Below are 1,153,433 nucleotides of genomic sequence, written 5' to 3'. Positions count from 1 at the left end.
TTGACTTGGATGCAGCCCGACACGTTCTGAATATCCCAAAAAGTCAATGCGACATAACCTCAACACGTCTTCGATATTTCGATAGCTAGCATTTGGCCGCAACTGAGAATTGGTGAACCTGGCAAGCAGACGAAGTCACATCGATACGAATTAGTCGAATCTACCAATCGAATCACATGATTCGGCGCAGCCACATTTGGGTGTTCAGTTTCATGAGACTGTCAGGGTACCATAAATGGAATGTAATCTTTACGTTGAAATAAAAAAAAAATGTTTGCGATCAAAACTCGAAAAGAACCATAACGAGGAGGAGTGGAGAAAATTTCGAAAGTATTACATGCAGTAGCAAAATATGCGACTTTAAACAATTTCTAAACGCATATTCAAGGGTTGGTGTGACATACTTGTGGGGGGGAATAACGAGTTCCTCGACCTGCTCAAGTGGGCCTTGTATGTATGTATACCTGCCTATACGTAGGTACACACGTACGTAGTTGTACTCGAATGGAAAACATAACTCAGGCAGCTTCTGGTACACTTTAGGTTATATAACTATAACGGAACGAAAAGTGCGACGAAGGCGACTTTTCACCGAACCTCTTTCTTCCTGTTTGTTTGGTTTTTTTTTTTTTTTTTACACTTGACTTTTTACACCGCTTCGCTTTTCTTCCACTTCGAAACTTTCTCCCCACCTTCTTTTCCCGCATCATTTTTACCGATCAGAGATCCCTCGGCAGGATTTTCCCGATATTCTTACACCACGTACAATCGTATCAATTACAATTCCGTTTTTACCTAAGCGTTAACGGTTAAAACAACTCCGGCTACTTGACAGCCCATCGACAACTCTTTTAACGAGAGTAAACTGAAAACCAATAGTTGCGTTTAAAGTTATAGGTGAAACACGAGTGATCCTCACTTTTTTTCCGCTCCGTATTTTTATTGCACAAATCGATCGAATAAACGCTAGCATTGTAATTGGTATCCTATTTTCATCTTATTGCTCGTGAAGAAGAGGCGAAGAAATTTTTGGAACATGGAAAGAGTGTTGATCGTTTGTAAGCTACACGTGTTTCCATCTTAAAGAGGGACTTTGGATTACATCGAGCGAAAAGATGGCTTTCGGGCGTGTTGAAATTATTGATCGGTCTTAGAGAGAGAGAGAGAGAGAGAGAGAGAGAGAGAGAGAGAGAGAGAGAACTCACGCGATTCGAGTTTTAGGCGGTAAAAGAAAAAAGACAATGATAAAAAATAAAAGTGAAAAGAATAGGGCAAAGAAGAAAAGACGAAGAAGAAGATGAAGAAGAAGACGGCGAAAAAACGGGGTTAAAAAAAGAGAAAACTCAGACTGGCGAAAATATGCATGGGGTGTGTATGTATATATGCATATATGTATATAGTTATATATCTATGTATATTATATATGTATGTATGAGACTTGGATGAGAAAGAAAAAGAATCTTCAAGTTCTGCATAGAGAGACCCGGCATGCGCGCGTGAATATTTCACACACGTCTTGCCCAGTGTGTGTACATACGTACCTGTACGTATATGCACATATCTCTACATGTATTTACGTACAAGGGTACATATATATATATATGGTACGTGCATATAGACCTAGGTATGTACATCTACACCTACGTTCAGAACGCTCAGAGCAACCGACCGTGGAATATTGATTTGAAGGGACGTTATTGTCTTCTCTATTGTCTTTCCTTAAGAACCCGGATAGAGCCTAGAATTTCAAACGAAGACCACGCTGCGAGTAGTATTCACTCTTCAGATGTTACACCTAGGTATCTACGAGCAGCGGGGTGATACTCAATGCTTTAATATAGGACCCTTGTTCGAGACAACCTAGATGGAAAAACATTATCACCTGAATGAAGCTGGATGACGAAGTAACCAAAGATTAGTAAAACTGCCAAGTTTATCCCCCACGTTTGTTGGTAACACAGTTTTCTCGCAGCGCACTATCGAGATGAAAAAAACTAACAAATTTCCGTTGCTTGTTATTATTAGAACTACCATTGCTACCATTCTTACAAGCGCTGATCTCTAAACTAACTGGATGATTGACTAGCGTCCTCGGGATGAGTCGATTACAAGCAGACGAAATCGACACCAGCGCTTCAATACTCCCAGTGTAACTAACGAATCACGTGGTTCACTGTGTATGTCATTGGTTCAGGTGACAGAACCACGTGACTAAGTCTGTTTCTGATAGGCTATCACCCACGTGACCCGTTAGTTTGACTTCGGATATCGCAGCGCTAATGTCAGTTTTTGGGACTTCTAATCGGCCCAAGTTGCCATGTGCTGAAAGCATAGCAAGGACCCGGCGATCCGTTTGGTACAGAGATCATTGCTTACTAGTCGATTTCCCTTTAAGCATATATTTTTCTTTGCTGCGGCAATAGAACGTTATAAGTTCTCAAATAAGAAAGTGGAAATGTGAAACTTGTATCACCACGCTGTGTACGAGTGCAAATGACGCAAACACTAAGCGTATAACAATATTAGGTAAGGGAAAACGAATATTTCTCAGGAATGGACAAATAAATATACCTTTATCGTACCTTCGGGCCCCGCACCAGCAGGAAAGACAGTTCCAACTTTTACCCCCAACAACGTTATGAGAATGATGGATTGCCACGCGGATCAATCTCTGATATTTTCACGTGCCGCGAAAAAAGCTCCGACTAAATGCGGCTGAGCATGATGATAAAAGGGTGATTAAAATTACAGGAAAATTCTGTTTACTTAATACATTTTCACATTTTTTTACCTACCTCCGAGTTCAAATTTCGTCATCAAGAATATTACAATAATAAATATTGGGCGCTAATTTTGGGAAAAAGAAAAATAAATTTCCACCAAATTGAAATCGTCAATAGTTAAAAACTAATAATTGAAAATTAGCCGCGTTTTAATTACCATGCGTAAATGTTGTTGCACGTCGACTCAATTTTTCGTTTATTTATTTATCTACGTTCCCGCGAAGATTCGTACTTTGCGAAAAAAGGAGAAAAACAAAAATAACGTTCGTACCGTGTGACGCGACGAATATAAACGGGAGGAGGCGTCAGTTATTTCAAGCGTAAAAATCTGCAGCTTTATATTTTCACGTTTTTTTTTTTTTTTTTGTTTTTTTTTTTGTACCTCCACCGTCTTTTGTCTCGTTTTTTTCTCTCCTCTTCGTTGTTGTTTTTTTTTCTTCTTATTCTGGAAGTATATATATATAGGTATATATATACCTATATATATGTATATAGGTATGTATATGCATGTATATAGGATTCAAATTAAATAACGGACGGTGGGTTGGCGAATTCCATTTTCTGGTTACAGGGTTTTGGTTTTACGGTCTAGCAGCTTCTCGGGCAGACAGTATTCATCCGGACTCACTAACTGAGCCCCGTGTTTCTCTCTTTCTCTCTCTCTCTCTCTCTCTCTCTCTCTTTTTCTCACTTCCCATCTCTCTCACTCTTTAATATTAGCGACGGAAGACCTGCGACTCGCCGGCCGCTCCTGCCCGCAGGAATGGAAAAGTAAATTACACTAATCCCCGAGCTCGCGTTAATTCTTGGTGACAGACGGCTGGATAGCCATTTGATCGAACACCAAAGGACGACAAAAGACGAGAAATCGAGAACAAGTGAAAACAAAAATCACCGTCTCCTTCCCGTCTTTTGCATAATATTTCATTTTTCGAGTGAACAAAATTTACACTGTCATTCAAAAAAGAGAGAGAGAGAGAGAGAAAAAAAAACAACAGTATTTTGAAATCAATGCGTACCAAGAATTTTCCGTGAAACATACCGCTCGACGCCAACGGATAGACGACCCAAGTTACATTTCGTATCGTTGCCTATCTGTTTGGGTTTAACGGTGAGTTTCACAGAAAACTCGACTCGAGGATCGATCCTCTCGATATAATCTCGATTTTCCCGTAACGCGAATGCCTTTTTCACCGATCACCGTTTCGGCATGTATAAGCATACATGTATAAATATATACATGTATACCGAAAGTATAAGCCAGTTTCCCCTTAAATCTTTCGGCCCGCTTTCCTGACGAAGGGACAAAGCTGACTTCGAGCAGCTCAAGCTTTTCCCGAAAAAAGGAGAAAGAAAAAAAAAAAGAAAAAAAAACTTGATCCAATTTATCGATGGCGTTCCATGCCTAATCGCAAGATCCTTCCCATCTCCATGAGTCTCGCTGCCTGCCAGTCAAGGAGGCTTATCAATTTTCATAAAATGGCATCGAGAATACCGCCCCGAAATATTAAACATGTAACATATCATATATATGTACGTATATACGCATATATATATATATATATATATATATATATATATATATATATATGTATATACGCAGATCTTTATACTTTACATAAGTATAAGATATAAGATCGGTTCTCAGGAAAATTCTTTGAGACATTCGCTTCACATTTTTTTACATGCGATTCACTTGGAACATTGCATACATGTGCTTTTGGGATCGCTGATTACTAATCAGAACTCGAAATTCGAAAATTCATAATGGCGGATCCAATATGGCGGACAAACAAGAGCAACGAGAAAAATTTTGAAACTCTATGAACTTTCTTGACGTGTATTAAATCTGAGCAAAAATTGGCATTCGCATTTTCATGGTAGATTAGCAGAGAATGCTTTTTTTCATGCAAGAGTACAAATTTCGACCATTTTTTTACACGTGTTATTTTTGCAATGAATAAATAAATAAATTTTAGGTTGTTTTTAGACTTAGGAATAATTCCGGGATCATGTGGAATCATAAAACTCGGTAGTTGTCACCAAAAAGTAGTTTGATAAATAAAAAGTTGCAAAAAGAAAGGAGAGACATTGAGCTTCCCAGGATTAAACCAGCTTGACAGTGAGGGTAGTATTTGAGGATAAAATTCGTAAGAATTTGAGTGTTTTTTGTGTCTAACTATCTATGTAGCGTTTTTGTTTTTTTTTTTTTTTTTTTTCTGTCGTTTTTTTTCACGGTTATCGAGTGGCGAACGCTTAGGATTTTCCTTGGAACTTATTTGAGCGTGAGTTTGCGGAAAGCCGTTTCTTCGTTCGACATGTAAAATGGATCGCGTAGGCGCGACGTGAATCCTAAACAGGCTCTAGCCGAGGGAAGTGCCGTCGACCGAAAACCGGGGAGAACGAGGGATTTAAATAGGGAGCCTTTCCCCAAATTGGACGAAGCGGATAATTTGCTCGGAGATTCGTCTTCAAATAACACCATCGACGCCACAAATGACAACCGATCTTCGAAACTTTCACTCGCGTCTCGTCAGTTTGAAATCGGCGTACGAATACGATGTTTCACAACAGCAGCGTTAAACGTGACAAAATACCGACGTAAAAATCACTATTTGCTCAGATTTTATGGGGAGGGAAATTTTTCGAAATACGAACAGATCCGTTTCTCTTTAACATTGTTCACCGGGATATTAGAAAAAATCCTAAGCTTACCAATTAACAATTATTCCCGAAAACGCTACGAGTTTCAACCTGACGAAAATAAATTGCACAAAACACTCAAAGATGGATTCGGATCGTTTATTTTTATGATTAAATCGTGCATATTATCGGTAATCCGGAATTGAGCGACTGTTGCCCAAATTTGTTGGCACGTAGACAAAGGTTTCTCTGCAGCTTGCGGTCAGAGATTTGCTTAAGCGTTAAGGGCGATCGGCCATTGGTGCTTACATGCCCGTGATAACTGCATTAGGAATCCCTGAACGGTGTGGCGGATTTCGGACGCGTTCCATTCTTCGTCATCCCTTCTTTGTTTCGCGTTTCAACCCCTGTCCCAAAGCCGGCGAGTGGCCAAAATCCCGCAGCAAAGTCGGTGGTTTCCCCGCATAGCACAAAGTGTATATATATATATTATTATATAAAGAGAGAGAGAGAGAGAGAGAGAGAGAGAGAGAGAGAGAGAGAGATACATAGAATAGAATAGACCAATATTTATTATACTAAGGCAGTGAACCTACAGGTATAAAGCAATTAGGCTAATTGTAAGAACAGAAAAAGATAGATAGATAGATAGATAGATAGATGTAGATTCGATTTATCTTCCTTGACTTGTAACAAACCATACGGCACAAAAACGTACAAGTGTTATGCATCGAGAATAAAGTTAACCCATTCACGTTTAAAATGAGAATATTGGCTCAAATTGCGAATTTGGACGCTTTTAGACGTCTTGGACATGTTTCGGAGACTGATTTTTTTTCAGAATTTGCGTTTTTCTCACAATGTGAGAATAATTCTGCAAGATAAATGGTGGCAATCGATTTGTCAGAAAATTTTACCTCTACTTCGCATGCTTGACGATTATTTAATATGCGATATATCTCGAGAAAATCGTAAAAAACGAAAATCAAGATTCTACATTATACCGTAGAAAAAAGTGAATGAGTTAACAAATCACTCAGAAACCGATAATCGAGCTACAATAGGGAGGTAAGCTGGAATAACAATATATAAGTAATAGAATACAGAACATAATCATAAGTACATACCAACTAAACGCAAATAAGACTTTAAAATATAGTCAACCAAAACAATTTAACAATTTGCAATTTCGTCTCGGAGAGAGAGATAGAGAGAAGTCAAAAGCAACCCGCCGCGTCGCGTTTTGTTTCCGTTGTACATTTTCGAGAAGGGATGAAAGAAGGAGGGGTGAGAGAATCTGGGATCGGAAGAAGATATCCGCTGAGAAGTCGTGCAGCTTACAATTTCAATGTAGAAAAATTTAGCACCTACGGTATAAAAACAGGGGTGTTATGAAATTGTTGCGAAATTGGTATCTGTATTCCGACATATCTTTGGTATCGCGTTACCGCTCCTTCTGCTGCTGCTGCTGCTATTCTTTAGGGTAGAAACCAAACGGTTTTACATATCCGTATACAACAGATCAATAACGCATTTGAAAAGGAAAATAAATGCAGCAAAGAGCCTTCGATCCCGCTTCCCACCACCCACGTATTTGTTCTCCCGTTCTCATTCCGAGATTTGAATAGATCTTTTGCGCTGCTTTGAACGAAGCACGTCGTAAAGAGAGTCTAATAAAAATTTCCCTACCCGAAGGATTCGACTTGATCGACTGCCAAGTAAATCTCTTTCAAGTTTTAAACAGTTTTTCTTTCTTCCTGCTCATCCTTTCACCCCCGGAGAAATTTCCAATCGAAAAGAATATCTCTTTTCAGCCTTTTCCACTTTTATTTTTATCCACTTGTATAGATTATACGTATATTTGATAATATACATACATATACATTTATAAATATTTTAACTCGTAAATTTAATTATGCATTTATTCGATCATATCAAATTCAAATAAGCTCACTTTTCTGTAAGGAAAAGATTTTTACTTTTATATGATAATAATGATCGTGACGCTGACAATTAAAGGCATGAATAAATATAAGCTGATTAAAAAAACATCAGGGGTTGGGGGAAAAAATTCTCCGTTTAACCGTTGCCAGGAAATTTTTCGTACCCCCGGGTCACTTGACGCTGGATTTTAATAATAAGCATGAAAGAGCAAACTTCAGGCATGAATCACTGTTTCTTACACCTAATGAAAAGATATTATCCATATTTAAATTCACGCCGCGGTTATTTTGTCGAGCGAATTTGTTCTTTCGTTGCGAATCGTGCTTTCGAAATGTCGAGTTTCTGAAAATCCGTGACCCAATTACGCGTCGCTGTAGTTCAAGGTTCAGCCGAATGAACAAAAGGCATACCGTTGAGTCGAACACACGAAAAGAAGAGAAGCCGGCATCTCCGAAGGGCAAATCGGGGTGATTATGAAGCCACTTGACGAAGCCCGCACCGTGGCTCTTTCAATTTTTGATCAAAACTCTTGAGCTAATACTCGATTCGAATGGGAATAAAGTCGGCAAAGGCTTGGAGAGGAGGAGCCTTTCTTCGAAACCCGTGTGGCACTCGGGGAAAAGGAGAAATTTCACGTCGATCCTATTCGACTCAATTTTCTTCCTCTGAGAGAATCGAAAGGCTTTTCTTTATCAATGACGAAGAGGCGAGTCGCCTTTGAACGCTACTCGAGTCTCTGAACCGGATCATTGGTTTTTCTCGATCATTTAAAATTTCATTACCATTGTTCGCCTCGATGCCCTGCACTCGGTCTTCTCCTCGCTCTGAGGAAGGGAAAAAATTTATCAAATGAAAAGGGCAACTACTTCTCCCCTCATTTCTACCGCCAAACTTTGAGGTTAACTAAGCGGATACATTTTTCACACGTTTAATCCGGACCGAACTTCCTCATCGAATCTTTTTCTTCTCGCCGCGAGGACCCGCCAATTTGCAGTAGTGACCCGAAATAAAGGGGGGGGGATTTCGAGAAAAGGTATTTCTTTCGCACGGGAGGCGAGGAAAAAGACAATCTGCAGCAATAGCCGGGTACGTCAATAGCCGGCGATATGGATTTGGCGCCAGTTTTCAGAGCGCTTTTCCTCCCCGTCACGTTTCGCCGCAACTAAATCCCTAAATTTATTGCCTTCGAATCGTCCCACGCGGCCGCTTCAACTTATCGATAGTTTCGTGCGCGACACAAAGACGTTTCTATGTGCAGCGATATACGAATCTTGACACTTTACGATCCTGTATATAATATTTTCACCCCTTCGGCTTATCACTTCTCCGATATTGCGTCTCGGTGATATTTCATTGTTTCGTTTGAGAGTAAATAAATAGATAAATAAATAATATACCTAGATTGAAATGGAAGGAAATTTTCTGTTTCCTCGATTGCAGTTTGCTGATGGAAAAGAGACTGGAAAAAATTTCATAGTTTCGCGACAAATTTGATTTTTCAATTTTCAAGCATCTACTTCAGAGGTTATGTCAACGTGTACGTACAAAACCCGTCAACGAACTCGTCAAAAGTCTTCTTGATCGGTATTGAGAAGTTGAATAAGAGAAAGAACGAGAAGAAAGAGAGACAACAGCTTGGAGTTCTCCCGCAGAGCGAAGAACGGAAAATCTCTCCAGAATCCGTAGCACAGAGAGATTAATATCGAGCTCTCGCTCTCGGAAGCAGTTTGTCACCGGTGGAACTGAGAAGAGGGATTTGGTGTATAAGAGAGAAAATCACTGCGTCGACGAGCATTACTTTAATTAAAAGCAAACCGATCGATTTATGTCCGCCAATTTATTCCTCGCGTTCGCTTCGATCAGCCGTTCACCCTCCAAATTCAAGGTATACGTTACACAGATCCAAGGTTACGCGTCGAGTCGCTCCTTGAGAGAAACCGGCCGGCAAAGCGCGTATACGGATCCACGCGAGTTTTCCATGCCTAATTTTCATGTCTCGGAGTTTCCCTGGATGGGTGATGATGACGAAAAACTGTTCTTGCCACGTTTTTCTCTGATAAAAAACAAGACTTGACAGTTTTAAAGCTTTGACAACGACTGTACAGCCGAAATGAAATCGCAGGCGTGCAAACGTGCGGCCATGTTGATTTTCTGCCAATGTTTCAATGAGTCTGTCAAATATTCTGCAAACGTATTTTCGTGACGTAAACAATTCGAAATCAAATAACTGAAGCATTTGAAGAATTGTCGAGAATTCGTATTGGATAATTCTCAATAGGTTGGAAAATTGCTACTGCCTCGTTCCGTGCGACGCGAAATGAAATGGGAAAATTTATCCTGTGATCTTTCGGAAACTTTGAACGGGAATCGTATAATTGCCACTAAGAGAGTCTCTTTGTCGTGAATTGAACGCTTATGTATAAAGGCTAATGAATTCTGGGGAGGTCGGATCGACGAGCAGGTTAAAAAGGCATACTTGTCATCGGTAAGGGATTCCGCCGTTATTTTTCCAGCCCCCCAAAAGGTATTGACTCAAGGTATTACTTTCCCCCTTCGAAAAGAAACCGCGATCCACAGTTTTCTCTTTCCCTCGGGGCTTCCTATAATCCATTAAATCGTTTCCAATAAGTGATCGAGTGTTTAGCATTTTCTTAGAACGTCGAGGCAAGACGAGGCGAGGCGTTGCCGATTTCACCCCCGTCTTCCTCCCGCCTTTTTCTCCTCCTCAATATCTACGGCGCTGGGTTAATAGTTGCCCCGGAGTCTGAAAGCTCTTGCGGGTCAGAACGGGGATTCCCGGTATCCACCGCAATGTGAAATCCAAGCCCCCAGCCTTTTTGCTACCGCTCTTGCAAAATTGAAACACGTTACGCGGTTCGATCGTTCTGCACTTTTTTCAAACCTCTAGATAAAATCGGATTGAAACGGTTCCTACATATATGCAACATCCACCGTTTTTCCACACCCGTCTTCATTGCCTTTTCAATATCTCTCCACGTGGCACAACAACTCAGCACCGTATACGTTACGTTTTTGAGATTTTACCTCTGTTATCATCAAATTCCTGCAGGTATTATGCCTGTTTTGGGTCTACCTCACTCCTATTTAAACTCTCGCCTCTCTCTCTCATTCCTCCGCTTTTCATGCCCCGAATAATTTCAAGAGGTCGCTGCTGAGCCGACGCGTGACTGTCAACACTTATTAAACTTTTCCCCCATCCCTCGTTTTTCTTCACCATTTCTTTCTCTCTCTCTCTCCCTCACACTCTTTTTATTCACTCATTTTTATTTTTCCTCTCGGGGCTCAGTTCCACAGGATCGCTCAGCGACCCCCTTTGAGACTTGTACCAGTCATGACCCGCGGTGAAGTAAACTAGGCGTTTTATGACGTAATCAATTAGGGTAACAAGCCCAGGTGTCCAGGGACCTGAAACGACCGTCTACGAACAAGATCTGCAATTGCGTAAATCCATCCGTGTAAATCTTCTTCTGCGTATCCTTTTCCCGTAAGTATTGCGTATGGTAAAGTTATATTATTCTTATTTGTTTATTTTACAAGTAAAAAAAAAAACCAACATTTTTTCTACCGGAAATAAAATTATGTTCCTTCGATAATTTATCAAAATCCCAAATCATATCCCCCGCTCTAATCTCAAAGCGTGAAAATCCCTTTGTCAAAGGACCGGAAAGATCATGCTCCCGCAGGATACTGAGCTTGAATTAAAGGGGACGGGCGGACCAAAGCTCGAGTTGTCTTTGAAGAGTAATTCTAGAATTTAGTTTGTCAACTACGTACCTATCTCTGGTGACTCTTTGTACTGGATCCTCGGATTCCAAAGTACTTAAGTCTCACGCCCGAGCAAACCTCAAGTAATTAAGTAGGTTGGTAGGTACGCAGTAGGAGAGGGAAGGAGAGGGAGAGAGAAAGAGAGCCAGCAAAGCCGGCAGGTACCGACGATCAAAGAAAACCATACAGTGGAAAAATCGATCCCCCTTTCCTCTTCCTCTTCCTCTTCCTCTTCCTTATCCTCTTCTTCCCTTTGCCCCCTTCCCTTTCCTCCTCAACTCCGCGGCTTTTAAAAGAGGTTCGATCCTCCTTTTTTCCCTCTCTTATCCCCCTCTTTACGTATATAAGCGACGCGTGCATGTGCACCTCTCTAGATATATTATGGCACATAGGTGTACGTACTTCACCTATCCTGCGCCCTTAAGCTGTCGTCTTTTAGACGACAAGAAAAGCTGCACCAGCCAGGTATTGATTACCCCCTTCGTTTCGTCTCTGCCACTTTTGGCCTTTGTATTATATATATATACACAATAATAATAATAATAATAATAATAATAATAATAATAATAATAATATCGTGTGCAGTGCAACAACTCTGCGAGTGGTAAGTCGCTTCAGCTTAACGGGGCATCAAAATGGCCGTTGTAGGCAGAGCGTACCAACAGTAGTCGAAATCTCGCCTCTCGCCTCGTTTTCTCCCTCAGCCGAGAATTTGCCGCGTTAGTTTGCTCTCTCTCTCTCTCTCTCTCTCTCTCTCTCCCCCTCTCTCTCTCTCTCTCTCTCTCTCTACTCCGCAGGTCTCTTCTCATTTAGGTGATATTATTCAGTGCCATTGTGCGACTCCTTACAAATGCCCCTGTTTTATACAAAATCCCCCACTTCGTCCCTCATCTCATCCGCAACGAGGCTACATTTATACACTCGAACCGTACGTATAATGTACATTACACACACACATACAAATATATATAGCCATGTAAGGCGGGCAGCTGCTACCCGCAAATTATATTCCCTCTCGCATAATGTACCCCTAAGTATTTACTGCATTTCCTGCAAGCTACTCACGTTCACACCATTATTCCAATTCTCCTCCTGATTCAACATTTCGTTGGATTGATTTGCGATAGGTTAGTTTAGGTTAGGTTAAGTTAAGTTAGGTTAAGTCAAGAGAGGTCAGGTTAAGTTAGGTTAGGTGATGTTAGGTTAGGTTAGGTTGACGAATTCAGAATGCATCAGGCGTGCAGTCCAGTAAATGAAAAAATCGTCAAAACGCAATAATGCCTGAAACAAATCGTAATAATTTTCTTTTTACATTTAGCTGTATTAAGAACACATCATTTTATCCAAATCTAACTTGGTTATAGACTCAGTTGTACTTGTCCAGTTTCAACGTCGCAATTCTTTTCACGCGGGCATTGTTTTCACTGGACTGTACACATGATACATTTTTCATATTAACAGAAGTACGTACTGCCAGAGTGCTCTTTTTCAGTTTGTCTTTCTGGCATGTCGTACGGTACGAGGTAATGGATGACTTTGGTCTCTGCATGTCTGCAGTACCGGCGTGACTCGGCTCACGTCGTCGAACAAGCCTCCCAGCTTCCGCGTATGAGAAAGTTGAGGGAAGTTTATAACCCTTGCTACAAGTTGTAATCTCGGCAAGTTCGATACACAGTGTTTAGTTTAAACCGAAACTCATCGACCTCTCGACGTTTGAATAATAGTATATTGGATGACAGTGGGTGTCTTTTCCTCTTTTTTGCCGTTTGCAACATTGTACTCATCAGTTTTTATAATTGACAGATATTTTATTATTCGCATAAGCGCGATGGATTCTTAACATTTCCATGTTTAATGAGTATTCTAATCAATCAGGAAATTCAATGGATAATGTACGAAGTATGTAATTCGTGATATTTTCGCGATGTCAGCCTGATTCGAGATCTGTTTTCAATAAATAGCAAAGGATAGATTTGACACCTATTGGTTCACCCTTTTCTGGAGCAGAGACACTTGTCTTCTTCCACGCGAAGAGTCTTCAGTTTTCGAGTTATCGTTCACGGTATGAACTTAGCCAGCTTAGCGAGTACTGCAGACTTTTCCATCTCTAAACATCGTAATTTGACAGTACCTAGACGGTTCCCTGCCGTTTTTAAAGACACTCGCTGCCTTTGTCCCTCCGAGGTGTCAGTAGGTCCGAAGACCGACACTGGATTGGCAAACTATCAGACTAAACGGGAGTTGGACAGATTTGTGGGGTAGAATTTCCCGAGCCCGAAGTTGAAGGGTGTGTTCTCGGAAAGGCGAGCTACGTATGAAATTGTTGAAAAGTTTGTTGATCGTTAGATCGGCATAGCCATACTCGAGAGGAATGCTGACCTCGCGATATGAAAGTTTCAAATCAAGTTTCACAGTTTTCGACAAGAATTGAGGAGCCAACGCCTTAACTGACTCCTCCAACTTTTCCCTCAGTCATTCCTCGGCTCTGCTGACTAGGGACTATTTCGCTTTCCTGCAGCAGCTACCGAGCGGCTCACTATATCACACCACATCAACGTTTGTACCCACAACACCGAGCTCAATCTCTGTGTAAGTATGCGTCATCTTCTCGCGAGTACCCGCGGCAGAAGAAGAGATGAAGCTTTTAATTTCCACCTTGGCTTGACGCTGATACGCCAACGTGAAATATCATTATTGGCATTTTCAACGGCCGGGAAACATCCCGCGTCGAGCTTATATTAATAAGATTCCTCAGCTTCTGCAAACCGGGGCTAAGCAACTATGCAACGGAATATATTGAGAGTCTGCACTATAACGTAGTCGATATAACGAAATCAGTAATCGAGTCTCGGTGTGGCATAATTGCCACCTATCACTACTACATAACAGAAGATACCCCCTCCTATGTTTGAACGAAACTTAATTTAACTTAATTTCGTATAACCAGAAGAATGATGGAAAACTAATGAAGCATGTGTCTTTAAGCAAAACGAAGCTCTTTTGTATCATTCTGTATGATTGAATGGAAGACAATAAATTTCACTACTAATTACAATCTATCTATTTCACTAAATCTGCCTCGGTAATTGATTATTTTTCTCAGCTGAAAGCTTTGTTCCCCTCTTTCTTCCTCTTTCTTCCATTCTACATCCCTTATTTGTCTGACGTTTCAGCGCTGAATGTTCGGCTCGTTCTCAAGATTGACTGATTGTCAGTCCGATAAAAGGAACGAAAATCTTTTACAATCATTGTCCGAGAAGTTTTTGTCAAGTCACGACTGGCTCACTAATGATTTGCCATTCGGTTTGAAATTGAATTTGAATCTCGACTGATAGCCTCTCGGGCGTTCATATTCGTCGTCTCCGGCACCTGAATTTTCACTTCATTTTCAGGAATTCTATACTCGAACCGTGAACAGAGTTTTGGTTACACGAGACTTCTTCAACGAATTTTTATTCGAAGAGAAAAAAAAATCTCTCCTCCTTGTCCAAAGCCCCCCCCCCCCCCCCCAGGGAATTTATAAATTATATGTAACGCAAACTTCCGTAAAATTATAATATCTACCCTATATGCTGTTACGATCTTTCAGATTTTTTATAAAGCTTCTCTCTCCTGTCGCATTGTTAGTCGAAACACGTGAAAGAGAGGAAGAGAGAAAGAGAAAGAGAATAGAATAGACCGTTTATTATTATATCAGGGTGGAGACCCGCAAGTATAAAGAGAACAGATTGTAGAAAAAAAAAGTAGTTTCCTAATGACTAATTGAAGCTAGTTTACAGAGAAAAAAGGGTAGATAGGGACATTAGTGCCTTAAACAACTAATTCATAATAATAAGCGTGAGCATGGTGAGCAGAGTGTAGATAGTACTAGCGGAGAAAAACAGAGAGAGAGAGCAGAAAAAATAAACAAATTGCGAATAATATACGAATTGTTTAGAGTACCTATTTGCAGAAAATATATAATCACCGAGAAATGCTGTTTTTTTTTTTTTATGGGTGGGGAAAGGAATGATGAAGAGAATATATAATATACGTAATAATTACGCGATTCGTGTATCGTGTGTATATAATACCCGCATCGAGATTTCAAACTGTGAATTGCTTTAATTTAAATTCAGTCAACATTGAAGGGTATTACGTACAATACGTAAAAAGGCTTAGGGCGAAGTTCAGGAATCGTCGAAAAGCCTGGTAATTGAATTTACCTACTCGTGAAAATTTAAAGACACGCCAAGGTGCGTCTCTAGCCTTCCTCCTCCTCCTCCTTGTCCTCTCTCTGCTTCATCCCCATTCTGCGATCCCAACCGCCACCGCGTCCCTCTAGCTATTTCCAATAATAAATTATTTAAGCGAGGTCGCCTCGCGGACGACGACACCAACCAACTTCTCGACGAACTATTTCTGTCGTTGAGAAACTCCCGCAAACCCCGTCGCACAATGTAGTATACCTGCCCCACATTGTTCACTGTATCTGTTTCCCTGTCGAACACTTTCTCATCAATTTTCTCCACGGTACACCCTTATACACCATACGACTTTATCCGTTGCACCTGGGTTGATTTTTCCCTACAGATCTTCCAGATCTGTAATCATCAATATTGAATGTCCTTCCGATGTCCGCTGTCCCAGGTATAACATGTCGAAAAAATAAGATACCTAACCACACTGCGGGAGTAGAACGAAAGAAAAACAACACTCGCAAAGTATGGAGTGAACATACCTGGGTGTGATTGGGAAAAGATGTTTCGAAGTGAAATCGTCTTACTGCGTTGTATGATGTAAACACAACACATCCCCTTTAGGGAAGCTTTGCACCCTCACCCGTTATACCCTTGGCCTATATATTTTAATATACATACACACAGACGCGTGTATACAACGTATACGTATAACGTAAACCAAGGTCAACGCTCTCCGGAAGAGTTAGTAGAAGTTCAATTAGTTAGCAAACTAGGTACCCGGTACGCTCTCAACCAACTTAAGAACTCGGCGTGCGCATTTCCTTCCAGTTTTTATAAACAACGATGGGAGAGCCAAACTCGAGAGCTTTACTTTCTTGTTGCATCACTTTGCAGTCACTGATATCTGGATATCTCGACCCTCGGAATTAGGATCGTTTACTGCAATGCCACGTTTGAGATGCGATTGTGCCTTTGCTTCGAGTGCTCCCGGCTAATCGAGGGTCACAAACGGCTGTTCAATGCCAAAGCAGGAAAGGCGGAATCCGTTCTACGTGAACGGACTCAGGACTGCTGGGTCAGACCAGACCAGTGCCGGAACAATTAAACGCCTCGGGCAAATAAGGAAAGTAAACCACCTGTCCTCTACGGGTTAATCCAGCGTCATATCCGGTATGAGGCAACTAAGTGCGCTGGTTTGCAACACCGTCGAGGATGATCGGATTTTCTGTTTTTTCTAACATTCACTGTCCAAAAATTATGCCATTACACTTGAGTCAAAAGATGAGAGACCGTTATTTTCTGGATTGCCGGTTAAACCAATGGTAGCTTGCAGTGTTTAATTATTTTTGAAATCCTTGAGCAACCTCGTGAAACGGCCTCTTGAATACCGAACGAAAGTTTCGATCTTCTCGGGTTATACCGCATGAATATCGGATGTCGTCACGACGCAGTGTAATCTGCATTTCATGAGATCATTAATCAGCGGTTTGGTACTCAAAATAATGAACGATACTTGGCCGAACTCTCAATCAACATTCCAGGTCTTCTAAATGTCAACGCTTTGCAATTCTCTATCGCAACACCAACAGCGCAGATTGATTGTGATCACTGACGAGCCAAGGATTGACGTGTCGAATCGATTTCATTTCGTTCGGAAACCCGAATCATGGACTCAGCTCTTGTTCATCTGGATCTTTCGTGTTTCCTCGCCTGGCAACTTCCTCCGTTCCGTAATTCTGCAGACAACGTCCCGTTCCTCATTCCGAAACCCAGTTGGAAACGACCTGATCCTGCCCGGTGTGAACAAGGATCGACTGTGTGCTCCTCTCGTCTGTGGGAAGAGAAAACTTTCTCCTATTCCGAATTTGTAATCGGCGGGAAAGTTTGATAAGGAATTTACATTGGTAAAAAGCTTCCCCCAAGTTTCCTCCGGGATATTCAATTCTCTCAGGGAATCTTTTCCGCCTCAGTTTTTGCTTTGTTACATGTGTACTCTGTACAAACTGAAATCACGCGTTTGCTCCAATTTCAAACGTATCACCTGAGTTACTCTGCTGGTTATCGTGAAATGCGCACCTGAACCATGGCTGTGAATTCCTATTCACTCACTTTCATACCGTTTGAACGGACCTTGAGCCAAGCGTATTAACCGACCTGAAGCATGGCAAACGTCTCTTTGCTGCACTTGGCGTGCGTTATCGGATCCCATAGGGGGATCGATCCATGTGCACAATATAACCGAGTTAATAGTCCATGGTGAATTGAGGCTAGTACAAATAGCTCCATTCCATGCGAGTTCCATCGGCGAAAGTGGTCAAGTGTGTAACGTGAAAATGACCAGTAACGTAGAATTGGATTAATTTTTGCGTGCCAGAAATGACACAGCTGGGAAAACGCTCGGCTGGTCATGAAATATAGAATGTGCAGTGCGGAGGGTTCCCTCCTCCAGGACGTTTGGGATACGGGATCGTTTTCAAAATCCCCAGGGTGAACCCATGCAGCCCCAACATCTTTTTTTTCCAACCCAAGAGCTATTTTCAATAGGAAAGTTCCGCGGTGGTCCGTTCGTTTCGACTACCTGCGGGCGTGAGATGGGCACGACGAGGACTTGGCACGCAATTGAAATTCAACTCACGGCGCTAGTTCACCGAGCTGACGATACGAGGGATGGTATTACCGAGGAAAAGGTACGGGAGGAGTGGATGTAATTTTATCAAACTTAGCTGCAAACCGCCGATACTCGTCGTTTCATACTCAGGTGAGGGAGAGTCAGGATACTATGGAAGTCAGGTATATACTGTAAAAAACATCCTATAAAGTCACTTGCAGTCGTGAAATCGAAAAGTCACGTGAAATCACTTGAAGTCATGTAAAGTCACGCGAAGTGTCTTCAGGTTACTTGAAATCACTTGAAGCCAAGAAGTCATGAAGACAAGTGACTTGGAGATACTTGGAAGTGTGATGCTATGATGTCGAGAAGTCATATAAAGTCATTCGGAGTGCCTTGAGGTCGTTTGAAATTATTTGAAGCCGTGCGAAGTCGTGTGAGTTTTGAAATTCTGAAGTCGGGTTCAACGGTAGTTACCCCCTTTTACTCGGGGGGTTTTTTACTTTGCACATAGGGTAACTCGAAGCACTTGATAAATGATCGACGCCTGAAATTGACGAGAAAAAAAAAAATAAAAAATAGAAAAAAACTAACCACGTGTCGAAGGGTTGGAGGGCAAGCAGACGAACGATTTGCACAGAGAGGAAATGCGGTGGCCAAACAAGTGGGACGAATATCGAAGCTAGGTTCGATGACATAAATAACCCTGGGGGCTTGTTGAAGAGCAACTGCAATAAAATTTGCATGTGGACAGACTGAATTGACAGTGCGTCCTGGATTCCGTGCACTGCAGAACAGAACGCCTCTGCTCTGTTGCATATCCGTGTGTATTCTGCAGGTATAGAACTGTATAGAATGACGATCAAATTCTCGTCGAATTCCAGGGCAGTCGGTACGCGGATTTTTATAACGGTGTTAAAAACGTACAGCATCAAGGAAATGTAAGTTCGATAAAAATGAGACACCTTTAAATGAGAAAAAGAAGCGGATTCTTTCGTCGAAAATACGTTAAGTTCCGCACGCTCGATTACATCGAACAGCTACGACTATTACTCGAATAAATGCCGCACTGCGATACCACCAGAGGATTTTAGCCCCCAATAACAGCGGGTTAAATGGTACAATGAGAAATCTCATTTGCGGAAGCGTTACGTTTAATAATTACAAAAGAGCCGTGGGTGAAATCGGAGTGAAGCGTTTGTTGCCGCATCCTCTTACGAGGCACGTTACACTTTCACAGTTGTCGGTGTGACCTGCGGTTATCCACAGTAAGAGTACTTAATTCCATGCAAGGGCGAAGCCAAAGAGTGAAAAAACACAGGGGCCATTTTGCGAAATAATCGATTTGGGGTATCCTTCTCTCCCGGAGGACGTCTGCGATCCGAATCAAGGGCAGCTAGGACCTCGAAGACGTCCTTTCGAGCGGTGTGTTTGCCGATTAGCCGAAGAAAGCTGCAAGGCGGCGCGGATTCCCGACCAAGCAAACTCCTCAACCGTAATCATATTAGGTGATCCTATAAAGGAAAAGGGGCGACATTGAAACCAGGTTACATAGAACGGATTGGTAAGTCGAGCCTGAAGAGAGGGAACAACTGCTGGTGCCGCTGAACGTGAGAACGACCCGGAGTGCGGGTGTAAGGGGGTTCATCGTCAGGTGAGATGGCCTATTTGACTCTAACTGCTGGACGGGCTTTTAGTGCAGTTATCAAAGTGAATGTTCCCTACTTTATTCCGTCCTTTTCCCCTCCTATCTCTTCGGCTCCACCTAACTTCCCGTCGAATCATCAGGACAAGAACCATTTCCCACGAACGGGGAGAAAAAAAATAGACGAAAAGAAATAAAGGTTCCAAGCGAATCGATCGGGAAATAAAAGAGCACCTCAACTTCATTTACGTGACGAATGAAACGATTGTAAAAACATCGTAGGGTATAAACCGTCAAGCTATCTTAGTCTTTCTTTGACTTCAATGAATGCATAACACGAACGTTGGGCAGGATCCAATTACATTTTGGACAGACAGCTGCAGATCCATAATGATGGTCACTAACCCATCCCTCCCTCACCCTATACAAGTTATCAGCTTATTTGGGGACATACCCGAAAGAGTATGGCAAGACTGAAGTCATTATTATTACGATTATTATTATTTACAACTCATAAAAGTTATTGACAGCTTTCTCGAATAAATTTTTATTGTGCAATGCCATCTACGAATCTTTTTTTGGACATGGAATTTATTCAAAATACCGTCAATTACTTTCACAAATTGCCTTTGATTGGATTCGAAAACAAACCATCCATTACAATTTGACAATCATTTTGTTTCGAATATAAACTGAGTTTTGTGATGTACCATTGATTTTGTTTTCAATTACAAGATAAAAGTCTTCCCTAACCCTAAAAAAAAAAGTTTCATTGCTCCAATAATATATCGATCATGGCAATTATGCATCTTTGTTACCAAGTTACTAGTATGATTTTGTAAGGGAGGCGCTGGCATCGACCAGGTGTACCACGCTTTAAAAGAAATATATCCAATAAACGTCGGTGATATTCGAACAACTGTATTTTTCGGTTACGCACGAGAGGAAAAAAACTCAAAGAACATGTCGCACCTAAATAAGATTATAATAACAACAATAACGACACTTTTGATAGCGCTTCGCTAACTAGAAAAAAAAATGGTTACTGTATTGCAGTGAGGGCAGACGCACATAAAATGTGAAGGAATATAATATATAAGAGTAAGAAAAGAAAACAAGAAGAAAAAAAAAAAAAATATATGAATAAATAAAGGGCATAAAGCTCGGAAAAATACAGGGATGCTGCTCAAGCCGGGTTTGCTGAGGTAACAGAAACGGGGGCAGAGGGCAGGAGAGGGCAGAGCAATAAATCTTTTTAATGCCATTTATGAGGAAGGCAACAACGTAGCCCAACGGCATGGCGGCATAAGACAATAAGGCCTTCTTCGTCCCGTTCTTCTGGTTCGCCGGTTAGCTGAAGGCGACCAACCAAAAGCATCCTGCAGTGTACCAACATCCCTCCAGTATCCTCAGCGTCTCGGGAGCAGGGAACTCTTAACGAGTGTTCAGGGGCTCAAATACTCGCGGGCAATTCCGCTAATGTATTTTAATTGGTCTAAGCCTGCCTCCCTCCACTCCTCTCCCCCCCCCCCCCCCTTCTCTACCTACCTACCTACCTACCCACCTTATATTGTGCTTCGTCCAACTAATTAGCTGGTCGCGAGCCTTTGCCTTTACAACCGCTAAGTAAGCTCCAGCCTTGAATAATTTTTTTCGCGATGTAGGAAGTGTGAGAGAGAGAGAGAGAAAAAAAATAATGAAAACAACAAGAATGGTGAGAGGAAGATGGCAAATCGCGTGATCGAATTCATAACAATCAATTCTGTATTACATCTATACACCACGATCTAGGCATCACCCTAAACGAAGTCGTACTAGTAACCCGATAACAAAGATTTATGGCTCCAATGTTCGACATATTACTAAAGCAATAAATCTCTATTCTACGTTTATTTTCCTATAAACGCGTGCGTTTTATTCAAAACCTCGAAGAACAACAAAAATAACAATAACGTATACATACAGAGTGAGTAGGTAACGGTTGAACTTTAGAACGCGCATGCGTTAAAATTCTAGAGCAAAAGCAATTGTTTTGTCAGGAATACCAACATTTTCGAGGTTAGACACATCGCGGCGAGCTGTCAGCTGAACTTGTGACGATTGGTCAGCCTGGCAAAACAACTGCATTTGCTCCAGAATTCTAGCACATGCGCGTTATTGATCATTCGACCGTTAGCTATAATAGAGATTAGTCAGATTAGTGATATATGTATACATACATGATACATCGTTGTTTTTTAGTTTCTTTTTTTTTTTTTGTTCTCTTTCTCTTCTTCACTAAAATTTCTCTCGTATTATATTATATATTACAACCGGTTTTCGTTTGTTCATTATACGACTGGCGTGGCAGCGTATCGCGATAAAATAGAGCCATCAATTCCTACAGTTACGATCGGTGCCATGCCACCGCGTCCTTGCTTCGTCAGCCATTAATTGCAGGGTTGATTAATTAACTCGGCCGAATACCGCTGCGTTATAATTACGAGGTAACAATGCGAAGGGTGCATCACGCGCCAGTGCCCTGCATCATACAATCGAACATATCTTTTCGGATGAGAATTATAAATCGGTTGCAATTGTTATATATTATACATATACACACAGTAATACGCGACACGTAGAGGATTAATTACAATCAAATCCATCCGACTAATATCCAGCCATGTTCTAATTGGTGGTCACGGTGTAATTAAAATGTCATCAAACGAAGCAGTGAGATATTTTGAAAAAAGTAAAAATAAATTTAAAAATAAAACGACCGAATCGCTTCTTTCGTAGCGTAGCACGCGATGCGGTTCTCAATTTGACGATTGAGACGATCTTAGCCATTTTTTATTTTCATCACTTCGAGTGCCTTTATCCTCTGACTCTACTCTTTCTTCGTTCAACGTGTAACAGGTTTTTCACATAATCCCTCGTTCGCAGCTCGCAATGATCAAAGGTTTTCATTAAATCGCGCGAACTTGCTTTTTGACTGATATCTTATTTTATTTCACACGTCTGATGATATCATTTCGAATACTCGTCAACCGAGCGTTACAGTTTGTCAGTTAGAATTTATTCCGGTCTAATTTCAAATCTCTTGGTTTATGACCTAAAAAAATTCGACAAAAAATGGAATATGAGACTGCGGAAAGAAAAAAAAGGGATAACGAAATTGAGCCTCCTCCGAAAGACAGAGAATAGCCGACGACTTTAAAACGGTTTTAATACCGGTTAATTGAGAGACGGACGGAATTTACAGCGTTAAAAAGTCCGTGAGGGAAAAGAACTCATAACCCGAGGCTAGGGAAACGCGACACGGCGTCGAGAGGGAAAAGAAAAAGATAAATATGAATGAAGAAACGAAGATAGAGAGACCAAGAGGAAAGGCGAGGAGAGGAGAGGAGAGGAGAGGAGAACGGATGGTGGTTAGGTGCGCGGGGAAAGCTGGTGAAATTGTTTTCAACGCTTGCCGAGATATTACACCACGATGGTGCGAAAGTTACCATCAGATTGCGTCAGCATGTTCTAATCGGGCTGTCGGAAATTCAGCCGAGAATTCAGGAGAGAGATCGAGAGGGAGGGGGGGGGGGGGGGGGGGGTTGATTGATAAAAGAAAAGCGGTGACTAGAGAATTGTCCACAAGCGAGAGTTGAAAAAAGAAGAAAGGAGATAAAAGAAAAAAGGGCAAAGTTAGAAAAATAAAGTTAATGAGTAAATCCACCTGAACCGCCACACTGACGGATTCGTGTGAAATAATTTTACATGGGAATTTAGCCGGGAAAGCAAAAATAATTGAGCGATGTTTTTTTATTTTTACGATTAAAGCCGATGGTACGATAGGTTTGAAGATACATCAATACGACGTCACTCTTGCTAAAGTATATCTGCATAGAGAGTGAATTCCTAACGACCGCACGGTGCGTCGTTTGTTAAAATTTAATGCGCATGCGCTACAATCCGAGAGCAGCTGTTTGCCAGGGTGACCAACTGTCATAAGCGTAACCTCAATAATTTTGACAGTTGTCGCTGACGATTTTGCTCAGCGCCGACAACTGTCAAAATTTTTGAGGTTACATACATCGCATCGCAGCGAACTGTCATTTAAATTTATGACGGTTGGTCGCCCCGGCAAACAATCGCTCTCGGATTGTAGCGCATGCGGATTAAATTTTAGTGGACACAGCGGACCGTGCAGTCGTTAGGAATTCACCCTGTATAATATATTACGAAATTAGTGAAATCCCGTTACCGGTAACATGCGCAATCATATTTTTTTGATGAGAAAGAAGAAAAATATAACCTAATTGTTTTGCTGTTTTATTTGTTCTATACGTGTGGAATAGTTTTTTTTATTTTTTCTTCCCTCTTCCCAAATGCAAAGACCCAATTCGACTAATTCCCTCCGTTCAGAGATGGATTTTTTAATATGCATGTACGTCAATTGAAGCAATTAATTCTCGCGAGGTGCGCAATGATTGCCGGGAGATTGAAAAAGCCCGGGGAATATTGGCTGTGTGTATAACAACCTTATACATAAATTTGTGTGTACCGTCCGAAGGTAGAAAAAAAAAAGCGAACAACACGTGTCCAAATGTACAAAAATAACAAGCTACACCTTTCGCTGCCAGCCTCGAGTATTATAAATGGAAAACGTGTGAAATGTCCGGAGGGAAGAAAATTCTTGTTACACACCGAGCCGTTTTGTATAATAATAAGAACTGTACAATGGTTGATCATGTTTTGATAAATGACGGGTGTCCCGCCCAGGTGTCACCATTAGCTTTCTCCGCCTTTTCGGCCTCCCAGCGCTTCCGAGCTCTTTTTAAGAGACTAAACAAACATTGACACGCGATGTGAAGCTCGCTTTCATCCGATTTCGGCCATGAATATGCAGGCGGCCAACGACGTATTAGCGGGATAAAAAATAATCTAACCTTAAGGATATACCGGCAGTAAATTCTCAGCCAAAAGTGAGTCTCGTCGACGATATTGAATACTTTGTGATAAGATAAAAATCGGAAAAAAATCAACGACAACAAAGGCGGTAAGAAAATTAAATCTTAACAACAATAATACCCAACAGTTTCACAAATTTTAGGTAACGTTTTTTGTTTTTTGTTTTTTTTCGTCATGTGAAATGAATTCGTTGTGTTTTTCTAAATACACATGAATTTTTGATGAAGTTTCTCATTATTTGGAAATTTCCGTGGTCGAAAATTTTTAAATGCCGTATTTACGAAACTGTTCGTTCAATGCATCGGAAACTTCTTAATCGCAATGCACAAGGTTTTTCAGAAGTGTATTCAAGTCTATTCAGAAAAATCAACGAATTCATTTCATATGACAAAAAAAAAACATTGCCTATGAATTTGTTGAATAATGTTTTGTTTAAACAATTTATTCATATCTTTTGAGCACTGCTATCATTCAAATTTAATTTTCTCATGATCTTTATTGCGTTTGGTCTGTTCCCGTTTTTTATCATATCATAAAGTATTCGTATTGTCAACGAGACTTACTTTTGGTTGAGAATGTATAGCGAGTACCTTTTTAAACTCGTGCATGAAGACATTTTTCTTTTTATAACGTTCGTCAAGTTTTTTAGCCATCTTAAGAATACCAGTAGAGTCCATTGCTCAATAATCCGCGAAACTCAAGTATAACCATATCTTCGTCTTTTTCTGACCTCCCTTCGTTATGGAGATTTGTAAAAATTCATGGTTGATGTCGATGGTTTGGGCTTCGTGACCTGTAATTTATACAAGACTTGAAATAAACATATCAGGAAGGCATTGTCAAATACAAATACTATTCACTTTGAAAACAAAATCCATCACTTTGATTTTCAAGCATTGTTGGTCCGATTGAACGTCTTTGACAATCACTTTTTTCGTAAGTCAAAATGTCTTCAAAAAAAAAAAAAACACAAGAATGCAATATTTCTTCATCTACTGATGCACAACTGTAGAACAACAAATATAAATAAATATCTCCCTCGTTGAAATAGAAAATGCCAAATCATCCGAACAAAATGATCGCGAAAAAAGTTCAATGCAACCGATGATTCTCCAAGATGTTCAGAACAAGTAACCAGTTTTCTTTGAAATGTGACTGACTTATTTACCAACACCTTGTGTCGTTATTTCTTATTGATATCTTACGTAAATTTCCACGTCACGAAAACGGAACCATCGACATCAACGATGAAATGATAAAGATTCGTCTATTTGTCGGTTTCGTGGTTTGTCGAAAAATCAACTGTACCGGTCCCCTCGATCCACTTGGCTCCTGCAATTAGTATACTATACGTACAATGCGGCAAAAGCTCTCAACGCCTACGAATCAAAGCAATTTAAACACCAGCTCGAGTTCCTCCAGGGGTTCTGCCGTTCGTTTCACCCACATAGGCATTCGGTCCTTTGACATGGGGTCAGTGTCAGTTACAGTAACACAATCACCCGATCCAATCGGCAAGCTATCACGTTCGAATTCAATTCGATTGATACAATATACCCGTACCTTCCAATTACTCGGCGATAATCATAACCCTGATTTGCATTTCGACGCTGCGCACCAGGTACCCTCGAATATCGTGGAACTGGAAGGTAAAGCGTCCCCATTTCGTCCCTCAGAGTTGTTCGAGTCTATGACAGGTTTGAATGTTGAAATTACGCAACAGGCGGTGTATCCGAAACGATAAACGGGAGAAGATGAAATTCTTCAAAATCGATGACGATCCAATCAACCGATACTGTACACTTTACCGACTACATTGATTATCCGAACAGGACATTTATGTTAGTTTCTCGCATATCCCTTGTAGGATTGTTAACTAATTTCTATGAAACGTTGCGAATACCTCTGCAGAGGGTTTACCGTGGAACATAGACTCAGCCAGTCAGTATTTCAGAGAAATTTACTGAGTAACAAATTACCGTCTGGAGCTGCGGCGAACCGCTTGGTGTAATATCCCGAGACCAATATCCTGTTTAACATCGAGTGGTACTTTACATTTCACCTACCGCAAATTAGAAGATAATAATCGCGGTGGCACGCAAAACATACAGTCAGACAGAAATTGGGTACATATTCTAGCGTCATACCGGTGAGAAGTGTCTTTGCGGGGAAGCCCTGGTCAATTTCGACGTTGACGTATGTATCTCAAAATATCGAATTCCACGTATCTCAAACGTGAAAAAGTGTTCAACGGCCGTATTCTATACGCAATTCCGAAAAAAATACTCCGACACGTTTTCGTTCGATGCAGGAACAAAGAAATGGTATGGACTCTACGAATTTACTATTACGGTTTGGTAGAATACAGGACATTTTATTTTATTCCTGCCTCAAATGAAAATGTGTTGGATTGTTTTTGTTCACAATTTCATGTGGAATTGGGATTTTGATCCTTTCGCGCATACATTTTTCCTTACACAAGAATTACTTGAAATTTTGCATAAATGGGCTTTCGGGGTCACTGATTATGAATCTAACCTCAAAATTTGAAAATTGAAAATGGCGGATCCAATATGGCGGACAAACAAAAACTAGTGTAAAAATTGACATTCGGAATTTCATGGTGGATTAACAGAGAATGTTTTTTTTTTCGTGGAAAAGTACAAATTTCGACCATTTGTTTACATGTGCTATGTTTGCTATAAATAAATAAATGAATGAATTTTGTATTTTTTTTTTTCCTTTTAGAATTAGAAATATTTCAGGAACCATGTGGAACCAAAAAACTTGGCAGTTGTTATAAAAAAAAGTAATTTGATAAATAAAAAGTTGGGGAAAAAAAGGTAGGACGCTGGGCGTCTCAGAGTGAATTGAAGGGTCGAGTCCTTTTTCGTGTTTGTGATATATGGGAGCTGATGTATCCAACATCGTCAAAACCTACCAGCACACCCCCTTAACACAATGAGAGTAATTTCGAGCACCACAACCCATTTGTGTAATCCTCAATTCCTCTAATCCTCATCACAACTCGTGGTTATTTATTGTCTCTTTCTTGTCCGTGACTCGTCGATTGATTCGAATTTGAATTTCAACGTCAAGCTCCAACAGTACTTGCACAAGCTTTGTCCATAACAAGTAAGGTAGTCGGTGACAGGATGTTTTTCCATTTCAAAACGAAACAAAGACGACAAAAGTGGCAAAGCAAGGCTTTCCATGGATGTCGCATAACGCGGAACAGAACGTTGTAGGTGCCTACATTACGTTCGTACATGCGTACCATACACGAAGCTCTCACTCCCGGTCTTTATATGTTCTAATTCACCAGCCAGTTTCCTTTTCTCTTTATGCCGCAGTCTCTCCTAGCTCTCCGCCAACTGCGCGGATGCATGCGTTAATCAACGATCCGTGGAATGTTCACCCTTATACAGTGTCACCGCACATATTGCACATATACATATACGTATAAGTATCTATTCGTATATGTATACTCAAGGCACACAGGTTTCATACGCTTAGGCAACCACGTATAACGGTGCATGAGGTATGCATCCGTACACCCCATTTCCCTAAAGTGTGACGCATGTACGTAAATACATGTATATATACACACATGTAGATTTGTACATAAGTGTGTATTTCTTTTACGCGTCATATAAAGTTGCAGGTATAACATTCTTGCATATATTTTCGCTGAATATCCTTCTGCGTCTTGGATCGTCTTTAGCAATGACTTCGATCCGCATGCGTGGACATTTTGGAATTTGGATCCTTCACGGATTTTAATGATATTTTACAGTTAACTGCACACGAGTTTTCTGTTCTTAAATTTTCCATCGTACAATCGTTTCGTTTCATTTTTTCGCTTGAATCGACGAACAAGTATTTATTTATATTTTATTTTATTTTATTTTTTATTTTTTCAGCATTCAATTAATCATCCGTTTGATCGACTTCGTACTGCGATAAAGTCCGGAGTCTTCGTCAGGACTGATAATCTTTTTAACCTCTGACGTCTCTTATTAATACTCGGTCATATCTTGCAATCTTGCGTGAGTATGAAATTGAAATTGAAGAAAATTTTCCCTCCGTAATACTTTTCCATTCTATCGTTGCTAAACGAAAGCGGTTAACTTTGAGCTTTCACGGTTGCAAAACTCCACAAGGTTTCAAAGGATGTATCCTTGCACCTACGTACCTGTGCTATATCGTAAAACTTCCACAAGAATCGTTCCACATCGTTAAAAACACGAAAAGCGGGAAAGCTTTCTAAGGTATATAAAAGCTTGCACGCATGCTGCAGCGATAACGACGCATCGGTTACTTTTATTTGTTCTTCGCTTCGTTCCTATTTTCGTTTTTACTATTTTTTATTTGATTTCACTGATTTTTTTTTCCTCGTTCGTGTTTCCAGCACAATCCAAACCTCTGCATCAGTTCTAATGTCGTCGTCTTTCATCTCGATGGGATGCATATTAAAATTTTATTCTTATTCTCAGCCTACTTCCTTTTATTATCGACATCTTCAAATCTTCTGATCGTTGCCGCGTGTGAAACGAATGCAGTTTTCGCAGGTTGCCTGTCATCGCCGTGTATTCAAATTATATACGGATGAAATTTCGTTCCGCTACGGTATGAGGGTGGTATTTTTTTTTTATTTCATTTTTTTCTCTGTCTCTTTTCTTTTCTTTTCTTTTCTTTTCTTTTTTTTTTCTTTCTTCGAGAGGAGGTATGGATAAGGGTGGCTTAGAGATGGGGAAAAGCGAGAAAGATGTCGATATCCCGAGGGATTTGTGCGCATAAATAACGTCGCAACGAGGTGCTGCAGAGAAAAATAAATTCAATGTACAAGAAGAGAGCCGAACAGGGGGGGGGGGGGTTGAAAAAAGGACGAGAAATGGTAGCGTGCGGCAGCGTGCAAAGAGAGAGAGAAAGAGAGAGAGAGAAATCGAGGAAAGAGAGTGAGCTCGGAAGAAAATGAAGGGGATGAAAAGGCTGAGATTTCATGAAATTTTATTTCAATTACTATACATATGAATATATGTTACATATACGTATACGTATGTGGATTGGTATGTAATATAACGTGAAACCGTGTATATTTTTTGATATTTGTACTTTTCACCCACCTTTTTAGAATAAAAATTTCAATCTGCCTGCAATTTGGATATTCCGTTACGGTGTACACTAAAACATGAAACTATTGGAATTATTTATGCCTGGGTTAAAATTTTTTGTCACGTTTTCGAATTGAACGTTTGTCTTGGCATCGAGAAAAAATGTGACCTTGATGTGCTTTCCGTGAACAAGAATTAAATCACATTTTTCTGAATATAAAATCTATTTTAACGTAGATTCTGAGGAACTATTCATACAGAGGTTTATCGATATTTTTAATCACAGGGGATTAAAAAATGTATGTCTATTTTATTTTATTTTTTGTGCAAAAAAGTGGACGGTACAGAGAATTCCCGGAAATTGATAAAGTGGGTTCAAAATGGAATCATAATTGGATAGTTTACATAAATATTCCAGGGATTTCAAGTTATCTGAATATATTCTACATACCTAGAATATTTATAGCGATTTGATTATAATCCTTATTTCATCCACCTGTACAAATATTAGGATATATTCAAAATTGTCTACTTTTTCACACAAAACAATCATAACAATTTATGTTGCGGTACTTTGCATATAGAGGACCGGAAATATGTTTAAAAAAAAAAAACATCGTTACTTTTTTCGGCAGTTTCTGAAAATCTTATACATCAAAATGTATTTTACATGCGGAAAGACGTAACTTTCTTAAACGGAAAAACAGATGACGCTATATTTTATTTCGCGACGTTATAAACTGCTGAAAATTTGAAAATAAAGCTTTAATTCAAAATGGTGATAAATATAATTGACATATTTCTCGCAAACGACAAGGTTTAAACGCCTAAAGGTCGTCGGATTTTCGTATCATAACGTACGCCGTGAATAATTGTACGTATCTAAATTGTAGTCAAACAGACATTTTTTCACTCTAAATAGCTGACCAAAATTTGCTGAAAATTTGGAACATATTAACATTTATTTATACAAACAGAGTGAATCCCTAACGACTGCACGTTCCGTTCTCTACTAAAACTTAATGCGCATGCGCTACAATCCAAGAGCGGCCAGTGCGACCAACCGTCATAAACGTAACCTCAAAAATGTCGACAGTCGTAGATGACAGTTCAGCTCAACTCGCAACTGTTAAAATTTTTGAGGTTACACACATCGCGTCGAAACGAACTGTCATCAAAATTTACGAACGTTGTTCTTACTGGCAAACAATCGCTCTCGGATAGGAGCGCGTGTTCATTAAATTTTAGCAGACGACGGAACGTGCAATCGTTAAAACTTCACTCTGTAAATAAATAATAAATATACACAAACAAAATGGATTCACGCTCATCCATGCTATGCTTCTCGATTCCGCCTTTCACTTGTTCTCAATCAATATATAATACAAGCCTGTGAGAACTGTTGGTACGAACAGGGCGAGTCACAACAAAAACTTACGAAGTTCAGCAATTAATAGTTCAGGAAAGCTACTGCGGGGAGCGATATTGGAAATATAATAATAATTATTATTGTAATCATAATCATAATGATAATGATGATGATAATAATAATAATAAGGAGACGAGCTATAAGAACACAATAGAAGCCTTGCAAATAATTTCCAAACTCAGGGCGGTGATAACCCCGTGCAAAACGTGCTGGGGAAAGAAAGTTAGGGTGAGAGGGAAGATCGAGAGAAGATCGAGAAAACTAGATCACTACCCAACTTTTGAAACCCCGCGCAAGGCATAAATCTTGAGATTTTTGCAAAAGTTCTCCTACTTCACGGGGTGAAATAGAGAGAGAGAGAGAGAGAGAGAGAGAGAGAGAGACGGCTAGCACTCCGTTTGCATTGGGAATATGAGAAGAAAGGGAATAAGAAGAGGAGGAAGAAAAAGTCCTCGACTAAGTAAGTCGATTGTCGCAAGAAAGCTTCGAAATTTTAGACTTGACGGAATTATTATAATATGTAATATTCCTATATCGCGAGATATTCCTTCAACTACTCGGTGATCTTTTCCCCTAAGTACACACACAGGAATTACTTTGAGCATATAAGAGATTTGAATTTATCGGTGTGCACAATTTTCACTCGATTTACATCCCTGGGATTTTATATCTCCGATACCGCAATCCCGTTTTATTCTACAACGACGTAATTGAATCCCATCGGTGAATGGGGATCGAACGTTATGATATGTCTTACGATTAGTCACGATGTCGAATTTTCAATTATGCGAGAATCCAATCTGACAATCCAAAAGTGTACGCTGAAAAAGTAAGTAATTTAGGCAATTGAATATATATGTATATATCAATTATTCTCAAGAGAAATAAATCTCTCTTTATTTTAGTCCAGAATTATTTTAAAATTTAAGAGACTGAATTACATCAAAAGTCAAAATGTAAAAAGGTGAAAATATACAACCGTCGGAATAAACATAAGAGTACATAAAAGTGATATAAATATTGACAATTCTGTATTTTTATCTTCAACATTTTGACTTTTCTGTAGACACTTCGACTATATGCATTTTTTAATTCTGCGAATTGAACTTTTGGAGATTCGATACCACGTGGGAAATTCTACTTCATGATCCGGACCAGTATGTAAAATTACCAAATGAAAATCTCGCCCCCCTTTATATTTTCAGTATATAATAATTTGTACGAGAACTTTCACGCAAAGGGAAATTTTTTTTTTTTTACACATATTACCGATTAACTTGAGTCTTTGAAGTTAATTAAAAATATCACGATGCAATGCCAATCTCGATGATGTTGCACACACACACACACATATCACGTGCACGTGACATTCCTTTGCCTCCATATCGATGGTACTATAATACTCTCATCATACGTCAAGGATTACAAAATTCAAACGAATGTACATATAAAAATCTCAAATCCCAGTAGGTAAAGTATAATTATACGAGTAAGTTTCACGTTCACCCAGCTGAGTGACGTAAATATTTCATTTTACAAAGCAACCTTTCGATTGTAAAAGACCGTCATTTCACTTTGTACTTGGATAAGCAAAACGTTTAAAAACCAGAGCTGATGCCAGTGTATACATAATTTTTCCAAAAATTGTGAATCTAACCAGAGTGATATTATTTTTAGAAAGTCGATCAATCCTACAAGAACGCAAACAAATTTTGCGTGTAATCAAAAGTTTTATAAAACACCAAGAGTCGAGAAAAATTTTGAAGAGCCATTATAGGTTACACGTCTCATCCATATACCGGATGAATTTTTGACGACCGAATGGTCCAGTCAACTGCCACACGTCAATGCGCATGCGCTGTAATCCGAGAGCAGTTGAAAGCCAGGGCAACCAACCGTTATGAACGTAACCTCAAAAATTTTTACCTCTGTTTTTGACGTTTGTGTTCAACACCGACAACTGTCAAAATCTTTGAGGTTACGTTAACGACAGTTGGTGGCCCTGGCAATCAACCGATCTCGGATTGTAGCGCATGCGCATTAAAGCGTAGCGATTGTCGGACCATTCGATATTTAGTAATTCACTGTGTTAAGATTGTATTATTTTTTTTTTTTTTTTTCATTTCAACCGTCAAATCGAAATTCCGACCAAGTTACATAAATATAATTATGTATAAATTACGTGTTAAAAGTATAAAAAAAATAATATGCCAAATTTTCACGGGTATAATATATTAGAAAGAGAAATCGCAAGATTAATTAATACTGCTCTAAACGCAGTTGGTAGTTTGTGCTTAGTTATACCGAAGGCTAGGGCTAGGTTAATTGCCGGTTTAATCCTAATATTAATTGGTGTGCAGGATGAGTCTCTCCTTTATCCCCCTCCCCTCTGATCCTTTCTCGTTGCGACTCGTGTGCCGCAGTAGAAATTCACATGGTCTATGCACACGAGCTAAGTTTGAGAGGTTGGTGTTAGCTGTTTGTTTGTTTGTAAGAGAAAACAATGCCTAGTCCTCGGCTAATTCGCCATTACTATAATTCCCGGCTGATTGTAATTATTACTCATTCCTAAATCCCTGTATTATACGTATCATAGACCATATTTTCTCGCCTGTCTCAAATACCCGGCATTACAGAGCGCGACATCCACTCTGACAAGAGTCTCTTTCTTAGTTCTTCTCCCTCGGGAAGAGAGATGGTGCCTGAACTGTTCGTATTCCCTCTGTCGAATATCTGGAGGCCATCGAAGCCGACTCACTCGCTGGGTCCAAGTTTAGTTTAGTGTCAAGTTTTTTAAATTGTTTTCGGTTTTGAGTTACTTCTCTTGCAAGTATCACTTTGAACCCTGCTCTGTGTTATTAGTTATTAAGTCTATCCTTATTCTTATTTTTGTCGTACTTACTTTTTTTTCTCGTAAAGTTTGATCTACACGTTTCCTGTGTATATTTCCTGCGTTCTGATTGTTTACATCTTATCCCACACCGTTATGGATAACATGAAAATATCTATCTCTATCTGTCTATCTATCTATCTACCTATCTATCTATCTACCTCTTTTTCTCTCTATCTATCTATCTATCCGTCCATCTCCCTCTCCCTCTCTCTCTCTCTCTCTCTTTGCCTCTGCTTCCATGATGGGCACCCAATCCTATCCGCAAGCTCTCATCTCCTTTCGATCTTATTGGATAAAATCCAATGTAACACTGAGCGCATCATCCGCGGTGATTCGCTGGATTTTAATGCACCCATGCACCGTGCATATCGCGTCAGTTTTATCGTTATTTTACGATTTTTGCCTTTACAATTTGCGATTGTATTTTATACTGGTGAAGCTAAAGTCGCGATGAATACGAGGCCGCATATTACATGACCGCCCACAAATTTCAACCATATATGAGTTTCCATTTTTTTAACTTTTTTTTCCATTTTATGGTTACACAAGAGACGTGTACGTATATATTACATAACAGGCATTCTATTCCAATTTGATCACTTTGATCTCGCAGTGTCCCATTCGGTTGACAATTTTTCAGGTATAATCGGTTCTAAGACCAGCGTATCATTTTTTTCTACAATTTCATTTATGCAAGTGTTTTTGGATTGTCAATATTGAAACACTTTTATCACGTACCGTTTTTAAAAATCTACAAGAATTTCTTTCAGCTTTTTCTTCCGATCATTTTACGGTGACGTTATATTTTTTCTTTTGTTTTCTTCTGTATCACTTCGAAAATTTCGGATTTACCATTTAAAAAATTACGCAGTAGGTGGAATTGATTTATAGTGAATTTTTCCCGAAATACGGACTGAAATTGTTGAAATAATATTAATTCTGACTCTTATATAACAGAAATTCAACTTGCTCGTTACAAGGCTGAAGAAAACATGACATTTTTGACGAGTTCTACAATTCCGATAAAGCAAAGTTTCAAAAATTTTGCAAATCTTTCGCAGAGCAGTGTCAAAAAGGAATGGAATCCAAAGGATGGGAATAGAGTGGTAAAATTGTTGTTATAAGTTGTAGAGAGAGGTGAAAATCCGTGATATATGACATATAAGAACTTCGCGTCGTTATAACTGCAGGGTAAGAATCGGCTAAACATACACGATCGGTTAAACTACACAGAGTAAATAAGAGACACAGTTGGTCCCACTTTGCAAACTTTTAAACTGTTCCGAACTTGGACGTCGGTCTGACTCCCGCCCGAACCGCATTTCCCATCAGGATTTCGCGGCACGCCATTATCCTTAACCTTCTCTCGGGCGACGAAAAGAGACGAAATTATCCCTGCAGCGGTAAAAACGGTTAGAAAATTTTTCCAATCATAAGAGAAAAAAAAACTGCCATAACCGATATCCCGCTTCCACGCAGCGTATAATAAAATACCCCGAGGGTTTAATTCAACGCGTGATGGTGTTTGATAATTTTGGAAAGGAAATAAAAAGTTCCTAGGGAGAAATAAAGTTTTCCTCTTTAGGATATCTAATAAAACAAGTTAGCCTTGCTTCGAGCAATGCGAAAACCATCCGTCCGCAGAAAATTTTTTTTCCTCATCGGTCTCAATTATGTTTAATTACACCCAGTCACGTCTCCAAAACCTACGAAAACTCCTTCTTCGTCGTGTCAGCCATGAGATTTTGGGATGGTATTCCACTAAACATCAAATCAGCTTGGTTAAGGAATGTCAAAGTTACAGTCAGATTACTCGAAACTTTTTTATCAGTTGGAAAAAGCCTGTTCTATCTTGGTATTGCGAAATTGTTATTAAACGTTAAATTGTAATTAGAGAAAACTCTGTCCGTTGCTTTATCATCCTACCTATTATAAGCAAAACAATACTCCATCTATCTATTTATACCTCTCTTCATCCTACCATCATCCTATGTATCTATCTACATTTCAATATCATGTATTCCACGTCACTCTTCGCCGATCTGATACCTCCGACGTTGCCGGCGGTACACCTCACCCGTGTAATACCGAAGAAGAGAGAGAGAGAGAGAGAGAAACAGAGAGTCTGATAGAGAAAGAGCTGGTCTGAGCTTATTTATATTCAGCAAAGAAGAAGATGAGGAAGAATAACTAGGATGAGAACGTGGGGGATGGGCCGGGTCACCCCCAGGAGCACATCTTGCCCAACGACCCACGCGACACCTTCGGGTCTTGGGACTCCTGATGGCGTTAGAGAAAAGAGAGGAAAGACAGGAAAAGAGACGGAGAGGGAGAAAGAGAGAGAAAGAGAGAGAGAGAGAGAGAGAGAGAGAGAGAGAGAGAGAGGGAGAGAGAGAGGGAGAGAGATCTTCTGCCCCGGAGGCTGACCCACCCCGTCGTGCGTAAAACGTAACATAATCTACTCCACGAGCAGACGACCAACGTCTGCACAGGCTCCTTCTGCTGTACAGGGTCAAACGAGCTCGAGGCCACGAGCCACCGGCCGCAGGATGAGGTCCTTTATTCGATTGGCCGCGCTTTCGCGCTACCAGGTTATACCTGAGACGACAGTAAGGAAATGGTCCAGCGATTGTTTACCCGAGAAAATCTCCTGTCTCCAGGCTTGTTACACGTTCAATTCAACCTTACGACATTCACTGGTCATATTGACTTCCAGGTTGAACCATCGTGAAATGGACACCCCATCCATTGACGATGTTCGTACAAACATTTCCACGAACCTTGGCCTTGATGACCAAACGGATATTGGGAAGTAATCGAAGCGCTGAGAGTGGGAACCTGTAATAGTGATATCTGTTTGAAAGACTTTGAAATTTCTCATTTTACTGTCAACAATTTTTCCGCACTCTCATCCAGAAGGACGGGAAACATGTTCGTTCAGGTAATCTCGTCGGGTAATCCAAGAAAGAAATACACGTACTCGAATATTGTGAACATGGAAACAAAGTTAAAGTGTGTCGCTCTCTGACGCACATACACATATATAGTATTGGGGTTATTTTTCACACATGCCACTTCCTCAACGTCGTATAAACGCGTGATTGATGAAAGAAGGTTCGGAACAGCCGGAAGCGTTCGAAAGCTCGCACGTTGTGAAAGGTGTAATATTGAAACTTGCGAAGCTCGCTGACATCGCGGTGCAAATAAGACAAGGAAAAGTTTACGATGAGGTGCGATGCAAGTCGCACATCGGATGCTTGTGTCGGATATACGTATACGTATACCCACCGCGTCAACGGGGCGACCCCATAAAACATTTTCATGGCTGTACACGCACGGTTTGATTATATTCCCGTGTTCCACAGCTCCGAAGATACCAGAGACTAAAGTCCAGGCTACATTTACGATCCGTTGATTAATGACCGACAGCGAAAACGTTTCCTCGAACCCCAGAGCATGCGGCTGATCATGCAATGGACTCGTTAATACCAATTCCTGCATTCCAACTTCCATATGTTCGTTACTTTCAACATCGGAACCAAGCTTTCCAGCCAATCCAGCTCTCTTACTGAACATCCCAAGCTTCAAACCAGAAAAAACATCTACTATATTGCGAGTCAAAGAAGCTTGAAAGAAAGCTCACCGAGTATAAAGTGATTATTCCTCTTTCCCAATTCGTTCAACAAGTGTATCGACATCGTTGAGTTCCAAATGGTTTCCAAGTATACATACACATAGATATGCATATAGACAAGGCATAACCCCGCGCTGTTGAGTGTGCAAAATAACCAACCCAGAAAATGTGACACGATTGTGAATCGGGGCGAATTTTTCACGGCAAAAGATCCGCATCCTGTTCGGTATCCAGAAGGGTCCATCCTCGCATCGGTAATCGGTTGAGAATCAAATGGAGCAGCTGGTTCTACGCATTGGTTGGTGTGCCACGCAGTACCGAGCTGGCGAATTCGTGCGTTTGAATTAAATTAAATGCTCCAGGGTGAAGCCCATTGGACCGTGAGTCCTAACAGCCCGCCAACGGCAGACGAACGCCATACTCGGTCGGTGAAAGGGATGAGAAGTATATGCACAGGATGCCAGCGGATTCCTTGTCAAAGAGATTCTCCCACCGCTCTTGGCTTATAGATACACGTTATATACTGTATATGTACAATGCACAGGACAGAAACGTATCAACTAACCCGCATGGATGAAGACGACGAAATAATTCCCCAAATACGAAACCTCCACCCCCTTTGGAATATGCGAAAAGATATTTTAAACACAGCCACGTTCTGTTTGTGTTACATTCCGCGGAATGAAGAAGAATTTTAAAAGGATAGTGAACACGAATGTAACAATATTTCTACCATGTATTATAGTTTAGACACGAATTTGAGTAAATTTGAATGGCACAAGCTAAGACAACAACGAGTTGAGAAAATTTTTTATAACGAGAACGTTCAAAATTATCAAACTCTGGTGTTCTTGATTCGATTCTGATGTTTTTGGGCTCATTTTACTCGCTGACCAGACACCCAAAAACTGTTAGTTTTTGAAAAATATTCCTTTGATAAATGGGCAAACATCTGCTGCACGGCACTAGAACAAATCTGTGTTTACCCACTTTGGAGATAAATGGTTGTAAAAAATATTGTCAGGCCATCTCTGTATATCACTAGTGCGAAAACAAAATGAGCCCAAAGACATACGAGGAATCATATAAAAATCACAGGCGAGTTCAATCATTTCGAATGTTATAATCTAAAGTCAACGTCCATAAAATTTGCTTGAATTCATTTGACGTATACGATACAACAAATTTCAGATTATACCATAGAGACAAAATGTCACATTAAATATATTGCGTGAAAATTACTTGATACCATATTTGATACGTCATGTGTAACATGTACGCGAGATGTGCGGAATTCTTTCCTATTAGAATTTTCTATTGTCTTGCAAGTTCAGTTCACTGCTCTTCGTGCACAAAGTGACAACTCGGCGTAACGTTTATAACGAAACTCTAGTTAGAAACGGCACGACGGCAGTAGATATAGTACATGTACGTAATTTGCATACGGTCTCGCATATTTACGAATTTCAATTCGTTTCGGGCTCAGCCATCCGTTTATCTTGCTGAAAAATGCCGTTTGTTTCCGCTTCGCTGTCCCTCGCAGTTTCCCCGTTTTCTGTATGCGCATTAAATTGCACCTACAGCAGGGTGCAAACTTGAGTTCTAATAAACCGACGTTTCGGAGCGAAATTACACGGTGCGCAATGTTTCAGAATCTTGTGTCCAACATTTTTCCACTCATCTCTTTCCGTCAGTTTCTTCGGAAATTCGGATAAAATACAATCGAGTTGAATTTAGCGAGTGCAAATTAGAGCATGTCTAATGCAACATAAAGACCGGTCAAGTTCTATTACATAAAATATATTTAGGTACATGCGAGGGATTAATCACTCATGAAATCTGGTATATTTTCCAGAAATCTTGTTGAAATCTATATGAATCCTTGAAATGTTCTTTCAAAAAATTCCTTGATAATCCCATGATGTCTCTTGTAATCTTTGGAAATCTTTTGAAATCCTTTGAAACCATTTGTAATCCTTGAAATCTTTTGGAATCTTTGTAATCTTGAAATCAGAAGTACGTCAAATCGATGAGTGATTAATCCGTCGGATACATGTAAACGGATCAGCTTTAGTGAAACACTTTGAACCTTTGTTAGAACACTTTTTTGACCAAACCGTGACTTTTTTGACACTTAAATATCCACAAGTGTCTCTACGGTGATCGAGCTTCTCGACTCTGGTGGTGAAAAGGTCCCAGTCGACGAGACGACAAACGCGCAACAATTCGGTGAAGTCTTGACACCAGAAAAGAGGGGAAGTGAGCTTCGCGCGTTTCGGGGTAAGAAGCTGGACAAATATTGAACGACACCCTTTAAGATATCCTCTTTGATTGACTCCTTCCACTTGCGGTGTAGACAACATTCCGTAACATCGAGATTTGAATGCTGATGCCTTCGATGCTACATGCTTGACCCGAAATAGCGTAGCGTTTTTTTTATTCCACAAAAACGATGCTCTTTAATCATTCCACTACGCGACACTCGCATATTGATTTTTCATCAAGTTATCATATTCCTAAGCTACGAGTATGTGTAGGTAACTAAATATTTTTCTGAATAAAATGAACCATCGTAAAATGATATCGAACAAATGTGCACGTTTTTCTTTGTAGCAATTTTCAAGTGAACTGAAAAAAATAAAAATGAAATATGGTATCGATATTTGTCCAACCAACTTTTTTAATTCCTTCCAAACGTGGAGTTCTTAAATCGAAGAAAACGCGATAGAGTGACGGAAGGGGCAAGAAGGAGTAAAAGGAAAGGGAAAGGATCGAGGGACAAGCGTTAGCGCGCGGGGAATTTAATTTGCAGATTCTTAGATTTCTATAAATTATATTTTGCCATTGACAGTTATATATATACATATATACTATATATTCGTCGAGAAAGGCGACGAAGACGAAGACGAAGACGAATACGAATACGAAAACAACCTCCGATCACACCTCTGTAATACCCCATCTCACGGGCTATATTGGTTTTCAATTCGTATCCTCCTTTCTCAAACTTCCACGAGTGCAAAACGGAGAGAGAATATATAAAGGGAATAAGTGGTCGATATCTAAGCCAAGTTTTAACGACGTGTCTCGCCCAGTTATTAATACGCATTCACGTACGCAAATGGAAATAGCCTACGGTGTGTGTGTGTGTGTGTGTGTGTGTGGAGAGAATCAAGAGTGAAAAAGGATCGCAAGGTGCAGAGAAATTGGACCAGAGGGGCAAGAGACCAGTGATGCAAAAAGATCCGAGAGGGGAAAAAAAAAATTGACAATGTAATGGCTTGTATCGCTATTCGGTTCTCCTCCGGCTCCTCGCTGCAACCAAGTACTTGATAAATTCGCGCTCAGAGTTGGTGACGCGAATTTAACGTCGTAAATTGCGATTCCCTAGAGGCATTCCTACCGGCTCGACTGAACTGAGCCGAGCTGAGCCGAGCTGCTGGGCTCTCCCTCTCTCTCTCTCTCTCTCTCTCCGTCACTCGCTATTCGCTATTCGCCAAGCGAAATAATCTAGTCAGCTACCTCCCTCGCAATTGTATCAGTATATATTCCCTTAGCTCCCTGCAGCACTCGGTGGTGAAGAAGAAGCGGAGAGAACCAACGGAGGTTGGAGTGCGGAAAGACACGGATGAAACATTCCCGATATCGATATACCACACCTATAGCGTACAATAATAACGTGTGTGTGTGTGTATGTGTATGTACACATAATATATACATGTATATATATTTCTCACTTGTCCTCGGGGAAACGAACCTGAGGGGTTCTTATTCCGTTACGATTCGGATGCTAAAATTACTAGACACCTCTTTTCTCACTAGATACATATGTGATCGTATATTTATAGACATATTTTATACCTATGTATACACACCAGCTTTGAATGCTCGCTGAATTTTCTCGACATCTTTTCACCGTGCTGCACCTTGCAACCCATGCATTTACAACGTTACACATTTTTCCTCCGATATCCATAGAAATTCTCTGGTTTCGGAGCTTCGCTCGATGAGATTTAGTTACAAATCCTTCGGTTTCAGATTTGTTCAGTACAGCTCTGATGTGACATGTTATTTACCTGATTCGTTGCTCGACTTTTCGTCGATGAAAATCAACCTTTTTTAGGTATTATATATCTGGTTGGCAAGTGTCGGATGGATGAAATGTGAGTGAAACATTTCGACCGATACTCATTCCGATTTCTACTTCAAAAACAGTTCAACAGCATACCTCGGTGAAACTCGAAACATTTTCGATTTACATGAAGTTTCAACTATCAACAAAGTTTCATGAAACAAGTTATTCTCGTGTATGTTTGAATTCGTTTTATTCAGTAAGTCCCTGAATATCTGTTCAAATATTATTTTCATTTTACGTCGTCGTTTCACCTAAGACTCATATTGCAAACTTACGCTCGGCCCGAAAATACCGAGTTTGCCACTTTGTGACACAATATACTAAATTCTTTGCGTCATCCAGCCGAATATCCAGAAACTGAGCGGTTACCAATTAATTCAAATATCCAGCAAAACACCTGCTTGACCGTTAACCTTTATTGACAGTTAAAATTTTACGTTCTTCTAAACTTCTTCTATTTTTGACTAACGCAGGACTCTCAGACGTACAGAGAAGGCAAACGTCACAGCTAACGTACACTTAACGTTTCGATTCTAACCGGTTCTGTAGCAAGCGTATTTAAATTGAAAACAAAATGCGATGAGAACCGCTGATTCGATAAGCCGATCGGTAATATCGCACACCAACATGTCGAGTGGGACTGATATTACAGAGCGCCACTAAGGCGTTACCGACGTATTCACAGCGGCTCTCATCACGTGTCGTGTTTGACACAATTACGCCGTGCATTCGCGCAGCATTGCATCCCGACGGTTATTTAGGGAAAGTTCATGCATCGCCAATTTCCGAGGGAGTGCAGATTTACACTTGATCGAACTAGCAGCGCGTCTATACGCCACGTAACCAAAGCCAGTTATTAACCGGCAGACAGTTTGCGAAGAAGAGGTTGTAGGGAAGGCGAGGAGAAGTTTGGTCCAAAGTATTACCGAGTGAACCGTGCATCGCCAGACTTAACTTCAGATATTGGCGCCATGCGAGCTGAACTTCGTGAATGGCATGAAGGGGGAAAATTTGATAATTCAAACAAGTATCACGTTTTGTGAGAAAACCTGCCTGCGTCGTTTTCACCTGTATGCAGGGAATATTTAACACGTGCCCCATTTTTTTTTTTTTTTGTTTTTTACACACGTATTCCATCGGCCCTCGTTAATTAATGCTGCTGTTATGATAATTCTTTCGGATGGAAAAAATAATCGTGTGTTGAAATGGAAATTTCGTTTGTTTAAAACACATTCTCGATCATTCTTCGCGAGTTATCGTCATTGATATAAGCATATATGGTATGTAACGTATAGGCAGGTATAATATAAAGCCAAGTGTAATTTGATAAGGCTCACATTTGCCATTCGAAAATTTAATACGATCCTTTAATAATTCATGAACCCTTCCCGTACGCCTCGCCCCTACAACCCCTTCCGCATTCTCATCCTCTTTACCAACATGCTGCTACAGGTAGAGAAGGACTCTGAAGAGCTTTTATTGAAATGGTCCTTAAATATTTCATTAACAACTCGTGCCTACGTACTCGTGTACACCTATATTTCATATTATAACGATGCGTTGATAAAGCGCGGTAAATCTGAGATTCATCGAGTGGATTAAATGGACCAACAGCTCATTTTTGCGCCGTCTTTTTTTTTTTTGGTTTTCCTTTCCAGTTTGCCGCTCTTCAAAGGATTCTGAATTGTTTTCAATTTGAATCGAAAAACGTTGTCAAACTCACTATTTTATAAGATCGAATCAGTCGCATTTTTAAATCATACAAATACCTATAAATGTGAGATTTATCGTGTGCGTTAATCATCGATTCTAACGATACGTTTGTCAACAAGTAAAAGCGCAACAAAAAAAAGCAAAACAATACTAAAAAAGGTAAATAATTGTTCGGCATCTCATTCCCAATATTAAAAATACAGAGAACAATTTCGAAAATCGAAGCGTGTCAATGCCTATAATAAACGATTTGCCAAATTTTTTTTCCTCTGTCGCGTTTTGCTCCGCGTATCATTTTTTTCCATCGCGTATACCTTTGTTCTTCGGTTTCTTTGTGTTATCAACATTTTTACGATTTTTGTCTTTTATTTATTTTTTTTTAACCCCTATTTAAAAAAAAAAAATATATATATATATATACATATAAAGGTATACACAGGGAAGCTTGAATGTAAATCACTTTTTATGGATATTTTTAGTGTGGTCACCACCCCTCGATGCTTCGAATCGATGGCGTTCAAGCCAAAAACCCTCTTTAACAACTTGCAGCCGATATAATAATTCATCTTTAATATTTCGGTACCGGCGTCAAAACGTCACCTACACACAAAACGACTATATATATATATATATATATATATATATATATATATATATATATATACATATACGTATACGCACGTGTATATCCACCAACCCCTCCATTCTACCGTGAAAGATTTCGTATATGACAAAAACAAAACTATGCCACACATTCGCCATACATATGTATTATTATACAATATATATAAGATTCAATCGCTCGTGCGACCAAAGTTTGCTTTGTTCTTTTCCGCTCTCGCCCGAAAGTACTTGAGGGAGGCCTCGACTCTTCCCCGAGGATATCGGTCAATCGAACATCAATATTATTTGTCAATTTTTATCACGAAGTAGTCGCTCATTGAGCATTCGTCAATTGAACGAAGAAAGAGTACTGAAATTATGAAGGATATTTGTCATTTTTGTTTTTCACATTTCTGAAAATTCGATATTACCATTTATCGATCACACTCGGTGCAATTTTGAAAAATGTAACATTTCACGATGCCCAACGTGACGAAAAAAACAGTGCGTCTTAACAGGATCGAACAAAGTATATAACAAGTCTTCTGAATAAAACAAGCCACCGCATAATCAAATTCAATGAATCCACCAAACTTTTTACCATTTCAAACCGATATCTCAGCTCTTCTTGACAGTTAGTTTTCTTTTTTTCTATTACATTGAAAAAAAAAAATTTTCTCAATACGGGAGAGTCGCGTGCAAAAATTACGAAACTGACGCACTGTATGCAAAATTCTTTTGAGGGGAAGGAAGAGGAGGAAAAGAATAGGGGTAAATGGACAGGGGATTTGGGCACAGGAGGCAGGGTACGGAATTATTTTAAACGGCGTCACCTTTCGTCTCTCGTCCCGTCGTTGTCGCCTACGCCGCCAGTAAAATGCAAAACCGACGCGCTATCCGGAATTCGAAATATATGAACCGTTTATACAATTATGCTAAGCTCGAGAACCATTCCACCGTGAAGCTTAATCGGGGATTACAATATTTCCAAGTTGGCTTCGAGCGGAACGATCGACCCCCGAATCCCCTCCGATTTTCACCTTCATAACAGGAGAAAAGAAAAAAATTGTCGAGAAATAAAAAATAACGATCGACTAGAAGAGAATGCGAGAGTAAGTAAGGAAAAAAAAAAAAAGCAAAAAATGAAAAATACATACCGCAATAACAAAGCGGGGGAAATACTCTGGGGGAAAAGAAACCCCTGCGATAATATAAGATGAAGAAAGTGTAATTTCATAGATCAAGGAAAATAAAAGTAAAGGGAAAAAAAATTGGGTCGAATAAATGATCCAAGTTTGCGTTGGTGACAAAAAACAAAAAAAAAATAGCGTTTCAATGCACACGGTGCCGAATTTCCTGGTAACAGTAGTGATTCGTCTGATTAAATGGATCTTTGTCACCCGTTTCCTCTTGTAAATATTGAATCTGTGATTCCCTAAAATATATATTTTTATAATATTAAGTTTGATGGCTCCGAATTTTTGAGCAGAATGATTGTTTTTTTGTTTTTTTTTTATATAAAATACCAGGAACACTGTTCTGCTATTGTTGTACTTGATGGAAAAGAAGGTAAAAGAAAAATTCTACGATACTAACGCGAAATTTTCTAAATAAACATATCTCAAGTGATCGACGATAAATTTTAACCGTTCCGGTAATAAATGTCAATTTAGACTGATTGACGTATGTTACGAGAAAAAGAAACGTGATTTTGACAACAAATTGCTGATATTTCAATCAGACCGTTTTTCAGACAAAATGATTGAACTCTGCTGTTTTTGACAATATTTTTAATGTTCTTGGGTTGACACAAATTGTCGTAAAACATCAACAAATTTCACGTCAGAGCATAAACTCAAAACCATCAGAATCGTATAAAAATCACCGAAGTTCAATCACTTGGAGCATTCTATAGATAAAATAGTTTCTTAAACTTTTGACATCTTAGCTTACGCTGTTCGAATTTATTCGGATTCAATTCTATCATACAGCAAGATTAATATACTGTGTAACAAGGAGGCAAACTCGGACTTTTCGGACCGAGCGTGAGTTTGCAATAAATACGCGAGGTGAAATCCCGTTGCCTCCTTGCTGCTCACGATTCTTTATACAACAAGAGAATGTTACGCGTTTTTTCACGAAGCGCGAAATTGATGTTAGGGTCGCGTAACGTCACATTTGTTCGCTAGAGCGCATGCGCGCAGCACATAAATGACCGCATTTCACTCCTGGAACTTGAAAGTGGTCTTTTCAGTACTCCGCGCATGCGCATTCGCAGACTCACTCGACCGTCATAGAAACGGGTACTTTATGTACGAAAAGGAATCACGAAAAACCACTTAAAACTTGCTGGCGTTACATAATAGTACATTTCGTAAAGAAAAATACCTTATGCGTGCCAGTTTCGACCCGTACTGTTCATCCCGAGTGTCAAGAAATGGCAACGAAATCGCGATTTTGAGGTTAGAGAATAACATTTGCTAGAGATTTTTGTGAGCGGTATTCTTTCTCTTCTCCCAACTTTTGATTCAGACAATCCGATACACTCACCCCTAAGTTGCTTGGTTACACGTTACGCGGCATATAAATGGCGACTATACATCTCCCTCTTGATTTCGCCCTGCGCCCAGTATCACGGATAACCGGCAGTTTCCTCCCTGCTATCAGAGGCGTCCGCGGGCTTGTAGTTTCCCTGGCAGCCGTATATCCGTACCAGATACCAGCACGTTCCTCTGGCCGTGTGTCACTGCAATTCTGACAGGTGTATGAAGAACGTTTGCCGCATTCGGATTTCGAGTCCGCGGACTCCATGCATGCGAGCCGTCAGGTGTTAAATCTTGGATCCCGCAGACCGTTCCAAAATGAATGAATACACACGGCTATGGAAACCGATACAGTTTTCCCAGTCGCGAATTTAATCAGGGAATTATACGTGCAGAAGATAAAAAATTGGACAGCGTTTTCGAGAAAATCGTAACGAGTCTACGTTTTACCAACTTATAGGTATGTCCGAAGTGAGTATGAAAATGAAATCTTCGTCATTTGGAATTAGCGGCTTTTGTTATTGAATCACAATAAGTGACTTTTCGTTTTTAAGCACGATATCGACAAGTGTGACATCTCAAGTGAATGAGGGAAAGAAATCGGATTTCCCCGCTTAGTTCATCGTCGTTTTTAACTCACTTACGATTTCTGACTGCCCCCTTTTAAACTAGTTTAATCGTTCGGTAATGATCTTCTCGACATATATTTCAACTAGAAGACTTTCGTTAATATCGTACAACTCATTCAGCTGAAAATTGTATATTATCAAATTTGCTTTGAATTCTTCGAGTTAACAAACATTTCATTTCACCCAACTGAATAAATCATACTTAAATCCACCACCCGCGATCGTGTTCCAGAGCGATAAATCCCGATTGGAATTTGTTTTATCACTGCATATCGTAGCTCGTACAATAACCCAATGACGAGAAATTGTCCACTTCGACTAGATTGAAATGACGAAGAAAAAAAAGCAAATAATAAAAAAAAAAAAAACCCGCAATATGGTTCACAGTTCGACAGCTATAGATAGATGTACGTTTTTTCAAGTGACATCAATTACACTCGTCTACACGCCTCTTGTTCTCCGTTTACAGAATGGTGGCACGCACCTCTCCCAAATAACATCGAACGACCACTAAAAACCACAAGCCTAATTACTCCTTCGGGAATTTTTTCTATTTTCTGGTTTGACCCAAAAAATGAAAAAAAAAAAATGTTTTTCAATTGCTCTGAATAAAATTTACACCATGAATTTTTCGACGCATCATCGATCGATGAAAATGGATGATTCAAAAATTCTAACAACGATTGAGGACCGGGTAGAAAATCTGAACAAGTACACGCATTTGTGCATACAGCATAACGTGAAACGCGTAAATGACATACATACGTACATATGTGAAACACATAATGTATAAATGTGGCTTAACGTCTGCGCGACTGAGGTTTAATCTCCTAATGTGATCTGGTGAGCAAATTGTACTTTGTCTGCCGCACTGTTCGCCTCGCGCGAGTTCGTCTGACGACGAGGACGACTCTGAACTCGATAGTACATCCTCTCTGCAAGCAGGCACGTTTCAGGTGTAGTGCAGAACGCAAAGGTGTGCAATGTTCACGTGCCACACCGAATGGTACGTAAATAATACATAACGTATACGTATACTACATTATACATAACTATATACACATACATACACGTATAAATACATATGTATATAAATCGCCGCGGCTCTCGGCGAGGCATGAATCAACCCGGAAATGCGTCCTACGTGCGAGTTCCTGAATCCGCACCAGTGCTTCGAAAGCTCCGACGAACTCCGAGTATCTGCACAAAATCTGAGTGCACTTTAATTATTGTACGGACTAGAAGTAGTACTAGCCTGGAATCACTCAATTGTGACGAGAATGAGGGACAATGACTGAGACTCGCTCTTTGAATTAGCGGATGAGAAAAGTTTGCGCGGATTGCACACAGCTGCCAACGACCCGAGCATTGGATTTATACTTTGTCCTCTGTTTATATTCTTTTATTTTTTTGCGTCATCACTCAACGTGAGTGGTAATTGTAACAGAGATGTTTCCACGTGCATACCGTTTGAAAGTGATCTCTGCTACTTTTATAACCATACCAAACATTAAACTACCAAATGCGCGTGTGCAAAATCATGTGACTCGATTAGATGGATCAGCTTGTCAGGTTTACCAACTTAAAGGACGGTAGTTGCAAAAATCTTCCGGCTTCTCGAGGTTATGTCGCGTCCAGAGTTTTAAGTGTTTTGTTTTCGGCGTTCGAGTTGACATAACCTCGAAACACTTGCGACACAATCAGACACAGAATACTTGGCACATGCGCAATTGGGTATTTACTTTCCTGAATCTGATTTTTACGCAATGTTTATGCATAATATTACAAAATCCGTTCAACTTCATTTATGCCTTTAAATATCAAAACTAATTTCCTGTGCAATACGTAATAGAACGTAATTAATAGGTGCGTAAAATCTTGTGCAGTGAAAGAATAAAAACATTTTAAAAAGCTCGTCTGTGTTTCCATTCCCCCCCCCCCCCCCCCCCATTTTCTTGATCCAGCAGGTATCTTTTCCCTTTGACGGAACAGAGTGGCATTAACAGCAACAGAAGCAGTTCCCCCAGGCAAGGGAGCAAGACTTGAGTTGGTTGGTAGGTTACAGCCGCCATTGCAAAACAATAATAGCGTAGTAAATTTCTTACCCAAGAAAGACGCGGGCGAACCCTGGCAATTTTCCTTAATTGTTTCGTTGTTTCGGAAAATGATCTCCGTGGGGAGTTGCCCTACCTCTCTCTCTCTCTCTCTCTCTCTCTCTCTCGCTCTCTTTCTCTCTAAGTGCCTTCTCTACCGCGAGCAGCGTTAATTTTCACGAAAATTGAACGCTCTTCAAGCAATTTGAGAAGAACAACCTAACGACGAGCCTCCCCTCTCACTTTCTCTCCTTCCCTCTCTCTCTCTCTCTCTCTCTCTCTCTCTCTCTCTCTCTCTCTCTGCATTTCCTCACCACCATATCTGACCCTATGTTATTCGTTATCAATTCCGCGAACCAACACCACTTTCGGATCAAATTTCAATCCTAAAGGAACCGTTCGAGAGCCTGGATACTTCTTTTCGCAACCCTTGGCAAAGCCCAATCAACTATCTTCTGCATTAACAGTCACTGCTCGGAAATAATACAGGAATAACGGAGCTGTCGATTTGTAGCGTTCTAAATTGCGACGCGCAAAGGCTGTTTCCTCCCCATGAAATAATAAAATCAATCTCAACTTTATAACTAATATTCTCTTTTCTTGTCATATTCTTTCGTGACAGATGTAATCAAATACACGAGCAAAAAAATTCGTCCATTCTCTCCGAGGTTATTAAACCGCTCAATATGCAGTGCATGGAGGAAACTTTCCAGCTGCGTTTCCCGGATTCGGTCTATTATTCTTTATACAGTTTCAAAAAGACCGAAGGGTCTAATTAGTTCACAATTCACGTATCGCGTTCCGCCAAGCCATTTCCTGGAGGAGCAGGAGGGCCCGAAGAGCTTCTAGTTGTTATTTAAAAGCCCGAATACCTACATCCTGAATGGCCGAGGCCTCCCAACCAGATTTACAACTTACCGCCTATCCTCAACGTTGCTTTGTTACATTGCGAGTTGAATACGAAATAACCCATCCAATTACTACTAGCATATATAACCAACCCTCGGTCTCTCCTTCGATTCTTTTCTTACACGGTTTTGTTATGTATAAAGAAAGAGAGTCTCGGGCAAGTTGCCACCTCAATTGAAAAGTAGGGGGGGGGAGGGGGAGGGCTAAAAAAGTTCACAACAATTGTATTGATAAAATATCGATCATTCTTTTCACAGTACAGATTTACTCTCGTACGATTTGCGATTACTGTTCATTGATTTTCTACAACGCTCATGGCTATTACCACCTATTGTGAATTGCACAAAAGTCGGAATGGCATATAGAGCGCGAGTCGAACAAAATCCGGGTTTTACAAGTCCGGCTGCAGCAAGTACACGGAATTTAGCACGAGCTTAACCAGAACCGTCCACTTGACCCGCAGCCTATAATCGTTATGCAGCCAACGGCTGGCTCCGAGGAACTACATATTTTTTCTAAAGCTACAACGTACAGAATTTCGAATCCTCGATAAACAGCAAGGAATCACGCGAATTAAATTAAACACGCAAATATATAAGCTATGCATGTATGCACTGTATGTATATGGACATTAGGTTCGGTGGTCCGTACATAAATTAAAAAAATTATGAACAGTTTACGAGTTATTTAACTTTTAACAAAAATTAACGAAAAAAGTTTAATGAATGGGAAATCAAATTTTTAAAAAACCACATTTCAGACTTTTGAGCCAGGGAGCTCATCTTTCGAGAGGATCTTTTTTCTGTCAAATACTGACGTTTTGGAGGCAAGGGATTCGGGAGGGAGGGGTTGAGTGCGAAAAGAAAATTTTTTTTTTAAACCATCCTAAAGGACATCAAAATGAACCACGAATGAAATGTAATAAAGTTAGGTACACAGAATTTTCCGCAGCATCGCCGTAAATCCGAGAGATAGTGGAATCTTGTTTCGCGTTTTCATCCCGCATTGCAAATACCTATACGTGGGAGGGTGCCAATATTGAAATGATGGCTGTTTCCAACGAGGGAAATTTCATTCGGGCAATTAATTAATTAGTTTCAAGACTTTGCAAACATCATTGCCTGCCGACAGTTGGGCCTAGATATTCCATCGGAAATTCAAATTCACCATCTCTCTCTCTCTCTCCCGCTCTCTCTCTCTCTCTCTCTCTCTCTCCTCCTCAACTCAGGGATCCTTGCTTGTAATGGCTGCTATACGGCAAACTAAATAATTTCCTCCTTCCGCAACGCAGAGCGCCATCCTTCGCACCAATTACTCAATTTTGTTTCCTGTCATTCATATTAATTGCTTTTCACCCGGTTATATCCCCGCGTTATAACCCTACGCTCTGGAATTGGAAGTACCACCGGTCCAATTCCAGCGGTTTGCTCCCTCGCAATAAGCAAAGGAAATACGAGATGAAAATAATAGAAAACCTATCTAGGGTTTTTTTTCTCCGTCAACTTTCACGGCGTGATCGTTTCAACCGATTCCCTAGAATTGGACAACTCTCAAACAATGTAGACTGCATGAAAGACTCGAGCTAATATTTCGTCTGAAAACTACCAAACTCGTTAAACGGCATGGAAGAAAAGCGAAATATTAAAATTTGAGTTTGATAGAACAGTTCGTAGTCAACGCTAGTTCTAGGTGAAAATGAGGACAAGTTCGAATGCTAGAGATTTTCATTCCGCACAACCTGTTTCGAGATTGAAATCGAGTTCGATAACCAGTGTTGCCCGATCTGGGGTTTTTCCCTTGGATTTCGGAGGTCTTGATTCGTGAGATTCCTCAATACCACTGTAATTCCTGAGATATCAAATGTTACCAATGTGTTTCACGTTGCTCTGCAAACATTAAATAGAATAAATGTAAGATTAAAAATTAAAATTAGAAAACTGCGTTACACATCCGCAAGACCATCCGTACCCGCCATTTCACTGGGGAAAAATCTAGTGGAAATCTGGTAAGACTTTATTTCCAATTTAGGGACATTTAGGGGGAAATGTTGGCAGATTGGGAGTGAAGCTGGTTGAGCCATCTTGCAACACCGTCGGTCACTTCACTGTATTATAGTTTCTAATTTTCAATAACGAGAATCCGACTGTAATCATAAAACGTATGAACGATCTGTTAATCGGAGAGTCAAAGAGCGGAAAAGCAAAGGGTGAGAATGAATCGTGCTGAAGGGAAAATGTGAGGAAGGATCGCGTGCGTCGTACCTATCCTCTGATGTTGCGGTTGTACACAGGTTGTATATAGGTATAAGATATAATCCATAAATAAAAGTAACAACTCGATGCAAATGTTGAAGATTATCTTTAATCCTATTTAACCGGTGAGCACAAAGTAGAGGCAACGACAACCCGCGTGTATTTCTTTTGAGACTCGGTAAGCAAAGGTTTTCCCAACCTGATCCGTGCCGGGTTTGGAAGGGTGGGCGTCCCAATTTTAGGACTGAGGATTACATTACAAGAGGGTTTACAACCGTTTTCGGTGAATGTATGAAATACCGTGTATTCCGCCCTTGAGAAGGTACATACATGTACAACGAGACGAGGTGATGCACACAACAGTTTTGCTCAAGGGAGAATCTCAATTCCCGGTACCTACGTGTAATACATGTATATATACACGGCTTCCTTTACCGTCGACGGGACGTGTTATTCATTTTATACTTTTTTTTACCCTCTCCATTTTTTTCTGTTGTTGTTTTTTTTTTTTTTCTTGGTGTTTCTCTTTAACCTCACCTCCTTATTTCGGAACAGCTATCAACAAGAAACTTCTAGTCCCGTACCTTTTTAATTTCCTTCTCTCTTTTCGTCTTCGTCTTCTCCTTCTGGTTCTTCGCGGAGCTTTATATTGGTAGTAAGTGAATGAGACATGATTGTGGAAGGAAAAACAAAAAAAAAAAAAAAACAACAACAATAGTAACGGTGATAGAAACGTCCCCTAGTCCGGAGATTTGAAAGATTATGTTCGGAGTATCTCCTCCCGCGGTTATGTCAATGGATGACATAAATCACAAAAGCTATACAAGCGGTAAACCGTAAAGGGCAATCGATAAGTTACACATCGCGTCAGATACATTACATATATATATATATATATATATGTGTATAAAAACGTATATACATGTGCCTATGTATAATGTTAGGGGAAGTCTGATCAGAGATATCGTTGTACGCATGATAAAAAAAAAGGAACAAAAAGCATTCCAATAAAACGGTTTGTAAAAAGTATATCGTATAGGTGTAATCCGAGTTTTCGAATAAATTTTAATCTTCTTTTGTCTTGCATCGTCGTATTGAGAGCCTACCGCGAAAAACGAAAAAAAAAAAAAAGGATAAAAAAAAATCAGTCACCCGAACGCGAGCATGTAAGAAACATGAAGAGAAGACAGAACAAAAAAAAAAAATCATGCACAAAAGAGAAACAGGAAAATATCTAGGTATATACGACAAGGTTTGAATCACAGAACAAACAGATCCATTGGGCCCACCCTGAACCTATTCTGGCGAAAAGCCAACGTTTATCATTTCCCCGAATTGCACGTGACTGGAGATGAAGAAGAGAATGAGAGTAGAAAAAAAAAGTTGGAAAAAATATTTACGTACGTATCCTGTCTTTTTTCAATGAAAAAATGCATTGTCCGGAGTTACGAGACTGGAAGTGAAATTAAAAAAAATTTCACCCTTTCTTTTTCGTTTTTTTTTTTTCGCCGTTGTCGTTGTATTCTATTCTCATTTCATTTCGCGATAACATCTGCGTTTGTACGCTACTGACCCACCCCAATTGTAAGCGAGGTATACGAAGGGGTTGCGAAAGGAAAGTAACAGTTTACACATTCATACGTATATACATATATAAATGAGGCATTTCACGTCAAAACAACGTGTCATCGGCCTGACGCTTTGGGATTCTAATGTGCAACGGATTGTTCGATTTGTTTTGGTCAAAAATAATACCTATAATTTTTTGAAATTTTTCCCCCATTTTGTAAAAGTGCAGCGACCTCATGAACCGAGGAAATGTCCTGGGTACGAAGATGAACATTTTTAAAATCAATGGAACGTTTTTGTAAGATCAGGGACTCGAAAACACCTATTTTTTGGTAATGATTCAAAAATGGGATGAGAATGCTGAATATATTATTTTTTTAAATTTTATTTCCAAGTGATGGTTTTTTTGGAGTAAAGATGTACTTCGTTGAAAAGAAGATCGAATTTTACAAAACGGAGCTTATTTTTATTTGATATTTCACCACAAGAAACCATCATTAAAAATAAATTTCAAGAAAAATTTTTTTCTCTTGACAAACAAAATCCAAAAACAAAACAAATGTACTATAATAGATTTTGAACAGGTACGAGGATAGAAAAAAAACTCGTCCTTCCACTCTAAATCGTGGGTGAAATATTTTGTTCCGAAAACGGATTGTTTTTTTTTTTTCTTGTTTCGAAAAAAATCAATTCGGATGTTTTTGAGATTGATTCGTAGGGTGAAAACGAGTGATTCGAAAAATTTAAAAATTTTTTAGGCAGGTTTTCAGGTTGCGAATTAACATGGAAAAATTCCTTGATGAAATAAACAAATATCACGGTTAACCGCTTACTGTGTTCACGTTGAAAACCCCATATACATACATACATACGCGAACCAAAATACATATTTCTCTACATTTACATATGACCGTCGTTCTGGTGAGAAGCAGAGAGAATTTTTTATAAGGAGCTGATATTAATGTCGTAAAATGTAATTGGGTGACGTAACGCGTTTGGTTACGCGTCATGTAAATAACGCGAGGAAGGAAATGGTTTACTTAATCCTGAAAGTATATTGGTTACAAGCCCTGCACACTCTCCTCTCCTCTCCTCTCCTAACGTCGCTTCTTATACGTCTCGTCTCGGCTCGTAAAAGCACAAAAGCTAGAGAGTGTCGCTGGGTGGCGCAAGTATACTTAAAAAATCATAAGCAATAAACATTTTCCTGTTCTTTTTTTCACTCTCTCTCTCTCTCTCTTTCACACATATATCACATGCCTATATAATGAGTGATTTTATCGCGCAAGCTTTTCCAGGAACGCGAGTAGTGATGGAAAAAGTAAAAAAGAAAGAAGAAGATGAAATAAAAATAGTGACGGTAATAATAATTTGCCGTTCGACGTTATACAATGTAACGGGCAAACGCGTTCTCTGTACACCCACTGACTATATAATATTTATACACAGGAAGCGTATTCCCGTATGTAATAAAAACCCATGACACGACGTTCATATTATACGAATCTGCGAAAGACTTTCCCCTGATTTATAGACCGAAAAGCAATATCAGAAATCGTCTTTTACATATATACATTGTAGATATATAAATCTAAAAAAAAAAAAAAAAAAAAAGGAAAGAAAAAGAAATGAAATATATAAGAGGAAAGAGAAGAATCGAGGTAAAGAGATAAAAGGAAAGGGGTGGGGGGAATAAAAAAAAAAAAAAATTTAAGATATAACGTGTGGTTGCAGGGGTGTCGAATTTTTTGGGGACGGGGGATGAAAATTTAGGACGACCCGGTAAAATGTATGTAGGGTATAAGCTTATATGTATGCGAAACGTAACGGCGACACCCTTGCATACATATGTAGACGTATCATGTAGGTGTGACTTGTACACACGTAGTTACACGGAATGTACCAAGACTAATTTTTACTACCGTCGTAGCGCGAATCTCTGGGAAATAGCCGCGTATACTGTGACTCATCAGCATAAAACAACACCAGCCAGCCGCCACCCCGCAGTTTTCGGCGTGTATTCTCGCACTATAAACGGAATGGAGCGATAGAGGGAAGAGAGAAAGTATAGGAAGGATAAAGGATGAAGGAGAGAGATAGACCCGCGGGACAATCACCACCACCGCACAATCACCGCATGTATTTATGGGTATAAGGGAAAAGGTTGCCCACTTCGATTCGTTCCGCAGGGGTGAGATGTATACATATAGGTATATATATATATATTTTTTTTCTTCTTTCTTTTTTTTTCTACGTAGCCCTCATACGTGTATAGTAAGTATATCTATACCTAAATTTATACACGTACATAGGGCACAGAACTGCACCCTTCGTACGACAAAGACACACACCGAGCATATCCCCAACCCCCCGAAAAAATTCTCTTCCTCTCTCTCCCTTCATCCCTTCCGTCCGACTTCAGTCTCTTCCTTCTCTCGCTTATATGCGTTTCTTCGCTATCCGGTGGCTTTTGTCAGTCACTCTTTCTCCCCCCTCACCGCCAACTTTCATCCAGCATTGTCGTAATGTCACCGACGTTCCGGATCGAGGACGCCTCTATTGGCGAGCACTTATTGGCAGGGGGCTATTGTGGGGTGAAAAGGAAACAAAAATAAAGATAGAGGCAAAGGATAAAGTAAGAGCAAAATACGATACATGGAGGAAGAGAGATGAGATGACAAATGTAATCATAAGTGTAACGTCGCGTGGTTCAAGGATCTGAATCAGAAGTTGGGAAGTGAGAAAAAACCGTTTAAAAAAACTCCGGCAATGATACGGTAAACACGAATGAAACAACACCCCTGATACGTGGAAAACATGAATATCAATAAATTTGTATAACATGGCCTAAGATGTCAGCAATTTGTGAAAAGATTTTATAACTACATCGTTCGAAATGGTTAAACTCTGATGTCTTTGAAGCGATTATAACGTTTTAATGGACTTATTTGGTTTTGAAACACTTTTGACGTACAGTCACCCCCAGATTCGTGGTTGGAATAGAAGATCCCTTACGACGGCGGCATCGAGCAGGTTTGTTTCTACGACATTATATTATACTTTATTTCCAAGGGTTGCTATACACTTATCGAGATCGATATCCGTCTCGAGTATGTAAGTATGCGTAGCATGATATGGAGATACGTTACTTAAAGATTCACTTGTTCGTCCGCAACTGAAAGCAGAGTTATAGATTTCCCGGAATGTTGTGTCACACAAGTGAATCCGCCCGAGTGAATCCGCATAATATATTCTGCTCCGTTATTCGAATTTATTTTCTATGTGTGGAACTCTGCCAAATGGAAACGACAGAGTGACGAGATTTTGATTGATATCAACAAACCCGAAACGAATAACAATAAGGGTAGTAATAGTGGTTATATTAACGACTCGAGAATAAACGACTTTAACATTTCGGCGCTAAGTCACAAATTAATAATTCAAAATAATTTATCAACAAATGAGAAAGCTGTTCGTTTGAAAAATAACTAACCGTAAAAAAAGTTGATCAATTTGCCTAAAACAGCCTGTCTGGACAATATACGTTTCACGTAATAGCCGATTCCAACGATGGCATGAAATCAACATGGCCGCTATTGACACACTTGGAATTTCATTTTTGCTCTAACATTATTTCCAGCACATGCAATTTAGCGAGCGTATTATCTCAGTAAACGCAGTGACGGCAAGAATAATTCAATTACAATGTGAGCTTTGATAAAAGTATTATTAGATCCGATAGTTAATCTTAAAAAATTGTCGCGTATAGGATACACACGTGTATTGAGTCTTGCCTGTGCTTGGCATTTAGCGGTATTCTAAAACTAGAATTTACATTCAGATAAAAATTTTTAACGAAATTTGTTGATCGAGTAGTTTGTTTCGACGATCAATAAACACGATTTCACATTCTTATGCATTTTCTCTGATCCCTGCAACTTGATTTTCAACTGATTCGGAGTCCGGAGCCGCGTTTCAAGTGGCAAAAGCTGTCCCTAAGTTTTCCGAAATTCCATACTGTTTTCACTGTTCCTAATGACCGGCTGACACATTTCGGTTAGTATTCGAGTTTGCATCGAATCCTTACTACATGGCAGCAGTAGCAGCTTGGCAGCTTCGAGGCCGAGCTAACGATCGTCACGAAGGCTGAGCCGGAGCTACCCAAATTATAATCCTTCGCTGTAGACTCGCAACTATGCTAAACCCACCCAACGTACCTAGCGAACCTCGTTTCCAACACTTTAACCCCTTTTTAGTTAACGACCGTCCGAAAACCCCAGACCTGCAACAAAAGCTGTCGTCACTTGAAACCGGCAAAGCCTAACTACGTCCACTTTCAAATGAAACAACCCCTGCACCTCTCATAGATAAATCGATAATTGTTCAATCTTTCATCTCCACGGCCAAGCAGATATGAAGAGCTTCGGTTAATTTTCATCACTAAACTCCACTCTTGGCTTGAAATTCGTAACTTTCGTTCGCAAAGTTATTTAATCGAATGAAAAACTGATAACGAAGTAATTAAAGTATCAATATTTACCATAACATCAACCATAAGTAACGCTTTAAAATGCGTTTCATCCTCCAAGTTAACCGCTCAACTTTTCAAAAAATCGGTACCCATGAACGCAGGATATTTATTTTTACCGAGCTGCTACGTTGAGTAAGTTTTTTTAATTTTGGGAGGCAATTGCGCGCCTAGTTAAGTGTTTAAAATATGGGAGCAGAGCACCGGCTGCGCCCATTCCGCACTTCAGAGTCTCTTAATTCAGGAGGTAATTTTCCTTCGTCTCTTCTTGCTCAAAGTAAATGTGTACATGATATTATACAGGGATGAAAAAAACCTCCTATTAACACTTAGTTTAATAAATACGTAACGCACGCATACCAAAAAAAAAGTTTTTGAAGATAGAACAACCGATGCGAGTCAAAATACAGGAGTCAGGAAGCGAGAGGTTACGTAAAAAGTTTCGTTTGATCTTTGACGAAAAAATAAGTGGACCTCCTCAAGTACAAAATGAGGCTAAACTGGGTCGCTCCCCTCTTCGTCAAGAATAAACACTGGATGCGAGAATAAGCAGAGTGAAAGTAAAAGAAAAAGAAGAAAACGAAGTGCTTTACTTCGCTCTAAACGTGTAAAATATTACTGCAAAGATATCCGTCCTACCTTTCATCCTCTCCTAACTAAGAGGTAAAAAAAAAAAAAAAAAAAAAAAAAAACAGCAAAGTCCTCTGCAGGAAAAGGCTTAGGTACAACAGCTTATAAGTGTGGTGTCAGGGTGTTCCAACGGCATGTTCGCCAGCCGAAGGTTGTAACAGTATCGCGAACAGGGAGTGCATGGTGGTATGGGTATAGGTGTAGGTACACTTTTGGAAAGAAACTCGTGCTACGGTGGCCTGCAAGAGAGAGTTTCAAGGCTGGTCGTTCTTGTACGTGACTCGACGAGGGTAATAAGGTGGCGCTGCTAGGCTCGGAGCACCATGAGCCAACCTAAACTAACCTGCAGCCCCCGCTAGCTGGCGGGTGTGCAAAGTCGCAGATGTCTTTTGATTTATACGGACGACAGTTTGCGAGAGAGGCAAAGGTGCCTGTATATGTATGCCTAGCTGGCCCCTCCTCAACTCCGGAGGAACTTTCACCGGCAGCTATATGCCAGGAAGCGTGGCTTCATGGCCCTTCTGACTGTAATAATTCCTCCCTCTCTCTTTCTCTCTTAGCGAAGACAGGATCGGGTCCTTTGGTAACCACTTACTCGAAGAGCTTGCGTCTCCCCCCCCCCCCCCCCTCGTAGCTATTTCGCCCTTCGAATTAATTTCCTGGTTATTGATGACACGGTCACTAATCACCCGCGGTATAATATCCCCACCTATTCCTTGGCCAATGGGATTCGGGATATCGAAAGGACTCGAGGCAAGTATTATAGGCATTTACCGATTTTCATCGATATCGCGAAACCTGAATACCACACGTCAAGTTTCCTCTCTCCTTTGGGGGTTGCCTGGTTACAGTCTGCACATGCAGAGTAGAGATGTGTTAGCCACTTCGAGAGGTCGTCAGGGTAACTTCAATACAAAGTTTAACTAGTTGTACACAGACTTCGCTCTAGACACCCTAGAATCCATAGGTACCTCTTTGCAGGGAGAACCGATCGCGTTCCATCAATATGTCAAGGGTGAACAATACGCTGTTCGACGCAAAAAACACACACCGATACACGACGCAAACGCCAGTGAAATGACGCAGACAAAAAGACCAAAATGGCCGCCACTGAAGCGCAGCTCGAATTTTATTTCAGCCCCGATATCATTTCAACTCCTGAATATTTTTCGAACAGAATATCGGATTGAACAAAAACGACGGCAAGAGAAGTTTGTCCGAAATTTAACACCTTTGACAAGAGCTTAGTTTATAATCAGTTACATCGACAACCGTTGATCCGTTTTTCATTCTCCCCTAACCCGCCACATAAATATCCGTGTGACAAAATATGTCTGCCCCAAGTTGGAAGGGATATGACACGTGGAAGAATCGATGTTGGCCAATGACGCGATTTGATCGCGAGGTTCTCAGGTGTCCCTGGACTGTCAGGGTCACCCGGATCAGGAAGTTTACGAGTCTCGTGCACATTAGGGTTGGAGAATGGCGTCGCGTGCCGGACCGCAAATTGACCACTTTCACATCCCGGTTCATTGTTTGGCGATCACGTAGTCCTAGGATAAGTTTGAATCCAATTAGCCGACGGACGACGGAAGCTCGGTGAAGATTTTTCACCCTACAAACAAGGCTCGACGTTATCCAACGCTCCGCGGTGTATTACATCGCGAGTAAGAAGACCCTTATCACATCGCATCATCGCAGCTTGTATATTATATTCCCATGCGTATATAGGTATACATTTATACGTACAACACACCCCACAAAACTGAAGAGATTGAATAACGAGCTGTATAGTGTGAGATACAATATTTGAGGTAACAAAATTAGTTTACGATCCTCTTTAAACCTACCACCGTCATCGCCTAAGGGTCGTACCTAATTAAATATCAAGAAGAAATAAAAAGAGGGTGGAAAAGGAAGAGACTCACCTGCACCCGCAGGGAAGCCTTGATTTCAACCCCGGGCAAAATAAGGCGCGGAGGGGGGAGAATGAAAGAAGGGAAAATCCGAGCAACCAAAGTATGTGTGTAATGAAAACAAGGCAGGCTCCAGAGAGTGGAGAGTAAAAATTCAAAAACGGGACATGGAGAGGAAGAGAGAGTGGGAGAGGCTGAGTGGGGGGGTGGGGGGGGAGGGGGTGAAGACAGCCATTGATCTCTTCGGTTCTCTATCTATCTCTCTCTCTCTCTCTCTCTCTCTCTCTCTCTCTCTCTCTCTCTCTCTCTCTTTCTGTTTCGCCGCGGAAAGAATAAACACAAAAGGCATAGTCCACTCGGTCGTTAATGCCTCGGCGAGGGATGTAATGCGTGTGCCGGTGGAAGGACAGGCAGGCACCCCATATATCTGGTGCGTATGATGAATAAAGAAGATAAATTATGCACCCTGACTGGTACGCGTTCCTGTCCGACCGACCGGCCGGCCTGCTGCCGGGCTGTTTACGCTTGTCAAGGGGGTGAGACGACGCGATTTGAGTGGAAAACCGAGGGACCCTCGGAGGAGAAGGACGACGAGATACGCGGTGTTATGTACGCAGGGCAAAGGCACTCGTCGCGGTTCCGATGCTTCCTGTCCCTGCGGCGAATGGAAAAACCACAGGAGGCTCCATTAGCCTAAATTGGCTGCTTAAACCGCGCGGTCCGGCTTTCCACCGACCGATATACATGCATATGCATATTACATGTATACATATACGTATATACGTACCTACGTACGCGCACTTTTATCCCGCGGCGATTGTCTTCCCGCTTGTATCAAATATAATATTACGTATACATGTACTCGTGACACCTCCGAATGGAAATCCTCCCCTTGCAGATGGCGAGAGATTTTTTGAATTACCGTTCGCGTGTCGAATGTAGAAAATAAATACATACAAATTTGTACGTAAAGATAAGGATGAAGGGAGGAATGAAAGGAGAGAAGAAAAAAAAAAAAAAATTACAGCACAAATAACAAATTTCTATACCTGCAGTCATACGAAAGAGAATAGTAATAAATGTCAACAACAAAGGTTCGCCGCCCCTGGCGGTTTGTTTCCGCGTCGTTGCAGTCCTACAAAATATTTGGCTCGGACATTTGAGGTGTGAATTGGCACCCGTTAAATTGAATTGTTCCGAGATTGTTTTTTTTTCTTCTTTTGACAGCGTTATACATGTAAAGCAGTAACCTGGTAACGCGGAAACGTCATCGGTAAAAAAAAATGTGGCGCAAGCCAGAGAGGAAACACACAAATTGTTTTGCATTTGTCTAACTTTGCTTTTCTTTTTTTTTTTTTTCTTTTTTTTTTTGGGGGTCGAAAGGTTTTGGACCGTCATATTTTGTTGTGCAAAAACTTTTCACGAATGTTAAAATTCTTAAAGCTCAAGTCTAAGGGGCTTTTCTTCGTTTCATGTTTATACACTTCATCCTATATTTCTTGAAATTTTTTAAATTCTTCCCCTCCCTCTCATTCTCTCGCCGCGAATTTAAGGCAACGCGGTTTTCAACTTTACCACGCGACAACCTTCAGACCTCAACCTCGGTGCCATCTTTTTAATGTACCTTTAAAATCTCGCACAAAACTTCCACCCCAGCGCTATTCCTACGTATAAAACGACCCCGTATATTATGTACCCGAGAGTTCATATTCCATATTAGCAAACTAAATACAATCCCGTAATACTTAACTCATGGGGAACCAAGAAACAGACGGATAGATAATTTTGTATTTTTTTTTTTTTTGCCTTCAAGATACGCACACACTCACACGCGGTGAGATGAAACGTGATATTTATACAGTTTTTGGTTGCGTAGAAAAATTGGAGAGGACGAAATGGAAAAACATCTCAATTTTTAATACAATCGTCTATATTAACGGACAAATGATTGATTTATGATTTTCACCGTCCGAGTATACATAATATATATTTATATACGTATATTGTACATAACAGATACCGATATACTCGTGTAATACATGAGGGTGGAACAAAAAAAAAAAGTATATTTTCGGCCAATAAAAATTTTTTCATGTTTCTACATGGGTCGGAAGTGAGCTGCAACGTGGCAATTTCGTTTTATAGCGACCAATTTGACGCTCGCAGAATTTCGCAGGGAAATCGTTGAATTTATCGATTCGATGTTGTAGATGGGTAGATAGATAGGCATGTATATACCTGTATTGCAGAATGAGGGTCGTCGACTTGAGCCTGATTTACTAACGGCTAAATACTAGTCAAAGTCACAAGTACAGAAGAGTTATAAACTCTTTCATGTTTTGTAGTTACTAGAAGATTCTAGTAAAATGAGTTTCGTTAGAACGTTTCGAATATAGTTGGTATGATAGTGAAACATGATAAAAGTAAACATGCAGTGCCCTCACAGTTGGCAATGCTACATTTTCCAGTTACAGCAACGTTTGATCCGCTTCTTTTGTTTACTAATGTTTTTCAGTTAAATCAAGCCGAAAAATTAATTTATTGCTACACCAACGTTAAAATTATCGCAAAAGTTACAAGTGGCCATAATCAGAAAAAACAGTGACACATAGTAAATTTTCTGAATACTGCTAGAAAAATTATTATCATTTTCTACCCCTGAACTATATTTTTCGATGATATTGAGAAATCTAGTTGATAGAAGACTGGATAGTAAGCATGATTAAAAATTTTGCACAGCGTATATACAAGCGTTATGCTAAATTCAAGTATTTTCCTTATCTTCGGGATAAAAAAGAGTGAAAACAATGACAATTGCGACCTTGTTAATAGGACGTAAGAGCGGAGGATAGAGAAAAGGAGAAACGTTGTCACTGTTCATCTGTGATATTTATCCGGCTTGCATTTGACAATACCGAAGAGTAAAATTGACTTGGCATAAACGATAAGATATTACAGAAACAGTCGGCTGATTGTAAAGAATGGATGAGGTTGCGATTCATTTATCACCTGTGGTTTATTCGCAATTAATTAATATTTATGAAACGTTTGTTAACTTATCACTCCTCATTTCAAACGCTCATCGCAGTTAGGAAGCTTTATATACAGGATGTTTCCAAATAAACGCCGCAGTATGTTGGGTTGCCTACCGCTGTGGGGAACAAATATCGGTAAAACAAACGGCCTCTCTTACCGATATTTATTCCCCCCAACGTTAAGCAAACTAACACCGTGCGGCTTTTGCTTGTGAAAACATCCTCGATATATATTTAATTCTATATAATCATCAAAATTGATTATTAGTAACAATGATTAATTCGCCAAAATCGCAGGAATACTAGAAGAGTCATTTTTTTTTTTTTTTTAAATATTACTTATATTTTTCAAATGGTGTCATATTCTTCTGTTATGCCTTGAAACGTACTAAGAGGGGAATAAAATTAAAAATAGCGATTTCGATATTATCCGCAACGGCCCATTATGTACATACATCTATAATACATGCATAGAGGTTTGACAGGGAAAGGAGGTCTCGTTTGGTAAGGATCATCCCCAATGCCCGATGTTATCAGGGTTTAGGCTAACCCCTTCCACGATCAATTTGTTGAAATGAAAGGGTAATTTTTTGGCAATTCCATGGGGCCGGCAGACCATTTGCTTCCACTGCATGCCAGGGAGGCCGGTTGGGTTCCTCGATCGAAATGGAAGCTCACGCGATATCATAATTAAAAGTTAGGAAGCACCTCGTTGCTGCTGGCCGCCACCGAACTCACTCATTTCCCCGGGTTATCCAAAATTAGATCGTTAATTATCCGGATAACCTAATGATTCTTGAATACCCACAAATTGATGTACATACATATTTACATAAATACCTACATAATACATATCTATATATATGTATACATGTGTGTGTGTGTGTGTGTGTGTGTGTAACAAGCCCGCACGTGTAACTCAACCTTGAGGGGGTAACAGTCGTTTTTTCTTTATCTTATATACACTTTTTCACCAAATAACGTGCAGGATATAAAGTGTAATAGAGCTTATCCGGCTGCGTTCGTCTGTACCGTCTTGCGAGTATTAAGTTACGAATCGATCACAATTATCAACTGTCCAGGCTTACCACTAATTTTGGATTTGGATATTCTCAAAGTTTTTCAAGTCTTCGAGGGCAAAAATTGGTATATTCAACATACATACCTCGTGTCTTTTGAAATTATAGCAACGCAGGAAGAACGTAGATCAATCGTTGCTAAATATATTTATTTGATATAATTTCATTTTTGTTTCGGTTGACATTGAATCATGCATTTCGAAAACTTTGACGAAACTTTTCGACGATTTTTCCAAATAAAAAAACAGTCCCTCACTATTACAGATGCAATGTTTTGGACCGTTATTTCTATTCTACCAAAACCTAAACATGCTTCAGTTACAGGAAGCAATATCCTCGCGTCCACCTGTCGACTGCAGTGGAAACTAAATTCTGTGATGTCAAATCGAGTATCGCGCGTAAAATAAGCATATAACTCGTACAGAAGTATTTTTCTCCTTTACTAAGTTCTTAGTCTGCATGAAAAATGTCTGCCATTAACCAAACGCCAAAGGTAAACACTATCGGAGATTTAATTAATGAGGGCTGCGCTGCTATCGCGCAGACACACGAAAATATCGTTTTACATGTTCCACGATTGGCGTGTACTTTACACTTTCAAAGGTGCATGAGACTTACAGTCGGATCTGAAAAGTGCTGAAACACAAACTTTAAGAGACAGAAGTTCAAAAGGTATGACTGAAGCTATTCGAGTAACATTTAGCTGAAAAAAAGTCCGCGAGCTGCAGCAAAAAATGTACATTCTACTATTGATTTCGGTGAACAATCGCTGTTGCTTTTCTGATTCCGATTTTTTCTTCTGTATCACAGAGTCTCGGTCATTTTGATGAAACTTAATAAACGTCAGTACCTTTTCTCGACCTTTGTTTCGTCATATTTGTAACCTGACTGCAGATCCCTGTAATATCATCATATTGAAGTTAGTAACGGTATCGTAACGATTCTTGCTAAGGAAAAACCGTTATTTCGCCATTTTGGAATTGTCTGAAATTCAGTAGACCGTAATGAAAAAAAATACACTCATACTTCAAAATCTCAATCCCTTCAAAATCACTGTAAAATTAAGAAAATAGTGATTCTTTCCCCAATGTTTCGTTACGATAACGTTACTAACTTCAACCTCGTGCAAATATTACATCCTAAAACTTGTACGAAGAATGCATTAGTAGGGATGTAGGCGTATCGAATGATTGCAAGATAAACAATTTGAGCGTAATGTAAATTGATCCCTGCAAATCTATCACGTTTTCTAAGTATGTACCTATACGAAGGCTACGTTTAGTTGCAAGAGGTATTTTTGCGCCTGGGTTACGAAAGACCGGCAAAAGCTCTGAAAGCGCGTGAGTTTAACCAGTGAGGCGAATGCTCGTGTCCACAAAGCCGGCAGCTGATGTCGTTTCTCTCTCTCTCTCTCTCTCTCTCTCTCTCTCTCTCTCTCTCTCTCTCTCTCTCTCTCTCTCTCTCTCTCTCTCTCTCCCTCTCTCTGCGTCTCTCAGTCGTCCAAAGCATGCTTCATGGTTACGCGAAATTTCCCGTTTGACATCTCAGAAACTTTTAATTAAACTCCCGCCGCCGCCGGTGGTGGTGGTGATGGTGATGCTCCTCCTGCTGCCGCCACTGCTGGTCCGACTAGCACACCGACCACCGTCACTAGCGGTGCTTATGACGCTGACACTGCCTCTGCAGGCAGTCGTGTCGTTAGCGCCGATGACGCAACGTTCCGCGGGACTTGCCAGCCAACCGGCAAATGCAGGTGAGCTCGATTATTTGATGGAGAAGCAGCGCGCTAGGATCGGCACTAAACCGTTTCGGAGTAATGTCGGTATTTTTCTTTCTTTTTGTGTCTTCTTTTCTCAAGCGGAAGAAGGTCCAAACGTTACTTTGTACAAAATTCTAAAATTCCTGTGCGATATCTCTCGACCATTTAATTCACGTTGGGAAGCTCAGCCGTCTCACATTTTTTTTTTTTTCTTTGTGGCTTTTTATTTATGAAACTACTTTTTTGGTAACAACTGCCGAGTTTTTTGGTTCCGCATGATCCCTGAAATATTTCTAAGTCTAAGGATAAAAATTTATTCATTTGTTTATATTAAACATAGCACGTATGAACAAATGGTCGAAATTCGTACTGTTCCACGAAAAAAGCATTTTCTGCTGATCTACCATGAAAATCCGAATGTCAGTTTTTACACAAATTCGATACGACCTAAAAAAAATTTACAAAATTTTTCTTTTGGTTTCTATTTGTCCGCTGTATTGTATCCGCCATTTTGAATTTTTGAATTTCGAGTTCAGGTTCGTAATCAGCGACCCCTAAGGAAAAATGTATCCACGAAAGGGTTAAAAGGTTACTCGCCCGTATGATCTGGCACAAATAAAATCGCACAGGAGTTCATATTTCATCGGATAATATTTATTAATGAATAATAGGCTCTTACATTTTTTTCACATTACGCGTCTCGTTACCAACTAACGCCGGTTGGCGTCAACCATGGAAAGTTGATTATTTAGAGAGGACGTGACATACACACATGTGTCTAACTTGTCCCACCAGACCTTGGTCTAAATATTTTGCATTCCGGTTACAACATCTGTACTTTGGTATGCCTTTTTTATGTTTTGTTTATGACACAAACTAGTTCAAGGTTCGGAACTTGTTTCAGCGAAAACGAAACGAATGCTACACTAATTCGAGACTGTTCAATCTACCGAAAAAAAAAGAAAACCGAGGGTTAACGATGCGAATTACGCTTCGCCAAGAGATAGGCAATCAGAGATACATCTTACAGGCGGCAAGTACCGGAGATGTGACTTAAGTTGCCTATCTACCGGCGAAGCGTCGTTCGCATCGTTAAGCCCGAAGGAATTCTCCCGGTAGGGTTTACTGTTAATCTTAATTTTCCCCGTTCGATAATAAATCGATCCGAGGATAATTTTTTTACGCCCTATTCAATCGCTGGCTGCAATAGACTTGAAATATATCTGCACGCAGTAGGTACACGCAAGTGTAATTAGTTCAATTTCCGTGTTAATCCCACCGCTGCCACTAGGTAATTAACCTCGGCGTTTAATTCTCGTCCGATTCATTAACGACGCTCTGGTCAAAGGAGGGTGCGAGAAATTGAAAAAATACCGACCCGATTAGCGGCCTCGAGGACTCTGCTCTCAGGCCGGTTGGACGTCCATTACGAAATGGGATCGGCCTCATTTTTCAACGGGTATCTACCGCGTCCCCAAATCTCATCCTGCAGGTCGCCATTCTCAGCGCAAGATATACCGAATCGTCATTAACAATTTCCCGCCGTCTTTCTACGCGCCAAGGTAAAAATTTCGGGTAGGAAAAAAAATTGAATCCTCTATGTGTAGGTGAAATGGTGTGAACATGAAAGGTTGTCGATATTCGAATGGAAAAACATGTTATTGAGAGCAACATCGATAAGCTGCAGATTCAAAAAAATAACTAGAAAATCTGACGTGTTTTGTCGCGATGGTTATTAAATAAGTAATTGGTTAATGTCAGAAATAAATGTATCCTGCCAAAATAAAAACCGACAAGTTTGACTGACTAAACGATTCTCTTGTTGTATATAAAGTCGAATTCCCATCGCAAAACATTGATACGATGAACCTGATATTTCAGCGTCAAAATTTACCAACAGGGCGGAAACTTGATGTTGACAAGAGAGAGAGAGAGAGAGAGAGAGAAAGTTAGGTGAAACAAAGGAGAAAAAATCGAATCAAACGGTGAAAAATCGTATTTTCTATGTCAATCAATTAAAAAAGTTGGTGATAGATTGTGAGAGAGGGTGTTATGAGCGTTAGTGGGGTGAGAAATCGAGATAAAAAATAACAATGAATCGATAGAGGTCGAAATCGAGGCGGGAATTTTTTCACCCCGTCCTTTCGGCTGTCTCTAAGGGTTATCCTGAGGGACTAAGTCCCTCGGTTCTCGGTAGCGATATCCGTATCGGGTTCTCGTTCTACGACGTTACAGGGAGAACAAAATCGCAGGATTGATCTCCGCAGAGGCGAAAGGATTGCGGAGAAACAGTTAATGGTGTCCCCCCCCCCCCCCCTTTTTTTTTCTTTTTGTACCTTGGATGAAAACTCGAATTTTCACTTCTTTTCTTCTCCACTTTTGCATCCCCCTCCTCAGTTATCCACGCGCAATTTACCGAGTTCAAAGTAAAAGCTATGTAACAACAATACACCTTGCGCATCATACCCAGAGAGGGGGGGAAAAAAAGCACAGGGTGAAGAATCTTTTTTTTTCTTTTCTTTTTTTTTTCCTTTTTTCTCACCCTCCATTTTTTTTTTCCTCCTCTTTCCGCAAAAAATATGCAGGTACGTGCTAAGGGTGGATGGTGTACGAGAGAGGATTTAAACGAAGGGTAGATATTTCGGCTACGAAGGACAAAACGAAACATGCAGAAATAAAGGAAGCGTAACGGAGCGAGCGGGCGGACAGACGGGGGGGGGCGTTTAATCGAGGAGGAACAAACCGCCTCCGTTATTTCTGCTTTTATCGAAGTTATGTATCTGTATATACGTGTGTATATATATATATATATATATATATATATATATAAATGTACATTATTGTATCTAACGTAGCTACAGGCGCGTATCGCGTCGGAGTTAGGCGAAGGGAAATTAATGGAGTTTAAGGACGAATCGACTGGACCGTTTTTGAATCAAAAGTTAGGAGGAGATAAAGAAAAAAAAAACCGTTTGAAAAATCTACGGCTATGTTATTCGGGCGCGAACACGAATAGAACGACATCCTTACCGCTCGGTAAACATTTATTTCAGCAAATTCGAATAACGCTAATTGAAATTGCAATAATTTGAGAAGAGGTTTTACCATTGCAACGTTCAAAATTGTCAACCTGTGACATTTTTGATCCGGTGATTTCAATGATTTTCGACTGATTGACGCGAATGACGTTGCTGGAGATTTTTTTAACACTTTTCCCTCTCTTACCTCAATTCGAAATTACAGTGTTTTCAAAAATAGGGCTCTTTTATACGATCGAAACGAAAGTGTGAAAAATTTTGTAAAAATACGAAAACACGTGAAATTCACATTCGAGTATGCTCAGTGTTTTCCGTCAATTTTTCAAACTTCTTCGAGCCGACAGACAAGCAGCTCAATTGTAAACACCATCATTCCCCAAAGTTTGAAACAATTTCACCAACCCGGAAAGAAGAGAATTGTAAAATAAAATTGGATAAAAGTGTCGAAGTATTACACGGCCATCTATACTGTGGGATTGGCGAGAAATTTTTTTTTATTCTTCTCTATACTTCTTCCTTTCTGTCTTCTTTCCACTACCCCCCCCCCCTCCTACCCCATCCCCCCATCCGTTATCTTTCTTGCCTCAGATTCAGGGAGAATCGGGATGATCGACTCTGTCGAAGCTTTCGGAGAATCGCGGAGACCTTCTTCCTTCCTTCCTTCCTTCCTTCCTTCCTTCCTGTCTTACTTCCCCTTATACTTATACACGTTTTCGTTCGATTCTGACTTTGCTAAATGAAATCCCCTTTGCAAGAGGGGAGCACGAAAATCGAGCAATATTTAACAGCGATTTTTATGGCATCAGATCGATTGAGTAGCCAATCAGGTGTGATGATATTACCGTTTCATTATACGATTTATTCTACGTCCTAAAACTCCCCTCCGTATTTCACCCTCCATACCTCTTTTACTCTCTTCCTTTCATCCCCCTCTTTCTCTTTCTCTCTCTCTCTCTCTCCCTCTTTTACACACACTCACACACAGGCAAACTTACTTTCTCTCCAGCTATCTATCTTCCCATTTATCCACGTCTTCCTCTCACGACGTGATGCAATAATATCCCCCCCCCCCCCCCACGCCACATATATATATATATATACACATGTACATGTATACGTATATATACCCTGTCAATGATAACCCTGCACCCCCGTCCCATTCCCATTCATATTCCGTATACGCGATCGAAAAATATAACCTGAACGATCGTGTATAAGGTGAAAACATAAATCAAGTGCGTCGCCATATGCAGCAGAAGCAGAAGCAGGAGCAGCAGCAGCAACAGTAGCAATCAGCCTTTATTCTGAATTTTCATATCGAATCTTGATACAGTAACTTCAGATAATTGAGGGGCATTTTTACTTTTTTATTAAAACTAAAAATTGCGAATTTTACAGATAATTGAATTTCAGTGTTTTCGCCATATAACAGTTACATCTTAGCGTACGCGTGACGTCATAACTATCGCGTTCACAATCCATCGTGGGAACAAGGTATAATTGTAGTGCAATTTCAGAAAGTTGAAATAAAAGAATACGCGGCGCAATTATTTTTTCCTCGTCGGCTGTTTGAATCCATAAAAATAAAAACAAATAAAATTTAAACAGTATTTGGCCCGATTATGAAATTGACGACAATGAGGGAAACTCGGTGATCTGTGGAATCTCAGGTATCAATTTGGAACTCTGCCTTAAAATCTTTACAAACCGCGAATATTATACGCGTTCAATTATTAATTAACCATCGTCAATAGAAATCGCTTGTATTTTCAGCGTTGGTATAGGTTAGGTTAGATTAGGTTAGCTTAGGTTAGGTTAGGTTTCAAAATTCTCAGAGCAAAAAGCTCGAGCGGCGCTTTAGAGGACTCTGAACCAACTCTCTGAGAAAATTCAAATTCAAACCGAAACTGAAGAAGCGGTGCGCGAAAGGCTTCATCCGTTCGTTCCTTAACTCCGACCGCGAGATACGCGAGAGGCTTCGCCTCTCAACGGGGGTTTTAGTGTTTTTCTCAAGGGGATTCGCCCGGAATGCACGTTTTATGATAATCTCAGGGTGCGGGAAGGCGAACGCGAATGCGGCCTTCTCCGTACTCCGTGACAAACGCTTGTAAATTTCATCCCTCCGCGAAACAGGCGAGTCCAAAAGATCTATGGAGAGAGCCTGCTCTTCTCTCGTCTCGAAAAGAAGACGAGGCTTAAGTTGGTAACTTTGTCGTAACGAAACATTGGGGAAAAAAAAGAAAACACTATTTTCTTAATATTACTATGATTTTGAAGGAACTAAGATCTTGAAATACGAGTGTGCTTTGTTTTATTACGGTTTACTGACTTTTGGACAACTCCAAAATCGCGAAATAACGATTTTTCCTCAGCATGCTATCGTTGCTATAATGTAACCAACTTCAATATGTTAAAAGAACAGCGAAGAGCTTGAAAATTACTAATATCGATTTCCAGTGATTTCTGTCGATCTTCATCCCATCGTGAAGTCATTTCCATTGTGTTTCAACGTCACCACTGACTTCTAATGATTTCCACAAGAGTTCTGGGCGATTTTCAACGATTTCCATATCAAAGGAAAATACTAAAAATCGCTTGAAATCACTCGGTGAACTAAAAATTAACTGTAATAATGTTTATGAATTGGCACCGGTTAGCATATTTTATCGCAATACTTGCAACGATTTTCATGATTTTTAACACTTTAGAACACGCTATTCTTGTCACTAATTTCATATTATTTCAAGTGATCTCGAATGATTTCAGGGGGCGGGGTTTAAGTTCCTAAAGCGCCAAAGTCCAAATTATTTGGTGGTGAAACTTGAAGTAGAGTAATCAAACCTTTACGAAACAACAAAGTTTCCAATGTCGGAAACACGACGGCTCAATGTTCCGAAATTCAAGATTCCGAAAATTCAAGTTACGATATAGTTAAGTTCCGAAAAGTAAACTTCCGACAGAACAAAATTCCGGAACGTAAAGTTTCCATAGAGTAACATTCCGAAAATTAAAATATACTCAAACGGCGTAGTCTACTCAACGAGTGGGTGTAAAAGATCAGAAGAACCGAAAATCAGAATGACCAGAATTCCGAACGTAAAAATATCGAAAATCCAAAACAAAGAAAGCTCAAAGTGGTGAAATTTCACCAAACCAGAAATCCACGGAACTGAAAATCTTCGATCACTCGGAATTTCGATGTTTCAGGTTTTTAAATTTTCTCATTCTCGGAACTTTGACTCGTCGAAGTTACGCCCTTTCGGAACATTGAGCGTCGGGTTTCGGACCATTTGAAACTTTGACGTTTCATCAAAGTTTGATTTCTTTGCTTCAAGATTCGCCGCGAAAATATTCGGAATTTGGCGCTTTCGGAACTTTTTAAATTCAGAATTTCAGTTGCCTCGATAGATTCCACGTCGTATATTTCAAAAATAATTTTGGGCGTTCAAGTTCCTTAGATTACCAATTTAATTTCCAGCTGTTAACTTTATGAATTTATTGAGGAGTAAATGGCCCCTCGCACATTTTATTTACACTTCGTAGTTCGCGGGAATTCTCTCTCTTTCTACTCAGGCTTCATGCTATAAGTTCCGTTGATTTTCGGATTTCGTATTAATTAACTTCTGGCTCCACCCCCCTTCCCACAACTGATGGGAACTTCCCCCTACCTGTTCAACGGTTCACCCCTTTCTGACCTCAAACCTCAACCCCGTAAAGGGCTCAGGGTTTTTGCCTCCCCCTCCTCCTTCCGTCAAGATCAAGGTGCCAATCCGCAAACCCTTCCTCACCTCAAGAAGGCGCGTTCAACGTCTAAAGACACTTTCCGGCACGATCTGCAACGACTTAATCAGGATAGAAAAGAGACGAGCGCAACCCCTGCAACCCCAGGTTTGAACCCCTCGTGCGGAGTGTTTAGAAATTTGATCGTGCGTCGATCGTACGGATTAAGCTGTGCTTTCCGGCTCTGACATTTGTGTACACGTTAGTCGAGTGGTTTGAACTTGACATACGAATTATGTTTTTTTTCCTATCTTCTCCCTTTCCATTCTCAACTCCATGCACAGTCGTTTAACGTACGTATTTAATGTAATTATACATAATTCTCACACGCCAATCACACTCGCGCTGCTCGACGACAAGCGAGCATTTTCTAATTTGCGTCACTTCAATCTTAATTAATGGGTTCATCACACTGCAGTACCACGATGATAATGATGATGATGATGATGATGATAAATCACTTTTCGAAACTTTGACAAGTTTATACCTTGAACAATTATATGGCTCACTGGCTGACTTCTGCAGATGAAAACCGATAGTACCTAACTCCGACGATTTTTCTTCCTTTGTTTATGTTTCCTCTTCACTGTCGACGAAATATAACCGAATAATTTTTCGCCCGTCACGTGAGAAAGTAAGCGAGATTGAGAAAAGAAACCTAACCTAACCTAACCTAACTTGACCTAATCCAACTTAAATATATACGCAGAAATTTGCTTCGAAAAATTCTGTACACGTGTTACACGTAAGTATAATCGCAGTGAAACCATGTTATTTTGCAAGAATAATGAAAAAACCTAACCTAACCTAACCTAATCCGAACATGTACACAGATATTTGCTTCGAAAAATTCTGTACACGTGTTACACGTAAGTATAATCGCAGTGAAACCATGTTATTTTGCAAGAATAATGAAAAAACCTAACCTAACCTAACCTAATCCGAACATGTACACAGATATTTGCTTCGAAAAATTCTGTACACGTGTTACACGTAAGTATAATCGCATAGACACTACGTTATTTTCTAAGAAAGATGAAAAAACCTAACCTAACCTAATTCAAACTAACGTAATCTAATATAACCTCAACTTGTACGTAAAAAATTGCTTCGAAAAATTCTGTACACGTGTTACACGTAAGTACAATCGCAGAGAAAGTACGTTGTTTTCCAAGAAAGATGAAACGAAGGAAAAAACGAGATAAGACAACAATTGTGGGTAAATGGAGCTGGTATATGCCTATATAAGGGAACGATGGACCGGAGACACACGTAAGGCTGAAATCGATATTCCTTGTACCTACGCAATTTCGGTGTGCTCCTCTTTCCCTCTTCTCCCGCACCTCCGATCCTTCTCTCTCTCTCTTTCTCTCTCTCTCTCGCTCTCTCTCATCCCTAATCGCTTCGTGAAATTCAATTTCGCTGTACCGACAGCCAGGAACCGCCGCAGTCGCCACCCCATCGTGCCGGGTGGTTGTCAGGCTGGAATTTACCCGTCGTTAAGTATCGACGGTATTAATGACTCCGTGGATTAAGAATCACTAATTGAAAATACGCAAGACTGACGGGGCTATTCGCGGATCATCACAGCCTGATTGAAAACTACGGTTGATATCGGTTATTACGAATTCTATAAAACTTCGATGACTTGTCCATCATCCTCTTCATATTGTCGATCAGTAAAGGTAAAGAAAGAAGAAGAAGAAGAAGAAGATGAAAAGAAAAAAAAAATAATAACCAAGGATCATCCCGTCATTTAGAAATACTAAATTAAAATCCACCCCTCAAACAGATCACAAGTTTCAAACTTTCAGATTTTTTGATTCAGTACAGAGGAAAAATTTTCGACATTCGTTATAAGTCGAAGGGAAAAAATTGATCAATTTAAAAAAAAAAAACACACACACATACGTTCCTAGTGAGATTTAGGTAAAAAAAATTGACATAAAATTGGCATTTCAATTGACATTAGCTATTCTTTGAGCGTGTGAAAAGCAGCAATTTTCACCAACTGTACGAATGTTGATAAAATATCGTCGGCATTTAAAGTTTATTCTATGATACTAGGTCGTGCAGTAAATATAATTTGTAACTGCAAAGTGTATGGAAAATGTAGCGGTAAGAAGTTGTAATGGAATGGAAGCAAGACCGCGATTTCCAGCGGGATCGTGTCGCACATCTAGGCGAGTCTGTGCAGCATTTCACTTCAAAGTAGAAACCATCCGGAGTTAATTTAATAATCGCATAAACTTGGTTTATCAACCTTCAAACGCACCCCTCGGTGTATCCTGCGGAGATCCGGGTTATCTATTCGCAGTGATTAATTGGGGGTTATTTATTGCCAGAGAACGTGTTTCGGAGTCGTTTCCTTGACGCGACTGATTAAGCCATGACCACTGTGTACGAAACGAAGAGAAAAACGACCCGACGCCCACCTTCCAAGGATATTATATTTTTTTCAAAAAAAAAAGAAAACAAACCACAATAATCCCTTGGGTCCCTTGTGTACGGTAAAAAAAAAAATATATATATATATATATATAAAGGGAGAGAAAAGTATATCTGCAAGGTCCATTCCTCGGCTGAAGGGGATCTCGAGTGTCGTTAACTTGCCCTTCGAAATTATTTATAGTCCTTGGAGGAAAATTTACGCACCACTATTTCCTCCTCGACAAATCCTGTATACAGGTATCTGTAAGACGCGTTGACGGGATTTCACGATGAACGAATCCGACGGGAAATTTTTAATCTATATCATAGCTAGGTACTCACCAAATACGCGACCAGCCGCTACAGCTCGAACTAAGATCCAGATAAAATAGGCATAAATAAGTTGTCCATCTTTCCAGAGATCCATGACGAGGTCGTATTTTCGGTTGAAACGATCGCCGACTAGTTTCGAAATCCTCGGTCAATCGGCACTGGGTATAAAAAAAAAACAATAAAAAAACTAAACCAACTTCACTCGCGTAAAAACCTTCGTCGAGACTTAGGGCGTCCAAATTTACCGAACTGATCCTCGATCATGAACATAAAGACGTTAGAGAGATCCATCGGCAAATCTCAGCTTCATAAAGTGTACGTACATCAAGTTTTCATCTCTACTGCATGAGACAGTCAATTTTTTTCAGTTATAATCACATTTTCATCCCCCCAACCCTTCGGTCACATCCCTCTATTTATCATCCATACATCTGTGCTCCTCTCACTCTATTTATTTTATACCCACGTTGCCTAGATGATTCGATTAGTCGCGAACGGTTATACCTACATTGATACGGACACTGTATAAAATTACACCCAACACGCGATCCTCATCCGATGAAATTGTACGAAATACGAAACTAGAAAAGCAATTAGCCAAAACCGTGGATCACCGTAAAAGGAGAACCGCACTGTAATTCGCGCCAAGATTTGACGAACAATTTTACTACGTTACAGCATCACTGACACTTCGTAACTGAATGTTACCACTGTAAGAAACCACAGCGTCACAGTTTCAACGTATCTGTCAAAGCTGGTTCATCGGTTGAAACTGTTTTGAAATAGTGTTCCATCGATGGTTACCAGTCGTGTGACGAATATCAAGAGTGTGCCTTAACAGACCAGAGAGTGAGAGAGAGACTTTATCAATAGTTTGACAAGTTGTTGAAATTCACCCTGCAAGTATTATTACAAATTACCTAACACCTTGTCCCGCAGGCAATCCATCAAACCATAAGTTGTAAACATTCACAATCAATGAATCAGACGTTGTACTCTGAATAAAACGACGCACGGGGAGAGTGAAGACTCTCATGGGATCTGGCGATGGATAAAATGACGGCACTCCTCGTCATGTTGATTGGTTCCAACTGGGTAAAAAGTCTGTTTCGTACAGGTCCTCCTAAGTTCAAGGTGGTCTGATTTAAAAGTGATTACAACAGAGAGCATCTTTCATCACTCGCGAATACGATTAGATAAGGGCTTGACGTCGAGGGTGAAAACCCGTCGACGACATCTCGGTTAGGATGAAACTTTCACCGATCTTCAATTCCGCGAATTCGTGGTTTCGGTGAGAGGGCAAAGTCGCGCACGAAGTTATTCGCGGCGATGCGCGTCCCGCAGAATCACGACTCACACTGGCGGGCCATCGAGCGTCAGGAATACCCTGACTACCCCCACCGTCTCCATCGGCAAACTACCCCTTCCGTCTGCAAGGGTCCTTACCATAGGACCGATAGCGCACGCGTCGATACAGATTCGCGACGAAGGTCATGGAAATTGGGATGTGAAATACTGTCGAAATTTTCTTCTTTTTGACGTCTTTCGCCATTAAAACCATTCCAAGTCCAAAATCAAAACGAAGAGGATTTTAATCATTGGCTTCAACTTCAGGGGAGGGAAACGACGTTTCGGTTGATAAAGTTACACATGATTAAATTAACCCGTTCAGTCCTTCGGAGAAACGTTAGAAATTTAATAACAATCTATGTGTAGGTGTTTTCAGTCCAAGTCATAGTTCGCAAATCCAGTCGGCCCAACGCAAATAAATGCGAATAACGGGGCTAAATCGGTGGTGAATTATTAAACTCATAGTCTACAACGTGTGTATAGATGTATAGTACGTACACATTGACGTGCATTCACGGGAGTATTGTTAGTGGGCGAGCTTCTGGCGAACCGCAGTATCTCCATTTCGAACTGAACTCGAGCGAAATGAAGATTCTTGAGATTTCTACCGCCTTGTAATGTTTGATCGTGATAATAATTCCAACAAGAAGTAGTTGAATAAGTGATTCTGGTATTTTATATTCAAAGTGAAATCGATGTGCAATGAAACTATCGTTGGCGACTTTTAACCACATGGACGAATTTATATCCGACGATTCTTACACCCGCAGTTCAAACTTGCCGTTCCTTACGCAACCATGCGTTGATATTGTAAATTGGAAATCGGTTTAAGCATGACAAATACGAATGACTAGACTAACCTGCACGATGCTGCGTAAGGACATGTGTATGTATGCAATAAAAATTTCCTCAACCTGGATGGTGCGGAGCGATAACGTATCGTAAACGATGCTCGAAAGAGATTCGGCAATTTCACGTCGACGAGAGATGTGTATGCGTGTATGTATGATATATACGATTGACAATAACCCTGCGTCGAGTCGCGTGATACAGACGTTCCTTCTTTCGTTCGACTGGGAATGAAATCCCATTTCAAATAGCTCTACGTCATCTTCCTCGCCCCATTCCCCAGCCATTGTACCATAACGCGCAAAAATGTGCTTCTCCGAAGATCCGTGGGTACCTTGAATAGGTTATTACATGGTCCCGTTCCACAACAAAATTCATCATCAAAGCAACGAATTGACGCAATAGAGAGCGCAGTTGCCTTCCAGTCTCCCTTAAATCTCGTATTCCTATGAACCGAACCGAATCTAGCATCAAGACTCCAAAACTTCACTTTCCTAGTCATTTCACTCAACACCCTAAACTCTGACCTCAACCATGGACATAACCTCAACATCTTTCTTCTATAACTATACCGAACATCTCACTAATTGGAAGATAGTTTCACAAGTAGAGGCGACCAAGGTGTGACTACGACCTTCCTCGTAGGTATTATCAGCGTCTCGGATTGGAATTTGAACCCTGATTGGAATCAATAAGCCAACACCGCGTCAAAGACAGTCGTCAAAGGATCGGACGAAACGACGATAAACGAACTTTTGGATTCAACAGACTGGACATGATTCACCTAACGCTGAAGGATGGTTAAATTCCAATTGTCAAACATAGCGAAGGTCTTTCTTACACAATTAGTCATGCACTATGAACCGAGCTACACGTCCTTCACCTCTGTTACGGACAGCGATGGGCAGCGGTTAGAGAGGCTTCTATAGGAGGCCAAAGCCGTTCTGGACTGGTTTGACGGTGGGTTTGGTGATGGTTGCGGTTTTCAACGGAGAGTAAAACGACGGCCCAGAAGCTTCATACCCGCGGCCTCAGTGAGGAGAATGTTGCGGGCTTCGGGACGCACTCTCGCAAGGGGGTTAAGCTTTCATTTTACATTCAAGGCATCGTAAGCCGGACTCAGAGGAACAGGCAATAGACAATCGTCTTAGTGCGTGCGAGCCTAACCGAGGCCAGTGAAGCCGACGGGCGTTCACTTGCAGGCTATGCATGAATGAAAAGCTAACCTGGACGTAGGATGAATACCACGATATGGAGGGTGCGAAACGACATGGCTCGGTGTCTATACACCGAAGGAACGATCCAATTCCTTTTAAACATTCAAATGTTAATGTATTTCGCATGTTTCTTTTCAAACCAATACTTGTACATTCCCTGCATCCTAAACGATAAAACATTAACGTTATAAGATAATTCTCGCTAGTAATCCAAATTTCATACTCAGTCGGTCTGGTTCTTACGTAATTGTTTGAAATGAAATGTGATTACTTGGTGAGACCAAAAGTCTCAGACGTTCTTCATTTCCGTCCGTTTTTTCTCCCCCAAGACAAGTTTCTTCATATTCTTTTCAATCCAATGTAAATATATCAATTGATCTTTTAAAACCCTTGGAAACGAATTGCAATCCCAATACGCATATGTAAGACTTTTATCCCGCTAGATTTTTGCACGTCGGAATTGGGAAAGCGTGGGGCCCAAAGTGTTTGACAAAATAGATTCGATGGAACCACCCTGTGTGTACAGCCGTATAATTGCATTGCTACGCTTTAACGATCTCAAACGATTCTCACCCCCACCCCCCGCGGATACTGGGGTGCCTATATTTTGGGTGTAATTTCCAAGTTTACGACGCCATTACTATTCGTCCCTCGCGACCATCGCATCGCGTGGGCCACCAAAAGCCAAGGTGACCCGACGTATCCCACAGAGGTGAACCTGGTCACCAGCGTAACCTCAGCCCTCTTTTATCGAATCAACGATCCTCTTCTAGTGTAGGTATATGATACTTTATATGTATATCTTGTAAACGCCTCCGCGACCTTCTCTCATTCTAATTTCACCCTCGCAATGATTTATCAAAGGTACCACTTCCTTATGTACGCGGATGTACATCCTGTGACATTATCGTGAAAAGACCAAAAAAAAAAAAATAACGATATTGTAGCTGCAAACAATATGAAACCTATCAGAGGTCATTGCAAGAATGAATTGAGGAAAATTTCTAGTTTTGGTTGCTATTGTAGCCCTTGACTTGCTTCATTTTATTTTTCTTGTAACTATTGCGATAATTTTATGTTAGTAAGACAATTAATTGACGTTGAGCCCTCGCTTGACTGAAACAACTAGTAAAGTAATGAAACGTGTTGAACGTTATTTATATATATTACATATTAAAAAATGTAATCACATTGAATAGTTATTTGTACACCACCATTTCTTGTAATTCCACAACAACATTAGAACCGATGTACTATGACGATACTCATTTTACTCGACATTTCTACTAACTACAGGCGAATGAAAATTTTTTTCATAGCCAGTGTGACAGCCTGTTTTCTCCTTCTCCGTTTCTTCATTATTTCAAATTTGATGCAATTCATACATAATCGTCGTAGCTTATCATATATCATGCGAAAGAATAGACAACAGTGCATGCTGCAGCTCTAAAATGCATGAGTACTTTAAAGTTTAGCTGTAAAGTGGAATTAAGTGTAGTTTGCAGTATACCGTTTAGCTACGATTTTACACGAGATGCCAAAACAGCTGTGACACCATTACATTCACAGTTATTTTGCCTTTCCACCGACTTAAAAACCGCTTAACTTAGCATAATTCGTTTCGAATCTTCCCGCCTGCCTGCTTTCCTGTCTCTCCGCCAGTGCGCGTTGTTTCTCAGAAACAAAACTAACTACCCAGGGAATAATAAGAACAATAAGAAATAAAATAACAAATTAATGAATAACAACAAGATGTGAAACATAAGAAAAAAGAAGGAAATAAAAACAGAGAGGAGAGAATTAAGTTGAAGGAAAGATAAAAAAATTCAATGAACATTGCGGTAAAGAACCGTGAGTGCCGGGAAATGATATTGAATTTGTATCGTGTGTAATATAAAAAATAAGAACGATTTAACCAATGCACAAGTACTTTGTATCTAGTACATGATAAATCCCCTCTTTCAAAGCCACAATTCGTCAAGTACGTGAGTTGAATCGAAATGAATTTTGACAGTTTATCTCTTCTGCTCGTTTCCGTGTATTTCTCATTCCCTACAAAGTAATCATTACTTTCAACGAATAATAAAAGAGAAATTATTATTATCAGGTACGCAGTAGATGATGTTTTTCCACGAATCAGTGTGTGGTACAAAGCGTAATACTCGGGTATTTTATACCTAACGTAACGCTGCAGTGTTATTTAATGAAAAATGTTTAATCTCGTTGAAGGGGAAGCGGAGATAGGAGGGTTAAAAAATAAAAATAATAATTTCTCTCATATTATTTCAATGAGATAAACATTCAGCTTCGCGTGCCGGTGAAAATTGCGAGAATAAAAATTCTTCGAATATCTTCCTTACATGTTTATCTATATAATTAGTGTAACTTAATGCACGTTAAATGTACAGTTAGAAAATGCATTGACATTTTTGCATTAATATTGAAAAGAAAAGAAAAAACCCAGCGAATCGTAAGTAATCAATGTAATAACAATCTAGTCTATATGCGTAGCCAACTTCGTAATAATGTTACTAGCATGGTAGGCAGAGGGACCGATGCGTACCTAATAAATCGCGTCTGCACCGTAAGCCGGGTCTTCTTAGGGTGTGTTCCGAAATTAGCTCATAGTGCTGTCAACAATATTTCATCTCCGTTGCGCTGCCAAGTTCGCGACTAGCTCTGCCTCTATCCTAGGGAACTTTTAGCGCTGCCAGCTACTTTCGGAACGCATTCTCAATAGCCGAAAGGTTATGGTTGTTTGTCAGTTGTCAACCGTTCGATTGCAGGGAATTTGTATCCTTCAGTGAAAGCTTCAGGCTAAAAGCATGGATGTCAGCCAATCAAAATTAAGAAAATTGAAACGCGTGGGCTACGAGCAGATCTTTGGAAAAAAACCTCTCGATATAAGCACAATATATGTTTATACCTAATATAAAAATGTTCTTGCAGTTCCTTCCGCAATTTCCTTTTTTTTTCAGATTCTCCCTGACTTCTTTCGCGACGATTAAATTCTCTTGATCGCATGGTGCCGCCCGCACCCGTTCCGCACAAAACGGTTCCACAGGTTTCAAACAAGACAATTACGAAAGGGTGCGCGATTGCCCGCCGCTTTATTTGCATACGCTTGCCATCTTTCTCGCCCCCTCACCTCCCTCCCTCTCTCTCTCTCTTGCTCTCTCCCTCTTTTCCGCACCCCTATTCGTCGACCCATGCAGAAGTCGAGTGAGCGAAATTGCTATTGGTTAAACCAAATTAGCAGCTATGCGATAAATGCGAGTAGGTTTGTGTAATAGACGAAGAACCGGAAGTTTCTTTTCCAGGTTTTTTTTCTGATTTTCAACAACGATCGAGATGATTTTACCTCCCAGTCGATAATTACTGCGGTATCCTCTCTGTACCGCACCTTACCGACGAGCAATTACCATAAGAGAACTTCACGTGCTTAAATCATAGTTTTAAGATCCATATCGATTTATATGCAGTTACCGTCTGAGTCTGCAATGGTCTTGCACCAACAATCTGCATACAATATATTATATTATCTGTTATTTCGCTAGCGAGCTTACATTTGTGTAATGCTATGGAGTATAGATAATTTTCACATTTAACTTTACATATTAAATCTCAACCCACACGTAGACCGCACAATCGATAATCGAAATTCGCAAAACTCACGTTCATGAACATCGCTGACCTAACCCAAGAAACGTGGAAAAAGAAAGGATGACCAGTTCTGTAAGTATCGTTTCCAGAACTGAGAAAGACATTCATACTACTAAGTATCTTGTCAGTACTGCGCCGATTGGTCTCGTCAAGACCAATCGTCTTGCACTAACATAGCAAAAAGCCAATCAAGAGTCTTTCCAAGGCTCCCACTATTCAAGATCCTTTTCAAACCAGACTGTTAAAACAGAGAATCATTTTAGACACCAGACGGAATAGAATTATATTAAACACAGAATCAATTAAGACAATTCAAACAATTCAGAACACATCGAAATTACGAACAGTGCACGTCATTTTAATTTAAGAAACGCTCATACTTGGAAGCTTCGAACTTTAGCATAATTAGCGTGGTTCCATTAGTGAATCACATAAGTGAATAAAATCATTGTAAAACCGAACCTTAAAAATCGATTATCGAAAGAACCTCTTATTCTTAATAATCGTATATTTAAATTAAAGTGTTGTGTAAAAATAATTATTTCAATCACGCATAGTGATGGTCGGCACGACCCACAACAACATAATTCCAGATTGAGGCAGGCTGAACGAGAAATCAATACGAGCAGATCATCGAAGTTCGTGAACCTGGACACCACAAGGTCTGTAAATTGAGCTTAAGTAGAGAGTCAGACATTGAATGAAAAATTTCTCGAGACATTCGTCCCAGAACGTAGTAAAAATAAGATCTTTTCTACGTGGCGGATGCTAGACCGCAATGTCTTCAAAAAATTTTTACACGTCAAAATTGTCACTGCAATGCTTACAATACATTATACATACATACGTACATACATACATAAGTAGGTGTAATATTCATGCGCATGAAAAAATATGGCGAAGTTACGCTATTGGAGAAAAAATTATTAGCCACACGCAAAGCGGGACGGAGTATCGCAACGAGCAAAACACGATTTAACCACCCCGTTTAATTTAAAATCTGCAAAACGTTTACTACTACTGCAGTTTGATAAACTCGGCTAATTTTATAACAGCTTCTGCCGATGCATTTTAAACCGAGATGGAACGAATAGATGAAATATATTCGATGACATTGCAGAAATTCGTATCCGAATTGTAGCTGACCCAGCGATCAACATGTTTGAAAAAAAACAATTAGCAACAATTTCAAGCTACGCTGTTTTTTCACAGTTCCGAGTCTGGTAATGAAAATATTTTTTACCTAATTGATTTTGTACTCGCGAACAGAAAAGCTATAAATATTTTTATATAACGCGTGCATGTTTTACGCGTTTTTCCACGCGTGTTTTCCGTATACAAAGTACCCGTTTCTATGACGATCTAGTGAGTCTGCGAATGCGCATGCCCAGAGTACTGAAAATACCACTTTCAGGTCCTAGGAGTTAAAAGTAGTCTTTTCTGTACTGCGCGCATGCGCTGTTGCGAACAAATCTGACATTACGCGTTCCTAACCTCAATTTCGTGCTTCGTGAAAGAACTCGTAACATACTCTTGATATGTAAAGAATTGTGCGCAACAAGGAAGCAACGATCTTTTCGAAAAACTAATCGAGTGATATTGAATACAGTAAATTAGGCGTTTCCAGATTACGAATCGATTAGTTTTTACCACAACCAAAAAAACAAAATAATTCGAACGTGTACCAGCCGTGTGGAAACGATGTGCTTCGAGTGACTGAAAATAAGTGTATATTTATACCAATATATAAGGATTCAGGGAGCGCGATAAAAGAATACGACTTAATCCGTTACATCTCAAGTCAAGGGGGTCAAACAATATCGATAGATGTGGGGAGTAATTAGAGATAGAAAAATTGCAAGATGGACGAATGCGGACGCTAATTCCCTTGAGTGCACAGGGCTATATGGGGTGCATTTCTGCCGGGGTAAGAAATAATTCGCTCAAAGCCAGCAGACATGTGTGTGTGTGTGTGTGTGTGCGTGTGTGTACACACATATATAAATATATAAAAGAAGAGCCTGTTGATGAAAAATGGGATAAGGCATATATCTATAGTCGAGAAAAAGAAGGAGAAGCTGAAAAAGCATAAGAGGAAAAAAGAAATGAAAAACGAGGTGATAGGGGAGAGGAGATTTTTTCGTTGGACGAAAGTTCGTACGTTACCGTGATAAATTCGATACGAAATTGAAAGAAGTGAACAGGTAAGGTATATAAAATCAGGTATTATATATACCCGCCGGTTGGCATTTCAGGAGTGAAGAAAATCTTTCGCTCGTCTTTGCAGCGGCTGCGCGAAGGCTTTTGAAACCCTTCAAGTGTATAATTCCGGTATCGAAACTCATTTTTGCGTTTAATTTTGCGGAAATCGAGCACGGACGTGCGGTTCACCGTGCAGGAATCTCTCGTCTGCTGTATCAAACACGTTTCAAGGACACATCCCAATAACCCCAGTCTTGTAGACCCTCAAGTTTATTTATTCCCAAATAACTCCTACAACCTAACTTGCGGAAGGTGGAAAAGTATATATGGGACATTCCGCGCCGACTCGGGAAACGTTTCGACCATGACATTTTTTAATTTCATCAAGAATTTTTCTACGTTAGTACCACTCCTGAAAAGCTTTCAAATAAAATTTTTAATTTTTCTCGACCCTAAGATTCTTTGAACCCAAATAGAAGAGACGGTTGAAAAAATAGAAAAAATGCGGTCCCACTCTAAATCCGTGTTTTTCATTTGGGTTTAAAAAATCACAGGGTAAAGACGAGTGATTACGAAGGATATGAAATTTTTTTTAGAAGCTTTTCAGGGTTCCCACTGACGTAGGAAAAATGCTTGGTGAAATTAAAAAATGTCATGGTTGACAGTTTCCTCACTTGGCGTGGAATGCCCCCTATGTATATGTATGCATGTAATGTATATAATGTTTCCTACTCGGTGTGAGTCACGCGAGCGGCTTCAAACCTCGAACAAGCGATCCCTAAGGCATTTGTCAACGAAACACGTCGATCACGAATGAAATGGTGAAAGTAAAGAAACGGATCAAACTAAAAACAACAAAGTCAATTCTCGCACCAATGACACTCTCTCTCTCTCTCTCTCTCTCTCTCTCTCTCTCTTTTACTCTTGTCTTTTACTTCTTGCGTAAACAAAAATGGAGAAATGAGGTATAAAAAACAAGTGTCTCGAACATATACCGAATACAGCGATCAAGTATTGCGAAGAGAAGTGTTTTCTTAATTCAAATAAATGTACGTTTCACTTGATAATTACAGAATGGTTATTTTTCTCACAACTTTTTGTTGAATAAATTACCTCAATATAACATTTGTTCAAATTGCAAAGCAGAAACATTTTCTACATTATATTTCGTAAAGTCAAAAAATCCATTCTCTCTCTCTCTCTCTCTCTCTCTCTCTCTCTCTCTCTCTCTCTCTCTCTCTCTCTCTCTCTCTCTCTCACTTTTCGAGTACACGAAAATTGCATTACATGAAGGCGAAAAATGAAAATTCAATACCTTAACCCGAACGCAAAGGTAATTATTTAATTATGCACATTTTTCTAAATATTAGGTACAGACTCATTCCTCTCGTTTCTCATATTTCATTTTACATTTTTTACTGTCTAGGCCCTCGTTAGCGAGTTCATATTCGACTCGCCGAAAGCCAGCAGTTATTTCCCAGGCCGAGCCTTTTAATTCATGTCGAGTGAAGGGAAAATGGAGAAAAGCGTGGAGAAAAGAGCGAGAGAAAAAAAAAAAAATTAAAAAATGACGAAGACAAAATGGATACCACAATGTGTGTATATAAATGGGGAATTCCATGCGAATCCAACCAACGTCTGACCCTCACCGTTATTGATTTTGTTCAAACAATTTATGCACTTGTCCCAACTTTGAAACAATACCCTGAATTTTTTCAGATTTTTTATTAAACTGGTTAATTATTTATAGATATTTAAAGCGATTTTGACAACGATAATTTTTTGAATTCTCAAATTATTCTCAAACTCTGTATTTTCTATTTCAAACAATTCAAGATCGGAATTGTGATGGGCTGATTTTTTGCTCTATTTTTTTTTTTTTTTTTTTTTTTATTTTCAATGCTTCCAATTTTTTTATTCAACCAAAACATTATTTAAACGGTCTGAAAATCCCCAGAACAATCTCAAAACTCACATTTTCCAAATCCCTCAATAATGAAACCAGTCTAAAAGTGTCCGAAGGGAAAAACAAAAGTTACGAGGTTTCTTTGGGAATTTTTGGATTGTTTAAATATGTTTTAGCTTACAAAAAAAATTGAAAACGCTGAAAAAGTTGAAAAAATCGGTCCATCATGGACCCAGTCTTGAAATGTTCGAAACAGAACATAGAGTTTTTGAAAATTTTAAAAACGTTCTTTGTCGAAATCACTTAAAAATACTCAGGTATAAATAATTGACAGGCTGAATAAAAAATTTGAAAAAATTCAGGGTGCTGTTTGAAATTTGGGACAAATGCATAACATTCTTTGAACCAAATCGAAATTGGTGATGGTCAGACGTTGGTCGGGTACGCATGGAATTCCCCATGTATTTATATACTCTCATATACACGCATGACACAAAATTAACTCGGGTAGAAAAAAACTAACTGGAGTTTGATGCAATAGAGATCTTGCGGAAAATGCGAATGCAGAAAGTTTTACGCGGGCTGCAAAGGTGGTCAGGCGTGAAATGGAACGTTGATGATCATCGTTATCTACAGACTTACCGCACACGTACATCTGTACGTACGTACAGAGACGCGAGCAAAAAATATCCCCTCCTGTCTCTTCGTCCGCGGCGCATTAAGCTTTTGTATTCTTTACCGACCGACTAATTATTCATCCCTATGAAATAATTTTTCAACCAGTCGTTGCGTGCCCCCAAGTTGTGTTGATTTTTCCCTCTGTCTTTTCCTAAACATTCCATATAAACATTCATGGAATTTACTTCATATGACAGATTAACTGTACAATAATATGAAAGAGTTTAATTTTTGATATTATACTCATTCTTGTTACAGAAATTTATCAGCAATACCAGTTTCTTTGTCGTTTTCCAGCTGGCGCCGTTCGATGATTGTTTATTACGGCTGAAGGATGATCGTTTTTGTCGGACAGGATCGAATATGTTTTTGAATGTGTGCGCAGATTTTTCTCCTCGCTAGTTATGAGAACCACAATAAGTGGAGAAGCCGTCGAAACACACGCAAAAGTTATAAACTCAGGGCAAAAACAACAAATATTTCAAAACATTCGCGACTATCTCCTCGAAAGACGATTAGTCGTAGAAAAGAAGGAAAGAAAAAAGACGAAACATAATCACTATAAAACGAAGTATCGGCAGAATTCTGCAGTGAAATGGACAGAGCGAACAACCCATGAAAGAGTATCGATGTAACGGATCATCCGCATCTCCGTATGAAACTAGGTACGTCTTCTGACAAAGAGAAAAAGGCAGTCAAAGACGTCAAAAAGAAATCTGAATAAATGTCGCCGTACTTTGTATTCAGGATATTTGTGAATTCAAGCACAGAATTGGCGAACAGAGTGATATTACATATTTGACAAATTTTTTACCGTAATAAAGAAATATGTAACCGACTTTACCAATCGTTACAAATTAACAGTATTTTTCCCCCAGTACGCGGTAAGAGAGCGTCCATAAATTACGTCATCGAATTTTGAGGGTTTCTAACCCCCCGCCTATTTCTATTTAGGTATGTCACACAATTTCTCGGCTCAAAATTTTTGCAATTATGACAATTTGATTGTCAAGTGTACTTTTTGAAGGCTATGCTCGATCTGTATTTTATACAGAGAACACTACGCGCCATTCCTGTAACTATGTAAACAGAAACTGTTTGACTACACCGGCTAGTGATGCTCAACATTTGAAAAGTCACCCCCCCGAAACGCTATCGGTCCAACCGCCATTATACGATTTCAGCCAACCCGTCCCTCTCTAGGCATGGAGGTTGAAAAGACATGAGACTTAAACGCGTGAATCAGTTCGGGCCAGTACGGCAATTTGGGTAAATGGCCGAAGCTCCGAGACCATTCGTAATGGAGCACACGATACAGTATATCGTGGTATCCCGACAACCCGTATCCCCATCAACGAATCCTTCCGCGAGAAGAAAACTCGATGAAATGTACACAAAGTGTACCATTCCGAGATAGCGGTATTAGAGTGTCGTCTTGGCGTCTCACAAAGCGGATGCTCGATGGATTTTTTACCCATCGAAATTCACGAAATATACATTTACAAAGTAATTTTATTGGACAACTGATTACAACGACTAGAAACATCCTGTATTCTTATCAATATTTTTCTTAGCGAGCTAAGCCTGCAATTGACTGATAAAAAATAGAAAACGGTTCAAGATATAGCATGCAATTTTATAGCTTAACGTTATGCCAGACTTCGAAATCGCAACTATTGAACAAGCGTGTAAATGTAATTAAGCCTCTGGAGAAATCACCGCTGAAACGACAGCGTAGACAGTAAATTCAAACGTAGATTCTATCAGCAACTGTAACACAATTCTTTCTCGCGAATGCTGAGTAAGCGGTGGTTACCTGTCGCGAGGCTCATTCCATTTTCAGCAACGTACAAATCTTCCGACTTCACGTAAGTTACGGTAAATCAATTGCAAATAAATGATTCGCTTTAAAATCTAGCTCCATTGCGATCGTAAATGAGCCTATTCATGCTGCTATCGATAAGGATTAGAAGATCTGTTTAACAGTTGTCACCAACAGAGGATTTCCAGGGAAAAACACCAGTAACCTAAACACATATAACTCACCAGCGGGTAATGGATGAGTTATTCGGATGTCTCTGCTCAAGGCTGGAAAAAAATTTCAAGACGAAATTAGAATTAATTCAGCAAACCACGGCAAATTTTACACGGTATACGTGCAGTTCGTTACTTGATGATTAGAAATCATTGGTTACCTTTGTCTAACGGGAAAAACTCGGATTCAAATCTACCGTATCAAATTATCGAACAACTATTTGAAAAATATTCTCACGTCTTCTAGGATGTAGTTTAGAAACAGATCATCGTTTACCGTCGGTCCAAATCCAACGTCGAAGTCACACTTACTTGTTGCACTGTAAGAAGAATGTTACAGACTATATAGTCGTGTAATATGCTTGACATTTTCATCATAATAAGCACAACTATTGAACAAGTGCATCAAACAAACGAGCAAAATTCAACAGCGGTTGAAATTTAATGATGAATCAATTGAAGATTAAAAGCTTCATATAATTAAAAATCATATCGTAACGAAACATTGGGGAAAAAATCATTATTTTCTTAATTTTACAATGATTTTTAAGGAACTAAGATTTCGAAATATGAGTATGTTTTGTTTTATTACGGTCTACTGGATTTCAGACAAGTCCAAAGTCACGAAATAACGATTTTTCCTCAGCATGGATCGTTGCGATAACGTTACTAACTTCAATATGATTCAAACCCAGCAGTCTTACCTCCTGCGATGTAGCTGCAGGCTGCTAAACCGACTAGCAGCCTTACAGTCCTATCTCGCAAAACACCGAAAAGAAGAGACAAAAAAGCAGAAGTGGCACCCCACACGATGACATACAACTTGATCAAACAACCGAAGTTACCCATAACAACGAAAACAAAACACAAAACTAACCTCCAATATTTCCGGACTTTTCTCATTTCCATCACTCGCGTATCAACTAGTTTTCTCTTTGAGCCAAACGCGTCCGCGGTTCGTGTATTAACAACAACTAAGCCAAAGCCATTTCTACCAGAACCAGTCAAAATTACTAGTCTTTAATAATAGAATATGATTATATTTTTGAAGACCCGTCATTTTGACTGTTGTTGTAGCTCTGGTGCTAATCACTGACAATGGTAGGCACATGCATCGATCGAATTACGCGATACAACGTAAACAAGACGATCGAATGCCGGAGCGTCGAAATATGTCGCGCTCTTTGCACTACGCGAAAGCGAAAGACGCACATATCGTGGTCTGAACGATTTCCGTCTGGCGAATAAACACAAAGTTCACCGATGTTTACCGATCGCTGTCGCCAGCAGCGTCGGACGAGTTTGTATGTCGCGGACCGGACCAAAGCTACTGGAAGTGTACATCTTTCTTGACCGACTGACCAAAGCCGAACAATTTTAAAATATGCGTAACAATTGTTGAAACGTTGTGGAAAAATTTTAGTGTCTTATTTTTTCGTAGTTCATCCTTCAACATAAGATTTGATGCAATAATTAGCTTGAATGAAACAGGGTTGTAAAGTTAATATCTTGTTATTATGGTAATTTACGTGTAGTTCAATAAATATTAATAATAATAACAGAGCAAGAATTATTTTATTGTAAGAAGAGAGTTTACAAGAATGGTTGTGTTCTCGTGAAATTGATATAGTTCTTAAGACTATTGATTATTGCGAATTGGACTTTGAAAAAATGATACAAAGCCAAGTACATCCAAAATTGTACTGCTATTCGAATTCCCGGCTCATGCGACAGCTCATTCCGACGTAATCGTTTTCGTTTAGATTTTTTAGTTTTTGTCGTATACCCAAGAGTGACGTTCAAAATCCAAATGGTCTAGAGAATCCAAGGTAAACTCTGAGACGCGTCACGAAGCGGCTAATGTTATTCCAGGCGCCTTGGAGAGCGTGTCTCGGTATTTACATGGGTTCCGCGTTGCTGATTGTCAGCCGCTAAACCGTACTTAATTAAACTAGTTCCAGTGTTATCGGTACAATATGACGGGTGCAAATTCTTGAAGATGATCGTCGTCCGCCATATTCAAGAACCCCCGACGCCGATTACACAACTTTAGGCAAACTGAGATCCGCTCTCAATAACATGCGCTGCGGGGAATTATCTTACGACCGACAAGCGATAGTCAGGATTTTTCATCTCGTTTACCCAGCTAGTTTATACTCCATCCTTCTCCTACTCCTCAGGTTAGAGTTTGAAGAAGTTTTCTTGACCGTTGTTGAATCGTAGGAATGATAAGCATTCTGGAGTGTGACGGTAGATTCCAAAAAATGTTGAAACTTTATTAAGACGTTTCGGTCGGGGCATGACCGGCCATCCACAGTTCTGTAAATTATACAATAGACTGTTCTATGACATGTGTTTAGAATAATAATAGTAGTAGACGAAAAAATAACATTACTGAAGTTCTTGGGAGTAAATTTTTATACCCACGTTGTCGGAGCTTTTGTGATTTTGAAGAGGTTAGGAAACCCTACTTGACGTTTTGACTCTAATATACTAACAAAAAAATTCTAAAATATTCACAAACATGATTAACAAGATAAACGATAGTTTATTGGATGCTAATTATTCACAACTTACGATTTTTGACTTCTTTCACGAACCCAGAACCAAGACGAAGGACCAATAATTCTTATCCTTCCTATTACTTCTCAGATTATACGTAATATCCCGAATCTAACAACAATCAATAACGAACAATCAGACTGGAAGCAGCTTGGGGTTCGCACAATACGACGGAGCTTCTGCTAAGCTCGTGAAAATTCAATGCATGAAGGTATAGTAGTTTAAACGGGTTCGAGGTGACAAGTTCCATGGATCATCACGTATTCATTTTGCATCCGACCCGACAACCAAACACTTTATAAATTTTCTATCGCTCCGACATACCTCGCTGCTCTCAATCGCCCGCCGATGATGAAAAATTGCCCCGTCGTCGTCTCTCTATCTTTATCGAACTGACTAACGCGCGCAGAATCAGCCACGGATAATATTTACGTCGTTCACGCGAGCAACTTTCTAAGAGCTAACCTGCAGAACAGACGATTAATGTATGCAAGCTAAATAATTCTCGGTATTTAAGAGCTTTTTTCAGAAGTTCTGAAACCTAACCTATTAGTTGAAACGATACCGCGAACGCGTCAACGGTAGCCGTATTAGTTATCAAACCCACGTGGCAGCGCTTTCGCAAGGATTTGCATTTCAATTTGAAGGATGAATTCAGCACCACGGAGTTTAAGGAATACATTTTCATTTCTTATTGTGGTAGTTGTTAGATATTGAAAAGGGGTAAAGAGGATTGATAGAAAAAGAAGAAAATACGATAACGCCGAGGTTGATCTGCCTCCATAACCCTAGAACGGTAAAATTATTTTTTTTCACCTATTCCGGTCATGGGAGGTGAAAAAATGCCCCAATCTTGTAAATGCCATCTCTCAAGTAGATCGTATCGTTAAGGGCCCTATAGGGTCTCATTGTCTTAGTTTTTTAATAAAGAATCACGTAGGCCAAAAAATATTTTCCGTCATTACCAAAAAAAGTGGTAAAAAATTGATGTGTTTCGAGTCGGAAACGTAAGCTGTTCTCTTGAGGCGGGAAATTTAAACTCACATGGGGTGTTTTTTCAGTCCCCGTTACCGTTCTAGGGTTAATCCATGATGACGAACTACTTTTCAACTCTCTACAGGAACACTTCGTGTCTCTTAATTTCTTTCCTTCCTTTTATTTTTCCAACGTGCGAAATACTGTTATACGGGTCAGTGTAACTAGCATGGGGAAGCCGAGATCTAAAAGCAATTTAGTGAGTCTCGGAGTGCGACTGCAGCCCCCGAGGGCAGCCGCCTCGTCCTCAGAGAGGTTCATTCCGCGCCGCGGAAAGTAACAAGACGTTGCCAAATAACAATAAAACTTTTAGGTGAGCTCTCCGCGCCCCGGAGAGAGATCCTTCTGTAGATAATGGACCCGCAACCATAGAATTCGCACTAGGATTCCACTCGCTATACGCGGCTTTTGCCAGGTACCGACAACGGGATGACGCTGCCCTCCCCTTCGTTAATGGCGATTCCTTGCCACCGCACGGCTACCTTTTACCTCTTAAATATCCTGTTGCACTTTAGGTATCATCTGGTTGCACATGCGCGCGCCTCCATTGAATCAAACCTACCTGCCGCCAACGAGAGTGGAAAACGGAGAAAGGACTTCGCTCTCTAGCTCGTTTGGCCAATCCTGCAGCGACTAGATCTGTTATCACAGAAATGTAAAAGAAATGAAAGATTAATGAAAAATTTATGAACCACCTTGCCAAAAATACAATAAATTAATCCCTGGAAGGATGTCGAAAAGAGAAACCCCGCGGCAAAGACATTATTCCGAGGTCCCATACGTATGTCTGTCAGATCTGTCGCATCAGTTTCTACCGACGATAAATCGTCGTCGTCTCATGCATACGTCGATATCCTGCAAGGGACGATGTACGGGAAAACTGTGGAAAATTGTTCGAGAGGCGAATCGGAGGGAAGGTCATTCCCGGTGTAATCTTCCTTCGATACGACCAGGGATCGGATCGGCACGTGCACCCGATGAAAGTATATATTTTCACCTGCCGAACGAGGAAAGCGGGACTTTGATTTTGAAGGATATCGAAGGATTTCCGGGCAGGATCTTGTCTGTTACCATGGTTGGCCAATCGGTTGGCAGAGTATCGAAGAGGCAGTAAAATATACGATCAGTATAATAAAAATGGAGGATCTTCGCCGTCCGACAAAGCTTGCACGATTGAGAATTGATTTATCGAACCCTGCGGAGGTAGAGCAGGATGTTCGCATAAATTTGATTCGCATGATATCACGACAGGCCGAGAACTCCGCAACACTGCGACATGTATACATCTGCCTAAGCCTACCGATCGGTGTAACGGAAATTGATTGAAACTTGTTAGGGGAAGAAATACCGGATCTGCGATTCGGGTGCACCTTCCGCGGATGTATGCTTTCTGTTTATTTCATAGATATATATACATATATATACATATATACACTTAATTTACGTATCTTGAACGTTCTGCTAGCCAGGAGAAACGGCTCTGTCGGAGCTTAAGATATTGTGATGTATTTTAATCCAATACAAAAATACCCTCTGGAACAGCTGAGAATTTGAATCGGACCTGCCAATGGCTTCGTGTGATGCAAACATTTTCATATTTATATCGGCAGACCTCCCTGCAGTAGGCAGCGATAAAATTTAAATATCCAGGCCTCCGGGGGCTCGTATCGTCTCTGCTTCTGATATCATGGACCACGGTTTCACTGCTGCATGGATCAAAGACAGGAAGCTGCAAAATTCTTATGGCGATCTTTTGCCTCAGGGTGGAGAACGAGCCCCAGCATTGACCCTAGGCATCTGTAAAAACCTCTCAGCTCCGTTACAGCTTTCTGCAAAGTTTCGCCGATAAGAAACCGAAGCAAAACAGAGCCGCCGCCTTTCCCTTTGAAGAGTTTGAACAAACCGCGTACTCGTATCTTCGAGCTAGGCGAGTTCCTCGTGAAACAGGTTTCAACCAGTTACCAAACAATCCGAACCGCACTCGCTGAGCACTCATTGCAATATCATTAATGAAAGGATCCGACGTCATGTAACACGTTTGCTAAATTCATTCAAGAAGCGTCAGCTTCTATTCCAGCCTTAAGCCGCAGTAGATACAAGTCTGAATTACGAGTCGATCCTGCCAATATATAACCAGGATAACTTATCAATCACTAGTTTTGATCTGCTGTATGGTTTACCACGTGTCAGTTACCACTAGCAATTCAAATGAACCTGTCAAACCCATGGAATGATATCGAATTATCTTCGTCGGACCGAAATAACTCACCCAGTTTCCTCCATTGTAAACGAACGTCCATTGAACGTGACGAACAAAGGGGTAAACGGTTTATGTACTGCACGGGCAAAATACACCTTCCGCAGCATCTTTAATGGCGATATCACGAGGAGACGTTGTGTTTCCAAGGTATCGATTATCGGGCATCTTCGATCGTCCAAGCGATGCAGTTCAAGCGCAAAAGTTTGCTGATTATTGTCGCTGATCAAACAGGACGGACTTTGATTAGTGAACTCCTTGAACTAGTTTCTAATAATCGAGTTTAACCGGGGAACACAATTTGCTTACGTCAAACAGCAGTTGCGCAGCGTCGTTTCACCTTACGCCATTCCTATACAGTTGCGTGAGACTCGACAATCTTCTGGTTAAACCTGCCGTCCGGCACTCTCATTGCTTATCTTAATCGCCGCTCAGGGACAGCGGAGAGAGAACTGGACTAGCAATTGTCTCGGTGATTGTCTTCCACGATTTCCAAAAACAACGGCTCGCCTGCTTATCCTGAGAGATCGTTTCGTGTTACCGCGATTTATCGCTCCCTGCACCTGCAGATACAACCGAAAACGAACTCTACTAGCTCCTGAGGATTATCTAACCGTCAGATTTCACCTTATCAACAAAATTGTTTACGATAATAGATATATAAGAGGGGTTCTGAGTCCATCTGCTTTACTGACCGAGTACGGCTTAATGGAGTAACAATCGTCCAGGCCGTGCACGATCGGTAAGACAAATTGACTCAAGACCCCCCTTATATATCTACTTACGATCAACGGTATGCTTGAGAAATTATTTAAACAATTCCGTAACCTCTTCCTGATTTCAAACTGTGAACCGATCAAAGCCGCCGAGTTGTGAAGTGTACTTCCTTTCAACGATCTGAGGAAAGGTGGAAAAAAGAGAAGCGAACTATCGATATTGACGAAAACGCACGAGCTTTCCTATAACCACCTTGATTTCATTCGATTTTATATAAATCCTCCGCGACTTCTTACGCGCAGTTAGTGACCTTTGCCTCGACGGTCTTAAGAGGACCATCAACCGTAGAGCGTAGTTCACGTCCAAGAAGAATTAGTTTAATGCTTGTAGGGTGGTTATAATTCGAGATTCCAGCACTAGATGTGGATATAAATTGTAAATTCAAATTGAAAGCCAAAGCTAATATTGATTCTGAATAAAGTTGAGCAAACCCTAATCTTTGCTTGCAGGGTTGCCTCGTTCGTTCACCTCACGCCCTGTACACTGTACACAGTTATAGCTATGTGTAGAGCGTGTAGTTGCGGAAGGTGGTTGGGGCTCGTTCTTAGTAACACTCGACGGCAAACATCCCCTGTACACAGAACACCGGCTACCGCCAGTTGCTCTGGCCGAGCAGGTCGCCCTTTTCGGATCAAATTGACCCATGATTGACGAGCCGAAGACCCTCTTAAATTGCTTGCTCAACTGATTTTATGTTAATTAGTTGCTAACTCAATTAACAGCGTCTTACGTCTACCAAGACCTTGAGCGCACACTTCCCATCACTAATTTACAACGGGCGTCATCTTCCTCTTCAAGTGCTCGGGCAGCCCGGCGCTATTACACATTTTACACCACTCGCTGTTGCGATTAGTTACTTGAGGACGTGTCTGGTCTACAGTCAAAATAACGTCTCGAAGAAAAAATTACAAGACAGATACTCAACAATTGCAGCTGAAGTTGGTCAAGTTAAATTAGGTCAAAGCGATGTCTCCTCAATACGGTGAAACCAATAACCAGCTGAATTGCACAGAGATCAGGGCTCGGTTATCAACAACATTTTCTATATTAAACGGTTCTGAATTTTTTTCCAACGAAAAATCTCATTTTTTATTGACGATGAACTTATTCATTGAAATTGGTCCAACAATCCGGATCCGGCGTTGACCGTCTCAGAATATTAATCACTGATCGTAGACAATTTTTTTTCTATACCTCGGTGAAAGTTTTTCAACGAAATTCATGAGGTCAACTCAAAAATTCAATCAATCATTGATATGACACCATTGTTTTTAATTTTTTCATTCTGACGGTCTTTTGGCTGGACTTAACACCTGATGCATCCTCTAGCCACTTTCACATCTCGGTTGACAAGACGTGGGTATACGTTAAGAAACACCATCCATCCTCCTCTTCCAGTGGCGCACTTAACTTGAGCTGACAACAAACACCGTCAGAAGTTACCAAAGCTCGAACTTTCGACTCACCTCGATTATTGTGCGGCTTCTCATAATCATAGATTGCAACCCGATAAGCTCCCGGTTTTTCAATCTCCTCTAAGTGGCTCGAGCGACGAGTTTCGCGGTGCGAAAACAATATTAATTTCAAAACACTTTTCGGCACCTTCTGAAGACTCGCGTCACGAAACGCCCGATTGTCTCTGCTTTCGAACACAGCCAAAGCCTGCAACGCAACGTAAGGTTGAGAGCTGCCTTCTATTTACTTGCCCAAGTATAAAGGAGGCTAGGTTTATCGATTCGATGCAGAGTGATGAGTCCCAGAGCCCAGAACTCCGAAACTTTAGATTAAATTAAATTACGGGAACATTTTGCAACAGTGAAATTCTCTCATCGCTCAAGATATCGATCGGAATTAGTAAGAGTGATGTTTATTTCTGGCGGTGTGTGGCGTCACTGGCGCGTTAACTGCACCCTTAACGACTGTTTTTCCGGTCTCTGAGAAACCCCACGGTAAAAGAAAAACGCCACCGTGATTTCCAGTGTTTTTCATCGGAAAGCTGCGAAGTCTTAAGGAAAAAACTAAACGCTGATCACGCCTTAAAGTTAGATTAGCTAGAATTTTGTTAAACTTATTTTCACGGTGGAATTTGAAAATCGAATTCAAGCTTGCTTCGAAATTGATCTTATAATTTTCTCCGATACTAATCGTTCTGTGCGTCGAACCTTTGCACTCTCGTCCAATTAATGGTACACTATGATTGTCAAAACAGTTATATGTATGCTCGATAGGCAGGGTATTGAAGAGAGCTTTTACGCCCGAAGAAACACTAATTGCTCATTGGATGAAACTCATTGAAAATTAACATATAATAGAACCTTACAGCAGCGTTCGCGTTTCGTTCGTCAGACTTCATCTCAAATTACGTTATTTACATCTGCACTTGTCGCGATAAATGGAAAACGGCGTGCGAGAAATTTTCTTTCACTCGTTTTTTCCCCCCCGCTCTCTTCAGTTTCTTTTATCGTTCCCCTGTTCCTGGGGCAAAGGCCAAGAACGGCAACCGCCAAAGGTCTGGAACGTCAGGCTTTCTCCGTACTCATTTTGGTTCCGGTTCCCCAGGGACAATTTCCGAGATAGACGCGAGGGTTGCGCTACTCCTCTCTCGGGCAATTTTAACTTTTGATTTTATTTTAAACATCGTACATTCACAGTGTGTCTTGTCGCGCGACTCCCCCTTTCGCTTTTTTTTTTATATCCCATCAGCTCGTCGATTGTAGTTTAAAATCGATAGTACGATAACTACCGAGATATAATTTACGCGTATATATTCCTCGCTCAATCATTCCAGCCCTACTAAGACTAGGATTTAATTTTGCTCTTTTCTGTGCAGTCACCGTTGATTACCGAGAACTGAACGAAGTAAATACCCAAAGAAAATTTATGAAATATTTATTTCAAGATTATCTTTCTCTCTAATTCCTGCAGGCCGTCGCGTTGATCACCTTCGTTAAAACTTTTAACGATGAATATTACTTGGACCATTTTTTTTTTTTTTTACTTTAATTTTATTTTACAGCTCCTCATCTGGTTCGTTTTTTTCTTTCTTGTCCGATTTTTTTCAAGTTTTATTAGCTAATTCAAATTCTTATCTCGTAGGCGAATCTATTCTACAAGTTTCTTCACTCGTATATCTTATCCTCAAGGAAGATTTTTCACGTGCCAATTTAGCTATAACTTTGTTACCTACAGACGAATGGTATGTTATATAATTAAACTTCAACCACGATCATTTATATTCGCTGGTCTCTTTGGCGACAAATTATACTCCACGGGTTTCACCGCGACCAAATCTGCGAAGTATACTCTTTTGTCTCTGTGGCGTCCCGATGACGGAGAGCCATTACGCAGCATCCCTATCAGTTCGAGGAGTAGAATTTTTAATACTCACCACAGTAAGTCTTGTGCTGATGAAAAGGACACGCTCTTTGATGTGCATCGTCGAGGTAAAGTGCAGAATGTAGAACACTCAGGATCCACGATGCCCTCTTTGCGCCCAAAGGTCGGACGCCAACGACATTTGTGAGATTTACTATCCAGAGACAGACTTTTACCACGACGTTGACTCTGCTTTTAACGAGCGCTATCTCTCGCTTACCCTGACCAGGTTCTTTGCCGGTTACGACGCAACGTATAACCTCATTCGCCACCCCGCCGACACATCTCACTTCGGAAACGCGCGATGCGAACGGATCTTCAGGGGCACATAATTCCCCACAAAGATCGGCAATAATCTGCACTGACGGTCCTGATCTGCGATTGGTTGTCATCCTTAGAAGCCCTCGCGTTACCGAGGGTGCTACAGCCAGTCTTTACCGACCGAGTAAAACGTCACTTGTTTTGACTACTACCGGAGCCTATAAGAGCATCACTTGATTATGTGAAAATGCCACAGATCAGGACTAACGTTTCTAGTGTAATTGTTCTTTACTAGACCACTTCAACCGTTTTTAGTACGCTAGTACACTTTATGATTTTTTTATTATATTTAGAAGTATTTCAGTAAATGTTCATTTGTAAATTTTACCCGATCAACGATCATATGTATACTACTCCATGATCAAGAGTATCTACTATAGAAGAGATTGAAGTCTTGAAATTGTATTTATCCCAAGACCACTTTCGATAAACTGGTTGTTTTGTACCTCACTGACAAGTGCGAAAACAATGAAAGCACGAATGGTGGCAAAAAACATAACCTCACAATAGTTAAATTCCATTTATTAAATTTTTTTTCATATAGCTGCTACATTCTCAATTACCAGAGTAGCAACACTGCCACAGATAAAACAATGTAACTGCAGGCAATGCTGAACAAAAAGAGTAGCAGATCGGTTACATTAATACATGTTCCAAAACTGTTGCCCGAAAGGAAGGTTGTCTTCTGGATCTTTGTGTTCGGTATTGCATATCAAATTGCGCTTAGCACGGCTCAACGCGTTTCTTTCAAAGGCCACATTTTCAACCTACAAGGTCGGATTTTGAATTAATTGTAGAGTCAATTAGTTTCACTATTACATTTCTTCTCTATTACTACAATAAGACATCTGAATTTGATCACTGATTAGGTCACAAATTCGCTGGGGAAAATGCCGCGAGCAAGTTTCTTCGAAACGGAATGCTGTGCGGAGTTGATATAGGATAAGCCGAGATCCTCTGATTGCCGCGCAATTGGTCACAGACCAAACTCTGCGTAATCAATCACTCAGACACTTTTTCTAACCTCACTAATCGCGACCAACTTTTGATCCGTTGCATCGCACTTACTTCGTCACGATTGCGACTTTCCATAAAATGTCTTCAACAGAGCTGAGAATGCTCGTTTATTATACATGCGCCTACCTACCTGCGATTTGTATACGTTTAATACGTAAGCACATAGAGTCACACAAACAAATTGCGATTTCTATTAAACTTTGCGCCACTCAAGTGTGTCCGTGCAACTGAATATATAGGTATATCCCACCATGTAAAGCAAAGTGTTTGAAGCAAAATATCCAGACGCGAACGTCAAACTTGAGTCTGGCGGTAACTCGCTCGAGTATTGGAAAACTGTACTGCAAGTTCTGCTCTGCAGTTACGATTCGCAAAAATAATCCGCGAAGATCGCATACCCATATATCTATATGGTGCTTCGTTTTATTTTATTCAGTCTATCTATTCCACGAGATAGTCGTATTATCGCCATAGAGTGAAAACATTCCCCCATCCCCGTCGTCAACCGAACAAAGAAGGATTTTTCGTTGAAAATTTTTCTGCCAAATAAGACCTGCGAGGACTTTATTTTCGCTGCGATTTAGAAAGGGGTTCGTGTGGATCCCGAGCATCGCGATCGCCGCGAAGGGGTTGGGCTAGGCTTAATTCCCATTCCCAACCGACGTCTTCTTGCAAGACCCTGAACTTTCAACTATGGCAAGACCATCGAGCCCCTTATCTCCCGGCGACTAACCGAGTTCCACCGAACTGTCTTAACCGCCCAAAAACCTGCAGGAGCCGTCCGTTTGGTCCTTGAATAAAACTGCCGAGGTGGAAATAAAGCTCGATAACAATCTCTGGTTAATTATTCATCGCCCGCTGATGCCGGCGATATAATTAAATATAAGGTACAAAAACGCACTGCACCTAGTCCATGCTATGTATTCACTAATTAAGCAACAAACTCGACGTGAGAGTTCGTCCATAAATTTTTCCGAGGGATGCGGCAGATAAGCTATGAGTATACATTATGTAGATAGTCAAAACGGTCTGAATAATGGAGATAATATTGTAAATACATCGAAGGGTGAATAGTAGTGATGGAATTAATCAGCGAGGTAATCGAGCAGAGGCCGTCACGATCCACCGCGGTAATTACTCAATGAAAAGGTCACCTTGAATAAGGGTCAATGTTAATGTTGAACTGTTAATCGAGCCGAATGACAACGTGAATTATTCCTGCGGGGGCGTGCATAACTTGGAAATTTTTTATTCAGATCATGTTTGGCACCAAGAAATTCAGATCAACGAACATTAATATCGTACAAATCTATCCCGTCGCGGCTTTCCGGTTTGGTTAGCAAGTTTGTCACAGGTTATAACAACTTGAGGAGAGCTTTCGATGATCGTTGAAGAGTTTGTAAGGATCGACGGTGCCGTTGGGATTAAGGTTAAATGAAATTTTTGTATAAACTGCCTCTGCTGTTTAAGCGCGATTAATGAATTATTCAAAGGTAGGTATGCTTGAAATATGTAGAATATCCAAAACGAAAGAGATGAAATAAAAAATATGAAAAAACGAAGGGAAACACGGGATAAAAACGGTAACCAGAAGACGCGATTAAGAGGTAAAGGAGAGCTGAAAGGCTCTCACAATTGTTATCATTATTTAGCTTGAATTTCACCCTGAAAACTCAACTCCTCTCGTAATTTCACAAATATAATCGATGCGGTCGGGTATATAACGAGGAAAGTAAATTAAGTGCAAACAAAAAAAAAAAATTCCCCTGCCTTAGAGATAACGACTCTTGATTATTAACCGCTTGTATAATTAAATATACATATACCTATGCCTAAGATATATAGGCTCTTAAGGTTTCACTGACTCGTCACAACTTGGGGGAAAGAGAGAAGTAATAAATAATAGAAATAAAAATAGAAACACCCGCCGCGCGTCAGCTTGGGAAAAGTTTCGTTTTAACGAATTCGTCATAATACCATCTTACCTTTTAATTAATCAAAACTCTATGAATTATTCAATGAAGATCAGCCCTTTCATAGAGATTATAAAAAGTACTAAACTCCGCGGCGCGAAATGAAACAGAGAAAATTTCCTTTCTCTCCCCCTTTTCTGCATTAATGCGCAAATTGAAAAATAGGAGAAGTATAAATCCCGCACATCGCTTCCATAAAGCTTACTCCGGTAGCACGTAATAATTGTCGAATCTAAATTGCCTAGTTATTATTGTAATATTCACTGCAATCCGCAGAAGTATTACTTAAATTTGGAACTACGGTTTGGCGCTGCCTTGCGGACGGATTAATACACCGGAATCTTGTCTTTTCGATTTTATTACCTCGCGAAAAGAACGAAATGCTGGGTCGAAGGGTCGACGACGGGGTTTCAAAATCGCCACTTGTTCTTCTCCGTGACTACAGCCTCCTGGACCCTGCCACCCCGTTTCACCCCATCTCCTCGGCAGTCGGCAACCGCTTCTCGACGAAGCTTAACCGTTTAAAAGGTTTCACCTCCTGTTCCGGGTTCTGTTCCGGGTCGATAGAGCTCTGTTCCTTCCTGCCGGCTCCTATTGGTTACGAGGATTCAGCATTTTTTGAAAGAAAAACGTTGTCAAACTCCCCCTTGTCCCATTTACCGACTAAAATGCGATTCCTAAATCATCAGCGAGCATCGAATCACGAATTCGCTATTGATAATTCTTCACTTTTCGTACCGAGAATTTCTTATCAAAGAAGGTATTATACATTGAAAAGTGAATTATCAGTTTTCTACCCTGCAGACTGAAAATATATTGAAAAATTAAATTCTACACGAATCATCACGAACTTGATATGGAAGTTTTTCTACTTACGCGTGTTTTGGTGCTTTTTTCCTTCCTCTTCGCCGTTTCCTTCCTTTTTGTGATCAACGTCACGGGTTGAAAATTTTCCAGAATTCTGTGAAGGAACAGTGATCTTTTGTGGCGCGTGTATAACGTGTTCTTCCCACGCTGGAGTTACTCTTCTGACCTCTTTTTCTTGGAAAAGGGGAGATATTTACCATCAGAAGAGACAGCCCAGCTTCAATATCATTTGGTTGAGGAAATAACATTTTTTTATGTTCCTTAGCACGGATGTTAGGCAGCGCAATAAACCGTAAAAAAATTTTTACGCATACCGCGACGTTGGCTCTCCTACAGGATTAGACAAGAATCGTTATTAAAATATATGCTACCAACTTTCGGCATTAAAATAACAGTTAAACTAGATACTATTGATTTATTCATTGCTATCTACCGTTTGTTTCCCTACGATGTTTAACAAGTCCTACCGATTTTTCATCAACAATCAGAGAAACATAACGTACCAATAGTTATCTGTTTACAACATTCTAATCGTTCACAACTGAACCCTTTTTTTTTAACACACGGAGAGAGATCAAAACTCCTTTCAACATAAGGCATAAGTCTTGTCGAAGGTGTTTAAATTCAGGGTGTAAGAATATTTGACGGCAAGTTTTAATAGCGGTCATAAATTGATTGCACTACGCCTCATTAAGCGCAGTCTGTGAGCCGTGCAATTCAATGCTGCAGTTCTTTATCAGTCCGCAAGACGACGCCACAAGTTGGTGAACGTAGTGCGAGTAGCGATTTAACTGCCCTCGCACGACGATTCGACGAACTAATTTTACGATAATCCATATGCGCAGGAATTGACGCGTCTTCAGAAAACACGACAGATTTTTTTTAGACACCATAAGTTGCAATACGTTTTGACATGTATTGCATTTGTTGTATGTTCCAGTAAATGGTAAGGAAAACTTCTGCTTGGGTAATTAAACTGATTAAAATATATCGTTAAAAATAAAATACATTTATTAATAATTTAGTCATCACTTTAATACATTACACATACGCAGTTTATTCCACGTTTTATTTCATTTTTCGTATTATCCTCCTTTTAATTTGCAACTTACTTATTTGTATGTACAGTGATTTGATGCATGATTTGATTTTATTTAGTTCCGTTTGTGTCTGTTTTTCTTTTTCTTTTTTTTTTTAATTGATATTTATTCCAGCAGTAAATAAAAGAAGTAATCGTATTGTAGAAATAATAGTCGTCGAAGCTGAATAACAAACATTTTGGTTAAAAATTTCAATAAAAACTGTTTCAATTAATATTGAAGAAGGAGACAAGGAAAAAATCCGGTGTTTTTTAAAATTTTATCTCACTATTGATGGTGTTGAACAAACAAATGATCAAGTACATGCAAATCAATGAAAAATATAAGTTATATGAATCATTGTATGTATAAACTTCACACGGTCAACATCCAGCCTATATGTGTATATCAAAATACTGAAATATTCTGCTATTGTAGACAAAACAGCAACAAAAAAAAAAAACAAAAGGAGCTTTGCAATTTATGTTTCAAATCACTTTCCTCGACTGGGTGTATTCCTGATAATTGATTAGCAAACAGTGGGGAAATATGACCGTTTTGCTTTGTGCGTATTCACCATGTCGAAGAAAAAGTGTATTGTAAAATATCCTGAATCAATTTTACCCTGAATTGCATGTGCAAGCTTCTGATACTGATACTATACAGACAGTAACAATAAATTGTATACCATGTGATGAAACCTAATAATTGATCACAATGTTAAGCCATCACTATTTCCCCATACACAATAATATACATGTGTACAATATATATATATATATATTACATCATTATGTATGCATATGTATATATATATATATATATATATATTATATATATATAATACACAGGAATCCTCACATTATAAAATAACAATCTAAACTCTCATACCTATATCTAGTCGGCCATTATACTGCAGATTATACACACATCCCTCGGTGGGATGAGTTAATTGAGTATTTATTATAATAATTATATATTTAAGTTATAGTTCCAGTTCCAATATACCGTGCCGTTATTCAAATATGATGATAAGCGAACACAAAAAACATTATACACGCATACTTGTTACCATTTTAAAATCCAATGTCATGGCCTCTTAGTCATTCACTTATTTACACTTCTATTTATTTGTTTAATCATTTTAAAATTTTGTTTATTTACTTTCCTAATTTCGTCAAATTTGCTTCATAGAATATCATACATTATCTTTTATGGTTTTCTTTCGTCGATGATCCATATACACGTTTAATCACTGGTCGAAGTTAGATGATTTGATTTTAATCGAATTACTATAACTACACGTAGAAAATAGTAAGGCCAAAATTGATCTTGGCTACGTTGTCCTTCACAGAATGACTTGAACGCGAAAAGTGACGGAAGAGAATTGGAGATTAATGCATTAGCTACAGTTTACCTTTTCATCGAATTTTAAATCGAATATTCATAAATTATCGAAATTTTTTTCTCAATTTTTATAGCTATCCTGCAAATAGGTGTAAGCATTTCCAACTGGTCTAGCTATCGACAAGCCGGTGCTAGGATTTTGATCCATCTATAATTTTCCTTTATTATACATTGTACTTTGCGATCTCAAGTTAAAATTTGACAATACTGATCTCTGCCATTTCCATACGGTCAAGATATAAGTACAGACCAAATGTTCACACTCGGTAACGTAAACCAAAGTATATAACATTCGTAAATATTATCTTTGATCATCGCTGTGTAATATTTACATATTACGAGTTTGCAAAACGCTGCCCCAGATCTCAATACACGTTACACGCTACAGGCTGAAACGATCGAGAATCAAAATATCTTTGCACAAAGTCGGTCGCCAAAGGAACTAGTTGAAATGCTTGTCTTGTACAAATCGCTCGCTCATCAGAATCTAGATACATTTACTGACGAAACATAATCATACGCAGGATGAATTTGTACAATTATCATATACTTACAATTAGACTACTTAGCAATTTTTGAACTAAATATTTCTAGATCGTTAAAATTCAAACATATTTTCTATTATCCTGGACTATTATAATATTTTATTACATCCTAATGCCCATTTGAAAATATTGTAACGAACGTTCTCAAAAGGCTGATCTTACGTGCAAATATATGGTACATAAATTCTGCTCGGCCGTTGCAGTTGCCTTAATTCACTTTCATCGCGTCAATTTTTTTAAAAATCGTTTTTACGTCTAACGATAAGATAACCTAAACTGATGTAAGACACAGGAGAAAGGGAATAAGATGAGAATTGTGCCAAGAAAATTAGCTAAAAGATATCGCACAAGTTTGAGAAATATACATGATACATATACATGAAATGAAATAGCTAGGGAGTAGTTCTATCGTAACTGCGTACGACTTTTAGGCACTTCATTATTATTTTTTTTTCCTTCATAGAAACACATTCGAGCTCCAAGGTTGATTAGGACCAGTTATTTTCTGAGTAAATTATATCCGTGTCAAAGAACTTACATGTACAAAATAACGTTGCTCTTGTATTTGCATAACTGGTCACTAATTGGTGCTATTTTCATAGCTATATAATCTACAGAATTCCTACTAAGAGCGGTGGACTTTTACGTCTGAGCAAAGGAACAAACATGACGAATATCTATACTTAAACTTACAGAAGCGTATGTATAAATATTATCCGATAACTTGTGACGACGGATGACCATCGCTGAGGATTCCATAATGTTTGTAAAAGTCGAACCTCACTCGTTTTATAGATAAAGAAATACTAGTCCAAACACGATCAGACCCGCTTTAAAAATGTCTTCCTAATCTTTGAGCATTTATCAATCGTAGTTTAGATCCTTGAGCTCCGTGTAGGCGACACGTTTCCTGTAAAGGCTTCCGCTCGTCGCTGGGTTAGTCCCCTTCTTGTTCGTCATCGTCGACGGTGCAGGAGCATAATAATTCCGGCTCTTGTACACCACCATACTGAAATTGAAACAACAAACGTAAATTAAACCCCCGACACTTGTGCCTGACAAATTACAGGCCGTCGTTAAACTATAGACAAGGCGTCAAATGCCTGCGCAGCTACAAACAAAACGATGTACGTACTTTGCCACTAATCCGATCTAATCTAATCTAATCTGAATTGGCTTATTTTATCCTTTCATTTTTCGTCAGCTGTAAGCGATGATCTCATCGAGAGTTTTTCTTATTTTCTACGTATAGGTCAGTTTTTTTTTTTCTTTTTTTCCCCTCCACATGGAAAACAACTGTGCCAATGATTATTTTTTTTTCGTGATGTCTTAAGAGATTTTTTCATTCGCATTATTTTTCTCTTTCAAATCGAATCACGGAAAATTATAATGAAAAAAATTTCAAGCATCATCGATATTATTTATACACCTTTGTCTCCTTCGATCAATTCTCACTCGGATTAATTTATCACTTCATGATTTTAAAAAATTCTTTTTTATTTCAATTGAAAACAATTGTAATAATGAGAATAGATATATTCTAATAATGACGATATACTAAAAAAAAAGACATAGTCAGTCCTGATGTGAGAATGTAAAGATTGATCTGCTACTGAAAAAGTTTTTCATGCAATGGATTATTCAACCAATAAATTCGGGAAACAAAAAATTCCAAGGATAACTAATCTACTAACACAAGTAAATATCCAATCATTAGTCGATTCAAGACAGAACTACGTCACTACAGAACAACACAATAACGAGAGTATAATTAATGAGGAATGGTTTGTAAGGAGTGAATTAATTTCTCTATTATTTTATTACTTTTCACGACAGGGAGTTTCAAGGTCTATATATCGATAATAGGGTCAGGAAAAAGGAGCATGCATTGTCTTCTATTTCATAAGTGCGACAAAGAGATTTATTTGTAAAGTAAAAGGAAGAAGATACGTATTATACTACTTTACTAGGCTGAATATACTTTTTTTCGTGATTTCTTTCCTGAAACTAACAAGAACACAGACAATCCATCGGCCATGCATTTACTATAGCAGGACGTATTAGTCCCAATAAGTTAATTTAATTTCTAACTATACTCTATTTCACATGGTATATATATGTACATTAATATCTCAGATAATTCACAACCTGCGGTGTTGGATATTCATTAATTATCGTACAGGTAGTAAAATTTGAGATTTGCACATCTCGCTACGAAATTAAAAAATGAATACAACTTGAATTGATAATATTTAAACTAGAAACATGCAATATGCTACCGTATTGTCCCAGTGAAAGAGAGGAGAAGAAGATTTTCTGTTTAAGAATAAAATAAATAGGTATGTACGGAAAATTTGACAGAAAAATAGGGAGGAGAAAATATACACGTAGACGTATCCTTAAGACTACAGTTATTATCATTAGTAAAATTAAAATTGCTATTTTTACGATTAATATTATTACTGATATTTCATAAAAAGTTTGCTCAAGTATTCTTAATAAAATTAATATGATTCTAATATTACTTTTTTTTTTACGTATGTTAAGGCTTGGGTTACGAAGCAAGTATATCGGCGAAGTTTTTTACATGCATAAGCAATAATCTAGTTGTCTTTGTTTTCATCGTAAGCTTACATTCACGATCTATCGAGTTCGTATAGTTGGATACATGCGTAAAGCAAGCGTTAATCGGAATGCCAAATATTACTAAATAAAATAATTCTCATCCTAATCAGCCGACGCCCTTATTCTTTGAACTTTTGGTTATTTGTATTATTTGTACGAATTGTGGACGATTTGTACAAATATATATGTATATACATATGTTATATTTTCACTGGTATAAGCAATAAGTACTAAATTCTTATGACAAAATTCATTATGTTAATAACGCCACATGCTGTTATTCTAAACTTTAATTACGTAAAGAGCAATCAAAATGTGACGCACGTGAATTAAGTTTAGAATAATGAAAAAAAAGATTAAAAAAAAAAAAAACAGCTTTTCGTAGTTTGGAAAAAAATATATGTATATGTATGAACATACTTGGAGGTATTTAAAGGTATGTAGGATGTCACGAAATAAATTATACATTAAGACATGTAAATCGTAATAAGACTGTTAAAATTCTCAAAATTCACAGGGCTATGTATAAAATGTAATTTTTTGACTGGAATAGTTGGTAAAGAGGCACCGAGAAAATATTATGCTATTATTAATAAAGCTTTGAACCATTGTTTGTGTCATATAACATGAAAGGTATTAATACGTTTCACGAAAACTTTGCAAAATAAATGCTCTAATGACGCGCTTGATTCAATTTATGCCCTCAAATATTAGAAATATTCTTTTTTTTAATCTGCATATGATTTTGTTTTCAATCGTGACTGAAATCCCCCAAAAAATTGGTTATTAATATTAATTAACCATGAGGTATATCGTTAGGATATCTACCTTGGACATAGTATAATTAATATTAAGCGGATTCGATTAATATAAACGGTTTTGCCAGAGGTAAAGAGATTGGAATACCAACAAACCCACCATGCAAATTATGGATCTCATACATATTTGCAGCGGGGACAAAAAAAATCTCACGACGCTCCACGAAGTCTGTTTCGTACTTCCTTCTGTATAATAAAAGTAATCATGCTTCGGCAAATATGTAAGTTAAGCAGTTAATTGTATATGTATACGTCAAGTAATACGTGGAGTAAGCCTACGTACTTATATAGAGTTACGTAACAGCAGAGGTATAAATTGACTCGCTCTTCAATAAGCAATAATTTAAAAGCCGGCAATAAGTGTACTGATGATTCGCGTGATAAACACCCATATGCGTATGCATATATATAGATGTGTGTGAGCGCATGTGTGTGTGTGTATATATATATATACAAATATAATATCTACCATACTTTGTACGAATACGAATCCCTGCTACGAATTTTCAATTTACCTGTTCCAATTAGTAACTTCTAGTTCATTCAGAAACGGTTAACGTTAAATGCCTATGAGAAATTGGAAGAGGTTGCACGTCAATTTACAGCAGAGGATTAAGTCACATGTTGCATTTTCGCTTTTATCCTGCTAATTAATTTATGGTTAATGGACACGGTATAATTATTGGCACAGTTCAACACTGGAGTGACTAAATTCTTGTTAATTTAGACTGACAGGAATTTTAGCGCTGATGCAGCGCAGGCTCAAATGATTTGCTACGAAGAGTAAATTATTCACCATCCGCTACCCTTACCTGACTTTTGCTGTCAGAGTTATATTATTGTCTATAGTTATGTATTAGTGATTATCTATGCATATCAAAATTTGTCAATGGTATCGAGAGATAGACTAAACCTGCCCTCGATACTTTGCAGTTATGATTTATCTAGACTTGTGTATACAAAGACGGTTATACCAGATGAAATTCTGAAACAGAAAAACAAAAATATTCATGTTATCAAGCTCGAGGTTTTTTGAATGCCGAAGACGAGATCACCGTTTCTACCTACCTCACCCTATGAATCCTGTTGCTAACGATATGATAAGCACTAGAATTCCTGTGAGTAGCTGACCGGTAGACGATACGACAACCTGCTGTTCGAAAGCGGAACTCGAAACGTCGTTCGGAGTGAAGTAATCCTCGGCTGTGAGTTTGTCCCCGTACCTATACATCAACTCCATAGCGGCGCCATTTGACCACCCAAAACCCAGCTGGACCTCGTATTCGCCCCCGCCTCCGTGACCCCCTGCGACGGTTGCGTCATACTGCAACAAGTGGCGCGGTGAAAAGATTTTCAAAATGGCGTCGGGCCGTAGCAAGCGATAAACTTGTTTCTCTGCTATTCACGGTCGAGTAACCGCGTAGTAATTCGCTACGAGGACATTTTTTTGTCATGCAGGTGACTGGGAAATCGCTAGAACTTGCCTCGTCTATGAATAATATTTCGTTTAGAGTACAGAGCTACGTAAAGTCGCGAGGTGGGACTGGAAGATCGGGTTCGGAGTGTTTTCACCATCATGCAGCTACGTTTGGGCTTTTTCGGGACCGAGTTCGCCCATCTCTTACCTTCTCAAACATGTAGCCGGTTTCGTTGAACGCCAACCAGTTGGTTCGCACCCATCTCTGGCTGATTTCGTAGGCTAATCTTTGCGCCCAAGGGTCCTCGGTGTTGTTCAAAGCTCTGATCATGATCCACTGCAACGGCGCCCAGGCATTCGGGTAGTCCCATTGTTCACCGGAATGCTCCAGCGTAGCGGGAATGCCTCCCAGGTGAATCATGATCTGGCTCTTTTCCAGGTACTTCAAAATCTTGGCCACGTGATTTTCGCGGTTCGCAGGATCGTAACAATGGGTCCAGAAGGGCGCGATGTTCGTGGGGTAAAAGTAGTCACGTTTCACCTCGTTAACGAAGTCGTAGTCGAGCCATGCGCCGACTTCATCGTGCCACAAAACAGCCGTCACAGCCTTTTGCCACTGTTCAGCGATACTCGCGTATTCTGCGGCTTTCGTCGCGTTACCAACTTGTGTATAGAACTCGGATAGCAAAACTGCGTTGCCGTATAATATCGAGTTCAAACACACGGGAATAATGTGGGACGTTTTTATACTTGTTAGATTGCCTGCAAGAATGAAATATAATGATTGTACAATGAACGAATCGATGAACTGATTGGTACGTAATGTATGAGGGGACAAACAATTCCCTACTGACCTTTATTGGTATAACTTTCGGAGATGAACCAACGGCTGGAGAAATCCCAGCCGGACTCAGCTCCGGCTTTCAATTCTCTGTAGAACAGATTTTTCTCCGCATCCGTACGAAAATATTGAGCAGATTCGTAATCCTCTCTGAGTAAATGAAAAAAAAACACGATTAAGGACAGACTCTATTGCCCACGCGGAATCGTTCAAAGCAGGGTACGCTCAACTGCAGATGGTTGATACTGAAAAACAATCTAAAACTCTGCATTCAGAAAACACAATTTTAACTTGTCGCTAGAAATGTCCAAAACGCGCGACGCGAGCTGTCGTACCAATAATAGATGGGATTTTGAATGATTTCCCACATTTCAGAGTTATCTGTAATAGTTATAACTACCGACTGCAGCAGTTTACCTGTAGGATTCGGGCCGCGGGCCGGAGGAAATCTCGTAATATCGAGCCATAGTGTAGGATACCCCATCCTTTTCAAATGTCACGGTATGATTGTTCATCCAGAACTGAAACTCCTTCTCCAAAAGCCAGACGTTTTCCGTAAGCCAATCGAGGTCATTGGTAACGTCCAGGTAAGCCTTGACCATCGGTATCAACATCGGTGGCTGTGATCTCATCTTGTAGTAAACTCTTCCGCCGTTCGGTATAAAGCCTATTCTTTCCACTACGCTGACGAAATTCGATAGCATTCCCCTGACGGTAGTGTGCATTTCGGAACGAAGCAGGCCCCTGACGATCCAGTACGAGTCCCAGTAATAAAATTCTCGGAATCTTCCACCGGGCACAATTACCGGGTTCGGAACGTATATTATCGAGTAAAGATCTTCGTTCTCTTTCACCTCGTCCTTCATCTTTCGCCCCAAAAGTTTCCATATCTCGTTCAAACTGGAGGCAAACTTGTTCAAATTAGGGTCCAGAATGTTGTCGAGGAACTTCGGATGCTCCGTCCAGTCTGACGGATCCCAATCTTCGAACTCCGAACCCGCAGCCTCGAACGTGTTGTTGACGAACACCTCGATCTCCGTCTTCGTCGGCGCGTGTCCGGTGCTGTTCATGAATTCCTCAAACAACAGCAGTGTCTTGTTTTGAGGATTCCTCATCTTCATGTCGACGAAGGTCTTCGAATCGGTGTAGATAGAATTCGTTTGCACGGTGTGCAAGATGTCGCCATAACAATAGATCGGACTGAAATAATTGGGTTATTATCTTTATAAGGAAATATGTATTATGCTTATGTACAAAGGTATGAAAAAGCACAGGTCCTTTTCAATAGAACAAACATACTTGCACGTATAAAAGCGTCTAGTCTTTGGGCAGAAATATTTATACTGGATTTTAGGGTGGCACAATAGATTCAAATTCGTTATTTTTCAACTTCTGAATAACGAATTGACAAATTCTTGCGAAAATTTGTGAGATTTTGTAAAGTGATTGACGCTTTCGAGAAGTAAGAAAAGATTTGACTGTATCGACAGACACGTTGCCCGGTGTTGGCAGGGCAACAGTGCGAAGAGGGTTCGTTCGATGCAGACAGGAAATGACCGAATATAGCTGACACAAGCTCATTTCGCTAGGCGCGAGCCCTCGTTGAAGAGAAATGACCGTTGCTATAGACACTTAAACGTCAAATGGAACGCGTTTATAAATAGAACGATTCGAAGGTGGGGTATGTAGTGTTGCGAGCATAGAGTTTGTTTTTCAACGTCTTAATGCCAGCTAACGAGACTGGTGCAGCATTCGAAAATGAACGAAGGAACGAACCAACGAACAAGCCCAAGAGCGCGACACTGACACACATACCTTCGATTGTTAAAGCACCGTCGAATGTTTTTCGAGGAATTTGAATCGACGGTTAACGAGCGTTCCATTGTCTGCGCGAATTCCCGCGCTGCTGCATGGGAGCGAGTTTACTTCGCACGTTGACTCGTTTATATTGCGAGGATGGAAGTTGAAACAAATGAAAACGGAAAGGCAGGTACCGATACAACCGATAGTGCCGGTAACGTGCGATGGTGCTGACATTGAAAACGATCAAGTCTTTCGCATAACCCTTACGATAAATTACGGTGTCACGTGACGCCACTTACCTGTCACATGGAGGCGGGCGGCTTGATTCCTCGATGTCGTCGTCGCGATTGGCCTTCTTAGCGTCAATCAACGCCGCTGCGGCAAGCAGCGTGCTAACTATCAGCAGCCGAACATTAGTCGAATGTGTAGTTGTCGGCACCATCATACTCCGCTTCAACTTCAGGGCTTCGTTAGTTCAGGGCACTGAGGCGATTTCCTATTGGCCAAGACCTTGGCGACGACTTAAGGCTCTCCTTCTTGTTACAAACGTGCGCCGGAGTCTCGCAGGCGACCTTTTCAGTGATCCTGTTACACCTTTTCTCCAACTCGCTAATCCTAAATGATTCCTGCCTCAGCTCCAAAAGCAAGACATCATTGTTCCTACCATCATAAAAGCAAAAAAAAACCACCTAAAACAGACTCACAATTGTTCGGACACAGCTCGGCAATTCGACGGTCGAATTCACACAATACCGTTGAGAAGTGACTCGACCGATTGGGTCAACCAGGTTCCGATCCTGTTGGGATCATGTTTTGGTACCCATAACTTTCCCTGAATCTTTCGGCGTCTCGCGCTCGGTCAACGGTCCAACAGTGGCGGCTAGTTGCTTTCGATTCGTTGTTCGAGCCACGAGAGTATATCGCGAAGCCGTGCGAAAATGTTTGAAAGTAAAGTTTCAGCATTCATATTAACAGAGACATCGGTCGAAAGTGCAACAACTGTGAAATTTCATTGGCGGAATAACGTCTGACCGTGAGAGATAGCGTGTTCTCTAAACGGGTGTGTGGCGGATCTATTCGCGTCGTTTTAAACGAGTAGCACAAGTCACAAGACACGAGAGACGACGCGTTTTGACGCAACATCACCCTACTTAAAAATAGTCTTCACTATTTTACCGTGCACGTGCCAAGTCACCCTTAAACTCATAAGTTACTTGGTAATCATAACGATCTTTCCATTTTGCCACAAAAATTAAATAGCCAAGGCAGGTGCGAGCGGACAAACCGTTGTTGTGCCGAACGAACGTCTCGACTGGAGGAATGACAAACCGTTTATAACAGTCGCGTGTTCGTTCGAGAACGACTTTGGCCAGCGAAAATAGGATCATTTCTTTCTCCGTCGATGCTGGACCCCGCCGATCTCGATCCGACCAAGTGTCCTTGGCAAATTAATACCGCGCACCGAATTCGCTAACCGCGCATTCCCTTTCGCACTTACGATGACATTGAACAATCGCTCAATATTCGAAAACGGAATTCCAAGTATCAACAATCGTCATATCAGTTCTGACATACCTATCGCAGATTACAGAGTTGTTCAAACACTACGCGCTATGGATTCGCCTTCCGAAATCCGTTCGTCAGGTTTTAACGACTCCAATAAACACCCGACTATCGCGTTTTGCAAACGAGCAGATAACGACTTTGCGCCGTTTCACCGTGCATATATGTGTATTGTAAAATTTTTATCGGGGGGATTTATAACACGTAGACGTGACGAAAGACAAAGGTCGCGGAATGCAACGAAACTGATTCCACGAAGAAACGTGATGTGGATAAGTGATTGATGACGATGATGATGTAAACAAATGGCGAAAAAAAATCTACCATACCTGATACCGTCCAGTGGTGTTCAGAAACTTATTGCACTCCTCCCTCGCTTTAACAAAACTATCGTACTTAATCGACGATAAGATATTCAGTTACAGGTACACACAGAGCAGCTTTGATGCCTGATTGACATGTACCTTGGTTCACGGTATGAAAAGTGCGGCGAATATTCGATCGTGATCGATTTTCCAGAGGTCGGAATAAAAGAAAAGCAATTCCGAATTTTAAAAAAATCGGGGAAATTATTAAAAGAATGCTTTATGATCGAAGAACCGCGGAGGACAAAGTGAATGGCTCTCCTGCCTCGAGTGTTGCAGTCTGTCTCGCGTCGGTAGGAATATACGACTGGTTCTCTACCGCCAGAGAGAACTGCTTTTTAAAATAACCTCACGGTTACATCAGCAGTCGAGCCCCCTGAACGCTACTCCATCATTGGCCAAGCCTCTAATACGAAACTCTCCGATTGGTTGCGGTTTAATCGCGTTTCTAACAGCACTTCTCGGCAATGTCGGTGTCTCCTTCTTCTTGGTATAGTACATACCTACAAATGCGTAACAGGAATGTGCGCGGTTTTTTGTCTTGCGGTTTTTTTTTTAATTCTTTTTTTTCCTACACCTTCTTCCTTAGCGATAGATATAGCTGTAATACTTAGCCACTCGGTTTCGCCACAATTTGCCAGTTCATCGTGAGATCGTTATTACAGTACATTACGCAAGGATAATCATTATACCCATCGCTTACAGGTTCGATATATTCGCGAAAATGTTCTGTGAAAATGAAAAGACAAACGAAAAGAATGCCGCCTTGAAATTTTCGACTTTCGGTAAATATGGCGGAGAATAACAGCTGCTCAAACAGCTAGTCTGTTACAATATATACTCTCGATTTCCCTAATTTAAGACGAGGTTTGAGTTAGCAACGTTAACGTATCGAAACGTTGAAACAAAAGATTACCACCTCGCGCCTTTAGAATAACTGAAGAAGTTGAACTTACAAAGTCTGAATTAGTTGATGCCGTATTAACGGTTAGGTAAACTTCAAGTGTGCCCAAAGTTGCAAAGTAACGACTTTTTCTAAATATCCATCATTACAATAAAGTTACAAACTTCAGCCTGATAATATAAGCCCCTTCGGAGAAGCCGACGTCGTCGCCTCGAGAGGAATCTTCTGATTCGCTGTATTGAACAGAGGGTCAATCACTTTAACCTCATGTAGTACAACGTAACGAAACAATTATGCCTTTTTATACATGTATAATATTATACGATCCAAACAGATAATGTCGGTGTATTGTATCAATTGTTGAATTTTCTTTCGCATGGCTCTGACGCGTGCGCGATGCCTGTTTAAGAACATAATGTTCGGCTGAACAGCACATATGTAGAGAAACGCTAACAAACAAAAGCGCATATTACTGTTAAATACGTAACGCACGCACATTTTTATTGCTCTTTCTTATTAATTATTATATATACGTACCACATCAGGCAGCAATTCGTATAAACACGTGCGGCGAAACGAGCGGTTTTTAACGTCGATCAATGCTGATTGTGATCCGTTGATCGTGAGTGGAATGTTACTGATATTCGCTTAAGCTTTTGCCGCTCCTACCAATAGACTGACAAGTCTCTCTCTCTCTCTCTCTCTCTCTCTCTCTTTCTCTATGTGTTTGCATATCATGTATAACGTGACAATGAAAACGTTACGTCAAACTTCTATAATTGACCAATAATATGCAATATACCGTATAGGTGCGTAAGAGTTTATCAGTATCTGGACGATGTCGACGATAATGCGTGCAGTGTCTGATAAATTTATTTATGTACATTAAATCGCTTCTTTTGTATGTGAGGGGGATATAGTAGGGAGAAAAAAAAAAAAAAAAAACACTAATCATCGGGGTGAAGAAGAATATACTGAAACACGTGTTTTTAAATTGCGAATTAAACGAATGTTTCGCAAGTACAATGTGAAATATATATCCCATGCATGCATCGAGTGAACGCTTGCGCGATTTCACTTTTTTGATCGTCGTTGTTTATGATACGGGATTTTATTCACGGATTATTACTGCAGTTTTTTTCGTATAAATAACTATCGATTTAAAATAATAAAATGACTTCACGCCGTTTATTTTCATGTAAATTCGACGATGTATATACAGTACAAGCAATTATTTTATACACCTCTTGGAAAAACATAAATTACGTGCACAGCATATTATCGTATTACTCACATATTATACTTAATGTAATATTATCCGCAACGCGGGAAAAAGAACCCGTTGGAAGATAACAGAAGGAAGTTATTTTTTTTTTTTTATCGTTTTAATTACAACATTTCTGTACCATTTTATAGCGGAAAGATATTTTCCAGCGTAAAAACAGCTCTTGAGTCTTGCGAATAAGCGGGTATGACATGATATTCTCTAATACAACATATCACATGACATAACTCTTATATGTATATATGATATGTAACACTTATCATCCTACCCTAGTGTTATCCATATCGAATAAAAAGCCCATGCACAGTATAATATATATTGTTTATAAGTGTAGCTCGATAAGTTTTTACCATAACGATAACTGCAAATCTCATTAACCGAATTGTACCGGCCGATTAAAAGGTGATAAATATTCAGTTTTTTCTATCTTGATTATAATCAAATGAATAAGTCCGCAGTGAAAGAAAAAAATAACATATTGAAGACTCACGAGAATCTCTTTTCGTGTAAAGATTTTTAAATCCGTTGGCCGTTGATAAACAAGCAGATCTTATATTATAGGTAGAAATCAAGATTTTCTATACCGACTGTGCAATCCTGCGATTTAGTTAGAATTGCATATGATAAAGAAAAATTAGGGTCTTTTTTCTATAGTAAATTATCTACAGGGCGAATATTAATGTTTGCGTCAGTTGATCCGCGTCGCGAATACATCGTAACATTAATAATAGTATTTTTACGGCCACCACCCTGCTTACCGTGGAGACTCCTATTTTTTCGAAGTCATTTTCAACCTTGTAAAACAAATTTAAAAAAAAAATAAACAAATAAATAAATAAACGTTTAAAAATTTATTTCCTGTTCTTCACGAGTACTTTGATTTCACATAAAAAAACATCAGATTCATTAGCGTATTTTAACCATCGAACATCAGCTATTTTTCGAATTGTTACACCAGGATAATCCCCTAATTAACCTTAGGGAAGTTTTTTTTTTTTTTTTTTTTTTATTATTATTTTTCGACGGGATAAAATATCTTTATTGATCCAGCTCCGGGATTTGGCCACGTGACCGGCTGACGGAACCATCGCTCTTTGGACTTCTGACTGTACCCACTCGGTTTTCAAATTAAAATCAGTATCGCTCTTAACAAGATACGTGGAATGCCGCTTGAATAGATTTATCCCGTCAGACCCACGTCAATTTCACGATTACAACCAAAATGTGTCAGTTTTGCTGCTGATCCAATCTCCATGCTCCAATATTCATCGAGTCGTGGAACCAATTCAATACCCCCAAAAGTTACAACGAAAATGTATAGTGTCATTTTTTTTATCATATATATATATTTGCGAAATATGAAATAAATTTTCAGATTACAAGGAATCTTTTCATATACTCATTAGCACGATGTCTCCGACGATTCGTTCATCACTGTAAGTCCCAGTGCATAAATATCAGATTTTTTATTCGTTAAAAGCTGCCGCTGTGTTCAAGGTGACCTTCAACCATACCAGCATCCGTTATCCCAAGAATTTCTTTTTACCAATCCTTCGTTCTATATCTTTCTGACACGCTAACGTAATTATAGGCTTGATGTTTTTTCGCGACAAGCCACCTTCTCTGTCTGATTATCAATTATTGGCTCATCATGCAATTTTTTTTTTTTTTTGTCATTTTCGAACAAATGAACTGAACTTTACACAGAAGGCATATTGCTTTTGACATCTATTTTTCGCGTTCCCCAAACAGGTTTTCGAAATCTAAAAATCGTGTCTCTTTCGCTCTAGCGAGAATCCAGACAACCAGTGGCGCCACCTGGCGGGAAAAATCAAACGAGCAGTATTAAAAGAAGATAAATAAACGTTCTTAATAAAAAAATATACCATTACTTTTGGAGGTGCGCGTTATTATAATAACAAATAAAACCTGCATTCATATCTTGCAATTTTTTTCACGACATACTGCCTTTAGTTTGAATCCAAAATATTATCAGTATACACACGTTGCATTTTGAATAATTTTTCGTCACTTATATACTAATTGTAAGTTCAATGCATCGTATGTACAAAATCCTGAAACTTCACCCGGAAAACTAGTTTACATACAGATAGGTAATTACAACGAGTATGAGAAAAATTAACAATACGAGTGCGGCATTAGCGCAAAAGTTGATATCGTAAACTAACGCTGTCGTCTTGTTAAACTTTTAGACTGCAACGTAAATACCTATTTGAAAATCGTAAAACCCCGGCTTAATCACCCGGGTGTTATTACTGGAGGGATATGGAGTAGATAATTCAACACTGTCCTTGAAACCTGCAAGCGACCGTAAAAATGCATATTATAGATACGTGTGCAGTGGCAATGCCGATTCGCGCACACATACGACATGCAGGAAGTCTTCGAAGTGCACGCGGGTATTGTACATAGAATTTTATGGGCGCCTATGCGTGTACATTTGTAGATGTATTTTTATTATTATTCAAACAAGTTAACACCTGCAATGGCCTATAAAATTAGAATGCAATTGTCTTTAGACGACCTACTAAAATGTGCGCGCTCGTCTTCTTCCGTTCTCCGCATGTACGAGTATAGCCTATTTGTCGAGCTAATACCATATACTTGGCCGTGAAATGGTTTTGTTGCGTTGAATGTTGCGAGTAAAATAAATGATAGTAATAAAAAATACATTTCGCACAAAAGGCCCGCAAAGTGTCGAGTAAAAAAATTGTTTTATATGAAAATCAAACTTGGCTTTTTGTATCACTATTATTATATATATAATGTAAACGTTCAATTTGTACGTACATACGTGGTAATAAAGCCCGAACCAGCAATTATGTATTGAATGTACAATTCAACGGTATTTTCAGAATGAAGTTGAAATGGATTTGAATTCGGAAAAAATATTATCGTCGGGAGTTTGTGTAATAAGCAGACTTGGAAATATTTTGAAAATATGATTTGAAGTGCAAGAATCCTTATACCGAGAGGTTCTCGTGAAAGGACCTGCTCGACGATTGCAACTCGCCTAGTTTATACGCGTAACTGCCAACTTCGTAACAATGTTACTAGCATGATAAACAGCGTGACCAATGCGTAGTGAATCAAGTCTGCATCGCGAGCCGACCCTTCTTAGGGTGCGTTCCGATATCAAGTCCCAGTGCTGTCAAGAATTGCTTTTATCTCTTTTAAGCTGCCAAGTTGGCGAGTAGCTCTGCCTCTGTCCTAGGGAGTTTTTAGCGTTGCTAGTCATGGTGTGAGTATGTATGGTGTGCGTAGAACTCCACGACACGGCCCTTTTTCTGAGGTCAAAGCTCTTAAGTAAGTTTTGTACCAACTTTCTAAGAAATCCCTATATTGTTAGGGAATTATTTTTATTACATTAGTACACAACCACGGCTTTTAAAAAACACTCTCGTCTTTTCCCCCGGCAGATTCAACGTCACAACAATTAATCACCACCGATCTAGGGTATTTTGACGCCGTTGGTACCGAACTTACTTAAGTCCAGTTCAGCGCGAGAGAAACTTTGTTAAAGAAAGAAGCTGCACTCCCAAACATATCATGTATAATCGCACCACGTTGCCAGATAATTTCAGAATGTACAATTAATAGGCATTAAGAGGTTATGTTTGGCTGCCAATAGAGTTCAGTGACTGCCACTTGTCAACCGGTCGATTTTCTAGGGAATTTGTTCTTGTCAGCAAACGTTTGCTTCAGACAATCAAAATTAAGCAAAACAGTAAAAAAATTCAATATTTCCAGGTTTTCCCTGACATTTTCCCCAGTTCTAGTAAGTTACTAAAACCTAAATCGTTCTCAACTCTTATTAACTCTGTATTCGGTTCAAATTCAATTCGAATTGCCAATTTTTTGTTTCTCGGCGTAAAAAAGTAAATTTGTTATCTCAAAAAATCATTTCTTATTCTCATGATGGAAAATTGATTTTTCAATATTTTCCACGCAGAAAATAAAAGTTTCCTGCCAATTCCCGGTTTTCCCCTTTTGAAATTTCCTGATATTTTCAGGTTTTTCAGATTTTTCACGTGTGTGGCGACCCTGCAACTGTATCCCGTAATTATCATCTCTAATATATGGGGACAAGTGTGTTACATGTATGCGTATTAGTTGGTAATAATTCATACAAAAATCCAAGTTTATTCACAGAGACCGCAAATGAGTTGCGTCAGATGAGACACGTGAGTTTTAGCACGCAATTTACTCGCGCGTGTCGCATCGGCTACATTCTGGGTATTCGTGACGCTGTAAAGTGTACACGTATACGTGTAAACTTTCATCCGGCGCGTGTATAACAAACACTCGACTGACGACGGGTGCCGAGGATAAAAGAGGCGGTGTGCCGGACTTCACGTAGGTCGTCGACGTTTGTTACGCAGAGACCGGGAATACATGCATGCTCCAATGGTTTATTTATTGATTTAGCGACAAAAACCAGCTGCAAGAAACTGTTCAAATTTGATAATCGTGGGGGTGAAAATTTATGAGCAGGATCAGAATATCGAAAGTTCGAATGTCGCCAGGATCTGCTTTATGCTATTTAAATGTGTTAAAAATCGAAATATAGAAAATAAAAAATAGAAAAGTCAAAGTGTAGAAAGTGTAAAAACATAATCTTGATAATTCTATTTATATATAGAATTCTGTATATAATAATTCTGTGAGGCATATTTTCACGTTTTTCAAAATTCCATATTAGCGATCATTTTGTTTTCTAGATACTCTACATTTCTACACCCACTCATTCGTCAATTACTACAAACACGAATGAACAACCGAAAGAAACTCTGTTGCGCATTTTCGGGTCGAGTGGTCATAATCTTCAGGTTTGTGTCGAAATTCATACACTTATTTCCATATATAGATTGTACGGCACATAAATTTTTTACAACATTAGGTCAATATATTATGTCACAGTTCTTATCTCATTTATCTCTCTATTTCTATCCTTTTATTTTTACTCAAGGAAAAAATACGTATATCTGTGAAAAGTTGACAGTCCTCGAAAGTTGTAGATTTGTTTCTATCTTTCTTTTTTCTTTCCGTCTATTATTTGTTTGGATTTTTGCCAATCGTGTATAATAATAAAAAATTGCAACAGGAATGAGTCGACCCAGCTGAGGAGAAGGTAAAGAATTTCGTAGAATTGGAGAGACTTTTTTTCATGAAATTGTCAAATAGTATACCCCACCAATTCGTATATATGCGCGATTCTGCCAATTATAGATTAAAGCGATCAGGTGACAAACTTTCAGTTTAACTGCTACTTTGATACGTTATCGGGTCTACTAAGAAATGAACATCTCTCAAATTTCACACCTCTTTTTTATATTTCCGTCAAATTTTTGACTTCGAATTTCAACCATTTGCTGTGGTCGGAAAATAAATATGACACATGGTATTTCTTCGTGAAAGAAAAAGTTTCACATTTCGAAGTGTGAATTCTATTTTCAAACAGTCTTCTAGCAGCAGCCAAAGAAACACGTTTTGTCGTTACAAAAACAGCTTCTTTGAGACTTTTGCAAACAAAAAATAATTCCAACAATTCCATCGAAAAGTTGGGCATTCTTCGTTAGCATCCGACATTTTCAGACTGGAGAAATCATGAGATCCCATTTTTTGAAACGTTTTCTGCTTTTCGATGTAATCGTTCAATATTTGTATTTTTTTTTTTTTTTCTTCCTCGTTATCAAAAATCCCAAAAATTTGTATGCGACAAAGACTGTTTTTTTGGCTGGTACTGAAAATATGTCCAGAAATTGACCTCAAATTTTTAAGGAACAGATTTTTTTACAGAAAAAAAAAGAAAAACACGAGATCGTATTTTTTCAAAAAAATCTAAACAGCAGAAATTTTATGAAGAAGATCGGTTACGCTTAGAGATCTAAAATTTAAGTAACAAAAACCATTATTACTACATGTAGCCTTAAATCTGACCAGACGTTGTAGCTATCCAGAGAACAAATTAGAATCAAAATCGGTTCGGTTATTCTCGAATTATAAGCGAACATACGTCAAAAGGACTTTAGGCCGAGCTTTGAATTTTACATAGATAGGTATTTACGTAAAGCACATGATGATGCATTGCTATCTTCTTTTCGCATACACATATAACGATCGAATTTTTGAAGGACTGTTGCCGTGTTTCTTTATTTTAAAGCGAGAAAAAAACCATCGTACAATAAACCGAACCTTCGAACGTATTCTCAGTTGGTAATAAATTCCAGCCTTGCCCAAGGTCGTAAGTTTGTGACGTACATGTGTAACAAATGTATTTCATTCATACATACCTACATATACAACGACATCCGTGTATATCCTTATAGGTAAAAAGAGACGAAGGTATGTATGTTGTATTCATGTATGTACTACAATGAGTTGGTACACCTGTAATTAGTATCGTCATTATCTTTCAATACTATATGGGTTAATAATCTATCACTTCTTTTTCACAAATGCCATTAGTATTTGTACAACTAATTTAACCTAGACAAAACGTCGTCTACTGCGCGTGTTAGCCTCACTACTCTATTTTAATACATTGTTACCACAACAATTAGCTCTAATGAAAATTTAATCGTGTATATGTATATGTAGGGCGAACTTTTCATCGAAGCTATGGAACAAAGGGATGGAATGTTATCTGTATATTTTGTCGTTATTTTTCTTTTCTTTTTTTTTTATCATCAACTCTTTAATTGTTTCGATTTGTGGATACAAGTATACAATAAATAATAATTTTTACTGGTGTAGATAATGTTAACACTAGTTGAAGAGAAAACGTTTGTAAAAATATAAAATACCCAAAGATATCGCAGAACAATTATTAGATATTATCCAAGGACTGTTCAAATTTCAAGAACTTAATACAGGCGAAATTTATACGGATGTTACGAAAGATAAGTCTAGACATTTGCAGGCATTTGTGACCTCAGGTATGAAAAAAACTAACTAATGAAGCACACATATGGTGAGTACGATAATTAGGTGCGTGTACGTAAATTAATATTTAATTCTCAATCGAGAAATAACATATTGGAATAAAAAATTGCCTACGATTGAGGGTAATTGGGGCAATCAGGTATATTCACATATTGACATCACGATTATTTTTCTTCAAATAATTTCAAGTGCTGTAGGTATACTACATAATTGCAGATTGCGAGACTAAACATCTGGACATAACCTGAATTACGTGTATTATACGTATGCACGAACCTATGATCTGTTTAAATTGGCGCTGGATTTTGAAAACAACGAATTTTATCGTACTGAAGTTAGTAACGTTATCGCAACGATTCGTACCGAAGAAAAACCGTTATTGCGCCATTTTGGAATTGTCTAAAAATTCAGTAAACCGTAATAAAGCAAATCACGCTCACATTTTGAAATCTTAGTTCCTGAAAAATCATTGCAAAATTAAAATAATAGTGATTTTTCCCCTAGTGTTACGTTACGATAACGTTACTAACTTCAACCTCGTCAAACTTTTTCTTTACCCCTCATACTTTTGACCACGATATAAACACGTGCATCTTTTTAACGACTAAAAATCGCCTCTTTGTGGAAAACCCGACACAGCACACGCTCAACATGTCTGTACATTATACATAAATAAATGAATGATGATAACAAAACGATGGTGTAAATCTTCTGCAGTATTTTTCTTTTTTTTTCTTATATATCACGTGACCGCGAGTTCTACTAGTTATGAAAACTCCGATGAATAGAACAAAATTCAGGATTTTGTTAACCCAATAGGTCAAAAACGATACACGGTAATTATCTACTTGGGTAAAATCACGGGGGAAGTTGGTTACCAAAAAATGGATGATGGCAGGTAAAAGTTGATCATTCTTGGTCGCCCAATTTTGTGACACAACCGATATTTATGATGTAATAATTCTTCAAACGGGATAAAAACAATCAGCATAAATAAGAGTACAATTTCGAAATTTTTTTTTTTTCATCAATCAACATAAACTGTAAAATACTACCTATAACTACGATGAAAAATAAGAACAAATTTAGAAAGCTATCGACAAAACAGTAATAAAATATGAGGTCAAAGTTAATAACTTTAGCGTAAGAATGAATGTTTAGGAAAAATAGTTTTTCCGCAACTTTAAGATTGTCTGAAACTGAGTAAGCCGTAATGAGGCAGTAACCAAGGTGGCCATAAATTGTTGGGAAAAAAATTCCATGACATTTTCAGATTTTCCAAGACCTAGAACCTAGTTTTCCCTGCCATTTTCCCAGTTCTAGTAAGTTACTAAAACCTAAAATATTCGGTTCAAATTCAATTCGATGTGAAGAAAAATATAATGTACAAAAAAGTCAGTTTAAGCCAATTTGTTTTCTCGATGATAAAAAGTAAACTTGTTGCCTCAAAAAATCATTTGTAATTCCCATGATAGAAAACTGATATTTCCAGTTTTTTACCAAATTATTTAGAAATTGCAAATCGATGATTTTTCCCTAACGTTTCATCACATTGACTTTACTGACTTCAACCTCGTAATAAAATCGAATTCGAACGATAATATCAAGAGTGCACTGCATTACGTATACGACAATTTATTTTCTGAGCCATTAGATAATTCGTAATCGAAATAGTAATAACAATACCTGACCTACTACGTAACACAGACCTACGTCTATGCACACATATGTTACAGCTGTTATATCACGCGCGAGTCTGATGTCAGAATGTAGCGTTTTAGGTAGGTAGGTAGGTATACCCATACTGTCTGTACATCTACAAGTGTCTATCTATATAATCTATCTATCTATCTATCTATCTATCCATCTATCTATCCATCCATCTGTCTACCTACTTACCTACCTGTCTATGTATCTACCTACCTACCTATCTATCTACCTATCTATCTATCTATCTATCTATCTATCTATCTATCTATCTATCTATCTATGTATCTATCTATCTATCTATCTATCTACCTAGATCACTCTTAAGACAGCTTTAAAATTTTTTGAAATGTTTATGCTTGTCACCAAATCTAAGAAGCAGTGAGAACTTGCACAAGCATATACATATAATTCATTGAACTGCAGCGTACAGATAAGTCCTTATAATAACCATGCTTTTTGTACGGCTCTGTCAAAAAATACCTACCGTCAAACTTCGTTGTCGATGTTACTCATCGTTCGAAATGTTGAACAGCAATGGGTAAATAACTTTAGCGACAATTATCATATTGTATTATAGACATCGGTTCGCCTGACAATGAGTATTGATATCTCTAGTCAACGGTAATTAACGTTGACTATGGTACGTTATACATGTATTGTTATCTTTTGAAAGCGGGATGAACAAATTACAACTATACAGCAACAGGATGTTACGAGGCGGGCCACCGTTCGAACCGATCGTCTAAATGCCAATTCTTGACTGAATATAATTGCCGAATTCCTTGATCATCTATAATAATCACCGTAGACTTGACCTCGATTTTCTTTTTTTATGAATACGTATAATAATTCCAGGAACAGTTGGTTACACAGTCATCGACGTTGTTACTATCGATAAAATTAATGCAATAATGACAAGATCAAATTGTGAGTCGATCATCCATATCGACGATCAGATTATATTCACACTTATAAATCCTAAATGATTACTGATTCCAAGTGTTTTTATATTCATCATCTTTTATGATGTCACTTCAATTATAAACCAGAATTGAATCTTTGGTATCACCTAGGCTTTGATAAACACTTAAATACTCTTGTCAAACTGTGAAGATAGAGATAGAGACACAAGTGCTTGCAGCTTAGCTGATATGCTTAATAGGAAAAATCCGAGTGGAAAAAAAATAAAACAATTGCCGATGAACAACAATAAATTGATGAAGACATGCAGTAGACGACAGAAGTCTACGTTGACGCTTGCTCGAGGGTTACGATTATCTTCTTTATTTATTGGACACGACAACATTTATTAATTTCAAATTTTATCACACAATTCGACATCAATGAATAGATTCACCGTTTATGTTTCGTTGCTAGGGTGACGGAAAATTGTCATAAGTGAGATTTCGATACACCATTGAAAAAATAAATTCGCGGTATTTAATCCTTACAGTAACAGGTCAGGTATTATTTTTCATCAATTCTTACAATGTGCACGTATTATTGCCGAATCTGAACGTAAATGAAATTAGCAATTGAATGAAAATACTGCAGTAAACAGTTTTAATTGCACGTACCTAAATTTTCGTACTCGTGACATCGTCATAATAGAAAAACAATCTGTATTATGTTTGTAGGTGAATAAAGAATACGAATTTTCAAAATTCATAGGCAAGAGGAGAAATTAATGCCGACGTAATAAAACACGCGCGCTAATGTTCATAATCGTGACAACGATCATGACGCGAAAGATCTCGACGTTCGAAATAAATTGGTTGACAATCCGTCTTCATATAAGTTTTGCAAAATAGGTAGATGTGACACATATGAACATGCATATATACATAGTGTAAAACAACCCGCGCGACGAGTCATAGAAGTAATTAATTACACGATTACATAACGAGGAGCAGGAGGACGTAGAAGAGGAGACGAGAAGAGGTTATTGCGCAATACATGTATCCGTTCTTTGTTAATGACAAAGAAAAATAAATTTCCTGGCACAATGCCTTACCACTTTTCATTAGATGCTAGGTTAACATACACGTATATACATTATACATGTAGACAATTGAATATGAAAAATTATTGATGATGACTGTACATGTAAGTTTAAAAGTCAACGACTGCTCTCTTCGTGCATGGGGCACACACATTTTCATTTTACTCGTTCTATTTCAAATGCAAATTACGAAACACCAATTAGAGGCAACGTGCGTATAACTTTTTCATAATTCACCTTCGACTTCGAATAGAGAAAAGAAGGAAAACCTGTATACACGCAGGTGTTTTAATTTCAGATAATATAACAGTGATAATGATCTGAATATCAGGTTTTGGAGAACGTGGCCTTGCGTCATCCATCGAAAATGATTGAATTATTTACCCTAATGTCATGACCATGTCATTCACCCGTAGCATGCGTGCAAAGTACAAACTAAAATTTTGTATTTTATTTATTCGTTAAACAATGTACTGACAATGCGTCTGAGTTAACAGCCGACTGCTGATAAGATTGGGTGTCTGTTACGCTTGGACAGATGAGAAGCGTCAAGCGTTATGTGTGCCAGTATCGCAAGTTCGCCTGGGGGATTTATTATTTCTTCACTTTAACGCGAGACAGATAATCAATTGAAACGTGGTGTACAGCTCGTGTCAAGATTTATACCGACATGTTTGAATACCGAATAAATCTCGACAAAAAAATTACCATTGCCGAGTCAGCTTGGTGAAAAAAATTGCCTTATTGGAAAAAGAAAATATACAATCTCTCTTCAAAAGTTCCATTGATGACCGAAACTCCTCGGCCTTTTAAATTGCATTCCTATAATATACGCGCGGTATAAGTTGTGGTGAAGAAGTTTTTTACTTCCCAGATAAGCACGATCAGCACGTGAACATTCAGCAAAATATAATGCACCGCAAAATTGCCAGCTTTGCTTTCCATGATTAGCGAATAATTATTGAGACGCAACCGCGGCGTGCGCGTGTGTATCTTATAGTGCGTACACCGAAACCGCAAGTCGCAACGCGATGGACACAGTATGATCTGAATATAGATGCGTATGGATGCATGTATGAATATGCATGGCCATAGAAAAAAAGTATCTAGACGTAGCGCCACCGATGCTAAAATTAAAACTCAAAGCAAATAATGCATAAGTAGGTATGTATGTACTCACAAGAAATTCGATGCTGATGAAACGTGCGGAGATCTGCGACAACTTCGTAGTTGATTGTCATCCTTCAGCTGAAGAATTTGAAAAAAAAACAAACGAATAGCTTAATAACGCGTTTATTGTTGTGGTACTTCCGAACGGACAGTGAAAGAAATACTGAGAACGATTTATACTGGCGTAGCGAAATGAGGAAAGGAAAGAGCGACGAAAAAATCAAGGTATCTGAAACGGGGATTTATGATACTAATCAAATGTTATAGATAAGCAACAGGTATTTATAATTCTGACAGAGTCATAACTCACCTGTTCATATTAGGTCTGCAGCTGAAATTAGGCCGTTTATTGCAAATCACCACTGAACTTAACCTCAAAGTAACGCGATAGCAGGACGGTTTGGTACAGAATCAAGGATTTCAGCCGTGATTTATCTCCGCCAGTTATCAGCCCTCTGCGCGAGCGTAATACAGACGCCTTGATGCACAGTATTTACAGACTTAACGATAATAATGCGTGCGCGCAGACGACGACCAGTCATTCACATCCCGTGATTGATACCTACACGCCCGTGACGCGATCAGCGTTCAACAAAGCTTGCGAAAAGTTTGCGAAAACGGCGACCGTCGCGACGGTCGAACGACTACGCGAAGTAGAAATAGGATGGAATTCCCGTGCTCAACCAGTCAGCTTCCGTTCGCGCGCCGACTGCAGCGATGAAGGAAAAAACTGACCAGGAAGGCTATCGGGGCGAATGCGTTATGTATGCGTTTAATTTTCGCACTTTATAGTCTGCAATTATGCCGCAGAGGTGCGCACCGACAAAAGCTGCGACAATTCAAATCGGTTTCTACTCGTCACCCGTCGTTCTTTGCGCTTTTCCGGTACCCTGAACCAAGGACGTTCGAGCAACAGCTTCCTTTGAAAATCTTTCTTTGTGCCGATGAACCGGAAGTTGGTCGGAAGAGCAGATGTGACGGTTAAACCGCCGATGCACTGATTTGACTTTCGAATGATTCAAGTAATCCGAAATAAGTCGGATCCTCGAAGCCTGTATTTGTCTTCCTTGAACATAGTTCGATGATTGCGAACGGAAAATTAGCATTGGTTTTTTAGCTGAATGAAGCGCAATGATCGAACGCAATATACACGTTCGTGAAGTAAGCTGATTACCGAAAAATCTGCATTCCAGCGAAGCAAGCGTTTCTGAGTCCCGAAAAATTAGAAAAACTCTGATATCACTTTATTAGGCACAAGATTTTCCTCGTGACTTCGATTCACAGGTATATTTCGTCGATTTGAGAAAATTTTACGCATTTTTGGCTGCTTTGATACATATGTACACAATTGTGGAATATTGATAATTTCTGATCTTGTAGAAGCACACGACCACACGATACTTGAAGGGAATTTCCTGGTTTTTGACGTCACGATGTAGCATTCACGCAAATCTGTATTTCAAATTTTTAAGTTGATGCGATTGTTTTTATTACCACAGTATTGCGATAACTGTCGACGCGAAAATGAAGAGTAATAGGTTTGGAAATTTAAGATCAACCTTTTATTAAAGAAAATTGGTAGCGGAATGTGTGATGTATTATGATTTTTTTATTCCAATTTTTGTTAATAAAAGTTATTAGATGAGAAACCAGTCTTAATATAGTGTTTTATTTTATCAAAGACAGTCGATTTAAAATATAATTAAAAAATTTTCACTCTTATAAGATAGTGCGTGTAGAGATAAATGCGCGATATTTTGACGACAATTCGGATTACAAATTTTTTCTGTTCAATTCTTTAAATATATATATATGTATAAGTCTAGCCGAATATCTTTCATGAAAAGATATACAAATTGTTCATATATTTACACATAAATATGTAACGCATACATATTATTTTTACAAATACACGGGGACACGATTGCAGTTCAAATTATTTCAGATTCAAATATTATCACCTGGTTTAAAATTCAGTGCATCATTTTATGAAGTTTCAAAATCTTCCCTAACCGTTGCTTCGCAGTTTTCATACCCTTCTTCGGTTTTCGTTCTGCAATAAAACGGATTTATTTTAAATCTTGGGTATTATCATTATCTATAAGAGTTATTAAAGAACCGCGTTCTTCGCATTAAATCGGTATATGTATCCACCAATAAACTCACCAGCAGGAATTGGGGCCGCCAATTTTGCTTTCACGTCTTTTAACCGATTCGGACTCGTCAGTATCGAACCGTAGCTATCTGTCGTCGTAACCACCTCTTCCATCGGCGCGGGAACGACAATTGGCGCAGGTATAACCGGCAGTAAGACTTCTTTTTGTTTTCTCTTGTTATAAGTACGTTTAGCCACAGGCTGTAAAAAAGAAAGAAAAATAAGATAGAGATACTTTCGAAATGATTAGAAAGTCGTAGACCGAAAATTATATCCTTCTCGATGTATGAGCGGAACTTTTTACTCCGATACGTAAAGTGATTAAACCTCGCTCACATGTTGCTTGGCTCGTTTCGCGGCCGCAGCTTCCAGCCCCTTTTCGACCGAGGTTTTCTTGACGCCTTCGCGAGCCGGACGGTTCGTTTTTGGCAAGAGTGGGCCGACTCTCGCCTTGGGATTCCAGGCTTCATCTACGCGGCGTTTCCCCCGGGGTTTGAATATGAATTCCTCGTCGTCCGAGGCATCGAGAGTTGGATAAACTGCGGCAATGAATGGAGATGAACATCGTGGATCGTCAAAAAATAAAATTCGGATATTCGTTTAGCTACTCGAGCTTGTGATAATTAATTACGCTTACTAAAATCCTCGTCCTGGTGAACTTTGTCAATATTTTCAATCAACTGATCGTCCTCGTCTTCCTGTTCGGACTTGGTTGATTTTTCGGGGCTTCCAGACGTCGTTGAGTAGCATTGCTCGCTAAACGACAGCATGCCGGCAATGGCCTCACGCGTTGACGGTGATGCCCTGCCAGAACTAGCCGTTTTCAATTTACACATACTACGACATCAAGAAATAAAAAACACTACTACGGCATAACTAACAGCGATCTAAAAATCGTTCTAAATTTAAACTACAATTATATATCCTATAACAGCCTACGCGGTTGAATATTTCACGCGTCAAAAGACGCGTTAAACCATAACGTATAGCAACGAACAATTAAAAATACAGGTGACACGCGGTTGCATGCACACGTTACTCCTTCTTACCCGGTTGGCGGCGGTGTTGGTTGACCGTATTGCGAGACACTAGTCGGTGCCCTTGAAACAAAAAGTGAGGTAAAAATTATATTTCTACACCCGATCAACAGTATTTATTATCCTTACGCGGTGTCGACCCGTTGCGCGGCATTTCCCAGCGTGTAAGCTGAGGCTTTGAGGAGTTCCTCTATACCGTTTTTGGGAGGATCGGTAAGGACGTCAACGTCGCCGTCAAAATCCCGTTTCAATTTTTTAACGGCCGACATACTTTTCGACGCTTTCGGATTTTGGTGCTTTTTCCGTTTCGGCGCTTCATCGATTGTAAAGCCACTGTAGCTGCTCTCGTTACTGCCGTCGTGAAAATCATAAACAGAACTCTGTTTCCACGTCAATTCTTTAGGAGTTTCGATCAAGTGATCGGTAGTGAAATTTCCGAAATTGTTTATCGCTTCGTTGGTGCTTCTTATCACCTCCTTGTCCCCGAGCTTAAACTTAATCACCTTCAAACTTTGTTTCCCTAATTTAATCAACGGTTTCGGTTTTTCGTTATTGAGATGGGTTTTTTCCTCCGACGGTACGTTTGAACTATTGTAAGGATACATAGATGGTTTGGGAAGTGTCAGTTTTAGCGGGGGTCTATTACTAGGCGAAATGTCGTCTACTTCGGTTTTCGAATCTGATTTTAACGTCTCTTTCGCGTTCACTTTTACCGGCTTTCCAGATATTTGATCGGCAACGTCATAATCAACGAAATCTTTGTTCGACGGCTTTTTTCTTTTCCGTTTACTCTCGCGCTCCGGTTTCGGAGGGTTTAAGGATATTAAGTAACGTTCCGCGTGCCTTATATCCTTGCTAAAGTCCTTCAATAATTTCTGACTGTTTATCGTGTGCGGTATTTGACCGCGACTCGTCATGTTGTACTGAAAAGCAAAGAGCCCTTTGTTTAATGTGCCCCAAGCACTTGTCCGGAAATCAGCAAAGACAAAGAGGATAAAATTATTCATCACAATATAATGTTTTCCGATTTTATTCTTACGTCTTTGTCGGTGTTCCACTGTTTCAATATACTTAGCAATGCCTTAACACCCTGCATCAAATACGGTGGGCATTTTTTCTCCTCATTATTCAGTTCCTTCAACTCATTGAGCAGTCGTTTGGCGGCAAACCAATTGATAGTTTCGAAACCAGGGTACTGGAATTTTGCGGGAGTTTTCATTTTCTTTTCAAGTTCATAGATCCTGAAATGGATAATATACCACTATAAATTTATACCTTCCATCTATAATACTATCCTTTTTGTATACTCACTGAATTTGCATAGGTATATTGAAACTGTGCAAAAAATTTCCCCCAAAGACCAGAGAATCAACAGGGGTCAAAACCGCGTGGATCCAACCAGTTGGTATCATCATTGTCTGTCCTTGTTTAATGATGCATTTGTAGCAAGCATCTGCCTGGTCTCCAAAGAATGTTTCACTCTGGCTAGAACTACACATCCAATGCTGATAAAGTTGAATGTTTGCTGGTGAAGGTCTGACAAGGTAGAATATTTTTTCGCCCCTGAGAACATGATACCAAACAGAAGTGCCACCAAAGTCAATGTGGAAATCTGTGAAACTGTCCTTCACACCCATCAGGCAATATTTTTGCACTTCCGGTCTTTTCAGTTCACTGTCTTCAGGCCAGTCTCGAGGCCACACGGAATTTACCCAATCCAATTTCCGTGCTATGTAAGGGGCCTCGACCATAGGAGACAATCTATAAGAATTTTGTCATTTTATAGCACAGATGCTCAAATGTCATTACACTGAAAATCAAAAATTCCTGAGGCATGTGTGTTAAAATAAATCAAAGAATTTACCCCGTGTTCGTAAATTCTAGACTGATAACATTCAGGACTCTCGTACGGCATGGGTCGTTATAATACTCAACAAAATCGCGAAGCTTCATCCGCACGTTGCTCTGTTTGGTGACATCGATCACATCCATCTCTCTATCTCCACCTAAGCAATACGAAAAGTTATTGGCAATCCGAAAATCTTGAATATATTTTGAACCCCTACCAATGTAACTTTCTACATCATAGACACTGAAGTTTGCAGGTGGAACAGTCATGTCGAGGCCATCTTTGCCGTCAATGATAACAGGTGTTTCAAATCCATGTGTTTGTAAATATTGTAGTGTCAATTGCTGACCCCTGACATGTTTGATAATGTCATCAGACTTTGAAAAATGCCGTGATTTCAGCTCTCTGATAAAAACAGGTGTCCCAGTCTGGACTGCCTTTGAACTTGCTTCCGACTCGGCATAATCATGCCGGTGCCAATTCATTCTGGTTTTCACTGCAAGTGATGAACAAAAAAACTTAAATCCAAGAAGAATAAAACTGACTATCAAGATTATCATTTTTTCATATCTTTTCTCTCGCTTCCTTGAAACTCAGTCCGTCTTGGCTATACTCACTCAGGGATGGGCCGTTTGTTTCCACACACAATGGGCAGTGGTACTTATCAAGATCTGTTGACGAATATTCCTTTACCGATACGCATCTGTTTGAATGAAATAATGTTATAACAATTGTTAAACAGCTTATAAGGATGATTGGAAGAAAGATTAGAGTAAATATGATAAATATGATGTTTGCTTAAAAAAAAAGCCTGAAAATATCAAAAGAGTTTGACCTAACCTAAGTTATGGTTAACAATTTATATTTTATGGGTTCCTTTGACTTGATAAAAACTGTGTGGACAATCTTAGGTCAACAACAGTTCTTGATTTTTCGAGTACGCATAATATTTTTAATAGTTTATTTCCGAACGATAAAATCAATTGAAAAATTTAGATGCTTTTAGGTTATGTCAACAAAAATAGAGTGTAAATATCAAGCTGTCGAAGTTTAGGCCAACTATTTCCACGCTTCTCTGTATCAAATTATTGCCGTAGTATCATCATAGTTGTAAAACCGTTTCACAAGTACTCACAAAATATTTTGACAGGTTGAGGATATTCGATTATCGAATATGACAACATTGACATGAGAGGTTCGTGACGCGGAGCAGCCAATAGACGCGCTTTTTATAAACCAAGGAGCTTGAGGAGCTTCGTTATGCTAGGATTTAGGTGACTCACCCTCCGTGGTACCATTCCTTACAAACATCGCATTGTATCATAAACTGTTCGGGAGTGTAAGATTGACCGCAGAAACAATACGTTCCTGGCTGCGAGCGGGCAGCTCCGAGCTCCATTTTAACAATTACTAATATTGGGCGTTGTTATTCCGAAGCAGATTCCCGTTACTGAAGGTATTGACCCCTCGAAGCTGCGGCTATCCGCTACGGTTCCATTTTCTTAGCTGACTGAAAATTCCGAGGAATTCTTTTAATTCAATATTTCTAGAAAAATCGAACCTTCGGCTCACTGACTTGTAAAACGAACGCCTCCTTACCAGCCGCGGCATCACGTCATTCATGATCCGTGCACTGATCATCGATGGAGCGTGAAGTCATTCGTGTCAGGTGTCATACTGTTTTGTCGACCGACCAATTTCAAAACATTCTCTTCTCAACATTGTTCCTTCGCTACACTACTGTTTTTGTTCTTGGTATTTGAATTCCTAATTGCAGCATTCATCTTTCACAGAGGGAGCGTCACGAATAACGATATGTCGAAGTAAAAAACATTAGTATATATCGAGCATGGCAGCCCAATAGACGTATGGAAAGACATAAAATCAATGTTTTCAGTATGATATCTACTTTTGAAAATTGCACAAAACCACTTCTACCCCTACTGAATACAGATGGATAATCTTCGTAGTTAGATTCGTATATTAATATATAAACTTTGCAAGTCAGTAAGAGTACTTGGATGGTGGGAAATCTGAAAAATTAAATTACAGAATCGAGCCCCTAGTCGTTGTAAAGTGATTCGAAACACAATTCACTTTGCATCTAGTGACAAATATTCGAAATGTGCTGGAGTTGGCTGCACTGAATGTTCACAACCGATTCCAGCGACATTCAATCAACGACGGAGTTCACGTCAAGTACTACTATCAATATTACATACATCCCGTATGTGTGTCATCTCATATATATGTAATATTGCAATGGCAAATTGACAGTCAACCGCACGGTCTTGAATACATAGGTATACACAGTAGGGATCAGTGCATACAGGTCTGGGAACTCACTTAAAATTTCACTGGTGGGGTGTCCTCTTATTGAAGCACGGGCCGTTTTGCCTAGTGACCACGAGTGTCGCTGCTATCGAGGGATTCAGGCTATGTGAGAGAGACGGAAACAGATTTCAAAACCGCGGACGGTCAACAACCTGTTTCCATCTCTTTCGCACAGCCTGCATCCCTCGATAGCAACGACACTCGTGGTCACTAGGCGGAACAACCAGTGCTTCAATAAGAGGACATGCCCCCATCGCCAGAGTTCCCAGACCTGTATGTAAAATCGTGGTCAACCGGCGTTCGGATAACTTTGTGACAAACACGTTCATACGGCTAATCGTAAACGTAGATACAAATCCCACACGTCAGGATGTCGACCAACGTAACGTCGATTTTTAACTCGTTCCAAGATTACCTCAACACGGAACAGGCACTCCGTGAGGTACGTGTTTATAGACAATAATAATACGTGGCGTAACAATATAATTAATTCAACGAATACAGTAAACAATTCGACACAAAATGACAACAATGTCAATTAACCTTTACACGGTTTTCTTGATTCATTCAGGAAATCCGAACTATCGTCAAAGAGATTGAACAAAGTGCAAGAGAAATCCTGATGGTACTTCAAAATATTCACAATGAGAATGTGTCCGAGGAAAATACTAGTATGATTGTAAATTTTGTAATTCTATTACCATCTTATTTTTTGTTTGCTAGATTTACTTATTGTTTACTGTATATCGATTTATTTATTGTTTGCTTACTCAGTAGTGTCGGAACACTGTACTAAGGCAAGGTGTCTATTTGAGGATGTACGAAAGGGTTATGCCAAACTAGCCGCTGTTGTTCCTGAGAATCAATACTACCGATTTCATGAACATTGGCGTTTTGTCACGCAACGTTTATGCTTCCTGGCTTCTCTCACTATATATCTAGAAGTCAAAATTCTTGTGCACAAAGACACGGTTGCAGAACTATTGGGAGGTACGTTGACGATGACAGTATTACCAACTTATTATCTAAAGCCTGAATCCATAATTAGTTGTGTAATCTCTCTATAATTTAAGTAAAGAGCAATCGAGAGGAAGGATTTCACTTGGATCTTGAAGATTTTTTGATGGGACTTCTGCAGCTATCTTCAGAATTGGTATTCACGAAAAATCATTATTATTTGTGAAAATCGTTCACCCATAACTGCAGTAAATTATTTAAAAATATTTTTTCTAGTGCCGCTTTGCAGTCAACAGTGTAACGAGTGGAGACTATGATCGACCAATAGAAATATCCAGGTTTGTGAATGAATTGAACGCTGGATTCCGACTCCTCAATCTGAAGAATGACTCTCTTCGTAAACGGTTTGACGCCCTGAAATACGATGTTAAAAAGATCGAGGAAGTCGTTTACGACCTCAGCATTCGAGGACTGAAACCTGCTGTACCGCCTGCTCCAGTAGATTCGAAATAGAAAGGCAATTCTACTACCACAATACATTAACTATTACTCACGATACCAAGTGAGAAGCTGCGCCAGCATAGGTTTTGCAGTGAGGTTAAACATGTGAACATAATTCAACTTGATTTTGACAATCTTCTCGAACATTATTGCGATGAGGTGCGACAGTGCCTAGTTTTTGTAATGCTTGATACCAGTTCGTAATAAAAATGACCATCGTTATACTATATGCAGTTATTTTATTTCCAACAACTAAGTCATTGATTCATTGCACATTCTTTATTGCTCAGATTAACAGGTCGATTAGTATCCTCTCGTTTTATTCAAGATACTTGGCATTATTTTCGGTGAAGAATTGCGCTATACCGTGCGATCGCATTACTTCAGAAATATGCGGCTGGATTGTAATCTGCAGGAAATGACAAAATTAAGAACCGATGGTGTTCGATGGTTTCGTGCGTGGTCAAACGGTGTACATGACATTGCAAATATCGATGGTCTGATACATGGAGCCTAGAGTAAATGGTCTGATAGGAAAATAAAAAATATGCTCTTTACCTCTATTCTCGGTTGATGACGAAAAAAAATCTTGAATATTTTTTGCCGTTTTCTGCTCGAGAATACGCTGTATTTTTATTAATACGAGTACCAAATTTCAAATCGATTCATCTATTACAGTTCGAGTTATCGTGTACACTGTTTTGAAAAACCTAGGTTTAAGTAAAATTGTTTAATATTTTTCTGAGTATAAAAATTTAATTAAGATGTATCTTACTGTTAATCTACCATTTCTACCTCGTATTGCATTTAAATCTTAACCGTTCAAACTATTATGAATATTCGAGGGAAAAAACTCTTCAATGTTGATAACTTCACTCGTTAAACAACTCGTTGTGGAGAAAACGGAGGCAAACGAAATTTACTTGTACACGTGTGGACGCGAATCCTGAAACAGCATATTTTTTCCCTAGTGGATTACGTTGGCAATGGAGAATTTCACAATCAACCCGTAGCAAGAATACGTTTGAGGTTTTCAAACATGGAGACTACACTTGTTCAAAGCAATGTATAAATAATTCTGAATTACCATGCTTAAACGGTAGTGTATATTCGTTGATAAATAAGTGACAATATTTAATACCAGTCAAAATAATATTTTCTGTAAGATCGTACCGATAATGAAGCTAAAGCGTAACATTCGACTAAATGGGGCAGCCCTGCGCGAAAAATAGGCATTTAGTACTACATTAGCAATTATAATAAGTATTTCTCATTCGGTCAGACTAATGAGAGGCCATAATGTCAGGTTGAAAAGATTGAATCAGCGTAGCCATAAGCAGGCCGTAAGACGTAACCAACCAGCGATTTCGATAGCATTCTTACTGTTTGTTCAAATGCCGACGATCACAACTCGTTTCTTGTTGTGACACGTCACCGAGTGACAATCGGGTCCCGAGAGAACGAAACGGACACGTCATTTGCAATGTTTGCGAAATTTATACGTTCAATTTTGTAGCAAACGAAAAAGGTAACGAATAAAAACTTGATTGCACAGCATGAGGTGGTTTTTATTTTTTATTTCTTTCGCCTGACATCCGCCCAAGTAGAAAATAAGCGCAAATTATTATCGAATTTTGGGGTTATGTCGATATCTCAAGTAAGTTTAGTTGTGTTTCAGTGTTTTGTTCCAGGAAAATGAGGAGAACGCACGGGACAACTAGTCACAGATAGTCCTCGGAACATTTCAAAATTGATTCAAAAATGAGGCGGTCGCATTCGGGTTAGTGGGATGTGCTGAAAATAAATAAACAAATCTTGTCTGTCAGGTTAAAACTAAAGGTATTTTCTTCCCGTTTTCAGGGGGGTATGCTTATGGGCCGTTGCCAAGCACCTCTCACGATGCTCTGGAGGAAGAGAACGAACGGATAGCCGATGAACTGAAGGACAAAATAAGCCTCCTGAAGGCAGTGTCCATTGATATTGGTACCGAGGTTAAATACCAGGAAAAAATGTTGAATGGAATGGTTAGTAAGGAGGCTAATTAAACAGAATGCGGAAAATCAAACTGACAGAATTCAGTGTGACCAATTACTGAAATTAGAGATTGTCTTACAATTATGTTTATTGAAATTTTGTTTCAGGACGAAGATTTTGAGAGGACGAGTGGCTCCCTGACTTCCTCTGTGTCTAGAGTATTGCGTATGGCGAGGGCAGGACATAATTATTACATCATTTACCTTTTCCTTTTTTCAATTGCTGTATTTATTGTGTTATGGCTTGTTCTTAAATTTAAATAATTTCTATAAGGTGTAGAGACACGCTCCTACTTTTTTGCGCATTCTTAGTCTACCCATTGACTGAAGAATATAATTTTAGTTATGAAAGAATATATATTCTTCAGTCAACGTTCCACCGTATGAATGACATGTTATTGGTGAATGGTATTTCTAATTCTACATGTTATGTGTAATAGAATAATTACTTGAATCATTCAAATGTAAAATACAAAGAACGTTTATTTTCAACACTTCGTTATTATGAAAGGCCTAAACTTAGAATTGGAATGTCAATCTGTTGAGTATTTGAAGTTTTGATGTTCGAACGTTTTTTTTTTCTTTCGTGGCGGGTCATAGTTCCGCCTTTTTGATACAGACTCCATATACTTACACGTCGAAAATCGGCATCGTGACTTCGACTTGTTTGTCAGTGCGATTTAACGATGACGGATATCAACGAATCTGACTTGTACAAGCTATTTAAGAAATCTGAAGAAGCTGAAAGCGTCTATACAATCGGAACTACCGTAGACACAGGTACAACACATAATAATACACGTGTTACTGCGTTTGTTTTGTTTCTTTAAACATAACCTAAACGTGTGATGCAGGTTTGGAATGGCAGGCGGTTGACGAATGCAAAGAGAAGGTGGATACGACTTTACACGTTGTCAAGGAGCGTGGAAAAATCTATTTTAACATACGTCTGGACCAATTTTCAAAAGTACTATTGCCAATATTATCATGATGCCGGTATTCGATCATCGTTTGTACAAATTTTCTTTTTGCTCCTATTCAAAAAAAAAAAAAAAAACAGGTAAAAGAAATGAGATCGATTGACAATATTTTTCTGGTATCCGATGTCCGTCAATTCAACTTCTCAGAAGATGATGGCGAGACTGATTTGACGTTGCTAAAAAATGCAATAGAGAAAGATCTCAGGCTAGAAAAGGGTTTGGAAGCATGGAAAGCAATGACTGGCTTTCGTGGCAAACTTTACCCTAAACAAGAAGAATTTAAAGATGCGGATAAACTGCTCAAAGCTGAAAAAAATCAACCCCCGGAAGATGCAGTTGTAGGGGATGTCAGGAAGGGAAGAAAACGGGGTAGAGATCCGTCCTTATCCAGTGAAGAAGACATCCTCAAGTACAGAGTGACTTGCGAAAGAACAGGTTCTCATGCCTTTGAATCTGGTCAAGTTGCGAGAGTAATCGGGGGAGAATTACAAGATAAATATTTCTGGCTAGTCGACTTGACCATGTACCATCTGGAAGTCATTTGCAATCTAGTTCAGAGTAGGTTTCCTCAGCACAGTTAAAATGTGAAATACATATTGAGGTTCATCCTTCAATAATTGAAGTTTTTTGATCTGCTTACTCACATTTACAGATGAGCTGGCAACCTGTCTTCGCATAACTCATGAGTCCAAACATCGCCGTAATATTATTCACTTTGGCCCAACTACGCTGCGAGCTACTGTGTGTTATAGTTTATTACGACTTGCGAATCCAAAGCCAGGGGATATCATAATCGATCCAATGTGTGGCGGAGGCTCCATACCGATCGAGGTAGAACGATTACCCTTGAATAGATTTGACAAAACAAACACAGCTATTTTTCAATATTTTTAATATGCCTTTACAATTTGATAGGCAGCAATCGCTTTCCCAGATACATACGTTTTGTGTGGAGATAATCATGAGAAAGCTGTTGCTAGAACAAAGTTAAATATCGATGCTCAATCTATCAATCATAAGACAGAGCTGATCACATGGAGTGTCGCCAAATTACCGCTGAAAGATTCTTATGTTGACATTGTGGTAACTGACATGGTAGGCATATCATTGTTTATATGCCAATACAACATATGTCTTTTGCTATTGTTCGTTGTTATTAATTTTTCAGCCATTCGGAAAGCGAAGTGGTTCAATGACAGACAACAGAGTGCTTTACAAAAGATACATTACAGAGTTGGCTCGTGTTGCAAAACTAGGTACAGGACGTCTGGTTCTACTGACTTACGATCGCCGCAGTATTCAAATGGCAAGTGGGCTCAATTTTCACAAGATATTTGTAATACTTGAAACGCATTAGAAAATTCATTTTTTTCGCATCTTACAGGCTTTACAATCCGCAAGCAATTTATTCAAAGTGATAAAAATGCTCGGGGTTAATATGGGCGGGTTGCACGCAGCTGTCTATGTTTTGAAGAGGACCAAGTTACCGTATAACCCGTAGAAGAGTAATTCTTCGACTTTGCAAGACTGATAAGAATCAAACACAAGTTATCAGGATACTTTGTTTATTGTAAAGTGGAAAATATGATTTCCATAAACATTGAATACCATGATTTAAAATTATTTACGTTCACGTGCCTAAACGTATTTCAATAGGCTTCGATTCAGCATCCAGTCAAAATTATGCATATGTATACAAGGCATATACGGCAAAAACGATGTCTATTTACTACAAGAAGAACTTTCTTCTGCTAGTTTCCATGGCGTGTCGACGTCCTTGTATTATCCATTCGTATTCACCATATTTACTGTCGAACGTCCCTCGTTGCAGAGATCTCAATTTTAGGGTGAATCTTGGGCCCAATTCTCTGAGCTTTGCTTTCCCCTTTTTTAGGTCAAACTCGTATCTGGATGGATTAAAAATGGATGCATTAACCAATTTTATCGTTGGAAAGATTGTTAAATTGAAAATTCAACAAGCTTAATTCTACCTATGATGTCTAAAAAAAATATAATCTCGTTGATTGTGAAATGTGACTGCCCTGCGTCCCTTGAATTCGGGATCGTAGTGAAACAACGCCCCAAGCATTCTTCCAACCGAATGTCCTAGCCTGGTCGTGAAATTGTTTAAAATCACTTCTGGACGATGCTCGGTTATTTCTTTATGCGATCGCTTCAACTCTGGTGTAATTTTAACATTACTAAGTTTGAACTGCGCCGTTGGACCATCGGGCAGGTGTACAACAAGCATGCCATCTGATCGGCGTTATTAAGGAAATGTAAGAAAAATAGTTTAAAAAAATTGGAGCAAAATGGATAAGACACGGATGTCAATTTTCATGCTATTGAAAAGGATACTTGGCTGTTTCATATTTTCATTTATCACTATCAAGTCCGTGAATCCCTTGGCAATTGCACTTTTAACCATCTTCTTGACACCCGATCTGTTTCTGTAGAGCGATATAGAGTTTGGAATGATGCGAGTCAACTCGCGACCAAATATTCTCGTTTTTCTGAGAGGGTTGTCAGAGTAGGTAATGAGTACTTTGGGCTCATATGTGTGTTTGTAATAGGATGCAAACTCGTCGTGCTCAAAATCTACTTTGACCTCAAGATTTTCCTCCGCATCAACGTCGCCCTGGATTGTAGTCTCGTCCTTTTCACGCAGACTTTCGATGGTGTGAGGGACTTTTTTGGGCTCGCCATCCCTCTGGCGTTTTTTCCTTTCTTCTTTTTTAGCCTTCGCCTTTTGCCTACGAAATTGTTCACTTTTTTTATGGCGAACTATTTTGCATTTTATGTGATTAAAATTGCTGTCGCTCGGCAATGAGACTTTGAGATTTTCGGGTGGCGCGATCTCGCTAACTTCAGTTTCTTCCTCCAATGGGACTTCACGTTTCAACGGATTTTTTCGTAGATTCTTCAATTTCATTTTAACCCTCAATTGTGAAGCGATCTATTTTTCAAGATATCACGATCTCAGCTCACGCACAAAACCATGCGTACTAAATTTCAGGTTATGTTCTGAGAAGATTTATGTATTACACGATTTCGTCACTGCGCATGCGCACTGTGTGTTGTGTTTCGTCGCTTCTAATTTTTTCTGACAACTCTTCTGTATTCTTCGTGATTATTTCATGGTTCAGCAGCAGATACAGTAGCGTTCTGTGGGAAGGAGAAGGTTTGCGATTTTTCTCTTACTTCCCATTCATTCTTACGCATATTACATTTTGCCGGAAATCGTTATAAAAGTCGTTGACTGACGAAAAGCTACCGGATCGTCTTCTTATGACCCCAGGCCTAAAGGTATTTCACTCGTTGACTGAAGAATATATCAGTAAACGTTTCACTCAAGGAATCATGGTGTCAATATTATTCGAAATAATTTCCAAAAATCCGAAATTACACTGTAATTAGTAATATTGAAATAAAAATCTGCGTTACTAATCATTGGCATTTATGAAAAATCTTTTAGGATAACAGCAATCTCTTTGTAATGTTAAATGATATGAAATCTTAGAAATCGTGAGAAATGACCTACGCAATGTAAAATTATTTATCAAGTAATCTCTCGTAATCACTCTATAAAATACAAGTAATCATGAAATATCTTAATCGTGGTGTGACTGTTTTCTCAGTGAAACACCCTTTACCAGAGTCTCTCTTACTCGCCGAGTAATCGGAAAATTCAAACGTACGCCTGACGCTGCAATCAACGGCAATTCTGTACACATCGTAGGCATATTTGCGCATTTCCCGCGCGCAGCTCTGATTGGTCGAAAACTTGGTGGATGAGACGATTCCGGGAATCGGAGCCTCCGCTTGACAGTCCGCGTTATTCGCTCTCGAACAGCTGGAGTGAAACGCCGGCAACACAGTCTCACAATCAAATTAAGATCGCGATATTCAGTCTGTGTAACGTATTTTCGTAAGTGGTTGCCGACAAATGACGGTCAAGTAAGTAGAAAAATCGTGGATGTTTAGCTCAAAGAGGAAACGAGTTATTGAAGTAAGAATCGCTGGCGTATCAGAGATGAATTTCGTGGTTCGAGTTTTCATTGTTTTGTGCACTTTTAGGTTTATAGTGATCTCGATTTGGGTCTCGCCGTGTGGAGTGTAATTTTTGTTTTATTGTTTGCTGTTTTTCAGCAAATGCGTAATTATACCGGTTACAGCACAAAAATGAAGAGTGAGCGTAGAATCGAGTGTTATCAAGGTACAGATTCTTATATTAATACTTTTTTGCGACGCGTGAAAAAAAAAAAAAAAAAACTATCGGAGGCGAAACAAAAGACTTTCCGTCACATTCAACGAGATTGAAGTTAGTAACGTTACCGTAATGAAACATTGGGGAAAAAATCCCTATTTCCTGAATTTTACAATGATTTTGAAGCCTTTGAAGGAACTAAAATTTCGAAATGTGAGTGTGTTTTGTTTTGTTACGGTCTACTGAATTTCAGACAATTCCAAAATGGCGAAATAACTGTTTTTCCTCTACTAATTTCAATATGATCGCATTCAAAGGTGCATCATTTACGTGTGTTGTGTTGCCATGCAAGCATAGCCTCCAACAGCCGAGAAGAAACATTTGAGTTGTAAACCAGACTACAATAACAGCAAAAAGTTATGCGTCAAAGGCTTAACTCAAATAAAGAATTAATTTTTAACAAATCACGGGAAAATAATAATTAAAGAAGTGGATAGTAACAAATCCACTCAGATTATCTAAATTGTAATAACTATATTACATACAAGATACAAAGGCACAAACAATTAAAACACATTTCTATAGTAACTAGAATTTTTCTAAACTATTTCAGATAGAACATTATTATTAATATTTTCAATAGTAAAATTATTATTTTTTTCAGCGATATATGTATATCTATTATAGGTATGTGGTTCTACGTACGTGCAGTGCACGTCATATATTCGCCATGTATATATAGATATACATGTATATACGTGAATAATATACTCGTTATATTTTCAACTTATATAATTTGATATAAATAACTTAGTTTCATATTCACAACCATCTAATAAAAATCTTACACGAGGTGCAGGTTTTATAAAGACAATACAGCTGCCTCGCATTAACGTCTCCCTCTCTCTTAGTAAATACTCTCCTCTAATAGTTCGAATAGAATTCGTGGACCATTAAAATCCACGCGCTTCGTTAGAAGCATGACAGTTACTACGTATGGTAGTGTTTTAACAATCGTTATTACCATTATTATATTCTTTTTACATATAACGTACTTTATCAGTTGCCGAGGAAAGCACCCCTAACACAATAATTCTCTTTGTCCGAAATGTTTTACTGTTTATTTCTGTCGTTTTCCTCCCATCGACTTGTTCCATCTATACTGATGTGTCGTTTCAAAAATTTTAGCAGCCAGCTCCACGTCAATATTTGTATTAAGAGTATCATCGTTATAGGTGCTGATTCGTTTGATCCCAAATTGATATTAGGCCTTTTCAGTCTATTCGCAATTGGCATGAATTTGATAATGGTACATATCAATAAATTTCCAGAAAGATGAAGATCAATAAGCTTCGATATTTAGATTGGAATGTAGTTTACACGTTACTCTGTAATCTGTCATTCGAAATCTCTACGCGTCATACAGTGCGCTGGAAGACCATTAACTTCATTCCTCGTGTGACAATATGTTATTCGTATGTTATTCGTGAACATTTCAATAATCGACAAAATGCAAGGTTCAATTATCGGACCGCCTGTTTTCATGAATGAATGTTTGTGCTCTGTTCTATGCATACCTATATATTATCTTTCATCTATACAAATAAGTCTGTATGTATCAAGTTTCTTCACAGTACTCGAAGATTCCATACTCGAAACTTTTAATATATAACTATTCAAATTGTAAATTCACTTTCTTGTAAATCAAAAACGATTCAAAGAAGTACAATACCTATATTGTATAACAGGCAAGACATGTGCCGCAGATAATTAATTACAGCACCAATTGAAAAATATTTCCTTTATTCTAATGAAATAGAAATGAGAAGAGATAAAAAAAAAAATGTTAAGACAAACAGATGAAGCAAAGAAGAGAAGGGAAATTGTATTAATATTAACAAAAATGTATGCGTAATGTTTACCTTAATTTGGAATGAAAAACAATCCTTAGATATTATATACAAGAGTCCTAATCTACAATCGACTCAAAGTAAAAAAAAAAATATTTCTCAACTTTGATTTACTTGCACGACGTATCTGACGTATCTCATTGTTAGTAAAGTTTGACATGGTTCAAAGACCATGCGAAATTATAGGAAATCATTTTGCATTAGATGTGTATTTCTGTCAAAAAACAGATTTACACATGCATATACACATACACACACACACACGCGCGCGCACGCACACACGTAATGCCAGATAATTTTTTCGAATATTCAATGTTACAGAAAGAACGTGAAAACATTTTGGTTAATCACGAATAACACGTATTCCGTCAGGGATAGACGTACGACTGTAACCGTGATATTATCCGGCATACTTATACATATATTCACGGTATTGTTTCAACATCATATCTGAAATTATCGTCATCTTTCGAGCAGCCATTCGTTTAATAAAAAGATAAAATAAAATAAAAGAACATAATACGATAAATAAGAAATCAAATGCACTCCTCTCCTACAGGTGTCTTCCATCATTTCTAGATATGTGTTGGTATTATACAACAGTCTCCATAGCAGATCATAATTCAATGGTGATCATCGGATCGGAAAAAACGCCGTTATTAACTTATAATAACGAAAAATTCGTTCCCTTCACTTGGACAAATATTTTGTCGAATTCAACGACATGGTTGAAGAATGAAACCTTCTCGATGGTGCCGGACTCACGGGCGCCGATGGCGATGGGCCTCCGGTTGGTGTCGTTGGTTGGGAGCCTCGGCGGCTTCTCCTCATTGAGGAATACGGACTTATTCCACGATTGACGTACTCGTGGGCGTAAAGCAACACCCCGATGTCGCGGTTCCCGGCTTCGAGAGCGATTTTCAAAGCCGAGCTTCCGTCCACGTCGACGATCGACGAGTCGCAGTCCGGATGGCCGAGCAGGAGTCGCACGATCTCCGTGTGTCCGTGTTCCGCTGCGCACATCAACGCCGTGCTGCCGTCTTCGTCCTGGATGTTGACCGCGGCACCGGCGTCCAGCAACAGCTTGGCCATGTCTTTGCGCCCATGAGACACCGCGAGCATAAGGGCAGTTTGTCCGTGCTAAAGAAACAAGGGTATTGGAATGAGAATCATTTCAGAAATTCCACGAAGCATCGGGTTGTACTGTTTACGGTTCGCTTCTGCCACCATGTTGCTAAAATTTGATAATTTCAGTTCGTCTTTAAAGTGATTTTGACAAATATTAACACGTTTTTAACTTTCAAAGTAAGACGTGGTTTTCAGTATTCGCGTCCTGCTCTTATTTTCGACATTTGAAGCGCTCCAGAAATTTGACAAAAATTCGGGCAAGTTCTACGAGGCTTCTAGTTGAAGATCCAATAGTCCCAGTTTTATTTTTTTGTAAAGGGGAGAACGCCGCGTACCTTCTTGTTCACAAAATATACACATAACGAAAAATCACGCAGTCACGAAAGACCCCACGTTTCGCTTTAAAGGTTAATCTATAATTTACACAATGTAGTATTTCTGCTGTAATTAACTAATTGTAAGTATCAGAATAGAACGTCTTGCAAATTCCGTCAAAATTGTACGAAAAGGTTTCGAAGTTATCCCGTGAAAAGTATTAAAAAACGTAGTCTCCAGTAAAATCAGATTAGTCAAACAATTATGGACCATTTTTTAACTTTCAATGCTTGAAGCAAAGATAAAACTAGTATCTTTCTAGTACTGAAGTAACGAATGTAAATTTTTAAGTATTCGCGAATGCGGAAGCGGATGCGTGTATACATTTTTAAATCCGGCGCCATTTCTCTATGACTAAAAGTTGACAATTGGTTGACTGACAGGTACACCATGCAAGTCGCACGCACACGTTAGTGCCGTTTGCACCTTATTCTGGAAATTGGCGAGCTGGTCCGAACCAAGCAGATTGTTGATTTGATTATTTAACGACAAATTGTTCACAGAAACAAATTAATTTTAAGGACAGAATATGATTCAAACGTGAAGACAAACTTTTATAATAAAATTTCATCATGAAACTCACGTCTTTTTGTCTTATCTATTATTACATTCACAATTTTTGTAAGCAAAATATCAAGTATATGCGACAATCACATTTGCAAAATATTCGCATGGTTTTTGCGAATGCGGATATTTGTTACATCACTACTTCGTGGTAACGTCTTATACCAGTAACCTTCTCGTTTTTCAATAGCACCTATTCAAAGCCAATTTAAAAATAAAGCGCGAAGAAAGAGTGGACCCCCCCCCCCCCCCCCCCCGGAATACGTTCGAAAATGTTTACCTGTTTTGCGCGAACGTTGACGTCTGCCAATTGGAACAGTCTATTAGCGACAGACGAGTGTGTTGAGTTCCGAACTTCTGCGAGGGCAGCTAACATGACGGCGGTATAACCGGCGACGTTAGCCCTGTTAATGTCGCAAACTTTGGAATCGAGTAGAATTGATACGACGTCGAAATTCCCGTGAGAAACCGCGTAGTGCATGGCGGTGTTGCCACTAGCGTCGTTCATGTTTACAATGTACTCTAACAAAGAGCTGGAGGTTTCCTCGAAGCAGTCCAGGTAGTCCTCAACGTCGAGAGGGTTCGCGGTTGCCGTGCTCGAAACCTTGAACCATTCCTGCTGTATTATTGTCGTCGCGTTTTTTATCTGATGACTGATATTCCGACTGGGTGATTTTTTCAGATTGTCATTCAGCACTTTCATGGCTGCACCCATCTCTCGAGACGGCTTAACTTTCTGTCTGGGTTTTTCTTGGATCGGTTGGAACAACGCCGAGTCCGGCAGACCGTGCTTCTCTTCAACTTCGGACTTTTCCCCTGCCGGCGATGATTCCTCAGATGATATTTTCTCATCGTGTACCTCTTCCGTCTCCGAATTCTGGAGTCTGAAGGTCAAAACATACAAGTAAGAACAGATCACAACGCATCGCCACCTGTCCAAAACAATTAACGCGTCTAAAAGACGCTTCATGAACAAATTTATAGACGTCTCGGACTGTTTTTGTGTCGCGCGATGGGTAACTCCTATATACGAGTGAAATGGTCTCATTCCAGAGGCACGCAATATACTTTCCGCGAACAAAGGAAACAATGAGAGTATAAAAGAAAAGCAGAGTACATGTTTCACCATAAATTCCTTTCCCATAAACGGGAAGCAACAATTCACGCGGTTTCGAGACAGAACATCCTGGCTGAATGATTCAGGAGAAAACGAAGCCGTAACGATAATGGAAAGAACAGTGCATTTACCCAATTTCACTCTCACAAGGCGTTCCCAATATGTCGTTCGAATGTACAACGGCTAGATAATTATTCGGAAATTCGGTTGAACACTGCCGAAGCATCGATGTCCTTCGCTCGATAAATTCTGCCTTTTCACTTATCCACCATAGCAAGCGGCACCCCGGAGCAGACTAGTGACGAACAACAGTCTAACTGCCTTGAGAGCCCCACAAGGGTGAGAAAATTAGCTTGTGAGTCGTGCAGAGACCAATAACAACAACGCACTGCTACTAGCCGGGCAAAAAGTATTGATCGAAAATAACAGTCAGGGATTTTGGCCAGCTTTTTTTGCACGGTTAGTACGAGCGGTTCTCCGCACTGTGCATGACGGCTATGGAAACCTCACCACGGGCTGTAATTACGTTTCCATGGTGACGCTCCAGGTGGAACACAACTGCCAGAGACGGTTATAATAGCTGGCAACACTTGTGCGGAAGTCCCTCGGCAATCTGGATGTCGGGTGGCCGTCTGCGCAACTGTTGGCGCGAAGAAGCGGTAAATCTGAATTGAGATACCTGGCGTGCAAGCCGAGCGATTCACGCGGACTCGGGTAATGATTGCAGCTTCAATATCGTTGTATTAAAATTTCGTAAGCAAGATTTCAAACTTACCGGTTGTTAGATTCGTATTGTTCCTTATTGTCAGCGTCGTACTTGATGACAGTTGAGCACGGTATCTTGGTGTAGGTATCCTGCCGCTTGAACTGCATTCTGCGGACGGTCGGGGAATTCAGAGAAATATAGGATGGCCTGGGTATGCGCGATACTTGATTATTGTTCTGTTGATTGATATTGTCGGTGTTGTTTACGATCTGTTTCGCCAATGTCTTGATAGTGTCCTTGCAATTGTCACAGTAATTCGCCGAACACGAAATGCTGATGTGTGGCGATCTTACAGAATCGCCGACCGCGACGTCGATGAATTTCTTTTTCAGGGTAGAAGTTCCGAACTCCCGTTTCTTCGGGGTCAATCCTGTGGTGTCCGTGGATCTTGCGGCAGTCTTGATCAAACCGTCGACCGTGAGCCCAATCGACTTGGTAGATTTTCTTGTCAGCTTGCTGTCGCCGTAGTTGAAGGAATGACTCCTGGTCCCCAGAGCGTTTAGTGATATCGTTTGCGCAGAGACCGGGTCCGGTCCTGAAGCGGTATTCCTTGTTCCAGGACCAGGTTTGGCTTCGATACCGACGTCGGAAGATCTCGGTTTCACCGTTACACCGACATTGGAGGTCAACTTTAGAGGTTTCGAAACTTGCACAGCCTGATCCTTCTTCTCAACAATCTTCAGGAGTGGTTTTACTTCCGGAACACACTGCGTTTCCACAGAAATCGTTTGTACTCTCTTGGGGGTGTTCATGACTTTATGTATCCGCAAACTCTCGTCAAGTTCCATGGCGAACTCTTCACTCGTCTTTACATCTTTCATCGTTAAAGTTGTCTCAGTCCCGCAGCTCCGTGTGTTTAGATTCAACATTTCCTCTTTTGATTTTGGTGATATTTCGTCGTAGTAAAAACCACCACGTTGAAGAACCTTCTTCCGCTGATTGGTACGAGAGATCACTGAATTTTCTTTTTGCACGTCTGACTTATTTCTGATTAGGTCGTAGTCAGGATTTATCGTTTCAATTCGAAGATCGCTTCGTTGAAGAACTTTACGTAGCGTTAATTCTGGAAAAATGTTTTCCAACTTTAAACCACTCCGAGATAATTTCTGTTCAGGCCTTCCCATAACGCTTGGTAGAATGCTTTCGATCTGCAGCCTGCTACGCTCCAGTTTCATATGAGAAATGTTCCTCTTAGGTGTTGATAGCAGAGAGTCATCGATGCTCGCGGTGGTCTGATCGATATTTTCCAATCGTTGTTGAATCGGCGTACTTGTCACCATCCCGGCATCCCTGGTCCTTGTCTGAAAGTTTCATGGTCCATAAGAACAATTTACAAAAATTGGTCCAGGATTTAAATCGAGCAAAGAGAAGTAGCGTGATTATTCACCTGCTGGTGAGACACTCCAACGTCTCTGGTCATAACTCCGCACATGGTTCCCATGTCTCTGGTGGGAATTTTTGGGTCCGGAGCAGAATGCGTCCGATCCTCGGAAAACGATTGACTTCTGTACCTGTGCAGCGTGCTTCTGTTCTCAGTTTCCCACCGATTGAACTCGTTGATCCTCTGCTGGAGATGCCTTTTCTCTTCTTTTAAAACGGACACTTTAACCTACAAGATTGTTACGATAATAAAGACCATTGTCTTCCATGTACGACGGGTAGAAAGTACTCGGGAATTTAGCTACAGTTATTAGATGGAAAGGTAACTAGTACGGAACTAAGTACAGCCAGCTACTGAACATGGAAATGATGCGTGCACCGAGTCATAAGCGTGTATTTTTGTTCACACATTGCCGCGAAGGATACTCACTTGCAGCATGGGGATCGCCTTGACTTGCTCCTCCAAATCCTTCATCCTTTCAAGCGCGGTCGCCATCTGTTCCCTGACATTCTGATGGAAGAAAGATTATTTCAAGATGAGCGGATATGCACTGCGTGTACAATGATAGTTGACCTTGGAATACACTGCAGCTTGAAATTAATGAACAAGAGAACGCGTGACGTGCTACTTATTGGTATCTGATGTCATCACGTATATTTCTATCGACGAAAAATCTCGGATTGAATACAAGTTTCTGCGGAACGAATATCCCAAGGCCAAATATTTGCTCTTCAGCTATTTTGGCGAACAATTGGAGGAGGAGAAATAAGGTTACGTCGTTTTATTTACCTGCAACGCCCCCGTACTAGGGTTAGAATTCCCGCTTGTAATGCTGGCATTGTCCAAGTCCGGTGAGCCCTCCGTTTGTGCGGAAGGTCGCGATACGCAGGCATCTGAAAAAATGTGCGTTTCAAACCGTGGGTTCTGACTCTAGGATATCGGCTGTTAAGCTTGCATGGAGATAATTTTGCGGTGAGATTTTTGATACCAGATGAGAAATAGAAAATCCTTGACAGTGAATATAACCAAAGGCATGTTGGAGGTATAGTATCTACGTTAGTCCCGATTTAGTCACTGTGTGTAAACACAGTTCGTAAAGACCAACTCTTCGGATGAGGTCAAATTTACTGAAATATTAGCATAGTGTGCCGAAGACCAGTGTTTAAGGAACAACGATAACAAGTATAACACTCATGTGTGTTTGCATAGAGATAAGATGAACTCCAACTTTGACCTTGTAATAAGATGGCATAACAGAATTTGCATATAGCTCGAAAGAGCAAGACGCACGACATGAGACAGAAAGGAAAGCTTGATTCTCAATTACGATAGACACGAGATATTGTCGTAGGAATATTTTCTTGGTGAATGGTAGTTCAGAAAACTTCTCGAAATTGAGATATCAATTTGCTGTAGCTTCTGTACTGCTCGTTATCAGGGTCGAAGATGTGTTGTTTCATTTTATCTCTCTACCGCTCTACGCATAAGTGCATAACTATACACCGAAAGAATTAAAAAATATTTGTGTTCAAGCTTTGTTATGGTGCATTGCGGAGGTGCAAAAAGCAAGCAAAAACTGGACTGTTTCGACTCACTGTTCTTCCGTTTTTTGATCTTCAACTTACAGAACGGTAGACGCTTACGAATGAAACTTTTGACACCCATTTTTCTCTATATTTAACTATAGATAACACATAATATGCACAATCGTGACGTCGATTTAACGAAGTAGCCACATTTTAATTTATCACAAAACTTGCTTGGCAACAAAAAATTAGGGAGACAGTGACAATTAGACAACGTCACGAAACTATTATTAAATCATCAGATTGAGAATTATTCATGTTTTCTCGATTTTTCCATAAGATCCAATAGTAAAGAGATTATTCATTGTTAGTAGATATCGAGTTATTAGTTAACATGGTTGGCAGTCTTTCGTTCAGGATTGCATGTTTCTTTTTGTCATCATTTATCTATTTCAATAATGATGAAAATTTTATTCAAACTTTATTCCTTGTTTACCATAACAGATCGATATATTTACACATTAATATTACCGAGTTAATTAATTAACAGTAGTTAAGTAGAATATTTTTACTACATATATATTTAATGAACACCCCCAGGCGTCACATTTTGATTTCGTTTATTTTTTTTCCACACCGATTCCGGACCTTCAATTATTATCACTTAATCATAGCGAAAAGGGTGGAGAATGGAGAGCTACAGTGGCGAGAAAATCAGGCCAAGGGTTGACGGAGGGAAATAATTAATCTCAATCGCACTCGAAGAAGTACTCCATCATTTCCGCATTACATTTACGACACGGCTACGCGAGTTCAACTGTTGCTTCTAACAGTCCGACACTGCGAGATGGACTGAGAAATTGCCCAGAAGTCAAAGGAGTGGGGATTCCCCTGGTTCACGATCAGCCCGAACGTTATAACTATAACCAACGAAGCGCCGTCTTTTCCAGAGTCACCTCCTAGTTGATATTGTCATTAATACATTTAATTACTGATGTCCTTATCATCGTTGTCATTATTATTACCGTTATTATCAATTTAATTATTATTATCACTGTATGCAATCTCATCGGAAGGTATAATGCGTATTCCTAATTTCGATTCGAGAGCGCCAGAGAAACGAGAGGATGATTGGCATAATTCTATACAGAATTGGAACGGTGAAAGGATCGATCGGGATGAAAAAACTTTTTTTCAACACAATCATATTTATTTAATCATGACTCTTCTTTTCGATCTCTTTGGGACGACAATTTTTCTTGTAGGGACTTGGATGAAATTCTGCGAAGTGTTTTTTGTGTGGACAAACCAATTAATTAATTGGATTCGTATCTTTTGTATAAAAATTTCACCTCGTACAGAATAATTTTTACTTACTAATTTCGTTTCTTTTATTTTCGACCCGTGATGTTTATTTATACGATTTTACTCATTCGCAAAAGCATTGGATATACAAGGAATCATCTTCGCAGTTCTTCGCGGTGTCGTCATAACTTCGGCAAACGTGTATTAAAATATCAAAAGTCAAGTGGCAGGTCTTGCAATATTAATCCTGCCGAAATACGAACCCGAAACTTTTTCTTAATACACGTTAATCTAATCTTCAAATAGAAAATTTCGCGCATTGATCGCCTAGTCGGCGTTTCGGCGTTACGTGACATGCCTACAGGATGTAATCGCATACCAAACTCGTAACGCTTTTACCCAGAAAACCACTGGTTATACGCTCAAATTGCATGTATAAAGGAGAATCGACCATCAAGAAATCATCGCAGAAAATGGCAAAGCAGAGAAAGAGAAATCCAGCGACGCGTTATTCAGTTCAACCCGATAATGCGCCAATAAACAGTGTTCAGCAATATCCAGCAGACAAGCCCGATTAAATACCACTCAAGTATATCTATGTATGTATACATAGGTCATAGGTGCTCGTGAAATGGCAGTTGGCGAACAGGTGCGCATTAACCGCGCGGATGCGTAACTGCAGTCTGCGGCACATGTCGTCCAACTTGATGGAAATTGAGCGCATTGATCCAAATACCTTGGAATAAACTCTTTTACGATGATCATGATGATGATAATGATGATGATGATGATTCAGTTCGGACGATCATGTTACGTAGGCAAAAAAAGCCAGACATGAGAATGATGGCGATGTGTGAGTTTCTCTTCGGATGATTAAATGGTAAAATGAGTCAACCGCAGATGATAGAGTGGCAAATCAACACGAGGCTGAAGTTAGTAACGTTAACGTAACGATACATGAGGAGAAAAAATTATTATTGTACGATTTTGGGACGACTTTCAAGGAATTGACTTTCCAGAATGAGTGCATCGTTGCGGTAACTTCATCCTGATTAAAAGGCTAAGTCTTGACTCGATCGGTAGTCATAATGACATATTTCTCTTTCTACGTCGAAGAACCGCATAATGTTACGATTTTTAAAGGGTATACGGAAAGGCCTGCAGCCTGCAGCGGAGCCGTTTGCAAGGTGCTTCGAACGGGGGATCGGTGTGCTTTGGTGCGTGGCCAAAAAAACACCTGTTTCCGTCCGTTGTGTTCGTTCAGTGACCAAGCCGTTTTTCTTACAACGTAGGCTACAATGTGTAATAGCTGCTTTTCGGTTGAGAATGCGAGGCAAGGGAAGAGGGCGCATCGGAGCGCGGAAGACGGCGAATTATACGTGTGTTAGCTACATCCGTGCATCCAGTACACCGTTGCGTTGCACGGGTGAAGTAATATCCCGTTCCTAACCCTAACAACGGAATATAAAGCGAAACGTATGGTAATGGCGCGAGATTCGATTCTCCCGCGCTTAACGATCCCTGCGCGATGAACTTTGCGCATCTTGATATGACGTCTGCATCCGCCTGTCGTTGTGATACGAAAACTCCGTTCTACACTAATTTTGAAAAAATTATCGCTAGGAGTTACAGGGGTGGGGTTGAAATTCTGAATTTGAAAAGTTCCGAAAGCGCCCAATTCGAAATCTTGCATTTCGGAACGTTCGATCAATTGAAACTTTATCGTTTCTTCAAGGTTTGATTTCTTCACTTCAAGTTTCGCCACCAAATAATTCGGAATTAGGCGCTTTCGGAACATCAACCGCGTCCCAATTTATACAAACTTTACGGAAAACGGATAACAAAAACCCGTCTTGTGTAATAAACGATAATTCGTCGTACCAGGCTTATCTCGGAATCCTGTACAATACATGCGGGAAAAAAGAAAGCTCCTATAACAGACATATTATTATGGGTACATATAACGTCGGTATTCACTACTCGAGTTTAATTCAGCATGCGGAATGCCGGAGACGAGCGGCCACGTTGCGGGCTGAATAATAGCGAACGTTATTGCGGTGTGTATGTACATCAACGGCCGACTGATCCTTTCCCACAATTCAGGAGAGAACGAAAGTTCAGTTTTATTGTGTTCTGTGTGTCCATGTATTATGTATTATGTATATACGTTGTTACGCGCGTAATTCTGCACGGGGATGCGCGTGATATTTTGCAAGAGAATGCCCAGGTTATAGATAACTTATACCGTTTAAATACCGCGATCTTGTGTATACTCTATAAGCTGGTATTACAAAACTTCTAAATATAGCGAACCGATGAATATAAAGATCCAAAGGCGAACACGAATGCAAATGAGAATCCGTGGTTGGCCGAACCCGTTGCCTCTTAAATACCGTTGTTTCTGCGTTGACAACTGTCAGGTACATTAATTGTCAATGGTATAAATTCATCGGTTTGATTAGTTTCAGATTCGATCGATACCATGAAAAGTTGCTGAATGAAGCTGCGTCGGCGTTTTTGTTATTGCAGTTCCGTTTGTCCGTCACGTTGTTCGATGAATAATCAGTGTCGGATAAACAAGCTTCAAAACAAATTTATTCATCGCACGTATTGCATTATACTTACTGATCGTGAAACACTTTTTAACCAGTTTATCTAACACCATTTCTTGGAATGGTAATCTCCGAAATACAATGGAATTATTTGTTAATATAATTCCATGTACCGTTGCAGACGCGTCGATATTTAATAGATTTTACAAATGTACTTTTTCAAAAGACGCCTGTCACACACGATGAAGTAGCATAAGCAAAATTCATCGGTAATACACACGATAATCCGGCCACATAAAACCCTCACGACTTATCACAATACGACGCCCAGTTATACTACTATCAAAAGATATCTTGATAAGGCTTTGTTTTATCCTGTTACTTTATCTACATATTCGATCCAACCGTGTACTTTAAATATTATCAATACCGCCAGAAAATTGGCGGAGTTTCTTTTTTCGCTGTTTGAATTATAGTAAGTTGAAATACGTCTCAATGAAAGTTCATTTTTTGTTATTACGACAGGCATTTTTGCGCCAGTTTGCAAAAAGAGAAAGTCTTATTTGGAAAGTCCGACGACCGAATCGATCAAATGTTTTTTTGCAATGTCGCGTAGTCAAGTTTTAAAATTAATTGAGACGTTTAAGAAATTTATCTAATTATCATTATAAACTCAAGTCCTCTTTTCTGTATTCAGTTGTTTTCGTGTATTTCTATTCGATATCAACGATCTCGAGTTTTTACGCCAAAATGCAAGATTCGAAATTTCTTGTTCATTTTATGTGCTCGATTATCAACCCTCCCAAAACACCCACTCAAAACTTCTAATTGTCAACAAGGTATAGGTTCAAAAACCTAAATACCCCAATTCATTGAATAGGCGGATACCTGTGTTTACCCGGATAATGATTTTATGACTATACCTGGATCTCATTCTATTCGAGAACCGTTATTTGCAACGCATCTTGAAGCTTACCTGCGTCGCCGTAATGCAAAGATATACATTCGTTAATATTGAATATAAAAGAGAAAAAAATCAATTTACCTATATAATAAAAAAAAAAAAAAAACGGTCAATATAATGACTGAAACTTGGATTTTAATACCTAATAAGGAAAAAATCAGGCGGCGTTCCTCTTCACTGATACAATAATACAGCTGTAATGAAAATAACAAGCAGAATAACGGCCAAACGATTTTTTCAACAGTTTTGAATTTCGAACGCTCTCTCGTTGCACAGTGGCTGAGGTACCTGTTCAGACTTGCTTTTATCTTGTCTAATTGTAAACAACGTGCAACGTCAGGCTTAATTCAACCGGCAGCCATGGTCATCAGCTGATGCAGCTTAGCAAACCGTTTCGATAAGCTCTCGAGATCCAACGAAGTATGAGATATGTCTCAGGTTTGTAATGAAAGAAATGTGTGAAAGGTGTCGAGAAAAATGATAGCTGCGGAGCATTGACTTGAAGGAAAATAGACGAGCACGTGTCGGATTTTTGCTCGGAGCAAGAAGACGCGAAACTCTCGAGAGGCGGGCAAAATTCTGTGCTATTTTTGAATTTAATTATTGAAAAGATTATGAGGCTAGTAATTTGAGACACTGGATGAGGGGAAAAACAATTATATCGATACAACGCCATGAGACGTAGTTATAACGGTCACTTCGTAACGAACGATTCGTCAGTGTTTACTGGACTGTGCATAACTACTTTGTTGGATAGCTGCACGAAAGGAATCGAAGCATAGAAATATGAAATTATTATACCGAAAAGTTGTAATAAACTTTAATAATGCATTCTACTTTCTATTTATATTGTTTTAATTATGAATTGCAATCGTTATCGTTATTCTGTATCTTGGACTACATTGCCGAAAGTTGTACCGAACGGGTGGAAACGGTGAAAGGAAGCTGCGTTGTTCACGAACTAGTTATTCAGTAGCGCAGGGAAGAAATATTTTCGAAATATGCATTGAAATCAATTCGCATCACCGCGATTACTTCCCGATCTTTTTTTTTATATCACCGAAATCGTGACACTACTTTGGTTTAACACCAGGAAATCGCGGCTAAAGTTTAAAATTTGACGATTTCGCACCAGCTAGTTGAAAAATATTTCACCGAGTGTCAAGCGATGTTACATTTTAGCAAACAATCGATTCTTGGTTAAATCGCATGAACGCAATCAATGATTTCTAGTCACAGAAACTTCGAGTTTTAAGTCTTATTTTATAATGTATTAATGTATTATGATCTATGCCTTACTTGTTTTTTGTTTCTGCCTTATATAGAATAGCTGATATTCGTAATAGAATTCCACTACGTACTTCCAGTTCATGGTGAAAAATAAATCGGAACTACAACAATCCTCGTCGAAGACAGGGACGAGAATGAACTTCAACATTTCGTCAAAAGTACCTGGACATTGGCTAACGGTAGTAAATATGTAGAGAGGACGTGGGAATTTGTTTCCAGGGACCAGGGATTACTACCTGACATGATGATTCTAGTGAACGGGGCAATTAAGTTCTCTACCTGATTAGGGTTCGGAATCATCGTCAACGCAACTGTCCCTCTCGAAGCGACTCAAAGAATAGATGTGCCCGTTAGGAAATTCGGTGGTTCATTTCAGCCAACTTGCAACAATTTTACGATTCTATGTACTATCGGTTAAATAAACTCCAGCCTTGAATTCAATTCCAATTAGGAATAACCGATCTATTAATTCTGAATTGTCATCTAGAATGACCTATGAAGATGCGATATACCAGCTTCATTCATGGATCACCAGTTACAGTTATCGTGACGATAGTGTGTAAGAATAGGCTGTCATTTAGCGCACATGTTACCACAACAATGGGTACCGATTTGGCGACTGACATGCCTTGCTGCTTGTTACAGGATACAACGAAATTTTGAAAACAAAAGGCACGTGTGAGAATGAATGTGAGAACGCTACTACGAGTCTCTGGACTGTAAATTATGCGTGACGAAGATTTGAAGTCTCAAGTCTAAACGCTTTTTGAAGAGGAATAAATTTATGTATTCTGTAATTATCTTGGACTGTCTTAAATACTAGAGAACGTTTTACCGAGATGAACACAAGTGCAAAAGAGTGCCTACAATAAGAGGAAAGTACGTTTCTCTTGCATTGCATTATGTCCCGTAAGTTTTGTTATTTTGTTCTTGTTTTAGAAAATACGAAAAACTGATAAACATTTACAAGATAGCATAGCCGTTGTTCAAAACGGTTGCTTATGTGTAATAAAACGTAGGAATAATTTATTTCATCTTGTTCTTGATAGAACGTATTGTCTGATTCTTCGCCAAATATTAATTATTTTCAGTTTTAACAAACAAACATTTCGAGGCAAGTGACGATAGAAACCCGATTATTTGAACCGTGAACCGTCCCTGATGTATGAAAGCTTGTTTACCGCCGCCTGTGGCCCGCTGCTCACATTACACGAAAGTTATAGCAGTTGCAAGTAATAACGGCGTAGATAGTGGGAGTTACCAATTTGCACGAGCGATTTCTTTCGCCCTCATTTTTTATACAACATACTTCTGATTCTTTCCTAAGTGTAAATTATTTTCAGTTTAAACAGTCAACATTTCCAAGCAAGCTTTGTTGAATCCAAATAATGTGAACCGCGAACATCCGCCCATAATATCTGAAAGCTCCTCTACCGCCGCCTGTGGCTGGCAACCTTCATTACACGCAAGTTACAGCAGTTGCCAGTAATAACGGCGTAGATATTGGGACTCACCACATTCTTTTACTTTATTCCTGATATAACATATTGTCTGATTCTTCCTTAAGTATAAATTATTTGTAGTTCAAACAGTCGACATTTACAAGCAAGCAACGTTGAATCCCGATGATATAAACCGTGAACATCCGTTCCTAATATCTGGATCCGCATTACACGCAAGTTATAGCAGTTGCCAGTCATAACGGCGTAGATATTGGGACTCACCAATTTGTTCGGTATAATTATGACGATCCGAAGGTCTGGAGGATCTCGAAGAGCGTCTCAAGGTGTCTTCAAAGTCGCCTACGACATCACTGATGTCTAGAATCGGTGAATGCTGAACGTTACACGGCCTGGCGTGACTGGATCGCGGCAAAGTGGTGATACCATTGGTCGATGAACTTTCCTGCGCGATTTTGGGCAGCTGGGATTCAATGCCGGCCAGGGCAGGACTGACCTGAAATTACGAAGAGCTTGTGTTATTGATCGGATTCGTAATCCGTGATGAAACGATGTCAGGTGGGTCAGTAGACATAACCTTACCAAGCCAAGAAGAACTTCCATCGATTGACATTGTCGTCGACGTTCCCTTTTCCTTCGCCTCTCGCTTACTCGATCCGATCCAGAACTTCCAGCAGCGACAGCTTCGCAGTATCTCACAAAATCCAAGTCTATGTGATATCCATAAGGACAGCAAAGACATTTTGTACCTATCGATCCGGATATGTAACTTTGACTCCCAACTGTGGAAATTGACAGAAATATTGTGATTTAATAGGCGTAGCTAATGAAATAGGTGGAACAAAAGACGATTAGATTTACGGCTATCAATCGGTTATCGTTATGATAAACTAATGGAAGAAAAAATCGTATTTATGAAACTAATATTCACTGGAACTGAGCATCTAATCTTTATTACTTTTATTCTAATATTACTAGCGAGTACTACTGCAGAACGTAACAAATGCAAACTTTTCGACGATAAATTAAACACTGCAATAAGACAATCATTCTCTCTCTTCTCTCATCATTCTTTTTTCCGAAGTATAATCGGTCAGTTACCCTGCTCCGTGATATGTTATCTAGGAAAGTAGAACACCTCGTACATCATATTCCAATTGATGTCTGATATAGGTACATACATTAACAAATCTTGCGATGCTTGCGTGAATTGTGGCACAATTACTCTTTGGTTACGTAACGATATCCGACGTATGTATATTTGCAAGTAGGATTCTCAAAGCAGGATGGTCAATGACCTCTTGGATTACACTGAAACGGAATCTGTTGTAACTATTGGCTGGAATCCAAAAGCCTCCGTTAATAATAATCTAAGAAAGTTCGTTAGCCTCGCACCTGAGTTCCGTTTACGCGTTATGTTTAAATGACACTGGAGCTTTGGGCCGTCCGAGTTAGCCGCTTTTCAGGGACGCATCAGGGTCAGGGACCCAGGGGCCCAAAGTTTTTGATTACGGTTCATTGATGGCTTGTTTAATGCTCGTTGCAGTGATTAAAGAAGAGAAAAATGCACAGAATTCAATTTACTTTTTAATCGAGTTGCGAAATAGCTATATAGCTAACATATAATAACTCTTGGATTTGCATAACCCGATTCATTATTTCAATCCGTCGATACCAGTGAAACTGTATTTTTTATATCCGCTTGTCATAATACCGCGTTTGACATCATTTTTTGCTTTGTATCTTTTTTTTCTTACCGTTTCCGTTGAGAAGCGGTGCCTGAATCTCGACCGTTAGCGACATCCTTTCCGCCGTCTTTGATCTTGATATTTTTCTGTTGGTTTATATTATTTTCCACAATTTTTTCCAAATTATTATTACTCCTTTCAATTTTTCGTCACTTCGGTCAATGGAAGGAAAGCATCTTCGGGATCGACCTGAAAATTGAAAATTAAAAAGATAATTATTAAAACGTATGACTCAGTATTCATTGCCGATTCATTGCCGATTACAGTTTCTTATAGAACGCTTTTCACATAAGTTACGTTTAAAATGGTTAACCGAAGTTAGACCATAAACACGTGGCGAGCTGTCATCACGACCACGTGGTAGGAAACCACGTGTGACTAGCAAGTGAAATGATCCTACGTTAATATCGTTTAACTTAGGTACTACTACTACTACTACTACTGGTACTAGTATATTTAAGCGTCTAGACAAGTCCCAGAGCGAGCCAAAGCGACGCCGTCGAATCGTGACTAATTATAACGGACGTTGGAAAGGAACCGTCTGATATTTACAGAAGTAATTGCAAACAGCAATACCGGAAGGTAGAAATAAATGGTTAAAATGTCCTGATAGTCTCAGATTTTTTTTTAGTTTCCTAATAAAGAACCAAGAATGGAATCAACTAAACAAGGTTCAAAGAAAAATCGGTAATCTATTTCCATTCTTCTTGTTTTCGTTGCCTCTCTTGTTTTCAGTGGAAAAATAATGGAATCTAAGAAGAAACACCAGCCTATTACTTGTGGAATATAATCCAATGGGACAATTCCCATAGTATCAGTTTTTAACAGCCGTCACCCAATTAGCCCTAAGGGGTAAAAATTCCTCTGGCCTCAAGGTATAAAATTAACACCTAATTGCTGCGCCGAACGAGATACTGCGTTAATGGCCGGCGTATGCGCGCATACGTGAGCACGTAACGCGTATAACCTGGTCACGTGGTTCAAACGACGAATCTATTCTGCGTCATCCGGACGCCGCTGTAACGTACATGCAGCGGACTTCTGAGCATTTCTGACTCCTCAACGTTGCAAGTACCTTATACCTAGATCTACATGCACACAATACCGGCGCAAGTGTCTCTCTGTATTTCTCTTTCTCTCTCTTTTCTTCAGTTTCGTTAGTTTTATTTTAATTTTATCCTATGCGTATTTCCAACATTTCCACGGGCATAATAAACATTATCTATCTATCTATCTATCTGTCTGTCTATCTATTTATCTATCTATACTTCTCTTTCTCCGTTTCCTCCCCCCCCCCCCTCTTACCGTGCACACAATCTCATCACAATCTAATTTTGTCATCCGGATTTCTGGTCTGACGAACGTATGCGCACGATGCATGTGTATGCGACTTATGTCTATCTATGCATATGCATGCAGCTGAAGAGGACTGAGGAAAAACAGGAAAGAAAAACAAATAGAAAAGGAAAAAGTCACACTACCTACTCTATTATTGACGGTGCGGTATCTATTTGCGCTCTCACGCATGTTAGTGATTTGCCAAAAATGTCATTTTGGACTCGAGGGACCCATTCGCTTCGAAATCAAACGAATCGTTTCCATTCGTTTACCTTATTTTCGAGTGATTTCTGTTCGTTTTTACTTTATCATGTGATTTTTCAAGGTCAACTGTGACTTTGCAATGTTCACTTTTAATGTCACGTATGATTTTCGAAAATTTTCACCCTTTTCATGTAATTTCTGGTGATTGTCAATGATTTCTTGTATTTTTTTGATTACATAGCTTTCTCAGGTGACTTCCCGTGACTTCCTGTGATTCCATATAATCAATGATCCACTGAAAATCACCGGAACGCTGGGAAATCATTATAAATCAGCGTTAACACTGGCAAATTATTAAAAATCACGGACGAATTTGGCAATAATTAAAAATCGCACAATGCGGTTGTCATTTTTGTAACTCACGGAAATTTTTTCTCGTTTTTAGGGTAATTATTAAGTGTTTTTGGTCATTCCTCGGTCAAGTATACAATGAGAATCAGTTGAAATAATTAATGCCAAAAAAATCGAAATCATTGATCACGTCTACTCTTCATTTCGGTCCGAAGATGATCAACCAACCGTACCTACAGCAGTACACGCGCTTATACCGAAGAATGGTGTATATGTACGTTACAGGAATGAGAAACCGGTTGAAGCCTTGAAGAGGTCTGAACATCGGAGGGTCCGCGACGTATAAAATGTAAGGACGTGTAAGTATAAAAACCGCTCGCGTAAAAGGAATCGCATGCGAGGTGCTCACGATCGGTCAGCTTGAATGGAAAGTAAATAAGTAGGTATACATATTAGCCAGCCATACGAACCTTGTATCTGCGTGGCTCAGCTGCAGCCTGCGGCAAAATTTTTAACGCGCTATTACTCAGTAATCATGGCCTAGTTTTCTCGGGTCCATGGGACCCTTTAAACCGTTGAAAAGGTAACTTCTAGGGTGCAATAAACGCTCTGAAACGGTGACAACACGACAAAACCGCGGAGTGAAACCGCCGGACGAACGGTTCGAAAACAGTCACTGATTGAGTTTAGAGACACCAAGAGAAAGAGAGAACTAGGTTCTGACTGAGACCAGAAATCAATAGATAATGTACTGACTCACGCAGCCTGATAAAAATATTTTTTCCGACGCCTCCTTCTTTCCCCTTTTTTCAACCGATAAGAATCGACGATCGTGGACAGTCAATGTACGCTCTAAATTTTACTAATAATAATATTCCCAGCGTTTCCTCGCGTATTCAGATGTTGAGGCGTTAGAAACTCTTCTTGCGCATACTTCCTCATCGCTGATTGGGTTTCAATGATCAAAACGATTTCTTCTTACACAGTTCCAGCTTGTAAGAGAATGAAGAAATTACAACTGCGAGATCCGGTTTTTCGTTGATTCACACTTCTGTCTAGTAGTGCAGTCTCTGTACAGCTGAAAGGCTACCCAACCAGAAAATCGACGCCACGCGGTTAAGCTGCTGAATGAAGTGACTATTCACGCGTCATTAAGCTGCATTCGCTGGTCATTTCGATCTTGTACTGCTTGTATTGCGACTACATCCATTGAGGTTCGTCCTGACCTCCATCCGAATTGGACAACTCTCGAATCCGACGCAAATGGCATCACGGAAATAATTCAACAGTACCAACTCGATTCGATGGTCATCGATTCCGCGGTGCAGATATTATTTGAAAGTTTTCCACTCCAGGAAAGTAGGAATAGTTGACCTTAACTTAATAGTTGTAGTACTGCTACGCTTACCGACCGAGCAAACTCACCCCTTTTCTTCCTATGTTAAGTAAATCGGTCGGTAAGGGTAGGAGTGCTACATAACCTCAAGTATAACCGGTTAATTGTTTCATCTTTCAGGTTATATTTGCCGATCGGTGCATCTTGATTTGGTGTAAATATCACGTCGAATTAATTAGGGTGTTGTATATTCGCGCGAAAGTCACTCGCGGACTGGATAAAAACTTTATTAGATATAAATGTATAAGCGAACAAACTGACTAACCCTGGTACATACGAGTTATTTGGCAACAGGTGAAAAATTTCACCCGGAGAACTTGACGTGTATGCATATATAAGTTATAGTTATGTGCGCATACAGCATGGGTATACCTTATACATGGAGTAAATTAGTCAAGTTCTGCCAGGGTGGAATGTTTTTACTTCAAATAAACTTAATGGGTTAAGATTTTAATGAGCCGCTGTGTGTATAAATAAAGAGCTGCAGTGCTGAGGTCTCTGTTCGTATTTGAAAAGAGAGGGTTGACGAGAGAAGGAGAAAAAAAAATGTAAAAAGACAAGGTGGGGAAAAAGAGGAGAAAGAAAAGAAACAGGCAAAATAAGAGGAAAGCGTGAAAGACGAAGTCAAAGTACTGCAGGACGGTGTGCATTGAAACTTAGTAAAACACGAGACAACGAAACGGTCTGGATATTGTCCTGAGTAAACTGAAGAACTCCACGGCGTTGAAACTGGCAGGAAAATCCGAGCTAACCAACCCGATATATCCTCCTCAGCAATTTCTTTGCTTCCTCATATTATCTTGCCCGGCGTGACTCGAGAACTCGCCGGCTGGCTGCTTGTCCGCATTAACTTTTTGTCAATGGGTTGAGTACCAAAAATAAATGGGAACCGGATATGCCACAGTATGCGGATGAAAAAGAAAATCTCACGTATTTTTATCATTTTCACAAATCCGCCCCCAAGGGGAAGATCCGAGTCACGTGAGGCGACGCCACTTTCTTTGCTTAAGTACGAGAATAAAAACATACTCTTAAGAATCGGAAGTGTTTCCTGGAAAGTAAGACCAGGCTAAATATAGAATATTATACCTCTGGGGTTTTGGTCGTTGTCTAGTTTTTTTTTTCTTTTTTTTTTTTTTGGCGGGGTGGGGAAAAGGACGCCAGTTGGATGCACGCGAGGGCAAATTTTATTATCCTGTGCACTAGGTGCTGTTAGAAAAGATAATACCGTTGTGCCTGGTCGATTTCGACGTTGACGTATATATCTCTGAATATCCAAGTCCAAGTATCCGAAACGCGAAAAAGGCTTAACAGGGGCGGCGTTGAAGGTACGAATTTGAAAAGTTCCGAAAGCGCCTAATTCTGAGTTATTTGTCGGCGAAATTTGAAGTAAAGAAAACAAACTTTTACGAAACAACAAAGTTTCGAATGGTCGGAACCCCGAAGGCTCGAAGTTTTGAAACATTAGATTTCCAATATTCAAGTTACGACAGAGCAAATACTGAAAAGTAAATTTTCGATAGAGTAACATTCCGAAAATTAAAATGTACTCATACAGCGTGGTTTACTGAACGAGTCGGTATAAAAAATCAAGAAGCGAAAATCGGAATGACCTGGATTCCGAAGATAAAAATATCGCACAACCAAAACGAAGAAAGATCAAAGTGGTGAAATTTCACCAAGCCAAAAGTTTATCTTTGATCATTCGGAATTGCGAAATTTTTAATTTTCTTATTTTCTCATTTTCGCACTTTCATAACTTTGAATTGTCGGAGTCATACCCTTTCGGCATTTTGTTCTCTTGGAACTTTCCCGTTTCGGAACTTTGCACTTTCGGACCATCCCAATCTTTGATGTTTCGTCAAAGTTAAATTTATTTACTTTGAGTTTCGCCACGATAAAATTCGGAATTTGCCGCTTTCGGAACTTTTCAAATCCGGAATTTCAACCCAGCCCCGCTTAACAGCTCCATCTTGGACGCAATTCTGAACAAAAACACTTCAACGCATTTTCATTTGATGCCATTTCTTTATTTCTTCGTCAAATGAAAATGTCTCGGAGTGTTTTTGTTCGGAATCGTGCATATAACGGGACTGTTAAGCCGTATTTCGCGTTTGAGATACTTGGACTTTGATATTTAGAGATATGTACGTCAACCTCGAAATCGACCCCCTTAAGGATTGTCTCATAATACATGAAATTTTTTCAACACGAAACGATTGGTAATTGTGTAATTCAAGAAATTCCCTTTGCTCTGAGCTTCCCGAATATTTCCCAATTCTGCTCGGAAGTTGAAAAATGGCACGTGTCAATATCCAGTTTGTGAAAACCATGTATCGTGTATTTAATACGCGAACAGATATTACATAAATGCAGACGAGGTGCGGTTTGACAAAAACTTTAATTGTTCATATTGTATATACACAGAATGACATAAACGTTATTCTAATCGTAAACGTTATTTGGTATTATGAAACAGTACCGCCATGTGTTTCAAAGGTGATTGTATACTATTTCCTGTATTTATTTGCCTCGTAAGCACGCACGCACGCACCAGATGCCGTCATAGTTTTGCAAGACGATTATAATATCCGACCTGTCACTTCACACGCACCGTCATCGATCCTATATGGTTGGGAAAATAATGGCGCAAAATTAAAATGATAATGTAAACGAAAAACCGATGCGCAAACGCGTCCCACGATAAAGACTAAACCAAAGTCATAGATAAACCGTTAATTATTAGCAACGGAATGTAGAAACGTTACGGTTATTTTTCACTGGATGATAGAACGCCTCTCCAACTCTCCGGAGAATCGCATAACCCATTTATAGAAGAGAGTATGAAATATAATCAACGCATTTGCACACCGAAGCAGTCTGCCTGTGTGTTTGTCTCCCACCTTCTCGTGCAATGTAGCTCAACCAAAGGCGTTCGAACGAATGACTAGGCGTGTACAAACACCCACATAAACCATACGTGCATTAAGCCTAAGCTGAACTGTGAAATTTCACGTATGTGCATACCGGGTGTCGAGTAGCGATTGCCACTAAGTTGAAAATAATCGATGCATCGATTAATCGAGTCGAAAGAAATAATCGAACATGACTCGATCGAACCGGCAAGAATTATTCGATTCATCGATTATTTCATATTTTTTTTAAACCAAAATTTCGGAAATTTCAGTCCGTAGTCTTGATTTCAATTTCAGGTAAAAATATTCATGAAAATCTCGCTTATTACATGAAATAGGTACGTAGTTCACAAGACAGTGATAATAATTGATTCCTTAATCACATAAATTAATATTGTATTGCATCGTTCATGGGAGTAAAAAACAAAAATCGACTGTTAGAAAAAATAATCGAATCGGTCGATTAATCGAGGGGAAAAATCGATTATTTTTCGCCTTCGCAGTGTCGAGAGATTTAACCCGGAAAACGAGAAAAACGAGTTAATCGACATTGATCTTGACTCTCTCTCTCTCTCTCTCCACAGGAATCGATGAGAAAGGAGGACCGGTAATTGGTGGTGCATAAATCGGTGATAATTGCAACGCTAATTAACCGATGCTGTAGAGGAAGTTGTACATTCACGATGTAATTCTGAGGTGGTAATGACTCGCAATGAGAGAAGAGTCTTTCTGAGCATGAGAACTGTTCGATATGGTTGACCGGAGAAAGAAGAAGACAAATGTTTGAACAGGGGAAAACCTGTATAGATGTAATGTACTTATTCTGCATGAGAAGAGTTCCTATTTTACCATCTCCGATGTCGGTTACACGGGTGATTACGTGACTGAAAATTTAACCTCAAAAAAATGTTACCTTTCAGCGCGGTGACCAAACCCGTTCTTTCTCTCTACCTAACCTCAGGGCGTCCCCCGTATTATACCTACTGTCAACCCACGTGAAACAATTTCTCCTACAACCTCCATTAACCGTCGAAACTAATTATAGATCTAAGAGTGGAACAACCCACAAGTAAATCCAAACACAAATTTTAAGTCTCAAAGAGTATACGCAAGAAGCCCTACGATTTCATCGTGAATTTTCATTAATTTCTATCCACTCGTCCAGTCTAACTGTCAATATTTTTCCGGACAGCTCTGGACAGCATGAGGCTGAAGTTGGTAACATTATTGTGACGATTAACCTTTCGGAAAAACCGTTATTTCACAATTCCAGTAGTGTCTAAAATTCAGTAAATGATAATGAGGCAAAACGTATTTATGTTTTGGAAACTTGACTACTTCAAAGTCAGTAGAAGAATAGTAATTTTCCGTTACGTTAACGTTACTAACTTCAGTCTCCTCTGGACAGCGGCTATCTTCACGGATATGAAATCAGAGGCTTCTGAGATCTCAATCAATTATTGACTGCCCGGTTGCGGCTTTTCTGCGGTTCAACTACCGTATCGTGGTAGCAACTCACTCTGGATACGCGAACATGTATCGGCAATCAATTCACCAATATCAGCTCCGCCCTTGATCAATGTAAAGCGTGGCTTGCGATATTCAGGAGAGTCAAACGTTCGCATTAATAATTATCCGATGAAACTGATTCATCAAGTTCCAGCGTGTGCTATGCACGTGTTTTGGCATTGCTCAATGAACGTTGCGCCGCTCTTTTTTCAGCGGTCTATAACTACTGTCTCAAAAAACGTGACGGGAGTACCGAATTTCAATCAGCCTCGGAATGAGCAAAGACCAGACCGCTTTGGGTGGAACACGTAATCGAACTGAAAATTTGTCGCCCGAACACCGTGCATCGATATTAAATCCTCACAGATGAGAAGACCGTGTCTATTGGGTTTACTTAACCAAAGATCGCCCTGCAGGTGCCAGAGACATTCAAGTTTTGCAATCCGAGTTGAGCAATCAGAGTTTACGTGTTCACCGCTGTTTGGAGTGCAAATCGAAAGCGACGTTGAGTTCAAATAGAAGACAAATCTTGACCAGGTTTCCATCCACCGGCTTAGACACGGACAACTTCACACCTAGTGATAACGCTTATCCGAAGAACAAACAGTCTTGCAGAAGGACTGAAAGTAGGGTATTGCTCATATGAAGGGTGGTCCACCATGAATTGGATTTTTCAACAATCAACGATCGGCGACGTTTCGATTATACGCGTATCTTGGCGGCTCGAATAACCGGATCCAGAAATGTTTCGTAAAAGGAGCAACTCACTCAATTGGTGCAGTAATTCTCAACTCTACAGGCTGAACTTTGCTCATCCCGGAGTGTGCAGCGAGCTCATCCGGATGAAAGGATCGTTTACATCGTAATCTCACGAACAATGTCACACAGCACTGCACGTTAAACCATAGCTGATGATAATTCGGTAGGTGCGACTTGCCCGCCAAGTTGTTGAGCCACCGACTGATGTTAATCGGGCAGCTAATACTTGGCTCAAGTTACACGCTCCACACCTCGATTTTAACCGTAGGCATTCGAGGCGCGAGTGTTTGGCCACAAAATCGGCCGTACTATATATTTTTGGTCTAATGCGTTCGTACAGGAATAATGTATAAGGACGAATACGCGATGCTGTTTCGTATGCGCTCAATGTGTAGGAGTATTCAACCGTTACCTTGATCTTTAACCGCGTTTAGGGTACAGCTCATTATAGACATGCGGTCAAGCATTCTCATTGGCGGAGACGGTAATCACTATCAGCTGGAGTTGCTACTAATTTTAACGATACACATGCGGATGTGGTCATGTCGCATGTCACAATGTACGTATGGAGGAAATTGCTGAATTGAAATTTATACCATCCTGCCGCGCGTGCATGTTGATCGAAACTTTTAGCGCCGAGAATTTGAAACTACGAACCTGACACATCGACCTTGCGGCTCAAGATCAGCATTGCCAATAGGCTTATCTCAACTTTGCTATGAATCTTATCTACTTTAACTCATATTCTATCATCTATGACGCAGAGTCCTAAATTCGGAACGTGTAATGTAAATCAGCTGCGCTGAGTAATGTTGTCGCGTTTATATCACCGCTGTACGGACTTTTTAAAACTCTTATTTTTTCACACATCTTTTTTAATTGTAAATAACACAGTTGTTATTTGTTTTTCTATCACATTACGCGTTACATATTTACGCACCGATCACGTTCTACCGCGGTATGCATAATGGAGAGAAAAACGAAGCATCGAGATTGGAATTTGCGAGCAAATCGAACACGCGATTTCCAAAATGAATGGCAAACAATATGTACACGAAAAACCGTTAATTCTTAGCAGCGTCGATGAATAAATTAGCGTGTAGCAAATAAAACCAAGGTTATCCGCTGGCCGATCATTATTAGTACGCGCCACATCGTTCTATCGTTCAATCCATACGACGGCTGGTTGGCGAATAGTTGAAAATTACTTCACAGATAATTATAAATCAAGTAATGCCTGTAACGGTATGAGCCAGGGTACAACATCTGTGATACTCACTTGTGTTTTTCCTCAGCGTCCGGCGTCATCGTTGAAGGTTCCGAACAGGTATCTAGAGACGGCACATAATCCATTAGCGAATAGACGCAAGGCTACGCTGGAATCACGAAACTCGAAAAACACGTCTAGGAATAGATAATGCGGTCTTTTCGGTTATTCGCGACGGCTTGCAGGGCACCTTGGGCAACTGCGCCGACTTAGGCAACTCGTCATCTCGAACTAAGGACGGCGTGTACCGTACTCGATCTGGGATTCCGGGCACGGTGGTTGACGACTTCTTTCTGGGAGGCTGCGTCTTGATGCAGACCCAGGTCGCCGCTGGGACGCCATATTACGAGGGTGGGGGAAGCATCGAGCACAAGGTTCTCGCATTTCTCGTAGGAAGGTAGGTAGGTAGGTAGTTAGGTAGGTAGGTAGGTAGGCAGGCAGATACGGCTCGAGACAGCCAGCCTACCACAAGGCACACCAAACAAGTGTGAGTTGAACGCAAAGAACCGGAGGCCCAAGTATCGGTCACTTTGTACACCCTGTCAGAGGCCTCTCAAATCCATTCGGGTACAAAGCACACTCTCTGCAACCCGGTAGAGAATCTTAAGGTACAGGCTGCGCTTTCGTTTCGGATAGAAATTCAAACCCAATACCGGGAACTTCTCTACGGGTAACTTAAGGATATTTGTCCAAACACCGCACTACTTACATTCCACCTCAAATTCAAACCAATAGATGCCATAAACGTGCTTGTGCTTAACCAACCCCTCAAATTTCACGCAGTCCATTGTATGTCCTGCCTTCAAGTTTTACAATGGTAAAGATTCAATTCACTTTCCGTAGTCTATAAAACGAGATATCTTACAATCTACTACGCAGACTTTATTTCTTAAGCATTTCTAATTTCAATTGCTTTTGATTGGTATGGTATGTGTAGGTACATCCGAAACATCCTCAAACCTTTCAGTAATATGTACATTTTTCCACTCAATGTTTTGGCCTGAATTTTGTTTCACGGGGGTTTTTGGGCTCGCTGGTCACGAATCTGGGGTCAGAATTGGATAATTGCTAAATCCAATATGGCGGGTGTAAAATTTATCAAAGATCAACGATTCTGGCCTGTAATAAGTTAAAAATATATAACGCTGAGCATCCCACCGTGATTAAGAGGGTTAAGATCGGGGGTCACGAAGATGAACAACGTGAACGAACAACCTGACGAAGATTCAAAAAAATCTCAACAGAATTTCGGTTACGCTACTATATTTTATCCCACCCTTAATCTTTAAAGCGTCTTAAAGTATTACCTCCTGCACATTGTGCGCTTGTGTATCTTTGGGTTTCTGAGTTATGTCACAGGACGTTGAACATCTGCTCTGTCCTGTTTGACTCCGTGCATGTGAACCTCATGTCCTGGCATGTGAACCTCGACCATGGTCAGGGTCCGCGCTGCAAATAGTGCCGATGGGCTGATCGCACGGATATTTTTTTTTTGTGGTTAAGATATTATGCCAGGATCGGAGTGACTGGTGCGGATTGAAGAACGATGTTATAGGTGTGACCAAAAGACAACATTGTATAAGACGTAGTACATAGATAGGCGTGACGCGATAAGGTGATCGGGTGGGAATTAAACGCAGAAAATATAACATGACAATGTTTTTTCTACCATACTACATGACCTGCAGCTGTTTGCCAAGCTAACATCACCTGAACTTAACGTAAAGCATATGATAAGTATTCAAGGTACGGAATTAGCAGATGGTAAATATTACTGGTCACGGACTATTCAAAGGCTTAAATACAACCGTGAATATACGCTAGATATTGGCTTTTGTTAAATAAACCAGTCACGTAGACCGATGGTAATTCGCATAGACCAAATATCATTATGATGCAATTTAGGCCACTGGAATTTTAAAACAGTGGTGCACACCTAACCTTGGTACTCGAAACGTGTCATCTATCTATAAATTAATCAATCACACGGTTATTTTTTATCACATTTAGGGGTTGAAAAAAATGATTAATCCAAATCAATTTTCCAAATAGGTTATTTTGTAAACCGATACAGATAGATTATGGTACCTTTTGACCTGTGAAGCGTGTTTAAGAATTTCATGTGTACCATATCGGACTTGAAGTAAAAGAGAGATATTAAAAAAATGAGCAAACAGATATGATCAAGTGGGTTACGGAATGTATCATCGTGGGTGGACCTGCTTTTCCCTTATATCTATACTCTGCGCCTCCTCATCATGTTTTATAATATCGTCAACGTTACACTTTTACAAACTGTACAAACGTGGTCATACATACTTGAGTAAACAAATTTTTTCACTTATTATTTTTCACGCGTAAGAAAGGTGAAGGCAAAACGAGAACAAAGGAAATATCGTCACGTTTGAGACAAGTTTGAAATAAGATTTCGAATAGGTTTCACGTTGTTGTTCAAATCTCCAAAAAAGTGAAACGTCGGTTTAAATTTGGAGATGACGTAGAATCAGCATGAGAATTTATTTTGAACTGTTTAATAATATCTATAAACACGATATTAATGTACACATTCACTATACAATTATAGCCGCAGTGATGCGACCCGAAGGAAACTGGAGAAATAAAAACAATGGTAGTAGTTATTTAATATGCGTTATGCAACTTTTTAAATTAATTTTTCTCACTCCCAATTACTTACAATTTACTATATATATATATATATATTATATTGTATAAATAGTACACAATTTGAAACGGAAATCCGCCTTTCGAGGGCTTAAGTAGGTACATTTGACTTCCGAACATTCGACTACAATATTGAACAATGCCTAATGTACATGAAGTTACAATGGTCATTATAATTAATTATTGGTGCACAGCTTAAGTTGTGCAAGCATATGAATGAGGAAAGAGAAAACGGAAAAGAAATCGTTTAAGGATAGCGGAATTTAGCTATAAGAACGTGAAAATATCTTCACACGATCACGGCGGTTGATAATTAATTTTTCTTTGATTTTCTGTGACAATAATTGCTGCAAAACAAGCTGTTATAAGTTAGCATTAATATTAATTTTTTTTTTTCTCTTACAATTAGCAACATTGGTACATGCGTAATAACATGATTCAATGATAATTATATGTGAATCTTTTTACGTATGCATATTTAGAATAATATTACATAGCAGATAGTTTGCCAAATTTTTACCATCAACTTTGTACATACCTATACATACATCGAATGGGTAATTAAAGTTTATTAGACCATTTATTTTTCTTTAGTTACTAAATTTTCTATTTTTTTTTTCAGTTTTCTCTCTGTATTCTCGACAAGATAGATTCACAGTCTGAGCAGCTGTCGTTAATGTAAATATAGATAATTTATTGATCAATGAACTGCGGGGCCAAGACTATATCCTCTGAAAATAACTGCATGTAAAAATACGAATTTGTCAGGCCGGCGAAACGATAAAATAAAATTTTGCGAAGGGTGACTATTTTTTATCGTGTTATTAACAATTGTGCAATTATGTAAGGAGTTTAACACTTACAACGTAGTAACTAAAATGTTACTCCCAATACAATGATTGAACAATAATTCTTGCTAGACTGGGAGATTCTGTTTTCTGCTTTTGGAAATATTTTCATGCGGTTCATACAAGGATTTTCTGTACAGATATACGATCCGATAATAGTACGTTGTGTAACAATGGGGCAAAGTCGGTATTTTCGGGCGTAAGTTTGCGATATGAGTCGTAGGTCAGTCGAAGACGAATATTGCAAATACGCGAGGCAAAAGACCGTTATCTCTTTGTTACACACGATTCTTTACATAACAAGAGTATGTTTCGGGTATTTTAACGACGCACGAAATTGAGGTTAGGGTTGCGTAATGTCAGATTTGCTCGCCACAGCGCATGCGCGCAGTACAGAAAAGACCACGTTTTACTCCTAGGACTTGAAGGTGGTTTTTTCCGTACTCCGCGCATGCGCATTCGCAGACTTACTCGAGCGTCGTAGAAACATGGACTTGTTGTACGGAGAACACGCATGGAAAAACGCGCAAAACATGCTCGCGTTATATAAACATTGTCTTTATTCACTAATTTCGATTTTTATCGTGTTTGTTTTTTTTTTTTATTTTTTTTTCTTTTACACCGTAAGAATGTTCAGTTTCGTTGGTTTCAAGATACATGCACTCGCGGGGAAAAAGAAAGAGGAACCAAATATTACAAATGAATATAAAACGTGTATTTGAATTAAATGCATTGAGAATTACCGCAGGTAGGCATACACAGTATGGGGATTTTTGGGAAGAAAATAAAAAATTTTCAATATTCTTTCATTTCTTTATCAAAATTTAGCAATCTGTTTGTTAAAAATCGAATGAAATTACTCCTGCGAAAATTGAAAAAAAATGGTAAAAAAAAAAAATAAATAAAAAAAAAACCATTCTCAAGCTAATCGGTAGCGGTTTGACAGTCTCGCCACTTGTCGAGCATCCCGAAACATCTATACAATATTCATTTTATTCTTCCTATAATACATTAATCTAATTTACGCGAAGAGACTTCGAAATGCCAAACTTCCTCTACTTAGTTCGTTTGTTCACTTGTTTTATACGACAATAATTTAAGACGTTTAAAATGATTGACCTACATTTATGTACAGTTGGGTAAAAAAAAAAAAAAAAAAACATAATCGCGTATAACCTCATTCATTCGTTACATTACGTCTATGCTCGTACAATTTTATCATCTAAATACTATAAGATTCATACAAATTCGCCGCAAGCTTAAATTATACGCCACGTATGTCATTGCTTCAATTTATTACAGTTATAAATATTATTATTTGTATATACGTATGAAATATTGTTGCAATCGATCAGGATTTTGAAACTATAATTTATGTATACACGCAAATTTAACATAGATTTCTGAATACAAATCACAACAATTATATCATATTCTATTTTCTTTGCAAATTTGCTATTGAACGTTTTTTTTTTTTTGTTTTCTTTTTCTTTTTTTAAAGAATTTGATTACAAATTTTCGACGAATATAACAGAAAATGTGTGTAGCAAAGTGATCCGCTTATAAATTGTTGCTTGCTTCTAATTTTATATTTCTTTCTTCATCTTTTTCGAGGCGGGTTTTTTTTTTCCTTTTCTTTTTTGTATGGTTTTTCCGTGCGCACATTGAACGCAAGCAATACTTCATTGTACAATATTATTAATTAATACTTCTTCCGTTACGAATTGCATCGACGAAGCTTATTGGCATCGATGTAACACTTAAGACTTACACATCGATTAATGCAGTGATGATAATGACAATCGTAACAATGATTATAACAATAACAATAATAATAACGATGATGATGGTAATCATAATGATAATAATATATAAGTATGCTACCAACGACAGATAACATTTGATAGATCAGCGTTGCGTGGCAATTTTTTTTTTTTTTTTCCTTTCCTGACGCGTATAAATGTACCATTATACACATATAATGTAACGTAATTTACGTTCGTATAATATGTTATATGTTTCGCAGTATAATTACAAGTGACATATTTTTAATATACATATATCGTATGGTTTTTTTTAACGTATTCATCATTGATATTTCATAGCGAAAAATTATTTTATCATATATATAATTATACATGTATGTGTGTGTGTGTGTGTGTGTGGGTGTAAAGCCAATGAAAAGATTTAGGGCGACCGGAAAATTATTAAACATTACGGCGGTATATTTTTTTTTTATACAAGTTTATGCAACTCCATGCTATATATGTATAAAATGTATATATTGTGTAGAGAGATAAAGTTGTTTGGTTTATTAATTATTATTATTATTATTATTATTATTTAATTTTTTTTTTTTAAATTTTATATTCTTGTTATTGTTGTCATTGTTATTCATATTTTTACACTAAGAGTAAATATCACAATCTATATGATAATGAGGAGTCAGTACATAATTTCATAATAGCTTGACCTACACGTAAACCGATGCGTATACCTGATAATTAATGCTCCAGGATTTTTTTCTCCTCAACGACCAAACATGAATGATTATTTTGTTCGCATACATTATGTTATATGCTGTATCTAATTTTCTCATCGTCAACAATCGCCATTTTGTGTATATATATATATATATATATATATATATGTAACAGACAGTTGTTATTATTATTGTTGTTGTTGTTATCATTTTTTTTTATATTTATTATTACTATTATCATTACTATTGTTATTATTATTATTATTATTATTATTATTATTATAACTATTCCGTTCCATTATAGTTTCAGTAGAACTTACAGCAGTCTTTATATAAAAATTTGATTTAAGCGGTACAGATTGTTTTAACACACATACTATAATATAGACGATTCATAGTTATCGTATTATATGTATATTATACATGCATGTGTGTGATAAGTTGCGAAATACGCCATACTATTTATTATACAATTCAATTTCTAGTGTTTGTGTGTGTAATATGTATGTTTATGTAATACGTATACACACGAATTAGGTAGGTACGCAGATGTTTATGCACCTGTAGGTGAAACAACGCGTTGTTGTGTAATACATAATGTTTAATATACGCTCGGATCCGTTGATTAACGTGTACATTGTAAACGTGTAGAGCGTTTAAATTCCCGGTTAAACCTGGCAAGATTCTACATTGAACATGTTCAATGTGTTTGTATACGTATAATGCCGTTTACAATTAATGCATGCTTTCGATTTATACATACATACGCAATTTATCTATAATTTCAGTTTTACAGAACGGTCAGTTCTCTGCGTTTATTACACTATCTCGATTATTCATTATAAACTTATAATAACATTATCCGATCTCCGGGGATAATGTTGGAAATTTTGAACTTACATCGCGGATATCGGAACAGAGCCGAAAGAAATGTCAAGCACGTGACAAAATTATGATTCTTTAGTAGAAACAGTTTGCCACGTCTGATTTCGAATAGTTTTGCTCTGTTTCCGGTTCGTCTTACATGCCGTTGTTATTTATTATACTATTTTGTATCAGGTATACAACAAAGTCTTCTTTACACATCGACATTCGTATACATAAATTTATACGTAGAAACGAAACGAACTTTGTCTGCATATCCATGTCAAATCGAGAGTAACGATAAAATTTTTCTCACATGTTATTATTCAACACGAATGAACAGGTTGATTTTCTGATTTTTCTTTTTCTTGCTATTTCTATCTTTGTATTATGCGAGTTGGGAAATAAGAATTACAGTGTTTTTTCTTTTTTGGAGAAAATCGAATCGATGTAAACGGAGAGTTAATAATTCCCGAATGAAGATAGCGGAAGAAGTTAATGAAAACGAAGAACAGGAGGATAAAAAAATTAAGAATCCTGATGTCACTTCATGAGACGTAACAATCATCATCTGCATTATCTTCTTGTTATTAAATTCCATTACATTACATGTACACTCATGAAATTCCATGAATTATTTTATTAAATACATCCTCTTTAATTGTTGGTAAATGGACATATCGAGACCAAGATAAGAAATTTTACTAATATTTTAAAACGTTGAAAAATATAAATAGAACAAATAAGAAACATAATACAAAATGCGAGTAGAAAATCAACATATAGTACATCTGAGTCTCAGCCACAGAAAAAAAAGAGATACACGGTGCAAATCGGTATTTTGTTTTTTTTTTGCTCTTACAAGGAATAAATTGCGTCCTTATGCAACTTGTTGTGTAAAAACAAAAAAATTGTTTCAATTATTTACTCTAATTTAATTCAAATAATTCAACGATTAAGCGTTCATCGTTTTTTCCTTGTTTCTGCAATTTCTTTTCATTTTTTTTTTTTTTTTTTTCTTCCTTTCCTTTACTTTTTTGTCTTCTAAATAAAACATGTACAAAATCTTCTTAACGTAGACATTTAATAATTACGAATTTCCATATAATATAAAGAAACTTGCCTAGGAAAAAAAAAAAACGTGAAATATATACACTTATGTAGAAATAATATTGTACAACGGGAAAATAAATTACTGGCGCTAATGATAATGCGATTAAAAATCATGAAATCTGACGGGGAAAAACGACTGTTGCATCAGCGCTACGTCTATTACAGGTATAAATTATGATATTTTGATATATCATTTATCAGACTTTATATCGTTTCGTCTTGTTCGTCACGGCAATTAAAACGAAACTTCGCGACGTTGCGCGCGTGCAAGCAATCATTAAATTTATACATCACGTGAATAAAAAATAAATTAAACCTAGTTATAAAAAATATAATGTCTCCCATTCGATTGTTCAACGTCGATGTTGGTCGAAAAAAAAAAAAAATTAAATAAAACTTCTCTCAGAAAACGTTCACAATAATCTGATCACAATTGTGGTTTCACGAAGAGAGAGAGAAAGGAAAAAAAAATTAACGCTAACAGATAATACACAGGGTGAATTCCTCATTGATAAAAAAAAGGAAAAAATTAGCTAAAGTAAAAAACCAAACAACCATCACTCACTCAATCTGTACACGAATTTTCTAAACGATCATTTACATGCAAGAAAATAATTTAAACATTAGATTCAGTTGCAAAAAATTTATCCAACGTTTTAATATAATATAATCACAGTGCGGGCACTGTAAAACAACGATATCCCGTTTGTTTTTTCTAGTTTTTCATTATGTTGTTTTTTTTTTTTTTTTTTTTTGTTCGTTTTCATTTTTTCTAATTATATATTACAAAAAATTACTGCAGCCTCGAACGGATCCCGGTACCTCACCTTTCGGCGAACTGAACCGAACTGCTGCTTGTGAACTGTACATAAAGCGGTAAACCGACGTGCAAAAAAGATAATTGGGGAGAAAAAGTAGAAACAAAGTAATTAGAAAAATGAAAAAGAAACGGAAAAACAAATTTGAATTTCTAAAAAAATGAAAGACAGATAAATTTGTTCCGCGTTACTTTTTGCCGCCGAATCTCTTTAAGCCTCTTTTCGAACGGTTGAAATTCGGCGTAAAGGTACAGAAAAAATGGAATACTTAACCCATAAGAATTTTGGGAAATAATTCGAAATATTTAAGAGGTAGTTCGGTAAACGAGGCGTGTGCAAAACCTTTAGCCTGGAGTAGGTAGAGTTTTGTGTCAGTGAATGTTAAAGTTGTATTGTTTACGGTTGGACGTGATGCGGAGCCAACGACTAACTGCTAACGGTTCAGGGTGGCAGTTGGACCAGGATATGTCCCCGAAATGCGGGTAAGGTGTCGACGTTGTCGTCGCCTCGACTTGAATCGCGGTTGAATACTCTTGCGAAAAATCGTGTTTACTCCGTTTCAACGCTCTGGTAGTTGAGCCGCTCATGTGGCTGTTATTCCGTTTCCCATTGATTATTTGGTTCGCTGACACCGAAGCCGAGGATGTTGCCGCCGTCGCGGTTGGTACGGAGTTTTCGAATATGCTCAAACACGGCATCGACGCCTGGGCGGTGTAGGATTTACTAATAGGGGAATGTAGAGCGTTGCTGATGGTCGATGGTGGGATCTGGACGATTATTTGGGACTTGCCGGAGTCCTTGTAACCGGAAATCGGCGAGTATATCGTTATACTTTCGGAGTCCAATTCCACCGGAGTTTCCGCCTCCAGGATGTTCGATATCAGCGGCTGGGCCGTAGGTAGAGAGGCCGGAACGATCGAGGGCGCCGGTGAAACTGTGCAGGTCGCAGGTACGAGAGTGGCGATCGAAGGTTCCCCGTTCTTAGCGGTCGCCGGCGACAAGGACGGGAGCAGAACCGATATGGGCGCAGTTATCGAACCCGGTATGCCAGCCGAGTTGACCATCGAGGACTCCAGGCCCAGTTCTTGGTTGGCGAAGTCTTCCTCGAGCTTGGTCTGGAACAAAAATTCAAGTCAACCTTTAGCTGGTATCTTGGGGTCGTTCGTGATTAAGGGTTTTTAACCTTTAGCTGGCACCTTCATCTGGTATAACATTGCTGACACCTTGGTATCGATTAATATTAAAAATTATTGTTGCGACCTTGTTTATTTTGTGAAAGGCAGTTAAGTGAATGCCCAAAATCATACAAATTAAGTCAAAATATTTAATTGCTTCGTTACAGCAAGCAATTTTCGGTTGGGGTCTTCAACGACCACAATGTGTTAGTAATGTCATACCAGATAATGGTGCCAGCTAAATATTGAAGAAACTCAGCCATCGTATCCCTGGTCAATAAAATGACAATCGTGTATCATTACTGGCACCTTGGTGTCGAGTAATATTAAAAATTATTGTTGCGACCTTGTTTATTTTGTGAAAGGCAGTTAAGTGAATGCCCAAAATCATACAAATTAAGTCAAAATATTTAATTGCTTCGTTACAGCAAGCAATTTGCGGTTGGGGTCTTCAACGACCACAATGTATTAGTAATGTTATACCAGATAATGGTGCCAGCTAAATATTGAAGTAACTCAGCCATCCTTGGTCAATAAAATGACAAAAGGGACAAAATGACCGTGTCTCAGGATTTTTGAATTCAACGTCTTCAACGACCCAAGGTGTCAGTAATGTTATACCAGATAATGGTGCTAGCTAATTATTAAAGTAACTCAGCCATCCTTGGTCAATAAAATGACAAAAGGGACAAAATGACCATGTCTCAGGATTTCTGAATTCAACGTCTTCAACGACCCCAAGGTGTCAGTAATGTTATACCAGATAATGGTGCTAGCTAATTATTAAAGTGACTCAGCTATCCCTGGTCAATAAAATGACAAAAGGGACTAAATGACCGTGTCTCAGGATTTCTGAATTAACCCCTCAGAAATATTTCTTGGGTCATAAAAACACGTACCCCTAACGGTTACCCATAGCGGTACATAACACAATAACCCAGAGGGCGGCGGTGGTGGAGGGGGGGGGGGGGGGGGGGGTGATGACGTTTCGAGCATTCGAACTTTTATCTCAAGACTCGATTAATAGATCCTTGTGAAAAAATTGATGGGTATCCATTACCAAAAGACCTCTTATGTAAGTTAATTTGGGCGCGAAGGGCCATTCCCAAGGATCCGAATAAAATTCTTTTTAACAATTCAAGGGTTAATATCTTTACCTTTGGCAAGGGGTACATATCAGGCAGAGAGAGAACCGGCGGTGAACTCGGCGTCGCAGAATCACTGGCCGCGTTAGCGTGTACGGCACCGATCACAATCGCGTTCAAGCTCTGACCCGCGCTCGATGAGGAGGACGAGGACGAAGACGTTGAGGTCATCGTCACCGTTCCCGTCAGAGTCACTTTCGTCGAACTCCTCGCCGGCGGGAACTCCTTCGCGGCCCGGTGCTCGGCGAGGAGTTTGTCGAAGGTTTTACTTCGGCCCGTGACCGTTCTCCGCAACGAGACCGTGTGTGCCTTGCAGGTGAGGGAGCGGGTGCACGGCTTCCCCGTCTCATCGTTCCAGACACCGCAGTGCCGGTCCGGGTCATACTCCCGGTCCTTGAGCAGCGAGCGTTCAGGTTTCGGCTTTTTCCGACGTTGGTGGTTCCCACTGCCCGGGCTTTTTACCGGGCTCGAGCCGACCGTTGAACCGCTGTTCGTTATCTGTATCGGAATGTTTTCGAGCGGCGAACGCGGCGAGGATAGAGGTAATTGTGGATGGAGGTTCGCTTGTTCAGCCGTGCGTTTGTTCGACGTAGTATTGTTCGTTTTACTGCTAGACGGGAGCTGCGACGTCTGGGTCTTTTTCAACTTTGATACTTTGCAGTAGGCTGTTTTGGCTATCGGTTTTACTACCGGGTTTGCAGGCGGCGGCAGGTTCACTGTACCAGATGGATGTCGTATTTCTGTAAATAAGAGACAGTCTTCGTTTAAGCTGCGTGTCTTTGTTAAACGATAAAGCATGGTAAACAAGCTGCAGGACGAATTGATACGAACCCATATGCTGTATCAGGGCTTGTGGTTTAACGATCGCGTTACAAATTTCGCAGACCACTCCGTAAAACGCATCCCTCTCTGGGCAAAAACCATATAGATCGATATCTGAAATATGAAAATAAAATTCCAAATAATTATAGGACAACTCTAGTCCAAATATTGTCTTCTTCGATTACCATATCCATACAGAAAAATGATTTATCTAATTAATTAAACTGCACATTATCCAAGATTTTGAGAACGTTTTTGCTCTCATCCTGTGGCAGAAATTCTCTGCTTTTCGTATGCTTCTTTTTAATCCAGATTGTTGATAAATGCTTTTGCATCAAGCAGAATTCTCTCTTCCTGCATCGTACGTGCATCAGGCACAACTGAGAGAGAAACATGAGATCCCTTATGTTATATATTTCGCTTTTGATTACAGACTGAAGTACGTTTGTTCTAATGGTACTCGGCACATTATCCAAAGCTTCAAATTTTTTCTTGTGCTTCATCACAGTTCTCGTTTTTCTTTATGGTGTCAATTGAATACCATGGGTTCTCGGATTACACAATGTGCTTTGAGATTAAGAACAAATTGCAAATTATCGATGTAAGAAGCATCGATGGTCTTCGAACCTTCTCAGAAAGCATGAATGAAAAACAAATTGATTCCACGGCATTTATGCACCAGTTTGTCATCGTTTCAAAATATTATCTTTCAGTACATCATGCTTATGAACACATTTTATTCAGCTGTCTCATTATTTTTTTGTTTTCTTATTCTTTTCATCACAACTACGTCATTCACACACTAAAATTTAATTGCGGGCAACAAAATGAAGATAAAACAAATAAAAGTAAGCGTCAAGCAATAAAAAGTACTTTTTGTTTTTAATCCAAAAAAATAACTACAACATTACAAATGTCTTAATACAATATAACTATTATTATAAACTGGAATAATGGAATTACTTCGTTCTGTTGATAATATATATTTTTATTTTACAGTTTATATTTTACCTTCCGCAGCAAGTCGCATTACCGAGCTTCGTGGTTCATCTTCAGTTTCATCGTCACCTAAATTACAAAAATAAATAACGATGAGAACAACAAGAACTATGCTATTATAAATTTGAAGTGTGAAAAAACATAGGAATATTGTTTGTTGATTTTTTTCGTTTACGCACTAATATTTGAAAAATAATTTTACATGAATATTATGTTATGTCTACGATGTGGATAGTCAAGATCCAGAGAGTAGATAGCAGAGAGTGAAACATCCACGAAAGAACGAATGTCAGACAAAGAATTGTGAGAATAAAGTAAGGTTAGGTTAGGTGGTTGGGTTGGTCAGATCGGTTGTGTGTGAAACGAGGGATTTAATATGTCTGACAACCCACTCCTAGGTGCGACTGGACGAACGTAAACAGGGCTACTTACTCAGCGGTTTATCCCTTCCAATTTTTTCTATCCAACTGGACCATGGTTGACCGTGAAAAAATGTTGGGCTGTCACTTCCCGACATGGCAATTGGGCTTCTAACGCTTCTTACGTTTTTTTTATCGAACCGTTTATTCGGTTCAGAATGCGATGCTGCGTTGTTGTATGCAATAGTATGTTATGCTCGGCACAGGGTGGAAGCGTGGCCGCTCGCTCTGCCGCTGCCCGCTATTATGCCTCCTCCCTAGGCGTGCGGCCCAGCAGGAGTACTAGACCGATCGGAGTCGCCGTCGTGCCGAGCAAGTCCTTCTGCTCGCCAGCTTATGGCCGGTGTGTATGCGCGCACATGTATTATGCACTATACCTGACTACGATGCGCGCACTCACACGTAGACACGGTATGCACGCGCGTGCACTCGGAACGATAGTATTGGTGGTATGTCGGTGGGACGGTTGAGCATGAGCGTGTGCACGCACTTCTGGAGTTAATGCATGAATCGCACGGGTCTTGCTGCCATTTAGTGCTCGTTCGTGTTCAATCATACGCAGGTATGCGAATACAGATATTTATCTTTCTTTTGCTGAATTTCAAACGATTACAACCGAGTCTATTGGTTTCTTATCAGTCGATTACAGGTTCTTCGACGACATATTTGTTCCTCTGCAGGATCATCTCTGTTAAGCCAGATCTCGGTTTCCCTGAACTCTGAAGCTGAGGTTTCTCAGTGCAACTTGCCAAGTGTATAACGTAACATACGTTCGTTTGGTTAAACTCTGCGCAGTCATATCCTCGTGTCTTTCTCTAACGCGAGTATTTAGATGAAGACAGAGATACGAGATGCGCGTAAGGGTTGTAAAAGTAGTAACTGCAGGTAACGTCGCAGCTATGCATTTGTGATATACTACAGCTTACTGTATCTTCCGTGTATGCATGGGTATAGAAACGGACACTGATGCTATCATAACCGGCAGGTTTTCAGCTCAAGGCTTGAAACATGTAATCATTTATGTCCAATTTACTTTGGCGAACCATCGGCTACGTCAATAGTGAGACGTATACGTATTGCAGTCCAAGATTAGCGTTACCATTGGCTGGATGAAACAACGTACATGTAAGTCATAAACAATGGCCAATGAAATCAGTGCTAGTCAACGTAGTGCTTTTTCAAAGCGACTCGTCGAGTATGGCTTATTGGTTTTGCGAAAGCATAAATGGAACATACCTGTAGTGTAGTTCGTGCTGTGAACCGTCAGGGGTTGTCATCGTTCGTTTGTTGCCAGCACCCAGCAGTCTCGGCTGTGACAGGAGAAAAAGTCTGGGGGCACGAGATCAGCCCTGTTTGAAGGGCATAACCGCAGGCATATAACGGCAAACAGGCGACCCTGAGGATTGATCCGTGAATTTGGAGACATTTTTGATCCAGGGAACAATTCATCTGCAAGAAATCATCCTTCGCATAAAGTTTTGAATATCCAAATACCCGAAATCGTGCCTGATAAGTGCGCGGCTCGCTGCGGTCGCGCATACGATTGTTACGACGCGAGCTCAACAAAATGGCTGATATCTGGAAACAAAGCGTTGTATGCCGGTAAGAAAAATCAATTTATTTAAGCCCAGGTGAATCCCGACGGACTATGTCCATTTCAAAACGCTCCTGTGGTTTACACGTGAGGTTTTTTTTCACCTGACGAACCTGAATAGCCGGTTCCTCATTGGTAGAAACGCATATGAAAAACGTCAACACTCCACACGCTGGGTAAATATTGATATGGTCGTTGAAAAAAGGAGTACGATTGTCCCGTTTGTTGTTGGTTGACAGTACATACCTATAACGTACTTTTCTACGCATGTAAATGTGTATACTATGTATGTGCACACTGCGTAGATTATGTACTTATTATATTCCTGTGTTACTTGTGCAAAAGATATAAAACTGATATGATTTGCAAAATATGTAAATAATAAGCAGAAGAAGGAAAAAAATACCAAGATTAATTCTTGTGATCGATCAGATATCCCGTTACAAATCGTTTCCCCACTTATCCTAATGGTGGTTTTCTCGTATTGAAGGTACTTTGTAAATGGCATCTGTCGGGAAGGAAATAATTGCAGATACCAACATGTTCAGGGCGCAAGACAAGATCCGGCCCCCAGTACTGCAGCAGCAGACCAAAATACTTCACCCAACACAGGTCCATGCCGTTTCTTCAAACAGGGCTCATGCAAGTTCGGTAGCCGATGCAAATTTAGGCACTCTTCTCGCGACGAACCTGCGCCTTCTACCGCTGGCGCTTCGTCATCTCATACTAAAACCACTGCTCCAAGCAAGATGACAAATTTTTTACCAGAAAATAAGTAAGTTTGAATCAAAAAAGAGTTTGCTAGTATTTGGAATGCAGTTTCAAGCTCAAAAATTAATACCCATATGGACATCTATATTAAAGTTGATCAGATGTCTAAATTTCACTGGTTTTATTCGTAATGCTAAGTTCTCCCCTTGGCCATGCAGAAACCTGCGAACCAACAACTCCATTATCACTTTGAAAATATCCATAAAACTACATCAAAAGAATACCATTGATGACAAATACTTGAAAAATGTTCAGTTGTACGACAGTATTCAATTACCTACAACTTGGCTATTGTTAAACATCTCAGTGGTAAAGAGGAGCGTCCACGTGCAGAGGAATGGGTGAAAGCGCCAGAATTCGTTCCCTCGTGCCTGTCAGCTGCGTCATCCTCAACTTCAGAATCAGCTAGCACCTCAGCCTCAACCTCAACACCTTTATCTTATGCCCAGGCATTAAATCCTCATGGCCAAACCTCGAATCCAGCCTCTGAACCTCTTTGTCCGTATGCGGAGGCCAGCGGTATCTGCAAAAAAACAGACTGCACATACCTGCACGGAGACATGTGCGAACTGTGTGGCAGAGCTGCTCTGCATCCGCACAATGAGGAACATCGAAAAAGACACACAAATGTAAACTAAGTATAATTGTAGTACTTGGTTTCTTCCGGAGATTGTATAATTTTATAATGTTAATTTGGATATTCTTATGATTCATATCATTAACAGGCCTGCGTCAAACAGCACGAAGTCAATATGGAGTTGTCGTTTGCAATTCAGAGAAGCAGAGAAAAATCGTGTGGTGTTTGCTTTGAAACGATTATGGAAAAGTCGTCGCGAGAACAGAGATTTGGTATATTGCCCAACTGCAATCACTGCTTCTGCTTGACCTGCATAAGGAAGTGGCGGCAAGCTAAACAGTTTGACAATAAAATTATCCGCGCTTGTCCCGAGTGTCGCGTCGCGTCTGACTTTGTCTGTCCTAGCATGTATTGGGTTGATACCAAGGAAGAGAAGGAAAAACTGATCGTCGATTACAAAGAAGCATTAAGGTAAACGCAATTCCACTAAAGGAACTAAAGGTCATCTTTATCAGTCTTGTAATATGTAACTTTACTTTCTCCCCTAAACACAGCACCAAGGACTGCAAGTATTTCAACAAGGGTCGTGGAAAATGTCCCTTTGGTAATAAGTGCTTTTATCTACACGCCTTGCCAGATGGTACAAAAACAGATGTCGGACCACCTGTGCGGCACCATCGCTATGCCGATGCTGACATAGACTTTCTACAAGTAAGTCATTGGCAGGGGATTTTGCGTAGAGAATTATCAGAACCAAATATCTGATAACGTTCTGACAGCTGCGAACATTTATTTTGTTACTACAAATGTCGACAGGGAAATTTTTCATTTACCTCCAGATAATTTTTTTAAAGCTTAGTTCATGACTTCTTAACTCCTAAACTGTGATATTTAATGAACACTGACTGCTTATTACATAAGTTATTAGCTGTAAAACGTAGAAATGCCTAAGATTACTGTGATAGAATTACGCATACCTCTGTGCCTAATCGCTAAATTGATCTGTGTTTTTGTAGAATTAGAATTATGCTTTAAACAGTTATTAAAACATTTCTAACAAGCTACTACTTAGTCAAAGCATAATACAAAAGTATTAGTAGCCTGTGATTGTTAGCTGTGATTAGATTTTCGTTTATAAGGCTTTTTGTCAATCTGAAACTAGAAGGATTTTTGTTTCAACACTGACACATGTATGTTTATGCCAAAATATCGAGTACATTTTTTCTCCTTGGATTGTCATAAGCGACCACATCGATCGAAATTTTTAGTTCTCACTGTGAAAATTTCGAAACATTATCCTTTTTTCGTTTTCGCATTCTAACGAATAAATGTTATTATTACATTGATGTAAGAACTTGATATATAAATTCAAATAAATGTTGATACCTTTTAATTTATTTTACCTATCTTTTGTGTCCTTAACAGCAGATGATCTTGTGGGACTTCCTTGACGAGCGAGATAATCGTTGGATGTATAGCATTGACGACCTGGAAGAAATCGTTGCCTTTTTCTCTGATTCCGAAGACTCCGATTGGTCAGAGTATGAATTATTTTTTGATTAGTTCACAGCCGCTACCCTAATCTTCGTCTTCTCATTTAATTTCGTGTTAAAATTAACAACCACATCGTAGTTATAACTTTCTGCGAGCCAAATTCAAATACCTACCTTGCAACCATTGCTGTTATACTTGCTGCCGTCAAAACTCTACAATTTGCCAATAGTACTTCGAGTCTTAATTATTTTGAATTTATGTACTTCTCGCAAAACATTTAATGGGCTAATTAATATGTTGCTGCTCACGTGAAATTTTTTTAAAAGTTTTTTTTCATCCGGACACTGCCCTTGGATGAGCTTTATGCAACTAATAATTGTTTAAAATTAGTACTAGACTCGAAGTATTATTGGCTAAATAAATAACCCTACCTCTAAATTATAATTAATTGTTAAATACTGTATCAGTAATATTTTATTTTATGTTACAAATAACTAATAGTGCGAATGCCTTTGGGTGAATATTTGTGTATAGATTTTTGTGTGTGACTGAAGAAATGTTCGGGGATGGGGGGGAGTAATATTCCGAAAAAAAACAAAGCTGGAAGAATACTTAGAAAAAAAATTTTGCAACAAAAATCGAAATTGAATATACGATAAATTTGTGATAGTTAGAAAAGGCGAAGCCACGCCTGAAAACATTGCTACTGCCTCTGTTGGTATTGTTGCTGTATTTATTAAGATAGCTTTATGTACAGTGATTTATTATTATTATTATTATTATATCCGGGTTAAAAATAAGAAACTAATTAGAGATTATTAGGTATGGGCCGATGATACGTAAGTTGTGAAAACTTTTCACCCCCAGATTAAAATACGATAACATCACGTTCCACGTAAAGAACAAAAACAAAGGACACAAAAAAAATATATCGTTATGTTCACCCGAATTGAATTTTGACGCTATTTTGTTAACATCGTTACTATCAAAGATTTGAGTATTACCAATGTTCATATGTATTATTGTCGTTTTAACGTGTCTGCAATATCGTCAATTCGAATTTCGACTCATGAAAGGTAAAGAAAGACAGAGAACCGAGTATAATTGAGTCACCGACCAAATAGAAGATATTGATGATCAGTAATTCGTGATTTGATTTTAAAGTTTTACACCGTTGAATAATTGAATTCAATACAAACAGTCATGACCACCATAAAATGATGGTTCAAGTAGCAGTAATGGTTTCAAAATTCAATTTTATCATTCCTCAAAACCTTCATATATATGTACAATATACACGCATACATAGGTATATATTTGTATATATATGTATATATATATATATATATTTATGTATACATATGTATTTTATGACAGCATCGGCCCACCCCTAGTTGTTATAACTATTTTTACATTATTGCTACAGTATATATGTATCTATGTATGTATGTATGTATCTATGTATGCATGTATGTATGGACTGTGAGGCGGTTATTAAGACTATAGTTTGGATTCGAGGTATCCCTTGCTCTTTATCAAGAATCCGATTCGATATGATCGAAATTCTTACGATAGTGTTGATGACCTGTTGATTTACTGTGTTATCGATTGAAATAGAAAGTGTTTAACGCTGTTAGAAGTAATTCTTGTCAGTATAGATGTGAAAGAAAAAACTTAAACGAAAAAAAATGCGGAATGAAAAATAAGCACCAAAAACAATAACGTATTCCGAACTCAGGCGAGTAATTGAATTATTTTCATCACTATACGCGGCGTAAAAGCCGGTCGTAATTATTGCACGGAAAATACAGGTCAATTTTTAATTCAGTATGTTTGGTTCGATACATTGTACGATTCCGTATACGTCAAAGAACGCATGTAGATAGAAATGTGGGTCTAGGCAATTTAGATTCTTAAAATATAACAATATACGAATTTCATGCCTACGTAACAGTGATTAGAAGTGTATCGTCTAGTACGGGTTAATATCCGTGTTTTCAACACATTTTCAGGCCAGTTTACTTGATTAATTATTCAATATACCTACTCACCTAACATTATGCGCTGTTATCCATATGCCGCATTATCGTATAATACGAGGACACGGCATGGTCCCATGGCCAATATCATCTATCCTTAACGTTTGGTCTTTAAGCTCTCATTTTCGTAATCTGTGAAACAATAGTGAACAGAACGAAAACTGTGTTACGCATACGTATAGAAAATAATTAACTGGTATGACAAAGTAGGTAAAACAAATAAATTCACTTATTAGCCATAGCCAATTGCCGTAGCCATATATGAGTTAAAATAATTTTTTTTTTTTTTTTTAATGTGCTATCATTGTTTTTATGTCTGTAACAGTTATTGTTGATAACGATAAGCTTAAAAATGCCCAACTGCCAATTAATTGTCGAGTGAAATAATAATGGTGATCTAGTTTTAGATATACCCTGCTAACAATAAACTTGGTTACAAATTTCATTAATCGCAAGTTTCAAACTTCTATTTGTAATTCGCGCAACGAGACGCCATGCCTGTCCTGTAGTTTTTGTAGCTCTGTGCCTTGTCTGTACAATTAGCATACATATCACATTTACAAGATGATTGATTAATTGTTGATGATGGCTTCAAGATCTTGGGTAAGTCAGTCCTGTGTTACATTGTGTAAGTTTTTTTACAAAACTTTTCACTTGAGATGACCTCGACCGATGGCAATTTCGTAAGAAAAGTTTAGCAAACAAGACATGTTGGACCATCTAATTGGCGGTTTACTATTTAGCCCCTTGTCTGTAGATAGGATAATTCTTTGATTTTAAAAATCCAAAAAGTACGCTTTTAGCATTAATATTTTCCTGTCCTTATTTTAACACAATTTAAAAAAAAATTTTTTTTCAATTTATTCAATCGAGCTGCGATAGACAATTATTAGCACTTTTATTCGTCGCTCGAAACTCAATGCGAATCTATGAATAACAAATAAGTATAGCATCAGGGCTAACAGTTATTCGAATTCAAACATTAATTAGTGTACATAATTTGTATATTGAATAATAAAATAATACAATTTTATGAAGAATGAATAATGATTGCATAAGGCGGACTGGCGCTGCCTGATATATTACTTTGCAAACACAAAAACGGGAAAATATGAAAACGGATGGGACGAGGTGAGGATATGAACGATATGTCATACCAAGTATACGTGTATGTATACCTACACCTACAATTTACATAGATAATATATAATATACTCATATAAAATGGGTATTTATTTAAATAAATATCGGACATTTTTGAACCAATTTGTAAAAGTAATACGCGTCCTTCAACACGTAGTCTTTAGCTCTTAAATACACAACAACGTTTTCTTAGTTATAATAATATATTATTATTGATTGTTGTTATTGTATACAAAGGCACTTGGATTCAATTTACACGTCTGTGGTGATAACAATTTCTATCTTCACAATGATAAACATACACGTGATACGTGCCTACAATTGTATGATTGTATGATTTCGTATCATTTTTCTGTTCATAATAGCCGATAATGATAATAACCAATACTAAATAATGAACACTTTTTAAATCTTATATATATATATATATACATACGTATAACGAAATTAAAAAGTCACCTATTACTTTTTTTGACAAGTCAATGATACCCTTTTAGTCACAGTCTAACATTTCTCATTCTATTTTTTTTTTTCGTTTTCTTCTTTCATATCCGATTGTTGCTAAATAATGTAAGTACTAACAAAATTTTTTATGTACGTACATTTTGATCGTTTCCCTTTTCAAATCACATAACATAGGCAGTAACTTCTGCCTGAAAGGTTGAAAAAAAGGCAAATTTCACTTATACTAACTAACATAAGGCACTTTAAGTGAATGTGAAAGGCACCATACTCGTACTTTCAGTTAACTTTATCGTTGAACTTTAGTTGAAGGTCAACTACGCTATCATCAATAAATTATTGTTCTACATTTAAGTCTTTGATACAGTTCAAAAATAGTCGAAAATTCAAACTGTGAAACAGATATTTGATCCAATGTCCAATTATCGAATTACTTTTCAAAGTAAAGTAACTGATCTGTTAATTTTTCTTTTTTGTCACAAAGTATCTTCGACATTGTGACATTGAATTCCGCGCTGCTTTAAACCAGCGTTGCGCTTGATGCCGCTTCTTTTTCCGAAACGTACCACTCCTCGCCCCCTTCTTCCGGCCTGCAATTAATTACGAGTAATTTATTGAAAGGGGAAAAAAGTGCTTCAAAGACACGGCACATCTGGCAGGGTGTCAGTTACTTCATCCTATACTATTGAAAACTACCTCAGCGCGTTGTACGGCTGACAAGTCATTCGCTGAAGGGGTTGATAAATCCTTTTTTGAACTGGACTAGGCACAGTTCTTTCCTCTAGATTTTCCAGCCTCAGTTCTTGACTCATTTGTATCATCATATTCACCCTAGGATCTTGGGGTAGTTTTGAACTACTAGATGTATTGGCGGCGATCGTAGCATTTTTTCCGATAATAATTGAACTTTGCGACGCGGCCGGAATGGTAGCGGCGTTTTCGTTTCGTTTGCGATACTTCGTAGAGTATTTGTAGAAATCGGACATTTCAAAGGGTTTCGTCACCTCTCTGTACGGTTGGTACTTTCCAGCCTGAACTACGGTGCAATTTTTCGGCGATTCCAAGGTCCGCTCGTTGTTGTTATCTGGCAGTTTCGATTCCGCTGGTATTTCGAAAATCTTTTGTGGCTGATGATAACGACTCTGCGGCACTCGCTTTTGGTCCTCAATCACTGACGCGTCCCTGGCTATTGGCTTAGTCTTTAGAGCACCCCCGATCAACGGGCGGTGAACGATGCCGGACATGGCAGGGGGGCTGGAACCGGAATCGAGAGAAGTTTCGTACCACCCTTTCTCCTTGCCCTTGGAGCTGGCGTTGTCAGTGGTGTCCTTATCTTGTGAGTCTTGCGACTGTCCCGAATTCCACGTCTCCACACTCCCGAGAGATTGAGTTCTGAGTAGCATTCTGCTCGGGGACTGAGTTGCCGTTTGTTCCGGCTGTGGGGGATTCAGGGGAACGTTATGCCGCGGTAGAAGCGACGTGCTCTTGCTCCCTGCCACAGTGTGGTAGCGAATTTGATGGTCAGCACTGTTTGGCCCTCCCGTAGTTTTTGCGTGCTGAGAACTATGACGCTTCCTGCGATCCAGGCTCCCGAATTTATCGACCGGCTGCTCGTCCGGGAACCAAATTATCTCGTCTTCGTACCGCATCCAGTACCCGGGTGGCTGATGCGGGTCATTCGGGGGCCCGTTTGATCTCGACGAAACTCTGTTACCGATCATTTCTCGCATTTCTCTCAGCTGGGGTTGTTGCTGCTTACCGAAACCTGGCTGATAGTCGGGTGTATGAACGTAACGACGAACGTTGCCCTCCATTTCACTATAGAACTGCGGCCCGGTGGAATGAAACCGTAAAATCTCATTGTCGGGGATTTTGTACTCTGGGTATTGCTGATGATTTTGCAACATTTGTTGCTGTTGTTGATGCTGCTGCTGAAGCTGCAATTGCCGATAACGCAGCAGCCTCTCCTGTTCTGTGTACGTGTTGGGGACGGGCCTATAATTTCTTTCCGCGTCCAAGTAGTGATTCGGATTCCGCGAGCCTCCGCTTCCGTGGGAATAGGTTCTCGCTCGGTATTGATCAGGGAGTATATACACGTTATGATTGTCGTTCAGGTCGCTGTCTACAAGCAGCTTAGGACTTTGCTGACGAGTTGTGGCAGTGGCTATCGGATGAGGCATTCGGTTTTGATTGTAGACAGTTGTCAGTGGCGAGTGCAGGTGTTCTGGCTCCTGATATCCCGTTCCTGGATAAGTGTTGTAGTTGTTTTCTTGCCCTAAGGGGCTTAGACTAACCCCGCCTTCTTGAAGCAAGCCTCTGGCCGATTTCGATGATCTGTCGCTACCTGAAAGTAATTTTGAATCATGATTTCAAAAAAAGTTTTCTTTCACCTCATTAATGAATTGATTATCAATTGGAAGTTAGGTCTTTTATAATCAGCCTCTCTAAGGTTGAGTGAATTTTATTAGGGGCCATCGATTTTACCAGTTGATTCTAATGGCGGTCGAGGCTTTTTGATCCTATGCTTTCCATCTCTTTGTGGGTGGGGTTGCGTCGCGTACGACGAAACATGGGGAACCTGTGAAGCTCGCTGACTTTTTCCATGAGCCTGTCTAACGAAATTGAGACGCACGTCTAGTTCCTGAAGACGACGTTGACTCTGTTGATAGACAAGCCTATGCTTGCGACGTACAGCTTTGCTCTCCGCCGCATCATTGAAGATGCTCAACGCAGCTTCGGCAATTCCAACTTGTACTTGGCGTTCCAATTCTAGCGCAGATTCCTCCTATCGAAAAATACGATGATTATAAGAATACTGCGGGGGTAGCGACGAAAGGTTTTCACTATTGCTAAGTCTTACCGCTTCAGTCGTCTTGAGTTTATTTATCAGATTTTGGGGATAGGTAAAAGCAGTGCCAACTCTCCGCCGAAAACTCGGGGGACTTTCGCCAGGCTCCAGTGGTATTTCTGGCGGTAAAATGCCGGTTAACTCAGCCTCGTCTATACAGATATTTTTGAGTTCGTTGTTCTTTTGAATTAACTTTTCTTGCAGAGCTTGACGACGCTGCTGCAGCCACTGTAGCCTTGATGTCAGCGGTTCCTCAGTCGCCGGTCCCGCCCCATTCTCATTCCCTGCCATAACTGAAGAGGGTCAAATCAGTTTTACTTCTACACACACCTCTATGGGACGGATTGAATATTTTTTTACGAATTTTCCATAATGTTGGTTTTTTTTAGAATAGTTCACAATCTAATTTTTTGGCTGTGAAGAACTGTTTTTATCTTATGCCCGTCACTGCGGTACTCACCCATATTATCGTAACAACGGCAGCGTCCCGTTTCTCGTGATTACATCATTTTTCCATTGAGTCACACGCGAGGTTTTCCTCGTCCCATTGTTATTATTATTGCTCCCTTTATTGTTGTTATGATTCTGTTGCGCGTATTATTTCACACAAGCGTTTCAACTGATCGTGAAAGCATGAGCATCATTTCGACGAATTTCTTTGCGAAATATACAAACGATTAACGGAACGTGGCTAGGTTATGTTGCGTTTGGTTACGTACAATTAAAAACACTTTGTTCGATCTTACATTGGAACAAATTTCTTCCCGCAGTATTAAACACTGAGTTAGCTTTTCTGTAGATAATTATCGATCGATATCGGCGATTGATTTCAAACGTTTGTTTATAAGTTAAAGGATTATCTTTTAAACGTCAGACGCAGGAAAGGACGCGTCGATGACATCGGTTGGGCGTCGAGTTCGATTCTCATTTACGACAGTGCGTCAGTGTGCATCCATGGGTATGCATTGTACAATGTATGTGAATGTATGCACATGGCCGACCGTAACATGACCGATGTTCAAACTTTGTTCGAGACGCTTTTCACTGGTCATTGTACAATGATTGTACCATTTGGACCGAATGTAAGTACGTGGTCAAGTTCAATTTGACCTGACAATTTCCAGTTGATTACTGAGCTACATGCTGGATTAACTGAATCTAGTGTTTAGGTTTTTGGAGAATTATGGTGGTCAGCGAGTCCTGTTCAACAATCGTTTTTGCCCTGTTGCTTCAAAAGCGGTCAACGGTCGATTTATTCAAAGCCTTCGTTGTTTGAAACACATAGTCACAAATTGATAATGGTGGAGCAAACTCCAAACTTGTCGACTGCTCTCAAAGACTGAATAATTCAAGCTGTTATCAAACTGTCTCAAGGTGTTTTCCATTTACTAACCTAAATTGAACCTATAGTGGACCCATATTGACTTGCAGTCATAAGCAAACGTATGACAGATCGTAGCAAGAAGTCAAATTCACATATTTATTTTGTTGATAATGTAGGCGATCACTTTGCGAATACTGGAATTGAAATTTGTCTGCTCATTTTCATCGCATGATGCGTTTTCCAAGTATGTAAACCGTGTAGCAAGTGTTGGTAATGTAGATCGCAATATTTTTCATTATCTTATGAGCAACCAAGTCTTATCATCGTCTAATGATCTTGGTGTTGGTCGATAACAAATTTTTTAATCTAAACTATTTATCTCCTCTGTTCCAGATTGCATGGTTTTGCCAATAAGATGAACTATAGCGACAATGAAATTATTTTCAACTGTTTTTGTGGAAGACAAAAAATGCGACCGTGTGAACGATCGGGACAATGTGAATCTTCAACACCTAAATACATTATCTAGCGATAGTAAGTAGTCGCACAACTGAAGTGATCCATGGTGTTACTTCATTGGGAATCGCGTACCGAAGGATGATCAATAATAGCAACGAATTAATTCAACACGTTTCGGCACAGGTGAAGCTGCTGGTAAGATTGTCGTAACGATAATAAAAGCACATTGCTTGCGCTCTTGCACAGACTCTAGGGGGCAATATTTAGTCTTGGAGTTTTACGTTAAAATCAGTAGGAGAAATATTGATCATATAAGGGGTAAATGTTGTTAATAATGCTCTGTGGATATTGTAATTCGAATGGTACTAATGAGCCACAAATCAAACCCAGTAAAAGAATTATAGTGGTACTGCTGCATTGGACAGCATAGACTTCTGTAGAAATATTATTTTTTAGGAAAGCTTGAATTATATATTAAATATTCATTGGGAATCAGATTCGGTTAGAATGGCGGATTCCGCTGAATAAAATGTAATTACCGAGAAAAAAATGTTTCTAATCTTCTATGCCTCTGTGAGTATTTTACAACTGATGATTTCAGCGTATTTAACGTAGTATATAGTTATATAGTTATATCCCTATCTCGATTGAAAGTAGGCATGTATATACCTATAACTACCATTTTATGGTACTTCGTCATTGATGCGAAAGTATGAGCTCACTACCGTTATTGTTTTACAACGGAGAAAGCTGATATATCCATGTAAAATAATGAGTTTGTCTTAATTTTCTTACTCAAAAAACTAGTAATTGACGTTCTACTAATTTATCCTATAAATAGTTGAGAACAGCCTTAGTCACCGGGCTGTAAATTTGTTATTTTTTATCATCTACGATGGTCGGCCGCTTGTCAAAGTAATAATATATTTACTTGTAAATCATAATTAAATATCCATTATTCAAACCTCTCACGAATCATACATTGCCGTTGAACGGTTACACCTAGTCTTTTGCGGACTCCCGAGCAGGTGCAAAGGAAACTAGAGGAATAAAACGACGACAAGAAAATAAATAAAAGGAGATTAGAAAAAAACATTTGCCGGATCCTCTTACTGACGAAACCAATGTTTAATGGCCGCTGAAATCCGGTACAACCGTTTTCCATAATTCCACGGAACCTGTGAAAAAAAATTTACATTCCTCAAGCTTGATTTCTGTTTTACGTCTTCGTCTTTTTTTAATTGCTGTAATTTCAAAATCATGCTCTATAAGTTGACTGGCCGGCCTTGGCCTTCTTACGGTTATTTACCATATCCGTAGATCGTGGTAGTGTTACTCCGTTGAAGGTAATCACTGCACATACAACCATTAAGTGACACAGATTTGAAATTTTGCGAAAAAAAAAGGAAAAGATCGCGAAGAAAGTAACAAAGGAACGAGTTGAGTTGACGATGGTAGGAGTAAAAGTACTTTGCTAACTCGTAGGACACGAGGCTTGTAAACACAGATGGATATGATTTTAGCAAGATTCTAAAGTTTCCGATCTGTTGGATGCTGTGAAATTGATGTAAATCTCAATAACCTTGATTCAGGATGCAGGGTAGAACATCGACCTAGAAACGCGCGATGCAATCCATAAAAGGTTACCGAAAACATGCTTCATTTTTGAATACTGACTCATTGGCGCGTGCCAAAGCATGTATATTGGTAGTCTCTATAGTACCTACATTGAGCAACAACTCTCTATCTTTTCAAACACAGTTACTATATGCTGTACTGCTATTTTATAGACGCAGATGCTATCCTCCCCTTTCGCGAGAAAGCAAATTACACAAAACAGATCCACATCTACCTGCAAAATTCCCATCCGCGTGTCCCAACAACGCTTACATCGTCTTATAACCTATGCCTAATTTCCTTTTGGTACATGGGAACACATTAAGATGGGATAATAAACTGGTTGCGCACGATCCTTGAACCGCACGTCACCCACAGCTTTGAATATATTTACCAATAACCATACTTAATACACGCCAAGTATTACATCATAATCGATCATCGATGAAATGTCCAGTTATATATACCCCAGAGGATTGGTATCCACTCGAGAAACACAGGATGTAATTATCTGTTGTATACACTTGTTTGATTTATACTTTTTTTCCTCCTTTCCGCAAAAGTCTTTGTGATCATGACCCTGGAGTGGTATTTTTTTTGTCTGCCATACCCCAGCGGTTTGTTTGTTCTTCTGCTCGCGACATATGCGCTGCGGGAAAGCATTCGATAAACCGGAAACTAGTATTATGGTAACCCGCGGGAATCACCCGAGTGTTGCACTTTTACTTTTCCGAACGTATGCCGGAAATGCTTTGATTCGATCTTTCGTCTCAGTGAGCAATCGGAATTTCCAACCGGTTGTTATACCTTCGGCTGGTTCACTGGAGCAATTAGCTTACGAAGTGTAACTATATAGCGATTGTCGACGCCGGCTGGATATCTGATTGGCACAGTACGTTCCGTTTGTCGCCTGAACGGTCTGACTAGTTCCCGTAAATTGACGTGAAACATTACGTCTATGTTTGCAATTAGAGGTGATCGTGTAAAATATAGGACTAGAAGAATAGGTACACGTATTTTACAGTTTATTACACCCACATCGATCATACACGAATGTGCAGAGAACAGACTGCCTGTTCAGCGCTTAACAGTACATAACTATAGCAGGGTGTCTATAGAGTTTGTATTTGATAATTCAAGGAATTGAAGAATTTTCGTGTTAAACAATTTTTATTACTGATCATTAAAAAATTTTTTTTTGTCGCTTCAAGTATTTATAGTCGTATCACATAACATAGCTAACGATGAATAGAATCCGTAAATAATGTTGTTTTATTTCCCTAATTTATACTATTACGACATATTAGAATCAAGTACGAATCAATTTTCAAAACTGATATGCTTACATTGCATTGCCAATATTTACGGTGAGTGACAAAGAGAAAATACCATGTCAAAACGGCCACCTTACAGGTAAAACAGAGAAATATTGTACAAGGGGTACAACAGACTCAGAAACTTCTTTACCGTGAAATGCATTGTTTTTACGTTTTATTCACCTTTTTTTATACCAGCTTTGAACGTATTTACAGATCTGTAATCGATTTGACAACCTAAATTGTATCAAAAAATAACACAACGGAAAAATCTCAAGGTCAGGATTGAAAGTCCAGGCTATATTCAGGTTTTTAAGGCTCTAAAAAAATTCAAAGCTTATTCCAGGTCTTCAAGGTTCTGTAGACACCCCGCATAGTCGTATGTTTGTCTGCGATCCCTCTGCGTGTATGTGGCTGGTGGCATCAAGGAGACTGAGGAATCTGTCGAGCTTCGGGAATCCCCGGAATTCCTGGAGTGACCCTAGGCGGTACGCTCGGTTGACCAGCAATGCTGGTATTCCCGAATTTAGATGGACATCCGGGTCGCGCGTTGCACGAGTGTCCTCCAGTGCTGCACGGTTCGAAAACGGGCTCGCACTTCGAGCCTCCGGTGCACACGACACCACGACATGCATGGTGCAGGAATTTATCTCCTGATACAAACCGAATTATCGCAGAGTTACTTTCGGATGACAGGGAATACGGTAAGAATAAGCGGTATGGACTGACATTTTACCTCTTCATTATACACGTGTAATCTCTTTCATTTATCTATTGACTCAAAGATTGTGAAGGTATCTTTATACAGACCTGAGTGAGTGCTCAAAGTAATTTCAGTAATGCGAGGAAGATGCTGAGTAAGTAATTAAATAGATTGAAAGCTGAGGGGGAGAAGGAGAGAGAAAATGTATGTGAAGAAGAGTTAAAGTATGTTTCTCAGTGAAATGAACAACATTCTTGAACATCTTTGGGAATACGGTGAATTTTTTTTTATAGGGAAACAGAAGGAATGGATGATAATTCATTAGTTTTCAGATCTGTAACCTGATCCACGAGTGGATTGAGGGCAACGTTAGTTACGATCAGTCAAGGGTTTTGGTCCACAGGAGGCAAACACAGGGATTTTTTCCAACAGGCATGAAAGCATCAAAGTGCCCTGAACATAGTGAGGCTTTGTGAATGAAGAGTATTAGTAGGCGAGAAATGATGAGTTTATAGTCCACGGATATAATCCTGAACGGAAACAACCTGCACCATGTTCTGAAAGTATATAATAAGCAACGATTTTGGGTCATCAGATAATCGGATCTATAAACGTGAGCAGTCGTAAAGGTGAAAAAGTAAAATAGAACGTGCTCAAGTTCGATGAAAGGATTTGAGAATGGCCACATGATAGAAGCTGTAGTGGGACCTTGTTACAAATTCACTGGATAGGTTTACGTGGCAACTATTAATAGGCGAGTGTCTAATGCAAAAACTAGTCGTCTGCTACTCACCGAGCCTGTGAAGACAGGCCACATCGTGACTGCATCCGTTTACAGCTGTGCAGCCCTGCGGTTGCCGAAGAAAACAGTGATCAGGGGACGAGCAGTTCATGAGGATGCACTGCGCGTGGAACCGGACCGCTTCGTCTTCCGGTATGCAGGCCTGAAGGACGCGGCAGGGAAACCCCCGGCATTTTGGCTCGCGAAGTATGCAGGATAGACGAGCACCTGGGCATTTGAATCCAGCGCAACTTGCGGCCTGGTATTTCAACTCACTTCCTGCAATCGAAACGTGACGTCACTGGGTAAAGAAGTTCCAGGAATCAGGACATGGACGCAGGCAGATTTTTCGAGAGAAGCTAAATCGGTTGGGATAGTGTATCTTGGCAATTGTTTTAGCTCGATATTCACTTTCGCAACTGTTTTTCAACATCCTGCTTCTGACGGTGATTGCAGCTTGGCATACAAGCGTAACTTCTAAGTGTGTCTCGATGTATGCTGTACCGTTAAAAGTCACGGGTTTTAGAGCGCGGTTGAAACAGTTTGCGTCATAATTGTTTGCCATTTCATATTGTGGGGGTATTTTTCTCTCCTCGTAACGATTTCGCATTAACCCCGATAAGAGCGTATGAATAATCGTGAATAATCATTCGCTTTACCAAACAAGATTAGCCCCAAAGAAGCTCACGGTGGGGTCTTTCCATCTGGAGATGAAACTAAGTACTTGGAGAGTGATGGCGAGGTGACGAAGGAGGAAGGGACGTTGCACTGACAAGTCGCGTATCTGCCTCGTGAGAGCTAATAATCAATTATTGACACCAACTTATTGCTCACCAGCGATACAGCGGGCTCTAATGTCTGTGTCGAGACCTGTCCTCTGGTCTTTTACGTATCTCGTACTGCAACGATAGCTTCGAGAGCATCTCACACTGTCGCATGAGCTTGGTGTTCGTACAGCTGCGAGTTGAAAAAAAAAATCAAAAAGAAAACGAAGGAAACGAAATGGGATATTGAATTAGTGTTTCGCTGACTTGGACATTGATTTGTTATTTCCTCATTGTTCTCACACCACACATACTCTGATGTACGATAACGAGCATTCCATGACATGCATTTCAGTTCAATTGCCACCCGATTACACGACTTCGAATTCTATGCTCACGGCTGTTTTCCTCCTTGCTGCAAAACACCATGCTGGGACAGGGTGGTGACCGGCACCAACTCCTTCTGTACACACAGCGTGATTTTTCACCGCATATCAGACGACGACACTCCATTTTCATTTCTATCGCAACAGAAGTCGTTATTTCTGAACCTTGTTCAATTTAAGAGGAACCGGTCTACCCTGACCTAATAACTCATACCTTTAATGATGAATTGGTCCCGCGCAAACACGGATACTGGGCCATGCGAAAGACTCAACAAGCTCCAAAAAATTAGCACGACCACTGAACTTGCCATATTGCATTGCAGAAACTCGCGCACAACTGCATTGCAGTTCGTCGGAAATGTTCGACGAATCACCTCAGGGTATATAGACTTGCACAGTATATTCATTGTCCCATGCCAGCTGCGAATATCGATCCGCGGTTGATGTTGATTTTCGAAGCTTTGTATTGCCCGATGAATGCCGGGTGAGAATAATAGTACAAAATGGTATTCTGCTAATTGGATACTGAACCTAACAAATGCATATTATGCAGTGGTAGAGGTGGTTCTGATGCGCGGTATGGTAAGTGAATTTTTCGATCATGTTATTCTTCGAAGATGTTATTGGGTCTAACGTTTCCATTATGCCCTGTAAAAAATTGATCAAAACTGGCCGGTTCGGACTGCTATAGAACAATTTTCATGGTCAATTCAGAACTTGAACCACAGATAGCGTTGGATTGACGATGAGTATACGTTAGTATACAGACACGAAAAAATATTCTATACAAGTCCACACCTAATTTTTTCTTCAGTATAGTTCCTGCATACCAACAATCTCAACTCATTTTCCTAAACAGTGTACATCAACTTTTTTCCTTCTGTTTTTTTCACCACAATTTGTGAGCGCGATACGGTCACAATAGGGTCAGACTAAGGATTAATGTATCAGCTCGCAGCGCGCTATCAATTCAATTACTGAGAATTTCCTTGACGTGTGAAATTGAAAAATAAATCTGTCCGTCAAGCCGAAGCTCAGGCCCGTCGTATCGCTCGACGATGATGGCGCACGACGTCTGCAGGGCTAGTAAAAGGTTGTCGTCGGGCGGGAGGGAGGGAGGGGGGAGGGGTGGTGGTGGTGGTTGTTCTGTACGACAGTAATAATTGTGGACGAAGGCGATTGAATCAATGAGAGTTGCGTAACGGGAGAACGGGGAGGGGGCGACTTTTGACCTCATCAAGCAGAGTCACGCTCTGGCAAGAACTATTTATTGCCTTCGACAGACGCGTCCGCGGTTATCCGATAACCTCGAGTTGTTGGCCCCTCCTGCGGCAGTCGAGTATTAGTGACGAGCCTCGAAGCTGCCAGTGGCATTCCGTTCTGTCATCCCCTCTTACTCCCGCTTGACGGATCGCCGAATTCTCGCCCTCTCTCTATCTATCGCTGACCAACATTTCACGAATTATAAAGCTCATTATTTCACGCTCGCTCGTTATACACACGCCCATTTCTTCCCCCCGAAGGGTACAAAACGCCGCGTGACCGTTTCTCGACGATGTCTCGTGTAGTTGTGCAATTACATAAATCGCTTGATTTAACATAAACATGGCGACATTCGAACGGATTATTCATCAACCGGACCGTAAACAACCGACATTGCACGTCGGTTTCGAGATCTATGAAAGCTTCTCCACGCCTCCGGGGACAATTAATCAAATGATCTTGTACAAATTCTCTAACTCACCTGAAATAACCGAATTTCAACTCTCTATCTCTCTCTCTCTCTATATATATATACATATATATATATATGTATACAGCTGCATTACATACCTATGCGGATCGGAAAAGGGGGAGTGATTGATATTTTGCAAGTAGAGGACGAGAATGTTTAGCTGAAATCAAATAATCGTTTATTCAATCACTTGCCATGTTACGAGTATATTTATAACAATATAGAAACAGGTCCGTACATAGCGTTTACATATATCAAATCTGGTATTATCGAATACAGTAATAATTTCGTATGCGAAATGCAGGATGTGCGTTCTACGTCTACGATTATTATGTATACCTTACAAATTCATATATATATATTATATATACATATTATGCCTACAGGTACCTGCATGTATATCTACATCATATATATATATATATGTGTGTGTGTGTGTGTGTGTGCGCGTTTTGCGTGTGCGTGTCAGTGTATAAATGCAATAAATAAATCGGTGGCGATGATGAACGTATTGTACATAGATGAAAGGTAAAGAAAAATAATAAATAAATAGTATGCACATGATAGTTTTCCTCTATATGTTTGGTAGGTATGTACATGCATTCGATATACACACGTATGAACCTTACACATTGCACGATAAAATTGCAGACTTCTCTGTACGATAAAACTTCAGGCACGCTGCACTCTTCTAGTTTTACTTCTAACATTAACAAGACAATTTTTATTTTTATTTTCTTATTTATTTATATATATATATATATTTTTTTTGTTTTTATTCCGATTTTCTCTTCTCGTTTTCTCGATAAGTAGCGAGTGTCCGTATATCGATATATATTATACACGAGCCGTCTTGCTTATAGCTCAACAATTATGCAAATGCAGCGCACCGTCTCGAACTATAAGTATTGGTCAAACTCCGACACCTTAACGGTTTGAAAACACGAAACGTGGTTGTCAACGCGCCCGAAATTAGCCTCTCAAGTGTGTCTCGGCATTTAAGGAGCTATGTTACGGGCGTACATGTATTTATATACACGTATACCCGTGATATTTTACACAATTTTAGCTTAATTCTCTCATTAAAAACGTGCGAGAATCACGGTACAAAATAACCATCGCGAGCTGTCGTACCGAACAAGTTTACGATGAAAATGTCCTTCGTTATATGTATGCTGGATACACACGTAGAGAACTTTCGATTCTTGTACATCGTTTCCCCTGATTTTTATAGGTTTTTATACATGTATGGGTGGATTTTATACCGATGTATTCACAGACGACGCGCAAACGGTTATGGAAATACCTTGGGAGCGAGAAAGAGATGCGAGTGGCAAGAGGTTAGAAAGATATATTCTTAGATAATTTTTGTTCCTTTGATTCGTAATATTATATCATGATATCTATTGCCATTGTGAAAAAAACATGATACGTGCGTCGTGCAACGAAGGCTTATTTTTTATGAAGCGCATTTCTCAATGTCTATACAAATACGGCTATAAATTTGATATGATTTGATTATAAAATGATTTATAGTCCCATACTCAGAATAATCTTATCATCATTCAGATCGGTTCGAAATTACGATCCATACCGGAAAAAATGAGGCGCGAAACGAATTTCGAGAAAAAGTGCAAAAGACAACAACTGTGAAAACAAAATGACTTGATAAAAATGAAGTAAATATTGTAACGAATTAAGTATTTCTACAAATTCTTTTGAAAGAAATCTGTTTCGTTACTCAGCAACCAGAGATTCTTCTCTTTAATTTGCGCCACCGTGATATACGCATGTATATGTATATTATATGTATAAGTTACATGTGAACACATTACGGAACATTTCCCTATATCATATAACAGCGATGTAGTAAAATACAATTGAAAAATTATTTTTATTCTTAATCGATAATGTTTTAAATTTCTATACTATCACGATTATTAATTTTACCGTGTAGCACAAAGGGTTGTTAAAAAATTGAAAACGGTATTGAAAATAAAGAGAGAAATTAATTCGAACACAAGACAGAACTGTGTAATAATCGTGTTTTGTTGGTGAGAAAAATACTATTTTGAATTGAAACGACTATATGATCCGTTCGACAATCGCGTTTGTCCAGTTTTACTTAAAGAGATTCGAAAATATAATCGAGAATAATATATTATATATTATACCTATACTAATAATAATATTAATACTATTATTATTATTTATATACTACTACCATTATACTATTGTTTATATTACTATTACGTATATTATATTTTCATTAAGTTTATTTTATTATGAAAATTCGTTACTATGAAGTTCTTTTAAATGACAATTGCGGTAGGCGTAATATGTAAACTGTACAATATATATTATATAGGAACTAAGAGGTGCAGCTTGTTGAAATGATTAATCGATAACGCAGTGCCGTGTATGTAATATTATGTTTCAAACTAGATGAATAGTCAAAGTCCGAGACACGAAGTGTTTATTATTATTATTTCTTTTCCCCACATTTAAAGTAAATAGACCTGTACACGTGGTACGTAAGTTTGTATTATGTTTTTCTGCAATGAATTTCGTCAATTAGGAAAATTGAGCACGGAATTAAATGTTTATAATAAATATGCGTACATGCGTATGAGATCGTATGTAATATATTGATATGCTCAGGGCATCTTTTACAGAGGAATTTATAAATTTTCGGATTTTTCGATGCTATTTACAAAGTTGCTTTCATCTGACATAATATATTGATGTATGGCTCGTGAAAATTAGGTATTGATATTTAAATTCAATTCTTTTTCTTTTTTTACCCTCATCTTTCTACATATTTAACCGGATTGTGATTTCGTGGCTATTGATCAAAGGCACACGCGGTTATTTATATTTCATTTCATTGCTATAAAATCATCATGAGTGTAATTGCGATAGTTTACTATACATATTTCATTCTCATAATAACATCGATAGAGATATAAGTTATACTGACCGTTTAGATTTAGGGCGAAGGAACGTTCGCCGTTATATACGTGTGTATATATACCCATACATACCAAACAATCCAGCTTATACAGGATATAACCCTGTGTGAAGGAGACATTAGATCGTAAAATTTCTACATTATCCATACATACATTATGCGCATCCGATGTAGAAAATACCGAATATACTTATAATTATAATCATATACATATACATATTTTACAATATGTGTGATTATTTTTTTTTCTATCACAGTCAAAGCAGCAACACCCTGCAATTAGATAATATAATTACCAAGGGTCGACCGATATTTTTAAATCTTTGGTTAGTCGATAATTAATTAGAGAATAGAAGTAAAATAAAAAAGAAGTAAAGATACAAATAAATCAGTGTAATAATAATAATAATAATAATAATAATAATAATAATAATAAAATAAATAGAGAAATATTTGATAAAAGGTATAAACACCAAGGAATTAGGTATACAATATAATTCGCCCCCCACTGCTCAGCATCGTAGATAATAATGATAATAGAAATAATAATAATAATAATAATAATAATAATAATAATAATAATAATAATAATAATAATAATAATAATAATAATAATAATAATAATAATAATAATAATAATAATAATAATAATAATAATAATAATAATAATAATAATAATAATAATAATAATAATAATAATAATAATAATAATCAGAATCAGAATGATAGTAATTATGACAATAACAATAATAATAATGATAATATCGTGTCTTGCAGTTTCAACGCATGTCAAAAGGTTTTCGATAAAGTGTATGCCCCTCTCGCATTCTATCCGCGAAACTTGCAGGCACTAAGAACACGCGCACTCTAAGACCTTCATGTTTTTCCAGTTCGTGATCTTGAGCTTTGTCGGATCGTTTTCGTTGTAGTAAAGTATCTCCAACTCTGTAAGTTTGCTCGGCGCGCAGCAGGGTCTTGGCGCCTTTTTCCTGTCCTCCTTCCATATCAGACTCTGAATGAGGGCGTGATGGTGGGCGGGATTGTAGCGCGGCGGACATCGGCCCTTGCAGTAGCCGGCGTCGAAGGTCTTCGGCTGAATTATGAACTCGAAGCCCCTTATGTCCTTGAAGGTGACGATCATCTCGTGCCTGCAGCACTTCTTGTTCTGTCCCTTGCACTCGGTCCTACGGCCTCTGTGAAGAGACATCAGCTGGTCGGGCGTCGCTCGGCGGAATCGGCTGCCGGACGCGACGCTCCGATCCGATATCGTGAAGACGTTCAGCGCCGCCGGGGCGACGCTCTTCCAGTTGTAAGTCTCGGAGCCTCGCCGCCTAACCTCGACCTCGAAGCCCAGGTTCTCCTCGCCATCGTGGACCCAGGAAACCACCGCCTCCGTTGAGTCGAAATCCACCCATCTCGGCGCCGAAGAACCCACCCGCGTTTTTTGGACAGCTATCGGCTTCCTCGACGACCGCGTCGTCTGGTATATCGACACCTCGACCTCCTCTTCGACGTTCTCGGAACCTCCGATCAGTATGCGCAACGTCGCGTGATCAACCGCGTGGTTTTTATGCACGGGTATTTCTACGGGGAAGTAGATCGAATTTACGCCCTCTATGTTATTCATTAGACCGTCGTAACTCCTCCGAGATCCGTTTTCGAAAACGTGATCTGTAACAGACAAAAATCGAAAACATTCTGTAGTGTGAAAACATAAAAAAACAGTCACGATGGCGAAAACGTTTTGTGACCTCAAATTTTTAACCGTTATTATATATCTAATCTACTGTAGCTGCCCGTTGCGGCTCGCCCGCATTCAAATTTAATATTATAATATGAAAATTTTATTCAGATATAAAAAAAAAATCTTGCTCACAGTTGGGAATATTTGAACGAAGACGGTGAACGTCTGACCTAACCTAAAACCGAACCTTACCTTACCCAACCTAACCTCTAACTATAAGAGTTTAGTCAGCGTTAGCTTAACTGTGTAGATCCCGTTCTGCTGAGCTTACAAATATCGTTACTTTTTCAAAACTATCCATGTGGTTATAACGAAATATAGTTTAAAACCTGGTCAGATGTTGTAGCTATTTACAAAAAAAAAAAATCAAAATCGGTTCAGTCGTTCTGAAAACTATATGAAATACGCTCAATTGTTGAAACGATTCGCGAGCCACCTATTGTAAAGTGGTTGTACTAATTTATAAGCCTTCGCAATGGTAAAGGAACGCATACGGGAAAAACAAGGAAACATCAATTTTTTACGGGACACACAGAAAGAGTTAATTTCTATAAATCTCAGAAACCCTCGCGAGTGTTCAGACTACTTGCCAAAGTTTCATCGCAATCGGATAAATGGTATAGGAACGCATGCGGAGCAAACAGACATTCATTTTTATATATAGGTATATAGATGTCAGAAAGAAGTTAGCACATGATTACTTCTTTTTTGAAATTTGCCGATAAAAGCCACCGTTCATCCAAATTGCACATTGTATTTAGAGTTACATATTGTTATATCATGAGCTTATGGTGAACAGGGAAGGCTGAATGCGCATGCGTCAACCACTGCTACCAACCTAACGTTCGCGAAGATAGATCGGGGTGCCCATAACTCGTCAACGGCATGACAGGTGTCACGCTAGCTGGGTTAGAAATCATTTTGTCGGCAGCAGTTCGTAGCGCGCGTTGAGCTGCGTTAACTCTTGTAAAATCTGGGCATGTATTCGACGTATGCGTACTTGACCTTCCCTGTTTACTATGAATTCACGGTATACCTGTACGTACGTAGAAATGAGCGGATGGCATTTGGACGTGAAATCTGCGCCTGAATCTGCAGATGCGGTGTTGTTATACAGGTTGGTATTTATCGAAAGATCAAATCAGACGGCTGTGCGCGTCGTTGGTAAAAATCATCAGCGACAGACGGTTCGAACGATCGGTGCTCATTTGCATCCCGGACGAGGCTAACCTCACAATCAAATTGGAAATGGAAAATTAATCTTGTAAGACGGTACCGACCACTCCGAGTACATATACATAGGTATAATCGGAGGCTCGAAGGCTCTCGAGTATCGAACGACGAAATTGTTAGAAAAAGGGCAACGAAGCAATCAGAAAAAGAGAGACTAGTATACTCGATACTATACTCGGATAACAATCGTACAACATAAAGCGGTCAAACGACTTCATCGGGTACAACGATCACGAAAACTGAAACCAACAGACCAATTATAATTCGGGCGAACTGTTTGGTGTTTATATACGCATCTCGATGACCCGACCCGCCATTTTGCGGAGACATGCATCCGCGTGGAGATGCCAGTAACCTAACCTAACCTAACCTAACCTAACATAACTAGAAATAACAAGTCGACGCAATTACCGCGCATAAAATTTCTGATAGTATCGCAGTTTAACTATGTGTGATAAATAAAATAGCGTCCTTAGTCGCGGCGCAACGTTGGAATATCAAAACCATCGTTATTCGCTGGAGATTACTATAAAATGGGACGGAGACGGGGATCAGAAGAAACTTGGTTAGGTAACCCTGCAGAATTACCGAAGAACGCGTTTCAAACAGGAGATTCGTCAAGAGAAGTGCGAAATTGTATCAGCGAAATCGTGAATCGACCCATCGGTATTTGATATTGAAAATAGATTCGACCGACTTCCGTTCCGCACCCCGATTTATTATAAACCCGAAGACCGTCCTTCTCCTCACATTATAAACTGGCGGGCTACCCAATTTATAATAGAATTTTAGTTTTCAAATTCCGGCGGTATTTATTGTATAACACAGAATGAAATTTCACGCCTCTGGCCGTTCGGTGCCCGTCTATACTTTTATGTATACATACAACACGAAGGTATATATGGAAGTGAAATAAATTCTTCTTAGATAGGAGAATCGAGTTGATACTTTTGATTCCCGTCTACGCATAGAATTCGATGGACAATTAGATAGGCGGCGTATACAATGTACATATACATGCCTGAGCATATACCTGTATGTAGAAAACAGAGCGCAATAAAACACGGTGCAGTATCTATGGTATTAGATGTGTTATACACATGGGAATGAGAGAGTAGATCGCACCAGATCGTGACCACGGAATAACTTAAGATTCGAGAGAATTAAGAGATCAGAGAGCAGACGGAGACACTGACGTATGGGTATTGCAGCTGAAATTCCACCGTTTTTGTTTCACGATTCCCTCTACATTATACATAGGTATACATATATAGTCCTGTTTTGGTATCCCCCCAGTTTGTTTATTTGTTTACGTTGTTTTTGGTAGTTTTTTTCTTATTTTTATTATACACATATATAAATAAATGCCGCACATAGACTGCTCGGGCACGTAACGCGGGTGAGTTTTGTTTAACTTATTCAGAGAAACTGGTCACTCGGCATTCCACCGCAACTCGGATTTCTATTTCATAACATCAACTCCTTAACCTGCGGTCTAAGGTACGCACGTTATGCCTTTAGGTATACCCGCAGCCGTTAACCAAGGCTGACTCTGAGCTTGACGGCTCTTGGTAGGTATTTAACTGCTGCAGGGGTGCGGATGGCGATGTGAAAATAGAATAAAAATTGCCGGAGCGAGCGCGACTTTCCTCAAACGACGAAACCAGACGTCGCGAGCTCGACTCTCGACCGATCTGACGCAGCAATTAGTCTAAAGTGTCTCATTCTCTGTTGACAGAGTAGCACCAGAGTCCCTGATCCACTCGGTGATATTTTTTTTTACCTTCTTTTCTCACCTCTTCTGCTTCTCATCCTTTGGTTTTATTTAGTTCTCATAACTTGGCTTGTTTCGTACGGTGTAAAGAACAGTCCAAAGATGAATTTCCAAGAAATTCCTTCACAACCTTTTTACCCGACAATGAGGTGCACCTGACATCGAATTTTCCCGAATAATATTGCACGAGGATCGTAAGAAAAATCCGCAATGATGCGGAATTGTGAAGAGAAGATACGCGGTGTATCCGTAAAAGAGGAGTAAAAAGGGGGAACTCGAAGGTGATCTACGACTTGTAGGTACATGATAGTTCGTTTCCATTCCGAATGCCGACGAGCTTTAAAACCATACGATTTGAATCTCAATTGATATCGTCGTAGCGGGATGTTGATTAGTATGGTAATTGAAATTATCACATGTTTCAATAATACCGTCTTATCAATTATTACCGGTCATCAAAACCCGTCGACTGGTGAAATATAGGTCAAAGTTATTCTAGAACTTAACGGACGGACCTACGAGAGCGAAGCTCTTCTATCTAGATCTCTCTCTTTCTCTCTTTCAAGATTCGATCGTTAGACAGCTTACACGTCGCACTTCACTCGCTGTATGGGGTTAACGTATGGATATCGCATTACCAAAGAACGAGATAAATCGAATCTCGCATTCTGTACGACTGGGTCCGTATTCTCAAAGCTTAACGGCATCAGAGAACTGAATATCAATATTTTTTCGTTAGTTTGATTAGAAGATCCTAGCACTTTGAGTTTTTATCAAATTTGCTATACTTGCAGGCTTCGATAATTTTCCCAAATAAGATTACAAGAAGGATAAGATACTAATATTGTAAGCTAGAGCTTAGATATCGATTTTTCATTTCAAATCGTTTAGAAGTGGTAAAAAATTTGGTATTTTCGGTCGATTTTATTTTGTGGTCATTTATTTTACCTCGCAGAAGAATATGCTCTGAAGTTCCACTGAGACTCTTTTTACTTATCAGATTCGTATCGTCACATATTTCATTTTTCGAGACTGCTGATTTTCGTAAGCTTTGAAAAAAAGTCTGTTGCACTGAATTCGCAAATAAAACAAACGATCGTAGGATGAAATCTTCTAGACTCTTCACTATTTCAAAGTGATTTGAAATGAAAAATAAATACACAAGCTCTTGTTTATAATTTTATTATATTCTACGCTTCCATTTTTGGGAAAATCATTGTAGCTTAGGACTGGATTAATTGATAAATAAATACGCAACGTGTGACCATCTCGTAATGAAATAAATAAAAAGTAATGATTTTCAACTTGCCAAGTTCTTTTTAACTTGTATACGCGACACAGGCGTAATAACATATAACACCAATTATACTGTCACAGTTTATAAAAAGTTTATTGCATATTATTATACACGGATCTCACGGTGTTATGCGGAAAATTTCCGCTGCAATAAAATAAATTACATACACTACATGTATAATTGAAACATCCTTTTGGGAATTCCTGTGTGTATATATACAGTATATTATTATATGTATTAAAACAGCGAGAATCGAAGATGCAATTATCGCGACGATATCGCGTGTTGGAGGCCAGTTCGGGATGGGCAAATATTCTATATACCGTGATGAAATATTTATCGATGATGAAAAACAGGTTTTCTGCCACAAGAATTTATCATCCGCTTTCTCGCATGTTATATATCTACGGGGAATCCTTACTCCGGGTGTTAATAACTCAGATCGGGATTCGTGCCCTGCAATATCCACCGATTAACACGCTGCTGATTATATACCTCTGCACGTAATGTCTTTGCAACACTTCACCGCCCCAAAAAATTATCTGCAAGATATTATTTCACTTAATCCAAGAAAAAAAAACAACAATCAACAGGATTTTCTAATGGGTCAATTTCATTTTCTCCCTATATTTTTGCGATAAAGCTGCATCCGTCGATACAGTTCATCTTCAGGTATGATGATCCAGGAATCTACAGCTCTTCTGTACCGCGCCTACGACTCCCTGAACTTTTACTGTCTTCCGTTCTTTTTTTCTCACGGTTCTCGCGCGCTGCCGCAGCCACGATCGTCGTTTCGCCTACCTATTTTTTTTAAATTATTTCTCTTACAATAATCTCGAAAGACTGGTGTAGTTCCCCATTTGATTTACGACACGGGCAAAATACTATTGCAAGCGATAAAAAGCTTGTAGGTATATCGGTATATACGAATATGATATACAGAGTGAATTCCTAACGACTGTACGGTCCGTCGTCTGCTAAAATTTAATGCGCACGCGCTAGAATCCGAGAGTCGTAACAACGAAAACATTCCAAGGTGACCAACCGTCCTGAATGTGATCCAAAAAATGTTCACCGTTGTCACTGGCAGTTCAACACCGACAACTGTCAAAATTTTTGAGGTTACATACATCGCGGTGAACTGTCGCCTAAATTTATGACGGTTGGTCGCCCTGGCAAACGATCGCTCTTGGATTGTAGCGCATGCGCATTAAATTTTAGCAGACGACGGACCGTCGAGAAAAATTTTCATCTTTTTCTTTCGCCCGTATATAATCAATTATTCCTTACAAGTCGGTATTATTTTTGTGGTGATCATATTACAAAGACTCCGGAGCTGGACTAAAAATCTTTATTACTATACACTGTGTTAAGAACCTGTATGCGGTGTTTATCCATGGAGTGCATGAGGTATTTTAACGACTCGATACTGCGGTTAATGTATTTGTAAGTTATTCGTTATCCGCTATTTTAATTAACTGATCGGCGGGGGTGCGGGAGGTTGAAGAAGTCGGTGTGATACATACAGGCATTTATGTACATGAACGTGTACTGCATACATATCCATTATAAAATGGCGCCAGCGTAAATACGTGAATTAAAAACAAAAGAGAAGAAGAAACCATTTTCACGTGTGTTGATCACAACGCGGTTGGGAAGAAGAATTTGTGTACCTGAAAATGAAGCTGAAGTTAGTAACGTTATTGTAATGATTCGTGTTTCGTAAAATTCGTTATTTCGTAATCTTAGGAATCTCTGAAATCCAGCAAATTATAATAAGGCTAATGTAATTCGCGTTTTGAAAACATAGCACCTTCGAAGTCACTACATAATTGCAAAATAGTGATTTTTTTTCCCCCAACGTTTCGTTACGCTAACGTTACTAACTTCAGCCTCATGCCTGAATCCGATTCTACATCAGTGCTGATGCAGCTGCCGGTGATCCTGTATACCTACGTATAACTGCCCACCCGATTGTCACATTTTTCGAATATTCAAATCATCTAACGTACAACTAACTAGGCGGAGAAACAATTTTAGGCACGGGAACAATATTTGCGTTGGCGTTAAGACGGTATAATTCAAGGCTGAAAATAAACCATAGGAAATACATCACTCTTGCCTTTATACATTCTCTACCTGTTAAGTGGAACGTGCGGCGTTGTTACTGCTATATTCAAGAATCTTTTTCCTGATTTTACAACTTTCATTACACCAATCGAAGAGAAATTCCCTGCAGCTGCAATATATATTCGTCGATGCAAAGTGTGAGCTTTCCACAAATTATAATGTGTCTGGACGAAAACGTGATAGAAAAAAGGTTTGAAAAGTGCAACCGGAGCTAATCAAGTTAAATCTAATTCAAAAAGAAATATTGTTCATCAGAAGCATACAAATATTACGACATATGCGATGAAAATATTAAAAAATACTTTATTTTCTCTGACTTTATTCATATAATTAGGTACTTTGAGTTCAAATTTAGTGTTTCAAAATTTTGTCCGATACCACGAGGACTTTCTCAATCACACTTAGTAATTAGTAGGGCCCGGACAAATATGTATTCAAAATCATAAAATATGTACATATAATATAGACTTGAAAAACTACAATATGGAAAATAGAACTTGCATTTTCTGGCTCCAAACACCATATTTTCCGTAGAAAACCTAATGAGAAATGAAAATGATTTAAACAACAAATATTTATTCACATATTAATCCGGGCTCTAATAATTATACTAGATGCAGATTCTCATTTTACGCGAATTTCGAAATCAATTGAAAGTTTTCTGAAAAAATTACATGGCTTCTCGTAAAAACTCTTCAATCTGTCACGCGACATGAAATTGTAAATCAGCAATTATATCGGTAACGGATTTTTTCACGCCTTAAATGCATATCCCAAGCGAGTTTCGATCACTCGTCGATTCGTTCACGACTCAGCAGTGTCTCGCGGTATCGCATCGGTCCGTATCACCAATCACGGCGTAATTATGCCCCTCGGCTATTCGGAAGGACAGATACAACAGATTTTCTCCTTTCTATCGCAGACCGCGGCAGCTCCCTCTGGCGATGAGCGCGCATGCGCGCAAGTCGTTTCACCGAGTACAGAGTACGAATCGCCGTCCTTAACGCATAGCTTGCATAGGCACACAACCAGCGGACGCGGTTCGGAGAAGAATCAAGCCCTACGGCAGGGCAACAGCGCCGGCGTCTTATATTGGGCTAAAAACAAAAGAATAAGCCGAGTCTATAAAGTCTTACGAAACGAAACCCCGCCGACTATAAACGTCGGACCGTTCTCGCCGTAACAGGTTCGCGTCTTCTTCTCGCTTTTTGCCTCCCCCCCACTTGCCGCACTTTTCATCATTATTTTTTAATCCCTGCAGCAGCTGTCGAAACCCCCTCATGATATACAACGCCGATGGTGTCGTTCTATAGTAACGACTATCGATCCTTCAATGCGCGCAACATGACGTGAAACATACACACGCGTCAAAAATGTTAGAAGTCATAATTCGAAGCATAGTTAAAAAGTGAAGGTAAGTTTTTTTTTTTTTTAACGCATACTACCAAGTTCTACGGTTGTTCATGGTTCGTAGCAACGAATCAAGTAAAGAATTGGTGAACATTTTTCAGAAGGTTCAAGTTAGTGAGGTTAGAGCGTAACGAAACATTATGGAAAAAACTGTTATTGGATAATTTTAGAACGACTTTCTAGGAGTTGACTTATCAAAATGTAAACATGTTTTCTTTGTTATCGTTCACTCTCTGTATTTCAGAAAATCGTAAAGGTCCAAGTAACGTTATGTACTAACTTCAACCGCATAATTTTGCTTCAGGCTAATTTCAAACGAGTTTTATTACCGATGTAACTTGTTGTTAGAAATATGTAAAATGAATTCTTTGTGTTAAATTGTCATTGGTATACTCGGAAATGCATATAAAAGTAAAATATTTTAATCACGCTGTAATTTTCAGGTGTCTCTGCAATACTGAAAATCACTTTCAACGCGGCCCTGACTATACACAGGTTTGCTTTTTCCCGTGGACATATGTTGAGGATATCCTGGATCAACAAAATAAACTGCCGTTCTAGTGGCGGGCGTTGGGGAGCGGAAGGTATCGAAACCGAAACCGCCTTTCTTTTTCACTCTTCAAAAAAGAGGATAAAGAAACATACTGCGAGAATACGTACGTGATGATTACTTTTTAACATCTCACGCCGCTCCTTCCATAATCTAATAAGGGAAACCATTTAGTAGCCGAACAGCTGTATATTTATCCAGCTACGTGTAGTTGGATGTGGTGAACGTTCCATATATGTTTCTTTTCTCTCTCTTTCTCTCGCTTTTTCAGTACCTTGTAACCTCCTACCGACTGATGGAGTGTGAATGCGTGTATAATGGGGATTAGAGAAGAAGCTGAAGGTAGCGGTGCGAGGCCGAGTGTTAAGACACGTGAGAAAAACTTCACTTTTAATTACCAATGAAAATATTATCAATTTCAGTCCCAAAGGTCAGAGGGCTTCCTGCTCTCTCTGTATATTATTGCTTGTCAGTTCCCCGTATCCTGCGTCCCGAGTCCCGACGCCATAAGTTTCACCTTACAGCATCTGCGTGGCTGCACCCATCAGCCAACGATTCATTAGAAAAATCCCAGCCGTTTATCTCCGCCTTTCGGTGATTATTTCCCGACGATAATCCTTTCCATTAACGCCAAAAACAAAAAACGCAGGAAAGTGCAAAAAAGAAAAAAAAAAAAAAAACAACAAATGGAGGTGGAGTGATAAGAAGGGTGAAATTATTTCCGGTCCTCATAATATGATTGATCGTTTTTTTTATGATATTTTATCAATAGATTAACATCATGTTGGAACTGTAAAATTGAATAGTTAGTTGTCCGCGCTTCATTAGCCCTTATTGACTACCGCGATAGATAGAATCGTCCAGTTGAGAATTAAAGGCGGAAAGCTTGGAAGCCTTTTCTCTTCTCGAAATCGCGCGTGGGTAAAATTTACGTGCTGGTTAAAAACGTGGATTCCTGATGAAACGCGAAGCTGCTGCATTCTGAACGAGCAGCTAGCCTCGAGTCCAGAACCTGCAGCGCATACTTTGTGTCATGCAATCTTGATACGGAATCCTGACAACCTGCTTCGCCTGCAACTATAATACTGCGTAACCCTAGCCCGCCATTTGTTGCGAGTAAGGAATGCGGCGCGAAAAAATAATCAGCGCCAACGAAAGCCAAGAAACGTTCGCTGCCTCTTCCTACGCGCATAATACTAAAATAAAGTACGGTAGCTCGCACGAATGAGTAAACGATTATCAATCCTGGACGAATCGAAGATGAATGGGTGTACCGAAGTCTGAATCAGAAATTGGGAAAAGAGAAAAGCAAACCGTATCAAAAAATCTCCAGCGATGTTATTAGCTGCGACGATAGCACAGATCTGCAACCAAAAACTGCATAGGGTTTTTTTGCACTGTTTCTTAAAGATTTTCACTCGCTGAAGCCGGGAAAAATATTCCAACATTTCCATCACGTCAGGTTTTTTCGTGAATTCGTATTTGTGATGTCATTTAGAGTGAAACTATCGTTTAATTAGAAACCTGGTATCCTATTCTTGATTTTGAAAATCCTATGCAAAAGTAATTTCTTACTTTCGTTTAATATGTATTAGAGTGAAACTCAAGAATAAATACAAACAGGGAAACAGAAAATGGAAAACGAAAGCGTCTTCGGAGGGGTATCAAAGAGAAAAAAAAAGGTTTCATAGGCGAAAAGAATGAACACGGAATGTTAAATACATTTCATAAGGAAATTTTTTGTTTAATTTTATAAGAAATATTGTTTAGTTAATTGTAAAAATCGTGGTTTTTTTTTTTAATGACCCCATTCTAATGTTTTCCCGCTCATTTTCCTCACCGATCAGATCCTTACAAAAAAATTCCATGCGATCTCCGGTAAGCTAAGAGTAACGAAATAAGTCGAAAAACATTAGAATCAGATCAAGTATAATTAATCTTACCTTAATTCTAAGTGTGAAACATTCTCTCAAATTGTTGATATCTTAGCTCGTGTCATTTCAATTTGATCAGATTAATATCCATCCAATATAAGTGGAGATATTTTTGACGGAGATCTTTCAGACGGTTTTTTTTTTTAGCTTCTCCCAACTTTCGATTCCCACGTCCGGCCGTTTATCCTCAAAAGCCGACGATATTCAACCGTCATTGCATTATCTGCAGCACGGCATGATCTCGCGGAGTTTTTGAATGTGTAAAACTCATTCGAAATCTCGCTCTCTCGTGATGGCTTCGTGGCGATAACCTCGCGCTGGCTTCGCCGATAAAGCGAGCTCAACGGGACGGGAAGTCGTCACTAAAATACGATACTAAATACAGAAAACTGCGGAATAATTGAATGGGCTTATCTGAGGCCAACCAACGTTCACTCGTGAAACGTCGTGATGCTTCTTTTCTCTTCTTCGACGGGTTAAGAGGCTCGAATTATGCGGTTCGACCCTGCCGTTAAAACCGACCGACCCACCGACTCGTTTAATTGCAAATTAAAGAACCGCGACTCAATTATCCCTCGGACTTTAACTATGGACAAAAAGTAGTTACCTGCAGGGTAAAAGACGTGCAGTCTTCTTCTCGTTCTCTGATCTTCTGACCCGGACGACTCCACTCTACTCAGGTACTCTCTGTGCGCATTTTCGTACTCTGACTGGCTCACATTCGCCTGTCAACAAACAAGGGTGAAATATCGAATTAGTATTACGTCTCTGTTGCAATTGCGGGGTAGTTCAGACGAGCGTATTGTTCAATGTTCGCCCGTATTTCCTGAATTCCGTTTTTTTTTTATTCTTACAATTTTATTATCATTTTTATTCCCGACTCAACCATAAAGTTAACTTTTTTTTACCTCAAAAGCGTGACGAAAATCGCATATTTTTCCCTGAAACGTATTTGCGGGAAATATGAGATCATATGAGATCATATAAGATCATATTTCGCGCAAATCCAAATCCAGAAAATGCGAGCGCCTTGAAGAAAACAAAAGAAGCGAGTGCAAATTTGAAAGTCCCTATTTTCAAGTAAATATTGCGGCCATAGTTGAGTCGGAAATAAAGTCCTATATACAACACAGGAATAAAGGTCGACTTTATTCCCTTGTTACATAATGTACTATTATTATTTGAATTTGTGTCACATTCAGATAATACCTGTAATAATCATTCGGGAGATAATGCTGCGGGGGGGATGGGGGTAGGAGTTGGAAACGCGGAGATGAGAGTATAAACGTTTCTTCCGATAGAGTATAGAAATAAGTTACAGGTCAGTTGTTGACTTGCAAGATCGTGTAACTTATTATACAACTGCAGTATAGAACACAGTAAAAAAGACCGGAGTGTACAATTTATAAATCTGTGATTAAACTCTTGATCTGAACTTTGGCCTCTTAATTGATTCTTGGAAAGCCGAAGCGTCGGATGATATATAATTACTTGACAGCCATACTTAAGTATATTGTATGTATATAATATACATGTATGTAAGTATTACTAAATTATCTCCCCCTCTCCTCTCACTGTCCTGCATTACTTCCCCTCGTTATACGAATACGTTATACGAACTGTCAATTCGAAAAATTCCAAAAATCACATGGTGATTTAAATATTTTTCAATTTGACAGCCTCGGGCGGCCCCGGAGTAATTATTTTAATCAGATATCCCCGCATCGTGTGAAAGGCGTCAAACACTCTTTCCATTTGAAAATGTAAAGATTATCCGCAATAAAATTTATTACGAAGATTGAGCCTTTGAATAATTCCAGTTAACTTACCAATCGTTACATACCTAACACCTGTAGCCGTCATTACAGCGGGTCATTCGAATGGTTGAAATAATTCGATACAGCGTACACCTATTGCGGAACGTTGATCGACGTATCACCAGCGGTTGTCATAAATTTTGATAAATCCGTCAATTATTGATCACCGCGAGAAGTTAAGTATTCAAATTTTTAGACAAGTGACGAAAAACGCGACGATGTTGCACGTCGAAGGACCGCGTGATTTTTCTATGTGTGTATAATATATTTTTCCAAGCCCGCGATATAAATATCTCGAAAAGTATCTCACGGACGACAGTTATCGCCGCCTCTTATGTGTACTCATTTTCCCCAAACTAATATACTGCATTTCCGGTGAAATTCTCTAGATAAAGGGTACACATAATTATGGTCTCCAGATGGACTCGAAGTGTCGGCGAAGTCGCAGTAACTTATACCCCAATTCCTTCTCTTTTTTTCATCTATATTTCGTTATCGTTAAGCCGCCCGCCCTCCGAAAACATATACGAAACTTATGTCTTCACACTTTTTTCTTTTGTCCACATCCCTCTCTATACTTTACGAGGTAAAGGGCAAAAAGATGAGAAGGGAAAACAAAAAGAAAGTCAACTATTCTTAGATAACCGCTACGCGTACACTCACTCGAAGGTCCGGAACACAATTGCCATATCATTACACCTATACGTACGTAAGGCAAAATGCTAAGTAGGCTGTATATATGTATAATGTACGTATACTGATTAGGAAAGAATTATTAGCATTATTTGTGGAATAATGAATTGCTGATCACGAATAACCAAGTTGAGTAAGGTGATGTATTAGCTTTTGGAAAAAGGTATATCAGCTTCTAGTGTAGACCTGAGGGAATGATTTGCCGAATGTCTGATTGGTTCCTGGAAAAACATCGATCCGTCTTACATGATAAGTCGGACGGAAAACCGAGCGGCCACGATACGTGAAAGGCGTCAAACCAATCAGAAAGCAAGAGTGACGCTTATTTTTTGACATTCGACACTGACTCGACGAACTGTCGCGACTGTGTCGAGAAACTGAACACCCGAATGCGCATGCGCGAAATCACGTGACTCCGTTGGTAAATTCGACTGATTCGTGCCGAGTTTTTCATCTGTTTCACAGGTTAACCAATTCAGTTGCGGCCGGATGCTAGCTATCGAAGTTCGCAGGCATTTCGAGGTTATATTGCATTCACAATTCGAGATAGTCGAAACGTGATGATCCCGGATTTGAGTTAACCTAACCTCTAAACCCTCGCGCGTATTGACAGCTCGCGCATGCGCCAAACCAGTCGGAGTTGGCCAGCCTGTCTAAGTGGACGAAAAACTTGGCGCATGCGCACTCGGGTGTCGAATCTCCCGATACTGCGGTTACGGTATATAGACGTAAATGTAAACCGAGAATGCGACGCACTTGGAACTTGATATCCGTGCAAGCATGGATTATGCGACGAGAGAAAAGGTAAAAATTTACTCCGAGAAATCCGCTTTGAAGGATTGAGGGAGGTTAGGAGTATGAATTGAGCGTGTCGACTCGAGTTTTGCACCGCGTGTCCCTTTAGGCGGAGACCTTTATTGTCGTAGCGTGGCTTAATTCGGCCAATTTCGCGAGTACCTACCATATCCGTTGCGTTTATGAGTCTATTCCCCTTGGCGGGAAGCTGGTAAGACTCCACCGACGACGTGGAGAGTTTAATTTCACGTATGCGAAATGAAAATTATGGAAAATAAGATAAAACGGGCGTGAAGAAGGAAAAATAAAGAAGTCAGACAAAAAACGCCGCGTCCCACGCGCCTGCGGTAAAATTGCAACGCGACGACGCGAGTATAACACGATTCGAACGTCCGTCCGTGAAATTCAAACTCGACATGCCGACCGCCGTTAAAGGCGCAAAATGCGGCGCATCCCACTGAGCGTAGAAAACACAAGACAATTATTACAATTCATCGATAATTGGAATAAAATTGGAAAAATGAGGGCTGTCGAATGTGTGATTTGTGTTCCCAAGCGATTTTGTGAAATTCAAGTTGGTGAGGTTGATGCAACACTGCGTTCTTCATAGCAAAAAAACCATCATCTTGCAGCTTAAAAGGATGTCTTCCGAAATCGAGTGGTCCGTATAATAAAAAAAGATACATTAATATTTTAGAAACCTGACTAAATCATTCAAAAACAATTCTAAAACATCGATTTTCATCTCGCGACTGCGAGTTTCGAGCATTCTGCCGTTCCCTGCAGCTCAAACTTCGAATCGCATAGGTGTAACACAGTACGTAATTACGTAGGTATATAATGAATGCGTTCCGCAGAGAGGAGAGCTCGATACAAATACAATGCCGCTTACGGTGAACGGAGAGATAAGCTAAACACTAATTCTATAAATAGCTGAGGTACACGCGGCGAATCTATACGGATATATACATGTATGTATGTATGTATACCTATACGTGAGTATGTGTAATATAAATGGTTATTTGTACGTACGTATGCATTAACGCCATACCGCATACCTAACCGCGGAACGAAGAAAACGACGAAGGCGTAGGCGTATATTTATAAGGATTAAAATCTCATCTCAATTTTAGGCAGCTTGATCGTACATGTTGACCTATGTATGTATGTATACATACAACCTGCAGATCGTAAACCATATACGAGGTCTACTCGCCCTACTGTTATGTATTAACTATTATATACGCGCGCGCTCTCAGAAACATGTTGGTACACATTCCTTCCGAGTTCATTTTTTTTTGTTTTCTTACACCTTTCCTTTTTTATTATCTCACTCCATTTTTACTCACCGCGGGTGCAGCAACACATTTTTTCCGACTTACATACGCGCGGTGAAACTCTTGCCGTCAGTCAATTTATCGAACAGTCGAAACATGTTTAACAATTTTTATTGGAAAATGTCCTCATGACGTCAGAACCTGGTTGTCGGCGCCATTTTATCATCGCATAACCTAAGTTTTTTATTCTAATGAAGATAAATCGTAATTCTTAGGATTCAAATTACTCATGTCATATAAATTAATGAAACGTAATCAATAATATACCTGTTCAACTATCCACACACGAAAAACACGGCCAACGGTCAGCTGTCAGTCCGGTTGCATTAGTTTGATTTTTTTCCACTAGATGACACATTGCAAAGTGACAATCCGAACAGAGGCGAAATATAAACCAGCTAAGTCTTGTATAATTCGGGTAAAAACCAAAACCAAAATAAATTTATATTCTAAGTAATTGAACCTCTATAAGATTATTGCGTGATCATTGAAAACATCGACCAGAAGAAATTACCAAAGATCAATTGCCAAGTTGCGATTTCGTGGTTGGATCAAAAATAACCACCACAAATACATCGTTTCCTTACTTCGATACCGGATAAACCGCGAGGGTAAAGTTTAGTCACGCGTAACTTTGCGGCAAAAATTGGAGATGCAAATTGCTCTGAATGAGAAAAGATTTTGTTTAATGAAAAATGATCGAGCGGTTATTCTCCGCGTTGTATTTAGTTTATTGAAATAAGTATATCAGTTTAGAGATCGCGACGAGTATAAGTGAATTAGCATTCCGAATTATACGATACATATCACCAAATATTTGAACACTCAAAATAAGCTTGTAGGATTAGCGGTGATAATTTTGGCTGTGCTAAAAATACTTACACGCATGTTTTCCCTATTATAAAGAAGGTCATAAAACGATTGGAAGAGCAATGTCGAGTTACGAGTGCGGCGATAAAAGTAGAAACGCAGAGGAAAATGTAACGATGGGGGTTCTACCTGTACCGCGATTCCAGATAAGAAAATTGTGTACAGACAGTGATAAGAAGAATCGAGAAGATCGAGATAGCGATTAATAATCGGGTGCATGTATCGTTAGAGATTCGAATTCAGCTAATGTTTCCGCAGAAAACGAGACGTTTCAATTTCACAACCAAGCCTTTAGTATATCTGGCTGTCAACTTGGAACTAACAACAAGTCTGTTCTCCGATTGTTTCGTTTTGTGCAGCGAAAGTGAATCGAGAATTGGAATAAAAAAGGGAGAGGGAGTGAGAAAAACAACCTCATTAATTATTGTTCATTTGTCAAAGTACCTGCGGCATCAGTGAACAAGTTGAGAAACACATCGATCGCCTTGGCTGTGCATCGGAGAAGGCTATAAAGAGGTCGCTGCGACGTTTGCTCGTTCAATCGCGAGAACGAAAGACGGATCTTGGGACTTACGTATGTATGTATGTATGTACAGGCTTACATATGTGTTTTTCAATTCAAAGTTCTACGGACTAATGAGCTAAAAGTCCAATTGGATAGAAGTTAATACCGACTGCTGTTCAATATCACATTGCAGATATACACTGGATTACAATTTAATAACAATCTAGTCGATTATTTACGTCAAGCTAAGACAGCCGCCTTTCGCGGGGACTCGATCAGTCATTGCAAAGTTGGGAAATCCCTCTTTCGTGTATCCGGACGCAAATTCCACGCTTGAATGCAGAAGCGTTACATTCCAATCCTGGACTCGAATAATAAGAATTTTAAATGACAAACACTTTACGTCTTTGGTTACGTCTGCAACGTCGAAATTTTCCCAAAATACATTTGTACTTTTCCTCGTTATGCAACAACGGTCTGCTGACGCGTTTCTCGATTGTTAACACATAAGAAATCAGGGAAAATTCTTTTCCATTTCACGACTGTTGTAAGCTCGTGGAATTAAAACCGCAGTCGGTTATACTGATTGGGTGATTCGATAACGTGGTATTTCTCTGTCAGGAAGTCGAGGTTGGAAAGGAAAAACAAGAACAATCGCCTCTCGGCGTTGCGGTCTGATCAAATCCCTCGATCGTGTCACGAGAGCGTGTAAATCATAATTAACAGTGAAACAAAGTGGGAATGAAGGTAAATAAAACCGCGTAAACCATAATTTAAGCGGTCAACTTTCGAAAGGACACGCATCCTCTTTACAACTTTCCGATTGTCGTTACGCAGAATCATTCCAAAGGTCTTTCTACGTTCTGGTACTTCGAAAGATGATGACATCCAGAGGAAAGATTACATTTTTCCTCTACCAAATATTTCGGAAAGCCGCATATTGTGTTCGGGGCGATATATTAGTTAACGGGAAAACCGGGGAAACGAGATTTCTGCATCGCTGGATTCGACCTTGCTTACGAACATGTTATGACCTACTCATGCATGCGATGGAATTACCGCAATGTTCAGTCAACAGACAGATCCGACGAGGATAAAGTTAGTAACGTTATCGTAACGAATTGATGAGAAAAAAAATTAGTATTTTCTCATTTTAACAATGATTTTGAAGGAACCAGGATTGTAAAATATGAGTATGTTCCGTTTTGAAACGGTTTACTGAATTTCAAACAGTTCCAAACGGTTTTTCCTCAGCACGAATCGTTACGATAACGTTACCAACTTCAACGCGATCAGATTCGACGCGTTTGATTTATGGCCAATCTCACAGGTGCGGTTGACGATCTAATCAACTTGTTTCCTCGCCAACTGTCATTCTGGCGCAACATGGTAGCAATTCGCAGAGCCAATGTGCAGAGCAGCGATTAAACGTCCCACTCTCAGGAAAAGTGGAAAGAATGCGTTCAATACTTGGCTGACTTTTGTACCTCGGATTATTCCGAATGTTTTTATATGTAGGCCTGTAATTACCAGTCACGAGTTTCGCGGCCGGAGAAAGTGCAGCGGGTAAAATAAACACGGCACCACATGACGATACAAGTAATAACGTGTCTACATGACGTAGTGCGTCATTCGTCCTCTGTTCAAAATATCTAACCAGCTTTGATTGCCCCTCGGACATATCAACCGAGGCTAATGGATTCCTTCACTTTTCCATTCACCGGGGAATATTCGGCGATCAGTGATTGTGATTTTCGACCAGCAGTGTTATGCATTAGATACACTAGACTGGCCTTTCAAAAAAAAAAAAAATCTTTATACTCCAATATGAAAAATCTTAAGTTAACCATGAAAAAAGACGATCCTCAAACTTTCATTATTCTGTTTCACTATTAAGGGGTGCCGGTAATTTTTTTTTTCTTTTACATTTCTTATAGACTAATTAATAGGCTATTTTTTTTTTTTTTTTGGTTGGACACCATGCTGAATATTACGTCATGAGAAATTGAAAATGATTGAGTAAAATGTATTTGCAACCGTATCAAAAAAAAAAAAAAAAAAAAAAAAAAAAAAAAAAAAAAAAAAAAAAAAAAAAAACGCCTTAACAGTGAGACAGAGCAATGAAAATTTGAAGACCTCCTTTTTTCAAAGTTACCTTAAGGTTTTTCAACTCGTAGGATAAACATTTCTTTGAAAGGCCAGTCTAATTGTAAGATACACCCACATAAATTTGTTACGCGGTAATCGGATCGTTCGTTCCATCGCAATTTCTTATCGATGACACGTCCATCCGGCGTTTCGTCATCTCTTACGGAAATGCTATTGCCAGACGCAGGCATGATCGATTATATATCTTCCCGATTACCGGGGCGCGAACGACTTTATCAAATCAGATCAGATTTCGCCGCCGCGCCGATCAGATTATCGATCGTACATCGGCGCTTGAGTTGTTATTCTCGAATCGAATCGTCGCTGCCTCTTACCTTCGAAGGGTCGGGAATTCGCGTCAGTCCCAGATCCTCCATGATGCTTTTTCTTATTTTATCCAACTCCCGGGAGTCCAGGGGGTCCGGATCTGTCGTACGGGTAGTCGGATCGTCCTCTTCCAGGGGCTTCCGATAGTCGCTCGAGAAGAGCTCCTCATCGGCGTCGAATTGATCGTAATGCAGCATCGTCGGCTCGTTGTAGTAGCCGTTTAGTCCGTCCTCGCTGCTTATTTTTTTGCCACTGTTTTTGAGGGAGGGAGTTGGCGACGCGACGGTCGGACGCGTTAAGGATAATAACGTCATTGCGAATACTGCGACGGCGATGATCTGCAAACGCTTGCAGATTGATCCGTTTTTATTTAAAGATAAATTTGCGCAAGTGTATCGATTTTTACTGTTATTCTGCCTATTACTCATACATCTCCCTCCCTCGCTGCATATACGCGGATTTCTTATCAAATCCTCACTTATACTATCTTCCTTGGCAATGAATAACTTTGAAGTTTCACCTTGTCGATTATTATATTTAAATTCCAAAGATATTATTAAATACTTGCCCATAGCCCCAGGTGCATACAATTGTGGCCTGATTTACGGCCAGGTTTTTTCTAACGTCTGTAACGTGCAGGTAATAATGTTGTTAAAATTTTTTCAACACATCTACACACCTATGTATGCATATATATACACAAGTATACATGTATATATATATATATGTATATATAAAATTTATGAATATATTTTTGGTTTTTGTTTTACTTTAAGCACGAAGCTTAATCTTATGCCTTGTTCACAACATTAATGTGATTATTATTTTTTATTTGAGGGGGAGTGGGCGGGGGAGGACGGGAAAGGGTCAATTTATGGTGTATCGAAGAGTTGATTCAAAACACATGACGTCGTTTCACTTTACTTTTTTTTTTTTGGTTCTCACTGCAACGCACTTTTGTACAGGGTGTAAAAGTAATATTTTCACACGATAAGTAAGCGTTTTCTGATATTAAGATAAAAAGAGATAAAAATTCACCAACGTTTACAGGGCGGTTCTAGGCGCTCTAGTTCGTTAATTGTCATTACCCGATTCATGATCGTCGTTTTGAACCGCCTCGCGGAAAAATTGAACGCAATGTATTACGTATTCCTTTTTTTTTTTCAAGGTGTTATTCGAATTAGACACTTATTTTCGGGGAAAGAGAGGACGAGACGGAAAAAGGCGAACCGCCGATCAGCGGTAAAACCCTGCCGTTTATCCTTCACAATTTGAATAATAAAACTGCGGTTGCACTTTTGACCACGTTTTAAACGAGAGCGCGCGCCGGCGCCCTGCTCGCTCTCTCGCGCTTCCTCTCCGCGTCTCCAGTCTCTCTCAACTATTATCCAAGGAATGTGCTATTTTACGTTTGTACCGTACGATGGTCGGTAGGTACGTCGACACAGCGGCCGCTTGCGACTGACTGCTCGACGCGTGTTTAAGCGAGCATGTATATATTCCCGGTTTCTCTCTCCTCTCACTCTCTGCCCGCCACCCTCTCGCTCTATCGGCATGTATAGGTGCGCAACCCACCCGCCGGTCATGCCTCCGGGACTCTGAGCGAACGCTCCTCGTGTGCACGCTGCTGCTGCTGCTGCTGCACCGTCAAGTTGCGTCGCTGCTGCGCCGCGCTGCGTCGCGATGCGTTGCGCTGCGTTGCGTTGCATTGGCGCTGCGCTGCGTTTGTATCGTGTATTGTCTTCCGTGGGACGAGACGCGACGCAACGCGATGCGGTGCGCTGTACGTACGATGTTTTAGCTTACCTGACAAGTGACACAACGCCGGCTTCTGTTACCTCTTGTTTTACGGTATAGAGTACCTGCACAGCCCTTTAGCCTGAGTTCACCGTGTTTTGCAAACTCCCTGATTTACCTGTTCCCCGTCACAATACGTGCTTGTAACTTCTAATGAACATAGATCCGCGAACACGGTCGGACTCTCGCTTGTCAGTGTTTTTCGACATTTTACAATTCCCAAAGTATACATGAATGACATGTATTCTTTCAACCTCCGGTACATGGTCAAGGTACGGTGAAGAACGAGGAGCTTCGGCCGGCTTCGATCTTGTTCAGAACGATTTGGAAATCGTATTAAAGCATTACGATTTCTACAATTTCATTGAATTCCGTTTAAATCACTTCTGAATTCATGTGAAGTTACTTCAGACCATGAGGATTAGTCATGTAATAGACATTTGAGTGAAGCGATACGCAGTAATTTCAAATCATTTACTGTAATTTGGAATGATGTGGTCATTTGAGATCATGCGAAACTCGCCATGTCATTTCAAGGTAAGTCTAATAAGTTCGTTTCAATTTCTCTGTATAGAGAGTTTCAAAATGAAGCTGTAACTTACAGTCATCCCCAGTCAGTTTCATAAAACGTTACCACTGCTGAGTAATATTTGAAATGGTTTAATTTAAAATAGGCATTCAAAATGTAAATGGCATTCTGGCCTCTCAAATGATTGGGCTGAAATGAAAAGATGACCGGTGATACACTTCAGCGATGTTGGAAGTACCACGAATAGTGTCAACCGTTGTGCGGGGATACCAAGGAACCATTTAATTGTAAGTGGCGTGAAGCGAACTACTGCAGTCCGAGCCGATGGATGATCCAATTGAATGCTTCTCTGCAATCATTCAATGACATGTCCACGTGGGAGTAGTTGAATCGTCGAAACAAGGTAGAGACTGATAGCTGGTGGAAATGAAACGGAGTGAATCCCCTGAAGTGTGCTACGGTACATAGGCGAAGATGCTTGGTAAGAAGAGGTGCAACGGTTGTTCGGAATCATTCTTTCGCGTGATTGCAAGGCGGACTTTATGCTGCAACGCCGCAAAAACCTGAAAAGCCCATCAGTCAGAGACCACCCACGCGTATAATGTTTTGCACGACAGGTGTGTAAAGGGAAGTGAAGCAGTAGGCCTGCAGGTGGTGGTGGTGGTGGTGGTGGTGGTGGTGGTGGCAGATGGATCAATGTCTTGAGGTTCCAAGAACGGGCTCGCAGGTTCGCGGTATTCATGATTCACCGGAATTGCGGGGTATGCAGGAATTCCGTTTGATTATTTCGAGTTAACAAACCAAACACCGTCCCCCCCATGGTTCGCCTTACACGCGCCAGTGTAGCCCACGTCTTCCCACGATTAGAGCGTATCCCCCTATCTATATGTATATCTGCATGTATACAGTTTTTCTCCTTATTTCGCAACGACGATTAAAGGTAACCCAGTATATACACGCGTGATGACGCATTGAGTTACCACTACCAGGAATTCATTCCCGAGAAACACCCCTCCACGTCACCTAACCAACCAGAAATTGTTATTAAATTAGTTCGCAGACTGCTGCGTCTGTTTGTGTTTGTGTGCATGTGCGCCTATTTCTCATGCAGCACAACCGTTTCGCCAAACTGCAAACGATGTTTCGTTTAACTGGAATCACATTTAGGATATCCGAGAATTCACACCCTGACTCGATGTTAACACGCAATGGACGGACATTGAAGCAGTGTGTCTGTAGTATATAGGAGACACGCAAATCGTACATCATTAACACCTCAAATATCGATATGCATTAAATTCGTCACAACGCGTTCGAAACCAGAGATCGGAAGTTGGAGAAAGAAAATCGAGCCACGTGCTACGAGATTGGTGTATCAAGCCTCGCATATGGAGTTAGTGTCGCATCTCAGCGAGATTATTAAAACGTACACTTGCCGCTATCACCTGAACCAGAATTATGCTAATTCGATAGAAAAAAACAAAATGGCGGACTTTTGAAATTTCTGACCTCTTTTTGTCAACTTAAATTGTTAGTCATTTTGTTTTTTTCTATCGCTTTAGCATAAAAAATTTGAAATTATTGAATAAATTTTAGTATGAAAAAATCAAATTATTAAAAAAAGTCATCGAGATGTGCGACTAACCCCATAATCAATTTTCTACCGTGAAAGCTCCTCCAAAATGTTTTCTTGTTACATTATTTGTGTAAGCCATGGGCAGGACCACAAAGGACTTCTCAACATCCTCAACGTGCAGCGGAGTGGCTTTTCGAAGGTTTCTCTCTGTTCTCACGCTCGCAAGATCAGACTTGAGTATTCCATGTTGTAGGAGCTTGAAAGAGCAATGCACTTATGTACATACGCACATAGTGTGTATATATATCAAGTGTGTGTACGCATCCTACTGGCATGGCTTCTTTATTTTTGTCTCGACGGGAACGCCACTCTCTCTACGGCTTCGGTCTTCTCGCTTAAATTCAGTGCCAGAGATATTGGGAATTGGAAGTTACGGTGCCCGACCCATATTCTCACAATCATCTGCCTTTTCGAGCCGCTCGGCTCGCTTAGCCCCGGCCTTAGAGCGGTATTAACTTCAAGTTGGATCTTTTTGATGGCACGGTTGCCCACGCGTTTACACACATATACTGCACGTCCATGCTGTGCCTACTGACAGAATTTCTTTACCCTCGCTTCTTCGCCTCTTCCGATATTCGACAAGACGACAGTGACGCAGGGTTGATAACTCCCACGAGAGAGACGAAACAAAACGCCCATTGTATAATGTCATACGATGACAAAAACGCGACACATATGGTATATACGCATCTTGGATGAAAAACTAAGAAATTAGGCGCACGTTCCACGTTGCATAATTAAAACGTACTTCAATCCAAGTCAGATTTTCGATTAGGCAAATCAGCTTTTACCATGACTTTCACTGTATGTGCAACTTTTAGTAAAAAAATGTTCCCATCCACAGAACCACTTCGATTGACGTACCGAATTTTCATCACTCATTCCATCGTGAATTCCTCTCTCCCACTGCACCTCAAAGCAATAAACATAAAGGCATTAGAGCTACTCGTATGAAGATGGATGTCTGCATATCCATTAATTTGCCGGTTCGACTATTTGATCCGATTGATTAAAAACTGTTTAACACGACTGGCCAACTGCATGATCATTTATTGGCGCCTGCATTTGACTATCGCGTCGTTCAATTTATCATCTAGCCGCCTCGTGGTAATCAATACCTCAGACCGTTAGGTGATCAAGATTATCGCTTGGAATCTGTAGCCCCTATCTCTCTCCATCTCATAGTCTTCCTCCATTCCACTACCTCCATTCCTCGCAGTTATTCTTCGAGCTGATTGTGAGAGTATCCGAAAAGTTACCTTCAGGAGCTTGTTTATCGTGCGTCTAGCGCGTGCGCAAGTTTTCTTCGACTCGTTTTACGCGCCAGACAAAGATGCCAGTATGCTGTTTAACCATACCGCTATGAAGCTCGGAGAGAAGGACGTATGCACCATGGTAAGACCGCACACGAAGACCCCTCGCCGGTCATCCTTTGGAGTTTTATAGGAGCCAAGTAAACCTTGTGTTCCGGCGATGCTGGGTCACCGAGACTTGACTCGATAACCCCAATTTTGAACCATATTTTTCGTCGCTCATATAAGTACTTCTTGAATCACACGCGTTTCCTTATCTTCCACTTCTTCCTCAGGCGAACAGTAAACAGTCTGAATTACTATAGTTCGAGTGTCGATTTTCTCTACCTCACACTGCAAACTAACAAAAGTGTTCTCAGGTTTGACAGTTAGGATTGCGTTACCATTAGCATCATGTACAATTAGGTTAATGTACAAACCATCAAATGTTGTGTCAACGCATTAAACAAAATTCGAATTACTTTACACACCAAGTAGAGACATTTCAATGCTTTCTACAAAATCTTACTTTCTCATCTGTTGCAATGTTTCCCATATGTTTCACCATGTTTCACATATCTCTTGCGAGTTCTCAAGGGGCCGATTAGGCGAATAAGGCAATTAAAAACCGATTGTGTTTAAAAAGCGAAAACTTTTCTCCAAGTACGTTCGGTGAAACAATTATCATAAAAATCATTCGGTCAAGCCTTGCGGTACGGGATAAATGGAACAGCTACTTATGGAGCCATCGTAGAGCTGGGCCTTATTGTTGTTTCGATTTATTAAGCGAGCCGAAATAGGGGGCGGGACATGCAGCGAGGTCCATCGTCTCCTGGAAAGTACACAAAAGAGGCGGAAAAACGAGCATGCATCAGCCGGCTCCGCAGGTAGTCGTCATGCACCGTATTCATAAGGAGTTGACAATAATTTGAATCTATGAAGAAGCAGGTATGCAGGCGTCGGTGAATCCGTTTACAAGAGCGCAGACTTTGAGGCGTGAATAAATCCGCGTTAATTTTTTAATGGTATGGTATGTCATCGATTCAAGGAAGATGGATTTGACGGTTGTGAAAAATATCCCTGGGTTGTTTGACCAGCGGGACATCCGGAGTACGGTGATGTACAATGACGAATTTCTAAATACGACGAACACAGTCAGCCTATTGCAAATTGAACGTCGAAATTGCCTTCGCGGTTATTCTGTACGTATGGCATAATGTGTGTTGTACATTACGTTATACATAAATATAAACACTGCGCGTGCAAAATCAGTACGTCGCGTGCTTTCCTGCTCAGCTTCGGGGGTAACAGAGGTTAATCAATCAACCCGGCGTATTAATTTGTGGAGTACCCAAGACGTGCTGTCATCATCGCCGCTATTAAATCCTTCGCTAAATTATCTTCTGATGTCTATTTTACACTTATTACACATGCGTGCAATACAAAAAGAATGTATATATATATATATATATATATGTATATATATATTTTTTTTTTCGTGGAGTAGATCATCTAGTTACGGTCACGTAACAGCGAGAATGACAGGAAAAGAATAATCGTGATAAATATGTGAGGCAACTTCCGATCAACGAGCTTCACCTGCAAAGTGGCCACCAAAATTCAAAGTATCTTTCTGTAGAGCTGGCGAATTTGAGAAAGAAAAAAGAAACAAAGGAGAGAGGCGTTTCAGAGAAAAATGCGAAAGGGAGAAAAGCCGTTGGTTGTATAAAATGTTGAAATACACACGTTCGAATCCGTACTTTAAAATACCCGGCGTGACTTTTCCGAGGTACAACTCCCCAGCTCGAGCAACAAAGTACCTCTTCAAACAAATGACACTCTCTACGTCGGACGGTGTGACGTCGAGTGGGAGAGCTTGCGCGACGCCCGAGTGACAGGTGCGTCTAGAACGACGGAGATGAAGCTTGTTAGGTATATATACCGGTGAAATTGAAGGCACATATTATGCTGGATAAGCGAAAAAATCTATAGGAATGAAATGCAGATGATTGGAAAACTCGACGTTATACGCGACATCTGGTGTAATTATAGACGTGTGACATCAAGTGCCGAACATTTAGGTAAAGTGTACATTAATGCGCGTGTATGGGTATATAATAGAAGTGAAGAACCACTGCTACGCGTATTACCTATGCCTACTTCTGTTTAAAGACTGTCACTCCTAATAATAATTTAGTTGTATCAGTGGTCAACAACTCACTCTCCAAACACTTTGATTTATTTGCTTAACAAACACAGCCAGGGCAGAGGAGTACATAGGAGGGAAAATTGTCCCACTGTTACTGCAGGATAATGCGATGCCTGGCACCCGTTCCTTACTTTTTCTCCTCGTCCAGTGGCCCCCTAAAATCTTCGAGCATAAGATGTATGTATATACACGGTATACACTATAAACCGAGTCTTTATGAAAGACGTACCAAAACCGTTAACGACCCGAACCGTTAATTTAAAAGCACGTAAAACCGGCCAGAGAGAAAACACAGTAGGCAGAACCATAACCTGACCTTTAAACCTACCTGTTCGAATCAACGCTCCTCGCAATTAGCTGCAGTGCATTTTGTAGACGTATACATCGAAGACGTGCAATGCGTATTAGCCCTTCGTAACGAGCGCGACTTTTATCGACAATCTTGTTAATAGTTGTTCCATCTATATATAAAAGGGCAGGGGCGTCGCCTTGATTTATTAATTGTTAGCCAAAGTCTGCCCCTCTAACGACGTCATTACCGACCAAAAATAGTCGCCTTAAGATCGGCCATCCTTATCTTTTCCTCTCTCATCTTTTTCTCTCCACGGAATACCTACCGGCTTTCACGTTATTATGAGCATCCCGGACCCTCGGCATGACTCTGATCACGATCAACCGATCGTCAAGTCTAGTCAACGCGATTACGCATCGCAGCCTCCGATGCGACCGAGACTTTGGAAAACAGGAATAAAAAAGGTGAAAAATGAACACCCAGAAGCGACGCACGCCTCTGTAAAACTGAATAGTGAACATCGGGCCGACGTGTGCGGCTTCTGTGTCCGTGTTGTGACATCAAACAACCCGTCGACACCTCGATATTCCCATCACAAATTGCTCCTCTACGTGTTCTGCATTTAGTATACTTATCCAGGGTTTAACGAGGACTATTGGAAACCCAGCTGTGATGAGAGCCGAAAAGATTGACGTGTGAGATTCCGGGAGTCTATGGCATCGGCAGAAGAAATTCGCTCCATCGTGCATTGAAAATGGAGAAAAATTAATTTTTAGCATTCTAACCTAAAAATCGCGACTTCGTCCTGATTTCTTGCCTCGCGTGATAAAAAATATGGATAGAAACTCGTATGGATTTCGTACGAGTACGATTCATATTGCAAACTCACGCTCTGCCCGAAAATACTGAGTTTTCCTTACACGTTATACTAATTACCACGAGGAAATTGCACGAGGATTGAAGAAAAATTTCCGCCTCCGACTCGAATGCACCAGCTGCAGGAGATAAGAAATCCCGCGGTACCGAGTAAGGCTGTACCGGCTAAAGGCATAAAGTACGAACTACGGGACGGTGTGGGTATAATAATTGAAGAGAAAAGAAGTGGATGAAAAGGGAATTCAAAATAAAAGCAGAAGAGAGGAATCTTTGAAATTATAAACGTAAGATACCGTACTATAAGCATCACGAGCGATGGAGCGTTAAACCCGCGTTCATGCAGTCGGCGAAGGTATTTAATCTCGCAAGGATCATTACAACTTATACTCCTCGCGCTCGCTCCTTTTATTTTCCATCCGTTAATTCGTCTTCTCCGCCTCTCTCTCTCTCTTTCAAGAGGACACCGCGTATATCCGCGGCTCTACATTTGTACGCTGCTGCAGGTATAATTAAAGTGCGGATCACCAAATAAACGAAGGTATAAATGAAGGTATGGACGGATGGTCAGACCTTAGTACCTGTGTGTATACTGGTTTTATAATTGTATTATCAAATGGGCGAGCACGCGGCGCAAAGAAGCGCCCACACCGGGGCCTCCCACGCATTCTTTGAAAATTTCTTGAACCTAGCTGCGACGGAACGACCCTGACTACCTTTTCTTGCCTTTGTAGTTTGTGGCCCGTAGTAATGTGTGTACCTTTGCCTATGTGAAGTCGGTAGTAAGTCTTTCCGAGAGGCACGAGGCGTCGTCGCTGCAGCATGCAGCTCGTTTGAACCGGGAGGTAATTAAATCCATTCATCGGATGAGCGCCGGGGAAAAAATCGTCGAAGGTTAATAAATATCATTAAGCACGGAAGGACCCTTTTTAGAAAAGTCAACTAAAACGAATGACGCAAGAATGAAAATAGAAGATATATATCTCGAATGATTTATGCTGCATCTGCACACATCAGGCATTTTAATATACCTATATATATATAATACATTAAACCATTCGGTTCGTACATATATATATAAACCGAATGGTTTAATGCGCATGCGCTAAAATTCTACGGCAAGAGCAGTTGTTTTCCAAGGGCGACCAACATTTTTGAGGTTACATACATCGCGTCAACTTGTCATTTCGACTTACGAATGTTGGTCGCCCTGAATTGCTGACGATCGAATGGCTTATTGCGCATGCGTTAAAATTATGAAACAAGAGCAGTTGTTTTGTCAGGGTGACCAACATTTTTGAGGTTACATAAATCGCGGCAACCTGTCATCTGAACTTATGAATGTTCGACGTCCTGACGAAATAACACTCTTTTAATATACAAATATAACAAAGCTATTGATCGTTAATGTTCGGATATCACCGCCTCTTTACAACCTCGAGGTGTGAATGTAACGCACAACTTGCCTAGATATAATGCAGTCACAGGGATGATGCCCGGTGCGAGAAATTTAGTCTAGTCAAATCGTTAAACACTGATTGATATGCGGTGAAACTTATTATACGCTTGAATGGAACACCTGTTTTCGAATTAACGAAATATTCGCAACCCACACGGATCTCCGTGTTTGTGCGAGTAATAGACGCTAATTGATAATCCTTGAATATATACTTCCATAATGTATTCATTCGCTCGTTTACCTTTTCGCCGTGTACTAATATGTGTATAACATATGTATGTGCAGAGCGTGGGCTATGATTGATAAAATTTCAGCGTCAACTATCTTGTACCACATACTAGCCGGGTTCTCGTTGCCTCTTTTATTTATATATTATATCGTAATTTTTACCTCCCCCCCCCCCCCCCCCCCCCCCCCCCTTAGCCTTTTTTCTCAATCACTTAGTTTCACACCTACGTCAATTCTGTCGGGGTCGAGAGAGCCGCAGCATCACCGCTCTATGGCTGATATTAATCAATATACTTTCTTTGCGTCATTAACTCCCACGTGTGAGACAAGAAGTGATAGAGAAATTGAAAAATAAAAATGAAAACTAATGAATAAAACCGTTTGCCAATCAATTTCTCAAAGCTCAATCGACATGGCTAATCAATCAGTTTTTAACCATCAATCTTGAACAATTCAAAACCCAGAAAATTCAACATTACGGGTATGCTGAGAAAGAAAGTATGATTCACTTGTGGTCGTAAATATTTTCTTCTCCTGCGATCCCGGAATCTTAATATTTATAACGATTATCTGTAATATTACTATTATTATTATTATTACTAATGGATAGAAGTTTATTTTTTTTAAAGATAAAACTAGAAAGGCGAGTGGTTAACATCAGCAGCTGAAGATTTTAGTTTATTTATGCGATTTCGTCGGTGAGAGTAGTTTTTTATTTCTTTCTTTTCTCGGTAATTGCGAATGGTGATGCGATGCGGAATGCTTCTGAGATTCGGTCAGCGTAACAAACACAGTACATGTACATATAGGTGGGTACATACTATTTCGTTTCAGGTTAATGCGCGTTATACTTATGTTGATGATAATCACGGAACCTAGGCATCCCTCTCTTCGTGAGTCATCGACTATACATGTGTTCACGAAAATTGATTAATGTTTGCAAACTGGAGTTCTTCATATTTTTCTTCGTCCGTTTTGTAATTAATGTTCATTAATACCCATGTCACTCAAAATTTCCTCTTGAATTCTTGAAAAACAACCGGATTATGCAAAGTTGAATCTTCGAAATACATCCAAACATGATATTTAAATTGATGATGATTTAATTTACAAAATTTAATTAAAAGGCAATTAACGATGCTTTTCTACATAAACTGACAGAGCAAAATAAGCACCATGTCATGAAAACCATCAACTTGGAAACGGAGTGCTTTAAACATTCTTATTACAGATGCAGGGAGAGATTTCGTATAAGTAAACCATCTGAATGTCATAAAAAAGTCGCCATTTTGTTTTCGTAATTGTACAACAAAAAGAAGAAGCAAAAAACAGAATGCGATTAAGTAAATTCTCGGAGGTTGAACAAAATTGAGTGTCGAATTACCCATTCACGTTTTATAATGCAATAAACCTTTTAAAAAAAGTATAGACTGCACGCTTTGACAGGTGTCAAACCGCGGAAGTGGGTATATTATACTTTACAGACTAATTAGTATGGTCCGTGACTATCTGTCGATTTGATTTTAAAACCTATCGCCGCGGGGGAAGATTAATGAACTGTACACGAAATAGGATATGAGGAGAGCTTGGACTACCGTAACAAAAATTGGTAAAAAAAGGAAATCAAGCCGCGCCTATACAGGAAGAAAATACAAATTCCATCCATAATCTCTGATCGAGCACGTGCCTGAAATTTCTCATTCAGGCATAAACGTTACCTTATTTATAATGATTATTCGAGTAAATTTGAATGCCGCGATTAAACGGACGTACATATTTGAGCCTTTTGTATATTCACTGGATTGCTTTGTGTGTTACTTTTTCTAGCCAATCCTATATCCTTCGACCTACATTCTCGCTGATCCACCAATCATAACAGAAAATTCACCAGGTACACTGCCAAGTTCATGGTACTACAATTTCGTTCCGAGATACTGAGGTCAGTGTTTCACCGTTTGTTGACTAGCAGATAACTCGTCGTTGGGGACACTTCTTCTCATCGTTAAATATATCCATTATCTTGAATATTTTCGCTAAAATTCCACGATTCTAGTGACGTAATCAGCTGATAATAGGGTTGAACTGACTTTCAAGGAAATGCCGCCAATCAAGCCGAAGGAGAATCGTAGCCGCCAGTCGATGACATGCTGCGACAACTCGAGCTCGGATTCTGACTCCTACGATTCGGACGATATCTGCAGCTGCACCTCTTCAACTGATTCGGACTGTGAACCGAGACGTCAAAGCAAGGGGAAATTGGGGAGAAAAACGCAGTCGAAAAAAGTCAAGCCAAAATCGAAGACCAATGAAAAAGGGGCCAAGTCCAAGAATAAAAACGGGCGTAAGAGTAAGTGGAAAAGTGCGGAGCCAATCAATGTTCGTTGTTATTTCTGCGACCGTTAGCCGGTTTAAGGATGTATCAGGTGTACAGTCTACTCAAAACTTGCGGTATAAATACTGAACAAGTACAGCTCCGGTTAATCAAGTTCAATCAGAACGAAACGTGTTCCTTCAACGTGGAGGAGGAAAGTGAAAAACGAACGAACTTGCTCGGAAAGAGTTGAGAATTATAATTATCCCCGATTTCTTAGACATCGTACCGTTCTGCATTTTTTCCTAAACGAATAAACGTGAAACGTAAAAAGAATCGTGACTAATTTTTTTAATGATTGTGTTATCGACGATTCGAGTCGAACCTAAAATTTTATTCAACTCATCAACGGTCAAAGAAACAGTTGTAATATAAAATCAGTAGAGGTTGTAGATGACGAACTAATCCTTTGTTTAAAAATGTATTCATCACGTCAAATATCCATGACACTTTTTCGACTGGACTGTACACTTGATGCATCCTTAAACGACGCGAACGTGACAAGTAAGCGAGAGTGGAAAGAAAGAGATCGACGGTGAGAGAGAACGTGCAGACAAAGGTACAAAGGGTCGCAGAGATAAGGAGTGTGCCGGGGTTGCAAGCGGATCTACTCCGATGACGCAACGCCGCCGGCAGCCAATCAGCGGCGAGCTTTTCCGTTGGGCCCCGGATAAGCGGCCGTCCGATTGGCTGTCGGATGTGTCGTTTGAGGAGACGCGTGCTGCGTGTAACGGTAATAAACTTTGAATACCAATTCGAACGCGGTGTTGGAGGATTCTTCGTCTTCTCTGTTTGTTTTTCTCCCTTCGTCGAGTATTGTCTTGAACGCCGCTTGTTTTCATTTCAGATGAAGTGTCGTCTGCCTCGTCGTGCGACTGTTCCGATTGTTGGTCGGACAAGGACTCGGACTCATCTGCCGAAAGCTGCCCATTGGCCTCCGGTTGTTGTCAAAGAAGTTCGGGGAAATCATCTTGCAAGTAAACGATCGCTTCGAAATCGTCAAATTGTGTGGTTCGATGGTAGAGCGACGAATTGATCGATTGACGTTCAAGTATGAGGCTCGGTCCTGTTCCAAACACAAGTGACGTCCCGGAATCAGCTTTCTTCTTCATTTATTTCATCTCTTTTTCGTTCTGCGTCCATCTTTTTGTGCCATAAATATAGCTGACGTAATCAATCTGCAGCGCGTCATTGACTGAATTGTTCCTTTCTGATGAAACTTTGACTCCTTCAAATTGATAGTCACTTTAATTTGTCGTACGGGTATTTGGACTAAAATATCATCGAATTCAACGCGTCACTGTTATTTTCATCCTATTAATTTATACGCGATATCGTTATTAATTCATGACGTCATCAATTTACCAAGACAAAAAGACGTAGAAATTTGTTAAGCATTATCATATTGTATCGAGTTCCTGCAGTGCAACTCTAGATTAGATTGTCTGGGTAATATCATTTCGAATTGTTTTCGGCTGCCTGCGTTTCTATTTATCATAAATTATTTACAGTTACACATATTAAGTTATATTGAAATATTATCATCGTGTTATAATTATAATTGTCAATATCAATTTATCGTCGAATAAAGTGTTTTATCTATAGTAACAATCACCATATGATCATAAATAATATAATTAGTTTAATAATTTTAACAGAATACGAGTAAAATGGAACCGAGCAAAAAAACGAACAACCATAATTGCTTCACGAGGTAAAACGGGTTCACTAAATTTGATCAAGAAGCACGAACCTGAAATTCTGGTAACTCTTCGTCACCGTATGTGATGTGATAAAATCAAAAATACAGATTTTTCTCTAACGCAATAAGAAAAAAATAATATTAATAATACACATCATCGAGGCACATAAAGCGGAAGTTTCTGATCATATTAGACTCCACTTGACACGAAACATATTTGCCTTTTCGATGTTTTGGTGCATTGAGACGAGGCGTTTCAGTTCTTTATTTAGTCAATATGACAATAATGAAATCAGCAGCTCGGTATATTCAAACGTTTTGCAATGTTTGAATCACTCGCTGTCATTTATTACGTGAGCATTGCATTCTGATCCCATGTAGTTAACGTTCATGTTCTTGCCGATGTTTGATTGTTTTTGTTTGGTTCGTTGTATGTTTTGCTTTTTGTATAAGTTATATATGTCTTATTGTAAGTATACAACAATTACATATGCGTTTATTTCTCAATTTCCCATTTTTCTTCATATTATGAAACTTTCAACAATGTTTACAATCAATTTTTAATACTCTGGGCGTAAAGTGTATATATATATATACTACTTATGTTATAGACATGATGTGTATACTAATTACGTTCTAACAATGTTCGAATCCACTTAACAATTTCCATATTACGAAATTATGTAAGACACACTTATTGCGAAGTTTTCGATTTAGAAAATAAAATTCCTTTGAAATGTAAAATCATTCTACTATTCCTCACCTACGAATAAATTTGTGCATCAAAGTGGATTATTTTTATACAAATTGAGAGCCAAATGGAGGCCAAAAAATTCATAAAATATTCACAAGTTCACTTGGATTAAAGTCCGCGGTAATAGGTCCTAAAAATTGTATGAGTTACAATTTCCAATACATGGATGTGAGAAAAATTGTAAGATGCAGGATATCGTCGTTTAGAAATTTGCTTCATGAACAATATCAGATCTTTTAATATAAGAACATCGCATCGAAAAAGTTGATGAATCTAAAAATTTTAAAAGTAGAAGAATACAGAAGTGGAAACAGGATTTAAAAAGAACTTTGAAATGCAACATTAGGATATCATGAAAACTTATCTCTGCGTATTTATGTAGAGGCCTTTCGAAAGCAATTGGCCACTATTACACTGAAAACCATTCAATAAACAACCAAGTATTAAATTCAACACGTCGCTTACCGTACGAAGAAATAATTTCCATCCTCACTTTATAATCAACACGATATTCGGCATTTCTTTGGAATAAAGACTAATTGTGAGTTAGACTAATTAAAAGGAGTATTTTAGTCTCATAAAAACTGCGGAATGAAAGCGAAATAGGCATTGCTATTTATCTTGTATATAAGAAATTACGCGAAAAAAAAAAAAAAGAACCACAAATATAAGCATTTTATTTCACTCCAGAATCACTCATAAACTAATACTAAACGTTAACATACTTTTCTAGGGAAAAATGTCAGTGATAAATGACTCATAAACTTTACTAATTTTCCGCGCTGCGAGATCACTAAAAAGAGAGTAAATACTAAAATTATTTCAATTCAAACTGATAATGTTAAAAAAACAGTCATAAGCCGACGTGCATTTCTCTCTGTAAATAAGTTCCAATAAATTAGTGTTTAATTCAAACTATTGATGGTAAGAGAAAATACTACTTTATTATGTATAAAAGTTGTTGCAGAGTTATAAGATTTCTACGTAATAATGTCATAAGAAAAATTACTAATGTAACAGTTTTTGATTTATAATTTTTACCAAGAAATAATGAATTCTATTATTTGAGGAATATTGCAAAACAATTGGATACCTATATGCCAGTATTTTCCGGCCCCAATAATAAACCTGTACGGACTCGTATAAATGCACCCAAATGAACCCGCACTGAGTGATCCACCTTCACGCTTATGTCACAAAAGGAAAAGGATAATATGTTAATATTCCTGGTTTGTACAAAAAAACGTGAATATCGAAGTAATAATTAATTTCTGAGAAAGTTATCCCATTAAAGTTACTACCCATATACATGTTTTACACGAAGTATACGTTTTTGGGATAACTGAGTACGAATCCGAAATCGGATTTAAGAAATTCAAAATGGCGAGTTCAATATGGCGAACGACAATTTAAAATTCCATCGAATCCGCAGGAAACACTCTGTCAACGGATTTTTGGCGTCGCTGATTACGAATCTGAAATCAACTTTTGAGAATTCAGTATGGCAAATCCAATCAGCGCCCCCGAAAACCCCTGCTCAGAGTTTTTTTTACAGTATTTGATCAAATTTGACATTTTTTCCACCATATTGGATTCAATTTTTGAAACCTGATTTCAGATTCGTAGTCAATGACCCCAAAAACTATAGACTCGGTACAATAATGTGCGACTCGACGGGTTAAACCGTGATCAAAAGTACCGGAAAATGTTTATCCATGCCGTGAAGTCTAACCTTCACTAACGAACATCTGACCGACTAACCTCTCTTTTTTCCGGCATCACCTTCCTTACAATGAAGAGAGTCGATAAAAAATACCTCGAGATTGAGCGGACGTCGAAAAGAGTGCATCAAAAAGCGAAATAACCGGTTGATCAACGGAGTAAACGTAGGAAGTAAATAGATGGCCAGTCTCATTCACATAATAGGTGCGGAAAGAGAAGTACGCGCGGAAATATATGTGAGAAAGAGAAAGCCTGCAGGATGGACGCCGAATCGACGGCCTCACTCAAAATAGATCTTTATTATTGAGTGTGACGTCACGCCGCAGCGAGTCTCGGCCTATACACGCGTACACACACGCCTATATGTAACTGTAAATAACGTGCATGCGGGTACAAAAGTATCCGTACGTCATCGTCGCAAAATCTGATCTCTCCATATCTCCATCTCTCCGCAGTATATTCTAGGCGCTCAGTCAGGCAACACGCGGACCACAATCGGCTCCTCGAATTATTTACATCCCTACCAGTCTCAGCCTTCGCGTGTTTTTCACAATATCGACACGTCTTTTATAAACTCATAAACTCCCATGCACAAACATTTGTGTCGAGAAGTAATTCCAATCAGCCTTTTCTCATTGTTGTTTCCTTCCTGTTTGTTTCAAATCGTGGAGACCGATCGAGAGATCACATTTTCAATTATAACCGATTAGTGCAAACGTTGTCTCGTTCAATTGTCGCAAATTTTGTATACTCGTTAATTTCATTCTATTTCACTACAGACTCATTAACTTGGTATCTCTTAGAGGTTAATTAATCGCCCGTCTGCTCCATATAAGGATTTACAGGAGTTTATATTAGAAAGAGTTATATTTATTAATAAATATCAAGCTCTTAGATATCTTTGAATTACGCGTCTTATCTTCGAACTGACGCAGTTTAGCATCGGCCATAGAATGTTGATTATCCAGAGAGGATGTCTCATACACATATTTATGTGTCTAACTTGTCCATCGAACTTTTGTCTAACCATTTTTAAATACAGGTTACAACATTAATACTATATAAGTATTGTATTCTTGTGAAATTTTTGTTTACGTTATACTATTGACGTAACAAAAATATATCAAAATAACTTGCTCATCATGCCGTGCAGTCGGAGCGTTTGGGAATCGTTAACGAGTTGTACCTATAGGTGTATATAGGTATATAATACCCATACGCGTTATATACATATACATATACCAGTGAAATATTGTCCCTGTCGTATGGAGGTGTATACAGAATTAGCATTTAACGAAACACAGTATTCCCCATAAAAGAAAGAACCAAAGAAAGAAAGTAAAAGAGGGAAAAAGAACGGCATGGTTGACCGTATGGCAGCTCGCTTGTAACGATATACCTTATACATGTATGTATGTATATGTACAGGTATATAGGTATAATATACCGATGCTAATTTTTTCAAGCTATTCGAAATGAACATACTTTTGAAACTGGAATCGATGGAACGGAATTCCTGTCCTAGAGATGCATACTCTGACCGTACGAAATTCCAACGCTAGGTTGTATGCAGGTATGCTTACGTACACAATCAAGCTTGCATCTATTGCATACATGTAATACGTACCTCCACCTCATTTCTGTGTAAGGTTCGAGCTGTTATTATGTATATATATATTTATTACTCTATCTTTTCAATAATTCTCCTAAAGTTTATCAAATTTTTCGTGCAAATATTCGTAAATTTTTTTATTTGGTTCCATTTTTCTTGTCTCACAAAGTTTCACGCCAATTGCTTACTTTGAACCACATATTTCATTGACGTTGGTAAGTTTCAACAGCAAATTTTGATTACGTCAAATCATCGCGGATTTATACTTATATAATGGAACTTATTGCGTGAATGCGTGTTTAATGGTTAGCACAGATTACGACACGAGATTTTATCCATCTTGCATACGTTACACGATTGCCTCCCCATCGATTTGAGAAAATATCAATTGTGTCATGGATAAGGTTCCAATCGCCTTGTAAGAAAACCTTTGTCAGAACTATAATCTCGTAACGATCTTTTACATTAACTCTTGCTTCGGTAACAGGCTTACAATTATAGGTATACTCATGTCGTACGATGTATAGGTATACCTATAATCGTTCACCGTACACGTGGTGCAAGTCACTTATCAAAGCAAGCAAATCCGGTTCCTGCCATGCTGAGCATCTTTTATTAATCGTGCAAGCATGCGGCATCGACGGCGTACATAGAAATACTTTGTACACTTTACAAAGTATATGTGTAGATTCACCTTTGTCAAGTATCATACTAGTATAATGTACGCATGGCCACAGTGATTCTGAAACGGATCACATTTTTTATATCATTCGGTTACGTTGGCAATAGAGAATTAACTCTCAGCGCCACCGACGGCTAGGTGTGAAACAGGCTTAACCTTTATGCCCTTTCAGAGTCACTGCGGTTACGTGTACTCCATATTTTACATTGAATGATAAGCAAGATTCCAAGATCTTTCCTAATTTACAAGTTCGACACAAATTTGAAATTTCTATACCTCAGGCTGTCAAAAGATTGCGAACGACTCAAAACAACCGACTCGAACAATTCTCATGCAAAATGAAGCCAGAGTCAGCAGCCAAGCGTGTCAAACTTTTTGGAAATATAAAAATGCAGTTTAGTTTTATCCTCATAATTCTATAAAGGTATCGGAGGTTCAAGCTATTTCTGAAATTTTGAGTTTCGGTTTTCATTACCTCATTCGAATGAATGTTAGAACGTTTGGCGGTTCATTCTGGCTGTTAGCTTCAGCCTCGTCGTGGAAATAAGTATAGTCAATTCTGTTTCGCGTAATTTTTTCAAGACTACACTCCAACAAATCATGTCCGAGATTCGTGTTGCGAAACGAGTGATTTCGGGTTGTGGAAGGATGTCCAAGTGACATCTGAAATCCTTGCCCCGCTCGGTCGGTGCAGCAACACTCTACAGGAATCAGGATCACATACTGTGGAATCATTTTTGTATTAACATCCAGCTGTGATCGTCGTGCCTGTGTAGTGAAGGTATCGGGGGAAATCCCAGCTCGTAGCAGCAGTGCGGTGCCTGATATCATCTCGTATAATTCGCTTCCCTGGGGCCAACACCTGCTGGTCCATGTTTCACCTCGACAGGAACGGCGGCTATGCCATGTGCACATAAGTGAGTATAATTAACGGTCCTAATCCAACTCATTCCGTCCATGATCTCGCGCCGTTACGTCATCGTGGAAAATAAAAAACAACGTTAACAATATCGTAAGGATGAAGTCGTGTAATCATCAACGAAAACGCTGTTCGACCGACTGTTGTTCCGTTTCGGCCCATGGGAACAATCGTCTGCATTTTCTTCTCCCTTTTTTTTTTGGTTTTTTTCTTCGGCGCGCTAATTATTGAACTACGGAGTGACGAAGCGGGATGATGACGTCATTATTATAGTCGGAGGTAAATGACGCGATGTGTCAGGATGTGATTGTTATACGATAGAAGATCATGTAACGAAGCCTTGTGATTGATTCCCGCACTGTAGAGACAAATTTTCAGTTAAGGTTACTGTACAGTCCAACTTCATGCGGACTATTTCAATTGTTTGAGCGTAACTGGTATTTTAATTTTAATTTTTATTATATTTATATTATTATATTTAATTTATTCATTATTTTATTTTTTCTCTTGTTTTATATGCCTCGATCTAAATAGATGGCAAAATCGTATCATTTTCACGATTCCGTGATATATTTAGATCGATGAACTGAAAGAAAAAAAAAACTTCAATTCCGACGTGAAAAAACTGAAGACTTGTGAAAAAAATAGAAAATATAGAGATCACATTATCGTGTGGTGTTTAAAGATCACAATACGAAACATTGAATCTGTGTGAATTTGTTCAGATTTAAAAAAATGGCGTTTTCGCAATTGATTTGCGATTTTGTATAAATTTCATCAGTGTCTGAAGAAAATGTGAAAAAATTCCCGCAACCCTTTTGGGTTGTTAAGAACATCATACTAAAAAATGATTAAAATCGAAGAGGATGAGGTACATGGACTGCTAATTTGACGTGGAATGCCCGATGTATAAACTATGAAAAATCAAATTTTTCTCAATGCGCGGTAACTGAGTGGAAAAGAAAATTGAATATAATTAGAAGAGGCATAAAGTGAAATGAAAACAGAGTCGAGGAATGGAAATGGAAATGGAATGGAATAGAAAAATTGCCGCAGCGGCCCTCAATTAGATGAGTAACCGTTTGACACGAGCGTCGCTAACGATGGCGGGTAGAGGTATACGATATGCACATCGTACTCACGAATCATACCTAGGCCTGTAACGCCGAGTCCTGCAGGGCTGACTCACCGTTTATCAAACTACACGTAGCTCCTTCCATGATTGATACTTACACCTAATCCACAGAGCTGCGACCGAAAACCATGAAAGAGCTGGCCGTGAGTTTGTGTGCGTCGGAGTCACGCATCGAAAATTCAATTGATGTGTGTATGGTGAATTTTTTTCCACGGTGAATCATTTTTTATCCAACGTTTAACGCTGTAAACGGGACCAGAAACGTTCTTGAACTCGATCTCTTTGTCAAAGTATCGTGAGTTCGTGCCTGCAATAATCGTCCCACATAGGCACGCGAGATTTCTTCGAAACCTGATGAATATACATGCACAAGCATTGTTGGACTCCGGTGAGTCACAGAACTTGATACAATTAAGATTTGACATTATTTTCGAGGATAGCGGTCATACGTACGCCAAAGTTTCACTCGTTTTATCCTTATTGATGCATACCCATATACCTATTATATCGGATAATTATCGGCCACCGGACGAAAACTAGGACGTTTCGTGTTTCTGCGAAAGGAACAGCATGGAATGAAGGTAACCCCGAGATCGTGAAAGTATCGAGTGAGATTATTGATATTCTAGACGATATCAAGGGCGATAAGGTGTTTTTTTAGTTAAAAAATTAACGTGGCTCTGGTGACAAGTTTCATATGGGATAGACGACTAGAGAAAATACGCATATAGACATCAAATTTATGAATAATTCTTCGCCTCGGTTACAATTGAATAAAAAAATGTGAAAATTAACATAATATTCTTACACCTATACACGTACCGTCTTGTATGTAGGTAAATACCTGTGTAATGCACGCGTGTCATTATAGGTATAGTAAGCTTGTGAGTTGTTGTGTTGTCTGTCAGGCGGTAGAAATTTTACCTTTGTGTGTGCGTTACGGGATACACCTTATAAGTGAAACAAAAGAAGAAGAAAACAAAAGAGAAAGACAGAGATAGAGAAAGGGTAAATGCATATTGGAAATTTCTATTCTGTAGAACACGCGGCAAGCATGCGCGCGGTTCCAGGTGAGACTGAATATGTGACTGAATATACCTGATCGCGTGGTACAATATCGAACCTTAGGGTACTTGACCCGAAAATACCAAATTCTATGAAGTAACGATAGAAACGGCGCGTGCTTTCGCTCCGAGTCGGGAGAGTCTCGAAGTCAATTCGTATCACAGTACCAAGCGTATGTGTCTAATTAACAACGAGTGTGTGTGGCTGTATTTACGAATGGATGTGCAAAATGGTATTTATAGAATTCCACGTAAATCGCTACGCGGTTAGGTATAATAATATGTTGGAAAGGTACGCATAATATTACACGGCGGATATCTGCGTACTACAGTATTTCGCAGGTATACTACGTCCGGGTTGGTCAATGCGATCGAGTGGCTCGATCGCCTTGATGATCGATAATCAGGCTTCCGTACCGCCGCGTCGCCTTGTTCTGCCGGACAATTATCGACGTGTTCTGAATTCCGCCGATATTTGAGGTGGCGCGTTGCGCGGAACCGGTAATGCGCAGCTTTGAAAACGACAGCTTATGCAAGAGGGGGATTTCCCAAGTTCCTAGATTTAATCGGCTTTATAGATTTTGCAGCGATGTTCGGACGAACTTTCCGGCGACTCAAATTATCTGTTTATTCTCCTGCTCGTCGAGACAGTTACGTACTATATTTATTTATTTGTTCATTTAGGTATTTCCCAATTGGAGAAAATAGAAACTTTCGCCAAAGGCAGGAAAATATCAATTATAATCTATGTTTACTTTCTCATGCATGCGTAATTCTTTCGATCTTGTAATTGTTCACCTGCAACATGCGCGCGCAGCGGTCAACGTTCCGAATCCTGTATTTCACGGGTCAGAAGTCACTCGTTATAATTATTGGGACAAATCAGTGTCAGTTAACTCCGGCACGTCGATAACTCGGTCTGACTCTGATGGAGACAGCGATATTTAGACCAATTGCCGAATTCTGGCGTGTCCCAAAAACCCGTTCGCAGCCGATAAAGCGGTCGCAAAATTGATACCTGCATCAAAGTCTGCTCCAATTGGGACACCGATGCGTGAACCTAGCATTGAAAACACGTTCCTTTTTTTAAAAGTCAATAAATTTCAGATTTCAAGTCATGATGTTTCTCGGAAAAAGTACTATCAGTTACTGGTATATTCTGGAAAATCAATTCTGTATCTGCTGTGGAGAGCGTGACACTCGCTAGCGTACCTTGTACATATAACTGCAGCACTGGAATTAATTGGAAAGTCGAACAGTACCTCATCTGAAGTGATGATGTATCGCTAAATATCACCGCCGTGGTTTCATTTTGTCTATGTTATTAATAATAATATCGTACACAGTATACAGCGTTCCGATATATTGCGTTCATCCGCGATCGTGTAACTTTCCCAATGAGCATTTAATCAAAGTCCAAATCAGCGAGTAATCCAGGCGAGTGAAAGTTTATAATGTTCTATATGAAGGGTGGAATTTTTCTCTGGCAGTCATTCGAAGGATCTATGGGGGTTCGAACATTCCCGTTAGGTTTACTGCATCGCTCAGTACCAGCTAGCGAGGAACAGGTGCTACTCATGTAAGCCATGACTCACTGAAAAAAGAGCCTGAACAAACACACGCGATTGTTATAAACGAAAATGACGATAATTATTGTCATCCCTAAGTGCTTAAGGAACTAAATACGCCTAGTTAAAGTCGAAACATAATGTCGTGTGAACTGAGAACAGGCACATTATGCCCACACAACTTCGCATCTCGACGCAAAGTCGACGACGACGTAACAATTTCGTGGGCATTTTCCTTTCTGAATACGCGTGGTACTATGCCTTCATTATTCTACAATTATCTATACCTGCTTGCTTATTACATACCTACAAAGCGATTCAGTCGACAAAACCATGATGCGAAGATGCTCTTTCAAGTATCTCGACTCACGCGAAATACTTACCAGGACAATCGGTATGATCTCGGCCTGAATCACACGCTCAGAAAACTTCCGTAATTTGTCAAGGGCGTGTATTGTTTCATCTATTAATCACACTGTTGTAAGTACTGTACGAAATGTAAAAGTTAGCCATTGCGGCAACTGAGTTCTCAGGTCTCGTGCTTTCTTTAGTGGTGAAATCACAACCGAACGATTCTTGCCGCCGCGTCGTTCAGCCTGAAGTAGTCGTCGACAGCTGATCAACGCTGTACATTATTTGACAGCAAAAATAAAATCGCAAGCGAGTCAACGGGGGCCATTTTGAATTTGAAGCAGCGTTTAAATTTACGCGGGATTTTTATACTATCGCGTTTTTGTATGGTTTGATTCTCAAGAAAGAAAGGAATTCCGTCTATCCAACTCCACCCACGCGTCGTTATACGTAAAACGGATTGTCGCGCGAGCAGAACCGGGTCATATATCGACTACGATGACCCAGCTGGAAGTGAGAACCATGAATGAAGATGACGTAACGTCAACCCCACGAGTCAGGTGGTTGTGGAAGTGGCTCGTATTCGGAGAACACGAGCTCATAAAGGCGTGAACCTTTGGCATTTCGAGGTGGGTGCGTGTCTAGCCTTATCATTCCGCATTTGCTGTATAAGGCGAGCCCCTAGACGTGTGGAAAATTTTTACTTCTTGTTTGTTCACGTATATTTTCTTTCAAATCAGACAAAAATTAAGAAGGGTAATCCCTGATTTCCCTTCATTCTTGCAGGCCTCATATCGGGGCGCGTTTATCATAATGTAGATGAAATTTTTCCCTCGAGCTAACACGGGGTTGATGGTCACAGTCATGATGGTGTGGCATATTACCGAGAATTATTCAGGATAATTAGGTTGGGTTTAGTCATCGATCGATCGGCGGAAAGCGTCCCACCCTGCACCACGATACTAACCCCCAATTCTATTCCGTCGCAAAGTTGGTATCGGAGAATTACTTTTCCCCCCGATCGTTTGTTTTTTTAACTGTCTTTTGTTACTTTTGTATATTCTGGAAGAGGCGACCTCATGATACACGATAGGATCTTTCATCCGGTTCATAGTTCTAAAAAGGTACATAATTCAAAGTGAATGTCTAAAAATTCGGAGAACGCTTTAAGCTGATTTTAATTACACATGAGATGAAGTGGGCATTCCCCACTGATGATCACTTGCTTAGCACCTAACACACGCACACTGTATCCAATCGTACACTACACGTATCCACGTGTATGCTTAGTTCTATTTCTGAAACGATGATCGTTCTCCTTTACGGAGAGACCGTTTCGGTAACGATTGTGAAGAAAATAGTAATCATCCCTAAAAAAATTAATGAACTGGGGACAATAGATCATTTCTTGTAATGCCTTCTGGTGGGAAATAATAGCGGGTTCCATCAATATTTGGGAATGATTACCAGTTACCGTTTCGACGTAGACGCTGTGAAATTAAAACTGACCATTCGCATGGAATTATTGAAACATTGATATGTTTGTTTAAAATTCTACCAGAACAGAACTGAATATAGTATGGCACTTTTGCTTCCGCGAAGATGACATTCAATACCATACACATTGTTTGGTATTATTACTACATATCTGGCGACGAGTTCTGTTACCGTATAAGACTGAATATAATTTGAAATCTTTACTAGATGTGGCTTAGGAATTATTTCAAGCGTTTTCTGAAACAGTTCTGAAAACAGTTACATTTCTCAGAATTCCGTTTTAATTCCGGAAAATTTTTTGAATTACCAAACCAAGATAGTAACTGTTACCAAAACGGTTTCTCCGTGTTCCAAGCTTGCAGATTTTGAGCCTGTCGAACGTCAAAACGTCGATCCGGCACCGTAAACGTATCAATTCGAGCATCACCACGGAAATTTTGACCTAGTTGAAACATTTCGTGACTCGATCGTGTGACGAGATTCAACGTAATAGCACAGAGCAAAATATACCGTTCAATTCCTCGAATTTTCCGTTTTCTAATTAAAGCTTAATCTCGAACGCGTTATTCTGATCTCAACGTCGGCTATATTTGACACTAATCGGTAACCGTTTTAGTAAAACTTTGTGGATTAATTAACGCGTAATATGATACACAGTTTCAGTTTATAGCTAGTGAATATCTTGGAAAATCACAGTGCGAGAGTCGCATGCTTTGGATACCTGTGTAATCCCCGTTGTTGTTCGGTGCTTACGTAAAGGTAAAAACTTTTCGAAACATTTACTTGCGGGCGGATAAATTAGTCGTCAACGACGCTCCGCGTATATTTCCATGCACAGCGTATCCGTATTTAATCTGATCGTCCGTGATTTACATATGTATGTATATATATACGTCACATTCTGCTTTTTTAATACCAGGACGTATAATCAATTCGGTAAGCCAATTAATTAATGGCGTGAAATCCGAATTACATACGTCCTCAACCAGTTAACGCATTTTGCCTTTCTCACTAATTTTTTCCCTCCGATTGTCACCCTCTTATACCCCCGTTACTTCACGGCCTATCCTATGCGATATTTCCGCACGCACGTTAATTCGATTTCTCGAAACTTGTTCCGATTAATAATCTAATGGACATTATCTATTCTACGTTTTCCGGGAATAATTCGTATATAGCTCGTCGAGGAAACGCGACATATCGAATTACGGGCTTTATCTCGATACATCGGAGTTAAATTACATTCGTATAATTATTACGAAAATCGAAAGAAACACTTGTGAACTTTTCATATAGAATAAAATCTTTCCGTTCTCGTCGACCCGAGCTTGCAGCACTTTAATCTTATAAACTTTCGTATTGGTAAAACTAGTATTGGAATGCAGCATTGTGTTCGATAATTTCTTTCAGATGTTTCGTTTGTATATACACAATCCCCCAAGAATCACTTGGCATTGTTACAATTCGCAATTTAGCCACATATCTCCAGCCCACGTTGGGTGGCTTTAACGACACGGTCATCGCGTTTTTACAGTCGTTCAAGCGTCGCGTCGCCCGTCAACATTTCAGTAGTATATACACACATTCTGTCGTACCTCGCCTTCCAGTTTGCTACAATCTCTCATTACTAGTTTTATTAAACCATTCCAGTGCTCGTAATATACACCTTGAATTCCCACGCAGTCAAGGCGATTCATTCACGTATCACTTTTTGCTGCTATAATTTTTTTTTATATGCATTCTCGTTATTTTTTTAGTTTTTATTTTTTTCTGCTCGGATGCACTTCTACGCGGATTCGTTCGGCAATTAGAAATCTCCACAAAAAGAGGGAAGAAATATATTACACGTACGCGTAAGTCCTTGAGTCCACCCCAGTGTTTTTTCGTTCTCCGTTTTCCAAATGCGCTACTCTTCAAGTGTCCCGAATGGGATTAGGGAACATAAGTATTGGATTACGAGATTAAACATCCCCTTTAAAGTCGGGTCTTTTTTCTCGATCCCATCCCTGAAAACCGTAGTTCTATTTTTTACAGCCTGTAACAGTTGGTACTTTCTAGAACACTTTATACGTAAGAGTATTCAGTAACATTTGATTTTTTAGATCGATTCTTTTAACACACGATAAAGTTAGTTTCGAGGCAATTTGAATCGATCGATATAACGCGTTTGTACATACATCTAATTTGCTGTACCAAAAATTTGTCGGAAAGTACTTCAACGTCCGAGAAGACCACTCAAGTCTGATGTTCATTATACACCCACATCGCGTAAACTTGTGTTGCATAAGCTGTTTTATGGTTCGCAGTGTTTAGCCTCGACTACTGTTGGAACGAATCAATCCACAGGGACATTATATTATTCTTCGCCGAAAAATGAAATGTCGTTAAATTAGACGTTAGGTTATTTGTTGCGTATTTTTTTTCGGAACAGGTTTACTCCGTATAACAAATACAAACTCGTTATATTTCGAGTCGGTGTATTTTTTCTCTTTATTGAGCATAGATTAAATGCTGTCACATTCGGCTCGACTGCTCATTTAGCCGGGTTTACATTTTCATAGAATGGAATTCTCCGAAAATTTGCAGTTAAAAAAATAGGTATAGCCAGAAATCGAACGCATGCTCAAATTCGGGTAAAGATTTCAACAGTTTCTGAACTTTGATTCGTATCGAAATAAGTTGCTTCAAATTATGTGAAGTATGAAGAAGCTGACGCGCTTGGTTTGGTGAAATCTCAGTAAACATTATACGTTTAAACTAGTTTTAAACATTCATGGAAGTCCCCATATTTCAGAATTCTGATTCAATATGGCGACCCCGCGTAGCCAAGGCTGTTTAAGGGCATTACAATGTTTCTCCGAAGAACGACATTCGGGCACATTAATAATCCGACGATTAACATCCAAACCTTATATATACATACCCATCAGATGTAAAAAGCCTCGAGGTCCGTTGAGATGCGAGCTGCTGCCGTTTCTGTGGCTTCTGCGGGATTCGAGTCAACCAGTAGGGTTATGATCTTCCACGTAGGTAGGTATATACGCGTCTTGAAACACGCTGGCCTATAAACCGGCAGCAACTGGACATGAATGTAGCCTATAAATAGTCCTGAATGGTGTATTTTTAGTAAGGCATATGCCATTCGAGAATGCCGGTCGTCTATTTCCGGCTTGTTATGATCCAGGAGGAATCTATTGAACGCTCGGAGGAATCCGATCTGAATCGCGGACACGCAGTCGACTCACCGCAAAAATTTGCTTGAATAAACTTTCGAATTCGTTCGTGTGGTATTAGTCATCTATTTTCAATCGACAGAACCCTAACATATCCTGCTCATCGTTACATCAGATCACTATTCCGGTTGTACGTAGGTATTTTAAACGCTAAAATAACGTGTGACGGATGCTTATACAGTGATTACAGACGATCGCGGGTCGCTCTACAAGGAGTGTCCGATTTGTTATCCGCAATCATCCAGCAGACGTCAAACTAAAAATTTCCACGTGAAATTCCTACAGGTGATAAAATTTTTCCAAAAAATCTTTCTGATGCTTGATTGCGTCGCAAGAGATGACGGAACGTCGGAAAGAGGTCGCTATTACGATTTACAATCCTGTTCACCGAATTACTTTTCGCGAAAGCTGGTAATTAAGATTTGTAACGATATTAGGAAAACCCGTATAATTCACGCAAGAGTGAGCACTGTAGGCGTCATAATTGTTCTGTTTTTTACACTCCGGCGTTCAGGTTCACGAAAATGTCAACCGTTTATACCTGAAAACCCAGTTGTCAATACGAACTCGTTGCAATAAGTTCGTTTTGCATCACTCGTCAGCTACAAAACTGCTAAAATTGGATTGACAAAATTTCATACACTAATCCATACATGTGTATACACAGTAATTATCTATCGATAGAATGGTATGTTGTCTGCTACAGTTTAATGCGCATGCGCTCAAATTCGAGAGCATTTGTTTGTCAGGGTGACCAACAGTCATAAATTCAGATTTATGGTGGTAAGAGGTGAGGAGGACTATGTCCGCGTATAGAAAGTGTCCATAAAATAGAGTACAATTGAGATGGCGTTGCTGCAGCAAAAGTTCCACAAAGCGTCAATCAGATTGTTACCCTTATTGTTTATAAGCGCCATTCTGGTGACTTGTTGAACCACTATTTGTCGCTTTTTTGGTGGACACTTTTCCAGTTGAAAGTCCATACGAGATACTTCTCCTTACTTATACTCTCTATATTAAGATGACAGGTCACCGCGATGTATGTAACCTTAAAAACTTTGACAGTTGTCGGTATTGAATGCAATTGCTAGTGACAACTGTCAAAATTTTTGAGGTTACGTTCGTAATGGTTGGTCATCCTGACAATCAACTGCTCTCGGATTGTAGCGCATACGCATTGAACCATAGAAGACGACGGACTATTCCGCCGATAGATAATCACTCTGTATAATACGTATAATATATAGGTAGGTATATACTTGGTCAGCTCATACATTCATTCAAGTATTTCCCTATATGCATTTACGTAATGATACCCTTGGTTGTTATTTAAATCGTATATGGATAATTGAAATCAGACTGTAGCGATATAATATCAGAGACGTGATGCGTGTACAACTGTAAGAATACTCGAGAAGCTATTCGCTGAGGCTTAAGATTAATCTCGCGCGATAGTTGATTGCTCCTCAATAAGTTTAGTGGTCCTTAAGAGAAACCGCTCCAAAATTGATATCGAAATATGTTACACAGAGTCAGCGTTAATTATATGTATCGAATACGGTATGCCGTTTCGTACAGCATCGACCTATATAAATTTCGTATCTATTTACATAATAAAATCTTATATCGCTTTCGGGATCGTCAGCTTATAAACTCCTGCGAATTGATCGTCCATGGCCGTGCAGGAAAGAAAGGATAACAAAAGAAAAAGAAAAAGAAAAATAGAACAAAATAAGGAAAAAAGAAATTCAGGGACCTTCGAGCTACGTCATGTAAGAATAAATTGGGTTTACTGCATGTAGACGAGCGTGACATCACGTACCTTCTAACGTTTTAAACATATACCTATTCCGCCAAGCCGTCCTCATGAAATACAAATGAAACAGATGTATGCAATCGATTAAGATTAACGTGGGGTATATATAACGTGAGTAGAAACAAAATAAATAAAAAGTGACAAATAGTTCAAAGCATTACTCGTCGATTATAATCTTTCGCCAACATCGCAGATTCCTTGGAATACCTTCTCGTCTGTTTTTCAATAGCTGTAAAGCATGTATTTTTTGACCACCACTACTTTTCACACTTTGAATAGATCAGTAAATGACTCACGATCATCGACGTAGTTACGTTGTTATCCCGAAAATAGAACATGTCTACTATTTTTAAGAAAATTGGACACGTTCAAACATGTGTGTAACGGTATACCTATATGGGTATGTAGGTGTTTAATAATTGTGCCTAAAAACATCCTGCCGCCTCTTAATTGCTCACTGCATGCGTGTATAATTAGCTTGAGGATTTCTTTCAAGCGATGCCCTTAACACGCTTCCACGAGCTTTAACTAACTGCCGAAACTCTCACAAATAGGCCGTTGCCAAAGGTGAGAGAAAGAGAAGAAAACACAAAAAGTGAGTAATATCTGTAACCGGCTGAGGATTGTCAATATATTTACCGTACTTTTTTACACCAACCAAAAATAGTATCGTTTCGATGATCCTTTTGTCATTTCTACCCATATACGTCAAAACGTGGCGCATTATAATTCTCACATCAGCCGCTTTCTCAGCTAATTAGCATAATTAACCATATTACAGCCGTTACGTGCAATGGACGTCAAAAAATTGATTAGTTGAGACCTAAGCTCATTATAACTGTGCCTTGAAGATTTCATACGCGCAAATACAATCTTTTTTTTTTTTTTATCCCACTTTTTATTCTCTCTGAGAAACAGACAGAAACAGATTACCTACATCTTTTATTTAACAATCCCTGATGTATACACTTCGGTACTTATAGTCATCCGCGTGGGATGTCCAGTCCTGGCTTTAAGGGTAAAAAAAAATTGTTCAACATCATACCAGCTACGCTCGTCTACATATTATATACACATCAAGGCCCCTATTTTTAAACGTGATCTCAAGTTTTTATAGATTTTGATGTTGACTGAGCTTAGACGACACTTCTATTCTTTATTTATTATTTCTTCATGAAACGGTGACCATCCTCTCGTCAACCTTCCAGGATCCACGGACGGTGGAAATAAACCTCGCGCAGCGTGGCACGCGACACGGATCTCCAATTAGCTGGGAATCCCTTAGTTTCGAATGTGTGTTGTTGATAATCGACGTGGTGACGTACCTACTGGGAATCTGCATGTTCCCTCGTCCGTAACGGATATAATGGTGTCATCTTTTCACTGTGTCCTGGTACCGCCAACCGTGTGCCTCGCCATGCACTACAGGGCAAAAATCACATAACGGTCATGTTTGCACAGTAATTAAATTTTACAATTTACAGACGTCGTATAAACGGTTGCAGTTGTCTACTGTATACTAAACTTATCAATCTGATGTAATATTACTGTACTAGCAAAGAGAGGAATTGAAGAACGTCATTTTTCACGAGGCTGAAGTTAGTAACGTTAATGTATCGAAACGTTGAAACAAAAATTACTGTTTCGTACCTTTAGAATACCTGAAGGAGTTGAATTTACAAAATCTGAACTTGCCGATGCTGTATTAACAGTTTACTATATTCCAAGCAATCTTAAAGTTGCAAAATAAGGACTTTTTCCAAAGATGCATCGTTACAACAACGTTACAAACTTCAGACTGATCATTTTTCAGTCCCGCGCGGAGATGAATGGCGTCGCAAATTATCTCCCGTGACTTAATGATCGAACTATTTGATTCACGAGGCGTAACATTAGATCACGGACAATCATATACTTAGTTCCGAGAAATTTGTTCACGGTGTTGGACAATTCACAATTCAAACCGATTTCCGGAGATTACGTCACCTGGTACAATTTATGTACGTATATAATATACTTGTCGACCTTCCATATTATATACTCGAGGGTTAGAACATGTATAAGGAACTTAAATGTAATTTCCCTCCCAGAGTTTCGAAAATATTGTTTGCAACTTCGAGTAAGGAAAATTGTGAAATTCTGTAACCAAGTCGATAAAATTTGAGAAACATGTTGCATCTGTTGGAGTATAATCTTAGTCGCGTACAGGAGAAAGCCTTTAAATTGATGATGTGGTAGAAAGGGTGAATTTTCAAACTCTCTACAGACACTAAATTAGGATGTAAGGTCTTACCAACAGTTGATCTCATTTCTTACACGAACTGCTTTTTGTACACCGGCCGGGTAGGTACGTTTAACTGTAAGAGATGACGTCGGACAACTTCTGACGTTTGATTCCATGACACAGAGAATTCCGTTAATATGAAACGTAACGTGAAATTAAGGAATGAACGAATCGCAACAGCCATCATCCGCGCCGAGGCAATCTGCAATCTGGTATAATTGTAGTTAAAGTAACGTGATTGATTCATTCTTCTCTGACGACGTATGATCACAATTATAAATACCATTCTATTGGCGTGACAAAACTTGGAGTTTAATCCATTCAAAACGGTTGTTCATTCCAGTGTACATACGTTTGAAAAATTCATAATCAAAGTTTTAACCAACCGATTTTTTTTTTAAGGATGGCTTTGGCCAACAGTTTCAATACCCATTTGACAAAAATATATCGAAGACTGCCTCTTAATCAAGTATGTTTCCTAGTCGAAAAAGTGAAGCTAAAATATTAGAGAAAAACATATACGTATCCACTGTAAGGTACACATGTACAACTTTTGGTATAGGTTTAGGAAAATTCTGGAAAAATTCAAACATCGTTGTTGAAACATACAGAGTCGAAGCTCGTTGAATTTTTTTTTCCCGCCATTTGTTTTGATTCGGTTCTAAAAGGGTTAAAATTGTTACGGATGATGGATACAGAATTTGACTGGTTGAAGTATATTAAAAATTTGCCTGAAATTTTTACTTTTCTTTGGTTCCTTAAGGAATTTTTCTTTTTCATTTCATTCTCCAACCGGTATTGGTCAGTTGACGACGTCCCGAAGTTCCTCGAGCTATGCGATCAGCGTTAGCAAATATTGCGAAACGTGTGGAGAGCGGGACTGATCTATGACTCACGATCGAGTTCGACCTAGTTTGGTGGGGTAGTTCTTGGTAAAATGAAGTCATCCGCTACCGGTAAACTACCTACCTGTCTGACTTATCCACCCCCTAACCAAACCCTGAAACACAATGGCTCACGCTCAAGGTGATAAGGCGATTCCGATGAAGGGTGGAGTGTAATCGTGAAACTGAAACCCGGGAAAAAGATTCCTAGTAGTATCAAAGTAATGCGTAGTTCGTTCAGATGTGCAATCAACGAATTTGTCTAGAAAGTTTGGAAGGACGCATGAATTTACATGTGAATGTGAATTACAATACAGGATAGAATAGATTAAATTAATTTCTCACACTGTTACAAACAAATTGATACGACTTTTTGTTAACTTATCCAGACCATGGGGTGCTTAAGGTAAACGTGGTTAGGGCAATATGGCGTCAAGATTTGGAGTCACCTGACCGTTTCAGGTACATATAGTTAGCAAATACAAAGGCATAAAAATTATTGTACAAGCTGTAGGACTTTCGTTAAGTGACATTACATTCCTCTAGAGCGAAACATGGGACTTAAAATCGCCTTTTTAACTAAATACGACACAGCAAATATGCTCTGTGGTATTATTTACTGCCACCAGATGACGTCTTATTAATTTATGGGTCGAACAAGTAATCCACGTTCCCAAATCCATTGCGCACCATGAAGAAAATAACAAGAAACAAATGGAAATAAAAAATAAAATAAATGTTATGATAGATATATCTCTTTAATAAATTCATTACAATGATATCGCGGGATGTAAATCGGATTTATGATAATGATAGTTTTCAAATAAGCGCATAACGTTGATAATTCAGTATAAATACAAATTTGTATACGGGGGATCACATGCGTATGTAGTCTATAATGATTAAATATTGAAATACAATCTAAATAAAATTTCTGCGGTATATATTACAATGAGAAAATATATAATTATTCGCTAACGTATTTGTAATACTACTACATATTATCACTATATAAATGTACGCATAATCATCTAAATGATAGTTATCGGTCGCAAATCGTTGTATTAATATTAATATTAATAAAAATAATAATAATAATAATAATAATAATAATAATAATAATAATAAAAGTAACAATTGTCGCAATAATAATGCTAATAGAAATAATAATAATGATAATAATAATAATAACCTTCGTGCTACTTCGGTATAAACAGCCGTATATGTAGATATCATAATCGTAGTAAGTTATGCAAATCTACCTTATTATAATAACAATATCTATCGTGCATTCGTACCGTGTGTAAATCTCTCTGCGCCCCACCTGTCCATTTCAATAATGAACTTTCAGAATCGTGCTTACAATTAATATTTGACCCAAAAAAGTTTTGTTCAAACATTCGATTTGATTTTTACTTGATTTTCGCAAATGGTGAGAGCTACAACTGACAGAATAAGCGTATTTTCGTATTATGTATATATTGTACACCGTACATACGTAGTTAAAACTGAATGAATCTTGTTGAAATCAGTACGTGACCAAGTCGCATACGATTAAACGCATTGGAAAAAAAGAAATCAACTATCATCGCGTCATTTGTCGAGGAAAAAAATAATCGAATAAATTCAATAACGAGAGCGAACGTTTCATCTTTCTTCTTGCAAATTGCAAGTTTCGCGGGCCTCTGATATAGGTTCCAAAGTGTATCGTGGTGTGGTTTATAATGTATGAATTTGATCTTTTAATACGGGAAAAGACGCAATAATGTTAATAATAAAGATCATGCAAATGATAATAATAACAATAATAATTACGATAAATACATAGTTTTAAAGATGAGTAGTGCGCGGGAAATACATTGACAAATTTTTATTCAAAAATATTAGTTTTCTAACTCAATATAACAAATGTAACAATAGTAACACGTAATGAAGACAATACGTAACACGAGTGTTTCTATACGTATAGCAGACTGTCTAACTAATTTGCCCTTTTCGTGTTACATGTTTCGTATTTTATTCCCTTGAATCTCACGTTCATATGATTCAATCTTTTTGTGATACGGTATGATAAAAATGATTTATCAATTCAACGATTAACTTAATCATTTTCAACAATTCAATAAAATTTACTGTAGCGAAAACATATTCTGACTTTAGTGAAGAAAAATAATAATATAATTTCAGCACCCTAAAAGAAATTTCGTCTACCGGTTTAACGATCAAAATTCTGTTTTCGAATAACAGAATGACATTTTACCAGTACAAAAATACGCCCAACTAAACGATACCCGGTATGAAATCGTGGCTGACGCAGCAAATTCAACTAATCAATGGTAATTTCAAAAGAAACATACGTATATATATATGTATAATATATACCTTTACAGATTCCGATTTACGAAAACGATTACATTATAAGAAACGAGCCTTTTGACGAATCCGTTGGAAAAATGATATTCATAATTGACGAGCTAAATGGAGAAACAAAAGACAAACTGTATAAGGAATATTCAGATTTTCCCCGTGATAGACCCGGAAAATTGAGAAATCAAAGTCACTCGAGGTTACTGTTATTGTGTCACTGGTAGATAGTATAATGTGTCTACTCATAAAGCGGCGCACAATCGAATTGTAGTACCGTCTTTTCTTTTTGTTAGAAGACCTAGATAAATAGGTTTGTTTTTCCCAATTTCCCTGTCGTACGGAGTTTCAAAAATTTCGCTTTTGAAAACTACAAACTCAATTTTATTTATAAACCGTATTTCTTTGGACAGGTGAACATTACGCCTCCTTCTCGAGGACTCGCTGAAATATCTGATTTAAACTCCAATTCAACGATAAAAAGTGCGTCTCAAATTGACCGATTTTTTGGCAGGTGATATGAGAATAATAATTTCAAAAGTCTCTATGATTCGGCGAATCAGAGTCCGAGATACGTATCTTAAGGCCACAAAAGGGCTTCATACCTTTTTCACGCCGAAACCAAAGGTTTTTTTTTAGAATTCCGCTGCATTAAAATTAGCTACGATGTTCAGGTCCAACTAAGACAATGAATAATGTAAGAGAAATAGGCTGTCTCATCGCAATTATAAGAAAATATATCTTTCGCGTATAAAAAAACAAAATCAAAACCAAATTAACAATAATTACAATAAATACATCTGGGCGCAAGATATATTTCAAATTTTATAAAATTCATTACGACCGAATCGGCTTTTCTCCACACCACCGGTCTATGTTGTAATTTTAGTAACGTTTATCTAAAAATATAAACGTATGAGTATCGCTTTGCATCCTTCAAAAAAAAAAAAAAAATATTTCAATATTCTTGTAGCACTTATTATGCTATCGTCGGGCGGTAAATTCGAAAATCTCTGACTCGAAAAAGCATCGAAAAATTTACAGTTTATTTGCACTTCTTACGAACAGAGCTGAAACAATTCCTTGATTTTCGTCACTTCAAAACCATAAATGGACTTATAATCAGCTTGCCACGTCTCCTTAAGCCATTTACTCAGTTGAAAGACATCTTGTCTTGTTTACGATCGTTGTAGTTATTCTAAAAGGCCGGAACAAGGCTCGGATATTCTCTTCAGCCAATCGCTTGTTGAATCAGTCGTGTAAACGCATGGACCAATGCGAAGTCGCCTAGGTATAAAGTTTGTAAGAAAGGTCGGTGTGACATTTTGATTTTCCGACTGCATTGGATCTCTGTTTTCATCGCATGTATTACCAACTCCATTCGAATTATCCTCTTCGTCTGAGGAGCAGAGGTCGATAACCGTTACTATGTTCTCTATGGTCGATGATCTTTCTTCATCTCTTCTTAGCTCAGGGGTTCGAATTATCGATAAACGACTCAAATTCTTTTCAAGACTCTCGTTCTCGTGCTGAGAACTGCTCCCGAGATTCTTAACTTCCGGTGATCTTAAAGGCTCGGTTGAATCTTGAGTTTCTTGTACCCGTGCAATGGGCGTCACTGTTGCTAACTCATCATCGTCGATGACAATGAGGTCGTTCTCAACGCCAGCATATTTACGCTTGGCAGAAAGGGACGACGAGAAAGAACAACGCCGTTTAGATTTGGGTGCGGGACGTGGTCCACCGCCCCGTATTTGTCGAACGCGCTGTTTTGGGAGCTGGTATTTATCAAGGTTACTTTTCAACTCGTCGATCTGTCGAGGCGTTAGTAAAGTTATGGGTACGATAGCCTTGCGACATGCGACGCAGAGTATCTGCGATCGAATGCTTAATACTGAAATATAAAAAGGGTGGTCATTTGTCAATGATGCGTGATAAAATTTCATTTGTACTGTACACTAAAGACTGGGGCGTTCGTTTGTACACAGAAAGGGGCACAGACGTACATGCCGTTATTTTTCTAAGTTGAAACGTCTGTGCTCCTGTTAAATTATAAGGCTAGGCGTCGATCAATACGTACTAGGCTTGCCCCTCAAAGAATTGAACTTGTACTCGTGTACGTAGTCGTCTTGAGGAGGCTTGTCACGATTTGCTTTATGCGATACGATCCATCGGCTAGTATCCGTTATTCTGTCTAACCATCTCGGTCGAGAACCGTTGCTAAGCGGTGGAGCGATCAAGTATCGCTCTATCCTTTCAAGTCTTTCTTGTTGCGTTACTTCTGTCATGGTACGAGATTTTTTAGCCATCGCTATACCGGCGGGGGAGGAAAACGGAATCGTTGGACAACGTGCCAGGTTTACTGATCCCCTAATACGTCTAGAGCTTCGAACCGCCTCCGTTTTCGTCGTCGCTTCCGCGCAAGATTTTTTCGGTAAACGTTTCGAGTCGTTTGACGATAACGCGAAATATTCCAGGAACTGATTTTGCACCATTTGTGGTCCTGCCGATACCTCCGGCGTAACAGGCCGTGAATTGCCGCTGCTTTGTTCCTGTTCGCAGCACAATTTTTCGTGTTCCTAAAATTTTCAAAAGCGTTTAGTAACGAAATTCCAAATAATCTATCAAAAGGATTTAATTTGCATGGTTTTAGTTTTGTAATTTGACAATGGGCCAGAGACCAAATGAAAGATTATGATGTACCTTCATTTTCTTGAACTCATTGAACTCGGCGTCACAGTTATCGCAGAGATATATGTCATCGCACAGAACTGGCTGAACCACAGTCTGCAGCTGCTGTTTCGTTTTGCTGGCTGGTCCAGAAACTCCGCTATTCCTCGGAAGCAGCAACCTTCGCGGGCTTTCAATTTTTTTATCGTAATTCTGAAAACAACATTGAAAAAATACCAAAGTTTAGGATCATTCGAAGACAGTAAGGTGTAAGTATTGCACAAAAACATGCAAAATAATTTATGAAATAACTGTGATCAAGTAAATTGAGCGCACCATATTTTCATTTCGGAATGTGACAAGCAGCTTTCCAGTGCTTTTGTGGAAGAGGCTCGTAGTCGAGTCCCAATTATCAACATATTCTAGCTTGTCTCTCGGGTGTTGAGCGAGGTGGGAACAAAACCTCAGCAAATATTCGCTGCGGTGATAAGTATAGCAACGAAAAACCAGTTTCTTCAGGTTCCCCATCCAGCTCTGCAATGAAGAGAAACAGAAGAACGATCTGATTTCACGCCACAAGAAATTAAGGACCTGGCTCCCAACTACTTCGCTTTAAATAATTACCTCGTTTATCTTACGAGGCCGTACAAAGGGATTTGTGAATTTGATCTCCTTAGGCCACCATTGCGGTTCGCCAATCACCTTTGCGGTATCATGCCCGAACGAGCATTGCACCATAAATGTTATGAAACGTTCCAGTTGAGGCTGCAAAACCATTGATTCATTATTTCATATCAGAAATTGTTAATTGAAAAGTTTGAATTTCTGAAGACAGAAGCATGTTGAGCAATATCACTAATAATTCCTTGGTGCGAATCCTCCTAATTAACTTCAGAGTCCTAATTACCAAGGTGATTTTTTCCAGGGAAGTTGGGTACCCGTCCGCAAAAAGGAGTGGAAGATTCGAAATCATAGAACCATCCTCGATGCAACCGGCATCAGTTGGCTCCTTGCATTCAGTGGCAGCCATCATACTCTCGTCCAAATTGTTGGGGATTTGGTCGTGCCCGAGTTCTGCCCGATCCCCTGGCTCTTTCCCTGTTGTAAACCTCATCTTCCTCTTGCTACCATTCTAGTAGTTAGAACATTGGCTCCGCTGAGGTATTAGCCGCGTTTATGGCAGAGAACTTAGCTCTGCAAGTTGCCAATTCTTATGTAACATCGACGCAGTGTTCGGCATGTAAAGTGTTGTGTGTATAATTCAAAGGTATTTCAGGTTTGAAGTAAAAAGAAAATTGGTTGAGGATTATTACATTCTTTATTTATTGACTATAAGGATAATAAATACACTACAAAAAAATGATTGACCAAAGTAGAGATTTACAGGACGTTTCACATGTTGGAAATAATTTCAGAGGATTTGGTCAACATGTGACAAATTTTAATCATTCGGGTCATGTTGAGAAAGTAGAAAGCGGGTTTTGCAGTTTCTGAAGCTCTCATAGAAGCTTGGTATGCATGATCAACAATTGATTGCAATGTTCAAAAGCTGTGCTCTATTTGCCTGGTCATATCTAGCAATGTATTTGCCATAAGTAAATATCGAAAATAATAACCTGCGTGGATTTGCAGGAAAAGGTAAACAACCGTTAGGATGTTCCAAGTGAAACAATTTAGACGCAAATTACAAATGGATTAACGTTATCGCGATGCTGACGTCAGGGAAAAAATATTCACTTTTCTCGTTTGAAACTAGAGCTTCGAGGATAACGTTTCCATCGAAGTATGACCAAGTGTCAGTTAGTAGTCAAGTATGCACATATATTACCTTTGTGTTCCAAGCTGTCGCTATATCAACGGTTAGCCTCCTCTATATAGAGAGTGTTTTGTTTTGCTCCGGTTTTTCCCCCACACTTTATAGGCCTTTGCGAGGTTTCGAAAGCAAATTGGTTCTTATCATCGCCCCGCGCTGCGCGCACACGATCTTCCTTCTTTCTTTATTATTTTTTTCCATATATTTAACGCGTTACACACCCCCTGCTAGTCGAACTATTATAGTCAAAGGACAGGCGATCGGTGGTTGGTGGTAATACCCGCCAACTAAAAAATGGCGTCGGATCATAAGCTCTGAGCAGGATTGTGGTTTGACATACTGCAGTTGACACTGATTCAACTATCGCTATTTATCCCTAATCGTCAACCCAGTTCACAAATATTCAATTTTCAAAATATTTATGAAAATCTATAAGGAACACACAATCAATTAATCTCCACTTCAGTGTTGTTATTTCCATTTACTATTAACAATCTCAAGATGGGTAGACAGTAGCATTTCTCCAATTATGACGCACAGCCGCAAACTATAGAGTACACAGATCATTGTTCTAATATTTTTTTTCTAACGCTACTAGCGTCACCAATCGGCTCGCAGCTATGGCTTTCCCGTTGGGACTTCCCCGTTAAATTCCCTTCTCCATCACCACTATCCCCATGGCCATTTTTTATTACCCGCCATTACTCGCGTTTTCGCAGTCTAGCCAACGTATTGAAATTACACGAATATTTTAGTCATATGGAATCATGAAACGCAAATAGCAAAGCGAAAAAATGTTATTTTTTTCGATGCCAAATAATGATGCTACAGCTATCTAATATGTCGTATACGATTGTGGGTATGACACACCAATTCTAAAAAGTATAATCTATCCGATTTATAAGTACTGCTGCCCACAGGATGTCCGTTCAAATTAAGTTGCAATCACGAGGATTACAGATAGTTTTCGTTTGCAGTATCAAGTTGCAGCCATTGAAGTTGATTTCAAGTTGAAACGGCATCGTGCTTGTTTTTATATAATCATTTAGGCCGCTGATATTTTTAGTTTTAAATTTATTTCTGATCTTTTATTGTCACGCTCGTAACGTTATAGCCCAGCAGCGCCTAAGCCGAAAAAACAAACTGCACAATTTTTTTGGGTTGAACTACAAAATGTAACCAATGTATTTGCGTCTACTTTTTCCGATAGTACCGTAAAAATAAACAAAATATTCGGTTTCCTGTAAAATGTAATTTTCTCAATAAAGATCGGACTTGTAGTTATATAGCCTTTACGACAAACCCTGTACCTTAGTTTCCAATGTATTTAGTCTTTATAAAACTAATATGGAAGTGCAACCAAAAACTTCGAGTTTTAACGATCACTGCTGCAAAGCTATATTCAAAGAGCGGATAATGAAGTATCAGAATTCCGAATTTTATTTTCGTTTACGTGGAAATACAAAAACGCGCAAACGAAAGTTGAAGGTATTTGTTATAATCGAGTTGCGCAAAAATGATTAAATTTGTCTACCGTTACCTCAAGTGCTTTATTACCGTTATGAAGTGGATTTTTGTAATTTCGTAGCCTGGTTTTCTGCGCATTGTAGGACATCAGTGCGCGTGTCGATTTTTCCCAATTCTCCCAGCGTCTCAAAAGCCGGGACAACAGAGAGAAAAACGCGCATGCGTCCGTTAATCCCGACAGTAGCTTAATAGTAGAAATGACGCTTTAACCTCGAATTTATTGGTCTCTGTCAGTATAAACAAAACACTCATTCCACGCCTATATACAGTGTATAATCCAAATTTCAAATACAAATGTAAACTCGGGGGTCTTGACGGTCAAAAAATTAACCGCATCGGCAATGATAATAAAAATTACCAAATCTCTGCCTCTCTGGAAAGGTCGTCGCGATTATTGGAAATTCTCAGTGTACATCGCGAACGGTGTTTTAACTAATGTCCTGAACCCAGATATTAATTGTAATTAAGATTGCGTTGGCTTTGTTTTCTGCTAGAGCGCAACAATTGTTATATTTAAAATTAAGAAATCAAATTTTAACTGTATATTACAGATTGATGCCAAATTTCAATTGTCTTAATCTCAACGGCGTGCTATCGGTATTGTACCTACATATACACGATATTTGCTCAATTTTCCATTAGCCCTTTATTATATAGTGCGTAGAAAACTAAATAACAATAACATTAAACTTGAAGCGTAACTCGAAAGGAAATATTCTTACGTACAATCATGGAAATATGGTGGTTTTCCCGTGTCGTGGCTTATCATCCCTACGCTATTCTTGCCGCTGTTTTCGTCTTCTCTTCAACTTGTTTGATAGTCCCGTTAACTACTAAAAAATTCCCGGACTTTTCCGACCCGCAATTAGTAAGTATAACAAGTTCTTTTCCGGATAAATAATCAATCTCATCGCGTACAATTATTTATATAATCATTGTCTATTTATATGTGTGGCCAAGCTTTCATATGCAACAGGGGAATCCCATGATTACAATTTCAATGCACTTTTTCTTGAACCATGAATAATGTATTTACTAGATTGCTTATATTATAGATTGATGAATGTATTGAAGATTTCATAATTTACTTTAAACCTTTTTCATTTTATAGAATGTAACTAGCCGGATTTCGTGCTTCATCGTTAGTTTTATGCTCATTCGCAATGGTCACGAATTCGAATTTCCAATTTTCATTTTTTTTTTTGGTTGAATTGATAGTTTAATAAATAGACGGCATTTTTTTAAACATCAATCGCGCGGGAAATTACCTGGTCAGCAGTGCAATTTTCGTCAAGTATAAGTCATAGAAATTATGGTATATTTCAATAAATTCAGTAAATACTAGTTTATTAACATAATAATAAACTTCACAGGGTTTCGAAGCTCGAGGAACAGTCTTGGCATCGAGATTAACAACATGGCAAAATTTGATAGAAGCAATTAGGCCTCGAGGAAGTCTCATTGCAAACCCTCTGGAATATTATCATCATATTTTGCAATCAATGAGCCTAGTAAGTTATTACTATCTTATCATTGTTATTATTGATGCACGTGAAGAAGTAACAAAGTATTATCTTGTTAATAGAATGAAACTAGTTTGATGACTCACAACACAACTACCCAGATAACTGTGGATAAGAAGAATCGTAAAAAGGGTAAAAGAAAGGGTAAAAAATATGGGAAGAATAAAAAAAATACAGATACGGAGGAGGAAGGTGTGAAAAAAGACAAATGGACAGAGCTGATGGAGTTGAAAGAAAATCAGAGTTTCCGTTTGGAGAATCCAGAGACTATAAGGAATCACGCCCACTTTGATAGCGACGGTTTCTTTTGTAATTCCCCGACCGCAGCCTATGCTCGTATTGTCCTCAGATCTGTTTCTGGTACCGAAAACTTATGGTCTCTGGAAGGAATACTGGCTCAATGTCACATTGACGCTGCGCTTCGCGCCAACAACGAATTTCCAGCCTTGTGTCAAATTCAACTCCAAAGCCAGCACGGTGATACAGAAAAAAAATGCTGCCGAAGCTGGTCACCAGCAAACTACGTGGCTTTACTGTCGAACAGAACCTCTTGTCTGGGTGTTACAGAAAGTGATTTGAACAGAGTAAAACTCTTGCTGAATAGGTGTGCTCATTTTTATCACAACCTTCAGCTTACTCCAGACTGCGCTGACGACCCCGATTGCCGAAGGCATGTGACCCCCGATTGCTATTTGCACAATGCTCCGTATCATCTACTCTATTATCTTCTTGATACCGAGTTTATACCCTCTTACGTAAGTATCTCGTCGTATACTTTTCCTTGAAAGTGCACTACTATTGGTATCTTTCACTGCGTCTTTCACTTTCATTTTCAGAATGGAACCACGTCACCTAAACTGAACACAACTCTAAATTCCGCCATGCTTTTCTTACCAATGGCTGCCAGTTCTGCCACTCTTGACTTTTATCGCGGACTAAACGAGGACGAATTAACTTACGGCAAATTCAAAGTACAGGGAATGCAGCTGGGGCTGAAGAGCACGCTCTTTGATCGCCTTTTGATTTCAGATTCTTGTCTGCTTCTCGCAGGCTTCGCATTCGTCACAGTTTGCATATGGGCGTATACCAGCTCAATTATACTAACGGTAACAACCATACTTGCCGTTCTCTTCAGTCTGGGCATATCGTACGCCTTTTATACTCTCGTTCTCCGAATAAATTTCTTCCCATTCATGAATTTGCTGGCTATTGTTGTCGCTGTTGGTAAGAATTCTATCTCAAACATCAAGCAATATTGTAACCTAAATGGGATTCTTCAGCCATTCAGATTGTAAATACACACAATGTTTTCAGGAATTGGGGCCGACGATGCCTTCATTTATTGCAAAGTATGGGAATGCGGGAAGCAGAAGAAATTGACTGGCGGTGGACTGGTCAGTCTGGTCCAAGAAACGATGAAGCATGCCGTTCCGTCTATGCTGGTCACCTCACTGACTACAGCAGTTGCTTTTTTTGCCTCTATAGTCAGCAACGTTACGGCCATAAATTGCTTCAGTTTATTTTCTGGAATGACCGTGATAGCCAATTTCCTTTTGATGGTGACCTGGTTACCGGCAAGCGTTGTTGTCTCCGAACACTGTCACCTCACCTTATTATCGCCAGCCAATTTCATTGTGAGGAAAATCTACCGCCCCCTCAGGCTTTTCCTTGGCAAAGTAGCCACTGATTTTGGCAAAGTACTTTCCAGAATCGCTATCGAGTTCAGATGGTTGTGGCTAGTGATTTGCGGATCCACAGCTGTTGCTGCCAGTCTAGTTGTCTTCCGATATCCAGGCCTACAGCTGCCAGATTCCCCTGATTTCCAACTGTTCGATAGTTCTCACCTCTTCGAAAAGTATGACTTGGTTTTCTCGCAACGCTTCTGGTTCGAAAAGCTAGAACTGGTAAGCAAATATCATGACATGATTTCAGTTTGTTTGAAAATTAACAGCAAGTTTTATCTAACTATCAGTATTGCAATCCTCAGGGAGACGGCGGCGAAGTTTTGCCATTGAGATTTGTGTGGGGAGTGAAACCGGTGGATAATGGGAACTACTTGGATCCAGGAGCAAGAGGAACATTGGAATGGGATGAGACCTTTGACGTGTCGAGTAAGAAGTCGCAGCTCTGGCTGCTGCAATTCTGTCGTAGTCTCAGAATGCAGCCGTTTTATCGAAGTACTTTGGGTCCCTTACTCCCAAACTGCTTTATCGAATCGCTAAAGGCTTTCATGCAGCGGCGTTGTGTGGACCCCATAGATCTCCAAATAGATCGAGCCCCGTGCTGCGAGAACAGTACTTTTCCCTACTCACCATCTGTCTTGGAACATTGCGCAGCTGAAGCAAACGCTGATTTATATCGCACACCCTCTTACCTTTGGGGAGGGGAATCTTCCACTTTGGCAGGACTGAAGTTCCTCAAAGAAGACGTACACCTCACTTTGAATAACACCCAACGGCCTCAACCCAAAATCAAGGCCCTGATCATCGAATATGACAGCAATTTCACGTACAGTCTCTCATTCACAGAAATGGATCAATTTTACCGTCAGGTAAAGCTTAATCAAACTAGAAGTAAAAAGAAGAGAAAAATACTGAAACATGCGACGACAAGGATTGTCCACTCATATTCTGGCATCATTATTTATTCACAGGTTGAAAGCTGGATGAAGGAGCAACTGCTGAAGGCACCATCCGGAATGCGAGGTGGTTGGTTCATCAGTAGACTAGAATTTTACGAACTTCAACGCACTCTTTACGAGGGTACGCTATGGGCTATGGGAGTATCGATGATCTTAGCATTGGTGGTGCTAGCGCTAGTCACGCTCAATATTCTGGTCAGTTTGTACGCGATTGTTGCAATTGGAGCGGCGATAGTCGTCACAGTCGCATATCTTATTCTGGCTGGGTGGAGGTTGAACGTTCTCGAAAGTGTTGCGGTGTCCACAGCAATTGGTGAACAAAACTTTAATCATCTCATTACGTTTTTGGAGCCAGTTTCCTTTTCCCCATTTTACCCTGAATTCATTCCACGCAGGTCTCGCGGTTGACTTCAGTCTGCACTATAGCGTCAGCTACAGAGCTTCCACCTCCGAGGATAGAGTTGATCGGGTCAAAACAGCACTCGAGCAAATGGGAGGACCAACGCTCATGGCAGCTGTGACTAGTGGAGCTGCTGGCGCACTTATGCTTCCGTCGCAAGTCTTGGCTTACATACAAATCGGATTTTTTCTCGTCGTCGTAATGACTGTGAGCTGGACTTACGCTACCCTATTTCTCTGCCCAATTCTGGCTGTAATTGGACCGTCGCAAGGCTTTGCCCAGTACCAGTATCCGAGGTACGTGAATCTCGTCGGTGAAATCTGAAAAGGTGCGAGGTACTATCGAATTTGATCTTCTGGAGATAAAAATGTTTTTCCAGATTTTCGGCATCCTGGTTCCGTTCAAGGTTTCGTAAGGAGACAGAAGAGACTACGACTGGCGTCATGGGGAACCGTAAAGCCAAGGAACAGACCAGGAAACAAAACAGGGAGCGAGAGCGTGAACGGGAAAGGGAGCGCAAAAAAGGCCGAGGGATGCTGTCGGAATCTACACTTAGCACGTCGAGCACCGTTTGCCAGTTTCATTGTGGCGAGCTGGAAGTCCTTGCTGGGAGAGGACCGCCATCTTCATCGTTGCCACCTTCTCCATCCTCGACTCTGTTGTATCTCGAGCCTTCGCAATCGGGTCCCTCGACAGGTAGAAATAACAAGCGAAAACCGAACAACGAACTCGACTAAGAGGTGTATATGTGTCTTTCTGAATTCTGCAATCTTCTGCTGTTCAAATGGTAAGTAAATAAGAGTCTACCTAAAGTATTAAAGCTTACTGATGATTCAATGTCGTGAACGAATTGATGGACAGCTGATAAAAAAATTGGTGATTGTATCGTGTAATGCTAATTGTGTATACGTATGTGATGGTAAAGATGTTGCGGAAAAAACATCGATGTACCTAACGGATAAATATAATTAATGTATCGAGTCTTTGTTGGCCGTGATCTCAAGGCTGAGGATATTAATATAAACAAGATTGTTGTTACACTGACTGTAGATTCAGGTGGGATTTTATTAATAGATTGAAAGTTGAATCATTGTGAAAAATACAAACTCAAGTTGTAGACAACTTGAATCCAACTGAAAACTACTGGATTCTAGAGAAAACATCTGAATGACTTAAATTATAATAAGAATTACATATTCTTGGCCTGAAACAAATTTTTATGAAGTGAGATGTAGGTGCAGCTTAACGTTAAATTTTCCAAGTGTGTATATATGTGTATATATATGTGTATATGTATATGTGTATATTATGTATATACATGCATATGCACAGAGATATGATATAACTTGAGTTATTACTACATGTTGTTATATGATCGTATGTATATATGTATACTATATTGATATTATTTTACTGCGACGTTACGTATACTTCGTAGATTATGGTGACGAGTCATTGCGAAAATTGCCAATACTTTTAAAACGACACTCTGAAGTAGTCCACTTATGTTCCTAATTTAAACGGTGTAACAAGCCATATGATATTGAAACGGGTATTCATACCTTAATAATACAATGTATTTTCAAAGGACTGGTGAATGTATTCTATATCAGTATTCAAGTAACACAATTTGCATGTGATGATGATAACGATTGCCTTTGATACAGTGACGTCTTACAGAGCCCAGTTTAATTTTACCTGTTTTTAGATATTTCAAGAGAGCGTTATGCCTTCTCTGAATAAACTTATACCTCGTGAGAAATTTCATTTGTGATATAGCAGTGCTTTGAGAAGCCCTACAAACGTGTATCAAGTAAATATCATAACGATAAAGCTATGTTAATTTAAACTATTGTATGCATCTCATACATATCAAACTTTTTAGTTTAGACATGATCCATTGGCACCTCATTTTCTACGCCGGTGATCGTTTTGTTTCTTAATTTTTACTCGAATGGTCCGCAAAGTATTATTAGTAGTAATATCATCGTACAGAATATTTGGCAGTTATATTTCATTGCTTGGATATTATAGGTATTGTCTCTCTGAGAAGCTCAAAAACCATCGAGTTTAATTTATTTCATAATTATTTTTATACAGCTAGTATATACTATTCACTTAAACATACATACTTTTATTGCTAGATAAGTATATGCTTATCAGTTTTGTAGATTTAAGTAGTAACAAAAATCGGCAATCCAGGCATAGATCAGTGGAGGAATTATTTACTGTGAAACTTTTTGATTATATATTTACTACCTAGATCTCGATGGCCCAGTAGGAACACAAAAAAAGCAAAATCAACACGGAAAATTAACAGTATTACCACTTTTTTTTTTCGCTTTCTACACGTCGGGTAAACTACCTTAGTGTTTGTCATTCCGTTCGTAAAACCGTATACTCGTAATTAAATACCGGTCAATATATTGAAGAATCTTATTGAAGACAGGTTGAACGACAATAAAACTGGTTACCCTCAAATGTTTTATTTCGTTGTGCATAATTATTAAAAAATGACGACAATTTACCAAGTTATCGCTGATATTCTTGGAGGTATCTGTGGTTAACGAGTCACCAAAGAAGAATGCTAGGAAGAAGGTTGGTGACTTGTACAACTAAACGTTAATCTTACTGTTATGAAGAATTGATCCAAGATTTACGTAATATTTATTATTATTATATATTATGATTACACTAGGATATTAGGTACAGTAGTCTTTATTATTATGTTAATTACAAATAATTAATAATGCAAAGAAAAAAAATTGTAGAACAGTTAGCGCCGCTGTCGTTTAATTACGGCCGGAGTGATTGGCTCAGTCAGAGGACGCTTAGCTACCTGGGCTACTTGTACACTTTTAAAATATCGAATCGGCTGAGCTTTTGGCACCATTTTCTTCCTCATTTTTAGGATCTCTTCTTCCTCCCGTTTTTTCAGCGCAGCTTCCTTCTTCAAATCACAAAATGCAAAGTAATGAACACATCTCTTTGAAATTCTGATTAGCAGTGTTTTTACTACTTTTTAGAAAAATCTTACCATGCAACAGTCAAATGATTTTTTGACTTACCAATTGTTTCAGCTCTGCTTCTAGCTGCTCCTTATTCTTCAAATAATTGTCAAAAATCTTTCTTTCTTTTGCTCTTTGTTCAGAATTGAGAATGGGCGATGATGGCAGCATTAGAGGTTGCTTTGGCACTATCGGTTTGAAGGGAGGTCGCCGCAGGACCTTAACATATACGATTCAAACAGTACACCACAGTCAGTTTTCCTTTTGTGATTATTATTTATAACTATGATTTCCCCTGACTGATACCTTAGGTGATCTTGCTCTGAATTTTGGCGGTGCTGAATCCGAGTTCTCCGTAGCACATTTATGTTTTAATTTGGAATTTATAGTCATGTCAGTTGTATTGGTATTAATTGATATTTTTTGCAAGAATTTCGGAACTGGGTTAGCTCGAAATTTTCGCGCATCTTTTTCTGCTTGTAACACCTGAGAACGTACCCAAGACATACATGTCGGTTAATTTCCAACATCAAGAATCGCTCCTTAAATTCAACATCTAGAATACATACCGTCTTAATACGCTCAATTTTTCGCTGCTGAAGCTGCTTGTTGCGCTCATCAAAGCTAAAAGGTTGCATCTTTATACCGGTTTTCTGTTTATCGAGCTGTGCAATAGAAGAAACAACGAACTTTACCATTTTTGAATTAAGTATATAATCTTAACTTACATTTGGTGCAGCCTGAGGCTTGCTATTCACCCTCCATGGGAAAGGCTCGAGACCTTGAACGCGAAATGGGGTGCTTGTGATAATTTTTTCCTGTTCTTTGGTGGGATTCTTCAGCCCTATCTTTTCTAACGGTCTAAAAAAAATGAGCATATAGCTATACTACATTTTCGAATTCATGTTTAATCAAACTTTTCATCTCACCTTATAAAATCGTCCGAAACGTCATTGGGCAGTGTCTGATAATGTTTATTAGTCAGTTGCTTCGATGAAAGGTCTTGATTTCTGCGATCTACGTTTTAGTAAATATAAGATAAAAAGTATAAGATTTAACGTCACATAATAGCAGAATTTATAGTTTACACGGGAAAATAAAACATTGATTATATTATTATTTGTTTATGTAACAGCTGTACTGTAAAATATCGTTGTAGCTCAAACTAGGCACAACCATGGTTACCAAAAAATGAATCCTTTGCCTCTGGGATGTTATCAGCAAAGGAGATATACTGCGGTGACTCGATAGAGTCGTAAGTGCTTGCAAATAGAGAAAAGTGGGTATCGCTTGACGAAGCCATAATTTCCATAGTCTTGAAATTTTGTTTCACAAAGAAACAGCTAAATGAGTACTGTTAAAATCAATGATTGATTACTCCAATAACGGGTTGATCGATAAAATTGATTTTTGGCAATAATCTTATAATTTCATAGAATTGATCGGTTGAACAGAATATACTGAGCAAAATTATGAGTACACTATTACAGAATAGGTTCACTATTCAAGAATACAATATTAGGTGCTGATGATGGTGAGGATTCAGTAATACTAAATTTGAAATATAACTGATGCTGGTCACTTCAACACAGACAATGGATTTCAAAGTGTTTGCCTTCCATCAAGTCTGGACAAAAGGTCGTAGACTTTGCAGAGGGAACCAGAGACAATAACAAATGTTTATGGTTTGGTGTGTGTGACACATGTATTTAAATGAGGCAACAGGTACATCGTATACTTATGGGTACACTACTAAAAGTGTGATTAATATTTATCTGAAAGCTTACTGAAAATAGTACAAATGCCTACAATAAAACGGCTAAATTGAACCCTAATAAAAGCAGTGACGATCGAGCCACACGCAATATACATACGATAATTTACAAGATTTTTGGTACGAAAAATTTCTGATCATCCTACTCTGAAACAGTACAAAACCGAATTCAAAACACCAGAAACAATTAGAGTTAGAAACTGTGAAGAGCATTCAATGGGTTGTGAAAGAAACCGCATTGATTGTATATCTTGCTGAAACAGTTTGTGCTACAACTTTTTGGTGGACATTTCAAAATGACTTCGAAATAAGAAAAAAGGTATGAGTGTAATGATTATGGGACAATTGAATTTTTTCATAAACTAAATTACAATGTTCAGTATCTATAATAATCATATGTGGCATAATATAGGGTATGGAAATTAATAATACGGATTTTTTCTCATTTATTATTAGCTCACATTTTTGAGCTAATAAATTTTTCATAAAATGATTTGCTGGGGTTTTCTTTATTCATAACATGGATAACAATTGGGTAGTAGAGATGGTAAGCCCATATATGTGTGACCATGCGCGTCACGTATCTCGGATCATATCAGTAGTTTCATTTCTCACATTTCCCGCCATCCAAGCATTCTGATTGGTTGACCAAACTTTTGAAACTAATTAGAATGCTTGGAAATGTGAAAAGTGAAATTACAATCGAACCGAAGTTCCCTATGGGTCTAAGCCCGAAATAACGATCCTATTTGATAAGTTGGCCCACGCTGTCTAGGCAGTGGCAAAGGTACTAAACTTGGCCTCAAAGCGCTTGCTCTACAAAAAATTTGGAGTGTAGTGTAAACGTATTCATGGTGTAAGTATACAAGGTGTACTCTTGTGCATCTACCGCTGCTACGGCCATTGAGAATGTGCCCCCACTAACGTCATTTACATTTAACTACAATTGTGTGACGTCACGTGGGAGCTTATTACGTGATTTTGTTACTGCGCATCTCTGTTTATAGCACTCCTTACATAACTCGCACCATAGTTCCAATTGTCATCAAAGAATCACGCATGCGCCAGACAATCGGACAGTATCGGTTGAAGTCAAGTTCAAATGGTAAGCGAGAAATCTTAGATATCGATGTGCCGTGAAAAAGTCGTTGCTTCAACCGAGAGGGGTCGTCCGCACCGTGATCCTCCATTATTGTTTAAAGTGTTCAGAGCAGTTCAGAGAGCTGAGTAAGACTGAAAAATCGCGTGAACGAATCTCCAAATATGTCGAGTGACAAGAAAGCTGGAAAATCCTCGATCAGAGGTGGAAAATCTAACGAAGAAATATTCGCCGGTTTTCAAACTCTGCGTAACGAGCAGAGGGTGATGGCAAATAAGCTGTCAGAAATGGAAATGGAGATGAACGAGCATAAGTACGAGTCAACTATTTTTGACATAACCTAATAAACGCAGATTTATTCCCTGAATATTAATTCGACAGAGCATTATTTCAGGATCGTTATCGACACTTTGAAAAATGTCGATCCCTCCCGAAAATGCTACAGAATGATCGGCGGCATTTTGTGTGAACGTACAGTCCAGGAAATCACGCCAACGTTAATATCCAACAAAGAGCAGGTTAGGTCGCCACCGCGTAGCGATAAAAGACATTGGATAAAGGAAAAATAATAGCTTTACTGAAATTCTTTGTATTTTTCAGTTAGCCAAGGTGATAGATGCACTGAACGAGCAGCTCGCAAAGAAGGGGCATGAAATAAACGAGTATAAAGAAAAACACAACATCAGAATTCGTGGTCAGGATGAACTGCAACAACCGGAAGAAGATGACTCGAAACAAGCCAAGAGAAATGCAATAGTTGTTAACCCAATCGAAGTCTGATGCTAATAATTATATTCTGATCTTAACATAACTTCCCATACTGTTCTTTTCTGAACTCAACGTGTATTATTATTTTTTATTGGATATAAAGAAAGAGAAAAATCTAATACCTTAACATATGCGATTCAAACAGAACACCACAGTCAGTTTTCCTTTTGTGATTATTAATTATAACTGTGATTTCCCCTGACTGATACCTTAGGTGATCTTGCTCTGAATTTTGGCGGTGCTAAATCAGAGTTCTCTGTAGCACATTTATGTTTTAAATTGGAATTTATAGTCATGTCAGCTGTATTGGTGTTAATTGATATTTTTTGCAAGAATTTCGGAACTGGGTTAGCTCGAAATTTTCGCGCATCTTTTTCTGCTTGTAACACCTGAGAACGTACCCAAGACATACATGTCGGTTAATTTCCAACATCAAGAATCGCTCCTTAAATTCAACATCTAGAATACATACCGTCTTAATACGCTCAATTTTTCGCTGCTGAAGCTGCTTGTTGCGCTCATCAAAGCTAAAGGGTTGCATCTTTATACCGGTTTTCTGTTTATCGAGCTGTGCAATAGAAGAAACAACAAACTTTACCATTTTTGAATTAAGTATATAATCTTAACTTACATTTGGTGCAGCCTGAGGCTTGCTATTCACCCTCCATGGGAAAGGCTCTAGACCTTGAACGCGAAATGGGGTGCTTGTGATAATTTTTTCCTGTTCTTTGGTGGGATTCTTCAGCCCTATCTTTTCTAACGGTCTAAAAAAAATGAGCATATAGCTATACTACATTTTCGAATTCATGTTTTATCAAACTTTTCATCTCACCTTATAAAATCGTCCGAAACGTCAGTGGGCAGTGTCTGATAATGTTTATTAGTCAGTTGCTTCGATGAAAGGTCTTGATTTCTGCGATCTACGTTTTAGTAAATATAAGATAAAAAGTATAAGATTTAACGTCACATAATAGCAGAATTTATAGTTTACACGGGAAAATAAAATATCGATTATATTATTAATTGTTTATGTAACAGCTGTACTGTAAAATATCGTTGTAGCTCAAACTAGGCACAACCATGGTTACCAAAAAATGAATCCTTTGCCTCTGGGATGTTATCAGCAAAGGAGATATACTGCGGTGACTCGATAGAGTCGTATGTACTTGCAAATAGAGAAAAGTGGGTATCGCTTGACGAAGCCATAATTTCCATAGTTTTGAAATTTTATTTCACAAAGAAACAGCTAAATGAGTACTGTTAAAATCAATGTTTGATCACTCCAATAACGGGTTGATCGATAAAATTGATTTTTGGTAATAATCTTATAATTTCATGGAATTGATCGGTTGAACAGAATATACTGAGCAAAATTATGAGTACACTATTACAGAATAGGTTCACTATTCAAGAATACAATATTAGGTGCTGATGATGGTGAGGTTTCAGTAATACTGAATTTGAAATATAACTGATGCTGGTCACTTCAACACAGACAATGGATTTCAAAGTGTTTGCCTTCCATCAAGTTTGGACAAAAGGTCGTAGACTTTGCAGAGGGAACCAGAGACAATAACAAATGTTTATGGTTTGGTGTATGTGACACATGTATTTAAATGAGGCAACAGGTACATACATCGTATACTTATGGGTACACCACTAAAAGTGTGATTATTATTTATTTGAAAGCTTACTGAAAATAGTACAAATGCCTACAATAAAACGGCTAAATTGAACCCTAATAAAAGCAGTGACGATCGAGCCACACGCAATATATATACGATAATTTACAAGATTCTTGGTACGAAAAATTTCTGATCATCCTACTCTGAAACAGTACAAAAACCGAATTTAAAACACCAGAAACAATTAGAGTTAGAAACTGTGAAGAGCATTCAATGGGTTGTGAAAGAAACCGCAGATTGTATATCTTGTTGAAACAGTTTGTGCTACAACTTTTTGGTGCACATTTCAAAATGACTTCGAAATAAGAAAAAAGGTATGTGTGTAATGACTATGGGACAATTGAATTTTTTCATGAACTAAATTACAATGTTCAGTATCTATAATAATCATATGTGGCATAATATAGGGTATGGAAATTAATAATACGGATTTTTTCTCATTTATTATTAGCTCACATTTTTGAGCTAATAAATTTTTCATAAAATGATTTGCTGGGGTTTTCTTTATTCATAACATGGATAACAATTGGGTAGTAGAGATGGTAAGCCCATATATGTGTGACCATGCGCGTTCACGTATCTGGGATCATGTCAGTAGTTTCACTTTTCACATTTCCCGCCATCCAAGCATTCTGATTGGTTGACCAAACTTTTGAAACTAATTAGAATGCTTGGAAATGTGAAAAGTGAAATTACAATCGAACCGAAGTTCCCTATGGGTCTAAGCCCGAAATAACGATCCTATTTGATAAGTTGACCCACGCTGTCTAGGCAGTGGCAAAGGTACTAAACTTGGCCTCAATGCGCTTGCTCTACAAAAAATTTGGAGTGTAGTGTAAACGTATACATGGTGTAAGTATACAAGGTGTACTCTTGTGCATCTACCGCTGCTACGGCCATTGAGAATGTGCCCCCACTAACGTCATTTACATTAAACTACAATTGTGTGACGTCACGTGGGAGCTTATTACGTGATTTTGTTACTGCGCATCTCTGTTTATAGCACTCCTTACATAACTCGCACCATAGTTCCAATTGTCATCAAAGAATCACGCATGCGCCAGACAATCGGACAGTATCGGTTGAAGTCAAGTTCAAATGGTAAGCGAGAAATCTTAGATATCGATGTGTCGTGAAAAAGTCGTTGCTTCAACCGAGAGGGGTCGTCCGCACCGTGATCCTCCATTATTATTTGAAGTGTTCAGAGAGCTGAGTAAGACTGAAAAATCGCGTGAACGAATCTCCAAATATGGCGAGTGACAAGAAAGCTGGAAAATCCTCGATCAGAGGTGGAAAATCTAACGAAGAAATATTCGCCGGTTTTCAAACTCTGCGTAACGAGCAGAGGGTGATGGCAAATAAGCTGTCAGAAATGGAAATGGAGATGAACGAGCATAAGTACGAGTCAACTATTTTTGACATAACCTAATAAACGCAGATTTATTCCCTGAATATTAATTCGACAGAGCATTATTTCAGGATCGTTATCGACACTTTGAAAAATGTCGATCCCTCCCGAAAATGCTACAGAATGATCGGCGGCATTTTGTGTGAACGTACAGTCCAGGAAATCACGCCAACGTTAATATCCAACAAAGAGCAGGTTAGGTCGCCACCGCGTAGCGATAAAAGACATTGGATAAAGGAAAAATAATAGCTTTACTGAAATTCTTTGTATTTTTCAGTTAGCCAAGGTGATAGATGCACTGAACGAGCAGCTCGCAAAGAAGGGGCATGAAATAAACGAGTATAAAGAAAAACACAACATCAGAATTCGTGGTCAGGATGAACTGCAACAACCGGAAGAAGATGACTCGAAACAAGCCAAGAGAAATGCAATAGTTGTTAACCCAATCGAAGTCTGATGCTAATAATTATATTCTGATCTTAACATAACTTCCCATACTGTTCTTTTCTGAACTCAACGTGTATTATGATTTTTTATTGGATATGAAGAAAGAGAAAAATCTAATTCAGATGTTTGCTAACGAGTTTATCAAATTAGTTTGTGGGTTCTTTTCCAAATATTTTTATATTACCGTTCGGTTGTATTTGGAAACCCAAATTACACATTTCAAAATATTGTCCAGCACTTTTAATTGCGTAATTTTCATAATCTATACAATGTACATAATAACATGAGAGACAGTGAAAATTTTTACATAGTATTACAGGCTAGCTGAGACGTGTAGCATTGAAGTCTGAAGTATTATTTGTCATATTTTTGTGGATAGGTTTTATACTTTTATACTCAATTAGTTTCCCTAAATTTTGATATGTTGAGTGCAAACAGATGATAATTACTACAAAAAAATTGACACCATAAACATAAAAGCTATGGCAAATATGAATTTGATAAATTGAATTCGCCTATCTAATACCTCGTACGATTAATAAATTAATATAAAACACCTCTGGCAGATAAATAAAAAAAAAGTCATCAAGATGTAAATTTTGCTACGTAGTCCTTTATGCTCGGCCACATTTCGTCTGTAGTACTTCCATGAAAATCACTAAGGATCCCCGTTTTCCTATAATACTCAATAACTGGTTCAGTATTTTTAGCGTAATCGTTTAACCGTCGTTCTACAACTTCCCGCTTGTCGTCCGGTCTCTGTACCAACGGTTCTCCAGTTACGTCATCTTTTCCCTGTAGGGCAGAAAGAAAAAAAATGGCGGGAAATTGAAACAGAATACGGTAACAATTGAAGTGTTCGATCGGCAATCATCGTTATTTGATAATACTCACCGACACTTTTGGTTCGTTGAAACCGATATTATAAACTCTTCCGCTAGGTAAGTGAACCCACCGACCCTCCACCCTCTTTAATATAACATCATGAGGTACGACGAGATTGATGACTATATTCACAGGATATAGTTGTTGTAATCGTTCTGCTTGGGCCACCGTTCGTGGGAAACCTGTGCCAAGTCTTGACTTAGATAATAATATATCATTGGCGTTATTGCGAAGGGTAAAGCTCAACGTCGCGACGATAGTCTACAACTTGGCCCCGCGCACTGACGCGCTACTTCCCAGCGAAAATCGGAGCCAAAAAACGGCGAAAAGACGTCCAAATGGCTTTAAATTTTTGAAAATGCGTCTCATGGCCTTCGAAGATGTCTTTCAGAAGACAAAATTTGTCGCATTGGTCATGTTTTTGCAGCCTTTTGGTTGATATACTCACCGTCCAGTAACCAATTTTTTTTATCCAGACTTTCGACTTCTTTACCGATCAGGACAATCATGGTTTCATCCGGTACGAGATCGCCTTTGCTTAAGTATTTACTTACTTCCAAACCCAATTCTAGAAAAGATCATAATAATCATGGTGTATCACCAAATACGTATTTTGGGATGAATGACGAATCCGCGCGAAAGTGATCTAGTGTTAATCATCGCCGCAAATACAATACCAATTCGTTTTCCTTTTCATGGGTTCTTATTTACAATTAGGTATGCTCATAATTATATATAGTTTCACCACAGTTACGACAAGAATATTTTGGTAACTGGTATTAGTGTACAATGGTAAGTCTGATTATTGTTACGTAATATAAGGAAACAGAAAAATAGTATTGTAAGGTAGGGGCATTCATAGGTATATATATTTTCACGAACGCTGAGTGATGCAATCTGTGACGAAACTTGTGACAGTTATCGACATCTTCAACAATAATGTTTTGATATGTTCGTTACTCTTATTTATCAGCGCTTATCGTAAAAGTTCGATAATTCTAAATAATGAATGCGCTTATGTAAGTAAAACAAATAGTATATGTATGGGATATGTATGTATGTTTGGATGCGTAATGGTTCAAAGAGCAATTAACGATGGAAAACAACGTTGAATAGACTGTTCTACCGGAAAAATCGTTCTCTTCCTTTTTCTTGTCGCGTTTTACTGTGGGTGAATTTTTATTTATTGATTGATATTATTGTTTGTTTCCATATATTCAATACCCGTCTTCTGCATAATGTGTCGCCGCAAAATATCCCCGCTCGAAACGTGGGTGACGTTGAAACTTTTCACGATGCGAGATGATACCGTGCCCTTTCCGGAGGCCGGGGCCCCAAGAATGACGGCCCTGAAGGCTGCACCAATAGCCCTTCGAGCTGTCGTGGCTGACGTCATCCTTCTCTGCCGCTCGATGGTTAGCCTTGAATCGTCACCGAAATTGCAACAGTTGCTCTGATGCGCCGACCAGACTCAATGCGCTTACTGACGAAGCGCAGCAGTCTTACTACAAGGTTCTACGAATGATTGCTAGTACGTTATCATTAGGATATGTAACACGTTCAAGCGACCCTTGATCCATGGTAGTGGCAGTCAGCAAACTGCGCGCTCGTATCTCCCCCGCAACCGATGAGGTATACACGCGCTGTGCGTAACTATGTGCGCGAAGCTTGAACTCACGTGGTTCGGACACGCACGTGGTTGAGCGACGGTGCTCGCAAGCAATCAGCGCAGCGTGGGCTGGGCCCAAGGCTAAATGGAGGGGATAGAGAACGGTTCCTGCGATCTGATTGGTGCGCCGTGCTCATTCTTCAATAGCCTCGCTTAGGGGATAGTCGGATTTGAGGTTACGTCTGGGTTTGTTATCGGGGTAAGCGTAGGGTAAGGGGTTTGAAAATAAGACGAACTTTTGCGTAACTTGTACATATGGTATTTATTTCCTCAAAGGCATAACATTTGCCTGGAATTAATAGGTTCCGAGTCCATTTTAAATAGTTCGTTCGTGCAACGGTATTACTTCGCTAATTGGTACTATTTATATAGCAATTTAACTAGAAAATGAATTCATGTAGGTATAAAGTTCGGATAGCGAAATGTAGAGTATCTATGTGAATATCTACTAGGCACGGGCAAATGATTGAAATGTCAACGGATTACCCGAAATTTTTTGGTTTCTAAAGTATAACTGGGTATACAAGAGTCTAACAGGGATTATGGGACTAGGTTCAGGTGTAGAGTCTAATTCGGGATCAGCGCAGACTGGTCTAATAAACAAGAACCCGGACTTGCAATACTAACTGTTTGGGTACAATGCTCTGCAGTCCCATTTGTATACAAATGGTTAAAAGGCGGAAGGTAGGTTTGTCATGATCCAATCGTGACACAGTCGTCCTACTGCATCCACCTGATAATTATATTCTTGTTTCACTTTTCCGTGCTTGTTGTACGCATGGGATAGCAGTCTTATTCCGAACAAGACAAGATATTCGTGGTTTGTATACCTTATGGCAGTGGGTACTTATTATTTGATTCACTGACAATGAAGGCAGGGGGAAGAGATTCAAGAAAAATAATGAACACGTTGGGTATGTATAACCCACGCTATTGGAATAATAAAGATTTTGCTTAAACATGCCTAAGCTACAGGTGTAAATAAATAAATAAATAATTTAAATCCTCTTACATTTTACGATACACATATTACTGTGCCTAGCACAAACTGCCAACGGTGCTGAACGCGTAAATCATTGATATGAAAAGAAAGAGATCCGTCAACCTATATATGTGTGTGTGTGTGTGTGTGTGTGTATATATATATATATATATACACGTAAACATAATTTATTTATGCCATAGTAAAATACGTGTATACTGTTTTCGATTTTTTTTTTTATCACATAAAATCATAATATTATAGGTTACTAAAACCTGGTGAATTGTTACGTGTTTGACTAACTAAAGAGAAGGAAAAGATGTTAATTCATAAAACGCGTTCAAATTGTCAGTTGAATGCGCTAGTGCATAATTAAGTGAGTGTGAATTAATAAGTAATAGTAAGTCTTGAGTCATAGGAATATCGCGGCATTATCATCAGGTGCTTACCTAACATTCTTTTAAGTACTTTTTTTTTAAGTAAATATATATCCTTTACATACATATCTATATATATGTTATATAGATATGTATGATGTATGTTTATGGTTGTTTTCACAATTTTCTCTAAGTGTACTTAATTTACTCTACCATTCGCACAACTCGAATTCTTCACACTCGTAATGACTGTCATCATCCTCGATCTTAGTGGACTCCTCGGACGATGACAAAACACTTTTTCTATTCTCCATACTGCGTTGAACGTCAGCGCCACTCCCTTCGCTGAAGAGGAACATTGGATACTCAACTTTCTGGTTGGGTGGTATCAAAAACTAAAATCATGAAAATCAGGACCAATATTTTTATCTGGTTTATCACATGCCTTGTGATCAGGGTCAAGTCTACTTACGGGCGTTACTACTGTCACAAAACTATCGAATGCAGCTTTGTCGCGAAAATAAAATCCCACACAACAGCTGGGGTCCATTTTTGACAGAAGCATCTTTCGTGGCGAAGTGCAGTGAAAACTTTCCAGTGAGAAATTTCGCCTCCACACATCAACCGTTTCTTGACAGTAATGTGGATCTAGATGGATCAGCTTGTCTTCCTGGTAACCGATGAAGTAAAGAGAGTGACGCGGACGTCCCCCAATCACCCCTATGCAGTCTTCCAAACTGAGAAGAGCTGTAAGACATGGTGCGTATCCGGGATTCAACTTATCCATGCCTAGTCTTAGAGGAACCAACAGTACTAGAGACCTCCAATTCCCATCGGGTTTCTGGCACACCTTTGCTACATCATCCATGTATACTGCAAGGAGAATAAATTAAAAGCTAGTCGAGTCACAGACTTCACAGTATTTCCAGAATCTTGAATGATTCGAAAACTATTGGACATCCACTAACGCTACCTACCGGCACAATCCTGTGCAACATATACTGCAAGCTGATCAAATTCAACGTGGCAAATCGCAGCACGTTCGACAGCCTGTTTCAGAAGATGAGCTACTGACGATGGGCCGTACCAATCTCCAGCCTTTTTTCCAGCAGCTGTACCTAAAGAGACCAAAGCGTGTATGGAGAGTGGGGACAGTGGGGCTGGCTGATCCCCAAACCATTTGATGATCATTCTGTGCTGCGAATCTTCATGGAATTGCTGGACTGAATCAATGGACCCATCAGGTCGCCACCTCCATTCTATGCACAGTAACCTTGTCTATTAATAGAAAATATTTTACATCTGTATTGCAGTTTGAAGTCTAGCTGTTGCTTGATATTGCTTGTACTACTGCAGAAAGCTATGCTGTGAGCAATAATCAGTAGTTTTGGGTCAAGAGTTTTGTAATTGTTACTATTCTTCCAAAACTATTATATTTGGTCATATATTAGAATATTTTTGGTGTTCGAAAGACTCTAGCGACTTGCAATGTTATTATATTTTTAAAATATTTATTAAATCTGCAAAGAACAAAACATTTCCCATGTTTAAGAGTTGTGATGAATTTTTACGTTGGAAATCTGAGATAGATTACTTCTTGATTCTCTAGAAAAACAATTGTTGACATTTTTTTGTCTAAATATCCTTTAAACTCTGGCAGTTATCAAAAAATTACACAGTAAGATTTTTGTTTTCTTTCAGAAGTACTTGCCTCTGCCAAGAAAGTGACAGACTAGCGCTTGGGCTAACATCATTTGTCCACTTCTAAGCATACATCCCCAGCCACAATCTGTTGTAAAGTTAGAACCATTCAAGATGGGAAATTCCCGTCGATAAGTCAGCCACAAACGGGACGTGAAGTCCTTTCGAAAACCATCCATTCCTTGTTCTAAAGTACAGGCATCTTTTGCCAGTGACACATTGCTACCGGTTCCCATATCCAACCCTACAGCTTCAACTGCCCGTTCAGGAGAATCTTCATTTTGTCTTTTGTGGTAACAGGATCCAAGAAGAAAGACAGGAGACTCTTTCGAGAAGTTAGTCTTTATCTTGATGCTCCACCCTTGCAGTATTTCAAATACAGTGATTAATTTAAAGTTTCATTTTCCATATTGTTTGCAATAACTTTTCACTCTTAGATTATAAGAAAAGTGTCTGCAGTTACCGTATTTCACATTATTCCACATCGACATTAGCTTCTTCTTCATTTTGCCATCAACCTCGGCACCATTGCTCGAGTCGTCGACCGATATTTGTGATATTTTTTGGGATGATACGGTATGACCAGGAGTAACAAACCCAGTGAACCATCCTGCTCCCCCACTGAATGCACCTGCAGATTAATTATTATTTCTTAAGAACCATGTTAACAATTTTTAATCTTTTATGAACAGTTATCATTACGTAAAGCACCAATAATTTTTGATAAGTGGCAATAACATTTTTTTGTTTTAAACTAAGAACAAAGTGTCCATTATGTACCGATAAGAAATCAACTCATTTGTATCAACGAATTGATCCTTATATCATTTTCATTTGTACAAAAAAATGACAGCTGTAGTAAACATGAACTGACACATGTCTTATAGATTACGATGAGATAACAATAGCGTTAATATGGCAACTTGTGTTTCGACATGCGAATTTAAAAATATCATCATTATGATTGGTTCGTCGATTTTTCGTTTTTGTTTTAAGATACTATTGTGTTTTTTCGCCAGATTCAATGAAGCGTGCAATGAGAACAAATCTGAGCTATTTCTACGTCTCGCGTAGATTGGCGAAGCTATTTAGACCGGAACCATTTGACGAAATATACCTAGCTAGGCATACCGTGTACGTATGTACTAATATATGGATAAACATGGGTGTGATTTTATTTACAATAACGTGTGAATTAGGGATGAAGGATATTTCATTTTATTTAATTTTTTTCTTACCTAACCTCTCGCGCGAGGATTGAAGTTGCCCGTTCATAACCGATTAAACTGCGGTACCAATGTCTAGAGTTTTATTAATCGTAGGCTATTATAACAAACTACATTTTCGAACGCGTAACACCAAGATGAACAATCATACGTTTATTTAACTTTACGCAGCACTTAATCACCGTGTTTCCCACTTTTCAAGCTTGTCGAAATCGAACCGCCACTCGCCGCCGAACCCACTGAAGGCGTTATATTTAATCGCTGTGCATCATATCCGTGCTGTGCATTCTCATGGCATTCTCCCACTGATCTCTATACCACGGTCTTACATACAGGTCTTGCAACGAACGTGGTGGGGGGTGGTCAGTTCACGTCCCAAACAAAAGTACAACTTATAGCCACAAGAGCGGCGCTACGAGTTATTCATAAGCTTATTATTATTATTTGGTGGAACCCTACCAATCTTTTTGATACTCATACACAGATAACCTTACGTTGTTATGTCACTCATATGCCTATGAATAACTGACAGTGTCGCGTAGTGGCCAGTAGTGGCAAAAAAAATTTGGCCAATAACGCGGCTACCCCCACCACTTAAATTTCGGTTCGTTGCAAGACCTGTATGTAAGACCGTGCTCTATACAAACTGGATAGTGGTCAGGTACCCTATCTCGCAGTACTGAGTGAAACCAACCCCCTGACACTTACCACTGCTCGTATACTAGAAAATTGTACGCGTCTTGTCCCCGTTTTTTAGTTCCTCTACGTGGCGCTAGTAGACTTCTGACACGCTCGCTGTCCTCGCAGACCGCGCGCAAGCTCGTCAGGTAACCAGTGGCGCCACTAATGGTGGAAATTGGCGGCAGAATCGAGGGACATTTTGCGAACCACTTTTAGCAGCGTGTGTCAGGGGGCTGAGTGAAACAACTAGAAGATAGGCAGGGGATTTGGGAGGACGGAGGAACGAAGCAAACTTGTGACAAATTCTCCGCGGGAAATTTAATTGGGTGCAGGGTTTGAGGCTTGGGTTATTGATAAATCGAATATAATGTATGCCATGAACGTCTCTATTTTATCAGCATTTCGTTCTTTGTGGACTATTTCTACCCTAAAATCGAAAAAAGACGTTTTTGAGAAGAGGCGTATATTTCAGCTATTACGTATACCTACCACAAGTCGAATGTTACGATTTGCCCATATTCATTCGTATATGATGTCCCTATGCGATGAGATAGATTCCCTACAAAACAATGTATATCACTGACACCGGGCTGTCGCGTATAAATTTCTATTGCCCGCGGAAAATTTGGGGTCAAAGAAGTTGCAAATGGCGCTGCTCAATTGGTTTTACTATGTCGATGGTTTTACTCAGCAGCCCCAGTCCACTATCCAGTTGGTGTGGAGAACAGTGGGATCTCGCGATCACATGAGAAAACCTCTTGGTCAATGTTTCGTGTAGTGTGCAGCACTGCTCAGTCCGGCCGCATTTCCCGCGTTATATTTCAATTTTGGTAACTTGGGCCTTAACAAGTTACGGGCGCATTCGGTTTCATTCTGACGGCCGTTGATATTATATTACACTTTCAACAGCTTAGTCAGCGCGATAGTGAATGCATGCGTTGCATCGTCGCAAAGCACAAATTCTTATTAGTAAACCTTTGTTTTTTTTCTAGTAAAATAAAAAAAGAAACCGGCCAATTATTAATAAATCAATGATCAATACCAGTAGGTAGGATGGTATCGTTATATGTATTGTTATCTCTTACGGGCGCAATACATGAAACGAATATTTTATTATTGTTACACTTGCGTTGCAGTAATACTAGTCAAATACAAAGCAATGAAGAAAGCCTTATCGGTGTTTCGAGGGCAATAATAATAATAGCAGCAGACCGCAGGTGCGAGTTTTGTGGTGCTTAGGCATAGCTAATTGACAAACCACCGGTAGTAGTGCATTGTCCGTCGAGTCCGACGAGGGTACATTTGTGAGCCACGGATTAGACCCGGTCCGCTTATAGTCGTATATTTTCTGAGCTGAGTCGCAAGGACACATTGAGCGACGCAGTTTCAAGTTTATAAATGCACCAGTCGCAATTTCGATTAGAATATCATTCCTAAACTGCTTATGTATTTCTACATTTTTCTACATTAGATTGCAAAAATAGAGATGAACGCGCACTTAGTGCATTCTGAACGAATAAATAGCATAAATAGTCATCGTTTATACATTCGACTATTTCATCAGCGGATGGAATATACCTATGACACTTATTATAAAGACGAAAATTTGTCCATCCATTCCACGAATACAGTGAGTTCGGAATATGAACTAATGTATCAAGATTATTTCGCCAATTAGAAAATTTTTACAGGGCTCTTCTTACTGCTGGGTAAAATGCTTCAATAGATCCATTTTAAATGAAAAATGGATAATGCTTTCAAAAGCATAATTTTTACGGGTAAATGTAAATGGTTACTTAATGGGTTGAGAACACTTAAGATGTTAAATGCAAAATGCCATTTATATTTTAAATGCCTATTTTAAATGAAATCATTTCAAATATTACCCAACAGTGGCTATTCTACGCTATGCTTTAGACGGCCACGGTCTTCTTGTAATGGGCTACATATCGCAGAGCAATTCTGTAGATTGTACAAAATCACCTAGTACATATTTAAATGTAAAAATACGTAAAACCGTGAGATGAGTTTAGAATTGAGACTGATTATTTCAAGGTGACTATTTTTAACGAGACTGTATATATAATGTATACATCTGTGTACATAAGGTAGAGACCTAACGAGTTTAATACTCGAATTTTTGTAATTTTGGGTGAATTGCATTCCAACTAGCATTTTCTTTTTTATATTCAAACGTTTTTTATTTCAAAGGAACACGTGTTCAAATAAAAAGAGAACAAGTATGTACATCATTTCCAAGAGCTACGGTAATATTTTATACGGCAACAATAGGTGGCCCCTCGATTTGGCCTCGACGAACGATTCCAACTCTGGCTGGCTCGACGCACGGTCTCGGTGTGCTGGGTAGACTGGAAAGGCGTTTTAAGGTTTAGCGCTTTATAAGTCGATGTTCCAAGACTCGCTCCGCTCCTTCTTTCTTTTCGTCTTCCTCTTTGTTGCGCCCACGAGAAAAGATGCTGGTGCATTGAGGCGATAAAACCCTCGAGGGAGGGGAATCCTGGCCGGGTCCAGCGGCTTTATTCCTTGCCCGGTTTGCCCGTGAATGCCTACTTCCATTTCGGTATAATAGAGAATGGTTGCGGCACCTACCACCTACGTATGGCAGCCGCAGCCCGCACATCCAGCATCGCGGTGTGCGTGGAGCAGAGCCCCCGCTGTTCGCCTACTCCTTTGATTGTGAGTCGGGCCGGGTTTTCTACCTGTTCTGATGGTGGTAGTGGCCGTCCATGAGCAGTTCAGACTCGGACGTCGTCGCCGACGATCATGGACCGTGTCCGCACAACCGCCAAGAGGCTGATCTACCACTGGCTTTCCTTCGGATATTCGTTACTCTCGTTTTGAGTATTGGTCGTGTCCGTTTACCGGTACTGGAAGTAACGCCGTCATTCGCAAAGTATATTTCAATTCCGGCCAGTGTCAAGTGACACGCTATCAGGATCGGCGGTCGTAACTATAATCAAATTATCTATAGAGGTGTGCGGTGCCAGTCTGCGGTTATTGGATGCGGATACACTCGTCGTTCCTGGCTTAGAGCCTGTGTGCTGTCCGTGAGGCGTGAATCTCTTATCCCCACCCTTGTTTTGTCACGCAACGGTGCCCAAAGCCCGCCTGCAATGGCGCATTCAACATCAACTTTGCTATAGCGTTAATTCGTTCTTCACCTGCCTGCGGTATACGATGTAAACTAAAATCTACGGATTCAACTGTTGCAATTTCTTCAAATCTAAACAAAATTGATAAACGAAACAAAAGAACGCATGCACCAAGAAATAATAATCATAACCACAACAATATATCGTCGAATTGAAATTAGTGGACGAGACTTTGCGGAAAAAAAAACAAACGCGTATGAATTTCTAAGCTGAAACAGTTGTAAATCAATACCTTCGGCATTTCTAGATTGTAGTGGTCAAGAATAATAATAATCATCGTTCGAACTTCAATCTCCATAACTCATAGTGTTCAAGTTGTGTAGAATAGTGTTGAGGTAAAAAAAACTTCAACTCCCACGGTTACGTCTATGCTCTGCAATTCAACCAGCACCTGAAAGTCCAAGACGGCCAAAAGTGTCGTTTTCTGCGTCTGCGCAATCGACTCGACGACAGCGCCGCGGCTCGCGACTTATTGTTAGCGGGGTGAACAGGTACTAAGCAGTGACTGAGCCGAGTAAAGGATGTGTAAAGGGCAGCATCAGCATCAGCGGCGGCGGCGGCGGTAGTCGTCGGTTGGTAGAGCTCAAAATACGGGCGTCGTTATGGTGTCGACGATAGTGCGTGGGTCGTCGTTGTCGTCTTCGTTATTGTTGTGGTGGTGATTGCGAGGAATGTTTTTTCCTACGAAGAATCAATAAACCAGCACCGCGCGCAGTGGCTGTTCACACGTTGTTTCAGTAACTCGCAGATTGCCATTATCGTTTGCGATATTTCGATGATATGCTGCTGAATCGACGGCCGCCTCGTAGCACCAGAAGCAGAAGCAGAAGCAGAAGTAGCAGCCGCCGCTTATCGCTATGGGGTATCGCCTACGGTCCTAGTGGTGTATACAGCAATACGTCCGGCGGTTAGCAAGTAGTATTTTCTATTCGTTGTGTAACCGATATACAACGACGACGTAGCCGAAAGTGCAAGAGAGAGAAAGAGAGATAGATAGAGAGAGAGAGACGGGCAGGCATCTCGGAAGGCACGCGATACGCGCAGACGAAGACGTCTTATCATGTCAGAATCGAGCGAGGTGAGCTCGGCTCGAAGGTGGAAGAGAAGGAGATACGTAATTTTCATTACCCAGCTCGTCCTGTTGTTTTGCGCCGATGACACTCGCGCCAAACCTATGCAGGATTCGAGTATATTGAACAAATTGGACTTCCAGTGCCCCAGGGAATGTAATTGCCTGGGAAATGTCGTAAACTGCAACGGATTGCAGCTCATCGATGCACCCAACAACTTACCACCATGGATCGAGGATCTGTAAGTGATTGTTGTTTGAGTTGAACGAAAGATGATTAACGAGTAAATAAACAAAATGCTCTCTTTATTGGCCGATTGTTAGTGTTTTCGAGCAGCTACGCGATTATGTTCTTTATAGGTTTTCTTTTTCCCTATAGTATGCGTGCCCCTATAACTCTGGAACTGTATGTACCAGCGTCTATCTGACCGTGGGTTTAAATTGAACTATCAGGAATTAAACTGGATATTATTATATTAATCCAGACAGAACGAGGGGTCGTTCTCTGTAAGTGGACAGATTGATTGAATCCTCTTACGGTTTGGTCAAAGGAGGGTCGCTCCTGTGTCTTGTCGTGCAGTAATATCTATCGTCTCGTGCATATGCGTCTGTATATATTTATATATACACACATGATAAGAGGACCGAAAGTTTCTCAGTGGCGACAGAGAAGAATTGTTTTTATTATTCTTAAATGACAATAAGAGGATATGATTATTTGCTTCCGGAGTAGAAACATTACAGTTTGGAGGACAAGGAATTATCAAGGAACCTTAAATTATCAGTCCGATTGATATTCTGTTAGCTTATTTGTAACGATGAATGTCTTGATCACAAATTTGTGAGCTGCGCATTAGCGAGAAGTTTTATCTATATAATTCAGCCCGTATATTTCTGATAGAAGCTGTCCAATAGTTGATAAAAGCACTTGTGTTGATTACAGAGATCTCTGATTAAACACTATCATAGGTATGGCATGCTCGACCGATAGAGAAAAGTTACAAACAGGTCAATCAAACAACTGACATTTGATATTTCAAAAGTAAACTTGTCACTTATTCAACCAGCGATGATGATGATGCGATAGACGTATGTGTATGATGAATGTGGAAAATAATTTACCCAGCAGCCAATTATCATTCGACACATAGACTATACATAAACAATCCATCACGTCTATTTTGAATAATTTTACTTGTTTCGTTCTAAATTGTTTTTTCTGCCATGTGAAACGATATTGCGAAAGCCAGATACGAGCTGTTTTGTATCTACCGTTGTTCTGAGCTGTAATCTCTGCAAGAATACAGTTATCAAATGTTTATTATTCTCTGTCGGGTGAAATTCGAAACTACATGTTGCGAGTATTGTTGTTATCAGAAAAAAATGGGGGAAAACTAACCGAGTTATGCGCGATAGTAATTGACCCCCAAATATTCGTTAGATTGAAATATTTTTGCAATGTGTTTTCAGTTAGTTATTTAAAGATCACACTATTAAAGCCTCTGTAAAACTGCAAAATGCTTGAAAAATTTCAATTTATTAGTACACTCTACCCTTTGTATACATATCGTGACCTTTATAACATATTCGTAGAAAAAATAGATTTTCAGTTTGAAAAACTTGTAAAAATATTTCAAAGTTGTAAAAATCTTTCGCAATTACGCTGTTGCCGTTCGTTGTCCAAAGAAATATGAAACAAGCAAGTAGGCATGCTTAATTTTACCAGAAAATATTTAACCTTGTATACACGCGTTTTTAATATTCTCTCTTGGAGTTAACGCCAAATGATGAAATATTTCCATTACGATTCTCCTAATCAGTACTTACGTGACTGTGATGGTAAGGCGTGTTTAATCAGCTGTGGGACATTCCCGGCATTAAGAATTGTGCAAATTTTTTTTCATCGGCAATAAAAAGTAGGATCATTAGTAGTAGTAATGTTCAATTAATTAACAAGACTCTTATGTTACCTCGTTGTTATTGCACTGCGAATCATTTTACTCTGCTGTACAATGTAAACAGATTTCCTCTTATGTACTTTTTTGTTCAATTTATTGCGATAAATTTGCATTATGGAATTGTTATTTAAGAAGAACATTTCAATACTTACAGAGAGTTGAAGAAAAATAACTTTTCAAGACTGGAATCCAACGCTCTTATTCATCTCACCAAGCTCAGGGTTTTGTGAGTAGTAATTAAATTAATAAAATTGTCTGCAGTAATAATCATTTTACCAAATTAATGAATTTATCATCAAATCGCCACTAAATTCACCTAATTTCTGCAACTATTTCAGAGATATAAGTGAAAATCGATTAAGCGACGATGTGAGCGAAGCACTGAATAGCTTGACTCAATTAAGAGCACTGAAAATCAACAAAAATCAATTGACGACCTTGCCCAATCTTTACTCGCTCAAAAATTTGACCCATCTTTCAATGTAAGTAAATTTCTTCAGGCATAGCAAATTTTTGTTTGACATTTATCGCTTCCAAATATTAAGGTAGCTTACGATACGAAAGAAATCTCGGGCAAAATTATTTTGACTCCTAGATGAAAACATCGAGTGATAAGTGTCACATGTGAACCAATCTTAACTTTTGTATTTTTCAAATCAAATTCAATCATCAATTTTTTATCACAGGACGCACAATCTGGTTCGGTCCATAGATGGACAGACCTTAGTAAACTTGCCGAGACTTCAGTTCTTGGACCTCAGCAGCAACCATATACCTGTTCTCCAGAGAGAGTCTTTCCTAGCTCCAAATTCCCTTACATACTTGTACGTATTCTTTGATAATTTATTACACATTTACTGATTTTTCATTATGAATTAACGATGCATGTAATTTTACTTTATCGACTTACTTTTCAGAAATTTGAACTCAAACAAAATTCGTGTAATAGAAAATGGGAGTTTGGACAATCTTACATCTCTGAAGGAATTGCGATTGAATAAAAATCGCCTGACCCATCTAAAAGATTTGTTCACAAACCTTGCTGAGTTGAGAATATTGTAAGTATTTTTTCGTTTGTTTTAAGCATCTTTCGTCGATACATTTTCACAGATGATGAAATGTTTGTCTTTCGATTTTTAGGGAATTGAATAGGAATGAGTTGGAACAAATTCAGGGATTGAGTTTTAAGAATTTGACGAGTTTGGAGCAGCTGAAATTGAAAAGGAATAAAATTAGGTCTCTGGACACGGGTGCGATTGTCAGTCTGAACAATCTGTCTGTATTACAACTCGATCACAACTTGTTGACAGTTGTAATGAACGGTGGATTGTTTGGACTCTCGAAGCTCCACACGCTCACCATTTCGCACAATAAAATAGATGCGATTAAATCTCAGGCGTGGGAATGTTGCCAGAATATCACCGAGCTGTTAGTATTCACCCTTTTATATATTTAGGAATAAAAGTCACACAGCAAAGTTCTTTAATGTTCTAATATTTTTCTGCGATTGTTGAATGGCCCGCTTAACAAACTTGAAAAATGTGTGCTACTTTGTTCTTTGCTGTAGGTGAACGCAAATATAAGTATATGAATATACTGTATTGGAATAAGTGTCTAATTTACCACTTTCAGTGACTTGTCGCACAACGAACTGGTATCGATTGATCAAGGAACCTTCCAGTTCTTGGGTAAACTTGAACAACTTAAATTGGATCATAATAAAATCACTTTCATCGCAGATGGTGCTTTCAACAATACACCAAACCTAAGGATACTGTAAGCAGTTATATTGATCCCAAAGCTTTTCACGACTGTGGTTGAAAGCAGTTTACTTGACTGCTATTTCACAGTGATGATTTACGCTTATTTTCATTTTGTGTTTACAGCGAGCTTAACGAAAACAAGATATCTTACATGGTGGAAGATATTAACGGGGCTTTCGCACCGTTAATAAATTTGGAGAAACTGGGACTTGCTTTAAATCGCATCAAATCTATAAACAAGAACTCTTTTGTCGGTTTGATGAGACTCATAGAGTTGGATTTGAATGGGAACAACATAACAAGCATTGCGGAGAACGCACTTATTTCTATGCCAAATTTGTCTAGATTAAGAATGAAGTCTGGTTAGCAATTTGATGATAATACTTTTCGTTTTATTCTGATTTCCCAAGTTTCGGTTTAATTTTATTGATAAAAAAATAAAAAAATTCATTACAGACACTTTACTTTGTGACTGCGGACTCCAGTGGCTGAGCATTTGGTTACGCAGCCACAAGTACAGCGAGGCAAGAGTTCGGTGTGGGTATCCCAGCGCGTTGAAAGGAACGCTGTTGACTGAACTTCATCGCACAAATTTTACTTGCGGTAGGTGTAAACATAAAAAAATTAAGATAAATAAAATAGTTGATTCGTTTAGAAAAATTTACAGACGTTAATACGGAAATTTTTGGTAAATATTTCAGACGAGCATCCAAAGCCACTGATTATTGGCGAACCAAAAACTCAAATGAGCATAAAAGGAGATAACGTGACGCTGTATTGCCGTGCTACCAGCACTGCGAACACTCCACTTCGATTTACATGGAAGCACGACAACGCTGAGATGCAAAATTTCGATATCAAAGTTGACACTGATTCTCTGGAGCGTGGGATAACAGAAGCTTTGTCAAGCTTGTATTTGACGAATGTAACTCATGCGGATGCAGGAAGGTATCAATGTATGGTCAGCAATGATTATGGGACAACGTACTCAGCTAAGGCTAAAATAAGCGTCCTTGGTGAGTGTTACTCCTTCACCGAAGACGTCGTCTAACACTATTATCTCTTTCTTCGGTTCTGATCGCAGTTTTATTATATGTTGTGTCAAATTTTTGCCCCACACAGTGTATCCGTCATTTACGAAAAATCCGCAAGATATGCAAGTGCCTGCAGGTCGGACTGCCAAGTTGGTTTGCGCAGCAAAAGGTCAACCGACCCCACAGATAGCCTGGCAGAAAGACGGCGGGAACGATTTTCCGGCTGCTAGAGAAAGGCGGATGTACATGATGCCGTCGGACGATGAATTGTTCATAGTAGACTTCAAAGTCGCCGACACTGGGGTCTATTCTTGTACGGCGCAAAACTTGGCTGGTACCATCGTAGCGAACGCTAGTCTTACCATAAGTGGTAAGTAATTGTCTGTTTGGTATTGCAAAAGAGAACAGATATGTTCGTCGATCAGCGTTAGAGAAGAGAATTGTAAGCATTTAAGAAAAACATCCCTACTTTTTTCATACTAGAAACACCGTCGTTTGTCAAACCAATGGAAAATAAGGAAATAATTGTCGGTGAATCAATCGTTTTGGAGTGTATGGCGAGCGGATATCCTCGGCCGAAATTATTGTGGCGAAAAAATGGTAGCCCTCTGCAGACCACTGAACGTCACTTTTTTACTGCTGAAGATCAGCTCCTTATTATCGTTGATACTATTCCTAGTGACGCTGGTAGTTACGAATGCCAAATGAATAATTCGTTTGGTACAGCTGTCGGCACATCGCATCTTACCATAAACCCAGGTAAATTTGAACCGTGGAAAACTAGGAGTACAACATAAGTGATGGTCTGGCGATAGTCCTACCCTTGTCATAGTTTACATAGCATTGGTTTCCCTATTATTCATATTATTTTAATTTCCTGTTTCAGTTTCGGGTTCAGTGGTTAACGAAGACGATATGCTGGGGATAATTATCATTACTGTAGTTTGCTGCGCCGTAGGTACTTCAGTCGTTTGGGTCGTTATAATATACCAAACCCGACGACGTCTCAGTATTAATCAGAGTGCCCCGCAACAATTTCAAGTAATTACTACTGCACCAGTACTAACTGAAGCTCAAACTCATCTCTACCTGGACACCAGTTCCCAACACAGCAAAGACAGTGGTACGGGAGATAGCACTAATCCAAGCAGTGATCAGCTTCAACTATGCCTTCCTGGTTAGTGATTGGCTGCCGCAGAAGGAATTGCATGCGTTTCACCCAACATTTATGAGTTTTTGAATTATGTAACGTCTAAAAAAGTGTATTGTCATAATTATCAACCTTTCGTTTCCAGAGGAAATCGTCACTTCCTCTACAAATAATGAGGAGGTGGAAAATATTTGTGGCTCGGATCCTCTTTTGGGTTACACAAATCACGAACGGCTAGAAGAGGAGCAGTCTGAATCAGTAGCGGATGATGAAAATTCTGTGAACATAAAGCCGTATGGTTGGACTCGCGAATGAGAAGAAGATGGAGAGGAATAAACATTGGGTTAACAATTGTGTAATATTGGCGATAGACGAAGAAAACAGAAAACGTTTAAGTTTAAGTAAATGATGAGGAAGAGAGAAACAATAATAAATAACGCATAGTATTTTTGAAACTCCTGCAACGAGTCAGAACAAGATTAGTAATAGTGATTCCTTGCAGATAGTTTTCTTAGTGTAGAGAAAACTTCATAGTAATAGATACACGTAAACAGGCAGGATACATGCAGGCAGCACGCAACAAACAAACACACAGACAGACAGACACACACAAACACAGAAACATGGCAGCATTACAAACAAATACCACTTAAAACAAGTCAAGTATTGTTGAAGTTTTAATATTAAGACGTGTGATTCAATTAAGCTATTATTATCGAGGATAAACCCTTTCGATGATTGCTCGAATCGATACATGGACGTATTTTGTACGTGAATAATTATACCTATAATCGAGTTCTTTAGCACACCGGTGAGGTACGACATAAATGGCCTGTACCAAAAGCCCTGCGATATATACAGATGTGAACGTTTAAAAGAAGAAGAAGAAAGGCACAGTCATTAAAAAACCGCGTGTATTGATGACCTTATAATTTGTATATATTAAGAGTTAGAGACGATGGATATTGATTGTATCACTGTGTATTATTGTACGTACAATAAATTACGGGTCTGCGGGTATGATGAAAAAAGTACCTTCAAATTTCGAATAACTATTCAAGGCAAAAGTCGGTATTATAATATGTGCGTAAAATAAAGAGAAGCCTGAGAATATATGATATTTTTGTATGTATTAAAAAAACAAAAGAGAAAGAAACAAACAAAACTATTAACAACTTCGTCAGGAAGTATAATACCTGGTAAGTCTGATAATGAAAGTGAAGCCTGAAGCGCCTAAACAAAAAAATTCTAAAATAATAATGTACGTATAGAAAATAAGAATTTTTTATTCTCAGGCTCTTCAAACTATTTCCGCTTTTCTAATATTTTTGTAGTATCTTATTGTAGCCACCCTTCAACGCAATACCCGCAGATTTCGTAATTGTTAGCAATTTATGGCTATTATAGATTACGAGGATATACGCGTTATCAACCACAAGAGCCATACAGTAAACGAGCCTTTTGTGATAGATATTTATTCTAGAATATGATTTCATTTAGTTATTTATGTATTATTTTGTAAACAAAAAAAAAACAAATTAATCTAAATTTAACGACTATATACCTCTTTATGCGAGAGTGTACTGTATTATTGCACGTTGCATAAATACGAAAATGAGAGAAAAAAAAGAAAAACACTAAATAAACAATAAGACGGCAAAGAAGAATTACGTATATTTCGTGGTATTGTCTTCCTGATAATGATTATGATTTATGATTATCATGTGTACGATTATGATGATTATTTTCGTTTATACACGTGTAATTCATGCATCGGTATGCCATTTCTCATTTTTTTTTTCATTTTGTTGTCGGTCTTCTCCCATAATGGGTTATCCTGATTTAAACTTACTAAAGAACTTACTAAAAATTTACTTTACACTTCAATTAATTGCTCATTTCTTTTTAAATATAAGTAATAGTCTACAATGTTACACGGCAGTAGTAGGTATGTCTGTCTACGATGGCCGTCACTCAAAGACGTTTCCTTAGTATTTTTCGTCATGATATATGTATACCAAGTTTTCTTTTTCAGAAGTAATATTATTTGTTTGTTGACTAATTTACTATTGTCATTATTGCTATTATTATTATTATTATTATTATTACCTATTTAGTTTATTTCTTGATTGTTTAAACATACAAATATTATCGTATACATAAATAGTTGTAAAGAGTACCTTGGTGAAGAACAAGTAGACTCGTAATATCACGAGTTACATGTGCCGTATAAAGAAAGCATAGATTCTTCTTACCATATTGTTTATATCTTTTTTTCGATATGCGACCCAGTCGAGCGTGCGAATTATTCTAAATACTTTACATACTGTTGGAAATATATTTTGTGCTTCATTCCTCTAACGTGTCAATCATATCAAAAAATTCAGTTGGATGATGACTGAAGTTTCAGTTGTATTCACTTGATGCCATCAAGTAATTCTCACACGGTGAAATTGACGACGATTGTGATGAACTCGCGGATAGTATGTTTAATTTTCGAAGAAATTGTTGCATTATCCCATCAACGAGTTGATAGCTGTTACGCGTATATATAGTCATTTTTTTCACGTGTCTCAAGTGACTAGTGAGTAAGATACAAAAGTTTATGACGTTGTCTCGACTTTCTAATAATTTCTATCTTAGCTATGCGTATACGCTAACTTGTTTGACTGTTTTGTGTATGAATTGTATCATCTGGAATAGGTTTTCGATATGATTAGTTTTTAAACAAACTCGTTAGTCAGTGAATCACGTCATAACTGATACGCTGCATGTGATACACCAAATATGGCATCTGTTTGATTCAGTATTTTTCTTGTTATTATGATATATCAAATATTATGTACAAATATAACAGTAAACTTAGATAATCGATTTTGTAGTATTATTATTTGCTTTATTATGAAATCTGATTTCCTTTTTCCAACTACTCGCCCTATGATCTTTCCGAGCTAATCCCACAATCTCTAAAACTAGAATACGCGACGAGACATATGACGAAAAACTAATAATATTTTGTTGTTATCAGATGCTTTGATAGAATATCAGATATTTTATTTTACAAAATCTTTTCTACGTCGAATTCATGTATTTCGATTTCCTAATTCAACTCAGGCTACTTAACGCACCCATGGAATTATTTTATTTTTGGAAGGTGACGCTCTAGCGTAGAACCATTACGAAGAAAAACTCGTTTCTCGCGAGTAACTCTTGATCCGTTGCTCGCAGCGTGTTCTGACTGTGCGCAATCGATTCCTCTTGCAACATTACGTCGATATAGTGCAGCAAAATATTGATTCCAGCACTTCTCAAAATCGTGAAAATTTTCGCCAAAAATACAAAGGGGTTAGCCTTACTTTTTTTTTGGGCAAAAAATTTTTTGTCTCAGATTCGATTTGTGTGACCATTTCTAGAGTAATTGAACCCCAAGGAACTCAGAAAACGCAGCAAAAAGAGCGTAGGACCAGCAGCAGAGAAATTACGATGGAAAAAGCACCAGCTGAAAAATGTCGAAAACGCAGGTTCTCGTTTTTTAACTGTAACTTTTGATCCGTTGCTCGCAGCGTATTCGGACCGCGCCCAATCGAATTTTCTCACAAAATTACGTCGATATAGTGCAGCAAAGTAATGATTCCAGCACTTTTCAAAATCGTGAAAATTTTCGCCAAAAATACAAAGGGGTTAGCCTTACTTTTTTTTTGGCCAAAAAATTTTTTGTCTCAGATTCGATTTGTGTGACCATTTCTAGAGTAATTGAACCCCAAGGAACTCAGAAAACGCAGCAAAAAGAGCGTAGGACCAGCAGCAGAGAAATTACGATGGGAAAAGCACCAGCTGAAACATGTCGAAAACTCAGGTTCTCGTTTTTCGGCTCTTACTCTTCATACGTTGCTCGCAGCGTATTCGGACCGCGCCCAATCGAATTTTCTCACAAAATTACGTCGATATAGTGCAGTAAAATATTGATTCCAGCACTTTTCAAAACCGTGAAAATTTTCCCCAAAAATACAAAGGGGTTAGCCTTACTTTTTTTTTGGCCAAAAAATTTTTTGTCTCAGATTCGATTTGTGTGACCATTTCTAGAGTAATTGAACCCCAAGGAACTCAGAAAACGCAGCAAAAAGAGCGTAGGACCAGCAGCAGAGAAATTACGATGGGAAAAGCACCAGCTGAAACATGTCGAAAACTCAGGTTCTCGTTTTTCGGCTCTTACTCTTCATACGTTGCTCGCAGCGTATTCGGACCGCGCCCAATCGAATTTTCTCACAAAATTACGTCGATATAGTGCAGTAAAATATTGATTCCAGCACTTTTCAAAACCGTGAAAATTTTCCCCAAAAATACAAAGGGGTTAGCCTTACTTTTTTTTTGGCCAAAAAATTTTTTGTCTCAGATTCGATTTGTGTGACCATTTCTAGAGTAATTGAACCCCAAGGAACTCAGAAAACGCAGCAAAAAGAGCGTAGGACCAGCAGCAGAGAAATTACGATGGGAAAAGCACCAGCTGAAACATGTCGAAAACTCAGGTTCTCGTTTTTCGGCTCTTACTCTTCATACGTTGCTCGCAGCGTATTCGGACCGCGCCCAATCGAATTTTCTCACAAAATTACGTCGATATAGTGCAGTAAAATATTGATTCCAGCACTTTTCAAAACCGTGAAAATTTTCCCCAAAAATACAAAGGGGTTAGCCTTACTTTTTTTTTGGCCAAAAAATTTTTTGTCTCAGATTCGATTTGTGTGACCATTTCTAGAGTAATTGAACCCCAAGGAACTCAGAAAACGCAGCAAAAAGAGCGTAGGACCAGCAGCAGAGAAATTACGATGGGAAAAGCACCAGCTGAAACATGTCGAAAACTCAGGTTCTCGTTTTTCGGCTCTTACTCTTCATACGTTGCTCGCAGCGTATTCGGACCGCGCCCAATCGAATTTTCTCACAAAATTACGTCGATATAGTGCAGTAAAATATTGATTCCAGCACTTTTCAAAACCGTGAAAATTTTCCCCAAAAATACAAAGGGGTTAGCCTTACTTTTTTTTTGGCCAAAAAATTTTTTGTCTCAGATTCGATTTGTGTGACCATTTCTAGAGTAATTGAACCCCAAGAAACTCAGAAAACGCAGCAAAAAGAGCGTAGGACCAGCAGCAGAGAAATTACGATGGGAAAAGCACCAGCTGAAACATGTCGAAAACTCAGGTTCTCGTTTTTCGGCTCTTACTCTTCATACGTTGCTCGCAGCGTATTCGGACCGCGCCCAATCGAATTTTCTCACAAAATTACGTCGATATAGTGCAGCAAAGTAATGATTCCAGCACTTTTCAAAATCGAGAAAATTTTCCCCAAAAATACAAAGGGGTTAGCCTTACTTTTTTTTTGGCCAAAAAATTTTTTGTCTCAGATTCGATTTGTGTGACCATTTCTAGAGTAATTGAACCCCAAGGAACTCAGAAAACGCAGCAAAAAGAGCGTAGGACCAGCAGCAGAGAAATTACGATGGGAAAAGCACCAGCTGAAACATGTCGAAAACTCAGGTTCTCGTTTTTCGGCTCTTACTCTTCATACGTTGCTCGCAGCGTATTCGGACCGCGCCCAATCGAATTTTCTCACAAAATTACGTCGATATAGTGCAGTAAAATATTGATTCCAGCACTTTTCAAAACCGTGAAAATTTTCCCCAAAAATACAAAGGGGTTAGCCTTACTTTTTTTTTGGCCAAAAAATTTTTTGTCTCAGATTCGATTTGTGTGACCATTTCTAGAGTAATTGAACCCCAAGGAACTCAGAAAACGCAGCAAAAAGAGCGTAGGACCAGCAGCAGAGAAATTACGATGGGAAAAGCACCAGCTGAAACATGTCGAAAACTCAGGTTCTCGTTTTTCGGCTCTTACTCTTCATACGTTGCTCGCAGCGTATTCGGACCGCGCCCAATCGAATTTTCTCACAAAATTACGTCGATATAGTGCAGTAAAATATTGATTCCAGCACTTTTCAAAACCGTGAAAATTTTCCCCAAAAATACAAAGGGGTTAGCCTTACTTTTTTTTTGGCCAAAAAATTTTTTGTCTCAGATTCGATTTGTGTGACCATTTCTAGAGTAATTGAACCCCAAGGAACTCAGAAAACGCAGCAAAAAGAGCGTAGGACCAGCAGCAGAGAAATTACGATGGGAAAAGCACCAGCTGAAACATGTCGAAAACTCAGGTTCTCGTTTTTCGGCTCTTACTCTTCATACGTTGCTCGCAGCGTATTCGGACCGCGCCCAATCGAATTTTCTCACAAAATTACGTCGATATAGTGCAGTAAAATATTGATTCCAGCACTTTTCAAAACCGTGAAAATTTTCCCCAAAAATACAAAGGGGTTAGCCTTACTTTTTTTTTGGCCAAAAAATTTTTTGTCTCAGATTCGATTTGTGTGACCATTTCTAGAGTAATTGAACCCCAAGGAACTCAGAAAACGCAGCAAAAAGAGCGTAGGACCAGCAGCAGTGAAATTACGATGGGAAAAGCACCAGCTGAAACATGTCGAAAACTCAGGTTCTCGTTTTTCGGCTCTTACTCTTCATACGTTGCTCGCAGCGTATTCGGACCGCGCCCAATCGAATTTTCTCACAAAATTACGTCGATATAGTGCAGTAAAATATTGATTCCAGCACTTTTCAAAACCGTGAAAATTTTCCCCAAAAATACAAAGGGGTTAGCCTTACTTTTTTTTTGGCCAAAAAATTTTTTGTCTCAGATTCGATTTGTGTGACCATTTCTAGAGTAATTGAACCCCAAGGAACTCAGAAAACGCAGCAAAAAGAGCGTAGGACCAGCAGCAGAGAAATTACGATGGGAAAAGCACCAGCTGAAACATGTCGAAAACTCAGGTTCTCGTTTTTCGGCTCTTACTCTTCATACGTTGCTCGCAGCGTATTCGGACCGCGCCCAATCGAATTTTCTCACAAAATTACGTCGATATAGTGCAGCAAAGTAATGATTCCAGCACTTTTCAAAACCGTGAAAATTTTCCCCAAAAATACAAAGGGGTTAGCCTTACTTTTTTTTTGGCCAAAAAATTTTTTGTCTCAGATTCGATTTGTGTGACCATTTCTAGAGTAATTGAACCCCAAGGAACTCAGAAAACGCAGCAAAAAGAGCGTAGGACCAGCAGCAGAGAAATTACGATGGGAAAAGCACCAGCTGAAACATGTCGAAAACTCAGGTTCTCGTTTTTCGGCTCTTACTCTTCATACGTTGCTCGCAGCGTATTCGGACCGCGCCCAATCGAATTTTCTCACAAAATTACGTCGATATAGTGCAGTAAAATATTGATTCCAGCACTTTTCAAAACCGTGAAAATTTTCCCCAAAAATACAAAGGGGTTAGCCTTACTTTTTTTTTGGCCAAAAAATTTTTTGTCTCAGATTCGATTTGTGTGACCATTTCTAGAGTAATTGAACCCCAAGGAACTCAGAAAACGCAGCAAAAAGAGCGTAGGACCAGCAGCAGAGAAATTACGATGGGAAAAGCACCAGCTGAAACATGTCGAAAACTCAGGTTCTCGTTTTTCGGCTCTTACTCTTCATACGTTGCTCGCAGCGTATTCGGACCGCGCCCAATCGAATTTTCTCACAAAATTACGTCGATATAGTGCAGTAAAATATTGATTCCAGCACTTTTCAAAACCGTGAAAATTTTCCCCAAAAATACAAAGGGGTTAGCCTTACTTTTTTTTTGGCCAAAAAATTTTTTGTCTCAGATTCGATTTGTGTGACCATTTCTAGAGTAATTGAACCCCAAGGAACTCAGAAAACGCAGCAAAAAGAGCGTAGGACCAGCAGCAGAGAAATTACGATGGGAAAAGCACCAGCTGAAACATGTCGAAAACTCAGGTTCTCGTTTTTCGGCTCTTACTCTTCATACGTTGCTCGCAGCGTATTCGGACCGCGCCCAATCGAATTTTCTCACAAAATTACGTCGATATAGTGCAGTAAAATATTGATTCCAGCACTTTTCAAAACCGTGAAAATTTTCCCCAAAAATACAAAGGGGTTAGCCTTACTTTTTTTTTGGCCAAAAAATTTTTTGTCTCAGATTCGATTTGTGTGACCATTTCTAGAGTAATTGAACCCCAAGGAACTCAGAAAACGCAGCAAAAAGAGCGTAGGACCAGCAGCAGAGAAATTACGATGGGAAAAGCACCAGCTGAAACATGTCGAAAACTCAGGTTCTCGTTTTTCGGCTCTTACTCTTCATACGTTGCTCGCAGCGTATTCGGACCGCGCCCAATCGAATTTTCTCACAAAATTACGTCGATATAGTGCAGTAAAATATTGATTCCAGCACTTTTCAAAACCGTGAAAATTTTCCCCAAAAATACAAAGGGGTTAGCCTTACTTTTTTTTTGGCCAAAAAATTTTTTGTCTCAGATTCGATTTGTGTGACCATTTCTAGAGTAATTGAACCCCAAGGAACTCAGAAAACGCAGCAAAAAGAGCGTAGGACCAGCAGCAGAGAAATTACGATGGGAAAAGCACCAGCTGAAACATGTCGAAAACTCAGGTTCTCGTTTTTCGGCTCTTACTCTTCATACGTTGCTCGCAGCGTATTCGGACCGCGCCCAATCGAATTTTCTCACAAAATTACGTCGATATAGTGCAGTAAAATATTGATTCCAGCACTTTTCAAAACCGTGAAAATTTTCCCCAAAAATACAAAGGGGTTAGCCTTACTTTTTTTTTGGCCAAAAAATTTTTTGTCTCAGATTCGATTTGTGTGACCATTTCTAGAGTAATTGAACCCCAAGGAACTCAGAAAACGCAGCAAAAAGAGCGTAGGACCAGCAGCAGAGAAATTACGATGGGAAAAGCACCAGCTGAAACATGTCGAAAACTCAGGTTCTCGTTTTTCGGCTCTTACTCTTCATACGTTGCTCGCAGCGTATTCGGACCGCGCCCAATCGAATTTTCTCACAAAATTACGTTGATATAGTGCAGTAAAATATTGATTCCAGCACTTTTCAAAACCGTGAAAATTTTCCCCAAAAATACAAAGGGGTTAGCCTTACTTTTTTTTTGGCCAAAAAATTTTTTGTCTCAGATTCGATTTGTGTGACCATTTCTAGAGTAATTGAACCCCAAGGAACTCAGAAAACGCAGCAAAAAGAGCGTAGGACCAGCAGCAGAGAAATTACGATGGGAAAAGCACCAGCTGAAACATGTCGAAAACTCAGGTTCTCGTTTTTCGGCTCTTACTCTTCATACGTTGCTCGCAGCGTATTCGGACCGCGCCCAATCGAATTTTCTCACAAAATTACGTTGATATAGTGCAGTAAAATATTGATTCCAGCACTTTTCAAAACCGTGAAAATTTTCCCCAAAAATACAAAGGGGTTAGCCTTACTTTTTTTTTGGCCAAAAAATTTTTTGTCTCAGATTCGATTTGTGTGACCATTTCTAGAGTAATTGAACCCCAAGGAACTCAGAAAACGCAGCAAAAAGAGCGTAGGACCAGCAGCAGAGAAATTACGATGGGAAAAGCACCAGCTGAAACATGTCGAAAACTCAGGTTCTCGTTTTTCGGCTCTTACTCTTCATACGTTGCTCGCAGCGTATTCGGACCGCGCCCAATCGAATTTTCTCACAAAATTACGTCGATATAGTGCAGCAAAGTAATGATTCCAGCACTTTTCAAAATCGAGAAAATTTTCCCCAAAAATACAAAGGGGTTAGCCTTACTTTTTTTTTGGCCAAAAAATTTTTTGTCTTAGATTCGATTTGTGTGACCATTTCTAAGTAATTGAACCCCAAGGAACTCAGAAAACGCAGCAAAAAGAGCGTAGGACCAGCAGCAGAGAAATTACGATGGAAAAAGCACCAGCTGAAAAATGTCAAAAACGCAGGTTCTCGTGTTTTGGCTGCAACTTTTGATCCGCTGCTCGCAGCGTATTCGGATTGTGCCCAACCGATTTTCCCAGTAAATTTCTAACACACCTGTGATGAATTGAAATGCTGTTCGGAAGTCATTTCGTGAGCAGTTACATTTGTGCCGTAGGTTGTTGAAAAAGGCCTGCAAATTGCTTTGGAGACAACAAAAATTAGCTCCAAAAACTTTGCTATATTTCGAAACACGTTGGAATCAATTTGTCAACGGCTAGGCATAGCGTCAAGTTGCTGCGAATAGCGGATTGAAAGCTACAGCCCAAAACCGAAAAAGTTATGTTGTTTCATTGTAGCTGTTGGTTTTTTGATCTTCAAAGTATTTTGTTCCAAATTCCTGCAGGTCCAATTTATCGGATTGACGAATGTCCAGTTTCTTGGAAGAGCCAGCTACCAATCGATTTCACGGCATGCACGATTCAATTTCAAAAACATCTTAATTTTGACCGAATTAGTCTGGACTTCCGGAAGCTCATAATGCGAACGTTGCTCGTGTTTTGATGGCACAATAGACACACTCACACACTGATTGTGAGTGTTGTTCACTGTCCTGCGCTTCGTGCTGTTCATCGAATCGGCCGAAAGCGTCCAAGTTCTGGAATCGGTTGCATACCGCCTACATATCACCTGTATGAATTCATAAGAATACGATGAATTCCATTGAGGTGAAATGAAATGAAAGAAATATTGGTCCACAGTACAAGTATTTATTTTATTCTGTACAAAAGTTGAGTTATAAAATATTATGTCTCGTCTCAGGTCTTGTTACTAGATTTGTATACCATTCAACGTATCTCATTGCTCTTAAAACAATATTATACCTTATTTAACGCGCCGGGCAAGCGTGCGTGCGCATCTTATGATTGCATAACAATCGAAGGCAGAATCGCAAGGCGACTTGGACGTGATTCAAAATCACACAGCTCGCGTATGAGTTTTATTTGAATCATGATTTCTCAACATTTTCTGGGGTAACAATTTTACCTTCGATACATTACGCACACATAGGATAGATTCACGCCATAGGTTTTTTCCATGTAAACGAGATTCTTCGCATTCAAATATCAACACTTGAGCACATGGTTCTACCATTTGCAAATTTTACAAATTTCACTCCATAATTTTCTTCATCTCTTTCTTTCACTTTCCCTTTTCACCTTCTTTTCTTCCACATTCATCGGTGATATACTAGAATCGAATCCATATTCGCTTCTGGCTCTGATCTAATTGTAACTTCTACGTAATTCACGTCTTCTAAAAACAGCTAGTCGATGTTTTTCCGTTGTAATTTACAAAAAACTTCACTGTTAATTCAGCACTTCTATACATACTGCCATTTATCAATATTATTATTATTATTATTATTATGATTATTGTTATTATTATTATTATTATCATTACATATTAACGAACTAATTGTTTTTCTTTCTCTTTTTGTCTTCTTTTTCGCGTCTCTCTTTCCTCGAATTGTAGAAACAAGTTTTACGAATATAAATATTAAAATTATCGCAAAGAAATTACAGGCCGGTTTTGTCTCTCACAGATGAGAGTGAATTGCGACAGGATAATCCTGAGGTTTAAATTCACGTAGACCTTCCCACTTTGTCCTTCTCTCGATTTACCGTGATCACACATATTTCGTAAACGCGTGGCGCGGCAAGCGCATAATATTGTAACAGCATTACCTCCGAATGGTAATTATGTATGCCAGTTCGATTGCACCCTTCCATTCAGAAAAAAATCTGTAATCAATAGCTAGGCGAACGTTTGTATCATTGCAGATAATTTAACAAATGGTTGCAATTCGCTCAAGATCCGCCATATTTACTGGGAGAGGTTACGTGGTAGCGGAAAATATTATACAGACTGTGAGAAAGGTGTATTGATATTTGAAATTCTCGAGGTAACAATCGAATAAACCGAAACAGCCGACAAAAATTTGGAATCAAGTTTTGTGCGCCTCTATACTCGCGTAATTAACCTAAAACAGATCAGCTGATTACTTTTTTCGCGCCATATTGTCCGACTACGACCGTAATATGTTGAATCCCAATCGCATCGTGATATCGTGTGAATTTTCCGTCACATTGACCGTTTTTTAACCTATCATTAAACTCAGTTGCAGGAAGAGTGCCGATCGAGAATAAAAATGAATAGTTAATTCATTTTTAACCAGGCACACGTGTTGTGTTGACGTTACGACATTTTTGTTTTCTTTCATTTGTTTACTCTTACTTGTTTTAGTTTTGTTTTTCTTCTACTCTTTTCTCGCCTTTTCTTCAAACTTGTTAATTTGTTTATCTTCGTTATTATTATTATTATTATTATTATTATTATTATTGTTGTTGTTGTTATTATTATTATTAGTTTGGACAGGTGTGTAATCGCGTGTTGTATAGGTATATAAGGACATTCCTCATTTACAGAATCTGCTTTGTACATCTTGTATCTAGGTATATAGATTACGGGTATAATATGTATACACACTTAAACGCTATAGGTATGTATTGAACGAGTGTTGATAACGCATGACACGTTGACTTTTCACGTATAGTAGTACACAATAGTAATAACTTGAGAACAATCATGAGCAAACGAGTGACGCTGATCTCACCCAACGCAGGGCAATCTGTAATATTGTATTACGGTTGGTGTATTTATAGTGTATATTTACATTCATGCAAATTAGGTTTACATTTATGGGACTGCAGGGTTAGGTTGTACAGTGTTGAGCGACTCGAAAATTGGGATCCAACTTGTCGCGAGACGCGATATGAACGCGAGATATTTACTATTCGAAGAGGGCCCCCACTCGTTTATAAAATTTAATTTTCATTCTGCCCCTTTACCGAATAATAATTTTTCACAACCGGACAAAGGTTTGAAGATTCCGCGCCCCGTTTTCTCTCTTTTGATACCCGTCCGAAAACAATCAGCTGATTGCTATTTCCAGCGCCATATTGTCCATCCCCCTGAACGTGCTGGATCCCAGTAAAGCCTGACAAATCGATTTGAAGAAACTTCAAAAATTGGATTGATAAATGCCAATCATATTCTACAGTGTTACACTCCATTAATTTGACATGAAAAATAATCGTTGAAACAGAAATTAGTTACTTTGGTCTGACAATAAAAACGATCAAACGGTCAAATTTATTCACATATTGTTTGTCGATTGGACGATAATTTTATTATTTTCATATTTTATCAAATCTTCATTTTATATTGTACGTACTTTCATGCCATCACCGTTTTAATTTTCACCCTCGATAACAATTATCCCATTGCAGATGTAGTCTTACACAGATGTATACAATATATTTATATATTATTATTTCACTGCGCTAACGCGATTAACTCGTATGTTGCGTAATACCATACTATTTGCGTCATGGCTTTTTTTCATTCCTAAAAATTAACATACCAATAAATTGTACAATTGCAGTTAATATCGTAAATCGTTATTATAATTTTCACTTTTTTCTCTCTCATTCTCTCTTATTTTTCGCGTACATATCATACCTCTGTCTGTCTGCTGTGCGTGTGTGTGTGTGTGTATGTGTGTGTGTGTGGATTTGCATGTGTGTGCGCGCCTGGCTTGCGATCATTCCCTGTTCTATTTAGAGTGCTACATGCTTACACTTCGTATTCGTTCGAATTTTTGTATTACATATAAACGTATTTACTGTGTTCCTTTCGTTTTTATTTATGTCTTTTTTTTTTTCTTATGGTTTATATCAACTGTTTTTTTGTTTTTTTTTTGTTTTTTTTTAATCGTTTTCTTTCCTTGATACTATTGCGCTACTATGGACTATTGTTATTGAATACTACGCTATTATCTGTATATAATGTATGCATATAAATCATCGAATGAATGCCTGTTACGTAAAATGTAATTGATGTATATATGTATTGTACGTATATATGTATAGTATTATTATTTTATACTATTCGTATAATATTAATTGAACGGTCGGAATATAAAGGGGAAAGAATGAATACAATTGAAAAGAAATACTCCGTGTATCATATTGTATGCGATAGACCCTTCTCGCTGTATTTCTTTATCGAGCTCGCTAAATTATTATTCATTTTCTTAAATAGTTATTATCGTTAAGAATATAACAATGTGTGATACGTGAATCAGATGCGATCCTCTAATTTCATCAAATATACACGATTTCATGCACATACGATGATAATTGTAATAGACAATACGGTAATTATAATGTTAAATGTAGAAGTTTCGTTGATAGGCGAAAATAATACGCAAACATGTATTTTATACACATGTCGTGCACGGTACTGTTCTATAGTATTAAATATAACTCATGCATAACGCTCGTTCGTATGTTGTAAAATGCATATACATTTCTTACCTGCGTATTTATCTTTTAATGTATATGTATTTAACGCCGCGTGTACGGATATTAATTTTATTTATTTTTTATTCATTAGTCATTATGTATTAATCAGTTACTCTCGTACGGAAAATTAATTGTATGCAGTTACATACATATGAGTAATTATCATACGCGTGTATTGTATGTGTGTGTAAGGCAAATTATCAACAATATAGGTATACATATATACGTTAATATATATAATTGTCCTAACGTCTGAATATAGCCCGATAATTAACGATAACGGAGACGGGTCTGTCGCGTAATACGATAATGCGATTTTTACATTTCAAATATGAAAAATAATGACGGAAAATAAAAAAAAAAAAAAAAAAAAAAAAACAAGGAAAAAAGTAATAAAAAACCGTCCATCAATGCAAAGTCGAACGATCAAATTCGCCGTGATATCTGACGCGAATGGCTGCACGTGTGGTTTATACGGTGTGACGTAACAGCAATAATTGTATTAAAAAATCACTGTAGCGTTGGAGCAATTCATCATGCATACGTGTACCGTGATAATAATCATTTAAATTGCAACGATTATCGTGCGAAAACGACACAATAGTATTAATAATATAATGATAATGATAATGTACAACGATCCTTTCCGTCATTTCGCGCGCTTGTTTCGGATGTTGAAAATCTTACGACACCGACGTACATTTACTTGTTTTTTTTTTTTTTTTTGGGGGGGTTTTTTTGTGTTATTTTTTTTTTTTTTTTTTTTGGGTGGGATATTTTTAGTGTCTTTTTTGTTGTTTCGTTTCAAATAGTCTTCGTATAACAATATGCTTATGGATTATACAGTGTACACATAGGTATGTGTAGCGTATAACAAATTGTGATTAGGAAACGTATTACAACTACCAAATGCATGTAATAATATACATGTGTATATATATATATATATATGTGTGTGTGTGTGAAGTATCAGTGACCAGGAGGTAGATTGAAGAATGAAGAAAGTTCAGTCGAAACTCCGGTCAGGTAAACGGAAAAATTTAATTGTTGGGAAAACGAACATGTTTGCGCTTTCGACGGCTTCCGTCCAAAATGCTGAACTAATAACACTTAATTCGTTTTCCCAACAATTAAATTTTTTCATTTACGTGACCGGAATTTCGACTAAACTTTCTTCATTCTTCTACATATACATATATATACATATATATTTATATACGTATATATATCTATAACATATATGAATTTCATCGTTTATCGTTAGTCATTATGATTAGTCTTATTTACAGACATCGCTCTCTCACTCTCTCTCTCTCTCTCTCGCTCTCTCTCTCTCTGAAATTGAAGATACGAATTTTCATCGATATAATTATTATTCATTTCCTCGTCACTTATTACCTCGGTTTGTAATTTTGTCATTTCACATCGCGTTATTAATCGTGCAACGTGTTGTAATGTACAGATGCCATACTTTTCGTGACTATGTGACACGTGTTGCTACACACAACAGGGTGTGTTATACAATATTAGTGAGATAGTTGCGTGTATATGTTATTATCATTACTATACACACGTCGCCACGTTCAGGGGACGATAATTGTCGTGTTGTGTACGTTTGCGTGTGTGCGTGTGTGCAATGTGTGTGTATATATGACGAGTCTGACACGCAGGCCTTGTACAATTGTATGCAAAGTGAAACGAAAAAATATAACAACTACTTGTACGTTATACATACGTATGGCTGTACATATTTCTTGACAATCGATCGGAAGGCTGTCGGTTCCTTGAAATGAAAACAACACAAAAATCGAAGTAAATGGAATGAAGAGAAAAAACGAAAGGGAAGGGGTAAAAAAAAAAAACAAAAAAAAATTACGGAAGGGATACTTTTTGGAAAATTATACGATTGTAGAAGGTGGGTGTGATGAAAATTTTTTTTTCACCCCCAGAGTCGGTTTGAGTTTAAATTTTTCAACAGAGATTGAAATGAAAATCGAAATCTTCGTTAAAAAAAAATACTCTTATTCAACTTCGGTCCATATATTACGAAAGAAAAAATGTTTCTACTCCGTTGAGCAAATAAAAAAAAAAAAAAAAAAAGGAATCACACAAATTCTCGAACTTCACCTTCCACCGCATTTTTTGAGGATTAAGGGTATTTTTGATGAAGGGGCGGGGTGTTAAAAATAAATAAGTATGTAAATAAATAAATAAATAAAGAACGAAAACGAATATCTGTGATGAAGTTTAGTTTTAAGTCATTTTACTATTAATAGCGATTCAGGATTAAATAATTATAATTGTGTTATGCTATAGTTGATTCGTTCCAATAAATTTTCGTCGTCATCGTTGTTATCAGAGCTTCTCGAGCCTGTCTATACAAATATAGTGTATGTACGTACGTATGTATGTATATATTTTATAAATCTATTGTAATTTATAACTCATATATATATATGTATATATATATATATGTATATAAATTACAGACGTTCGTTAAAGTGTAATTAGGCGTATTTAAATAATAATAATAATAGTAATGATACTTTGATAAATTTCCTTATACAAAACACAAGTGACAGTTTGCAATTAATCGGCTATTACATGTTCCTATTAAATATAAACTCCGAACGAGGAGTTTGGATTAAATTTCTTCGTTACGCACGTGCGACTCGTTTTGTCATATAGTCATTGAAACTTATTACTCGTTAAATCGCCAAGTCTACCGCCTACCAATAAATCACGTTGCAAACACAACGTATATAATAATCCTAATTACTCGCAATTATTTACACACATTTGTTAACATAAAATATTTCAACCGATCACGTTAACAATTGGAAGGAGTCATTTGACAGAATGATTTTTTTTTTAAATTTTTATCTTTTTTTTTTTTTGTTTTCTTCGACTCGTTTTAGACTAGAGATCAGAAACACGAATAAGGAGAGAGAGAAGGAATATAAAGTAAGAAAAATAACACAAGATACAGACGGGGTGAAATAGAAATAGAAACGAATATTCAGCCTGTAACCACGTTGTGTAGGCGGTAACTTTATACGTAAAAAAAGAAAACGTTGAAAGGGGGGAAAAAAAAAAAAAAAAGAAAAATGAAAAATGCGAATCCCGACATTGTTCTTCGTACCTACTTACAATTAGACATCGATTTCGTATCGTAATGATTTTAACCGACGTGCGCAACGTGGCCTTCGTTGAATCTTAGGATATTATTACTGTTATGTTACGTGCGTGTATAAAAGTATACGGATGTACAAGAAAAAAAAAAAAAAAAACAAGATGAACGTGAAAAAAAAAAAAAAAAAATCGAAAATAAAATAAATAAACCGATGCGTCACTGATTAACGTACAGACTTTTCGGACGAGTTAACACAATTAACATACTTACTTAGTCTTACAATACTGTAGTGGATAATTCTATTATGTCTAACTATATATCATATTTTTGTTTGTCTTCGTCTCCCTCGCTTTATCTTCGTCGTTTAAACACGTATGTACGTATGTACGTGTATTAGGGTGATTCAAAAAAAAAAATCATAATTTTTTTCGAAAAAAAAAGCGGTAGCGAAAAAACGATTCGAAATGACGAAAAAATAATGCCTGCGGGCGGAAAAATTATTTACTCGAGATTTAGAGGTAGCGCAAGTCGATTTTATGTATTTGTTTGTAGGTTTTTTTTTTTTTTTTTCGTAAAATTTAGACAAGATCGTAATTGCCAGTGTAAATATATACCTTACGAAAAAAACCACAAGATACCTTTTTTGTAGATTGATTTATTCTTAAAAAAAAAGCTATCCTGTCAAATTTGAATAATTCAGTATTTCATGAGATATTTCTCGGTAAAGCATTTTTTTAAAGAAATCAACTAAACTTGGCGAGTATATTTTTACCCTTCAAAAAATTCTAAAAATCGAAAAAAAAAGAAAATTGAAGCTTAAGGTTTGTACTTTTTACACAGTGTTTTTCAGACAACTTTAAAACTTAGATCTCGATCTACTAGTAGATCTTTAATTAATTACAAAAAAAAACCTTAAATAAATACATAAAATCGACTTGCGCTACCTCTGAATCTTGATTAAAAAATTTTTCCGCGTCCAGGCATTATTTTTTCGTCATTTCGAAACGTTTTTTCACTACCACTTTTTTTCGAAAAAAATTATGATTTTTTCGAATCACCCTAACGTATACATTATATATATATATATATGTATATATACAAGAGTATTATGATAGATAGTCGAGAACTCGTGTCGGTATTTATTATTATATTTTTTTTTTTTTATTTGTTTTCATTTACTTATTTTCATTTTTTTCTTCGCTTCGTTTTTGTATTTTCCGCGATTCATATTAAATAACAATTGCCAACGAATTTGTGGTGCACACAATTACGATACGTATACTAATAGTGTGTTTTCCATCATAGTTTTCATGCGTTTTCATAAATTCTCTTCTTCTTTTTCCCACCTCAATTACTATATATATACTTCGTCACGATACAACCAAACGATATTTTTCTCACGCGTACTACAAGATTTGCATTTAACATTCCTTTTATTTTATTTTTTTCCGCAAACTTTATCGATCTGTTTCGTCTTTCCGAGTTTCCGAATTGCATTCATATTTGAAGGTTAAACGGATGATAATGTGGAGTCTAAGTGACTGTCAACAGCCGGTATCATAACCTCGAAAATCGAATCGCGCAATTTTCAACACGTCCGTATAAATTAATTCTCCAATATATACAATCAATTGTTACAAATATGTATATCGGTATCAATTCTAATTCTATAATAATTACTATTATAACAATTGTTATTAATATTATTATTATTATTATTATCATCATCATTATTATTATTATCGTCATGAATATCCTTGCAACTCGAGGGAACAAACTTCAGTCTATAATATATATCATCATCCAAAGCTTCGTTCCCGTAGATTTCAAATTCATCGCGTCTTGCATTAAGAATCGTCGAGAACGATCCTCGATTGTTTTCGTCATGTTATTCCTTCAGTTTCAACCTACATACGTGAAGGTAGCAACTAATTGTTCAATTATTATCCGCACTGGTGAAAATAGCTGTAACAATGGCAAAAAAAATTATGCAAAATAATAATAACAATAGTTATACTAAATGCGACCGCGGTGGTAATAACAACAACAACAGCAACAACAACAACAATAATAATAATAGTAATAACAATAATAATAATAATGATAAATAAGGGTAGCACGAATAAAAATAAATGGTCAATTATTGCATTCATAATGTATATGTACAATCGAAATATATATATATATATATATGTGTGTATGAATGTCGGATTATTTCTAGTCTTCAAATGACTCGTATCGGTTTTTGTCACAAGTCAGATGTAGTTGCGTGAGAAAGAGAAGAAGTGAGGATTATCGCTGAGCCGATGAGTGATTTAAAGAAGAATGAGAAAAATAAGGGAAAAGAAAACGCACGTAGCAATCACTGTTTATTATAACACCGTGTATTGCGTGAATGTTACGAACAGCGGGATGTTCACGAATTACGTGTGTGTACGTGGTCACAAAATTGTCGTTTGCCGTTACCGAATGGTTTTTTTATTAAACGAAAATTGCACGGTATTTGAATGAAGTTTACGATAAATGGAAATTACGAAAATCTTTTTCGACAAACTTTTATTCGTCTATTCAGAATCGGTGACTGTGCACACTTTGTGACACGCCGGCGGTGTTGAAACATTGCGTTTATGGGCATGAACTAGGTAACGTACACATAATTTGGGTTCATCCTGCATTATGCCTTCTGCAGATTCTATATTTATTTATTCGTTTATTCATTTATTCATTTGTTTTCTAAATGAATTTCATTTCACTAGTATGTATATAGAATATTCTTAAAGTATAAATGTATGTACCTAGGTATGTGTGTATGTATGTTTGTATGCGTGTATATGTTATATCGTCATATCGAATGTAGTATTTTTCGTAGAATACTAATTATACGTATGTATATATTCAATATTTAATATTCAATTATTAATCATAGATAATAAATATAATACAGATTTATATCTATATATATATAGATATCGTGGATATGTATATATATATATATATCCAATAGTTTAATATGGTACAACTATGATACAAAATTTTCATCGGTGATGCTGCTGCTGCTGCTGCTGCTGCTGCCATCCCCTCCTCCCATTTCACTTTGTTCATGATTACATTTTGTAAATTCGTATCGCGTCGTGTGATATCAGAGATTCATTGTTAAATTATTTATTATCGACTCTTAAAAGAATCTTTTTTTTTTTTTATTCGTTGACAGTTTTGTCAATTCTCTCTACACTCCTTTCGTGTAACTTTCGTCGTTTTTTTTCTTAGATAAAGTGTATATTACGCATTATAGTTGCACAGAACTTGCGGACAATATATGTAACAATCAATTACACATCACGTACTACGAGTTATTTCATTGTCACCGTTCCGATTGCGGAACATTTCACGTTGCGGCCATAATTACTTCTCTCTCCTCACCCTCTCGCCTCTTTTCTCCACCATTTTACTCTTGTTACTCTATTTGTATGTTTTTTTTACCGCGCATGTTGGCCATCGCGAATACATATACATATATTCGTCGGGGGAGTTTATTTACACGCGTGCTTATTGCAGTATCGTTTTTTTCCCGATTTATTTCTATTTCATTTCCATCCGCACCGGGACTCGATTCGTTGTGACCGAGAGGTGAAAAACGATTGTGTGAAAAAAAAAAAAAAAAAAAAAAAAATACAAGAAAACTGCAAAACTATTACGCAGTAAAATGAAACCGAGAGAGTTGATCTAACGAAAGTCCAAATATATGTATAATACATGATACATATAGGTATACATCACTGCGTATATATGTATATATGGGTCCCAACCCTACATTAACACATACAATAGTGTAATATATGTGTATATACATGTATGCAATATTTATCTACATATTTACCTACATTATACACATAGAATAATTCGTCGTACACACAAAAACCGTTCTCGTTTTACCGCGGAAAAGCAGAGAAATCTATTTCGTACAGATTCCTGGCCTCCCTATCTCTTCTAATCAATGTACATACATAATTTTCGTTCATTTTATTTATTAGCTTGGTTGAGTGTAAATTTTTTTTTGTTTTTTTCTTTTCTTCTTCACATTTCTGTTTCTTCAAATATAAATACATATAATACGTATATACATCACACATGTATATCCATACGCATGTATTTCTTTTTTTTTGTTTTTTTGTTCAATATTCAATAAATACCTAAGGTCGTCGGATTCGTTATAGTAAAGGTTCGTGTATAATTAATAGGACAACCAACAAACGGCTACAATCTCAGTAGTCTATGATATCGATAATGATAAAAATAATAATAATAATAATAATTGTAATAATAATAATAATTAGGTACCTATATATGTGTATGTATACATATCTATAGTTTATATACTGCGCACACATATTACGATTGATAACATGTGCGTGTATGTACATATACGTATATATATATGTATATATATATACATATATAATATTATTTAATAGTAATATGGCTTTCATTTTTTCCCCGTTATTTTATGTATTACATCGTTGTCCTCTATCTCCATATTAATTTTAATCACTGTATACGGTTTCTTTCTCCCCCTCTCTCTCTCTCTCTCTCTCTCTTTATCTCTCTCTCTGTGTGTGTGTGTGTGTGTGTGTGTGTCTCATCCTCGTTATATCCCCTTCTCTATTTATCCCTATCTCTGTCACATCGCCGCGTGCCGTCTTGGTTGCCTGGAATCTAGATTGTTTCGTGTCCGTAAACGAGGGGGGGGGGGGGGTGGTGGTGGTGGAGCGTCATGGGATGGAGGGTAATTGTCCCCCGTCGTTGTAATTTCTCTCTTCCTTTTTATCCCGTCATAAATATCGTCACAACGATTCACCTTTCTTTAATTTTTTCACTCGTTTTTTCTTTTCCCTTTGCTCTCCTTCGACCACTTGTCGTTTCATATTCGGTAGGGTTTTTTTTTTTTCTTTTATACACGCCGCGCGTCTCCCCGCGGCAACGGATCGCATATATGTATATGTATACATACGCGTTATACAAATACACATATGTATTTACATAAATTAATTAATTAATTAATTATCGAAACAATCACAGTATAGGTAAGAGGGGCGGCGCACATTTTGCTTTCCTATATAAACCGCTAATTCCCGATGCAGCTTCTTCGCGCAGATCCGCTTGCTCTTGTTGCACTTCTTCACCGAAGCGGTATCGCCGGTATATATATTACGGGCGCGTATAACGACAGCAGCAGCGACGCCAGCGTCGCGACGCTACCGGTTATTGAAGATGATACCGAATAATGTCGAGAAGCACCGTTGTACGTAAGCTCCTCGTTCTTCACAACCTCGTTCGGATGGTTTGAATACTCCTCTGCGAAAAGGGGGAAAAAGAGAAGAATATTGATTAGAATTCGATGTAACGACAATTTAATACAAAGATATTATTGACCCTTTCAAGACGGGAGAATTACAGTTTGTAACTCCTTTTTGATCGAATTATCCCCCTGACTTCGAAATTACGGAATTTAGTACCGCGAATCCAACATGGCGGAGGGAAAGTATTCAAATTAGAAAAAAAAAAAAAAACGTATCGTCGTTCTAAACGGTTTTTTCAAGACGGCGAGTAAAGTTAACCTTTAGAACTCACGTGACAAGGTCTTTTGTGCTCGAGTGATTTCTTGTTATGTTTATATTTTGTAAATAAGAAGGCGCGCGGTTTCCTGGTAAATGAATGATTGAGTAAATTAACCATTGGATATTCGACTGGACGCCTCAAAGAATGTGTTGCAATTTTTTCAGAATTTATCGAGCACTCAAAATCGCCAAAATCAGGTTAAGACGCGAAAGACCCCATGTGACAGGGTTAGGGTTAAGAAAGTGTAATGTAATAGTGATTTGAAACAAAAATAAAAATTTTTCGTACCGTTGTGATGTAGCAACTAAGAAAAGAATCATCATTCTGTAACAGTCATTTTGAATCAACTAACGTTGATTCTAAGCTCAAAGAGAACACTTAATTTCATGAACAATGGTGAAATGACTGATTGTCATTGTACATAAGGGAGGGTATACGGCAGTATAACCCTTCTTGAAGGGGTGAATAAGGTTTCAAAAATGATCACAGCTTCCTCACTGTAAGGAATCATGAATCGGACGAATCAAAAGTTAGGTTAGGAAAAGACAAAAGAAGTATTTAATAAGACCGAGAACATGAGAATCGGATGAAAAATGGCAGAGTTTATTTATCTTAAGCGTTCTAATTACGAAATTTTTTCTTAATTAGTTGATAGCTTAGGCTACTCGAATTTGCTCAGATTCTCTTTTTCTAGTTTTTTCACGTGACCGATATGAGAATATTTACAAGAATCCATCTCATTTTCTCGCATATCATCGATGCGACTTACAATTTGTTGTAATGTGATCGTTCTAGCATTAAAAAGTATGCTGCGGTTAGCGAAGACTGATAAATTATTACGATAACGGAATAATTTCAAAAATATAACCTCAAACACCGTCTCGCAGTGAAATAAATATACAAGAAATCTGAGCCGATATTTACTAACCATGTCCAACCAGAGCACACTTTCCGACAGTGGCATGATCATTTTACGAAAACTTCCAAATCTATGCGAAGTTTTTATCGAAGATTATCCAGATTCTTGAAATAAACTCTTAATTCGGTCACGTGACGACAAGCTGAAAATACCTTGAAGGGTGGCTCGTTTTTAACTGTTTTTTTTTCTCTTAAGATGGTACTCGAAAAATTTGTGATAAATATTGGAAAAAACAATTGTCATAAGCTTGGAGAAGATAGGAAAATATTTAGTGGTCGCTACCAATTATGGAAATACTTTTTCCTTATTTTCATGTGTACACCTTACGGACTTAAACATATATTAGATTATTTTTTTCGTTTCGTGGTTCGATTAATCATTCACCAATCAACGGCAAACTGAGCCTAACAATTCCGTAGTTGGCTGTTCTCGTCTTTTACCCGAAAGAGGAGTAGCACACCAACTCAATGTCCCTATTTTGTTTCCAATACTAATTTTTATAAACGATGATTAATTAGACCACATAATACGAGGAAAATAAACAACTATAAATATATGTATAAGTCCGTAAGGCGTACACATAAAAATAAATAAAAAATATTTCCATAATTGGCAGCCACCTCTAAATATTTTCCTACCTTCTGCAGGTTTTACGACGATTGTTTTTGCCAACATTTGGCACAAATTTTTCGAGTAGTACATTAAAAAAAAAAGAGAAAAAAAACCTTGATACTCTACGTCGAATTAACGATATGTGCAACTTACTGTTCTTCTTCTTCTGCGTCGACGTTGTCTTCGGTGGCGAGGACGACGGTGGCCCGTTGTGAAGCGTGGGCTGCTGTGGCTGCTCGGGCGGGTGGGGATGCCCTGGGTAAGGGGAGTTGGGAACGTTTTCCTGGAGGGTTGGGGGGACGATTGTTGGCTGCGGCTGATTGTGGTCATGATTATGGTAGACGTTGGTTCCAGGGTAGAACCGTTCGCCGCCCTTCATCACACTGGGTGGGGGAGGAACGAGTCCTGCACCTCCGGCCGTGCTGGATGAGCTGCTGGTCGAAACGGTGCTGCTTGTCACTGCGACGGCTGGGAACAAGACAACATGGATAAGTATTCGTCCACGGTTTTTACTCGAGTTGAAGTCAGCAGCCAAATTTTTTGATTTCATTGAAATAAGGTATTCAAGCCCTGCAATGACCGAAACCTTGTCAATACCCATGAAAAGGTGAGATTCGGAATCTTAGGCGTGGAACCTTCCAGAGCGATTTTACTATGTTCTCAAAAAGTTGGGTGCATTTAGCTGCTGGCATTGGATTCATGATTCTTTGTCGAACGAAAACGTACAGTTGTTGCGCGCCGAAGAAGAGGAGGATTGGTCGGCTTCGTTTCCGCAGCAGACCTTGAATACGACCTTCATGTTGTTGGTTGTGCATCGTCCTCCGATGCGTCTGTGCAAATCATCCTTAGACGATGTGCTGATGAAGAAGTAGTCTTTGCCGGCGTGGAACTCGAGCCCTCCGGGCTGCGGCGTAAAGGGCCTGAACGTTATCGTGAAGTACATTGTTCTGTTGGGCTTGTTGCATATCGCGATTATCCGCGGATTCGGATTCGTTATCCGACACGTCTCGTACTCCTCTTTTGACACCTGAAATTTGAAATTGACGCTGGAATTGTACAACGACAGATATCCACCGACTGCAGATGCAGACTTTGATCCGTGCTGATTATACACAAATTATTTACCCAAGAGGCGATAAAATTTTAGGAAAACTTCCGAGTTCGCGTCATCTGACAACGTCGCAACGTTACGAACCTCTGAGTTTCGTCAGTTCGTACATTGTTCACGTATGTGATGCTGTGTGATATCTTGCATCTTTCGAAGTGATTTATAGATACTTTTTTACAACATAGAAAAAACACAGGACGAAAAAGACAGGCTAGAAAAATCGAAAATAGTCTGGTAATGAAAGAATGCAACTCGTAGTGTAGATCATGTGTTAGGAAGACTGTTTACTTGAATTCTATTGGAATGGATCGGAGAAAATTGACTGTTTGAATGAGATTTACAAATTTTAATATTAAATTTCAACTAAATTACGCACGAGTTGAAATTTTATTTTGGAATAACGTGCCACTGTTCTCAAAGGTACTTTTGAATGACGGACTTAGGAATCTCAGATTTGTAAGTGAAGGTAACGACGAACTTACGTTGTAGATGATGTACTTCTCGGCATCATCGTCATACGTTCCGGGTGGATAAGCAGGACATATTATGTTGACTTGATCGAACTCGAACGCCGCGTTGTTCTTGTTCACGTCAATTATGTGATCCGTGTTGTCTATGCGGAATCTGGAAACAAAAGACGAAAGAGTATCAGATAAAAGCTCTGCAGGCCAACGTGAAAGAAAGTCTGTGGGTTAAAACCGATCTTAGCATTAATACACGCGGTGACTCGGAATCGGCGGACTGCATAAGTGATAACGAAAATAGAAAATAAGAACGAACTAAATTTACAAGTAAAAAAAAAAGTTAAAAACAAGAAACATCAAGTCGGAGCGAGAGCGGCAAGATTGCTGCCCCTGAGATCAGAATATGGTACTGCTTCTTCTCCTTTCTACAACCGGTTATTTTTTAGCTCTCATTTCTTTTTCGCCGCTGTGAGTTGAGCCAAGGGTCCGGGCCCTTGGTCCTTGGACGTATGGGTATCCTGTAGTCGTCGGCGGGCACCCCAGAAATATTTTTTATTCCGGTTCCCGCACTTCACAGACGCGACGAGCTACGTCGCGGGCGGGAAAACGCCCGGCTAGGTGTGTATACCCATTACACAGAACGTGTGTGACGAGGAACAATACGTGGTTCCTGCAGCGTCAGAGATAGGCAACATCAACAAGACCTAGCCGTGTACATAGCGTCGATATATATGTACGGCTGTTGATAAGATTATTAGGGAAGTACACGCGCATACGTGGAAAACACACTTCTCTCAACGCTGAACGGAAAGGATCCCACGTTTATCCTCGGACATGATTCGAATCACGTTTAACGTACTGCTTATTTCGTTCCTATACGTTGTACAAGGTTATAATTTCTTGTCAGGCAACACCGGATTGTTTGACGGTAAATACCGTTTGATGCTCGAAATGGCCATATGGAATTTCCAAAGTCCGAACGGCGGTCATGTTATCTCATGAAGTGTTTTCTCACAGCACATAAGCAAAACTTGTGTGGTTGATCAGTACCGAAAGGCAGTTTTACTTCCAACCGTTGAATAGGTGCATGATAACGAAACACGGTACACATTGACAGTATTCCGATTTTCTAACCCGAGAATGGTACACTGGAGTACGTTTGAATCCCACAGTGATTTAAATCTTTCGCCAAAGTAGGGATCGTTTGAAATAAGTCGGGAACCGAACAATGATTCAAGTTCGTTCAAATTTTACAAAATTTTTCAATGATACCATCGTTTTCCTCATTGAAGAAAGAAGAAAATAAAAATGTTCCTCCATTTATACCAATGATAATCGTGATCGAACGTGCCGGATACGTTTGTGCCCCAGTGTAAAGTAAGGTAGTAAAATAAAAAAAAATAAGAGAACTATTCTAGAGTTAACACCACTATTTTTCACAGTGGCACAACGAGGGAAAAAGGCATTTCCACGGTACCCTCGAAGGGTAGTAGGTCTTCGAAGCGAGAAGCATATCCGAGCTCATGTTCGTGGACGACCTTATCGGTTCAGATTACCATTCCAGTCTGGCCTAGCCTAGAGACCAGAGGAATATCCGGAACGTTGCTGTGCGTATATAAGCGTAGCTAGACAGCCAAGTTCGGCGGGTGGAACGGTGAAGATTGGGGGTATAAACAAAAAAAAACAAAACTCACGAAGGACCGGGAATTCTTTTTCACGCCAGAAATTCACCGGTTCCAAATTACCCGACGGTCACCTCGTTACCGGTACAGCGCGGACACAACCCGTACTTACCGTCGCTTGCAATATAGTAGTTAAGGTATTACCGAGCATGCCTATATTCTCTACTTCCGCAATGGACGCGGGGCTGTATCGCCCTGGAAGTATGCGAGGCACGTCGAACGGTACGTATATATATATATGCATCTCGGGACTCTCTCCGAATTGGTCGACCGGTCGTGTGGTATACGCGAGTCGAGTCAAGGAGGGGAACTCTAGCTGCCCTTCATGCTCGGAGAAGAGAAGAGAAGAGAGGCATTAGCGAGCAATCGCGTCGGTGGGCGTGTTACAGGTTTGAAAATTGGAAGGCTGAGAGGCTTTCGACAAATTAACGTTTCCCTATAATATCCGTTCTTGCAGTACTGCTCGTTCCGTCACGGGACGGGTTCGCCGTGCCGAATCCCCTCCGCATACCTCACACTGTGTTCAAGTGCATGTCCTGCACACGTGTGACATTATAATGTCCGCCCAATCCGATGACCGGAGGATGTGTGCAGCTGGGTGACTTGAAGGTATGTAGGTATATACATAACCGAGCGTCAAGGTGTGGGAAGGTCTACGGGTTTGTACGAAAGTTTCGTTTTGTATATCGAGACGCGTGTTGTAACTTACAACACTGCGGGATGGTCGATCATCGCCGCGCACCACATGTCCGTCCATCCTCCGTACCATCAGGGTACAATTTGGGTATGGGGAGTGTGCAGGAGCGTCCGTAGGTGTGTTCATGTTCAGCGTGTGTGCGCCGGGGAAAGAGATGAACGAACTGCATGGGGATACACACCATCGACGTTTGGGACTGGGAAGCGGCAAATTGAAATCTCGAAACGTGGGCGTGACCCTCCCACGGCCTCTGAATCCCGTAAAACTCCCCCGGGGTCTGTCGATGCTCGTGCAAGCGTCATTATCTAATTCGCCATACTTCGAGGCAGACCGATGCTCCTTATTTCTTTGTCATTATTGTTGCTCTTGCATTCTGATTTGTTTTTTTCATTATCCAAGCGAATCGCGAGGTAGAGGACGAGGACGGCGAAGAGGCGACGGTGGCAGGTAGGCTGGAAATAGGAGGCATCAGAGACGTCGAGGAACGCCGGCGTCGCGACGTCGCGAGAGGGATGGATCCCGTCGGGGAGACGATGGTGGGAGCGAGAGGGCACCGCTAAGTGGAGATTCTGGCATGAATATCAAAGCGAGCCGCGTTCAAAGACACGTGAAAGAGTAAAAGGTTAAAAGTAGCAAACGAATAGCGGAAAGTGAAAATAAAGAATGAACAAGAAAACCAGAGACGGGCTTGGTGTGTTGTTGGTATCGTTTGAGAAGGGAGAAAAAAGAGAAGAGTGAGAGTGAAAAGACGAATGAAAAAAAAATATATTGTCAACTTTCACACGCACACTGCACCGTATAACTATCGGCGCATTTCACGCGCGAGGTCCGCCATTTAGCGCATTTTTTAGGGCTTCTTGCGGATTAAATAAGTTCAGAGCGTAAGAATGTGAAACCGATGGTATAACGAAGCCGACAGTCGCTGCCGTTGTCAGATCGGCACCGAGATTAAAAGAACAAATATAAGAGTAAACGATACAAGAAGAAAGCCGATCATAGATAGGTTTATACACTCCTACAAGAGATTATACAACTACTTGTACGAGTCTTGTGAGTAATGTTTTGTGGTCAAGGTATGGAGCGTGATTCTCAATACATACATTACGGAACTACGTTCTGAACATTGTAACGCGAAGTGAAAATTTGTCCCGCTTCACAGGCGATTTTTGACGAAAAGAGATGCATGGATGGCTCCATTCCGTTCTCCTTGGGATGGCAGGTAAATCGTGAAGTGTCAGTCCCGTTTCGAATTTATTTTCCTCCTAGTCTGTGCGTCAAGCAAATCGAACGAAAAAGTTCTGCCCCTTGAGGATTTAGCTTACTTATAATAACCTCATAACGTATAATTACACACGTTTTTTGACAAGTGTAGCTTCTACTCTTTTTTCATACTATTGATAATTATGAAATTTTTTAAAGTATAATCGTGACGAAGCAAATACAAAACAAGAACGATCAATTCATCTCGCTGTCTTGTTTTGACCTTTACCGCCGATCCTCGTTAACCCGAGTTACACGGTGCAGACTCGCGTAAAAGAATCTAGAAAACACTACAGCTCATTTTTCACCAGGAGAGATGGTGCAAAGGGATAATATGCTGTATGTAAAGCGATCAAAAAGAAAAAAGGAGCGCCACAAGGAGAACTGTGAAAAATAAGGTGGAAAAGAAACCAGCTGATCGAGCGTTAAATAATGATGATCGTTTTTTGACCACTCATACGAGCCGGTATCTATATATATTAATCTCGTTAATCTTGAATTATCATCCGTGAAATTAAAAACGCGAAATGTTTTACAGATCCTCTGTTTATATCTATACACAGTGTAATTAGCTTCGTGAAGCATTTGCCACAGTATAAGGTATATGTATAATAATACACAGTCTCGTGCCAATGTCAAGAACACCCTTGCACCATGTTATATTCGCGCATTGCAAAAGTAATCTCAAATTCGTCAGTTTGTTCTCACGCCATTGTTGAATCCTTAGACAAATTTTGATGACTTACAAATGTGATTTTCTGCGAATGCTTGAAACGTCTACGTCAATTTTGTTCACACGATTTATCTCAACACGCAACGCAAAAGCGGTATGTGACCATTTTCTACTTTGTTTGTAGTTTCTCGAATTGAACATAATGCGCGGGGCGCTACGGTTTCTTGTTACAGGCGTGGTTGGCGTCGTCTTACGTGTGGCGAAGAGTTATATAAAACATGATGTACCCGTGTGCGGGTTTCAGGCGGCTCCCTTTCAAGCTTTCGTCATTAGACGGGCGGCTGCCACTCCGTTGTTATTATTAGTTAACTTTAAATATTTATCATATTTCTTGGCTTCTCTCCCCTGTCGCTCTGCTTCACCCCCTTCCTTCTCCCTTTGAATACATATGTACAAATAACGCGCGCATATGTATACGTAATACATACATAGAGGGGTTCTTTCATCCACTGACTAGACACGGCCGACGACGAGACATCCACATGCAAAGTCATCCGATCCATAACCTCAACGACTTCATTCTCCCACACCCTAGACTCCTTTTTCGTTTCACTGCACCGCAATATCCACTGGGAAAACAATTATTTTTGAACTACAGGACTGTTTTTGTTACTTGATGACGTTTGCCGGAAATCTCGTGTAACGTTCCGTTCTGCACCGACTCAGAAAACAGCTAACAACACCAATAGTTCAAGCACTTTCACGTTCAGTCACAACACACTATCTTAGTCGCGTAGTGATGAAGAATTAGTTCAGTCGGATGTTTCATGATAACCTCAGGATTTCATCGGTATGTTACGACGACCGTCAGGACCTGATCTTGTTCACGGATTTCTCCTCTCAATGTTTCAAGCGACACGATAACTGCCGCATCTTCCTCCGAGTCGTTTAGTTTTCATCTCTCTTTGCCTCTCGACGAAGGGAAATTTTGCAGAAGCATAAGCCACGACTAAGATGTCCTCGTTAAGCTTTAGAACTCGGCCATTGGAGTTAAACAACCGACGTATGCATGTACGTTTTCATCTGGAAGCCGCATCTGCTGTGGCTGCGTACTACCAACCTATTAAAAGCTCGGCCGGTTGTGAACCGGCACTAAGATAAACGTGGGTGTGATGGTTGTCAGGTGTGAGAGTGTGTCTCTCCGCTCGTGATGCATGTGAACCATGTTGCCGCAGTCCAGTCCATGCACTTTCCTCTGAAACGAAGCGAGTGCGGCCGTGGGACTCGGGCACTAAAATCGGTGGACGAAGTGTCAGCTCAGCGGAAGATCAGAGATCAGAGATCAGAGGACCGTTGAAAGAAATAGTCCACCGTGCCAACCAACCTCCCATCTCCTCATCTTCCGGCTTTCTACATCTCTCGTTCCGTAACCAAATTTATCCTGTTTCATATGACAATTCTCGTCGACTGTCGGCTCGTAACTAGAACGCTGAATATCAGCGTCGACTTTTCAACCTGTTTTATGAAGGCACCAGACGTATCATAATTGTCCGCATTCTGTACGACTCGGGGCTATTTTGCGCACTCTGCACTTTTCTGTCTTTTTGTTAACACCTTATTCAGGATTGGCCTGACTTCTCTCTTGGTTCTCCGCGAGGTTGTAACAAACTTGTTTTCATCACGTGTTGTACTCTGAGACAAAAAGTAACGAGGAGACTATATCTACTGCACGTTAACGTGATGCTTGGCAAGTGTTCACATTTCAAATAACTTCGCCCCGTTTTTCATCCCGCATTTCCTGCCCGTTTATGGATGTCGGTTTTTTGGTCAACATCGACCTGCCAGCCAACACGGTTAGAGGAAAAATTAATAGGTCCTTTCCACACAGCCGATAACATCTACTGTACATCATTATACGTGACCAACAGGCGAAGGTGTGCATAGAATAGTTACCAAAAAAATCGAATGTAATTTATAGAATAAATTTACGGTTCCAGAACGTGTCCAACTTTGAGAAAATCTAAAGTCAATGGGAAATCACGTCATGTAGTAAGAATTCATTCCCACAGTCGCAAGGACCGTACAAGTTTCTTCAGCCGTTCAAGGAATTTGAGATCCCTGAAGGAGGCTTACTAGTGGATGCGAAGTGCGCGATCATCATCCGATGAACACGCTATACGTTTGACCATTTCGTCGAGGATCGGGAGAACCGACGGCGGAAAAGTGTGCTGTAGAAGGACGGCGAGTTTGGCTGCTGCAGACGGGGTCTCTGCATGACGAGGATTTGGGGGTGCCGATGAAAACCCTCGACTGAATAGAGCGAAGGAACAGAATGTATAGAAATCGGAACGGCTGGGTCCTAGCCAAGGTATACCATGAGAGAGGAGAGATGTAGAAGTCGGCCTCGAGGGTATTTATCCAGAGCTCTTTCTCTTTCTCCCGAGACATGTACATAGATATATCGGTGTATACGGACCTATTGGAATGGGCCTAACGGTGCCGGAGGCATTTTCTTTGTCCGAACCCGGCGGGGTGGTTCGGCTCGCACTAGCCCAGATACATCGCTTACCTGCAGACCGAAACCCTCGTCTTTTCTACGCCTTCGCAAGAATTTTCGTGAGCCGATGTCCCTCCCGTTCTGCGGGGTCTATGTCATCCGGACGGTCGAGCCTATCCTCCCGATATTTTTCGTAAATTGCAGGTTGGGTGCACTTATGTCTGCAGCGTCATGACGATCATGTCGGTTCATCCCTGTATTCAGCCCGGCTCCAAACACCGGGTTTAAACGCATAGATCTACCTATCTCGGCTGTATGGAATGCTGCTCGTGCTATGGTAGACGATTAAAATCCCGTTGAGATCAGCCTATTTGCGTTATGGACTCGCATAACGGTCCCATAATTTACCCTTGGTGCGGAAAACACTGCGAGTGCAACATTTTCATCAGTTTTACGGTTTCTCAGGTGCTTTTGTGAGCTCAGTCAGATATTTTCCGAAGCGGATCTTCTGCCTGCAACATTCAGATTCATAGACGACCGACTTTGGACAGGGTACGAATGACGCGGTCTTGATTCTCACAACATGGCAACTTTTCCGTTACCCGGTCAAGAGTTTCTCTTTCTTCATCCAGCCGTAGATGTTATTCGACAATGAATCACGGAGAATTCGAGGAATCCGCTTAAGACTTACAAGCAAAGTATCAAGCCTTCTGATCGTGGATTCTCATGAAACTTTTAAGTGTTTCTTTAGCCCTTAACACATGGCTCCTGATGGGCAGTTTCGTCTAATGGGTTCTCCCTCAATCAACCGAGAGCAGATCAGTTCACCGATAATTCTTTAACACTTTTCACTATTGCTCTGGAAGAATATATCTGATCACATTAGAATCTATAAAATCCTATCATTGAAACTTTATCGAAGAACAGTGAAATTAATATTCAAGGCACAAACACGCCACAGTTTAAGTTCTTCAGAGCATTTCATACATCAAGCTGCTAAGTTAATCGATTGCAACCGGAGTGAAAAAGGTCTATTAGATAAAACTACACATTGTGGACTCCACATCTTGGATCAAGTAAGAAACGGTCGGAGAAATTTGAGCAGAATCCAAGATCTATAAGCTTGATAGTGTCCGTGTAAGCTTACTTATGTCATGGATCCGCATAACGATCCCATCGTGTACCCTCGATGCGAAAACCCTGTCGATGACAGTTTTCCCTTCGTTTCATGTTTTCTCAGGGTCTTTTGTGAACCCAGGAACATCATCCGAAGCGTGTCGGTTTCCTGCGAGCTTCAGATTCACAGACAAGCGACTTAGCCAGGATCCGAAAGACGCTGTCCTGATCCCCACAACATGGCAACTTTTTCGTTACCGGGCCCAAAGTTCCTCCACCTCCTCTTTTCGCAGCCACACACGGCTTTCATTCGACAATGAATCGGAAAGAATTTAGAGAATCCGTTGTGACGCAGACGGGCAGGCAGGCAGGCAAGCAGGCAGGCAGGCAGACCTGGAGACCTTTCCGATTCCCCTCTTGTGCAAGAAGCCATATATTTTCAGTTTTAGTCCTCGAGAATCGGTGGATGGGATTCCCATCCATTGAATGGTCGGCAGAAAGGGCGGCAGCCTGCCTCCTCCTGGGCCCTCCTCCATCGGAAAGGTGCATCTTTCCATCCTCGGGGACTCGAACCGACCAAACGCCGAACGCTCGCCCTCGCAGGTATAGCGCACCCATAATATACTTACAGAGTGCGGGGACCGACTGCCCAAACGGGCCCCGAGGTAAAACGGATAAGATAGAATGGTGAGTGATTACCTCGCTTTGAGGGTATGGGTTCGCCGTATCGTATTCAGTCCGTTAATAATTACTCTCTCTCCTTCTCGCTTTCCTCTCTTTCTTCTCCCCCATAGGCTTCTTCTCTCTGTCTCGAGTAGCTCGTCGTCTGATCGCGACGGGCGCCGGTCTAAGAGGATATAATACATATACGGCCAGAAATGATTGCGGTCGAAATGTGCACACATACGTGCCCAGTGAAAAGAAATTGCCTGCAGATCATTTCATGGAAATGGATATCCCGCAGTGTGTGCCTGTGACCGATATATTATCGATCCGATCGATCGCCCTATTTTTCACCCCGCCATTTGAATAAATATTCGAGGAAATAAAAAATCTTGCGTATATCCTTTTCTTCTAGTCGATGTCTTACAGAAGACTGCAGAGGTTTGTATATATTATGATCACGCGCATGATATTTTCGCCGATGGAAAAAACTTGTTAATGTAATCGTATAATTAATTCGCTGCGATAAATTCTCACAACAGCAACGCTTATCCTTATATGATGCCGCAGTGGGTATAAGGTGTGTATGTATATACGTACGGTCGTCGGCCGGCAGCTTTTTACAGCTATAATTGTTGCCTTGAGGGGCTCTCTTTACTCAAGTGATAAAAAAGAGAGAGGATATACGACGTTCGGGTTGTGCGCCGCTTCGGCGATTCACCACAAGAGGGTGAATTCTTGTCGCAAGTAGGTAAGTTAACAGTCCGACAGCTAATTACATAAATCTCAAACAAGTATAAAACCGAATCACCGAAAGGTGTTTATAAGCAACGAAATCTGACCATCGTTCTGAGTACATAATAACCTAATCTGCGCATTGTTTTCAAGGAAATGGCGGATAACCGTTTCGATAACATAACCTATTCACTGTTTTCAAGGAAATGGTGGATAACCGTTTAGATAACATAACCTATGCATTGTTTTCAAGGAAAAAGTTGGATAATCCTTACGATAACATAACCTATACATTGTTTCCAAGGAAATGGCGGAGTAAAACCGACCGTGGCAGAAATTATCCGGACGACTTTGTCGATGGTTAAAAAGTTCGGCGTTACTTCTATTTTCGTGTGTATAATAACAGTGAGCGGTGCGCGTGCAGCTCACGCAACAAATATATAAAGCGTTAAAATGAAGACGGCAGGTGCCGCAGGTGGCCGTAAAACGCGAACCTGGTCACTAGCTGGTGGCGAGTGGATAAGAATAAGGCATGGTGAGTAAGAATAAGGCATGCATGCAAGATCATCGTGGGTTGCAGAGCTTCGGAGCTGTGCGAAATGCCTTTTCTACACAGGGTCAGATGCTGAGCTGGTCAGAAGTTATCAGCTTCAGCTTGAAATCTGTGTAATTTGACCGAACAGCCACAGGTAGAACGTATCCCGTTCTTTTGTGCGCAAGCTGCTGCTGCTGCTGCTGCTGCACACGCACACGTCATTGGCGTCTGGATGCATGCGTGGATGTGTATTGTACCAACACGAAGTCCTCCTCTCGCATGTTTGCGGGTGCTTTGAAAGTGCTGAGAAGAATTTAAAATAAGAAAGAGAAGAGAGAACGAAAAATAAAGAAAGAAGGGTGGAAGAGAGAAAGCAAAAAAACGAACTTAATTCGGGAGGGAAAGATACGCGAACACACAACTGTAAGCGGCCTCCAACTTGTAACATCATGGCATGCGTTGAGAAAAAATTTCATTCGTTATAGTTACTAGAAAATTATAATGAGGCTGAAGTTTGTGGCGTTATTGATGTAACGAAACATTGGTGGGGGGTGGGAGGATCACTATAATGCAAGTTTATCGTGATTTCGAAGTAGTAAAGTTTTCAAAATATCTATATATGTTTTATTTTGTTATAATTTAATGCATTTCAGACATTCCTCTAACTGCGAAATAACGATCGTTCCCGAATCGTAAATCGTTAGAATAACGTTACCAATTTCAGCTCCATAAATTATTGTTAAATCGGTATCGTTATAGTTGAAACTACGTTTAGATTATAAGAAAGTCAGGTACAAGTAACTCTTTTTAGCGCGATTGTAAATATCGATACTGTACACTTTGGTTATTGTGCAATATTCAATCTCTTTTTCTAGTTTATTACAGTTTTTCAGTCGAATAAGACCTCAACATCAATTTATTCATGAAACCGGTATCAAATTATCGTAATATTTATTTACTAGAAAATGTAGTACCAGTCATTATATAATCAGAAAGAATGGTAACCCGCAACAGATTTTCTGATTAGAGCTAAAAAAAAATTCGTTTTCATTGAGTACCCAAAATTATATTCTTTCCTCTTTAGCGTCATGGAATATTGAATATTTACATTGAAAAATATTCTTAGGGGCTGAATTTTCTGATTTTATATACCCAGAACAATAAAGATGAGGTTGAAGTTTGAATGAAAAAGTACTGCCTTATTGCAGTAATGATATATTTTTACGAAAATTCTATATTCTGCAATTTTACAGGATTGTTAAAATTCATTAAACCTTAAAATAAGAAAATTAACACACAGATTATAATTTGAAAATTAAACTTCTTTAGTTGTTTTCAAGTTGTCAAAAAGCGATTTTTCTATCAACATGGTCCGCTTTAAAGCCAGTAAGGAAACGTTCACAAACCACGTGGCTCTACTTTAAATATGTTTTAACCCTACTACGTCTATGTATCCTACCATAGCTTTTTCCCTAAACTCACTACCCCCTCCCTCAAAAGGCACGTGGCTTTTGAGTACTATTAAAATTTATTACATTACAAAATATTTTGTACCCTCCTTAAAAGCTTTACACATCTTACTGACATTGTCTTGAACTTTTTGTTTTGAAAACCATTCGAATTAAATTTCGCTATAAGCATGATATAGCCTATGATATAATGAAATTGTGAATGATATTACACTTCTTGTGTACTTAAATTTAAAACTGAAATTAACTAAAATTGCACGAGTCTCGACAAAATGTACGCACGTTTAAGTCGATACTGCCCATCCACGACGTGTCGGTGCGTGTCAGACAGGAAAACAAAACACTGCAGCGAACGTCAAGCAGGAGTGGGGGAAGTATCGAGTGCCTAGTTTGCTGCTCATGCGTTATTAGTCAATCGGCATCGCAATTTGGCGCGTTATTTAAAATTTCAAATTGAATATGACTAATTATATTGGTATGTTTTCAAGAGCCTTACAGAATATAAAAGCTACGTCGCCTCCTTAGTACCTCCCTCACCCTCACGTAGTACCTAAATAGCTTATTCTCTCCCCCTCGACCCTTCTAAATGAGCCACGTGGTTTATGAACGTTTCCTAACTACAACTTCATCACATGACATTACGATCTAATTTTTCGAAACAAATTTTTATGCATTATTTTTTCACGACGCAGTGTGCAAATTGTGTACACCTAAATCTTTGAGTATAAAAACTCAGTGTCCTCGTCTTCCAGAGTGATGGAATATTTGAAAAATTTGTCCCGGCATGCAGGATCAGATCAAGCAGATGTCTAGAGTATTGAACAAGGCCGTTATCTCATACAGTCAGGGTTCCTTGATGATATTTTAATCTTTCTTTTTTTCATGACGGTTGGGTATACCTTTGTCAAGTTTGTAAAAATTTGGAAAACATTCGTCGAAAAGGTAACCGCGCAGGTAGAAATCGGCGCGATCAGTGTCCTGGTGAATTCCGATCCGACATCAGGGTCTGACTGTCCCTGTTTCAGGATTCTCTGGCAGATACGCTGTGTTATGTGTATACCTACAGCTATGTCGGGAACCGCGGAATTGCTTCGATGCGGTTAGCTAAAACTTTTCCGTGAGAATTGAACAAAGCTAAAACGAAACGAAACAAAACTAAAATAAACGATAAAGAAATAAGGGGGGAAATATAGCTGAATAAAATAGCTGCAGTTTGTTGAGAAAACGATCCTTTGCCAGATTCTACGAAGCTATTTTCGTTACACATAAAACACGCGTCTGTATAATATGTATAAAGTTCCTGAAAATTATTTTCCTCTCCAAACACGCTACAGAACGTAAATTATACATATATTGTTAAAATTAAAACCACGTCGCATAAACATGAATCAACGAACACCACGGTCCGTTAATTAGATTAATAAAAGTGCGGTAAGAGGATCGAGAAATGGAAAAAAAGCTTTATTCCGCTAATTAATTAACTCGTTCGCATAATAAACCGTTATACATATTTTATTATATAACTCGGATATTATTTTCGTCGTGAATAATTATCCCTAAATCATGAGGCATAATGGCACGAAATTATGGGTCAACTGTGCCTACGAATTTCACTCGGAATTTCATTAACTTTTTATCAACTCGCATTAGAACGCCAGACTGAAGTTTAAGAATCTGTGTTTAAAAAACAGGAACAATGTTGAAATTATGCAGACAAAGAAACGGTTTCGTAAATATTTGGATACGGTTTCTTTCTCATTTTCGAGTAAATCCGGCAAGGCCAAGTAAATGGAGGTGATTGTTCAGTTCAGAGCAGCATTATTTGCCGTAACGAATGAATTTATCGGTACATGTAACGATACAGTTCAAATTTACGTCAAGGTGAATTGATGGCTATCCAAATTTCGTTGGGATTTTCATTTATTAAAATTATTATTCTCACCTACTGGCATTTTTTTTTTACTTTTCATCACGAAACACTGCGGATCCTTCTACAAGCATTCTGTTATTATTATTATAACTACACGTTTCCAGACATGAAGTAAAAAACTTTTGACTGATATTAATCTTCTGAAATATATACAGCAGGTTGGAAATTACACAAAAACGTGTGATATTCGTGTACAAAATGCGAATGTTTAAGCTTTCGCTTATTATACCTGCACATCTACAAGCACTAAGAATTTTTCGCCTAAAAGATCAAAGCTTGAAGAATGACAAAAATTCGGCGAGGCACTCGTCCCTCTCCAGCTATTTTAACCTAAAAGGAATACGACTACAAGAGAAAACATAGAAAAAGAGAAGAATGGGAGAAAAAAATATATCGCACAGTCTCGTCGCGCTTCGCACAGTGCAAAGTGTTTGAAGTGTTGAAAAAAATGACAGAATAATACGTGCTAAACTGAATCTTTAGATTGCTTCGTATTCTTGCTGTAAATTATCTGTGTTATACTCCAATTATTGCCAAACAGAAATTACACCTGTTAAAGTTTTTAGTTTATAATAAGAATCCTATAAACTAGTATAATCTCCAAACAATATGATCGACACTTTACAACCATCTTTTGAAGTAAAATTTCAAAACACGAGGTTAAAGTTAGTAACGCTGTCGTAGTGATGCATGTTTAGGAAAATATCGTTACTTCGTACCTTTATGACTGTCTGAAATTTACTAAATCATAATCAAACAACACATACTTATGTATATTTTGAGAAGCTAACTCCTTAAAAAGTCATTCTATAATCGTACAGTAATGATTTTCTCACCTGACGTTACGTTACGTTAACTTTTATGAGTATGAAGTTAGTAACGTTACTGTAACGATACTTCGCATCTTCAGCAGGCGTGTCAAAATTTTAGTAAACCAGTATAAACAAAATATACAAGCAATTTGAAACTCCAACTCCTTGAAAATACATTTTAAAAATTGCCCAATACTGATGATTGTTTACTCTGTGGTTTCGTTACGTTAACGTTACCAACTTCAGTCTGATTAACTCGCCCCATTTGTCCATACCTTACACCATGAAAATGTGGAAAAAAGTAAAAATAAGGTGGAGGAAACTGGCTTTTGTCTTTTGCGGAACAGGGTTTGTCCGTCAGTGGGTTTTGCCCGTCGCTTCGCATCGTGACCGAAGTCGTCTGGAAGAGGGTAGGAGGCAGTGGTTCCTTTGGGGGTTGCCCTTGGATATCTGACAGGAAACAGCTGCCAGGTTTTCGTTAATATTTGGCCGTCTCATATTCAAGTTGGCTTGACCGCCTGTCCACTCTCCGTTCCTTTTCATCCCGTTTCATTCCGTTCCGGCATCTCAGAGTATTTTCCTCCGTTTTCCGACCCACCGTCTGGCGGCTTTTCCTTCTCGTCTCATTTCACCCTCCGTATCTGATACTCATTGTAGACGCTCTCGTCACCTGCACGTTTCTTTCTTTTTTTCTCCTCCACTCAGGACCCTTGATGCAATTCTTGCGCATTTCTTATATTGTAGAGTATACTGAAGTCTTTTACCAACCGTAAAAGGAACGTCGAGCGGTGACATCGATAGGTGTGAACGTTGCCGCAGATGTGTTACATACATGTTATGGTTCTACATCGAGTTTTGAAAGGCTCGTTATGCGCAAGGGTCGAGATAACTATCAATTCTCAGGGTATAAACCGTGCTGGTGTTACTGATCCAACATGGCGGTAAGTGATAATGCGACGTTTGTTTGGTCTGTTATTACAGAAACGCACCCTTATGGTAATACAGATATTATAGTATATTCTTTATTTTTATAGTTATAGTTGAAACGTTTTTTGGATTTGAGGAAGAAGAAGGTGACGACATTTTTACGAAGAGACTAAAACTCAGGATTGCACTGGCATTGGTTATCATAGTCTGTGTGAAAGTGCTTGGAAACCTGGTTATTCGTCCCTTTAACGAATCTATCGAACATTCAGGAGAAAATCATAATAATCAAGTAAATAAATAGGCCTGTATATATTGTATAAAGTCCAAACCGCAGCATACAAGCTGCACAGTCGTATATAACCGAGGGTAAAAAAGTATGAAATTCAATTTGTGTTCCATTTATTGCATATCTCGCCGCAAGACGCGTCCCGCCTCTTCTATATACTCACATATAAATAAACAATTGAAGAAAGGTATAAATAAATATATGTACACGGCAGAGAAACAGAGGCTGCGGATGTTTCAGTGACGGTTATGCATCACAGCTGCTGCAGTGCTGCATTTGTGCAGTCGGGCACACCTACGTGTCTATCTCTATATATAGGTATACCTGTGTCTACCTTATGCCTTATTGTAGACACACCCGCAGTACGTGTTAGAAAAAGTTGCCGGATTGTTTTACGCGATAGAGACTCGCCGGTCGCAGGCCGTGAGATTATTCAAGCCAATGAGAAGCTAAAAGGATCATAGACGGAAAGAAAAAAAAAACGATGTGACAATATGTGCACACTTATTGCATATTGGCTGTAGTATTTCGTAGTAAAATTTGCTGACTTCATGAGGAACGTGAGATTCGTCATCCGTACAGATTAGTTCTTATGAAATTAGCGTGGTGTTTTTTGTGCAACTTACCGTTCAACGTCAGCAGATAAATAAGCAAATGTATGTTTCGAGCGTGGAGCAATGCGGGATGTATAATTTCGGCTGTCTGTTTGTTGGCATTGGGTGAAAAATTTGACTAGGGGTTAAAATTCGGAATTTGGAAAGTTTCAAAAGCGCCAAATGTCGATTTTTTTGCAGCGAAACTTGAAATAAAGAAATCAAACTATGACGAAACATCAAAGTTTCGAATGGTCCGACATCCAACATTCAAAGTTCCGGAAAGGGCGTAACTCCGACGAGTCATAATTTCGAAAGTGCTAAATGAGAAAATTAAAACATTTGGAACATCAAAATTCCGAATGAGCGAAAATTTTCAATTCCGTGAATATTCTGGCTTGGTGAAATTTTACCAGTTTGATCTATCTTTGTTTCAAATTTTCAATATTTTCACGTTCGGAATCCTTGTCATTCTGATTTTCGGTTTTTTTGATTTTTTATACCCACTCGTTGAGTAAACTACGCTGTGTGAGTATATTTTAATTTTCAGAATTTTCGTCTAGCGAAACTTTACTTTTTGGAACTGTCCGCTATCGGAGCTTTACTTTTCAGAACTTTGCTATTGTAACTTGAATTTTCGGAACTTTGAGCCACTGGCTTTCCGAGCGTTCGAAACTTTGTTGTTCCGGAAAAGTTAGATTTTTTGTCTATTCGTATATGTCCGCTTATAACTCCGGAACTATTGAACCGATTTTGATAATTTTTTTTTTTATGGACAGTTACAACGTCTGGTCAGGTTTTAGACTAGGTACATATTTCGTTACAGTAAGATCAATAGTTTTAGAAATGTAACAATATTTCTAAGTCAAGATGGAAGGGGATCGCAGACTTGTGCGAACGCTGACCAAACTCTTACAAATATCGGCAAATTATCTCCAAAAGTTTTCCATGTTTCGAATAGCTCAGCAAAAAGACCGGAAGAGCATACGGTTATGTGTCTAATAGTTTTTCCACAAGAAGCATTCGAAAATATTCACGGGCGGAGCCGTAACGGGTTGCTGTTAAGGTATGAGCGAAGAGAAGACGAAGAAGAAGAAGAAGAAGAAGAAGAAGAAGAAGAAGAAGAAGAAGAAGAAGAAGAAGAAGAAGAGAGTGAGTCCTGAGGTGAGGTAGCCTAGTAGCGGAGATAATATGCTGAAGGAGGAGGAGTTGGTGAAGTAGAAATGAATGAATGAATTTATCGCTGCAGAGAGGAGAACGGTGCCGCATGCTCAGGTTGAACCGGGACAGAGACATTCGATGTGCTGATCGTTATTATATCCAACTCTAACGATGATATGCGTACTCGGCAAATTACACGTGCTCGCTGCCGCCGGAGTCACACACGTACCGAGTTACGCCGGATTTCTAAGTACCCAGTGCAACCGACATATAATACCTAATTGCCTCATGGTTTTTAGCACATGTAAATCGGCATGTATATGAGTGTGAAATAACGAGCGTGATTAATCGTTAATTCTAATCACTGGCGCGGGGTCTAGTTGACCCCAGAAACGACTTTGACGAACAATTTTAAAGTCAGCGTGCTTGAATCAGGGTTGTTTGTGCAAATAAAATGAAGAATGATTGAAAACACGTCGGAGTCTCAGAGACCCCATTTATGTATTGCGTATTGTTTTACTTTTTTTGCTTTAACCATTTCTCCCACATCCTCCATAGTTTTTTACTAAAACTAAGATCGGAGTCTATTTTTGAATTGTTAAATTTTTTCTCAGAATTTTGATCAAGTCGTAATTGTGCATAACGTGATGTTGCGTCATAACGATCATAACGATTTGTAGAATTTCTAGCGTCAATAGATTCCTTTGTTTCGATTTTTGCGAAATCATTTAGTGTAAAATTGAAAACTGGGAATAAATTTTTTCTTCGTTGGTATTTCGATATGTCCCTGACCAATTGTTATACCTGTACAAATAAGTATCATTTGATAAAATAAACATTTTGTAATTCTGTTAAGATTTTCGTACTTTGTAATCCTAACCCGTTTTTTCCTGCGGTCTCCAGACAGATCACGCGAATGAAATATCTGATCCTTTATTCGACTATTCAAGCATCGCCGAAGTGTTTATATAGGTACCAGAAGAAGGTGGTCCGAGATACGGGAGGCTTTGTTACATGGAATTGCAAGAACGACGGAGAAAATGGTTTTATCCACGTCCTCCGTGAGCTGGTCTTGCGGGAAAACGTAATATTACAGGACACGCATGTGGGTACGACATAAATAAAAAAAAATTAAATTAAATAAAAAAATAAATAGAAAAATAGAAAAATTTACACCAGAGGTTGTAATCCGTGTGGATCATGGGTGATGTGTGTCTGTGTGTGTGTGCGTAAACTATGATAGCTGTATAATTGTATACCTACCCTGAAATACATAAGATAACTTCGCGTCGGCTGCAACCAAGCGATATTATACACTTGTTCATTAACGAGCTAATTCATTGATGCGGGCCGCCCGCGCCGCGCGGCGTCCAGCCCATAAAATCTAGGAATGAATTATAAACGCGGGTATAGCTAATCACAATCAGTAGTCGCTGCCACATAGTATCTCCGGAAACGTGTACCGTGGTCTGAAGGCTGGCTCTTCATGCCCGAGTTTATTTCTATTTTATGCCTACTTTTTTACGAATTCGAGTTATACGAGTGCGGTTGCTTCTGGGATAATCAGAATCGACCCGTTCGCTTTTATATTGTTTATAATCGTGATAAAGTAGCTGTGTTCTCGTTCAGAGATGATCGGATCTCCTTAAAAAAACTTTTTAGAACTTGAAAGTTGAACCTTGTGACGCGAGACTTTGAAGATTTTTATAAACGTTTTTTCTTTCACGTGTGAGAAATATCGTTTTCTTTCCTGTTGCACGGCATTTCTCATGTAATATTATTATAGCGAGGATGCGATATCATCTCTTATACGTGAACCAGTCGACAGAAAATTATGAAATCGACATCGATGGGTGCATAATTAACAACCGCGCAAGCAAGCATGCAGGCATCAAACTTCCAGCATGCTTTTAATTCGTGTTCTCAACGCCGCAGCTGCACATATATAAAGATTTTTCTTCTATTTTCGAGCCAGGAAATCCGAGTTATGCCCTATGCATATATCCCGAAGCGGAGATATCCTACAGTGGGCTGGCTCTTCAGAATTCTTACCGTCATCGTCATTATACAGATAGTAATCAACCGTGGTATTATGGTACCTAAATTTCTACGCTTCAAAAATTACGGCTACGAAATAAATATAAATAATATAATTCTGCGATACCCGAATAGGTGTGGTACAAAAAGAAAAGTTGTTCGGATTCGGAGAAAAAAATTCATAGACCGTGATTCATTGATGATTTTATGCCGGATAATGTCATTTTATATGATTTGAAAAAAAACTTTATCTGACTTGAACAGGCTGTCTAGTGGCAATGATATATCAATTCCCTGACATTTCCCGGTTTTTTCAGACGTGTGTAAATTCCCTGATAATTCCCGGTTTTCTAGACTTCTCTGACAGCTAAACATCCTGTTCAAGAAATTACTCGTTACGTCTGAATCCAGCAGCAAATAATTTCGTCATATGTTGAAAAGGGTTTTACCGGTTTTATGAAATCATTCTATACGATGGTGTATCAGGAAATTTCATAGTAGTTATCAGTAAAACTCCCTGGAATTCGATAAACTTCAACAATTGCTTTGTATAAAAACGAAAAAAAAAAAAATTCAATTACTTCACATTGTAACAAAGAATCGAATGTGTTGAAGTCATTAATATTATTATTGTTATGTATAAAAAAATCTCCCTTTTGTAACTTTACAATGGCTGAAAAAGTTCAGTTCGCAAAATATGATCTAATTTAGAATGTAACAATTTCTCGGAAGATGTATCGTTGCATTAACGTTGTGAAAATGACGTGAAAATTTTTGCACGACAATTTCGCGAGTCTTGAGCGTAGGTTTAATCTGGCCTAAGACGACGTTCCACATTCCAGGGTCGACTATATTCACGTTTGGCCGTAATGCTTGGTGAATTACACAGACACACAATAAACAAAATAGAAGTGTCTCGTCCGGCCGACTAGACCACCATACCTATACATTTTTGGACATCTCGGATCCAAATCCAGCGTCAGAATTGCTCCGTCACCTTGAGAGTTTGAGTTAGATATGCGGTCTTCCACTCTAACTTGCAAAAATCTTGCAACGTTCGACGTCGATGATCGAATGCTTCAGGCAGGAGTATTCAAAATGGATGGAACAATTCTGACAACGGTTTGGACTCAGCACAACCAAGACATGTAGGTATGGTGGTCTAGCCCACCGCCCAAGTGTTTGTTATAGTGATGTACAACTCCTGCATATAATTCAAAATCAGGAGGTGATGGAGCAATTTTGACATCACGTTCGGATTCAGCATGTCCAGAAACATGCAGGTATGGTGGTCTAGTCCGCCGGTCTTGAAACTTTTTTCGTTTCTTGTGTCGCTGTGTTACGTATACCGGGTTAATCCAGCAGCGCATGAGGTTAATTGCGTTGAAGTAAGGAGCGCACCGCTGTTCTCGTGTACTTATGTACCTACATAAGGTAGGAAGGTGCAGGTACGAAGCCTCCGTAAGCGTCGAAACCGGAATCTAGACAAAAACTATGGGCTTTAGCCTGGGTATTCCGGGAAGCGAGTACCTACGCCGTGAAGGCAGCCAGTGCAGTTGGTACCCCGGACTGTCTACCTGAACACAGCAATCCGAGGACCGACACGCCTGGCGTTAAAGTCTCCGGATTCGGTCTGCCCGCGCCATAAACCAGCCAGCCGTTCTTCTCTGCCCGTCGGCACACATTGAAGCCCTGATCAGTGCTCTCGAACCGTCACGACTCGATCGGCCAAATTTACTCCCCTGCGCACATCGGACATGTTTTCCAAATACCTGCAGACTCTTTCTCATTGTCAGAGATGAAATCACGCCGCCTTCGATTATTCTTCGCTCTCTCGCAGTTCGCTCCGAAACATTTCGTGATCGCGATCTTGCATCGTGCGCTGGGCGTCTTTTGTTTTTAAATATTAAAGATAGAGGAAGTGTGATAGCGACTTACATAGAGTTCGTCGTGTTCCAATACATGCTGATGGTTTTCGCACAATTGCTGACCGTCGACAACAGGACTGTTTGAAAACAGACTAGAAAAACTAGGGTCACAAATGACGTAGAAACCATCGTAACAAACACCACTTATCACAGTATTGAATCATATATACGCGGTTTTTAAATGCGCACGGTTAGCGGTGAATGATATTTATTCTGATAGATTTTTCTCCTTATCCCACGTTAGTCATACCATTACACTTCGGCTATTATTATCACTATCCACTGTCTTCTTCGCACACGCTGTAATGCAGGGGACTACTATACATATAGATATGATAGTAATTCCCACAATATGATTAAGCACGATTTTTATTCAAACCACACTTTTTTCACAACGCAATTTTCCGTCGAGATCTGTATCGTAATATCGAACATACATCTTTGTTACTTTTTATTGCGTCGAAGGCTGCACACTACTGAATGATGCAATATCCGACTTCGATTAGATTCCAATTTGTTTCCCCGATCTTACTCTGTCTCCTCTTTCTGGTTTCCTTAAGCGGAAGTGGTAACTCGGAGTAGTTCTTCCGGCTCCTTATTCCGCTGCAGTAGCTAGATCGTCAGCTTCGACTACCTGACTCGCGATTTGAAATACATTAAGGATCGGTGTGGCGAAGCCGGACAAGATTGTTTGCTTTGCGAGTATTTTTTCTCTCCTCCTTATTTCCCGAGGTGTTATTCCTCTTTCTTGGAGCAGAGCTCGTTTGACGAACTACCAGGCATGAACGCGTCCTGCAATTCCTGCTGCACATTGGGACCGTAGTTGTACAGGATATCGCTAAGATGTCGGTAGATTTGGGAGGTTCCTCCAAACGGGAGATTTTCAGCTACTAGTGATACACTACACTAATAATCCCGCCACTTCCGTTTCTCATTTGACTATAATATTCCGCAAATGAGATGATTCGCCGGAACTAAAGCTTCATCGCCTTCTCTCACTGTACTCTGTTTTCATTTTCAATATGTTTCATGCATCTGAACTTCGACACACACTGTAATTGTTCCACGCATAGAAGAGATTCGTCGCGTTTTAAAACAATTAACGGTAACACGATACAGCTCGCCTCCACTTCATCACCCCTTCGAGTCCTCCTTGTTCTTCTTCATGATCGATCGAACGCTTGAAAAACCTGCGTCACTTATATTTTTCTCCTCTGTATTTTATACCAGGTATGTATGCACGTGATTATAATCCGTGCGGAGTTAAATTCCAGAACTGAATTTATAACATCGGTAGACACCTTCGATAAACTGAGCCACGTAATTTAGTCACACTCTCAGCGCGATAAAAACTTGCACATTGAGTTTACAGAGAGAAAGAGTAATCCAAAGAAGCAAACGATGCCGAACAATCAAAACTTGCGAAAAAAAAAAGAACAACGATATCCTTTTATCGGGACCGCACAACGACGTCGTTAAAAATCCTCGGTGAAGATTTGGAAATATCCTTGCTTCCTGTTCCAATATAAAAAATAAAAAACAAAAAATAAAAACGACGAAAGTTCTTGCCGCCTTTAAACACTCCGAAGTTAGCTTCCTCGGCACGCTTTCGTTGTACGACGACACAACGCGCGGGTGCGACTAAAAACTGCACTACCACCAGAGCCGGGGCCGCGGACGCGTCTGCTAAGGGCCGCGAGGCAGCGGCGGTAGTTCGCTTCGTTTCGGAGTTCAAGCCTCCGAGCAGTGCCGACGCTCACCGAGCGGCTCCGGAGGCGCGCGAACTCTTCCGAAGAAGCCCGAACTTCCCCTTCCGTGGCCTGACTCCGCGCTTTGCGGTATGCATCCCGCGTCTCCGCGCGGAGCGAGGAGTGAGTGAGTCGCCGAGTCTATGCTGGATCTTGGCTCTCGACTCTTATCTCGGCTAGCCTCTAGCATCGCAGGAGGTGTGCCTGCGCTGCTGCCCGCAGTGTGGCTCATCTCGGAGTCGTTTTAATCCCGTGATGACGCGCCGCGCCACCTTGTGTGTTTCTCGTTCTTACGGCCGAGTTTCTTTCACCTCTTTCTTCTTTTTACCGGTGTGCTCCGTGTTTCGCGCTCTCGACTATGAGTGTGTATATATGCCAGATACCTGCCTCCTTTCAGCGCCGATAATTGCCGCGTGAATTGAGGCTAAAAATTTCCGCTGAATGAGATTGAAAAATGAAAAACACGAGAAGCGAGAAGTAAAAGAAGGGAGTCAATGTTGGGCCAGGCGTGGATTTATTTCTCGTTATTCGATCCTCCGTCTCTCGACGTCTTGTGGCCTCGCGGCTGAAGACACGCGGTACTGTTGCCGGGATGAGCACATCGCTCTTTCCCTCTCCTCATATTACTCTGTCTTTATCCGGGCTTCTTTGTGTGAGTCGAGTACGTGCGGCTAGGAGATCCTAGGCCTGGGGTCCCGAGGTCCCGACGAACCGGTATCCACCTACGGACAGTCATGTTAGTCATTAGTCCGACTAATGTAACGCTTCAAATTCTATCGAACCTGTGTACAACGGCTTCTTTTTATTCCTCGACTTCTTCCTCATCTCAACCCTCTCTCTGTCTTCTTATTCTATACACCATACTTGCTCCGGGATTCTTGACTTTCGGTTAAACAAGCCACGGCACCACTCCCATGTGATCAGCTACAGCCATCAAACTCCTCTGATTTTCCGATACTTGAATGACTATAATTGCCACCGAAGATGGAGGAAACACCAGCTTATAAAGGGCCGTTAGGTTTCCAACTCTCTTCAGCTCCTCCGTTCAAGTCGCCTTCCGGAAACACGTGGCCCACGAATTACACACTTGCGTAGAACTGATACACATGCTCAAACGTGTATACAATTGTACACCCACATTGTCTCACTTAGCCACGTTTCTTCTCTCATGGACTAGTGTAAGCTATAGCTGTTTGTACAGAGCCATTGAAAGACCGGACGTAAGTCGTGATACTGGGGTGGCTGTGCCTGTGTTGGTTGTCGTCTATACAAGAAAGACAAACCGTTTCAATCTATAAAAAGAATCGTGAGGATGTGAGGTTAATCGGAATACCTATATGGTTACACGCCTTGTAAGGAATAGGGTTTGCGTTAACCTCGGCACATCATTAATTGTACATAGAAACAAAGAGAAAATCATGAAATAAACCGCATAGAAGACGAACTATTGTGGCTAATTCTTTTCATCTCACACATATAAGTAACTGTGAGAGAAACCCATGGAACTGCAGGATGAACTATGAAACTGCGAATGCGAATTTATCAACAGTTATCTGTATACTCTGGCGCAAAGTAAAGTTAACGAGCATTGATGAGGTTGCAATTCCATTTCTGCGGTACGATTATAACTTTCGGCTGCACTCACCTAGTTTTCGAACTTTATTACACATTAATCAGAACAACATCAGCAAGTATAGTTTAGTTATAGTTTCACGACCAAAGTTCGCGAGTCTTTCGAGCTTGCAGAGAAGGAGTTTCTGTTATAGTCATCACGAGTATGACGTTGAAATTTTCTGCCGGGAAATCTTTTTGACGCTTCTGATGCGGGAATTCACGCGTCGCATGCGCGCGCTTCAGGCGTGCAGGGCTTATCGTGGCGGAAACTCGGATGAAAGAAGTTAAATTACACTCAAATGCCGTGTTCCGAGAGTAATTTCGCGTCGAGGATGACGGGCGCATATGGGAAAAGCAAAGCACCCGACATGCGAGCCTCGGGTCCTCAACCACGGTTGGCAAAACGGCTTCCGTCGATCCCTTTCACTCCAGTTTGGAGTGAGCATACGCATGTACTCGAGTATGTGCCCACCGAAAGCGAAAATCCCAGCAAGAAAGCGCCCGGAAATCAACCTCGTCTTCTTCCGTTTTTCTGGCTCGTTGTTACCCGTAACTATATAACGCACTTTTCCGCGTCAGGTGAATCCGAGAATATAATAAATGTTGAAAAATATTGTGAAAATCATCCGAGACTTTTTACGGTTATCAAGTTCAACTCGAAGCTGAAATTGTGGAGAGTTGATTCAGCGTCGATTTGCATGCTTTGGATGGTAGAAGTTGAGACTGCACTTGCTGTAAACTTTACGTAAAGCGGATTTTTGAATCCAATAAGAACGTTTAGAAAAGAAATTTTGCAGAACCGTAGAGATTTCTCCGCTGCAGATTTCTAACTGAACTGCAAGCTGATGTTATGTGTGATTCATCATCGCATTTGCTTGGCGAGTGCAGCTGATTCAAAGGCGACTTGGAAGCTCTGAGAATTTTGATTTAACGAACGACACCTGGAATGAGGTTCGCAAAAGTCAGACGTTTCAATTCTTAGTGGTTTCGTTACAGCCGATACCCGAATCCCGGATTATGCACAAGGATGAACGTGGATCACCGGAGGATCTGGACAGCGTCTCGAGCGCGAGAAGCAATCGTCGATCAACCGTCAGCACGTCAGCATCTTTGAGGAAATCAAAGGATACCGAAAAGGGCTGCTTAAATATTCATCACGCGAGCATCGAGCCCTGCTGCTGCTCTGTCTGCCGGTGGCTCCCCGCGCACGCGTGTAAAGCGTATACCCACCTTACCAACCCAAGCTCGCTGCAAGCACATGGATTCGGTAAAGGATGAAGGGAAATACAGCCGGGATCCTCTCGACGCGACCACCCTGCCCGCAGACACCTATAATACGCGCCGCAAGCGTCGAGAATCCCTTCACCTTATCGCCTACATCCCTCACCGCCTTCCCGCCTCCCCGCCTCCACGCCTCAGGATATAACGTCCCTGTATTGATACTGCCCGGTGATAGGGATCTATGCCTATTGCCTCGTAACGAACCTTGCACACTGCACTTCCTCTCCGTCATCTTATACCTACTCAGCCTCACTTAACCAACTGCAGCCGACGTAATTGCGGGATTCATTACCGTTCTCAATGTCTCGAATTCAGCTTCGGGTCTGTCGGGAAATCTTTTTGACAAATGTGCTATTTTTTTTTCTCTTAGTAAACCCTCGAAATAAACCAATTGAAAATTTGCTTATACATACGTGCGTAGTTTAGAAGTATAAGAACTGTACATCGCTTCCGTTGTTTTGTGAATATACAATTATATTATATCTCTCACGTACCTGAAACAATTTTTTCCACATTTCAGTAGACATTTTGTATTAATTTCATGCTCTCTCTTTGTTTTGGTAACGAGTAGGGCAATTATTCTTTTCAAATACGATGCATTTTTACAGTTGCCTGAACGGCTAACCGAAACGAAATTGCAAATATTCAAAACGAAACGTCTTTTCAACGCCGTATTTTTATTTCTTGCGAAATGCCATTTTCTCCACCGCGTAGGTATAAGTAGCTCGTTCAAAGGTAGTCAAGTATAAACCTCCTCTTTTTCTCTCTTCTTCCCACTCACTATTCCTTCAACGGACAGTTAAACGTCAGATTATATGGATTTCAGGGAGTTACGACTTTCGAGGGTCGTAAAAAAAAATTGCACGAATAGAGCACAAGGGGGGTTCAAAGAGTTCAACGGGATTTTGGCGTCATCGTTGCATATGCGTGCATATTCGCGTGTCAGTTCGGCCATCAAGATTATTGCAGTACCAGCTTAACCGCTTTTCGGCAGTTGCATTACACTTGGCCATCTTCTTCTTTTTATTTTCAGTCCAGGTAATAAGCTATACCTTCGACCACTTTGCACCGATCTGCAAGCGTTCATCGGGTCCCTCAAACAATTCGGCTACAATAACCAGAACTTGACGGTCTTTTCTCTTCTTCGATTGTACTTTGATATCCTGTCGGCGCAATCCGCGGGCGAAGGAAGCGTGTAGATACGGTCAAAGATCTATCGCGATCCATTAGCCATTAGCTAATCGATGCGTCAATCAACCGTCGACATGAACAATAGGAGTAGGTTGCCTTCCTGTATAGTGCCTGAGAATATAGGAGTCATTTCTATTACTGTCTTAAGGCCTGCACATCCCTTCAGGTGAGGTACAAACTGATCGTACAATACAAGCGTACACCTATGTATAGGCACCCTGTATGTTTTGTATCGCTCTGCTCGCTAATCGCTTACATTATACCTGCGTCCGTATCTCGTCGACGTGTATAAACTCGGACGTTATATGTACATTCACGTCTGCAGGGTATACGTGTGTCATTCGACACTTTGCTCATCCTTTGATGTTACAGGTGCAGTTCACTTCTCCATTGTTATTCCTATACTGGTTATAGCTTATAATCGCTTATGGAGGTAGGTAGGTAGAGGTACATTGCTCAACTGTACGCTTGCAGGATGTATATTATATTAAGTTGCTCAACTATACACGATGGAATCTGTTTATGCTATACACACTCTCATTCACCGCGATGAAATATCGCTGTCGATAAAAAATCACATCTCGAATGTGTCAGTAAAAAATCCCGTTCGATTGAGTCAGAGGAGGCTTAGAGAAAGAAAAAACATCCCCATAAACCTGTCGTCCGCTGACGGTAATGAGAGAAACATTTCTCGCGCGGGAACAATTGATGATTCGTTTAGGTACTCGATAATAGGTGTTAAATTATCGACAGACTTTTTATTTTTTGCAAATATTCAAGAAACAACTCGATAATTTTCGGTGTAAAGTTCAGCTGCCCACGCGGTGAAGTTTGATAATATTATATACATACAGTAGTAATCTTTATTGTTCCCCTTGGGGTTACAAGGACTTCCCTTTTCCTCTTCCTTTACAATATGTTTTTTACATGTTTTCTTAACCTATTCTTACCCTAATTCTTACTTCCTACCTTATCCTTACTTAATTTACTTAATTTCTAATTGCCTGTGTCCTGTGCCATTGCCTTGCCATTCCCTTACTTTCCCTCTTATCCTTTTCTTACTTTTTATCCTTATCTTTACTTAACCTTATCCTATTTTACCTTATTCTATTCCCTAATTCGTCCTTATCCTAATCGACTTCCATTTCCCATTCATCTCTCACTCTTTCATTCTCTTGTACATCCCTGATCCTTTCCAATTCTCTCATCCAGACTTCTCCCACCCCCTCCTCACCTAACATCTCCCTCACCACCTCCTGCCAGCTTTCCTCCCTTCTATCCCAGCCTACGCACCTTTCCCATACTTATATACATACAGGGTGTCCCATTTTAACTTATACAGCTGAATAACTTGAAAAATTGCAGGCCAATCAAAAAATGTTCCAAACATAAGTTGTTGGGTATCGAGGGGCTGGCCAAACTATGACCCAAATAGCAATGTCACGATTTACCAGCTTTCCAGCATCAAGCGAAAATTTGACATTTAAATGACCCCTAGGGATCACCTTGACCTCTAACATGGATACCTATCTGAATATAGAGTTCTAAACAAAAGTTGGCCTTCAAATAAGCTTAAAAATGAAGGTCAAAGTGAAGATCATAGTTGGGTCACCCCTCGATATCCAACAATTTTTATTTGACACAATTTGATTAGCTTGTAATTTTTTGAGTTATTCAGCTGTATAAATTGAAATGGGACACCCTGTACATATTACGAATTTCATTTGGGATATCCTTTCCGACAATGAGGGTTAATTTCCTTGTGGTTTAACCCACGCAGTATTTTGCGATAATATTTTTCGTATACAGGTATATAGGCAAAATGTATATAGACGAGTATATCATGAACGTAAATTCGTATATTATAGGCAGGCAGGTGTTCGTTCAGCGCTAGCATGAGGATTGCGCACGTTCGTACAATTTTGGAGTCCTTCCTTAATCCTCGCGGCGTCCCTCGGGGATAACCGTGATTTCGTGACCCTTTCGCATTGTTGTATATCCGCCAACCCGCCGGAAGCTAAATGTTTTCCCTTTTACCTTTTATGGATGTGTGTTTGTGGTGGAGGGTATAATGTACCTTACACGAGAGAACTGACCATACCCAAAATCTTCCGGATGGATATAATAATGTATTTGTGTAGGTGTACGGAAAACGCTATTTTCCCAGGGGTGCGGGTCAAGGATATCCTGCAGATATGCAATATAATACCTGCGGAAAGTTCCTACGAAAAAAGGTTCGGTGACGAACTTTTAGACCGTAAATCAACCTCCGAATACTCCAAACTGCAAACAACGGTCGTAAAGTAATCTCAGTGCTTGCTCACTCGTCCCCCACCATCCCTGATCCTGTATGGGAAGTAACATATTTATGAATGAGAACAAATGAAAAGAATTTTCACATTATTTCAAGTCGTATCCTCCTGACGGACGCTTTTTCTTTTCGTTGTCGTAACATTTGCGAGAAAATCCGGGAATATGGTGTACAATTGAATACCTGGAATAGAACACATCCTACAATTCTTCATCAAGGTTTCGTATTACATTCGATAGCAGCGAGCGGGTTTCATGTTTTTCGAATCAACTCGATGCTACTCGTTCTCATTTTACCAATAGCGTTGGATGCTTTCCAATTCTAGTATTTCTGGTGCATCGGATATCTAGCCTTGATTCGAAAACGCGACGCTTACTAAGGAAAGAACGAAAATCTGTACAGGATTGTTCAATTGTTCAACTAACCTTACATACTAGCGAGTTCTTCAACTCTGTGAAGACCGCTTGTCTAGAAAAAAGTGAAGCAAATCCCTTGTTGTTAAATTTTATCACTTGTGTTGCAATGAAACGCTGATGTAACTGATAGAGTTCAACATTTTTGGATTTAATATAGTATTTTTACATACGTTTACAACTTTTAAGCCGCGGTAGCATAACCTTCGATAATAATTTTCAGCTGTTTGAAATTCAAAAGTTTGATGATCCGTATTTGAATGTCAGTATCAAGATGGTTTTGCAAACATGAATAAACTGTTTTGGGTAGTCTCTGTCGAATATTCTGCAGTTGCCATTTGGAACTTTTCATGCTATGAATGTTTCGTTGCGTCCAATTCCAGTAAACCGTTAATTCTATGACCTACGAGCGTTTTTTCATCAGGCCATCGAATAGACTGATAAATCACATTTCCCTTATTTCCTCCTTTCAATTTTGGATGATCGAGGTTATGTGACATGTGAAACGGAGGTGAAAACATTATCCGATCAAAAAACATTGGCCCCTATTACTCCCTATTTCACTGTGACAAATGTCACAACTTTAGCATAAGGTATCTGGCAATTGTCTAGTTCGTACTCCACGACGATACTTTTTTTTGTACATGAACGAGTACAGATAGTTTCTGGACATGTTCGACATAGCGTACCGTTCAGTTCAGCCGAATACGAAGAACATTCGAAACTTATCCAGTTCAATTCGAAGGGTTCGGATTCCAACCTCCGAAGCATGCACGTGTGGAACTTTTTTATGTACGTACATGTATGGGATTTTAAGGGAGGTGAATCGCCGCTTGGTTTATGCCATGCAGACGTTAAGAAGGGCGGGGAGGGAATATGGATGCGCACGTAATAATGATGGTCCGCGTTTATACTGCACGTGGCGACTAGCCCGTGGGTATTTCGTCCGTTCTTCCTTAGCAATCCCTCACGTATACACGATACAAGTAAATGTACACGCGTACACGATTTGTCTCTGTGCCAGTGAGCTGTGTGTGTAAGTGTATACAGAGAAGTACAGGCGTCCGTGTAAAAGTGTACGTCGAGTCGGGTATAGGAAGAGAGAACACAATGGCAAATGGTATTCTATTATTCCAGATAGGCCTGCAGCATCTCCTCCAGTCTCTGGCTTCAAGGAATGCAGCCATGAAATCATTCTCCAATATCTCACCGTTCGCCCGTCTCCCTCTATCTTTCTTTCTCTTTCTCTCTCTTCTTTGCCTTCTTCTCCACCCCCCTCCCCCGCCCTCTTTATGACTCGGCTGGCTATTCGTCATATTCCTCTAATAACACAGACCTGCGAAATATAACTTTTAATTTCCCCCTTATGTATTGATGTTTTTTTGTTTTTAGGTATTCCGACATGTTGAATTAAAATAGAGCGTTAGTTTCTTTCTGCAGCGTCTCGAGATTTATTTTCATGCAAGATGTGCGTATTTACAGATTTTTGACCAAATTGTATGAAAAAATAAAATATAATGAATATAAAATTGAATGTTCAGGTATAAAATGAAGAACATTGCAACATGCAATAGCAAAACGTTGGCAAAACCGACCACATGTATTGTTACAAACTTTTAATGATATTCTAACTGTCAAACTGATAAAATGATTACACTTACCCACGAATAAAAGAATTATGACAATTTTTAATCCAAAATTTTGGGGATACTCAACAAATTCGTAACATTTTGGTGAGCAGCTTGAAATTTATCAATCCCTTGCAATTTGATTAAAAAAGAATTTACCTACGAGAATAGACATTGATATTTACTGATTGTGCAATATTCAATGACACATTCTCTCTATTTAATAACATATAAACAATATTCATTTTTTCCAAGTTTTCTCCTGAGCGGGGGGGGGGGGGGGGGTGAGTTATTGCCCACCCGCGGGAATAATCTCCGACTTTATTCCCTTGTTACATAATGTATAATTTCCTTAGAAAATTCAGGCGATAGAATTTTGTGAATATTTTTTTCATAGATTCGTACCTATTACCTACCGAAATTACTACTCAGTTTTGTCAGGGGAAATCGATCGCAGGCCTGTATAATCGTCGAGGCTTCACGTAGTCCGATTGTTCAAAGCTCGTGTGCTGAAGCAAATAGGTTGTTGATTATGCACGCTGTACGAGTTAGAATCATGAAATTTGGCCAAAAAATTTGAATATTCCTAGGAGCCGTACGGAACGGTTCCGAAATGATCCTCGGTAACTTGGCTGGACGATCACTCATCGTCAGTGACTCCTTCAGTCAAGCTGTGCGGTCTGGTGAAATGTTATGCGCTCATTGCGTACACCGCTGTAGCATTTAATTGGTTCAAATTGCACGTTTGATGTGTAAGCAAATGTTTCGTACTGAAATGACTTTGTTACGTGTTTTAATTACGGCTAAATGCAGTGGCCTGCGACCGTTCGAACATAAAATGACATTCCTTATTTATGAGACCATGCCGTGAAACGAATTTTACTAACTGCACGGAGAGATGGAATCAGTTACGTATTGTTAAGTCTTATATTGTATACGTGTACATAATACATAGCGTAACAGAGATCGCGTATTTGTGAACTGAATATCGAACTTGCGCCACTTTCTCCTTCGACGGTGATAATAATATCGCACCGTAATGCGCATGTTTATTGGTTACCGTTCATCTAGCTCAGCGCTCTGCTACGGCCTAGATTCCGACTTGCTCTATTCCCTGGGTATGTACCCATACCTTTGCTTGACTACAGGCGTGGGTGAGTCCAGAGTGACTCGGCCAGACGAGTTTCAGATCATGAATACACGCGCTGCACCCATAGAGCCCAGTTTTTTGTCGGCAACTTTCGTTTTAATCGCTCCCGATCGGCTCGCTGTTGCGCAAATTTGTTTAATCTATTCTGTTACTTTCATCGCTGGGTAAAGTGAGCATGAACTTTTTCCTCTCCTAATTCCTCAACTTCTTTGTTTTACGTCTCCAGATTGCTCAGCTATAATGTAAGTCAGCCAGTTAATTTTCACTTTAATTATTCGACACGATCTCGTCGCTTGTGGTCTCCGCGTATACTTATACACTTTTATTTCACTCCTCTAGGAGCAGCATCTGGACCGCAGAGATTAGGATAAATCGTGTGTATACGCGCGCGACGCTCGGGTGGCAAATGGGATCAAATGCCGCGTCTGCTCCACTCTTAAAGTTTAGTCGCGGGCCGCCACGGCGTTCGGTTTGATAGCGCCGGTCGCTTCGTTGCGGTTGTTAACGTTAATAGAAAATATGACTCACTAACCGAGGAACGTTATATCGCCCCGTATGTATAATGCATCCGTAACCGAGTGATATCATTCCGTAATATTCATTCATTCCTTACTTCGTTCATCCGTTAAATCCATCCTTCATTTCTACGACTAATTGTATAATCATTTCGTCAACTAGTACTCGTCGTCTTTCTTGTTACAATCGTTGTACAAGCTGTTTCCCAAAAGTCAAGCCAGTTGTATCGGACACAAAAATTGAGGTGGTTCATTTTTTAACTTTTTTTTTCGAGGTACCATTCAAAAAAATTATGACAAATACTGAAAAAAACTTGTCGTAAAATCTGAACTATGTAGGACAATATTTAGCGGTAACTACCAATTATTTTAATAGTTTTGATTTATTTTTATGTGTATACCTCACGGACTTATACATTATATGTTAAATTGATTTTTTTTTTTTTAACGTGGTCCAATTTTGACAGTTGTCGGTGTTGAGTACAACTGCCAGTGACAACGGTTAAAATTTTTGAGGTTATATTTGCGACGGTCGATCGCCCTGGCAAACAGCCACTCTTGGATTGTAGAGCATGCGCATTAAATTTTAGCAGACGACGGACTCATGCAGTCGTTAGGAATTCACTCTGCGTAATAATTAGTATGAAACGTGCACCTTTCGAACTTTGGAATCTAAATTTTATGTAACACGAGCGTTCAGCGAACTTTTTTACACACTCGGTGAAAAATCAACATTTTTATTAATCTTGATTATTCTTTAGTCTTGCACAATTACAAGTGCACGGAGATTCCTGAAATGGATTATTTAATTTCTGTTGCAATACCTCGAGACTCTTTACGGTTCAAGTTATGAAATTTTTTCGCTCGTTCCGTACGCCGCGAGGCTGTAAGTATATAATAAGAAACACCGTGGCGTGCGGGGTTAAAGTGTACGGCTGCAGCAGCATATTGCTGGCTAGGCCGTTGTCGATTGCACAAGAAGGCTTCATTGTCTTGCGTAATAAACCGGGACGCGATTTACCCCGACCGTCGTGCAAAGAGGTGAAAGTAGGAGCGATCTGAGGAACTAGCTGCGGCCTAGCCGTAAGCCGTAAGCCGTAATCCGTAAACCGTAGGAGCCGTGCGGGAGACGCAGTCGATATTTAGTGTAGCGATCTCGCGGTATTCCTCCGAGGATTTCGAGTCACGATTGTATCACTCATTCCGGTGGTGCGGAGCTGCCGCTGAGGCACGGATTCATCCGCGATGATCGGCCACCATATTCTTGCGCTACATGCCCAACCGTACCGTACTGTAATAATACTTACCCGTGCTTCGAGATGCGGCCGAAAGCGCTGCGGCCAGTTCTCAGGGAGTAAAAGTTTATACACATTGCACGGCGTTACTTGCCGCGCAGACCCGGCAATTGGTCACTGACATAAATTCATAAATTCATGATCCCGCCGCCATATTCATGCCGCGCGAGTCGAGCCGGGAATTTTAAACGACTTTGCAATTAACTGGTTGTTAGCTCGCCTTCCCCGTAACCTGCATCCTGCACCGTCTGCATCCCCACGCCTCGAGTTAGTTTTAGGACCGTGTACGAGAGTCGAGACTGAGGAGGAAATCGGTTAATTAATTTATTGAATTTCGAAACTGATCAACGCCGCTTCGTTTAGTTCACAGAAGATGAACGGGCATCAGCTGCGGGGTCAACCGGACTGCCTCTCTTCTTTGTAAAGTTCGATTTCTTTTTATTTGTTTAATCATCGGACCTGAGATAAGAGGCAGCTTGATCCGGCCACGTAAATTAGGCCTAATTTTTCAGGAGTTGGTTATGTGTGTAAGATAGTTACATCATGCGTAATCAGGATATTTTACGTAACCTAACTTCAAAGCTCGCCGGGCTCTCAGTGTTTGGGAAACCATTTTCTTTACCCTTCAGATTTTCCCTCTTTATCGCGCTCTCTCTCTCTCTCTCTCTCTCACTCAATCCGAGTAATTTGGTTAAGCCACACCGGCTGGTGATCTTGTATGTTTATTTTTTTGTAATCCAACCGTTGAATCCGAAGCTTTGATCCGCAAATAAAACCCGAAGGAAAAGAAGAACGTGGACTTAAGTACCGTGTTTTAGACCATTGCGCTGCGACACTCTTTATAACTTTGAACTGCCAAGGATGGTTTAAGGCTTTTAAAATGGCGCCGCCATTTCGTCTGAAATTCATTGCTTTTAATATCATACTTTTAACTTTTCGTTCTCACGCCAGTGTTGACCGAACCTGTGCGTTTGTGTGTAGTTAAAGCAATGGAAACTGTATCTCCTTTTTTAAAAATCGAAATAAGGAGGGTTTAAACTCCGTCCCGTCTCGTCGAAGGACTCTAATTTTTGGTAATGGGCCGTTTGGCGAGTGGAGGCGCCCATCATAGACGGCGATTCGCGCAGTCCGTAGTTCGAGGCGAGACAGACAGTCAGACAGACGTACAGACAGACGTATAATATTTCAACGACTGAAAGCTGTTGAGCATATTGCGTATAGCCGGAGGCTGCGCGGGCCAAAGGTTTGCCCTAGAATTTTCGACCGCTCGAATTCTCGGCCGTTCGAATTGTTTAAACATCGAAATTACCCCCCGTGCAGCCCTCAGGATCTTCCTCTGTTATTTCCGTTATTACCATTTCGTTGCCGTTCGTTTTCGACGTCTATAGAATGAAAGAAGGAGCGAAGTAAAGAAGGACAGAAGGACGCGAAGAGACTTCGCGCTCGCTCGTTTCTTCGGTTTCACCGCGTTACGACCGATTCAAATTATACACACGCGGTAGTGAAACTGCAGCACAGCAGCAACCGAGCCGGGTCGAAGCTTTGTTTCAGCTGACTGAGATCACTTAGCAGCCTCTCTGCAGTTATAAGAAACGAAACGGGGAATTTATGCCCGATGGCTTTGCTCTCGAATATCTGCAAACCCGACCGAAATATGGGATTAGCAGACGAATTAGGTCTAGATGGTCGATTCCCCACCGTTTAAAAATTTAATGACCTATGTCACTCCCACCGCAGATGCTTTGAATATTCGAAGGGCTTTACTTTCAAGTTGCAGCTATTTCAGCACCGTCAATTTACCCTTCCATTGGTTTTATGCACGGTTCTACAATTTTCGAATAACTTCTGGACATGCCGACTTCGACGAATTCGAAACTTTTCCACTGCATACTTCCACGCAAATAGTTGTACCTCTGATTTTTTGGGTCTCTATAATTTTCTTGTTTCTGATATCCGAGGTGAATACACATCGGTCAGGATCTATCCAGTTATCAATGAATCTCGGATTTTTATGGGGCATGTAATTACACTGTCGTTGCGGATTCATTCACACAAATATCATTCTTTCATGAACAAGCGGATGCAAATATTTTTCATGCAAATTTCATTCGTGGAAGTTTGTACGTTGGGTAAAATTAGCCGTGATCCTTGTCGAGAGTCCCTAAGGTTACCGGATGTCGATGATTAGGCGCTGCAATGGGGGGATCGTAGAATTACCTCTTTCACCATCGTTTCTTTCGTACACGCCGACTCCCATGGATTTTAGGGGCAGCAATTTTTCAGACTTCAGACTTCAGACTTCAGACTAGATCAGGCAAACGTGGTTAAATGTGTGTCACTGATTTCAATGGTAACAGTTCTCCAAATTTTCCTAGCACACTGTTGTCATAAAGTTTTAGGAAGATGTTGGAGTACCGATCGACTAACCGAATCTTCTAATCTCACGCGTTCTTTCTTTCCTCCCGAATAACGAACCGATCGTTTTAAACTCTCGAAAATGATAAAGTTAGAAGAAATTTTGAAAAATCAATGGAAATACAGTGTAAATACTGATTTGGAACTGATTCTGTACGCTTTGAGGTTACTTTGGGTATGTAAAGCAGAACTTATGTTTGTTCATCGTTTATGGAAATCTTCTTCCAATTACTCCATCTAAAAACTCCATCATTGTCCGAAGATTGAAGCGATCCGAAGAAAAATTGAAACACCTAGCGGGTAACCTGACATCTCGTTAAAGGCAGGCAAGTAAATGCGTATAATGAGATGTAGAGGAAGCAGCAATCCGTTAGTCACGTGGGTTTGATATCCGAGGAAAAACATGGCGGCCTCTTTGTCCGATCAAACTAGAGAGAAGAAGAAAAAGGGTCGGCAAGCGAAATTCCTTCGATTAAACTCGGCCCGTCGCGTCGCGGCGTTGGTTCGACTCGAGTCTCGGTAGTCCCGAGGTTGCAGAATATTTGGCGAATCTTACCGCAAGTTCGGCCATTCTTTTGTAGTCTGCCGTCGAAACGTCCGGAGATCTCTCTCGTTCCGAAAGTGCGGTGCGTCGCGTCGTCGCACCCCGTTGACGCGTCGCGGCGATTCCTCTTCTGCGAATAAGAAGAAGGCGGCTGTTCTTTCGGACCACCTATATATATAATCTACCGCTCTACCTGTTGTTCCCGGACACGTGTTTGTGCCGCGCTAACCTGTCTGTCCGTACAAACGTTCCTCGTCGCCGCTCTCCGGCAGCTAACCGGCGACCGTGAGAAGAGCCAACGCTGACGTATTACTTCTCCCGGTAGTGACAGCTCGGTTCCGGCCAGTAGCACGCATCCCGGTACCAACCGAATTCGAAGGGGGTGCTTCTCTTTCACGCGATACGAACCGATCATATTATTACGGTGCTTTCCGATGATTCCGTTTATTCCAAGGCTGAGAATTATGGGGTACAACCGAGGCTGCTCACTCGGATCGAACTAGGTTGAGCGATAACAACCCGAGTCGAAAATAGCGCCTACTTTAAACCCTACGTAGGGTTTAAAGGTAGTAAAGTAGCTTCTATTTCAATGCGATATTAGACCCTACTTTGACGCTAAAAATATACGAAATTTCCTGATTTACCAAGTCTAGGCACAAAGTGCCGTCTGTTTAGAACCTGCTTCAACCCTCTAGAGGTAATACACTTCAGTGTATCAATAAAATTTGTGATTTTGTATTCATGTTAACTTGAAGCTCCACTCGTTAAAAGGGTTTTTGTATTTGTATGAACGTTGAATAAATACAGTTGATATGCAATACTTGACTTTCAAATGTTATTGAAACTTATCAATATTAGATCGAAATAGCCTTGGATTATTCATTGTGAATACTTGAATGTCGCTGAGGTAATTGTATATCTGGTACAGACGAGAAGTTGCAGGTTCAACGGAGGAGCTGTAGATTGAATAGCATCAAAATAGGTTCAATCGTCTACCAAGAGAGTCAAAGTAAAGTTTGGAACTTTTATTTTTAGGAGTTGGGGGTTCACTGTAGGGTTTGTTCATAAATTTTCATTTTAGCAGTTAGAGAGTCCATGTAGGATTCCCAGGTTTAGTTTCCTCCAAAGTAGGTTTATATGAACTTTGGTAGAGTTAAATGTAGACACTAAACTTCGACTCGGGAAGTCGAGAACATCAGTTGTCGTTGAATTTTACGATTGTAATCTTGGTGGATAAGCGTTTTTTAATCAATTAGGTTATTCATTTCGATGAATTATCTAGGATTTCAGGTAACAACAAGTACATTCTACGGAATCTGGAACCATGTTGGTTTCGTGAAAAAGAATTTTGTGATTGCTGATCCTAAATATGGAAATCCTGAGTTCACTGTTACACGAATCACTACAATTCATGATCCCGCGTTTATGGAACACTGCCGTTCATGCTCTTCAGTTCAATAAACTTTCTGCTCCGTCAGAATTTCTATAATTCTTCTTTTTAACAGGAACATTTATATAATTTATGTGTGAAGCAGTGTTTGATGCCCAATGATTACTGCAGTTAAAGAATTCCCGAGTTACGATTCGCTTTGATCTTGGGTGCTGCAGGTTGTGTTTCACGCACATGTTTGGTACAACGATGAAAAATTGCAACTTTTGGACGAAAAGTATTAGATCCAATTATCGAAGATACTTTCTAGGTGTCGGATTATTGTACTGAAAAAACAGTACGGTGCATACGCGAAACTGTTTAAGGTCTAAGCCTTGATTGACGATGTGAATTGCCCAAGACATGATAGCTTCCACCATTTTCACGGTCACGAGGACATTTGAAATAGCCCATCTTAACTCTGAATACCGATTGAGGGCAATTTGCTCCACATTCGTTTTTTGACGCGGTTGATGATTTTTTCGCTCTGGGGGCCTAGTGCGACTATATTTTTATTGAAGATTTCCATAAACTATGAAGTCAGGTCTTCGGTTCTTTCTACATGTATGACGTAATACATACGGGGGGGTGTTGCTGCCGTCCGGAGGTGTGTTGGTGGTGGGTACCGCGTGGTATGACACATACACGAGGGTCTTCAAGTTGAGAGTAGGGTTGCAGTACTGTCGCGAGGCGAAGGGCGGCGTCAGCCAATGAGAGGCCGACGATGCGGCGGCCATTTTAATGATCGGGCTAAGGTAAACAAAGGGAGAGAGCGAGAGGGCGAGCGAAAAAACAAAAAACTTTGCAAAAAAGAAGGAGAGGCGAGAGAGGAAGAGAGAGACGGGGCAGGATGACTCCGGCCACCCTTCGCGGCCCCCCTTCTTCTTTCAGTAGCACACCCATACGCGCGCCTCCATCACGCGAGAAGACCGAAGGGTGCCCAGGGTCCAATCACCGTCCCGCATCTCGACGACGCTCCTCTCCTTCTCCCTCTCGCCCCTCTCTTCTCGCGCTCTCTTTCCGCTTTCGCGGGGGCTCGAAGATCTGCAAGCTTCGAGCGAAAACTCGGAACGGCAATTATAAGTCCTCCCCCCTTTTGTTACCCTACCTCACCCCACGACAGAGTCCTCTTTGAATCCCGCCGAGATTCCCGATGTGCGATTTTTGCTATACCGCATGACGGAGCGAGGGAGCGAGGCAGTTTTTCCCCGCTCCGCGGGGGAACTCTTGCATATTGCGGACCCCTCCCGGGGAAATGCGAGTTATTTAAGCCCTGTACTTTGGAGGTTTCTGATCTCATTGAATAATTTGTAATGTTTCCGCGGCGGCCACCGCCCAGCTGCAATCTAGTGTTACACAAAGATGGCCATTTCCGCTCGACCCGACTGTCGATACTCATACTGGTTACTTGTACCTGTAACCCACCCTCCAAACGCGTCATAACTTCATATCGACTTCAATCCACCTGGATCTTGTAACTTGATAAGTCTTGACATCCTCTTCTTCAGGTTCCAGAATTTTTGCACTTTATGAACAAACCAATCAAGAATCCGGGCTTTGAGCCTCAAGTTTAACCGGAAAATTGAGCAAATCGCATTTCGAACTTTTTATTCCCCCCAAGCGATAAGTTTGCTTAAAACTTGAGGAACTAACAAGGCTCATGATATCGCATGTACGATCATTGAGAAGAGTTTGAAGAGTTGATGCCAAATACACAATTTGGCTGTACAGTAGCTCACCATAACCTCAAAACGTATCGGTACATTTATGGTATTTTCGTCCATTTCTCGAACTTCCCTCAATGATCACATACAAGGACGACAATAAACTCTTTAATTTTCCACAATTCGAGGAGGTTTGGTTACTTGCAGAAGAGGAAGAACGTGTGAAACACGATTTGACGAATCTGTCGGTAAAACAGGAACGTCCGAAATGCCTTCATTATGCTGCCTAATTTTCTTGGAATCATTTTTGGTAAATTTTCGTCTTCTTATGTTAGCCGCGTGTTCCGGATGATGCATGCGTATTATTGGTTTTCAACCGGAAGTTCGTGTCCCCGCGCACCTTTCCCGGCGATGCGTAGGTACCCAGACGAACCCGGAGCGAAGCACATACTTAAGGGTCGTGAGAATGGAGCAACGACACCGTCGTCGCGTCGCGGCGGCGGGATGAAGTGACGCTGATGTGATTTGACTACCTTCACACCTACGCGGCCCCTTCTCTTCCTTTCCCCCGCCCCCGTGAGACTCTGGAGCGCGCCGCTCTACCCTGCCAAGAAGAAGAAGAAGAAGAAGAAGCCCGTGCAAGAAACCGGCTGTGGCTTTGGTATATTATGATAAAATAGCGGAGTGGACCAACGGCCGGCACGGCATCTTCCAGGCCGCTGCATGGCGTCCCACTCATGAAGCCTGGATCAAATTTCGTTCGGCTCCGCTGCTGCAGCAGTCTGCAGAGTCCTCTCTCTGCGGCCTTTCGCCCATTCCGCGTTCCTTCCTTCCTTCAGTTAGATCCTCCGTTCTTTCGTTCGGGGAGGTCCGCGGGTATATTCTTTACGAGTGAACGCTCCACCGTGTAAAATGTTAATGTACAGCCGAGTTGCGATCTTCGCTGATATTTAACCTCCCGGCTCTTCGCGGAGACAGCTGCTATTCTCACTTGACGTTCATCATCGTTTTTATGAATCCTTCGATTTCTATGTCGCGTCAGTTTAACTGCGCAGGGTTTGAATTACTGCACAGTGTTTTGTCTTCGTCTAGTCTTCGCAAGTGTCCATGGATTGATTTTTCCTTATTCTACTCGTATTTGTTTCTAATCTTTTTTCGTTTCCACCGCTTTTCAAATCGGGTATAGGTACAACCTGATTCCAAGATGGCTGCAGGTGATGTTGTAACTAACACCATTTTGGTAGCCATTTGTCGCTCGAGGGGAACTCGATAGGGCTTAATTCATCTTCCTAAGACCACCCTCGATCGAGTTACCTCAGCTACCTTTGCGTCGGTACCTTCAAGATGGCTGACAGGCTTGCCAATATGATTTCGCCATTTTGACCCCGCAAGTCGTGAAACTTACCCCATTGCAACGACGATGGTAAAAATCAGAACCAAAGTTGGAACAGTTTTCAAATTAGTTATTAGAACAATTTTTATGAACAAGTATACCATTAAAAGAAATCTTAAGACCGCCTCTTCGGAGAGATGCTGCAAGAATCATGTATTTTCGAAATAAGTCAAAGAAAACAAAACGACAAGCAAACCCCAAGGAGAAAAGGAATAGAAAAAATTCCGTAACGCCTCGGGCAAAGAGTATAGAAAGGATGGTGAAAGGTGGATGGGGAGTTCCAATGTGGTAATAGTTCGACTAGTTTACTATCTATGAATTAACCGAATTCTAATCACGAAGGCGAAGATCCGTGTGTATACGTGTGTAACATACAATCGGAACACCCTTAATAAACAGCCCGGAGAACATAATTTTCTACTTTATCCAATACAGGCGAATACCCGGGCCCCTCAAATATATACTCAACGTGTTTTATACCGTCGATAAATCTGGGCAAGTGATAACACGCGCGGCGTTACGGCAAGCATGGATTCTCTCTGTGTGTGCACCGCGCGTGAAACGAAACGATATGAGACGAAACGAAACGAAATGAAATGAAATGAAATGAAAAGTTGTCAGCGGGTATCTTCTTCGCCCGCCAGCTATTAAATAGTCAAGAAGGTTCAGTTTCATGCCTGCAGATGCTGGCGCAGCGTGTCTTTCACTATTCAAATGCATGATATATACACATATGGATACACGCAAAACAAAAAATAAAAAATAAATAAAATTGTTCAATCTACCAAATATGGCGGCAACATTTTTACTCAATTTAAATGTCTGTGGTTTCATTGAATAACTCAAATTATCATGATCATCTTTTTGTGGAATTGAATGATATTTCTGATCGCTATACTTGGTGGAGCCGATCAATTCTATTTCACTGTTTGTAGATACAGACTATTACGCTTATTATCGCAATAGGTTCGAAATGCGCTGCATAAAGTGTATCTTAATTTGTGATTGACTACGATACAGCTGCAGGTTGACTATAATTTTTTGATGAATTTGAGGCGTTAATTCGTCGATTAAACTCATGAGTTTTGACTACACATTGTAGGAGGAAAAAAATTGAGCAAATATCGAGTACATTGTCACAAGATTGAGAAAAAAAAATCCACGTGCAAATGACCTGACTTTTTTTAATTACATGTGTGAAGATATTTTTTTATACACGTATCCAAAGTGTTTTATTTTTATTTTCAATTTGTACACGTCTTCGCGACGTTGAATTTAATATCGGTAATTGTTAGTACACGTGTATTATGTATAATACATCGCTGTGATGCGGCACTCTTGTGGCAGGTTCGTCGGTTGGCAGGTTGGTAGGAATACGTGTGAGTGATTTATGATGAATTATCGTCGCCGCACTGACCGCTCTGCGTTGCCGCGTCGGACATTAATGCGAGACCAGTAGCAAAAGGGTATAAGCTTTCCATTCTCAATGACAATAACTCGTATGATTGGCCAGTCGGACAATTGGTTAGGAAGCTTCGTTGTAAACGATTTCTTTCACTAGATATATCCATAGACCGTTCAGACTCGTGGTAGACAAAGAATGATAAAAATTGTACATACCTACTCTTTCACCGGTCGTAAAATCCACAGTATCGATAAGGAGGGGACGCTGCTATTTACTCAGGCATGAAACAAGTATATTTGAACGATTCGAAGACAAGATTAAACGATACGTCAGCCAGAGCGGGGATCAACATTTTACATTTCGTAGAGTCGCGAAATCGTAAGGCAGAAATTCTGTTTAACGGGATTAACTGACAATGAAATCGAATTTTCAGAACCTGGCAGGAGCATTTGACAAGAAAGATGCACATAATATAGACTTGATCGAAATTGGACATGATCACCAGCGAGTGCCTATTCCATGAAACGTAGAAACACGGGTATCTTTGTTTTTGCGGACAAGTATGCGAAAAAATATTCATCCCAATTTACCGGACTCTTCTCCTTTACGTAAGTCAGTATTTTTCAACGTTCTTGAATTCGCGACGGCTTTACAAGTAAAAAAAATCTGGCGATCTCTCAGGTCCACAATAAAACTATTTTAGTGATTTCAAAGGATTTTTGAAATCACAGGATTCCTAGCAAAATTTCGTTTGTGCTATTTACTTTAACCTGGCTTGCAACCGCGACCCCCCGAGTAAGACTTGGCAACCCCCCTGGGAGTAGAGACCCACAGGTCGAAAAACACTGATGTAAGTGATGGAAAAAAGCAGAAGAACAACTATTATAAGCGAAAAAGGGAAATCCATCAGACTAACCTTATACGTGAATGATGCGGCTGGCGAAAGTGTTTGCGGCGGTAATTCGAGGGATGGAACGTATTACGGTGAGTTAGGCATCGCGGATGGGTGTGCCTGCAGTTAATTTAGTATAGCTAGACATCTAGCTAGCTAGGCAGTGCATCGTGCACCCCGAGACTGCGATGGAATCCCGAGTTTCTGCCGGACCTCGGCAGCCGCAGCAGTATGCTGCTGTGTCTCGCAGATTCATATGCATAATGTAATTGACTTCAGCTGGACTCGGTTCTCGGCACCAGTTCGAGTCGCCGCCTGAGCTCGGCAATATGATTACTATTACTGTTGTAATGGCGATGGGTATGCCGATGCAGGCGATGCGGTCTGTGTGATTGTGCTGCTTCTTGTAAGACGGCAATAGACCCAATGCAAGAACGATAATGGGGGGCGCGAGGTGCATGCTTCAAAATTAATTGTTTCTACCAGCTAACCGCGCGTGAAGCGGACCCTGAAGGTGTTCCAAGTTACGCGTCTCGACGTTTACCTGCACCCGTGTTTATACACTCGGAAAAATTTATAGTGTTTCTGTGAGTCAATTTTCGAGATGATATACAACCTCTGTTCATCCTACGATGTTTTGGTTTCGTTTTTTCAGCTTCCGAGGTGACAATTAGTCAAAAACGTAGTTACACATTGATTTTGTGAGAAAAAGTTCTTTGGTGCTAAGAAGCGAAGAGAATAAAAACTAGGAGTGAGTCATTTTTATTCGTTGATTCCCGCGCATTTGCAGGCCGGATATTTGTAATTGGGTCCGTGATCTTGGAATTAGTGCTGGTTCCCATGTTTTCAATATTGATGGATAAATGACGTCAGCGGTCTAATTGGCCCGTGATTTTTGGAATGAAGCATTTTAAAGCTTTCAGACGTTGTTATCCGCCGACGAAGAGCTGCGGTAAGATACGGATTGCCGAGGACGAAGGTGCAGAGGGTTATTATACTCACTCACGTGCGTGTTGGCCGCTTGTATACATGTATACGTACCTGTAACAGAAAAGAAAAGAATCCATTCGTCATTCCTTTCGTAAGAGAGCGCCGTGCCTATGACCAGCATCTCTTTTCATCAAGCCCAAGAAAAAAGAAACAAATGAAAGATAAGAAATGAAAAAAGTGTGGAAAAAGGAAACGGGGAAAGAAGCTTTACTGCCTTACAGAGTACAACGCCATTCACATCGGTATTATTTGTCTCTTTTTCACGCAAACTAATGCTAAGCATGTATATAATGCCCCCGGTATGGGAATAGATTTAAAGCCCACAGCGAGTACATTGTACTAAATATGATATATAGGCACACGTGGAAGAAAATAACCATAATAATATCTGTTCCTGGGTATCGACCGAAGCACAAGACGTTTTCCGAAATTTTCGGTTTCTTTCATTCCGTTTTACCCACGCGAATACTTTCCACGAAAACAAAAACATAACGGTGGTTTTCGGTATTGAGACATATGTTCACCGTCAACGATAATTTTAATATCAATTTCTGCTGGTACATGACAAACGACCTTTCAAGTCTCTGACATCGGTATGAGGTGAAAAAGATTCAGGATAAATCGAGGGACAAGAATGCACCCTCTCTTTCGAGTAAGGACTTTCAGGGTTTCATTTGGAATTTTTCTCGAAATGTTCAGTAATCTTTAAAAAATACAGTGAATCACTGGTGGTGTTAAAATTTGGTTGAAAAAGAAGCAAAAAAACATTTTGTTGACCTATCATTCTGAAATTGATCTGTGTTCATGTGGCCAAGGACGGCATGGTTAGACGGACTGACGTAGATACCGCGGGTCTCTCTTAACCCTTGCGAATTAATTGAACCGCTGAATATATATTGGTCATTAAAGCATCGTAGACCTTGGTCCATTAATAAATAAAGCAGCATTCTTACGCGGTTGTTTCGACGTACCGTAGACGGTACTCTGCGATACTCCCTAATGGGATGCACCCCTAAAGAAGAGGGCAGCGGGTGGACCTCAATGCCTCGCTGACCTTTCCCGCACCGAAGAGGCGAGACGAGGGTGAATCACGTGGGTCAGGAAATGACGGGTTTGACGGTTCCCTTATCGCCCCGAAGTAAGGCATGAAAAAAATGCCTAGGTAAGTTTCAACCTCGCGGTACTCAGGTTGCGCTAAGTGTCGAATCGTCACGGAATACCTAATAGCGATTGTCCGCCGTGACGAGCGGAAGTCATTTGTCATTTTGGGTTGGCACCGCATTTCGGTGATAAACTGTCAAATCCTGGAAACGAGTGCATCGGTGTAGAAAAGCGGAAGGTCTCGACTCTGAGACTTGTCCGTACCTTTCTACCCACAATCAGAAGAAGTAATACCGGCCTACATTATACCTCCGTAAATATACCGAGAAGAAACAGTGAAACTTAACAGGTTGAATGACCGTTTACGCCTGCGCAAAATAATTGAACCTTATTGGTGGACGAAATGTTACCGCGGCAGTGTTTTCATCTGCTAGGCAGAGCTTACTCGAAACGAGGCACGAGATGTCAAACTCTCCAACATCGAATGGTAAATCGAAATTATGTGTGTACGATGACTCTGATATTAGTCACGAGTCATGGGCTAGTTAAGAAGAAAAGTGTGCCAAGTCTGAACGGGCTGTACCAACAATTAGAGATCAGCTTAACCTAAAAAAATCTGCATCGCTTACATAACCTGGAAAAGTTGCGTTTCATAAATGAAGGTGGCAAACCTATATGAACAGATGAGAAAGCTCGCGCATGCGCATTCAGATGTTCAATTTGCCAAGTTTCACCGTTTCCTCTTGATACGGGAGCGTGGAAATGGCTGACAGACCCTGTCGCCGCGTTGCCTGGATACGGTATTGCTTCTTCAATGAGGTCTTCGGGATCCCCGGGAAACGCGGACCGACGCGCGTGCGGTGCGTCCCTGGTTGTTCCTAATGAGACCTCGTTAACGTCTTCTTCCGTCGAGGCCGAGGACGAGGGTGACGGGACTCGAGTGTCCTGCGGGGTATGACGTGAATGAGCCGGACCCCAATCCTGAAATATTCAAGGATCCGTCAAGAGGTTTGTCCGCTTAGGCGGAGGGCCCCTGATCTGATAAGAACTTCGATCAAGACCCTGCAAAGGCTCTGCAGAGTGACTATCACGTGGTTTGGTTTCGCCGTTAAAAATGACCCGAAAATTAAGGGTGCCTCGATCCTCGTTTGGCGACAGAAAAAAAGCCTTTTTTCCCTCTTGAACCGTAAGTACGAGCTGAACACGCGTGTGGTACTCGGCTGAAGCCGCTCTTGGAAAACTAGTTCCATAGCAGGACTGCGCCAGGCCAAAAGTGCATTCACATTGGACATTGGACTAGGCTATAACAACAACCCATAAAAAGTCATAATTGTCGTTTTCTAAGGCATTCATCATTCTCGGAAAAAGGAAAGGATGCAGGGCCACCCTCAGTTCCATCGCTGTTTCATCGAGAACGCAGGAGGGGTTGTAAAGAAGAAAGTATAGGGAAAAACCGAAATGCGACGAATTGATTTAGTCCCTTTTTAACGGCGCACCACGCGATCCTCAAACGAACTTTCACCAGTCGGTTTAACCACCGCGTCCCAAATGCCATTGGCGAGATACCCGTACCCACTAAAATCAGGGAATCGCGTTTCGTTTCAAACTAGGTTCGTGTTGTAAACCCACCTGTTGCCTCAACCTAGCTTCGTGTTATCAGCATTTCTCTTTGCCCAAAAGACCTTCTTCCGAGTTCGAGTATGTTTAACTGATGCTGTTGCAATACCTCCTAGCCTTTCCTTTGTCTCACAGTGTGCAGAATTTCTCAACTGATGGGTTTCGTAAGTGAACTGCATCCTCTAAATTCTCCTCAGCATACATCATCCAGGTGATAAGTTTTCAACCTGCACTTCTGAGGTTCTGACCATACGGCGAGCACCGGAGAGACCCATATATATCGTTGGCCGGAACGTCGCCCAAGGCGTCGGTCTGAAAGGAGGGTGTAACGCGATAGTCGGGCGAGAAGAAGAGAGGGAAGGACACTGCAGCGTCATCCCTCCGGGCTGGACGTTACAGATTTCGAAGAGCGTGGATGAGAAAAACAATATCTGATCCCCTTTCAATACCGCGAACTGCAGCGCGGTGACACGAACCGGGTCGCAGGTGTGACGGGATCGGCATGGGCACCATGCGACGCGCTGTAAGGTACGAGAGCACGGTGTCTGAGAGAGAAGACCAGGGTTAATGGTTGTCAACATCGGTTAGTGGGATATTTCCTCTCCCGTAGGCATTGGCCATTGATGTCGTGGAGTGCGAGCTTTCTTTCACGGGGTGAATTCCCTCTCTCTCTCTCTTGTCGTCCGACGAAGGAGGGTGGTCAGGGTTCTCTCCATTATTATTATCATCATCATGGTTATTTCACGTAGTGTAGAACGCTTTGTTGATTCGAGCAAGAGCTGTAGTGGGTAGGCTGCATGTATAGACACGAGTGCCGGTTCCTTCCTGATGGCTTTGTTGTCAAGGCGAGAAAATCCCTCCTTCTCTCTTTCCGTCTCTCACCATTTTTCGCTCCTTCTTGCCTGCGCACTTGGGGCCCCCGTGTACCCAGCCTATGCCCCCTTTGTTGTTAGTCAACTCGGTGAGTTTAGTTGGTCGGTCTCGAGGTGTGACACAGACGACAATCGGGACCCCATAAAAGGGTATGTTCGAGTCGCAAGTAGTACTCGTGTGTACCGGTCGTTCACTGCCTCCTGCACTCCACGGTCGAAAGCCGTCCGTTTTCGCTCGTAAATCCAGAGTGTGCAAAAAGGAAATGAAACGGCGAAATATGGCTAAAAAAAACCGTTCATGAGGTAGTTCTGTAGCGCCAAGGTGGTTCATCTGTTCATCGATTACTGAACGTGGATTGCATGCTACCCGTGCGGCGTATATCGAGAGTTGGCGGATGTGGAGCCGGTGCACGTGCAGACTGCCATGGCATTGGAGGCACGGTATATACCTCTACAACTCACGATTAGTACTCGAAACGATAAGAAGTTTGTTTAATCTTTGTCGAAAGACTTACGAGGCTCCTGCTGCGCAGTGGGTCTGGGGGACCAGCAGTTAAAAGATGGACATTTTTTAACACGAGTTTACCATTAGCAAATAATCTCAAGAGTCAATCGACGATTCGCTCCCTGTCTGCGGGATCCACGAGCGTCGCTTTAAATTAACGATAAACTTATAGCCCGGAGGAAAATTATTATCTTTGCAGCAGAAGGGAAACAAAAAAAAAAAAAAAAACAACGAGCCAGAGGAAACAACCTATCTACAGAAACCTTCATATTAGTGATAACCTCTCATTTCATTTAGCGGATTAGTGTGTGCTTTTGTTAACTTTAACAAACGAAGGAAAGCATCTGATCGGTTGATTATTGGATTCACGGATAGTTGAGAAGAATAGATTCCCGTTTTTTAGCACAGTGATTAGATTGTCGAATTAAGGTTCTTTGAAGATGTGTCACAGTATCGAGTCAAAGAATTTGATGACGAAACGAAACATTTTGCACCGCGTCGAGTGTACAGGAATAATCCCAACGAATTGAATGCGGTGGCTTGAACCGCGGGGTGATTTTACGACTCTGTGAAAGGAATTATGTATATGAGGTACCTGCATTGGTAGGTAGACTGCGGCCTGACGGTGGCTTGGTGTAGCTATGCCAGTGGGTACGGAATTCAGGATCTACCTAATAATTAATGTGGGGGCGTTTAAAGTGTGCCACACCCATCTGAACTCAATCTATGAAAGCACGAGGCTAAGGGTTTCCTTTATGGAGCCGAGCGAGAGGGCCAGCTTATCTCAAAACTTCAAGTCATCCTAATCAATATAGCGCTCGTGGATAAGATGATGGTGCATCGACTCCGCCATATACTTACTTTCCTATTTTTTTCTCATCTGCCGCCTCAGCGTTCACCCGTATTTCTATACCCCCTCCTTATAAGTCGTTCATCTTCATATACCATAAATTATATGCATTAACCTTTGTATATCAATCAACGGTGATACTATTGAATTTTCTTCATTCTTCGTTCAGACACCCCACCGCAACTCTCCCGTCTCCAGCGGATGAATGGTCAACTATGTACACTCTACACTTCACTCAGAGTTTCGCAGGAGTTATATATTGCTTTCTTCACGAGCTCGCGTGCTCGGTTCGAAAACGGGATCTCGTACAGTGGCTGGGGTTGCAGGTTGGACAAGATTCAAGGCTGGCACTATCTGAGTGAGGTATCGCGGGTTAATTAATCGTTTAATGAAACAGTAGTTAGCCGTGATGATTGTGATATTTTATTATTACCGGTCGAACGTTCAACCGACCGACCAAGCGATGGACGGACGGAGAAACGGGCGAGGAAAAGAGATTAAAATATCTTCGCGGAAAAAATGAACGGCGTATATATGTGTGAGAGCTTGCTTCGGCGGGGGGGGAGGGGGGGGACTAATTTGTAAGAAAAATCGTCGGCCGACCTCGGCAGGCAGTACCTGTACTTGGTACTTGCATATGAGGAGAGATCGTCGCTTGTAGATAACGCCGCGACCAATAATTATCGAACGATTTATTTTTATTCATTTTCGAAATTCTTTATATTTCCTTTTTCCCATTCATTTATTCCGCGGGCGAAATTTTCGCAACGTCGATCAGTCAAGTGTAGGAATTTTTACATTTACCTCAAAAATTTCACTCAAGGTTAAATCTAGTTAAATTTTTGCAAGATAGAAAAAATATTCTTTATCCGGTAGCATAAATAAATAATTTTGTAAAACGGTCCCGTTACTAAAGTCATTTCACGTTGTTGTAATCGGAAACTTAAAAATCCTTCATTTATAGTCTAAGGAATGGATTCTTTTTTTTTGAAACGCAACCTTTTGACTATCGATAGAATATAAAGAAACGGGCGTTTTCTATACCCTCGAGATCCCGTATTCTCTTCCCTCTGTAATCTATACAGTGATCCGCATCAGGGTGAAGCGATAAATTTTTCATTGAAGCGAAGCAGGTCCATTCGTCTCTTCACGGCGTGTCAGTGTAACGTTAGATGTGAAAACCCGTGTAGAGGTGTGTATACGCCTTGTCGTATTCTGAGTTTCAGGTATGCTATGTGAGGCCTGGCGAAGATCTCAGAGGAGGATCGGGATCTGACTCGGCTGCAGGTCTTCGGTCCTGCCGCCTCGTTGCCGGAGCGACGATAACCGTCCGCGTTTCATTTGTAATTAGAGAGAATGTAAATCAAAGTCCTGGTTGCTTTTAATCCCGAAGGTTGAGCGGTGGTCCCGCGGGTCTGAGAGCGCGTCTCCACTTCCCCGATCGGCAGCTCACTTGCACCCCGAAAAGGCAGGCGCTTCGCTTATACCGGGGTTTTGGAGAGTGTGAACGGATGGCATTTGTAAACCTGTCAGTTGGTTGAAAAGTTAATTTTCGTCGGCGCACTAAAAGTTTGCCAATTAACCAACCCATCCTCCCCCCTGGAGGTGTACTGTGCAGGCATAATCCATCTCCCTACCGTCCCCCTTGATCGTCTTCTTCGTTTTCCCTTTCTTTTCTGCACAGGTTGAAAAATGGCGGGTGAGGCGCGGGAGAGGAAGACAAAAGGAAAAGGAACGCGAACTGTAGGCGGCGCGGTGAGGGAACAAGATAAACACGTATGGGGTTCGTTCGCGAAGGATATAGTGACACTCTGTGACGCGGTACGAGGATCGAGAGGAACGGATGAAGAGAAGCAGGAGGAGGACGAGGGGGTGGAAAAAAGAAAATTCAAAGTGGGGAGGAGGAGGCAAAAAAGAATTATAAGGGCAAAAGGTATATATGTAGGTATAAGAGGATAAAAGAAATGGAAAAAGTTGGCGGTTTCGAGAGCGCGTTAAAGCCTGCATACCAGGATGGCGGAATATACTGGTCGCTGGTGGGAGAAAACAGCTATTGTCTTGTCAACGGGAGCCGTTAAATCTGCCCGCGAATCTCTTCACGATCCCACCATAGCTATCTCCCCCTCGAGTCCACACGCTCTCCGGTCTCTCCTTGTCTTTCGTCGGCTGTTATTCTTATTTTTATTTATTATTTTCGCCCGGTCGTCTGTCCGGCGTGCAAGCGAGCAGCCTCGCGCAGCAGCTCGCAGCCACCCTTCTTCTAAATGTTCAACAGATCGAGCGATATCGTAAAGTATAACCAAGAACTGGCCGCACCTTCCTCATGCCACCGAAGAAACCATCGCCACCGCCGAATGATCTATTCCTCTCGGTTCGGTAATAAAAATATTGCCGCAACTCCGCAACGCGCAAGACAAGGAGAAGGAGAAGAAGAAGAATAAGAAAAAGACGAAGAAGGAGAAGAAGTAGAAGGTGAAGAAGAAGAGGAAGAAGAATAAGAAGAGGTATATAATGGCTGAGAATTCTTCTCCTTTCCAACACCAAGCTCAAAGTCCTTCAAACAGATGCTACTCGCGACGTTCCTCCTCTTCTTCAGGGTGTCGCGTGTTGGTCGGTTGTTAACTTCGGGCCACTTACATAGTAGCACGGCGATACATATTTCCGTAGTACATAGGCGCGGGCGGCACATAGCCGGGCACATGGCCTAGCCGCAGCAGGCGAGAGACAAAGGATAGAAAACAGTAGCAGCATCAGCATCAGTAGCCGCACAGGAGCGCAGGGCAATCGTAACGGAGGATCGGACAGTGACGAATATCTCATATCATTTCGTATCATTAGCCTGAACTCATGGCATCCTATATCCCTCGAGAATCTCGGCTAGGCTGCTCAAGTCGGCTCGGTGCGCTTTGCAGGCCGCAGATCAGCCTGTGCAATACCCTGCATGAGCCGAGCCGGATAACCTCGGGTGCCGATTGCACGACCCGTGCCGTCCTGGCGCCCGATCCACCGAGCGATGGGTGAACCCCGTCCGTTTTTCCGATGCGGTTGCAGATAGCGGCGCGCAAGACTGTCGTTGAAAAATGCCCGAGCCTAGAAGCCGAGGAATGCGACGCTACGACGAAAGCTTCCTCCGAAACTGGCCTGCGAGAAGGAGGGGAGAACCACGGCCAAAAGAGGACAACGACGCCGAGGGACGCGCTGACCACCTGACCACCGATGACCTTATCAGGTCGTCCGGTGGTCGAGAGAGGCTCGAGAACCGAGAGGCGGCGATTACCGGCCCTACCTGGACTCCGGAGTCGCGAGGGGCGTGAGAATCACCAGGACCCGGACACTTTCTCGCACTAAACTTCGTATACCCGGACCGAGAAACGTCACTGCACTACCATGCCAGTTTTCACCGCAAGATATCACGTCTCCTAAATGTCCTGACCGTGACACTGCGGAACGGACTTTCGCCTGGACAATTCTTTCGAGAACCGTAGTTCTTTTCTATTCTTCATTCTCAACGAACCAGCGGCACGGGACATCGTGGAGGACAAAACAAGCGAACAAGGAAGAGATGAATGGCACCTCGAGCACCGGAGACGCGACCGCTGTTCCGATGGCAGAAAACCTCTGCAACGGTACCGCGGAGAGAAGAAGGATTCCCTTGTTGAGGGATCCAGCGTTGAACACGGTGATCGAGCGACTGAGTCGTGACCTCGTCGAGGCGCACGATCGGTGATAAAAATGGATGAGCATGAAGAGTGACGTCGATCTATCCCGAAGGCATCATCGAGAGTTGCCGGAGTAATTTGAATAATTTTTAGAGGGGTCTCATCTGCGCTGTATAGACACGGTGTCGCAAGGAATTTCTGCAGGTTTTAACCCCTCCGGCTTTTCTGACTCCACCACCAAACCGTTGAGTAAATCGCGGAACAAAGATTACCTTGTTGAGGATTTGCGGTGAAAATTCGTGATGATGAGGAACTGTAACTGCCTGCTGAACGGTTTTTGAGGGGCCAGTTTAATAACATATCGAAGCTGGTAGTTAGTCCGCATGGCGCGTGGACGTGTACTGGGCTCGTCCATCACTTCGCTCATTTATGCTAATCTTTGGCAGAGGAAACTGGTTTCGATGCCATTCGAAGTAATTATTTCACACTTGCAAAGTGGTCGTTATTTGTAGGCGCCGAAGCCAGGCAGCAAATCAGCGGCGCATAAGCCGGCCGGCAGCTCGCCGCGGAGGCAGTGTCTTCGGACTTAATTAATAACGCTAAATATTCCTGGGTACTCGGCTCACGTCTCAGCCCGGTGTTTATTACTCTTGGTAGCCTTACGCCGCCGCCGTGCCGTTCTTCCAAGCAACATTGTGTCACAATGATTTTCAGGAGGGCAATTTTCTCAGGCGTAATGCAACAGCACGCTCCGCCTTTTGCGGGGCGAAAAAAGAAAGATTCGAGAAAACCTTCCGGGCTCCCGAGGCAAGAATTACTGAGATCATGATGCCTGATGCGCCCGTGAGGGAAATCTGCTCCTGTTGGATAGGCGCTATACTCGTACTGTAACCGGGAACTGAGAGAACTGCTTGAATTTGTATACAATAGCGGCACAGTTGGGATCGTAATATGAAATCTTGTTCATATATTCCACTGCCGCGGCTCCATCTTGAAACTCGACAATCATCAGGGTAGAATCAAGTGTTGCAACGGTCACGCTATCCGTTTATATTATATTGTAGAGAAGTGCCAGTTTCTGCTCCGGTAGGTCTCTAGAAAAGGAACAAGATGTCCTCAGCTCCGTGCGGAAGTACGCATTTACGTTTCTAAATGATATTTAATTTGATCTTCTGCATGTGCTTAACGAGGCGTCGAAAGCGTTTAATACGTATACTACCGTCAACGGACGAGGAAGCGATTTGTCTGGTGGCTGATTCGATCCGTAAAAAGGTGGGAATGGAATGTTAAACATGTTTTCACCTCGCACCAATCTGTATTGTTCTATCACTGAGAGACAAAGTCATTTGGTGACATTAAAAGGTGTGACGCGGAGAACGGCGAAGTAGCCGTTTATGGTGTATAGACGAAGCTGAATCCGAGGAACACGATTTCGATTTCAATATCAGATTTCATTCCTGCTTAGGAGAGCTGAGAAGAAGAGGTTCGCCGTGCCGCGGAATAACATTTGAGAGAAGAACGGAACGGAACGGAACGGAACGGAATGGAACGAAACGAAATGGAACGGGGGGAATAATATCAAATTGAAATGTGGCTTATAAATATTGCAAGCTGCCCGGAGTCCGGCTGTAGTCCGATGCTCGTTGGTGGCGATCCTAGCACCGGCGAGACACTGCTTGTTGTACTCCTTATCTCTTCTTCAGGTCTGAAACCAAGAATCGCCGCAGCCGCTGTTCTCGGGCATCGAGGACTTCCGTTTTCGCAATTTCGTTTCAAGGAATGCATCTAGCGGTTGAATAACCATAAAGCGTGCTGAGGGAGCTGTTTCGTCTGTAACATCATTTCCCTGTCACGTGACGTATACATTACAGACTTTATTTGCGCTACCTATAGATGATATGACGAGAAATGTCGAAATAAAGAAGACCAAACAGGTGGACAAATAAACAAGAAGGATGGAGCGGGCGATGGGTCTTCCATATCTTGGCCCACTATCAGGGTACGGTTTCTTTAATTATAAACTGCCTCCGTGAGTCCGACTCCCGCACCCTCATACACGCACTCACTTACTCACTCTGCGAGGCACGCACGTTATTCGGCTCCCAATTTTTCCTTTTTACCTTCCTTTTATTTTTAATCTTCTTGTATTAGACTCTCCGGGAGCGGATCGAGAAACGAGAGCCGACCGTGTGGCAATTAACAAGTAATAATTAGTGTGCCGTTGATAGGATGTACGCACACACGTCTGCGTATAATTCAAGAGTCTTCGACACGCTTGTTGCCTCGGATCCGTCGTGCAGAAGCAAATTATGTACATACATATCGAGGAAAAATGGTGAAACTAAGGAGATTGTGCGTTCGACTGCGCATGCGTAAAATTTGTCGTATTTCCATGTGCAGGTTGGCCACCTTGAATGTCAAACACAGCGTACGTACGTTATTCAGGTGATACTGATTTTTTTAGGTTATTCTGATCTCAAACGGATCATACAAATATTCAGGGAGATTTGTCAAATTTTTATTCTTAACTGACAGATCAGTGGGGACTGCAACAGATCATTGGAACGATATTATCTCACTTCGCAACAACACGCGGTAGAATTTAACATCTCGTGTCTCGTTTCGAGTAAATTGGCTCCACTGTCTTGCAGACGAAAATGATGTCACATTATGATTCCACTGATCATGCGTAGTCGATCACCCAGTCTGCTAAATTTCACCGCTCGATATATAACAGATTTTTCAAATCACAACAGTGATTACTTTTCAATGATTATTCTCCGTTATCACCCAACGAGCAACGATACGCTTTGTTTCCACGGTCGAATCAGTTAGCAGCTAGCGAGTGAGTCAATTCATTGTCAGGCGATGTTGCGACACCAGCCGCGTCGGAGAAGAACTGACTTATTGACGCTGCAGGTGTGAGGACGCAGGCGATGGATTTGAAATGGGCAACTCAAGAGATAAAGGAGACCTTTCAGGAGACGCGACGTTGGTATGCGCCGTTATCCTCCCACGCCGCAAGATCCATCTAATGACATAATTCATTAAGAATTCGATTCATCGGGAACAATTGCATTCATTAGTATGTCTCACTCGCTCTCTTTCTCGCTCTCTCTCGATCTTGTTGGCACCAGCCACGTCTATTCATCCAACCGCATGCACGAGCTGAACGTCAAGTTTTCAAATTGGAACCCGATGGTTCGAAGGTTCACCCGTCCGTTCATCAAGTTTCCTCGACCCATTCGCACTCTTTGGCAAGTAATTTTTACGTCCATTTATCACTCTTTCCATGCCCTCTCCCCCCGGCCCCTCATAATTTTTTCTTCTGTTTTTTTTTTACGCTTCTTGATCTTCGCTCTTCGCGTTCTATACCGCTTATACCTCTCTCCTGACTTCTTCACCTCATCCTTTTTTATGCATACCCTCCGCGGCTCGAACTGTGGTGCAGATCGCTTTTTTGGCCACTTTTAAGTTACTCTACTTTTTCGAAGTACAGGAATTTGCGTATGTATTCAAATGAATGTCAATCCCGCGCAATCCTTATGCTGCTCTGCACTCGGGATAGAGGTGAGATTTTTCGATCTGATGATGTTCCTCGACTAGAGGCAAGATTGACCGTGTATGACAGAGAGAGGCAAAGAAAGATAGAGAGGGAAATAAAGAGAGAGAGAGAGAGAGAGAAAGAGAGAGAGAGAGAGAGAGAGATAGAGAGGAAGAGGAGCTGGGAGGCTCAGACTAAGGCAGTTTTCTAACTAAGTAACGCATTATTCATCGCTCGCTTTACACCTTCGGTCTAATGACTTGTTATACTCGCCTACCGACTATCAATAACGTACAGAGAAAGAGAAGAGCTGTGAGAAATGAGCGGAGAGAAGAGACTTCTCAGCTAATTGTAAATCCAGCAAAAGAAAATAAAGGGAATGGAAATAATCAGCCATTACACCGGGATCACACAGCGACGAATTCTGCGGCTAATATTATACGTATAGGTATCCAGATCAGTGAGTTACTATCGCCGGGACTCGATCGTTCATTTCTGCATCGCCATCTCCGCTGGTGGTTCTGATATCTTATACACAAGAATGATACTTGAATCATGATGTACCAGTAATTAAGAGCATTCCTTTTGATTTGCATATATGACTTGGCAAATGATTCCATCATTTCTGCTAGCGAGTTCCTCACCGCGTGATATCCTCGAGTTATTGATGAAGCTGACGGTGCGTACAGCTGCATATTACAGCCGACACTATCATTGCACTGATTGCAAGCTGCGGCGACGATATGAATTTCCATCGGGTCCGTTACGCGGCGATGATCAGACAGTAGTTATCTACCCAAGGTGAATCGGGATATTTTACACACCTTAAATTTGCAGAATTGTATACAAGTTGGGAAGCCCGACAAATTCCTGAGAAGGCTGTCAACTGCTTGCCTTATCAAAAGTTCAATATCCATTTTAAAGAGAATCCAATTAGAGCCCGATCAGATAACGAAGGTAGAGTTACGTCAGTGTCGAAGCCATAATGAGTACCGATCGGAGCCTCGACTTTCCGCAAATGTGGAGAAAACACGTCCACCTTACGAAATTTGTGGAACAGCTCTCTTCGGACTTCCGTATCCCACGATCATTTCTGTTTTTCAAGATAGAAACAGATCAACCATCAGAAAATCTTGGTTTGCGGAGCAACGAGGCATCTCAAGGTCAAGACCGGGGTATCAGGATGAGCCGAAGAAGAGAATCGGAGGCGTGGCGGACAGACGGCCGGATGGACGTCCAAGACCGAGCGGAGGCGCAGAGGTTCTATAAATCATTATGGCCGGTCTTCCACTGGTATTGCCACGGGATAAGACGCGGCTCGCACCTCGGTCCTTGCATCCACTTTCTTCATCGTGAAAGAACCAATAAGGCTCTTGAGTTATTGGCTCTTTGGTAAATCGAATCCTCGACTGGCTGCTTCCTTTTGCTCACCATCGGCCAGCTTTTCGTATTATAGGGTTCGCGGTCTCCGACTACAGCCAAAAAAGTTGATGGCTGATAATTGTTTCTCAGCTGAGCGGTGATAGTCGAACGGCTGCTCTTCAACTACCAGCGATGAGCAGGTCAAGGTGGATTTCGTTATATCTTTCGTGCTTTTCGCACTGCGTTTATCTCTTGTTTCGCTCGTCTTTTACCGTAGTCTTTTTCATCCACCGGGTTCACCAGAATACAAGCGAGCAAGCGCGTGAGTCCGGATCGAACCCCGAAGAGAGAAGGAAGGAGAGAGCGAGAGATAAGTGTCGGCGAGACAACAACACCGCTGCAGATCCATATCGCGATTCTGGTTGGGGACCGTATAAAGAATTGTAAACGCCAATTAAACGGTTCATTGATTTGCTAGGCACGTGTAAAGGCGTCAAGACTTTATCTCCACTCGTGTACATCGCTACAAGCCTTAGCGTCCTCGTCCTCCTCTGCTGCCGCTGGAGGTTTGTGCAGCCTGTGTATAAGCTGGAACCGAAACACAAAGTGCCTCGACGCGCAAGTTGTTTGTTTGTTGATATTTTTTAACGTCCGAGAAGAACGTGATACAGATTTATTGGTCGAGCCTGTCGAAGTTCTTCCCCGAAGAGGAGCAGCGCTATGAGGGTTACCTATCCTTGATCTTTGTGGGGGGTGTATCTCACGACACAAGATGTGACCTCGAGGCCTTCGGCTTTCATCGGAAGGAGAGATTACCGATGGATATCTTGATACCGGCTGTCCGTCCGTCCATCCGGCCGACTGCCAGTCCGTTCGTCTGTCCGTCCGTTCGTCCGTCCGTAGGTCCGTCTATCCGATGTGCCTCATGGACAGCCGAGAGCGCGGGCTGGTAATTGCGTTTCAACATCAAATTACTCTCTCTCGCGGCGGAGGAACATGTACGGAAGAAAGGACCGCAGTCACTGCTGCTCGTGGAATCTCCCAGTACCCTGGACCCCGGAGGATGAATCTTAAGCGCCAAGGACTGCCGAGCGTCCTTGAGGAACAAGGCAAAGCACCGCGGAGTGCCGAGTGGCGAGAGTTCCTTGTCAACGTCCCGTAGTCTCTCATCTCTTTCTTTTTCTCTCTCTGCATATCCGTACAGCTCCCACGAGTTTTCGCTCTTCGTGGTTAATTTGTCTCGGAGTGACCGACCTGGCTTCTAAACTTGGAGTGGAAATGAAACTATAACGGAAAAATGTGACAGAAGCAGCCTTCGTTTATCGGCGCATGAGCATAATTCTATCGCTCTCCTTCAGCGTTTCATGGCCTGTGGTGCGTGTAACGTTGAAAACGAGTTATACCGACGGACCGACATCTTTGACTCCAAGAGTTGCATGAACGGTGTGCAGGCAGGGCACAAAGAGCGAGGGGGAGGCAACGGCGTACGTGTATGATAAAACGCGGGATAGAAAGATGAAGAACACAGAACAAGAGACAGAGATGGAGAAAACTTGAGAGATTTAATGCTGGGTCGACATTGTCATCGACTCGGAGACTCTGGGCTCTCGCTTTAAGGTACACCGTTATAAACTAAGCCTGTTTGAAGCGCGTCGTACCCCCGAGAAGTACGAGCCAACTTCTTCTCTGTGCATTTCAAGACGCAGGCAGGTACCTCCGATCGTGTTGTGCGTCAAGACTCCAAGACCCTCACAAATGCAGGAATATTCGTAGATATATATACGTCAATCTCTCCAGGGAGAAACAGTGTCCAAACGCATCACGGAGAAAGGGGTATACTGAAAGTTCACACATCGTACATGGTAACACATGGACTTAAAGTGTAATAGAACATTGTTTTATGGATGTAGTGAGAATGGTGTTAGAGAACAAGAATAATCATCATACTGTTGAACGGCAAGTCCATCAGTTACTTATTGTACCCTACGCAATTTTTGAGCACAGCGGATGTTTTAACAAGCACTTGGTGTCATTCAGCTCGGTGAAGATTCCAGGGAAATGGAGAATTGACTGGCTTCCTGAGTTCGAACAACGCCGGTTCTCGTCACTCAAATGTCTCCAATTGAGTTCATCCGTGAGCAATACAAGAAAACGAGAAAAAAGAAGCATCATGGGACGGCGTGGACGGAGGAATTTCTCGGCTGCTCTTCACTGTACGAGGTATCGAGTATTGCCGGCTTGAACTTTCGAGGGTCGTTTACTTGAACTTTGGTTTACGATCCGGTGTTGTTAATGCACCAATCGTGGCAAGATTTACGGGTTTTAGACAGCCGGACAGGCAGGCAGAGCGCGTAAGCGAGAAGAGATCCGGGCCTGGACGGCCGTGTCCAGATGGAATCTCATTCTAATATGACAAACGTTATGCCTGACGGTAAAAGTCGCTAGTTTGGGCGTCGTGATTCACGGCCAGCGCGAAGCAGCCGGCTTATTTTATTTGCGGCTTAATTTTATGTGCCTCCCATGCTCGCACCCGACCCCAAAATCCCATCCACGCAGAACCTTCGGCTCAACCTCCGCTTCCATATACCTACCAGCTTCTCAAACTTCTTCTTCCCGCACCTTATACTTTTGACTGATCTATCGTCCCCGACGGCGTCAAGTACCTCAAAAATATAATTGGCAAGGAGTTCTTACCTGCCGGAATTGCTCCTTCAAACTTCTTTCCTCTTCCCCTTCAATGGGAAGAAATGGCTTGTAACTCTCATTCCTCGTTCTGGTTACGCCGAAAAAATTCTTGACGTACGGGACAAATTATTGCCGAGCCAAGCATGTTATTGTTAATATTTTCCGCCGGAATATGTCTGCACGGGCCTCATCACAGGTTTTTTTCATGTTATTGTTACGTGAAAACATCGATGATGTACTACTTCAAAATGGACTTTAACGATGTTCCCGTTTGGAGATCTTATGGATCAGATTAGAATGTAAAATGTTCGCAACGACACTCATTCCTTCGGGATGTTAAATTCTGATTTCGGAATCTGACTGAAGGCAAACCTGAAATGGTGTTATCGATGGCCGTGGTAAATTGGTGCGCCGGAAGATGGTCACCATTGATATTTTGAGGTGTCGGGTGTTACCGGGCAGGGAGGGGGATAGTTGGTGGGTCCAAAAGTCGAGTGAACAGAGAGGTGCGCGAGGTCCTTATAAGGGTCGGTCACTGGTCGCTCGTATATAAAATGTTGAGAAATCTGCCGCTAGAATCGAACGACTTCTCCCTGGTCTCAGTATAAAGAGCAAGCTGGCTGTGCAGTAAGGCGAGGTGCGCGGTTCCTCGGGACGGAATCACACTGACCGAAGGTTCGGTTGTCTCGGTTAAATGAAATGTCCGGTGCCATGTCAGTGAATGTCAGACCCCCTCTGAGCCGAGTTCACCGAAACACACCGAGTCCTCCCTTTCGTTACTCTTCTCCTTTTTCTCCCGCTCCTGCGACACACACGCGGCACACGTTCCTGTATATTTACAACAAACCTAATGCCTCACCCGCGCGTGTATTCCCTGTTCCCGGTATGTACCAAACAGGTATGTGCATACAATACTGTATGTACAGGACGCGACACACACAAGTTAAGACTGGTCCTGATTCCTCGTTCTTTATTATCTTGGCACACAGCGTCGCGGAGAAATTCTCAGTGACGTCTGGCTCTTCCGCTCTCGTCGATGGAAAATAAAAAACCTCTCTTCTAGTTTCTATTTTCATTGACGTGTATGCATACGCATGCATTTTATACACACCCGTGTGAGTTCTCCGCTTTTCTCTTGTTTCAAAATTTTCTTACTCTATTTTATCCTCTTTCAAATCGACAAAATACCGCCGCGGCTGCTGCACCATTCGCTGTTTTCTTTTTACTATTTGGAGGCTCTTCTTGCACTCGTTGTGGTTGCTGCGGTTGACCCGGTTCTTCTTCTTCTTCTTCTTCTTTACACGAGGAAAACTTGGCTTAGATAAATAACTCGTCGTCGAGAAAAAGTCTCTGCTTCAGACGAACGGACAGACTAGATTCACACTAGAAGCTGCCCACGATTCGTCCATTCAGTCGCCGGAGTAGCAATGCGGAGAAATCTCACAGTTCCGAGTCCCGAGTTCGGCGCGGGGGTTCTAATTGAATCAATGATAACTCGGAGAGTAACTCGATACTCTCGCCCTGCTCGTTCCTCTCTCTATCTAACCGGGCATCTATCGCATCCGGCGTTATCTATTTATCGGCCATAATTAAGTGGCTCGAATTTAAATCCTCCGCATTCACTCTCCTCTCCTCGCCTCGCTTCGTTTCTTTCTTTCCATATTTTACCTTGTACAATCTTAGAATACAGCAGAGAGCCGCGCGACTCGAGGTAGAAAGGAAGAATAATGGTAACGGAATTTAATACAGTCCCGATTCAATTTTCAGATAATACATAATATGTATCAAGTTTTAACGGGGAAATTGTCAGCTCTATAATAAATTTCCGAAACCGTAACGAACTTCGAATTCGTGTGACCTCATTTATTAACGGTGCAGAGAATAACCGTCGTCACGGTATCACGAAAAAGCGTTGATAAAGAAGAAAAAAACGTCAAGCAAGAACTGTGGGAATTCATTTCTCAGTTAATCGCGTAGTCGCTTCGTTTTATCCGCCTTTGCAATTCCCTCGAGTTAGCGAGCCGAGTTCCGGTAGAGGGAAAATTTTTCCATGACGTAAAACGAGGGAGTACAAATGGTGTAATAAAGCACCGGTAGTGAAATGGCGCGATTTGCTTGTGGAAAGTGAACTCGGTAGCCGCTCGGCGTTGGTTTATCTGATTGGGACGACGAATTCGGAGGCTGCATGCAGCACCAGGGAGCTAGATGAATACCCTCGAGGCGTCGTTTCGCGAGAAGGGTTTTTGCTGTCCATGGTCGTCGGCCCTCGGTGGTGAGTTCACGACGCGCTGCCCTTTAGCGGGCAGCCGCAGCGGCAGCAGTCATCATCCCATCCCGCGTCCTCTTTGTCCCTTCGCCGGCTCCCGGGCGATCCGTTCCGAGGAGGTCATTTCCTTCGTTTCTCCTCTCGGCCGGACGCGTGTAATGATGATTGGCGCTAATTTAACGAGGCATAAAATATTCGCGAATATTCGGCGCGGGGATTCAGTTCCACAAGTATCGGATCGTCGTCGCGGTTGGATAAAAGGAAAATAAGGAAAAAGGAGGATCACTCGCTGTGCCGCAGTGACAAGTTCATTTTATTAAGGTACCCGCACCTTCTCCGGATTCACTGACCACTAATCGCGGGTCCCGTGCACCGCGTACGGTTGACGACTGTCAGCGGATGTGCAGGTCGCCTCCTTTGATGTACCAGCTCCCTTGATCCTGGCTTCTTGATCCTCGCTTGTCTCCTCGTCCCGGTTATTCACCGGGTTCCCTCTTTCGGCCGGGGATCAGCAGCCAGCGGATCGCTTCGTTAGCTCGCCATCTTCTTCCTCAACAACGTCTTCGAGCCTTGACTCCCGTCCGCACCGACAAAAGTTCCCTTGCCTTAATCCGACGCCACCGATGTCTTCTGATCCTCGAAACGCGCCACGCCGACTTCTCGCCTTGCTGCTTCGACCAATTACAGCGAGGCGATGATTGAATTATTCCACCACCTCGACGGTTCCTCCTTCACGAAGTAGTATTCCTCGACTGTGCAAGATTCGCGGCCTCTTTACCGCGGCAGAAAACTTAAATGCTCATCTTCTTCTACCCGGGTCAGTATTCAAACTCGGCGGTGAAAAACCCACGAGACAATCTGTTGCCACGTTTTGTTACACTCCTTTTTTTCCTCTCTTCAGTATTAATCATTCTGTGAAAGCCACTTCGAGGAACCATTGAACGTCCACCTTCAAAGACGACGTCTTATTCAAGGACCAGACTGTCTGCAACGCCGTTTCTGCAATGCAGACGCGTTTCAGAAGCTTATAGTGTGTCCTCTTGATCCAAACGAGTCAGAGGCTTGAGATTTTCCGATCTCTTAACAGACTATCGAACGTAACTGCTTAAATAAAAGTGCAGAATTATTCTCAAATCTGTCAATCTTCCCAAAAACGCCTGTCTTTAATCCTGTTCGAAATAACTCATTTTTTGTTTCTTCTTTCGCTTAATTCATCTGGCGTTAGGATAATTTCCTATTCAGTACATCAGTTGCTCTTTGTTATCTTGCAGCGCATGATGTGGGACTGGAAAAATATCGGTTTCTTTGTTGGACCGATGGTGGGGGGTTGATCGTTCGTTGTGCGAGATGGTTGGTAGCGCGTTACAACATTGGTGGATAAGCCAGTTCGAAGAATATTAATTAAACCGGACAAGAACGCGTGTAGGTACGTGTGTTATACAGCCGGGCGTTAATTATCTCGGTTTATAAAGTTTGTAGCATACGACCCTTTTGTCCGTTTGATCGCGGCTTTCGAATAGTGCAGCTACCACCACTAATTTCCTTCACGCACACGGCTGCTCTCTCGTCGTCTACGTTACTCGCGGCACTGAGAAGAGGAAAGATATAAACAAGAATGAAAAAGGAAGAGGAGAAAGAAAAAACGCCGCGGGAACACCGTACGCAATGTATACATACGAAATACGAACTGCATGCGGGTCGGAACGTCTCGCACTTCAAAAGCTGTTTTCAAAGATCTGGCAAATATATGATCGACAATTTTTCTTTTTCCCTAAAGAAAACAAGGCGGAAGGGAGAAGGCGAAAAAAGAAAAACTGCGACTCACGAAGCGAATCCACATCTATACTTGATACATGGTAGCATACACATCACATCGAAGACAGAAGCTCTCGCGGATGCACCTGTCCCTTTCACCGTTCACCGCCTAGCATATCAAAAGACATGCCTGAGCACGTGTTTTTGGGGTCGGTATGTAGTTGTGTGCTGGGGGAATGAGTTTTGGTCCGACTAGCAACCGCATATAACCGAAACTCGACATTTTCACAGTATCTTTACGAAATTCACAAAAGTAGTTTTAACGGGGTGCTGCCCTTTGGAGAAATGTACGGCAACGTCGAAATCGACCAGGGCATCCCCTTAAGACTTGATCACCAATGATTACAATCACACTTTTTGCATCGTCCAGTTACACGGTGAAATTATTATTCTATTCTTTTTTAATTTGGTTTGCCAATTGAAATAGTTACTGTTCTCTTTAATGGCTTTTGAATTAATGACTTCGGAAAGTTCTCGTTGTTACTTTCCGCCTCGCCGTTACAGGGACGTAGCGACTCTCTTTAATTCTCGTTAATTTCATTCCCAGTTTTGAAAGTCCGTATCGAAATGTCATGTACACCCAAGTGTCGGACAATTAGCAAAATTGTTCATTAATGAGAGGTTTCTTCTTCTTCTTACCAGCTTTTTAATCTTTCTTTTATTTTTACTCTCTCACGAAATTGTAACGCCGTGCCGGCGGGGGTTTAATGAGAAGGTACAACTGCGTATACTGGGAGTCAAGTCCCTCCACGGTGTAAATTTTTATTTACGATTTGCGGTTCCGTGACAATTTGTTCCACCTTGTTTTACGTAGTCATGCGACACGGAAACCGGTTAAAAAAAAAAAAAAAACTGGGCAACACTCTGTGCAAAGTGCACGCTGGAGAATATCGGTCTGTAGAAACACATTTACTCATGACGGATCCTAATTCAAGACGGAAAAGTAAAGGCAAAAACGGCTGATGACTTGTCCGTGAAGATTTTTTGAATCGAAGGGCTTAATAACGTGCGTTCTCGGCATAAATCTCGCGCAATTAAGGAGATGCTCGCTGCTTGCAGACCGGTGCGAGTTATTTCTCTTCCTCACCAATCTATCAACGTACCACCTGAATCGTCAATGTATATCTCCCGGGTTTAAACCGTGTATGGATAGACGAACGATCAGTACCAAAAGTTGTGTAGGGTAAAAAGTAAAGGAAAGAAGACTTTATCTCCTCGTATCTTCGCCATTAGCTGGCAGCCAGCGACAGCCCGATGATCCAACCTCGGTTTGATGCACTGTCAGCCGTACATCATAAACACATTAGTTCCTATGGAAGACGCGCAATGTGCCCGGCTCGTTCTGTCCGGTAAACGTCACTCCTCCACGGCGCAGACGCCGTTAATACACGTGCGTGTGAACACGCACACAAGATCACGCCGAAGGAGAGACCAGGTGATCGATGTTGGATTATGGACTGCAGGCCCCGGTTCGCGGTCCCATGCAGAGGAACGTTTCGTTAACAAGGCCACGCACGGTCCGTGATCAAATTCGGCCGAGACGAGCATCTCGAAAACTGTTTGGTTACCAGAAGAAGCAAGGATGAGAAAACGAGGAGCGTGGACGGAAAAAATAAAGACGATACTCAGAGAAAGAGAAATATCATCGGGAGAAGTGGTAATGATGAATGCAAAAACGGATGAATGGCGTAGCTAAACACCGTGGGCGGGATTTACTCGTGTCGTGTGATCATCCTCAAAACTAGTCGTTCGTCTGATGATGAGCTGCATCAGCGTGTATTATATGGGACCGAAGAAGTGTGGGCACCAACTAACTGGCCAACTATCCCAGAGGGGGAAAATCCAGGGGATACGATGTTTGTGTAACTGGTGGAGGTAGGTATGTAGGGTATACCTGGGGACCCTGCGGACCGTGTTGAACTACACCAGGTGAGTTGATCTGGTAGTTTTAGTGGCGGGAGCAACACACAATGTGGAGTCGGTCCGGCGTGGAGACACTGACGAATCTCCGCAATTAATAAAATGTTTACCTGCTTATTGTCGTGGCTACTGCCCGGCGAACGTCGTCTCAGCGTCTGCTCGTCTCGCGGCTCTGTACCAGGGCTACCCTTTTCACCGGACTCTTCACCTCTCTTCTTCTCATTCCGACGTCTTCCTCCTCCTTTCCTCTTTCTTTTCTCTGGTCGTACTACCGTCCGTCCGTCCGGTTTCAATGGACGCGTATTAATTGGGCCCGAGCCACGAACTGGCACTGGTGGATGTCCTCGTCTAGAGTTTCTACCGTCGAGATTGTGCCCTCAGTTGTACGGAGTAAACGAACAGCCAAACTCCTGCTTCCTATTTTCTCTTCACTCTCCTATCTCTCATCTCCATCCATCTCATTGTCGGTCAATCTTTCCTAATATCGTATACCTGCCACCAAGTTACCGGGTTATGTACCTTATCCCACCATTATGAAGAATTCGAGGAATGTCAGACTCCCAATATAGATCAAAGATCACGTTGCCAGATGCGCGACTGACTTTATTCAAAGATTGTCTACACATACACAAAATTTCACAGTCTGTACACTGTAAAAAATGTGGTGTAAAAATCAGACCGGTGTGGACTATAATGATATATTTTTTGTAACTTAGTTAAAAATTTAACCTCACATACTGTTTAATGGATATTAAACAGTGTTAAATCGATATCAGACGGAATTAAATTGTCATTACATAGTGTTAACTTGTCATCCAACAGTGCTGAATTGACATCAGACCATGTCAAACTATGATCAGATAGTGGTAGAGTGACACCAAATTATAGCCAGCAGAAACAAAGAAGCTCATACAGTGTGCCGAAATGTGGATTCAGTGGTTTTAGATTCACAGAATTGTACAGAAAGATGCATGAGGTCGGATTATTCTGAGAAAGAATGTATCGACTGATTTTTCATAGGCTTTTTTGCTCTTGTGTCATTTGAATCTCGGCCAAGACTCGACAAGAGTAGTTACCTATGGGAAAACAAGGCGTGTATCTACGGATAGCACGTGATCAGCCACCTACGTTGTCTTTGAGAGCGAATAGGTGAGCTGATAGTAGGTCTAGATCCTTGCAGTTGGCATCAGGGTCATCGGGGAGCGTGAGAATCGAGTTGGTGTTTGTGTTTATGGATGTTTATATGCGCCAGTCAGCGGTATGCAGATCGTCATGCAAGGCCGAGAGCGAGAAAAAGAAAGAGAGAGGGAGAGAGAGAGAGAGAGAGAGAGAGAGAGAGACAGAGAGACACCGGTCTATCTCGGAGCGTAATAAATCGACCGTATGGTTGCAGTCGCTAATTTTGAATGGTGGCTCGTTTGCGCGCGAAACTCAAACGACCCCCGTCTTTTCTTCAGCTCATCTTTTTACCGCATGCGCGGGACGATGCATATTTTCTTCTATTTTTTACGCCAGACGTTCGTCTCTCTCGGCGAACCAGCTGAACAGATTGACGAGGCAGCCAACACGAGACTTACACAATGTAAGATTTACGAGCATGGACGAGCTCGCAGTGACTCGAGGTGTAGAGGCTCTTTGAAAAACCGACGTCTTGGATGCTGTGCGTCTGCAATTTTGAATAAAAATGAACCAAACTACGGTTCCCGGTTCCAAGTTCCTGGTTCATTCTTAGCGCAAAGAGTCGACAGATCAACGCTATAGCGGCGACTGTATATTTTATCAGGAACCTCGATGCTAGTCTCGTGGTCTCGCGTCATCCATCTGGCTTTTGTTCAATACTCTCTTGCCGCTGGATCCTTTTACCAAAAACAAATTCCAAACCGACTTCGAGACTGGTGCTGCCGTGCAATTCTCGTGCAGCTTGTCACCGCGTGTACGTCATCTCTTAGAGTAAATAATCGCGTGCCACGAAAAGAGTTGCTGACCGTGCACAGAGCGAGGCTTGCCTTGGCCAGTCATAGCAAACCATGAACCAACTGCGTTTGGCTCCGCTGAGTTGAACCGAGCTGGCTGGTGTATTTCACACGTGTCAATCCCGCCAAGATTTACCGTCGTTTGTCGTCTCGTCTTTCTCTCTCACCTCCTCATTCTTCTCGACGTTCTTTTTATACCTTTTCTCGCCACGTCCGTCTCCCGTCTCGTCGTCTTCGTCGCTGCCGCCACCGCCTCCTCCTCATCCTCTTCCTCCTCAACGCGCCAGTCCGTAAATCATCCGCGTACTTTTTTCAACTATGCAGTTTTGCACTCTCTTGCGATTCCGCGGCGGTCGGTACGGGATAGCGAAAAACCGATCGCCAGCCCCCACCGGAAGCGGTCATTGCTTGCACAGGCAGCGCCGCGATTTTGGGCATAACTGGAGTTTTATTTTCACGGGGAATTAGCCGGGAACAATGACCCGCGGATGAGCTGTGACTCGAGTACCGGAATCCCAGGCGGTATGGCGAGGACCGGTTCTCAAGGAGTTCCGACGGTTTCGGCCCGGTTTCAGGGAAGAGCCTAGACCGAGAACGACGACGGCTAGGCGATTCCGTGGCAGGAATCCTCACCTCGTTCCCACGCAATTTGCGGCCAGTTTGTAAGTATCACCGGTTCCGCGGAGCAGCCTGCTCTTACCGGGTGGAATCTGGTATTCCACTGCACTTGGTGCCGCAGCCTCCGAGTGAAGCGAAGAGAAGAGGAAGAGGAAGATGGAGGAGGAGGAGGAGGAGGAGAAAAAGGAGGCTCAGTGCCTCTCCTAGAGAGTCGAGAGACTATGCGGCCAGAGCTAAAGGCAAGAAGACGGCTAGCAAACCGACTCCCTTCCCTTCCCTCCCTCCTCCTCCTCTTCCCCCCTCTCTGAGCTATTCACGCGCCGCGGCTTTACATCGCGTTAATGAAAAATACGTCCAAAGTCTGTCCGCACAAAAGTGCATAACAGATGGCTATCTGGGGCTTACTTGACCGTCGTTAATACGCCGCGTTGTCGCTTCTTAAACACCACAACGAGCCCCATCACCACCAGCTTTAAGCGTCCTCGTGGCTGACGGCGCAGGTGGATAATGCCTACATGCCCTGCCTGCAGAATAGACCCGGTCAAACCGCTAGAAATTTTCCGAGGCTTATAAATGGGAGGTGCGAGATGAAACTCACCATCCGAACACTTTGCTCCACTGTATTTAACGAGAAATGGGTCGATTCATCAACTTTAACAAAAATATTATCCAATTTATAGTTTCTTTTTTTTTCACTGAAAAAAAGGTTGATCTTTTCGAACTTGAAAACCATTTTTGAAAAAATATTTTATAATTTTTTTTCCGATCGCACGAATCGTATAAAAATTCACAAACGTGATTAAAGGATTTTTATATCTTAGTGTACACTGTAAAGTATAACATGTCCAAACTGCAGTCAGATGAAAATTCTTGCCGGTATAAAAAGCTGTCCGAAAGTTGGAGGATCGGGTGAAAAATAAGAAACGAACTGTGCATTTTACATTAACTGTGTAATGGTTGTATTTTTCAGCTGTTGGATAAAAAATTAACAACTCAGTAATCTAATTTCACAATAATTGCTGTAGATTCTACTGTGAAATTCAGCTGATACAATATAAGTTACCATTCTTTTTTCATCCATATCGCATTTACGGACGCAATTAAAACGCTTCATCATTAAACGCGTTTCTTAGATTCGGAGGAAAAGTTTTAAGATGAAAAATTTCTCCGATATTCGTTCATTCGTTTTGTTATTTCACAATATTTGCGCGCCTCTTTCACAATAAAGATGTTACTTATAGGTATAATAATAGTTTTACTACCTTATACTGATATCTGCTCATCCTTTGGTCAGGTGCCTATTATATGGAGGCTACACGAAGGAGCCGCGGAGAAGGTGAGCGGCCGCTTTGATCACTTTTGACATTCGGAATTTTCATAATTTATTCCGAGTCGACGGGCGTGGACGACGCCCCCTTCACGGTTAAAGTGCCGTTAACCCGATATTTACTTGTGAAACTCTTACCTGAACCCCGCCGTTTTTGGTCATTTTCACCTGGCCCGCCTACCCCGAGTTATATGGTCCTTAGGTATGTACATACGAACCCCAGGACGAAAGGACGGTTCGACTAGTTCGGGAATTTAAGCACGGTCGACAATTTCCACGCCCTTGAGTTTTCCCGTCACGCTGAGTTTCGTTTCATTTCATTTCACTCCTTCAGTATCATAAACGAATAGAATTTAATGTGAAAAATAAAGAAATAACGACCAAAGGAAATTCGACTCGGTTCGCAGTTTACGGATTATTATTATCCATCAGGATTGCACTGAAATCGTGTAGGTCTCATATTCGATTAGGTGGTCTCCCCGCGGTTTTAAGGGTCGGTTGTTGTCACGGGTGGTATTTATCTTGTTCAGTAGCCGGTACAGGCGTTCACTGACCAAGGATTTTGGACCGAAAGGCTATTCGTTTCTACCTGCGTCGTAAGCTAAGCTGGCAGAGTAAAGCTATAGGGTTGTGCTACGGTAGAATATATTGAGAAACGACCTACACCTGGACGGTAATGCGCGACATACGGACAATGGGTGGCATGTAATAATTTGAAAATCTGAAAATATCACCTCGCCAACGTAGTCTCCAATTATAAATTTAAATATCCCCAAGAGCAGCTGAGCGGACCGGGAGTCAGGCATTCAAGCAAGCAGGCAGGCAGGCGGGCGCATTTGAATAATCATAAAGCGTCGATAATAACAGCGCTTATAATCTGCGCGCGAGTCTAAAGCCGCGGCTATGAGCGTCAGGCAAGGACACGCTTCTCCCATCGTCGCCGAATATTAAGGATGTATTAAGAATATTATTAAAAGAATCTTTTGAGAAACACACCGCACTGCACAACGACAGCGACGAAAAAATATCTACCGATATTAAGAATATTCAGGGAATGCTCAACAGCTTGTAGCATTAACATTAAACACGCTGGTATTACCTGTGTAAATCACGTCGTACCCCCACCAAGCATATTTGAACCACACCGCAGCCATTTCTAGGCAAATCGGAGGAGGCTCACTTTGACCAACTTATTTTCATAAGCCTTCGTGCAACCTCCTCGGTGGCTTGGGCTTCTATTCGTTTCTCCCTCGTTTTCTCTTCATAGCCGACAAACATCAGAAACATCGTTTGAGTAACACGAGGAGGAAAAATTTACTGGCCTAAAAGGAGTTGAGTTACAAAGAATTTCTACTCTTTCACGCATTTGGAAAAATCGAAATTTTCGCGCAGACATTCGGAGATGGCTTGACCATTTTTGATCAAATTTTGACTAGTTTCAAGGTAAACGATGTCGACACAATACCACCAAATTTCAACTAAATCGTTGGATCCGTTTTCGAACTATTTTAGAATGATAAATATACGTTTTTGCACATGAGAAGGGAACGGCGAAGCCAATTTTGTTCGAAGTCATTGCGATTACGATTGAAAAAGAAGCGCTTCGATTCAGACCGAAATGATGAAAATCCGTTTATTCTTTATCGAGATACCGTCGGAGAAAATATTGACCACACACTCAAAATGATCGGAGGTGATTCTGCAGACTTCAAAACATCGATATCTAGTCAAAACTCTAACCTCCATTCTCCGACTGATCATATTGTTACAAAGGGTGAAATCACCCGTTTTGCCCCTAGTGAATGATCTAGTAGTCATCATAGATAAAAGACGTTTATAAACCTCTTATGTCTTTCAAAAGAATAAGGTTGCTGCGTCAACCAACATTATTGTAAAAAAAGTCTATCTCGAGACTTTAAAAGGAGAGCTTCGTCACAAAATAAATCCTTTTCCTTTCTTAATTTTCTGCTTTGTAACAATATTATAACAGCTTTCCCTTTTCTTTGAATACAGAGAAGTCAAGAGTGAAAAATATACCTGTCTTTTCCGGAAAACGTTGAGTCGCGTTCCAAAATGGATAACTACCAGCAATGTCGAAATAGTTCATCTGATGTTAATAGCACAGTTTTGCTCACGTTTGTTAATCTATATAGAGAATCGAGGAGCGAACGGACGACGTCGCGGTGGAGATAAAACCGGCCAAGTTTTTTGTCTCTATTATTCTTTTCCTTTTTTAGTAAGGAGGTCGCTTTTTGGGGTTGTGCCGATTTCAGTGTCTTTCTCGGGCTCTGAAGGCTCGTGGCACTAAGCTATAGCAACGCGAAAGGCGCTGAATGCGGTGCAGGCTTCTCTTTGGTTGGGACTGAATATAAGAGGGAACCATAACATAACACCTCGCCAAGTATAGCCGGGGCATTGAGGAGCAGGGCAGCATTGTCCGGCGTTACAATGGGTCACTCGCTGAACCAAATGACCCGTATGTATTTATTTATACTACATAATATAGGTATGTGCCTTAATACCTACACGTGTAGGCAAGGTATATAATAGCGCGTTGCCCAGTCGAGTCTCACGGGGCGAGAGATGTTCGTCCAGGTTTTTCCTCTCTGCCCCCGTAGGTTTCTATTTATTTTCTTATCGAGCCTTCGACTCCGTTTCTCGCTCCTCGGATTCGTCAGGCTTCGTAAGAATGCCACGGCAAGAACTGTCCCGCCTAACGTCAAGGAGGCCTTGTACTGATCCTGGGATCATCTTCGCGCCGATTGTGCTCGACATTGTGCGTAACCGTCCTCTGCAACGGATCAGGAACACACTAACCCCGTGCTCGGCCATTGATCAACCGCACGAATCAGACTTGGAAAAATGAATGACGGTTTTAAAGGTTCACGTTCCTTGACCCTACGGGTCTCGTCGCCTCGTCTCGCTGCAGCTGAACCACGAAATTCCCAGTGCTGAACGGGTAAGATCGAAATTTTATAAGAAACTACTCGAGGCTTCTCCTTGGGGCTGCAATTACTTCCCGTATAAACCTATAGGAATAATCCTTGTCGCGTGAATCAGATTTCTCCCTATCCATTAATTGTCTGGGATGCAATGTGGGCGGTAGAGCCGTTCACCTAATTGCCATCAAGAGATAGTGAACCGGTGGAGAAGAAGAAGAAGAAGAGGAAGCCTCCCTTTACTAGGGACTCGTGTCGGACTCCTCCGGACCTCCGGGGAGACGCTATCGGCATACCTTTATCACAAAACGTGGTGTGTAGCACCTAGTCGAAGAATAAATGTTCACCGAGTGTTCTGCTGAAATCAAGTGCACGGTTATTGATTGATGCATGGATTTCAGGAGCTATTGTGGAGGGACGTATGAGCAATGATAATTCGCGAAATATCAGAGCAGGACGATTGATTCGAGAATGAAAGGAGTGGATTTCGAATCGAAAAACAGAGTCCGCACCGATGACGAATTGCCTGAGAAAGCTATTGGTCCGCAATGCGCTTCGAGCTAATGGGCTAGGTGAAAGAGAGTATAACCACGGGTTAGTATTGGAGGCTGTGCGAGGATATGTTGTAACGCTGGTATCTTAAAAGGGACAAAAAGACTGGCAAAGCGGACTATTAGTCACCCATTACTGGACCCTGAGCGTGAAAAAATATGAACTGTAAATGCGAATGTGATTCTGTTACGTTAAAAATTCTAACCCGACGCCAGCGCATGCCCATGGGGTCCATTAAAAAATCCGTGACAAATTCAAGGACATTTCCAGGCTGTTTTCAAATTATTCAAGGACATCAAAAGTAGAATGTTTCCACGACACAAGGAAAATTCAAAGATAGTTTCCAGGACTTTTGATGGACAAGCAAAACTTAAGGACGTTTCCAGGACCACTGGACCCCATGGTAACGACTGCTCCGAATTGCGTCGCCTGAGGTTGGCGACGTGGAGTCAAGGTTGAAATCCTGCCCGCGTCCTCAAAGAGTGACCGACTCCCAATGTGCGTGGGCCGAGCCGCGGTGCTCAGATCAGAGCTAAGTGGGTGTCCGAGTAAAAGACTCCTCGATAAACTCCCGTGTTCATCGCATTGGCCCCTGACACTCGGTCGTGTTCAGTCTCAGTAGGGCCGTTAACCTCGTATTAGTAAACTTTGGGCAAAAGTCGGAGCATGATGCCGCGTTTTCCGGCAGCCGAACATCGAGGCGTGATCAGCAGAAGTACCTAAGTAATGGGGTAGAGATCAACACAAGCCAAGAGGAGTCGAAATTTTGGAACAGGCTGTGTTTCTGCTCGGCGCCGGAGCAGACAATGCGAGTTATTACCGAGAGGATGAATGCAAGTGCGAAGGCTTCAGTTCTTTGATTGGATTTGATACGCGTACCTCGGTGCTCGCCCACTCTTCTACTCTCCACGTGACGTGAATTGCTCGCTATTTACTCAGCGGTCTTCAAGGCTGACTGTCCGATTGCGTTATGACCTAGCTGGCTTACACGGTTCCGCTCTCGAGCAGAGCCATTGTGTTTTCTGATACCAAGTACTCGCTGCGGATCAACTCGCTGATGTTTACCGGTTCAATTAACGCCAGCCAGATGATGGCTGGGGGATTCCCTGGTACGGTGAACCTACCAGGCCGGTGAAAATTTGACTTATGCTTTCAATCCCAGCTGCACGGTACTATATGCATTGGTTATTTGTAGACGAGTTGTTTCGCTCGTTACGCGACCAAAGCTTATTGAAGCAGCATAGCTCGCCTACGCCGCTTGGCTTCTTTGTCCTTTCGAATCGAGAGATTAAAACAAGTTGGGAAATTCTCACCTCGGTTTACTCATCCTGTTAGATAGTTAGTCCCGCATTCTAGTGCCTCATGCATGCATGTTCTTATACGTCGACGCGCGCGATGGTCACGGCAGTAAAATTCACCAGCGGTTAGTAGACTTCCTATCAGCCGGTGAACTACTCCGGCGAGTTACTGGAATGTCTGGATCGGGATCCTAACAGGTATACCTATGTACTTCGAGGCGTGAACCCTTTCAGCGAGGCGCAGATAAGAGGAGTAGGTATCTTTGGACAGCTCTTCTTCTTTCTCTCTCTTACTTTCTCATTCAGGAACTAAATAATTCTCCTACGCCATTTTGTTTTATCTCTACTGCTTCGATCACACGTTCTGTTACTATACCTGTACACTGCATACTATCCTAGACCTTCATGTATCGAGTATCTATTTCCTATCTTTTTTAGGTCCCTCCACTTCTACTATCGCTTCACCGTTTCCTGTCAACGTCGAAGACATCGTTTTAAAGATGGAGGGTTTGGACTTGGACAACCACGATTCACGATTACCAGTTCGAATTTTTAGAACTTCAACCAGCCGCAGCCCTGAGCACTTATCCATTTTTTTCTAAGTGGAAGGGTTCCATAATCGTATTGCGTTTTCTTTGACTGTGAAATTCTTTCCACTGATCACTGTTATTACCGATCATTATTATCGACTCTGATTCTCAATTCCAGTGCTAGACGCGCTCATACTATTTTCATTCAGTCAAGTCCCAGCGCGATTTTGCAGGTGCGAATTTCTCGCCTGTCGAATCGTATTACACTGCCCTGATATAAATGGTGTAACTTTTTGTATCTAATGGCGGGAAGACGTGCGTTCGGCCGTGAAGATTGTAAGATCGTGGCGCACGGAAATGAATGGTCGTCAGGAGTATAAGGCTGATGTGAGTTTGCAGAGTGGGTATCGCAAAAAGTGTTGTTACACGACGTGTACTGTGGGCTTGTTTGTAACTCGTCGTTTACTGGGGCTCCCAGATGATCAGCTATCCCGAAGTTCCCGCCGCTTCCTGGTAAACGGTACTGTACAATCGCCTGCGGTTAACCCTGGTGAATAGCCATTTGTATATAATATATTGTATCGGTAATTCGATAATTTGTCGGTGTTCTTCTCGAACGAGTCCAAGCTTTTTCGTTCCATTCGGTTGCGTTTCAGGACCGCGAACATTCTTACAAACCGTGGTATGATCTCGTGCCCCATTTCTTCAATATGCATCGAAATTCCGCAGTACACAACGTAACAAATAGTGAGGTCACGAAAAACTTATGGAAGCTGCCCCGCTTCCGAAGGCAGGCCCGAAAGCTCGAAACTTTTCCGAGACCCGAGCTGCCGACCGGGCGTATGATTATTGGGCCGCATGGCGCACGGTGTAATATTATGTCATTGTGGTTTCATCGGCACTGCGCAGGCCCCGGGGCTTGTTGCCGGGCCCCTCAGAGCGGCCGGTCGCTCGGACCGTGAGGAGGGCCCGTTGCTCAACGCTCGCCGGCCTGAGCAGAGCGAGAGAAATTGAGAGAGAGAGGTCCTTAATAACACGTTCTCTTCTAACCTCTGTACCCCGGGGAGTCCGCCGAGCTGTGAGCGAACTGGTGAACTGGCTCTTGCCAGTGTGTATGTGTGGTGTGTGGGGCTAGCAGGGGGTGCCGATGCGATCCCGAGGAAGTGGCTTGCCGAGAGCGGAGTGAGAAGAGAAAAGCGAAAAAGCACGTCCTACGTTCCTGCTAAACTGTTGATCTCCCTCTTCCCGTCCGCGTCGCTCTGTCATTATCGTTTGTTCAACTCGCCTCCGCTGATGCTGAGCTTCGTGTCAGTCCTGGATCACCTTTTCCTGGGTATACGTATATACACTCGATGTGGATGAACTCCGGCTAATCATAGCAGTGGTTGAGGTTACTCCAGGTAGTGGTAGACGTTCGAGTTACGGGTATTTCGTATTACCGAAATACCGGTAAGCACCGGTATTAACCAAAAATACCGCCGGCTATGGATGGAGAGAACATAATGTGGTGAAGCGTACCCTCATCCAGAATAACGCTAATTATCCCTTCTGTACCAATCCTGTAAAGTGTTTACCCCGGAGAAACGCTTCAGCACGATGTTCACAAATGTCATCGTTCAGCCCTGTATCAGAATCAATGAACCTGAATTAAGTAATGATATCGCTAATCACTAATATGATTGTATTACGTGTATGTTTAAATAAAAATTTACTTTGTTGAAAGTACTTGAGTACAAATCTAGCCTAGAAACTCTTCAATCAGAATAACAGTGCATATACTTGGTATAAAGATTGCAGTCGATCAAAATATCGAATAAATTTCACATACTTTTTCTACTAGTTAGTTATAATAAACCGCTAATAAATCATTACGGTAATAATCTACTTTTGACGGTAAAGCTGGTATTGAACACTCAGTGGGACTTGTTTTGATTCGCGAATTACGGTTAGGATTTCGTTAGCGTGATTCCATTCAACAGCGACTAATGACTAATTAGGAGAATCATCAGGACGGGTATTAGCGGTGAATCGACGCTGGTCGATATAGGTGAGCCCGTTAGTTTCAGAAGCGGGTTTGCGCGGTGTTCTAGCTAATCATTTCTAGAGTGCGCGTGCGGCGCTTGTTGGCGTTGGCGTTGGAAGCAGATAGACGGATCAGCGAGACGTGAGCCGCGACTTATTTCTCAAATTTAGCCGCCCCGCTGCGCAAAACGAGCGGCAGGCAATCGCCAGACGAGTTGTTCGAAATGACCAAGACTTTTTCAGGAACAGGTGAGGGGAGTTTTTGCCATGTTGAAAAGTGTTCTTGAGAAGTAAGTCGAGCGGGAATATCCTGCAAGCCTTCTGCGTGAATGGAAGTAAAAGCTGGTTATATTTCTCACCAGTTTGATGGCCGAGCACTGATGCTGCATGGTCGTTAATAATGATTCGAAAAATTTTACCTGATGGCGTTGTCGATGTCCTGCTTCCCGGCTGCGTGTCACTTGGCAATAAAGTCAGACCTTAGCACTGGAGATCATAACCTGATATTTTTAGTGCTTTTTAATTAGGTGTCAGTTTTAGCACCTGGTGCTAATTAGCCGGCGATATAATAGACAGAGCGCTTTAATTGCTAGGACGTCGATAAAGTTCAACCTTTCCATGTGTTATACGTACCTACCCAATTCTTCGTTACATTCACACGGCTGATACTCATTGTCAGTTAAAGAGTGTGTAAGACGAATTTTTTCAGCGACCTCTAACCGCGCGGAATAATCATTCATCGTTGTTTATTAAAGTAGCCGAAAACCAGGAACCGTTTGATGTGCGTTTCAAAGAACTTTGCGCGTCCTTGCGAAGTGGATAAACATATAAGTATAGCGATATAATTTCTTATTCTGGTAATGTTAATTTTATTTTTCACACCCCGAGGATGGATATATAAATACAAACGGCGTAGTCGTATTCAAAAAATTTGCATAATGGCTTCCTGACATGTTTATGTACACACCTCGAAGCAGCGGCAGCCTGGGCTGCAAAATCATTTCTCGGTTCTTATGCGATACGTGTTGGAGCGCAGTTGTTGAAGCAAAAGTAGGTATTATAATACCCATACGATACGAGGTGCAGGAGGTCGCGGACCAGGGATTAAAACTCTGCCATTATCCGCGCCCCGGGTAATCGTAAATACTCGATTTTTCCCGGCTACCAAAGTCCCGTGCTGCCACAATACTGTAGCGCACGAGTAAGTACGGGTGCACATCAGCAGCGCGGATGACGTCACGCTCGACAAACAATTCTACAAATATTGTATATTGAGCTAATTGAAATAAAAGTGTTTGCCCTGGGATAAACTACCGGAAATCATCTGACTAGAAGCTCTCGTATTTTATATTCAACAACGCCTGCGGGTGAACGAATTACCAACCGGGTGACGATTTACTCGAGTAATTTCATCGAGACCGAAACAAAAGTAATAAATTAAGTGAGTGTGGAAATTTGTCGATTATAAAGGGAACGATTTCTGTATCAAAGAAGGAAAAATTGTGCTGGGATGTTGCTTCGAGGTAGGAAATATTACTTCTCAAGACTTCGTCAGTAAGGTAAGTATACCAGTTATCGACACGTTTAGACCCAATTATTGATGCATTTATTTTTCAAAGTTCCAAATTGACAGCACAACTTATGCATTTCTCGATACATAAAATCAATGGCTAGAGGGTTCGACACTGCAAATTTGTTATTTTGGTAATTTTATAACTAAGGATCAAAAAAAGGTCAATAACTGGTATACCTTACCTGAAATTCGGTTTTGAGCTCTTCCAAATCGGACACCCTGTGTGCATTTTAGAACACTGAGAATCAAGGTATGGGTTTGTTTACGTTCACCCGATGCACATACCTATCTCCCGTACACATCTGCTTGTTTATAATGCGCTAACGCACACACGCAGAAAGTTACACTGCTCGTGGTGGCCGCGCATGCACCTCGGTTTCGGGGTCCCATAGCACACGGGTATAATTAAGAACCTTAAATCGCGGAAGATCGCCGGTTCGTAGGCGTGTCCGCTCTCCTCCACGCATCAATGCCCGTCAGTCGGTTTGGAATCTCGGTCCGTAGGTAGGAAGGAAGGCTGCAGGAATAAGGTGTACCCACATGCATTCATTCGTCCAGGAGCCCGCAGATCGGAGAGCCCTCGAATATTCCCCGGGCGACGATCAGATCGTAATAAAAAACATTTTCAGTCTCAGTTTCGATCTCGTTTTACCTCTCAGAATTAATTTTTAACAAGCCTTCTCGGCCCCGTGCGTAGATTATCTCTCGATTGATGTTTTTCATAAAGAAATACGTTGCCGCCCATCATAACCTCTTTCTATCAAGTTCATCCTAACCTCTCGTACCCGTTAACGCCGCATCTCCGTGGCAGACGATTCTGATCGTTTGTCTTCCCACCAATCAGATCTCGCGGGTCAGAAGTTATAGAGATTGTTCGATACTGTCGCTGTACACTGAAATAAGTATTACTCGACAAAAAGCTTTGAAAATTAGGTGTTACTAACTTTAAGACCTATCACTACGGCCACCTTTCAAAATTGTGGACCCAATGATCTGATCTACCGTGACTGTATCTGGAAAGTGAAAACCCAAAAACGCATGCGCGAAATCTCATAATTCATTAGAAAATTCTACTATTTCGCACCCAGTTTGGCATCCACTTGTCAGGTTGACCAACTCAGCTACGGCTAAACGTTAGCTATCAAAAATGAAGAGGCATTTCGAAGTTACTATACTTTAAGATTTTGAGATATATTCGAAATGTAGCGGGTTTGCATTTCGTTTAACTTGACCTTAAAACAGACGAAAAAATCTTGCGCATGCGCAATTGGGTATTCAGTTTTCTAAGACTGTCACAATATGTACAGAGAAATATTCAAATCTGCATTCGAAATCGTTTATACTGCAACCTGTTCCCTTGTGTGAAGTCTATAAATGTAATAGCGAGCAGATGCAGATGTATCATCCGGTTTTGTGCTTACTTTTATGACCATTATCGCGAACCTTTGTGTTTTTATCAATAATTCTACCCTGTTTTGTTTCCGTTGTAAGTGTTCGTATGCGCGAGGGTCGAAGAGGAACCCCTCTTCCCCCCTCCTTCGTAGAATTGAGCGAGTTGCAATGAATAATTCATTGGCCAGAGGCAAGAAACGTACCCAGTTGACTCGGCTTGACTCGGTTTAATGCCATACACCGGTTAAGGGGCGGCAGTCTACCGACTAAAATGGCTGATTGACTGCTGCCGCCCGGGTAAGAAAGCGTCAGGAGTCTTACGGCGCGTCCCAGGGTGGCCCAGGAGGCTCGACGGTGTTCCCGCACTTCGTATTGCGGTGGTGAGTTGGGTTTCCCGATGGCTGAGGCGGGGAAAGGCGCGATAACTCGGGTCGATCGAACGGTGAACGAATGGTCGCAGGTTGTGGTGTCGCAGTTCGAAATGTTGGTAACCAAATACACACGGGGTCCTGAAACCTCTGAGCGTCCGGCAAACAAGACGACAGTTTGTATCGAATCTCTTTCCTTTGCCCGTTCGCGGTCCACTACCTACCAACCTTCCTACCAACCCACCTTTATGGATGGATCGGTTCGCCGCGCTGACACCTGTCCGACGTGTTAGCATCACACACGAACAACCGGGTATCATGGTGTCATCATACCATGCACGATGCGCCGTTCGTCGTTAGCTTAACACAGCGTTTTACACATCCGCCTAACCGCGTCGTCGTCGACCCCTAAGCCGATCGCGTAGGTCGCGGTGGGAAAATTCAGGGAAACTTACAGGTACACGAGGATCGGTTCACGGTTCTTGATACCCCTCCCCATTGGTCGAGGATCATGTGTACAAACTTGTACTCGATCTTCCGACGCAGGGAGTGTGAAACGCTTCCAGACGGATTAAATGTTTTATTGAATCTAGTCCCAGGAACGAATGAAGTAATAGGTGTCATCTGATAGGACGTGCTGCTTCAGTAAAGTGCCGTTCGGTTTGTTCGGTTTAGAAATGATTTCGGCAAGTCACGGGGACCAAGATTAAACCGCGTGTCCCTTTTGTGGATCAGCCGCAGTGCAACGGCTCCCAATCCCCTCTCACCTCGACGAGTTCTACCGATCGATAATTAATTGATGGGAACCCTAAGATATCGCGGGAGAACTCTCCTGGCCTCTTGATCGTAGTTATAGTTGGGTCGATTTGAAACGAGGCAAGGTGCTCCTCCGCATCGCTTTCCGATCACCTTCAATCCTAATTATTTTTAACCTTTTTCTTTCTTTCGTTTCTATTTATTTTTTTTTATTTTTATCATCACCGGATCCTTTCATCCACGAGTTATACACGCCTTTGTCGGAGTAAAGAGACTCGCCAGTAGACCACCTCAATTCGTTTGGTAACTACTCCGTGAAATATCGTTTTGATTCCCTGGGTCGTCAAACTTTGGCTACAGGAAAGACGCCGGATTTGTCGGTCGGTAACGGAGATACCGATATACCGGTGCTCACACTGTCTTGACCGAAATGTCGCGGCAAGAGATCGACGCGGACGGTTCCGCACCGGTATGGACGCTCGGCGACGATTCCCACAGGAGAGGTTATGTTTTGGAGACAGAAGGTCCTGAAGAGGCTTCTTTACCCAGCCTTACGAGCCTTGGAAGGCGTGGTTGAGATCCGATGCCGCGGGCGCGTGTGTCTGCCCTGGCCACAACACGTCATGGCGGTTAGGTGCTGCCTATCTAGAAGAGAGATGAACGATAGAGAGAAAAAAGAGAAGGGAGGGAAGAAGGGAGCGAGAGAGAAAGAGAGAAGGGGGAGCCCTTATACATAAATATCTCATAAATAACCATCCGGATAATCAATGTCGATTATAATTACCTACTGCTTGTATCACCAGGTTGGCTTTCATATCCAGGTTCGTCTGCCCGATGCGGTACCTGTGCCCAAAAACAAGGCGACCGACCCGCCGCCTTAGCTTTTTGTACTTCGTTGTATAACATTAGGCCGACCCTTTTTCGTTTTTATACCACTAGTAATTGGATTTCGACATTCTCCGGCTGCACGCTGGTCGCATGCACACCTACCCGTCGATGGCTATCCAACACTGCCAAGCATGGCACACTACTACCTTGTGTTTTACTTTTGCTCGAAGCACGATTTAATTTCCGCTAATTGGTCCTCGTATGCCTTTTTCGAAAAAATAAAAACGACATTCAATTCCAACAACTTTAACGCCGTATTCCAACGTACTGGAGTCGGGACTCCCGATCCCCGTTTCGTAAATATTGTGATTAAAGGGTGACGTTAACTGGGAACGCTGACTCGAGACTCTCAATGTCGTCCTCGGAATGAGGCCAGGAATAATACCAGAGGCAGCTGGCAGCATGTAGGCGCATAATGCATAAACTCGCGGGGATATATTTTCTTGTTTGGATCTTCTTATGGGGATTATCGTTGGGATATGTAGGCACTCGCAGAGTCCAGACTCCGTTACTTCGATCCGACGTTCCCCGGTCCCCGGAATGTCTAATCCCGAGCGTGTGGGTGCTCTTCGTTCTTCGTCCGGTCCATTGTCATTCGGATTAAAGAAAATTTCCTATTGATTCCTTCGGCGTCACTCGGAATGGAATGGGGGACGCTTCTCGTCTCGCTCCCAGGGCTGTAACATCCTCGGCTGAAACTCGACGTACAACGAAGATGAACACGGGTTTTCGGGCAAAGCATACACCTTTACTAATCCGGCCGGTCTCTCTGGACCCAAGCGAAGTTGTCGAGTCACGCCGAGTGCCAGAGGACCGGATTTGTTACATCGACAAGGAGCCAGAGTCGGAGCTCCACAGTGCGGGTTCGTCTCGAAAAAAATAATGGACGGAAATACGTCGATTAGAATAATTACGTTAACAATCAATAACAAATGTCAGCTGACGTCGTCTGCTGTTGTTCATCAAAATTCGACGTAAAACAAACCTCAGAGCCGCCTACCTCTTACAGACGCTGGGGACGCTTTCGATGTGGATTAATCGTTGATTTTGTTCAATTAATAACCGATACCCGGTTATGCTACAATGGCCGCTGACGGAGTGTGGGGTTTTCACTTTCTGGGCCCCGCTAAGTATTGGGTATCATTAGCCACGGCGCTACATCCACGGGCGCGGCTTCGGTTATTTTTTTCAACAAAACGAGTATTATCACGAGGGAACGGTTCAACGACTTTGAGAGGAACGAATTAAATAGCTGTCCACGAGTATCAAGAGTGCCGATCACGGGTCGAGGAATCGATGCCGAGGAGTGTATGAGAGCGGGCAGGGAAAGAGGTAGTCTAATCGAGCGACGAACTAGCCGAGCTAACGCTCTGTAAAGCGAGTTCGTTTCGACGGACTTCTTGGTAATGAGTCGTGTAAATGGATCACAGAAAATTACATGTCTGTGCTTGACTGAAGAACAGGTTGATCGAATGGCAGGTTGTGTACTAGTAAAAGAAGCTAATCGTTTCGAACGGTATGAGAATTATTTTCATTTCCATACTACGCCGATCAGAGTGTCTTCAGTATCCGTGGATCACGAACTTCATCACTCACCACTCTCTGTCTCCCTCCCTCTCTCTCTCTCTCTCTCTCTCTCTCTCTCGTTTCTTCTTTCTTTTTCATTCTTTCGACCACTCTTCTTCCTAATGACGCCACGGCGAAAGAAAAAAGAAACAACGGATAAGATTTCGCTAACTAACTGTAAGAGAAGCCAGACACGTTCCTCGATTTAAGCCACGAATGAGAATCGCTGAACGGCATCATCAGAAGTTTAGGATCAACCGCTAGGCGAACCGGTGATGGATAACCTTCATCGAAATCATTCAAACGTCAACTGGCAAAGCCAGTAACCTTCCTACGAGTCAAGTAACTGTTAATATTTAATAACCTATTGATTTATCGCACTGGCTATCGTTCATCCAATCCTCTATTCTCAACGATACTTCAGAGGTTAAATGGGATATCCACATTCCTGTTGAGAATAGTTCTCTTCCTTCAAGGTTTTGTGCAATCTGCGAGTCACGCGTGAATAGTCCCCCCCCCCCCCCCCCCCCCTTTCCCGCTCAAAAAACGTGGAAATGATTTTGCTCTAGGAAAAAAATTAACGATAATGGCAATTCATGAACTGTAGTCACTGTAGTTGTGTTTTTGGAACTTCGGGAGTTGAAGCTAAAATAATTCTAACCGTCCGTGCGTATTGCCGCTCGTTTTGTTTGAACTGGATGAACAAGTTTTACAGTATTGAACTCAAACGATGTGGAACCAAGTCCGAATATAGACTACCTGACGTTTTTTTATTGCTTATGTACGCGACTAGACATTGACTTGTGAGATAGTTAATTGTATATTGGAAAACGGTATTTGTCAGAACAAACCTTGTCAGTGGTAAAAATTGGTTTATACAGAATGTAGTCCGAATCATTGGTTGATATAACGGCAAGACGCTAGTTGTTGGAGAAAATTTGCGAGGTTTGATACTTAGGAGATTGTTTCTCAATGCTCTTCTACAGTCTTGGAAATGTGATAGACCGATAGTTGGACCTGCAGCTTACACTACTTGGTATCTTTCGAGGATTTTGAAACAGGGGTTTACACCCGATGGAGTTAGTGCGACCAAGGCAAGTCGTACTCTTGTTTAAGAGACGGTGACGCAGGCTTCTCAAGTTTGTTAACTTTAGAACACGGAATGACCCTTCTAATGGAACGATACTCTGACGACATGGCGGCGAGAAGTGAATAATTTTGTGTAAACTCTTTTCGGTGTTTTTTACTCATCCGTATTCTCGCACTCTTCCTTGACTCGGCTGCTCGGCATCTCTTGTGGACTCATGCGTCGTTCATCCAGTTCGTTAATGTACCAAGCGTGTCTTTGGAAGATCCACGGAGATCTGGCGGGATATAGACTTCTCAATCCCCCTTTCGCTTTTCTTGGCTCCCCGCAACCCCGTCGCTCGGCATTGAAACCGTTCACTCGGTTTTAGTGCCCCAACTATGCAGTGCAGCCAGTCTGTGGGCGTCTAAATTAAAATACTAGTCGAGGCTCTAAACCGAACTGGGTTTTGCTCGCACGCACTGCAGTCCAGTTGTTACCAATAAATACCACCGCTAATACGTCCGGTAACAAGTCTTTCCACCCAAATCCGTGATCCTTATGGTGAAATATTCGGGTTCAAAAGTCGAGGGGCACCAAATCGTGCGCTTTTCCTTCTCGCTGGCAATTACTTTGCGAAAAGAGGCGAGATTCGAGACCGCTCCATAAGGCACAGCAATTGCATCGAGCCTCTCCGAGGAAGCATAACTCACCGAATGGGATGCTCCGAAGCGAAGACGCCGTAGACTAGAGCAACATATGTCAAAGGTTTAGGTACTTTTCTCTTTTCTAGAGCAACACTCTAGTCGTCAAGACGTTTTTCTCCCCAGCTGCTGCAGTCTCAGCCACAAAGAGGTTAATTGTGTATCTACCTAAATCACACCATTGCCTCATCCCTGTAGCTCTTATCTTTTACGTCGTTTCCGCAGCAAGGTTTAAACTTTTCGGAGGGTTGTTGCAACAGGCGCCGAAAATTTCGTCTCGGAGCATCAAATTCTTACTCCAGAACATGCTTCGTGGTATTCTATCCATTTGCTCATGTTCTCGTATTATTATTTTGCATTCTTAACGCGAATGGATTTTGTAAACTCTGTGTGATCTCATTCAGGGTCTGAGCTATTGTATTACATGTTGGTACGTTCTTCCTCGAATCGTTTTCAAGATAAAATACCATGACTCGACGCTCACTCGTATATCCACCGGCGCATTAGAAAATATCGAAAACTTTGAACTGTGCCGATCAAAAACAACGTATTTTATCCAAAAGTTTACACATGTTTAAATTTCGGCTTGTACATTATTTCGGGCGACATTTCTATACGCTTTCAAACTTAAACCCCAATGTTTGGTTATCCTTTTTACCACGTCATATTTGACTCAATCAAACGTCGGGAGCTCAAGAAAAATATTTAGAGGTCACTCAAAGGGGTTGGAAATATCTAATTTTGGAATCTAGGGATGCAAGTAGGATCCAAATCAAGATGAATACCGTTTTATGCGTCTATGTTGAAGATCAGTCGACACAAATGTTACATAAATTAGACGAATTGAACAGTTTAATTAATTACAGTTCAATAACGGAGGAAATATTGCTACAATTGAGTTTTGATTGAATTAATACAAGTTCCAGATGGTTGATTCGTTATTGATTGTACGACTTTCTGTCATGAGCTTAAAAAAAACTGAGTTTTCCAGAAAATAATTGCAACACGACTAAGCCCGTATAATTTTCTTTATTAGTCAAGTTGGATTGCCTGCACTGGTTCCCATTCGGTGTATCGCGTGACGAGAATCTTCCAAAGGTTTGAGAAAAGTTTGAGCCATCCGCTATGTTGTGGGTAAACTTTTTGTCGAGATAAGCGAAGCGGAGCGACCGATTCGTTTGCGCATACCTGACTGCGTGCCTATCCAAGTTGGATTTCTCAATCTTGAAAAAAAATCTGAGCGTGCATTCATCGAGATAAGTTTCCTCGAAAGAAATACATACGAAAAACCGAAAAAAGAAATCGCGTTGGCGCGCACCGCGTCTTTGCGTATACGACTTTCGAGTTTGGCCAAAGATAAGGAGACGTGCTTACCGCTAATATCGAACTGCTTTACGACGGCGAAGCGGGGGGAACGAGGGTACGAAACCAAGGAGTAAAGAGAAGTGAGAGAGTGGAAGAGATAACAGGTACAGGGGAGCGAGGATAAACGCGAGGACGACACTTATTCGGTCGGGCGTTGCGGGTTTTCGGGTGGGTTGCAGGAACAAACGTTCGTTCCTTCGTTCCTTCGTTCGTTCCTTCGGTAATCTCGGATAACGGAGGCGGTTTTATCGTTAGCGCGGGAAGCGAGCCGGTTCCACGGAAGGAATGCGTGCCGATAAATAATTTGCCACTTGGCGAGAAAGTAGCATGGATGATATTTCTCTTCCTTCTCCTCCCCGCCGCTCCTCCCTCATTCCTGTTTCCCCTATAGTTTTCGCCATGAAATGTGGGATATCTGTAGCAAGGGATATGACGCGCAAATTTCTCGCTACATCCCGATATTATATAGCTATATGTAGCCACATACCTACTAAAGATATCGGGAAATCGTAATTGATCGTATAACTTTTCCCAGAAGTGACTCCCTCGCGCACCACAAATTTCGTATATACCAAGAGGAAACGGTAAATCGTAGCAGGTTGATTAACCGACTGCGCATGCGTAAAATAATTGCACTCCATTGGTCGGTGAAATCGCACCGCCGCACAATGTTTTCGTCTGCTGGGCAGGGTACCCAACTTACGCGAAACGGGGCGTGAGATGTCAAATTACCTCATTTTAGGTTGCGAATCGAAATTGTGTTATTACGATGACTAGTAGCAATCATCAGTCGTCGGTTAGTGTTGGTACAAAAGTCTATCAAGCTTTTTAAATTCGCTAGATAAACAATTCGAGGTCTGCTTAGCCTGAAAAACATTCGCATCGCTTACATAACCTCCGTAAGCCACGTTTTACAGATGAAACGACTTACGGTGGCCAACCTGCACGAGAAGCGTCAATCTGTTAAGTTTCACCGTTTCCTCTTGGTATATTGGAGGCCAGGGCACGGCGTGCCCCCAAAAAATGTAGTCAAAAAATAATTTTTCTTTCTCAATGTTGAGATATTATTGGAGCTGTGTTTAATATGTGTTGAATTGAAGTATGTAACATTCTTTTACGATGAAAGAAATTTTTTTAAAAGATTTTTTAAAACTGATGTTTTAGACAAAGGCCATTTGCTCCGAAATATGACTTTTTTTTGTCATACATATTGATAGATAATCGGTGATTCATTTAATACGGGTAGAATTAAAGGATGCTGAGTTATTAAAAATAAAAATAAAAAATATGAAATATTTTTGCAGGGGCTGCGTCGTATCTACCTCGGAATTTTTTTACAAGTTTTTCTTTCAAATTATGGCAAACTAATGATGTATTTGTTCGAGATATATGAAAACAACTTGTACCCGGTGCTGAAAATTGATGAAAAATAATTAACGGCTTAGGGGGTCCGTCGTATCCCGGTCTCCCTTATATACGCTCCCTGCACAAAAAACGGTACCGAAAACGTACGCGGTTATACCAATCTGTGCGTCTGTTGGAGAGTATTTTGTTAAACACCGCGGTTTCTCCCCCTAAATGAGGGGGAGAAAAGAACAGCTGAAACAAAACAACCGACTTGTTTTATGTTATTCTTTTCCCGCCTTGTTTCTCATACAAATTAAATACTCGTGGTCCACTTCCGTAGCCGAACCTCAACTCTGGCGTGCAGACCGAGTTTGCAGACGGCGGCGCCGACTGTAAATTGGTTTCGAATTTCCAAATTAAGACCTCGACTTGCGGATAGGAAGTAATCTGTGGAGTGTGACCCTAGTTTTAACGATCCCCAACGTTCACCAACCCGATGAAGGTCGTCGCCCGTAGTACCGGCCCGTTTTTTTCAACCGAGACGACTAAAGGAAGGAAGGAAGGAAGAAAGGAAGGTAGCTCCCCGTCTCATTTTCTCCCTCGAATCCAAAAATGGTTGTACAGAGGCAAGTCGGGCAAAATAGCTCCTTGAGCGAATATATTCCGAGCGTGAATCCACACCCGAAGATGGGAAAGTTTTTCGAAATACATCGGCGATGAGTCGAAAGATGGGGCAGAACCGTCTGACTCGCATCGGCGGACCACGTGCTGTTGCAAGAATTCCCAAATTAGACGGTTCACCGTGTTATTTGGACCCGCCCCTGACACGAAGACGACGACGACGTTCATTCACGTTACGTCCCTCGTCCGCATCTGCTAGATGTCAAGCAAACGGTCTTTCATTTCAAACGATCTGTACGTCCCTCGATTTCTGTCGAGTCGGTAGTTATAACTTCAATCAGTCTGAGCAAATACCAGCTTGCTTACAGGTTTTAATAATAACCGAACGAATTTACTTTGTACCATATGAAAAGGAAAGTTTCCGGCGTATGAAACATATATTTGTGAATAAAAAACGAATACAAGAATTAAATAAAAAAGAAAAATGAAAAAAAAATATTAGAAGATACTTCAACAGTGACTCAGCCTTCAGGACTTTGCAGACTGCATCATCAGCCGCACCTAAATACCCAACGGATGTTACTGTATATTCGTTCGATTGAACCAGTCGTTCACTAATAGGCACCGAAGCACCGCTTGGAGACAATATCTAGAACCGCCGATTATGACTTTGTTATAACTAAAAACGCGGTCCGCCGCGATTTTTAAAAACCGAATCATTATAATCCTACCCGAAACAATGGTTTAATTTATAGCACATTTTCATGGAACTAATAAAATTTTTTTTATATACGATGTACCGCGTTAAGCGTGAAACAAAAATCATCCTCGAAGTAGGCATCGATATTTCAATTGGAGATGTCAGGGGGTGTTACCAGGAGCGTAGTTGAGAAGCGTCGTTCCCGAGCCCTTACAACTATTTTTATGTTTCATTTTGGTTTTTCAACGGCTGGGTTCGCGCCCAACGCACGGAGTAATGATCAGCTGCTTCTTATGCACTTTGGATAGCGGGGCGTTAGGGTAATAAAAAAGTAAAAACGCCCCTTCATACGCTACGCACGTGTTGTGATAGTTACCGCGAGGGAAAAATTTCTACCGCATACAGGGCTTCATAGGTGTATAGGTGCGAGCCTCTAGCCGTACGTGTATCTCCTCCGCGTTCGGACGGATGCCGCTGAATTTTACTCCCGAATCCAGTTTTACAGCCATGGTATGCATGCGGCAAGGACTACCGCTGCGGTCACGTCGGAGGTCTTAAAAACAAACTAATAAACTGCATTTATACTCACGGATATATGTACACACATTCACGTGTTAACGTTACCTAGAAGTGGAAGGAAACCTTCCGCGTGGCGCAGAGAAGCAGACACCCAGAAACTCGGCCCCCGCTGAAAAGCAGTAAAGTCGAAAACCTTCCTTTGTGTTTAGTTTTACAAGCCCCAGTTAAATATACAAATCCCCAAGCCCGTTGCCTAGCCGGTGCATCTATCCTCTCCTTCTCTCTTTCTATCAGCTCCGTTAACGTATCTCCTCGAAAATTCCATCCCCTGCAGTACCAGAACACCATAACTCGGCATCGCCCACACCGACCAATTCGAAATAATAATAACAAGAGTAACAACATCTGGACTCGGGATGCTCGTAAATAAAATGTTACAATATCCTGTCGCAGTGATGCAAGTCTTGTCACCTGCTGTCTTCCCTCGACTTATATGATCGGAAAAAAATAATGTCGCCTGATTTACGGATTTTTTATTCTTTTCCTTTTATCATCATATCGAATTCCTCCGTTCGTTCGAGTCAAAAGACATTGTAGGATAAACCCGAACGGTGTTCGGGAAACTTTGGTTAATTTCGAGGGTATTTCTAAAAGTTCTCTACGCTACACCAGTAGACGAGCGGTGAGGTGTCGTTTATATTCCGAGGACGTATGCGCGCCGTTCGTTGTACGTATCAATTAGAAAGGGCGCTATTAATTTCTGGGAAGCAACCAGGCATGTTAACACCGGGTACAATTTTTCTCCGCTTCGTGATCATGACTGCTCCGGCTGCAGGGTCGACCCCTCTGGATAGCACATTAAGTCTTCCACAGCCGTGGAATACGCTCTCGCATTAATAGACACGTCACCTGCGACCGATTGGACCGTGGAATTTGAACCGATCGAATCATACATGAAGATAGATCGGTCCGAAAGGTTAACATGCACATGGGCCAGTCCACCATTTATTAACAACAAATGAACGGGCCGTCAAAAAATCCATTTGTACGAAATTTGTATCTTCTGTAGTGTGTACTAAAATTGAAAAGATCACAAAGTTTGAATCTTCTAGGACTTACCGTTCGTGAGAAATGCCACATCAAAGTTTATCATTTTAACCTAATTGAAGCTTAAACAGGAATTGTGTTCGTATCGTCATTGGCACGAAACGTAGCTCACGTGAGATCCTACGGCCGCCCCACTCTGAAAATCTATATTTCACACTGAAAATTTTTTAGCATTTACATGAAAAACTCAAAAGTAAGATAAATTTTCGTAGTGTATGAAAAAAGCGGGTTTTTCTTTTGCGGAAAAACGTGTTTTTGAGATTGATTTCGAAAGTTATGCAGAAATGAATGACAATTCGGAGAGGTGAGAATTTTTCACATACGATACTTATTTTTTTTATCATTTTTTTATGCCGATAACGATACGAAAACAATTCGCGCTTAAGCCTCAATCAGGTCGAAATGATAAACTTTGATGTGGCATTTCTCATGAATGACAACTCCGAGAAGGTTTAAACTTGGTGAACTTTCCAATCTTAGTACACATTACAAGAGGTAAAAATTTCAGACAAATCGATTTTTTGACGTCCCGTTCATTTGTTGGTAATTGGTGGATTGGCCCGCATACACAGACAAACGTCAGAACCAATTGATCCGGTTCATGCAATCTGAGCGAAATCGGTATGCGATTTCTCACGACGATCGGAAATCCTGCATGCCCAAGAATGACGCGGCAGCCCGGTGAGAGGAGAGAATATCAGGTGACACCCTTTCGGTTGCGAGGAATTCACGGAAAAGATGAGTGTCTATTTGCCATCACTGGAACCGAGACGCGAGTGTGATTCACCGCTGTTTGCAGTGATCGGTAACCCGCGCAGTCGTCTCGAGGAATTCTGCCGACATCGAGCATCGGGCCTTACCGCAGTCTCGACCCACGTTCGCACCTCGAAGCTCGACTCGCCGACGTTTCAACTAATTAGTCACTTCAGACCGGTCTCTCTACCCGCGTTCAGAACGTCCTCGCGTCATTTCCGTCAACCGGTTTTGCCGCTGTCTATTTTACACACACTCGCACAGGCGATTGAAACACGATGTACAAACGCTGATCGGTTGGGTTATGGAATCAGGAACGTGGGCTTGGTGGTAGCAACTTTTTGTGAACGCTGACATCAATAATATCGATTCAAAATTGTTATATCCTTTTTTCATTCCTCGTTTTTTCTCGTGTCGAACATTAATATCATCATCAGAGATTAGAGCTTAGGATGACCAAACGGAGGCGTTCGATACACGTTCGGCTTTACCGTCTATTTCTTTCCAACCGGTCCGAAATGTGTCTAATAACATATTTTTCACGAGAACGTGAGAAACTGAGCGGCTGACGTGTGCATTGGAATGCGGAAACCACTAACCGGTCATTCACGTTGCACGTACTTCTGCCATTTTGGTTATTATAATAGCAAGTTCTCGTCAGCGATGTGCTTGAACCGGTTGAAAATGGGTTCAGAACGAGAGGTTAATCATCCTCGAAGTCAGCTGAAGTCATGTGTCATACATATAGTTGGCGGTTTGAAGAATTTTCTGATTGTTTCAGGTCCTTGGACATCTGAACTTATGCTGAAGTTATTCGAAGAAACTTCGGAATTCCGAACTCTCGAACCAATTTTGATACTACAAAATTACTAGTACGAAATTGATTTGGTACCAAGTTGTTCTATCGCCTCTGAAAACTGAGTTCCCGAATGCGCATGCGCGAAATCACGTAATTCCATTATTAGCTTCAATAAATTCGCATCGAGATTTTCATTTGTTTGTCAGGTTGACCAACTCAGGCGTCTTGATGTTATGTTGCGTTGAGAATATGAGGTATCAAGAATGTGGTGAGACTATATTTGCGTTAACATAACCTCAAAACGCTTTTGCGCATTATCAGTCGATAACGGGACCAAACTAGACAGAGTTGGCTAGCTCTTCCATGTAGACAAAAAACTTGGCACATCTGTACTTGGGTGTTCAGTTTCCCGATAGAGTCCCAGTGTGGTTGAAGAACGGTAACTGTTGAAAATCGCTGACATCTGATGAACCAAGAACAAAAAAACTTACCGAATGTCTAGTGAGTTTTTGCATACACATGAACTTCGCCTCGGTTCGTCGTGCATGCATTGGCCCGTGGCGTGGTTTCAGGTACCGGGGTTATTTTACGGTGCAGGGTACAAAGGAGTGAGAACGAGGTGGAGATAACTGCGAAGGTTGGTAAAAAAGTGGTCAGGGAGAGGATCGGAGGGGGAGAAAAGGAAGCCTTGTCGCGTTTAGCTAATTCGGTAATTAAAATGGATGTCCCCTTGTCGAGGACGGTAGGGAGGCCAAGCCGGCGAGGCTCACGCGAGCCAACTGCTAGTCACGTAAAAAGATTCGCCCGTCGAGTCCCGGACTTATTAGCATCAGAATGGACCACTGGAAAGAGAGACAGCCTCTGAAGACAGACGGTCGCGAAGCCTGTTGTTGGCAAATCTTGGATTACGAGAGTTGTGAGTTGGGAATGAAAAGGGATGGCGAGATAAGAAGAAGAAGCAGAAGACCGGGAAAACGGCTCGCAGCTGATCGAACAGTGTGGAATCAGGAATGGGACATCCATCTTCGGAGATAGGAATCTTTTTAGTAAGGTATGTCCACGTTTGAAGACGCGCCTAAGCCGAAGGTAGGTGCCGCGATCATAGACGATAAATAAAATGGTGGGGAGGTAATTATAAATTGAGGAAATAATTAGCTGTGATAAATCCATCGAGGATCGGTCCGACTGTCGGGGCCTCGAGCGGATACCGGTGCACCGGTGACGGGGAGTTAGTCGTAGAGATGAGATCTCGGGCCAGCTGACTTGTTAGTGACCCGGGTTACTCCTCGGAGTTTAACTTCTTGGAAAAATTCTCGTATGAGAGAGAGAAAGAGAGAAGCGAACGCGCATTCATCTGTTCGATCGGAGGCGGGTGGACAGCGGGTGTCCAGGATAACACAGTCTCGAGGTGCAGGACGGCGAGGAAAGCCTCGGCACTAAACCCGGAGGACATGTTCATTCGCCTCCACCTCACCCTCCCGCCCCCTATCACTCTCTCTCTCTCTCTCTCTGTCTCTCGAAGTTAAATATCCATATCCACACGCATATTTCTCACTCTCTCCTCATCCCCGCCGCGCATGACCGACGGCCTGAACATTTAAATATCTCAATAAATAATCGATTATATGGGGACTGTTAAACGCCTTAATGAACCAGCGACAACAACTCGCTGTAGGTACAAGGTGTACATCCCATTGAGAAAAAATGTTCCCCCTTTCTCTATGGTGTATTTTTATCACCATCAACCCCTGGGGGTTCCTCACTTTCTCTCTCTCTCTCTCTCACTCTATCTCTCCGTCCTTCGTTTTTTCCCTCATCCGAAACCGACAACTGCGGTGCACCTTTCTTTCGATGACTCGCGAAGACTGTAGATTAAAAATGACTGTTCAATGGCGTTGTGACATAATCGGGTACCGCGTTTGTCATCCGGTCGACGGGTAAACCGCAGAATCTTCTCTCGCATTGAGACGTCTTCACCTTCCAACGTCAAAGAGGCCGCCCGCTCATCTTGCGGACATCGGATGAACAGGAGGAACGGTAAGGTTCGACCATCGTCCCGGTCAAATATCGGAATGCACTCTATCATTCCGCTTTGTCACTTTTCATTTTATACCCACCACCGCGTCACGGTCGACGAGATCCGATCACCGCTGCAGCAACAACATCAACAACAATATCAATTCGGAAAGAGAAGAAGAAACATAGGGAGTTACCTCGGTATATGACGTCTTCTTCACTCGTCTAGAATTTTTTCTACACACACACACACACACACACACACGCACACGCATTCTCGACGTGTAAAAAACCTTCGTCGTTCCCTGTTATAGACTTTCCGTTTCAGCTTGCACACGTGGCTGATCACCTTGCCGCCTCCTGATTACGTCCCTGCAGGCGCTGAGAGCGTGAATCTAATGAATAGATCAAAATGGACGAAGAAAAAGGAGATAACTGAATATTCCGGGAAAGACGGGGTTGATTGCCTTTCGCAATTTCCTTTTTTTGTTTTTTCAATTTTTTTTCTTTCTTCTTATCATCTCCGTTTTTGCAGACAGCTCGTCGAGATCGCAGTCTCCAACCCTTCGTTATCCTGCGGACTACTCCACCGACGTTTTTATACCTCTCATTAATTAACACATGCGAGCCGACGCCTTCTCTTTCTGCGTATTTTATTTTCTCGTCTTTAAAATAAAAATAAGATATTCGAACAAACATAAGGTATTTCTAGACAATGTCGGGCGGGGTGAAAATTTAATGAACAAATTCATTTTCGTACATACTTTCTAGAAGACGTTCTTGGGGCAAAAAAACAAAATTGATCGAAAAATTTTTGTTTCGGCAGTTTAGACAGTGGAATAATGTTTCTGTTGATAATTAAAAATTACAAAATAAGGGAATAGAAAAATTTGGTTCGTACGTAATTTAATTTCCTCAAGTGTACCGCTTTGACGAACGATCTATTACATGTATAAACAAAAATTACGTTGAATATATTATATAATACGTGGTGGTATGAATAAAAACGAGAAAAGGAACCGCGCTGGGAAAGAAGTATAACACAAATTAAAATGACTGCACCCGGAAGCGGAGAATAGCAAGATAATTGAAAGCGAGTTAAAAAGTAGAGTCGTGTGTATAAAAGGTATATAAAAAAAATAAAAAATAAAATAATTCACGTGCTCGCACACAACGCGTGTACAACTGCACGGGAAGAAAAATAGAAATAATACTAAAAAGAAAAGAAGAAAGAGACGAAAAAAAGCACCTGGCTAAGGCAGGAAAATTATAATTAAATAAAAACTGAGAACTCCTGCAGCATTGGAGGTGGCGCGAGGGGCCGAGGAAGCACGTTATTTGCACCCGGATGATCCCATTTGCGAGTAGCGGCTCCCGCGGGATATCAAGTCACCGCGGGCGGGCGGACACCTTATCCCCTGAATTTCGCCCTTGCTGGCCGCACGGGGACCTAATCGCCCGTGGTGCTACCGTATGCAAGGCGGCTGGTGGTGCCCTCTTGCCTCTTCCTCATGCGCACAGACACAGGAGCAGTGCGTTTCCTGTCAGGAACGCGCAAAGCGACGGAGTCGCATAGCGTCGAGTCGGCGATGGACGGACGCGAGCCGCGAAGGACGAGGAGGCAGAGGAGAGGCATATCCTGTTACCCTTCGAGGGCCGGAGGGCGATTTTGATTGGCGTAGAAGTAAGGAAAGGGCGAGAACACAGAACGCCTGGACACCGGGCTGCGGGGTCCATCGGGCAGAGAAGAGTTGCGTGCGAATCTGGTTCACGTATGCTCTCGAGGCTCTCTCTCTTCGTCGTCGTCGTCGTCGTGGACTTAATTACGCGGCACGCGGGGCAGCCGTCCGGCTTGAGGAGAAAAGGTAGCGCCGAAGAAGCGAAAGATAGAGAGAGAGGGGGGGGGGAGGGAGGGAGGGAGGGAGGGAGGGAGGGAGGGAGGGAGGGACGAAGGCGAACAGAAAAGAAAATTAGGGAAGGAGAGAGAAGGAGAGGCCATAACTCTTGGCCAAAACTAATTACACCAGGGGGCTACTTAAGCGACCCCGCGCGAGTCCTGCAGGCTCGTTTCCACTCTCTCTTCCTCTTTCTCTTTCTCTTCCTCTAGGTTCTCTCACCCCTTCTCGCCGGTGTTCTGGCGTGAAATCTAGCTCAAACTTTTTTTTTTCCTCTCTCTCTCTCTCCCTTGTCCTTTTCCGACATCCCAGGCGCCTCTTATTCTCTCTCATCTCCTCTTGACCTCTCATCTCATCTCAGCTTGCGCTTGAGGTGCTGCCGCCTCGATCTGCTCCCATGCCTTTCTGTCTGTAGCCCGTTTGCTGTTACCCACCTTTTTGTTTTTCGTAGCGCATAAATTGTAGCCCAGCTACTACCTATATAGGTATCTAGGTTAGTCATAACTGGTCTAGAAAATAGAATTAACATTTCTTTATTCTTAAACTCTCGACTCTTACGTACATTTTGTGTGTGTAATTTATTTTTTTTTTTTCTTGTGCTCACTTTTGTAACATGAGATCAGGCTTTCTTAATAATTCTATCAATTGCAAAAAAAAAACCTCATCACCTTGGAACGCGTTTTTTTCTTGACATTAAAGTCACGAATTTACGCAACGGGTAGAAAAAGAAAATGACTGATGGTACCACTATTGATGAAATGTGAAAGAAAACAAAGCCACCTGGTTGAAAAGTTCTTAAAATGACATCTCCATTATCGTGAGATTATTCGGTTTGCATGTACGGCCGTGGAGCGTTGGTACCGGTAAATTGTAAGTCATTGTCCGTGCATTAGAAAGCTGATCGGTTACGATGGGATGGGGGTGCGGTGACGCAGTGACCGAAGCCGAGTGTGAACGGTGTGATAGGAAGTCCCCCATTGTTAGCCAAGGTTGATTATATGTGTGTAACGTATGAATGCATGCAGGCAGCTGGGAAACTGTTTAACAAATATAATTTCTCCCGCAGGCAAAGACGAACGGGCAAAATGATAACCGTCAAACTATTGTTCGGGCGATTACGCAAATATTATATAATTTTCCGATGCATAGAAAGAAAGATGGAAGGTAAGAGAGTGATTGAATTTGACAATCGTAATCGCAGTCGCGTCCTAAAAAACGAGCGAAACGATCAATTCCATAGATGCAGTCATTTTTAAACTCGCAAAAATTTGGATTAAAAATAATTCTGAAAACACGTTGATTCTAGACGAAGCATCGAACCGATTCTAATAAGATTGCCGACCAATTTTGAATTCCTATTTCAAAATGGTGAACTTTTGAACTTTAAAAAAAAGTCCTAACTACTGCAACTTTAAAGATAATTCGTCGAATTTCAACCCTAATTGGTCACACAGGATGAAATTCACCTCAGCTCCAAAAAAGTGATATCCGGCTTCAACAATGAGTTCCAAAAATCTAAAAAAATATCTAGGTATTGTTGAAAGATTGCAGAAAAAGCTCTTTCAGTTTTCCTAGTCAAAATTTATTGTTTAAATATTGTGCAACATCGGGAAAGGTAAGGTATTAAGGTACTCCACGAGTAGTTTGAAAAATGTGTGGGTTGATATTCACCCCAAGTGATCAATTAAAGTTAAAATCCAAATTTCTGCGATCAAAAGACGTTGCAAGGATTTTATCAAGTCTCTTGGGTTTTTTAAATGATAGAATTTTGCACCGTTGATCGTAAAATCAGGTTGAAAAATAAAGTACCTACGCTGGTGCTGAGCGTGTAAAAAAGTGAAGCTTTCCGGCGAAGTCCCTCGTTAGAAAATAGATCGGATCGACGTAAGAGTTCCTTTACGGGAGTGAAGATCCAGTCGTCGAATAATTGCTCGCGGTCCGAGCTCTAGACGAGAGGGAAATGCTATTTTATTTTTATTTCCGATAGCCGATACGAGCGGGCGTCGGGACGCCGTGGTCTCGGAGCGACGCTTAACGCGTGTATCCGCTGTTAAAATGCCATTGCAGACACGAGCTGAGCTTCTTATCCGTATTCGCGATCTGGAGGAAGGTATAAGGTAAAAGGTAGGGGATATATACGCGAGTGGTTGCAGGCTGCAGGAAAGCCGGAGGCTCGCGGTTCGCGAATTGCATACTTGAGGATCGGCCGACAAGGTCCTCCGTCGTCGACGGGCTGAAAACCCTTACGAGAAATCGGGCATCCTTGTCTCTCAAAGTCCGGGGCGAGGAGACGAGTCATTGACGTAACAATAGCACCGCCCTTTTACATTATTCATCGAAACTCGAGCAGCCCTGCCTTATTCGAGAAGTTAGCCGCTCCGGTCCGCGTCGCCGCGTCCGTCGTCCACTTCCCTCGTCACATCGACGCGACGACCGACGATCCTCGGATTGACTGGATTAATCGGGTCCTCGACACCACGCGCATCCCTAGGTGCAAGTGCTGCGGGTATGATTCACGGGGAAAGGAGTTGAGGAGGCGATGAGATCGAGGGAGAATCCACAAAAATGGAAAACGAGCGGTAGATTGGCAGATCTTGATAGGCCAGCCTAAGAACTTCGCGTTGGGATGCGTTTCAAGTTCGCGAAACACCAACAAATGAAATCTTTTATTTATTTTTTTTTCAATGTTGCTATTCAAACAACTCGTCAACCACTGAATCGATAAAAAACAATATTCAGGCGGTTCTGAGCTGAGAAAAGCTGCATTGATTGAGACTAAAATCATTAGAATACGTTAATCCATTCTAGAGATATCACCATTTTTGATTTTTGTACCAATATTAATATTTAAATATCTCGAAAATCCACTTGAAGGATTAAATCCAAAATTTAAGTTCTTCTAAACTAAGAAAGGCCGCGTCGATTGCGACTAGAATAATAAAAATCCGTCGATACATTCTCGAAATATCATAATTTTTAATTCTGTTTTGATTTTATCATTTAAATGACTCGAAAATAACTAGACCCGTCATATTCAAAATCGAATAATTGTCTCGTTCAAGTTGAGAAAAACCTTTCGTTCGAAAGAAAATAGATCATTTTTTAGAATCGTGCGAAAAAATGATCCGTTTGTCATAATGAAATTTAGGGTATCTCATGCCGGGGTGAAAATTCAGGCATAATTCTATGACAATGTGTAAAAAATACTCTAAAAAAAAACGTGTAAAAAGTTCAGATGAATCGGTTAGAAACAGTAGTAAAAACCTTGCAAGCCAGTTTGAAAAATCAAAAGTGAAGAAAAATGCATTTAGAGATTAAATTCTCAAATCCTTGCAGACTGATACAAATTAAAGGTTTTCGATCCCTAAATATTTTTTATACGCTCAAAATCGATACGGGGCCCATTTAGATCAGGGATGAAAGTGTGCAAAAATGTCAAACCGAAAATAATTTTTTTTGCCATAAATGCTCGTTTAAAACCTCGAGATCTAATGAAAACTCAACTTTTTATTTGAGGGCTGATTATAATAACTTCCCTTATTATATCTTATCTTTGAAAAAGAGGAGCGAAAAACTAATAGGATAAAAACATAAACTTCGAGCGCGGCCGGATCGGGCCGAGATATTTATTACGAACGAGCGGGTTCCTGCTTCCGATAGGAACTCCTGGGTGCATGTGACGTCGGTCGGTGATCCGGCGGGACAGCCTGCCGGAGGGATGGGACGGGATGGGCTGGGGTGAAATCGGGCCTTGGGGTTTGGGCGACAAGATGTTAACACGTGTGTCGCTCCGAGGTGCCGTGAGGTGACACCATGTAATCCGAGACAACCGACTAGCGCTGCGAGTTTTGTTCGAAGGAACCGAGCGAGTCCGCTATGGGAATAAGAAGGCTGCGCGTGGTTCAAACAAGTCAAAAAATTGATCTAGTCGTTCGCGCGGGCACCCTATAGGTTCAGAGCTGGGGGAAAAAGAAAAAGAAGCGAAGATACGGTACAAAAAAGCGACTAAACGTGCACCTTTGAACTTTTCGGGTCGAGAGTGTTTCGGGGCAAAAAGTCTGTGGCACCAAAATCAAAGCTCCCCGGTGTATATAAACGAGAAGAAAAGGAAGTAGAAAGCGAAGGAAGAGAGTAAGAGTGACAGGGAGAGAGGAAGAGAGAGAGAGAAAGCCTGGAATTCTTTTTTCGAATCGACGCTCGAGCGGGTAACGGTTCGAGCGTCAAAATAATGTGTCCGAGGTATGAATTCCAGTTGATGCGATGAAGATCGAATTTCACCTCCGATATCTAAACACCGTGGCCGAAAGAATCTCGGACTGCCGATCGGTGAAACGCGGGGCTGCACGGGATTAACGGGCCTTTAATAGAGCATAAAAAATTGGAATTGGATCCGAATGATACATCGGGTTGGGTAAACAGTTGCCGACCTGGCGACGGTTGACCAATAACGAAAGACGCTTTTTAACGCTCTATCGCACCAGGCATTCGGCCTATTTCATCCGGCGTTCTGTTCTGGGTGGTAGGGTGGAGAAGAATAAGAATAAGACAGGCGTAAACCGAGAAACATCCTCCCCGAAATTACGTTCCTCGAGCCAACAACGCAAGGACAAAGGATTTTACCTTATGGTCAAGGAGTCAGCGGCGCGAAGAACGCGATCGGCGTACCACTACAAGTATTGACGGTAAAGCACTTATTACGCATTTTGGGTCAGGCACAATGAAACCAACGATCGGACGAAGATGAGGGGCACAAAGAGCCGGCAGTAGGAAGCAAGCCATGGGATTGGAATACGCGCGCAGGATCCCCTTTTCTCGTTCCATCGAGAGAAGTACATAAGGACTACTGGAGAAGCGATTACGGGAAGAGGTGCGACCTGCAGGTGTAATTTCACATCGCTCTCCGATCAAGGGTCGAGTCGTACGAGAAAGGGGATCCACGAAGCACACCCAGCAGTGTGTCCGTCGCCCCTGTCTGTCCGTAAACTCGACATGACATATCCTGTGCGGCACTATGCCGTCGAGAAGCAGAGAGAGGGAGAGAGAGAGAAAGAGAAAAGGAGGTCTGAAGCTTGTTGCCCGGTCCTTATTTAATTACAGAACGATCTTGGAACCATGAAGCGGCGGGGCTGCAGTATTCAAATAATAGCCGGGTGTAAAAACTGACCCGCGGAGTATCCCCCTTGTATACCTGGACCCCTGCACACTCCCTTGATCCTTACACGAAGGGTATAGAAAATTATCCACGGACCACTTGGCACTCACAACGCAGCGGCAGCAACACCACCAGAGCCGATCCTTATCTACGAGGATTAGCAGTGAAGATTCCGTCCTCCTTTCGTGTTCGTCGTGTCACCCCCACTGGTTCCTTCTCATTCTCCCGCAGCTAGTACAGCCTCGAGGTCCGTGGGTTGGTAGCGAAGAAGGCGACCCAAGACTGCTTCCACGAGTCTCTGTCCCATTATATACGAAATAGATCAACTTACATACAGGTACGATTTTCAAGAGGACCAGGCTTCTCTCTCTCTCTCTCTCTCTCTCTCTCTCTCTCTCTTTCTCTCTCTCTCTCCCTCCCCGTCTCTTCTCTGTCCAGTCACAACACCATGTCACTTACCTGTCACAACAGATTAGGCAAATACCTGCCCGCTGATGAGTACGTATGCATGATGTGCCTGCATGCACACACGCACACAATGCACACGCTGCACGCCATCCTGATGGCCCCCCTGTCCGGACAGGTATATACGCAGTATGGCCACCTATCCATACTTGTCCCATATACAATAGACGTTATAATGTGCCTACACTGTCCGGTGTGGAAATTCCATCACGCTTGTTGCGGAGGTATCTGTATAATTGCTTCAGATTCTGGTCAGGATAACCATCCCATCAAAACCCGAACAGATCCTCGAGGATTAAGGGATGTCCTGACAAGAAAGCTCCATTCGTTTATTAGTAGTATCACGAATGTACCTAACATGATAACCAAATCGAAGTATCAATTATGCACCTCATTTGTATGCTCTGCTGATATAAATAAAGTTCAAGTTTGGTACAACACGGTTTGTGAATACAGTTTCTGATTCGCTTTATATACCTTTCCAAGAACTGATCATGCATGTATTTGAGGAAATCCAATCAGCAAGCGATGAGCGGTATTATGGTTATATGTTATTATGGAAGCCACGACTGATCCGAATTAAGGGATGAGTGTTGTTAACAGTTTCCGGAACAATGGTACAACACATTGCTATTTCAGCGCTAGACAACATTGTGAAATTGAATCTAAGCCGCTGTTGGTGTGCAGCGGATGGACAGTTCCCGGTATCCCGAGTCCTTGCACGGTGCGCTAATTCGGGTAAATGGTTAATTGCTTAATTCTACTTAATGCGATCGCGCGCTGCGCATCGTTGAGTTTCTTCTCGAGGTTGACGTGGAGTGCACTGCAGGGACTGAGGATCAGTATATACGCAGTTGTTTCCGTCGGTCGATGTCCGAGACGCATTGCAGCATGGCTTGTACGAAGAAAAGAAGTCCCGGGCATAATTAGCGAATGATTGATCGATGCGTGTCACCCAAGCTATGCATGCGAATTGGCTGGCCTCCCGGTCGATCCGATCCTTCCTCCCTCCCCTCCCGTCCTCCCGCGTCCACCTCGTGTCCGCTCTTCTTCTGCATCTCCTTCCACGTACCTCAATTTACCGGACTTTTCACGATCCGCTCCTCCGACGATCGTTGCATACCTCCGGGAGGATATCAGGCGGAGGCGCGCATCTTTCGACCGGTACTGGACCCTTCTTTTTGCCATTCGGTTCTTTGGTTCGCTGGTTCATCCTGCGACGGTATTCCTTCGTCTCTTCATGGCCGTGCCTACTGCTGCCCGGTAGTCAAACGTCGAGACGTACAAACCCGACAAATCCCACTTTTAATACATATAACACTCGAAGTCCGGGAGAACCGGGTAATAAAATGGCCCTGTTATACAGAGATGATAAAGTCACGGATTATCCCGCTGCTCGACCCTTCTCGCGCGATTTCTTCCTCACTTCGAGCCGTGTCTCCCGCTTCCGATCGTGCACCCATTATCCTCCTTAGCAGTTCCTTGACCCTTCACATCGTGCCGAGGAGAGGGTCCTTTCCACTGTCGAATATGGTCGTGATCAGTGAAAGCAGCCGAGAGGTATAGGTAACGCGGCATGTTTCTCACCAGTCCAGAGCTCGTTAGCACCAAGAATAAATGGAAAGTGGAACAAGTACCGACTACACCGTACGTTCTGTTCTCTTTTGCTATTACGCTAAAAGCCTCGTTTAGTGTCAACCGTTGCTTGTGATTGCCGGGGGCCTCATAGCAACACGTTCGAAATACACCCAAGGAAGGACACCAAAGTTTCTCAATTAGTGATTGATAGTAGTGTATTGGGGGCTGTTATGACTCGAGAGCAACAAGCCAAGGAGCTGGAAGAATTTAAAATAGAAAATAAAATATGTATATTCGTTTCGACTGATGAAGAAAGTTGAAAGATTTTGTGCGACGACACCGGGCTGGATATTGGATGGTTTGGAATCCAGATCAAAGATCAATTCTCAGAGTGAAGCCGAGTCGATCTTGAAACGCGCGGAACGGTTGCATTGCATCGCATTGCATCCCATCGGATTGCATCGCATCGCATTGCATCGCATCGCATCGCATAGTCGTGCAAACATTATTATACGGCTGTCTACTTTATATACAGTGCCTGCATGTCCGCACGCACGTATATACCATGTGTACATTATACCTGTACATTTATATACCTATATGTATATATACCGTTGAAAAGACGGAACGAAACGAAACAAAATGCGAAAATGGCGAGCGGATGGATAGTGAGTTTGCCCTGTGCAACTGTATGTTAATCGGACAAGATCCTGAATACCAAATGGGAAAATAAGAAACAGAAGTAGGAGGCAGAGATTTGTCCTTGTCTCTTTTATCGAACGTCCCATTCCTTGCAACCCTTCTTGTCCATCCGTTCCTTAGGTCTTCGAGACTCAGTCATTCAAGAAATCTATTCCTTCGGTGGTCTTTTCTATATAGCCAAGAGAGCTCAGTGCCATCAAACACTGTTTCAAAAGTGCGTCGACAATATCGCGCGCCAAATTTTTGCCTATCCCTGGCTGGGATTCGCTCCCAGATTTAATAAGGTTTCGAAATCCCGCAAGCCATCACGGAGAGTCGCTGATCAAGAAGTAAATTGCATTGCACCTCCGGTGGTCCCCGAGAAAGAGAGAATAAGGACCAGAACGTCAACGTCTTGTCGTTCAATCGTCGTCATTGTTTACGATGGATTGGAAACCTCCTCGCGTCCCTTGCGACGAATGCGTGACGTAAATTTTTCCACGCTGCGGAATGATATTCCGCGGTAAATACAGGTATGGATATATGCTGTAGGTATAAGACTGGCCAGTGCACCGAGGGGTAATTTATTCTTTCTTGTTAAAAATATTAATCACCTCATTAAACTCAAAGCCCGCGAACGTAGGAACCTATCTTCATCATTCACCAGCACCTGGCATCCGTGCGTGATGCTTGAAACTATAACAAACGCGTTGCGTACCTCAAGACGCAAAGGATGACCTCTTGTGCTCGTGCCTTGCCCCAGTTTTCGCGAGTGAATATCACCTGGGGGCAGCGCGATTCGTGGAAGCGCGTAGGTGGAGGTACTCGTGGTGGTGGCACGCCGGTATCGCGTCAGGTACGAAGACTACGAGCGAGTCCCTATCTCTCCTCGGGTCGCCAAGGGTGCTCTGCTGGCTCTGGTTCCGCTCCCGGGAATACTTGAAAAATCTAGACCACCCAACGACCCTTTTTCTGGTGCTCCCGGAGTGCGTGGAGTGCGTAGGTAGGTAGGTACGGGTGATCCGCCGAGGCGGCGGATGGGTGGCAGCAGAACCAGGGACGTGTGTAGGTGAAGCGCGAGGCTCGGGGTTCTCGAGGGCAGAACGACGGAACGAACGCAGGAACGCATTGGAAAGGGGTAGGTAGGCAGGCAGGCAGCAGACTAAAGGGGCAAAGCGAAAAGGGGTAACGCGGAGAGGGTGAGTGATATGGATCCCGAGGGGGAGGCAGAACTCTCTCTCGAGGTTATTCTTAGGGTAGGGTAGGGTTCGTCGTGCGCAAAAGTGCGAAAACTTTCAAGAGAGAGCACGAGAGGGGCGGCGGTGGAGGAACGACGTGCAAAAGCCCGGGTGACACGGTGGCGGTGCTTCTCTCCAGGGTGGCATGCACTCACTCACTCACTCGTTCACTCACTCTCACTCCCCGCGGTTGTTGCACCACCGGTGCAGGGTTCTTCGGATCGATCCGTCAAGCAGTGTACAACGCAACTCCACGCTGGTAGAGAAAACCTGCCGCTTCGAGAACTAGGCTTTCCTCGAGAACCTGCACGAGGTATGTGATGCATACAGGGGCATACGTACGATCGTTCTGAATCTTGTTAAAAACTCAACCTCAGTATCACCTGAGCGATAAGCGCAATTTTTAACTCCCATAACTGAGCTTGCGTACTCGTGCTAATGTCTAGCAACTCTGATTACGCGACTCCTCGAGGCTCTGGTCCCGGGTTCCCGGTTCAACTGATGCACACTTCCAACGCTACCTAATGATAAGCTCGAGGACCTTCCGGGGCCACGTGGTCTTCCAACCATCGTGGTGGTCCGATGCATTTAGAATTCACAAGTGCCTCCTTTCCTCTTTGGGTCTGGGCTCTGATGAGATCCCACAGAATCCTCGAGACCATTTAGCCCGCTGTTTTTTCATTCGGTCTCCATCGCTGCGGTGTCAATCCTGACCAAGTCATGTGCGTAACTTTGATTGCTAACGGCGAATGAGGCGGGCCAATGACTGCCTTGTCAGATGTTTTTTGGCCAACTGGTGGCGTGACTGGGTGTCTAGAAGGTGCGATGAGCTGGACACTACCGCCAGATCATTTCCGCGTTCATCAGGCTAGCGTTTTAATTAATATTAATCGAATTCCCCTCCGGTTTACCCGGCTCTTCGTCGTCGACGTGGTTCAGCAGTGCCAGCATGCGCAATTATGATCCCCAACATGACTCTGCATATACATTTGCGGCATCTACGCATTAATTACGTACATACACGGGGTGCGTCGAGAGTTGTTTTCCCGCAGCGGCATTCACCAGCATACGTATACAGAAATGACAACGCGAAGAATTAGTTGCGAAAAAAACAAAAAAAAAAAAATCAAACACTACTCATAATTTGATTCCAACGTTCAGTCGTACGAATTTAAAACTTCGATCACGGAATCCCGCGTCCAGAACTTGTGAACACTGTGTATCAATGTATGTTTCTTTTTCTCTCTTTTCTGTCCGCAACTCTTTTTGTTTCACTATGACGGAGGTTCGAATGGTCGGGTTCCTCATCGCTGTAGCCTGATACATGTTGAACGTGTCAGCCAGCCATACACGTATGATACACCTAAAACATGTTGACGCTTTGAATTATTTAAATGAGACGGTGGTGGATGATGATCAAGCGAGCGAGGAAGAGAAAGGAAGATAAAGAGAGAAAGAGAGAAAGAGAGGGAGTGAAAGGCGGTGGTCAGCCGTGTCCTGTCAATGAGCAAGACGAGCCGACTGACGGTTTAATCTAATCCAAACATTAGACTCGACAAATCGTTAATTGTCACCTCGGGAATGTTCGACCAGAAAACTCTCGTTCGTAATTAGGTGGTCTACCGATCTCTCGTAATTAACAGTTGACTTGTACTGACCGTGGCAAAAGTTTCGGTGAATTTCGAATCACAGTACCTGGATTTACAATGTACTTCAAGTTTCTGCACTTAGTGAACCTCACCAATTTTTCAAATTTGAACTAAAAACGGTGTCCGACCTTTTGAATAGAGTTTTTCACGGTGAAGAGTTTAGAAAAATTAGTTACAATTTTAAAAGGTTGAAGTTAGTAACGTTGACACAAAACAAAACACTGAAAGTAACGATATCACTGTTTTGCAAATCTTCTACTGGGAACAAGGTCTAAACGTTTGATTTTTCCAAAATAAGAATCCTCCTGACATCTAGGGTCTTGAAATCAACGTATGTGACTCTCAGACTTGAGCTTATAATTTCATAGTTCTGGAAAATTTCTTTGGACGGCAAAAACTAATGTTTGGACCTCGATCCAGTGAAAAAAAAATTTGAAATAGAGTAATGTTTATTAAATTCCAGAAAATTCTCATGAAGTATAGTAAAACACCGAGTTTCGGCACAAATGTATGAGACTTTTGGAGGTTTCGTTTGTAGAGAAAAAAATCACATGTTTGCATCTTGTTAGAGAAGAAATGAGTAGTACATTGTGTTACAAGTGTGAAAAGTGGGCGATATCTGACGAGTGTGAAGTTCGCAGTGTGGCCGCAAAGGCGAGCGTCGTAAATACACGAGTAAGATATAGCCGATCCGCACGTGTGATACACTCTATTTTTGCCAACACCTGCGAAGGAGTTTTATTTAAGGAGCGAACAAAAGTATTATAATAATTGAAAAGTAGATCAAGTAGGGCAGTGAAGAGGGCCAGTAGCATAGATTCAAATCCATGAAATCTAACTTGAACCTGTAAAGTTCAGGTTGAATTCAGCCTAATTACGTCACCGGGCGTGCGTAAGATCCGTGCGTAAGATTAAGGTATAGAAAAGTGCACGTATGTCAAGAAAACCCTAGTGTGCAAAATTTAGAATTTCGGCATCGCGCATGCGCCAGCATTGTCTTACCGCACAGTTAAAAAATACGGCACTTTACGCACTCTCCACGGGCTCCGAAAATCTAACTTTCCAAGCATGTGTTGGAAAAAAGATATTCGACTTGGAAACGGTCTGACGTTTACTAAATTTCAGAAAATCCTTATAAAGTAGTGACAGAACAGACCTTTGATAAAAAAAATGTACGATACATCAACGTTGCGAACTGCCACCTGATCCGCTTCTCGACCCTGCCTGAACACGAGAGAGAAATGTCGTACTCCAAGTATCGAGGCTGCGTGCGTGTTGATCTGAGGCGAAGCTCGTCGCGAGGTCGTTAACCAACGCTTCTGCTAATAAGTCATTAGGACCGGAGCTCGTTGGATCGGTAAAGCTAGGTCGTCTTCCGGCAGGCAACCCCTCCGCAAATAACGCGTCTGTTTTACGACACCTACCAACACATTTTCTACAGTCTTCACTATATTCTTTTATGAGCGGATGCGTGTGGGGCGAGTTTCGCACCCCGCCGCCTGCATGCGTGCGTGTCTCTTGTTAGCGACACCCCCGCGTCGAGACTGCGGGGGCTTCGCAGTCCTCGGAGCGCACTGCGAGTACTTGAAACTTGAAACTCGGAAATTGATTTTTGCTTCCCACCGCCGCGCCAGACTTCCAACACCGAAGAACGCGGCGTTCAACGACTCGTTTCTATCATTTCTTAAAAATTCATTAAGGGCGCCTTAATTGATCGGCTTTGAGAGGATTTTCGAATCTCGAAAGATTCTCTTCCCCTTCACGGTTTCCGCCGTATCAAGGGCTCGCGAGTACTTTCACCGAATTTTCGGATAATTCGATTTCACTGAACACCATTCCGATTAGTCTTTTGAAGTATGATCATCACTTCGGAGTACCAAATATCCTAGACTTCTCTCTTTAGTTTTATTCGTTGTAAAACAGTCGCAGAAACGAGGAAAGAAAATATGCAAGAAACCAATCTCGAGTTTCTCCGAATCTATTCTAAACATTTCGCTTTGACCGTATACTTCTTTTTCAGATCTCCAGAGGTTCAAGTTCGCGAAGATTATTCGAGAGATCGAATACTATCTGAAATATTTTTGGAACCACGTACGCGTCTATATATATATGTATGTATGTATATGACTACAAGTGATTATTATTCACAAGCGAGGCTGTTGGAGTATCGGGTCGAATTGAGAATTCCGCGGCGTGTATAAATTGTGCGTTATTCCACATGAATGTAAACGCAGGCACAATCGTACGCCGGTATTCAGGATCCTCTTCGGCTCTTGTAAATCATTCGAGATCGGCTTCCACCTATATAGTAGAATTGTTCGCGCCCCGCATCACTGCAGGGTGCAACACACACAATCACGCACACTTTGGCCTTCTTTCATTCTCAATTGCTCGGTGGGCTTTCTTCCGAAAGTCGATAAATTAAAACGGCGGTAAGGGTTCAAAAATCTTTTTTTTTCAATTTCTAAAATCAATGTCGTACACATGTATAAATATATATATTTACACGTAATACAACATTATGAATTCAAAACGTTTTATCTCTGAAAAAAAAAACACACACACACACACAACTCCGCATGACGAAATTTAGTGAGTAATCGTTTAATGCACAAACGATCGCACAGCCATTAAATTCAACTCACGGATTACGTTAACCTTCTAAAAAGCAACATATGCTGCACCGTACCGAGGCAATATATGAAAATTAATTTCACCGCGTTAAATCTTTGTCCAAGTTGGCGGTATAAAAAGGAGGAAGAGGGGGGAGGTGGTGGTGGATGGAATACGTTTATAACTACTAATCCGTGAGAAAAGAATAACAATAATAATTGAATGAAGAAGAAGAAAAGAAAAAAAAATAAATAATAATAAATAGAAAAATCGTGAAGGAAAATTCTCTCACTCACGATTTATTCACTCCCGCCTTGACCCCGTGTCTCATTAATAAAAGTCAAATTTTATTACACATATACCGTTGTAGCACGAGAAGGTGTAGTACATAATATCCCCCCTCGATCTTCGTCCGACCTGCGGCAGGAATCGTCGATCTCACACCCATTTCCTGAATTCGTTTTTCTCCACCGAATGTAACACACCAAATGACTCGAGGGTACCAACGAATAAACGAAGCAATAGTGGCGCATTTAGGAAGTGACTAGAACCCCGGCGCAATGTGGATTGATGAAAAAACCACACAAACATACAAACGAAGTCTCGGTAATCAGTATAAACCGTAATCGCAGATCGTGGTGTGATAACTCTGATGTGTTTATTAATGGTGATGGTAATAATGATGAGCGTGAATGTAACGCCGCCGCTGCAACATTCACGATAACTGCAGCCGTCTGTGAGACAGGCCCAAAGTAGGGCCCAGGACATAGATACAGGCAATATATTATCGGGCACACCAAGCGAGGGGGCCCTTTTAGTGCGGCAACACGCGATGCGCGTAATGTATGCCGAATGATATTTCCGGGGCCGAAAACTAATTTATCGCTTTTTATTTGAATAATCGCATTGGAAAGCGGCCGTGGCTATTAGAGCTACGCTGCTATGCGGTTCGTGCAGACGTCGAGCTTACGCTGCATTCGGGGCGTCAAGGCGTCCAACTTCTCCTCTCCTCTCCTCTCCTCTCTCGTAGCGTACCTACATGCACACACCACATCGGAAAGATAATGTCGAGATTTATAGACGGTCGTGTAGAGCCTCGGTTGGACCCGAACCTCGACACCCGCCTGCTGCAAAGAAGAAGCCATTCCAGGCGCCGCGGCTTGCAACCGATACCTTATTCCGCCCCTTATTGTAGGTACCTACGTCCGTGTCACCGTGTCGCCGGCTAGGATCGACTTTGTAAGGTAGGTACCTAGGTACCCGCCACCTACGTACCTACGCACCTTTTTTCCTCGCACTTTTTCGAGGGTTTCATCCAGCCGGCGACGCATAGAACACTGCAACCCGTCAAGGGTTGCCGTTAGGAAGGGAGGAAAGCACACTGCTTGTTGGAAAGCCGTCGCCGAATATCGTTACGCAAACCCCTCTTCGCCTCGATCTTCATCCTCGTTTCTGTTAACAACGACTTTCTGGAGCAGGTTATTTTATCAGAATTTCAAAACAGTTTCCTGGGATATATTCAACGCCGTGCATGTTTATCCGCTATTCGTCCAGGTTTGGATCAATATTTAGGACCGAAATTTTTATCGATATAAAACTCAACTCGCGACTTTGAGTGACAGCGATTAGAGAAAGAACTATACCCAATTTATATGATGTATGGACATTCTTAAATGGACGGTACAGTCACGAAAAAAATCATGTGGACGCGAAGGGTCGTGGAATGTTCAAAAAGTACGTTCATTTTGTTTCTTGGATCATTGAAGAAAACGATATTTCATGGGAAATTCAAGTTGTATTGTCCATGTGATCCAAAATCTTCTCGAAAATTTCCGAAATGTAGTTTACAACCGTGAAAAAATACCTTGATAGTAATTTCAGAGTCTACGTTTGGATTAGAGTTCTATCAATCGATTTCAAAGCGTCAAATTTAACGGTAACAATATTTTCCTAAGCCTATAATCTAAGAATATACAGACGTCAACTTACACAAGTGCGTCGCAAAGTGATATATTTTTATTACGTTATTCAAAAGAAAATCCTTATTCGCTAATCCGTTGCACGTGAAGCCAAATTAATGGGATTACATTTGTAATATTTGAAGGGTGGCAGTTGGTGCATGGGTCACGATTTTTGATGCCTTTTGACCCAGTATCGATTGATTTGGTAATCGAGAGTCGACGGGCGAACAGTAGGGGTTTATACATGTATTTTTCTTTTCCATCATTCTATTTCAACAGTGGGAGTTGTTCCCTCCCCTGTAATTCGCGGTGCAATTAATAGAGCGAGTATTTATTAAATCGAATTTGGGAACGAGCGAACGAACCGATGTTTGACCATTGTCTGCTCGATTTAATTGCAAGCGTCAATATACGTTTTACTTCGTGCCTAAGCCTTCCGTTACTGCTATGTTTTAATCAGCTCCACTCCAATTCGTGTTTACACGGTGCTCAAAATCAGTCTGCCAAAATTTGTTGTCGCAATTGTTTTCCCCGATTTTTTTTTTTTTTGGATGCGTTGATTGTTCGTCCGACACTTACAAAGCTTGCAGCGGAAGTTTTGTTATTTAACTTTAATACTTAATCAAGTTAGTATAATTTTCTCATAAAATTTCGATAGTTTCTTTCTAGCTCACAGTGTAGAATTGTCGCTTTTACGATCCATACCAGTTACTCCATTTCGGTTCCCGGAATTTTGACGATAATATGCGAGCGAAAATATTTGCGACCAAACCGCATCCGCACAGCATGCTCGATCCGTGTGTTCGTATCTCGTTTGTTTTATCATGTTCATCCCTTACACGCGGTTGTTGGTGAAAAATTTTGATTGACCGTAAAAAGAAAGAGGTTGAAACTGGTACAAAATCACGTCCCAGTGGGGGATGAATTGATGAAGAGAAATTAAAATGAAAAAACGAAAAGTAAAAGGAAAAAAAAGGGTTGCTACCGTGAAATTTTTCGTACGTATAATATCTCGGAATAATTCAGAGTCTCTCTCTGACATTCGTTTGGCAATGCTTATATAACATGTGACAGGCCAAACCCGGTATACTATCACTGTATAGATAATCCTGAGTAAAAAAATCGTTAACTTGATTCGCAGTGGGTTCTGCTCTCGTAATTAAGTTGCTAATGACGCTGGGGTAGCTTGCTTTGTTACTTGGCGCCGCGCGGCATCATCACCCCTTCTCCACATCAATTAGCGGATTGAAATTAATATACTTTTTACTCGGAATAATAACGATATGCGATAATGAACTTCGCCTCGCGGGTCCACGAAGTTAAGATAATACGCCTTCAACGACCGTCGAGGGATCAGTCGTGACAATTTGTAGACTCTCATCCGCACTTCTGCATTCACGTGTGTTGGGCATAAATTTCAACCGTGATTTCTGACCTCTATCAATTTACTGTCAAATATCTTGCAGGAGTATTTAAAGTCGAAGAAAAGCAGTTTCAAATACTCGACGGTTTTCTCGTCGCTTCTACAGAGACTCGGAGTCGAAAAATGTAATGGAAGAAAAACGAATGTATATTAGAGTGATCTTTAAAAATAGTCATTTTCGCAGTTCAACTGTTTCACCTCCCAAATCATCTCGAAATAATAAAAAATGATCCAACCCGTGCCCCAAAGGGTTAATTTCCCCATTTAACTCTTTTCTAGAGAACAGTAAATCCACCAATCAGATTTCAATGAAATTTGATATAGGGCGGTTTCTTGTGTGGTTTATAACAAATCTGGCCTCGAAATTTTATAATTCAAAATGATGGATCCAATATGGCGGACAAACATTCTAAAAGTCACTTGGTATTGCCATACTGAATCCACCATTTTGAATTTCAAAATTTTGAGTCCAGATTCCTAATCAGTGACTCAAGAAACCTCCCTATAAAAAATTCCATCGAAATCCGTTTGTTAGATTTACTGTTTCTGTTACTTTTGCGGCCCGAGTCACGAGTTGAAATAAAAATTTGGAAATATTAGGAAATTATTTTTGTATTATTTCGAACCAATTTGGGGGGTGAGACAGTCGAAATTTAAAAATTACCTTTTTAAGGACCACCCTGATGTATATGTATATAATATATATATTTAACCATGTATGCGTAAATCGCGTATAGTAAATCGTTGCGAACTTACAACCACTAGGGTTATGAAATTTTTATTTTTCCAAATGTAATCTCGCGTTAAGCGGCAAACTGGCAGCAGTAACTTCTGGTATTACAATAATAAAGGATTTGTAAGTAGCGAGGATCGGAGCTCGGTTGCTGCAGGAGCATGTTGAGCCCCAGATTTCCATAATCCCAAACTTGACCTGTTCCGTGGTCCAATCAAAGCCCAGTTTAATCCACGTTCTAGCTCGCTGCGCCAGCTGTTGAGCAAATTTGAAAAACAAGAATAACGAAAGAGGACCGAGAAAAAAAAAAAAAGAAGAGGAGGAGAAATAAGTAGGCAATAATCCCTCGGGACAAAGGATTGCGAATTTTGTTTTACATGCGACGAATAATCGCCGCTTTAGTAGCGCCGCAAGACATTTTTTGCTCTCTCGATTCTACCGCTCTTAAATTTTCGCCCCGCGTCATCGCAGCTTACAATCAGTCGTCAAAGTCGGTCGCTCGCTGATCGATAAGCTCGTAAAACGCGTCGATACCTCAGGTCGCGGCTATTCCTCGGAATTTTTTCGGCGTAATATAATGCTGCGAAACAGGAGAACCGAGGGGATTCCTTAATTTAACTTTCAGATGTGACTGTACGTACGCTCTGTACTCAAGTGCCGATTCCATCTGCGCTTTCAAAGCACTCGAGTTGGCTCAGAGCCGCACGCGAACAGCGAGGACTGAAGTCGCAGAACTTCGTACCCGCTGCATATTTGAGTATTTCAAGTTTTGCCATACGTTAGAATAGCCAGGATCAGGATACGCGGAAAATTTGATGACTGTACGGTAGGATCAACCGATTTATTTAATTATTTTCGAACACAAATTGAAGGTAATTGGAAAATGCAATGTGCGTTACACTAACAAAAGGAAGTCACTCAATATGAATGACCAATTTCGACAACAAATTTTTTGACATACTTTTGAGTCCAAATACAAAGATTGGAATTTTTGCGTTTAATTGAACGGGCAATTGTTGACGAGAAGAAATCGTCTGAAAAACGTTTTATTGAGATGAAAATATTCTTAAAATATGCCGGTATTTCTTTGAACTATTTCATAGTTTTGAAATATCTTACATCCAAGGTAACTTATGTATTTGAGAAAATTCGACTCTACAAGCTGTAAAAGGTTATGAAATTTTCCTTTATGAAAAATAAAAATGTACAATTACTTGGATACAGGCTACATGAAGTCGCTGAAAAAAGTGATCATTTTGTTTTGAAAGAATTCTCCAAAAAATAGAACGTTTTCCAGAATATATCGCAACATAATTTTTCAACATTTTTGCTAACAAATGTCCGTTCGATGAAACGCCAAAACAGAGGTATCGTTACTTTGATTTATGTGTGGGTCAAAAAATTTTCTTTGCAATCAGCCAGTCACGTTTCGTAACCTGTCTTTAACGTGAGTCTACAATTGAGGCTGGTTGTCCCTCCTCGGCGAAAAAGCTCGCGTTATCAGAGCACGCCATTATAATTGGGGTTATAATATTTTGAAAGGTGTAGTTCAATTCATTGTGATGTGTCGGCTGATCCTTACGGACCTCCTGGAGACGGTGGCAGCTGGTCATGAATCAAGCTTAGAGTTCTGGTAGGACGTTGCTATGATTTAAAGCAGTGGAACCAGCGGAACTCGACTCAGAGCAGAAGAGCGCGATGCGAAGCGGCGCACTGACCAGAACCAACGAGTCCCAGGGCGACGAGGAGTGAGAGAAGAGCTCGAGGGAAGAGACGCGAAAAAAGAAGACGAAGTAATACCAAAGGAAGGAAGAAGTAAAAAAAAAAAAGAAAGGAAAAATTCAGATACACTGTGCGGAGAGAAACACAAAAGGACAGTCAAGCAGAGCGTGGGCACCTTCTTATCAAAACACGGGACACGCTTAGCCTTATTTATCGGTCGTTACCCTGCTGAGGGATGGGAGAAGGTTCTTACCGAAGGTGCCCAACGACTCCTATTTCAACTTTATTGGCCTAGGGATGGAGAGTGATGCAGTTTTTCGATGAACTTGTACTCCTTAAACCGACCCACGAGCATCACACGGTGATTATACCGGCCGCTTATTTTCGGCGTTACTAAACGAGCCGAGGTCACCACGCATGGTTTGAATTAAAATCAACCCCGTCAAGGTTCTAAATTCCCAAGGTATCCCACCGCGAGGTTCGAGGATCCTTTGTCAAGCTCTCGACCAGGTCGATATCCTGTTTCTCAATTCCGCAATTAAACCTCTCTTCCGCTGAGGAGCACATCGCACAGCTTCGGAATGGGTACAAAGTCGACCGAGTGATCGTCCTTTGGCACAGTTTCAGCTTCCATTCAACCAAAAACCCCCCCAGCATCGACGGGGTTTATATCCCGACCACGTATCGCCTCCCGCGGTTCGAACCAATTGCGTAATTCACTCGTGCTCGGAATTCCGGCAATCATATGTGGTCAACCTTTTCAGCTTTCCGTTTTTTTTTTTTTTTTTCATGTTCCTTTCATGAAGTCGAAAATGGACCGCGTATTTCTGCACACTCCGTTTTCACTCACCCTATCGTTTCTTCTTCTTCTTCTTGGACTCCGTTATTAACCGTACAATCGTCTCCGTTTTGTTTCGAGAAGTGCGTGTCGAAGAATTACACGCTGACGGTTCAGCTTGTACAACGCATTTGATCTAGATCTTGTACACTTGCGGTACAGACTGCACATGCACCGATTGGGGTCTTTTTATTTTTCTGGAGAACCATCAACGATTACCAGGGCGTTCGTTATCCGACTGAATCCTTCGCCGCTGTTGCAAAAGTAAGAAAAAAAAGCTCAAGTCCTTCTAACCCCCTGGAAAACAAGCAGAAATAATAAAGAACTCGGGGTCAGCGGATCTTGGACGCAAATGCCGCTTCCTTGGGGATTCGATAACGGGGTTGTAAACCGACTCGACGCGACGCCGAGATAAAGAAGAAGAAGAAGCAGTAGAATCAAGATTTATAAATCTTTAGTCTGGTTTTTATTTCGTATCAAGTCAAGGCTTTAGGGCTTGTCCCATTAGCGGAGGCTGGCGGGTGGGTATCCGGCGCAAACCTATGTAATACAAAGACGGATTAAGTGGCCTTTTGACCGCGAGCTTAAATATCTTATTAGGCTCATGGTGATGTCCTATCAACGGGTCTATTTGTATCTCCTCTGCCTGCAGGTCTCCTAAATCGCCGCAGTACCTTTTACCTACTTTTTTACGTTTATCGTGCAGCTGTTCACGCATCAATACCCAACTCTCTCCCTTCGCGTTACCCTCGTTTTTCATTTCTCACTCGGTGAATTCGTTTGGTAGTGTCATTTTTTCCTATTCTAAAACGCGCCGTGAAACTTCTACCTTACCAATCGATCTTATAACGCTTGCCGGATTTCAGCTTCAGAATGGGTTTCACAGATCCTTCGTCCTGTACGGAGTTGAAGTAAAATTCTCATCGCGGAAAAGTTGTAGCAAAGGGTTTCGAGCCGGGATATTAATTACAAGAAACTTGGTGCACCAGAGAGGCAGACAGCGGATATAAGGTATAGTGGTTGGGGCAGATTGAATTTCAATTATTTGTCGAAAAGTTTCACCAATTCTGGTACGAGTTTCACACCAACTAAACTTGATCAATCCAAGTTGAAGCCCTTGGATCGGGTGACGGCGGCTCACCGACGTTACTCTTTGTTCCAGCTCCGGAAAGCTTTCACGTCGACCTGCACAGTATTGAGAATTTACAAGCATAACGTTGATGAACTTTTGCGATACTGTCCTGAAACTGATTTTCGCAACAAGAAAACGAAACGTTAGCGGTACCATTCGAGTACACGTCCTGTTAATTCGAGGTTCGAGATAAAAAGTACGAGAGTAATGACCGCATAAGACGTGTGTATAACCAATTTGTTAAACGTCTCTCCGGTTTCCCTAATCTCTGTCAGGTTAAGCCGTTTGATCATTCTTCCCTCGTAATTGATCCCTCTTCTCCGACCGGCAGGCCTCGAGTGGAGTCGAAATTCCGGCTAATCAGAGATGCAATTGATACGGGGTGGACCGGGCTGGCGGGTACCAGCGGGACCAAGGGACACGGTGATCTGAGAATCACGCGGAGACCGGTGCACGAAAGAACGGGTTAAGAGACGGGGTGGACCGGGCTTAATGCATATGTAACGCGGCGAGCGCAGATGGGATAAGGAGGAGAGCCGGAGCCGAGGTTCTCGGTTCTCGGTTCCCGGTTCTCAGACGAGCTCGTGGAACGGTCTATCACCGGCTACTTAATCTTGAGCTCTTCATTAGCGAGGTGCTCGCCAATGGCCCGTACGTCCCAAGGTTGGTACGTTCAATTATTTCGCCGGTCGTTGATCCGCAGGGCGATCGGGACCACCGATCGCGATTCGAGAGAGCCCAGCTCCCGATGCATGCTGAGTACATACCGAACGGTCCTTTTTCTAAAAAGGGAGGTTCAGGATCAGGATTCCGTCTCCTGACCTCACCGTCGAATATGACCAACGGGTTTTCCGCTCCCTGGCTCGCAACTTACCTGGAACAAAGGAAAGGGAAAATTACACTCACTTGATGGAACCAACCGAGTTTATTGTCGGATCCCTCTTCAACGTCTGAGGATAAGTAATTAAATGTATATTCTGAACCCTTTGGTGAAGCAGACTGCCTTTTGTTTCGAACTTTCCGCGAACCACTTTTCACTTCCCCCCCTGCTCAGCAATCTCTTCTTGTCCTGATATTAATAACTTGCCAATAAGAACAGCCTGCTTTTGTTCACTGGGAACTTTGCTACGTCAGATATACAACGGGGATTAAGGTAAAGTAATTAGAGCGTGTCGCTGACTTCAAACCGTGCAGTGATACTGTCGGGGAAACTAGGATTCTGGACAGGAACGGATATTTATGCAGAGTCTTTGATCCTCGGGACACCGAAGAGGAGGTTAGGACGCGAATCGGGCGAGTCACTCTAGTTAGCCAGTTGGTGGAGATTAGTAGGAGCTGCTCAATTTGTTCGAGCAAATCCAACCATCGCTCATGGCGTTCCTCTACCAGATAAAACGTGTCCAATTTATTCCCAAAATTTCTGCACGGCGACGGTCGAACTAATCGAGTTGAGTTGGCCTTCCTCGGCTGAGCAGCGACTGCATCGGAGTAAAGGTTTTACAGTAATCGTAAAGGAATGTTGTTCTTCATGAAGGACCTAATTTTTATCGTACCTCCGACACGTTCAGGTTACGCAATTAGACGGGATTTTACGGGGCAACAAAAATGCCGCGGCCTCAATCGTGAGGAGAAGACTGCGTGTGCTTGTGTGTATCTAGTATAACGACTCGTCCGTCACAAGGATGGAATCCTGGGACGGGTGTTCCGACTTGTCTACCTGGTGGACTCTCCGACACCTGGCTATGTCAGACAATAAAGGAGGTAAATTTTTAGCTACCTGTATTTTTCGGCCGTTTGTTGTACACGTGCCTCGGACACTTAAATTTTGAACCTCTCCGCCGTCCTTCGTTGTTTTCCAAGAAGGATGCAAGGATTGAATTTCGTTCCATAGATTGTGGTTATACCGTACTATAGGTTTGTCGAAACAGTTTTATGCCTCGAAAATAAACGATCAAGCGGTCGTCTCTCATTCTTGTTATCCAGTCTGGAGAGAGTGAAGAAAAGACGAAGGATAAATAAACGAAGATAGTAGATTGGCAGAAGCGATGCTCGTGTCAAGGTTTCAACGGGGCCGCAATATATAATACGAAAGCAGATTTTGTCGACGCCTGCAGGGTTATGCCACGGCACTCACTCACTCAACTTTCAGTACCTAACTTATAAACCAGTTTCCTACTCGGAAACTTGTACTTTCGTTACTCGACTACATAAATTCTTTCCCATGCCAGCAGGTTACAACCGTGAGTTACTCGTATGCCAACACCGCGCGCAGAAATTCAATTTTCATTCCAAATACCACAGCCTAGATATCGCGATTCCTCTCGCTCGGTTACCTTCCGATATACGTATTCAAGGAGCAGAAGCTCCCGATGCTTTCGGTTTATGGCTTGATTGATGTGATTCGCCTCTGATCAGATCCCGCGACCTAAGGCATGGCTCACAGGCATACTTCGCAAAGTATTGGTAACCGATGCTCTCGTTGAGCTTTACGAATACCAGAAGAAACTTTATTGGTTTCCTGAAAAATTTCACCGATCAGTTGTCGAATCGATTTCCGGAACTCTCCACCGTACACATGGCTGTGTATCCTAGGTGAAGACGCCGAGGTTCCGTGAGCGTTGTTTCTCAATCGCCACGAGCGGAGGCGCGTACTTTACTCACCGGTCTGGAACCTTGGACGTCCATCTTTTATTTCACACCTTCAATCCGAAGAATTCTCTCGCCACGTTAGGCGCCTCTCTCTTCCATTTATTACGCCTCTGATTAGATTTACGTTACCGAGACCCGCTGCGTTTTAAAATTTATCTAACAAATACCACCACGCGGTATATATAATACAGCGACGCCGCGGGTAGATAGCAATAGCCATCCAAGCTCGCGTTCTCCGCACCTCTCCGCCTTGGAGTGTGATTAAAAAAATTTAGAAACAACTGAAAGGCGGAGTGCGACTATCCACGGATTATGACCAATCGAGTTTTAACTCTTGCATTCCACGCGAGCAGCTCGTCCTCTTTTCTTACACTATCGTACAACATTATCTTTTCTTCTTCTTCTTCTGCTTCTCCGTTCCGTTGAAAGGCTTCTCCAATGCCGTGCTAAGGTGCGGTATTGACGGATGTTGGTTTTAGCAAAGAATGTGCCCGAGCCACAATATGCCCGATAACAAGTGTTTGCAGTAGTGCCATGTTGCGTCACTCGGGTTTGGTGACGGGCTCGATCAGTTCCGCGAACACGATCTCAGGGTCCTCCTTAGTGCTCGCATCACCGGATGTGAGGCATCTCCGTAAACGAGCGATAAACATCGAATCATCGAAGACGACAGCATCCATGCGTCGAATTCCACGCGCTGTTAAATTCCTGGAGTTTATGGTTCATCGTGGTTTTCCACAAACCTGCACGCGTGTGCAAATCCACGTCATATGTGACCTCAGGAAACTGACTTACGGACTACCTGGTTAAAGGCATGCCGTTGTACAATCATTTCGCAAGGTAGGCATACTCCAGCGTAACAACGCATAACGCAGACCCACGACACGACGTCTGAGTCACGCGAATATCCCGATAGAATTAATACACAGCCTCCGACGCCCACTCGACACAATAGTAATAATAGCTGCGCCGAGTCGCAGTGACTGGGACGATGATGATGGATACATTAGCAATCACAACAGTGGACGCAGTTTAGAGGGTTTCCAGACAGCTGTGTTGACCCTGAGGTATGGTCAGGGTGGCGAAGCTGTCTCTCACAGACCGTGTAGAGGCACTTTTCTCTTTGCCACTTCCTGATCCTCGTCGTCGGGGTTGAAACCACAGAGTTTGCTTACCCGCCGGTGGAGAAAGGCGGTTCCAGCCCTGCAGCCCAGCAGAGGATGGCCGTCCAGATACCCAGGGTGACTCACGGCATGAGCTACCTGGGTGGTTGCTCAAGGAGAAACGCTGACATTCCATGCCCACATCGACGTCGCTGGAGCCGTACGATTAGCCGCGTTTGTAATACGAGTGTGAGTAAGTACCCAACCCCGGCAATAATTGACGTGGCAGGCAAACGTTTCGCAATTGGTTTACTATCGCGTGACGTCACGCCCGCCTATCGGTGGTTCCCGGCGACTGTTTAGCACGCGCTGCATCCAGGCACAGATACGGAATCCCACTATATCTGCTTCCAATTAATTCTCTCCGGCGACACTGTCACAATGCGAAACGACTTCCATGATACTTCATACTGCATACATTGGCTGATGCTTATCATCCCTCATTTCGATGTGGCGAAAATTCGTTTGGGCGTTTCGAATCTGGGGGGCAGAAAAATGCTCCGTTTAGCTTGATGTAAGGCCGAGCCGAATACCGTGAGAGGATGGACACGTGTCTGGTGTCGCGTTACCAAACGGTTTCCCAGATTCCGCCTCGAGAAATCCGAAACTCGACAGGGCGAGCTGGAGGAATTATTAAGAGATGTATAAGAGGCGAAGGGAACGAGATACGGAATTGAACTCTACTCGTCGAAATCTATTAAGGAATAGAAACCCCACGAGGGTATGCCTACCGGTTGCTATGTACGCGCTTTTATCAATAAATCATCGTTTCCGTGGTGCCGCGGCGGCACGGTGAACCATCTCCAAGGGTTCTATAATTCAAGTAAAAAGTCCCTCTTCCTTACCCCTCGCGACGACTCTCTTTTCTCTACTCTCAGCGATATTTATGCTCGATTCGGTCAGGGTATATTCGTTGATTTAAAACCTTGTATATTTAGAGACGGGGGAGGAGGGAGGGGGGCGAAACTCTTGCTTCTCAACAGAAAAGAGTCGGCTTCGGATCTCTGTACCAAGAAAATATTTCGTATCTGTAAAATACATGCTTTTTACTTTCTAGCACTACTCCAAAATAGTGAAACCAAAATTTGGCATCGGCGCTCCTGACTTCCATCTTTCCTCCAGCTTCCAAGAATCATAATAACCGAACTCTGCCGCGGTAACAAAGCACTTCAACGTCAGTGCAACTTCCGTCTTGTGTAATCGTCGTTTGTCTAGGATTCAATTATGGCTTCAGTCCCGGCTGGACGGCAACGACAACGTGACGCCAACTGTGCACCCACGTAAAGTGTGTGCCCAAGGATTATCTTTCTCGAATCCTGCGTGCACGAGAGACTACGAAGCTTGTTGTTATAAGTCAACGTCACAAATTGCTTCTCTCAATTCCGGTGAACCAGATGGTCGAATTGAAAACGGGTAACAGTACAACAAATTTCAACATACCCTATATAACCACATAGAAACGTACGGTATTAAGGATCAACTGATGCATAGGTGCAGTTGAGAAGAATCATTTTTGAAATTGAAATTTTTTCTCTCTATCCTCTCTCGCTTCTGATACTCCCATCATCCGTCGGTCTATCACTATCTATCATCCCCCCTCCGCGTCCCGTCTGACAGTGAGAAGCATATGCTTGAGTAAGATTACATTTGTACTAATACCGTACAGAGAGTAGTTCTAGTCGCGGCGAGGGTCGCGTGTAACCCGCCTAAGCACGGCGGGGCGGGGGGGAGGGGGGGGGGTAGGAAAGGGGGGTTAGTTTTGAAAATGATATATGTTCGCGTACCGCTTTGCCGGGAGACTTCTTTAGGTGGCTAATGGTTCGCCTCTCGACAGATTACACGTTCGGGCTCAATGGTCCGTTTCTCATCCTCGTCCTTGTCAGCGTCATTCGGTGCAACGCATCGCCACGGCACCCGACGACACCCCGCAGCCAGCTCACGGCCTGCTGATCTGCCTCTCTCTGTCGAGGATTAGTGGCTTAGGTACCCGGTATTAGTATCCTCCCTAAATGCATGAAGGGGGATTTCGCCGAATACCTACTGAGGATGTAATCCACGAATGGATCCGCAATGCCCTTCTCCCTTTGGCGCTGCAGCCCTGCTTCTTTCACCCCCCCTCCCCCCCCCCGCTCATTCATTTTACGCTTATAGTTCGTCCCTGTGGTTTTATTCCGATCCGAAAATTGGGGCTATTCTTAAAACCGTGCAGGTGATGCACCTTCAGCTGTGTAATTATCGATATCGTGTAATCGGTTTTCATCTTAAATGAAATCATAATGTGACATCCAATGGTAAAAGTGAAATTAATGCAATACTTTGAGCGGAATAATTTTTAAGGGGGTAGTCATCCTTTCACACTAGATTTTAAAGATAGCTTTTAACAATTGCTATCAATATAGGAAGATTCGGAAATAATCGACGATTATACGGCTGAAGAATATGGGTTCTACTGGTTATTGTCAACAAACTGAAATTTGAAATTGTTCAATTTTATACATATTTTAACTCGAAATGATTCTTTTCAAGTTACGTCACGCGATAATTTCGATACTGTTTGCACGATTTGCACAAAATTTGATGCGCATACGCTATCCTTGTGAGAAGAAAGATGATTTGTGTCCAAAGTAGATTTTACGAATTATAAATTGAAGACGTATTAGAATAGTTACATAGAAGGCAGAGAAACAAAAAAGCACCGTGACGACATTAGAGTTTTCAGTTCAGACGATAACTACGAGTGTGTCAAACATGGAAACATCCGGTTTTTTTGTTTCACTTAACGGACGACGTCATAACGACGTGAGAAGTGTGAGCTTAACGAGAATTCTAGTACCTGCTGGAGATGTCATAACTATTTTTCAAATTTCAAAGTTCGAAGTAAAGGTGTAAACTCATAACTTGTTCTTAGTCTATAAACAGCAGCTATTCAAAATTTGGCCGAAACATCGAGCGTTAAAGGATGACCAAAGTCATCAAAATAATTGCAGATTCTTTGTTCAGGAACTGTGAAATTGAAAATAATAGCGAAATCAATGTGGCATAAGATAGTTGAAAAATTCGCAAAAACCTGCATCATTCGATCTGGTGAAAAATCAATTTGCAGAAGTCTTTGCGGCTGCTGATCCATATTTTTACAATTTCAAAACCGTGAAATTGGTAAAAGAAAAACACAAAAATTACGTACGTCTATCAACGCGCAACACCTGATCGAAGTATCGAATCGATTAGTCAAAGTGTAGCTTGTTCAACGTACACCGTATGTTTGCGAAGAATGTGTCCGAGGCAATTAACAGTGTTTATTTTTCCCGCCACGGGGTGAAATTGCAGAGGGCGTTGTACCAGAGCGCGTATAACTGCGAAGAGTTGTTCTTTTTTTTTCTCCTCTCCATTTTGTTTGCGAGTCTGTACACGGCGAAAGGAGGAAAGGGCGCAGAGCTGCGGACGAACGAACGTTGAATAATGTAAATCATTTGTGTGATATAAAATATAAATTACGCCCCGAGCCAATAATCAATTCCCGCTGACCCCCGTAAAACGTCCGGGTCACAATTCCGCGTTTAGAGAGGTGGCGAGTATTCGGCGTCGACACGTACTTCCTCTTCACAATTTTCCTCTTATTTTCTTCCTCCCAAGCCTCAGCGACGAGAGAACCGACCTGCCTCAATGTCCGGACCCTTTGTGCCCGGAATACTAATATAATACTTGGAGTTTAAGGTCATGTAGTACTCCTATCTTTACCGACCAAGCAAACTCTTCCGTTTTCTTTCTATATTAAATAAACGAACGAACGGAAAGGGTTGAAATTTTGACGAAATTTCATCGAGAGAGAGAGAGAGAGAGAGAGAGAGAGGGAAAAATCTCGTTATTATCGCGAAGGGAAATCGACAAAGAGTCGACAACTGTCGACGGGCAGATGGGGTCGCTGATTTTCGCAGCAGCGCATGCGCGGGCACGTGACGATCGCCTTTCATTCGGTTAGATTATACATATACATATACATATATACATATATACACCGCTTCCCTTTCGTAATGGCAAATGTTGTCCCAAAAGATCCACTCGAGAATTTTCGATCGTACGGCGCACGCAGGTGTGACAAAACTTATCAGATAATGGCGAAGCTTTACGAATTGCATTTTTTCTTTTGTATTTTTAATCTTACACTTAAGTGTGATCTGTAATAGTTTAAGCATAAATTATTCAACCAAGTTACAACACAAAGGAAGAGAAAGTTTTGGGAAAAAATTTAGGATCACAAACCAGAAAGAAAATGTAGAGATCAAGAAGGAGGGGGGAAAAACAGAAAAATAGGAGTGACAAAGCAACATAAAATAAAGTAAAATAATAATGAGCATTTTTTGTACGGTTACAATACAGATCTGCCAAACCAGAGGAGGAGAACAGAAATAGCACAGAAAGACACTAATAATCTAGGACTAGATGAGCTACTGCTGAAAAGTGAAGCTGAAACTCAAAGCTAAAAAAAAAATTAGGACTTTTTTAATGAATTTTCATGAAACTCCAATTGCTTTTAGTTTTTTTTTCAGTATGTTGATCACGGTATATTGAAATTTTGCAAATCTGACTTAAAATTCGTGAACAGCGATCCAAAAAACCCGTTAGTACCAATTTCCAATTGAATCCGTTCATTTATTCTCAAGATATCACTTTTATGTTTTTTTTTTTTTGGAATCTTGTTATTCATGTAATTCTAAAAGTGCCGAAGCGATCAAAGCCAAAATACATTTATTTCTAAGTTCGGAAAAGCAGCGCAGATTGAGACAAAAGCCATCAAAATCCGGTAACTCGTTTTAGAGATATGGTCAGAGAAAAAAGTTGAATCCAGCAGTTCTACTTTATGTTTGTGTTATTTGTCACATTTCTGTTAGTAAACACGACACAAATTATTTTAAATTTAACATTTAAACTGTCACACAAGCATTTAATTTGTAGTTTGTACTTTTTCTTTCACCTGGTGATACATTATAGAATGATAATTAAATCATCCCAAAAATTCTAGTGAACTTGCTGGGAAAATTTTTTTTCCAACCGTGCACATACAGAGGTGAATTTGTTAAATAGTCGTAGGTGAGTTTCTCTATGCCGCGAAACATCGAGATCGGGTGACAACACGATTTGTAATTTTCGTGTCGATTAACTTCCTATTTCCTCTGAAAACGTAGAAGCGGGAAGTTGAAAAGTCACCTCTTAAAATGAGAGGGAAAAAGCAAGAGAGGTTAAGAAGTGCGGTAAGTAAGGACGTAGCTGAGAAACGTGGGCGTTGGGCAAATTATTGATTATTCGTTTCGCTTGAAATACAGCAAGTGGATGTACGCGAAGTGGCGTTTCTACCGAGGCGAGAAGTGCCGCGGAAGTGGGATGCCGGGATCCCGAGGGTGGCGAGGGGCTTCCTTACACCCCGAATCGGGCCCAGGAACCGGGGCAGGAGGAGGGAGGACCGGTTACGGTGTCCGTAAAGCGGGCTGCGACCCTCCGGCCACGGGACAATGCTGCTCTACGCGTGTAATCCCCATCAATGTCTGCTTTCAATTCGCACAACCCTCGGCGAAGCGGCGGGGTTTCGGGGTTGCGGAGTGCTCAGGCGTTCATTTTTATGGGGCTTTTCTTTGCCCCGACACAACAATCCATCCATCGTTCACGGCGTTCGACCGCGTGATCTCTCGCCGAAAGCTTGCTGCTGGGAGTTCGTAATACCCATAAAATTCCGTCCCAAGTGCCATTTCCCCATATACACACTGCGCCGTGACAAATTCGTGCAACCGATTCTGAATCACCTTGGCACGTGCTGCGAAAACTCATCTAGTAATTGATCCTTTTACTCCTATTTATTATCGTCGATTCGTTCGACGAGCAGCTCGATGATGATTTCAATCAATTAGGGGTGCTTCGATTTTACATTCTAAATTGATTATTTTCATTCCCGTTAAGTCGGAAAAGCGTTAAAACTGAAAAACTAAGAACCTCAAGTTTGGAATAAGAAATCGAATTGAATTCAAACACTTTTTATCAAAAAATTGTCCCAGTCTCAAATAACTAAAAAGAAAAATAGAAAACAATTTTACCGGAATGGTCAAGTAATCACTAACCTAACCTATTAGTAACATACAACTTTCGTACAATTTGTTCGACATCAAAGAATAATAATTCATTTCGTTGATAAATAAATTGAAAACTAATCACCCGACGATATGGATTTTGAATGGATTTTGAATGTACGTATTTTGAAACGAAGCATTGATTTCAGGTGAGCTTATGTATTTATTTGCTTATTTATTTACTTTTGCATTTTTGTATAATTGTCGATAAGAATTAGGTAAATATCCAAGCGACGGAAGAAAGATTTGTTACTAGGATCGACTTTTCATCTTAAACCAAATCGTCAACTGTTTGTAATACGGACCCTTTGTTCTCCTGTCCCCGTTTCATTTCTTTACGGACAAGTGTTCGAGACCGCTGTTTGTGGACAATCATTCGAGTTATAATAACACATGATGTACCGTTTTGAGAAACGTGTAGTCAGTATTTCCGGGATCCATTAGAGTTTGCGCCACGGGCAAATTTATGCAAATACTCATACTTATTCCAAACTCGAAGCTATTCATTCGGTTGAGGAATTACCGGACAGTTATATATGTATCTATAGAGCCGACCTGTGTGTGCATAAATTAAATCTGAACCGAAGGTAATGAACCGAATAAGAATATAAGAGGCGTACTCGCGACGAAAGCCTGCGACTCTCTTCCGCGACAATTGCACGTATTCGAACAGAATAAGGATTCCTCGCCTTCCAAGCGAACTCTCCGCGACGCTTTTCGAAGGCTTTGTCGGGTCAATTCAGCTTTTATCCTTCTGCTTGATTTCTTTTTTACTTGTTTTTTCCTTTTATCCTTTCAGCTCCAATGGCAGCCTCGAGCTACGTGTCACGCAATACCCACTTCTGCAGGTGCTAATATTCACCGACGACGTGACGTTCGGTAAACTGAAGCTCTTTACCATTATGTCCGCATAGAGGAGTTCCACTCGTGATTACCATACGGTACCCGCAACTATTTTCATTTTTTACCATAACCGAAGATGAAATACAGTCTTGTTGCTGTGACTGGAAAATCTAGTCTGCGTTATTGTTATTTTATAATACTATATTTTATAGTAACTAATCTGGTGACTATTATATTAAATTATTTCAACGCCTTATTCAATTGAAAAATTAAAGGGCACGGAATATTCAGTATTAACAATTATGATTACAGTTAATATCTCAAAATACTGCATTTCATTGTGAATCCATTTTTATCACTGATAACACAGGCCTGCGGAATACAACTTTTAATTTCCCCCGTAAGTAACAATGCGTTTTGTTTTAGGTATTTAGGTACGTTGAATTAAAATATAGCCCTAGTTTTTTACAGCAGATCGAGATTCATTTTTATGCAAGACACGCATTTTTACAGATTTTTGATAAATAACTGTGAAGAAATAAACATAATGAATATAAAACTAAATGTTTAGCTACAAAATGAACAGCATTAGTTTTAAACAAGACTTGAGAGACTAAATAAATCAAAAAGACGGCATTTTTTAAATATTTTTTTTCACACATTCGTACCTGATACCTACCGAAATTAATACTCAGTTTTGTGGGGGCGGGGGGGGGGGGGGGGGGGGCTGTCGCAGGCCTGGGTAACTAGTGGAAGAAAAGGAGGACAAGATTATGAAATTAATAGGAAAGAAAATCATGATTTTTATAGTTTGTAATAATTATTACATAGTTTGGAGAAAATCGACGGAGACGAATTGCTTGAATACAATCGATGCCCCGTAATCGATGAGTACGAAAGTGTAATTTATTACCCCGGTATCCTCGGAAAAGGCGAATTGAAAGAAACCATTGAAATCATGGCGGTAGAGCGATGTAAGAAGGAAGTCCGCGGAATAAAAAAATGTGAAATTTATCGAGAAACTTTTGAGCACTCAAATTCAATGGAGGAATAAAAGAAAAAGGTCGAAAGAGAGAAAAAATGATCATTCGCCTTTTAACGTCAACGAGTCTAACATGTGTAGTCGCGAGGTTGGCGCAAGAACTGTAAAAAGAACGACACAAAACTTGGTCCCGTGAATAGAATTAACCGTTAAGTACATGGAAGAGTGAGAGACAGAGACGTAAGAAAAACAAATAGAATGAGAAGAAGAAGAGGAAGAAAAAGATGCGGAGATTTAATAGTAAAAAGAATTCCGGGCGTGTGCGACACAAATTAGAAAAAAAAAAAAAAAAGAAAAGTAACCGTCGTTTAGAAACCAGTGCGCACAGCCATAAACATGGTTACCTACTTACGCGACAAGTAATAATCACTCGGATCTCTTAAACCGCCGCTTTTTACCGGACGTGAAGCCGCAAAAAGGTGTTGAAGGAGAAGAAAAAAAGGGAAGGAAACAAAATTTTAGACGATGACGAACTAATTTGCCCACTTGATCCCCCGGCGGTTGCAGCGGAGGCTTGACTGTATACCATGACGCACAATTTAGCCTTGTCTTTCCTGTTTTCACTCGGCGTTTATACATCGTTACACACGTTTTTGCTTGAGGGAGAATGATTTCTATCTGAAACCCGAAACGCGCTAGATGAAAAAGATCCGGAAACGAATTAAAACTTACCAAATTCCGTTGGTATAGTTGTACCAAAACGGGGTCAGGAAAATTGGTTCAATGGTATAATTATTTCTCTAATTGCTGGAAGCATTATACACAACGAAGCAAGGTTTCGTGATTCAGAATATCTGGAAACTGAGATTTCGGGTTAATTATGATGTGGGGGGTTGATATTGTTCAGAGTAAAATCGTGCACACAACAATAACTAATATGTAATGTATACACCCAAACCAAAAACGAGGTTTCGCCGGAAATAAACAGACATAATCAGTTTTCCTCATCGCGTGTATAATCAAAGTTTCCCCCTATAACCCCGTCAACTTTACCCGAGTCTCAGACAGCTGTTCGTCACGAAACCGTACGCGGTAGGGTCGCAGGGACTTGCCAACCCTTATAGCGAGTGCAAACGGCGCAACTTAGCAGATTGAGCTTCTTAATGCGCGTGCGCGAGCTTTATCATCTTTTCGTACAGGCTGGCCACCCCAACTTTCGGCTGTCAAACTCTGCGTGTGGAGTTTATATAAGTGATGCGATATTTTTTAGGTTAAGCTAATCTCGAATAATCGATGTAGTGATTCACAACCGCTTGGGAAACTTTTATTCTCAACTGACGATTACTACGACTCGTTTTAACAATTCACCAATCGAGGCTGGAAGGCTTGACGTCTCGTGACTTGTTTCGATAAATTGGCTCCCCTGTCTAGCAAAAGAAAATTATATTGCGCATGCGCAGTCGGTAACTCGGCTGCAAAGTTTCATCATTCCCTCGGTAAAACAAAAATCAGACGAAGCGAAGGATAAAAGCAGGAATTTTTATTCTTGACTGACGACTGCTACGAGTCATCGTAACAATTCGCCACTCGAGGCTGGAAGGTTTAACGTCTCGTCACTTGTTTCGAAGAAGTTGGCTCCCCTGAGTAGCGGAAGAAAATTATACTGCGCATGCGCAGTCGGTAACTCGACTGCTAAGTTTCACCGTTCTCTTGGTAAAACAGAAATCAGATGAAGTGATCGATAAAAACAGGAAAAAATAATTAACTACATGTGAAAGTGTTACAATTTATTCATACACGCTGCATATCTCTACCGCAACGCTTCTTTGGCTGGCTCTGGTTCGATTTAATCGTGTCTGCATACCATGTGTACCGTACCTCTACCGTTAAGTAGGCGCAAAGTAAACTGCGATGAGAAACACGCGTTGCAATTAATAACGAGCTGTTTCCCTCGACTCCACCTTATCGCCCGGATTCCGTTCGACTTCGTTCTACTAACAAAGCTAGGCGGCGCACTACACCTGATTTCCAGCACGCGATTCTGCTTTCTTTTTCTTTCTCTTTATTTGATCATATATACTTTCTGTCACCGCGAACAAGTGTATTGCACAATACGCATGCACATTCATCATGTGTGAGAGTGTATACGTACAACGGCACGGATTTGCTCAATTGGTCCGATTATGTTTTCAGAGTACAAATTAATCCGCACGCGAACCTGATGCGATGATGATGTTGATAAGTAAAACGAAAACCGACGCTACACGAGAGGATAATCTACTCTTGTATCGCTATTACTCACTTTCGTACAATTGACAATGAATATTAGGTATACGTACATACATTATATGAATAGATTACCTGACGGTTGGAATAACAATGAAATTTTTTTTTCACGAATTGATATCATTGTTATATGGAATGGTTGCATTCTAACACTTTCGCGAATCACCAGCAAAAAAAAAAAAATACGGTATCTTCCATTTCTCGATAAGCTCATTTATGTTTATCAGCACAATTCACAATTAGACGTGTTTTCGTCGTCTGGTTAAGAATAATTGTTAAAGCATGAAGAGGTGAAGAGGAACCCGTGAAAATCATACCGGCAGAAATGTAAATTTTAGTTAAATTGTCAATCTAAACTGCATGATTTGTTTTCAATTCCCGCTCCGAAAATTCAGCTCCTCATCGAAGACTTGCGTACGAGAAAAACCCTGGTGAAGAGACAATTTCGAAATGTCATTCACTTGGAAATCATATGAACGATTTCAATTCGTTAACACTGATGTCGAATGATTTCTGTTACTTTCTGCTAGTAAAATAATGTGCTCTTCGATTTGTTTTCGGTATTATCGTTGATTTCTAACGAATTCCTGGCGTTTTTTCGACTTTTCAGTTCAACGTCGATTAATTTTTCGCGATTTTGAAAAGAATTCAAGTCATTTCATTTGATTCGATTCACAATTTGCTTCCCAGCTGCCGAATTCATGGCTTTCTTGAGTAAACGATTGATTTCCTACCCTTATTTTCGACTTTTCAGTTCAACGTCGATTGATTTCTCGCAATTTCGAAGAGAATACAAGTCATTTCAGTTCCTTCGATTCACAATCTGCTTCCCAGCTGTCGAATTCATGACTTCCTTTCGTAAACGACCCCTCGAAAATTTCAGCGTGCAGTAAAACGTGAAAAGTCGAAAGGTGATTTCGTTGAAACGGCACGATCCCCAGAAAAGCGGGCTATTTATCAGTTAAGCAAACGCGATTCACCCTCGAAGCTTAAGCAGCATGTATACAGTGTCTAACACACTTCGCCCCCATGGCTCTGAGCATAGTTTCCAGATAAATCGCACATACGTCTCCGCAGGGCTGCAGGGTGAGTTGACGTGCGTTAGCGGGGGATGAAATCTCCCGGGTTTGATGATTCGCGGTGGTTGCAGTGCCTCGGTTGTTGCTGCGGCGACCATTTTCCGGATAAGATGAAAATTACGGTTCAGGCTGAGCTCGCCTAAAGCAGGGGTGAATTTTGGGCCTGCGGGAGCCGAACCCGAGGGGCCCTCGACTCCGTAATTGATTGGTCCTGATACGCCTCCTTATCTCTTAATCCATCTCCTGATCCTGTACCCCTCACATGACGGATTCGAACGGGCAGCGGGATGTTTACCCTCTGGAGTCCATTCCTGTTTAATATGAGCGCAGTATGTGAGTACTACAGATGTCGAAGTACGAAACAAGTCCGGCTGCTACCCATGAAGGCTGGTTTTTCGTGTTATATGTATACACCGTGTAATATACGTGATCGCGAATCCGCAGGGATGGATGGTGGGAAATCAATCTCAAGTAGCGCCCTTCGACCCTCGAAGTGCTCGTCGTTAGGATTCAACCGAAATCGTAGGCTCAGATGTCGAAACAAGTGCATTCGAGCGCTTTTTCGTTGATTGCTTGTTTGATTTTGCAGGGGAAAACTACCCCTGAGATTTTTCGTTTGCTTTTTTCTTTCTTCTTTTTCACGTCCACTTCGACTTTTTCAATTTTCCACTCCTTTGTTTTCAGAGAAAAAACAAAAGAAGAAGGGAAGCCATTTGTACATATGCCTACTTTGAAAATGAAATGTTGAGACTCGACTGGTAAATCATTTTTTAAACCAGTTTTTTGTTAGAAGGTATCTCGAAAACGAATAAACGGATCTTGAGGATTTGAGTATCAATTGATACAGCTCTTATCTTCACTTGGAATTCATCAGATCTTAGACTTTATCGGTTTGGTATTGCTCTCCACTTATTGGGCACGATAAAAAAATAATTCGTAGGGCTACAAGATCTTAGGGATAAATAGAATCTTACTGCAATATCTAAGATTTTTCCAGTATAGTTAAATAGATTTTTAACTTTAAGAAGCCTATTAGTTGAACTCACAAAATTCTACAACTGTCAACAAAAATTTTTCTCCATCCTGGTGAAGCGAATTATTTTCTCACGTGACGTAACAAAAAAAAAAAAAAGAAAAGAAATACATTTATCAGCAAAGACAAAAATCCAATTACCAATATCTCGAAAACGGATCGTCGGATTTTTATGATTACCGTTTCAATCGTCACGTTTTTTCATAAGTAACAGTTGATCAGGTGTTGGATTGGTTCGGTCCAGCAGTCTTCGATTCACCCAAATAAGGAAATTTGGAAAAAAAAGAAAAACGTTTCACACGGCCCATCGGTTCGCAAAAATGAACCACTTGTTCTTTGAGGCGACCGAATCGTTACGGCGTGAGGCTGAAGTCGCTTGTGATTTCGGCTTCGATTTTCATCTGGTTACACGGCCTGACGCGATCTCGCTGTGTCAATGTTTTGATCAAACGAGAAAAGAGGGCTTTCCTCTCGGCGGAGGCTCGCCGGCTGTTCCGCGGATTCGCGGCAGCTTGCCAAAGAGAGAGAGACTAATTAGCGGAAATCCTGATAATGACCTTACGCTGCAGGACTCGAGCCCGCTCGAACGGCGTGTTTTCAATCTACTCTGCCGATCAAACGTGAAACGAGGGCAACGCGGCGGGGATTCCTCTCCTCGTCGACTCTCTGATCGCGACGGAATTATAATGCAGATATCCGCCCGAGAATATTGGCTGGTGGAATGGAAATCGTAATAAGCGAATCCCCCGACCTGTGGAGATAGGTTAATTGGAACACGTGGGCGACTCGAACATCCGGAGCTCGAGCAGCGAAAGCCGCGTGACTAATTTTTACTTATAAATTTTTCATCCCCCTATGGTTGAAAATTATTGTGAATTCACAACACATTCGCTGTGCAAAATGGTAAATTATTGCGTATTTGTTTTAAGCTTACGATAAAATTTTGATTTCATTAAAATTTGTAGGAAAAACACAAAAAAGTAATTTGAATTTACTTAATTGTGTAGTAAATTTATTGTATATTGTAATATATATTGAATAAATAGTAAATGTAGGGTGAATTCGCTGTTTCGAATTCGGATAAAACTTTCAATATATTTTAGGAAGTTCCACACAGAAATTTTTAACACTGTACGGCGTTACATTTTTTGAAAAACGTAGGTACGTACAAATAGATAGATAGATAAATATTTGTCATGTCCACAGCGATGTGGGCGAAATTTATAGGCAGACAGGAATGAAACAAAAGTAAATAAAGAAAAAGAAACAAGTGAGACAGGACAAATAAGATTAAATAAAGAAAGTAGAGATATATAGAAAGTGAGACAAAAAATAGGTAAATTACATTAATTGTTTCACTAGAAGTTCCAAGTTTATAGAGAGAAAAAAGAATGATATCCAATTTGAATTTAGAACTAAAAATTCAGATTCGTGATTAACGATTTTAAAGTTCTCGGATATCGTATTATTTTTTCTCCGAAAACAGAGAAACGGAAAGTTAAAACTAAAGTAACGTACAGCGGGAAGACCAAATGGATAAAGTGAAAGAAATAACAATAAAAAAGAGAGAAGAGATTTTGCGTGAGCATGTAAATAAAGCCGATTTCCGATTTGTCCGATTGATCCCCGTCGATTTATCGGTCAATCGATTTTGCGGAGAACGAAAAAGGACGGTTAAAAGTATTTCCCAGCAAATCTCTGATCATCGGTGACAGACATCGACGGCTATCTGGGAACTCGAGTTGCCTCTCTTCATGATCGTCATCAGGAAGGGGGACCTTTTACTTTCGACCCTCACCTCGAGTCGCTTGTCTAACAGGAGGTGGAGCGATTCAATCTCGGTAATGTAATTTCAAAGCTTGCGAAAGTTGAACGTTTCCTTTTTTTTTTTTTTATTTAAGTACTTCCGAAAGGTCGAGAGTCGGTTCAGCCTCGTCACCGAAAAATCCGACTTTTTACCGGCGCCGCACGATCAGCGCGACACTGGGAATGAGATCAAAGCCGATCTTGACTCCGTGCTGATCTGTCGTGAGTCGAGTCGGAGTCGAGTCGGAAATCCAAAGAACGATGCGGTTCGTTGCTGCACCAGGCTTAGAAACGGAAACCGGTGGCTTGTTCTCCCCGTAACAGGTTTCAAACGGTATTAGTTCCAATTATCCGACGGTAACAAATATCATCCCGCATTATTTCCTCCCCTCGGATCCCCCCCCTCGCTTGACTCGAGGAATTAATTGGTGAGACGAATTCAGTGCGGCATGACGGCTTATGGAACATAAGCAGTAGTACCGAAATTTTATAGTGTCATGAACGGTTTTAGTGATACTTCGTTTCGTTTACACTGAGCAGTCATCCTGACGATGTTTATTCTCGGAAAGTTTATAAAAGGGTATACGCAGTATATATATATATATGCAAAAAATATGGAGTAAAAAACAAAAACTATTGTAGAGTAAGGCACACTTGATTTTTTCATAATTTGACAAATTATAATTTGACAAAAATAAAGTGTGTTTTATTCAACGATAGTTATAATTTTCAACTCCATATTTTCCTACATATTTTAGTTTTTTTAAGTCTGTATCATATAAAGATTTTCTATTGCTTTTTTTCTCTTTTGCTTACAAAATACACTATTTGTAAGTAAGAAGATAATCGAAGAGTCGTTATAATCAAGGCTCTTTGTTCATTTGATCACGAACAACATAACATAACGAAAAAAATTGATTCCTAGGCTGTGGTGATCTTTCCCAAAGTAAAAGATTTTCATTTTTGTTTTCTGAATCGTGTTAAAATGGTGTAAAATTTAATAGATTGTACGTTGAATTGTCTCCTTGAATAATGGATTATTTTTTTCTTGACAATATTGTTTTTTACCAAGTCAATTGAACACATTTTTTTTTTACTTACAGTCAATTCGAGATTATGTTATTATATCTTTATCAGAATCAAAATCGGTGAAATCTTTCCAAAAACGGATTATTTAAAAATATATTAGCACGATGAAAAAAAGTGTCCTGGTGAAATTATATATATATATTTTTTTTATTGGAATCATTTTTATATCATTCGATATCAATTTTAAATAAAAAATCGATAACTCTTAAACTTTTGTAAAAAAAATTTTGAATATAATTGTAGCTTGATGTGAATACATAAATTTGATCGTATTTTGATATTCAATTTTTTCGTAAACACAAAACGAATAAAAAATTATTCATTTTTGTCTCGCCGCACCGAGAAAAGAGATCTGTTTTAATATGAATCAGCTATTATAAAAAAATTGCTTCCTTAAAATCAAAAATTCATTGAGTTGAACGGGATATCGATAGAATAAAATAAAATTCACTTGCTTTCATTACACGTCGAGTGAATTATTCAAGAGATTCATATACGAATAAAATTTTGTTGTTCCAAAAAAAAAAAAAAAAAAAATCGATGAGAATTTTTATTCCGAATGTAACCAGCTCCACAATCCATATAAATAACGAATTTTGTTTCTAAATTCACGCAATATTTTACAGAGCTTCTGAGCCATGACGTAAAGTTCCAGCCCCGCTTACCAAGCGTGTTCTTAATTCCATGGGAGGAGGAGGTGAATCGAATTTTTCACGCTACTTATTGCGCTAGCCTAGCTGCAGCAATGTTATTTATAATAAGTGCCGAGCACCAAAGCGCCGGGAGCGTAGCTAAATCAATTCCGGTTGTTAATACGCGCTCCTTAGAGTCCGTTCGATATATGTGTTACATAATGTCGAGTACACAATGGAACTGAACCGGAGCGCAACTTGGGCCGGGGTTAAAACAGAAGCGCTAGGGCTCCGCTTTGGCTGCTGTTACGGATGATGACAACCAACGACAAATGGCATGGCTCTTGCTGCACGTGGAAGGCGGAGCAGTGACACGTGCTTCCCAGGCGGAGCTTTACACGTGACCGAAGTCAGCGTTCACCCTCCTCGCCTTCGTTCTCTCGACACAGTGCGAGGAAGAAATATTAATTACGAGCCTGTACGCGGAGTGTACAGGGTGTGCAATTCGTTCGATCGCTTGCGGAAGCAGCGAAAGAAAATTTCCCGTCTTTGTAGCGATCGATGTTTGACAACGGGGAGCGAATTCACGGCTGAAATCTTAGTCAGAGTCATCGACATGATTTTACAGATGTACACTTGATGTCAGTGATTCTGTGACGGCTGATTTCTTGGACAAGTCAGTTACGTTGGTAATGCAGAGTCAGTCCGCAACGCCACCACCGGCCGGTCGCGAAACAGGCTTCATATTTATAAACATAATATAACCTGTAATCGTCTAACCTCACCTAAAAATACAAAATTCGCGAAACAGGCGTAAAATTTTTCAACGTATCTTGAATCGGGATCGTCAAAATCTAACTCAAAAACAGAAAATTTGCGAAATAGGTTCCATATTTGCAAAGATAACATAACTCGTGACTATCGAACCTAACCTAAAAACATAAAATTCGCGAAGCAGGTTCAATATTTTTAAACATAACGTAACTCGTAACCGTCAAATCTAACCTAAAAACACAAAACTCGTGAAGCAGATTCCATATTTGTAAATACCACATAAGCCATGATCGTCATTTATGTATTTTTCGGTTAGATTCGACAGTCGTGGGTTATGTCATGTTTACAAAAAATTATTCTGTTACGCAGTCGGCCGGCCGTGGTTCTGATTTTGCATTGCGAAAGTAAACAACTTATCTAAGAGATTAGAATCACTGACGTCAAGTATACTTTTAAGTTCCCATAAGACAACACGAGTTCTTCGTTGAAACGAGTCACCCTGTATGCAGAGAGAAAGGGGCGAGCCTTTGTTCACTTACGGAAATACGGAAGCCATCAACCAGCACAATGTGTAAGAAATCCATGCGAACGGAGAAATTTTGTAGAAAGAGAGGATTGCGGCGGAGGAATTTACCCGCTAAAGCCTGATGAGAGAATTATTTTCATATCCAGCGAACACGTGCTGTTAATTGAAAAGACGAGAATGGACATTTTTTTCTTAATTTTTTCACTTCAAGTGCCTGATAAATTCATGATGTTCAAACATAGTTATAGCTTGTGTCGCCACGTAATCAGTTCCACGTTTAAAAAAAATGTCAACATACGATGAAAAATAATCATTTGTACAAACCGATTACCTTCAGAGTAGCACGGTGATCAAAATATCCTTACATCCGTGCTGAATTGTCTTCGAGATGTGAATTGCACCCACTAAACAAGCACTGTGGTTAAAACGCACTCCACGAATCGCAAAATAATTTGTAACTACGCAGTCAGGGAAAGAAAAATTGTTTTAAGTTTACCGAATGTTGCTGTAACGACATTTTTGTTTCGATTCGAAGAGAAACTTGACTTGACGAAGCACACATTGTTTGTCCGATCAATTTTTTATCGATAAAAAATGGATACAAGTCAGTTGAACAAGGAAACTTCTTATCTGTGATGAATTTCACACTTGGGACGAACGAGAATTACGCGACATCCGAAGTTCACCGATTCTGAGTTGACACTGGAGTCGAGGGACGAAACGTAAACATTGTATGATCTAGGTTTGCGGCTATCTATCTCCTTCGGGAATCAGCTTGAATACAAGCGTAATTCTCAAATACAAATACGTAAGCTGTATTCGTAATGCAGGTATTGAAATGTGTAGGTAATAATAAAGATGTATGTTCTAAATATATGACCATTAACGAATTTCGTTGCTTCCACGACTAGAAATATCTCGGAATAAATATGAAAAAATTTATTATAAATCTTGGGCTCCTATCTTCGTGGTCTGTCGGTCAATCAATTGTCAACTTACAGCCACAGAGAAATGGCGCCAGATTTAAAAATGTGTATTCGCATTCACGACACTTAAAATTTTACATTCGTTACGTCACCACTCCACACATTGAACGGAAGAAAAACGTGTAATTGCGAAGTATCGAAAATTTTACGTAACCCATTAAAATGAGAAAGTAGGAAGCATTTTGGTCAGAACCTGGAATACTTGAGATATGAGTCTGAGATTTTAATTAAAGTTTTTCTTGAAACAAAGTTCCATAAAGACGATATTGAGGTATAGATCATGCACGATCAGTTGAACTCGTTGAGGTATTGAGGTAAAAATTTCACGTCGAGTCATTGAAATTAGAGTTTTCCCTTGTGGTCTAGTTCACGAAAATGTTACTTAGGGTACTGTGATCGTAAATTCGATCGAGTCCCCGCCCAGAAGTTGTAGGTACAAAAACGATGATCGTAGACGAATTTGAGTTAGGAGAACAAGAACGAGATACGTAGAAAGAAATAAGAAAGAGAATAAAAAGAGAAATACCTAATCGTCGGTGCCCCACCTTGTACGGGGCGAGATATGCTTGTCGAGAATTAGAGGGGGATCAGTGCCGCAGCATCAGCATCGCCGTTGCAGCGGGATTTTCGTGTGGTTAAACCGTGTGGGAGTTTCGTGTCCAATCATTAGTGAGATGGTATCGGTGCCGTAAGTCAGTCAATGCGTCAGTGCGTCAGTCAGTTAGTCGGTTAGTCTTTAGCGGAGGAAAGTGAATGATTGAAGCGGCATAGGGGGAGGAAGAAAGGAGCTGCTAATCGAATATCGCCGGCGATGAGAATTTTGTAGAAAAGCTTTTCTCGGTTAGGGTATAAAGATTAAGAAATAACGGATCCGCTGCAGCAGCAGCAGCAGCAGCGGCAGCGAGGAGCGACTTTTGGCATCTCCTCGGCATCAGAGCTGCTGGGATGGGTTAATCTTCAATCTGATTTCGGCTTGTCGGATCAGCTCCGGTCTGTGGGCGAAGCAACCGCGCCAAAGAAAGGGTTATACGACATCATTTATCTTAGGTTCTCCGGGCTTCCTCCCTCCCCTCCTCACTTCGTAATCTCCGTCCTCTCCGTTCGACTGTAATTAACTCCCTCGCGAGTCGGGGGCCAATAGAGCTGCAGTTAGATTTTCTCAAGGCCCGAAACCGTACCTTCGTCCTCTTATTATTTCCGTGTATACCGTATCCCCGGCGGTTACGGGTTACGAGGAACTACATTCGTCCTACAAATTAATTCCACCAATTCATAGTCACCCCTCCTACTAATTCTCATTCCTCTAACACTGGAAACACTGCCGAATTAATTACCTTGCCTCTTGAATAATTTATACGTATCATCGGAAGTGCAGAAATCAAGTGGTTACGTCGGTAACGATTTAAAATCAAGAAACAAATTAATACCAATGGTAGAGGAGACAGCGTAGGCGGATATTTGGAAAAGTTGATTAATTTCGTTAAAATACGATATAATACAAGTCTATATTCAGATATTCGGATTAGGTAGATTATAAATAATGAGAAAAGGTGGAAAAACAAAAAAGAAAAAAAAAAACAAACCGCGAGAATGTAATCTGGATTTTTTTTCCATTAAAAATTTACGCACCCTCCATCTCGCGAGATTATTTGGATTATGTTGAAATTAGAGGCATTATTCATTGTGGCAACAATTGCTTCATGGCGCTATTCGAGGGCGATGTTATATGTACATATATATGTATATATATATATATATATATATATACCAAGTCGTTCGACTGAAACGGAGTTTGTATTATCTATCGGTGGGAGTTACTGATTTATACGGGTGCGATAACCCGCGAATGAATCCAGAGAAACGATACCCTGCACGTTTAGAAATTGGCAGAATACATATATATATATATATATATATATGCGATAAATTCCGTTCGGAATTAGCAGTTTTTCTCTTTCGGGACATTTCCCTCGTCCGAAGCTGCAGCAGACAATTTTCACGTGGTGACTGGGCAGCCTTGACCGATGCCGATCAGGCGGCGTACGATTAATTATAGCAAGCGATTAGTCGCCCTCCTGAGACCGGGAATCCACCCGGTGTAATTAAACTGATCGACAGGAGTGCCAGGTGAGAAATGATACACTCGACGAACCGAAATAGGTTGCTGGGTACAGGAATTGACCATCGAGAGATCCCGGGGCTAAGTGAAAGCGTGCTTTTCATTCAAGCCTGCCGTGTTTTTTCTATCGCGGTGAAAATCCGTCAACGATTATAATCCCAAACCCGCGAAAAGGGGTGAAAAGAGAGGCTTCCGCGAAGGGCGCGTAATTATTGAAGGAAAGAATATTCTCATGAATCGATCGGAAGCTTCAATTACGAGGAAGGGATCTTTCGAGAATAATAACTCTTCTCGTGCAACACTCAGAGTCTTTGGCTTCTGTCCCAATTAAGTAAACTCGCCGCGCAGTGCAATACATATTTATTTCTTGACGAGAGAGGAACGGAACTCGGTTCCGCTGCTGATATTAAACCGCTGTGTATGCACCGGGCCCTTCGTCCTCCATGATGATCCACTCCTCGAAATGATTAAACCTCAAACTGCGAACTACAAATATTCGCCACTCGATACGTGGCCCACTCTTTCATCTCTCTTCGCCCACGCGTCTGCATTCATCTGCTGGTACTGCATCTGTTGGGGCGCATAGGGCGCCAGGCAGAAAACAATAAAGCTACGTCGTGCCAGACTCGGCGCGATTCCGGTATCAATTTCAGTCCCTGCACTCGCCTCGTCGGGGATCAAATCAAATCCGTCGCGTTCAGGTACCAGCAAAGCTCGCACCCGAAGCTGTGAGACTGAACCGGAGAATGCAACGCAGCCATCGACAACTCGAGTGTGACTCTCGCCTAGTCGCGAAATTAAATCCTCCTCAGTCTGCAGGAGTCGCTTTGCCACTCCCAGCGTCTTCCGGATATCCTTCAGCGACCTTTTTTTCACCCATTTCATGATCCGGCGTCAGCCTGCGGTGACTGCAATCGGTGTATCACGAAGAATATTCAAGTATTGACATCGCTAATATACCGAAGTAATGAATATTGGAATTGTAGGTCAATGAAGTACGTCACATCATTTTTTTCCGTCAACGTTTCGACCCGAGTAAGGGTCCTCCTTAGAACGATGTATACACTTGCTTGCACTGCCAGAAATAAAAGAAACGAAGAATAAAATAAGGATCCAATCTTGGACCCATATGGATATGACAAGTCCGATTGTACGGAACGTTAACGGAAAAAGTAATATGACGTACTTTATTGACCTACAGTTCCAATAATATCCATTAGACCCTAATCAGTGTATTATGCCTTTGGTTCATCGACTGCAGCTTTGTCGACATCGCAAACCGGGCTAAACTAGCTCAAGTGAAAGAGCTCCGAGTACCGGGTCGGAGTTTGCAGATAGAGACGTGGCTAAAGATAACCGCTGCGATAGCCCTGCTTGCCAATTAGGTAAATCCAATATAATTAAGTATATTCTATCTCCTAGCAATCTCACCGTACCAATTCGCGCAACGAGTCCCTTTTGCGAACTCTTTATGCGCCCTGCGGGCAGCCTCGAGTCCTTCGACTTGGGCCGCATTTTCGGAGGGAATCGCACCCACCGTCTACTCGTTAACGAGTCTCGACCGGAGGAATTCCAAGATGGTGCCACCGATTCTCGATATGCCAACCGCATCCAGCCGATTTCCCAAAAATCTTCCCCGACACATTCCGTACTAATTTCAACCTTTTCTGTTCCCACAGGTCGACGTTCTTTCCGCGGCGGCACAAAAGGTTCTTAACTTTGTCACAATCGAGGTTCTCATGTTCTGGACTTGGACTACATGATTAAATTTGATGTTTTGTAATTTCTGGGTACATGAAGTTTGCGAAATCAGTACATTTGACCATCTGCACTTGTGCTAATAAAATATCTTGTCATCGGACTGTATTTCCGAACTGATAACATATTAGACTGTCAACCGTGAATGTGAAAGGATCGAAACATCGGTTCCCGCAGTAGAATGTCATCGCCGATGCAGCTGCAGTGGAATATATTCATACAGTGCGTCCGAATACCTGTTCAGTATTGTCTCCGTAACGATGTAGAAAACATCGTCATTATTCCGGCAGCGACAAGCTGGACGAGTAGTGCAGGTAGCACGGAATTTCGAGTAAGGATTTGTTGAATCAGATCATTTGTCACTAGCTCCAGTTGGCGCGGATCCATCCACCGGTAGTTCTTCGTCCGTCGAAAGATAGGAGCTCTCCGATCAGATAATCACCGAATTGAAATAGGGTCCATGCGTTGATTGGCATTTTTCGATAAATCGCCTCCGTGTCACGGTGGTAGGGTACGTTCCCTCGGTCTCTTTCTCTTTCTCCAACCAGTAGCACCTTTCAGTCGGACTCGCCCGGTTGATACCGACCGGCCACCAACGCTGAAAACCACACGCACCGAGTTCCACAACCGAATCCGGCTTTCTGCGCGATGGAATAAAGAATCGCTCGTAGGAGCGGGGAGATCCTGATAAGAAGGACCTCCTCAGGGTACGCAGGTGCGCTTCTTCTTACCCTCGGAAGCTCGACCAGCTTCACTTCGAGATGATCTGGCGCAAGACCACGAGTACTGGAGCTTGTAAACGCGGAAGCTAGGCTGGACAGGGAACAACGAATCGCGGCTGTCAGTGCGATCAGTCTGCAAGATGTCCTGCAGGGCTCGGAGCGAGGAGGGACAGCTCTTCTCCGGGTGACCACTGATAAACGGTCTACTAAACGCGCCACTAAACGAGCTGAGGACGCCCGAGGACGTGGACCAGCAGCTTTTGTTTTGCTGGACTGCTCCGACCCGACGCCACAGGATCAAAGCCGGAGCGACCGGACTGAACGAGACGATGGAGAAGAGGGCCGCGTCCGGCCACCGCGAAGATTGCACCGACAAAAACCAGTCACGACGACGTGTTGGCGAACGCCGTGACGGCCGAACGAGACGTTGGGAACGCGTTTAGGCCGTGTCTGGAATGTAATTCACACCGCGTCACTATTCCTTTTGTCTTTCCCGCCGACAAGAGCTCGAGCCGAGCGTGTAGGACGAGGTGTGTGTATTGGCTTCTAGCCGCATGTCTCGGACAAATTCTCACATTTTAATTATGACTCGTTTGTGTATCTCGCGTTACCCTTTCTGCTTCTCAATTTCATTTCTCCCTCAGTTCTTCGTCAGTTTTTCAACCAACAACTACGACGAGGCTTTACTTGATCCCGAACATCATCGAGTACCTGCATCATCCAACCTCACTTGTACTCACCTCAGCGCGTTATGATATTCACGCGCGATGCCGGAAGCTGAAAAAGCTGGGTACACTCGGCCTTGCAATTAGTGATTCAATGTCCAGTCTTTCTTTCGTTCGCTCACAGCTGGTACGTGAATTGCGTTTACGAGTTGGCGTTCGACGACACTGAGCATCAGTCTGGTCAGGCACGGCAGGACACGAGTGAGGAAGAGAATCACGCAGTATCGCCATCACTTCCTCTCTATCAATAACTAAATTCCGGCATATCTAAAGAGCTGGATAACGACGCAACGGTCTTGATGTAATATATTCGCGAACCAGTACGTATTCAATGTCCAGCTGATATAAATTTTGCTGACCGAAGCGAGTTGCGTGGGCGAATCGAACGTTCAGATACCGGCTTCGTTTCAGCCTGAACCACGCCTAAGCATTATTATTGTCTGCTTAGTTAAGCGTAGGACGGAATAAGTGTGCTGCAGGGTATGTCGGAATCGTCGATGGCTACCGGAACACATGAGAGTACTTCGCGTTTCTTTTTGCTACTGGTGAAGGTGTCAAAACGTGAATTTTTTTCGCAAACCAACCAACGATAAGTCAGCTGCAAGTTCCACCGCGGGTGGAAAAAACCAGATCAGATTGCCTTTATCTGAACTCTGCAAACCAGAAGCGTGGCCAAAGTGCAGTAGCCAGTTATTAAACCGGCTCTTAATTAGTTGATTAATTAGCAGGGTGATTAGCCGGTATCCAGTGCACGGTAGAAACTTTCCCTCTCTCGAACGACCCTGATGTCAGCTTACTAGGTGACCGCGCACTGATGGTGTGCACGAAACGAGGTGCAGTGCGTTTTGCACCGGGTTTCATGCACACTGCACTGCAATTCCTGCCCAACCCCCACTTAATAGCGCCGCAGTCTGTCAGCGGCGCGAAGCTTGTTTCATGTTTTATTATTATTTTTATATTCCCGTCTCAAGTGCAATGTGGGTACGTTGTACCTACACGCAGTTGTCGAGTAAATACGCAACGCGTTGCGCTCGGTTACATCGCCGTTTTGCTCGAGTCTGCATTTAACGAGAAACTATTGTTCGTAGATTACAACGCCCCCGTCAAATTCCGCCCGGATTGATTCCTTGGATTGTCGAATCGCCGCTCTGTTTTCAGGCTTGCACCTATAGTGGGAATGGAGGTGTGCTGTTCCAACATTCGTCAGCGGTGTCTCGGTTATAGGAGGATGGAAATCTATTTCGGTGATACCGTATAAATACCTACGTACCGTCAGGGCGGTTGACAGTGAACTATGAATCGGCACCCTCGGCATTCTATTGTTTTAGGGAAGGTGGAGCGGCAGTCTGAGGTATCTTCTTTGAAGAGATACCAAGATGGCGGAGGACTCTGGGAATCTTAATTGTCTCGTTTCTACAGAGCGTCTTGCGGGGAGGAACGGAGTGAGGCAACAACGTAGTCTTGCGTCGAGTCGGTCGGTTCGAATTTACCTCGCAGTAAAGTGACGTTGGCCGGAATGCGTGCGCCGGAAAAAATGAGCTCAAGTTCAGCGTTTGACGTGGACTCGTAAATCAGAAATATGAGCACCCATGTCGCCTTGCGAAAGCGACTGAGATGAGGACGCTGTGTGTGTGCATGAGTGTGTATCGGTTGGGAATAAATAAAATACAGAAAACACAATTCGCCACGCAGTGGGTATAGATGGGTTCAATGTACGGTTCGTCTCGTTATGCGAATATATGTAGGTACTCGTGATGCAGAGTCATGAAGCAGAGGGAGGGAGTCACGGGGTTGAGACACCGAGGCGCATAATGTGAAAACTGACGGATGATCGATGCCTGGAGGATAAACTTTTATAAAAATGGACACGAGTTCCGTTCTCGAGTTGAAGGTACCCACAAGGCAGGCGCGGTTACTTATCGAACTTGATTAAACTTCTTCACCTCGTTATTAGAAGAAAAGCCGCTTCTTCTTATTCCTCACCTTGTTATTAGATCAAGGTACTTCTTGTTCGTCTTCTCGCGTAGCCGCGCGCATTTTACTTGGAAACTTGAGGGGTATCGGTGTCTCGTGGTAGGTAGGTATATTCCAACATGGAGGCCGCTCGCTCACCGGCGACAAGAGCATAAGAGAAAAACGGGTAAAACGCGAAATCCCGCTTCCTGCGATTCCTCCTATACTTCGACTGGTATACCTACCTACCTACCTACCTGCAGGGACGAGGTATACGGGTAAAACGCCAAATAGAAAAAGAACCGTATAAGGACTCGCCAGAAACTGTCTAGTTTCTTTTCTCACGTGTCCGTCTCCGCCGCTCCGCCGCGTTCCCAAGTCCTGGACTAATGTCGTCCCTGTCACCCGGCTTCGAACGAGGGAAAGATATATCCGCGGTGAAATAAGAAAACAGGAGAATCTCCGGTGGTAGAAATGGAGCAAAAAAATGAGCAGAGAAATCAAAAAAACTGCGAATAAGAAGATGGAGTAGGATGAGGAGGACGAAGAGCGCCGAGCGATGCTTTGAAATTGCAGGAATGGAAAGCAGTTCGCCAAGATCTTAAGCAAGCGCGCGTCTATCCGCTCACTCGTTCGCTCGGAGGGAGTCGAGTCAACAAGTAGTTGGCAGAGAGTTGGTCCCTGGTCGCTTGTAGTTTGTTCGTGTTACATGGGTACAGTCCGTGCCAAGATGTAACACATGGCGTATTCTTTTGCCGAGAAAGTCTCCGAAACAAAGTATGAGAGAAAGAGAAAAAAAAAGGAAGAACGGCTGACCGGTGAAGAAAAAATCTCTCCTCTATTTTCACACACCAAAAGCGTCCCGCTACCTTACCTGAAAGTTGGAAATAAAGAAAGATAAGAAAACGAAAAAAAGAAAAAAGAAGAGATAATGTTGGAACTTGAAACTCGATCAAGAGGGGTTCGAAGACAGGAAATCGTTCTCCGTAGGTATTCGAGAACGGATTGCCGTGCAGACCATCGCAACGGATTACCTCAACGATGGTTGAATATTTAACGCGAGACAGTAGCACTGCGGGTGGCGGTGTTTGGTATAAAAGAGACTCTTAACAAAAATGCGGACAACCGGAGTAGCGGAGAGGTAATATTACTTCTCTCGGATGAACACTGTCAACAGGACAAACACCCGGCACGGTCTAATTAGTCTTGACTCCTTTAGTTTTTTGTTGGGTTAGAGGAGCGGGTCCTATTAATGCCGGCGCGGTGACTTGATTGTGGTTAATGCGCAGAGGCGCGTGTCAGTCAGCCCGCTGCTCGCTAGTTTAACTCGGCGCTGCCAACCGGGCCGTAACTCGAGTCTTTAAAATCGTGACTCTATTTTTAAACGGCCGGCTCGAGGGGTGACTACCGGTTCAGAGGGACCCCGTTAACTCCTGTGGGTGGCGAGGGTATTAAAGCATTAATTTGTACCAACGAGTCTTGGTTATAACGAGGCAAATCTTAATGACTTTGGTCAGGCTCCGAGACCCGCAGCTCTCACGTTCCACTGAAAGCAAATAAACAAACGGCACGGGGTGAAGGTTGTTATTCGTTGTCACAATTACAACACCACTCAAATTTCTGATTTTTCAACTGCTTTCGCACCCTAGATCGATCCCCGGACGCCGCCTTCATGATCGTTCGGTGTTCATTCGTCCATCAAACTCAGCGCAAACATGGAATTCTCAACTGAGAAAAAGCTAGATAAATAAACAGATAGACAGATGTATTTGTCTACAACAATATTAGACAATGTAGCCAAGAGCAGTACAATAAAAATTACTCTGTGACTGAGAGAGATAGAATAAAAGAGAGAGCGAGAGAGGGAGAGCTTTCCAGCTTTTTGGGAATTCCTAAAGACATCCCTCGTTCTCCCCTTGCCTTGGGTTCATTTCTTCCTCGAATTCGCCCGGTGGAACTGGCGCATAGAGGGGAACCATGCGGGTGAAGCAAAAACCATAATCGTAAGTCAAAGTCTGGACTGGTTGGTACAGTTTCCGCGTCCGTTGCTCGCTCCGTGGGGTCGCAAACCGATTTTCCTTTGTTTTGCGGTGAAAACCCGAATCCCGAATCTCCCCGGACCACCCGCCAGATGGAATACGAATGGTTACTTCCTTCGATTGTAACACTACCGCTACTCACGCTCCAACGGATGGGTTCGGAATTGCGGAATGCATAACAATTACTATGGGATATCTCGGGATAGGCGAAGGACTCATGCTCTAATTGCATGCACGTAACGCCAAAATTACATATCCTCTTCAGTTATTAATCTACAAAAGTGAATTAGTCCATTGGTAGCTCAGACCACTCACGAAAGGGTTCCGGAAGCTTCGGGCGAAACAAGTTTACATTAGATTCGTCTGCACAAAATGAAGAACGGTTGTTCTTCGGTACTTATGAAAGATTGCATCTTGGCTTTACAAAAATATAATCTTAGCTCACCAGGGTTGAAAAATGATTGAATATACAAGATGCCACTTTCAAAGTACCTACAGAAAAACTTTCCTACAGTAGCAAATTCCCATTTCGCGAGTCGTTATTGCAGTGAATATACATTAAAGTGGAACGTCGTCTGCTAACCAGGTCTCATTTCTTATTCAAACCCCGGTGGAGGAGGAGAGCAAGAAAAGTTAGACGGAAAGTGTATCGTTGGGAGTGGTTCGTAGGAAGACAGTGTTGTTTTTCGGCACACCACTAAGTAGCGGAGTGACTAAAAACGCTTGCTGAAGTAAGTTGGTGAGGATGGACACGGTTCCGCTGGTGTCTAATTGCGGCAATCGGCGGGGCCCGCGGGGTATCTCACAATTGCGATTAAGTAGTTGCCCCGTTTTTTCATCCTCCGAGTTGGGCCACCGAGATGCGCATGACGATTGAATTCCGCCACGCGCCCCGCGGTCCGTCCGGACTGGTTCTGGGCTTAACGGAGCGTGCAGACCGGGTAAGTCTACGCAGTGGGCATTTATTGCAACGAAAATAGTGAGTGCACTCTGAATCCAAGACTTGCCTTCGTCCCGGCACGCCTACTCGTGCGCCAAAGGCGGACGTGTATGTACCTACCTTTCCAACTGCCTACGCGCTTACGTCGTATAAGTTACAGCGACATGATGCCTCTGCACTCGAGCCGCCGCAAGCGCATCTAGGTAATCGCCGTGGAGATGGTGGGTAACAAACGTCGACCAGCCGCGGCTAGACTCCTGACAATCATTCTAATGAGTCCGAAACGTACCGAAACACCGACTTCAGAGGCCTTTGTTGCGTGTATCATTCTCTCGGGTCCGGTACTCCGCTCTCACCGAATATTAATAAACACCCAGCGACCGTAGGTCTCTTCATCGTCCATTCATTATTCATTCATCGGCACGTTATCGTCGATGACCGATTGAGTTCACCAGATCCCAACCCCCCTGTCAAGCTCATCCAGTCTCGAGGCTTCTCTCTCATGACGCAGGATTGTCAGTTACGCGCTTAGACGCGACTTCCTGCACTATATCCCCAAAGCTCGTGACGGTGAAGCACTCACTCTGTGCGAATGCACGCTCTGCTTCGCGACACCCGACTTTCGTTTTAGATGATTGTCGCCGATGATACGTTGTGGGCTGGGGGCGAGTTGTCTGTCGTTTTAAGAGCTTCAAAGCTTCTGGGTCGACGTGCACTACTCACTGCAGTATATGCAACGATGATGGAGAGGAGAGATAAAAGTTCTGATCATTCCGGTGGGTACGTTATGTACGCTCATCGCTTTGATCGTGGTCTACGGTTTATGTGCGGCAGTAGAAGTTGCCTTTTAAGCGAATGACGCCGTTTTCCTACATCTTCCTTTTTTGTCTTGTCTAACTTCTCCTACTCGCGTAATTTGAATCCGTATTCCCATCGTTGAAACAGGTTTTTTATAACTTTTCGTAGATAAAAATTATTCTGCGTAGGTTGTTTATTATACGAGTAAGCGCGGCAAGCCGATTTATTTTAGAAAAGATACCTGCGTCGAGTCAGCTGGGAATTCAAATCCCATTCAAAGTTGCAGCGTGAAAGATGGTTCGAGCGCATGTAGGTATACAGTTTCTGCTGCGGGATGAAGGCTTTCAAATCCGGTATTCTTTGATACGATTAAACGAAGCGTGTGTTTTGTTTCGAAAATGGAATGAGACGAGACCGCCATTTTGAAATACTTCCCGAGGAAAAATCTAGACGCTGCACACGGCTTTGGGGTGGTGAAAAGGATTATTCCCACCGCGCTACGAGTCATTGCACCTAATTAGCCTAATGACGATCAGCCTTCACAAAGCGCACACGAGCCGAGAAGCTTTAGAATTTTTTAAAAGAGCTCGTTTCATGGCAGGCACTCGTAACCATGCGTATTACCAATCTACATATGTATACGCGTGTATCCACGATGCAGAGCCATTTCTTTCTCCTTCAAAAGTAGTACCGACTGCGGTTTGTCTGTCTGCTACTTACTCGTGCGCGGTTCTTGACACCGTTTTTTTCATTCATTAGAATCTCAAATCACGCGCTATTACGTTGTTCAATACTTGCTGTAGAGATTCTGTAATGAAAATTGTATACATGATTTATGATGTCGCAGAAATTTATGAGTTACACTTGAATCGTTAATCATAGTAGGTACGACGTGAGAAAGCTGCTTTTCTGATTTGGAGAAACTTGAGTTAACAAACAAACGTAAATGAAAAGAAAAAAAAATGCTGAACCATGATGCATAACGCTGATTAGAAACTATCTTCGCGATTATTGCAGGTCCTTAATATACATATAATTGCCCTGTAGAAATGTTTTAGTTTCTCTGGTATTCATTCAGCATTAGGATAAGGGTGTAATTTATTCAATGATTGGTTATATCGGTCGTAATCGACAATCGTCATTATTCGAGGCTTATTCATTCACTTCAGAAACACTCGAAGAGAAAATTTCAACAGGTTCAAGTCAATGATTAAAGCGAAAATGTGAATTACCTGTGGTTCTTTATTCCCGAACAATTATCAACTCTAGTTACAGTATCTACCTTGGCTAAAATTGCACATTGCAGCATTCGGCTAGCCACCACATGCAACGAGAATGAGTAACTAGCAAAACGGCAAGTTTCTTTGATCGCATAATCGTATCCACGCTTCTGCGAAGCTTCAAAGGAAATTGGTATATGAGATATCAACAGTTGATTAAACCGCACGGATAGGGCATTGCGGAGTGCAATTACCGCGTTTAGATAATTGCGGAATTACTGTTTGGTGTTACCAAAGCGCTGAAACAGCATCTCGTTGCGGCTTCGATAATATCCGGTGAGTTATGAACCCCGTCGATCTCTCATCTTCTTTCTCGGACGAGACGCACACCACGGGGAGATTCCTTTACTTGCAGTTTTAAACGACGGGCATTTGTTCTGCCAGGGTCATCCCGGAGGAGATCTTGCAGGGGGGCAGCATAAGTATGTACGAAAGCGAAAAAAGAAGGGTCGAAACAAAAGGGAGGAAAAGGTAACCATGGAAAAGAGAAAAACAATGTCAAAGCGACGTTGATATAAGCCCACGTGTGTGATAAAGCGATCTTTGAACACGAATCCTCCTCCAGCTCCGCAGTACCTACACTCGATGATCTTTCATTTTAAAGATCTTTCAACTATAAATCCTCTGCTTGTATCTTATATCTGCTCGTTGCCCCAATCGAAAGGGCTTCCTGCTCTCGCCATGACCACAGCATGCCGGGTCATCCTGATGACCGGGATTCATAGAACCGTATAACTTAGGATCCAGTGGTATATTCAAACCTCGACTCTCGTATTTTAAGCAAATCCACGTATATACACGTATAATGTACACTGAGCGCATGTTTCTACATGCGCTTCAGCCTTTCAAGAATCGCTGATTAAGAGCCTTCAGTGCAACAAAATTCAACTCCATCAACTATGAACTCACGTTTATACATTTATTTCCAGACAGTATTCCCTCAAAAGCCTTTCTCTCACATTTCGAATGCCTACTCCAAGCTGCAGTGAGTTATATTTCCAAGGATACTCAGTCCTCTGGTGTTACGTCCGAACCTGAGAATTATTCTGAATCCGGAATCGCTAAAATCAGCTGCAATCATGATACGAGAAATCACTACCTAGTTCAAACTATTCCGGGGTTTCACCGATCGTACAGATAACCCCGAAGGTCAATGGCAGCGAGCCAGAAACGCAGAAAAAGCAAAGGGGTGGAAGAGGGATGTCTTGGCCCGAAGCCACATGCCTCTCTCAAGAGGGAAACTGGTCCTCGAATGGTGTGACCCTTTAACAGGAAGTCCCTTTGGTAACAAAAGCTCTGCACACATGGAAAAGGATCTGTGTGAACGTATCGAACATATATGTGTACACACACACACTGATCCTGAGAATGAAAGGGTCCTCACGGGGTGATGCCAAGATGGCGGCGGATCGAAAGAAACGAATGCGAGAAGAATGGGTGCAGAAATTCATCGTCGTCATCGCGATGAGTAGGGAAAAGGTCGGGAATTAAAAATTGCCTCATATATACCGGACTCCAACTTAACGACAAATCGTCCACCAAGTAATGGTATACATGTGTGTGTATATCTATGTATATATATATATATATACGTGTACATACGTTATGCATATGCATACGAGCAGACAAGAGGGGAGAAATATAACGCCCGGACGGTTTATCAGCGTCCGAAAGTAGGTACGCTCGTATCCTCGGGACGCATAACTCTTTTATAGCGTACGATCATGGCTACTTCTCAACTTTTTAACCGTATACCACGAGGCGCGGTTCTTCGCGGCAAACCTTTCGACGCCGATAGGCCGGCCTCACGAAATTCCGATCCGTTTCATTTGGCGATCGGTTTTCAAACCGATGGATTTATCGGGGAGTTGCACCAGCTCGGCCCGGGCGGATGCGCCGAATCTTTCGTGCGCCGCCGCTGAGCAGCGAAAGATACTCTCCCTCTCTGTAATATGTTGATATTTAATGATCGCAGGAACGGTGCTTTACGATCGACGTTTATTTATTAAACGGCACTATTTAAGGCTTAGAGAGAATCCCCGTTCAGCTCTTCAGGCTGTTGCAACTTGCCGACAATACCCGCAGATTCCAAATCTTCAACGCCGCACGCAAGCTCACCTCACTACGTTTTACCATAGGGTACAGTCCACCCCAGATACCCAAGCTCTACCCATTGAACTTCCAAGTTTCAGCTCTGCGCTTGTAACCCTTGAGAGATCAGTACAACATGTCCGAGCCTTCTCAGTATTCGACCGTTTTCAACTTTGCGACTGACAGTATCGCAAAGTTTGCAATGGTCTAGACGATGTGAAGTCTAGACAAGTTACACCGCGGCAAAGAAAGACCGTTTGGGTCCGGATTTATTTCGAGGAGTGTACCGGGAGATTGTACCACCTTTAACCCTTGCATTTGGCTCTGATATACGACCGGGCGAAATAAAGAAGTCGTAAGGCCCTGGGCGCTGGGCCAGGTTGTGGGCCGGTCCCGGTCCCCTTTCCAGACCCGTAGGCAGACCAAAGAAACGCGGTGCGAGTATCGCTGGGAAGAAGAAGAAAGAAAGAAGAGAGTTGCCAGATCAATTATTATTACCAGTCGTAAAGAGATATCAATACATTTTCCATCCGGCTATGAGTCCCTCGCCCCTCATCTCAGCGCCTCAGCGACCGAACCATGATGCACTATTCGAAAGTCGCGAAACTCTTTTCCAAGTGACCAAGGCCACGGACGCCCACAAATTCATCGGGCAATCGCAAACGCGCGTTAAATACTGTTCAGAATGAAGCCTGGAAGGAGGTGCAGGGTGGCGACGGGTTTCTGGCGTGCGGTAACCGCCTCTTCTAGCTCTTAATGCCCGGTACCTCTCCGAGTCTCTCGGATCTCAACGGCGGGGGTATAATGATATTAACCCGACATGCTCCCGCGCGCATTGTTATGATAATGTATTGAAATGTCAACCAGACGCCGACCAGGCGAACCTCAACTCCGCTAAGCGAACGCAACGATTTCGCGTATGATCTGCACCACTTGCTGAGAAAAGGGTACACATTGCTTCAAACGTCCGTCCAGTGATCGTTGCGCACGGTCAAGTTACATGGGGTCAAGTTGATGTCGGACAATTTGTAGCTCGAGTAGAATTGTCGACGGATTGTTTATACGGAGTGAGCTTGTGATTGAGGAGTGCGAGTCATCGTTCCGAATGGTCAAAGTTTTGACAGACCATTACGCATTATCAAAACTGGTCAAAACTACAAACGGTGAAAATTATCTACCTTAAATATGCGAGAAATGCTTCACGACATACGTGAAGGTTGGTATGATTCGAGGTTACAACCATTCAAAATTTTTACCATTCGATGATAATGGTCTGGCTGAAACATCACAACTGAGTAGTATCAGGAACTTTAACTCGCACTCCTCTTCAGTATTAGACATTAACTGTTTGATCATTATATTTGTGATGTTCAATTCAGTAAACGAACCATTTAGATATCTATGGAAGACTGGAGTGATTTGGAAAATGGTAATCTACAAGCTCTTCTATCATATTTGGATTAGAAAGCGGGTTGTTGCCCTGGTGTCGGCACGGTGTCTACGACTTAGTGTCAGGTATGCGGTGTTGGTAGTAGGTAATTCTGGGTCTGAGGAGTGCGTCACGTGGTGCAGTATTATTGGCGTCGTGATGCCTCGAGCGTCAGCGAGGTCGGCGAGATCCTCGTGGTCGCTAATTTTAGAGGGTGGCGTAGACACCACGTGGTTTTGGTACCGTCTACGCGCCTACGAGTCCGTAAAGTTTTTTCTTCGTAGGATAGAGACTGACTGCTCTGAGAACAAAGCGAGTGATCCACGGGGCGAGAGAATGAGAGGACGAGACGTGGCAGCGTCTAATTGCCAGCCCCGTCTCTCTCTCTCTCTCTCTCGTTTGTTTCTTCGGTTCAATTTCTCACGAGACAAACGCTGATCTTGATGCAGCGTCTCGGTATGCGAGAGGCAGAATTTTGCTTCGCAACGAGGCGACATTCTCGCCCGGCGCCTCCGAAGAGAAGCTGCAGATCGCTTCACTCACGTATTCTTAACCACCTCGGAAAGCGAAAGCTTCTTCCGATCCGGCTCCTCGCTGAATTCTGGATGTACGTCAGACGGGCGAATATTCACGGGCGACGAAACAAGAGCAGCGAAACATCCTAATTAGAGAAACGGTACGCGGTGCCAAATGTCGACCGGCGTCTGTATCGTCGCATGAATTTATCAAACAGCCTCAGCTAAGCTCCAAAATTGCCGCGACAAACCTCGACGAGGAGTTGGGTTAAGTGGCTTCACGGGTTCCCCTTTGAAGTAGACACAGTATAGAAACGCCGAAGATATCCGACGAACTCGGCATCGACTCACCGAAAATTTTCCCTGGACAAAAGTTCCTCACTAGTGGCTTTTTTATATTTGCGGCTCATCGTGTACCAAATAGTCGTTCCACCCTTCCACAGCTGGATGAATCCAGGCAATTGGGTTCAGCTACGAAAAACACGAACGCATTTTGTGGATTATCGAGATAGGTATATTTTTTCAAGGAAAACCGAATTTTCATAATGGGTCTCTGATGCGAGCCTCCAGTGGATGAAACTGTTATCGTGCCCAAGATTTAACGCGTAGAAAAGTGGGTTCGAGAAGCGATTGGTATTCACGAAAATTACCGTATTCTGGGGTAAACTCGGCCTAGTCAAACCCCGTTGTCCGTCGATGCGAAGCGTTTTATTGGCCTTTAGCCGGTCCATCCGCGATTTCGCTTGTCCGTTACGTCACTTTTTTGAATAATTCATTTGCCGCTGATTTACTGGATAGGTTCTCTCTCTTTTTTTTTCCCCCCTCATGTATACCCGCGACGAGTTTTCACAGCGGCATCGCGGTTTATTGGCTTCCAAACTGGCTCCCCAGTGATATTTATTAGCTGTTTGCCAGGCGCAACGCCACGCGGATGCAAAAAATAGCAAAAAAAAAAGAATGGAGGACAAGTAAAAAATAAAAAATCATCCCGAACGAATGCTCGCTCGTTGGATCGAGTCCCTGGAAACGAGGCACCCATATGCATCGGTTTTTGGGTTTTGGGTAAACCAAATGAGAATAATTGCCGGGTCTCGTGGAGCGAAAATCGAGGGCGGAGTTGACGGGTTTCGGGTGTTTTGCGCTCCGCTCCTTAACCGTTACCGGATCTCTTGACCCCGCGAGACTATCTGGAGCTTTCTGACAAAGTGCTCGCCAGTTTTCTCCGTGCCCGTGGCGTCCGGGTATCGTATGTCGGCCGAGATGTCGCTCCGGCGTCTCGTTACACGATTCATCTCTCACGAGGACAATAACCTGATATAAAGTAGTCCGAGGGATAGGAAGAAATAATGGATCGCGAAAGGTGGCCCCGATTTTCGACCCTTGAACCCGACTTTCGAACTAGTCGATTTCATCCCTGATAGCGGGTGCGGTGCTTTGTCCCCTTATATTTTTACCGGTTTTCTGCAGTCAGGCCTCAGAAATATGTCGGCTGTCTCACTCAATTTCCGTCCAAGATGGCCGGCTACTTGTGAGAAAACGAAAATAACGAAATAATATAACTTATGAAAGCACAAACGCGCCGCGCTGCTCCGCGACGCTGACGAATGATATATCATTTTTGTTGATCACAGAATCACCACATCAAAGGAAAACTTCGATACTACAGTTAGGTACACTCCTCGTCGAAACGAGAGAGAAATATCATAGAGACGGAGACAGACCGGTAATAAAACTGTCGCTGTCTAATGGTTTCGACTCGACAAAATATTCCCAGCCAAAGCCGCTGTACGATGGAAGCCATAAAACCATCAAAATACCAATAATTAACGAAATAGACCCGACTTCTCATGTATAATATACTCAGTCAGTATCATTTGATCTTAAATAATGGATTTTAACAAGGAGCGACTCGTCGCAGCTGTATAATTTAATTTCAACCACGTGTATGATGCCAATCGGCGCGACGTCATTGCAAGTATTCCTGATCGACTGATCGCGTTCTAAACAGACTTGGAATATCTGGGCCAGTGATGTTCCCTCGGGAATTGGAAACGGCACGTAGGCGCAGCCTCGTGGATAACTCGAGCAGCCGAGGATCGAGTGCAATTTGTCTTTTCGTTAGTTAGATTTATTCACCTCCTGGAGAATCGGCTCCCCGTATTAGGGGGGGGTCATTAATTCAAAGGTGTCGTCGATTATGTCAGTGGGCACAACCGACTCGATTCAAGATAGGCTCGCTGGGCTCGCCTATCAAATACGATTTACTGCCCAGTGTCCGTCCAGGCCAGAGAACGTTTCCTCGTGTCTCCACAACGAGCCCACTTATCGCCGACTCAAATATCCGGTTTATACGGAGAGATTATTAACCGCCCGAAGGATAACCGCCGCATCTAAGACTATAACATCGCAGTCCCGTTATCGCAGGCACGTTATTCACACCGGGTAGGTAAGTATATCAACAGCTGTCAGCATGTCGAGCCAGTCGGATCCCGTTTTTACGATAAAATTCACCCAATTTTAAATTCTCCATTGCTGACCGCGTTGAATGTATTTTTTTCAAGCCCAATTCTCCCGTGCTCGACTTGGAGACAAAAGGCAAAGAGGGCTTGTTATTCTTGACGTGAATCGGTTCTCTCTTGACATTCAACGGAATAATCACGATTCGAACAAAATCGAATTTCATCACGACACTCGGCAGCAAGCTCCTCCTCATCCGCAGAGCAAAGGACTGGAATATAACCGGAGGGGAAAACTCCCTCTCCATTTTCTTCTCGAAACGAGAATTTGAGGAAGTCCCTCGGTTATATATTAGCTTCGAGTGTCTCACTTGTATTTAGATACGACGATCGCTTGGGTATACACGATGTATACATTATTGGAGAACGAAGTTTGGCATTCAAAAGCCATGTCACTCCTCATCGACGGCTGTTCTTTTTCTTCACCCGAGGTTATGAAAGTAAAATCAAGGAAGACTCAGCTCTAACTGAGGAGTCACCCGGTACGTGAAGAGCTTTTTACGATGAGGAGACGCGCCTACCTACTCAGTGATAATAACAAGAGGGACAATATTATTATCATTAGGTGGATTTTATAGAGTTTATGGATTTGCCCGTGGGGACTTCTTTACGACGTCTATTAATTCGCGGCTGTGGCGGCTACCACGAGACTGCGGCAGGACGGTAGAGAGTTGTACAAGGTTTTATTGAAACGTTACCACGCGCATGCAGGACCGAGTAAGTTTGTTCTTCGATTTGCATACGGTGGAGAGTCGGGCTTATATACCGGCGTAGGGGATATAGTCGATAGTATGCAGATGCTCGACTGCTGCTAGGAGGAGGCAACCGGGAACCAGGCGGTTCGCTTGCCTACCTGACAAGCAGTCTGCACCGTCGGATAGATTCGTTATCTCGGCCAACCAGCCAAGGAGGATACCGTGGAATAAGGTACCGCGACTCATCGTGTGAATTGTTTGTCACCGTCAGTACAGATCACCGACTCAATTATCCTTCGACATCTTCACTCCCTTCATCAGATTCCTACAACCAGTGAAAAGACGCGGTTCGATCTCTACTGTCGTATCGTGCAATGTTCCATTTTCATCTCTGATCGTCAGTCCATCGGGCATCTTTATCGCGATTCGGATTGATTACACCGAAGAGATTACGCGACCACTTACAAGGAACGTGTCCCAGGTCAATCTCTCCGATTCCATTTCTTTTGTAATATGTTATAGTGCAGTAAAAATCAAGCGACATCTATTTCTATTTATCTGCCAAAAAACAATTGAAGGGCGTAAAAACGTCCTCCAAAAATGGGCGCCCAATAGGGTGATTACTTAATGCGCTTGATGTATTTAAATGAAAGCACAAATATATCATTTCAAATATCTGAAGTACATTAAGAAATCACCCCGTTGGGTGCTCATATTTGGGGTCATTTTGCACCCTCTTAAATTTTCTCTTGGGAAATAAAAAAAAAAAAAAAATACGTGTCACTCAGTTTTTAGTCTACTGTAACATATTACAAAACAAATCAAACCAGAAAGATCGACATAGGATACCTTGCTTGTTGGGCCAAATTATCGTTTGTGGTCATTGCACCGAATCTTTACCAACGGTTTACAAATGTTTCACCCATTCGTGGTACCATAAATGTATTCAGTTACTGACTGAATTACGAAAATATGACATATGTCAAATTTCACACTGATTAAAGACGACTAAATATATTTGTTCCACATATGGCCACGACTTCATTCCGGGTACGTCTACCCTACAATCGTCCGTATTTTATAAGTGTGTGACCAATTTTCATGGGAAGTCTTCAGAGCCTCGCTGGTGCCGTTCGAGTGTTTGAAAACGTCCCCTGACCCCTAGAATTGGCAGGAACGATTTATGTGGCAGGGGCTCGACAAGGTCAAAGATATACACCCAGTTTCTATCTCGAGCGATCTCAAATAGTCACGGCGGTTTTAATTATAGGTAAAATTCCCTCCATCCGATCCGTCCCAGTCCTTCCCTTACCCGTTATCTCAATAATGACCATTGTGCTTCGTGTCTCGACATTAAAAAAAAAAAAATAAAAGAAAATCCTGGAGATCATAAGTCTCCATAAATTTCTGACATGGGTTCGGAGTGTATATCAGAGCTCGGTAATCCTCTCACAGCATGGTTAAAATCCTCCACCTCGACGATCATTCGGGAGGAACGATTTGATGAGAAATGGTCAAGTGGCACCGATCGGAATTTGGCTCGCGAAGACCGGGTGGTGACCCGAAGACGTTCCTGGATGCAGCAGAAGAGTTCCCCGTGTGGTGTAAGAGGCGCTGCAATGCACATCGGGAGGACGGTGCTATAGCTAGCCGAGAGACCTCGGCAAAGGAGCAAAGCTATCTCTCATCTGGCATAAATCAACTCGATGCTGGGGTCTAAGAAGGCCCCCGCCCCCCAGCTAAGTCCATATTGCCTCGGTCCTCCGGTACCCTAGAGCTTGAATCCCGGCGCACGCCGCTATCCGGAGATCTACCGATTATTAATTCAACTGGTCGGTAGGCAGGCAGGAAGGTACGTACCTTCGTTTCTCCCCCTCTTTTTACCCGACGCATTCCACCGTTGGATATAAACATGCCGACGGACAATTATTGAACGTCAAAGTGGTGCCAAGCGCTTTTTCCCACCTACCTCTGAAGTCTGCTCACTTTCAGAGACACGGTAACAGCATCGATCCGACGTCCAGTTCATCCTCAACAGCCCGGGTTCAAGAATTTCATAAAACGAGGAAGAACGAATAAAACGGAGTTATACCGTGACTGTCACGAGAAACTCAACAGCGAAATGCATTTACGTCAAATCATGTCATTCCATAGGTAAATTCATCTAATTCGTGTCGAATATTTCGTCTGATTGTCAGGTTGACCAACTCATCGTCAGTTGCGGCCAGACGATAGCTCTCAAAACTCACAGGCATCTCAAGGTTATGTTTCGTTGAGAATTTAATGGTGCCAAAATGTGACAGGTCTTTCATTTAAGTTAAGATAATCTCGGAACGCTTGTGCGTATTGTCTGATGTGGTGAACGAAAGTTTCCTCAGTTGGTTACCCGGAGAGAGAATTTTTTTTTCATTGCATCCTTCAAAAGGCGCACATTCCGCAACGAGGAAGAGGATCACGGATAGGAATTGGACCAAAGGCTCGAGCTACACTATCAATTCGTTTAACGTTCGTCAACACGACGCGACGAGATGCGATGCAATGCCTCCGGCCCCATGTCAAGATTCAACCTCAGCTGCGGCGATGGTATCGCCGATCAGTTGGTAAAAGTCACGCGCGAGTAAATCAGTCGCCTGTCGTTTGCATCCTTCGATAGATAGTGAAAGAGAGGAAGAAGAAAGGACGTGGACTGGGATCCCTGGGACGGCCGGTTCTAAAGATTCTTGGTGCTGGCGGCCGGCTTGCGAGGGGCAGCGGCAAAATTTAAGCAAGTTTTTGCTAGGGACTGGCCTGTCAATGCGGATGATTGGTGCGCGCGAAAATGGAACGAGACACCGCAAGACAACCTCGGCTCCCTTCCCTCCGCTGTGGGGTTCTTACCAAAAACACAACGACCCCGTTTATCATGCCCATACACTTTTAATGTTACCCAGCGGTGTCCATACTTCACCCTGGTCGTATACTTGGCATCGAGAATTGCAAATGAATTGAAAACTTGGTACTTATGTTGTAGTATGTAGAGCTTAGCAGAAACCGCTCCAAGGTATACTAAACTTGTTTTTCTCCCACCTTGTTTTCTATCTCTCTCTCTCTGAAGAATTGTTTCATGCCCAGACAAGTGGCATCGTTTATAAAAGCACTTGTTTCAGCCCTCTTTATTCCTCCTGGATCTCATCTTGCACTCAAGCAATGATCTTTTTCATTACTGTAATTATCTCAATTCTTTTGCACTAGTCTAACATATTTTTCCCGCTAGTTCGATGATATCAGCCAAAAACTACTTGAGGTCTTTGCGGTGATTTCAATTTCACTAATTAACTTTCCGGTTACGTATATAACGAGGAAGAAGACTTGAAAATTTTTCGCAAAATCGGCAAGTAGCCTTCGCAGACCAGATCGAGACAGTTAAACGCGAGTTTATAGTCGTTGGGTTTGCTGGCGAAAGGCCAGAATCTGGACCTATTAAAAACCGTGGAATGTCCTCTTACGTCTTTACGTCGGTCCTTTCCTCCTCGCAAGTTCGTTTCTTCGTCCTCGCGAAGAGAGCGAAATTGAGTTTACCAAAAGACGGTGGGAGGACGAGACGATATAACTGCTGAGTGCGATAAACAATGGGCAGGTTAGTCGTCTCCCATAACGTTTAAACGACGCCTCTCTGATGCTCGGAGCTTGTAATGTGCCTTCTACCGCAGTACAGCATCCCACGTACGAGGGAGAGAGAGAGTGAGAGAGAGAGAGAGAGGTAGAAAAAAAAATTACCTCCGCGGGATACGCGATTGTCCTCGTCTTAATGTAGTCGTAAAAAAGGAGCAGACTCACTCTCCCTCATTCGCGATACACTCATCAGCGGAGTACTGCGCTCTTCATCACCTCGTTTAAGAAGTTTCTACACGAGTTACATAATCGAAATGTCAAGATAATAGACGAGGGAAATTTTCTCCGTTGGGCGCAGTTGCAACAACGAATAAACGAGCCTTTTCTACGGGAAGTCATTGATACAGACGTGAACTGGTATCCTACATACGTCAGGGTGACGGGTATGAGAACCCTGGAGGGACGGTATTCGGTAGATAAAGATTGTCCAAACATATTAATCGAAACGGTTGAGCGAGGAGCGGAGACGCCGAGAGGCGTCGGGGTTGGAAGTAGCGGACGAGAAACGCGTCGCTTCCAATTAAATTAAACTAGCGGGTATCTACGGATTGACGGACGGTTCAGGTGGTCGAAAATAATTGACGGTATTGGACTTGACGCCACGCCACGTGAACAAGTGTATATAATACACCTATATACACACATGCGTGTCAACAGCATGTGTAACACTGCGCGCGCATAGTCGATATACACGATTGCAGATGTCGTTGTTGGTTTGCTGCTATTCCGAAGACTCATTGCAGCAGGTAATTCACACTTTTCAGGAACGGTTTTGTCGCACCGCTGCATTCTATAACGTTTCTTGAGTTACGCGTCATTTCACCGAGGGCACAAAAGAGGCCTCTAAAAAGGGCATGTAAATAAAAGCAGCCTGCACGTCAAAGCGAAATCGAGTCTCCTGTCACTTCACACTTTTTTACTGCAACCGGTCGCCTTTCCTCGCCGCGGTTCGCGCAGTCCGTCCTTTTCTCTCTTCGGCATCATCTCCGATTACACGCGGACGGTTTTTCATTGTCAAAATGCCTATGTATATTCTGTCCCATGAAGTCCAACGTGCGGGAGCTGAGTATGTAAGAATGAAAAAACCCTTTTCCGTTTACTGAACTGGACGAGCTACGGGAAAAGGTGATGAAAATTCCACCAAGGTTTTCCAAGAGTCTCCCAGACGGTGAAACAGGAGATTCATTTCCTCAAACTGGGTATGAACCACTTTTCTCAGCGTGTACAGATCGTATATAGCTGTACAACGCAATACAGTCGCGTGTCGCGTCGCGCCCGCAGCGGGAGACGGTTTACAGTCCATTCAGAGGCAATTTCCGTTTATCACCAGAGCTGGAGCGAAGCAGGAGAAGAAGAAGAAGAAGAAGAAGAAGCTGCAGCGGCATTCCTCGATTGCTCAACACCGCTTTCGCAGGTCCGTTCGCTCGTTCTTCGCACCCCCCCTCCCCCGTGCCACGATCACTGTGAACTACTGTAACAACCTGCTGCCGGTGAGAGGCGCGGAATATTCCTGCCATAAACTGTTTCACCTTCCCATCTTCCTGCAGCTCCGAGAAGAGGAGCTATTATTACGTACATACGGGGTGGCTGGCATCAACGGCGTAATAAACACTGCATGTACCCAAATACTTGGACGACGCGAGTCCCACGTCAAAGTGCACGGAAGCTCCGTGGAAATCATCTTCAGGTAATGACCCATCGCACGCCTCAACCCTGACCGAGCCATTAGCCACTGCCATTGTATGAAAACGAACAATGGACAGGGCTACACGGTATTAATAACCAAAACCAATATCGCTCGCGTTGGACCGTGAACTTAGCTCTGATTCCATACGAACTTTGTCCTCGAATCAAGATACGCGTCCGATTCATACCTTCACGACATTCCGCTAAGCTCGACTATCAATGGCTGAAGGATTGAACATTCAGCGACGAAGTCCAAACCAATTACCCACAAGGCTATAAAACTTGCGTAGACTTTTCACCAAGACGAATACGTTGATCCTGTACGATGCAGGTACAACAAAAAGTAATTCGCTGAAAGCATCGGCGACGATTAAACAGGTGTACATATTATACTCACGTTGCCAGCGGTATTCAGACGCGAAGTTGTAATCAGGTCGTCAGTTAGCGTTAGAATCCCCTTTGTAAATCGTCGAAGTAACTGCCAATTATCGAGAATCAAAGGAGCGGTATCCTCTCCGGGTTGTAGGGTGGGACACGTTCATCGGTTCGTTAGCTTCGGTGTGCCAGGATTCCGCAAGGTCTCTTCGGTTATAATTCCCACTTGTAGCCTAGGATACGTAATAGTTCAGGACGCCAGGGGCAGATATGGTGGAGGAGAGAATTTATCGGTCGAAATTAGCAGACAACTTCTAATCTCTCGTTTGCCTTCGAGCAACTACACGCAACGTGATGCTACCTGCGTTGTGTTCCTCGCATGTAACTCAACTTCACCACCAGAAGTTTCAGCGTCGGCAAAAGTTACCTCCAGTCAAGTTTTATCCCCAAGTATATGTATAGTAAATTTCACGAGGGTGTAGGTTCATGTCCCAAAAATCCCCATTATGCTGCCCTCTGTGAGACCGATGAGAAGTTTATTATAGCGACCAAAATATCTAATCCCCCCGCGCTGCCTAGATTATATCGGGTGCAGTAAGCGAAAATGTCCAATCGACGAGAACTTGATCTGCTGTTCGCAGCATCGTGGCGTTCCATATAGCTTGGTACCCACCAAGCGAAGGCATTACCCTCTCTAAACATAATTAACAATCACCCAAGATCTGTCAAACAGCCCGCAAATTAGTGGACACAGTAGCGAGATCCCCATCTCTCCCCCCTCTCAACGTCACAACTAGCTGCGTCACATTCACGGTTCTCTAAAGCTCGGCTTTACCGCTTTGCCTCAGTCACCCTACAGAGTTCTCGGATCTTCCTGAGCTCTGACCTACCCCTGCTGTTTAGTTACAATGCTCAAAGCGACCGCTGATTGGCGCTTTGAACGCGATAATTTCATGTCCGACCTAATTTCTGCCTCAAATTCTCCGCCGTGCATATACCGTTAGTTCCACTTGCCTAGTATCCTCACAATCAACGGCTTTACAGTAATTCAGCTCCTTTTTGCGCACGCCTTTTTCCGCTCGATCGTTCGTCATCATCGTCGAGGAGTACACAGCTTGATCGGTCCACCATGACGCGAAGTTGCACGGTACTGTCAGCCGCACTGACGCTCGTGCCCGTGAAACGCAAGCCAATGGTTACGCAGTTTGGCCTGCAATCACCATATCCTGTCGGCCCTGCAATTGGTGTCAATAGCACATTTCCCTGAATTGCAGTCCGGCGTGCTGTGGCTCCACAGTCCTCGACTTTCCGCGATCCGAGATGGATTCTCATGACTGGAGGTCTTCGAATAGTTACGTGCACAACCATGGATAGTGTGAGAAACGAGTCGCCGGGTGATCTCCATAGTTATTCAAAGAACCGGAGATTCATGGATCACGTTTCTCCGGGAATCCTGCATGCATGCCACAGTCGACCGATCATGGTTTTCGAACATCCAGAGCCGAATGAGATCACCTTGTGCCCGATGATCTGAGACTATAAGCGGGTGTCAGGAATTGCATTTGCGAAGATGCGAATCCCCCAGCAATAATCACTTGGTGGCGACAAGTAATTATTACATCACGATTTATGCACGTTATGGCCGTGCAGGTAGGTACTGGTTTTTCGTCCATTCGTTCGTTCGTTCGCGGGCGTTCGACCGGGGCAGAGCCCAGACCTTTCACCGTTCATCACGTATAAACGATTTAAACGTACGAAGTGTCAGCTCGTAAATATTATAATTATGACATCAAATATGGCGAGGTCTTTACACCGTGTAACGAGGTCCGGTACCCCCAGTCCGAGTTCTGAACCGAGGTAGAAGAGCTATTGCCCGGGCTGTGACTGGGGCTCGAATGTCCATCCGGGCATTTCTATCGCGGGCGGTAAACCGAGGCCTGAAATGTATCGTCGACTCGATAAGGATCGCTCGCCGGAATTAACCGTCATTTACCGATCAATAGTTTGCCCGGTACATCAAGTTTCGAATTCGCCCGGGCTACGAGGGTTTAGTTTCTCGCCCAGCTTTTATATATCTACCCACCTATTTACCTACCGACAGTCAGTGAGGGCGATTTTGTTACTTGGTTATTTTCAATGAAGCCTGTACTTGATGTAATCACGATGGTAATTTTAAACGTGTTTTTGAGCCGCCCAGATGACGCCGAATCACTGCTTCGACTGTATTAATATACCGAAAAGAAACGGTGAAACCTGGCAAACTGCTTCACGGACTGCGCATCCGTAAAATGAACTTGATTCGTCTGCGAAATCGTGCCGTGGCAACATTTTTCACCGTAAGGCAGAAGGGCCGACTTACTCGAAACGGGATACGAGATGTCATACTTTCCGCATCGAGTGGCGAATTGAAATCATGCTGTTATCATGACTCGTAGTAGTTTGCCAAGCCATCTCGGATCACTACACAAACTATTCGAGATCTGTTTAGCCTAAAAACATTTGAATATCTAACATAACACCCACAAGCAGCGTTTGACGGTTGAATCTCTTAGGTGGCTAACCTGCACGAAAAGATGACAAATCTCGAGCATGCGCAGTCGGACGTTCAATCTGTTAAGTTTCACTCTTTCCTACAGTGAATATCGCGGAATTGAATGCTCTGATCTCAGGGCACGACTATGCGGTAACCAAGCAGTGAAATATGTTTGTCTATCTGGCGAAACGGAGGCTAACAAATCGGCGAATAGCTTCCCTGTCTAAAAAAGTTGGATCTCCGAAACATGTTTTACTCCGAGATTACCGAGAAGAAGATGATCCGGAGTTGCGTGATGTTAGATATGCGGGTGCTTCGTCTGGCTCTCTCTCGATCATTGGAGCGGGTCCTGCGAACCTTGCATGCACGCCTTAGGGACGCGGTGAGCTATTGGCCAGACGCGGGCTTGCGACGTTAAGTAGCGAGGAAGAGAGATGATGATGGAGGGTCCGGGAGCGAGCGGGAAAGACGAACGGAGGTGCCGTGTACGACCCACGCAACAAGCCTCTGGGCCTTGCACCCTATACTCTACGCATCTCTCATCTTCGATCCACAGGCTGCATGTGCAGGGCGCAGGCGGGAGGCAGCGAACCAGACGCATCAGCTTCGATCATATTCCTCGCGGAAATTATTGGCCGAGCCCAGGTACCCGTACCTCGTGCATGGCGATAGTGGCGATGCTGGTTTCATTGCAGCCGTGGAACGCTGACTGCCAACGACGATAACTCCTCTCCATGGCACTTTCAGGTTTAGTGCCTCTTACGCACCGACTCGCTCCGTGTCTCGCGGTTTATTACCGATATCGCACGGTAGTTTGACTTCGTCCAGCTATCCTAGCCAATTCACAGGACCACCCTACGCCGAAGGTATCCTTGTTGTCAATGTGCCTCTAGCTCCAGGCGTAAATAACTACCCCCCAGAATAGAATGGTGCTCCGGTCATCCAAGAGGCTTGTTGATAAAGTTATACTTATCTCGGTGTATCATAAACCTTCTCAATGTCCAAAATGTACAAGTGCATACGCTCTAGTATTCCACCACCTACAGGAACTGAGAGAAAGTCCATTTCCTTGTAATTTATTATCTTTAAAATTGTTACAGTTTATATTGTATAGTATGAAGATGTTTTGGGATCATTAATCGAGAACGTGTCTTCCAAATTATTTTAAAATTATGATAATATAAGTTTTAAATTATGGAATTCGAATTATCCAGTGGAAAATGATTGGAGAGAATACAAAGAAGTCGACCACTGGAGTGAAAGCTGATTCGTTTCAAACTCATTCCAGTAACGTTCTCTTGGACCGAACTTCTCACACCTGGTAATCACTGCAGCTTTGACTGTAATTTCAATTTAAAGGCGAGCCGCGAAATCGGGCAATTTTATATCAGCGGTCATGTACATAAATCAAATTTTGTCAGACCGAATACAACGAAGGCCGATCCGGGATCTCTTTGAAGGGATATTTAAACGAGGTTGAGTGGAGACAATATTTATTAGACGGTTTCTAATGAAACATTTTAAATGCATGGAACCGGCTGTCGAGTAGTTCCTCCCCTAACTCTCGACCGCATTAAAAACTGACGAGGTCTCCTGTACCGTTCTCTGCCTACTCCACTTTGCCTCTCTGTCTCTCTCTTTCTCTCCCCTGCTGTCTTTCTTCGCGTCCCGCTTAGTAGCTGATAACTCTTTGACGATACGAGATACATCGCATTTTGCGCTTGTTGTAAACTCTCCCGCACACGGGTTACCAAAATTATCGCCCAGTAATCGGTAAGACAGAGAAGCAACTATCGATCGGTTTTCCAACACTCCATACATTCGTGAACAGGCTGAAATCCTCCGAAGGACTAATTCTGGGGTCCCGAGGGTTCCTGATTCTCGTCTGCCTTGCTAAGAATACCGAGTATTTTTGGAAAATTATCGTACCAAGCAAAACGAAACGTTCCAGAGTACTTTCGTTAGTCTTCAAAGCGCGGCGCCCCAGCAAGTCCAATGAAATTTATTTTCTAAGACAACTTTTTACGGTTTCTGATCAAGCTCAGAGCGCAGAGAGAAGGGGGGCAAGGTGCTTTTTCGTGTAGCAGGACCTGTTTTTACCGAACCGCATTCAACTGATTAATTATTCATGTTTAGAGTGATGTTCAAGTTATACAAGGTACGTAATTTGCTACATTTTTCAGGATCCAAAGCTTCGCGCATAATTTACAGGCGATCATTAGTTGACTTGGGTAGCGGAAAATCGGGACGTGAGTCATGAGTAACCAGGCGAAGCGAATTGGCAAGTGAGTAACTAATCAGCCGCCGACACTGCACCTAGGTAAAATCTTTCTCAAGGTTCGATAGGCATCGGAAATCTATATATCTATACCTGCTGCAGCCTGGAGAAGAAGAAGTGCGGACGACCCGCCTCCCAATTAATCTCCGCTAATACTTGGTCCCTCACTGAGCTATCCGGTCGGCCCTGATATCCTTCACTTAGCCTACACCCCCAGCAAAAGTAACTTAACCTCGAAGCATCGCTCCTAATTCTCCACGTATTCGTTATATGTATACCTATAAAATACCGCACTCTATATTTGAGCCATCCGTTACTGAAAATCAGCCGATCGGCAAGACACTGAATCTGATATAGATTATTTTCATGGTCTGTTTGTAGGAAACGGTATCGAGCGTCTGACTGCGCATGCGCAAACTTTGTCGTCTTTTCGTGCAGGCTGGCCACCCTAATATTCAATTGTCAAACGCGAGTTATTGAGGTTACGTAGTCGATACAATTTTTAGGTTAACCCTCTCAGTCACGTGCGTCAGTTTTTGTTTTGGTACAGAATTTTAATTATACGTCTCCTGTATGTTTTTCAGCGCTAAATACGAATCTGATTTCGAAAATTCAATAAAACTAAAAACAACCTCCAAAGTGTGGTGAAAATAAGGTAAATTATCAATATTCTTTTAAATAGTGTTCTTGGATGAGATTTGTATAATTGTTTTTTTTTTTTTTTTTGAGGCAGTACGATTTCAAGTCGAGAATAGTTACTACCTCCAATACTATCTATAGGGGCAGGGGGGGCAAAACGGGGTAGGCCGGCAAAATGGGGTACCCCAAAAATTTCGTATAAATTTTTTTCTCACTAGAAATTGAAAATTGACATTATTTACATTGTTTGCAACTAAAAAAAAGAAAATTCAACATATTTACGTTCACAAAATTTTAGTATTTCCTCAAGTACCCCGTTTTGCCCCCCCTTCCCCTATGTTCCCCTAAAGAAAGTGAAAACAACCCCGATGCATGGAATTTAGTAAATCTAATGGCTATTCCTCACCTGGCGTCAGAGAATTTGACGTCTCATGTTTCCTTGCCAGTAAGTTGGCTCGCCTGAATTACAGAGGAAAATGTTGCCGAGGTACGGTATCGACGACCAACAGAGTTCAATTATTACGCTTACGCGAAGAAATTTTCTGAAAACGTGTAGGTATCAAGAGAATACGATTGACTCTCCGTAATTTCCTGCTTTTCTTCATCCCAAGTCGGATTTTTTTTTTCCCTCCATAATTATGCCTAACCATGTTTAGTCCGCAACTGTATGCGAAGCACTTCGGTAACTCAGTCTTAACTCTTGACGCAGACAGCGTGTCATTTACGTGAAACAGACTGCAGTATTCTTGGCATCTATTAGCCCCGCATTACTCTAGAAATAATATTGGTTCCCGTATCAATTAACGGTTCCTACTTGAGTGCGGAGGAAGATGACTGCTTTCATCCCGCAAGTTACATTAGAGGCTTGACGCTTGGTAAATATCGATACATGACTGGAGGATCGACGTGTTTGCCCGCATTTCCAGGTGGAAGCTTGACGACCCCGAATTCTGTAGTAAATTAACAATTCTCAAGTTCCATTCTGCGCGGGACTCGATGACGCGTCGATAAAGGAGAAGAAGCATCGATTCAATCATCTCCGTGTAATTACCTCATGAATAAAAAAAATATTTATTGCTTATCACGAGAAAAAGAAAGGATATCTTCGAAATGACTCGCCGGATAAAGAAGGTAGGATGCCTACTTTCTTGCGTCGTGTATGGTCAATTATCGTTATCGCGAGCGTTTTTATTACGATTGTAATATAATTATAACACATAGTTGTTATTATTTGTTTCCCGTGTATCTTTATTTTTCCTTCACCACGGCAGATCGCGATAGCTGAACGCGGTCGCGCGCGCTGGTTCAACTCGTTAGCAGTTAGCAATAACATTCGTTATTTTTTATCATATCTACCAGCGGCTGACTCGCGCTGGTGCCCTTTATACGACACTGGAACACGTTTTGGTACTCGGGCTTAAAGATAGCCCGCGATAGTCGAGCCTCGACGACAGGGTCGCCTTGCGTCCGTGAACGCGTTCAGAGAATCCGCGTCGTCGCGACGCTAATGTAAGACGATCAAGGATACCGAGGGAAGGAAGAAAAAAGGAAGACGAAGAGAAGAAAGAAAAAGAAAAACAGAAAAAACTCTGAGTAAGAAAATGAACAACGGAGAAAAAGTAAGTGTAAAGAGAAACGCGAGTAAGGAAAAAAAGAAAAAAAAGATGAGGCAGATGGGGGGGGGGGGGGAGGGAGGAAATTCCGTCTCTAAATAAACATCTCTTCCCACTCCATGTACACAATCTGTGTAACCAGGTAAATATAAGGCAGGTTCATCCAGGTGGGCGAGCACTTCCTACGAAAGTTTGAGAAACAAACTACGCAGGAGTGATAAAAGGTAAAAAAAAAACAACGAAAATAAAAATACAATAAATTTAATTTACAGGATTCCGAACCGAGATAAATTGTAGCTTGATGTGTAGTTGATGAAATTTGATTGATGAAAATGAATTGCTATAGTTGAATTAAAATATCTGCACAATGACGTTAAAACTAAATAACGTTAAAATGATTTTTTTTTTAAATGTGTTACGATCAGTAGGTAACTATAGTTATAGTGTGATTGTTACAGTTTTATATGACATGTTTTTTAGTATGTATGGCTGCAAGATCAATCCAATTGTTTAATACTATATAATCATAAATTTTTTGCCGAATTATCGTTCTAGCAAGTAACAAGAATATATATAGAAAGAGTTCCTGTATCCGAAAACGAATGTAAAATATACAAGAGTTTACGCTAATACAGCTACACGATGAATTATTATTTATTTTTTTTTAACTCACAATCAGAATCATATTTTTCATGTACGACAAGATCTGAAAACAGTTATAACCACTCTCAAATTTTTTTTTTTTTAGATCGATCTAGTACGTCTATGCTGAATGTCGAATGAAACGAGGTTGTTTTCTTTCAAATACTGACCGAAAAATGACCAGTTTACTATTTATCATAAAAATGATCCGATCGTCGCTGAAGTTCGACGGCGGTAGGTTGACTATATTGTCTCGATTCCAACTACATGTTGTCGGTATTTATTTTTCGGCAGGTCCAATTAATCAGAGTTAACTAGTACGAACAGGTCCCATCAAAATTCTTCTTACCTCGGTTGGTTGGTAGATGTGTTTTTGGATATGGGGGAATCGGGTCCCGAGTTTGGTGGAGGGAGCGAGACGATCGGAGCAGTGTGTCTGACACTGGCTATCTAACACTTGTTGTATTATAACGTGACGAGTGTCCGGGGCTATTTTATCTCGCGACGCTGACAGGCATTCAATTATAAATGAAAAAGCCCCCCATCTTTTATTTTCTCAAGTTTATTCAAATCCTGGTGCGATAGGTGCTCGAGACTTCGAGGCCTCCAGCATTCGACGCTCCATCTCGCCGGAGACATACAACCGAGAGAGAGAGAGATAAAGAGAGAGAGAGAGAGAGAGGGAGAGGGAGGTAGAGGGAGAGACAGACTGACTGTACGTTATACGTGTTGAGGCGCCAAATCGTTTAATGGGACAACCTGTTAATGCGCGACACGTGTTACACGCATCACCGTTCATATACATAACCAGTTGTGTCTTTCTTTCTCGTGATTCGTTTCGTCGTATGATCCATCCTGTAATCATCGTCTCATCACTCCGATCCGCGTTCCTCTCATGATATGGTTTATGCACACGTCACATCCGTCAAAATTGCCATTATTCTTCCCGTCTAATTCATCGTTTTCACCATCCATAAAGCTCGTACACTCATTATCTCCATCTCTACGATTTAACCCTGTCCAGTCAGAGTGGGATGCTCAGCTCCCCACATCAAAACATTACATTTCCTAGCTTTATCACAGTTTACGTACAACTTGGAATGATCTTTGTTACTTCGTATAATCCTAAAGACCCACGAGTAACAAAATTCGGGCCAAAATATAGAGTTGAAAAATGTTTGTCAGAAAGGGTTAAAGCCCCAAAAAAACTAGAAACAAAATCCGAAATAATCGAATTCTATCTTTTCTTCAATGTTTTTGTATCTCGAACAGACTTTCAATACGAATTCAACAAATGGGTTTTAATGAGCGGAGGTGAATCTTACCAAAACTCTATTTTATATTAAATCAAGGTATGTTTAATAAATACTATAGGGCTACCAAGATTAATTTCGCTTCCGACCAATCAATTAATAAAAAGGGCCGATCAATAGAATCGAAAAAAGGGTTTCAAGGGAAAAAAAAGAAATTGTCCAGGCAACTGTGTGATGAAGTGGGTCATAACCTTTGTTTGTTTTGACAAAAAACTGAAAAATGTCACGTGAGTATTGGTGAATGGCCCTGAGCAAGCCGGGAGCAACACATTTGTGAGGCGTAAAACACGGTCAACACGTGTTTCACGATCAGTTCCGTGGAAACGGGGGCGAACCGAGGCATGAATATGGTATTTATTGCGATTGTAATTGTCGGTAATGAACGCGCGTGGGCGATCGAACACGTGCTGCTCACTGTCGGAAAACAGGATTTAGCCAGCTCGGAACAACTCGAGGAAACCGATTTCGATTCGTTTCTGGTTATTCCTGGCGTACACGCTTCCTTTTTTTTTCCGTCTTCCAATCGCGCTTTTCGAATCCGAAGGCCGGTCAGGCACCTCCTTACTGCACCGATTTGCATACGCGTCATGAGTGCAGCGTGCAGCTAAATGCAAGCCTCTCACCCTTAGCTAAACGCTCGAAAATATGGTCAACTTGTAGAAACTTAGGAGTGGGGTTAAAGTTTCGAATTCGAAAATTTCCGAAAGCGACTAATTCCGAATTGTTTGGTGGTGAAACTTGAAGGAATGAAGTTAATATTTTACGAAACAACAACGTTTCGAATGGTCGGGAATCCAACGGCTCAATGTTCCGAAATGCTAGATTACGAAAATTCAAGCTACGATTGAGCAAATTTTCGAAAAGGTAAGTTACGATGAAGCAAAATTCTGAAAAATAAAGTTTCGATACAGTGAAATTCCGAAGATTAAAATATGTGGGTGGAAAAAATTGGAAAAACCGAATATCAGAATGACCACGATTGCGAACGTAAAAATATAGAACATTCAAAACAAAGAAAGATCAAAGTGGTGAAATTTCACCAAGGCAAAAATCCTCGATCATTCGGAATTTCGATGTTTTAGATTTTCCAATCTTCTCATTTTCGCCCTTTCGGAACTTTGAGCGTCGGTTTTTGGACCATTCGAACTCAGAAGTGTCGGCTTTCGTCATTATCATTTCTTTACTTTGAGTTTCGCCACAAAAAAATTCGGAATTTTTCACTTTCGGAATTTTATCCCCACCCCGAATCTTAACCTCCGTCCTATTATCGATGCGACAAGATTTTTCGTGCTACCGCTGCTGATCAATACGACGTTTAAAAGCAGTTTTTTTTCAATCGAGATTTCCCTGCCTAAGAAGGTGTTAATATAAGTCCAGAACACCACGAAATTTTCTCGAGATCGAAATATGGTCGAAAATTCTGTCTTGGGTATAAAAAGCTTAATGCTTTTTCAGATCGACGCATGGGAGGGAAGGAATTTCCCTTTCGCGTCGAGCTTATCTCCTCTTTATACGCACACGTGAACAGGTATACAAATACCTGTAGGCGTGTCTAAATGGTGGGTGGAAGGAAGGAAAGAAGGAGTGACGGGTGCGTGGAAACGTGAGGATCACAGATGGGAATAAGACACGTGACGTTTTCCCGACGCGATAAGAATTCGTTTTCATTCTTGTGCCAGCTCTTTATACATTCACCGAATACGATGATACAATCTAATCTCCTCCGACTTTATCTCCATTTCGCTTCTGCTTTATTCGCCGATCCGCGACCTGGGCAGCTCAAAAATTTCTTAACTCACCTGCAGCATTGCCTCCTATTATTCCAGTTAAAAAGACTGCGTGACATTCAAATTTGTACTATATTTGTATACATATTTATTGTTATTATTCTATTCTCGTGTTACGTCTCAGCCGGTAATCACGGCAAATCGCCCAAACGGTAAAACAGAACGTATCACTCGATAAAGTCGACCAACTTTCTGAAACCCTTGGACAGCTTGCTGATATAGCGCTCTGAACGTCTTGCAGTATACAATGTATAACGCGGATCATGCAGATATAATGTACCTACGAGCTTTTTGTGATTTGGACCCTTCGGAACGGAAGCCCAGAATTCTGGAAAGATATAGAAGCACACAATACTTCTTGGGGAATTTCAGCGGATAATCTTGGTATTTCGAATCTGACTAAAAATAAGACAAGTTCAGGACGCATCCACACGTCTCACCGTGCGACATTTCACTGAGCAGTAAATACATACATGTATAAATATGTGTGTATACATAAGTTATACGAAAGTGTGTGTACGAAAATCAATACGCTTAGAACGCTGCAGCACCCTTGACAGGAGCGGAAATTAATACGCCGCGTTGCTTCGAAAAGAAGACGTTCCAAAGTCCGGTCCTGGAACTCGACAACCTTTCCTTATCTAAACTTCTATGCATGAAAAATGTTTATCAAAATCAGCAGAGTTTTTTAAATAAGAAATATGAAACTTGTAATCGAGATTCTACGCATCATCTGTGCTCCGAATGCATCGAACTATCGGCTATTTCCGCTTGCAGTCTACGGCACATCCGGCACCGGTGCTTCCGGTGTTAGTGGATAAAACGTATCAATCTTTTCTCCAGTCAATATATGGACAATAATTATGACGCGATAATGCTCGTGAAAATTCTCATTTTCTCAGTGATCCGTTGTTCGTTTCTTCGAATATTATACACAGCGAATTCCTACTGTTTTTTTTTATCTGTTATATGCCTCGATATAAATATATTGCAGGATTACTTTATCTTCGGGGAAATCGGGGAATAGAAGAAAAGAACTCTAATTCAGACATGGAAAAAGTACAAACTTATGAAAAAAATAATAAATATTGAAATCCCATTATCTTGTGCTGCTCAAAAATCATTCTTTGAATCATAGAACCAGTGTGAAGTTTATAAGATTCTTAAAAATGGCGTTTTCGTAATTGATTTTCCAATTTTGTATACATTTCACCAGTGGTTAAAAAAATCTGAAAGAAATTCCTAGACCTTTTTGGGTCGGTATGAACATCGTACTAAAAAATTATTGAATTAGAAGAGGATGAGGTACATGGGCTGCTAATTTGACGTGGAATGCCCCGTATGTATGTATATGTAGCAGCTGATACGTGATTAAGTGGATGCTGCGGAACGTGGATCTATGCAAAGCTGAGGGGCATCAAGAAGGAGTTGTTAAAGTGCGGCGAGATACCTGTAATTAACGTCGTAAAAGGATACCGTTCGTTGCCGACTCGGTCAGTGCCGTTCAATGACTGCTACACTCTGAATGCAGTGTGAAATTACAAAACAATAATCGAGCCTTGAACCCCACCGATTTCGATTTCCGGAAGCGCGGTCAGTGATGATATCAAGTGATTCGTCAAACTTGAGTAGAAAATGCGAATATACATTTCTGTGTGTTTTTTGTTTGACCATGAAATTGATTGATACACCCCCCCCAAATTTGGAAACAAGACGCCACCTCACGGGAAGATACAGAGATAGAGAGAAAAAAAAGGGACGATTTTGTACGCGTCAAACTTTCCGTGTGTTGTACGTATAAGGTTACTTCCAAGCAGTACTTTTCTGCACGTAAATACGAAGTGATTGTGAGCAGTTTGCACGTTGAATTTAGTTATAGCTAAAGACTGCAAAAGTACTGTCCAATTTATACCGCTACGGCGAGACGAAAGTTGTACCGCAGCTGCAGCGACGATATCGAGTAAATATATAATCTGGATCACCGGTAATTCCGTATCAGGAATGCTGCAGTGTGCAGGTATAAATGCGGAGATGCAAAATTACCCAATTATACTTAGGAAAATGGGAAGCTGTAGGTGAAAGAAAACAACGTGAGAGAGAGAGAGAAAGAGAGAATGAAGGAACTGAAGAGGGTTAAAGGAAATTGAAAGAGAAGGAACACACTTTCCCAGAGTGACCCGTTACGGTATACGCAATAAGAATCCACCTCGATACCATTACGGCTCTTACAGCTTTACTAATTGTTGCAATTATCCTGCTGCGAGTAAGGATAATTACCCCTTCTCGTATCGAGCGTTTCAAAACCGCGTTACAAGCAGCGACGAGAAACCCGCGTTCGCGGGATTAGGATATCGGAAATCTGACGGGACATTCAAAGTCCTCATTTATTCCCGTCATTTACCGGGGGAATAAAATTGAATAATAAATCACGCCGTGTCATCTAACCGTCTCGTAATCCCGTTCAGGGCTCGTAAGCGGCGCTAGAATTGGGTCTTCGGTTGAAAAAATTTCATTTGTAAATTGAGCAGAGGAGCTAAATATAATTAGATGATATTTTTTTTTTTTTCGACTGAACAAAAATTGACGAAAATCCACCGGATTATAAACTATAACAATATGACGTCACCCGTCCCGAGGTGTAGCTATATATTGCAAAATCGGTCAAGTTCAATCGCTTCTTTCACCCGCAATCGTGTTTTTTGCAGAAAAGCAGAAATTCTACTCAATTATTTTCTCTGTCTCTGAGTCGTAGACACTCTTAAAAAAATTTTTCTTTCTCGAGATCCAATTCATGGACAAAATTATTTCACCCAGCCGGGTTCCAGCCTCTGTCGGTAGATGGCGGCATAGGCCAGGTTGAATCGGCTGTACTGAGCTTTGTTACGTATTCATGTACCCACTGAGCGTCGGTCGACTTGTGTGGGTTGAAATTGAGTTGGTATTGCCGTGGCGCGCGTCACCCTCCCTGTTCGTGTACGGAAATAAAAAGAGATCAGCCTCCACAGCCACGTACCCGGTGTTTCGAAATTCCCGCATCAGCGTCGAGCGCAGTTTTGCTGATCACCGGAAAAAAAATTCATTCCAATATGGCTCTACTAGAAAATTTCCTTGCTCGAATGAAATATTTATTGGCTTGAAATGAATTTTGATCACACCGAATACATTATTATTAAATACGTTTGTATTTAAATGAAATATTTCTGCCTAAAAATATTTCAAATTTACAGATTGAGACTCAAAGTTGATACAAGATTCGTCGGCAATTCATGAACTGAACGTATTATTCAGGTTGAAAAATCAGAGATTATTGATTACCATTCTTCATTCGAATTATGCAAATTATCTGGATCAATTTTTGAGTTCACCATATTTTTCCTCTTTCAAAAGTCGTATTTATTAGAATGAATTTTGCAGTAATCGTATATTCGAGATTTCTATTCTAGTTATTCGGAAATTTTGTCACAAGTTCAGAAAATAAGAATCGAAGATTCGAGGCGTCGACCAAATGATTCAGGTTATCCAAATATGGGTCGAAGGATTTAAAAAATTCGAACTAATAGCAGACTTGAATTAATCGAATATCTCGAACAATTTACAATTTCATTCAAGTCGTATTATTCGCATACACGCAGTAAGTCAAAGAATGTCAAAACCAATTATGATTTTCAAGAATAACTTTGGTGAAGGTCAATTTCATACATCCAAACTTTTTTTTTTATACGCACGATGATACTTGCGATTCTGGAAGGAGGGGAATTGCAAACAGATCAGCGACAATCTCCGAAGAAATATACGAGACATTTGGATGAAAATTGGCCATTTGTATAAATGTTGAATCGAATAAAATGACAATCTCGAAAGGGTGTCAATACATCAAATAATCCAAAATCAACGCACACGATCGAAAATGTTTAACATTAAAAAAATGCGAGGTTACTTTTGAACCACCCGTTGTACAGTGTGACTACACGTTTACCTGTATAAGAGACTGATTCACATGAAGTTGGGCGCGGAATTTGAACCGGTTCGCGTTACATGGATGACGATGTAGGGGTTGGACATGCCGTTTCTGCAGTTGGGCACATATCACGGTAGAAGAACTCCTCGAGGTGTCAGCCTCGTCGTCTCTCGTCGGTTTACTGAACAGATCATTTCCTTCCGCACGGATTCACCGCGGTACGGGTGCTTCGTCCTTATTCCCAAAATTCAGACAAATCTAATCCATTCCTTCCAGCAATCCTCGTCGCGAAGGGGTGGAGAAGGATCCGTGCAGTATCCTCGCATCGGGATAAGTAATCCGGCAATTCGTACGTATTCATACGCAGCTGTCTCTGCGTGTAATCTGCATGCGAGATTGATGGCAGTCGGTTTTTTTTTTAAAAAAGAACATAATTTCTACCCCTGGGCGAGGTCTTCGAGGGGAATGAAAAAAATTAAAATTCCATCACCGAATCGATGTCATCCTCAATAATTTATACGCTTCAACATTCCAAGATTTAATGATTATGATTGAGGACCAGGAAGCAGTAATTGCACTGTAATTAATTAAGAATTATTGGTTTAACGTAACGTTTCTTTAAGGGTGGTGGATTGTTTTTGATAACATTTTTTTTTTTTACATCAACGTAAGATTTTGCGAGGACAATTCAAATAAATACAGAGTGTATTCCTAACGACTGCATAGTCCGTCATCTGCTAAAGTTTAATGCGCACGCGCTTCAATCCAAGAGCAGCTGTTTGCCAGGGTAACCAACCGTCATCAATTTAAATAACAGTTTACCGCGATGTATATAACCCCAAAAATTTTAATAACTATCGGTGGTAGTTGTGCTCAATTCACAAATGTCCAAATTCATCAGACTAGGAACAGTTGGTCAACCTGGTAAACAGCACAACTGCTAGCAACAATAACTATCAAAGTTTTTGAGGTTACGTTTATGACGGTTGGCCAACCTGGCAAACAGTCGCTATGGGTTTGTAACGCGTGAGCGTTAAATTTTACTTTAATTTATTCTGTATGCATATATATTTTGATTCACATCATCCGCGAAGAAACGTATTTGTTTCCTGCAATCCATATTTACTTTCAAAATGTCGTTTTTCCACAATTTAGTCGTATTTATTTTGTGTCATTCTCAAAAAATTCTTGTGCCGAAATGCCGTGTTTCGGATTGAATATCTGAACTCGGCACGGTGAAAAGAATTGGCGAGCAGAAGCGGTGCAGTTTAAAACTCTTGGTTTTTTTAAAAGATTTCTGCAGGAGTTGTAAGAACCGCGGCTCCCGGTTCTCCGCGATAAATACCCACCTACCTACCGATTGAATAAATTCCAGTCACGGGAATTAAGGCTGAAAGAAAGAAAGAAAGAAAGAAAGAAGGAAAGAATGAAAGAAAAGAAGAAGAGAGATGGAGTGCCGAGGAGAACCGAGAATGAATAGAAAGATGGAAAGGAACGAAGAGGCGGACCTGGCGCGATAATTGATTCCATAATCGACTGTAGCGGGGCCGAACACGATGAGAGCAAGAAAGAGAAAAAGATAGCGAGAACGAACAAAGTGCGTGCGGCTAATCGATTGTTGCTTATCGAATCGAGTCGAATGCTCGGATTCAGAATGCAAAATCATTGTCACCGAGGTATAATCGGAGCCCTTCCAGTCCAGGCTTTGATTCCCAGGGATAAGATTGGGTTATCCGGAATCTACGCCGGAAGTAAGTGGCCGACAACCTAAAGCGGTTTCAAGGGTTGATCCCACTTCGTCTCTGGAGGAACAAAAGAATCGTGATTTGGGGGGTTGGTCTTCCTTTTGCGCTTTATTTTTAGGTTGACTTTGGTGAGAATATTCGATGATCATACGGCTTCAAGATAATAGTTTTATATTTATTTTAACCTTCAAAAGTAGAAAAATGGTCGATGATTGATCGATTTTGCTCTAATTTTACCAGTTATGTGATATTTTTTAAGACTGTTCATGCGATAAGTTCAAAACAGTTGGTATATGATTTGAATAATATTTGGTATACGTTTTGTTCTGCTTCGTGTAATTGAACCCTGCTTTACGCACCATAAATAAATCGGTTTATTATTTCAGCAAAACGACTAGTCGACTATATAAGCGTCAAAAAATTATTCATTTCGGAGATCAATTTACTTTGTAGAACATAAAAAGTGCTCTTTTAAATCGAACAAATTCCTTAGAAAATGCTTTTTTTTTCGTTTTGCGAAGTCAAACTAGATTTTGCTCACTTTGACCAAATTTTTGCCACAGGTTGAACGGAGGGATTTGAAAAACATTATTTACTTTCATATTAAATAATTTTCATACAACGTTAGCATGTCCATCGCGTTTTTCTATCCCTGGTTTCCATACACAAAGTACCCATTTCTATGACGATAGAGTCAGTCTGCGAATGCGCATGCGCGGAGTACAGAAAAGACCACTTTTAAGTCCTAGGAGTTGAAAGTGGTCTTTTCTGTACCGCGCGCATGCGCTGTCGGTAACAAATCTGACATTACGCGACCCTAACCTCAATTTCGTGTTTTGTGAAAAAAACGCGTAACATACTCTCGTCATATAAAGAATCGCGAGCAACAAGGAAGCAGCGGTCTTTCAGCCTCGCGTATTTGCAATATTAGTCTTCGGCTCACCTATGACTCATATTGCAATCTTACGCTCGGCCAGAAAATACCGAGTTTGCCTCCTTGTTAAACAATACATTATTTCTTCCGATTGAGTCGAACAGCGTCATGGAGGGTTTCGAAAATCGAAAATTTCCTGGCACGAAAGGTTTGAAAGGTATTTCTCGGCATAACGAACAGGCCTGGCTTGCCGGATGAAATAGGCTCGCGTGCCTGGGTGCAAGTTCACCCGACTTCCTGCCGCTCGCATGCCTCGTACCCACTTGTTCCCGCACCCTGGTTGCAGGCGTAGCCTTGGGCCGAGTTTCACCGAGCGGTTACGACGGCGGAAATCACTCTGAAACAAAAGCTAATTGATGTAGCAGAATTAATTCACCGACTGGGAATGGCGGTTGCCTGCGTGCTCCGTGCGCTTCTTCCGCGGCGCAGATTAATGGCGCGGAATTTAAACGGGCTTCTTTTTGCCGGATGAGCGCGGGCGTTTCTTACGCGTGCTTGCATTGATTTTCGCCGATTATTTGGGATTTGCGAGACTCGCCAGATGTCGTGAAATTTGTTAAATCAAGCCATGTTTCATTGAGGAAAAAGTGACATCATAATTGCAATATTTCATGATTACTTAGGTTTTATAGAATGATTAAGAGATATTAATCGACAAACAGTATCACTTTGACAAGGTGATTCCTCACGATTTCTAAGATTGAGAAGAGATTTCTTTAATACCAAATGATTTCTCATGATTACCAATGATTACTAATTCAGAATTTTATTTTAATACATTATCGATTCCAGTCTGATTTCGGAGATTACGAAATCGTTTTGAATAATATTGACACCATGATTCTTTGAGTGATCCACCCCTTGTGCCGGATTCAATTCGATTTCAAGACGTGTAAAAAAAAACGGTGAAAAAGCACCGCAGCGTGACGAAGAGGAATAATTTTCACCGACTGTTATGGCATGGAGGGGGGTAAGATTTGAGCGAGCACGCGGCCAGCGACCAGCAATTATCCCTTTCAATGGAGCGATCTTTGTTATTCAATTTATTTGAAACCTGCCCGCGGAGCGCCGATTCTGGGCTTCAATGGTCGCCGTCGTAGACCATCCTAGCTGCACCTGAAAACACACCCCTCCACTCTGACAAATGGGCAAAGTTTCTCTAATGACTATTATCAGCTGCTGACGATCGCCTGGAACCGAAACGATCGGCTTCTCGAACCTCCGCGAATCCTCGTTTTCGTTCGTAGAAGACATGACATGGTTATATTCAGGGGTAATTGAGTAATCGACGAAATCCAACTTTTCGGCGAAGGTAAAAAATTGTAGTGGCTACGTAACAGGAGGGTCGCCATGTCGGGTTTCAAAAACGAGAATAGCTATTCAATAGCATTTCGAAACGTAAAAAGTCGAAATATTATCAGAGTATCGAAATAAATTCACGAAGGTCAAGTATAGAAATCGAAGATATAGAATCGCCGGGATTCTAATAATTTTATGTTTTGGCGTGATATATTATATAATTCTGATAGTTTATCAATATTTTGATTTCTGCATTTTGGAGGTCTTTATACGAGTTAGATTTTCGGAATTGAAAATTCGATATTTTTATCCTTCAAGTTCAACTTGGCCATTCAATTTCTTTCACGCCCACCCGAATTCTGTATAAAAAATCTTTCGAATTCAAAAAATACAGCGATCAAATATGGCGAAATGAATGTTTCAAACGAATTTAGATCAAACGAGTGTGCTTTAAACTAACAAAAAAAATTAATGGACTAACAAATTTTACGACGAATCAAATAACATATCTTTCAATCGAAGAAACACTTCTTTTGCCGTATTTGGCAAATTCGACTAATACCTTCTCTATATCTGCGTTTCAGCTTTTATAAACTTCAACTTTACAAATTTTGAGATTAGATTTTGCTCGGCCCCAAGGTGCCCTAACAGTGATGTTAAGTCTCTGAGTAGAATTAATAATTCAATGTTACATGCAAGGTCTACCTAAACTAAGATGTAGGTAGATTCATAAGATATGATCAATGGTACAGTGAAAATGAAGCTGCTTCAGCATCTATCATAAATAAGACAGCCTATAAACATAAACTAACCCATGAAAAACATTGTCCCCGTAACTTTCCCGCTGTCACATGAAGCATTTGGCAACCACATGGCTGGTCGTAAATTCAGTTTTTCCAAACTTTTTTAGTACGATTAGTACGTGACTTTCCGACACTCTACCGTCTATTGTTAAAACACATCGAACCGAACATCATAACTCCAACCCCAAAAACTCCTACTCCTCGAATTAGAGCAGCTCTTCAAACAATTTTCAACAACCAATGGGAACTAACAAATCATCACCCATAGAAGATTTCCAACCCTCACTCAGGTGCTTATTAACCGTTTGCCGCGCAGCGTTTCATATACGAGGCACCTTTTTTCAATCGGTAATTCAAGAGTTATATTCAATTTTTTAGACAACATTGTCATTTTGGTCCGCATAATTGAACTTCTAAGATGTCAGTGTGATGTTTTAGAAGGGATTGTGATTATTCTGCGAATATAGTGAGCGCTATAAATAAACAAAATGTTGAAAATGCCTGTTTTTACAGAATAAATGTAATTGTGGGAAGGTTACGAGGACTAGGAAAGTGGAACTCGGTGACCTTAGATTTTTGGAGTCGGTAAAAACGATTCCGATGTCAAAATTTCAAAATTGAAATTAGCGGGTCCGATATGGCCGACTCAAAATATAAAAATTGATCCTATTCACTCATATTAGATCCGCAATTTTGAATTTTTAAAATTTCTCAGCTCTGACTCCATTTTTCAAATCAGCGACCTCGAGAAATACCAAAAACCAATATTAATAAATATTGATGTTATTATTATTATATATTATAAATAAAATTATACACCATAGTTACGTAAAATCGTAGTCGTGATTATTTCAACTAGTGTAAGACCATCACGTCACCCTTACGCATCCCTGAACAGGGATTCTACTTTTTTCCCCTCTCCCGAGTTCTTCAGATAGCAATCCGGCCTAAGATTTTCACAGATTGTTGTAATCGATTCATAAATTACAAATTCGAGCAGTGCGATCCGTCGATTTGATCGCGGCAAATTTTCGGTCCGTAATTCAGCCTCACCCGCCGCTTTTCCGGGGGCAGAGGAATTTGACTAATGTCACGTGTCGCGGCCGGGGCTTCCAGATCGCATGGCTGCCGAGGCGAAGAGAAGGGAGGGGAGGGTAAGGTCTAAGCTAAGCTGTCAATGCCAGAGGATCTTTTTGCCGTCCTAATAGCATCAATTTGTTAGGTTTTTCGTGGGGCGAACGCATTAGTAGAGAGCGAACCGTTCACTTACATATTTCAACGGGACATTCGTCTACATCTTCTCGCTCTGGCAGCGGGGAGTCGGATTTTCCATCTTCTCAAAGGCGGCCTCCTGGTACTCAAGGGGCGAAATTTCCCAACGTCAAAGCTGAATGCCGTTTCGCTGCTCATTGTAAGCCGCGGTCGGCGAATCGATCATTGGTATAACGACTCTTTGCAACAATATCTATTGTAAAATATTTCGTGCTTTTCTAGTTGGGATACAGAAGCTGAATGAAGATTCCGACTGTTGGTTGTCTTGTTTTTAGACAACACTGACAGGTCATAATATTGATATAACGTGCTCAACTTTATATCAAATATGTTTTCATGGTGTCCAGTTGAAGATCCGTAACAAATTCAAGGACATTTCCAGGCTATTCGTGAACATTGAAGAAAAATTAAAATATACAAATTCAGAGTACAGAGGGTACTGTACGTACATATTTGGCTATTCGAGGTGGGAGCTCATTTTTTACAAACAGTTACTCAGTGAACACAAATAAATGCATCATTTGCAGCAGACCCTAGAAATAGAATATTTCCAGGACAAAAGAAGAATCAAATGATATTTCTAGGACTTGTTAAGGACAAATAAAATTCAAAGACATTTTTAGGTACTTAAGGATTTCCATCATGATTTTACACCATGACTTTACGACTAATACTGATTTCCTTACTTCTGTTCATTTTCTTTTTTCGGAGTGCGACAACAAACCCGAAACAAAAGAACTAGACAAAAGAGTTACTAGCTATAAAGGAAAGTAAACAGATTCTGGTGCTGAGTTTGAATACAATTGGTGTATACACCGAAAGTAACCAAACTATGATCACTCGTTGGCACGAAATAATGCATATAAAAGGCGTCGATGTTAAAGTTATATCGGTGTATTCTGTTCCCTTGTGTTAAAGTATTGATTTAATATGACCAAAACGCCGATAATGTGTCAGAGAAGAGATACGAGGGAGCTATTTTTCTTCCGGACTGATCGGGATTTACCTTCAGAAATATCCTGCACCGATTCGAACACCTCGACTATTCAATTTCGCCCGAAACTATATACACGTACATCCATGATATATCCTCGGGGCTACGAATTTAGAAGAGAACAATAATTTCGATTGAATTCACGTTATACATATACACCGAGAAGAGTCTGTGATTACTGTAATTATCGAGGCGGTAATTAATTAGTTTTAATGCTTCGTTTCAATGAAACGCCACGGCGAACCTATAATGAACAAATTAATGCTGCTGCAGTCACCGAATAATGGACCAACGGCAATTACAATTATACCGAATAGTTATAACTTGTAACACATATTGGCTGGAATTATTTTTGCAGTGTTACACTAAGGAGAATTTTATTGGTTACACTTATTGGAAAAGTTAAGTGAATCTGGTAATAAGTATATATAAAGTCACAAAAAATGCGATAGAAGTGACTATTTAGTGTAATCATAGTTGGAAATGCTATATTTTTCCTATCCCTGTGACAATAAATCTGTTTGTTCAAACAGCTAAATTTTTACAACACCAATTCGTTGTTGCGCCAGCATCGAATTATCCTAATAGTTACAAAAAACTATATTACAGATGAGTGACCATGATCATAAAGAAGAGTAAGAAATCCTAAATTTTCTGTTGACTGCTATTAAAAACTTATTTTCATTTTTCATCCTGAACAATTTTTTTCGGTTACAGTAAAAAATTAATTTTTCCCTGCAGTACGGATTTCTTGTAGCAACAAAATTTATTCGAAAACTATTATTTCAAATTCACTTTTCCAAAACTATGACTTTACATCCTGCGTTTCTTTGTCGTTCACAGAAAAGCGAACACCCTGCGCGGGGAGAGAAGGGGGAGGGGGGGAGAGTTAGAGCGGCATCGGATCACGGATCGTTACGACCCGTCAACGTTGAAAGTGCAACGAGGCTGCCGTCACGAATCCCGGATGGGCGTCAAGATACGTTTTCGATACCCATTACGTCGAGGAGCTTAAAGTAATAGCCTGGAAAGCTAAAGTCACTTCGACGCAGGGATTATAATTTTAAATATTATGTTTTCAAGTGTGCTGAATCCAAAGATGACCTTCGTTCCGTCTCGAAAATGTCAAATTTGGTTTCATGCAAGGGAAGAATTTGGCCGTTGAAGAGTCGACACTAGAAAGTCAATCAATTTCGAGTCGTCATCCGCGCGGCAGTGTTATTATATAGCTTTTAATGTGACATATACCGCCGCTCTGCTCTGTGCAAAGAATGATAATGATTAGTTCTGGCCCTTTATGGCGAAGGGATTCCCAGCGGTGTCGTTCGTCAGTGGCTCCCTCTATGGCACGTGTTGTATCACTGCAGGTTAGCCGGATGGTTTGTGAACGATCTAGCAAGCGTTCTCGAAAAGCTGAAGAAAGTGGAGAGGGAGGACACAGAGAGACCGAAAGAGAGAGAGAGAGAGAAAAAAAAATAGAGAGAGAGCGAGGGGGGAGAGGAGGGCGCAGAAACGTCGACTGTAATCGATAATAAACGACTAATCGATTACCTCGTCTTGGCGAGGGATAGAAAAGAAGAGAAAAAAAAACAAAAAAAAAAAAAAAACGAGAACGAGAAAGTATGGAGAAAAAAACAGGAATAAAGAAATGAGTGACAGTGATGCGAATAAGAGGGCAGGTGGCGCGTTCTCACATAAATTACACCATCGTCGAGGTATGTTTTTTTCCCGGCTGGTCGCGCCTCCAATGCCGGAAAGAGGGTAGGTGGGTTATAGGTATTAAGTTTTTAACGAGACCTTTCCCCCGGTTTCAGACACTTTTATGGATTACGAAGCAATATTGTACAGTCAGACTTATCCCCAATATTGTAGATGCCCTCCTCCACCCTGACGATCGCTCAATGACGAATCGTTAGGAGTTATTTTTTTTTTTTTACGGTATTTCTTTGTTCGACAATATACAGCGAGGGAAAAAAGTGCTCGTACAGTGGATAAATTTGAATGAAATGAGAGATAATTTTTTTTTCAATTAATGCATTTATTCAAACGTGTGTTGTTTTACTTCACGCTTGGACATTAACGTAAACGGACATATTAAATCGGATTTGTTATCTTATGTTGCGTGGTTAATACGAAGACAAGTCACCGTTTTGGCAAGGACAAAAGTATTCGACAAAAGTATACACTATATGTAAGATTGCTTTTGTCCCTCACCGCAGGTGCCAGAAGTTTTCTGTGAAACTTGACGCTCAACGCCTGCGGATAGGCAACCGGAACAACGTTCCGTACCGCTGTATAATATTCAAAATTTAGCTGCTGGCGTGGAACGGTGAGTTTCATTGAAAACTTCCGGTAAAAAATCGTGCCGCAGGTGAAACCCGAAGCTTCGAAGAATTAATAAGCATCAAGAAAATGGGCGTGTCTAACGGGTGATTAAGTATAAATCGAAAGGGAAAATAAAACGAAGAGAGAGAGAGAGAGAGAGAGAAAATAGCAAATAAACGAAAACGGTTGGCATGATGCTCGCGGCATCGAGCACTCTGAAAATTGGTCGGGGTATGTATTTTGGTCGTTGGGAGCCCGCAGGGACAAAGGAGCACCAAGGAATTGCGGCCAAGGACCGATAGCCGGGCTGCAGGGCTTAAAAATCATAAATCATTCTCGTCACTCGTGAGTCCCTTATAATTGACTGGAGCCAGTTGGGAGCGGCTTGAGAAGTCCGAAAGCGTCGAGCCGGCTCTCCTTCTCTCTTTCCCGATCTCTCTCTCGCTCCCGGGTGGAGAATTTTTCTTGGTCCAATATATATATATACATATAAGGCACGAGATTTGGTCCAGGGATATCTTTCAACTGGAAATTAGGTCGCACCTTGAAAATGGGAATAAAAAATGAGGTATGAAAAAGGGACTAAGCGGTGGAGGATTTGATGCTGTTACTTTAGGTAATCGCGGGTATATGAAAATGGTGCTGGTGACCTCGTGGCAAACATCATTAGCTGGAGGAAAAGTTCACCTTGTTTTTATATACATACAGACTGAAAAAAAACCTTGCAAGGATTCACTTTATTTCGTCAGTATCTTTTTTTTTTTTGTTCTCCGCATATTTCACCCCTAGCCAATCTTTTCTTGCTCCCTCTGACTGCCAATTGCACGGATTGTAAAAGCAGTTGAATAATTAAGCGAATGAAGTACCGCAATGTTAGGAGTTCCCTAAGCTCGTTGCGTCAGAGATCTGAGGGCCTATTTTAGGCGTCTAGGGTAATGACCGTAATTAGTTTTCATCCCGCGCATTGTCTCCGCCCTAATTGAAAAATCCTAAGTCTCTCATCGCGACTCGTTTACGTCAAAATTATATGCGACAAAATATTGAGAAGACTTTAGGGACGGGGATAAAGGATCGTCGAGACCGTGTGAATGGAGACATTTTTGCTACTTGAAAAAATGAAGCCTTCCATATTCGCTTGGGTCTACTTCATCAAGTAAGAGGGATTCCGTTTCGCAGTTCATGGAATCCATAAACTTCATCGAGCCGAGGCTCTTTCATTAAAACAAATATTAATTAGCAGCTTCTTAATTAAACGAATTACATAACGCTCGTTCCAGGCTTCTCTCCCTTACAACTGCTTACCTGCTTCGTCAAAGTAAATTTACCTTTAGCTGGCACTGCGCACTCTTTTCGACAGTCAGACCAACCAAACGAGCGTACGCATTCTTGCCAAAAACTCCATACAGTGTCGAGAAAACAAGGAATAGCTTGTTGGATTGTGACAGTTTGATTGTTACTGTTTGTAACATCTCCGCCGATTCGATGAAAAGATAAAACTGCACTGAACCGCATTGGCATCGTTGATCGATTGGAACGATGGCGAACGGACAAGTTAACGTTCTGTTTTCTGTTTTATTATTACCAGATTACCAAAGGTCGATAAAGTTGAGCGAGCATCTCCTGATGTTCCTCTGATGTTCTGGCTGAGTTGAAAATAAATCACAAGTTCAATTTTTATCATTGTGGTTGCCTCGATGATTTTGACAGTCTGTTATAACAAACAAAGAATTGGTGGCTCCGTCTTTACGTTAAAAAAAAAATGAAGAATTTTATTACTTGATGAGTTCAAAGCAAAGAAACAAAAAACGATCAAGTCGAATTTTTTCTTTTTCTTCAAAAAGTTATACCTTTGCGTAAGTGATATTGTATAATCGTCGTAGTTTTCGATCTGCTGTTCGTTTTCCCAAATTATTGTTCAACCGAGAAAAGGTAAAAATACGACCTAATTAATTCTTTCACTCCTTGATTTTTACGAATTGAGGGAGTATCCAAAAGTCAACACACGAGTGTCAAGGTACTTGGCGAGTAAGACAAGAAAGGGTGGTGGTATAATGATAAAAAAGTACAAAGAGGGAGAAAAAGAACGGAACAAAACAGAACAGATCAGATCAGATCAGATCCAAATTTGATCAGTCAGCAGCGTGGCGTTAGGGTTTGGCTCCGATAAGCGCAGAATCGTGTTGCGGATAAAGTGCCGTCCTGTCACTGTCTGTCATCACATTCCCCCGTGTACCAATTCACCCTCCCTCCCTCTCTCTCTCCCTCTTTCTCTTATTTTCTCCACGCGCAATCCCCGGCGGGTTTGTTCATTTATCCGTGGTTACCCCCCCCCCCCCCCCACTCCCACCCCATCCCGTCTCACGGCGCCCTATGACCCGAAACCCGACTTTATCGATTCGGTGTGCAACCGATCATTTGTTAATCCCGGGCACATAGGTTTTGGAATTTCTGGAATGAGCCTATGGTTCCAGTGGTTGCGGGCTACAGATTGCAAGGGTTTACGCGGATGTGGCACGGGGAACTGAGCGGAGCGGAGAAAGCCCCCGGGGTCTGTCGGAGGTGAGAACAGTGCGTTACCCTCGCTGATGCTTAGCCCCCACCCGCCCACGCTCTCGTTAAATTCACGCCTCTCTGGACGCGGCGCGGAGGCCTCGCATGGGTATAATTTTTTTTCTTTTCTATTTTTTTTATTCCTTTTTTCGCGTATGCGTGTGCTCCCCATCGTTTCACCACGTGTAGGCGCACATTGCTACGTATACCGGCGATGATTGCGCCCGTACTAACCTCGCTCACTCGTCCGTCGGCTCGCTCAAGCCGGCTCTCTTGCGTTTCCGTACCTACTCCAAGAGCTCGCGAACTACGCCCCTTCTCCACGCCTCCCTCGAGTCTCGCTTTCCCCAGCGACGCGACCCTCGGTCTGCACCAGTTTCGACCATAGTCTGTTCGAGCTAACTCCGACCGGAAGTTGCGCCTTTCTTTCTGCTGTAGGCTGATCAACCCTTTGAGAACAGACAGGGTCATTCTGACCAATTGGTTCTTCTTCTAAATCAATAATTCCTTGAAAATTTTTCTTTTTCTAGCTTTTTTTTATCAATAGACACGCACTGTGGTAATAAAGGCTGGGCATTTGTCAAATCTTATGGAGTAGGATGTTAAAACTTGATATTCATATTCGTGACTACAGTACCCACATGATTCGCTGAGAACATGCAACAATGTGGCTGATGGCGAATTTCCAACAAAATGACGCTTCTCACAATCAGTGACACGGGGTCTAGGCAATTAATAGATTTATGGACCATGGAAACATTAAAGACGTTTGTAAAATTTGGTGACAGCACATGGACATCAACTTGACAATACTAGATGCGACTATAATACCTATCATTTGCTAAGAACATGATTACGACTCTCGATTTCCCGGTATGACAAGGGCTACAGGTGAATTAGTTACAAAACGAAACCCCACAATGACAAGGAATCTGGTTAACGATACAATATATTCAACAGAAGCCGATAGCAGCTGCGTGGCCGGTAAGAAGAATTAATCGAGATTGATTTTGGGGATGATGATGTGCCGGTGAAGAAGACACAGTATTCACATACACATGCGAACAGGATGCACTCAGCCATCGGAACGATGATATACGAAGACAACAATGCCGTCAAGCTGGTGAGGGAGGGTAGGAACGACCGGCCACGGCCAGTCCATTAGCTCGGCTGTCACTCAACGCTCTGCAAACTGGCGCTACGCACACATCCGAAGGTGTATAAACGATTCCTGGTGACCGAGCTCAGAGCTGCGTCATAGTGGTGCGGAAAACTTCCCGTCTCTGTACCACCCCAAGGGTGGGGCCATCGGTTGTCTCGCCTAGATTGGTCTCGATAACTGATAACTGAGAGGGAAAACGACGTGAAGTTACAGCGACGCAGTTTATATCACGAAGCTCCTTCTTAGCGCCAGCTAGTGGTCTTCTCTAATGTATTCACAGCCGGCTGTCCGTCTGGTGGTTCTGGCTGACGATAAAGCTTCGGGGTGAAATACATTTCAGAACGTGATATGGGAGGAATTGGAGTAAATATCGGAGTAAAGAGGGAGAGGCATTTTCAGCATCGTGCCGCACACACCGCCGGCGGTGTATTCCGTCAGGAAAATATGTGCGTTATTGAAAATTGTAGCGGAGGAACTCCATTGAAGCACGACGCGACTTGAGTCGGACTTTATTCCGCAGCAAGAATACTCCATCGTTGGGTGAAATGAATCGGAATTTGCAGCGGCGAATGATCGTGATCCTACAATAGGAAATTTCGAACACCAGAGAGAACGGGACTTGTCAATTCCTGACCTTGACAGTTGTTCCACAATCGCGGTTGCGTGAAGCACAACAAGCTGTGATTAGCACTGATTCCGAATGGTGCCTATAGCTGAAAATCCGACTCACCTACCCCAGTGAATTCACTCGCCTCTCCATTGATTCTGTGGCGCACAACTTCTGTGAAACTTACGAGCGTTTCCTGACAAGCAATCCTATTAACCGAATATCCCGAGTCTAAGAAAGGAATTAATGCAATTCCAATTAACCAGGCGACCAGCCGTTTCTTCGAGTAACTATAATGAACAAACGAACCTTCGACTGGATGTAGGTTACGAGGAACTGAGGAACGAGGTAACTTTGTTCAAAGTGAGACTACCTTCGATGCTCGTCGACAAAGATGCGGGTTGGAGTGGGCTACATAGTATGCCAGCCATTGTTCTTTGTCTAAAACTTGACAGAGAGCGAAGAATCTTAGTTTTACGACGAGAACTTTTCATAGTGAAGGAAATCTGATAGAAACCGCAACTGTCAGTCATATGAAACGAATGGTGAGCAGCTGTTGTTTCCGACATACATCGAAGAAGAGAACTTCATTGTACGGACACTGGGTATCTGTATCCCTAGGTGTTTTTAATTTACTTCGCAACAAGAAGAATTAACGGAGTCGAGAAAGTCGGAGTAATTGGATCAGCCGGGGAAGAGATTTGATTAAGTTTAAGGCTCGAGATCGTGGGGAGTGCACGAACAAGAACGAATTAAGTAAGTTTTACTTACTGTCTTAAGTTACAAGCGACAACCTAGGGAATCCTTTCGTCAGCTAACCTACCCGAAGCTTTTACCAATTTCATCGGAGGCGTCTGCTCGACCACGTAAACAAAACTAAGCCAGTCGTAAGTGGTAGTTTTTGGCTTTGGATAAGGTGCCCCTGGAGGATCCGAGGTCTGGAGCAATTATTCTATTCGCGAGAGGCTCACGCGTCTCGCGGAATTGCCCGGGTTTGAAAAAAGCGATGACAAAAAAGAGCCAAAGTCACGCACGGTGTGCCTTTATTGCCTGCAGTCTCTCTTCCAGGTCTCCATCCTCGCTTTCCAGTCCAGGCTAAGAAACGCGGTGCCGGCTGCATATTGTGATTTCTTGGGGCTCTCAGAGTCCCAAGGGAACCATCCTTCGCGCCGAGGCCGCGATACATCCTCGACGGCTGTATTTCTCGGTACCAAAACCACGGACAGCGGCGATCCGCAGTCTCTTCCTCGACGCACACCTCTTCCGGCCCCAGGAGAGCACCTCGCGCCAAATTGAAACCGGCCTTTGCATTGGATTAACTATTTTCCCTGGCTCGGTAGCGCGGTTGTTCACCGATTTTCGGAGTCTTCTTCAACGGCACCGCTGCGAATACCGTTCGCGCGAAACGCCCCACCCACGGAATGCCGAAAGCTCACCGCAGCTTCTCAGCTTCGCGGGCCAGGTGTAGCCCCCAAACATTTATCTAATACACCCCTCGTCGAGCCTCGAAGTGTGAAATTCAACGGAGAGCCCAACCCTTACCCACAACCGCGTCCACTCTCGGCCTATTAACCGTTCACGCGGTGAACTCTTGCCGTGTGGTCGAAGCTAATGGACTCCTTCCCTTTCTCGGTCGTTAAAATCGCGCTCGGCAATCGATCCAATATCGTTCGCCATAACCCGGCGAGCAGCCTGCACGTTGGAGGAACCGCTTATTGCGGTGCTAAACGTTTGATAAGTGACACAGAAGCATAACTTGCGTGTCTTCAGCGGTGCAGCAGGCGCCCCTGGAGCCGAAGTAGGAGGCGGTGAGAGGCCAGTATAAACGCTCCGCTAAATCACCCAGGGAAAACCGCCCACCGCGCCCTGAAATTAAGCTCTAAATGCATTCGCCTTTTACTTTGTATAATGCCACTCCCTCTTTTGGACTCCGGTGCAATGTAGCTCCTGACTATGAATGCATTTGCTCACAGAATAATGAATGCAATGCCGAATTAGTTGAGGAGATGGTTTGAATTCACAGTCGCCTTTCTGAAGAAGATCAATGGGCTCTACTCGTCGTCCACTTCTCATTGCAACGCAACGTTTGGAGGATTAAGTTAACATGCCAGATAATTTCGATACATACCTACTAGTTCCAATCATGGAAGTTTGAAACCGGGAAATTGATCACGGAGGTTACTTCAGCAAGCCATTGACCCAGTAGCGTGACTCAGGACCATTTCATTTCATCGTGCGGTGAAAAATGACAACGGTTCTTTTCAGATAAGACGCCATGTACAACACTGAGAGAGATAGGAACTGGTGCAAGTGGAAGTAACGTAACTGAAGATTGGAGTTGGGTTTGAAAACGTGGGAGAAGATAAGGTAGTAAGATAACTGAAAAGTACGAAGAGGTGCTGAAGACAGAACGAGGCGACGTACTTCGGAAGAAGGAAGGATAGATTGCCAAGAGAGCATCAGCGGTGGTCAAGAGGAAAGAGTAGACGCACGGTAGTGGAGCGAACGTTGGTACGCTTTGTCCCGGCGCAGTGCAGTGCAGTGCGGTGCTGAGAGAGAAAGAGAGAGAGAGAGAGAGAGAGAGAGAGAGAGAAAGAGCGGCTAAGGAATCCGGAATGCGGTTTTGTCCACTGGTATACTATACGGTCATCTTTCTTTTTCTTGGCAGTTTCGCGGTCTTGTTGGCTTTGTTACAGGCTTGTTCCATCCTTGCACAACTCTTTCTCTACTTCTTCTCCTTCCTCTTTTCCACTCTCTCCAGTACACCGAGATTCACAAAAAAAAGCAGTATGAATGCATGCACATTCCACGAGCTCCACCGTCGCTGAAAACTCTTCCGCGGTTTCGCTGCAGGACCATCTTCCACGTCACCGGCTCATCCATCCTGGCAACTCGATCACCGTATAACCTGTGGTTCTGCATCACTGGACCGTCTCTCACGGCTGTGCTAGTCACGTATCCTGAGCCCTATCATACCGACCGAGTCAATTGGCCGGCACTGAATGCCGTCGGCGAATTCTCAAGACTGATCGGCGAGCCGTTAGACCTCAAGATGCACCGTTGCACCGCCAACATCCGGCAGGCAGTACACCTTTAAAATTTTCCGAAAAGGGTGTGTCGCTCGGGTCTCGAACATTTGCCTTCCGCAGTCACCACGGGTATGTGGGTCGGCCAGGGTTATTGGATAGCCGGGACGGGCGCGAGGTTTGGGCCAATTAAGTGGACGCTGACCGCTATCTCTGGTGACCAGCCGTGAGGACCACCTCGCACCTCATTATAACCTACAGGCCGCGTTATAACCCGACCCCGTGTTACAATATCATTCGAGGATATCTCGAGTCTTCCATCATCGAGTCAACTCTACCTCCCGCTGATCAGCTGCTGCCGACCAGTTTTGGCTACCGCAAAAGACTCGGCGGCTCCTCCCGGTTTGCTCTTGGCCACGCTCTTGACCAGCTCAACGTCGTTCTGGTTAAGGATCGTGGGATCCTTGACCGCTCCAAATCGAAGGAGTTTCCTCGAGTTCAGTGGCGATCCGTCCGCACGGATTTGCCGCTTTTTTCCAGCTTGCGGGAGTCGAGCTTTCACTTTGTCATGAAACGCGTTCCGGGTACAGTAGCTTGCAATCTAATAGCCAGTAGCTATGAGCTGCGTCACTGCAGGTGGCCACCATCATCCTTTGTGCCGGGGGTTTAATTAAAAATATTAACAATGGCGAAACGCGCGCCGACGGACGGATGGCAAACAGTCCGGTCAAGAGCAACAATGGGTGTCCGCCACCGCTAAGGGGGAACGTCATTTTCAAATATTAAATGTTTTTCGCTAGGGTTTCACCTCTCCCTTGTCGGTGTTAATTTTTTTTTTTTTTTTCGTTCTCTTTTTTCGGCCCCCTTTTTTTATCTTGCCCCCAACATTCTCTTTTCCTTTTTTTCCACCGCTATACTTCACGCTCTGCGGTGTTAGCTGGACGACGCTGCGTTGCATACGCATCGCAGACACACTGTCAAGCAGCCGCCAACCAGATGACAATATGATCCGAACGACGGTAGGTATTGTCTGCGTGAAATATGGAATTATTATGAACTCTGGAGGGTAAAGGAAGCAGCATATTGCCAACTAGCATGCTGTGAATTTTCATTCATCTCTGCACGTGGTAAATTCGAAATGTAAATTTCTTGTCATCACAACCACCGCCACAAACACCGACGTAGGTACCATAGCCATCACGCAATGCATCCAACAAAACCTTCCCACGGTACATTTAGTCACGGAATAATACCTACGTTTCTTTTCTTGTTCTTCCTCGTTCCATTCACAATACGAAGAGATAAAACGTATGCGATAATAATAAGCTCGAGGAACGTTATCAATATGGAAAACACACATGATTGAAATAGAAAGTAAACAACGTAGGAATGAATTTACGATAGAGAGAAATTAGGCTGCGATCAAAATTCCATAGACCAAAGTATAGAGAGGAGAAATATTATGGCTGCAGGGGGTTGTTTGGTGAGAATTTCGTGGGGGTTGCAAGTTTTAATGATGTTTATTCAGAACTTTGGGTTTTGGTGGATGCGAGTTCGAGCATATAGCTGATATATAGGGAATTCCCAGGCACCCATGGATGCTTTGATTTACTTTCCTCCGCGGGCGCGAGAGCAGGTAGGTACGCATCTAACAAGACTCAGGCTCAAGCTCTCTCAACTTTGGGCCAAACGGCAGAGAGCGCGAGATTATGGTAGGGTGCCCGTGTTTAGCCAAGATTAGGATTTTATGCTGAGGTTTCGGCTGTGCCGCCATGCTTTAACCGACTCGGCAGAAGCGCTAATTTCTACCCTAATTGTAATTACGTCATCGTAATTATACACCAAGTTTCACTATGTTGTATTTAGATTTTTTAAGGGTGGAGACCCGCTAAGAACAAAGTGATTCTTAGGAACTTCTTCCGAAGTATAACCGTACAAATTGATACTTTCAAAGTTTTTAGAGTATTATGAAGGAAAAATCATTCGTGTATTTGAATTTTTGATTTTCGATGAATACAGCAGTCGCTAGACTGCACGCCAAATCATCGCGCGAATGGTTTTGCGCCAAACAAATCAATTTATAATTACTGTGATAAACTATTTTTGATGAAAAAAAAAAAAAAAAACACCACAACATTGATTTTGTTCGCTTAAACTTATAAGAAAATACTCTGAAAGGAACAATTGTTCCCTTTCAAAAAAAAAAAAATGCCTAAAGATCACCTTCTTTTCAAAAATCCCGTAAACATTCAAAATTTGTACATCTTGTGATGTTTTCAAGAACTAAGACACATAGTAGACTTCAAATTTACCAAAAATAAAGGAAAAAAGTTTATCGCGTACGACGACGTAATTTTGATCGCGAAACGAGATGACGAAATGCAAAATTTGTTTCCCGATCCGTATCTTCAAGATTTGTTAATTATCTTCACCTTGCGAGGGACGCGAAGGCTCGTATTTTCGGCTCTTCTCTTTTTTCCTTCTTCTTTTAATCGTTAGTTACCCTTCTGCCGAGTGTGAATGTACGGACTACGCATATGTACAGGTAAATTGCGCAGAACGGGTACCTAAATTTATACGAAAGGCAGACGTGTCTTCTCTCCTCTCCTTTTCTTCCCCCCTTCTTATTTACGACGAGAGAAAAATTCCATTAGTTTGCACAAGACGTTATCCTCCGGTATTCCATTGCAACGTTTGCACTGAAGGACCCTTGGATGAACTTTGGTTCGGACCGTCGCGTCGGTAGGTGTATTAATTTCGATCGCAGGTTGCGCGGTGTTGGGTGACTCAAGAATTGGAGGCGAAAAAAAAAAAAAAAAAATACAACATACATGGACATGAATTAAATGAGCGTCGAAAAACGCGAATTATATTTATTCCTTCTCGTTGTTTTATGCTCCGATTCGTTCCAAGTCCGTGACTCGAGATTTTTGCCCTATTTCCACGCGGCTTTCAAAGCAGTTTCTACTTCTTCGCCAAGGTGAAATTAATCGGTGGATCACGTCCCGCGTTGTGCAGTTGTTGAAGCTAATTTTCCACTGGGCCGTTACCCAGCCTGGCATATAAACGTAGTTACGGAGCAACTTGATATTAAATACGTGTACAGCTCTGGGAAACAGCTACAGAGAGATAGAGAGAGATAGAGATAGAGAAAGAAAGTGAGAGAACAGGCGTTGAACCTGCAATGGTCAGAAGTGGCAAGCATAATGCACAATGCAAAGGGGCTGCAGTGTGGATGAATTTTTACAAATCTCTAATACTCATGAAGAGTATATCGGAAGTGAATGAAAATTTGCCACCTCAACCTTTCTGGACTACTAAAAATTAAGATCTACCGGCTTCATCGGACGTTCCTCAAATTCGGGAAAGAAGTCGAGGAATCACTCTGTAAAATTTCGAACGCGGCCGCTGCCAGGTGGGGATTTTATTGGCAGGGCGGATGGGCCATTAGCAAGGTGATCGTAACGAAAGCGTAAATTTAATTAACTATCATCAGAGATTCGTCCGGAAGTGGGGTTGGGGGTGGTGGTAAAGGGCAGGCAGGAGCACGGAATCCCCTTTGACCCTGCTCGTCCTTTAGTCCCGACAAACCCCGCCGACCGGGTGAATGATGGCTCGAACTTGAAGTGAAACTGATTTGAGTGGGACAGAGGTTGTGCCATTTGCAATTCAGATTTCAACCCCTTATGCTTGCACCGAGAGCACCTTCAATTCCCCGATCGCCCTTCCCGCTCCGAATACCTGTTCTATATCCATCAGGGGTATATTTCGGATGCTGGGATGAATAGGAGACAACAGAAATCTGCATTGGGGGATAACACAGGTCTGCAACGAAAAAACTGCACAGATTTTTCATACCGTTGGTCATAAATTTTCACTCGCTGAAACCGAGAAAAATATTCAAAAAGTTCCATCACGTCAGGTTTTCTCTTGAAACTCGTGTTCGCAGTTTCACTTAGAGTGAAACTCCCGTTTTATTCGAAATCTGGTATCCTATTCTTGATTATAAAAATCCTACGCGAAAGTGGTTTCTTACTTCCATGTAATATGTGTCAGAGTAAGACTCAAGAATAAATACGAACAGGGAAACAGATAATGGGAAGCGGAAGCGTCTTCGGAGGTGTATCAAAGAGAAGAAGAAAAGGTTTCATAGGCGAAAAGAATGAACACGGAATGTTAAATACATTTCATAAAGAAATTTTTTGTTTAATTTTATGAAAAATATTCTTTAGTTTGTTGTAATAAAATGGTGGGTTTTTCACTATTGTTATGCATTTCTATGCAAACACCTTATATTTTGCAAGAATATTGTACGTGATGGAGGGAAATGGAATTCATTTTTGGATTCGGCACCCTTGAAAACATAATGTTTAGCAAAAACATATTTTTTTGCAGACCTGTGCAATTGACCAACAATCGAATGAGGCGTAGCCACTCCGGCCGATCTTTCTTCGTTTGTCCGTTGCCGGTGGTAAATTTTTTCTTCCTATATTCACCCTTTTCATATTATTGTTGTATATGTATACAATATAATGAAACCCGGGTGTTTTTAACGGCTTCGTGCTGAGGGAAAGAGAGACGAATTGTTGAATATAACGAGGCGGTTCATATGACGGATAAAAGCGGCGTCATCATCCAGTAATGATAATCACGCGCTCCGCGTAATGACGTAAATGATAATAATACGACGGGGACGCTGCTAGGGCCAAGGATTTCCAGGACGAAAAAGCAATAAATAATTATATTAATTCGGCACACCGCGGGGCATCCGTTGATGCCACCTCACCTACCCACACCTCGACCTTATTGTGGTTCCTTTGGATCCCACGTACCTGGTGATTCCTAGGAAAACAACGGAGGCTCGGATTTTTCACAAATCGGTGACTCTGGGTTCGCATATTGCAGAAATGCAGTTCGCTCGGAATTTCAGTATTCTGGCAAGTCCTCAATCAGCATTATTATTATGAATATTTATCAAATCATTGTGTTCGTAGGCCACGAGGTTCTCTTTGAAAATGCAAAAATAGAAAATACTGGAATGATAAACGAAAGCTGAGATGTCGATGCTCGTTATCGAATCGCTTTGAAATCATTATAAAAACAAGTAAATTCGTTCGATTTCACCCCACAACAACTCATTTTATTCGGATGATTATTTTCTACCGATTCATCGTAACACATGTTTTTTTTATTTTTGTTCACTACATTGGCATCGTTGAAGACTTAATTTCGTAATATTGCACCTATTGTTATTTTGATGAACAAATAACGAAATTGAATCGACTACCGAAAAAAAGGTAATCAATTTCAGCGACTTTGAGGAAATAGTCTTTTGACTAAGATCAGTCATACTCGTTGAGTGAAATCGAATGATTTTACCAGATTTTTAACAATTTTAAAACGATGCATCGATATCCAAGCCGATTTTACAATCCCAGTATTTTGGACGTATGCATTTACATAGAAATCTACCATCTGGTAATAAAATGAATATAAAAAATACCGATTTTTGGCCAACCAACTTCCTGAAGAAAAAGCGCGGGTTTATCCTCAGAGGTAGTTTCTCTTATTTCTCAATATTTTTCTCACCCAAGACCGTCTCAGTCATTCACCTGTAATGAAATTCGTGAGAAGGGACGACGTGACACAACCATTCGGTATACCATACACATATAATATACACTATGCATAGGCAGAGCGGCATTTGTAACAGCGCGGTGCCGCTTTTCCATTGCTCATAAAGTCTTCATTTTTATTCGGCGGTTAACGTCGGCACGCCCGGTAGATGAGGACCCCCTCTGTGGCCGGCTTAGCGGGTCGGCAGTTTTCTGCCAAAAGTAATAACAAAGGCCCCCGGGGGCCCGGCGAACCCCCTCCACCCCCGCCCTCGCTCCCGAACGCATATGACCCGGTATTCCGCTCTCCAACTCCATTCTCAACTCCGAGGAGCACATATAAGTTGCTTAGAAAATTGAGTGAGATAAATTTCGGCGGTATCACGCGTGTCCCTGCAGTTTACCCAAGCTCAACGTGAATCCCCCGGTGTGATTAAAACCGTAATTACAGCGATGTGTTTTAGGTACCGCTTCCAGCATCGCAGCGCGATAACGGTCGTGTCGTTTTCGCACCTATCTAGATTTTCTACAGAGAAAGCAAATTAATAGAGGAATAGTTAGAAAGGTTCTTTCGTCCTTTCTCCACCTCCGCAAAATCCCAGGCTCAAAATTGCGGGGGAAACGTCTGGCCTGCAACGGGATAAGGGATGAAGAGATTACGGGGACGCGTTAAGCTCGCAGGATCCTCTCGAAGCTCCTGTCCATCCGTTTGTCTTGCGATGCTCTTCCGTCTGACGACGCACAACCCCTTATTCGTCCGGGTTTTCACGGGTCTGAGAAGCTCGTCATTGGTAACTGATGGGAGGCTGATGGAAATTGCGCGTGACGGAATTATGTTCACCGAGGACTTTGTTTCCACCTGTATTGGACGTCTTACACTATCAAATTATTATTGGGACTGTGAAGAGGTTTTGCCAAAACGTGAAGTAACTCTGAAGGCCGCTGGACCCACCCCAACCTTTGACCTGATCTCAGCGCTCAAAGCGCCCCGCGGAGAATCGAATCCCACTTCTTTGAGCCGAATTTTTCTCTTTCCTTTTCGCGTCGCAGCTTCGCCCTGGAACGTCAAAGCTGCCATCTGCATTTTCAAGACTGTCGACTGACTCGGGTGTGTAAAGAAACGTTCTCTGTCTGTATTCCCGATTCGAAACTCAGCTCTCGCGCCGCAACGACTGAGAAATTTTCAGTGAGCAAGTAAACCAAGCAAATATCCGGAGGGCTCCGCAGCCTTCCTTATATATACCGCGTCCCGGGGGTGAATCGGGCTCAAATCAAGTGTTGGTGCAGCAAATTCTCGGGGTTGGGACTCGGTCTTCCTTTTTTGATGCTGCACCGTTCGATCCCTGCACTTCTGGAGTCCTGTTACTTCCCCACTTTCAAACCGTCGAACCACTTCTCGCAACATTACCTACCTGCCGTCACCCTATCACGAACTATTTGAGTTTCGGTCGTGAAAATTGCCCGAGGCTTGGTTCACCCGTTTGCCAAACACTCACGCTCACAGTCTCCTACGATTTACTCACGATTCTTTCATCATCCGCGCATGAGAAATCGCTGCTCTTTCCTACTGTCCCATATCAGATACGATCGATCAAATAAGTGGTTCCGTAGAACAAATTTACCCGTTAAATGCAGCGTGCAGCTCGGGGTCCCGGTTTTCCTGTTTGGTTAGCAAATGTGCCGCAGTGCAGTTTCCCCCGTTGAAGACTATATCGGGGTGATTTTCGACTCGGAGTAATTATTCCGAGGAATAACAGATCACGAATGACTCTTATCGGATTAAAGGAAGCCCGTCAGAATAATCCCAGGGTTCGATGGGCCGCGCGTATAGCTTTCCAGGCAGCGAGAGGGTGAGACGAGGGTGGACAATAGCTCGCAACCGAGTCTCCATTGTGTCCCGGTTGGCCTGACGCGCGACATGAGACTGATTTTTCACTCCTGAATAAAATTATGATAATGGGGGAGAAGCCCGGCTCGATCTCAACCCCGTCGCTGCCCTTTGTTTCAAACGCTTTTTCGCCCAAGCATTTTCTTCCCCCTTAAAATATACGACCGAGTCTTGGAAAGAACTCTTCTATATACGCTATTCCAGACCTCGCCGAGATCAGACGGTGACGGTAAATAACCCCCGGAAATAACGACCCAAATGGGCGAGGTTACGGTATTATTAACCCTTTCGATCATCGGAGAAGATGATGAGCTTTGCGAGGGAGTTCACTGTTTCTCAATCAAATCTGGACCTGGAGAATTACGTACCGAAAAACTTTGGCTACAATTGTTCCGTTATCCTCAAGAAAAACGGAAGCGCCTTCACCGAAGCGAGACATTTTTCGGGTTAACGGTTTTCGAATGAAAGCAAATTGAAGCTCCGCGAATCAGAGCTCACTAGCAACTTTCAAGGACGGACACGCCACCTGGCGGTCGCGTCCATTTGCAGCGCAGCCGGTAATGTAGCGGTCTGCCGTGATCGGTCTGTAGTAGGATTCGGTGTCATTCGGAGAGAATCGGTACCTGTATTCCTTTGCTCCCGCCACTTTTTCTCATATTCTAATATTCGTTTTATCTTTTTGAAGAATAATGTGAATGTGCAGTGAAGCGCGGGTTACGGACCCGAGGTAAAACGGAGGGTAGCGTTGTAACGAGATACGCGATCGAAGGGGAAGTTTTCTCGCCGTGCAAAACTCGCTGGAGAATCTATCGAATTACTTGATACTGGCCCTCGGATATCGATTACTCACGAGGAGCCTCGGTAAATTATATCATCCCGGAAGATCGTTGCCATCGAAGGTTATAATCCGTGGAGTAATTACAGCGATAATTGACCGGTCTTAATTATCGAAAAATTTCATTACTAACTGGAAATATAATTTTAATGGACCTCCCCAGTTTGCTGATGACGGGATGCAGGGACGGTTGCAGTCAAGGTGGTCGTTAGCCACATTATACCATTACAGCTGGGGGAAAATTATTCGAAATTCAAGTATCCGCCGGGTGAGATTTTCTCCCACAGGAATTCGCTTTCACAACGCGCTCTGCAAGGACAACAATTACTTCTGTTTCGTCGTTCGACGCCATGCAACTTACATAATCGTATCAATTATTTACAATTAATGGTATCAGGTTTGGACACAGTGTCTTGATTAGGGTCGTTAGCGACTGATTCGGTAGGACGACCAGCTTTCCACTCCGCAATGCGGAGGAGAAACCACGTCGTCCAGATTCCAGACACGAATCTTTACCGGGCCGGCACTCGCCTCGCTCCCCCTTGGGAATCTCGCGAAGCGATGGGCTTTTTTAAACTCTCCTGACAATCTGCACAAGCAGAGGGACCCGGTGCAGGCACTCTCTGCGACGCTGCCCGTAGTTACCTGCTAACTTCTCATCCCTGACCCCGTTTCACCCGCTCCTATGTATATCAACCGGTTGAAATTCTCCTAAGGTTTCGAAAATGAATTTTTATAAATAAGCGAGCTCATTTTGTTCAAATGTCGCATAGAGCAATTGGACAATGAGTACCCCCGTTTTCATCTTTATAATTCAAGTTACTCTTCACCCCTCGAAATTTGTCACATGGATCAGAATTGGAGATTGCAGAGGTATCAGCCAATTGTCAATTAGATTGGAGCAGTTGGATTCACTTTATGTCGAAATTGCCCTTGTGCCATTTTCACGAAATAACCCGGAATACCCAGATGTCGAACTGTTCGGGAGAAAAATGTGAATTCAATGTTCATAAAACTATAATGCATTTCTCTACACCGGAACAGAGCTCGAGGGTGGAGAGATCTTCTTTTATTTTCGTATTCCGGTACCGTTGAAACAATTTTACTTTTCTCATGATGTATTCCGGTCCAACTCTGAGCCCATGGTAAAGCGCTTGGACCGCGTGACACTTTGGTTGCGTTAACTTTATTCAGGGGCGAATTGAGGCCATGAAAACTGAACGTGACCGGCGATGACTGTTCGTACATGTGAACAACGTCCGGGTAATCGTTTTGATTAGTGACCAGATTGTCAACATTTGCGGAGATCACTTTTATAATGATCGACAAACTTGAGTTCAGGTGCCCTTTTTCAATGTGGATTTTATCCTATTCGCACGTGTTTGTAATGCGCACACATGAATTTAGACCACTGACGGTTTGCCGGGCTACATTCAAACTAATAAATACACGCGAGTTATTATTTTCATTGGCCTGCCTGCCTGGCTGCCATCCGCCGTTTCCATTATAATTAAAGTCCACTTTTACAAATGAATGGTAAATCCTGCACGCGCCATTGTTCGGGACGTCGACTGCTTTTATAATCGTTATAATAATCGCCGCTGTACGCCAACATGAGTTAATGTTCATGATATTATACGCACACATACCGAAGAGAAGAAAAAAAATTCATTTCTCTTCCCTATGTGTGTCTACTTTGAAGCTGATAGATTGCGGAACAGATGGAAATTTTGTGTTTTGAAAACAGAATGGAATTTTACCGGGTATCGGTTAGGAAAGCGTCGTTCGAAGATCGGGAGTTTAATCTGTCTTCACATCGTTCGTATAATAAGTTTGGCTTCCAATTACTTCTCTAGTGGATAATGGCTAGATAGTTGGCAGTTAGCCGGCACTCGCCACGGAGACTGATTAATTGAAAGGTAAACTTACCGGATAGCCACGGCCAGACTTTCGAGAGGAATTGGAAACAGCAGACTGGCTCGTTCGCCAAGAGTGGAAATCTGCAGGGTGTGGCGTGGTAGGAAACTGAACGATAGCAGTTCATAGATAGAATCGAGTCACTTACCTGAAAACAGACAAAGAAACACAACGCGTTAAGTATGATCGATAGAATAATGACTGAGTCCAGCATGCAACCCTAAAAAATTACACATTGATAACGATCGTTGAACAATCACAGATAAATACCCTCGAAATGCATTAACCCTCAGTTACTCACCTTCCGAAAGTTTATTGTTTTGCGTGTAACCGAAAGCGATGGCTTTCCGACCATGCAGACAGACAATTAATAACAGTTAAGGCCTAAGCCCTGCGCTTGACGGCGAGCGCTTTTTATCATTATCCTTGGATTGAGCTACGCGCCCGGAACTTGGTTCGACACCTTTAATCATAAAGTTCCATACCCCGATGCAAAGGGATGGATTTTCCTCCACCATTTCGAGGATAAATTGGCATTTTTTCAGCCCTTACTAACAGGAATTACGCCACTTGTTATGTATTTACAATAATCACTTATGGGGTGATAGTTTACATGCCGCATATGGTCTGAATCAATTGATCATTCTGTGCACACATGTATAAAACATAGCGATTGCTGTATAATCGAAAAAGCTAATCGGATTTATGTACGGAAAGTTTCACCCGTGAAGGCCAGATATTGTTTTAATTTATCGTAGTAATATTTTATTACAGGCGAAATGGAATGTCTATCTGAAAGATCGGCCATTGATAGGATACGAGGTCATCGGTTTGCGATAGAGGTGCACACTGTTATCGGTTGGTATATACGCGTAGTTTCTACATTCTATTTTTAGCAGTTAATAGAGTTTCAGTATAGCCGAGTTGCCGGTAAATGTGTTTCAGCCAATCAACGCTCAACCACATGTTCACATTTCTTTCCGATTAAACCGACTGTGGACCGTTCGCTTGGGGAAGGGCTTTGGCGTGGGCGAAGGGCGCAGGGTGGACGGTTTCATCCCTACCGCCTCCCTCATCCCCGGATGGTGATCGCCTATACTGCGTGCAGGTGGTACGGAATTAATCGAGATTCAATCCCGTTCCTGATCGCGATTCATGTCGAGGCTACTCGTGAATTGGAAACTGGCCGGCCGGTCTCGCTGCATAATTTCAATATCAAAACTAATCCGAATTTCGCCCTAGACATTCCGGAGCCGTTTCCCTACTCCCGGAAATTACTATAGAACCGAGGTCCTGCTCATGGTTACCAGCGTGTCAACTGCTCAGTTTTAAACTCGCCTGTTATTCGGCGTAAAGCACGAGGCAAACGGAATTGCAGATTGCCGTCTCCATCATCACCATAATCATCATCATAATCATCAGGGAGGTCAATGATCTTGGAAGTTGTCACCTATGAATGCCGAGGATCGCGTGTACCTATTCATCGTTCCCGGTTTGTGCATACGCTGCATGTATTTTCTGCGAGCAGTGCGCATGAGAGAGGATGCCGAAGAGTTGAAGAGGGACAGAGAACCGGGAGGGGCTGTGAAACAGAAGGTGAAAAAGCTCGGAGGGTGAGGATCGGGCCTCCGACGCAGAAGCGAGGAAGAGGGAAAAGGAGTACGAACCGTGCGAACGAACCGGCATGCATAGCTGTAATAAAACCGAGTGCATGCGGTGCAGCATTGCACGCGTACTTCAATTCTTCTCGACGTAGTCACCCTGATGCAGTGCGTCAGCTGCGCGTGTCACGCCTGAGTTGTGATGCACACACCGTACCTAGGGTGCAGTGGAAATACATTAAAAACGTGTGAAAATGGACGCGAACATCTTTTCCGCGATTCGACAACAAGGATGGGTTCCTCGACCTTGTTGGCAGTTGTCGAGTCCTTGATGCATAAGGAACAAGAAGTTGGACAGCATCCTAATGGATCACGCCGGTTCGATGGCCCGTTGGCCGACCTCGAAGCTTCCACAGCTTTTCGAATATATATCGGAGACGAGCAGCAACGTCTGTCAACTTTTGAAAAGCTTTGTGAACGCGAAAGGAGGACGTGACAAATGGCGTCTGGTGAGTATGAAATATGAGCTCAAGATGCGCTCGAAATGCAGGACTGCTGCTGCTGCTCTGCAGTTTTTAAGTAAACTTTAATGGAACCGGAGAGAGAGAGAGAGAGAGAGAGAGAGAGAGAGAGAGAGAGAGAGAGAGAGAGAGAGAGAGAGAGAGAGAGAGAGAGAGAGAAAGAGACGGAGAATCTTGTCCGGCTCCAGGATAAGTGATGATTCGACAGAATCCTCGTGCGGCATCGCAGGCCGCACCATCTCATTAGCATAATTGAGGCACTCCAAACAATTGGACGCGGATTAGGTTGCCCCCAGAGCGCAGATTTACTCTTACTACTGGCAGTACTTGTGCCACACTACGACTGCGACTTCTGGCCTGATGCACTACTCTTCGTGATAGCTGCATAATGCTGCAGAGACTCAAACCCGCGCTTGTTAAAACAAAAGTAGGTAATCAACTGCCGCTTACCTCACCGAGATCCTAAAGTGGGTTTTAACTGTGAATCAGCATGTAATTAAATGAATTTTATAAACCGGAGAATATTGGAGTTCAAAAATTGAAAAAGTAATCGATTCATTTTATGAACCCAAGACCTGTGGCCAAAGATCAAAGTAAGTTTGTACATAGACATATACATGTGTTCTATGGTTTTTGAGAGGTGAGAGCGCAATTGGAGATTTTTTACATCGTTCTTCCTCCGTTGTTTTTTCTTCTTATATTCTTGAAAATATTACCATGCCGCCAGTTCGTAGCACAGAGATGAAGAGACGAGGCCCTTGAAAATATTCAAATCTGGGAGAAAATTTCTTGATTGGACGAGCTGCAGACCGGACAATTTATTCAGAAGGTCTCGCTTCGCGGCTGCAGGAAGACTCGAGCTTGCAAATCCCGGAGACGTTGTGTCCCAATTTCTTTCTATTTTCGCGTGCAAGGCGAATCGAGAGACGGAGTATTGCAGAGAAACGAAAGAAGCGGAGGCCGCGAGGGCGAGAAGCAGGACTAAATAAAGGGTGAAATTCACACTTCGTTGGTACTCGAACATAGCGCGGCAGCACTCGTGTGTGCGTACAGGGCGCGGAAAGGGGTTATTCGCTATTGGTGGGTGTGCTAATTTACACGCGTTTTGTTCTCCCCGGGACAAAAGGTGCGAAGGGAGGGGGCAAAGAGAGGTGCAGGGGTACAAAGGTTCGGAGCGTCGAGGAGCGGTTGGCTGGCTGTCTGGTTTGCCGCTTGTCACCTTTCTGCACTTCGTCAAAACCCGGCCGCGACACCTAGCGTGCAACGCTAGTAGAGAAATTAATTGCCAAGGGGAGTTTGTTCGAGCTTTCGCGTCATCACGCGGATGCGATTCGCCCCCAACTCGAGCGAAGCGGGGCGGTTTCATGGCTCCTCGAATGGCCGGTGTCGTTTCAGATTGCCAGCTCTTAGCTCGAAGCGCTGAAGTCAGGTGGCGGAGGATTGCCGGTTGGTATTACTCGTCTTTACCGACTGAATCTGCAGCTTCGTCGTAAAGATGCAGTACTGGTATAAGGTAGGTTGCATGGGGCCTGAAATGAGGCCGTTTCGGAGTGATGAATTCCAGACCGATTCCGTGCAGCTTGGATGGCTAGAGTGGCGTGATGAATTCCTCCGGCGACTCAGCAGCCCCTGATGCAGCGGCCGTTGAAGCCTGAGCCATTAATACCGCGCCGGTGAACGGAAAAGCGGCTCGCAGCTTCGGGGGCAAGTTGGCGCAAGTCGTAAAGGTCAGGACCCTGTGGGAGAATGGGGTTGCCCACCTTACAACCCGGGCGTGTATCAGTGCGCTCGCCCGTCCGCTTTTCAGCATCATCGACCGGGAATATATATCCCCGACTCCGCGCTGCTCGAACCTTTCAGACGTTTCGCGAAAGGGTGCGTTTTATTTAGATTTTTACGAGGAGAAATAAAGCTACAAACAATTTCCCTCCCGTGAAACGACCGCCGCCAGTTTCGCCTCTGTAACCAGCGACTAGCTTGCCTTCTCTTCTATACTTCCTCCTGCATCCTCTACGCACCACGTGCCATGTACCATGTATGTACCATACGTGCCGCGTTCAACTACGTCTGCGTTCTCAATTGAGGCAACGGTGATTCACGTCGGAACTGGATGGGTCACTGTTCGGATAGCTTTACGTCCCGCTTATTCCAGATCCTAAACTGTGATCGAAATCTAGATACAATGCTGATGAAAGGTACTTTACAGTACCTATCCTGGATGAACGGCGGGGTCTGGATAACAAATATACCGGTACTGGCTGTACAGACCTCGTCGTCTCTAGCCTATTGAAGAAAGCGACGATCAGACTAGTCAGCCGACAATTGATATGGCAAGCAAGGCCCTTGCTGAGGTGAAACATGATCCGGTAAAAAACATTTGAATACACGAAATGAACGTACTATTTGTTTCAAGTTTATCTAGATTGAAGATTTGACCAATTTGAATACAAGCAAAAGTGAAGAAAACCATAATAATGATCTCATATAAGACTGCCGATAAGTCAGTGGATTTTGCTTTAATTTTCTCCATACGGGTCGTTTCATTCATAAAACAAACTCATTTTCAGTTGTTGTTTTTACTGAACCACAGGCGTCTTGTATTGGACTATGCAGAGTTGTGTTCAAGAATATGTTCAATATGTTATAGTAGACTAAAAGCTAAACGATACGTATTTTCTTTTACCTACAACTAAAAAATTTAAGGGGGTCAAACCACCCTCCAAAGTAAGGCATGTCAAGGGGTGATTTGCCAGTTCCACCCACAAGAATATAATATGGAAAAGTCTTCTCATAACAAGAAATGAATGTTTAATTTTTTTAATTAATAAAAAAAGAAAAAGAAACTGCTAAATCATCCTTTGACATGCCTTACTTCGGAGGGTGGTTTCACCCGCTTAAGGTGTTTAGTGGCAGATAAAAAAAATATGCGTCGCTTGGTTTTTACTCTACTATAACATATTACAAAAGAAATCAAATCGGTGAAATCGACCCGAGATATCTTCCTTGTCAGAATGTCGAAACCTGAAGCACTGAAGCACACCCACCAAAGCACCAGTAGGTCCGAACAGATATGGAACCTAAAGCACCTGATTCATTCCGTTATTCATTCCATCACGGCTGCAGATATCATTTCGTACTGGATTAAGTGATCTCAATTAATTTTATAATTGTACCGGCTTATCCAAACGTTGCAATTAGCAGTCAGCCAGTCGTTCCGTATCTCAGAAGCAGATTGCGAGTTAAGCGGCAGAAATGACCCTCATAGTTTATCGTTCACTGAAGAGTTTCGAACACAGCTGATATATTATGATGCGAGAGCTTCTGTGGCGGGAAAACCGCATCAAAGTTTAGAAGCCCGCGCCCACTGGCTGCTGTGACTCGTTGCGTCTCGTCCCGTCGGTTTGTCTCTGCACCAGAAGAGCGAAAAGCAATTCGCTTCGCAACTTTTTGCGTCTCTTATCTTGTTTTACCGTTTTCTGGTGTTTTCTATCCGGAATTTTGAAATGGCCGAATGCCTCCTCGCGTCACGGTGATATTGATAAAACCTTGTTACCGAAGGCATTTTCTCCCCGATATCAGAGAGTGAGAGAGAAAGAGGTTATAGAGTTTGGAGTAGCTCTCTGCCAGTTTTGAACGTGCCCGATGAGCGGCTGAGCCGTCTGAGAGGTTTCATGAACTTTCGAGCCTATCTTGGAAAGTAGGTATAAGTTAGGTATATGCGGAGGAAGGATCGAAGGAAGCTTCGTTCGGAAGAAAAAGTGATAGAGACCCGGTTGATGAGAGCGTATATTCGGTAGTGGAATGTGGTACGACGAAATTCTGAAAGTTTTTCGCCGTTAAATTTCAGAAGAAAATGAGACTGGACACCAAACCCGAATACCGAGAAGGATATATTACCCTGGAAAATGGCGATTGAAGTAGGAACTGGAACTGTTTGAATGGCTTTTATTTCGGCGTCTATTGCCAACTATTCCTTCGATTGACTTTTCAGTACCGAGCGAAAAAGAATAAGAAGTTGAAGAAGAAGAAGCGCGAACCAGCCCAAGATATTGGTTCCATTGCACTATTACTTGAGCGATATCACAACGGTGAGTCGACACAGTTTTCCCTTTTTATTCCCCCCCCCCCCCCCTCTCTCTCCTCTCTCTCCTTCCGCATTGTTCCTCTCTGCTGCAATCTTTACATTGGACGTTTCTTTCAGTTTTGTTTCATTCTTCACCCGACCCCCAACCCTGGCACGAGACCCTTGATTGCTTGCGAAATCAACTGGAATGCCTGGCGTTTTCCAATTCTCTTTCTCTCCTTTTCGAGACCCCTTTTAGGGAGCATACAAATTGAATTTAAATAGAATCGTTAACCATTCTTTATCAAGGAAAAAACAATCTTGCTTGAAAGTCGGCCTCTTACTCTTCTTCTTTCTCAGATTTTATGATGCTTTCAAATAATTTTACTCTCCTAGCTGGCTGCAATTTGCTTGAATGAAAAAAAGAGGACGTTCTGCCCAACGTTTCAAGATTTCATCATTCGATAAGCATCGCTACCTATCTTTTAATTAATCGATCGACGTAAGCTGTTCTAATTCCAAAATACCCTCCGCTATCAAAGTTAGGTGTGTACTGAATTAGCTGTTTGGTCAGACTGAATTCCTGGTCACAAATAAATCAATCAGCTTTACTGGTACATTTTCGGTAGGGTCCGGCGTTTAATTTTAATAGAAGACGGTTACTCGGATGTGCATTTATTTCCTATCTCAAAATAGTGCTTCTCATAAGGTTTGTTCTGCAGGTGAATCAGAGCTTCGAAATCGACCCCTCATGCGGAAAGAAAAAGACAGATCAGGGAAAAATAGGAGCGAAAAAAGTGAGGAAGAGTTATTACCTATACATGTGGTAATCGCGGGGTGACGCCTTTTCCTTGTTCAATTGAAAATCGCTCGGCTGCATGGATGTTAATTTTTTCCGCTCATTCTTTCCTGGTTCTGCGAACACAGAGAAGCTTCCCTTGAAAAAGGATATCCAGGACTGTAAGACAGGATATTGGTACGACATCGAAAAGCGAATAGTAGAAGGAACCAATAAAAGAGAGTGGGTATAAATGATAAATAAAATCGAATGATCAAAAAATCGAAGCCAGAAAACGTACAGCTAGTGGTCTTGGAGTTTCCAGTGCACTGCAGTCGAGTCTCGAGGATATTGGTAAGAAAGTCACGCTCAGCGACAATTATTTCCCCTCAGTTTCGAACCGATTGCTGCAGTCAGGCGAAGAGAAATTAAGTCTGGCATTAGTCGCAAGGTGGACTTTAATCCTGCGGCAGCAGTGGCGAGTCGAGCATTGCGGGGATATTGCGTTAGGCATGAGACCAAAACGTCTTTCGATAACTCGCGACGACGGCGGCGAGCCTTCTCCAGGAGTCAAAGGTTCGACCTTTCTCGCTCCTCACCAACGAAGATGGCGGATCCGATCGACCTGCCGCAGCAGAATTATTGTACGGTTCATTCTCGTGCTCGGACTAATAAGGAGGTACGGAATTCTTCCTTGCGTGCCCAGGTGCAAAAGCCTCACGGGGTGGCAATTATTCTAGGAGAATTATAAAAACAAACGGAATGGGCGTGCTCAAGGGCGGTCCTGCGGGCCAATAAGACGCACCCAGGTCTGGCTAGATCAATATAAGGATGAACCGCTTCAAGGACTTAATGAAAATACTTTCCCCCCTTTTTACCCCCTTCATTTGACTAGTAAATGTCAAATTGAGTCTAATTCAGCGTTGAAATTTTGGCGAAAAATAAAAGTTACGACTATTTCATCGTCGCTGACATCACCGTGAAAAAAAAAAAATTACCATCTCCATTTTATTGAACGTAAGATTGGGCAAAAAATTTGACGAAAATAAGACAGCAGGCTGGTGTAAAATTTTTCGTCACTTTCCTTCCTTTTTTTTCGGTCATATATACGTTCATGAAAAAATGTTGTATTGACGAAGTCGAGCGGGCTGTTTAAAGCTGAACTTATTTTCCCTCGCCTCGACCTTGGAAATAAGTTGGTGAAGTTCTGCGGTCTAGTCATCCGTCAAATAACGGGTGACCGATCATCAGGTCGCGGCAGACCTTATGCCGAAGTAAAAAGCGAATAAAAAAAGAGAAGAGAAGTGGAAGGAAAGAAAAAAGCAGTGTAGTATACATATACATGAGCTGGTGAATGTATATACGTACATAAATATACATGTATATGTATATATTCCCCGCTCGTTCGCCAGGACATGGAGTGTGAAGATGGGGAAATTCCGTGGCAGTGAAAACGTATGATTGGAAAAGTTTCTAACAGTGTTTTCACCCCCGCCTTTTTGCCGATTCTCCCTCTGAGCTCCTTTGACATTTGCTGACCGTGGAGAAGTTCGCTCTGTGCATGGTGTGCAGGGGAAAAATGAGAATCCGATGTATTATGACCGTTGTCACTCGGCGGTGGGCAGCTGGAGAGTCCGGCATCATCGGCGACATTTAAATGTTACCTCTTATCGCAGGACGCGAGGTGGCGTTCATCCTCGTTGACATTTGTAAATTTTCTGAGCCAACACGCCGAGAGCGGCGAAGCGGGTTGATTGTTTAAGCGAAAGGTGAAGAATTTCTCCTCTACGTATAATAATTCCGGTAAAGGAAAAAAGGGGGAAAAAATTAAGCTTATATAATTTGTCGGATAGATTCCGCTCCGATAGCGAACGACTACTCATCCGCATTGTGCTCTGAGCGAGAGAGCGTGTATATTTAATAAACGGCTCGAGATCTACCAGTGGTGATTTTTATCCTGCACTTAATAACACGCGAAGGATATCCAGACTTCGGATTTAGCTGGCGCCGCCCCCGCGCAGTCGGCAAGAAGAATCCATCTTTGGATAAACGGAATTTCTATATCGAATATCGGGAACGACGATATTGGAGGACGAGGGAAGAGGAAAGTAAAAACAGAGTTAAAAAGATCGGGAACAAACAACGGCGCAATCATCCTACGAGTGGATGATTTGATAACAAGTGTAAACAAGATCCTTGCATCTCTTTTCCACAGTTATACAACCAAATTTAATTTCCGCTTGCACGGAACCGGTCTCGACCGTAGTATTAATAAAGAAAACACTGAAAGCTCCCGATACATAGAAATCTGAATACTGACTTTGTAAACTCGAAGCTGATGACGAATAGGAAATAATTTTGCTCATTTTCTCTTTTGCAGACGAGATAATCTAATACAGGATCCATGCGGATCCATGAAAGATTTCTATCAATGACGGACCTCTGGGAGACAACCTCAGAAATCCACACTGTTCACAGTTTGATCAGTACATCGGATGTCCACGGATTATATTCACGGTACATGAACAGTAGGCGTAGTGCGGACAGCCACCGAGTAGTGCCTGGTTGCTCAACTCTCTCGTCACTGAAAAGAGCGTATAGTTATATAAAACCCCCAGAATCCAGCCGTTAATTCTCACCTGAATTTTCCAAAAGCAGTTGGATTTGGATCGAAGAGCCATTTAGATAGCTAGTAGAGTTCCATTAAATGAACAACTAGCGGACCTTTGGAGTCCTGCTTTATTGCGGTTCAGGGTTTCACGGTTCAAGCAGATGACTAATAGTGACATAGCTTATCCAACCTAGACACTCACATGACACGACCATTCGAGACGAACGTTTCGTCGTCAATAACCAAGTCGGCAGGTCGAAAAATGACCCAATTTTCTCGATCGGGGTGCACGTTCCCTTTCAGTCTGGGGGGCTCCGCTCTTAAGTGAACAGAGAAAAAGATGCGGCTGCTCGTATAATCAGAAATCACAGCTTGTAAGCTGGAGTCGTTAGTGGTCCCGGGTGGGCCGCTTCATCCCGCTCCATCCTTCTCCTCCTCCTTCTCCTGGCTGACGAGCCTTCCGTTGTCCCGCATCTCAATCGCTCCCTCCGATCATTCCTTAGTGCTAGCTGCCCTCTTTTTCGCAGTCCCCCTGATATCCGAGAACCAGCTAAATTTCCAGCTCTCTTTCCTCGCGTCTTCTACTTTGCCATGACAAATTATTATACTCATCCCCCTGATCTCGACAGCAGGGGGTAATTCTCCCGGGTAAAATACTTTCGGGAAGAAATGACAAAACGTTCAGAATTCTTGGGATGCCCCGGATGTACGGCAAAGGTCGCTGACGTCCAGCTCAACGACGACGGTAATTGCGACGCAGCATATATCCAAGCTCGTTGAGTTTTAATCGGTGTATAAGGAAAGGCGATGCGAATAGGGAATGGCGTTGTGGGAAGTTGGGAGTAAATCAAAGCTGTGGCTCTGAGGGGGTAGGCAGGAGCAGGGCTCGAACGGAAGTAGGGCCTGTGATCTATGGACACCTCGGTGCTTCCGCCCAAAAATCTGTTATATATTACATTTAGCGACGGAGCCCGCGACGCTGGGGTTGGTCCAAGTTCACCATCGTCTACGACCCTCGGTTCCCGCCCTCTTTCTCTCTCTCTCCTTCATTTCGGTCTTTCACTACCGTTGGCTTTCGTGCGGTAACTGTGGGATTACTCCGAAACGAAACTTTAATTGCGTCGTTCCACGTTTGCGTATTTTCAACGTCATGACCTTCACGCGACATTGGCATTGACCCTGTTTGATGAGAAGAAAAAAAGCTAGGTCCAGTTAGAGAAAATCGTCGCATCTACTCGGGATTGACATGCGAGCACTTCGCTTCTGCCATGTTCAAAAATACCTTCAATGGTGAGCTCGCCCTTGCTGGGACAAACGTGCCTCGAATGAAACGGGGACCTTGCAACCGATCAGCACCTCGTACCTTTGATCCGGTCTTTTGATCCCCCGAGAATCGGGCAATATTTCTCTGTCGAGTTTTTAGCACTGCTCTTTCAACGCCTGTAGAATGGGAAAAGTCCTTTCCACGGCTGACTTTTCTATGAGTCTGCCCGTTGTCCCGGACAAAGAAGAATTGACACTTCGTTCCACGCTCCGAGGTGTCGGAGAACCAGCACCTCTTGTGGAGATTCAAGACTGCAGAATAGACGGGCCTCAAGCTGTATAATCACTCCTGGTCACTATCAACGTGGTAAAATGACAGTAAAAGTCGCATCAGCCAAGACGGCGGAAAGCAAGCAAGGAAGGAAGGAAGGAAGGAAGGATGGAAGCAAAGTAATTTAGTTACCCCACGTTAACTTGACTAAGCCGCTAATAAGGTTCTGGTAATACTCTGATCTTGCAAACCCACCACTACCCATAGATACGGTTTTCCTTCCACCCCACGTATCTTTCTCCCTCGCTCCCCCCTCCCCCCCTCTATCTGTACGTGTGCGTGTGTATAAATATGGAGGCAGAGAAATTGATAAGCTTCCTGCGGCCGTAATTCCCGACTTTGGACTAATCAGGTTCAACTCGGTTCGAACCCCCCTCATAATTTTCTCTCTATTCAGCATTCCGTTTCTTTCATCCAAGGGTTAATTGCAATATGTTTGTGCGACTCGGTCAGCAAATAACGGACATGCTTGCTCCAGGCAATAGTTTTCAATTGATATTTCATCTGCATAAATCTGGGTTAAATACGATCATGCTATTCTAGTCCATCGCTGCCGATTGCGAGTAGTCGCCAATGTAAATGAATCCCGCTCGAGTAAAATACAGCCGGAATCTACTCGTTCAATCGACTCTCCACTTCGGTTCATCTCTCCACGTTTCAAACCGGATATCTAAGCAGATTGAAAAATTTCTGTCAAATGAATGAAATATAGCCTGTTGTCTGGAACACTTGCTGTAGAATTGAAAACTCTCGTTTGTCTGTCAGTTAGGTGAGTGTCAAGCGGGAGTGTTTATTCTTACGGAGACAATCAAGTGTTCAAGGATAAAGTCAGTCGGGATTTTGCCTCACTCTTCATTATCCTCAATTACTTCTTTAGCCTACGAAATTAACGCCACGTTAGTTAACCCCGCAGCGTTTGCACCTTTCTTGTTAATTTATTACCACCCGCAGGGTCTTCTGGGGCTCTCTTCGCTGAAGGAAAGCCCCAAGTGAGTCTAGGCGTAAAACAGGAGTCACCTGCGTAAGTTCGGGTCTCATTTCTACCCGGCAGTCGCACCCTCGTAACAGCGTAACCCTGTATTCATGATTCCTCAATTAACGCATTTGATATTAATACCCTGTAGCGTATTTGATAACCGTGTCTAACGGGGTAAGCAAAATAAGAATAAGAAGAAGAGATCCAACGCTAAAGAATTACCGCGATGATTTATTGAACATTCTCTTATTGATCTTTCCCATCAGCGTGCCCGTCATGACACCTCATAGTAACCCTGAATATTCATCAGTCGATACAACCAGACGAATATCGCAAATGATCGTCGGAATAATCGTTTCTGGTATTGTTGACAAATTATGCGTGTGGTACTCTCGGTAGAAATGCAAAATCTTGGGATTCAGTCTGAAATACTTTTTCAGTCGAAATTTACCTTGATATCGTGACATCTGGTTACGACCTCTGATGACTGCTCTGCCGAGTAAGTGCAGCACTCGAAATTGGGAGGGTACTAAACGGGAGTGACATGATGGCAACGATACCGATCCTAGCGGAAGTTCAGTTTTACAAGCTTCCAATATTACGACAGACGGACGGCTTCGGGGCGGGGCTTTTGACACGGTGGACGAGCGTCTTTATGGGTCCTGGAAACGTATCAATTCCCTCCAGGGTTTAGAACCACAGCGTCGAGCGCACCTTACTCGATGCCTTCTGACGAGATGTCGATAATCTTGTTCCTTGTCAAAACACGCCCCTTCCTACTAGCAGCACTCCGCGTTTGGCATTCCACTTATGTTGCCTACCCTGATCCATCGGTTCGCCACTCCAGTGAAAACGCAACGAGCAAAGTATCCTGATCTTGCGAGTACTCAGACATTCATTCGCGGACTAGTCTCTTTCTCTCTCTCTCTCTCTCTTCGTAACTTAAAGATACTGCAAATTGGGGGCTTCATAGTCATCCAACCACTCGGGTAAGCTGGCACATATTTGATCTTGGCTAGGCCACACTTGAGCTTGATATGTGGCTCACTTTGGAACCAGGCATGAATACGTGATGCAGTTTTCATTTGAATAAATTAATTGGAACCACATCATATACTCACGGTTATTGTTCAGCGTTTGGATTCATACGAATCACTTCCTGCACCGATCGCTCACTCACGAAATAAGATCAGTATCGACTCTCATGACCCTTTTCTCATGACCATATTCTCTCGACTCTCTCCGCTCTCTTTTCTCCGCACTCCCAATGTCCATGCAATTTGCTAGGTTTGTAATTCTCGGCATGGAACTGTTACATAAGAATATCTTTTGTGCACGAAACATGCGCGATTTTTATGGCGGTTGGTGCTATGATCGAATTTTGCGAGTGCATAACGTCGGCTTACAATGAAATCCTTACAACTACAAGCCACGTGTTACCCGTAAAAACTTGTCCGATGAGAAGTGAAGAATACGGAAACCCTCTCGGAAGTTTCGAAAATATTCGCACATTTCTGGAAGTCAGAGATACGTGTGCAAGATTCGTGTTTCGGGAGTTGTGCCGTTCTGTCGAGAGTAGCCGAAGACAGGATGAAATTTCTGGCAAGATCCATTAATGGTGGTCTGAATAGTACAAGGCATACGTATGTCGGGCTATCTTGCTTCCCGCTATTCCCTCCTCCATCTCTCTTTAACATTTTTGCCATTTCTATTTTCCTCCAACCAATGTGGAGGGGCAATCAGACGGCGACCGTTGAGATTGATGGTTGGAACGTCGCCACCGGGCTTTTCAGCAGTCATCTTGTCGTGTTGAGTCGCGTCGCGTCGTTCGCCGAACGGAAGAAAATATTTCGCCTTTTTGTTTTCTGGCTAAGTGGTTCCTTCGGAACGGAAGATGTCCCACGGCGCGGCGCGAGGCTCCGTCGGTGGATCCGACTGCCCACAGTCCGGATATTCACGGACAATTTGTCATCCCTCGGGCGCACGCTCCCACAGTCGGGAATTTCTTTCGCTTGGCTCATATTCGCGCATCTCCTTTTTATTAATATGAACCGCGGAGGGAGCGGCGGACGACTTTGAGGCACCCCGTCGTGAGCGGTGCGTCGCAGGAAGTATATTTTTATTCATTCCACTCCCATGCTTACCCGGTGTAACGTCTCTTTCGCGTGCTTTTATAGTCCGTCCGCAACGCGAAGAGATGGACTTTATTACACCGTTGTACAAGCCGGTTCGTATGATATATGTGTAAAAAGAGGCGATGAAAACTGTACGAAAGACATGATATATTTTTCCATCGCGCCGAATTTTCTTGCCATTCAGTGAGTGTAATCTTCGAAATCCGTCGGGACTCCTTCATCCGTAATATCCGTGTATACCCGAAAAGGATTTGTTAAATTTCATCGAGTTTAATCCGCGTGTAAATCGAGGCGTCGAACACCTAATTCCAACAAGTCTCCGAGTGTCAAATCCCGAATTGGCAATCAGTCGCGATCGATCGCCTCGACACATTTCATTTTATACATTCAAATTCTTCAAGGGGTGCAAAATTCCAAGTGGTGATATTTCTCCATTTTCCTCACCCCAAAAATCTCGCGAGTGGTTCTCTTAGAACTGCACGCTCAGAAAAGCCGAACGATTTCGGAGCTGTTGCAGGAATAATTCGAGGGTAATTAAGTGGCACACGATCGACCTTTCTAGCGTGGAATTTAACCGAAGTGTGCTACGTCAGGGTAGCATCGACGATGATGGGGGCGGACCACCCATCGGCGCTTTAAATAGTTAACTAAACTACGAAACAATCCGCGGTCTCCCCATCCGCAGACCTGTAACCCCGTCTATTCGTCCCTGTCGTTGCTCTAGCCTTCGATGGCTGACTCTCATCCACATGTGGAGCACGCCAGGCACGCAGACCCGCTACGTGCCAACCACTGGAATTACGTGTATCGAATAATATTTCAGTGGAATAGTTTTCCCGGCAAAACTTTCTCGTCATTGCGGTTTCGATAACGCGTGTACAATTATCGGAGGAGGGTTGCTAGTATTTGCGGAAGGTTTCGTGCGCCCGTGACGTCACGCGGGGGACACCAGTCGACAAATTCGGGGATGGAAATCAGCGCGGATTTCTTCGCGCGTAAGAAGGTTACCATTAACTCCCGGCAGGCAGGCAGGCAGGCAGGCAGGCAGGCAGGCAGGCAGCAGGAGTCGAGGGACTAAATTTGTTGAAATTCTTCCTTATTTCTGGGATAAGGTGACTTGAGAGAGACAGAAGGAGAGAGAGAGAGAGAGGGAAAGCTTAACCGAATTATATTTAAGCCAAAAAGTCGGGGGCGGACGATGGAAGCTGCCGGCTGTCGTTTCGAACGGATCCGCGAAGAATGAAAGATCCGATTCTCTCTATCGTCGATTCACCTCGTTCCACGGTATCATGGTTGTCTTTTACGATCGGATCACTGGGGTATGAGGGACTCGTTGATCGGGATAAAATAGAAAAAGAGACCCCGTTGTTCCGAATTCAGGCCCGATCCTGTATTCGGAGTAATTGTTATTACCGATCTACAAGGTCTTCAGCCTCGCCACACAGCGGGCAGAGCAGTTCAATTCTCGAACGTCTTCGTAATCATTTTCAATTTATTCCATCGCCCTGCAGCATCCCTCGTTTTCACCTTCAATAGAAGCCTCTCTAAATTAAATCCGCCATATCAGACACGTTTTATTTAATCAGGACCCGTCCTCCTCCACCACTTCCCCTACAACCTTGAATTCCCGCCACAGAAAAACCTCCGACTATAAATGGTTTATCCTAACCGATTTCCAAACCGATATACCGATACACAGGCTTCAATTTTCCCAAATGTGCAGCTGAACCTCTCGCGTCGAAAGGACGTCGTTTCGAAAAACCGTTGAAACCGTTGAGGCGCAGACTCCGCGCAGCCTCCACTCGAACAAATATCCGAGGGATTGAATAAATCCGAGTTATCTGCAATTATCAAATCTCCCCATCGGCCGGGATGTGCCCAGTTGCTGGGATAAAAGCGCTCTCTAAAAGCCGCGCTGCTGATCCGATGTTCACTTCTCGTTGAGAGAAATAAATGATCTTATTAAAAGATTATAAGCCGGGCGGTTATACCCGGGCGATGTAGCTGCTCGTTTCTTTCCGAGGTATAAGGTATGTTATCCACCTATACACAACATTTTATTCTTCATTTCTCGGAATGTATTTACAGAGGAGAAATGCTGCGGGACATCTGATGGGCCGGGTGGTCTTACCGAGGTTGGACTCGCGCACCCCTTTAGTTTCGTTTCGTTTCCGTCAAAACGTATAATCGTAGATTAAAAAGGCTGCTCTGCCGTACAAGCGGACGGCTTTTAATTAATCCTAATTAAAGACGGGGTGTATATCCACAGGGAATTTTGACCCTTTCGCGAGATCCCGGTAAGATGCCGAGACGAATACTCCTTTGAGATTGCTCTCTCTCTCTCCCCCTAGTTCTCCTTAAACGCAGATCCGTATCTCGGGATTTAACATTAACAACATTCCGTTTGAGATTTTTTAAAGACCGCTGGCATCCCTTTCCTGCATCGGTGGTGAGGAAAAACCTGGGCAATCAATGCTGACGCTTATCGCTAAACAAGCCTCCCAACGCTTCGAGGTGTATATTTCGCGCAATAATTCCGCGGGCCAATACCGTTAATTATTTTAAGCCCAGGGTAATTTCGCCCCCGCACCCTCGCGGCGACCGTTAAAAGGCGATTCGTTCCCCGGGGCGACTTTAACGGCACGGCGACGGAGGGTGCAAAAGCTCGATGCTGTTATTTCCACCGATTCTTGAATACCGCCGATGAGATTCGCCGGTTTTGTAAATTCGTGCGAAAAGCAGAATAACCCACGCGAGAACCGAAAAATTGGATTAATCGCGCAGCTGCTTGATCATAATTAACGTGGACGAAGGAATATGCGATATTATTTTTGATTAATAGTCTCCCCGACAATAGTCGCCTGCTGGGATAATGACGTCGATGAAAATCTGAAGAATCCTCTTGAGGAGAAACGAGTTTGAATTATCAAACGATTCGAAATCTGTCCCTAGCACTGGTAGAAATTTTTTTTTTTTATTTTTTCCAACTGCGTGGCATGCTTTTGTTAAATGTCATGTTTACGAGTGTGCTGATTCAAAAAATGAATTCCATTTTTCCCCGTCACGTACAGTATTCTTGCAAAATACAAGGTGTTCGCATAAAATAAGCATAACAATAGTGAAAGAATCATCATTTTATTACAATGAACCAAACAATATCTCGTATAAAATTAAACAAACAATTTCGTTGCGAAATATATTTAACATTCCGTGTTCGTTCTTTTCGCCTATGAAACCTTTTCTTCTTCTCTTTAATACACCTCCGAAGACGCTTCCGCTTTAAATTTTCTATTTGTATTTATTCTTGAGTCTCACTCTAATATATATAAATGGAAGTAAGAAATCACTTTTTGCATACGATTTTTATAATCAAGAATAGGATACCAGATTTCGGATCAAACGAGAGTTTCCCTCTAAATGAAAATCCAAACACAAGTTTCAAGAAAAAATCTCACTTGACGGAATTTTCGGAGTATTTTTCCCAGTTTCAGTCAGTAAAAATCCGTATGAAAGTGTATAAAAAAAAAACCTTTGCACTTATTGTGTCGCATAACTGTGTAACCAATTCACCGGGCTTTCGGAATGCCGTGAAATTCGATAATTATACCACAGAGAGAGGTTTAATTGCGCGAAGTCTTGTCAAGAGATTTCGCCGAAGAGTTGAAGAGGTGGTGAAACTTTTAGGTTATACAACTCACGCTCAAAGTCTCGCGTTATGTACGGAGGTAGGTATGGTGGAAAAGTTTCGTCCTATGAATAGGTGTCAACTGAATTGTGGGCTCGAGGATAGGGCGACGTGTACGTTCCAGTTGTATACACGATGCCTACATTGAATGGAAAGATATTAAAGGGGGTGTCTCTCTTTGTCCGGTAAGTGTCGACGGTTTTTGGTCGTCTTTTGCCCGAGTCGCTCGCTTTATCCTCACTCTGCGGGCGATAAACGCCTCAACAGAACCGCGTTATTAGAAATTTTCTATCTTCTTTTTACCTCTCGATTCATTTCGTCATTCCTAGCATTATTGTTATTGTTGTCGTTGTTATTATTGCTTTTTACCACTACTTCCACACACCGGGGTTCGAAGAGAAATTAGCTCTCGTTTATACAATGACATGCTGCAGTTATTACACACCGTCTTCGTTCAGCGGTATCATCCATCATCCCCGTCGTTTTTCCAGGCTATAATATTATCATAATATCATTTCTGATCCTCTCTTCTTGTACGGAATGCCCCGGAAGGAAACTGAATTTTTTAGAGCCAATAACTTCCCGTCTCCCTTCACGTTAATGCGCTGCAGAAGATTCGACGAGCGCCCGACTTTCATCCTCTACTTTCTCCTTTTTCCTCTCTATTCTTATCCGCATTCTTAGTCTTATTCTTCCTCTCGTGAGGCAGAGCCAAAGTCTGGTGAAAAAGATTTTTCAATATTCTTATTTGGTTGTCGCGTGAACTGCTACCAAGCGTTTAATACCAGAGACAGAGTGCAACGCAGGGTTTCCCGGTTTGCGAAGAGTGGAAGAAGAATCTTGCATTTCCGCGTTACTCTGCATTTCTGCATCCCCAATGAGCCGAGACTACTGCCTGCATCCATCCTCCGGTAGGGGACCAGCCGGCAAGTCATGAACGTCTTAATACGCGTCCAACTTTTATAACCGGCACCCGTTTTCATTGGTGCACCCAGCAGCTTTGAAGGGGTCGGCTACAATGGGATATTAAAATTCTCTTGGAAATATTTATACCCGGATACCAAGGCGGATAGAAAACCCATCTTGAACCTGCCCAACTCATACCATTTTGGTTAAGGAAATTCCCCCGTGCGTCAGGAACACCGGTATAACTTTAATTTGACGTATAACGAAGATTGGGATTCCGGAAGTATTTATATAAGCCATATCGTAACCGTCATCGATTACTGATTTCTATTCACAGCCTATAAGCACGAATCAATTAACGATCGTTTGTGATTCCAGGCCTGAAATGAAATTGAGTTACCTACGTTTGTTCCGTGTCACGCAGTAATCCTCCACTAATCCGGATGTGAGTATTCGATTCGTTTGCGATTCTTAAATTTTATTTAAATCTGTAAAATATTAGACCTTCGACCTTTATTGGTCTTCGTGAGAAAAAATTTAAAACTTTATTTTTATACCGTATAGCAGTTTGGACTTTGTTCAACAATCCTTCAGATCTACAAGTGACTCGTAAAAACAAAATTACAAAATCGATTTCGATGAGAAAAAGTTTAAATTTATCGTGAAAAATATTGGTTTTTTCATTGGGGTAGCTTATATCCCAGAAAAAATTACCAACCGACAGATAAACCCGAGGAGTTATTCACTTACAGATTAGGTGTCAGTCAAATTCTAAGTGATTCGTGCTTGGGTACCGAACCATTCCACACATTCTCAGCTTTTTAAAGTAATTTTCGGCCCTTTTTTCAACAATCGCATCGAGTAAAGTGGTATGCGAACCATTTATTGCCAGGTTCCACAAAACAACAATTTATTTATTTCACCGTTGAAACTTTTCCCGTACCACTGGTTAAAAAATGATAGATCGAGCGCTACACTTGACGATCAAAGTACTAAAGTACAAAGTATCAGCAAAGTCAGTTGTGAAGCAGCCTGATACTGTACGAACACTTATTTTCACAGTGCAGCAGGATAGGTGGATGTTTGTCATGGGCAAAGTCGTTCACCGAGAAAAAAATTATGGTTAAGGGAGCTTTCCAGTGTGACAGCCCGAAAAATCGCTGTTTTTCGCGATTTTTTTTTTTAAAGAAAAAATAATCTAATCGGTCTGGTTTTTTTTTTGTATATTAATTGGGTATTGAAGAATACAAAACAATTTTTTAAAGATCGATTTATTTATTAATTAATATCTATAAAAATGATGAAACGATTGTTGCAGAAAATGCACTTGGATGTGGTGTCCACGTTGGGGGTCACAATTTTGATCTGAAACAAAAAACACAAAAAGATTATTGATCGGTATATAATTGGCTTTCGTGCTATGGAGGCGTTTTTCTTTTTTTTTTTTTTTGCAAAAATGGCGCCGGTTTGAACAAAAAGTATCGATTTTAGCATTTTTTTTGGCAGTTTTTTTTACAAAAAAATAGGAAGATGTCAAAAAAAAAAAAAAAGCTTCCATAGCACGATAAACAATGACGTTAAGAATATTGTGTAAAAAATTCAACTCGATAGCTTTAAAACTCTGCCCTCCAAGTTGGACACCGTTTTGAAAAATGCTGTTTCGAGAAAAACGCGTTCAAAGTTTCAAGTGAGGAAATTTTAGGTAAATCGTTTACTTACGGTCAATCAGCGATGCCAGGTCCGTACAATATCCCTTCTGCTTCTTCGAAAAGATCGTGCTCAATGGATTGTTCAGTCCGACGAGCTGTCCTCGCCTCTTTGCTATCCAGGGACGCCTGGCGGTTTGCTTGGATGATGCGCGCATTCTTGTACTTAGCGGCGAAATGTGCGGCGCTCGGCCCTATCGTGCATCCCATCGTCTTCAAAATTTTTTTAAAATTGGATCGTAACCTTCATTGAAGGTGCACACAGCACACTGCGTAGCGATTTCTACTATCTGCTTGCCGCAGAATACGTGCTTTGGGGCTAGTTGCCACACACAGTGATTGATTGATTTTCAAGAATTTAGCACGCCATCCGCTTTTTTTTTGAAAATTGAGTGCGACAAAAAAATAAGTCGCGCCACTAATTTACGGCTAATTAACGGCAAATTATGCAATAGTCCGAATTCACATTTTCGACAATTGGCGAGCCAAGTTCATGTACGTGCAGGTAGGAACGAGACAATAGAAATAACAGTCGCACGGGCAGACGGCCGACGCGGCAGCTGTAGCGCTCCGTTGCCTTCTTCCAAAAAATGCTGTACAGTAACCGAAATAATCTGAATTTCGGCATGAAAATTTCAGGGAATATTCGGAAGAGTGTATACTATTCGATAAAGCAAAAAAAAAAAAATCGATTTTTTGAAAATTTCACACTGGAAAGCTCCCTTAAGGCGTCAACCTTGATCAATGGTTTTGATTCATCAAAAACATGGTACTTTTCACCATTCCTGATGGTCTCGTTTACATTTTTAATGGTTTATCTTGACCCTGAGCAAAGGGTTGAGAACAATCCCAGTTAACATACTTTTATATTAGCGCATATGAAAACGGTCGAGCAGATCGTGAATCAGCGAAGCTTAGGTCAAATTAGGTCAGGTCAGGTGATGTCAGATTAAGTTAGGTTATATTATATTAACTTAGGTCAGGTGAGGTTATGTCAGGTTAAGTTAGGTCAGTTCAGATGATGTCAGATTAAGTTAGGATATATTATAATAACTTTGGTCGGGTTAGGTCAGGTCAGGTTATGTAAAGTTGGGTTAGGTTACGTCAGGCCGTGTCAAGTTAGGTTAGGTTAGGTTAGGTCGGTAAGCGAATTTCCCGAGAGCGATCAGCGGCGCGGTTGGAGGATGCCAGGAGCCACAGAGGGAGGCGAACCAGGGCGCACTTTGGCGCTCAACCGTTGAACGGAGGTTAACTGACCACCGGTCGGCCGGAGTCCCGTCCTCGTTCACGGTGTGAAATACTGTCTGGCCACGATCCAACCTCATACGTTACTTCTGGTCATACGCGATGCCCGCCTTCCCTCCTCCCTTTTTTATCTTCTTCCTCTTCCTCCTCCTCCGTCGGTCTTCTCCCGGCGACGCATGCACTGGTTTCGGGTAGATCAGCTTGATCTACCGGCGTATAATGCACTTTCCACACTGCGGAGAAAAATGGGGATAATTTACCGCCCCCTTTCTCTTCCCTTTCCTCTTGGTCCGCATTCGCTGGAACCTCTATTACAGGAATTACTCCCCCGCACTGCACGGTCCAAATGATCCCGGAAACGCGGCATTACCAGCCGAGTTATATCCGCTTTCATATACTCGGCGCCGAGATCTACCGGTCCTTAAATTCGATAAGAGATCTCAGTCGAGATCTTTCATCTACTTTCGGCTCGAACCGCCTTTTTCTCTTCTCAACCGGCGCGGCGTCTTTTTCTACCACCGTCTTTCGTTACGCGCAAAAAGCTTCTATCGCAGGGCCCAATTTTGTACGCTGGTCGAGCTTAGTTCCTGCAGTATTTCGTATTTAGTGCCAAGTCCGAAAGACCGATGCCGGGTCACCCGGTTATCAATGGCCGGCTAAACAAAGGGATGAGAGATTCGTGCCGGTGACGTTTATCATATTTTATTGCCGGGAGCTCGTGCCTCATTGTTCATCGTCCTGCGGTGCTTTGTTTTATTTTCAGTTATTACTTGACCGCGTTTATTATCAATTTTTTTTCTAGCTGGTCAGTACGATTTGCATATTCGTTGCAGCGCGGTAGGAAATTCTCCGCCATAATCGGACAGGCCATCGAGAGATGAAGTTTCGGACCTCGGTTGGGCTTCGAGAAAACAGAGATACAGAGATTTTTCGGATCGTAGAGGAACTCTTCTTGCATAGGGAAATTCCGAGTGTAAAAATGACCTTGCTGGAACCTGAGAACTGCACAAAAATCCCAATTTCGATACTTGAGATTCGAATTGAAACTGCAAAATTAGAATTTATTTAACCCTTGAAAGCCACAATTGTAATATTCTTGGCTTAGACCTCAATTAATTCTTGACGTTATCTTTCTCGAGGATCTCTATAGGTTAAATTTCGATCTTGAATTTTTGAGAACATCAATTAGGCAATAAAACTTATCCATCTTCTCGATCAATTCCAGGCATTTTCAAGTGTTTACAAATTTTACTGTTCAAAAGGTTTGAGTATGACTAGAGACTCCTTCTTTGTATGTTAAGAGATCATCCTACTGTAACGGATCGAAAAATAGTTAATTTCACCAATCAATCTGATCTTTCATATCAAATTTTTTTTATTTTCCAAATTCATTTCGTACCGTTGAAAATTACTTCGAAAAAAAGAAGTTCCGGCCGTGGTGGCCGTAAATATTATCTGAAACAAGATCTGTGAATAGATTATCAAGTAGTATGAAAGCCGCTATAGAGTTTGAGCTTGCTATAGAGTTTCCTTTTAATTTTTTGTTTTTTTTTCATCAAAATTGACAAAATTGTGGGGGTTTAAAAAAAAAATTTCGAATTTATCTTCATTCTTTCGTCCCGTTACACTAGGATGATCCCTCAAGTGTTCAATATAAATATGAATAATTATAACTGGCGATGCGTAAAGCGTAAAAATTTGAATCTTCATCGTTCACGGTCTGAATTTGTACAAAATGTTTAAATGAACACAAGTGATCCTGAGAAGGCACGAGCACACGAAGCGCCGAAACGTTGACAAGTGAATGACGCTTCTTTTCATCGATCTGCGTTTTAAAAATTTCATTCCAAAAATATGATAACCCTTAGGGTGTTGAAACGACAAGATCTACAGAGCTGATTAGACGACATCCTCGTCTTAACGGACTCGCAAGGACCTATTGTCCTTCGTCCTCGTAAACTCGCCCGGGACGAGAGAATGCCCCAAGCGAGTCGTACAGTAAACCAGCTCCTCCATGACTAAGAATGGGTGCATTGATTAAAACCGTAAAGATATCGCACCTCGTCTTCTCGCCTAAATTTGCCTCCCTTAGCGTGTTCCTTCGTTAGAAGATGAGAGAAAAAAAGAAAAAAAAAAAGAATATAAAGCTGAAAAAATAACGTTCTATCCCCTTTTTCCACTCCACACGCTTAGGCTCTAAAACCTTTAACGCCGTGAAGTAGTCGAGAAACTTTACTGACTCCGTCTTCGTCCCACGGACAAACGGACAGACCGATGAGTCGACCACCTGTTTTTACAGGCATTTGTTTATCAAGTACGCCATTACGGCCGGCCCCTCAGTCATTACTCCTGGTCCAAGGATCATAGACGTAGTAATCCGTTTCACCCCGACGTTTCTTCATCGCTTAATAATTGCAGCACGCTCGAAATTGCCCCGCGGTTTAATTAAGGCGAATTAGTTTGTCCAGCCGTCGGCTCTCAATCGGGTCTTAATTCCGCATGATTGGACGAAATTATCTACCCGGATCAGTGCATTTTCACTTCTTTACTGTCTGTAATCTGTGCGAGTACTTTCTTTTTTTTTTTTTGTTTTTCACCACGGTATAACGTGGAGTATTTCCCGTTTTTCGCAGGTTCTCATCCAATATATGCACGTACGTGTACACTGTGTGTGTATTAGGTTGTTTCTTTTTTTCACCTTTTTTTTTCTCTACGTACCCTCACAAAAATTAGTTTTTAGCCTCAAACGGTGCCTCGTGAAACCGAAACTCGGTAGCAAAATTCTAAAATGCACCTCGTCCGGTTTGGATATTTCGAACGCTCTAACCGAAATATTTGGAAAACATATAAGTCAGGAAGCCGTTCTTGGTTTTATTTCGTAGGTGATCAAATGTTCTTTACAAAAACGTTGCGATTACTACGTGACATTATTTATATCAGCTTAGAACACGGTTGAGATAAAAATTTACAAAGTAATAAATTAAACGTTCGTATTGAATAAAAGACGCATATTTAGGTGCATAGTAGTATCGACTTTTGTGTTTTTTTTTTTTTTTTTTATAGAAAATTTGGTTATCTACAAAACGAAACAAGAAATAGCTTTCCAACTTGTATAGTTTTCGAGCTATTTCGGTTACAGTGTTTGAAAAATTCAAACCGAATGAGACATGTTTTAGAATTTTGCTACCGAATTTGAGGCTAAGAAGTAACTTTTCGAAGGGTACGTAAAAATAGAAAAATTAATTTTTTAAAATCACCCCAATATAAGTATATATTGTGAATACAGTTTTTCAAAACATCGCAAATACTCGACTGTGATATATAGACATCGCATCGCGTCTCGCGTACTTTATTTATAAATTTTTCGCCTCGACGTTAGATGTAAATAATACATATATATTGGCTACACATATACATATAGGTACGTACCTGGTTTTTTTTTTTTGTTTTCGTTTTTATTTCTATTTTTTATTCCCGTTATCTTCATATATACACACTTACATTACAGAACCCGAGGTTGTATGGACACACACGTTTCACTCCAAGCGTCTTTCTCCCACGAGGCAACTTTGCGATATGAGTTATTCATCCACGTCTAAAATATTTATGGAATTTAAATCTTTCAAATCGATATATATGCAGACTACAGACGGCAAGGACGAACGTGTATGGAATTTGGGGAGGGGGGGAATGAAAAAAGGAATTATAAAATACTGTTGACTATTTTCTAATTTCCAAGCCTGAAGCTTAAGTTGTGTGATAGTTTCAAGTGATATTAGGGATGTACGAAACGTACAGTCCAGTCTCAAAGGGTTCTTAGGACAGTAATATGATTTAAGTCCAAGCTGATGAAAGTACAACTTAAGTTGATACAGTTCAAGTAAGTTAAAACAATATTCCCTGAATACGGGATTAATGAAAGAACCATAAATTTCAGCTACAAGATACAATTTATTGAATCGTTGACCTGGAGCTGATTTTATTGGCGAATGAATTCTGTACAAATTAACAGAGTCGTACTTTCTATTGAGTTTAGTTGATAAGAGAAAAACGTTGATGAAATGCCAAAAAATAAAAAATGTTGCAATGAAAAATACTCCACCGTTATTCAAAACCTGAATTTTTACATTAGTAGAGAATTCGTAGGTGAACAAATTGAGCCCCAGTTCATTAAAATCTGTCGAACGATGGGATTATTACATTTTAAAAATGATTCGGTAGTTCGATTTCTTCAAAGTAATTAATAACCGTGCTGGTTAATAATTAAAGTCCACGATTCTTAAATATTTTCTGTGTCAGGAGAAAATATCGTTCAAACTAAATTCAATTCGATTAAATTCAGTCACACTTTCATCAGCTTTAACTTAGATCACATCTCTGTCTTAACACCTGTTTCACTGAATTAACACGTTCGGTATATCCTCAATAACGATTCGTTCATCCTAAGTGTTCAAAAAAAGTGCTGCAAAAAAAGAAAAAAAAAGAAGAAAAAACCGTAAACAAAATCGAGAGGAAAAACTTCGGAGTCTGTCTGTGTTCCGGCAAACGTCTCGGGCGATTTTTATTCTCAATTCTTTTCTCCTTCTTTCAATCTTTTTTTTTTTCTTGTACTTCCCAGTTCGGTAATCCGTGCCTAATTAACTACGCTTAAAGGGGTTGCCTCAGTGGCGGGCGGTGGGACGAACATTTGGCGAAAAATTCTCTCCAACCAGAACAATGCAAGCTGGGCTACCGAGTGTTACCGCATGGGGTACACGATCCGCGCCTTAACAAGGTCCGTGTTTAGTTTAGAACGGCGGGCGAGAAGCGCCAACAGTAGCAGCAGAAGCCAGGAAGGCTCGGCGAACCTCGCGCAGACCTCGACATAGTGCTGCGTGTTAATTATTTTTACCAAATTCCCCCTTGCCCCGCGGAACCGAGAACCTGGTTAACCCCCGCAGTGTGCATTATATACGCCGGAATTCCTTTCTGGGGAAACCGAATGCAGACGCCGTATTTCCTTTCGTTCACCATTTATCGGGTCAACGCAATTGTTCCTCGGAATTTTTTTTTTTTTTTTGAAATCAGATATTTTATGGGGTGGATAAATCTTGCGAGTTTAATTTTTTTTTAACTTGAATTCGAATCGCTCAAGATTCATAAATTAGCAAAACGATTACACGCGACTGAACCAACCTGGTTTTATGTTTATTTGAACAATTGTAAAGTTGAAAAATGGTCGGTAATTAATTGTTAAAATTTTTCACCGAATCTAGTCGACGCGACAGTTTTCAACGATAAATATTCTGGGGGATAGTACAATATTCGTGGCGCTAATTCTTGACCACTCGATGCTTGATATTTTCAATAAGAAAACGGGAGTTTCAAGAATAAAAAAATTTCCCATTTCGGCTTCCTTAAGGAGATATAAGCGTTTTTAACGGTAATTGGAAATACGCCAAAATTCAACGATGTTTTTTCTTTTTGGCTCACGAGTTCGGCCTCCGTATGACAATGTTTGTACAGTAATAAAGATCTCGTAAAGTAATCGAAATAACAACTTTTACCATTGTTTAACTTTTGTTTATTTCGACCTGAAAACCCAAAATTCACCATCAAATTTTGCCTTACTTTTGGTTTAATCTTGCCAAATTCTGCTACCTATACACCGAAGACGTGATGAATCGAGCAATTATAGACAATTGTTCGAATTTCTAAGCTGCGAATAAAGGTAAAAGTAGCATTCCTACCCATTCGGCGACCAGTCTTAATGCGTGAGCTATTTTCTGTGAAACTTTAAAAAATGTCACTGAAAAGCTCAGTAAAGTGTCTCAGAGAAGCGCGTGATAATTGTTATTACATTGACGAAATTGTGCAAATGGAAGAAAGAAATAATGAAAGAAAGAACAGAGTAAAATAAAGAACGAAATATAACACGCAATCATTTCGTCGTCTGGTTTTTTCCCCCCACGTGACTTGTACTACTTATACTCCGTATAAGTCCTTGATGTCGGGATGGAGGCGCGTGTGCGAGTCCCGGGGATTTGGCGTAGCTTGTAATACACGAAACAGAATGCAGTTTCGGGCCAAGTTTTTCATATCCCGAGCTAATTTCGTGGGACGGTCAGTCAGGAGCCTGGCAAAGGGGATCTGACGTCTCGTGAACGTGACGCGGATGAAGGAGACTCGCGTGTGCAGATCGGTGGGACGACACATTTGAAGGCAGCGAGGATACGCGGCCTGTCTCGGATCACGTCCCGCAGGTAGGCGGTGGTACTTAGTTTTATTCAAAGGATGATCGTTAATCAATCAGCGAGAGAGGCGAGCGGCGAGGATGCGAGAATCCGAGAGAGACGGGGCTGGAGCCAATAAATATTGTTCTTGCCGGTCACCAGGGAGAAGGGAGAAGGGCGTTAGCGGTCCGGACGGATCAGCCTTTCCGAGTATCCGATCGGGGAAAAACTACCCCCATCTCAGCCCAGTGACTGATGGATCGCCTAATTCTCGGTGCATACTAATAGCGCGCGTTAAAACCGTCGATCCGAAAATGTCACCGTGCGGTTCTCTTTGCCCGAGCTTGCATGCTTGACTGCCTTTCGAGCAGCAGCCACGACCCCGGACACTCTGGCCGATTTTATTCCACTTGTTTTACCCGAACTCGACACCGGTAAATCGTACAGGATTTAAAAGTTGAGAGGAGACCGGAGCTTTTTTCCGAACCGAATCTACACGTTCGAGCTCTAATCTTCACCGGCGTACATTTCTATCTAGCCCGACTCACACCTTCCTCGGCCACCGGCTATCCTACATCGCAATGAATTCCCAAAAGGTTCGACACGTCTATTACCCCCCTTCGATATATCCGAGCTGTTTTTCTGGACGCGCTAATTTGTTGCCGGGCGGGATTAACCGCTTCGGATAAAAACGTTTTTTATCAACCGCCGGCAAATCGAGAACTACCAAGATAAAATCGCCGATCAAAGTGTCGGACAGTTTTCGAATATCACCTGGTTTATTTCTGGACGCTACCGCCAGGCGTCACAGCTTCAGTTTTTTCGATTTGTTTCAATAACTCGCGTTGAAAACTTACCCTAATCAACACACAGAAAGAAGCTGTCGGATCAGTGGCGAAAGTATCGCATTGCACGTTGATCACTTAGTAGTGAAGTAATCAAACAGTGCGAAGGTATCCCAACTCGATCTCTCCGATTTGATTTATTTTGTAATATGTCATAGTAGACTAAAAACTAAGCGAAACGTATTTGTTTTTATCTGCAATTGAACACTCCAAGAGGGTGAAACCACCCTCCAAAGTAAGGCATGTCAAGGCGCGATTTGGCGCTTTAAACCACAAGAATATAATATTTTTTAAACAATCCGAATGGAAGAGTTTTCTCGTAAAGAAAAATAAAACATGTGATTTTCTCAATTAAAAAAAAACCTGCCAAACCGCCCCTCAACATAACTTACTTTGGAGGGTGGTTTCACCCCCTTAAAGTATTTAATGGCAGATAAAAAAAAATACGTATCGCTTAGTTTTCAGTCCACTACAACATATTACAAAAGAAATAAAATCGGAGAGATCGACTTGGGATACCTGCTTTGTCAGATATGAACAAGTTTAATTCTGGACACTACCGCCAAGCGTCGCATTCGCGGAGATTCGTATTACCAACTTTTTCAACAGTTGAGAACCGATCCAACTTGCGACACAAAATTACCCGGATCAACACAAAAGCGTAAGAAAATGTGATAATAGTCTAGCTTTTACGAAAGTATCGCACGACGTTAATAACAACGCAGGCTTTGATCCTCCATGGTTCTCTTAATTAAAACGCAGTAACTTCCGTTTGACGGCTGCTCGTTTGCGAGAGAACACCTCTTTAGGGAATAATAAAAGTAAGAGGTACAGTTAATACGCAATTACTCGCCGTCTCACACCCTTACAAATTAGTGCGGCGGCGTATTACACGTACACACATTGTAATGTTTCCAGGTATCTTGTAGCGGAGTTTCCGCCTTATCAGCACCGATTGCACGGCTTGCTGCAAGCTTGGTGCTCTCGTTTCATCCGTTGTACTCCACACCGCGTACTTGTCACCGCTGCAATAATTACCGTCTAATCTCACAGAAGCCACGATAACGATCCGGGTGTTTTATTGTGCTCGACGAGGAGAAACTATTCAGACAGACAGACCGTCACGCGAAATCGGTTTAAAATGAAACTCCAAGTTGGTGATGCAGTGCTGAAAGGTCGATTTGTCTCCTTCGAATTGTCATTCAGGTTGCCTTTCTTCTTCAATTTTTTTCCCTCTCTTTCCATATCGCGGCAATAACAGTTCGCACGATTTTTTTCCGAATACGGGGTGCGGTTTACGACTCGGCAGGGAAGAATTTCAAGGTTTCATCCCGGCTGATTCGTCATCATTTCTGAAACACCCTGCTGCAGACGCTAGTGATATAACACCAACGCCATCGATCTCGGCTACGTTCAGCTCTTCCAGCTTCGGCGAACGAGATTGTAAAGTAGCTATTTCATTTTCTGCTATCAAGATGGTCCATAAACCTGCAAATCGGGATGCTTCGTTACACTGAGAGGTTTTCCTGATCGGTACTTTGCCTAGTCTGTACAGGCTTACCCATACGAAATTGGCTAGACGATAGGTCAAGACTGCGATTGTGTTTCTACTTTGCAATGACTCCTCGCTGACTCGCTTATCGAACCGAGCCGGTTGTCTCCTTCCTCGGAATACATTTTTTGGCATTTTCCTTTGTTCTATTTTCTGTTTGTCCTCGAATACGTCAGACGCTGATTAATCAATTCACGGGAATAACCCGAGGCGCTGAGTTGAGACGTTGGTCCAAAATCGAGCCAAATTCATTGGCTCGATAAGGTGCCTCGCAGGGTTAATGATGGTAAGACGATACGCCCGGCTCACGGGGCCTCGGGAGTAATCGTCAATTAAGATAATGAATCTACAAATTGTCATCCGATACTTGTGCAGACCCGCCTTTTTCGGCTCCATGGAAATTCGGGGATGATGCGGCGTTCTTCGAGAGCCTTGGGATGGATTAGTCGGAGCCCGGATCACATAACCCAGCCTCTTCTTCCTCTCTTGCTGAAATTGAGATCGGAGATCATCGATTTGTTTACGCCACCCCGCAGGAGCGCCGATGGCGTCAGCGAAACTCAAGCTGTCCTTTCACTTTCCTTGCGAGAAGGTAAAGCGAAAAGCTGGAAACTTAGTAGCACCAGATCCGTTGTTTGGCCTCTGAGAATTAAGGAGTTCATATTTATCGAATTTCTCAGATTTCTCTTTGTCTCTCGAATGTTGTAGATTTTCAGGAATCGTCAATTTGCAACCGCCGTATCGACCTGTGCCCATGTTCAGCTTCGTTAGCGTTTCCCTTGGCTACCAAAATCCTTTGACCCGGACCCTCACGACCTCCGAGACTCGAACTCGTCCTCGAAGAGGTTTCGACGCTGGCGCGCTTCCTCCGGTATTGTTCCACCTTAATAAGGTATTTTAATTGGTAGTTATTATTATGTTCAGCACCCAGCCAGGAACCGTGGGCTTCTGGCCAAGGGTCAACCTCGACACTGCCAGCGGTATGTTGGCTCTCGATTAATTACCGATCGCCTAAGATTTATCGAAGATGCGACCGGCTGACTGAGCTTTTCGCCTAGTTTCGCTGTTTGCCATATCCTCTTGTGAACGTCACACGAAGATGGAGTTAAGAGAAAATGTCGACTGTTCAACTTCTCGATTAGTCGTCAATTGTCCAGAATTGACAATTAATTACACGTTGGGGAGGAAGCATGAACGTACGTCTAATCGCGTAAGTCAAGTACCTCCGGCCCATTATTCTCTTTACTATTTCATGAATAAAGTTTGAGAAAGCCGCTACGCATAATTTAGTAGCCATTAACGGCTTTGGTTCGTAGACGACGAAGATTTAGTGTCCCCAATGGAACAGGAGGTACAATTTGTGATGGAAACGTTGGTGATTAAAATGTTCGTCGAGCAGAATTATTCCCATAGGTGAGATGGTCCAATTTGAAAAATGAATAATAACCTCAGTGTAGTAAGAAACAAAATACATAATATACCGGCAGAAGTTATAGCCACGATTGAAAAATCTTTGACGGTTAAATTAAAACGCATCGTCACGTAGGGCAATGAATACACATGAGGTTCGGAGACCAGGGATCCGAACATGCGGGAAAAACACTTGTCCGCAGTTGATAAACCAGAACTACGTCCTGCAACAACGCTCCCAGTGTCTCTTGGTGATATTTTTTGGTCCGTTTACGCGACGGAAAGTTCGTTGCCATTGGACTTGGGCACAAGCAAGACTAGAGGGCGAGATCCTCGAGCTTGGCTTTTGATCCATAACACATCAACTATGGCGACCAATGTGTACCGAGTCGAAAAAGAAAGGTAAGAGGAAAAAGAAGGGAACTTCTCTTCGAGGTGACCAATCAGAGATGGTCACTGTTTCCGTGCAACGACAGCACAGTGTCCAGTTTCACTATGAGCTGTATTTACGAGGGGCGGTCTGGACATTTGTCACCACCTACTTTTTCACTATCAGATCCCTAGCCGACTATCGTTACGATGCCCCCTTTCCACCGTTCCGTGATAACAACCGTACCTCACCGCGAGCATAGGCGCTGATCTACGAAAGTGGAACAAGGGGCGCGAGTTGATTGGATTCGTTTCTCCACCAGGCTACGAAATCGGATCTCAAGTCCTCCTAATTGAGCCTGGCTGTCCCGGCCCTCTACTGCAATACCAATATGTCCTAGCAATAGGTATGCTAATGTACCGCTGACTAACCTGCCTGGCATACACACGTGTTTACACGTCATAATGTCGGTACACAAGGATACGGTATTCCAGATTTTGGTATAATGCGCCCCGATACCCTGCGGGTAGGAACATCTCGAGACTGGTTGAATCCCAGAGCAAATTGTCGCGTTGGTGTCGTTTTGTCGGCACGAATCTTGGCAGGATAGTAGAAACAAGAAGTGCATTATCAATCAAGAAAAATGCAATTCACCCTTCAATACAAATGGCGAGATTTGTCACCATTGGAACCGATTCAACGGCAACTGGTAAACAGATTCGGTTGAGTGTTCGACACCTTGGAAGGTATCAAAAGTCCTCCGGATGATGGTATTCGAAAAGTTGAAAACTCGATAAGTTTCGCAGAGGCGACGCTAAAGGCGGAACTTGTACTATGCGGGGCGTGTTTATACGCGGTGTGAACAGTTATCGTGGACCACCCTGCACCTGCGTCGGTGTGGTGCAGGCTTGCGTTACTATTTACTGTACACAGGCGCAGCGAGGTAATCCTTAACCTTTGTAACAGCTTGCAGGCGCCCGGTGTAGCATTACAAACGACTCCCTGAGGATGAGGAGAAGAAGGATGAGGAGGAAGAGGAGGGGGAGGTGGTTGCTTTCCTTTTTCCACCTACTCTCCGTCTCTCCAGCAATGTTTCACGCCGCGGTTTCTACCGCACGACCTTAGCCTGCGCGACGAGATCAGCTCCCTTACCAGTTCCAAGGAGCTCAGTTAGTTGCCATTCATTGACTCATCCTACGGAGACTCGAGGACACCTTAAGCAGCCCGCGTAATTCGGTTACCATAAATCGATGCTGACGCGACTTTGTAGGACATCTTAGCCAGCGATCAGGTTCCTGTTCGGGCCACGAAAAGTGCTAATGGGGTTCCGGTAGTGGCTGTAGCCGAAATGATCGCTCATTTGGACTCTTTTCATTTAGCCTGTTTGGAACCTGTCATCTCGATTTGACCAGAAGACCCAAAACTGCTCACTTTAAGGTTTGATCGAGCAAGACAAAGATCAGTCGCTTAGCACCTGTGCTGCGTGTCGTGAGAAAGCCTGATGTTACGATTTCTCGGTACTATCAGAGATTGTGTTCAGTTTCCCGTTTCGATTTGGTTTTGCGGGATCGTGTAAATCGGCACAGTATATATCTGGAATTTTAAGCTACCCAGACAACAGAAAACCGAATATCGTCAAAATGACATGTAAATGACGTTTTATGAGCCATTTTTTAATCTCGGAAACATATCTTCATGTTCAAAAGAATGTCCAATTGTGCTTTATGGGTGGTTACGTGTCATCTTGTCGGAGTCAGACGGATAATGGAAGAAAACCATGAATCAAACATGCCCCGCATCCCTTTTCAACCATCGTTACGATCTCTGTGGCGATGTATCGAATATGTTTTGAAATCCCGTATGAGAGATAAATTGTGTCTCATCCTTAGAAAAATTTTCAGAACAAGTTATGCCTGCAGCGACATGGATTTACGACGAGATGGGAAAGAAGTAGACGGAAGTCACATATATACGATCTTTTATTCTTATGCATATAACGCAGCTCTTGTTACGGAACAGTCGAAGAACGCGATGGAAGCTTGGATGTTTTTACTGTGGTTTAATCGCCTTATCTCGTTCTGATATTGAATTTCCCGTTGAAGATAAATTCAAATTTGAAACTGATCGGAGTGGGATCGGGTCACCGCGTTGGCGGGGTAGTGAATTAAATATTAAACCGGGAATTGGGAGGGAGGCTTATCAGAGTTTCGGGTGAAGGGAAGCGTTTGCCGAATAACAGATTATCGGTCCAACCTCCGATTCCTCGAAGTTGCGGGCATCAGGGACGAGAGTTCGATATCAATAATTGTGAAATATCGACTGCCTGTCACACCCTGCCACGCCCGGACGCCTCGCGGCCGCTCTTCCGTGCTCGGAGATAAACCTGTTAAATTATAGGAAAACGGAAGAGAGACAAACCGTGAAATACGGTATAACAGTCCTCCATGGACGCCGCTCACCATCCATTACCTATCACCGCCAACAAATGGAGTAATCCAAAAGGGTTATAATCCCCCAGCAGCGAATCGCGTTCTACATTTTCAGAACATTCACTTTTTAAGTGGGGTAAATATACCTAATCGACCATTACGTATATCGATAAAGCGATAAATAAAACCACAAGAATTTCGCAGGGTTAGCATCACCGAACTGTTATCAACCTCTTCGAAAACCTCATCGTATTTCAGATTCCACAGTCTTGTCAAATTTGAATCGCAAAAATCTCAAAAGAACAGAAGAGGAACAATGAAATGGAGTCAGACTGAAAGATGGCGTGAGGACAAGATGTGTTTTTAGAACTGTGGGTATACTATTCAATTATGACTTATTCTCAGTTACGACCACGCTAACTAGAGCTACTTTGTGATGTACACTCAGACATCTGTCTCCAGTATCTAAATTTTTACGTCCCGAATGTTGTATGAAGTATTTTGCGCAGTGTTATTTAAGGGTATATAAATATCGATGTTGATGCAAAAACCGGTGATTATAATTGTTTGTGGTGTGATATAAGAATTGGAGAGCCGGACGAACGATACCGGTGAATCATATAGCTGATCTTGATGGGGTGTGTAACGTTATTTCCTTTTTTGCCGTAAAAGTTGATGATCAATGCGAGAAGTTGGCGTGAGGCAAATCCCGTCAGGCAACGGTAATTAAAAACTATACTCCCTTCTCGCTTAATTCCATCATCATACAGCACACGAGGGGCAGCAGTGGCGAATTAATCCAGCATAATGAAAATTTCTGAAAACTTTTTCCGGCGGGGAATCGGCAACTCCTGCCAACGTAGATACGATGAAACCGGAGGGTGCTAATTTTTACCCGGGATATAAAGCGCGTCTCATTTCCCTCTGTAATACCGACGTTCAGGTCCAGCTTCCGCCAACCGATATAATAATATCTTGTCGAAATAGCCTCGAACTCTCAGTAATCACGAGCGGGTATTACATGTACATACATACATTATATTTGCTAAAGATCTCATTCCAGGCTGGACGATCACTTACGCAAATTTACATCGAGAGTGAATAAAGTTATCACCGGAAGTTTACCTCGTATGATGAATATCGTATGTTTATTTTTCGGGGCCAGTGAACAGTTGTATCGGACTTTCAATCCTTGATATCATGTCTGCAGGTTCTCGGTTTGTTCACGTTTGATCCCTATATCTATGATAGAAATTAGACGAGAGTAAATTGGCGAAGGCGACGATGGCCAATGGCGACGAGATGTTCCTCTCCGAACGGAGAAGTCGTAAAGGTCTGCACCGTTTCCCCCAAACCGTTTTCTAGATCCTCCAAGCCACGTACATTCGTGTTCTTCGACAATATTGATATCTCTTCGTACGTGTGTCAATTTTCCAGGTCTGCATATCTCTGTCGTGTATATGTGCATGTTCTTGTATATGGGTATATACACGATCGGTGCTCACCGTACGTCGGACCCCATCGGTCGAATGGTCGTACAGCGAGTGGTGTTCAAACGGCACTTTAAGGCACGCGAGACATCCTAAAAACCAGAATTACTCTCTTTCCTCGCCCCTCCATCGAATTATTTCCCAACATCTTATTGCCGCGGTGAGAAAAGGATCACAACAAGAAAAAATCTCGCTTCTCATTTTGACTTCACGGTTTCAACAAGATTTAACCATTTCCTAATCGCGTTCCGCAAACACTAGCTCGGCGTATTTCGTTCAATCGATGTATGCCCAGGCATGAAAAAAGCCATTGATGAAATTTTTCCGTGAACCATTCAATACTAAATTACAAACGAACTGAGAAAACATTTCTTAACAATAGGTAAAAAAATGCTTGTTGTATGAACCCATTTTATAATCAAAGTTGCCTAAATATTCACTAACTCTGTTACAGTTACCATGAGATCAATTCCAAAAAAGTATAAGTCTTTTCAAGCCATATAAACTATGTTAATACTGAAAATAATCATCTATTCAATGTTTTATGGTTACCAGAAAAAATTCAACTTCTCGATAATAGCGTAAGATTTTTTGACAAAATCTACCGGTTATCATTCCCTATCAAGAGACGATAATACGCGCAGTGTTTTTACTCTCAGGGGTTACATCCTTTATTCATTAAGGGTAAACTATAGGTGTGCTTTTACCCGCTAAACGGCCGAATTGGCACGTGGAAAAATACGTGGTCAATGTTTTTTTTACGTACAACAACATATCACACAATGAATAAAATTGGTGAGGTATACCTGGGGCACTTTCGTACTCATGAGAAAGGTATTCCAGGTCGTTCTCCCCGATTTGATTTCTTTTGCGATATGTTATAGTAGACTGAAAACTAAGCGACACCTATTTTTTTTCATCTGCCATTAAACACTTTGAGCGGGTGAAACCACACTCTAAAGTAAGGCATGTCAAGGGGCGATTTAGCAATTTTTATTTTCTGAATGAGAACATCACGTTTTTCATTTATCGTTATGAGAAAACTTTTCCAGTTGGATTGGTCAAAAAATATCATATTCTTGTAGGCGAAACTGCCAAATCGCGCATTGACATGCCTGACTTTGGAGGGTGGATTCACCCCCTCAAAGTGTTTATTGGCAGGTCAAAAAAAATGCATGTCGCTTAGTTTGTACTCAACAATAACATATTACATACAAAAAGAAATCAAATCGGAGATATCGACTTGGGATACCTTCGTTGTCAGTGTCGTTACAAACTGTCCGAAATCGGGTGAATGAAAATTGATGTGCTAACGGTTAACATCTTCTCGCTCTTGTGTTACAATAATCGGTAATATTGATGGTATAAGCTTATAAGAGACGGCGCGTTATTATATAATATTCATGGTGGAAGTTATGTGTGTGTACATAGATACGGATCACGGATCGGTGACCTCTGATCTTCTCATCCCTCGGCATTAGGCTGTTGGGTAGGTAGGTAGATATAGCGGGTAACGCGGAGCGTCCTAAACACATTAGCGCGACTAATCTGGTTGTGTCCCCCTCTAGCGTTGAGATCTTCACGGTGGTCCTATCTCGCTCGTACACGCGCCCGTTCCGCTCGCTTATCATTAAATCATTAACTCGTTAGCCCACCCTCACGTAGCCGTGAAGCCGCTTGGGCGTGTTTTTTTCATTCCGTGTGCGTGTGTGCGTGTGCTCGCGCGCGTGCCTGTGTTGGTTTTTTCCGTGTGTAATTTTTTTTTTTTTTTTTATTTGGTTTTTTGTTGTTGTTTTTTCCTTTCATTTTCTCCCCACACTCTGGAGCACGCAGTCGAGACCCGAGCAAATATTTGTCCTTGCCAGATTAGCCGGTCCCGTGTGTAAGTGTCTGATTATCCTGGGACCGTCGCCCTTCGCGGGTGAATCTCTCGCCTTTCGATGAAACTGGAATTTCGAAATTCAAACGAAATGGTCGCGTCGCTTCCCTCTCGACTAACTGCATCGCAGCGGACCTATGCTAATATCGTCGATATAGGGCGCTACAACTCAATTAACTGATTCTCTTCAAACCAGACACGGTGTATTCACGATTCGTATTAGAGGGAAATATCATGCGCAAACATCCACCGTTTGGCCGAAATTACGGGACTGTATTCTTTACAATTCAATCTGTTTCAAGTACTTTTATTTACATCGACATTAGTCGTAGGGAAGAGAGATGTGCATTTGGTTTTGAGTTGTTCTACCGTTGAAGAGATTGATAAGCTGGAAAGCAAATCCAAGTTTTTGCAATTGGTTTACGTTATAATTGGACACAAATGGTAATAACAAGTCTCGTAGATACGATAATTTCTTATCTGGAGAAAATTATTTTTTAAAAATTTACTCAGAGATCCACTCATATTCTTTTTTATTATAGTCAATTTTACCTATACAGCTATTACGTAATATAAATATATGTCTTTGTTATCTTGAAATATCAAATATTCAATGATATCAACATAACGATTGTAGTAATTATTTGAAGATGATTAGAGAAAATAGTTTTTTCGAATAGAATGAATCAATACAGACTGAAAACGAATGAATATATTAAAATTTTTATCGGTTTGAAACGATTTTGAATGAAAAATCAGTTTTATAATCTCAGTGATTTGTTTCTTGAATTTTTAGGAAAATCCTTGTAACTATTGCCAATTTGGTGATCACTCAACATGGAACTATATCGTAATGAAATAAACGAAAAACATTTATTTTCAACCCTTGAACCTCCTCGTGTCTATAGAATTCAAGAGAAGACGGTGAAAGAGAGATAGAAAACAATTAGAAGCTCATTGTATGATATAGAGATTAGAAATAAACTACATGAACCAAAAAAAAAATATAGTTCGGCACCAAGAACTTCTTTCGAATACTTAAGGCAGTGACTTTTGATTATGCGTACATCTGTTCGCGGAATCTGATTAACTACAGAAGCCGCAACAACGTTTCTCCAGGAAAAATTCATTTGTAAAGGGATGAAGATACTCAAAGACTAATTAATTCCCGTTCCCTTTCCCATCCCCTTCTATCTCCCTCTTCATGTCTTCTCTTTCATCGCAAGGCTTACGTCTACAGCTTTATATAGAACGATCGGAAAGCGGAGAAAAGCCGTTTGTCGAGACTAATTGGGCAATTTTCGCCTCTTAACATGAAATTTATTATCTCTCGTTGAAGTTCCAACTCGAACAGAGGGATACTCGACAACGTCTCGATCTACAAACGCATCACTACAGTATAAAAACCTTTGATCCCACCTTGGCAGGAAAGGATTTGTGTATAATATGAAAGCAGCAGTCGATCTCGGTGTGATATCAGAATTAAACGATACACCGAGAATTACGCAAGCGTGGGTGGAACAGAACCGAACGGTTCGAGCAATAATTCGGGGGTCTCGAGCGTCAGCCTAGCGAAACAGCATAGCAAGAAAAGGGAGTGACTAATAGGTCCTCTAATTCTGACTAATCACTTACTCTCGCTGTTACCGGGTTCCTTGATGCCTCTGACGGCTTTTCACATTCGATACTTAGCAACCGGTGGGGGAGAGAGAGCGAGCCCCCCCTCCACCCCGCACTTTGTAGGATCTCAGCTAGTAGTAATCTTCCTAATTGAACCCATTCAGCACCGACGTCGCCCCGTGCGAGCATGTTCCTCTGAACCCCTGGAGGTTACACTCGACGGATCAGTGAAGAGTTTCGTACGCAACGTATCCCCGTCAAGGATTCGTTAAGGGAATGTCGTTTCGGCGCGGTCACTGAACGACGAGGAGGTTCCCGCAAGGTGATCGAAATCCAAGCCGATATAGTCGAGGAACTGCGATACGATGATGCTGCGGGTACGAGGAGTAATTGCACCGAGCTGGCGGGAGGAGGTAATCGTGTGAAATCCAGTCGGAGGGTAAAATGGTATGAGATCTCGAAGGAGTGCGTGTTGGTAGCACGAGCTGTTTGCTCGGCTCCGAGGAGGCGCGATTTCATTGTCTCGTTCGAAACAGTGCCGTAGTGCGTTATGCAGCAGGCGTCGGTGGCCTTCGTGGACCCATCATTACACTTGCATTTATTAGCTGCTAACTTAAAGAACACCGATCCGCAATCTGATGGAACGAGGCGAGCCAAGTCTGTGCTGCAGCCCGGCCGAGGTATGGAAAAACTATCCGGTTTCTCAAGTCGGCTTGTTAACATTCCCTTACTTGGAGTAAGCGCACCTTGTACTCACCTATACCGGCCGGAGAATATTCCAGCTTGGCTCACACCATGCGTAGGAATCGCCGCAGTAATTCGACGCTTCGCGAGAAAGTCGTCATTATCGTCATCATCTTATTCCACATAGTGTCGCAAGTATAAGGATGAATCATTCTGCATGGAATATCGACACTTTCGAGTCACTTGAATTATTCATCGGTGAGGTAAAATGACTTTCAGTGACTCGAATCAACACGGCTACACCATTGGAGCCGAATTAAGTGTTAAGAAAATTCAATTACGTAGAATTACAAAAAGGGAAAGCACTTCGTTCCGATGTATAAACACTTGGGAAGGCACATCGACCCACCGGCTGAAATGTGGTGGAGGTTAAAATTTTCATTGAGGGAAGTCTGCTGGGCGGTTATGAAAGCGTTGGGTACCTTTAAAAAAACTCTTGGTAACTGTGGTCAGATGTAGTCCAGAGTTATCGTTTGACAGTCGGCATATTAGACCAGTGGTTGGATTCATTGTTGGTGCCCGGGTTAAGTCTGGGTTCAGACTGCAGATCTCCTGCAGGAGTTGTTCGGGTCACGGCAAGAGGCTCTAAACAACCAAGGGTCTCGAGACGGACTTGGTATAAAGTTTACGAGACGCGTCCCTACATCCGCCTAATCGTTGTACCCATGATATGAAATTTTAGCGTCGCTCCCGAAGCGAGCAGAAGGTAGAAGGAAGACCTACGCATGTCGGCAAGATTTTCAAGATCCAGCAGAATTTTTTTTACAGTCGCACACGAGCTGATCGTAAAGCGAAAGCCTCACCCCTTTCCGATCTCACCAAGCAACTCGCGTATGCATAAAACTTGAAGCATCTCGTCGCGGGTTTGAGCTCGGATTTTCTGCACCGCGTATTTTCGTGTAAATATGTGAAGGCAAAAGCACCGTGAGGTATTGGCGCAATTAACGATACAGTCGGCGGATGTTGCCTGCCGAGGTTTCACCGAAATGTGGTCCCCAGGTTTCCATATGTCCCCGAAACGATGCATGATCACGTGGCTCTGTGGCGCAGCAGCAACATCAGTTTGTCCTGCTGTTCGCATGGAACTGCTGGCCGACGAATTGCTCGTGTACAAAAGCAGTGCTCACTTGATTTTCAAAAATAAAAAACAGGTATGAAATAAAGGGGGCAAAAAGTAGTGAAAAAGTGGGTAGAAAAATTGGCAGAAATGAGTTATGTCGGTTATCGCGATCCTCGCGAATCAGTGAAATGGAGGCTTTCGATGCTTCGTAAATGCGTCCCGGTTTACGGTCGTTCGTTCGTTTTTATACCTCTTTTTTACTTTTGTTTCTGTGCTTTGATTTTTTTCAAACCATTTTTTTCGTTTCGTTTTCATAAACGGTTGGAATATCCATTGCATGTGACACTATCTCACGTATAACTCTGTAGGTACTGACTTTCGGCGATAAAAGTTTCTGGGATTAAATTTGAATATCGAGAATAAAAAGTGAGAGCGAAAAAATATCTTCTAACAGGAAGGAATAAAAAGAACTTCAAAACCTCTCTTTCACCTTACACATCCATGCATGTTTACAGCCGTATGTTATTGAAGGTTATGATTTCACCTCGACATTTTACAAAGAGGTATAAATTGTTACAGAAGTGATCGATTCTTACCGGATAAAAAATAAACAAAGAAAACGACACCTACCGGTGCAAGGTTTGTACCGATTTTTCACTCCTTCTCGACTCCACCTCATCCTCGGCTGCGTTTTTCGCCCACGTTCAAACCCGTCGATATTCTTTGTGGTGGGACGTCGGGACGCGGGGCGTCAGTCATCATGCGTCAGTAGAGGACGGGAGAGCAGACATTGCGGTAAAAATCACCCCTTTGGGGTTGGCGACACTGGCCACGCCTCCGTATGCGCTAGCCCCCTACTGACGTTTCACCCTTCTTATCCTGTGCCCAGGATCCGGCATACCTTGCACCCTGAAGGCGGCAGCTTAATACGCGAGGAGACGATAGAAATCTAATGGACTTTGATTACGTGTCCTCCTCTCCCTCGCTGATCATTCACATCGTTTGGAAGACCTTGCGAACACACCTTCACTGTGTGCATAGTCAATTTGTGTAATATCATTGATTTTCGCGGTGAAAATGCGAGACATTTTCACAATTCCCGATGTTACGTGTGTTCTTTTTGCGCAGTCATCTAAACCGTGATGTGAAGGGGGAAGGCGGAAAGGCGTGGGTAATGCCACGACGTCTCTCCCTAATGACAACCAGCCGTGTCGAGGCGTCGCACATTCAATCATCTCGTGCGAATGAACGAATGTGTTGCGTGCGCGAAGTTGGGCGGCGGTGTTCTGCATAACGAGACGTAGAATTGCAGCTCGGTGAAATAGACGACGATGAGAGATAGAGGTGGTGCTGCACGCTGGAGGGGCGTTTGTGTCGGTCGGTATTGCAGGTGTTGGTGCTGCCGGTCGAGGGCGGCAGACGCGATTTCAAAGCCGTTTCTAGGGGTGCAACCGAGTCTGGAAGGGTGTAAGTGCCGGGGGAAAACGCCTAGGGGTACTGAAGCGAACGAGTCGGGACTCATGCGCCATTATTCAAGGAAGTTGCGAAAGCTTGACGACGCTTCTTGATCGCAGTGCGCCCTCCAAACAACTGACGAGCCCTTTCTGTCCCTCTCTCTCTCTCACTCTCCTCGACTTCTCACCAATCCTCCTCCTCGTTCCGATGCATATCACGCGATACAACGTCGATACTTTAGACACGATCTCATCCTGATCAGGTTCACTTAGAGTGAGGTCATGTTGAATCAGCTATCACGGCTGTGATGCTTCGAAAGTTGCGAGGAAAAGATTTTCGGTACATATTCAAATCGTTTCTTCCTCGAAAACTTGTCGAGACGATAACGAAAAAAATGAAAATATAATCAGACCCAAAAATATGTGTCCCATTTTTCGAGTCTCAAGAAATTCAAGTCAATACGCTGACGATTCGAGACAAAATCGAAACCTGTAACGTTCTTTTTTATCGATCAACGAAACCTAGAATCTTCTTTGATCAAATTTTGTGAAATATTTTTTTTTGGTTGAAAGAAAAGAACGATTTTTTAAATTTAATTTTGAAACATTTAATAAAAGGGCCTAAACTTGATTGAGAAATGGATAGCAATTTTTTAGCTTCAGGCGTGGCGGTTGGAATAAAACGAATGCGAACGAGAAGCGGAATATTTTAAATATGCAAGAGAATGTAATTTCAATAAACACGGATTCCCCTTTAACCTCAAATACTCGGTGGAATTTGTATCCTCGACCTTGTTATTTGCATGCGTGATCGCGTATGGATGCACGACTTATTAAGATAATTGTGGTGCTTAACGGATTCTGAATTGCAGTAGGTGGATACCTGACTACCTATATGTGTAACACAAGTACCTACGGTGTTAATCTTGACCTGACTAGTGTAGAAGTTGTTTCTTTTTTTGCACACTTATTGCTTTTCTCATGTTTGCCCCAACGTCGTTTATAAAATTAGCCGCACATACCGTCTCGGTGTAATATTAACCAATCTGTATGTTGCTCGAAGAGATCCTCGGTTAATTGCTAATTTTTTGCATTACGAGGCTGAATTTAGTAACGTTAGCGTAACAATGAGTGTTTAGGAAAAATAGTTCTTTCGCAACTTGAGGATTGTCTGACGTTGAGTCAACGGTAATGAAGCAGAAACGTGGACATATTGTTAAAACTGAACTCTTTCAAAATCATTCTGAAATTGGAAAGTGATGATTTTTACCTTGACGTTTCGTCACGTCAACGTTACCAACTTCAACCTCGTTTTGCATTCACTTGACTTCCATTCTTCGTGTGTAAGGAGAAATAATCCGATACCTTGAGTCGGGCAAATTGTATAAGGTGATTTACAGACGCTCATTGCTCTTGTTTCGGATCTTGAATTACATCGACAATGCGGTAAAGAAGTGAAAGGCAAGAAGTTTATAAGAAGACGATTTCACAAAGAAGAGGAATTCCATGCGGAATGGATATACACACGCGTTCGATCCATCGGTGAATTACTTACCCGGCACGCGGCAAAGGCACCAAAGGATAAATATAGTTATTACAGAATTACCAGGACCGAAAACGAACGCACTGATCCACCACGCACTCTCATTGTCGTCTGCCATGGCTGGCATGAGAAAATTACAGGTAAATGCGGCAGGTATTCCGCAAACGCCACGGGGCATCGCCATTTATACCTTCGTACCTCTGCATGTACACGTCCGGCTTGATACGTTACAGGCTCTACCCCGCATCTAACGTTACATACAGTGTTGAACGAAAATGACTATCCGATTCTCGCATCGTGAGCAAGAAAATACCGTGCTCAGATACCGGGAGTTTTCTGTGAAACTGACCACTCAACGCCAGCGGATCGGCAACCGAGCTTTGTTCATACTACGATATCTTTATGTCTAACTATTGAAAAATATTCTCATGACGTCAGAGCTTGGATGTCAGCGCCATTTTATCACCACATAACCTAAGTTTTACATTTTAATGGAGGCAAATCGTAAGTCTCAAAGTAATTAACCATAATCAATAATATACTTGTTCTACCATCCACACGGAAAAAATCAGGATTAAAAGTCAGCTGTCAGGCTGGTTGCATTAGTTTTATTTATTTTTTTTTTCACCAGATGACGCATTGCAAAATGACAATCCCAATAGGTTTAGTTCCTACTTTGTTTCCTAGATATAAGTTAGATAACTTTACAGGTACACAAAAAAAGAGCGCTCTCTCCGCCTATCGCCATGTTGTGATACACGCGTTAAAACCAAGAGTTTGTTATATCAGAGCAACAAAGCTTTTATAGTACAGCAGTATTTTTACGTCTAGCGATAGGTTGAGTTCCCAGTTAATTCCCTAGATCTGAGTTGGCTAACCTGGCAGACACACAAAGAAAAGAACGCTCTCTCCGCCTGTCGCCATGTTGTGATAAACATCAAAAAATAAAGAGTTTCCAATATCCTAAAACATCCACCTCTAAACACCGCTCTCAGATATTATAAATTATGAAAGTTTTTTTTACTGTCTTAAATTTTTTATATTCAACACCCTTCTACTCTTCCTTCGCTTCGAGTGCTTCTCGCGACTGGATTTTCAACAAAACGAAATTATCTCCAGGTGACCGAGTTCAGTTTGTCCCGTATATTATATTATCCTTGTCCTTTCTTCTCTTCCTTTTATTCCTCCACCTCCTCATCGTCCCATTGACCGTATAACACTGTAGCCGTGCAGCCCACCTCGACCAATTTCTGGTGCTCGCTTGGCATTTTTACAAAGTCCGATCCTCACGCGTTCCCCGCCTCAAAGCGTCGAAGTCCGGGTGCTGACGTAAGGATTTATTCCTTTTTTCATTCGATCCTTTCCGTTTTCGCGTTTTTTTTTTCGTCTCTCTCGAACGATGTATAGCACAAAGTGTATTATAAAAACGTCCTCGCGGATTTTCGGTTGAAAAATTCTTCAGGATTCCGATTTGTGCTGAAGACGTACACGATACTAGCCTCAAGATTTGTGAGCTTTAAAAATTCCCGTTTATCTTCGATTTATTTAAATCTTCTTTTCTGGATTGATGTATACATATATTTCCTTCTTTGAATTTTCGTATTCAAAGATGCAAATTTTGCTATGCAAAAAGAAAAAAAAATCGAGCATTACAAATAGTAAACTTTGCAAACGCTGTTATTCATGATCGAATGAAATGGAAGAGCAGTTCCAAAATTTTCACGGTTTACCTTACACCTTTGTAATATGACAAGCATTCAAATATGTTCACGAATATTCTGGCTCTTTTAATTTTTCTCATGTATATCAAAGACAGGCTGTTTACAGCGCCATGTTGTCTTAGTATTTTTTCTTTAACTGGTAATCAGATATACCTCCACTTTGTTCTAAATATAATTTAGCCATCGTTGAGTAATATCTCTACAAAATTCTTTAACGCTTTGAAGCATACATTTTTCCTTGCAGTCAAACTCCTTGAAACTGAGTATACGAGGATTCTCGAGGTCAGTGATTTCAAAAATGAGGCCAGAATGGCGGACTGAAAATGTGAAAGTCATCGGAATGGCTCGAAAATTCACACTCAGGAGTTTTTTGGGTCACTAAATACGACCCCGAACATCCCCAAAAAATAAATTTGAAGCGAATAGAATCAATTTTTACATCATCAGTCCGCCATATTGGATCCAACATCTTGAATTTTGAAACTGCTGGACATCGGATTCCTTTCTAGCGACCCCATAAGCCCAAGATTGCCGAGTTGCTCATAACCTTCTTAGAATTACATTTATTCTGTAAAAAGACGCATTTTCAACACTTTGTTTATTAATAGCGCTCATCATGAGAATCGCTCTCAAAACAAGCTAGCATTGACAACTTGGAAGTCCAATGATGCAAAAAAAAATGACAGCGATATATCGAAAATTGAATGTAAATCTCGAATAACCGAATCAATAAAGGTTTCTCACATATGAGACGCTGTGCCGTAAAGGGTTAACTGTTACAGCTTATGTAATAACGTCACGAATGGCGTTATTTTATTTTATCGAAAGTGTAAAACGGTGCCGGTTAAATACACATACACCACAGAGTTTGTATGTACACGAGAATTTTCCACGTAACCGTAATGCAGCAGCAGCAGCGTCGCGTCGTTAATTCCGTCTCATTTTGCTGCTCAGCTCGACTTTATATATATATATATACGCCGGTCCAGATCAAGTAAGAATGAAAATTCTTCACACCTTTTTATTATTCTCGTCCTTTTTCATCTTCGCACGCGAGATTTTGTACAAAATGTGCGCATACATGAGCTTGCGACGTGTGCGCGATTCTTTCCTGGATGTTATGCACACTCACACGCTTTCACCGCTGGGATCCGCGCCTAAATTTCCTTCCGCGACTTTTAACATTAGAATAACGCCGCCCACGATTTTTCCTGACCGATTTAACCCCCGCGAAACCCGACTCAGTGCACCCCATTTACCCCTTAAATTATACCCCCCGGGTGTGTCGCTCTATTTATAGTTACGCGAACACGCCTGGAGCTAACCCGGTTCTAAATCACTGAAAAATATCCCAAGAATCAACAAAATTTAGGGTAATTTATTTTTCATTCTAGCCCAAGGAATATCGACCACGGCATGCATGTCGTATAAATGTGTGACAAATGAATGCCAAGAAGAGAAAAACAGCAGTTTCTCGATTTTTGAACCACGGCTGAAAAAATGTCGGATCGAATTTACGATCTGTTCGTGGAAGATAAACAGGCAGTCAAACGAGGAATAAAATTATCCGAAAAAATAGTTTGGAAAAAAAATAAAAGAGAAAAAAGACAACCAACCACTCAGGAAATACACAGCGAGGGAGTTTGTGAATAAAAGATGAAAACAAATCGCGTCACGTAAGTATATTTCCAAGGAAAGAATGACGCTCTTGCGTTTAGTCACGTATATATATATATATTTATGTGTGTATGCGTATGTGATACAGCAGACCGGTGAAATTCACTCCCCGACATTTTCCGCCCCGTAGGCAGGGAAAATACCTTTCTGCTACCCCGAGAGAGAAGTCCGTGTCCCAAAGCGCCTAATCTCTAAGTGGCGTAATTTATCCGAAGGGAAGAAAACTCGCGAGGAAGCTGCACACCCGTGCTTTTATGTGAACTTGCAGACGGATGCCAAATTCATGCCTATTCTTGGTAGCGTTAACTATACACCATTTTTTTCAACCTTCGTTTTTGTAAATTCAAAGATAATCGGTACACGGAAGTAAAATCAGAGAAGAAACGTATCTAGGTGTCCTTAAGACTCCAAGAAAATGGCGAAAAATCGTGAAGAATGGATACTGAATATTCCTAATGCCATCCTTTTTTCCTTCCCACTATTCCTTCAAAGTGAATTCCTAACAACCGCACGCTCCGTCGTCTACTTAAATGCAATGCGCATGCTCTAAAAACCGAGAGCCGTTGTTTGCCAGGGCAACCAACCATCCGCGATGTATGTACCTAACCTCAAAAACGTCGAGAACATATACATCAAATTGTATGCGCAACTCGCCGATATCATCGCAGAGTTTTTATTTATTTTTTTTTCACTCAACAGTAATACGTCGTAATATTTCGCTTCGCTGATCAAGTGCTTCGCGTACATGAATTCGCGGATTGCTATACTCTGCAGAAGCCACACATATGCGAGGTAGCAAAACCATCAGCAGTCTCTTCTCGCGACACTGAAAGGTCGCAGAATCCCAAAGGAGCATCGGTATAAACGTACCTACCCGTACCACGGTGATGTACAGTACGCATGCAGCATTTCTTGCAATGCTGCAGCAACGCCGGCTTGGCTCAGTCCAAGATTTATATACAGGGTGTTTCGCCGCGAAGAGATAAACGCGCGCGTTGAATAACCGCGGCGTCGAGATTAGTGATGCGAGAAAACAAAAGAACCAATTCTGAAAATCGATAAATTAGATTACCTTCGTCAATTTGATTTTAGTGATATCGATTCTGAATAATCGTCTAAATATTTATAAAACTAATCAGCTGATTCAAAATAATGAATATTACGTACTATAACAAGAATTTGTCTTGGCCGTTTGGTGACAGTATATTAATTATTGACAGCATTAGTACCATTATTTAATGTAATATTGTGAGTAACAATTAAAAGATATTTTGAAGTTTTCTATTACCATTTCCACGCAATCAATTTAATTTCATGGAGTAAAAGTTTCGTTTCAATGCGTGTTTCAGTTGTTTTTTAGCGTCATACCTTATTTCCTACAGCGCGGAAATTCTTTTGCGGTATTATCTGTAAAAGTGATAATTTTAGTTATTTATATTTTTCCTTTTTCGCTACGATCGTTGGAAACTTTAGCTCCAATGACACGCTGCTGTTTGTTATAGAGGTTACCATCTAAATCAAAACGCGCATCCTCTAGCGCAGGCGGGAAATTCCCGAACCTTAACCTGACATTTTTGTACAGAAATGATGAGATATTAATAAGCGATTGTTTCAATACCGAAGTGACGAAGATTTTCTCTATTGCTTCAGGAATTAATTCATGTGACCTTATTTCGATGAGGTAAAATTCCGTATAATCTGATTCTAAAATGTGAAAAAGATACATAACTTATAACAAAATCACCTGAACTTAGAATATTGAGAAAACGATACTTCTGTGGATAAATTTGAACCACCGTACCAGTTGAGACATTTTTTAAAGAGAAAAATTCAAGCGGACACGAGTCTTTTAAAATATGTGAAAATATGACGCACGCGTTTTGTCTTTAGGTCATACTGAATTTTTCTTCGTGGGGTAGCTTTTCATGATTTCACGTGGTATCCAGCCGCTTACATAACGCACACTCTGTATACCTTAGAGAATTCCGAATCCTTACAGACCGTTATAATTGCTCAACTCTGGTTGAATCGAGCATACAGAGAGCCAACAGAGGGCCGGTAGGTGTATAAGGTAGGTAGGTACGTGTTGACGTGAAGTGAGTACCCGCGCGTGAACTTCCGTTCGGTGGAAGGTAGGTAAGACCGCGACGATGCGGGAGGCAGAAGCAACACCATCGGCATCGGCGCCTATAACCAGCCGTTATACGAAAAACAAAAGATAGGCCAAAGACTAGAATGAGAAAGAGGAGGAGGAGAAGAAGAAGAAGAAGAAGAAGAAGAAGAGACGCGGAGCCAGGATTGAAGGCAACGTGGCAGTGAGAAGGGGGACCCCGTGGATGAAAGGAGAAAGAGGCCGCCGTCCAAAAATCCTTGGTAGCTCGGAGGCGCGAGAGACGGTAACCCGAGGCGCTACTGCGAGGTAAGGCTGCGACGACGGTCCGAGGCGTAACCCTATCCCTGTTCTCCGTGCTCTTAAGACACTTTGGGGGCCCCCTGAAGTCTTATCCCAGGGTAGCAAGCGAGACTCCCACAAACCCAAGGCCTCTATATCGCGCGCGCCTTGTCCTAAGACTTTGAAGTGGGGTATATAGGAGTGAAGAGGAGAGGGATTGGAGGTGGGGAAAATTTTCACGCGTCATAAAGCACTCGAACAACCTTCTCCGTCCTCCGTACCTCCTCCTCGTCCTGGTCCTGCTCCTGCACCCAGCCCGGAATATAATGCCCACCGGGGATAGCCGGGCGAGTGAAAAATTTACCCGGGCAGAACTTACCTCTCGATTTATACAAACCGTCCCTCTCGCCTCTCACCTCCGGTTAACCTCGGTTCTACCTTTTCCTTCCTCCGCTCACCGATCTTCCAATATCCTATTGCCCTCGCCGTAAGTATTCGAAACTTTATTACTTCACGACCTACAAGTCTTCACCCGCGGACTGAGAACCGACGCGACGACTCGCTGTTCAACTGCGCATTGCAGTGAACTCTGTAACCTCTCAAGAACAAGGGCTAATCTCACGCCGTTCCGAGTTCAAATCTTTCGAACCGACAATTCGTCCTACCGAGATTCTGTGCTTCAGGACCGAGGTTCGAGCGATTGATGATCAGGTAGCGCCGGTGATATATATCGTGCAATTGGTATTCAAAACCTCACTCCGAGTCATTCAAATACATATTCAAACTTTATACATTAGCCACGGTTAAACATCTGGCTTGAAAAGTTTACACCGCGCCGGAACTACTTCGGCCTAAAATTTTCTCTCGTGCACTCGAGTACTTTACAACCCACCAGACCATTCGACCAACTTTATTCCACCAGATTACCACCGAGTTAACTCTGGCGTTTCCCTCCACCTCTCATCAAGCCTACACTTGGAATTCTTTCGGGATAATATACCGTACAACGCTTCATGTATGTGAATCTTCGGTTCACAGTACAAGAACTCATTTCAGTTCTTTTCATACCCATCCAAGATTCGATACACTTTTTCGGATCCCTATTCCAAGGCTAATCAGCTCGTTACCAGACCATGCGTCGTTCCCACCGTCCGCATGTGTATCCTCCCCACCGATCCTCTCTTATCAGCCGTATACCTTCAGACTGTATTTCCATGCATCGATTGACTTGTGTGTACGTAGGAACGAAGGTCTAGCAGTCGCTTCACGAGCCAATCGGAATAAGTGATACGCGTGCTCGATTTCCGGCACCCTTGAGGTCGTGAACCAGTTCTAACCAACACCCCGACTCGTGTAAACATGTGCTGGGGTAGAGAACCCAGCGTGAGCTGATACATACGAGGTGCGGGAGAGTCTGGCGTACCAGCGATGGGCACGACGGCTCGAGCGTCGTTAGATTGAAAGGCCGATAATGCTTTTTCATCGCGTAAAACACCCCGCGCAGGCTCAAGCTGTGCACCGATATTCACTGCGTGTTCTCGGGTCACAAAAAGCAGCAGTCCCCTTTTATCATTCCATCGATACTCACACATAACTGGCAAGTGAGGAGTTTTTAAACCGAAAAGGACAACAAAATTCAGCTATTTGTTAGGTGTCCGTGTACCTCTGAGTCGGTCGTCGCTTAGACTGAGGTCATGAGCGATGAAGCGAGGTACTTCAAGCCCAGACCAGAAGTTCAAAGGACCTGCCGACTCAACTGTGGTGAATTTTTGTTACTCCCAAGGCTGGATTGCGAGGTGACTGACGTGGAAGTGGCTTTCTGCAAAGTTTGGAGAATCGTAGAACCAGCCACTGCAGTGGTCTGCAGTCGGACGGTTTGACTTTCAGACAGTAGTTGAAACCTTGGGTTACTCCCACCTCCACTTATCGATCACGTAAGTGTGCCCAGGGAAATTACAAGCGACTTCAGTCGTCTCGGGGATCCGGACATCGAGACGTCCGGAAGGAAGGAAGGAAGGAAGGAAAAAGGGTCGGAGAGCCTCTCCTTTTTAGTGCCGTCTCGCACCCGCGCACACAGGCTATACGAACCCATGTGTGTACCTGCATGCATGCATGCCTGCCTGCCGCTGCACCTCGCATGGAAACCCTTCGCGCACTTGACGATCTCCTCTTCCTCCTCCTCCTCCTCAGCCAGCAGACATCGTGCCTACCGTCTGCACGTCGTGCCCAGTGGATGCCAACGTCTACCGACGTTGTTAATTTTGTCGAGAAAATATGTACAAGGTTGAGAGATCGGCGCGTATCGGTTATGTTTGCACTTTTTTCACCACTGATCACCTTCAATCCATCATGACGACGGTGTCCGATCGCGACGATACGGATCAGCTGTGTTTGGAGGAGTTTTCGTTGTTTGCCGAGGCGGCTGATTGACCTACCACTTTGGTACCTGATCTACGGTGCTCTTGAGTATCTGGAGGAACCACGATGGAAATGTACCGAGGAATATTGGATCTGGTTTCTTTCGTGTGAAGAAGACAGCAGCGCAGACGAGTTGACCACCGTTACAGGCGAACTCTTACGCCCGGCGCGTCTACTCCTCGCATTCTCATCAACCAACCCCTTCCTCGAAGACACACACGCTCGCGCCGTTAAGTGCACTCCCTCTCATATATACCTTGCGAGGCATAACGTGTTCCTGCTAACTAAGGGACGCGCGCATGGTTGATACGGATTTTTATCAATCCAAAGACGAAGCGCCTTATGTGAAATGCTGGGCACTGGTGCCTTAGAGAATCGGACTTTACTCACCAAGCGTCGATGGGCGGAAACTAGTTATCTTAATGGATAGAACCTGAACTCAGACTCACCTGAAACAGACAAAAAGACACCGAGGTTGATCAGTGGATCCAGAAATTAGTTGATAAAATGCAGCGGCCATATTTCATAGACTGAAAACATTGTATTCATGAAGAGTTTCTTCCTGTTCATTGATATCATTGTACTGTACGTAGATCAAAATTCCGAGAGTTTTACCGACATTATAAAACTTTTCCACGCCTAGACGCCGTAGAGCGCGGAATGACGGAAAGGTGGGATGAAAGGATGGAAAAGGTGTTATCAAGTTTCACCTTATGCGGTTATTTTGTAGATATCCATGCCGCTTCCTTCCCTACGTCGCGATGCTGCATACATAAACCCGCGAACGGGAAGAGCGGAGTATGCTTTCTGACACATCATGGAGAAGTGTAAAGCCCATTCCGCATACGAATATCCGGCTCGCGGTGGACAGCGAAGTTTCCAAGACTCCGAAAACGATCCGCGAGTTACGTGTTACATGAGAAACGTGTACAACCAAGGCGCAGGCATCGAAGTAGAGCAAACTATGTGTCGCGGTGTTGCCGGCCCGACGATGTGTAATGATCGTAATCAAGTAATAGGAGAATCGTTAGCAAGAAAGATCTAAGATTACTCCTCCTGGTAATAGTAGAGCAATTAACAATCACGCAAGATTAGGATTCAGTTTCCTCTGTTCCCCTTATTATATGTCTTACCGACCCCCGTACTCCCTGCTATAACCCTGATAACTTGACTCCAACTTCATGGCTGGCAGCGGCAAACTTCTCTCCGATGAGCAAGGAGGAAATTTGTTGATTAAAAACTGGCTCATGAGATTCATCATAAAGTGCTCATACAAGAATATCATTTCGTTGACCCCCCATTAATGTGTTGGATTCTGACTACTTGTTATACTTACATGGAAGGCATCTCAGGTCAAGCTCTCCGATTTGATTTTTTTGTAATATGTTATAACATAGTAGACTAAAAACTAAGCGATACGTATTTCTTCTTATCCGCCATTAAACACTTTAATGGGATGACACAGCCCTCCAAAGTAAGGCATGCCAATGGGCTCTTTGGCAGTATTTTTTTTTTTTTTTGTTGAGGAAATTATATATTTCATTTCTCGTTAGGAGAAAACTTTTCCAGTTGGATTGGTTCAAAAATATTATGTTCTTGTGGCCCAAACTGCCAAATCACCCCTTGACATGCCTTGACTTGAGATACCTTTCTTGCTAGTGAGTATCGTTGGAAACCAATAAGTTGGATATGCTTACTATTTCTGTTGTCCAATTGACTTTCTTCACACATTCGTCGGTGAAAACGTGTGATTTCATAATTTCAAAGTTAAACCGGTGACTCAAATTCACCGAAGTCAGCGTTGGGTGTCGGTCCTGTAGAATTAACCATCGACGTCTGTTGCACTTTATTGATGTGAGTACATGCACGTTGTGGCTATACTCAACGGACCTTACGGCGTTTGACGGACAGGCGAGCCGGGGGAACGAGAAAAAGAGAGAGAGAGAGAGAGTGAGAGAACGAGAGAGATAGCCGTAAGTAGCAAGTATACAGCGATAACCTTGGGAAGAGGGAATAAATTCATCCCGAGATGATAGATAAGTTCTTTCAGTGCTACGCGAAGAGGTTTTACCCCTTCCGCAGAGGAAACTGACGGTAGCCTGCAGGACGAGGGAACGAACCGCAGCTCAGCCCGGCGCTTCGGTAGTAAAGGGAGTTCATGTATCATCTATCATCTGACTGTTTACAAGTGAAACAGCCTGCAAATGCTATTCAATTTGCCTGATGGAAAGCTACCCGCGTTTCACCGCAGGTTCACCTCTGCGCATCCTAGCGTTTCCTTACTCCAACTTTACGCTATCAAGTCTCGAGCGATATGTTTTCCCTTCTTTGTCTTCTCCACCGTTTTTCTTATTCCCCGTGCCGCTTATTCTCCTCGGATTTCAGTCCTCTTCCTTCCCATCCCCCTTCATTTTTCGCTCCACTATACCTCTGCAGTACAACCAGGGAGGGATTTTAACGAGGTTTTCTTCGAGAAGGAGGAAAGCACACTTCTGAGATCCATTGCAGTGCTGCAGCAGGGTGAACTTACATCGAACCATTCCACCCCTAAGTGATCGCGATGCGACGAAGCGATAAGAAAAGTTTATTTCATTTCACTCCGGTCTCGTTTATAAATTTTATTCCACCCCCATCCATTTTTCTCGGCGCGTCGTTGGTAGGTACCAAGGAATTTCATACGTCGAACGGCCAGACGCGTCGGATGGCTGCTGCGAGGCGAAGGGTGACAGAGGTTTGGTAATCCACGCGTCATATCTCACCGTTGACAAGCATTCATGACCCTCAATAGAGGGCGACATCGCCAACGAACGCTAGCAGCCCGCACACAACCCCCTCTAATACATCCGGGCCACCATAGATCGGATTCGTTGGACCGGACGGAACACACGAGCGGCACGCTCTGTTAAAAATTATCCCAATACCGCCTCATCGATGCGTATACATCGGCAGTCTATACATGTATAGATTTGAATTCAGACGTGTGTTGGAAAAGATTTTCGTTTCATCCCTACCAACATTTTTACATCCCCATTATCAAACCCATATAGCTTATCGCCCTGAACGCCGAATTATATCTTTTTTGATGAAAAGGTATCAAAGTGTAACGAAGCGAAAAGAAAAACGTACAATTATAAATGGAATGAATTCGAGGGTCGAGGATCGATGGTCGATGGTTGAAGCTGCGGTACATTGGTACCTACGTGTAAAAGTGCTTTGTTTCGTTACTAAAAAAATTTCGGTGCGCATATAGTTCAAGCCGATGGTTTTATTTAATAAATTTTTTACCATCGCAGCACATTTCATTCCAGTATAATAACGGATTCCTTTTTTTTTCGTTTCAAAATACAAGCCAAGCATTCCTCACTGTACATATGAGTAACAATAATTAACAGTTGTTAAACAAGCGTTCATAACTCTGGTATGAAATTGTATCAAAAGTACCTATCCGTATATTTTCTGTATGAAATGCATTCCCTCTCCACCAGAGGCGCAGATTATATACAGAAGCGTGTAGAAAACTTTTGTAACATCGCGTGGCGTGATGCGGCGGTGAGGAAGTTAGTCGGTAGGTTATATGTAGGTATATACAGATTGTGTGTATTGTAGGTACATACCTATATATATATATATATATATATATCAAATATATACCTGATACCGATAATTAATATGCTTCTCGGGTTGGCTTAATTAATAGTTTCGCTTTAAAGTTATCTGCAGCTGCTCCGGGACTCACAATCGCTGGCTGGCGTGTCAGCGAGAAAAAAAAAACAGGAAAGAAAACAAAACAAAACTTCCCTTTACTTTCTTTTTCCACCCTCCACCCTCGGTAAAATTACGAGGTTCGTACCAATTAGTTGAGATACGGCGGAGCTAATTCAGATTTCGAGTTGAAAATTATCAACAGTGCGGGGAAAAAAAAAAAATAGAACGAAATGAGGAACGAGAGAAACTGCGGAAAATTTTATGCGTGAGTCGTTATTCATCCCTTATTATGTGGCAGAAAAATACACCTCTCGCTATTTGCCATCCGGAATTGTATCGCGTCCGACGCCAGTGAATTTAAATTTAAATCCTACAGGATCGAAACTGCTGCATCGGTATTGGCGAGGGGGATTTCCTTAATCTTTTTCTATACCGTATATATATGTATATATATATATATTATACCACCCCCGCAACGCCGCGTCGCGTCTCGCAGATCGGTCGTTGGAAGCTGCTTATTTCGCAACCAACGGAAAGGGGTAAAAGAGTTTGGTAAGGTGCTTTCAGGTTTGGGTTGAAAACTAGGAGGAGCCAGTTGACGTCCCATCCTTTCGCCCTAGCATCGGAGAAGAAACTTTTACACAAATCTAACACCTGCCTCTGCAGCATCGCGTGTCTCCAGAATGATAGATATATATTTTTTATTTTTATTTAAATCTACATTTTATTCCCCCCCAATCTTTCTTTCGCCTATTTCACCCGATGCAAATTCTCCTCTTATTTTTCAGCATTATTATTCTATTCCATGGTGCACCTGCGGCTAACGGTGTCGAAAAATTCAATTGCGAGTCACGTTGCGTAACGAGGCTATGTGTACGAGAATGGGACAAAGGGGGAATCGAGAGAGCTACACAGAGAAAGAGAGAGAAAGAGAGAAAACTCGGTAACTCAGCCAAGCAGCTATAGGACCCTTATTCGTATACCTACTACCCCTTGGTAAGCCTGCTTAAGGAGTCTATCAAAGATCCCTCCGCAGGGAAAGGAATAAAAAAAAAAAAAAGAAAGGAAAATCTGCTATCGTCACCGTTCAAATCGATCCATCGAAGCGATTCTAACGATTTCGCGTTGACAGAAAGGCCTCCTTTTTCTTCGCGAGTAAACTCTCAATTCACTCTCTCAGAGCTGCTGCTGTTTCTGTTGCTGCAGGTTTATTCCCTGCTATGAAAAGACGGAATCACTTACACAGATTAGGAAGGAAACACAAGATGAAAAAAAAAAAAAAAAAAAAATGAATAACAAATATATAAAATAGAGAAAAGAAAGAAAAACAATGTACAGTCCTTGGGTTATATCTAAAGAATTTTAAAGCTGCGACATTTTACTTTGTATTTTCTCAAGCTTTCCGCTGCATTCAATCTCAACCCGTTGTGTTTCTTCTCTCCTATTTTTTTTTTTTTTTGTTTTGTCGTATTTTTACTCTTCTTCCCCCTACCGCCCCGCAGTTCAGAGATTCTAAAGGGATAATCATCTCAGGGGAGAGGAGAGGAAAGGCACGCTGGAGCGAGTATTTAATTAGTAAGAAACAATTAACATTTTCAAGGCATGGGGGAGGGAGAAGGGGGGGGGGGGGCAAGTTGTTATAGGTACAGCGATTTTCTCCTTCGTCGTTGTCTCCTCCATTAAATTTCATTCTGTGACGTGTTCGTTGTTCGCCGCGTTCCTTGTTCGGTTAACGTTATCTTCGCTTCAGGATCCGAGGGCGAAGGTTGGGGGGGGGGGGGAGGGTGGAGGGGGTGGTGGTTGCTTAACAAAAGGGGGTGTAAAACACAGCTGTTTCACGTTCAACCCCTTAAGTTCAACATCGTGCGCGGTTTTACACCCACCGCGAAACAAGTTTCACCGCGGTACCTTCTACTGTATACCCATACAAACAAGACGTATGCCTACGCCTATGTCTATCTATATTATACACGTATGTTACAACGTTTAATCTTTCAGAAGCCCGATTAATATCCACTCAACGAATCTCTGTTATAACAGTTACCAACCTAACATGTACGAGAAAAAAATTCTTTCGTAATATCAGACACGGCAGACACGGTCGTTTAAATTCTACTTCTTATTATTTCATTTTAACGAAATTTTTCACTCTCGAGTATATTGTCCCCCCCCCCCCCCCCCCCCCCCCCCCGCCACCCTTTTTTTTCGTTCTTTCACCTCGAACGCGCGACAAAATCCGCCACCGTTCCTCGAGAGTGATTATTTAACTCGGTTTTTTTGCAAGCAATTTTTTATACACTCCCCTATGTACCACTCACCTCGCATAGAAAGTTTTCGCACGACAAATGTACGCGTGTAGCAGCAAAAAGTAAGAAAATCGCCCAGTTATTCAGATTCTCTCGAGAATATTATAGGTATAATGTACAATGGAGTAGACAAAACTTGATGAATTATTACAACGAGATACGTCGATTTATAATATGCGCGTTATACACTCGCGTGGAATAGGATTCGAATCGGTTCCCTCAACTTTTTACAATAGTCATTTATTGTTAGAAGAACTTGCGCGCAAGCATAGAAAAATCCTTCTATACGTACACATATCACATAGGTATACATATATACATACATAGACATACAGTTTCTGATTGATGCAACGAGTTTAAGCACGTAGAAGGACGATATGAAAGAAGAAGAACAAGAAAAGAAAGAAGCAATAGAAGAAGAATAGAGGTAAGACGAATAAAACAAAAAAAAAGAAAAAAATATGACACGATAACTCGATGATCACTGTTCAAACTTTCGTTTTACAACTCCGTTCCCGTTTCTCATAGAAGTCTGAATTCAATTTATACGCCTACCTATATTAAAATATCCGAAGCGACGGGACGGTTCGAGTTTTACTCGCGTAAATCAGGAGAATAAGGAGAAGTTAAGAATAGAAAAAATATCAGAAGAGAACAATAAGAAAAAAATCAAATTCTTTTCGGCCAAACCGAAAGTTTTTCCACCTCCGAGAAGCATCGGTGCGGATGAATGAAGAACAGAGTATAAAAAAATGTAAAAAGTGTTGAAAAACAAAAAAGACAAAAAAAAAAAAAAAAGAAAAAAACATCAACACACACGCGCACACACACACACAGACACATGCAAAAAAGAATAAAACTTCACCGTGAAGGAAAAAGTAAAATACGACGATCTATCCATTGTGAAGTGTTAAGGCAGCAGCGCCGAGCGACGAAGGTGACGCTTTCCAACAAAGGCTGCAGGCTACCCCCGACAATCGCTGCTTATTACTTGGAGGAATGAGGGGGCGTCGTAATTCTTCTCTTTTACACAACGCTTTAAACCGTTTAATAATCTAATATATACGATTTATAATCGGACGGAGGGTCGCTGGAATACGGGTGTAAGGTACCTACAAGGGTACCTATACACACCACCACCACCACCACTACCACCACCAACACTGCTGCTGCCACCTCGCGAGATATATTATTACGTGAAAATGTCGACAAAGTTCTTCTTGCGTTATACCAGAGATCGTATCCTGCGGGCGATAACCGTCAAACACGAGGCTGAAGTTAGTAACGTTATCGTGACGAAACATTGGGGAAAAAATTACTGGTTCCTCAATTTTACAATGACTTTGAAGGAAATAATTTTAAGATTTTTAAATATGAGTGTTTTTTGTTTTATTACGATGTACTGAATTTCAGACAATCCCAGTATCACGAAATAATGGTTTTTCATAAGCATGAATCGTTACGGTAACCTTTACTAACTTCAGTGTGATCGTCGAACGGAGGTGGGATATGTCAAGTTGTAAAATTTGTGCGAAATATCGGGCCAGATTTGGTCACGCGAGGATGGCCAGGATTGCCACTAAACGAAAATTCAAATCCGGATGTACGGAGCTGCTGAGACCAACCGAGCCAAAAGACGATCAGTCGGTCACCAACCACCTATCCGAAGGGACTGCGCCATTTCTCATATAAATACACATAAACTGATTATCCCGTTGCCGAGTAGTCCGGAGGACAGTAATATGCGAAAACAAGAAGAAGGAACCTGGCCCACAAAGAAGACCCCGGGGTTCCCAGTAGTTCTGTGTTGTTTTGTTTTGTCCCTCTTACTATTTATACATATTTATTTCGTTCTTTTTTTTTGGTTCCGCTTTTTTAATTCTCTTTTTGTGACGCCTATTGGCTCATTTTATCTTTTACAACATTAAACCCCGCCGTTTGTCGTCTTTAGATTTTAGTTATACATAGATTGGCCAGTGTAAATTGATTTATTAATTTATTCTGTCTCTCTATTTTTTTTGTGCCTGCTCTATCTTTTGTTACGACTGTTAGCGTCTTTTCGATTTTACAATTGTACACGTCCATGTTAGAAAGATAAGTTTATTTTTTTTTTGTTCTGTAGTGTATATAGTTAATCGTAAATAAAACGAGGTGGCTATTTTAACTTTAGGTACGACCCGCTTACAATAATTACTGATAGAAACTAATAAAGATTCATTACAAATTTGATCCTTGATTTTTGGGTTGATTGTCACATTTAATCGTAACCTTTTCAAAGAACAACTCACAATCAGTAGGCAAGCCTGACCCGACTTGAGATCAAGCTCCAACCCCTAGAATATTGACGTCACAGAAATGGCGGGCATTAAAACCACGTTTTAACTGTGGTAACTTTCCCCCTAGGTACTTTAAACGATTTTCATAAGTAAATTACATTTGTGAAACACATCGTTTCCACAGTACAAACAAGAATAAATATAAATATTCGATCGAATTCTTTCTTTTTCTTCATTGCAAACCCAATTTTTTCTCAATCTTTTACGGTATGTGAAAAAATGACCACAAATGTAGGTAGATTGTATGTTTGCAGTAAAGAAAGTTTCAAACATCAGGCATGAATTCTCAATGTCTGCATTTTTGCATATAGAATAAAATATCGCTAAGTTCATGTATACAGTAACTCGATTACTTCTCGAGGACGGGGATAAGTTGGGGATTTATTTATTAATAGAAGATGTTTGTACAAACGTTTCCACTGAGTTGCCAGCATTTAGATTTTCTGCCCGTTTTATAAAGGTAGCCGGGGTACGTGAGTTCTGGTCGTCGGAGGGGTAATTGCCTGAAACGGCATGCCATCCCCTATAATTTAGAATATTAATAAATTTCAAAAGGCACTCCTCGGCTCTGTCTCTCTCTCTCTCACTCTTCCTCTTAACCTCCCTCCTCCGCCCCTGGCTTTCGCCACCCTTATCCCCCTCTCTCTCTCTCCCTCTCTCTCTCTCTCTCTCTCTCTTACTCTCTCACTCCGTCTCTCTTTTCCTCTTTATCCCCCTCCCCCGCCCGCACCTGGGCTCGCGTCAAGGCTTCCTTCATTGGAGTAAAACTTTGGGCTGAAATTTACGACGTTAATCAGTGTAAGTCCCTCTTACAACCTCCGCGCCGCCCTGAACGGCGGTGGCGTCTCCGTCCCCCCGCCATTTTGGTTCCCTCCTAAATCACTGCGTGTTTTGCCCGGCCATTAAACTAATGCTCAATAAGGTGACTGGTGTTCTCCACGTTGTCAGGATCTCCCTAGGCCGCGGGTACCGACTGTATTATTTTACGAAATAGTGGATAGCCTCGGCGGAGGGGCGCGTCGACTCCTTTCCACCACCACCCCCCTCTTTCGGCCGTTATCTAGAACGTCGCAGCTGTACGACTCGACTTTCACGGCTATAACAGCTATAAAGCCCATCCACGTTCCATCCCGTACCTCGAAACCCAGTGGTTTTAGGTTTTAGGCTAATCGCCCGCAGTTCGGAGACACACGGGACCCTCTCCTCCACTTTGCTAGAGCGGATCACTGACGCCTCGAGCCTCCGAACGCGGAGGTATCTTGGTAAAAATTGTCGAAAACGGAACGCTACGGAACCAGCGCACCGAGAGAAAGATACGGTGGATGCCATGGTTGTGCAGGTACTCAACTTTTGTTTCCGGGTTTCTGATTTACCCAAAATGTGGTAGCTTTTATCAATATGATAGTCACGGTGACATTTTTAACAGGTCATCCTAACGCTAAGGTTAGTGTCCCAGTTATTGACCCTGTTCCCATTACTGACCTTTTTTGGTTGTGTCTATTTGATCCTTCAGTTCTAAAATTACCAAAAAATGAATTTGTAGCGTCTAACCCTCTAACAATTGGTCTTAGTCATCGAGAAATTCACAATTTATACCGTCAATTTATAATTATGGAAAGTTAGAGGTTCAATAATTGGTTTTAAACGTGACGATAACTGGTACAGTCACCCCAAATGAAGGGTTGAGAACAACTCTCACCAGAATTTTCTCTCAGTGTGAGTATCGGGTGAGGTGTAATCCTGAAAATCACGATTGGAACTCGTTCGTATCGTTCCGACGGTATTAGCGCTAACCCTTTGTTGAATAGTAGAACACATGATACATATGGTAGTAACGTGCAGGTATGAGCACGTCGCGTTTAACAAGTATAGAGGTGAACGCACACGCGCATGGTGTACCAATTTACACGAGCTAATTTATAAAGGAATTGCGAAGCCTGTCATGGACACAACCTCCACCTCCACCCCGCTAATTCTCGACTTACTGCGTTACAGTTTCTCTCCCTCTCTACAGGAAAATTAATTGCTAATTCAAAGTCGCACCGCGACTGACACACGCCATAGACCTTGCAGAGCGTTGCCATACTTCGAAACGACACTCGCTCCCTCGCTTAGACTACAATAACCACCCTGTATCCAGGCTGCACTCACCCTACAACCAAACTTCGGCATTCATCCAACTCCCGTCGTTCCGAATTCATCAGTCAACTTTGACGACGATCAGACTCTGTCGACTCCAGTGGTTTATTTTTCCAATCAACGTATAGTACGGTATTACAACCAAAGACCTCAACATTCGGTGTGCTTCAACTTTGGAGTCTGGTTCTCTCGAACGATTCTCTCTTCTCAGTAGTACCTAACAGAAGATCCTTTTTCCTTTTCATCGTACACCGCTTGTCGACCGTCGACTGAGGCGGAGGTGAAAGCTCGTCTTCACACGCAGCACGCGGTAGGAACAATCTTTCGAAGGACCCATAAGACACCCCCATGTTCCTGCTCTCTTCCTATCTCGCCCTGAAGCAAGATGAACATGGAGTCATGAAGTGTGCGTCAAAGTCCTCCTCCCAACCCTTTACCGGTCCCACTATCTCCTCTTGGGATAAAACGAATCCATCCCATCACTGTGTCGGGTACGTCTTGCTTGCAGAGCGCCGTGATCTCGAGTTCCACAATATCATCATGGTGAAGCTGGAAAGCTAGACATCATCCATTCAACCAGTGTTGTGTACCGCACTCTGAAGTCAAGTAATTTCTTTTAAACACCGAAACAAGACTGCTACACAATCCATTGATGCATTTGTCTTATCCTCCTTCTTCTGCAGCCTCAGAAGTCAGAGCGCAGGGAGTTGGGTTCTGGTCTGAAGGGGCATACCCAACCCAGCCCCGATATAGACAAAAACTTGAGCAATTTTATCCGAGCCGTGTAACAACACAGTTTTATAAGCCAGAAGCTAGCGTGTAACGATCCTCACTTGTTTTCCCTGCTTATTAAGGGTTTGGATGGTGCCTCTTATCTTTCGTCGGATCTGAACCGAGTCGAAATAGAAAATGCAAACGGTCCACCGTAAATACGGCCCGGAATTTGTGTTCGTGTGTTTGTGTACTGGATGCGAAAAGAAATACGGCCGGTATAACCGTTTCAGTTTTTACTCACTCTGAACCCCCCCGTTTGGCTTTCGCTGATATCCGCGCCCGATGTTTGGATAACACCAATCAGGGTGGCCAATTTTTAGAGACCGTATATCTCATCTCATCTGCGCCCAACTTGATTGGTTTGTTCGAGGCTAAATCGATCCCGAAACTTTTCCATTGATCTGCACTGTCGGGAAATATTGATAGCCAAAATTCAAGATTGAGAAGGTTTGGCAGCAATGAATAGAACTCCTCCCGTTTTAGGTGACAGCTGACGGGAGAGAAAAAATGGGCTTTCAACTGCTTGAGGGAAATGTTTTCGATTTATTTTGAACCGTTGAGATAGATTCAACCCCTTTAAAATCGAGAGACCCGAATATTTGGGTATTTCATTTGTATTTATATTCCTCGTTCGGTGCTAACTGAAACAAAACCTTCTTACTGTTGGTAATATGCCAACATCAACAATTTCGAACGATTTGAACGTTCCTACCACCGCATTTGCATCAGAGATAAACAACACCAGGAAACCACGCTGTTTTCATCATTGTTCAATATGGGGTATCTATTTACATTTTTCAGTTTTCAACTTTCCTTCTTCCACTCGGCATACCTCGGTACTCATTCTAATTGAACTGGCTATCTACGGATCTATATTGCATTCAAATCAGAGAAAAAGAAAAAACAACACAAGCGTCGTGAAATCAACTCGAGTTCCAGAGTTTCAGTTGAGAAATAGTTACGGTGCATGGAGATAATCGATATGAAGGATCGGTAGATGGAAAATGAAATAAAAAATCAGACGAGTACTCTACATCATTGATGGATTGGCAGAGGCAAAAATAACTTGGCTTCAAGACTCATCAGAATGTTTTTCCCGTACCGCGCACTCTGTTTATCGGTAACAACTCAATCGAGGGCTAAAACTGTCATTCACCCCTTTGGTCGGAGGGAAGTTGCGGCTGCAATATGTCAAGCGTTGCGTAGTATCCGTCCGAGGTAGTTGCGAGTTGGGTAAACGGGGTGTGCGACCGCGCATGTTGAGAAAAAGAAGACAGAGTGAAAAAAAAAAATTGAAAAACCGTTCAGCAAAAATCGAAATTGATCCGATGAATTGGTGGCAGTTGAAACTCGCGAGTAACGGCGTAACGGCGATCTTCAATCAAACTAGAAAAGCCGCAACGCGGCTTGAACGCGGAGTAACGACCGCACGGTTTTACTCTAGGCTACAGCCGGTGCATTGCGCAGTGGCTGAAAAGCGCCCAACACCGTCGGACAGTCGGCATCTTAAGCGGTGATCTTCCCCTTATCTGTCTCGAATCGGAGATCCTAGTTGCCAAGTCATGGTCGAATATCGCCGACAAGGAGCGAGCAGTCTGTGAGGAGGAGGTGGAGGATCAGGAAGGGGAGTCGAGTTGGCCTGCGGAGCGAAGCCGAATCGTTGGGGACTATTATTTGAACGGTTATTGGGGCGATAGCGCCTATCTCGGTGCCGTGCATCACAAACCAACTCTGCGGTTGTCAACCCGATTCCGCGAGTAGCCCATCCCCTTCGGTATCCCGACTCTGCCGGTTCTACAACCTACGGGACGCTGACTAGCTCCGCGAAACAGGTTCGAAATTTATACTACACACTGGTATATACACGTACCAGGATTTCTGGTTGCCTACCACGTGAGTTATGCCGCCCTCTTTGCCCGCGATACACTACCTCCCTCCCTTCCGGCATACCCGCCCAAAGATTTCTCGGACCAGATCCCGCCGTCATGCTCCCGCAATCATTCCGCGACCCAATCCTCAGTTAGCTTCTACATCGAACAAGAACAACCAAAGACTATGCCAACAAACGTCACCCAACTTCCGGCACTATCCTCGATGAATAGTAGCCATGACGGATTACCGCAGATACTGTCAACAGTGTTCTTGGACCCTGATCATGCTTGCACACTTCGGACATATCGATGCACGGATCGCGGAGCTGTTCATGCACTCTCCATCTTATTGCGGGATCCTCTTTCTGATCGCTTTAAATTCTCGAACCCACGCTGTACCGAAGATTGAAGAGTTTAAACGCTGTACCGAAATTGTCAACAATGAGCAGCTCATGAATCATCAAATGTTGGGATGAGAGTGGCCCTTGCATATAGTTCACACAACCTATCAAAACTTTTGTAAAATAATCTTTCTATACCATCCATGTATTTTTTTTAACCTTTTACTACTCTCAATTTTTGCATTATCATTGTCTTGGTCAATTCAAGCTCTCAAATTCCAAAGAAGAATCCAAACATTACACGGCTACTATCCACAATTCTCGTCTCGTGGATCATCTAATATATTAGGAGTTAATTGGTCTGCACTTTCGTCACACTATACCTGTCAAAACTTTTGTAAAATCACTTTTTTAGCACATTAACTTAACGGCTGAACCTGGGTTCGATACAACCTCAAAAAACTGACCACAAATCGGGATGTAGTACCTAGTTTATAGCGTTAGTTCCTCTCTTCCGCGAATGCTCCTTGTGACGTGGTGAGGATAGAATGGCAGTGTTGATGGCCGAGCCATTAACCGTTTTGTTGTCTTTCGCGTCTCATCTGGATCTAGTATTTCCACGAAACTGGTAGCCGTCGATCGCGGTATAGGAAGATGCACGGCCTGAAGCAGGTAATCCTCACTCACCCTCGAGTGGAGCCATTAGATAGTGCAGGTGTCCAGTTACACCAAAGCCGAAGGATCATGGAGGTAAAAGGTTTTGTTTAAAAAAATAGAAAACGGTTCTAAAAAAAATACAGCATCGAAGCAGGAGAGAGACAGGAGAGAGTGAAAAAATAACCAGGAGGAAAAAGGTGAAAAACAACAATGCACCTCGCGAAAATTGAATCCTTCGACAAAGTGATGGAAGTGGAACTCCGCGTGCCGCGTCCCTCTACACCTATGCAAGTCCACTTTACTTTGCACCCGTTCGAGTCGCACAGCAGGACACGAGTATAGACGAGAGAACGAGGACCGTTTGATGTTGATTCTTGCACACTTTCATCCCTTTAATTTTTTCTGTCTACTGCCACGCTTTGGGATCCCCTACACAAGTTGTGTCCCTCTTTTTTCTGTTTAACATCGTCTGGCTGTGTGTATGTGTGTGTGTGTGTCTAGATAAAAGGAAAATGATATCGCACCGGTGAAAACCTCCACCACGTTTTAAAAACTGTTTTTTCCCCGAAACTCACCTGCGTGGGAGAGTCTGGAAGAAGAGTCGTCGTACAGGCCAAGGGTTGAAACCGAAATAGTGATCGTAAATTTTTACTTTTTCTCTCTATCTCTCATCTCTTCAGCGAAAGTAAAACGAATTTCGGTAAAAAATAAAAACATGGCCGGTCAACCCGGATGAAATGGGTCTTGTGCCGGAACATCGTCGGCTTAATCCGAACCTTATACCCAACGGAGAAATTTATGTACATTGAATTTTGCCGGCTGCAAAAAGGCGGGAAACGCACATCCGGGCTCTGAGAGGCCGAACCTTGGTGGCTGCAAAAAGCAGATTAAACTCGTGTTTATGACGGTGTGCCTGCACTGTGGATATGCTTTATCATAATATTGAATGCCTTCGTTTCCTGTACCGCGTTGAAACGGAGCTCGTCGCAGTTTATGATTAACTTTTTCCTCGGCGTGAGCTGCAATTAACATATTCACCGGAGGACAAAGCTATCGCTATGAGAGAACTCGGTACTCTTTGGGCACGTTTAGGGGACTCGATAAAAATACCATAGACGGAAAATCGATCGACTATGTTCTCCATAGCTGGTCCGCAGTTTAACGAATTTACATGAGGTTCAAGTTGGTAAGGTTACTTTAACGATGCACGTTTAAGAAAATCGTTACTTCGCAAGCCTTAGGATTTTCTGAAATCCAGCTACTAAATCACAATAAAAAAGACATGTTCATATTTCGAAAAGCCAACTCCTTGAAAGTCATGCCAAAATTGTACAACGACTTGTTCCGTGATGTTTCGTTACGTTAACGTTACTAACTTCAACATGATAAATTTACACCGTGAACAGTTCGCTAGGCGGGAATTGAGAGGGTGAGATGAAAGAGTGGTGCTAATTGATGTTTCCAATTCACGATTGACCGAACTGACGTGTCGATAAGTTCGTCACTTACTCTCCATCGGTTCTTTTTTCATGTTTCCCAATTTCTCGCCTCTCGTTGACTTGATTTGTGCTCTCTTTTTTTTCTGACTCCTTTTTACAAGGCTTATCAGTTCATCGCCACTTCTCATTCATCGATCCGCATGTCAGGCTTGAAGCTTCATAGCGCGATAACAGTACCCTAAATTTAACTGACAGTTATATTGATTAAAAGATATTTTCACCAGAAGGTGAATAGGAGAAATTTGTTACCTCCAGTCTCCTCTACTTCAGCTAGTCTTCCTCGTTTTTCATCCCCCAGAACTCACGTCTGATAGGCGATATTATAAGCATTTGGTGAGAGTAACGAGCTCGCGGTGTGGCGTGCATGCAAAATACTTAGCGAGCGTGGAAAGCGTTTCGTTTTTTCATTTTTCGGTTCAGCCGGTCTAGACGCTGCTCTAAGGAATATTCGGAGGGTATCAAACTTGGTGGAACTTCTTATACAGCCTAGCCAAACCCTCCTCGTAGTACACGTCATTATACCGTTGAAGTTAATCGAGCAAATGTATATCGCGAACCTCGCTCTGCCGTTGATGTTTCTCTCGTGCAAATACATTATACGTAAAATATAGGTATGTTCGCAGATATATGTAATATGTAATATGTAATACGTACACACGCACACACACACACACGTGTACAACAAGTCGCTTCGTTATGAATTTAATAATTATACACGCAGGCGACATCGCACAGCCGGTTCTCTCCGATCTCAGTCAACAAGCTTATATTAACATTATATCAACTTAAACATGAGGTTGTAGGAAACGCTTCTCACCAAAGACCTACGCGTTCTGTTATAATAACACCTGATTCGTCGGAGAGCGAAAATACGCCCCTCGTTATTGCGACGTATACAAGAAGCTGTGTAATATCTCTAACTGAGGAAAGATAAAGAAAAACTTTTCGTTGTATTCTGAATAGTGTTTTTCCGCTTACAGTAAAAATGTGTTCTTTGGATACAGGATAGGAAGAATTCGAAAAATCGCGATCTGATATTCAGCCACGAATGGATGCTGTACGATGCAAGATCGAGAACGTGAATATTCTGAAATCTGATATACACAGCTAACGTGATTTTACGTAACCCTTTGAAATATGAGGATGAAATTAGTAACGTTACGGTAACGATGCATGTTTAGGAAAAGTCGATACTTCGCACGTTCAGGATTGCTATGAAATTTAGTAAACCGTGATAAATAAAATATATTCATATATTTTGAAAAGTCAACTCCTCGAAGGTCATTTAGTAATTGCACAATAAAAGTTTCAAACTTTTTCAATTTGCTTGGAATCTGAGCTCATATGAAGCTCCATAAGTCCAGTGGTTTTCATTCGGTTCAAATCAATTACGTTCCATGTGCGTCCAGGGATTATTAAAAATAACAAAATAACGTCATAAAGTGTTTTTTTTTTTTTCGAAAACCTCCTTGCGTTAGAATTATCGTCATAAAAATTGCAAAAATTGTGCAGTTTTTAGAGGAGCGTAGGGATCGAAAGTTTCCATGGAAATTGCCATCCGACAAGTTTCCACTTAATTGTTCCAATCATTGTTAATTTACAACTTTTGTAACGCAAGGATCTTTTCGAAAAATACCACTTTTCGACGTTAATTTAAATAATACCTGAACACAACTGGAACGTAACTGATTGGAATCGAGTGAAAACTACTTTTTTATGGTACTTTATTATGAGTTCAAATTTCAAGCAAATCGAAAAATACTAGAGTTTCACTGACGTGTCTCGTTGACATTAGAACTATCAGACCAGTCAAAATGACTGGTTTTACAATTTCATTTTAAAATTCCTACTTTATGTTAGATTGGTTTACCGCAATGATGTTAATGACTTTTCCAACGATAACTAAACGAGTAATCTAATGAATTTGATTTTTGTTTTATTAGACTGGTTTTACAACTTCAACTTCATGTTACATTTTACTTCAATAGTTTTAGCGTTAAGGTTACTAACTGTACCCTCATTCTGAAATCTCATGGAATAAAATTTTTCAGAGACACTCCTTATTGTGTACTTCGATTAATACAAAAACTGATTAATATCGCTTGAGTAGTTTTTCCGAAATTAATTTCTGAAAATTAGTCTGTCGTTAACTTTTTCAGTCACGCTTTCAGTTTTTTTTTTTTTTTTTCTGGTACAAGAGTGCTATCTACGTTTTTTGTGTATTTTTCTACGCTAAATGCGAATCTGATGTCAAAAATATATTGAAACTAATAACAACCCCTAAAATGAGGTGAAAACGGGGTGAATTATAAACATTGTTTTAGATAGTTTTCTCGAATGACATTTATTACGAATATCTATTTTGAGACGGTGCGATTTTAGGTCGAGAATAGGTGCAACCCCCGGTACTATCATATGCGTCCCTAAGGAGGGTGAAAACTACCCTTATGCACTGAATTTCGTAAATCTAACGGCCATTCTGAGATGTCTGTTTGTCAACAAATGAATTCCAAGCATTATTATTAGCAAACGTTTATCATCAAATTTCTCCGCTAACGAATGACGTTCACAAAAATACCTTGTTTTTTTCATACGTTTGTTTATAACAATAGTGAAAACAATTACGAATTCACAAAAAATCCTAATCATTTCAAGGTTTGGGTATTTTTTTACATGAAAATGCAACAAGAAATCAGGATTATTCATGGAATAATAAAAAGAACAAATTACTAAAAATCTTTTTCTCAAACTTGTCGATATAGTGGCATCTGTGACCGAAAGGGTTAACGCGGGTGAAATTTTCAACATCGTGGTGCGGGCGGGTAGAGGATGCAGGTTGTTGTCGAGTTTGTCGGTCGGTTGGTACACGTGAATCCGGTGTAGAGAGAGAGAGAGAGAGATAGAGAGAGAGAGACGACTCTGCAGGACCGATGATATTAAACTGTGATCACATTATTCAGATTGCATTTAATACGTTTACTAAATTGGGCGAGATCGTATCTCCCACTTGCCCGTGTATAATACGTGCAGCATCACAGCTTAGCCGAGGAAAATCGCTCCGTCGACGATTCGGTGGAAGCCGCGTGCAATATCGTGTATTCCTGCATGCAGTGTCCGAATACCTACTCAGATCCGCAGGTGAACGGGTATCGGCATTCCATTGTTTTGTTAATAACATATTCGCCGGATTCAACGGTCCGTGAACTGGCCGAATAATTTTCGTTTAATGTAATTAACTTGCACGATGATCGAAACACGGATTCTACGCAACGTCGAAATTGAATGGCGAAAAAATTACAGCGCACGATTATTCCAAAAAGGGTTCGGAAAATTTATTCATCTTATTTTTATCGAGCTCAATCGATAAAAAATCTCGATTTAACCATTTCAGATGCTCATCGTCCTACCTCGAAAATTTCCAAAACAAAAAGGAAAAAAAAAAACAAAAAAAAAATGGAAAAAAACAGGTCTGGGAAATTTCGATTTGTATGATGAACGATGTACAACTTTTACTTATCGATCAATTGGCTGGTCATAATTATGCGGATGGGAAAACGTAAGATTCCTTCATCAAAAACGTAATGAAAAATAACATTTTCCTTTTCGGAATTGGCAACCCTTCCGGTCGCACGTTCTTCCATTCAACATTTTGACCTGAAATTTGTCGCTCGGTAATTTTCGGGGTTACGAATCACGAATCTGATGTCGGAATTTTAATAACTTCTGAATCCAAAATGGCCCATCCAATATGTAAATATTTTCAAATTCTGACTTCAGATTAGTGATCAGGGACCCCAAAAACAATATTCAGACCAAAATATTGTGTAGAAAATTATATGACCGGAAAGGTTGATAATCACAAAAACGAAAATGTTATTTCTTATCACGTTTTTGGTGAGAGAATCTTTCCTTTTTTTTTTCATCCGCATAATTATTTCAAGGGAACTGATTCATAAATAAAATTCATACATCGTACGAAGACCTTTGTACACGATTTTTGAATATGCCATACAAAATGAAATTTCCCAGACGTCAAATTTTTTTACATTGCAGTTCGGATTTATTCTGGTGGTTTTTTTTTTTTTTTTTCGTTCTCGAAAGCAGAGTTTGTTTTGAAGTATAATCAATTAAAGTATCCAGTCTAGCGAGAATTGATATTGAAATAACTGGGACCCGGCAGGCCGGTGAACCGACTTAATTAATGAAACTAGATGCGTTTGCATGCTCGTATTATACGTTCAATATTATACATGTATACAGGGAAATGCCACCTGAAAAAATATATCATTGTTAGCCTACGTTCCTTTTTTTTTTACTTCAAATGCGAACGTTTTACTTTTTTGAATAATTTTATTTTGTTCCATGCTTTGACTTTGTTAACTTGTAACAATTATCGATATCAAACCGATAGCAGAATCTGAGCTGAAGAAAGAAAAAAAAAAAAAAAATCAACGATCGTGTCGTATCGTATAGAATTACTAATTGAAAATTAGAGAAATAGCAGGAAAAAGTAACGAAAGAAAAAAAATTCAGCATTCTTTTGTTTTATACTCGCTCGTTTAGTTATTATGTTTTTCTGTGATTTCTATTAAATTTATCGCATCAACCAAAAAAAAAAGAAGGATTTTGTTTTGTCGTCCTAATTTTTTCCCTGAATTTTGATTTTTGAGAACGAAGAATTTACGAATAAAATCATGACGGTCGTCAGATTGACTCTAGTTTTTATGTTATTGTAATATAGTGAGGAGGGAAATGGTTTCTAATATAATCATAATTTTATTCGCAAATTCTGCGTTCTCAAAAACCAAAATTCACGAAAAAAAATCAAGACGTCTGAAAATTAAAAATAAAATACAATTTTTTTCTTCTTCAAGCTGTGTAGTATTTCCTTGAAAAACTTTAGATATTTAAAAAAAAATGGAACATTTCATATAAATATTGCCATGTGAGTTACATACGAAAATGTCGATGAAACAAATAACTGAAGTCAATTTCAAAAACCACGCTTACTCTCAGGGTCGTTGACATCAAATCTTACTAAGACCACGCAAATATCAAGGGTAACAAAACCACTGTTAACCAGTGTTTTGTAAAGATAAGTTAACGTGCAGTTATGTGATTATTGAAATTACTTTTGAATACAATGTCAATGTCGAATAACTTTTAAAGAAGTGAATTTCATGAAGAATGTTAAGAGACCTTTTTTGTAGAGCATCAAATTTCCCACAAAAATAATGGTTTGATCTATGAAAATATTGATTTTTCTGGTAATTACAAAAATCAAAAATTCAAACAAAAATTTGAAAAAACAAATCAATGTTTAAGGCACGATTACAAGGAAACGGCTCGATCTACGTCAATTTAGTAGGAGAGCTTTTTTGTAGGAAATTTAATTTCCTTCAAAAATATGTATTCATAAAATTTTCCAGATTGATAATTGACGGATTTTTGGTAAAAAAATGCGGTAACTGTTAAAAAATCAATAGCTGTAATGATACACCCCTTAATATTAATATTAAGGGCTCAAACTTTCAGGATAATTTTTATTTGTTGTCATGAACAATGTTTTTACAGTACCATTAAAAAAAAAATTCTTCGTTTTTTTTGGTCCAGTCCAATATATACATACACCATTTGCATATGTAAAACAATCGGATGACGAACGTTTCAGATATCACCGCAGGAACAAAACTGAGTGGTTGGCACAGCGTAGACGTCATTTCACAAGCCAAGATTGACTTTGAATTACAATTAAGTCAAGCTCGAGGGTTAATTCGAGGGTCTTCGCCCCGAGTCAGGCATATAAACCCACAATTGTATCCGCATAATCGCCTCGGCAAGATCGAGATCAATTATCGAACAGCGATCACGTATAAATGAAAAATGAATCTCCGAGGGCGGCGCAGCTGAGCTTGATTTGAATCTTATTTACTCTTCACATGCTCAATTGTGTGTATAAATAATCGAATGAAAGAAATAACGGTGGACAAAAGATTGTGAAATAAAATTTTACCGATGCAAAGAGCGTAATGCGATTCGCATAATAATTCCGTTTAAAATTCGATGAAAGATTTACGTCAGGGGCGAGTACTTGAAGAGAGAGAAATTCACAAGGCATTGATTTCTCCTCGTTCAGTTTTGTGCTCGCATAATAAATTATCGAGGGCCGGAAACTCGTCGTCCGAATTATAACAACAGGTAAACGTACTCGAGAATGCTTTTCTTCAAATTGTACAACCATGACGAAGAACCCGATCTTTCCATCGCTTGTTATTATCATCATTGTTATTATTATAATACCAATTCGCAAAATAGCAGCTCGACTTTGAAGAAAATAAATTTACGATCCGCAGATTTAAACCTAGCGAGGCTGGCTGATGCAGTGGAAAAAACGAATTAAAAATCGATCAACGATATGCATTATACTCGTTATGTTCACGTGGAGGTCGATTAAGAGCACCCTGCAGAGATGTAATCACCGACAATATAATACTTGTCATTGGTATTGAGTAATGAATCCGCGGCACAGAATAAAAAATATATTCATACACGTATATATGAATACAAGCATGCATACAGGCACGTGTATTACACCTTTATACAAGGTACGTTTCTTTGAAACGGTGCCTGCGGGATGTTGTGAAGAGGCATTTATTCCGCCGTTTATTCTTTACTTGTTTCTTTTTATTAGGAACTCACGCCGTGCAATTGCTTCTTCTTATTCTTCTTTTATTCACCATTCAAAGAAAAAAAATAATCCAAACGATAAACCGTGGCGGGATATAATTTTTTGTTTTTGTTTTTGTTTTTTTTTTTCCTTTTTTTACAACCGTCATCGGTTTTCTTTTCTTTCTATTCTAAAACCTACATGAATTTTTTGTGATATGATTATTCGTTACTTTTATTGCAAGAGACTTGGCGAAAAAATTTAATTTATAATTTTTCAAATCAGTGAAAAAGGAGATCAGTATTATATTCGAGAATTTTTTTACTCTGAATTTCGTTTGAGTTTATATACAAGCAATGAGCAACTTTGTATGTGCGGGTAAAATAAGATTACTGTTTAAAGAACGAAATATTTTTTTTTTATATAACGCGAGCATGTTTTACGGGTTTTTTCTTGCGTGTTTTCTGTACGCAAAATACCCGTTTCTATTACGGTCGAGTCAGTCTGCGACAACGCATGCGCGGAGTACAGAAAAGACCATTTTTAACAACTAGGACTTAAAAGTGGTCCATTCTGTACTCCGCGCATGCGCTGTCGCTAACAAATCTGTACATACTCGTATTTCAAACTTACTTTCGTCCCAAAAAGGCCGTGTTTGCCACGTTGTTGCAGAATATACTATTAATATCACATGCATTGATGATAAAAATGTTGAATTACTTCAAACTATAAAATTGCTAGTAAAAATCGTTTATCACCAGGTGATTCCCATGAAATGGAAAAAGAAGTTGACTGAAAATTTATCACAATTTTCTTTACACAATTCGCGATTGATGGAAAAAATATCGCCAAGTCACGGATGATAATCTTAATTTTTCAAGCATTTTTCCCATCCTCTGAGCCTCCTCCCTCCTCCTCTATCCCTCCACTTGCTATACGACTGGCCATCATGCGGCAATCTATCACCTGATCCATGCTAGGTTGTAGGTGGAAGCGATCGCATTGACACAGACGATTAGGCCACGGGGGATTCGCGTGTATTTTTATCTGTCGATGTACGCGCGGTTGGATATTTCATAATGTGTGTGACAAACTCATATTTCCGTGCCGTGTATATTCGCCCATTGACGATTTTCCACGACGGAAAATCCGCAGGTGAAAGAGAACCGCACATCAATCCATCCCGTCGTTCGGCTATATCTCCTGCCCAGGTACATAAAACAGCCGTTTTTTATCACTCAAACGACGCAAATTGATCGTCAGATTAAAAAAAAAAAAAAAAACCCGTTGACCGCACGCTCGGTGCAATAAATTTTTTACAACGCCAACGTCGCGTAATTTAGAACGTGTTCGATAATATAGAAATGAAATAAAATATTTAAAAAAAAAAAAAAAACAGAAAAAAAAACATTCTCTCCGTACCAATTTATCCTCGCTTGGTCATAAAATTAGTACAGAAATCATTGCCGTTGATTCGCTGACTCGATTATATGAAAATCCAAATTTTATTTCTTTATTTCTGTCGACTTCAAATTATCGCCTCATGATGTATACACCTTGTCAATTGTCATGATACACGAATAACGTCAATTGTTGTTTTTTTTTTTTTTTCTACCGACAAATCGTACCTCAATATATCGTGCACGAGTTTCTTTTATTCATTTTTCGAATATGACGAAAGGAATTTGTGTCGTTCATTCGAACATGAATTTCGTTCTATTCGACAACCCAAATTACCGTTTTCAACACTTATTTCTGTTAAATCGTAAAAAAAAAAGTTTCCCACCGTATTCAGCAATTTCAAGAAATCCATTCTCTGCGTGTACAAGGAATAAAAAATCAATCGTATCCTTGAGATAAATACGTGGTAAATACATATAGGAATACGCGTTAGGATATTTTTTTTTTATTTTTTTAAGAGACAGAGAGACACAAAGAGAAAGAGAAAGAAAGAAAGAAGAAAAAAAAATAAATAAAAATATGGAAAACGATAATACAACCGGATCACCGAGAAACGTGCTCCGATGTTAAAGCGAATAATTTTATATCGTTCCGGTTTTTTTCATCGGTCGTTTGTCGGGGTGAAAATGAACGAAAAACAACGTGTAAAAAAAAAATGGCGATAAAAAAAAAAGAAAACAAAAAGAATAATAATCCGGGTAAGGCACTCCTGCGCTGCCGTGCGCAGTCACGCTTAATGAAAGAGGATTAGCGCGGCAAGTGGGTGTTTTGCAGAACAGGTAGAAGGTATACACATATATACTTAGCAAGCGAATGGCGTCTGTGAGTGTCGGTGATATGTATATACGTATGCTCATACTTGCTAATCGATCAATTAGTGCCGATGTAAAATTCCCGTTCAGCATGGCAGCAGTTGAATCGAATCGCACGTATTTAATGTACAATGTATGTATAAGGTGGATGAGGGTGGTCGTTGTTTAGCGTGTTGACAATTTTTTTCCTGCCCACCCTCAGAATCAAATTTATAATAATTCGAAAACATTACCCTAATTTTTTCTGAATTTTATCACAATTTTAACACGGGTCTGTAAGAGCGTAAACTTTCCCAATCAAAATACACGTGTTTCGGACACATTATCAGCGTGTATTTTATTGCAAGAGTGATAATGTTTGAAAATATTTGTAATTTCGAGGTTTTAACAGGCGTTAGTGCTACTAACTGAGAAAAAATTTGCATCATCGTACCGTGCAATCTCGACGAATTGCACACCCTCGAAATCTGACTTTATTTCCATTTAGACGAAGTGCAATTTGTCTAGATTACCTGGCATGATGATGTGGATTTTTTCTCAGATAGTAGCACCGATATCCACTAAAATCTCACAGTTGTAGATTTTTTTTTTAAAACACTATTACTTTTACAGTAAAGTATTCTCCAATCTGGCAAGCGATAACAAAGATGTGACAACAAAGGAAAGACGACAGGACTAAATGTCAACAATTAGGTTCGTCTTGGCGTATGAAAGTTATGTTCACTCGTAGGCGAATGTACACTGAACATTCGCTACATTGGCTGATGATTAGGGCTTGATTGATCAACTCAGCCCCTCCCATTCTTGGAGTTTCAATTGACTCACTCTGTATAATGTGATGCGTGGAGATAATGTGTTTAAATATGTAAGGGAAAACTGCGCTCTGAGCGCAAACACGTTCGAAGGGTGAAAAATGAGGACAAGAAACAAACAAACAAAAAAACAAAAAAATTAAAAAATCGGAACAAAATAAACAAAAGATACCGTCGACCCAGTTCCTAAAGCGATTCGGCGAGTTTTCAATTTTAACCGCCGATTCGACTGTCTGGTTTGAAAAGCGAATTCATGCGGGATAAAAATGATAGCTTTTAGTCTTTGCACTCTCGGTATACGTGTACCGTCACAGCCATTCACCCTGTACCTTTACACGTTATATCTATATGCGAAGCTGCACATATATACATATACGCCAGGTTGAATTGCACGCTGTACCAAAAGTTATTACATTTCGAATCGCGCGGGGAGCTGCAGAGAGCAAAGCGTGTATCAAGTGTACATGTTGTACCGATTGCAACCGTTACTCGCGATATGCTGGAGTAATGCTGCTGGGAAATGTTAGCCCTGTGAATTTACCCGTTTGAAAATTGGAAGCTCCGTTCTTTGATTGTCTGATTTTTCGACAAGGCTGAATTAGGAGCAGCCGAATGTTCTGATGTTCATTCGGATAAGGCAGTGAAGTAAAAATATGTAAAAAAAATGTTGAAACATCTTGAACGTCCAATATTTTTATAGAATTATTAGGATAAAGCTGAACTGCATTTTTCTATTTCCAACAACTTTAACACCTTTGATAGCTAACTATGGCTACCAGCTTCAGTTTCATGATTTTTCAACCAGTTACTACAATGTTCGAAATACTACGTCGTGACTGTTATACACGAGGGTGAAAATTGTAGCTCAAGCCTGAAATATATCTTGGGATAAAAAATTATGTGTTAATTTTTATTAAACATTTCTTTCAACCCTTAGGTGCTGGGCATTTTTAAAATTTTTTTTTTTATCTTTTTGCAGAGCAGATTATAGCGGCATCGTTTGAATCTTGTAAATATACGCGAATAATGTACAAGGTTTATAATGGAATATCACGTTTTCGCAGTTATTTTTCCACACTCATACACACACATACTTTCTCTCTCTCTCTCTCGCTCTCTGTCTCATACTTTTTTCCCATCGTTTTTGTCGCCTCGCTTATTCCCTCTAGTCTCCTATCTTCTACTCCTATTCTATCTTTTGTTTTTCCACACTGTAGTAGCTCGCGCGCTAGCTTTTATAATAATTGCCTGTAGGTTTCCGAACGTGCGACGTCATTTCTCTTGTTTATTATTATTACCCGACCGGCCGACATAATCGCCTGAAAACAGAAAAAGACCGGCAAGCAAAAAAAATTACGGTAAAAGAAAAAAAGAAAAAGAAGAAGAAACAATAAGAGGAAAAGGAGAACAATCTACAACTGTTCGCAGAGAGTGGAAAGGCTTGTGAAATTTCGGACTGTAACCGGCCAAGTTTAAGGGTTGCATTAAACACGTGTAACAATCATTTTAAGTCTAATAACACATTGGAAGTCGAATTAATTGGAGATTACAAAATTCAGGGAAATTTTGAACACAGTTAGTTTACTTGGTCAATCGCAACATTTCTTAAAAATGTAAAATAAAATGTTATCAAGTTTCTCAGTTGTCGCCCCAACTGGCAATCAGTGAAATTAATAACGTTGAAAATAAAGAGTCAGCTATCCGCGGTAACGAAAATGGCCGACGCAGTAACATGTTCATTTTTTACTTTTTTCTTTCACTTGATTTTTTTCATTTTTTCACACGGTAACTAACAACACACCGTATTTCCGTACCTCAGAAAAGTCGTTAAAGTTGCCGCGCCTGGTTTCCAAGGGCTTAAAAATTTAATATGCAGCTCTACGAAATTAATTCATCTATATACATCTATATATATATACATAGAATCAACGCAAGGCAGACGCGTCGCAGGGGCAGTTTCAATAACGTGCAGGAATTCCAGCAATTAGTTAATTAAAGAACTCGGATATTGTTCCTGAAGCAAGAAAAATGTCACAGGATCAAAAGCGTTTTATTTCGCGTGGAACTGTCTTGGAAATTACATGACGTCGCAGCACAGGGAAAAAGGAATAAGCATCTCATTCATACGTCATTCCGACAATCGTGTACGGTTACATACCTTCAATCATTTCGACGACACCAGAGTTCTGCAGAAGAGAGTCGAGAAGAGAAGGTCCGTGAAACTCACTCTCACTTACCGAAAATCTAGCGAAATTCGCGACACTCTTTGTATACATTCGCGCGAGAGCGCAGCTCGGGTAACAAATGAGTGGACAAGGTCGAAGGAACTCAACGTGAGACACAAAAACACCAAAAACTGATACTGTGAATTGGTACAACGCGTGTAGCGCATTCTTTTCACTCGAGATCACACACGCATTTCTTCCATTTTGTGTCAACCGCAGAGAGTAACGCGACGCGATTACCGATCGAGTTTTGACCACTGAACTTTTGACGACTCGCGTTAGTGCCGATTTTGCCCGCTCGGAGCATTGTCGCGTTTCCTAACCTCGAAATTTTGGTCACCTCGGTCTCTTGGTCTTTATACGCGTCAAACAGATTGCCTTGGGTAGTTGATTCGATATTTTTTTTTATACAGGTACACGAATCAAGGTGGATTCTAACTGATTCAAGACCGACAGTGTCATATACTATGAAAGTTAAATAGACGGTAGTAGACGACACCGTTGGGCTTGAATCCGGCAGAATCACCTCGGTTTGTGTGCCGGAAATTTCGATCGATCTGGCTTGACAGAGAACTCAAGTTGTCGCGGATGCTCACAGTGAAAAATATTTCAATCAGGATTTATTACGTCATGCTTTTGGGTAGCTAGCGAATTTTGCTATATTTACCACTGCAAATTTCACAACTCGACTGTTGCCTCTGCGCCAATTACTTGAGGTTTCCATTGAACCTGATCATTCCGAACTTCGGGTACATGTTCATGTGGCCACTTGCCTGTATGTATTAGCCGTTTCTGCACACTAATCAAAATGATGTTCAACTTCTCGCTCTAACTTTTATCTCTTTCGTTAGGAAAATATTACAACTTGCATGAGAGTTAAAAATTGAAATTTCCGAGTACTCCTCGTTTTCTGTTACAAAAATTGCAATTTTCTTGATAGGTGAAAATTGTTCACCAATTTGTATACAGTTTGTATAGATTTAATTTTCACACCACATGCTTGGAAAATTAGATTTTCGAAGCCTGTAAGACGTACGTAAAACGCCCCATTTCTGAACGTTGCGGTAAAACGAAGCTGGCACATGCGTTCGGCTGAAATTCTCAATTTTATTCATCACAGCTTGCTTGGCGATAACTTAATTTCACAGACGCACTTTGCGTACCGCCGCGCCAGTGACTTCATTGCGCTAATTTCGACCTGAAGTTTGCGCGTTTCGGTTGGATTTCATAAAACCAGCCCTATGATTCTGGACCATCTGATTTTCCTTGAACTACTTCTTTAACATATTACATTCGTTTGCTTCTCAAATCGAACCTTTCTTCACAGGTGTGAGAAACAAATAATGTGTGGCACACGTACAGATGGGCAATATCTGACTCATTCGTTTACGCTCGCCTTTACAGTCACGCTGAAAACTTCACACTCGTCGGAAATTGCCTACTTTCCGTACTTGTAACACAATCTACTATTCTTATCCTATGACGAAATTCGCGTAACTCTTACTACTCCGCGATATCCGAACTTTGAATTATGTGAATAAGCTACTAAAAATATTCCAAATTTGAGTACCTAAACGCGGTATAAGGTAATGCATGGAATATGATGCATATGGTTACCCACGGGTGTGGGTGCATGTAACATGAAAGAACACAACGGATGGTCGGTGAATGCCGTGGTGGCAGACGTTTCACGCAGTCGTCGTGCAGCAGCAGCAGCAGCGCGGAAATATCGGAAAACGTATTACAAGGTAATCTCTCTGCAGCTAGGCGGTCGGGTGGCGAGGTGAGGCGAGGACCAAGGGAGTGGAGAGAGAGAGAGAGAGAGAGTGCGGCAGAATTGTGATGCGTTTCCTTTGTACGAAATGTCGAAACCCGGCTCCAGCTGGGCTGCGAGACCAGCGTCGGCGAATTTCTGTGCCGGCGCCTACTGAGTGTGTATCTGCGAGCATGGCGTGCTCTTATAATAGTGCTGCCAGCCAGACGAAGCATAATACTCGAATACGCGTCTCCCTGGCCCGTAATAGCCTCACGGAGTAATTTGTTTGTGGCCGAGAGGTGGTGAATGCCGGGCGCACTGAACACCGCGGGAAATCCCATCTGTGTAAAGTCCATGCCTTCCCTGAGCTCCTGAAATCGACCGTGAGGGAGTGCTGCAGTCGGTTCTTACCGACCTAGTGTAATGTCGCCTATTCTTACTATTATCACAACCTACGCGTCACTGACATGAAAATTCCGTAAGTAGAGCACTTTTAAACTCAACGAAAAACAAAAGTATTCAAAAACTCTTCTATTTCATGCAGAATGAATGCAAAAAAATGGTATTCCTTCAATCAATGGTGATTCCATTGCAGAAATAAATTGCGGTGGAAGACAAAATTTTTTTTTTTATTGTGCTTTTGTTCGGTCTCTTGCATGAAGAATTACGCTAACTACAACGTTTTCGGGTTCATGATGCATCGGATCTGATGATGGTCATAAGAAGTGATACTTTATTCATTCAGTCAGTAAAAAATGTGGGTTCTGACCCGCCGACAATCTTTTCAATACCAAGATCTTACCGTTTAATTCTGATTTTTTTCAAGCAGAAGATTTCACTGACAGAATTTTTGTCAAATTTATACTGACCCGATGAACCAAAAACTGCAAATCCTAATTTCTAAATAGCGCTATATTGTCAGCGACAGCTTCTTCGGGTTCTAGGTCGTGAATGTAGACCGTTCAAACCAGTAAAGGATGCAGTTTGGGGTTGGTGCTTGTTGGTTATTCAGATTTCGGGTACTGGCTCGGGACAGAGCTTGAATGCTTAGCAAGCTGCACCCATTGCAGCTAAAATTCCGACAAGACGGGATAAAATAGCTGATTGCATAATTACGTCGTGGATAAAGCAGTGGGATGGCTTCGTTATCAGCAGGGGTGGCCGAGTTCTTGAGGGTTAACTTGGAGCCACATTTTGTCGGGAGAAACCTGCGCTCCGCCCGACTCCTGGCGTTGGGTATGTACGTGAGCGAACAATCGGGCGGCGCGGCGGCGGTAGTTGAGAGTGTGAGAATGATGATGGGTAGAACGGAGATTAGAAGTGGTCGGATCGTTGTAATCTGGGAATAATTATGAGGAGGACAAAAAGTAGTTCCCACCACCATCGCATTACCGAAATCCATTTGGCAAATGAAAAGATGAAGGAATCACGGCTGGATCTGAATCGCGTAACGCTACTCACGGGACGCCGACACGCCAGAACTCTCACCTATGGATCTAATGGACTCTCAATCAATCTTGGACGGACAGACCAAACCGTGGCTTCAACTCTGCAAATTAATTGTCTGCTTTCGCTGAGTAAGTATTCGCGGTGTGTGCGCTATGCGTGTGGGTGAGTGTGTGTATCTACATTCGCGGAGATTTACCTGACGCTACTCAACTTCAAACTGAGCCAACTCACTCTCTCCTATCCTCTCATCTCGGCATCCCTCCTCCCTATATCGGTACTGGATCCCTCCAAAGTAACTCCAATTCAGCCCATCAGACTTAATGGATTATTATACGCTTCTATGAAGGTACAAAATCATTATTCCACCGGCAATACCCTGCGTCTCGTTCCCGTTTATACTACACGGACCGGGAAATAACAGGCGAAAGACCCAGTCTCGTTCAATTTTGTTTTCCACCTACCTGCTCGGCGCGTTATCGACGCTGCAGTTAACTTTACCGTTGAAAAAAGCTCGCTCAGCTGAATTCGAGCCAAGGTTCTAAATGGCCAACCTTTGCTATCTCTTCTCGTTCGACTCGATTATCGCTGGTCTTAAACCTCGAACTGTCACGCGCCCGTTAATGCATTCTACTTCCGACGAACCTCTCGTGGCATTTCCAATTCCGAGTACTTATCATCGTTCCGGCATACAAAAAAATCGATACCAAAAAGATCACGAGGGTATCGGTTGATTCCGGGACTTGAAAATGGTAAGAAATTTCCACACGTCGATGACCTGTGACCTTTCTTACGAGTAATTCAAACTTGTGCCCCAAACGCAGCCCAACAACTCCGAGTGAAAGAAACATCTTGCTTTCCTATTTCATCTTCTTTATGAAGAACGGATTGTAGCTCGAAACAATGGTGATTGAATTTCTATTTATTATGATACTGGATTCTGGGAGGTGAGACTGATGAAGTGAGTTCCGGTGAGATTGCATTGCGCGTTACTCAGTACCAAACGAAACGAGTTAAACACCGACTTTTCTGCCATACGCCTGCTCACCTTTTACTCCGATCAGCTCATCCTACACATTGTTCAAGAATCTGGCACGAAAAGCGCACCAGCGGGGTGTTCAGTGCCGTTTAACAGAAGAGAAAATCGCCACAGTGTAGGGGATGCTTTCATACCCGCCTTCGGCGTCTCGCGTTTACCTGCACCTCCGGTTTATTTTTTGTTGTTTTTTTATTTTCATCTTTTCTCCTTACTCCACGTTTTTTCATTTCTCTTGTTTGCTGGTCTGTTGAGCAGCCAAGTGCGCGTGCAGATCAAACGGCTAAAACTTTCTTCGACTAATTTTCACTCTGTTTATGGTGACCCGGTTTTTTGTCGAAGCTTCAGTCGCTGCTTCTTCGGGTCGTTAGGCACGCGTTAAGAAATGCAAAAACGAATTCTTTCTTATTATTATTTTTTTTTTCTTATCCTTACATTTCCCTCTCACTTTCTCTCTATCTCCCACCCCTCTTTATTTCTCCTCTTCGAATTACAAGGAATTGTAAAAACGGGCCATAAAGATGCCGGTTTTTTACTTTTACGACCTGAAAAGCTGATGTGGTTCTCTAGATATAAACCCACTCCGCTGCGGTTATTACCTAATTTTTATTTGCCTTTACCCGCCTGGACCGGAACCACAACGTCAATCGACCGCGTTGACAAAAACGGATAAACGAGGAACTTCACCACCCCGCCCGACGTTTTTTCAACGACGCTAAAACTATAAAAACCCGCGATGCGGACCACCATGGCTACGACGAATCCAACCCCATCTAACTATCGGCAAGTTTTCACTGATTCGTACCTGGATTGACGCTTTCATTTACTATGCACCCCTCGAGCGGAACTGTGCGAGTAAGCAAGCCAGGGGAGCTTACCCGTCACCTGTCTGCTGTCGTCTCCTCCTCTCCAGCTAATGCACTGCGCGCAAGAAATCCGGCAGGATATCATTGATATTTCAAACTATTTTAAAGCTTCACGAAGACGAATCTGCGCTACCCTCGATATTATAACGGAGCTTTCTCACCTGAAGAAACTTCTTGGATATAACTTTCAACGGCTTATTCGCGTATTCAAACTCCTTTGGAGAACATTGTGTAAGGGGTTTCAAGCTCAGGTTTGACAGGGACCTTGGATGAGGTCGTTGAAGAAGAATTTCACCGTCTAGTTGCATTGGTCTACATAATAAATTATAGTCTATACTTTCACAGTGCGAAAATAGTCCCTCATTGCATGTGCAACTCTGGATTTCCAACTTTTGAACTCGATTTAATAACCAGACTAAAGTTAGTTATTGTACAATATTTGAATGACTTTCAAGGAGTGAGCTTTTCAAAATGTGAGTATATTTTGTTTATTACAATTTACAATCCTAAAAGTGCAAAGTATCGATTTTTCCTAAACATGCATTGTTACAGTAACGTTACTAGCTTGGACCTGATGTTTAATAGAAGAACTGCAGAAATGGCGGCATAGTAACTTGGGGATAGATGTTAACATGAGAATCGGCTATAGCCGAGAGTACTGGTATGCATGGTTCGATTTTTTGATTTCATCAGAGGTAGGCGAGTGGCGTACCATCTTCATGGTCGTTAATCCTGTTCAAAGAGAAACGAAAAAAAGGAACACGGTGAAGATACAGTTGACAGTCCCGACTGCAGTGCTGTACGCGCGTATATGCAAATACCGTCTGATTGTCCCGCGAGGTCGGTACACGAAGAGTTGTGTATGCATGCTCGAAAGAGTCAAGGCTCATATGCATGGAAGGCAGAGGAGAAGGTGGTGCTTCAGAAATTCCTGCTCAAAACGATCCGCTTTAAAACCCGACTCGTCGCCCGGTCCTTACAGCCTTGAGAGATGGTCCCAGTTCGCAATTTCTCTCTCTCTCTCTCTCTCTCGCTTTTGCGACTTTCGCTAGAGGATCGCGTACACGTGTGCAGACCAACGTAGGACGGGAATTCCCAAGGAAGAAGAGACATGCATCTCCCGACTAATAGACTTGAAGTGTTGCCGGCATGCCTGGCCGGCTATCATCGGATCAATTTATTAAACTTCCTTAAACTCTCACTAAGTTACGCTTCATTTTACGTCTCCCGTCGCTAACTAACGCTTCGTTGGATAGGGGATGGATGTCTTACCCATTCATTTTGAGTAGTTGCCGGACAAATTCTCTCTCTATCTCCGGCTTCTCGACTGGTATCAAACCACTTGGAACGACCGTTGTTCGCCATTGATTGCGTTCGAAATAGCCCAGTGGTAATTCCAACCGGACTAATAATACTTGACAACACGAAACCGGAACTATTAAATTAGTACATCAACTACTTGCATAATTGCTGGTTACGATTCCCCGTTTCCAGGAACGTATGACCAAATACTATAATTGTCCGAAGTTGGACAATTATCGATCCTCATCCTCCGATACGATATCCGACTGTCATCCCGACGTTCGGATTTTGCAGTTGATTTAATACTTTTACTTTCTTTGTGAAAGAAAATGCTGGTTGTAGAACCGCTGAGGAACGATAGCCGCAGTGAAATGTTACACTCGAATTGCTTCGTGTCGCAAAATAGTATCTCAATTCTCTGACTTACAGGGTCAATTCGCTCATGCAGACCGTTGTTCAAAATCTTACCAGGGCTTAGCTCCGGGATCCCATAAGCCTATGAACTATCCCCTTTGGACCAATTCCAAAAACTTGAACGTTAAACAATAGTACTGCAGCGCTCAGCACTCCTAGACTATAAGAAACCGACGTCCTTCCCCATCCCGAATTGCAACCGGACTCTTGCCGACGTTTTCATCATGGAATGTCTAGTGTAATGGGAAATTTGATGGTTGGAATTGAGCCCAGTGCTTTAAGACGGTATGATTTTCAGAATTTGAGAATTGGCGAAAAGAGCTGACTATTGGAGAAAAATGAGGCAAGGCCAACAACGAGGAAAAGTAGGTATCCCAACGGCGATAAATATGATAAACGATAAAATTCATTGCTCCCTAACCGACGTTTAGGGATCCCTGGAGGGGTCGTTTTACCAAACCGACTTACTAACTCACTTGGGTCAGTGGGTAAGACTTTGGCCTAGAGTTTCCGGGAGTCTCGCGAGTTTTGATGTACGGGAGAACCGTGGTCAGTGATATCCGGTTGAGGGATAAGGGAGAATAGCGGGTTTAATCCTGTCCAGTCGAAGGTGCGTCAGACGAATCTAGGAGGCGTGGACCTACAATTTCAAGGTGGATCATCCTTCCAGGGTGGACGGATTTGGGTGATACTCTTTGGTCCTTAATTGGGGAGTGAATTATACACACTACGGTCGCATCTCGGCAAGACCCGCGATGCAACTGATCTTGGCAGGTACATAAATAGGAGCCATTCCAGTATTAGCTAACGCTAAAACGTTATCAAATGTTACCCTGTAGTAGTAATAGTAGTAGCAGGCATTCCAGGCAAGCGTCAGCTAACATTCAGGAAATTCGAAGTGCGTGCTCGAATTCAACACGTTGCCTGCTTGAGAATGATAAAAAAAAAATTTCTTCAAAAGGATTAATTTCTCAATAATATCATCTTGGCAAGTATAATATTTATTGCATGCACTTAAGAAGAAATACAATAAATAATGTATTCAACACTCAATGAATAATGAATTCACGTTTTACTGAACATGTTAACGAGTATTAATAATTAACAATGATTAATATTTACTAAAGTAGGAAGAAATCGATCGGGATGTGACTATAAATGGCATTTCTGCCATTTCCAGATAAAGAATCGATTTGCCAATAAACTTTTGAGAAAGCGTTAGCTTATGCTAAAAAATGGTTATTGGCAAAACAAGCAAACTTTACCTATCGTTAACACTAGAGATGGGATAGAAAAATTTGCAAAAAATTCGTTAGCTAATAATTGAATGGTCACATAGCTCCGACAATTAGTTACTTTAGACTCAGGGTGAAGTGTCGTCGAAACGTTATTTAATGCTGGGGGATATTGCCTTGAGCACGAACCACTAATATTGACGACGACAAAGTAATTTGTTAGCCATTTAACCCGCATGCTGCAACATACGATGTGGATACAAAAGTGACGAGCCGAAGACAGAGAGTGAATGTGCACGAGAGCCAGAGAGAGAAAAGGCGGACAACCGTGTAGCGACTCAACTGGTCAAACATGTTAGGTTCCAGAAGTTGGTCAATTCCGTTGACCTTGAAACAACCTTAACCGCAGTAACGGTCAGGTACTCCGAGTTTAAGCGAGGATGAAAATGAAGCTGGTGGGTGGATCCGGTTGTCTAATCTGCAACAGTGACAATGGAGAAGTGAACGATCCTAGATGAACACTAAACGAAGTACCCGTACCCAAGAGCATGTCAATTCTTTTTGAGCTGGGCTAGTTTCTCGACAAAAGATGTCCTGATAGTGAATTAATAGATCTTCTCAGGATCTGTAAGAAACGGAAAAAACGGCTGTGAATCTTTCACACTTCAAATAATGGCTGCATCTTTTGGGTTAGCTACTGCGAAAAACTATACGGACCTTTGCTGTGTTTATTGATGGGGTAGGTAATAGTTTTGCCACAGATGACTGGTGTTGGAGTCGTCGCGGAAGCAAGGCGGCGGTTTACGCGAGATTTATTTTCAATTTCAAATTCATACATTTTTTCTTTCCACTTCTTCTCTCTCTCTCTCTCTCTCTCTCTCTCTCTCTCTCTCTGTCTCTCTCTCACCCTCTAGCTCTTCTTCATTTCTTTATTTGCATTCGCGGCTCAGTTCGTCTCTCGACTTTTCTCTTGTTTTTTACGAGGCGATCAATCACGTTTGTTTTTCGAAATGAAATCTCTGCCCCCTTCTCTCTGTTCTTTGCTCTCCGCCTCTCATCTCGACTCGAACGTGATGGCAAAGACACAGTTTTCATTCAAAAGGCTTACCGGATCGCTAAAATAAACGGCTGAAAATCAACGATCTGTGTTGAAGGAGATGGAGACAACGGGCTTTGGGGAAAATAAAGTGAAATATATGTGGGTATGCGTATCATCGTGAACACGTAAACACGTGCTTTTATTGTCAATGTAATACTTCAATCTTCAAAGGTGTCTGCATGTCCGAAACCAAACTTGTACCTTGTTTAAAAAATGAGAAATTGAAAATCCTTGGTTACCTCCTATACATTCATGTGTTATGTTTTAAATGTGCTTCGCAGAATTATATTGTTCACACCTCTCGGTTCCGGTTATTTATAATGTACAGGTACAGCGAGCTTATTAAACTTGTATAATTGAAATATTTGGTCTCTCAAGCTACGCTGTATATTTTCAATTAAAATATCACACCTCCCTCCCTGCCGCGAACCGCGTAACGTGTATTATGCAGGGTGAATATAATATTTCTGGCGTGCGAAACAAAGAAGAATAAGAAGAATAAGAAATTGAAAATTATAATATCCACGAATAAACAAACGTGATAATTCGGGAGGAGGAAAACACCCTGATGAACAATTACTGACAGGCAAGTTGAGGCAAATGATCGATCGGAAAGAGAAGCCACTCAAAAGAAATAAAAAGTTTGAATTAGGAATCTAAACCTCCGAGATGCCATCCTCACCAGCATCCCATATAGGAATTTCGATTCCCTGATGGTACGCCGCAGAGACAAGCGGAATATTACGGGACAGAGTGAACGGAAGAGAGACTGCACGGCGGAGAGAGAGTTCGCGATACGAACGAATTGAAATTCAAACCACCAAATAACTCAAATATCTGAGCTGCCCCCCGTTCTCCTCCCCCAGCCCCTCGCTACCCTCCCCTAGGCTAAGGGTCCTCTTAGATTGCGACCAATCTCTCCTTCGATTCCTTCCCATATCACGGGACTTTTCTCCCCCTTGAATTCTAAGAAATATTTAATCACACGAGAGACAGATTTTTGCGTAGGAAAATTTTCAAACTGATCGACGTACTCTCACGTGAATATATCGGCGCGAAAGCAAAGTGCAGAATATTGTGCAGGAAACTACAACTTTTCTCCCTCCCCAGGTTATACCGTACTTGCCTTATTACGGTCATACAGTGCAGTGCTTCGCGGCGACACAGTGTCATTAATTTTCTTGCCCCACACACTCGTTAATAACAAACCGAGCATTTTCTGACGTGTCACACGGCTCTCGAGTCGTACAAGCGAGCTTTTGTCTCAAGCTCGACTCCTAAGTAGGCGCCGGGTCTTGCATTCATGACGTTACGTACCCGTTGCGCTGCAGCAGAAGTAGCTAAACTTTTCATCTTCCCGCCTCGACTTCTCGTCCGCGTTACTTTTCCAACTTTTACCCTTTACATCCAGAAATAGAAAATCCCCGGTGATCTATCGCGAAGATACCCTAGGATTTTCAACTCAACTGTGCGTATTGTGAAGGTCGATTTTCTTCACGTATCTAAAAGAGCCCGCTATATCCGAGGGACGCATTTCCGTCCTAATTGGTCTAATCATTTGGCGTAGAACAAACGACTCCGTGCACTACAGTCACGGATTCGTGATCGGAAAAATAAAAATTTCGGGTGAAAATACCTCGCTGCAGCGCCAATTACCACTGGAGACCATGAATGAGAGTGGACTGAAAAGAGAAAGGGTAAAAAATGGAATCTAGCGAAGTCGAGAGGTGAGTCAAGTGTGTTTGAGAGCCGTTGACTCTGTCTATCCAAACCAAACGAAACGAAACGAAACGAAACGAGAAACCTCATAGCGCGGTAGAGTTTCCGGACTAGAACTTTTGCCTCCTGACGTAGCATGGCTGGGCTCTCTTTCTCCTAGGCGGAGGAGTTGGTGAAATTGCACGGCAGTCCCAGTAGAACATACGCCGTTTCCTAATCATATACCATTACGACTCCCCGCCCGTTGTGGCTCGCACTCCTTGCAGATGGTGTATCCATGGAGTGGCAGTCGTAGGTGGATGATTGCTTACCTACCCGTCGAGGAGACGACGGCTGGTCGCATGTAAGGCGTGTTAAACCGCTTGTGTGCGCCTGCCGCGTGCTTTCCCAGTGGCGCCCTGGTGGATATCCATTGTCCTCTAATGGCTGGGTGGCTGCCGGCGAAGGGTCGGCGAGCAACGCCGAGCGAGCCTCGGCGGAGGCAGTACTTTGCCAAATTATTGACATAACCGAAAGCCGAACGCCGTCCGACGTTACAGATCGATATATTGGCGGTTCGTTCCTTCGTTTCTTCCCTCCAGAAACGTCATGAATAACCGGCACGACGAACCCCCGTGAAAAACAACCCGGGAGGCGGTCGTGCGGTCCCAATGGAACATGAAAAATGTGACGTCTTGAGAGGAATGTTGGTCAGACTCTCTGCTGCCTCCCTATTCGATAGATAAACCGATCTTACTCTCACTACGATAGTAATTTCGCTGTATGCTTTCACCATTACTGTAGCTCTTCGGCTTCGGTCCTTCGCGATTCTTCAGTCCAGTCCACCACTCTACCATTCAATCCATTACCCTAATAAATCGTTTTATGGTTTGCTTCTACAGTCTTGCGTGCAGGCAAGCCAATCGTCACTGATGGATCTTACCGTCACTGACCATCTGTTAGCAATAAAGCGTTAACACGTTACACCAAATCTTGACAAATTTATTTATACCTCAATCAGTGTCGATCACTAAACATTCAATCATCGATGTTTGTGCCTGGTATTCTTTGATATCCATTTGTACTGATTGTAAGGTTATAATATAACTGTATATTTAGTATAGTATTGAAGTAGTTGCTTCGTATGGAAAAGTCAATCGTGTAGACTTATAGATGTTTCACTATAGTAACTAACAACGAAGGTATCCCAGGTCGATCTCTCCAATATAATTTCTTTTGTAATGTGTTACAGTAGACTAAAAACTATGCGACTTTTTTAGCCAATCCAACTGGAAAAGTTTTCTCATAACGAGAAATAAAAAATATAATTTTCTCAATGATAACTAAAATCAAAAGAAAATACTGCAAATCACCCCTTGACATGCCTCACTTTCAAGGGTATTTTCACCCCCTTCGAGTGTTTATTGACAGATAAAGAAAAAACACCTGTCGCTTAGTTTTTACTCTACTGTAACATATTAAAAAAGAAATCAAATCGGCGAGCTCGATCTGGGATAGCTTCGTTGTAAGCGGCAGCTCGACTAAAGAGCGATACAGCCAAATGTGTGCCAGAAAATTGAACAAACCATCCTTCCGTGTTGAATTTTGAACTTCACCGATCGTGATGACGCTGTTGAATTGCAGTGTAAACACGCGCTTAACCGCAGAAGGCATTGTTAACTACAGGTAAATTGTCGTCAATGAGTGACACCGACACGAGCTGGCAAAGTGTTATCGGAAAATGATGATACGTTCAAATACGTCGCAACGTTTGAACGATAGGTTGTGATTTCAGTCCAAATTACACATCAATCCTCGCGGTCGAGTTTCAGGTGAGTAATTTTTTTCCTTGGACGCGTATTGTGTGAGAACTGTTCATTGAAAGGAGCCTTCAACTCTGCGACAGGTTCGAAGTACGAAAAGTTCTCGAACTTCTACGCGAGAGGATCGATTTTCATTGAAATTGTGGAAAGAAGGTCGGGTAACGTTATGACCAATATATTACAGGGCGTAAGAAAAATGTCCCCAAAGCATTATGCAGTTCAACCGTGTAATTTTCTATCAATTTTTCGGATGCTCTCAACTAGTCAAGTACAGGTAATTCTGTGAAGTCATAGGGATTCAGTATCAGATATTAATTTCACTTCAACTTTGATGTTCGATGTTGAAATTTCGTAGACAGATTTATCGGTTTATTTTTTATTTTTTTTCATTGGGAAGGAGGACCGTTTTTACTTTTTTTTTTTTTTCTTTTGACATTTAAATCATCACTGCGGTGACAGCGGAGACGAGATTTAAACTCGGTACACAACTTGATCCAATGTACATACTTCAACTTCCACTTCGCTCCGGAAATTAATTACAAGTTTAGCGACTCCAGTAACGATCGTAATGCCACTACAACTGGCTAGGACGGCTGTATGGACTCGTTCAAATGGGGAATATACGTATACATATATATACACATACTTCACAGTCTACTACAAGTAATAATATTAATATGGCTGCGTCTTCGCTAAGGTGAACACGTCGATGAAACGTGCAGCAGACTTGGCTAACTTTGCCTCTCGGTCGCTTTCACGTATAATCGTTCAATTAGTCAGTCAGTAGCAATTTACTTCCGTGCCACTGGCTGCACTGTGTACTGCACGGATTGTTATCAGAAATTGTAAAGCAGTGTTACGATTTCGGGGAGGTAAAATTAGTGAATAAAATAACTGAGACGATCCGCTGAGGGTTTACGGAAAGAGAGGGAGCGGGGAGAGAGACAAAAAGAGAGTGCAGCAATCAGAAATAACGACAGAACTCAATTATTCGGTTCGATTACCTCGCGCACCAAACCCGAAGCGTGCCTTGGCCCTTATTTGTTTAGTCGCGCCAGCGACAAGATCGTCGATTTGAAGGGCTGCGTCGGGGAAATCCCCAGGGGTGGAGGGTGTATCCTGCAGGACGGGAGCTGACTCTTTTTAAAAGAAAAATCGGGGAAATCTTTGTTCAAATTCCGATCCGCGTGCTCGAATTTATATGTACTCGGAGGTGGCCCCTTCAAGTCTTCCGGGATTGAGGATTGCGCTTATCGCAGCTTGATTCCAAATTTGCTCAAAATCACTCGATGCTCAGTCTGCTGTTCCGAAGTGACCCTATTTAATCGATTTCAATTCCACTTCTTTAAGGGTAGTCAATTCTCTTAATTCTCGTCGTTGCTTATTATTCGTTTCTACCTGATGGTTTCTCTTTCCTCACCGTGTGAATGACTTTGCAAATTATTTCCAACCATTTATTCCCGCAGGAAAATATCGATGGAAATCGCATTTTCAAAGTCTCGTTGGTTAGATTCAAAGCTGCAACTTTCAAGCATCAGCAGCGCGTTGGCAATCGGAAGTTTTCTGAAAAGCGTATATACAAACATGGTGTTGGGAAAAGTGGTCTTAAGGTTGTAAGTGAAAATTTTTCATCCACGTTACGAGTTCTTTCAAAGATTCTCAGCTAGTTTTCAGGAAAATTTTAAATTCATAGGCAGCTGGTTCATTTTTTAGAACAACGATCCCACTGAACCGAGTAGCAAATTACTAGTTTCTTCTTCGAGTTCGACAACGGGCTTTAATGCTAATCGGTAACTGGTGAGACATAACTCTGTCACAATAGAATACCTACCTCGGGAACAATCTCCCGTGTAGGCCTACTTACGCATTTCGAAGGGTACAAGAGAATGGAAAGATATTCGGGATTCGCCAACTCTGCGAGGAAGTTTGGTACTCGAGATTTGGTGGAAGTAGTTCAAAGTTCATTTTCCATTTCCCAGGGTCAGTGAAATTTCTGCCTAGAGCTAAATCCCCTCATCCCTGCACTTCCGCCATCTATTTATTTCAACAGTTGTCGATAGGCTATGGGGGAATATTTGCTTTTGGAAAGGTCTTCGATACGATTCTGGGGGAAAACGGCCTTTCCGCCAGGTTACATTGGCCCCACTTCCTTCTCCCATTCGCAAACAATCCCGAAAGTTGACAATAGTCACGAGGTGTTTGCACCGCGAGTGTTGGCACGGGATTGAGCAATTTTGAAAGCGCAGAGACCCATCAGCTTGGGATTTTCCTGTAGCTCAGCAGTTCGATAAACGTCGAGAGATCAGAGACTCGGGTCGAAAGAATAATATGCAAGCAGAGGAATCGGAGACGGCGAGAAAAGAGTGTCTCTTGGAAGAAAGCAGCATTCACCAACTTGCATAATTTATGACGTTACTTTAACGAGTGTGCTTTTAATGTGTTTCTACTCCTTTTTTTAAAGCTTCGCCTTCGCTGGTATACCATTTAAACTCGGCTCTCCACCGCCGTTATAAAACTGTTTCGCTCCTTCGCTTTTTCATTCCCAATGCGGGTTGTTCCCAGGAGCTTTCAGTTTTCCGTTCTCGAAGCCTACTCCGTAGCATTCTAACCGTTGGGGTTTGGCCTGCATACCTGAAGTCATGAGAAGTTGATGCCATTGATTTCGGTTAGAGTCTTGAAACCTGGTGACCCCTCGGCTGGCGTTTTCGGAAGACCTGGATTGCAATTACCTTCGAGCACGAGGCTGGAATAGTTGCAGTGACTCGAGTCAGCTTTATTTGTTAAAGCTCGCTCGGGGGAGCTTCACTCTCGCGCAAAGCTCCCGTCCTGTTTTTCACTCCACTGCGACGCCACCACTGGAATTGACTATGCAAGAGGAGCTGGCGATGCGGCAATGTAAGAGCGCCGAGTTCCACGAGGAGATACATCCAACAGGGAAGAAGGCTTAAACCAAAGCTTCCCAGTTTACCGGTCAACCTGCACATGGGGTTGGCACAGAACTTGGAGGAATTATTCAAGCGATGTTTCGTTGAACCATCTCCGTTTCAACCCAACGAACTCTTCCCCAGTCACCGCGGATCATCCCTTATGAAGGATCATTATATGTACATCTGTTTATTTCCATGGGGAGTATCCGGAGTAAACGCGAATCACCGAACCGTACGAGGAGTGGATATTACGGAGGGATTTTCGACGTCTTCGGGGATAGCAGCGCAGAGATGATGAAATTATACATTAACGTAAACCCCGAATCCGTGATTGGATATTAATTGTGGGTTCCTCTGAAGTGGTAGAGGATACTTCATGCGGTTCCAAGTCATTTGCAAGTTTAACGTTCAGCGCTGGGATGAATGTAACGAGAAGGAGAAGCAGAAGAAGAAGGAGAAGTAAAATGATAACGCGAAACGCGGGGACAGTGTGTATACTATACGTTCCTCCGAGGAACGTCTTAAATTACTTTGTTTGGGAAAGTGTTCTCCGCCTGCAAGTTTCCTAATTTCGTTTCGCTCCTCTTCGTCTTTCTCGGCGAAAGAATGAAAATGTAATAAGCAAAAAGCGAGTGAGGATGGTGACTCCTATCATCACCGAGTCTTTCTCTCTCTCTCTCTCTCTCTCTCTCTCTATCTATCTCGAGCGAAGAATTCGAGTCCATAACTGTGCCTCCGTTGTTCCGAATATCCGGAGAAAATGTTTGTCCCCGTCGGGTTAGCCGGTGGATGTCCCTCGTTCGCATTATCACTCATCAATATCCGCCCCAACCGAAATTCCACGCAGTAAGGAAATCCCGACAATAGTGCTGGAGGAAATTGGCGGGTTTGTTTGAATTAATTTCATCTAACGGCAACACCTGTAGTGTAATTATCGCGAAAGCCCCTTGCAGGTTTTCATCCGTCAACTCAAATGCGGTGGTATTTGTTACAGGAGCGTAACAAAAGGACAACCCACATCCGTGAAACCGTCGGAGTTCCAACTCTCTCCCTCTCACCATTCCCCGGAACTCTGTCCTCGCTCCTCCTAGACGTTGGCTAATAATTCTACCCGTAGCAAATGACCCTCTTTTTCCATGGCTTCTCGAGCTACCCAATATGGCCGAACAATTTCCCCACCCCTTGGTACATAGTTTCTATCAAATCCAACGAATATCGAACACACCGAAATATCGTAGCGGTACATACAACTTTAAATTGCGCTATTTCGAGAGACTCGACGAATTTAAACTTCGAACGTTTCAGCTGCTCGCCGTTAAATCTCCTACTTTCGGAGGGCACGTGAGAATACTTTTTAAGAAACGCGGTTTATACCTTGGCGTGTATACAAATCGGGATCGATTAGCACTTTTACTACGTATCTATCTTGTTCTTTTTAGAGATTAATTTTCTCAAGTGTTTCAGACCAGCAGGATTACGTCCGAGGAAAAAAGTTGAGAGGGTGAAAACCATGCAATTTTCACTAATTTTCATCGATCCAAGTTATAATGGGAAGTTTTTAAAAAGCAATTAGCCTTCCAAGGGCCGTGAACTTTTCAAATTCGGAGAGACAATAGGTTTGTTGTTTGGTAGCATAAAAGGGTCGTTCGGTGAATGGCGAGGGTTGGGTGAAAACTGCCTTTCATCGAGGATCCGTGAAAATATCAGGGGGGAGGGGGGGGGGAGATAGGGGAAAACGTTCGAACCGATTGGTCCTCTCTTCCAAACCTTTTGTCCAATTAATTAGCAGTATCGATGATCCGTTCACAATGGATTTGTTAATTGATTACGAAAGCCCGTTGCCATCGGGTTTCCTTGACGAGTGATCGTTAATGTCTCTTGCCATTTTTCTCTCCGGGAATAAAAAATCGCTATCACGATACACCCATCATCATCATCGTTCATTCATCCATTTTGTCCCCATTGTCTCGCGGGCAATTCTTTTCGCGCTATTGAACAGCGATTGAACAGATATTTGACCAATTTCATATCGACAAGATGAAGAAAGAAAGGGGAAGAAGAAAATAAGTCGGACGGCGGAGAAACAACACAAACAAAACGCCTATACTCGAAGTACTCGCGGTACCTACTTTGGGCGGGACTTTTATGGTATTGGCGACAATGGGGATAAGAGCACCGATAGAGGAGGAATAAAATGAAACAAGTCAAACAGAATAAAAATAAAGGAGCCCGTTGAATAGAAATCCCATCACGCTCCTGGGGTGGGTTGGACTCGAGGTGGTGAGGTGCAGAAGCGAGGTCTGGTATCAGCGACTCCTTAGGATAGCCAAGCACGAGCGCAGACTCCCTCGACCCAGCATCCCTTGCAGTATCGGCGATTCTATTGTTCCAAAAATTCTCCCCCTCTTCAGCTTCGGTATCTCTCAACGAAATAAGAATGAGAAATAGAACGAGGAAGAAGGACCAAATAAAAACAATCACAAAGGGTACCGGCTTAACCACATATACTTGGTGCAATCGCTGCTTCCTCTTCCCCAGTTCGAGATATGAATAAGAATTCACCGGTCAGGCCAACCCGGACTGGCCTGTAATCAGCAATGTAGAAGGGTTGCTGCATGCCGCATACGAATCGCAAAAGAACACACAGTAACCAGTCGCCTAAGTGTTGCGCAATTGCAATGCACTTGCAATTCCTTATCAGATGTTAATCAGGACTGATTACGTAATTCTAAACCTCATTCATCACGCATCTTCATTTCTTTGCAGTGTCGGGTCTGTGACAGTGCCATCAGGTCAGCACCAACACTCAGTACTTGACGGTCTGCTTCACTTTTCAAGACTGCAGAACTTGATCCAACTCCATGACACTACAACGCACGACTTGAAACAGCACATCTTCAAATTGCATTCAGTGTCATCAGTTCAGTACCAACACTAAATATTTGACAGTCTGATTCACTCTTCAAGATCGAAGGACTTGATCCAACTTCACGACACTGCAGTAGATGACTTGAAACAACTCATCACCAAATTGCATTCAAGTGAAGTTCGGGAGTGGTCAATAACTCATCAAGCTGATTCAGTCTACGCTCTGATAAACTTCTGCAAACTGCAAACCAATGCAACATTATACGAATGATGGAGGTTTTTGGACAATGAAGGATGAAACAAATTTATGCAGTTGATTAGACGCTCGGGACATGTTGAACCTGCTGAAAAATTGCAGGCAGGTTTCATGGTGGGACTATTCCGAGTGTATTTAAAGCGACAAGGTAGGTATGCACGGGCTTGAAAGGGACCGACGGAGGATATCAACGGCGGATATAGGTTGTGTTGCACAAACGTTGCCCTGTTTACCAAACAGCCAATCAAAGCTTTGGCTACCCAATTTTCCATGAGCAGTCGAGCTAACAACGTACAAACGAACTAGACGCTCGCGAGCCAGACAATCTCCGTTGCTTACTTTTCAATTATTTCGCTTTCTGATTGGCTTGTGAGCGTCTGCAGGCTCTCGCAACTGGATTTTGCTTCGTTTCGATACATAGGCACTCCACGAGCCGCGCCATGGAAAGCTTCCTATTACATTGTTCCAGCAGTTTCAGATTACATCACTTCTCGATTTTCGTGTTCCGTTCTTTTTCGTTCGTGGAGAAGTATTATAAGTTTCTCTGTAAATTTTTGCATAATTTATCGTTATCGAGGAATGACCGGGCAACTCTTGGCATTGCCGTCCGTGCAGAATTACTTCTTCACGTTGAACGAAACTCCACGAAAAGTTTCGTGGCCAGATAGAAATCGCCTCGCGGAGTTTCCGTGCAAATTGAAAACTGTTACAGTTAGACTGGTCCCTCTGTTCTTCCTGCTCTTATCAGTTTCTTGTATACCTTTTCCCCTCTTTGCTGCTCTTTCTACTTTTCCATATTCACACTGTCTAAAGCTGATCGTTATTGCGTTGAAACGACCAGATTTCTCAATTATTCAAACGATTTCAATTTCGTTTCGTAATCGTGATAATAAACCAAGCGAAAAAGTCATTTGATGTGATTACGGTTCAGCCATCAGGAAAATGGTTTTAAGGATGTTTCGCTGCTCTCCCAGAGGAGACGAAGTCCGATCCACGAAATCCGCTATTACGAAGGGCGTGAAAAGGTGCGGATAAAAAGAGTGTGAAAAAAGGTTATTCAGAAGGCAAGCAGAAAAGTCAAAGGGAAAATTTCGCGGCTATTCACGTTTCGCGAGGCATTGCAAAACCGTTCACTGATCCAATCCCTGCAGCTGCATGGAGACAGCAATTTCTCTCCCCTATTTAGCATTTTGTTTATGGCACGGCAAAGGGAGCTCGATCCTCTCTTGTTCTCCCGGCAAATTTCTGGCATTGTCCGTATACATCTTTTGGAACTCCTTCGCCGTTCGCTCGTTCATCCCCTGCCTCTTTCCTTTATCAATGGCTCGGGCTTTAGAGCCCGTCTCTCTTACGCGTCCACCAAAGTTTACACCGCGCGCGGTTTTCTATTATTCTCGCGCCAGGAAGCCGGAAAGTTTGAACATCCGCGAAGATAATCGAATTTTTACTTTCCAGTTCTCTCTCTTTTTCTCTTTCTCTTTCTCTCTCTCTCCCTCTCTCTCTCTCTCTCTCTCTCTCTGCCGGCTTTATTTTCAACCCCGTCGCTGTTTCTCCGGTTGTTCAGCACCCTCTACCGCAAAATTCCATAACTACGTAATGTAATATGTGCCACGTAATGTCAACTGAATCCTCTGCTTGCCAAAAAATAGGACATCTTATTATGCGGTAAGAAAATTTTTTTACTTTGCTTCAGCTTCTCAGAATCTTTCCAATCCGGATCAAGCTCGTGTTCTCGGAAACTATGAGACGTTCTTCAGCACTTGAGCTAACAGAATTTCAAACAACTAAAGTTTGGATTGACTTGAAATTTAGAGGGTATCTTCGGTGTGTGTGTGTGTGTGTGTGTGTGTGTGTATCTATACTCTATGTATGGCTTCTTTGGGAACTGAAATGAGTCGATAACAAGTGGCTAATCTGGCCACCCTAAAAGCTTCTCGCTCAAATAACTTTTCTTAAATTTCCTTATTTTGATATCCTGGGTAGCAGGTAGTTACTGAACGAATCGACTGCAAAACCTGATTCGTTTTAATTTAAGAAGAGCCGCATCGATTGAGACCAAAATCGTAAAAATCCGTCGACTAATTTTCGAGATATCATCAAACAAAACATTAATCACACATTAAAATGGTCTCAAGACGTGGCAATCTATTAAAAACTCAACTCTTCATTGCCGGAGTCATTACGTAGCGACTTTCTTGTTTTTCCTCGAACGGCGGGGGGCGGTAAGTTAATTACTTATGGGAGGGGTAGATTTTTGATTACGCGAAAAAATGTATCAACGGAAAACCTTTTCGCGAGTCACCATTTGTTCATTTTCATACCCCTGCGGGGTTCTCGGGATCGAAGATCGTGGAGCACGATTGAGGGGATAGGGTATAATTTCGTAGGAAGGGGGTCGATGTATACATGTATATATATATATATATATATATATACATATATATATATATATATATATACACACCTTTTCTAGGATTAAAACGATATCGGAAAATACGTAGGTGTATACCTATAGCGGTGATTAGAATTTCAAATTAACTTGAAGTCGGCACTAACCCTGTCACGGCCAGCATGGCATTGCATATTTATTCGGTGTCCTAGCAGCATACTCGTATTTGCTCCCCGACCGATACAGGCTAACGCCGGATTGATACCCTGCAGTATTAAAAATATATCACGTAGTTAAGGACCGGGTGAAAGCTCCACGGAATTACAATTGGCTCGATAACATATTCCGAGTTATTTCTTTTTTGCAGTGATTCGAGTTTTTTTCATTTCTATTCTATTCTATTTTCTTTATCTCTCTCTCTCTCTTTCCCTCTATTCCTCACACCTTTACCCTCATTTCATTTTTGTTTTAACACTGTCGATATTCACCTAATCAGGAATCGATGCCAACTGTAGATTGGGGCGGGGTTAAAATTCCGAATTTGAAAAGTTCCGAAAACACCAAACTCCGAAATTTTTACTGATAAAACCGAGGTTAAGAAATCGAATTTTGGCGTAGCATCAAAGTTTAGAATGGTCCGAAGCCCGACGTTCAAAGTTCCGACAATGGAAATGAGAAAATTAAAAAATCTGAAATATCGAAATTCCAAATGATCGAAGATTTTCAGTTCCGTGAAATTTTAGGTCGGTGAAATTTCACCACTTTGATCTTTCTTTGTTTGGAATCCTGATCATTCTGATTTTCGGTTTTTCTGATTTTTTACACTGACTTGTTGAGTAAACTACAAGCTGTGTGAGTATATTTTAATTTTCGGAATTTTACTTTATCGAAACCTTATTTTTCGGAATTTTGCTTTGATGGAACTTTACGTTCCGAAACTTTGCCCTATCCTAGCTTGAATTTTCGAAATCCAGCATGTCGGAAGTTTGATCCGTCGGATTTTCCGACCATTCGAAACTTTGTTTCTTCAAAGTTTGATTCCTTTACTTCAAGTTTCGTCACCAAATAATTCGAATTAAGCGCTTTCGGAACTTTTCAAATTCGGAACTTCAACCCTGGTGCTGTAAACAATTCTGCAAGCTTGTTCATATAATAATGAAACCGAATTAAAAATCAGCGTGTCAATACAACATGTTTCAATTCTCGGTGTGGCGAAAATTCGATTTTGCATATGCCTGGCAATAATTCAAAAAGAATTTCATCGGCGCGCAAATTGTACGAAATTCAAATTTCTTTTGTCACCCTCGGCAAATCTAGTCTGCGTTCTAGAAGCGAAGAGAAGCTGCATTTAACAATGATTGTCGCAAAATCCTGCGAAGCAGAGGTTGAAGAAAAAGAAATTACGTTGCGGTACACCCAGGGGAAGAAGCTTGTTCGTTCTTTTCTTTTTTCTCTATTTGTTGTTCTTTTTTTTTATCTTCTCCTTTTACGTGTGTTTTTTCCCTCCTGTCTGGTTTTTCTTCTTTCAGAGAATGAAATTTAGCATATTACCTCTGTCTCTTTGCTCTTACCTCGTTTATCCAGCCTGCTGCAGATACACTCATGAATTCGTTCATTTGTGTCTTTTTTTTTCGTTCTCTCGTCTTTTTTTTTTTTTTTTTTTGCCCGTATATTCTCTTTCGAAAAAATGTTTTTTACACGTGCAGGCATATATGCGGGATTTCGTTTCCGAGCTTTTTGTCGCTTCCTTTTTACACACAGGACGTCTCGTTCTCGCCCCGTACAAATACGAATTCATTTTCGCATTAGAGCTCGCGCCGCGCAGTGAGAAAGAGAGAGGAAAAATAGGCGACTGTGAAACGGCAGAAGGCGAACAAATTGCAGCGTCCGTTTCCACGTTAGTATACCGGGAGTTTTCTGCAAAATTCACCGTCCAGCGTCATCAGACAGGCAACTCGAGGCTAAGTATCAAATCCGTAGGAGTACAAAGTGTAGCTTTGGTTGTTTCCCTGAAATTCCCTGTCATTTCCAGAATATTTCACCAGCAAAATATTCAAGGAGTTTCAAGTTTTTCCATGTAATACTCACCCAGTAATTTACATGCTCCAATAGGACAAATGTACAGCAGAACTTCGATAATCCGAACGATAATTAAAACGATGTGGTTGAACATGGGAAATATTTAATACTGAACACATATATATATATATATATATAAGTTACGAGGGTGTAGGATATTTTGGTTGTTTAGGAGTTTTTTTTAGATCTCGCTCTAAAAATATTTTGATGTCATGAAAAGAAAAACAAAAGTCCCTTCAAATTTAAAACACTTTCGGATAATGTTAACACGTCTCGTACGGCGATTCCGATTTTGAATATAAAATACATCGAAATTCTCGATGTGATTGAATTGTAATTTTAATTTTTTTTGTTTTTTATTTTTCATGGACTAAAATTGGTTGCCTATCTGTCGCCGCTGAGTGTCGAGTTTAAAGAAAAAAAAAAAAAAAAAAAAACCTCCCACCACCTCTTCAATTTTCGTTTCTGTTTTATCGCAAGTGTTTATTTATTTATTTTTTTTTTTTCTTCTTTCTACCCACGGGCGAATATCCTCCGATATTTTTCCTCCGCGGACAACGATACCTTAAGACTCTATCCTGAAGGATTTGAATATATATAATAAAAATTTTGAGAAAATATCCGAAATCTACCGGCGAGGAAGATCCTTCTCCGTTTCGTTATTCCCGGAACAACCGGGAGATGAAAGCGGAGGTGGAAAAGTAAGAGAAAAGGGAAAATCCCGGGGCTTCGCACCATCAACAAACCGACCCAGGTTCGGCTTTTCCTCCCCCCCCCCCCCCCCGCCCCTCTAACTCTCTTATTTTCCTCTCGGTTTTCCCACCCTTCGCTCCTGCGTTTGGCGCCGAATTGGTCGGTTGGCACGCGGTACAATAAATAACCTTCCAAGACGGTTGCCTGTATTCTAATACGAACATTCGTATTCATTTGGTTTCTCGCACAGCCCTTGCAGCAGCTCCGCAGCCCTCAAACCGCCATCGACATCGCGCAACTTCCCCGACATCCGGTTGGCTTCACCTCCCTCCTCTCTCTCTCTCTCTCTCTCTCTCTCTCTCTCTCTCTCTCTCTCTCTCTCTCTACGAGTGTGCGCGCGTGTGCGGATAACAAACCAACACGGACGTCACCGCACTCTATTTCGCTAAAATTCGCGAAAATTCTAAGAGTCGACTACCCCCCCCTCCCCCCCCCCCCCCCCAATATTACCTCCCCTATCGTGCTCATCGGTTCGTTGCTACTTTTACACAGCCGACCGTAGGTGGGCTTATTCGCCAAGGAGAGGGAGAGACGGAGAAAAAGGAGGGGGTGGAGGGGTGGGGGGGAGTGTTCTGCCCCGCTGTGTTCCTGTAATATATTGCCTTCTATGGGCGTATCGCGTCCTCAAATAGGGGAATTACATGAATTCTCGATAGGGACTAAATTGCTATTGAACTACGCCAGTCTCGGATATATTTGACTGCCCCGTCTCTCTATCCACTCTCTGCTTTGTACACAGAACCCGCAGACCACATGGAACGCGGATAAACCACGCAGATTCAAGGTCTAAAACGAAAATTTTCTACGTAATTAACCGCAAGTGCCAAAGCCGGATTAATGTAACAACGCCAAAATTACGGTGAAGGAAAATTTGATTTTTCAATCAAGTTATACGTCAAAATTATGGTGAAATTCGTGTCTTTGAAAAATTCACTAGAGATAGGATTATTGTTATGCGGTAAAAAATTTAAATTATCAGTAGCACAAGTGATGAAAGAAGTTATGTGGTTGCTATTAGATTACTTAATGAGCTAACGAATGATTTACAAATACTGTATTCAAATACTAAATCATTGAAAAAAATGTGAAAATACAATAAAATGGAAATATGGTTCATCTTGGATTAGTCTACTAGTTATGAGTATAGTTATCTTTTTAATTAGATGAATTATAGTGATTTTTCTATTTCTGTTAGTTATTCTAGTGTTTGTTATCGTTACTAGACCAGTCCTACGCACAGGTTCTTGTAACTTCCTATAGGTTTTTATATTTTTACTTTCATGTAAATATATTCGTCATTTGTTGCTGGTAAATAAATAAATAAATAAATAAATAAATAATAAATATTACTGAAAAGAAAATGTGACATAATTGAGAATAACGAAAAGAATATTTTCACGTATTTAGATTTTATGATTGTAGCTATAAAATTCATTTTTATTTAGTACCTGGGAAAATATTCTTCGATTACTGAAAAAAGCCAATTTTCATGTGGATTCTGCGGGATCCTTGTGGAGGAGAATAAAGATGTTAATAAAATACCTAATTTTTTTTTTTTTTACACACGTGTATAAACTACGTTAAAATACCTGATAATTCAACGTCGAAAGAAGCTACGAAGATTGTGATAGAAATTATTTGAACATTTCGGAAAACTTATCGAGAAGAAAGTCGTATTTTTGGAAACTGTGACTGCGAGTAACGCGTGCAAGGATTAAAGTTCGAGCGGACGGTTCGGTTTGTCGAAAGGATTAAAACAGGACGGAACAGAACGCAAATTGGTGTTATAGGGTGGTTCATAACAGGCCCTCGCCGCCCCTTCCATACCAGTAGAAATTATGAGCTAATCTTCCGTAAACCGTTCGTTTCGTTCCAGCAGCAATTTTACCAATCAGAAAATAACAAGTGCTCCCTACAGATATCCCGCAGGATAATGCGGGGTTGCGTTCCCTGGCGTGATGTTACGGGTTCGATCCTGTCGAACAAAGATTCAATAATAAACGCGAAAAATGAGAAAGAAAAGCTCGTTAAAATTGGTCGATTAGTAAGGTTCAATTATTTGGGTCTTTGATTTAATCCGCGCAAATCGATATAAAATTCTTCATACAACGCGAGCATGTTTCACGCGATTTTTCATTTTCATTTTCACAAAGTATCCGTTTCTACGATGGTAAAGTAAGTAACTGCGAATGCGCATGCGCGGTGTGCGGAAAAGACCACTTTCAACTCCTAGGAGTTAAGAGTGGTACTTTCCGTACTCCGCGCATGCGCCATCGCAAACAAACCTGACATTACGCAATTCTAACCTCGATTTCTTGCTTTGTGAAAAAACGTGTGACATACTCCTGCCACGTAAAGAATCGTGAGCAACAAGGAGGCAGCGGTCTTTTCACCTCGCGTATTCGCAATATTCGTCTTTGGTTCACCTAAGACTGATATTGCAAACTTACGCTCCGCCCGAAATGATCGAGTTTGCCTCCTTGTTGCACAATATACTCTTATTGACGATGACTACATGCGGTTCTTAACTATTTGCATTTTTTTTTTCTTCTACATCACAAAATCAAAATGGAATTTGTAGCCATACCGCGAAAATCTGTGTACTATAGTAACTTGTACGATTTTTTTTTTTTTTTTTAATGTGGTCACTAAAGCTGTATTTTTCTCTAACTTTTGCAATAACGATAAAGGTGAAGGAAAAAATTTGATGCTGAGAACTTTTTCAAATAAAAAAAACTTTTGTCGACTAATCAAATAGACTAGAATTTGCAATGACCAGAAAATGTAGTATTGATTACTATTATCACACTTAATAGTTGCTAACGGTAACAAATTTTCTAGCAACTATAATAACAAATGAAAATTTTTCTCAGTGCACTCCAGAAATGTCAAAAATGTGTGGCGATCAGAGAGCAAACATTCTTACGATTAACTAGACAGATTTTAAAGAAAGCGTCGATGACGAACGATTTAATAATCAGTGAGAATGGGATGCATTTTGAATTGGCACGGCTGTATCGAAGCTCGTCTCTTGATATTCCACAGAGGGTAAATTATTCCAACACATATCTGCATCAATATAGCCGTATTTGTGGCACAGCAGTGCAGGGTTCCCGGTAGGAAATCGACTTGAAACTTTGAACCGGGGTATAATTATCTCCGCGGGAATTGTGCTGCGCGGTGATGGAATTGTGTATGGCTATACGGCGGGATATAGGTGGTGCATGAGTAATTACAGTTGCATTTACGAATCAAGGTGGTAAATTTGATGGAAGGGGTGCCGAAACACGCAAAGGAGGCATCCTTCACGGTTATTGTTTCATCGAGCTCGCTTGTAGAAATTCATTAAATTTCCGAGGAGAATCTCGCGAGTTTCTTACTTTTTGACGAATTTTGTAAACGATTGATAGAGCAGCCAAAATATGGGATTTTCTAAAGATGCAAAAATGTAATGCGTAGAAATATTGAAATGTGAAAAGTCTAGGTATAAAAAATTGAAGATGTTGAATTGCGGCACAAGAAGACAAAATAGAAAAGTGAACACATAGAGTAGAAAAATCTAAAATCTGTATACGGTTTTATAACATCGAGACGGATTCTCACGTTTCTATGTTTTGTTGTTATATATTCTAACCTTTCGATTTTTTTTACTTCTCCATACTTTGACTTTATACACTTCTGAATTCTATAAGTTAAATTTTCGCTTCTTCAACCCCTTCGTGAATACATTTTTTTTTTTTTACATGCGATTCAGTTGAAATTTTGTATCCATGGACTTTTGGGGTCGCTTATTACGCATCTAACCTCGAAATTAAAAAATTGAAAATGGCTGATCCAATATGACTGACGAACAAAAACAACAAGAAGAAACGTTTTGCAAAAATTCTGTAATATTTTTTGGTGTGTCCCAAGTTCGTGCAAATGTTGGCATTCGGATTTTCACTGCAGATTAACAGAAAATGCTTTTTGTCGAGGAAAAGTATTGCAATAAATAAATAAATAAATTTTATACGATTTTCACACCTTTAAATATTTCAGGGACCATGTAGAACCAAAAAATTCGGTAGTTGATTAAATAAAAAGCTGCAAAACAAAGGGTGAGACGCTGAGCATCCGAGCGTGAATTGAAGGGTTGAAAATTTGATTTAGTACCGTTTCTATTTTTTGATTGTTCTACATTTTCACCCCCATTCAGCTCCGGCACAAAACCCCGGAAAAAGCTCTGCCTGTTTCTGTATATCGCCTCGTGAGAATCTAGAATTAAATAAATTATGAAAGTAACGTGGCACGGCGTACACCTGGGGGTTGAAACGAGTTGGTAGGAGGAGGAAGAGGAAGAAGGGCGCAGAGAGAGTGGCTGAAGGTAATTTCATTTTGTTATTTAGTTCGTGTGCCGACGGCATTAGGGACAGGAAGTGCGTGTATTGTGCCGCGGTGTGTTTCGGCGCTGTGCATACGCGCCACGGTTTATCATTACGAAAAGTCATCTAAAGTTCGCCCACCCCCAAAAACGCGGCGATTTGCGCCTCGCCTCATTCATGCGCCCGTCAATAATCCTGGCAGGTTTCGGGTATCGAACCGTCTGTAAACGTTTGACCGGATTAAAAATAGGGACGTTTTTCCTCCTACCCAACCTACAGCGATTTTCTTCTTTTTTTTGTCACTTTCTCATTTTCACCCCCCTCACTTTCTTGAATATAAATCGTAACGCTGCAGGGACTGGCGTATATATTATACGGTTCGTTCTCAGGGCGGTTTCTAATTTCTTTCAACGTTTGTTTGCGCCCTTCGACTTTCTCCTTAATTATCATAAATTCACATGGGGGGGTAGGATGAGGGGATCAGGCGTTGGTTACTTTTGATCAATTTCCACCCGAACGAAACCTACCAAGTTTCCCCCACGCTGATGGTTCTACGCAACTTTCATCGAGGTCCAGATTTCAGTCTGTAGGTATATTATACCCGAGGTCTCTCCCTCACTCCTCTACTCGATCGAAAATGAGAGCACCCTCCGCTTTTTTCACTTTTTCTTTTTCTTCTTATACGGTGAAACTATGTATTCCTTAAGAGGGTACATTGATTTCAATAAATTAATTTCCGTTCCCTCCTTATAAGTACTTCTTTTTTTTTTTACATATTATCGTAGCCTCATTTTTTCTCGAACATTTTGAGCGTTACTTACCTCGGAGAAAAAAATTTAATCAACTGCCAAATCTGCGGGCAAAGATGCCTTTAATAACTTCACAGATATCGTAGAAACTTGGTGTGGTATAATGCTTCCAAACTTTTACGAAGATAAAAAAATCGTCTAGCTGCAATTAGCTGAATTTTCGTACGATTCAAATATACTGTAACAGGATTTAACAGGATCGTAGCGATCATGGTAATTGCAAGACGTTCAGAGAGTTGTCTTCTTAACCGGTTGACCGATAATGGATAATATATGTACATTTTTGAATAACTCTGATGTTTCTTCATAGATTTGCACGAAAATTGATACACTACCGTTTTTGAAGTCGCTGAATCCAAATTTGAAAGCAGAATTGAGAAATTCAATATGAGAAATCCAAAATGGTGGCTTCAAATACCGGTAATTACGACTAGACCTCTGCACCCTTGTACCAAGAAGTCAAGAAGTGGGATAAGTCTGTCGAAACTTGTTTCTCGGCAGTTTTTAAATCATCATAACAAAAGAATTAACAATACAACTGAAAACTTACCCGGACTTACCCCTTTTTTCACCCTCAGGATTTGGCAGATTCAAAAAATAACTTTCGCAATGGAATCTGAGATTTCAAAAACACCTGCAGGTCCACGAAATTTCGAATTTGAATAAATCAAAAAAAAAATTATATTGAAACCTCACCGCGACTCACCAGTATTTTCACCCTCGGGGGGTGACAAACTCAAAAAATTATTTCTGAAATGAAATCACAGACCCAAAATAACCCCGGGTACCAATTTTGGTGTACTTTGATCAGTTCTATATAGCTACCAGTGTTGGTACGAAAACTGGAAAAACTCGTACCGATCAACGGGTTACGTTCCAAGAATTTTCTTTTCCCAATTTTCACATCAAATATCGACTTTCAGGACACAGCGGAACCTTTGACCCAGAATAACGGAACAGCCCGATTTTCCTTGGGTGAAAATGGGCGTGCGGGTAAACCTGGCAGCTGGCCTTTTAGAGCGGACTATTCGGTCCTCATAAAGTATGGGGTTGTACGGAGTCCTGAAAGCGAGGAGATGCCTTATCGCAAGTGGAAATCGCGTCATTTAAAATTATCGATTCGCTGGCCTCTTCTTCCGGCTCCTGGAGTTCGCGCGGTCTTTACCGGCACTGCTGCCATGACGCCTATGCCTACAAACTCTGTGGGTGAACGACGGCGGCGCCGGGAGTCCTGGGTTGTTTCAACAAGAACTTTACCCCGCCCCTGGCGCCCTCTATCTTCCTTGGACAGTCCTCGCCCTCGCCTAGACCGCGTCGACGTGGCCGTCAGGCGACGCGGGGCACCCGCAATTATATTGCTTTCCGTTTTCCACAACCTTTTCACTATCCCGCGACGGATCGCCGCAAGGAAAGCTCAGCCACTCGAAAGCGCTTTACTGCCATACAACGCACGTAATTAAGGGGACCATTATACCGCAGAAACTGATAACCATGACATGCGGACAACCATTTGTTTTTCAGCGAACTGTAAATTCTGCAAGGTTTCGGAAATTCGTTGTCGATATTCACTGTTTGACCAATGAGTCAAACTCAGGCACGCAGTCTCACTTTTCAGGAAAACCAGTTTCGTGTATTGGGCTCGAAGGTATATTGTCAGTCCAATTTGACTCACCAGGGGAGTATCAGACCTTCGGATCATGGATCCTCTTGAACCTGGTAGGGTTGTTTCTTCGGTCCAAGATATTGAGCTTCTGATGTGTGATTCCATCCATTGGAGCTTCCTTTGCTCTATTCAAGATGGATCGGGTTGCCAAAAATTCGTAGTTTACACACCACCATGGTGTCGAATATCGAATGGTATCGAATGATAATATATCCGTTTAAACTTGAGTCAGTGAGAACCTATCATCGGAACTCCAACAGAGGACAACGAAAATTCAAAATGCCAGATGGCGCCGCAGGCCCGATTTTTTTTATATTTAGGTACTTCGAATTAACGAAGAAAAGGCGCGGGGTCGTTTGTACCTCAGAGTGTCAAACAAGGGGTTAAGTGGCGTAGTCTCACATCTCAATGACTTTTTTTGTAGCCATTTTGTTTTTTTCTATCGTATTTGCCTAGTCGCAAGTATACTTTTCAACAATCTCTGTTTCTTTCGTATGCTTTAAAGTTGAGGTATCGTGTCAGCCAGATTTAAATATGGGCAACTTCAGGCGGCCACACCAGCAAGATTTATCATCGAAAAAGAAGAAAAAATTTTCCGATATTACTCGATGACTTCCTCTTTTATGTATAAAAATTCAAAATTATTAAATAAATTCTACTATGAAAAAGAAATCACTAAAAATGTGATTGAGATGTGAGACCACCTCTTAGGCAGCGAACATGGACCTCGAAATTTGCGAAAGCGTGACCATTCGTGACACTCAGGAAAAAGAGTTGATATTAGAATCCTACATGAATCAGTTTCCGCTAGTTCCTTTGAAAAGAACCCGCGGTTTCACCCTCGATGAAACTGAAAATATCAGTGATCAGCGTGTGGTTGGAGAAGGGAAACCGGATGATCCCGTACCGTTTTCCCCCTGCGTCTCAATACCGTGGAAATCGTAAAAGTGTTGCAGGGCTTCCGATCAGGAGCTTCGCCTGCCCTCCGCGCTCCGTTGGGTCTTTATTTTCCTCCTCTTTTTCTCTCTCTCGTTCTTTCTCTCTTATCCTAGCAGGATTTCAGAGCGGTGACCAATCGCCCTTTGTCTTCGCGGTTCACCGCCGACCAATCATGAGCTACGCTCTACGCAAGCCGTGAAATTTACCTTTTTTTTTCTTTATAACGCATGATTACCAGGGGTGTATCCCACATTTGTCACCAATGTTGCGTCTGATATTAACCTCGGCTATCTCTGGATTTCACTTTACCGCATTCGGCATTGTTTACCCAGTTTTTTTTTTTTTTGTTTTGTTTTTTTGTTTATTTCCACCCATATTTTCTCTATTTTTGAGGTGGAAGAGTGTATAAAAAAAATTCACGTTTTACCCCCTGAATTTATTATCTGATATTTGTATTTTTTGTTCATTGTGTTTTTTCACACTTTAAGAATTCGAATGAAAAATTCTCTGCATCGCTTGTAGTAGGTAGACGTTACGGAAAAGTGAAAAAAAAAAAAAAAAAAAAAATGTAAGCCCGTATGGAGATGTAGAATAAATTACCGAGTATTGCGAAGTTTATTTCTGTACGTATATTATTCCATACATGAATCACTTTCTTCCATTTTCGTTTCCTTCGAAAATTTCGTCAGACTCATGCGATTCTCACGCGCATATTGTGGAAGAATTTTTCTTGACAACCCCGATGATGTACGAAAACTGAGAACGAACGAACATCGAATTGGAATTCGACGTATTTCATCGGAAGTAGCTGAAACCCTTTCAATTACACCGACTGTCCAATTGCATTGAAACGATTCTGTTGTTTTTCTCTTTCAGGAACTGTTTTTCAAACAACGTATCAGTTCTTTGTTAACAAGGAGTCTCCGTGTCGGGTGTAGTACGAACGTATCTATTAACGGGTCGTTTCTACGGTCTGTACAAAATGCATGCATATGTGTGTATGTGTGTGTGTAATGCGTATGCGTACAAAGTGAATACACATGTGCAATATTCGGTGGTTGAAATCGGGGTAAAAATAAAATACTATTCGTGGCAGCACGTTTGCGAAACAGCCGGCGGTGGCAAAATTACGTAGACGTATAGAATATACATGCATGTATGCATGTATGAATGTGTATAAAACACGTACGTACGCGAAATACTAGGCGTAATTATTATGTAACCGTTGGCTCTCCATACCCATTGTGTGTCTGCTGCCCTCCGAAAGGGTAATTCGCTTAGCCAGCACCGTGTATTCCATTGTTTTGAATCTGCCCTCTTCTCCACCCTTCGTCGTCCACCACTGCGTTCGAATATGTATGTGTGTGGTTACCCGCGCTGGGATTTTTCTGTCCAAATTTTCAGCCCCATTTGAGCGAAAGAGATAGAGGGAAAGAAAAAATGGACTCAGCTTTTTTTTTTGTTATCTTAAAGATAATACCGCTCAGTCGATAATGGGTTTGAATAATTCCAACTTCCATCTCATTCACAATATTTATTGGCATTAAAATGTCAAAGTGCTGAAACTTCGTTGCTTTGGAATCGTGCATTTTTTTTCTCAGGATTGCAACCCCTCATTTTTCCGATACTTTTCGTGGTGTACTGTATTAACCCTTTGAGTCATAGTGATAAGTATTCTTACCGCATACTTTACTTACATACTAGCGATCCCGAAAACCACTGCATAGTTTTTTTTTTACCGGATCTGATTAAATTTCAAATTTCCGTCCACCATTTTTGATCTGCGATTTTGAATTTTTGAAATCTGATTTCAGATTGTTGTTATTGTTGTTGTTATAAAAGTTGACTCAGTACAATAATGTTTGACTCAAAGGGTCAATTTTGGAAATCTTCTGCCGCATTGAGCATGGTAAATAAAATAATATTTTTGAGATTTTTGAAATATTTCAACTCGTTAAAAAAATTTCGAGTACGTTTCGAGTGTCTGTTCGTATAAGGGCGGGCCTAAAGGCTCATCCCTAGTTTCGAATGAAGCGCTCTGCAGCGGCGGAATGTAATCCCTGCGTTGGATGGGCAAATATTTATCTAAGGGTATAACGGTAAGGCGAGAAACTAGGAGGAACACGTTACAGTTAAGGGTCGTAAGAAAATTTTGCGGCTTTAGGGACAACAACAGGGGCAAAATCTTCGTCCCTTAATGTCGAGCCGTTGGCGCTACCGACTCGAGGTATAACAATAATTCCTTCAACTGCTAATTGTTTAAAAGCTAGGCAAACTGAGGGGCGAAGGGGAATCTTCCAGATACAGGCGAATCGCAAAAGTAATAGGGAAGGGGGACAATCCTCGGGTAAATATTGAATTATGAATTTATTAGCCCCACACGCAGGTTCCCCGTTAATTCTGCGCCACCTCTCAATTGATTCACTCGGTGGAACGAACACCCTCGAGATCTCAACTTCTTGTCGAGTTTCATCGCACCTCCTCGGTTCAAGACATTGGAATACCTTATTCCTCCCTCAAATTAATATCTCCGCCATTTCTGACGACGGGACATCTCTTTTCGATCAACTCGGCTGGAATAATTTTTCTTCTTCGTTTTTTTTTTACAACGATATTTAACTCGTGACAGGGCTGCCGACGACTCGAATGACATGAAAAAACATTCACTGGTCTCAAAGAATCACTCCTCAGACTTTCAGCTTTTCTCCATTATTTGCAAAAATCGAAATCCGGGAGTTGGAATTCTCAATTTTCATCTCCGATCAATCAACACAAACCATCGACCCAAATTTTGTTTACACTGGTGAATTCTTTAAAATTTTGCAAGTAACTGAAATATTTGATTAGTTCTGAATCAAGAAGAACCGCGTCGATGGAGACCAAGATCGTGAAAATCCGTTGATTAATTCAATGTTGAGATATGGTTGGTAAAAAAATTGATCACACTTCCGAACGTGCGTCTAAAAACGGTCGCTTCTAAAGGTCGAAATCCGGCGAATACAAAACTTTTCATAATCGGGGTGATCGTTCAACATTCTCATTAACTCATTCCCTCAGAAGAGAAGCGGAAAGTTATAAAATCCCAAGATCGTGATCGAGTTCATGAATTAATGAAACATGCCGTCGCTTTACGCTACGCTTCAGGAAAGTTCCGGTAATACTAAAAGGCGATTATGAAAAACGGCATTAAATGCAGCAACGCAATTTGTGCAAGACCGGTCCACCATTGGTAATGCATGTGAATGAGATATTCCAGTCTCGATAAAACAGCGATCAGCACGTTGGCCGCGAACTGGTTTCTACGTGGAGAGCCGTGGCTTTCAAGTTACGTTGCGAGGGTGGGTGCACCGGCATCGCGTAAACTCATTAATCAAAACTGAGTAATGAATTTTATCTACAAATAATTAGTATCGACGCGGCTGCAGGGCGATACATCATCGCTGCAGAGAACCGGGGTGAATCGCTCATCGTTGGATGAATCCCTTACGGCTTACGGCGATGCGTCGTTGCTGGAGCCTCGAAGTCCGATTTGCATGTCTCACCATAAAACGAATGATTCAGGGGCAAGCAGTACAAACATGATGCTGGTCAGAAGATAATTTTTTTTTCATAACTATTAACCCCCCTCCCCCCCCCCAGATGTTGGTGTTTGATGGAAAAAATATAGTCCCAAAAGACGAAAGGGATTGAAGAGCGGTTGTCAAAACCCGGAATGTTGTTTCGGGTACCTTCGGGTCCAATCTCGAAGTAGTAATAATTGATGTAAGGGAGGTTTATGATTGAATTTATAAATGCTTTATTGGAATGGTCGCGAATTTGAATGTATAGTTGAACGAATTGGATTGTTTGAATGTTGGAATTGGAGTGCATTTGACGGAGGATGGTATAGAAGTGTATTTATCGAACGCTGGAGTGAATGTGACTTGGGATAAAGAGTACGAATAAGCGAAAAGTACGCGAGTCCAGAATAGTGACAGTGCTGAAGTTAGTAACGTTATCATAACGAAACATGGAACAAATCGTTGCTGTACAATTTTAAAACGAGTTTCAAGGTGTTGCCTTTTCGAAATATGAACATATTTTCTTTGTTACGTTTTACCGGATGAATATCAGACAGTCCAAAGGATCGAAGTAACGATGGCTGGATAGAAATAGGAGTACAGAACGGAGACTATAAAGTTACTATAAGGAATGTGGAAGAGTTAGCAGGTAGAGGCAAGAAAAAAATATTGAATAGTTTTGCGAGTATTTTAACTTTGACCATGAAATGAAATTTTCCCATAATGAAAATTGAAAAAGCGACCTTTTAGACTCGAGCAAGAGAACCTATCTTCCGGAAGGATCTTTTGCTTATCATACACCAACATTTGAGGGTGTATGAGCGGGAAAGAAAACCTTTTTTTTTGAACCACCCTAACAAACATCATGATTTTGCCCAGTCGGATGTTGACGTTCTTTTTCAACCCTAGCGAAAAAAGTTTCGATCTGTTGCCGTTGGCTTGCAAGCACAACGCGAGGTGTCAGAGGTCTTCGGATGTTCCGGTCGAAGGGTACTTCACGGATGCAGTAACACCGCGCTGTTGACTTTGAGTAGCGTTTTAACGTTTCAACGTTTCATTGCTTTCGGTTTATCCATCGGAGTTGAAAGCGGCGTTAGCTTTTCCCCCATCTTTGCTGATTGCGTCATCGATGATCAGGATGTGCAGCGTTTTCTTTGATCAAAGAAGCCACTCTCTGCAGGCGTTTGAGCCACGAAGAGGACCCTCGAATTCATTCGAATTAGGAATTCCCTCTCTCACTGGAATTACTTTGCGTCCATTACGAAGAGGGAACTGCTCTGCTAGCAGCCGGTTCTCGGTGATATTGAAAACAGATGTAACTCTCGCTGCATGCCGCGCCTTATCCTTCCTCAAAGTTACCTACTAATCAACTTACGGTTGGGTTAGGCTCTCTGGATTAAGTTTACTTTGCCTTCGCTCCAGTTAGTTCAGGTCAAATTAGATCGGGTTACACTTTAGACCTGCTACCTGCAACCCGGGCGGGAGACCAGCTGCCAGTTTGCCGCTCAGCCTACTTAAGGATCAATCGGAAGTTAGAAAGGGAGAGAGAAAAAAAAGAAACGTTCGATTAATTCACAGCGACGTTATTCGCGCCGACGATAGTCAAGACCGACGGAACAACTTCTATAATTACGTGATGAAAATAAGTCTGAACGGATTCGAACAACGCAAGACGAGATGTCGACACATCTGAGAAAAGGGCCTGTAATCAGAACCTTCGAACTGATTAATCCCTGCTGGTTTTCATCCGATTTTGAGGTTTTTGGGCTCATTCTTCTCACTGACCAGGTAACCACAAATAGTTTGAAAAATATTCAAAAATCTTCCATCGTAGTGACAATTATACTGCGAAAACGTGATTTTTGACGAACATCTGGATTGTATAATACCCAGTTGAAGACAAGTCCGTTTCAATAGATTATGAAGGTTACCGTTAAGTATTAAAATTGTTTTAGACTATCATCGGATACCTCTATAGTGAACAGAACAAGTCCAAAAACGTCAGAATCAGTAAAAATACCAAAGTTTAATCGTTTCGAAAGATTGGATTGTAAAACCATTTCAGTAATCGCTTATATCTCAGCTAATTGTGCAATGTCTAACTTGTTCAGTTTCATTTCTATAACACGAAATGGATGTTATTTCATTCGTCTTTACCATCATCCGCGGAAATGAACTTTTAATTTCTCGTCAAGTTCACGCGTTGTTTGCACAGTCTCCAATGGATAAACTCTGTGATCTAGGCTTGAAAAATCGCGTGGCTATTTCAGTCGCAGACTTTCCAACACCGTTGTGTTTGATTCCGTCTTTAAAAAAGTCTTCCAGACCGAACCACCGCTTGCTCGGCCCTTTGGCCGTTGATCCCAAACAAACACCGCAGTCTGTTGTACCGATCCACAAAGAGCCTTGGCAAACAATTCCCTATGTACGCTATCCCGACGGGAACGAGAGCGCAGCATTCGGGCAAGCATAGCTTAAAATTGCCCTCTGCACATTTGTAACGCGGTGCCCCGTCGCTCTCTCGTGGCTTTTCAACCTTATTCCGGCAAAGCTGTGCTCGTAATGCACTCGCCCTGTTTTCAGGAAATTCCAAGAAGGGTGCTTTGAAAGTTACGGAAACCGCCGGTTTCACCGCGATGAAAATTCTCGAGGTAATTGGGGTTATCAATATAAAGCAAGCAGCGCCGCATCCCCTTCGATTATTGACTAAACGGCCCGTTTTCACGGTGCCGGGACTATCGTAAAAGGTCACCGTGAGTAAAATGTTCGTTAATGTCACGAGGGATATTTCAACCCCACGGGATTTTTACTCACCGGAATTACCACGCCGTGCTTCGTTGAGTCTAATTTTATTGGCCCCAAACCCTTCGACCTGTTTTATCTTTTTTATTTCGACTTTGACTTCCTCACTCGACGTCGGTTGAAACGGACATTGTGTAAGAAATGAGCTCACTGCGGTTCCTCGAAGGTTGGAAATTGAAAAGAAGAGTTAAAAAAGGTTGTAGGTGACATTTAACCATTTGATTCACGCACTGGGACGCTCAGCATTTTTTTTTTCTTTGCAGCTTTTTATTTATTAAGCTAATTTTTTGGCGAAAAGTACCAAGTTTTTTGGTTAAAAAAAAGAATATACAAAATATGTTTATTCATTTGCTGAAAAAATAGCACATGGTCGAAACAAAAGGTCGAAATTCGTACTTTTTCACTTTCTGCTAATCTACGATGAAAATCCGGCAGCCAATTTTTACACACGCATCAAAAAATTTCACAGGACATTAAAAAAAAAATTTCTTGCCGTTGTTTTTGCTTATCCCCCATATAGATCCACCATTTTGAATTTTCTAATTGCGAATTTAGATTCGTAATCAGTGGTCCCAAAAATGTATGCATAAAAGGGTTAAAAAAAAAAAAAAATTCTTTTGAAATTACGCACAGTCACTGTTTTTTTTTTTTTTTTTTCAAAACAATGTCACCTAGATCCACTTTCAAATATCCCCTTGGATTAAAAGTGAGAATTAAAATCGATGAAAAACTTCAAAAAGCCGGAAATAATAGCAGCAACAAACGTGAAGCATGTGCGATGGAAATGAGTAGAAGTGGCGGATAAAACTTCGAGTGAAATATTATCGGACATATTTTGAAAAAAAGAATAAAAAATGTATATATACGAAGGCGAAAAGTTCGAGTCCTCGGAGTACGCATATGTATAAATATTTTATAACCAAACGAAAAAAAAAAAGCCATCCTCTTTAACCACATCCCTCTTCGTTGCCTGCAGGGGATGATTCATAACTCGCAAGAGGCTCGATGTTCGTTTTTATTTTTTTCACGCCATTCTTTCGCCTACTTTGACAATTTTTACTTTATATTTATAGAAGGAATTTTGTTACAATTCTTTTTTTGTATCTCTCTCTTTTTTTCTTATATTTGTTCCACTTCTTCTTGTTCTTGTTCTTCTTCTTCTTCTTCTTCTTCTTCTTCTTCTTCTTCTTCTTCTTCTTCTTCACCTCATTTCTTCCGACAAACGCGCAAACTTCGCATCTCCGATGTTTATCTGTCGCAAAGGTTCGCGCTTGGGCCGAACTTTCTCGCAGCTTATAAACACAGTAAGACGTCAGGGATACCCAACGTGGCGCCAAACGCCTTTCGATGGACTTCCCGCTGGTTTTATAAGACACTGATTGCTCCCCTGGTCCGTACCGAAGAAAATAAACCGAGTACAACTCACTTCTCCGTCGCCGTCGCGTAAATCGCTGGTTAAACGGAACCGGCGAATATCGCGTGTAACTCAACTGCGCAGCGTTACTTTGCTGGCTCTCCATCTCTCTCCTTTGCGCCATTTCTTTTTCCTCTCTTTTGGCTCTCCTTAATTATTTTCCTCGTCAATTTATTTGTTTCCCACAACGAGTCACGCCGAAATACGAAGTAAGTTTTTTTTTTTCACCCCTCTTGATACCGCTCCGCGATTCTTCTCCCGTACATTTCCACGCTCTACCAAAACCAGTTTCCGATGCGTCCGGAATGAGCAAACGTCTTTTGACCACCGGGTGGAGTGTGGATGCAATCATTTCTACGAATCTATCGATACCTGGTACTTAATTTCAGTTTATCTTCTCTACGCATTGAGGATGATTTTATTCCTTAGCTGTTGAGTTACAAAGGATAAAATCACCCCTTTTCCCACCCTTTCAGATCTAGTAGCCGTCACGGATAAAAGACACGTGAAAGCTTACATGCTTTGAAAAATAAGTGAGGCTGCTACGTCAAAAAAAATTATTTCAAAAACAGTCTTGCTTCTGACTACCATCTAGAAACACGTATCGTAAATAAAAAAAATTTCTTTGCTTGATTTATTCTCTGCCTGTTGGATAATTTTTTTCCGCTGAACGAACCCCGTTATTTTATTCCGTAACGCAAAGTCGTTAAAATTGCAAAAAAAGAAAAAAAATTAAAAGAACAAATCTTACAAAACAGATCTCATTAAAATAAGGGTATAAATATTGTTGGAATTACAATAAAATGTAGTAATACGGTAACCATTCACAAGATAGGTATCCCAGGTTGATGCCTCCGATTTGATTTCTCTTGTAACATGTTATATAGCAGACTAAAAACTAAGCGACACATATTTGTTTTTTATCTGCCATAAAACTCTTTAAGAGGGTTGAAACCACTCTCCAAAGTGAGGCAAAGATTTCATTCCAAATTTCCATTTGTTCTTATTTCTTACCGAAGAAAAGCAAAGATACTCTGAGAAATGGGTATTCCTGAAGCCGTTGACGTCGAACGGACATCTACAAACAATCGCAACGCCTAGTTCCACGTTTGTTTTCGCTTCTAAACTACAGCAAACGAGATTTCAGCGTTCAAATTTGCATATTTACGCTCAGTCGGGTTGCCGGTACAAGGTAGACGTATAGAAAACGTTTTACCATGGCGTTTGTCTACGAAGCAACGGTAGCGATTCCGCGAAAATTTCTACGAGTCGTGAACTAGGATTCATAAAGATCATCCCGCGCTGAACGTTCGTCGCACTTGTAATATGTCCTTTGAAAAATGTTCAAGCTCCTTGCAACCGTGTTGCAGTCATTCAAAAGTGCACGCTGCTGGAGTAAGCGTTGGAAATGTGTAGCGATACTCGAGCAGCAGACTACGGCAAACGCAAAATGATTCTCACTGAAAAGTTTCATGATCATGTTTCTCCTCGCGAAAGAGAAATTATAATTATTATGATGATTCCCGGTTGCAAACTTGCTTCTCCCCTCATTTTTCTCGTTACGACGACGTTTTTTTTTTACCATATTTTTCCATTTAGTCATATCGAATAAAATATATAACAGGTACAACTCGGAAAACCACCCTTCCAGTAATTCCAGTAATTCCGTGTCTTGACAACTTTCACACGTAGAATAAAATGTAGAGTGGAGAAAATCACTTCGTTTTATGTATTGATCCTAATTGAAGCAATTACTTTCTACCGTTTGTATAAAGAAGAGATCTCTTCGGAGCTTGCTGAATTGTAAAAAAAAAAAAAAAAAAAAATCGAAAAAAAATTAATATGCTTGATGTTAATTTATTCGAGCGTCACGGATAACACGTTTCTTCTTTTATGTTGTACGGTCTGTACAATTTTTTTTATGCTCCGTCGCTGTTACTGAATCCCTTCCAAGTGCCATCGTTCACAAAATTAGCGGAAATTCACTGAATCCATTTCGCCCTGCGATTTCTCATACACATTGGTCATCCCGCTCAGCTGAACGGCCGAATTTATTTCAGGATAACAAAATAGGAGGGTAGGTAGATTGGCGCGTATACGCGTATTCTATGGACCGACATATTTCCTAAAAAGAACGTCTAACATTGTTTATTATTTTTATCATTCCTGTAAGTATGACTTATCTCCTTATTGTCGGTCGTATCGGTGCGTTACTGTTAGGGCCCGGATTAATATGTAAATAAATATTTTTTATTCAAATCATCTTCATTTCTCATTTGGTTACCTAGGTAAAGTATGATGTTTGGAACCGGAAAATGTAGTTTCTATTTTCCAAATTATTTTCCACGTTTCAATTACTCAAATTTTTTTTTTTTTTACTCTTTGAGATCCGCCTGACCCAATCGCTTTTTCATACGCTATAGTATCCAATCTTGATTTTCGTTAGAATTTTGTCGAGACATATTGCATATCAAGTAATTGTCAAGTATACGAAACAGAGGTAAAATTTTCGATAATCGATCGCCGTTATTCATTTTCTGGATTTATCCTCACACTGGAAGAGGAATGCAAATTTTGAAATTAAAATAAATTTCTGAAACATGTGAAAAACATCTGAAAATCGTCAAAAAGTATTCCTTTACTCGAATAACCGAATTTTCAGTAAATATTTTCAATTTAAAGTGATCGGGTTAACCTAAAAATATTCGAGTCGCTTGCACAACCCTCGTGAGACGCTATCGACAGTCGAATCTTAAGGTGGCCAGCCTGCACGGCGAGACGCCGACGTCTCGCGCATGCGCAGTCGGACGCTCATCGTCAATCTTCCGAGTGTGTTTCACCGTTTCCTCGCGGCATTGTCGGTGGCGCAAGGACGGTGAGCTTTTGTCCTGCAGACATGGAGGCAGACTGCACGACACGTGGGCTTCAACTCGCGCAAACACAGACGCCACAGACTCACACGAGGCATCGTTCTAATATATTCTCATTAGCCGGTGTTTTAATTAGAGCGCTCATTAATGCCCACCACGGCCTCCGAGGCGCACCCCACACCCCCGGGATGTGCCACGTCCGGCATGAAGGCACCAACCTACCTATCCTTTCCTATCCTACGCTTCGCAGCCCCTGCAGGTTTGACTGTGCCCGGCAATCAGAATTAATATCCACACCTACGTGTCGGCTCAACGCTGTGCATTCCATGCGTGAACGTATTCTTCATCCACGGGACCAGGTAGCCGACGATGAGCGTTTTCAGCTAGGGCTTGGATCGTCGCATTCCAGCTCAATTTTTCACCCCTTGATTTTGTCGCTCGTTTCATCCCTTCTTTCGATTTTTTTTTTTTGTTCTCGTTTCTCACTCTTTTGTTACCACCTCGAGTTCCGTCTCACCGAAAAAAGATTAGGAATCATCGAGTGACTGTTGAAGATTTTTGAAAGCTTGTATTTTGACTCGTTTCTGTTTGAAAAACTCGTTTCGAGGCGTTTTGTTTAAATACTTAACATACGCAGAGTTTTATACTGGAAATCACTTGAAAGCATCAAGATTCAATATAACTTTTTTAATTTCTCTACTTACCACGCGTTCATGCGAAACAAATTATATCAACCTATGGCGGTACTGAAAGCATTGATTTCGCCAGTTTTTTCGTATCGATAAAGTGAAAATCGAATGTGGTACAGCAATAAAAACATAAGAAATATGACCATTTATTACCTATCAGCAGCCTCTGCAGGAGTCGTAATTTGTACCTGTAATATTAGCAGCAGCAGAACCGTAAATACGGGAAAGACCAAAAGCGTGGGCGACATATAGATTCCCATGTAATGAATCACTCGTTTAGAAGCACATAGCTAGCCGAGGGGGAGCGAGAGCGGGTCCCGGTTGCGTTTAATATTTTTAATATCATCAGGGAATAAATTATCGCAAATAATCAACGGAACGGTCGCCGCAAGAGCTCACGATCCATCATTCTCCACCCCCGTCACACGCCAACCAATAAAACCCCTCGGCGAATAATATTATACCAACAATTATATTATCTACAGCATTATGGAAATACAAGTGCGTGTATACCAGGGTGGTTCTTGAGAAGGTAATTATTTAATTTCGACCAGTTCACCCCCACAATTTGGCAAATTGGTTTAAAACAATTCAAAAATAGTTCTATCATTGTTTCAGATTTTCATCTCAACTCTAACCAGTGCCGGCAAGAGGGAGGATTTAACCCTTTTAGGGGTACAACGAATCTATATGACAGATTTGGATAAAATTTGGCCTAGGGAGATTTCTCGGGTCGCTGATTACGAATCTGAACTCGAAATTTCAAAATTCAAAACGAGGGACCCAACATGACGGACCAAAATCCCAAAAGTCCTTTGATGTTGCCATATATATTGGAACCACAGTTTTGAATTTTGTGATTTCGAGTTTAGATTCGTGATCAGCAGCCTCGAAAATCCCCGAGTACTGAGTTTTATCGAAAACAAATGACTTTTTGGATTTCACTCCGCCATGTTGAATACACCATTTCAAATTTTCAAATTTTGAGTTCAGATTCCAAATTTTATCAAAATCCGTTCGGTAGATTTGATGTGCCCCTGAGAAGGTCGTAGAGTTGAGATAAAAAAGTGAAAAAATAAGATAATCAGTCTTGAATTATTCAGAACCGATTTGGAGGTGAGCCGGTAATAATTAAAAATTGACGTTTTTAAAGACCACCCTAATCTATAAACTATAATATGGGGTAGTAGAAAAATCTCTTTCAGATTTGGACAATTCTATTTCTTCAATTCTCCGTTGAAACAAGATCCGTTCATTACTTTTTGGATGAAAATCCACGCGAATATTATTCCTTCAAAATAAAAATAAAAAATTATACGTATTAACCCCATTCGAAATTTGAATCTGGAATTTAGATTAGAATATGAGAATTCGAAATTGCAAGCACGCATGCAGATGAAAATATATATCCGCAGACAGTGGGAGAAAAAAAGAGAAAGAGAAAAAGAGAGAGAACGAGAGAGAGCAAGAGAGAGAGAGACGAATAAAACTTTTTGAATTAAATATTTATCCATAAATTTTTCCCCTCCGAGCTTCCGCTGCATCCACACACGTCCGGGGAATAAATTATCTTCACAATCAGCGCACCGCGACATTTCTCGACGAATCATCCCTCCCACGATCAAAATTCCTGCAACTCGGTCGCCGCAGTTATAAGCTCCCGAGTTCGGGAGTCCGGAGCTTCTGCTGCTTCTGCTGGTTTTGATTTAGCGGAATATGCTGCTGGCACTGACGACTACCGGCCCCATTACCCATTACCCATTACCCATTACCAGCCCCCCGACCCATCTCTTTGCCGACACGCAGTCTGTATACCCAGCGACGACTCCTCTATAATTAATGGCCGTTTTCGCTTGAATTCTGCACCCCTCATACGCCGCTAAAAAAATAATATTCTTATTTCTGTGAAACGATCATCGACTTCTCTTCGCGATCGGATGTTCGTCGCAGTTACGATTATACTTTGAAAAATCTTAGTTGTAATAAGCGAGACGGCTTGACGATGAGCTGGCAGATAATCCAAAACCGCGCCAGTTTCCGTAATTTCGTATGATTTTTCAGAGTTGATGGAAGAGAAATTTTCTAGATATTAAAAATTCAAGTTTATGGTATTCGAAGCTAAGCGTTTTCGCAAGCACCGCTAGTCTACCAACTTGTCCCAAAAACTGTCGATTCTATCCACAATAATTGTTTTTCCATCTGCTAAACCGATAAAAATGATTCAATCATCTGATATATGAAAATTGACAATCTTCACGTGTGAATGATAATTCCCGTTATTTTGATGAGTAGATAAAATAGCTATCATAATTAAAATCGATCGAACCCTAGGTGGAGTTTTTCTTCCCTTTTTATTCCTTTTTTAACCGTTGTAGCGTACAGTTTCAGTTTCTTATAACGACAGAAGATGGCGGTAGAGTATAAACTAACCATACAGCCAATTAGCCCCATTGCAGTCACCCCTAAATTCGTCACTTAAATTCAAAACGAAAGAGAAAAAAAAAAAAAATTCATCTGTCGAGAAAAACTTAAGATATTCAAATAACAAGGAGAAGAAAAAAAAACAAGTAAAATATCTTATGTTCTCAGTTTTATAAATTTTCGCGCGGGGTGAAGTCCTGAAGACGACCAAAATAAGGACTCTCGACCTCACTTATGAAGTGATACGCGTTGACGTCGGGGTCATCCGGGTTGAACGGGGTGCTTATAACGGTGCTGCTGGGTTCTGCGAGAATAAGGGAAATTTCCGTCTGTAGTGCGCGACGGTGAAGCGGGTGCAGGTTTACCGGGGTTAAAGAAGAAGACGGGTGCAGGCGGAGCAATTCCCATTCAAATTAATGCAAACTGCCAGCTTCTTCGTTTTCTTCGAGGAGAAAGACTCGGCGAGCGATTTTTTTCTTTTTCCATTCTTATTTATTTATTTTTTTTTTTTTAACCTTTTTTTTTCACTCCCCCGATTCTATATCCTTCTTTCTCCTTCTTCGTCTCGGAACGTGCAGCAATGGTAAAAATTTCCTCGCCCTGCAGCTTGTCTCTTCCTTTTCTTAAGACCTCGCGTCCCAGTCCATTGCCAATATAGTGCGAGTAGCTCGCAAGGGGGAAATATCTGGAGAATATTATACTCATTGCTAGTATTACCGCGAGTTCCTCCTCTAAACCTCCGGTACCTACCAGCTTTTCGTTCGTTCTTTGCTTCGAGCCGTTTCTTCTTCACCTTGTTCATTTATACATTTTTTTTTTCTTCACTTGTTTTTTTACAGCATGAATGTATCTCTCGCACTGATCTCTTTACTGACTTGACGGCTGAATCCCATGATTCGTAGAAACCCCAAGAACCGACACTAGCGCTACTGTAACGAAGTTAAACTAACGGGTCACGTGGTTGATGGCCTATTAGATACAGATAAAGTTTTTCTCTATTTTGCATTATATTCGTACTTATTTGAAAAACTGAACTGACGAATGTATTTTCTCGATTTGCTTAAAAAAGCAACAGAATCCTGTTTCTGTAGGAACGTTTATGTCGATGTCGATTCTCGTGAGCGACGTGATTCGTTACGTCGATTTAAGTTAGTGGAACGCTGGTGTCGATTTCGTCTGCTTCCAATCGACTCAGGCCGAGGACATTGGTCAGCCATCCAGTTAGTATGGAGATGAGTCAGATTTCCCGATTTTTACAAACTTCGTATGAGATATTGTTAACTCATTCGTAATTCACTGCTCGTTTTGATTTGAAAAATGGATAAAGTTACCCGCGATTCCGGCACGAAATTGAGAACAAGTACATATGCACAACGTATAACATACGCTAGACGCGTGTGTATTCGTGTAATTGATTAGTCTCGTTTATGAACTGGTCAGGCCGACTGTATGGTCGCTAATTAGCCTCAAAGAAAATGATTGCACCGCTTTCAGCGTCACTATTCATGTATACAGGCTGTCAAAATTTTGTTCATTAAGAATGATAAATGGACAGCGTGCAGTGTGCGTATGGACAGCCTAAGGCAAATTACACGGTTGTAACGCTGAATTGAAAGGAAGAGGAAACGTTGTGTAATCATTTTCAAACTTGTAAAATTTGCCCTTGATCCAGTTTTAATTAGCCTGATGAAAGCGAGGACGCGGTTTGGAATGAATTAGACGAGTTCCAATCTCGCAGCGAGGGAAAATCTTTGCAATTCATGCTCGGGCAAATTCCAAAAGTACACTGATTTTTCCAATAAAACGAAAATGTCCTTGACAGTCGATTTCCGTCAGGATTCCAGGCTTTTTCAAAGTAGAGACTTAAGAGACCCGATTTCCATGTATGGACAAGTGTTGGAACACCATGTCAGGAATAGAAGAACCGTGTTGTCGATATTGTACCTAAGTCGGTTAAAAAAATTTCTTTACGGTATGAGTAGTTTGTAGAAGAGGAGAAGTCCAAGCGGATATTCTACCTACCCAGAGGCATCACTCTACGGCTACAGAGCATGCGGAGGATGAGGATCGTTGAGATGTGTGTTTGCCCTGCACCATCAGACGGAAGAGGGAACACAATGGGTCCTGAACTGCACTGCACGATGGGTATTTTTTGGTCGGATTTTATGTTTGAAGAGCGCACGCTTTCGTATTTGCATGCTAAGCGGAAAGCAAAGCTAAGCCGGCGGCCATCGATGATTAGGGATAAATATTATAATGTTGTGATGGCACAGGAACGTTGTCGGAAGTTCAGTTTGTAGGCCATTTTTTTTTTTTTTTTCTCAACCTGTAGTAAATGTCGAGGTTTTTTAGACTTTTATGAAACTTCCTCGGATAGGGAAATTCTGAATGTAAAAAAAACCTTGTTTTTGTCTGAAGACTGCTCGGAAGCTCCGATTATGACGTTCAAGTTTCTGATGAAAATTGCAAAATTGGGACCCAATGTAACCTCGAAAGCTTCGGTTGCGGTTTTTCTGGCCCAGACCTCAATTATCATGCTTCATGTTTTCCGTTCTCAAGTTCCAACGGTCCGAGGTTCTATTAAGTGAAACCGAGACGCGAGGATCACTCGAGGTTCAATTTCAACCTTGAATTTTGAGAATTTCGAGTGTTCATTGAATCAAATTGATCAGTGACGACATGGAGGCTGTAAATGAGGCCTAAATCCGGGTCGGCATATCTGAACTACAACGGAATAGAGGGTTTGGAGGTTCGAACAAGTTGGGAAATTTCTATTGGGGGAGCGATTCTACAGACTCGTGTCTCAGCTACCCGACTGCAGCAGCATCCCCCGTTAATAATTCACAAGGCAGTGTTACGCGGCCAATTCGCGAATGGAATCGTTTAATAAAACAGGATGGAATCCGTCCGTCGCGACGTCACGATCTAGCGAGCAGTAGTCACTCAGTCCCTTATTCGTCTGACTGTCAGCTTGCTTGTCTACCCGTGTCTTCCTCCTTCTGCGGGTCGAAACCGAGGCTCGATTACTTATTCAACAATTTTGGAAGGCCTGAAAACTCCACCGAGGTTAACGCCAGAGGATTTCTCGATACCGACGCGATGTTATCGAACGTTGCGAATTAAACATCCACCCGATAATGAACCCCGTCACCATTTTCCGCACCGCGATCAAGTGCCTCCAGTTTCTCTCGTCAGCGTGTGCAGTTTTGTTGCAGCATCAATCATTGATCACCGCCTACCGCACACCGCGAAATTGGGTTTAAACAACTACTGCGGATTATCGCTGCAATGATCAATATTTTCATACCTGCCTGCACAGACGATCTGCAACAGAACCGAGAGTCGGCAGCCCGGTAATTACAAAGGCACACATATCTACATTATGCAGTGCATATCACACCAACGATTTCGGTGATATGTCGACGTGCTGTTGGCCTGCAAAATTTCACCCTCTCAGTCTATCCGCCTGCGTCTGTGAGTGAAACTCACGATTTGAACCCGGTTTTCACGATCAAACCGTAATCATGTGGTTATTTTCGTGTGTGTTATTGCACACCTACATTATTACATGCATGCATCCGTGCAACGCGGAACACGGGAGTGGAGTGAAAAATGTTCAAATGCAAGCCAAACTTTGGCGGATATCCAAATATTTACCAACGTCTGAATAAGTACTACCATTATTCTGCACATATCTGAATATATATATATACGTTGCACGGTGATCATATGCTTCCTGCAAACTGTCAGGAGAAGTTACGGGCATCATGCGATTTCTATTCCACATATTATGCATACTTATTTTTTCATGCCTATTTTTATCGTTTTTGCTTCTTTTTTTCTTTCTTTCTTTTTTTCTCGTGCTTGGTTTTCAACGGAAAATTATTTCAAAGGTGCGATTAATTGACGAACATGTACATTGAACAAGGTATAAATGTATTTGCATGATCTTGATGAAATGACGCAAGGACTTGATTCCTGTTTTAGTGTGCCTGGTATTTCAGTATTGCACGCTGCGATGGAATGAGAATTAAGAGGGTTGGTTGAGGAGGACTGAAGATTTTCCGCGAGTGTTTTAATCAGAGCCATTATACAGAGCCTGATCCGCTAGATCCACCAAACTTTTGAAATAACACGTTTCCCATCTTTAGTTAAACGGGGCGGTTGGGGGGAAGCCTAGGGATAAGAAGTAGACATATTTCGCTGCTTTACGTTTTGCCAAATCGTCACGTTCATATAGATTGAATTACACATGATGAATGTTACAGCACGGGTGAAAATTAATTTACCTTCCGTCCGGGGAGGTTTTATACCCGGATATTGAAATGCTGCGAGTTTTTAATCCTCCGATTCTTTTGTTTTTTTTTTCTTTATTTTTACTCTCCTCCTTTTACTCTTTCTTTGTGGGAGCAAACAGTTTTTTTTCTGTGGACAAACAAAATTAATCAAGTCAAAGTTTTTAATCTACGCTTTCCAACGTTGCGGAGAATTGAAACCTTTGTTTAATCACTATCTTCCAAGGATCTCGGTTACCGTTTTCAGTTACGAGGAGACCAAAAAAAAAACACACAAATTTCTCAATACATCAACACTTAGATATACAATTTTTAATGCCTTCTGAATGATGTCTGTTCGTTCCTATCTTCATGGCTGTAATCTTCATTTGGTTTTCGTATTTTATTGTTTTTCTTGCACTTTATTCAATATTATATGACTGATAATATTTTGATAATGTCATTACAACGGTCCTACTTCTCGAATACTTTTGTTTGCTAAAAAGTGGCTAATCATGGACTTACCAGCTCCTCGTTTTGCGCCTTTCCAAATTTCCCTAATTTTGGTATGAAAATGACTTTTGTTTCACCATTTTTGGTGTAAAAATTTTCGACCAGATTATAACAGAATTAACTTTTCCCCAAACGGCGCACCGTCTATATATATACATATATACATGTTGAGTGTTAAGTGTGGTTGCAGAATTTTTTTGCGAGTGAGAGCGAGAGTCCAAGCTTTGGACGGAGGGTGATGCAGAACACGTGGTCAGTGAAATTGCAGAGGGTTTCTAGCGGCGAATGAAGAGGGTAACTGGACGGAGATAGAGAAAGAGAGAGAGAAAGGGGGGGAAAGAGAGACGGAGTGTGTTATAATAACAATAGTTTTTTTCACTAGAGCTCTCCGCCTTTCCTGCGTGCGAGCTTTTTATAAATTACATTTATAATTATGCTTTGCCATGGTCGGTCTCCCTTCCCCGCTCTAGCGGCTCGGTCATACATATTTCAAGAGCTCCTCGGTGACGTCGGCATACACGGGACCATAGCTTTTGGTTAAAATACAAAAATGACCACACTGCTTTAACGCGCTAGCCAGGGCGACATTTTTATACTGCACGTGCCCCTCGTTAATTATTCCGTAAATTTTTTCGTCGCGCATCTTCGTATATACATACGCATGCATGTACGTATGATACCTAAACATGAGAGTGCTGAAAGAGGAAGAGAGATGGGAAGAGTGGTAATTCAATTGGGTATAAAAACTCGGTCGAAAAATCTGGCTGTAGAAAGACGGGGCGTAAAAAGGGAGAGAGATAGATGGAAAAGGGCTGATTAGAATATCCTAGGATATACGGTCCCCTGAAAAGAAATTGCAGGGTACAGTTACTAAACTGATAAAATAATAACAGGAGCGGAAAGGAGAGGAAAGTAATAGTGTAAGGAGTAGTGAGATGAGAAGAGATAGACAGATAGATAGATAGATAGATGGATAGGTAGACAGATGGATAGATGGATAGATGGCAAATGAGTATGACCAAGAAACATAAAGATAAAATTGAACTAAAATTAAAGTTAAAATAAGACTGAAGGTAGCACAGGAGGAAGAAACTAACATTATTGACATTTGAGATCACGGAGAAACATAAGAAAAGTGGAACAGTAGGAACAGCAAGAACAGTAAGAAGTTTCACATGATGGATAGTGGTAGTAGTAATACGCGTATAGATATGCGAGACGACAGCTACTGAGGGAGTGAGAGAGAGAGAGAGAGAGAGAGAGAGGGAAGTAAATGCACGCCCCGCGAAATTTCGGAACACTTTCAACATCGGGGCGGGTCGGAATGTCTGGTTAATTTCCGCTCCGTTGGATACGCTACTGGAGCGTTCGGGATCGGTTTTACTTATCAGCTCATTGAGACGGGAGTGCGAGAAGATAAGAACCGTCACTCTGTAGGTACAAACAATCGGCTCGTCATTATATCCGGGACGAACCGACGTTCAGCAGCGTCGAACAAACAGCGTAAAAGCCGCCCCTATCAGCCTTGTTCCTTATTTCTGGAGCAACATTTCCGGAATCACCCTCGATGCAGCAGAAAGAAGCAGTTGGCAGACTCGTGCTCTAAAGATATCCCGACCGATTGATCGAGGACAAAGTGCAAGCGGTGAGACCCCCGTTCCTCTAACCACTTTGTCAATGATTTTCTCAATCCTGTAATTGAATTGCTTTCCTTCGCTCTTCGCGACGACGTCGGGGGAACAAACGTAACGCTGTGTAGTTTCGCCTAGAGTGCTCGTTTTCTACATCAATATAGGTACTAACCGCACTGTGACGAGTCAAATGTCCCGTGGTTGACATGCCGGAAGACTATGCGAGCCGTCTGTTCCATAGAGACTACATAAGGAGCAGGAACTCCATGTACCTACACAAATAGCAGCCTGAAACAAGATGGCACTGGTGTTCCGTACATGCGCCGAAGACAGTGGAGGGAGTATAAGGTGGCAGTGAAAACTTTCTACGGATCACGTTGCAAGATCATCCACTAGTCGATCTTCCACAATCTTTGGAACCAATGACACGTCGGTTCAAAAGGAATACTAGCGACGCTAGTGGTACTAAATATAAACCCAATGAGTACGATTACTGTGACAAGTTTTGTAAATTCATCCAATTGAGTCGGTCCATCCTTAGGTAGTCTTCATGGTCCGTTCCATCGGAGAGAAGGAGAAAGAGAGCTCAAGTCTCACCCTGCGAGAAGAAGCAAAACGGAAAATGTATCGTCGTTTTGTAGAAAAATCAATTCATCACTCAAACGGGATGTATTGGATCGTACACTATATAATCTATGCGAAAGGACAAGTGGCAGACAAACCAGCCTACGATATCCAGCAGGACACGAATGACGCTACAAGCTTGTCCAAACATCAGATCTTTAGATGATTCACTACCTTATTTTCTATCATCGAGTATAAAACAAGAAATGAGATGGTAAAGTTCTCACAAATAATCCAATTTCATGCCTATCAGCAGTCCATCAATTGGACCGTGTGATTTTAACTTGATGGAATATTTTGTGGGTATCAAATAGTATGCTTTCCAATGTTTAAAGCTAGACCCAAAGGTCACCATCCGTGATTATTTCAGTTGGATAAAAAGCTCCGTTCTCACCACATATTTCTTGTACCCAATTTATTCTTACTGCCCGCGGGTTTTGTTTCGTCCATTATCAATTTCTTCACGTTCAAGTAAGTCTGAGTTTGATGTTCGCAGATTGAAACATCGCGGTACGATTTCGGCACAATTAACGAGGCGAAACGTGGCGAGGTTTTGAACGGCGTTGGAACCGATAACCGGACCACTTTCCGGTCGTACGAAGCCGAAAGCTCCCTGCTGTTGGCTACCCGCTGTGGCAACGGCAACAAAGAGCAGCCAATATCAGGCCGAACGGCGTACACAACGTCGGTGTTAAACACCTGTCAAGAACCCGAGGTGTGACGTGCTGGTCAAAGACCTTGAAGGGGTGTTGCGCCGCTGTCAGTGGCAGCGAGGGGGCGAACTGCTCACAATCGAGCGTGAGCGGCGTTCCTGCGAAACAAGCCGCGGTGCGGGCTATTAGCCGAAAAGCCATCAAACGCCGGCCAGTGAGCCTGTTTTCCATTTAACGGTGCAGTTGTTGTCTCTGTAATCAAGCTTTTATCCGCGTTCGCGATCGGGATTCGCACGAATCATTCGGAGTTGGACGACTGTGGTTTCACGGAGAAAAATAGAGAAATTTTTAGTTCCGGTTACCGCTCAGTCCTTAACTATTTTCATATTTTTTTAACACAATTGAAAGATATAGTTCCAGGTAGAACAGGAAAATTAGTTTTCTAGCTGTTACCAGAAAGTATGGTATCTGTTACTATTTTTTCTCATTACGATCACTGTTACTATATTTTCTTGTAAATGTTGCGAAAATTTAATGCTTGTACAACAATAAATTGATGTTCAAGTCTTATTTAACTAAAAAAGTACAGTAAACCGAACAAACTGATTTTGGGTTGCAATCGCCAAAAAAGGATCGACAATAGCGCAAAATGGTTACGTGTACCTCGTTTTTCGTAATTCCAACAATATTCGAACAGTGTTTTCAACGATACCTGTTTTATTGAATTTTTCTAGTTACTACAACAATTGAAATTATTCTCAGTGTTTTTGTTTTTTCATTTTTGAAACGGACGCATGGAAACGCAGGCTGGTCGGACCGGCTGTTGTCTTGTCTATTATCAAAACCTAAGAACCACTGATGTAAAGACGTCTCAGTCAGCGCAGTCTACAGACAATGCCGAGGATAAATATCCCATAAATTTTTACTTTCATGATAGAATAACGCCAGGAAATGTATTTCTGCAATATAATAAGTACTTCGATTGTACAGAAATGCATTGCTTGGCATTATTGTAGCGTAAAATAGACCTTTCTCAAGATATTTGTATTCGGCATTGGATGTAGAATCGCGGTATCGGCAGTTTTATTGCGTCAGTCATGAGTAACCGTGAGAAACAATTGGAGTTGGTGGAAATTTTACTCGGTCGGTAAGAACTGATTATATTAGCATCCTTTTAATTCCTGTACCTCGTGCATCTCCATCGAGTTTTCAACCCCCGCGTTTTTCTCTACTTCGATGAATATGCTCGATCACCGAGCTGCACGATGGGGTATCTAAGGGGAGTTTGTGTGTCCAGAAGCTCTCTAGGCATTTTCAATATCCGGTGCGATCATGCGGAGGCTCCCTGCGCTCCGCTCTGATCCCTTCCTCGACGCCGAGGAAGCTGGCAGGAAATCCCGGTGGTTGGTCGGTCCGTTGGTGATATACCTTCGACAGTGCAAGATCCGCCGAGGGACCCTCTTCCCACATCCCGGAGAGTTCGCACTCTCCCCGAATGCGGAACCGTCTTTCGATTCGGGGTTACATCCAGACAAAGGAGCCGGCGTAGCAGCGCATGTCAAGAAAAGTATGTAGAATTGGCTCAATAACTGTCTCCGAAGTGGGTTCTCCGAAATTTTCTGCAAGCGGATCACCCAAGGCAAAAGATCGAGGTAAAGATGCGCATCGAAATTTTTCGTTCCAGTCTTTTCACCTCTGTCCGAATTTTAGCGGAGCTTTTATCGCGACAAAACTCAGGCTTAATGAAACTTTGAGGTAGCCCGCAGCTCGGTGAGAAACTGGCCACCATTCACAGTTTTGGATGGTCAGCAACACGTATTATTTTCGGTTGAATTGGCCAACGAGATACTTTTCGACGATTCGTACTACTCGAATTGATAAAGATGAAGTTAGTAACGTTACCGTAACGATACATGTTTAGGAAACATCGCTAATTTGCACCTTTATGACTTTATCTGAAATTTAGTAAACCAGTCTAACCAAAATAAAGACTAATTCTGAAAAGCCGACTCCTCGAAAGCCATCCTAAAATTACCCAATAACAATTTTGTCTCTTGATATATCGTTACGTTAACGTAACTGACTTCAGCCTCATCGAATTGCAGGTATTAAAACGGTCGACCCTCTTCTTTTGCACACCAGCTTGGTTCGGAAAAAGAAGTTTGGTCCATGGCGATCTACAAACACGTATGGCATCAGATACGGTAAGTAGAGGCGTAAAATGTGTCAGGTCGATGCGGCGTAACCGGTGTATAAATTTCGGTAGAGGTGAGCTCCGCGTTTCTCGTGTAATTAGTAATTGTAATCGGTGATTTCCCTACCGCGGCGCGCACGGCTGATTACTCAACATTAATATTGCATTTGCAAATTAATTAACGACAGAACCAGCCCGGCTTCCGTTTCCCCCCACCATTACAGCCATTCCCATGCTAGATGTGGCGCAACCGGTATTTTCCATCCGATAAATTGCGTGTGAATCACAGCCGAGTTTACACGAGTACGGATTTAGTTTTTTTCTTCCGCGGCACTATGCATGGTGAGAAGATTTTCAACTCATGTAATACCCGACGAAAGTTCGAAACCCTAAAATTTTGGAATTATGATTGTGAATCCTCTGTGATACCAAAAATATCAGGAACTGGAGGATATTTGGGTAATTAGTATACACTTTGGGAGAATGCAATGAACTACCGACGTTGCAGACGCACCTACGTGGTTCGGATCGTAGCGTGGCGGCATACCATCCGTAGACAGAAGCCAGCCAACATCCACGGATCTGGTTGCATTCATTAGGTGTAATTTCCACACCGCGGAAAGGCCATTTGCTCTCGGACAAGGCTATGCAGGTCGGCGTGAGCGATGAAACTGCCATAGCCTGAAGTACGCTAAGCGTTCTTCAAATCTTCCTCAAAATATCCTGCTCAAGAAGGTCAAGCTCGTGTCGAAGAAGAACAGAATTATCCGAAGAATGATCGATGGGAACTCGTAGCGTAACTGCAGAGCATTCGAACCAACGTAGATACTTCCACCGGGAGCTTTTCACCAATATTTCTATCGCGTGAAGCCACATATGGGACATTAAATGCGGCGGTTAATGGGGTTATAAGTAAGTGCACTTTGTCAAGCAATGTCGTTGCAGGAGACTTCGTACAGGCAGAGATAGTAAAGTAAAATCAATGCCTAACGGATTACCTATACTGCCGGAGGTCTCTTAAGTAGGCGGGTGTAAGGAACGGCTGGATTTACTCACCTGAAACAAAAATGCGTGAAAACAATTAATTCAGGATATCGATTTGAGGATTCGTCGAAATTATTAGTGAACACGCTGTGTGATATTGATATTAGATAGTCTCGAATTCACATCAGATAGTTGTTACATTGACTTCAAACAGTGGTGGATTGACTTCGAAAATGTTAGATTGACAATAGATAGCGTTGGACTGTCATCAGATAGTGTAACAGATTGTGTTGGATGGACATTAGTTCAATAGTGTTATATTGCGCAAAATTGTAGTCCATATAAATCTATACCACATTTTTCTAACAGTGTACGACCATGGTGCTTAAAAATCTAGAGTTTCACCTACTCTTCATCTTTTTTTTAATATTTAAACTCTGCAGTTGCAAACTGTAAGATGATTCGCACCTTCTGTTTTCACTACTTGTCCATCCATAGCCGGCAAGGATAGACCCACCGTAGAAGTAGGTGAGTAGAGCCGGAGTTGGCCTTGGTGAGAAACAGAAGCCTATCGAGAAAATACATTTTCTTTCTTGGTGGCTACTAAACGCTGAGGGTGCTCGAGTCAGGGAGAGAGGTAGATGGCAAGGACCTACGAGCTACCTACTCTCTGCGCCGGGTTATTTTTCCAACGGTGAAATCATTTATTTTTCCATCTTAGGTAGTAGTAGCTAGTAGGGCAGTAAAATCGTCGAACTAAGGAGAACGAAGGAGCTGCGGAGAGGGTGAATAAAAGAGAAAAAAGGAAAGGGAGTTTTCCGGATGATAAAAGCGGGTCTGTGAGTATCGCCAAGAGAGAAACGGCACGGAGATTATTGCTTTTCGTTTTTCTACGAGCGTGAAACAGACGCTATCCAGACAACGAACCAAGGCAGGTATCAACTCTTTGTGTTTCGTCTAACAGTCTCACCACTGAGCTTGCCGCTGTCCAAACAACCTTGTCCATGGATCACCCATTGTCGGCAGTCTTCGGCATTGTGTCAACCGTGTTCCGGTACGTATTCCGTATACTTTCACGGAATCTTCGCCGTCCTTGTTATCCACGACAACGACATAGATATACCCCTCGAAATAATAACAGTGCCTTTTGACCTCTAGTCCCTCGTTCCATTTTTTTCCTTCCCTCTTACCACAGGTGAAAACGTCTGAGCTTTTTTATCAAGCTCCAGATTTCTCGCCTCCGTTGGTACCTATACGTATCCGCAACCCTGCGCATCGGTCGATCACGTATGAAAGTCCAGCTGGACCGTCCGACAGACCGATCAGACGGACAGTGGGCTGAGTGGTGGCCAGCCTAACGCGCAGAGGCTCACCTGCAGACCCGACCCCTTTCAGCCGAGCGTTTTCTCGTGATTCGGATACGTGCCTTGAAACCCGAAGCCCGACTAGTGGTGATTTTTTGTCCCCCAAACGTACCTGCGTTCGCCACTGGGCGGGTGACTACGGTCTTGATAAAATGACATTGAGACTCGACCCCCAGCCAACCAGGTTAATTGGGTTCCGAGTAGCACCGCTAATGCCAGGGGACGGCAGGGGGCGGGGTTGATCACCACCGATACGTTCCCGAAATCGTCCATCTTATACCGCGATTCGTTCACCGGTCAACCTCCGAATTTTTCAATCCCTTACAGTGTTTTTCTCGTCACTCCGCACCCTGGAATGCTCTCCGAATGATTTATGGAAGGTCTTGTCGTAGAACTGGGGTTTTCCACGCTGCATCCTTACAGCCCAAGTATGAAAGCCGAATCAAGAGAATAACGACAATGCGGAATCCCGCTTACCGTCGATGATAATAAAAAGAGTAATAATAACGACGCAGAGGACAATGATAATAATACGCGTATTATGCACATATACATACGTGTTTACATACGTATATACATCGGGGAGAAAATGTGATTTCCAGTAAGCCGGTGGTAAGCTTCTTTGGACGGTGGGGCCCCAAGATTTTAATAATTTTATTTGAAAGGAACGGTTCAGCTTTTAGAATTACATGAAATAACCATGAAAATCTAATTCCCAACTCTGCCGCTCAGCTTTGTTGAAAGATGAATGCTGATGGTTCTTGAGTAGCCATAATTGCCTTCATTGTCAATTTTTAAACCTCAATTTGCGTCCGCCGCCCGTCTGCAGGGTGATGCTTGAATTCATATCCGATCGAAGCTCGTTAAAGAGTACGAAATGAAAACAAATTCAAGGATCTGGGTTACGTAGGTATATGAATGGAAAAGGAAGGAGGCGATTGGCTGTGAAACAAATATATTGAGAGTGTTCCTGACAGTCGAATCGTTCCGGGATCCGCACTCCATATTTTTTTCTCCTTCACACATCACCCACCTATTCGCGCGTCTGTATATCATATTCTATCGGGCTTCGACGGATGCAGTATTTTTATAGATTGGACGGGTCTAATATCCAGGGAGGATCCCTCCCGAAATTATGGGAATTCCCATTTGCCGGACAGCCTCGTCCGCCGGGACGAGTCATGTCCTGATTCTCAAATTCGCCCCTGCCCTCCTTGGAGCCGTTACCGTTCGAATGACCCTGGCATATACTATACGGTATCCTTGCCGTTTTATTTCACTGGACATATTCTGGAATAAGACTGTCAGCGCCATTCGTGGATCAGCCGAGGCTCGGTAGAGATAGTCGGGCAATTTATTTCGCTCGAAATTCTATCCTTTCAGTTGGGATCGGGTCACGACGTCTGGCCAACTCCTCAAATACCCGCCTCTTCTTCACGGACTCCGCGTGAATTTTATATCACCTACGATTCTACAGCTGATATATATATACAAACACCATCTTTTCTGTCCCTCTCACTTATACGCAGCCTTGCGTCGTTTTAACCGGTACATCAAATTCAACGCAAATTTTTTTTTTCTTTTCTCTTACTTCGCTGCTGGTTAGGAATTGACCTTGAAATACGAAAAAAAAAACGAAAACTTCATTCGTGGTAGTTACTAGAAAATTCTATTACAATAAGTACACTATTAAACATGATCGTGAGTTTACTACACGTTTTCTGTACAAAATAGTTGTCAATTTACGAAATCAGTGCGGGAAGTAAATTACTATGGATTTGTCTTAAACTTACAATGAAAATTTTTGATTTTACTAATTGAGTAAACAGTATACTTATAGTGGATTCTCTGTTCTGCGTCCGAATAAAACTTCCAATATAGTGTAGGACGTTCCATATAGCAATTTATAACAGGATATCGGTACAATGACGGTTTTGAATGCTCTCGTGGAGTACACGAAAAGTTGGTTAGTATAGTAATAGTTAACAATAATACGATTTCATTGGTTTCATAATAAGAACGTAAAATCAATTTATTTTTGCATCAACATCGGATATTATCACGATCATAATAACTAAGAATAGTAAAAAAAATTCTGGCTAGAGTTACAAAACTCATTCTCATCTTGTAAAAAATGAAAATAGCCAAAGTCTGTACAGTAACAACAATTAAAAATTATTCCACTTAATGCACAGCATCATTCCAAATTTTATATCATCTATCTCGACCGCTGTTTCAAAAAGTTTTGAAATTAATAACACAGTATCCGTAGCCGCAGATTATCTTTGGCGAGAGGAAACGAGGGTGAAATACAGGACATCGATGGATGGTGGATAAGGGGATCAATACGCTAGCTGGCGGGGATGAAAAGGGATTAGAAAATTCACGGCTCAACACGAGAATCCACTTCGATCTAAGACAGCAGAGGCGGGAGGAGGGAAAATTTCTGGGTCACTCATTCGACGTCGGTCTCCGCGTGTTATCTTCACGCATCATTTAGCCCTGCAGCACGTCGTCGGGTTAAAGCGTGGAAGGGCAATTTGATACCTTGATAAGAGATCCAGCAGCGCTCGGTGTTCCGCTCGAAGTGTTGACTACGAGCTGAGCGAGACACCGCGGGGTGCGAAATATTCGATTTCCTCCCCAGATCCACCCGAATAACCTACACGTACCGTTGTATCGTATCCCGCGATATTCTCTCGTTCTCCGCCAGATTATCTTCGATCTTTGCTCGAAGGAAATAACGATCAATCACCCGCTTAGAGCCGTCCAATTCAATTGGACCTTTATTGCAACTACAAATTTTTTACTACAATTTTCATCTAATTAATTCTATAATGTGACCGTTCACATCTGATCCTTTCCCGTCACTTTTTCTTAAACCTCCATGTTCACCCATTGTTGAACAACTGGGGATGGCGTGCCGTAGATGTTCGCTGTATTTTCGGCGGAGATTTGGCCATTCGAAAAGAACTCGTATGCATCGGCCGCTGATTCAACTTCGAAATTTTTTGACCCAAGGAGTTCCAAGGTGGTTTTAGCACTTCCAAGCTGCCTGGTCTCTTCAATCTGCGTCAGCTTCACTGTCCGTAATATATTCAAGAACGGTGCTTTGAACTCGGACAGTTTCAGCATACTGTTGTTAAAAATAAAGCACACTTTTCATCCTCGTTATGGCGTTACCACCCTCGGCTGCTTTAACCCCCAAACAGTTAAGATCCAGTAAGCGACAAATTTATACCCTTATCTTAATACCTTTACGGTCGACTGAGGAGTTTTATTGTTTAATTAAATTTGCAGGTTTTTTTTTCATATAATTCAGAAAGTACACGGAAACTTTTTCAAGAAATGTTAAATCCCGTTTTTGTAGCATTCGTATGACACGAAGTTTCGTTTAATCAATTAATTGAATAATTGACGAACGAGAATTTCTACGCTTTTCGCAGGAAATTGCTCGAATGTATTCTTGAATTGAATGGAAAACTGATTTGCTTGTTTTGCTGTACTATTGAACGAATCGAGAGAGAGAGAAAGAGAGTAGAGCTGAACCCGGCTTGATTGAAACGTAAAATCGTTTCGATTTAACAATGACCTTTACCCGCGTAGTCATTTCGATAGTTGAAATTTCGAAAACCGATTGTGGTGAATCACGAGAAAAACTAGCGAATACATTGTCTACCGATAGACGTAATTATTTTTTTCGATAAATAATCGCTATCAGAAAGGGAAAAATTTCCGCAAACTGGATTGAAAACTTTGAGGCAAAAGGCTCATATTCGTTGTCCCTTACTCACAAGTTAGAAAAACTGAAGCAACAGATGGCGAAAGCCACCATGACGATAGTCGCCCTCCGGATGTTCCGGCTCTCGCAAGATGTGATGGCTCTTCCACCGCGTCCAGTTAACGACTGATTAATAATACGTACAAGGATAGAAACTCAGCAGTCGTCGATTTGAGGTATTTTAGTCATCGCCATGAAATGAAATTGGTGAACACAGTTTTCGCGCTCCCTTCGCCAATCGCGCAGTTGAGTCCCGTTTACGTAACTTTACATAAACAAGGATCCCTCGAATTCGCCTTGGACGTATTTGAGTTGTTATATGTAATAACGACCGCCAATCAAATCCAACGGTTTCAACTGTCCAGACCAAACGCGAGATTTTCGAGACGGTGAAGCGAGGAGGAAACGAGGTTACCTCCGCGTAATCAGCAATTAGTCAAAGAATAGCGCCCCAACTGATTTCAATTAAGCCTCAAACGTGCGACTGACGTATCCGGTGGTAACAACCCAACCATACCTCCGTCTTATTCGCGTATAAAAATGACACGTTTTGATAATTGAACCCTTCCTAATTGAATTCTGTCAATTCAAAAGCACCCTGTCGAGCCCCGAAAGATTAGGTGCATCGAAACTGCCGAACGTCTGCGTCCTCATCGGCTTCTATTGAAATGCCGAGTCCTTGGTCAAAGAAAAGTCGTTTTTCGTGTGTAATTCAGCTCCTTTGATCTTCTGAAGATTATTCAGATCCAGTTAATATAGCAGTGTATCTAGAGTCGAGAAATTTGAAGCTAAATTTTGTAACGGAAGTGAACATAGCATCGTGTAGTCGAATAAATTGTATCAGTCAGTCTCTTGGTGAATATATCCACAGTTTCATTCGTGTGGACACCCTTAATTAACAGGCTATAAAACCGGGCGGAGAATTTCCTCCTGGTTGTGCAGTGCTGCTGCTGACTTGTAGACGTTATAATTAGTTTTTGCAAAGAGAGAGAGAGAGAGAGAGAGAGGGAGAGAGAGAGAGGGGGGAGGGGGGGGAGGCAGCAGCCCGGGAATACGGGAGAGGTTGAGTCACCGCAGAGTCCTCGACTAAAATTTCTTCATCTGCCGGTACGGGTTCGCGTGCTAAGAGATACCGGATTACCATAAACCAGACGGGGAGCAGCAAAACTCTCCGAAAGTCGAAATGAAATTAATAAGATGCTGCAGGATGTGTATCGGGTATTGGCTTGGCGTATCAGTATGCCGGACGAGGCCACCGCCCGATCATAATTAGCATTTAATTAATTCGACTAATGCGCGAAACACGTTTTTACTTACGACTAAGGACCCGAATCGACGGTTGCAGCCTTGACGTTACTTGCGGACGAACCACGGCCCTGAGATGACTCGTTTGAAATTCACTTTCCGATAAGTTGGGCAAATTTATCACTACATCGAATTGAAGAGGTCAGACCAAGATTGAGAGGCTCGACGCTCCTTCGCTACGCTGCCATGCGTCCTTACAACGCCAACCTGCAGTGTAACTAATCTGGTTACTCATCCAGTTGCCGTTGCCTGAAACTTTTTGTCCACCCATCCCCCCTTTCAGCTACCTGGCGACGAATACGTTCGCGTATTTTGCGCGCGGAATTCACAATTAGCCTCGAGACATTAGAGTTTTTAATATCCTCACCGTTTCTTTCTCCTCATGCATGTCACGCGTCTGAACCAAGGCAGGCGTACATCTGCGCATGCCTATATGCAGATCTATACGACGTATGTATCGAAGGTCCACTCTTTCACTACTCGAACATTGTACTACCGGAGTGCTTAAGGTCCGCATAAATCGCTAGAGTGAATAATGCATGCATACTGCAGTGGTCCAAAGCACAGGGTTCACAACCCGTGTACACGTGTCCAAGTGAAATGGATCACCATACTCGATGTGGAAGATGATTGATTACGTCTTCGTTCATCACTGTATCAGAAATTGAAGCGATGTTTGTTCAATAACAATAAGAAGGCATGAATATATTTCCGAGACTCGAAGTGATCGGGACGATCCAAGATACTGCATTTGATCCCAAAGGTCTTTCCAACATTCGGTACTTGAACTTCTAGCATCCACAATGAAAGTATGAACTGCTTGTTGTGTACTCGTGTGTAATGTGGACGTAGAGAAACGTATTTCGAAAATAATTGAAGTCTTCCCGATGGTCCAAGACGCTGATCTTGTTACCAAAAGTCTATTCCGTATTCTGCGATAGAACTTGAAGCATCCACATAGTGAGAGGGTGAAATAGTTGTGCACGTGTGTATAAAGTGTGGATAAAAAGGTACCTCCTGAGATGAGCAAAACTAAGAGGTGAAAAAAAAGAATAAGAGACAGGGAACGAGGAGTAAAGATAGATGCATGTCTGTGTTAGGGCCCCCGCAGTGCTGCTCAGTGTTATACCGGGCGCATTGTGCGTCTCGTTGCGTTTGTGGAGGTGCGTGTTGAGAGGTTTCACCTCACCTCACCTCGCCCCGCCCCGTCTTTCACTCCCGTCCTCTCCCCCTGATGACCCGATCCCGTGGCACATAGCACGCTAAAGCCACCACACTTCACTATCTGTATAAGGATGCGGTAAACCTGTTCCGACCTACGTCTTGCGATGGGATGCTGCGATCCTCTGTTGGATGCAGGCACCGACGTATCTCGCCAAAATGCCGGCTCTCAACTCGACTCCTCTTCTCCTCCTTTTTCTCCTTCCTATTTTTCTTGCCAGCATTACCATGCACTCGTCCCTGATCATTCTTCACAATCCCGTCGCAGTACATGTTGCCTGGATTCGTATTAACTGTCTCTCAAATTTTTCCCCATCATGCTTCATTTCCCTATCTTTCACATTTTTCTTCGTCTTCTTCTTATTCTTCTTCTTCTTCCTCATTGCTACTATGCTTCGAGCCAGAGTCGTACCTAAGGTGAATGCATCTCCGAAATACCTTCGCACAGGTGAGTTTCCATCTCTTTGAGAAGAGCCGATGTGCAGACTGAGGTCATGCCATGCCAGGAGAGGAAGAGAATCGTGGTATGGAATGGAGAGGATGAGGAGATGGCGACGGTACGCGAGGCAAGGCGGTTGTTAGAAGAAAATACCTTCGCGTCTTGGTTGGGTTGTTTAGATGCCGCTTGTTCTCCCAGGGCATCGAAGATGGGAAGAGATACCATACGGAAACGATAAACGATAAACAATAAGACATACGCAACCCGCCGCCGGTGTTGTTGTCTTCCGCGGAGACTTGTTACAGGCACTCACTCACACGCAGAAACAAACCCGCAAGGTATAAGCTAAATTCACCTGCGCCTTCTTTCTTCAAAGCACAGCGTTTGTTCTTCTCTTCTCTTATTCATCATCTATATACACAAGTTTCTTCGGACATTTACGATCTCGCTAAAACCAGATATCAACTCGCTAAAAGTAGTGAACATCGTCGTAGCAAATACTATTAACTGTGAACAACTACTCGTTTTAACTGGCAATATTTGCCGGAAATGGAAAACGTTCCGAACGGCTGGGAGCGAGAGCGAATAGACGAGAGCTATCAGTAGTATATTTCTCGTAGGGTTCAATCGTTCGCGCCGAGTCACGCTGCACCGAGCAGCTCCATAGGATGAAACTTCTGCTAAATTAATTTCAAACGATTTACATATGTCGCCCCCCGCCGCCACCGCCGACGCTCTACTAGCAATGTACTCACCTACCCTGATCCCAGTTTTCTATTTGCCCGCGGTTCGAATCACCGCAGCAATAATGGATCGAAACAATCTCAGACCTGCAGCAGCGTGCGACGGTGCTGCCCGAGAAGTAACAGCTTGTCGATTAACCGATATCGATTTTCTAACCACTTGTTTTCAAGACTCTGATCCACCGGGTGTTCCAGAAGTTATTCTCAAGTTCATTTTCCCTCACTCAGAGCCGAGGACAAACAGACTGCGAACAGTTTCCTCCCTCTTGACCAGCCCTCCGTTATTTCTATAATGTGGACCATTTCAGGTTGATGTGACTGCTGACCCGCCGGAAAAGGGGAAGGACGAATCACGATATCAACGGTTGGAAATTTGTTTGTCAAACTTTCAGACAATTTTGTAGACCGACATAGACTGGCTTCCGCTGTCCAATCCAGTTGTCTGAGTGGTCATGAAGACTGGATATAGTTTGGACCGCTATCACTGGGGGCCACTTTATTAAAAGCGGCCCTGGACACGCGACGTCGCTCTGGGTGCAGTTACAGTTATTAATTTTGAGCAAGATAAAAACTAGCGCCAACACAAACGAAACGTAACAACCACCTACAAGATGAATCGTACTTTTACGTTGGTGCAGATTGGGTTGAAGAGTGCGGTGAACAGGATGATGGTAAATACTCGTGGTCTATATATTTTCCTACAATTTGCTTGCCCGCGAGGTGGAGAGAGGGTGTGTAAATATTTTTTCCCAGAATTGATTATAACACGAGGAAGAAACGAGACCAGCCAAACACGGCGCATTTGAATGAAGCGTAAACGCGGCACTTCCAAGCAAATAACAATGGAGTGGTCAGGACAAGATGATGTCCGCAAAAAAGTAAGTGAAGAAAGTTAAAGGGGTCGGGAAAAGGTGTTCCGCTCAAGATCGTCCGAGGGTGGGACACGAGTGGTGTATCTAGTTAGTACCCAATACGTCCGTCTGTCCGGTCGTTATACAAACTCCGAGTTATAACATAATCAGTCCTCGTTTATTTATCGAATCGCTGCCAAACAATGCCCATTGTTTTCAACGGACCAAGTGCCGTGCCATCGATGCAGCACCTTTTTGCACACCTAAAGCCTCGTTGTATGAGGTACTTGATTCGATTGCAGAACCGATCGGAATCCGGGAACGTCAGACGTGGTTGTGAAATTTTTTATTTAGTAGCGTACAAGTGGCTCGCTATGATGTAACGGTAAGTTTGGTCTCATGAACGAGGCTTCAGTATGGATGATGTTGTATCTAGAATGAGATGACTGGTATACGAAAGAAAAAAGCTGGCGCATCTGAAGTTCTTAGTAATTATTCAATACCCATATTACTCCCGAGTCTTTTAATTAGTCCGAAGTGAATCGCGTCGGCTGCAATCAGGCTCGGTGAAAAATTGTACGAAAACTTATCCAAAGTGTCTCAACATTGACGCTGATTAATAATAAATAAGAAGGTTGACGACGACCCAGACTTTTTACTAAGGAAAATGGCTTGATTGACGTACGAATGAACGTGGTGGAACAGAGAATGTATAAAAATTGCGAGGTGGAAAGGTTGTGCTGGTGAAAAAATATCACTATCGAAAAAGTAGGCTTCGGTGCTTTTTCTAGAGTGAGGGCTTCGCAGAGCACGGTTTGGCCGTTTGTGCAGGTGTTATCCAAGGTCGGTGTAAATGTGTCTAAAGCGGCAGCTGCTGAGGAGAGATTTTTTCCGTAGATCCAAGGGGGAAAAAAGACTCGTCGACAGGCTTAGGCTGAAGAGAACCCGCAAAGATTTGCGTTTTACTCTCTGACAAACGTGAAATACGTGCGGAAAACGCTGCAATCTTCTGGTGCCCACTGAAGCGAGATACCCACCATGAGCGAACTATGCTTACGGAGTAAAAAATTAACGAAAACAAAGTGGATCCCTGGCACTGTGGTCTTCGGAACTTCTGCCAGAGTGAATGATATCAATTTATACAACTCAGGATCTGGACTTAATCTCAGATACGGATTTGCACCCACGGGCGGTCTAGGATTCGCCTTGTGTTGATCCCGAAGCTCATCACTACAAGAGAGTGACGAAGAAACCCTCACGTTTTAGCGACAGAATTGTGCGAATGACAAATTGTCTTCTTGACACTTCTGCCAAACTGTTTTACAATTTGTAACGCAGAAGCTGATCGAATATTGTTAAACTGAAAGTAGTCCTATTTACATCGATGTGTTGCCACGGAGTAAAGGACCGAGTATAAGCCTTAAATCACCTCCAAGGCGTAATAAAGCTTAAGAATATGACGCAATCCTGAAGTGAAACGTGTAAACTGGAATTACTATCAGCGTAATTTTTTCCTGCTTAGCGATGTAGCCAGATTATCTTTTCACACCTGCCACACACCTGTCTGTGCTCAGTGTCTTTATTCCATCCTAGCAATACAGCCTGCCAGTTCCTCTCAATCTATCCTAGTGCATCTTGTCCGAGAGTGTTGATGGATGCTGGCGAGAAAGCGTCACCACAGTCACAGAGTCGACGGTGACCTCAGATGGTGTAGTGTCTTTTTAGTTCCGCTGCGAGCCCAGAATGAGGTACTGTTTCATCGCAACCACATCCTGGGAGTCTGAGGAACTTGAAGTCACATACATATATCAACGGAACTCCATGCGAAGTTGGTAATAACGTCGCTGGACTCTGAAAACTGGGTGTAATTTTGTAGCGCAAATGTAGCAATGAGTCTAAACTACTCGTATGAGCTGATCCTGTCGCGATTATTCCACCCTATCCATCGCTGGCTCTTGAGTATTGTGTTATCAAATTTGGCGTTCGATATAGCAGCGCGTAAAATCCAATCCAACTGTGGCCATAGGATCAGTCGAGAGAAAAAGATTAAAAACGCTAAACATTTCTTTGAACCGGTAGCGTAATAGGAAGAGCACTCGAGAACAACTAGCACATCCTTGCAGGTCCATTTTCGCAACTCCTTCGAGTTGAATGTCGTGCTGTGCCAACGACAAAACCCATGACTTGGATAATGTGATTAATGGAGCTAAATGTCCCAATCCGAACCTTACCACTCACTCCACCCTCTGTCCGTTGGACAGAAGAACTTCTTCTATCGAGGATCCTGCGGCCCTCGTTCGATCCAGGCTGGCTATGCCTCGGCTCAGCGATCGTTCGATGAACCTGTAAAAGGGGCAATTTCTCCGAATCAAAGGTACCCGAACCCCTCAGCCCAGCAACCGCGAGCTTAAACGCTGTATTTTTCAAACCAAGTCGTTTGCTTTTTTCGTGGCAATAACTCACGTCACCTCCACGAAGGATATTTATTCGTCTCACACTCTCCTCACTTGTATTGCGTCACGTCTGTGTTTCTCATCGCACAACTAGTCCAGGTATTCATGTTTCGCACTGTCTATGACTTTGCCTCTCTAATACCGCCATTCAAAACTCGTCAAACGTCTACCAGACCTGAGTTTCACGCAACAGCCGACTAATTAAGCCCCGATCAATATGCGGCGAGTCAAGAGGTGCGTAACTTTGGAGTTTCCAGTCATCAGACCGCAATATTGCCAACCAGCCAAATACCGAGAGGGAAAGATATCCAGAGCTAGTAGTCAGAAGTATCGGAGTATGTGGGAAGAGACAATAACGTTGGGAGTGAGAGAAAAGAAATTCAAGACCCCAACGAAATCTACGACCGACGATCCTCGGATGAAACGACTCGACGTGGAAGGAAGGGGCAAAGTTGGTGTGTCAGAGCGAGAGGAAGATTTGAAATTCCCGTTCACAGAGTGGTGAGAGAGAACTCTGAATATTGTCGCAACGGGGTGCACCTCGAGTTCTGTGCAAGTGACAGTCGCCATGGCATGGTTACACCCTGCTATGCAACGCCGTCTCGTGTTCTAGAGAATATAATATTTTTACTTCCGCACTTCATAGCGCGCTTCTAGAACTGCATATGAGAGGGAGAAGAGTCTGTGATGGACAAGAGTGAATACGTGCGCGTCATGGTGTGAGCTTGAGATGAGAAACTCCATGGTAAAACTCCCCCGACTATGTCAAAGAATATTGCGCGTACAATATTACCTTGCTATGTCGACTTCTTGATCTCGACACCATTCGAATATACTAGAAAAAAAGTCGAACCTTTGTCCCATCCTCGTCGCTAGGGTGACGAATGGCACATTTCTCCCATATTCTCTTTATTTAAAGAAACTCTCATATAAAGTCAGGTATCGCTATCTGTGAATAAATCCTCTCTCAAAGATGTGTCACGAATGTCTCCCAATACGATCGATGGATCCGCAGTGCGATGAGCATTCCGGTATTATTTTTTTCTTCTACTTTTTCCGGTAAAACATAATTCCCATTTTATAAAATTCGCTCCAGTTCTGGATTCCCTCACACATACCGTTACAACGCCTTCGCCTCGACTTCTGCAGCTGCTCTGGGACCCGGACAGAAGGCAAAGTTCTCGCAAGATGCTTCCGCAATAAGAAAACGGGGTAAGGCTGCAGTACTTCGTGAATAAGAATAGTTTTAAAACCACGTTGCCAGTTTCTATCCAATGCTCCCCTCGCACACCACCAACACTACCATTACAGTCGACCTTCCATTGTCTCGACAGCAACTTCTCGAGTGAATATGTTTGGCACAACGTGTACAACAAAAAGGATACGTTACTGAACGGATTTGAGGAGAAGGGGACCTTTTTTGAAAATATTTCGAAAACTCTGTTCGATTCGTAATTCTAGAAGCTCCGAGTCGCTCTAGGCTAGACGATGAAAGGTGCCGTAAGACAAAGTAGGATCAGATAGTAGAGCGCATAGTGTGTCGTAGTAATAGAACCGCAAAGGGGTAGAGCGAGAACGGGTGAGATAAGAAGGTGATGGTGGTAGTAGTGCTGCTGGGTTAGCAAGAATGGAGGCGGTCGACTGAGGCAGGTAGTGATTGCAGCAAGCGGTGTACCGTGGCGAAGGCAAGAGGGTTGGTGACTAATAGCCGCATCCAAGAACTGGACATGGCGGAGCGACCCGCCTGCAGCACCGTTGCACGCTTCCACTTTCTCTCCACGACTCTTGATCGTCATGTACTATCCAGTACCAGGATTTTACCTCTAACGTCCTCAGTGGACAGAGCCGGGTTGTTTTATCCCTCTTATTCCGGTTGGTCCGGGGAATCGCATTGATTTTCCAGAATTACGATAGACGGCAATCGGTTCCTCACTTCGTTACCGCCCCAGAGGAGCTTGCCCGATGGAATGGGGGAGAGAGAAGACACCGAGATGCAGCTAAACGAATTAAGAGTGACATGATACCGGCGCCCGTTTCGTTCGTGTAGGCAACCCTGTGGAATCTAGCCGTGCCGGATGCTATCCTTCATCCCTTTGCTCCCTCCAGGCACAGAGTCCATAAATGCTTTAATGAAATAGCGAGGGGCCAGCTCAAAGCTGAAAATAAGCGAACCGAATCGGGAAATTCACCTTGCCAAACTACTGTCCAGTTTTCTGCGAGCTCTTATCGCCGAGATCGGACTACGGGTGATCAGCCACTCTATCTGCTCATGAAATTACGCTACTTGATTGTCAAGTTTTCAAATGCCGTTCCTGGTGCCCTCAGCCTTGCCCCGACACTCTGAACCGGCTAACTGCAATCGGATGAAGTCAGAGAAGGAAAGAGTCGAGTGATGGCTAATGCAGTTCCTCTCTCGATCTCCGCACACCGTGTCGAGCTTCGCCAGCGACTATTTAGCGCATGTCCGTCAGTAAAGTAAGTTAGCTCTACCTGCTGGACCGAACCCTCACTTCAGCCAAATGAAATACCAATTTCTAGTGTCAGTCAGTCTTCGTTAAAGTTTCATTACCCGGTGTGAAACGGCTCGGGATAATGGCGCTGGCATGGTCTGGTCTGTCCATGGCTTGACCAGACAGCGACGTTCTTTTTCAAATGGAATATTCATGGACGAAACAAAAATGCCAGAAAAGATGGAATATGACTGTGACGTAAAATTTACTGGAGAATTTACAACAGTTGGATCTACCACGGTAATTCTGAATCTTACGATTTTTGCCTTCTTACCCGCATGGCAACTAATGAAACTATATTGCAGGATCTTTGGAGAGGAAGTGAGACGTGACAAACAGGCAGAATGACGATCTTGGAATTTCACAGGTTCTGGACACGCTAAGATACCGCTATAGGATAAAGACCCTTTCGCTAACTTTCACCCGGCACGAAACCTCGTATAGAATCGTAGACAAGCCGGGACATATCGTGGTGGCCTTGACTCGCGTTCTTCGACAACATTTGTCTAGGATACGCAGTCCCCCCCTATTAAATCAAACAAGAATTTGAAGATGCACGTTCGACAAAAGAGCATAACTCAAACTTAGCATGTAAAAGTGCTTCCGAAAAATGTCATGCTCAAGGCATATATTCTCCGTATTATTTCGACCGGTCGAAAGGAGCTGACAGTGAATACAGGATCACCAAATTCAATCATTCGTTACTCAACTTGTCCAGAGTCACGCATGTTGAAGGTGGCAGGATTTGATTGCATTCGCCAGACCAGTGCGGTTGGTTTAGGCAAGTTTCCACAGCCTTCTTGATCACCCGCCCATCCGGATTAACCGAGGACGGACTTTTCCCAATATTTAACGCTCCAGCCTTAGCCGGCACATTCCTCAGATCCTCTTAATGATTCTTCATGGACATCTCGGCTCTCTTTCCAAGCGATTCTCCGATGAGTTTACGGTCTCTTCGCTACTTATCGGCTGGGCGGACAGCATGTATTGCATCCTATCTACTGTCGGACAATGCGAGTCCCACGTTTGTAACCTGCGGAGAAACTTAAAAGAAAATAGAAAAAGGTGAACGAAGCTCGATGATTATAGGGTCTTTCGTCACTCCTACAGATAATCTAGCACAAAGTTTCAATACACGAAAAAATAGAATGTTCGCTGTGTGAGCTTCTGGGTAATTGATGCTTAGAAGATACCGTAAAATCAATCTTATGGATGAGATCCTAACTTGGCTAGTGAGTATGGGTGGAGTTTATCGTAGGTGGAATGATCGACAAATCATTATATAGCCAGTCACACGATAAAGAAAAATGGAAATGGGAAAAAACAGAAACTAGAATTGATGGATTAAAAATGGGCGGCGACCTGGGTCACGTGGTACAAGCCGCGCGTGTTACAGAGCCGTTCGTCATGACGTCCGTGTGTTACGCCTAATGCAAAGTAGTAGCAGGGCCCTCCTTTCCTCGGCTCAGCCACGGCCTTTGCTTTACCTCGTTCAATATAACCGTCACGGTTACGGTCAATAATAAGCTACCGCGCGCGCTTCTAGATGCAAGTATAAAACCCGCTCTGCTCATCTTCAGAAAAGAAAATACCAAGGAAATTTATCGTCAATAGTCCACTAAGGAGTCGACTGCACAATACGGCAGGGATCAACCACCGCGAAGCCGGAATCTATGCTTGAGATCGAAACTCTACTCGAAGTTGATCATTACCGTGTAACACAGTTACTTCACTACATAACCTAGAACAAATGATACCAAATAATGATCGGTATCTTCGAAAGGCTTCATGAAACTTCTTAGTCTACCTTGAAGAGTGGTTGACGTCTGGAATATCGGGAAACACATCTCGAATTTGCGGTCTAGCGGATAATCCTTGTATAATCACGATTAGTGTAGAACATTTTCTGAGATATGACTGTGATGTTGGAGACGCCTAAAGTGAATCGATCTCAGCGTCGAAGCCCTTGAGAAATCCTGATATCCCGAATGCACGCCATCGTTTCGCCGCTGTTTTCTCCACCATAAATCGGCCAAAGTCAGTTGAGCGTTCGTTGCTACACACTGTATACTGGGAGCTTCTCCCACCTCGGCACGTCGTTACAACACTGGGAGTCCCTCTTCTCTGGCGCTGAGGATAAGGTTATACCTTTAATTAGCGGCTTGGCTGAACTTTTTGGCGGATAGATAAGAATATATTTACTGCCCTCCTCGCCTGCTCGCTTGCTCTCGCCCGCTTTGCCGGACGGACGTACGGCCGGTCAGTGGTCCCCGCCTAACCGAGGTTAACCACTGTTCCCCGCTTCGTTCTCCGTCGTATCTTATCCCACTACCAACATCCTACAGGAAGATACGAGGAGGCATGTGCCTAGCAGCGGATACGAACGTCTCTCGATCCTGAACAAACGGTTTTGCAACGTCCACCAAAAATCCAGAAAATACGAAGAGATCCTTCGCCCTCCGGCTCCGAATGAAAATCGATTGTTTTACTTTCCACCTCGAACCCCTGCAGAGGTTAATTGCTAATTATCGCAGCAATCTGGGTGCACTATCTTTCGAAAATTGCGCAAGCAACGCGCAACGCTGTTTGCGTGTGGTTTTGACATCGGAGTCTAGGGACGTACCACTATCTCGGATGTAAACTACCCCTCCGACCCCGCTAGTTCTCAAGAGTTGAAAATATGTTGAACGCCTTTCTGCGCAGGGGTGGTGGAGCTGTTATCTGTAATGCACCTAATTGATAACGCCCTACCAAGATTAACTCCGCCTGAGCCAATTTAGAAACGGTGTATTTTATCAGATTAGGACTGTGAGGTTAAGAAGGAAGGTAGGAAAAAGAAAACAACGACTTAAATGAAAACAACCCACGGCGAACTTTCAGCGATAAATATTTACTGCTTGTGAACATGAAGGTCATTTTTTCCCCATCTTCAACCTGCACACGAGGGGGTTGTGCCGGAGAAATCAAGTTAACGTAAAAAGAAAGAAAACAATTCCGAGTCGAATATGTATAAAGATTTTAGAATACCGCAGGCTACACCGAAACCTTGATCTTATCGTCGTATTTATTATCATCGAACCTCGCACTGCGAGTGTATGTAATATTTTTTTTCATATCTTCGTACCGTAGACAGCTAAGCCCCACGGGTCTCCGCTTCTCCTCCCGTATAAACTTAATCCTTATACTATAATATGACCACTCAGAATCCCCTTGGGCTGGTCGCTGGCCTTGCGGGGCGGCAGCCCACCGTTGAGAGCGAGTTAAGTAGCCCGGGCAAAAACTTATCGATTTTACGTCTCAATACCGCGAAGAAACGATTGAGGCAAGCTTGCCCCGTACAGTCTTTCCGAAGATCAATCAATACGGAAAGTGGGAAGGGGTGGGCGAGGAGTGAGGAGAGAGAGAGAGAGAGAAAGAGAGACATCTGGTTTTTATTCTCATAATAATAAATATCGTTCTACGATACAAATTGATAATTGGGGCTCGAGTTATGACCCCCTCCCCATTCCTTGCCATACGGGTATCTCATCATCGACCGATTGTTTAATAACAGGCTCGATAATAGCCGGACGGTATTTAACGGCAAGACGCATTCCAGCAATACGTCACGGTGAACAACCGCAAATACCTATCTAAGGATCGTGATAAAGTAGTAGGGAGAGTTTAATATTCATGAAGACACACGCGTTTGGGAATAACGTTGACGATTAACAGATTTCTGCAAGCAAAGTAAAGAGTTATCACTTCTTTTTTTAGACCTCTTCCCTTTCTGGCGGTTCTGCCCTGCGGCTGTATACTGTATACATTTTTAATGCGCATAATTTGTGTATCCATGAACACGTGTCATCGCTGTAATCTAGTTCAGCGATGATTTGTTTATGTATAGCGAGTCCAGTTACACTGGTAATAATTTCTTTACCGTTTGGCATCGGAATCAGAAATAAATTATGGAGGTGAAAAAAAATGAAATAAAAAAAATAGCTGGGTAGGCAGGCGGGAAGAATGGATAGGACTATAATTATCGGGCCGACAGTTATTAGGGGGTAAAACTGTGTATAAGTATATCTAAGGATAAGTAATTAGATTCTGACGAATAACTACATACCTGATCACGGTTCTGATACCATCGTGGTGTTCTAGGTAACCCGTAATAATACGTTTACTCGTAACTCACAGTTCGCACACGCGACTCGGTATTGGCGCTCGGTATTATACATGTTACACGACCTTTGCCGAGGTCACGGGGTCACGGCGTGCGAAATACGCGTTATAACCTATACAGAAACGCAACTCAGCAAGAAACTCGCCGTTCTTAGGGAACGGGGTGCGTGTCTCTAGGTTGATATTTTAACGAAGGTAAATTTGGCGCGACCTCAACTCTCAACTCCTTCCATTCTCGGTTCCTCGCGATGGATGAGGATGCACACTCCCGAACTCAGTCACATATCGATAGTACCTATCCACTTTTTTGATCTATTGATGAAAGTCATCACATGTCTCTCGGTATGTTACAACACTTCTCGGGAATTGGCAGTTACTGCTATTTTGTGAAATAAAGTGAAAGATATGGATACGTTTGTAAGATATCAACAACGCGAAGGTGCCGTTGATCGTTGAATAGTGCAAATGCTTCGCGAGGATATGCCAGGGAGATCGAGTTGCGGTATTTTTCATTCGTTTTTTTATTTTTTTTTACATTTATTTTTATTCTGGGATACTCAATTTGAGAGAACGATCCTCCGCGATATTTGCGGATCACCGCAGTGATTGCAACTTTGAATTGTATCGCTACCCTCTTCCAATCTCACCTCTCTATCACTCCTGCCATCATCTTCTTCCTCTCTCACCAATCTCCAGCGGTCAATGGTATCGGTTTACCCTTGCCGACGATCTGTTTAAACTAACTCAACTTTTCGCTATCACAAAACTTGCCAGTCACAAAACAACGCCCGTACACTTGGAATGTCGGTTAAATCGTTCGAAAATTATACCGTTCACCTCGCCAATCGGACTATTGCCACCGTCTATCCGCCTCCGGGTATTGCATCATGCAATTCAAGTTGAACGTCGAGTGTATACAGGCAGTATGCTTCTCTACCTGTATTGTTTCTATTCTGCATGATCAATTACACTCGAATTTTTACCCTATTTTCATTTTTTAACCATGGATAAACTTTCGCGGATGTAGTTCGAAGGTGGGAATATTTATTTTTCACTTATTCCAGGATTCCGGCACTCCATCCCGCAGCTGTTTGCTGTCTTTTCAACTTATACCTCTATCTTCCATCCCCCTGAACCGGAACGTGTTGAACGTGTTTGGAAAGATGATCGTCGAAAGTTGAATGTTATCCTGAGCCTTCAGACATGCATGAATGTGCTTCGAGGATGATGCTCTCAGAGAAAATGTGCAAAGTGTTTTTAGAATACAAACATTCTCAGTAATGTTCCATTGGTGCTAACACTTCTCCCATCATTTTTTCTCTCTTCCACATTTATTTACAACCGTTCAGAACACGGGTCATCGACGGACGCGGCGATGGGAAAATTGGGTGTTTCCGGACCTGCCTAGAAGGAGGGATCTTGTATGTATGAAATAATTGATGGGCAGCCGCGGTTTCCTTCACGGGAATGGAAATGCAAGAGGGTCCCGTTTACGCTGATAGAATCCTCCTAGCGCAGGAATGGACCCAGTGAATACCTGACCGAACGTTGATTGGTTTTATCGCTCCTTAGTTCGTCGTCGATATCAAGTTACGCTGATAAAATAATGAGCGAACAGTCTTTGTTTAAAAGTTTCCCACCACCATCAGCAGGTGATAACTCATTGACAATTTATTTATCGATAATTTTCGGCCGGTGTGGTTCCAATATCACCAGGTGGGCAGACGGGGTTTTGGGTACCATTAATTTAGCACGGTCATGGAAGCCCGCAGTCGAGTATGTCTTTAGTCTTGGTTCTCCCATAACCATGGTGGGGGGCTGAGTTGAGTGTAATATAAGTCTTCCCGAACCACCCGGCAGCAACCGATCCGGCCATTCCCATTCGGAACTCTTTATTGCTTCTATCAACGTACCCAGTTTGATTTATACATCTATAAGTTCTGTTTGGATCGGCCAGAGGCGATATATTGTGTGCTGCTTATAGCCGCGGCTAGCCCAGAGACCAACCTTGCAGAACTGGACATCGAAAATACCGATAATGCCGTCCCGAAAGTCGTTCATAGGAGACGCCAGCAATGTAACGGTAGGGGAAAAGGGAAAATAAGGTGAGGTCACGTTCAATCGCGCATATTCCTCACTCGGAGAAACGGAGGCCGTCACGTACGGGTTTGAAATCGCGGGAGATTAAAGACGAAAGCTTTGCCCAGAGCCGAAAGATGGACGGACTTGAATTGAACCCGTTAGAGTCGGAGCGATCTGTACCCTTCTCGGGAGAATTTCTTCCTCCTCCATCGCACGTGAATAAACAAGATGCCTACCGTGTGTTTTACCCGTGACATATACTCGGGGCAGATCACGGTTCGAATAAGACTACACGATATCTCCGGTCACGCCGGACTCTTTCTGACACGAGGAGAGAGAGCCAAGCCCTCAGGACGATCGAGTTATTAATAATCGTACCCGCAGCATCCTTGGGCGTCGACCCATACTCGAAAATAGAGATGATACTGATATTATTGCACGCAATATTTATTTACACGAAGTCCGGTCCCTGATCGCGTGATAAGGGGAGAAACCCCGGCGTGAAAAATGGCATCGCAGAGTCGATAAAAACATCTTTTGGTCCGGGACTGTCAGCCGGTGGGTCGTCCGAATGTACACTGTACCATGTGAATTAAAAAGGTGTGCCGCCGCCTTCCGTTGTCGTGGAGCCCTGGACGACTAACCATCCTTCGAAACTTGTCGACTGGGTCAGTTTCCGAAATAACTCAACCCTACCAGCCAGCTGACAAGCGTATAGCTGGCACGATATTTCAGCTCGAATTGCCCTGCAACTTTCGAGACACCGTTGATACCAACTTTGGAAACAGTTTTCAAGCAGTAAATAACGCCGAATGACTCGCAATAGTCGCCTCTCGGTAAAAACTTTCGGCGAAAATTGAGCCCCGAGCATTTTACCTGCAGCTATCGACCCCCATCGACACTGATCGCTGATCTATCGATATCCAGTAGCAATCCTTCAGCCCTATGTTTATCCGAGATGTTGCTTCAACCACAATTTCGCCACGGGAATTCGAGGGAAAGTGGTGCCTGAGGGTGCTCGAGGTCCTTGGGTCTCTCTCCTTTAACGGGAGGCGGAGGGTGGAACTTTGATGGCTCGGTTTAAAGTGTGAAAGTGCAGGCTAGATACGTGGATTTTTTAGTGCAGCTCCGCTGGTTCGTGATCGGAGTTAAAGACGTGCCGGAAACATCTCTTGAATAATAAATTCCGACGGCTTTTATTTTCCTAGTTACCGGCTGGCTCCTCGGTGCTCATTCTACGCGTCCGGGTCGGTAATCGTTCTGGTGAAAGTATGGTTCCAAGTTTTGATCGTATACCCATCACACGGTGCCCTGGCGGTTATCCGCTACGCAATTGTTTGCGAGGAACTCAGCGCAAACTTCGACCGAGTTATCACTATGGTTTCGGTTATACGGTGCGGTGTAAGCGATATAGGCAGGGGTGGTGTACCTGCGGTTACTGCGTTCCACGTGTAGCGCAACGTCCCGTAAAACCGGCTATCTCGTCCCTGATGATCACACCGATGTGACAGGCTCGCTGCTATTACATGATGACTATTTCCAAAAAAGCTAGTACAGTTTCGAGATTAAAAACAATATAATAACTGGACAATGTTGGTATATTAACAGCTCAAAATCAATTACGTTGAATAATTCTCGACGCTGTATTCAATCCAGATTACTGAAAATTTTTTTGTTGAATGTGTAATGAATTTAGGAAAAAGTGCTGAGTTGATTTTCAGAGGCCTTTAGATTACACAAGTATGTTATGTACAGCTAGAAACAGCAAAAGTGCAACAAGGTACAAAAATAGAAGACAGAGAACCTGTGCTGAGAGTGTTTTACTACCGTCTGGCGATTCCTGATTTTTTATTAATTTTTTTCTTCTTTTTCTAATTTGAATAGGCATATGAAAAGACGTTACTCTGAATATTATCGAGTCATATCTTGTGTGAGCAAGGCTACCGCACAAGTGTAATTACAACTTGATTTATAATGATGACGGTGAGCACCAACGGAGCGGTGAAACATGCTAAATGAATCTTCTCTTACCTTCGCGTCACTATCATTTTGAGGCCTTTGATTATCCGTTGATGGAAAATTTACTGCGACTGCATCCACTATGTATCCTTCTACTGCGCTGTCCACAAAAGCTTTTTGCCTATACTTCCGGGCCTCTTTGCGACCATGAAAATCCTGAAAGCGTGGTCAAATGCTTCCGTAGTGTCTGATAAGCGTGGACTGCAATTTCTTTCACTTTTGCTTACAAGGTCCGGTACCTCGATTTAGTGTCGATGGTGATAGGGGTAAAAGATCGCACCAAAGGCAACAATGGCCGAGCGTAAAGATAGCAAGGCGTGTCCTTGAGCTAGAATGAAGATATAGCAGTTGGGCAACGTGGTGTGGAGAAGAAACGATGGTGCACGATGGGCGAGAGGTGGAAGCTAAATAGAAACGAGGCCCTTTATCAAGTAACAAAAGTCCCATCTTCTAAAAGCTCCTAACCGTTGATCAAGCGTCCGCTAGATACGTCAGGCAATAAGCTATCCGGCTCGTTATAGATGCCATCCAAAGTCCTCGACGTCTCGTGGAGAACGATCAGAGATAAACAGGTGCTGGTACTAGTTAGCCAGACACACCTCATCCATAGTTGCATAACCTCGCTCCAATGCACCTCGGCAATCAGTGACTAAGAAGCTCGGTTCACTTTGACTCGTAGACACAGTGGGAACGAGTACTTCGGGGACGATGGTGCGGTAACCAAGCCTAGACCAGGACCAGATCGGCGATTGAGACGCGTTACAGAGTTCCAGCTAACAGCTCTCGAGGTGGTAGCAGACTGCAAGTGGTTCGCTTCGCCACGTTGATTACGCTCCGAGACCCCAAGAGTGATACCGGCTCCTCTCCTCGCCTCGCCCCCGTCTTCCCTCATCCTCCAGCTCGTTCAGCGCTGTGTAATTCTCGGCTTTAGCTCCTACCTATATGCTTTAAATTTTGCGATTTGCACAGTCTGTAGACCACGGGGCGCCCGGAAACTAGATTAACGGCGTCTCGGATCACGGACCTGATCATTTTCCGAGCTTGTTAATCAAATTTCGCGAGCCGCTTTACTGGCGGTTTTCAGAAATAGGTTGAAACTTGCATGGGACTATCTTCCGATTTTTGACTGGTTCGTAATGCGAGCAGTTATCGAGCAAATGACCCGGAATGGGCAAAACATCGGCCCTTAGCCGCCTTCCGTCCTCATCCCCTCATTCTCTGCGCGTTCGTTTCTCTCCCCTCAAGATAAGATAAGACAGGATACGATCGTCTTATGGAATTTGCTGTTCGACGTTACGCTGGCGAGGCCATTCGGCAGTTAACTGCTCGTGAAGACGTCAAGGCTGGCTACGCAACGACACGAACGAGGCCCAAAGATTTATCACCCTCTTCGAGGGAAAAACTCTCGGAGCTGTGGGCCGTTTTCTTTCTTCCTTCCTTCCTTCCGTCCTTCCTTAGGCCCTCCCATACTTCCTGAGCAACGGTCCTCCCCGATACTCGCAAGAGGTATTTCCCAATTAAAAAGAATCCTCGGCCATAACAATTCCGCCTCACCTCTCACGCCGAAACTAACTGCGACGAACTTCGAATACTAAAATGCGACCAATCCGAATATATCAGCGTACTGAAATCCATTCAATCTGTTGCAACGAAGCAATTCAACTCACCGTACCTACATTTCATAAAATTCTTGAATCGCATAGGTACAAATTCTCTCGTATGGCAGTGTTTTCATTACGAACAGCGGAATTCCTGACCACCCGACCACTGCAGGAGATTGCGCTTTCATTCCCAGACAAATCAATCACTGTTACCCGAGAGTGCCGGGGATATATAAGTGGTCAGTACCGGTTAGTTTTCGCGTTCAAAATGCTTTGAATTTCACCACCGTTCAGCTGACGTCGAACTTGTCCAATTTTGCACCGCAGTATATATTCATGCTGTAATTTTACTCGGTTTTCCAGTGTGCGAGTGTGTCCATCATCGTGAATTGCTAATCGGCAAAGCGGACTCGAGTCTATAATCGGAGTGGATTTAGGGGTGAATTCGTGTCATTAAGTTCTGTCAGAGGAGAGGTTAAACACGAGCTGAAAGCAGAGAGAGCGGGTTAGAAACAGGGAAAAATGAGAGTCTGGGGCTCTGGAGGGATACTAGCGGCGTGATGTTCGTGAGTCGAGAGAGTTTCCTTTGAAAGTGGAAAAGCTGGAAGATGACTGACGGGTCCTGTGTTTCTCACAACACCGCGCAAAGCGTGAGATATAGGAATACAGCTGGGATGGATTCGGAATCAATTCGGAAAACACAAATCGATTCAAAGCGAAGAGAGTGGTCTGGGTACCTAATTCCGGCTGTTCTTCAAACGGCGCAGGATCTCCTCGCAACTCTACTCGAACGGGTTTCGAACACTATACCAGATAATTTAATTCTCGTCGAGCCTACGAGTGTTTTTGTAGGATATTGGAAACGGGATGATCGAAGTGGCTCCCTTCACGTCTCCCTCCTCGTTCTTCCGAGACCTCATCTGGTCCTGTCTTTGAGAGACGAGACGAGGCGATGGCAGGGCCGCCAGTTGGTGGTCACAGTGGTGGCACAGTTCCGATGTTTTTCGACCGGCTATCCCTCATTTGGCTTATCTCTGATTCTGACTAAGACTAATGCGAACGATTCGCCTGATCGTTTGTAACCCCATTCCCCTTCCCTCTTACAGGCTGTTACCCTCCTCACTCTCTCCACCCTGGAACGAACGCCGCTGCCACACCTAGTCTCACCCTCGCCTCATCGTATCCGCAAAAATCTTTTGCCACCGATTTCAGAGGCGCATTTATCCTTCTGGAACTGATATGTCACTGATTGCTAGCATCGGATAATGCAGGGAATAAAAGTTCCATTCTTATTCTCCATCCCCCGTATATTGTCGGTATAACTGGATTCACCGGCTTCAGACTTTCAACGATCAATTCCAATCAGATGTTTCGAGTTTCCGCGTCACAACACCTCGGTAACAAACGCAACAGCTACAGTAGTCGGGAAAACTTTCGTACTTTACACATATATATAGAGATGCAAGCGAAGCTACTCGGACTAGCGTTTCAATTTTCTCTTCCCTGGCACTACTTATAACAGTACCTAAATTGAGGTTTCGGATATGAAGCTCAAGAACCTCGCAGTTTAATGAAGTCAAATTCCTGCCAGGTCTCATGCCGTTGTAACGTTGCCTCAGGGAGTCGACGGAACGTATGTACCACTCGAGTGGGCAGTATTTTGTTCAAATTTCACGGCTGAATGCGCCTGTGACCATGTATTATTTGCGCTTGTTGATTATGTATACGCACAGTGAAATACACTGGGAGATGAGATTTCATCGATCTCCGAGTCCAAGATGCAGCGGAAGACTATGATTCTGGTTCGGATGTATTCCTGGTCGCTCTGGTTACCGCAGTTTCCTCTTCTCAAGTGGTTGTACTTTTGACAAGGGAATCCTTATCGCAAACGAGCCAAGATTATGAGAATGTCGTGTGTATATAACAGATAATTGCACTCGTGAGGGTAAATAATTACACTTTGTCTCTCTGACTTAGTGAAACTCTGTTAATTCCATTCTTTGCTTAATTCGTTCCATGCCGGTTCTGATGCTGCTGCTGCTGGAGCTGCATGAGCGTACCGACTCTCTCGGTTTTCTTTGTCTTAACTTTTACGGGCTAGCATAAGGAACACCTTGAAGAATCAGCCAGCCGTGGACGGGGCTGGAATTTTAAATAAACAACGGAGCCTCGACGCCACCGCCGACGGAACAAACCCAACTTCCATAACTTAAACAAAACTCGCACCTCACGGAAGGAGGCGATAACCCTCTGCTTTCGCGTTACCAGCGGCGTAGGGTATAAGAGAATTTTTTCCCCTTCTTTACGCCCTACCGTCGGGTCTCCTCCGCGCCGGTTTTGCCACTCGCTCATTTTTTAATCCAACATCACCAGCCACACGCCCCGCGGCCAGAGATAACGGATAAAATATTCAAGAAATGACATCCTCGTGCATTGAGTCAAAATAATTCTCATCTTTTTATGGCCGGCCGTATATAGATATATAGACATATATATACGTACGCGCGCGAAAATGAGCTGGCGAAGTATTGGACGTTGAAGAAAAAGATAGCGCCTGTACGATCGAAGGAAATGAGCTTGTCTAGACGAAGAAACAATGATTATTAGCGTCGCCGCTACCCTCAACGCCGATTCGGAAACCTACTTCAATCAAGAGGATAAAAAAAGAGGTCGGTACCACAGCTAACGGAGAAGTTCGCCAGGCGCGGGAAATAGCTTACTTGCTTTATTGATTTCTTGTAAAAATGTCATTAGGCCCGGCAGTCGAGGATCGCGAGGGTCGACAGTGCGAGAGAGGTCGACCAATTAATTACCGACCCCCGGGGTACTTTCATCTTCCAGATTTCACCTCCCGTACCCGCACTGTTCCAACGGCCGGATTACAAGCCTATGACGGGTGACAGCTGCCTGCAGTCGGCCTAATCCCGCCTATAAAACCCCTACGTAAAATGTTGGAAACTTTTACCACGTGATCTGAAAATTTATCAGCAACGAATCGTCCGGAATTACATAGGTATACATAATACCTCTAATAACACCGTCTAAGCCGAGGTTCGAATATTCCTATTGCAAAATAGGTGTACGTGCAGACCCTTGTACCTATACGGACACATTCAAGGTCATCGGTGTTATCTGCTAAGATTTGCAGATTGACATTGAATGCAGACGCCCATCGATGGACTGGAATTTGTCAAAGTCAATCCAAGGGTCGGCAGAACCGCGAATGTACGATCACGAGCAAATAATCAGACATGGTGGTAGCCCTGAACAGGGATGTTAAGGTCCGAAGGAGGGGGGTACAGCTTGGACGGTCTAGAATCATACCTATTTTTTGGACTTCTTTTCTCATGAAAATACTTACAGCAGCTTGAGCTTAAGGGCTTTATTATTTACAGTTCAAAAATATTTAAAACAAATTCCATTGAAATTAACAACAAAATGGCCGCAGGGCGCATATAAGTAGCGAACGACCGCGGTTTCAATCCGGTGGAGCAGGTCCCCCCCCTTAAGAACCGGTGATCCGGAGGTCGAAATTCGGTTTAGAACCCCGTCTGGGGGCCAGTGTTTCGTCGATTGCATGACCCCTGGCTCAGAGGCCTTGAAGAGGTTCCCGCGGAGTTTATTGGTTCTGAACTCGCGGTTGAAGATTAATTGGAAGTGGTAGCAAGCCGCGTTCTCTTGCAGGAGTGCCGGGAGCCGCGGGGGGCGGAATGAACCGAAGTAGGTACGAGATACTCGGGTGCAGACGAGACGAGCACCATTACCCGTCTCCAGGCAGCCGAGCGCGGCGGACCAGGTTTAGGTTTTGGCTTAGGTTCGGGTTTAGAGTGGGTTTAGGCTCGTGGGCACTGGGGATCCAGGCGCGTGGCTCGCGCCGGCCGACCGCAGGGGTGCGTGCGAGGAACGATGAATCTTTGATGACCGAGGTGAGTTAGCGCACTCCCTACGGAGCCTCCGCAAGCGTAGTGGAAGACCGGTAGTTAACGGTCCACCACATCCGGACGCCATAACGCAATTCACTCTCCGGTATAACACAATGTGACATTCTGCACTGGATCGCATAGCCAAGTTCTTTTTCATTTGCGGACGAAGTCAGGGAATGTGAGAAAAGTTATGTTTAGGTCATCGAATCCGTCTGGTCTCAGCCGGCAGTTTGTCGTTACTCCTGCTTTCGTGAACGTTATAATATCGCTGACATTTGAGAATGGACACGGAGAGTGTCCCTCGATTAAGTAACCGAGTTTAATGTCTATGCAAAGTAAATGGTTGCGACGGGACTGAGAGATAGAGAAGAGAGAGGCGGTTGAACACACGGCGAAAGAAGGTCGGAGAGAGACCGAGAGCAGCTCGGGCGAGGTCCACGAGAGAGTTGGTAAGCGCTGGGGGTACAATTAAGCGGAGAGGACACCACCCACCGATACCTTCCCAGGATAAATTCATTTAGCAAGTGATTAAATTTTAATCCACTTCTAATTAGATTCTTTTTTCTCCTCTCTCGTCGGGGTTCTTTTTCAGTATTTTCTTTTCTTTTTTTTTTCTCTTCTTCTTATATCATTTTTCACCAGTCGTGAGTGCGCGCGGGTAAAGGTGGGAAAGCGGAGGGCGAAAGAGCGAGATAGGAAAGAGCAAGCAGGCTCCGAGGATATTTGCGCGGGCTAGGTTCACTGCAGCGGCTAAAGAGATTTATTTCGATAGAAAGTTTTTAATGAGAATAATCAGTCGTTCGATATTTCAATATCATTAGCAATGTGCACTCTTAATTCTTATGGTAGATTTCTTTCTAGTTGCGCAAGTATATTTGACTACAATGATCATTGGGAGGAGTTAAAACGCGTGAGGGAAATTAAATTGGATGGAGGAAGAAGGTGAAGGACCCTGTCTACATGACATAGCGAAGTAGGCATAATGCAGCATGAGCTGACAAGGAAGGTATCTCAGGTCGATCTCTCCGATTTTATTTCTTTTGTAATATGTTATAGTAGATCAAAAACTAAGCCACACGTATTTTCTTCCATCTGCCGTTAAACGCTTTAAGGGGGTGAAACCAACTTCCAAACTAAAGCATGTCGAGGGGCAATTTGGTGGCTCTTTTTTTTTATTTTTTTTAATTGAGGAAATTAGATTTTTCATTTCTCGTTATGAGAAAACTTTTCCAGTTGGATTGGTTTGAACAATACAATGTTCTTGTGGGTAAAACTGCCAAGCCGCCCCTTGACATGCCGTACTTTAGAGGGTGGTTTCACCCCCTTAAAGTGTTTAATGGCAGATGACAAAAAGTACGTGTCGCTTAGTTTTTAGTCTACTACAACATATTGTAGAAGAAATTATATCGGAGAGATCAACCTGGGATACTTTCCTTGTGAGTGTGCTTCCGAATTGTTGGCTTCGCATACCAACCATGAGGATGTTGTTAGTCACTTGAGTATGACTCGCGATGCGTTTCCACGGTGGTCCCCGGCTCTTCATGGGTCTCCGGAGACCAAGTTTGCTTAATTGCAGGACTGAGAAGCGTCACCACGAAGGCAGAGATCCCCGACTCAAAACCCTTCAAAGTCATGGAATTTCGGAGGCGAACATCCAGTAATCTCGAGTTCCCGCCTTGACCGTCGGTAGTACTAACTTGACGAGGATTAACCACGAAGTATTCAGGTCATCCTCCACCTTGCCTAACTACCTGCAATAACAGTTCCTTCAATGTTTTATCTTACATTTCAAGTATCGCCGAGGTGTACCCTACTCTAAAGAGGTCACACACTGTCCTCTCCACATTCGAAACGCACAATGTAAGTACAACCCACTTTTGACTTGCGAAACACGGTTAATCAAACCCAGGAAACAGCAGATGTCAGACCATCTTGCCGGGTCAACGAAAGGTCAAGAACAACAGGCGGGTCGGTTTTCTCAAAACCCAAGTCGACCTTCCGAAAATGAGAAACGCTTTACGTTATACAGTCGGAATTGCAGGCGACAACTGCACGGTTTTGCGATTACAGGAAATTCAATTTTCCCACGCGGAGGGATGATTGTCGCTGGTATCTATTTACGGGGTTGAAGAGCCCCTCGGATAGCCCTCGGCCCTGCACGCGTCCACTTTGATAATTGATTTGATCATCCGCAATTAGCAGTTTTGGATTATCCACCGTGGCTCTATATCCCGTGGCCGGTTTGACCAACCGGATGACGAGGCTTGTCCCATTTAACTTCGCGCAATTAAGCAGATGTTTCAAACTACAGATCGATATCACCCCGGTGACATTCAAGGTCAGACGCCCATGTGTTGATTCCGATGATAAAACGGGTCTAAGCTCACCAGTTTACAAGCAGTTATACAGTGAAATCATGACGAATATTTTTAGTCGATGTTAAGGGTCTGTACTTAGTTCAGTTTCTAAGCTTGTGGCCTTCAAATGCTTATAATTTCCGGCAGGAGTAGAAGAAAAATACGAAGCTGACAGGACGAATGGAGGAAAGAGAAGGACGGAAACAGTCGTTTTCGAACGTGGTTTCAATCGTGCTGTTTTCAACAATAGAACCACTCTTCGCAGATGTTGCTCTCGTGTGCTGGCTTCATGCCGCGTAGGCCATACCAGTGATGAATTTTTAAAATTCAAAAAGCCCGAGGGCTGCTCGCACTGAAAGTTGTTCAGTAAAATAGCAGATAAAGTGAGAAACACCATTTTAGTCTTTCCTCAGGATTAAAAAGTGTCACGGAGTTTCCAAACGTTGGTTCAAAATATAAATGGTTACCGGTCCGACCGTTAATTTTATCTTCCTCGTTTTTCTTCACTTTTTCTACACCCTCCAAAGAGACGCCATTAAATCATATCAAGTTCAGCCGGCAATTATTCAGGTATTAGCTACTCCACGTTTGCTGGCTGGCTAAACCCGCCGCCAACCGGACTCACGGAACTGGAGTAGGTAGCTTGGAGCTTTCACTTAATTGCCCGAGTATATGCATACGATATATATGCATACGTATCCATATAAACATAATATTTTTTCTCCACAGTTGGAGCAGCGCCCTGTTAAAACCGTTATCACTTCCATTCTTCGTTCATGTCCAACGATTGAATTAATCTCCGTATTAAATTATCCAAATTTGTCCCCGGGACATCCGAGTCACAAAAAGTCCTCTCTTTCTGTTGGGCTACGACAGCATATGCAAGGATTTTTTCCGAGGTGATAACAATGCTCCGAACAAAGGTCGTAAACATGTTGAGGCCATAAGTGGTTCATATTATACCCCGCTGGCCATGCACCGACGTACGTTTGCACCTCGGAGATCAGAGAGCAGCGAGGAGAACGTAACTTTGTCTAACCTAACCAAACGCAGTCTAACCTAAACTCGCGAAAGCTCGAGGCAGTGGCGGAGGTAACCTCATTTGCACGCAAATTCAAATAAAATTGTCGGTAAAGCTGGTTGAGTTTACCGATCAATTGACTACCACAGCTCTCTCTCTCTCTTATCAGATATATCCTTAACCTGCGGAGAGACATCCATATAACCCCTCATCGTGTCAAGCTTCAATGGCTCTCTGTCGTGAACCGTAGGCTTTATTTTACTGGATGTCTATTCTATCAAGTGCTCGTAATGTCTAGGCCATCCTACCTAAATAAGTTAATCCCTGAGGATGATCGTAGTACGCGACGATCATCCAGATTAGCGGCCTCTTCTCAGGGTATGCTGCTGCCTATTCCGTTCACCAGAACATCGGTCTACCAAAACTCCTTTCTCCTATCTGCCATGCGGTTTTGGAACAGCCTTCCATCGTCCCTAAAAAACTCCCCGTCACTTGAAGTTTTCAAACCTAAGCTCCACCATTATCTCCTAGCAGCAGAATCGGGCTCTTCCATGACCCAAATAAGATCTAGGCTATGATTGGCAGCGGCCGTAGAATAGGAAACTCCATAGCGTGGACAAGTTATAAATTATCTGGTTTTCGTCTATCCACTGTTGTTCTACTTCTCATTGTATTTCTATCTCCGTTTTATTATGTTTTACGTTTATTCTCATTGTTATTCTTAATTTTATTATTACTTTTAATTTATTTTATATATCTTCCTGTACTACCTATTCTTATTCTTATCCTGCATCTATCAAATTGTGCACTATTATTTTATTCCTATCGTCGGTTCTTTAAATTGTAAACCATCGTTATTTTTATTGATTATAAACTCTAAATTGTATATTTATTATTAGTTAACTATTTATATATTTTATCTTCCTGGTTCATAGTTAGTAATATATCCTTTTTATTATATTACACTTCTGTTATGTTGCACTATTATCACTAGATATATTGTAAAATCCTGATCTTGTATCTTATGTTACTTGCCTTAAAACCCAAGTGGGTCATGGCATAAATAAACGCGATCTATCTATCTATCTATCTCTCTCTCTCTCTCTCTCTCTCTCTCTCTCTCTCTCTCTCTCTCTCTCTCTCCATCTATCTCTCTCAGTTTGAGAGGTGTCTCCTTTCTCTAAGGGTGGTCAATTTAAATCAACTGCACAACTCCAGGCACGGAAATTAGGAAATTGGGTTGCAAGCTCACAATGCTCGCGCGGTAAAGAAGGACCTTCGAGGAACGGGTGGTTCCGTTTCACAGAAAGTTTTACGGCGGTATTCAAAAACAAATTGAATCCGCTAACGCCGTGAAGCCACCCAGTATAATAAGATGCATGAATTCATGTGTGTGGGCGCGTATACATCGGATCTAGCCTAACTCAACCTGAGCCAAGTACAGACGAGGCTGAATGCCCGGGCGTTGTGTACCTATACCCACTTTTGTACTTGGCCTATTTCCACGCCGTTGAGGAGGTAAAAGAATATACGCAGGTCTCTACGTAATAAAGTATACGTACAAACGAAAGGAAAGAATGATTCTACTCGCAGAGGGTTACCGTTGAAAAAAATATCCTACCTTTTCTAAATTGATACATATATATATGAATATATATATCAAATATATATATATATATATATATCTACGCAGGTTCATCCGTAAAAAGTGTAACCATCCCGCTTGAAATTCTATTAAAATTCCGTACCCGTTCGCTCCCCTTATATATACCAGAATAAAAGTTAGGTTAGGGTTTGGGCTTGGGTTAGCTTAACTTACGTGTTTACTCCTGTTTTCGAACGTCAGCCAACGACTACGCGGTATATCGAGGATAGTCACACTTTGAAAATGTATTCTTTACGTCAGCGCAAAAAAAAAAAAAACAGCCTTGTTGACGTTCGAGTTTGCTGATGAGATATAGGCGCTCGAATCTCGAACGTCTTCAAATTACAACCAGTCTGGATCACCTTCCTTGGGTTCGACGAAAAGATAACGTGAAAAATCGAATGTCAGTAAAATCGTCTATATTTGAAAAATAATAAAACCACGGTCTTCGTGATTGAGGAGGGGGGGGGGGGGGGGGGGGGGGGGTACAGCTTGGAGGGTCTAAAACCATACATATTTTTAGGAGTTTTTTTTAAAGGAAATTAAAACACTTCGAGCAATTTGAGTTTAAGGAATTTCTTATTTGTAGATTCAAGAACATTTTAGAATATTTCATCGAAATCAATAAGGAAATGGCGGCATGGCGTACATAAGTAACGAACGACCACGTTTTTAAACCAATGGCGCAGATTCTTCAGTCAATTTTCAACCGAGTGACTTCAAATGTTGACATAATCTTTAAAACTTGTTTATCGGTTCAGGCTCGTTGCTGGAGTTTTGAATTTTAATCCCTTCATTTTTTATAAACTTTATTCTTACAGTTTTTGAGTCAAAAAGCGAATTTTTTAATTCATAATGGTATGTATTTAAAAAAAAATTTGCTCGCCTCGAAAAAATTATTCTATCTGTTAAAAGTTGGACAGTGATGTAAGGAGATGCACCACCGTAAAAGCCCACGAGTTCAGAGTCGTTCGTTACTTATATGCGCCATGCCACCATTTTTTTAAATTAATTCGATGAAATATTTAAAAATATTCTTGAAACTACAAATCACAAATTTCTCAAACTCAAATTACTCCGAGTGTTTTCATTTTTCAAAAAAACACTGCTAAAAATAGGTATGATTTCAGACCGTCCAAGCTGTACTACCCCCCCACCCTCCCCCCCTCAAGTCGATGGAGTAGAAATTTTTTCTTCTCCGTCTGAAGAATCTTCGAGAAGAGAATGAAAAAACGCATAAGTATCACATATCGAGTTGCGTAATTTCGGTCGGACTAAGCATGTCGCCTGGCTTTGGGACACGCTCTGATAAACTTTTCGTTCGTCGTGTTACGACAATCGCGAATCGTTGGATGAAGAATAGGGGATTGAAAATGGAGGTTAAAAACAGCAATAACGACTCGTTTCGCTTTCGGTAAGACTCGCCTACGCCCCGTTCGGAAACTATATCTGAGCTTGTAATGAAATCTCGGGTCTCGGTCTACCAGGCAGGATTTCGGAAAACAAGGTCGTAACGTACTGCCATGGAAGCATTGTCTGCTGGAAATGGGCGAAGCTGCTCTAGCTGGTCCGGATCATAGCGGGACGCACGCTACGACGAAATTCACGTAATACACACAACAAAACTGAAGAAACGGCGAGCTGAAAAGTCGCTCGAAATTCGAAACATAATATCCCCCCCCTCCCCCCCCCCCCCCTTCGAAATGCAGAAAAGGGTGAAAAGGCCATAACAGAACGTGTATCCTTCCCCAATTCGTTTCTTATGCAATTTACAAATCATCCCGGCATCGATGCATGATATAGTGTGGGAATATATACGTGAAATTTTTCAACCCTCGACAAGATGTTCCGGCTACTTTGCGTCAGAGTAAAACAAACCTTATGCACAAATTTTTTTTTTGTTCAATCGCTTCAACGCCAAGTGGACGAGAATAATGGGACAATAAAGACGTCAAGTGAACTGCGACGAGGAGAATGAGGTGAACCGTGATGCAATTTTCATCGTCTTCACTGGAGTTCCTAATCCCGAAAGATAGGCGAAAGAACATCCCCTGCACGCGGACTCGGACCGGCCAATTAGGAGAAAATGAGTTGGATGGCGTCCGGGCGTTTCGCGCGTGTGTGTGAACGTCTATATTCACATTGTAGAAAACGGAGGGACGAAAACAAGCCAGTCATATCCCGCGCAGTGGCAGAAGCGTGGACCTCCGAATAGCCAATTCAAAGTTATAGTCCGGAAGGAGGTGTGTATGTGTCTGTAAGCTGGTGCTGGCAGGCTGCAGAGGAAGGAGAGAAATAATAAAATATTGAAAAGATTGTTCGCCAACTAATAATTGGCCCCTCCTGATTCTCCCCCCTACCTACAGATCGACGTCATATAGGAATACCCCGTGCCTCGGCAAGTCATTCCGCGTAAATCAGATTTCGGATCACTGAACGCGTGCAAGGAATGAAATATATATTCGCGTACATATCTGCAGACATGAGCAGATGACATTTTCAAAGCAAGGTGAATATGTACAACAATGAATTATATATATACTATACTGATTGAAGGGAACGAGTTACATCGACTTATTACCTCCCTCAGTTCTCCGTCTTGTTTTCATTTGACTTTCAAACCCCTGTCTGGGGGTTGAAAAATCTCGAAAATGCATCATGGGTATTTTCCACGGGGTTTTCCGTCACGGTAGATTGGATTTCCGCCATCAGCTGCCGCTCTTCACCGCCTCGTCGACTTCCCGCCGCCGCGCCGCAAGGCGAAGTCATATTTTATGTAACAAGAATTTTATTTCCCGGTTTTCCGTGCGATGCAAAATATGGCAAATAAGTATAGTAAAACACGATCGCTGTACTCGCACAGTAACGGCGACTATCATCCTCGTCGTCCTATAAGTCAGAGGAAACGAACTTTCGCCGTAAACAGTAAATAAAGTAATCTATGGCTTGAAATTAAAGTTTAAAAGATGAAACATGTCGCTGAGAGGACGAGAGATGATCAAAACGCATCAAGGGTGAAAGAAAAAAGCATAAGATTAGCTGATCCTGGAGGGTGAAGTAGACTTATACCCTACGTGTGTCGGCTGTCTGGACGAAAAGCACGAGTAATAATAAGTATAACGTTTCAAGGATATAATAAATCATAGAACGAAAAGGATCCATTATTATTATTTTTGTTATTATTGTTATATAGATTGTTTCGTAAATGGGATCGCACATGTGGCCCGCGGTGCGAAAGAGCGGTACCTACAATTAGAAGAGCGAGCAGCTGCACTGCGGCACAAAAGCGATTCACGGGTGGACAATTATCTCGTCTCGATATAATCTATACTTTTAAAAGTCACTGGGTACTATGATTAGGGATAAAAAAGAAATTCTTGAAAAGGTATTAATTGTTGGCTGCGAAATAATGATACCCGCAGGTCCGAGAGACGCATGAGGCTCTAATTGTCTCTGATGGAAGTTTCACAACCCGGTTCGGTCATCCCTTTACAACGGAGCCACGGATTTGCTGCAGGACGAACCGCATCCCGAGGGTGCAACGCCGTCGCAAACAGTTTCGAAGTCACCTGCAGGACTTGAGCGAAACCTCAAACAAGCGCTTGGCGCAGAGTTCGGCTAATCGGAATCGCTGGGACAATTCAGTTCCAACTTTGACTCTAGGCTTGTGCACCGCAGCGATATGCGGTTCGGCCCTGTTCCGCATGGTCTGTCCACGAAGCGGAAGACTAATGGCGGCAATTTCAAAAACCGTGCAGTCTCACGTAAAGAGATAGTACCTTAATTATCTGCTCGCGGTCAGATTTCCATCGAGTTTCAATGAGGAACCAGAAACGTGTGGAAGTCGATGATAAAACTTACCTGAAACAGAAGAAAAAATAACAAGTTTAATTTACAACATCAAATGTTATTTTAGAGTTTGTTTGTTTGTTTTTTTTTTTTTTGACAAAAATTCACTCTCACGAGCGTGGCATAAGGTGCCATCGAGTTCGCCCCCGAGGATCTCGTATATAAACCTATGTACAGTATAACGTCTATACACCCCGAAACGTGTATTATTTTGTATGGGCCGACGCGAGTCGAGGCGGTCTTCGGAGTGATAAATGGACGCGATTCAATTTGAGACCAATCAACATTCTTGTCTCGCAGCCTCGCTGTTTCGTCTTGTACTCTCTGTTTTTCCGTCTGCCTCGCACTCTCTGTTCTCCAAACCTTCTTCCGCAAGATCTGCTTTTTCTCTTGCATTTCCCCCCCGTGTTCAGCAGAGTTGGTACCGCTGTTCTTATACTGATTTCAACCCAGAAACGTCAGTCGAACACGCGCGACGAGAAGCTTTGGCGAGATTCCTTTCTCTCGGCGAAGTTCTGAATTCTTACCTCGACAGTTATTCTCTTTTTGTTTCCTTTTCTTTTCTACTGCTGCTTTACCCACATTCAGGAATAAAACACTCGGACGAAACGTCGTCAGTTATTCGATTCTCATCTACGCGTTGTGCACGAGGCGGTTCCCGTTCTCCGGGGTATAATTCGCATCGATAGTTACTGGTAATGACAAATTATTGGAAATTTATGCCGTTAGCCTGGCCTGGAATCGAACTGCATGTACCTATTCACCAGGAAACACGTCTCATTGCAATAACTTCCGTTCGGTTATGGGCGACCGCTTAAGCAGCTCGCACCTCGAGTTCTCTGAGGTCGCTGCACGTGAAATTAAATGGCCGTAGTTAGATAGTCGAGAAAGATTTCCCCGGAATTCAAGGCGATCATTTCTCCAATGGGAACGCGTTTTTGGCGGCAATTCTGTACTGGCGGCGCAACAACTCAAACCTAATTATAAACAATTTACGCAGGGTGCGGAATTGCCGCGTGGCTTCAGGTTTGGCCGAACCTCGAGGAGGAGTTTTTGGGTTAACTGAAGCGATGACAAGAATTCGCGAGCGTAGCTGTTTTAGGGAGAATAAACCCGACGCCGCCCTGCAAGACATCTGGGATTTCTCTTCTTAAGTTGTACGAGTTTTGGGTTTCTCGCCAGGGTGCGGCTTCTGCTCCCGCTGCTACTGCTGCTACCAGCTACCAGCTCTGGCAAACCCTCAACGCTGCTCCTTCACCGGAGACTCGCACCACCAGACAACCTGATTACATCAGGAAAGTTATTCCTGTTCAGGATCCATAAAGTAGCTTGGGCTATGGAAATTCTTGCATTTATTAGCATTCATATCTCGCCGAGCCGTACTCGAGCTAACAGTTGTTCGCGTTCGGGTTATCGTTAGCGTTTTGCGCTGAACGTTCCAGTTCGCACGCTGCTCCCTTCGGTACAGAATTTCTCCTTTTCAAGTGCTGCACTCTCTCAACTATGTGCATTATATAATATCCTGGTAACTCTGAAACCTCACCGAACTGTACAAAACCACACGTCATGTCGATTATACACCCATGATGCATACCTGTTGGTCAAAGGTCACGATGATAATGATTTGTATAACGCAGTACTCGACCCTTCGTGTGATCCTGAAATTCTCCCAAGTGACTAGATATAATTGAGCATCCGTTATCGCTCCTAAAGCACCCTCGTAACGAGACGAGCAGCAATTTAAATTAATACAACGATCTTTTACTAACTGTTTTACGAGCGACAATTAAGCTCCAGGAATTGAGAACGAGTGATGGTTCCCTCGTTCGAAGGACTGCGGCGCTGCACAGATCATTCTCATTCTCGGTAGGTATAATTTTTATATTCCCACGTCGTTTTAGACGATCGTGTTGCCCCTTCATTCATTCATTTATTCATTCGCGGGTCTAAACTCGTTGAATACTTCCAGCTCCGAGGAATTACATCACCTTATCCTGACTTGTTCAATTTTCAAAAAATTTACAAGATCGTGTAAAGATGAAGTTGCTAATGGATTCGCAGACAGTACAATGCTAAAAGTCATCAAAATGGCGCCTTACGATCCATTTTTGACATCTAAAAGCCGCGAAGAAACATTATTCAAACATAAAGACGTCAAAGTTTTGGTCATAAAACACCTTTTCTTGACGAGTACCTCATGTACCGATTAGTAACCATAAGTAGTACAATGTTTCCCTGTACCCGAAATAGAAGATTGAAAGTCGACCTCATCCACAAAAAGAATCAGTTTCGCCTAATGGGAGTATTCCTTGCTCAAACTTGTCTCCAATGTACCTCCAAAGTTGTTCCTTATGCCTAAGGCTTGAAGCCCGGGCATCCCGATTGGACAGTGGATGCAGAGAACATAGGATCGGCATTGTAGGTCCATGGATTCGTAGAATTGGCAAGCATTGAGAGTGTTCAGAATCGTGGAAGCCCGTTCGGTTGTCAGCGATACATATCTAGCAGTAGCATAAGCCAGACCTACAGGGAGCGAGCAAGTGGTTACATTTAATGGAATCGAAAGGCCGAGGGAAACACTGTAGGGGCAATGAAGGGTGCTTACGGATCTCCGGATGAGCTGGCTGAGAATCTGGTGTAGCACAAGTCGCGGTGCCTCGACGACAATGTCGCTTCAGCTTCGCCGGATACAACCTATGTGTAGGTACCCGTAGCTACCTATCTCCCTTATACCCGCCCTACGCGGCGATATTAATATAATGCCATAGGAATTTCATTACGATTTCCACGGTAGCAACTAACCGCGACTTGCAACCCTCCCTTCCTGTCGCTGTCTGTCTCTCGATGCTCTATACTCACATCCCGAATTTTCTCATCTACGCAACCTGCCGCAGTGAATTCGGTACGGGGATTTTAACCACTACTCATATCGCTCATGTTGGACTTATTACTTGCTGTCCCGTTTGTCGCGCTCTATCTCTCTCTGTCTCTCTCTCTTATTCGGATGGAATTAAGCAGATTTTCGATAACGTTACGCATTAGCCAAAATTCCTGCATTGTTTTATACGGAATAATAATGTCGTACATGTGAGTCAGGTTACTGTCAATTAAACAAGGAACCAAATCATTTCTTGGAATGAATGAAGCTGATAATTCTGTGGATTATTGCGCAGCTCGGTAAAGCCGTGAACTTTTCTAGGGCATCGTGTATAAGCGGAAGTGTTAAACTTTCGGTCATAAAATTCCTACCGACTATAATCACCGATAAATATCTAAGGTGGTTATACACCCCGAAGCATACCTTGGATGCCTTCTTCGACTTGTAACACTCAAACACCGGCCACTGCTGTATAGTACCGATTTCTAACCCGCTTCTATAAAACAACAACAGGAAGAAAAAAAAAATAAAAATCTACCGTGAAGTAGGGAATAAAAACTGGAAAGAACCGAGCAACACGTTACAGGTTCACGAGAACTTTAGTTATTTTTATTGCTCGCAACGCGTTGCACCGTGGATATCAGAGCTTCCGAGAATACTGTGAGATATACATCAACGCTTTAAACTCGAAGCGGAACGAGCTTGCGGGATAATAAAACTCGTCAGATTCTTCGAGACGAAACAGTCGACCGGAAAGTCAATCCCCGAACTATTCCTCTGTAAACTGCTACGCGTTGATCAGATTCATCCACAAAAATCTCTCCGCCGAAAGTTTCCCCCTTTCTTCTTGCAGGTCGCAAGCCTTGCATATGAACGTTGAAGCAGAAAAATTTGGGGCAGCAGTTAGTCGAGCTTAACGGAGGGTGCGATGTGCCGCGCAAATAAAATAAAGGATGAGGATCCCAGCGCCTCTATGAGTCGGGTATGGTCGGTGTGTGGCACACCAAGAGGGGAGAAGACGGGGCAACAGGATCCGGGAGTGAGTTGTGGCACCATATATTTCTCCATTCAAGTAATTGGTCCAGCAATTACAGACCTGCTCAGCGCAGCGAAAGCGGAGGGTTGAACGGGCTAAAACTAAGTTAGGCAAAGTTAAGGTGGAACATCTTCATGTCCACGGGGCCGTTCGGCGTAAGTGGGTCCTTGGATGTCGCCAGGACGAAATAGGTACATACGTATGAAAAATGTGCAAGTGATTTCCAATGACCAATTCGACTATTTGCACGTGTTGCATGCATGAATACACAAAACTGAAAGTCATAAAGACATAACTGAAACACGACTCGTTTGATAGACCTAAAACAGATATCTTCAAGCCCAAACGATGACTTGTAGAGATCAAAAAACACGTCACTTTGACAAGTTTCAGGTTTTTGCTGTCTGGGAAGCAGCTTTCAAGTGGAAAAAAAATATCCTGTCCCAGAAAAGGGGAAAAATCAGGCAATCGTCGAAGGGTTCTGATGAGAGGTTATGATTACGGGCCGGCGGGCACGAGCAGGAGTATATAATAAAGTTGTAAAAATGTCCTGTAATAAAGAGACGCGGTAGGGTAGCGTTCGTTATAATATAGGAACAGAATTATGGGCCGGGTGGAGGAAACAGTTACCGGTACAAGAAGACGCCTAATTAGCGCAATCATTCTTTGCCGCGTTCCCGTGGCCCGATACTCCGTTGTAAAACTAAAAATTCACCAAGGGAACAACATCATTAGAAGCGATGGCGGCGACGATCGACCTGAAACACGGACCTTTTCAAATTGCGCAACACTTAGCGTCAGAGGCGTGCATTAAGGACACTCGAATCCACACTTTTTACTGCTCACAGTGCCTCGTTTGTTTGATCTCGAGTCCTCGACCCCCACCAGACCCAATCTTGAGGGTCCGAGTGTCGAGTGCGCAAAGTTCTGCGCATCCAGCTGGGCGCGAAAGTTAGAGAGGATGCTGATCCTGCTGAGTTCCGCTGCCTCGACTCGAGGACCGGTGAGATTTTACTGTAACTCGGTCGTCCGTCGTCCTGCAACTCTCGTCGGCTTAATAATAGAACTGAGATCTCTACGGACGCGCTGTATTATTCAAAGGGCACAGATTCTGACCGAGTCCTATCGACCGATGAATGACGCCTAAGCAGGTGTGAAAACTGGCTCCCTTCGTGACGCGTTACAGCTACGTGCTTCAAAATCCAAATTCGTCAAAATGATATCTAACAATAAACCATCTATATTGATTATTGGTAACTCAGCCCGTGCGATGGATTTTATTTTTTAATCTTTTCGGTAGATTTTTTGATTTGAAGAATAATATGAACCGGTGGAACAAGATAAAAGCGAGCACTTTTTATATTGTATTTTTCATTTTTTATTTATTTTTTGTTTCATTCATCACTGACAAACATCGTAAAGCTACGTCAAATTCGATCGAAAAAAAGAAAATGAATCGAATGTGAACGAGAGTAAAAACTTGCAATATCCTGTTTGTACGTAGTAAACTTTTCCCCTTCATTCCTCCTCCTCTTCCTCTTTCTCCTGTTCTCTATGTTGATAGCCGGTGGGCGATGATTCACCCCAGCACTCTGTGTCCCACACTGAAATTTCTCATAATCCCTCCCTCGTGTTGTGTAGCGGAATATTTTGACGTTTGTCACATTTTGAGGTCAATCAACGCAGGGCAGAGCGAGCGGTCGACAAGCGTAACATACGGGTAAATGTATATCTGATTTGCGAATTTGCAAGCTGACAGTATAACCGAAGAATTACAACCCGTTTTTGATTGATTCACCGCAACGATTGAGAGAAAAATTGTAAAATGTACGTTTATACGTGATAACCATGTACCTTCTCGTAAAAGTTAGAATATCAATAACCGGCGATAATAACATTTCGTTCGTCAAGTAGACGGAAAAAGTGAAAAATCATAAAGTCTGAAGCAGAAGAAGAATAAAAGAAACGAGATAACATTCGATTCTCAATATAAATTTCAATTAATGCTTCCTTTTATCTCAGTTCCAACAGCGGCGCTCGGAGCGCCGATTAAACTTAGTTAGCAGTCTAAGATAGGTATGAAAATTTCGCTTAAAATAAGCCCTCCGCCCTTGTTATGCCAAAAGGTGAAATGATTTAATCCCGGGCTCGGAAGTGGGCGCCACACGAAACGTAGAACGGCGCCTTTTACCTCGACCCAGGGTAGTAGACACACGTGACATACGCCTTTGGCTCTTAATCCCAAGTAATTTGTGTCACCTTTACCCAGTCATTAAGCCGGCATGGCATGACGTAAAGTATAGGCGACCGACGAAATAATGAGCAGGACCGAGGCCCGCTGGCGGTGGATATTTCGTCGGCGTTGATGCAGCGAGCGGGCGCTGCGGGGGTCGTAATGTGAATGAGAATGGTATTTAAAAAGGAGAGGACAAAAAATGGTTACGTCAAATTACACTCTAAAAGTACGCTGTGATTCCGTTTGGATATTCTCCCCAAAAGTACATCAATATATTGCCCAATCAGAAGCCATTGATTCTAGCGTCATTCAAAATCGATCAAAATCTGACCACAAAAATCCAAAGTCGTTAGCTTCGTTTTTTTTTTTTTTTTTTTACGTAGCAATTTTTAGGCTCGAAAACTTTTTGTTTCCGAATCGATTGATGGGAGTCTTTTTCGATTAATTAGACCCTTAGGAAATTGAAACGGATGACAAGAACTTCATGGAATTGACGGCTGAAAACGTATGATAAAGTTTATGTGTTTTTTTTTCTGCTGTAGCTTCGAAACCATTGATCGCAGCGACTTAATCTTACGTTGAAGTATTCGTGATTCCTTTAGCGGCAATGAAAAATGGATCAGATACACAGTGTGTCATTCGCATGGTGTGTTTCTGCGGGCTTTTGCCGCGTAGGAAGACGGCCGTCTCTTTTCTCCAATCAAATAACGCTCATCGTTCAACAATACCAGACTCCCCCAGCAACACCGCAGGACTACCTTCGTCGATGGGGGAAATCCCCCGTTTTTGGTTCACCCTCCCCGTTTCATATAAATAAATATTGTCCAGTGATTGATCGTCGTTCTCTACGAGCTTGCGGCCCAGGACACGTTACATTAACCGCCTTAGAAATGAAAAGAGGAACCCCACACCACTCTCGCTGTACCCTGCCTGCGAACGAGAGCGGCAGGAGATATTTTTTCTGTGCTCTTTTTTTTTACAAATTGTTCCGTTCCTTCCTGTTATTTTTATTTTTTTCTATTGGGTCTTTTTTGTTTTTCTTTGTTACGGGGGTAATTTGTCACTAGGGTCGACAATGTAACAGACTTATTCCACCTGGACGGGACGAAGGTTTAAAACATTTCTGCGGGCTAATTGTCCTGTCGGAAAATGTCTGCAGGTTGTGTATGCATAAGGAATTAAAGGACCTCCTGTTTGTTGAGATAACTAGCTCCATGAAATGATACTGGGAGATTGAAGTACATTTGAAATACCTACCGTCAGCAGAGACGAGACTGGTTTAACCGAATTAACCCGAGGCATATAAATTACGTCCGGGGTTTCAGGGAGGGTGGCAAGAAATGCGAAGGCATGAAAAAGAAAGGTGAGCAGCTTTGACGCTACGGAAGAAGTAACGGCAGTCCAAGAAACTTGTGGTCGTTTACAGCTCAAAGTAACTCGTAAATCTTATTTTTCCCGGACTCGTCCCGGGGCGAAGACGAGGCATTGGTGCGCATGTTAGGTAGGTAGGTACAGCTACCGTACTCAACTGGGGCAAACTTCTCTACGGTTCTCGGATCTTGGCGTAATGCATTTACTGTATCATAAAGGCCAATTTCGCGCGAAAAGCAAAAAAATCACGAGAAACATACACAGCTATCAACGCCGCCCTGACCGGACCTTTGTAACGACCTGAAACAACGAAACTTCTTCAACTCTTTTCGAGACCCTCCTTAAACCCCCCGTGCAGCTGCAGTCCCCGCAATGATCCCGGGTAATTTACCGCGAGAAAAATATGAGTCGGAAAACCTGCGGGTGTTCCATTTCTGCAGCAGTGGAAAAGTCGACTATGTGAGAAGTTACACGATTTTTTTATTCAGTCCCGCATTTTCTCGCGATTTATCCTCAATTTTTTTGCCGTCAAGTCAGTGGAGGCTCTTTTTCGCGGAAGAATTTTCGATGGTAGGCAAGATGTAAGGATGAATTGAAAGGGAAGCTGAATTAACAACGTTGAAAGTATAATAATAAAATTCCGCCCGCTCATTCGTACGAACAGTGATAGAGGATACGCCAATCCTTGAAGAATGATGTTGCAGAGTCCTTGGTAGCCTTTGAAAATGGAAATAATAACAACAAGATTCTGTAGGCAAGGCGGTGTATTCTACTTTATGGACAGGGAGATGTGTACGTCATAATATACAATCCGAGGAACCCTGGTCTCGTAATTGAATAAATTTCATTTGAAAGTTAAATTGAGCAGTGGAAACAAGACGGAGAGTTGGCGACTCAAATTGGAAGATTGGCAGTCCACCGTGTGTACATGTGAAATTTACATCAATACACACACGGAAAGAAAGATATTGTAGATCTGATACATCTTCCATGGTGAATAAATGGACACAACTTTTTTAGAGTTAAATCTACCGTAATTGTAGTAAGGATTTACAAATCCGATAGTAAGAGTTACAATACCAATAGTTAGAGTTACAATGTGCTTGGGTAGATCTACCACAATTGATGTAGATTTGACTTCAAAAAAGTACTGTCCATATATACTAACCACAACAGATGTAAAATCTACATTACACTTTTTTCCGTTCACACACACACTGTAAAATACTCTTCACGTTTGTATTTATTTTATGCGTGGTGAAAAACGAAAAAAGATCCATGGTAAGGAGCCCAAGTGCAACGAGACCAGGAGCGAAACTACTGGTTATTTGATGTCCGACTCGCGTTAAAATCATCCCCGCGAGAAAAGACTTTGACGCAAAATGCACACGATCTTTGCACCGCCAGACGGGACTCTCGAGTATGAGAGAAACGTTTTCACCGAAGCCCTGGGAGCCGTGGCTTAACCTTCATCTGAAATATTAAAGCATAGATGGGCTTATGAAACATTGACCATGCGCACGCGTCTAACCACCTCTCGTGTTTAATCCCCTTCGGATTTGTCCGGGTTAACGTGGCCACCTCTCCTGCAGGACCGAAAATCATATCTTTCTCTCTCTCTCTCTCTCTCTCTCTCTCTCTCTGGTGGAATATAAGATTCAAGTATAAACGGTGAAAAATTCTGCGGCTGATGAACAGTTTTGTGTAGATTTTTATTTACCACTCTTCTTGGTAATTAATGCCCCGGTTGATTACAAGATTGCTAATACGGTTTGAAGTATGAAAAGAAGAGAGACTCATATCGTAGCAGCTGCAGTTTACAATCCGATTAAGTACTTCAATTTATAACACACCTTCCACGAAGGCTAGTTGAGGAAAAACGCAGAGAGAAATAAAAAGGACGACGGCGGTGGCGGTTTCGCAACCGCAATCTGTTTCCACCCTCCACGCCTCGCCCCTCCGCCGGTACAGTGTTTTACAGAATGTGGTTTCCAAGCGTCAATAAAACTCCGGAATACCGGAACATTGGAACGTTACTCGTTCGACGGCGCTGCAGCTCAGCGCAAGCAGGACGGTTCAGTTTCCCACTAGCAAAATAACGCGGCTAGATCACCGCGGTTAAATCTACCATTAAGGACAAATTCTCATACTCCCAGTTTTCCTTGAAATACGCATCGCCGAGCGGATGATTCTCCTCAACCATAAAACACGAAACGAGCTAACGCCGGAAGAGAAACACTATTAAAAAATTGCGGATCGCCGGGATCGCCAAGAAAGGCAGAGGAGTAAAATCCCCCGGGGAAATGCTCATAGTTTCTAGCACGGTTGAAGGATTGAGGTCCAGGCACTGAAAAGCGCACAGCCGATAAAACGGTTAGGCGCTCGAGGCGACGGGCTTTGAGACTTTGGGAGTTGAAAGGATTTTCGGTCGAGGATAGGAAGGGACCAGAGTCAGGGGTATATTTAGTGCGATGGACCCCACCTACTGTCCGCCCAATATTAACTCGCCCCATAACGCGTGAAATTCCTTGCTCCACCTTCGCGGAGGCAAGTGCTTTAAATCTCTTCCACGTTTTTCCTCTTTCGCCACTTCTTCTCGCTCCGACTCCTCTTTCCTTCACCTCCTTACCGCGCAGAGTAAACGGCAACCTGTGTAGTCCTCGAATGTGTCTTCTCCATGCAATGGAGAGGAAATTTGCCACGCCTTAAAACTTTGGTACCACCTCATTATTTTCGATCAAAACTATTGATCTCACGAGTCTCAAGAGTTATCAAGTTTCTGTGAACTGGGTCTTGGGCGATCGAAGAGTGATCAACAAACCCCTTGATATCGATGCCAATACCCTTGCTACGATGGTAGCGTGACGTATCAATTTTAGGAATTCATACAGTGCTATTACCATCTCTTCAATGCAGTGTGGAGAAAACTTGCCAAAGCTTACAGCTTCGATATCACCTCATCGTTTTCGATTGAAACTGTTAATCTCACAGCTCTCGAGAGTCATCAAGTTTCTCTGAACTAGGACTTGGGCAATCGAAGATTGATCAACTACCCACGAACACCGGTGCCAATACTCGTCGCTACGATGGTTGCGTGGTGTATCGCGTTTAGGAATGCATAGAATCTCTTAACAGCGTGATTATGTTTGCACCGGGAGTGAGAAACGCCATGGAGGTCTGCCCAAGGAGATAGGGAGCGACGCAAACAAGTGGGAAGTCAGCTCTCGTCGATCCTGGGGGGATTGAGGGCGAGGAAATCGCGAGCTTCGAACCTCAGATTCATCTCCATGCACCCCAAACGGTGTCCATCCGCATATGGGATGCGACGATTATGCCTGACGTCTATAAGCTCCGGTATTACCGAACCGTCCAATCCGTTATCCTCCTAGTGTCCAGCGCCTGAATGCATACAGCAGTTACGTCTAAACGTGAGGGGAAGTTGCATCTCCGCGCCATTGCAACAGGCCCCGTTTTTTACACGGGTGTGGTTATTCATTGCCTCAATTAGTCATGCGACAAAAGACGCGTTAGTTTCCACTCTGCATGCCAAGTGGTCCGCTTCGTCGCCCACCAACAATGGATAAACTGGTATGAACGTTGCCGCAAACTTGAAGCCCTGATAACCGCTGCTATTCAACTACTTGATGCAATCTACATAGATTTTGCGCATAGTGCATTACAACTTTTTTTCTTCTCCACGCTATTTGGGACGACGCTCTTTTCACTCTTTTTTCAATCGATCACGTGTATGAATGACTGAGAGAAAAGGTACCGGCAACTCAATTCGCGCGACATTCAATATCTTCACATCTTTACCTTAGTAAGGTTCGTTCGAAACTTTTCGCACAAAAGACATCCTCCTTCAAAGGGACTATGGAACGGCAGGAGAGGTTTCTTCCACATCTAAAGAACCCCGAGAGTGCCTCGCATGCTTTCTGCATTATGAAGATTGACTCATCAAAAACCTATAAGAGTAACACATCAGACGCTGCAGTCGTTCTGTAATTTATCAGGAAAGGGTTCAAATCTGCATCTCAGATGGATTACACGTTCCAAAATATGTGGAACCCATCGAATGGGTACAGCGAGACGAGTATTTCATCAGACTTTGAGTTCACGATCACCAGGAAATTTTTAAAACTGCTCGAGGTGAAAAGCTGATAAATTTAAATAAATTATATGAAGCCGAAGAAGATTGCGCCCCTAATATCATAACGAGGCTAGTCCTTTGCATAGCGGTGTAACGCGATACGGTGAACGGCTAAAGTCTGGGTACAATTTTTCTTCGACTTCGCCTTCGCTCAGTTCTCACGATCCATTAAACCTCTAACGGCTGATGCCCCGTCAAGTGCCATCCAACCGATGGTATTCCACCACGGTAGCACCTACACGTGTAGACGGGTATAGATGCGCCGCGTTTTCGCATGAATAACTATTGCTGTATTATCAAGGCTCCCTCGACAAAACGTGAGCCGCGTCATCTGAGCCACCTTTTTTCGCTAACAAGTCAAGAAGATAGTAGGGCTGCGAATACATTCTCCTCGATACTCGCATGTGTTTGTTAATTTTTTTTACACAGTCCATCAACAACAAGCACATTGTATAAAGGTTTCATGCCTGATGGATGAATCATTTTTTCTCGAGATGAACGTGTCTCAGATGAAATCCGTGCATGCGTCGGAAGTATGAGTAAAAAATTTACGTCACTATGCGCTGCGCTAGATTCATGATGTTTCCCGATTTCTAAAGGAGAAATGACGGCTAAGAGATAAAGAAAATGAATATCCTGACACGACTCGAGCAATGTGGAAATGAGTAAAGGACTGGAGCAAGGAAGAGAGAGAGAAATTTTCGTTATGTGAAGCTGGAAGATTGGAACACCGTCCGACTGTCCGCACTCGACTCTGGCGTACTGCAGTCATGGACAAAGAAACGGAGGTTGGTTTCAGGAAGAAGGTATATCCTCATGTCCCGTGTACCGCGACTCGGCACAAAGGAAACCGCGGGGGAAGGAAATAAAATGGAAACCAGGCTCTCCCAGCTTTCCAAGCATCCAGACGTCCTGCCGTCGCTGGTTAGTTTCAGCAGGACCCTTCGTCCTTGCACGAAATCCCCGGTTCTATTCATTGCGCAAACCCTAAACGAGTCTCGACATCCCTTCGTTGTTTGGCTCTATTTTTATCATATCCCAAGCACGACGAAAGTGAATGCGAATGATTTCCGATTCGGATCTCTTCTCAAGGACCTCTTGCCCTGTACATTGATGTTCCTATCTTTTCTTACGTAGAAAATAATCCTGCAACGAAATGGACGACTGACCGAACGCTCTCTGCGAAAGAAATATCTTCCGTGTTCCCCCGGCTGGAGTCTCCAGATTCCCCTATCATGACTCCCTCGCAAGCTGCCATCGGCTAGAAGCATTCGCGGTACTCAGGCGAAGTCGTAAAATCCGATCGCGCTGTGCGCAAGGAAAATATTTCACAAATAATTCAGTGCGACGACTAACTAGCAAATGAGGGAAAAATAATCACCTTCGTTATCCCTGGTGTTGAAGAATGCAAGAGCTGAGGAAAGATTACAATTCCGGGTTGTAGGCTCCTTGGGAGTTGGAACTAACTAATCGTAAGAGTTAGAATGGTTTTGTGATGGCAGTGGTTACGACGAGGCAAGTTAGGGAAAGGGCAGAGTCAAGTGCCGCGGTTGTATCGCTTGTATCGTCTTAATTGACGGAATAACCGTAAACCGACCAGCCCTTATCACCCCCCCTCCTCTCTCTCTCTCTCTCATTCTCTACCATCCCTTCTTTCTTCCTCTTATTTTGCTACCCTCGCTTTCTCTTTTCCGAATTCCTGCCAGCTCCCAGGGCCAACTTGACGGGAAAAAACTAGGCTAATAACCCTGCAGCAGCTTCTACTCGAAGTTTAAACCGCTTCAACAAGTCCGCGAGCTATAGCCACTAGGCGTTTGATCCGAGCTGACTAACTTTTCAACTCCAGACACAGCTAGTTTCTATTTCAACCTTCCAGGATTTAACGCCCGCTCAACCGCTTAGCCGTCAAAATAGTTTCCAACCTGTGGACACTAGGTTTACCGAGTTTTTCGACTCGATAAACTGCAGATATTACAATACCAACACAATAAATAGGTTACCCAATAATAAAGCAGCATTGATAAATGATAAGTAGGGAATTGATTTATACAGGGGGTTTTGTCTTCGCTTCCAAAGCTTCCAAAAATCTTCACCCATGGGAGGTTCAGGTGTCATCTGACTGACGTAACAAATCGACGAAAGACAACGGAGGAGCTTTCTTGGCTTGATATTTAAAAGCAAAAAAATGGTGAATGGAACGAAGGCTTTCGTACAAAGTTATTACGAGACGAAAGAAAAATAACGAATCCACGCAGCTGGATGAAAAATGGCGTCGAAATAAATGGGGTCAGAACTGTCGGTTTAATAGATTTTCACATTTCGTTATAAAGGTGGAGTGTGTTTCGTGACGAACCAAGTCTCGGCCGCCTTTATTAATGAAATTACCATAATTATGCCATAAGAAGCTCTCGACTCCGCATTACCATACTATTTATATGACCTGCATTTCTTCTCTGCAGCCTTACATTCCACCTCTCAACTCGAACAGCTCACTCACTCACTTCCGTCAGTAAGCAGCTTGTTTTACCGAGTAAAGAAAATTAGCAGCGTCGGGGGAATTGTGTTTCCTTCAATTTTTCTTTTTGCTTCCTCCTTTTCCACCAGCTCGAAGGAAACCGATTCCCCGCACAGATACGAGTAGCAAGCGGCGGACCTCAAGAATAACACGCGGCAAGAGTAAATGTAAATAAGGAACGGAGTAGAGTGGCAAGCGAGGAGCGGTATCTTTCCTTCAATATCCCTACCGACACTCAGCTATCCTGCAGATTCGCCGAAGCAAGGGTTGACGGAAATTTGCCCACCTCCCAGCAACGCCGAACCCTCATTTCGAAAGGAAAATACACCAACCCCCCACAATGTCTTTCCCTACTGAACATAAAGCCCTGCAGACGTCGTTATGCAATGTTCTGCGGTATGAAAAAGCCCTGGCAAGTGGTGCGGGGGCTCCGTCTAATGTACCGTACGAGATAGATGAGTTACGGCTTCGCGAGTTAATTCGTGTTGAGACTTGCGACCGGCTGCTCTTTGGATAAAATCAATGGTAGAAACGGGAAAAAAAAGAGGTCGAAACAATGATTAAATGAAAAATCCACTTCGCTGCAAGCAGATGCAAGCAGCCTTATACCTTTCCGGTGAAGAACAAAGAATCCTGGTAAGAAAACCACTTCGAAAGAATAAAAATTGTATTTGGGGTAGCTGCGAGGGTATAAGGCAGTAGGCAGGACGAGGATAAAGTGGTACGAGCTAACCGGCGCGACCTTCGGATGCTCCTTGAAGTGAAAAAAAAAAAAAAAAATTGGAAAAAAGTAAAGGAAAAGAATAACAGAGGAAAAGAGGAAAGGAGAAAAAGAAAAAAAGAATAAGCGATCTCGATTGAACAACGAATAAGGCGAGACAGTTACGGATGCTATTACAGGATCACGAGGAGTTTACTCTACAGTATACAACGATTCAAAATGAAAGTTTTCCTAGTTTCGTGAGTCAACAAAACAGTCGTTTCAAAGGAATAAATGACTGCCTAAGCCCTTTCGGCTATTCGTGGTTGATTTCACTCAAACAAAATCTTCGTCAGTGGTCACCGTACCTTTCGACTTTGGCGCGGTTTGCTGAATAACCGATACCAAAAGCGCAAAGGGTTAGAAGACCGCGGGATCAGAGTGAGACTAAGTGACGCGTAACACCCCATAATATATTCGTCAAAATCAAACCCCTCGAAAAGCGATCACTGGGAGCAATTTGGCAAAGTTGGGTGGAAAGTGCAGAGTGAAGACGCCTAAAGGCAACGAATCCTAACCAAAGTACGTAATAAGCGTTTCCTAATTAACTCGGAACACACGTCTTATTGATTAAGTAGGTAAGAGAGGGTGTCGGTGATTGCTCAAATCAGTCCAACAGGATTTCGTGTCGGTATTTTCAGTCCAGGTTCCAAGACGTGGATTGATTTTGCTTCTAAGACAGCACGCTTGCCCAAATGCCGAGTACGATTCGTCCAATAAAGGTCGGCATGATGTCACCACATGAAAATATTATCTCAAAATATGCGTAAGATCAGCAAAACGGTGACTATTCGCCTGGGATCTTGTAACGACTTTATAAATGGGCCGAAATGAGAAACTGTGTTCACCGTTGTCCTCGAAACTGTCAGGATAGAGACAAAGTTGAAACAAAAACATGGATATCACCTGGAGCTTGCCACAGTGAATGTAGCGGAATCAACAAAATCTGTTAATCATCTAGATATCAAAGTTTAGCTCGACTGTTTCTTTCATGAGGGCAAGTCAATTGATTAGTCAAATTGTACAATATTGAGTGTAAAATGTAAACGTATCAGATATTCTCGAATAACTGCAGTTTGGCATGTAATCCACAATTGGATTCAAAAAGTAGGCTTCTCATGAGTCTCCGATTAGTTGACTTCATGTTCTGCCATGAGTCAGACAAGTTTCAACTGTGTGTTACTTGGGTTACCTTCCAGCCACTCATGAGTTAGAAAAACAGGGTTTCCGCACTGACAATGGCAAAGTCCAAACGACGAACTAACGAAGGAAGTTCATATTCATCCTGAGAACCCAAGTCCCGCATCTTGGTAAGATCACGTACTTTGAGGATGGGATCGGGGCACGAGGGGCTTCCAGGTTGGCAACTATGCTCTGAAATATCGTCACGCCGAAAAAGCTCTCCCACTAATGTAGGCCTCCGCCGACTGTTGCGTGACACTCATGCACGCCTCCCCCCTGCCTCGCCGTCCCGCATTTACTCTCCTTATTTCTCGCCAACCCATCCTTGCACGCATACTAACGCGGGTAAATTCAACCCCAAGATATACGTTATGTTCACATACATTACCTACGCGCCGACGGTACCGCTTCTCTGCGAAACCCAACCTAACCAAACCTAACCACACCTAACATGCGGTGAAACTACTCCAGTGATATGTCCCCCAGAAATTTTTACACGGTCACTTCTTAGGTTGCGGTTATTTCTTTGCGTTCCTACGAGCCATGGCCGAAGGGTATTCCCGAAATTGGCAAAAATGCGAAGCCCCTACTTCTTCTACGTGCAATTTTCTCAACTATTGCGGAAAGAATGGGTTAAAGGTGCTGTACGTGTTGCGGTGGCTTTGAGCATGGCGCTTGATGATCACAACCATACCTACAAATTTGTAAGCTCGACTAAGGAGACTATTCCACCCGCGCCTAAGGGTTCTAGGCGACCAAACCCGTCCTTCCGAGGGTCCAGAAACTGCTAAAGTTTGACGCGAATAGAATGTCGTGGCGTGTTGTCCGTTACTACAGCTTATAGCCTCGCTACTGAAAACGCTGTAGCAGAAGCTGTGAATGAGATGGCAGGAAGGAGTGTCTAGATGACAAATGAAAATTGACATGGGGTTAAAAGAGTGCGGAAGAAAGAGCGAGCGTCAGGTCTGGTTCATTTGTTATTCAAACTAGGCCAAAATAAATCTTTCAAAACCGTCAGAGACAGACTTCTGTTTTCTGGGGGAAGATGAGGTTGAACGGTAGATATGGCGGTGGAACGCGGTGAGGTAGGAGAAAACATAATGTCATATTTAAAACGTGTATACATTGAGTCGTGTATTTACCCGCTCACGTTATATACTGCATAATGTATACCGTATACGTGCAGGTGTTTAATATACATATATGTGTCTACGTTCACGTGAATCGTAAGAAATGACCCACATCTGTCATCCGTTATCAGCACATAGGACATGCCAAGTAAGTACACATATAGGTAGATATGTACATGGAAGGCGGATGTGTGGAAGGTCGCGGAATCGGGATACCCGCCAACAGGATGTATAAATTTATATTGTATATTTGGTAGCACGTTGGTTCCTCAGGAATTTGCGAAAAAATTGATGAATCGGGAAGCGATATTCGTCGGAGCTTGAAGCTCAGCTGACAGCTAGGAAATCATTCGACTTCTAACAAAATGTGTACGGCCAATCGAATAATGAACGGATTTGGAAATATCGCACGACGCGTTTGGGGATGTCGGGAAAAGGGCGAAACCAAGTCCCGGGGGATTCTGACGAGCGTAGGATGGATGAGCGATGTACGTCGACGCATCGATTGAAATTTAATATCTGGTCCCTGATGGGTATGAGGCAACTCAAGGAACCCTCTTGTAAACAGAGTCCATCCCCCTAGGATATCCTGCGGGGTAGGTATAGGAAAACCCTGGGAAGGGCACCCTTGTGTGCCTATTGGTTCGCCCCCTGGGGTTGGTCGGACTGCTCGGTCCGCGTTTTCATCCACTCGTCGAAAAACATCATCTTCTTACAGACAGGGCTTTTGATCCTCAAAGATTGTTTTCGTCGTTAGAAATACTCCGAGTGCCTATAGTACGAAAAGCCTAGCAGAAAGAGAAAAAAGAGGGCCGAGTTATATCCACACTACTATAACGTAGAATTTAAGGATGAGGTTTCCCTTGTGTTTCGAATTACGCGCAGCCTTGAGGACGCGGTTGCACAAGACAAGAAAGAAGGAAGCGATCATTCCTCAAAATCAGAAGTTCGTCGTACTCCCAAAGTTTATTCCCGACAATCATCCCACCCTTGACCCACTTCACCGGGAGTTACGTTACAAAGAAAATCGTGTTCTCCATTTGTTTCATGACGTCGTAACCCAATCCGACACCTTGCCCTGACGTCCATCGCTAGTTAACCACCGCTAATTCTTGTTATACGACATTGCGGATGCAGGCCACTAGACAGCCGCAATACATAAGCCAATGCAGTCGGTACAGCGTTAACTTTCTCGCTATAAAAGTTTCACGATTTTAACGTCCCGTCTTAAAAGTCACCCAGCAGCTCAGGAAAGCTAATTAACCGACCGACCGCAGCCGCGCATCAACAAAACGATGCAGCGGCGGTGCGCAGCTTTGTCGCTGCAGCAGGAGCAAAGAGAAGTAAACAACAACAACAGCTGGATTCACTGGTGTAAATTAGATGACACGTGGAAAAAGTCGAGAGACCAAGAATCGCCCCTATATTAGATATATACGTACCAGGGAGAAAAGCACCCGGGAAATACCAGCTTATTTGTCGATTGTCTCAGAGAATCAGCGAGATTTGTAGCTTGGAGCTAGCCATTAAGTCAACCAACGACACGAAAGTTCCCTCGTGGAAAAAACTCTCAACTTGGGTGTAAATTCGTAACCTCCACAAATCATAGATAATGCTAAAATCCCATAAAAAAATAATCGAGGCTACGAATTCACACCCAAGTTGAAGGTTTCTTCAACGAGGGTTGCTACCTACAAGCGTTTACTTCGCGTTGCGGTTCCTTTTTTTCATCATTAAGGCACATACTTGAGCCGCAGTGCAAACCTCCGCATAAATTCACGATCGTATCAATCATCGCGAATATATGGTCGGCGGGTAGATATATAGGTGCGATATATACCCTACGCGGAAGCGAATCACGTTCGCAATGCTCCGTAGAGACCGCGCACGGTGGTTTCTCTGTGTATCTTGATGACCTGGATTCAATTTTCGCATCCAATTACGGAGAGACTGACCTTTGTCCACTAATGCCGATGGTAATTAGCGATGGAGCCGGTTCTTCGGGCGCAATTTTTATCTTCTGAAAAATAGATTTACCCACGTCCCCCGATCATTTATCTGAATAAAAAAAAATAAAAAAAACACAGTCTTTCTTTTTCCATTCTCTTTCTTTCTCTCTTGCTTTATCTAACTGCAGATCTTTCACAATCGCGATAAGCTTCGAGTTTCAAGTAAATCGCGTTCTGTTTATTCAAGCTCAAATTAATGGCGTGCAGTAAAAACTGGGGGAAAAGAATCAGAGGCTTTTGATTACTCGGATTGGGCCACGAATTATTCGTCAGAGGGACTCGCGATGGTTTTGGAAGCCAAGGCCGGGTGTAGGATGGTTATCTGATGGGTGGTCGGTCGCCTTTTGACGTTTCAAAACTCCCCAAAGGACAATATTCCCATCTGCCTATCTGCCGATCTTGGTCTTTACACCGGCACTCCATACTGTGGAACCCTTTAATCGCGAACGCTGTTGAAAAATCAGAGGTTAAATACGTGTGCCTACTCATCTCACCGACAGCATTAAACCGAGTGTCCTTTGATGTAGTTTGTAACAAGGGGAGGAAAACCGTCGAGGTAGGCGCGTACGGAGTAAAATTTAGGAAACGGTCCCTGGGATAATTATCCAGAAGACGAAACTCTTCCCTAGCCTTTTGAAATTGTGCCGATTATATAAAACAAGGTCGTGATATATAACGTGTATTCCTGTTTCGGGTATATTTGTCGTCTGTATCCAATCCGAATCCCGAGAACCCGGATACAATTTAGAATTAGTAGAACCTGAAGCAACTGCTCTCCCTCTCTCTCCCTCTCTCTCTCTCTCTTCGGGTTCGAGTTCGTGTGGATTGAATCCAATCAACGTAGTTCGCAAAGTCTCGGCTGTGCACACTTTATATGTATATCCGGTTAAGCAAAGGTTTTTGATTTGTGGAAAGAAGTCGGTCTCCAATTGATAACCTTGGAGTGTGGTCGCCGTTAGTTGATAATCAGATTAGAGGCAGCGTTTAGCGGTTGACAAAGTATCACCGCAGTTTTCAAACGAGTCCCTAGACACATCCCCTTTAGGTGGGGGCTCATCCCGGTTCGCCTTTCTCTCCGTCTCCGTCGTTTCCACTCTTTCAACATCTCGCTTCTCTATTGCTGCTGAGGTAAACTTCTCAAAGAGTCCAAATCTTTCGTTCTCGAAGCACGTTAATACAATTGGCAAAGTGTATTAACCGACGGACAAACGGTGGAGAGATGATAGAAAATCGGAACAAGGGTTTCCCCGCAACCTACCGCTGGATGGACAAACAACAGGTTACCGCTTCACGGGAGAACAGAAACACTGACGGAAGGAGGAAGAAGTCGGGATCCGGAAAGAACGAGTAGATGGAAAGGCTTTGATGTGACGAAAGCGTCTCCCGATGGCAAAAGCCAAATCCCGCTTTCCGTTTCGCGAGTATATAAGAATGGAACGGAACACAGCTTTGAGAACCCGATGAAGAAATACGGCAACGGTTTAGTTGTATACATATACCATACGAACGCGAAACAGAGGAGGAACAAACGTCGCTCGCCGCGTTTTTCCGAGGGATAAACCGGTTCGGGATAATCGCGAGCTCCTGATCGGTCGACCATGCAGTCAGTGGGGCTGATGATAGATAAGGAATAGTTTGTGTACAGGTGAACCTGCAGTTTTGCCGGAGCAAAAGAGATTCGCTACAAACCGGCCCCCTAATTTGCTTTTCGAGGGGGTTTATGAAGCCGTAACATCGCTTTCCACGGTCCAAACTCTTATCGGCCTCGTCGATTGATCGGCCAGTCCCCAACGACGGTATAAATCGCTCCCGCGAATAAACGGTACGATAAAGAGGGGCGCGGGGTGGAGGGGGGGGTTAAAAAAGTTATGCGTCGTCCAGGTTTGTAACAAGTTTTAATCTCCCCCAGCCGGTTTGATCTTGGACTGGGGGGGGGATCGGCACTACAGCGACTAGTCGTTGTGATTATCCTTGCACGAGAACGGCGCGAGAGTTGCCGATGCAAGTGAATCGTGAGGGGTGGAAAGCTGCGCGTGCTGCTGAAGGTGGAGGGAGGGAATTTAAGGGAGGGGAATGTAATTATAAAAAGGAAGGAAGCCAGCGGGGGTTCGTAGTAACTGGGAAGGGTTGTCATGGCTCATGATCTAGGCAGTCACTTGTATCCTAGGCAGTGTACCGACCGTCAGCACCGTATGCAAATACTCGGAAACCGGTTTCGGAAGATCGCTCGTTACACGGTACGAAATGTTATTATGCAAGGACGATCATCATCAGAATACGACTCCGACTATACTCGAGGTCCTTTTTTCTTTTTGCGTGAACAGTTTCTTCGCCAGCGAGTTGCTCAGGGCGAGGGAGTTTTGCTAATTTTAGTCGTTAGCCCAGAAATCGTCGTGGCTTCTCGATGATAAGCCGTTCTTTCCTTCGTTCCTTCGTCCTTGTTCTTACCTTGGAGACATTATATGCCTTGAAAATTCTACCTAATTTCAAATTAGGGGGACGCGCAGGATTCAGGAGCAGTTTTAGGTACGGGTGAACAGGAATGGTCTCGCACCTTTCTGTTTCCGAGGAGCACGCTGGCAATCGATATACACAGTAAGAAACGAGTGTTGCAAATACAAGAAGACAGGAAATAAAAGGAGAAAAAATCGCCCAGACACCGTTCAAAGTCAGGTAAGCCGCACACGCACACACAGACACACACATACTTGAAACATGGTGCAGTTGAGGTTCTCTGCACAGGTTTTAAAGTGCGGAGTGTGAAAAAGTTTTAAGCAGCTTGCCGTTGCAGCTGGGGTGGTTTTAGCGCTCTGGCTAGGCAAACCAAAACCAAACGAAACCGAACGAAACGAAACGAAACTAAACTCACTTGAACTGGAAACTAACTAGCGGTTCTGTATAATGTTGAAGTGTGAGGAGTGGATCGATCGATGTGGAATTTCAATCAGTTCGTGCAGGCGGATCAGATGGTCGAAGAGCATAAACCGTGGCTGGTACAGTAGCTGCTGAAGGAATGATTCGGCGAAGCATAACGGTGATGAAAAAATAAAAAGAGATAAACTATGGGGAAAAATGACGGACTCGATATTTTTCCCTTTCATCTCTCGTCGGTCGGTCAGCGAGTTTGACTCCTAGCCGCGCATCTCGAATCGCGATAAGGTCGTTTGGTCAGCCCTTGGCAATTTCGCGGAACCGGGTTGCCCCGACGATGAGAATAAGAAGAGAATAGAACAAAGCTTTCGCTCCGGTGATTCGCGGGACGGAATGGAACGGATGGGAGAACAGTCGGGGGAACAAAGTAGGTATAGAGAGAGAGAGAGAGAGAGAGAGACGTGCTGCCCCGCTTGCCTACAACCAAAACCCCGCGTAGTCTATTGATCGTACAACAAATATTAGGCAACAATATAGGCAAACAGAGCCAGTAATTAATACGCTGTCCTCATGCCACCGTCACGCTCACGGTACGTTCGTTCCCACCCCAAAAATCGGGGAGCCGAAAACCCCCGCAATGTATTCATACAGACGAGGTCGATGGAAGCGTGTAAACTCCCGGAGTGACGTTACAATGAAAGGAGTTCGCTCTGGAGTTGCCATTTAAGGGGTTACATATACCTGGGTAGGTGAAAACAAATCGATTTTTAAAAAAAGGTGCTCATTTGAACGTACTATTCTTTGAGTATTTACCCTGGAAATTTCGTAATGAAATTCACACTAATATGAAGTTATAGTGTTTTGTAACCGACCGAGTGAGCAGCGACAAGGACATCAAAAGAAGAAAGAGACAGGTTGACAAAGCAAAAAAAAATCTCATGGAAGCTTCGACATCTCAGGAAGATCCGTCATATTGCCCAGGAATCGAAGGTTTCGTGTAAATTTAAAATAAACCAATTGTTTCATTGTCGGAATAAATTGTACTCAAAACTTTAAACGAGGTTTCTCAAAACACTGTTTTCAAAATCGGTATCAGAGATATCTCCGCGACTACTGGACCGATCGGGATCGAGTTTTGCACATTCATGTTTCACATAATAATCTAGTACTTGTTGAACCATTTTTTACATACCTGACATAATTTTCTTTCACTTTTCATTCATTTTTATAGACGAAAAAAATTCTCAAACATAACCCTAGTTTTAGCCGTCCCAGATATATTTAATCTCTCAATTTCATATTTCATAACGCCAAAGGCGATAAACCGCGTTTCGGTCTTCATCCTCGGTTATAACGAAGTCAAATTGCCGTCCATCGATCTAAACGCATGAGGATCCGCGACTGAAATTGGACCAGCTCACCATTATCAAATTAGGAGAGTCAGTCACGACTCGCCAACCTTCTTCGGACTTCCAAACTGAACTGCGCACGCGATGCACGCGATTTTTAGGTGATTTTTGGGCCCAAACTGAGTGGACACTGGGTATGCATCGACGGCTGATCTTCCATGTGGCATGTATTTCAGGCCCGAACCGCTGCCAAAGTTTCCAAGAGTTGGTAGCTGGATTATAGAATGCACACTAGGTATGCTACCGTTGACGAGGGTCGGCGGTGATCACAAGGGCCCAAAACATTCACGCTTGCACGCAGCGAGGGAGAACAAAAGCCGCCATCGCGATTCCCGTCATGCCCGTTTAATTCGCAATTAATAGTGAAAGGAAACGAAGGAATAAAATAAACAGGATCGCGAAAGGAGTCGAGCTCAGCGTTGTGGCTGCCAGACGTTTATTTTTTTTATTTCTAATTTTTTTATTTTTCTTTTTTCGTTCGTTTTTTCACCCTCACACTTTTCTGATTATATATCTCCCGCAACACATCAGCTGCTAAACAACGGTTTATAAGAGAAGAACGGAAAGGTTTTATACACAAGATAAAACGCGTGTGGAGAGCGACGAAGAGGCGGGTTTTTTTTTTGTTTTTTTTTTTTTTTCTTTAGCTCAGCTGCTATAAACTTCGCACTTCGAGGTCTTTGAAGTGACGTGAAAGATCCTGCGTTCGGGATTTAAGCGGTCGTCGTGACTGACTGTGAACTGCAGGTTAACCGGCCTATCCTCTATTTTTCATTTCTTTCTTCTCCTCCTTTTTGATTCAGTTTTTTTTCCCCCACTTTCTCTCTCTGTCTCTTACTGTTCCATCATACTCAGCCCGTCTCTTCCGTCCTGCTCTCACTTTTTTCTCCTCCCCTTCTATACGCCTTTCCGCTTCTCTTCCTCTCTCTCTCTCTCTCTCTCTCTCTCTCTCTCTCTCTCTCTCTCTCTCTCTCTCTCTCTCTCTCTCTCTCTCTCTCTCTCTCTCTCTCTCTCTCTCTCTCTCTCTCTCTCTCTCTCTCTCTCTCTCTCTCTCTCTCTCTCTCTCTCTCTCTCTCTCTCTCTCTCTCTCTCTCTCTGGTCCACGATGACTAGAGGCAAGTAGAGCCGGTGTTCTTCACGGGTGTGCAAGCGTGCGGAAGAGAGATGGAAGGCAAAAGAGAGAGAGAAGGAGGGAGCTTCCAAGGAGAGGCAAACCGAACCCTGGTTACTCGATACCAATGAATGAATACCAACCAACAATGCACTTCGTGGCACAAAAAAAACCCTCTGCACCTCGCCTCGGCGCACCTCACAAAACCAACACCCTGCGTGTCCCTCTCGCGTACGTCTGCTCCGTGTCACGTTCAATAGCTATAAGGTACCCAACCCTCCTTCCACAGCAGCGTAGAGGTGTTTTAGTGGTGCACGGGGTGCTCCGCAGGTATCAATTTGCCGTAGGTGAGTCTGGTGGTGAAGGATGAGGAGTATCTGCCCGAAACTTCCATTCTGCCTTGTCTCGATCTCCGCACTCCGAGTTCTTAACAAAGCGAAAGCAATCGATCATCATCACGAGCTCTGGGTTCCGCTGCATCGAACGGAAATCTCCCCAGTGCGAACATATTTCGCGCACCGAGGGTGCAGTAATAATTCTTTTCATACCAAAAACCGTGGACTCCGGGATCAGAACGTACGAGCAACTTGCATGTGGAGGGTATGAAATGGCGTTTCACACGTATTGTGTCGCGAACTAAGAGTGTGCTGAATTAATAGCCACTCCTGCAGGAACCTCTCGATGATGCCACTGGTGCCCGATCAGCGGTGCTCAACAAGTTCCATTCGCGATTAGAGAAACAGTACCGGAGTGGGGATGAGATGGCTGATCATGGAGCGTCGAGACGGACTGCCAAATGCGTGGATAACGTTGGCGCTAAGTCCGCGGAAAGCGCCAATGAATAATGGATGAGTCCGGCGTGTTCGACACGGTATTTAAATCTGCCCTTCATATGGTATGTGAGCGTCGATGAAAATTTAAACCCGTAGTTAAACACCGCGAACGACAAAGAATGGAGAGCCCTGACCTCATCTCGAGGTTCGGGTCACTCGGGTTCGACTGGCAACCCTCTCTCAGCTGTGGAAGGACACTTCTGGTAACGAACATGCAGGCAAACAGCCGCCACGGCATCTAGTGACAAGGTGCTAATCAGGGGTCGCTGCACACTGCACTCTGGATCAGTCCGAATGCTCATCCGGCGAATCGTGGATTACCGATAACTGTGCAGCTGGATTATCTCAATGCGTCAATTGACCCGCTCAGCCTTGCATTTGATTACGATAAATGGATGAACATGAAGTTGATCGTTTCTCCGGGATTCCACTAATCATTATGATACCTGTAACTCTGTTCATCCTCGGTAAACGACCGACATTTGATCAGTGCGATTCATCCCCGTAGTACCTCGAATTGAGGAATAACTTTGCGGGAGGGGGGGTACAGCTTGGACCGTCTAAGATCATACCAATTTTTAGGAGTTTTTTTTTTTGTAAAAATGAAAACACTTGGAGCAATTTGAGTTTGATGGCTTTATGATTTATAGTTTCTAGGACATTTTGGAATTTTTTCTTTGGAATTGATGACAAAATGGTGTCATGGCGCGTATAAGAAGCGAATGGCTACGTTTCCAATCCGGTGGAGCAGAATCTTGGATCAATTTTTATTCGGTCTATTTAAAATTTTGGCACAATCCATGCAACGTGTTTATTGATTCAAGCTCGTGGCTAGATTTTTGAATTTCGATCCCTAATTTTTTCAGTAAAATTTTCTTTTAAACAATTTTTTCTTCGTAATTGTTTATATTTTGAAAAAATTGAAAAAGAGTTTTTATGATTGTTATTATTTTAGACCGCCGAAGCTGCACCCCACCTTAATTTCTGCTTACTGGGTATCATTCAAACCTTAAAAACAAAATCAGTACATTCTGCGTTAGGTTTGTACGATATTTGTTCGCCCTACGCAGGTGCAGAGAAAAAAAGAAGCATAATTTTTGCTGTTCGTCCAGTTTTGCCTTTCAGTACTCTTTCTCTTATTGTAACTCCTCTCAATGGATTTAACGAGTTTTTCATACAACGCCAAAGCTCGACCAGCGTATAACAGAGTATCAGTGCAGTTCTGCCAACACTGAACACAGTACCGGGCTGCAGACTCAGTGGATCACAGTGGTTGACGTCGTTCAGCGAAAACACCAGCTTTCAGTCTGTGTTTTCAGACGAGTTTTCCCTGGGCGGAGTTTATAAGCAAACGTTCAAGTGATATTTTGCATAATATCAGAGGTTGGTTTATACGCGTAGAAGGCACGGTTGTATGCGAAAATTGTTTTCCCTATTACCACAATCACGGTCAATTGATCATCACGCGATGTAGAAAGGGGGCGAGGGTGAAGGGAGAAAAAGTGCGTTGTACCTTCGCTTGATAATGAGAGAGAGAAAACCAGCATCGTGGAGCCGCTCCCGGCACGGTGTTGAAGTACGCCGAGTCAATCAGACCGTGACAAAATCTACTTGACATCAATAATGCAGGATTCTGGGAATACATACCGGTAGCAATCGATTTCCCAACCGTCACATTAAGTAAACGGAAATCAACTGATGCTCTACCAACGACGATACACGACGCGGTGCACAGTGCAACATGCCGCATTTCTCTCTGGTGAATTTCTGAATCCATTAATGTCAAATCCATTTACCTCCGTGCATATTTACGTATACATTCCGAAGAACTATACCCACTTGCGACGGATTTTGATGGGATGAAATAGTGCGATTCGATGTTGTTTTACTTGGATATAATTTTCGTTTTGTTTTATTTTCTCCTTTTTTCAAATATTCCATTGAAAATGACATATTTTTTATGTTAAATTTGCGAGAAAAATATTATTGGCGTCTATATGTACTTGTGTGCGTATAGTACCGTAAAGTCAGCATTGGCAACGTGGTAATTTTGACGCGAGAAATTTCAACAATTATACCTCGACGCAAATTATGTCGAGTACGGGTCGCCGCAAAGCGTGTGGTTTAAAATTTTCTCCGTTTTACTAACGAGTTGCGCAGCGTTCGGGCGGTAATTACGTCGAAGCCGTATAATAATCAAACCATGCGTACAGTCCTGAATTTTTGTTTGTTTCGATTGTTCTTTATCTGTCGTTTTGTTTCGTTTTCTTCTGTAATTATTAGAGCGGTCTGCGGTCGTTTTTGACGCTCTTGTCATGTTTGTCGATTATCGACTAGGCAGTCATACCTGTTTTACCCACACATGTTAACGACGCATTTGGACATACCGATCGGACTGAATGTATTCGATCACGTGGTTGATGAATTTGTGAATTTTTGCCAATGGCTGTGCAGCGGTACTGCTTCGCGTGTGTACATATAACATTCTCTAAAATATGTATGCAAGTTGTGCAGAGGGAAAGAGAACCTTTTGTGAAATGGCGAGAGAGCTGCGCAGAGAGAGCCGTCATCTGCAGACACTATTCGCAATTAATATGCAAAACAATACGGCGCACAAAGGATTTGAGCGGAAAAATTCATACGACCGTGAAAACGAGGAGGGTTATTAATACGCCGAAGGTATAATAATAACCGATGTTTGACGGGTATGGTGAATTTCGTTTGTCTCGCTTTTTTGTTTCTTTTTACTTTATTTATTTTTTTTTCTTCTTTTGCTTTTTTTAAAACTTTCTCTTTAAAAAGGAATTATACATCAAAGCTTCAGGCGGAACCAATTACCGGATAATATTACATAAAAAATAATACTGATTCACTTTATATGAAAACGATTTTGTTTTTTTTTTTTTTTTTTTTGTCAAATCCTTTTTTTTACTTTTCTTTGCCAGTGCAATTTTCAAGTGCAAGAATAAAAACTTCCACATCACATCATAATGTCGTGCGATGCAACAACAGTGCAAAGTAATCCCGCAGCTCCGGCGGTTCGCAGGTTGGACATACATACGTACGACACATTATACCATATAAGTCAATCAAATAAAACTCCCATCTGTTTAAATTCACCTCCTGACATTTCCGTTGATACGGCCTACTGTAGTATAGTATAATAATATATGCATGCACGTACAGTGATGCATTATATGTACACATGTAAGAGGCAGTGATGCCGTGCGACAACACGTTACTTTAAAGAAATTATTTACATTGTACATCGCGAGTGCTGTAAATGATGTAATGTATACATACATATGGGGCATTCCACGCCAACTCAGTGAACGGTTGACCACGACATTTTTTATTTTCACCAAAGATTTTACTTACGTTAGTACGACCCCTGAAAGGCGTGCAAAAATTTTTTTTTTATTTCTTTAGTCACTCGTCTTTACCCCATGATTTTTTAAACCCATCTAAAAAACACCCAAAATAATTTTTATGAAGCTAGAAAAATAGCGTTTTATTTCCAAAATAAAACATTTTTACGCAAAATTCAGAATGAGACCTAGTTTTTTTGGTTTTTTTTTTATCACTTTTTTTCAGTTTTTCAATCCATTTTTTTCAATTCTCATGTTAAGGATCCATTATAATAAATACCGCATCACCGATTTGACTATCGATTTTTTTATTACTTCTCTGGTTCTCAAATAAACTCACGAATTGTTTCAAAATTTTTAAAGTAGAGTTTTAATAGGTATGAAAACAGAAGAAGCGAATAAAAAAAAAAATATAAAATGATTTTTAAAAAATAGAAAGAAACAAGGTCTCACTCTGGATCTTACGTGAAAATGCTTCATTTCGGAATCCGAGTGTTTTTTTCTTTTTTTTTTTTTTCTTGCTGCATAAAAATTATTTTTGGTATTTTTGAGATGAGTTTAAATGATCATAGGGTAAAGACGAGTTATTGAAAAAATTTCAAAATTTTGATGGAACCTTTTCAGCGGTCGTATCAACGTAGGTAAAAATCCTTGGTGAAGTTAAAAAAATGTCATTGTCAACCATTTACCGAATCAACGCTGAATGCCCGGTACATACAGCTTGTAAAACAATTTATTTATGCTCATTGAATCATCGAGGTTTTTGAATTCAACAACGTTACTTTTGTTACATTCAATGCGAACTTGTCAATAAATGTAATATAATACGTCAACAGCAGGCTGATTGATGTCGGTTTTACATTTACCGCCCTAGTGAATGCGGTGCAGTGTGAACATTGCAGCAAGCCAGTCGTCGAATATATATGTATACGTATACGTATTCAGATGAAAATAACGCCGCCGACACGATGTCAAAAGTTTCCCTTTCGTCCTGTTACGCGCCGTTTCGTGTTATTTTTTTATTTATTTATTTATTTATTTATTTTTTTTTTCACTTCCCTTCTTCGTCCCTTTTTTTCTACCTCACTCTTTTTCCTCGCTTATTTAGTCCCGGGCCAGTAAACGCGACTCCTGAAACCAGCAGCGTGTCCAGTCGAGTTTCGGTATAACCGGTTAAGGAACATCGTCTACGGTCACAGCTCGGAACTCGAACGCCTGTTTTTGCGTTTGATCGACGCTACTTGACTTTCCTACGTGCACGTATAACCATATGACTAACTATACATGTACACTATACAGTTATAAGTACACCAGCATACCAATGTAACACGCATACCAGAAGAGAGGGGGAGAGGAAAAAGACCGGAGCTTCCAATAAAGGCGTGAAAACCGAATTTCTCGTTTTCTCTTCTTTCGTAATTTTTATCCTTCGGACGGTGTATTATACAAGAAAATGATGTAGCTGCCCAGATTATACTCATATATATATATATATATATATCGTATTTCTATGGATTTTACAAAAACGAAAAAGTCTCCGGTGTAATAAATAATATAATATCGGTTCTAAGCCTCTTCATTCAACCGTATAATTGTGATTTTCGTTCCGAACACGGTTTTCTGTATCGTTTAACCTTCCCGCAAAATTTATCGATGCACAACACGTGGTCACACCGATTGAATAAAAACTGCCCAAAAATAAAACAAAAATCAGTCAAATCCATGCACAGATCACATCGGTGAACAAGAATTTTTAGTCCGTATTCCAGATGTCAAATTTTGATTTTTTTTTTGCGTAACTAACAAATAAAAAAATTGTTTTATTGGAAAAAGTTTGCTTCTTGTAGAAATCAGAATGATATTTTCGATTTTAAGCAGGATTACTTATTTTCTCAAACATTTATTGTAAATAATAATTAAACAAACTTCAGTTTTGAGTTCAAATCACTTTTATTAAAAAATAATAATTAATAATACTAAAAATTTAAAATAATCCATAAACAAAGCTTAAGAATAAATATTTTTCGTGCTTCTTTTATTTTCGTATATACTACCTCGTGTCAAACCCTAAACATAACCTCCCATTATTTTCCCATTACACTGCATCTGATAACGTTAATAACCATGAAGTCCATCGCAGCTTGGTGAAAACGTTTACTTTTTTCTTCTAAACATGCACCGATATTAGCTATCAACCAAAAACTTCAAGACTTATCTGTCAGCGTAAAGAAAGACAAAAACAATCTTTGTAAGTCATAAATAAGGGTTTTGGATATTATTCGATGAATAGAATCAAAATTTATTTACCGCAATCGCAGGAATCAGATGTTACAACTGAATGAGAAAGGTGTAGGTACACAAGAATCCCTTTAATCGTTGAAACCTTCGTATTTAGTCAACTAAGAGTGATGTTCAAGTCGCCGAGGATAGAGTCGAAGATCCCTTTGTGCATGCCGTAAAATATCAGCCTGTAGAGTCTCTTACACACACACACATATACATACGTACATATATATATCCCGGGTATCACGATAATCCGTTCGGACAATAGTTTGGAACATGAAAGATTCTTCGAAAATTCTTCGGACTTGAGAGATAGAAAGAGTGAGAGAGAGAGAGAGAGAGAGAGAGAGAGAGAGAGAGCTTCTTTCGTCCTCTATAATCCTGAAGATCGGGGTAAAGGTTGGAAACCCCATGGAAAAAAGAGGTCAATAAAAAAATCATAAATGACCGAGCGACGACGTTAAGCTTTTCCCCATCGGTTATAGCTGCGTGCTTTTCTCGAGTGCATGGATAGGTGGTCGTTATTGATGCAGGGTGCAACACTTCAGGGCTGCCTGCACCTTTCTCTCCCCTATCATTCCATTCGACACTCGTAAAATAACCAATGGAAACCCACCCGAAGACCGATCGACCAACCCCAAACTCACCCTGTGCGTACATCATACGTATATACCAAGGTATATATATATATATATATATATATATATATATATATATATATATGTGCCGTGCACTGGATGCACACTTCCACTTGGATGGTTCCTATATCCCCGTGTCCCATGACCGCTGGGGCAATGAAACACAACATAACCGCACTCGAAAATCTATTATTCCACACTCTGGTAGCTGCTCGAACCGTTCGGTAGTTTTTCACCACCGACGAAAATCGTCAGGTTGATTCTTCTTATTTTTTCACAAATCTATTCGCCAGGCGTATTTACGGGGGTTTTCTAATAAATTTTTTATTATTTTTTATTCGTCGTCTTCATTGTGAAATTTATTTAATAATTTCAAATTTTTTGTTTTTCTTTACACCTGACATAGAAAGTTAACGAGTAATTCAGCAAATAGTTTTGTTCGTTTTTGATAGTAGGGTAAATGTACCAGATATCGACACGGTTAGATCCAATTATTGACCCTCTTATTTTACAAAATTATAAATTGACGGCCCAAATTGTGAATTTATCGATGACTAAGAACAATTGCTAGAGGGTTATAGACACTGAATATTTATTTTTTGGTTAGTTTATAACTGAGGATCAAACAGATACAATCCAAAAAGTCTAATAATTGGAACAAAAATATCGTGTTAGCCAGATTTAAGCAGGGGTAACTTCAGATGGCCACAGCAACGGGATTTACCATCGAAAACGAACAAAATTTTTTCCTACGTCACTTTATAACTTCCTCTGCTTTGTGTGAAAAATTTTAAATTATTAAATAAATTTTGGCATGATGAAGGGAAAGAAATGATGAGAAAATAGTCACAGAGACGTGAGACTACACTCTTGAGTAAAAATTTTACAACGCGACGTTCGATCTTCTCCAAAGTGAATTATTATAGAGTATTACTAATCTTTTTGTACTTCATGATCATTGAAAAGCAATTATTTTGATTTTTGTGACCTTGATCAACTGTAAAAAACACTTCAGTGTCAACAAACGAATCGATTTTATAATTACCAAAAAAAAAAGTAAAATTCTATGGTTACTCGTACCACAGTTTCTTCCAAATCTAACAATATCCGAAAATCATACCGACAATACCTGGTTGACGATAATTTCCTACCACAAATTATAACGAAATAAAATTTCGTTCAGTGTACCATAAAGTGAAACACGAATTTTTTTAAGAGTATGAATTGTGAATTTGACTCGCACTACGTTTGAAATCTCATATAACGATTAAACTTTAATAGAGAATATAAAAAATGCTATTGAAACGTAAAAATTTCCATTTAAATACCGTCTCGAATTCTCTACGATTTAGCGTGGTCTATTATTCCGCGATCCAAGTCTGTGAAAAATTTCAACAACCAGGGTAGCACCCCCTGTACGATACAGAGAGACTTGAATAAGTCGTGAGGAAAAGCTGGAGACCCGATCCAGCGGTGCATCGTTGATCAAAACGGTCTAATTCCTCCGGCGATCAACCCTGACTAGTTTATCCAGTCGCCAAGCACAGGCGAACGAGGCAAGAGAGGGATAGAGAGAGAGAGAGAGAGAGAGAGAGAGAGAAGGAGAGAAGAATGTATTAGACCGCGTCAGCTGTACTTTATAGCCGAGGCATCAGGCTGCATCACGGTGTAGGTAATCAGTTTATGCCGCGTGTAGGATGCATCTGCTACCCCTCGAGTGCCGGGCCCTTACAGTTTCGATCCACGACCAATTTCACAATCGCTTCGCGCTGCTCCATCCTCCGCACGCCCTGCAGCACTGCCACCACCGGCGACCCCATGATTCGGAATATATCTGAATATCTCGGTTCGCAGGAAACGCCCCGAGCCTGAAAACCACCCTTGAAAAAACGCGGCATCGCTTCGAACCGTTTTCTACACAATCGCAATGTTATATGGGAAAAACCACCCCTGAAATTATCCCGATGCCCGCAAACAAGGATCTCATCTTCTTCTTTATGGGGGCCTGGAAGCCGGACAGAGAAAAATTTTGCCTGATATGGTTTGTGGAATTGCGTAAAACAGTTTTTTAGACAATCGCAATGTTATATGGGAAAAACCACCCCTGAAATTATCCCGATGCCCGCAAACAAGGATCTCATCTTCTTCTTTATGGGGGCCTGGAAGCCGGACACAGAAAAACCTCACGTGTTACGTTCAGCAGAAAATTTCAATAAAACATAGGCATTGTTACAACGAATGTTTGCATATTCTTAAAATTACAAGAAAACAGGGTGGGAGTAACTATTTTATTCGATTAAATAATTGTAATAGCTACATTGTTCAATAATTGCAGTATAAAAGTAGCTGGTTTGTTTTACCGTACTTTTCGCAATAGTTACTTCAAAACGTAGTAACATTGACCAGAATCAAAAAAAAAAAAACGCTTCGTTACAGCTACAAAACTGATGATCGTTTTCTACCAAGAACTATAATTTTCGGACAGCAAGAGAGAAACGATATTTTGATTTCACAGGTGAATTCTGTGACTTGATCAGGACTCGGGTTGGAAAAATTTATGAAGATAAGTCGAACATGTGACTTAGAGACGAGTCGTCACTGTCCACATGGTACAAAGAAGGAATATTGAGATTCTGATCTTAAAATAGGATGTAACGGACGAACTAATATCAATGAACATATTTTTAAAAAGTGGATATCACTAAAAAAAACCAGGCTCACATTGTGTGAAAGAATGTTGATTTTGTGGACAAAAAAATCAGGACACCGCTAATGATATTAAAAAGTATTCAATTTAAGAACAAAAAAAAAAAAAATGAGGTTATGACAAGTGATTTGCACACAACTTTCGTGTGAATTGGAAGAACTTGCAAAGCTTGAGACAATTAAACAGTTTTCAAATGAGTTTAGCAACCAAATTAATAAGCATTACTCAACTCTTTTGATGTTTGAAAATACGATTAAAACAAAATTTTAGCGAATACAGAATCCGCCCTTACGTGACAATGCCACCTCGTAATGTAAGACAATCGTCTAGACGAGAATTTATTTTTTTCCCCTGCTACTCTAAAACTAACATTCGTCGATATAACGAAAAGAAATGGTTGAACAGCATCTAGCCGTCATTTTTTTTTATTCTTTTTTTTTTTTTTGTTCCAATCTCGCATAAAAGCTGAAATTTGCTACATTAGAGGTGATTATTAAATCTTCTTCGAAACTCCGGAGACCTGCACCACTAATATAAATGGGGATGAAGTTGCAATCGTGGATTAATCTCGACGTCTGACGAGGAGTTACCATAAGCTCCTGCAGGGTGACGGGTAAGGGATGGAGGGATAAACCAGACGATGTTGTCACTGGGGGATAATTTTTTGGAAAAAGTATAAAGCAATCTACAGAGGGAGAGAGAAGGAAGGACGAAAACGGGGCTTGGGATCGAGGAACGGCAGAGGGGGATGAAAGAAAATATAATTAACGATTAAGGTACGATTTTAGACCCAAGAGGAGTGTCGGAGGAGGAGGAGGAGGGAGGAGAAAACGGGGGACGTCGAGGACGACGGTGGACGATGAGGATCCGAGGTCTCATGAACATTTAAGTGACGCTTCTTAATGGAAGGTGGTTCTGGTGGTGGTGGTGGTGGTGGTGGTGGTGGTGGTGGTGGTGGTGGTGGACTGGCTGGTTAGCAGGGTTTTGAGAGAAAAGTTGAGGACTCATAGCAGAGTTCGAGAAGCTTCTACACATGCCTCTCTTCTTACGGATCGACGGGTGTAGTGCTACTCGGTACCAACCCAGTTATATTATCCCCATTGTGCCTAACCTGAGTGTACTACCCTTATACTTTATCGCCAACAACTCCGTGCAGCATGGCTTACATTTTTAAGCAGGGTAGGTAGGTAGGTACTGCATGTTTGAGAAGTAGTGGACTATTCACAATATTGTACACCCAAAACAAAATTCGTAAGACGGTCATACTCGTCCTGCTCCTTCATACAAAGAAGTAAGGGAAATTGTCATCCCTAACGGGTTTTTTCACTACGCCGCTGGCCATCTATCGCGATATCGTTCTCGGCCATTTTTCACCCCGCTTCGGGGTGTCCAAAAATTGTACGAAAATTCAGGAAATCAGTTTAACATTTCTACTTGATAATCCAATAGTTTGCGTAACAACGTTTTTAGTTGTTTCGATAATCGGTGCAGGGTTCGTTAATCAACCCCTTTCAAATTTATACCAGTTTTGCCAGGAAATTTCAATCGTGGATGGTCCGAGACTTTTGACACTTTGCATTAATGATGGCTGGTGGAGTTTTCAACAGTGAAGAGAAAAAAAAAAAAAACACTTCCACACCGATATTTGGTACCAAATTTTAGGTTTTTCCTTCTTTCGATACCTCGCGTTACGTCGACTAACTTCAACCTGGTAGTTTTTAAAACTTGTACCGTTACTTCGAGGGTATTTTTTTACTTCGGCCGAAATACGAAATTCGTAATAATAGAAGACTAAAACCGTCAACAGGTGCAAAAATTTGTCATATTACGTAGAAAGAATTTTCTATAGCTCGGTAACTTGTACAGTTCAACGAAACGACCCTGACCCAATCTTTTTATTCTGATAAAACAAAAATTGAACAATTCGACGTGATACAATTTGTGAATACGAGATACAATCAGTGCAACTGTTTGTTCCCGCGATAGAGAGACGGCAAGAGAGGAAAAAAAAAATGTTGAAAAAAGAAAATGAACGAAAGAAAGAAAGAAATAAAGAGAGGAAGCAAAAAGGGAGGAAATCTGCGAAACAAAGTTTCCCAAAGAGAGATATAAAGTTTTAGCGACTTCCGAGGATGGATACCTTCTATTGGCATACGGGAGTTGTTGATCAGCTTTGTATATCTTGTATATGCCGGCCCGAAAGTTGGCATATAAATATCAATAAACGCCCGTTCAACCTTGCTATCAGTACCACTGATCCTGCAGGGCGAAGAAAAAGCTCCGTATCGAATATGAACATGAAAGTCTGTCCGATAGCGGGGTCATAACTTCGTGGACGAGAAGCCGCTGCGGTGACCCGGAGAAATTTTCCGGTATGGTGAAATTTTCTTTCAGACCGTATCGAGGATGTATGGGACGAATGGTCGGGTCAGAAATGTGGCGAATCAGAAATATAACGAAAGTAAAGTTAAACATGACAACCGAAGCCGTTCTTTTGTTGTCAACCCATTCACTTTTTTTTTTTTTTGATTTTTTTTTTTTAAGATTTTATCAAGATATCACTGCGCATGAAATAAATGTCAAGTATATGAGATAGGGGTGTAAAATTTTCTGACAATTCGATTACCGCTATTCATTTTTTGTAGAATTATTCTCACATAGCGAGCAAAAACGCTAGTTTTGAAGAAAAAAAAAAAAAAACTGAATTTCGGAAACATGTCCAAAACATCTCATAATCGACGAAAAATTATTTCTTTACTGTTATAAAGGCATTTTGAGGCAATATTTTAATTTCAAAGTGAACGGATTAACAACAACAAATGAATCACCTTATTTCACTGTTTTTAAGGTTCCGTACTCAAAAGAAAAATCGGAACCCTTCCAGAATAACTTCGTTGTCCGTCTGTCAAGAACCATTTTTTCAGGAACAGGTAGAGGTATCATGTCGAACTTAATATTAAATACTAAGATCTTTGGTCCCTTGAAAGTGTAAAAAATTCAAGCTTCTAAGTCAACGCAATCAAAAGATAAGACCATTTATGTCACATATTTTTACACTCGCAAGCTAACTCATCAAATCCTATAGGGTACTTCCCGTTGACCTAGAACCATGAAATTTGGCGAGGAGCAAAGTCTCACAGCACAAGTAAAGGGAAAAGTCCAGAAATAGATAATTTGTAGTTATACCACATAGAAAAAAAATTCTGCTCGCACTTATCCGGTTTTTTTGTATTTTTTTACACACTAAAATGCGTAGAGCTCGTCTGATTCTATTGTAAAGTAGATTGTTCTATTTGTACGTGAATCGACCAGAAATTCTTTTTCGAATTCGTTGGTTCGCAAAAAAAAAAATAAATATACGATATGTACAATCGTAATAATTAACAAACGTTGAGCTTGTGAAGCACGTTGTTAATAATCACAATTCGACTCAAGGAATTCAGTTACGAGTAAAATCCCTTTTTGCTCATTAAACTCAGTCGAGCAATTTGGTTTTTCTGATAAATAAAAAAAAATAAAAAATACCAAAATAACGATATTTCTATGATTCAGTTACAACAACGAGGTGTTTAAATAGTAGAATTTCAGTTTTTTAACATTTTCTCTTCCATCGCGGTAACTTTTGTGACTGAATGTAACCAAATTGGCCTCAGTGACACTGTTCAAAACTCTGTTTCACCACTTTTTCAATCGGACTGTACACCTCGTACATCCTTAAAGCCGCAGTCGGCTCTCGACGCGCGCCGAGAATACAGAGAAAGTGTTTAATCTAGATTAGGAGACAGTAGAATCGTCGATAAGGTATTTCGAGCCTTCGAGATTCCCCGCGAGGAAACTTAGCCTCGAAGTATAGCTGCTGCCGGTGGTTTGTAGGCGGGCCAGATTAGTAGACCGGGTCAAGTTTTACCCTAGAATGGTGAATTCGGTAAAGGTGACTTGATTAAGGAGGTTTAACGTCCCCTGGAATTACTTCTGATCGCGTAATTCGGTCGACTTGAAACGCAACTCCAACTGATACCGTTATCGTGTATAAAAAGGAGGCCTTACTTAATTTTGGAAAACTTTGTAATCTGATTCGTAGAATTCTTGAATATCGAAAGTCGAAGTATTCTAGATAAGTCAAAAGGTGGAAATGTACGAATACAAATAGCCAGAATGAATCATCGTTGTACAAATTTCAGAAATATTGAGTAGCATCATCAGCGTTCGGGTGAAAATTCGTACAAAGCCAAAACGTGGAATCGTCAGAACAAACGGAAAAAGTGTAGAACGCCCAAATGTAGAATCGTTGAAAAAAAAATAAATAAAAATTCAGAATTATAAAAAATGTAGAAATTCCGGTAAAGATGTGGAAAAATCGAAATCTAAAATCGTCAGAACGAATATGGAAGTATAGGAAATCACATTAATTCAGGGTAAAATGTAGAATTCCAAAGTATGAAATCGGTAGAATAAACGTAGGGCCGCATAAAAAAGTATGGAAACTCTACCGATTTTGTATTTTACGTCCGTGATTTTTATCCTTCTACATTTCGAGATTCTACAAATTCGATCTCCGCATGATCTTTAGAATACGCGATATTGTGAATTTGTTCGATCGTATGGCCATCCTCCATTTTGATTTTAGAATAAATGTGGAAACATACAAAAATATTAATATTCAAACGATTCCCCGCATCGGTTTCGTAGATTTTTACCCTTCATCTACATTTTAAAATTGTACAAAAAAAGATTTTCATACGATCTTTGAACATACTGTAATGCAATTTTTCTACCACGTGGTTCTTGTGATTTTTACCCTTCTACATTTCAGGATTCTACAAATTCGGTCTTCGCATAATCTTTCGAATACGCGATATTGTGAATTCCTTCTATCGTGTGACCATCTTTCATTTTCAAATTTAGAATAAATTTAGAAACATTTTCACACGATCTTTGAACACATTGTGATACAATTTTCCTACCATGTGGTTATTCAATTGATTTTTCGCCAAAATATATACACAATGCGACACTTGCGATAGAAAAATAAAAAAAAAAGAAAAAAAATGGACAGACTTTTACGAGTATCTCTCATACAAAGAACTGTGCAGAACCAGCAACAGCCGGGGGATCCCCTAAAGACTGCTGCGTGTACCATTTTGTCCTCGGATAGCCGCATTTTTTTCCCCTCCCCCTATATTTCTTGTCTGTGTTTCTCGTTTTCTTTTTTTTCATCATTTTTTTTTTTTTTTTTCTTCATTAACTTTTTTCACAGCCCCGCGTTATTCAGCCACCTTTATCGCGTTCCCCATTATTCAGCATTGGCCGCATTGATCTCTCTCGCGGCTTGAATGAATCTAATTAAATTAATTACTGCATCGTCATCCATTAATTACCCCAGAGGGCAAACACATCGGTAGTCGCTACCCGGGCCTATAATCATTGACGCGAGGTAACAGCGATAGAAATGCACTCTAATGCCGTTAAACAACAGCACCGAGCAACGTAACCGAATTCAAAAATTTGACTCGGTTCGCATACGCGTCGAATTTTCCGTCTACGCTGAACTCGACGATTTTCTGGATTGAAATAATTCTATACATCTGCATCGCGCGTTCAATTATATGTATACAGGTATACACAGCTATAAACCTCGTTCGTTTTCGCGCTTTCGATTTCAATCGTACACCCCTTCTATACGGAGTGAATTCCCACCGACTGCACGGTCTGTCTTCTGCTAAGAATTTAACGCGCGTGCGCTACGATCCGAGTGCGATTGTTTTCCAGGGTGACCAACCGTCTCTGACGAAAACATTTTTTTCAGTTTCGAATTAAACACAAATACCACCAACAATTGTCAAAATATTTCAGGTTCACGTACATCGTGGCCAACTGTCGTCTGAATTTACGACGGTTGGTAAACCTGGCTCACAGTTGCTCTCGGATTGCAGCGCATGCGCGTTAAATTTTAGCTCATGACTAACCATGCAGTTGTTACGAACTCACTCCTTATACGTATGTTATACCCACAGACACATGGGGAATTCCATGCGAACTCGACCAACGTCTGACAATTACCATGTCTCATTATGTTGGAAATTTTTTCTGCAATCGTCCAAACTCTGAAACAGTACCCTCAATTTTTTAAGATTTTTTATCAACTGTTAATTATTTATAAATATTGAAAGTGATTTTGAAAAGGACCTTTTTTAAAAATCTCAAAAAATTGTCAGGAACAGTATTTTCTATTGGCCGATTTTTTTTAGTTTCTTTCATTCAGCAGTTGAAACTTTGTTTAAACGGTTTGAAAATTCCCAGAAAATTCTCAAATTTTTAATTTTCACTTGGAACATTTCTGGAATAGTTCCATTATCGAGCGTTTTTTTTTCAATTTTTTTAGCACATTCCAGGTTTTTTTTTTGTGTCACTTTCGTAATGAAACCAGTCTAGAAATGTTTTAAGTAAAATACAAAGGTTTTGCAAATTTTTTGGAAATTTTTCGACAGTTCAAAAAATGTTTCAGTCGAACAAAAAAATTAGAAGTACTAAAAAATATGGATAAAAAATTCGCCCGTCACGGACTCAGTCTTGAGATGTTTGGGAAGAAAAATACAATTTATGAGAATATTCGAGTATTTCAAGAATCTTCCTTTTCAAAATCACTCTCAATATTTATAAGTAATTGACAAGTTGAATGAAAAATCTGAAAAAAATTCAGGGTAGCATTTGCAGAAAATTTTTTCAACAAAATCGGAAACGATGATGATCAGACGTTGGTTGGGTCGCATAGAATTACCCATATGCAGCTTGTAGGTAGTATAGGCATATCCTGTACACTTGCACGATTTTAACCAGTTGGCACTTAAACAACTTATCAATCTGGCTGAGAGCCCACGGCGTGTATAATATCGCTCAGCTGTAATGGATACCCACGATTAAACTCGCAACATACGTTCCCGTGTATCAGGATTAGTTGAGAGAGAAGAAGAGAAACAAAAAAAAAAAAAAATTAAATAAAATAAAAAGTAGCAACAATTAATTTCTGGCACGTATGTAAAAAGGCTAAGTAAATACGAGTATCAAGTACTTTGTCTCATTAATTGAAATCTCTTCGCTGCAGTATCGAAAACTCACCTTCAAGGTTAATATATTCTCCATTGAAAACAATTTTTGGCCGATGCGAAAGTCGAGCGGAAGTCAAATTAAAACCTTTGATTGATGGGAAACATTTTTTCGTTCTTAACTGAACAGACACGATGGAGAAGAAAAAAAAAAAAAAAAAAAAAAAAACGTAGCATACTCGTGGGTCGAAAAATTTGGAAATTAAAAAAATTAGACTCGATTCTTTTTACTGAATCCACCGAACTTATTGAATAATATTTGTCGTTTTACGATGAGAAAAAAAAATGAGTCAAAAATCTCAAAAAAAAAAATATACACATGTATTATATATAATCGCACCGCATCGAAATTACTTATAAAATTTCGCAAATCCAGGTATCCCTGCAGGACATATCTAAAATTACGTCGGTAGTGAAAAACCAATTGTCCTGCCTCACGCGATTTCATGGATATTCGCGGATTGCCCGATGTCGGGATAAATCATCGGGAGGTCTTAATTAATTCTCTCCGTACATCCACATTTTTCGTTCCTTATTCCCCCTTCGGGGGAAAGGAAACGAAATTGTAAAGGAGAGCGATGCAAAATAACATGGAAGGGAAAAAAAGATAATAATAATAATAATAATAATAATAATAATAATAACAACAACAACAACAATAATAATAAGAAAATTGAAGTAAAAGTGAAAAAAGCGAGGCGATATACACGGAGGTACATATAATACGCAAATGTTTATACAAACCTATATTCACTCCCTCACATACGCATGGAGGCATATATCCTCTCCTCCCTATGGGGAATAAATTTACGTAATCCAGCTCGAAGCCGGGGGTTGGAACGGGAAAACGGGAATCGGTCGATCGAGCCCGACTACTTTGAACTTCGGGTGATATCGCGCTTCCGGTTTAGTTTTGCCGCGAAAATGTTGGACTCCTTTTTCTTATCGGCTTGAATCTAGCAACGTCACCGTGAATAAATCGATTAATGTTGTGGAAAAAAAACCGTTATTTTGCAATATCGGAACTTTTTGAAATTCGTTAAACCGTAACTAAATCATATTTTGCATATTATTGAAGATGTAAATTTGAAAAACTGGTAAATTAAAAATTAAATTTTGCATATTATCCTGGCTCCTTCAAAATCGTTTTCAAAAATAAGAAACTAGTGATCATTTTTTTCTCAAAACTTCGTTAAACTGGGAAAAGGAGTCTACTCATTTACCGTTGACAACCGTTTGATTTCAATATTTGCGAAACAAATGTTCCGTTATTATTATTAAATTTTAGTCCAGTCCAAACATAATTCGCCAATTGTTAACAAATTTCTATCGATCGACTGAAAAATTTATCTCGTCGTGTCTAAATATACGTTTGTCGACGGTAAAATAAACTCTTTTCTCGGTCTACGATCGCGTTACCAACTTCAACTTGTCGTCAGTTTTTTCCTCGCCTCTTCCGCGACGGCGTAATTTTATTTTCTTACCAATTTTCGACGACTGTTTTATCTGTATCACCGTAAAACTGCCCCCCCCCCCCCCCCCTTTTGTCCGACTCTGGCGGGGTATAAACGGCGAATTTTACGACGGGTAAAAACAAGCCTCGATATCATTCCGCCCTTGCGGACATTATACCGCTGTATTATACCGTATGAATATAGTGTGTAGGTAGGATAGGTGGCGGTACTCTAGAAATGTGCCTGTTACACCGGTTGCAGCAATAGCTAACCTAGGTAGACATAAACCAAGTCACGTAATTTTTAGTGCCAATTTTTTTACGATCCTGCGTTCAGGATATCCCGGTTCCTCGACGATGTAAAGGATCGCGTGAAAGGCACGGATAGTAATGGGAGATTTCACGCTATTTTTGATGCCTAATCAGCTTGAAAGGTCCTTTAAGGGGACTTGGAGCGTTGAAAATGTCGAAAATGCACTTTTTTCCGTGAATTGATTAGAAGCAAATGGATTCCGGTACACTGAGAGAAATTTTTAGTTCCGTTTACCGATCGGTCCTTGAATATCATCATTTTTTATCACAATCGAAAAATATTGTTCTAGGTAGAAAATGAAAATTAGTTTTCTAGCTGTTACCGGAAAGTCTGGTATCCGTTACTATTCTTTCTCGTTACGATCGCTGTTGCTAGATTTTCTTGTAACCGTTGCGAAAGTTTAATGCTTGTGCAACGTCAAAGCCTTGTTTAACTAAAAAAGTAGAGTAAACCGAAAAAACTGATTTTGCGTCGTAATTACCAAAAAAGAAACGACGATAACGCAAAATGGTTACGCGTACCTCGTTTTTCGTAATTCCAACAATATTCAAACGGGTTTTTTAACGGTACCTGTTTTACAGAATTTTTCTAGTTACTGTAATAAATGAAATTTTTCTCAGTGTAAAAAAAAAATTCCTTTCGCACGATGTTTATTAATGGTTTGAAAAGTATAGAACAAATTTCGTCGATCCCATAAAATTCATAATATTGTCGGTATGTGGGATCAAAGGTTGAATAATTTTTCGTTTTTTTTTTTTCATACCTATGCTTCGTTTTGCAACGATATTTTGAGTTCTGTGGAACCGATTTCGGTCAGGTCTTACTAGAATGCTCCTAGAACTTTTAGTTTTCGGGCCATACTCGGAGGAAAAAGCAAAATTGAATCAAATTTGAACGTTTTTGTAAAAACATCGATTTTTCATTGGGATTCGACGCTTTTTTGCTTAATATTTAAGAAATCAAAGTTTTCCCAGCAACTTCAGATCATAGCCGGAAAATCACCGTGCGTAATAAAGATGCTGTCCAAACTCCAAGTCGATCGGAAGTTTCGTTTCCAAAAAATCGTGCAAAATTGCTGAAACAAAATGAAATAGCGGAAAAATGCTCTCAAAATTTTGAATGCCGTTTCGTTTCGATTCCTAGTATTTATAACGATCAAAAGTTCCCTGTGCTGTAGCACGAAGTTTCCAGTGCCTAATTCGGTCTAATAATTCAATTGTTCAATAATTGAAACTCCAAAATATCCAGAAAGTATTCCACTTTCGGAAAAAAAAACAGGATTTTCCAACGCTTTGCTCCCCTTAAGAAAACATTCGATAATTGTATACGGATTCGGTTTTGACCGCATATTTTTATTGATAATCTAACAATTTCGAAGCGCAAGTGGAAGATGGTCCTGAACCTTATTCAGAATCAATTTTATCACGCTTGTCGCATAACTTTTAAGGGTAGTTATTAACCCAAGAACAAAAATTTTCAAAACGGTCTGATTTTTACCGAGTAATATTAGTTAGTACGACCAATCGTGTTTGATATAGAAAACCTAAATTTCCTTACGAACTTTGGACTGTTTCGGATCGGGCAATTTTTTTTTTTTTACTTTCTCCTGAAACACGGGGTAGAAAAAAAATGGAAAAAAGTTACATGGTGTGAGGCTACCTCTGACAGAAAAAAGAAAAGAGTATAAAAACTATTTCCCTACTTTGAAACGGTCTAATAAAGCCGCGCAATAATGAATTTGTCCTGTTTATTTCCATCCCCTTATCTGCCAACGCTAAAAGCCTGAGGATATTCTCTTTTTCCGCATCGGAGGAAGTAAGAGAGGAAGAAAAATCCTACCGTTTGTTGTCGCTTGTGCGGGAATATTATGCAGGTAGCATAAACGTGAACGAAATAACCGCGATGTTGTTTTCTGGAAAAGCAAAATGTGCAGCTGAGGGAAAGAGATGGTCAATGTTTATTTTTGCCGCATCTTGACTCGCGTTGCATCGCATCGCCTCTGGGGCCAAACTCCCTGCACATCCGGTCTGACAACAAGGAACTTCCTCCTCTTCCGACTTGCGGTTGGACTCATTTTTGCATCCAAAGAGACCGGCGAAATGTCTAAGTGTGTATTTATACTCGCCTATCGGACGGCTTACAACGGTCTTAAAGACTCTCGAGACTCCACCGGAGTCTCGAGATAAGAAACGCGCCTCCATCATCCGAGCCAAGCTCCTCAAGACTCGGACAAAAAACATCACGCGATAACCGCGAGAGCGTTTTCGGTATGCGAAGAGGAAAAACGAACTGCGGACAAGAAAGTGGAGGAAAAATTGAAGCGTATAACCGATGGACGATCGTCTCTATACCGGGCTCAAAAAACTATTAATCTCCATATCTTGAGTAAAAAAAAAAAAAAATAAGGTTCGGAAATTGAAGCTACGATTACGTACTTTTTATTATATACTAAATGTCTAGCCGATTTTTTTCTAAAAAATCTTCAATCGTACCTTCGCAGAGAAATGAACTGACGGTAAATCAAATACGAATTCTCTCCGAGAGCTTGCAGATTGATCAGAAATCGATACTGTTTATTTACTTTATTACAAGGTAAAAGTCGCGAATTGAGTTATCATCGAATGATTGTGCTGCCAAGCTACGAGGATCTCTTTGAATATTCATATATAGAAAACATTGGAATTAGGTGAACGAAAGTTTGGATATCGATAATAATTTGGTTCGAATCGGTTCGAAATGGTTGCAAGTTTAGTTACAGATTATTTCGATTTCATTCTACTGAACAGCTCGTTTTTTTGAGAAGAATATTTTCTACAAATTGATGAAACAATTTTTTTTCATTGTTATTGGCATGAATATTTCATCTTAGATAGTTGCACGGACGTTTATCGTAATCAATGAACACCAATATTAAATTGACTATTAAAAAAGCAGAAGAAAATGGAGTGAATCCATTTCTGGGGAATATTTTTCGGTACAAAATGAGCCATCATAAAGTGAAATGGAATGATTCTACTCACTGCTTAACCCTAATTGGTCACTTGGGGTAAATATTACTCCACATATTTTTTTTCTTCTGGTACCTCAACGTTCCCCATGCTTTACAATATTTAAACAATCAATTTTGGTTAGGAAAACTGATCGTTAAACAATAACTAGATATTATTTTATAGATTTTTAGACGTCATTGTTGCACTTTTTTAAAGCTGGGGAGAATTTCACCCTGTATAAACGTTATGCGATTCTACTGAAGTATAACCAATTGGGGTTAACCATTGTAAAGCGTTTGAAAGTAAAGCATCAAAATATAATAAGCTACTATGTTCAGAATTTCACTATTTTCAATGTTTTGTGTTTTTCAAGATATCTTGGGAGTAGAATAACGGGATGAGAGGTAAAAATACAATTGATGAAAAGTATCGATGTTCGGTAAAACAACATCCTTGAACATTACTTCGTCAGGACAAACAACAACGAATGGCAGAAAAGCAGGAAAGTTCAAGTTGCGCAAGTGAGGAGGTTGAAGTTAGTAGTAACGTTACCCTAACGATGCAAGTTTAGAAAAAATCGTTACTTCGATTCCTAGGATTGTCTGAAATTCATTTGGTAAGTAGTAACGAAGAAAACATGTTCATATTTGAAAGAACTCAACTCCTCTAAAGTAGTTGTTAAATTCTACAACAACAAATTTCTCCATCATGTTTCGTTGTGCCAACGTTACTACAGCGAGTGACTAATCTCCATGTCGAAAATTCATACAATCCGCAAAGCGAACCGCAGACAAACCCTGATATTTAGTGGGTCGGTTTACGTTGGTGCTGGTGGTGGTGGTGGTGGTGGGATATGGCACACGTGCGAATGATAGAACGTGACTTACATTGGATTGGTGGAGTTCCAGTATATGTCCGGAAGCCGGGAACAGGTTGCTTCCCGAGGGAAGGCCTCCATCACTGCTAGGAGTAGCAGGAACAGAATGAACCAGGGCATAATATCGAGCTGAATCTTGAGGCCGTCTATTTAACACCAGGAAAAAAGACACTAGTATCACTGCAGCGGCCACCTGAAAAAAAGCAAAATACCACGTGTCTCGTTAGTTGCGAAATCGGGGTGCACGGCTTCCGGAATAGATTTTTCGGGTTCAAAAATGCGGTTACAAAATCAGGATAAAAGACAGAAGGAAATCGATTCCCCCCCCCCCCCCCCCCCCCCCCCCCACTTTTGGGTTTCTCTAGGCGCACGAAGTAGGCGCACAAACCGGAAGCTGGATGTCGGTAATTTATTATTCAGGAGGATCGAGGGGATGGAGTGTGGAGCGCATGAAATTCCGATGTAATTTTCCTCGGAAAAACAACAGTTTGACGAGGGGTTTAAAGAATTTCCGTTTCCTTAGTTCGCTGTCCCTCTTTTCCCACTTCCTCCAGAAGCTACAACCGACCCTCTTTTTCATCCCCAACCCATTTCTCTCAATCTCTCCTTCTCTATTTTTTCTCTCCGAGTCTCGATAAGGGCGTTAAAAAGATCGCGAGTAGATCCTGCGCGGTGTGTTTTCATACGTGTATAACGGTTTAAGGCAGGCAGGCAGGCGACTCCTGCACACGTGTCTCTTCTCTGCGTAATATCTGACGGGCGTGGCAATTTCCGGCTGCAATTTGTGTTGGTAAATCGTTTTGCTCTGCCAAGTGGTGGATTGCTTTTAGGATATAGCGGATCCCGGCTATTGTAAGACTTACTGCACCACGGTAGCCAGAGAGAGAGAGAGAGAGGGAGAGAGAGAGAGAGAGAGAGAAGAGAAGAGTGTTTCAACCCAGAGATGCGTACAGAATCCTGGAGGACCAGAAAAATACCGGCGCACTTCTTACCCCCTCGGTCTTTCTCTTTTAATTTCTCCCTCTTTCTCTCGTCGTGCATCGCAGCGGATCGGAATATAATTTTAAAACGCTTATTTATCTATTTCTTATGCAACGAGTCTGGGTACTCTGGCATTACCAACCCCCTTGTTGCACAACCACCGACATTATTCTTCCTGATGTACGCCTAGGCACAACGTTTTACTAGCGTGGAAGATGGACCTGCGAGAAGGCAGAGCTGAAGATGTTGTATAGATTTGTTTTTTTTTTTCTTTTTTTACCGTAGAAGAAGAATAATTCATCGTCAATTAGGAACGAATCCTTATAGGTACTCGATCTTTCCTCTTCTCTTCGCGATCTTGATCCTCTTTACAAGCATTGAATCATTCAATCCTTATAATGTAAATGTAACTTTGCAATTGAATAATTAGTTTTTTTGCAACACCCGCATGGAAAGTCCATTTTTATGCACCATTTACAAGCACCGAAAGTAGTCTTTTATACACGTGTGCGGGAAAAACTTTCGCGCATTGCTAGCGGTGTGAGAAAAAGACGGCAACGCTTTTATCCACAGTTGCGCATTTTGCAAACAGCTGCACTAGCGCCACCGACGGAATAGTTTGTCACTCTTTGCCGTGCTCGGCATCGTCACTGAACAGACATCGTGCCGTGGTTTCGTGTAAATATAATCGCGTATGTCGGACTTTCCATTACAGGTGTAGCAAAAAATAGAGTTCGATACACGCGCGAAAGTTGGCAATGCCTATCTCGCGTGAATGCGCCACACTCGCCCTTCAACTCGTCTCCGGGCTCGTGCTGCGCCTTCACGCTTGTGCGGGCATTGCCACCTTCGCGCACTAGTATAGAAAAACACTATTACTGCATGTTACAGAGAATGGGGCCGTCTGAAACCATTGAACAATAACACGAGGTAGAAGCTATAGTAACGATACATTATTAGGAAAAACGTATAAAAACGATACTGTTTTGAAACCTAAGAAAGACTTTGAAGGACTCCAGACACGCATCGTTGCAACAACGTCACCAACATCAAACCTTGAACAAAAATGGAAGCCTGCAACATGTTGTCACGATGCGTTTCGAAGGATCGGATCAAATCCAGGTCAATAATTTCGAACCTTTGACTGAAATGGTGGAGGAGAAAAAATCGTTAAACAGAGAACGTTTGACAAGGACGTAAAAAATTCTATTTTCGAGAAAAGAATTGACCCACCCATATATTGTTCAGGTCAGAGAACGAAAGGCAGAGTGAATCTGTTTGAGCGAAATCCCATTAAACACAGGGAAAACCGGGACGGGGAAATCCAGCAAGCAATCTTGTCAGTACCACGTCTCATGAAACCCTCCCATGGTGTGTGTAGACATGACGGTATACACACGTCACTGTTCTTTGCACAAGGGGATGGATGAAGGTATATTACAGATACACCTTGTTTACATGATGTACAACGTACAACGTATTTACAAACGAGCACTGAACGTGTTTCTTCTATTGTGCCCGATGTGATTCAGATCTACGCGCCGAGGCACAATTGACCTGGACTGATTTTGATTCCAGAAAAGAAGAGGGGTTGAAGTGTTTCACGAAAATTTCAACTTCTCGGACTGCTCAGAATAGAAATTCACACGATTTTAAGCCTCGACGTGTTCCAAATGAAATAGAGACGGTTCAATTAGCTGGGATAAGCGATTGAATTGATCATTTTCTGTCTGCTTTGCATAGGTTGATACAATTATATCAATAGGTTGGATAGTTATCACGAAACGTCAAAAATATCTTCACACTCTCAGACGTGAACTCTGATCATTCGATTATCACTTTTAATTGAGATCTATCAAGTATGAATGGGGACATTTGATTTAAAGCCTGCGGTTCGAGAGGACCAGGACAGCTACTTTCAAAAATTTCACACGGTCCGAAACCGATTTATCAGTCCCTTCAAGATTTTTGAGTAGCAGAAAAAGATCGAAATAACAAGCGAGGTTTACTCAGTCGGCTAACCCTATCTATCCGAGTCTCTAAATACCCCATCACCATTGACGGTTAGAGGGAGTAGCCTCAGGGATCTATAGTAGTAGTAGTGTAGTAGTAGTAATAGTAGTAGTAGTAGTAGGATAGTAGTTATTTAAAATGGAAAGACTCGCGGAAACACTCTGCGCCTGGGGCTGACTTGTCTTCTGGTGGTAGTTGCTGACTTTGCAGAGACACCGCAAGCTCAGCAGCTAAACTTCCACGGGGTGAGGACCAGAGGTAGGGAGAAAGAGGAGAAGGACTCGGAGGAGGAGGAGGAGGAGGAGGAGGAGGAGGATGTAAAGCAAAGTGACCATGATACAGTTAGACTTGCGGAAACTAATATCGCTGTCGTTTTATATATATATATATATATATATATATATATTTATATATATATAGAATCACGATCAGGGTTAAGTTTGCTGATAAACCGAGACTAGACGAGTCGTCGTTTATTGTCCGTTAATTCTCTCCATCCGACCCCCCCCCCCCCCTCCCAGAGTAAAACTTTTTCTCACTAGGTTCTTTCCCTCGCTGTACCAACTCTTGTTTTCGATGTTCTATACTTTTCCTACCGCTTCGTGATTTCTGCCGAACAAGGCAACGAAAATAAACCAGTTTGCAAGGTGCTTGAGGTATGAAGTGTGACGGTACGAAAATTGCAATTTTTGAGACCATAATATCGTTCAACTCAAAGAAAAAGTGTGTCCCGGACGCGGAAGGCTGAGGGAGTGATATTAACTGACTGATCTTCATCCCCCCCCCCCCCCCCCCCGAAATGTTTCATCTTCATAACACGTTATATGTATTATACATATCCATATACGTATATAAGGCGAAGCAGAGGAGGAAGAGACTTGAGGTTCCTGAGCCCCTTAGAGGCGGGTGTGTGGCTATATTCGAAATTCAAAAATCTGTACAAAATCCGTTGACGGAGGCGCGTATTATGCGCATATATGTATATATGTCTATGTATATATATATATAAAGGGAATGAGAGAGAGAGAGAGAGAGAGAGAGAGAGAGACGTAGAGAGAACGGTGAAATAAAATTCCGCCTTAAGGCTCTCGGGTAGACGTGTAAGAAAAATACGAGAAAAAATAGAATCGTTGACAAAAAAAAAAAAAAAACTGAAAATAAATAAATAAGTAAAAGTAAAAAAATATGAAAACAAAGGACGGGAAGAACGAGACAAAAGTAAATAAACAAAAACACACCGCGAGTGAAACGACTACGGGATGTAACAACGGAGTGTGTAGTATAAGGTGGGCATATATACCTTATACCTAACCACCTATACCCTATCCTATCCTACCTACTTTGCTCTTCTCTCTTAAGAGGATAAGACTGCTTAAGATCTAAACGACCGTTCACCGAAATATCCGACCGGCGCTCTCGGGCTCTCCGAAACGCATTTACGCACACGTGTATGTATGCACAAAGGTAGAGGAGTGAATGTGTGACGTGTCTGTATATATATATATATATACATAAATATACGTCCAGATAAAGAAAATAAACGTCGTCGGTCGGTCGGTCCGTTAATGTTTACTGTCGGTTAAACCCTTATATTCAAAAATACTGGGTGTTTTTCAACACGGGGTTTGAAAGTCGCCGTTTAGATTCATCGAACGTAAATCGTCGTTACTCTTGAGAGCACAGATTATACTTTTACCATTTCAACAGGTATCCACATTACACACATCGATCCAGGCACTAAACTTCCGCCGTCGAGAGAGATTACAAGACTGTTCGTTTTTCTTTCTTCGCCGTACGGTATCCTTTGACATCGTTTTTTTTTTTTCTTTTCTTTTCTATCCCTTCGATTCACCGTACGTCTAATATTTATTACAACTATAGTATACCTGGATGGTCAAATTTTAAAACCACAAAATCGAGTATTCCAATTTTTCTCGTCGAAATAAAAGAAGAAGCGACTACCGCGATGAGTGATCAAAAATCGTACAAAAGCAGCTTTTCTCTGTCGTTAACGAGTTCGCAGAGATTAAAAATAAAACAAAAATAAAAAAAAACCGTGATACGGTTGTATTTCAGCGTTTTTACGATAGTTCGTGGAATATATTTCAGAGGGAGAAGAATGATCGTTTCCGTTTCAGATGTATAAATCGAATTGGTGCGTGTACTTACTTTTTGGAAAGTGACCAGGAAGTCGGTATATCCGCACTTTAGTATTAAGCACTCTGTAGAACAATCACGTGTTTTTTTAATTAGGTATGATATTATTATTATTATTATTATTATTATTATTATTATTATTATTATTGATACTTTTCAATTTATCGCGTTTAATATTTCAATCGCGTAATCGCACGTTTCCTTCTTTCTTTCTTTTTTTTTTTTCAAATTTATATTCAAACTTTTGCCTCCTTCTCTTTTATTTTATTTTCCTTACTTTTCTTTTTATCACTTATCACCTGAAACGCTTCGCGTTTATCCCGTGAGATCGAACCTCTGCAGCAGCTGCAGGGTGGGTTTTAAAAATTTACCCACCGTTTATCCCACGCCACACGAAGACCGATGAATATCCGCACGTGCTGCTTTCGTTGCGTGCCACGTGAATAAAAATAAAATAAATAAAAACCAATTTCCCGACTGATACTCGCTCGAGGATTATATATATATGTATATATATGTATGTATATATAACTATAGTTTTATATATACATATATGTATATATATTTATATTCGTACAATGTATATACGTCTCTACGAAAATATCTGCATGTATAAATATTGCAGAGAGAGAGATAGATGGAGAGAGCGAAAGAGAGAGACAGAGAGAGGGGGAGTTTTTCTCCGATGCGTATAAATGATAACGGATGGAAATTTGTATTCCGAAATAAACGAACTGCAGGCTGCTATACAAGCTTCGTTGAAATCGTTTTTGAATAAGCTTGCATGTGTTTTACCAAATTTCGTATATGGATATCTATGCCGGAATGTAATATTCCGTTTTTCACAGTCCCTCGGGAAAGTTTCAAGACGTGAAATTGTGGAAAAAAAATTATAACAGCGCAGCGTTTTTCCACAGCTAATTTGAAAAATGAAACGTTCAATTCTGTGCGTTCGTAATTTTTTTTTTCTTTACTTTCTCTTACCTCGATGATTTCACCGAGGTTTGCAGAGCTTTTTTTGATTAATTGCGGTTTTAGTCAGAAGCACAAACTTCGTTACACGCTTATATACCGTTTTTTCGTACTTATACCTACGTCCACGAGTTTTAAACGGTGATTATTAAGCGGCAGCGTGAACTTGTGATAACGTCGAATCGGTCACAAAACGATTTTGGTTGCAACACATTCGCACAAACACTAAGTTCCGTAGGCATTCAGGGCGATGTTTATCGTATTACCGAAGTGGCCAAACTACCTGTATGCTTGATAAACATACAAGAAACACGCGCGCACACACACACGTATATATTTCGGTGTATAATAATGTATACGGTTTATAGGGTCACACAATTGGGATTATCATTTGAACAACACTTTTATTATCGTATATTATATAAACTATTGGATTATATTATACGTTATTTTATACCATATGTATACAATATTACGTTAAAGTTGTGTGTTTAGAATTATACGTATGTGGGTGTTTATTATTCAAACTTCACAGTGTAACAACGTTGTTTTGGTTTTCTTTCTTCTCGTTCTCTTTCTCTTCTAATCACGTTTCGTTTTTGTTTTTTTTTTGTTTTAATCCTTATTTTTGTTTTTCACGATATCTCCAACCACACTAATTCCGTTCCTCCGGGATCTGCAGCGATTGAAGATTCCAGGTTTACCGTGCAGCCGGATGTATTCGTTATAGTACGAGACGTTGTACAGGCCGACTCAACGGGTCCCGAACATTAACAATCATCAGGACCTATCGACGAGAGAGAGGAAGAGAGTAGAGATAAAAAACAAACAAACTCTTCTTTAAATAAGGGTACACAAAAAGCAAAACTAACTTGGGCAGCCTTGGAGCTCGCAGCGAGAGAAATATGAACACAGATTCTGCACTCGTGTATAATATTATTGACCGTAAAACTTATGCCACACGATTTTTATTACGGAATGATATAATTATTATATAATCATTATCTCCGCGGTGTAGTTAAAGTTTCGCCGGAAAAACGTTTATTTGCCACAGAGACGATCGGCGAAGATTTTTCCTCCTTCGCTTCCCGACGACGTTTTCCTTCCGTCTTGCGATGATTTTCCTTTGTTTTTCTTTTACTTCCGATTTAAAAACAGCAACAACAACAGCAACAACAAGAAGAACAACTATATAACAATCACACAAAGTAATACGATTTATTATATTGTATTATATTATATTATATTATATTATGTACCGAACAGAAGAAAATATCGGTGTGTAGAAAATAATCGTAAAAACGTACGTGAAACGTACCGTGTGAGGGATTATTGTAGAGGAGAAAAACAAAAAGTATTCTCAAAACAAGGAAGTTTCGATGAAATGATAATAAATAAATTAAAAAGTAATTGTCGACTTGTACATGCGATGAGGAGAATAATAATAATAATAATCGTAGTAGTAGTAGTAGTAGTAGTAATAATGATAATGATAATGATAATAATAATAATAATAGTAGTAGTAGTAGTAGTAGTAATAATAAAATAATGATAATAAGATTAATAATAATAATTTATTTCACACTATCTTTTATTACTCGGTTCGCGCGGTGTAAAAAGATTCTCGTTATCGCGGGAGAGATTTCTTTCATCAATCTCCTTCTCTGTCACCCTTTTTGTTGTTGTTTTTCCTACATACATACATGTATGTACATATATATATATGTATATATTTACGTCGTTCCCCCCCCTCTCGCCGTTTATTTCGCCACGCACCTTCTCTCTCTTACTTTCCGTATTCCTTCCCCTCTCCCGCTATTTCTATTTCTCTCTCCGTCACGCGGGGGATTTTAAAACGCGAGGTGACACGTTGCGTGTTCGTCGATTTGTTTGTTAGTTGGTTAGTTGGTTGGTTAAGTTCCCTCGTTCGGAGCTGGTAGGTGAAATTGGCGTACGATTTGTGGTTAAGTAAAGTAATTACAACCACCGTATTCGTCGTTATGTATGAATATTTTTTTGTATATATACTATATATGTGTGTATGTATATATATGTATATACATATAAATATATGTGTATATATATTTTATATATCTCGTGCACGATTTTAATCGCGAGGAAAACCGCGTGCCTCTCCCGTTCAGACCGGCACTAAGGTGAACCTTGCGCGTCCGTTGACGGGCTTCGAATGACGCCGGGTGTCCCCCGTTATACGGACACGGAGGCTTTACGCCGCCGCGTCTCGACGGCCCGGCGCGGCGCGCGTTACGTAGAGAAACGGAGAGGGACGAAGGCGCCCGAGTCGCGGGACGATCGTCGCGTCGCGTCGCGTCGCGTCCCAGCCGAGATGAGCGAGAGCCTTCGCGCGCTGCTCTACGTTGCGTTGCGCGGCGCTGCGCTTACGCTACGTTACGTTGCGCTGCGTCGCGCTGCGCTGCGTCATACGGGGTTCGTGCCATAGGCGCACACACGCTCGGCTCGCGCGGTCGTTAGGCGCAGGCGCGAATTGACCCGAACTCTTGCAGGCGCCGCGCTGCACCGCCGCCCGTTGCAGGTGGCCCCGAGTTCTTCTCCGCCTTCTCGTTACAGGTATCCCCGAACCCTCGCACTCTGTGCACCCACGAATACGAGGTGCGGATGCGCTGATTGCATGCTGCGGGGCGCGTTCATCCCGTGTCTACGTGTAACTTGTTCCGGAAAAATAACATCTTAAGAAACTGCAAGCTTATATTCTGTTACCGTTTTTTGGACTAATATCTTTTGAACTACGTGCCAAATGTCTTTTACAACTAATTTTGGTCGAATGTAGTGAAAATCTCAGGCTCTTTATGGCTCGAATCTAACTTCCGTCGCAATTTCTTTGAATTTTTCTATACGAATACGAATAGCACAGGATTTTTAAACCTCTGCGACACGGCGGTTATTCAGGATTTATATTCAATTTTTTTGACATCGCTGTCATTTTTTTTTTTCTGCATTATCAGAGATTCAAGATATCAATGTTGATGTTTTACGAGGGATTATGATAATTCCGCGAATACAGTGAGCGCTATAAATGAACAAAGTATTGAAAATGCCTGGTTTTACAAAATAAATGTAATTGTGGAACGGTTATGGGGACTATAAAAGTGGAACTCGATAAACTTGAGTTTTTGCGGTCGCTAAAAACGAATCCGACGTCGAACTCTCAAAATTGAAAATAGCGGCTCCGATATGGTGGACTCCAAATTTTCAAATTGATTCGATTCGCTTGAAATTTGTTACTCGGGGGTTTTCGGGGTCGCTGAAAACAAATCAGACGTCAGAATTTCAAAACTCATGCTGACGGATCCAATATCGCGAACCAAAAATATCAACATTGATCCTATTCGCTTATATTAGATCCGTCATTTTAAATTTTGAAAATTTATCAGATTTGATCCCATTTTTCAAGTCAGTGACCTCGAGAACCCTTTTATACCCAGTTTCAAGGAATTTGCCTACCAGTAAAAATGGATGCTTCAAAAGGTTAACACTTGATGATTGATTTATTATTTTTTTTCTATTGATATGTGAGCTCAAAAAATGTTAAATTTCACCGAACTTCTTGCACCTAAGACTGTGGGTGTTTGATATGGATATTAAAGATTCCAAGTAAAAAAATAATCATAACCACGAAATGCCAAAAATCCTGTTATTCGAATGGGAAATTCCGAAAGCTCAGCGGCAGAGTTTAGAATCACGATAGGATTACAAGATATTTCAGACCGTGAGCCCAACGAAATTCGATAATGACCATATTAAAAACCCACACACCAATGCGCATAATTGTTATTTCCTTCTTCCTGTCTACCTAACGAAGTGTGTGACAACATAACGACGACGTAAATTATGCATCCGTAGCAATGCCAGTGTGAGACGTCTTTTTAAACACCTGGTTGAAACGCAGATCCGAGTATTCAAGATTCCTACACAGATATGTTATTCTTACACGCTACTTAATAGATTTTACCGCACTTTTTACCCGGCGAAACAAAAATATTTCACTGAGATATTGTCCAAATTTAATTTCCGCTCCAAGATTGAACGAAACCGAAAATTCTACACTAATAATCTACTAGATTGTGTATATTTGACTTGACAACGTGATTGCGAAGAACAGAAAAAAATATTACGAAACTCCATTGCGTCATCGTCGTAGGTTTTCATATTCCGTTTTTACTATTGACGTGGATATAGAAATTTGCAAAAGTAAACAATGAAAAGACAAAAGCGATTAAATGAATTTAATTAGGTAGAAATTTTGTTACCGAATATCAACCCCTCAGGGATCGATAGTGTAAATTTTACCGCATGAAGTTTGCCGAAATTAATGAAAACGTATTTCGCAGAAATAAGCTTAACCTTGATGCCATAAAGGTCATTTTTCATGCACACGTATAAAACAGAGCACCTTTTCCTCCAAGGGAAACTCGGCACTCCCTTCACCACCGCACAGACTTTATCCTTACGCATTTAAAAGCTGATCCTGTACTCAACAAAATCCGCTTTTTCCCACTAGAGCGTTGCTTTTTTTTTTTTTTTGTGCTTCATGTTTTCCGATTTTTTCTCTCGCATCTTTTTAATCGCTAAACAAGAAAGCTTTTGAAGTTGAATAATTTCTTATTCTCGACGATTAGGTTTTACCATTATTTCGTAGGCGGGATACGGTTTAATTTTACAAATAAAAAGAGAGAAAACAAGAAAATTGAAATTAAAATCAATGAATCCATTCCGGTGAAATACTATGGCCTTGTAATGTTTTATCTCGCGATACATGGATATTACCTGCGGAGAGAGAAAAGTTTTGTCGTGAAATACTGTACACATTTTACGAAATTTGTTGTTTCTCTTTTTATACTGTTATACTTCTTTCTCTTCTTCCTTATATGTATTATACAGTTATTTATACGCGTTGTTTTCTGAACTAAAAGAAAAAGGAGGAAGCACATATACCTACAGGGGTATGTATGGATACTTATACTGTATGTATCTATATACATATACATATATGTACGCATAGATTCTTATCAGGACAACTTTTTTTGCGGTCGAATAAAAGATGAAGCGACAGTTTCCAGAATACTGTACACATCGGAGCATGAGACACGCACACACGCAGATATATGTATAAATACATGAACGGTTTGCACGGTATAACTGCGATACGCTTAGGCCGTGAAATGATATTCCCGGAATGAGAAAGAACCGGGAATTAAACGACTTTTATTTCCACTTTCACATACAACATTTAAGGTAGTATCCCCCCCCGCGCCAGGCGTCGCAGAGGCGCCGACTTAAACGCGAAGGGGAACGAGGGAATAGCTTCAGCTATTAAACTCCCCCCTTATCTAAAAACTCTTTTAAAACTGTAACGCGCCGAATAAAAGATATGGATATATAGACTCACATTTAAACACGGCGCAGCCTGCAGTGCGATGCAGAAATTAAAACTCGCCTGAGGAGTTGGTTATTTCACTGAATGGGGTCGGGGGATCTGATCTCTCGTACGAGTCTCAAGTTTATAACACGGGTGAACGAAAAATAAATTTTTTTTTTTTTAATTTATATCAATGCATCAAATAATAACCAAAATCTTTATTCAATACTTGCAAAGTTTGCTTTTGTTGTTTTTTTTTTACATCGATAAATAAGTCTTGAAATTTTTGGTTCATAGTATAAGCAGCAGATAACAGGACCTTGAAATAAAAAGCAGACTTTATCCAAAAAAAACTGTTTTTATAGTTTCATTAGTAACGTGAAAAAAATCAATATTTGACGTCTAGAGTCCAAACTCAAAATTCGTGTCGACCGGTGCAATCGGTATAAATTTGCAACTGCGTTGAAATTTTCGCTAACATACGTGTTATACCTATGTTTGCCTTCCCTTGTGCGGTTGGTTGAATTTACGTTGAATATGCCGGGAATAGCGAGTATTTTCATGATCATAACAACGTGTGGAATAATTAAATGATCGCGAATTCTTAACCTGATTGACGCCAAGTATAACGTAATGGGCACAGCTGGATGAGTATGAATGAAGAGCTTCATGGAATGATTTGCTAGTTCCCGACCATCAAAGATCGACTGAAAGTTCCAACAGCGATTTCCTTGCTCAAAGATTTAACTCCCGGAGATAGTGGCTGGTCCTGAACATCCCACGGGAATGCATTGAGTTTCATGCACCGCCAACCCATCTCTAAATTCTAAGCCATTCGCAACTTCAATCCTCACATACAATTTCCTGTGAAAAATCTCTCCTTGTTCTTCGATCGTTACATAATTTCATCATTCAATCTATCCGTGAATTTTCAAAACTGCTGATGTACCGGAATCTTTTGTTTTCTAGGTTATAAAACTTTCTGCACTGAATTGTTGCTGCGAAATCCATGAAATTCGAATACAGTTACGCCTCGAAATTTCAAATAGCCAATTTTCTGAAATTCGGAACCGAAAATATCTGAAAAAATTCAGAAAAATGTTCTTCAATGGCAAAATTATGCCCACGAAATTTCAACAAAGTTTGTCAAGAAACTTGGAATTGATCGAATTTTCTAGAGTCGAGGTGGCTGCCATCTTGGATACAAAAAATCATCTGAGTTTGACAGACATCTTACACAGATATGTATGTGCAGCAATGTTCATTGATGCCTTCCCATTTCAGATACCTTGTTTTCGATCCGAAACAAAATGCGAGTTAGATTCTAATCGAATTATGTGAAAATGACTGGCAATGCAGTCGACGTGAGAGATTTAAATCATTGTCACATAATTCGTATAGAATCGAACTTGCATTTTGTTTTGGACCCAAAAACAAAAGAGCCAAAAGGGGAAATCATCAATTAACGTCACTGTGTATACAATGTTCTCTCTGTCTTATAAGTCTTATATGTCGGATAAGTTCTATATTTGGAGGAGTCAATTATTCCGCAGCTATCGACGCAGTGATCGCGTGTCTAATAATTATAACAAGTGACAAGCGACGGGTTGTGTGACTTCAGGGTACAAATTGTCAAGCCTGATATAATCGTCAGTCGCGAGACGTGGCTTGTGTCAAATTTGACACGTATACCGCGTCTTTTCCACGTTTATTCACTTTGGTCCCTTGTTTGTTGTCATTTTTCTCACTGCATCGTACATATGACGTGAGGGCAGCTCGTTAAATAATTCAGAGCAAACATCCCGTCTGCCCAAATACAGTGCAGCGAAAAGTTACATGTTTCTCACAGAGCCTCTCGTGTACCTTGAGAGTTAGGTTGGGTTCCTCAACCGACGTGACTTCGGAATTCTCCCTATTCACCCACGCCCCATCGTACCGGCCATTCGCGTATTGAACTTTCCCATTTCAATTAAATATTAAATACCCCGATCGATACCGCGTCTTGTCGTTACGTGCCTTACCTTTGCCCACCCTTCAACTATACCCCGCATCCGTGTCTCTAACCCACGAACAACATTCACTTGTCGGTGCGATGCGCTTCCTGACTACCTGGTATGTTCAGAGGTATTTTTAGTACGCGTCGAATATTCACTTCATGGCCGTGACCTTCCGTCGAAGAAACTAATTTTTCCTCCACTCATCGATGTCGGTGAAACGCTGTAGCTGAAGTTTCAGTGGAAAGACTTCAACCCTTCACTGGAAAGCAGGGTATTTGACCAAACTTTAGCCAACATAATAATGATTTCCACTAAAGATATTATAGAATATTTTATGTCATCACTCAAGTAGTTGGTAATTCAGTATTTGTCGTGACCTTTGCCGATTAATGACAGTTTTACCCAAGCCTCTCTTAACAATTTATGAATTACTTTTATACTGTCATTCTCAAATGCTGATATAGCAGTGATGCTATGGGTTACACGTACGAATGTTTTGATCCGTGTAATTCGATCCGTGAATAATTTTATCTCAAAAGAAGACACCAGAAGGCGCCACTTGAAATGAAGAATCCAACGAAAAAACTTGTTGCGTTCCACACTCTTGTCCCATTATTGTGATATCGCCTTAGTTCAAGCCTTTTGAATAACGTGTGGACTAGTAAGTGTCCGTACCCTGCTGGAAAAGAAAACTGCAGTACAATGTGCAAAGAAGTGGTTTCACCGAAGGCAGGTGAATTTTTATGCAAACGGAATTGCTGCAAAACGTCGAATAGGAGATCAGAAAAAGGACCTTCAATCGGTGAGAAACATAGTATTCAGAGGAAGTGGTTGTTCCCGATGGCACGGAATAGCGTTGGATTTTTATTCAAGCTTTCTTCGAACTCTCATACACAAGTATACAGGCAGTTGCTTCCCGTTTATCTGGGTAACGAAGACAGCGAGGAGCAGGTGAACAGATATGACGCGAAGGAGTTTCGATTAGGTCCGAAGTCTGGCGCCTCGAACTCGATTGTGGAATCCGGCGGTAATGACCAAGAAATTAGATTGTAACTTTTTCACGGTCCGATTTTCCAATACCGTTTCGAACGGTGAAAGCAGCGGCTGGTTGATTCGATGTGAAGCTACAGAGGTACGTAGCCTATACATGAAAGTATACAGCGGATGAGCGGCGCTGTGAATAAGTTATCAGCCACCCGGGAACTTCGCAGTACAGGGTAGGTTGAGAGGTACGTGATAAGTTTAAGTTAATACGAAAGTGCGGTGGAAGTTGATATATAAATAGGAAAGTCACACTTGTCGCATTGTCGTGAGATGAAAACCGCCCGAAAAGCAACAGTCTCGAAAGCTGGAGCGAAGCGTAGAAAGAATTTCAACGTTGAGACGAGACTTGACCAAGTCGAAGAAACCTGATCCCGCTGCAGTCTCGCGAAGGGATGGATAACGCGCGTCGTTTGTTAGACCGATCAGCCATGAGCATGGAAATATATCAAGATGTCAATCTCGATCAGGAAAAACCCACACGAACGTTGGTCCCGAGTCCAGAATCGCTTATTCACCAAGACTGCCGTTTCCACTGTGCTGCATTGTGACGAACGTTGAATGCGGTATTTTCCCAGATTTCACCTTATCCTTATATTTCCCTCGTCTCGGCCGCGTTATTCCATCTTCGATACCTCACCGGCAAATGTGATCCCATTTCGGAGGTAAAGAAACGCTTTCGCGTCTCGCTGTTTGCCCAATTGGGTGGGCAAACCAGCATTTTTGAAAGAATGTTGACAATGGTCGTATTGGCGCAGTTATTACACGAGATTCATTTTACCATATTACAGAACTGTGAAACCGCAGTAGCTGCAGCGGAATGCAAGGAGATATGGATGCGGAAATAAAACTCTCTACTGGTTCGTGGATGAATAAACTGCTCCGCAAATTTCCGCGTAGTACATACATTAATTCTTCCTGCGGGTTATAATCACCGGCCCTCCATAAACCACTTCACTAATGCACAAGTAACACGCGTGTTTTCATCATGTTATAACAACCTACGGGAATTGCAGACTGCGGGGAGATTGCAGGCAGAAAAGCTGTTCGCAATAATGATCGCACGAGTTAACATCAGCAACGATCTGAAATAACGTCGTACATGCATTAGGATCGCGACGATAGGCGATCGTTACGCTTTAGTAATGTAATTGCAGCTCGCGGCTGTCGCGAGATCCTCGTAACTCATTGGGAGTTCAATCAATTAGAACGAAGAACTTGATATCATTTCGATGAATGAAACACGCCTCTTGTGCAGCGGCAAACAAGCGGAAGAGATTTGATCGATACCTGAAACATAGGTATGTACCTACCTACCTACCTACCTACCTTGCCTCACCATTCTCCTAGCAGTACCGAAGAGAGTCGCAATTACTACTACGACAATCATTGTTCGAACCACTAGCAGCTGAAAAGGATGTTAGAGTTATTACAGAGTCAAACCGATTCCGACTTGTTGATCGGAGAGCCACTCGAACCGTCAGCGAGTCTTCGACATTATTAAAATACCGTCAAGGAGTCTCGATTCAGGATTAACCTTCAATGTTATTATACAGAACTGCTCCGTCTAGCCACCCACTGGCGAAATCAAAACTTCTGAAGTATCGTTTGTCGGATCAAGCTCCTCGGTCTGAATGGCTCCATTGTGAGCGTCCCGACACTAATTTATTACTCTGCGCATGCCGGATTTCTGAGAATGCACGTTACGCTGTCATCCGCGGATCAAACAAGCCGACTAATTGTCCGCACGGAGTGATACGGTTCTCCGGGCGAAAGTGCACGGCTGCGAAGGTTCATGCACACGATTACGGAGTTTGGAAAACTAGCGTAGCTGACGGAGAAGAGGGACTGTAAACTGGTGTCAGGACCCGGCGGACTCGACCGGGTTCCCTAATCCTTTCAGAAGTCACTCTGAAGCGATATTCCATTCGAAGTGGCGCAGGTCGGACGATTACCATGGCAGGATGGACTTCGGCTGAATCTGGAGGGGACAAAATCGAGTGACACCGAAACGGTTTCGTGTACATCTAACGATCCGGAGTCCGAGCTGGTGGATTAGCATCGATTGCTACAACGTACGAACCGGTCCCGAGTAAAATGACGGGATAAACTTGGTTATAGATGACCTCGCTTCGCAACAAAGAACGCTGAAAGGTCTGTACTATTCTTAACCTGACCATCGAACGTTTATATCTCGAGGAAAATGGCGAATCGGAGACAATGAATTCCTGGTCCTATTTCCACGAATAGACGAATGTCCACTATAACTCTATCTATTCATAGATTCTAAGTATCGAGTGTCCGTTCCTGCGTCATTCTACGGTCGATACAAGACCAGCCACACAATCATGTGGATTCGTCGTGAAAGGCAGCACAATTTCCATGTGACATATGGATGGAACCGGTGTGATCCGAAGAAATTCTCTCACTATATAACAGCTCGCCGTAATTATCGTCCGCGGTTGGTTGCTGATTGACAAACTTCAGTGATTACCATACTGCACATTGTGCTCTATGAAGAACTTCCGGCATTGGACACAAACTCACCTCTTCACATTGATCGGGGTCAATTTTTGTATCTTCCGACTATTTGGATCTCACTTAAATCCCTCGAAAGATTAATTTGTCATTCACTTGTCGAATTTTTTGAGCGAAAACCTCGGTGAAGCTCTCTTCGGCTATATCCGTCTGCCTGGCATCATTAATTCATCATGGGCGAGCTTATAATATCAGGCACCGTGAATAGTAGCGTGGGACAAGACAACCGCGGTAATAATTGTCTCCGATGAAATTATTCCTAAAGGGTTATATCGCACGGGGTGATATTATTAGATAGAATAACTGAAATTATGTTACCCATTTCCTATTTCAAGCTCAGTGACGAACATCCCGTGATTATTTCGTCGACGGTAACTTGCAGGGTTAATTTGACCTGATGTATGTGTGCATGAGTAAACGGTGTATACTGCGACAGGATATTCGATCCACGTTGATCAAAGAGGCTGATACCTATAAGCCAGAATTCCATCGCTAGCGTTATTCTATGCCTAATTACACGTTATCAGTTTTCATTGTTTGAGGTGAATAACAAAGAAACGAACAAACAAGTACGGGGAGAGAAAAATTTGTTTGCTTTCCAAGTAGACATTCTGCAAACACTTTCGCAGACATTATGAATACGTGATAAAACTCCAACTATGGACTCTCCGACGCTCGATAACGCTGCCGGACTCTATTTCTGTGCAAATTATACACCGGTGCAAATATCGCAAACGCCTAGGGACAGAGGTAAGAATGGTTTCGGTGAGTGTGTTATACACCGCCTGGGTATAATCTGTGCCACGGTTAATTTCATGCATTCGAAGGTTCGACATGTGACAGAGGGATACGGGTGTGTTTGAATAAGTGATGGCAAAATGGAGCCGCGACGGCGGCAAGGATTGCAAGGCGAAGTAATGATTGCGGAAGGACATTCTTGGGCGTCTGTTTTTTTTTTCTTTTTTTCCACTCTCTCTCCTTTTCCGCGCCTTAGTAATCGTCACAAATTTACCCGCGCCGTTTACATCGTTCCAGTTACATTCCCCTGCTGGGTATCCCAGTATGCAGTTTTTAGATTTTGAATCGAGGCGTGAAAGACCCAACCATCCGATATTTCCGGTGTTCTCACCACAGGAAACTACATGAGTCACCGTATAATGGGATGTATAACACCGAAAACACGGGCTCCCGCTACTTCACGTTCAGGGAGCGACCGGGGGTCCCTTTAGATCCCCTTCGCCCGAACCTTTCCGCGGGTTTTGTATTCTATGGCGATCGAATCTCTGCCATAGGCGTACGAAACGCACGAAAGCAAATCGCGCTCGGTCACCTTCACCGAAGACACCCTGTGGTTTGGAAATTTGAAAAATCGGACTCGGAATGGTCGACGAATTTGAATTTACGTCGATTTCGATGCCGAGTCAAAGTCCGTTGGACGAAAATCTACGCGAAACGCTGGAGCGAGACGAAATCACGCGGTTCCACGCCCATGCGTGATGCAGGTTCGCCATGTTGGTAAATTTAAAAGGTTCCGTTTCGATATTCGAACAGTCACTCTGCAGCACGGGAAAAGCCTTCAGCCAACTAATTGTTCCCGAAAATATTATACGTATCGGTGATTGACGTTTCATCGCGATGCTGATGGTTATATGAAAAAATGACTACTCATTGAACGGAATGAAGAGTGACGCTCCAAAAGATAGCTGCCTGCCTACAACCGTATGTGTTGTGCGTGTCTCCTTGTTCATCGTTACACCTACTTATATACATATCGGAAATTGTTCGATAGGATTTTCAGTCACACGTTTCACACGATGAATAAACGAAGAAAAAAAATTTGAACAAGACAGTTGAAATATTTGAAACGATTATACACCTCGTAATCCGATTTTTTTCGAGCTGTACCGGTGTACACCGATTTTCCGATTTTAAATCAATTTTCGGTCCCCAATTACAGCTCCAGATTTTTCCCCTAATCTCGCTTTCATCAGTTTTCTCCTCGTCTTAACTTTTTTCACAGGGTTCTCTATACTCTTCAACATTCCGGGTACGCGAGCAGCCGCGAACTTTATTAACAGATACAAGAAAGGCATTCCAATGGTAAATTCTTGGAGGCTTCTTTTTCTGCTATACCTCTCGCGTCGTACCAGCCTCCGTTAATTGCTTAATTATAAACACCTATAAAATTCCTGCGTACGTTTCTTCGCGACGATTCCAAGTAGGTGAAATTTTTATTCATATTACATTACACCGTACCTTTGGTACGAGGTAAGTGTCGCAAAGATTATCTAAAGAAGCGGACCATCTATACACACACATGTAGGTTCCGCTTTTATCAATCGATCGAATTGCTGACTATGGTTCGGAAAAATGAAAACCACTAGGTGGTGGTTAAATCAATAATAATCATTGTCGTTGGTTTAGATAGACGGCGAAACGCGATCAGGCTGGTCCAAGAATCACGTGGTTTCTGGTAGGGTGTTTCTGGCCCCAATCTGGTAATAGACGAGGACCCCCATAATTCAGAGCTAACCCGAGTCCATCTAATGCGAACCCCCGGCGCGTGTGTGTAGACCCAAGATCGCCACACACCGTTACAGATATGCTTCGCATGTGTACAACAGGCTGCGCATTCACCTGGATAGCCTCGGCCCTTCTTCTCCAAACTATACGCCTTCATACCGGGCGCTCAACGATCCAAGGAAATATGCAATACGTCGAAAATTGCCCCCATCATCTCTGGTCGAAACGATACTGTCCCGTTATCATTGTCCGATCCCATGGATTCGCGTCCTGCAGTGATCTGATTAGAGTTTGGCGAAAAAAGCACCTCAAGCCATGAAAGAAAAGATTCCACGGACGATCGGTCGCCGGTGTGTCGTATACTTAAAAGGTTGATCGCCCGTCTGGCCCAAATAAGGATTCACACGAGTTGATATTATGTCAAATAATACTTATTAATGAATATCAAGCTCTTACATACCTTGACATTACGCGTCTTCCGTACGAAATGTCTAGGAATGAGCGATTCTTTCCGATTAATCGAGAACACCGATGTTTTCTTCATTGATTAATCGATGTTTGATTTAGTTTTCTCAACGTTGGATGAACTCGATTTTTTTCCGTGATTTTGTAATTCGAACGTGGACGACGAGGACTAACTGCGACGATTGAACAAAAATCGAAGTTAAAAAAAAAACAATAACTGTTGATGTGTATATTTGTTAAAAAATGAGGTTATACAATAAACAAAAATCTTTTTCTTGCAAAGATGTAAAATCTGTATTTTCGCGACGATTTACCGATGTATCGACCTTTTTTCTTTTGAAGCTCATCTATTTACATAATCGATTTTTTTTTTTCGAGTATCGATTATTTTCTGAACATCGCTCATCCCTCGAACTAACGCCGGTTGGCCATAGAAAACTGTTTATCTAGAGAGAGCGTTTCACGCACATTACTATGTGTCTAACTTGTCCATTGAGACTTACTTTGTTAGTCTCGCTATTTTAAATTCAGGTTACAGCATGTGCATTTTTGAATCCTATGATTGCTGGGTGGGTTTTACGATCTCATGATTGCTCCTGAAGCTTAAGACATTTTCGCGATAATCGCGCATCTTAATACCGGACAATTTGCCTGTAACCTAATCTAGGGGTTGGTGATAATTAACGCTGTGGGCAGCCCGGTTGTTTACTGCTCAGGCAGCTATTCAATCTGGCACTAATTTAGTGCGAAGCACCCTTACGTTATACTATACTGCTCTGCTACGAATGGAGCAAATGGAGTAAAGTGATGCTCGGTGAATGGGGAAGGCTGTGAATGATGCTCTTCTGCGGTGTGTTCGAACACCAAGTACGAGATCGCGCACTTTAAGCCGTACAGAATTAAGCCTGCAAGCCTAAGGCGCTCCTCCCAGGGTCCAAATAGCAAAAAAAAAATATGCCGCTACAGGAAAATGTTTTCTCATGAGTAAGGAAAAAGTAATATCACAGCAGTGTTTCAGGAAACACATGAAAGTGGGAATTTCGAATTTGCATTCGAGTATGCGGAGTTGCCCAACGTCAGGCGTGCTGGCTGACCATTCAAGTGCTTATACTACTTCCAACAATGTTGGTCTCATCGCGGATCAGTCGACAGGGCAGGTCTCTGCATATTTTTGATACAGGAAAAAATGGCGAGTCACTCTTTAAATAACGCGGGTTTTATTACGCAGAAGAAAATGTTCATTCTGGACGAGGTTTCTTACTCAGCGTTTTTTTACGATGGCTGATTATGGTGAATACCAGTTGTTCTTGCATTTTTACACATGGTTTAGTCTGTAAGTTCCTTATCGGTTGGTCTATGAAAAAATTGTCACAATATTACAAATCTTGTTTTTTCAGCCTCTTTTTAATGATTGTTTGAATCACCTGTACATTGCCATACACGCATCTCGATTCCTCAGTTTTAGCTTATCGCTTCTATTTCTTTAGGAAAAAAACCAGCACAGGGTGTGTCATTAATTTACGTATCCCATAGAAATGTGGACCAAAGTGCCATCCCTATTCAAGCAAGGTTGGAAGCGAGACCGTGAATTCAAGGGGTCAGATGGAATTGTCTGAAACAAAGGTCAAGTTAGTTCCGGAGTTTGAATTAAATTTAAAAGAGTGTCCGACCGCTCCGCACACTTTGCGTGAAATTTTGAAGCTCGGGGTGATTTTGAAAGAAGTCCACTCCCGTTCCGGTACAAGTCTTGGGTTGACATGAGGCAATTTATATGCCAAGTGGACGTTTCAATACTTCAATAATATATTTCCCGAAAGATAAAACCCCAATAGGTGGTAGCTGATGTGATCATATAGGCAAATCGTACGAGTATCACTTCACTTTCGTGTATGCGTGTGTAGATTCCTTTTGAAAAAAACTGACAAAATCAGGATGCGTTTCAGCGCTGTAAATTATGTTCGTGTTCCAGAACCTTTTGCATTGTATTGAACGAGCGAACTAGCCTGTACTGCACTTAGTCCATACTCAAACTTTCATGCATTCCGGACACGTGACGATAAATGGTATTCCCTCTGAAGGCTTATTTCCATTCTGTCATCAGTTGTCCTTACGAATGCCGTTTGTGAATCGTATATAAATGGCAGATAGCAGCTGAGTTGTAAGTTGCCGTACATCGATTTGAAGATTACAAACAACTCTTAAATGGCTGCCTGAAGAACTTTTCGATTTTTTCTCCAGTCAATCTCCGTTTTCTTTTCAATACCACAACGTTTTTAAAAATGCGTCAAAGTAAAAACACGTAAATTCAAAGCTAACTTTATTTTCACAAATCGAACCTCTAAGTTTACTTCTTTCCTTCACCGTTCAGAACACCAGTCATTTGGACTAGACCGCAAAATTCTATTTACATATATTCCGTATGTTGCTTTGATCACTATTCAAACGAAGGTATATTAATTTTCATGTCTAACTTGAGCGGGAGGAATCGGGGCTCCAGGGGTGAGTCGATAGTATTTAATTACAGGTACACGTCAAAAGCGAAATAAAAGTCAGAAACCCACCATTTTGCACTGTGGCGTGACCGAAGACACGGATGTCCACCGACGTGACATTTATACATCGTTCGAGGTACAGTAGAGAAAATAGACGTTTCATTTCATAAAAGCGTACAAAGTGAACTTGCGATTCTGATATCACGACAAGGCCAAGAGATATGTGAAAAAACTCATGACCGAAGGTACGTACCTGCTTTTTCTCCGTACCTACCTTCCTATCTAAAAAGAAATAGTTAATGGTTAGAAAAAGTTTAGCGTTCGTCGAAGGCGACACGCGGGGACAAAGCCTGTAAGAGAAAAGCTCCATCCTCGGCCGATCGATAAGAAGCTTTATGTTTTTGCAAAGACTTTGTCATCCGATAGCGACAGGGCCGTCACGTCAGTTAACGTCGTCTCCTCCCCCCCCCTCCCTGCCCACCCCTGCCCACCCTCCCAATCTGCTCACCGAGCTTAGAACCTGTCCAAATTTCACCGACGTGGGCCAACTGATGCACTGCAGGTGAACTACATCGGGTGGGTTGGGTAAGAACTGTACGTCCATTAGCATCGATTATAAGTCAACTCAGTCAGGTTCGTCTAGAACGATACGAAAACACAGAGTCGCGTCTTTCAGGAATGGTCTCAACGATTTTTTATTCTTCTCCCTTTGTTTGGGTTTTCCGAAACGCCGGTTTTCCCGTCTCGGTCCACCCCTGGTCGGCGGACAGTGACGAAGAAAGATAGTCCATCTCACGCCGCAAGTATCCGGCAACTTTGACGCTTACTCCCTTGAGACTTTCTATAAATACACCACGGGGTGGAAGGCTATTCTTCGGCTAACCAAACTGTTGAGTTTACTCGAGCTGTGTACGGAGTGAGTCTAAAGTATACAACCTTTGTCAGTGATCGATTTTCAGTCACTCAGACCCGTTAATTATGCACGCGTACAGTATGCCTATTTATTACTACAATATCTATTGCTTATGTAACGTAGCTGAAGTATACAGGCAGTGAGCTGGGTGGAAAAACTCTTACTTCAAATCTCTAACTTCCTGCTAGTCGCCCTGCTGCCCAAAGGCAAATAAACTGCTTTTGATGGAAGGGAATGAACAAAATTACCTTCCAAGAACTCCAAGGGGAACGTAAGAATTGTGTGAACTTGAAGTTGAATAACGAGTTCAAGGTGTCGACCAAATCTTACATCGAGCACCACAGATCGAAAAAGATCTGTCGTCAGATTTTCCTGCACCGGTACTTTGCGATGAATAAATGGTTATTTTCACGTCTCTAGTGAAACGGCGTCCATTACCATAACAAGTACCTGTATATTTTTGAATGGGAATCGAGCATAATTTCTTGGCGAGCTACCAATTGATGGATAATTTTTCTCCGCGATGGCTGCTTGACTCTTTCCGGTTTCTGAACAGTTTCTTCGCCGCCGGAGTTTCCGGTGCTCGCATCAAGATATGGAGCTGGAATTGCTGAAAACTAACCGAGCTGAAGAAGGAGACGCGGAGCACATAAGTGGGATTTATTGCCTTCAAGTCTCGATAGTTTGAAGATAGTTTAAAACGATTTGGAACAGGGCCGTATAGCACAATGCCGTGTGGTTTCTTGAGGTTGATTTAAACGCACGGTGGATAAACTCCGCACCGTATAATGTAGGTACATCCCCGAAGCAATTTCCGTCGACAAACCAAAGGAACAGAGGACCAAAGCGCCTGGCAACAATAAGGAGAAGCGCACACAGAACGTGCTTGCAAACGCTCAATGCCCCCATCGTGTTACCCATTAAACCATGGGTAGGTTGGCCGAAGAATAACTCACTTCCGGCCTATTCTCGCTATGAAACAATTTCGCCATATCCAATTATTAAAATGAACGCAGAGGACGGGTTCGTCAATGGTGGCCAAAAAGCACGTCGTGTTAAAGGTATAAAAGAAGCTGTTTCAAGCGGGGGTTGTAAAAAGGAATGAAAAAATAAAGATACGAGCAAACCGAGAGACAGCTGTGAGAAAATGACTCGGGACGGGTATTTATCGTGAAAATTAGCAAGCTGGCGAGAGGGGCTGACGGAATTCCACGAGACGTTACGTCGAGGTGTCTGACATGTACCGTATAGGTATGTATACAGCTAGCTACCCTCTTTATGTTCTTGGAGGGACGAGAAAGACGATGGGCCGAGTAGGTATATTCCAGGGCGGGTGACTGAGCTAACGAAGATAGGGAGACGCTGCAGGTGGAACTGAGACGTTGACGATAGAGACAAGCCAAAGAGAGGTGGTTCGCAATAAGGGGCTTGCGCGGCTGAGGGATCAGGGAGTGACGTCTGATCTTCATTAAGCTTTTCCACCGAGTTTCAAACTTCACCGACGACGACGAAGAGGAGCAAGAAGACGAGGACTAGGATGAGTACAACGATAACTGCCTAACAAAATTTTACCTACAACCTCTTGTCTACCTGGAGGCTATCGCCGAGGACGATATTCTCGAGGATCGAACGGCGGAAGTATTCCGACTTCCTCGGATAACCCTCAATGTCGAATTCCGCATTAGTTGCTTTGTATCGTAATGGTAGAACTATGGTCAGAGTTGACGGTGTTTTCTTAAACCGTACTGAAAATATCAATCTCGAAGTTCTTGGAAGGTTAATTTCATCGCCTAGATGTTGGTATTTATATTGCAACACTCTCGGGTGTTACGGAAGTTAAATACGGGTTTGTTGAGTAATCAAGAAGTGAACAAGACAGACAAAGATTAAAAGATGGGAAAATGCGAAACAAGGCGGTTTATTACAATAAATATTGGTTGACGTAGCGGCCTCATCCATTTCAGAACATATCAGAGCTCTCATCTATCTTTTATCCATGATGACCACTAGATCATTAGAAAGGGGGTAAAACGGGTGATTTCACCTTTTGCAACAATATAGTCAGATACACATTCCATGAAGAGCAAACTTTTATCGCAAAGTAGTTCAATTTGGCGATAAATGAAGTCGCGAATGAATATATTCGTTCTACAATCAGCAGCAAAGATACGTATTACATACATGTTAAAAAATATCTGTATACCATACCAACCTGCACGTTGAATGCGAAGGTGGAAAATGTATGAGGGTATTGGTGAGTGTGAAGTGGGTAAGAAAAGTCGAGATGAGATCTCGAGTAAAAAAAACTATAGGTATACATGTAGACACGGATGTGTGTAGTTACACGCATGCACACCTACCTGCTATACCTTGGCAAATAATATTTTTCACGGTGAGAAGTTGCGTGACGGGCGATCAGTCACGGTGTATCCGATCACCGAAGGGGGAGAAGACTCGTTGTCATGGTGAGGCTAAAGGAATGGAGAGGTGCGGATTAGATATCCTCAACCATATATATGTGTGCGTATGTGTGGATGTATATAGGTGCCCAGGGTCCCTGCTGCGTACATCTACTGTACATCAGAATCGCCGCAAGTTGGTACAGGAGTCCCATAGCCAGGCGATACATCATCGTTAGGCGACTTTAGACACTCACCTATTTCGGCATTGCGTCACGTTGCTTTCAATCAGTAGAATAGAGACTATATTTTACCTTCGGTGACACTGTACCTACGGGCTGATCTTTAAGGTTAATTGTGAAAAGAGTGACAGAATAATGGGATTTAGTCATTGCTCGGAAGTGAGGTCTCGGTACGAAATGTAAATACCACCTACGTACAACTTCTTGAGCGTATCGAAACTGTCGATTAGTAATTGATACTTGAATTCAATATGGCCGCCTTCGTTATCGCTTCACTTCCGATTTTATTTCGGTGATGCGATCATTTCCAGAGCTTACCAAATGGCAAATTTATCGTTTTCGAGGATTTTATGTCTGAGGTTACTCGAAAAATGAGGTACGCAATTGACATCATGCAAACTGTGTCTAAATCAGATGTATGTATATTACGAAGACCAGGTATTTTGGAATTTGTAGGTTATATAATGCCACGGACTATGAAATCGCATTAATAGATGACAGCACGTGAGAATTCTTGATTTGTAAAGTGCAACAAGCCTAGCGCGTTATACTGAACTTCCTCTTACACGGAATCAAATCCGAAGAAAAGAAGCAGCGAAGCAACACAATAAAGTTGCATGGGCAATTCAAGCATTCAGGGTAGGACTGAAGAAAAGTTTTATAGCTAATTTAATTCTATCTGTAATCCATAACCATCAGTAAGTTAGAAATTAGGTACGGATAGAAATTAGCGCCACTTTCTGAGTAACCTACATTCGTAACACCTGTTTCTAAGAACACAACATGGTTGTCAGGGCGTGAGTAATTTATAAAGCAAAAAAGAAAACTTTTTTTGAAATAACCGAAATTCTTTGGTTAGAAAAAACATTCTTTCCAGGTATTTTTTACATGATAATTGTCGTAAATGGCGTTCGACTTGGCAATGCAAATTTTAACACCCAAAACTCTGCTTCTCCTTCATCAAGTGATGAGAATTTTTCCAACAAGGTAAATAATACTTTTTTTCCGAAGTATTCAGCCAAGTTGAATAAACATCAGTTGCTACGACAAATCTTCTCTTTTTCAGTTTCTCTTTGCGAAATACGGATAAAGGTAAATAATGGAAAAATAAATGTAATACAAGTAATCGTCCTGGTGATATTTTATATATTGACATAACATAACTACGCCGACGTGCACATTAACGAATGTCGGTTTCATTTTGTTAGCTTCCACGATTGGTTGCATATATTTGATCGTTGAGAATTGATACGTATATATCGTAAAGTATCAGTGCTTTCGTACACAAGAATTAATTTTAAGTAGTTGAAATGTATAATATTTTATATTCAAATTGTACAAGAATACTAATATTAATAAAAAAAAATTCTGTGCATTGATATTCAATTATAATTCTTAGTTTTCATGTACAGAAATATAAATACTTATACGGTGCACAGCAGCAAGATAGGAATATTGTGTGTTTCAATTGGTTATACCAATTTCAAGTGCCATACGGCATAATAAATAAAATCATTGCAAATGCCACGATTTTCACTATTGGAAATACTTCCGATTTCCAGAATCATTCTGTTAAATCCCCAGAAAGTGCGTTCATTCTCTGTTACGAGAAAAAAACCTTGTCACCTACGAATACAGGTTATACGTATTTACACCTGTATTATTTATTGGAATGTCGATTATTGAGTAACAACTCTATATAGGATAAAAAAAAACCACAAAAATATCATTAATGGGTGGTCATATAAATCTAATTACGTGGCGATATACACGTATTCATGGTTCATGTATGCATAAAAATTCATCGTAATTATTATCAACATTGTTGCTAATCTTCCCATTATTCGAAAGTTATTTTCGAAAGTTGTGATTTGCCAATGTTCCTTGCGACATTTACCCTATACCGTGTGTGTACCTAAATTTTTGAAAAAATATGCCCTTAGTACCTAGATCGCACATGCGAATGTTTATACGAGACCGAATGGAAAATGTTTAAAACATACGATAGAACGTGGTAATAAATAAAGACGAAACATACTATTCCACGTTTTGTATACGCTAACCTATCATTAACAATATTAACAACCCATTACGTGACACGCATTATTCTCTAACCACCTATAAGGTGGATTTCACTAACCCTTGGGACCCTCATCTCATGGGGTTCCAAGTTTTTCTGATAAAAGATTAGTAGGAAAATTGTTCTAAATTAGCTTTCTTTTTTCCTTAATTTGCTATATCGTCACTTATTTCTATGTAATACGTCTTCTCATAAGATTTTCTTGCGCCAACGATCTTTGGATTTAGTTCGTGGCGGAGGATTGCATCGTGTCAAGAGCGTGCCTCTGATCTTGTTGAATAGTCTTCAGCCATTGCTTATGCTCGCACAGATAAGGATACAACGGCACAACAAGTACACTTATATCGTCGACTGACGCCATCGGCAATATTTTCATTTCTTTATCTTCGGGATTTTCAACTTTCCCTCGCCACACGCGGCCCACCAATCGTCCTCGCGCAGCCTGCACCAGCTCCTGAGCTCCCATAGTCAGACTGAGAAGAAAAAAACACGTTTTTTGTTTGCGGGTGAAATAAAATTTGGACAAATAATGGAGCTAATTTGTCCTAAAAAAAAGCCCGGAGCTAAAAAAAAAATGTACCGGTATTCCAACGACGGAGTATCGGGAGCGACCGTCTTCCTCAAAATGTTAGCTGCCTCCTCGTCTGAAACGACGTCCCAGAGTCCGTCAGTGGCGATGATTACGCAATCTCTCTCGCTGAGATCATATTCCTCGAGTTTCAGGGATTGCACTTCAGGTTGGGATGACAAAAACGGTTTTATCGTCACTCCCGTGTTCGCAGCCTTTAATCCGTGGTCTCCAAAGCCCCTAGTCACGCCTATAGTACCCATTACTCTGCTCTGTAGAAAAGTATTGCACCGCGTTTAGTGTATACGCCTTGTTTCTTCCGTTTTAATGTTTTCATCCGTTCTTGAGGGTTGCAAAATAAATTGATAGTTACCCTTTTTCCACGTCCAGAAATGAGGGGCAGTTTCAGGTCTGAGTGGGTCAGTGTCTTGAAGGCCCAGCCCGTCATGTAAGGTTCTCTGTAAATGACGTGAGAGCCCAGTTCCCGCTCTAGTGGACGCCTACGGAATTCGAGCGCGGTAAATTGGCCCCTCAGCAATTCTCCTCCCCTCAAAGAACCCAAGGCTCTTACACGATCCGACTCTGAATCAGGTGTATGATCCCGCGTCAACGCACGTTCTTGCTCACCAACCACCAATATTGCTCTGTAAAATGTTTTTAATAGGTTCTTTAATGTCGACATTGTCAGAAAAATATGGCGTTGGAAGAAGGTAATTCTCTACCTGGAATCACCAGCACCAGCTGCGTACAAAATGCCATTGAGAAAGAGTATCGTGATGGCTGTGCAACCGCCGCCTCCTTTCTGTGACTGCAGTTCCACCATTTGATCCATTTGATTGTAGGCAAGCTCAATAGCACCTACAACCAGATCTCTGCCATTGACTAAACCACCTTGTTTCGCGCTGAGTAGATGCTCGCCAGGTATGGAAGCGAGCTTTTCCTGAAAAATAAAATAAGTCACCAGTAGTACAGACTAATATTCCATCATGTTTCTGTGAGTCAAAGATTTTGTAACTTACATAAATTATCCTGTGGAGATGTAGCCTTGCCGTTAAGGCTACTTGGTATCCAGCATGACCATCAAACATTGAAAACATTATGTAGGGCAGCGTGATGTTCGAATCGACCAACTTTAAATCCCCACGGGTCGCAGTTGCTTGATCCTCATTCCAGGTACTCTTACCAGCATTAATGCACTCTGCATAGCCTGCGCACCAAGGCAACCGACTCAAATCTCTCGGGACAATTATAGGTCGCACTCGATGGTCAGCGCTTACCTAAAAAAAATTATCTTTCAAAATAGAGTTAAAATAACAAGGGAACGTGGGAACATGTGCGATATTATATGTCTCTAAGGTTTAAAACCTGTGTCTCTTCATTGGTAAGACCCAGGAAACTTGGTCTGCTATAAGGTTTAGTCTCAACTTCAAAGACTAGATTAGAGTTGAGAAAATCTGTTCCAATTTCACTGTCCGATTCAGGCGGATACTCGAGTCCTAGTTCACTGGCCCCGACAGCAGTGAGAAGCGCAGATTTGAATCTATTGAACATTGTTATGTTGTTGTTCGCTTCGTCTTATCGCGAGTTTTATTTTCTTGTCCTGAAATTGTTTATTTGCTTTATTTGTTACTACAGGTTATAGGTTAGGCGTCAAATAGAGGACGCATTTTTCCCTCTTTCAGTAAATGCAAACATCTTCTTGTTCGCGTTAATGTTGCGACCGTAATGGCTCGGATTCTTTAACTAACACTAGTAATTTGATTTATTAAATTTTACTACTACACATCTAGCTGCAGGTTATGACAGCCAATTGAAGTTTGACGTTTTGCTTGATGGTCAACAGCGCCCATTTTAATATTACCACTTTACCCACGGACTTACATATAGGACTCCTTACACCATGCATACAGATTACAGATCTCTGGAAAGTAGGGAACTTTTTTGGAGTGGGGGGTGTATGGCTTGGTGAAGCAAGTCAAAAGCAAGGTTATTTAGTTCCTGCTATGACCACCTGAGTCGTTGCGTTCTAGGACGTGTTGTGTACAGATATATAATCGAGGAAACTACACGAGAAAAAAACCACACCTATATTACAACGATCCTACCGGCCAGGCCAATAACTAAGAAAATGAGCTTCACCAAGGGAATCACCCTCCACCATATGAGTTTTCAGTGGGCTGATTCTTTAATTAATGTGAAAATACAGAATCAATCCCCAGACATGTGCGTAAAACAGTGACTTTATCAGCCGTCTGTATCGTGTTCCAGGTAATAATTAGGCTTTCCGTTCGGTGCAGCCATCTACGACCCCTGAAAGTTACGAACATGAGTTACGAAATACCGCCATCTTGTTTACCATCTTGTACCGAACGAAGCCTTCAGGAATAATCGGATTGGCTGTCTGCAGCCATGTTAACAACCATTTTTCAAAACAGGTATTTCTCAGCTTTGTATTATCTATTTTCTGTCTTTGGACCCCTGCTTTCTGTTCTTGACTAATCATCATCCATCTTTTGAGCAATTCATCCTACTCTTTTACAGTTCGTGTATTGTTTGAGGATGATACAATTTCATTACATACTTTCAGATAATCCTCCTTGATTTCCCGCTCTTTTTATGCTGCCAAACTGGATAATCGTTCAGAGGTACTCTAATGTACCGTATTTTTTTTTTTTTTTTTCTCTTGCCTTCGGTTATTTACTTTTTTAGATATCCGTCGAGGATTCTTGCATTCCACAGTGTCGAATTATTTTTTTCATACAATAATGTAATTTACACTGTTTATTCGATTTGGGTAAACAATGCAATTGCTTTGAATCCAATCTTCGATTAAGAAATTGGCAGCACTGAAATGATGTGGCGTCTCGGTGTGAAACACGTGTTGACAGATCGCTTACGACGCTAAATGCCGACCATTTGAAGAATTCGATACGCAGCCGAAGATTCCTCGGTAACTGAGTAAATAAAGCTTCAAATTTCGCGTCGGTTCTCATTGTAACGGTACCTGCTGTCATTTAAACGTAACAGTCGTTCGAAACAAACGTTGTCTGCTCGTTTTGAGAGGTCGTGCAACTGTCACTTACCCAATCGCGGGAGATTTGAACAGGTTAAGTTTAAATAAGTTCTTTAAATGATGAATTTTAATAAATCTATCACAATTTCGACTTCTTCTCACACTATGCTTCGACAGCTGGTTGTCTTGATATTCGTGGTAGCAAGTATCGGGCTTTTTTTTTACCTAAATAAAGTGCAGCCGCATTATTACATCGATGAGATTTTCCACGTGCCTCAAACGTTGCGCTTCTGCAACAGAAATTTTTTCGAGGTAACTCTTTTTTATGTCAATATAAAATATAATTTGTGACAGTCTTTCACAAATATTAGAAACATACGAATTTCAGTGGGATCAAAAAATCACCACACTTCCGGGGCTCTATCTGATGGCCGTCGTACTTTTCGCACCACTCAAACTTTGCAACACTATCGTTTTGCGGGGGATCAACTTGATCGGGACGTTCGCAAATTTCTTCGTTGTGTATCAAATACTAAAGTCAAGTATTGAACGGCGGCAATATGGCGCTAAACAAAAATCACACGATCAGAGACAACAATGGACGATCCTCATAGCCAGCTTAAACATCGCTATTTTACCACCCCTGTACTTCCTTCTTTTTCTTTATTACACCGATGTCATTTCCACCAATTTGGTGCTCCTCATGTACCTGTTTTACATAAAACGACGATTCAAAACATCCGCTTTTGCGGGTAAGTTAATCAATCGCCTAAAATGAGTTTAAAAAAATGAAGCAACAATTTTTCTCGTATCATATTTACTGCTTGTTTTCATTTCCCAAGGTGTCTTGGCCGTACTCTTCAGACAGACAAATATCGTCTGGGTTGCGTGGATCTGTCTCGAACTCGGAATGGACATACTGGAGAAAAAAAATCCGAACCGAATCCACAAAAGCTTCAAAAACACTCCAGCATACGTCAAGGTGAGTTGATTGGCCCTTCGCAAAAAAAAAAAAAAAAAAAAAACGATTCAGTAAGAAGACAACGCAAATAAACATCGGAGAAAAATATTTGAATCAAATGTTTACAACTTTCTAGCTGAACGGCATTTTTCCTCTGTTTTCTAGCTTCTCTGGGATAATGCAAAGGAAGAAATTCTGGGTGGAAGATTTACCAATTTGGCGGCAGAAATATTCGGTGTACTGTTGCCGTACCTTCTAATCGGTTTATCCTTCGCGATTTTCATTCTCTGGAACAAAGGCATAGTCCTTGGGGACCGCAGCGCCCATGTAGCCACATTTCACGTGCCTCAAATCTTCTACTGTTCGGTGTTCTTCGCCTTTTTCGCCTGGCCATACTTCATCAGTCACGTAATAGACTTCTTGAGATTCGCGAAGGCTCGTTGGGGCTTCACCACTCTTGCCTTGCTTCTAGTCGGGATAATTGTCCGCTACAACACCCTGGTGCATCCCTACCTCCTCGCCGACAACAGGCATTACACCTTTTACGTTTGGAACAAAACTATCGGACGATATTATTTGGCCAGGTATCTCTTCGTCCCGATTTACGGGTTCTGTCTTTTCGCCACTTGGCGGGCTCTTCGTCATCTCCGATTTCTCTCCCAGATCGGCTACTTTATCGCAACGTTCATAGTGCTCGTTCCCCAGCTCCTGCTGGAGCCCAGATACTTCTTCATTCCCTACATCATATATCGTATCAATTCTATCGACAGTGTTAAACCGTGGCAATTGTTCGCCGAGTCATTGACGACCCTACTAGTCAATGCTTTTCAGTTCTACGTATTTTCGACCAAAGTATTTTACTGGGACGACGACGAGTATCCGCAAAGAATCTCGTGGTAGTTGCGATCTTGTTCACCTGGAAAAGAAACTAGTCTTTTTTGTTGAAACGGGGGAAATAGCTCTCGAAAACGACTGATTCTAGGCATTTATGTACGTATAACTGTATTGTTTAATGGTTTGTGAAATGGAATAAATGAACAGAAGAAAATCCAAGTTCGATAATTATATTTATTTGATTGCTATTACGTTACGTCTTCCAATTTTCATTTCCTCCTTCGTAGCAATTTTTTGCTTCTCGTTTTGTTTTTGTTCGTTTATTTTTACATAGTATGTAACAATCTCACCATAATTTGGTAGGTTTTACCTATATATTAGGTTAAGACTTATCATGTAATGTACAAATATAATACACGCCTCGCTCCTATAATATTACTTTGGATTTCGCCTAACTCGATCGTCAATATGTTATATTCATTGTTTTTCCATTCGCTGCAGCTGGCGAATTATTTACTCTCAGGCCTTAATTATTTATTAATTCACTCATTTATTTATTTTCAACTAGGTATTCGTTACGATAATCAAAATGGTTTTCAATCTGAAGCATTGCGTACCTACAGATAATTATTGTGTCCGTAACTTGTATGCACCGGGGTTAGTTTATAACGTCCCTTAATCACCAATTTCGTTATCGCGCTCCGTTGAACATTCTTTTCAACTTTTACATTTATTTTATTTAAATTCATAAATTTCAGAGTTTTCGACGCTGACGTCGCGTAACTACCTAAAGATAATGCTAAAAAATGTTCAACTCTTTTTTATTTATTTTTTTTTTATCTTGTCATTTACTTTCTTCTCTCGTATCGTTTTCCGTTTTCAATATTACCAATCTTTTAATACCACGCATAATTCTATTCTTCGAATTTCATCTCTCAGACAATAAATACTATACGGATATGTCCAATGTAAACCGAAAATTACAGGCAATTAGATCGCACCTTTTTTTTATCGAATTATTGTTACCGTTTATAATTAGTTACGCGGCTGTTGCGCCTTTTGTCCTGTTCTCTCTATTCTCGTTAAGAAAAAACGAGATACCATTGCCCTTATATTTATCTATCTCCTCTTCCATCTATCTGTCTACCTATCTATCCGCTCACTTTTGACTTTGTCAACCTCGCATTCACCGACGAAACGATCTTTGATATGCGCAATGACTCGCGTCGAATGAGGTCTTGCTAAGCAGGATCGACGTTACGACGGAATGAAATCATAAATAGGTACGTAGAATCGAATGTTGACTGGCTAACCGTCAGATACGTTTTCAAAATACAAACCGCGGTATTAATTTACAAAATAAAAATAAAACACAATTCGTACCGCACCGAATAACGAATTTTGAATTAGTATCTCCTCTCGATTAAATTTTACCTCTAAAAATCGTACAACGAATCACGATTTGTTAAAGCTTCATAGAAATATCACGTATTGTAAAGATTATCGCCGTTCTTTGCTAAAATCAATTACACCGATTTTTTTCTCACCGTTGCTGATTGTTTCAACATATTGCTTTTGAATTTAAATTTACTAATAGATGTATAAAAATATAGTAATAGAATGTAACACCCATATGGCAAAGTCCAAGTCTTCCTGATACATCATTACCTCAGGCAAACACTTTTGAAATATTATTACAATCAATTTCATCAACATTTAAAACAAGTCAGTTTCAAGAAAAACAAATAATCGAGCCATCCGGTACTTGCCGAAAATCGACTAGCGTATTATCGTCAATCGAATATTCTAACACTGACAATGAGATTAAATCCCGCGATATATACGTACTCCGATCATTTTGACCCAACAACATGTAAATAGTAACGTATCCATTGTCAGTACTAATTTATGTTGGCGTGACTCGTTAAAGACAAAGTGTAAAGTCGACCCTGATTTCAGTACGTCAGCATTATAACGTATAGTAATAATAATAGCACTGCTCGTTTTTAGGTATCTATAGTGTAGGTACGTTATATCTTGAGTAAGGAAGATACAGCTTAGGCACTAGGTTTACGACGCGTCTGTGTAAAAGTGATCAAAGACGGCGTCGTCTAGTTGAGACCGATATCGATTATCGCTATACCGCGCCTCACATTTTATCATACTATTTGTTGCTTTAATTTGATCAAATTCGTCGAAGCGTATTTCTCCTTGTCGAGGGCCGCACTCGGCTCGTTCTTCTTGGTTTGCGTGTGCCAGGCGAGAACTTGGCTGCAGTTATCAGCCAGAAGCTCTATTTCGCTCGGGTTGAACGGCGCCAGGCTTTTCAGGAATCCGTCCTCCTCGTACCCGGGCCTGAACGGCATGCTGGCCTTTGGTCGCTCAAGCAAAAACTTGACGCTAACTGCAAAACCTGCCATATCAACGGGGAATTTCCGTCCTGCCATCCAACCGTCGTAGAAACCGATGAACTTCCCGTTCTTCACTATCGGCGTACTTAGACCGAACTTTGTGCAAAGGCCAACTGGCCACATCGAGACTTTTCGAGTTGTGCGGATCTGAAATTATGCAATCGAATCATAATGAGAGTGAAGTTCGTAACGTTAATGGTAACGATTAAATTTGAAGAAAAATTATTATTCCGTAACTGTAGGATCGTCTCGAATTGAGTAATCTATTTTTAAAAACTGGAGTGCATTCAGATTTTGGAAATTAAACTTTTTTAAAGACGTTCCAAATTTTCAAGACAAGGATCTTAGCTTCAATATTTCGTTACGTTAACGTTACTAACTTCAGTCTGGTGAATCATACGTATTTTATCAGAAATCCATTACGAAATTGAAATCAAAGCAGCTTGTAATTATCTGTAAATTGCCCGGAAATAGACGGTTCGAGAAAATAATGGTTACTCGTCGTCACCTGACGTGGTATGTTTTTTGTCATGAATGATTCACGGTTTGGAAGACCTTCGGTATTTCTCCATAGCAACAACTGATATCGAACGGTACGATCAACAATGCAACTGCATGCGAGTCCTGCATTAGAATCGATTGGATCCGATTCGTAATTTCATTGGTAACCGCTGCTCGAAAGTTTTCGATAGTTCGCGTAATATTAACGGATAAATGGGACAAGTTCGATGAAGTTTTTTTTATACTCTACAGAAAGACCATCTTATCTTTTCGACATTATATGATACGAACCTCGTCGAATAGCTTAATGTCATAGGTATTGTCGTCGTCGGCAAAATAAAAAACTCCACTCGTCGCATTTGCTCTAATCCATTGAAGACCGCGATTCCTGTTCGAAACTCCCCGAGGTTTTGCACCGTTCTTCTTTTTGTACTGCTCGGGCATCGGGGCTGGACAGGCAAAATAGTGGGGGTTAATGTCCGAAGTCACAACCGATGACTTCGATTTGATCACACTCATTTGTTACAGGTTCAACAAACACCTTGATTATCGGAATAGTATATTTTTGACGAATGAGTAAAGTCTGAACACTCCTGAAGTTGGGCATGGACACTTGGCGCCCGGATTTTATGACTTGGACTCGCCTAACGAGTGACTTCAAGGGATTCGAAGTAACTTTATAATCAACTTCACATGACTTTTCGTGACTTCAAGTGATTCCAAGTAACTTTAACTAACTCCACGTGACTTCGTGTGATTCCAATTTACTTTAAGTAATTCCACGTGACTTCAAGTGATTCCAAGTAAATTTAAGTATCTCCATGTGACGTTTCGTGACTTCAAGTGATTCCGAGTGACTTTGAATAACTCCACGTGACTTTTCGTGACCTTAATTAACATCATGATTTCACGACTTCAAGTGAATTTGTGCGATTTCACAGGACTCTTTTTACGCTGTATACCTAACTTCAGGAGTGGTTGCCCCCTTGTCCAAATGTCGTAGCGATAAGTTAATTCGGATCTGAACCTGATATCGTGACCTGGGGTAAAGTCATCAAAAAAGCGAATGCCAGAACCGTAACTCACAATCAGAAGAGAAACTCACCAACGAGATGTTCATACTTGAGTCCAGTCCTTTGGAGGAGGTCAGTGACTTGTTGAGTGGGGGTATGAGCGTCTTCGATGACGAGCCAGTGGACGTTCTTCACGAGCATCAGAGTGTGGGCCATTCTCGTAAGTTCCGGGACTTGTTCCGGACGACGATACGTCGGGGTGATAACGTAAAGGGGGTTTTCATCGGCGAATTTATCTGCGGCTGCCACGACGCTGTTGATGGTGGTTTGTGCAGGGGTTTGGGACAGCAGCCTGTCCTTTTCGCGATTACCGATCGTCAATTTGTTCAGCTGATTCAGAATTCCCTCGGTCAATTGGACTCCGATTTCGGGCCCGAGGCCGTTCGATTTTTTGACCGCGTCCACCGCGTATCGAATCTGCAATCCGGATCATATTGAAGTTGGTAACGTTATTGTAATGATTCATGCTGAGGACACACTGTTATTTCGTCATTTTGGAATTGTCTGAAATTCAGTGGACCGTAGTAATGTAAAATACACTCATATTTCGAAATCTTAATTCCTCAAAGCTCATTGTAAAATTAAGAAAATCATGATTTTATGCCCAAAGTTTCGTTACGATAACTTTTGCGACTTCAACCTCGTCAATCCGAAAATGATGATGCCGCGAATGACGAAATAATGTATAAACGAATGTGCACAGATTCAATCATTCTGGTGAAATATTTTCGACGATATAATTCTATCGAGAAAACTAACGGAAAAATGGAAAATCGGTTTTTTTTAGTAGATCTTTCCGTACAAATCGATGAAATTTTGTGAAAGATTACAGTCGTCTGTACAATTACTTACAACAGAATACTGTATTAATTATCCTCGAAAAAAATGAAGCGATAATTCGTGAATTTTCTTACGCGAATTATGCGAACTATATAGTTGCATTACTTTTACAAATAATACTCACTAAATAAAAAGTCAAATGGATATCGAATAGTGAATCTGCATTAAAAAATTTTTGTAATCTTTTGAGAATGATTTGATCGGATTCATAGAATCTGTCTTATATCGTTGAACTCATCTTGCCTGAATTATCAGTGAGTCTTGCGGACAATCTTACGTAACAACCATTAATCTCAAAATTCTCTGACATAATCTTTACAAAACGAAGTCCGTTATAATTTTTTACGTAGGAACAAACGGTTGTAGAAACAAGCGATTGGTCCCTCTACAAATGTTCCTGGAAAATTTTGGTTTCTTTTTCTTACCAGGGCATCCATCGTGCTAAAATTCACGTACCATTTCTTCGGTGAGCTTCTGGTGCGCGATGCTGCAACCGTAGGTGTCGCTGTTTACCGGTATACCATCAGGACCATCCGGGGGTTGCCCGGCATTCAAATCAAATTTCAATGCGGGAATTTGATCAACTCGAATCCCGAAGGACAGGTGATACTGGTAAAACACGAGGCAGATACCGACGAGGGCAATCATGCCCATCTTAAGAGCCGGTTTCATCGTGCGTGAACCTGAAAGAATTACGATGTTCAAGGAGGTTTCGAGGACGTGGAACGATCAGGTTTCATTCCAATGAGAACCGCTACTTTCTACGATGACGCATTCCAAGGACGTCGGAATCAAGCTTGGAAACTGTAGTGTAATTCTGAAATAGACATAGAACATAATTGCTGGCGCATAACCATTTCCGGAAACGTAGGCAGTCCGGAAACAGCAGCAGTGTGGCAGATAAAAGATAATAAGGGTGAGTGAGTGGAAGATATAACTCAAGACCAAAGTTCAGTGAAAGAATGAAATGATATTTAAGCTGGTGGAATAATACAGAAAAATTCATAAGTATGTTTCGGAGGCATTGCTGCAAAATAAAATTGTCTAAATTCGATCAAAAGACGCGTTGGAAAAAAATTTTGAATCATATTTTTGTCAGTGTAAGAATAGTTGTTTCAGATTTCAGCGTATCGACAGTGTAGCACTAAACTTATACAACGATGAGCAGCATTACCAAAATACACATGCGTGTGTCAGTCCTGCAGCATTACATCTGACGTTTTTAAGTTGCGCGTAAACGTCTCACGTGCGCAGCTAAACTTTTCGCCAAGAATTTGAAAGAGTTCACTTGTCTCAATTATACCAGTTGAAATTCGTTTATCATAATTTCTTGTGGTTTCCCTGTAAGGTCACCGCTTCAGTCCGTCGATAACCTCGTGCAACATGATTGCCTGGCGTACAATTAGACAAAATCACGAAAACAGAATTGAAACTGATAACTTATACCGCCCAGCTCACAATCAATAAAAATACCATCCGTCGTGATAGTATACGATACATCGCATGAGCGAGAAGACAAAATAGAATAAAAAACACTCGTTCCCAGACCGGTGGAACATAACTTCGAACCTCCGACACGACTCTTCGCCGCAATGCACCGGATCAAAGCTAATTTGATAACTTTACACGGTACATCTGTTCGTGTGAAACATGAGAAAAGGAAGCGGTAAAGTAGACACCCTTGACCTGAAAAATGATTTAACCACCCTTTCCGCTACCGTTTTATCCTTATTTATTTTATTCTTTATTTTTTCTTTTTTTTTTTAAATGTCCCGATACAATTCTCCCGGTATAACGGTGTAGTTGCTTGTTATTTCGATCAACGCTTGTATAATCGGTCAACGGATCATTTAAAACAAAACCTCAAATTCCAACGTTCTATTTCACAATTTTATTAACAGTAGAAAGAAAAGAGAGTAGGATCGCCTCTCTCGCGCTACGACGCTGCCTCTAAAAATATTTCGCGATGCAGTTTTGCCAGCAGCATGGCTCTGCTACCGAAAACCTCGAAAGAGCGACGCCGCGACGAGACGCTACCCGACCAGCTGTGGCGGTACTGACTACTTACTGACTGCACGCCTAGAACCTCAGGAGGCAGTCGTTTTACCGGCTTGAGGCAATCGGACGGCTGAAACGGGGCTCTGAAATGCGGCGAGTGCCGCCTTTCGTTTCGAACTGCGACGGTGTCGTCGTGGCGGCGGGAAACGGTGCAAGTACACAAATCATGATTCAGGCCGAGAAACGCGTCGACGAAACGCAACGCCGGCGGAGGAACATCGGCCACGAGATTCTCTGGAACACGCGAAACTGCTGCAGGCTCTGGCTGCGCCGTTTCGATCGATCCCCCCACCCTCCGTCCTGGCAGACACCATGTGTTCCATCCTCAGCATTTTCGCCGCTCTCCCCTCCACGTTCTCAACCCCTCGACCCCCCTACTGGGTATTGATCTCGACGGTGAGGAGAAACTCCGCTAATGCTATACACCGTGTTCTACGTGTTCGGATTATGGATTAATGCGTGTTCGAATGAAGCAATTAACCGGCCTAGTTGGCGAGGAATCGATTATAAATTATATTCATTATGTTCGGAGGTATGAGTCATTTGTGTTTAAATCGTTCGATTCCTGTAACCTGTGGAGATGTCTGAAAAAATGTCAAAACGGAAGATGTTGGGTTACGAAGGGTGAAATCAGCCGTTTTTGTGACATAGTAATTGTCATAGACAAGAGATGTTGTGAGAGCTTTCACATCTCACAAAATGATGTAAAGTTGATGCGCCGACCAACATTTATTGTAAAAACAGTCTTGTTTCTGACTTACGTCAAGGAACGCGTATCGCTAATGAAAATATTTTTCACTGCTTAATTTAATTATTTATACCTGTTGGATCATTTCTTTATGCTCAACCAACCCATATTTTATTTCCTAACCCCAAGTTCGTTACAATATATTATAAAAAGTACCGATTTTCGGCCAAGCAACTTCCGTAATTGAAGAGGAAAATTAAAAAAGCCTGTAATTATATATTTTGTAGGGAGAGAAAAATTCGATCTTTTCGGACCGAGCGTAAGTTTGCGATATTAGTCGTAGGTGAGCCGAAAACGAATATTGCAAATACGCGTGACGAAAGCAACGTTTCCTCATTGTTGTACACGATTATTTATGTAAAAAAAGTACGTTAACATCATGAGATTGTTTTGTGCTTCTCTGCTTTATACCCATAGAAAAATGAGATGTTTTTGGTTTTGCGCATAGACCCAATTATCCGTTTTCTCCTAAAACCGTCGCTGAGGATCCCGTGGCGTCAACTTGTACAGTTCGCGATAAAATTTTTCCGAACAACACGAAAAATGATTCAATTATTATCGTAGGTACCTATCAAGGTTATCAAAAGTTTCTTTCGAATCGATTGATTTCAATATGAAGAGTAAAAAATAATAATTAAAAAAAAGAAAAAAAGAGAAAAAACGACCAATTGTCAACACTTTTGGATATTGACCTTGCTACCACAGGGTTTATTCTTTTCTCCTTTATTTTTTCTCACTTTCATGTATCACAATAGTTTGAAGAACTTTAGTGACCAGAAGGTAATTTACACACATTCATAATAGATAAGATTTATAATTGAAACAGGTCCGATTTTTTAACCACTCACTATCGGACTGTTACGATGCAAAATTGGCGTTTTAGCAACTTTCAGTTGAATCAAGTTAAACATACACGTTGAAATTCTGTCAGTTCCCTGATTCCGTTTTGCATCCAATTTACTTTTCAATCAGACTGTATCCGCGTACCTACACAGTTGCAGGATGAATTGTGCAGGTAGCCGAGAGAAACAAATTTCCCAAGTATTTCTAAGAGAAGCTACTGCGACAATATCCTTGAATTAATCCGCGGTAGGTGTCACCTTATCTCTTTCTTGCATCCACCAAGACGTTTATACTCATTGTCAGCCGTATCGTGATTATCGTGCTCAAGTTTATATCCATATGATACCCGTATGATGCGTCTCTCCAACCCTACATCTTTCAACGCGTAATTAAATACGTCGAAATGCGAATACCCGTAATCTTATTTCAGTTTTTCTCTTCATTTATACCAATCCAGCAATGTACAATGAAATTGCAGAGCTATAACTTAAAGTTTCTTTTTCTTTTCTACTTTCACATTACAATGAGACTAAAAATGGAGAAATTGATTCTAGTCACTATTCGCCTTAAGAGATATATTCGATCTGTTTCTAACTGATTGTGAGAAAGAATAATTTTCGTCGTAATTAAAGGGATGAAAAAGAGAGAGAAAAAAAAACACGCTCGAAATCTTTCGCCGCTAATTGCTTCTTTACCTTATAACACTGTATACTTTTATCTCGTACTGTACTCACAACGGAGAAAAGCATACCTGGGTAGGGTCAACACGTTTCCTAATGTATATGCAGGAGTTGAAAATTCTCCACTGCGTTTTAATTTACAGCTCGCTGCAATTATACACTAATAATAATTGCTACGCTGAGCTAACGAAATTAATTGCAGCCCCTCAACTCTCTGTACCTAGCGTACGAAGCATTGTCTGTTGCCTGTTGTTTCTTGTTCTTTTTTTTTTTTTTTTTTCAAATTTAATTTCCATGCTCCCAATTTGCAACGCGGTGTAATTATGCAATCATCTCCTCTCTACGTCCACCGAGAGTTTTTCTAACAACGAAACGATCCCTGCTCCTGATTCCGGCAACCGTAGTTACAGCTCATGTTCATATCGAGCACCGTTTCCCGCCACGATAAGGCCCCTCCAACTCCTATCTATACTCTGTCCGGCGAGAGATCGACACAGCATTGCGCATGTTCGGGCGGAGTGGGGGTCGGGTGGGGATAGCGGGACTCGCCACTCATTGTCAGTATCGTCTCTCTAGTTTCGCACATTTGTGTCCTACGCCAAAAGTCCACGCTCTGTAACATGACTAATAGGTGAAGTAATGTCAACATCGTGGTCTCATTATATTCTACTTGCAATTTTACAATTCCAACTCACTCGCTACTTTGTACCGACTGACGTTCGACGGTTTCAAATCAACCGTTAGATTTGAAATTAACCGTTAAGCGCTGGGAACAAGCTAATTCCTCAGGTGATGGGGTGATCTCATTAGCCGGCGCCATTTTATTATTCATTCAGTCCTCACGATCCTTACGAAGTGCCGTAATGTTTCGGGTGACTGTTTAAGGCAGGGGGTCTTTGACTGATCGACTCGAATTGACAGGGTAAGCAGGTTGAGTCGGAGTGCCAGCAAAAATTGGGCCCATTTTCGGCGCAGAGTTAGTATAGTACCGATTTCCTCAACCCGTGGCGTTCCTCTTCTTCGATCCTTCGACATATGTGAACCGGACAGCTGTCAACACCTCATCATCACTTAACAATCATAGTACGTTCGATATTCTCGGTAGGGCCCCTCTTGGGACTGTAGGGGAAGATAATCCCGGTCAGTGCGTTGTCCCCTCCACGCGCAACTTTCATCGCGAGAGCGTCGAGTTCGGAATTCGACAAGCGTCGTGACAAGTCTTGAGTGGGTAGAGTGGGGATGATGTTTGCGGACGGATTTGGGGAAGCGGCTTTACCGATAAGGAGACCTTACACACTTACCGATTTCAACGAAACTTAGGTCGCGTTTAGACCATGACTCGGACTTGAATTTCCCAAAGCAGAGACTCCGAATAGACAGCCGTTTCCGAGAAAATAAAGCTCATGTCTCGCTGCGACAATTTTTTTTTTTGTTTGTGTTCTTTCAATTCTTCATTCCATTCTCATTCCTACATCAGTTACATTATAGATTTATGAAAATTTTACGAGTAACTAGACATTGAATTAGCATTTTCTTCCGACAAATACGCTTTTTATAATTTTTTTTCGATCTATCGTTTGAAACACGTGCTTTTCATCCAGCACATAGATATTCTATTTAATCTTTCCGTCTGTCCGTAAGTTCTCTTGTAACTCGAGAACTGCTGAACCGATTTTGATTATTTTTTTTCCTGCGTATAGCTACAACGTCTGGGCAGATCTTATGCTATATTTCGTTAGAATCAGCTCAATAAAAGTAAGAAAGAAATTATATGCAAAAATTGCAGAAATTCATTTTCCTGCCGGTATTGTTTCTTTGCATTAATTTTAGGGAATCAATTGCGAGAAAACGCTTCAAGAGCTTCCGATCCAAGCGCGGCCCTGATAAACCTTCGGCTGGTTTCGCCTCGCTTGAATTTGCTGAAGAAATCGATGCAACTCGCTCCCTTCTCCTCTCTCCTTTTCCCCCCGCAAGGTTAATACTGCAGCGTTATATATACATTGACATGACATGCGTCACGTCAACAATTTCGACACGAGAAAATTTCGGAAATCAGAGTCTAATTTTTCCAATAGACTTTTCCTGTCCCGGGATTCGTCACGCAGCTGGGTCTTTTATATAAATAATCTTGCATTAACTATTTTTTTTTGCTCGTTGTATGTGTTGTAAAAAATTTTCTAATCAATTATAAGCAAATCAGTTATTTCGTGAAAAGGGTCAAAAAGGAAAATTCTCAAGGATCAAGACCTTCTGTGTGAAAATATCGAATTACCAACTGGCTGATCCTACTATTCCTTGCGCATAAATACTATAAAGTTTGCAAACTTTTAACGAATTTCCCTGATTCTCAGAACTTATACTGAGAAATAATTTTTCGTTTTTTTCAAAGATATCCATCCAGCACATTTTGTAGAAAATTTCATACGAGTCAAGTCTCAGTATTTTTGTGTTTTTTGGAACCCAAGAATTATGTCGTAAAATCGATTGTCAAGAGTCTTTTTCGACTGATTGATACATCAAAAACTAAAAAAAGAAGGGAAAGAAATATATATCGTTAGACAAGAGTTGTGTAGAATTGATTTCGCTTTTTTTGTTTACTCTTATGCGTACACAGAGAGCATAAAAGAGCAAATTTTGCTGAAAAATGCAAGAAAAGAGGGACACATCAGGTGTTTTATTAAGATATCCTTCGTAAAATGCAGAATTTACACAAAAAACAGTGAAAACCACTGTTTCAGAGTAAAATCTGTAACTTTTACAATAAAAAATATGGTTGAAATGAGATTTTTTTTACTAAAAACCTTCATCTGTCCCTCTTTTCCTGCGGTTTTGAATAAAATTCCTTTTTTTCGTTTCTTCGTGTAGAAAGGATGGCAGGATATTTTTGTTTCGTGTAAAAAATAATTGAAATTATTTATTTCATTGCGCCGTAACAACGTGTATAAAATATAACGCCAAGATTTACTCGCGGTAACATAATTTTGGCTGTCAAAGCAAAAATTCATTCTCATCTGACAAGGCAAATTTTTCGCACCGTTTCGTTTTCACTTATTAATTTTACGTCTCGTTTAGGATCGATTACGTTGCATCCCGAGGGTTCAGAATCGTCCGTTTCTAATCTCACGTTACGAGTTGAGTAAAAAATAAAAGTTACACCGAATTCATGGTGTAACGTTTCAATCTATGTCATGACGTAAGCATGACGTAGTTAGGAACTAAATTGGCATTGAAGAGTAGCCGTGAGAATTTTTTTATTCCTGAACGGGTACGCAATCATTCAAGTATAAACATTTGAGGAACATTCACGTACTCAGAGTTGAATTTAGCATTTTCATAAAGTCGATTCACTTCCCCCAGATTTTCTCGGCATGGCACTCTGATGACAATTCAATTGTATTATTTAATGTCGCGAAATTTAAACGCTAAAATTCAGGCTCGCTGTTGAGAATCGTGAAAAGAGATGTTGATGTAGAATGAGCTTTCATTCGCAATAACGCGTGCTTTTTTTAATGACCGCGTAGCGTGTGATGGATAATTTACACTACGATGAAAAAATTGGTCGGACGTTGGTGAATTAAACAATTTACCATTTGAACGACGTTCATTGTCCTCGAGTTGATGTTAAATTAGTTACAAATACATGGATTCAGATTACTGATAATTAATTGACAACCTTTCTGACTTTGATGTTATTATAGCGCCATTGTGGCAGGAAGGAAGTGATCGGAAATTGATCTAAATCTATTTTCAAAGTAACATATTGTAACAGATATTTGTTTTATCATTCTTAAATTTTAACTCACAAACTCTAGTACTGTAAACATGCTAGTTACTGATACATATTTTTTAAGAAATCACAAGTATGATCATAAGTTTAACTTGACTAAACAAAACGACAAATCTTGTTAAAACCAGATATAGTCTAGGATAAGCGAATGACTAGTTAATTAAGCATTTGTTATATCTTTTTTAGTTTGAAGGTGGTCGGTATGTTCACATGGTAAATTATATCATTGACCGACATTCGACCGATGTTTTTCTTCATATTTACCACCTGGTCACAAATTTTCAACTAAACAAGTTAGACCGCTAAACTTGTCTTCATTTTTTTCCTCCTACTCTCTTCCCCTCATCCTCGCATTCCTTATGCTGCAGCAATTTTCCATTTTCAATTTCAAGCTACTCGAGTTGACGGCCTACTTATACCCAACGCATATTTCGCACCTCTCGAGAATAATGAAAAACGAATACACGATTTCGCAGCGCACAATATCCATACATTTAATTTAAAAAATCGTAGAAAAAAAATTTCAATATAAAAAAAAAAGAAAACATAATATTCGCAATAATTCGTATTGAAACATTGAATATGCGAGTTCGCAGATTTGATCATTTATTTTCTAACCTAATTTAGTTCGGCACAAAATTCGAGAGAGCCGAATTTGATAAGTAGAAAAAAAAAAAAGTAAAAAAAAAAAGTTGTAACGAGAAAATTTTTCACCCTCAAAGAAACACAAAACTTACGTGAATTTGCGTTGAATTCTTTTACCTGTAATAAGTTTCGCCGTCTCGAAGGTTCTCCGATCACCTGTCGAAGGTTATATCCAAGAGTTCATATATTGATTAGCGTTCGATTTCCTTAGCACTGAACAAGTGGTGACGGATGTATAAGCCAATTTCTTAGACGACTTAGGTCCTCCGTCTATTCACTTCAAGAATATTACCGTATTTCTTTTTTTTTTTTTTTTTTTTTTTTTATATACTTCAAGGTTTCCCGACAATTTTTATAAGTGCACAGGTGAACCTCGAAACGTTATAAAATCCAATTCAATATTTGTGAATTTCTCTTGTAACGAAACCTTTTTCCCCGATTACCTACAGATAGAACGAAACTGATTAATGGAGGTAGAGAAAAAAAATTCTTCACGAATAATTATTTTCCGTTACAGCGTGACTTGTAAAATTATTCCTCATACGACGTGTGCAGGCGATGCGTTTAGCTGACCCGTCAGAAGACCTCCCACCCCACTTCCCATATGTCTTCCTGTTTTTGCGATAACGCTTCGCGCTTAATCAGAGTCACATAATGGCATAGAATGCGATAATATTTATAAACCATACGTTATAAATTCATGCGTATAAAAAATTTGAATTATTCGTAACAGCTGATTCAACGGAGACAAGAACGCGAATTGATTATTGCATCGTTATCCCTTGACCAAGGATTTTATAGGTATTGCGTTGCAATGTAACATCCTTCGCACGATCGATGATGGTAGAAAAAATTGTTGTAATTTTTTACCACGAGTTGCTGCGAATTATTTAATATTTTTTATTGGTATAATACGTTGTGCGATTTAACAACTTGTAAATTTTTATGAATAAAAATGAAACAGGTAAATCGTGACGTTAACAGTCCAAGACAAACAAAGGCGTATAAAACCGGTTTTCAACATCGCGCGTAATTCTTCCCATACACCGTGTGAAATGAGCTATTTGTAAGCTGAATTTCACGTACCTATAAACAGATAGAAATACGTGTATATATGGACCGGTTTAAATTGCACCGAGAAAGAGAGAGAGAGAGAGAGAGAGAAAAAAAAAAAAATAAAAAATAAGAATAAAGTCGACGTTATACTAATTATTTTAATCTGTGATACAAAGTGAAGGCCGACTTTTATTTTTCTAATGTTGAAGAATTTAGAGAATGTAAGATTCCGCGTTGTTATGTTTTCGGACGTGTAATCGTGTTTTTGAAATAGGCGATTTTCCGGTGCATCGATAAAAAAAAAAACAAAAAACGTCACGCTTTACAGTTGCGAATAATTTTGCGGCAAAATATCTCTCATTTATTTACATTCTCTGTTCAAACAGCGAGGATTTATTTTCTTATTATTAATAAAAAATGAAAATTAAATTATAATATTCGCGTTCGAATTTAATTTTGCCAATTTGAAACGAATTTTTCATCTCAATTTTTACCAGTCGTCGAAATGAATCCGGCGCTTTTACAACACGCGCCTGAATTATTATGGCTAAATTATTCGTTTCACTGATATCTTTCCGCAACGGGATTATGGTGGTATCGCGTGTCAGGGGTGGCTTTAAAACCGTTCGTAGAACTCTGAAACGTGGTAAAATTATAATGAATCGAACCTTATCCTGCGCCTCGCGATAACGAATCTCGAGCTATAGATTAATTTTTCATTATTCAAATCAGTCTCGTTATTACGAGTTGTTGCAATGCATTTTTTCCCCGCGATCCGCAGAATATATTATACTTTTTTCTTCTATCACAAAGAAATCAAGCGCTTATAACTCCGTAACTACTAAACCGATTTTGTTTATTTCTTTTTTCTGTGGATAGCCACAGCGACTGACTAGAATTTAGGCCATATTTCGTTACGATCACATCATTAATTGCGGAGATGTAACGATATTTGTAAGCCAAGTCGAAAGGGGATCACAAACTTATGCGAACGCTCGCTAAAGTCAGGGAATTATGATGGCTCATGGGGAAAATAGTACATTATGTGACAAGGGAATAAAGTTGACTTTTAACCCTGCGTTGAATGTAGGACTTTATTTCCGACTCAACTCTGGCCATGATGTTTATTTGAAAATTGGGACTTTTGAATTATCATTTTAGAGAAAAATATACCACTGTCGTCCCACTTTTGAGGCAAACAAAGTTAACTTTACGATTCAGTCGGGAATAAACGTACTTTTTTTTACGAATCATTTTCAAACTTCCGCTGCGCTTCGCAATTTCAATTAAACTGACTTTCGGAAATGGTATTGTTCAATTTCTAATTATGTGTCTAAAACGAAGCAATATTATGTGTTTTTTAGACCCAAATTTATATACCCAAGGCGTACAATTTCCGGAGCTTTTGATCATAAAAATCCAAGTTTCTTGGTAAAAAGTCAGCGAATTCTGAATTTTTTTACAGGAAAAGTCAGGGAAATTTTATCCGAGCAAAATTGTCGCCACCCTGTAAACTCTTACAGATAGAGGAATAGAAAGTTACGTGAGCCTATGTCTATCTCTAATAATTTCGTCACAAGATAAGTTTGAAAATATTAGCGCTACTATTGTATACGTTAGACTGGGCCAAGAAAAACGAAGAATTTTTTTTTTTAATGGTACTGTGAAAACATTGTTCATGAGGACAAATAAAAATTATCCTGAAAGTTTGAGCCCTTAATATTAATATTAAGGGGTGTATCGTTACAGCTATTGATTTTTTAACAGTTGCCGCATTTTTTTACCCAAAGTCCGTCAATTATGAATCTGAAAAATTTTATCAATCCATATTTTTGAAGGAAATTAAATTTCCTACAAAAAAGCTGTCCTACTAAATTGACGTAGATCGAGCCGTTTCCTTGTAATCGTGCCTTAAACATTGATTTGTTTTTTCAAATTTTTGTTTGAATTTTTCGATTTTTGTAATTACCAGAAAAATCAATATTTTCATAGATCAAACCATTATTTTTGTGGGAAATTTGATGCTCTACGAAAAAAGGTCTCTTAACATTTCTCATGAAATTCACTCCTTTAAAAGTTATTCGACATTGAAATTGTATTCAAAAGTAATTAACCGTTGATTTTGCGTTTGACATAATTCTTTTCACTTGTTTGACAAACTTAAGACTTAAATATTGAAAATGTTTTTTTTTTTTTCGTCAGATGGCTAAATTTTTTTCAAAAAATCGACATTTATTACGATATTATCCAGCTAAAACCTTTCTTTATCTACATATCTTTATTTTTACCGTATTTTACCAACTTAAATAGTAAAAAAAAATTGGTTTCTCAAGTTATTTTTTTTGTGTAGTTATTATATACTATAATTTATAGTTTTTTTCGGCCCAGTCTAGTATACCTACAAGCCAAACACAGTGTTCCAGTTTACATGACAATAACCAAGAAAATACCAACCACTAATTGTAACCAAGTGAAAAATGTTGCTTTTTTCAATTCAATTAGCGGAAGAAACTGACGTGAAATAATTCAAAAGTGTTCATCATCTGTGAGACACGAAACGAGAACAATCAATTTTTCATTTACCCAATTAAAAAACAGCGTCACCGTTCACTTTTGAGTTGTTTGAAAAAAAAAAAAAAATTGTACGATGTAAACCGCGTATATAAACATAAGTTTATCACGCGCACCTAATTACTTACCGTAAAGTGAGGCATGATTGTAGACAATTTCCAAGTGACCAAACACTCTTCAAAACGTACAGCTGTTGTCACATTTCTTCGATCTTCCATTTCTCCGGTTGTATATTTTCAGTCTTACCGCGTCTTAATTAATCGTTAACGTTATTGTTATTACTCTTATTATTATCATCATTATTATCAATGGTATTGAGCCTTTCTTTCATCAGTCAATTCCCCGTCTATTTTGCCCGGTAAACGCGGCACGATTTTTTACAACTGACCTCTGACAAACAACAACGTCCGTGTAAGGTGTCAATTGGCGTGAACAGAAAACGGTAACAACGCTCGCCTGTAATGAGCCACGTGTCGATACTCAGTGGTCATCATAAGTCTGGCGGAGAAAATTGAATATACGGCTATTTTGTCTCTGGGGGGGGACGACAAAAAAACGTCCCGTACTGGCATCGCCTTTCGACAAGCACGGAAACCTCGACCGCCATTAGGAGAAGCGCGGAAATATTCCGTCATTCAGAGCGCATGTGCACAGCAACAACACCAGCCGGCTCTTTTCCTTGTCGGATATAACAATAAGAAGGTGTGATTTTTATTGCGGAGTACGATACGCGAGAGAAAAGCATGTAATTAGAAGGTGGAAAAAAAACAAAAAAAAAAAAAAAAAATGGGCCACGAATTGGAACGAAACAAAAAGATGAGAAAACAAGTTTTTTAAATAAATAAAGTTGAAATCTCTTACGTAGATATCACGGTAAGTAAGTGAGTATTAGTTTTATTGCTTCGTTTAAAGAAATTTTACAATACACCGTAGATTGATGACGAGTTTAGCGTAATTGATATGTTGTTAGGTTTAAATTACGGGTGGTGATCAAAACTTGGAAGGGTTTAATATTTCGATAGGCTGATGTATCGAAATTTCGAAACATGCGAAAATAAAATGACGAAAGACGAGTTGTACGAGACATCGGTTTTTGAAAATGTCTGAATGATTAGAAGTAATTCCAATAAGTTTCGTCGTTTGTTTTTTTTTTTAATTTTTTTTTTTTGATCAACATCAATTTCAAAACTATTCAGAGAATTGGTTTCAGGGTCCCGCAAGTATCCTTGATCCTATTCCCTGTACTCGAGGGTCATTCTGCGAGGACTTTCGTAGCTACCAGAGTGTTTCGCATCATGGCATAAAGCTTCTAAAGAGAAGTGCAAACGAAAGTGAGATCATAATTGAAGAGATTGCTTATCGAGAGAAAAAATAGACACGAGTAGATGAGCATGAATCGAATCGTGGCTATTCGTATGGAAAAAAATCGAAAAACATTACATGTATAATGCCAATTTCAAAATACCGTGTATTTAAATTTTTAAAATTTTTTTCAATCTCATTCAACCGATCCTCAATTTTACCTTATACGATTCAATGAATCATTCATATCCCGTTGCGAAATTTAATCGCGAAAGTATTTCACGGGGCTCGCAATTATTGCGCCCTTCGGCTCTTAGGAATTTATCGTAGCTAGACTGAAATCAGTTTGAACCCAATAATAACGTCGTTGTACGCATACTTTCTCGATTGTTTATCCAATTAGGCGTTGTGTATGAATATATGTGCGCCTGATCGCCGGCACACGCAAAGCCTTGGAAATTATTACGGGTTTCAGCTTTGTTCCATCTTACATATTTTCATCCCCAAAATTCCAACCCTGAATACCAGACAAAAATTTCCTTGCCTCATTTGCGAGAATTATCCTTCTGTTTGATTGAAATAGCGTATCTATAGATCGATAAATCGAAATACTCTTTTCTTTATTTACTTAGAAAATTCGTCAAATAAAAAATCTAGATACCGTTAATTTTATACTTTCGCTATTTCGGCGTAATGCGTGGTACGTATGTATTGCACACAGATCTATGCATACATATAATTGTAAACGAATGATATATATATATATATATATTATCCATATTTTTTTATTCCGACATATAATATACATGCATACAGTAACAGTAATAATAATTTTAATAATCGTAAATATGACAAGTATATATATATATATTTTTTCTATATATTATATATTAAGTTTCTGTTATATAATTTATTATAATATTTATTATTAAAATTGAACAATTAACAGTTATACCTATCAATGAACAATCGTTTACGTAATATTATAATACATAGTTTCGTTATATATCGATATAACTATTATTACTATAGTACGGTTATAATTATGATAGAGAGCACATTTCGTCATCAGGCCCCTGGAATAAATTTGGAAGCGTTTTTTCACTGCAAAATTTTCTTACACACATTACATAAAGATTAATTTATAAATCGTATTTAAAACTTTTTTTTTTCTTTTCTAATCATTTTCCAACACTGCGCGACTTCATTGTCTTCAACAGCCAATTATTGCGGTATCGAAGTCGATCTGTTGGATAAGAATGAATAGTAAAATTCCGCAGAATCAACTGCAGATGAAATTGACATATTTGTGTCGAATTTCTTACCTAAAATTTACAATTTCTATATATGGCACGAGGCAACCAAATATTAAATGTCACCTAAATTTTCACTTAGACTCTGAAAATCTCAACGAAGATCTCGAGCAGTAAATATACATGTAGCTTTATCGTAAACGGTAATTATTGCATAATGTCGTAAAATCTTTCTCTACGTAGAACACATATCTCGTGTCAAAGAACAATCAATTCAGAGAATAAATTTCACGTGTCGGAAATATTTACATCTCTTTTTTATCTAATGTTTCCTACCCAAATTTCCGGTTTATTGCTTTCTTGTTTTTTTTTTTTTTGTTTTTTTTTCCGTTATTGCATCTTTCCAGCAATCACGCCTTTCGATAAAGCTTCTTTCACTAAAATCCACGCCTATCGGGAAATACGTTTAAAGAGAATTTGGTCCAAAACTGTTCTGGTAACTTCTATCTATGTTGAAAACTCTTTGATTTTACGTTCTTGATGATCTTATTCAAATTGGTCTTAAAACTTTCTTGCGTTTGGATAGTTTTTGATTTGATATAATGAATGACAATGTCTGTATAGTTGTACCGATACTCGAATTAATTCGGAAGATTTACAGAAATGTTACGAAAAAAGCGAATTATCCTTCTTGTCCGAATGGAAACAGAGAGAGAGAAAAAGACAAGGAGAGAGAGAGAGAGAGAGAGAGAGCGAAAGAGCGAAGACACCTTTCTAACTAGTAATTCTATGACTAATATAAAGCTACTTTACGTATGGCATTAATAATGACTTGTGTACGGCTCTGTTGTCACACAGAGCTGCGTATAACCATAATTTTGAGACGTGTGAGCAATGTTTCGTATCTTTTAATATATAATAATTGATAAATTATCACAAGATGAATACCTAATATCGTGTTATGTATACACACACATACATACATGTATATGTATATGTATGTATATAGCGTAAATTAGAACAGTAAAACTTAACGTGTAACATATATATATATGTATATATGTATATTTATTCATATATAATATGCACTCGAAATACCCGCCAACAAGCTTATATTATATACATGTTGACTTGTGTATTGTCGTCTTTGCAGTAGACGGCGTCAAATTTTTTTTCTCACCGTCGACGCTCCGCAAGTTCGATAATTCAAATACGACCTCTTCATATCGGCGTCGTATTATGATCAGCACCATTTTTCGGCTGTAAATCTCGCGATGGATTTCGCAGCTCGTTGCGACTCAGGAAATTTACTATTCCAGCACCGAGTGAGTCTCCCATCACGTTAATTGTCGTCCGAAAACGATCCCTGAAAAGCGTGAGAAACAATAAAGTCATTGAACTGGTGAAAGGTAGTGTTCAAGTGGAATAAACTGTCCTTGAATTTTTCTTGGGTCTTGGAAATACTCTACTTCCAATGTCCTTGAATAACCTGAAATCGTCCTGGAAATGTCCTTCGATTTGTTACGGATTTTTTTAACGGACATCACGAATCCCAAGAGCTTACAGGACTTTTGAAGGACAGACAAAATTCAAGGACATTTTCAGGATCATTGGACACCATATCAGGATGTATCCTTACAGCAGCCAATCCACCGCGATGATCAACGTGACATCTTTGGCCGGCAGTCCAACCGTGTCAAGGACCATGACCATGGTGACCAAACCAGCCTGCGGAATGCCAGCTGCGCCGATGCTGGCGGCGGTTGCCGTGATGCTGAAACAGTGGCGAAGGATTCGTCAGTTAGTGAAATAGTCAGCACAGTGACATCGATTACCTGACTGCCACCAGTTGACCAAAGGAGAGATTCACGTTGCGGACTTGAGCTATGAAAATTGCGGCTACAGCCTCGTAGAGGGCCGTTCCGTCCATGTTTATCGTCGCCCCGATCGGCATGACGAAACGAGCCACTCGAGGGTCTATGCCGTTCCTGTCCTCCAGGCAGCCAATCGCGACCGGAAGTGTGGCGGAACTGGACGAGGTTCCAAAGGCCGTTGCCAAGGCCTGAGCCATGTTCGAAACGTAGGAGAAGGGGTTGCGTCGCGTAACGAGAAAGTAGATCAGCGGAAGGATGATGAATCCGTGGATGAAGAGGCCCACGAGCACCGTCATGAAGTACATTCCAAGCTGGCCGATTATCACCTCGAAGGATTTCATTTCCAGGAGCTTCGATGAGACCAGGAACAACACTCCGATTGGCGAAACCCTGCCGGATGACGCGGTGATTATTGAGTTTCATTAGAACGGAAGGCGTTCAGACCAGCGATAAAATATGCTAAAGGCCTTTTACCAAATCACCCAGTTTGTGATGATCATCATTGCCGATGACAAAGCCTCGAAGAAACGGAGTAGAGGTCGACCGTCAGGTCCCATTTTACCAAGAGTGATACCGAGCACAGTGGAAAATACAACGAGACCCAGTATATTCGTACCGGCGGCGTATTCGTGCTCGATCTTCCAGGTCAGAATGTTGGCTGGGGAGAATGAGGAGCATTGGAGTGAATAAGTACTGATTGCTACGACTCATCGTCGCCGGTTGATGACTAACGACGAATATACGCTCACCGTTCGTGTCGTTGGCTTCGGGCTTAAGTACTGTACGATACTGCGATATGCAGGCCTGGACCAAGTTCGGTGGAAACATGTTCCTTGCCAGATCCATGAGCGTGTCAACGGTTGTCACGTTTCTCGAAACTCCGGCTCGTTCGATGTTCGACTCGTCGCCGCGTCCGGGGTGAATGGATATGACGAGAATGATACCTGCGCCAAAGAAACTGCGTTAGCTTAAAGGTAACACCATTCTAGGATTTTGGAAACCTCGATTTTTTTATTTTTTTGGGTCTTGGACAGTTGATCGTAAGACACAAACCCGTGATAACTGCACTGACGGTTGTAACCATGTAGTAAACGATCGCTCGCGCCCCGATCTTCCCGCTCAAAGACAAGTCCAGCGAACCAATAGCCGAGATCAGACTGGCCATGATCAGCGGCAGGATTAAACTCTTCAGCATTCGTAGGAACAGTTCGCCTATGTAGTTGACGTACATTATGTCGCGGGAAGGCCAATTTGTGCTGCGTGCATTCCTCAGAACCAGGCCCAAAATTATACCACCAACCACACCGAGGACCGTCAGTATCGTAAGGGCGTTGTGCTTCAGGCAGTTTTTCGTTTGCTGCCGTCGGTTCGGCGGTCGTTTGTTCGGTGTTTGGGGGTAGTACGATGTCCTCCCAGTCCCGATCCGCCCTTGCTTTTCCGCATCCGACAGCGGCGATCTGCGTCAAATAAATGCACTTAATTACATGGTACCGCGGGTTTCATTGGGATAGATTCATCGTGTGAAAAGTGTGTCCATACGTCATATCGGAGGAGAAAATTCATTTTTCGAACTACGTATTGATCACCATCGAAAAGTGTTAACTCCGTGTTCGTCGGTCGATACGTGCAACAGACCCAACGACTCAAAACGAAGAAGAATTCGATGGATTGGAATGGACAGTGAAATGGATTGTGAAGACTTTTTTTTGAGGTTGTCTCCTAATGGCCAACGCTGATCTGGACTGGATGCGCACTGTGCACAGAGGCGGAAAATGCGATATGATGACGACGGTTGACATTTGACAAGTTCGCCGAGCATTAACAAGCAGTTTTACTGACGGTACATGTGTAACTCGTGGTATCAGCTCGTGCGTACACACGCGGTGGATATACGCATGTTCCAAACAGGATATGAATATCCCCGCCCGCAGTTTCGCCCCTCTGTACATCGTCTCCACACGTGTTGGCCGCAGCTCGTCCGTGCATGTCACACCCTTTCGTGTACATCGCCATTCCCAGCACAATGCCGAACGCATTGAATCTGCAATTACTGTGCGCTTCGCGTCTTCCTCTTTATTTTTGGCACAATTGGTACAATTATACGTATATTCAGAAGCTTCGAGGTGATCTGACGATGACCTATAATGAGTTGTACTATATGTCGTCGTTGAATTGTCACTACAAAACCTCTTCGCAAGGTGGTTGGTAATGATGGTGAAGTGGAAAAGAAGGAAAGTAAAAAGGGATTATCATCAACGCCATCGCGTCGATCGATGTGTATGTGAATAGTTCTTTCACAATGGCCTAGGATTGAAGGCGATACGTGCGGCTTAAGGCGATGAGCGCGATGAATGGAGAGCGTCAGAAGGAACTCCAATTAAAATTCGTCGCGGAGAATAAACGAACCACGAATGCTCTCTATGCAGCACATTTCACGTGTACGTACCTATTCATATACCGAGTACACTGTGACGATATAGACTCATCAAGTAACAGATGCGATACACGTTGCGTGCCATATGCAGAGTGCGATTTTGATGAAACTGCACTTGTCTGCGACATTGGTTGACGTCGTCCAAGTACTCACTGAAGTGGAATTCAATCACAGCAGTAAAAATATTCTGGGAGCTGGAAGTCGAATAGAGACAATCTCGAAATCAATTTGTTCATTTTGTCGATCACTTTATCACTTGTGATAAAGGATGTTTTCCGTTGAGTTGTACGCTTTCTGACTGGACAAAATGACGTTAAACGCCTTAATGATCGGTGACATGAGCTGCAAAATAACCACCACCACCATCACCCCCCATCGTTTTCATTACAATCGGTTGGAAATTAGCACGGTTCAAATGGCACGTCAAAGAAATTATGTTGCCCGTCAATAACAATAATTAGAGGATATATCCAGTTATCGAGCGTTCACATTGTGGAGAGTCGAACAATGGGAGAAATTGGTTGAACAAACCCGTTTATATACTCTCGAAGGTATTCTCATGAATGGGTTCATGAATTGAAGACCTAATTGAAAGTTGGAACAAAGAACGAAGAAGAAACAATCGACCACAGCCAATGCCATCACGATGAAAAGAAAATGATTCCAATTCTTTGAATTCTTCATACATCACAATACAATAAATGAATTTTTTATTTTCAATGATTATCCTGATCAGTTGTCGCGTCGTATCAGGTGATCAGAACCAGAAGATTTAGGCAAGATTTAAAATCCAACGAATCGAGCAAAGTTGTTCTACTCAATTTCAACGACAAGAATCAATGTTTCTGCGCTGGAGAAAAAGAGATCAGAAACAATTTACGTAACTTTGGCTAACGACAAAAGTTCTTTTTGATTGATATATGATATTATAAAGAAAGAACGATAAAAGAACCAAAGAAATAATAAAAAAAAAAAAATAAAAAACAACAACAACGGACCCGACGGTTAAAAGAGCAAGCAAAGTAAGCAACTAAAAGTAATCGATGTTCTTCGTACTTCCTCCATGGGAACGGATATATGGATAAAATGTATATTTGTACAGATATATATCTATGTATGTATATCAAGCGTCGCCCATTCTGCGAGGCAATTTACCGTGAGGTCATCTCGGGGAAAATAAAAATGTTATCAAGATGAAAGCTGAAGATGGAAGAGACACTCCTCTTCGAGTTTTCATTCGGCATGATATTGGGTTGTTCTCTGAACATAACGTACAGTTTGTAGCATATATTAGGTTGTGCTGGCCACGCGTACGTGCGTTTAGATGGTACAACAACAAACGGCCGTAACCAACTCGCCCACGTCTGACCCGACTGTCATTTCGTTTCGCTTTTGCTTGATCATGATTACTCCAACTAGCAAATGAAGAAGCGAATCATCACAACCAGCAAGTGTTTGATAATTTGGGTCCCTACTTTAGGGATGTTCATTGAGTCCTTGTTCGAGGTCTGAACATACAGTGGAAAATAATCACGGTAAACCGAAGTAAGAATTCAAATAGTGCGAAAAACGAGAATTTTCTTGTTTCTCGATACAATATCCATCGGATACAGACAATGAGTCAAGAATATTTGGGAATTATCCATTCGAGACGGTTGAACAATAATTATGGTGACTTGTTCAATTAGCCTAACAGACATCTTCCTTGCGCGAGGATTAGTCCGAAAGATTGGCCGTACCTAAATGCTTTCATAAATTGTCCGTCATCGTTCTGAGTTGAAGTAAAGTAGCTAAATAAATTTGAGTACAAAGGCAGCGAGCGACGCTTATAGTATACTTCAGAACTGATATTTGATCTCTTGCAAAAAATCAAGGATAATGAGTTCTCAAAGTCAAAAGAAGAGAAACTTTAAATATTGAAGAGTAAAAAATTGCATACTATCAAAGGAAAAACTAAAATAATGGATTATAAAACATTATACCGTAATGAAGTAGATGCAGTTAGAGGGAAAAAATTGTTAGAAGGAAACATTTGAATAAATTGAAATGTATACAAATCAGTTTTGTTATTCACGAAAAGACTAAAGTTTTAATTGAAAATAAGTTTATTTTTAGTTTTTAACGTTATTTAGGCAAGTGTATATAGTTATGGATAGTTTTTAAATCGACCCCTGAATACGGGTGATTTTCTTATGGTACCTCCGTCAGGATACATACTCGTATGTATACATATACAATGTGTATGTCTACTGTGTACTACTAAATGTATGTATTTTTAGTGGTTATGCAATAAAGAGTCTTTCTTTATGGTGGTTCAAAGCAAAATGCGAGAACACGCAGAACGAAAGCTTTGGTGAAAAATGAATGCTGAAACTTTATAAAAAATGTACTCACAATTCTGAGGCGACTTCCATAGTTGGCACAAAAGACGCAGCAGATAATGAAATTCCCCCGAGTTCTGTAGCCCGTTTTTTCCAACAGTTGAGAGGTAGACCGGAAGTTGGCCGGGTCAATTGGTAGATGCGCTGATCAATGTAGCGGGTCGATCTGAACAACCGGTGGAAGCCCAGTTGCGACAAGTAGCTAGTGTTCGCACTCGACAGAGGATGTGTGTTGATGATAGGGAGCTTTCAATCTGTGCCACCTTGGGTGGTACATAGGTTACAGCGCTTCACGATATGTGCCCTGCACATACCATATTACACGATCTCCCCTACGATAGCTTCCTGTCCGTGTCCATAATATCCACTGAAACCACTGTACAGCCATTAATTACCTCCATTGTAAACCTCACCTATATCGAGCCAGACTTTGATCCGCTATCATTCATCAGGAATGATCAGTGAGTGATGAGCGTGGGGTTGGAAGGAAAATAAAATCCACACCACATGTTTGCGCGTGGTAAAATTTTTCGAAATGGCGCAATGTACCGGAAAAAAGATCTGACGGTCGATTATCGCGGGACCGATGAGCGTTTATAACTTCTGAACATGTAAATACCTTTGCACATGCAAAGATAAGGCGTACACACCACTGAGACACACGTGTGCGTACAAAAGCAGAGGAATTAATTTAAAACACGTGATTGCGTGCGCGCTGTGAAACGCTTAGGATCGATTTTTAGAGAAAGTCTTTCCATTGAATTACTTGCTTCCCTTATAAACGAGGCTTCCAAATTCTTTTCCAAACAATCCCGGCATGTAAAGATCGCGAGGTATATTCACGTCACATCTTGCTTATACGAACTTAATTTCAATCAATCGATCGATGGGAAACGGGTATGAAATACTGATTGCCCGTGAACATTCATAACAAAAAGCAGGGAACAGGATGAATATACAATGGATAATATTCTGAACAAAAGCGTTGTTGTTTTGACTTTTGAACAATTGGCCGTGCGATTTCATGCATGATTTTGATGGGACTATGTCATGGTGATTTATTGAGCTCACCTCAGCTGGTAACAAGCCGTTTTTTTAGATGGTTAATGAAATTTTTTTTTTCAGCCGTATTGTATCATCTCTGATATCCAAGAAATGTCCCTTCATCTACCGATTCGAACGTCCTTCCTCGTCGATTGAACCGAATCCCTTAAAACTTTTCAACTATATCCACTCGTGGCTTTTATCATCAGGGACGTCAAATATTCTTCAACAATTGTAAGCTCAAGAGAATCTCATCGATCAAGCACTCCTCAAACCACAATCTCTTATTCTCCTTTTCTTGCTTTCTCTACCCCTCTTCCTCTTAATGTTTCTCCGCTTTATCTCTCTCTTTCGCCCTCTCTCCTACTCTCTCACACCGCCTTTCTTCTCTTCTGCGCAATAATATACGAGCGAATAACAATTCCTCGATTATTCAACGTACTGGGGAATAAAGCTGCAGCGGGTAATTGAAAACAACAAAGCACTGTGTTTTTGATGGCTAGGGTCGCGTACGTCTTTGAACCGTTCAAATCGACGTAACACCTGGCGGGAACCTGCCTCCACCACTTGTGGCGCAACTCTGTGTGCCACGCGACGATGAACACTGATCGTGGGACAGGAGTCGGACTACCAAGAGACGAGGTAATGCGGTTGTGCGCGCCGCGCAAGCAGTTGGATGTGTGGTGTGGGCTGGAGCTCCGATCATGAGTACGACGGACCACGAGCAGCCCTCGCAGACCTTCGCTATTCCCCGCAAATTTTTTTCCCGCCATTTTTAATTTCGCTCAGAGGTCCCCGACGGGCTGTCACCGTAAATAAAACTGGGCTCGATGTAAGAAACATGAGTGACAGAGGATGTTCAGATACGTTGTCCTCGGTGATTTGTATTTCATCCCCAAGGTTCAATGTTCATTACAGAGCATCTATATCCTCCTGATTCAGTAAAAATTTCATTTTGGCTGATCGCAGCACGGATCACTGCAAGATTTTTTTTCTGGAATGAACTTCGACCAGTCTGCAGAGATTCTGAGTCATATTTTTGTCGGGTACGAGCGACACTCGTACGTTTGGAGCAAATTGCAATGTTCAAGTGCCAATTACCATAATCGTACTCAATTGCTCAATTTCAGGATAGGCACCTGAGATAGTGCTATAAATACATGAATGCTTAGATGTTCATAAGTGGACTCCAGGAGACGATGATCCATACTCGACCGTAGCTGTCGAGGAAATTCTGTCAAAATCTGGTGATTTTTCAACATCCAACAATGTATTTTCGGTATTTTCCCCCCATCTCGGGGTGTAACATGGAGGCGCGGCCTTTTCCGTCCTTTTTCGCCAGACGGTAGGGTCGCGGCGCAACAAACTGAGTTACCATAGCAACCGGATCTCTCTCATTCCATCCTCGTCACCATTTTCACTGAAATCCTGATTAACTCTCAGCGGTATCTAAGAAGCCAATCCATCCCCTCCTCTTGCTAATTTTCCGGTAAATCACGAACGGTACCGAGAGGGTAATATCAATTATCGATTTCCACATGCCAATAACGACCAATAGGCACATTACGTACCCCCGAATCGATGAGGTTCACTATTGTCGACCGATAATTGGAATAGACAACCATGCATATTACGCTGAAAATTGACTCGGAGGGTGGCCGATATTCACGTGATTCGCGTCGCTGCATCGTCGTTCAATTTGTATTGTAATTTTCGAACGCGGATTGCAGCCGAACCGCGTTCAGCGAGGGACACGCAATGCTAGTATTTTTTATCAATACCTATCTCGGCTGCCTACTCGCTTTAATATTGATTCAACTCAGGACCCCGATAGCTCGGCGTCTGGTACATGGAGATGTGTACAGGGATGGAATAACGAGAGTCACTTTTTAAGTTAAGTGTAAAATTTATTTCAATACAAATAATGCCAGCCCTGATTCTGCCATCGCCAATGATGTCGTTATCACGGATCGCTAATAAGCTTCATACATGACCTCCGGCTCACGTGACTCGTCTGCGATCGTCAGTTTGTAATAATCCTCATGAAGTTTCAGCTGCAACGCTGCAGGCGCGGCCACACTCAGCCAACTTACAAGCTTGTTGTTGCTGTTCAAATATTCCAGGATCACGAACAAAATAATTATTAAATAAATGCCTGCCTAATAACTAAAACAAATTAATAAAAGGTATCCTACCTTTTCCACACATGCCTCAAGAGATCTTGAGACCCGCACGGATGCAATTGGAGAAATGGAGTTCCTAAGATCGGATGAATTGCCTGGGATAATTCCGAGTAACACAGGTTGTTGTTGCTTATTAATTTCTGTGCGACCTCGGCGCTGACCGGATTGCAGCCCGCGAAATCTGTTTAACACAAAAAAAAAATATATATATATATTTATATATGTATATTCTTTGGGTTTTTCTACGGGTGTAAGACGAGTCTGGAACCCTGATAAGTCTCCTTAACTACGAGGTAGTACTTCAGGCGATCAAAACATTTCGAGGAAGTCATAGGGTGACTTTTTTTCCGTGAAATATGCGCTGACCCAATTCGTCAAAAGCGCTGCGTCAGGCCTGTGCTGAGGGCTACCGGTGCCTCGAGTAATCCCTCGAGACTATCTCGGGCGGTATATGGGATGCATGGATATGAGAACGGTTGTTGTAGAGTTTTCGAACCAATTCTAGGATAACCGAGGCCGAAGTAAAGTTTTGAGCAACGAACGCCAGCACAGCCGGAGGGTGCGAGAAATCGAAATCCGTTTGAACCAAAGAATACTCAACGTGGTTGCCACTTGCATCGGCCTTAATCGCACCCAAGAGCGGGATTGCGAGGCGTCCGTTGGCTGATTGCTCGTTCGATCTGGCAGCCTCTTTCTCTGAACGAGGCTAAAACGGAGACAGCGATCAGGGGAGAGGACTCCCGGAAAACCAGTGAGTGAGGCGGAGGGTAAAAGCCAGAAACAAAAGAGCGTACGAGCTTAGCTGATATTGTCCGACAAAAAGCTCGCGCTAATGTGACTCTCGTTTGTTTTTTAAGAGGGCTTCTACGACCGAAGCTTCTACCGGGGGACTCGCCTAGCAAACCAACGCCAGCTCTTCCACCGTATTTTCCTTCCTCTTTCAATGTTAACCTACATCCGCTCCAAACATTCAACGTCAAGTGCGTAGGCTGCTTTCGAATAGTGACAGCACCATGACCCTGCAGGTACGTACGAATCAGCGATAGTGAAAATTAAGCGACAACGCCGAATACGCCCGAGGGATGGGGGAAATATATTAGTAATGGAAAATTTTTCTCCTCACCAGACTTCCATCCATTGAAGTAAAGTACTGGTACGCTATAACTCATGGACCACAGAACGTGGTGAAGTGTGATCAGCGGCCTCTCGTCTTTCGAAGCCGCCTCAAAAGGGTCCTTGGCCAACCTGGTATCCAAGTTTTTAGCCCAATAATCGTTGTCGGTACCAGTTGGTGGCTCGTCGATTGGATATTCGCACGGGACGTACGTTTTCACTTGGCGTGAAAGGTACGCCATTCCGGGTGCGCCCTTCGTGACGATCGGTAATCGTTAAAACGCTGATTGATTATCGGTGTAAGAAACTCAAATATTCAAGTTTTAGTGCTTAATTACGTATTCCGAAGTACAAGAAATACTTAACGGTTGTTCACATTTGTATAATATCAAGTTTTTATCTAAATTCTTTTTTTTCATCACCTTATCGCCGACGAGTTCCCAATCATCGTGAATCTTGTCGGAAACCTTTAACAAAGCTTGAGCATCTTTGATAAAGGTTTCCCACGTGACGGTACCGATTCCATCCATGGCCAGAAATGATGACACGTGATTTGCGACCTTGTGAAAACGAAAACGACTTCAACAAGAAGAAAGACCGGGGAAAAACAAAACAAAAAACAGCTCCAAATTTGCAAAGTGGCTGTGGAATCACGATATAATAGAAATCTGTGCTGGTGGGTGGAAGTTTGTACCTACCAACGGAGTTCGGAGTCAACGTCGATACGCCGCGCTGCTTCAACTCGAGATGTCGCTTTTAGTGTCAGCTTCTATCGGAGGTTCCATCTCCAGAGTCACCTTTCAGGAATAGTGTATTACTTTTGCAGCTGAAAAATATATTCAAGTATGTAAACAGAAACAGGGGCATTGAAAGAGTACAAATAACGTAACGGCGAGCAACTGGCTAAGTCAGAGAAAAACTTTCCAACGTAATATATCGAAGCCCAGAATATCCTTGTGGAGAGGGCAGAGCTCAGCACTTAGACATTACGATCGTCAAACATGGCCGCGAAAGTAGCACAGCTTACCAACTGCGGCGAGACGGGCTGAACGGCTCGCAGCTCAACACCCAATACCCTTCATTGTCTCTATCTTTACGCTTGATAACGCTGTCGGTGCCATTTTACATACACCGAAATTCATTCTGTCCAATGTATCCTTGAAGGCGAGGCTTTTTCGAGAGCAGCGAGGATTCCTCGGCCAATATCTTATTCACACACGTGTTTGCGCATTGTAGACAAAGGAAGCCTTATCACGTAGCTGGTAGAATCTCGCATCAAAGTTTCATGTCCAAATTTTGCAACAGTCAGACAGTCTGAATTTACGATTAAAAAAAAAATAGCCCTTCCCGACTCGAAACCTGCGGGTACTTTTACTATTTTCAAGCTCATCCTGTTCGCTAATATCACCGATGCGTTCTAATCTCGAAATAGAACCTACATAGATAGAAATATCGTACAATTGAGAAGGTCGAATACTGCACAATTGCACATTGATCAGCGTCGTGTTCCCTGGGACATTTTGACCGATCGTTCGGAACGTTCGTCAAGAGAGCGGCCGTCGAACGACGGTAAGTATAACAAAACGGGTATTATAAGTGTGCCGAGCGTTGTTATGTGGCGTGGCTGCACAGTACACAGACGCAGTTGGGCACACGGATTGATGGACGTCGTTCTTTATTGACGGGTGGAAGTTGACATGAGAAGAACAGCATCGAAGACAACTACGGCGTTGAGCTGAACGTCGAGAGGCTCGTGAAAAAAAAACCGACGCTTATAAGTTCGCAGGTGAAAATATTTCCTCCAATGGGGGCCCAGGAAGAATTAATAAATTCCAAATTTTCATGGAAATCGGGCTTTTCCATTTGTAGTTACTCCAATAACATTCGTCGTCATTTCTACCTCGATGAAGAATTTACAAAACGGGGAAGCTGCACAGCCACAGGCACGGCAGTAGTACCGCACAGTTCTTCCCCTCTTTTATACCGACTATTCAACTTCGGCTGGCTCCGGCTGGGCTCGGACGAAATCGAACCCCCACCCCGTACCCGCGCCGGTAAGTACGGCGATGTGTGGGTAGTGACTGTACCTTTGTGTGCAGGCCGATTTCCAATGCCCCTCAAGCTTCAGGGGCGTGACAAGGCTCGACGAGCCGGGCGCGTATCTGGGGGCCCGATAAAAATTGTCGATGTTAAAATTTTTCGACACACGTGGACGGAAAAATGTTATTCGGATTGTCTCGGGAGCGGCAAGAATATAGGCGAGAAGACAAGACCGAGTAAAGACTCTGCGAATTTATCGCCGATCGGTTTTCTCGCTAAATCGAAACTACGCTGGGTCAGAACGGAGTTCTCGGTAATGGTCGAAGGGAGCTTGTCGCGAGGACGTACTTAACTGTAAACGAGGGTAACGGCACCCCCCGTTTATGCGCAGCTGCTTATCGCTCAGGTAGTGCTAGGCTGGGTTGGTTTGTGTGCGCGTAGCTCTTTGCGCTTGCTCGCTAGGTGTACGTGTACGACACTGCTGGCCCCCCGTTTGAGCGTGTGGTCGTTACCCGAAGGCAAGAGTGTACGTGTGCCGAATGACGCGGCTGCGAGTCGTACGTATAACGTCGAGCGACGGGGTGAACTGAGCAACTTTAGAATCCATGGTATAGACTAGACCGTCGAGTAGTAAGGAGAGTGAGCGACGGTAGACCGACAGACAAACAGACGTGGTTATATTAACGGTTAACAAAACACGGGAACTCGCGACTCGGAGCTCCGAAATACGCATATTGATATTAAAATGAGCGAAGAAGCGGATGGATAAATTCGGTGCTACGGTGTAAATACAGTAGGTGTATGTATATTGTTCGATGCGCGTGTGTGACACACAATCGCCGAGTTATATCAGAGTGAAAATACGTGCACGTAGTACTGTACTTATGTATTGTAGTATGTATTTATGTACTACTGTAATGAATTGTCGCGGGCACAACATCGCTTAGCGGAAAGTTATACCGAGGAGGCCCCGCGACACCCGGGAACAGTTTTGAATAATAACGGACACCTACCAGAGAAACAAGGGACCGAATTTCTAGCATGACGCGCCACTGGGTTGAAGAGATCGCGAGCGTTGCTCGGCCAGAGTCATGCAGCAGCGGGAACAGCACCGTCACTATCACCAGCAGCAACACCATCAGCGGCCCCAAATCCAGCGGTCAAATATAAGGATCAATCCAGTGTTGACTTACGCGTGATGTGAAAACCACACAGTCGAGTATCATCGGCTTGTATACCGTGACTGATCGTAAAACCTACAGAGATATATACACACACACACACACATACACATATATATATATATGTATACATAGATGTTGTACATACGCGTATACGCATATATATATAATAAATAGGGACGGAAGTACATTCGATCGTCGGTCGTTCACTACACAGGACTTCTTCGAGTTTATAAAATACTTTGTTCGTTACCAGTTGAAGTCTGTTCAGTACTCCGCCGATATTTCCTGTATTTCAATTGTCTGAAAATTCGAGAATAACTCGGCCACGCAACAACTGAACATGTACGCGAAAGGTAAAGGTTCAACTGTACCCTCGGACGGTCAGGCTCGTGAAAAGTAGGTATTTTCTTTATCTCTTAAGCCGCCATTTTTTTTTCTCTGCTTCTCCGTATTTTGTTGTTGCTGTCTGTCGCTTCTAAGCATCGTTTTCGTTCCTCCTGTGTACAATTATTCTGACAATAATCACTGTTTTACTGTAGACGTATTTCTCTTTTTTTTCTTTCAATTTTTCCTTAAATTTTACCTATTAAGATGGTGTCCTGGTCGATTTCGAAGTCCACGTACACATCTTGAAATATCGAGGTCCACTTATCTGAAACAGCTTAAAGGTCCCAGTCTGTACACAATTCTGAACAAAAACACTACCATCCATTTTCATTCGAGTCAGAAACAAAGAAATGGCACGGATTCTCCGAATTTACTAATGCGATTTCATAGAAACCATGCCATTACTGTATTTATGCCTCAAATGAAAATGCGTTGAAGTGTGTGTGTTCAGAATTGCGTATACAATGGGGCTGTTGAGTCTTTTTTTTTTTTTGTTTGCGTTTGAAGTACGTGGACTTTGATATTTGGAGATATACATATACATGCCATTACGACGGTCCTGTCGTGGCGCGGTTTAAGGCTGAAGTTTTAGCCGATGGATTTTCTCGTGCTCCGACCCATCGCCCCCCACCCCCCCTTGAACGTTGACGAATGGCGATAACATTATTTTTATAAAAATTTTCTACAATGCTTTAGTTTTCTTCAGGTACCTGATACAAATCAGAATTAATATCAAGGCTACGATTCTACATGCTTACATGCTTTAATACAAGTCCACTTTTGTTTATTATACACACATGCGCGTATTAATGCATACACACACGCACACGCCACGGGTATATACGAATGAAGAATGAGAGAGTGAGCGAGAGAGAGAGAGAGAGACGCGTGGTCTAATTTTACACATTATACTAACAAGTTTACATTCTATTTTGCGTTCTACAAACCGAACTTTTACACCCTTCGATTTATCAAAGTCGAATGTTGCGTCGAGATATGCAGGATTCGATTTCTCCTGCAACGCAGAAGGTGTTGCGATTTTTAGTTTCGTCTGTATTATTTAAGATACGCATGTATGTTCACCACTCGTACAGACTTATTCTAACGACTTACAGTTTTTGTTAATTTTGTTACACGTATAATCATACGAAACCAACGTCATTATCGTGATTGTCGAAAACAATAAATTTGACGAGTATTTATTTAGTGCTTATATTCCTTCTTCCGATCATTTATCCTGCATTCACAGCAAGATTCGATAATGGGATTTTTTCATCGTGTATCGTGAACCTCGAGCAATGCTTGATTAGAGATTTTGTTCCAGACTCGCACTTTACGTCTACGAATACCTCCTTCATGTTGGAGCACAAAAAGCTGCACAGACATTCCTTTCGGAGGTAAATTTTCATCTGTATTAAAATACGACGTAGCGTCAAAAGTACAAGAAATACAAAATTTTATTTTCATATAATAAACGTTCTCTCGTTCTAGATTCGATGGGAAAAGAACATCACCCTTGGAGAACCTCCCGGATTCTTACACTCCTGGTGGTGGTGAGTCTACGAATTCAATTAAATCGCCAGTTTTCTTACAAAATTTTTTTCATTCCTTCAACCGACGTTTCATTAACGATCGCAAATCACTTATTTATTGTTTCAGTGTTTTCTGGGACCTGTATTGCGCCGCACCAGAGAGACGCGAAACGTGTGAACATAGCAGCGAGGCCAAAGCTTTTCACGATTACGTTAGTAAAAGTTGTACATATACACGACGAAACGTTATTCACTTTCATGAAAATCTCGATACATCATTCCGTTCGTTGGTAAATTCGAAAACTCGTAACGTTCGAACGAATTCGAGTCGTAGACGATAGAAAAGATGCTAGCATACCAGCATGCCTTTGTCAATTATTCGTCACTAATACTTTTGTTTCTTTTCACACACAGGGATTCGTTAACAGCGGTTACGGCGTGAACGGCATTGCACACGTAAGTATCCCAGTCGGCACAGATCTCACTCTGAAATTCTTTATTCATTATCGCAAAATTCATTTCGTTCGTGAGATGCTCTACCATCATCGTTCACCATGCCGAACTTCTTAATAAATCGTTCCAGAATGCTGGCGCAGCGCCCTCTCCGCTCGGTCAGATGCCGCCCAACGACGGCATGCCTGGTGGCCCGATGCCCCCAGGATTTTTCCCAGTAAGTTCATTTTTCCTCTCCGGATACCTGTAACCGATTTTTCTTATTACCTTCGTTCTTAATCTTTATTTACATCGTTTCGGTTACCTTTTTTCTTTCCACATACATACGATGTAACTATCCGTGTTATCATTTCCGTCGCGTCACTACATTACATCGTAATAGTATATTGTGTAACAAGCAGGAAAACTCGGTGAGTTTGCAATACGAGTCGTGGGTGAGCCAAAGATGAATACTGAAAATCCGCGAGGCGAAAAGACCGCTGCCTCCTTGTTTCACGCGATTCTTTATGTGACAAAAGTATGTTGCTCGTTTTTTCACGAAGCACGAAATTGAAGTCGGGGTCGCGTAATGTCGGATTGGTTCGCGACGGCGCATGCGCGGAGTACAGAAAGTACCACTTTTAACTCCTAGGACTTAAAATCGGTCTTTTCAGTACTCCGCGCATGCGCATTCGCAGACTTACTCTACCGTCATAGATACGGGTACTTCGTGCACGGAACACACGCACGGAAAAACGCGTTAAACATGCTCGCGTTCTATAAAATCTACATATAACCGAAATTGTCGTGCAACTTCAGATGAGGACAAAAGTAAAAATTAATAATTCGAAATAACCGCGGGAGATATAATAATAAAAAAATTCCACACACACGCCGAATCTGTTCATTGGATAAATAATTATTATAAAAGAATGTATAGTGTACACAATTTAACACAGTTCTATCTAGTTGTTGTCATAAAATATTAGACAAACTGCACGACGTTTTTATTTTCATATATGCATTACACACGATAATACACGCATTCGTATAACATGACATTTATATTCATCTGTTAATAATGAAAAAGATAAAAGTCGATCCAGTCGCTCGTAGCGAAAATCAATTACTCATCGGTTCTATTTTTGTTTTTTGAACAATAATACAAAACAAAGCGTTTTAAAGTGCTGATCAGTCGTGATGCTGGAAATTTCGTTGAAACAAATCGGAAATTAATTTGATACTTTACACTGCACGGTAAATTCACACACGCACACACACACACATGATACTCTAAACGAACATTTTATGCTATGCTTGTCTCTATACATTGTATTTAATATTTAAATGTACTTATTTGTACCTCTGCTATGTGTCTAACTTTTGTATGTGCATTCGTGTACCATTTCACCATTATGTTTGGTTTTTTTTATTTGTCCATACATATATATATATTATATTATGTGTCTACGAATTCTTCCTTACTGTATCGATTTCTTATGTTCGTTACATTCATCACTACATATATACATGTATATGTTTCATTTTTCTATACTCATTATATTATACGCTCAGCAAATGTATAAACTGTAGGAGAATTTCACGCCGGCAAAATTTTGTCTGTTATTAGATGCTAGAATACCCCTATAAAAGTTTAGAGTTCTCTTTGACGCCGAAATATTCAAAACCATTGCGTAAAATTTCTAATTTAAATCAAATAAAGTCTAAATTTCAGTGAAAAAAAATCTAAAGAAACAAACATAGAAAATGGGAAAACAAATTTTACCTTTGGTTGGGAATATGTGGCTTATCTTTATAACGTCAGAGCCTGCATCTAAAATGTAGATTAGTTAATATCCACTCGTCAATTTCACGTCCATGGCGTACCAATATTTAATGGCGCGCAGATACAGTGTATTTAAATTACTGATTCATGGTCATAGGTAGCACATACTGGGAAAAAACTGTCTTGGAATCACTTGTCTGATTATGAAAAAAAAAAAAAAAATACACACACACGCCATAGTTTATGGATTTAATATTTTTTTCAGTGTGTCTGGTTTCGCAAAAACGTCCATCTCTTGACAAGCTTGAATGATATATACTTCGAAATCTTTTTTCTACCATGTCGCGTTGCTTGAAAAAGATCAATTCTGCGAATACATAAAGAAAGAAAAAAAAAAAAAAATGCAAGAATGACGATAATCCTTCTTTTAAATACACGCAGCGTTATCCAGAATTAGTGATGTAACCAATATTCGCATCCGCCTTGGCACAGATCTTGCGAATATTTTGTGAATGTGATTGTCACAAATACTTCGTATTCAGCTTATAAAAATTGTGAAAATAATATTAAACGAGACCAAAAACATTGGTTTTATAATGAACTTTTATTATAAAAGTTCGTCTTCTCGTTCCAATGAAATTCTAACGCCAAAATTAATTTCTTTCTGTCATTAATTTGTCGTTAAATAATCAAACAAACCATCGGCTTGGCTCGCATCAGCTCGGCAATTTCCGGAATAAGATGCAAACGGCTCTAACCTATGGCGTGCTACTTGTTACGGTGCGTCAGTCAGTCGATCAATCGTCAACTTTTAGGTGCAGAGAAATGGCGCCAGATTTAAAAATGCCGATGATGAATATTCGCATTTGCGAATACATAAAAACTTATATTCGTTACATCACTACCCAGAATCAAATATCCTGATGCATAATAACTGTTACTAGTCTTACACATGCATATATTTGTTATATACATATATCTATCGTGCCTTCTAGTCTACATTATATACATCCATATATATATATATATATATATATTAATCATATATATAGAAAGAACCAAAAAAAAAAAAAAAGAAAAAAAAATAGCTGTTGCCTGTGAAATCGCAATGTCGCTACATGTCCATGTTGTTTGCGTTGCTTGTTGCAGAACAACTCGACAATGCGACCATCTCCGCCCACACACCCCTCATCACAGCCATCTCCTCAGCACCCCCAGCCACCCCCGCCCCCACACTCGCAGATGATGTCCACCCAGGTAAGCTTTCATTCGACACGATTCATCATACTCGTTCGTTTCTCTGTGTCTAACTTGTATTATAATGCATCATGTGCCACCTCATAGTCTTTATATTTCCGCATATTCTATTACGCTAAAAATTCTGATATCAAAGTCTCGAAAACTGAGATGAAATTGATGATATCGACGTGCTTTATTTCATCATGGAATCAGCGTAGAAAGATAAATTTCGATTCATGATCGTTTTGATTCTTTGTAGTGTGAAGCATTTGCTTGTTTGTTAATTTTTTGCTACTTCTTTCTCCGACTTTTTTTTTTCTGTAAACTCAAAAAAAACGAAACACGTCGTTCTTCCTCGATTTACGTGTACGTAACAATCTTTCAACAATCCACGATGTGATCAACGAGTCTTGAGGTAAGCTGCTTGAATAGTTTCTCTGGAAAAATATCAGTTTCAGGGATCAATGAAATCAAATGTCTTTCACCATCATTATGAGCACACACAAATTCTTCTATCTACATATTATTGGTATCGGTTCATAGCGTCGGATTAATTACTGTAGATTTTCAAAAACGTATTCACAATTTAAACAGATCATTTTTCATTTTAACATTCGTCATATCGTCGAAATAATCATGCAGACATTCTAAAAATAGGCCAGAACATTTATCAGCAGAGTTCTTAAGGTAAGGCGTTGATAAATCCTTTTCAACCGCTTCCATTATTCTATATTTTTTTGTCTTTTTAATTTTTTTTTTATAGATTTATACACAAATCTTTGCACTGGTTGTTTGTAATGTTCGTCATTAAACATATTATAAATCACTCACGCATCATTTATTGTAACCTCCGCAAATTAATTCGTTCGTTTGCGTATAGTTATTAATTTTTTTCATGTGTCTCCCCGTCAAATTACCATCTCTTTATTGTTTCACCGTTTTTGTTTTCGTCTGGTTTGTCTGTCTTACACTAATCCTGTACTATTACATATATATGTATATATATTATATACTTATACGTTTCGGGAGTGCTAATCGTTGATACAGTTTGTGCATTATTAACCCTATACTATACTTACGTTTATACTCATCATTCATGTACATACACGTGAATAACAACAGAATGAAAACAACGTTGAACGAAAAATACGGTGACAATCACTAATAAATCACACGCGGTTTTTACCTTACTCGCGCAAATCAACGAGTTATGAAAATTAGAGGAACAAATTTGAAGTTGAAATTTACGGCGACGATATTCCGCATCGTCATGATCATCGACATATGTTTGATTTTATTTCAATTACGGTTTTCGATTCTTTTTTCCAATTTTTTTTTTATTTTATTTTTTTTCTTTTCGTTCTCTCCGTTTTCACGGGTAGAGGAGTTGTTACAAATAATTTTTTAACTCAAAGCCAAACCCGTTGTGAGTTTTATTCGATTTCCTATCCTCAATTCAAGTTATAGAATTTCTTTGTCAAACAGTGTTTAAAATATTGTGAAAATATGAAGAAAGTTATTTTGAAAAATTCCCGAACCTACGGACGGATATTTCTAACTTATTTTACTATTTCGAATTTCAGTTCATGGGACCAAGATATCCTGCTGGACCTCGGCCCAGCGTTCGCATGCCACAAATGGCAAACGATTTCAATGGGGTGAGTTGTGAATTTTATTTACAAACCGTGATAACGACAATATTAAAAATAATAACAATGATAAAGTCGAGTGGAAAAACGTTCTCTGGAAGATATTGATTTTTTTCTTCTCTTTCTTATCCTTCTCCAGCCTCCTGGACAACCAATGATGCCGAATAACATGGATCCGTCAAGACAAGGTGAGTTTTAATTACACGATGTTTTCCAAATTGTGCAGTTGTTTTTCTTCATCTTCGTCTTACCTTTTTTTTTTTTTAATTTTTTCTTCTTCTTCGTTCCATGTCGTCGCGAAACTAAGAGCGTTTCAAGACAAGAATTACGTAGATGCATGTGTGTACGTGGTAAACGAAAAATCATACAAAATGAAACAATAATAGAAGAAATATTGGAGAAAACAAATAACGATCGCACACAGCAATAATTAAGTAATGGAAAAAAAAATGAATATAGATGGAAAAAAAACAAAGATAATTCATTATTAACGATAACAATGTCATAATATTTATAATCATAGTGGTTGTAACCAAAAAACGAGAGGTGGGAAAAAAAAAAAAAAAAAAAAAAAAAATCTGGATTTTGCATCACTGTGACGTGGAGTGCGTTGGATTGGTTTTTTGAATCGTCTAATTACCGACGGCGGCGCAACTGAATTGTTCGACAATGTAGAAGAAAATGTTGTTAAAAAAATTTTCTCACCTGAATTTTTCATTCACCTTTGTTTCGCATCGTCAAAGTTGTTTTCACCAACGTAGTCAACAAAAGGATTGACAAAAAAATTTCAGTCGAAAGTCGAGAATGAATTGATCAAAGTAAAATAATTTTTAATCAACGATCTTTTGCGCCGCAATGTTTTTCTGTAATTAGGCTTATCATCATCAATACCTGACCTTTTTACCTACTTGCCATACTAATGTGTGCTCTTGTGTTCCTCAGGCGAAGCTGGAGAGTTTGTAGGGTGGCAAGGTAGGAAGCAAAGCCAGCGACAAAAATCACACTCACATGACTTAGTCAAGCATAATTAGTTTCTGTTCTCATATTTTCACTATACGCATACATCCATGTGTTGTGTATATTATTATTATTATAATTTTTTCTTTTATACTCATTTATATTTCATTTATTCACTTTTTTTTCCCTTACTAATTATTATTATTGTTATTATTATTGTTATTATTATTATTCTGGTTTTTTTTCACGTTACATTATACAAACATACAAACACAGAACACACAGAAACACACACACACATATAATGTATGTGCATGCATTTATATGCGTACACATATTTATGTACATAAGGAATTTATCCCCGTGGAGCAAAATCGCACAGCTTTGTTTTTTAATCGCAATGAGGATTTAAAATAACCGAAATGATATTACGGCTAGAACAAAAAAAAAAAAAAAAAGAAAAGAGAGCAAACGGAAATTCTAAAAAAGCATTTGGTATTGTTTTTTCTATGTTTTCTCTCTATAATTTCGTTCGTAAAGCCGCGAGTGTTGCGATCAAATACACGTAATTACAAAAGAAGAAGATGAAGAGAGAAAAAAATTTGATACAAATAAATTATTTACAACACAAAAGTCCCCATTGCTTCTGCCTCCGGCATTCTCATCTCCAGCATGTAGGTCTTCTTGTTAACCGTTGTTGTTTATTATCTTTTGCGTAAATTTATTTTCATCAAGCTTGAAAATATTTTTTTTCTCTTTTTTTTTTTTTTTTTTTTTTTTACTAACACGATAAAAGAAAATAAAGCGAAGACAATTTGAAACAAGAAACAAGTACATATATTTCATCAACGACGTACGATTAACGAACGGCATTGTCACGTTGCATGATACGTCGGTAATAATTTATCATTTACAAGCATACACTTGTAATCGTGCGTTTTGATCGAGTGGAAATTTTAACTGCTCGATAACGTGTCGCTCACACGATACAAAAGTGATCTTCCGTCGTTGTTTACCTGTATGTATACCTAGTCGAACGTTGCAACGTATAATAATGGAATTTAGAACAGTACATAAAACTTACCGTGCATACTAACCGGTAACTTGCTTCGTTCGTGTCAAAGCGTTAATATTGCAGGTAAAAGCCTGAAGAAGTAGAATGATAATAGTAATAATAATAATGATAATAAATAACATCAAAGTCGTGCAGATAAGGAAAAAGAATTGGAATACTTACGTAAAACAAAAAAAAAAAAAAAAAAAAAAAGGAAAAAAATATTGAATATTCTTGCTGCAGTTGTTGATCGCTTTTGCTGAGTAAATATACATGCATAATATCTTATACGTCCTGAAACTCGATTCTATGTCTTCTATCTCTTATCGCTCGCATACATATATGTATATTATTACTCATGTATGTACAGTTGCGATTCTCTGTGTTCAAATTACGCGCCATTTTCGATGCGTTACGAAACTAGCTGGCAGCGTTGAAAATTCCCTAGGACAAAGACAGAGCTTAATCGCTGACTCGGCAGCGTAAGACAAAAGATTGTCGTCGTCGCTGGGAGCTAATTTCGGAACGCATCTTGTATGCGATGTACATGCATACAGAAAATAAATAAATAAATAAAAAATTCTCATACACACGTTGCACACACAGTCTTTTTCATCTAACGTATAAGAGAATAATTAATATATTTATATTGTAGAATGAATGTGATGTAGTCTTAGCGTTACTTATACCTGTGTCCACGTATGGGTATACGCATAATAATACGTCCCTGGAACAAAATTAGGTGTAATACTCGTCAATAACGATGATCAGAAGCCAAATACGATGAAAACGAAAACCATATTTTAATGATGCTCGAGAAGGTTTCTACAATCTGTAAAAATCGCGTGCAGTCTTCTATGTAGTAAATTACGTAGTACGAACTTTGTTTTTTTTACAATTTAGTACACACAAGTTTCTGGGTTCCGTTATAAATTTCCTTCTCGCTGCTTGGCTTGAGAAAATGATGAAGAAAAAAAAAAAACAAAATAAAAAAAAAATAACCGACAAAAATTTTGTCGTTACGTTCTGTATGCACGTAATACGTATATGTATACCTATACGCATATGCCTATCGTATATAACAAAATTAGCCCTACCTTACAGTTCTCATATATATTTTCAATATATATATATATATATGTGTGTATATAATCTATGTAAAAATTGTTTTACCCGACAATTTTATCGCCTAGCGTTTTCACCAAGTTTCTCGTTTCTATTTAGGACCTCCAGGCATGAATCCGATGAATCCGCGAATGAACCCACCTCGCGGTCCTGGCATGGGACCCATGGGACCTGGAAGTTACGGACCCAGCATGCGAGGCCCGCCGCCCAACAGCAGTTTGGGACCAGGAGGCCCCGGCGGTCCAGGAATGCCACCAATGAGCATGGCTGGACCGGGTGGAAGGCCACAGTGGCAACCGAACACGTCAACGGTAAATTGGGGGACAGACTTTTTTCATACTTTTGACTAATTCTATTGCGAAATGGTCGGTCATTGAGTATTTATCAAATTATTATTATATTCGCGAGCTGCGAAAATCTTTCTGAAAATATCGAAAACAAAATGTAAGCAGAAAATTCCGGAGTTACAAGAAAAAGCTTCGATATCGATATTTTATTTCGAATCGATGGGAAACGGTTAAAAATCTTCTAGATTCGAATTCAATGAAACAATTTTTTTCATCATGTTAGCGTTGTTGAATGCTTAGCGTATGTTTCTATTACTTGGTACGAAATAGTCTGGCAAACAAAATCAGCCTGCTGTATGTGTAGTGAAATACATAGAACGAACTTATGTGACAAAATTTTAAATTTTGACCACTTTGGCAACTTGATACGAAGTATCGATATCCAACAATAAGTTCTTGTTTATGAGATTGGTATATTTTATTTTTTTGTATTCTTTCAGAAATCTTTGTAGCCTCAGAATTCAATGATTCTACAAATACTCAATGTACGACTGTCTTGAAGTAAAATTAACACGAGTTTTCGATTCATGGTCAACTAACCTCTAAGAACCATGCATCAGGTGTGCAATCCAATCAAAACAATTCCCCAAATAATAAATCACGAAATAAATACCGAACAAGTTCGATGAAGGTGAATCAAGTTCAATTAGGTCAGAGCAATATCCCTTCAATATAAAAACGACAAAGAAACAAACACACCAAAAAGAAGTAATTGATTCGGACCGAACAGCGCACTCGGTGCATCCCTGCGGTGGCATCATCACGAAATCGTTAAAAGTAGAACATGTTTAAATTCAAATACATCAAAACTGACAATTACATCTTTACACGTACAAAACCATCGGCCAAGTCACCGGTTTAATACTGCAAAGAAAGAATGTCGAATCTGTGATTTCAACACAGGATCTGATCGCAAAACAATTCTCGGTAGACTTATTCCAAATAATACACGTATTTTTGAAAAGTAGGCATCACCAAGAAACAAGGCTCGCACCGTGTTTTTCACAAGGATTCTGAATCTCATAGGAAAACATAGATACACGAAATGATCCTTCGTATCATGTATGATATTAAACAAATTATGATTGAATTTTTTCTGATTCTTATGTAATCGCGAAGTGTTCAATATTCTCACCGAGACTCACTTTTGGTTGGGAATATACGTCCCGTAACATCTTGATGTCCAACAATATATTATTCGATATAATATCAGAGCTTTGCTCTGGCGAACACGGAATTCGCGCTTTCGTGATGTCGCCACTTTGGCTCCGTGACTTTTTTTTATCGACGCTTCCATCATCCCGCACCTTACGATTTCTCACTTCCGCAGCCGATGAACTACTCGTCGTCATCACCTGGAAATTACGGGGGTCCACCGGGATCATCGGGTCCCCCGGGACCAGGTACACCGATAATGCCGAGTCCGCAAGACAGCAGTAACAGCGGTGGTGAAAATATGTACACCATGATGAAACCCGTGCCGGGAGGAAACATGCCTGGTGTAAGCTCCTCGATTATTCTTCCAGGAAATAATCCTCGACATCCGCTTACTCGAACGCCCAAACAAACCAATCAGATGTCAATTTAGGGTCGTTCTTAATTAATTTGGACCGGGAAATTGTTATTTTTTTTACATGTTTGATTAGTAGCAAAGCACAACGAGACAGCAAATTTTCGTTATCCATTCAAAAGTTCTAATTGTTCATTTATATGTGTGAAAAATTTGTGACTGGAATCATTGTTCGCCTTGTGCACATTTTTAATCGAATGAACTCTTACCGTTTTTTTTTTTTTTTTTCTCTTTTCTTTTCTTCTCTTCTCTTTTGTTTTCTTCGGAAACCAAATCGAGGAGCGTCCACAAACCTCATGCAAACGACTTCTTTCACGTGCTTCTTGTTTGGCGTTTTTAAAGGATTTCTCAATGGGCGGTGGACCCGAAGGCGGACCTATGGGTCCCATTGGTCCCAACACAATGGGCCCGGTATTGAACGGTGACGGTATGGACGGCATGAAGAACAGTCCGGCAAACGGCGGTCCGGGAACACCGCGAGAGGATAGCGGAAGTGGGATGGGCGATTACAATCTCGGCGGTTTTGGTGGCCCAGGCGAGAATGTGAGTAATATCAGCAGGTTCTTTAACGACTCTATGTAGTGATACGGAAAAACAAAAAAAAAAAAAACAAAAACAGTCGCGTCGTTGCTCCATTTTCTTTGTTTGTTTTCTAGTACCTAATTGTATCATATTTATACATGCATACGTACATATATATACATATACACGTGTATGATATCTATATATATATATATATATATATATATGCATATGTATATGTATGGGTTTACATATAATTGGTACATGTTGTATTTTGCTTTCTGTCGGAAGCCTTTTTTTTTTTTTTTTTTCTTATTTTTATTCACCATTATCTTAATTTTTTTTCATCTCTTCCTCGACGCTTTACCTCTCCTCTTGCCAACGTCGATCTCATGTTCAAATTACGCGTATCTTTTGCATATACGTCCGTAACATAACCGATCTCCCCATCAATCGTTGAAAGAATAACAGAGAGAAAAAAAAAAAAAAAAATTATAAAATTACAAAACAAAAAAACAAAAAAAAAAAAACAAAGTAGAAAAGAAAGAACTGAAAAACCGACGAGGTTAGGAATCACATTATAATTTGACGAGAGAAGTTGCCGAGTTGTGTCCGCACGCGTGTGAATAAATATGATGGAGGAGAATGAACGAACGAACTATAAACATGCGTCGTCAATACGACCAGGGATTTATTTTCGATATACCGGAAGTGATAATACAACGACGACACGTGTATATAATATATATATGTATATACATATACATGTATATAGATATATATTTCTGTATACTCATCTTGAGAAGGTGCTACCTGATAAATGCTTGCCCTTAGATGTACATCTAATATCTATATAGTTTTATGATTACAAGAAAAGAAAACGAAAAAAAAACAGAAGGAATAAGTCGAGATTTTATTTTTAAGGAAACGTATTCATATATACATATATATATATACATATATATATATATATATATATGTATGTATTTATATATGTATATATGCATAAAAACATTTGGTTGGGTTACTTAATTCGATTTGATTTCTATCCTCCGAGCAACGGAGTGTATTATTTGATTTTTGCAAATGATTTATTTGTATATACGCTAATTTTTTTTCATTCTGCATTTTATTATTCTCTACATTTTTTTTTTACATTGTCTTTGCATTATTTTTGATTTTTTTGTTTCTAAATTCTTTTCTGCGCGAATCGCAACGCCTAAAAAAAAAAAAAAAAAAGAATAAAAATACTCCAACCTTCATAAAATTTGCGGAATTTTTTCACGGCAGCTGCATCTAATCATATTATTGTACTTTGCAAGGTATATATATATATATATACATATAGTCATTTGATTAGGAAGTTTCTACTCATACGTATCTTCACGAATTTGAAATCGTTATGAATTATTTAATCGGCACGTGTGCATTTAGCTTTCATATATTGTCGAAATATCGGTACTAGACTTGATCGGTATAAATTTATTCGAAAGATTGATACAAATCACGTTCATGCATTTATTTTTTTTTTTTTTTTTTTTCTACGCTCTCCACTTTCACTCTCACGAGATTTTGTTCATCGTACCATCACGCAAATATTACGCTCCGTTAATCGGTCGACTGACTTTCAATCGTGTCAATCTTGGTTACTTACAATTAGTATATATGCATACAGTTAGATAATATAAGACTTGAAAATGACAATGATATTTATATTACTTTTTCTTAATTAATTAACTACTGCATCCCGCCATAAAAAAAAAAAACAAAAAAAAAAACAAAAAAAAAATACTACAGACATAAATACGCACATACATGTGTGTATGCGTGTGTGTACGTGTAATAAAACAATTGCTTTCGCTGCATTAAATACTCAGAAAGGTTGCAAAAGTACCTATAGATATCTAATATAAATAATACGATTATTATCTTATTGAATATATTTTTTTCCTCGAATTTTCACCTCCATTTTGTATTATGTTATTTCTTCTTCTCTCTCGCACTCGTTTCGTTACATATTATATCATACGGATCTTAACATAATCGCATAATATTTACCGTCAACGATTTGTCGCTTTAGTTATTATATTATCATTGCTGTTACTATTGCTATTATTATTATTACTATTATTATTATTATTATTATTATTATTATTATTATTATTATTACTGTCATTAGAATACTATTATTCTTACCATTATTATCGATGATATTATTAATCATAATCTTGATTCGTATTTATTTGAGAATTTACCTACCAATGGTTATAGAGAGAGAGAGAGAGGGAGAGAGAGAGAGAGAGAGTGGGGGAGAGAGCGAAATTGAGAGAGTAATAGGGGGGGGAGGGGGGCGAGACGGAGAGATAGACGGTGCTTAAATTATTTTATACTAAAAAGGCTGTTTTTTTCTTACAAACGTTAACCTGTCTATTCTAAACAACATATATACATATATATTATTATTTTTTTTATCATATTCGTTCGCGGATCCATCCTTTCAATTTCTTACCTGCTCAACGTATGTTCGAATATTTCATTTTCTTTTCATTCTACACTTTCTCGGTCCGTTACGGCAATTACTTCGCTTCGTGAGTTGATTTATTTATTTATTTGTTTATTTTTTTTTTTTTTTTTTTTATGTAACGCGAGCACGTTTTACGTATTTTTCTTCATACATGTTCCGCGTACACAAAGTACCCGTTTCTACAATGGCAAAGTGATTCTGCGCATTCGAAGACAGATGTTGTGGAGTGAATCTGACATTTTCACTGATATATAGCTACGCCAGATAGAGAATCGCGCTGCCCAGCGCGGTGCAATATGAAACAGTAAAATCCCCGCCATTTTGTAGGTCCAACGACACGTTTGACGTCATTTTCGTAAATTGTCAAATGTTGTCGCCATGTCAACGAGTCCAACCGCGGTTTGGATTCCCTTTATCAATGAAATTGAATAAATTCATTAATCAAATCGGATGTGTAACTGTCACAAAGAGTTCTCATGTTTAAATCTCCCGCGCATAAAATAGATCGTGCCTCTATAAGATGGCCGCCAAATCGCCAGCGTGTCAAACATCTTGGGCCATCCTCTATCCAAGTGTAGTTATATACGAGTGGACATTTTTCAACGCTTCAACTCATCGTGTAAGGAAACAAGATGTGCGCGATAACAAAGTCACGTGATAGCCCCCACGTGACGTGACAACAATTATAGTTGAATATAAGCGACGTCGCGTTAGGGCACGTTCTCAATGGTCAAAGCGGCAGCGATGCGCGAGAACACACCTTGTTTCCTTGCACCGTGCTTCAACCTAACCTCAAATTTTTTTACGCCTCGCGTATTCGCAATATTCGGTACACAATATACTATTTCACATCTTTTCCTTTTCAATTTTCGTTAATATCAGATTGTGAGATATTCTAACCAATATCGACTCATTCATAAACCTTTTTCTGCACGTTATTTATTCAATTATGTACATTTTTTTTATCCCACGTCACGGGTTTCCCGTTAAATTCTCCTCGCATCCTGTGCTAAAATCTTTTGATCGCATAATTTTTTTTCCCCCTCCTTTTTTTCTCACATCATACCCAAAAACAATATCTCGTTTTTATATATATATACAGTATATATATATATACTGAAACTCATGTATTCAACGAGTCCCTCCATTCAATTGCTCATCTGCATATATAATATTTATAATATGTAATGTGTATATATAAATATTAGCTCACGATAAATACCGCGCGGTTTAAAATATTGTTATAAACAAACGCACAATTTCCTAAACATGTGATCGACGTTTTATTTTTTAATTTTTTTTAATACATTTTATTATTATCATTAATTTTCATTTCGTATACTCGCTTCTTCGTCAATGATTATCAATTTTGCATCATAAAGTCTGATTTCGGCAACATTTTAAAGTTGTAACGTAACCTGATATGGAGGAGGTTCAATTTTTGTTTCCATTTTTTTTTTTTCCTCTTCGTTGGCAACGCTTTCGGGCATGTTATCGTCGGAACGGAGAAATATTCAGGTGCGAAGCGGAACTTGATTCAAATCTTTTCATCCCCCCTCCCCCCCCCCCCCCTCCTCCCCCCGCCCTTTTATCCACGCGATGCAAATGTCGTAAGAAAAATATGGCCACTTTTTCATATTAGGTTACATGGTTGTAGGTATTATTTTATTTTTATTTTTTATTTCCACTATTTCACCCGTAATATAAGTTGTAGATATATACATAAATATAACATGCACAATACGCAGCGCATAACTAAATACGCGTAAACACTCTGATGCAGCCTATTTTTAATTAAAACTCGCGTGGTACAGTAACAACAACAATAATAATAATAATATTAATAGTAGTAGTAGTAGTAGTAGTAGTAGTAGTAATAATAATAATACTAATGATGATGATGATGATGATGATGATGATGATGATGATGATAACAATAACAATAATAATAATAATAATAAATACGGGTGGTTTTTTGGTGTTTAAAATTGCTCAATTCGAAATAATATTTTGTACATAATTTAAGCGGCGACTACGACGACGGTTACATATTTTTATCACTACCTATACATACATGTTTGTATATATATATATATATATATATGATATATTGCAAGAATTGCGACGATAATCGATGATCGGAAGATTCGTCATATGATGGCAAATCCATCAATAATATTGTTACTATTCACTGCTACTACTATCATTATTATATTATGATTATTACTGCTATTATTGTTATTTTAATAACGTATATCTGTACCAAGTTTCTATCCGCAAATGATATATTAATTTTTCCGTGATTTCCCGATTTGCGAGAAAAAAAAAAGAATGTTTTTTTTTTTTTTTTTTTTTTCTACAACAAATTTCTTCCTCGCATGTTCGTTACGGTTTCATCTTTACGTCTTCTCCGTCCGAATTTCTGTGAAACGATTCCTGCTGTAAATTGTTTTTGTACTCCTTTTTACTCAGAGTAGAATACACGTGGAATGGAAATGGTGGAAAAGATAAAGAATATGATACCGTATGCACGATGTATAGAGGCGTATGTGTCCGTGACTCTTGCCTAATTTCGATTTTTTTTTATAATTCTCGCATTGTTACGTCGCCTGTTTTATGCATGGTGTGATGGAACATATCGTTCGAATTATACTCATAGGCGGGCATATATACATATATACAATATATCATTAAAAATCTCAAACGGCCAAGATCGATTTGTACGCTTGGATAAAGGGAAAAGACGAAATTAGAAAAAAAAAAACGAAAAAATACTACGAAAGAAGTTGGCAAAACTATTGGATGGATTGTATCTTTTATTGGGAGATATGTGAAAGAATATTGTATGTGTATATATATTTTTTTTTATTTTTATACATACACCTACACGCGTGTATAAATATGTGTTATTTATATACGCGTGTATATGTGCATAAAAATGTTTGACGAAAGAGAATACGGAGCAGAGAAGAAATATTTTTGTATTGATTAAATAACAAGGCAAGGATGTGCATTCTTTATGCCTGCCAGGCGATACGAGCAGTACTGAACCTATGGTATATAATATATTATACTGTGAGTGAGTGAGATGATAAACAAGAAAAAAAAAAAAAAAAGAAAAAAAAGTAATAATCTTGATTGATGCATACAATAGGAATGGGGAGAGAGATATTGAGGAATGATATACGATATATTTTATTATAAAATACATGTGTAGATGAGTATATTTAAAAAAGAATTTCCGCAAATCAATTCAATCGCAACGAATTCTGGAATATTCTTTTTTATCTATAAATCTTATTGAATATCTGTTCATTGTATTTTTTTTTTTTTTTTTTTTTTTTTTTACGTGGAACATAATTTTTTTTTTTTTTTTACTCCTTTTATAAACGTATGGAATTCACCAATATATATATATATATATATATATATATATATATATTTATATATATATATATTTGTATATACATATTATTATGTGTATATTATTATTATATATACTATGTGTATACATGTATGTTATTGCCGTTGGTTATAGGTCAGTACCAGACTATGCTGTGCTGCTGTTAGTTACTTTTACTTAAACGATACTTGATAAAGAAAAGAAAGAAAGAAAAAAAAAAAAAAAAGTACTCGAAGGTACATCACCGTAATATCTCCTATTATGACAATTCTCTTACAGCGAAACATAATTTTATCATGTTCAGTTCGAATGTACACGATGAAAAAAAAAAAAAAAAAAAAAAAACAGGTACGCTTACGTTCCAAGATTTCCATTCTCTCTCGATATTGTCGATGGCGTCTTCTTGTGTTTTTGTTTTAAATTTTTTTTTTCTTTATTCCCTTACCGCGCTTCGCTTCATGTTTGTTCTTACTCGTATTGACCGCGATGTAGTAAGAATAAATTTTTCATCTCATCGTTGATGAACGGCGGAGAAAATATTATCCAAACGGAACGGGAAATGATGAGAGACAAAGCGAGGAAGGGAGAGACTGAGAGAGTGAGAGAAAGATATATATATATATACATGTATGTATATATAGACAGAGAGAGACAGGGGGGGGGGGGGGGGGGGTAAGGAGAAACGATTAATGTGACTTTGTTAACATTTTTAATTACTTTTATTTATTCATTATTTTTATTTTCATCCTCCGTTTTACTTATTTATTAATCTTATTCCTCACAATCTGTCCTTGGACGATATATTGACGAATATAAAGCTGCCGAACGTTGTAACGTTATTTTACAAATTGTTTTTTTCTATTTTTTTTTTTTTTTTGTTTTCTTCGTCGAGGCCGACCTAACGTTCGGTTGAAAGAAGCGAATCGATGCGATGTGGAAATCATTTTCGATCCGTATTATCGTTGAAAATAAACGTGAACAACGAAGCGATGGAAGGAAAAAAAAGAAAGAAAAAAAAAAAAAAAAAAAGGTCGCGGAGTAGTTGGAAAATTCAATAATATCGTGGCACATCTTGTAACGTAAACGTATCTTACATAGTATTTTATTTAAATGGTATACTCTCCAATACTCCCACGTTGTAAGCTATATACGCCTGATGACATATAATAATATATATGCCTATATATGCCAGGGAGATCGAGACAATAAATGTAATCATGTTACACTGAGATATATTGCGTTTTGTTTTTATTTGTAATAACCCGCAGGGTGCTGGCTGCCGGTATATATATCTATCGTTTTTCTTGCTGGTCATGTTTTTTTTTTTTTCATACCATCTTTTTTTTTTTTTTTTTTGTTTTTTTCTGTAGCGTTTGTTGTTCCCTCGGTTCGTGGTTTTCATTCGGTTTATCAGAACGGGTGTTTCGCTGTTTCGTTTTTAACATCGCTGTGTAAATTTTCTTTGAGAAAAAATAAAAAAAAAAAAAACAAACAAAAAACATATTTCAGCCAACTTGAAAAAATTGTCGTTGATTTTCGAACATTCGAAATTTCTTCCTCTTCACCTTTATTTCAATTAGAATTTCTTTGATTTTCATTCTGTCCGCACTTCGTGCACGTTACCGATTTATCTGCTTACTTATACTATAATATCGTATTGTAGACAGACACGAAACACTCGATCTGTTACGTATTTTCGACACATGATACAATATTGCGATTCAGTCAAAGACAAACGAGCATAAACGGTATGCAATACGAAAGTACAAAAATATATGAAAAATATCTATATTGTCCAAAAGGAAAAAAAAAAAAAAAAAAAAGAAAGGAAAACTAAATATATGGTAGCTATATAGTACTAGCCTGTACTGACCTGTAGCACATGGATGCGTGTGGAAGTGATTGATGAAAAATGCGTTCACAAAAGAAAAGAAAAAAAGAAAAAATTATGTAGATGAAAAACAATAATTGATAAATGCAATAAAAAAAAAAAAAAAAAAATACATACATTATAATCGAGTTTAGCGAAGTGTGCGTGGGTGTGGGGGGCAGGTGTTTTTGATTGTTTGCTTTCGTGAAACTTCGTTTTGTTTCCAATTCATTTGATTTTCGCTATTTTTTTTTTTCTTTTTTTTTTTTTACCTGAATTCGTTTAATTTATTTTTGTTTATTTTTTTCTCTCTCTCACTTTTTTCAAACACGAAAAAAAAGAAAAAAAAAAAAAAAATTGAAAAACGATGACAAGTATTTTTGTTTTCACACGCGGTATTCAAGTTTTATATCAATTAGTACACCATTCAATAACGGTGTGGCGTACACAATACAAAGAAAAGCCTCTCACAGTTTTAACGTCCATGTGTTGTGGGTCAGAGCACCCTGGAAAATTGAAATCCCGATACATGATGATTTTTTTTTTTGCTTTTTTTTCACCAACCCAATTTCACCACTGCTACTACCTTTATATTGTTTCGTGACCCAACGTAGCCCCACCAACGCACCACCACACTACGCTACGCGTATGCCAGCCAGCATTCTCCCCAAGATTCGAACATAAGATTTTGACAAAGTATATTTCATTGAATTGAGTTGAACGTTTGGAAGAAAAAAAAAAAAAAAAAAAGAAAATAACAATAACGATCGAGACAAATAAAAAATAAAATCAGCACGCGATTGATCCACGCTGAAACGTCGGTGGAAATTTTTTTTTTTTTAGCACGACGCGATACTTTGCGTCGTCTCGAAAGTTTCATTTTTATTTGTACCTCTGTTGCGGCAAAAAAAAAAAAAATAAAAAATCAAAACGAGTAAAAGATAAAAAAAAATCGTAAATCTTTCTCGAGCTTGCGTTGAATTTTTTCCCGATTTTAGGGAAAATCGTGATTTTTTTTTGTTGAAAAGATGAAATTGAAAAAAAATGAATAATAATAATTCGTTTCGAAATCTTGGTGGAACGCTGCGCATATTTGGTAAGGTGCCCTGTCAATGGGTTTGCCTGACCTTACGTGTAACCGGCCTGGTGTTGGTTGGTTCGCAGGATCAGACCGAGTCGGCTGCCATACTGAAAATCAAGGAGAGCATGCAAGAGGAAGCGAAGAGGTTTGAAAAGGATTCAGATCATCCAGACTATTTCATGCAATAATGATATATAGAGAAAGAATTATTATTATTATTATTATTATTATTATTGTTATTATTATACATATATATGTATATATACATGTATAAATTTCACATGTCTATGTATACGTATGTATGTAGTATTGTATACATATACAAATACATATACTCGTATACACACATATATATTTATAATAATGCCCGAATGATTTAATTATAATGATTTACGTAGACCTACACATGTCCAATAACATTATATTCCCACGAACGTAACAACGACGACGACGTCGACGACAGAGACGAAAAAGCAGGAGACGCAAAAAACTTTGTTGGTAACGAATACGAAAACATTGAAAACGAGAAAAAAAAATTAAAAAAAAAACAAACAAACAAAACAAAAGCACGAACCATTCCATCAAATATTTGTTAACGGTGTTGAATACATCGGACGACGTCGAGTACGACGTAAGGAATAGGACAAAAAATGAAAGAAGAAACTATACAAATATACACGCGTACGGAAAAGATATTTATGTATATATATATATATGTGCCGGTATGTGTTATATATATATGTATATATTTTAGATGTACGCAGACAGCAGCGACAAAGCAAAGAAAACCGTACGCGTAAAAAAAAAAAAAAAGGAAGATTTCTTTTTTTTCTTTTTAACGCGTTCAATTGTCCCTCAGTTCTATAAATATATGATCATATATTCGAGAGTCTTTGTACGTAATTTCGAAAAGTATCGCGGTTTACTTTAATAGCACCGAAGGGATGTTCGTTGATCAATCAATTTTTAATTTTCGTTCCCGTTGTCAGTTTGTTATTTATTGATTTTTTCTTCAATGAAAAGGGTTATATTCGCATAGAATAATGAGAAATGGAGATTTTAGTACGGTTTGGAAAATATAATCAATACCTCTTCTGTATCGTTTTTCTCGTCCCCCGGTGGTTTTTTTTTTTTTTTTTTCGTATTTGACTTTTACCCCAATCTGGATCGGTAAAACGACGAACCTTTAAATCGCGATGACGAAAAACAATATATACGTACACATGTGTATATATACGATACAGTATATATTTAAAAACAAAAAAAAAAAAAAAGAATCGCAAAAATTAAAACTGTTATTTATTGGAATACTGCGTTGATCGGCAGACGATTGTTTTGTTTTTTTTTTTTTTTTTTTTTGTTTTCTTTTTCCTAAATACGATCCAACTGTTTCAATTTAAAAAGAAGTAAAATGGAAAATAAAAAAAAAAAAACACTGATGATGATGATGTTTATGACGATGATGATGATAGTGATGAAGATGATAATTTTACTGTAATACTAACGAATCGTGAGAGGGGATATAATTCATATATTGTTTTTGTGTACAATGTATAGTTGTTCGAGATTTTCAATAATAAGAGACGACTTTATGATTGATCGACTATTGTAACTGTGACCTATGGCTGGTAGTAGATTCACTATCACAATTTGTACTTGATCAATTACCAGCCGGGTGAATACTGGGCAAAGCGAATTTTATGGGTGGTACAAAGTAATAACATAATATACATACATATACATACATTTATAACACACACACACACACACACGCAAACGCAACACGCAAGCACTTACTGTGGACTTTTTATCGGATGGATGGATGGTTAATAAGAAAACTTCTAACACGTGTGAAAATTATACAAAACACGCCTACTACACATAAAAACGTCCTTTGAATCCACGCATAATTATTGACATAATGTAGGATATTCTATATACACATATATACATATATATGTATATATAAATACAAATATAAATATAAATATAGTGTCGGTAGAATAAATGATAATTATGAACCTAATAATAATAATAATAAATATTAAATAAAATAAATGTCCTCTATCCTATATACGTAGTGTTCCTTTTTTCTGTCTACGATTCGATCAACATGATCACATATTCGGATAACGATTTGAACGCTGTCAATTGTTTATACGACGACCATCGTAATTTTGATATTCAGCATGCCCAGGTAAGGTATAATTTACGATATAGAACGAGAAGAGTTGAAAATTATTATGCAAGATATTATAAAAAAAAAAGATAAAACTTGGAACAAGGGAGATTTAGAAAAAAAAAATCGATGAGTAACCAAAATTCAGAATAATTCTAGTAGCCCCGCTTTATTTGCAGTATCGTCTGCTAAATATCACAGCTGACGATGAGGTAAGAAGTTGCGGGTTATTTATTCCGCTCTCGTTCCCTCGAAAGCCTAGTCATTCGAAACAATAGGTCTGCTCAAGAGACGGAGAAAGATCGTACATACATATATCCGCAGAGGCATTGCGGCATTCGCGCGCATCATGTACGAGGTACGAGGTTCGAACGAAACAAGAGTAAAACAGAAAACAAAAGAAAGAAAAAAGAAAATGAATGAATAAAAGAAACAAAAATCAAGCGAAATCAAAGAAGGAGTCTAGGCGTAACCGAATATGGCGACGGATTGACGCGCGACGTCTGCAGGATATGCGGCAGTAGGCCAGACGCTCTACGAAGGCAGCTGAAACGTAATAATGCAATAAAGCGCGAATCGAAGCTGCGGAACTCCGCTGCCACTGCAGAGGGCGTAGCAGCAGCAGCAGCAGCAGCGGCGGCGGCGTCGGGAAGAGGAGTAACAGGGTCACAGGAAGTGTTGGGGGGCATCCCGGCTAGCGGTGTGTGTAGGGGGTGGGATGGGGGGAGGCGATGAGGCGAGGGCGCGGTAGGAGAGAGACAAGGACTTGGAGAACGGGCGTGCTTATCGTGCATCGTCGTCGTCTCATCCACCTGAAGCGGTCCTCAACCGCCCCAGAGGCTAGGGACTGAGCCAAACCGGGCACCCCTTACCACCGTGTTACCGGCTTACAGCTGACGTTCGCGAAAAAAAAACTCCAACCAGCCCGAGGAGTGTTGGTGCCCCGCGTGACGTACACAACCTCAGCAGAATCTAATTTCTTCTTTGGTAAGAAGAAGACGCGGGGTAAGATCGGCCACTTGTTTATTGCCCGTCAATTCGCACCCAGTCAGCCACCCGAAAAAAGAATTTATCCTGATACTCGACAGAAATGCGTTCACCACTCCCAGCCTAGGTGGTAACACCTACTCTCTTTCCAACTCTGAGAAAGGGAATTGGAACAGACAGCCGCCCCGTACAGATAAAGTCCTGAATTTGGATGTAAATTTGTACCCTGTTGAGGGAAAAATTTTACGGTGGATAATTTAGACTCGAGTTTAGGTTTTTTTTTTTAAACATTGTTCAAAATGTGATACCAAAATTAGTCGATGTGCTATTTTTGCAATCTATTTCGAAAATTTACCATCCGATAGTGTTAGGAATTGACATAGAATTATAGTCTGCGGAAATTCACATCAAAATTCTTCTTACTGTGTAAGAGCACGAAAGCTGTCGAGGATAACCGACTGTTTTTCGTACGGCACCGTAATTCACTGACGGTATTAAGGGCGGTAAGAAGAAGAAGAAGAGGGAACAGAAGAGATTGGTAAACAAGGTTCTCCACGAGTGCGATATTCACATGATCCGTCACCCCTGAGATGAAGAGCAATTCGGTTGAGAAGTTCTTCGAGCATTCCAACACTGGGATATTCGTCTTGCTCTTCAGCACCCCAACTTGACGATAGTGACGTCATACTGCGACGTTGTGACGTGCGAGACCTGATTCGTTAACCATGAGGCGATACGGGTACTGCGTCGTTGGTAGATACCCACTCAGCGAGTCGCCTAGGAGACCCGGAATGACCTGATTGCGGATGAAGCCGCTCTCAATGTCTCGTTATCGCGATTATTGTACGAGAACCTGAAAGTAGGGACCGTCGATCATTCGGCCGACGCTGTTGCGAGCACAGATGAGCCACTGCTGCAGTGACGAGTATACCGGAAACGATTCCGCGAGCGGAGAGCCTGAGGAGTTGCTCGAAGCGATGCTGGAGAACGACGGGATCCTAATTAATTCAAACAAGTTTCATACGCGAGGAGTGCACCAGCCACTCGAGATGACGCGGAGAATATTGACTCGCTGCATCAGTGGCGAACCGGAGCGGTTCAGGTCCGATGCCAAAGACATCTGAAACCGTGTAGAAGCAGTACCCTTCACCAGGTTCCATCCTCGCGCATACTGGTGGATGCAACTTTTGGTTAGTTCTAATGATTATAATTGCTCGCGTAATGAAGGTGACACTTATTATCGCCCGACAGCATCCCAAGTCCAAGTTGAAGAAGGGTTTGGCGAACGGTGTACGGGTCGTGGAGGCAACGGAAATCACCGCAGTTCAGTTCTTTTTCTCTCTTTCCATGTATCTTTCTCTTGCCCCCTTGGTCCACCGTGCTATTCTCTTTCTCTGTCACCGTGACGATGAGTTGGAGCCTCCTCAAAGAGTGTGCCGGCCACTTGACGAAGCGACGCTTTCTATTCGTGGCACAATTTCAAGGATCGATACATCGACTGGCGTCGTTTCTGGTGCCTTCAAATAGCGGTAGTTACCAAGGGACGAGGACCACTTGGCATTCACGGCCTCCACTCTCCGAAGTGTGGATGCTATTTGGGTACTAGTACCTTTAACCGTCGTCTGATGCGCGGATGGACAGGCCCTACACGCGGGACAGGATTCTCGCCGGTCGTTCATTCCCCCGATCATTGAGAGTCGCGAACTTGTTGACTTATAGGATGATCCTGAGAATGAAGACGCTACATCTTCGTTCTGCTTCATAGCGTTTAAGGTAGGTGAGAAACCCTTTCTGGATTCGTTGCAGGGTAGGTAAACAGTCGAACGTAATACTGCAAAGAGACAGGAGGGACGAGATCCCGTCGATTAAAGACTCGGTGATACCCTCACGGACACAATGGACTCTTTGATGGCTTCCTTCCGTGCCAGCATGCAGTGAAATCCGGTAAAATTAGCAGCACGAATTCGATCCTGCCTTTTTTTCTAGTCAACGTCAGGGGGACAACTTCCACTGTCTACGAAAAAACGAAAAGATCTTTTTTTTCTCTAGTACGGATTCATCTTTCACCCTTCCAGATACGAGATCTCATTTGCCATTCGAAAAGTGGCGAATCGAACATGACAAACGTTACACCTAGAGAAGTTGCAGCGAAATATAAGCCCATGTTCTATAGACATTGGCTGACCTTTTATCTGTTGTATCGGTCCACATCCGTCCTAAGGAACCGCATCGCGCTATCCCCAGGGAAGGGGCGTGTGGAAGGGGGAGAAATTTGCAGGAAGCAAGGTGGAACGAGGGGCGAGTGAAGATAGGTGATAGGTGATGGAAACTCCGTAGAGACAGTGGCTGGTAACCAGCTAGTACCAACGAACGGTAGGTTCAGCGCAACGTCTAACACGAGTACCCGCTACTACAGGGGCGTTTCAACCCTTCCAAGGCTGTCTCTCTAACAACGTCACTGCTCTTCTGTACCTCCCACCACTTTTCTACCTCTGGCGTACCTCTCCGCCTCCAATTTCGCAACTTCTGCAAAATCTCGGGCAAGAAGTCGAGCGGAGGTCCTCAGTCAGTCGACGTTCGGCAGTCAATCGTGGCTAAAAACCATCGGTTCTAGTGGTTCCGTTGAAGCGAATCTTTCGGCCACACCGATTGCGTAACTGTCATTTCTGAACATCCGGGATATTATCGCATACTCCGGTTTCCTCAACTACGGATTTGAAATGTGTTGAAGACATGGAGAGCGGTCCAGCTCGGGCTACTCTGAACGGCGTCTGCAGGATGAGTGCTTCTCTGCCGCTGGTTCTCTTACTTGTCCTCATCTATGCAGCCCAAGCTCAGTAAGGCATTCCGTGATATTCTGAGGAATACGTAAAGTAAATCATGTAGTTCATTCATTTTAAAAATCAAAACTTTTCGTTACTGCCACCTACAGAATAAACAGTTACTTACCATCGTTTCGAGCACTCTTGAAAAAAATATAGACAAGATTCTTCTAGTGGTAGTCAGAGGGTTCTTTTCTCTGCCGTTGTTCGACACTTTCGATTCATCGACTTCCTCCAATTATCGTTATTCTTCTTTCGCAAACTCGTCCAGTCAACAGATTAGCTTCTCGTTTCGGTGCCAAGTTGGACTCATTAAAATTCCAATACGAATTCCCAACCAGTGTCTCACTATACATCGTCCACTGTGTGTAATCGAAACAATAGAGATATACTCTCTTTACTTCAAAAGAGTTAATTGGGGATCTAAAAGAATGCCCCCGATATCGAAGACATTTCAATAATGTTCACTCCATTTATAATGATTACCTGCTTTCGGTGTTGCTACCAATTGAAAGTACATTCTTTCTTCAAGAGTCGCGAACTTCGTCCACGTGAGAAATATTATTTTTATATTGACAAATCATCGGATGGGCACAAAAATGTATATCGAGTCACGTGTGCACTGTCAGCGAGTCATTGGGCCGATGCATAATAGAGAATATCACACACCCCTCTAGCGAAAAACACACGAAATATTTACAGAAGGAGTTTGGAGTTCTTTGACCTCTTGCCAGAAGATCCAAAGTTATATGACAAGATGCGGCCACCAAAGAAAGATGGACAAGCAACTGTCGTCTATTTTCACGTAACAGTAATGGGTCTAGATTCTATAGACGAAAATTCTATGGTAAGACTTTTTTGCATTTAAGTAGTCAGCTGAGGTAAGCGAACGATTTAATCCGAATTTTAAATTAATCACAAGAAAAATCCTCCTAGACATATGCGGCAGATATATTTTTTGCCCAGACATGGAAAGACAACAGACTGCGACTTCCGGAAAATATGACTTCGGAATATAGGTAAGGATGAAATTGTTGAACAACACAATGCTTCAATCGATCAGTTTAAAAGAGAACCGATTCGAAAATGATAGATTTTTTTTCTTGTCATGATTCAAGGTTATTAGAAGTTGATTGGCTGAAAAACATGTGGAGACCGGATTCGTTTTTCAAGAATGCCAAATCCGTCACCTTCCAAACGATGACAATCCCCAATCACTATTTATGGCTTTACAAAGACAAGACTATTTTATACATGGTGAAGTATGTGCCGATCAATTATTCGACTATCATTGTACGTTCCCGCTATCTGTCTTGAACCGACCCTCTGTATTCTCTTATCTGTAAAAACCCCGAAATAGTGACATCACAGCAAACACCAAACATCATCATCATTCGTTTTAGGTTGACGCTCAAACTTTCCTGCGCCATGAACTTCTTGATCTATCCGCACGACACACAGGAATGCAAATTGCAAATGGAAAGTTGTAAGTAAACTCGTATGACAACGACACGGGCCTTTTAGAGCTTAGTTTCAAGCTACCTACCGTCTTTCACGCACGACTTACGTTTCCTTTCCCCCCTCATCTGTCGGCTGAAACAAAAATTTCGACACTCACCAAAGTTTAAAATATTTTCAATCAATAGTGTCGCATACCACGGATGAAATGATCTTTCAATGGGACCCTGACGTACCGCTGGTCGTTGATGAAAACATAGAACTGCCACAACTTCAGCTTGTGAAAAACTACACAGCTGATTGCACGCAAGTCTATTCCACCGGTATGTTCTTAAAGACTTAGCCTCTAACGAACGTTGAGTTTTTGAACCAAGTACTGACCAAATCGCTTCATCGCACATTGAGCTGATTTTAATCAGCCATCAACTTTTCATTGCCGTTACTTCCCCTCATGGCAGATACAGATTTGAACCAAGCAGTTTTCTTCTCCAGGAAACTTTACATGCCTGGAAGTTGTCTTCGTGCTAAAACGGAGGCTGGGCTACTATCTCTTCCACACGTACGTTCCTACTTGCCTCATCGTAATCATGTCGGTGAGTAATTGTGACCATCCTTCGAAACGTTCACATACGTTCCTAACCGGGTTTTTGAAAATTGTTTTTCACCAGTGGGTTTCGTTCTGGATAAAACCGGAAGCCGCACCGGCGAGAGTCACTCTTGGAGTGACGTCGCTCTTGACGCTTTCGACGCAGCATGCAAAGAGTCAGGCCTCTTTGCCTCCGGTATCATACCTCAAAGCAGTTGACGCCTTCATGTCTGTCTGCACAATATTCGTCTTCATGGCCTTGATGGAATACTGTCTGGTCAACATCGTACTCGGAGACAATGACGCTCCACCAGCCAAACCTCCACCACCTCCTCCTCCACCAAGCTCGGCCAGTGGCCCGGACGCCACGAAACTCGACAAGATCTTCGACATAGCAACCAAGGTGATACGTGGATGCACATCCATTGTTCACACTACTTTCAGTTCATTCAGTGACTTGAGAAGAGTAGACGATGAAGTCCTGCCAGCTTCTGTCTCCTTTCACGGCACAGGAAAGATCAGCCCGATTACTTGAATGTCCGAACCGTATTTCTCCTGCAAGCGTTAACTTTGATGGTTTCCAAATATACTGTATCAGCACAATAATAAGCATGCTTAATTCTAGAACGGTAACGTCATTTTTTTTTTACCTATTCCGGCAACGAGGGGTGAAAAAATGCTCCCATCTTGTTAATTCCGTCTTACGGGTACATCGTATCGTTAAGAGTCCTGTAGGGTCTCATTTTCTTCGTTATTTAGTAATGTACCACATGGGCCAAAACCTTGTTGCGTAAGTTCCAAAACAGTGGTAAAAAAGTGATGTGTCTCGAGTCGAAAACGTATGTTGTTTTTTTTCTACGTTACCGTTCTAGGGTTGATAGTACTCAAATTCGTTATTGGACTTCCTGCGGCTCGGATGACTCTGCGGGATTCGTGGTACCCTGAAAATTGAATTCAGGAATTTTAACGGCCCATGCGTTCATTTATCGGGTTGACGTTTTTCCAAGTGGCATTCAAGTGCCCTTTATTATTACGCAGAGAAACGCCGTCCTGATAATCGACCGATTACAGAAGTCAGCCGCAGCGCCACCCCCCGGACCGACGCCGGCGCAAAAGGCACGGATGCGGGCCCTCAACGTCGACAGAGTATCCAGAGTGTTTTTTCCGTTCCTGTTCGCCGTGCTGAACGTCACCTACTGGATCATGTTCGCCAAGTACATCTAATTGGAAGGCGCGCTTGTCACGACGCAAAAACAGCGATCGCTGTTGCGTAGTCGAATCCGGAACACAATATGTTTGCTTAATGTCTCGATGGGTGTAGAAAACCCTGCTGCGCGTCAGGAAGAAATCACAATATTACAACTGCTTAAGATGCCTGATTTTTGCAATTGCCAATAGACATGAGCAGTAATAATTCATACGTGTCACAAGACTATGTCGCACTGCAGCAACGGCTGATGAGATATAGATCTTTTTCCAGAATCGCGTATTTTGACATGGTTGCGGGTTTTTTTTTTTTTTTTAGATCACTTCCTTTTCAGACACAAAATTGAATTCAGCTCTTGCTTTTCAACTGTAAGTATATATATTATAATGTCGTACAATTTGCTGACGACGAGTCGAATTGGCATTGAGCATATTAGTGATTTAAAATTGCTAATAATCATTTTGAAAAATCTTCGTATTGAACTATAATGCGTATTTAGATCTCGGAATTAAATAATATTTGGTATAAATATACTTTTAGCCCTAGATTAGCTTCAAGTATTCGAGTCCAAAGTGTCACGTTGTATAGATTATTTGACATAGAATTAAGTGTGATGTGAGATGAAAGGTCGAACGACCCTATCGAAGGGACAATTATGTTTGCGTCTTTTCCTTTCTGCCGCCTTTCTATTCTGTAATTTCTATCTATCTTTTCTTTGTTTTTATATAATAGCGTCAAATTCACTGTACCGTCAAATTTGAAACACAGTACAAATATTTCTTCCTTTCCATTCTCATAAATGCAGATCAGATTATTTCTACGTAAATGTTCAAGTTTAGAGAAGAAAGATGAGGCAAAGAGAAAAAACTTATTTGCAAATGTAGATAATAGTGGTATGTGTATGTGAATTATGTATAATATTAATGTTAAATGATCGATGACACTAAGTGATTATACATATAACGTAATATTATAATACAAATACTAAACAGATTGAATATACAACGATTTACCAAGGTTTAATACGTATGAAAATGACCGTGTTACGAGTATACAAGTTTATAATTTAATCGCGCTTTAAATATTCGATTCCATTATATCGTATTGAATTAAATTATACCTATCTTCCGAGTGTGTGAATTTTCAAGCGCATATACATAAAGCCTAAGTAGACGTATAATGCTTAATTATTGCGATTCGACGGAGTCCGCAATATCGTCGTATCGTCATCTGTAACTATATTAACACTCGCGCATAAGCCATTTCTAAAAATGTAATCTATGATTATGTGTATATGTGTAATGTACTCGTATATCTTAATCAACGTACGTTGTATCTTAATATACCTTTTGTAGTGTGCCAATTGAACGCAGCTTAATCGTTCGGAGCGAAATCCGAATTACTATAAACTTACGTGCATAAAACCTTATAATGCACCTGAAGAAAATAATCTTGACCGCAGACTCTGTAATAAATTATTCATTGCTCGAAGCTGATATAGTGATAAAATGATGAATTTATTTTTTTTTTTTTAATTTTTACTTTTATTTTGTATAATAATTAAGTACACAGCTCTTGTAATAATTATAAACGAAAACACGTACTAGTGTGTGTTTAATATCTTGTACGGGCATAATTCTCGCTAAACGATTTCATGATCAATATTCATGTACACTTGTGAAAATATATGTATAAATACGACGCTGCATACAGGTATATATTTAAAGCAAAAACCGATCTGAATTCAAACTTATTGAGGTAAGGAAACAATCCTCATATGTATGGCCCTGCACCCTGGTTTTACGGTACCCTGGATTAAACGGTAGTACCGGCGTAGTTTTAAATTTTTTTTTTTTTTTTTGAAAGACCAGTTGAACGCTCACGGACATCGCAACCGAATGTCTGTTCCACAGTTTTCGTGCATACTTGTAGTGTGGACTCAGGGCGACGGTCCCACAGAATACAGTCATTGCTTTCCGACTGATATCTCTGCCTACAGTTATCTTCGACTAAGGCTGACGAATAGTACGCGTTCTATGATGTCGGTTATAAATATATCAACCCATGACCCTCAGAGTGAGCGATATGAAAGCCCCTTTCAGCGCCGTACTAATTACAAATTTCAAGCCTTTAATGGGACTAGCCTGCGTCGTTTAGTCTGTCGAACATAAAATGTGACTAAAGGTTAGATGCACGAATTGAAGCGAGGAAGAAAAACGTCTTTTCATCCTTTTTTTTCGGTCCTGTGGTACTCTTTGAAATCGAACTTACGGTGGTCATTCTATTTGAAAGGGAGAGGAAACACGCCGGGACATCTTATCGGGAACACGATTACAGGCAACGAAATTATCAACCACTACAGGTCAATTCTCAGCCCGGTATAAGACTTCGTCATTTTGAATTCACATGCAAGCAAGATAGGAGAGAGAGAGAGAGAGAGAGAGAGAGAGAGAGAGGGAGGGAGATAGAAACAGAGAGAGAGGTGGAAGAAGAGGAAGAGAACGAGGGTCTCAAGTACAAACGACGTGGGAATAGTAGACGCTGGAGGAAAGAGTGAGCCAGCAGCGAGGGAAGAAGGAGGAAGAAAACAAAAAATAAAAATGAAAAAAGTATTCCAAGGAAAGACGGCGGAGTTCAATGACTAAACCATGGGTCTAAAACCGTTTGACAACTGCACAGCTGCAAGTGTTCAGCACATGTTGCACGAGCCTTCCGTTCGGCCTCACTTTCTCTCTGCCTCCATAGAGCTATTTTCTGTAGAACACTTGATTATATAGGCTTAAAGCACGAGTCGAGAATTTGCATAACTTTTCCTATTAATTTGAAAGAAGGATAAGACAATCTTTTCTCGATGTATCTCGTATAACGAAATTGAAAGACATTGATGCCTTGCGGCAACATGGTGGAAGATTCCTGAAGAGCAAATCAATTTGAGACGCAGAACATGAAGGGAGGGGGAAGATATTTTTTGCCAGGCTGAGGGATGAACGTTAATTCCCCTGTGAACTGGGTGATTATAAGTATTTGCCAAAAGTGAATGAATAATGTAATCCTCCGCCTCCACCTCGCGGCTAGGGTTTCGAGTCTTCTTGTGAAGCGAGAGCCACTAGAAGATAATGGCTTCCTGGAAGGCCGGGGTGAGGCCTTGTATGATCAGGGAGCAAGACCGTTCCCGCAGATATCTCGGAGGGACTCTTCTCTCTGATTGGTTGGTGAGGGGCTGGAAGGAAGGGAGACCCTCCCGGCTATCCTTTCAGCCGGTCCGTAAACCCCGCGTTTCAAACGTCCGCAGTCCCCCTTCAGGGATCCGCTTCGTCATTTCTTTGTCCTCAGGAGCTCCTCGGGCCGCAAAGCTCCCGTCGTTAAAATCGTGCCGCGATTTGTTTTGTGGTAAAATGATTACTGGTGATTTTTCGAACGGTATTTTCTGTCCTCGGACATAGATTTAGTGGCTTTGGGTATTGATAATACCGGAACGAAGTATCGGAGTTAATTTTGAACCATAGTCTCTCATAATCAGGAGAAGAAAGCTGATGAGAGACTCGCAGAGTTGCGACAAATAAATATTAAACTACTTCGACAAAATGGTTCGGCTTCAAGGATTCATCTGTGCTCTCTTTGTTGTTATGGTCGCAGTGATGGCAGGTGCGTACTGGTGTTTACCTTTCTGTGAAAACTATGCAGTACATTAATTTTCTCATCCAAAGCATCAAGCCTGTCTGATCTTTTCAAATTGTAGCTCCTGCTGCTGCTCAGCGTCCCTATGGCAGAATCCGAGGACCGCAGAGAAGTAATAATGTCATTTTTACTGAAAGCATGTATTTAATACCGTTATCATTTAGTATTATGAATTGACGGGCTATTAGTTCCGTTTGAAAATTTCGATGGAGCTCTCAAAGTCATCTGATGATGTGCGTTACTACCGATTAACAGCTGTGATTAACAGACGTATTCAAAAATGTCCAACTTAAGAATAATAATGTTTCACTTGAACAGTTCATTTCCTAGTGTCTCATTCAAAGAGCTCGATAAATTTTTATTCCACTTTGTAGCCTAACAAAATCTTGGTTGAAAAACTTATAAAGCAATTTGGTGTTTCTGAAACTAAGAAAAACAACAACTATAAAACACAATAAAAAGCACTGCACTGGTTTATATTTGTCATCTTAACCTTGATTTGGCTCTGCTGTTTATTCTTTTTTTTTATTTTTAAAAACTGATAGCTGATTAAATACTGTTCAAAAGGATACCCAGTAAAGAATCTACGCCCTTGCGACGAAGGACCATGCTATCCGGCGACTGGAAATTTACTAATTGGTCGAGAGAACAGACTGACAGCATCGTCGACCTGTGGATTAAACGGACCGGAAAGATTCTGCATAGTGTCCCATCTGAAAGAGAGGAAAAAGTGTTTCTATTGTAACGCCGCGATTCGTAAGCAACGACACAACGTGGAGAACATCACATACACTCATAGCCCTCGGTTAGTATTATCTGTAAACACTAAGCCAGTGTAGAATTTAACTTCGTAATTAAACATGAACGCATTTTTCAGAACCCTTGGCGACTCTTGGTGGCAATCGGAGAATGGAGTTGAAAATGTCACTTTACAATTGGATTTGGAGGCAGAATTTCACTTTACGCATATTATAATAAGGTTTCAGACCTTTAGACCGGGGGCCATGTTGATCGAGCGATCATCAGATTACGGCAAAACGTGGCGTGTTTACAAATACTTCGCCCATAATTGCGAGCAGACATTTCCTCATGTACCAACTCACGTGCCCCAAAAATTAAACGACGTTGTCTGTGACTCGCGTTACTCAACCGTCGATCCGTCGACTGACGGCGAAATAATCTTCAGGGTATTGTTGCCCAATGTGCAGATCGACAATCCCTATTCTCAGGAAGTGCAAAACCTTCTGAAAATGACCAATCTGAGAATAAACTTCACGAGGCTTCTCACTCTCGGTGACGACTTGTTGGACAATCGGGCTGAGATCAAAGAAAAGTATTACTACGCTATAAAAGACATGGCTGTTCGAGGATCCTGCTCGTGCTATGGACACGCCTCGAGGTGCTTGCCTCTGCCTGGTATACCTAACCGCCAGGACATGGTTCACGGACGCTGTGAATGCACGCACAACACTAAGGGACTGAACTGTGAAATGTGCGAAGACTTTTATAACGACCTACCTTGGAAACCGGCGGCTGGAAAACAGACCCATGCCTGTAAGAAGTGTAACTGTAACAATCACGCCACCAGTTGTCACTTCGACCGAGCCACCTACGACAGAACTGGCAGAGTTTCCGGCGGTGTCTGTGACGATTGTCAGCATAATACGCAGGGACAGAACTGCGAGATTTGCAAACCGTTTTACTACCATGACTTCACCAGAGATATCAGTGACCCTGAAGCCTGCCAACGTAAGTCCAAATCCATTCTGCATTCACATGCTGCATTGTTCTTAACATATTCCGCTATCGGTGGCTCACTTGGAAATTAAATTTTCCACAGCTTGCGATTGTGACCAACTTGGTTCGTTGGACGACGGCATTTGCGACCCTCTGACCGATATGTTGACTGGTCAGGAATCAGGCCGCTGCCATTGCAAGCTGAACGTGGAAGGGCGTCGCTGTGACCGCTGTAAAGCTGGATTCTGGAACTTTAGTTCAGAGAATCCAGAAGGCTGTCAAGGTATGCTACCACGCTAGATTAGTCGGTGTTGAAATCATAACACGTTCTGAACTTTTCACAGCCTGCTCTTGTCATGCACTCGGCACGGTTGATTTATATGGGTGTGACGTGTCCTCTGGAAAATGCACTTGCAAGCCATACGTAATTGGTCGCGATTGTGATCAGTGCTACCCAGAGTTTTGGGGCCTCTCCGATGACCGAGAAGGCTGCAAGCCGTGCGACTGTGATCTTGGAGGTGCTTATGATAACTTATGTGACGTAGTAACTGGCCAGTGCAGCTGTAGGGCACATATCGACGGCAGAACTTGCAATGAACCGGAGCAGAACCATTACACAGTTGCTCTAGATTATCTGATTTACGAAGGAGAACGAAGCAAAACCAATGTGAGTTCTTCGCAGTTGTTTGGTTGTTTATTCCAGATCGGAACTTGTTTTTTTTTTTTTTTTTGTGTGATCAGAATGTGAACTCATTTTACAGAAAAGCCAAATCGTGATCCGAGAACCATATCGTGATGGTAGAACCAATACCTGGACCGGACCAGGTTTCATAAGAGCCTTTGAAGGTTCGACGTTGGAGTTCACGATCGACGATGTAGTGAAGTCCATGGAATATGACATAGTCTTACGTTACGAGTCCGAGGTCCCGGGTATTTTAGAAGAAGCTCAGATATTTGTCGAACGAGAGGAAGACGTGGACCCTGAAGGGGCATGTGCTAATTGGGAACCGGAAGATGACGAACTGTATATTCGGCTTCCGGTGAACTCGCGGAGCGCCGTTGCGGTACCGTCAGTGTGTCTTGAGAAAGGGAAAAAATACATTGTAGTCCTCCAGTTCAAGAATTCGTATGACCGTGTAGGCGGCCCCACAGCTTCAATACTGATTGACTCTGTAAGAAAATATTGACTACCTACGTTTAGTTTGAGGTTTGTTACCAAAAACATCTGAGGAATTCATGAATTAAAATTTCTAGATCGTCCTGATGCCCAAAGTGGAAGGTATCCCGTTCTTCGCGGGTTCTCCACCCAGCGAAATGCGGAGACAAGACTTCGAAAGGCGACATTGCGACGAGATATTTTACAATGTTATCCCATCCGGGGAAACTAACGAGGTTGACATTTGTGCGCAGTACCGCAAAAGCATCGGTTATTTTATCTTCGATGGAGCACCCTGTGAGTATTAAGGACGTAATCTGACTTTTCTAATCTATTTCCCTATTTGAGTTGTCGAACGTTTGATGCAGCCTGCGAGTGTAATCCGACGGGATCCAACAGTCTGCTGTGTGACCAATACGGAGGCTCGTGTCCGTGCAAGCCAAACATTGTTGGTCGACGTTGCGATCGTTGTGCTCCTGGGACATATGGGTTTGGTCCAGCTGGTTGCGTGCCATGCGACTGTGACAGCGTCGGCGCTGAGGATAATTTCTGCGATTTTGAGACAGGGAGGTGCAAGTGTAGGCCAAACACGTACGGAAGAACATGCGGCGAGTGTGATCCTGGCTTTTGGAACTTCCCACACTGCGAGCGGTGCAAGTGCAACGGTCACGCCCAGACCTGCGATTCGGTGACGGGGGCTTGTCACGACTGCCAGGACTTCACAACTGGTCACCAGTGCGATAGATGTGCCGTAAAGTATTACGGAGACCCTCAAATCGGGGTTGACATTCCATGCAGGCCTTGTCCTTGTCCGGGAACTTGGGACTCCGGCCATTCGTTCGCTGACAGGTGTTCTCTAGACCCCGTCACGTTAGACGTGGTGTGCGAATGTTACGAAGGATACGCCGGAGCCAGGTGTGACATTTGCGCTGAAAACTACTTTGGTAGTCCCGATGTGCAAACGGGAAGATGCGTGCCCTGTGACTGCAACAACAACACCGATCTGTCGCAACCAGGGAATTGCAACCCGCACACTGGACGCTGTCTCCAATGTTTGTACGACACTGACGGACCAAATTGTCAAATCTGTAAGCCCAACTTTTACGGTGACGCGCTGAAACAGGATTGCAAGGAGTGCGGATGCAACGTCCTCGGCACCAACTTCCGCGACGGTCACTGCAATCATCGTGATGGACAGTGTCCATGTCTGCCGAAGGTCACTGGTCAGTACTGTGATACCTGCGTAGAAAACCACTGGAGAATTGCCAGCGGAGAAGGCTGCGATCCGTGCGATTGCGACGTGATTGGAAGCGTGTCAGAAAAATGTAACGAGTATGACGGTACCTGCCAATGTCGCTCTGGCTTTGGAGGAAGGCAGTGTAACCAGTGCGAAACGAATCACTGGGGCAATCCCAACATCGAGTGTCTGCCGTGCGAGTGTAACCTCATCGGATCATCCACTCAACAGTGTGACAGGGAAACTGGGGCCTGCATATGTCTGGCTGGAATTGGAGGCGTCAAGTGCGACCACTGCGACCGTGGGTACCTTGGAGTTGCTCCGAGCTGCATTCCGTGTGGCGAATGTTTTAAAAACTGGGATCTGACGCTGAGTGGTTTGAGCAACAGAACATACGATGTCATAGACGCAGCATCGAAAATTCAGAAGATTGGAACAGCCGGAATTTACAGTCAGGAATTTGATAATATGGACGAAGTACTGATGGGGGTTCGAGAGCTCGTCAACAAGACGAGCGTCACGGCCGAGGACCTTCTCGAGCTCGTTGATTTTGCCAATAATCTCAACAACACAGTTTCCTTCTCGAACGCCATTCTCGACGAAGTCGACAACTACATTGGATCCATCAGTCAGCGGGTCAGTCTCGGTGAAGTGGCTCTTCAGAACATGAAGAACCGAACGGTTAGCTTGATCGAAGCCGCTGCTGAGCTCAAAGAGAACGCTACAGTCTTGCAGGAGGCCGATGTCTACGGTGCTCTGAACCTAACTCACCAAATGGCGAAGCAATCGGACCAGGCAGAAGCGCTGGCCAGTAGTTCAACGACCGCTTTAGCGGACGCTGACAGATATCAGAAGAACACTGAAAACTTGCTTGCCAAGCGGTCAGAGTCTTTCACTGACAAGCTCAATGAGAACGATAATTCCCTGAAGAGACTCAAAGGTGAACTCGACGAATTCAACCAGCTGATTCCCGACCTCAATCTAGCCATGTGTGGAGCTAGTGTCGACGAATGCGACGAACTATGCGGGGGTGCTGGCTGCGGTTTTTGTGGTGGTCTTTCTTGCGATGACGGTGCAGTTACGGAGGCAGAAAGGGCCTTGGATCTTGCCAAGCAGCGAGCTGCCGGGATAAGGAAACACAAAGACGAAAGCGAACAGTTGCTTAGAAACGTAAGATTGTTTTCGCTTATTTTCCTTCGACTTTCCGAGTCGAAATTACCGTCTAATATAAACCCTACATAGGAGCTCCTAGGTAGGGTTTAAAGATTGTACCTACAGTAAATTCTATTTCAATGGAATGTCAGACCCTACTTTGACGCTAAAAATGTCCGGAATTTCCTGATTTACTAAGCTTAGGCTCGAAGTTGCGTCTCTTCGGAATCATTGTGAACACTTGACTGTCGCTGTAATAATATATCCATAGAGAAGGAGTTACGGGTCCAATGTAGGAGCTATAGATTGAATAGCGTCAACATAGGTTCAATAGTATACTGAGAACGCCAAAGTAGGGTTTGGGACTTCAATTTCTAGGAGTTAGAGGGTCAATGTAGGATTTCTAGGTTCGGTTTGCTTCAAAGTAGGCTCGTACGAACCTTGGTAGGGTCAAATGTAGGTTCTAAATTTCAACTTGGGTTTGTTCTACTGATTTCTTATGTCTTTTACCGATTTCTGTTTAGATGACGCAAATGAAAGATGATGCTGTAGCCGCGAAACATCTCGCTCAACTCGGCCTGAATGCTGCATTCGAGACTTACAACTTCTCGAGTAACTTCACGAAAAATCTGGAAAACCTCTACAGCAGAATATCTAATAGCCTGAACGAAGAACAACCGACTCCAGCGATGGTGAAAGACTTGGCTGAAAAGGTGCTGGAGAAAAACATAAAGTTGAACCCAGACGAGATCAAGGACCTGGCTGACAGCATAAGAAGCATCGTCGGTTCGCTGACGGATTCTGAGAAGATCCTCGAGGATGCTGCGGAAGATTTGGAGTTAGCTGAAATTCTGCGAGACGAGGCAGTGAGGGCTAAGGATTCGGCTGTCGCGCAGAGTACGCGGGCTGGAAACATAGTCGTGTTTTTAACAGAGGCGGAAATCGCTGCGGAAGACGCACAGTTGGCCATAGACGAGATCGAGCGACACATAACCCTGTCCCATAATGATTTGACCGATATACTGATCGAGATTGATGCGGTTGCGGAAAAGGCTGACAACACTACTGCAGAAATTGACGATTTGGACAGGCGTTTGACCGAGCTTCAGACTCAGATCGTAAAAAATGACTTTATATTGACGCAAGAAATCGGTTCAGAGATCGGCGACGTCACGGTTGAGGCTGAGAACACGAGAATGAAGACTAAAAAATTGGTTCAAGAATTCGAAGTGGCGAATCAAGCGGTGAGGCTCAAGGCCGAAAAGAGTGAGGGAAAAATTTCTAGGTCGAAACTACTTCTGCAACGGGCTTCTGAGCTCGCTGCTGACACGACTACCAAATTTAAGGACATTAATGGAATGGAAGGATCCTTCGCAGAGAACGAGAAAACCCTGACTGATCTCATGTCCGAGGTCGAGTCCCTCACGCGTCAAATGGAAAAACACTTGAACCACATTCAGCACAAGTCACAGACCTATGCTCAGTGCTCGACGTAGGCGAAGGATAGAATATCAGGCTTCGCGGTAACTTCAGTTTGAGAGACTGAGCTTTCGCCTAAGAACAGGTATTAATCAAAACGTTATAACTGGCGGGTTATTTACTCCGTGATCGAAGTATTTGCGATCTGAACTTTCGAAAAGATATTTCTTAACATTTCTAGAAACGTTCTCTAGGAACAAAACCAAAGTGGACAAGTGCCTTATATTTTAGACTATAAGATTGTTGTAAATAATTATTATATAATACCTGAATTGCTGAAACCAAAAATCATGAGACTTGTATATCTGAGAATTTACGCATCGCGTGTATCCGTGTAATAGTTTAGTTTGTTGCGTTTATAATTCTCGAATATATTTATTCGTCAAGCTATATTCAGCTACTGTAACAAAAGAGCTGCTATGATAGTTGAATAAAAGTAAAAGTTGAATTGATAATCAGAGGAATTCGGTAGTATTTGTCATTTATCGCACCGCGGAAAATGAAATCGAATTCTCGCGACGAAAATTGAAGAGTGTGAACCTGCTTTAAAATAAACAGCACGTGGTTTCCAAGCGCGCCTACTTCCTGTTGGTTGAAGTTTGTGTCTTGCAGTCTAGAGGCTATCTGAACCGGAGTTACACACAGATAACAACCCACGCGTTCTTCCTTCGCTCACAACAGCTTCGATTCATTGCTTTGCCATGAGTTGAATTATTATTCTACAATGTAATGAATAAATACTTGCCGTCAGCCCGATTTGAAACTACTTATTACCGATCTGACTCCAAGAGAATTTAATTGCATTCATTTTGTTGGTTAAACGAAATGAGAATATGTGAATATAGGTGATTGAATGCATTTAGCAGGTATAAATTTTCTTCATTGCTCGTTTTTCGTCAAAAGAAATGTCTGTCCGGTGCATGCAACGACTTGACGTAACGAAATTTTTTAACGCCAACTGAATTTCAGCTTTTAAACCGTTGTCACAATCCGATCCTTCTCTTGAATGCATCATCTGGCGCACTACATACGTCGATAAGAGTGTGAGTTATCTGCAGAAGCATTGCAACAACTGCGACGATAAGAAAGTTCGATATGATTTCGAAGAAATGAAAGCAATTCAGTATAACAGTTTTGAATGAATATCGCTTATTTATAACGTACATTGAGTCGCTTTCAGCTCCTTAGATTTTTTCTTCACTAAAATACCGTGGAGATCTTCACTCTAGACTCGCATACACGAATCAAACTTGAAGTCTTGTAGGTGAATCGAGTGTCTATGCTCGTATACCGATTGATAAGCTCACTGCCGAGCATGGAATATATGTGTGATAGAATAAAAATAACAAGTAAAATGGAAATAAAGGTCATGGGACGGAGCATAAGATCATCTTGACGAAATAGTTCATTGCTCTAACTACACGCTCGCTTCTTTGTGGGTTGAAAAATACTCGCGACTGAGGAAGAAACTAGGAAAATATAATTCATGATCGAATCAATATTAATCACAGCAATTATTTAGTTCTGAACATTTCATTGAGGCAGAAGGAAATTAAAACACCTGCAGCACGTATCACGAGGTCTTGAAATTCACCCCGCGTCGCCTCAACTATCGTTTTCATATTTGGCACCTGCCTCGAAGCTTCTGTAAATGTAGCCATCTTTTTTTTTATCCTAGCTAAGAGTCGTTTACTCGCGGCAAGGTTAAAATTCCGAATTTAAAACGTTCCGAAAGCGCCGAATTCCGAATTTTTTGGTGGCGAAAATTAAAATAAAGAATTCAAACTTTGACGAAAAATCACCGCTTTGATTTTTCGATATTTTAACTTGAATTATCGGAAGTTTGCATTTCGGAACCTTGAGCCGTCAACTTTCCGACCATTCGAGCTTTGTTGTTTCTTCAAAGTTTGATTTCCTTACTTCAAGTTTCGCTACAAAATAATTCTAAATTAGGCGCTTTCGGAACTTTTCAAATCCGGAACTTCAACCCCGCCCCATTTACTCGTTCAATTATCCTACTTCAGTTTTTTCTCTCTGGTAAATTGTCGCCTCGGAATTTTTTTGCGAAATTGAATTGCTTCGGTTTTCCTCTCATTTCACTGATGAAAAAAACCCAAACAGCCAGTAGTTATTCGATCTTAAATCTTCTTTTAAGAGTTCTTAAATCTTTGAATAAGCCGCGGGTTGCAACTGCATATTCGAAAAATCTTTTCACTCGCGAGAAGCCTGCAGTAAGATATAATAAGCCGAGTTCTCTAAATTTAGATCCGACGCTTTCTTACACGTTCTTAGCGTACGCGGGGCACGCAAACGTATAGACTCGACTTCAACTAAATCGAATGATTAATCCGAACTAGCACACAGTTTCCTCTGTCAATAAGGCGCGATAAATTTTATACATATATTTATGATTTCTCGTCCTCGCGTGGGATAAAACAAAACTGTTATACTTTTGAGGCGAATCTCTGCAGACGTTCAAGCAATTCGCGGAAATAATCGCCGACGGTGTCAATCCGAGTCAAAGTTATGATCCAACGAACTGTACGAACGATTCAAGCGATTTCTCGCAATGTTATTCGCACAATCTCTCGCTTCTTCCATCAGCAATTCTTCTCCAAGTCCCGAGCGCGCCTTAACGGCTTCGCTCTGTTCTGGAACGCGTTTGAATCGCAGGCGGGACTGTACCGTGTGTAGGTACGTAAGAGATGACGATTCTCACACACGCGTCGAGTCGAGCACGCCGACATGTTGGTGGTCGACGGCTAGCCAGCCTCTCAAGAGTCAGAGTAGTGGAAAGAAAGATTAGGAGAGAAGCAAGAGAAGTTACCGAGGAAGAAGCTAAATTCCCGCTCGCAACACCGCGGCAAGAGTCAATTTACGAGACTGAGACACAGCGCAGGATGGATAGAAAAATCGCGATCCCTCACGTTTTAGATTTTCAATGATCAAATTTTCCATTACTATAGATGAAAAAATACAGACTAGAAAAATTTTGCGAGCTCTAGCATATCGTGATTTAATTTTACGCTCTTTCACGCAACTTTACGCACCATCGATCATCCGTGAGGAAACAATATTGATCGTATTTTCAGAGTCGACGAACAACAAAGACACGTTCATCAGTTTTCTTGTCATTCTTTGCCTCGTGTATGGGAAATTATTCTTATTTATTTATTTTATTTTTTTTTTCATAAAAATATCCGAGGGTAAATCGGATAACTTTATAAAATACCTGTTTTTGGCTGTAATCGATCCAGATCGCAGTTTTCGTGATCTTCACGAAAGAATCAAAATTCTTTTATCAAAAATTAAAATAATTTTTCAATCTTTTATTACAGTAATAAAGTTAGTTTTCATTCTGTAGTTATTTTTTCATTCTTTTTTTTCAAGTTACTGCAATTTAAAGTAAAAACTTTAAAGTCAATTTGCAGGAAGATATTTTGCAATCTCTGTGAATTTTTTCGAACACAAAAATGCAAATTGCAGATCAGAGTAACTTCATGAATTACTTGAAATGTTGCATTCAATTCTTATTCCTTTTTCTGCAATTCTCCCGATTAACCCATTCGCTTTTTTGTACACTGTACAAATAACAATCTTGATTTTCGGTTTTTACGATTCTCTCGAGGTATACTGCACGTTAAATAATTGTCAAGTATATGAAATGAAGATAAAATCTTCTGAAAAATCGCAAATTTTGAAGAAAAAAATTAACTCAACTTCTGTAACGTGTCCGAAACATCTCAAGATCCTCCAAAAACTGTTTCATTACTCAGATAAAGTCATTTTGAGTAAATATTGTCATTTTAAAGTGAACGGGGTTCAACACAACAAATGCCGACAGTGATAAAGAAAAAAAAAAAAATCAGGCCACGAACAGTTTCTTTCCACAATCCGAAAAGGAGACATTCAATCGAAGAAACAATTGATTTATCTATTAAATAACTGCGTCACTTTGAATCGAAGTGCGAAGCAGACGCGTAGACGTAAAAGGCGTGGATGGAAATATAACCGAGCAATTTAACCGATGTACCCGATGGCTGGTACAAACTCCCGGTAACTTTCCCCGCTGGAGATTTTAAGCCTCATCCAGTCCCCTCAGCCCCCTCAACGGAGGCAATGCTGGCTGCAGCTCACTCGGCAGAAGCGAATCGCTTCTGGAGGTATTCGCTCTGGCAGCGTCGGAGCCTCCGTCCTTTGACCGTGTATTTCTGAGTTCCGCTGCTGATACCGGATTTTTTTTTCCTCGGTATTCAGTGCGATATCCCTTCCCCTCGCCCATTCGTGCCGCAGAAATATAGTTTACCCAAATCCCCTAAAGCTGGGCCCAAAAGCCCGCCCGATTATATTGGATTATCTTCACCGCATATCGTCTCCGAACCAGGTGAGTTCAGTGTCTACTATACTTACTTATACTATGTGCAACACCATTTTTGGAATCCTTCAGAATCATTCACAGACACGTTGTTTCCCTTTCTCGTCGTGTTTTTTTTTTTTTTTCTTTTCTTTTTAGATTCTTTATTCACTACCATCAGTCGGCTGGTTCCAAATTTCTTGTGACAATTATTATCAGCCACATTTTATCGCTACGAATTGCGAATTTTTTCTCACTCTGTTTGGCAAGTAGTAAAAAAAAAAAAGAATTTCTTACGCACGATTATTTACCGCGTAAAACACCGCGAGTTTTAAACTTTTACACGTCTCTTGTTTCCATAAATGATCACGTCTATTACAGTTTTTTTGTTTTATATTAATCACATAAATAGTGTGTACATGTCGCTGTTTGAGACTAACACTTGACGCGAGTCTCGTTACAGAAATCGGTACGCGTTTGAAAGTTATCGGTTTATCGATAGATCGAAGTTTACGAATTTCTATTCAATTCTATAGTTAATATCGAGAATCGTCCAGTAACGCAGATTTTGAAAATTAGTCGAGAGTTAACCATCAGCAGTAATCGTAAACCATTACAAAGAATTGCAATTTAAAAATAATGTTCAGCAAATTTGCTATCGCTTCTGTACAGCGACCAAGTGCTGACAGTTGATTTATTCGTTTTTTTCCCATCTCGTGAACGCCAAGAACAGAAGAGATAAGTTTTTAAATGACTACTAATTGTCATATATTTTCTTATCCTGGTCATAGCGGAACAGATAAATGGGGACAGTAGTTTGCTAACGAAGGCAGGCAGTGCTTGAGTGTTGGAAGAGAGAGAAAAAAAAAAAAAAACAACTCGCCACGATGGTTCGGCCAAATCAGCTCATCGCCATTGTTTTTGGATTATTTCTGGTTATACTAGCAGGTAAAGTGTGTTTATAAAAATTAAAATGGAAGTACAAATATTTGTTAGCTCTTCGAAAATTTCGGTACAAATTTCCTGGACGTTTAATTAGGACATTGAAAGTAAAGATACAATTCTGAATCCGGAAAAAATAACGCTTAGAAAGAATCGTGCATCTGCTCAACCTCGCAGTAATTCTGTACAACGCTGATAATTCAGAGTTTACATCGCGACTGACTTGGTCGATACTACGATGACCTGGTAACCTCGCGATCTTTCATCAGCGATTGAGGAACTATCTTTCGTTTTTTATTTTCGCTGAAAAGTAGTATCGTTAGTGTGGTAAGATATAAAAATTGCCAGGTCCGCGAAATTTTAAAAATTAACGGGGATTCCCCGAACTGCCATCACTGATCACGTTATCCAATCCGAGATGCGATGTACTTTGGATGCTGATCAATTTCAAGCGAACTTTTCCTCTTTTTAAGATACGACGAGCCCTCCTTACTACCGACGAGTATCGAACAGAGTGCAATCGAGACCAGGTAATCACCTTGTTGTTTTTATACAATAAATAAATATAAAAAAAAAAAAACCAATCATTTCAACTGTCCATGAAAATTCCCTGAAAAATGGTGAGCTGTAAAGCTGTTGTAGAAACCGTGCAGAGAGGAGATATGTCGCCGTCAGAAGCTTTCGGCAAGAATCAGTATAGTTGGAGCCGGGTGACGACAATGAGGCCCAGAGGTAGCTCGATCACAGCACACTGCACAACAACACGCCATAATTTCCAAATCGATGTACACTAACCGAAACAGTTCAATTTTCAGCACACTTTTCAGATAACACGATACATTGTGTCTAACTCGGGTTAAGGTTCAAGGCATAACATGTTAAGACACGACGAACAAATAATAAATTTTGGTGTGGAGCTGATACTGGGAATTTTTAGCTAATCAATAATTCATTTCTTATTTGTAAGCAAATTGTAACCTGACACTACATTTTCCCTAGTGAAATTCGTCGGTACATCTTTGTCAAGATTCGATAGTAATCTTTTTTCACGTTCTCGCAGGTGTGCTTCTAAAGAAACCTCAACCCTGCGAAGTTGGCTCGTGTTATCCAGCTACTGGAGATTTGTTAATCGGGCGAGAAAATCGAATCCGTGCTTCGTCTACCTGCGGTTTAAAAGGACCTGAAAGATACTGCATAGTTTCTCACCTTCAGGATAGGAAAAAATGTTTCTTTTGTGACAAAAGAATCCCAAAGCAGCAACACGGGGTTGAAAATATTGTCCACAAATACCAGCCAAAGTCAGTTATTTTAATTATTGATTGATTGTTGTCTCTCTGAGAGAGTTGATTGTTGTATTGTTGTATTGTTGTTCCTCAACGCTGATCGATCTCTTGTATTCCAGCCATCGCGCTGCAGAGACTTGGTGGCAGTCGGAAAATGGTGTGGAAAATGTCACACTGCAGCTGGACCTGGAAGCGGAATTCCATTTCACCCACATAATCATAAAATTCAAGACGTTCAGACCAGCTGCAATGTTGATCGAACGTTCTTACGACTTTGGCAAGACCTGGCAGGTGTACAAATACTTTGCCTATAACTGCCAGCAGTCATTCCCTGGCGTGTCGACGAAGGCATCTCGGAACTTGACGGATGTCGTGTGCGAATCGCGATATTCCAACGTTGCTCCATCAGAAGGTGGTGAGATAATCCACAGAGTGCTGCCACCGAACCTGCAAATCGACAACCCGTACTCGAAGGAAGTTCAGAATCTTTTGAAAATGACCAACTTGCGGATCAACTTCACAAGGCTGCACACTTTGGGTGACGACTTGTTGGACAACCGTGCAGAGATACGAGAGAAGTATTACTACGCCATAAAAAACATGTGGGTTCGAGGATCCTGCTCGTGCTACGGACACGCGTCGAGGTGTCTACCCTTGCCCGGAATACCCGAAAGGCAGGACATGGTTCATGGCCGTTGTGAATGTACGCACAACACCAAGGGACTGAACTGTGAATATTGCGAGGACTTCTTCAACGATTTACCGTGGAAACCTGCGGTTGGAAAGCAAACCAGTGCCTGCAAGATGTGCAACTGTAACAATCACAGTCAAAGTTGTCATTTCGACGAGGCCGTCTTCGAGCGATCTGGAAGAGTTTCCGGCGGTGTTTGTGACGACTGTCAGCATAACACTCGTGGGCAAAATTGTGAACAGTGCAAGCCATTCTTCTACCATGAGTCCAGTAGAGATATGACTGACGCTGAAGCTTGCCAACGTGGGTTGTCGTCAGATATTGTTAATCTTTTGGTTGTTTAACTTATATAGATTTTGTTTTGTAGCCTGTGACTGCGATCCCTCCGGTTCCTTGGATGATGGAATATGCGACTCACGCACTGACGAGTTAAGTGGTGATGAATCTGGCCGGTGTCACTGCAAGGCCAACGTTGAAGGCAGACGGTGTGACAGATGTAAGAATGGATTCTGGAAATTCGACTTTAACAACCCGGACGGATGTCAAGGTGAGATTCTCAATTCCCCGTGACAATCGAGAGCGCAGACCATCGTTCTAACCATGACTTTACCGATTTCCTCAGCGTGTACCTGCAATACTGTCGGAACGATCGGTAACCAAGGGTGCAACATGCTGACGGGCGAATGCACCTGTAAGCGTTACGTAACCGCACGTGACTGCAGTCAATGTCTCCCAGAATATTGGGGTCTTTCCGAGGAACAAGACGGCTGTAAGCCATGCGATTGTGACCTTGGTGGAGCCTACGACAATTTCTGTGATGTCGTGACAGGCCAGTGCCGCTGCAGGCGTAACATAGGTGGGCGAACCTGTAATGAGCCAGAGCAAAGTTACTACACTGTTTCCTTGGATTTCCTCATTTACGAAGGAGAGAATAGTCGAGCATCCAGCGTAAGGATCTGTACTTTTTTGTCTCAGGAGAACGAGGCGAGTGTTGATATTTTATCTAATAATGAAACGTTGTTTGCAGAACTGTCAGATTGTGATCAGAGAGCCCTACCGTGACGGGAGAAACACCACGTGGACTGGCAGTGGGTTCATCAGAGCTTACGAGTTCTCAAACTTGACCTTCGTTATAGACGACATCGTGAAAACCATGGAGTACGACATAGTCGTGCGATATGAACCTGAGATCGCAGGGCCCTGGCAGAAAGTGCGAATCTTTATCGAAAGGGACGGTCCAGTCGACCCTGACGGACCCTGTAGAAATTGGCAGCCTTCTGATGACCGTGTCACAATGCAGCTCTATCCTGACAGACATAGTGCCGTTGCAATTAGAAACGCCTGTTTGGAATCAGGAAAGAGATACATCGTACATTTGACTTTTGATGCATACGATCAACGTTACCAAACACCGTCGGCATCTATTCTAATTGATTCGGTACAGAAATTTCGAAGCTTTGTTCGTTGAAGATTGTTCTATGCTGATGTTTGAACCAGTAACGATTTGTCCATATTTTAGATCACGTTGATCCCTAGACCAGAGAGCATACCGGTCTTCAGTGGATCCCCACTTGCGGAAGTGCGCCGCCAAGAATACGAAGCTTACCGATGCGGTGATATGTTTTACGACTTGTACGATAGGGACCAACAGATTTCCGATATCTGCAAACAGTATCAGTATATCATTGGGACGTATGTGTTCGACGGTGGTCATGGTAAGTATTCAGTAAAGGACCCTTGAACTGAACGTCAGAGTTTGATGATTAATCGTATATGCTTTCTCCAGCATGTGAATGTAACCTGACTGGGTCACACAGTCTGCTTTGCAATCAATTCGGAGGCAGATGTTCCTGCAAAACAAACGTGATCGGTCGTCGATGCGATAGTTGCGCACCTGGAACCTACAATTTTGGACCAGAAGGCTGTAAGCCGTGCGACTGTGACGCCGTGGGAGCGTTGGACAACTTCTGCAACGTTGAGACGGGGCGGTGCACTTGTCACCCGAACACGTACTCCAGAACGTGCGGCCTGTGTCAACCAGGCTTTTGGAACTTCCCACACTGCAGACGATGCGAGTGCAACGGTCATGCCGACAGCTGCGACTCGAAGACGGGAGCTTGCATAAACTGCCAGGACTCAACGACGGGCCACAACTGCGACATGTGCATAGCGACATTCTACGGTGACCCACGTATCGGCGTCGACATCCCTTGCAGGCAGTGTCCATGTCCGGGCGCCATAGCATCGGGTCATTCATATGCAGACAGCTGCTCACTGGATTCCATAACTCAAGACGTGGTTTGCGAATGCTACGAAGGTTACGCCAGTCCGAGATGTGAAACCTGCGACGATAACTACTATGGAAACCCAGATGTTCCCGGTGGCAGTTGCACGCCATGCGATTGTAGCAATAACACTGACCCGGCTCGACCGGGCAACTGCGATCCGAAGACCGGGGAATGCCTCCAGTGTTTGTTTGACACCGCTGGCTCACACTGCCAGATTTGCAAGCCGCAATATTACGGCGATGCCTTAGAGAAAAACTGCAAATTCTGCGAGTGTAATGTACTTGGTACAGATCAGAGCGCGGGCCCCTGTAATCACCGATCGGGACAGTGTCCGTGTCTCCCGCATGTCATGGGTCAGTTCTGTGACCACTGCGAAGAGAACCATTGGCGAATTGCAAGCGGAGAAGGCTGCGATCCGTGCAAATGTGACGCGATTGGAAGTATTTCGGACAAATGTAACGAGTACGATGGAACTTGCGAGTGCAGGCCAGGTTTCGGTGGAAGGCAGTGTAACGAGTGCCAGAAGAATCACTGGGGCGATCCGAATATTGAATGTAAAACTTGCGAGTGCAGTTCCCTTGGTTCAGCCACGCCGCAGTGTGACAGACAAACCGGGGCTTGCGTGTGCTACGAAGGTATCGGGGGCGTAAAGTGCGACCACTGTGATCGAGGCTACCTCGGTTTTGCTCCGACCTGCCGCCCTTGCGGAGAATGTTTCGATAATTGGGACATGACCCTTCAAGGAGTGAGGAATCGGACAAGCAATGTAATCACAGATGCTTCGAGAATCAAAAAGGTTGGTATAACCGGATTCTACACGTCCGAGTTCGATCAAATGGACGACTCGTTGAACCAAGTCAAGGCTCTGGTGAGCGATACCAGCGTAAGAGGACAAGACCTGGAAAAATTGAGCGACATGGCGGCGGATCTGAAAAACAACATTCAGGCATCTCAGATGTGGCTTGACGAGCTCGACAACCTCCAGGACAGTATTAGTCAACGAGTGCATCTCGCCGACGCGGCCCTTAAAAACATGAGGAATAGGACGGACAATCTGCATCAAGACGCTGCGCAGTTGAAGAAGGACGCAACGAAGTTACAAGAGGCTAACGTGCAGGGGGCTCTGAACGTCACCGTTGAAATGGCCGAGCAATCGAACGAGGCTGAAAGAATGGCCAATGGTACATTGAACACCTTGGCCGAGGCTGAGCGGTACCATACGAACACGGAAAATTTCCTCAGTAAGAATTCCCTCAGCTTCAAGGAGGCCACGGATCAAAACAAGGAGTCCATTGCTCGGCTTGGCGACCAGGTGACCACCATAAAATCCATGCTGCCTGATTTAAACCTTGAAGTTTGCGGAGAGCGCGTCACTGAGTGTAGTTCACTGTGCGGTGGAGCTGGATGTGGTTCTTGTGGAGGATTGTCTTGTGATGCTGGAGCCGTAGCAAAAGTCAACTTGGCACTGGATCTGGCCGATAAGCAAACAGCGGCGATCAAGAATCATCGGGATAAAGCTGAGCAACTACTGAGGAGCGTAAGTAACTGATTGCCGATAACTATTCGCGATTATGAAGCGTTTAAGATTTCTCGTTAACAATTAATTTTCTTCTCTCTGATCGCAGATGTCTCAAGTACAACAAGAAGCAATCGCAGCAAGATCGAACGCTCAAGATGCGTTCAACCATGCCTTGTCCGTAAGGAATAAGACGGACGGATTGTCCGCCGATTTGACAGCGCTCACCGACAGGATGTGGAATTTCCTTACGGAGGAACAATCAACCCCAGCTGAGGTCAGAGACCTGGCGAAGAAGGCATTGAGTAAAAACATTCACTCGAATCCAGAACAGATCAAGGAACTCGCGCAGAACATATCCTTGATGGTTGGGTCGCTGACGAATCCCGAGAAAATCATCGCCGAAGCAGCCGATGGTTTGAGGCGGGCTAACCAACTGAGAGAACGAGCCAACGCTACGAAGAACGAGGCGATAGCCAAGGAAGTGCAAGCCGAAAAGATAACCAAGCTATTGACTGACGCTCAGTCGGCTCAGGACAATGCTGACAATGCTGTAAGAAAGGCAACGGACGATATTACTCAGTCCCAAGCGCACTTGACCACGATTATTCAGGGAATGAAAATGGCCAAGGACACGGCCGGCAAATTAACCGCGAGCGTCGGCGCCTTGGATTCGAGACTCGAGAATCTTCAGACTCAGCTGATAAAGGATGACTACATACTTAACGAGGAGATTGCAAAGCAGGTTGCTGAAGTGGTACTGGAAGCTGGAACAGTCGATAACAAGACGATGAAACTGAGACAGGAGTATCAACAAGCAAAAAATTCACTGGGGAACCGAGTCGACAGGAGTAAAGGAAACATCGAGAAGGCAAAATCACTTTTGGCAAGGGCGTCTGAATTGACGGCCGATACTTCGACCAAGTTCAAGGACCTCGACGGTATGGAGATTGTGTATAAAGACAACGAGAGAAAATTGTCTAGTCTCATGGAAATCGTCGACTCTTTGACAAACGAAATGGAACAACATTTGAAGGAAATTGATACGAAGTCCATAAGGTACCGGCAATGTTCCACTTAAGCAATATTATTAATTAATACGGCATTTATAAATTAGATCACAAATCATAGAAAAAAAAAGAAGAAATTATAGAAACGAAGACAGGAAGATCGGTACGTTTGATATTTCATTCATCGTTGGTGCATACAGTTTTAAAAAATTCAATCAAATTTGCTACAATTGCAGAAATAATTCATTGAATGACGTATTGAATCTCAGCTTTCACTGCTACGAATTTGATACTTCAGAGTCAGCTTGTGAATGATTATTATTATTGTCATTACTTCCATTGTTATGCATCGAATCTGTCGGTGCACAAAATGGCCCATTATTTCATTCAGCAATGCCAAGTACGAAATAGATGTGTAAAATGAAGAAATGACGTTATGCGAATAGTGACTAGCACCTAATATAATAAATTAATATTGAATGTATAGGAACGATCAGGACTTTGAAACGACATCGTTGAGTATAAATTTTTTTATTATTTTTATAAACACTACGTTAATAATAGAAATATACAATCATGTCTACCTTGACGTACCTATACAACATATGCAAAACACATGCATATGCGTTTAATATTTTATTATTATTATAATATTATACTTTTCGATACATTATTATTATTATTATATATTGTACAGAAAAATTGTAAAGAGATGGAAAAAAAAATTGAAAAACCTAAAAACACAGTCAGTCATACTTTGTTCTGAGAAAAAATAATACAGCGGATGAAAGTAGAGGAGTTCCTCGTGTACGAGGAAGAAATAAGGAACTAAGTTGACGTCGAATTTACGGTGGTATATCCCTCTTCATTTCTGAGAATAAAAATAGAACAGTGAATTTACTGTGTCTGTTAACGATAAAATGTGATGAGGAAGAGGTAGGAGGAGGAGAAGTGGGGGAAAAAAACATGATTCGATCGCATAAACTCGGCTAGTTTAATGCGACAACGACGTGTGACAGTGTGAAAAAAAAAAAAAAGTAAAAACTGGCGCATTCACCTCTGCAGGCGGCACGAGAATAGAGGGTACAAAGCCAGCCGGTCTCTATTTTTTTCCACTCGTCATTTTCGTAGCTTCTGCCGCTCCGCATGAGCATAATACTTGTCAAACTTCCGAGTTGAGGCAGAGCGAACGACGTCGTGTGTGTGCGCAACGTGTAGCACGTAATAAGTATGCGGGATAAAGTCGAACAGCGGTAACGACATAGGCTAGAGTCTAGACTCTGGACTCTGAATGGGACTATTGTCCGCACCCCTCCGAGGTCCGGACCAATCGTGTTCAACAGAGCCCCTCATTCACTGAAATATATACGCTGCAACATCGCATTCGATGCATATCCGAGACCCACCGGCTTGCGCATAGTGGCCGATTATTTTTTCGACTGGTTAGACTTTCCCCAAAATTTCTGTCCTTTTTACCTATAACTTCAGAAGAAAACAAATAAGCGATCGTTTTCGGAATTGGTTGGAAAATTAGCCGCTGGTCGTACGAAATGTTTGAAAATACGGAAAGAAAAAAAAAAAAAAATGACGAGGTGCGTGTAACAACGAGGAAGAAAAATTTATTTATCATCATTCGCGAAGTGGGGAATATTTTTATATCTACGTTCATTAGCCGGGCGATTGTAATACGGAGAAAGGCGATAAACCGTTCGCGTCGCGTTGAACAACGCGTGGAAAGAATGAATGAGCTGTTAAACGGAGATCGAGGAAACTGTAAAACGATCGTCAAACGAATTCGAACTGCTCGAGCCATTATCTCGATGCCGTATATTTGTTATAGATACCCTGAAATAACATATACCTTGGTGCCTACTTAAACAATCCATGCAGCCACCACGTGCTGTGGTATTAACTGCATCAACTGCTGCAGCGAGTCTGAGGTTTTCCAGAGATGGTTAATTTGTGTGTGTTTTTAATGTACGTATATATACATATATGCATATTTTCTTTGCACTTTTTACACAGTCTCATTCTCTTTCACTCTTAGTTCCTGTATAAAAGCCGCAGAAACGATATCAAGCGTCGTTTAAATATACACATGGAAAATCACGAAATAGGAAATGACGGACTGGTCACGGAACTGAATCGTCGAAATTGAAAATTGCTGCGCGATCTTTTGTCCTTGATCGTGTCCATTCCGCGTCTTATCGGTTTTTCAGATCGCAGATCGTCATGTAGCCGCTGATGAAGCTGCCCGGAGATAACAGAATTTCCGGAAACCGAGTATACGACGATGCTCTCACTTCCGGACCGTTTCTAATTGAAAATCATCGTTATATCGGGGCTCGTTTCGCGTCCCTAGAAAACCAGCAGGGGTGCCTCTGTTCACCCTGTTGATTGTGCAGGTAACGGAGGGTTGATGCTGCAGCTGCGCTTTCGACCAATAGAATCAACGGCCGCCGTCTCGATGTGCGAAATCGTTCAAAGGCTAAACGCCTCAGTCCTTATTACGTACGCGAGTCGAACACGTGCTTGGGAGGATCCAAGATTTAATTTAAACGAGCTTATCTCTCGCCCCCTTGTCTCTTAATTTAGCGGGGCTATCAGCCCTGCTGCTGCTGCTGCTGTTGGTGCACGATCCGCCTTCGAAGCGGGGCGGATGGAAGGCGGAGATCACGGAGAGGCGTATGTAAGAAAAAGTTATGGGAGTTCAAGTGGCGGTGTGAGATAAGATTCTCGCAGTCGGAGTTTGTCGGCTCACCGAACAACTCGGCAACGTTTGTTTGTACGCTCTTTGTCCGCGCGGTGATATGTCAAGACCGTGATAGAGCGATTTCGTCGGTCTGGTAAGAGTCAAAAATCGTGTAATAATGGAGGCCGAATTACTTTCGGTTAATATGACCGGCAATTACACCGATCATTCGACGTTTCCGAGGCCTGTAACCATCATCGCCGCTGTCTGCGCCATCGTTTTTGGAATCGTTGGAGTCACAGGTGAGATGAGTTTAGGAATATAGTTGCAACTTTAACCTTTTTCCAACCCTTTAATGGCGAAGCCTGTTTTTTGTTGAAAAAAATCATTTCTCATAATCGCTTCAAATTTTTTGCAATCAAAATGATTTTTAAATATAGTTTTTCGATTTTTATGCCTGAATAAAAAGTTTCTCAAATGAAACTATTCAGTGAAAAGTTTTTGTAGAGTGCGTTACTATTTTTCAAATTATTTCAAGAGACTTGAATTAAAATTGAAGAAGATATTTCGAAAAATGACTGTTACGTCATTGTAGAAAATATGCTCCAATGGTAGCCAAAGGTTTAATAATACCTCATTCACGATACTCGATATTTATTTCGAGCCAGTTTCGTGTTTGATATGAAATCCTGGTGAAAATTTCTGCACACTCTTGTAAGAAATTTTCTTTTAATTTTTTGCACGGAAAGTTTCGTCCTGAGTAAATTCTGCACCTTCGCGATGAATCATCATGAGGTCTTCCAAATGAATTTTCCTACAATCCAGTTATGGATGAAAATTGAATCAATTTCTTTCAAAAATGAATAGGACATTTTGTGCCAATTTCTACAATTTCTTAGAGCGATAGTTTTTTTTTCTCGAATCTCTGAGCTTATTTCGCATTAGAAATATACAGCGTTTTGTTCTTCTAAGTGGAATAAATTTGGTCATTCGGTAAAACGTAATTCAGATCACAAGCAGCCTTTTTTTTATCGTATATTTATGTTGAAGAGATTACATCAGTAATAGCGGTCAAGCTCATGATTCTTTCGTTGGATAAGAGATGCGGTTAGGGAAGTCACACCCGAGCCGTATGATTGCTTAGATTATTATAAATAATAGAGGTTTTGATCAGAATGTGTATATAGCGAAGAATTGTGGTTACCAAGAAGCCTGGGAATGTTAATGATAAACTAGAAGTTGACGGTGATCGGAATAATAATTATTACAGTCACTGTTTTATTAACATTGTTTGAATTAACCAATCTTATGCAGGGATTTTCCACGAGTGATTAACTCGAATTGATGAGAGTCTTCAGTGTAAATGTTTATACTTTCGCTCCTTGATAATCGACCGGAAGTATTTGTAAAGAGAATCGAATTAACGACGTGATTTTTGCCCCAGAATTCTTGTTTCAATTATTCCTTAGAACGATAAGTAAGGCGCATCTCGACACTACATCGATGGAGCGAATGGATCAGACCAGGAAAATTATCAACGTAATAATTCCCGGGGACTTTTTCAAGATTGCAGGAAAACTACGCTGTAGATAACGTTGAAGGACGCGTTATTAGCGAGGATCCTTTGCTCATAATCCGGCCGTAAAGTGATAATCTTCTGGTTTATTAATTTTCAGGCAACCTGATCACGGCGATAGCTCTCCTCAAGTATCCAAGGATAAGGAAACATGCCACCACCGCATTTGTAATCAGTCTGAGTATTTCGGATCTAGTATTTTCGGCGATCAATATGCCCGTCACAGCGAGTCGCTACATCGAGTTACATTGGATTCTCGGTGACGTGATGTGCAGGATATTTCCAATATTCTTCTACGGAAATGTCGCGGTTTCTCTGCTCAGCATGGTCGGCATAACGATCAACAGGTGAGCGCGATTTCTCCATCCGGTTATGTTTTCACCCTAACATCCATCCATGCGACTAAATTTCCATAATCATCATCCTCTTCAGATACCTGTTGATTTCGAGGCCGGACATTTACCCGGAGATATACACAGAGCGAAGAATAACGATGATGCTGGTTGGTATATGGGTGGTCAGCTTCAGTATCCTGATACCATCGCTGCTGGATAAATGGGGAACTCTTGGGTTGGATGAGAAAACATTCTCATGCACGATACTGAAGAAGGACGGTAGGAGTCCAAAGAAGTTGCTGTTCATTATCGGTTTTGCGATACCGTGTTTTGTGATAATCTTGTCCTATCTCTGCATTTACTGGCGGGTCCGTCAGAGCTTGAAAAAATTGCAAGCCCATTCCGGAGGTAAACGGGGTGGTTTTCAACGCAAGGAAGACTCGCGGGTTACGCGACTTATGCTGACGATATTCGTTTGCTTTTTACTCTGCTTCATGCCGCTGATGGTCGCCAACGTCGTCGACGAGGAAATGGAGAGGCCAGTTTTCAACGTTATAGCCTCCATACTATCGTGGGCTTCGTCTGTCATCAACCCCTTCATTTACGCCGGCACCAACAGACTTTACAGAGAAGCTTACAAGCAACTTTTGTGCCCACCGAGGACGAGTAACAAAAATTTTAGACCTCCAAGGCCGACTCATTCTCATTCTAGCAAAGTTTCAACGCCAAACGTGACGTAGCGTTTTTACGTAATACTTTTTTTATTATTGAACTTGTGTTTTTTTTTCTATCACCAAAGAATGCAGGACTCGGGAGAAGGAAACCATTTTTTACACATGTTGGAAGTGAAAAAATTCTGTTGTGCATTTTATTGTGCAACTATGAATGAGTTTGAACAATTGATTTACACTTTTTTTTTTCGTATGAAAATTGCTGGTAACAAGTGAATCTAAAAGATTATACAAATTTTCATCTCAATAAACTGTCATCAATATACAATATGTTTAATTTTATATGTATGTATACGTATATATATATTCAAAAATTAAATATTATCGATAACTATTATACAATTTGTATAGTGGCGTTGGAAAAGTCTACTATTTTGAATTATGTATAATATGTTTTGTATAGTAGTGAAAACGAATATTTTCTATGTATAAGGCGTACAATATCGCGATTTCTCTCATTACATATTATGTCTGCTAGTAAAATGAGTATTTGGCTACGAAAAAGATTGTATAAAGGTCACAAAATAATCATATTGATAATAATTATAATAATACTGAAAAAATCGAATAAAATGTACGGATTATTAAGACTTCACTCGATTCAATAGTAAATATCTAATTTATCAGTTACCTTACAACTTATTATATTTATACTGATTGCTTTGCAATCAGTATTATTTGGACGGAATCGTGAAGTACAGTGTATCATTTTCGAATATCAATATACGACATAGCGTAGTCAGATCTTTTGGTTGCAAAAGAAATAAAAAAAAAAGAAAAGAAAATTCTCTACCCTTTCAACAAATCGAAATAATCAAATGGTTTTCGCAAACCGATGAGACTAAAAGCTCAAATTAAGCTACCTTGTATAGATTCAGTTATTAATGTACTTACGGTATAAAACGTAGGCCAAAACACGCTTTTCCGTTAAACTATTCTAGAGGCAAATTTTGCTCGCGTTACTGAATGCAAAAAAGTACAAATGCTATCACTGATGAAGATTCAAGACGTTCTTGACTGGAACAAACGATTCAATAAATACTCCTTCACTTTTTTCTTTCAGCTATCGACAGATAATAGCCATTTGACAAAAACGTTCCACGCATAGTAATTTTTCAAGGTCAATTGCCGTGGAATGTGATAAAAGATGGTTCATACAGATCTATGCGAAGCAAAGAACTGATCGACCGAATGCTAATTCAGCTCCAATTCCGGGATATAAGGTTCCGTAACAGATGTGATCGGGCAGACGCTCAAGGTGTCCTAGAAATAAAATTTTAAATATAAATTATAGGCACAGTCAATTTCTCGAATTTGATTTTCCACCGAACGCACCCACGATTAAAAGGCGCAAAAAATGATCTTACGATTCTGACAAGTTCGTCGAGCGTCGGTCTTTCGTCCCGATTGGTGCTCCAGCAGGACAGCATCACTTCGTAAAACGGATCCGGCATATCCCTGAGCTGAGGTAGTCTAACGTGTCGTCTGATGGCGTCCTCGACCTCGTCATCGCCGACTAAATCCGCGTAAGGCGTCCCCCCCATGCTGAATATCTCCCACAAGAGGACCCCGAAGGCCCAGACGACGCCCTCCTGGTGCCACTTCTCGTTGTTCAGGAGCTCGAGAGCCTTCCAGCGGATGTATTTGATGTCCTCAAGAGCATACTTCGCTATCCCGTGTCCCATCAGCTTGGGAGTGCCGTCGCTTTCGAGACCGACGCTTCTGGCGCAGAGACAGGTGTGAACGATCTTGTGATTCTGTAGGTGAAGCAGCGCTGAGGCGACGGACACACCAACGGAGAGTATCTGATTGGGAGGTAGAGGATCGCCGGACCTCGCGGCGAGCAATCGATTCTTCAGGGTCTGCGGCGGCATCTCAATGACGACGTAGAGCGACTCAGGAGTCTCACAGGTGCCGATAAGTCCCGCCAAATTGATGTGGCTTCCAACTCTTATGCAGACGTCAAGCTCCCTCAGCATCGCCTTCTTCTCCGAGGCCCTGAGGAGGCCGTCGGATATGGTGTGAACGGTGGCGGTCTTCGGGACCCCGTTTATCTGCACCGTCCCCATGTGAACGGTCCCAAATCTTCCGCGGCGAACAACTGCTGCGTCGATGACCAGAAAGTTCTTCGGGATGCTCCACACCTTGCTCTTCAAGTCCTGGTAGTGGTTCTTCCGCTCAGGAACGTCCTCAGGCACGTACGCCATATTATCCACCTCGCAAACAGGTCCCTGAAGCGTGAGCTCCTGCTGTTCGGACGAATGCTTGGCCCGGCTCCTGGCGTGCCGCCGCCGCAAAACGACGTAAGTCAGGACGGATGCGAGGAGCAAGACCCCGAGGAGAACGATGGCCACGTAGAGGACGACCACGGTCGCGCTGGCACCTCTGGGTTTGGGGGCTTCTAGGCCCGCCGAAACAGTATTAGTCAACTCCGAGTAGCTGTACTTCTTCTCATCCCTAATCTCGGACGTCACGATCAGCCCAATGTGCGGCATCGACGACCGTGTGTCCAACGGCGCGTTGTAGAAGCGACCGTTTCTTCTGCCGTCCCCGATCGTGAAGGTCTTGTACCGCTCGTAGTCACCGGCCTCGAACTCTCCGGTCACGTAGTAGCCCAAGCCTTCCTCCCTGGACTGTTCGTAGCCTGGATAAGTCCGATCACTGTCCGTCGGTGGGATCGTTCCTGCCCTGACGACGACCACTTGGTACCGACTTACCGGGCCCGATTCGCTCGAGCCCTTGGCCAGCACAACGGTCACCGTGGTGTCCGTTTTGTTCACGATCTTCGGGGGGTCCGGCTTGTCTGGTTGACCGATCAACGTCCAATTTGTGGAATAAGCTGCCGATCCGCTACCGTGAGTGTTCACCGCGACTATTGAGACGTTGTAATTCGTGCCAGGCTGCAGACCCCGCATTGTTGTCGTGTTCGACGAACCGCCTTGCACTTGAATTTCAATCGTAGGCAGGAAACCAGAGGCATGCGACGTCAGAGAGACCGCCCGAAGGTTGTAGGCTATCAGTTTACCGTTCGGGACGTTTGGTGGCTCCCAGGTTATCTGAAGCGCTCCAGGCTCGCTGCGGATCAGTTGAATGTGTCTTGGTGGACTTGGACCTGTGCAGAACAATTTACGCGAAAAGTCATCATCGGTGTGCCTAAAAATACACCCAAACGGAATAAAGCTTGATTAAAAATGCTACTGAACTTATGATTCATAGAATTATTTAAGTAGGGCAATTTTACTGAGTCTGGTCATCGTTTGCTCCACTATCCGAAGATTATGTTTACAAACAACAAACAAGTACAGAGATGCTTCGATCTATGCAAAACACTCATTTTTTAATAATGAAGTGTATCAAGTATTGAAAATTCTGTCCAAATTTGCTGAAAGTCGGATTTAAGTCTTGAATTGCGTGATTGAAGAGCCACAAATGGTATATAGACCCTGGTCCTGGTTTATAACTCAATGTTACTGACTACTATGTTTCAACATCAAGAACTGTTCGGATTGTAGTCTTGTATAACGTTTTTTTTTTTATACAAAGCGTGCTAAGTACGCATACGTTTTTACCAAGCCTCTTAACAGTTTTTATCACCTTTTAGCCCAGTGCTGTAAACGCTTACGGAGTCAAGTGAACCGCACAGCGCGGTGGGCTCAGCTACGCAATAGATTGTGCACCCTAAGGAAGGACCGCTTCTTCCGTATTCGCTGCCGCAGTAGCATTGCTGGTCGTTCATCAGACCTGCAAACCTGTGTGAGTGACATTCTTGTGAGTATGATTCATCGAAATTATTCACAGGCGATTTCCTCACGCTTCTAGACCTCATTCAGACCACGAACTGTTCTTGATGTCTGCGGATATCCTCGATTTTCAGCCTTGCTACATACAACCACCCTGGTTTTCAACTCACATGTAATATCGGGAACCGCATTCCCGGATACATTCGGATGGCGAGCTCGGATGACTGACTGCCAGTACTGGAAAGTCCACATCAGCTTCCAAGTTTCGGTAGCATCCCTTATATTCGTAAGCCTCCTGGGCAAAAGTGATGCCACCGAGCACTGAAGTCAGTATCCAAAGAAGAATCATTGTCTCATTCCGCGTGACTGATTATGCAGGTATTTTCACAGTTGAGTTTGTTCAGTTGATCGTCTATTTTTCATTCATATTACTCGGACGAACCGGTCCTGATTGTTTTCAAAGACAACGCGGAGAACCGGGCGTCGATTTTTGTCTACGACCACTGACAAAACTAACAACACTTATTTTCTGGCTATGACAAGATTCAGACACTGTGACTATGGGCGCGGTGGCAGCTCCCTCCTGTTGTTGTTATTCGTGCGTCAGCCATTTGCAGCGACTGCGCGATTACCTGTTCGGTTTACGAGTCTTAGGATCGATTTATGCACCTCATCACTGCGCAGACCCCAAACTCAGATCTGGCCAATCCCTGCCTTTCACAGACGTGTCGTGTTGAGTTGAATTCGAACGGCTATCGGCTGTGTAGTGCGATGCACTATCTTCAATGCCTGAATAAAAAGTGCACCATTGGTATGTAATGCAGCTTATGGTAGTAGTTAGAAATGCAACATTGAGCTGCTGTTTTGCGATAATTAGTTGGTGTGCCAATCGTCAAGATGTTGGTTGGTAGTTGGTAATTGGTAGTAGAGAATGGTAAGTAGGTTGAGTCAGCGCCACGTTGCGGTGATGTTGGCGACAGTTTTTAGGAACTATTTAACCAGCGGTGGGTAACTAATCCTGCAACTAATGCCGGGCGAAACGGCTCTAGGTCTGGAGAAAGGCGCTACGGCACGGTAAAGCTGGAACTAAAGTTAAAGTGGGAGTATTGTAGCCGTGAGATCTATCAATACTAAGAGAACTTGAAACCGAGATCGACATGATAATATACGGTTCTGCACTGTGATGTCAAGAATTAATTCGCGCTTCTGCTTATTTTTCCTTTAATTTGATTCAAATTTAATTCCTCGTTGTATAATAAGGCTTTTCTGAAATCCACTGGAGAATGAATTAATCCTAGAATGAAGGGAGCAGAGTTATTTGATTAGTTACGTCAAAACGTGAAAGTTATAACGAGACTTTTGCAACCTTAATTATGTGGAATTAAGATAATTACGGTTATCCTTTGTTCAATAATCGCAAAGATGGCTCATGATTTCAGTATACATTTACTATATATATAGTAAATGTATATGATAGCGGTTTAAAAGGTGATTTGAAATTTTATGGAAATGAAAGAATTTCAATTCTGAGCCTCGTCAACGTAGACAATGAAAATCATAATGTAGTTTCTCAAAGTTCGTTCATTTAAATCTCGATTAACTTTGCCGCTGCCTACCGCCCGCTGCCAGCTTTTTCTTCCCTGGCAATATCCCAACTTCAGCCCCCTGAGAATCCCTGCGTCTTACTCTGCCTTCACCCTTCACCAGATGAATTGCAAGAGGTCCTGAAATCCGGCTGCCCTTTCGAGCACGTAATTTTAGTAGGCGCGAGACGACACGTGTTCCAGGGACGCGATACGAACAAAGTTGTTCACGTTCTTGTGTAAAAATAAGATGAGGTTATCCTCTATCTTTCTCTCTCTCTCTTTTTCCTTTCATAGCCAACTGCGTTTACGGGTGAACTTTGCATCGCGATGCGATCAAACTAGTATGGTTACGTTTCGGAATCCCTCTGTTCGCACTGTCACGTATCAGGAATCATCTTTTTTTACTGGTATACATTTCTGGAATTCGCTACCGTCTGAAATCACGCCCATTCTGCCTGTCTTTCGACCGCGTTGCTATGAATATTTGATGGCGGCAGAGGAACGTGAAGCGAACCCGGTATAGATATGGAGTATGATAATTTGATAATTTGTTAATGTGTAAAATTGTGCAGAGTATGGGTATTGTACCTGTATGGTTGTATGATCATTTTCAGCTTTTTTTCTGCAGAGCGTATGTAGCGCTTGTAATTATCATTTCATTATTTCTGTTTCTACTTTGGATTAGTATTACTTTCTTTCTGTTAATTATTTACTTCCTGTGTTATTTTGATTTAACTATTGTTTACTTTTTTGTTTGTTGTTATTCTAATTAAGCTTTTCTTTTCTTTTTTACTTGTTGTTATTTTCTTTTAGGTTTTGTTTTTCCTCGATTATTATTAGAATTAATTAGTCTTAGGTTATCATTGGTTTTTTATAATTTTTGCCTGTGGTCCTTGGGGAGTTACACTCCAAAATCAAATAAATATACTTTCGCTCTCTCTCTTTCTCTCTCTCTCTCTCTCTCTCCCTCTTTATGTCTCTCTTTCTGAATTGGGAATAAGAAGAAGATTTCCCTCGGGAAAAACCTCCTGTGAAATTTTCGTTTAAAAATAATCGTCCGGTTCTTTATAGATTCTCACGGGACAAACAGAGGCTGAATGGTTTAGTAAATTTATTATTCAAAATAATTTCTCGCTTATATTCAGGATATGTACGTGAAGGATTTTAAACTACTCGGATATTTTTTTTTTCTGTCAAATTGAATCCTCGTTTAACGTGACTTATAAATAATACATTCTACAAGATTATATTCTTTCTGGCTCGTTTAAGATATTCAACATTCCAAATAGCAATGTGTATGCAAATTGCTTTCAACGTCTTCTCTTCAAAAATACATAAGACCGACGGAAGGAAACGCGAATAAACGAAAATTTTATAAAACAATTTTGCGCGCCGGGTAGAGAATCGTGGAAATTTTCATAACAATTTATACTGTTACTTGGCGTAAGTTTATTTGTGCGAGACTTTCGCATCGGGTGGCTACTGATCAGCATCAAATGTTTATACCTATAGTAATGATTACCACGCCTCGCTATTCAAACGATATTTCACGTTGCGCTACGTAAAATACGTAAGTGGATTTTGAAAATTCCTCTCATTGTAAGCACACTCATCGTCTGAGAGAGAAATACAACAGTTCTTTCGGAGTGAAGTCTACAGGCACTCGACTTGAGTGAAGGTACTGCCTGCAAAATGCATCTCTCGAGGACGCACGGAGGCTCTCATAACTGTGAGCTTGCGGTCCGAGCTGAGAAGAGGAAGACTTGATACTTAAGGAGCCGTAATCCGCCTATACCTGCACCTTTACCGCCATCAGGTGGTATTAAGAAGTGTAAACCTGAGCAGAAATTCTCATGAAACTTGCCTTACCACCACCTTCATCAAGTACACATCGGGTTACCTGATCAGAGCCTGGACCAGAAATGTAACGTACCGTTCTAGAATGCCCTGATCAGGTTGATTTTACGTGTTTGCGATGGTCAGACCCTGATCAGGAGTTCATCAGAAATGGACATGGGAGCAGATATCTACACAACTGTTCAACTGCAAAATGATATTTCGTACGATGTTGCAGGTAGATGGTCACACTTTATTACAAGTCATCTGATACGTTTATCATGAGAACGCCAAGGACTCCATGATGCCTGGTGGCTGCTCGCGGTACTTGCAATGTGTCACGTTTAGTCAAGATCAGATCAGGTGCACCGTAATAGAGTTTGCTTGACCCAAGCCTGCTCAGGACCAGATCAGGCATACTTCACTCAGATATGCCTGATATTAACCTGACTAGGGCCACATTAGGCGTGCCTAAGTAAGGGACGCCTTAGCCCGACCTTAATGACGCAAGCCTGATTTTAATCTGATCAGGGCCTGCTGGGACGTCAGGTTGGTCGGATTGAATTTCTGCTTGGGAAGTTATGGGCCGTTCGATGTAAGGAAAAAAATGGTAGAGTTTCCATAAAATTCTTGAGAACCACCGTGGTTTTCCTTCAGCACTACGGCCTGAAATAGTAGCTACGTATTTCCGTTGGATTTTCTCTTCCCCTCCGGTTTTGGTCCGGCGGCGTCTGGGATGGGTGTCAGGCTTCTCTGACATCCAACTCCCGATCTGTCTGTGTATTTCCGAGCATGGTTTGACTTGTTTCTGAGGTAGTCTGACGCCGGGCCATCGACTTCTCGAACACATCTCCGTTCGTCTCGCTACTTTCGGCCAATTTTCCTGTCGGGTGGTACTCAGCTGTGAAATTGGCTTCCGATTGAACTACCCTATCCAACCCTGTTCCCCATTCCGTACGATCGTCACCTGAAATATCTCGTTACTCGGCTTGGCTCTACTTCGTCGTGACACTCGCGCACACACACACACATACGCACACACGTCTCGCTGTTTCTTGGCTTTTTTGAAACTGTACTTACAACAGGCGCTGAGGCTCGAACCTTTCGCGTCTCGCGTGAAAAGGGCAAATCGAAGGTGGATAACGTAATAACTTGAAGAATAAGGAGAATAAGGAATATGGATGAAGGCATCAACGCTTCTCTTCGATTTGCGAGTTTTAGTATATACTACATACAGGTATATGTACTTTCGTAAGTATATACGTATAGGCTGGGCTTTAGCACTTGGATTGTTTCCTTTCACGTATTTCATATGCTCTCAGTAATCTGCAGGACTGCTGCTGCTGCTTCTGCTGTTCTCGTTGAGTACAAAAGTGACGGCCTCGTTTGTTCTTTTATACTTATTTCGTGCTTTTTTCATGCCCTCTTTGTTTCCACGAGTTCTCGTTCTACAGTCATTTCCTACTCGTTGTCGGAACCCCTTTTTCCAGATTCCCCATCTCCGCCACTCTCCGTTTTAGTGCCGAAGAGACGTACAACTAGAATCATTTTAATTAATCAAATGGAGCATAAAGTTATTTAATTCGACTTCTCTGTCTCCCCTTACCGGTCTCGTCCGCCGCTTCCTGATTAAACTACATGACCAATTTTCTACCTTCTCTTGTGGAAAACAATTTGGAGAACAACCTTCAGGGGACTGGAAAATATGTTCCCGTTCTCTTTGGAGTATAAGAAATAAATGCGCCGTACCTGTAGGCGGGTATCAAGATAAGAATCCTCAAGTCAGTCACTCCCATTTACCGTTATTTTATACACACAATTTCAGAATATTAGTAAAATTATGGAATATACGTAGGGTGATTTGTTGTTGATTAAAGCATGGTGAAAAATTTTCTATGAACAATCTAAAAGTCATTCTCTCTAACAAGTATCATAACTCGAAATGTGCTAACGCTCATTTTATGAATCGGAGTTCTCATCGTAGCTCAAAATATATGCCGTGAATTTCAACTCATCTGTAATCTAATCTTGGTTAAAAGATTTATGATATTCTGTATAACCTGTCAAAAAACCAATTGAACAATTTCAGCAGAGAATTGTGTCGAGTCGTTGAAACTTTGCTATCGTTTTCTGAAAAATAACCAATTTCAAGCTACGCCAGCCCTTTGCCATCTAAAGCGGGGGAAAACTAGTTCGATAATTAATTAAAGCAAACAGATATAACAATTGAATTTGTGTAGGTAAAAATTTTAAGTCAGTCATAGTATTAATAACCGGGGCTGAATATTGATACGGCACACGCACGGAAGTGAATAATGGGACTTAGTACTTTTACCTCTCATTCGTGATTGAGGGTAGTTAAATGCCCCTTCTAAAATTACATTACTTTTGATTTAATATATCGTATATACGCACTTGAAAATACAAAGTTATTCAATTCGTGCCACCGCACAATAGTTGCCGGGGATCGTGCCATTGGCAGGCACACGAAAACTGTGCGGTTCAACGATTTGTTTAATGATAAGATAATAGTTGTTAAGCAGAATAAAACTTTGTCGAATATTCACGCTCCACCTCGGCAGGAAGTAATTCTTGTTATTATACTTTCTGGCCTACAATCGACCCAATTGTATGTCGTCCAATTCGAGGTATTTATAAAAATTTCATTTAGCTATTTTCGAGGCAACATTTCCGCGGCACAAAACGTGAGGCATAAAATTCGACGTTAAAAATACCCGTGAAACCATCTTTGTCTGTCTCGCAGCAGTTGTAGAGAATTATCTGAAACGTTTTAAATCGGAATCAAAGGCTTTCTAATTTTATTTGCATAGAAAAGTTGTTGTATAACGTTGACACAAGTTGACGAAGCATTGAATGATACTCGAAAGATTTCCTGAAGCAGCAGGTACACTAAAAGTTAATCTCATGAATTTCACTTCGCAGATATTATTCCCGCCTGCAATTTTGTGAGTATGAAGAATACGTCCTATAAGTTCCAGACGTCCAAGAATCGCACTAATCTGGGCCCAGGACGTAAAGCTGATTCAGTGAGTACGATTTAAAGCTGGAATAAAAAAAGGTCAGCGGCTAATGATTTGGTCACAGAAAATCGAAGGTCACGCCGCGGTAGCAGGATACGAACAAAGATCAAGGGGGTCGTTCTGGTTATCCTCGTAAAATAAAATGCGGAACGAATTTAGCCTCTTGTCACCTCGATTAGGTGCTCCTGTCGGGTAGAGCCGGGCAATATCTTGAGGTTTGTGTTGCCGACGTAGAGCTGCCGAGCGGGTTGGTGCTGCGGGTGGGGGTGGGGGTGGGGGGAAAGCTTGGCGCCGAGTGATCGGCCTTTGCGCAGAACGTTTAAGCTTCTCGCGCGAGCGGCGAGAGTCGCGTATTCCTCCCCCGTACCCCCTCCCGCCTCACCACTTCGTTCCGAAAGTTCGCGGACGATTGAACACGAAGCTCGGCAGTCGCGAGGCGGGCACGTTGACGAAAGCACCATCAAACCCCCCAGCGCAGCCCCGCGGCGAAGCTCTGAACATAAAGCTTGCCAAGCAGAGCGAGTGTACTGCGAGAAACGAAAGCACAGCGCAGAGTCGATCGGCGAATTTCCCCCTCCAGTCTAATTCAGGGGATGGTCGGAGATGTTGGGTTAGTCGGGCAGTAGTGCGTGGTCGGTTGCCCTAGTCAAGGGGCACAGCTGGCGCTTCTCTTACCCCGTTGAATCAATCCGCTCGAGGAGGAGCAGCGCGTGTTTGTTGCTGAGAAGGCTCTCTCGCTGGGCTCCGCGGAGTCGCAGTTTCATATCTTGAAGAGCCGACGGTACCATAAATTGTCACGAGGCATCTATCGATTTGTCTCGGCGACGCCGACGGCCGTGGCGGCGTTATGAGCATGTGACTTGGGCTCGGTGAGGAGAAATTCTTAGACGGCATAATCTCCGGCTTTTCAACCCCGGCAATTGGAAGTCGGATATTTTATGGAGGAGCGTATTCTGCTTCACAGGGTGTGTAGACCTGCTTGTACATCGCATACAGTCGTCCTGAGGTCAGGTGGTAGACTCCAATGTCCGAAAGTGACGCGGGCTTAGACGGGAGAGCTTTTTTAATCCAGAGAAAAACAAACTGAAAGGATCGCCACGAGGCCCCGAGGGATGCTCTAAGACGCTCTCTATCGATTGGATTCTCTATCGTATTGGGTTTGAAGTAGGTCTTTTCTTGCGGATAAGAATGGAGAGAGGAATTCCTCGACCGCTTTTCTGAGCTCGAAGGGAGGGGGAGAAAACACGTAAAAAAAAGACGGTTTCAAAACAGACGTTCTCAACCATACCAACCCATACAGAGAAACTATTGATTTGGTATTCGTGCAACAAGATACTCGGTCGCAGATCCATCGTCGCAGTTCTTCCCTACCTCGAGGAAAAACCCGTAAATATTGGTGTAAGCACAGGTAACTGGTACATTTGGCCCTCCCGATGTAGAATGTAAAACTTGAAGATGAAGGCGAGGGCGAAGTCCGGGGTGAGAAGCTCCGAGGCTGACAAAGGAGTGGGGCAAAACGCTGAAGCAATGTCGGGGGAAGAAAATATTTTTCCAAGTATTTTTCGGGTGTTACTTTTCCCAGGCGAAACGTGCCCCCTTGGGCAAAACTCGTCGGAGTACATTTGAATCGATAACACGCGCCCACTGCTGAGAAACACACATCAGCACCAGCATTAGCATCAACAGCAGTAGCAGTAGCACCGGCAATGCCCAAGTGAAAGAAGAAAAGAGTCTACTCGTTGGGAACTTGGAACTCCCACCAAGTTTGTATCCTCCTTGAAGAACGTGGTGGAAATGGATGCTGAAACCTGAGTACTGGACTCTTCACAGAAGGCGGTATTCTTGTGAAAAACTACTAACGTGTACCTCCATCCTCTTCACAGGCTCCCACTTCATCCCTGTACCGGCTTAAGTGCCTTTATTTTCGTACTCACTGAGACTCCACACTGTCGGACCAAACGTGCCAAATTCCGATCTCAAGATGAATCCAAGTCTTGACAAACTTCGTTCAGGAAACGCCGGTTGTCGTCATCAAGCGATCACTCCATTCCAGAACTTCGGATGTTCCTAATGGGCCCGCGAACACGTGACCATTAGCGGTCAACCGAACACCGGAAATGAGAAGAATCATGGGATTTTGCTCTCAGCTCGTTCCGTGGGGTGGAGACCAACTGGCGGGAGAATGTGACTATTAGTGGTTAATGGGTACAGAAAATCACGAGCGTTTCCTGACAACTTTTGCATCAATATGCAACCATTCCGTGGGACTAGTTTGGCCTGGTTGGCGTTGATGATCGTTAACGTAGTCACGGCAACAAGAAAGAACGAACGAGAGGCTGTCCTGATCCCAGGAGATATAGTCCTGGGGGGGCTGTTTCCGGTTCATGAAAAAGGTGGCTCGTCCTGCGGTCCGAAAATCTACAACCGAGGAGTACAGAGGCTCGAGGCGATGCTGTTTGCCGTTGACCAGATAAATAAGCAGCATGAAATTCTACCGGGAATAGCGCTAGGTGTTCACATACTGGACACTTGCAGCCGGGACACTTACGCGTTAAATCAGAGCCTCCACTTTGTCAGAGCATCGCTGTCCAATCAGGACATAAGTGTTCTGGAGTGTGCCGACCGTTCGACGCCGAGGGTTCGCAAGAGCGCGAACGCCGGTCCCGTTTATGGAGTCATCGGGGGCTCGTACAGCTCAGTTTCACTCCAGGTGGCAAACCTCTTGCGGCTATTTCACATACCGCAAATATCGCCGGCCTCGACCGCGAATGCGTTAAGTGACAAAACACGATTCGACTATTTCGCCCGCACCGTGCCCCCGGACACCTTCCAGTCCATGGCCCTCGTGGACGTGGTCAAGAGCGTCAACTGGTCCTACGTCTCGACCATTTACTCGGAAGGCTCTTACGGCGAGTACGGAATCGAAATGTTCACGCGTCAGGCGAACGACAGGAACGTGTGCATCGCAGCCGCCGAAAAGGTGCCCAGCGCCGCGGACGATAAGGTGTTCGACAACATTATCGCTAAGCTCCTCAAGAAGCCCAACGCCAGAGCTGTCCTTCTCTTCACTAGAGCCGAGGACGCCAGACGGATATTGGAGGCTGCTCGTCGCTCGAACCTGACCCAACCGTTCCAGTGGATCGCGAGCGACGGCTGGGGGAAGCAGATCAAGCTTGTCGAGGGCCTTGAAGACGTCGCTGAAGGCGCGATCACGGTTGAACTTCAGTCCGAAAATCTGCCTGGCTTTGATGATTACATGGCCTCGCTCACTCCAGAGACAAATCGACGGAATCCGTGGTTCGGCGAGTACTGGGAAGACGCTTTCGCCTGCACCCTGCAGAAGAACGTACCCCTGGTCACCAACCACACGATCAACGTTTGCTCCTCGAGGTTTCAGCTGACACCGGCATACGGCTACGAACAAGAGTCCAAGGTCCAGTTCGTCGTCGATGCTGTATACGCCTTTGCCTACGCGCTGCACAACCTGCAGAGTGATCTCTGCGGACGGAACGTGGGGCTTTGTCCAGCTATGGTCAACTTCGACAGGGGTGTATTCTACAGGAGTTATCTCCTCAATGTTTCTTTCACTGGTTCGTAGTCCACGATGTCGTTGTTGAAGACTCGAGTACTACCTACGTCTTAAGCGCAACGCCAACCGCGAAATTTAGTGACAAGTTTTCGCTAGTCTTTTTCACACCTTGACCCCTTCTTCGCATTTCACTTTTCGCAGGCTCTTTGCCGTACTGATTTATTGCCGCCCGTTCCCTGTCAGCAGTTCGGGTTAATTACTCAATTACTCGTTCGTTCGATCGTTCCCTTCCTTCCCTCCCTCTCTCACTCCCCTTAGCTCGTGCCTACGTACGTCAGTTCCTGATGCATTTCATTTTTCAGATGCTGCCGGCAGCGAGGTGAAGTTTGACGAGCACGGAGATGGCTTGCCACGCTACGATATTTTGAACTTTCGCAAGGTCGATCCGAACGGCACCAACGGATACTATTACCGGGTAAGTGCAATTTCCTAACAAATTACCAAGTTCATCAAGTACAACAGCCTTGCGTCGATTAGTAATGCTTCCGATCGAGAGGAAAGTGATTTAAAATATTTACGACTGTCGATATCAATTATAATACCGGTACCATGTACAGTCACCGGAAAACGGAATCATCAGGGAAAAACAATCCTACCGACAGCCGACGACATCTGATACAGTTGTAAAATTATGAGGGTAGTATATGTATCAGGCACCGACAGACTGATTAATGGGTTTACAAATGCAATATTTTGCCGCGTCAACCTCGTTGTCAGGGTCAATAGAATCACGGCGTAACTCTGGGGACATGCCAGTGCTGTTGCATGGCGGGTAATGCATTATAGATCAACATCCCAGTCCCAACACCGTAGCTAACGCAGATTTTTCTTACGTTTAACAAGTAGAGAGAAGCGCTAGAGAATGCGCTGATTATATTCCTGTGCAGTCGGGGCGTATTGCGGCCCCTTTATCCCCCCGTGTAACAAATATACAACTATACATAAATCGATATCCTTCAGGTAGTGGGAAAGTGGTATAACAAGTCCCTCAATATCAGCACGGATGATCTGGTCTGGTCGAAGGGAGCAACGGAAATTCCTATCTCGGCTTGTTCGCTGCCCTGCGCTGCCGGGATGATAAAGAAACAGCAGGGTGACACGTGCTGCTGGGTCTGCGACCAGTGCGAATCGTATGAGTACGTGTTCGACGAAAAGACGTGCAAGGAGTGCGAGGAGAACCACTGGCCACACCCTGACAAAAAGGGCTGCTACGAACTACCGATAACTTACGTTAAGTGGAGCAGTGCATTCGCTATTGTTCCCGCGGTGATCTCGTGTCTAGGGATCACCGCAACTCTCGCGGTTGGAGGTCTCCTCTTCCGGCACAGAGACACACCCGTTGTTCGGGCTTCCGGAAGAGAGTTGACCGGCATTCTTTTGGCCGGAGTACTCGTATGTTACTTGAACACTTTCGTCCTCCTGGCGAAGACGACCACCGTCACCTGCGTCCTGCAACGATTCGGCGTCGGTGTTAGTTTCAGTGCGGTTTATGGTGCCCTCCTCACAAAGACCAATAGAATAGCGAGAATATTCGACTCAGCATCGAGGTCCGCCCGCAGGCCTCGGTACATCAGCCCCACATCTCAGGTCTGCATCGCCACTGCCCTGATCGCCTTCCAAGTGGTCATAACCCTGGTCTGGATGATAGTCGAGCCGCCGGGTACGAAGAAATTTCAACCCGACAGAACGCAGGTGATAATTCGGTGCAACATCCAGCACATGAGCTTCCTCTTCTCCCAACTCTACAACGCCTTGTTGATCGTAATATCGACTATCTACGCGGTCAAGACCCGCAAGATACCCGAGAACTTTAACGAGAGCAAGTTCATAGGGTTTACGATGTACACCACCTGCATAATATGGCTAGCCTTTGTCCCCATTTACTTCGGGACCGAGAACTCTCACGAGACCCAAATCACCACCCTGTGCATTGCCATCAGCCTCAGTGCATCGGTTGCGCTGGTCTGTCTCTACTCGCCGAAAGTCTACATCATCATATTTCAACCGGACAAAAATATTCGCGGAAAGGTAACCATGAGCGGCAGCACGTTTAAGAAGCAGGGTAGCAGTGCAGGTGCATCTTCGGTCACGAAATGTAAGTGACCTCCGTTAATTCTCGTCGCCGTTTGGTCACTCGACTCCATCACCTCCCGGATTTCCCTATCCAGATATTCCGCACAGTTCGATGTAATCCTCGATTGTTTCACAGAAAAGTGCAATTCCCAGCACACCCAGACTAAAGACCGATTTGGCACTTGGCCATGAGAGGCAGGCCGACACCTCGTGTGTAAACTTTCCAAGCCTCACCTCATACTAATTGCAGTATAAAGCAACATTCCCAGGACTGTCTAGAGAAATACGTTGATAATAATTGTTCGGTTGTTTCGCGAAATTTTTTACAACTTTCGGGTTATTATTATCCGACCCAGCAAAGTGGGCGTGGTAAAGTTTTTCAGCACAAATAGGAAGTGAACTTTGTACGAACAAAACGAATATATGTATTTGAATGTAACCATTTGCTGGGCAATTATACTGCCAACCATGCATTCCATCGTATACATGTAGGTACCCACACTGTTGATCAGATAGAGAAGTCGGTCTATCTTGGTGGTCGATCAATTTGCGGTCGACCGTACTACATGCCTGTCATACCGCCGACCTACATTTCATAACGAGATCAATACCCGACTATGCGTAAATTAACGTTTTTCAAAACCGTTTCTCGATTTTTCACCTCGCATTAAACGTCCGTAAGAATCCGTCCTCTCGGAAACTCTGTCGCTCCCCTAAAATTACGGATCGCCCGATAGCAGCAACCCTCGAACACTCTCATCAGCAGCCCCGTAATTTCAGGTACCGCATGCGATGGACCGAGCGAAAACGTCCCTCTCCAGCCGGCAATCAACGCTACAGCCCAAACGTCAGTTGGCACACCACAAACTCCAACACGTACCGTCCTTGCGTTTAAACCCGTCAACGAGGAAGCAGTTGCTCAGCTTTAGCCACCCACGATCGAAGGGTCGTTCGTCCTGATTATCGACTTGAAAAGAGGAATAATCTACAACATATTTGAATTTATCCCTCGACATAATTTGAGGTTGTGGAAGGAAACGATCCGGTCGAGTCGACTGTACAAAGACAAGTCTTTTCTCTTGATGTTTTATGTCAACCTTGAGTCTGTGCTGAAGATTCCTAATTCCTACCACCCAAGGCTACGCTTCATATCTGAGATTGAACGCAACGATAAAATCAATTTTTCAATGACAATAACCATATTGTAACCAACTGGCATCGTGAACTTACTTTTTGGGGTAGGTTCCTAAATTTCAATTTTACACATCCGATCTATCAAAAATGGACGATGGACTTTGATGTTGTTGGACAGAGCTATTCCTCTGCTTCACAGAAAATTTATAAAGACAACTGCCAACCTGTCAAGTCGTTTCTTCACGACAATAATTACCCGAAAAGTTCTTTCAAGTCTTTGATTACGAAAAGATGACACCTCTAGCAGTACAAAAAATCTTCTGCGAGGCATGATCAGTTCCGCTTCACCCTTACTGATACGTTAGGGAATACTTCTATACTGTTAATAGTTAACGAAACAAACAGATCCAAGTGTCATTTTCTACCTCTTCCATATGTTAAAGGTTTTTACGAAAGCTTCAATAGTACAGCGAGAAAGTTCGATATTTTCACTGTTACGAAGTTAAATAACAAGTTGTGGAACATCATCGTGAGAGGCAAAGACAAGGTATTTATCACCTCCCAATGGCACGCCGTGTATAAGATCAATTGATCTTTTGTTCTCTTATGTTTAAATATTTTTTATAATTATAAAATGTTATCGCTTTTCATAATGAAATATAATTTTCCGACGAGGGTGACAAGCTGACCATCAAAACTTTAGCAAAAAGACTCGTTTTTCTACATTTGACTCGACTGGCTCGTTTCCTTCCACAACCTCAGGAATAATTTACGTTCGAGTGCCTATAACTGTCTATTTATTAGATATATATCCACGGGCCCGTGATGGGTTGAAAAGCGAGGAAGCTTAACGAGTATTTCGAACGTTTTTCCCGCTAATTTTCAATAAAATGCTCTATGAATACTCAACTGCAACGCTGTGATGCGACTGCAGTGATTCAAACTTGAATTCCTTCCTTCCGTACCTATTTATAATATCAATCCATGTGGTGATGAATGACCGTTTCACACATTTCCTTATCTTCGCCCATTTTTCAGTTATTTTAGAATCATGGGTAAATCGTTAACAGTCGTGACGGAATGTGTAAACGGGACTCGAAGTTGCCTGAACGAAGAATAAGAATGTAATTCTGACTGGTCAGAATATCGAAAAAAAATTTTTTAAATACTCAAGGTGTGGCTTAGGGCAACACTGAAAATCGTACAACGTTCCAAACAAAATATACCTATAGGCTAAAATAATTTTAACGCATTCGAGAAATAGAATACGCATAAAAAAGCTATAACGTGACGAGTGAACGTGAACCGTGAGTGTTGCGTGTGAAAAAATGATTAGATAAATCCACATACAGTAGGAGTAATAAAAGTAATATAACATATATACATAATAATCATACGCTTAGTAAATTGGTGATCGTACAAACAGATATAATATATTGACGATTCAAAGAACCGTTGAGATAATTATTTATTATATACACATTATAGAATCGTTTATCTATACCTAAAATACGGAAATATAAGATATATATACATATATATATAAAATGAGGTGAGCAAATACATAGGTTGATAAACCAATACAAAGTAAGGGGAAAACGGTCTGTAGATAAGTAAATGCATCAAATTAATGTTGTACGAATAGGGTTATGTAGGATGAGACATATTATATGTACATATAAATATATACTATATATTTGCACCGTTGTTTTAAACCATGGAATAGAAGACAATTTTTTCTTTTAATAAATAAAAACATCTTTTGACACGTGGACCATGCATTGAGAGGAATATGTGTACATGTGTGTAAAAATCTGCCCTATGTAGCAAGTGCACATTATGAATATTAATATACGTATGTATAAGATGAACATGTCATGCATATGTATACATACACATATACATAGGTTTATATGTAACGTTCTGTGAAAGAGGAAGAAACAACCTGTCTGTACTAAAAGTTAACACGTCACTTTCTAAAGTTTTGATGATATATGATTAAATTTTTCATGTTCCTTATCGGAATTACCACTTCTTCGATCGCGAGTAATGAATTTATAGTTATGTATACGTGATTGAGCGATTATGCTATTGTTTATTCTGTTGGCCTCTGTGTACAGTTGTTGATGTTTGTCGTATCGTAATAAATTGTAACGAATTGTAATAAAAAATGATACATATTTTCTTATATTCGATCGATTTTTTCAACCATATAACGATGTATGGTATAAACGCTGTCGCATATCGATGCTCCGCTAATTGCATCGTCTAATTGAAAGAAATACAGAAAAACAAACGAATAACGAACCAAGCTCGAAAATGGGAGAACTGCACGAAATATGCATTCGGACGGTGAAACGTATACGTTAAACGCAAAGCCTGCGCACTCCGCGTGTAATTTAATTGTCACTTGAGGTTCAACCGCGGCTTACTGAAGCCCCGATTTCCATAAACTAAATATTCAATTCACTCGAGATAGGAACCTCAGGGTCATTAAAGGCCAACCGTAGAAATAAGTGATTGGTAGAATGAGAATAATAAACAAGGTAAGTCAAAGAAAATCGAACCAAGAATAAGAAGCTACAGTTCAGTTTATCTTTCAGCTGCTGCGGTGTACAACGAATCTCGAATCAGTTAGATTTCCTCTACTCGATTCCCTCTCCCCACCAGAAAATGACAAATACGGCAAAAAGAGCAAAATGAACAATGATAAAAATATAATTGTACGCAGTAACTTGCTGAACAGGGCATGTGGCTGTTAGTATTCAAAGCACGATTTCACTCTGCGTGGAAAATCCCCAAAATAATGAATATACCAACGTAATCCATACCGAGTAGCGAGAGCTGCAGGTAGCTACGGAATTACCGAAGCAAGTTTAAACCAGGGTCAGCCCGGGCCAATTTACAATGGCCCGAATCTAAGCCCGCCAGATTTATTCCTTTTTCTGATTGCCGGGTCTCGACTGTCTGCAGCACAAGTTCAAGTGGTAGTTGAAATTTTTTCCTCGGGCATGATGATCGCGCAAAGACGAAAATTACACACAAACAAACTACGTGGATTCAAGAACTGAGCAAACCCGATCTGTTATCCGTTTGTGCAACATGCGGTATAGAAGCAAATGAAGAAAATAATATCGACGATATACGCAGAGTATTACGAGAATTCGTGTAAAGTGATAGATCGATAGACATTAAGACTCCAAAGCTATCTCCACAAACTTCGCCGATACTGAAACAAAAACGCAAAATCATGGCGTACATGGGTGAAATCGAGTGGTTCAAGAAGGGTGGAAAATGGGCAGCGTTTCTGAGCCAACTAGAGGCTTTTGTAACACTGAACGACATCCCGACGGTCAAGAAAAGTGCTTTATTATTAACAAAATTCAATCAAAGCATCGTGTAACAAGGAAGATTTAGTGACAATGGACTATAAAACTTTATGCGACAAAGGCACGTCGCTACACGATGCAACCAGAAACGAATTCCAAGAACGGGTAAATTTCCGAAATCAAAAGCAAAAGGAGGATGAACCGATAGAAGATGTTGCCTTAGCTATCAAAATACTAGCGGCAAAATATAAATTCACGGAAGCCGAATTAGAAAACAACATCAAAGACCAGTTGATTAATGGAGTCAAGGATGATTCAACCAGATACGAACTGTTAAAAATGTCAGGCAAGACATCAAAGGAATTCATCGAAACAGCTAAAATCCTTGAAATGGCCACGAAAAATTCAAAATCCAAAAATAATTCGCACCCAGAGAACTCGGTGTCAACGTTCAACTACACAAAGTCAAGCAACAATGACGACCGCGGAAACAGATATCAACGGCAGGACCGGGCCAGCACCAGCAGACGATGATCAACAACACAACAAGGGGCTCGAGCGTGTCATTGCTGCTGTAAAAACAACCACCTGAAAGCTCAATGTTCGTTAAGATATAAATGCTGTAGCGACTGTGGTAAACAAGGACATATATTTAAAATGTGTCTCCAAAAAAGCAATCAGACAGGTATAGTCAATAACATCCAAAATGAGCAATCGAACATCGAGAATTCAACGGAAAATCTAGGAACGAATTGCAAACGCTTAACGTCGACGATCTCAACGACAAGAATCGCTTTGTATCAGACTTGTACACGATAAAAATAAGTGACACAAATAATTATTTTGAAATACCACCGCATTTCAAAAACTTTCAAATAAACAACGTTACATTAAGCATGGAAGTCGATTCAGGGGCAAATGTCGTAGCCATTCCACTTTATGTTTACAATGAATACTTTCGGGACAGTCCTCTGTTACCACCAACACTAAATTTACGTTCTTATGATGACAAAAACATAGCAGTAAAAGGCGTAATAATCGTTTCGGTACACAAAGGTTCAAAAATAGATAATCAAAAATTATACGTAATAGATAATAACGGCCATCCAATTGTTGGTCGAGAATGGCTATACAAATTAAAAATGTGGCCGATTCGGTTACAAAACCCTAAGCAAAACTCGGAAGTAAATAACATACGAAATTATAGTACTGAAACTGTTGAGAAATTGAAAAAAGATTTTAAATATGTCTTCACCCCGGGATTCGGTTTATTTACAAAGGGAAGCGTGGAAATTCAATTGAAATCGGATGCCAAGCCAAAATTCATGCAGCCATACAAAGTCCCCGTTTCATTGAAACCGAAAGTAGAAGCCGAATTACATCGTCTGAAAGATAATAATATTATTCAACCGATCAATTACAGCGAATGGGGAACGCCCATTATTCCGTTACTAAAGAAAGACGGATCTACTCGAATAGTTGGAAATTACAAGGTCACAGTCAACCCATTTATCATAATAGATCACTTCCCTATGCCAAGAATTGAAGAGATATTTTCAATATTAGCAGGGGGAATAGCATATTCAGTAATAGACTTCTCTGGGGCTTTTTTGCAAATGCCGGTCGACGAAAAATCCCAAGAGATCATGACCATATTAACACATATTGGATTATGCAAATGCTTGAGATTATGGTATGGCATTGCAACAGGGCCAGGGTCATTTCAAAGAGCAATTTCCACGCTCCTCATAGGAATCCCGAACGTCCCAGTATTGATAGACGACATCATTGTTACGGCTAAAACAACAATAGAACACTGCAATAATTTGTACGAAGCATTTAAAAGATTGAATGAAGCAGGACTTAAGATTAACTTCAATAAATGTACATTTTTTCAAACAGATATAGAGTATCTAGGATATCGCATCAACGAAGAAGGCATACAACCAATGGAAAAAAATATAAAATGTGTACGCGAAGCGCCGAGACCATCGGATGTGGCACAATTGCGGAGCTTTTCGGGGTCTATAAATTATTATGGCAGATTTTTACCCCACTTAGCTACAAGATTGAAACCGTTGTATAATAATTTGGACAAAAATAGTAAGTTTCAATGGTCCAAGGAATGCGAGGTAGCATTCCAAAATATAAAAAAAGAACTAACATCGGATAAAATTTTAGTTCACTTTGACCCGAAGAAACCCATTGTGCTAACATGCGATGCGTTACCTTACGGCGTTTCAGCAATAATGGCTCACAAAGATGAGAACAACTACGATCGCCCGGTTCAATATGCAAGCCGATTACTAAAAACTCATGAATGCAGTTATTCTCAATTGGACAAAGAAGGGCTTGCGATCACATTTGGTATAAAATCATTCTATGAATTTCTATTTGGTTCCCTTTTCACCCTACAAACAGACAATGCCGCGCTAGTCCGCATATTGCATCCGGAAAAATCAATTCCAACCATAGCCACAGCGCAGTTACAGAGATGGGCGGAATTTTTTGCTGCATTCAATTACAAAATTACGCACATAAAAGGAAAAGATAATTATGCAGATTGGCTGAGCAGGCTTCCCATACCAAGTGACGATGATAAAAATGATAAGAGATTCGCAGTTATACAAGACATGCCAGATACCTTTTTGAACAATATCATAACATTCGATTTCGCGACATTGGATTGGAAGCAAGTCCAAAAAGCGACGCGCGAGGATAAAGTGCTGTGCAAAATTTTAACATTTTGTTTGAATGGATGGGCTGAAAGGGAACCAAAAGAAACAGAAATAAAAGTGTATTGGCGCAAAAAAGACGCGTTAGCGGTGGAAAATAATTGTTTATTATGGGGCCACAGACTAATTATACCGAATAAATTACGCACTTTGGTATTAAAATAATTACACTGTAGCCACTTTGGAATACGTAAAATGAAAGCGTTAGCCCGTGGGTATGTTTGGTGGCCAAACATCGACGATGATATTGATCAGATAACAAAATCCTGTTTACCCTGCTTAAAAACAAATAAGAAACCGGTGAAAATACCGTTAACTCCATGGGGATGGCCAACTACGCCATAGCACCGAATATACGCAGATTTTCTTGGACCAATCAATGACAAAATGGTATTAATGGTAATCGATAGCCATTCAAAATGGCCTGAAGCTTTCGTTATGAATGATATGACCGAAACGGCTACAATCAAAAACTTTTCCGACTTGTTTTCTCGATACGGGTACCCGATAAATTTAGTTACAGACAATTTCCAACCATTTCGTGGTTATAAATTTAAAGAATTCACAAAAAAGCACGCTATACGCTACAGTAGGATTCCGCCACACCACCCAGCGACAAACGGCGCGGCCGAAAATTTTGTAGACACATACAAACGAAAAATTAAATGTATGATGATGAACAACATGAATTTAGAGGATGCCACATAGCAATTCCTACATGATTACAGGTCGACCCCGCAAACGTCAACAAATCAGTCTCCGACAAAATTATTTCTTAACCGTGAATTACGGAATTGTTTCTCGCTTTTATGCCCGCATGATGTACAGGAAACGGTTGATGAAACGCATTCGAGGAAAAAAAAAAAAAAAATTTATATCGGAAGAAACCGCTCACATTTCAAAGTAGGAGATACAGTCATGGTTACAGATTATCGGGGGACGCATTCATCATGGGTAAAAGCCAAAGTTTTAAAAGAATCAGTATCAGGGGTAACTTACCTTGTAGAAATTTCACCTAATATAGTATGGAAACGGCATAGCAACCAAATGAAACTGTATCGCATTATCGAATCGCCGGTAGAATGTGTCAAACAAAGTGCAGATGTTGATGCAATACCATTAATGACACGGCGGTCAGAGCGAATCCGAAATCACACAGAAAAGTAAGACAACGATTAAAACATTTTTTTTTTCTAGTAAGAGAGAGTGTAGTAGTATGGAATACAGGCAATGTATCTAGGGAATAGGGGTAAGCGTAGACACGTGTGTATGTGTTCGAGCAAGCGTGTCGATATAGACACGCCAGTATGTACTTGGTATCCGAGGTGTTAAGTAAGCGCTGTACGAACCAGTTGGTGAAATAAAAGGAGTAAAGCAAAACACAACAGATATCGTTGTCCACCTCATTTATCCAAGATATTACAAGATAATTGAAGAATTCAAACTGACGGGGGGGGGGGGGGGGGGGGTTCCTCAAGCTGAAATTATCTTCACGCGACAAACCACCCAGATTTTTACAAAATGAAGAAAAAAGCTGAGGAAACACGTACCTGAGATGTATAAGACGATGCGCGACTCGGTTATGTTTGATTTCGCAGTGCTGTTATCAGTTGTTGTTTCTCAACCGAGTAAGTTACGTAAGAATTAATCGCACCGAGCATGAATCTGACGTTCGTGATTAAATGCTATTCCGTAAGAAGCGCGGCCATTACTTGTACGGTAAGGCGGGCAAGCGGAGAACTCTCGTCACTTTGTTTCGGTATCGACGTATAATCAGCTCAACGCTTAACGCGGTATGAATATCGCTCTGATTGCCAGTAACTGCAGAACTGTGCGGTCAACTCGTTGCAACATCGCAATGACGTTCTTCGTTCGTCATCTAGCTACTAGTAGATTGGTTCTACCGGTAAATGGTGCACGTATTATTGCTTATCAGTGATCAATCGTACCGTTACTTTCCTTATCTCGAACCGCTTTAATCGGTATATCGGATTCGTAAATTTTTTGCTCTTTTTCAGCCTAAGAACATCAAACTCGAGGCTGTTCTCAGATCCGTATCGACCTCGGTTTCGCTTCAGGGTCGCGTAGTGCCGTTCAAATTGTCCGACATTGGGGAAGGAATTCGTGAGGTCACGGTCAAAGAATGGTGAGCGACTTCAATCATCTCCCATGTTTGTGTTACACGAAACAAATTGAGACAGCCTGTAACATTCCCGCATTGAAAGTGTCGAACGACAGTATCAGACAGGGTGACAAATGGTTGACAATTTCTTTACCTCAGGTTCGTCAAACCTGGAGACAAAGTGAGCCAATTCGACGAAGTCTGCGAAGTACAAAGCGACAAGGCTTCGGTCACTATAACCAGCCGATACGACGGGATGATAAAAGCCCTCCGATTTAAGGTAGACGAAATCGCTTTAGTCGGACAACCGCTGGTCGACATAGAGCTGGATGACGAGGGGGAAAATGGGAGCGAAGAAGTTTCGGGGACAACTGAAATATCCCCCCAGGAGAAAACAAGCCTCAACACTGAACATCAGCGGGGGAGTGAGGCCTCCCGGGAATCCCTGATCGGAAAAGTTCTCACCACTCCTGCTGTCAGGAGAATAGCCATGGAGAAGGGTATTCGATTGAAAGACGTCGTCGGAACGGGTAAAAATGGCAGAATACTAAAGGAGGACCTTCTTTCATACGATGACAACGAGACGTCTGACAGTGACATCGAGGAATCAACCAAGCCGCAAAGGCAGCCTGATAAAACGAATCGAGTCCAAGGAGAGGTTAAAACCGTTGCCCTCAAAGGATACGCGAAACACATGTGGACAACGATGACACGCTCTCTGGTAAGTCCTACCGCGTGCCAAAATCTACCCAGAGTCGAAAACTTAAGGACTCTTAGGACACATTTATTGAACAATTCATTGCACAGATTGTAAAGAATTTCATTTCAGAGCATCCCGCACTTCGTTTACAGCGACGAATGCGACGTGACGAAACTCGTCAAGTTAAGGGATGAGGTCAAAGCCGCCATGAAGGAACGGGGGATTGCTCTGACCTACATGCCATTCTTCATAAAGGCGATATCAAAGGCTCTTGAAAAGTTTCCCGAACTCAATGCCAGGCTGAACGAAGATACTCAAACCGTCGAAGTACTACCGTGGCACAACATATGCGTGGCCATGGATACTCCGGAGGGTCTGGTCGTGCCCAACGTTAAGAACGTTCAGAATCTCGACGTCGCGACCATCGCTAAGGAGCTCAACAGGCTCCAGGAACTCGGAAAAAGGACAGCCATACCACCGAGCGACTTGGCGGGTGGCACATTCACCTTGTCCAACATCGGAGTGGTAAGTAGTGTTCAAAAAATGTAGAACACAGAGATGAAGAGTAGTGAAAATCGTCAATTTTATTAATCGTTGCACACAGGTCGGCGGGACGTACACAAAGCCTGTGATATTACCACCGCAAATAGTGATCGGTGCGGTGGGAAGAACACAAAAACTGCCTCGTTTCGACGCCGATGATAAGGTAGTCGCAGCCCAGATACTGTCGGTTAGTTGGGCCGCAGACCATCGGGTGGTCGACGGTGCGACGATAGCTAAATTCTCAAACCTCTGGAAATACTACTTGGAGAATCCCGCGCTGTTGGTAATGAACTGATAATGATGACGAACATAGCGCGAGGTAGACTTTTAAATTTCGAACAACTGTACGGCAGGATCACTGCTGGGAGATTTCTCAGGTCTGATTGTTTTTGTACTTTATAATACTATAACTCTTATGGTAGAAAAAACAAAATCGACATTCAAATATCAGTTTTTTAAATTTATTCGAAAGTGTTGACTTACAAATTTCATATAGGCACAATATTTCGATCGTTGTAAAGAACATTCACATAAACATGTATGTACATGTAGATGTACTATTTTTTTGGAAGAGCAGATCTAGAAGTTCAAGATCTGGATAACAGTGTACAAGATTTAACAACGCTTATATGCTTATAAGACTATACAATATTACAATTACACGGTATTAAAATACATCATGATTACATATATCATGTGAGGCACTGGCAATTGGCGACTGGTTGAATAATAACACTTTTTCATTGTATGTTACAGTAATATCACAAAAAATATTATATACAAATTTATTGTATAAAAACATTGTTTACCTTAGGCACGTTAATAACGAGAACAACTTGATCATGTGGCAATAAGTATTAGATACTAAAAGCGAGTTGCTGTAAAGACGATCGATATAGCTAAATAAAATTGGTACGTGAATCGACAATATTATCAATTACAATATACGAGTAAAAATTGAGTAAATAAAAAAATTAATGAGAAAACAAAATGAACCACTTGAGACGTCTTTACAGGTTGCGAGCAAAAATAAACAAGGCACATTTATAAAATAGCTAATAAATCGTGTTACTGTGATCAGAGATAAGAAGTTGGGATCTATCAAGGCGACCTGGCTTTTTCATGTATCACAAACTGAACAAATTTGGCTCTAAACTCTCTGATCTACGTCATGGCAGTAATCATAGATGGGGATTTCGGGAGGATCATCAGGCCTCAGTTTCGGCGCGCAACTTCTTGTGACCGCGACTACGCAGAGTGTGACAATAAATGAAGCTGCAAAGTGCCAGGAGAAGGAAAGAGCTAAAGTCTCGATTTTCAGAGATTCAAGATTACATTCCACAAGTGTGGCAAAATTGCATTCCACCCTGGTTCTGACCATGTGAGCGAGCCAGCTACCGTGAAGCAGAGTGGAAGCTGCCCTGAGGAGCTTCATCTCGGGCCAGACCAACTCGAGAACGACGGCAAAGGAGCTGGTCCAGACGATCCTAGCCAAGACTATCGCAGAGTTATTGGACTGGCTGGTCCACAAAAATAAAAATCCCTCGATAAAGAAGGCCTGGGCAAGCGCCATTTTGGCCAGACCGTCGCTCACGACGTGGGGAAAGTAGAAAGTGAGAACATCGACGAGGCCTGAGAGCGCAAAAAAGAGGTAAATTGTCGCGTGCACCACCTTCGGGGATGGCGCCGTCTCAACGCTGTTAGGCAAGTTTCCCGTGAGGGTGCTTGCCAAGCCCATCGCAGTCGCTAATAACTTGAGGGTTCCCTCCAGCGGATGTCGTCGTAACAGTTTCTGGCAGTTCCGAGAAGCCCTGACGAGCTTCGTCGGTTCTCGTTCGTGATCCAAATCACGGTGACTGTGCCAGTATTTAGCGTATTCGTAGCACCACTTCAATCCAAATACATAGAATATGCAACCAGATAATATATAGCCCAAGGCACTGTCATTCCGGTCCATTTTTAATATTTTTTTTTTTTTTTTTTCTTTGTTAAATTTATTTTTCTTTTTTTATCTGCTGACGTAAGAGATTTTCTGGAAACAAAATAGTCTCTCAATTATTACAGGGTCAGTGACGTATTCGCGTAAATTAATCAATGTCTTGTTTACCAACCTTCAGGCAATTGTCAAGATTATGTATATTTTTTCCCTAATTCAACCGCACTAAACTTATCAGACTAAATGTAAACAATGAATATTTGCCCGCGCACACATTCATACATCACAAACTGATTCGATCACAGCTACTAGCTAAACCACGGCATGGCCTTTTTTAAAGATGGCGACACACAAAGAAACCTTGCGCATGTGCAGAGGACGCGATTCATTCACCAGTCGGAAAGTGGGAAATCTCTATCACCGAAGCTACGCTAATCGTAAAGTGGTTCCCCCTCTGCTGTGTAGAACGAACCTCGTTAGCAACGGTGAGCTGAACACATCGATGTCAGTGGGTATGTTGTGTAACGAAACCCAACACGTAAAAGTATTTCTTTGAAGGGTGAATCGAGTGAAGAAGTGTCAAAAGCGTGAGTGTGAAAATTGAAATAAGGGAAATAAAATGGACACCAAGGACGACGAGAGAACGGCGAGACTTCCGATAGATGGTTCGACTCGCGGTGATAAACCGGGAGGATTCGACTATGACGAGGACAAAGTAAGGTTAGAAGAAATAACTGGACAAGACGAGCAGTCTGACATGTTGAAAAAATTTAATTTTTGTCATTTTTTTTCTGTATTTTCTTTCCGTCGTTTGGTTTCTGCACCGCCATCTTAGCTCCACGAGATGACAGCTTCCTACTCGGAAATATCATTCGATTCCCAATCGTCGCCGCCGATGTCGGATCTCCGTTCATTGATGGAATCCCCCGACTTGGACGGGGAGAAATTGGACTCCAACAATCCGAGGCCCAACAGTCTTGAGCTGAAAAACGACGATCTCAGTGCCGAGGAGGACGACGATGGACCTATCGAGATTATCCAACCACCGAGCTATAGCAAGGCGATCAAATACCTCCATCTCCAAGGCACTGTCACTCAGGAGGGAGACATGGTCCTCTTCGTCACTGAGGATTTGGAGAGCAAAATAAAGCTCTCGAGTCCGATAACCAAGAGAGGAGAGACGCCCTCCTTTCCTGGCTCGAGGAGTTCGACGCCTTGCCTCTACAGGCAGGCACTCACACCTCAGCTTCCCATTCTCGATCACAACGTCCTTAATGAGCTAGAAATGGAGGCTCGGAAGGTGGCGACCTCTGTCGACTCCTTGACCGAAAACCTTGCCGCGATATTGCATAGCGTAAGGGACAATTTTTGCCTCGAATTTCGAAAATTCATTCACCCCGAAACCTTCAAACTACTTCTTCACTTGCATTCTCGTAGGGGCTTAAGGTAAGGGCAGTTGTTGAACTTGTCCGAATTACTGACCTTTTTTGATTGTATCTGTTCGATCCTTGGTTCTAAAATTACCGAAAAATAAATTTGCAATGTTCAACAGTCTAGAAATTGGTTTTCGTCATCGAAAAATTCACAATTTGTGCCGTCAATTTATAAATTTGGAATATAATGGGATCGATAATTGGGTCTAAACGTGTCAATAACTGGTATACTTACCTTACCAAAGAAGTATCCGAAGTGTACCTCACCGATGTTCATTATCTCGTGCATTGTTGTAGTACATCAAAGAACATTGAACCTGTAGAAACTAAGAAGAAAACGTGCCCAATATTTTCTCATGTATACCACCATATCATAGAGTAAAGTAAACGGCTGAGGTACACCTCGAGTATTTTCACGTGGAACTGGTTTATCATAGCAATGAACCCCTGGAAGCATTCGAATGTTTTTATTTTTTTATTTTTATTTGTCCATTTTTCTCTTCCATTCTACCATTTCGACCATCTCCTTTCCGTGCTCTTTACTGAAAGGTTCCTTTGCTTTTCAGGTATCTGCGTTGACAGTCGATTGCTTAGAGACTTACAGAGACGCGGTCTGCAAGACCTGCGACGCCGTAGACCACAACATCAAGTCGATGTATCAGCTGATGGCGAAGTGCGAGGAGCTATCCAAGTCTATGGGTCCAATATACAAGCTGGCAGAGCGAATGTGAGTCCCATTTTTCTTTCTTTCGTTTGCACGTTTTCTATGGAGCGCGCGGCGACTGCTGGTGTATATAATACCTAATATACTCGGGTTCATATCCGTTTCTATTCATTTTCCTTTCATATCATCTCACCGTTCGAATTTTCATACGCTCGATTAAATCTCGCGGCTGTTTTAAATACGTATCAAGTACATACCTATACATTTTTCTCTCTCTTTACTTCGCTTTGGAACACATTCGACTTAACCGCCTACTTAATCCGACGGTTAACGGGAGGCTATTGATATTTAAAGCCGAGGCGATTTTCGCCAGGGTTTTATGCCGGTTCTCTTCATTGCCGTTTGGAAAAATGGAAAGGGCTTGCAGTCTCGGCGCGTGCAGGGTCAATTGATGAGTTATTCAAAAGGTAGTTCGGTTCGACCGCGGATGCACAGCCGGTATCCTGCAGACTCTCGAATCAATGTTAGATATTCCCGTGCCGATTCTTGAATACATATTCATCGTAAAATTATACCGCGAGGTGGAAAAATCTCGAGTTAAACCGTAGCAATTACCTTAAAACTGCACCTCCTCTCTCTCTCTCTTGATAATTAACGCCGTTGAAAACTAATTGCCGACAGTGAAAATAAACAAATAAGAAAATAAAATCACGGTCCGGTATTTCGTTATGAAAATATTCCTGCTATCCTCACATCGGATGGGTACCTCATAATTTATCTTACAACATTTGTCAATCTTTCGGTAAAAATTATTTCCTCGACGAACGCGTTCGCACAAAATATCTGTCCGGTAATAATTGAAAAATCCGGTATGCGTTTAATTAAAATAAAAATTCGAAATGCCTTTTCTTCTTAACGGATTAATGAACAATTTTAAATCTCATCCAATAATAATTGCACGATTCTGTTTTAAAATCATTAATTTCCGAAGGTGAATAAAATAAAGTGAGTTTCATAAGAACTGAAGCTTCGTTCACGTCGGGAATTTTTTTTTAATTTCCTTATTCCTCCTCCTTGGTTCTTGTGCTGGAAAAATTAACCACTTTAGAAAATAATTCTAAAAACGTATTCCTCGAAGTTAATTCACTTGCAGGTTACCTTAAGTCGACAGCTTTGAAATTTTGCATACAATTAATGCAGTCTTGATATGCAGACTTTGCCGACCGTCGTCGCTAATTGCAACGTGTATAATGTATACGCAGGTATTACAGAATCTCAAAGCTGAAAGAAAATGTATAAAGACGACGTGCCAAGCGGCATTAAAAATATTTCAGTACCTATGCATAACAGTTCCAAGTGGCATGTGGAAAACGGCCGAACGTTTTACTCATGCATCCGCTTAATTATTTCTCGGATTATTTTCCTTACCCCCCACCCGTTTCAATTCAAATAAATAGCTCAATACAAAGCGCGAAAAAGAGACGGACGCTGCCAGCAAATATCGAAGCGGCGACGCCGTTTCGCGAACGCGTTAATTGCGAAGAATCAACAGTTCAGTTAATCACCCAGCTTGAATCTCGCTGATTTTCACCCCCCGCCCCTGACGTTTTGCGAACGAATTCATTTTTGAACAGCTGTTCAACTCTTTAATTTATACCGGGATACTTAGGATCCCACCTTTTTCTTTGCAGCTTCTTATTTATTGAACTACTTTTTTCTGTATAGATAACTGTCGAGTTTTCTGATTCAACACGGTCCCTGAAATATTTCCAAGTCTAAGAACAATTTGAAATTTATTTATTTATTGCAAAAATAGCACGTGTAAACACATGATCGGAATTCGTACTTTTCCACGAAAATAAGCATTTTCTGCTAATCTAGCATGGAAATCCGAATGCAAATTTTCACACAAACTGAATACGCACTAAAAAATTTTTCTACTCCGCCATTTTGAATTTTCGAATTTCGAATTTAGATTTGTCATCAGTGACCCCAAAAACTTTGAAACGACAAGTTTTATCAAAATCAAATAACTCTCTGAATTTACGTCCGCAATTTTGAATTTTCGAATTTCGAGTTCAGATTCGTAACCAGTGACCCCAACAGCACATGAATGCAAAATTTCAAGTGAATCGCATGTGAGAAAAAATGTCTGCACGAAAGGGTTAAACACGTGCGTATGGATATATTCATCACCGCAAATTGCGATCGATTTTTATCTTCCAATTATCGTCTGCACCGAATTATTACATCAACTTCGTTCCAGAAAGGAGATGAAGAGGATGCTGGAGCTTTTCGAGAACACGATGAACATGTGAGGGGGTAAACGGGAAGTGAAAATGCAAGAATGAGGTAAAACTGATCGCCATATCAGACCACGCGACTCGTTGCAAATATTAACTCGCTTTCTTCTCAATCCGATAGGTGTACACGTATAATGTAATTTGCAATACGGCAGACCGTCGATCGATTCAAGGGTTCTCACCATACGTAACTATTATACACAGATATTTATTCAACCAGTTGCGTCGCGTCATAATTCACACGGTGTTTCGTTTCTCACCGATAAATTCCGCGCGCTCGCTAACAAGTCAAAAGGTTTAATTACACTAACGACGCGTCAACGTTTTATACCCTGCAGATATTATTACTATAACCACAAGCTCGTTAATAGGGACAGGGCTGCTCGGGTTAAACCACAATATGCATACATTCAGTAGCGAATCAAACCCGACTCTCAATCTGCATAGTAATTATTACACAAGGTGCTTACGCGTGATTCACTGTGTGTAAATTGGCACCTTTTTTCGAAACCGTACAGCTTACGGCTTTTCAGTTTTGTTAGTTTACGTCTGACTCAATTATGGGGAACCCGCATGGAAGCCGTATTTGCTGTTTGTATTATAACGCGAGCGCGTTATGCCAGCTAGTATGACTCGAGGAATTGAATTCAAAGGGTCGAGCTGCTCTTTTGCGAATTTCTTTTCACCCACTGTCGTCGGCTTATCATTATTTATCGTTAGATGCGCGGTTCTCTCTGCACCGCTTTTCATCGTCGCCAATATTTCTGTCTTTTGAAAATATGTTTTATGCTTGTATTTTCCACCCTTCGTTCTCTTTTCGTCTATTTATTATGTACTGTTACACGCGATGAACGATTTTTTACACTTTTTTACACGCCGTTTAAATTACATGCACGCCGTTTATTCCAGCGATTAATCGATTAGGCGATAAATTGGTGAAATCATTTTTATCAATGTAAGTACGAAATTTCAGTAAAATCAACTGGTACGAAAACTTTTCCTTCAAATAGTCAATTTTTGTTCTTTGAAATGTGTGTATCCGTTTGTTTTTGCCAAACTCCATGTCTTATTTATATTTTTAAACCGTGATATATTTAATCTTTTTATACTATCGCAACATTCCGCTTAAATATGTTCAATTTGAAAAAAAAAATTACAATTTTTAACCCAGATTTGCTGTAATAATATTGTTAGTCAATTGAATATTAATTCTTCCCAAATGATGTGTAACCCCGGTTAAAGGGTATCTAGGTACCGATAAATCAATGTTGAAAAGTTTTAATCGGTTTTCGTATTAGGCCCGTAAAACATTAGATATAGGTATAATTTTAAAAAATATTTCAAACGTATAAATTGTTGTAAATATGAGGATATGAATAAAACACGCAAATATCGATGTGACATTTTAACCCTGCTGTTCACGCTTTATACTTTCTCGAAATCCTAATTCAAACTTAATCCATAATACAAAACTAGCAATGTCAATAAAATAAATAGCTGACTATGCAGATGGCAGGTTTGTAACCCTGAAGAAAAGTCTCGCAATTTTCGACCTGGGCCAGTAAATTTCTTGATAGTTGAACGGTGATTGCAGACCAGATGGAATCGCACCTGGCGCGCAAAGTGTACATATATTTTGGAAACCTGGCGCCTACCCGGCCGTTTGCTATAATTTATATCGAGCTGAATCGAGGAAATTTTGATGGGATTCAGCGATTAGAGAAAAGCGACTCGCGCCTAACGCCGAAAGCGCGAAAGATATGGGGATTAAATTCAAAGGTAGGTAGGTAGGTAGGTATTACAATTATATACTGCACGTAACACCGCGTCGCATAAATAATAGCATTAACGAGTTACGCGTGTGTTGATTCGAATGAATGCCGTCGATTGCGATGAGCCCCCGGTAGTATTTCATCTCACTTTATTTTTCGCCTTATCCCTTCTCCCCTCCCACCTTTTGTTCTTTTCCTTTTTAATCAACGCTCAACTGTCCCTCGACGCAATACGCCATATAAGCCCCTCAATCGGCTCTTCCGAAGACTTAGATAAGTTTTCTCCGAGTCCCCAAAGTGTCGGGGATCAAATCGTTCGTCGTAAAATACCCGCTATTTATACCGACGGTCCTATCAAAAAAAGGAAGGAAGAAAAAAAAAAAATAAAAATATCAATTTCGAGTATTCAATTTCTTCATTCACATGTTTTTATTATTTTCACATTACGCCTTTCAACAAATTTCAACTCAACGAAAAGTAACAAAGTGATATCCAATCAAGGTTAAAAAAGTGATCTCATCAGTCAGACTGGATTAATATCTTATAATTTGTCGCGCATTATTCCAATTTTGAATTGAAAACCGATACGGTGATATGTATTTCTTATAACGAATAGTTTGAATTAAAGTGAACTGGATTACTTTTAGTCAGCTCTACAGTAGAAACCCCGTTATCACTATCGGCTTGTATTTTCCTGTTCCTGATTTTTTTTTTTTCTTTTTTATAGTCGTCAATCAATTTGCAAATCTTCAGTTATGATGATTCAAATTCGACGAATGAGCTGAAGTTAATACATGACTGCTTGACACGTCGCAGAAATATTACCCATCTTTTTGTTACCCTATATTTTTTTTCTCTCACTTCTTACAAGGTTGATAAAAGGTACGTACATATCATATATTATACCCAATATTCCACGTAATATCAACGAAATATGAATGAATAAGAAAAACGAGGAAAAAAAAGAAAGAAATTGTATTTCTATCGACGCCTGCAGCGATGAGAGAGGAGAGAAGAGAGCCGTAAGGTACAATGGGACGGGATGATTGTCAAAGATCGAGTGTATGATGAAAGCGACCCATGCGTGACCCGGGCGAAGCGTGTTCCACGTTCACAATGGTGATTCGAGGCTCTCTGTACGACTGCAGTATATATCCATATACACATGCGGTGTACATAGTTTGGCTATACCCGATCAAGCCTAGACAGCCTGGAGCGAAATAGGCAGCGCGATACGTTTCGTACACGTGACTGCGTTGACTCCATTGCCGACTGTATAGACGAGTTTTGAATTAGGTTGGCAACAGTGGCGCGCGCGAGCCGAGAAAGCCAATCAGTGAAGCTCGCGGCTCGCCAGTCGATCTACGCCGCGTCTCCAGTTCGTTGAGCGCCGTGAACGCGTCAGTCTCGCCAACTCAGTTACAGGCACGCCAAATCAAATAGCGACAGAACGAACCGCACTGAGTATACGTAACTAGACGAGTACTGTGCGAGTACCGGGGCAATGCAGTGAATGAACTTTCGGAGTACACGAGTAGGTACGTTCGCAGCGCCAAACATGAACCAGCAAAAGCAACGCGCGATGTCCGTTTTCCTTTGTCTCATGCCGTCTGGCTCTCTTCGTTCCTGCAGCAGGTGTGTCACAAGTTGAAGTGTTCGTTTCCCTATAGCGACGATTCGATCCTGCTGTTTGCCGATACAAACTTCAAAGCGAACAAAACCGCGTCCACGCTTCTGTTGAATTTGTCATTAGTCAAGGGCACTTACATTTCAGCAATTGACTGCATGCAGTGACGGTACTTGACGCAATCAAAATTAAAGGAATGAATCGTGTTCAATGTTGGGATAGGATATTAAAGGATTCTGACACTATTTCGGTTAATATATTGCTCGAAAGTACTTTTTTTCAAGACGAATTGACCGCTAACAGCCCTGGAATTGTTAAAAAAAAAAAACAAGCGTAGTTTTGACATTATGTTAGTTCTTCCAATTAATATGTTTTTTTTTTTTTTGCAAGTCCGCGACCGTAGGAGTATAAAACTTGATTCCAGCGTTGTTTCAGAGGCTGTTGGAGGAGCGGGAAATTGTTTTACGAGTGAATATAATATGCGGAATATGTATGTACATGTATACGTGTATACCGGCAATGTATGCCAGTGATTTCAATTTCCGTCGGGTGCGAAGGAAGCGAGCGGTGAGTTTAATAACGTTAAAGTCTTGGAACAAGATTACCATAGAAATGTGAAGATCGCGAGACAGCAATCCGCGGGGGTGATACATTGTAACGTCATTTAATCCGCTCCACAGTGCCGAATCTAGAACGCCACCACCGTTATCAGCACTTTTACGAGCACCACCTACCGACTCCACTAACTTCGGTACCTACTCGACAACGCGATCTCTATTAGCGGTGAACACACGGAATTCTATCCCTCCGTATACCTAATTCACCCCAATGGCGTAGCGGTCGTAGAATACTCTCTAAAATTCAACCCTCCCCTGCCCGGAATTTCAAGGAGAAAATTTCACCCCCCTAACGTAGCGCAAAGAGAGAAAAATTAACTTTTTACAACAGATGTTTAATTGACCGTCGAACATATCCGGCTTTGAATTTTCTTTTTTTTTTTTTTTTCTCTCATGTCACAACATTTCAGCCCGGTGACAGACCGGGAAAACCGGGAATATTGAGGGAATTATGACGGACTGTTTCTAACATTCTAAAATTGTATTATTCAATTTCTGATTATTTATGTGAGACGAATCAGTACTATGTGTTTTTTAGATTCGAATTTACATATACAAGGTCCGCAACTTCTCGAGTTTTTGGTCATAAAATCTGCCCAACATTAGCCAAGTTTCGTGAAAAAAACGTCAGGGAAAAATCAGGGAATTTTATTTGAGCCAAGTTGTCGCCAACCTGCATTTGTGTCTCATAACGATGTCATTGCGCGACATGTGAAATAATAAACTGGGCAGCGTGAATTAAATTCTCTTCCACGCCACTGCACGTGGTATTTTCCGGATTTTCACGTGTTAATAGCGTGCGAGCCACCTCGGTTGAATACGTATGTGGGCTAAGGGTAGGGCATGCGTCGATTGCATGGTAGTAGTGTATGAAGCGTTGTAAAAGTCATGGTATAATCAGTCGAAATAAAATGCCGGATTTACGAGTGAAGGGGCTGAAGCGGCAGATTCGGAGGCAGCGCCGTTGGTCGGCGACGCGGTAATTGAGTTCAATATATCGTCTAAACCGGAATTGCGAGGAAATTTAGAACGTAGTACCAACTCGAATTTTTCACCTTTTTGTTCCTCTCAATTCCCAATTACATTCTCTCTTCTGGTCACAGAGATCTTTTAATCGTATCACAATGTCATTCTGCAGTAGGACAGAGGTATGTACGACACTAAAAGTGTACCTGAAGCCCAGAATCACGGATCAGGTATATTATGGCTGATTCAGTTATATTTTTATTACGATTTCAAGTTCCATAATCCTTCGAATAAGAATATTTTATGAATAATACAAACGGGACACAGATTGTCTTCTTCTATTAAGAATACCGGGAATCTGCTTTATAAAAGTCTATAAAATTCGTACGTGTGTTGGGCAAGATATCATTTGATACGATAATTTATGTACCCTTAATCAAGCATAACACTACTTCAGCTATAATTGTCTTTGTATTAATCAGATAATTTTATTACGAAGATTATATAAATTGTTACCGAAACTCTGGTTTCAGCGACACTAGAGAACTTTTATAAGCAAATTGTGATTGTTGATTGTCGGCGAAATGAGAATATCTTGTTCCCGATCTATCTACAATTTTTCAAGTACGAAAAGCAGCATATTCAATATTCATTCTAAGCCCTGAAGTCGCCGTGAATCAGTCATTCTTGTTTCTGGTTGCAGTAGGTACAGCGCAAAGCGGGAACTCGTAACACGGCTGCACCGGAAGCTTCCAATTTAACAATTATGAACAGTTGAGTAAACTCGGTGATTTAATATTTGTGTAATTGTTATAAAATATATTGCGCCGTTCCCACAGATCGCTCTCACGTCGCGTACGTGCACACTACGTGAGGCAAAGTGGATTCAAATGAAATTCCATCCCCTGGATACCGACATCCTAGCTTTTTGCCCTCCAACGGATATATAAACGAATGCACGGAGCCATGATGATTCGATATCTGCTTGTTCAAAGTTCCAAGCTGTCTGTCTTCTTCGATAAAGTTTTACGATACCGACGTACAGTTGATAAATTAAATGACGAATGCACGTTATAAATAAGTTTCAATGCAAAATACTTCGTGGGTATAAACGGGGGTTTGAACTGTTAACGTCTTAAGTGCTGAAAGAAGTCACTTTTTGCTCTGAGGAAGGCTGACCTTGCTTCGACCGAAACGTCAGCATTTGGCTAGTAAATAAATTTGACTGTTTACATCCACGAAGTGTTTTTTATTAAGTCAATTCTACGGTCAAGAAAACGTTACATATGTTATAAATAAGCATGTACCAACTTTCCGCCGTCTAGGAACTTTGAAGGTTTGGAACAAGACTGAAATTGAATCAAGGTAAATGTCAATGTAGTTCAATTCCACTCTCATTCTTTTCAAGCCTCCTATTTCAGTTCCGATGGATACTCGGTAGATGTTAAAGAGCTCGATCGAAACGAATACGTATATATGTACAGAACCATCGACAACTTGCCTTTAGTATTCTTAGGAATCCAGAAGGTTCTTAAAAAATAGTGTAAGAATTCTTAATTCTTAGAAACCAGCACAGAATTTTTGATATTCAGGAAATTTCTTAGATAGTCGCACCACAAACCTTGTGTGTTTACTGCAGTCTCGAAGCGAGTTTGAGTCCATAATCCATTGGATGATCGATGCTCGGATCCGGGGGTTGGCGGAGGTTAAATAGGCGCAGGAAAGAGGGTGAAAATAAAGCGGGATACGGTGAGTAGGAAACGGGGGTCTACTTTGTAACCAAAGACCAGAAGAAGGCGTCTGACACTAGGGGGAAATACAGATCATATTCCAGGATGTGCATTAGAAGCTCGAGCCCTGTGGCCGCCGCGGGCCACCCACTCGCTCAACGCAGAAATGGAGCGCCAAGGGGCAACTAGCCGCACACGTGACGCCGCTGTCTACCTTACCGACCGAGCGGTAACCTCAAAATAACCGCCCCGCGATCGATCTCAGGAGTTCGCAGTTCTGTGCGTCACTTGTTTTGTCCGCGAAAGACTGCAGTCTTCCTTTTTCTCTCTACCCCCACCCCGTCTCTTCTTCTTCTCTTTCTACGTCTTCGTGTTCACCGTGCCCTTTTTACACCGCATGGCATTCTCCTCCGCCCGCGGATACATTTAATTTCTCATCATTCCGTGCTGTGTCGACTGAGGCGAGAAACACCTTGTTCATTTATTCCCGTATGCTCGTACCTACACGGGTACTCTAGTATAGACTGCACCCGACCACCTTCCTCTCTGTACTGTGTATATTGTGCAACGACTGTTGAAAAGGCTGATGCACGAACGCAGGGATGCAGGTATACCCACACCGTCACAACGGCATCGTGTTATCCCTGCAGCCGCCGTTATGTTACGTTCTGGTCTGTTCCGTTCCGTTCCGTTCCGTTCCGTTCAGCATCGTCCCTCACCGCCCGCGCCTTTTGTGCGTATCATCCAACTATTATGTGTCCAGGGCATTGAAAGTAATTTCAGAGAGCCTTCACCCAGACAGCGGCCTGCATTGACTATTGTTCGGTACAGAGAGTGAGCCTCAAACAAATATTAACGTAATTTACTTTATGAGGATGGTACGATATAAAGTAAAAATTCAATATATCTCTATGTAGGGAGAGACTTTTGTCACCGCAGTCACTGTACACTGTGCGCGATAGCTCGTTTAATTTATTGCGGAAAAGGATAAGATGTACGTACATAGTAGGTAATATGCCGGCATGTTACGACTGCTTTCATGACCCGTTAAACGATGAAATTATTTTTTGTACCCCAGAGTTCGAGGTCATAGACAATCCCGAAAGGATTTAATGATTTTTTACAGATGTTTGATACTGCGACACACGATGTGGGGAAATAAGGAGTGTCGGAACTGAAAACCGATTTTCGCTAAGTCTGCATACATCCAAGATGACGTCATAGAAATGTAACTTGTTTGTTGAAAATGCAAGTTTCTGCAGTCAAAATTTGCAACAATAATAATATAAAAACTAAAGGACAAAATATCAAGTTTTTTTCGTTCCCTAAAGAGGATAATAAAAAACGTGCGTGGGATGAAGCGTGCGATAAAAGTGAGGTGGAAGTGAATTTGAAAAATGGTATGTGCATTTCAAGTGTCTGAAATTAATGCAATGTCCGGCTCTTACTTGGCTCAGTTCTCTTTTAGTTCGAGCTTGTGTGCAAACCTGATCTTCGAGGAATGGAACCAGAGATTTATGAAAAAGAAATATTTTTAAGGATCGAATTTTTATTTACGTTTGAATTCAGCGCTTATGTGACGTCACTTTGGACATGTCTTCTGATCGGTCCAACTAAAGCGTATGTGCATTGTTTCACCTCATTTTCTTACATCGTGCTTCGACTATCATATAATCGATAAATTGCACTCTGAACTTGACCATTAACGCAACATCGGAAAGCTCGTCAAGTCGGACGGTGGGTAGACTGTGAAAAAGGAATCGGTTCAGTGATTGGTAAAAGTGTCGAGGCTGAGGTTTCAGATAAGCTTGGGTAAGGTGGCCGCAACACTTGTCTTTTTGTTGGTCTGTTGGTCCGTGGAAGGAGCAGAGCATACACCAGTTGCAAAAGCGGCAAAGGAAGGAAGAAAGTGACTTTGGGATCGTAATGACTAAATAAAAGATGGGGGTAGATAGGAAGCCCTTCTTGTTTACTCTTTACTTCTGGACGTCGAGATGCTGATGCAGCCTGGCCTGCATTTTCTGTTTACTCCGGTCAGCGCCTTCAAGAGGATGCCGCGACGACATTAACTCTTACATAAGCGTCTTTCACCGCTAACCCATGAATCTTGATGGAAAGTGTCTCTCTTACCTGCAGCTAACCCAGCGTTTCTACCCCTGATAAGAATCGCGATATGTAAGGAAGAAAATTTATACATGGCACAATTCCAATTAGCCACCCTTCTTCGTAGGTACTGTCGTTTACCTTTCGTCAACATGCGTGAAAAATACACTTTCACGGATCAGCGAATGTGAACTTGATCCACGAAATGAAGAGAAGAAAGAAAAAAAAAAAAAACACCTGGTTCACTTCTTGTTGCTCTTCACATTTACCTCCGTCATTCCGTGTCCAGAGCGTTAGCCAAGTACGCCTAACAGCAAGAGCTCCATGCACTTGAGCGAAGAAGCTCTAGACACATTTCTTTAGGCAAAGAGCGAGACGAAGACTCGAGTAGGATGTAGGTTGCTGTCGTTGCGTCGAAGGAACGCGTGGAACGCTTCACAGGCGTAATCCCACCCTGTTCCTTCAACCGGGAGTCGCGATGGTTGGGCGGACAAAAAAGAAAAGGGGAAGTACTCCGCAGATCACAGGCCGCTAATTAAAAAAACTCACCACAAGGACGCGTCTCCCCTTCGACGGTGGCGTTCCGCAGGCTCTCTGATTGTCTCCTGGGGTCGGTTTTAGGCAAGGGTTTACTTTTCGGTGGCTTTCTGCACTCGGCTCGAAATTGGCGCTCGATAAGCACGTCAGCTGTCGTCGTCAAGTAATCGTCAATTTTCTTTTCCGTCCATTTCGATCAACAGTAACAACGATGCATGGAGTACAATGTACAAAATAAACACACACGCTGCAGGTGTCGAACGAAACGAACGCTTTTCTTACGTCGGGAAAACGCTGCAAGAGCACCTGAACCTCGATCATTTCCATATTCAATGCTCGTTACTGTTTACAGCCATTGATATTCCCGAACCGCAACTCGCGGGTTTCTCGGGAATACCAAGAGACACGTCGCTCCGAGTACTTCAGTCGCTCGCTCCTCCTGACAATGAGTTATTCACGTGTGTCTCGTGTTGTGTTTGGAGAACGCATTTATCCATGTAAGACTTCCAATCCAATGATACCTGCTCGAAAAATGACCTCAAGGTTATGTTTGGAGGACGCATTTATCCGTGCAAGACTTCCAATCCAATGATACCTGCTCGAAAAATGGCCTCAAGGTTGTGTTTAGAGGACGTATTTATCCGTATAAGACTTCCAGTCCAATGATGCCTACTCGAAAAATGACCTCAAGGCGTTTCTCGCCTTTCAAGTAACCGCTCCTGATCCCGGGATTCAAGGGTCAACCTTCGGCGGAACGGCAAAAGGAGTTTCCTGAAATCCAGTCGCGATAGGGAGATTGTCGATCGAGGACTCATTGACGTGGTGGATGTCCTTTGACACGAGCACACGATTTGTTTGGCCGCAACGCGTCGAAGGATCAGGACAAAGTTCAGCGAATGGTGGTTACGAGGCGAAGGTGTGTATGCGCGTGTGTGCGTGTGTGCGTATGGGTACACTGGTTTGTCTTCGCGAGGCAACCCGGAGAATTTGATCGGTTTTAGTTAATTAACGTGGCGCGTTGGGGGCGAGTCTCCTTCTCCCGCCAAAAGCCGCGGCCTCCCTGTGTTTCACAGTTAAGGGGTGTGGGACTGAAAACGGGAAGGATGCAATGGATAGCGCTAACTCGCGAACTCAGCCGGGGGTAGCAGCCCTGGAGTAATCTAATGAGTCGCAGGTTTACCAACCGAAACCTCTACAGCGATGAGGACGCAGACGCGCGAACTCCAACGCGTCTCTTGCCGAGGTTGAGGTTGATGCTGAGGTGGTCGGGTCCTGGTCCTGGTTCTGCTAATCCGTGCCCCCTGCACTTTGCTCTCGCTCTCTTCGTACGGAAGGATCGCGTTGGGATCGCGTTGCATGCACGACGGAGTTTAAGGAACCTTCAAGACCGTACCAATTAAATCGAGCTCCGTAAATTAACTTTGGTAATTATAAGTGCGACGTTGCGGGGGTAACGTGGGGGGCTTCAGGACTTTTCAGAGTGGGAGGAGGGAGAGAAAAACCGAGAGAAAGACGAACAGGGGAGTCTCCATACAGCGGTACGAGGCTTTTCGCTAACCTGCAGACGGTTCCGAAACTTTTTCAACTTTACAACTCTTGAACTTTATGTACGTATATAGCTATACACATACATATAATATTATACATTTTTTTTCTCGCCCGAACCACTCCTACGAGGTTTTTATTCAACTTTTCTTGTTAAGATTTCGATTAGGAATCCCCGATTCGTTGTCGTAAGGATATGTACAACACTGCCGCCTCCTGCGAATCCCAAGTATTGTGTGCTTGATGCTACAATATGTATATTGAACCATATTCTGAAAAGAAATTGACCCCCAAATTGACTTCCATGAATACAAATGTACCTCAATTTGTGAGTGCGCAGACATAGGCAAACGTACGCACTTGAATGCCGAAACTTTTACATCACGCTCGTTCTCTTCCCCCCTGCAGCGCTCGAATCAATTCAAGACTTGCCAAGTCTTATATCGTCATTCCAAACGTGCTCAAACCGCGGGCAATTAAACAGCAGTGGAACTTCTCGAGCTAAAATATATACCGCCTACTCACCACCAGGTACCTACTGAATTCTGTTTAATTATCTGTGCTTTTCTACAATGTATACAGGTATAACGTCTCACGTACCACAAGATTATACTCGTTTCACTGGGTCCGAATTGCACAGATGAACGCGTTTCCAACCCAGTCACATATTTCCAATTATCATCCGTATATGAAAAATTGAGAATCCAGTTAGTGGAACTTTGGAAAATTGTCCATGCTGTGAAATTATAAGGAAAATGGTAGCGAGCGTCCGCTGATGAAACGACATCGCAATATGAAATCGATCGATAGAAGTTTGGATGTTGAAACTCGGTGGTAACAAGGTGCAGGAGAGTTTTTTCCTAGTTTTACTATGATCGGGAGTGCAGAGGCACTGAAACGGCTCGTAAAATCGTAACAAAGCGTAGCTGGGACCGCTCCCTCGTTTCGTACCTTATCGAGCTAGTCTTATCGACAGATAAAGAGGGTGAAGGGCCTCGCTACCGCTGCAGCAGCGCCAGCGTCAAGTGAATTTCTTTGAAAGTTTCTCCGCGCCGAAGTTACGTGTGATGAAAGGGGGAGCAGAGACACGGTGGTTAAACTTGTGGATGAGCTAAGGAGTTGAGGTTATATTGATTAAGAGAGATTCTTATCTGTTCATAGGAGCTTTCTAATGTTTCCTTGTGCAGCCCTTAACCCTTTGCGGCACAGCGTCTCATATATGAGAGTCCTTTCTTGAATCGGTTATTCAAGATTTACATTCAATTTTTGAGATATCGCTGTCATTCTTTTTTGTATTATTGGACTTCTAACAGGTCAATATTGATGTTTTAAGAGGTATTACGATGATGCCGCGAATACAGTGAGCGGTATAAATAAAGAAAGTGGTAGAAATGCCTGTTTTTACAGAATAAACGTAATTCTGGCAAGGTTATGGGGACTGAAAAATTGGAACTCGGTGACCTTAGGTTTTTGGAGTCGCTAAAAATAGATCCCGCGTCAAAGTTTCAAAATTCAAAATGGCGGATCCAACATGGTGGACTGAAAATATAAAAATTCGTCCTATTCGCTTGAAATTTGTAACTCGGAGGATTTTCGAGGTCGCATTTGGTGACGAAAAAACCCCTCAGTGTACATTATAGAGGCATTTCAATCACTTTCACATTTTCAGTACGCCATATTAGATCCGCCATGATCAATTTTGAAAGTTTCTCAGATCTGATCACATTTTGAAAACGTCGATCTTATATACCCATTATCAAGGAATATGCTTCAAAGGGTTATCTCCTAAACGTTCTCACCATCCGCACAGTTGACACCGTTTTGGTAATCGAGTTGCCAACCAGCGCCAGCTTCAGGCCATCAGGAGTCCCACTAACGTCAAGAGACACCAGGTTGTTAATACCACGGCACCGAGCACAAAACCGCGGGGGTTTTAAATATTGTTCCCAGGTATTTCTCCCCGTCGCAGAAGCAACCTTCAAGTCATTTGACGCAAGCCTGCGATCGCACACAAAGGCGAACGAGCTTGGCATCAATTTAAACGCAGCTCCAAATCTCCTTAATACGTCTTAACGAGCTCCCGAAGCTCACGTCTCTATCTCTCTCTCTCTTTCTCTTTCTCTCTCTCTCTCTCTGTTTCTCACCCTCGCTGATTCAACCGTTGATTATGTAGTTCCGCAAACCGGATTGACGGGAGTCAAATATTAATGCCAATTAAAAACGCGGCTGATGCTGGTTAACGCGTTATCAATGTTTCAAACCGTGTCATGTATGGATATCACGCGATTAGCCGGAGGACAAAAGACCGGGCTTGCCATTAAATGTAACTTCCCTACCGTCATGCGAGCTGCTCTGTGTATCCATCGTGTGTTCGCTGCTGTTTACACACCTCGCGTTTTCATTGTTTCCGCGGTTGTTCCCAATCGGATATGTTTTTATAGTGAAATTGAGCTTACATTTTCGTATTCGAAATTGTAAAATGAATTTCAACGCAATTTCTCGCTCATTTTTCACCTTCTAATCGAATCCTGTGACAATAATTTTGGTGTAAAATTTCACCCTCTTACTGATTCGTGAGTGTAAATGAATAATTGATTGTCTGACGGTATGATCGATAAAATTATGCTATTTTTTTGAGAGACTGAGTGTTCAAAAGAGGTTGATGGAGCGGACGGATTCTACACAGCCTGCGCCTACCGCAGGATTCAGATTTCGCGATCAATTAATACACCGTACTCGGTGAAACGTAACCCTCGATAATTAATCACGGTAATATACCCGAGACCATACGGTCACGCCATCATTAATCCCCGTCTCCCGTTCCTGAAACTCTGCAAAGTATGTTAGACTGCAGTGCCAGATATTTTAGAGGCTCGCATCCGATAGCTAGAAGTCCAATATCCATCTTACGGGGAAATTAAACAAGAGATTTCAATGCCCAACAATCATTTTTAACAATTTGTACAATCCCAGTTCAATTATAAAATGATAGATGACTTTGCACTGAATAAGAGAATCGAAGAAGCATACCAACTGCTGAATAGAACAACAATATTGTATCGCAGAATATGGTGGAAAAAGATATCGTATTTAAAGTTAAAATTTAGTTTGACAAATTTTCCGAGACCGCGTAACTGCGAGCTTGTAACGACGTTTGAAATGATGTTGCAGCATGACTGGTTACCTCATTGAAGGCGAGAAAAGTTGAAAATTTCTTTCCCATATCGTATTCAATTCGTTTCTGCAATTATTGCGATAATTGTTACCCCAAGTATTGTAATTATTTTCATGAATTATCAATCAACGGTGAATAATAAATCATTACGTTTACAGTGGACGTTAAAAATATAGAAGCCGAAAGCTTATCGAATCTCTTTCGAATACGTAATAGGTACATTTTTTGGTGTATCACAGAAACTTAACAAGATTTTCTAAGCTGACCAGCATTGATATTTTTTTGAAAAAGCATTTTTAAATTCTCCTCTACAATCACCGAAAAACGATAAAATTTCTCGAATTGTCACTTTTGTCGTCAGTTAGAACTGAAATTCTGAGACACCTCGAGTTAAAAAACATAATCGAACACGACTCGATTGAATCGGTAGAAATTAATCGTTTCGTATTTTTTTGAAACGTTGCATTTGAAATGAAAATTTCGTAAATTTCAGTACGCAGTCTTAATGGCGAAAAAGTTTTTTCATAATTTATAGTTTCATCAAAAATAGGTGAAAATATTCATCTATCTTTCACTTATTACATGAAATAGGTACTCAGAAGCAAGACAATGATAATAATCGATACTTCAATCACACAAATTGACATTGCATCGCGTCGTTAATGGGAGTAGAAAACAAAAAACGATGGTTAGAAAAAATGATCGAGTCGACCGATTAATCAAGTTTGAAAAACAACCAATTATACTCAATTAATCGTGAAAAAAATAATCGATTATTTCTTCTCGTTCCTACGGCACTCGAGCCGTCAATGAACCGCATAAAAATTTTCGTCCAACCCCCGCGATTCTACAAAGTTCTGCGGTACGGTAAGTTTTGTCACGAAAGCATCCATCAGAATTGCGTCGTGCGTAGCGAAGCGTGTCCCACACTTTCCCCCCCTCTCACTCTCTCACTCTTTCTCTCTCTCTCTCTCTCTCTCTCTCTCTCTCTCTCTCTCTCTCTCTCTCTCTCTCTCTTTCTCTTTCTCGACTGCGTGGTCCGCGACTCTCCGAAGTGCAGCGGCATGCTGATGCAGCGTGCAGTCTGAGATGCATAGGTGTAAGTAAGGTTGGGTCCGTGCACAAACACGAGCGTGTCACCAACACCAAGGCAGGTGGGCTGGATTATACAGGAGCCTCCGGAACGCAGCGGGACTCGAGGAGAGTAAGTATATACGTAGGGTCGCAAAGGTCTTCGACTGTTCTCCGCGCTTGGTCGTTGCCTCGGTTCTGGTTGCTGCTGGTGGTGCTGCTTGCCGGTTCTGGTGCCGGTGCTGCTGCTGGTGCTGCTGGTGGCTGCCGGCCGTGGTTCCTGCCTATCGGAGCAGTTACTCAGAGCTCTCTGTGCAGTCCGGACGCCGCCGACTCGAGTTAGTCGACGCCGAGCTGCCGCCGAGTGAGGAGCTCCAGGGGCACGAGCTCCGGCATCCGATTGGCCCTCATCGTTATCGTTTACACGATTTCTCGCCGGCAGCTGCATGCCTGCAGCCCGCGTCTCCCGATATCGGTTAGGGCATCGCCGAAGCCCCGTGCCGAAAAATAATTCAAATATAATATCGTCGTAACGAGTCTGCGTTCGCCTAACGAGTCACCGAGATGAGGGTCATGGAACCGGTGTACCGGATCCGAATATGCTTTACAAAGGTCGTGAGCTCGCGCTGAAAGTGGAGACAGTGTGCGAGTCTTGAACGGTTATTCGACGGGTCGATTTTGATTGTTGTTCTTTTCATTTGGGTATTCATTTTTCTATCCTTATTTTGTTTGTATTGGTTTTTTTTTTGGATATTTTTTTATTTTGGTTTTCATTCCTCATTCGTTGGTTTCGCTTCATCGAGCCAGTTTCTTTCTAGTCCGATTTTTCGAGAACACTGAGGGAACTATAAAACTCATTTTCGATGTCGGTTAGCCGTTTCGCGTCACGCGTCATATGATCTAAATGCAAGAAGCCTGTAGTTACATGTAAACACATTGTGCGTTTCTTTTGGGATACTTATATATCTTCAGTCGAGTTTACCAAAACCTGACCAAGTGTAGCTGAAGAGGAGTGCGGTCCCACCGCTGCTGAGGAGAAAAAGAGAGAAGAAGAAGTAGAAGAAGAAGAAGAAGCAGGGCAGCTCGAAAGTCATGGACTTTGTCATTTTAAAGGTGAGTTTATTCTCTCTCTCTCTTTTTTCTATATCTTGTATAAACTTTCCATCATTATGTATATTATATGCACATCCAACATCGCTATGGACATAACAAACATCTATCTAACTACCTAAATATCTATCTATATGTCTATCTATTTCTCTCTCTCTGTCTCTGTTGGTAATTCTTCATCTTTTTTTTTTTTTGTAAGCCTTCTCTCGCTCTCATCCGCACCTACTCATTCACGTTACCTTCTTTTTCTTCTCCTCCTTCTCCTTCTCCATTCCCCTTTCCCTTTTGCCCTTTCCTCTTTCCCCGATATCTATCTCACGCTCCCGCTTCTGGCGGGGTGCTGATTATGGTGTCTCGCTAGTGCTGCACGACTTCTCACTCCCACGTCTTGTTCTATACACCTCTTAAGATTCTCGCTCATTGCTATTATTATTTTAATACTGGATTAAGCAGGAATAACGAGATGCAGATGCATGTACACCCACAGCCCAACCTCCTTTTTTTCTTCACTAGAAATCGAACGCCGATATATCCGTATAGGTGCACGGACGGTCGTTAATATCCGTTAAAACGGGGGTGCGATAATTTTTTCAGATATTTCAACACCGATAACACTGCGTGCACAACGCAAACGCGTTATAAGTATGAATTAATCGTTTCAACCCGACGTCGGAACGAGAGAATTATTAGTGGATGATCGAAACTTTCTGCTCTTGAATATACATACATATATAATCGTATTAAAGTTGGTAACGCAATCGCAACGATTTTTTCTGAGTAAGAACCGTTATTTCGCCATTTTGGAACTGTTTGAAATTCAGTAAACCGTAATAAAACAAAACACACTCGTATTTAGAAATATTAGTTCTTTGGACAGTTATTCTAAAATTAAGAAAAGAGTGTCCCCCCCCCCCGCTGTTTCGTTACGATAACGTTACTAACTTCAATCTCGTGATATGCATGGACTCGTAAACTCGTTGAATACTTAAAACAATCGCAAATTTTTCAACCTACGGGCACATATCATAAATAGTTTTTCAACCCGGAAGATAGGCGTTGGTATATGCATGTAGTACATCATGCATACTTAAGTATAGCCATGCAAGTTGAGTGGTGCTATTAATAAGAACACGCCCTCTGTCCCTTGCGCGTTGCCCGCAATTTAAGGGCTGCTTTTAATTGTAACTAATTAATGCGGGCCTACATAAGTATGATGTTCAAGAACGTGGCCTCAGTCATTTTAAATACCCGGGATTGAGCGACCCGTGTGGTCCTCGTCGACACAATTCGCTCTAATTTATAACCTCCAAATCGTTTCTTTCACTTTTATTTCTCGCTCTACGAGGCTAAAGTTAGTTACTTTAGGATAACGAAACTTTAGGGAAAAAATCGCTATTTTCTTAATTTTATAATGATCGTCTAAAGAATTAATATTTCTAAATATGATTGTCTTTTGTTTTATCGCGGTTTACTCAATTTCAGACAATTCCAAAATGGCGAAATAACGGTTTTTTCTCAGCATGAATCGTTGCGATAACGTTACTAACTTCAATATGATCTCTACATAGGCTGAAGTTAGTAACGTTATTGTAATAATTCACGTATGCTAAAAAATGGTCATATCGCAATTTTAATAATGTCTAACGATGCGGTAAATTATAACAAGTCGAAAATTATTCCTATTTTCGAAAACTCAACTATACACTTCAGTCACTGTAAAATTACGAAAGAGTAATTTTTCCCCTAATGTTTCGTTACGTTAACGTTACTAACTTCAGTCTCATATATTATCACTAAAATAAATGAACAGTTTAGTAAAGTTGACGTAACGAAACATGGCGGGACAAAAATCACTGTTTCATAATTTTATAGTGACCGAGGTAGTTGAATTTTCGAAATCGTCAGACATTCTAAGAAAATTACTGCGAAGTAACAATTTTTTCCGAAACGTAAATCATTACAATAACGTTACCGACGTCATCTTCGTCAGATTAAAAGATAAATTGCGCCCACCGTGTGAATATAATTACCCTATCGCTGGTTACTGAAAAACTGTCCCAAACTCCGATACAGTTCTAAACCAATTTGTCTCTCATCTTGTTTTCGGTATTAAATATAAATCGTGAAAGAGATATGAACTAAAAAAAAAAAAACAAAAAAAAAAAAAAAGGAACGAAAATTTTAACGGAAACGAGAGAAATTTTGAAGACCCTTGAACTTGTCGGCATAGTTTAGAAGGTTGGTAGGTATACTGGAGGAGGCGTGTAAATCGAGTTGAATTATGTATGTCCCTCCCACCCTCCGTCTCTCTTTCTCTCCTTTTATTTTTTCCCTCCTTTCGTTATCTTCCTTTATCGCCGTCACTCGGCGTCTGTTGAGCCCTCCTCTTACATCTTACACTCTCGTCTTCGTCGGTCCTTTTTCTTTCGTTCGTTTCTTCCTTCGCTTAGCTGCAGTCACCATCCTCGGCTCGATTAGATTGTCATTTGAGGAAATCTACCGACGCTGAAGAGAGGAACGGGGATGGTTTTTCACCCGGGAGATCATCGCGTCGCGTTCCGATCGACCAAGATCGTAAATTGCTTTTCGGGGCCCTTTTTTCGTTTACCTGTTATAGGTTATACATTCTATCGACTCGCTGCGACAAATACGTTTAGCCGTATGTATGTACGTACATACCTAGGTACAAAGTGTGTACGTATCTTGAATCGGAAAACTCGAATCTTCCTCAACTTTCTTCTCCCGACCACTTAACTGAGTTGATTGCTTGCTAGCTCGAACAGTAAATTTCCTCCCTCGTTCTCTCTCTCTCTCTCTCCCTCTCTCTCTCTCTCTCTCTCTCTCTCTCTCTCTCTCTCTCTCTCTCTCTCTCTCTCTCTCTCTCTCTCTCTCTCGTCTCCATCTCCTTGTCTTCCGCTTACGGAAATCCTTCATCGGGTGAGCAAAAGATATCCTTTCTACAAGGTCGAAGTTAGAGTAACGTTGACGTGATGATATGTTAGGGAACAAATCGTCGCTTTGCAATTTTTTAATGATTTCGAAAGAGTTGAGTTTTTCAAAATATGACAACGTCACGTTTACTCAGTTTCAAACAATCATAGAGTTGCGAAGATACTATTTTTCCTAAAAATTATTCGTTGTTACGCTAACGTTAACTAACTTGACATATTTCTTCTCTTTCGTCGAAACAAGGTTTAAAAATTAGTTTTTGCGATACGAAAAATCGATACGAAGTATCAAAATTATAGTCACAGTTTTTGATTGACGGAACTATTTTATAAAAGTACTCTGATAATTTGAAACTGGCAAGGGATGATGTGTTCGTTTTTACCTACAAGCTCTACAATCTTCAATAATTTTTGAAAAAGGTTCCTCAGGGTGTTTAACCTTCGTTCGCTTATCTCCGTATTGATTCGAAACTTCTCGAGGACGAAGAGCTCTTTCTACTCGATGTGACGATGAGCCCATCGATTATAGATTCTGGAGTTAAGTCAAGGGGTGGTCCGAGATGGAAGTATAAATATAGTATTGGTGGAGGGGTTGAAGAGAATTTCGTGTGCTTGCATTATGCACCTGAGCAAATAGCGCCTGTACTCATGTCCTTTTATATCCACGCACTGCAGCATTACAGGTAATATAATACATGGTGTTCGGTGGTCCTGGAAGTCCTTACGGTTCTGGAAATGTCCTTGAATTTTTCTTTTTCCGTTAAAAAGCTCTGGAAATGTCCTTGAATTTTTCTTTTCTACTTTAAAAGTCCTGAGAATGTCCTTGAATTTTTTCACCCTCAAAAAGTCCTGAGAATGTCCTTGCATTTTTCTTTTATTCTTAAAAAGTCCTGGAAATGTCCTTGAATTTTTCTTTTCTCCTAGAAATATTCTATTTTCAAGATTCGCGACGCATTGGTCCTGGCAAAAAAAAGAAGAAAATATTATTCTATTAAAATAAGACAACACTGTGATACTCGGATTGAGTAGAATATATATTTTTGCCTTTACGTTTTAGAAGAAAGAAATGTGTCTAATAATCATCATTTTCGTGTATTTTTATTTCTCCTGAGTGTCCTTGAATAACCCGAAGATGTCTCCTCGAAATGTCCTTGAATTTGTTACGGATTTTTTCACTGAACACCATGTATAAGTACATACCTTATACAGCCAGGTTGATAAGAAGCACAAACCTCACCCTTTTTTTCCTCTCGTCTCTCAGGATCCGTTTTTCTCCGATCTCTCTTTCTTTCTCTCTCTCTCCCTGCTATATGTACTTCGACAATTGTTGTTGTTTTCTATACGAGTGTTTTGTTGCCACTTATTTTTTTTTATCCCCCGTAATCCGACCACCCTTGCGCATCTACACGGCGGTGTCAAGGTTTTCATTTCTTCCCGCGTATCTGAGGCGAAGATTTTTTAAATTCTATTTCTTTGTCTTGATAAGGTCATTATTTGTCAAGAAATTGCAATAGAATTGTATCTCGATACTTTGCTTGTAAATATTGTATTTTATAATTAATTTCTTGTCTGTATGAGTTTACTACAGTGATTTCAATTTCTAATCTGCTTGCTGGTACAGTGAATTACATTACTTTGTTTTTTTTTTATTTATTATATTTATATTATAATTATCCAATTCTGTAATTTTGTACAGCGAAAATCACTTCGGCACACTAACGTAAATAGTTTAATAAAATTCTCATTGTTATCGAATTCGTAATATTTAGAGATGAGCGGTAAACGTAGAATTTGAATACGAGAAGACAGACATCTTACATTTCAGTCGAATAATTGTTTGCCCCAACGTTTTCACTCTGTCGTTGAAAATAAAAATTGGTAAAAGAAAGTTTGAAACGAGGGGGGGATGAGAAAAATTTGCTTTAGTGTTGAGAAAAGGATGCTTAAATAAAAATTGAACGGGTCACCCGGTGCATATAATATATACGCGGATACGGAGACACAGTAAACTTGCTATATATATACCTGTGTATATGAATGTTACATAAAAAATTCATATTATCCCCTAAAGACCCTGGTATTTCCGGCATCGGGGGGAAAGAATAGAATTTTCTTTAGCTGCTACAGATTAATGTACATATATATGTATTTATTTCACATATTACACGCATCGAAACGCCGCCGCCTGCCAAAGCATGTCATTGTTGCTCGCCGCACCAATAATGTGTTGGCCGTAAAGCGTTAATCGGGAAAAGCAGTCTTCTACGCCAAGATAATAAATTAATCCGTGCAATATGTTATAACATATGTGTGTGTGTGTATATAACCAACACATGCAGAACGATACGAGGAAAAATGAAAGAAAGAAAAAAGGTAGAAGACAAAGGAATTGTATTTGAACAGCATGGATAGAAAAATAAATAAATAAATGAATAACGAGAATCAGATAATGTATCTCTTCTTCTTCATTTCTCTTCTGCTCTCTATATGCGTATGGGGCATTCCACGTCAAATTAGCAGCCCATGCACCTCACTCCCTTTGATTTTGATCATTTTTTAGTATTATATTATAATTATTATATTCTTAAAAATCCAAGAGGGTCTCGAGAATTTTTTCAAAGTTTTAAAAATGGTGTTTTCGAAGTAGGTTTTATCGATATTTCTCAGATTTTATTTCGGCTAAAACAATCTGTTGGTCTCCTTTGGGTCGGTAAGAACATCGTACTAAAAAATTATCAAAATCGAAGGAGGTGAGGTACATGGGCTGTTAATTTGGCATGGAATGCCCTATATGTATATGAAACTCAACGCCTCTCTGTCTATCCGTCCGTATGTTCGCTTATAACTATAGAACTACTGAACCGATTTTGATTCTTCTTTTTTCTGTAGATAGCTACAATGTCAGGCTAGAATTTAGGCGATATTTCGTTACAGCCAGATCAATAGTTTGGAAGTTATGACGATATTTGTAAGCCAAGTCGTCGGAAGAGGATCACACACTTATGCGAAACGAGGCTGAAGTTAGTAACGTTACTGTATCGATACGTTGAAACAAGGATCACTATTTTGCACCATTCGAATAACTCGAAAAGTTGATTGTACGAAATCTGAGTTTGTTCGTGCTTTATTAGCAATTTCCTAAATTTCAAATTCCCAAATTCTCTAAAGTTGAAAAATAATGAGGTTTTCTAAATATGCATCATTACAAACTTCAGCCTGATTATGCAAACGCTGACTAAACTCTTACAGATAGAAAAAAAGTTACGCATAAGAGTTTTCAAGATCTCGACGAGCTCTACAAAAAAGTCCGTTGGAGCACATTGCTAAGTATAATAGTTTTGCCACAAAAGGCATTCAAAAACATCAGCAGTCAGAACCGCAAATGGCTGCTAGTGGAATATTGAAAAATGTCCCTATGACGTCAGTGCCTGATTGTCGGCGCCATTTTATCACCAGATAACCTAACTTTTTAATTTTAATGAAGGCAAATCGTAATTCTTCTGGTTTCAAATTACTCATATCACATAAATTGATGAAATGTAATGAATAATACACCCGTTCTACCCTCCGCACGCGAAAAAACACGCTCAACGACCAACCGTCGTCAGCCTGGCGGCATTAGTTCAATTTTTTTTCCACCAGATGACGCATTGCAAAGTGACGATTCCAATAACTAGTACATGAGTTGTAACATTGAAAGGGATTATCTCCCAAAAATTGAAAAATATTTCTCTCTCGTTTATACTTGCATTTATATCTATGTATACATATATCGTTCCGTTTTAACTGGAAGTTGGGCATCCGGTACATCCGGCTGGGAACGCGAGGTATGTACGTAGTAAATCGTTCCATACGGTGTCTGGGGGTTGCGGCTCAGCGCATATGTGTTAACGTGTATGTATACACACACATACACATGTACCCAGATACACGTGTAATCCGGGTCGAGCTTTAAATGGCGCGTTATTATTTATCGGTCTCGCACCACGTGGGCGTGTGACACTGCGCCCCATGCCCTCTGCACTCTATGTGCACTCAGCGACTGCATGCCATGGAGTTGGGGTCACATTTTCCCATTCTACGTTCGATGTGCTTTTCCCAACCCTTTGCAAAATTTCATTTCGCAGGTACAGCTGTTACCGTTTCGCGGAAGGAAAAACGTTTTTGTCAGTTTTCCTCTTGGTTGCGGTTCTTTTTTTTTTTTCTCTCTCGTTTCTCCTACTTTTTATTATTTTCTGCGTGAAAAATTGTCCCTTCGTTTAGGGGGATATTATAAGGACGTGCGAAAAAATTTCCCACAACCGGAAACATGGGTATAAAGCGAATGTAAAATATTAACGAGAGAATTCTAACTTCGTAGATATTATAAACGTTTTTCTTTTTGTTTATTTTTTTTTTATTTTACTCTGTTAACGTGTGACGAAGACTTTTTTCTGTCGATTTTTATTCCTGATCTTTTGTCTTCCGAGTCTACAAATTTTTTGCACAAATTTTTCGAGCTTGAAGTTGGATTAGATAGTTGGAATGGTACACTAATTTTTTTTACCACCTAACTATACACTGAGTTTTTATCATCATAGTTATAAATGGGGATTCTTTTTTAATATATTTGTCTTATATGAGAAAAACGATGGTACCATTTGAAAATATTTGAATATTCGAAAAGTGTGACAAAATTTGAAGGGGGGGATTGAAAATTGCTAAAATTGAGTGTTTTCATTAATCACCGTAGGGTACAAACGTACTCCGGTATACTTTTGTGCAGTTTCATGAAATTTCGCGTGATCGTTACAGTCTGAACATAATTCTGTGCGAAATATAATCATAGTGTATAAACCATGAAAGTTATACCCTTCGATTCGACAGAATTATTACTCTATACTATAATATTGAATCGATATTGAAATATCCGTGCAATTCGTTTCGGAGAAATGGCGAGAATGAAATGAACTAATTAACTAAAGGGGGAAGTATTATACAGAGAAAGACAGAAAAAAGAATGTTCGAATGTTTATTTTTATACACCTACATAGTATCCAACTGTAAATGTATATCCTAGACTGTATAAAAAAAAAATCTCTTCTTTCTTTTTTCTTTTTTATTTCGATCTTAAATAACTTTTGATAGAGTAGATTTATCGTGAAATGATAAGAGACCTTTTTTGTAGAGCTTTCAATTGGCTACAAAAATACATTCTGGTCTTATTAGTACACTAACGCGTTGACCAGTTATAAAATTACAAAGTATAAAATGAAAAAAAAAAAAATCTCCATCCCATTCAAATGGCAAATACAAAATCGCGATAATGCACCTCTTGATATTAATATTAAGAGTTCAAAATTTGACGGCATTTTTTTTACGGTATTTGGAAAAATATTTTTGACTCGAATTTTGAAAAAATAAAAAAATTATCGTTTTTTTTTTTTTTTTTTTGTACATTCTAGTATATCGGTAGTGTTTTAATCATCGTTTTTATTCCTTGGAATTAACTTAATTACCAATAATATATACGTGCTTTGAAACTTTTTGCATGTGTAGCTTTTTTTGCCCCCGATAATAAATATATTCGCAGTATTTTACTGAGAACATACAAATGATGCGGTAACGATTACGCGGTTCAATTTCTTTCCTTCTCTTTTAAGGCGGATTTTCTCTTTTCTCTCGTTTTCCCTTCTTCTCTTCCTCTCTGTACGTATGTTTTCATAGCGTTTTTATGATCGCGGTCCGTTGTGTCGGGGACGAACCATTATAAATATTATTTCACGAATTGCTTTTACCTGCACGAGTGAAAGCATCGTATTTGACCGGGTGAAAGCCGGTACCTACCTATACACCAAACGCCGAAAAATTAATTGAGTACTCCTAAACGATGAATGGCAGGTTCGGCGGAGAAGGAAAAATCCGAGAGCACACCAATGAAAATAATAATATACCTATAATATCACCCTCCCGAATTGATTCGTCCGAAACGCGCGAGCTTCAATTAATTACCACGCGGCCTTTTCGGAATTCGTTGAAAATTTTTTTATTCGAACAGAGATTTGAAATTTCCATTCGCTGAAGATAATTTTAGCTAGATTTTTCTCAAATTGTTTAGAACACTCAATGCTATTTTACATGTATCAGATTTTAACCGTTTTCAAATGATTTTATGTAATAAAAATAGCACAATTTTCGATTCACAAATATTGTTTACTCCATACTATAAGATTCTGTAAGACAAGCCATTATACACGTAAAAACTTATTTATCTGCGATGTAGTAAATAGTAGAGATCTAGTTATAAGCTTTTCGTCATCTTATTTTAGAGTCTGCAAAAATTCTTCAATGGCCAGTGCAATCCTTTTTTAAACACTAGCCGTACGTACCCTTAAGGAAAAAAACCCTCAACTTGGATGTCGATTCGCACCCCCAAATTATAGATAATGCCAAAATCCCATAAGAAAACAAATTAAAGGTGTGAATTTACATCCAAAAGTTAAGGTATTTTTTCCGCGAGGTTGTTTCGGACTCTGTGATTTTCATTCGCAATTTTCGGACTCATTCATATCAATTACCAGCCTCTCGTCAAAACTCTTCGGCGTATCAGTCATTTGGTAATATGGCTCCATGATGACAAACAAAACATACTCATACACATATTTTGACAAGTGACAATGGTTTTTTCCCCAAGAGGTTTCGTTACGGTAAAGTTACTAACTTCAGGCTCGTGCCGATGATGTATTTTCCAAGGTTCTCAAGGCTCCCAAAGATTGCTCTTCTCTCGAACGTATAAAATCGAACCCTTCAATTTTCCGATTCCAAATAAGCTTCGTCGTGATGGTGGACAGCATCGAACGAATTAGCGGAACGTGCTCATTCGACTCTTATAGCCGTTTCTGGATAGTTCGTTGCACAGACATATTGAGGTGGTAAGGTGACAGCCGGAGTCTACACCGGAAGTGGATATACAGGGTGGTCTTTTTCAAACCTCTAGCTGGTATAACCTTGGGGATGTTGCAACGAGGCAATTTAATATTTTGGTTTGAACTTTTTTTGGGAGTATTCACTCGAGTGTCTTTTACAAGATAAAAAACGTTCAAACAATAATTTTTAATTTTAAAGTATCAAAAAATTTGGAAAACTGCAGAAACTTTCCAGTTACGCCCCACGCGAATACATCGGAAAATAGTCGAGATGCGAGAAAATGTTTAATACTAAACTTGGAGGGTTTTGAGAGGGAAAGATAATGCCTATATGCGTTGATTTGTGGATTGGGCCGATTTTGTGATTTTTTGAGTAATTCGTGATCTTAGATACGGAACACATATTTTTACTATGACTGATTTATCGTGGGATTCAAGATGAATTCAAAAATGTGAAAGAAAGATTTTTTTGTCTTTGAAAAGCGGCAAAACAGTTTCAGAATTTTGCACAATTTGTCTCAACTTTCAAAAACAGTAATACTCAACCGCTTTCCGTCTAAAGAAGGCACCAATTCCCAAAAAATTAGTTCGAAAGAACTGCAAATCGTGTTTTCGAGATGATCAAGCGTCTCTCATAAACGCCAAAAAGCAATGAAACTTTGGGGCTAATGCCTTGTCTCGGCAAAAAACGGCCAAGTATCTCACTTTCAGGGAATTTCAAAAACTTTTGCAAAATTTTATCGACTTACGTAGAATTGAAGCTTTGATTAAAGTTAACAATTACTAACAATAAGCAAAACTCGAATCGGTAAGACATTTTCCCAGAATTTATAATCAACTGCGATTGATACATAAACGATGAAAAATTATCTTTTATCAAACGAAGCAACTAATTTCGTAGCATAAATGAGATTAGGAACAGTGGCAAATCAGACATTAAGAAAGAGGCTGGAAATTCGATTAAATACGTTTATTTTCAAGATGAAAACATGTTTTATTGGTCTTTTTATCATCGTGAAGATTTGCAGTATGTTTTGACATTGGTTGGAGATTATTTCATACATCACACACTCTAAATCTTCGATCGTGCTTCTAAGCTGCGCGCTAATCATGCAGTCGTAATATCTTTCGCAAAAATGGCTTGTTTACTACTCCGAGTAGAATTTCTTCACTCCTCTTGATTCCCTGACTATCTGTTATCCACTATTCCCCTCTCGCCCTTCCTCCATTGGGTTGACGTGATCACTACAAGAACGATTTCGCCAATTGTTTTCAGCAGAAGTCAAAGTAAAGCTTTACGCGTGGAAAAAATTAAGTACTTTTATGTAAGAAATCTTGCAATGAAGAATATTTGGTTTGCTGGATGAAGTAGAATGTAAGTAGTTTTTGAAATCCCTCATCAGACAGGTTCTGTGACACTTCCAATTGTCGGATGTGAAGTGATGTATTGAAAACTAAGCATTTAACGATCAAAATCTCAGCCAACGGGTCTCACGCACGACTCGAAAAAGATATCGATGGCTCTCGCTGCCTCTTCTTGAGCTAATTTAGCTTGTTGTTGAGATTTTGTCACTTGCCTCTGTATTGAGAGACATTTTCTATCGTCTAGGTCTGCTGGTATCGCATTAGTGCTCAAATGACGAGACTGGTTCGAATTTTCCTCATCCTCATCTGCAACGTACACGTCTGACATTGGTCTAGGTGCGTTGGAACCATGCTTAATCGCAGTCTCAGTCCGGACTAATATCTGGGAGGACCGTTTGCCACACATAACTGTGCATGCAGACACTCTGACGTTGTATACCGTGTCGGGTTCGAGATCTCGAATCACCGTTCTTTCCTCAGTTTCGATCTGTTGATTGTGGTCTTTTGGTTCCTGATCATAATGCACCGTGTAGTATCGTAGAACACCATTTACATCAGATGGTGGTTTCCATTCAACGGTGATGGCCGTGCCTGTGACAGTCGCAATGACATTCTCAGGTGAACTTGGGGCTGTCTCAATGGTCGTAGCGAAGATCGGGTCACTATCGGGACCCTCTCCGTTATTGGTCAACACGGCTACGGACAACATGTAGGTTGTGTAGGGTTTCAAGCCGTCCACGATACCGTGAATTGTGTTACGGTCACCAGGCACTATTTTGCTCAACTTCGAGCCTTTGCAGTTGTGGTACTTGGGGCTTTCCATTGGGCAATAGTAAACGACGAAACCATTCACACTGTCCGTTCTGTCGGAACACTTCAGCTTCCAACCGACCTCGATCAGCCTAGACTCGACATTATTAACCCATACCGAATCCATCTTCCCAACAACTGAGTTGTGGATCACCGTGCATGTGGTCCATGCCATACCGCTGCTACCTTGATCCGTGTTTGCCGCTACTGCGAATTGGTAGAGCTTCGTTTCATCCGGGACTGTGATGTTATAGACCCTCATGTTCGGAGTGACGGTAATCCAGTCGAGATATCCCTGACCGCAGTAAGACAATAAATAACTTGTACCTAATATGGGCTTCAAATTATATACTCACGGAGCATTGGTAAGGTCGGTCCCACATATTCTCGCACCAAAATATCGTTTGATTGACAATGTCCGTGGAAGACGGTGCATCCCAGGATAGTTCGAAGAGACGCCCGTCAAACGTGGTTTTTGTAATTGAAGTCGGTTCCTTTGGCCCTGGAATATCTCGAGCGGTTACGTTGGCGCTTCGTTAGAAGGCTTTGATATCGTACATTGAAAGACGCGACTTACTTCGATTCTCACTAGGAACGTGTATCGTAGCTTTCCGTTCATTTATTCCGACGCAGTTGATCGCTACGATTTCAAATTTGAAATTTGAGTTCAAACTCAGTTCTTTGAACAGTGCGTAGCTTTTGGTTATCTCGTCTGGCTTTAGGTATAAAAGTTTTCCGTCTTCTTTCATGCCAAAAACTTCGTACGTAAAGTTGTCTCCGTTTTCAAAGTATGCTGGAATAGCTTGCCAATATATGTACACGTCTCTACTGCTGCGTTTTACTACCGTCTCGAAACTTCCCATAGCCGTCTTTGGTGATTGACCTGGTACTGGATATTAAAATATTATATTGGGTTGGCCAATCACTACGTCAGTGCGCTTGAAGTACAGCTATATGAATTATGTCGTCGATGCGAACACTCAGGCACCACATATTAACTGAGGAATGTAATGATTTCAACTTGAGAGGCTTTTTACACTATAACTATAATAAGAATAGTACTATAGTTTTGTTTTCAGCAAATGATATTGAGACCGAAATTCTTGTGAAATGGAGAATGGATAGAGGTAGTTATTATACTTACGTGTGGCTGTGGTTCTGAAATTCAAATTGCTCGATTCACTCCATTTACCTTCACCGACTGCCAGCGAACTTTTGCCGAAAACTCTGACCTTGTAAACTGCGTTCGCGTACGGCAAATCGCTCAGATTGAAATATTTTAGAGTTTCGCGTACTCCAGTTGTTATGTATTTCGTCTATAATCATTGAAATAGGAATGAATTAACCTCACGGAGTGTCTCGTTTCCTACTCAATTGTGCCATGAGGATAATCCTGTATTTTCAACTAGCATATTTGGTTGTTACCTCCCACTTCTTCGGATCATCCCATTCGCTCTGATAAGAAACCTTGTAGTGTTGACCTGGGGAGAAGGTTCCCATTGGATAAGGCACCTTCCAATGAAGCAAAACGCTAGAAGAAGTTTTATTGACGACCGATAAGCCGACAGGCTTCGCTGGAATCACTGCGCAATAAGGAGTTCGCGTGTCAGATGAAAGATCATAAAAACAAACGAGAACATAAAGATATTGATCACGTGGTTAGCTATCAAATATGAAAGGAACTGCTGTCTTTGTGTCTTCAAATTCATTGGAAAGAATATTTTTCCCTTTTTAAGAAAAACTAAATTATATTTTGGCATGTCACATCAAAACAACGGGTGAACAAATCTAATTTTACCATTCGCCTACACAATTGAAAACATGATCCACAAGTTATACATGCACAGACCCATGGATCCATGTATGATAAAACAGTACGTGCTAATTGGAAATTTGTTTATTGCAACTTATATTTTTACCCATGGAAATAAATAAATAATTAAAAGAATAAGCTCAATGTTCTGAGTCAGACATGACGAATTTGTTTTGTTTTACAAAAAACTATGGAGTAGAGCCTCCATTACCCGCACTCTCTGTTATGTGATCCATGTCTTACTTTATCCAAGCAAAAACCGAATTTTGAAACATATAAACACGCGCTTAGAAAAAAAAATGTATAACAGCAAATCCATTCACAGTCCTATGTTAATATTATCGATATTTTTATTAACTTCACGCGTGGACGTAGTTAAAATGTAGTGACGCGCGTTAATGCAGGACGAGACATTTGTAAAATTGACATAAAAATGTGCGCCTCATGTTTCTAATATTCTTCATCACACAGTATCGTTTCATCCAACGTTACTGTTCCATTATCTAGGCCCAGTTAATTTGGATAATCAAGGTAATCGTGTAATGAGTAGTGGATACTTTGATATCCAAGAATGAGTAAAGAAAGTATAACAGCGCTTCCAGTTAATTTAACGTACAATATTCTAGAAGTTTGCAATTTCGGAATAAACAGGTTATTTGAAACCATATGATTATTTCTTAAGTAATTTGCTTCCATATGCTTTTAATGCTTACCATGCGCAAAATGATGAATTGGATAAGTGAAAACTTTGGTTCCTAAAAAGTTTTCAGCAGTCAGCACAAATTTGAAGCTTTCATGGACCATTCTGTATGGGGGGTCCGTACAAGCGTCCCACATACAAGTGTTTGGAGGTAGCTTTTGGTCACTCTTTGGTTCCGGGCATTTAAAAGTTTTCCTTCCACCGACTCTATCAGGTATCTTGTAACCCAGAGAGAATTTAGTTGCAATATGATTGGGTGCTGGCACCCACGTACAGGTAAGATTTTCCCAGTTTTGCGATACGCAAGAGAAATTCAATGGTTCTTTAGGTTTGACTGTAACACAAAATAAATTTCAACAATATAGTCCCAGAATACAGGTGATATTTACAGGGAATCGCTACATCGGTAAAAAAAGAACAAAAACTATCGTTTGACTCTTTTTCATAACTCTAGGATAATGTCTGTATGAAGTTAACGTATTTTCTCCCTCGGTTCCTCTCATCATAGTACAAATTCCTGCCTTGAGTAAACCAGCGAATTATGTCAGAATTTTTTCAATTCCAGTTGATATCTGACCAATGATATCTCTGAGTCTATCTATGAAAAGTACAACTAATTATGCATGAATGGAACGGTTTTCAAATGTAACTTATTCTGGTATTCTTGATTTTGACTAATACTTGAACTATGATCTTGACTACATCGGCTATCATACGACTAATACTATTAAGGAATCAATCAAACTAGGCTTTACTACCGAGTATAGCGAATCCGGCAGAAAAACTAGACTCAATCTTTATGAACTGTGACACAACAATACCAGAGGATGTATCTAAACAATATGCATCGAAACTCTTTTCATCTATTGGCTCGCTTCGAATTGCGTCGATCTCTTCAGTTTCTATTCAGTTTCTAGCAACGACACTTTGCATAACATTTTATATTACGAGTACAATTTTCAGTACCGATAGATAGACTAAGAACAGATCAGAGTAACAACACAAATTAGTATGGATCTACAAGTAAATCACGAGAGTTTCTACTGTTGTGGAAGTCTTAAGACGACAAAGTTAACTGCAATTATAAGAACTAAGAAAAAAAAATGTGTCAGTTTCACACAGACTTCTCCACATGTATTACATCCACTTAAAAAAAACATTCAATCATCTATACTTACACCCAATAATAACTTTGTTCATACAAATGGCCTCATACTGTTGCTCGTAGCCGTTATTCAATCTGAGTTTACAAATGTAGACGTCGCTTGATGGTTCTGGTTTTTCGATATACATCGCAATAGTTGTTTCGTTGATGAGAGTAACATGCTCGGGTTCGATTTGTCTACCATTTCGAAAAAATACCAAGTCCAAGGAGCTTTTACCAGGATACCTTGATTCCATGAGAGTCTCATCCAGGATACAGTATATCTTCAAGGGCTCTCCGTACTCTAATTGTATGTCACCTTGTGGCCACGTTCCTGGAGTAAGAATAAACAGAAGGCATATTGAAAATTTTGTCAGCATCTTGACCCTGCTCACACGGTCAGTTTCCGATTCTACTTGACAAAGAGCAAAGATGTAATACATTTTCAGAATTACTTTATAATCCACGTGAACTTACTTCCTATAAAGTCTAGGCCAGGGGCGCATGATTGACTTCCACGAACCCCTCGTATGGTTAGGAAAAACACAAGACACAGGACGTTTAAACCCCAAGTACTGGAGGAGTTAATCAAATGGCACATCTTTCCCATAGTTTTATCGAATATTTTTCTTTCTCTTCACTATAGCGCACCTATCAATACAACGAAAACATCACTCAACCTTGACATTATACTACCACACTTGGCAATGTGCTATACTATTTCAACATGTCATATCATTATCATCGTCATCACCACGCATCAGTAGAAATTTTCGAAGTCCTATATCGTGATGATGGGGATACTCGGAGGTTTATACAATTGTAAATTAACGAAGTATTCACCTTACAATTAGAGAACTTACGACAATCCGTGCTTGCACTTTTGTTCGACACTTTCTCTAACACTGGAGCCATGAATAAAGTTACGACTATGTTGAATAGACGATTTAAACGTCTTCACACTCGTCGCGTGCGATGTAAGAACTGATGAACCTACGCTGTGGTAGCCGTTTTATACCACATAATTGTACAAGTAACTCTTATCTCGTGTCCCGAGAGGTCAAATTGCCAGTTAGGCGTCAATGTCATCGATTATATTTTTCCTGAAAATTGGTAACACAGTGAGGCCTTTTCTAAGTAAATTATCAGTGTCTAGTACATGGAATTATCTTGTCAGTCTTTTTTTCATCTTACAAGTCCCCCTTACATTTCATTGCTACTCAAGTATGTTGTAGAACATGTATTTTTTCGTATCGGCGGAGAATCAGAATAAAGGGGTAAAAATGACTCCTAGAAATGAGCAACCACTGGGGTGGTTTCTCAGTTTCGGATGGAAGACCTTGATGTATTTGAATGAAACCAGGGCATCAAGAAATCATCCCGTCAAGTGCTCATCGTTGGAGGGTATTTTCAACCCTTTTAGCCGTTGTCTGCCGATACGAAAAAATTTGTGTTTTTTAGTCTTCAATGTTTTACAACGTACATGACTTTGCAGTGGATTCGAAGAGGGACACCATACTGTTGTTCTTTGTCAGAATTGCTGGTATTGTTGTATGTATAACGACTGTAACTACACATGTACTCACAGATATTTGATGTCCATGTTATTGGTTCTTTACTAATTTATTCGTCCGTTACTTGAAACAATCGATCTTGAATCTCCAAGATTGGATTGCAGACCATGCAGCATCATTGACTTCATAGATAAATTTTATCGCCGAGAAAATAATAATGATTCCTTACGCAATTTATCCATATTTCACTTACAAAATCGACTGTACGGATAACTCGCTTTTATCTTCAACTGCTCGGATTATTTTTCCGCCCACGTTACTTGGAAAGTGATTATTTCATCACGTACGCATCTCTACGATTCTTTTGGGTCTCGCAGTAATGCTGCTTCCGACACCGAGATGAGTTTGGAAAAAAAATTTTGGTTTTACCCATAAGTCTATATTTATGTACGCAGTACACGTTGAACAACACTTATGCAGATATAGATAGACAGGAGCCGTGTGTCTAACTTTTATCCGTTTATACGTAACAGAATAGCTATTGGAGCAATAAAATATCGCGTGTCTAATCGTATAAGGACGCATCCGCCATTATACGACCTTTCATCACGCGTGAAGGTATAAAAAGGCGTATTTTTTCCTCTTTGTATTTACGTGAAAAACAAGAAGATACATTCAAAAACATTGAAATTTAAAAATGGATAACGTTATGTTTGATATTATTTTTTGAGAAAATGAAAAATTTTGAACATTCTTTCCGAAATCGAAAAATCTTTGCGTTTCAAAGGTTTTTGCGTCGTTCACGAAAGAAACACAAAAATGGCGAATGCGACCTTGCATCATTTATAAATGTGATAAATAAAAATATGTTTTGGTCCTGAAAGGGCGTTTCTACCAAACATAAGGCCTTTTGCCTTTACTAGGTTCTTCAATTAAGTTTAACGTAGATGTGCGTTTTGAGTGCCTTTCTAGTGAATGCCGCGAAGATAGAAAAATTATACGCCTCTTCACCACCTGATTCGACTCTTTGGTGCACACGTCTTTAAACCATTAAACACGCGATATGTTATCCAACAACGTTTCTTCTATAAGTTTTTCATTGTTCGAGATCATGCATTTAATGTCACTGCGTCTTAAGATGTTGCAGAGATTGCAAATCGTAAATGACCACGAAGGCTTCGAATTCCTGCAATTCTGGATTTAGGAACACAATGGATATTCACACCTTTTCACCACTTAAGATCGTAAATGACCTTAAAATCAATACCCACCTTAATTTTTAGAAAAATGGGGAGGAAATTTTCAATACCCTCGGAATTTATTACAAGGTTTACTCATACCAACATTTTATCAGATATCGGCGAAGATTCTTTATTAACTCAACGAATGGATTTTTCCATCATTTACATACATGTGATGAGTCTATAATAATTTTGCGTTATCGATTGAAAATTGATATGGCCCAGTAAATTTCACGGTTACAACACTCCACGAGTTGTTGTTGTATAGACCTGATCACCGTTCGCTCCAAACAATCTAATTGTAAACCTAGCTGGAATTCGTGAATCGTATGGTGGTTACTTCCGGTTCTTCTGAATTCGAATGTCAATCCAACGATCTATCGGTGTGGAGAGATTGCCGCATGTAACGGTACATGCCGAGACGCTGATGTTGTAGGGCGTGTGCGGTTTGAGGCCTTGAATCACTACTTGGGTAGTGTTACCGTGGGCTCCCTCGACTCTTGTCGTATTTTGGTTGTAATGGACATGATAATATCGTAAAACTCCGTTCATAGTAGATGGGGCTTCCCATTCAACCACCATAGCTGTGTTCGTTACGTTTTTAACCGCAACATTGACAGGCACGGTGGGCGCTCCCTCACGTGTCGTGGTATATTGCGGGTCACTTTGAGGTCCCTCGACGTTCTTTGTTAATACTGCTATGGATACCATGTATGTAGTATAGGGCTTCAAGTCGCTCACGACGCCGTGCGTTGTCTGAGGGTCAGCCTTCACTGTTCTGTTTAATTTCGCACCCGTACAGTTTAAGTTCTCCGGTGATACAATGGGGCAATAATATATGTTAAAACCTTCAACAATGCCTATGCGATCTGTGCACTCCAGCTTCCAACCAATTTCAATCAGGTGCGACTCGGGATGATTTATCCATACAGACTTCATCTTCCCGATTACACCGTTGTGGATGGCGGTACACGAAGTCCATACCATACCGCTGCTAGCCCGATCTGTATTCGCAATCGATATTCAAATTTTAATCGTCACCTTGTTATTTCTTGAACTCTGACATCAATAAAATTTTAGTAAACTTGTACAGAATAGAATGTACAATTGAAATGTAAATTTCCTGTTTTCTTTTGTTCGGTTTTTGTGCAATTCAAAATTTAAAACGAATAATTCATTCATTCACACATACCGATTGAAATCAGTATCTCCAAGGAATTGAAACCTTTGTGTTCTAAGGTTGTGACGATCATATTGTTTTTGAAATTTGGTCTGGTACTTATCGTAAATAAAGGGTTACAAAATTGAAATTGTAAAACAATATGACTTTTATCTAACATATTCGTAGATTCGAGTTTTCGTAGATGTTAAAATGCTATTTTTAAAAGTAGATTCACTTCAATCGAATCTCCGCCATGTTGTTTGAAATTTGTTGGATTTGGTAAGTGATTTATTGACAATGATTCTCTTAGTTTAATTATACTTTTTAGGGAGCATTTATTTGTAACAATTCCTTCGATTCCATTTAATACCTGAATCATGGCTGCACTCACTTAATAAGTCAAATTTGTTGTTCGTACTATGAAAGTAAAAATATATTATGATGCGGATTACTTAAACTTTCTATTTTCCTCACATTACCAGCCAATATCGTTGATTTTGCGGTTAGAATTTTATTTCCAAGAGAGATTGATTTCTTTCTCAATTTCTTCATCGTCTACATATAGATTGAATCGCACAGATAACTTGACTTCATCCTTTACTTACAAATTGATAATTTTGTTATTGAGAAATATTTGCTGATTATTTATTTGTTTACTATTATTTTGCTCAGATTTTTTCGGCTTCGCTTCTTTAAAAGTGATTATTTAATCACGTACGTGACCCCACGAATCTTTCGAGCTTCACAGTAAATCTGCTTGCCAGAACGAAATAACACTCAATTACACATGTATAGATAACAAGAGTTTTGTGCATATTTTTATCCGTTTATACGCAGCGTAATAGCTATGAGAACGATCAAATATATTGAGCAATAATGTTTCTTCTGTAAGTTTTTCGTTGTTCAAGATCAAGCATCTAACATCATTAAACCGTTGGAGTTAAGTTAAGATGCTGTAGAGATTGCAAATCGTGACTGGTCACAAAGGTTTCAAATTCTCGCAGTTCTATTATTAAGAGCCTCAAAATTTAGTACAAAGTTTATTGATACCAATATGTTGACAGATAACAGCGAACCTTTTTCATTGAGTCTACGGATGGATATTTCCGTCGTGTGCATAAACGTGATGAGTACATCATGCTTTTGCGTTATTGTTTGAAAATTGATATGGCTCAGTACATTTTTCGGCTACAAGATTCTACGAGTTTTTCAACGGACTTGACCGCCACTTCTTGAGCCCTCGTGGCATGCCGTTGAGCACTCACAGCGCGTTTTTGAGCTTCTCTGACTTCGGATTGCTTGACGATGCATTTATTCTGCGATTCCATGGTTATCGGTAGTACCTCAAGAGTAGAAAAGAGGCCCCAGTCACTTCGCAATCCCTCACCGTTCATGGAAAGTGGAGCAATGGATATGTTGTAGGTAGTATCGGGAGTTAGACCCGTCAGAACGACACTCGTCGTATCTACATCGCCAAGTACCGTGCTGATCATCTCTGGACCCTTGCATCTGTGGTCAATTTCACTTACTGGACAGTAATATACACGGAAACCTTGGATACTAGTCACTCCAATTCGATACCGCATCCTGAATTCAATCTCAATCAGGTTTGGCTCACGGTAGCTTCCCCAAAGTCCGTCAACTTTTGCCATCAATTTGTCGTACGATACCGAATAAGAGTCCCAGCTCATACCGCTGCTGGCTCCTCGTACGTTAGCCGCTATCGCAAATCGGTAGATCTTCTTTGGGTTGGGCACCGTGACGTTGTACTCGTATATATTCGGACCAACATGAACCCAGTCAAGATATCCCTGAATAACATAACGATGAAAAGTAATAAAAGAATAAATTGCTCGTGTTTGGTGTCACGTTCGTATAGAAATTACAATATACTCACAGTGCATTGATTGGGTCGGTCCGAATCATTCTCGCACCAAAATATCGTCTGATCAACGATGTCGATAGAATTTACCGGCTTCCACCACAATCCGTAAAGACTACCGTCGAATTTGATTTTTGTAACTGCCTTCGGTGGCCATGGTCCTGGAATAATTCGAGTGATTATGTTGGCATATAATTGAAAAAGTTGTATATTGTACATTCGAAGACGAAACTTACTTTTCGAGAAACTGGAAACTTTTATTGTAGCTTTCTGTTCACTTTGTCCCTTACAATTGATCGCCGCGATTTCAAATTTATAATCTGCGTGCAAACTGATTCCTGAGAATTTTCCGTAGGTTTTTGTTATCTCGTCTGGCTTCAGGTCCGACATTTTACCGTTCTCTTCCACGCTGACAACTTCGTACCTAAACTGGTCTCCATTTTCCATGTATAATGGAATAGTTTGCCAGTATACGTAGAATACTATTTTGTTGTCGTTATCTCGAACGACTTCGAAACTTCCAATGTCGGTCTCTGGCGTTTTTCTGGGCACTATAACCACGTTAATTGATCATCATTTCTGTGATTGTGCTGTTTTAAAATGTGCACACAGTTACACAATGCTCAGAAAAAAATCGTTACCAGAAATTGATATTACAGCAAACACCCTTATCGTACGTTAGTGATACAACTTACAATCACTCTCCACTAAGTGATACTTGGGAAAACATTCTGTTTATCACATATGGATGAATACTTAATGACTCACGTGTCGCCAAAGTTTTAAAACTGATCTCACTAAACTGACTCCATCTATTTTCACCGAGTGCCAATGAACTTTTGCTGAAAACTCTGACCTTGTAAGCCGCGTTCGCGTACGGCAAATCGCTTTGATTGAAATATTTTAGATTATCGCGTACTCCAGTTGTTATGTATTTCGTCTGGAATCATTGAAACAGGAATGAATTAACCTCACGGAGTGTCTCGTTTCCTACTCAATTGTGCCATGAGGATAATCCTGTATTTTCAACTAGCATATTTGGTTGTTACCTCCCACTTCTTCGGATCATCCCATTCGCTCTGATAAGAAACCTTGTGGTGTAGACCTGGGGGGAAGGTTCCCATTGGATAAGGCACCTCCCAATGAAGCAAAACGCTAGAAGAAGTTTTATTGACGACCGACAAGTCGACAGGCTTCGCTGGAATCACTGTGCAATAAAGAGTTCGCGTGTCAGATGAGAGATCATAAAAACAAACGAAAACATAAAGATCACGCGGTTAGCTATCAAATATGAAAGGAACTGCTGTCTTTGCGTCTTCAAATTCATTGGAAAGAATATTTTTCCCTTTGTAAGAAAAACCAAATTATATTTTGGCATGTCACATCAAAACTACGGGTGAACAAATCTAACTTCAACGCACATGCAACCATGGAATCCGATACCCGTTCAATCCAATACCAAGCATCCAATACTTACCATTTGCCCAGTGATGGAAATGATAGATGAAGAGTTTGCTTCCGAGATCGTTTTCTTCATACAGTATAAATTTGTAGAACTCGTGAACAATTTGGTAGGGAGGGTCTGTCGAAGGGTCCCATGTGCAAGTGTTCGATGGTGGGTCATGGTTCGCGGGGCAATCGAATAACGTCCTTCCCCCAGTTCTACCGGGCAGCTCATACGCCAGAAACAGACGAGTCGTCACGTAATTGGCCACTGGACTCCATGTACAAGTAAGGTTCTCCCAGTTTTGCGAGACACATTCGAAATTAGTTGGTTCCAAGGGTTTGTCTGCAGAAAAAGTCAACGTAAGATGAGTGAAACGAAAATCACATCGAAATACACAACATAGATTACAATTCCCAACTTACATCCGATGGTAACTTTGGTCTGAGAAACTGGAGCATATGACTTGTAATACCCGTCACTCAATCTGAGTTTACAATAGTACGTGTCAACTGATGGTTCCGGTTTTTCCACATACATTGTGATCGTCGACTCGTTTACTAGTTTTACAAACTCCGGTCTTACTTCCCGTTCATTTTTAAAAAATACCAAGTCCGATCCGCTTTTATCACGATATCTTGTATCCGTCAGGGTTTCGTCAAGCATGCAGTATATCTTCAACGGCTGACCGAACTCCAAGATTATGTCATCCGATGGCCACGATCCTGATTCGCGTTTAAAACCAACTAATGAATACATTTTCGGGTTACTGATCCCACCCACTCTATTTGCTCTATAGACACTTACTTCCAAGTGTGATTACGCCAGGATTAAATCCACCAGAATCAGCATCGACGACAGTACCGAAGACCAGAAGACACAGGATAAAAAGTATCCAGGAACCAGAGGAGTTCGTTGAGCTGTCTACCGAATTTCGTTGTTCTCGCATCTTTTTCGCGGGTACCTTTTCCGCGTTTCACTAAAATTCAACCACTTCACTTTAGTCACACTTCGCAACCCTCAACGATTCGTAAAACAATAGTCGACCATCAAGATCCTCACCCGTAAAAAACCTGGACTAGTTCCTATTCACAAAAGGCCGAGTTCAGACTATTGATATTCTTTTTTAAGTTCCTACCCAAAGACCCGAACAAATGATCACAATGGAAAATTTTGCTTCTGTTTTATGCGGTTACAGTTTCTGGGAAGTGATTTACTGCTCTTCTTAACTGTTCATTATAGTGGATACTATCTTTGTACCGATAGCTCGAAAGAGAATACAAAGACGTTCCAGCTACTGAATATCCAGCATTCAATTACTGCATGACGTCATCATTTTTGGAAATATCTATCTTGTCGTATTGCATTTCTTTCCCATCAAAAGCGGAGAATTCGGTAAGCTTGCTCATTCCAAGCAACTGATGAGATCCTAATCGTTTTGTTTGACTCTGAGATTTTCTCACATCCGCGGTTCGGTATGATTAACTCCATAATAAGGCGGAAATGTTGTAAAAACATTTCTTCTTAGACTTTTGACATACGTATCCAAAACATTTATTCGCAATCAAGTCTTTAACCCCAAGTCGTAATTGCTTGTACCAATTATCATCATCTATGCGGGAACGACGATAACTTCGTTATGATTGAATGACCTTGCAAACTTTTTTCTCATAATTCACAAGAAATAGATTCATCAGAATTTATTAGTTGGAAGAAAATTGATGCTAAAATAAGTTATCACAGAGATTTTATGGACGATTAATGTGGTAACAAGATACATTCATGCCTATACATATACATATGTAATTCTTTCACTCTTACTTGTGATACTCTTTTCGTTATTTATATTCTTCTCTATTTCTGTCCACGTGCTTGTTTTTCATCGGCCTTCTATAGCCACGTCCCGTTGTGTCGGAGACGAATCATTTCGAAAATTATCTCACAAATTGCTTTACCCAAAGGTAAAGAACTTTCGGAATCTTGCTCCATAGAAACTAGTTTGAATGAAAGTAGTTACATTTGAGGACAAGCGTGAATATGGCCAAAGTGAAATAGTCGATAAAGAGGGAAAACTGATGTAGTAGAAAAAGGCTGTGGACAAGGTAGAAATAAAGAATTTAACTGATGGTTACATTTATGGAGTGAAGGGAGAAGGGGGAAGAGCGGTCGGGGAACCTTTTAAAGATCTGAAGATCCGCGTGGGGCGGAGTTTATTAGGTTACTTCTGCCTTTGTAATGACGACAAAGAGAAACAAAGACAGAAACATGAGAAAAAAAAACGAACGGGAAATAAGTAAAGACGAAGAAAAGGAAGAGAAAGATTACCGCTAACATTTAATACGAGGCGGCAAAATTATTGACGTTTAAACAAAGGAAAAGAAAAAGAGTAAAAAAAGTAAATCGCTAAATGTGAACATGAATAAAAAAAACAACAATTTCTGAATAATTTCATCGCCTATATAATAACAATTGATTATGCCAGCCGAGGAAAATCCATCGTTTTTCACAAATGTCACGCGAATCAACAAGCGCTCGCCATGCGGGGATTATAAATCACGTTTCATGTATACGGAGCAAAATTTACATCCCGTATATTTACAATAGCGTAAAATCCGCGTTTATAAAGCGGATGGGCAGAACGAATTTGTATTTTAACCACGACGTGGCACGTATATATATAAACATATATGTGTATATGTGTATGGTAAAATTGCGTTAATTGCCACCATTTCATGCGGACGAATGGACCGAAGCTTCGGTTTTTGTTGCGAGTGAAAGGGGGGAAAAAACGTTACGAAATTAACCACGTTGAGATCGGGAAAAATTCTGTCGTTATAAAATCTTTTCACAGTGAATTTATCCATTTATCTCAAAATCGATGACCAAAAAATGATGATGTATAAAACATTACAAACAATTATGGCAGAGATCATGTCATCACTTGTAGGTATAAATATGGTAGGTTTTCAGTTTGGCAAAAACTCGCATTCGGACCACGTTACAGGCAAAAAAAATCATTTTTCTGCCCTCATGGGAAACAGTCGAATGTTTGTGGTATGTATGTACATCAAAATGGTCCTTAATAGGGTTGTTTTTGATTTTTCACACTCCCAGGGGCTTGAACGCTTTCAAATGAATTTAAAGAAATTTTAAAAAACTTTGAGCTCTCACCGTCAACTCTAAGATAGTCCGCTTTTTTCAGTATATTTTTTATTGTAAGAGTAATAAATTTCCAAGAAATCTGTAACCTCGGAAGTTTTAGTGGGAATAAGTGCTTTTATCTGAAAAAAAAATACACATCATCGTTACATGCAATCTCAATAAATTGCACACCCTCGAAATCTGAATTTTTATTTATCAATTTGAAAGCGTTTCAGCCTCTGGGAACATAAACGTTCAAAAACAACCCTATTAAGGACTACTCTAATATACATTGTTACCTCGGAAGTCAGAATCGATAGGCCAAATAAACTATAAGGGGTTGCTGGTTGACCCTTTCAGTCGCAGTGGGATGCTCTGCGTCCCTTCTCAAAAATTCCATGTCCTCGCCTTATCGAGGTTTATTTACAATTTCAAATGATCTTTGTTACTTCGTATAACTCCAAAAACTCCCGAGTAACAAGTTTCGGTCAGAATCATAGAATTTTGATCGTTTGTTTTTTCTTCCATTTTCATTCATCATATTCGATCCGCGATCTTGGATTTGGAGATTATCAAATTCTAACTTCAGATTCGTGATCAACGACCCAAAAAATATTTGGAGTATGAAAATTTGGGCGAAAATATTGAATGGAAAAATTAGTAACTGAAGAGTTAACGAGACGCGTGCTGTTCCCATTCTGATTAATCCTGCTCACTTACATCTATGGAAACTTCCACGCTACTTACACGGGGTTACTCAAACCCCAGCAAACTTTGGAACGTTATTACTGTACAAAACATTACGTTACGCACAATTACGACCTTTTGTCAAAATCCTGAGACAACATTTAACAATTCTGAAATGTGTTCCGATCTTAATTTTAGCAAAAAACGATGGGAGAATGAAAGCAACCCTGATTCAAGTACGCTGACTTTAAAATTGCACGTTAAAGTCGATTCTGGGGTCAACAGTACCCCAATGTCAGTGACAGCGCCATAATCCCGGAACAAGTTCTTGTATATAACATTATGTATGTATACATAAATAGACCTTTCAGAGTAAAGATAATTTCCGTATAAGACAAGGTGAGTGAAATTAATAGAATTAGGTTACATCATCATGCGGGGTTCGGCGCTTAAGGGCTGTTAAGCATCAACCCTCGGTTTATCATTCTCTCTTTCCCCACTCTCTCCGTCTTTGATTCTTGGTTACGGAGAATCAAGAGAACGGGTTTGAAACGTGGGAGAGGATGAACCAGTTTACATTGAAAAAAAAAATAAAAAAAAAAAAAGAACGCTGGAAGAATGTGAAAAAATAAATTGCAGTACTAAAAAGGCAATCGTCAGTGTGAAATCAATGAAAATATACCCGGCGGTATATCCGTTCGATAACGAAATTACCTGCGGATTTAGGAAACAAATGAAATGGAAAAAAGGAAACAGAGAGAACAAATAAAATCAATCCGACGTTTAATATTCGCAAAAACAGACGATTTTCCACCCGGGACTCGCCGAAGCTCTTCCGATAATCAATTATTGTTTGGCAAATGGTACTCGTATTTAATTGCTTATATTCATTAGCTCCGACAGTGTCTCGTTCTCTTTGTCTCTGCGGGATTATTTAAATTACAGTTTAGTCTCAATATTTGAACTGGCTTTGTCTGCCGGCTCTCTCTCTCTCCCTCTCTCGCTATCTCGCGATGCAAATAAATGCATTATACTAACAGACACAAACTAGACCTCGGAGTGGCTGTACTGCAGTATAAACTTTGCGTATGCACATTGCATATGCAGCTTTACGAATAATTATATCGCGTTGCGCGAAGTCGGAGAATATACTAATAGGTATAAATAAGGGATGAAGGGACTGAAATATGAGAGAAGTAGATAAAACGTGTAAAACATGGAGCGTTATTAACATCAATCTACAATTACTAGTTTGATTACAGAAATCCGTTTTCACAAAATAATTTCCGATACAAATCGATGTTGGTAGTATTTAAAAGCTCTTTTCGCAAAAGCTTCTGCATGGTTGTATTTTACAACCAAACATGTAACACGTGACCAGATACATCGACTGGCTTTTGAAATTACAGAATTGTTCGAAAAACACTCTAAATTCCACATCGCGTTTCCAACTCGACTGACGGAGTGAAAAAATCAAGAAAAATAATGTACTTTCAAAACTTGATAACAGCCTGAAAAATCAAAACTTTTTTAATCGGTTAGTGTTAAAAATTGTGCTAAAATAAAATAAATTGCAATATTCCGGACCAAAATTCGGTCTCGAATTTTCAGTAGTATATATATTATGATGATTTTGCTCGGAGTGCTTTTCGCGTAACAATACCATAATAATAATGATAATTAGTGACACGAAGGGAGGAAAGGACCGCAGAAGTGGAGTCGAAAAAATTGTGTAGATACCCAACGTCGGATTTTCATCCCCTTCTTTTCACCTCGTCACAGAAACCCGGTTATATTTTTTAGGGGGTTTACGTTGGGGGTGAATTCGCGGAAGGGTTATACATATGTGGAGGCACCAGTGTCGTTATTACTACACGTCGAGCACAGCCGCTGGCGCCACGGTGTTTGTTATTATCGCTAATTATCGTGTTATGAAGTGGACGTTGATTGGTGTTTTCACAAGGGTATCTGGTCTTTTTCTAATCACGTTCAATCGCGCGTTGATACAACTCGATGTGTAATAACGAGGCATACGTCTGTATACTCTCCGATCGTAACCCATTGTGTGTGTGTGTGTGTGTATAAATTCTACGCGATATATTGAACGGAGGTGGCTCCGGCTGAAAGTTACACAGATTGAGATTTATACGTTTGATTTAGCCCGTCGTCGGCGTGATTATTGCACATATACATAATACTGTATACGTTTCGTTCTCGTAGCCAATAAACATACAGTTTCACCTCGTTAAAGCGAAAAATCGTCGTTAAATAAACAGCAGAGGATTTTAAGAGAAAAAGTAAAAGACCGTGAGTTGAAAAGATGAAAAGTTTTTGAATTTATACCGCTTTTAGAGAACCGTCAAAGCCTGCAAGTAACCAATCGTTGGTCATTCTATCTTTTTAGTTTATTTGCCGATCAGCGTCACAACGGCTGAGAAGAAAAATGTGGTGAAAAAAAGAAAAATATATACGTAAATCGAAAATACACGTATAACTTATTTGCAAATTTTTTTTTACTATATCATAGGCAGTATCGAAAACGAGAGATTTTCCAATTAATTTTCACGAAGGAGATTCTTCGACGAGTTACATACGACTCGTTATAAACGAAAGGTGAAAACAATTAAAACACGACTCCGGTGTAAAACCCGAGTCTGATGACGAGTGATAACGCCGGTAAGTGTGGAGAAGTGTTGAAAAAAATCCTCGCTACGTGCCGACGTAGAAGCTTCAAAAATGAGAACGAAGCACTTGATCGACGCCGATAAAACACATCGATCAATGCGTCAAGGACCACTCGACGAAATCATTGAGACGTGTGTATTATCAATATTTGCTGTATAGAATGCGAATCGCTCTTGATGTGTAATTTATTATATCTACCATTGCTCTGCAGCAGGGAGCTCGAAGCCTTCGGATTCCCAGAACTCTTGACGTTTCATTCTGCGAGCCAACTTTAACGGCCGTCTAGTTGGCGAAATAATAAATCGATACACGAACGATTCAGCCACTTCAGTAACTTCGGCAAACAAGCTCGTCATTCGGATGAAATTTCGGGGTAAGACCGAACTGTCAGAAAACATTGGGAATATAGAACTTGTACGATTGTGGAGGTTAGGAGACCTCGCTTGACGTTTCCGAACCTACATAATCACACAAGAAAACAAAAATAATATAGTTCCTAGATGAAATTTTAACCCGGTTGTCGGAACTTGTATGATTATGGAGGTTAGGAAACTCCAATTGACGTTGCAAAGTAGGAATATACATGTTCTATAACCTATATCAAGTATAACATTAATGATAGACGAGAAAAGCAAAAATCATAAAGTTCCTGGGTGGAATTTTAACCCGGTTGTCAGAACCTGTATGATTATGGAGGTTAGAAAACGTTGCTTGACGCTTCCTAACCTGCATAATCATACAAATAAACAAAAATAACAAAGTTCCTGGGCGGAATTTTAACCCACTTGTCGGACCTTGTATGATTATGGAGGTTAGGAAACCCCGCTTTACATTTCCTAACCTCCAAGCTCACGCAAGTAAAGCATTCATATTTTTCCGTCATGTCCAAAAATTCTTGTCTTTCCTATTAATCAACAACGGCTATAAAAACTTCAAATTGGGAATATAGGTGGGAAAACCTGGATCTTACGAGCCTAATGGAGAAAACATCCAGTATTCATCAAATGGTATTCTCGAGCACTTCTACTTTTACGTAAAAGAAAGGGGTCCGTTTGTTTGTTATCGACGATCTCAAAGTCTGCCGGACCAATTCTGCTGAAATTTTAAGAGAGGCTTTTTTACTACTTCTGAAGTGTCATGAGACAGTAAGAACTAAAGTTATCTCAACGAAAGCTTCGCCCTTCTCAGAGACCGTTGTCTATCATCTTACTCGAGTTCACCCTTCTTCGTCTATTAGAGCCTGCTCGACGACCGTCGCGAATTGCCTTAATTAGTAATTATAACCGTACCGTACTGTACACCCGACTAACTATTAGGTTTGCTAGACACTGGTTCCTCCTCTCCTACCATCCGGTGGCACTGTTTCGGGACTGACTTGTAGTCCAGCTTGTTACAACATTCCTTAACCCGGCTCTCGTAACGTTGAGCAACAAATTGCTGGTCTCGGTTTGGGCTGAATTGTCCAAAATTCAAAGACCCCTTCACCAGAATTCAGAATTTCTAGATCCAAGATAAAATGACAGATCTGTGTTCGGGGTGAATCATTTAAAAAATTCCTATCCCTGTAATTCGTTCTTCATCTCGTTAACTGCGGTGAAATGAAACGAAACTGAGCTTGAACTTCAGAGGGAAGAAAAAATGATGAAAATGAGACAGAGAAAAATCTAGAGGCGTCTCCTATCTTCTCTATTTTTGGCACTCGGGCATCTGCTACTTGACGATGTAAACTTTCCCCGCAGATATACTTTTTCTCTCATATCCTTTTTCGTTCTTACTTGACAGTTAATTAATTGGATAAGTAATTAATTAATCGAGCTCCGTCAGGTCGAACGTGCCAAAAGCAGCTCCCTTGTCGAACGTGCGCGAAGCCCTGTTTCAAACAGTTTACAAGAGCGAAATTAATTCGGTAAATCGTCGCCGAGAGATTTCTCGGAATATTTTTTAAGTGATTTTGTAATTTCGCACCCGGTATAGTAAAAGCGAGCCTGGAATTGCCGCTCCAAGTCGAAACCAGCTGAACGACGTCGATCTGAACGGCAGTTAAAGATTTTCCACCGTTTGCTTTCCGCCCCTTTCCACCCTCCATCCTTCACTTCATCCCTCTTTGGTTAAGTGCGACTCCATTGGAGCGAAAAATTTACAGGACGAATAAACGAACGAACCAACGAACGAACGAATGAAGGAAGGAAGGAAGGAAGGAACGAACGAATGTACGAAGGAAGAGGCGAAGGATCGGCACTGCAGCTGAGTGAACTTAATGTTCCATCCAACGGTACGATAAGTGTTTCGTTTCTTCCGCCGAGTGCATCGTCCGCTTCCCTCTCAATAAGGACGTCTGCAAAAGCGACACCCCCGGCGGTAGTGAACGTCAACGAGAAATGCATCCTCGGGTCGATAATTACTCAATTCAATTATGGACTCCATTAACGGCTGGTAGGACGTGATGTGAGCCCCCTCTGAGAGCAGTGGCATCATAATAGACCGCGTCTTCTGGTGTTGAATCAATGCCATGATCGCTCAGGGATGGTGTCGAAGACTCGATGTAGCATCGACGATATTTTGAACAGTGTGGTACAAGAGAATTCTCTCTCTTTATCTTTCTCTAGACCTTCTTGATGAGTTGAACATCGCGGGGCGTAATTCAACCTCAAACCCAAAACGTTTCACCGTTGTAGGGAACACTTGGCTAAGTCGTCGTTCCCCATTAACTGACCATTGTCTGGAGGGCTGGGATAGTGCCAAACTTGACTCATTTTGGCGGCTGTATTCCTGAATACGAGCCAGGCAGCCGAGATAAGTGAGACGTTAGCTCTCTCTCACGACAATACGAAAGCCCAACCCAACCCAGCGTCTCCCAGGGTTTCCCTTTCGCTGGCTAGCCTTGGTTCGGGTTGACGTTGGTAACTTGTTGTTCCAGCTGTCAGGCCGACGATAAACACTATCGGTTCTAGCTCAGGGCCAGCCGGAACCTAAACACAGAACGAAAGACACATAGTGAGTGTCTTCGTTTGATTGTTCTCTGAATTCAGTGTCAAGTTCTTATTCACCATGGAGGAGAGCGATGACGGTTCTAGGCTAACGTATATCCTGGATCATGCGCACCAGAATTCGGGTTGCCAAGGAAGAGCGGAGGTTGAAGTTTAAAAAATGACGTTTACCTTGTTCAAAGGAGAATTGAGACGAGGAGCCGACTCGAGGCGTTCAAGCCTAAGAATATACCCGGGCCTGCTTTTATCCCGGGGCTTTGTACGAGGAAGAAACCTTCTCCTATTTGGCGATTAAATGACTGGCACGCTAAGTGCCGACCCGAGGAGGAACGAACTAGGAGGCTGAGAAATCTTTTTCTGATTCACGGACTCCTCGCAGGCAGTCGGTGGTGGGTACCTACGCTACGACGACGCGACGTGTCGGGAAAGCTTTAGATATTATGAACCCACGTTTCAAGCGTCAGACCCTCTTTTCTCAGCCCCATTTCTCTTCTCTTTTTCACTGATTGCAAAGCCCGTACAGCCTCGACCCGTGTCACAATGTTCTTCGACTGTGGTGCCACTTTGCAACTCTCGGGATTTAAATCGAACACTCTGTAGAGAAGTCCTCGAGTGATTTCATCAATTCATGATACACGCGTGCGATGCCTCGTCACTTGACGCGATGTCTATGGGGCATTCCACGTCAAATTAGCAACCCATTTATCTCATCCTCTTGGAGTTTATTCATTATTTAACTATGACGTTCATAGCGGCCCAAAAAGGTCTCGACGTTTTATTCAGATATTTTTAGCCACCGTGGAAATTAGAAAAAATCGAGAAACTAATTCCGAAAACACCATTTTTTTTAAATCTGAATAAATTCACACGTATTCTATGATTTGAAATGTGATTTCAAGCAACGCACGATGATGTGATCTCAATGTTTACTATTTTTCTCGTAAGGCTTTAGTTTTTTTAATGTAAAAATTTAAGTTTGTTTTTTTTTTTTTTTTATTTATTCCCTTCCTCGATCTAAGTAGATCATGGAATAATGAAAATAATGTAATTCCGAAAAATATTTAAGTCGACGCATGTAAAAAATAAAAACACAAAAACAATTCTGACATGGAAAAACTAGAAGCTGCAATAAAAATAATTTTCTTTTTTTAATAATCATAGAATCAGTAACGTGAATTTTTTAAGATTTTTAAAAATGGAGTCATTAGTTTTGCGATTTTGTATAAATTTCACTAGCGGCTGAAGAGTATCTGAAAAAATTTGCAAGAGATTCTTTTGAATTGGTAATAACATCATACTAAAGAATGATCAGAATCGAAGGGGGTGAGGAACATGGACTGGTAATTTTACGTGGAATGCCCACTATATATCCGTCTATTAGCCAACGGAGGTAAATAAATCATGTATTACATATAATACACACGGGGTTGAAAATCTGCTTGTATTTGTCAAACGTACACGAATTATGTAACCAGGTTTGATTACTCGTTGAAAATTGCTAATCCGAATAATAAATTTTAATCACACTGTCTGCATGATTCCGGTTCCGTAGTTTCGTTACCCACGTATAATCATACGTCGTTGATGAATTATTCATGCGCTATTACGAGACTGTTATTAATTCCTCTTGCAGGTCCTTGATTGACAATTATTATATCTACATCTATCAAGGAAAGCTCGTTCATCCCTGTCTCTCCGTGTCACCATGGGCGTGCGTCAGGCTTTAGAACCTCAAACCCCATTTTCACCGCACTATAAACCACGCGAGAAACCAGCCGGCGGTCAGTGCTCGGCTTAAAGACGATGTGGAGAAACCCAACCGACAGAGAAAACTACCCGGTGTACTATTACGAGGCTGTAACGTTAAACTAGCCACTCGGGTAGAGAGCCGCATGCACTTATCTCATCTTCTTTTCGCATAAAAACCTCTGCGGTCAATTTTCTCCAGTTTTTTAACACAGCTTTTCTCTCATCCGGACCATTGTATCGCGCTTTTGTCAGGATGTTAAAATCCTCACGATGTCCCGCTGCTTTTGGCCAGATGTCTTCAGTCAGTCGGGATCATTGAATAAGAACATTCGTCTGAAACGTTCAAAATTAAAACCATTTCCCACTCTTAGAATCACGTGACGCTTCAACGGTTGGTAATAATAACGACGAAAAATATTCTCAGGTCTTTGAGCGTTGATTCATTTCATTTAACGCCGGCACGTGATGCGGGAAACGGATATGTATAAGTATACATATATTCGAAAGCTCAAGATAAATGTGCCCAGTTAAAGTATCGTGGAGTTGTGCTTCTTACGCTTGTATTTCTTCGGTTTTTCTTTTTTTATGTTCAACTTTCGTTTGTACATATTTCTGGGTAGTAGCGAGTAGCGAAGAGATTTAAAGGGTGCATAAAACGATCATAATTCTTGGCCGAAGCTTTGCGTTGTGTAGCCTTGCCTCGGGGAGCCCGAACCGCAGACTATATCTTGAGACCAGAGAGTTGCTAGAAAGCTGAGTGGCGGACTTGAGTAACGTTTGATCGTTTCTACTCGCGGTTAGTTGGCCATGTAATTAGTTGCCTGTATCAGTAATTAACGGTCGTTTAAGCAGGGTGCAGGTTTCGAAAAAGTTTCATATCTAACTAAACGCGAAGTGACTCGTGGTAATACCGTTTCATAATTCTTCCGTATGACAAAATACAGCCGGACGACTTTGTAATCGGGATGACTTTCAATTTATACTCGAGGAATATCGCTGGTCGATTCAGAGGATGAGCTTTCTCGATATCGTTACAATTTTCACGAGGTGGCAGTAGAAATGTCCTCTTCGACAATTTTTCCGCACATTGTTGATCTTCGATGTGGATTCAGGTGCAGGTGCGAAAGAATGGAGACAAGAGAAAAAAAATTAATATTCATTGGTACAATTCATTGTGATTTTACAATGTGCTCTATTGAAATCGTTTCAAAAGAGCATTGAAACTTTTTATTACAGTAGTCGATGCTCATCAAACCTCGCCTCGTTCCTGTAATCGCCACTTTTCTTCAGATACTTGCTGCGGTAAGGATTTACTTCCTGAAACTCCTTTAAAACTCGAATGCTATGCCAAGCTCGATCTTCCCCCAGCTATTGAAGAGCGAATGAAAACGTTAAAATCATAACATTTGTTGACGTTCGCGGAATTGCTTATATAATAGACATGCGGTTATGAGCGTTTCGCTATCTTGTTGCACTTGTATCTCACCTGGTCTTTTTTCTTTGATTTTTAATGTTCTTCCACCCCACTCCTCGATTCTCATACTACAAGTTTCATAAGAATCCAAATCCTCAACTTCAGTGTCGATGTCGAAGACTGACGATCAACCGAACCGCGAACCGTTTCAGACTGGTCATGCTAGTGCGACAGGGAAAGTCGCGAGAGATAAAGAGAGGAAGAAAAAACATGGGAGCGATCAACTGCGATGTATTCCTTGTTGATTTGTCACTGCAAGCCAGCGGGAGGTCGGTGATCCGTTAGAGTTAATGGGGTTCCCATGGTTCCTTGCATCAGGGCAAGTCCAGACTTTGATCTTTATCGTGCACGCAGGCCGCGTCGTTTCTTCGCAGCCATAGTATAGTTAACTTGTTGCCGTTTAATTAGAAGCTCGCCTCTAATTGTACGAGCCCCCATCACGTGATTAATAATAATTGCCAAGTAATGTGGTCAAGTTTTCGACAACGCCAAGCAATCCTGCGTCAGGTGCCCCGCGCGAAATTTGGAAGTAATATCAATTCGTGTTGTCGGGATACGAATATGCAAATTCCAGGGTGTCCAAAGCCTCCAGTAATGGCTCGAAAGCCTAACATTCTGCTACGCGTATAATGGATTCCATCATCCGTCCTGACGCAGGCCGTGACGTCAGCTGCGGTAATATTTCAATTTCAATGTACAGTGAAGTGATAAGCTTGCCGTATAATATGAATACATTGTTCTATCGTGCAGCGGATTCTGAAGGTAACCGAACTAGATTCAATCATAATTAATGCACAGGGTAGCAGAAAATAGACCCTAAAGTCTCGAGGTGGAGATTGCGGACGACTCTCGGTCCGCCATTACGTCATGTTTGTTTGTGGCTCCTATTTTTTGTGCATCATTTATCAGAAGCCTGCCTCAACCCCAAAACCTGTTCGTGATTCAGCCGAGGGAAAGTCGCCGTTTCCCCGTCGCTCGGTCCGCGGGTATTAACCTCGTTGATGACCACACGTCGTCACGGTTAACGAGATTTCCGAGATTGATCCGATTACATAGATTAGCACAGGCTCTAATTCTGGCTAGTCGATGATTACCCGTGGATCCTTGATTGTTTACAGCCCCGTGTGGCCTACGGGACGAACTCCCATCTCATTACCCCCCGAGACGATATAGGTGAACATACGTAGGTACATACATACCTACCTACTCACCTCCACGGGCAATCCGACGTGACGCGAGCGCTCGATCTGCGAGTGACGCGTCTCACGATTACGTAACGAAAATCAGGAATTCAGAAGGCAACCGTCGTCGGTACCCTGTCGGGATTGAGTTTGCTAACCCATGAATATTCATTATTGACGATCCGAGCTTCGCTCTCGCTCATCAACATCTCTGCAGTAAATCCGTGTCTGTATTAAAGCATAACAATTTTTTATCGCTGACCCCTAAACTCACCATTTTGCACTAGATAAATAAGAAGAATGAAAAAAAAGCAATTAGTATGGATTTGAAGTGTTGCGGTTAAGGGGAAAATAGGTTTAGGAATCCATTTTTTGGGGGGGGGGGGGGGGGGGGGGGGGGGGAATTTTCATGAATCTTTGCTTGTGATAGGTGGCAGCTGATATCTTCCACATTTGCCAAGGAAAAACTTTAAAGAAATTACGATATCTATTTGAATATATGTATAAAATGTTCTTAAAGTTCCAAATAATTACTTACATTCCTTTCTTGTCAAAAAAAAATTCATAAAAATCATTAAAAACAAAAAAAAAACATAGTCCCAAACCTATTTCCCCCCTTAATGGTACACGTCGGGCATAACTCGACGAGGTGATCATTGAGGCACTAAAAGTGGCCCTCCTCTTCACGGCGAGATTCCGGCAGCTCCTCCTCCAGCATCCGCGGCAAACTTAACGGCATAGTTTGTGAATTACGTTGTAATCGCGTTAACGTTCCTGCGGAGAGATGTGTGTGCCGGCCACAAACCACCTCGCAACGCCGAAATAACTTCTCTCCCTGTGCGCCGCATTGGTGGCCATCCACCTATCTCTCAAATCTCCGGTTCCCATGCTCCCAGTTCACCGCACCATCGCATCGCTCTCATACTCTCGGTCTGAAGTCTGTCGTGCATCCGATGCAACGGCTAGTGACAGATTGGAGCCAGTTTGGAATAGTTCGAATCGGGATCAGGAACAGATCGTTTTTCGATAACGAGATGCAAAATCTATCAGCGAAGCTTAACGATACGTCCGAGGAAGCGTCTCGTTTTCGGCGTCGACGGAACAACAAGGCGAACCGAAAATCAGCATAACAAAGGAATTTGTAGCAATCGCAAGAAGTAAAGATCCGGATGTCCAATTTCATCCTTCGGGATGGGAACATAAAGAATGGGGAACGAGGAATTATTAATGGCAACGGGACGCAGGCGGCGGAAAAGAGAATCAGTATCGATTGGCACACTGAAGAAGACAGACGTACACATCAAGGCCGGAAATGATATCGGTGTACCATACAGTCAAACTTAATTCCTTCAAACGGGTCTTCTTTATTCCTCGTTATTCTGCTCGTGGAGCACCTTGAAGAAAGACAAAACATGGAAAAGAGAAAATTGAAGCCTCTCTTTGTTTCCTGTCATGACTCTTCGCGACGATCAGAGATCAGGGCCACGAATCAAAGGACCAATATTTCCTCACTCTTACACCGGCTCGAGAAAAACTCGCTGCCCTCGCTGATTCTACCATCGACAATCGTCCCGGACATTATTTACATGATTCGTGCATCAACCTCACTCGCTCAACCGCGTCACCGACACAGCGACAACAAGGCGTTCGTACGGCGTGACAGTATCCACGTTGCGTTTCGGACCGTCACAGATTCGCCCGGAAAACGCGGTTCAATCTGGTACATGGAAGTTGGTGTATGGACGACATTATCGACCGTCATCGTTGACATCTCACCTTTCGTAGAATCACCCATGTCGGTTGAAATGCTAAAACGACTCCAAACGACTGACGTATATCAACCGTAACGCGTTATATAAAAAAAAAAAAAAATCCGGGGAAAACCGATAACGCACGGTAGGAAAATAAGGCGCAGATAACAGTCGTGGTCTGAACTTGGTTCGCTTTCGAAAGACATTTACTTGTTTGCAAAGGTTGGCACGAGAGGATGATGATACTGTAGGTGATGGAGATGAGTGTGTGTGTGTGTGTGTGTGTGTGTGTGTGTGTGTGTGTGTGTGTGTGTGCGTGTGTGTGTGTGTGTGTGTGTGTGGGTCGGTGAGTAGATACGCCGCATCAATTTGCATGCGCATAAGCACGCGCACTTCGGTTATGAGACCACGTAGCAGAACGATACTTGCGCTTGTGTGGTGTGGATGTGTATGTAAATAAGATAGGCAGAAGGGCACCTGGTTCTTCTTAGAACTCCTGCGGTATCATCGGAGACACAGTGGTTATGGACTCGTGGCCCCCACCTCGTATTCCAAGAGACAGAAACGATAAAACAAAACGAAAGAAAGGAAGGAAAGAAAGAAAGTAAGGATGGTAAATAAAAGAAAACTTGAGGAGAAACAATGAGGCACGTACGCAGCGAGGGGTCGTTCTCTCCGTAATATGAATCAGATTCAAATTCCGTAGCAGCAAGTTTCGTCGGTTCGTTACCCGCATATTCTCCAGGCTAAACCATTCAATAACATCGCCAAACGAAACTTTCTCCCCGAACCTGGATGTTTTTACTCTTCTTTTCTTCTTTCCTCCTCGTCATCAAATTCACTTCATCTTCAAGTTTTAGAACAATATTCACCGTTGAACTTCTGAACAGCCAGCTGACGTTATACACCTCGGGGAAAAATTTACTACGCGGTGCTTTCGACACCGTCAGCTTGAAAGCTTCCGCGACGATAACTCACATCCAGCGATATTCAAATCACCGGCCACTTAAGAGACGGACATCGTGTACATATTTCGGTCTAAGTGCCCAGTCCAACTTTTAACGTGCCTGGTCATCCTTTCTTACAGGGAGCGAATTATGTTGTACACAACGATTTGGATACACGCCTACCACTTTTTAAAAAATTGAACCAAACATAACGTCCCATCAGATCCATTTTATGTTCGAATTATTTGTTAAACTTCTCTTAGTAAATACGACACAAATTATTGTAATTTTAACGTTTCAATTGTACTTGGTACTTTTTTTCACTTAGTAACACGTTCAAACATGATTAAATCAAACCAAAAATTTTAGTCGACCTACTGGAATATTTTTTTTCTAACCGTGCGTGTGTAATAATCCGGTTCCATTTAACACAGCATGGCTGTCGTGAGACCCCAAAACAAAATCCGCTTTTCAATGAATCCAAAATTATATCCGGTCCTTTCTGAATAGCAAGGGGATTGATTGACGCCGGTCGCAGGCCAGAAATCGAAAGGAAGTTTTCAATGGACACGAATTTTCTTTGGCTCGATCCGAGAAACCCAGTCATTGAAACGACCCGTTGGGACCGTTTGTTACCGCGAGTCCTGTACCATTGCAATTTCATTCCCATTTGGCCACATGATCCTAACATTGTCGAACCAGCTGCCAAGCCCCGATTCTTAGTCCCAATTCCTTCCTCCTCGCATCTGTTTCACCACAGGGGACGCGCGTGAACGCGCATGCAGGTCCTTAAATTTCAGGCCCGCTGACCTGACCCTTCGTAAGCTACTTATTTCGTGCGAATTTTGGGTTCCGGGACCAGTTCTCTCTTCTCGATCCCGAAGCACCGTCGTGCAGCAACAGTTCCAAACGAAGCCATTCACTTGGAAACACAATGAGTGTTTCATATTCGTTAACATCGGCTTCGAGTGATTGCAGTTGATTTCCAAATTGTAAAGCATCACGGAATACGGTAACGAATATGATCACTGTGTCCTGGTACGTAGTCCTGGAACTCAAAGGAATCATTAGAAATGAATGTACATACGTCACGTGATAAACTGGCAATCAACGATGGCACAAAAAGATGAAAGCCAACAGAACGTTAGTGAATTGGAAACGATTGATGTTTGCCGAAAGGCTTGAAATACTTTTCATGAATTTAAAACACTTTTCGCACGACTTCATCAACACCATCGTATCGTGTGACTTGAAGTGATTCGCAATGATTCGCAAAGTAATCACAATTGATTCGTCATCGTTTCAAAAACGATTTCAGTCATTCGAGCTCCTCCGGTCTTACAATTTCATTTGAAACCTTAGAATTTCTTACTTCCTTAATTGCATGAATTACTACTCGGTTGGAGATCGTAGACACTTTCATCGAACGAATGAACCGATAGTCGCACACGGTGAGCAAAACAGCAATTATAACCCAAGCTGACGGTCACAGTCCATGTTTTGCAGAGGCGGACACTCCTCGCTTCGTTATCCACATGTGCCATTTGTCATTGTTCTTGGGGGGACAGATAGCACGGTACACCCAAGACCCAGAACCCAACAACTCATACCCATTCTCCATAAACCAGGACCAAATTTCCACTCGAGTTCATTTCTCCGAACAAGCGTGTTCCGCGATTCTACGCTTGTGATAAAAGAATGAAACAGATCGTGCCTTCAAAGTCAAAACGACCTTCCGCACTCTCATTGATCAGCGGCCGACGACTGTCCGACCTATTGAAGAACATGCTTGGAAGCGGTCGGATCGGCGCTCATTTGAATCCTAATTCCGAGGATCGGTGCCGTCCAGTCGGCGCGGCGTAAAGAGGATAAGCAGGCCTTTATCTCCGGCGAACTTCTGTCCTCTATGTACACGGTATATCGATGTAATAGGATTCCATAGAGATCTACGATCCCGAAGGGACAATGGAAGGCATCAACGTGTACGTAGTTGGAATTCAAATGGACGACAGCCGGACCGCCGAAAGTTTATACCCGTCTTCCTGCGGCGGACCGACACTACATAAGCAGGTTTTCGGCCCTCTGTATCCCGGCTACCGACGCGATCAGGTTTAGAATAACAAATACGGTTTTCAATCCGAGTTCTCCGCGGCCAACCGACCGATCCCTCGTTCTACCAACCATCCAGTCCCACCGCCTCCTCATCCATTTATGCACACTCGGAGAAAAACCCTTTCGTAATATCGACTATTCTCCATGCTGCTCACTTTATATGTATACAATACCCTCGCAATATAGACTGTGTCGCGGATTTCCGGACAATCGTTTCCGGATTCCTTCGATGAATCGCTTCTCGTATTTTGAACGCGTGCGAACGCAAATGTCAACTCATTTGTTACCGCGACTTCAGGGGTGGTGGTACTGCTTGGACGATCTAAAAGCATACCTGCTCAAGTAGAACACACGTATAGATAACGTCCGAATGGCCGTCTAAAATGCATTAATTACGGATAATATATGTATTATAAACGGTCTTTCAGACTTTATCTGTCTGACTTTACCTGTCTTCTATCTGAGTATTTTTAGTAGATTATTGTTTTTAAGAAAATGAAAATACTTAGAGCAATTTGAGTTTTAGAGCTTTATTGTTTATAGTTTCAAAAATATGTCCGAATTTTTTCGTTAAAATTATTAACAAAATAGTGACCCGGCGCATATAAGTATAAGATTTAATATTGTAGCGACTTTAACTGCAGTGATGAGTATTTCGATCCATCGCCTTCACAGTTTATTGTGCAATTTAATTTGAGTGTATATTTTTCACGTGAAAGTGCATCATGTACTACTCTAAACGAAGAACTGTGAGACTCAATCTACGTTGAAGAATATATACATATGCATATATATATATATATATATATATAAACACACACGTTTCTTCTGATGGAAGTGCATCATTCCAGGCAAAGTGGATACACGCTAATCAAATGGACCGGAATCTCAAAGGTAAAGAGAACGTAGACAGGAAAGAAGGATATTTGATTTACGTGGAGAGAAAGAAGATACAAGAGTAGGAAGAATTTCTTCAATTAGAACAATGTTTAGTTCTGACAGAAAACATTGATCCATCAAAAAATTACTCGAATTTATTTTTACGCACGAAGAAAAACTATTCTCGACCTTCGTAAGATAAATTTTCGTTACATAAACCGTAAGATTTCATTGCCATTGCCAGATAAGATCTGCACAGATGTAGGTTTGTTTAAAATCGTTTGAAATCGCTGCGATGAATGGTTCAAAAATTAAATCCGATAGTGAAAGAAATCTTGTTGACTTTTTTCAGATGTTGATCTTGCGATCTGTTGCTTGCATTTATTGAGTTTCTGAGAAAAAGGCAACTGAAATTATAATTAACAGCGAAAACTGTGCGATCTGTGAAAATCGCGAAACGAAGCTATCGCTAATTTTTTACTCGTATTCATATTTAATAGGTTCGCAATCATTTTATTTATTGAACTACGCCAGAAGCCAGTTAACCTTTCAACGGGATTGAATCTGCGTTTTTTCAATACTTCATTAGCATAAATCGTCCGTATATTTTTACGACAAGTTTTTTCAAACTGTTTAAAATTTCGATTACAGGATTTAAAAACTATTGAAGTATAGTTACTCATGTATTATTTCAATCTTATGTTTCAGGTAAGAAAGTTATTCACGGTCTATTCCATCTATCCAAAGAGCAAAAAACCCATCTGCTACTAACAAGTAAGTTTTTTCATGGCTATACAAGCTTCGCTCTTAATTGAAGTCATTCGTCATTTCGTTTTCGGCCGCCCTGCAAGTAAAGCTATCAGCTGCAGTTTGGGACGGCGGCGTTTCTGCTTTAATTTAAACTTTTCGAAACCTGCAAGTTTTCCCTTTCATCACCGGCGTGGTTTCTATATAGGTACATTATGTATATGGGGCATTCCACATCCAATTTGAAACCCACGTACCACACCCTCTTCGATTTTTATAATTTTTCAAGAAACGTTGCAACCGAACCGAAAGGGTTCCGTAATTTAAAATTTTTTTTTCCTTAGCCACTATTGAAATGTTAAAAAAATTAAAAACCAATTCCGAAAATGCCATTTTTAAAAATCTGAACAAATTTATACAGATTTTATGATTTAAAGTGTGATTTTTAAGCACGACACGATAATGGGATCTCAATATTTACTATTTTTATCGCAAGCTTTTAGATTTTCCATGTCGGGATTGTTCTTGCTACTTTATTTTTCTTATGCCTCGATTTAAACAGATCGCAGAATCGCATTATTTTCATGATTCCGTGATCTATTTCGATCGAGAAATAAAAAAACAAGGAAATTAGTAAAAAAAACTCCAATTCCGACATGAAAAAACTAAAAACTTGCGAAACAATAGTAAATATTGAGATCCCATTATCGTGTAGTGGTTAAAAATCACATTTCAAATCATAAAATCAGTGTGAATTACTTTGGATTTTCAAAAATGGTGTGTCAATATTTTTTAAATTCCGCGGCACTTTTGGATCGGTACCAGCGTCATAATAGAAGATGGACAAAATCGAAGCGGGTGAGGTACATGGGTTGTAAATTTGACGTGGAATGTCCCATATCTACACGTCCACACAAATGTTCGGGCTCTAAGATCTTGCGGCGTTGGATGCGCGCGTCAGATTCCGTCACCGTCCTTTTTCACCTCTCACAATCTTTTTACCCCGAGAATCTGCACCGGGGGCACCGGAGACCGATCACCATGGTTAAGTGTAGGTGTAGGCGTCGTGTCGGTTCGCCCAGGGGGCCGAACTCCGCGGTATTCGTGTTTAACCTCCCCGAGTATAGTGCAGGGCAAGATAAATTGACGCAGTTCGGATTTAGCTTAGAGCGAAACGTGACGAAATCGAAACCGATATTTTATCGCGCGGATCCTGGCGAATTTTTTTCTTTCCAACGTTTTTTTCCCTACCGTAACTTTACGCCGAATCTGTTTACACACATGCGTTCATACGTCACGCATGCACGCACACATCGGTTATTTAAATAAGCCGTGAAATTTAGAATGAAAACAAAAAACAAAAAAAAAGAGGTGGAATAAATTTTTCAAAAAAAAAAAAACAACCAAGACTTAACGATGTTATACAAGACGTACAGTCAGCTTGAAAATTTATTGGTACAACCACGTGATCGTACGGATTGATTAAAAAAATGTAATCAAGTCCCATCAAGCGAATTAATTGAATTTGTCAAAAACTCCGTGTTAGCTGGAGAAATATTTTTACACGGTCAATTTCAGAAAAAAAATCGCATTATTCTGTTTTCTTTTTTTTTTTCTTTTTTTTTTACCCATATATTCATTCGGTCCGTCTGATTTTGATTAACAATAAAGTATTTTATTCATAAATGAACTTCTTACAAATTTTTTCGGACAGTTCTTTTTTTCTTAAGCTCGTCAATTGGTAAATCAAATGCGATATTATACAATCGTTATAATCGAAAGACAATGAACTTTTGAATTAGTATTGCATTATGCATTATTGTTAAGGAAAATATACTCTGAAAAATCTACAAAGATTTCATTTACGAACAAAACGACCCATCGGCCAATCAATGTGGATTTTTTGGTGAAAAATTCTGAGGAATAACTCGCATCGTTTGTTCGAAATTGTTTACGTTATACATACAATGATGTGCTTACATTTAAAACTCGGTTTTAAAAAAAAAAATTAACCTCGGGCATCGTTCATACTTTATTTTTATTCTCAGCTTCAGTGACATTTTCGTAAATGTGTATTTTAGGACATTTTTGCCACCTCGAATTTTCAAGCTGAGTCTACCTCACATGCGTAGTTAAGATTACGTAGTACTCCTACCCTTACCGACCGAGCAAACTCGCTATTTGTCTTCCAATATTAAATGAACTATTCCTGTATTAGAGGAAGAAAAAGAGTGATTTTACTCGGTCGGTAAAGATGGGAGTACTACATAACCTTAACCTCCCATATACAGCCATACGGTGTTTCAACACGAATGGAAATACACAAACTGTAAAAAGTTGGCGCGCGTCGATCCCAAATCCCTTGCAGAGACCCAAACAGGGTTGTTTGTGTTGGTTAACAAAGAGATTCGACGCGTTTGCGGACGAAGGTCCTCCCCATGAATTGACTCAGATCACCCCTGCGTTTGCTTCTGACCGTACAGTGTGCGTAGCATTCGTCCCCGAGCACCCGAAATGACGCAACAGACTCCGTTCAGAAATTTTCTCCGCTCTCAAGTTTTACCCCTGCAATTTCGAATCGAATCGAGCATTTCAAGCCCGATTCTGACAAATCCTTCGTCCCAGCTTTTTCACCCTCGATCCCGTATTTATTCCATGTCACAGAACGTGCAGTAAATATTTCGGGTTTTTTTTGCTTTCGTCAAGGCCATTTGACACTCTTTCCGAGGGCTGAAATGAATAGTAAATATTATCAAACCGCGATATTAAATTCGCAGAATTCATGCCATTTTTCTATTTCTGCGTCAAATGAAAATGCATGGAAGTGTCTTTGTTCAGAATTGTGTATAGAATGGGTCCGTCAGGCCTTTCTTCACGTTCGAGACACGCGGACCCCGATATCTGGACAAATATACGTCAATGTCGAAATCGACCGATTTTTGAGGTTAGAAACAGTCGGTCACCCTGACAAACAATTTCCTATCGGATCGTAACGCGTGCGCGTAACATTTTAGCAGACGACGTATCGTACGTTTGTTAGGAATTAATTCTGCGTACGTAGAAAAGAACAAGAGAAAAAAAGAAAAAGAAAAAAAAAATAATTCAGGGAGAACGCATCAGCAACATGTTTGGCTGAAACTACACTTACACTCGTAATATTCGACGATTCACTGATTCATTGTTAATTATCGACAAGCAAATGTATTCGTGATATTATTTGTACTTATTCGCGAATTATTATTGCCCGAAGTTCAATTTAAGCGGTGAATTGATGCAGCTGAACGATGCTTCACAATCTCATCAGCGACGTTGAAACGCTGAGCTGCGTGTCATCGCAGGTACTCGCCAATTACGGCGATATTATTTCCCCGTGCGTATTATTGTTATTGTTATCATTACTTTTATTATCATTATTATATCGTTATTAATATTATTATATCGTTATTATAATACAATTTATGTTTTCAACCGTTATTCGTTCCACAGCGTAATTAAATTCATTTGTATGATTTAATCTTTTGTCGTTTTGTCATATCGCGCGGTATTAAGTACATCGTGCCAACTAAAGCCGAAGGACCGTACGGAAAATGGGCTCGCGGTTTAGAGAACTAACGATTTCTCTACACCGTTGTGTTATAAGCGCAATTCGATATATTTGCGTTTGAAGAAAATAAATTGTTCGTCGTGCAGGGCCGACGCGAAGAAATAAAAAAAAAATAATTGGATCGTTTTTATTTTCTTCGTTCTCGTCGAAAAAGACAATTTCGGATTTTACGAACAGTTGAATTTCAATCATTTTGTAATATATAGATATACACAGGTGAGCTAATATTTTTTTAGTTTTAAAAGCGCCGTATTTTGTCAAGTTTCGTTCAATCGAGAAAGGAAAAAAAACCGTGACGATAATCGTTGTTATCATTCGATATTGCGGCAACGTGAGTAAACGAGGCGATAATGTAATATGTACAAGTGTATAGAAATTAAAGTAATTTTATTTCCCTGCATAATCCGCGGCCGATTGTGAAATTGCGAGGTGAAGCGTGAAAGAGCGCAAGCTTAGTTGAAAAAAGTTTGGCGTGATTTATTCTTTATCTCTTCCTTTGTGATTTTCTTCACTTTCTCTTAATCCTGTTTTCATTTTATTCTCTTCTCACTTTTTCGCTTCGATCAACTCGCCTTCTTTGTACAGTAATTAATCCGGGGCGAATATCAAGTTTCCAAACCCGCGGCATATAATCACCCTCCGATTTCCGACCCCGAGCGACTTTTCGCTGTAGGTGTATACTTTCAATACTTAACCAATCTTCAACTTCGACTTGAGTTGTGAAAAAAAAAAAAAAAACAAAGTCGGTTAGGGCAAAAGCAATTTTGAATTTTCTGTAAATTTAGCGGCGGAAGAGGAATTAAAGAAAGAACGATGTAGATTCGTCGAAATTTCGGTGCAAAATATGTTTAATTAGTCCGAGTTACCGAAGCAGGTGATGAAGATGAGAGTTTCGTTCCTCTCGTTCGGGACACCCGGAAAATCTTCATCATCTCTTCCTGCGGGGTGAAAGAGTTTAGAGAGAAACTCGCGGCCACCAAATTATGTTTTTACATGTTTACGTATATTGAGGTTGTATTCTGTACCCGAAAAATTCCTGCACTTATGTAACCGCACGCTTTTAAACCATAAACAGTAATTCGCAGTCATTAACGTTGTAACTTCAAGTACAGCGTCGTACGTTGCAACCGCTGTGAAAAATGAGAATAATTTCGTAACAAAATTATGCAAAAAAGTACAACGTTGTGGATTTTTTATTTTTTTATTTATTTTTGTTTTTTTCTCTTGTCGCACATGAGTAAACTTTTCTCGACTGCAAGTTGTTTCATATTCAAGCTTTTCATGACCCAATTAAAGTCTAAGTGCTTCGTTATTATATACGTATAACATAATTTGCACACAATACGGAACATTCGAATCAGTGTTGCTCATTCTGTACCAACCAATGTGTAATCAATGTATGTAAAATCTTGATTTTCGTTTTTACGATTTTCTCGAGATATCACTGCTTATTAAATAATTATTCAACAAATTAACTGAAAAATCGATTGCCGTTGTTTATTGTTGTAGAAATAATCTCACATTACGAGAGACACGCGAAATTTGAAGAAGAAAAAGAAACTCGATTTCTGAAACATGCCGAAAACATTTCAAAATCGTCCGAAAAGCGTTTCTTTACTATAATAAAAGTATTCCGAGTCGGTATTTTCATTCTAAAGTGAACGGGTTAAGAATTCAAATTTAACAATCTAATTTCTGGCAATAAATTAAACGAACGTTTGCGATTTTGTCAAAATTCTTCAATATTTCTCTCTTCGCGGTTAACTTCAAACCAATATTTGTCGTTAGTATTGGTTACAGGTATACGAATAAAATATCTATCGCCAAAAAATGTCGAAAATCTTATTCACACCTCTAATAATAATATATACCGATTTTTATATACGTAACTTTACAATTTGACAATCGATTACCAAAAATTTGAAAAAAAGAGAATGCAGTAATGCAGTTTACTTTCGGTCTTCCATTTCTGACGTTTCGTTTCAGGCCTCCAAAGTCAAATGGGCTAGTTTCTGGATAATGGATATTTCTAGCTGCGCATACGCCTCGGCATAGAATGAATAGAAAGTAAAGTTTAGAATGCAGTAGGCGAGAAGTATATATACGCTCGGTATAGCGATACATGTGTCTATACGTATACCCTTCCACCGCAAACGGTAGCTTTTGAACCGTTTATTTTTAGAACGATTTGTGTCTGGTTACTGTCTGACGGTTACTTAGAACTTGAACCTCGCCTAGCCGAGCTTGTACCTACGAGAGTGGAACGGTCCTGGTAGTACGGGTATGCCTTATACTTTATAGTTTATAGTCCCTACCCCGCTTCATTCGCTCACGGATCGAGAAATAATTCAACGGAAGCTCGGCGGTCGGCCAACATTACCGTCGAAAAATTTTCAACAAACTTTGATACAAACGTGTAGGGAATTATAGCGGTACGTAAACGTGTGATGTTTGTTTCATTTGACTCCGTGCCCGTATTCTTCGACATCGTGGCTGATTTGATCGTATTTCGTTTTTTTTTGGTTTTTTTTTGCACAATGAGAAATCAATTGGCCGAAAATTAATATTTTTTATCAATATTATTACGAGAAAATTGGATTTTTCGTAAACTAACCTCCTTCATTGATCATGTACCACTTTTTTCCGGACGAACGAATTTGTGTTTCGATGGAATCGGCCAAGTGCTCGTCAATAAAGAAATTGAAACAATAGAAAATCGGTGAATTATGATGACGATTTTCTGTCGATTCAGTTTCTTCATTTATGGGAGCCTCACGGATTCCAACAATGTACGAATTTGCGTGTCTCTCAAAAAATCGGTATCATCATTTAACGATTTTCTGTTATTTTTTGGGAACTAGACCGATTCCAATGATACATGAATTTGCGCATCCGGGAAAAAATCGGCACTATCATTAAAGGAGGTTAGTTGGCCAAAATTTTAGTCGGTAACATAATTTACCGATTTTCTATTGTTCCAATTTTTTTATTCACGGAAACTTGACCGATTCCAAGGATACACGAATTTGCGTATCCAACGAAAAATCAGGATGGTCATTGAAGAAGGTTGGCTATCAAAAATCGAAATCAATGCGATAATTTACCGATTTTCTATTATTTTTTTGGGAACTTGACCAATTTCAACAATGCACGAATTTACGCATCCAGAAAAAGATCGGTATCATCATTCAGCGATCTTCTATTATTTTTTTTGTAACTTGACCGATACTAACGATACCCGAATTTGTGCATCCAGCGAAAAATCGGTATGATCATTAAATGAGTTTAGTTGGCCAAAATTCGAATCGATGTTCTATCAAAAATTCACCGATTTTCTATCGTTTCAATTTTTCTATTCACGGGAACTTGACTGACTCTAATGACACACGGATTTACATATCCTGCAAAAAATCGATGCGATCGTTAAACCATGTCGATCTGCCAACGATCGAATATCCACACAACTGCTGCTCTCTCAAAGATACTTGATTCGTAATTTTTCTCAAAGGGCTCTCGATCGGTTCAACTTATAAAATTTGAAACCGACTAAAAACCACAGCACGCAAAGTATATAATGCTGAAAGTACGAGTCGATTATCCATCTTCGCTGACTGAGCCCCCGAGTTGTAGCCGAGCAATAAACACCATAAAACACAGAGAGCGGTATTCCGGTGGCGAGCAATTGTTTTCACAAGTCACTCAAAGACGTCGGTAGCACGTGTCTGTCGCGACTAGATTCGGAGCCACGCACTAGGCTATCCTTAAAAAAAATTTCAAAGACCCGGCTGTACAATGACTCATCGGTGTGGAGATATTGAAAAGCTCGAAAAGCTTGCGGCGGTATTTTTTTTTTTTTTTTTAACTCGCTTTTCATTTCCCTCGCAGGTCTCATTAACATTTTTCATTGATTCTTTCGGAATCCTAACGACGCTTTCAGCACCTCGCAGCTCCGATGATATTAATTATTTTTAATTTTCCACCCTGCTGCAATAATGTCGAATGACTTACCAAGCTCTCGCAAATTTTATGACCACGAGCCTCTACGCAAATGACGAAATTCCAACGCTCCAGAATTTCATCCCCCTAATTCTCTCACGTCGCCTCCGTCTATTTCTCAACTGCCTAGAAGACATATTTTCTCGAACCATAGCTTTCAGACCTGAGAACCCAACAATTATAATAGCAGTAGGTAATGATCATTTTACTGCCAATACACAAACAGGAAAAAAATTAATAATAATTCCACACATTGTTCTGTTACTGCTATTGTTATACGATAAGTTCAACACGTTATTAGATGATTCAAAAATTTCACTTTTCCTGTTTTTTTATGTATCTACAGTAATGTTCATTAATTGTATCCCAGTGGCTAACTGTTTTTTTGGAATCAAAACTGGAACAAGTTTTCTTTCTGAGCAAATTTTATCTACGAATGACTAGGTGCTCAAGTGACAAGAGAAACAAACGAAACGTTGGTAATAGGAACGTAAAATTTCCACAGAAAGGAAGATTGTTTAAGTTTTGTTTACAAAAAAAAAACAAAAAAATTGCAAGCCACTGAGAACCCATCAATGAACATAATTGCATGTACATGCGTAAACTTGTTTTCCATTTATTTTTCGTCTACGTTTGAACTTTTCACGAAATTACTTGTTCGCAGTGAATAAGAAAAATAAACGCACTAGGAAACGAATGTCGAAAAAAATGTATACAGACAGAAAGAAAAAAGGCTTTAGTAATTCGGGGGGGATGGTTAGTGGATTTTGGGGTAAGCTAAGCTAAGGGAACGCCTGGAGAGCCCGTTCGTCAAGGGGATTAACTCGTGCACAAATCATACGGGTGGTAGTTTGTAACCAACTAGCAACGAGCAATGGGCCTGCAGGGAACGGTGGAATGTCTCATGCCAGGCTGCCTGGCCTATTTGCTAGAACGTTCTACTAATGCAGCGGTAACAGCGACACCATTCACCACCTACACCGAGCCTTTTATCACTTTCGAGACTAATGCGCGCAATGAGAGAGTTTACGCTGTGGCCGCGTGCGAGACAATGAGAAGGGAACGAATGGAACGAAGAGAAATAAAGGAACAGGTTTGTTGTTCGGTAGTATCGATCGTCGATTCACTGTCATTTTTTACTCTTTCTTTTTCTTCTTTTTATCTCTCAGAGAAACGATCATCTCCCAGTCTTCTTGCTCGTGTATATGTAATATTAGGGTGGTCCTTATTTAGGGTGTTGACGAATTTTTTTTACACCCCTACCAACCCTCCCCCCCTCAAATTAACTTCTAACGATTCAAAAACAATTGCCCAAGTTTTTCAGACTTTTACCTCAGGTTTAAGATAATCCGCATTGTGATCGAATTTTTTTTATCGAAATAACACTGGAAAAACTTTTCTTTCTCGGTATATATTTTATTGTAAAATTAATAATGTTCCGAAAAATCTGTAACTAGAAGGTTTTAGTGGGAATTAGTGCTACTATCTGTAAAAAAAATTCACATCGTCATACCATGCAATCTCGAGGAATAGCGGAAAAAATTTGCCAACACCCTAAATATAGACCACCTTAAACATATCTATATATATATATATATAATGATCATTTACCGACCGAAGATAAAACATCCTCAGTCGATAAAATTGATCTTCGGGAATAATAATTATAACCTTAGACGTCAAATGACCAATGATTTAAGAGTTACAGATTTTTATGTGAGAACACAAATTGGTCTCGTCGGGTATTCATGTTTTCTATTCCATGTACGAAATTGCATTCTAGTCCTGAAATGAATTGAGAAATAATATTGACGGGTTTTATTACAAGTTTATTCGATGAAGATTCGTTTGAAATAAAACGATCTCACCTTCCTCGTAAGTATTTAATAAGATCTTGCAAGGATTTACCGATTATTCGATCACCTGAAATTGAAGCTTCTCATCAAGTTGTCAATTTTCCAGTCGATATAACTCAGCACAGGGACAGTATCCTTCGCGACATTGAAAAATTGCTTAAAATGTCATTACACAAATTCGACAGCGTTAATAAGCTTTCCGCTCCGAAGCCTACGAAACGAACGAATTCCAAGAACCTTTTCGAACGGCGAAAGAAAACACCGTTTCGCAAAACCTACCCGCCGAGTAGAACGAAAGTATGAAAAAAGTCGCGCTAAAACGTGACGTGACAGCTTGAATCGGGGTGAATGCGTCGCTGTTTAACCGTCCGACTCTCTCACCGGCTGTAATCTATTATTAGCCATATGTTTACTCGGGTTTACGGTGCATGAGAGAAAGAGAGAAAGAGAGAGAGAGAAGTGCATCATCGCGCACGATGTTAGTTCGAGAATAAGCCGCTCGTCTAGTGTATAACCTGCTTTATGGATGTTATTTCTGCACCGGGGTTTGTATCGCCGTATGCACGCCCCCTGGTGTTCGAAATGTGTGCCACCCGTGCACCCGGGGATTTCTGGTGTTTTTTGTTTTTTTTTTTTTTTAATTTGGCTATGCAGCTCACCTACCCCGATTCCTACTCATTCGCTCCCCATCAACCGGGGCAGAATTAAGTAGAACACTCTCCCGGGCGACGCGTAATTAGTACGGTTTTTTATACCCCTGTTTCGATTTTTTTTCTTCTTCTTGTTTTTTTTCTCGTTTCTGGGTGTCCCATTTTTTAGCCGATTTTTCACACGCCGAGAAGCGTCGAACTCTTTAGGGGCGAGAAATTGTTGTCCGAGTTGACAATATATCGGTGAATAAAATTTACAGGTTATACGCGACTCGAGACTGGAGATGGTCACTAGGCTAAGAATAATCGATGCGTCGATTAATCGAATCGAAAAAAATAATCGAAGACGACTCGATCGATTAATCGATTAATTTGTATTTTTTTTTTTTTGTATAATTCATAGTTTCATTAAAAATATTTTTCAGTTTCAGGTGAAAATATTCATTTGTTTTTCACTCGTTGTATGGAATAGGTACTTAGTAAGTAAGACAATAATAATAATTGATACTTTAATCGCATAAATTGATATTGTACCGCGTCGTTAATGGGAGTAAGAAACAAACAACAATTGTGAAAAAAAAAAATAATCGATTACACTCGATTAATCGGAACAAAAATTATCGATTATTTTTGGCCATTCTTACTCGAACCTCTATCGACACTCTTGACGAAGCTGAAGTTAGTAAGGTTAACGTAACGAAACATTGGGGGAAAAAGTACTCTTTTGGAAGTTTATAGTGACTTTGATGAAGTTAAGTTTTCAGAAGCCTTTATAGTATGGATTTACTGGATTTCATAAATTCCTGTAACTGTAAAATAACGATTTTCCGAAAGGTTAATCGTTGCTAACTTCAGCCTCATGACTCTTGACCGTTATTCGTTCGAGGAGAAATTTTACCGATCGATTTCAATTTTCAATTATCCTTTGGCTGCGTCTATTCGTGCATTCTTTCAGTCAATCTTCATTTCTCCTTCTCGCCTTTTGCATCCGTTAGAAACTGCTCCGTTTCCTTTATTGTTGCTCGACGCTCTCACGAGCGCAATAATAATCGAATCTACGGGCGGAAAATCGAGACGATATCCGATTTTCACTCCGACATCGGGATGTAAGCCGATCATTTCATTTCATCGTTTCGAGGCGAACCCTCCTCGTACAGGTTAAATCACCGATAAATCGTCTCAATTTACTCGACATTTTCCAATCTGGGTATATAAAACGTCCGTCTTAAATTCGTTCCCGTTCATTCTTTCAGCCTGGGACAAAAGTGTTTTTCCGTTCATCACGGTTCGCTTAGTTATGATCGTAATTATAGAAACGAAATTAAAATAAATAATCAAAGAAACTAAAGCAGGAGTAAAATAACGGTGTGAAAAGTCTTGCATTCAGATTTCTCTCAAGTTTTCCACCGTGTTCTGTTTTTTTTTTTTTTTTTTTTGGCAAAACGCCGATTAGAAACTACGCGTCTTACCGTTTTGCCGCTTTACAAAACCTCACGAACTTTTTCTCATTTAACGGTTACTTTTCTTTTCCTTTTCCATCCAGTTTCTCTCGATTTATTTATCAATTTATTTATTTTTTTTTTTACGTTTTCTCTTTTACCACTCGTAGAACTGGTTCTGTTCGATTCGCAAAGTGCAGATCGTGAAGTTTCCCAAGTGTTTGCGAAGCCCCGCTTGAAAATTGCGCGCGTCGAGTCTGCAGTTGGAATAAATTCTATTTCGAGTAAACACCTTTATTGCTATATACTCCCGTAGGTTTTTCAAATTTATTTTTCAAGATTTATCGTATACATACACACACACACTTATCGTATGCGGGGGAAAACGGAACATGCGCAGCTGCCGAACAGAATTTATGTCAATATTAGACACGCACAATATATGTACGTGAGAAGAGAGAAAATTTATCTATTTGAAAATACAAAAGTATGCGTCCCATTTTTTCGGTTGGTTATTTTCTTTACCGATTTTTTATTATTTATTTATTTATTTATTTATTTTTTTTTTCTCAATTACAACGTACGCGTCATTGCAATTTTCGGCGATGTTCAAAGATAACTTCAGTTATGAACGTGTCACCGCGGTTTAATTAATACCGCAGACGCGCTTCGGTCTCGCTGATCCATAACAATTTAAATCCCGTATTAAATCAAATCCCAACCCGCGAAATGAATATAATATGGGTATACATTTCTCACCGGAATATTCACCGAGCAATTTCATGCGAATATTAATTTTTATCCAGTCGTCCGTTCAATCGCGGTTTTCAAAGAGTGGCACAGATGTTTAAAAAATTGTTTTTCATTACTCAAAGTGCTCACTCACGCTGCTGCCAAAATCCGTGCAAAAAAGATTAGAATGAAAAAAAAAAAAACAACAACGACATAAAGTTTCCAATTATTATTCTGCCCTTATATAATCATCGCCGCGAGAAAATTTCTCTTTCTGCATATAGTTACGTGTTATATTTTTTTTTCACTAAAGTTAACACATTTTCATGAAAGCAGCATCGTCGTCATTCTTGTTTGAAATTAATCATACATTCCGTATCCACTTCTTTCCTTTCACACGTTTGATTACATACATTTGTAATAACGTAATATCTGGAAGGTTATTCCGATGAAAGAATTGTTGCTATTGTTGCTATTATTATTATTGTTGTTGTTGTTGTTGTTGTTATTATCGTTTGAAAGTTGCGGAAAAAGTTTTCACGAATAAATGCATTAAGCAAACACCTAGGGCTAAAAATTGTAAAATGTTTCGAAACACCTTTTCGCTTCTGGTTTCCCTCGATAAAGGAAAAGAAGAAAAAAAAAAGAAACCGTTGCTAAAAGTTTCCCCGGCCAAACTTCTGCCAGCTGTAATATTACACCGTACACCGTATCGCAAACGATATTTCTGTGAAACTGTACGCGATTTCGTGCTCTCTTAACGTCGGGTTGTGTGATATTTCACTACCAATGGAATGAAAAATTACCATAAGCGAGAGTGAAAAACTACGGAACACCAAATCAAGCGAATATTCCCTTAGATCGAGCAAAATTTCGAATCTATTTGGCGAACCCTCGAACCGTTCGATGGTGTGAAAAAGTTCGCTGTCGAAGAGTAAATTATTCACTGCATCGTTCGTATCGCGCAGTTTTCTCTCCAACGAAATTTCTAGACTGTGCATGTGTGTGTTTTTGTTTCTTATTTTTATTAAATTTAATTTTTTTTTCACCGTGAGGAACGCATCAGCATTGCGTATTTTTCCGCTGACAATGAGAGAGAGAGAGAGAGAGAGAGAGAGAGAGAGAGAGAGAGAGAGAGAGAGAGAGAGAGAAGGTCAGATATATGCGTATATATATATATATATATATATATATATTGAGATTAGGGTGCGCAGCGGTTTTTGCGGGGATAAGAAAGAATTTGGCGAAACTCCCAGGCGCTCAGCTCGTCTCCTGTAACATCGAATTACTTTCGTTCGGTTTGTTATTTATGCGGCTGCGGTGTGTCGGCTGAATGGTAGGTAAATTAGCGGCTCACAGCTCGAACGTGAATCGAACGATACCTGCTGAGAGGGTTGAGGGTTGAGGGTTGAGGGTTGAGGGTTGAGGGTTGAGGGTTGAGGGTTGAGGGTTGAGGGTGGAGGGTTGAGGATCCGCGGGGGTGAAAGCGCCAAGTGTAAATGTCATCGTGGACGCTGCACGCGACTGCGTGTGTCGGGTGTCGTCTGTTTGCACAACTCCGATTATATCCGTGTGTATAAAGGGGCGAAGGCCCCTCCGGGTTGCAGGGATTTCGAAAAAGGGGGAGGGGAACGGTATATGGGGGGATGTTTCCTTCCGTCCGTGGGAAAAATATATTTTTACCACGGATAATAAAACCAGACGTTGGACATGCCGCATAAATCAACGAAGATCACCCGCCGCACTCCGACTTAACTCCTATACTTGTGTTTTTTTTTCTTTTCTTTTCTTTTCTTTTTTTTTTTTGTTTGCTTCTAGGCTCGAAGAAAAATGTAATTTTAAAGTAGAATAACGTATATCACATGTTATTACTTGCAATGAATAACAAAAGAAATTTTTGCTCACGTTGAAAATTAATTGAACGACATGATTTTGTAGCGGTTCGAATGATTTGAAATCAAAACGTTGATAAATTATAAAGAAAAAAAAAAAAAAAAAAAAAATCCCACAATGTTTTGAAATAATTGTAGTAATTTTGCTCTTGATCTTGAAAACAAAAAAAAATGAATTTTTACATGATTTCAACTTTAACCTTCAATAACTTTTCAAACAGTTTAATTGTCAAATATATTATAAGAGACGTATCAGACATTTATTTATTTATTGCCTTGTTACTAATAATAGGAGAAATAACTAAAATTATTTTCACGTGTTGATTAATGTGGAAAGTGAAAAATTGCGTTCAGGAATTACTAAATGTTAATATTAAGGGATGAAATTGTAACAGGCGTCTTATTTAGTTTTCCTTCAACTATCAACCACGTGACTTTAAATAAAAAATAGTATATTTTTTTTTCGGACCAGTCTAACAGGTACGTATAAACCACCGAAAATAAATTCTTCCAAAGTTGGGCTACTTTTTCCCTATTCTGACAAAGGTACCCTACGCCTAGAGAATTTTGATACCATAAGTCGTTATTTAGTGAGCTTTTGCGAATTTTTTTTTCCAAAAAAGTGGTTCGAAATAAGAGAGAAAAAAAATTATTATGGCCAGCGTTGAAAACCGCGTCTCTGATTTATCTAATCGAAATTTAGGTATTTTAGACTGGGAGAATTTTTTCACCTCATAACCTGAAACACCATGAAGGAACTTGTGTGTTTGATCAATTTCGAACTAATCCACTCTATTCAAAACCATTTATTACAACTCCACGTTACTTTAATACGAAGATACGTCGATTTCGTTAATTGATCAGCTGAAAATACCGATTAAGCGAATTTTGGAAATCCTGTAATAGACTTATGTCAAAATGAGATAACGCAACCTGTAAATTTGATTTATTCTTACCTCGGAGAAATAAAAGTTGTTTCTACATTGTTGTTTTTTTCTCTCTTTGAGTGGGGAACACAAAAGAAGTTTTGTCTCACGACAAACTGTAATATTGAAAAATGTAGGTCATTTTCATTTCCACTTTGCGGGAAGGTAAAGAATAAAGTAGGTATGCATCTAGCTGTACGAACTACTTTTTGCCAATCTTTCCTAGGTGCGAGAACCTTTTTCATTTAGCTTTCGTACGTAGGTAAAATCTTTTGCCGAGTGCGGATTGTCGTTTCTATATTTTACACAACTTCGGAACTTCCCTGCCTTTTGCAGACGTTTGTTTGGTCATCGTTTTTTTTTTTTTTTATTTTTTTATGTTTTTTAATTTTTTTTTTTTCTCATTTCTTCAACCTCCTATTTCGAACGCTGCAGGGACAAGAAAACAGGAAGAAATATACCATACAGGCCGGGCATGCACGTCGAGTTTCTGATTCGTAAAATCCAGACAATGGGTATCCCAGGCGTATATCTTCCTCTCAGCTATGCTCTACTTCCTGTTTCGGATAATACACAGACCGACACCGAAACCCTAAGTTAGTGGATACCGTAGAGAATAAAGTCGAGTAAAAAAAAAAAAAAAAGAAAAGAAACTACAGCTTATGGACATAAAACTTTCTTCTGCCTCGGGAATTATAATACAATATTACATATCCAGCATCTGTCCGAATCTGTACTAAAACGTAATTCATTCATCCATCTTATTCCGAAACATTTTCTCCCTTTTCTTTTTTTTTTTTTTGAAATAAAAAATTGGAAGGTTCTCTCGAGCAATGGATAAAAACGAGGGGTTAATCACTGTTGTAATCTGGTCTACACGTCATTTGTAATCTCATGTATTCCCTGCAATCTTTTGTGTTACATGTAATCTTTTTTGTTCTTTATAATTTTTTTGTAGCCTCTGTTATCTTTTTTGCAATCTCTACGTATTCTCAGGTAGGTCAATCTCTGTGCAACGTCCAGTAATCTTTGTAACCTCACGTAATTTTTGTAAGCTCTGCAATATCTGTGATCTCCCCGTGATGCCTGTAACCTTTCTTTAATCCTTGAAATTTGTTGGAATTTTTTTTTAATCCCTGCAATCTCCGTACTCGGTGTTATCGCTTGTAATCTTTTGTAATCCTTCCAATTTTTGTAATTTCTTGTAATCCTTGCAATCTCCGTACTCGGTGTTATCGCTTGTAATCTTTTGTAATCCTTCCAATTTTTGTAATTTCTTGTAATCCTTGCAATCTCCGTACTCGGTGTTATCGCTTGTAATCTTTTGTAATCCTTCCAATTTTTGTAATTTCTTGTAATCCTTGCAATCTCTTTAATCGTTTGTTATCGCTTGTAATCTTTTGTAATCCTTGCAATTTCTGCAATTTTTTGTAATTTTATTTTTAATCCCTGTAACGTTTGTACTCGTTTGTCGTCGCTTGTAATCATTTGTAATCTTACCGTATACAATCTTTCTGTAACGACTGTAACCATTGTAGCGAATTTTGTGGTTTTTCTAATTGTAATTAATACCTCGGATAAAAATAAGAATTATAAAAAAAAAAAAATACAAAAAACATATATCTTGGCTCCGTCTGATGCGAGTAAAGAAAAAATGTTATAAAAATAATCATCCGCGTCTGTGAGAGAAAAGGCGCGAACCGTGGAAAACTGCAGAGGCAAACTAGATGCACCGGTAAATTCAAGGCTTGAAATAACCCCGCAGCGATGTCAAAGGGTCAACTCACGATGCAGCGGCTTTGCTCTCCCTTTTTTTTTCTCCCACAACCCTCCGGGGGAAGTAGCTCCGGGTTCAAGCTCTGTCGCTTCTTCTGACTGACGTTCGTTTGGGTAACCTTTGTGACCGCTTTGACATCAGTCTTTTCTTCTATCCTTAAGACCCAGGCTCTGATCCTGCAGTCAGACTCGTGAACCTGCATGATCTGCGGTAGGGAGACGTAAATTACAGCCTTACCTTGCGAACACAGCGTAATTACGAATATGGCGTGCTAATTCATCGTCTCGTTTCTCCGCTTGCCGATCCTCGAAATATTCATTCTTGATTTTCGTTCGTTTTGTGACAAATTTTTTCCTACTTTTCTTCAGTCCGATATTTTTTTCGTCCTCTATCTACGGAGGCAAGAAAATTTCCAACTTGAGACCAATAATTGGTCTAATAACTTTTCCAAGTTTATTGTAGACTCCTGGAAAAGTTTTGTAGAAAATAACCTTCATTCTACCCAATTTAAAGTCGATTCCTTCAAACTTCTTGGATTTAAGGATGAATAAATTCGTCCCACCGTCTGACGACGAATCGAAAGTTAGAAAAACAGGTATAACCGATTGAATAATCTCTAGTAATTTTTGTTTGCATCATTGATGGTGAACACGAATGAAACAACATACTTGCTTTGTAATAAAAATTAATCTGAACAAATTGGAATAGCACAAGTTGAGATATGAACAATTAGAAGAAAGGTTTTGTAACTGGAATGGTTGAAATAATTAAACTCTGGTATTTGCGATCCAATTCTAATGTTTTTGGACTCATTTTACTCACTGACCGGATCCTCAAAAATTTTCCAGAAAGTCTAACGAAATTTTTAGATCACAGTAGAATATTTACACAATTCTACTACTTTTACTCAGTTTGAAGAAAATTTCGGACAATCTCTAGAGACTTCTATCTTAAACACAATAAGCCGAAAAACATTATAATCTGATGAAAAACACCAGAGTTTAATTATTTTCAACGTTCCGATCGTGAAATCTTTGAATTTAGCCAGATCCAATTGCATTACACGTAATAAGGATGTTGTTTCTTCCGTGTCATCGCGCATCATCATCATTGGCGCAAATAACGTTGCTGGAGATTTTTACATACAATTTTTCCTCAATTCCCAATTTCGATTCAGCCGCTAGGAGCCGTTTATCCTTGAACGACAAATTGGAGAAGGTGAAAACCTGTTCGTTGAATACTCGAAGAAAATTTCGCTGTCCCAATTGTTATCACATATTGAAGGAGCGTTTATTTCAAAGTGCGTCTTGGTTCCGCAGAGCTTCAACGTTTCCAATACAACATTTAGCGGCTCACGAATAGATGGGAAAACAAATAGGAAATTCGGGATTTCGATCCCGACGCGAGGGACTGGATTTAAAAAACGGAGGTCTAAAACAAGAGGACGGATAAAGATAAACAGGAATTAGATTCGTCTACGTGACGAACAAATTGTGTTTGTTGCGGGTCTGCCGATGCATTGATAAACGGAGACTCCACCTTTTCGTGTTCCTACGCACAGGAAAAACCGGGGAAATTCTTACAGTAAAAATCGGGGTAAAGTCAGGCAACTCCGAAAATGAAACTGAAATTTTGAGTCTGTCGAAGAAATAAACTCGACCTTGAAAGAAGAAAGAAATTGCACTTCAAATTTTGTTTACTTTTTCTACGGAAAATCGCAGGCTGTTGTTTATGAATTGATAGTCAAGTTAGATAATGGGTAATATTGAAAGGATTAGTAATTAATGTGTAAAAAAATTTTTATTAATCATTGGCATATTTTGTCGAAGGTTACTCGAAAAAACTTTATTTTGAGGCTGCAATGCCTGGAAAATTCAGAAAACTTCAAATTCATAAAGCAATAATAATAATAATAATCAGTGGCTCGAAATGTACATTGTGCTGGTTAAAAAATGTCGAGCAGCTGTTCGTCAATTATATATGTAAAACCAAAGTAATAAAATAATCTTTGAGTGTTTGAACGAGAGTAGACTTATTTTCAAGCTAAATATTGAGCAAAAATATACGCCTCTTTGGCTCTAAAATATTTGTTTTTTCAATATTTAGCTTGAAACTAAGTGCACCGCACGTTTGATCATGAAAAAAAAATACCTTAACCATTGTTTGACACCCTGGGATGCACCTTTTCTTCATTAATTTATATTACCTAAATATAAGAAAATCGGTTCTGTGGTGCCATCTGGCACTTTTGATATCTTGTTATATAAGTTCTATAGTTTCAAAAAGTAACATTTTCAGAACGTTAAAAACATATTTCAAGTGAAAATATTCAATAGTCCATTTTTCATAGCGATTTTTCTTGTTGGGGTACAAATGACCCCCGTGTGTCAAGTATGTAATTCTGCATAAATGTGTCAAACAAGGGACTAGATAAAAATTGGACTTCGGTTATTTCCAACTGTTGACTATCCGAACTAGGCTCGGTCCAAATTATTCCGGATAATCGGAGCCCAAAATTCTTCTCGTCAACTACGGTAGAAAGCAGGGAGTAGAAGGAGATAAAGAGAGAAACAGCGATTCACAGAAATCGTCGCTGTCTCACCGATGTGTTTCACACTCCGTGCATTCTTCACACATGTTGCTGCTGCAGGTTCCGGAACAAAAACCCTACGAACCGCTTCTCTTCGTTTTCGCCGATTTCCTTTTTCAGCCTTTCTCTCCTCGCCCCCGCAATTCCAGATTCTTCCTTTTTTTCTCGCCTCACTTTGGGGTTTAGCCGGCACCTCGAATATCCGGCCACTTTGCCCCCAGCTTCTCTCTCTCTTTCTCTTTCTCTCTCCCTCCCTCCCTCCCTCCCTCCCTCCCTCTCTCTCTCGGCCCGACGTCGTCGACGAGACGCGAATGTCTCGGTACAGAACGGGAAAGCCTGTCTGGTTGTTTATGCAAATCCCTCGGGACCCCGGGAGGGCATGCAAGAATAGGCGAGGGTAGGCTCCCGAATTATTAAGGGGGATTCCGAAACTTCCCTTAACGAACTCATGGCTCGCTCGCACCCCGATTCCTCCTCCTTCCTCTCCTTATCCTGCTCCCCATCCTCCTTCACGTCCCGATGACGCAACTCTTCCCATATTCGGAACTTGATCTGAACTACTAGGCCGCATCAGCAATCATGATCCCAAAGCCGCGGATCAAGAACCAGATTTTGAAATTATCCTGCGGGTTCGAAACTTTCCCCAAATAAAGGTGCCTTTCTTTTCTGTACACTGATGATCCTCTTCGAGAATGTATTACATTTCAAAACAATACATATATATTTTTTTCACGGTTTCTCATCAGGAGATTGTTCATCGTTGCATTCGTGAGTTACCGTGATTGTTCGAAACATGCGGGAAAAGAAAGAGACAGAAATTAATAACAAAAGCTTCGATATCGATGTTTCACTCCGAACAGTGAGAAATTTGGTACAATTGTTCAATTTCACTCAACAATGATTTTAATCATTAGTTTCTGTTCTTTCGAATATTGCTTCCAACAGTTTCGTGAAATTTCTTACATATATATATTTTTTTCCACTCTTTTTCAATAGTAAATTCAATGTGATTGTTATAATGTTGAAAATAATCAATATCGTGCTTCGCAATCTTGAAAAATTAAATATTCAACGATACCATCTTGGTTGTAAGAAGAAGAAAAAAAATTACCGGAAGAGATCGTAGAGATTGATTATCTTCTGAATAAAATGACTGATCGGAGACTGAAATCGAAGAAACTGATTAAACGTTCAACAATTTTGATGTTATTTTAAGTGAATCATCGATATCTAAACTTTTCTTTATAATCCTATAGTATTTTCCCGCACTACTATTTGAAAGATCCTCACTGCAGCCTACAAACACAATAATTTTATCCACATAAAAAAAAAAAAAAAGCCACGTAACCAACGATAATATTATGAAATTGAATTAATGAAACGTATAGATTTTTCAAGCCAATCAACCTACCTAATGGACACAATCCTTCCGGTGCGATAAGCGAACGTTTGCCACGGGAATTTAATTCCGGTTGAATTCGCGCTTGGATTGAAGATTAGAGATTCACCCCTAACCCAAATTCCATTTTACTCTCTCTAACTTTCTCTGTCTCTCTCTCTCTCTCTCTCCCTCTCCCTGCGGCAAGCGGAAAGGTTTTTGTGAATTATTCTACCGCCACCATATACCACCGGAGCGAAAACCGGCCGCCATACGTGTTCTGCAACATCATATTTAGTCACGGTGTTCTCTTCAGCCCCGCTAAGTACGCCTCGGCTGGCTGTCAGGTGACGGTGTCGATTTTTTCTTTTTTGCTTTCCTTTGTTTTTTATTTTTTTTTTTTTTTTACCCCTGCAACCGCCGTTGCGATGGCATCGTTTCAGGCAGGGGCTCGTTTTAAAACGTCGCGCGTTGCACGCGGGGGGAGATTAAAAGTGATGCTTTTTCTTCCCCGGGCAGGAGAGAGTTGATGTATAAACATCGTTCTATAACGTCGTTATGACACACTGCCATGGAGAACCCCCCGTAGCGTCGTTGACGAGCTTGGAAATAAAAATACGCCATTACACTGAGTGATCATAGTCTAATCGACGGAATTTTCTCCGCAATTTATCGCTCCGCATAATTATTATCATCATCCGTGTGGCGCCGTTGATAAACGAGCCGGAGGAACGAGAGACAGAGAGAGAGAGAGAGAGAGAGAGAGAAGAAGAAGAAGAGAAAGACAGATAGTCGATTATCGTAAGGACACTCAACAGGGTAGAAAAGGTAAGGGATAAACTTTTCTCCGCACCTCAGTGACGTATTAAAAATTTACAAACTTTCGAGGGTTTTGGCTAAAAGGATTTTTCAAGCATCCTTCGCAGTGCATGTTATAGTTGCAAATATTTTCACGAACGAAAACAACGATGTATAACTTTAATCGAACTGGATCTCGATCAAATTTTCAATTCATTGTATAGATATGTATATATCTATAAATAGATATGCATAAATAAAAAAAAAAATGTTGAATTTGATTTTCGAAGCAATGAAACTTTTTGAAAATTTTTTCAACAGGGTCGTAGAGTTTCCCAGCCTAAATCGCCAAACTCTTAGCAAACGTTGGATAATACTCAAAGTTTATTTACAACCATCCCCCGCAAGGTTTTCGCCCAAGTTTGAATTGTTTGCGGGTTAAGCCGAAGGGGAGGTCCGTATATACATATATATATAGGTCATTGACAAAATTGCAGCCATCGGTGTTATCGCCATTATGATTATTGTCGTTATCGAAGTTTCCAATGCGCGGTCTTGTTGTCTAACAAATATATTGCTTTCTGGGGTGGCCGTTTCTCAGGGGGTGACTTTATCACGCCGCAGGGTTGCCTCGTCTTCTGCTTCCCGAACAAAAAGCTCCGGCGGCAATTCTCGCCCCCCTCCGGTTTCAGAAATCTTTTCTCCATTCCCTGTTTATTTCTCCTCTGCTCTCGTTTCTTAAGATTTTTTGCGACAATACCAGATATTATATATTATACAGGGTGAGTTTAATACGCATGCGCTACAATCCCAGAGCAATTGTTTGCCAGGCTAATCAACCGTTATAAATTTAGACGACAGTTCGCCGCGATGTATATAACCTGAAAAATTTTGACAGCTGTCGGTGTTCCAACGCAACTGCTAGCGACAAATGTCAAAATTTTTGAGGTTACGTTCACGACTATTTAACGCCCTGGCAAACAATTGCTCTCGGATTGCAGCGCATGCGCGTTAAATTGTAGCAGACGACTGAGCATTCCGTCGTTAGCAGTTCACTCTGTATATGTACACCGAGAGGTTGTCTTATCAGGACTTGATCATAGTGCACTAAGAGAAAAAAGTTGTTGAATCAACTAAATGGGCGCTCACGCGAGATGAATATTTATTTGTGTCACTTCAAGATCTGTTAGTCTAACAAAGCGTTCGGTTGATGTTTAAATAATTTTTTTTAAATAACGTTTGAAAATAGCTAATGTTTAAATAGTCCAACTGAACATTTTGTTAGACCAATAGATCTTGAAGTGACACAAATAAATATAAATTTCTCTCAGTGTGCGTGAAATTTAACTTGCTCAATTTTTATTGGCTGATATCCAAACTCGCATCCTAAAGTAAACCTTCAACGACAAGAAAAAAAGTTCTCTAGAATCGACCGGCTGACAAGTGACAGTCGATCATAACCTCTCTAAGCCTATTAAAGTCTCATTGGACAGATATTTCCAACCAAAAGTGAGTCTTGGTGAGAATATTGAACACTTCGTGTTCAGATAAAAATCTGAAAAAATCAATCATAACCAAGTAGATAAGATAATTTGTTTTGAATAGTAATAATGATGCCAAAAACTTGTTAATGAATTGTTTCACCAAAATTTGTGTAACAAATCTATAGTGCAATTTTTTAAATTTCATATAAAATGAATTCATCGATTTTCCTGAATACCTATGCATTTTTTTGGAAATTTGAATAATTTCGTATTCCAAAATTTTCTAACGCTGTATTTATGAAACTGTTCGTTCCATATGTCTCTAAAACTTCTTCAGCGCAATTTATAACCATTTACGAAACCCTATCGAAAAGTTCAGAACTTTTGATGAATCTTAAAAAATTTTTTAAACTCTCAAAAACTCATTTTACAAAATCGTCAAAAATTCCAAAAAACTTTTGGCATTATTATTATTTATAACGAATTATCTCATCAACTTGATTATGATTAATTTTTTCATATTCTTATCTCATCGGTCACTCTGTCTGCCATGCTAGTAACATTTTTACGAAGTTGGCTAAAGGAATGAATTAGACCTCGAGCAGGTCCTTTCAGGAAAACCTCTAAGAACAAATATGTATGTACAGACACATTCCCGTGTACATGAAATACAAAAATAACAAAACCACGCGTACTTTTCTCCTCCTTTTATACGTTCCTAGTTCTTTTCATCGCCTTCCCTCCTCTCTCTCTGTTGTTAACCTAAAATTACCATTTTCCACGGACGAGAATCGAGCGATAGCTAAAACGCCCGAGGACTTTGAAAACCGTAACTTGTAAACTATGACGCGGTGATCTGACCTGTGGTTAAAGACCGTAGGATACACAACATTCGGAACTAATTCCGCGTACAATTTCGACTATCGCTTATTGTTAGAGCGACCAAAATAGGGGCGAACTTTCCTCACCCTACCTCAAACGTATTAAAATCTACCTCCCCGAACTTGATTTCCCGTTACGTAACGGCGAGCAAAGGGGTTGTTAAATGAATTACGAACAATGGCTAACTTCACCGGGTGCGGAGGAATATTTCTGCCCAGTATTTTTAACTCCACCGTTAACGTTACTTCGCGAATATCGCGTCTCGTTCTCACCAACAACCAGCAAAAACTCGGACCAACCGAACCAGGACTCAACTCCCAACTTTTCTTCGGTAATCAATGCTTTTGTCTGTGAGAAGAAAATTGAATTACCTGTATAATAAAATCCTCGACGGTTGGTGTGTGTGTGTCTGTATATGTATATATAAATATCATGATATAACCTCACAGTCGTCGATTCTGAGCTCGGTGAAACGAGAATAACCAGACAGCGAGGACAAGGACGATGCGGAGAAGGATGAATAATCAAAGAATATTGCTTTGGCTCGTTTGTAATTAAATCTTTCACTCTACAATCTCTCGTTTTACTTTCTTTTTCTGCCTGCACTTCTCTTCCTCCGACTAGAATTCTTTTTCTTCCCTTTTCCTTTTCTCATATTTTACAAATCACTTTGAAACCGGAGGAAATTTTTTCCAATAACTCATCGCGTCCGATACCGTGTTCTTCATTCATTCATCCACAGTACCATTCCGAGTTCGGATAATTGCGTCTTAAAAAAAAAAGATCGGAGTTCAACGTTTGAAAATCGAAAAAATCTGCTTTTAAGGTTGCCACTTTACTTGGACATCTGGAATACCTAAAATTAATTGGAGTTTCCTCTTATAAAATTTCTCAAACAACTCCAAACCTTTACATCGTTATTTTCTTACCTTTACATAGTTTTAGAAAAACATGTAAGCGTGATTCAATTTTGAATAAAATATTTCAAATCAAGTAAAGTACAAATATTTAAGAATACGTAGAATGCAATTTCTAACAATTGATTTAATTTTTTACGGTCATCATTTTAATTTCAAAGAGCACAAGAAGTATCCGGAGATTCATCTTGATCTGAACATCTGTCCACATGAAGCATTTACAAAATGTAATCGATCATTTATCGGACCTTCCCGTTTAGAAGGAAAATTCGACAAATAGTATTCGACATTTCTGCCCGTTCGATTTCCATTTTCTTTCCCATTTATCACCTCACTCTTCCGCAAAAACACCCCATCAATCGACTCTTGTTGACCGTAAGTGCGCCTTGCAGATAAGAGTATGCACAGGTCGGATTTCAAATAGGGTGAAACGGTCCCATTATCCTTATTTACCGAGTTGATCAGCGACACTTCCGGTTTCCCTGGTTACCGTGTCCCGGATAATGCTGTGACACATCACGTACCTACCGTATGATTACATCTACACGGCACTAGAGCTGTATCATTATCTCGTTAGGATAAAGTATAATTATAATAATTTAATGTAGTAATGATGTTCACTGTGCATCTGGGACAAATCCTACTGTACACACCGACCGGTTGATGAATACAGCAAGATAAGTTTGACAAGCAGAAGAAATAATAAAATATGCTAGCAGAAGAGCCGACTTAGGGACGATTAAAGGAAGTAAAGAAAGTGGGAGAGCAATGACCTGGGGTTAATGACACAGATTTGTATTTGATACCTATCAAAATTACCACTCAGTTTTGTCAGGGGAAAATCATCGCAGGACTTACGTAAGTATCAGAAAGATTGTATTAAACCGTTGATTCGTACTTTTGGTACGAGATTAAATCGTTCACTCGAGGTTGAATATCGAGGAGAATGAGATCGAAAGCATGATGCATGACTGATGACATTTGAGCCCACGTCCCACCCTGCACACTATCTCTCTCTGTCTCTCTCTCTCTCTCTCTCTCTCTCTCGCATGTATCCAACGCGTACCATTTCCTTTTCATGTTTACACGTATGCTCCTTGATCTTTGGGCTGCTGCTTCCCGTGTTGTTGCCGACTAAATCTTGTCGGGGGGGATTAACAAGCCCGAAACTTATTTCCGACGGAAATAGTCGTCTACTCAGTTTTAAACACCGCGGTACAACCTGGGCGCACCACAAAGGCTGGAAATATCGCCTTCCACTCGGCAGAGATGAGCAGCCTCACCTTTGACCTCAGCGTGCTTCTTGGCGTGCCACACGCGTTCCTCGGACGAAACTTGGTCCGGAGCCTTATTGGCCAAAGTCGAGGTCCAGGAAGCGACAAGTGCAGTGAGACGGGTTCCTTATAGTTAGCCATTGGAAAAAAGACGCCGCTTTGATCTTTGCTAGGGGAAAACCGCCCCGTGTACTTGCCGATGCGAAACTTTGTTCGTCTAATGAATTCGCACCGAGGTGAAGGTAATTAACGGATGGCGTGGTTTTCAACAAAACCTTCGAATTCAAGCACAGTAGCCGCTGCTGCTGCTGCTGCTGATGCTACTCGACTCGCGTTTCATACCGCGAGATCCTAACAAAGGGACTCATATTTAACCCAGTCACGTTTAGTCGCTGCTACAATTTCACGGCTCGGTGAATTTTTGGGCTGGTTTCCTATTTATAGGAAGAAGCTCATCCCAGGCTGTGATACGCTTCCCAGGAAATTACTAACGGGGTGACCGAAAGCTCAGCTTTCTGTAAGATATCGGTATAACTTTCCGTAAGACTCGGAAAATTCGACGAGGCTTTTGGCGATGATCGCGCGATATCGGCTTCACCTTTTCCATCTCATCTTTCCTCTCGGCTTCTCCTGCAGGCTTCCTCACCTTTCGCCTAAATCACCCCGAAAAGCGAGAGGCTTGTTAGGAAAAAAAAAGGAGAAAATCGACGGATGATCCTTTTTCGCTCGGATCACCAATAATGGCCGTGGATTTCCGGAAACTTTTTTCTCCGGAGGATTCATTGGCAAACCGGATGCGCAACGGCGAGCCCCTGGAACGTGGTAATTTCGGGTCAGATCCACCGGTTGAAGATGGTCTTCCGGTGGATGGCTGCACTCTCCTTAACTCAAGACCCTTTCCCTTGCGCGGTAGGGACCCACAATTTCCCGCTTTTCAACCAACGACGACGCTAATCATAGTGGAATAAAGCGATTAGGGTCAAACGAGCAGGTCGTCAACTGGGCTGCACCAGTTTTTAATCCTTGACTTTAGGAGGGTGAAAAAGCAGAATAAAGGGTCGACGGAAAGTGATGACATCAAGATACCATCGAACACGTCCTGTCACGATTCTGATACTACAGTCCCGGTTATCCTCTCTTTCATTATCTCTATTCTATTCTTTTGCCACGCCGCGTTCAGTGAATCTTATCTTCTATTTTCCACCCTTACAGAACCATCCTTCCGAAGCTATTCGAAGTATCCATTCATCGATCTGTTATTATTTTTTCTCCGCACAACTTCTCCATTATCTTACTAGTCTTTCAAAGTCCCGCGGTATGGGCTTGTAATAAAATGTCGGTAACTTTCTTCATACTCATTTAATCACGTATATATGATGTTATTGAATTCGCGACCATTTTATCCGGTGACTCGATACTCCTCGATACTGTCGACATTCTTCGACACTTTGAGACCGCGTCGTCTGTCCCGATGGTTGGGTTGGGTTGTAAAATTTGAAAAATCTTTACGCACTGGGTGTATAATGTGACCTCGCGCATGTTCGTTTGTCAAGAGCCTGACAACACTCGACTCCCTCACTCGAGTAAAAGCCTTCCAGAGTCCAGACACCAACGTTGCTGAACAACTAAATTTACCACGGACAACTCTAGCTCCATTTGCACTTCCATTTGCAGGTGGAGCAGTTGGGATCATGGGTTCTGAACATGTGACACGAGGTCATGCAGAGACTGCCTTTGAAGCACCGAGAAAATTAACTGTTCACAAGTAGGGGAGAGACGGGCAAAATGGGTACCTTAAGGGAGGAATAACGTTAGACCAATTTCAACGACGCCATTTTTCTTTGTCTGGCCTAAAAATATATTTCCTGCGTTGTCGACACTTTTTGAAATCCCATTTGATTGTGCTGGGGACCCATTTTACCCTCTAGGGTCCATTTAGCCCGCCTCTCCTCTACATGTAGTGTGATTGAACGTACGTATAAACTTTTGAAAAGAGCTTCAGATTCGATAATCCAGCTTCTTCGTCGCACTGCTCACAAGGCAATCGTAGTAAGGGTTTGTAATCATACTTGAATGGTCTCAGGCAAGTGAGCAGCAGCAGCAAACTGCAGCTCGTCGCGGTGAATCGACCCTGGATTAGCAATTAATGTGTTAAGCTCAAGGTGGAGAAGCCGGCGAGCTGTGTAAGCTGTGCGCCGTTGACTCTGAACCGGTACTGCACAATTTGTACCGACGACGAAACGTTCCTGTGACTAAGGGAAATCCAATGTGGGTTTGGGATCCTGGGGCGAGGGGAAAGCCTGCACTTTGAAGGCAAAGCGACAGACGGTAAGTACAGATTGCTTGAACCCGCCCGACACCGGCTCCTGGCTTCTGAGTCTGACTCGACTTCTGCTTTTGACTCCAACATCCAGGCTCTGGGCTTGCCCACATTACCCGCCAGCTTCTATAACGCGAGCTTTCAACCAGCAAGTCTTGGCCTCGGATGTTTGAGTTCTCTGTGCCGGAACCAGCACACGACGCGGTGGTCTGACAACGCGATAGGAGAAGTGACTGATTGCTTCAACGCCGATAAAAACCCAGAGGAACCGCCACTCCCCTTGAGACTCCAACCGTTTTCAACCTGGACACACTTTTTACCCCCCTCACCCCCTTATTCATTTAAGGGGACCGGTAAGTATGTCTCGGATACAGAGTTGATATGGGATGCAAATGTAAACTTGTATTCTCGAGTACGTTATACTATAAATTCTGGAGATTTTCAAACATTCATGACTTCAAATGTCTACTGTTGTGAACATCAGAGACCATATTTTACACAACTAATTCATGGGGGGGTATAGGTTGACGGTGTAGGTTCATTTTTCAGCAAAACCAACTGGTTCTCGTAAGGTTGAAGCTTCGCCGTTTATACAAATTTACAAATAGCTGTGCAGAGGACATGCCATTTCCATTTGAGTTCAAGGATTTTCGTTTTTGACCAACAGTGAGTTATAGGACGAAATTGTGATTTATTGCTTTTTAAGCATCCTTGAAGTCTAGTCAATAAATTATATTCTATAAACTATATGTTTTCTGCCAAAGAACAGTGCTTTGTGAGGTCAAATTTAACTGACACTGAACTTTTAAGTACTGCTTATGAATCAATCGCGTAAAATGGTATTCCTGATGTTTATTATACAGCAAACATTGGCTGTGAATTTTTCTGAACCATCAGAGTTTATAGTACTCGGAGATGAAACAACATTTTCAATTCTGTAATGACTATAGTTTCCATGACATACTGCAGGCTTCCCTACTATTCCATCTATTTATTTATTTTCGATATAGCCGATGAATCAATATGTTACTTTATGGCTTAAGTGAGTGATGGGTAGCAAAAAAAAAAAAAAATACCGCGACAACTCTCTTTTTTCCGCAATCCGACTTACCACAAGGTATATTATACGTATACATATACGTTATGCGACAATCCTTCTTCGCGCAGCGGAAAAAGAGCGCATCTTTCAAGTGATTTGCATCCCAGCGGAGCAGAAACTCGCGACAAGACGGACAGGAAGAAGGATTTTCTCGGCTATCAGCGTCGCCAGCAGCCTGGTGAGGTTCGGGAGGACGGTGAGGAATGGAAGTTGGGAAGGCGAAGTGAGACGACGAGCCGAGGAGCCAACGCCGTTGACAAAATTGATCGAATAAATTTCAAAGGTTTATCCGTCCGCAGACCCGACGTGAGGCGAGGCGTCGCGGTTCAACCGGCAAACGAAACTCTCCTACCAACTCGGTGGTATCCTATCTTGTCCCAATCCCATCCTAACTCCTATCTCGATTCTATCTCGATCCCATCAACTCTCATCCCCAATTCCTGATCAAATAAACACCGAGGTAGAATTTCTTAGGAGTGACTCGATCACCGCACGCTTTTCTAATCTGCATTTATCGGCTATCTGATCCCTCGAATCAACCACCACGCTGGAATGGGAGAACGTCTTATCTGTACACGTCAAAGAAGAACGGAAACAAATTATCACCAAGCTGACTGCAGGTTTTGATCACCCGTCAAACCAATCTCTTCTCCAATACCGTCGGCTGCATCCAGCCCATGGACTTCTTTTCTCCAACGGGACACCCCTGAGTATCGATAACTAATAAAAATGATAAAGGACCCCGGACCTCCTGGATGGTATAAAGATATAGCCGAACACCGGCAGGAAACAGGAACAAGACCCGCGCTACGTCGGTAGCAGGGAATGCAATATATATGTCCGGGTGACAAATATCTATCCTAAACGGAGCCTGGGGAGGTAAGAGTGAGATATAGTTTAGCCCTACTTCCCTCCTTCTCGCTCAATCCAAAAACGGCGCAGGCTGCAAACACGACGCGAAACCGAACAAGGACTATCAAGTCCTTCTTTGGTCACTTGTACCTTTCTCACGTGACTCGGATTTTTTCCACTTCTGGGTGAAATGCTTCAATAGATCCATTTTGGAATGAAAAGTGGAAAATCCTTTCAAGAATACAATTTAAATGGGTAGATGTAAATGGTTACTTTGAGAACATTTAAAATGGCTCATGAACTGCAAAATGGTTTACATAATGAAATCATTTTCGTATCTCATCTGCAATGTAACACATTTCGTTTATCTTTTTTTTTCTCGTTCTTTTTTTACTTTATGTATGCAGTATTTGCGGTAAGGAGTAACTGCTTCTCGAACGTGTCATCATTCATGCTTCTTCTGGGTTGCATGATCATGGAACCGTACGAAAACAATCGTTCCACTGTTGCGGATGACGGCGAAGGCGTATTTTACTTGACACTGGCATGATCCATTCGAAATGAGAAATGGAAAATGCTTTTAAAAACATAATTTAAATAGGTCAATGTAAATGGTTACTTTGAGAACATTTCAAATGTTAAATGCAAAATGCGATTTACATTTTAAATGCCCAACTCAAATTATACCATTTCAAATATTATCCAGCAGTGAATTTTTTCCACACTGTCATTGACGTGTTGTATAATGTACCAAATGGATTTACCATCCCAGTAAAAGGATCAGTCTTCTACCGTATAGAACATTTCACTATACTTGTGGCAAGTATTGTATTAGATTAGCATTTTATTAGATAATCGTCATACTGCAGCGATATCTCCACTTGTCACTTTACCATGTGCAATGACTCAAGTGTCGTTAAACTTCGTTGGACTCCACGTACTTCAGGAATCATTATCGAGCTGAAATTCGTCTCAAACTACTACGAGGGAAAAGTCAATACAGGAAACTGATACGACCAAATGAAATGCGACTTGCACTACGACAGTTATTAACCAATTTAAGGAGTGACTCGTTCATACGTTCTCTTAAAATTTTTGTAAAAATTAACACCGTGAACTCAATCGCGATACTTTTATCAAGTTGGACCTCAGACTTGACGATTTGCCTAGTGATGTTTGAAATTCAGGTTAGCCTTACAAATTTCGAGGTTTTGATCGTATCGAGGGTGGTTCGCACCCTGCGCTTCAGGCTGGAAGTCCTAACGTGAGAAACTCAGTGGCTCAGACCCGCAGACTTCCGTCTGCAGCAATCTTGTGAAATATATCGCACTGATGAACGGAGGATGGGTGAAGGAAAATATTCCATCGGCGGGAGGGGGATTCCTACGGAATTGACGCCCACCCTTATACCAAATCCTTCCTAAAGTACCGAACCTATTACCCACCTTATACCTACCCACCTACCGTCAGCCGGGTGGCACCTCGCCGATCTTCGACGTTTTTCGTTTTCACTTCGCCCCCGATCAACCCTTCGAAGGCCTAACCTTTGCCATCTGCAAAACGCTGACGCGCCGGTCATATTTCAGCGGTGTTTACCGGGTGAAACGTAAAGTACGACCGACGAACGTCGAGGGAAACTCTTTTTTCAACTCTTCGTTTTTAAATCTAATATTCCTTGGCACCTGTGATGGAAAAATTTGTCTTCTCATTTGGATAGAAAAAATTTTCACGGCAAAGAGCGAAATCTTTTCTTCTTTTTGATGTTATCTCGATCCCATCGAGCTGATGAGAAAGAGATGCGGTGTCTCGAGTCTCCCGGTACATGAGTACGAAAATGTAAATTCACCTCGGATGAAAAGGGGTGTGACCTCAAGAACTTTGCCTCTTGTGTAACCCGCTGCAGGAGGAAAAAGCAACGCTCGATTTTTAAAAAACACGCAAGGTCGCTGACGATAATTTTTTCAACGCATAAGGATTGCTCAGCAAGTACATATGGAAACGTACCAACTGTGACCAACTGTGTAATGGAAGTTCTAGTAAAAAAAAACTTAAAAACTATAGTAATTCATCCGTGAAAAACACAAGTCTCGAAAACACTACAGTTTCGAGGCAATAAATATCCAATTACGGATTTGCCCTCTTTTCAGTACTGCTTTTCATGTAGTGGGAAAAATATATTTGCTAATACTAAAACATGGGACATACATACATGTACATATATATATATGTATAATAGCCCATGAATAACGGTGAAATCCGAAATATATATCGAAGGAAAAAAAGAGCGGCTTCCGCGACTGTCGTACAGAAAAAGCTCCTGCAGAAGTCTGGGTACATATATCTTTGAAAGTAAAGAAAGTGGAAGAAGAAGAAGAAGAAGAATAAGAAAAAGACGATTGAGGGGGGGGGGGGGGGGAATAAAAGGGAGAAGAAGTATAAGAAGAAGAATTGGAAAGATATTGTGAATTCTCGGAGTGATATTACGGCAGTTTCGTATACCCACCTTTACATATACCTATAATACTTGAAAGCATAATCGACTGACATCACAATGCCAGCCACGAGTTTCATCTTATCTTTGACGTGGATATAATACAATATAAGATGACTTACGAAACGGAAGGAAGACAACCAGCTCTCCTGTGCACCTTCGCTTCTTCGATACGACATTAATCGATTTTACGGCCTAAACATTCCGTTATGGTTCACTCGTATCGGCAGGAGGCCACGTTTTGCTGCATCAAGTTGAGAAGGGGAATCCCCGAGGCCTGAAAATGTCCCCTTATCCCAAACCACGGGGAAAAATGGAAAAGAAGAAGACCAACGTAAAGTGGAATAGAACGACAGGCACCAGTGACGTTATTGAAGCAGACGTAATGGCTGAGAGCAAGTAGTTATGTACCTACCATGCGTACACTTGACAGGATCATCGACCCGCAAGCTGTGAACCATGGCTCGGAAGTAAAACAAAAAAAAGAAAAGAGTGCGCATATTTTTCGGCAACGAATGATCGCGTTGTCGAATTTGATTCGGTAGTTGATTTTCGCATCAAACGCTCACTCTCCTTCAATCACTTCAATTTATTGCAGTGCAATCAATTCATGAATTTTTATCAAATAGAATCCTCGATGCTTTCGATTGAACAAATCCAATTTTTTCCCTTTATTTCAATGCTCCACAATAGAGGTGGTTCGAATTTTCAACCGAGTATCGATCCTCAATCTATACAGATCGATAACGTATCCACACCGTGAAGTCACTCTGAAATTCTGATATTGGTTCTGCTCATTGGGGTGAAATTTTTCAAGAGTACCATGCAAGGACGTAGAACTGTGACAACTTTAGAGAACAATTTAGTACCAAGGTGTACCTGAAGTTTCGATCGATCAAGTTCTGATCATGAAGAAAAATCAGGTTTGAAACCAATGAAACCTGGTGATAATGAAATGGATGTGAACTTCAGCCTGAAGACCTATTCCCTCGTAACTGGAACTCAGTACCGATGACTTGTCGGTTCTCTCGTCAACCTTGATCGATCTGAACTTCAAGATCATAGGCAATTAACATCCCGGGATCCATATTTCGGATGATTTAAATTCGGAGCTGCCGTAACGGCGGGAGACTGGCTCGAAGCAAAGCCAGAAACTTTTTCCAATGGTTACAGCACTGCAGGAGTACATCGACTTTTCATTCAAACCTTAGAATACCCGGTGACTGCAAAGAGGTCTCCTGTTCCTGCAGGGTGGGAATGAATGCAAGTGCGGTGCAAGCTTCGCGTTGAACCAACTTGTGAACAGAGAGGTAAAGTCTCTGAGATAGTTTGTGATCTTCACCGTGCGATAATATTGTGTGCAGGGCAAGGCAAAGCCGAGGCTAGTATTTGCCCAGCGCTTTTCATCTTCTTCTTATTCTTATACTCGGGTTTCTTTTTCTTCTCGTTCATCTTTTTCTTACCCCCGGCATATCTGGCAGGGGGTTTTATTGCAAGATAGTCAGATGTGCAGGTCCGGATATGAGAGGAGGAGGATGACGAAAGTCGCTCGCCGACTCTTTAAACTTTTTCTTTATAAATAGGAAAAGTTATAATTCTCCGTCACCTTTAACTCAAACTCAAGTTCTGAAACACCCCCCCTTTCCCTGCTGCTCTCCAGGTACTTTGGATACTCCCTCCACTCCGGGACTCCAGACAGCGACCTCTACGCCTAGAGATCGCGAAATCATTAGTCTAATCTGTTCTGAGAAGGATCGGAACACCTTGACGGACGTTTCCAAACGGACTGACGGCTGCTGCCAGAGCAATAACGCTTCACGACACTCCGCAGTACAAATGTTGAACGTAAATTGTCCCACTCCGTCTCTCTTCTCTCACTTCGTCTCTCCTTCTCTCAAACACGTGCGAGAAGCGACGTCCATCTATTTTCGCACCTTCAAGTTCAACGGGCTTACCGAGACGGAGAAACTCTACGAGTTTGAGAATGAAGGGGGTTGCGTGCGCTTGTGAGTCTTGCACGTTCCTCAAAATATTTCAATTACCCGGCTCGATTTGCAGGAAGCTTAATTAAGCCGTGCTCGGTACGTCAGCCGGCGTTTTATCCTTTTTTGCTAACCGAGTGCACATCCGCTTGGAAACAACGTAACGCAAAGCCTGCAGGCGATGCAATTCCATGAGATTGACGCGACTCTGTGAACAGCTAATAGAGAATGGTTCTACGGTATGTCTGCGACCTTTGGTGTTTATAGTCGATGGTGTGAAACAGACGAGGTTACCTCACCGGCATCAAAGGGTTCGCCAAGACGAAAGAGACGCTGTTTTATTCAACGTGTCTCATAGATTTTCCCGTGAATCTGTAAATCGGAGATGAAAGTGCCAAGAAGGAGGCAAAGAAATCGTGGAACCTGATCAATGACGGTGACGTAAAAGATTTGGGTAAAAATCGTTGTTGCAAAATTTTAGAATTACCTTAAAGTTGTTGGGCAGTAATTCCGGAAATTTTTAGTTCCACATGAATTTTGATTGGATAATTTTTTGAGTTATTATAAACAATCCTGTAAAGTTTGAAAATGATTTGCCGTTTAGTTATCGAATTTTTTTTTACATTTGATTCATTCAATCAGTACATAAATTTTCGATCCAAACTGGTATATAATGTTAAAATTTTTAACATAAATCGTCTTTCTCTTCTTAAATTTCCTCTCTAATTTTTCTTCATTCACTTTTAAATAATCTCTCACGTCAATTTTTTATATGTTTCGTAAAAGTTTTGTTTCGTTAATGTTTCAATTGTTTCCTTGATAATCACTTATTTTTTAGTTTCTACTAGCGCAAATCAGTCGATGAGGCTAATGGCGACTCATTCGTTGAAAGCGTATACTTACGTTATATATTCCGTTGTCAAAGATACGTCACTAAGTAATTATTTCACATATATCTTATTTTAAATATTTGATGTGAAAAAACTACGACAACTCTTATCAAAATCTAATTATTCAAAAATTATAGAATACACTTATACAGGATGAAAATTCAACATGTTCCACTCTGAAGAGAGATTTTCTCCAAGAAGGTTAATTGACTCGCAGTGTCCGTCACGTGACGTCCTTCTCTTGTTTTGTTTTGAGGCGGGAATATTTGAATCGTTACCTCATGAAGATCGAAAAATCGCCCACCTCTCTTTTCGCGACAAACAATTCCCCCCACACACGTGTTGTTGCGCTAAACTTTAGCACTAAATGGAACTTCCGACTTACTTACCCAATTCTATGTTCCTGCACTCCGGGACTCTTCAGCTTCGGTAGAAGAGTCATTACGTCAAAGAAAGTAATTCCGCACAGCAGGCAGGGTAATACTCGGTAATCCATGACGTTTCTTTTCTCTCTCTCTCTCTCTTTTGACATTTCTCTTTATTCTTTTCTCTGCCGATGTGTTTTTTTTTTTTTTTTTTTTATTTGTTATATTTTTTTTTTTCTCTATATTCTCCTTTTTTTCCTCTCCTCATTCACGTCTGTCCTCAGAAAATATTTCAATCCCGCGACTCTCATACACACCCGGCGGCAGCTGCAGCAACTTTCCAACGGCATTGATCTCGTGGCTCCGCATTGACTGGGACAGACTGACTTCCTCCGCGCGTTATCGTTATATGACTAATTGAAACAGCAATCAGCGCCGCCGCGACTCTCTTAATTACTCGTGACCTCTACTACTAGACTGCAGTTTCAACATGTTCATATACATGTACGGTATTAATTATTCGTTGGTTGAAATTATCTTCTCAAGATTTAGACTTTCTCAAGTGCCCGGCACGTGATTTGTTTACGCATACGCTTCGGGTGAACTTATACTTACCGATACTAAAATCAGAATAGAAATTACACATGTCTGCAAGACATTCTTCAGCTGCGTCAGATGTTTTTGGTAAATGATAGGTTTTTGATTTTTAAAATTAAGAATAGAACTTTTCGAGTATTTTTTTCGGTTTCAGTGAGTGAAAATCTATAAGTAATCGTATGCAAAAAACCTGTGCAGTTTTTTCGGTTACAGGCCTGTGTTATTCTTCGGAAACTTGATTCACATACCGAGGTGCATTCCGTTTTCAGCAGCTACTGTTATTCAACCTCTCACGTGAGAAAATTTTCGCCGAGTAACGGAAAACTTTGATTTTACCACCTAGGCGATTATTAAACAGACGTTTCACAATTTTTTCCGTTATCAAACTAAAAAATGGTCCGTTTTTTTTAAACCGAAAAAATACGTTGATTTGCCAATCAATATCACATAGAAAAAAGTGATCAGTTTTAGAACCTTCTGCATGTAGATCAGTCAAGATTTCATTTTCATATGGATCCCAACTAGACTTACTAGGCCGATGACCATAAACGCCGCTGAGCATAAAAAAGTACTGACTTCCTCTAAAAAAAATGATCGATAAGATTCCGGTTGGCGTTTTTCGTGTCTCTTGATCAGAAACTCGTGGCAGTTTATCTCAGTTTCATAAATTTCAAAACGGTGAAGAAATTTCAAAAAGAGATTAGCCGGACCGTGATAAAAGACTTCGTAATTTTCACTGTATTAAACGAAAGTCGAATTTTTAATTCAGCGTTTGAATTCTCCTTTGATTTCGCGATACTTTTATCGGCTCGTTTAACTTAGCTTCTATTGTTCTTCTCGCCATTAGGATAACTTTTGATCGTATACCAACGAAATATGAAGAGAATTCTTGGTCTCGGAAACACAAAGGCGCAAACGGAGTGTGAATTTAACGGATCTTGCGTTTTTTTTTTTTTCTTTCTTTCTTCTCTTCTTCTCTTTTTCTCGACAGAAGAATGAATCGAAACAAAACGAGGAGATGCGACATTTCTTGCTTCGATAAAGTAATCCAGGATTTCGACCAGATCGACGCAACGTTTCTGCAACGCGTGGGTCATCCTGCTTCTAAAGTTTCGCGTGTCTCTTCCATTTTATTCGTATACCTTAAACCTGTACACCAGCAGCGTCTCCTTCTTTCCTAAGTGGTAAAAATTCATTTCTTTTCATTCCAATATCTCTCTTCTCCCCCTTCCTTTTCGTTTTCTCTTTCTCTCTCTCTCTCTCTCTCCTTCGCTTGCTAGCGCGGATATTATACCAAAAAGGTTCTTCTTCTATCTCGTCATCCCTCTTATCCTTAAGAGCGGTGTCTTCTCTTCCTCGCCCAGCTTCTAAGAGTTTTCCTCAACTTCCACTTCGTAATGTAATGCTTGATCGATGTCACGACGCATAAATGAATAAACGTGTGCCCGTACAGCAGAATACGAAACCTTCCAGGGGATCGAATCGTGCGAAACATTCCCCGGAAATTTGAGCCGTGTAAATTACATCGTTTACTTCAATTCTCCCAAATCTGAAACGACTGTGATATATCATGAACTTATTAATACGAGTATAATGATTATAGGATGTAAATATGAATAAAGTTATTTCGCGTGGAGGCTGGGTTGAAGTTTCGAATTTGAATGGTTCCGAAAGCGCCTAATTTCGAATTATTTGGTGGCGACACTTGAAGGAAAGAAATCAAACTTTGAAGAAACATCAAAGTTTTGAATGGTCGGAAAGCCGACGGCTCAAAGTTACGAGATGCAAGAATCCGAAAATTCAAGTTAAGATAGAGCAAAGCTCCGATGGAGAATAATTCCAAAAAAATAAAGTTCCTATAGAGTAAAATTAAAATACACTCACACAACGTAGATTACTCAAGGAGTCGGCGTAAAAAATGAGAAAAACCAAAAATCACAATGACCAGAATTCCGAACGTCAAAATATCGAAAATCTAGAGCAAAAAAAGATCAAAGTGGTGAAATTTCACCAAGCCAAAAATTCACAAAACTGAAAATCTTCGATCACTCGGAATGTCGATTTTTAAATTTTCGCACTTTCGGAACTTCGATCTGTCGAAACTTTGATGTTTCGTCAACTTTCAAGTTTCGCCATAAAAAAATTCGGAATTTGGTGCTTTTGGGACTTTTCAAATTCGTAATTTCAATCCCATCCCTTCTCAAGTAGCTACCATAAACTCTAATTGTTTCGAAAAGCTCGTAAGTCATCAACGTAAAGTTTTTCAAAACCTATTCGAGAAAAAAAAAGTGATATTTGCATTCTGCAATAATGTCCTCGTTAATTGAGATCAAACAATTTACCGGTGATTACCTAGAATCTACCATAACGCCGAACCAGAACGTATCTTGATGATAAACGCACCTCACCCCCGTCATCTTGAATGTCTTCTATCTCGTATCACGAAGATTGAGGATGTCTGTTCATACACAAGCCGACAAACCGTTCTCAGAACGCGTTATCTGCTGTTTCAGAATTTCCGTTGCGTTTTGTCAGGTGTCACGCAGTCCGACTTCCACGACAAACCGACCGACTCTTAGGTACCAGATTGAGTTTCTTCGGGCAAACAGATAAGCTCGTTACGTTACCGGTGTCGGTATGAATACCCTCGCATTATATATACTGAAACTACATTCGTACATCGTTTCTACAAAATCGGTGGATCAAGTACCTGACTTGAATTCAGTGACTTGGGAACCTAGGACTCTCCATTTACAGATTAGGTGACAGATTTTTTGCGAAATTTCAATGATTTCACGCGATTTTAAATAACTTCACACATTTTCGTACGATTTCAACCCGATTTTTAATAACTTCGAGCAACTATCACCGTGATTTCAAATCGCGTATTGACGATCATCGGATAATCGACGTTCAGAAAATCGACATCCTCACTGTATTATAAAGTTTGTTGATTTCAATTTTTTATGCGTTTTTGTAGTCTTTAAAGCGTTTGCGATAAAAAAAATTGACAGTTACGACCTATTGTTTATGTCTTCGACAATTTTGATTTTATTTTTTGTACATCTGAATTTTTGCTAATTATGATTTGGCTAACAGTAAAAAAAAAATTTTGTTTTAAATCATATTCCCTTTTGCCACTAAAATCGTATTTTTGGATGTTGCGACCTTACGACAACAGATAAACGAATTTACTTCATTTCAATGTCTTCCAATCGAATTCTTAACGATCCGCGGTTTGATTTTGAACCATTTGGAACAATTTCTTATGGAAATCGCTTCACGCGAAGTGGTTTTCGAATTCAAGAACACCGAATAGCCAATCCGTTTTCAAACTTTCGACCAGTCTAATCGAGGAAGATGATGACGGTATAGAATCGGATGAGGCGACGCAAATTCGTGACGGTTTCGTCTCACCGATCATATACATGCACAGGTGTATACTACGCAAAGACACAACGCGGTTAATTTCCCCAAATACGGTTATGTAGTCCGATATATAATATCGTCAGAAGGGAATTGCCCCGGGGTGGAAACTGTAACTGGATTGCAGCGCTTGATGCTATGGTGTAGGAGGCACGGTCGCTATTTCACAGTTGTGGAAAATTCAAAACTAGAGGAAAAAGATATGATATGATATGATATATATTTTTTGCCCTGGTACACTTTGGGGGAAACTGAAATTACATGTACAAAAATTGAGTTCTCAACCTAAAAACATAGTGCTACAAAATATGCATAAGAAGCATATATAATACACAAAAATAGTAATAGTGGTTATGATAAAGTAGTAATACACAATGATCGGTAATAATAAACCAGAGTGCAAGATTATCAGAAGACATTGCTATAACCTGAAACTTTTATAAGTTCAATTAAATTTCGGATATGAAATTGTGTAATTCAATAAACTTTCATATTAAGCCATTTGGACACAGCGTCTCATATATGAGACACCTTTTTTGAATCGGTTATTCGAGATTTATGTTCAATTTTTGAGATATCGCTGTCATTTTTGTTCGGCATGATTGGATTTCTAAGATGTCAATGTTGATGTTTTCATAGAGCTTTTCATGATTCCGCAAACATAGTGAGCGCTATAAATAAATAAGATGTTGAAAATGTCCGTTTTTACAGAATAAATGTAATTGTCGGAAGGTTATGGGAGCTAGAAAAGCGGAACTCGGTAATCTTGGATTTTTGTGGTAACTAAAAACGAATCCGAAATTTCAAGAATCAAAATAGTGGATCCAATATCGCGGACTCAAAATACAAGAAATGATCCGATTCGCTTGAAATTTGTTACTCGGGGGTTTTCTAGGTCGCTGAAAACGAATTGGACGTCAGAATTTCAAAATTCAAAATGGCGGATTCAATATGGCGGACTAGAAATATAAAAATTTATCCTACTCGCTCATATTAAATCCGCCGCTTTGGATTTTGAAAATTTCTGAGACCTGATCCCATTTTTCAAATCAATGGCATCAAGAGCCCTCGCATACCCTGTTTCAAGGAATTTGACTCCAAGAAAAAGATGTATGCTTCAAAGGGTCAAGCACAATAAAATAAATTATAATAAGTAACAAGTCCAACACACTAGTCAATAGCACGACTATTTAATAATAACCATATCTAAGCAGTAACGAGACACTTAATATACACGTAGAGAGAAAGAGAAAGAGAGTGATACGGTTTGGGGGTGGGGGAAAGGGGGGATATACAGATACCGATACCGAATATCGAGCATCGCTGTGAGACCGACGTCTCGTTTTCCGCCGCTCTAACCATTACTTGTAAAACTGCACGGTCGAGGTGTGGCATTATAAATTCTGATTAAGTGATCTGTTAATTAATTATCACGCACCGGAGAATGTTGGCGATAAAATCGTGGTATGAATTTATTATATACAGGGGAAAGAGTCGAGCGTACCTACATACTACATATACAGGTATGCAGCGCAGCGTAACGTGTTCGAGCGATTCTCTCCTGGGAGAAATATTCTGCGACCCTCTCTCCAGAGTTTGCGGCAATATGTTGCGGGGCTCTTCTGCCAATCCATCGTCCCCACCTTCCATACCTCGCGTCACCGAACTCGGGAAATCCCCAATGCGATTTAATAAATCTATACACACACACACACAGGCGCGGATTTATACGTATAACACATAGTGATGTGCAGGGGAAAAGGGGGCGACGGAGCGACGGAAAACTGCAGCGGAAATCCGCGGGGGAGAAAGTTGCGAATCGAATATATATAATAATACCGTCGCGGTATAACGGGGGGGATGAAATAAAGAAGTCCGTCGAGACTTTTGTACGTGCATATCTCATACTGCTGTATTTAGGATTGGTTCTCGAATATACATATATATACTGTATATATATGGGGCTTTACACGCCAACTCAGTAAACGATTGACCATCACATTATTTAATTTCACCTAGAATTTTTTCTACGTTAGTACGACGCCTGAAATGGTTTCAAGAAATTTTTCAAATTTTTTTTTTATCACTCGTCTTTACCCTACGATTTTTTAAACCCGTCTCGAAAAGAATCAAACTGATTTTTATGAAAGAAGAAAAAAAAAACATTCAGTTTCGGAAATGAAATATCTTCACGCAAGATTTTTTTTTCAACATTTCTTTTATTTTTTAATTATGTTTTCTATCTTCTTTGTACCTGTTGAAAATCTATTGTAATACATACCGCATCTCCGATTTGATTACTGATTTTTCAAGTTCTTTTTCGAGTTCGAAAATACACTCGTGATTTTTTTTCAAAAATTTTCAGTAAAAAAATTTTTTGTATATGAGGTATTCCATGCCAGCTCGACCAATGTATGGCCCTCAAGATTTTTGATTATGTTCAATATTTATTGTACTCGATTGTTCCAACTCTAAAACAGTACCCTGAATTATATCAGATTTTTTTTCAACGCTTTAATCATCATACATCATACATCATACATCATACATCATACATCATACATCATACATAGTATTAAAGTTCGGAACCAAATTTTGGATTTTCGGATGTTCGGATGTTCAGAAAGTGACGTAACCCAAATTTTTTTTTCCTCTTGACGTCATAAATCTATAATAATCGTAGACGACGAAAATCAACCAACCGAATTCCTCAGTCTGGAAACAACCGCGCAGTAGAGCGGACGTATAAGAATCGCGGTCCGCGGATTTCGAGTACCCGGTTCTCCAGCTCCTGGATCCTGCGATCCAGGTCCCCCACCGGGTGAAACTCGACTTCCGGGACAAGCTCTCCGTAGTTTCTGCGCTCCAGGTACGCTACCTGGTGAAGCTCGTCTTCCAGGACAAGCGCTCCATAGTTTCTGAGCTCAAGGTCTACTACCTGGTGAAACTTGACTTCCATGACAAGCGCTCCGTAGTTCCTGCGCTCCAGGTCCGCCACCTGGTGAAACTCGACTTCCGGGACAAGCGCTCCGTAGTTTCTGCGCTCCAGGTACGCTACCTGGTGAAACTCAACTTCCAGGAGAAACGCTCCTTAGTTTCTGAGCTCAAGGTCTACTACCTGGTGAAACTTGACTTCCATGACAAGCGCTCCGTAGTTCCTGCGCTCCAGGTCGGCTACCTGGTGACTTTTGATCTTCAGGACTAATTTTCCGGAGTTCCGGCTGGCCAGGTCCTCCACCTGGTGGATCTCGACCTCCAGGACTCGCGCTTCGTAGTTTTGGCTGTCCAGATCCTTGATCTGGTGACTTTTGACCTTTACGAGTAATTTTCTGTGGTTCCTGCGCTCCAGGTCCGCTACCTCGTGAATCACGACGTCCAGAATAACTGCTCCGTAGTTTCTGAGCTCAAGGTCTACTACCTGGTGAAACTTCACTTCCATGACAAGTGCTCCGTAGTTCCTGCGCGCCAGGTCCGCCACCTGCTGTAACTCGACTTCCAGGACAAGCGGTCCGTAGTTCCTGCGCTCCAGGTCCTCCACCTGGTGGATCTCGACCTCCAGGACTCGCGCTCCGTAGTTTTGGCTGTCCAGATCCTTGATCTGGTGACTTTTGACCTTTACGAGTAATTTTCTGTGGTCCCTGCGCTCCAGGTCCGCTACCTGGTGTAACTCGACTTCCAGGACGAGCGCACCGTAGTTTCTGCGCTCCAGGTACGCTGCCTGGTGAAACTCGACTCCCACGAGAAGCACTCCGTGATTCCTGCGCTCCAGGTCCGCTACCTGGTGAAACTCGACCTCCAGGACAAGCGCTCCGTAGTTTTGGCTGTCCAGGTCCTTTACCTTGTGAATTTCGCCCTCCAGGACTAGTGCTCCGTAGTTCTGGCTGTCTAGGTCCTTTACCTTGTGGGCTTCGACCTCCAGGACTAGCGCTCCGTAGTTATTGCACTCGAGGTTCGCTACCTGGTGAAACTCGACTTCACCGACTAGCGGACTAACATTCATTATCCATTGAACAACCCTCAAGTAGCGAGGGCGTGAGGTATCTGATAAATCTCGTATCATCTAGTAAAACACTCACCATAAGTAAGCAAGCGCAGCGAGCGCACGAACACAAAAACCAGCTACACTAGGTATCCGACCCCGAACGAGCTTTAGCGAGCATGGGTTTTAAAGCTAGTTACTAATAAATTTCCAGACCGGTTCTATTATGAAACGATTCCATTTTCTATTCTTTGTTGACATTTACAATTTTCTTTCATTAACTAAAACATTTTTCAAACGGTCCAGAAGAGTGCAAAGTAAAAGATATAAGTTTTGAAAATTTTAAATTCGGTCATTTTTAATATCGCCTTAGATATTTATAATTAACCGGTTGAATGAAAGATCTGTAGGGTACAAAAAAATTTAGGGTATAGTCTTAGAGTTGGGACAGTTGCATCAAAAAATTTGAACAAAATCAACAATGATGAGAGTCATACGGTGGTCGAGTTGGCACAGGATTCCCCATACACACGCATACCTACATGTACATATATATGTGTAGTGTATGTATACAGTTGGAAAAGAGCTGCGGATATGAGACGAAAGAAAACTTTCTTCGTTTTGGTACGCGCTTGGGCTAAACTTGAAATATATCTGTATGAATGGGAATATAAAAAGAAGAGAGAGAGAGAGAGACAGAGAAAGGAAAGGGAAGGAAAAAACACGATGAATAGTATTCGGTTGAATTATTACCTATACACTACGTTTATTTATTATTTTAGGGAAAAGAAATATATGCCACAGCTGTGTGTATAAATATCCATGTTGTTACATGTTTCGATTTTGCTAGTATCAGTTGATCGAATAATTCTCAAGACTCTACGTGTATGTATGTATATATGTACATATATTATATACACGATCTTTTTTGCACTTAAAAGTTAAGTGAAACGCTAGCCAACTAAGAAGAACGGTAACAAGAAAAAGGAAAAGAAGGAAAAAAATGTTCACTCAAAACTTTACTCCCGTGGACGTTTTTTATTACTTCTTTTTCTTTTTCTTCTTACCACCGCTGTCTTCTCGAAGAGTTTTCTCACATTTATTATATATTATTATATTCGCGGGCAAATTGTGAAAAAGTGAGAACGAACACTGGTATAATAGTAATAATATCGATGATGACAGTTTTTCTGTTTGAATTGGCAACGAATTTGAAGTAAAGTTTTTCGATGGACGGAAATTGATGCAGGGCGATTTTATTGGCGAACACGAAGATCTTAGGCACTGAAAAAAAAAAAAATATATAGCATATTTTTCGGTCTCAATCTGACACTATCTGATATTCAAGTTCTGACTCGGCGAAAAAAATAATTGGCCAATTTTAACACTGCCAATTTTTCACATTCGGTGGTCATGGGTTATGTTATATTTAATGAGATTGAGTTTGTTTCGCGCTCGGTCGACTATGGCGCTGTAAATTTCTCTGTGTTGCCAACATAACTGTCTAGTGGAAAAATTTAGACGTCTCAGATTCATTGTCCCCAAGTGTACGTACCGCGATTAAGACTGACTACTTATTCGGTATTTTCCTCCGGGTTAGAGGTAAATGGATTTTGTCAAACCTTGAGTTCTTTTTTAAATAGCAATATATCGAAGGGTGGAATTTCCGCAAGGTGTGAGGAAAACCGGCGACGCCGAGAGGAAAGATGGAAGCTGACGAAAAAGCAGCAAACGAAGAGATTAGCAAGGTGCGACGTCGAGGGAACGTCAGTCTAGCAATTTCACCCCTCGTTCCAGGGTTGAAGGCTCGAGGCGCCGCACTACTTCTTTCTCGGTGTATTTACCCTCTTGGCTTCGCCCGACTTTCTTCTATTTTTACTCCCTTATTTATTTCCTTTTTCCGTTACGCCGCTTTTTTCCCAATTCCCACCCCACTCCCCTCTCTACTTTTCTTTTATTTTATTTCCCGTTTTTATTGAATTTGTAGATTTTTCCACCCTACCGAGTTTCCCCTTCACTCAACTATTTTCCTTTATCAAAACGACGACACACGCCAAATCACGAAATCTTTTCCGTCCGTACTTCAGTTTTATCATGTACTAGCTGGGCCCATTTTGCATAATTTATTGAGCTCGTGTTACTAGGGAAGATCTGGGTAACGATTTGGTACAAGTTTTCTCTAAATCAGTCCGCTGATTCTCGAGTTTATCGGCAACAAACTGACAAACAGACAAAGGATTTGATATATTAGTACAGATATTGCGTCTTTTAGTTTTATTTTCTTTCTCTGAATTCTGCTTTGCCAAGTACGCGACCAAATATTTATTTATAGTTTTCAAAAACAAAATTGCCGTCGATGTAACCAAAGATAACTCATTCGAATTACATTCTGCACACGAAAATAAAAAATGTAATGTATGTCCTTTTCACGGAAAAATTTGCTACCACAATCCGAAAGATTTTTATGCTGTTTTTTTAATAGTAGCAACTCACTGCCATCCACGATTCAAAAGTTTCATTCAAAAAACGGCAGAATTTTGTCGTATTTTCTCAGCTATTAATTCTAAAGCATTTTGGCTCAGCTTTTTAAAATCCCAGTGTCCAAATTAGTCGAAAAAGACTCCGAAGAGTCCGCTTCGAAACAAAAAGTTTTTGGAGCCAAAAATGGCTAAAAAACTAAGGATAGCTAGCCATTTTATATTTTTCAATTCGAATTTCGTCCTCTAATGATTCAGCCATGCTGGTACGATTATTTGATTGATTTTGAAAGAAAGAAAAAAAACAGCGCGCAAATTTTTTTGTCATCGTGAGTAAATTTGAGATTCATTGAAACTGCAGATCGACATCCGACGATTTATCCAGTCGTGCGGAATTCGAGGAGATTTAACTCTGTAATGACGAAAAGTAAGATAAAAAGAAATGTTGAAATTAACAGCCTTGGCAAACAGTTCCGATATTGAACGCCTCGTTTTTTATCCCCGCAGCTGCACGTCGTCGTCGGCACTCGGGTCCAGTTCGGAAATTGAAATACCTTCTCCGCCGTCCGGATTGAAGGAGTATAAGGCAACTGTGAAGGACGTGGAAAAGGGTTGAGCTGCAGTTTGTCGCGAGCCGCTTCGCGAATGCAGAGATAACAATTTCCGCCTCTTGATGCAACAATTCTGCGCGGAGAATTCTACTGAAAATTGAAAGTTTTGATGACCGGAGTTTGTTGCATAGCAGGAAAAGTTTCTCCGGTATCCTTTCGCTGGAGAGCAACGAGAGCTTGAATAAGGCGACGTTGACGATTCGTATACAGAGAATAAGAAATGCGAAACTCGATGCTAAGTCCGCGAGTTTTCAAGACTGGACTCCTTTCTCAAGAAAGCTAATTGTCCGTTCGAGTTTCTTATCCCGTGTTTAGGAGACTTTCGATTCCTCGGAGAGTCCAACCCCTGGATCAAAGAAGATCTCATCCCCTTTGGTCCGAGGCTAGACGGTCCTTCGAGCTTTGATTGACCAGAAACTATCGATTAACCGTATCAGTCGGGCTCGAATCTACTCGAAAAGAAGTTGAAAAGAGTTCAAGTATCCAAAAGCCAGGTTCGAATTGGAGCAGATTTTTTTTTTTTTTTTTTACTCCTGGACAAAGTCGAAGCATTACTTTTTACCGAGTTGAAAATTCTCCCGCGGCATAAAAACTAGTTTGTTTTAGCTTAACCGGTTGACTGATACGAGTTTTTTACAGTTTTTGTGCCAAAACTGGTAGCCACATACAAACGACCAAATTACACCAAAATTGGTACCCGAGATTTTTGTGGGTCTCTGATATTATTTCAAAAATTATTTTTGAATTCGCCACCCCCTGAGGGTGAAAAACGATCTCCAGCATATCAAGAGAATAGTTAGAAATTTACTTCACTCCTTATTTTATATTGGCATCAGGTTGGTATTTGTGAAAAGGCCTGTTAGTTGGCTAGTTTTAGTTTCAGTTATGGATTTTGGTATCCAGATTTATTTAGACTATAGTTGAGTTTTTGTTATTCTAATGTTGTTTTACTTTTCGATTATTCTTTGGGTTCGAAGTTAATGAATCAAAAAACCCCCGAGTGATGTATTTCAAATCAACTGCCTAATCTCACAAAAAATTCAAGTATTACCGTCGCCATTTTGGATCCTCTATTTTGCAGTTATTCAATTCTGATAACGGATTTATCATCAGCGAGCCCAAAAACCCCCGAGTAACAAATTTCAAAAGATTTACTCCACTTCTTGAATTTTTGGCGCAAGGGTGTTAAGGTAGTCATAATTACCGGTATTTGAAGCCGCCATTTTGATTCCTGCATATTGATTTTTTCAATTCTGCTTTCAAAATCGGATTCAGTGACCCACAAGACGGTAGTGTACCAATTTTCGCCTAACTCTATCGAGAAATATCTGAGTTATTAAAAAATTTACATACATGACCCATGACCAGTCAACCAGTTAAAACTAACTCATTTCATTTGACTCTTTCCCAATTGAGTATATTTAAGTGAAAAAAGATATACCCATAGCATACTTTCTTCACAGAATTTTCCAAAATAATTGTGGAGTACTGCTTGACAGAGTCCATACGTACAGGTGTCTCGACAAAATTGACTCGTGCGACAATTACCTATTTTGCGCACCAGTATTGCAATCCACTATTTTTCATTGCGAAAACAAGCGTTCAAGCCATGGTTCGGCACCAAAAGAAAAACTAACAAACATAGCCGGAATTTGAACGCAATATAGTATTCAAAAAGCAGTTTGGGTACTCAAACCGGAAGCGGCGGCCATTTCGGCGACGATACGTCTTCCGCCTTCGAGTTGAAATCGATCCACCCTTCAAAAACGTCGCCGAGGGCATTTGGAAGCCGCTAATTATCCCGGCGGTGCTGGTCTATCCCCGAATTTTGAGGCTTGGAATTTCGGTGACAAAATCTCTCCCCCTTGTCGTGCCGATTTCAACGTCAAGCCTGCGGGGTTTCGAGGCGGCGGTCTTTTTTTAGCCGTATACAAACAGTCGACGAAGCTGAGAAAAACTCTCTTCTACGGTAATGAAATCCACGTTCAATTCCTTACGAACTATTTGGGGCGCTAGACCTTGGACTTCTCCTTATTCTCCTTCTGTTTTCACAACGAAACGCCCCAAAGAAAAACTTAACCGTGCCGTTTAACCCCCGTTGCGACGCTTGCGGCTCACCGAAAAACTGTATTTTCTCTTTTTTTTTTTCTTTACTCTCGTTTTTTGCTACTCGATTCCACACCAAGAGAAATTTTCAGTTCTCGTTATAATTATACACTCTTGAATGATGAATGAAAAATAGTTAGGCCAAGGTCCGATGAACAAGTTAGACACATATGTGTCCGAGACGTCCTCTATAAATACCCAACCTTCTATGGCCAACGCTAGCTGGCTTCAATTCGCAATGAGACGCATAACGTGAAAAAATGTACAAGCCTATTATTCATTATCAAATATTATTCATTGCAATATGAACTCCTATGAGATTTTATCTGGGCCAAACGGGCGAGTAACCTCTTAAGTGTACCACAAACTATCGCATTTTTTTTTCTAACATAACCAAAAAATTTTGTAATTCTGGGTAAAAAATTAACAGTATTTAAGATGTGTATAAACCGGAAAATCTGGTAAAATGTATCGCTGTTCTTTTTTATTATGGCCACTATAGTTATGTTTTTTTGTAACCACGGTGAAAATACGATGTTTGTGAAACAATAAATGAATGTCGATTATTGCCTTCTTCAATTGTAAAAATTTAACTATCTTGACAAAGAGATTTGATGTTGCGATAGCTAGAAAATTTTTTACAAGTATAACTGAAAACTGCATAATTACACTAAATAATCACCGCAAGTATCATATTATTTTATAATTGTGGCAATATCTAAATCGTTATTAAAATGATTACCCATTAATTCTACGATATTTTCTTACATCAGCTATACGTGTCACAAATGAAATAAATATCAATGAAACGCAGAGAACGATCAGCGAGTGGTTCGAAACTTGGACGAATGAGAAAAACTCGGATATTTTCATTTGTCAACATTCTTGTAAGCAAAAATAATAATCTCGATATCAACTAACCGAATCTGTTATATTTCCTCCATAAATCGTCGAAGCAAACTAAAACATGGACTGAAATACAGAGAATAAACTCGAAAAGTTTTCGAAGCAAGCTTTTAATCTCATCTAGCCAACTATATTATAGGTTAGGACGAGATTCATTTCGGCTTTGGGAATAATCCCATTGAATGGGTGTTTACTTCCGGATGTCGGTTGACGGTGATGTCTTTTTTCTTTTTGCTTTTTTTTTCTGTTTTTATCTAAGTAACGAAAAGGGGGAACCGAGAGTGGCCGGCGCTTGTTTTTTCGCAGAGCTAAGTCTAATGCCCCGTTCAATTATACGAGCGAAGATATCGTGGCCGATTGATCGGGAAGTTGACCATCTCATTGCGGCGTTAGACAAGCTTATACAGGAGAAATGTAATTGGCGTAGGAGAAGCGGAAAAGCAGAATCCCCTAATACCTAATATACCCTCCTTTGTTGACCCGGCTAACCCCAAATTCTCTCTGCAGGGACCGAAACCGAATCTGCGGGGAACAACGCGCGTCTCCCTTTTGTGCCATTCGTCCTTCCTTCCCGAATGTTCCTAGCCGCTCGCTAATGATGTCCGAAAGAAAGCACTTTGTTCACCCTGTCAGATCGCTGCGGTGAAGAGAGAAGGAGGGAGGGAGAGAAGGACGGGGAGAGAGAGAGAGAAAGAGTGAGAGGGAGGGAGGGTAAGGGTAAGGGTTAAAAGGGAGCGATCTGTGCGAAGCGAGTTCGGAACACCTAACGGAAATTAAATTAAATCGTACGTGTGCGCGAGTTCCCTTCAACCAGCTCTCTCTCCCTCTCTCCCTCTCCCTCTCTCTCGCTCTCGCTTTGGCATTTCTCTCCTTCTCTCTCGTTGTCGCGTTCACCAAAGTGACGAAGTGACGAAGTCCTAACTCGATGGAACCGGTCTTAAACGTCTACGAAATTAGAACTCGGGGTGAAATATACCGTTAGGGTGGTTGTTTAAAATTTACTCCTACGTCCTGGTACCGTGGAGTTTTAAAATTGAGGATTCAAAAAAGAAGTTCACCCACTGTTACAACGCTCTACGACTTTTTCACTACACAACCGTGCGCTATACGTGGCACTCGGAAATACGCGAGGACAACGACGAAGGTTGAAGTGTAAATAAAAGATGAAGGGGGTGAGTAAGCGAGGACGTTAAACGGCAATAAAATCGCTCGTAACATGGGCGTTAAACCGTCAGTCACATCTCGAATTTCTCCAAGAAATCGACTCCGAATTCGCCTCGAGCAACACTTATGCACGCACGCTGTCCATGCATATGGATACATAATGTAATTCTCTACGAGAATGCAATTAACTTAAAGTTACAGTAACGATGCATGTTCTGGAATAATCATTATTTCGTAGTTAGAGAAATGTCTGAAATTTAGGGAACCATGATAAACAAAACATCATGAAATATTTTGAAAAGTAAAGTCCTTGAAAGTCATTCTGATATTTCACAATAATGATTTTTCCCCTGATGTTTCGTAACGTTAACGTTACTAACTTCACGCTTGTCAGCGCCGCCCGTTGGCGTAACAGGAAAGGTCACACCTCTAACAGCGCTACCTGTGGCGACAATAAGAATCATGAAGATTAAAGTAAGGGAGTCCAATTCTTCGTACCTTTCATCCGGCATCAACAATCTGTACAGTAAGATTCGCGCTGGCTGAGATTGAACGGCGCTAATGTCGCAAAGATCCAACGAATGGTGGGGAGACTAAACAGAGACAGATATATTTCTTATTATTATTCGCCAAAAATAAGTTTTTGAGGTTACGTTGATCCGCAACTTCTACTTATTTTTTTAATCAGGATACACAATTAAGAAGCATTATATTTTTGATATGTTTGCCAAGTGATATAGGATCAATTTAATTTTCTACCATAATATAACGGTGACCGGATTTCGATGAAATTTAATATAGGGGAGCGTCTTGGGCCGCTGATTACGAATGTTGACTCGAAATCTGAAAATTCAACATGTCGGATTCAATATGGCGGACCATAACCCAAAAAGTCATTCGATTTTGATGAAACTCAGTGCCCGGAGGTTTTCGAGACTGCTGATTGGGAATCTGAACTTGAAATTACAAAATTCAAAATGGTGGATTCAATATGACAACATCAAGTGACTTTTGGGATTTTGGTCCCAACATTGGATCCGCCATTTTATATATTGTAATTTTAAGTGCAGATTCGTAATCAGCCACCTCAAAAACCCTTCAGTAACGAGTTTCACCAAATTCGTATGACTTTTTGGATTTCGGTCCACCATATTAGATCCGCCATTTTGAATTTTCAAATTTTATCGAAATCCATTCAATAGATTTAACGTGCCCCTGAGAGTGTTAAATGGAAAAATCCACCTTCTTTGGGGCACGGGTTTGAGTCGAGATAAAAAACGGAACAAAATAAGGAATTATTTTTGATTTATGTAGAGCTAATTCGGGGGGTGAGCCGGTTGAAATTCAAAAATAAATGTTTTAAGGACCACCCTAACATGTATAGTCAATTCTTACCAACTTCACCTCACAACTTTACAATGACAGCGCTGCTTTGAATGAAATTCTAAAACTACTAAACGACAAATTTTCGAGAACGAATTTTTCGTATTCGCCCCAATAGAGATCGGACTCCTTTACTCCAGTCTCCACACACGAAGCCAATACCGGAACTCCGTAAACCTTTCCATTCGAGTTTTGAAACGTGGTTCCTAATACCTTTTAGCAACTTCTATTCACTCCTCATTTTCCGTCCGCGAAAAGCCTCCGTAACTGTTCGGCATACGCGAGGAGAGGAAAAAGCTTCGTAGTCCCGTCTTCACCCGCCGACTGATTCGATCAAGTATAGATCAAAGTCGATGTGCCTGCGCAGCGGCCTTTTGCATTTTAGGGATGTAGGAACGGGGATGTACAAGGGACACCTATAAGCCTGCAGCTGGGGGCCTCAAAAGAACAATTCGTTCAATGAACCGGAGAAGTTTAAGTGGAGTTTTACTTTATCTCGGAGGATCGAAACTCCGGGTATAACGTTTGATCATCCCCCTGCAGCAGCCCATCCGCATTCTCCTCTTCCGGTCAGTTCGCCTACCCATAATCCGTACGTACCTGTTACACAATTTTTTAAAACACTCTGAAGTATCATCGAGCATTGCGGTACAATGGACGGATGAATCGGGAATATAAGGGATGCTAGGAGAGCCTCGAGAAGACGAAGAAACAATTAAGATGGTAAACACGGGAACCACTCCGAAGACGATATCTTTCGTCGATACTGCGGGGGATGGCATAAAAGTCGAGGAGGGGTTTTTTTCTTTCGTAAATCGGAGAGTGGAAATGGACAGCCATTACATCCACGCTACTCGAGGAGGGGTTGAGGGGTCCCTCGTAAAAATATGATTAGCCGGTCGACTGCATGGTTTAGAGAATAGAATAAAGCTGCGATGGATGTGCGTTGAGGTCGGGCTGAACGAGCCAAAGCTTCTCGAGAATACGGCGCTGTGTAAGGATGAGAAAAGGGAAGAATATAAGGAGAGGAGGAGAGACGTTCTCGTAAAAGGATCCCCCGTCAATATCACCGCAGCATGCGGGAAAATATGCACGGTGCGTCAATCTCGATCGGTTTCGAGATGACGAGAGGCATCGTTCTGAGACGATCCGATGACGTGACAGAAATTTTTTTTTCATCCTTGCGTTCAAACGGGGACAAAAAATTAGGAGTCGAGAGACAAGGAGGAGAAGAGTTTGGTTGGACGAAAATCAATACATTTTATTCATTCGATTACGAGATGAGTTATTGAAAATACAAGAGTATGTAATACTGGGATTGCAAACGAAAGCTTACGTATAAAAAATATCCAAGTTCACCGAAAGTCTTTTTTTTTTTTTTTTTTTTTGAAATCGTTTGAGTATTGCTGAATGATCGATTTTACAATAATGCAACGATATTAATTGTGATCAACAAATGACAGTATTGATCATTTTCTAAGATATAACACAGAAGTACGTTCGAAACGATTTCGTAATATTCGAAATCACACTAAAATCGGTAATATTAAAACAAAATTATGCATTAGTAATCATTGGTAATCATGAGAAATCATTTATGATTACATAAATCTCTTGGTAATCTTAAGTAATCAAGCAATCTCTCAAGTAATGACTTTATAAAATTTAAGTAATCACGAAATATTATACATATAATCATGACGTCACGTTTTCTCAATGAATACCCCTTGAAATTAGTGTTTAAGTCACCTTGTAAAAATAATCTTTTGAATAAAACCAGATATCCTAAAGTGAAATCAAACGAATAATTTACTAGAATTACAATATTCTTAAATCGACTCGAATTGTGGTAATACATTTTTGTATTTTTCAACGAGTTCTACTTACCTTACGAAAACAATCATATGAAAATCCCCAACATCCAACAACCTCTTGATAAAATTAATTGAAAAAAAAAAAACTATTACTTTTCTGCTAACCAAATTCCGTAATTCTTCTCCGTATAAAAAAAAATATCGCAAACTTTTCCTATCGATACTTATATTTCCACCGGTATGGATAAGGGTCGTTAATTAATAAGGACTAAGGGATCCGTCTCTCCGATTGTGTTGCACTCGTGTAAGACGTTTTCGTTGTTTCTCGTCTCGAGGAGGAAGAAAAACGAGGCCAAAAACCTCGGATCCTCGCACACAAAGCCATATTATTGTGGCGCGTGTCCAAGTGGCCTGAAATTTATTACATTATCCACGAGTTTATGATTCACATATTTTTTGTTTAATTTGAAATATTTTTCCCCCCTCCTACCGCTCACTCTCTCTCTCTCTCTCTCTTGTATTATTATATAATATTACATTTTTTCAAGCACTCTTCTCTTGTCCATCTCAATTGTGAAAGAAGAGGGGGAAAGAGAGAGAGAGAGAGAGAGAGAGAGAGAGAGAGAGAAAGAGACAGAGAAATATCTTCCAAGCGCGCTAACGATTGTTTCCCTTTCTCTGTTGCAGGTTCGTTGAGTACTTTTCGCACGCACGAACGAAAAAGAAAGAAAGAAATAAAGGAAAAAAATACATATATATTATATGTATTTTATATATATATATATATTTATCATACACGTATATATGTATGATAAGAAAAGAAAAGAAATAAGAAAACGGCAGCTCGAAATATGAAAATAAGAAAAGCGAGAGCAGGAAAGACGTCAAGCCAGGTATTGTGCTGTACATTATCTGAACAATTTTCAGGCTTCTGCCCTCACCGCGAAAACTCCATGAAGTAAGAGACGATGGCCTCTTTCCCTTACTCCGCATGGTAACCCTCGAAATCTGAATAGGAGATCAACTGAGACCTTATATCGTTTTCATACATTTTTCCTCCTCAGTTTTTTTTTTTTTTTTCGTTTGTTTAGCTCGCCTTTTCATCCTTTTGACAATACAGCCCAACACTGATTGGATCAAAGTTATGGGAACGTTTTCATTTTTTTTTTTTTCTACCTCATCTCATTGATCGTCGTTACGAAAATAAAGAGACCTTTTCATTTTCCAATACACCTACGGATGATATGGCTAAACCATGAGAAAAAAGTACTATTTATCTTTCCTATTACACGAACGGGATATAAAGAGAACTGTTATTGTATATTAGACGATAAGTCATTCTTTTTCTTCTTTCCTTTTTGCTTGGGTAATGTCTGAATGCCAATTTTTGCTGATTTTTTGCCCAAGTCTAAGAGGCTGAAAAATTCCGCGAAAAGACCGGAAGAAACATGACTTTTTAAACGTTTTTCAAACGGAAGGAAGTCGCAAAAGCTGTGTGGCACCTCTTAGATTTGAAATAAAATTGAAAAAAATTTTTGTTTCAAGTGTTACATCCCCCTTATTAAAAAAGAAAAAAAGATTAATTTCAAACAGTCTATCATGAATTATATACTGAGTTGAAAATTTGTAAAATTTTTTCCTCGGCTTTGACCAAAACCAACGACTTGACATACCAAAGTACAAGTTTGCGAATAACCAGAATAGAAAAATGACAGAGAGAAAGAAGAATAAAAAAAAATGGAAGGAGAACGTGTGAAATTGACACACGTATAATCAAGGTACGACGAGAGAGTTTTGTGACCGCAGGGTGAAGTAATTGTTCCTGCATTTTGTGAGGCGTTAGGTGGCAGGGGCGGGAGAAAAGTGAGTCAGGTCTAATCTAGGCATCGCAGAACAGGCGTCGGACAGGAGGGTCTGCAAGCCCCGGAGGCGGAGGGGCCAACAACTTTCTATACGCCATTTTCCCCTCCCCGTTTTTCCATGCACATTATACAAATGCCTCGGACACAAAACGGTCATGGTTTTAACTCCCGGTGGTAACAAGGTACGGAAACAATCATTCCTGCACCGGTTATACCGGCAGACAAAAAGTCTATTAAAAGGAAAATGTACACTTATACCGTACGGTAGGTGCTTCGACGTCGACGACGTCAACGACATCAACCCTCCTTACTTCGTCTCCGACGCAACGCGCTGTTCTCGAAGGCTGTTCATTAAAACGTCATCGCCTTTCTTTCGTCCTGGTACCCCGGCGCCGAATCCTGCCTCCGCTCTCTTACTCCCTTCTGATTCTTCTTCTCCTTCTTCTTATTCTTCATCTTCTTCTTCTTCTTCTTCTTCTTCTTTTTCGAGGGATAAAACGGAGTCGAGAGGAGAGGACAGACGGCAGGAGAACTAACCGGGAAAAGCAGGGCGAGAGCAGTTGCTAGAGGGTCCCTCGGGAGCTCTCCTTAGGGGAAATCCTTAAGTCAATCAGAAGGGATTACTTGCGGCCGGGGAGGAGGAGGAGGTGCGTGTCCGTCTTACGTGCGCCGCCGGTCTAGCCGACGGTTCGATTCCTTATTCCCAACGTCAAAGAAAGACCGGAGCTACTGGTTTCCCCGAGAAGTGGATTATATCCTATTATTGTCCGGGTGCGGAACGTTATTAGCCAGATAAATCCGGCGAAAACGGCCGTTGCGGCTGATTCGCGAATCCAGCGTTCCTGCACATTCCTTTCTTTCTATTTTTATTTTTTTTTACATATATTTCGAACCATCTTCCATCTTTCACTTCAGTCCAGAGGATTCTATAATCCGTCTTTACCGACCGAGTAAAATGTCGCTCATGAAACCAATATCGAGTAAAAATTTCTAACTCTTTTATTTCGTGCAACAGTAACGAGAGTAAAAATATTCCCATACTATAAGTGGTAATTCAATTATAAGAATATTATTGCGTAAAACGAATATTTAATTTGATTGTTAATGTATCAGAGATTGCATGCAGAATGGCGCAATTTAGCGTTTTTTTTATATTTTTTTTTGTTCGTTTCGTTTTGTTTTGTGTGAGTGAGGCGCAAGAGTGAGCAGTAGATCAGAATAAGCAAAATTTTACTCGGTCGGTAAATAGTGACTATATCATCCTCTTTAAGTCCTGCTGCGTTTCGGCCGCTGGTTGGAAACGCACGAAATTCATCTTGTTGCGACTCCCGTTATCCCGGTTGAATCGAAGGATTTTCCTTTCAATGTTTCATCTGCCTGTGCTGTGATAAAAAGCGCTGAAGCTTCTTTCGCGATTTCAACCCCATGCATTCGTACAGCTTTGATCAAATAAGATTTCATCAATGAGCGTCGCGTCGTCGGTGTAGGAAAGATCAGGCAATGAATGCTGATTCAGATACACACTGCAGCATGAAGAAGAAAAAAGAACCTCTCACATTTCCATAGAGACTCGCATCGAAGAAAGCCACGGGTTGAAAATTAATCATGGATAGATAATTGAACCGCTGACAGTTGCGTTGAAAAAAGTGTCGATGGAGAAAAATAAATATTCAACCAAAGTTACAAATTCAATTTATGAAAGATGAGAACCGCGTATATCCATGTCGATCATAGATCTCCAATTAATAGATATTGATTTTACATATTTGATTCCGACGTTAAAATATCTGTTTTTTTTTTCAGTTTTTGTTTACTATGAACTTGACTTGTAACCCTTGTAACCGTTACTTCCTCGGTTACTTCGGTTTTCTTACCAGATTCTACAACTCGTGATATCTCACCTCGAACCTCTTCCGCGTTATGTTTGTGCCTCTTATTTCTGAAGGTAAAAAAGAATACTGTGTGATCCACGACACACCGGAGTATAATTTCACGGGATTAAATCCTGCCCTCGTTTGATAACTAACTCGGCGCTTTTGCATAATTCCTTTCAGTGTTGATACGTTGGTCGCAGTGGTCGCATTTTGCGTGAATACTTACGTTATACATACATATGTAAACATATACATACACACGCTAAACCCCGTGGTTAATCTTTTCGCTCGGATTACACTGGTGGCATCTATATATATATATATATATATATATACATATATATATATGTGTGTGTGTGTGTGTGAATATGTAGAGTCGAGGTATGGTGGGGGTAATTTTTCCGTCCCCACACAGTAAAGTAGGGTCCTTCCTTCCAACCGTGGGAGTCCCTCAACGTGAACAAGCCCACGACCCTCTCCGACGCCGCTAATGATTTGCCTTAACGCGAAACAAATGTACCGTATTCGATCCTATATTTCTTACGTTGCTTGAAAATTGTATGCATATGATGAAATATTTTTTTTTCTTATCTCATTGCCAGAAAATTATCAATATTTCTTGAACACATCACGTGATCTCTCGTTTCACTATGCGTGCAATGGGTATGGGAAAATTTGGTGAAGATTTTGTGGCGGGTGTATAATGTATAATATACATATATGGGGAATTCCATGCGAAATCAACCAACGTTTGACCCTGAACATTTTTAATTTTGTTCAACATTTTTTTTTTTTGTAAATGTCCCGACTGTAAAACAGTACCCTGAATTTTTTCAGATCTTTTACTTCGCCGGTTAATTGTTTATAAATATTGAGAATGATTTTGAAAAGGACCGTTTTTTGAAATTCTCAAAAACAGTATTTTCTTACACAAATATTTCAACACTAGGCCCACAATGGGCTTATTTTGTTTTTGTTTTTATTTTTGCACCCTTTAATTTTTTTGATCAATTGAAACATTTTTTAAACGATCTGAAAATTCCCAAAAATTCTCCAAAGTTCGGTTTTTCACTTAGAAAGAACATTTCTAAGCTGGAAATTGTCGGACCGTTTAAACCATGTTTTGATCCATACTTGATCAAAGAAATTAAAAATAGTAAAACAAAATTAATCAAAATGGCCCATTATGGGCGTGCTCTTGCAATGCTTGGAAAAAAAAAACAGTTTTTGAGAATTTTAAACCTGATTTTTTTCAAAATCACTGTTAATATTTATAAATAATTAATTATTTGAACGAAAATCTGAAAAAATTCACGGTACTGGTTCCAAATGGGAACAAAGACAAAAAAAATTTTGAACTAAATCAAAAATGATGAAGGTTAGACGTTGGTTGGGTACACGTGAAATTCTCCATATATATACATATATGGTGTGTATATAGGTATGTGTAATTACTTTGATACTCATCTAATTACGACTCTGTAATTAATTCGATCGCTCTCTATCTCTCTCTCTATGTATTAACGTGAGAGAAGAAGAAGTAGAAGAAGAAGACGGAGGAGTAAGAGAGAGAGAGAGAGAGAGAGCTAACGCCCGCTTGGTAAATAAGAATATTTATGCGAAGTGCCGCTAACAACCCTATTAGTGAGAAATTTTCTTCCCTCAAACTCCCCCCGAAGCCCCGGCAAGAGTCGCGACCACCAACGCCGAGTGTCGTCACCACCGAGGGACTCGAACCTCTTTTCCCTTTTCGCTTCCGGCTTAATAAATTCGTCGGCTTACCTTTATACACCCGCGCATCAGCAATTCGCGGGAAACCCTTAAAGGTGGAAAGGTAACCGTAATACTGTATAATATATCCCCCATAACGACTTCGTGTCAAAGGGCGCACGTCTCTCAGGCAAACGCGTATGATGTTCACACGTGTCATGTAAGTCTCCGCAGGTGAAATCGTTTTGAAAATAGGAATTTTTGAATTTAATTTAATTTTGTTTGGTCTTTTTTACCTCAAATTAATCACGCTTTGGGCTAATTAGCGCTGAGAATGAATTCTTTGTCCCTCTTGCCCGGTTTTTCAATCACTCCCATGACCAGGCCATGAGCACCCTCTTGAAAGAATCGAGGAGAACAATATGGACCTTCTTGAACCGGATTTAATTGGGTTAATAGAGGTCATTCCGCCCGGTTGAATCCAATGCAGTGATCATTAGCCAACATTGACGAGTCTAGGAGGAGGACGGCGCAATTACATCAGGCGTGAAAATTCAACGCTGATTGAATTTCCCGCTGGGGGTAATTGCAGAACGAGCCGTGTAATTGGTAGAGAAGTGTTCTCGTCTTTCGTTCGTTACAACGAACGTACGGTCGGACTCTGAGACACATCTGGAAATTTGTTATTTTTTTTTTTTTCTTAAAATAACGAAGGTTTTGCCAATACGCGGTAACGGAAGTTATATGAATTCTTGGAAGGTGGTTCACCTAGTGAAACTGCACATTCAATGGGCTGCAGACGATGGCTGAGTTACTTTTTACTTCACCTTAATGTGGTGATTTTAATGTGGAGTTATGTCCCATTCGAAGTTTTTTGAAGCAGTTAAGACTTTACTTGCTGTGCAGGAACGGTTGAAAATTTCTCCGTCTGTTTAAGACAGGCCGCATTATTAGTAAAACATTCCTTAAAAACGTGTACATATGAGAGCCTGAAAGGGGTTAAATGCAGGATAAAGGAAGCAACATGTTGAAGAAACTGATCACTACACGATACAAGTATCTATTAGTTTTTTTTTTTTTTCGAGCTATATAATAAATTCCGGAGGTTTTCAAAAGTTCACGGTTGACTTTCCCTGTTGAAACATCAAAAACCACACTTTACGCAATTAATTTCGCGGTCAATGGACACGGGTCGATAAGCTAATGATAAAAAATGTGGTTTTTTGTCTTTGAACAGCGAACATGAACCATGAATTTTTCAAAACCTTACGAAATTTGCGTAACACGAGAAAAAAAGTCTTTATTTTCATCCTATAATAATCACCCTTATAAACCATCGAAGAAACACCCCTAATGATTTAATTTCGCAGAACCTTGAGACCTCGACCCTTTGTTCTTGTTTTTATTCTACACCTTCGTGCAGATTTCGTATTTTCGTTTCAGATCTGAAGTACGGTTGGTGGAATCGGTGGAAAGAGGTAGTGTCAAAAAAAAAAAAACGCGCAAAAAGGTCGGGATTTCTCAAGGTTCGATATTACGCGGCGTTAGTCACAATCATCGTTAGGCGCGGCTCATTAACGTCGGTTATTACGCACTTGGCCTTAGCCGAACATTATACGCTTGCACGCTGACGGTACTCCCGATATTTCCACGCAGTCCTGCCACTCTCATCTCGAACTGTGCAGGCTGCTATTAATACCGCAAGATTGCTTTGTACACGGGTGACGGAAAGCCACGCCATTCTGAATACCCGCGAGCGGATTTTCGCGGCGTACCTACGACGAGAGGCTTCGGTGAAAATTCTCTCTTGCATCTTGAAAGTCCCGCCACCTTATATCGAAATGACAAACGACACGCGGCGCCGCAGGAATTGATTGAAAAATCCAAGTGACGTATCGGAGGCACATAACCATAGACTTACACACATAACACAGATAGACATCGCGCGCATTTCATATCCTTTCCGCATTGTCATCTTCTCCCCCCCCCCCAGCCCCTTTTCGTCGCCAGTCTTCTTGTTACACTGCATCCACGTCATCGCGTTTCCCGCACCTTTCCAAATCCCTTGCTCATTCGGCAAAGCATCGAACTGTTTTTCTTACTTGATTGTTCTTTTTTTTTTCACTCTGTTTCTCTCCTTCCGTAAGAGAATATACTTCGCTGAGCAATACCTGCATTCATCTCGGAATCAGACTGCGACTCCTTATTCCTGTCGCTTTGATTGCTGCGAAACGTCCTCGTGACATCATAGCTTAGTTTTCGGCGCTATTTTGTCGGCACATATCCTAAGTTTTCAATTTCATCTTTTTGACGCAAATCGTGATTTTACACCGTTCAATTACCATTGTTACATAAATTAATGAAACTTAACCTATTGTATACAATCGTTCAACGAACCACAGGCGAGAGAAAAACACGACCAACGATCAGCTGTCAGCCTGATTTCAAGGTTAGTTTGATGTCTTTGCACCAGGCGCTGCGTTGCAAAGTGATAATTGCAATGGTCTGGACGTCCTGCAGACGGCACTACTGATCGTGCGAGTGATGAAGGAAGGCATGGAACCTATCCAAAAACGCTTTTCGTTCCGCATCTGTTTTGCGCCACCTAGCTATGTAGGTACTGAAAACACGCTCGGTCGACCGTTTCCTTCTCGGAGGATTCGTAAATCTCTTGTCGGTATGTATTAGGTATATATCTATATGTGTGTATCTATGTATATGTGTGGGCATGGATGCCCCGCACGTGGTGCCTCGGTAAAAAGTTTGTTGCGGTTGCTAGGGCGCGTCGGGACGACGGGACGACGGGAAACGGACGGACGGATTCCCAGTTGAAACACGCGACCACTAATCTGTCCGTCTCGTTGAATAGTTGCGGCCCGGACGGACGCATACATACCACATATCGTTTTCAACAGTGTGAAGAAGCGAACAAGACTCAAACCGCGCGGATCGTTGCTATTATATACATACGTATAACGGTTTACTCTATTCAAGATACTTTTCTAAATGTATGCGTTAAGAGAACTTGGGGAAAACTGTATCCGCCCTAGCAGAGGCAGGATTTCCGTTAAAATTTATTATACGACAGAGATTTTTACGACACATTCAGAATCGTCCGTGGGTGATGATGATTTTTACACATGTCACACTAATTTTTCGAGCAGTCATAGCTATACCAAAATTTATAAAAATCATTGTAATGGCTTGTGCTCAAAGGATGAATGGAGAAATTAGGCGGTCAAAAAATGTCCAGCGATGTGTTATTTGCACCAATGACAGTGAATGAGAATAAAACCTCATCACTGCTACGTGATAGACGGATCATGGATCGAAATGACCAAAGTTTGATCATTTCAAACGTCACTTTGTGTTCGTTAGAATTCATTTTTATTAGATAGCAAGAATGTCGTTCCATTCTTCTTCACTGTCATTGCAATGGCATGAATAAAATTGATGAAGATCTTTTTAATGGTTATGTTTCTCTTCCTAACTTTTGATTCAGACCGGTCTCATTTATTCTCAAGATTCTAAACTGATCACAACCTACTACCTATAGCACGAGTATTTTATTTTTGCAGACGACAAAGAATCTTAAGCTCATCCAATTTTGCCGAATGACAGTTTAAAAAGTTCAAGTCCGAAACTCAGACGTTCTCAAAAAACGGTCACGCTAACCAAATGAAACCCAGCGGCAAAACGATTTACCACCTAACGGCGAAGGGTTCCAGCGATGCAATTAAGCGTAGAAATTTCGTTCAATTGAAAAAAGCCAGTCGTAAGAGGACCGTGGAAGGCAGAAGGGTTTGAATGTAGTTTGGCGAAACAAAAGCAGCGCAGAGTGATATTCGAGCTGTGTGGGTGACGACGGAGAACGAGGATCCATGAATCTGTGGGGGATGAGCGTACCGCTTCTATGTCTTAACCTTCCCTACCGGATGTTAAAACTCGCAAGGCTGCCGCAGCCTACGGGAACGAATTAATTTATCGACCGGTTGGCAGGACTCCAGTAGCGCTCAGCCACTCCTCGCCTTAAAGTCCCATGCAAGTACCAAGCCCCTGATCCTTGACGCTCCGCGTCCTGCAAAAAGGACTCCAACGTCTTGCGAAGGGTTTCGGTTACACACACGTTTCAGCCGAAGGACGACCTCCTTGATCGAGGACATTAACGTTCGCCAAGGATTATTGGGGGCAGAAGACCCTGCGGCCTTGGATTAACTTTACACCCTCCGTCCGGCCCCGAATTATTCCTTAGACTCGCCCCTAATGCCTCTAATCCCCGGTTCTTCTGCTCCTGCTGAACCTCTTGAGGAAAGCACGAAGCTGGTTCTTCGAAGGACTTCCGTGAGAAGACCTCGAAGTGTAATTCTAATTTTGATCCCGAGCTTCTGCTCCTCGTCAAAGCCACCCTGCTCCTGGTGCAGTTGAGGGGTGGGTAAGAAAAGTGAATAGATTCTTCTCTCGAGGACGGCGAAGCAATCAACTGCCTTGCGGATTATACAATACATCTATAGATGTACCGCTTCTAGTCACCTTGGTACCATTACGTACGAACTAAGATTATGGCCACAAATGCTTCAGATAGAGGTGCTTTTAACTTACCACTAACTTCGAAAGAATATAGTGTACCATGTACTGAGAAGTTCTGTAATTTGTTCACGAATTGTGTTGTCGAAGAGATCCATGATTAAATTACCGAATTCTGCTGACGATAAGTCTAATGAAGGTCAGCACAAATGATGGATCTACCCTGTAATCCTACATGTTGTACAATTGATACAGTGTAGCAAGTATTGAGAAATTCTGTACTTTGGTCACGAATCGTGTTGTCGAAGTGATCCAAGTTTAAATTACCGATTACTGCTGACGATGAGTTTTACGAAGGTGACCGCAAATGTTGGATCTACCCTGCAATCCTACATATGGCACGGTACGCGTTTAAGTTTCGGTGCAACAGTGGCGCATTCTTTGCGCGCGTTGAGTAGCCGCGTAAAAACGAACGGCTTCTTTGGAAAAACGAAGAGTGCGATAAATCCTTCACTGTCCAGTGGATGCATGCATGCATGCACAGCACCAGCAGTAGCAGCATGCGGTCTGAGCGACGGGGGGAGAACGGGAAAAACAAACCGGAGTTTTGTTGGTGCGATCGGAGCAACTCGCACGTGTGCATCGCCGACGACTGTGGTGGATGGACAAGGATGCCTGTACGTACAATCGGCCTGCATGTGCAGCATTTAGATATAACCTATGGTCTCAATGTGTTTATTTCCATCGTCCCAGCCGGGACTGCGGGGACCGTATATTATCCAACATAACTGCACGCGGGCCGAAATATATCGTCGTGGAAATTGTCGTCCGCGCGGAAATAGTATAAGAAAAAGGAATGAAGAAAACAGATCGCAAGATGAACTCACTTACTCGCCATTAAATTATCATCCCGTACGGAAAGGGAGCTTGGAGGATTTTACAACCGTGTTAAGGGGGCGCCAGTACATCTCAACCGTGGTGTCAAAAACGTCTCGAAACCGTATATAATGAGATATAATTTCAGCGTTTGAGCATACTGCAATGCAGAGGGAAATGAATCAACACACATCGAGGATGTGTTTTTTCACCCTAATTTATGGACTGCTCAGGCATGTAATCCACGCACGTCCTCGTATCGCCGGTTCGTTTCCATTCAAGTAAAACGCGCGATTTAAGAATGTCCTTAATTCCGTATACACATATCGGACTTCACGCGACGACGAGTATGCTTTGTCACGGTTAGTTGTACAGCAGTTAGTGCTCCCAGTAGAGAGAACAGAAGCGTCGCTTATTTAATTATTTTCTTTCTTTCTTTTATACTCACCGATGCACGCGTCCTCGCCCGCTCTGATTGCACACCCAGCCAACCGAGACCTGCAACACTGCTGATGTCAATCGGAGTGAAACGAGATGTAGCAAAGGGGAACAAATCGAGCAAAGTGGGCTTGACCGAGAGGCTGCGGCTCGAGGGATGATGGGAAGAGGAGGAAGGCGATTCTTTGTTCAGCCACGCAAAACGCGGATATATGAGAGAGTGGCGACGCGGTCTGCACGGCTCTTTAGAGTCCGCTTCCTGCAACCAACGTTTCTTCGCCCCCCACCCCTTACTTTGCACCCTCTGCGAATGACCAGCGCGTAACCCCAACGATCCGGGGCACCAACTCTGCTATGGTAATAACGGATTATCAGGATGTACGAGGATACGCGAAGTCCGAAATCGCTTTGGTTTAGTTTCGGGGTGAAAAGGACGGTGCTTCGCGCTTATGGCACAAATTGAAAGCCGACTACAAGGCGTTTCATCATCAACACTCGTCTTCTTTATTTCGTCTTATTATATCGGTGAGATTCATTGGTAGACCTTAAATCGATCTCTAGATTTTCTATCTACTTCATCAGCGGCGCTTTAACTGGATGCAGATGAACTGTCTGAAAAAACAGGAAAATCTCAAAGGATTTTGTCCTTTTTCAAAAATGTAGAAAAAATATTGCAGGCACGATGTGTCGAATCAAATGCTCAGGGAACAAACCTGATTACGGTCGGAGAGACAGGGTAAAGTCAGGGATTTTCTAATCCGATTTGAGCAGCCACCCTATTTAACCCTTCGAGTCTGACAACCACTCCGGTTGAAGGAAAAACTTCTGCTAAAACCGCCTGCCAAACATTTCTCTGGGTCCAAGTATGTAGAAAATGACAGTTTCGAAAATGTCGGTGTTCGAATTCTCTTACCTGAATAAATGAACCTCTTGTAAACAATTTCTGGTATAAAAACTGTTTTCCCGGTCCTCGAAAGTTTGTTAAATTTTTATAGAATACATCTTACATTTGAATCGACTAACGTACACAACAAAATAGCTGTTTCTTTAAAGGAGTAATAACCATAAAATCTAGATCAGTGAAAAAGAAAATCAAGATTTCTTGACCTGACTTTCCTCTAAACATGTATCGTGTATTGTTCACGGTTTGCATTGATGCAAAATGAACAAGCAATGCAGCGTAATAGAAAGGGAGACTGTTGAATCGTCCTGTAGGCCTGGTGGACCCCTCGGGAGGAGTGAGTGAGGCCTAAAGAGTGAGTTAGCAGCAGACCACTTGTCCGGCATAATCCTCCCCTGGCCGTTTCCTCATACCTACTCGAAAACCCTGCAGAAGGACTCGGACCACCGTCGAGGTGTATATATGTAATACGTATATCCGTGATATATCCCTGCAGTCTCATATAATCCCCGGAAATGTCCGTCCCAGCGTAAAATAATATGTCGTCTAGCGTCAGCGGGTGCAAAATCGTCCGAAGGTGCAGCGTGTACGAGCCTCGCGGAATAAAGGGTCTGGGGGTGAAGGATATCCTCGGGACTAACCCCGCCGGCGGATCCTCTCAGCGCCCCTGACAATGCTTAACATATTTTAGCGGTATTTCTGAGGGGCGAGCGTGATCCGAACCGAAGCGATATAACATCGATTTCCGGTATTGAATGCATCTTTTTTTTACTCTGCATCCCCGCGGCACGTAGTTACATACATCCGCAGATGCCTGCAGGAAAGAGGAAAACCTCAATTACGGGGTTCCGTCCTGATGGATGGACGACATCCAGAATCCTGACGTGTAAATTGTTTGCGTGATGCGGAGACTGGTGCCCGAGTAAGAAGAAAAAAAAAAAACGAAGATAAAACCGAGGAGGGAAGGAAGAAGAAGAGACGAGGGAAGACCAAAATGGCCCTGGAATTTTATTCACTTTTCTTCAAAGACAGTGTCCGCTACGACACGGGCACGCATTTTTTCGGAGTAAATTTATCGGGCTGCAGATATAGAGGTTGGTACTTTCCACACACACACACACACACACGCACACACACAGTTCTTTTCACGTTTCCGGAGGGATTAATCTTCAGCGTTTCTGACGTCGTAGTCCGCGCACTCAGAGACGAGGTTAATTCCTTACTCGTGGCGAGAAATGAGTTTAGCATGTAGAATCTGCGAAGTTGGAAGATTGGCAATTTGGGGAAAAGGTCCGTCAGAGTGGAGGTCGCGTAATATCAACCTTCGCAAAGTAGGAAGCACCTACCCAACGGTTCCTTTTCTTAGTTCCTTGACAAGGTGAGCTGTCATTTTTTAGTTTTCTCTTCTTTTCACTACTCTTTCCGTTCTTTCTTGGTATTTTTTGAACATGGCTCGTAGAACTAAGCCCCCCCCCCCCCCTTCGTTATCCGCTGGCGTTTCAGTTCGAAGTTGTCCCGTTGCCTGCAGTCTGCAGTTTTATTCAAATTTTACAACTTTCATTTAAATGCAGTTTAGGACATCGCAATATAACGCCGCGGAGCTTTGGCTCGGTGCCACGGAACGAAGTAGTTATTGCCGAATCGAGTCACGTTTTGCATATCTCAGGCTGCTCCTCCTCGGTTCTTCGAAATTAAAAAAAGGAGCAAAATGGTATCGGGAGAAGAGAATTGAGGAGAAAAACGAAGAAAACCGGAAAATGTTCCAGAATCGGAATCCTTGTCTCCGAGGACTGCTTACTTTAATCTCTTTCAATATTAGCTAGTACCTCGTCATCCTCTCTCTCTCTCTCTTTCTCTCTTTCTCTCTCTCCCGTAAATGTCTTTAGGCTAAAACTTAGGGAATATTTGGCCAGCAAAACTGTTTAATTGCTAACTGATACCACCTTTGCCTAATTTAATTTAATATGTTGATACTTAATGCATAACTCATACATATATATATGCTTTGTAGGATTAGCTTCTAGCTGACTAGTTTTGGTAAGGTTCCTCTGATTAGCGTATTCCATTTAATAAGCGCAGATTTAATTTAAATATTTTTTATATATTGTTATATGTTTATTTTTTATTTTTATTTTTATTTTATTTTACTTTAGTTTATTTTATTTTTATTTCATTTTATTTATTTTTCTTCTTTCACCGAAAGCTGTACATGGTTAGTGCATTTGTGTTGTCCTTAGGGGACATATTACTCCGAGACATTTTTCAATAAACGCTTTTCTCTTTCTCTCTCTCTCTCTCTATCCGCACAGCAAACTATACGAACGAATAAAATACCCGCCCATACAACTCGCACGTGTCAAGAGCTAGGGAAAATTCTTTTCTACGGCGGACGTATTCTTGATGAAGAATAAGGAAAGAAGATAGTAATAAAATTCGATATAAACCTAGACATCGACGAAGTACGGAGATATGCAGCTGAGCCCAGTCTTCGGTCCTCGGATTCCTTATTTTATTTCCACCAGCTCTTTTCCTGGAATCCCCTCGAATATCGTATGCCATGAATGTCTACCACGAGTGGCAGCGGGGGGGTGTGGCAGTGAGTGGTTATCGCTATAACCACGTCATTCGCTCGAAAAGAATCCCCCGGCAAGCCGGGAACCGTGAAAAGGGATGAATCGTTCGATCACGAACCCCGGCTGCCACTTTTCCTCGGGCCTTTCCATCGGGGATTCCTCATTCCCGAACTACAGTATCGTTCGATGACCGTTTCCCGCGATCGTACCTCGGCTCAAACTCTTCTTATTTTACGACCAGCAGGCGCCTTGATTTACGACCATTATTATCGCCCGAATATGCTATGCAGACGTGGAGCAAGCATATACGGGAACGGAGTACCACCGACGTCCACGTAAAACGATAAAGGAGACGAAAAAAAATAAAAATAACGAAAAGAACAAGACTAGTGGCACTCTGGTGCGAAAAATTCAACTCAACGTAGCCAAGGAATTGGTGTCAGCGGTGGGATGGCGAACTTTAGCCAGAAATTTTTCCTTCTGATTTTATCCTCGCTGAATTTATATTCCCGCTTTTCCACGAGGATTTATATCGCGCCAAGTTACCACCTAAGCTACCCTGCAACGACGCTTCACTTCAACCGTGTGGCATCGCTGCTTTTTTACCTTTAAAGCTCAGACCACCGGATCCTCGAATGCTCGCGTCGCAATCGGGCGTAACTTACTGATATTGTATATCGAACTTATCCCGCATGTCGAGGACAACAATACGGGTTAGACGCATCCGCGAACCCCCGTCTTCGGGGATTCGCCGGCCTTTTTCGCCGCCGCGATGCCTGTTCAAAATTCAATAGCTTTCATGCTCAGCGAAGTTCGAAGAACTCAGACGCGGGTTTCAAGCGAATTATTTTAATAGCTGGATCCGACGTCTAGCGCTACTGTAGTGGTCTTTTTTATCCAGGATCAAGCAGCCGTAGAATTTGATCTAGCGGACACGGTGCGAACTGGATGATTCAATTATTTCGCTTCGCAGTTTCACACGTCAATTTTTTACGTGGATTTTTATTCATCCTTATTTTCACCATCATTTTATTCATAGAAGATGAAAAAAATAAAAAGAGAATATTCTCGACCGAATCTCCAACGCCTTTTATTCTCTCTCTGAAATATCCGGGATGAGGAGCAGCAGCTTTGGCTTCTGCGGCCACATCCATTTATGGAAGAACTCCTAATCTCCCGAAACCCCGGATGGGAATTCGATTCCGGGCACGCCTTTTTGACTGACGTTTTTTAAAATCGTTTCCAACCATTCGACGTGTCCATGAGGCTTGGAATCTTGGAAAAACTGAAAGCCACCCTCTTGCGCCTTTGGGTGACGTCGAGGTGCGAGAGCTGAGCATTATTGCGTTACACCATCGGTGAGTCTGAGTCAATCGATAACTCGACTTGTGAAAAAATGGGGGTTGAGGGTGGAAAAAAAGTGCCTGCCACTTGTCTCTAGAGAAATTACCAGGACGACAGTAACGTAGCTTCAAAACCGGTCCCTCCGTATAAATTAACAGGCTTCAACCGACGACGCCTACAGGAAGAATCACCGATTTTTTAACCCACCCCGATTGTTTTCGACATTCAAGTTGACGAGCAATGTTACGAATAACGCGAGTCGCAATTAGTGCTTCGGCAAATGATCTTGAAACCCCTTCGCCCATTAGATTGTTACTATTGAGATGTGCAAAGCGTCAATTCTAGCAGATGAGTTCTGGAAAAACGGGCAGACGCTTAAATTCACACGTCGAAATCGTTCGGACATTATATATATTGTTATTGTATACGTATTGTACATAATTATTGGCTTGTTACCACACCCTGCAGTTTCCTCTCGATGAACACTTACGGCACTGGGTTTGTCATGCTAATCAATATTCTCTGCAGCAGAATTCTTCACGGTCTGTTTATCTCGTAATTTCCTTTGGCAATAAGCAATGACCAGATCATCGAGCAATTTCGTTTGAGTATTTTTTTTTCTCGTGTCTTTTTCTATATCATAATATTTATTTTTAATGAACGATTCGTGGTCTCGAATTCCCGGGATGGATACCCGTATACATGTTTTATTATATCTGGGGAAAAATCGCTGAAAGGTTTTTTATTAGGTGTAATTTCGAGGAGGACATATCTTCGAGATAAAGGTGGCTGAATTGAGTGATGAAAAGACGTTGGTTATGAGATGCGGGACACCACACGAGCGGTTCAACATCCACTCTTTGCCCACAACTGAAACGGACGAATAGAAAGAGAGAGAGAGAGAGAGTGAGAGAGAGAAGAATCGAAACGAATCACCGCGGAATATTTTATCCCGTAGAGATTTCAGAATTTTCAAATCGAATCGAAATTCTCCCTCTAGCCAGAGAGCATCGCCAGCTGCGAAATGCCGTAATCAAAACTGACTGACAATTAATATACAGTGTGAATTGCAAACGACGGAATGGTCCGTCGACTGTCATAGTTTAATGCGCATGCGCTACAATCCGAGAGCATTTGTTTGCCAGGGTAACCAACTGTAATAAATTTATACGACAGTTCGCCGCGTTGTAAGTAACCTCAAAAACTTTGACGGCTGCCGGTGTTGAGCACAACTACCAGCGACAATTGTCTAAATTTTTGAGGTTACGTTAATAACGGTTGGTCGCCCTGACAAACAACCGCTCTCGGATTATAACGCATGCGCATTGAACTATAGTAGACGACGGATCATTCTGTCGTGAGCAATTCACACTCTATATTATGTATGTATAGATGTAGAAGACTGGCATATGATATTTTGACTGATACAATTATTCATTTTCCATCGCCTCGCGTCACATCTCGTGTTCAAATCTGTCATATCGGAGGACGGCGTTTTGTGCTGCAGGAAATATAATCTTCTATTGGATTCGTGTTTAATTACAATTTTACTTTTTTTTTTCATCCACCGTCGGAAATTTTTCTTACCACTAATTTGGTATAACCATATAACATCCTATGAACACCTTGCACTGCATCAATATAAAATTCAGCATTTTCGAGGCTTTGAAGTATTTTGTAACCACGAAAAGTGCGAAGAAGACAGATTTCAAATATTTATCTCGATTTCGTTGGTAATTTTTTTTAATAATTTTTATTTCCCCTCGTACGAACCGTTTTTTATTCTTTTTTTTTTTTAGTCAATAGGGGCGGCAGCTCAGTTTGCGGGAGTAAATTCAAATCACGTTTCTCCATTGTTTGAAAATCCCTTCGAAGCGCGATGAGGTATAGATTGATAGCTACATCGGAGGGCAGGAAACGAGCTCAAAACTATAGAACCGTAAAATTTTCCATCAGGAATATTTTTCGTCTCCCGCAACGGTGCGGACAAATCCGTTCTCCACAGTCAGTCTGTGGTGTCGGGAAACTTGGCTTCGTTGCCGGTCCTCCGGTGTTCGATTCAATATCGAAACGCCGCTGCTCAGCACGAATCCCTCGCGATGCTCGAATCGTTGCTTTCGGGGGCGATAGCCCATTATCTCCCCCCTGCAACCCCCATGGAAACCCATACATGTCTGCACTGTGAGGGGAGATCGCGGCAAGTTGTTACAAATGAGTTTGAAAACTTATCCGTCGATAACACCGGCAGCCCGTTTAACGCCTCACGGCTGTTAAGACGCGTCGAGCCGTGCTTGATAGATTATTGTTACTAGAGGCGAAAGTCGCAGCTGCAACTGGCTCGTCTTATAGATTCGCTAAATATTGGTTTTTCTTCTTTTCCGCTTTTCTTATTCCTTATTTCTTTCTCTCTCTCTCTCTCTCTCTCTCTCTCTCTCTCTACAGGTATATATTTTGTTCCTGTTTTTCCCTTTTTTTTTCCTCACATACTAACTCAATTAAGTAACCGACTAAAATTACCGTTACTATCATTTGCAATTAATTTATTCATAGAGGATTATTATCCCGGTGTAATAAAAAGTACTCTCCACTATTTTTGACCAGAAGTCTAAGTATAATTGCATCGTAGCTACGAAAATCTGCACCTATACGTAACAATAATGAATAAAAGATCCATGATTATTGATTTCTCTGGTCTCCTCTTTTCTACCCGGTGTTATGCATATATATATGTATATATATATATATATTATATAGGAATCGTATGGTACAACTTGGAAAGGCTATGATGGGTGGATGTACAGCGATATATGTATACGGACTCTGGCTGGTAGAAACGTTGAACGAGTGTAATTCCCAGGGCCATAGACTTCAAAGCGAGCAAAGAGCAGCTAAAGCTAATGTTTACGGTAGGGAAGTGCAACTGCAAAATTTTTTCCCAAAGGCGCGTAGTACCTTGACATCGCGACGCGACGTAATGACGATGCGATTGGTACCCGTGTATATATATATACAAATATACATATACCTAGGTATGCGCCTGTAGACGTAACTGACAATTACAGTACGGAATAGTTCCGACGGCATGAGTTTTTCCTTCAAAGGCTGAAAGGAGGAAGAAAAAAAAAATATGCTCAAAGTGGGAAGAGGGAAAAAAGAAAGGAAGAAATCTTGCGGTTTAAATTTCCCGCCGAATTTGCGGTTCCGTGTAGAAGTAGACATCGTGGATGCAAACCGCGTTAATAGAACTTGAAAACTCGATTCCGATTCCAACCACAAATTTCTTTTTGTTCTTTTTTTTTTTGCGTGTGGCATGGGGGGGTGGGTTACTACTCTTTTCGTTTTTCTCTTCTTCAAGTCCTTTTAGACTACTCGAGCACCTTTCAACACGAGACCAACTGGCCGCGATTCTGTTTGTTGAACGAAACGCGACGCTGATTCGACCGTTCGAAAGTTTCCCCTAGTGCAGTAGTGAAAACCAGAACCCTTGTTAGAGTAAACTCTAGTATAATTTACATTTCCCAGTGTGAATTCTTTTTTTTTCATTTCTTTTTTTACTCACTCTTTCTCTCCGTCTTTTCATTCCCGTTTACCTTACGCTCGCGTTCATCCTCGGCCGCAAATGAATGTTCGGGTTTGGTCAGTACCATTTCTGCATGCCTCTTGCAGTCTCGCAGGCTGAAATAACATACTCTTTTTGCTACGATACCCTTTTCCACGTATCACTTCGCTCTTCCATACTTCGTGAAATTTTCAAATCCAACCGTGGAATGCTAGCTCTGATTATATCTTGTCAGGCTAACCTTAAACCAAATACCAGATCACTCTGAAGATCAGCAAAGGAAAGAATCCCAACAATTCTGTAGTTATTGACGTTAACGTAACGAAACCTCTTGGGGGAAAAATCATTATCGTGCAATTTCTGAATGATCTTTAACGAGTTTACTTTTTAAAATTTATGAATATGTTTTGTTTATCATCATGGCTTACTAAATTTCAGACAAACCTAAACGCACGAAGTAACGATTTTTCCTGAACACGCATCGTTACCAACTTCATCCTCACGAATCCCAGACTTTGTGATACATCAAAAATATAGTCTACTACTTACAACGAACGTCAGAGAACTGCGAAATTTGCTTCGGACACGAAAATCTTTGGGTATCGGTGCATGCACTAATACTCCATTAGGCCCCATGCATGCCAGCCGATATTTATCTCTGATTACAGTATATGAAAGAGGACGTTGGTAAAGCGTCATGCCAACCTATATAACGACGCCTACAACACGTACATATGCCCATAAGGTACAACATGTCTCCACCACCATTGTACGGTCTACAGGAAATTGGGAATGCCGAGGAGATAACGAAAGGAAAAAATGTTCCCCCGGCGTTATTTATTGGGGCAACGAGAATGAGGCGGCGGTGCAGCGGCGGGGAAGAGTGGCAAATGGGTTCCGTGTTCATTTCCTATTGCCGTATTTTCCTGATATTGGTACATTAACCCACAACAATGTGGATGACAGTGCGTCGCTATGCGTAGCACGCAACCGTGCTCTCATATACCAAACCATCGATCCACACGGGCTTGGTCACGCCGCAGCGGTGAGGATTCGACGGAAAGGAGGCACGGGGTGCAGGCGATGATCGAGGGATGGGCAGGAATGAAGAGGATCGGAGGTATTTCATCCCTGCGCCGCTGTCCACGTACCCCAGTGTAATCCACGTTCACCGCCTCGGCTATCGGACGTTTCAAAATCGATCCCCAACTCAGCCAGCCAACTGATCAGCTCGCTTCTCCAGGGTTAACTGGAATTGATTGTAAGGTGCCATTTGTCCGATTCAGTTACCCGAATCGACCCCCCTTTCTATTCCAATTCACGTAATCAGCATCGCTATTCGGACCCTTTTACGAGCTTAAATTTGTCAACCTACCGCTTCGTCCTTGGTCCGAATCCTCGCGGTGATCGAAAACCTTGGAAAAGTCGGGAAATTTTATTCCGAATAACCGATTTTCAGTAGGGTGATACAGGTTTTTCACAGTTTGTCGAACATCAAACACTGCACTGTGAGAAAAATGGTAGTATTGTAATTTATCGAAATTGAACGTTGTGTCACTAGCGTAAAATAAATTTTATGGTCCATTCGGAACTTGAATGTATCAGATAACGCTACATTGACATCACATTACAGTCTATAGAAGCAGTCCACACTCCATTTTTCTGACAGTATTTAACACTGGTCACTGACCGATGATCAGAGACTGGACTCGTTGTACCTGGGTATTATTTTGGCTCAAATTTTTCGCCGCATGGAGTTTATGAAATTCAGGATATTACGAAATGAAAGTTTGTGACAACCCGATGCCTTGTTTACGCTCATTTCTTAATCGGAAAGCATGCCTATAGTGCCGAGAAGAAAACAATTCGCAACCACATAACGTAATCAAAAGTTGAATTACACCGGACGTCGAATGTTGTGAAAGAGTTTTTGACTATGCAATAAGACCCAGGATAAAATTTTCTAATATTCAGGTTCCCGTATACCCTGAAAAAGTTTCTACGAAATTTTATTCTCACTTTTTCTTCAGGATGACCCTTCGTCTCGGATGTCGACACTAGGGCGCCAATGGAATAGTGACGACACGGCGAGTAGTATTTTAGTTTTATTGCCGTAATAGAGAAGGCGAAAACTCGGTGAAGACATCGCGCGTTGACCCGAAGTCATCGTGCAAAACGTAAAACCTAAAGTTATGTCGAAGTTCCAGGTCGCGGAGACGGAAGTCCTACGAATTAGATTCGTCCGGTGATACGTGATGGAGGGTAGCGGAAGAGAATCAGGAGGTGGTTTTACGATGTTGACGTTGAAAACACCCTTCGCCCCTTTCCGTCTCTCACAAACAGTGACAATCGAGGCCGCGATATAAAACCACCACATTTCACCGTGTACACCTATACATACGTATACGTATATGATCTACATCCATCGAATTTTTGACAGGCCATTTGTCACCGGAGTAACGGACCGGTTTGTATACCATGCGGTTTGGTTTTACGCGGAAGAGAAGTGAGTTGAAAGTCGGGATAAATTGCATGAGGGGGGAGGAGGAGGAGGTTGTGAGTGGCTGGTACAGGTGGTGTATCAGAGGGACAAAAAGAACGAGCTGTCCCGCTCTCGGCGAGGTTCACCGGTTAATTGTCAGGCGACCCTCTTATCTCCCCATTCAGCTTCCTCGAGGTCTTCGTATTCCGTGCTTTTTCTTCTTTTTCCGTTTCTTCGCGGCTTTTGTTGTCGACGGTATTCCGAGCGACGCAGGCTACTTTGGAAGGAGAACCGGTAAGTTGCATCAGTAACGGACCATCAATTAAGGGTTAGAGAAAGACCGTGCCAAAACCTGGGACAATAATTTGTCAGGGTCTAATTAAGGGGGCGGATACTTGATTAGGACAAGAAGACGAAGTCGGGGAGTAAAGGCACGCGGGTAAATTATAGGAGTTTTGAACTTGTTGTTAGACGAAGATCGAAAATTTGAAGGTCATTTGCAAAAAACGCGCTTTTCGCAATCGCGAACTTTGCGATAGTTACACTCTTCGTGAAAATTACACCCTCGTGAGAATCCTTACTCGTTCAGCAGGTACAACCCTGCGGGTTTCGAAATTTCCGTTGCTTTGATCCTTTCGTTATTTGATATACCTGCGGTGGGTAGCACCTTGTTCGTCATTTCTCGCTGAGTGTGAGGCCTAAGTTCTGAATTTAAGAGAGAACCGTCAAAGACGTGCGAGGATTTCCATTTAAATCTGGTCATAGAATTGACTGAGGTTTATCCTATTTACACACAGCTTTGAGGTTTTTCACAACTTTTCATCCTAAATCACTTTACCTTGTGTCATTCAAATCCTCTGAAGCTAAAATTGAAGTGTTTCGGTTGTTCCGATTCTTGAACGCTGGGTGCAAGTTCCCACATTCTTCCAGGTTATCATTAAAAAAAGCTTCTCACTCACCCTTGTAAAGGGTTTCAAGTTCGTTCACTGATGTGTAGGTATATGTACACGTCTTGAAAACTCTACATTTTAACACATTCCGTTCCACCTTTTTTGCTCTTGTATGATTACTTCCGGTTCCCTGAATTCGTTTTAATCATCGTCAGTGTTGTGCGTTTACTGTATTAACCCGTGAACAGATCTGACAGTGGGGTCTTAAAAACCATACGAAACTGTCGCTCGTGTATAAATACAGGTCTTGAGTGATATTCCTTTCCACTCACATTTCGTCAAGAAAATCATGAAGTCGAATATCAAGAAAAACTATAGAAAAGCAGAATTGCTTTGTTGTGTCAGGAAATTGTGATCGTGTGAAAAATTTCCTCTTGAATATAACAAGTCAATGACATACCTATATATCCGAGTGCAAAATGAGAAAAACGAATCTGATCCGCACTTGTTGGAAAATAATTTTTAATCAAAAGTTTGGAGAAAAGTTTCACCCTACGTAAGAAAAAAGTTAGTAATGAAACTTTTCGACTCTTTTGGAATCGTCGCGTGAAGCGTTGTCACATATACCATGGAGATGAACTGCTGCACTACAGTTCAAAAAAGAATCTGACGGAAATACGAGCCCCATTGTCATACTCATTCACTTTGGCTGAAAGGTTGAAAAATTTATTCCTCTGTCTCTCTCAAATCTCTTTTTCTCACTCTCTCTCTCTCTCTCTCTCTCTCTCTCTCAAGGGGTGTGCGGAAATTCCGTAGTTGAGATAAACGCGACCGTGGCCCGGAATTCGCGCGTCGTGCAGAAATTCGCGCACAAGTATGGCTCGTGGTGTTGAGTAATGAGTGAACTTTGAATAAATTTGCATCTTAATTTCGTCAAGGGATTTATGGCTTAATCGGTATTTCAGCAGCTATATACAGGGATTTTGCTGCCGGGCAACATGTTTCGAAGGGCCATAAAGTATAAATAGGGTGTTTAAAATTTATGACTGTTATTAATTTTAACCATCCTCGGGTAATAGTAGAAGCTAACCGCTCTCACTTCTTAAAACTCCTCCTCTTTCACCATATAATAAGGTGAGTCCTGAAGCAGCGAGCTCTCGCCGACATTTATCACTCACGACTCGCGTAGCCGGAATTGGACATAAAAAATCAAAATTAGGGGCTGCTTTTAAACACCATTCCCCATTCACGATTACATTCTTTATTTAAATCTTATTCAGATTTCGTCTCTACCCTGAGATTTCTCAGATTGTACCGTCATATAAACTGCGAAGTAACGATTCGGGCTTCTCCCTTCACTGCAGCTACGGTGGTGGCTCAAGGCGGAAATAATAAGGGTGATAAAAAAACGATAATAAATTACCAAGGCGGGAGGGCGCGTTTGAAAAATAACTGATTAGCATCCCTCCTTCAAGAAGCGACTCCTGCAGTCCCGTTGCCGGATTCTTTGCACAGGGAGGGTGGTCTTCCTCCACGGACATCATCATAATCCGACTTAACTAATGCCAACACGCCGCTGCAGGCTATGTCGAAACTTTTTCCACCCCGCCGCTACACCCTCCGAATTACTTCATCGTGATTGCGTAGCACTCGCCTGTTAATTGTAGAAAGATTAATGATTTTCCGCCCCAGGGAACTACTCAGGGCTCGGCAGCTCGTGGTTAGGGGTGAACGGGTCAAACGCTCGGCTCCTCTTCGACTCCTTTATCTGTTTCCCACAAGTACACACCTAAACCTCTTCACGATCGCGTGATAATCCAGCTTCCGTTGTGCGTTTTCCAAATGCATGCACTTCCGCATTTCATGCGGAAGAATTTTTTCTCTCTCTCCTTCTCTCCTTTTCATAACCCCTGCATCTTAAGAACGTAAAGTCGGTTCTTTAACGCCTGCATATCTGGTGTCGAGTTGCCGTTTCGGCAACGAGAATAACGAAACTCGTAAACGGTAATCGGAGGATTTTACAACCGGAGTTAGAGTACATAAGGAAGTGATTTGTGCAGTTGTTACACCGCGAGGTTTTACGAGAGAATCGTTTCCTCTTTTCGCCTCCATCCTTCTTCTGTCGTTTATATCTTTCTTGCTCGGTTCAAGGGCACGGGTATTTTTAACGAAACGGGCAACCCACCTATGATCATATCATAGTCATCGGTTGATGTTTGGGAGGCATGGGAGGTATTAAGGACACTGCGTCGCGGAGCGAGAACTACTCAGGTTTCCAACCCCTCGCTCACCCTTCGCCATAACGGATCATATTTTACGCCGATATACGAAATGGCTTCCCACTTGACATACGCCGCCGCCACCGACCGAATTACTCGCGCCGGTGTTGGGTTGCACTTTTGTTAATTGTAGAAAGATTAATGACACTCTTCGCGTACATATCAGGTGCGGGACACCGGAAGACCTCGGGGGTGGGAGGGTTAAAGTGTCTTGGCCTCGCAGTCCTGATATTCGAGGAACTGACACGAACGGCGAGAGAGAGAGTGACAGAGAGAGAGTGAGAGAGTGGTATGAAGGGCGAGCGGGGCGCAGGATGCTTTCCATCTCCTTAATTTTTCAATCGATTCTTCTCTGCCCGTTACGTGTTACCCTGCACTCGGCGCACTTTTTCTTCTTCTTCTTCTTCCGCGCTGATCTTCCCCTGGGCGCTTGGCCTCTGCTCTGCTTCACTCTCCCATTCGGTCCCCCAGACCAGTCGAGAGCTATTTGGCATAATGCCATTAAGTTGTATTAAAGAGTCCCTTCATCCCTGAGCCACGCCCTTTACTGACGCGATCCCTGACTCAAAAATTAGAATATCAATTCTTTTTCTTGCAGATTCAATCGCGTAAAAAAAAATCACACACACCAAGATGCGTCAGGATATCCAGGATATATATCTTTTCCAGAAACTTCACGTATTTATTAATTTATACAAGATACACAAATTAGAATGCCTCATTCTTGAGCAGATGGTTGTAGGTACAAAATGTGCGAAGGACCATATCAGTATGTCAATACATGATCGTTTTTACCGAAGCTCACTGTCTTGCTTGATCTAGACAAAGATATTGGTTAATTAATCTGACAAGGTGCACAGTTGAGCAGAAATTGCCAATTTCTCATCATAAGCTCATATCAGTTACAGAAAACCTGAACTCGAGGTGATTCACATCACTCATTACGGCTGGTCTGTCGTCAGTCGGAGCTGAAAATTAATTAATTGATATTTGAACAACGGGATTCTGTACTATACATTATCCAAACACAGTAACCTTTCGCTACTACCGCACGATTTGGTGGAAGGGGCGCGTCTCGAGGATCGTTTGGTACCCAGACGCTTATCCTCGCTCATCCCATTTCCTCTCTATGAACATTTTTTTCAGCCCCTAAAATCTCGGGGGCTGTAGTTGCTATACGGTAGTTCACCAGACGACAGTAATACAGGGGTGGGCGGCGTGTAGATGGGAAAAGAAACAAGGGTGGATACGAGGGTGTAATAATCTCAGCTTCATTCGTCGGATCTCTCCCGCGGCGTAGAGCACAGCTACCCTGAGCGTCGATATCATAATAAAGAAATAAAGCTCGACGACGGCGTGGGTTCGTGGGAGTCGAAATGGGCCAAGTTAGGAGCGAGGAAGGGTAGAAACGGGCCAGCGGGAGTGGAAAGAGACTTTTGGAAGGTTGGATGGAAGAAGGCTTACCGATAAGACTCGCTGGTTGCGTTTTGCCCGGTAATGGCGACGCTATCAGTCCAAAGACTTCCAGTTCTACGCCTGAAGATGGTCGTCCTCCTCTTACTCCTCACTCTTATTTCCCCCTTCGCGAGAATGCGTTCTCGCTCTCAGCGTTGATAAACGAACAGGAAGAACTTTTCCACCCGTTCTGCCCTCTGCCGGATGGATGGGCGGCATGGTTTGTCACCCGTGCACCAACCAACCCCTGGAATAATAATTTCACCGAGAACGACGGCGTGGTTGTATTTGACTAGCTTCTGTATCTCGATCCACTTCTCGTCATCAACAAACGATGTTTAAACGCTCCTCTCGACCCGCCGTCCTTATAACGTACCCCTGGCAAACAGGGGCGCCTGAAGCAAAACCGTTTTCATCCCTGCTCAGCTGCCTCGGATTATTTGGATCAAATTCTTCCTGGTCCAGGACTCCATCATTTAGCTTCAGGGCTGATTAATCCTCTGTCTTCCCACGAACGGTTTACCGAGCCCACAGACTACAGACGGCGGAAAAAGATTAATGAATACTTTGCTTGCTCGAGGCAAAAGAGAAGGAGATGTGGAAAAAGAAGACAAAACCACAGAACTGAAAAACAACGACACTAATCCAAAAATATTTTCCCACTCTCAGTATTGTTCGTAACGATGTCGGAACGCAGACACTTGTCCCATCGGAACAGACTGTGCGCTGATTTCGTCAAACGGTGGTATTCGTGTAGCGAAGGATTGAGTGTCTATCGGATCTCAGTCTTATCAGCAGTTACCTAAAACAAGTTGACGGTATTCCTTATCTCCATTGCCCCTGCACACGGGGTTATTTTCTTTTGGTCCACCCTGCCCTTCTTTTTTGCTTTATCTTATCTGCGTCTTCGCTTCTCTTTTTCTTGGACGACTTTTCAGCAGTGCTGCATATACTTTAATGTAATTGGCGCGTGGCTCCGCTCTTTGACAGAGACATCGCAAACGAGATGGACCGACCTTTGGAGTGAAAAACAAATCAATCAGACGATTTGCCTACTGGCCTTGTTTATCGCCCGTCAATAAAACCTGGCGGCAACTAGAAAATGAAACGTACATCACACTGTTGACATCGTCGTAACCCGCTGTGTTATTAATTTTTGATTTCAGGTCAACGGAAAGGACGTTTCCAACTCGAGCCACGAGGACGCGGTTCGGTGCTTCGAGTCTGCCCAGGAACCCATCATCGTCGAAGTCCTGCGGCGGCAGCCGGGTCATCAGATGGTTCACCAGCAGACCGGGAAGGACGGTGGTACTGAGAGAGCGACGAACCAGGACAATAAACTGGAGAAGGACGACGAGGAGACCGTCAAGGAAATCAATTCGGCGAGCAGTCCGCTCGTGTCCACAGCCGTCCAGACCGACTGGGCTGGTCTCATCGAGGAGGAACTGATCCTGGATCCACTGAACATCGAGGAACAACCGAACGACAGTTTCGAAGATTATTTACCCCAGCACATAAACTTCGAGGTAAGGATTGAAGGGATGGACGAAGCGTGTTTCACCGAATTGCCCCAAGTCCTAAGCCCTGCGTAGTTTCCCACCACTTTGGTCGGAGTGCTTTCTTGATGGATACTGGGCAGGACTCAGCGGCCTAATGAGTAATCTGATCGGTCTAATTAAGCCGTATCAGGGAAATCAGGCAAATAAGGACCCCGCAGCTTCTGTTCTACTTTGTCAATCCACCTCGGCGACAGTTGCTCCGATCAATTTGCACCCCCTCTGCTCGCCCCTCTTCATGGAACTCCGACGCTCCGTCAGCACCGATTTAACGCTCGTACTTCGGCTCGGCATGTCACTCCATTATGCATATCGTGACTCAGATACGGAAGAATGCGTATCGCGTGACTCTTTAACCAGAAACCATTGGCGACAATAATCTCGGGTCAGTGTCAGGCTTCGTGCCAAGCTTCAGTCGCATACGACGTCCGCGTCTCCTCCGAGACGATGATGAAGAACCCGGTATACGTCATAGAGCGGGTGATTGATAGCTTGAAGCGGAGAATTTAACCACTCACTTTTTATCATCATGCATTTTATTTGGACTCAGGGATATTTTAAGCGATAATACCAAGTGTTTACTTCTGACAATGAGATTATCGGCCTTCGCTCGGATTCATATTATACTAATGCTCGACCGATAAGGAGAACGAAATAAACTGATGTGTGGGATTGAGTTTATCCGTTTTTTCTTCTCTCTTTTTCTATACTTATTTATCGCTTTTTTTCTGTCTGTCGGGGTACAAAGCCGTCGTTTGCATTACGGGTCTGCTTCAGCTCTTCGCTTCGATAAAGGCTGTATACTACAGCCAGTAGGCTGCAATAACGAGGAATTGAAAACGGTCTAAAGGGGTCAGTGTTCTCGGATCGACATTGACTGCTACGCTCTTTTGTTTTTAGAATTCGAAAAATGCAACGTTTCACTTTACTACCTCCTCTATACCATGCACCTACGGCAATGTCCCGTGTGACGCATTGTTGCTGGAATGCAGGAACGTATATCTCCGGCTACCTTCACATGTATGAACCCAGTGTACAGAGTGCAGTATCTAAAAACAATTGCCAAACGTGGACTTTCCTCCGATATACGGTATAAACCCATGACGTGAACTAGGCATTTTCCGGTAGGAAGGGTGGGTACATGTTGAAGAATAGAATATAGACCAACATTTGAATTTCAAATTGTTGATGCAATTTATCCTTTCGCTCCTCGATTTTCTCCATTTCTTTCTTTTTTCACTCTCGCCCCTTTTTGTCTAACGGAATAGCCAGCCATTGTACACGAAGGTACCCGACTAATTGCTTTTCAAACAGCTACTGCAGACCAACTCTGCAGTCGCCCAGCTCCCCTGTCGCTCTTGTCGAATACGTAAAGGTGTGCGTGCGTGTGTTTACTTGTTGAGCCATCACATCGGAGACCCTCTTCTCGTCGTATACGATGAAAAGGGGATTAGAATCGATTGGCTATCGATTTTGAACCGGCAGTGTTTATTTCCGAGAGTATACTACCGGGGTAACACGTACCGGCGTATTTCGGAAGCTGAATTCAGAGTCTTCAACTTTTGTGCAAGGCGAAATCACAGCCGAAGTATTTCAATACTGAAATTTGGTACTTCGGTGAATCCGATGAATCGTTTTTGTACCACATATGTATTCTAAAAACAGATTACCACTTTCGATACATTATTGGAATGTACAATCGAGCGAATCTGACATAACTACTAACACGTGTCTTATCATTTCGCAGGAAGTGACGTTGCGGAAGAGCGGAAGTGCTGAGAAACTTGGTCTGACAGTGTGCTACAGTTCCGGTTCTGGTAGCGAAGACGCTGACACTGAGGTCTACATCTCGGAAATAGTTCCGGAAAGTCTCGCCGCACGGGACGGACGACTGCGAGAGGGTGATCAGATCCTACGGGTAAGTGAAGCCCCATCACTGTTGCCTTGCGATTCAGCAAATGAAGCTGCAAGGGAAGCGGCAAAGGACCGACCAGCACACTGTGCTCCCTGGCTCTGGCTCAAATCCCCGTCTCGCGTAATCTTGTTAGGGAGATTATAATTACGAACAAAGTGGTTTGCACGGTTGGGCTTGGCGTGAGAGAGACCCCGATGACTATGGAAGAAGGATTTGTCGCGTCTGCCACCCTCTGCCGCTCTATCTCTCTCTCTCTCTCTCTCTCTCTGTCTAACTCTCTAGCCCTTCTCATTCCCTACCCGTTTTGGGATGTTGTGATGTGCGCCATTCACCCGAGCCGGAGGCCTCATCTCCAAAATTCCAAACTCTCTCCGTGACGTTATCGCTCATCAAACACTCTCCATATTTCAGGTGAATGGGCGAGACGTCGCAAACAAGGAACAAACCGAGTGTCTATTCGCCGAAACTAAGAACGCCGTGACTCTGTTGGTCAGCCGCTGTTTCTACCAGGTAAAAAATCAACTCGTATGCTTCAATTCATCAGCGTCATGGTCATGTCCAATTTTTAATCAAACCATATTAACTTTTTCGTTTCAGGATGACGAATACGATGAGCAACGTTTGTACCAGCACGTAAGTCACTTTACCCTTGTTAATGCTGTCATCTATTTCCCGAAGGAAACAAGCCCTCTGACAATTAATCGAACACCTTTTTCCACAGGAGTCACCGTCCAGTTCGCCGGACAACAATCCGGCATACCAAAACAGCATGATAGAGCAGCTTATCAGGCAACAACAGGAGTCCGAGGACCTGACGAAAGACGGCGAGACGAAGACTCTGACCTCCGGAAAAGCCGCTCTACCACCGCCACCAGTTCCGTCTCACACAGCCCAACAGCTGCAGATGAACATCTCGCAATCGGACGAGAGGAAACAGTGGGTGCAAGACGCGCTTAAAGATTGTTCGAAAAAAATGGAAGTGCTCAATCTGAGGGCTCAGCAGCCTGGACCTCCAGTTCCCCCCATCAGACTGATGGAGGCTTACACGAGCCACGTTTGGAGCGATACGGAGCACATCTACGAGACGATACCAGAGTCGGACAGCGAACCCATATACTCGTCACCTTACGAGCACCATCACTGGGTCCAGACCCAGCAGAGCGTAGTCATGAATAACCGCTCGCAAACGGCGGGCCAGACAAAGCCGTGGAACTCGTCATCAAAGAGTAACAGTTCCGGTGAGGAAAAGGAGAGCTCGAGTGCTTACAACACCGGAGAATCTTGCCACAGTAATCCTCTGACCTTGGAACTACATCAGGGAGAAAAGGATCACCATAAAAGCACCCTAATCCTGTGTCCACCGCAACAGAAGGGTCTGCAACAGTCGAAGACCAGCCCGATGATCAACGCAGCTACGAATCCAACGGTGACACCGGTCACAGGATGTTCCTGCCCACTCTCAACCTCGCAGCATGCGGGAAAACAGCCTAAGACCCAGCCTTCTTCGAGGAAGAGCAGCCACCAGTCACAGAGGGAGCACAGATCAGACGTTACCAATGCCAGCACTCTTCCAGCGGACACGATGTACACCAACGCGGCTAACCTTCAGCAGACGATACTGCTCCAGCAGGAGCTGTTTAAACAGGCTCTCATGACCCGTCAGACATCCCCGGGTCATTGTCAGATCCGCGAAGGCGGCGCGAGGAAGTCGAAGTCCCACGGAAACTTTCAGGCTCCAAATCTCACGCGGTATCAATTCGTCGGCAGCCAACAGGTCTGCACATCGACGTGGGTCCCGCCTGAGGATAAGTGCGAGGTGCAAATGGAATGGAAGGTTAAGAGGCGACCTGACGGCACCAGGTACATCGCCAGGAGACCCGTTAGGAACAGGATACTGAGGAACAGAGCCATCAAGATATCGGAGGAACGCGCTGGGCACACAACGGAAGATGACACCATGTCGGAGATGAAGGTATGACGTAGGATTGACTATAAGGTTAATATTCGGGGCTTTGGCAATATTCATTTTGTAAACTCTGCTCTGCGGGTGAAATTTAAATACAAAACAATCGTTTCGGAGTTATGGATAAAAATAATGCGGTCAGATTAATCACAAAATCCGATTACCTTGGGGTATTCGACTTTTTCATCCCAAACCGCATGTTGTTTAGAGGGCAAAAAAATGAAAGAACCTTTTGATGAATATTCTCACTCGTCATGTTGCCGCGATAATTAATTAAACTCAGCACCGTGCTTCTCATAAGGTAAAAAAAGAATGATAACCATAATAATTCACGGGTTAAACCGGACATCATCTGGCAACCCTAATCTTTGCGTACAAAAGAAGCTCGAATTAAACGGATCCCCTTTCCGCCGTTGCCGCTGTCGTGCCGTCGACATTAATATTCGCATTTGTTTTCTCGTTTTTACACCTTCGCTTTAGTTCCCCTCATTAATCATCAGGTGCTTGGTTATGTTTATTGTTTCTCGCGGTATCATGTCCCCGTCAAACTGCAAATTTTTGCTTCGCTGAAACTGTACGAAGTACCAATCCTGAATAAGTAGCATAGATGGATAAAAGGGGAAAAAACTCTTATATTGCATTCGCCAATTTTTTGTTTTATACACAGGTTGGAAGGTACTGGACTAAAGAGGAACGCAAGAGGCAACTCGAACGGGCCAGAGAGAGAAAACAGCGTCATCAAGAAGTGCAGCTGCAGCAGCAACAACAGCAGCAACAGCAGCAACAGCAACAACAGCAACAACAAATTCCTCCACAGTTACAGTCGAACGAGTTAACGATAGGCGACTACAACGACGATAAGATAATGAAAAAACCGCTCAATATCGTCGAATTAAGCCAGAAAAAAATGGCACGGAAAAAAACTACGATAGATGATTTTACGACGGTGCAAGAGATGCTGGTACACGGGAACCGGGTTGGCGGTGGTTCTGGTCCAGGTACGGGTGGCAAATTGATGGGTCTTCTCTCCGTTACTACAGTTTAAAACGACTATCTATAAGCGTACGTAACGTGGTACAGAGACAAGTACGGAGAAATGAGCAGGCGGTGAATTTCCTGCAAGGTCGATGACAGACGAGCCGCCATTTACAGAGCAGCCTCGTTATTATTACTCGGGGCGACTTCAAGCAGAGGCAGCAATTGCCGAATCGGACAAAACTCTCATTAGGTCGCAGCTTTACCTCCAGTGTGCGTCTCCTGGGCCACTGTTTTTATTATTATAGGCGCTATGTCGCCCAGCCAGTGGTCACTTTCGTACCTAAAGGTTACGGTGGCTGTGCCTTTTTCGATACGATCAACCAGTAAATAAGTCATACTACATTATAGTATATATTCATTACTCTGCAAGCGTTATGTATGTACGTGTATATCCGTAGAGATGTTGTTATTATGCATATACGTATTATGTATATCACGCAGTTTATTCCATAGCGTAGAGAACGGCATGTCTGATTAACGGAACGCAAATTCGATCGGGTATCAAATATGGCGCCGTGATCTATGGGCAGCCTCGAAGTTTTCTTTGCAGATCAGGATTGTTTAGCTGCCCGATAAGACGAAATTTCGACGTCTCCCTATCATGCCAGCTCCGGAAAGTTTACGCGAACTTAAATTTCGCCAAACCAGAGCAGCGTTTAGTAGAACACAGGAGCTCAATTCGCCAGTTGGCCGCATTCTGCATTTTTTCGTACTCCTTTAGACCATTAAACTCTGTTTGAGTTCAAATAATGATAAGAAAAACCAGTTCAATAAAAGATGGATAAGCAAGCGGCGAAAGAACAGTGATTTAAACTGATTTAAAAACACCAAGTTGATTGGGTGAACAAATAATACAAAGAAAATCAAGCTAACCGATCTAAGAGTGGCGCGTTCTAAGTATAACTAGATGTAAAAATAATCTAATCGAGAATTTTGTAATATTTGTAAACTAAATAACGATATAGTAATTCGAAGAAGACAAAACTGCTCGTTAATTGGCGTAAGTTAATATGATACAGACTATACGTACACATAGCTTGGCTGCAACTGTTATTATTTATCCTTATGTGCTTTTGAGAAAACAAAGCAAAAAAAAAAAAAAAACAATCCGAGTAAATCGTAATACTTCTCGTAGAAACAATTAGCACATATTAAAGCCACGATACCTAAGTTGTAAATATTTATAATATTATACGTAACTAGGCTGTTTTACAAGAATAAAATAATATGTTATGAGATGGAAATATCGCCGCCTATAGAAGTCTGTAGATATGTATGATAAACGTAAACAAGCTACTATGTAATGTAATAAATCATAATAGCAGCCATCGTCATTGCTTCGTGAATAAAATAAAAACAATAAATATCAATATCTGCGGTTAAAAAAGCACGTCGAATCTTTTCAGTATCCACAGTTACACGGCTTTATAAAAGTTATTTACCCTTCATCGATTATAGTTATTCGACTTCGCACGTGTATGGGAAAAAAATATGGAGCGACAAAAGGAAAAAAGAGGTACTGATCGATTCACATTACAGTGATCGGTAATCCAATAATAATAATACGTAGGTACAGTGGAACTTTGTTGCGGGAGAGGGAACTCGTCGCTGCGAGAGACACAGCCGTATTCTCTCTACCAAACGAGGTGATATTTATGCTCGGAGTAAAATAAATAGTAGTAGTTGAGCCATCCTAAGGACAAGTTGTCGGGTGACGTACCTACAACGAAATTCCGCCGTACGTTGAAAAGGTGTAAGCGTGCAAACACATTGTTGTTCAATGCTGTATGTGAAACATTAATGTGGAAATAAAGTGTCTATAATGTAGCGTATACTGAAGCGTAAACAACTGTGTACTCGTAGGTCCGTGTAATTTATTCAATTATACGCTCTAGTACAGTTCGTCAATTGCGTGTCTAATATTTTAGTAGGTAATCATGCGTGGGGAATTAACAATAATTTCGGAACAGTTTTACGAAAAATTCTTTGTTAAATTTACAGTGTTGGAAAATGTTTTTTCTCAAGTGATTTATTTTTTTGTTACAAATGATGCAACCAAATCTCTCATTCAAAGCATTTCGCTAATAATTATATTATATAACGAAAAAAAAGATGAAATAAACTATTACGAATATTTAAAGAAATAAATAGCGAAGTTCTATCCAGCCTGTGATTTAGGCTATGCGCCTTGTTTTATACTATAATAATAATATAATCTAAAGGCAAACAATTAAGATGTGACGAGAGAGTGCATTCACACGGCACAACGTGTCGAAACCGGGATGCCTGTAAAATCATATTTTTTATCCCGGAAGTGTATAAAACAGGTGGTCGTAGTAATTGGCATCACGCAGGAAACTAACGCGACTCTTTTTTTCTTTCGCTCTCTCTCTCTCTCCCTCGCTCTCTTCAACTTTCTTGATCTGCCTGATTATCATTCATATTCAATTTGAAAAACAGCCGATTTTTTTAGTCAAATTAACTCTTGTTCGAGTCAGCTACGACGTTCCCATCACTTCCCGAACCCGACTGTACCCGCGACTGCTTTAAGCTGTCCAGATATTCTTGCTGTGAAGTCGCAAGGACTTTGGATAGGATATCACTGTCTTCCCAGTCGGTCAAACCTGTGGAAAATCAATCGGTAGTCTCGTGCTTTGTTCATCCGGTCTTTTAACTTCTATAAACTCGGTTACGAACACTAGTTAAAATTCTATTTAGCCAATGAATTTTCTCACCAAAAACTTCAGGAGGGAGACGATTAAACAGCGATATGTCAGGCGATGTGTGAGACTCCTTGCTGCTCCCTGGGACGGGTTCTTGAGGTGGTGGTGCGACGCTAAAATCGGACGACAGGTGAGGCATACCTGGTCCCTGGGTGGATTGATGCTGCGGAGAACGCTTGCTGCTGTACCTTATCGAGTCACCAACCTGAGGGGAAAAGTTTTGTAAGAAATCTTTCATATTTCATTCCTGCAGAGCAAAGATGGCTAATTATCTCGTTTTCTGGGTTAGTGAAGACTTGCTCCTGCTAAAAGTTAGTCACACTAGCTCACCTTGGGGGAATTTCGGACAGAATCCTGGTTAGCTTGCGTCGTTGTTGGGGAGGATGTTAGCCCACGCGTTTGTCCACGACCACCATGAGGGTGGAAGTGGTTGTGGCTATGCTGGGCACTGGTGACTGTGCTGGTGCTGCTGCTGCTAGCTGACCGCTTAAACAAAAAGTCAAGCTACTAAGCTGAGAGTAACTGATGACAGTGTGAGCTGTGTCAGGTAAGCGGAGAGCACTCGAGTATAAAAACAATAAACAAAAGAAACAAACGGATAGATGCATGTGAAATATTTGTTACTGCGATGCTTGATGGTAAGTAGATTAAATTGATTCGACGTTCAGTAGAGGTAGATCACCGTTAATCAATGAGATGCAATGATGGTCACCTGACGGCATTATACTTACAGCTTTACGCATTTCATTGTCACGTAACCACTGCAAGTAACTTTCTCTCGCGACTTGTTCTTCGATTGCTTCATTGGTAGCCTCCCAATCGGTGGCTTTTATCTTGTCTTCAAGCATGGTCTGTGTCACCGAGAAATAAGGATGGATTAGTCATACTTTCACGAAATAATGATCGATAAATAAAATAACGAACGTAGAATTTCTAACCTGTTCAATATGCAGTTCTTCGCTCTGTCGAACCGCATCAGAAACGAGAGCACGATCCGCCGCTCCGGGATTGTACGAGGGCAAACCTAGTCCGACGCCGATTGTTGCTTTATAGGGGTTTACGATGCTGTTGTAGTGACTGCCGCGTTGATACGACAACCGAATCGGTTCGTTGTCGCTTTTATGTACCCCGTGAAAAATGTTGATCGGTTCTTTTGTGTTTCATTGAAGCAAAAGGAAAAACGTCTTTGTCAATTACATTCAACAGTATTTTCATGTGATTTTGTATAGTATGGAAGACATATCTTCTACCAAATAGCCTTTTGTCAACATCATCGAATCGCTTACCTGTTCCGTAGCAAAATAGCTCAACGCTACGATTGTACATCTCTGACATTGCCTGCATCTCTATATGATTACCGTGGACGTATTCTTGTCGTTTTCTGTCCACGTAAGTAGAGAAATCTTCGGCAACAAAGTGGGAAAAAAATTCCTGATTGGCAGCCTGAAATAAAATGGTCCTTCACTATAGTAAACATTATTGATATCGAGTTCTTTGTATGACAAAGCTCGAAATCATTGTGAATTACTCACAATATAATCCATGCAATGCTTTCGTACGACACTGTGCATCTCTTGATCACCGTAAACCTGGTCGGCGACAGCTCTAAAAAGACATGCTCCGTCTTCACCCATTTTTTTAACCACGAACCCCATCTTCCGCATCCGTTTTTCAAACCATCGGTCCCGCTGAAAATTCATTGTAAACAGAAGTAGCAAGTAATTATTTTTTACTCTTTTAATGGCAGGTAACACTAACCTCTTGCCATTCCGCAATGGTCAAATTGTTTCCAGTGCGACCTGTGTACTCATCCCCACTGTTATAGCCATTTGCTAATTCTGGCTCAAGGCTCGGAGCACCAGCTACTATTGCCATACGGTTGTTTCCAATAACATTAGCATCTGTACCTAAAAAAATGGCAAATATTAGAGTGTTAGAATTTGAAGACTAATTAGTGGCAAGGTTCTTTATTTCTATATTTATATCTTCTTTATTTCTAGGATTACGGATGTATGCAAATGATAAATTCAGGTATATGAATAATATCGTTGTAACAAAAAAATCACAATTGAACAATTTCATTACAAATTCATTGAGCAATTCTCACCTTGCAGCCCACTGCATGATGCCGTTGGTGGAGTCGCTTGCCTTTCCCGCTCTCTTTCTCTCTCCCGACCCCTGTCTCGTTCTCTTTCACGTTTAGACCGGGACGTTCTGCCAATGCAGCTGCTGTAGTATGACCAAACAATTATAAAGATGATTTGGAAGGTGAGAAACAATCGAGCTAGTTTATCTTTATAACAAGGTGAGAAAATTAGATACCTGTGAGGACTCGCACGTTGGCGATGACGTTTCCCATGGCTTGATCCACTAGCCTCCTCAAAGTGCTTTTCTTCCCGGCGATCAACACTAGTCTGTAATAAGAGATCGGTGATACGAACAACTTTGATTAGCAAAATCGTAAATGTGAAATTCAGTGAATTGAAAAATTAAAGATTAACAAGTATTGCTAGTTGAAATACATAGGAAATGTTAGCAACAGACTGTGGAAAGCAAAGCTTAGATTTCATCGCAGTGTTTCAGCCAACGATAAAGAGGATTCCTTCTCCTAGGCAAGCATGTTTGCTGATGATCTATCAATCGGTACAAACCAGTTTACCAGTAAAACAATTATCTGAACTCTAGATACATAGGATAGATAATAGATAAACCATTCATCCAAATGGTAAATATAGATGTCGTGAGGAACAAAAGAAGTGTTGTTCAGAGGTCGCTTATTGGCAAATCATTACAATATTGTGAAAATGAATACTTCAGGAATTACACAATCCGCAATTAACAAATAATGTAGATGTCAAATCTATATGCAAAAATTTCCTCCGACACTGATTAGCATTTATTTCTAATTTCAGACCAATTGTCACACGTAATGGATTACCATGAGTGACCACTGCTGGACGTGAAATTTTTCTATTCCTTCTCTCTCAACCTTCGAACGTGGTTGGGAACGAATGCGATGTTTCTGACCATAAATTGTCTCCTTAATTACCTGATAAGAAGTGTTGGACTGCAAGGCGATCGCACCAGCTCCATGCTCGACTTGAACCCCGTGTACATCAACCTCGGCTCCGTTGCCAGGCTCACGTCTGTCCTTCGTACCGTTGGGTTTCTTTTTCGCCAAAATCGTCATGATGGACGGCCGCGAAAGCGACGGGCGAACAAAACGGGAGAAATACTTCGCGTGCGATAAGTAGAGTAACTCAACTCGGTCCGCAGTTTCACCGCCTCGTCGAATTTCCAAATGCCAGTTTATTGCTGAGGCGAAAAGATGCGAAGGTCATACCTAACGACCGAATCGCGAAACGAAATCACGACTGCACAGTACTAGGAACGAACATCAATTACTTTTTATTGAAATATATGAATACATAGATATAATACGCAGCACTAGCAGGGCGACGACGATTTTATCCTCGATTCGGGGAATCGCGTTATATAATTAAGGGAAATTAATCGTTTATTAACAGTCTGTACCGAGGTGATTTGTCGTCAGCACTTCATTCCACTTCCAAACTCTGACTGTTCTAACCCCGTTATTTGTTGACTGTGATATTAATACGCACTGTTGTTACAATTGCTTTGTGTGGCCGCCATATTTGCACTATCAGCAGCAGCGGCACAAGGACCATGGATTACGGAAATGGCAGACACTGGTTCCAGTCAAAAGATGATGACGCTGCCTGCCCGCTTCAGGCATCAGCCAATAGATGGCGTCTGTAGTCTCATTCGATACAACATCAGGAGACTGTTTTATCGGTAAAAGAAACAATATTTGTACGTATCAAGAACTTGGACTTCATAGAATTGCCGGGAGCAAAAATCTGATACGAGCATTTCCTTGCACCGATGTTGAAATTTATTAATTTGCTACAAAATTATCCTTTCGCTTGCAAGCGAACACGCCATGCCGATCAAAAGTTTAGTAAATCAGCGACTTGTTAATTCGTTGAGGCGGTTGAGACGAGATGTGCTTTAACCTCTATGCATCGTCCAGCTCCAGCAGTTGTGGGTGAGAATCTCAACAATAGGTTTCACTCCTCATCATCGGACTTGAATTCAGATTCTGCCTGAATGTTCTAAAAGAGTTACCTAACTGCACGATCGAATCAAGAAGAACAATGGGAGGCTGGAACAATGATTTCTGATTAAGCAAAAAAGGAATCGAGGGGTCTTCGTACTCGAGGCTAATTATAAAGCATCGGACAGTGAGCGACAAGTTATCAGTCTCGTCCGTCTTCTGTCTGCAACAAGCTTTCCCGATATTCATTGTTCGCCGTTCATTGAAGAGTTCCTGATGGTTGGCGGCAAAAGAAATGAGCTGCAAAAGGCGGGTAAGAACCGCAGGGTGGGAGCAGAAGACGGGGTGAAGAAACGATCCTAAGGAGCGTGAATGGATGAATTGGCCGGAGTTTGCTTACATCTCATTAATATTTAATAGCGCCGAGCTAATCCGTGGGTGGCACAAGAAACGGAACGTTCGGGGAAATGTAATGACTGGCCAAAATTGAATGAAACCTCGCTCAAGGTACCTTTGTCGTGATTCGAAGATAACGCCGTGGCACCCTCTCCGCCCTAGACGACCCAGCTACTTCGCCCCCGTGGGGCCTAGAGTGGGTGCAGGGTCCTCCGGCTCCTCCAATACCGACAACGTCAACGGCTCCCTCTGGTTTTTGGAGTTCTTGGCGAGGGGATGTTTTTCCTCCCCTGAACACCCCCACTCAGATGCATCATGATCCCCACCACTTGACCTGACGCTACCTCCACCACGGCCTGGGGTCGGCGGAAGGGAGGCGAAGGCGCGGTGCTGCGGAGAAGGGAGTCTGTTTTTTCCACCCACGTAATCAATAGCAAGCCTACAGCTTCTACTGAATGGACTTTGCCATCCCTGTACCCTCGACGCCTACCCAACCCCCTGTATTGATTACTACGACGTAGGGGGGCTCTATCGACCCACCCAGCTGTATTACACTTCATTCATAAATTTTCGGTTTTCATTCGCAATCGGAGCGAATCTACATTGTTACTCGGTACTTGATATTTATAGTACTTTGTCAAACATTCGCAAATGCTTGGCCTATATCTCGAAACTTTTCCTGATACTATCAAGAATTTTTACTCCGAACATTTTATGCTATTTTGACAAAGTTCATCCGTCCACTGTATCGATAAAATTTTACGGGATGCCGATCGTTTGGAACGACGAAACGAGTCACTGATCCTACTCCAGTTCTATTCTGACTGTACTGTGGCATTGTTGGCGCGTGATTGATATGGTGAGAGTTTTCTATAATAATTTGCGAATTTCAGTGCAAACTGCAGTTCATCTACTATTGCCCTCTTTTTCAAAAGGCAGGCTACAGAGCTGCACTCAACTTTGAGTGCTTTAGTGCTTCCGTCGAGTAAGTTTTTTAAAAAAGTACATCGTTCGATTTAGCCTCGCCTTGACAATGACGAATTGAGGTTTCGGTACATTTTGGTGGCACTGTGATAAATGCCAGAGGTTTCGAGAGTACGCAGGCTCAAAGATGCAGACACCATTGTGAACACAGAACACAATTCTTGACCGGGGACGTTCCGTTTGTGGTATATTGACGTTAAGCGTAATAGCTATGGATAGCAGATCGGTTTCGTGTTTATCGAAGTGCCTGTACCTACCCACTTGAAATACGTGAATCTATCAGGATACAAATAAATTGTTCTCTTTGTCAGAGACTGCCACTGTAAAGGAGGGCGGTATTTGACGTGGGTAAACCGCAAACCGATTTCGGTATTCCATTCCCATCATATTTCACATTTAGCCTTATAGGTATGTTTGTCAGGAACTTCTAAGAACAGTTTATAACTACATATGTACTTTACGAAGACAATTGTTTTCCAAAATGAAATTAATCTATTCTCTCTGAGAGGCAACAATTCTGTGACACATGTTATATACCGCAAACATACTGTTACGTATTTGTCTCGTGCAGCTATGACAAAAGTTCTGGCTACAATCTGATCATTGCTGTGCTGCAGCCACATTTGTCGAGTAAAAGAGCTCAAGTAATGGTTAACAGACTAGGCAATTGTTCATGGCATTCAATGAGACACTACTCCAACTGATGGATTTCCGGCAATATGTAAACGAAAACGACGTCGAGTCTCTGAATGAGTAAAGGCGTGGGCCAATTTTAGAAGCGCGCAATCTGCTTTGGAGGAGGAGAATAAACCACAAGCAGACGATATCAAGTAGACAGATTCTTGGACACCCACACGTGTTAGATCGAGCAGCTTGATGGGCCAAGTACCTACTGCCTAGCACCATACGCGGAACGGTCTCTTGGTTACCTTTTTTTCAGGGAAAAATAAAGAATGAGATTGTATTCACTATTTATGGGGCCCCATATCAGGGTAGTTCCAAGTTTCACTGTCTCCACCCACGCAACTTTCTCCCGTCGTGCACGTGTGCGGGTGGACGGATATTTGAAAACCATCTGTTTATAATGAAAATGTCAAGAAATTCGCGAAGATGATTCACGATTATTGGATAAATCGAGAAAGTGTTTTTTATGCTTAAGGTACGAAGTTATCGGTCTGCGGTCATGAATGTTTCAAGTGCTTGAATCGCGAAACACGACTCTCAGAGTTTGTACCTTTTCTCTGCTAACTCCTGGGCAACGTTGGAAATGTCTTTGACCAGGGTAATCACGTCGCGTTAAAGGACCTGTGCAAACTGGGAGCATGTTTTATTCACGAGGGTCAACTCAGATTTAAATTAAATCAGGTGAAGATGGGACGGAAATTGATTCTGATGGATTGATAGTAATAGTATTTGACGCAGCTAATAGATTGCCTGATATCAAACGACCCGTGCATCACTCTGATATTTGTATTTTCCTCTCAAGATTGGCCGGATTAAACGGTGTGCTGCAATTTTTCAAGTTGATGAGCAAATTCCTTTATAGTGATATTGGCGCGAGTCGGAAAGGTCATCGTGAAAAATAGCCTGACAGCCAATGTGTGAGCGGGGATGCAAAATCGAAGAATGGAGAATTTATCGCATAGCCCCAAGAATTCCGCGGTTGACACCGATGGGTCGACCATGTCAGGTCCAAACTTCCAATTACCTCACTACCACTCGTCAGTGTCAAAGAGTTCAGTCGTATCTTGAGTCCGCTCCAAATTTGATGGGACACAAAGTTTTTGGGGCACTCCGTTTAATTTAGGGGAGTGCGTGGTCCGCGGAAAAAGATTGTTCAACGCTTTTTACATTTCCTTTATTACAGGGCTTTATACCGCTATTCATTATCCCCTGTCCATTCGAGTGGTTAAAGAGAACATAATACTTCAAAAGTTCCACTCCGTCGGAGTTAACGATCTGGCACTACTCACAGCCGTCATTTTGTTCTTTGTTATAAACAAGCTACGAATAAATATAATCGTAGAGTTAGGATATCCTATACGGGGAACACCCAAGACCACCATCAAAACTTTCCACCTTAGGACGCGAGATGCAGAAGGCATACCCGCATTTCTCTTTCCGCTTCATCCATGTACGCACATAGTATATGCAAATTACGTACTTCACATATATGTACGAGATCGAAACAGTCTCTTGATGCAAGTTATATGCTCGTACAGGATACGCGAAAGCTGACGTCTATCATAAATATCTATACCTACACCGCCACTACGTCAGCCAAGCGACCAACAGTTTGCTGCTCCATGATTCGTCCACGCCTCACCATCCCTCGACTAGTTTCTAACCTTTACTGGCAGCTCTGATGTATACGCTATTAGTTCCACAACCTCCCCGGAGGTATGTGATGAAGTCAAGTGACTCTCAGAGTATCAACTCAACTATCCTCCGATGAAATTCATAACCTATTAATTAGATGGATAATTAGATATACTAGGTCGTTGAGTAATCTACAGCAAGGTTGTTAAAATTTGTTCTATAATTCCGAAAGGACATGAATAAGAGACGATTTTGAATTGTCTGCAACTCTAGAGTTGTAAAGGTTGTAGAAAATTTGAGTACTGTGACGCAATGGCTGGCTCCAGCAGTTACCGAAATTTGGGATTCTGGGAGGGCATTAGAGCCGAGATTTATGGGTTTTCATTCGTTTATTTTCATGGGAGTTTTTGAAAAATTAAAGAAAACGCGCGTCATAGACGTTGACAAATAGCCAACTCATCTGCGCTACTCCTCAGAAAGATACTCGCACGATGACTTTGCCCAGGCAGAAGACCTGGTTCTTCGTTCTTCCTACTACGGTACTCCTTTACCACTTCCACAATCTCTCCGCCCCCCCCCTCGCCCCTCACCCTTGAGCCTCCTGAAATCATCCCTTCCACCGATATTTCCATCACCCCCTTCCATCATCACCCCCACCATGAAGTTGGGGAAGGGATGAACACCGCCACAGCCTGCACGCAGACACAGACTGTACTACCAGGGAGTGGAGAATTTCCCGGCACGATAGGAGCGCGCTAGGGGCGATTGGCGTGGAGGCGGTATCCTTAAGGGTGCGAAAGAGTAACGTATATGTGACTAGGGGCAGCAGATTTCCAAAACCCCTACGCAAAGAGCGGGGACGAGCAAGCCGGCTTCGTCATCTCAGTAGACCCACGGTTTCCGGACTCTACGGACAAACCAGGTAAGCAAACCCCATCAAATCCCGTTATTTACATTAAGATATCTATTTCCTCGCGAAGAGTTCACCCTCGAGCCGATTCATCACGGTGTCATGAGGGACGAATTTCACTTTCCCGCGTCATTGCGATTTCATCTACTCTACTGAGGTAGTACTCGATTTTTCATATCTCCAATTCCATCGTTATTGTGTCTTGGCCTCTCAATGTTGATGCTACACGACTTGAGGATACGCGAATCGTAATGTCATTTGGATGATAACGAATCACAGCCGACTATTGTCATCGACTCGTTTGTGACTGGAGGATGAACCGAAAGCTCAACAGAACAGTGGTTTTTCTTGTTCTCAACTGTTACACCGTATTCGTACGTCGAAACTCTAATACGGCCATACCTTGTAGATGAGCGTGAGACGAAGCAAAGTTATGAATGGACGAAAGCTAGCCGAGGGAGATTCATTGATTGACAATAGCAGCAAAGGGAACGTATAAGCCACTTGTTGCAACCCAAGATGTACCATTGCAGAAGCTTGCATAAGTGTAAAGTCGTGTTTTTCGTAACCCAACGAGAAATTCTGTTTTTTTACTTATTTCGTGATGATTCGTGTTTGTGTATCCATCTGGAAACTCCCGCGTGTCATTCGTGGATTATAAGAAATTCAATTTCGGTCGATAAAATTACACCGTAATTTATTTCCCATCCCTATATTCTTCGATGCGAGTATTTATCACTGATGCGCGCTAAGCACCAAACGATATAATAATGGCCTGATAAAATTTTATACCGCGATTGGCGTATCGATTCAGGTGGAAAAATATTTCGCGATAAGTTAAGATGCTCCCCAATCGAAAGCTAACGACCGTTTTTCCGAGATTGATTGAAGCTTCCGAATCACCGCGGATCAAACTTACACCAGTAACCCGGAGGGTTGCATATAACCAAATTCCAATCAATGACTGGCATCGCCGGTTAACCATTAAAAAATATTTTACGTCTGTCTTTTTCTTCTATATATATATATATATATATATATAAGTGAAAGAAACTGTCTATTCATCACATCAATATAGTTATTAATTAATTCATATGATTTTGAAATTTATCTGGATTTACTGGTCCCTCGAAACCGATATTAATTTCAGCAGGTATTTTTCAATAAGCACAACGACGGTTGAAGCTCCGTGAAATGTTAATATGGTTAACGATTGATCCAATCGCGTGCATAGTTTACCTATAATCCTATTACGAGCAAGCTGTGCTGTGCCAATAGCAATAAACCACGTCAGTTTACCCGTCGTGGTTTTGCGTTACTGTACAGTCTTAAATCACTTCGTCGTTTACGTTCTCTCGGGAATGCAGCCTGATAAAAGTCGAAAGATAACATGCAACGAAATAGATATATATAATCATGATTTAAATTGCAGAAGCAATTCTACCTCTACTTTGTGGATAAACGATATTATTTCATCTGAAAATTACGGAAACCGAACCAATTCCAACGGTACGATTAATTAACTTTTATCAAATACTCTCTGTTGAGGTACTTGAATTACTGGAAATACCTTTTACTCAAGAGCCGCGGAGGCAATCTGAGATAAGAACCTGCTCATTTTCGGACTGATTGTCAATAATTTAACAGCTTGAGTAGAAACGGAAGATCCAGGTCAATTTAAGATAAGAATGAGCTCATTTTCAAACTCATTATTCACGATTTACAAGTTCAAGCACGAACAAAGCAAGTTCGTTTTAGTGCCGATAATTATTTAGTTGACATAAAAACTGACCGCTAAACGATATGTGCAATATGATGTAGTCGAATTTTGAAACGTGCATGTGTAGTTTGGCAGTTATTTGTCAATACGAATACGACTTGTGGTTACTTTAAATTTAACAAGTACTACTATGTGATATATTACGTGATACTGCTCTGATTATAGGGATCAAATGAAACGAGTGACTGAAAAATATAAAATTCGCCGGATAACATCTCTTTGAGATTATTTCTTTTTTCCACAAGCGATGCTGAAACGCTGTGATGTTTTTTTTTGGTCCCTTCCCTCGGGGAATATATCGGCTGGAACATGTTGCGTAGAGATATCTAAATTCGAGCAGAAAGTATAAAAATGAAACTGAGAGACCACCCGCGGGTATATTTTCAACGAGTTTGCAAATTTCCGTCTTGTGCGATTGAATCTCCATGCGTAATGCGGGGATAAAGTTAGGTTAAGTTAAGTTGGGTTCGAACGACGTCTAACTAAGATCCCTTTTAAGTAATCCGGTATTAGCACAAAACCTCTCTTGTCGTCGGAAACATGACGGTCCCACTTGTGGCTTCGGCTGAAACCGCAATTTCTGCGGACGCAGAATCACCTGCAGGAACGACCATTGCCTGGTTAGATAGCGTTAAGTCGCGTGAAAAATGGTGACAGAGGTGGGATTACGGGCTCGTGGTTCAAAGTCGAAATAGGCTCTGGAGAGACGAGAATTTCATCAAGGCCAAAAGGTTTCGGGGAATATCTGAAAACAACGTCATATTCTTACTTGTAACCCTTATCCGAAGTCCCGCTCCTTGAGTCCTGAAAAGAGTGTTCTCAGCTCTGCATCGAAGTCTAAGCTTCGATTTTGTTCGGGATCGCTAAGCCGGCTTTTGTATTTTCCTTTGCTCCAGTACGCGGTGGGTGGATAGGTTACTAATTGAATACGGGAATAGAAGCAGAGGAGCTTTCCCAAAACTCATTGAAAGCTCGTTTCGCGCGTAGGTTTACGCGTGGAGTACAAATCCGACAGATCTTGAATTTATCTCGAAATTTTTGCAAACCTTCTATCAGCGTGATAAGAAATTCTGTTATCGTCGACAAATTGATATCTCGGCTTCTTACGTACCGTTATATATAACCATATCTCATGCGATGAAATTAGAAAGTATTGTCTAAACAACGTTGATAAATTTTAATAACGGTTACTGAAAATGATGTTGAAACGCTCCTGAAAAAATTGTTCCGAATTCTCCGGAAAACCGCTAAGGAATAACGGAGAACCTATGACGTCACCGTTTCACAGTTGGCCTGGGATTGAGCAGCCTTTGATGCGATAGTAGAACAGTCCGGGTTTCGCATACGTGAATTCACGCCTGGAAAAATACGAATGAGGTTCGCGGTGTTTGAAATTTCATAGACGGTGGTTTTTTCGATGCTCTGAAAATAGATAATGAAGGTTATGGAAATAACTTTTCTGGTGGGAAACCCCTTTATTCTCAGCTTGTCGTCATTTGTCAAAGCGCCTCCGTGACGTCAGCCACTTATTGATCCGCCGGGTCTTCCCCAATGGGAGAATAATGCGACTAAAATATTTTGTTAACTTGTTGCTATACCGTAAACGCGTCTTATAGGTTCAATCTGCAGACAGCGTGCTCCCCTAACATAAATTCCAGCAGGAGTATGGCCGGTACTTAATTCGCAACGATTTTTTAGCTAACCGAAGTTTTGCCATTATATTACAGCATTTCTAACGACCCTTTTTTCATCTTTCGTCAACCTGCTTCAATAATCAAGTAGGTATGCCGAGAATGATGATGAGCTGATTCAATTATGAAATATTTGATCCTATTAAACGGTATGACCTTTAATCAATTCATGAAATAAACATGCGGTATATATACATGCATGTACAATAGGTTGGTTCTTAATGGGGTTCCAAAATAATTTATGGTGGGACCTGGTAAATCAGTTTCGAATGGTGAAAAAAAAATCTCTAATATTTTTAGATTTTTCTTTCGTTTCCCTAGTCTCAATATTTGATCGAGATGTTTCAAATCATTCATAAATTCAATCGCTAAATTTCGTATTCTACTTTATTCCAAGGTTATACGTAGCCAAAAAAAAAACCATATTCTGGAATATTCAGTAAGATTCATTTTCTTTTCATTAAAAAATCAAAAATCATAAATGGGGTATTCCATGAGAAACATGTGCTACATTAATTAGTTCTTTTTATTCAACATGTCAAACGATCAGATTAAGTAACAAAGTCACTTCAATATTTGCATGTCATCGACTATGATATTATGTAGTATTGACACGTGGATTATTCCATTAGAGTGCTGACTAGATGAATGTTAGTGTTTTGTTTCAATTTTTCTTCTTTTCGTTTATGTCTGAATGACAAAACAGCATATTTTTGAATAATTTGAAACTTCCCACTTGAATGGGGAGACTAGAGATATAAAATAAAAAATTGAAAAAATTAAGCATATTTTTTTTTACACCATTTAGAACCGATTTGACGGGTTGCATCACGGATTTGTTTTTTGAGTTCACATAAGGACCACCCTAATGTACAATGTAATTATTTAAGAATCGTATCTACACATTTAAGCAAAACTTTGCAACGAGTTCATTGTAAAAATAACTTTCCTTTTCAACTTTTCAATGAGATAAAACCTTTTACGGGTGATGATGATGGAAGAAAAAGTTTTCGAACCTTCCAACTTTTAACAGCAATAAGGTAGAGAAAAAACACACACGTAGGTATACACGCAAAGCAAGTTTTTCCCCAAGAACAAACCCAAGCCATATAGCGATAGTCGAAGCGTAAAGATCTTAGTTACTAAAGTCTCTCTTTTTCTTCGTTTCTTCATACTTTCCTCCCACGTTAAAACTCGTGTAAGGTTTTGGCGTTATATTTGAGCAGAGAACATCTCTTGATACCCCCAACCAACCTTCGACACACGAAACCTTATTTACAGTTGACTTTGTACAGGGTGTTGAACAATAGGAGAAATCTCATCCAAGCAACTTCCGTCAAAGCTTTCTTTCTGCTCGTAGCCGTTGAACATCTTCTGGAATGGCATCAGACGAGATCAAAGCCAACGGTACACATTCACTCATTCGCATACCAACCATCAAAATAAATTGATTGAAAATTTCTTGCCGAAGCTTGATTGAAAGCTCGATTGCTTTACATACCGATGTGAATCTGGACACGTACATCTCGTTGTACACTTACAGCCTCGTAATGCTTCAGTGCTATTTTGAGAAGTATACAGCGATGGTTAAGTTCCTGTAATACTCGATCGATGAACAACGATTACTTATGTCTCAATATATACTGCAGATGCTGGTACTGCGGCACATATTTATCCGATTGACCATCAGCAGGTCTGTCCTCCAACTTTTCTTCGGAAAGCACAATAAGCCCTGTCGAGTGTTTGGAGACTCAAGGATGTGCGCTGAGTTGGTCTGGCATCAGCGTGAATCAGTGCCGGGATTTCTTATCAACGTGCTATAATGAAGACCACCCACTCGAGCTGGCCAAATGGTAGTCTAATTGTATTTACTTCGGGTCTCGTCCTCCTCCTCCTCTTCCTCTACTAAAGGACTATATTGTCACAGTCGTTTTGCCGGTTTAACTGGTGAGATGAAGGGACCCTGCACTATTGCAGATTAGAAAGACCGTAATTCTCATCTCCATTAACCGACAAATTCAAAAGAATTGCGGTAGTGTTAATATTTTTTCTTCCTTTTTTTTTTTTTTTTTTTTTTTTTTTTCAACACCAACCGTCAACCCCTGATGAACAAACTTGTTATCTCGTGACAAACTTCTCCGTAAGCTTTTCTCAATATACCATACAAACCTCGTTCAGAGGATCCGCTTTGTGCTCGACAAGCACGCCGCAGATTTTTCGATTAAAATTAATTAGTTTACCTTTGAAGCGGACGGCCGATGCAAACATAACTAAACTATGTTGGTCGAACTTGATAGCAAGGCTCGTGGTCGATCAAACTGAGTTAGAACAGACCAAACAGAATGCCTTATAGATCTTGGAGTCTAGAGGGTCAAGCTCCATCTGCTGGTTCAACCCAATGATTACCGTATAAATCGATGTCCACTATCAATACCCGCGAGGGTCAGAGAACAGCAGAGAACTTAATTCAGCCCAACAAAACTGTTTGCAAGGTCGAATAAAGATTAAAACGTAATCTGGTAGTTAGATAATATATACCGACCCTGATTATTCATCGGGACCGCTGTAGCTTGTTATTAGAATTTTATGCCGATTTGTTAAGGGTGGGGGGGCACAGCTTGGTCGATCTTAAAATCGTACCTATTTTACAGAGTTTTTTTTTTTTTTTTTAAGCAAATGGAAACACTTGGAACAATTTCAGTTTAGGGGCTTTATTATTTATAGTTTGTAGAACATTTTAGAATTTTTCTCATTGACAAATAGAAAGATTTTTGGGAATTAAAAACACTCTTTCGGGTTCGAGCTCGTAGCCGAAATATTAAAACATTTTTTTGCCCCATATATATGTATATAAGATTATGAATAAAAAATGTCATTTTTCGACCAAAAAATTGTTTCAAAATTTGGATAAAAAAAAATTCTAGGATTGAAACTCAAAAATCTAGCCACGAGTTTGAATCGATGAACAAATTTTAATGAATGCGTCAAAATTTCAAGTTGATCGGATAAAAATTCACCGAAGAATCTGTACCACCGAATTGAAAACGTGGTCGTTCGCTGCCCATATGCGTCATACCGCCACTTTGTTATTAATGCAATGAAAAAATTTCAAAATGTTCTTGAAATTATAAATAATATATAAAGCTCTGGAACTCAAAACTTGCTGTAAGCGTTTCATTAAAAAAAACGAAACTCCTAAAAATAAACATGATTTCATACCGTCCAAGCTGTACCCCCCTCCCCCTTAATACGCCCGACACGCGCCAGTCTCAGAGCTTTGATTAATTACCTGTTTTTGACTCTAATTATGCAGCGGAGAAATCATTGCGTACAGCTGTAATGCGAGTATCCGCGAGTTTCTCTTGAATAATTAGCCAGTAATAAACGTGCTCGCAAAAGCCGGATCAGACGTATCTATAGTGGAATGCAGTTTAATATCCGAACGAATTTTTAACCGAGGATATAATCACGAATCATTATGGACGGACAATTGCGGAGTTGAATTGAATGGGTCCGTTCAGTAATGCGACAACCCCTGCAGGGTGATTTATTTCATCTTAAGAGTAGGCTTAATGTCGGAGAAAAGTGACAGGTTTTTCTTACCCGCCTCCATTCGGACGGCTTCGAACGGTGCGGAAAACCTCAACCCTCCGTGTAAGTTTATCGCAATTTACAATCGATCGACCGCAGAAATCGCCCGTGTACATGCTTATTCGGACAAGTTTCACGGCTGGCGGTGCGGTTTAAGGGGAGCTTTCCGCTCCGCCCTATCGATCTCCCAAACTTTTGTGACAGCATGTTTCACCGGCATTCACCAGACGCCACTAATTCAGACACCCACAAGTGTCGGAATTAAAGAGTTTGCTCCGTCCCACGTTTATTGTGTACCACCCAGCCAGCCAACAATGTATGTACCTATTACCCTACCGAACCGTGTATTAAAAATGGCTTATTTGATGTCATCCCCTCAGGATTTACAAAAGAATGTCATATATAAAAGCCGGTGCATTGTAGTGTCTGACACAATGTGAAGAGAAGAAGGCGGAGAAGAAGCAGAAGGCAGAAAATGCCCGTTCACCGTTATCGTGCCTCCCATAGTGCAGAACCGTATATATAAGTTACCCGACTTAATGGGTTGTTATCGGAAATGAATGACGGGGCAACCGATATCTCCTCTCCTTTTCGTCGTTGTACGCACACTGTTAATTTTTCCTTCACTGTAAAATATGAGCATTCGACACTTGTTGTTACGGCACGCGAATGAACCACTAAAAGAAACCCCAATCAGCTCTGTGAAATGAAATTCGACAATTGATTAAGTCCCGGGAGAAATGTGCGGGTAGAGAGTTTGAATCGGCAAATATCCGTTGATTGGACTGGTCGTTAATCGCATCAGTTAATTCACGGGGTAGCAGGAATATTCGTGCTAATTCTGAGAGACGTTGACCGTTTTGACTCTCGACTATTCCCACAGAGATTTAAAATCGGAGGAACGTGTGCAACGAAGTTTTTCAGTTTGGACTTACTTCGTGCATTATCGGAATTTGTATAATTGCGACAAACTTTATTTATTGTCTATTTTCATCAATCCGTGATAAATTGGAACGTGCCCTGAACCATTTTTGCATGCGTGTTCGATTTGTTCGAATGTTTGTAAATCATCTATAAGTGGTATATATAACGGCATGAAATTGATTTTTCAAAACAAAAGAAAAGATGGAACGACAGGTTCGAAAAGCTCCTGCAGCCGGATAACGTTAAGTGCTTTGGAATTCAGGCCACATCACCGAGCGTCCAGTTTCAGCTGCTAATCGAATTCCAGCATCGTTTCGAAGTCTTCAGGGGTTTCCTTCGTGAAAAACGAAGGAAAACTCCTGGCTTCTCTTTGTTATTTGCCCTCGTTACGCTGCTCCAATATACCGCTATATATATAACCTCGCAATTCCATCTCTCTTAGTTCCTGCATCTTTCAATTCGTTCGAATCGACGAGAAACTCGAACTTGGAAAACTTTATGGTAACACAAAACCTCGCGCAAGCCTGTATTGTTGCCGCGAGTTATATGGGTCGATGGTTTCGTCGGAGAAGCCTATGCTCAATTATCATTTTATCACACCGTCCTGTAGTTAACGTTTGACGTCACTGCAAGCCCACGCGCCGATTGTTGTTTCCGTTGTTTAATTATTCATCTATTCATTTCGCTCTTACATTTTAGCCTTTAAACGGTCTTTATAACCCATGCATCGTTATCACTCCCACGGACCTTCCTACCCTACGTATAAAACCGGGTGAAAACAGCAGAACGAACAAAAGAGAAGAAGAAAAAACAACACAGACGACATATCTCACGCCCACACGCATCCACACGCATCCACCCTATAAGGTATAAAGAGGCTAGAGGTACTATGTACTACCTTATTGTATACATACATATAAAGGATACGTCGTCGTACCGCAAACCATTTACCGCCGGTGGTAAAAATTATCGAGCGAAACCAATACAAGTAAAGCGTAGAGCCGAGTTATATACCATGCCAAAGGTATAATAATAAACATGTTGTGCGGAATATCGTAACTCCAGTGAGGAAAATTCTTATTTTTTCCTCTTCCAATTTTTCTCCTTTGTATATATATACTCATATATATTTCCTTTTTAATTATTGTATTACGACTAACGAGGAGCTTTTGTTCAAACGATCAACTGAAAGCTTATTTACATCCAGACTCCAAACATGGTGGCCCGTCGGTATTTATACTGAGGGTGTAAATAATTCCTTCGGCCTTATACCGAGAGGTTTTCTTAGAAAGGACCAGCTCGCAGCGCGCGCGCGATTTAACTTGCTCAATTTTGATTGGCCAACATCCGTACTCGTAGCCTGAAACAAACCTTCACGGAGTACTTCATAAAGAGTACGATGGTCGTAGGCTTTTCGGGTTTATTTACGGCCAGAAAAAAAGGAAAGAGATCATTTTCTCACAATCTCCACCAGGGTAGCGCTGGTGATGCTAATGTCAGGTTCATGGCATCCGTTTGTTATTGTTTGTATCACGTGATTGCGGCATTCCGCTTTTTAAATTTAAAAAATCTGAAATCAGCAACACCAGCGCCTCTAGTGCAGAAAGATCTTGCTGCCCGTTTCTCATACATCACGGTCGTTCTCCTTATATCTAGGCTCCGTGCAAAACTTTGTAGATAAGAACCAGTGTTGTCACTCTTGTAATTGAGAATGTAGCAGTTCCATGAAAAAAAATGTACTAGATAGGTAGTAGAATGTACTGAATGGAATTCAACTATTGTAAGATTATGTTTTTTGCCACCAGGCAATGCTTTCATTGTTTTCGCAGTTCGCACTTGCCACTTACGCAGGCCACTAAAGGGTCTCTTTCGACAGGTTCATGCCCCATGTGGGTTACATGCTATTTATGCCCAGGTTATGATGTCGAACCGCACGGAGGAAAACATACGATCTTATAATATGCTCTCTAGAGAAATGTAGGGTTTTACATTGGCATAAACAGCATGTTATATCGATGGGGTTTAGTTGGAAACTCAATATTGCCTGGAGAAACCGCATTTAAGAAATTGTATTAAAAATTATCAAAGCGTGCTAAAACATCTCTAAATCTACTAAAAAATCATAAAGTGTATGTAAGTGTACGATTAAAATGTACTAGAAAAGTACAATTGTACCAAATAGGGGAACACGTTGACAAATGGCCACGGTCTTCTATATAGGTCGGACACTCCGTCTCTAAAATCGTAAGGGAATTGAAACCGAAGTTGTGAACTTTTGCCGCATTTTTTCCGCTAGTGCTAGTGAGGGGGAGGCCAATGCACTTGTAGTAACCGGCCTCCGAGATTGCAGCGCCCCGGTCAAACTAGAAAACACAAGCTTCAAACCGGTTACACGGCGTTCAATGGTAAAGGAACAGGAATGCCCAGACCTGTGTAGAAAACCGTGCAAGTGACAGTCAATCATAACCTTTCGCGTATTAAGAATGGCCGGATCACGGCGTAGCCGCCGCGCAATTTATTACGCATCGTTCATTCTGTCTACTATGCTAGTAACATTTTTACGAAGTTGGCTACGCATATAAACTAGACGAGTTGCAATTGCCGAGCGGGTCCTTTCAAGAGAACCTCTCAGTATATTGGTTGTCGGTTATTCAATGGTTCCAACCGTTACGTGCTATTGGGAAGGTGGCGCAGAAACCCCTCAAATAAATCAGTATGCCGTACAAAACTAAAGAGCATAGAGATCAACAAAACACCCTTCAAGACCCCCAAGGAATGGAAATACCTACGTCTATTCTCAGATCAAGTGCCTGCTTACGCCCACGACGACTCGAGACTGTACCCTTTACTCAACCAGCTTATCCCGTTTTCTGCGATGCTCCAGTAGAATATTCGAGTATTGTCAAGCATCGAGATCCCACAGCGTTACTTTATGGGCCCCCGTAAATTACTTTATATTCCCTGAGCTGAGGTGGGTATAAGGCGGGTACAGGGTAATGGAAGTTTTGGCGTGCCTCTCACATACCGTGAACGACCAGAGGTACGGTATAATGCACATCGTTAAACGAAGCAGGATTTCTTCCTTTTTTCTGCCATCTTTCTCGTTTCAATCACGGAAATGCGGATTTTCACAATGGAAATCGGAGGGTCCTTTCATCTTTTTGATCATATACGTACTTGTAATTTCGGGCTTCATGTTGTGGCTGATGCGAACTCGTACCCGTACTGGTCCGATTTGATGGGTGAGGGCAGGGCTGGAGTTGCGAATTTGAAAAATCCCGAAAGCGCCTAATTCTGAAGTATTTACTTGAAGTAAATGAATCAAACTTATACGACACAACAAAGTTTCGAATGGCCGAAAACCCGACGCCTCAAAGTTTTAAAATGCAAGATTCCAAAAAGAAAAAAACGTTTCGGTAGAGAAAATTCTAAAAAATAAAATATACTCACTCAGCGTAGTTTACTCAACGAGTGGGTGTAAAAAATCAGAAACATTGAAAATGCGAATGATCAGGATTCCGAACGTAAACATATCGAAAATCCAAAACAAAAAAATCTCAAAGTGCTGAAACTTCGCCGAATAAGAAATTTATAGAATTGAAAATCTTCGTTCATTCGGAATTTCGATGTTTCGGATTAAGAAATTTTCTCATTCTTGCACTTTCGGAACTTTGACTTGTCGGAGGTATGTCCCTTCGACCTTTCGGAATTTTTCTCTTTCGGAGATTTGAGCCTCGGGTTTCGGACCATTCGAAACTTTCGTATCTCCTCAAAGTTTTATTTCCTTACTTTAACTTTGACCACATAAAAATTCGGAATTTGGGGCTTTCGGAACTTTTCAAATTCGGCATTACAACCCCGCCTCGATTGCTGAGTGTAATACAAATCCGCGTATCCCGCACCTGCCTGAAGCAAACAGAGTGTTTGATTCGAAATAAACCGAGTTTCATATGCCTGTATATGTGTACCTAAAATCGATACCGTTTCTTGTTTGCTTGCAGATATTTCAATCACGGTGCATATCTCACAACACATATCTTTGGAAAGACTATTTCAATCGTCACACGGCTTGAGGAAAGACTGAAAACAACGTAAAGGTTGGTGCCAAAATTGATTCATCCACGCAGCATGTGTACATGCACCAGATACAGTTCGTGACGCTCCCCTTTAACCCAATCAACCCTTAATTATAATAATTGCCGCGTAAACGGCATCGCGGATAATCAGGATCATCGTATTTGTACAACGCCTGCGCTTCTTCTCGGTAAATAGGTAAGCGCGTGGGTCCCTGATTGTATAATCGAGAATTAATTTTACTGGATGGTGCATATCGTGTTCCCGACCAAATTGTTAACTCAATTTACCGAAGCCACAAAGTCATAGCCACTCAAACTGAATCAATTCAGGCTAAAAGTATTATATTCAGAGAATGTTTGTAAGGATTGTATAATCGACTGGAAGCACGTATTCCGTTGGCCTCCAGTCATGTGGTATAAATTCCGTACGAATGGTTCACAGCTCTTAAAACCGGCAACTCGATTGCTCGGAAAATGAAGGCGATTGGTACAGGTATGTGGAGAATGGAGGGATGTAGACGTATTTAATAACGCGACATAACTGCTTGGAGTACCACTGCAGCAGGACTCCTGACGAATATAATTACAGTAGGTTCTGTACGTAATTTAGCAACACCTAGCAATTTATGGGATGAACTAATCCTCTTACGCCGTCAACCAAGCACTAGAGCCGTACACTTGCTTGAGGCGACGACGCCAGTATTATGCATATGGGTTTACTCGATACACTATCACATAGTTCCAGCCTGGCGTTCAGCCTAAATTAATTACAAGTTTCAAATTCTCGCGAATCACCGAAGCCCCCGAAACACGGGATAAGATAGCAGTTTCCTTACAAAGTTAATCATGTTAAGTGCCAAGATTCAGTATCCACGGTGTATATAATCAATCCACAAATACAATTATCCGCACCATTTCTCGCGTACTCTTATATATCCTGTAGCTTTCATTCCCGCGCGGGTAAATACATGCGAAATCGGGCGCAAAGTCAGAATGGAATGCAATTAAGCGTCGAGCTTTGAGCTTCCAACTGTCAGCTTTGGATGAGGAGAACATTATACCAACAATGGTAGAGATTGTAAAATGAAATTTCTTACGGGCCAACGTTCTCTTCTGTGCTTACAGAGAATGCAGGCTATCGTAGGGTTGCTGAGCTTTCACGTGTTGCTCGCGAGCAACATAATGGGATCGAAGGGTCAGCAGTACGGTGTCCATCCGGCGAACCCCGAGCTGGGTATCCCGGTTCAAATATCGGGAGGGCTTACCGAGAAACGGGGAAATATGGAGGAGCCATCTTGCGAGGAGCTCAGAGCCATGTGGAGATACAGCAAGAGGCAGAGCAGAGCTGCAGAAATCACCAACGAAATACCAACCTACCGCGATCCGTTCTCGTACAACGTTTGGGAGCCCTATCTAGACCGGACGCAGTCGTCCCTGGTCTATCGGGGTAAGAGAGCTTCCTGCAGGGTTAAAGGCATAATTTCACCGGGTCATGTACATGTACCCGTACATGTGGGGTTCCATAAGCCGACCCGAAACTCGAGCGAATCTTGTGCCAACACGAAACTTACACACCAGAAATCTTCCCAACTACACACTCTTGACACCTGACGTTGACACTCGTCCCCCGATCAATAACATAGAATCAGAGTAAAAAGTCTGAACCAACTCGAGCATTCGCAAGGTACTCTGTCATCATAACAACTCCACAAAGCCATAAAGTCGACAACGAAGCGCTAAAGCGCTTCGAGTACGGTGTCACGTGACCAATTCAAGCACACTTACGATATTCGATCAGTTTTTCGTAAAACATCGGTTAGATTTGAAATATTTTTCGGGATATGTGATCCGTTTGGATGCTAGGAATTGCTCTCTGATCAGCTAGGACAGTCAAATTATCGTACCTATGAATCGAATGATCGAAAAATTTGCAAGATACAACCTCAAATCTCATTTCGCAGCGAAATAGATAGGTTAAAAATATATATTACATTTATTCACCCCTAGCTGACCAAGGCGTAGTTTTCTTCAGCAGCATTATCATTTCCTAAACAATGTCAAGTCGATTAGAAGTTTTGAGAAAAATTGGATCAAATTTCGTAAATACTCGTAATTAGGTGATGCCACAGTCACTCTTTACCGACCACGTTAAATATCACTTGTTTTGACTACACATTACCAAAGCCTACGCATCAATGATGTCTAAATACCGCAGTCAGCGCGATTCTACGTGAAATAACGGATAAGAATGCTGAAAAAAAAGTTTTGTTTTACTCAACAATGATCACTTATTGTAGGAACATATTGACTGGCCATATTCCTGCATGAAAGACAGAACTTTTTGGATATGTTTGTATGGCATTGCATGTAAAATTGCGCTGACCACGACATTTTCACATCAGTGCTGCGTAAGCTTCGATAACAGTAAAAACCAGTGACATTTTACTCTGCCAGTAAAGGATGTCTATGACATCCACTTGAAGTGCAGTCACGTGACGCCGTGCGAGAGAAAGTACCTCCATGGTACGAACTGATCAAACCCTCTCTCTTCACCATGTTGAAGTTAGTAACGTTACTGTATCCATACATCACGGAATGAATCGTTGTACAATTTTAGAACGACTCTCAAGGAGTTGGCTTTTCAAATTATGAACATGTTTTCTTTATTATGATTTATCAGCTCAATTTAACACAATCTTAAGCGTATGAAGTAACGTTAATTAACTTCATCGTCATCTCTCTTCCGGTTCGAAGGACCCACAGGTCCTGCCAGAGTCCGCGGAGCGGGTGGCGTGCCGATATTCGGAAGAATAGTCCACAAAGCTCCCGCGGGTCATCAACTGCGGAACGGCATGCCCGACAGAACGCGAGCTTTCGAGGAGGTGACGCGCCATTATGGAACGGTAAATCGTCACCCCTCACAGTCACCCCGTCGTCGCCTGACGAATTTCCGGCACGTGGGTGGAGCTTCGCCCTCATCCCAAGACAGCATCTCCCACGTTCCTCAGGCCGGAAGCTTTCAGCACTTGAAGGAACTCATCCGCACCGAACGAGCCCGAGAACTCCAGGTGATCATTCTTACCCCCGTCAATTTATTTCGGCGCCGGTGAGACCTCCTTCTATTTTTTTTTTTTTTTCTTTTCTTACTTCGCGCTACGGTCCTTTGAGGGCTGATTACTCGCTCGCGATTGACGCGATGATCCCATACGTTTCGAGATGTGGAATTACCCACCCTCGTCTTGACTATCATCAGCTCAAACTCGGACGGCTCGAGTACCTACCAAACCGCATCCTCGATCTCCTTCACGGGGGTCGAAAACTTTCGGTATACCGCGCGCAGGGTTCAGGGAAGTTTAGAAGTTGTCGGAACCTCCGTCGGTAAACAGGTCGGAATTCCCATGTAATACCAACCACCGGAAAACTCTCTTTGCAGCGACACCACTCTGACCTCTCTCTCTCTCTTTTGTACGGACAACCAACTGTACACAGGTACAACATAAAGGCGAATCGGAAGTTGGCGGTAAATAATAAGTACACCTTGTACAGTCCCTTCGTCGCTGTAACCTCACTTCTGCAACCTGTGGATACACACAAGATCCCATTCAACTTTCCCCCTCACTTTCGTGACGCGAAACACAAAACCGCATGGAAACTTTCTGTTTCAAAGTACGTACGGTACTTTGTCAGATTTAGCGCCAGCAAATGGCCAACCCTCAAATATTAAGTTTAGTTTCGCACTTACACATGAATATCGTTCAATTATTCCCGATCGAAAATCTCTCACTTTCTACGGAGATTGTCACTTTGCAATTCGTCATCTGGTGAAAAAAAATCAAATTAATGCAAGCAGGTCGACAGCTGATCGTTTAATTGATTTATTTGACACGAGTAACTTGAAATCGCAAGAATTACGATTTGCCTTCATTAAAATCAAAATCTTAGGTTATGTGGTGATAAAATGGCGCCGACAGCCAGGCTCTGACGTCATGAGAACATTTTCCAAGACATAAATAGAGGAAAATCTCTGGCCGGTTCGTGTTTTCGACGGCAAAAAAAAAAAAAGAACAGAGCGACGCGTCGTTGCGATTTAAAAAATACTCAGTTGACAATCGTCTCCCCGGGGCGTAAAGTATCGGTTCTTCTAATCCCAGGAGCAACGTATCGCCGAAGAAGTAGCTGCGCGGGCTGCGGCAATCAAGGAGATGACAAACGGACATAGACAAAGCAAGCCGGAGACTCGTCAGCACTACTTGAACTCCCTGCAGTCCTACAACGACATGAAAAACGTCAACTACAACGACTACGACCAGGTGCAATACGTCTCGAACATGGCAAACCTTGGGCAGTCCCTGTCGGTGAGTTTCTTCGTTTTCCAATTACTAAATCGAGCCGAGTATTTCGTCAGAGAGAACAACCGTCGCCTTTATTTGTAGAGAGGCGATCAGTACGGGAGGGGATACTCGCTTCGTTAGGTAAGCAATTCTTTCGTGCGACGGCGATGACAACTGAACGCGATAACGACTCATGCAAACGGCCGATTACAAAGAAGAAAAATATACGGTATTACGATTATGATCGATCGATCGATCGAATCTTCAGCCGCTGTCTTGATAATGATTTTTAAATTCCCGATAGGTACACATTGCATAATCACACATGTGTACTTATCCGAGATCCCGTGAAATCCAAGATCGCGATTCAAGTTATACCTTCACCGTCTCACCGATATTTCAGACGCAATTGCCTGAACATTAAAGCCACAATTGTTTTCTTATACTTTCTCACAAATTTACTATGTTTTGCGATTCCATTCCACGGTGAGACGTGATTTTTTATTTTGTCTCCTTTTTTAAAACATATCAATTTAATATTATAAAGTATAGCGAGTGCGTATATAACGAAGGAGAAAAACAAGCCCTCAAATAGTAGGAAATTTTCACGGAACACCTTTGAACAGCACCGCTACACTATTATTCGAGATCGAATTATACAACGCGGCTGAGAGCATCGCGAAATAATACTTTTCTTATTTCTCAATTTTTCCCTACGATGACTGATCAGTATAAAACTTGAGTAGCTGAAAAATATTTCCATAAAAATCATTCTACAATCCCATTGTTAGCGAAAAATTCAATACGATGAATCAGGTATCAATGAAGCGAAATTTTTTTTGAAATACAAAACATACTTTTTTTTCCTTCTGCTTTTGTTTTTATTGCAAAACTAGTGATCCCAATATTTATATACCATTTTTTACAAACATATCATTCTTGATCAACGCTCTCTCAGGTGGAAAATTTTTTTATTACGCATAATTTTTTCAATTCAGTTTGTCTTCGTTTCTAAGAAGATAATTAAACTTGCTGACTGTAACTTTCAATTATACTAAACTTTAAGCCTAATAATGTTAATTAACGTGCGACAATATTGAATAGCGTGTGAGAAGCTCGCGTGCAGCGTTGGAGAGAAATAGAAAAAATTTCACGCGGTATTTTTATTATTTTTCTATTCCTATAGAGTTCGTATAGTTTACCTTGCACTTCCACACGGAATTTTAAATGAACGCTAAACAATGTACGGAGAATATGATAAATTTTATTATCAGATAAAGCAATATCTCATTGATAATTGCCACATGTGTAATCGCAAATCATGTACGATTTCCTCCAACAAACGCAAGTTTCTCATCTGCAGGTGTATTGAATTGGCAAAAAAAAAACATTCTGACAATAACTACGTAGTATTTATGTAAGGGAAATTTTTTAAAAATATAATATATATACATATATATGTATATGTATCACAAGAAATCTAATAACCTGCATAATATGAATCAAAGATAAAGAGCGCGATTATCTCGAGTTGAACGCCAAATCAATTATTAAATCTCACAATATATAATATATGACAATAAATAAAATTATGATTAATAATAATAGTAATAACAATATATTGATAATAATAGTAATAATAATAATGATTATGATTATACGTTATAATGATAATGATAATAATAATAATTTAACAACAAATCCAAGTTCGATATATATACTGCAGCTATATTGTAATGCTGCAATTATATACAGATGATTCTTCTTCTTCTTCTTCTTCTTCTTCTTCTTCTTCTTCTTCAAAAAGAGAAAAAAAAACAATTTTTGGAAGAAAGTGCGTCAGATGACAATGAAACGATCGATCGATGTATATGAAATTTGGCAGAGAATCTCAAGTGCTGCCTACGCTTGATATTCGTCGTATATGTAAACATATAATAATGTGCCATCGGATATTCGTCAAAGTATAAAATTTATGGTTAGGATTATTTATTCATCCGTTGATTAGATTTTTTCATTTATGACAGAGATATATACAGAGAGAGAGAGAGAGAGAGGAGATAAAGAATAAAGAATGAAAAAAAATAAATAAATAAATAAAAAAAATATCGCACACGGTACTAATCGTATTATATTTTGGCGGTATCTTTTGGTAGATTTAGAGAGGCAGTGTTGTGCTAAAGTGTGCCACTTACCACGATTATAGGTATATTATTTTCCTTCAATTACCAATACGGGTATTCATTGTTGTTATCATTATTATTACTATTATCGTATTTAACATAAATACGTATATATACATATATATTGTTTGCGCGGAGCTGTTTTGTCAGCGTAAAAACGCAAATCAAAGATTTAATACGCGCGTTTCAAAAACACACTTGTATACACAATAACAATCGTATTCGGTGATCCGACTAACACGGCAAATGATAGATAATATTCATCGTTACAATTACATAATAATGTAACGGGCGTATACATATAATGCAATTTTGAGCAAGTGGGGCAGATAATTTTTAACACAGGCATGCCTCGCCTAAGGTGAAATGTGTCAGACAATAATAACATGGCTTAATAATATTGTTATAATGGTCACTAAGCCTGACTAAATTATAAATCTAGGTATTACATTATATTATATTATATTACTAATGCAAACACACACACACACACACACACACATATATGTATATGAGTATACGTATATAATTAGGTGTATAAACAGAATATTATTGTCAGCTGAAACGATGATGATCGTGACATAATGATTGTTTGACAATACGATTTAACCGAGCGTTCAGTATAAACCGCTGACCAACGGATTAGTAACACTGGCTCCGTATATAATAGTGAAAACGATATACATAAATAAATATCCTTTCGTGTCAGATGTTGAATCAATTACTAATAATCTATAAAAATACCAATGACGTGTAATTATAACGCATTCTTTGACGGAATGAGATGAAAATAAGGAAGTGAACGAAATAAAAAGAAAAAACCAAAAACAACAGCGACATGCAAAAAGAGAGGCGGAAAATGATGTTTATTTAAAAAGAAGCAGGATTAATAATAATAATAAAAAAAAAAAAAAAAAGAATTATTAATTTTATAAGAGATCTATTATATTATTATAATTATATAATTATAAATATATACATACATATATCTATAGCGTAAACGTGTTCGATCATATGATATATTAATAACCATACGTCAAAGCAATGCAGCTAATTAATTCGCAATCAATACGGAGTCCGGTAGATAGTCTCCAGTCTCAATTAACAATACACTTTAAAATTCGGGGTTGGTTTCAGTCCTAGGCTGTAGATCGCAGCCTTGCATACGGCCAATCAATTAGTTAACCCTCCGCTCAACCTACGCTTTAATTAGTAATTTTCCGACCTTTTATTGAACTTTGAATATAAGCTGGGTTTATCTAAATGAATTAACACGAGTCTATTTATACCCATTTGTCTATCTATAATTTACATTTATTATACTGAATAATCACTAGGATCGATTATACGGGTTAACTAATCACAGGCGAGAATACATGCGTGGAGACGAGAGAAAAGTAGTTTATTCCCGACTCAACCATAAAGTCAACTTTATTTTACCTCAAAAGCGGGACGAAAGTGGCATTTTTTTCCCTAAATCGCATTTGCGGGAAATGTGAGATCATTCTGTTTTCTTCAAGGCGCTCACTTCTTCTGGATTTGGATTTGCGAGAAATATGATATCATATTTCCCGTAAGTCTAAATCAGCAGGAAATACGAACTCATGATTCCCGCAAATCAAAATCCAGAAGAAGCGAGCGCCTTGGAAAAAAGAAACAGAAGAAGCGAACGCTTTGAAGAAAACAAAAGAAGCGAGCACAAACAATTGCCCACAAGACGGAGTCGGAAATAAAGTCCTATATGTAACACAGGAATAAAAATCGACTTTATTCCCTTGTTCCATAATGTACTATTTTGCAATTTGTTCAACATGTTGTTTTTCCAACCTATGAAAAAGTTGAAATATTGAATTTTCAAAATTTTGAAATGTTTGAAATTGATTATTATCAACTGATATATCAATTGTACTACGCTTTAAGTGAATATTGATGCCCCCTAAGCATTCAATTAGCTGCAGATCCTGACGTTCATTCGGTTATCTTGTAATTTCGCTCTGGTGATTGTATGCGTGACCACGCCACCACACTCGAATCGGTTCAAATCGAAAATAATTGTTGTTCACGCCAATTTTCCTTTTCCTCGAATTGCTTCTCACGTCGAGAATATCACTTGCTTTGATACAGAGTATCGGAATGAAAATAATGGCAAAACCGCTCTTGTAAGAAACCTGCGAAAAGAAAAAGAAACGGATAAACTTTTAATCTGTTTCAAATCCGATTGTTTTTTCGTCGTGTACACGCGTACATACACACGCGCGGTATTTTAGGTACATACTGTAATTAATAATTAAGCCTACTGACTGCATGTGCATTTATTCAGGTCATTTTCTGCGATTCTTACTGGCGAAAGGCAATTTGAAAAATGAAAATTTGGAGTTTACACCACGTTTCAACCGAATGCAGACAATACATATAAATATAATTTCAATTCGATTCGGTACAATATACATATCTTAATCCTCTGTTGAAAAATGTTGAAAACGAGGAACATATCCAGAAGTTGGAAGTTGGGGAACAGCAAAGAACATTTTTTTTTCTTTTTTTTTTTGTCATTTTTTTAGCAACGTTAATTGTAGTCGATCTGAAATACCCGAGCCACTAAGAATTGTAGAAAAATACAGGCCGAAGCATTGACAATAATTAATATTAATGGTAAATTAACGTTGTAATAATATTGCTAGGAAAGATTGTAATATGAGTATGGAGTATAAATTATGATACAGAGTGTATTCTTTCGGTGGGAAACATACAGTGTCTTAGCAAGTAATTTGACATGTTTTGAAAAGGTGTAGACAATAACCGCTTGGATGATATACATAAATATATAGGTATTACCTGTGTACTGTATACATACCCGTATACACGTTAAGTATTTGGATTCTAATTATAGACACGACCCACGCAGAGGCGCGCACGCACACACACATATACGTGTACAATTATTGCGTGCAGGTATTTGGTCAAATTATTATATTTAACCGATATAGTATATTAAATACTGTATAGTATAATACTCCTCCCCAGATAATGACTTGAAAAAAATCATCTATTATCATTGGATTCGCGATTCTATAACTATAATCAACGATACAATCAATTTTACAGAGTATTACCGACTGAGTATCTCGGCACGCTGGGCGGAATTCCGTATCGTTTTATCGAATACCGCAATTGACTATCGAAATTCACGGCTAGAAATCATTTCACTTTGCTAGAAGACAACTAGAACGGCAGGCAACCCAACGAATGCTATACTCATTTGGTAACACAATGTATAACCCTTTCTACTATTGGCTTATAAAACCGACATTTTGTTACTCTGTACTCGTATCATCTATTATACCTATGACATATCAAGAAAGAGGTACTACTATAAATACAAGTTGCAGAAAAAGAAAACAGTTGATGTTCGATTCGTGAGATTGCGAAGAACATGTATCCTCTTTTACGCCAATGGAAACGCTGAAAACTATTAATTGTGCAACGATTAACTAAACCTAACGTTAATCAAAATAACCTACATATCCCCAGTGATTTTAATTGCTATTATACATTTATCTATTATACCTATTAAAGAAATAATTAAATAATGATATCTTTGATGAATAAATCTAAACAAAACTATCCTATATTTCGACTGATCACATGTCTCTGTTAGTTCAATTGTTATTTCAATACTCGATTATTGTTAATCAAAAACATCCTAAAAACAATCTTCTCAGATGCATATTGAGAATATCCCTACGCTTAGTATGTACTTATCGATGACAATAAATTAAAAAATATGTACTGAGTCCATTTGATTTATTTATGATTATTCAGCGAAAACGTGGAGTCATTACGGCTGTTCAGATAAATAACGTTCCAACTCTGGATTGTTATTGTTCTGAACTATAACTTGACGATTCGTATGCGGCCGAGTCTAGAAGAATCTAACTTGAGAAGGAACAAAAAGCGTCGAAGCGAGTGCTAAGATTACTACGGATATGTCATCAGTGACTGTAGTAGGGAAATATCGATTGGTGGGTCTTCAAGACAACTTTTTATGATTGGACATCGAAATGACGTTTCTGTATCAATTACTATATTACGTAGTTGAGACGGAAATAATTGTTCTGAGATTTAACTAGTAATAGTATTAAGGCAATAGAGTTGCACTATGCATATTCAATAACCTAGTGTTAAACAAAGGGAATGTGAATAATTATAGCATCCGACTATCGTGCTACAGCGACAACAAATTAAAAAAAATTCTCTAACGTTAATTTTTTCTTTTATAGGAACTAACTAGTCAGAGGTTCCAGAAAAATTATTCTGTAATCCGAATTACGTCCACTTTTGTTGAATACGTAATTCTACTTCCACGCGTACTGAAAAGTGGAACTGCTATATCAATTACATATGACTATATGGTAAGGTTTGAATATATAAGCGAGTCAATTGGCTCACTTTATTGTACGGTATAATTTGGTGGCCGAGAGCTGGGTGATATAATTATTAATAACTACTGTATCTGTGTATAATATTCAACTATAAAACGATATTTTGTTTTTCAAATATAATATATGTCTATCATCGAAGTTGGCATTTCATACAATCCCGTCTCCCATTACATCTGCAACCATTCCAACTAGTTAATTGTTAATAATACATAAATAATACATGATAACAGCTGCATCGTTAAAAGACGGGATAATTTCACGATTTCAAAATTTGCTGCAGTTATTTTTTTCTCCCTCCGAATTGTTTAGTATCAAACGTGAAAATAAATATCTCTGCAGTCAGTTTCTTTTTGCTGTGGTACGTTCAGAAGAGATACATATATACTTATGGCAGACTTACGCAATGGACTTAAACCCATAACTTACAGTATTAGAGGTAAGCTAAAAGTTTGGAAAACTTTTTACAGCAAAGAAAGAAAAGTTTGAATCTTTACTCCGTCTTCTAATTCCCTATAACTTATGGCTCTGGTCACTGCGTAAGCCGAACTAATAACCAAAACTGTTTGAAACACAAATATACTTGAAAGCATACTTAAAAATAAGTAGTATTTAGACAGTTCTTAAAAACTATTGATTTTAAATATTAGTAACGCTTGTTGTTCCTTTGTTCTTTCAAAGATGCTTTGCACCAGCGTTGCCAGCCTATCAAACGAATATTTCATTAAATGGCACCAAAAAAGTTCTTTAGATTTCTTATTTACATGGCACCATGACAATTCTTCATATTTATCATTTTCAAGAGCGATGTTTGACGGTATTGAAACTCAATAAATACACGAATACATAATATATTTCATTTTTTTGTTTCACAACATGAACAATTTTTCCAAAAACATAGAGTGATAATTTCCGAATGAGGTAACCCAGAAAAATTTATATCCTACAATCTGAATTGTAAGTATAAAGATATTAGAAACTTTAACTTATATATTTTATTTTTATTTTCAATATTTGAAACCACTAACTTATCAAATAAGTGCGTTCACAAAACGCAGACGCCACCTAATTGGTGCATATTTTCTCAAAAACCTGACGATTGGTTGATTTTTAGGCTGTTGTTTCGATTTCGCAGACCATATTTAAGATATTTCGCTATCAGTCTTGAGATATCATCTTGAGAAACCAACTTTTCTTCTTTCTTTGAACGGGCTTTAATTTCTTTAGATCTAACGAAATTTCGTCAGGATTGGCAACACTGCTTTGCACCGGTTTGAACGATTTGAACTAACCGTTGACGGTGTTCGGTATTTGGCTCCTCGCGACCAAACCGCGTGCGCAACGCCATCTGTCGAATAAATTCGATGGAACGGCAGCAGTTAAACTTCTTCTCTAGTTGACAGCCATCCTCAGTAATCGGAGGCTCGTGCGGCCATATTTTCCGTAAATCCCAAACAGCCCTAACCACGCCATTGTGATAAAAATCAATATTTTCAATTCGAAGTGTGATACGGGTGACTCAGCAAAGATTGCCGAATTTGTAAGTAGAACATTGTTAATTTTTGAGAGGTTGAGAAAAACCGGGTAAGCGTCCGTGCGACGTTAGTTTGCCAAATATCGGATGGCTGCAACAAAGTGCACTGGCGCATACAGTATTGTATCTGTGGCCAAGTGCCTTCCTGAAAATTTGTCTACGCATGTACATGCACACGTAGCCTGGCTTGAACTTGTTTCAAACCCTGCTGCTGCGTTCGAAATCATGATTCGTTGCTATTTTCATCGACAACCAACGATCGCGTGGCTGACAACGAACCCTCCGAACCCACAACCTCATCCCGTTCCAATTCATACGTATATGTATCCTCTTGTCTCCGGCTCGTTTTATGTGTATACGTATTGTCTTCAGCTACCTGCCGCAGGCTCTCCCACGTCGTTCAAACGGCGGCCTGGTGTGATTATTTTAACTATCCAATAAAAATACTACCTTCCAAAACAACGATTCATTTTATTTAAGCTATTGACCTCCTTCAACCTTCTTCAATAAATCCGACCTTTATTCCGTCGTAGATATGCAACGTCAATTAATATTGAAAACTAAAAATGTGCAAATTAGTCGCTATGATAATGTGAAAAAAGCTAGGTTTATTTGTCGTAAAAATAGAAGAATCAAATCATCGAATCCATGAGACAATTTTATGCTAGATAACGCACAAGTTTCATACTTTTGTCGCCAAAAAACCTAAACCGAAGCCTCCCACACACACATCGATTTATATCTCTTCCAACATCCCACATACTAGTATTTCCAATTTACCTTCTGTTCTTTTGTACTTCCTAACCATTAGTGTGCAAAAATATTCCCAGCAGAATTCGCGTGACATCAGAGTTTTACAATTTTACAATTTCACACCCAAGTTAATGTAAAACTTCCAAAATTTAAGACTCATGATTTGACATTGCACAGCAGACCGAATATAACGTAATGGACTCCATGTACACCAACAACCTCGACCCTTGGGAACCAGGATATGGTCCGGATCGTCGATCAGGTCACGGATCTGACTATGGAGACTACAGATCAGACTATGGGGACCACAGATCGTCGGACTACGGTGGGGGAGAACACAGAGAAAGGGATCATCGCAGTCCCGAATACAGAACTCACCGAGGAAGGGACAGGGACAGAGACAGGGATCGTTCACGTGAGAGGAGAGACAGGAGTCGAGAGGATCGGGACAGGAACCACAGGGACAGAGATGATCGTTACGGAAGGCAGAGGGACAGCAGAGATTCCGCCGACAGAGACAGAGAGCGGGATCGATCCAGAGAACGGGATCGAGACAGAGATCGAGAGAGAGAAAGGTCTCGCAGAGATCGAGACAGAGATAGAGGAGATAGGGACAGGGACAGAGACAGAGGCGACAGAGACAGGAGAGGCAAAAGGGGAGACGAGAGAGACAGGGACAGGGACAGGGATGATGACCATAGTCGGGAGAGCATGGACTTTGATCATGACCATGGTCGTGGGTATGGCTCGTCGATGGAAGGCATTCACTATAAGTCACAGTCCCCCAATAACACCATCATGATCAGGGGGTTGGCACAACACATTACTGAAAACGATGTAGGTTTTCTTGTATTTCAGGATTCAATTTCTCATGATTTTTATTAAAAATGAAACTGAATATTGTTGAAGTTATTTTGCGCCATAAAATTGTTGTTCAAACGACACATTAAGATCGAAAGGCACCTTCTACAATAAAAATAACAAATGATTGTAGCTTCTCGTCTTGTAAGGAAAGTATTTACCAGTTTGAGCACTGGTATCACCTATACTTTGATTGTTGGCTTCAGAAAACTGAAGTGAATTTATTCCTGATTTATAATTGATTACATGTGTTCATACTGGTATATAATGGCATTTAAAGGTGCGCCAGGACATTCTCAACTGCGGTCTCATGCCCAAGGACATCAGGCTGATCAGGAAAAAGGATACAGGTAAAGATTTTACCCTACAATTTTTCTACTGCTACGCCGTCGATACACACTGTGATCCTTTATTGTCGACTCTACGACTACTATCTCACCGGATACGTGGATCGAGGAAGAACTTTGAACAATTCATGACAAGAATTGAAATTTAAGAAGGTCTCTTTGCAGTCACACTCCGTCGAAGCATCGAAATTGCTTTTTGATGCTTGATTTTTTTTTTTATAAATCATTCTATATTAGCAATTTGATGTGAGACTCAGTGTACTCAAGGGCGGGGGACCTTCTTAGAGATGTGTGAAACGTTGCCCTGGAATTATTCAGGTAAATAGCAAAAAAGGGGAATGAACAAACGCTTCGTTCGGAGCTGAGAATCAGTCTGTCAATGGTCGGTGCTGTGATTGCCTGCCCTCTCAGAGTAGAGAACTTCAGGCAAAAACGTGGATTAACAATGGATCTGTGTGTATTTGCTCTGTATAGGTGCTTCACGAGGTTTTGCATTCGTCGAGTTTAACGCGACTCAGGAGGCCTCGCGATGGATGGAGATGAAACAGGTAGAAAGAAGTTCAGTCCACGTACTCGACCGATGTGTTGCTTGCGTGCCAACGACGCCCCGTGGCGGCAGGGCATGGTAATCCAGCCCTAGGTCGCCCCATGGCCATGGCTGACCACCTATCAAAGGCTATTTCAACCTACCATAATATCTAATTACCTACTTACTTACCTAGGGTGACCTACCTCGCTTACCGCCGTGCTCATGTCTCGTTACTGGCCATATTTTTTTCTATTCTGTTAGACAAAATCGTCGTGTATTAATTTATTTCTATATTTCTTCGAGGAAGTAACATTCTTCCATAGAATAACCGCGATTTGAAATATGATCGACGTTTACATAGCTTGGAATGATTTTACAATTGCGGTTGATGACAGGGAATGATTCACGGTCGTGAGTGATGATTTCGCAACGTGAAGAACCATTTAGCTGCGGATTTTTAGTTTTTCTTCCATTCATCTTACCGTGATCAACTAATCGAAACTTATAGCGAGTAGAGAAACACAGTTCCTTCAGCAAGAAGCAAGTTAAGGGATGAACGGAGGCCAGAGGAAGATATCGGATTGGATAACACTGAAATTCTCTGTTTCAGGGCGTTCTAATGCTGCAGGACCAGTACCGTGCAGTCATGCAGTACAGCATACCGAAAGATTTTCACGTGGACAAACCCCTTGCAAAAAACACGCAGGATTGGCATTGTGTTAAGGTTTGTAGCTTCTCTATTTAACACGATTTCTTTCCCATCCTTTCCTCTCATCGGATACATTTGAATATACCTGATAACATTTCTACTTTCCAAACAGTGCGGAGCACACAACTTTAAAAGACGTGAAACTTGCTTCAAGTGTTGTGCATCCCGTGCCGAGAGTGAGGAAGGTGGGGAGGGTAGTGACGAGATTAGTCCGCACCCAACAAACACGGTCCTTCTTCGTGGTTTAGACGTCCTGACTACTGAGGATTCAGTATTACAAGCAATGAAAAACCTCTCCTCCCTACCAATCAGGAGTATTAGAATTGGTAGAGATACTCTGACCAACACATCACGTGGTGTTTGTTATTTAGAAATGGCTAATGTCGTCGATGCCATGTATCTACACACGGCATTGAGCAAGCAAGGCTTGATGGTAGATGGTAGGAAAGTCGAAATCACGTACTGCAAACTGCACCAGGTGAACAGCACTAGTACTTGGAAGTCAAGCGAAGCTCAGCCACAAAGGTATGGCAAAGTGATCGGAAGATCTTTCATGTTTGTACGATATCGGTTTATCGTAATATTTATTAATAATTTTTCACTTTAGGTATACTTTGGATGATGTGTCACAATTGGCAGAATACAGTGCCAATATGTACGCGAAAACTCCGGCGCAAAAAGCGCACTATGTACAGTATTACACTCAGTACTACCAGAACCAGATAATGCAGGGATCGGCGATAACTTTGCCGTCGTTGAATCAGACTGACAGAGTTAACGCGGCGGCGGCCGTGGCGCAGTCGGCGATCCAGCAACTTCAGGCGTCGAGGAAACTGGGTGATGCTGAAGAGATGAAAGCCAGACCAACCCCAACTGCCCCTAGCAGTACGTCCTTAGCTAGCGGTAGAGTTCCTGCTCATGCTAACGATGGCAAAGTCTATTGTAAGCTTTTCTTTTACTCGAATGATCTAAACACTCGTTTGATAGCATTGTATCCTTGAATATCCTTCACGCAATAAATGAAAATGTTCGTTTCAGCTGTGCCGGATGTCAGTACCTATCACTATGACGAATCTTCGGGCTATTATTACGATCCGAGCACGGGATTGTACTACGATCCAAACTCTCAGTACTACTACAACAGTCACACACAGCAGTTTCTTTACTGGGACGCAGAGTCTTTGTCGTATCAACCGGCAAAGGTAAGCATGGAAGGAGTGTGAAACCGTAACCGTGGTATATCCCTTCTCTATCCCTTATCCCGATTTCAAATTCTCAGGTAGCTGTTGGTACGTCTGGAATCGTGGGAGCCGGTGTGGCTCTGGGCGCCGAAAGCGGAACTATGCCAGTTATTCAAGAATCCATGAGCACCAATGTGGGCCAAGAGTCAAAGGAGGACGATCTGAACAAGAAGAAGGACAACAAACAAGATAAAGTCAAGGTGGCTAAAAAAATAGCCAAAGACATGGAGCGGTGGGCAAAGACTTTGAACCAAAAGAAGGAAAACGCGAAGTCGAGCTGGAGCGCGGAATATGCGGGTAGCGAAGGTCACCAGGGAGCCTTCAGCGGTGCAGCGGATGCGGGCTATGCTATCCTCGAGAAGAGGAATCACCTGGCACCTGCTTACCAGGAGGAAGAGGACCCTAGTGGAAGCAACGGCCTTGTCGCCGCCTACGGTGGCGGCAGCGACACCGAGGAAGAGATCGAAGACGTGCAGCAAGAAGAGAGGCAGCACACCGATTGGAGCAAGCTCGCCTGTCTCCTTTGCAAAAGACAATTTCCCAGCAAGGAAGGACTCCTGCGACACCAGCAGCTGTCGGATTTACACAAACAGAATCTGGAGAATTGGTATCACGTTCGTGGACTTGATCCCAATGACCCGCAACAGAGAAACAGTAAGTACAGGGATCGCGCAAAAGAAAGGAGAGCGAAGTACGGGGAGCCTGAACCACCGCAGCCTAACAGGCTCAAGGAGAAGTACCTCAAGACAAGGGTTGACGAAGTCTCGGTGAACTACGAGGAACCAACCAGGGCTGGAATCGGCTCCGACAATGTTGGTAATAAACTGCTGCAAAAAATGGGATGGAGCGAGGGTATGGGATTGGGAAAATCTAACCAAGGTAGAACAAGCATCATCGAAGCTGAAAGACGAGTTCCCACGGCTGGCCTAGGTGCCAAGGCTGCAGCGTATAACGCGTTGCCTGGTGACACGTATAAAGATTGTGTGAAAAAAATGATGTACGCTAGGTATCAGGAACTCTCAGATACGTAATATGTGCCGAAAATAACGCGAAATATTTTTCTTTTTTTTTATATGCAATTATATAATATATGTTATACATACATGTTTATGCATACATTGGTAATCGATCATGTATGTAAATTGTGTATATAATATCGATACGTGCGACGGAAGACATTATACTTACACACAAAGCAAGACAATAGCAGTGTTAGATCGCATTCGAATGCACCTAGCGGTGTATCTGGTACCGATAGATGTATCGCGGAGAATTCTATTTTTTTTTTTTTTTTTTCTTTTTTTTCTATCTTTTACATCATGCCACAGCCCAGTCAGTCCCCGCTCACTGCTTCTCCCCAGTAAATGTAATACAACAGTTCATCCGTTAGAATGAGAGTTGATTCTGCCTTTTTATTTGTAATTTTTTTAATTTTTTTTTTTTTTTTATAAGTTATTTTTCGCCTCTTTGTTTACTACGTACATATAGAGGCATAATCAATTGTTGTAGTTACACGAAGAGAACTCCGACTAATTATTATGCAATCATAGTCACGATTATATATAATTTTTTTTAGAATCCCGTGTATTTTAATAACAAGATTGTTTAAAAGTTACCATAACATGAGTCGTTTACACGTAATTGTTTCATTGCTTTTAAAACAGCCGTGCCTTTGATAATTATAAATCCCTCATAAGACCATCGGTTTTAATAGGTATTCGTTTCGCCATATTTTCAACAAAAAAAAACCATTTTTTTTTACTGTGAATTATGTAGCCGCTTCCAAACGGTACTAGAAATTCCTTTATGTGGTTTATACACAATAATGATCATTAAAACGCCCATCGATCCCAAACGTAATTTTATCGTGATAACTGATTGATATTTAAAAAATCGTTTCATGAACTAATTATGTGAAATAAATGAAATTGAATGAATTTTTAGTGTACTCTTATTTAAGAAAATTATGCTCATCTTTACTATCACTTGGTAGCAGTACATTTTGACTTTTTTATTCGTGTGTCAAATGAATGCGTGGATGCATGTACAAAGAAAAATTACATTTTACTAATCCCTTAATGAACTTGTATGTTAATACTCTTGCTTTAGCTCGACAAACATTCATGTATTCGGGAGAAAAAATCATAAGCAAATGTAATAAATATACAGGCAGCTTATTGCTTGTAAAACGTGCAATTTCTTTACTATATTACATTTCCTTTACATTACCATACATATATTTTTTGCATAGATGTATTATTCAAACTAATCTTTCTACGAAGAAAATTGAGCTGGATGAATGAAGAATGTAGGCTACATTTCGAATGATGACACAAGATATGAGAAAAAAAAACAATTTGAGCTAAGCTTATATATCAGCTAGTATCCACGAATATAGAGGACGTAATTGATGACTCAAGACTCTGTACTCGAGATTACTGATTCCATCAGTATCATATCTTCGCGCCCCAGTTTCGAGGTTAACGAATCTCGCACTGCTCGGCGGTTCCTTAGCGTGTATCAACATGTAGTATTGCGCGACGTCTGGCCCAAACCTACAAACCTGTACGTAAGAAAGCAAAAAAAACGGAATTTCAGCCAACTTTAAATAAGATTCCAGATTGTAAATGTATTTTATGTTCTCTTGCGTCCATCTCGTGTCCAGATGATAAAAGTTAGTATTCGAAGTATCCATATCATACCCACTGGTATTATGGAATAGGATTATGTACTTGGATAATTGAAGAGGAGAATTGAACAAGTCTGAGTGCCATTCTTTTTTTAAAAAAACTAATTCTCCGGTTCACAAAATTTTTCGTTGCAGGCGCTTTGATAGTCTTCTTCAATTATATCCAACGATAAATACGAAGGGTGTTGACACAGATAGATTGATTTAATTGTATCTACCTCCGAGAAGTCGTGTTAGAGATCGTAATCTTCGAATTACGTAATTTTACCCAAGTTCTACGTCATTTTGCGACTAATTGCGAAAAGTATACAGCCGACGATAAGTTTGTCACGGTCTTTCAGGAAAAAACATGAGCAAACAGAATGTTTCACTTCACGTGATTTGTAGACAGTATCACAATTAGATTTATTTGAGATTACCTTGAGCCCCCGAGTTTGCAGTCTGCTGTAAAAGTCGTCGTCTTCGCCACCCCATCCGTAAAAAACGTTAGAGAAACCGTTGGCGCGTTTGAAATGTTCGCGAGTAAGTGCAATAGCACCTCCGAACAATCCGTTGTAGGGTAAGTTATACCGGAATGTATTAACGCTAGAGCTCATGTGCCTGGGCATTTTGGTACAAGCGTATATGTTGTCGAGATTCTGGGGTATCAGATCGATGTCCTGAAAGATGAAGCAGTGAAAATCGTTGGCCTTGATCGCCTCGTTGAAGCCGACATTGAACAATTTCGCCCTATTGAATTCGCGTCCGGGACTTTGCTCCACGACAAATATTCTGTAATCGAGATTCTGGGCCTGAAGAAAGGGATGGATATAATTCATGAATATCGTAAGCTGAGCCTTGCGGTTCCTGTACGGCAGGATTATGGCTACGTTGAAGAGCGAATGGCAATTCGAGGGCTTCCATTGTCCGCCCGGTAGAATTCCTAGTCGCCTTGCAAGTGCCGTCGGATTCTCCTTGGCCTCATTAAGCGGGTAGAGAAGTCGCGATGACTTGCCACTGATGTTCACGGCACATGAGTTGTTCTTAGGAAGGTACGCCTTCTCAAGCTCGTTGAAGATGTCTTCAGTTTTAATGTGGCTGTAATGCGACGCGAACCTGCCAGGATGGAGGCAGTAACAGAGAGTGAGTATCGCCGCGATGCCGACGGACAGGCCGCGGACGTGTTCGGTTATCTGGGTGACGACCCCCTTCGCAAGCATCGCAAGCCCCTCCTTGCGAATTAATCCAGCAAAGCTCGGCTTGGAGATTATCAAAACATTCCAGTTCCGGATCCGCCCTCCTTAAGCCGGCCGAAATGCCGGCTTCTTGTGACGATACGTCGTTACTTTCGAAACAAACATAACCTCGTCTGGTAAACACTAACCTCGTCTGGTAAACACTTAACCTAAAAATTCTCTCCTGTCAAAAACTGACACGAAAGCCTTGGAGTCTTGCGCTCAAGGTCGCCTAACTGTGGGCAAGCGCCCTCCCGTGTTTCACATTGATTCCATATCTGTCGGATACGGAACGTGATAGAGACACCACGTGCCGGTACCTACGCAACGCATTTTCCTGACCGACGGAGCTAATGTTCTTAATTCGGTTTTGATGATTCTAAAAAGGTATCCAGAACATCGGGCGATGAGGAGCTACAAAATTCCTACGCCTATGAGCCACAAGCATACGACATTTTTTCGGATTTTGGATTTAATATTTCACAAGTTGATCACATGCGACATGGGACTACGATCAATAATTTACTTTTCAATTTTTCAATTGTCTGTAACTTTTGATCTGTCGGTGAAGTATTTTTCAAATTCGGCCAAATTGCGACTTAAAAAACCAAAGGGGGTAGCCTTGCTTTTTTGCGATTTTCAGAGCTCGGGAACTTTTTGCCTCAGAATCTTTTTGCGGGACCATTTTTCCACTGATTGGACCCTCAGGAAGACGAAATAGACATCAAAAAGAGTGTGGAACCAACAGCAGAGGCATTACAGTGGATATCATTCGTTTTTTGACTGTAACTCTTGATACGTTGCTCGTAGCGTATTTGGACGGAGCGCAATGGATTCCTCTCGCTGAATCACGTCGATACAAGGTATGAATAGATCGATTTCAGGATTTTTCAAAATCTGCTAAAAATGGATTTAAAACAACCAAAGGCATTAACCTTCCTTTTTTTCGAGCGGAAAACTTTTAGTTTCATAATCAATTCAAACGACCATTTCTAGACCTGCTGGGACCCAAGTATTGCAAAAAAGGTTTTGGAGAATCGTGGGACCAGTATTTGAGAAGATATTTATAGAAATTTGTGTGGGTGTTATTCATTTTATTCCAGGTAACGTGAAATAGTAACACCTCGTATACTGCAGCGATGTATTGCACCTGTACACAGCTCAGAACTCAAACTACGCTTACAAACTAGTATAACAACTATCTCATACAACATTACATCTCATATAATGGTTCATATTCTGGTTCATGCAATGTATATCGCAGTTTTTCCCTTATACATATAGTAGTCTGATTCCTTGTGTGATATTCGTTCATTATATCGTTGACTGAGAATACATATTGTATTGCATTTTTTATGTTGAACTACAATACTACTGGAGATATTAAACTAATTATATAAATAAGTGTATTATTATAGTAATTATTGGTAAGTTATATCATTGTTAGTATAATGTACTGGTAGTTAGTATAATATATTAGAATTATACTAGAATATTCGGAAATTTAGTAATGCGGTATACACTGACACGTGAACAATTGTACTAGAATTACGGCGCATTGAATAAATGGAATTGAAACTTGGTACCTATGAGTTCATGATTTTTCTCTTCCACCTCTGTGCAAACCCTGTGCAAATTTGATGTTTTTCAGCCATACGTTTTGATTCATTGCTGGCCGTGTGTGCAGACTGCGTGAAATAGATTCCTCTCGCAAAATTACGATCATACTGGATATGAATTGATTGATTTCAGCATTTTCACAACTTCGCCAGAAATGGACCGGCAAAATCCTAAGGGGTTAGTTTTGCTTTTCAGCGATTTTCAGGGGTCGAAAATTTGTTGTCTCAGAATCGTTTTGCAGGACTCTTTTCTCACTGATTGGACCCTCAGGAACACAAAAAAGACATCAAGAAGAGTGTGGGACCAACAGGAGAGAAGTGAAGAACAAAGTTCTTCGTCTTTCGGCTGTAACTTTTGATGCGATGATCGCAGCGTATTGGGACTGCACCCAATCGATTTCTCTCGCAAAATTACGTCGGAACAGTGCATCAAAGAATCTATTCCAGCACTTTTCAAAATCGCGAAAATTTTCGCCAAAAATGCAAAGGGGTTAGCCTTACTTTTTCTTCATTTTTCGAGCCGAAAACTGTTGGTCTCAGATTCGATTTGAATGACTCTTTCCTGACTAATTGGACCCCCAGGAATTCAGAAAACGCAGCGAAAACAGCGTGGGATCAACAGCAGAGGAATTACGATGGAAAAAGCACCTGCTAAAAAATGTCAAAAACACAGGTTCTCGTTTATTGGCTGTAACTTTTGATGCGATGATCGCAGCGTATTGGGACTGCACCCAATCGATTTCTCTCGCAAAATTACGTCGGAACAGTGCATCAAAGAATCTATTCCAGCACTTTTCAAAATCGCGAAAATTTTCGCCAAAAATGCAAAGGGGTTAGCCTTACTTTTTCTTCATTTTTCGAGCCGAAAACTGTTGGTCTCAGATTCGATTTGAATGACTCTTTCCTGACTAATTGGACCCCCAGGAATTCAGAAAACGCAGCGAAAACAGCGTGGGATCAACAGCAAAGGAATTACGATGGAAAAAGCACCTGCTAAAAAATGTCAAAAACACAGGTTCTTGTTTATTGGCTGTAACTTTTGATGCGATGATCGCAGCGTATTGGGACTGCACCCAATCGATTTCTCTCGCAAAATTACGTCGGAACAATGCATCAAAGAATCTATTCCAGCACTTTTCAAAATCGCGAAAATTTTCGCCAAAAATGCAAAGGGGTTAGCCTTACTTTTTCTTCATTTTTCGAGCCGAAAACTGTTGGTCTCAGATTCGATTTGAATGACTCTTTCCTGACTAATTGGACCCCCAGGAATTCAGAAAACGCAGCGAAAACAGCGTGGGATCAACAGCAAAGGAATTACGATGGAAAAAGCACCTGCTAAAAAATGTCAAAAACACAGGTTCTTGTTTATTGGCTGTAACTTTTGATGCGATGATCGCAGCGTATTGGGACTGCACCCAATCGATTTCTCTCGCAAAATTACGTCGGAACAATGCATCAAAGAATCTATTCCAGCACTTTTCAAAATCGCGAAAATTTTCGCCAAAAATGCAAAGGGGTTAGCCTTACTTTTTTTTCATTTTTGGAGCTGAAAATTTTTGGTCTCAGATTCGATTTGAATGACTCTTTCCTGACTAATTAGACCCCCAGGAATTCAGAAAACGCAACGAAAACCGTGTGGGATCAACAGCAGAGGAATTACGATGGAAAAAGCAGCTGCTGAAAAGTGTCAAAAACACAGGTTCTCGTATTTTGGCTGTAACTTTTGATGCGATGATCGCAGCGTATTGGGACTGCACCCAATCGATTTCTCTCGCAAAATTACGTCGGAACAGTGCATCAAAGAATCTATTCCAGCACTTTTCAAAATCGCGAAAATTTTCGCCAAAAATGCAAAGGGGTTAGCCTTACTTTTTCTTCATTTTTCGAGCCGAAAACTGTTGGTCTCAGATTCGATTTGAATGACTCTTTCCTGACTAATTGGACCCCCAGGAATTCAGAAAACGCAGCGAAAACAGCGTGGGATCAACAGCAGAGGGATTACGATGGAAAAAGCACCTGCTAAAAAATGTCGAAAACACAGGTTCTCGGATTTTGGCTTAACTTTTGATGCGATTATCGCAGCGTATTGGGACTGCACCCAATCGATTTCTCTCAGAAAATTACGTCGGATTAGTGCATCAAAGAATCTATTCCAGCACTTTTCCCTTGAATGACCCTTTCCTGTCCAATTGGACCCTCAGGAACTCAGAAAACGCAGCGAAAAGAGCGTCGGACCATCAGCAGATAAATGACAAAGGAAATGACTCGCCTTTTGGTTGTAACTCTGCATCCGTTGTTTGCAGCGTATCGGGACTGCGCCCAATCGATTCCTCTCGAAAATTACATCGATGTAGTGCATCATATAATTTATTTTGCTATCCTTCAAAACCGGCCAAAATTTGACTAAAAATTCAAAGGGTTAGTCTTACTTTTTTCCGCGATTTCAAGAGCAAAATATTTTTGTTCTCTGAATGGATTTGTACGACCCTTTCCCAGATCAATTGAACCGTTTGGAAACGAAAAAAAATATCTGGAATCCCATAGAATTGGAAATTTCAACGTTTGTTGAGATAGAAAGTTTTGTTCATAGTCGGTGTTTCTCACTTACCGACACCAATCAATGCATTTCAATTGCCCGACTCAACTCAGCACGTTCACCTTTGGTTTCTAAGAATTCGAACCATTTCCTGGTAGATGGAAATGGTGGAAGGAATCCGTTTGAGTTCGTTGATCACTGCGCTTGCGCCGCTGGTTCCACATTGTCAACGTGTTAGGCGGGGTTATGTTACTTGGTTTAGATAATTTAAATAATCAGTATTTTCTAGTTCATATCAGTAATAATTGTAACTCCGAAATACCTGGGTCTGAATTACGACCGGTGCGGCCAAGAATCAATTCACCGAACTAAGCTTGAACATGGTATTCAACGTTTGCCACAAGACTTGGCACAGAATTCGATTCGTCGTCAACTATCATCGGCGAGAAGAATGCAAGCTTGGAATTGTCAAGTATGATGACTTGTTAATTATAAGTATGAAATATGTAACGTTAACGTAATGATGAAAATCTGTTTATTTCCAAATTTTTTGATAATACAGAATTTACTATCTAACGATTACTACTATCATACTATTTACTAATTAAGGATTTCTGGACGTGGGATCGATAAACTTTATTTTGTGGTCCAGCAGATCTATGCAGGCTGCCGGAGTACTGGCAGGAATGTTTTCAATTTTTAGTCCTTCGAAGGATTCGTTGGATGGTCTAGAAATTGAAAAGTTTATGACTGAACCAGTCAGTAATATGGAGAAGCTAGAGAAGCATCGTACAAATATGCAGGCTAGGATGGAGCTTCTAATAATGAAAATCCAGGTGAAATTCTGGTACAGTTTAGACGCAGGCTTCTAGGATTTCATACAAGTCCCTTTGAAATATCATTTACAGCCAAAAAATGAACTCACTGCAAAGATGATTCAAGCGGTTGAAGTACATTTCCAGAATTTTGTCTGCTTTAAAGAACAAATTTTCTGAGATACTAGGGGCATTTTTGCTTTTTGTCTTGTATTAATAGGTTGTGTTATGTAAAAAACTTTGCTGCTATCTAATCTAGCAAAGTCATAATCATTTTTCATATATAGTTGCAGAATGAAACAAATGATCGTGGAGAATAATAAAAGTTGCATTTTAAATATCCCCCAATTGCAGAAACCTTAGCTGAAGCTATTCTGTAGATCTTACTTAACTCTTTCGATAGGCAGATTTTTGCCGGGCTTTAGAGGCGGAAGAACAGGATGGATCCAAGTTCAGAATTGATCGTTGGTTAAGAAAAGAAGGAGGTGGAGGTGTATCGTGTATCCTGGAGGATGGGCAGGTCTTTGAAAAGGCTGGAGTTAATATTTCAGTCGTCCATGGAAGCCTGCCGACCGAAGCTATCAAACAAATGAGAGCAAGGTAGTTATTGTTATTGCCAGCTACTGTGATATCGAAGAAAAGATACCTAGACATAACATGTATCCATTATACAGAGGAAAGAAGCTTTCTGAGGGAGGTCCTCTTCCATTCTTTGCTACTGGAATTAGCGCCGTTATTCATCCACGGAATCCTTATGTTCCAACAATTCACTTCAACTACCGATACTTCGAAGTGACAAATACTGATGGATCAGTTGAAGTAAGAGCAAATTATGAAAGTGTGAAATTGGATCCATTTCGAATGTAACAGGTTATTTTTACAGTGGTGGTTTGGTGGTGGAACTGACCTCACACCATACTATCTAAACGAGTCTGATGCCGTCCACTTTCACAAGGAGCTCAAGACAGCCTGTGACGTGAACAACAAGTCATATTATCCAAAGTTTAAGAAGTGGTGTGACGATTACTTCTTTATACCTCATCGCGGCGAGAGGCGAGGTATCGGGGGAATATTTTTCGATGATCTCGATGAGCCAAATCAGGAGGAGGCATTTCAGTTCGCGAACTCGTGTGCGGAAGCTGTTATTCCATCGTATATACCTCTGGGTATGTCAGTATGCAATGCAGAGAACATAAGTGTGCTTACTTTAGGTTTGTCTGAAGAAAATCGCAAAGAAATTTCTCATCTTTTTTTTTCAACATTTCAAGTTCAGAAGCATAAAAATGACGGGTATGGATATTCTGAACGCCAGTGGCAGCTTTTGAGAAGGGGTAGGTACGTTGAATTCAACCTGGTATATGACAGAGGAACTAAATTTGGGCTGCTCACTCCTGGTGCTCGAATAGAGAGCATACTTATGTCATTACCCCTAACTGCGGTAAGTATTTTTAAATTTTACTATCAAGATGTAGAGCCAGTTTGTGGCAACTTACTCAGGTAAGCAATATTTGATTTTATACAGAAATGGCAATACATGCACAAGCCAGAACCAGGCTCAGAAGAAGACAAACTTATGAGCGTTCTGAGAGAACCGAAGGACTGGTTAAAGATTGAAGCGTAACAGACATGGAGAGTAACAAATATTGTTCAGCAAGAAGATAATTTATTATACTTCATTATAGGATATTGTATTGTTATTTATAGGTATGAAAAATATCTATGGGCGTATTGTATGGGTATTTTGTTGTCTGAAAGGTGTAACATACAGTCATTCCTGTCGATTTGACGGTTTTCGACTGTGATAGAAAACATATTGATACTTATGATAAGACAAGAAAAACATGATGGTTTTTCTTTTCACAAAAGAGAAATTTTTACGTGTATTATTATTCTTATCATTATTGATAGAAGTAGCGACTATTGTCCGCAAGTACATAATATGATGCATGATTGAAAACATTTATTTCAATATATATTCTTCTACATACCTACTGCGATTGTATTCTCTCCTTAATGTATCATCATTATAACAATCAGGAGCAAATCTGAAATTTCCATCTCATCTTGAATCAAAACTGATTCTAATGAATATCAAAGTTACGAACCTCTTTGATCCGCAATGAAGTAATTTGTATCCGGCCGAATAGCTGAGCCTGGAAGATTTCAATAGTTTCATTTCGAGTACGGTGTCTCCAGATTTAAGTTTTTGTTGGCGACACCTAGCGGATTTTTCCAGCACCAAGTAAGAAATTTCAAGGTCAATGTTAAAGCGTTGGCATCACTGACACAGAAATTAAATACATATGAATAGACTTGTAGAGGGCTCGGCGATAAGGCGTTTCTCGACATAGTTGCATCACAAGTGAAATTGCGTGGGGGGTTAGAACAGGGCGGCGGGGAAAGTCAAGTTTGAGGAAAGTTTTCAGAGTTATGCCGTGTGCCGTTGAGTTCACCACAGTTAAGGGACGTTACGGTGAGATAAAGAACGCCATTGTGTGCTCCTGAAACAACTAATACTGAGGTGCAATGTTGAGGTAATTTTGCGACAGCCGATTGTTAGTTCCTTGACTCCCTGTTTCCTCTCTGATTCTGGTCCACGTGGATTTCTCGGTTCCCAACTTACGTCACCGCGCGCATGCGTCGCTTTCAATTCCAGAACTAGCATCATGTCGAGGCGCCGCTTAGTCACACTCGCCGCCACTGGAGCCGCTGTCATCGGCACTCTAGCCTCGCTTAGGGCCAACGAATACGATGTAGGAGCGATCGGCGTCGTTCGACTTACGCGAGCTGCACTTACCGTAAGTATGATTGGTATGCGCGCCGATGCGCGGGAAAGGGTGTCACAGAATATTGTAGGAATACAAGCGGAGTACTTGATCCGTATGGAACTAGCAATTCATGGAATATATCTAGCCTGAAATCTATTGAAGTGGTTGTGGTTGTAATGTATGTTTGAAACGGAAATTCCGATCCGTTAGATAAACATGTAGGGGTCTTTAAGGAAAGCTTTCACATTCCTTTCTCAGACTTTCTCCTTGGTTTCCCCTACTGAAAATGACCATGTCTTATATCATTTAATGTTATGACAGAAATCAACGTGTACGAATCATCAAATATAGTTGACTATATGATTTTTGATCTAGTATATATGATGATTCATGCTTTCGTAATTCATTACGTGATTTTTTATATATTTTTCTCGAATTTGCAAAATAAATCATGCAATAAATTACGTGTTGATTTCAGTCATATCCTCTTATGATTTATCATAAACATTAAAATTATTGGATGCTTCCTTACATAAAAAATCCAACAGAGACCCGATAGAGATTGTCGGATTTTTTATGTAGGGTTCTATGAAGAAAAAAAAAACTGCTGTACCATGATAGCGGTATCAACAAATTTTCGGCATACTCTCCATCTTTAAAAGAACCTACTTCCAAGGGCTGTAAGCGCTTTAAAGTCCAACCAGAATGTGTGGCAGTGCAAAATCATTTTTCTTGACAACAGGAATAGTTTTAATAATAATTCTAAATTTTCATTGTTCTAGGTTTTTCAAATTGGAACACATTACAAAACAAAGCTCTATTCGGCTAAACTTGACAAAGAGTCTCCTGAGTATGCAAAGCTGAAATCTGAAGTGCATTTATACGGTGCTCAAAAACTGCTGGATCTCTGTTGCGCTAACAAGGGTGTCTACATTAAGGTAAGCACCAAATATTTAGCAGTAATGCAACAACGATGACAATACTAGTTCTATTTTACAGGTGGGGCAGCACATTGGAGCATTGGACTATCTGCTGCCTGCTGAATACGTAAAAACTCTGAGAATATTGCACAGCTCAGCTCCCCAGTCTTCCTTTCCTGATATCCTGACTGTGATAAAAGAGGATTTCAAAAAGGATGTAAGTAGAATATGCATATTTAATCCTTATTTAATGCTTTTCGAGCAGGTATAAACATCTTTCGCATCTATTTTAGGCTTATGAAATATTTAAATCGATTGAATCCGTTCCCTTGGGTACGGCCAGTCTTGCCCAAGTTCACAAAGCCGTGCTTCTTGATGGAAGATCAGTTGCGGTGAAGGTGCAGCACAGGTGAGTAAAATTAAGAATGTAACGAATGAGTGTAGCCATCTCAACTTTCATTATCAAAATTGATCTCTTCAGGGCTGTAAAGTCCAACTCTTATGTCGACATCAAGACAATGGCAGCTCTCGTGAAGATCACATCGTGGGTCTTTCCAGAATTTAAGTTTGACTGGATAGTGGACGAATCAAAGAAAAATATACCTCAGGAGCTAGACTTCACCCTTGAGGGAAGAAATGCAGAGAAGGTCAAGAGTCTCTTCAAGGATTTCCATTGGCTTAAGGTCGGAAAGTTGCCATATTTTCTTCGAAATTTTTTCCCAGTTTTACTCCAATATTGACTGTATTTTTTAACAAATTTTATCATCAGGTTCCAAGCATATTCTGGGAGTTCTCGTCATCTAGAGTTCTAACAATGGAATTTCTCGAAGGTGGGTACGTTAACGATGTCGACTACCTGAGAGCGCATAACGTGAACCCGTACGAAGTTAGCGGTAAACTCGGGCGGCTCTATAGTCGCATGATATTTGTTGACGGTTTCGTCCACTCCGATCCTCACCCCGGAAATATCTTGATAAGGAAAAGGGATCACGAGGCGGAAATTGTGCTGCTGGATCATGGTTTATATGCGGTAAGCGCTACTTGGCTCCGTTATCGTATGTCCTGAATGTATTGTCCTATCTTCCGTTTTATTCCCTGTCTCAGACACTTTCTGATCAATTCCGATGGGAGTATGCCAAGCTGTGGCTCGCAATATTGAATGGTGACAGAATACAGATGCGAAAATACGCAGAGACTCTTGGCGTCGGCGATCTATACGGACTCCTTGTTTGTATGGTATCTGGGCGAAGTTGGGATACGATAATGGCGGGTATTCAAAAGACCAAGTTCACCGATAGTGAGGTATGTGATATGGATTTGATTGCTGGTTTGTTCTTGTGCCAATCAGTTGGATCAATTTTACCACCGATTGTTCGAACTTGCAGAGAGACGCTTTTCAGGAGGAACTTCCCAACGTTCTGCCCCAAATTAGCGAAGTGCTCGAACGAGTTAATAGGCAAATGCTTCTCGTTTTAAAAACCAATGATTTGATGCGGGGCATAGAACACACTCTCAAAACTCAGGCCAGGTAAATCGATCAAAACTCTTCAGCTTATTTCAGGTCAGGAGAGTGGAGCGTCTTTGATATTTTAATTACTATATTTCTTTTCCAGAATGTCTGCATTCATAGAAATGTCGAAATGCTGTGTGCATTCAGTATATGACGAGAAGCAAAAGTCGTGTAAAACCTCACTGTCGAGGTGGCTGGTTTCGTTGGAGAGACAGTGGTCGTTAGTTAGATTATCGGTCTATTACGTGTACCTCGGCGTCATTAATTTCGATCTTCATAAAAGCGTCGAGGGTTTATGGACAAATGAATTTTACAGCTTCTGAAAAAAAATAAATTATTAGCATAAATTATGTCACCGGCTTTATACACTGCCAAGATCGGCGCCCTCATACGCAGTGTGTACTTTTCCGCACATAGAATGTTTTTCTCCGTCTCCGAGATGACAAAGAATTCTTGTGTACATTTGGGACGGCCGAGCGCGGCCACCACAGAGTACAAACTTCGTTAATTTATTTGAATAGTTAATCATTAAAGGAAGAGATGGGTGGTACAGCCGTAATATTTTCATTAAAAATATGAACACAAAATAAACAACTGCCGCGAAAATATCGTGATAAAACTCTGTAATATATATATTGTTATAATAATTGAAACAAATTATACAACAACCTTAATCCTCTGTCATTCTTATTACTCTCATCCGACTGTGTATGGCTTCATCTCTTAACTCTGGCGGCAATTGAGCGATTGTGATGTCTGTGATGGACTCATTGGTCGCTCACGTTCATCTCCGTCATCGCCCGATTGATCCTGGTTGTGATCCTGTTGCCCTGGAAACCTGTATCCCATGTTCAACAGCATCAATTCAAACGTGTTGCTCTTCATCCTTAATTGATTTGCCGACGCTACATCCTCCAGATTTTCTATAGCTCGCTCGTTCTGGCTCCCATCCTGAATTAGTGGAAAAAAAGCATCATGTTCATCCTAGGAAACTCACTCTCACTTTCATCTTTCTTCCAACAATTGAATTTCTGGATTCCGGTAATTTTGCATCCTCACTCTACCACAAATTTGGTTGATTTTATTGTTTTACCTCTGGGCGAGGACTCCATAGCCGAATAACTGGATCGATACCACTAGTGGCCAGGAGACACGAAGATGGATGTGGTTGAAGGCAATTAACGATGCTTTCATCGCCGCGTAGCACTCTAAGAATATTTGTTGTTTCACGGTCCCATATGAAAAAAGATCCGTCATCAGATCCTGCCACAATGTATTGCCCATCGCTTTTGCACAAAAATGAAATGAATCAGAAGAGTAATTTTTTTTTTTTTTGATCCGCTTGAAATATCCTTTTTCAAGTATTTCATAGACAACAGGTAGATGCCTTCATACGTCCATACCTGCCAAAGAAATTTGCCTCTTTTATGTCAGTCGTCGTATTACAGTGACCACAGAATCGGATATCGTAATCAACGCTGTTTCGTTGCCAGTACAGCTCGTGTGCTGATACACCCTGCGCGACTTGGCCTACGGGAAATTCGACCTCATCCTTGTCCTCTTCTTCTTCAACCTCATCAGTTTCTTCTTCATTGGTTTCCTCTGTGAAGATTACACAACCGAGATTATAAAATATGGATAAAATTTATGGGACAAGTTGTGGACTACAGATACGAACCAGAGCCGAGTGCTTTCTTGATGTCTTTGTACAAAGCCCGGCAAGCTGAGTTTGTTGCAAATTCGGGAAAATTCTGCTGGAAGTTTTTTATCACTTTGTGAGCTTCCGGGGCTCGGTTTAACTCGTAAAGACATCTGGCTAGTCTGGAGAGTGAGAATTGGGTATGAAAAGTAATGATATACAAGGAGGGTTACGGTCCGCTCTACCTCTTGGTAGCGGACATGCAAGCTGTGGATTACTGTTCTCACCTAAAATGAGCTTTGACGTGTCTTGGATCGAGAAGAATCGTCGTTTGACAGTCCTGAAGCGCTGCATAGATGTCGCCATCCCTGAAACAAGGTGTTCATGTACATTTTGAACGATTATTGAAAACAGTAAGATATGGATAATTACCAGGCACGTTTCATGAAGGATGCAGCTCTATTTGCGTAAAGGACAGCTCCGTGCGGGCACCAAGCTATAGCCTTGTTGTACAAGTTTATCGCCGTTGTATACTTCTGTTTCTGAAAGGCTGTATTTGCCTGCAAAGATCAAACAGAATACGGTGAACCCATGAGAAACAAGTCAAGCGTTTAGAGTGATTTTTCAATTTGGTTAAAAGTGACATTCGGATGGTTTTGAGTCATTAATTTTGAGAATTCTTCTTTATGCACTGTATTCTGCCGATTCGAGGATGTAACAAAACGAGTACAGAATTTGATGGGATTAAATCAACTACCAGGAAAAGCTCACTTCTTCTTTGATGTTCTCAATGTGAATGGGCAGGACCAAAGGGTCATTATGCTTGAAGTAAGTCTCTAGCTGGATTCCCTCATCCCGCTTTTGATCCGAGCACCATTGATCACCGGGCACTATTCATAATTAAAGATTTTAGATGAAACTTAGGTCAACCATGGCACTTATTTCACTCACCCGAATATCGCGTCCCATTCGTCCACTTAGGAAGGAATTTTGAGCTGCTGCCCTTGTTAACGTCGAAGAGATAAATTTGTTCGCCACCCATATTGACGAGAAGGTCATTTCCATCGGCGCTAAATGTGAGATAAGTTGCAGCTAGGCTTCTATTCCTCTTTTGGTCTTGATGCCGCGTTCGCAAGTGGCCTGGAAATACGTTACACATTATTGAATGATGATTTTTATCAAAGCGCTTGACAGCTGAGGTAGCAAATTCCTTGTAATATTTAATCTTTTTTCACTTCTCTCGCTCCTTCTTCCGTTCACAAATTCTATTCAATTGATGCACACTACCTATGGTTCACCGACGAACATACCGGCAACGAAGTACCGAGCACAGCCTAAGGGAATGTTATCGTCTGAGTCGCCTTTTCCAGCACGCTGCAAGTGGGCTTGAGCATCAATTCCCTCCGAGTTTTCATTCACTGCGTCGACATTGGAGGCTGGCGTAGCCTGCGTAAGAGAAGATTATGATTAATAAATGCAAGGTGATGGTTTTATGTTGTCAGTTTCTTGTCCTTACCTGGCAAGTAGATGGTTTGATCATTCTTCTGTCGTACATCCTGACATAGGCATCATTGGCACCGATGGCAATGAGTTCTGGTCTGCGAGCATTAATCGTGATGCATTTTGCTTCGGCGAGACGACCAAGGTGATTGACCAGGTTAATAAGAACTGCCCTTCGGTCCTGGGATGTGCAACTGTGTGGAACCCTTGTGTCATATTGCAATATTAGCCCGTCTTCTCCAGCAGTCCAAAACATGAATGGTACACTTGGCGCTGTTGCGATCCTTTTCACACGACCTTTATGGCAACTACATACTAATATCGTGTCTGAGACTGTGATATCGTGAACACGAATGCAGCAGTCCCCTGCTCCGGTTACCAAAATGCCATCGTTTGATTTTGGCATAAACTAAAATGATCAGAGTTCTATTTTTGCATATGTTGTTAAATTTTTAAATTTAATTAATGGTTCAGAACGTTAACACAGAGTTGACATTGCCCCATAATTAATCGTGGGACAACTGAGGGTGGAAATTTTATTTTACATCCTTTTTTTTAAATTTAGCCTTAGTAGATATTTTTGAATTTTCTCAAAGCACTGAGAAACTAGCTCATACATTCGCGTCACAAAATTGTGGCAAGAGGATATGGATATTAAATTGACTTTATCTTCTTAACCTTTTTCCTCTGACTAAAATTGTCATATAATAATGGTTATTGTTACTTGGGTGGTTGAAAAGGAAAAAAAGAACTACATTATTAATTAAATATTTAACTCGATACAAGATTAGAACATAAGAAAGAAAATAGAAAATACCTTGACAGAAAATATATTTCCACTGTGTCCTGTGCGAAATACCTTTTTCTTTGTATATCTGAACGGATCCCACAGTATGACATGTGTGTCGTCCGAAGCAGACGCAAGAATTCTGTAATAAGAAACATAATTATTGATTGACTGACATTGATGTAAAGTTAATCTTGTGAATAAATACTCACTCCCCGGACTCATTCCATTCCAAACAATTGACACAACCTCCGTGACCCTCAAGCTCTTTTTCTAAACCCAAACGGGCTACCAAATCATCAGTCACCTGCAGTTTCCTTGACAGAGAAGCGGCACAGGATTCCTGTGACAATGGACAAATATATTGACATTGAATACGTGTATTCAGTTACTTTTTTAGTTTGTGTTGCCACGTCAGATAAATCTGAATTCAAAGAAAGTCGACTTGGCTTACCGACAGTTCTCTTTGACGGACCAGGTCCACAACTCTGGGATTTTCTTTGGAAAACATCTTCATTCTGCTCTGTATATTGCTGTTGTAATTCTGACAGTACAACGTTTTTTAATCAAGATATCTTAAGACGTGAAACATTTGTTTGGATTCCCATGACCGTTCCACTAGACTGAAGGCTGCTTGTGCCTGAATACGACACAATAAAGACGTTAATGACTTTATATGAATTGTATTTGGTTAGAAAAATTGGCAACTTTAATGGAAAAGCCCCGGCGATAGTGGGATTGTTTTTGTTGCCTTTTTAAACGAAATTACGAGCCGGCTGTCAGCGCCGAAGCGGTTTTTCCATTACGTTCAGGCAATCCTGATGTATATCGTGTTATAAACGGATTTTTGACGTTTCAAACCAGTTTAATACATCAATGAACACCATCGGTGACCATAGGGAAAATACAGACATACCGTCAATCGAAAAATTTCGGAACGCAATGCGACATCTGTTCCTTCGTCGTGAATTAAGTTAAACCATTAACCTCTGAAACCCTCTGATAACGCAAGCTTTAATAGGTCAATGAAATCCCATAGTGACGTGTTATGTCAGAAAATTGATGTAAAGGAAGCTTTCCAGCAACGACACAGAGCGACACAGCGACACTGTGTCGAACATGGTGCTTTCCAACAACGACACAGAACGACACAGTCGGACACAGCTGTGGAGCATTGTTGGACACGGTGTCGGATTCATTGCTGCCAATTTTTTAGTTAGAGATTTTATTTTCGACGCATAGTATTGTTTATATTTATTTATTAAATACAATGATCTACACGCGTTTCACAAATGTTTTTTTTTTTCCTGGAGCGCTCAGTGTTCTTAGATTTTTCGTATAATGCATGAGCGGACTCTAGTGACTGAATTAAGAACCTCAAAGCGTTCCAACAAGCACCAAGGCACAGTGTTCGACCGGGTAACACAGTGTCACACTGTGTCTCCTTGCTGGAAAGCTCGCAAAAAGAATGCGGCCTTTGGAGACGAACATGCGAATAGTGAGAAAAATGTTAGTTTTGTCCAGAACGGTGTTTTCAGATACTGCATTGAAAAGCAGCGCTCTGATTCGCTACTGATGAGCGTTAAATATCCACTTCACCCATGTGACGAACCAATGACGGTGCTGCTTTTCCGACTGGCCGCGCTAGGCTTCGGAAAAGCGATGCGCTGATAGGCTATCGACGAAAATGAAAAATTGTAATATAAGTATTTAAATACGTGATTGATTCAACAAGTATGTGATTTTATATGTCACGCGCCCAGAGGTTTCTGATTGAAGTCTGTTTACAAAACATTAGGTTTTAGGCTATGATTTGACCTTTTCGATGGAATGAATGAAAAAAGCGATCGAATAGGTTTAAGATAACGAAAGGCTAGGACTGCCGTACGATCGAAAAGTAAGTGAATCTAAAAAAATAAAGAATGAGGTTAATTTGCACTGTCAAAGTAGATGCGAGTCGCATGTGTCCTGGAGCCATCCGGACCGGCATACAACGGCCGCGTGCTTCTACTTTGTCCTTCGGACGGCGGCCAAACCACAAGGACGAAATATGCCTGCTCCTGCAGTCCGCTCAGGACACAAAGGGGATGAGGTATAATGTAAGATATGAGATCCCATTACTCAACTTTAATAAAAGAGAATTTCTGATGCATGTTTTAAGTACGATAATTCAGCTTCGGTTTTACAGCTAAGATTTTACAACATCGCATACTAGAGCTGAATTACGACCAATGTACTGAAACTGTGCGTCAACAAAATTTTCACATAGTGAATGTAATTGATACCATTATTACTTATGCAGGTGGTTGGCAACATAGTGCATATATTCACAAAATTTATCAACGAAGGAAAATGCACAATACGTTTAAAAGAGCCGGCTCATGACTTGATAATTCAAGCGGACGCGCTTCTACTGAAGAGCTTTCTGCGTGTCATCAAACTGGCCTTTGTCAAGAATTCCTTTGAGCCAGTGCTCAAAGTGCCAGTCCTGAACGAGAAGTACTTTCGGCCTAAGGTCCAGACCAAATGCTTTGTTACGACAAATGCAGAATACCCGACACTCCAGGGTTTTCCTCGTACCACTCAGCATCTCTCTATTGTTGATCTTCAGAAAAAATCTTTCGATCGTCAGATCCTTCGACTCAACCAGCTCCGCTCCTTAGACTTATCTAAGAACTGCATACGTAGCCTGCCTGTGGAGCTTGGCTCCCTTCCTAACCTTGCAGAGCTTTGCCTTGCTGAAAATCAGCTTGGAAAATCACCTCCCAAGTCATGGGCATGGTTGAACGGACATGCGATAAAAAAAAATTTGATCACCTTGGACCTTGGAAGAAATGAGGTGATTTTTTATTTTTTTTTGCAAGAAAAACTTTTTCCAGAGTCTCGACTGCTAGTGATTATTGTTTCTACACGTTTCTTACTTTTTCAGCTCAGATGGATACCGCCATATATTGGGAAATTAATTGCTCTACGGACACTGAGCCTCAATCATAACCTGCTTTCATCACTACCATTCAATATTGGCTTTTTGTCTAGTTTAAGGTGGGCATTCAAAGTATTCTTTAGGTGATTATTTATTTCAGGATATTTTGTGTCCCTTGTATAGATTCTTCAGTCTCCAGGAAAATTTACTTGACATGCTCCCTGGAAGCGTGCAACGATTACATTTAGAAACTATCGACGTTTCTGGAAATACCTTTAACCCGCAAGGATTCGAGGGATGTAAAATTGATCCGTATAAATTAGATGTACCTGACCTCGTCGAAATCGCGGCTAAGGCTGTTCTCAGATCAAGGTAAATTTATATTACAAATAACTAGAGGAATTAGTATTTGAAATATAAATCATCAATAAATATTCATGCATTTTTAATTAAATTATTTGCTAAATCACCAATTTTATTGTTAGACTGAGGTATGGCCCCGAGACAATACCCCGAGGACTTGTTAAATATCTCGACGAAGCCCTTTACTGCGAATGTGGCGAGGCATGCTTCAATTATCATCTTCGCTCCATTATAATGTTCGACCTTCGCGCAATTGCCGAAAAATGCGTGTTGTCAATGGATCCTCGCATTCCATTGCGATGCATTTTCTGCTCCGAACGTTGCAGGTATAGACGGCTTTGACCGAAGATTAGCTGTATGTGTCTGTCTTGTTGACAAGATGACCTGGACTGGAGTCGTTCCGCCACCCTCTTCGTGTGTTCATTTACTCTGGTGAATTCACCACGAACTGTCGATAAATTTCTTACCGTATTGTTTTGTAAGATTTTTTGTCGCAACTAAAGTTTGATGTTGCGAGGTTTGGTTGTGATTTTTGTTTTTTTGCAAGCAGGCTACCTGGTGCGTTTTTTTTTGTGCACATTTATCTTCGATTTCCCGCTTTTCAGAGATATTGACTTCTGTAATTTTAGTTATTTAAGAGTACAGTGTTGGCAACTTTGCTATATCAGCTGGCCTGAACCGTTTTTCATTGGCTAATCTAAGTGCGATTTTCCGAACATCTAGCTTCTGTTATTGGTTGAAAACTGAAAAGCAAACTCAGCGATAAAATATAGAAATATATTTCGGTGGTACACGCCGATTGCAGCTAGTGAAATATATATTGCTAGCGGCCATCATAGTGTGAATTCTTTACACTATGGCGTCCGTCATGTAATATGGGTCGGCACATACGTAATATCTATACGTATGTATATACCGAAGTTTTCTCCTGATGTCTGAACGGTGCATTATCAACAACTCGAAATAACCTATAAGCCACGGGCTGATATTCTACTGTAAAAAACGCAAATGTATGTCATACAGCGCGGCCTACAGCGCTCCTTGCATGGCAAAGACTTCCTTTCAGCCACATGGAGCATGCTGCGCTATACTTTCGACAAATCCACTCATACGAGCAGGTGCGCGTCTCCAAGCGTAGACGAAGCATCCGCGCTGTTTTCCACTTCGGCATTTTTCGGTAAATAACATTAAAACAATGGTAGTTTCGTTATCGGTGAATTGTTGTCAATTTGTCGTGGCATTTGTCAGAATGTATTTTATGAATTATGTATTGTAAGAAATTTATCAGTAATTTAGAAGAACGTTCTGAGTATGTTCAAAATAAAAAAATTTTGCAATTATTTACGCAATTTTATTTTTCACGTACTGCCATCTACAATTGAGTTGGCTCATATATTTTTCATAAAATCTCGTCTCACAGTTCTTCTAATGTAAATTTGCTATTAATATATTCAACAACGTATTTCATGTACCACATTATTTCAGACGCTGCTAACAAGAACAGCTCAAAAAAAATAACCATGGACGATCGATTGGTTTGGATTGATATGGAAGTATGTATTCCAAATTTACATATTTTATTTTACAAGAATAAAAACGCATATCTTGATCTCGTGTCAAATTTTTAGAGAAAAAAAAATCACCATACCCAGTCCACAACGATTTTCATCTGTTTCAGATGACTGGGCTAAACGTAGAAAAGTGCCACATAATGGAAATTGCTTGTCTCATCAGTGACTCCAATCTTAACATTGTTAGCGACGATTTCCATGTTGTAGTACATCAGCCAGACGATATTCTTGAGGCCATGAATGACTGGTGCATAGCTCAGCATGCCAAGGTAGTGCGGAGTAACTAGCAGAGAAGCGCAAGAATTCTCAAACAAAATAAGCATAGCAACCAACAAATGACTTTGATATTCCAGACTGGTTTGACCGCCGAGTCTCGCGCCAGTAAGGTTTCATTGCGAGAAGCTGAAGAGCTTACACTAGAATTTTTAAAGACCAACGTACCTGAGAAACTGTGTCCTGTAGCAGGAAACAGCGTGTGGATGGATCGGGTGTTCATTCAAAAGTATCTGCCTCTAGTACACAACTACGTGCATTACAGGATCATCGACGTTTCGACTATCAAGGAACTCATGAGGTGATTTGTCGATTTTCATTGCTCACGTTTTTTTATCATATTAATTAGTTATTGTTCTTCCTTTTATGTTACTTTTTAGACGATGGTGTCCTAATCAATATGCCCGTGTACCCGCCAAGAAGTTCAACCATCGTGCCCTTGACGATATTAAAGAGAGTATAAATGAACTCAAGTATTACAAATCTCAGTTATTTGATGTTGCAAATTTAACGCACATTCTAGAACGACCGGAAAATTCTGAGGGCCGATAACATTCACAGAATGTACATACATCGTTTATCTGCAATTAGAAATTGCAACAATATTCTTGCAGCAGTTAATAATCTGGTAATACAGTTAATTTAAATTCTGACGACAACAATTCTCTTTTATTTATTTACAGAGACAGAGTGATACAAAATTGAAACCACACTGTGTACATATATTCAATTTAAATAAATGAATTTTAAAATCCGATATCCTTAAGTTTCTGGGTATTTCTCTATAATTTGACAATAAAATTCATGATTTTCGAAGATTTCCAGCCCCATGGTTAATCTCAGAAAGTTTCAAGAATTTGAATGTTTCCCAATTATTTGGTCATTTCGATTTTCAGAAATACCACCAATTTACACCCGGAAATTCCGCGCTTCTCGTCTATTTTCTTTTCACATCAAGTTTCTATGAGTATACCGTTAGCTAGGGTAGACCCCTATGATTTGCGCATGCGCATGGTGAATCGAACGTGCTACACGTGTTTGAATGAAGCTAGGCCAGATCGTAACGTACAGTAACGTAATATAACCTCTAAGTACAAGAAATATATTAATTCTTAAAAATCTTGGTAAATTTGACCAGAGATTACAAGTGCCTGTGAATGTTAGTCTTGAAGGATGCCGGTGATACAAAGGGTCGTGTAAGTACGAATCGATGTTCAATCTGTCCCGGAAACTCGTGCAAGCAAATATAACCTATAATATATCGGATATTTTTTCTTTCAGTAAACCAAAAACACGGAAAGGAAAAAAGGCACTGCTGAGTAGAGAGCCCAAAATCATCGAAGATGCGAAACAAACTTTGTTCATTAAGGGGAGCCGTAGTAGCGAGACTCTCAACAGTTGCGTGAAGGATTTGGTGAGCACTAGCGTCACTACTTTTCTTATGCTGCTAATTTTCATCAATGGTTATGATTGTTGTCAATTTTGCATATTTCTCAGTACGACTTGAAAAAACCAGATGCTAGGATGATGCAGAAAAAAAACAACATTCTGCCGTTCGAGGACGTTACACCGTTGGAACAGTTTTCCAGAAAACTGAGCTCCTCTCTCTTTGTCTTTACTTCCCACAATAAAAAGCATCCCAATAGTCTCATAGTTGGTAGAATGTTTGACAACAGTTTACTTGACATGGTTGAGTTCGGGGTCCAGGAATACGAAGGTCTTGCAAAGTTTAAAGTAGATAAAGTTTCCATGGGGATTAAACCGATCCTCATCTTCAACGGCGAACTGTTTGAGCACAATCGGGACTATTCTAGGATCAAGAGTCTTTTAGTAGATTTATTCCAGCGTGATAATGTTGAGAATATCAGATTGCAGGGGCTTGAACATACACTCAGTTTCACCGCTATAGATAATAAAATACAAGTACGGAGTTACAGGTACGTTGTATGAAATGAGAAGATATTTTGAATTGTTCAGTACACCTTTCCAAACATCAATTTATCTCCAAACCCACAGAATACTTTTGAAGAAATCTGGAAGCAGGATACCCAGGATCGAGTTAGAGGAGATTGGTCCACGTATGGAGTTAATTGTAAGACGCACAAAATTGGCTTCTGATGACCTGTACAAGCAGGCATGCAAGAAACCCAAGGAACTCAAGGTAAGCTCCTATGTTCTATAACTTGTCTGCGGGTTTATCTTATTGCTGGCGCACGTATTATCTCGACTTTTTATATCCCTTAATAGGTCAAAAAGAAAAAGAATATTTCTAAGGACACTTTGGGCACAATGCACGGAAAGATTCATATGGGCAAACAGAGGATACAGTCAATACAGACAAGGAAAATGAAGGGTCTTAAGAAAACGATGGGCGAAAGGAAGGCTGAGCGGAAAAGGAGGTCAAACCAAGAGGATGGAATGGAAGCAAAAAGAAGTAGAACCGACGGTGATGCCGTCGAGGGATAATAGATGCAAAATTCGACACATACTTGATTACTTGTGTTAATTTCAGTGATTTAATACTGATCAATACTTGACAATTCATGAATACATCTTATATGTACTGGTATATAAGGAGGGCCAGTAAGAAAATAGAGCGTAATTATTTTTAAAATTATCACGAACGTCACAAAATTTGGCTTTTCTTAGTGCTCGTGTACGAGAAGTTACCCTTTAATCGGCCTTTCGGTCCGTTTCAGACGAGCTAGGGAACGTACACAAATTGTTGAAGATATAATACTTGATGCTTCCCCTCCCCTGCCCCTCAATCTAAGGGATTGATATTTGCGTATCACGTGGGAACGAAGTCAACTTCGCAACTCCGTTTCGAACGCGATACAATCGAATATTCATACGTCATGTCTGTGATGAACTTCGCCCATTTTTCCGTCCATATTTCGTAAGCGCGGACCTTCTCCTCGTCTGGCATCGCGCTGTATTTTATAGAATTTAAGGCGAGCTGCTTCAGCGCCCGAATATCGGCGGAGCGTGACATTATGCCTACGAAAGCCTCGTAGAAGTCGTAGCTGAGACCGCGCGCGCCCCAAAGTCCAGGATCGTCTGCTGACAGAACGACAGGATAATCTCGAGCGAACAAAAAGCTTGCCGGATGATTTCGCATATCTCCAACTAGCGTGAGAACCTGGTTTGAGATCGGATTCACTTCGATTGCCACTTCACGCTCCACTGCCAGCTCTAAGACCCTCGGGTGCTTCAGCAATGCAAATCTGAAATAATGGAAGAAGTCTTAAAGGCTGCTAAGGAAGGTTTACAATGAGGTACTGTGACCTCAGCGAACGTTGAAACGAAAAAACGTAGAAGATCCCGTAAGGGTTACATCTTTGAGTTTCCTTCGTGGGATTAAACCGTTCGAGTTCCATGATGCTTACACGAAAGGTCCCATAGAAAAAAACCCATTGAAATGTAAACGTTCCAAAATCGATACACTTCTAAATTTATGTAGATAAAATTTATTTTACCCGTGACCGATTCTTGTCGCGTTGAGGAGGATAGCGTCAATCAGGTTTTCATCCGTGCTCAGACCGTTCCAATTTGTCTCACCGGCGTGGAGGAAGAGTCGGATGCTCGGAGAGACAGCCCTAAGCTTATCAACGAATCGGGCAAGCGGTTCACCCTTCTCCTCCTGGCCGACAAGGTCGAAACCTATCACGAAATCGGGGAATTCTTTCCGAAGTGCAGCAAAGGTGGTAAGATAATCATCCATCTGTCTATCATTCGCGTTTCTCAGAGGGGCATAAATTAGTCTAGTACCGATGAAGTCTGGGTGATCTTTGACGAACCTTGAAGAGTTGGAAACGGAAGTATAAGTAATGCGATTGTGGTTTGCAGCTAGCGTGCGACATTTTACTTGTTAGGGATAAAACTACCAGTGGTGATTTTTCCATAAATATGGAGGACTTGTTCGGGAAAAAAAAGTCTAAAATTGCACTTCATCTCCAATAACACACCCTTGATTTTTGTTCACAAAATTACCAAATGTTCTTGGGTCAAACTTTAATTTCTAAAATGATTTCTCTGCATCGGCATATGTCGTTGCTGAATTATCACCTCTGACAAGGTTTTAAAATTTCTACCCTTAGCTGCAGAATACATCATAATTCTTTGAAAACTAATAGAACGTGTGTTATTGGAGATCAGATACAACTTTATACACTTGTCTAGCAGCATAAGTGCGTTTTTAACCACTGCAGTTTTCTTTTTGTTCGGCAGAATGGTCGTTTAAAGTCTCAGCGTTACTATTACGTGAGACTTTACGACGTGAGGTAAAGCTTGCAAGTTATAGCCTTGTAAGAACCATGAAGATGAAAAAAAATGGATAAAATTTGTTTCTCACACGTGGATGGCTGGGAGAATGTAAAAAAAAGTTAGCATCTTATTTCGAGCAGCACTAAAACATGGAAAAGGTCGAAGTCTAAACGGAGTGAGTATCAACCGTTGGTCGAAACGTTGTGGAATGCCCTATAGACACCATATATTTATAATGGCGTCATAATTCTGGAAAAATCCTACCGTTCGGTCGTCTCCTTATACAGACGAGCAACCTCGATAGGGCCATATTGGTTCCCGTCAAGATCATAGAGAGTAGGAAGAGTGCTGCGCAGCTCGAGATAGAGTACATTGTCATCATAAAGCTCGGAAAGTCCTTGATAGTAGTAGTCTTCGTAAACGGGCAAGTAAGTGAGCATTGGTTCGATGGTAATGAAGATATTTTGAAATGCGATCCAGGCAACGTTTACGTTTGGATAGGCTTTAGCTGGGTCAGGGACTATCATGGTCATGGCCTGACGAATGCGAGTGTCAACTTCATCTTTTATGCTGCTATTCGCTCTGAGATCTGCGAGCAGCTCCCAACCTTCGGAAGAAGCGCACGTAACCTTCTTGTCCGCCACACGGCGGAACCTGAACTGAAATGAACCGTCAGCGGGTCGACAAACGTAGAGATCGTCGCGGAAGGTGATGTTCTCGAAGACGAAGTCGGCCGAGGTGAGCGCCGTATCGTGAATATGGAGTGCGGCGCCCTTCGGCATCTTCTCGATAATCTGGAAGGTCGAGGAACCCCGAACCTCGTCGACAACCGTGAGAAAGTTCCGAGCCGGCAAGAAGCTGCTTGGGTCAACGAAGCCTTCGTCTACTTCCTCCTCCTTTGCCGCCATTAGGATGTTGTTCGCTGCTCGCTCTCCGTACTCGAAATGCATCCGCCCACCCAGCGAAACCTGAGACTCCTCGATCAGGAATCGACTTCGTTGTGCCCAGTAGTTGTCATCGGAACTTGGCTCGGAGGCCGGCGCCCCTGTGCTCGTGCCGATGAATATGCAGAGCGAAAGACATCGCCACCATAGTCCATTCATCGTTGTTCAAGACCTGCAGTCGGATTCGCAGAGATAAGGAGAGACCGGAGGTTGAATTCCTTCGTCGGTAAACGCTCGACGGCAACTGAGCCCCCGGAGTCCAACGGTTTGTTGGTTTTGACCACTGACTCGTGGCCTTGGCGCCGCATCCAGCTAGCTAAAATATCAACGAATCGTTTTGTACGCGGGTTATACGCGATGCTTCGCGCAACACGGGTTTGATTAAACATCTGCTCATATCTCCCGAGCACGCTAAAGTCTAATCAGAAGAACGATAGCCGTTCGATCTTGACGTATGATCTATGGACGTAATAATTTTGTATGCTGTACATGTAATCTTGATGTCTTTTTTATGCTGTACACGTCAACGTGCCAATTGTAGGACGTTATTGTTGATCGGTTCACGATAATCGACATGTGGCAACAATTCTGTCATGATTAACAGTGTGGGCTATTTGCGTATTTTCGCAAACTAAGGTATGTGCTAATGTTGTCGCTATGTCTTGTATACATCCTCCCTCCAGTGACGCTGAAAACCCAAACAGATGGTGCTGATACAGTCCTACGTATGCATATAAACCGACTGCACACTCGCCAATAGCGCCTATGTTTTATGCCTATGCTCACAGCTAGTTCATGGGTGAAAAAATGAGCGAAATGCTTCTTTCGGATTTAAAGTTGAATGTCGCAACCCTGGCGGATCCGGTTCCACCGTGTTATTACAGTGTTTTTTCAGTGGATCCTAAAATCAGTGATCTTAGGCAATCACTTAAATTCCACTCAATTCTTCGGTGTAGTTGTGATATTTTTTCACTGCAATTTTATAATACTTTCTAATTAAAATAAGTTGCTGTCACTTTTATACCTGTAAAATACAATTATTTTAAAAATTAGGCAGATTTTGAATGTTTTGTAGAAATAATTACTCTTCCTTTAAAAATTACAAATAAAATTTCATGATTAATATTGGTGATTTTTATATTTGCTAAATTAATGATTGATTATCGAAAATTTTTATCTCGGTGATTTTTCGGTGGAACTTGGTATGCTTTCAATGCACTTACAATGAAAATGCAGTGTAAAAGAATTCTCTATTTCATCGTGAAATCTAATCATAATCGAAGTGAAATCTAACAATAAGTGTAAAGTTTAGTTCAATTTCAGTGGGACGGAATCCTTGAGAGTTCAAAGTATGAGCGGATAATTCCGATATTCAGTACGCCTACAATACACTCGAACAAGAAATATCGAATTTAAATTTGGGTGAAACAATAAATTCCCGATAGGGGCCGTTCATTAATCACGTGATCTTTTTTTAAGCATTTTTCAACCCCTCCTCCCCCTTGGTGATACGTGGTGAGGTTTAAGACTACCCCCCTACCCCCCACCCAACATCACGTGTATTTTTAGTATCTAAAAAAAATCTAAAATTTTTCAGAATATCTTAGAATATTATCCCAAGTACAGATATAAAATATAATCTGATTTTATTCTGATATTAAGGACCATGATAAAAATGTCTAGATAGAAAGGTTAATAATGAAAAAATAAATACACGTGATATCTTATTACACCCCCCCCCCCCCCTTTTGACATTTCGTGATTTTTGTCAAACCCCCCCCCCCCCCCCCCCCTTCAAGCCTCACGTGATTAATGGACGGCCCCATAGTGTATTTAAATAATATAATAAAATTACAGCGAATGGGGATATTATTTTTTTTTTGGTAGAGTTGAATGATATAAAATTATGAATAATATACGAATATACTAATAACCGATTTATTAATTTCTTACACCACTCTTCGGCAAATGATATTTGATTCGTGACGACTCAGATGATAAGACGACTAAAGTGCGTTCAGTATTTGCGTATGATGCGTATGATTCTTCGAAATGGATATCGAGGAAAGCGGCCATTAATCACGTGAGGCTTGAAAGGGCGGGGGGGGTTGACAAAAATCACGAAATGTCACAAGGGGGGGGGGGGGGTGTAATAAGATATCACGTGTATTTATTTTTTCATTATTAACCTTTCTATCTAGACATTTTTATCATGGTCCTTAATATCAGAATAAGATCAGATTATATTTTATATCTGTACTTAGGATAATATTCCAAGATATTCTGAAAAATTTTAGATTTTTTTTAGATACTAAAAATACACGTGATGTTGGGTGGGGGGTAGGGGGGTAGTCTTAAACCTCACCACGTATCACCAAGGGGGAGGGGGGGTTGAAAAATGCTTAAAAAAAGATCACGTGATTAATGGACGGCCCCAAAAGCAAACTCGTCGCCTATTGAGGTTATCGCCGGAACAGATATAAATACCGAACGCATTAACATATGGTCAATCTGACAGACTGTTTGTTAGTTTTAGACTTGGAGGCGTTTTCACAGTAAGTGGAAAGAGAATGATATGGATTCGTCAATTCCTCATAAGGTAAGTGTACCAGTTATTGATCCTGTCCCAATTACTGATATTTTTTGGTTATATTGGTTTGATCCTCAGTTCTAAAAGTACGAAAAAAATTATTTATAGTGTCTAACCTTCCAGCAATTGGTTTTAGTCATCGAGAAATTCAAAATTTGTGTCGTCAAGTTATAATTTTGGATGATAAAAGGATCCATAATTGGATCTAAACGTGTCAATAACCGGTACACTTACTTCACGTAGAACGATTTAGTCGAACTTTGGTAGAGAATTTCAAACTAGCTTCCAAGGGGTGAAGCACTCGTAAATCATGATTTTTTAAAGCCAAAATAAGTTGGAATAAGTCTAGCTTTTATTTACCAAGTACTGCTTAACGCTTTATAGCGTATTTCCTTTCTATTTAACGTATCCTTAATACGATAAGAAGAAATTCATGTATAAATAAAATTGTGCCAAATCGATCGGTAAGAAGAAAATCGCGGCGAATAACTGTGCAGTTCCGTGCAAACATGAAAGAATCCAAGATAAATTAAAATAAACGACGGCTAAGGATAAATAGCGTTCGATAGCATTTGAATCTCTCCGCGTCTCTCAGTGTTCGTAGAGCGTAGGGAAATATCGGAATATTCGGGCCTTCTGCGGTTTTATTTTCGAAAAATTCAACACAAGATTTGATTTTACGAACCAAAAAAACCCCACGACACAAATTATGTTAAAATTGGCATTTTGGCCGCACATGCCAGCGACCATTTTTGCAAAAATTTTTTGTCCACTACTAACGCGATTTTCAATAAATTTTCGTCCATTTCGTTTTTAAATAATTCAACGTATGATTCGTAATCACTGACTTCAAAAACCCCTCTACATGAATTTACTTGCGAATTCACGGATGCAATTTTCGGAAAAGTTGTCAAGAGTCGTAATCAGCGTCCCTAACAATCTAGGGATACAAAAGTTTACAAAAATTCGACACAAATAATATATCATGTAACAAGGAGGCTCCGTCTTTTTGATCCAAGCATTATAAGCTTGCAATATGAGCCGTAAATGAACACGTATGTGAGCCGAAAGCGAGTATTCTAATTGTGCAAGCCGCAGTCGAATATTGCGAATACGCGAGGCGAAAAAATCTTTGCCTTCTTCTTGCACACGATTGCCTATATAATATGAGTGTGTTACGCGTTTTTCCACAAAGCACGAAATTGAGGTTATGGTCGCCAAATATCAGAATTCTTTGCGATAGCGCGTGCGCATGCGCTTCAACTTGTAGGGGTTAACAGTGGCCTTTTTTCTACTCCGCGCATGCGCTTTCGCAGACTCATTTTATCGTTACAGAAACGGATACTTTGTGTATGGAAAACTAGAAAAATAAAAATTAATCTCTTTCTTCTGCAGATGCATTCAAATTAATTAATATGATCGAAAGGAATAAAACAATTGTAGCATGTCTATTATACAAGTGAATAAATAATATTGCACGTATTGTATACAGAGAATAGTATTAACGAACGTATGAGCTATTTGAGAGATAATCCTGGGTTGATAAGGGAAAAATCACTTGAGTTAGTCCGACTTACGCACATATAGCGGCACAAGCGTTGACTAACGCCTCGATAGCATACCAACCGACAAAAATCACACAAATGCTTCATAATTTAATAGATTTCAGCGGTGTAAATCTCGAAAAATCATATATATTACACCGTCGTATCAGGCGAAATGTTGTCTCAATGATTTCGAAGTGCTTTACCCCTCGCTAGCTTCCACTATAATTTTTCTATGGATTTTTACGTCTGATTTGAAATTAGCTCTGTTATTCCCATAGAGTATTTTTTTTTCATTACTCATATTCACATCAGCTATTATAATAATTTACTGAATATTTTCGCACAGGTGTGCATATCCTACTCCTTCCTGCTGCCAAGCTGCTTCTGCACGCTGATGACAATCATGTGCAGGTTGCGATTTGTTTGTCTTTTGCTATTCATTTTCCGGAGCTTAGTCTCGAGCGAAGAATTGCCGACACTGCAATCAGGCCCCGATGACGATTTATACTGGTCCCGTCGAGATCAAATCCTGGTTGAAGAGTCGCGGATTTCGCTGGGAGGGCAGCTGAATTTCGAATATGGAGAACGGGAAGCGAACGACGTCCTAATGGCGGCAAAATGGGCGGAGATCGATCGAGGGTTTCGTGACCCGTCAAGCTTCTTACCGGCCCGCAACTTCCTCTCCGTTGCCGACGAGATCCGACGCTCGCCGACGTTTCGGATGATCCAGGCGATGCCGAAAGGGGCCGCACTCCACGTCCACAGCCACGCGTTCGTCTCGACGGACTTTGTCTTCGGGAATATCACTTTCCGCGACAACCTCTACATTTGCCGACCCCCCGATGGCTCATTTCAGTTTGAGTTCCGTCGCTCAGGGGGCTCAGAAGTTACTTGCGCCTCTTCCAATGGATGGGAACTACTTGCTGAACTCAGGGCGAATGCGAGCATCGTGAAAGACGTTAACACTCGTATTCGTGATGCCATGATCGTCCCGGACCCCGCCACAGCTTACTGCGACATAAATGCTAGCTGGACCGCCTTTAGGAATGTCTCTAAGACCATTCGATCACTTCTCGTTTACAAACCCGTCTTAGAGGACTACGTATACCAGGGTCTTACCGAACTCTACAGAGATAATGTTTTTTACATCGAGCTCCGTATTACTTTCCAAAACCTTTATGATCTTGACGGGAATGTATATGGCCCCCTCGATATAGTTCGATTATACAAAAACACCACCGACAGGTAGTATTATTTGAAATGTTCAGATATTTGCATTTACATATTCTGATTAGCTCTCTGACAGTAAAAGAAGGACCACTGCGAAATCCTTTTTAATAATTATTTTCCGCATAAAAGTACAAAGTCATGTGAAGTACCTATAAATTTCAAAGGTTATTATACTGCCGACGAGTAACTCTTCATCGTCGCAATCGTTTCACTGAATCACTTCTCCGAAACAGGTCCTTCTTTCTAAGTTGGAACGACAACTTCAAAGTATACTAACTGTGTACTGCAACCACATCACGTCCTTTATTATTATTCAAAGGTTTATCAGGGATCACCCGGACTTCGTCGGTGCCAGACTAATCTTCGCTCCCAGGAGATCTGGTAGTGAGGCAAGGGAGCAAATAAAACAGTACTTTGTCACCTTTGCCGCTGTTCAAAAAGAGTTTCCAGATTTTGTGGTCGGCTTTGATACCGTTGGTCAAGAGGATACAGGTCACCCTCTAACATGGCTTCTCAAAGAGCTCAGAACCATTGCTCCGAGCACTCGATTCTTCTTCCACGCTGGCGAGACAAACTGGAATGGTCTAAGCACCGATGGAAACCTCATTGATGCTGTTCTTCTCAACACGACGAGAATCGGTCACGGGTAACAAAGTTATTTGCTCTACAAGAACTTTGAAGTTCGCAAGTTGGTCGAACTTGTGCCAATGAGCGTTCTCTTTATGGGAATTTTGCGTTAGTGATACGTACAATATTCCCAACCGGGTTAACTCTTTCTGTCACAGAAGCCACTATAGTAGCACACTTGTTTTTATCATTTTTTTATATTCAATGCAAAATCCTGAATTTTTTTGCATTTTCAAAACTGACTGCCTGATTGAAAGGGTTAATACAACGAGAAAAATTCAAATGTACCTTTCTCACTGAATCTTTTTTTGTTTTGTTATAATGTTTGTAAGGTCACAGTTTTTGATCGATACTTTTCTTGGTATTCTTTAAGAATTCTTCCATCATTTCAGATTCGCCGTATCGAAGCACCCGAGGGTATTAGAACTGGTAGTGGAGCGTGAAGTGGCGATCGAAGTGAATCCGATATCGAACCAAGTCCTTTGTTTTTGCGGTGATATGCGGAATCATCCCGCAAGCTTCCTATTCGCTCGAAACTACCCGGTCGTGGTTTCCTCGGATGACCCTGCGATTTGGGGAGCATCCGGTCTTAGCTACGACTTCTACGAGGCTTTTGTCGGCATCATGTCGCGCTCCGCCGACATTCGAGCACTTAAGCAACTTGCCATAAACTCCATAAAGTATAGCGCGATGCCAAATGAAGAGAAGAACCGTGCTTATGCAATTTGGCAGGATAAATGGGCGAAGTTCATCACAGACTTGGGTCAACGATCAGGAGCCCCGATTATTATACAGACATAACTTCCTGGCCGTTCCATTTTTAGTTCAATCGTCCACCACAGATAGCAATTCTGCGAATTGCAGCCAAACTGTTTTCGTTCTCGGGGTGGCGTGAGACATCAGACCGATATCATTTCACGGTATTAACCTAACACGCGGCGTCAATAAGTTTATATGTATACTAATTACTTTACTAATAAAACCGAATACTTGTAAATCCATATTCTGTACCTCAGATTCTTCATTTTAACTTTTCGATAGTCAGTCTAAAGAGTTCAGAGATGCCGATGCGTATTAGCGTTCTCGGAATACTCGACATGGATTTTTGTAACGAATTATCCATGGTAAGTGCGTGTCGGTAACCGGCAAGAACTTACCATCACGTAAGCTGTGGGTAATGTAGAGCCAATCTGCCGTACCGTGGTATCGTTTTTTCACTTACAGATAGACACGATAAATTAGCATCTAACGACAAGTGTCTTTTTTTCTTGTAGGTCACGGTCGATAAACCGTATTTTGAAACTATCAATCGAATTTGAAATTTATTAAACGCATTCGTTAAACATGTGTAAAAATTGTCACGCAGACTGGGATATGCAATAATCAATGAATATAGGTTGAAAGCGAAATTTACCGTACCGAGGTCGGACGGTTTTTCACTTACCGATAGACACAGCAAATGAGCATCTAATGGTAAAGTGAAATTTCCCTTTTCTATAGGTTACGGTTGACGAACCGTATTTCGAAACTATCAATCGAATTCGAAATTTGTAAACACATTTGTTAAGCACATGTAAAAATTGTCACGTAGACTGGGCTGAGTAACAAGCAATGACTATACGTCGAAACTGATTTCAAGTTGCGGGACTCCTGTATTTAAAGAAAACTTTGAGGAGAAACATCGTCCTACCGTCTTGGGGATGCTGCATTTTCAATGAAAGAAAAGCCGAAGAATAAATGCCTGCGAAATGCAGAAATAAAAGGTCTGAGACAGTGTGCGGCATTCGAAGCAAGTCGGCGAAGGGGTGAGAAGGGTTGTAATATCCGGTGCGATACCAGCCCTCTAATTTTCGAGTAATTATACATTTTACAGTCTCTCTGTCTACTTTTCTTCATTTACGCTCGTCTCCCTTCTACGCAGCTCCTATAAGCACAATGATTTATTCTTCATAGTTCTATCCAGATTCCCTCCTATATTTTTTACAACCCAACCTAATATAATTTTCAACACTTTCACCACTTCTCGGATTAAAATTTTTCTATGAAACAATAGAATAATTGTTAGACTTACCTGAATGTAAATAATGGTTTAATAGCTGATCGAAAAAGCCTTTTTGCACCTTGAAACCCGCGTCTTCGTGTTTGCAGGCAGCAACGCCGGCTGGTTGAAAAGCCCGGGAAAGTTGTTGCCACGCCAGTCACGTTCGAGGGCTGGATTTCCGAATTGATAAAAAGTTTGGTCGCACCTCTACTCGCCGTCCACTATATATTACATATTATATTATCGATATATGAATATAGAAAAGCACGAGGGGTAAGAATATCCGAAAACGGCGAAGGGATTTCGACGCTATGTCGTCTGATTCTTGTATTCACTTTGTGTATGGGTAGGTATACGGACGGACCCTGCGTGTACGGGATCCCTTGGGTTATGGGGTGAGCGTCGCAGGCACCGTATTCAACGCAAATAAAAATATATCCGCTACCCTTACGCAAAATATCACCATTTCATCCTCCTTGGCGAGATTTTGTGATGCGACTCTTACCTGCGAAGATTAATCATGATCGGTGGGAGTAGTCTGAGGATTTTAATAAGGGTGTAGTTTATCAGAATTTCGTGAATCGTGTGTAAACCTCGCGAGTGCAATAATGATACACATCTAATTCGGGGTCGCAGGAAATGCTGTTGTAGTACAATTTTATCGTACCGGGATCGAGATATTCAGACAACAAAACGACACGCCAAGATCAGCAGAGCGAAGCGGTGCAAACTTTTGGTAACCCTAAATCTCGAGGCCTTGGCTTATGCTTCGTAATATCGTATAATATCGCACCAGTTGGGGTATAATTAAAGCGAAAGTGTCTTTTAAACAGCCCGAGGTGATTGCGCCAAGTAGATCCGAACTTCACTTCCAAAACACAAGCGGGTAACCGCGTAGCCGCGATCCCAGCAACACTGAGATTTTAGCTCGAAAATTGGCAAGATGAGGGTGGAGAAGAATTACGGACATGTTTTGGAAAACTTAAAAAAATACTTCACCGACGGGCTTCGCACTTTCGTTATGCAAAGTGTCGGGCTCCTTGAGGATCGCAATTGCGGATAACGTCTCTGAAAATAAAGAGAGTGAGAGAGAGAGGGAGGGGGAGGGGGTCAATTTTTAGCGGCATTGGGCAGGATTGGTATTGAGGGGGGGGGGGGGGGGGGGGGGGATTTTGAGAGTCTACAGAAGCGAGCGACTCGACCCTCAGCCCCGTTTTCCCGGGGATTATAAGGCCGCGAGGGGGGCTTGCCTCGTGTAATCAGTAATCAAATTTATTAGTTTCTATTGTCTTGGGGGTGAAGAAATTCTTTTCCGATTTTATGGCGTGGAAAGACGATATAATAAGGAGCGGAGAAGCTCGCCTCAGCTTCCATGCCCGCTTCCAGAAACTGGGCTGCGAGTAACGAGGGAATAAGAATGGGCTTTTTCGGCCTGGGGGATGGTTACCCGCCAACGTTTTTAAGATTTAGTGGACGCTCCACTAGCCGGCAACTTCTCGCCGGTCTCTCCGGAACGAGCCGTTAGCGATGCTGGAGATGATGAAAAAAACGAAATTAAAAAAAAAAAAAAAAAAAAAAGACGACCCGCGACGCTGAGTTCTTCAACAAAAATTCCGCATCTCAAGGTCACCTTCCCACACGATTTCTTTCCGTTCGGTGAATTAAACGACTTTAAACGTAAGATTAGAAAATAGACTCAAGGGACACAATGTCAAGTATTTAAAAACACGAAAATTTATTTACAAATGTAGAAATGTAGTTTTACTGAAACTGACCAACTTATGTTTTGGTTTTTATATTTTGACCTGTCTATACTTCAAAATTCTACATTTTAAAATCCTATGAGATATGGATCTTTGTGTATTCGGAAATCCGATACTGAGACCTTTCAATTTCTGATCCATTCACATTTGTACCCCCACCGAAATCGATCTGAGTTCAAATTGAAGCCGTGATAAGGAATCTGTTGACTCTTTAGGAACGAAGCTGCGCAGAGAGTTACAAGCGGCGTTTGCAAAAAATAATACATAATATCTTGCAATAAAAATAAATATCTTTCCCCCTCCGCGTACGTGTAGTTCGAAAGTTTTTGGGGTGAACATGGCGCGTACCTGCCTCCAGAGTTTTATGCGTCTGCTGCTACGTGGAGGCGTGTGTGTGAGTGCATGGGTATGTGCCTAAGCTCCATAACGATATATAAAGCCCATATATTTCCCGAATAAAATATATTTTTAAATCTGAGGGTCTAAACGACCAATAAACTCGAAACACAATGTCGCCTTCCCGCCACCCTCGCGGACTGAAAATTTCAGGGATAACGCATGTTTCTTAAATATCTGCTTAGTATTGACGACGGAATTTTTCATTCTCCTTTTTACCCCTCTCCTCTGCGTCACGGTCGTTTTCGTCCCGAAGTTGAACAAATTCTCGCAACTTTTTTTCTGCCCAACCATCAAACTCAACGATCCTCATCTCGGCCCCTGATCAACGTGATGATGTTTTTAACACGCCAATTCGGAGATTAATTCGCATTATTTAAAATGATACCATCCCTCGAGCTGTTTACGATCGGTCGATAAAAATTTATCACCTTCGTGAAAAAGTAAGGTAATAATGTCGATAATAATAATTCGTTGAAAGAATAGAAACTAGTCTTATCCCGAGTCAGACAGAGTGTAAGCCAATCTATAACGACTTGAGGGTATCGTACGCAATAACTGTTAGTCGTAATTTGTCACCATAATATAATGAGGAAATCGCAGCTTCGAATGCAGAAGCTGTAAGATTCCATTGACACGTTTCAATTCATATTTTTATCCCTTGACGACCGCATTCGGGGCGCAATTAAACCTGTAACGACAGAAAAATGTGAGTTATAGGTACCGACGTGCGATTTCTGCACGTTAATCACAGGCGTAGCTTTGCCTTATGGAGGGTAGAGGTAAGGTACAATTAAGATGGCGTTACTGTAGCAAAAGTTCCACAAATCGCTAATCAGATTGAAGCCTTGTTGTTTATAAGCGCCCCTCCGGTGACCTGTTGAATCACTATTTGTCGCTTTTTGGTGGACACTTTTTCAGTTGAAAACTCATATATGAGACATTTTTCCTTAACTGTACCCTCCAAGGTTTGTGCGTTACCGAGTGCATAGTTCACTTCACGCCATCCGCGACAAATCCCCGGTTTAACCTGCTTCCCTAATTCTTGTGGTTCTAGATAATATCTTGTTTTCCAAGGCGGCTAGGTAATTCCACCTCCACACCGGTGGTTTGGGGGTTATATCGCTTGTATATATGAAACTTTAATTATTATCACCACTTTGTGGGGTTTAAGTGAGCTATTAAGACCGCAACTTCCCTTAATCTTCCCGGAACCTAAACGAGCTATTCTCCTTACACAATCGTTATCACTACTCCTCTTTGTCGTTTGTTTATTTATTCGTTATGATGATTGTCACTTTGCAATGCGTCATCTGGCGGAGAAAAATAAAACTAATGCAACCAGGCAGACAGTTGACCGTGCTTTTTCGCGTATGGATGGTAGAACAGATACGTCATTGATTACGTTTCACTAATTTACATGACATGAGTAATTTGAAACCCCAAGAATTGCGATTTGCCTCCATTAAAATTAAAAAGTTAGGTTATCTGGTGATAAAATGGCGCCGACAACCAGGCTCTGACGTCATGAGAAAATTTTCCACTAGACCATTGTGCACATAGTCAATTTTTTCAGGTTCTCAGTTACCGATACTCCTAATCTCCTTGTCCAAATATAAATTCCTCGTTTTGTGAAATATCTACAACGCGGTAATACACAGTTTACAAAAGACAAAACTTCACCTCCTCGGCATCCGAGTTGTGCAACGTAAATGTATTCCCTTAAGTTGTTTCGTTTGGTATTCAAGAGGAGCGACGGCTATGCCTTTCCGATCAGGGTGTAGTACCTCGACCAACCCCTCTTCTCGGCCCGCGTCTCGAACCCCTACATCCATGGTGCGAGACACACGGATACACGGGGCGATGAGAATAGGAGCTCTCCTCCTCCTTCACCGGGGATTGTAATGGGATGCAACATCTTGCGGAGTAGTTCACACGCTCTAGCGTTGGGCTCAGCTTGAGAGAAGTGGCTTGTAGCGGCCGGTGTTGCCGCCTCTGATCGTTTTAACTTTTCCTCGGTGAAAAGTCGTGCCTCGAAACAAGGCTTTTCCCCCAAAACGCGGAGAACCGGTGTATAAGGTATCCCACGCAGCTACCGAAGAACGCCAATTCCCCACCGATAAATCCCGTCGAGTGCTTAGTGCGTGGAGTTACAGGGGTGGAAGGGAGCCTCGGACCGACGATCAATCGACCGATACATCCGGGGATCCATTAGGGACTATTAGCCCAAAAAATCAACGATCCAAGACCCGCAGAAAGATTCACCGCAATCGAAGGAGAAGTTCCGACGCGGATTAGGGGCGGGTTTTCTATGCCGATTGTGTATATCTTCTTCTTACGCCGATGTGCAGGTGGTGTGATTTTTTTTTTTTTTGCAAGGATCAATCTGTCAGGCCATCTGAATGAAAGGTAGGAAAGGAGATAATAACTGTTTCGACACAAGCTGTAAGACATCGCGAAATGATCTTTTTCTTCTTAATGATGGAATTTTGGTGTTAGTGATTTCTAATTTTGACGGGTTAATTTTGTTCACCATCTCGAGATCGACAGAAAAATTTTTGCAACAGATGTCTGTCAACACCGTGTTATGACTATGCGGTGTAATTTTACATTTTTTAAATGTTTTCGAGAAGATTTGTGGAAATCTGGCCAGGGAGCAAAAAGGCGTTGAAAAATTTTATAATGGGATGAAAAACACCAGAGTCCAATGACTTTGAAGATTCTGATATACTTACAGCTTTTTTCAAACTATCGATATCATAGCTCGCGTTGTTCGAATTTGCTTGGATAGTTTCTATGGCGTACCAGGAATGCTGTTTCATTCGTGCTGACTATCGTCGACACAAATAAAATTGATGACATATTTTTAGCGGTTTCTTTCTTCTCTTTTGCAGCCGATTCATCCTTCAGACCAAATTGACGAAGCGCCATAGCGTGGTGTTGGGAAAATCCGGCGTCTAACTTACCGGAAGACCAATTACAATTCGTCTTCTTGAATATCCGATATGCGTCGGGGGCCGCGGGGGCTGTAAAGACGTGATTTTATTTTTAACCATTTTGCGTCAATACCCTCTGAATATTCCTGATTTCTACTTCTTAGTTGAGGCGAGGAGATACTGCGGGGAAGAGCTTTAAAAAAAGACAGGAATACAGAGAACGGGGAAGCCGTGGCGGGAGGAGCAAAGTCCTTCGCGGCATTCCTAATTTGATTTTCTGCGCCAGAAAGTATTTCATCTGTTCCGTTCTGCTCTCTTCTGTTCTCTTCACTTCGTCTTCGTGTGCATGGGGCGGTGCTTCTAGGGACAGCGCGTCGAAAGAAAGTTATGCAGATTTTTCTCTCTTGTAATACTGTCACCTTCACTTCCCCCCGTTCCCTTTTCTTCCTTCCTTCTTATTTGCACGATTTGTCTTCCTTAATTGCGCTGGAATATAATTTGTACAGGGAAATATTCATCCCTGTCGTCATCTCGCAGTCTCCGCGAAGGTAAAGAAAATTTGAAGAACAAAAAGCAAAAAAACAACATCAGACACGGCTGACTCAAGGTAAAATATTGTCCAGATGAAAAAATGGTATTGAATTCGACCCGACCGGTTGATTTATTCTTCGCTGATATTTTTTTTTTCCTCTAGTCCTGGGCAAAGGGATCCACATAGACGGATCGTGTCTTAGTTTCAGGACAAGGATACCTGGTCTTGAGCAAGGCGAGAGATAGCGTAATCGATCGTCAAGGCGTTCGCCCCGCAGCCGAACTCAACACTTTATATCCCAGAGAATCTGGAGCCTTGGTGAGACAGGGGTGGTATGATCATGACGCCGGGAGGAAGGGAGGCTTATTTCGGTGGAGACAAATGATTCGCGAAGGCTTTTTTGCCGAAACAGGAGAGAGAAAAAAGGCGAACATCTGTTCATATTAATGTCAGGTGATTAAAGTGGTGTATTTAAAATTTTCCTCCACCCTTTAAAGCCGGCGCCGAAGTCGTTTACGTAAAACGATTTTTGGGGGCAGGAGAACGGGGCAAAAAAGGCCGGAATATTGTTGGATGTAAATGCGAAATGAGCTGCACCGCGCCTCGCGGCCCGGCCCATCAGGAAAGAGGCCTGAAAGTGAATCCATCGGTGAGAAATCGCCGATGAGATGGGCTGGTATTAGTTTTAATATACGTCATTAGTCAGTCTTAAGTCGAGGTCGTAAGGTTTAATTGTTTGCAGGAAGTCCCGCTCGTTAGTCATAGGAAAAGCTTCTTTCGAACGCGAATCGGAATGGTCACTCCTGACCGCAAGGTAGGCAAAATCAAAAATCAAATTTTTCCGACACTCCGACTTATCGCCAACAATAAAGTAGCAGCACGAAAGTTACGCTAAACAAAAACCCGCACTACTGTAAAAAATTTTACCAATAGTTGAAAGGCAATGCTATTTTATTTCTGGTTAAAAAGGGTTCGACGTGTGTCCTTTGTTAGCCGGGTCGAAGGATGCAGTCAGGCTGGCAGACAGGGAAAGTTTTTGGTTGTTCTAATTAATCCCCCTTGTCAGAGCATCTCGACGGACAATATTGCTAGCCATTTCGTTCGACAGAATCCTAGCGGTGGGACTCTTGCCATTCGCCCGAAGCCCCCGACCACCTCCCCCCTTTAAAGCTGCTACCGAGAAACGGGGTAACTTTGGTAACAAGCATCCAGTAGCTCCTCTCCCTCTACGGCTCGCGGCACATACCAGCCGTCAATATCGGTCTGGTGTAATTAAACATAACAGATCAACATTATTCCTCCTCCTCCTCCTCCTCCTCCTCCTCCTCACCCTTCTCTTCGCCCCTCTCACTACTCCTAAGGGGTGTCGAGCCTGAAGCAGTACTGGAATTGGTTAATTGGATAAATGTCCGTCGAATTTACTCACACCTTTTTCAGATACATACCGTCCTCTCCTTCAATTGCGACTCTAGCTACTTTAACGGTGCGAAAAGCGAGGGAAAAACATCCTAAAGAATGTTCAATCTCACAGTTGTCAAAGGGGTATTTTGTGGAAATGTTACATCGGCAATTTAACATATTTAGAGTGAATCCGCCCGCATTTATGCAATTCAGCGTACATTTTACCGATAGGCATTTGTTTCGTTGTCTACGATTGGAGGAGAGTGAGGAGGAGTCAGCCAATTGTGAAGTATGAGACAAATGTCGATCGGCAAATTGTATTTTTGGTTACCGAAATGCAGGTGAGTTTCAATAAAATCTACCCTCAATTTCCTAAAAGTAGGCGGATTTGACCTGCATAGCTCAGGCAACACTTCCGCGGCATGATCAGCGGTATGTTTGTTACTTCGAAATATTTGGATAGTCCAGATATTGTATGAAGTCCGCAATTCCGAGACTCCAAACAAAGTGTAGAAAAATCTTATCGTCAATTTCTGAACCGTAATTTAATCGTTTCAAGTCCTTTTTTTGAATTCGCTGAATAAAAGTGCATTCGGAGCATGATTTTGATCTGAAAGAATCTAACGGTCATTCAGTTTTGAGTGTTTATAAAAATTGTGCCTAGAAACCAATATTCGCATTATTTGTTTGGTGAAAATTTTACAAGCTATCCAATTTCAAATATATACGCAGCGTATTACCGAATTTAAATATTATACGCTTTGGTAGCCTTTTCAGAGTCTTGAAGCATCGTCGAATTTTTTTTGCTACCGTTCGGGATGCTTTCAAAGTTTCAGACCAGGGTTGATAGTAAGACGTTGGTAAGAAATGTAAATCGTGAGAAGCGTCTTATTACCTTTTGTACAAATGTAAACCATGAGTATCAGTAGCAGTAGCTGTAGCGGCAGCATTAGCAGCAGGTTACTAGTAAATTAAGCCGACCGCAACAATGTGCGTCTATTTATTAGGGCATTGTTCATGCCGTCGACAATATTGAGCCCCGGCGAGACAGTGGAGAAGCCAAAACCGTCCCATTAATCTTAGAGCCTTCTGTCGCCTCCGAGCGAGAGAAGGAGCAAAAGAGAGTGAGAGCGAGAGAGAGTGAGACTGAAGGGGGCTCCGCACCTTCGCCAGGGGCATCCTTATCCCCGAATCCTCGAACCCTTTGCGGGAATGGTGACACGTTGGCAAAAAACGGCGTGTGTGTAACGGGGTCTTCGTATAATTAGGAAGGACTGGGGGGTGGGTGCAGGGCGTAGGTTTCTTCGGTACTTACGGATGGGTGGTGAGACTGACGACATCAGCTGGCATCCCCCTCGAGGTTGGTTGGATCGCGTTCGCGCGTTGGTAAGT

The 1,153,433-nt window shown here is 41.2% G+C and overlaps 53 protein-coding genes and 7 long non-coding RNA genes across 120 annotated transcripts in view; 29 read left to right on the top strand and 31 right to left on the bottom strand.

The window, feature by feature from the left end:
• LOC124182521 (tyrosine-protein phosphatase 99A) overlaps positions 1-76,684 on the bottom strand; it is a 299,728-nt gene extending 223,044 nt beyond the window's left edge. For all 3 annotated transcript variants that reach the window (XM_046569912.1, XM_046569913.1, XM_046569914.1), the window contains exon 1: positions 76,585-76,684. In XM_046569912.1, coding sequence (XP_046425868.1) covers positions 76,585-76,669 — 85 coding nt within the window. In that variant the 5' untranslated portion in view covers positions 76,670-76,684. The remainder of the gene's footprint in view (positions 1-76,584) is intronic.
• Positions 76,685-105,651: 28,967 nt separating this feature from the next.
• LOC124183318 (trehalase) lies at positions 105,652-131,854 on the bottom strand. Of its 4 annotated transcripts, XM_046571668.1 has the most exons (8): positions 131,469-131,854; positions 131,169-131,236; positions 115,493-115,853; positions 113,808-114,590; positions 113,404-113,540; positions 112,758-113,311; positions 112,206-112,456; positions 105,652-108,698 (listed from the first exon to the last, which is right to left on the bottom strand). In XM_046571668.1, exons 3-8 carry the CDS (start codon positions 115,636-115,638, stop codon positions 108,554-108,556), a joined length of 2,016 nt encoding a protein of 671 aa, XP_046427624.1. In that variant the 5' UTR covers positions 115,639-115,853; positions 131,169-131,236; positions 131,469-131,854; the 3' UTR covers positions 105,652-108,553. The 4 variants fall into 4 exon arrangements, with proteins under 4 accessions (XP_046427624.1, XP_046427625.1, XP_046427623.1 ...); XM_046571669.1 differs by lacking the exon at positions 131,469-131,854 and having other exon boundaries at positions 131,169-131,371; XM_046571667.1 differs by lacking the exons at positions 131,169-131,236; positions 131,469-131,854 and adding an exon at positions 117,086-117,442.
• Positions 131,855-132,751: 897 nt separating this feature from the next.
• Positions 132,752-138,034, bottom strand: LOC124183317 (histone lysine demethylase PHF8-like). Of its 4 annotated transcripts, none has more exons than XM_046571663.1 (13): positions 137,799-138,034; positions 137,483-137,709; positions 136,817-136,902; positions 136,417-136,695; positions 136,215-136,356; positions 135,662-136,111; positions 135,390-135,591; positions 134,480-135,273; positions 134,363-134,413; positions 133,951-134,150; positions 133,650-133,852; positions 133,325-133,514; positions 132,752-133,211 (listed from the first exon to the last, which is right to left on the bottom strand). In XM_046571663.1, the coding sequence occupies exons 2-13, from the start codon at positions 137,596-137,598 to the stop codon at positions 133,132-133,134; spliced, it is 2,793 nt and encodes a 930-aa protein (XP_046427619.1). In that variant the 5' UTR covers positions 137,599-137,709; positions 137,799-138,034; the 3' UTR covers positions 132,752-133,131. The 4 variants fall into 4 exon arrangements, with proteins under 4 accessions (XP_046427619.1, XP_046427620.1, XP_046427621.1 ...); XM_046571664.1 differs by having other exon boundaries at positions 133,951-134,126; XM_046571665.1 differs by having other exon boundaries at positions 133,951-134,117; positions 137,799-138,033.
• A 670-nt stretch (positions 138,035-138,704) lies between these two features.
• LOC124183322 (translin) lies at positions 138,705-140,218 on the top strand. Of its 2 annotated transcripts, none has more exons than XM_046571676.1 (5): positions 138,705-138,975; positions 139,105-139,204; positions 139,311-139,523; positions 139,607-139,686; positions 139,767-140,218. In XM_046571676.1, exons 1-5 carry the CDS (start codon positions 138,904-138,906, stop codon positions 140,001-140,003), a joined length of 702 nt encoding a protein of 233 aa, XP_046427632.1. In that variant the 5' UTR covers positions 138,705-138,903; the 3' UTR covers positions 140,004-140,218. The 2 variants fall into 2 exon arrangements, with proteins under 2 accessions (XP_046427632.1, XP_046427631.1); XM_046571675.1 differs by having other exon boundaries at positions 138,708-138,975; positions 139,308-139,523.
• Positions 140,219-140,242: 24 nt separating this feature from the next.
• Positions 140,243-140,897, bottom strand: LOC124183324. The gene is made up of 3 exons (XR_006870961.1): positions 140,767-140,897; positions 140,550-140,687; positions 140,243-140,400 (listed from the first exon to the last, which is right to left on the bottom strand). It is a non-coding gene; the product is annotated as an uncharacterized LOC124183324 (long non-coding RNA).
• Positions 140,898-140,979: 82 nt separating this feature from the next.
• On the top strand, positions 140,980-142,516 carry LOC124183323 (BET1-like protein). Of its 3 annotated transcripts, none has more exons than XM_046571678.1 (4): positions 140,980-141,090; positions 141,670-141,771; positions 141,852-142,015; positions 142,133-142,516. In XM_046571678.1, the coding sequence occupies exons 2-4, from the start codon at positions 141,753-141,755 to the stop codon at positions 142,286-142,288; spliced, it is 339 nt and encodes a 112-aa protein (XP_046427634.1). In that variant the 5' UTR covers positions 140,980-141,090; positions 141,670-141,752; the 3' UTR covers positions 142,289-142,516. The 3 variants fall into 3 exon arrangements, with proteins under 3 accessions (XP_046427634.1, XP_046427633.1, XP_046427635.1); XM_046571677.1 differs by lacking the exon at positions 140,980-141,090 and adding an exon at positions 141,364-141,519; XM_046571679.1 differs by lacking the exon at positions 140,980-141,090 and adding an exon at positions 141,396-141,519 and having other exon boundaries at positions 141,659-141,771.
• A 46-nt stretch (positions 142,517-142,562) lies between these two features.
• On the top strand, positions 142,563-144,609 carry LOC124183320 (THUMP domain-containing protein 3-like). 2 transcript variants are annotated; one of them, XM_046571672.1, is made up of 7 exons: positions 142,563-142,804; positions 142,879-142,991; positions 143,085-143,562; positions 143,657-143,835; positions 143,920-144,099; positions 144,173-144,310; positions 144,389-144,609. In XM_046571672.1, exons 1-7 carry the CDS (start codon positions 142,711-142,713, stop codon positions 144,503-144,505), a joined length of 1,299 nt encoding a protein of 432 aa, XP_046427628.1. In that variant the 5' UTR covers positions 142,563-142,710; the 3' UTR covers positions 144,506-144,609. The 2 variants fall into 2 exon arrangements, with proteins under 2 accessions (XP_046427628.1, XP_046427627.1); XM_046571671.1 differs by having other exon boundaries at positions 142,648-142,804; positions 143,920-144,310.
• Positions 144,553-146,049, bottom strand: LOC124183321 (probable ribosome production factor 1). Its single transcript, XM_046571674.1, has 3 exons — positions 145,363-146,049; positions 144,996-145,260; positions 144,553-144,911 (listed from the first exon to the last, which is right to left on the bottom strand). The coding sequence occupies exons 1-3, from the start codon at positions 145,934-145,936 to the stop codon at positions 144,734-144,736; spliced, it is 1,017 nt and encodes a 338-aa protein (XP_046427630.1). The 5' UTR covers positions 145,937-146,049; the 3' UTR covers positions 144,553-144,733.
• A 2,205-nt stretch (positions 146,050-148,254) lies between these two features.
• Positions 148,255-175,333, bottom strand: LOC124182333 (KN motif and ankyrin repeat domain-containing protein 2). Of its 6 annotated transcripts, none has more exons than XM_046569444.1 (10): positions 175,049-175,333; positions 165,307-165,486; positions 164,132-164,331; positions 163,814-164,045; positions 155,242-155,345; positions 154,882-154,962; positions 154,459-154,680; positions 153,081-154,372; positions 151,469-152,072; positions 148,255-150,261 (listed from the first exon to the last, which is right to left on the bottom strand). In XM_046569444.1, the coding sequence occupies exons 2-10, from the start codon at positions 165,350-165,352 to the stop codon at positions 149,812-149,814; spliced, it is 3,231 nt and encodes a 1,076-aa protein (XP_046425400.1). In that variant the 5' UTR covers positions 165,353-165,486; positions 175,049-175,333; the 3' UTR covers positions 148,255-149,811. The 6 variants fall into 6 exon arrangements, with proteins under 6 accessions (XP_046425400.1, XP_046425401.1, XP_046425402.1 ...); XM_046569445.1 differs by lacking the exon at positions 175,049-175,333 and adding an exon at positions 173,779-173,936; XM_046569446.1 differs by lacking the exons at positions 165,307-165,486; positions 175,049-175,333 and adding exons at positions 164,731-164,860; positions 164,945-165,112.
• A 4,807-nt stretch (positions 175,334-180,140) lies between these two features.
• On the bottom strand, positions 180,141-188,705 carry LOC124181937 (ataxin-7-like protein 1). Of its 4 annotated transcripts, none has more exons than XM_046568666.1 (6): positions 188,417-188,496; positions 187,997-188,053; positions 187,171-187,365; positions 186,995-187,099; positions 186,176-186,903; positions 180,141-184,958 (listed from the first exon to the last, which is right to left on the bottom strand). In XM_046568666.1, exons 4-6 carry the CDS (start codon positions 186,996-186,998, stop codon positions 184,215-184,217), a joined length of 1,476 nt encoding a protein of 491 aa, XP_046424622.1. In that variant the 5' UTR covers positions 186,999-187,099; positions 187,171-187,365; positions 187,997-188,053; positions 188,417-188,496; the 3' UTR covers positions 180,141-184,214. The 4 variants fall into 4 exon arrangements, with proteins under 4 accessions (XP_046424622.1, XP_046424623.1, XP_046424624.1 ...); XM_046568667.1 differs by having other exon boundaries at positions 187,182-187,365; XM_046568668.1 differs by having other exon boundaries at positions 187,216-187,365.
• Positions 188,706-189,173: 468 nt separating this feature from the next.
• On the top strand, positions 189,174-193,060 carry LOC124181939 (probable E3 ubiquitin-protein ligase makorin-1). The gene is made up of 8 exons (XM_046568669.1): positions 189,174-189,288; positions 189,389-189,528; positions 189,698-190,005; positions 190,488-190,772; positions 191,076-191,397; positions 191,494-191,816; positions 191,900-192,056; positions 192,771-193,060. The coding sequence occupies exons 3-8, from the start codon at positions 189,971-189,973 to the stop codon at positions 192,906-192,908; spliced, it is 1,260 nt and encodes a 419-aa protein (XP_046424625.1). The 5' UTR covers positions 189,174-189,288; positions 189,389-189,528; positions 189,698-189,970; the 3' UTR covers positions 192,909-193,060.
• A 1,545-nt stretch (positions 193,061-194,605) lies between these two features.
• LOC124181936 lies at positions 194,606-200,245 on the bottom strand. Its single transcript, XM_046568664.1, has 5 exons — positions 199,792-200,245; positions 199,344-199,624; positions 198,968-199,268; positions 197,180-198,827; positions 194,606-197,073 (listed from the first exon to the last, which is right to left on the bottom strand). The coding sequence occupies exons 1-5, from the start codon at positions 199,793-199,795 to the stop codon at positions 197,004-197,006; spliced, it is 2,304 nt and encodes a 767-aa protein (XP_046424620.1). The 5' UTR covers positions 199,796-200,245; the 3' UTR covers positions 194,606-197,003.
• A 3,650-nt stretch (positions 200,246-203,895) lies between these two features.
• Positions 203,896-207,003, bottom strand: LOC124182160 (neurogenic locus notch homolog protein 2-like). The gene is made up of 5 exons (XM_046569050.1): positions 206,896-207,003; positions 206,694-206,816; positions 206,366-206,488; positions 205,544-205,810; positions 203,896-204,700 (listed from the first exon to the last, which is right to left on the bottom strand). The coding sequence occupies exons 1-5, from the start codon at positions 206,990-206,992 to the stop codon at positions 204,471-204,473; spliced, it is 840 nt and encodes a 279-aa protein (XP_046425006.1). The 5' UTR covers positions 206,993-207,003; the 3' UTR covers positions 203,896-204,470.
• A 5,066-nt stretch (positions 207,004-212,069) lies between these two features.
• Positions 212,070-233,406, bottom strand: LOC124182834 (bone morphogenetic protein 4). Its single transcript, XM_046570583.1, has 3 exons — positions 231,960-233,406; positions 224,067-224,184; positions 212,070-213,058 (listed from the first exon to the last, which is right to left on the bottom strand). The coding sequence occupies exons 1-3, from the start codon at positions 232,521-232,523 to the stop codon at positions 212,238-212,240; spliced, it is 1,503 nt and encodes a 500-aa protein (XP_046426539.1). The 5' UTR covers positions 232,524-233,406; the 3' UTR covers positions 212,070-212,237.
• Positions 233,407-244,199: 10,793 nt separating this feature from the next.
• On the top strand, positions 244,200-246,400 carry LOC124182876 (dentin sialophosphoprotein-like). The gene is made up of 2 exons (XM_046570645.1): positions 244,200-244,613; positions 245,485-246,400. Exons 1-2 carry the CDS (start codon positions 244,364-244,366, stop codon positions 245,616-245,618), a joined length of 384 nt encoding a protein of 127 aa, XP_046426601.1. The 5' UTR covers positions 244,200-244,363; the 3' UTR covers positions 245,619-246,400.
• A 17,674-nt stretch (positions 246,401-264,074) lies between these two features.
• LOC124183723 lies at positions 264,075-264,457 on the bottom strand. Its single transcript, XR_006871029.1, has 2 exons — positions 264,343-264,457; positions 264,075-264,114 (listed from the first exon to the last, which is right to left on the bottom strand). It is a non-coding gene; the product is annotated as an uncharacterized LOC124183723 (long non-coding RNA).
• A 2,159-nt stretch (positions 264,458-266,616) lies between these two features.
• Positions 266,617-273,493, bottom strand: LOC124183717. The gene is made up of 7 exons (XM_046572587.1): positions 272,723-273,493; positions 271,802-272,088; positions 271,519-271,659; positions 271,231-271,428; positions 270,928-271,107; positions 270,305-270,803; positions 266,617-270,118 (listed from the first exon to the last, which is right to left on the bottom strand). Exons 2-7 carry the CDS (start codon positions 272,006-272,008, stop codon positions 269,418-269,420), a joined length of 1,926 nt encoding a protein of 641 aa, XP_046428543.1. The 5' UTR covers positions 272,009-272,088; positions 272,723-273,493; the 3' UTR covers positions 266,617-269,417.
• Positions 273,494-274,391: 898 nt separating this feature from the next.
• LOC124183716 (protein dispatched) lies at positions 274,392-280,647 on the top strand. Its single transcript, XM_046572585.1, has 9 exons — positions 274,392-275,102; positions 275,608-275,745; positions 275,820-276,512; positions 276,594-276,981; positions 277,072-277,661; positions 277,745-278,308; positions 278,411-278,711; positions 278,794-279,094; positions 279,178-280,647. Exons 1-9 carry the CDS (start codon positions 274,965-274,967, stop codon positions 279,533-279,535), a joined length of 3,471 nt encoding a protein of 1,156 aa, XP_046428541.1. The 5' UTR covers positions 274,392-274,964; the 3' UTR covers positions 279,536-280,647.
• A 255-nt stretch (positions 280,648-280,902) lies between these two features.
• Positions 280,903-286,664, bottom strand: LOC124183719 (targeting protein for Xklp2 homolog). 3 transcript variants are annotated; one of them, XM_046572590.1, is made up of 8 exons: positions 282,992-283,483; positions 282,736-282,823; positions 282,535-282,667; positions 282,376-282,471; positions 282,113-282,292; positions 281,867-282,025; positions 281,570-281,748; positions 280,903-281,492 (listed from the first exon to the last, which is right to left on the bottom strand). In XM_046572590.1, exons 1-7 carry the CDS (start codon positions 283,116-283,118, stop codon positions 281,575-281,577), a joined length of 957 nt encoding a protein of 318 aa, XP_046428546.1. In that variant the 5' UTR covers positions 283,119-283,483; the 3' UTR covers positions 280,903-281,492; positions 281,570-281,574. The 3 variants fall into 3 exon arrangements, with proteins under 3 accessions (XP_046428546.1, XP_046428547.1, XP_046428545.1); XM_046572591.1 differs by lacking the exons at positions 282,113-282,292; positions 282,376-282,471; positions 282,535-282,667; positions 282,736-282,823; positions 282,992-283,483 and adding exons at positions 285,657-285,836; positions 285,920-286,015; positions 286,079-286,211; positions 286,280-286,367; positions 286,536-286,664 and having other exon boundaries at positions 280,903-281,748; XM_046572589.1 differs by having other exon boundaries at positions 280,903-281,748.
• LOC124183722 (prefoldin subunit 2-like) lies at positions 284,829-285,490 on the top strand. The gene is made up of 3 exons (XM_046572595.1): positions 284,829-284,992; positions 285,074-285,197; positions 285,280-285,490. Exons 1-3 carry the CDS (start codon positions 284,844-284,846, stop codon positions 285,457-285,459), a joined length of 453 nt encoding a protein of 150 aa, XP_046428551.1. The 5' UTR covers positions 284,829-284,843; the 3' UTR covers positions 285,460-285,490.
• A 1,631-nt stretch (positions 286,665-288,295) lies between the features above and the next one.
• LOC124183721 (prefoldin subunit 2-like) lies at positions 288,296-289,028 on the top strand. Its single transcript, XM_046572593.1, has 3 exons — positions 288,296-288,530; positions 288,612-288,735; positions 288,818-289,028. The coding sequence occupies exons 1-3, from the start codon at positions 288,382-288,384 to the stop codon at positions 288,995-288,997; spliced, it is 453 nt and encodes a 150-aa protein (XP_046428549.1). The 5' UTR covers positions 288,296-288,381; the 3' UTR covers positions 288,998-289,028.
• A 184-nt stretch (positions 289,029-289,212) lies between these two features.
• LOC124183720 (GTP:AMP phosphotransferase AK3, mitochondrial) lies at positions 289,213-291,479 on the bottom strand. Its single transcript, XM_046572592.1, has 4 exons — positions 291,097-291,479; positions 290,321-290,440; positions 289,882-290,054; positions 289,213-289,782 (listed from the first exon to the last, which is right to left on the bottom strand). The coding sequence occupies exons 1-4, from the start codon at positions 291,266-291,268 to the stop codon at positions 289,573-289,575; spliced, it is 675 nt and encodes a 224-aa protein (XP_046428548.1). The 5' UTR covers positions 291,269-291,479; the 3' UTR covers positions 289,213-289,572.
• Positions 291,480-292,298: 819 nt separating this feature from the next.
• On the bottom strand, positions 292,299-296,308 carry LOC124183718 (cysteine protease ATG4D). Its single transcript, XM_046572588.1, has 6 exons — positions 295,840-296,308; positions 295,065-295,232; positions 294,612-294,962; positions 293,878-294,159; positions 293,373-293,773; positions 292,299-293,295 (listed from the first exon to the last, which is right to left on the bottom strand). Exons 1-6 carry the CDS (start codon positions 295,874-295,876, stop codon positions 293,110-293,112), a joined length of 1,425 nt encoding a protein of 474 aa, XP_046428544.1. The 5' UTR covers positions 295,877-296,308; the 3' UTR covers positions 292,299-293,109.
• A 3,670-nt stretch (positions 296,309-299,978) lies between these two features.
• On the top strand, positions 299,979-309,530 carry LOC124182232 (leucine-rich repeats and immunoglobulin-like domains protein 1). Of its 2 annotated transcripts, XM_046569181.1 has the most exons (14): positions 299,979-300,992; positions 302,863-302,934; positions 303,047-303,190; positions 303,395-303,532; positions 303,626-303,766; positions 303,849-304,136; positions 304,341-304,484; positions 304,595-304,833; positions 304,928-305,074; positions 305,173-305,487; positions 305,594-305,875; positions 305,989-306,264; positions 306,392-306,682; positions 306,801-309,530. In XM_046569181.1, exons 1-14 carry the CDS (start codon positions 300,742-300,744, stop codon positions 306,968-306,970), a joined length of 2,898 nt encoding a protein of 965 aa, XP_046425137.1. In that variant the 5' UTR covers positions 299,979-300,741; the 3' UTR covers positions 306,971-309,530. The 2 variants fall into 2 exon arrangements, with proteins under 2 accessions (XP_046425137.1, XP_046425138.1); XM_046569182.1 differs by lacking the exon at positions 305,989-306,264.
• Positions 309,531-323,842: 14,312 nt separating this feature from the next.
• On the bottom strand, positions 323,843-768,744 carry LOC124182469 (ephrin-A5). 3 transcript variants are annotated; one of them, XM_046569793.1, is made up of 8 exons: positions 768,015-768,744; positions 767,308-767,449; positions 767,043-767,095; positions 761,890-762,072; positions 332,815-332,956; positions 331,951-332,251; positions 331,378-331,692; positions 323,843-329,429 (listed from the first exon to the last, which is right to left on the bottom strand). In XM_046569793.1, exons 4-8 carry the CDS (start codon positions 761,997-761,999, stop codon positions 329,254-329,256), a joined length of 1,044 nt encoding a protein of 347 aa, XP_046425749.1. In that variant the 5' UTR covers positions 762,000-762,072; positions 767,043-767,095; positions 767,308-767,449; positions 768,015-768,744; the 3' UTR covers positions 323,843-329,253. The 3 variants fall into 3 exon arrangements, with proteins under 3 accessions (XP_046425749.1, XP_046425748.1, XP_046425750.1); XM_046569792.1 differs by lacking the exons at positions 761,890-762,072; positions 767,043-767,095; positions 767,308-767,449; positions 768,015-768,744 and adding an exon at positions 353,808-355,459; XM_046569794.1 differs by lacking the exons at positions 761,890-762,072; positions 767,043-767,095; positions 767,308-767,449; positions 768,015-768,744 and adding an exon at positions 335,188-335,314.
• Positions 394,889-405,735, top strand: LOC124182471. Its single transcript, XR_006870773.1, has 3 exons — positions 394,889-394,902; positions 397,609-397,611; positions 405,589-405,735. It is a non-coding gene; the product is annotated as an uncharacterized LOC124182471 (long non-coding RNA).
• Positions 681,531-692,871, bottom strand: LOC124182470. Its single transcript, XM_046569796.1, has 3 exons — positions 692,709-692,871; positions 682,490-682,602; positions 681,531-681,831 (listed from the first exon to the last, which is right to left on the bottom strand). The coding sequence occupies exons 1-3, from the start codon at positions 692,751-692,753 to the stop codon at positions 681,573-681,575; spliced, it is 417 nt and encodes a 138-aa protein (XP_046425752.1). The 5' UTR covers positions 692,754-692,871; the 3' UTR covers positions 681,531-681,572.
• Positions 768,745-787,985: 19,241 nt separating the features above from the next.
• On the top strand, positions 787,986-789,611 carry LOC124183277. The gene is made up of 2 exons (XR_006870953.1): positions 787,986-788,386; positions 788,467-789,611. It is a non-coding gene; the product is annotated as an uncharacterized LOC124183277 (long non-coding RNA).
• On the bottom strand, positions 789,137-792,557 carry LOC124183271 (protein phosphatase 1H). 4 transcript variants are annotated; one of them, XM_046571555.1, is made up of 7 exons: positions 792,443-792,557; positions 792,024-792,258; positions 791,678-791,935; positions 791,381-791,598; positions 791,032-791,302; positions 790,671-790,930; positions 789,137-790,563 (listed from the first exon to the last, which is right to left on the bottom strand). In XM_046571555.1, exons 2-7 carry the CDS (start codon positions 792,207-792,209, stop codon positions 790,314-790,316), a joined length of 1,443 nt encoding a protein of 480 aa, XP_046427511.1. In that variant the 5' UTR covers positions 792,210-792,258; positions 792,443-792,557; the 3' UTR covers positions 789,137-790,313. The 4 variants fall into 4 exon arrangements, with proteins under 4 accessions (XP_046427511.1, XP_046427512.1, XP_046427510.1 ...); XM_046571556.1 differs by lacking the exon at positions 792,024-792,258 and having other exon boundaries at positions 792,443-792,533; XM_046571554.1 differs by having other exon boundaries at positions 792,024-792,522.
• A 136-nt stretch (positions 792,558-792,693) lies between these two features.
• LOC124183272 (putative Dol-P-Glc:Glc(2)Man(9)GlcNAc(2)-PP-Dol alpha-1,2-glucosyltransferase) lies at positions 792,694-795,685 on the top strand. Of its 3 annotated transcripts, none has more exons than XM_046571559.1 (4): positions 792,694-793,093; positions 794,060-794,423; positions 794,514-794,653; positions 794,798-795,685. In XM_046571559.1, the coding sequence occupies exons 2-4, from the start codon at positions 794,099-794,101 to the stop codon at positions 795,530-795,532; spliced, it is 1,200 nt and encodes a 399-aa protein (XP_046427515.1). In that variant the 5' UTR covers positions 792,694-793,093; positions 794,060-794,098; the 3' UTR covers positions 795,533-795,685. The 3 variants fall into 3 exon arrangements, with proteins under 3 accessions (XP_046427515.1, XP_046427516.1, XP_046427514.1); XM_046571560.1 differs by having other exon boundaries at positions 794,043-794,423; XM_046571558.1 differs by lacking the exon at positions 792,694-793,093 and adding an exon at positions 793,212-793,983.
• Positions 795,686-796,294: 609 nt separating this feature from the next.
• Positions 796,295-813,294, bottom strand: LOC124183275 (galactosylgalactosylxylosylprotein 3-beta-glucuronosyltransferase P). Of its 3 annotated transcripts, XM_046571572.1 has the most exons (6): positions 802,360-802,583; positions 801,466-801,682; positions 800,748-800,974; positions 799,484-799,868; positions 798,670-798,827; positions 796,295-798,024 (listed from the first exon to the last, which is right to left on the bottom strand). In XM_046571572.1, exons 3-6 carry the CDS (start codon positions 800,961-800,963, stop codon positions 797,626-797,628), a joined length of 1,158 nt encoding a protein of 385 aa, XP_046427528.1. In that variant the 5' UTR covers positions 800,964-800,974; positions 801,466-801,682; positions 802,360-802,583; the 3' UTR covers positions 796,295-797,625. The 3 variants fall into 3 exon arrangements, with proteins under 3 accessions (XP_046427528.1, XP_046427527.1, XP_046427530.1); XM_046571571.1 differs by lacking the exons at positions 801,466-801,682; positions 802,360-802,583 and adding an exon at positions 812,808-813,294; XM_046571574.1 differs by lacking the exons at positions 801,466-801,682; positions 802,360-802,583 and adding an exon at positions 809,170-809,188.
• A 2,174-nt stretch (positions 813,295-815,468) lies between these two features.
• On the bottom strand, positions 815,469-823,652 carry LOC124183270 (excitatory amino acid transporter 1-like). 3 transcript variants are annotated; one of them, XM_046571550.1, is made up of 8 exons: positions 822,995-823,652; positions 821,937-822,299; positions 818,162-818,565; positions 817,858-818,052; positions 817,583-817,766; positions 817,070-817,498; positions 816,874-817,008; positions 815,469-816,600 (listed from the first exon to the last, which is right to left on the bottom strand). In XM_046571550.1, exons 2-8 carry the CDS (start codon positions 821,954-821,956, stop codon positions 816,456-816,458), a joined length of 1,512 nt encoding a protein of 503 aa, XP_046427506.1. In that variant the 5' UTR covers positions 821,957-822,299; positions 822,995-823,652; the 3' UTR covers positions 815,469-816,455. The 3 variants fall into 3 exon arrangements, with proteins under 3 accessions (XP_046427506.1, XP_046427507.1, XP_046427508.1); XM_046571551.1 differs by having other exon boundaries at positions 821,937-822,290; XM_046571552.1 differs by lacking the exons at positions 821,937-822,299; positions 822,995-823,652 and adding an exon at positions 818,648-818,843.
• Positions 823,653-824,853: 1,201 nt separating this feature from the next.
• LOC124183276 lies at positions 824,854-829,453 on the bottom strand. Of its 4 annotated transcripts, XM_046571576.1 has the most exons (7): positions 829,317-829,452; positions 828,351-828,425; positions 826,962-827,089; positions 826,686-826,823; positions 826,274-826,517; positions 825,163-825,331; positions 824,854-825,073 (listed from the first exon to the last, which is right to left on the bottom strand). In XM_046571576.1, the coding sequence occupies exons 4-7, from the start codon at positions 826,791-826,793 to the stop codon at positions 824,941-824,943; spliced, it is 654 nt and encodes a 217-aa protein (XP_046427532.1). In that variant the 5' UTR covers positions 826,794-826,823; positions 826,962-827,089; positions 828,351-828,425; positions 829,317-829,452; the 3' UTR covers positions 824,854-824,940. The 4 variants fall into 4 exon arrangements, with proteins under 4 accessions (XP_046427532.1, XP_046427531.1, XP_046427534.1 ...); XM_046571575.1 differs by lacking the exon at positions 828,351-828,425 and having other exon boundaries at positions 829,317-829,453; XM_046571578.1 differs by lacking the exons at positions 828,351-828,425; positions 829,317-829,452 and adding an exon at positions 828,652-828,672.
• Positions 829,454-829,745: 292 nt separating this feature from the next.
• LOC124183273 (single-stranded DNA-binding protein 3) lies at positions 829,746-852,843 on the top strand. 7 transcript variants are annotated; one of them, XM_046571561.1, is made up of 14 exons: positions 829,746-829,883; positions 831,199-831,271; positions 831,366-831,427; positions 831,534-831,618; positions 831,821-831,862; positions 831,990-832,076; positions 834,774-834,881; positions 836,447-836,521; positions 836,652-836,700; positions 837,455-837,484; positions 839,748-839,959; positions 841,326-841,496; positions 841,908-842,108; positions 851,049-852,843. In XM_046571561.1, exons 1-14 carry the CDS (start codon positions 829,828-829,830, stop codon positions 851,151-851,153), a joined length of 1,356 nt encoding a protein of 451 aa, XP_046427517.1. In that variant the 5' UTR covers positions 829,746-829,827; the 3' UTR covers positions 851,154-852,843. The 7 variants fall into 7 exon arrangements, with proteins under 7 accessions (XP_046427517.1, XP_046427518.1, XP_046427521.1 ...); XM_046571562.1 differs by lacking the exon at positions 851,049-852,843 and adding an exon at positions 850,499-850,806; XM_046571565.1 differs by lacking the exon at positions 831,990-832,076.
• Positions 852,844-856,410: 3,567 nt separating this feature from the next.
• LOC124183274 (glycine receptor subunit alpha-2) lies at positions 856,411-861,905 on the top strand. Of its 2 annotated transcripts, none has more exons than XM_046571570.1 (9): positions 856,411-856,968; positions 857,659-857,800; positions 857,890-857,972; positions 858,072-858,215; positions 858,357-858,439; positions 858,600-858,734; positions 858,904-859,004; positions 859,080-859,400; positions 860,069-861,905. In XM_046571570.1, exons 1-9 carry the CDS (start codon positions 856,865-856,867, stop codon positions 860,219-860,221), a joined length of 1,266 nt encoding a protein of 421 aa, XP_046427526.1. In that variant the 5' UTR covers positions 856,411-856,864; the 3' UTR covers positions 860,222-861,905. The 2 variants fall into 2 exon arrangements, with proteins under 2 accessions (XP_046427526.1, XP_046427525.1); XM_046571569.1 differs by having other exon boundaries at positions 857,656-857,800.
• Positions 861,906-863,799: 1,894 nt separating this feature from the next.
• Positions 863,800-871,306, top strand: LOC124182846 (laminin subunit beta-1-like). The gene is made up of 10 exons (XM_046570600.1): positions 863,800-863,849; positions 863,944-863,994; positions 864,450-864,687; positions 864,760-865,631; positions 865,723-865,902; positions 865,964-866,286; positions 866,381-866,791; positions 866,874-867,072; positions 867,144-869,182; positions 869,689-871,306. Exons 1-10 carry the CDS (start codon positions 863,831-863,833, stop codon positions 870,658-870,660), a joined length of 5,304 nt encoding a protein of 1,767 aa, XP_046426556.1. The 5' UTR covers positions 863,800-863,830; the 3' UTR covers positions 870,661-871,306.
• A 3,465-nt stretch (positions 871,307-874,771) lies between these two features.
• LOC124182465 (laminin subunit beta-1-like) lies at positions 874,772-883,454 on the top strand. 3 transcript variants are annotated; one of them, XM_046569783.1, is made up of 12 exons: positions 874,772-875,027; positions 875,789-875,945; positions 876,413-876,469; positions 876,582-876,671; positions 877,000-877,237; positions 877,342-878,216; positions 878,281-878,460; positions 878,536-878,861; positions 878,941-879,351; positions 879,433-879,628; positions 879,700-881,738; positions 881,827-883,454. In XM_046569783.1, the coding sequence occupies exons 2-12, from the start codon at positions 875,885-875,887 to the stop codon at positions 882,796-882,798; spliced, it is 5,445 nt and encodes a 1,814-aa protein (XP_046425739.1). In that variant the 5' UTR covers positions 874,772-875,027; positions 875,789-875,884; the 3' UTR covers positions 882,799-883,454. The 3 variants fall into 3 exon arrangements, with proteins under 3 accessions (XP_046425739.1, XP_046425738.1, XP_046425740.1); XM_046569782.1 differs by having other exon boundaries at positions 876,573-876,671; XM_046569784.1 differs by lacking the exon at positions 876,582-876,671.
• A 2,076-nt stretch (positions 883,455-885,530) lies between these two features.
• Positions 885,531-889,140, top strand: LOC124184001 (protein trapped in endoderm-1-like). The gene is made up of 3 exons (XM_046573278.1): positions 885,531-885,721; positions 887,096-887,342; positions 887,428-889,140. Exons 1-3 carry the CDS (start codon positions 885,598-885,600, stop codon positions 888,068-888,070), a joined length of 1,014 nt encoding a protein of 337 aa, XP_046429234.1. The 5' UTR covers positions 885,531-885,597; the 3' UTR covers positions 888,071-889,140.
• On the bottom strand, positions 888,185-892,590 carry LOC124183999 (putative tyrosine-protein kinase Wsck). Its single transcript, XM_046573274.1, has 4 exons — positions 891,972-892,590; positions 891,656-891,810; positions 889,429-891,173; positions 888,185-889,324 (listed from the first exon to the last, which is right to left on the bottom strand). The coding sequence occupies exons 1-4, from the start codon at positions 892,148-892,150 to the stop codon at positions 889,256-889,258; spliced, it is 2,148 nt and encodes a 715-aa protein (XP_046429230.1). The 5' UTR covers positions 892,151-892,590; the 3' UTR covers positions 888,185-889,255.
• Positions 892,591-896,439: 3,849 nt separating this feature from the next.
• Positions 896,440-897,726, bottom strand: LOC124184005. Its single transcript, XR_006871110.1, has 3 exons — positions 897,639-897,726; positions 896,830-896,972; positions 896,440-896,761 (listed from the first exon to the last, which is right to left on the bottom strand). It is a non-coding gene; the product is annotated as an uncharacterized LOC124184005 (long non-coding RNA).
• Positions 897,727-898,720: 994 nt separating this feature from the next.
• LOC124183998 (metabotropic glutamate receptor) lies at positions 898,721-907,233 on the top strand. The gene is made up of 5 exons (XM_046573273.1): positions 898,721-899,133; positions 899,229-901,854; positions 902,156-902,268; positions 902,814-903,948; positions 904,707-907,233. Exons 2-5 carry the CDS (start codon positions 900,513-900,515, stop codon positions 904,853-904,855), a joined length of 2,739 nt encoding a protein of 912 aa, XP_046429229.1. The 5' UTR covers positions 898,721-899,133; positions 899,229-900,512; the 3' UTR covers positions 904,856-907,233.
• Positions 907,234-912,787: 5,554 nt separating this feature from the next.
• Positions 912,788-915,417, top strand: LOC124184000 (lipoamide acyltransferase component of branched-chain alpha-keto acid dehydrogenase complex, mitochondrial). 2 transcript variants are annotated; one of them, XM_046573276.1, is made up of 5 exons: positions 912,788-913,030; positions 913,143-913,270; positions 913,406-913,967; positions 914,076-914,471; positions 914,551-915,417. In XM_046573276.1, the coding sequence occupies exons 1-5, from the start codon at positions 912,920-912,922 to the stop codon at positions 914,782-914,784; spliced, it is 1,431 nt and encodes a 476-aa protein (XP_046429232.1). In that variant the 5' UTR covers positions 912,788-912,919; the 3' UTR covers positions 914,785-915,417. The 2 variants fall into 2 exon arrangements, with proteins under 2 accessions (XP_046429232.1, XP_046429233.1); XM_046573277.1 differs by having other exon boundaries at positions 912,788-913,037.
• On the bottom strand, positions 915,064-916,761 carry LOC124184003 (transmembrane protein 45B-like). The gene is made up of 2 exons (XM_046573280.1): positions 916,601-916,761; positions 915,064-916,521 (listed from the first exon to the last, which is right to left on the bottom strand). Exon 2 carries the CDS (start codon positions 916,444-916,446, stop codon positions 915,640-915,642), a length of 807 nt encoding a protein of 268 aa, XP_046429236.1. The 5' UTR covers positions 916,447-916,521; positions 916,601-916,761; the 3' UTR covers positions 915,064-915,639.
• An 11-nt stretch (positions 916,762-916,772) lies between these two features.
• Positions 916,773-922,234, top strand: LOC124184002 (BLOC-1-related complex subunit 6). Its single transcript, XM_046573279.1, has 5 exons — positions 916,773-916,910; positions 916,984-917,140; positions 917,261-917,779; positions 918,425-918,585; positions 920,789-922,234. The coding sequence occupies exons 2-5, from the start codon at positions 917,045-917,047 to the stop codon at positions 920,838-920,840; spliced, it is 828 nt and encodes a 275-aa protein (XP_046429235.1). The 5' UTR covers positions 916,773-916,910; positions 916,984-917,044; the 3' UTR covers positions 920,841-922,234.
• Positions 917,179-917,638, bottom strand: LOC124184004. Its single transcript, XR_006871109.1, has 2 exons — positions 917,498-917,638; positions 917,179-917,407 (listed from the first exon to the last, which is right to left on the bottom strand). It is a non-coding gene; the product is annotated as an uncharacterized LOC124184004 (long non-coding RNA).
• A 14,045-nt stretch (positions 922,235-936,279) lies between the features above and the next one.
• On the top strand, positions 936,280-1,069,398 carry LOC124182162 (PDZ domain-containing protein 4). Of its 5 annotated transcripts, none has more exons than XM_046569054.1 (7): positions 936,280-937,081; positions 1,062,937-1,063,296; positions 1,065,074-1,065,244; positions 1,065,653-1,065,751; positions 1,065,839-1,065,874; positions 1,065,963-1,067,213; positions 1,067,872-1,069,398. In XM_046569054.1, exons 1-7 carry the CDS (start codon positions 937,061-937,063, stop codon positions 1,068,247-1,068,249), a joined length of 2,316 nt encoding a protein of 771 aa, XP_046425010.1. In that variant the 5' UTR covers positions 936,280-937,060; the 3' UTR covers positions 1,068,250-1,069,398. The 5 variants fall into 5 exon arrangements, with proteins under 5 accessions (XP_046425010.1, XP_046425011.1, XP_046425009.1 ...); XM_046569055.1 differs by lacking the exon at positions 936,280-937,081 and adding an exon at positions 968,706-968,791; XM_046569053.1 differs by lacking the exon at positions 936,280-937,081 and adding an exon at positions 1,035,814-1,035,896.
• LOC124182161 (cytokine receptor-like) lies at positions 947,896-953,734 on the bottom strand. Of its 2 annotated transcripts, none has more exons than XM_046569052.1 (9): positions 953,627-953,734; positions 953,241-953,414; positions 952,798-953,097; positions 951,633-951,953; positions 950,532-950,689; positions 950,251-950,422; positions 949,684-949,995; positions 949,463-949,608; positions 947,896-949,401 (listed from the first exon to the last, which is right to left on the bottom strand). In XM_046569052.1, the coding sequence occupies exons 2-9, from the start codon at positions 953,371-953,373 to the stop codon at positions 948,409-948,411; spliced, it is 2,535 nt and encodes an 844-aa protein (XP_046425008.1). In that variant the 5' UTR covers positions 953,374-953,414; positions 953,627-953,734; the 3' UTR covers positions 947,896-948,408. The 2 variants fall into 2 exon arrangements, with proteins under 2 accessions (XP_046425008.1, XP_046425007.1); XM_046569051.1 differs by having other exon boundaries at positions 953,607-953,726.
• An 838-nt stretch (positions 1,069,399-1,070,236) lies between the features above and the next one.
• Positions 1,070,237-1,074,648, bottom strand: LOC124182164 (OTU domain-containing protein 5-A). 2 transcript variants are annotated; one of them, XM_046569059.1, is made up of 12 exons: positions 1,074,500-1,074,645; positions 1,074,015-1,074,349; positions 1,073,288-1,073,379; positions 1,073,073-1,073,191; positions 1,072,724-1,072,872; positions 1,072,498-1,072,653; positions 1,072,252-1,072,408; positions 1,071,904-1,072,115; positions 1,071,697-1,071,816; positions 1,071,296-1,071,451; positions 1,070,978-1,071,170; positions 1,070,237-1,070,866 (listed from the first exon to the last, which is right to left on the bottom strand). In XM_046569059.1, the coding sequence occupies exons 2-12, from the start codon at positions 1,074,153-1,074,155 to the stop codon at positions 1,070,721-1,070,723; spliced, it is 1,641 nt and encodes a 546-aa protein (XP_046425015.1). In that variant the 5' UTR covers positions 1,074,156-1,074,349; positions 1,074,500-1,074,645; the 3' UTR covers positions 1,070,237-1,070,720. The 2 variants fall into 2 exon arrangements, with proteins under 2 accessions (XP_046425015.1, XP_046425014.1); XM_046569058.1 differs by having other exon boundaries at positions 1,074,015-1,074,648.
• Positions 1,074,649-1,079,344: 4,696 nt separating this feature from the next.
• Positions 1,079,345-1,097,324, top strand: LOC124182764. Its single transcript, XM_046570417.1, has 6 exons — positions 1,079,345-1,079,664; positions 1,091,640-1,091,735; positions 1,092,840-1,093,161; positions 1,094,469-1,094,782; positions 1,095,866-1,096,069; positions 1,096,148-1,097,324. The coding sequence occupies exons 3-6, from the start codon at positions 1,092,843-1,092,845 to the stop codon at positions 1,096,184-1,096,186; spliced, it is 876 nt and encodes a 291-aa protein (XP_046426373.1). The 5' UTR covers positions 1,079,345-1,079,664; positions 1,091,640-1,091,735; positions 1,092,840-1,092,842; the 3' UTR covers positions 1,096,187-1,097,324.
• Positions 1,097,325-1,104,049: 6,725 nt separating this feature from the next.
• Positions 1,104,050-1,110,262, top strand: LOC124182752 (RNA-binding protein 5-like). 2 transcript variants are annotated; one of them, XM_046570392.1, is made up of 9 exons: positions 1,104,050-1,104,207; positions 1,105,135-1,105,791; positions 1,106,096-1,106,165; positions 1,106,637-1,106,710; positions 1,107,302-1,107,415; positions 1,107,513-1,107,925; positions 1,108,008-1,108,342; positions 1,108,439-1,108,602; positions 1,108,680-1,110,262. In XM_046570392.1, exons 2-9 carry the CDS (start codon positions 1,105,150-1,105,152, stop codon positions 1,109,670-1,109,672), a joined length of 2,805 nt encoding a protein of 934 aa, XP_046426348.1. In that variant the 5' UTR covers positions 1,104,050-1,104,207; positions 1,105,135-1,105,149; the 3' UTR covers positions 1,109,673-1,110,262. The 2 variants fall into 2 exon arrangements, with proteins under 2 accessions (XP_046426348.1, XP_046426347.1); XM_046570391.1 differs by having other exon boundaries at positions 1,104,051-1,104,207; positions 1,105,132-1,105,791.
• LOC124182761 (beta-1,4-N-acetylgalactosaminyltransferase bre-4-like) lies at positions 1,109,951-1,112,736 on the bottom strand. Its single transcript, XM_046570413.1, has 2 exons — positions 1,111,750-1,112,736; positions 1,109,951-1,111,204 (listed from the first exon to the last, which is right to left on the bottom strand). The coding sequence occupies exons 1-2, from the start codon at positions 1,112,527-1,112,529 to the stop codon at positions 1,111,010-1,111,012; spliced, it is 975 nt and encodes a 324-aa protein (XP_046426369.1). The 5' UTR covers positions 1,112,530-1,112,736; the 3' UTR covers positions 1,109,951-1,111,009.
• A 4,169-nt stretch (positions 1,112,737-1,116,905) lies between these two features.
• Positions 1,116,906-1,119,501, top strand: LOC124182760 (oxygen-dependent coproporphyrinogen-III oxidase). Of its 2 annotated transcripts, none has more exons than XM_046570412.1 (7): positions 1,116,906-1,117,171; positions 1,117,355-1,117,535; positions 1,117,918-1,118,114; positions 1,118,189-1,118,333; positions 1,118,398-1,118,680; positions 1,118,783-1,118,952; positions 1,119,037-1,119,501. In XM_046570412.1, the coding sequence occupies exons 1-7, from the start codon at positions 1,117,080-1,117,082 to the stop codon at positions 1,119,133-1,119,135; spliced, it is 1,167 nt and encodes a 388-aa protein (XP_046426368.1). In that variant the 5' UTR covers positions 1,116,906-1,117,079; the 3' UTR covers positions 1,119,136-1,119,501. The 2 variants fall into 2 exon arrangements, with proteins under 2 accessions (XP_046426368.1, XP_046426367.1); XM_046570411.1 differs by having other exon boundaries at positions 1,117,352-1,117,535.
• Positions 1,117,939-1,119,837, bottom strand: LOC124182766. Of its 2 annotated transcripts, XR_006870853.1 has the most exons (3): positions 1,119,620-1,119,837; positions 1,119,503-1,119,559; positions 1,117,939-1,118,731 (listed from the first exon to the last, which is right to left on the bottom strand). It is a non-coding gene; the product is annotated as an uncharacterized LOC124182766 (long non-coding RNA). The 2 variants fall into 2 exon arrangements; XR_006870852.1 differs by lacking the exon at positions 1,117,939-1,118,731 and having other exon boundaries at positions 1,119,384-1,119,559.
• A 40-nt stretch (positions 1,119,838-1,119,877) lies between these two features.
• Positions 1,119,878-1,123,391, top strand: LOC124182758 (aarF domain-containing kinase 1). The gene is made up of 10 exons (XM_046570408.1): positions 1,119,878-1,120,048; positions 1,120,171-1,120,312; positions 1,121,065-1,121,220; positions 1,121,282-1,121,419; positions 1,121,496-1,121,611; positions 1,121,684-1,121,885; positions 1,121,972-1,122,232; positions 1,122,307-1,122,504; positions 1,122,588-1,122,730; positions 1,122,816-1,123,391. The coding sequence occupies exons 1-10, from the start codon at positions 1,120,041-1,120,043 to the stop codon at positions 1,123,033-1,123,035; spliced, it is 1,584 nt and encodes a 527-aa protein (XP_046426364.1). The 5' UTR covers positions 1,119,878-1,120,040; the 3' UTR covers positions 1,123,036-1,123,391.
• LOC124182754 (WD and tetratricopeptide repeats protein 1-like) lies at positions 1,121,081-1,127,771 on the bottom strand. Of its 2 annotated transcripts, XM_046570402.1 has the most exons (15): positions 1,127,555-1,127,771; positions 1,127,093-1,127,278; positions 1,126,851-1,126,981; positions 1,126,669-1,126,780; positions 1,125,868-1,126,260; positions 1,125,662-1,125,797; positions 1,125,303-1,125,491; positions 1,125,123-1,125,241; positions 1,124,784-1,124,911; positions 1,124,639-1,124,719; positions 1,124,391-1,124,533; positions 1,124,116-1,124,314; positions 1,123,806-1,123,998; positions 1,123,382-1,123,663; positions 1,121,081-1,123,031 (listed from the first exon to the last, which is right to left on the bottom strand). In XM_046570402.1, exons 2-14 carry the CDS (start codon positions 1,127,153-1,127,155, stop codon positions 1,123,436-1,123,438), a joined length of 2,115 nt encoding a protein of 704 aa, XP_046426358.1. In that variant the 5' UTR covers positions 1,127,156-1,127,278; positions 1,127,555-1,127,771; the 3' UTR covers positions 1,121,081-1,123,031; positions 1,123,382-1,123,435. The 2 variants fall into 2 exon arrangements, with proteins under 2 accessions (XP_046426358.1, XP_046426357.1); XM_046570401.1 differs by lacking the exon at positions 1,127,555-1,127,771 and having other exon boundaries at positions 1,127,093-1,127,547.
• A 377-nt stretch (positions 1,127,772-1,128,148) lies between these two features.
• Positions 1,128,149-1,130,441, top strand: LOC124182759 (leucine-rich repeat protein 1). Of its 2 annotated transcripts, XM_046570410.1 has the most exons (6): positions 1,128,151-1,128,535; positions 1,128,589-1,128,737; positions 1,128,941-1,129,477; positions 1,129,568-1,129,680; positions 1,129,745-1,129,933; positions 1,130,047-1,130,441. In XM_046570410.1, exons 2-6 carry the CDS (start codon positions 1,128,600-1,128,602, stop codon positions 1,130,264-1,130,266), a joined length of 1,197 nt encoding a protein of 398 aa, XP_046426366.1. In that variant the 5' UTR covers positions 1,128,151-1,128,535; positions 1,128,589-1,128,599; the 3' UTR covers positions 1,130,267-1,130,441. The 2 variants fall into 2 exon arrangements, with proteins under 2 accessions (XP_046426365.1, XP_046426366.1); XM_046570409.1 differs by having other exon boundaries at positions 1,128,149-1,128,737.
• A 129-nt stretch (positions 1,130,442-1,130,570) lies between these two features.
• LOC124182765 (oligoribonuclease) lies at positions 1,130,571-1,132,523 on the top strand. Its single transcript, XM_046570418.1, has 5 exons — positions 1,130,571-1,131,101; positions 1,131,410-1,131,477; positions 1,131,603-1,131,764; positions 1,131,849-1,132,069; positions 1,132,149-1,132,523. The coding sequence occupies exons 1-5, from the start codon at positions 1,130,933-1,130,935 to the stop codon at positions 1,132,318-1,132,320; spliced, it is 792 nt and encodes a 263-aa protein (XP_046426374.1). The 5' UTR covers positions 1,130,571-1,130,932; the 3' UTR covers positions 1,132,321-1,132,523.
• Positions 1,132,524-1,132,778: 255 nt separating this feature from the next.
• On the top strand, positions 1,132,779-1,134,385 carry LOC124182762 (ribosome production factor 2 homolog). The gene is made up of 5 exons (XM_046570414.1): positions 1,132,779-1,132,964; positions 1,133,050-1,133,182; positions 1,133,266-1,133,705; positions 1,133,785-1,133,929; positions 1,134,016-1,134,385. Exons 1-5 carry the CDS (start codon positions 1,132,942-1,132,944, stop codon positions 1,134,232-1,134,234), a joined length of 960 nt encoding a protein of 319 aa, XP_046426370.1. The 5' UTR covers positions 1,132,779-1,132,941; the 3' UTR covers positions 1,134,235-1,134,385.
• LOC124182757 (adenosine deaminase 2-like) lies at positions 1,134,262-1,137,358 on the bottom strand. 2 transcript variants are annotated; one of them, XM_046570406.1, is made up of 4 exons: positions 1,136,299-1,137,358; positions 1,135,248-1,135,568; positions 1,134,911-1,134,995; positions 1,134,624-1,134,828 (listed from the first exon to the last, which is right to left on the bottom strand). In XM_046570406.1, the coding sequence occupies exons 1-4, from the start codon at positions 1,137,135-1,137,137 to the stop codon at positions 1,134,769-1,134,771; spliced, it is 1,305 nt and encodes a 434-aa protein (XP_046426362.1). In that variant the 5' UTR covers positions 1,137,138-1,137,358; the 3' UTR covers positions 1,134,624-1,134,768. The 2 variants fall into 2 exon arrangements, with proteins under 2 accessions (XP_046426361.1, XP_046426362.1); XM_046570405.1 differs by having other exon boundaries at positions 1,134,262-1,134,995; positions 1,136,299-1,137,346.
• Positions 1,137,359-1,139,475: 2,117 nt separating this feature from the next.
• On the top strand, positions 1,139,476-1,143,956 carry LOC124182756 (adenosine deaminase 2-like). 2 transcript variants are annotated; one of them, XM_046570403.1, is made up of 4 exons: positions 1,139,476-1,139,577; positions 1,141,462-1,142,360; positions 1,142,665-1,142,991; positions 1,143,365-1,143,956. In XM_046570403.1, exons 1-4 carry the CDS (start codon positions 1,139,554-1,139,556, stop codon positions 1,143,771-1,143,773), a joined length of 1,659 nt encoding a protein of 552 aa, XP_046426359.1. In that variant the 5' UTR covers positions 1,139,476-1,139,553; the 3' UTR covers positions 1,143,774-1,143,956. The 2 variants fall into 2 exon arrangements, with proteins under 2 accessions (XP_046426359.1, XP_046426360.1); XM_046570404.1 differs by having other exon boundaries at positions 1,139,520-1,139,577; positions 1,141,571-1,142,360.
• Positions 1,143,957-1,153,433: the final 9,477 nt, after the last annotated feature.

The sequence above is a fragment of the Neodiprion fabricii genome, chromosome 5 (genome assembly GCF_021155785.1).
Source record: "Neodiprion fabricii isolate iyNeoFabr1 chromosome 5, iyNeoFabr1.1, whole genome shotgun sequence".
NCBI lineage: Eukaryota > Metazoa > Arthropoda > Insecta > Hymenoptera > Diprionidae > Neodiprion > Neodiprion fabricii.
Note: the sequence above shows the minus strand (reverse complement) of the source record. Positions and strands in the feature narration are given on the sequence as shown.

Coding starts and splice junctions, on each gene's coding strand:
- LOC124183318 (XM_046571668.1), bottom strand. CDS start 115,638: ATGATGGTGCCGACAACTACACATTCGACTAATGTTCGGCTGCTGATA. Junction 114,591..115,492: donor CGCCCGCCTCCATGTGACAG/GTAAGTGGCGTC, acceptor CAATTATTTCAG/TCCGATCTATTGTTATGGCG. Junction 113,312..113,403: donor CGAAAGTTATACCAATAAAG/GTCAGTAGGGAA, acceptor TCATTCTTGCAG/GCAATCTAACAAGTATAAAA.
- LOC124183317 (XM_046571663.1), bottom strand. CDS start 137,598: ATGGAGCTCGGAGCTGCCCGCTCGCAGCCAGGAACGTATTGTTTCTGC. Junction 134,151..134,362: donor CCAACACCGCCGCCAACCGG/GTAAGAAGGAGT, acceptor TTGATGTCGTAG/TATGTGTAAATTGAAAACGG. Junction 133,853..133,950: donor TCACCAGGACGAGGATTTTA/GTAAGCGTAATT, acceptor TCATTGCCGCAG/TTTATCCAACTCTCGATGCC.
- LOC124183322 (XM_046571675.1), top strand. CDS start 138,904: ATGTCGACCAACGTAACGTCGATTTTTAACTCGTTCCAAGATTACCTC. Junction 138,976..139,104: donor CGGAACAGGCACTCCGTGAG/GTACGTGTTTAT, acceptor TGATTCATTCAG/GAAATCCGAACTATCGTCAA. Junction 139,687..139,766: donor TGCAGCTATCTTCAGAATTG/GTATTCACGAAA, acceptor TATTTTTTCTAG/TGCCGCTTTGCAGTCAACAG.
- LOC124183323 (XM_046571678.1), top strand. Junction 142,016..142,132: donor AAAAAATGTTGAATGGAATG/GTTAGTAAGGAG, acceptor ATTTTGTTTCAG/GACGAAGATTTTGAGAGGAC.
- LOC124183320 (XM_046571671.1), top strand. CDS start 142,711: ATGACGGATATCAACGAATCTGACTTGTACAAGCTATTTAAGAAATCT. Junction 142,805..142,878: donor CGGAACTACCGTAGACACAG/GTACAACACATA, acceptor CGTGTGATGCAG/GTTTGGAATGGCAGGCGGTT. Junction 143,836..143,919: donor GAGGCTCCATACCGATCGAG/GTAGAACGATTA, acceptor ACAATTTGATAG/GCAGCAATCGCTTTCCCAGA.
- LOC124183321 (XM_046571674.1), bottom strand. CDS start 145,936: ATGAAATTGAAGAATCTACGAAAAAATCCGTTGAAACGTGAAGTCCCA. Junction 145,261..145,362: donor TGAAAATATGAAACAGCCAA/GTATCCTTTTCA, acceptor AACGCCGATCAG/ATGGCATGCTTGTTGTACAC. Junction 144,912..144,995: donor ATTTTTTTTAGACATCATAG/GTAGAATTAAGC, acceptor TAATCCATCCAG/ATACGAGTTTGACCTAAAAA.
- LOC124182333 (XM_046569444.1), bottom strand. CDS start 165,352: ATGTCGCTAACGGTCGAGATTCAGGCACCGCTTCTCAACGGAAACG. Junction 164,332..165,306: donor ACCGCTTCTCAACGGAAACG/GTAAGAAAAAAA, acceptor CAATTTCCACAG/TTGGGAGTCAAAGTTACATA. Junction 154,681..154,881: donor AGGCGATCCCCATGCTGCAA/GTGAGTATCCTT, acceptor ACAATCTTGTAG/GTTAAAGTGTCCGTTTTAAA.
- LOC124181937 (XM_046568665.1), bottom strand. CDS start 188,501: ATGTCGGGAAGTGACAGCCCAACATTTTTTCACGGTCAACCATGGTCC. Junction 188,054..188,416: donor TGGAAGGGATAAACCGCTGA/GTAAGTAGCCCT, acceptor TTTGTAATTTAG/GTGACGATGAAACTGAAGAT. Junction 187,100..187,996: donor AATGCGACTTGCTGCGGAAG/GTAAAATATAAA, acceptor TTCATATTTCAG/ATATCGATCTATATGGTTTT.
- LOC124181939 (XM_046568669.1), top strand. CDS start 189,971: ATGGCTGATATCTGGAAACAAAGCGTTGTATGCCG. Junction 190,006..190,487: donor AAACAAAGCGTTGTATGCCG/GTAAGAAAAATC, acceptor CTCGTATTGAAG/GTACTTTGTAAATGGCATCT. Junction 190,773..191,075: donor AATTTTTTACCAGAAAATAA/GTAAGTTTGAAT, acceptor TAAACATCTCAG/TGGTAAAGAGGAGCGTCCAC.
- LOC124181936 (XM_046568664.1), bottom strand. Junction 199,269..199,343: donor AACTCAAGACGACTGAAGCG/GTAAGACTTAGC, acceptor ATTTTTCGATAG/GAGGAATCTGCGCTAGAATT. Junction 197,074..197,179: donor CAGCCGTACAACGCGCTGAG/GTAGTTTTCAAT, acceptor AATTAATTGCAG/GCCGGAAGAAGGGGGCGAGG.
- LOC124182160 (XM_046569050.1), bottom strand. CDS start 206,992: ATGGCAAGTTCAGTGGTCGTGCTAATTTTTTGGAGCTTGTTGAGTCTT. Junction 206,489..206,693: donor CAGCAAGGAGGAAAACAGCC/GTGAGCATAGAA, acceptor TTCAACTCGCAG/CTGTACGAACACCAAGCTCA. Junction 205,811..206,365: donor TAGAGCCCGCTGTATCGCTG/GTGAGCAATAAG, acceptor TTTCGATTGCAG/GAAGTGAGTTGAAATACCAG.
- LOC124182834 (XM_046570583.1), bottom strand. CDS start 232,523: ATGGGCAAGTATTTAATAATATCTTTGGAATTTAAATATAATAATCGA. Junction 224,185..231,959: donor GAATTCCCGACCCTTCGAAG/GTAAGAGGCAGC, acceptor GTTTGTTGACAG/GCGAATGTGAGCCAGTCAGA. Junction 213,059..224,066: donor GCACGTCTTTTACCCTGCAG/GTAACTACTTTT, acceptor TGTCTGTTACAG/ATCACGTTTTCGAAAACGGA.
- LOC124182876 (XM_046570645.1), top strand. CDS start 244,364: ATGCCGCCAATCAAGCCGAAGGAGAATCGTAGCCGCCAGTCGATGACA. Junction 244,614..245,484: donor GAATAAAAACGGGCGTAAGA/GTAAGTGGAAAA, acceptor TTTTCATTTCAG/ATGAAGTGTCGTCTGCCTCG.
- LOC124183717 (XM_046572587.1), bottom strand. CDS start 272,008: ATGAGGTTTACAACAGGGAAAGAGCCAGGGGATCGGGCAGAACTCGGG. Junction 271,660..271,801: donor CCCTGGAAAAAATCACCTTG/GTAATTAGGACT, acceptor ATGGTTTTGCAG/CCTCAACTGGAACGTTTCAT. Junction 270,119..270,304: donor TTCTTTGAGGGGCAAGCCTA/GTACGTATTGAT, acceptor TTTATATTTCAG/TATTAAGCATTCGATCGCAG.
- LOC124183716 (XM_046572585.1), top strand. CDS start 274,965: ATGGAAATATGGTGGTTTTCCCGTGTCGTGGCTTATCATCCCTACGCT. Junction 276,982..277,071: donor GGCTATTGTTGTCGCTGTTG/GTAAGAATTCTA, acceptor CAATGTTTTCAG/GAATTGGGGCCGACGATGCC. Junction 278,712..278,793: donor TGCGGTGTCCACAGCAATTG/GTGAACAAAACT, acceptor CATTCCACGCAG/GTCTCGCGGTTGACTTCAGT.
- LOC124183722 (XM_046572595.1), top strand. CDS start 284,844: ATGTCGAGTGACAAGAAAGCTGGAAAATCCTCGATCAGAGGTGGAAAA. Junction 284,993..285,073: donor ATGGAGATGAACGAGCATAA/GTACGAGTCAAC, acceptor GCATTATTTCAG/GATCGTTATCGACACTTTGA. Junction 285,198..285,279: donor TAATATCCAACAAAGAGCAG/GTTAGGTCGCCA, acceptor TGTATTTTTCAG/TTAGCCAAGGTGATAGATGC.
- LOC124183719 (XM_046572591.1), bottom strand. CDS start 286,662: ATGGAAATTATGGCTTCGTCAAGCGATACCCACTTTTCTCTATTTGCA. Junction 286,016..286,078: donor AGCCTCAGGCTGCACCAAAT/GTAAGTTAAGAT, acceptor TCTATTGCACAG/CTCGATAAACAGAAAACCGG. Junction 282,026..285,656: donor TCAGAGCAAGATCACCTAAG/GTATCAGTCAGG, acceptor GTATATGTTAAG/GTCCTGCGGCGACCTCCCTT.
- LOC124183721 (XM_046572593.1), top strand. CDS start 288,382: ATGGCGAGTGACAAGAAAGCTGGAAAATCCTCGATCAGAGGTGGAAAA. Junction 288,531..288,611: donor ATGGAGATGAACGAGCATAA/GTACGAGTCAAC, acceptor GCATTATTTCAG/GATCGTTATCGACACTTTGA. Junction 288,736..288,817: donor TAATATCCAACAAAGAGCAG/GTTAGGTCGCCA, acceptor TGTATTTTTCAG/TTAGCCAAGGTGATAGATGC.
- LOC124183720 (XM_046572592.1), bottom strand. CDS start 291,268: ATGACGTCAGCCACGACAGCTCGAAGGGCTATTGGTGCAGCCTTCAGG. Junction 290,055..290,320: donor AAAAAATTGGTTACTGGACG/GTGAGTATATCA, acceptor GACTTGGCACAG/GTTTCCCACGAACGGTGGCC. Junction 289,783..289,881: donor TCAACGAACCAAAAGTGTCG/GTGAGTATTATC, acceptor TCTGCCCTACAG/GGAAAAGATGACGTAACTGG.
- LOC124183718 (XM_046572588.1), bottom strand. CDS start 295,876: ATGAACGGGCAACTTCAATCCTCGCGCGAGAGGTTAG. Junction 294,963..295,064: donor GTGGAATAATGTGAAATACG/GTAACTGCAGAC, acceptor AAATACTGCAAG/GGTGGAGCATCAAGATAAAG. Junction 293,774..293,877: donor TGTTGCACAGGATTGTGCCG/GTAGGTAGCGTT, acceptor TTCTCCTTGCAG/TATACATGGATGATGTAGCA.
- LOC124182232 (XM_046569181.1), top strand. CDS start 300,742: ATGTCAGAATCGAGCGAGGTGAGCTCGGCTCGAAGGTGGAAGAGAAGG. Junction 304,485..304,594: donor ACACCAAACCTAAGGATACT/GTAAGCAGTTAT, acceptor TTGTGTTTACAG/CGAGCTTAACGAAAACAAGA. Junction 305,075..305,172: donor TCGCACAAATTTTACTTGCG/GTAGGTGTAAAC, acceptor TAAATATTTCAG/ACGAGCATCCAAAGCCACTG.
- LOC124182469 (XM_046569792.1), bottom strand. CDS start 353,926: ATGGTTTCTACGTCATTTGTGACCCTAGTTTTTCTAGTCTGTTTTCAA. Junction 332,252..332,814: donor AGAAGTACATCATCTACAAC/GTAAGTTCGTCG, acceptor TTCAAATTTCAG/GTGTCAAAAGAGGAGTACGA. Junction 331,693..331,950: donor TTCTTCGGCGCGCAACAACT/GTACGTTTTCGT, acceptor TCTTGTTCCCAG/CCGTCGCAGTGACAAGCAGC.
- LOC124182470 (XM_046569796.1), bottom strand. CDS start 692,753: ATGCAATCAAATCCTGCCACCTTCAACATGCGTGACTCTGGACAA. Junction 682,603..692,708: donor ACATGCGTGACTCTGGACAA/GTTGAGTAACGA, acceptor ATTATTAATCAG/TCGTTAACTGGACGCGGTGG. Junction 681,832..682,489: donor TGCTTCAGTTTTTCTAACTT/GTGAGTAAGGGA, acceptor TTTTAACAACAG/TATGCTGAAACTGTCCGAGT.
- LOC124183271 (XM_046571555.1), bottom strand. CDS start 792,209: ATGTTCAATAGATTCAAATCTGCGCTTCTCACTGCTGTCGGGGCCAGT. Junction 791,303..791,380: donor GCTGGTGCTGGTGATTCCAG/GTAGAGAATTAC, acceptor AACATTTTACAG/AGCAATATTGGTGGTTGGTG. Junction 790,564..790,670: donor ACTCCGTCGTTGGAATACCG/GTACATTTTTTT, acceptor TTTTCTTCTCAG/TCTGACTATGGGAGCTCAGG.
- LOC124183272 (XM_046571558.1), top strand. CDS start 793,789: ATGATGAATTTTAATAAATCTATCACAATTTCGACTTCTTCTCACACT. Junction 794,424..794,513: donor CAAAACATCCGCTTTTGCGG/GTAAGTTAATCA, acceptor TCATTTCCCAAG/GTGTCTTGGCCGTACTCTTC. Junction 794,654..794,797: donor ACACTCCAGCATACGTCAAG/GTGAGTTGATTG, acceptor TCTGTTTTCTAG/CTTCTCTGGGATAATGCAAA.
- LOC124183275 (XM_046571571.1), bottom strand. CDS start 800,963: ATGAAACCGGCTCTTAAGATGGGCATGATTGCCCTCGTCGGTATCTGC. Junction 798,828..799,483: donor CAAGTATGAACATCTCGTTG/GTGAGTTTCTCT, acceptor TTGCCTGTCCAG/CCCCGATGCCCGAGCAGTAC. Junction 798,025..798,669: donor ACATTAAGCTATTCGACGAG/GTTCGTATCATA, acceptor GCATAATTTCAG/ATCCGCACAACTCGAAAAGT.
- LOC124183270 (XM_046571550.1), bottom strand. CDS start 821,956: ATGGAAGTCGCCTCAGAATT. Junction 818,053..818,161: donor CGTCAGTGCAGTTATCACGG/GTTTGTGTCTTA, acceptor TCTTTGGCGCAG/GTATCATTCTCGTCATATCC. Junction 817,009..817,069: donor GGTCAACTGGTGGCAGTCAG/GTAATCGATGTC, acceptor CCACTGTTTCAG/CATCACGGCAACCGCCGCCA.
- LOC124183276 (XM_046571575.1), bottom strand. CDS start 826,793: ATGGATGGAATCGGTACCGTCACGTGGGAAACCTTTATCAAAGATGCT. Junction 826,518..826,685: donor GGGAACTCGTCGGCGATAAG/GTGATGAAAAAA, acceptor ATCGTCACGAAG/GGCGCACCCGGAATGGCGTA. Junction 825,074..825,162: donor TTGAGGCATGTGTGGAAAAG/GTAGGATACCTT, acceptor ATATTTGAACAG/CAACAACAAGCTTGTAAGTT.
- LOC124183273 (XM_046571561.1), top strand. CDS start 829,828: ATGTACGCGAAAGGTAAAGGTTCAACTGTACCCTCGGACGGTCAGGCT. Junction 831,272..831,365: donor CACAGACATTCCTTTCGGAG/GTAAATTTTCAT, acceptor CTCTCGTTCTAG/ATTCGATGGGAAAAGAACAT. Junction 831,619..831,820: donor CCAAAGCTTTTCACGATTAC/GTTAGTAAAAGT, acceptor TTTCACACACAG/GGATTCGTTAACAGCGGTTA.
- LOC124183274 (XM_046571569.1), top strand. CDS start 856,865: ATGGAGAGCGGTCCAGCTCGGGCTACTCTGAACGGCGTCTGCAGGATG. Junction 857,973..858,071: donor AATATGACTTCGGAATATAG/GTAAGGATGAAA, acceptor TCATGATTCAAG/GTTATTAGAAGTTGATTGGC. Junction 859,401..860,068: donor TCTTCGACATAGCAACCAAG/GTGATACGTGGA, acceptor GACCGATTACAG/AAGTCAGCCGCAGCGCCACC.
- LOC124182846 (XM_046570600.1), top strand. Junction 866,792..866,873: donor CTTCAATACTGATTGACTCT/GTAAGAAAATAT, acceptor TAAAATTTCTAG/ATCGTCCTGATGCCCAAAGT. Junction 869,183..869,688: donor GCGAACAGTTGCTTAGAAAC/GTAAGATTGTTT, acceptor ATTTCTGTTTAG/ATGACGCAAATGAAAGATGA.
- LOC124182465 (XM_046569782.1), top strand. CDS start 875,885: ATGGTTCGGCCAAATCAGCTCATCGCCATTGTTTTTGGATTATTTCTG. Junction 875,946..876,412: donor ATTTCTGGTTATACTAGCAG/GTAAAGTGTGTT, acceptor CCTCTTTTTAAG/ATACGACGAGCCCTCCTTAC. Junction 878,461..878,535: donor CAACCCGGACGGATGTCAAG/GTGAGATTCTCA, acceptor CGATTTCCTCAG/CGTGTACCTGCAATACTGTC.
- LOC124184001 (XM_046573278.1), top strand. CDS start 885,598: ATGGAGGCCGAATTACTTTCGGTTAATATGACCGGCAATTACACCGAT. Junction 885,722..887,095: donor TGGAATCGTTGGAGTCACAG/GTGAGATGAGTT, acceptor ATTAATTTTCAG/GCAACCTGATCACGGCGATA. Junction 887,343..887,427: donor GTCGGCATAACGATCAACAG/GTGAGCGCGATT, acceptor CATCCTCTTCAG/ATACCTGTTGATTTCGAGGC.
- LOC124183999 (XM_046573274.1), bottom strand. CDS start 892,150: ATGATTCTTCTTTGGATACTGACTTCAGTGCTCGGTGGCATCACTTTT. Junction 891,174..891,655: donor TTACAGCACTGGGCTAAAAG/GTGATAAAAACT, acceptor TGTTCTGCACAG/GTCCAAGTCCACCAAGACAC. Junction 889,325..889,428: donor TCGACGAACTTGTCAGAATC/GTAAGATCATTT, acceptor TTTTATTTCTAG/GACACCTTGAGCGTCTGCCC.
- LOC124183998 (XM_046573273.1), top strand. CDS start 900,513: ATGCAACCATTCCGTGGGACTAGTTTGGCCTGGTTGGCGTTGATGATC. Junction 901,855..902,155: donor CCTCAATGTTTCTTTCACTG/GTTCGTAGTCCA, acceptor TTCATTTTTCAG/ATGCTGCCGGCAGCGAGGTG. Junction 903,949..904,706: donor TGCATCTTCGGTCACGAAAT/GTAAGTGACCTC, acceptor CCGTAATTTCAG/GTACCGCATGCGATGGACCG.
- LOC124184000 (XM_046573276.1), top strand. CDS start 912,920: ATGAATATCGCTCTGATTGCCAGTAACTGCAGAACTGTGCGGTCAACT. Junction 913,031..913,142: donor CTAGTAGATTGGTTCTACCG/GTAAATGGTGCA, acceptor GCTCTTTTTCAG/CCTAAGAACATCAAACTCGA. Junction 913,271..913,405: donor GAGGTCACGGTCAAAGAATG/GTGAGCGACTTC, acceptor TCTTTACCTCAG/GTTCGTCAAACCTGGAGACA.
- LOC124184003 (XM_046573280.1), bottom strand. CDS start 916,446: ATGGACCGGAATGACAGTGCCTTGGGCTATATATTATCTGGTTGCATA.
- LOC124184002 (XM_046573279.1), top strand. CDS start 917,045: ATGGACACCAAGGACGACGAGAGAACGGCGAGACTTCCGATAGATGGT. Junction 917,141..917,260: donor TCGACTATGACGAGGACAAA/GTAAGGTTAGAA, acceptor CCGCCATCTTAG/CTCCACGAGATGACAGCTTC. Junction 917,780..918,424: donor TTGCCGCGATATTGCATAGC/GTAAGGGACAAT, acceptor TTTGCTTTTCAG/GTATCTGCGTTGACAGTCGA.
- LOC124182161 (XM_046569052.1), bottom strand. CDS start 953,373: ATGGGAAAGATGTGCCATTTGATTAACTCCTCCAGTACTTGGGGTTTA. Junction 953,098..953,240: donor TGGCCTAGACTTTATAGGAA/GTAAGTTCACGT, acceptor TTCTTACTCCAG/GAACGTGGCCACAAGGTGAC. Junction 951,954..952,797: donor GAACAAAGTTATTATTGGGT/GTAAGTATAGAT, acceptor TTTGTGTTACAG/TCAAACCTAAAGAACCATTG.
- LOC124182162 (XM_046569053.1), top strand. CDS start 1,035,855: ATGAAAATAAGAAAAGCGAGAGCAGGAAAGACGTCAAGCCAG. Junction 1,063,297..1,065,073: donor CCCAGCACATAAACTTCGAG/GTAAGGATTGAA, acceptor ATCATTTCGCAG/GAAGTGACGTTGCGGAAGAG. Junction 1,065,752..1,065,838: donor TCAGCCGCTGTTTCTACCAG/GTAAAAAATCAA, acceptor TTTTCGTTTCAG/GATGACGAATACGATGAGCA.
- LOC124182164 (XM_046569058.1), bottom strand. CDS start 1,074,155: ATGACGATTTTGGCGAAAAAGAAACCCAACGGTACGAAGGACAGACGT. Junction 1,071,817..1,071,903: donor AAGAACTGCATATTGAACAG/GTTAGAAATTCT, acceptor TCGGTGACACAG/ACCATGCTTGAAGACAAGAT. Junction 1,071,171..1,071,295: donor CTGTCCGAAATTCCCCCAAG/GTGAGCTAGTGT, acceptor TTTTCCCCTCAG/GTTGGTGACTCGATAAGGTA.
- LOC124182764 (XM_046570417.1), top strand. CDS start 1,092,843: ATGCAGGCTATCGTAGGGTTGCTGAGCTTTCACGTGTTGCTCGCGAGC. Junction 1,094,783..1,095,865: donor AACGAGCCCGAGAACTCCAG/GTGATCATTCTT, acceptor TTCTAATCCCAG/GAGCAACGTATCGCCGAAGA. Junction 1,096,070..1,096,147: donor ACCTTGGGCAGTCCCTGTCG/GTGAGTTTCTTC, acceptor CTTTATTTGTAG/AGAGGCGATCAGTACGGGAG.
- LOC124182752 (XM_046570392.1), top strand. CDS start 1,105,150: ATGGACTCCATGTACACCAACAACCTCGACCCTTGGGAACCAGGATAT. Junction 1,106,711..1,107,301: donor GATGGATGGAGATGAAACAG/GTAGAAAGAAGT, acceptor TCTCTGTTTCAG/GGCGTTCTAATGCTGCAGGA. Junction 1,107,416..1,107,512: donor AGGATTGGCATTGTGTTAAG/GTTTGTAGCTTC, acceptor CTTTCCAAACAG/TGCGGAGCACACAACTTTAA.
- LOC124182761 (XM_046570413.1), bottom strand. CDS start 1,112,529: ATGCTTGCGAAGGGGGTCGTCACCCAGATAACCGAACACGTCCGCGGC. Junction 1,111,205..1,111,749: donor TGCAAACTCGGGGGCTCAAG/GTAATCTCAAAT, acceptor TCTTACGTACAG/GTTTGTAGGTTTGGGCCAGA.
- LOC124182760 (XM_046570411.1), top strand. CDS start 1,117,080: ATGGTATTCAACGTTTGCCACAAGACTTGGCACAGAATTCGATTCGTC. Junction 1,117,536..1,117,917: donor TTCTAATAATGAAAATCCAG/GTGAAATTCTGG, acceptor CTCTTTCGATAG/GCAGATTTTTGCCGGGCTTT. Junction 1,118,953..1,119,036: donor TGTCATTACCCCTAACTGCG/GTAAGTATTTTT, acceptor GATTTTATACAG/AAATGGCAATACATGCACAA.
- LOC124182758 (XM_046570408.1), top strand. Junction 1,120,313..1,121,064: donor TTACGCGAGCTGCACTTACC/GTAAGTATGATT, acceptor TCATTGTTCTAG/GTTTTTCAAATTGGAACACA. Junction 1,122,505..1,122,587: donor CCAAGTTCACCGATAGTGAG/GTATGTGATATG, acceptor TCGAACTTGCAG/AGAGACGCTTTTCAGGAGGA.
- LOC124182754 (XM_046570402.1), bottom strand. CDS start 1,127,155: ATGAAGATGTTTTCCAAAGAAAATCCCAGAGTTGTGGACCTGGTCCGT. Junction 1,126,982..1,127,092: donor TCCGTCAAAGAGAACTGTCG/GTAAGCCAAGTC, acceptor CCATTGTCACAG/GAATCCTGTGCCGCTTCTCT. Junction 1,124,720..1,124,783: donor TCCTTCATGAAACGTGCCTG/GTAATTATCCAT, acceptor ACCTTGTTTCAG/GGATGGCGACATCTATGCAG.
- LOC124182759 (XM_046570409.1), top strand. CDS start 1,128,561: ATGAGGTTAATTTGCACTGTCAAAGTAGATGCGAGTCGCATGTGTCCT. Junction 1,128,738..1,128,940: donor CAAAGGGGATGAGGTATAAT/GTAAGATATGAG, acceptor TTACTTATGCAG/GTGGTTGGCAACATAGTGCA. Junction 1,129,478..1,129,567: donor TGGACCTTGGAAGAAATGAG/GTGATTTTTTAT, acceptor TTACTTTTTCAG/CTCAGATGGATACCGCCATA.
- LOC124182765 (XM_046570418.1), top strand. CDS start 1,130,933: ATGTATGTCATACAGCGCGGCCTACAGCGCTCCTTGCATGGCAAAGAC. Junction 1,131,102..1,131,409: donor TTCCACTTCGGCATTTTTCG/GTAAATAACATT, acceptor ACATTATTTCAG/ACGCTGCTAACAAGAACAGC. Junction 1,131,765..1,131,848: donor GCATAGCTCAGCATGCCAAG/GTAGTGCGGAGT, acceptor TTGATATTCCAG/ACTGGTTTGACCGCCGAGTC.
- LOC124182762 (XM_046570414.1), top strand. CDS start 1,132,942: ATGCCGGTGATACAAAGGGTCGT. Junction 1,133,183..1,133,265: donor ACAGTTGCGTGAAGGATTTG/GTGAGCACTAGC, acceptor CATATTTCTCAG/TACGACTTGAAAAAACCAGA. Junction 1,133,930..1,134,015: donor AGAAACCCAAGGAACTCAAG/GTAAGCTCCTAT, acceptor ATCCCTTAATAG/GTCAAAAAGAAAAAGAATAT.
- LOC124182757 (XM_046570405.1), bottom strand. CDS start 1,137,137: ATGAATGGACTATGGTGGCGATGTCTTTCGCTCTGCATATTCATCGGC. Junction 1,135,569..1,136,298: donor TATAAGGAGACGACCGAACG/GTAGGATTTTTC, acceptor CAACTCTTCAAG/GTTCGTCAAAGATCACCCAG. Junction 1,134,996..1,135,247: donor GCGACAAGAATCGGTCACGG/GTAAAATAAATT, acceptor CCATTATTTCAG/ATTTGCATTGCTGAAGCACC.
- LOC124182756 (XM_046570403.1), top strand. CDS start 1,139,554: ATGGATTCGTCAATTCCTCATAAG. Junction 1,142,361..1,142,664: donor TACAAAAACACCACCGACAG/GTAGTATTATTT, acceptor TATTATTCAAAG/GTTTATCAGGGATCACCCGG. Junction 1,142,992..1,143,364: donor ACGACGAGAATCGGTCACGG/GTAACAAAGTTA, acceptor CCATCATTTCAG/ATTCGCCGTATCGAAGCACC.